We start from the raw sequence: 919,614 nt of genomic DNA, 5'->3' as shown, positions 1-919,614 counted from the left end.
GGGGAGTTCAAGGGAAACTGCATCTGACTTCAGCCTCAGACATATCGTTGTAGTTTATGGGGCCCTTAAGTGTATGAACCAGTGATGAGTGGAGAAGTCTGCCAGTGGAGGAGTGTGCCACGGCAACCAATCAGCTGCTACGTTTAATGTTATAGAATGCACTTTATAAATGGTTTCTTCGAAGCCGATTGGTTGCCATGACACACTCCTCTACTCTTATCACTGCTTCATACATCTACCCCATAAATGGTTTTACAAATATATCAGAGCTGCAGATATTCTCATTAGTTACAGTTGATTACTGCAGAATCTGACAGAGTGATCAGGAAGCGACTGGAGGAATCCTGTACAATCAGGTGTTATTGGACATTTCTTGTAATCATTGGATAAATCCATAACCCAAATGTCCCATATGTGCCATGAACAGATTGTTTTATATGCATTATACAGTTTGCACAGACCTGTAGATGGAATGAATGAGACAAATTCTAATAATACCAGCCTTTAAGTGAATGCTAGCTACAAGCATGCAGTTTGGGGGCCACCTTGATGTGAAGATCCTCATATTTAGAATACTTCATTACCATGGAGAAGAGGTAATTGATGGTGATGTCCGACCATGTACTTTATATTGCTCTTCTAAGAGCTACGTATGTCCAACATCTGTACTAAGTGACCTGTTAAAAAAAAAAAAAAAAAGACAAAAAACAAAACAGCAAACTTCTGAATCCGAGAGAGAGAGAAAAGTACAGGACCTTTTTATATCTTCAGTGACTTACTCTGTGTTGTAGTTTCAGACCTCACACTTCCATGTGGCTCCTACACCATACACGATTCTAATACACTGTACATTTTATACAGCAGAACCTTTTCAGCAGGTGGTTTTCAAGAAGCATCTACCCAAATGTCTCCAGTAACAGAAGGGACTACGGATATATCAATGTAACACAGGTTTATAAATAAAAATGAATGAGAAACTCTGGGCACAATTTAGAGGCGGACTCTATTCAGATTTGTTCGCCAATAACCGATGGTTTTAGTTGTGTGCATGCGTTGGATCTGCACTGTGCATGTGCCGGGAGTCAAAGATCACTATTCAAAATGCTGTAGCTCAAAAGTTTTCAATGCCCTGGTCAGCAGAAGTAATTTCTTACATAGAAGTGCCATCATGATCTAGTTAACCAATGCCACGGCTGTAATTTAGATAAATCACAAAAGGAGCACCAAGAGTTCCCTGCTCATAAGAGGCTAGCAAGTTTATGTAGTAGGTAGGACAAAATATTCCAGCCACCTCATCTCAGTTTTCATTCCAGTAGAAAAATGGGCAGCAGATTTTCTCAGCAGACATACGCTCTAATTCAGGAAATGGTTCCTTCATCCAGAAATCTTCCAGCAGATTGTGGACTGTTGGGGCTAGTGGAGTCAACATGAAGGCATCTCAGTACAACCATAACATGACGTGCTTCTGTTCCAGGTTTATGGTGGACACTATGTAGTTTTTCTTAAGAACTTCCATCTAATCTACATGTTCCCTCGGGAAGATACAGTATGCTTCTGTAGGTTCTCAAAAAGTAGAGAACATTCAGGTGATCCTGATAGAATAGGAGTGGCCAAGATGCTTACAGTACACAAACATTCTCAGCATGGGAGATGGTCTAGCGTGGTACCTGCCACCAACACTAGATCTGTTCATTCAGGACTCCATTACTCCACCAACATTTACATGAACTAGCTTTAATGACGTGGCTGTTGAAGCCATGATCATTAGCGCTAAAGGTTCATAAGATCAGACCATGCAGGGGCTTGGAAGCTTGTTTCAGCCAAAAATTACCACAGAGTTTGGAAATACATTACCTGGCGTAAAGCAAAGAAGTGCCCAACTCCTCTTTTTCCTTGGACCAGTTACTGCACAGTGGTCTGGTAGGGAGTTTAAAACTCTGCTCTTTGAAAGAAAACAAAGGGCTGAGACCTGTACCTCCAGAGAACTAATTTGACCTGAAGTGTAGACCATCTTACAGGGAGTGATGTATATCCAGGTCCATACAAGTTGGAAGTGCTGATGAGGGGGTGCCGGCTGCCGCTTCTCTGTGGATGGGAATTTACAGTATGCCGGCTTTCTGGTGAGTGGGCAAGCGAGGGGGGGGGGGGGGGGGGTTGGACGCTGCTGCAGTATACTGGATGGAGGGTGGGGATTGGTATGCACTAACATTCTGTATGCTGGGGGTGTCTCTGTGCCCTGCTTCTAGCCCTTTATATATATATATATATATATATATTTCTCTGACGTCCTAAGTGGATGCTGGGGACTCCGTCAGGACCATGGGGAATAGCGGCTCCGCAGGAGACAGGGCACAAAAGTAAAGCTTTAGGATCAGGTGGTGTGCACTGGCTCCTCCCCCTATGACCCTCCTCCAAGCCTCAGTTAGGTTTTTGTGCCCGTCCGAGCAGGGTGCAATCTAGGTGGCTCTCTTAAGGAGCTGCTTAGAAAAAGTTTTTAGGTTTTTTATGTTCAGTGAGTCCTGCTGGCAACAGGCTCACTGCATCGAGGGACTTAGGGGAGAGAAGTTCAACTCACTTGCGTGCAGGATGGATTGGCTTCTTAGGCTACTGGACACCATTAGCTTCCAGAGGGAGTCGGAACACAGGTCTCACCCTGGGGTTCGTCCCGGAGCCGCGCCGCCGACCCCGCTTGCAGATGCTGAAGATTGAAGGTCCAGAAACCGGCGGCAGAAGGCTTTTCAGTCTTCAGGAAGGTAGCGCACAGCACTGCAGCTGTGCGCCATTGTTGTCACACACTTCACACCATAGGTCACGGAGGGTGCAGGGCGCTGCTGGGGGCGCCCTGGGCAGCAATGTATAATACCTTTTATGGCTAAAAAATACATCACATATAGCCCTTGAGGCTATATGGATGTATTAAACCCATGCCAGATATCTCAAACTCCGGGAGAAAAGCCCGCCAGAATAGGGGGCGGGGCTTATTCTCCTCAGCACACAGCGCCATTTTCCTGCTCAGCTCCGCTGTGAGGAAGGCTCCCAGGACTCTCCCCTGCACTGCACTACAGAAACAGGGTAAAACAGAGAGGGGGGGCACCTTTTTTGGCGATATTTTATATATTTAAGCTGCTATAAGGATACAACACTTATATAAGGTTGTTCCCATATATATTATAGCGCTTGGGTGTGTGCTGGCAAACTCTCCCTCTGTCTCCCCAAAGGGCTAGTGGGGTCCTGTCTTCGATAAGAGCATTCCCTGTGTGTCTGCTGTGTGTCGGTACGTGTGTGTCGACATGTATGAGGACGATGTTGGTGTGGAGGCAGAGCAATTGCCGATAATGGTGATGTCACCCCCCAGGGAGTCGACACCGGAATGGATGGCTTTATTTATGGAATTACGTGATAATGTCAGCACATTACAAAAATCAGTTGACGACATGAGACGGCCGGAAAACCAGTTGGTACCTGCCCAGGCGTCTCAGACACCGTCAGGGGCTGTAAAACGCCCTTTACCTCAGTCGGTCGACCCAGACACGGACACTGAATATAGTGTCGACGGTGAAGAAACAAACGTATTTTCAAGTAGGGCCACACGTTATATGATCACGGCAATGAAGGAGGCTTTGCATATCTCTGATACTGCAAGTACCACAAAAAGGGGTATTATGTGGGGGGTGAAAAAACTACCTGTAGTTTTTCCTGAATCAGAGGAATTGAATGATGTATGTGATGAAGCGTGGGTTAACCCAGATAGAAAAGTGCTAATTTCAAAAAAGTTATTGGCATTATACCCTTTCCCGCCAGAGGTTAGGGCGCGCTGGGAAACACCCCCTAGGGTGGATAAGGCGCTCACACGCTTATCAAAACAAGTGGCGTTACCGTCTCCTGATACGGCCGCCCTCAAGGATCCAGCTGATAGGAGGCTGGAAACTACCCTAAAAAGTATATACACACATACTGGTGTTATACTGCGACCAGCCATCGCCTCAGCCTGGATGTGCAGTGCTGGGGTGGTCTGGTCGGATTCCCTGACTGAAAATATTGATACCCTGGATAGGGACAGTATTTTATTGACTATAGAGCAATTAAAGGATGCTTTTCTTTATATGCGAGATGCTCAGAGGGATATTTGCACTCTGGCATCGAGAGTAAATGCGATGTCCATATCTGCCAGAAGAAGTTTATGGACGCGACAGTGGTCAGGTGATGCGGATTCTAAACGACATATGGAAGTATTGCCGTATAAAGGGGAGGAATTATTTGGCGTCGGTCTATCGGATCTGGTGGCCACGGCAACTGCCGGAAAATCCACCTTTTTACCTCAGACCCCCTCCCAACAGAAAAAGACACCGTCTTTTCAGCCGCAGTCCTTTCGGTCCTATAAGAACAAGCGGGCAAAAGGACAGTCATATCTGCCCCGGGGCAGAGGAAGGGGTAAGAGAGGACAGCAAGCAGCCCCTGCCCAGGAACAGAAGCCCTCCCAGGGTTCTGCAAAGCCCTCAGCATGACGCTGGGGCTTTACAAGCGGACTCAGGAGCGGTGGGGGGTCGACTCAAGAATTTCAGCGCACAGTGGGCTTGCTCACAGGTGGACCCCTGGATCCTGCAGGTAGTATCTCAGGGTTACAGGTTGGAATTCGAGAAGTCTCCCCCTCGCCGGTTCCTAAAGTCGGCTTTGCCAACGTCTCCCTCAGACAGGGCGACGGTATTGGAAGCCATTCACAAGCTGTTTTCTCAGCAGGTGATAGTCAAGGTACCCCTCCTACAACAAGGAAAAGGGTATTACTCCACGCTATTTGTGGTACCGAAGCCGGACGGCTCGGTAAGACCTATTCTAAATCTGAAATCTTTGAACCTGTACATACAGAAATTCAAATTCAAGATGGAGTCACTCAGAGCAGTGATAGCGAATCTGGAAGAAGGGGACTTTATGGTGTCCCTGGACATAAAGGATGCTTACCTGCATGTCCCAATTTGCCCTTCACATCAAGGGTACCTCAGGTTCGTGGTGCAAAACTGTCATTATCAGTTTCAGACGCTGCCGTTTGGATTGTCCACGGCACCTCGGGTCTTTACCAAGGTAATGGCCGAAATGATGATTCTTCTTCGAAGAAGAGGCGTATTAATTATCCCTTACTTGGACGATCTCCTGATAAGGGCAAGGTCCAGAGAACAGCTGGAGGACGGAGTAGCACTAACCCAATTAGTGCTGCAACAACACGGGTGGATTCTGAATTTTCCTAAATCTCAGTTGACACCGACAACACGTCTGCTGTTCCTGGGAATGATTCTGGACACGGTTCAGAAAAAGGTGTTTCTTCCGGAGGAGAAAGCCAAGGAGTTATCCAAACTTGTCAGGAACCTCCTAAAACCAGGAAAAGTGTCTGTGCATCAATGCACAAGAGTCCTGGGAAAGATGGTGGCTTCTTACGAAGCGATTCCATTCGGCAGATTCCACGCACGAACTTTTCAGTGGGATCTGTTGGACAAATGGTCCGGATCGCATCTGCAGATGCACCAGCGGATAACCTTATCACCACGGACAAGGGTGTCTCTTCTGTGGTGGTTGCAGAGTGCTCATCTGTTAGAGGGCCGCAGATTCGGCATACAGGACTGGGTCCTGGTGACCACGGATGCCAGTCTGAGAGGCTGGGGAGCGGTCACACAGGGAAGAAACTTCCAGGGAGTATGGTCAAGCCTGGAGATGTCTTTTCACATAAATATACTGGAGCTAAGAGCGATTTACAATGCTCTAAGTCTGGCAAAACCCCTGCTTCAGGGTCAGCCGGTGTTGATCCAGTCGGACAACATCACGGCAGTCGCCCACGTAAACAGACAGGGCGGCACAAGAAGCAGGACAGCAATGGCAGAAGCTGCAAGGATTCTTCGCTGGGCGGAAGATCATGTGATAGCACTGTCAGCAGTGTTCATTCCGGGAGTGGACAACTGGGAAGCAGACTTCCTCAGCAGACACGATCTACACCCAGACTTCATCCAGAAGTCTTCCACATGATTGTGAACCGTTGGGAAAAACCAAAGGTGGATATGATGGCGTCCCGCCTCAACAAAAAACTGGACAGGTATTGCGCCAGGTCAAGAGACCCTCAGGCAATAGCTGTGGACGCTCTGGTAACACCGTGGGTGTTCCAGTCAGTGTATGTGTTCCCTCCTCTGCCTCTCATACCAAAAGTACTGAGAATTATACGGCAAAGGGGAGTAAGAACGATACTCGTGGCTCCGGATTGGCCAAGAAGAACTTGGTACCCGGAACTTCAAGAGATGCTCACGGAGGATCCGTGGCCTCTACCTCTAAGACGGGACCTGCTTCAGCAGGGACCGTGTCTATTCCAAGACTTACCGCGGCTGCGTTTGACGGCATGGCGGTTGAACGCCGAATTCTAAGGGAAAAAGGCATTCCGGAAGAGGTCATTCCTACACTGGTAAAAGCCAGGAAGGAGGTGACTGCACAACATTATCACCGCATTTGGAGAAAATATGTTGCGTGGTGTGAGGCCAGGAAGGCCCCCACGGAGGAATTTCAACTGGGTCGATTCCTACATTTCCTGCAAACAGGATTGTCTATGGGCCTCAATTGGGGTCCATTAAGGTTCAAATTTCGGCCCTGTCGATTTTCTTCCAGAAAGAATTGGCTTCAGTTCCTGAAGTCCAGACTTTTGTAAAAGGAGTACTACATATACAGCCCCCGTTTGTGCCCCCAGTGGCACCGTGGGATCTTAATGTAGTTTTGGATTTTCTCAAATCCCATTGGTTTGAGCCACTCAAATCGGTGGAGTTGAAATATCTTACATGGAAAGTAACCATGCTACTGGCCCTGGCTTCAGCCAGGAGAGTATCAGAATTAGCGGCTTTATCATATAAGAGCCCATATCTGATTTTCCATTCGGACAGGGCAGAACTGCGGACGCGTCCTCATTTTCTGCCTAAGGTGGTATCAGCGTTTCACCTGAACCAGCCTATTGTGGTGCCTGCGGCTACTAACGATTTGGAGGATTCCAAGTTGTTGGACGTGGTCCGGGCATTGAAAATATATATTTCAAGAACGGCTGGAGTCAGAAAGTCTGACTCGCTGTTTATATTGTATGCACCCAACAAGCTGGGTGCTCCTGCTTCTAAGCAGACGATTGCTCGTTGGATTTGTAGCACAATTCAACTTGCACATTCTGTGGCAGGCTTGCCACAACCAAAATCTGTCAAGGCCCATTCCACAAGGAAAGTGGGCTCATCCTGGGCGGCTGCCCGGGGGGTCTCGGCATTACAACTCTGCCGAGCAGCTACGTGGTCGGGGGAGAACACGTTTGTAAAATTCTACAAATTTGATACCCTGGCTAAAGAGGACCTGGAGTTCTCTCATTCGGTGCTGCAGAGTCATCCGCACTCTCCCGCCCGTTTGGGAGCTTTGGTATAATCCCCATGGTCCTGACGGAGTCCCCAGCATCCACTTAGGACGTCAGAGAAAATAAGATTTTACTTACCGATAAATCTATTTCTCGTAGTCCGTAGTGGATGCTGGGCGCCCATCCCAAGTGCGGATTGTCTGCAATACTTGTACATAGTTATTGTTACAAAAAAATCGGGTTGTTATTGTTGTGAGCCGTCTGTTCAGAGGCTCCTACGTTTGTCATACTGTTAACTGGGTTCAGATCACAAGTTGTACGGTGTGATTGGTGTGGCTGGTATGAGTCTTACCCGGGATTCAATATCCTTCCTTATTGTGTACGCTCGTCCGGGCACAGTATCCTAACTGAGGCTTGGAGGAGGGTCATAGGGGGAGGAGCCAGTGCACACCACCTGATCCTAAAGCTTTACTTTTGTGCCCTGTCTCCTGCGGAGCCGCTATTCCCCATGGTCCTGACGGAGTCCCCAGCATCCACTACGGACTACGAGAAATAGATTTATCGGTAAGTAAAATCTTATTATATATAATATATATACATACAGTATATATACAGTATATATATTTACACACACACGCAGTTTTATGCACTAGGGAGGTATTGGGGTTGGGTGCTCAGGGTTTTTCCCCGGCAGTTTTATTAGTGGGGGCCCCAAAAGCCTTAATCCGGCCCTGGAGCTGTTGATCCTATATGATGCCCGGAATAGAGATGGGACTGCATCAAAACAGTGTTGCCATGTAGTGGATCTTGGGCAGGTTAGCCAGTCCTTGAAAGTTCAAGGACCCAGTCCACCAGGACTGTGGGTGCTTGAGTGGTGCAACTTGGGCCTTTGCTGAGCAGCTATTGAATTTTGTGCCTACCTTCTCCAAATTTGTCACGTTCCAAACTTTGCATCCAAAGATTCCAGTTTAAAATGTAAGATTGTGTGCACTGCAACTACTGAGCGTACCCTCCATGAGTTTTGGAAACATCCCCAGCATATCCAGTGTCTCCCAATAGATGAGAGAAAATTGGATTTTTGTGCTTGTTACATCCCTATTTCCAAGTTTTATGGGGACGCTGTATGCCCTCTCCCTTTGCGCTTTTTGTGTTTCTGTTCAGTTTGTTGATATTGCGTTTTCTTGTTAGAATGGTTGGTCTCATAAAAGGACTTTTTGCTTTACTTTGTTCTATCATTGGGGATTTATTATTAAAATTCTGAAGGTCCCAGAAGCCAGTGGGCCATTTAGTGGGAGGAGCTTGAGCTTTTAGCAGTACATTTTAAGTGCCTAACCTCTTGCATCGGGTCCAGTACGATTTACTTGCCGACGGTATGCTGGCTGTCGGTGTCACAACAGTGGCATCCCGTCTGGGGGAATCCCGGCAGAGAGTCCCCTCGCAGGCTCGCTTTGCTAACCACGCTTCGGGCCTGGTGGCTCACCACAGGTTCTATTCCCACTTGGTTTGTGGCGTGGACCCACAAACCGAGTGGGTATACCGGGCAGCGGAAAGGATTTCGTCAGTCGATATTTCAGCTGCTGTCAGGATTCCGTTGTCTGTCTACTGAACGCCGGGATCCCGACAGCCAGAATTGTAACTGCATCCTCATGCAACTATAATCTAAATCCTAATGTATCCAATGTCCCCCATATGACTCCGAAAAGGACTGAATGGAAGAACAAAAATCCCATCATTTCCATGAACTGTAAAGTAAAAAGGGCAAATATGTCGCACACTATAGTACTTAGCAGGTGTCATACAGGAAGATGCATTTCTTTCACAACATTCCAAAACCTGTCTTATAAAAGAATATCACTTTAGAATGCCTTAGAAAAATACAACTGCAAACCTAGGGTCAAACAACCCATATAAAACCTAATAGGTATGTTTGCAATTTACCTGTACATTAGACCAACCAACTGTAAATTAAAAAAAAATCAAAACAACAATTCTGGGTTATATTTACAGTAAATAATTCAGAATAGAAAAACAATGAGACATTGTGAAGTGATGCTTTCGTTTTTAATGCACTAATTACAGTCCAAACCATAATGCAAGTAAATCAAGACTAACATTGTCCAAAATTAACGGACTAACAACAGTCACAACATAACAAAATACAAATCACAAAACTGGTTGGGTCAAAAAACTTCACATTGATTTTGACAGCCGCTATTTGCTTCAGACATCAGTTATTTGGTCTTCTTTCTAAATAATGAAATAAATAATTTTAATATCCTGCATCTATATTAGAGTAGCTGCTGTGCCTAAAATGGCGGGAGGCCTGACAATGTTTGAGATTATTTAATTATGAGGAAATACTTGTATGGAGTAACAAGAACGGCCATACATTTTTGGGCCCTCTGGGAAAGAGGCGATGGGCAAGACTATTTTCTCCATCATGGGGGCAGACAATTAGCAGCTAAACTTAACCCATTAGCTAAAATATTGCGGTAAGTGCCCGCAGCTGTGCTATTACTGCCTCCGGTAGCCCTGATACTAGCCCCGAGAGTGCACTTAACTTGGATTTCTGTTTGCCTCTTGCCAGCTCCCTTGGGCTAGTCGTGGGCTTGCCGCAGGCAAAGCTGTTTCTAGATAATTTGGCTTCTAGTGCGAGTCCTCGCTAAAATGGGTGTGGCCTTGCAGGAAGAGACTACCTTACACCCCAGTTTTTGACCCTGTACCAACAGACCTCGGCCACCACAGGAAAGAAAAAATCCACCATATTATACCCCACACCGTAATACCCCTTACACATTATGTCTCACAGTAATTCCCCTTACACAAAGATCCCCTTGTGTGTGAAAAGCAGCATTAAGCTGCAGAAACCCGGTGTATCAAATAATAATAAATAATATATAAGAAACATATGATTGCAGGATGCAAATGTATATGAGAAACAAGTAACATACAAGCAGTAAACAAACATGAATAAAATAACTGAGGCTCAGTTCAAAACTTTGAAGGAAAGGAATTTTAAAAATATAACTAGCCCTCCACATATGAAGAAGATAATGTGAATAATGTGAAAACTCTGTCAGATGCCGGTAACGTGACATCATGATGCAGCTGCATCCATCGATGGGGTGGGAGGGAGAAACAGGCTCAGCAGTAGCCAGCTGGGGTTGCGGCGGGCCCACCGTGTGAGTGCATGGTTTGCCCGCCGGTAGAAACGGTCTTGGCTGCGGCAACCAACTGCATAGCTTCTAGCACTTAACCCAGGAGCTATAACTCTATGGTAAGTCCCACTGCTAACTGAATTTGACCCAAGGAACATATTAGTGCTTCAACGGCTACTTGCATGGTTCAGGTGGGCAGTACTTGCATTCGAAGTTAATGTATTAAAACACCGATCCTAATTTTGTATGCCTCAGTAATGTCAAAACAAACTTTAACACAAAAACACATACAAAAAATTCCCCCAAACTGAAGTGGCTGCCTGATTCGGTTGAACAACTGGTTCTATTTAAAGCCTGTGTAAAATCTCTAATGACACCATTTTCAACAGATAATACCTTTGTAACATTTACAGAAACAGGCTATTTTATAAAATTTAACGCATCCCTCCCCCCTCTTCTCTTCATTTACCATATCATGTAAATGTTATTTTGGGGGAAAATATAGGGCAGTGGATTATAAAGTAAAATCCTTCATGACCATTCAATAGTTTGTCTCCTAGGTTATTACTGTATTGAACCACCTTTTTGCAACTATTACATCCATCAGTTTTTTGGGATAGGTAGCCAATAGCTTTCAAAACAAGATGGAACAATATCTGTCCTTGCAAAATTATTCAAGTAGGACCAAGCTATTAGGGAGCAGCAATAAACAACATGTTTTAAACTGTAGAAGTCAATGTCCCCTCAGGTGGTATTAGCACAAAGTTTAGGGAGATTTCTGATCCAGGCAGTCTCTAAATTATTCCACTTTTGTACAATGTCTTCACTGACTGGATGACTTCAATAGACTAAGGTCTGCAACATGCCCATGAAATGGTGTTGTACTGTTCCATGTGTGCGCCTCCTTATAATTATACCTTGGACTTGATTTTCTCCATTTTGAATCTATTATTTTTGGAAAATGTATACCAAGCTGTAGAACCCCATATATAGGAATCCAAAAGAACTGACAACACTTGCACTGGTGCAATCAATTAACAAAAGTATAACTTGCAGTTAAACAAAATTGATTATTTTTATTAAATGCACAGAACATTTCAAATATTTGGGTTATACTGTAGTACTACAAGATTAAGGAAGTGAACATCAAGCATCAACAAGATGTAAAATGTAACTTGAGAAATGATGTGAAGTTCTGCAGAATGCTGCACAGCAGAGTAGCTGTAAAATAAAGGCACTCAAAGGTAGAAGTGGACCGGCACTGAACATGCCACTCAGCCAAGCGATAAACGTGCCTGATCTACAGGTGCTGGTGAAACGGTCTTCCGGGTACCTAATGACAATCCTCCAAGTATCTCAACTGACAGGAGACCCCTGTTCTCAGTAGGTCATTCAGAAAAAAAAGCCCACTTTGGACTATGGGGAAAGAGGGCTGGGGGTTTGCAGGGTCGCACGAGAGAGGAACTATAGTGGATGGAGAGGAAGAGAGGTTGGCCATTTTACTACATCGTGCCCATGTGGCTATAATGACGAACTAAGGGAAGTGACCAGGCTGCAGAATCTATATGTATTGATGGAGCCACAAAAAGAAAGCATAAACTTACACCACCAATAGTTGCATATTCGTTAACTAGGCAAAACATAGAAGGGGAGTACTAGTGCACACTTCGAGCATAGTACATACATACTGAAGTTTGGAAGAGACACAAAGCGAGGGAGGACATTCATTTTCAAGATAAATATGACAAATCCAAAAGTTATAGAGGCACTTCCAAAACTGGAGATCAGACTTACTGCTTACATGCTAAGTCTTTGTTTTCCATGATAACTGAACAGGAAATTAAGTTTCAGTAAATGTTTAAGTTTTGTTGTGTATGAAGAATTCCAAGATCTCATGGAAACATATAGAATTTGACGGCAGATAAGAACCACTTGGCCCATCTAGTCTGCCCCTTTTTTATCCTCTAGGTAATCTCAACCCTTTTTGAACCTTAATTCTTTGTAAGGATATTCATATGCTTATCCCAAGCATGTTTAAATTGCTCTACAGTCTTAGCCTCTACCACCTCTGATGGGAGGCTATTCCGTTTGTCCACTACCCTTTCTGTGAAGTAATTTTTCCTTAAATTTCCCCTGAACCTGCCTCCCTCCAGTTTCAGTGTAAGTCCTCGAGTTCTAATACTTCTCTTCCTTTGAAGAATGTTTCCCTCCTGAACTTTGTTAAAACCCCTGGTATATTTGTAAGTTTCTGTCATGTCCCCCCTTTCCCTTCTCTCCTCCATACTATACATGTTAAGATCTTTTAGCCTTTCCGGGTAAGTTTTGTGATGTAGGCCATGCACCATTTTAGTTGCCCTTCTTTGTACACTCTCTAATGTATTTATATCCTTCTGGAGATATGGTCTCCAGAACTGGACACAGTATTCAAGATGAGGCCGTACCAATGACCTATACAGTGGCATTATCACTTCTTTTTTCCTGCTACTGATTCCTCTGGCTATGCAACCAAGCATCTGACTTACCTTTCTCATTGCTTTGTTGCATTGCTTTCCTGCTTTTAAGTCACTTGAAATAGTGACTCCTAAATTCCTTTCCCCCTCAGTAGTTTCCATTATAGTACCCTTGATACAATATTTAGCCTTTGGGTTTTTGAGACCCAAGTGCATGATTTTGCATTTTTTTTAGCATTAAACTGTAAGTGCCACGTTCTTGACCATTTCTCAAGCCTAGCTAGGTCATCAATCATTTGTTTTACCCCTCCCGGTGTGTCTACCCTATTGCAAATCTTTGTATCATCTGCAAAAAGGCATACTTTCCCTTCAATACCATTTGCCACCAACAAAGATATTAAAGAGAACTTCCAAGTACAGATCCCTGGGGTACTCCACTGGTAACATTTCCTTCCAAAGATTACACTCCATTTACTATAACTGTCTGTTTCCTATTTTGCAACCAGGTTCTTATCCATTTAACTATTTTATAATCCACCCCCACGCTTTCAAGTTTATTCAGCAGTCTGCGATGTGGGACAGTGTCAAATGCCTTACTAAAGTCTAGATATGCTACATCTACAGCTCCCCCTTGATCTATTATTTTCATCACAGAGTCAAAAAAGTCCATAAGATTTGTTTGGCATGATCTCCCACCAGTAAGTCCGTGCTGTTTTGGATCCTGTAAATTGTTCGATTTAAGATATTCCACAACTCTTCTTTTAATAGTTTTTCCCTTACTTTCCCTACTACTGATGTAAGGCTTACTGGTCTGTAGTTACTTGCTTCTTTCTTGCTTACACTTTTGTACAGTGGAACTACATTTGCTCTTTTCCAGTCCTCTGGAATGGCACCTGCATTTAGTAACTGGTTAAACAATTCTGTTAATTGTGCCACCAACACATCTTTTAGCTCTTTTAGTATCCTTGGGTGTATCCCATCTTGTCCCATTGATTTATCCACTTTTAGTTTTGAAAGTTCTGTTAGGACCTTCTCCTCTGTAAATGTAGTTTACCTTACAGTCTACCTTATTTTTTTGAATATCCCTGCAGCTTAACTGTGGCCCTTCCCTTCTCCTTCTGTAGTAAATACTGAGCAAAAATAATGATTTAGGTGATCTGCTATTGACTTGTCTCCCTCCACCAAATTCTCACTCTCTGTCTTAAGTCTTATTATTCCTCCATTTGATTTTCTCTTTTCATTTATATACTTAAAAAAAAGTTTTGCCCCCTTTATCTACTGACTGAGCCATTTTCTCCTCAGCTTCTGCCTTTGCACGTCTGATCACTTTCTTAGCATCCATCCGTCTATCAAGATACACCTCGTTGTCGTTATTATTTTGAGTCTGTTTATATTTCCTAAAAGTCATCTTTTTTGCTTTCACACTAGTTGATACTTCTTTTGTGAACCACACTGGCTTCCTTTTCCTTGTGCTTTTCCTAACCCTTTTGATACAAAGGTCTGTTGTGGCCTTAGTATTGCACTTTTCAGTTTTTCCCACCTCTCCTACACTCCTTCCAAGTCCCTCCAGTCCACCAATGAATCACTTAAACATCTCCCTATTTTTGCAAAGTCAGCATTCCTAAAATCCAACACCTTTGTTTTTGTGTGACAGGAGTTGGATCCTGTCATTATACTAAACCATACTGCTTGATGATCACTGGATCCCAGGTGCTCACCCACATATACGTCTGATATCCTGTCACCATTTGTGAGAATTAAATCTAATATTGCCACTTGTAGCTGAACTTGCAAAAAACCTCTCCCAATTTACATCAGGTAAATTAAAGTCTTACACGATTATGACTTCTCCCTTAAAAGCCATTTTAGTGATGTCCAACAATAGGTTCCTGTCCAAATTCTGCCCTTGGCCTGGTGGTCTATAGATCACCCCAATGCGAATAATATCCTTCTCCCCGGTGTCTGTGGTGACCCAAAGGGCCTCAGTTTTGTCTTCAATATTTTGTATTAAAGTAGCATTTATGCTTTTTTCACATACATTGCTACCCCTCCTCCTATTCTTCCCATTCTATCCTTCCTAAATAAATTGTATCCTGGTATAGCTATGTCCCAGTCATAATCTCAGTTTTGGTTATATTTATAATGAAGTTAGAGAGTATTGAGTAACATTGTTTCTCATCAAATAGATTTGGGAGAGGGATCAGGGGTGATGGGGTCAAAGGTAATGAGGAACTTCATTTTCAGCAGGTGCCACAGGACAAAGACAGAGGCTGACACTTGGCTGAGATGCTAATTGTTTCACTTTTCTCTCAGAGATGCTGACGACCATAGAATGCTTTCCCTTGAAAGCCACCTTGGGAGGTAATTTGAGTGCACAGAGAGGGAAAGGTACAAAGGAAAGTTGAGGCCTGACCTTTTGTACTGTCTACATTTTTCATGTTTACCTTTTGACCCTGTCAACCTAATTGTCTGTCTAACATATGGTGTCTATTAACTGTCTAACTAGACACTGTCTATCTATCAACCGTATACCGGTTGCTTGGATCTGAGAAAGACAGCAATGTGGATAAAACAGGTCACAGGTTGGTAGGGAAGTAGCGGTCACATTCACAGGACACTCTGAAGGTGGTAGGAGTCTGGTGGCAGCAGATTAGGTGATATAATATTACCATCTGGTAGGAGCTCTAGCACCATAGAACCAATGTGTATGGTGTTAAACCTGGTCTCTGTATACGTTCAGATAATTTTTTTTTAAAAAGATATCCCTTTACAATATTTATTTACCCGGAAACTTACAAAGTCTTACCTCTGACCGTATGTGCACAGTCCCATTGAGTGCAGAATCAATTTCTTCAATTCTTAAAACAAATACAAGAGTTATGGTAGACTTACCATTGTTAATTCTCTTTCTTCGAAGTTCATAGGGTCCACAGGGAACATCAGTTTTGTAAGTGGTGGATGAGAGTCCAGGCACCAAACAGTTGAGCTGTCAGCGTATCCCAGAATGCTTGGCTCTTCTCCCCTATAATCCCGCCTCCGTGCTCAGGCATTCCGTTTTGTTAACCAGCTCAAAGCAGGAAGAGGAAAGACGTTAAGCACAAAAGAATCAGAGGCCTTTGCTGTAAAAACCCAGAGGGGCCAGGTGCATCAGGGTGGGTGCCCTGTGCACCCTATAAGAATCCGGCGTCCAAAGGAAGCGTCCTGGAAACTTGTGGCTAGAAGACCACGCAGCAGCCTTGTACAATTGTTCGGCAGACGCACCACAGCGTGCAGCCCATGAAGGTCCCACAGACCAAGTAGAATGGGCAGAAATTGAAGCTGGCACAAGGAGGTCAGCTTGATCTATGCTTGTCCAATGACCATTCTAATCTATTGGGCCGGCGTCTGTTTATTAGCAGGCCTACCACGCTTGTGATATCCAAAAAGTATGAACAGAGCAGCAGATCGTCTGATGGAGCTAGTACGGTCCACAAAAACACAGAGCACAAACCACATCCAAAGATCGATCTTTCGTAGATAAGTCTGGTGAGACAAAGGCTGGAACCACAATTTCTTGATTAAGGTAGAACTTAGAAACCACTTTGAGGAGGTAACCAACCCTCTTCCCTCATGTGCTTATCCTTTGTCTTTAATAATCTTCAACTGTACCACATCCAGCAGTCTTCTGCCACCTGATACTTATTCCAGTGTCATCTGCTGATGTAACTATGTTTATTTACCCTGTACTTGTCCTATACTGTCATCAACTGTAAGTTGCTGTTTTCCGGTTTGATTATTTATGTACTCTGTAATTGGGCGCCGCGGAACCCTTGTGGCGCCATATAAAGGATAATAATAATAATAATAGTCCGGAGAACCGCCCAGTCCTGGACGATGCAATAGCAAGCATAAATGGCATCTTTGCTGGCAGCCATTTGAGATCAGCTGACTCTAAAGGTTCACAGGGGCGCCCCTGAAGAGCTTCCAGTACAACAGACATATCCCATGGAGCAACTGGAGGGGCATAAGGAGGGAGCACACGCAGGACACCTTGAAGGAATGTACGTACATCCGGAAGCAGAGCAATTCTGCGTTGAAACCAAACCGACAAAGCAGAAATGTGTACTTTAAGCGAGGCAAGGCGCAAGCCTAAATCTAAACCTCTTTGAAGGAAAGCCAGTATTCTGGATATCTTGAAAATAGTTGCATCGTAACGCTTGGTACCACACTTGATAATATATACGTGCAGAGGCAGGTTTGCGTGCTTTAAGCATTGTTTGAATAACAGCATTTGAAAATCCTTTGGTTTTTAGGATTGATGGTACAAGAGCCATGCCGTCAAAAGTCAGACGGGCGAGGTCTGGATGGAAACAAGGGCCCTGCGAGAGAAGGTCCCGTTGCAGAGGAAGTCCAAGGGGTTGCCCCACTGAGAGGGCTTGGAGATCTGAGAACTAATGCTGTCTGGGCCACGCCAAGGGTTACCAGAATGAGGTTTCTTACTTCTTGTTTGAATTTCCGAAGCACCTGAGGTAATAGGGATACTGGAGGGAATATGTATGGTAGACAAAATGTTCACTGGACCAATAAGGCATATACAAATGCTGTTTGCCGGTCCCTGGACCGGGATCTGAAAGCTGGAACTCTGATTGTGGCATGAGGCCATGAGATCCACGTCCGGCAGGCCCCACCTGTTCACTAGGAGTTGGAAGACCACTGGGTGAAGAGCGCATTCACCGTCATGAACATCCTGATGACTGAGGAAATCCGCTTCCCAGTTGAGTACGCCTCGGATGAACACCGCTGACATGGCCGGAAGATGACATTTGGCCCACCGGAGGATCTTGGACACTTCTTGCATCGCCATTTTGCTGTGAGTGCCGCCATGGTGATTGATATATGCCATAGCTATGGGGTTGTTGGACTGTACTTGAATTGGTCTGCCCTGAAGAATTGTGCGGATGAGAGTCAACGCATTGTACACTGCTGGCAAAATACGGGGTGATCGGGCACAGGTCACAGAGATACAGACATGTATATACAAGAAATACCAAAAATGGACGATTAATTACCCCAGTAGTGGGAAAGAGAAAATATATACAATTTTCTCTGATTAAATACTGTCCTAGTTGGTGGTGCGCCCAGAGCCAGAAAATACGCAGATTGACAGTGGGAGAGAGAGAAGGCTCTTGTGTGGGCGCACTCTTATACAAGGAAGGAAATTCCTATATTAGATATTGAGAAATATTTAAAACATAGCTTTTATTGGTATCGTTTAGGACGTAATTACCCATCTAAATGATCCTTATGAAATAAAGAATTGAAAAATGTTAAAATGTTCTGGTCTCTTGCTTCAAAGAGTGATTCGGAAAGGTTGTAGACACTGGATTGTCATACCCCCATTTCCCCTGACCAGTACAGAGTTTCTGTATTAGTGGGACTGAGGAGTGGAGATTTATCTCCTTTCCTGAATTCTCCGTTGCAGATGAGTTGGCGCAGATCCAAGAACATGAAAGATCAGTTAGTCCGAAGCCATTTCGTTACTTCGACACCTAAAAAACCATCTGTTACTGGCTCTTTCCCTTGTGGACAATGCAAATCGTGCCCCCAGATATTACAAACCAATACCATCATCGACAGATATGGTCAATCAATAACGTTACAACATTTCTTCAATTGCAATACTCAAGCTGTGATCTGTTGCATAACTTGTGGTTGCAACCTCAAATACATTGGCATGACCACACCTAAATTGAAAGAGAGGGTCCTGGAACATTTGGGCAATATTTGCAATGCATCGAAAGATCTTGCACGTATGAAACAGCTCACCTCGGTTGCCAGGCACTTTCACTTTTACCACAAAGGATCCATTAAAGATTTTAAGGCCTTTGGCCTAGACCGCGTTCATTTAGGCATACGAGGAGGAGACATTACCAAGGAACTTTATAAAAAAGAGAGCGAATGGATCTTTTGCCTCAACAGTCTCAAGCCCTCCGGTCTGAATGAAAATATAAATTACGCTGTTTTCTTGTGAACCACTGGTTTCCTTCTATTAGTTTCAATCCATTTACATTTACACTGCACCTTTTCTTAACCTCAAACACATTGCACTGCTTAGCACACTTCTCACATGCCCTCCCTTTCCCTCTACCTCACCGTTTCCCCCTTTTTCTCCTGACCTGCTCACAATCCATTAATAGCAAATTACCCAACCGTCACTTGTTTCAGTTAATTCCTTTTTCACTCCATCACAGTTACCTTCTCCCATCCTCCTCATTCCATTAAATTTCCTACGACATCCTCCATATCACAAATATTTTTTCCCCACGTGTTTCTCGATGCCGATACTGCGGCACACTCCTCATTGTAACCTGGTGACACTGCCCTCATACTATACACCACCCTTGCTTTCATCATTTAGATGGGTAATTACGTCCTAAACGATACCAATAAAAGCTATGGTTTAAATATTTCTCAATATCTAATATAGGAATTTCCTTCCTTGTATAAGAGTGCGCCCACACAAGAGCCTTCTCTCTCTCCCACTGTCAATCTGCATTGTACACTGCTCTCAGTTTCAGCACACTGATTGGCAATTGAGACTCTGCCAGGTTCCATCGCCCCTGAAACAATTGTTAGGTTACAGCTCCCCAGCCGCGAAGGCCGGCATCTGTTGTGAGAAGCACCCAATAGGGGATCCAGAAGGGTCTTCTCCTGTCCATGTGCTGGTTTTGGAGCCAAGTCAGGGAAAGCCGAACCTCCAAAGTCAGAGTTACCATTTGTGACTTGATGCGATGAGGCTGACCGTTCCACTTGGAAAAAATGAGTCGTTGCAGAGGGCGAGGTTGGTGGTTGCAGATAGCAAACCGCAGGAATCGCTGATGCAAAAGAGCAACAGGAATATGCAGATATGCATCCTGTATATCCAGGGAGGCCATAAAATCCTTCGGTTCCATGGCCAAAACTATGGATGGCAGGGTTTCCATGCAAAACTTGAAAACTTTTACAAACCTGTTTAGAGATTTGAGGTTTAGAATTGACCGGTGTGCCCCGTTGGGCTTTGGGACCAGGAAGAGGGTCGAATAGTAGCCTCTTCCCCGTTGGGACTGAGTAACTGGCACTATCACCCCAGATTGTAGAATTGAGTTGACCACATGTTGTACTATCAGAGCCTTTTCTTGATCTGATGGAAGGCCGTGGTGAAGTACTGTTGAGAGGGGCGTCCCTTGAACAAGACGGCATACCCGTGAGAGACTACTTCTTGCACCCGAACATCTGAGGTGGTTGTGGGCCAAACCTGCGCAAAGTGCAGAAGTCGGCCTCCCGCCAAGAGGTCCCCCAGGGGGAGACCTGCACCGTCAGGATGCAGGCTGGTCAGGTTTTGCTGTAGTTGACATGCAGCCCAAGCTTGCTTGCTCTTGGGCTTACTGGTCTTTGCAACATGTGTTTGTCTAAGAAATACCTTACCTTTCGCTGTTCCTTGTGGGTGAAAGGTACGAAAATTGGAGCTTTTGGCCCTATGAGTAGGAACCAGGGGCAAAAATCCTGTTTTGGCAGCAGCTAACGATGCCACAATCTTGTTTAGCTCTTCGCCAAACAGAATATCTCCCGTAAAGGGTAGAATTTCCAATGTTTTCTTGGAATCTAAATCCACTTTCCAAGAACGTATAATACGTCATGCCAGCACAGAGCTTGCAAACGCCTTTGCTGCTAGAACTCCATCCTCTGTTAATGCTTAACCAATTTCAGAAGTCGCTTTCTTAACATGGTCCAGTTATATTCTGCTTTCTTCAGATATATCGGAAGGCAGTTCTTCTTCAAATGCTTGTAACCACACTTCTATAGCCTTTGCGGCCCATGAAGCTGCCACTGTAGGTCTATAAATAGCACCTGTGAGAGAATAAATAAATTTGAGACAATTTTCTATTCATCTATCCATCGGTTCCTTCAATGAGGAGACAGTTGTTACAGGCAAGGTGGAAGTCATTACCAGACGTGTGACTTGAGAATCCACTGGAGGAAGTTTCCCTTTTTTCACACACTGCTGCTGGGAGAGGATTACAAGATAATGCCCGCTTAGACAAAGGGAACTTTTTACCAGGAGTGTTCTATGGTTCCTGTCTAATTTCCATTAGGTGATCGGAATGTGGAAACTTTGCTCTGACTACCTTGTTTTGTTGCTAAGAAAACTGATGTGTTTAAGAAACAGGTGTGGGTTCCTCCTCTGAAAGTTGAATTCTTTAATAGCCTCAACTAAGGTAGGTACATCAACCATAACGGGAGCTTCCTTATCTGCTGCACAGGAATCTGTGACAGAGGGAGCTGTATCCTCACCCTCCTCCCCAGATGACACATTAGACTCTGATAACACAGTGGATTGAGAGGAACCAGTTGCTGATTTATTCCCTGTTAGGCTCTTTTGCATATTCAGTGTCCGAGTTAGCTTTTTAACCTGATTCGACAGGGTATCCATCCAGGGTATATTTACTACTGGGACTATATTTGGTGGCAGAGACATAGGTGGGCCCATAGCGGGTGCACCAAAGTACCCAACAGTTGTGAAAAAGCCACCCAAGGAGGCTACTGCGTAGGAGCAGGAGTTGTGGACTGAACAGGAGGTGTATAACAGTTAACACAGAGTTTATCCTGTATAACATCCTCCGCAGATAATCCCACAGAGCAAACTCTACATGAGCGCAATACAGAGGATTCTGCTTGTTTGCGGCCCTTTTGTTAGACATTTTATCAAAACAATTAGGGTGCCCTTATACTCCGATATAGTATTGTACAGATACACAGAGTGTGGTAAGTAACTATATACAGACAATTATGTGCTTGCACTATGAAAGCACCTGTGCACAAAGTATAGAAATAACAGAGATAGGTATATATGATATAGCTGAAAGGAAAGTCAGACAGCATAACTAGCACGCAGTCACATACAACGCAGAAAAATATACAATATCACTGTAGTGAATACTTGAATCAACTACTCTTGTTTGGTAAGCAGGTAGAATATAAGTGAATGTAAAAACCAGGCTTTCTGCAGACATTTTTACAGGGAGGCTGAGCCGAGATATCCCTGTAACCTACTTGCTGCTTTGCTGTAAAATGGCTGCCCGGGTCTCTGAGGGAAGGAGGGAGAAATAAGCAGCTCAAGGGTGGGAAATTTGCAGTAGACTGGCGCCCAGAGCTGGGGGAGGGGCTACAGGTCAAGCGCCGCCTCCCCTATGCTGGTCTTCCACCGCAGGTACATGCAGGGCCTGTGTAAATAGGTGTTTTAGCACCTGACCTGCACCCATTATAGCCCTGGTGGTCTAGTGGCGAACCTGCCCGCAGACAATGTCCACACCAGCACAGCGGTGTGTCTCCCTGGACACGTGGCGGACAGTGATTTAGCCTCAGGTCCCAATGAAGGGACCCTCTTACCTGCCCCCGATGCCAGCCACACAGTCCATGGGACCCAGCAGCAAGTGGTGCTAGTCACGTACTGTGGTGATTGAGCTGCAGCAGTGAAGTCTGACAGAGTTACAGTGCTATCAGCCCAGTAAAAAAATAGAAAAATTTAAAAATGAGAAAGCTTTAGGCCCCTTGACACTGTGCACCTGCTTCCTGCAGGAACCAACTAAAAACTGAATGCCTGAGCATGAAGGCGAGCATTCTGGGGTACGCTAAACGCTTAACTGTTTGGTGACTGGACTCTCATCCACAACCTCCAACTCCGATGTTCCCTGTGGAACCCCTATGAACCCTGATTAAGAAAGGAAATAATATGAAGAAAAAAACCCATTATGTAAAACAGTCCATTTACAGTTGGCAAATTCTAGTGACATCACTTAATTTTTTATTAGGGAAAAGTCTATATGATACAGAACAAAGCACATATAAAATTACGACAAGTCACCAGAAGTTTGTGCCTTCTATAAAAGTATACGGCTTACACATGCTCCTTTAAAAAGAGAACTTCTTGCCTTTTATATCATTAGAAACAGAGACAAGACCTCTTCATTGAATTCTGTCTCTTTACTGCATCATTTTCAAGCTGCATCCTTATCAGATTTCCGTGCTCACAATTATTCAACTCTCCAGTTCAAGGAGCTGGAAAATTTATTTCTAGGATCTCAGTCCCTCCAGTTCTGAATGTCTCAGAGCAGAATAGAACTTACAGTATGCAAAACTAAAACCAGAGGTCAGTAATGATAATGACCGGTGACCAGCTGCCAGTCCTATGGAGCATTGCGGGTGCAGCGCAGGGAAAATTGGGGCTGGTCGGCTGCGTTCTTGGTGTGGCTGCGTGACATCACACGCAGCCGCTTCGATGTAAAAAATGGTGGAGGATCTCTTGCAAACGCTGCCTAGCTGTGGCTGTAAGGGGTCGTCCACAGTTGCTGCAACCTTTAAATTATGGTCGCATTCGCTGGGCATGCCATTTTGCATGCTGGGTGGCCTTGCCCTGCGATGGGTGGCCCTGCATGCAATAGAAAGGATTGCAGATTATGCTTTTTAGCGGAGTCTGCAATCTGTACTGAATAACCCCCCTAGCCCACAGACTACAATTTTGGCGCCAGTTTTATAACAAATGACTCCTCAGCAAGCTACAGATCAGGAACAGTATGGCAATGCTATAAGTGTACTTTTGTCAAAATTACTTCACTATGAAAATAAAATTTCAGGTAATTCCTGTTCCATTTTATTCACCTCATTTAAGCTTAGAGGACTGAACAAATATATAAATATTTTCATGCCTTTTAGGTGTCATCTTCAGGGTCAGACTGGCCCACAGGAGAACAGAGGAAATCCCCGGTGGGCTCCAACCCCTCCTCTAATGTCAGGTTTTACCTTTCCATTATTACTCTATTAGAGGGGCAGTTACCTGTCAGAGCAAGAATGATGATGTGTACTTGGTTTGTTTCTATAGACACTAGAACAGGACTCATCCTCTTACCAATCAAAATTAGCGGTTGGGTATACAGAACTAATATTCTTGCATGAAAACAACATTTAAAATATAGCATATTGCAAACAGTTGTGAGGCATTCACGAGACTACCTGTTGGGATCCCGGTGGTCACAATACTGACCCCGGAATCCCGACAGGCGATGAAATGCCACCGCCGGAATACCCGCGCCACAGGCTATTCTCCCTCTATGGGTGCAGCGAGCCCGCAAGGGGCTTTCTAGCGCTCACCCCACTGCCGGCATACTGGTGGTTGGGATCATGACAGCCGGGATCCCGACAGTCGGTAACACGTATGTATTCTGAACAGTTAACTGACTTACCTTTGTCTTTGATTTGCACAAAACGCATTAATTGTCATTGTTTCTGCCTCCAAAAACTCCTGTAAAGAAAAAAAGAAATTCAGAATAAGCATGCTTAATGACATTCTTTAAATGGAACCCCTCCCCCTGAAAAACCATGTTACAAATTTCCACTTGCAAAGCATAAAACTTATCTGGATTAATCAGGAGACATACAATAACTTGTGTAGCTCAGAGGCAAGGCATTGCTGCAGATCATAGCAACCTATGCAGTTGCTATAAGGCTTCACAATGAGGGGGAACTCTGTGTCACATGGTGGATTCTAGCCAAATATTCCTACAATGCCCCATAGCTTGTGGCACTGGCAGAGGCTACTTAGAGGTCTACTGAGGCTCTCACAAGTCAGAGAGCACAATCTACTACATTCAGTTTTAGTGTACAGCAAATTAGTCTGATCAGTCTTGCCCAGGTGCAAAAATATAATTTGGTCCCCCCTCATCCAACCCAACCAAAGTTCACAATGTGCCACACGACAGTGGGTGACAGGGAGAGGCAGTGGGCGACAGAGGAATGCAGGAGGAGACAACGGAAAGCAAGGAGAGGCATAGGGTTACGGGGGTACAAGCACAATTTTCTGCACGGTGCAGTGAACAGGGGGCATGTACCTTAGTGGGGGCTGTAGCAGAGTGGCCTCTGCTCTGTCTGTGACAGGGACCACCACCTCTTGTGCTTTCCTCAGTTTGGCACTCGGTCAGGCACACTCTGATAGTGCCAGTTACACCGGCTATGAGCTGCCTTTAATTCACAGACAGCAGTAAATCAGAAAAAAATGTACAGCTGTTATTAGAGACAGTAAGTGGCTATGATCATCACCAGTGATAGGTGGCAGGACTTCTCTATCAGTCTGGCGCACACAAGTTCAGCTCTGCCTAACTAATGTACTGGACAGATCCCTTAGGCAGTGGGGCCCAACTGGCTCTCTGCACTGGGACATTCATCTGACATTGCTCAAAAAGGTCTGCAGAGTGCAGGGGATAACTCATTGCTGGTCTGGACAGCATTGGGACGCTTAGTGCTCAGGGGTCTCGATGCAATGCACCTACTGCACCAATGGTACTTCTGCCTCTGACTGAACACACAGGCCCTACTTTCAAGGTCTGTTCCCTGTAATAGGGGTTGATGTATCAAGCAATGGAACAACTAGACTGTTGAAGAAGTAGCCCATAGCAACAAAACAGCATTGAAGTAACATTTATCAAGTACATTCTACAAAATGATATGTAGGAGTGGACGGGTAGCTATGGGCAAGTTCTCCACTCTTTTCGCTGTTTGGTACATCAACCCCTTAGTCTCAGACCAGAAAGGAGTTGTAAAAGTAAAGCCAGGTGATTTTAGATCATACTACACTGGAGGTGTAGGGGCCAGCTCTAAGTTGGGAGTAGTTATCCACTGTTGATAAATTTAGTTTCTTGTGGGTAGTGCTTGAATGAGGTTTGTGCGACCAGTGCTGCCACCTAGAGAGCAAGTCCAAGGTAGCAACACAGTCACTGCCCTGATGATTTCCTTCTCCAGCTTGCCTAGAGAGGTACCCTGCCGCATAGAAAAACATAAGGTGCATCCCATCCTTAGGATGCGCATAAATAACACCCACTGTTCTGGTCCCAGTGTTTATTGTGATGTCATGTTCGTTAGGAGAGAGGTGCAGGGAGAGCCGTCTTAACAGCACAGTAGGCAATGGGCAAAGCAATGCATGGAGGATCCTACAACACCTATTCACAGGAACCAATAAAAATAAATAAAAAAAATCATAACTTTCTCCTGGGGTTCCATGCCTTCTCTTTGTATGCTTCCATAGAGAGAATGGCTGCCAGCACTGATTGGTGGATGGCTCCAGTCATCACCCAATCAACATGGTGGGATGCAGGTAGAGAATGCTGCTTCGCCGCTCTGATTGTGTGGCAACCACCCACCCCTGCTCAAAGACCCCTAGTATTGTGGTGGGCAGCTTCCCAGTGTGCCTATATGTTAAAACGGCCCGGGGCGCACGAGATGTAGGCCAAAAGTGCCTTTGGTACAGCACTGCACGTGGATTAGTGCTGAAATCCAAAAGGTAAGAAAAACTGCATCCCGATGGTCATGACTCCAACAGCGGTGAAGTATTTTAACCCCCCCCCCCCCCCCACCCCCTCACTGCAGCCTAATCCTAACCTCACCCCTTAGTGGCTAACTCTAAACCTCCCTTATCGCAGCCTAACCCTCCTCCCTTAGTGCCTAACCTTCCCCTGGTGGTGCCTACCACTAATCCCCTCACAGCCTAACACCCCCTCCACCCCCCCGGGTGGCACCTAAACAAGCGCAACCTAAGCAGAACTAAGTCCTAAGCTCCGTGCAATCAGCGTGCATGATGAGATATGGCGGTCGACACGACAGAGCACCTAACTCAGAAACACAAGTGAGCCAAGGCCAAAGCTAAGAGGAGGAACGCAGAATTGGAAGGTAGAATTGGAAAAGGTGGAAACAGATAGACTAGGTCGTAGCGCAGGGGACCGTTAAAGCATCCACTGTCTCTGCTGCTGGATCCCACATTCTGGACAGCTAATGTTTCAGCTGGGATGCCATGAGATCTACCTGAGGGCAGCCCTAAAGCCAGACAAGCGCCTGAAACATGTCTGGGTGTAGAGCCCATTCTCCTGAATGAAGGCCCTGGCGACTGAGATAACCTATTTCTCAGTTGTCCACTGCCAGGATGAACACTGCTGATAGGATCACCTCCTGAAGTTTGGCCCATCAGAAAATCCAAGTGTACCTCACGCATGGACATGCAACTCTGAGTACCGCCTTGCTTGTTGACGGCTGTCGCGTTGCCCGACTGTACTCGCACTGCTTGCGACTGGAGCAGGTGAGACACTAACAGCAGCATGGTAGACTGCCCTCAGTTTCAACATATTTATGGGCAGTGTTTTTTCTTGGCCTGACCAATGACCCGGGACCTGACAGTTGAGGACCACAGCGCTGTAACCTCTCAGGCTTGCATTTGTCATCAGAACTACCCAATCCTAAATCGTTGTCCTGTATGTAAGTAAGGCATGTTCTAAAAGCACCTTTTCCGATGGTGCTCTGATCAACAAGTCATCCAGATACGGAACAATAGTTACCCTCAGAGACCTTAGATGCACAACAATGACAGGCATGACTTTGGTGAAAACACGGGGTGCCGAGGACAGACCAAAAGGCAGAGCCCGAAACTGATAATGGTCTTGCTAAATGCCAAACAACAGGAATGCCTGATGCGGCTACCAAATGGGGATGTGTAGATACACCTTTATGTCCAGAGATAAAAGACACTCCCCAGGTTCCAGGCCCACAATGACTGAGTGGAGCGATTCCATCTTGAAAACAAACGTGAAAACAAACAGATTGGAGTAAAACCCCCGGCTCTACTGATGCACTGGAACAGGGACCAGAACAGCAGAGTCCAGTAAGGTCTGGATTGCACCCTAAAGAACTGCCGTTCTATCTGCAGACACTGGCAGTCCTGTTGTGAAAAAGCGACCCGGGAGATTAACTGCAAAATACATCCTGTAACCGATGGCCATTAGATTACGGACCCACACATCTGCGGACGTCTGGAACCAATTTTCCTGAAAAGTCCGGAGGCGAGCTCCCAACACGGGGAGATCCCAGGGAAGGGAGCCCATTATACCACAGGCTTTTTGGCAGGTTTCGTCCCTCTGGCAACTGACAGGGGCTTGCTGTCTACCTCTTCTCCTAACTCCTCTAGCCTGTGTGGTGGCACCTCTAGAACGACAACGAAAAAGCAGAGGGCCATGAAAAGAGTGAAAAGAAAGCCCCATGTCGGTCCGCCTAGGGGCTGGAGAAACTGATGGTAGGAAAGTAGACTTCCCTAATATGGCTTAAGAGATCCACTTGTCCAGAATGTCTCCCGTAAACAAAAGTGCCTAAAGATCCCGTTTAGACTCTGCGTACACCAGCCATGACCGCAGATAGAGGGATCTGTGAGCTGCAATGGCTGAGGCAGATATCTGCAAACTTTTTTTGGACAGCTGGGAAACCAACGTGTTTACTGGTGGAGGAGTTTACCACTTCCCCATAATTGACGTGGGGGAAAGGGTAGATGCCCAGAAAGCGCTCTGGCATGGAAACGCTTGTCTGGATGCTTCCAGGCTGCTGACAGTTGCTCATCCAGCTGATTGGAAAAAGCAAGTATAACAGAAGACTTTTGGCGCTTACTGAACAGATAAGTGTCTAGTCACTCGGGTACAGCTGCATCAAGGAAATTCAATAGCTGACGGACTGCCAAAATGAGAGATTCCACGCCTTGAGCCCCAGAGTCCATGTCCTGCGGTGCAGGATCCTCACTTTCAGACAACTCCCCCCGTTCACCTTTCTCGTATGTCCCCTGTGACAGGATTTCTGAGTCATCCGACAGTAGAATTGCCAGGAGTGATTCCTTCTTTGATGGCTGTTGGGTTGGGGCTGATGAAGGTTTGCCTGAATACCCCATAACTTATTTTATTATAGTTATTAAGTCTGCCCACTGACTTGACCAGTCCTATCGCCCATGCTGGCTCTGTGGAAAGAGAGAATTGCAAGGGTTACAAGGAAGAGTCCTCAGTTCTGGCCAACTCACGTTCCCTACGGGATGCAGCCAGTTCTGAAGTTAAGTCAGCCAAAACTCCAGCCAAAGCAGATGCCAAGGGAAGTTAGGAGTGGGATCCATAGAGGTTATCGTGTGGCCCCGTCCCTTCATCTGCACATGAATCACATAAGGCGGTTCCATTCGAGCTTGCCTGCATTAATTTAGTATTGCTTTCAGAGCAGACAAAAAGCTTCTGTGATGCTTTCGTGCCTGCTCCTCTGCTGTCATTGTGAATCCCACGCACACAGGTCACAATACAGAGACAGCTGAAGATGGAATATATGGGGTCATTCCGACCCGATCGATCGCTGCAGTTTGTCGCAGCGCAGCGATCGGGTCGGAACTGCGCGTGCGCCGGCGCATGTCAGCTTTTGTTGCCTAGTGATCGCTGGGCGGGAGGGGAGCGGTCCGGCCAAAGCAAGTGTGGCCGGACCGTTGGGGGAGCGGGCCGCGACGGCAGCGACAATTAAGTCCCAGCAAGCCGCAGGAGCTGCGCTGGCCGGGAGTTACTCCTCAAAAACAAAGGCTTCGCCACTGTGCGATGCCTTTGTATTTGTGCGGGGGGGGGAGGGTCGGACTGACATGCGGGGCGTCCCCCCGCATGTCAGGGAAGATGATCGTAGCTGTACTAAATTTATCAACTCAGAATGACCCCCATAGAGACTAGAGATCCAAAGCAGGACAGAGGGAGAGGCTCACACGACTCCCCAATCGAATCTCCTACAGTCACCATCCAGTAAACACCCCAGTGTACTCACAACCCTGTAGAAGGATGTGTAGTAGGGATGTCAGGAGGTGGTAGGAGATAAGCCTCGCAATCAACAGCGCAGTCTGCATAAGAAGCAATGGTCTCTGTAAAATGTGTATGCACCGCAGGTAGGTGGCGGTGGGGATCTTGCAGTAGATGCTGTGACAGTCTTTCCCCTGCAAAAATCAGGTCACCAAGGACCCGGACCCCAACTTTTAAATAAGTGGTGAAGGGTCCCCTGAATTAGGCTTTAAAAACAGCCTGTTCTGTATGTAAAAAATGTAAATCAGATAGGACTGAAGCTCAGCCCATAGTGAACCGGCTCCCTCGGTACAGTTTATTTTTAATGGGTTTTGAATATATCATATCATAATTTATTGGCATATAGCAGCCTTTAGTTCATTAATGGTTCTTAGTCGATGTTTGTAGAGGTCTACCATGAAGCAGATGAGGAATGTTTTCTGCCCAGCAACGAAAATTCTGCTCATTAACGCAGCCAGACAAATGAAAGTGAGCTGTCAGGAAACTGTAGCGATAACGTCGGAAATGGCCAGCAGGCTTTTTGCCCGGGGCGCCGCCGTGGCAAGAGCCGCTACTCCTGATTCCCCCCTCTCCCCGGCTGCAGCAGGCGCCGTGGGCTGTGTGGGCGCCCGCTGCAGCCGGCGCCGCTGACTGACGCTAGAGGTCAAAATTGACCACTAGTGTCAGTGAGGCGCTGCTATGGGAGAGAGACGTCATGACGTCTCTCCCATAGAGAGGAGCCGGCGGCCGGAGACAGTAGCAGCAGCGGTCCAGAAGCAGGAGCGGGGCTGGTAAGTATTGTTTTTTTTGTTTGTTGTTCTTGTTTGCAAGCGGCGCTACTACAAGGGGCACAACTATAGGGGGCACATACTGGGGGCACTACTACAGAGGGCACTGCTACGGGGGGGTGGGGGACATCTACTGGGGGCAAATCAACTGGGGGCACTACTACAGGGGGCACTGCTACGGGGGGGGGGGGGGGACAGCTACTGGGGGCACGACTACTAGGAGCACTGCTGCAGGCGGAACAACTACTGAGGGCAAATCAACTGAGGGCACAGCTAGTGGGGCAAATCTACAAGGGGCACAACTACTGGGGGCACTACTACAGGGGGCAGTGCTACAGGGGGAACAGCTACTGGGGGCAAATCAATTGAGGACATTACTACAGGAGCACAGCTTCTGGGGGCTCAAGTACAGGGGGATAACTGTTGCCATGCCCCTTCCCTATGAAGAAACAAAGCCCCTATTTTTGACCTTCGGCGCGCACCAACTCTATTTTGCGGTGTGTGTGTGTGTGTGTGTGTGTGTGTGGGAATGAAGGGGCGGGGGGGCACAGGAAACTTTCGCCCTGCGCGCCACAAGGTCTAGAACCGGTCCTGGCCGCCGAGTGATGCAAAACGAAATGAAAAAGGGACGCCATCTGGACGATGAAATATACAAAACCAATAGAAAATAAACTGTATTCCATGTACTGTACTTTTAGATTATGTACTAACATTTTAAATAACATTTACCATGCCTTTTTTAGTTAACCTTTAAAATCTGGGAGTTTTTATTTGCCTCACCCTGTATCACCACCAATCAACAGAACATCAATTTGCCAAGACATACTGTACACCTCACACATCAGCTAATATGTGAACTAGGGGTGATAAGTCATTACAGTTTCTCACATTATACAGTAAATGCATCTGTGTGATGCATAATGTTGAGCCCAGTCCCTTCTTAATATATAGGTCTGGGTACTTAGATTAAAGGTTATTTTTATTAATAAAATAACGATTAAATCTATTGCTGTGTTATTAATCTGAACTGGCATGTAGACAGCCTGTATTGGGTGTGGTTCATCAAATCAACAGTGTCTAGGTCGACAATGTTTAGGTCGACCACTATTGGTCGACAGTCACTAGGTCGACATGGATGGAAGGTCGACAGGGTTTCTAGGTCGACATGTCTAAAGGTCGACATGAGGATTTTTTTTTTTTTTGGTGTCGTTTTCTTCGTAGAGTGACCGGGATCCCAAATTAGTGCACCGCGTCCCCTCGCATGGCTCGCTTCGCTCGCCATGCTTCGGGCATGGTGCCTTCGCTCCGCTACCGCTTCGCTCGGCACACTTTACCATTCCAATCGTAGTCCACGTGGATCGTTAAGTATGAAAAAATAAAAAAAAAGGAATTTTTTTTAAAAAAAACTCATGTCGACCTTTAGACCTGTCGACCTAGCACATGTCGACCTAGAAACCCGGTCGACCTTCCATCCATGTCGACCTAGTGACTGTCGACCTATAGTGGTCGACCTAAACATTGTCGACCTAGACACTGTCGATCTTCAGACCGGATCCCCCTGTATTGACTAGTCAGAAGATTGCCAGCTCCATTTTTTAAACACATAAGGGGTAGCTGTACTAAGCAGAGCTATGGGATTTATGTGCTGCAGATACGGCTTCTCCCCATGTACTAATCCAGCGAGTGTGTGAAGGGCTGCTATCTATAAGACAGTGCGCCGATGTGTAGGTAAATGTACATACAGTCAGTGCCACTGAACATTCCTACAGCTGTTGTTGATGCATGCACAACACTGTTGTCATTTCCGACAGCCAGGGACTGTGCTTTTTTTTTTTTTTTTTCAATCACACCGTGTCGCTGGGGGGAAATGACTAGTGCATGCTCAGAATGTATGCAAATTCTGGACAGTGACAGCGGCCCCGCCAAAGGAGGGAGTGTGGAAATCACCGGACAGGTAAGTTAACACTCTCCCTTTTTGGCAAAAGAAGCAATAATACATGCCGCTGGTGTCTGAACCTGCTTCACCACACTAAATAGGACAAAGCAGGTCCAGACAAATAATGAGTTATGCACACAATCATACATCTCCCCTTGAGAGCCAAATGTGACAACATTTCCCCCCCCAATTTTGCAGCTGGATTTGAAGCACAGTTTTTTAAAAATGTAAAACCAGATTGTTTTCGCCTTTTTAAAAAAACTGCAACTTTAAATTTCAGAGGCATTTTTTTAAATTGGAAGCTACAGTATTACATCTTTCCTTGAGTTCGAGGTAATCCACAATGAAACAGTGGAAAAAACAATCAGTAATGTAAGCCAACAACAGATGGTAATGATAAAGATAAAAGAGATTTGGGTGTCATCCACATAAAGGTAATACTAAAGGCCAAAGGAGTTTCTCAGTTTACCTTGCGGTACTCCAACCTACAGAGGAAGTGGCTGAAAGGCGGAGCCAGAGAAATGAACACTGATGAAACAAAGTAGGGCTTTTGGACACCTTAGATGGGAGAAACGGTTTTACATGGCTAATCCCACACAACATCCACAATAGTGATGGGCGCCCCAAAACAATAGCTCCCAAAATGTTGTTACTATATTTCCATGTTTTCCATGGAGGAGAACTGCAGAGGAACTTACATATGTAGCCATGCTCATCTTACCAGCGGCACTGCCGCACAGGCACACATGAAGTGCTGAGGAGCCTTAGTATGCCGGTCTGCTACTAAGTACATCGCCCATGCATTCCTGTAGCGATGCGCGTGCATACACACGCACGTGTCATAACTGCGGGCACATTAGTCTACCTGCTTTGCGGCGTATAAGAAACTGAGCATGGCTACATCTGTATATCCTTTGTGACAGGTCCAGTTTTCTTAAGGATAGACTATTAATAGAAGAATGATCCGCTTCTCCCCCACTTGCACATTGCTCGGATGATTAGCATGCTAATTACTGCAGTGTCAGTTTAGCCAGACAGCAAATCATCTCATAACACCTAAGCCTAAAATCATTTTGTTGTTAGACTCTATGCATGCAAGGCATCTTTGATGATGAGACCCAAGCACCACAATTTTGGATTTTAACAAAGTCAGTCATGTTGACAGCCTGAAGTATTTGTTGCAAATTTGGATGTAAAACCCCAAATACATGAATCAGTTAATATGGCAATTATGGGTAAGAAAATAATCAATGGTGTGTGAGGCCTACTTACCAATGTTTCCTTTTCTATGTCTTTTAAAGCTTGAGTTTCAGTTTCAAACTTGGAAACTTCTTGTTCAATAATCTTGTTAACATGAGTTAGTTTACGGAAACTGCAGAAACAAACGTAGGTGTATTAACACTTTAATGCACAATTGCACCCTCCTTTATATTTAACTCCATTTAGGTAACTATATAGAATAGAGTAGGCACACCTCGCCTTTCTTATCTGCCCCAATATTATGTGCCATACTGTCAAAACTTCAGCACTTTTCTTTGATCTTGACCTTAAAATGTCAAAGTCCTGCCCTTTATCACATTAACGATCAATTCAATTAATAGTGATGGGGGTTCTGTAAGTCTTTTTCACTGCAAATTTAATTTGGAATTCAGTTATAAATTTGCAATCAATATTCCCAGCAAACTCACATTTTTTGTGCACAACCCCCTACACAGAAAAAGGTAGGACAAAACTTAGAAGGTAGAAATTTTGGTGCACAGTGCAGAACCTCTGGTGCACCCCTCCCAAGGAATAATTAACTTTGTTTGGATTCAAAATGATTTTCCCATATTTATATGCATGCGGTTTTTGTAGAAAAACTGTGCAACATCGCCACAATGCCGCAAATAACCTTTTCTTTTTTTTAAATCATAACATATCAAGTAACATTTGAATTAACAACTGAATAAGGACAGAAATGTATTGGATTGGAAGTACTCATAATCATATAAACAGAACTATAAGGGTATACATGAAGAATAATAATGAGGACGATCAAATTTTGAGTAAATGGTTTACCAAACAGAAGCAGAAGAGAGAAAATAGGGGAGAAGAAAAAGAAAGAGTCAGAAACAGGAAGGGAGAAAAGGGAAAGAAGAAAAACAGAAGAAATAGTATTAAGTGATTGTAAGTGATAAGTGAAAAAAGGTGAAGATGAGTGTGTTGGTTGATGCATGTTTCTCACATCTATATTGTACAGAGAAAATGAACATAAAGTGGAAAAGGGGAAAGGTCTATAAAGTAATTAATAGAGGTTCAGCTTGAAAATAATTGGTCCATGGTGTCCAAGTTTTGATAAATGTGGAGGGGGTATCATGTTAGACAGAGGTGATTTTCTCAACCCTATAGGTGGAGCGACCCACGTTAATTGTAGCTGTCCCTGTCGGGGATGCCGGACACTTTCACTGGGCTGCTATGTGGCATTTAGCAGCACTCAGGATATAAATGATTAGCTTCTGAGATAATGGTGAAATATGAGGAAAGGGTCTTAATAAAAAAGAATAAAGTGGGGAGGCAGGCATCTAAATGGCAGAAATAGATTTGATTAGATTGTGAATCTCTATCCAGAAGGGGCGGATGATTGGACAGAACCAACACAAATGCATAAAGGCTCCCTTTTGACCGCAATGTCTCCAACAGGTGTCAGAGGCTGCGTGGTATATAGAGTGGAGTTTAGTAGGGGCTAAATACCACCTAAAATATATTTTATATGCATTTTCTTTGATGGAAGCGGAGATGGTGCTTTTTGCGACTGCCAATCTAATTTTAAATAACTCCTTGGGACTTAAGAGTTTCCTGTTTCACTTTCATACGCTAACTCATGAGTTTCTTATGCGGCTGGTTGTGAGAAAAAAGTAACTGATAAATAGTGGATACAAGTTTTTTGGTTGAATGAAAGTGTAGGCATAGGGATTCTATAGAATAGCAAGAGATGAAAGGCAAAACTGTCGGGAGAGAGTGATAGAAATGTCTGATTTGAAAGTATTGATAAAAAACATTATGAGGAGGTGAGACTCTAAATTGTATGCTTGCAAAGTCTGTGAAGGATGAAAGCGGAGCAATATCGAGTGGGAATAGAATATTGTGTTGAGTCCATTTGTGATAGGATCGATGATCTATTCCATTGCAAAAAGGCAGGGTTATTACACAATGAGGTTAAAAGGGGGTGGAAGGACCGTAAGTGATATAGTTTGGTACAAAAGTCCCAGATATGCAATGTATGACTGATCGATGGCAGTAATGCTGTGGTTGTTGGGCGGTTTATGGGTTGGGGATAACATTGGTGTAGGTGGGCTAAGGAAATTTAAGGCATAAAACTCATTGTCGTGTTGAGTTCGGCAATGGTGGAGGGTTTGAGGAGTATTGCATCATTAAGACGCCAGTGGCGGGTAAATTGTGGTATTTGCGAGGTCTGAATTTCTATTTCAATAGCTAGATGGTCTGACCAGGAGACAGTGAGTGTCTGAGCCCCAAAGAGATTTTGAGAGGAGGATCGATCAATAAAAAATAATAATCAATGTGCGCATGTACAGTACAGTAGATCATGAGGTGGGGAATAATGGGTATACCCTCTAGCAGACGGGTAGAGAACCCACCATGCGTCATAGATATCATTAAGGAATAATTGTGAAAGTAGACGTTTCAAGAGTTTAGCATGATTAGGGAGAGTTGAGTTTGTGTGTGATCTGTCCAAGGAGGGTTGTAGAGTAGCGATAAAATTAGTGATGTGCACCGGAAATTTTTCGGGTTTTGTGTTTTGGTTTCGGTTCCGCAGCCGTGTTTTGGATTCGGACGCGTTTTGGCAAAACTTACCTGAAAATTTTTTGTCGGATTCGGGTGTGTTTTGGATTCGGGTGTTTTTTATACAAAAAACCCTCAAAAAAAGCTTAAATCATAGAATTTGGGGGTCATTTTGATCCCTTAGTACCTGTATTATTAACCTCAATAACCATAATTTACACTCATTTCCAGTCTATTCTGAACACCTCACAATATTATTTTTAGTCCTAAAATTTGCACCGAGGTCGCTGGATGACTAAGCTAAGCAACCCAAGTGGCCGACACAAACACCTGGTCCATCTAGGAGTGGCACTGCAGTGTCAGACAGGATGGCACTTCAAAAAAATAGTCCCCAAACAGCACATGATGCAAAGAAAAAAAGAGGCGCAATGAGGTAGCTGTGTGACTAAGCTAAGCGACCCAAGTGGCCGACACAAACACCTGGCCCATCTAGGAGTGGCACTGCAGTGTCAGACAGGATGGCACTTCAAAAAATAGTCCCCAAACAGCACATGATGCAAAGAAAAATGAAAGAAAAAAGAGGTGCAAGATGGAATTGTCCTTGGGCCCTCCTATCCACCCTTATGTTGTATAAACAGGACATGCACACTTTAACAAACCCATCATTTCAGCGACAGGGTCTGCCACACAACTGTGACTGAAATGACTGGTTGGTTTGGGCCGCCACCAAAAAAGAAGCAATCAATCTCTCCTTGCACAAACTGGCTCTACAGAGGCAAGATGTCCACCTCCTCCTCATCGTCCGATTCCTCACCCCTTTCACTGTGTACATCCCCCTCCTCACAGATTATTAATTCGTCCCACTGGAATCCACCATCTCAGGTCCCTGTGTACTTTCTGGAGGCAATTGCTGGTGAATGTCTCCATGGAGGAATTGATTATAATTAATTTTGATGAACATCATCTTCTCCACATTTTCTGGAAGTAACCTCGTACGCCGATTGCGGACAAGGTGAGCGGCTGCACTAAACACTCTTTCGGAGTACACACTGGAGGGGGGGCAACTTAGGTAAAATAAAGCCAGTTTGTGCAAGGGCCTCCAAATTGCCTCTTTTTCCTGCCAGTATACGTATGGACTGTCTGACGTGCCTACTTGGATGCGGTCACTCATATAATCCTCCACCATTCTTTCAATGGTGACAGAATCATATGCAGTGACAGTAGACGACATGTCAGTAATCGTTGGCAGGTCCTTCAGTCCGGACCAGATGTCAGCACTCGCTCCAGACTGCCCTGCATCACCGCCAGCGGGTGGGCTCGGAATTCTTAGCCTTTTCCTCGCAGCCCCAGTTGCGGGAGAATGTGAAGGAGGAGCTGTTGAGGGGTCACGTTCCGCTTGACTTGACAATGTTCTCACCAGCAGGTCTTTGAACCTCTGCAGACTTGTGTCTGCCGGAAAGAGAGATCCAACGTAGGTTTTAAATCTAGGATCGAGCATGGTGGCCAAAATGTAGTGCTCTGATTTCAACAGATTGACCACCTGTGAATCCTGGTTAAGCGAATTAAGGGCTCCATCCACAAGTCCCACATGCCTAGCGGAATCGCTCTGTTTTAGCTCCTCCTTCAATCTCTCCAGCTTCTTCAGCAAACGCCTGAGGGGAATGACCTGACTCAGGCTGGCAGTGTCTGAACTGACTTCACGTGTGGCAAGTTCAAAGGGTTGCAGAACCTTGCACAACGTTGAAATCATTCTCCACTGCGCCTGAGTCAGGTGCATTCCCCCTCCTTTGCCTATATCGTAGGTAGCTGTATAGGCTTGAATGGCCTTTTGCTGCTCCTCCATCCTCTGAAGCATATAGAGGGTTGAATTCCACCTCGTTACCACCTCTTGCTTCAGATGATGGCAGGGCAGGTTCAGGAGTGTTTGCTGGTGCTCCAGTCTTCGGCATGTGGTGGCTGAATGCCGAAAGTGGCCCGCAATTCTTCGGGCCACCGACAGCATCTCTTGCACGCCCCTGTCGTTTTTTAAATAATTCTGCACCACCAAATTCAATGTATGTGCAAAACATGGGACGTGCTGGAATTTGCCCAGATGTGATGCACGCACAATATTGGTGGCGTTGTCCGATGTCACAAATCCCCAGGAGAGTCCAATTGGGGTAAGCCTTTCTGCGATGATGTTCCTCAGTTTCCGTAAGAGGTTGTCAGCTGTGTGCCTTTTATGGAAAGCGGTGATACAAAGCGTAGCCTGCCTAGGAACGAGTTGGCGTTTGCGAGATGCTGCTACTGGTGCCGCTGCTGCTGTTCTTGCTGCGGGAGGCAATACATCTACCCAGTGGGTTGTCACAGTCATATAGTCCTGAGTCAGCCCTGGTCCACTTGTCCACATGTCCGTGGTTAAGAGGACATTGGGTACAACTGCATTTTTTAGGACACTGGTGACTCTTTTTCTGACATCTGTGTACATTTTCGGTACCGCCTGCCTAGAGAAATGGAACCTAGATGGTATTTGGTACCGGGGACACAGTACCTCAATCAATTCTCTAGTTCCCTGTGAATTAACGGTGGATACCGGAAACACGTTTCTCACCACCCAGGCTGCCAAGGCCTGAGTTATCCGCTTTGCAGCAGGATGACTGCTGTGATATTTAATCTTCCTCGCAAAGGACTGTTGGACAGTCAATTGCTTACTGGAAGTAGTACAAGTGGTCTTCCGACTTCCCCTCTGGGATGACGATCGACTCCCAGCAGCAACAACAGCAGCACCAGCAGCAGTAGGCGTTACACTCAAGGATGCATCGGAGGAATCCCAGGCAGGAGAGGACTCGTCAGACTTGACAGTGACATGGCCTGCAGGACTATTGGCTTTCCTGTCTAAGGAGGAAATTGACACTGAGGGAGTTGGTGATGTGGTTTGCAGGAGCTTGGTTACAAAAGGAAGGGATTTAGTTGGCAGTGGACTGCTTCCGCAAACGTATAAGGGAGGATGTTCCTAGGTGGTTAACGTCCTTACCCCTACTTATTACAGCTTGACAAAGGCAACATACGGCTTGACACCAGTTGTCCGCATTTCTGTTGAAATAATTCCACACCGACGAGGTGATTTTTTTTGTATTTTGACCAGGCATGTCAATGGCCATATTCGTCCCACGGACAACAGGTGTCTCCCCGGGTGCCTGACTTAAACAAACCACCTCACCATCAGAATCCTCCTTGTCAATTTCCTCCCCAGCGCCAGCAACACCCATATCCTCATCCTGGTGTACTTCAACAGTGACATCTTCAATTTGACTATCAGGAACTGGACTGCGGGTGCTCCTTCCAGCACTTGCAGGGGGCGTGCAAATGGTGGAAGGCGCCACCTCTTCCCGTCAAGTGTTGGGAAGGTCAGGCATCGCAACCGACACAATTGGACTCTCCTTGGGGATTTGTGATTTAGAAGAACGCACAGTTCTTTGCTGTGCTTTTGCCAGCTTAAGTCTTTTCATTTTTCTAGCGAGAGGATGAGTGCTTCCATCCTCATGTGAAGCTGACCCACTAGTCATGAGGAACATAGGAGAGGGCCTCAGCCGTTCCTTGCCACTCCGTGTCGTAAATGGCATATTGGCAAGTTTACGCTTCTCCTCAGACGATTTTAATTTTGATTTTTGGGTCATTTTACTGAACTTTTGTTTTTTGGATTTTACATGCTCTCTACTATGACATTGGGCATCGGCCTTGGCAGACGACGCTGATGGCATTTCATTGTCTCGGCCATGACTAGTGGCAGCAGCTTCAGCATGAGGTGGGAGTGGATCTTGATCTTTCCCTATTTTACCCTCCACATTTTTGTTCTCCATTTTTTATTGTGTGGAATTATATGCCAGTAATATATTTATCAATAGCAATGGCCTACTACTATATATACTGCGCACAAAAACTTAAATGCACCACAGGTATGGATGGATAGTATACTTGACGACACAGAGGTAGATAGAGCAGTGGCCTACTGTACCGTACTGCTATATATTATATATACTGGTGGTAAGCAAACTGTACAAAACTGAAATGCACCACAGGTATGGATGGATAGTATACTTGACGACACAGAGGTAGGTAGAGCAGTGGCCTACTGTACCGTACTGCTATATATTATATACTGGTGGTCAGCAAACTGTGCAAAACTGAAATGCACCACAGGTATGGATGGACACTATACTTGACGACACAGAGGTAGGTAGAGCAGTGGCCTACTGTACCGTACTGCTATATATTATATACTGGTGGTCAGCAAACTGTGCAAAACTGAAATGCACCACAGGTATGGATGGGATAGTATACTTGACGACACAGAGGTAGAGCAGTGGACTACTGTACCGTACTGCTATATATATAGTTATACTGGTGGTCAGCAAAATTCTGCACTGTCCTCCTACTATATACTACAATGCCGCACAGATATGGAGCGTTTTTCAGGCAGAGAACGTATAATACTGGTGGTCACTGGTCAGCAAAACTCTGCACTGTCCTCCTACTATATAATACTGCTGGTCCCCAGTCCCCACAATAAAGCAATTAGCACACTGAGCACAGATATTTGCAGCACACTGAGCACAGATATGGAGCGTTTTTCGGGCAGAGAACGTAGATATTTGCACTTGCAGCACACTGAGCACAGATATTTACAGCACACTGAGCACAGATATTTGCAGCACACTGAGCACAGATATTTGCAGCACACTGAACATAGAAACTGAGAGGACGCCAGCCACGTCCTCTCACGATCATCTCCAATGCACGAGTGAAAAATGGTGGCGACGTGCGGCTCCTTAAATAGCATACGAATCTCGCGAGAATCCGACAGCGGGATGACGTTCGGGCGCGCTCGGGTTAACCGAGCAAGGCGGGAGGATCAGAGTCTGCTCGGAACCGTGTAAAAAAAGGTGAAGTTCGGGGGGATTCGGATTCCGACGAACCGAACCCGCTCATCACTAGTTAAAATCACCCCAATAATAGTGAAAATCCTGGATAGTTGGGCAAGTAGAGTGAAAAAGGTGGAATAGAGAGCCTTGCTGCATGTTTGGTGCATAAACCGAAGCTAAAATAATTGGGGCTTGATTATAAGAACCTATGAGGATAAAGAAGCTGCCCTGATAATCTGATATGGGGCCGGATGTATTGACGCCCCTTTAAAAAAAACATGCAACATCGGCCGGCATCTCGCACCTCCACCCATCTCGGGCGTCATTACATCCAGCCCTTGGAGTCTTCAATTACAATTTGGGAGATTACGGTGGAGCATAATAGTGATTCCTCGTCTTTTAGCCGACATGGAATAGTAGTAAACATGTGGGTACTGCTTGCAAGTCAGAGAAGGGTGGGGAGATTTTAGGCAAGTCTCTTGCAGCATAACAATATTCAGATATAAAAAAGAAAGATAAGATAAATTAAAGTGCGCCAAAGCTGCTCCTTGGACCCCAAATGTTAAGGAAAAAGTGTCACTTTACACTTGAATGGATACGGACAGTTCACATGTCACCATAAAGGTCCATGGGAGCTCATTAAAAAATATGAAACAAAAAAACAGTGTAATATGTTATAAACATTCACATTAAATACTCGATATTTCAGCAATCTAAGCCTTGTACCGTTAAAAATTGGCTACTATTATGGTAGACAATTAGCGTGCCCAGAAGCGGGTCCAACCCGATAAGGATATCTCTCTTTTGCTGTGCCTTCCAATCTCCGTGGTGGTACTCCTCCTTCACCATTATAGGTGTTGAAAAGAGTCGGCTTTGAGGGGTGAATTTGACGGGGTGAAGGAGGAGTACCACCATCCGAGTGAGCAGATGGTTTCGGGGACACCTCGGGTTCTCTAAAAAATCTTTCTATAACTGTCTACTTGTTGTGTAGACCACTCAGGATGGTGAGAGACCACCTAAACCCTCTATACATGTTTTTTATGTTGGTTGTTTTGTGTTGTGCTTAATAAAATGGTGTTACACTATGAAAACACTTATCTTTTAAACACATCATTGATTGAGAATAAAAGGCGGAGATTGGAAGGCACAACAAAAGAGAGACAGCCTTATCGGGTTGGACCCGCTTCTGGGCACGCTAATTGTCTACCATAATAGTAGCTAGTTCTTGTTCCACCACATTTTGATACTGACACACCTCATCCAATTTGTGTTCAAGAGTGCCAGTATGAGATCCAAATTCAGCCATTTCCGATTTAAAGTCAACTAGAACGGATCTCATTTCCGAATGTATGGTTTTGGCACGATAGCAACTATATCTTTGGTGGATAGACTTGTGTCAGAAGCATTAGCGTCTTCAGAGTCAGAGATACGGTCCGATGAGGGTGAGTGCTTGTAGAGGGAGCCTGTTTATTCCCATGCACGTAGGATATTCTGTGTTCCCGATGCCTTGCGGTTTTTCTGCGACATTGTAAACTTGTATCATAGAGCTCTGCGTGAGAGTATTTTGAAGCACTACTGACAGAATTAAAAGGGTACTTTGTGGTAGTGAGTGGATGTGGGGTTTCCTGCCAGAGCAATAACATCATTAACAGTGTATTATCAATAAATGGGGGCGTATCTACTCACTCTCCTGGGTACTAGATTGATTCAGGGAGGTGCATTTTTGATTACAATAGAGCGAAGGTTAAGTCAGGAGTTTAGTGCACATTGGGGCAGATGTATTAACCTGGAGAAGGCATAAGGAAGTGATAAACGCAAGGTGATAAACGCGCCAGCCAATCAACTCCTAACTGTTACTTTCCATACTGGAGCTGATTGGCTGGTGCCTTTATCACCTTGCACTTATCACTGGTTTGTCACTTCCTTATGCCATCTCCAGGTTAATACATCTACCCCATTGATTGTTATTACAGTGCGGACAGACTGAGCTTTGTGATAAGGTAAACCTCTCTGAAAAGTCTCTCTGAATGTAAATACAGAACTATGGGCAGCCAGGATGTCAGTCAGGGAAGCTTCGTTTGCAGGTAAAAAGGGAGAAATTGGTGGGATTCCTAAACTTAGAACAGATCAGAGTGTCTCACTCTCCGCTTGCGGACCAGCCAGCAAGCTGAGGAAAGCTAGCTGAAACCAGGGTATCAAGTTAGGCCATACCTGAGTGGTGGATAGAACTGGAAGATGGAGGATGTATGTCGCAGCATCATGGGTACTAGAGCTGGAGGGTAGGGTAATTGACTAGGGGTCTTAAGCAGGTGTCAGCTTGCATGGATGGAGACCCTTTGCTAGGATGGCCACCCTATGAGGGGTCCGCAGAACTTGATAGTGTGAACAGGCGGGAGCTCCAAATGAGACGTCCATCACAGGTCGAAATCTATTTCCTGGCTGCCAGAGAACTGGTAGGCCATGGCTATTGTTAGCTTTGTTAATGACACTGTGTCTGACCAGGGACAACCAGAGGCTAATGGAGCTGAGATGGGGTAATTCCAAGTCCCAGTTGCTACCGGTCAGTGGAGCTGTTGCTGCAGGTCAGGGCTGTGTTGTAGGCTCCAAGATGGCGGCCCCCAGTGATTCATGGCACCTCTCACAGTCAATCCCAGGGGAGTCCAGGAGGCAGAAGGGCGAGTCTGGGAGCGGGGTCAACATGATCCGCTTCAGCAGGACTTCAGAGAGAGGGGAGGCTGCAGCAATAGTATCAAGAGATGCGCTGTTGGGAGCTCTGCACTTCAGACCGCGGCTTCAGATCTTTAAGTAGGCCGCAGCCGAATCAGGCGTTCCTGGCACTCCGGAGCTCAGGCAGGGGGAATAGGTATGTTGCGTGAGTTTAGGGGGTCACGGGAGAACAGGGCTGGTCACGTGGGAGTGCTTATTCTACCCCAAAACAGCATTTAGGGTAGGAGCTGCAGGGAGTGTAGCCTGTAGCTAGGCCATGCCCCGCAAATCACCATTTCTAGTTGATGCTGTAAGTTCGCCTACTTAATTGAATTTATCCCTTATACTATCAACAGCAATCATTTTTAGAGATTTCTTAAAATTAATACTGCTTGATTCACTCCTTTCATGGTATAAATACAACTCAATACAACTTTCATTGCAAGTAGAAAGGTGCCGCTCCGACAGAAGAAAAAAACGCCCCATGCAAAATTGCAAATGCATCGCAGTTCACTATCCACTCACAGATGAATACGCAAATCCCAGAACATCGAAGAAAATTTGCCGTCTGAACAAATGTGAGTAAGTCTGAGGCTGTCACTAATCTGCGACTGAGACAGCCTGGGAGTGGTCTGCACTGACGTCAGAGTCCCTCCCCAAAAATGCCTGGGCACGCCTGAATATTTTCTGGCACACCCAGAAAACTGTTTCAGCCCAGAAACGTCGTCTTCCGGTCAGTCAAACAGCGGCTACATTGCGATTACGATCTGTATGAATTTTTTTGTTGCTATTACCCCTCATGCGTGCGCAGACGTTCGATAATCACTCAATTTGCAATTTCTCTGAATAGATAGCCATGCTGACTTAGGCCCTGTATTCAGTGTGCCTTTCCAGCACCTCGTACCCCCCTCCCTTCTCCTAGATCAGCCTAAGTTCTGTGTGTGTCATCGATTTAGCAAGGTGCTGGAAATATTACTTAGAGATTCTTGTCCATGTTGACATGCTAGCACAATGATTTGTCAGCTGTACATTCACTTTGAACATCTCACATTTCACCAAATCCCAAGGTGCTCTATTGGATAGAGATCTGGTAAGTGTGTGGGCCATTGGAATACATTAAACTCATTGCTATGATTGTGGAACCAACTTGAGATGACGTGACATGGTAGTATCATCCTGTTAGGCATAGCTAGATTAGTATAAAAGAACAACGAGATAGAGGACCACTGCACATACACTGGGAGCTGCAGTGGGAAATTACTGTACAACAAATTGGTCATCCACCAATAACACAAACAGCCAAAAAAGGATTTTTTGTATAAAACCAACTTCTGTGATCACCAATAAAAAGTGATTTTATTGGTGACTGTAGAAGTGGGCTTTATACAAAAATATTTTTATAGCTAGATTAGTATACTATATCCATAAAAATGCTGAAGTATGCTGTGATATGCAAACAATGCTCAGTTTGTATTAGGATGCCTATTGATAAGGCATAATGGATTCAGAAGCAATAAAAGCCTGCTTATGTCCCCAAATGAAGTCAGTCACGTGACGGACAACTGAAGAAAAGAGTTTGAAGATGATAAACTGGAGAATGTTGCAAAACATACAGGAACTTGGGCTGAATTACCACTTTCACCAAGTTCACTTGGCTCGTGACTATGAGGAGAAGCAGCTGCCAATCGAGAGATCTAAGCTTCCCTCAATCTAGGGTTGCAGATCCAAAGTCACATTCAGACAAAGAATGTGAAATCGTTCCTGGGAACGTGTGTGGCGCCTTGTAACAAGGGGCGTGGCCTCAAGTAGAATACTGTATACATGAGCCACACCCTTGTTTTCCTCATCCATTCCCCAGCTCATGACAACCTTTGTCTCCTCAACATTCACCCACTCAGGAGTCACAGCCAGGCTCCTCTTCTGAAGACAGGGAATGGCAGTGGGTGATGCCAGGGAGAGGCAGTGGATGTCAGGGAATGGGTGACAGGGCGAGGCAGTGGGTGACGTAGAGGATGATGGGGAGAGGCAGTGGGTGACAGCAGAGAGGGAGTGATTGTTAGATAGTGACACAAGACATAGACAGAGTGAGGCAGTGTGTGATGGTGAGAGATAGTGGGAGCCTGAGAAGCAGAGGGTGACTGGGGGAGGCAGTGGATGATGCCAAGGAGAGGCAGTGAGTGACAGGGAAGGCAGTGGGTGATACCAGGAGGGAGTAGGTGACAGAGGATAACAAGAGGCAGTGAGTGACAGGGAAGGCAGTGGGTGACGTAGAGGATAACAAAAGGCAGTATGTGACAGAGTGAAGCAAAGGGTGGCATGGAGGAGGTGATGCCTTGGGGAGGCAGATGGTGACAAGCAGAGAGAGGGTGATGTAATGAGGAGATAGAGACATGGGAGTGGCAGAGGGTGACAGGAGAGGCAGCAAGGGACATGAACAGGGTGAAAGGGAGTCCTATTACATTACTTTGAGTCTAAGACGCATTTTCCCGAAAAAACAACCGCAAAAAAAAGATGCTCGGCACTATCGAGTCACATGGCACTCATGCGTTATGTGTAACTCGACTTGTAGCACACTGAGCAAAGATGTAAATAAGCAAGACATACAATTATGTTATGCACACATTGATTTCAAGTAAATAAAAAGGAATAAAAGTCAGAAAAACCTAAACAAAATATTACTGGTTTTAGGGTAATTCTGAGTGGGGGACACCACAGGAACAGAAGATGGGATCCACTCCTAGCACAAAGCTACTCCCAGTGTCTGCTTCTGAACTATATACTGTAGTTCCACAACCCACTCCTTTCTCAGTAGCAGTACACCCTCCAGGGTGTTACATAGTTTGCACAACAGTCTGTATAGATGCAAATTAGGGACACTAAACATATCTTTTGGGAGGATTTTTGATCCCCCAATTTGATAGGTTTTATGGCTGGAAGGCTGACACTCTCTGATCCTGTTTGTCTGTGTCAAGGGCCAGAGTAATTATTCCCCTACTGTGAAAAGCAAACACTGTCCCGGGAAGTTTAATCTTCCAAAAAATGTAGTTCACGCCTATGCAGGCTTACACAACACAGACATAGCTTTGAAACTAGCAAAACAAATGTGCCCACAGTACAAAAAAGATAATGTTTGTGTAATAATAACAATAAAGAAAACAAAAAAGCATCCATTAAAAGCAAAAAGTACAGTGTAGAAAACAACAAACAATTCCCAACCAGCCTATAGAGCCGCAAATTGGTAAACCTAGGCCCTAAAATAGAACTTAAATCCTGTAACCTATACTAATCACTAAGATGAAAAAAAGGCAAAAGAAGCTAGGGGGCAGCTACTCCTAGGGCCATGGCACTACCAGTCGTGGAGTAATGGATAGAAAAAAATAAATAAAAACTACCCCAACAATATAAAACAAAAACAAAAAAACAACAACAAAAAACTGATGAAGATTTAAAAAGGTATGAGCACTAAACCCAGCACAAAGAAAAAAAGAAATACACTGTTTAGGATTAAAAATAATAATAATAATAAATTATAAACTATTAAAGAATGCAAGAAAAAAAAATATCCCTGTGTTAACCATCAAGGCAAAAGCAACAATTGTAAAACAGGTAAACACAATACTTATGCTGCAGTCAGTCCAGGGACCCATTATGTCTAGGACCCTGAAGATCTATCCATGTTGCTACTTCCTTAGAATAATCAAAGATGATGACTCTCAAACAAAATGGAATAACGAAGTTGTAATAAGTTGGGGTCAAGATGTCTGAACATCCGAGAACTCCTGGATAACCACCACTCACTGACCTTTACATTTCAGGAGACCCTTGGTCCTGGGAAGGTTTAGTACAGTCTCACAATCTCTATTTTGGTAATAAATGTCCATGACAAAGCCTCCTGGAGAGGGGTCCTAGTAAGTATGTTATGAGTTGGTTCAATAAAAACTGAACGGTAAATGCAGGATCACAGTCAAAAGTTGTAATTAGCCAGGATTCCAAAGACTGCTCAGGAGCAGTACCCTCTGCTGTAGACCAACCACACAGATGTTATTCCAAAAGAAATGGCCCTCCAAATTCGTAACCCGGGAACAGGAGCAATATTATCCTGCAAGCAGGAAAAATGGTTCTTAATCTCACTGAAATAGCCTCAAATCTTTTGCAAATCTTGGCAAATAAGGAATATGTCCATATTTACCTTTACCACATGGACCATCATGCATTTTTTGGAATCAGTTCTAGCTTGTAAAAAGTTGGTTCATTGTGACAGCACATGCTTCAGAAGAAGACAATTGAGGTTCCGTAGGAATCAGCCCCAAGTCAGGCAAGGTGAAAGATCAGGAAAAAGTCAAGCCTGGTGGCTGCTGAGGCCTGTGACTTTCAACAGATAAGTACAAAAATAACAGAGCCAAGCCCAGAGATGAAAAAGTCCCCAGCAATGAGAACAAACACACTTGCAATAGAAAGAAAGCAAAGCAGCTCCAGCCAAGTTGCATCCTTGACAATAGAGGATGGAGAGGAGGGATGGTGCAACCCAGCAGAGTGACTGAGCAGAAGAACAGTCACTGCAGGTAAGTTTCAATAGATAGGACTGATCTTCACACCAGCAAAATATCAATTACAGCAGAGCCCAGGGCAGAGAAGGAGGTAAGCATCCTAGATACATAGTGTCCAGGAGCATAGGAGCAGGCAGTTCAGGCTCCTAGTTAAAGCGGAGAGAGTAGAAGCACATGGTGACAAGATGGCGGTGGACAGGGAAAAGAGAAAAAGTCCCGGCAGCTACAGAATGTCTGAGGGACCAGAGACCAGATTCAGTGTTGCAGGAGGAGTCCGCTAAGGAGTGATATCAGCAAAGCACCCCAGTGTAGCCTGAGGATGAGTGGTCGTCCAGCAGGCTGGGGTGGCAGTAATGGTAGACCCACTTCAGGAGAACACCAAGGCTGGAGGACAATTACTTGGCAGCAAACAAGTGGTGGAGGTAAGTCAGAGCACTCCCGGTTGGTCACAGGCTGCCGCAAGATAAACGTACTGGAGAGAGCAAGACACGCATCTTACTCCATTCCAGGATAGGCTATGCTCCCAATAATTTCATGATTTACTTATTTCAAGGTGCACGCCCTGTGAATGGTAATTTATGATAATCTATTATGCTTCGAAAATGTCATGTGCTACAGCAGGACTGGCCGACCTGTGGCTCTCTAGCTGCTGTGAAACATACCCTGCCACAGTTTTAGCATTCCCTAATAGCAAAACTGTGGCTTGGCATGCTGGGACTTGCAGTTTCACAAAAGCTGGAGAGCCACAGGTTAGCCAGGCCCGAGTTACTTGTACAGCCGAGTAAACAAAATAAATAAATAAGATTTTACTTACCGGTAAATCTATTTCTCGTAGTCCGTAGTGGATGCTGGGGACTCCGTAAGGACCATGGGGAATAGACGGGCTCCGCAGGAGACAGGGCACTTTAAGAAAGAATTTGGATTCTGGTGTGTTCTGGCTCCTCCCCCTATGTCCCTCCTCCAGACCTCAGTTAGAGAAACTGTGCCCGGAAGTGCTGACAGTACAAGGAAAGGATTTTGGAATCCAGGGCAAGACTCATACCAGTCACACCAATCACACCGTATAACTTGTGATAAACATACCCAGTTAACAGTATGAACAACAACGGAGCATCAGATCAACCCTGATGCAACCATAACATAACCCTTATTTAAGCAATAACTATATACAAGTATTGCAGAAGAAGTCCGCACTTGGGACGGGCGCCCAGCATCCACTACGGACTACGAGAAATAGATTTACCGGTAAGTAAAATCTTATTTTCTCTAACATCCTAGTGGATGCTGGGGACTCCCTAAGGACCATGGGGATACCAAAGCTCCCAAACGGGCGGGAGAGTGCGGATGACTCTGCAGCACCGAATGAGCAAACACAAGGTCCTCCTCAGCCAGGGTATCAAACTTGTAGAACTTTGCAAAGGTGTTTGAACCCGACCAAGTAGCCGCTCGGCAAGCTGTAATGCCGAGACCCCTTCGGGCAGCCGCCCAAGAAGAGCCCACCTTCCTTGTGGAATGGGCCTTAACTGATTTAGGCAGCGGCAACCCAGCCGCAGAATGAGCCTGCTGAATCAGTTACAGATCCAGCGAGCAATAGTTTGCTTTGAAGCAGGCGCCCCAAGCTTGTTGGAAGCATACAGGATAAACAAAGATTCTGTTTTCCTGACCTTAGCCGTTCTGGCTACATAAACCTTCAAAGCCCCGACTACATCCAGTGACTCGGAATCCTCCAAGTCTGTAGTAGCCACAGGCACCACAATAGGTTGGGTTATATGAAAGGATGAAACCACTTTCGGCAGAAATTGTGGGCGGGTCCGCAATTCTGTTCTATCCGCATGGAAAACCAGATAAGGGCTTTTATGTGACAAAGCCGCCAATTCTGACACACGCCTAAGCATAGCCAAGGCTAATAGCATGACCACCTTCCACGTGAGATATTTTACTTTCACCGTTTTGAGTGGTTCAAACCAGTGTGATTTCAGGAAACTCAACACCACGTTAAGATCCCAAGGTGCCACTGGAGGCACAAAAGGGGGCTGAATATGCAGCACTCCCTTTACAAACGTCTGAACTTCAGGCAGAGAAGCCAGTTCTTTTTGAAAGAAAATGGATAAGGCCGAAATCTGAACCTTAATGGAACCCAATTTAAGGCCCAAAGTCACTCCCGACTGTAGGAAGTGAAGGAAAAGGCCCAGCTGGATTTCTCCGTAGGGGCATTCCTGGCCTCACACAAAGCCACATATTTTCGCCATATACGGTGATAATGTTGAGCCGTCACATCCTTCCTAGCCTCTATTAACGTAGGAATGACCTCATCCGGAATGTCTTTTTCTGCTAGGATCCGGCGTTCAACCGCCATGCCGTCAAACGCAGCCGCGGCAAGTCTTGGAACAGACAGGGCCCCTGTTGCACAAGTCCTGTCCTATAGGCAGAGGCCACGGGTCCTCTGTGAGCATTTCTTGCAGATCTGGATACCAAGTCCTTCTTGGCCAATCCGGAACAATGAGTATTGTTCTCACTCCTCTTTTCCTTATGATTCTCAGCACCTTGGGTATGAGAGGAAGAGGAGGAAATACATAGACCGACGGGAACACCCACGGTGTCACCAGTGCGTCCACAGTTATCGCCTGAGGGTCTCTTGACCTGGCGCAATATCTCTGCAGCTTTTTGTTGAGGCGGGATGCCACCATGTCCACCTGTGGCAGTTCCCACCGACTTGCAATCTGCGTGAAGACTTCTTGATGAAGTCCCCACTCTCCCGGGTGGAGGTCGTGCCTGCTGAGGAAGTCTGCTTCCCAGTTGTCCACTCCAGGAATGAACACTGCTGACAGTGCGCTTACGTGATTCTCCGCCCAGCGAAAAATTCTGGTGGCTTCTACCATCGCCACCCTGCTCCTTGTGCCGCCTTGGCGGTTTACATGAGCCACTGCGGTGATGTTGTCTGACTGAATCAGAACCGGTTGGTCGCGAAGCAGGGACTCCGCTTGACGTAGGGCGTTGTATATGGCCCTTAGTTCCAGGATGTTGATGTGAAGGCAAGTCTCCTGACTTGACCACAGCCCTTGGAAATTTCTTCCCTGTGTGACTGCCCCCCACCCTCAGAGGCTTGCATCCGTGGTCACCAGGATCCAGTCCTGAATGCCGAATCTGCGACCTTCGAGAAGGTGCGCACTCTGCAGCCACCACAGGAGAGACACCCTGGCCTTGGGGGATCGGGTGATTAACCGATGCATCTGAAGATGTGATCTGGACCACTTGTCCAGTAAGTCCCATTGGAAGGTCCTCGCATGGAACCTGCCGAAGGGAATGGCCTCGTATGATGCCACCATCCTTCCCAGGACTCGAGTGCAGTGATGCACTGACACCTGTTTTGGTTTTAATAGATTCCTGACCAGTGTCACGAGCTCCTGAGCTCTCTCTATCGGGAGATAAACCCTTTTCTGGTCTGTGTCTAGGATCATGCCTAAGAGAGGCAGATGAACTGTAGGAAGGAACAAACTGCGACTTTGGAATATATAGAATCCAGCCATGTTGCCGTTACACTTCCAGAGAAAGTGATACGCTGTTCAGCAACTGCTCTCTTGATCTCGCTTTTATGAGGAGATCGTCCAAGTACGTGATAATAGTGACACCTCGCTTCCGCAGGAGCACCATCATTTCCGCCATTACCTTGGTGAATATTCTTGGGGCCGTGGAGAGACCAAACGGCAACGTCTGAAATTGGTAATGACAATCCCGTACCACAATTCTGAGGTACGCCTGATGAGGTGGATAAATGGGGACATGAAGGTATGCATCCTTTATGTCCAGAGTCACCATAAAATCTCCCCCTTTCAGGCTTGCAATGACCGCTCTTAGCGATTCCATCTTGAACTTGAACCTTTTCAGGTATATGTTCAGGGATTTTAAATTCAATATGGGTCTGACCGAACCGTCTGGTTTCGGGACTACAACATGGTCGAATAATAACCCCCTCCTTGTTGAAGGAGGTGAACCTTGACCACCACCTGTTGAAGATACAATTTGTGAATTGCAGTTAACACTGTTTCCCTCTCGTGGGGGGAAGCCGGCAGGGCCATCGGTGAGGGGGCATCTCCACAAAGTCCAGCTTGTATCCCTGAGACACAATATCTATTGCCCAGGGATCTAACAGGGAGTGAACCCACTTGTGGCTGAAATTACGAAGGCGTGCCCCCACCGGGCCTAGCTCCGCCTGCGGAGCCCCAGCGACATGCGGTGGATTTTGTAGAGGCCGGGGAGGACTTCTGTTCCCGGGAACTAGCTGTGTTGTGCAGCTTCTTTCCTCTGCCCCCACCTCTGGCAAGAAAGGACGCACCTCGGACTTTCTTGTTTCTTTGTTCGAAAAGCTGCATTTGATAATGTCGTGCTTTCCTAGGCTGTGCAGGAATATAAGGCAAAATATCAGAATTACCAGCTATAGCTGTGGAGACCAGGTCCGAGAACCCTTCTCCACACAATCCTCAGCCTTCAATATGCCTCTTAAGGGTATCCGTTCACATGGTCGACCATGTTATGGTCGACAATCATTAGGTCGACCACTATTGGTCGACATTGACATGGTCGACATGGACACATGGTCGACACATGAAAATGGTCGACACATGAAAAGGTCGACACATGAAAAGGTCGACATGAGTTTTTTTAACTTTTTTTTCTTTTGGGGAACTTTTCCATACTTTACGATCCACATGGACTACGATTGGAACGGTAAAGTGTGGCGAGCGAAGTGAGTTATGCTAGGGGACGCGGTGCACTAATTGGGGTTCCCAGTCACTTTACGCAAAAAACGACAACAAAAAAAGTAAAAAAACTAATGTCGACCTTTTCATATGTCGACCTCTCACGTGCCGACCATTTCCATGTGTCGACCATGTGTCCATGTCAATGTCGACCAATAGTGGTCGACCTAATGACTGTCGACCATAACATGGTCGACCATTCATACCGGAACCTCTCTTAAGTCGGCATCATGTGTCCATTGCATATTCTACAGGACACGTCAAGCAGAAATCGACATAGCTTTGACTCTAGGAATCAGTAGACTCGTGTCTCTTTGGGCATGTTTATATATATATATATATATATATATATATCTCTTAAGACAGCATCTTTAATATATATATCTCTATATATACATTCTAGGGTCTCAATCTCTGCTGATAAGGTACCTGTCCACGCTGCCACAGCGCTATAAACCCATGCCGACACAATCGCCGGTCTGAGTAGTGTACCAGAATGTGCACGCTATCTGCAGGATCCCTGAGAATAGCTGTTACGTCAGGGCTACCTTTTGGGCAAACGTGACACCTAGAAGATTCCCATCGTATCCTGGCCCTAGTGGGGAAAGGATACTCCCTGAGAATTCTTTGTGGGAAACTGCAGTCTCTTGTTGGAGATTCCCGCTTTTTCCTCATGAGAGGAGGGAAGTTTACCCCAGCTTTCTTCCCCTTAAACATGTGTACCCTTGTGTCAGGGACAGATGAGTCATCAGTGATATGCAAATCATCTTTTATTACAATAATCATATATTGAATACTTTTCTGCCATTTTGGCTGTAACTTTGCATTATCGTAGTCGACACTGGAGTCAGACTCCGTGTCGATATCAGTGTCTATTATTTTGGATAGTGAGCATTGAGAGACTCTGAAGGTCTCTGCGACATAGGGACAGACATGGGTAGATTCCCTGTCTGTTCTCTAATCTTTTGTGCAATAAATTTACCTTAGCACTTAATTACACATATCCAAACAGGTGTCGGCGTTGTCGACGGAGACACCCTCTCACACACATATTTGCTCCATCTCCTCCTTAGGGGTGCCTTTTACCTCAGACATGTCGACACACACGTACCGACACACCACACACTCAGGGAATGCTCATCTGAAGACAATTCCCCCACAAGGCCCTTTGGAGAGACAGAGAGTATGCCAGCACACACCCCAGCGCTATTAACCCAGGAATAACACAGTAACTTAATGTTAACCCAGTAGCTGCTGTTTATATTGATTTTTGCGCCTAATTATGTGCCCCCCCTCTCTTTTTACCCTCTTCTACCGTGTATCTGCAGGGGAGAGGCTGGGAAGCTTCCTCTCAGCGGTGCTGTGGAGAAAAAACATGGCGCTGGTGAGTGCTGAGGAAGAAGCCCCGCCCCCTCGACGGCGGCCTTCTGTCCCGCTTTCATGTACAATTTTTGGCGGGGGCTCATGCATATATACAGTGCCCAACTGTATATATGCCCACTTTTGCCAAGAGGTGCTAATTGCTGCCCAGGGCGCCCCCCCCCTGCGCCCTGCACCCTACAGTGACCGGAGCATGTGGGTGTAGTGTGGGAGCAATGGCGCACAGATGCAGTGCTGTGCGCTACCTCAGTGAAGACTGGAGTCTTCTGCCACCGATTTCGAAGTCTTCTTGCTTCTTTCACCCGGCTTCTGTCTTCCGGCTCTGCGAGGGGGACGGCGGCGCGGCTCCGGGATCGGACGACAAAGGGTGAGATCCTGTGTACGATCCCTCTGGAGCTAATGGTGTCCAGTAGCCTAAGAAGCAGGACCTATCTTCAGAGAGTAGGGCTGCTTCTCTCCCCTCAGTCCCACGATGCAGAGAGTCTGTTGCCAGCAGATCTCCCTGAAAAAAAAAAAAACCTAACAAAATACTTTCTTATAGCAAGCTCAGGAGAGCTCACTAAGTAGCACCCAGCTCGTCCGGACACAGATTCAAACTGAGGTCTGGAGGAGGGACATAGAGGGAGGAGCCAGAACACACCAGAATCCAAATTCTTTCTTAAAGTGCCCTGTCTCCTGCGGAGCCCGTCTATTCCCCATGGTACTTACGGAGTCCCCAGCATCCACTAGGACGTTAGAGAAAAACATATATATTTTTTTTTAAACTCCGCAGTCATACAACTGGGTCAATTCTCTTTATCCTCATTACTTACTTGACCTGTTGTATTTTATCTATCAAATTAGAAACTTCTAATTGTAACATTGACAGCACATTCTGAGTCCGAGCTCCCATTCTTTTATATCTAGACTGAATGTAGAGAAAAATAAAATTAAATCAAACATACAGAATCACTTAAATTAAAGAGAGAAAAGCAAGCTACAGCATGTAAACAGAAAAATAACAGGGGTAAAAAGTGAATCACAGTTATTTTGTGAAAACAGACAGAAATTAGAAATGAGGTATACAGTATGTGTGTATTAAGTAGGAATTACAACTAAAGGTGCATAAACACCGGGCATTTTTGCCCAGCGTGTATGCACAGCGATGATCGCTGACATCACTGGGCTGAAAATCGCTCAGTGCATACACACTGAACGATTTTTCTCCTGCCCAGCGGGGGTGAACGGCTTTCCATAGCAGAACGCTATGGAAAGCCGTCCGTCTGCTGGTAATACCAGCAGATGAACGGCGACTGCCGGCGATGAAGGAACGGGGGGGGGCGTGCATCAGCGCTCATCGCCGTGGCATACACTCTGGGCGGTTTTGAGCTGAAAGTAGCTCAAAATCGCCCAGTGTCTATGGGCCTTAAAAGTGCTTCAAAGTCTTTGTTGATAAAAAAAACAAAACAAATATATATATATTTTGGGTGAACTAAAATACTAAAGGGCCCTACACACTTTTCGATCCGCCGCAGAGCTGCCCAACGGCGGATATGGCGACCCGGCTGCAGGGGGTGCAGTGATGGGTGGAGTGAAGTTTCTTCACTCCCCCCATCACCCGGCTCCATAGCAGTGCAGGCAAATATGGACGAGACCGTCCATATTGGCCTGCATGCACAAGCGGCGGGGCACCAGCGAGTACATAGCTGGTGCCTCCACACTGACAGATATGAACGGTATCTCGTTCATTAATGAACGAGATCGTTCATATCTTTCAGTATTGTGTAGGGCCCATACATACATACACTTTTCTTCGGAGATCGAGAAACTAAGGTGAAGTTTGGAATTTATCTAAAATTTCCAGTAAGTAAGGCCACTGTATGCTATTAATGGTATATCTGCACGAGAGAACAATACGGATGGTGTAGTGGTTAGCATTAGTGCCTCACAGGACTGAGATCATGGGTTTGATTCCCACCATTGTGGAGTTTGTATATTCTCCCCATGCTTGCGTGGGTTTCCTCCAGGTACCAGTTTCCTTCCACATGTCAAAAATATACTGACAGATTAATTGGCTCCAGACAGAAATTAACCCTTGTGTGTGTGTGTGTGCACATGGGCATACTAGATGGGCCACGTCGTTCTTATCTGCCATCATATTCTATGTACCAAGTGCCCGTAACCAACAATAGCCGTAACCTGCATAGGCGGCAATTTGGGATCAATTTCCTTTAGGTAACTATACTAACTCACATACCAAGACAAATGTTAGTAAAAAGGAATTTGTTTAATTTTACCCTGGCTTTCTAGAGTTGATGGGATTAGCACCTTGGAGGTTTCTTGAGCTTATTGCAACCACTACATCAAAGGTTCTCAAATGCGGTCCTCAAGGCACTACAATGGTCCAGGTTTTAAGTCGATCCATGCTTGAGGACCGCATTTTAGAACCTCTGCACTACACTGAACCCGTTATTTCTCTTGCATGGAACAATATATTCTGCATTACATCTATGGTTCCTGTAGATTGAACCAAACCTGCTAGGCAGGATATAGTTATTCGCTCAGGTTTCTTTCGTTACCATTACAAAGATGTTCCTTAACCAATATACAGGTGCAGAACATATATAATTAAATGAAAATCAAATGCCACTTACATAATTGAAACATATTGCAAATCAACAATTAAATAAATCTGATTACCATAATTTTATTTTTAAGGTCTCCAGTGAGGCTTCCAAAAGGTGAATGAGAATCCTCTTCACTCATTTCTTCTGAAGGAAAAAAAAAATCATGTTAACATCCAAACAAAATACATGGGTAGATAACCGAAAACACCAAACTAATTTAGCAGCGTAATACTGTAAGTACGCTATGGGGTCAATCCAATTAGGTGCAAATTGTTTCATGAAACTCACAACTGGGGTTTGGAAATTGACAGCCATATGTGATGTGAGAGAAGTGCATGAAAAAGTGGGGTGACCTTCCTGGACCCCACAAAAAAGCCAAATATCCCAATATTTTAACCTTAAAATAAGGCTTTTCCCTGTCATCTCTCACCCTCAGTCAGGTGTAAATGGAAAAATATGCAGATTTACTCTGCCTGGTTCATTGCAAGTTTCTAAAAGGATTGCAAAATGTGAATTTGCAGAGAAAACGACAAATCGCACCTAACAGGAGTGAGCCAGATATGTCCATCATGGTCATCACGATACATAAAGAAATCTCACTGTAATGATAGTAATAAGGTGAATTATGCTACTGGAATTGTTACATAATTTGTATTAGTTATTCAGAACCCCCATTATCTCATGCATCCTGATGGCTGGAGAGCTGCAGAGAAGGTCTAACTGCATTTAGCACTCATAATAAAGCAGTCTGTTCATAAGATGAGCAATTTTATGACGTATGGGTGTCCCAGTATTATTACAAAGTTATAGGAATTACAGTGGGGATCGAAAGTTTGGGCACCCCAGGCAAAAATTCATTTCAATGTGCAAAAAGAAGCCAAGGAAAGATGGAAAAATCTCCAAAAGGCATCAAATTACAGATTAGACATTCTTATAACATGTCAAAAAAAGTTTGATTTTATTTCCATCATTTACACTTTTAAAAGAACAGAAAACAAAAAATGGCGCCTGCAAAAGTTTGGGCACCCTGCAGAGTTAATACCTTGTACTGCCCCCTTTGGCAAATATCACAGCTTGTAAATGCTTTTTGTAGCCAGCCAAGAGTCTTTCAATTCTTGTTTGAGGTATCTTCACCCATTCTTCCTTACAAAAGTCTTCCAGTTCTTTGAGATTCCTGGGCTGTCTGTACGCACAGCTCTTTTAAGGTCTATCCATAGATTTTCAATTATGTTGAGGTCAGGAGATTGTGAAGGCCATGACAAAGCCTTCAGTTTACGCCTCTTGATGTAATCCACCGTGGATTTTGAGGTGTGTTTAGGATCATTATCCATTTGTAGAAGCCAGTCTCTCTTTAACTTCAGCTTTTTCACAGATGGCATCAAGTTAGTGTCCAAAATTTGCTGGAATCTTATTGAATCCATTTTTCCTTCTACTCGTGAAATGTTCCCTGTGCCACTGGCTGCAATACAACCCCAAAGCATGATTGATCCACCCCCATGCTTAACAGTTGGACAGAGGTTCTTTTCATTAAATTCTGTGCCCTTCCTTCTCCAAACGTACCTTTGCTCATTCCGGCCAAAAAGTTCTATTTTAACCTCATCGGTCCACAGAACTTTATTCCAAAATGCATCAGGCTTGTCTATATGTTCATTTGCAAACTTCAAACGCTGATTTTTTTGGTGAGGACGTAGAAGAGGTTTTCTACTGATGACTCTTCCATGAAGACCATATTTGTACAAGTATCTCTTTATAGTGGAATAGTGTACCACAACTCCAGTGTCTGCCAGATCTTCCTGGAGGGATCGTGCAGTCAAACGTGGATTTTGACTTGCTTTTCTCACAATCCTGCGAGCTGTTCTGTCTGATATTTTTCTTGGTCTTCCAGATCTTGCTTTAACTTCCACTGTTCCTAATGACTGCCATTTCTTAATTACATTCCGAACAGAGGATATGGGCATCTGATAATGCTTTGCTATCTTCTTATAGCCTTCTCCTGCTTTGTGAGCGTCAACTATTCTCAGTTTCAGTGTTCTACACAACTGCTTAGAGGAACCCATGGTGCTGATTGTTGGAGCAAGGTCAGATGAGTCTGGGCTTTTAAAACCTTTGAGATTGATATCACCTGGTCTTTCCAGATGATGATTAAGAACAATCCATGACACTGCCAGGTCTCAGCTGTCCAAAGGGGGCAGTACAAGGTATTAACTCTGCAGGGTGCCCAAACTTTTGCAGATGTCATTTTTTGTTTTCTGTTCTTTTAAAAGTGTAAATGCTGGAAATAAAATCAATTTTTTTTGACATGTTATAAGAATGTCTAATCTGTAATTTGATGCCTTTTGGAGATTTTTCCATCTTTCCTTGGCTTCTTTTTGCACATTTAAATGAATTTTTGCCTGGGGTGCCCAAACTTTCAATCCCCACTGTACATGCCCTAAAGTGCCAACTGGCAAACTGAAGTAGCAAAACTAGGGATGAAGTGGACATTATATCCTGCTATGGTTATTTAGTTAAGACACCTTATGTGGCCGAGAGCTCAGAGGCCCATATCAGCCACCTACCCTCAGAAGTGTCCACTACGTGCCAGTAGAAGAATTATGTTATAGCCAAGAATATCCTGCAGAAGCACATGGCTGACATCTCCTGATGGTGCCTCAGTGGTTTTTCTATAATTGTTTCTTAACTTAAAGCCATGTTGTGGCCAAAAGTTGCTAGTCTGCCCCAACTTCCAAAAACCCCTGAAGGGTTTATACCTATTTTGAAACCGGATATCCATAACATAGGCTGCCTCATATAAACATTTCACACACAAATCCCGGGTCAGAGATGGTTTAATGAACGTGGGCTTAACCTGTGTTTCATCTATTCATACACCTTTCACACCAAGGCAAGCACTTATGCAAACACAGGTTGTGCGTTGGTGTGAATGGTTCATCCCAGATAATGTGTCCTGGGTCCACATCTATGGTCATGACCAAGGCTTTCCCAGGGTCCTTGTCTCTGTGTGAAAGGGGTATTAGAAATATAATTCATCCCTTTAATATGCAGATCTTAAATGACCATACAAATCAGTGACTACAGCAGTCACAGGCTGATGCAACGAGCAGAAAACGGATTGCACGGTTACCTTTTCCTTCATGCTGTGTACTAGCTACAAGGCCTATTTATATAGTTTATGGCTCAATGATTATCCATTTATAAATTGCCTGCTGGTGTGCAAGATTTGTCATTTACACAGATCAATGATCACAATTCTTTTAAAGAATATCTTCGGTGCAGTCACTGTGTGTGGTTGAACATAGAACATAGCCTTGTACACAGCTTACAATGCTTTCTATTTTACTAGATGTGGCTACTACTATGAAGGATAGAATATAGGTACTGTAGTCCTGAAAAACTGACCATGCATAAACCTTCAGCAACTGAATTCCCAAGAAGTCACTACATATGTAGAAGAGGCTAATTGGGCCATTATTAAATTAAACAAACCACCAACAATCGCCTATTAAATACACTTTCCTTTTCTATTTCATTGCTTCTCTCATGCATAACTGTATACAATGGAGAAGAGAACTCAAAATAAGACTTCATTACATAAACATGTTTCTTTGGCTGAACCGGATTTTTTACTTTCTGTCTAATTCCATTAGTTACTGAAAAAACAAGTCTACTGGAAGACTTAAGCCGAATGGCTTCTGCATTACGTTAACAGTAATTATTAAGAAATGTCTTTCTCCAGGACCTGTGGCTGTTCCCTGCAGTGAGTGAATGGTCCGGCTCGTGGCAACATTTTCTCCCTCTCACCACCGACAGCCTGCTCCGGGACCCTCTCCCTGTTGCTGACTCCAGTCCTCCCCGGAGTTGTTCCTACGGCAAAGATGTTTTATTCTCCCCACATACGGGTCACTGCTACTCCACTACTGCCGCATCTGGGGCCTGAACCTCCACAGTGGTGCAAACGGTGCCAGCCCCCAGTATGCCCCACTACTAGCTGTTGCTGGGATCCATCTGCTGTCACTGGGGATTGCGTCTCATTCCCTCCCCGGCACCTCAACTTGAGTCTGCCTGCTGCACCTGGCACTCCCAGCAATGCGCCCAGCCAGTCCTCAGTGTACTTTTGGTTCTCGGGGACACTAGTGCCTCCTTGATCTGGCTCCAGTTATTCCATGCACCTCTGTGGATACCCTCTGACACTTCGTGAATAGACTCCTGTGCTCTGCTATATATGCCACTGTTGTAACACCTAGGCTGCATCTCTGCCTCTTGTGCTGGATTCTGTGGATTTTTTCTGCTTCAACAGCTGCAGATGGCCTCAGAACACTATTTACAATAGCTTGGGCATTTCACATTAGCCCTACTGCTGATTCCTGTACTGCCCATATTACCTTCAATGCCTGTATTTACATGCGGTCTCCCTGATAACACTCATTGCAGCTATACACTATTTGCTCTGCATTTCTAGTGCTGGCTACCAACCCAACTCATCAGCTGTTCATAGCCCACCTGGTCTGGGCCCATTGTGTCCCTGGCCCTCATTAGACTGCCTCCAGATTTCTAGATTAACACCCACACTGACAACCTCTGGAAGTTTCCGTCACATTTTGGGACTTGCACTTTGTTCCTACAGGCCTCACATTCTGCTCAGCATTTCCTTAGGCGTCCCCTCTCCCACACAATCCCTGCTCTAGGTCCTCCTTCTACAGACTACTCCAGCTGCTCTTGCAGGGCCCCCCTATTCCGCACTTCACACTGATGATTCCGGCATGAACAAACTGACCTCTCCCCCTTCACTGCTATCTGGCACAAGAGTTTCTCGCCTTAACTCCATCCTTCTACCACCTACAATGCCTAAAGGGAAGAAGCCAGCTGGAGGAACTCCCCTCATATCACGAAACACAAGCAACTGGCTGACCGTAAGGCTGTCCATGCCTGCTCCAGCTCCTGCCCCTCAAACTCAGAATCAAATGAGGATGGCACCACCCATATTACTCGCAGTGATGTCTTTATTTTATTTAAAGAACGTAAAATGTCAAAGTCTGTTCAAGCCCTCCTTTCTATGCAAGCCGACATTTTCACAAATGGCACTAGAACTGACCAACTGGAATGCAATATTGAGGACATGGTCACTTTCCAGCAGTCTTATGACGATGACTTCATGCAACTGCTCCAAGACATTGCTCGGCTACAATAGGGTCAGGAGGTCCAAGACAACAGAACCTGACGCAACAATTTACACATCAGAGGCATCCCTAAAGATGTTGAGCTCCCCACCTCGAGCTCTACCTCAAACAGCTCTTCATGCAGCTCTCTCTCACCACTCCAGAAGACCACTTACTACTTGATCGGTCTTTCTGCGCACTGAAACCGTGCCCTTAGAATCACTCCCAACCTTGTGATTGTATTCAACGTATGCACTATTACAAGGCCAAGAAAGCTATAATTAGAGGCCTGAAAGCTTTGCTCAGTCATCTTTAAGGATACTACTCTCCAGATCTTTCAAGATGTCTCTCATTTAACCCTGGCTAAATGTAGGGACTTCAAACTGCTCACTACTCTACTTCATCATGCTACATGTGGCCAGCTCCCTTTCCGTAGTTCAATATCTCCTCTCTGTACTGGGCCTCTCTGGAGATCTTGTCCCTTCGACATATGCCACTCTTCACCAAATGCCTCAGAAGACTATGTCCTGATGCCCCCTCCAACAGAATGGTATACTGTCCCTAGAATCTCCAGGTTGTGTATGCCTGCCTCTGTTACAAGAGGACTCATGTAGAGATAATGTTTCATTTTCACTTTTCAGTCTTGAAGGGGCCCTTCATCTTGAGGATATATACTACTTATGTTATTGTCTTGCTGCTCGCTCGCGGACCTCATTTACCCCTCCCTTGGCCTCTTTTTCACTTTCTTCCTACTCATCCTACATATGGGGGTGAATCCGACGGTGAACCAGCGAGATTAAGTTAGATGGTTTTCTGTATTCATGTGCATTCCTATATCTCTCTATAACATGATTGCTATCGGATTATTGCCATGTACTATTTGTGTTTGGACTCTCAAATGTATTGACGCTTCTCTCCTCAAGCTACACACTTCACTGTACACATAGTACACATGTACAAATAGTATTTCCTAGTCCAAGTTCCCTTAATTTGATGATCAGTCTCCTGTGAGGCACTGTATCGAAGGCTTTTGCAAAATCTAAAAAGACCCCATCCACTGCTTTACCCTGGTTGAGATTATCGCTCACTTCCTCGTAGAAGCTAATTAAGTTAGTTTGACAAGATCTGTCCCTCACAAACCCATGTGGACTATTGCTAATAAACTCAAGTATAAGGGTTTTGCTAGCTGAGCCCTAAGCTCCATAATAACCCTCGGGTGAAAGCCATCTGGGTCCAGTGATTTACAAATCTTTGTGTTGCTTAGTCTCTCAAGGACTAATTCCTCACTTAAGTATCTAGCCACGAATCATTATTGTCACTGTCGTTATGCACACTGTCACCGTCTGTTCCTCCCTGGTGAATACTGATGAATTTTTTTTTTTAAGCTGTTAACCTTTTGCATTCCATGTAATACCTCCTCCCCTCCAATTGATTTAAATGTGTAATACTGGAATACCTCCTCCCCTCCAATTGATTTCAATTCTTTGAAAGCACACCTCTTATTAGCCCTTTCTTTTCTGACCTCCTCATTAAGCCACATCGGTTTGTGTTTAGTACTCCTGCGTTTATTGCCCATGGGAATTAATTTGTGAATATTGCTAGTATCAAGTAACCCTTTTAAAGCATCCCACATTTCCGAAGTGTCCTTACCCTGAAAACAAAACTTCCCAGTCAATGTTGTTTAGTGCCTGCCTCAGCATACTGAAGCTGATTTTAGCTTTTCTAAAGTTTATTGTTTTGGTTGATCCCTTATAGCTTTGTTTCCTGAAACTAATGTCGAATGAGATCATATAGTGGTCACTGTTTCCCAAGGTATCCCCAACTGTAATGTTTGATATAATGTCCACATTATTGGTAATAACTAGGTCCAGAATATTATTTCCTCTGGTTGGGTCCTCAACTAATTGAGATAAGTACTAATCCTTTTTTGTGTTTAGAAACCTGTTGCTCCTAGCTTTTACACACGAATCGTTACTCCAATTTATATCAGGATAGTTGAAATCCCCTATCACTAGGATGTCCCCCAATCCTGCAGCTTTTTCAATTTGCTGCCAGAGTTGTTCCTCGTCATGTACGCTAATATCCAGTTGTTTGTAGCACGTGCCAATGACTAGTTTTTTTTGCTTCAATGCCCCCGTTTGCGATCACAACCCATAGCAATTCCACGTTATCTCCAGTCCCCTCATAAAAAAAACATCTATTATGCTTGGCTTTAGAGATGGATTTACATACCCCTCCTCCCCTTTTGAAAGCCCTCTCTCCTGAAAAGTTAATACCCCTCCAAATTTGCAACCCAGTCGCGGGAGTCGTCCATTCCATTCAACCTACAGTACACTTATTGTATACAATTGCAATCATCCTACCTGCAGAAATGGCTCACTTGTATTGCTCACTGTACTTGTTTATCTTTATCTACTTCTATGGGCTCTCTAATAACAATTAGAAAAAATAAAGGCAAATACAGAGCTACTGATATTTGCCCTAGGTGACTTTTTTATTCACATGAAAATTAAACAATTGTGTGCAATTTTGATACGTTTAAGTCTGAAAAGTTACATGGAAAACTGGCGCAGATGTATTAAGCCTTTACAAGAGATAAAGTGGAGACGGTTAAAGAGTGATAAATAACTAACCAATCAGCTCCTAACTTTTCAAACACAGGCTGTGTTTGAAAAATTACAGTTAGGAGCTGCTTGTCTGGTCGTTTAGCACTCTATACGTCTCCACTTTATATCTTGTTAAAGCTTAATACATCTGGGCCACTGTACAGTACGCAGTTTTCTGGTCAGATTATTAAAATAAAATAAAAATTGAATAGTACGTTTTTTCTTTTCTGAAATGATACCTCATTCTCACTAATGTTTAGCAAAGCATGTCAAAGTACTCAAAGCTTGGAGACTACTATTGGGGGAGATGTACTAAGCCTTGGAGATAAAGAAAGTGGAGAAAGATAAAGTAGCAGCTAATCAGCTCTTAACAGCAATGTTACAGTCTGTGTTTGAAAAATGTCAGAATTTGATTGCCTGGTACTTTCTCTCTTTCCAACGCTTAGTACATCTGACCGTGTCACATTTTTTAACTCAAGAGGCCATATCATATTTTTTTGCTTTTTCACAGAGTAGGTGATATGTACCAAACCTTAGGAGAAGTTTACCTATCATTTATCTGGTAGAGACTATAAAATTACAATTCTAAGCTGATTGGTTGCTAGGGCAACTTCTCCACTTTATCTCTCTAAAAAGTTTTATACATCTGCCCCAGTATCGGCTTAGATTGAGTTACATAAACTGGAACATAATAGAAATGGGATGATGGACACTTGACGACTGTGAAGTAACTTGCGCACTCGTTGCTGTAGTGCAGAAATCTTGTCTGCTGGCAGGAAAATACTCTGAACATGAGAATTCAGGAGAGCTCCCAGATGTAACACCCTTTGAGAAGGCGTAAAGGGATGACCTTTTTCCAGTTGATTAGCCAGCCGTGTGTTTGGAGGAAGGTAATGATCAGCTGAAGATGGTGGTGAAAGACCTCCGGAGAGTGTTCGACAATCAGTAGGGCGTCCAGGTATGGGACTCTTCTGACACCCTGACTATGCAGCTGTGCAGCCATAACAGCCATGATTTTGGTAAAGACCCTAGGAGCAGCAGAAAGACCAAAGTGCAGTGCCTGAAACTGGAAATGCTGCTGGAGGACATCAAACCGTAAGAACCGCTGATGAGAGGGTGCTATAGGTACATGCAGGGAAGCCTTGTGAATGTCCAGAGACACCATAAAGTCGCAAGGCTCCAAAGCTAGGACAATACAGCTGAGGTTTTCTATACGAAACCTGGGCACTCTGATAAACCTGCGATTTGAGATTGAGGATAGTCCGATGATACGCATTGGGTTTATGAACTAAGAGAAGGGTAGAGGGACTGGAATTACTACTCCTGAGTGCAGCAGGGACTAAAAGGCCTTCTGGAGGAGCAAGGGTTTGCTCGGGTCTGATGGGAGGCCTGTGTAAAAGAATTGCTGAGGGAGGCATCCCACGGAAAGAGAGCGCGTACCCTTAAGTGACCACTTCTTGCACCCAGGCGTTATAGATGGTATGAAGCAAAGCCTGTGTGATCTGAAGAAGCTGGCTTCCCACCCTGGGATCCCACAGGAGGAGGTCTGAACAGTCAGGCTGAGGGCTTAACTTCAGACTTGGGAGGTGGACGTCTGGCAGCCCAGGCCTGTTTGGCCATGGGTTTGGAGTTCTTTGTGGAAGCAGACTGCCGAGGGAAGGACAGTCTTTTAGCCTTGCCTTGGGGCGAAAAGAGTGAAAGGAAGATGCCCAAGACCTCGGGTAGATGCAGGAAAGCAGTTTTGGACGCTGCCAGAGAAGCCACAAGTTTGTCCAATTCTGCGCAAAACACAATTTCTCCAGTGTAAGGCAGTAATTCCAGGGCCCTCTTGGAGTCCGTGTCAGAGTTCCATGAGCATAGTCAGAGGATGTGGCAGGCTAACACCAAGGTAGCAGACGCAGTGGAAACCAAGTAGACCAGTATCCAAAGCCGCTTCACCTAAGTAGGAGACTGCATCACTGGTGATGTTTGACAGCTGTTGTTGGGTAACAACAGAGGGAAGGATTTCCTCATAAGCCTCTGCCCAGCTCTCAATTGCCTTAGTAACCCAGGCAGTGGCCATAATTGGCTGAGTAATAGCTCCAGTAAGGGAAAAGACAGATTTTAGACAGGCTTCAATCTACCTATCAGTAGTCTCCGTTAACCACTTGCATGGCATGGTCGCGGCCTGCAAGTACTTTACCCGACCTGATCACACAGGACGCGACCAGTCAGATAGACAATGTTTGCAGCGGCAAGGAAGGGAAACTTCCCTCCGCTGCTGCTGTCAGAGGGACCGGAAGGTCCCTCTGCCTCCCTGCACTCTTCCCCACCGATTGCGGTGCAGCTGATCACTGCTGATCGGTCAGCACGGCAGGATTCCCCACTTCTAGTGGCTGCAGACAAAGGCAGCCGCTGGAAAGTGTAAACCAACCCCCCCAAGCCACCCCCTGTGTACCTGGCAGCTGTCCAGGGTGTAAAAACTAAAGTCGCGATGGTCGGGATGTTACCGATGTTCCGATGGTCGCAATGTTCCCGATCGATGATCCGATGTTTGAAAAAAAGATATATTTTAAACAAATTATATATATATATATATATATATATATATATATTTTTTTTTTTTTTTTTACTAAAATCATTTTGGATGGGGTTGAATTCATGTTCTTCACCTAATTCACTCACCAAAAATAGGATTTTAATTACCTACCGGTAAATCCTTTTCTCACAGTCAGTAGGTGATACTAGGAAACCATTTAGTACCATGGGGTATAGACGGGTCCACTTGGAGCCATGGGCACTATAGAAGTTGGATAACGTGTGCTGGCTCCTCCCACTATGCTCCTCCTACCAGACTCAGTTTAGGAAACTGCCTGAGGAGACGGACATACTTTGAGAGAAGGAAATAGATAAGAAAAGTGGTGAGATTTCGAACCAGCACAACCAGAAGAGGAAAGCCATGCTAACCAAACTTGAAAACAGGGACAGCAACAGATAAACCAAACAACGGTTCTTAAAATAAATAACCATGCAGGAAGAACGAAGCACCGGGCGGGCGCCCAGTATCCCCTACAGACTACGAGAAAAGAATTTACCAATAGTTAATTAAAATCCTATTTTCTCTTACATTCTAGGGGATACTGGGAATCCATTTAGTACCACGGAGAAGTACCAAAGCTCTCAAACTGGGTGGGAGAGTGCTGAGGTTCCTGCAGAAGTGATCAACCAAACTGAAGGTCCTCAGAGGCAAAGGTATCAAACTTGTAAAACTTGGCAAACGTGTTTGAACCAGACCGAGTAGCTGCTCGGCAGAGTTGTAATGCCGATACACACCCGACCAGCCGCCCAGGAGGAACCCACCGACCTAGTAGGGTGGGCCTCTAAAGATTTCGGAAATGGCAAACCTGCCGTGAAATAAGCATGCTGGATAGTGAGCCTGATCCAGCATGCAAATGATTACTTTGAAGCAGGACACCCAATCTTATTGGCATCATAAAGAACGAACAGCGAGTCTGATTTCCTATGACGAGCAGTTCGCCTTACATATACCTTCAAAGCCCTTACAACGTCCAAGTACTTTGAAGTAGCAGAAGTATCAGTAACAACCACAATTGGCTGGTTGATGTGAAACGCCGATACCACCATAGGAAGGAATTGCTGACGAGTCCCGAGTTCAGCTCGGTCTTCATGGAAAATCAAGTAGGGGCTCTTGTGAGACAACGCCCCCAGCTCTGATACGCGCCTTGCCGAAGCCAAGCCCAACAGCGTGACGGTCTTTCACGAAAGATACTTTACTTCTACCTCCTGTAACGGTTCAATCCAGTTCGATTGGAGGAATTGCAGAACCAAATTGGGATCCCAAGGTGCCATCGGAGGCACAAAGGGAGGTTGGACATGAAGAACACCCTTCAAGAATGTCTGAACCTCAGGGAGAGAAGCCAACTGTTTCTGAAAGAAAATAGACAAGGTCAATATTTGAACTTGTATGGAGCATAGGCGTAGGCCCACATAAACTCCTGACTGCAGAAAAAGCACGAAACGTCCCAGGTAAAATTCCACCGTAGAATATTGTCTGCTGTCACACCAAGAGACATATTTCTTCCAGATACGATGGTAATGATTTGACGTTACCCCCTTCCTGGCTTGGATCATAGTCAGGATGACCTTGTCAGGAATCTCTCTCCTAGCTAGAATCAGCTGTTCAACTTCCATGCCGTTAAATGTAGCCGTGGTAAGTTTTGATAAACGAACGGGCCCTGTTGCAGAAGATCCTCTTGAAGAGGTAGAGGCCACGGATCCTCTATTAGCATCTCGAGAAGATCCACATACCAGGCCCTTTGCGGCCAGTCTGGAGCAATGAGGATTGCTTGAACTCTTTCCCTTCTTATTCTTTTTAGAATTCTTGGGATCAGAGGAATGGGAGGAAACAAGTACACCAGCTGGTAGACCCACGGAGTTGTCAGGGCAACGACCGCTACAGCTTGTGGGTCCCCTTGACCTGGAACAATACCGCTTGAGCTTCCTGTTAAGTCAAGAGGATATCATGTCGATTTGCGGATAACCCCACTGACGTGTCAGCCACTGGTACACCTCTGGGTGGAGGCCCCATTCCCCCGGGTACAGGTTGTGTCTGTTGAGGAAATCTGCTTCCCAGTTGTCTACTCCTGGAATAAAGATCGCCCACAACGCCACAGCGTGTTTTCTCAGAGGAGAACTCTTGACACCTCTGCTTTTCGTTCCGCCCTGTCGGTTTATGTACGTCACCGCCGTCACATTGTCCGACTGAACTTGAATGGCTTGATTCTGAAGAGATGAGGCCTGTAGAAGGGTGTTGTAGATAGCCCTGAGTTCCAGAATGTTTATTTGAAGGACGACTTTCTGACGACCATCTTCCTTGAAACTGCACCCCATGGGTGACTGTACCCCAACCTCTGAGGCTTGCGTCTGTGGTTAAAAAGATCCAATTCTGAATCCCGAACCTTTGACCCATCAATAGGTGAGAAGTTTGTAGCCACCAAAGGAGGGAGACTCTGGCTTTAGGCGACAGACAAATCCTTTGATGCATGTGAAGATGCAATCCGGACCATTTGTCCAACAGATCCAGCTGGAAGGTCCTCGCATGAAACCTTCCATACTGAATTGCCTTGTAAGAAGCCACTATTTTCCCCAGAAGACGGATGCACAGATGTACTGAGATTCGGGTCGGCTTAAAGACAGCCCAAACCATCAACTGGTTTACCATTGCCTTTTCCAAGGGAAGGAACACTCTCAGACTCTGTGTCCATTATCATTCCCAGGAAAATGAAGCTTCTGCATTGGATCTAGGTGAGATTTTGGAAGGTTCAGAATCCACCCATGATCCGGGAGTAATCTGGTTGTGAGACCAATGTTCTCCAACAACTGCTCCCTGGACGCAGCCTTTATCAGAAGATCGTCCAGGTAAGGAATTACGTTCACTCCTTGTTTGCGGAGTAGTATCATCATCTCTGCCTTCACTTTGGTGAACACCCTCGGTGCCGTGGAGAGACCAAATGGCAGGGCCTGGAACTGGTAGTGACAGTCCCCCAGTGCAAACCGTAGATAAGCCTGATCAGGCGGCCAGATCGGAATGTGAAGGTACGCATCCTTGATATCCAGAGACACTAGGAATTCCCCCTCTTCTAGACCGGAGATCACCGCTCCTAGAGACTTGAGGTTCAGAATCGGTCTTACCGAACCGTTCAGTTTCGGTACTACAAACAAGCTGGAATAGTAACCCCTGTTTTGTAGATGAGGTGGAACTGGAACAATGACCTGGTTCTGTAACAGTTTGTGAATGGAGTCTTGTAAGATTATTCTTGCCTCTTGTGAAACTGGTAAGCCTTATTTGAAGAATCTGTGAGGTGGGAGACCCTGGAACTCCAGCCTGTAGCCCTGGCACATAAGGTCTATGACCCAGTGATCCTGGCAAGATCTTGTCCAGGTATGACTGAAGAATTTTAACCGGGCTCCCACCTGCCTGTCTCCAGGCATCGCGGTCCACCGTCATGCGGAAGGCTTTGAGGAGGCAGAGCCGGAGCTCTGTTCCTGTGAACCAGCAGCCGCTGGTTTGCGTGGTTTACCTCTAGCACCACTGGCAGCGGTAGAACCACCTCTGGCCTTGCCCCGAAACTTTGCAGTCCGAAAGGACTGTAAATTTGGTCCTGAGTAGGCCTTTCTGCTGGCGGAGTTGCAGAAATCAGATAGCTGGAATTACTTAAAGTAGCTCATGAAATCCACTTGTCGAGTCAGTCGCCAAATAAGACCTCACCTGTGAAAGGCAGGCCTTCCACACCTTTTTTGGAGTCCGCATCAGCAGTCCACTGATGAAGCCATAATCCCCTGCGTGCCGACACTGCTGTGGTGCGTGCATTTAGCAAACCAATCTCAATGGCTTCCACCATAAAGTTTGCAGAGTCTTGTATGTGTTGCAGGAGTAAAACTATTTCCTCTTGAGGTAAGGTGTCTAACCCCTCAATTAAAATTACCAAACCATTTAGCAATGGCTCTTTTAATCCATCCACATGCTATAGTGGGTCTCTGGGCCACCCCTAGCAGCTGTACACAAAGATTTGAGTGTAGTCTCAATCTTACGATCAGCTGCATCATTTAGGGAGGCTGCACCAGGAACAGGTAACACTATTTTAGAGAGCCTGGAGACTGACGCATTCACCATCGGTGGATTTTCCCATTTTTTCCTATCCTCAGGAGGAAAAGGAAAAGTTGATAATAACCGCCCAGGAATTTGAAATTTCTAATCTGGATTAACCCACGGTTCTTCAAACATGGTATTTAGTTTCTTTGACACAGGAAGTTTTTTCTTCACATTAAAGAAAGATTCCTCACACCCCTTTGTCACCTAATCAGGAAAATTTAGGACTTCCCTGATAGAGTCTATGAGAGCCTCAACACCTTGCGACAGAGTACCCTCCCCTACCTCTACGTCCGCCTCACCTTCCTTCATTTCTGACCCTTCATTATCAGAGTCAGAATGCAGGATATAGGCCAAACTACGTTTTTGCAGACATATGCTAGAGGACTGAGATGCTGGTCTGAGTACTGAGTCCTTTTTGCATAAACTCATTCATAGACTGTCTTAAGTATTGCGTCTACTTCTCATTACGAGATAATTTAGTAGAGATGGTGGAAATCATCGCCCGAATGGAGTCCAGCCATGCTGACTCCGTGCATCTAACCTGAGAAGGGATACTACACTGAGTACACACTAGTGAATCCCCTGGAGACGAGGAACACTGTGCTTTGCATGACACACACTCTTTGCCTGACATACTGCAGTAGTAACAGCACACACACAGGAAAAGGTTAAAAGCACAATTAACCCACAAAGCCGTTCCCGAGAGACACAGAGAGAGGAGAGGATAGAACCAGCACACGGCGCCCTTATCGCTAAAGCCAGACTTAGCCGGGTCGCAGTCCCTAGGTTAGGGACTTAGTACACAAGTATAAAGCTCCCCCATGCTATGACCCCCTGGTACCGCTGAGTTAATCTGGAGGATTTCCGGAGGAGCTGTGCGTCCCTGCAGTCAGCGTCTGTGTAGCCGCAGTAGGGTAATATGGTTCCTGTGAGCTGCTCGATCCACTCATAGTGAAACCCCGCCCCTTCAATGGCGCGCGTTCTTCCCACTCATCTTTATACTGGCTTTGTGTGTCTAAGTGCACAAAATGGAGTAAGCCCCCTTTTAAGCTGTAATGCCAGTCTCGGTAATGTGTACTAAGTCCAGAGACTTAGTCCGCCCCATTAGAAGCTGTGAGTCTAATTACCCTCATGCCGCCATAATGGCCGGCGACCTGCTAACCGGGACGCTGGCTTAGTACTCACCACTCTTCTTTCTTCTGGCTCTGTTAGGGGTGGCGGCATGCTGCGGGACTGTACGCTCGCCGTGGTGGGGCTTGCAAATAGTTCCTCAGGAGCTAGCGTCCTGTCAGCGGGGAATGGGACCAATAACCCTTAGTGGGGTTGGGCAGTCCCCGTCCCCCTTTCCTAAGTCCCATGAAGCAGACAGGCTGGTGCCATCCAGACATGCCTGAAAATAACAAACTTTTAAAATAAATGCAGAAAACTCTTCAGGAGTTTCCAGAGATGTGACTGGCTCCGTTGGGCACATTTTCTAAACTGAGTCTGGTAGGAGGGGCTTAGAGGGAGGAGCCAGCAAACGTTATCAAACTTCTATAGTGCCCATGACTCCAAGTGGACCCGTCTATACCCCATGGTACTAAATAGATTCCCAGTTGCACCTAGGATATAAGAGAAAAAAACAAAAATTTCTGAGCGGTTTCTGGCGAAAAAAAATCATCAGTTAAGTGGTTAAGGAAGATGCTGTAGGGATAGGTAAAGTAGAGGTTTTAACCAGAAGTGCCACATGGGAATCCACCTCAGGGGGAACCTCACCTCTTAGCACAATCAGCCGCTGGAATAGGGTAAAAAGAGGCCACACACTTAGGTAGCTTGAACTTTTTTTTTTACCAAGGGTATTTCATGCTTCCTGCATGAATAAAGTAAGCTGATCAGACTGAGGAAATGCAGCCCTAACTACAATCTGGCGCTTAAAAAGTGGGGCTTTTGGTTTAGGAGCAGGCTCCTCCTTTATTTGAAGAAGTATTTGACTGCCATCAATAGCGCAGGTATATCTTAGGTAGACTGACACTCCTCCTTCCCTAAGGGGGACTCAGTAAGAAAGACATCTGCCTCCTCTATCTCCAGACGACACACATCCGAATCTGAGAGCTGCATCGACTGAGGATGGCACAGCACGGCTAGTGGTTTTAGTGGGCAAGGGTCTTTCGCCCTGTAACATCTGTTGAAAAGCAGTAGAGGTAGTAGCTAGACTCTGTACAGATCGACCCAGGGAGGAGGCATAGCCGTGACTGGTATAGCAGGGTGTACCTGCTGTGGGAATCTCAAAGGGGTAACAACCGCGGTGCTGAGCGGTCCACAATCAGTACCAACACCTGTGAAAAAGAAGCCAAAGAGGATCCTAAACAGGAGCTGGAATGGCTGGCTGGTTAGGTGGCATATTTCAAGAAGCACACACACGATCCTGTACAATGTCCTGAGGGGATAATCCCACTAAACAGGACATGAGACCAGAATAGGAGCCGCAGCCTGTGCTAGACATAGCTGCAGGAACCGCATCACACACTATATGGCACTATGCAGTGTGCAACAACAATAGTTATGTGACAGCCTTCACAAAATCTGTAGATGTGAAGAATAGTGTACCCTAGTGTTATAGGAAATAAAGGGAAATGTATAAGTTGACAGAAGGAAATCAGACAGCAGAGCTAGCACAAGTCACAGACAATGCAGAATACAATACATATAACTGCAATGGTGCTCCAAAGTGCTCCGCCGGAATCACCAGACCGCTTACTGGGGAGTTGGCACAGCAGTGCTGACGTCCTTGGGACTGCCTACTGCTGCTGGCTCAAAAAATAAATAAAAGTAAAATAAAATAAACCATAAAAATAAAAGCTTGGACTGCTCAGTAGCAGCCCACTGTTAACAGTGTACTGGCTCCTGCCAGCACCAACGCAAAACGTGTTATATGGGGAAGCACCAGAGCATATTAGGGCTGTAAACGCTTTAACTGTTTGGTGCCTGGTCCTATCCAACCACCTACACCCCATTACTCCCCTGTGGACCAGATTATGTAAACAAACAATAATAGATGCTCTGCACTCTTCTAGTACACTCCAAACTCTTCTATGTACAATCATACTGCTTAACATATATTATAATAAGAGGATATATAGGTGGAATGCGCTATGGAATAATGCCTTTTATTTATAATCATATATGTGGTTACATTTCTCTTGCACTCCAGTCTCCAGCATACAGATAAGTCCTAATACATCCAGCATCAATACACCAAGCAGCGCGGCATGCCTGGCGTGAATGCAATGCCCGGTCTCATGCAACTCTGCTAGCGTCAGGTGCCTTTTTTTGCTGAAAATACATCTTCGTCGTTCCTCTTTAAATGCGACTAGGATGCACGAGGAGACTGCTGATTTGATGTACGTTGCTTGTATATCTGTGTGAGACTGAGTTTGTATATGCAGCAGAACCTCTATTGGAACACACTGCATTGTAGCACTACGTGTACAGATTCAGAGACTCTGGGGCAGAAGTATTAAGCCTGGAGAAGTGATAAAGCAGTGATAAATGCACCAGCCAATCACCTCCTAACTGTAAATTTACATATTAGAGCTGATTGGCTGGTGCGTTATCACCTTGCACTTATCACTGCTTTACCACTTCTCCAGGCTTAATACATCTGCCCTTCTGTCCCTCATATATACAAGTGTCATATCAAATTAGTCAGCAATTTCCTTGTACATCCTAGTCACATTGCGTTGCAACTAAAGACGCATTTTCTGCAAAAAAACAAACAAAACCCTGACACTTCTCACGCGACCTGGCGTGCCAACAGCGGCTGTTGGGCGTGACTGCAGCAAAGATGTTTGAGGACACATCTGTACATAATTTAAACCCCAAACCCTAGTCCTAACTGCTAACATTTCAAATGTCAACATTTTAACCATGTTGAAATAACGGTGTCGATCTTTCAACTGTTGACATTGTGATTGTCGACATGACCACATCAGTTTCTTTATAATGTAGAAAAATGCAGGTCCTCTGAAAATAATAGCTGTTTAGATATTATACCTTTCACATTTACCTTGTGTTCTCTCACATGAACTGAAAAGTTTACGCGGTTGAAATGTAATATCTCCATGGTCCTCATCGCTAGATGGCTTTCTCTTCCTCTTGAAATCCTCAGCTTTGCCTGAAGAATGAGACTCCTTTGGAAGTGCTGCTAGATATGAAATAAACAGCAAAATCTTTTATAGTAAAATCATACCAATACATTTCACATGGTTATAAAAGTGTTACAATACTGTTACAAAGAAGATGCAATAAAACCTGTATTAAACAGTTGCTTTCCATTTAAATCTACAGATTTTTTTTTTTTTTTTTTTTAACATATGCTTCAGATTTAATATACAGGAGGCGATTTAATTGTTATCACCATTGTCATCAACTGTGCGCGCCTGCTGGCAGCTATCAATTGGTTTCTGCTGACAAACTAACATCATTTCTGCTTGCAGCCTCCTGAGGCGACAGGTAGAAATATGCGAAAAGTGCCAAACAGCACTTTTCACATCGTATCTAGTACTTGAGTCGGGCTTAGTCGTCTTGCATGGCTAAACTTGTACTTCTGGGCACAATCAGTGCGCAAAAACAATGCGAGCACAAACAAATTCATACAGACTTGTCGGGTGATATGCAATTATGGGCGCAGATTAAACAATTGAATAGCCTCCACAGACTTCAGATTTAATGACTGCATAGATTACAGGATGAATCTCTGAGACATGAAACTTGGGGCCTGATTCAAATATGTACACAGTGGTGATGTTGTATGCTGCTGTCATTGCGCATGCACCAAAGCCGCACTGAACACACGCAGCAAATAATTAGTAATTGCGGACGCACAGAGGATTTATTCGTAATGTGAGTGTCAGGTAGTCAGCGTTTGGGGGAGGTAACGGGAGGGAGGGGGAGTGACTAGAAAGATGCTGGCATTTCGAGATCATTTGCTCTGTCTGGCAGCTTAGACTTAAGGGGGTACACACAGAGAGATCAGTAAGCAATCTGACTAGATTGCTTAGAAGTTAAGTACGGATCTCTTTGTGTGTATGCCCCACAGCGATAGTGATGCGCAGCCACGCACGTCGCTATTGCCGGTGCTAGATTGGCACAATCTAGCAGGTCACTCATTTAATTGCGTATTTCGGTGGGTGAAATGAGCGTCCCCCCATCCTCACCCAGCACACATCGCGCTGCGCTGAGTGGGGGAAGAGATGTGTGCTGAATGGTCTGTGATAGATCGCTCAGCACACATCTCTCCCCATGTGTACAGTGTTTTACTGTACGGGTTTCCCAAACAGGTGCAATCAAAGGGCCTGATTCAGGTTGGATTGCAAATTCTGCAAAGTAGCAGAATTTACTATCCATGTGAAATCATCTGAGGCAATTCAAAATAATTTGCGGAAATGTGGTGTAAACACCGGTGCCAGGACTGTTTGACGCAGACTTCAATATTTTTGGTTAAATGCCAGAATTCCAAGGAAAAAAAAATTGGATTTTAATACCTACCAGTAAATCCTTTTCTCTTAGTCCGTAGAGGATGCTGGGGATGCTTCAAGAACCATGGGGTATAGACGGGATCCGGCGGAGAAATGGGCACACTATAAGACTTTGAATGGGTGTGAACTGGCTCCTCCCTCTATGCCCCTCCTCCAGACTCCAGTTATAGGAACTGTGCCCAGGGAGACGGACATTTCGAGGAAAAGGATTTATTTAATTATTTTAAACTAGGGTGAGATACATACCAGCTCACACCTCCAACACACCGTACAACATGGCATTCAACAACAACGCATGCAACGGCATGACCAACAACAGTCATAGATTGACTGAACTCAACGCAATATGAGCGTAACTATAACCAAACTGCAGATACAGCCCGCACAGGGACGGGCGCCCAGCATCATCTACGGACTAAGAGAAAAGGATTTACCGGTAGGTATTAAAATAAGAATTTACTCACCGGTAATTCTATTTCTCGTAGTCCGTAGTGGTTGCTGGGCGCGGCTCCGGGACCAAACACCAAGGACTGGGCCTGCGGTCGATCCCTCTGGAGCTAATGGTGTCCAGTAGCCTAAGAAGCCCCAGCTGGCTGCAAGCAGGCAGGTTCGCTTCTTCTCCCCTTAGTCCCTCGCTGCAGTGAGCCTGTTGCCAGCAGGTCTCACTGAAAATAAAAAACCTAATTTCTATACTTTCTTTCTAAAGGCTCAGGAGAGCCCCTAGTGTGCATCCAACCTCGGCCGGGCACAAAATCTAACTGAGGCTTGGAGGAGGGTCATAGTGGGAGGAGCCAGTGCACACCAGGTAGTCATAAATCTTTCTAGAGTGCCCAGCCTCCTTCGGAGCCCGCTATTCCCCATGGTCCTTACGGAGTTCCCAGCATCCACTAGGACGTCAGAGAAATCCTATTTTCTCATACGTCCTAGAGCAGGGGTGGGGAACCTCAGGCCCGCAGAGCCACTTGATCCGGCCCGGCCAGGCTCAACTAACCAAGGGAGATGCCGGGCACCCGCTGAGATTTTGTTACTTCTCCTCAGCAGCAGACAGAGGCAGGAGCTCACTCCTGAGCTCCGGCTTCCGGCTCTAGCAGTCTGCGTGTGCGGCTGTGCGGTGCTATGGGAGAGATGTCATGATATCTCTCCCATAGTTCTGAGAAGCGAGCGGCCAGGCGGTGGGCAATGGTCTGGAAGCAGGAGCGGGGCTGGTGAGCGGGGCTGGTGAGCAGGGCCGGTTCTGCGGCTTTGCGCGTCCCGGGCGGCAATGGGGGGCGTGGCTTCATGCAGGGGGCATGGTCATTTACGCCCCCGTTACAGACTGAAATGTGCCCCCCCGCTGCCGCTGTCCGCTGTGAAGCCCTTCGTGGAGAGGTCCTTTAATGGCGGTGCGCGATTACGTCATCGCGCACCGCACAGTAAAGGACCTCTCCACGAAGGGAAACTCTAGTTTCCCTTCACAGCGGCCAGCGGCAGCACAGCAGCAGCGGATCTTGCCCTGGTGCGGCGCCTTCCGGAAGGCGGCGCCCCAGGCAAAAGTCCTGCTTGCCCGTGGCAAGATCCGCTACTGCTGGTGAGTATTGTATTTTTCTTTCTTTTAATGTGTGTGTGTGTGTGTGTGTGTGTGTGTAAGCGGCGCTACTAGGGGGCATATCTAATGGGGCATATTTAATTGGGCATAACTGACTGGGGGCATATCTAATGGGGCATAACAAGTGACTGGGGGCATATGTACTGGGGGCATAACTACTGGGGGTATATTTACTGGGGGCAGGCTAATTATTAAGTTGATAATTTTTGTATGGCCCCCAAAGGATTTTATAAATATCCAAATGGCCCTTGGTAGAAAAAAGGTTCCCCACCCCTGTCCTAGAGGATGCTGTGGATGCTTCAAGAACCATGGGGTTTATACCAAAGCTCTAGAACGGGCGGGAGAGTGCGGATGACTCTGCAGCACCGATTGACCAAACAAGAGGTCCTCCTCAGCCAGGGTATCAAACTTGTAAAACCTCGCAAAGGTGTTTGATCCCGACCAAGTAGCAGCTCGGCAAAGTTGCAACGCCGAGACTCCACGGGCAGCCGCCCAGGATGAGTCCACCTTCCTGGTAGAATGGGCTTTTACCGATTTCGGTAACGGCAATCCTGCCATAGAATGAGCCTGCTGAATCATATTACAAATCCAGCGCGCAATAGTCTGCTTAGAATCAGGAGCCCCAATCTTGTTGGGAGCCCACAGGACAAACAGAGCCTCTGTTTTCCTAATTTGAGCCGTTCTGGCAACATAGATCTTCAAAGTTCTGACCACATCGAGAGACTTTGAATCCGCCAAGGCATCAGTAGCCACTGGCACCACAATAGGCTGGTTCACGTGAAAATGATGAAACCACTTTCGGTAGAAATTGCTGACGAGTTCTTAACTCCGCTCTATCAGCATGGAAAATTAAATAGGGGCTTTTGTGAGATAAAGCCGCCAACTCAGATACTCGCCTTGCGGATGCCAAGGCCAACAACATGACTATTTTTCAAGTAAGGAATTTCAACGCAACCTTACGTAAAGGTTCAAACCAATGAGATTGCAGGAACTGCAATACCACATTAAGATCCCACGGTGCCACAAATGGAGGTTGGATGTGCAGCACGCCTTTCACGAAGGTCTGAACTTCTGGAAGAGAGGCCAATTCTTTCTGAAAAAAGATCGACAAGGCCGAAATCTGTACTTTAATAGAGCCTAACTTAAGGCCCGCATCCACACCTGTTTGTAGAAAATGGAGCCCCAGCTGAAATTCTTCCGTAGGAGCCTTCTTGGATTCACACCAAGACACATATTTTCTTCAAATACGGTGGTAATGCATTGCCATTACTTCTTTTCTAGCCTGAAGAAGTGTAGGAATGACTTCACTGGGAATACCCTTTCGGGCTAGGATTTGGCGTTCAAACGCCACGCCGTCAAACGTAGCCACGGTAAGTCCTGAAACACGTACGGCCCCTGTTGCAACAGGTCCTCCCGTAGAGGAAGAGGCCAGGGATCTTCTATAAGCAACTCCTGAAGATCTGGATACCAGGCCCTTCTTGGCCATTCCGGAACAATGAGAATCACCTGAACCCTTGTTGTTCTTATAATTTTTATCAGCTTTGGAATGAGTGGAAGTGGAGGGAACACATATACCGACGGAAACACCCACGGTGTCACTAGGGTGTCCACCGCTATCGCTTGAGGGTCCCCTGACCTGGAACAATATCTCTGAAGTTTCTTGTTGAGGCGGGACGCCATCATGTCTACTTGAGGAACTCCCCAACGACTTGTCACTTCTGCAAAGACCTCTTGATGAAGACCCCACTCTCCTGGTTGGAGATCGTGTCTGCTGAGGAAGTCTGCTTCCCAGTTGTCCACTCCTGGAATGAAGACTGCTGACAGAGCGCTGGCATGTCTTTCCGCCCAGCGAAGAATCTTCGTGGCCTCGGCCATCGCTGCTCTGCTCCTTGATTCACCCTGGCAGTTTATGTACGCCACTATTGTCACGTTGTCTGACTGAATCAAGACAGGCAGACCTCGAAGAAGATGTTCTGCTTGCAGGATGCCGTTGTAAATGGCCCTTAATTCCAGAACGTTTATGTGTAGACAAGATTCCTGGTTTGACCACTTTCCCTGAAAGTTTGTTATGTGTGACTGCTCGCCAGCCTCGGAGGCTTGCATCTGTGGTCACCAGGATCCAATCCTGAATCCCGAATCTGCGTCCCTCCAGAAGGTGAGAACTGTGCAACCACCACAGAAGGGAGATTCTGGTCCTGGGAGATAGAATTATTTTCCGGTGCATGTCCAGGTGAGACCTGGACCACTGGTCCAACAGGCCCCACTTAAACACCCTGGCATGGAACCTGCCATAAGGAATGGCCTCGTAGGCCGCCACCATCTCCCACAGCAACCAAGTGCATTGAAGAACTGACACCTTTGCTGGTTTCAGAATCTGTTTTACCATGTTCTGTATTTCCAGAGCTTTTTCCACTGGAAGAAAAACTCTCTGCAATTCTGTATCCAGAATCATACCCAGGAACGACAGCCGTGTCGTCGGATCCAAATGTGATTTTGGCAAATTTAGGAGCCAACCATGTTGTTGCAGAATAGTCTGTGAAAGGGCAACATTTTTCAGCAATTGCTCCTTGGATCTCGCCTTTATGAGGAGATCGTCCAAGTACGGGATAATTGTGATTCCCTGCTTGCGCAGGAGAACCATCATTTCCGCCATTACTTTGGTGAAAATCCTCGGAGCCGTGGACAGACCAAACGGCAACGTCTGAAATTGGTAATGACAATCCTGCACAGCAAATCTCAGGTAAGCCTGATGTGGAGGATATATGGGGACATGCAAGTAGGCATCCTTCATGTCGACCGGCACCATGAAATCCCCCTCCTCCAGACTGGAGATCACTGCTTGGACAGATTCCATCTTGAATTTGAATTTTTTTAGAAAGAAATTGAGGGATTTTAGGTTCAGAATCAGTCTGACTGAGCCATCCGGCTTCGGGACCACGAACAGACTCGAATAAAAGCCTTTCCCCTGTTGTGACGGGGGCACTGTGACAATTACTTGATTTTGACACAACTTTAGTATCGCAGCGCATACTACCTCCCTTTCTAGAAAAGAAGCTGGCAAGGCCGATTTGAAACTCTAACCTGTATCCTTGGGTTACTATTTCTACTATCCAAGGATCCTGGTCCGAGTGCACCCAGACCAGACTGAAGAGTTGGAGACGTGCCCCCACCGGTGCGGACTCCCGCAGAGGAGTCCCAGCGTCATGAGGTGGATTTGGTAGAACCCGGAGAGGACTTCTGCTTTTGGGAACTTGGCACAGCCTGTGACCTTTTTCCCCTTCCTCTTCCCCTCGCAGCAAGGAAGGAGGACCCTCATCCTTTTTTGAATTTATTGGGCCGAAAGGACTGCATCTGATAGTGAGGCGTTTTCTTCTGCTGTGCAGGAACATAAGGTAAAAATGAAGACTTACCCGCGGTAGCCGAAGACACCAGGTCAGTGAGGCCGTCACCAAACAAGACCCTACCGTTAAACGGTAGAGACTCCATCACCTTCTTAGAGTCAGCGTCAGCATTCCATTGATGAATCCACAATGCTCTCCTTGCTGAGACTGCCATGGCATTGGCCCTTGATCCCAAAAGGCCAATATCCCTTACAGCATCTTTTAAATATGCTGCAGCGTGCCTGATATGACCCAAAGTCAAAAGCACACTATCCCTGTCTAGGGAATCTATCTCAGATGACAAGTTATCTGCCCACTTTTCAATAGCGCTACTCACCCATGCCGAAGCAACGGCAGGCCTAAGTAGCGACCCTGTAGTGACATAAATGGATTTTAGTGTACTTTCCTGCCTACGATCCGCAGGATCTTTTAGGGCTGCCGTGTAAGGAGGCGGAAGCGCCGCCTTTTTGGATAGATGCGATAAAGCTTTGTCTACCGTGGGGGTTGACTCCCACCTTTCCCTGTCCCCAGAGGGGAACGGATATGCCACTGGAATTCTTTTGCGAACCTGTATCTTCTTCTCAGGATTTTCCCAAGCCTGATCAAAAAGCACGTTCAGTTCATGAGAAGGAGGAAACGTTACCTCAGGTTTCTTTCCTTTAAACATACAGACCCTTGTATCAGGAACAGCAGGGTCCTCTGTTATATGCAACACTTCTTTTATCGCCACAATCATGTACTGAATACTCTTAGCCAGTTTTGAATTTAATCTGGCATCACTATAGTCGACACTGGAATTAGAGTCCGTGTCGGTATTTGTATCAGCTATCTGGGTAAATGCACTTTTCTGTGACCCCGAAGGGGTATGGGCTTGTGACAAAGCATCTTCCATGGATTTCCTCCATGTCTGGTTCTTAGACTCAGATTTATCAAATCTCTTAGTCAACCGAGTCACATTTGCATTTAAAACACTCAACATATTTACCCAATCATCCGTCGGCGGTGCCGACACTGTCACTCTCACAGTATTTTCTGTCCCCACTTCAGCCTCCTCCTGGGAAGAGCACTCAGCCTCAGACATGTTGACACACACGTACCGACACCCAGAACCGCACTAGGGCTATAGGAGAAAGACCCACAACAAAGCCTGTAAGAGAGAGAAAGAGGAAGTTCTGCCAGCTAACAACCCACAACCCGCCTATCCCGGTACTGAAGCGAGTAAAAAGACTGCCCAGACCTGCTGGCGCTTTATATAAATATCAATTAGCACCAAATCACTTGTGGCCCCCCCCTGGACTAAGCCCCGCCCACTACATGGCACGCTTCAGTCCCGCTTAAATAAATATGTATACTGGCGGGGGTCCCTTAACTAGTGCCTAGGCACTGATTTTTACTTATGCCAGTGCTGTTTGAGGTTTTCATGCTGCCCAGGGCGCCCAGTGCTGTTTGAGGTTTTCATGCTGCCCAGGGCGCCCAGTGCTGTTTGAGGTTTTCATGCTGCCCAGGGCGCCCCCCCCCCCCCCCCCTGCAGTGCCGTGTTATGTGTGGGTGCTTGGCACGCAGCGCGGCCGCTGCGCGGTACCTCAAACGTCGTCTTCTGCCGTCACTGAAGTCTTCTGATCTTCTCATACTCACCCGGCTTCTGTCTTCTGGCTCTGTGAGGGGGGTGATGGCGCGGCTCCGGGTACAAGCAGCTAGGCGCACCAAGTGATCGAACCCTCTGGAGCTAATGGTGTCCAGTAGCCTAAGAAGCAGAGCCTTTGAACTCAGAGAAGTAGGTCTGCTTCTCTCCCCTCAGTCCCGCGATGCAGGGAGCCTCTTGCCAGCAGGTCTCCCTGAAAATAATAAACCTAACAAAAGTCTTTTTCTGAGAAACTATGGAGAGCTCCTCAGTGTGCATCTAGTCTCATTGGGCACAGAATCTAACTGGAGTCTGGAGGAGGGGCAGAGAGGGAGGAGCCAGTTCACACCCATTCAAAGTCTTATAGTGTGCCCATGTCTCCTGCGGATCCCGTCTATACCCCATGGTTCTTGAAGCATCCCCAGCATCCTCTAGGACGTATGAGAAAGTAACTTTTATCTGAAACAAAGACAGAAAATATTAGAATGGGCTAAAAAGCATATTAATTGGTCAGAACTACAACAACAGAAGAGTGACAAAACCAGAATATCAATATTTGGTAATGATGGAATGAACTAATGGGCCCGATTCAGACTTGATTGCTGCTGTGCGTTTTCGCACAGCAGGCAATTATCGAAATACTGCACATGCATGTGTAATGCAATGCACAGGCGCGTTGGACAGCAACGACAGGATTGTGCGAAAATTTAGATCGCATGAGCGTTCGCATAGTGACTGACAGGAACAGGTCATTTGTGGGTGGTAATTGACGGTTTTCTGGGAGTGTCCGGAAAAACGCAGGCGTTCCCAAGCGTTTTCAGGGAGGGTGTGTAACATCAGCTCTGGCCCTGATCAGCCTGATTTTTTCGCACTGGAGGAGTAAATCTTGGGCTATGCACAGACTGCACAGGTAGCACAGATTGGAAAAAAACATTAGATGGTGAGTGAGTTGAGAACGGATTTGTAGCTGTCCACAGACTGAGGGGAATTTTCGCACAGAGTACACATGAATTCGCACACTTGCACGGGGAAAATTTTCACTCCCCCTGGGCGGCGACTATCTGATCACAGGACAGTGTAATTTGCAGCACAGCTTTTTCCCTAGGCTCCATCCCTTTTCTGACACGGGCACATCATCAGCACTTCAAGAGTCCTGACCCACTGGCCACAAATGTTGGCAGGTATATAATTGCAGCAAAAGGCTTCCCAACTAATTACTAATGAATATCGTGGGAAACTAAGAAATGTACTTTCCCACAGTTCAGTACGTAAAACTGTTTTCAAAATGTAAAATTTTGTTATAAAGTTCATTGTTTTATGTTGTATTATGGGGGTCATTCTGACCCGATCGCATGCTGCAGTTTTTCGCAGCAGTGAGATCGGGTCAGAAATGTGCATGTGCCGGCGCCGCAGTGCGTGGCCGCCTGTCGCTGCGCTACGATCGTCCCTGCTTGATTGACAGGCAGAGGCGGTCGAAGGGCGGCAAAATGGCGGCGTTTGGTGGGCGTGGCCCTGCCAACGCAGGCATAGCCGGACCGTGCGGGGAGTGGCTCGCAGCGGCTGTGTGACGTCACACGCAGCTACTGCGGGCCGGGGAGCGAAGAGTAGCTCCCGGCCAGCACGCTAAAGCTGCGCTGGTCGGGAGCTACTCTTGAAGTGCAAAGGCATCACCGCTGTGCGATGCCTTTGCACTTCTGCGGGGGGTAGGCGGCACTGACATGCGGGGCGGAATAGCCCTGTGCTGGGCGTCCCCCCGCATGTCTGAGTTCATGATCGTAGCTGTGCTAAATTTAGCACAGCTACGATCAACTCGGAATAACCCCCTACGTTCTAAATTAAACTGCAATTGTAATGATGTGTGCTTTTTGGTAGAATAAAAAAATATATCAGTACTAAAAGCTGTTAAACTTAAAATAATGCACACTTTCCAAAAGGTTTTCACAATTTTGGCCACTAGTGTATATATGTCTGATCTAGCAGCAGGACTAGTGTTTTTTTATTGCCAGTAATACTGTGTGGCATACTCTAAGAAGTACTGCTGTGTGGCATACTGTGTATAAGGGGTACTACTGTTTGGCATACTGTATATAAAGGGTACTACTGTGGCATACTGAGTAGCAGGTGTACTATTGTTTGGCATACTGTGTATAAGGGTACTATTGTGTACTGTGTACTACTGTGGCATAATGTGAATAAATGACACTGTTGTGTGATGTAACATGAATAAGGGGCACAAATGTGTGGCGTGACTAAGCCCCTTTCCTGCACACTGTCCCTACAGAATGCTGGTGGGGGTGACACCAGTACCCTTTCTGGCACAGGGCACCAAAATGTCTAGTTAAGGCTCTGGCTGCAAGGCCATATTACACTGAAGCAGGTTTAGGGAGACTCCGCGCTACACTATTCTGGGGTCTAAAGGAAAGAGACAGACCCTGTAGGGATACCCAATGACCGTATGTGTACATATGGCATTAATAAAATTAGAAAGAGGATCTGCGCTTGAATACTTGTAACCCTAATCTGACTGCAGTAGAGAGACTACACGTGTGTTTAGATTGTCTACTGAGGGGCTAATTCAGGGGTTCACTACGGCTGGCCGGCGGTCGGGCTCCCGGCGACCAGCATACCGGCGCCGAGAGCCCGACCGCCGGCTGACCGACAGTGTGGCGAGCGCAAATGAGCCCCTTGCGGGCTCGCTGCGCTCGCCACGCTACGGGCACGGTGGCGCGCTACGCGCGCCACACTATTTTATTCTCCCTCTATGGGGGTCGTGGACCCCACGAGGGAAAATAAGTGTCGGTATGCCGGCGGTCGGGCTCCCGGCGCCGGTATACTGAGCGCCGGGAGCCCGACCGCCGGCATACAGAAGACCACCCCTAATTCAGAAAGGATCCTTTCCACTAAGTCGTGGAAGTAGTTTCCTCGGCCACGCAAGACCACCCTGCAACCGCAAGCCTGTGTAAGCTCAGGCTGCCGTCGCAGATGAACATCGCTACTGATCGCAAATGCAGGAAGTAGAATGGTATGCACCTCCCCCTGCATTTGCATTGCAAAGGATTGAATTATGTATGTTTCTATTGCATGCTGGAGGTCGCCCAGGGCAGGGCAGGGCAAGGCCGCCTAGCATACTACCCTCTGCCCAGCGGACGCAACCACAGTTGGCATTGCGGTCGCAATAATTGTGGACAACACCTGCCTGTCTGCGAAGGCAGGCGCACCGCGACCATGTTTTTAATTGAAAGGGCTGCATGTGACATCATGCAGCCGCCCCAAAAACAGTCCACCCCCTGCTTTAGCTGCCACGCCCTTGCAATGCCGCAGCGCCATTCTCCCAATGTCCACTGCTGTCACTCAAAGTGTTTTTGCACTTAGACAGCATGTGCACGCTCACAGCGGCCACGGTGCATGCGTAGTTTAGCAAAAATCGCTCATTTGCAGTTTTTGCTAAACAGCGATGCAAGCTGAATGCGGGCCTAGCTCCAGAATCACAGTGCTCCAATACATTGTATTGTGCTCTAAGCGCATGGCCATATTAACCCAATCCATGAAGCTACTAAAAAGTATTTATATTTATTTACTTGTTTAAAAAAATAAGATTTTAAACCTACCGGTAAATCTTTTTCTCGTAGTCCGTAGAGGATGCTGGGGACTCCGTAAGGACCATGGGGATAGACGGGCTCCGCAGGAGACATGGGCACTTCAAGAAAGAACTTTAGGTATGGGTGTGCACTGGCTCCTCCCTCTATGCCCCTCCTCCAGACCTCAGTTAGAGAAACTGTGCCTAGAGGAGACGGACAGTACGAGGAAAGGATTTTTGTTAATCCAAGGGCAAGATTCATACCAGGCCACACCATTCACACCGTATAACTTGTGCTATATATGAACCAGTTAACAGTATGAAACAACACAGCATCAGTTCGAGACCAATGAAAACTATAACATAACCCTTATGTAAGCAAAACTATATACAAGTCTTGCAGAAGTAGTCCGCACTTGGGACGGGCGCCCAGCATCCTCTACGGACTACGAGAAAAAGATTTACCGGTAGGTTTAAAATCTTATTTTCTCTTACGTCCTAGAGGATGCTGGGGACTCCGTAAGGACCATGGGGATTATACCAAAGCTCCCAAACGGGCGGGAGAGTGCGGATGACTCTGCAGCACCGATTGAGCAAACAGGAGGTCCTCCTCAGCCAGGGTATCAAACTTATAGAACTTTGCAAAGGTGTTTGAAGTACCCGACCAAGTAGCAGCTCGACAAAGTTGTAATGCCGAGACGCCTCGGGCAGCCGCCCAAGAAGAGCCCACCTTCCTAGTGGAATGGGCCTTAACCGATTTTGGTAACGGCAATCCAGCCGTAGAATAAGCCTGCTGAATCGTGTTACAGATCCAGCGAGCAATAGTCTGTTTTGAAGCAGGAGCACCAACGTTGTTGGCTGCATACAGAACAAACAGTGCTTCTGTTTTTCTGAGCCTAGCCGTTCTGGCCATGTAAATTTTCAAAGCCCTGACCACATCAAGGGACTCGGAATCCTCCAAATCTTGCGTAGCCACAGGCACCACAATAGGTTGGTTCATATGAAAAGATGACACCACCTTTGGCAAAAATTGAGGACGGGTCCGCAATTCCGCTCTATCCATATGGAAAACCAGATAGGGGCTTTTATGAGACAAAGCCGCCAATTCTGAAACTCGCCTAGCCGAAGCCAAGGCTAACAACATGACCACCTTCCAAGTGAGATATTTTAACTCCACCGTTTTAAGTGGTTCAAACCAGTGCGACTTAAGGAAACTCAACACCACGTTTACTTCCCAAGGCGCCACTGGAGGTACAAAAGGAGGTTGAATATGCAGCACTCCCTTCACAGAAGTCTGTACTTCTGGGAGAGAAGCCAATTCCTTCTGAAAGAAAATGGATAAGGCCGAAATCTGAACCTTAATGGAGCCTAACTTTAGTCCCAAATTCACTCCAGTTTGTAGGAAGTGAAGGAAACGGCCCAGATGGAATTCTTCCGTAGGAGCATTCCTGGCCTCAAACCAAGAAACATACTTTCGCCATATACGGTGATAATGTTTAGCTGTCACGTCCTTCCTAGCCTTTATCAGAGTAGGAATGACTTCATCCGGAATGCCCTTTTCCGCTAGGATCCGGCGTTCAACCGCGATGCCGTCAAACGCAGCCGCGGTAAGTCTTGGAACAGACAGGGCCCCTGTTGCAGCAGGTCCTGTCTTAGAGGAAGAGGCCACGGATCTTCTGTGAGCATCTCCTGCAGATCCGGATACCAGGCCCGTCGCGGACAATCTGGAACAATGAGAATTGTCTGTACTCCTCTTTTTCTTATTATTCTCAACATTGGGATGAGAGGGAGAGGAGGAAACACATAGACCGACTGGAACACCCACGGTGTCACTAGCGCGTCCACAGCCACTGCCTGAGGGTCTCTTGACCTGGCGCAATACCTCTGTAGCTTTTTGCTGAGGCGGGACGCCATCATGTCTATCTGTGGCAGTCCCCACTGACTTGCAATCTGTGCGAAGACTTCCTGATGAAGTCCCCACTCTCCTGGATGCAGGTCGTGTCTGCTGAGGAAGTCTGCTTCCCAGTTGTCCACTCCCGGAATGAACACTGCTGACAGTGCGCTTACATGATTTTCCGCCCAGCGAAGAATCCTGGTGGCTTCCGCCATTGCCACTCTGCTCCTTGTGCCGCCTTGGCGGTTTACATGAGCCACTGCGGTGATGTTGTCTGACTGGATCAGAACCGGTAGGTCGCGAAGCAAGGTCTCCGCTTGACGAAGGGCGTTGTATATGGCCCTCAGCTCCAGGACGTTGATGTGAAGACAAGTCTCTTGACTTGACCAAAGACCTTGGAAGTTTCTTCCCTGTGTGACTGCTCCCCAACCTCGGAGGCTCGCGTCCGCGGTTACCAGAATCCAGTCCTGAATGCCGAACCTGCGACCCTCTAGAAGGTGAGCACTCTGTAACCACCACAGGAGAGATACCCTGGCCCTGGGGGACAGGGTGATCAGCTGATGAATCTGTAGATGTGGCCCGGACCATTTGTCTAGTATGTCCCAATGGAAAGTCCTCGCATGGAACCTGCCGAAGGGAATGGCCTCGTAAGATGCCACCATCTTCCCCAGGACCCGAGTGCAGTGATGCACTGACACCTGTTTTGGCTGCAATAGGTTCCTGACCAGAGTCATGAGTTCCTGGGCCTTTTCTATCGGAAGATAAACCCTTTTCTGGTCCGTATCCAGAATCATGCCTAAAAAGGTCAGACGAGTCGTAGGAACCAACTGTGACTTCGGGATATTGAGAATCCAGCCGTGTTGCTGTAACACCTTCAGTGAAAGTGACACGCTGTTCAGCAACTGCTCACGTGATCTCGCTTTTATGAGATCGTCCAAGTACGGGATAATTGTGACACCCTGCTTGCGCAGGAGCACCATCATTTCCGCCATTACCTTGGTGAAAATCCTCAGGGCCGTGGAAAGCCCAAACAGCAACGTCTGAACTTGGTAATGACAATCCTGTACCGCAAATCTCAGGTACGCCTGATGAGGTGGATATATGGGAACATGAAGGTATGCATCCTTTATGTCCAGGGATACCATAAAATCCCCCCCTTCTAGGCTGGCGATGACCGCTCTGAGCGATTCCATCTTGAACTTGAACCTTTTCAAGTATAGGTTCAGGGATTTTAAATTTAAAATGGGTCTGACCGAACCATCCGGTTTCGGGACTACAAACAGGGTTGAGTAATATCCCCTCCCTTGTTGAAGTAGGGGAACTTTGACCACCACCTGTTGAAGATACAATTTGTGAATTGCATTTAACACTATCTCCCTTTCCTGGGGAGAAGCCGGTAGGGCCGATTTGAAAAATCGGCGAGGAGGCACCTCTTCGAATTCCAGCTTGTAACCCTGGGAAACAATTTCTATTGCCCAGGGATCCACCTGCGGGTGAACCCAGATGTGGCTGAAACCCCGAAGACGTGCCCCCACTGGGGCAGACTCCCGTAGCGGAGCCCCAGCGTCATGCGGTGGATTTAGTAGAGGCCGGGGAGGACTTCTGTTCCTGGGAACTAGCTGTGTTTTGCAGCTTTTTTCCTCTGCCCTTTCCTCTGGCAAGAAAGGACGCACCTCGTACTCTCTTGTTTCTCTGTGACCGAAAGGACTGCATTTGATAATGTGGCGCTTTCTTAGGTTGTGAGGGAATATAAGGCAAAACATTTGATTTACCTGCCGTAGCTGTGGAGACCAGGTCCGAGAGACCTTCCCCAAACAATTCCTCACCCCTGTAAGGTAAAACCCTCCACATGCCTCTTTGAGTCGGCATCACCTGTCCATTGCCGGGTCCATAGGACTCGTCTAGCCGAAATCGACATAGCGTTGACTCTAGAACCCAGTAGACCAATGTCTCTTTGAGCATCTCTCATATATAAGACAGCATCTTTAATATGTCCTAGGGTCAATAAAATGGTGTCCTTATCCAACGTATCAATCTCCGTCGATAAGGTATCTGTCCACGCTATTACAGCGCTACAAACCCAAGCCGACGCTATCGCCGGTCTGAGTAAGGTACCAGAATGTGCGTAAATGGACTTCAAGGTAACCTCCTGCTTGCGATCAGCAGGATCCCTGAGGGTAGCCGTATCTTGGGATGGCAGCGCTATCTTTTTGGATAGGCGTGTCAACGCTTTGTCCACCCTAGGGGAGGATTCCCACCGTATCCTGTCCTTTGCCGGGAAAGGATACGCCATAAGAATCCTTTTGGGAATCTGCAGTTTCTTGTCTGGAGATTCCAACGCTTTTTCACATAACTCGTTCAGCTCATGAGAGGGGGGAAAGGTTACCTCAGCTTTCTTTCCCTTAAACATGTGTACCCTTGTGTCAGGGACAGAGGGGTCATCAGTGATATGCAGTACATCCTTTATTGCAATAATCATATATCGAATACTTTTAGCCAATTTTGGCTGTAACTTTGCATCATCGTAGTCGACACTGGAGTCAGAATCCGTGTCGGTATCAGTGTCTACTATTTGGGATAGTGGGTGCTTTTGAGACCCCGAAGGTCCCTGCGACATAGGGACAGGCAGGTGTTGACTCCCTGCCTGTTCCCTAGCCTCAGCTTTGTCCAATCTTTTGTGCAATAAATTCACATTAGCACTTAAAACATTCCACATATCCATCCAGTCAGGTGTCGGCGTTGTCACCGGAGACACCACATTCATTTGCTCCACCTCCTCCCTAGGAGAGCCTTCTACCTCAGACATGTCGACACACGCGTACCGACACACCACACACTCTGGTAATCCTCTTATCTGAAGACAGTTCACCCACAAGGCCCTTTGGAGAGACAGAGAGAGAGAGTATGCCTGCACACACCCAGCGCCAATGACCCAGGAAAAACACACAATATGTTTACCCAGATAGCGCTGTAATCATGTATTTTGCGCCAAATTATGTGCCCCCCCCCCTTCTTTAAAACCCTCTTTCACCGTGTTAGCAGAGGAGAGTCCGGAGAGCTTCCTCTCAGCGCTGTGCTGTGGAGAAAATGGCGCCTGTGAGTGCTGAGGAACAAGCTCCGCCCCCTCAGCGGCGGGCTTCGGTCCCGCTAAAATATTGAAAAAACTGGCGGGGGCTCTTATATATACCGTGCCCAGCCCGTATATATATATTTTTGCCAGAGAATGAGGTTCATATTGCTGCCCAGGGCACCCCCCCTGCGCCCTGCACCCTTACAGTGTCTGCCTGTGTGGGAGCAATGGCGCACAGCGCTACCGCTGTGCGTTACCTCACTGAAGATCTGAAGTCTTCTGCCGCCTCTGAAGTCTTCTTTTCTTCTCATACTCACCCGGCTTCTATCTTCCGGCTTGGCGAGGAGGACGGCGGCGCGGCTCTGGGACGGACGGCGAGGGTGAGACCTGCGTACCGATTCCTCTGAAGCCAATAGTGTCCAGTAGCCTAAGAAACAGAGCCTAACATTAAAGTAGGTCTGTTTCTCTTCCCTCAGTCCCTCGATGCAGGGAGTGTGTTGCCAGCAGGCTCCCTGAAAATAAAAAAACCTAACAAAATACAGGTTGAGTATCCCTCATCCAAAATGCTTGGGACCAGAGGTATTTTGGATATGGGAATTTTCCATATTTTGGAATAATTGCATACCATAATGAGATATCATGGGGATGGGACCTAAATCTAAGCACAGAATGCGTTTATGTTACACATACACCTTATACACACAGCCTGAAGGTCATTTTAGCCAATATTTTTTGTAACTTTGTGCATTAAACAAAGTGTGTCTACATTCACACAATTCATTTATGTTTCATATACACTTTATACACACAGCCTGAAGGTCATTTAATACAATATTTTTAATAAATGTGTGTATTAAACAAAGTTTGTGTACATTGAGCCATCAAAAAACAAAGGTTTCACTATCTCACTCTCACTCAAAAAAGTCCGTATTTCTGAATATTCCGTATTTCGGAATATTTGGATATGGGATACTCAACCTGTACTTTCTTTTCAGGAAACTCAGGAGAGCTCCCTGTAATGCCCCCAGTCTCCTCTGGGCACAGTAATAAACTGAGGTCTGAAGGAGGGGCATAGAGGGAGGAGCCAGTGCACACCCATACCTAAAGTTCTTTCTTGAAGTGCCCATGTCTCCTGCGGAGCCCGTGTATCCCCATGGTCCTTACGGAGTCCCCAGCATCCTCTAGGACGTAAGAGAAAAACAAAAAGACCCAAAAGCTACTTATGTAACAGGGGACAGGCAGTACAGTCGAAAGAATATCTCCAAACTTTCAACTTAAATATTAAATAATAAATTAAATGTAACATCAGGACAGAAGATGAAGAATTGTTTGTAAAGTTAGACAACCCATCCTTTTTAAACAAATTATGTAAAAAATTATGTTTAAGATTCAGGAAAATATTATTTAATATAATACCATGCTTTTCAAAAACACCATTTAAAAATACATATTAATGAATCTAGCAATGACTTCTTTCATATAGCGAGGAGTAACTTTATCTTGGTTGTGGAAAGAAATCTGAAAGTTCATATACAGAAAAATACATACTGTATATGCAGTAAATAATTGCACATGAACATCTGCTCTTGCCTTTATATAGAAAGATACAATTTTAAATCATGCAGACACAAACTATATTCCCTTTAAAACGGTTTCTGATTGGCTGTTGGAGGTGATAAGCACCACTGTTCCGTTATGACATCATAAAGGCTGAGGCAAATAGGTTCTATAATAGTGCATGCTGAGCTAATGCTAGTTGTTGATGGTCAGTCCAGAAGACAACACATCAGAGAGAAGTGACGTATCACCCAGATCAGAACTGTTAATACTTCTGTATCATGGCAGGTAAGATGTTCGATCATCTAATACATGAGTCTTCATCACAGTGTAAACTGAATCATATCACATCAAAAGCAAACGTAACACATAAACATAACATCTGACAGCAGGTGACAACCAAATGGCCAAATATGTTATTAAGGGGTACATTTACTAAGCAGTGATAAGAGCAGAGAAGTGAGCCAGTGGAGAATTTGCCCATGGCAACTAATCAGCACTGAAGTAACATCTATAATTTGCATACTATAAAATGATACAGAGCTGCTGATTGGTTGATGGGGAAATATCTCCACTGGCTCACTTCTCCGCTCTTATCACTGCTTAGTAAATGTACCCCTAATAATAGTAATTATAATAACAGCCATGTCAGCACTTATCTTACTATTGTAACTACCAAAGTGAAAGTATGTATGAGGTAGTAACTCATATTTGCTCACAACCCAACGTGAGGTTCTCTCATTTTTGGGAATCACTACACTAATGTATATGCTCCAATATACATACAATAATGTACTATTATTAGATTACAGTAAATGCTTTTGACCCCCAGGTTTATCTGATTAGATGGTTCAAGGGACTGTTCTGATAAAGCAATCAGTGGGATACCATATATAAAGTCCTGTAGGAATTGGGAGGCCATCATATGGTGTGCTGGGCTGAGGAGAAGAGCTGCAGCTACCACTGTCGGGTAAGGGGGATACCTCAGTGGGCCCCTCCATGAGACCTGAGCCCAGGTCATTTGTATCCCACCCTCCCTCAGCGCCACTGGGTGTAATATATATATATATATATATATATATTACAAATAGAAATGGATTCTCCCACGAGAATCCATTTCTATTTGTAATCTACTTTTAATACCTTATCTGACAGAGGGTATTTCTTGTTGGTTTGAGACTAGAGGTATAGCGCAAGATATTAGGGTTGATTTTTTGTTTTGATATATATATATATATATAAACACACACACACACACACACACACACACACACACACACACACACACACACACACACACACACACACACACACACATATTCAAAAGTAGGTAAGTATGGCTGGTGGTCAGTACAGAAGACATTGCATCCGAGGCTGGAGGAGAGATGCACTAAGCCCTGGAGAGTGATAAAATAAGATTTTACTCACCGGTAAATCTATTTCTCGTAGTCCGTAGTGGATGCTGGAACTCCGTAAGGACCATGGGGAATAGCGGCTCCGCAGGAGACTGGGCACAACTAAAAGAAAGCTTTTGGTCTACCTGGTGTGCACTGGCTCCTCCCTCTATGACCCTCCTCCAGACCTCAGTTAGGATACTGTGCCCGGAAGAGCTGACACAATAAGGAAGGATTTTGAATCCCGGGTAAGACTCATACCAGCCACACCAATCACACCGTATAACTCGTGATACTATACCCAGTTAACAGTATGAACAATAACTGAGCCTCTCAACAGATGGCTCAACAATAACCCTTTAGTTAAACAATAACTATATACAAGTATTGCAGACAATCCGCACTTGGGATGGGCGCCCAGCATCCACTACGGACTACGAGAAATAGATTTACCGGTGAGTAAAATCTTATTTTCTCTGACGTCCTAAGTGGATGCTGGGACTCCGTAAGGACCATGGGGATTATACCAAAGCTCCCAAACGGGCGGGAGAGTGCGGATGACTCTGCAGCACCGAATGGGCAAACTCTAGGTCCTCCTCAGCCAGGGTGTCAAACTTGTAGAATTTAGCAAATGTGTTTGACCCCGACCAAGTAGCTGCTCGGCAAAGTTGTAGAGCCGAGACCCCTCGGGCAGCCGCCCAAGAAGAGCCCACCTTCCTCGTGGAATGGGCTTTCACTGATTTAGGATGCGGCAGTCCAGCCGCAGAATGTGCAAGCTGAATCGTACTACAGATCCAGCAAACAATAGTCTGCTTTGAAGCAGGAGCACCCAGCTTGTTGGGTGCATACAGGATAAACAACGAGTCAGTTTTCCTGACACTAGCTGTCCTGGAAACATAAATTTTCAGGGCCCTGACTACGTCCAACAACTTGGAAGCCTCCAAGTCTTTAGTAGCCGCAGGCACCACAATAGGTTGGTTCAAATGAAAGGCTGATACCACCTTAGGGAGAAACTGGGGACGAGTCCTCAATTCTGCCCTATCCATATGGAAAATCAGATAAGGGCTTTTACATGACAAAGCCGCCAATTCTGACACACGCCTGGCCGAAGCCAAGGCCAACAGCATGACCACTTTTCACGTGAGATATTTTCATTCCACGGTTTTAAGTGGCTCAAACCAATGTGACTTTAGGAAATCCAACACCACGTTGAGATCCCAAGGTGCCACTGGAGGCACAAAAGGGGGCTGAATATGCAGCACTCCCTTAACAAAAGTCTGAACTTCAGGTAGTGAAGCCAGTTCTCTCTGGAAGAAAATCGATAGAGCCGAAATCTGGACCTTAATGGAACCCAATTTTAGGCCCATAGTCACCCCTGACTGTAGGAAGTGCAGAAAACGGCCCAGCTGAAATTCCTCCGTTGGGGCCTTCCTGGCCTCACACCACGCAACATATTTTCGCCAAATGCGGTGATAATGGTTTGCGGTCACTTCTTTCCTAGCTTTAATCAGCGTAGGAATGACTTCCTCCGGAATGCCCTTTTCCTTCAGGATCCGGTGTTCAACCGCCATGCCGTCAAACGCAGCCGCGGTAAGTCTTGGAACAGACAGGGCCCCCGCTGCAGCAGGTCCTGTCTGAGCGGCAGAGGCCATGGGTCCTCTGAGATCATTTCTTGAAGTTCCGGGTACCAAGGTCTTCTTGGCCAATCCGGAACAATGAGTATAGTTCTTACTCCTCTTCTCCTTATTATCCTCAGTACCTTGGGTATGAGAGGAAGAGGAGGGAACACATAAACCGACCGGTACACCCACGGTGTCACTAGAGCGTCCACAGCTATCGCCTGAGGGTCTCTTGACCTGGCGCAATATCTTTCTAGCTTTTTGTTTAGGCGGGACGCCATCATGTCCACCTGTGGCCTTTCCCAACGGTTTACAATCAGTTGGAAGACTTCTGGATGAAGTCCCCACTCTCCCGGGTGGAGGTCGTGCCTGCCGAGGAAGTCTGCTTCCCAGTTGTCCACTCCCGGAATGAACACTGCTGACAGTGCTAACACGTGATTTTCCGCCCATCGGAGAATCCTTGTGGATTCTGCCATCGCCGTCCTGCTTCTTGTGCCGCCCTGTCGGTTTACATGGGCGACTGCCGTGATGTTGTCTGACTAGATCAGTACCGGCTGGTTTTGAAGCAGGGGTTTTGCCTGACTTAGGGCATTGAACATGCAGGTAAGCATCCTTGATGTCCAGTGATACCATGTAATCCCCCTCATCCAGGCTTGCAATAACCGCCCTGAGCGATTCCATCTTGAACTTGAATTTTTTTTATATATGTGTTCAAGGATTTCAAATTTAAAATGGGTCTCACCGAACCGTCCGGTTTCGGTACCACAAACATTGTGGAATAGTAACCCCGTCCTTGTTGAAGGAGGGGCACCTTGACTATCACCTGCTGGGAATACAGCTTGTGAATTGCCTCTAGCACTGCTTACCTGCCTGAGGGAGTTGTTGGCAAGACAGATTTGAGGAAACGGCGGGAGGAAGAAGTCTCGAATTCCAGCTTGTACCCCTGAGATACTACTTGAAGGATCCAGGGATCCACCCGTGAGCGAGCCCACTGATTGCTGAAGTTTTTGAGACGGGCCCCCACCGTACCTGGCTCCGTCTGTGGAGCCCCAGCGTCATGCGGTGGACTTGGGAGGAAGCGGGGGAGGACTTTTGCTCCTGGGAACTGGCTGTATGGGCCCTGTGTTCGATCCCTCTGGAGCTAATGGTGTCCAGTAGCCTAAGAAGCCCAAGCTAGCTGCAAGCAGGTAGGTTCGCTTCTTCTCCCCTTAGTCCCTCGTAGCAGTGAGTCTGTTGCCAGCAGATCTCACTGAAAATAAAAAAACCTAAAATATACTTTCTTTTCTAGGAGCTCAGGAGAGCCCCTAGTGTGCATCCAAGAGAGGGCCAAGAGTTCTCAGCGAACGATTGAAGGAACACCAGATTGCCTATTATTATGGCTATACTTTTTATTAATTTTTGCCTATTATGGCTATACTTTTTATTATTTTTTTCTTCGTAATTTTCTAATTTTAATAATTTTTCGGATTCAAATTTCTTTCCTTCGTTCTTTTTAAGCATTTCATTTAATATAAATATTCTCTTTATATAAATATCTGCAACATCATATTTGTACAATATATTCTTTATACTTTGAAGATTATTAACCCTATATATCTGAAAGTTCAATAAAAAATGTTTTCCCAGATTTAGTCTCATCACTTTCCGGACAGACCCTGTATACTGTTTCTTTCTGGATGGGACTTCTGATTATACCGCAGCAGGATGTTTCCAATAGCAACCACTGGAATTACTACTGATTCAGAAATAATGGGAACACCAGTCACATAATGTTAGTAGAAAATCTGTCTCAGAAGGATATATAAGGCATGCAGTCACCATATCCAAAAAATGGGCAACAGTTCACTGGTCCCCAGATGCTTGTGTTTGGCATACTGTGTATTGAGATGACAGGTTGGTAAAGGGGATACAGTTAGACATTTCTGCACTGGAATCGAATATTTAAATTCTGATAACAGGCAAAATTCTAACCAACATACTTAGTAATATTACACTATGGGCCTGAATTATAGCTGTACGGTATTGCATAACTATAGGGAAGTAGCGGTGCAATGCTATACAACTAATAGGCTAATGCAGCAGGAGGCGTCTGGTGTAAAAAGACATGTTCTAACTGCTTCTGTGATCTGCTGCTGAGTCTGAGGATGCAGCATCGTATCACTCTGCAGGAACATCGGTCAAGGATGCAGGCCCCTTCTGCACATGAGCAGAGCGGGTCCTGTGCGTTTGCATTTCCCCCATTATCGGATATGAATCAGGACCAATGTGTGAGAAATAACTGTGTTGGCAGTGCTCCCTGGTGTCAAGGTACCTTCAACTACCAATTTACCACACCAAAAGTCAACATATATGCATACAAATATACATAGGTATGGGTATGTACACTAGTTATTATGTACACATTTTCTGGGTATAAACGCTACACACCACCATTTACTCCTTATTTCACAGATAATTAAAAGGCCTCTTCAAAATTATTTTTAACTATTAATTTCTAATTATCTTTTCATCTGTATGTTTATTAATAAACTATTCCAGTGGTTCCCAAACGCGGCCCTCAGGACCCCACACAGTTCACGTTTCCCAGGTCACCTAGCAGATGCACAGGTGTATTCATTACTTACTGCCACAGGTGGAGATAATTATTTCACTTGCGATTCTGTGAGGAAACCTTTAAAATGTGAACTGTTGGGGTCCTTGAGGCCCGAGTGTGGAAACCACTAAACTATAATCGTCTTATCTCCTCTATGTTATTTTCTTCTTTTCAACATGTTTGTCACAAATTTACAGAGTACAATTAGCAATAACAGTGGAAAAATCGGATTTTAATACCTACCGGTAAAATCCTTTTCTCTTAGTCCGTAGAGGATGCTGGGGTCATCATAGAACCATGGAGTACAGACGGGATCCGCAGGAGACATGGGCACTTTAAGACTTTGAAAGGGTGTGAACTGGCTCCTCCCTCTATGCCCCTCCTCCAGACTCCAGTTATAGGAACTGTGCCCAGGGAGACGGACATTTCGAGAAAAGGATTTATTGTTAAACTAAGGTGAGATTCATACCAGCTCGCACCTCAAGCATGCCGCCCAACGTGGCATTCAACAGAACACAAGCCAACGGCATGAACACTTGCAGCAACACGCTGACAATAACGTAACACAACATGTATGTAACCACAACTAATAACTGCAGATACAGTACGCACTGGGACGGGCGCCCAGCATCCTCTACGGACTAAGAGAAAAGGATTTACCGGTAGGTATTAAAATCCTATTTTCTCATACGTCCTAGAGGATGCTGGGGTCATCATAGAACCATGGGGTTATACCAAAGCTCTAGAACGGGCGGATGACTCTGCAGCACCGTTTGACCAAACTTAAGGTCTTCATCGGCCAAGGTGTCAAACTTCTAGAACTTTGCAAAAGTGTTTGACCCTGACCAAGTAGCTGCTCGGCAAAGTTGCAATGCCGAGACCCCCCCCCCCGGGCAGCCGCCCAGGATGAATCCACCTTTCTAGTAGAATGGGCTTTTACCGATTCCGGTAACGGCAATCCGGCCATGGAATGAGCCTGCTGAATCGTGTTACAGATCCAGTGTGCAATGGTCTGCTTGGTAGCAGGACACACAACCTTGTTGGGAACATACAGGACAAACAGAGCTTCTGTTTTCCTAATCTGAGCCGTTCTGGCGACATAAATCTTTAAAGCTCTGACCACATCCTCAAATTTTGAGTCAGCGAAAGCGTCAGTAGCCACAGGCACCACAATAGGTTGGTTCATGTGGAAAGAGGAAACCACCTTCGGCAGAAATTGTTGACGTGTCCTCAATTCAGCTCTATTTTCATGGAAGACCAAACAAGGGCTCTTGTGAGACAAGGCTGCTAATTCAGACACCTGCCTTGCAGAAGCCAAGGCCAACAGGATGACCACTTTCCAAGTGAGGAATTTCAACTCCACCTTCCGTAAAGGTTCAAACCAATGTGATTGAAGGAACTGCAACACCACATTAAGATCCCATGGTGCCACTGGAGGCACAAATGGAGGTTGGATGTGCAACACGCCTTTCACGAAAGTCTGAACTTCTGGAAGGGAGGCCAATTGTTTCTGAAAGAAAACTAATAAGGCCGAAATCTGTACCTTAATTGAGCCCAATTTTAGGCCCCCATCCACACCTGCTTGTAGAAAATGGAGAAAACGTCCTAGCCGAAACTCCTCCATAGAAGCCCCCTTGGATTCCCACCAAGAAACATATTTTCTCCAAATACGGTGGTAATGTTTAGACGTTACCCCTTTTCTGGCCTGAATAAGTGTGGGAATGACTACACTGGGAATACCCTTACGGGCTAGGATTTTGCGCTCAACTGCCATGCCGTCAAACGTAGCCGCAGTAAGTCCTGATACACGCACGGCCCCTGTTGCAACAGGTCCTCGCGCAGAGGAAGAGACCAGGGATCTCCTATGAGTAATTCCTGAAGATCTGGATACCAAGCCCTCCTGGGCCAGTCTGGGACAATGAGGATCGCCCGGATCTTTGTTCTTCTTATGATCTTTAGCACTTTTGGAATGAGAGGAAGTGGAGGGAATACATACACCGACTGAAACACCCACGGTGTCACCAGTGCATCCACTGCAATTGCTTTAGGGTCCCTTGACCTGGAACAATATCTCTGAAGCTTCTTGATGAGCCGAGATACCATCATGTCTACTTGAGGAACTTCCCAACGACTTGTCACCTCTGCAAAGACTTCTTGGTGGAGGCCCCACTCTCCTGGATGGAGATCGTGTCTGCTGAGGAAGTCTGCTTCCCAGTTGTCCACTTCTGGAATGAAGATCGCAGACAGAGCGCTTGTATGCTTTCCCGCCCAGCGGAAAATCCTTGTGGCTTCTGCCATTGCCGCTCTGCTTTTCGTTCCGCCCTGACGGTTTATGTACGCTACTGCTGTTACATTGTCCGACTGGATCAGTACAGGCAGATCTCGAAGATGTTCCGCTTGCAGATGGCCGTTGTAAATGGCCCTTAACTCCAGAACATTTATGTGGAGACAAGTTTCCTGACTTGACCATCTTCCTTGGAAGTTTTCGCCCATTGTGACTGCCCCCAAGCCTCGGAGGCTTGGATCCGTGGTCACTAGGATCCAGTCCTGAATCCCGAACCTGCGCCCTCTAGGAGGCGAGTGCTGTGCAGCCACCACAGGAGTGATACCCTGGTCTTGGAAGACAGGATTATCCTCCGGTGCATGTGTAGGTGGAACCCGAACCACTTGTCCAACAGGTCCCACTGGAACATTCTGGCATGGAACCTGCCCAACTGAATGGCCTTGAAAGCCGCAACCATCTTCCCCAGCAACCAAGTGCATTGATGGATTGACACTCTTGCTGGTTTCAGAATTTCTTTGACCAGACTCTGAAGTTCCAGAGCCTTTTCCACTGGAAGAAAGACTCTCTGTAGTTCTGTGTCCAATATCATTCCCAAAAACGACAACCGCGTCGTCGGAATCAACTGTGATTTTGGCAAGTTTAGGAGCCAACCATGATGCTGAAGGACTGTCAGGGAGAGTGCAACTTTTTTCACCAACTGGTCCCTGGATCTCGCCTTTATCAGGAGATCGTCCAGGTATGGGATAATCATGACTTCTTGCTTGCAAAGGAGAACCATCATCTCCGCCATCACTTTGGTGAAAATCCTCGGAGCCGTGGACAGACCAAACGGCAACGTTTGAAATTGGTAATGACAATCCGAAATTGCATATCTCAGGTAAGCATGATGCGGAGGATAAATGGGAACATGTAAGTAGGCATCCTTTATGTCCACAGACACCCTAAAATCCCCTTCCTCCAGACTTGAGATCACTGCGTGGAGAGACTCCATCTTGAATTTCTTTAGGTAGAAATTTAGGGATTTCAGGTTTAGGATTGGTCTGACTGAGCCGTCCGGCTTTGGGACCACAAACAGGCTCGAATAAAATCCTTCTCTGTGTTGTGACTGGGGAACCCTGATGATAACGATGTTGACACAAATTTTGTATTGCGTCGCAAACTACCTCCCTGTCCGGAAGAGAAGCTGGTAATGTCGATTTGAAAAAATGGCGAGGGGGAACGTCTTGAAACTCCAGCTTGTACCCTTGGGATACTATATGTAAAACCCATGGGTCTAGGTCCGAACAAAACCAAAACTGACTGAAGAGTTTGAGACGTGCCCCCACCGGTGCGGACTCCCGCATACGAGCCCCAACTTCATGCGGTGGAAGTGGCAGTAGCCTGGGTGGACTTCTGCTCCTGGGAGCCTGACAAGGCTGGTGATCGTTTACCTCTTCCCCTTCCTCTAGTAGCAAGGAAGGAAGAACCTCGGCCCTTTCTGTATTTATTGGGCCGAAAGGACTGCATCTGATAGTGATTCGTTTTCTTTTGTTGTGGAGGAACATAAGGCAAAAAGGAAGACTTACCCGCGGTAGCTGTAGATACCAAATCATCTGGGCCGTCACCAAATAAAGCCTTACCTTTATATGGTAGAGATTCTAGACTTTTCTTGGAATCAGCATCAGCATTCCATTGGTGAATCCACAACGCTCGTCTAGCTGAGACTGCCATGGCATTGGCCTTTGATCCCAAAAGACCAATATCTCTTGCAGCTTCCTTAAGGTATGCTGCAGCGTCCCTGATATAACCCAGCGTCAAGAGGACGCTATCCCTATCTAGGGTATCTATTTCAGAAGACAAGTTGTCTGCCCACTTTTCGATAGCACTACTTACCCACGCAGACGCAATGACAGGTCTGAGTAGCGTACCTGTGGTCGCATAAATGGACTTTAACGTAGTTTCTTGTTTACAATCCGCAGGTTCCTTAAGGGCCGCCATGTCAGGTGACGGGAGAGCCACCTTTTTAGACAAACGTGACAGGGCCTTGTCCACGGTGTGGGGTGACTCCCACTTTTCCCTATCCGCCGAGGGAAATGGATAAGCTACCTTAATTCTTTTGGGAATCTGAAACTTTTTGTCAGGAGCTTCCCAGAGTTTTTCAAATAGTGTGTTCAGTTCATGAGAGGGGGGAAACGTTACCTCAGGTTTCCTTTCCTTATACATAGACCCTTTTATCAGGGACAGCCGGGTCCTCAGTGATATGTAGCACCTCTTTAACCACCACAATCATGTACTGAATGCTCTTTCCCAATTTTGGATCTAATCTGGAATCGCTATAGTCGACACTGGAATCAGAGTCCGTGTCGGTATCAGTGTCTGCCAACCGGGCCAGCGTGCGTTTCTGTGACCCTGAGGGGACCTGACTTTGCAATTACATATCTTCTACAGATTTCTTCAATGCTACTGTAGCTCTTATTAGTAAGAAGCTACATAAGTCTGAGACTCAGACTTATGTAGCCTCTTACTAATAAGAGCTACAGTAGCATTCAAGGCGTTCAACACATGTATCCAATCCGGCGTCGGCGGTGCCGACAGGGTCACACCCACAGCTGTTTGTGTCCCTAATACAGCCTCCTCCTGGGATGTCTTCAGCCTCAGACATGTCGACACACGTGCACCAAACACCCACAGACACACCGGGCCTATAGGGGACAGACCCACATTAAAGCCTGATAGAGATACACAGAGGAGATTTGCCAGCTCACACCCCAGCGCCCAATCAGCGGTTCTGAAGTGCCCAATAAATGCCTCAGACCTGTAGCCCTTTTAATATAAGGTATATTGCACCAAATTAGCCAGTGTCGTCCCCCCCCCGTTTTGCACCCTGATAATTATCAGTGTGAAGGAAGGACCAGCATTTCTGCAGCCTGATGGAGAGAAAATGGCGCCGAGTGAGCTGTGAGGATGAAGCTCCGCCCCCTTAATGGCGCGCTTCCGTCCCGCTTCTTCTATGATTATACTGGCGGGGGTTTTGGACAGTGCCGCGGCACTAATGTCCCTCTTTTGCCAGTGTCAGCTGAAGATATATTAGCTGCCAAGGGCGCCCCCCCCGCGCCCTGTAGTGTTGTGTATATGTGGGAGCTTGGCGCGCAGCGGTGGCGCGCTGTGTGGTACCTCAGCTACTCGCCTTTCTTCTGACTTCTGGCTCTGTAAGGGGGTGACGGCAGGCTGCGAGAGTGAGCATCTAGGCGTACCCAGCGATCAGCACCCTCAGGAGCTAATGGTGTCCTGTAGCCAGAAGCAGAGCCCTTGAACTCACTGGAAGTGGGTCATACTCCTCTCCCCTAAGTCCCACGGAGCAGGGAGACTGTTGCCAGCAGCCTCCCTGAACATAAAAAACCTAACCAAAACTCTTTTTCAGAGAAACTCAGTAGAGCTCCCTGTAGTGCGTCCAGTCTCACTGGGCACAATTCTAAAACTGGAGTCTGGAGGATGGGCATAGAGGGAGGAGCCAGTTCACACCCTTTCAAAGTTTTAAAGTGCCCATGTCTCCTGCGGATCCCGTCTATACCCCATGGTTCTATGATGACCCCAGCATCCTCTAGGACGTATGAGAAATAAAAATAAGAACAATAAAATATCACACATATACTCATAGTCGGCATATGGTACACAGTGCAAACTTTACTCTTAAACAGTATAGATTTACAAAAAGTATTTTAGTAACAAGACAAGGAAGAAAGAACATTTCCTTGATACAAAAGAAAAGATCATTGTTTTCGTGCGGACATTCTGTTCCCTCTTATTTTTATTTTCCGCCATTATTGCTTTCTTTGGAAAACAACTTACTGTAGCTAGGTGGCAACCACAAACAGTAAACAGCAATATGTAAGTAGTACTATCTTTTTCTGGGCTTAAGACTCAGAACGCAGCTTCTCAAATCCAGAGCTACAGAAACAATCAGCCTAAATAAGCTGAAAGCACCAGTCAGTACCCAGCCAGTGAATCAAGACAGCAGCAAGGAGCTTGACTTAGATCACCAATGTTGGTTTGCATGCTCAGCCTCTGCCACTCCAATGGGGCTAGTTGTATTGGTATTGAGGTATTCTCAGAATTAGGTAAGGACATGAGCAGACAGTTCCATAGTATTATGCCAGGTCATAATCCTGGGGATATACTTTAGCAGGCTGTTGGAGAAGAAAGGAGATGTCACGCCAAGGACTTTAGATCACAGTGTAGTACTGCTGTAAGGGTTAGATGATAACATAGAACAGAGGGTGAGGGTCCACCCATTAAAGAGCTGAAACGGGAGGATTTGGTTTGCATTCTTTCAGTTGAAAAACAACAGTAGGCAATGAGCAGATCACAGGTGGAGCAAAAATGGAATACAGAAGACTCTTGTTTGGGTGCACTCTTGTTGAAGTTATAATGATAATATTAAAACATAACGTTTATTATGCCTTGTTAAAATAAGGTCAGTATCCACTCATTCTCCCCATGGAGTTGGTACAGAAAAAGAAAAAACATAAACACAAACATATTAATGGAGTAAAAAATATGGTATGTTCTGGTTTGGTCTACACCCAATATAGACTGGCATAAAAGATGTAGGCACAGTCGTCTTACATCTATCTTATGCCTTACCAGTACAAGCGATGCTTGTTTTAATGGGACCTGAGTAGGTCTTGCACGAAAAGGTATCTAATACAACGGGAAATACATGTCCCATATATCCGCTGACACATCTCATCATCTATTATTTAGAGTGCTCTGTCGACACATATGCTTGTCTCACTAACTGGAATATTTAATCAGTACATGACTTTGTGGGGGTATGCATCTATGTATCACTAAAGTTAACAATTTATCATTTGATCAAATTCCTGCCTGAATTGCATCAGGGTGGGTCAAAGATTAGAAAGTAGAAGCAGTGGTAATCCTGCTGCTGGTATTGAGTTTGAAAAGAACAACCTCAAATTACAACACTGGGTATTCTCTGAGGGTCACCCCACAGATACTGACCCAACCCATCACCGTTTTGCTTCCAAGATCGGACGAGATTGGGCTCTAGCGGTGAGGTATGATAGTAACACGTAGCCGAGGTGTCCTACTCACCAATGAGAGTGCACCTATTAAATAGATTTGAGAAAAAGTGTGGATCTGCTGTCTATGTTAGACCCAGGATTACTCCTAGGAATCGTAGATGAGAGTCCACGAAATAAGGTAAGAAATGAAAAGACGAATTGGAGAAGAAGAAGAAGATGCAATACATATATTCAAATTCACATCTGAGTGGTATTCAATATAGGTTTTCAGCAATTGCTAAATAGATTCAATGTGAATATACCCTTGTTTTTGTCCACATATGATCTGCAGCATATAAAGCTATGTCAAACAGAGAGTCAACATCCACGGTTCAAATTATATGCGGGAATATGGGAGAAGTACAATAACATATCAATCAATTTTTGCAAAATTGTATCAACCCTGGGCAAGTGTGAACTCCTTCCCATGTGTAAAGATAATTGCTATCATCTCCAGTGTTTAACATCACACAGGTTGGTGATATACGGCAAATATACAATTCTGAAAAGGATCTAGTTTACACACGCAAAATTATCACCCTGATCTGAGGAAACACCTTCCACATCTATGATCCCTCCCATATACCAGTGTGGGGGATCGTTACACAGTATATCTCAGACAGGTAATTTAGGCACCATCCGGTAAACACTAATTTTTCAATTTTGGATGGTGTGTTATGCTATACACTGTGATACCGTCTTCACCAGATGCTGTGCAAACTTCCCTAGTTGTTACTCAGAGTTCAGATGTTCTGATAAGAAAAAATATTAAGAAAAATATCAGACTCAATACCGGATACCGCCCAGGTCCCTGGGTCAGTTAAAGAGATGATTTGTATTATTGATATTCTCCCGAGATTAGGTCCTATTCCATGGCTATCTCAGAGGTTCAAGGTCCTACTGCATACTTGGTCGGAAAACGCGTTTCACCCGTCAAGCGGGCTTGTTCACTTCCATGTTATTGTACTTCTCCCATATTCCCGCATATAATTTGAACCGTGGATGTTGCCTCTCTGTTTGACATAGCTTTATATGCTGCAGATCATATGTGGACAAAAACAAGGGTATATTCACATTGAATCTATTTAGCAATTGCTGAAAACCTATATTGAATACCACTCAGATGTGAATTTGAATATATGTATTGCATCTTCTTCTTCTTCTCCAATTCGTCTTTTCATTTCTTACCTTATTTCGTGGACTCTCATCTACGATTCCTAGGAGTAATCCTGGGTCTAACACAGACAGCAGATCCACACTTTTTCTCAAATCTATTTAATAGGTGCACTCTCATTGGTAAGTAGGACACCTCGGCTACGTATTACTATCATACCTCACCACTAGAGCCCAACCTCGTCCTATCTTGGAAGCAAAACGGTGATGGGCTGGGTCAGTATCTGTGGGGTGACCCTCAGAGAATACCCAGTGTAGTAATTTGAGGTTGTTCTTTTCAAACTCAATACCAACAGCAGGATCACCACTGCTTCTTCTTTCTAATCTTTGACCCACCCTGATGCAATTCAGGCAGGAATTTGATCTAATGATAAATTGTTAACTTTAGTGATACATAGACGCATACCCCCACAAAGTCATGTACTGATTAAATATTCCAGTTAGTGAGACAAGCATATGTGTCGACAGAGCACTCTAAATAATAGATGATGAGATGTGACAGCGGATATATGGGACATGTATTTCCCGTTGTATTAGATACCTATTCGTGCAAGACCTACTCAGGTCCCATTAAAACAAGCATCGCTTGTACTGGTAAGGCATAAGATAGATGTAAGACATCTTTTATGCCAGTCTATATTGGGTGTAGACCAAACCAGAACATACCATATTTTTTACTCCATTAATATGTTTGTGTTGTTTATGTTTTTTCTTTTTCAGTACCAACTCCATGGGGAGAATGAGTGGATACTGACCTTATTTTAACAAGGCATAATAAACGTTATGTTTTAATATTATCATTATAACTTCAACAAGAGTGCACACAAACAAGAGTCTTCTGTATTCCATTTTTGCTCAAGCTGTTTTCTGACTCTGGGTGCACCACCAGACTTTAATTAGAGATTTTCTCTGTATATATGATTACTGGTCCACATAAACACGGGTAATTGTGTAAGACTGGTGCGGAATCACCAACCTTCCTTGGTCAGATCACAGGTGGTAAAGGCAATGTCACCTATCAGTATGAGTAGAAGATTGTTTTTAGAATTAAGCTGTAACCATTAAACCATGTAACATGCATGTAGATGTATAACAGAGGGAGATTAGGGAGGTAAATGTGTGGCTTAGGGATTGGTGCAGGAAAGAAGGGCTTGTGTTCCTAGAACACTGGGCGGAGTTATCAGTCAGGCGCCATCTTTTTTGTCGTGTTGGATTGCACCTGAATGAGGAGGGGGCAGCGGTGCTGGGGGTGGGTGGGGGGCGGAGAGGATGGTTAGAAGGTTGGAGGAGATTTTAAACTAGGTGCCTGGGGGGAGGGTTTAGCAAGAAATTACGGGTCATTCAGGGAGAATAGTAGGGATGGCGTTAGTGAACGTAACGGGGGAGGAGTAGGGGGGAGGGAAAGGGCAGATGGCAAGGGTAGTAACATGGGTATTAATAAGGGTTTTAGTAAAACACTAACTAATGACGATTACGAGTCATCATTGCTGCATAAAGAGAGTGATGTCCCTACAACAAGGGGAAATACTTATCTCAATTGTATGTATGTGAATGCTAGAAGCCTTACAGGCAAAAAGGGGGAACTAGAAATCCTTGCAGCAAACAAACAATATGATATTATAGGCATTACTGAAACTTGGTGGGACGAATCTCACAATCGACAGTCAATCTGGAGGGTTATACGCTGTTCAGGAGAGACAGACTAAATAAACGGGGTGGAGGGGTATGTCTTTACGTAAAACCGTTTCTAAAACCTGTTATACGGGAAGATATCCAAGAGGGGACTGTAAATACTATTGAGACAATATATGTAGAAATTACATGCGGGGGTAAAGGAATAAAGAAGTTATTTTTGGGATTATGCTACAGGCCACCTGGTATACATGTATCTGATGAAAAATTGTTACTGAATCAAATTGAAAGAGCAACAGGAGTAGGAGACATAGTGTTGATGGGAGGCTAACCCGCCCGAGATAAACTGGAAAAACAATTCCTGTGATACTGCTAAGGGCAACATGTTTTTAAACACGCTAAATGATAACTACTTAGTTCAATTAATCGAGGAACCAACTAGGTACAATGCACTCTTAAACCTGGGCCAAAATTTACTAAAAATCCGAGTTTGTTCGATTTGTGTTTTTTTTTCTAAGTCCCAACACGGGAATTCACTAAGCACAAATCTCGGCAGTGTTTGGGCTACTTGTAATGGTTTGATTTGCAAAGTTCAGAAATACGAATGAATAAACCATTGGTCAAACGCGGCTATTATTTCATACAACACGGGTATTCACTTTTCATTCGTATTTGGGTGTTAGTCTCTGAGTGGTCAAGTGCGGGTGCATTTTTTTGCGAATCGTTAAAAAAAGCAGCAAAAAAAATAGACCTGCTTTTTCCAGTCGAGTTTGGATAACCATGCACGGATCAGTGAGATCTGTGCATGGTTATCTATGGGAAAGGGTCTGTTTACTGTAAAAACTTGGAATTTTTTTTTGCGTGGGGTCCCCCCTCCTAAGCATAACCAGCCTCTTTGAGCCGGTCCTGGTTGAAAAAATATGGGGAAAAAAATGACAGGGGTTCCCCCATATTTGATCAACCAGCACCGGGCTCTGCGCCTGGTCCTGGTGCCAAAAATACGGGGGACAAAAAGCGTAGGGGTTCCCCGTATTTTTGAAACCAGCACCGGGCTCCACTAGTCAGAGAGATAATGCCACAGCCGGGGGACACTTTTATATAGGTCCCTGCGGCCCTGGCATTAAATCACTAACTAGTCACCCCTGGCCGGGGTACCTTGGAGGAGTGGGGACCCCTTAAATCAAGGGGTCCCCCACCTCCAGCCACCCAAGGGCCAGGGGTGAAGCCCGAGGCTGTCCCCCCATCCAAGGGCGGCGGATGGGGGGCTGATAGCCAAGTGTAAAAAATCAGAATATTGTTTTTAGTAGCAGTACTACAAGTCCCAGCAAGCCTCCCCCGCAAGCTGGTACTTGGAGAACCACAAGTACCAGCTTGCGGTGGAAAACCGGGCCCGCTGGTACCTGTAGTACTACTACTATAAAAATACCCAACAAAAAACAGTACACACACACACACACACCGTGACAGTAAAAGTTTATTACATACATGCACACCTCCATACATACATACTTACCTATGTTCACACAAGGCTCGGTCCTCTTCTCCATGTAGAATCCTCGGGGTACCTGTGAAAAAAATTATACTCACATAATCCAGTGTACCTTCTGTTCTTTGTCTAATCCACGTACTTGGCAAAAAAACAAACCGGAAACCCGACCACGCACTGAATGGGGACCCATGTTTACACATGTATTCCCTTTCCCCGACTGCCAGGACCCCCCCTGACTCCTGTCAAAGAGGGTCCCTTCAGCCAATCAGGGAGCGCCACGTCGTGGCACTCTCCTGATTGGCTGTGCGCTCCTTTAGTGTCAGTGAGGCTGCACACGGCAGAGATACAATGTTGTGCCTATGCGCTCCATTGTATCCAATGCATTGGTTTTATGCAGGAAAACAAAACGCTTGGCGGGCGCCCAGCATCCTCTACGGACTACGAGAAAAGGATTTACCGGTAGGTAATTAAAATCCTATTTTCTCTTATGTCCTAGAGGATGATAGAGTCCATATTAGTACCATGCGGATGTACCAAAGCTCCCAGTATGGGAGGGAGAGCGCGGAGGCTCCTGCAAGACTGCTTGACCAAACTTGAGGTCAAAGTATCGAACTTGTAAAACTTAGCAAACGTGTTCGAACCAGACCAAGCAGCAGCTCGGCAAAGCTGTAAGCCCGAGACACCCCGGGAAGCTGCCCAGGAAGAACCCACCTTACGAGTAAAGTGGGCCTTAACCGATTTCAGACACTGCAATCCTGCCGTAGAATATGCATGCTGGATAGTGAACCTGATCCAGCGTGAAATCGACTGCTTAGAAGCAGGACACCCAATTTTCTTGGGATTATAGAGGACAAAGAGAGTCCGTTTTTCTATGACGAGCTGTCCTCTTCACATAGATCTTCAAAGCCCTCACAACATCCAAGGCCTTTGAAGCAACTGAGGAGTCAGTAGCCACTGGCACCACAAAAGGTTGGTTGATATGGAAAGCCGATACAACCTTAGGCAGGAACTGTGGACGAGTCCTAAGTTCCGCCCTGTCTTCCATGGGAGAACAGATAAGGACTTTTACAAGATAAAGCCCCCAATTCCGACACGCGTCGGGCAGAAGCCAAGGCCAACAAAGTGATCGCCTTCAACGTGAGAAACTTGATGTCAGCCTCCAGTAGAGGCTCAAACCAAGCTGATTGTAGGAACTGCAACACGACATCTAGATCCCAGGGAGCCGTTGGCGCCACAAAGGGAGGTTGGATGTGCAGAACCCCTTTCAAAAAGGTCTGAACCTCACGGAGGACAGCCAATTGTTTTTGAAAAAAGATAGACAAAGCAGAGATTTGGACCTTGATGGAGCCCAATCTCAGGCCCATATCCACTCCTGCTTGCAGGAAAAGGAGAAAACGGCCAAGGTGGAACTCCACCACAGGGAATTTCCTGGATTCACACCAAGAAACATATTTCTTCCAAATACGGTGGTAATGTTTAGACGTTACCCCCTTCATAGCCTGAATCAGGGTAGGAATAACCTCACTCGGGATACCTTTCCGAGTTAAGATCTGGCGTTCAAACGCCATGCCGTCAAACGTAGCCGTGGTAAGTCTTGATAGGCGAACGGCTCCTGCAGTAGCAGACCCTCCCGAAGAGGTAAGGGCTTTGGATCTTCCAGCAGAAGATCCAGCAGATCCGCATACCAAGCCCTCCTTGGCCAGTCCGGAGCAATGAGGATTGCCAGAACCTTTGGTACCAGTGGAAGTGGAGGGAACATATACACTGACGTGAACACCCACGGTGTTACCAGTGCGTCCACCGCCACTGCCGGAGGGTCTCTCGACCTGGAACAGTACCTCCCCAGCTTCTTGTTGAGGCGGAAGGCCATCATGTCTCTGTGAGGAACCCCCCACCAACCGGTTACCTCCTCGAACACCTCTGGATGGAGGCCCCACTCTCCTGGATGGAGATAGTGTCTGCTGAGGAAGTCTGCTTCCCAGTTGTCTACTCCTGGAATGAAGATTGCTGACATTGCTACAGCGTGCCTTTCTGCCCAGAGGAGGTTTCTCGACACCTCTGACATTGCAGCCTTGCTCTTTGTTCCCCCTTGTTGGTTTATGCAGGCCACTGTGGTCACATTGTCCGACTGCACCTGAACAGTCCGATCCTGTAGAAGGTGTGCTGCTTGCATAAGGGCGTTGTACACGGCCCTTAGCTCCAGTATGTTTATTGGGAGAAGGGATTCTTGGTTCGACCACCATCCTTGGAAGGTTTCCACCTGAGTGACTGCTCCCCAACCTCTTAGACTTGCATCTGTGGTTAAAAGGATCCAGTCCTGAACTCTGAACCTTCGGCCTTCCAGAAAGTGAGGAAGTTGTAGCCACCAGAGGAGTGAAATACTGGCTTTCGGAGACAGGCGAATCCTCTTGTGCATGTGTAGGTGAGAGCCCGACCACTGGTCCAAGAGATCCAGCTGAAAAGGTCGAGCATGAAACCTGCCGTACTGTAGAGCCTCGTAGGCGGCAACCATCTTCCCCAGAAGGCGAATGCATTGATGAACCGACACCCGGGTAGGCCTTAAGACATCCCGGGCCATTGTTTGAATCACCAATGCTTGCTCCAACGGGAGAAATACCCTCTGCACTTTCGTGTCGAGGATCATTCCCAGGAAAGACAGCCTCCTTGTCGCCTCCCGATGAGACTTTGGAAGGTTAAGGATCCAGCCGTGCTTCCTGAACAGCTGTGTCGTGAGCGCGATGGATTGCAACAACCTCTCCCTGGACGACGCCTTGATGAGGAGATCGTCCAGATACCGAATTATGTTCACCCCGTGTGCGGAGGAAAACCATCATCTCCGCCATCACCTTGGTGAAAATCCTTGGTGCTGTGGAGAGGCCAAACGGCAGCGCCTGGAACGGATAGTGATCGTCCAACAGTGGAAACCTGAGATATGCGATATGGTGCAGCGACAAAATGGGAATGTGGAGGTAAGCATCCTTGATGTCTAGAGACACCAGGAACTCCCCCTACGTTAGTCCTGAGATGACAGCTCTCAGAGATTCCATCTTGAATTTGAACTCCCTGAGATAAGGGTTCAAAGACTTTAAGTTTAGAATAGGCCTTACCGAACCATCCGGTTTTGGTACCACAAAAAGGTTTGAATACTAACCCTTGTTCCACTGCTGAGGTGGAACCGGAACAATGACCTATGACACCACCAATTTTCTGATGGCCTACAGAAGAATTGTTCTGTCTGCCAGCAGTGCTGGCAAGCCTGACTTGAAGAAACGGTTAGGTGGGGGATTTTGAAACTCCAGTCTGTACCCCCTGGACACTATATCCAGTACCCAGGGGTCCAGGCCAGACGACACCCAGACGTGGCTGAACTGCCGGAGTCTTGAACCAACCTGACCCTCCTCCAGGCCTAGCCGTCCACCGTCATGCGGAGGACTTAGGCGTATCAGAAGCGGGCTTCTGGGTTTGGGAACCGGTGGGAGCAGGTTTCTTTCCTTTGGCACGACCACCTCTGAAGAAGGTGTTCGAAGGATTGTTCTTTCTAGGCCTCGCGGGCCGAAAGGACTGTGACGTGGCTGGTGTAAAGGGCTTCTTCGTAGCCGGCGCAGCTGAGGGGAGAAAAGTAGACTTACCCGCTGTAGCCGTGGCAATCCACACATCCAACGCCTCCCCAAAGAGAGCCTGACCAGTATAGGGTAGGCAGTCCACGCTCTTCCTGGATTCCACGTCCGCAGACCACTGGCGCAGCCAGAGACCCCTGCGAGCCGAGACGGACATGGAGAAGATCCCCGCAGCCATGGAACCCAGGTCCTTCATGGAATCCACCAGGAACCCTGCAGAATCCTGAATATGGCGTAAAAATACATCAAAGTCACCCTTATCCAGCGAAGTCGACTCCTCCTGCAGAGTGATTGACCACCTGGCAATAGCTTTTGCAATCCAAGCTCAGGCTATATAGTAGGCCGCAATACAGCCCCAGAAGCCGTGTAAATGGATTTTAGCGTAGCATCCACCTTGCGATCTGCCAGGTCCTTCAGCGCGGTAGATCCCGGGACTGGTAAAAACACCAGTTTTGTCAGCCTGAAGACAGAGGCGTCAATGGGTGGTCTTCAGTATGCCGGCAGTCGGACTCCCGGCGACCAGCATACCGGCGCCGGGAGCCCGACAGCCGGCATACCGACACTTATTCTCCCTCGTGGGGGTCCACGACCCCCCTGGAGCGAGAATAAAATAGTAGCGTGGCGAGCGCTCATTTGCGCTCGCCACACTGTCAATAAGCCGGCGGCCTGCCTCCCGGCGCCGGTATGCCGGCAGATCGCAGTGAACCCGCGTCAACTATCGGCGGAGACTCCCACTTCTTTCTATCTTCCTCTGGGAAGGGAAATGCAACCAAGACCCTCTTAGGGATCTGAAATTTATTTTCCGGAGTTTCCCAGGCTTTTTCAAAGAGAGCGCGTTTAACTCTTTGGATGCCGGGAAGGTGAGGGCAGGGGGGGGGGGGGCTTCTTCTTATCTGTAAAGAGGGCCTCCTCCAACAGGAGCTGTGTCAGAAATATGTAAAATATCCCTCACAGCTTCAATCAACTGCACCCTCCTAGCAAGTGATGCTGTCCCACTCGACACATACCCGTCACCATCTGCAGTGTCAGAGTCGGTGTCCGTGTCATCCTGCGTAAGTAATGCAAGTGCACGTTTTTGAGAATGTACAGCAGGGGATCCCGAGGAAGCAGTATCAGACCACACAACCATAGAGGATTGTAGGATCTGAGTGGCATGCTGAGTCCTAGCAACCCTGTTAGAAATCTGAGAAATAGTCCCCCTCAGAGAGACTAACCATTCCGGCTCTCTAGCAGGGATCTGCGCTACAACAGTGCAACCCTGATTACATGGTATGGAGTCTTCCTGGGAAGATAAATCATCTGCAGCATTTGAAACAGTGTCCCTAGACATGTTGTCACACACACCAAACACCGCACAAACACACAGGGTATTCACTAGACAGAGTTTCCTCTCAAGAATGGCAGAGACACACAGAGATTGGAGCCAACCCACATGCAGCGCTATTAGAGGTATAGGGAGACCCTAACCCGTGCTGTGTCCCTTAATAGGTGACACAGCCTATAACACAGCCACCCCTCCCCCCTTCTACAACCCCCTGGTACCATACAGATAGCTGGCGTTGCACTGAAGGGACCTGGACATCCACTAGTAGTGACTGCAGGCAGGAAAAATGGAGCTGAACGCCACTGGGTCCGCTCTGAGGAGAAGCTCCACTCCTTCAATGGCGCTGTCTTCCCGCTCTAGAAGATTATACTGGCCTGAGGAAGTTTGTGCTGGCTGAGATCCACAGAGCCCAACAGGCTGGAAATGGTCAGTGTCCCTCACAGCGCCGCACCGCAGTACCGCTGAGCCGTCCTGGAGCGCGGTTAATACCGCACTCCCACCCTTAAGCCGCCCTCTTCACACTGACCCCCCGCTTGTAAGGGGGGACAGTGACTAACTCGCCACACTTCAGCTCATTGAGAGGGTGGCGGCTGGCTGCCCGGGTGAGCGTTCCCCTGTGGCGGGGCGCGATCTGTCCCCTCTGGAGCTCAATGTCCAGTTAGCGGAGGCAGTGGCTCAAGACCCCACAGGGCAGACACTGCTCCCCCCCTCAGTCCCTCGATGCAGGGAGGCTGTTGCTATCAGCCTCCCTGTAAAAAAACAAAACTCTAAAATAAACTTTTCTAAAGAAGCTCTGTAGAGCTCCCCTAGCTGTGACCGGCTCCTCCGGGCACATTTTCTAAACTGAGTCTGGTAGGAGGGACATAGAGGGAGGAGCCAGCCCACACTGTTAAACTCTTAAAGTGCCAATGGCTCCTGGTGGACCCGTCTATACCTCATGGTACTAATATGGACCCCAGCATCCTCTAGGACGTAAGAGAAATAAAGAAACTAATGGGCAAAAAAAGACGAGCATTTAAAAAAATACACATCTGAGGGGGATGCGGAGTCATTTCAGCACTATAAGGATAGTAACAAAATATGCAAAAAATAAGAATTTACTCACCGGTAATTCTATTTCTCGTAGTCCGTAGTGGATGCTGGGAACTCCGTAAGGACCATGGGGAATAGCGGGCTCCGAAGGAGGCTGGGCACTCTAGAAAGATCTTAGACTACCTGGTGTGCACTGGCTCCTCCCACTATGACCCTCCTCCAAGCCTCAGTTAGGACACCGTGCCCGGACGAGCGTACACAATAAGGAAGGATTTTGAATCCCGGGTAAGACTCATACCAGCCACACCAATCACACCGTATAACTTGTGATATGAAACCCAGTTAACAGTATGAAACAACTGAGCCTCTCAACAGATGGCTCAACAATAACCCGATTTAGTTAACAATAACTACGTACAAGTATTGCAGATACACCGCACTTGGGACGGGCGCCCAGCATCCACTACGGACTACGAGAAATAGAATTACCGGTGAGTAAATTCTTATTTTCTCTGACGTCCTAGTGGATGCTGGGAACTCCGTAAGGACCATGGGGATTATACCAAAGCTCCCAAACGGGCGGGAGAGTGTGGATGACTCTGCAACACCGAATGAGAGAACTCCAGGTCCTCCTCAGCCAGGGTATCAAATTTATAGAATTTTGCAAACGTGTTTGCCCCTGACCAAGTAGCTGCTCGGCAAAGTTGTAAAGCCGAGACCCCTCGGGCAGCCGCCCAAGATGAGCCCACCTTCCTTGTGGAATGGGCATTGACAGATTTTGGCTGTGGCAGGCCTGCCACAGAATGTGCAAGCTGAATTGTACTACGAATCCAACGAGCAATAGTCTGCGTAGAAGCAGGAGCACTCAGCTTGTTGGGTGCATATAGGATAAACAGCGAGTCAGATTTTCTGACTCCAGCCGTCCTGGAAACATATATTTTCAGGGCCCTGACCACGTCTAACAACTTGGAGCCCTCCAAGTCCCTAGTAGCCGCAGGCACCACAATAGGCTGGTTCAGGTGAAACGCTGACACCACCTTAGGGAGAAACTGGGGACGAGTCCTCAATTCTGCCCTATCCATATGGAAAATCAGATAAGGGCTTTTACAGGACAAAGCCGCCAATGACCACCTTCCACGTGAGATATTTCAGATCCACGGTTTTTAGTGGTTCAAACCAAAGTGATTTTAAGAAACTCAACACCACGTTGAGATCCCAAGGTGCCACAGGGGGCACAAACGGAGGCTGAATATGCAGCACTCCCTTTACAAAAGTCTGAACTTCAGGTACTGAAGCTAGTTCTTTTTGAAAGAAAATCGACAGAGCCGAGATCTGTACCTTAATGGAGCCCAGTTTTAGGCCCATATTCACTCCTGCTTGCAGGAAATGCAGAAATCGACCTAGTTGAAATTCCGCTGTTGGGGCCTTTTTGGCCTCACACCATGCAACATACTTCCGCCATATGCGGTGATAATGATTTGCTGTAACCTCTTTCCTAGCTTTAATAAGCGTAGGAATGACTTCCTCCGGACTGCCCTTTTCCTTCAGGATCCGGCGTTCAACCGCCATGCCGTCAAACGCAGCCGCGGTAAGTTTTGGAACAGACAGGGCCCCTGCTGCCGCAGGTCCTGTCTGAGCGGCAGAGGCCATGGGTCCTCTGATATAATTTTTTGAAGTTCTGGGTACCAAGCTCTTCTTGGCCAATCCGGAACCACGAGTATCGTTCTTACTCCTCGCCTTCTTATTATTATTCTCAATACCTTTGGTATGAGGGGCAGAGGAGGGAACACATAAAACGACTGGTACACCCACGGTGTTACCAGAGCGTCCACACCTATCGCCTGAGGGTCCCTTGACCTGGCGCAATATCTTTTATAGCTTTTTGTTGAGGCGGGACGCCATCATGTCCACCTGTGGCCTTTCCCAAAGGTGTACAATCCTTTGGAAGACTTCTGGATGAAGTCCCCACTCTCCCGGGTGGAGGTCGTGTCTGCTGAGAAGATCAGCTTCCCAGTTGTCCACTCCGGGAATGAACACTGTTGACAGTGCTAACACATGATTTTCCGCCCATCGGAGAATCCTTGTGGCTTTTTGACATCGCCATCCTGCTTCTTGTTTCGCCCTGATGGTTTACATGGGCGACCGCCGTGATGTTGTCTGATTGGATCAGTACCGGCTGGTTTTGAAGCAGAGGTCTTGCCTGTGTAGAGAAGTCACCTGACTTGACCAAAGTCCTTGGAATTTTCTTCCCTGTGTTACTGCCCCCAGCCTCAAAGGCTGGCCTCCATGGTCACTAGGACCTAGTCCAGTATGTCGAACCTGCGGCCCTCCTTAAGATGGGCACTCTGCAGCCACCATTTTAGAGATACCCTGGTCCTTGGAGACAGGGTTATCAGCCGATGCATTTGAAGATGCGATCCGGACCACTTGTCCAACAGGTCCCACTGAAAAATTCTTGCATGGAACCTGCCGAATGGGATTGCTTCGTAGGAAGCTACCCTTATTCCCAGGATTCGCGTGCAATGATGCACCGATACCTGTTTTGGCTTCAGGAGGTCTCTGACTAGAGATGACAGCTCCTTGGCTTTCTCCTCCCGGAGAAACACTTATTTCTGGTCTGTGTCCAGAACCATCCCCAGGAACAGTAGACGTGTCATAGGAACCAGCTGTGACTTTGGACTGTTTAGAATCCAACTCTGCTGTTGTAGCACTTTCCAAAATAGTGCTACCCCGACTAGCAACTGCTCCTTGGACCTCGCCCTTATAAGGAGATTGTCCAAGTACGGGATAATTAAAAACTCCCTTTTCGAAGGAGTATCATCATTTCGGCCATTACCCCGGTAAACACCCTCGGTGCCTTGTACAGTCCTGTCTGGACTTGGTAATGGTAATCCTGTACCACAATCTGAGGTACTTCTGGCGAGGATGGTAAATGGGGACATGCAGGTAAGCATCCTTGATGTCCTGGGATACCATGTAATCCCCCTCATCCAGGCTTGCAATAACCGCCCCGAGCGATTCCATCTTGAACTTGAATTTTTTTATGTATGTGTTCAAGGATTTTAATATAAATGGGTCACACCGAACCATGCGGTTTCGGTACCCCAACCCGTGTAAAATAGTAACCCCGTCCTTGTTGAAGTAGGGGCACTTGAGTATTACCTGTTGGGAATACTGCTTATTAATTGCCTTTAGTACAGCCTCCCTGCCTGAGGGAGTTGTCAGCAAGCCATAATCTAGGTAACGGCTGGGGGGAGAAAATTTTTTAGACGGCCCCCCACCGTACCTGGCTACACCTGTGGAGCCCCCGCGTCATGCTGTGGGCTCAGAGGAAGCGAGAGAAGAATTTTGAATCTGGGAGCAGGCTGACTGGTGCAGCTTTTTCCCTCTTCCCTTGTCTCTGTACAGAAGGGAAACGCCTTTGACCCGCTTGCTTTTCTGAAGCCGAAAGGACTGTACCTGATACAGTGCTTTCTTAGTCTGTGAGGAAACCTGAGGTAAAAATATTTCTTCCCAGCTGTGGCTGTGGATACGAGGTCCCAGAGACCATCCCCAAATAATTCCTCACCCTTATAAGGCAGAATCCTTTTAAAGTCAGCATCACCTGTCCCGTGACAGGTCTCTAATACCCTCCTGACAGAATGGACATTACATTCATTTTGGATGCCAGCCGGCAAAATATCCCTCTGTGCATCCCTCATATATAAGACGACGTCTTTAATATGTTCTCATGTTTGACAGGGTCACCGACCACGCTGCAGCAGCACGATCTGCAGGTCTCCGTCTAGTACCTAAGTGTGTAAATACAGACTTCAGGATATCCTCCTGTCTTTTATCAACAGGTACCTTCAAAGTGGCCGTTCCTAAAACGGCAGTGCCACCTTTTTTGACAACCGTGTGAGCGCCTTATCCACCCTAGGGGATATCTCCCAGCGTAACTTATCCTCCTGGCGGGAAAGGGTACGCCATCAGTAACTTTTTAGAAATTACCAGTTTCTAAACGGGGGAACCCACGCTTTTCACACACTTCATTTATTCATCTGATGGGGGAACAAAACACTGCCTGTTTTTTCTCCCCAAACCTAAAAACCCATTTATAGAGGTGCTTGGGTTAATGTCAGAAATGTGTAACACATTTTTTTATTGCCGGGATCAAGTCACGGATGTTCCTAGTGGATTGTGTATATGTCTCAACCTTGTCGACACTGGAGTCAGACTCCGTGTCGACATCTGTGTCTGCCATCTGAGAGAGCGGGCGTTTTTGAGCCCCTGATGGCCTTTGAGACGCCTGGGCAGGCGCGGGCTGAGAAGCCGGCTGTCCCACAGCTGTTACGTCATCCATCCTTTTATGTAAGGAGTTGACACTGTCGGTTAATACCTTTTACCTATCCATCCACTCTGGTGTCGGCCCCACAGGGGGCTACATCACATATATCGGCCTCTGCTCCGTCACCATATAAGCCTCCTCATTCAACATGTCGACACAGCCGTACCGACACACCGCAGACACACAGGGAATGCTCTAAACGAGGACAGGACCCACAAAAGCCCTTTGGGGGGACAGAGTGAGAGTATGCCAGCACACACCAGAGCGCTATATAATGCAGGGACAAACTGAGTTATGTCCCCTATAGCTGCTTTTTTTATATAATGTATACTGCGCCTAAATTAAATGCCCCCCCTCTCTTTTTTAACCCTTTTCTGTGTTGTAAACTGCAGGGGAGAGCTAGGGAGCTTCCCTCCAACGGAGCTGTGAGGGAAAATGGCGCCAGTGTGCTTGAGGGAGATAGCTCCGCCCCTTTTCCGCGGCCTATTCTCCCGCTTTTTTATGGAATCTGGCAGGGGTATTTACCTCATATATAGCCCCTGGGGCTATATATTGAGGTATTTTTGCCAGCCAAGGTGTTTTTATTGCTGCCTCAGGGCGCCCCCCCCAGCGCCCTGCACCCTCAGTGACCGGAGTGTGAAGTGTGTGAGAGGAGCAATGGCGCACAGCTGCAGTGCTGTGCGCTACCTTGGTGAAGACTGAGTCTTCATGCCGCCGATTTTCCGGACCATCTTCTTGCTTCTGGCTCTGTAAGGGGGACGGCGGCGCGGCACCGGGACCGAACACCAAGGACTGGGCCTGCGGTCGATCCATCTGGAGCTAATGGTGTCCAGTAGCCTAAGAAGCCCAATCCGGCTGCAAGCAGGCGAGTTCGCTTCTTCTCCCCTTGTCCCTCGCTGCAGTGAGCCTGTTGCCAGCAGGTCTCACTGAAAATAAAAAAAACCTAAGTCTATTTCTTTCTAAGAGCTCAGGAGAGCCCCTAGTGTGCATCCAACCTCGGCTGGGCACGAAATCTAACTGAGGCTTGGAGGAGGGTCATAGTGGGAGGAGCCAGTGCACACCAGGTAGTCTAAGATCTTTCTAGAGTGCCCAGCCTCCTTCGGAGCCCGCTATTCCCCATGGTCCTTACGGAGTTCCCAGCATCCACTAGGACGTCAGAGAAAAAGAATGAGAGGGTCTAAAGTGGAAACTGAAAAACTAGTGGCAAACGAAAGCAAAGCAAATCCCAATATTTTTTTTTTTAAAACATCAACAGCAAGAGATTAAAGGAGAGTATAGGCCCTTTAAAAGACGAGTTGGTAGCCTTAATCAAAAATGATAATGACATAGCGAACAAACTAAATGAGTTTTTTTCAACGGTATTTACCAGAGAGGACCAAATGCAGCATCTAACACACAAGCTCAACAAAGATAATGTTCCACCACTAAATGCTTATTTTAGTGAGGAGGTAGTCTGTGAAAACGTAAAGATTAATAAGTCGCCCCGGTCCCGATGGAATTCACCCAAGGGTTCTTATGGAGCTCCAGGCCGAACTAGCAAGTCCACTATTTTGATCTTCATGGATTCAGTTAAATCAGGTATGGTTCCCAAAGACTGGCGTATAGCAGAGGTAGTGCCGATATTCAAAAAGGGGAGCAAAGCTGAACCGGGTAATTATAGACCAGTTAGTCTTACATCTATAGTGGGAAAGTATTGGAAGGTATTCTAAGGGATAGTATTCAGAAGTTCATTGACGCCAATAAGGTCATTAAAAAGAACCAACATGGATTTGTGAAGGACAGATCATGTCAAACCAACTTACTTAGCTTTTATGAAACGGTAAGTGCGAACCTTGATCAGGGTAAGGAGGTGGATGTAATTTTTTTAGACTTTGCCAAAGCTTTCGACACAGTACCACACATCAACTTATCTATAAGCTTCAGGAAATAGGGCTAGGGAGCACAATATGCACTTGGGTCAGAAATTGGTTGGATAATAGGGAGCAGCATGTTGTGGTTAATGGATCCTTTTCAAATTGGACTAAAGTGCTAAGTGGTGTGCCACAAGGGTCTGTACGTGGACCCTATTGTTCAACATCTTCATTAATGACCTAACAGTAGGTCTAGAGAGCATGGTGTCAATTTTTTCCGACGATACCAAATTGTGTAAGGTTATAAATACGGAGGGGGATGCTGAGTCTCTTCAGAACGACTTGGTTAAACTAGAAGCATGGGCAGCAAAATGGAGAATGAGATTCAATACAGACAAGTGTAAGGTAATGCACTGTGGTAGCAAGACTAAAAATAACACCTACATACTAAATGGAGTAATATTAGGGGATTCTGTACTGGAAAAAGACTTGGGTGTTCACATAGATAACAAACTAAGCAGTAGTACCCAAAGTAGGATAGCAGCAAAAAAGGCTAATAAGATATTAGCAAGCATAAAACGGGAAATCGATGCAAGGGACGAGTGTGTTATATTCCCATTATATAAATCACTAGTGAGGCCACATCTTGAATACTGTGTGCAATTTTGGGCACCATACTACGAAAAGGATATCCTGGAGCTAGAAAAGGTTCAGAGGCGGCCGACCAAACTAATTAAGGGCATGGAGACGCTGAAATATGAGGAAAGACTTGCAAGGCTAAGCATGTTTACATTGGAAAAGAGGAGACTAAGAGGGGACATGATCAACATCCACAAATATAGAAGGGGACAATATACAGAACTTGCGAGGGACCTGTTTTTAATAAGATCAGCACAGAGGACACGTGGACACTCGCTTAGGTTAGATGAGAGGAGTTTCCGCACAATGAGGCGAAAAGGTTTTTTCACAGTAAGGACAATACGTGTTTGGAATTCCCTGCCTGAGAGAATAGTAACAGCGGACTCAGGGGGTCATTCCGAGTTGTTCGCTAGCTGTTTTCATTCGCAGCGCAGCGATTAGGCAAAAAAAGGCACTTCTGCGCATGCAGCGCAATACGCAACGTACTTTCCCAACAGCCGATGGTTTTTTACACAAGGTCTAGCGAAGCTTTTCAGTCGCACTGCTGGCCGCAGAGTGATTGACAGGATGGGGGCGTTTTTGGGTGTCAACTGACAGTTTTCAGGGAGTGTTCGAAAAGACGCAGGCATGCCTGGAAAAATGCAGGCGTGGCTGTAGAACGCAGGGCGTGTTTGTGACGTCAAAACAGGAACTGAACAGTCTGCAGTGATCACAAGCGCTGAGTAGGTCTGGAGCTAATCTGAAACTGCTCAAAAATATTTTGCAGCCGCTATGCGATCCTTTCGTTCGCACTTCTGCTAAGCTAAGATACACTCCCAGAGGGCGGCGGTTTAACGTTTGCACGGCTGCTAAAAGCAGCTAGCGAGCGAACAACTCGGAATGAGGGCCTCAGTTAACACCTTTTAGAATGGGTTAGATAAGTTCCTATTGGATAAGGATATTCAGGGATATGGTGCTAGACAAGCATTATAGATAATATAACTAGTCCTAAAATAAAACCGCATAGGAGACCACAAACAGGTTGAACACGGTGGACAAATTGTCTTTTTTCAAGCTTAGATACTACTGTATGTTACTATGTAAATACAGCCCACTCCCATTGCTTGCATAGTTTTGTACATTCACTTAAAATTACTAGAATAAACGCAGCTTTTATACATCAATGTTAGCACAAAAATGGGATGGTTTGTTTCTTGTTCCATTCTGTCAGAATAATGGGCCTGATTCAGACATGATTGCTGCTGTGCGTTTTCGCACAGCAGGCAATTACTGAACCACTGAGCATGCGTATGCACCACAATGCGCATGCACAACGGACAGCAGCGACCGGATAGTGCAAAAATTTCAATCGCACGGTCGTTCGAAAGGTGATTGACAGGAAGAGGACGATTGTGGGTGGTAACTGACAGTTTTCTGGGAGGGTCCGGAAAAAAGGATTTTAATTACCTACCGGTAAATCCTTTTCTCGTAGACCGTAGAGAATGTTGGGGTCCACATTAGTACCATGGTGTATAGACGTGTCCACTAGGAGCCATTGGTACTTTAAGAGTTTAACAGTGTGGGCTGGCTCCTCCCAATATGCCCCTCCTACCAGACTCAGTCTAGAAACTCTGCCCGAGGAGACGGACAACTTTGAGAGAAGGATTTTACACAGATAGTGGTGAGATTCACACCAGCTCACACATACCAGGCAAACCAAGCTAACCATCTTGAAAACTCAGCAACGGCTGAACAAGATTACTTAACCGAGTAACAAACAGTACTTCAACCAAGAACCAAGCAGTACTTAACTAAGTAACCACTGCAGGATCACGGACTACGGACTACAAGAAAAGGATTTACCGGTAGGTAATTAAAATCCTATTTTTTCTTACGCCCTAGAGGATGCTGGGGTCCACATTAGTACCATGGGGATGTACCAAAGCTCCCAGAATGGGAGGGAGAGCGTGGAGGTTCCTGCAGAACTGATTGACCAAACATCAGGTCTTCAGAGGCCAAAGTATCGAACTTGTAAAACTTAGCAAACGTGTTCGACCCAGACCAAGTAGCCGCTTGTCAAAGCTGTAAAGCCGAGACACCCCGGGCAGCCGTCCCGGAAGAACCCACCTTACGAGTAGAGTGGGCCTTAACAGATTCTGGACACGGCGGTCCTGCCGTAGAATACGCATGCTAGATAGTGAACCTGATCCAGCGAGAGATCGCCTGCTTAGAAGCAGGACACCCAACTTTCTTGGGATCATACAGGACAAACAGAGAGCAGTCCTCTTCACATAGACTTTCAGAGCCCTTACAACATCCAAGGACTTTGACGGAATTGAGGAGTCAGTAGCAACTGGCACCACAACAGGTTGGTTGTTATGAAAAGCAGACACAACCTTTGGAAGGAACTGCTGATGTGTCCGGAGCTCAGCCCTATCTCCATGGAAGATCAAGTAGGGACTTTTGCAAGACAAAGCCCCCAACTCTGACACACGTCTAGCAGAAGCTAAGGCCAACAAAGGGGAGACTCTTGACCTCAATCTCATGTAGAGGACCAAAGCAATCCGATTGGAGGAACCGTAACACCATGTTAAGATCACAAGGCGCCGTAGGCGGCACAAAGGAAGGCTGGATGTGCAGAACCCCTTTCAAAAAAGTATGACCCTCAGGGAGGGAAGCCAGCTGTTTCTGGAAGAAAATGGATAAGGCCGAAATCTGGACCTTTACGGATCCCAACCTCAGGCCCATATCCACACCTGCTTGCAGGTTAGAGGAGAGACCGTCCCAGCTGAAACTCCACCATAGGAAACTTCTTGGATTCACACCAAGATACATACTTCTTCCAAATGTGATGGTAGTGTTTAGACGTTTCTCCTTTAGCCTGTATCAGGGTAGGAATGACTTTGTTCGGAATGTCCATCAGAGCTAATATCCGGCGTTCAACCTCCATGCCGTCAAACGTAGCCGCGGTAAGTCTTGACAAGTGAACAGCCCCTGTTGTAACAGGTCCTCCTGAAGAGTAAGAGGCCTCAGATCTTCCAGCAGTAGATCCGCGTACCAAGCCCTTCTTGGTCAGTCCGGAGCAATGAGGATTGCCTGAACTCTTGTTCTCCTTATGAGCTTTAGAATTCATGGGATGAGTGGAAGTGGAGGAAACACGTACACTGACTGAAACACCCACGCAGACACCAGAGCGCCCACCGCCACTGCTTGTGGATCTCTCGACCTGGAACAATACCTCCGAAGCTTCTTGTTGAGGCAGGAGGCCATCATGACTATTTGAGGAACCCCCCAAAGATTTGTCACCTCCGTGAACACCTCTGGATGGAGCCCCACTCTCCTGGATGGAGATCGTGTCTGCTGAGGAAGTCCGCTTCCCAGTTGTCCACTCCCGGAATGAAAATTGATGACAGCGCCAACGCGTGTTTTTCTGCCCAGAGGATGATTCTGGTTACCTCTGACATTGCAGGCCTGCTCTTCGTTCCGCCCAGTCGGTTTATGTAGGCCACAGTCGTTACATTGTCCGGCTGCACTTGAATGGCTCGATCTCGCAGAAGATCTGCCGCTTGGAGAAGACCGTTGTACACAGCTCTTAGTTCCAGAATGTTTATTGGAAGACTGGATTCCAGACTTGACCACCTTCCTTGGAAGGTTTCCGCTTGAGTGACTGCGCCCCATCCCCGGAGGCTTGCATCCGTGGTCAGAAGGATCCAGTCCTGAATCCCGAACCTGCGGCCCTCCAGAAGGTGAGACATTTGCAGCCACCAGAGGAGTGAAATCCTTGCTTTCGGTGACATACGAATCCTCATGCGCAAATGTAGATGAGACCCAGACCACTTGTCCAGGAGATCCAGTTGGAAGGATCGAGCAAGAAATCTTTTGTACTGCAGAGCCTCGTAGGAGGCAACCATCTTCCCCAGAAGGCGAATGCACTGATGAACCGATACCCGGGCTAGCTTCAGGACATCCCGGACCATTGTTTGAATCACCAACGCTTTCTCCTCCGGTAGAAACACCTTCTGTACTTCAGTGTTGAGGCTCATCCCCAGGAAAGACAATCTCCTTGTCGGCTCCAAATGTGACTTTGGAAGGTTCAGGATCCAACCATGTTCCCTGAGCAAACGAGTCGTGAGAGAAATAGAATGCAACAACCTTTCCCTGGTCGATGCCTTTATCAGCAGATTGTCCAAATATGGAATTATGGTCACCCCCCGTCTGCGGAGAAGAACCATAATCTCCGCCATCACCTTGGTGCTGTGGAGAGGCCGAATGGCAGTGCTGAAATTGATAGTGACTGTCCAACAGTGCAAATTTGAGATAAGCCTGGTGCGGCAGCCAAATCGAAATGTGGAGGTACGCATCCTTGATATCAAGGGATATCAGAAACTCTCCCTCCTCCGGACCTGAGATCACCGCTCTCAAAGACTCCATTTTGAATTTGAATTCCCTCAGATAAGGGTTTAACGATTCCAAGTTCAAAACTGGTCTGACCGAACCATCTGGTTTTGGTACCACGAAAAGGTTTGAATAATAACCCTTGTTTTGCATGTGATGCGGAACTGGGACAATGACCTGTGACCTTTCCAATTTTTGGATGGCTTCCTGTAGGATAGCCCTGTCTACCAGCAAAGGTGGCAAGCCTGATTTGAAGAATCGGTGAGGCGGAAGTTCTTGAAACTCCAGTCTGTACCCCTGGGACACAATATCCTGTACCCAGGGATCCAGGCCGGATGACACCCAGACGTGGCTGAGAAGTTTGAGTCTCGCACCCACCAGCCTGTCCACCAGGCTTCGCGGTCCACCGTCATGCTGAGGATTTTGAGGTGCCAGAAGCAGGTTTCTGGTCCTGGGAGCCTGAAGGTGTAGGTTTTTTGGATTTTGCACGTCCACCTCTGAAAAAAGTGGAAATAGGTTTGGACTTTTTTGTCTTAAAGGTCCGAAAGGACTGCGATGCAGATGAAGAAAACGTTTTTTTCATAGAAGGAGTAGCTGAGGGAAGAAAAGGTGACTTACCGCGGTTGCCGTGGAAATCTATGCATCCAACGCATGCGAGCGAGACCGACATGGAAGATATCCTTGCATTCAGCGTACCCAGGTCCTTCATGGACTCCACCATGAACCCCGCAGAATCCTGTATATTACGCGAAAACAGTTCAATGTCAATTCTATCCATTGTATCTAAATCGTCTAGTAACGTGCCTGACCACCTTACTATAGCTTTAGAAATCCATGCACAGGCAACAATCCTTAACGACACCCCTGAAGCAGTGTATGTGGATTTGAGCGTAGTGTCAATCTTACGATCAGCCGGTTCTTTTAACGCGGTAGGGATATCTGGTTTTCACCTGACTGCGCTCATCCCCTACAGTTTGAGTACTCGTGAAATGATGCAAATGGATACTTATATAAAGGTGTGTTTTACTTTCACATGTATCAAATATGACACTCAATATAATGAAACAGTGCAGATAAATATTGTTGAACATGAAAAAGGTGGTAATCACAATGTGTGCTCCACGGGGAGCACCTGTTTTACTCAGTCCTTTAATCACTCAAATTGGTGATTAAATCCTTTAGGTTCTTGGCGTGTGTGTTCTGACACAAAGGCCAATGGGCCGGAAAAAAAATATATATGTAATGATTAAATCTGGCTGTGTTGCTTTAAAAGTCAAATATAGATTTTCCAGTGGAAATGTCTCTAGTCCTGACCGGACTGTGTGGGCTTTAAAAATCTGTCTTTAGTAATTAGATTCATATAGTTGCAGAGGACGGCGTCCCGTACCTCTGCGTGTGGAAGTCAGGTATTCGTGCACTATCGTTGCGGCCGTATTTGTAAGATGTACAGGTGCGGGGGGCAGCGGGAACCTCCTGGCAGCTCCGGACAGACTCGTCCCTCAGCTCGCGCACCCGCTCTCCGGTTCGTCCTGTTAGGGATCTCCCCGTGTGCCTGCGCCGCTCGCTGGGTTGGTCGTGTTCGCGTGGGGGGGAGCTCAGCCGCAGGATCTAAACAGAGCCTGTGGCAGTGTTGCACCTCCCCACAACGGAGTACTCACCTGTGTGGTCCTCCTGCTGCCCGTCCGTCTGTACTGCTTACCGATGTCTGCGCCGTAGGTCCGAGGGTCTCACAGCACTCTCCTGTCCTCCAATGGTTTGATGTCTCTTAGTCGAGGAGGAGACGACTAAGAGACATCAAACCATTGGAGGACAGGAGAGTGCTGTGAGACCCTCGGACCTACGGCGCAGACATCGGTAAGCAGTACAGACGGACGGGCAGCAGGAGGACCACACAGGTGAGTACTCCGTTGTGGGGAGGTGCAACACTGCCACAGGCTCTGTTTAGATCCTGCGGCTGAGCTCCCCCCCACGCGAACACGACCAACCCAGCGAGCGGCGCAGGCACACGGGGAGATCCCTAACAGGACGAACCGGAGAGCGGGTGCGCGAGCTGAGGGACGAGTCTGTCCGGAGCTGCCAGGAGGTTCCCGCTGCCCCCCGCACCTGTACATCTTACAAGTACGGCCGCAACGATAGTGCACAAATACCTGACTTCCACACGCAGAGGTACGGGATGCCGTCCTCTGCAACTATATGAATCTAATTACTAAAGACAGATTTTTAAAGCTCACACAGTCCGGTCAGGACTAGAGACATTTCCACTGGAAAATCTATATTTGACTTTTAAAGCAACACAGCCAGATTTAATCATTACATATATATATTTTTTCCAGCCCATTGGCCTTTGTGTCAGAACACACACGCCAAGAACCTAAAGGATTTAATCACCAATTTGAGTGATTAAAGGACTGAGTAAAACAGGTGTTCCCCGTGGAGCACACATTGTGATTACCACCTTTTTCATGTTCAACAATATTTATCTGCACTGTTTCATTATATTGAGTGTCATATTTGATACATGTGAAAGTAAAACACACCTTTATATAAGTATCCATTTGCATCATTTCACGAGTACTCAAACTGTAGGGGATGAGCGCAGTCAGGTGAAAACCAGATATCCATATTGAACCAAAGGGCAAGGACACCCTTTTGACTAGCAGCACATCCCATACAGTAAAACCACCCCAGTGCGCAGATTACCTCCCTTTTTTTTTAACGCGGTAGATCCAGGGACAGGTAACACCACCTTTTTTTGACAGTCTGGACACAGATGCGTCAACTATGGCTGGGTTTTACCATTTTTTTTCCTACTCAGGGAAAGGAAAAGCAACCAGAACCCTTTTGAGAATCTGGAATTTTTTCTCCGGGGTTTCCCAGGATTTTTCAAATAAAGCGTTTCATTCTTTAGATGCAGGGAAGGTTAGCGAGGCTTTCTTATTATCTGTGAAGCCTCCTCAACCTGCTCAGGTGGTCCGTCCGCAATGTTTAACACATCCCTCATGGCCTCAATCATGAGCTTTACAAGGGATGCTGCCCCCCTCAGCACATCCCCATCACCGTCTGCCGTGTCAGAGTCGGTATCCCTGTCATCTTGCATAATTTGGGCAAGAGCACGTTTCTGTGGGTAGAAGTTAGAGGGTTTGGAAGAAATAGGAACAGAACCTGACCAAACAGCCATAGAATGCTTTAAAACCTGAGTTTCAGTCTCAGTATGAGCTAGCCTAGTAGATATCTGAGAGATCATTCCCTTAATAGAAGTTAGCCATTCCGGCTCAGCATTGGGAAACGGAGACAAGGCATTACATCATGGGTACAAGGAATTGATTCCTCTGGAGAAGACATGTCCTCTGCAGCATAAGAGACCGAATCCCTTGACATGGCTATGTGAGAAATATACACCCACACACACAGGAAAATGTCAGACACAGTTTCCCCCCCCAAGTATGCCACAGAGAAACACAGAGCTTGGAGCCAGCACACACACAGCGCTTCCCTAGGTAGATATAATACAACTACCTGGCGCTGACTGTGTACCTTAATAGACTACACAGTAATAACACAGCCTCCCCCACCTTCTACAACCCCCTGGTACCTAACAGGATAGCTGGAGTTGCGTGGAAGGACAGCTCTTCCTGTCAGCATCTTTGTAGCTGGATCTGCAGGGAGGAAAATGGCGCTGAACGCTGCTGGGTCCGCTCTGAGGAGAAGCTCCGCCCCCTGAACATGGCGCCGCTTCCCGCAATTTATATCTTTATACTGTGCTGAGGAATGGTGCTGGCAGCGTTACAGAGGTCCTTGACAGCCTGCGTGACCAGTGTAGGGTATAGGTGCTTGGTCAAAGGGGCCCCTCATAGCGCCGCACTGTGTACCGCTGAGCCTCTGGAGCACAGGTAGTACTGCGCTCCCACCGTGTTGCCGCCATTTTCACACCGGTTCCCCACTTGCCGGGGGGGATGGGGGGTGAGTCACTCACCACCTGAATCTTCTGGGTCTGTTAGGGGGTGGCGGCATGCTCAGTGGCGGAACTACTGCCAGTACCTTGCACTGGGGCCCGCCACTGTCCAGGGGCCCAAAATATGTAATGAGTCAAACTGACTCATTACATGCAGCTGAGTGCTGCGGGCAAACGCCGCCCGCAGAACACAGCCGCCGCTGAGGAGGAGCGCAGCAGCCACGGGGGAAAGGAGGAGGTGGAGGAGGGAGCTGCAGCAGCGCTGTTATTGGTGGAGGCGCTGCTGCCCCTTTCCTTCACCATAGGCTGTCTTCCGAAGCTGTGAAGCGCATCCCAGCATTCACAGCGGCAGAGAACAGCCTATGGTGAAGGACAGGGACAGCAGTAGCAGCGCCTCCACCAATAACACAGCGCTGCTGCAGCTCCCTCCTCCACCTCCCTCCTCCTCTCCTGCCCGGGATCTCTGCCAGAAGCTGCACCAAGGAGCCTGACTGCCAGCGGAGACAGTAAGTATAATGCTTTCTTTCATTCTTTCTGTCTGCTTTAATGTGTAAAAAGGGGACGCTGTCTGCCTTAATGTGTAGAAAGGGGTGAGCTGTCTGCCTTAATGTGTAGAAAGGGGTGAGCTGTCTGCCGTAATGTGTAAAAAGGGGGATGCTGTCTGCCGTTATGTGTAAAAGGGGACGCTGTCTGCCGTTATGCGTAAAAAGGGGACGCTGTCTGCCGTTGTGTGTAAAAAGGAGACGCTGTCTGCCGTTGTGTGTAAAAAGGAGACGCTGTCTGCCGTTATGTGTAAAATAAGGGATGCTGTCTGATGTAGTGTGTAAAAAGGGGAATCTGTCCGCCATAAGGTGTAAAAGGGTCTCTACCTGGTGTAGTGGTGCCACTGTGCGGCGTCATTTGAATAATGGAGACTACTGTGCACCGTTATATCAATTGGTATTATTTTGTGGCCACACCCCTTCCCCACGAAGCCACGCCCCTATATATTGTTGTGCGCACCGTAGACGCGCACAGCCCCTGTTTTGCATGCAGGGGTGGGGCTCCGATGCCGTTTCTAGGTATCCATATCTCTGGCCCTGAGCAGGTCCCCCCCTCACCAGATCCTCTCCAGGGGTGAGGGGGTGGACTTGGATGGGATGAGGGGGCCCAAAGCATTTAGTCGCACCTGGGCCTACCGCTCGCTAGTTCCGCCACTGGGCATGCTGCGGGAGTGAGCGGTCGCCTGGGGTGGCTAACAATCATCACTCTCAGGAGCTCAGTGTCCTATCAGCGGAGATAGTGGCCTTTAACCTCGCAGGGTTGGACACTGTACCCCCCCCCCCCAAGTTCCCCGAGGCAGGGAGGCTGTTTCCAGCAGCCTCCCTGTGCCTAACTCTAGGAAAAATAATAAAACTAGAAAATCTCCTATGGAGCTCCCCTAGCTGTGACCGGCTCCTCCGGGCACATTTTCTAAATTGAGTCTGATAGGAGGGGCATACAGGGAGGAGCCAGCCCACAGTTAAACTCTGAAAGTGCCAATGGCTCCTAGTGGACCCGTCAATACCCCATGGTACTAATGTGGACCCCAGCATCCTCTAGGACGTAAGAGAAAAAATAGGATTTTGGTACTTACCAGATAAATCCTTTTCTTTGAATCCATAGTGGGCACTGGAGTACTCTTGGGATATGGACGGTTCCACTGGAACTAGGCACTGAACAGTTAAACTTGGACTATATCTCCCCTCCATATCCCAGAGTACCTCAGTGTTTTTTTACTGAGCCGAACTGGAGCTATAGAGGTTGACAATGGAGACATACATATAACAAAAAAAAAATGGACAACAATAAAGTTGACACAAACAAAAAATGACAACTAACAGTTGACACCAACCCGACAGAATTTCTAATTTGAAACAGTCGGTAAGAGTGTGTTACCATAATATTCCCTGCACTTACCACAACCAGGTAACAACTGCTCTGGGTGGGCGTCCAGTGCCCCCTATGGATTCAAAGAAAAGGATTTATCTGGTAAGTACCAAAATCCTATTTTCTTTTTCATCCACTAGGGGTCACTGGAGTACTCTTGGGACGTACCAAAGTTTCCCCCGTGGGCGGGAGAGCTATTTGGCACCTGTAACACTAAACGGCCAAAGCTAGATGCTGATGCCGCAAAAGTATCAAACTTATAAAAGCGCACAAACGTGTGCACTGACGACCATGTAGCCACCCGGCAAAGCTGTGTCGTAGAAACTCCCCGACCAGCTGCCCATGAAGTTCCCACAGAACGTGTGGAATGAGCTGTTACCGAAGTAGGAAGCTGTAACCTAGCCTGAAGATAAGCCTGACGTATGGTCAGTTTTATCCATCTGGATAAGGTCTGCAGGGAGGCTGGCCAACCCCTCTTGGCAGCATCATAGAGAACAAAACGTATCCGTCTTACGAACCGTGGACGTTCGAGACACATAAATGCGTAAAGCGCGTACCACATCCAGAGTTTCAGAATGTCCTGATAACACAGGAACTACTATTGGTTGGTTGATGTGAAAAGATGACACTATCTTTGGTAAGAAAGCGGAATTCGTCCGAAGTTCCGCTCTGTCATCATGAAACACCAAATATGGCTGCTTGCATGACAAGGCACCCAAATCTGAAACCCGCCTTTGCCGAAGCCAAGGCTAGAAGAAAAATAGTTTTCCAAGTGAGAAATTTAATATCCACTTGTTGTAAGGGTTCAAAATGAAAAGACTGTAAGAAATCTAAAACCAGATTCAAGTCCCATGGCGCTGTAGGTGGAATGAATTGAGGCTGTACTCTGAGGACACCCTGCATAAAGGTGTGTACTGATGGCAAAAGAGCCAATCGTCTTTGAAAGTAAATTGACAAAGCAGATATCTGCACTTTTAGTGTGGATAGACGTAGACCTCCATCTAACCCCATCTGTAGAAATAACAAAAGACGGGATAACTTGAAAGAAGATGTTGAAAATTTGCGAGCTTCACACCAACCTATATAGGCACGCCAAATTCTGTAATAATGAGCCGCCGTAACCGGCTTTCTAGCTCGTAACATGGTTGGAATGACTGATTCTGGAATGCCCTCTCTTCTTAAGAGGGCGGTCTCAACAGCCACCCCGTCAAACGCAGCCGCGCTAAATCAGGTTAAAGAAACGGACCCTGTTGTAACAGGTCCGGACGTAGTGGGAGCGGCCAAGGATCGTCTGCGAGTAATCCGCGAAGATCCGAGAACCAAGCTCTCCGTGGCCAATGAGGCGCCACTAGTATGACTGTGACGAACTCTCTTTTGATCTGTTTTAGCAATAGCGAGAGCAGCGGAAACGGTGGAAACAGATACACTAGACTGTATGGCCACTGGACTGTGAGAGCATCCACCGCCACTGCCTCTGGATCTCTCGTTCTGGATACATACTGGGGCATTTGATGATTGTGGCGAGATGCCATCAAGTTCACCTGCGGGTAACCCCACCTCTGGACCAGCATGAGAAATACTTCTGGATTTAATGCCCATTCTCCTGGATGAAAATCCCGATGACTGAGATAATCCGCCTCCCAGTTGTCCACTCCCGGAATGAACACTGCCGACAATATGACCTGGTGGTATTCTGCCCAATTGAGGATTCGAGCTACTTCCCGCGTTGCCATGCGGCTTCTCGTTCCGTCTTGTTTGTTGATGTATGCGACCGCCGTCGCATTGTCTGATTGCACCTGAACCGCCTGCGCCTGCAGGATGTGCACTGCCTGTCGCAATGCATTGTAAATTGCCCAGAGTTCCAGGACATTTATGGACAGCAATTTTTCGTGATCCGCCCAGAGACCCTGGAGCTGAAGATTCTGAACTACAGCTCCCCAACCTCTGAGACTTGCGTCTGCCATGAGAATTATCCAATTCCAGGTGCCGCACTGTTTCCCTGCAGTTAGATTCTGTACCCTGAGCCACCAGAGTAGAGACACTCTGGTCCTTGGAGACAACCTTACCCTGTGGTGAATCTGTAAGTGTGAGCCCGACCATTGTGCGAGCACATCCAGTTGAAAAGGACGTGAGTGAAATCTCCCGAACTGAAGTGCTTCGAAAGCCGCCACCATTGTGCCTAAGAGGCGAATGCACAAATGAACCGAGACTGTGCGTGGCTTGAGCACTAATTGTACCAGATGACGAATGACCCGTATTTTCTGTTCGGGTAGGTAAATCCTTTGGTCTACCGTATCGAGAATCATACCTAGGAATTGAAGTCATTGGGACGGAACTAGATGTGACTTCTTGAAGTTGACAATCCAACCGTGGTGAACCAGAACATTGTATGTCAGCAATGCCTGTTGGAGTATTTGTTGAGACGGAGCTTTGATGAGCAGATCGTCCAAGTATGGAACTATTATCACTCCTAGAGATCTGAGATGAGCTATCAACACAGACATCACCTTGGTGAATACCCGAGGTGCTGACGAGAGGCCAAACGGTAGAGCCTGAAACGGATAATGGTTCTGTCGTATTGCAAACCGCAAAAACCTTTGATGAGGCCAAATCGGAATGTGTAAGTACGCATCCTTGAGATCCAGCGCAATCATAAACTCCTGTGGCTCTAGACCTGCAATTACTGATCGTAGAGATTCCATCTTGAATCTGTAGTAAGTGACGTACTGGTTGAGGCCCTTTAAGTTCAATATTGGCCTGACCGAGCCATCCTGCTGCGGTACTACAAACAGACTGGAATAATAACCCTGACCCTGTTGGTGCACAGGGACCGGAACCAAAACTGCTGCGTCCAGCAAAGACTGAATGGCAGTCTGCAGAATCGCCCTCTTGTCGTCCGACCGAGGCAGTCCTGTCCTGAAAAACCGCATTGGCGGGAGACAGTCGAACTCTATTTTGTAACCTGTTAAAACTAAATTGCGGATCCACCCATCTGTGGACGTCTGAAGCCACGCCAACTGGAATGACTGAAGAAGTGCTCCTACAATAGGAGATCCGAGATGGGCTGGGAGCCCGTCATGCCACTGGCTTACCGGTGACTTTAGTATCCTGACGAGTGGTATTGGCTCGTTGGAAACTACGTCCCCGACCTCGTCTACCTGGTGTGGCCGTTCCCCTGCCACGCCCGCGAAAGGACTGAGGTGTAAAAGATTTGAACGCCGGTCCAGAATATCTTTTTCTAGGCACTGTTGGAGGAAATGGTAAGAAAACCGACTCTCCTCCCGTGGCCTCAGAAATCCATTTGTCCAATTCAGGACCGAATAACCTCTCGCCCTCATAAGGTAATGCTTCTATTCCTTTTTTGACCTCTGCCTCAGCTCGCCAAGAGCGGAGCCAGAGCACACGTTGTGCTGTGACTAGTGATGAAGAAAGGCGAGAAGTAAGCTGACAGACGTCAGTAGAAGCTCTACATAAATAGTCAGCCGCTTCCCAGATTTGATCAGCGAGAAGTATAAGATGATCATCAGTTAAGTCAGATCTGAGTTCTGTTATCCATACCATTAGTGCTTTAGTTACCCAAATGCCAATCAACCCAGGTCTAAGCAGCACTCCTGCCGCTGTATACATGGACTTCAGCATAACCTCTATTTTACGGTCCGAAGGGTCCTTGAGTGTAGTTGCAGCTGGTACTGGTATGGTTAATTTCTTTGTAAGTTTAGACACAGATGAATCCACCAACGGCGGATTCTCCCATGTAGCTGTCATAGACTCTGGAAACGGATAGCTAGACCTAACTCTGTGAGGTACAGAAAACCGTTTATCCGGATTCTTCCTTGTTTCTAGTAACATTTTATTAAGAGATTCTGACACAGGAAAACAAACTGGAGTTCTTTGTCGTTTAGTAAAAACGACCTCATCATTTGTCAGAGGCTCCTCAGTTTCTGTAAAATTCAGAGACTGACGCACTGCTCTGATGAGATTATCAATACCTGGCCTGTCAAAACCGTCACCCTCTGACTGCTGGTCTACTTCGCCCTCCTCACCCATATCTCGTAAATTGAGGTCTGGCGAAGAATCATCAGACATTAACATAGCAGCCGGTAGCTTATAGGAAAAATGAAACTTATCCCCTTTAGTCAAAGAAGATCTGGACCTTTGGTAAGGATGAGACCCCTCAGGAAGTTCTAGCGGTCCCACCCTAGATTCAGATCTTGCCGCCTCTCGCTCCTGCCGAGAGGCGGCCAACTCTGATTGCAATCCAGCTAAAACATCTGCTAATATAGCCCATGGCGGGTCCGGGGTTGAAATGGGATTTGAAACCGGAGCAGGAATTGTATTTGTTTCAGAATTTACAACACATACTTTACATGTGGTAAATCCATCAGGTAATACACCCTTACAGACATTGCAGTAAACCTGCTTCTTGGACTTTGCTGGTGTCTTACTCATTATGCCAAAAAACAAACAAACAATACAAATACAAAGAACCTGTGCGACTCAGTAAATAGCACTAAGGTGTCTCTATGTCTCTGGCCAAATGTGCCAGTAATATGTCTGATCCCAAAATCCCCCTAACACCCCAGCGCCTTCAATGGTGAAGAGATGTGTACAGGAAATTCTGAAAACAGGAAAAACAGGAAGCATGGTTTATATATGTCCCCATGCTCACAGAATATCACAAAGTGCAAACATTAATCTATGTAGCAGATTATACTTAAATGCATATATTCCTGTTACTTATCTATACAGCGCTGCTGGCTCTGTGTTAGGTCATACATACTTTCAAAGAAGTGTGCCTCCCCCTCTCCCCCGTGCACCGCTACTCTGTACACGGAGACCGGCCTTGTGCGCCCTCCGGAAGTGCATCGGAGCAGACGATATGCCGCGTGGAGCGGCCTCCAAAGACCAGCGTGGCTCAGCGCAGCGGAAGAGACATTAACACAGCGGCGCTGGAAGCGGCGGCGGGCGGCTGCGGGCAGCGGCGCGGCACAAATACACACACAGTAATCCCATACAGCGGGGCGGCAGCATGAGCTGACCGCCCCAAACAACATACCTGGACCCTGTGGTGAGGGCAATGACGGGGTTTCTTTGTAAGCACTGTCAGCCTTTTACTGCAGGTGTCCTGCACGTGGAAGTGAGGGAGCTCTTTTTAGAGAGTTCCGACACCCACAGCTGCAACAGCAGCTTTCACTATCCCAAACCCTCGCCTTCTTGGAAGGGGGAAAGGGATGTTTTCAAAAAATAATCAAAGAAAAAATCAATAAGTGTGGATCCACTTCCACAAGCCTAGTTGCTCTGTGAGCACCGAAAAAACACTGAGGTACTCTGGGATATGGAGGGGAGATATAGTCAAAGTTTAACTGTTCAGTGCCTAGTTCCAGTGGAACCGTCCATATCCCAAGAGTACTCCAGTGACCCCTAGTGGATGAAAAAGAAACGCACGCGTTCACAAGCGATTTCTGGGAGGGTGTGTGACGTCAGCTCCGCCCCCGATCAGCCTGATTTCTTCGCACTGGAGATTAAGTATTGAGTTACGCATAGACTGCACAGAATGGGGAAAACATTTGATGGTGAGTGTGATGCGAACGGTTTTGCAGCTGTCCGCTGACGGAGGAGAATTTTCGCACAGCATACACTTGCACGGAGCAAATTTTCACTCCCCCTAGGCGGCGACTATCTGATCGCAGAACAGTGTAAAGCACAGCGATCAGGTCTGAATTATGCGCAATGTTAGGCAGGCATTAAGGGTCATGTGTAAGCACAATACATACATGTAAAATGTTTAAGTAACAGTGTTACATACAATAGAAATAAGTTATGCACAATACTGTGCTAAAGTGAGCATACACATGACAACATACATACCTAAAAAAAATGTTATTTTGTAGATTTCAAAAAACAAATTTATGTAATTAGGCATGCAACACACTAAGCAGCATTCCCTGCATCACTGGAAACACCAACAGCTGCTTGTGAATTTGCATTGGAGCTTTTGCTACAACTATCAGTACTTCCACAGTCTGTGTAGCTCTCTGGCTACTTTATTAGACTTCAGTACATGCTGCATATGTCTTCTATGCTGGGGGTTACCCTCTTGTGACATTTCTCCTGGATTGCGTGAGTGGCCCATTGTATTTTATCCTCTAGGTCTCTTGCACAACAACTGGACAGTTCTGATATACTAATTATACTCACAGGCAGTATTGATCGGTTTTGATATACTACATTTATTCACAAGCAGTGGCTGGACAATTCTGATATACTATATTTCTTTGTGAGCAGCATCTGGAAGGTTTTGATATACTACATTTCCGTGCGAGTGGGTGATGGGACTGTTTAACATTTCTTTGATTCCCGCCGCTAGTTCGGCCATGATGGTCAGACAACACCAGAACACTGCGCCGCAGCAAAATTAGAGAAATATGCCAGGAACCCTCCGGTACGAACCCAACGTGGGGGGGACGCACAGTTGGCCTCGTCGCCGCCACCATCGTCACCTTCTAATAGCTCATCTGTGGAGGCTACGGATTCCGCTCTACAGAAAGTGCTGGATGCGGTCACTGCCAGCGAAGCCAGCTTGGCCGACAGGATCGGGCAGGTCCAGGCGGACTAATCTATTATACACCAGGACCTTCAGCGAGTGCGGGAAAGGGTCGGTGAAGTTGAAACACGCATTTCCATGCTGGAGACACTGTTTCACCACTCGGTAGGCGTACCACTGCTCTGGAATCCCAGATGTCAGACGTGCACAAAAAGATGACAGCTATGGAGGTGTCACGATCCAGGTAATTCCTTATCAGTATTTACCTTCCAAATACCTCCTGAGACTGTCCCAGCGTTCCAAGCCTGGATTCCATCTGCACTGTATGCATGCAGCACGCTGCATCTCATTGTCTCAAAACTCTTCACTGTGATTCTGGCAGCTTCATGGTTAAAGCTCACATGCAAGTTACAAACAATCTTTCCCTCCAAAAGCAAACATGGGCGCAGCCATGTTTGCTTTCATCACGTTGCTTTTCAGCCTATCAGCTGCACACTGGTTTCTACCTAATTACCCAGCAGCTGCACTCTAGACTGCTTAATCAGCCAGCCAATCCCTGTTTCCCAACTGGTATAAATATCTTGTTCCTGGGGTGGAAAGATGTCAGTGCTTCAATTGTCTTCAGTGATTCCAGTGTGCAGTCCTCCCATGGACTTTCTCTGCAGTACAGCCTGACTCTGCAGTGTCTCATCATTGCATCCTGTGACTGGCAGTTACCGACACCAGCTTCCAGCAGTGCTCTGCCCTGCCAGTAACCATCGGTGTTCCACCATCGATCTCCAGTCACCATCGGTGTTCCGCCATCGATCCCAAGTCACCATCGGTGTTCTGCCATCGATCCCAAATCACCATCGGTGTTCCGCCATCGATCCCAAGTCACCATCGGTGTTCCGCCATCGATCCCAAGTCATCATCGGTGTTCCGCCATCGATCCCAAGTTACCATCGGTGTTCCACCATCGATCCCAAGTCACCATCGGTTTTCTATCATCAGTATTCCTCTGAACTGTGTTTCCTATTACCAGTACCAAGTCATCAGTATTCCTCTGAACTGTGTTTAATAAAACCTTTGAACTTTCCTTCGTTGTCTTGGTCACGCCTTCGGGCATTTGTTCTAAAGGTTCCCTGCATGTCCAAGAACCCTGTACTGCCTCCCAGGTACACATATACCTCAGCCCCTACAACTGAGGCTTCCCCCTGGTCAGCACCAGCCCTCAGTTGTGACAGTAAGCACTGACCAAATGGATCCGGCCGGAGACCAGGTCCAAGCGACCAGGCCGATGCAAGAACTTGCAGCCTGCCTTGAACGTCAGGAGACTGCACAGGGCCATGTGATCCACTGTCTCCAGGACCTCTCCTTTCGGCTGGATGGAATACAAGTAACCCTCCGTGGTTCAGGGGCGTCCAGTGTGCCGACTGCAGTACCTTTGGTGGTATCCCCACCCACCATTCCCGTTTCTGCTCCTTGTCTCCATTTACCGACACCTGCCAAGTTTGATGGTTCCCCAAAAGCCTGTCGGGGTTTCCTAAATCAGTGTGAGATATATTTTGAGTTACAGCCTGGCAGTTTCCCAACTGACCGCACCAAGGTTGCTTACATCATCTCCCTCCTCAGTGGCTCCACCCTCGATTGGGTATCACCTCTATGGGAGAAGTCTGATGCCCTGCTCTCTTCATATGCAGATTTCGTGGTAACCTTCAGGCGCATCTTTGATGAACCAGGTCGTGTGACCTCTGCCTCCTCTGATATCCTCCGGCTACGTCAGGGGACACGAACAGTCGGTAAATAACTGGTACAGTACCAGATCCTAGCGTCCAAACTTTCCTGGAATGATGATGCTCTTTACTCAGCCCAAGGAGGGGCGTCTGTGTCTACAGCCCAAGAAGGGGTATCCAATGTTCAAGCTCTAGTAGGGGCATATGAGTCTTCTCAAAAAGGAGTTTCTGATCTGTCAACCCCAGGAGGGGTGCTGGAGAAAACAACCCTGAGAGAGGTGTCTGATTCGTCAACCCCAGGAGGGGTCACCAAAGTTTCAGCCCCAAGGGAAGTATCCAGAGCCAAGTTCCCAGATGGAAATTTTTGTGCTACAGATGCAGTTATGAACTCCTGTTTGCCGTTTTCAGAGAGCACCACCCTGTTGGCATCCAGTATGGACCATGTCCAGGATGGTCTAACTGAACACTCGGATACAACTCATTCCGGTTCTAACCGGATTCTGACTCCTTCAGTTCCAGCCGATTCCGATATCTCTGGACCCAATTCGGTTCCATCCGTAGGTCCAAAGACTCCTTCAGTTCCAGCTGATTCAAATGTCAATCCAAAGACTCCTCTGGTCCCAGCCGGTTCAAGCTTTTCCGGACCCAATCCGGTCCCATCCGTCTGTCCGGATCAGCCTCCTTCGGTTCCAGCCGACTCCAGTACCATCGGATCTAATCCTGCCCTATCCGTCGGTCTAAAGACTCCGCCGGCCTCAGCCGGTTCAAGTTTGTCTGGACTCAATCTGGTCTCATCCATAAGTCCGGTACAGCCTCCTCTGTTTCCAGCCAGTTCAAGTTCATCAGGATTCAATCTAGATCCTTTTGTTTGTTCAGGTAAAAAATTTATAAGAAGTGTCCTGGGGCCACTCCTAAAGGAGGGGGTGCTGTCACGATCCAGGTAATTCCTTATCAGTATTTACCTTCCAAATACCTCCTGAGACTGTCCCAGCGTTCCAAGCCTGGATTCCATCTGCACTGTATGCATGCAGCACGCTGCATCTCATTGTCTCAAAACTCTTCACTGTGATTCTGGCAGCTTCATGGTTAAAGCTCACATGCAAGTTACAAACAATCTTTCCCTCCAAAAGCAAACATGGGCGCAGCCATGTTTGCTTTCATCACATGTTGCTTTTCAGCCTATCAGCTGCACACTGGTTTCTACCTAATTACCCAGCAGCTGCACTCTAGACTCTGCTTAATCAGCCAGCCAATCCCTGTTTCCCAGCTGGTATAAATATCTTGTTCCTGGGGTGGAAAGATGTCAGTGCTTCAATTGTCTTCAGTGATTCCAGTGTGCAGTCCTCCCATGGACTTTCTCTGCAGTACAGCCTGACTCTGCAGTGTCTCATCATTGCATCCTGTGACTGGCAGTTACCGACACCAGCTTCCAGCAGTGCTCTGCCCTGCCAGGAACCATCGGTGTTCCACCATCGATCTCCAGTCACCATCGGTGTTCCGCCATCGATCCCAAGTCACCATCGGTGTCCCGCCATCGATCCCAAGTCACCATTGGTGTTCCGCCATCGATCCCAAGTCATCATCGGTGTTCCGCCATCGATCCCAAGTTACCATCGGTGTTCCGCCATCGATCCCAAGTCACCATCGGTTTTCTATCATCAGTATTCCTCTGAACTGTGTTTCCTATTACCAGTACCAAGTCATCAGTATTCCTCTGAAATGTGTTTAATAAAACCTTTGAACTTTCCTTCGTTGTCTTGGTCACGCCTTCGGGCATTTGTTCTAAAGGTTCCCTGTATGTCCAAGAACCCTGTACTGCCTCCCAGGTACACATATACCTCAGCCCCTACAACTGAGGCTTCCCCCTGGTCAGCACCAGCCCTCAGTTGTGACAGGAGGGAAGATTGAGACGGAGTAATGTCCGCTTCGTCGGCCTGCCTGAAAAGGAGGAGGGTGCCTGACCCTGAAAAATTTCTTGAACTCTGGCTGTTGGATGCATTTGGAGCGGAGGAGTTTACCTCACATTTTGTAGTGGAGCGCGCTCATAGAGTCCCGCTGCGTCCATTACCCCCAGGGGCACCTCCCCGTACTTTCATAGCCAAGCTCCTTCATTATCGGGATAGGGATGTGATTTTGAAATTGGCCCGCACTAAGGGTCCTCTCAAGTGGAATGGAACCCCGATTTCAGTCTTTTCGGATTTTGCCAGTGACGTTCAAAAAGATAGGGCTCAATTTGTTCCTGTGAAACGTAGGCTGTGATATCTGAAGATCCCTTATGCCATGTTCTTCCCGTCTAAACTGCGGGTGGTTTCAGACGGAGAAAGTAATTTCTTCATGACTCCCCGCGAAGCATCGGTGTGGCTGGATAGACGCTTCCCAGCACGGCGGGCGTTAGCCGATGATTGAACTCCTGCACTTAGTTTCTCCGCTAACAAGTATATTGTTTCCTGAATACATGTTATGCTATATGTGAGTGCTGTTTCGGGAGGGGTTTGTTTATATATATATATATATATATATATATATATATATACAATGCAGCAGGCCCGGCACTCCACGAGTAGTACTAGAACTGGGTTTGGTGCCCTTACACAAACAGCATGTAGGGAGACAAACGTACGGCACTCACAACCTCTTGGCAGCAAAAAATGACAGGAAACCGTTCAGGAATACAACGTTTCAAACTCTATATTGAGTTTTTCGTCAGGTAAACATATAAATACAAACAATAACTCACCTTATATCCCCTCCAAACTACCACCACCAGCCCCGTGATTGCACGCGCCGCCGGGCGCAGGAGACCCGGCCCGTCCCTCTGACGCAACTTAGCTGACGTCACCGCGTAACCACGCGGCGCACGTCATGTGTGTAGCTAAGCAACATGATAAACGCCGCTTCATAACACCATGGCAACATACTTAATACAATGCGGCAACTGCACAGACAGTGCTAATCCGTGTAGCAGACAAAAGCAGCTAACATCAAAACCATCATAATTGCAGGGACTGATAGTATCAATATTGGTACTTGTTCAACTTACTTAAGAGCAATTTTTACATAGACTTTAGATACAAATATAACATTAAAGCGTCATCAAGGACCAACTAAAATTAAATACATGTTATTAAGCTGCAACTCCAAAGGAGAACATTACTATAGGGCACAAAATCATCTCAGCACTAATCATCATGTTGTCATATCCCAATCTACTGTGTATATAATAGAACCTCAGCAGTTAATGATCTTAACGAAAACTAATAAATGAATTCATTTCATTTAACCCTTTAGGATGTATGACATCCAACCTATGGATCCACTCTGATTCTCTCTTTAAAAGTTTTAAATTCCGGTTACCACCTCTGCGATCTATAGGGATATGGTCAATCATTCTGTAACGAAGACAATTTAATGGATGTCGTGCTTCGACAAAATGGCGGGCAACAGGTTGCTCGCTAGTACCTTTATTGATGGCCAATCGTATTGAAGAGCGATGTGCCGCCATCCGCTCCTTAAATTTGCGTTGGGTTTTCCCAATGTAAGAGAGCCCACATGGGCATAGCAATTGGTAAACCACGTGGGTACTCTCACACGTGAGGTGGTGACGGATCTTATATTTGGTGCCCAAATGTGGGTGACAAAATGTGTCGCCGGGGATCAAAAAGTTGCATGTTGTGCAAGAACATTTAAAGCAACCTTTACGGGCAACAGACAAAAAATGTTGTTTAGTATGGGGCAGGTCACTAGATATATCGGTTTTAACCAATAAATCACTGAGGTTTTTTGAACGGGAGTAACATGGTCTAAGATTACTGCCTTGTAGGCCAACCTCAGTGTCTGAAGCTATGACAGGCCATAATTTTTTAGACACAGCATTAATAATTGGTGACGCTGTAGTGAACCGATTTACCCAATTAAATTTATTGGTATCACACTTGGGTACTTGTTTCTGAAGTAAACTATCCCTATTCAATGCCATGGCCCTTTCTTTTGCACCCAGGAGCTCCGCATATCTGTACCCCCTAGATACACATTTGATAATTAAATTATCAATTTGAGCGGCAGCCAGTGTATCGTTAGTATTAATTCTCCTGATCCGTACCATCTGAGAGAAGGGTACACTCTTTTTCACATGTATCGGGTGGCAACTATTAAAATGTAGCAAGGTATTTCTATCAGTACTTTTAGTGAATAACGTAGTGACTAAGGTGCCATGATCATTTTTAATTGTAACGTCTAGAAACGCAATCTCGGTTTGGCTCATGACATGGGTGAATTTTACTGGAGAATTAGATGCATTGTGTCTAGACATAACATCTTCAAATTCATTTCTTGTCCCGGTCCAAATCAAAAATAAATCATCAATGAACCTGGTGTAAAATAAGATACATGACGAAATAGCAGGATCATCAAAGAAAATTTTCTGTTCGGCACAAAACATAAATGCATTAGCATAACTTGGGGCCACAGAGGACCCCATGGCACAGCCAGTAGTCTGGAGATATATTTTGTTGTCGAACAGAAAGAAGTTACATGTCAAAACAATCTCCAATAGGGTCAACAATATCTCAACATGTGACTCATCAACATTCCCCTGTTGTAACAATAACTCCTTAACAGCCCTGATCCCCTCCTCATGGGGGATAATTGTATAAAGGCTCGAGACATCGGCTGTAATTAGCCACACATCAGTTGGTAAAATATCAAACTGGGTTAATTTGTTAAGGAGAGAGGTAGTGTCAAGTAGGAAATGTCTGTGTTGTTGTATCATAGATTGTAAGATGGAGTCCAAATAGATTGAGATTGGCTGTAGAAGCGAACCCCGGGCAGACACAATCGGGCGTCCAGGTGGTGGTACCACTCCCTTATGAATTTTAGGGAGTGTGTATAATATAGGTGTGATGGGGAATTTAGGTAACAAGATTGAAAAAATCCTATCATCAATCATCTTCGCATCAAGTGCAAGTAGCAACGCTTCTCGTAATCTCTTATAGATTTGCGGTGTAGGGTCCCCATCCAATCTCCGATATACCGTGGTGTCGGCCAACTGGCGTAATATTTCATCCCGGTAGTCATCAATGTCCTGTAGTACAATTCCTCCACCCTTATCAGCAGGGCGGATTATCAATTGCTCATTTTGCGATAAGGTTTTAATAGCTTCTTTTTCCAGTGCAGTGATGTTAGAGTGCTGGTAGCTTGCTTTCTTAATGTTCTGCTGAGTGTCTGACTCAAGCATCCGCATAAAGGTTTTAATAGATGCATTATTTGAGGGGGGGTCAAACAGAGATTTTTCCTGAATCTTCTTTAATTGAGGTGGAATAACCATCGACTCATTGGACGTCATATTTTGATCCGCTTTTGAGAAAAATTCCTTAATCTTTAATTGCCTATGCAGGCCGTATTTTTCAATTTGCCATTGGAAATCATTAAAGTGTGTGCTTGGAATAAAGGATAATCCTTTTGAAAGAAGGCTAGTTTCACTTGCACTTAAAGAGTAAGAGGATAAGTTGAAAATTACTTCTTCCTGGTCTGAAGCGGTGGTTTTTTGGAAGAATTTTTGTCGTCTGTTTTGCCCACCTCTTCGGTTGAATCTTCGCGATCTTGTCGGACGCGATTCCGCGTCTTTGCAGCTAAAGGGATAATGGGTTTGTTTTTTCGGTTAGTTTTAACTCTTTCACCATCGCTGGTTGCACTGCTGCCATCTTGTGAGGAATCGGTATCACCCCGGGATTTTTGTGCACGGCTTCTTCTGAAAAAAGGTTTCTTATATTCAAAAGACTTGGATTCTCTATTACCAGATAGCCATCGGTATACCTGATGTTGTTCATAGTCAAGCTGCACTTTGCGTAGCTTCTCACGCTTAAATTTTAGTAGGTCCTTTTTATAGATAGACAATTGATTGTTAAGTTTCCCTAACCAATCAGTATCCGTATCAGACTGTAAACAGGCAGTGTGTTTTAATTCAAATTCCGCGACCTTAGCATTTATAGAAGAAACCTCTTTTCTTGATTGTTCGATCACCAAAAGCATGAGGTCGAACGAACATTTGTTTAAAATATTGACCCATTTCTTGCAAAAGGCTGGATCAAAGCGTCCGATCGTGGGGCAATTTCTTACCCTGAATCCCCTAGGGATTTGTTTAGCTCGAAAGTAATCACTCAGGGAGACCCCATGTAAATGAAAGTCAATTTCTTTTTTCTTCATAGCTAGCAGGTCACGGAAAATAATGTCAGTAGGTAAGCCCTCAGTCTGGTCTGTCATATGTTCATTGTGCAAGATTGATTCAGATTCAGAATAACTGAAAGTATCGTGCAGCGGCACCAGTAGTGGATTAAAGAATGCACAGTTGCTGGCAAGTGGTTCGGCCATAGTGAATGTTTATACTGCAGAGGGATTACCACAAACCCATATAGTGTTGGTGCAAAACAGAAATTTTAAAAGTGCAAATGAATACAAGCCATAGAGAATGGTAATATTATATATCCAAAGCACATACCATCTCCAAAAGTTCATGCAGAATCCACGAAGACAGTAGCTGTAGTTTGACCTGGATAAATGAAGCCTCAGGTGCCCTGGTCCGATCCAGTAGAACTGTGACCCATATACAATGCAGCAGGCCCGGCACTCCACGAGTAGTACTAGAACTGGGTTTGGTGCCCTTACACAAACAGCATGTAGGGAGACAAACGTACGGCACTCACAACCTCTTGGCAGCAAAAAATGACAGGAAACCGTTCAGGAATACAACGTTTCAAACTCTATATTGAGTTTTTCGTCAGGTAAACATATAAATACAAACAATAACTCACCTTATATCCCCTTTGGACTGACCTCCAAACTAAAGGCTAAGTATTGAATTCACATGGCTAGATAAGGAAATATAGACAGATTGCTTTAAGGTCAATGGTGCTGGTTTAAATAGGATATTGTAACTTGTTTGTGTGATAGATCTGGGAATATGTGCTGGTAGCAATGGCAGGCTGATATGTGTGGTTACATTGTGATCTGGTCTTGTGATGAATATGCTCTGGTTATTGAGATACTGAAGTTGTTTGGAATGTGAAATTGAATAAGATGGTTCTAGGAAGTTGGATTGTAATTGTGAAAGATGATTTAGATGGTTTGGAATTGTAAAATCAGAACATATGCATTGTTTTGAGGCTTGGACATTTTGGAATAAAATGGAGTCTTGTGTCTTCTGCTATGTGATTGTGGTGTAGCAGAGAGTGCCATGTGTTTGGACCTGCAAATCTAAAATGGCTGCTGCCGGGTATTTTCCCCTCCCCCTTTCAACCATGTGGTGCAGTCTTTGGAATCATGGGAGTTTTCCCAAAATGGAGTCTAGCTTCTGTCCCATGCGGTATTGTAGGGTTGTGTATATAGGGACAGCCAGTATGGGTAAGGTCAAGTATTTTCTCCACAAAGATTCTCAGCATTGACTAACTGCGCAGCGATTGTCTCTCACATGTGTAGTTTTATCTGCAATCATATTGTTCTTATTGTTATTGTGAGCCATATCTCTCTCTCTCTCTTCTCCTCTTTCTCCCTCATTTTCCCTTAAACGTAAATTGTATTGTATTTCCTGTGTAGTTATCTGGTTAGTTAGTCTATGTTATATTGGTAGTGTATAATTGTATTGTATTATTCTTTTGCAAGCATACCATCCATAATATATATATAAGGCGTTAGACCCTAAGCCCAGGTATCTGTGTATTTCTTATAGTGTTAAGTATTCTCAGAGCGTCGGTGACGCTCAAACAGCTTTTAAGTTAATAAGGTTACACTGTGTTGCATCTACACTCTACCACTACACAGAGGTTTACAGTATAAGTACATTCCTTAAGGTATAGTTATTCTAGTTTAATTCTGTAAGTATTTGCAATGCCTGTGTTCACACCCTGTGCACAGCGTCTGCGCATACCCTTGCGGTACCTTTTGCGCCAATTGCGTACTGTGTTCTTTAACCTTTAACGTGTTTTTAATAGGACAAATATTATAGACATTGTCAATTGGGAGCTCATCGTCCGGGATTCACATATCTGCACTAGGTAACTTCAGCAGACATTATCGGTCAGCAAAGAGTGGAAGGTAGTATCCCTCGTTAAACCGTTTGGAGGTCGGGGATACTGCAGTGCTGACCAGATAAGCGCCTGCTTCACTTGGTAAGGAGTGCTGAGGGAATTCGGGAACTGGAAGGTAAGAACAGTACGTTATTGTCTTTGAAAATCTGTTTTTTTTCTTATTTCTATTTGGTGCCAACTACACACGCAGATTGGATGGTTTGTCTGTTTAAATAGGTTTAAAATTATTTTTAATCGCTCTGCAGCGCGTGATAACTAAAAGGAGCTGGCATGATGATTTTCTTTGTGACAAATGGTCTGTCCACCATTTTGTGTAGCCCTCATGGATGTGGAAGGGGGAGGAGCAGCGGCCATTTTGGGAAGGTCAATTTTTTTTTTTTGAACGGCTGATTTTCAGTTGACTCAGGAAATAATCAGCCATCCATTGTCAAAAAGAAATCATCATTTAATGAGTTTTTTTTAATGCATTTATTTAATCTATATCATAGTCAATCATAAGTAATAATGATTGGTACTTATATGTAAAATCTATATGCGTGTGCTTACATCAATGTATGTTATTAGATTAAATTTAGAATTGCATTTTCATCTGTGTACTTTCACATATCTCATCTTCCTGTTTGCCATTTGCATTGATAACGTGCTAAGAAAGATTTGTTGCTATTAGTAGTTAAAGAGTAAAAGTAATACATTTAAGGGGTAATTTGTAAAGCACGCACACAGTCTCGCCTAAGAATACAAGGGAGATTTGGGTGGTGTATAGTGAATGATTACACTTAAAGATCATTCACATTGATAAACGTGTAGTGTGTTACTGTGAACGTACTTGGTCTGTGTACACGTGTCCTTACAAGGACAGAGCGTACGCAACTCAAAGGCCGACGCACGCAGCGTAAATTACGCAACGGAGCGTCTGGGTACGCCCACGTAACTCAAATCACACGATAAGTGTTATTTTAGCAGGCGAAGAGGTGGCAACGCGATAAATAGCGCAAGTCTATTTTAGTGTCCGAAATTTAGACTAACAGATCCTTCTCCAATTTACAACTCATCTGGTCTAAAGGAAAGAAATTTCTGCGCAGAAATAGAAACAAAAGTGTACATGTGTTGAGTGAGTGTTTGCATATAAGTTTTTTTACAATATTGGGGATTGAACCAAAGAAATCATCGAGTTCTCGTGAAGGTACATACGTATAAGTGACATACGTGGTGGCTAGGGAGGCATCTCTGGTTAAACATAAAATTTGAGCATTAGAGTGTAGCGGACCAGGAGGTATAGCAGACCTGGAGGTCAGACCAGGAGGTCTTATAACAGACCAGGAGGTCTAGGTACAAAGAAGTCCGCTATAGAGACAAGGCACAACACCAAGAAGGGTTGGTGCAACACCCATATAGGCCATAAAAGCTCAGGCTGAAGGAATTCGCAGCTGCTGAATGTCGATTCCGTTGGTCGCTCCGTACATAAGATTAGTTGCTTATGTACTGAACGATTGTACCGCACGTAATTGTGTACATTAGTTAGTAATCTGACCTAGTACCATTAGAGTAAAGGGGTCACAAACGCTATTTGTACATTCTAACGTGATTTGTGTAATTTTTTATTTTCTCAAGAAGGGAAGTTCGCTGGTCACTCAGGAACTATCTGACAACCCCACAGTTACTGGAAAGGGTTAATGCTCTGCGGATCACACTCACATGTTCCAGTAAACAAAGGTTCATAGGGGCCCTGGGTCGAGTACGCCAGCACTATATCAGTGTGAACAGGTCGTATTGGTCGGCGTGGGCAGAGTGAGTAAGGTGCTCGGTAAACCTTACCGTCAACCTATCTTTGAATATTTTGGTTTTTTGTACGGGTTCGCTGAAGACCCTGATATAAAGGTCAGAGGTAGAGCAAGCAACACCTGCAAATTATGGGGGCCAGTTGTTCAGGAAGGGGGCGATCAACCTCGGTTCGGGTTGATTCAGTGAACCGACCAGTCGGGTCGGCAAGGTACGTAATGTGTGAAAAATACGGGTCACACACAGAAGTTTTATGTGATGAATGGGAGAGAATGACTGTACATGACGGGGAGAAATCCCCAAGAGTAGGCAGCTTTAGCCCAGAAGTGTTACAGAACCTAAGGAGAAGGATAGGTCTCATTAAATCAGTAAAGAGACGGATCAAACATTATGATTGTTTAAAATTGTGGCAACAGGAAAGTGAAATGCAAAGAGAGTTAACTGACATATCTGACCCTCATCTTGGGAAGAGAGACATGGCAATGGAGAGGATTATGGTTGCAGAGAAATGGCACAATGTTGTACGATAAAAATGCACTTAGTAACTGTATTAAGAACGAAAGTAACAAATGTAATAATGTTTATAAAAATGAAAGTGTAAAAATCACAAATGTTAACCTGTGCAAGTTGCACCCCATGTTAAACTTCCCTCAGGATTATCAGCAAGAAAGTGAGCCCAGAACGATGTCGGCATCTCTTCCAGCAGCCAGCCTACAAGACATCCAGGTGGACGCGACCAAATTGGTAAAGGCAATAATCAAACCCCCTAACGGAGGGTCAGGTGAGGTCGTGTCCACAGGTACGTACAATGTTTTATATCACGCACAAACAAATGTACCCCATATTGTAAGACCAAAACAAGGTGATGTAATTGAGTTTAGTCCTGTCAGGGTGATCACAGTCCCCAATGGGAAGACTGACGATCAGGGAACCATTCCCGTCAAGGACAGTGCAATGCGCCATCCCTGGTCCCGGACAGAATTGAGATCAATCATGTCTGATTACCCAGATCCTAGGAAAGATCTAAGTGTATGATCAAAGATTCACAGAAGGTATATGAACCCCCTAGACAACAACATAATCATGGTATCCAAGGAGTCAGAGAAGTACAGGGAAAGCGGTTGATGGTGATGAGCATCCAAGCGTTTGAGGAGGCATCAAATCAACCAAGACCCCATTTCACTGACACTTGGAGGAAGCCCAGGGTTTGTGATCTTTGCAAAAGAGAAGGGCATTATGCCAGTAACTGCAACAGCCCACATAAAGTCAGACCCCCTAGACATGAATATGAGCATGAATATGACACACCAAATTATAATCAGGGATCATATAGGAAGAATTTTGGGCCACACCCATAATATATAGTCAGGAAAGGGGATCACTAGGACTGATAGTAAGCCTGAGGTTACAGTTAATGAAATGGGAGGTCAGTTCCTTGCAGGCACAAGGACGGCCGGGTAGACGTTGTAATTTATCTGTAAATGTTCTTTTCCCCATCTCTGACATTCATCGGCAGGACCCAAATATCACATAGCTATTTGGTCCTTGCAGAAGTCTACCACACCCCAGTATGACCTGCCAGCATCGATGTATCCTGGCCAGATACAGTGTAGGTATGGAAATGCTGGTGGGAGAGACTATGCAAGGATACCATTGGACATGTAGATGTGACAGCCTGATGGTGAACGGAAGATCTGACAATGTTTTTTTTTCTTTCCTGAAGAAAAAAAGAATGTTTGAAAAATGCTTTTTTCTGTTGTTTATTGTTGATTTATGTGATGCATATATATATATATATATATATATATATATACGGTTCTCTCTCTCGTTGTTTTTTTCTCTCTTTCTTCTTTCTCATGTTCTCATAACGTTACAGATGGTATGTCACACAGTAGTTAGACAAATGGTAATGCCAGATTTTTGCTCCTTACAGAAAGATCGCTGGTTGGGAAGGAATATTGTATCACCAGAATGTTCGTTTGGAAGACTGAGAGACAACACCTTTGAGATGACAGCAGAACAAGAAGAACAACAAGACTAGAGAACTAATTATCGTAACAAGTTTCTCTCCCCCTCAAACTGTTTTCCTGTACCCCCATTACAAATTTCTCCTTTTCTCCTCCTGTAAGATGGACTCGCCTCAAGAGACTGTGATCCGTGTTTTCATGTTGACCCTGATGTTGACCAGAGCAGTCTGTTTCGGTGAGAGTACCAGTGAGGTCGAGAAAGGATCCAGAATGGGTTTCTGATGACTGAGACGGAGGTGTAAATTTCCAATAGCAACACAATCACCAAGCAAAGGCGAGTACCGGAAACGATCTAGCAGCCATGTTATTTGTAAACATTGTGAAGGATTGTTAGCTGAAGAAAACTGTATCTGTAGGCTCTGTGACAATGTAGTTGAGGATGGGTGCATTAAGAAATGCCAATCCAGTTTTAATATCCACATGGACCGGCATCCATTGAGTGACTATCACTCCTTAGTGGGTAGTGTGTTAAATAAGACAGATTGTTGGGTATGCTCTCAAGTACCTCAAGGTCATAGCAAATCAGGGCTTGTACCATTTCCTTTAACGGTAGGGGAGGTACTTGAGCTAAAGGGTGGGAGACCGGTGGACAGGAGGTTTAATATCTCCAGCCCTCCTAGTTTGAAGCTCCACCAATATCATGTGGATAAGTCCCTAATATGTTTTAACATTTCCAATCCCCGAAAGCCGGGAAATTGGGAAGTGTCATGGAGTAACCAAACCATGACCTTTTCATATAGAGCAGATAGAATGCCAACAGATACAGAGCTTATACGCCACATAGCCGGTAAGGAAAAATCTTTCCGATATAGGTATACCCTAGGAAATAGGATCACGAGAGTTGGAGAGGTATCTCTAGGATACAGTGCACAGATCGTACAAACTGATAGGTGTACTAAACAGATGGGAGAATTAGGGTTAGGAGATTTCACATGGAAGATGTGTAATATGGTTATGTCATACTCTGTCCCATATGTTCTCCCCGATGATGCATATTTCATATGCGGGAGGAAGGCGTATAAGTGGCTTGCCCCAAACTCTGAAGGATTGTGTTATATTGGAAAAGTACTGCCTGAAGTAATGACTATATCACATGCCAAAATGAAAGATATACACCGTGGTGCCCAAGCTCCTTATACTCACACCCATTACGAGCACGTAGTTAAAAGGCAACTGACAGAAAGGACAGAGCATTTGGCCTCTGATATGATCCATGAATCCACTGGGATTCAGGTTCTACTTGCGCTAGATTTCACTCGCACCGCTCGAGGAGTGATGAATTATAGATACATATCTGCGCTTGCAAATTTGTTAGATAATATCACTGAAATGTATGATGACACGTTTAGGTATACTGGAAGAGAACTTCAAGCTTATAAAACAGAACTGGTCCAGCATAGAATGGTTCTTAATTATCTCACAGCAGTGACAGGCGGATATTGTGTCACACTGGCAACGCAGTACGGCGTGAAGTGTTGCACATATATTACAAATAGCACCGAGGATCCGGTCTAGGTCATAGACCAAAAGATGGACGATATTCTCCAATTGAAGTGGGAATTTCGCAGGAGACACAATCTCACTCTTGCTGCTGAAGGTAATGAGCTGACTGGTTGGGTGTCATGGTTGAACCCGCGAAATTGGTTCTCTGGTTTAGGAGAATGGGCTCAAGGAGTCATAATGGATGTTGGGAAGTTTCTTCTATGTATCTTGGGTGTTGTCATATCAATTGGCTTAATATTTAGATGCGGTCAGGCTTTAATGAAGTGCAAACGTCGTACCAGGGTAATGAGTTTGAGGAGTGAGGAAACTGTAATTCCAATAGATTTGATTTATGACCCAACGGTAGAAACAATGATGTGATGAAAATGCGATTATACGGTCCGTTTCTTTCACCTGTTTTTCCGTTTTCCTCCAAGGTAAATAGACCCACTTGGACGAGGAATTTGATGAGCCGATATACAGACAACAGATGGATTAAAGAAGAAGTTTTGACAACCTTATACACAGATTTTTGATGAACAATGCCATAGACCCCCAGTTTCCCTAGAAATTTTAAAATTACGCTAGCCCAACACTTTTGTAAGCCTATGGACATTGACAAAGCTTTTGCTCGCACCTTATGGGCAAAAGCACAAAGAAGACTGCAACCAACAGACACCGAACAAGACTTCAACCGACAAATGTACATTAACCTGACATAGAATACCACTGCATTTACCATAAGTGTTCTTTATCTTCATTTCTACGACCCTCAGGTAATGACACACATAGTCGATAGGGAATACAGGCACAGATATCAGCAATCACATACCTCCCCCATTCATGTATCATCAACTAAAATGTGCTCCCCCATTTTGTTGCAACCACAGCCGAAAAGAGCTCGGTAAAGTTTGACAGCCCATCCACAGACCCTTAATACGGGATAAGAAGGAATTCAAATGTATACTTCGCAATACCTCGAAGCTTGATTTAAAACACGTACGGCACGATGATACATGACCCCCCAAACATGGATTCATACACACATGCTTCTGCTATCTCACTAGGTCATACCTTTTCCCACCTTCTTCTCTCCTCCCTTACCCAATCATAGAAATGTATTTACATATGACATATATTTTTCTCTTTTTGAAAATGTTTTAGGAAGTGGCAGTTATTGGTGACTGCCAAAGGGTGGACTGTCAAAGTCAAAAATATTACATAGAGAGAACATACAAACTACACACATTTAAGTCGCTATACTTGCAAATATGCGCAGCGAGCACAGCAATATATGGTAACACACGCATTTGCTCAGACATGGCACGGAGATGGATTCGGCGCTTGTTTCATACAGTACATGGTTATGATAATGTCGGGCACCAGACATCATGGAGATTTAGAATTGGCTGATGAATTGATGTCATGAATGTGTATTATTTGAACAGAACCAGATGCGCCCGTCATGTTTGGTATTGAAGCAAGCAGATTGATGTGTGGGTTAGTTTGAGGCTTGTTGTGAAGTTGTGGGACATTGCAGCGGATAGATATGATTATATGTATAAAAGCTAAGATCATTTTGTTAGAACAATGAATGATCAAGCCAACCCTTTACTAAGATTTCAGGGCTGAACCTGATTAGCATATACAAAGCAAGAGAGACCCCTCCCCCAGGAACTAGGAAAACAGGCATGGCTAGAAAAGAAGTCAGTTTCAGTTTGCTTGGGGCCTCTGAGGACAGATATACTGTAGCTACTCACACAGCTACCTGGCACCCAGCAGCATGGCGGCTACATCCCCAGGACTGACCTCCAAACTAAAGGCTAAGTATTGAATTCACATGGCTAGATAAGGAAATATAGACAGATTGCTTTAAGGTCAATGGTGCTGGTTTAAATAGGATATTGTAACTTGTTTGTGTGATAGATCTGGGAATATGTGCTGGTAGCAATGGCAGGCTGATATGTGTGGTTACATTGTGATCTGGTCTTGTGATGAATATGCTCTGGTTATTGAGATACTGAAGTTGTTTGGAATGTGAAATTGAATAAGATGGTTCTAGGAAGTTGGATTGTAATTGTGAAAGGTGATTTAGATGGTTTGGAATTGTAAAATCAGAACATATGCATTGTTTTGAGGCTTGGACATTTTGGAATAAAATGGAGTCTTGTGTCTTCTGCTATGTGATTGTGGTGTAGCAGAGAGTGCCATGTGTTTGGACCTGCAAATCTAAAATGGCTGCTGCCGGGTATTTTCCCCTCCCCCTTTCAACCATGTGGTGCAGTCTTTGGAATCATGGGAGTTTTCCCAAAATGGAGTCTAGCTTCTGTCCCATGCGGTATTGTAGGGTTGTGTATATAGGGACAGCCAGTATGGGTAAGGTCAAGTATTTTCTCCACAAAGATTCTCAGCATTGACTAACTGCGCAGCGATTGTCTCTCACATGTGTAGTTTTATCTGCAATCATATTGTTCTTATTGTTATTGTGAGCCATCTCTCTCTCTCGCTCTCTTCTCCTCTTTCTCCCTCATTTTCCCTTAAACGTAAATTGTATTGTATTGTATTTCCTATGTAGTTATCTGGTTAGTTAGTCTATGTTATATTGGTAGTGTATAATTGTATTGTATTATTCTTTTGCAAGCATACCATCCATAATATATATATAAGGCGTTAGACCCTAAGCCCAGGTATCTGTGTATTTCTTATAGTGTTAAGTATTCTCAGAGCGTCGGTGACGCTCAAACAGCTTTTAAGTTAATAAGGTTACACTGTGTTGCATCTACACTCTACCACTACACAGAGGTTTACAGTATAAGTACATTCCTTAAGGTATAGTTATTCTAGTTTAATTCTGTAAGTATCTGCAATGCCTGTGTTCACACCCTGTGCACAGCGTCTGCGCATACCCTTGCGGTACCTTTTGCGCCAATTGCGTACTGTGTTCTTTAACCTTTAACGTGTTTTTAATAGGACAAATATTATAGACATTGTCAATTTATACAAGTGTGCTTCGGTCTCACTACTCTGACCCTCTGTCCCTTCTTAGAAACAAGTGGGAAACTGACCTGGGATCAATTTCAGATGAAATATAGGAGGGTGCTTTAGGCTCTATCCACTACCACCACTAGATATCAACAAATTCAGCTGTTTATTATACACAGAGTATATATGACACCAGTGCGACTATGTCGTATAGGGGGTACTCACTCTACCAGATGTCCTAAATGTGGCAGTTTAGATGCAGATTTCTGGCACATTATCTGGTTTTGCCCCAAGATTGCTGCATTCTGGTCTGGTGTCGACTAGAATTCCATCTGTTGTGTGCACCCCGGTGACTTGTGTGTTATCAGATATGGAGGACGACGCACTGGATGCCCCTACCAGACGTTATGTAATTAATCTTTTTGGCCTGGCCAAGGTGTGTATAGCCAGACTCTGGTTGGCCAAGGATGCTCCCACATTACAATCTTGGGTGTCACTTGTTAATGAACCGGCCTCTCACGAGAAATATGTATACTTAGCCAGGAAAGCAGGGGAAAAACATCACGACTCATGGGGTAGATGGCTTGAATCCCCTTATTCGGTAAGCCGGAATGTCTGAATATTCACTATTGTATGGTTAATATCTAGGTGATTGGAGGATTGTGATGCGTGCCAGTAGGTTGTCTGGGATTTTAGTGCTAGATCTCCATCGGGAAAGTTGCCTCTTCTTCGTATTTGTGTTTCTATTATACCTGCGACCAGCCACTCCTATGCCCGTACCTGCGACCAGCCACTCCTCTGCCCGTACCTGTTGATATGTATTGTAATGCGCAGTTATGCTTCGTGGCTAGAAACATATATGTACTGTAATTCGGCAGCCATCGATGACCTGAGACTCTCTATGCTGATTTTTATATGTTAGTTTGGAAATATAAGCATGCACATCTTGGAAGCTGTGTTGAGAAATTGATAATGTTGGGAATCTGCGCATTCCCCTAGTCTTAGAAATGTATTGTACTTATTGTTTTGTTTTTTGTTTTATTGGAAAAAAGAAAAACAATAAAAAATATTATTGAATTTAAAAAAGACAAGGTGGTATAGAATATGTGAATACACATGGATGTTTATCTACAATATGGATCCTATATTCATATAATAACAGACAGCTGAATTATTACTCAGATATATGAAAAAATAAGATTTTACTTACCGGTAAATCTATTTCTCGTAGTCCGTAGAGGATGTATGGGACTCCGTAAGGACGATGGGGAATAGACGGGCTCCGCAGGAGATAGGGCACTTTAAGAAAGCTTTGGATTCTGGGTGTGCACTGGCTCCTCCCTCTATGTCCCTCCTCCAGACCTCAGTTAGAGAAACTGTGCCCAGAGGAGATGAACAGTACGAGGAAAGGATTTTTGTAAATCTAAGGGCAAGATTCATACCAGCCACACCAATCACACCGTATAACTTGTGATAAACTACCCAGTATGAACAATAACATAGCCACGGTTCAAACCCGATCAACTATAACATAACCCTTATGTAAGCAATAACTACATATACAGTGGGGATCGAAAGTTTGGGCACCCCAGGCAAAAATTCATTTTAATGTGCAAAAAGAAGCCAAGGAAAGATGGAAAAATGTCCAAAAGGCATCAAATTACAGATTAGACATTCTTATAACATGTCAAAAAAAGTTTGATTTTATTTCCATCATTTACACTATCAAAAGAACAGAAAACAAAAAATGGTGTCTGCAAAAGTTTGGGCACCCTGCAGAGTTAATACCTTGTACTGCCTCCTTTGGCAAGTATCATAGCTTGTAAACGCTTTTTGTAGCCAGCCAAGAGTCTTTCAATTCTTGTTTGAGGTATCTTCGCCCATTCTTCCTTACAAAAGTCTTCCAGTTCTTTGAGATTCCTGGGCTGTCTGTGACACGCTGCTCTTTTAAGGTCTATCCATAGATTTTCAATTATGTTGAGCTCAGGAGATTGTAAAGGCCATGGCAAAACCTTCAGTTTATGCCTCTTGATGTAATCCACCGTGGATTATGAGGTGTATTTAGGATCATTATCCATTTGTAGAAGCCAGCCTCTCTTTAACTTCAGCTTTTTCACAGATGGCATCAAGTTTGCGTAAAAAAATTTGCTGGAATCTTATTGAATCCATTTTTCCTTCTACTCGTGAAATGTTCCCTGTGCCACTGGCTGCAATACAACCCCAAAGCATGATTGATCCACCCCCATGCTTAACAGTTGGACAGAGGTTCTTTTCATTAAATTCTGTGCCCATCCTTCTCCAAACGTACCTTTGCTCATTCCGGCCAAAAAGTTCGATTTTAACCTCATCGGTCCACAGAACTTTATTCCAAAATGCATCAAGCTTGTCTATATGTTCATTTGCAAACTTCAAACGCTGATTTTTGTGGTGAGGACGTAGAAGAGGTTTTCTTCTGATGACTCTTCCATGAAGACCATATTTGTACAAGTATCTCTTTATAGTGGAATAGTGTACCACAACTCCAGTGTCTGCCAGATCTTCCTGGAGGGATCGTGCAGTCAAATGTGGATTTTGACTTGCTTTTCTCACAATCCTGCGAGCTGTTCTGTCTGATATTTCTCTTGGTCTTCCAGATCTTGCTTTAACTTCCACTGTTTCTGATGACTGCCATTTCTTAAGTACATTCCGAACAGAGGATATGGGCATTTGATAACGCTTTGCTATCTTCTTATAGCCTTCTTCTGCTTTGTGAGCGTCAACTATTCTCAGTTTCAGTGTTCTACACAACTGCTTAGAGGAACCCATGGTGCTGATTGTTGGAGCAAGGTCAGATGAGTCTGTGCTTTTAAAACCTTTGAGATTGACATCACCTGGTCTTTCCAGATGATGATTTAGAACAATCCATGACTCTGCCAGGTCCTCAGCTGTCCAAAGGGGGCAGTACAAGGTATTAACTCTGCAGGGTGCCCAAACTTTTGCAGGTGCCATTTTTTGTTTTCTGTTCTTTTGAAAGTGTAAATTATGGAAATAAAATAAAACTTTTTCTGACATGTTATAAGAATGTCTAATCTGTAATTTGATGCCTTTTGGAGATTTTTCCATCTTTCCTTGTCTTCTTTTTGCACATTAAAATGAATTTTTGCCTGGGGTGCCCAAACTTTCGAACCCCACTGTATGTCTTGCAGAAGAAGTCCGCACTTGGGACGGGCGCCCAGCATCCTCTACGGACTACGAGAAAAAGATTTACCGGTAAGTAAAATCTTATTTTATCTAACGTCCTAGAGGATGCTGGGGACTCCGTAAGGACCATGGGGATTATACCAAAGCTCCCAAACGGGCGGGAGAGTGCGGATGACTCTGCAGCACCGATTGAGCAAACAGGAGGTCCTCCTCAGCCAGGGTATCAAACTTATAGAACTTTGCAAAGGTGTTTGACCCCGACCAAGTAGCAGCTCGGCACAGTTGTAGTGTCGAGACCCCTCGGCCAGCCGCCCAAGAAGAACCCACCTTCCTAGTGGAATGGGCCTTAACCGATATAGGCAATGGCAATCCTGCCGAAGAATGCGCCTGCTGAATCGTGTTACAGATCCAGCGAGCAATAGTCTGCTTTGAAGCAGGAGCGCCAACCTTGTTGGCCGCATACAGAACAAACAGAGCTTCGGTCTTCCTGATCCTAGCCGTTCTGGTCACATAAATCTTCAGAGCCCTGACCACATCCAGGGACTCGGAATCCTCCAAGTCCCGAGTAGCCACAGGCACGACAATAGGTTGGTTCATATGAAAAGATGAGACCACCTTGGGCAGAAATTGAGGACGAGTCCTCAACTCTGCCCTATCCACGTGAAAAATCAGGTATGGGCTTTTATATGATAAATCCGCCAATTCCGAAACCCGCCTTGCAGAAGCTAAGGCCAACAACATGACCACTTTCCAAGTGAGGTATTTCGACTCTACTGTTTTGAGTGGTTCAAACCAAGGTGACTTGAGGAAACTTAATACCACGTTAAGGTCCCAAGGCGCCACCGGAGGTACAAAGGGAGGCTGAATATGCAGCACGCCCTTCACAAAAGTCTGTACTTCAGGAAGAGAAGCCAATTCTCTTTGAAAGAAAATGGATAAGGCCGAAATTTGAACCTTTATGGACCCTAATTTTAGGCCCAAATTCACTCCCGTTTGAAGGAAGTGAAGCAAACGGCCCAACTGGAACTCCTCCGTAGGAGCAGCTCTGGCCTCACACCAAGAAACATATTTTCGCCATATACGGTGATAATGTTTCGACGTCACATCCTTCCTAGCCTTGATCAGGGTAGGAATGACCTCCTCCGGAATCCCTTTTTCCGCTAGGATTCGGCGTTCAACCGCCATGCCGTCAAACGCAGCCTCGGTAAGTCTTGGAACAGACAGGGCCCCTGCTGCAGCAGGTCCTGCCTTAGGGGAAGAGGCCACGGATCTTCTGTGAGCAACTCTTGCAGATTCGGATACCAAGACCTCCTTGGCCAATCTGGAACAATGAGGATTGTTCTGACCCTTCTTATTCTTATTATCCTCAACACCTTGGGTATGAGAGGTAGAGGACGAAACACATAGACCGATCTGAACACCCAAGGTGTCACCAGAGCGTCTACCGCAACCGCCTGAGGGTCTCTTGACCTGGCGCAATACCTCTTTAGCTTTTTGTTGAGGCGGGACGCCATCATGTCTATCTGAGGCAGTCCCCACCGATCCGTGATCTGTGTGAAGACTTCTTGATGAAGTCCCCACTCTCCCGGATGCAGATCGTGCCTGCTGAGAAAGTCCGCCTCCCAGTTGTCCACCCCTGGGATGAACACTGCTGATAGTGCGCTTACATGGCCTTCCGCCCAGCGTAGAATCCTGGTCGCCTCTGCCATGGCCATTCTGCTCCTTGTGCCGCCTTGGCGGTTTACATGAGCCACTGCCGTGCCATTGTCTGACTGAATCAGAACCGGTTTGTTCCGAAGTCATTCCTCCGCTTGGCGTAGGGCGTTGTATATGACCCTCAACTCCAGGACATTGATGTGGAGACCAGTCTCTAGGCTTGACCAGAGACCCTGGAAATTTCTTCCTAGTGCGACAGCTCCCCAACCTCGGAGGCTCGCGTCCGTGGTTACCAGGACCCAGTCCTGAATGCCGAACCTGCGACCCTCCAGGAGGTGAGCACTGCGCAGCCACCACAGGAGAGACACTCTGGCCCTGGGAGACAGGGTGATCCGTTTTTGCATGTATAGATGGGACCCGGACCATTTGTCCAATAGGTCCCATTGAAAGGTCCTTGCATGGAACCTGCCGAAGGGGATGGCCTCGTATGAAGCCACCATCTTCCCCAGAACCCTCGTGCAATGATGCACTGAAACCTTTTTTGGCTTCAATAGGTTCCTGACCAGAGCTACTAGCACCTGAGCCTTCTCCACTGGAAGAAAAACTCTTTTTTTTTTTGGTCTGTGTCTAGAATTAGGCCCAAAAAGGTCAGACGCGTTGCAGGGACTAGCTGGGATTTCGGTAAATTCAGACTCCAGCCGTGCCTCTGCAACGTCTTCACGGACAGAGACGCGCTGTCCAGCAACTTCTCCCGAGATCTCGCCTTTGTGAGGAGATCGTCCAAGTACGGGATAATTGTGACGCCCTGCCTGCGCAGGAGCACCATCATTTCCGCCATTACCTTGGTGAAAATTCTCGGGGCCGTGGAAAAACAAAACGGCAACGTCTGAAATTGGTAGCGACAGTCCTGTAATGCAAATCTCAGGAACGCCTGGTGAGGAGGGAAAATCGGAACATGAAGGTACGCATCCTTTATGTCCAGGGACACCATCCAATCCCCTCCCTCCAGGCTGGCGATGACCGCTCTGAGCGATTCCATTTTGAACTTGAACCTCTTCAAGTACAGGTTCAGGGATTTCAGATTTAAAATGGGTCTGACCGAACCGTCCAGTTTCGGTACCACAAACAGGGATGAATAATAACCCTCTCCTTGCTGGAGATGAGGAACTTTGACTATCGCCTGTTGAATGTACAATTTGTGAATTGCAGCTAACACCAGCTCCCTCTCCGACGGGGAAGCCGGCAGAGTCGATTTGAAAAACCGGCGAGGAGGCATGTCTTTGAATTCCAGTCTGTATCCCTGGGAAACAATCTCTATTGCCCAGGGATCCACCTGTGAGAGAACCCAGACGTGGCTGAAAAGACGAAGACGTGCCCCCACTTGATCTGACACCCCCCCTCCCGGAAAGCCCCAGTGTCATGCGGTGGACTTTGCGGAAGTAGGGGAGGACTTCTGCTCTTGGGAACTAGCCGAGTGCAGCTTTTTTCCCTTGCCTTTACCTCTGGCAACAAAGGACGATCCTCGTACCTTCTTGCTTTTATTGGAACGAAAGGACTGCATTTGATAATGCGGTACCTTCTTAGCATGCTGCGGGGGAACATAGAGTAAAAAATTAGATTTACCGGCCGTAGCAGTAGAGACAAGGTACGAGAGGCCTTCTCCAAACAACTCCTCCCCCTTGTAAGGCAATGACTCCATATACCGCTTTAAGTCGGCGTCTCCCGTCCACTGTCGGGTCCTCAAGAGTCGCCTAGCAGAAATAGACATAGCGTTTAATCTGGAGCTTAGTAAACAAATGTCTCTCTGAGCATCCCTCATATACAAGGCAGTATCTCTGATATGCTCAATGGTCATTAGAATGATATCCCTATCTAAGGTGTCAAATTCGTAGATAAGGAGTCTGCCCATGCCACGACAGCACTACAAGACGCCATGGCCGGTCTAACGATAGTTCCTGAATGTGTGTAAATGTGCTTCATGGTAATTTCCTGCTTGCGATCAGCAGGATCCTTGAGGGAAGCAGTATGCGGAGAAGGCAGTGCCACCTTCTTGGATAAGCGTGTCAGTGCCTTGTCTACTTTAGGCGAAGATTCCCATTGTATCCTATCCTTCTGTGGAAAAGGATACGCCATAAGAATCCTTTAGTGAACATGTAGTCTCCTACCCGGAGACTCCCAAGCCTTTTCGCACAATTCGCTTAGCTCAAATGAGGACGGAAACGTGACCTCAGGCTTTTTCCCTTTATATATGTGAACCCTCGTGTCAGGGACAGGGGGTTCCTCAGTGATATGCAAAACCTCTTTTATGGCAATAATCATGAATCGAATACCCTTTGCCACCTTGGGCTGTAATTTTGCATCCTCATAGTCGACACTAGAGTCAGTATCTGTGTTGGTATCTGCGTCAGCGACCTGGGATATGGGGCGCTTTTGAGACCCTGAAGGTCCTGGCGCCACAGGGACAGGCACGGTCTGGCTACCTGACTGATCCCTAGCGTCAGCCTTGTCTAACCTTTTATGCAGGAGATTCACATTTGCGTTGTCGACGGCGACCTGACATTCAAACACTCCCACTCCACATTAAGCGAGCCTTCCTCGTCAAATATGTCGACACACATGTACCGACACACTTCACACACACAGGGAAACTCTTTTCTGAAGACAGTATCCCCTTTAAGGCCCTTTGGAGAGACAGAGAGAGAGAGTATGCCAGCACACACCCCAGCGCAATGACCCTGGAGACCAACACAAAATGTTTTTCCCCCAGCAGCGCTGTATAATATCTTATCCGCCAATTATGAGCCCCCCCCTCTCTTTTAAACACCCCTTCATCTGTAAGCAGGGGAGAGTCCGGGGAGCTTCCTATCAGCGTTCTGTGGAGAGAAAAATGGCGCTGGTGAGTCCTGAGGGAGAAGCCCCGCCCCCTCGGCGGCGGGCTTCTGTCCCGCTCAAAGTTATTGAAAAATGGCGGGGGCTCTTTTATATACATGTACAGTGCCCACCTGTACATGTATATTGTCTTTTGCCATAAGAGAGGTGTTATTTTGCTGCCCAGGGCGCCCCCCCTTCGCCCTGCACCCGTACAGTGACCGGAGTATGTGAGGTGTATGGGAGCAATGACGCACAGCTGCGGTGCTGTGCGTTACCTCAGTGAAGCTCTGAAGGCTTCTGCCGCCTGAGACGTCTTCTGACTTCGTTTTTTCTGGCTCTGTGAGGAGAACGGCGGCGTGGCTCTGGGGGTGGACACCCAGTAAGAACCTGTGTTCACCCCTTCTGGAGCTAATGGTGTCCAGTAGCCGAGGAAGCAGAGCCTATCAATTAAGAAGGTCTGCCCCTCTCTCCTCAGTCCCTCGATGCAGGGAGCCTGTTGCCAGCAGTGCTCCCTGTAAAAATGTAGAAAAAATCCAAACAAAAATGCTTTCTAGGCAGAGAACTCAGGGGAGCTCCCTGCAGTGCACCCATCTCGCTCTGGGCACAGTGTAAAACTGAGGTTTGGAGGAGGGACATAGAGGGAGGAGCCAGTGCACACCCAGAATCCAAAGCTTTCTTAAAGTGCCCTATCTCCTGCGGAGCCCGTATATTCCCCATGGTCCTTGCGGAGTCCCCAGCATCCTCTAGGACGTTAGAGAAATCAGCGGTTATAGAAACGGTTAAATATACATTGAGGCTATTGAGGGCAATATGAGCCTTATATCCACAGATAACTATACTGTCATTTGATATGTGCAGTGTTGTTTGGAATATCCTCACTATTTAGCAACAAATGTTACAATATTTTCTGTAAAAGAATGTGTCAATAATGTTGCAAGATCTCCACATTTGTAGCTATTTTTTTATATCACTGACAAGAATAGTCAGTGGTAATCTAAAGTGATTACTACATTACTCCTGTTATCACAGGTGTCTGTTAAATCTACAGAATAAAGACAGCGCACAAACATTTTCTTTTAATATAAACTTTTATTCACATAAAAAGCAAAAAAAAAAATATTTTTCCTTCTTACACATTATTCTGTTTCTATTACTGTTTTATTTCACTTCTACAGGTCCCCTTTATAAAGGGACATATAATACACCATATGTGGTAATATTAAAGACATTTACATCACATATGGGTATTATAACTTCTTTCTTTGATTATTTTCATAATTAATAAAGTACTGAATTTCATTTCATTAATGAAGGGGAAGAGTGCAGCTATTTAAGTTGATTGACTTTTTTTCTCTTTAAAATTGGTATCTATATATACAATCAACTAGCAGCACCATGTATATGTGCGGTATGTTGGAACTTTTGATTTGTCAACATAGATCACTACGCCATTAATATTCCCTACAAAAATATTTATTAATTAAAATCTGGTGCGGGAGCATCTTTGTCTCAGAATTTACATTTACTGCCCAGCCGTCATCACCCACTACTATGCAATAATTACCTCATGCTACCATCAGCCTTTACTATGCAATAATTCTCTGCTACTACATTGCAATATAATTAACTCATCCTGCTATCATAGCTTACATGTATTCTTCTACTGTCTCATGACCTAAACCACCATTTAAACTTTAAGTGTCATGTATTGCACAGATTTCATTACCCCAAGATTCAAATTGCAGTCTAGATAGAATGCGTGTAAAATATACGTTGGCCATTTATGAAGAGAGTTAGACAGTAATAAAAAATAGGATTTTAGTACCTACCGGTAAATCCTTTTCTCCTAGTCCGTAGAGGATGCTGGGGACTCCAAAAGGACCATGGGGTATAGACGGATCCGCAGGAGCTTGGGCACACTATAAAGACTTAAACTGGGTGTGAACTGGTTCCTCCCTCTATGCCCCTCCTCCAGACCTCAGTTAGAAAACTGTGCCCAGGAGAGACGGACATTTCGAGGAAAGAATTTATAATTTAAAGAAACACAGTGAGTGTTATACCAGCTCACACCACGAACATACCGCAAGACATGGCCTTCTACAGAAAACCAGCCCACGGTATGAAAACCATACAGCCATATGCTGAGAGAATATGTAACACAACCTGTGTGTCAGCCTACCAACAATAAAAAACCACATGCCATGTCATGAACAACGTCAGCGATAGCCTGAGAGAAGAAAACCACAAAGTGCAACCAAAATCAATAACTGCAGACACAGTACGCACTGGGACGGGCTCCCAGCATCCTCTACGGACTAGGAGAAAAGGATTTACCGGTAGGTACTAAAATCCTATTTTCTCTTACGTCCTAGAGGATGCTGGGGACTCCAAAAGGACCATGGGGTCTATACCAAAGCTCCAGAACGGGCGGGAGAGTGCGGACGACTCTGCAGCACCGACTGAGCAAACATGAGGTCCCCATCAGCCAGAGTATCAAACTTGTAGAGCTTAGCAAAAGTGTTTGAAACCCGACCAAGTAGCCGCTCGGCAAAGTTAACCAGCCGAGACACCTCGGGCATCCGCCCAAGAAGAACCCATCTTCCTAGTAGAATGGGTCTCCCCCTACTCGCAACTGCAATCCAGCCGTAGCACTAGCACACCGAATCGTATCACAGATCCAGCGTGTAACAGACTGCAGAGACGCAGGCGCCCCAAGCACGCTGAGAGCATACCGGACAAACAGAGCCTCTGTTTTCCCAAACTGAGCCCAATTGGCGACATAAATCTTCAAAGCCCTGACTACCTCGAGAGACACTGAATCAGCCAATGCTGAAGTTACCACAGGCATCAAATCAGGCAGGTTTTTGATAAACCCCGAAAACCCGTTTCGGCAGAACTACTAACCGAGTTCTCAATTCTATCCACTTGGAAGATCAAACAGGGGCTCTTGTGAAACAAAGCAGCTACTTCCGACAACCGCCTTGCTGTTGCCCAAAAAACAAAAGCATGACCACTCTCCAAGAGAGAAATTTTAACCCAACCTTTAATAAAGGTCCCAATCAGTGAGACACAAAAAACGCAACACCACATCAAGAGCCCACTGTGCCAATGGGGCACAAATGGAGGTTGGATGTGCAGTACTCCTTTCACGAAAGCCTGAACTTCTGGAAAGGTGGCCAACTTTTTTTTATTTTTATTTTTTTAGAAAATTTACAAGGCCAAAACTGCCCTGAAACGGAGCCTAACTGTAGGCCTGCATCCACACCTGCTTGCAAAGAATGGAGAAGAGCGACTCAGCTGAAAATCCGCCGTAGGAAGCATCTTAGATTTACACCAAGACACATATTTACGCCAAATACGGTGTTAAGGCTTCGCCGTTACATCATTTTTTTAGCCTGAAGAAGTGCGGAAATGAGCTCACTGGGAATACCCGATCGGACTAGGATATGGCGTTCAACCGCCACGCCGACAAACGCAGCAGCGGTAAGCCCTGATACACGCCCGGATCTTGCTGTAACAGTTCCTCCCGTAGAGGAAGAGGCCAGGGATCTTCTATGAATAAATCTTGAAGAACTGGATACCATGCCCTCCTTGGTTAGACCGGAACAATGAGGATCGCCAGAACCTCTGTTCTCCTTACGTTTATCACCTTCAGCAGAGTGAAAGGGGAGGGGACACATAGACCGACTGAAAACCCCCAAGGTGTCACGAGGGCGTCCACTGCTATAGTTTGAGTGTCCCTTGACCTGGAACCATATTCCTGAGGTCTCTCGTTGAGGCGAGACGCCAACATGCCCAATTGAGGCACTCTTCAAAGACTTGTCACTTCTCGATGACGACAGTATTTCTCCCGGATGGAGAGCGCGTCTGCAGAGGAAATCTATTTCTCCGTCCGGAACTAAGATTGCTAATATAACGTTTACCAGTCTTTCCACCTAGCAAAAAACGATTTCAGCTTCTGCCATTGCCGCTTTGCTCCTTGTTCCGCCCTAGCGGCTTACTTACGCCACTGCTGTCAAGTCGTCCGATAGAATGAACCCGGGCAGATCACGAAGAATATGTTCGTTGAAAATAGCTCTTACTTCAAGAAAGCGCATTGTAGACCAGCTTCGCAGCTTGACCTTCTCCTCTGGAAATACTTCCCATGCAAGGACTGCTCCCCAGCCTCGGAGATCCGCATACATGGACACCAGGATCTAATCCTGGATCCTGAACCTTCTTCCCTCTAGGAGGTGAGAACTGAGCAGACGCCACAGGAGCGATATCCTGGCCATTAGAATTATATTCCGGTGTATGTGCCGGTGAGACCCGGACCACATTCCCAACAGGTCCCATGAAAACCACTCTGGCATTTGACCTGCGCACCGAAAAGGCTTCTTAGGCCGCACTCAACTTCTTCATCAATGGAACATATAGATGGATTGGCACTGCAAATCTGATCCGACTCAGTATCCTAAGACCTCTTTCCACAGGAAAACAAAGAACCTCAACCGTTCAGTATCTACCCTGATACCACCTCCGACATCTGCGTCGTTGGGAACAACAGCCCTTCCCTGTGTTGAAGAACAGTCAGAGAAAGAAACAACGATTTGTACCACTTGTTTCTTGACCTCGCCTCAATCAGGCGAACCTCTCATTACAGAATAACAATGGCTCTTACTATTGAAAGAAAACCATCATACTACCATCACTCCAGTGAAATGGCAAAGACCATCCTGGCTATCCCTCCAGGTAATCTGAATGTGTAAAACAACGCACGTAAACTTATTTTTTTCATTTTTTTTTTTATATAACCGGGACAGGAGAACAAGGCCTTGAACCTGACGCACCTCTGATATGGCGTCGCGTATTACCTCCCCTTCCAGAGGGGAAACGGTAAGATCTATTAGGAAACAGTGAGGGGAAACATCTGTAACTCCAGACATTCCCCCTCTGGATTCTACAATTAACTCACGGGTCCTGGTCTATTCCCGGACCAACTGAAAGGTAGTAGACGAGTCCCCACCGGAGTGGGGTCCAGGCAGATAGACTCAGCACCATGTGGTGGATGTGTGAGAAACAGAAAACGACCTCCGCTTCTGCGAACTTAACAAGGCTGCAGAACACTTACCTTTTCACACTTCATCTGCACAGAAAAGGAAAAAGGAACGGCATCAAACTAGTTAAATCGACTGCATCCCACAAAAGAATGCGTCACCAACCGTTGTGAGGGAATCTAACCCACCAAGTTTGACTGAAGTAAGGCATCCCCAAACAGCGGTACACCGACCCAGGGAAAAAACTCCAGTATCACTCGGAGTCAGCCACAGTATTTCCCCGGCTACCTCCTGTATACGCACTGTAGCCTGCCGGGATATATAAAGACAACCCAACATAAGGAAATTCTCCTATCTCTGCAGGATAATTTCATCGGATGTCCTTCCGAATATAAACACTCCCTCATGTGCATGTTATGCAAATAAATCTAAAGAATAGAAATAAAATATCACTTAGCTTCCTGTATCCAATCCTTTATGACAGGACGCCGTGTCGACCAGGAGTTGACTTTCACAGTATCTTCTCCGCTGCAGGAAAAGAATAAACATTCGGATTCCTTGAGAGGACGGGAGACCCACTCGTCACGGCCGACCTAGAGCTTTATCAACAGAGCGACCAGCACATGAGAAAGAATACTATTACTTTAGCATTCATTATAATCATAAGATGAATATACATATTGCAATACACATAAACACACATATCCTACCAATATATACATATAATATATATATATATATATATATATATATATATACACAGTATAAGCGGATTGTCCGGAACCTTCGGGATCCAAGTGACATTAATGTGTTCTGAATGTGTATGACCATGTACTGAATCCGCAGTTGTGGCTCTACCAGGAAACAATATAGTCGACAGAAAACTTCGTAATCGTCGACAGCAGGGAGTAGTAACCAGGCAAAATAACATACTTGCGACCCCGAGGGGTCCGAGGGAGTTATACATAAATAATTTTAATAACATTCCCCCACAAATATAATCATGTCTGTGCTCGAGCCCCAGACACCCTGAACCGAACCATATAAATACATATAAATTTATATACAGGTATAAGTCAGTTACAGCATGTCAATTTACACCCGGTAATAACAGGTGGTGCCGACAGGGTCACCCACCTACTACTGTGTCTCCCATACCGTGTTTACTATGAACAAGTATAAACACAACCGACCTGTTGACTCTGTATCAAGTACCAAAGAGGCGTCGGCGATGCCGACAATGAGCCCCAGAGGCGTTAGTGACAGAACATTCACACATGTCGACACAAGTGTATATCTGACAGGGAGGACACACAGAGTAAACACAACCATGAGTACATGCCCATTTCCAATTAAATAGTGTTATACATTCCTACACAACACTAACAAAATGTGGCCCCCCTTTTTGTGCTATACACAGATTTTGGCGGGGACATTGAATAAAATGGCGCTGTCTCTTGCTGTGAGGGCTAAGCCCCGCCCCTTATCGGTGCGCGGTATGTTAAAAACGTTTTATGCAGGTAGGGGACCATATAGAGTGGTTACCCACTGTATATGTTCTCTGATTTTACAATCCCAATGTAAAACATTCTGCCCAGGGCGCTCCCCCCTTGCACCCTGCACCCGATACCAGCCGTTGGTGTGTGGGAGCATCGGCGCGCAGCGGGACCGCTGCGACATGCTGGCGGGGGTAGCGGCCACGGTGCCCGGGCACCTAATATCAAGACAAGCCAGCCTATTTTGTGAAAAAGAGCCTCAGTAACCTTGCTGCCCAGGGCGCTCCCCCCCCAGCGCCCTGCACCCTGTGAGTGCGTTGGTGTGTGGGAGCATGGAGCGTAGCACGACCGCCGCATGTTACCTCCGTTACTGAAGTTTTCTGCCGTCACTGAAGTCTTCTGTTCTTCTAATACTCACCCGGCTTCTGTCTTCTGTGAGGGAGTTGACGGCGCGGCTCCAGGAACAAGCAGCTAGGCGCACCAAGTGATCGAACCCTCTGGAGCTAATGGTGTCCAGTAGCCTGAGAAGCAGAGCCCTTAAACTAAGAAGAAGTAGGTCTGCTTCTCTCCCCTCAGTCCCACGATGCAGGGAGCCTGTAGGCAGCAGGTCTCCCTGAAAATAAAAAACCTAAACAAAGTCTTTTAGAGAAACTCAGTAGAGCTCCCCCCGTGTGTGTCCCTTCACTCCTGGGCACAGTTTTCTAACTGAGGTCTGGAGGAGGGGCATAGTGGGAGGAGCCAGTTCACACCCAGTTTAAGTCTTTACAGTGTGCCCAAGCTTCTGCGGATCCGTCTATACCCCATGGTCCTTTTGGAGTCCCCAGCATCCTCTAGGACGTAAGAGAAAAGAGGAATCTGAGCTGAAGGTTTGACGTACAGACTCCACAGCCCTGCCTACTACACCTCTATAAAAATGTTCTCCTTTATCCACAATGCCTAGAAATTAATTATTCTAAAGAGCTGAATGCAAGTTTTATAATATTTAATTAGGCCAATAAAATGATAATTTAGACCAGTAGTTCCCAAACTCGGTCGTAAACTATCCCCAACAATTCACGTTTTCTGGGTCTCCTCACAGAGTAACAAGTGAAATTAGCTCCAATAGTACATCTTTTAAAATGTGTCAGTGAGTAATGAATACACCTGAGCACCTGCTAGGTGATCTGGAAAACATGACATGTTGGGGTTACTAAGGACTGAGATTGGGAACGACTGATTTAGATTATTTCACTAGACCAACAATTATAAATAAAGTACATAGGTTTAACTAAAACCCTCTAGTGTAAAGTGCACATTTAAGTACAGATATAACGGATTACCTTTTCAGAACTCTTCACTAGCTGCTGATCTTCTGGGGATATTACTTGCAAATCAGAGTCAAACACAGTAAATGCTGCTAAAATGAATTAGTGAGATTAATTTCATTTTATAGGACACCTATTTAAGAAACTACAATAGAAACTTAGTCAAATATATTTATTTGTACACGTGATTTAAAAGGCAAGTAAAGTCATGATTTGGCATTAATATCAATCAATTTCCGTATATTGTCAAGCAGTAAATCTCTTTCTCTGATAGAGCAGACATTGTTCTGCTTTCAGTGGGACTGTATCCATTTAATTGCCCTGTCCCAGTTGGGAAGGCATGTTCAATCCTGACTGGAGAAAAGCAGTAGTGAACAGGTGTGTTCCATTGAAAAGGAGGGATAAGGGACAGCCCACAGTTTTTCAGTACCAGCCATACCCCCCTGCAATGCAGTCAGACCTCCATTGTGTTATTGCCATGCCCTGTTCCAATTCACTCATCCCAATCTTCAGGTAAGCATGCAACGTGACTGACAGCTTGGTGGGCTTTATTTGTAGAAATAAATATTGAGGATTGATCGATTCTTGTGAGATGTCACAGCAGTCGAAATTACTGCATTGACAGCTCTTTCTTACTGTACAGTACAATATAAGATACTGTGTTAAGACACCAATCTTAATGTGAAAAGGTAATATTTTATAATTTAGCTGCAAAGCAATGTCTATTAAATAACTCATGTTCATAAGTGAACTTTCAGTTTTGCAATTTAATGGTTTAAAGAAATTGAAGGGGGGGAGGGGGAGGGGGGGGGGGGAGGGAATACATCAAAATCCTCCCCTTATAGATTAGAGCACTTCCCCCTCTGCGATTTGGCTACTAGGACCATAAAGATTGAATTTATTCTCTTGCAATTCTGTGGTGCCTATAGCAGATTCGAATTGCAGGTTCAGATTACAGACTGCTCAGATTGGCAGAAAAAGATAAGTGAAAATATCCAATGTTCAACCAAACTGGACAATTTAATACAAATTTGGATAGCATAAAATTTTGATTTGAATAAGCTGGAATACGTTATCACAACACAAAGCACATTGTATTTTATACTGCGCTATTGTACATGATTCTTGCAAAATATGTGAGATAATTTTTTTGTCTCTCAATAGTGATGGTCTCTCAATAGTGATCCTATTAATTTGCAATCACATTATGGCATACTTTCCCTTTAATGCCATTTGCAATGTCACCAATACAGATATTAAAAAGCACTTGTCCAAGTACAGATCCCTGGGGTACTCCACTGGTAACATTTCCCTCCTGTGAATGCACTACTACAACTCTGTTTTCTATCCTGCAACCAACAATCTTAGTATCCAATCCCAAATAAACTCTAAAGCTTGGGACTGGATACTAAGATTGTTGAATGGATAAGATCTTGGTTGCAGGATAGAAAACAGATGTAGTAAATGGAGTGCATTCACAGGAGGGAAATGTTACCAGTGGAGTACCCCAGGGATTTGTACTTGGAGCAGTGCTTTTTAATATCTTGATTGCAAATGGCATTAAAGGGAAGGTAGGCCTTTTTGCAAATGACACAAAGGTATGCAACAGGGTAGACACACCAGGAGGGGTAAAACATGATTGAGGATCTAGGAAGACTAGGGGAATGGTCAAGAATGTGACAATTACAGTTTAATGTCAAAAAATGCAAAATCTTGCACTTGGGTCTCAAAAATCCAAAGGCTAAATATAGTAGTAATGGCACTATATGGAAACTACTGAGGAAGAAAGGGATCTAGGAGTCACTATTTCAGGTAACTTAAAGGCAGGTAAGCAATATAGCAAAGCAATTAGGAAGGCTAGTCAGATGCCTGGCTGCATTGGGAGAGAAATCAGCAGCAGAAAGAAAGTAGTAATAATGCCACTGTATAGGTCATTGGTACGGCCTCATCTAGAATACTGTGTTTAATTCTGGAGGCCATATCTTCAAAAAGATATTAATACATTAGATACTGTACAAAGAAGGGCAACTAAAATGGTGCATGGCCTACATCACAAAACATACCCTGAAAGTCTAAAAACCCCTCAATATGGATAGTTTGGAGCATAGAAGGGAAAGGGGAGACATGATAGAAACTTTCAAATATAACAAGGGTTTTAACAAAGTTCAGGAGGGAAACATTCTTCAAATAAAGAGAAGTATTAGAACACTAGGACATGCACGGAAACTGGAGGGAAGTAGGGTTCAGGGGAAATTTGAGGAAAAATTTCTTCGCAGAAAGGGTAGTGAACAAGTGAAATAGCCTACCATCAGAGATGATAGAGGCTTAAGGGCCGTATTCACGGGCTGATTTGGGGAGAGATGTGTGCTGAGCGGTTCGCTCAGCACACCTCTCTCCCCCAGCTCAGCACAGCGCGATGTGTGCTGAGCCTCATTTGGGGAGACAAGGGGGGCGCTCATTTCACTCAGCGGGTGAAGTGAGCGACCTGCTAGATTGGCCTGCATGCAGGCCAATCTAGCACCAGCGGCGCAATTCTATCGCTGTGAGGGGTACACACGGAGTGATCGCTGCCTAAAATCTAAGAAATCTAGTCAGATTACTTAGATTTTAAGCAGCAATCGTTCCAGGAGTACACACCTTTAGACAGTAGAGCAATTTAAACATGCATGGGATAGACATAAGGATATCCTTACAAAGAAATATGGATCAAATAATGTTTGAGATAAAAATATGGTAAAAAAAGGGGCAAACTAGATGGGCCAAGTGGTTCTTATCTGCCGTCAAATTCTATCTTTCTAGAAAGAGAAGTGTTAAGTATTCAAGACAATAGATACAATGACAATGGAAATAGTTAAACACAAAGGGTGCTATTCTGACCGTGGGTAATTGCGTTGCTGGGTGCTAATCTATTAGCCCGGATAAGATAGCACGAGCCTTGGTTTATCAGGCATTTTGTTTCACCTGCCTCAAGCAGGCAAAGCAAAATCATCATAAAGCGTCAGTGAAATATTGTGAAAAATCACGAAAATTCACATTTTTTGCTCCAGACGTTTCATTACAGGTAATTGAAGACCCCACAAAGACGTTATCGTGTAGGTAAAATTAAAGTGAACCATTTCTGTAAAACACAGCATTATATATATATATATATATATATATGTATGTATGTATGTATGTATGTATGTATGTATGTATGTATGTGTTTCTTTTTCTAGCAAGGTTATATTACTATAGCAGACCTATCACAGAGTCCCCTGTGCCATTATAATTTTTTGTACTCATAGTGCAAAAATAAAACAAACACACAGATGCACAAACCTGCACTTTTGGCAGAGCGTATTTTGCCGAAAACGCTCTTATCTCAGGTAAGCTTTTTCCAGCAAGCATAGTAGCAAAAGGAGATGTGCAGAGTATACCAAGTCCTGGTAGAACCCCTTTTATGCCTAATACATAATGCAAACACAGGGCCTTATTCAGCCTCAGTTGCGGACGACTGCACATACTCAGTAAACACACTGCGCGTCAAAGGCTAAAATTAGACTTCGGCTTCAGAGAAATGCGTTCACAATTTGATTGACAGGAAGTGACCGTTCGTGGGTGTTAACAAGACATTCCTAGGGAGTGTTTGGAAAAACGCAGGTGGATCATGGCTGTTTTCGGGACGTGTATCTCACGTCAGTTGCAATCGATTGCAACTAAAAACATGGCGCCGGTGCGACTATATTCTCATTATTATGAGTAGCCATGGGTCAACCGCAACTGTCGGTACTAAATTTCTGCATATATGCAGATTTGCAATCGCAATCCGTGGGCATCTTTTACCTTTCAGGGCGGTTCTTCACTTGATTTTTAGCAGAAGGATGAAAAAATAAATAAATCACTATTTCTGTCTCAATAGCGATCCAAGATGAATACCCCCATAGTGCAGTAAAGCAAAAAATAAATAATGCTAGAGGACTTGGTGACCGATACACTTTAATGTATGAATATACAGTATGCCTAATATACTGTACTTTCACAATAAAATACTGCATAGTACTAATCCACTGATATAATTTATATTATAACAAAAGCTTTGACCAAATCCTATGCATTGAAAGCAAAAAGTGATCTCACTTAAAAAAAAATATATGCAATGAATAAATTGCAGTATGCCACTGAAAGATACAGCGGTAAATGGGCGATCCAAATGTTCCGGGCGCCTTTCAGAGCAATTCAATTGTTGCTCTGAATGGGCGCCCGAAGGGAAAAAAATTGAATTTCTCAGTCGGGCACCAATTCCTATAGACGCCTGGCACAACTGAATCGCCCCTAAATGTGTAATGTCCAGTCTATGAAACAAACGCACCTGTGGATCTTTGCTTGGCAGAATCTCTGGGTGTGAGAAGACCGGAGACCCCTGGAAGATCTGAGAATGCTAAGCTTTCTGCTTTGCCACATTCATTGTTTGTCTCTTTGTTCAAACGATCGGCCTAGACCAGAAAAAAAGAATGTAAGAAATGAAAAACATGGGGCAATAGAGAGTCTGTACAAGTCTATAGAGCTTAGTCAAAGCTGTTTTGTCATTTTTCGGATTTACTATTTTGGGGTTTAGTGGACCCAAAATAAAAACAGCTTCAAAATACACTGCTTAGTAAAGAAATTACTTTATATGCAATATTTCATTACAGTGAGACAAGAAAAAACGAAAATAAAATGAAAAAGAAACAAATAAAAAAAAATAAGAATTTACTTACCGATAATTCTATTTCTCATAGTCCGTAGTGGATGCTGGGGACTCCGAAAGGACCATGGGGAATAGCGGCTCCGCAGGAGACTGGGCACAAAAGTAAAAAGCTTTAGGACTACCTGGTGTGCACTGGCTCCTCCCCCTATGACCCTCCTCCAAGCCTCAGTTAGGATACTGTGCCCGGACGAGCGTACACAATAAGGAAGGATTTTGAATCCCGGGTAAGACTCATACCAGCCACACCAATCACACCGTACAACTTGTGTGATTTGAACCCAGTTAACAGCATGATAACAGAGGAGCCTCTGAAAAGATGGCTCACAACAATAATAACCCGATTTTTGTAACAATAACTATGTACAAGTATTGCAGACAATCCGCACTTGGGATGGGCGCCCAGCATCCACTACGGACTATGAGAAATAGAATTATCGGTAAGTAAATTCTTATTTTCTCTAACGTCCTAGTGGATGCTGGGGACTCCGAAAGGACCATGGGGATTATACCAAAGCTCCCAAACGGGCGGGAGAGTGCGGATGACTCTGCAGCACCGAATGAGAGAACTCCAGGTCCTCCTCAGCCAGGGTATCAAATTTGTAGAATTTTGCAAACGTATTTGCCCCTGACCAAGTAGCTGCTCGGCAAAGTTGTAAAGCCGAGACCCCTCGGGCAGTCGCCCAAGATGAGCCCACTTTCCGTGTGGAATGGGCCTTTACAGATTTTGGCTGTGGCAGGCCTGCCACAGAATGTGCAAGCTGAATTGTACTACAAATCCAACGAGCAATCGTCTGCTTAGAAGCAGGGGCACCCAGCTTGTTGGGTGCATACAGGATAAACAGCGAGTCAGATTTTCTGACTCCAGCCGTCCTGGAAACATATATTTTCAGGGCCCTGACTACGTCCAGCAACTTGGAATCCTCCAAGTCCCTAGTAGCCGCAGGCACCACAATAGGCTGGTTTAAGTGAAATGCTGAAACCACCTTAGGGAGAAATTGAGGAAGAGTCCTCAATTCTGCCCTGTCCGTATGAAAAATCAGGTAAGGGCTTTTATAGGATAAAGCCGCCAATTCTGAGACACGCCTGGCTGAAGCCAGGGCTAACAGCATTACCACTTTCCATGTGAGATATTTTAAGTCCACAGTGGTGAGTGGTTCAAACCAATGTGATTTTAGGAATCCCAAAACTACATTGAGATCCCAAGGTGCCACTGGAGGCACAAAAGGAGGCTGTATATGCAGTACCCCCTTGACAAACGTCTGAACTTCAGGAACTGAAGCTAGTTCTTTTTGGAAGAATATTGACAGGGCCGAAATTTGAACCTTAATGGACCCTAATTTGAGGCCCATAGACAGTCCTGTTTGCAGGAAATGCAGGAATCGACCCAGTTGAAATTCCTCTGTAGGGGCCTTCCTGGCCTCACACCACGCAACATATTTATGCCAAATACGGTGATAATGTTGCACAGTTACATCCTTCCTGGCTTTGATCAGGGTAGGGATAACTTCATCCGGAATGCCTTTTTCCTTCAGGATCCGGCGTTCAACCGCCATGCCGTCAAACGCAGCCGCGGTAAGTCTTGGAACAGACATGGTCCCTGCTGGAGCAGGTCCTTTCTTAGAGGTAGAGGCCACGGGTCTTCCGTGAGCATCTCTTGAATTTCCGGGTACCAAGTCCTTCTTGGCCAATCCGGAGCCACGAGTATAGTCTTTACAACTCTCCTTCTTATGATTCTCAGTACCTTGGGTATGAGAGGCAGAGGAGGGAACACATATACTGACTGGTACACCCACGGTGTTACCAGAGCGTCCACAGCTATTGCCTGAGGGTCCCTTGACCTGGCGCAATATCTGTCCAGTTTTTAGTTGAGGCGGGACGCCATCATGTCCACCTTTGGTTTTTCCCAACGGTTCACAATCATGTGGAAGACTTCTGGGTGAAGTCCCCACTCCCCCGGGTGAAGATCGTGTCTGCTGAGGAAGTCTGCTTCCCAGTTGTCCACTCCCGGAATGAACACTGCTGACAGTGCTATCACATGATTTTCCGCCCAGCGAAGAATCCTTGCAACTTCCGTCATTGCCCTCCTGCTTCTTGTGCCGCCCTGTCTGTTTACGTGGGCGACTGCCGTGATGTTGTCCGACTGGATCAACACCGGCTGACCCTGAAGTAGAGGCCTTGCCTGACTTAGGGCATTGTAAATGGCCCTTAGTTCCAGGATATTTATGTGAAGTGACGTTTCCATGCTTGACCACAAGCCCTGGAAATTTTTTCCCTGTGTGACTGCTCCCCAGCCTCTCAGGCTGGCATCCGTGGTCACCAGGACCCAATCCTGAATGCCGAATCTGCGGCCCTCTAGGAGATGAGCACTCTGTAACCACCACAGGAGAGACACCCTTGTCCTTGGAGATAGGGTTATCCGCTGATGCATCTGAAGATGCGATCCGGACCACTTGTCCAGCAGATCCCACTGAAAAGTTCTTGCGTGGAATCTTCCGAATGGAATCGCTTCGTAAGAAGCCACCATCTTTCCCAGGACCCTTGTGCATTGATGCACTGACACTTGTCCTGGTTTTAGGAGGTTCCTGACTAGCTCGGATAACTCCCTGGCCTTCTCCTCCGGGAGAAACACCTTTTTCTGGACTGTGTCCAGAATCATCCCTAGGAACAGTAGACGTGTTGTTGGAATCAGCTGCGATTTTGGAATATTTAGAATCCACCCGTGCTGACGTAGCACTACCTGAGATAGTGCTACTCCGACCTCTAACTGTTCCCTGGACCTTGCCCTTATCAGGAGATCGTCCAAGTAAGGGATAATTAAGACGCCTTTTCTTCGAAGAAGAATCATCATTTCGGCCATTACCTTGGTAAAGACCCGGGGTGCCGTGGACAATCCAAACGGCAGCGTCTGAAACGGATAGTGACAGTTCTGTACCACAAACCTGAGGTACCCTTGGTGAGAAGGGTAGATTGGGACATGGAGATAAGCATCTTTGATGTCCAGAGATACCATATAGTCCCCTTCTTCCAGGTTCGCTATCACTGCTCTGAGTGACTCTATCTTGAATTTGAACCTTTTTATGTAAGTGTTCAAGGATTTTAGATTTAAAATTGGTCTCACCGAGCCGTCCGGCTTCGGTACCACAAACAGCGTGGAATAATACCCCTTTCCCTGTTGTAGGAGGGGTACCTTGATTATCACCTGCTGGGAATACAGCTTGTGAATAGCTTCCAATACTGCCTCCCTGTCGGAGGGAGATGTTGGTAGAGCAGACTTCAGGAACCGGCGAGGGGGAGACGTCTCGAATTCCAATTTGTACCCCTGTGATACTACCTGCAGGATCCAGGGGTCCACTTGCGAGTGAGCCCACTGCGCGTTGAAATTTTTGAGACGGGCCTCCACCGTGCCTGAGTCCGCTTGTAAAGCCCCAGCGTCATGCTGAAGACTTGGCAGAAGCGGGGGAGGGCTTCTGCTCCTGGGAAGAGGCTGCCTGGTGCAGTCTTTTTCCCCTTCCTCTGCCCCGGGCAGAAATGAGTGGCCTTTTGCCCGCTTGCCCTTATGGGGACGAAAGGACGGAGTTTGAAAAGACGGTGTCTTTTTCTGCTGAGAGGTGACCTGGGGTAAAAAGGTGGATTTTCCAGCCGTTGCCGTGGCCACCAGGTCCGATAGACCGACCCCAAATAACTCCTCCCCTTTATACGGCAATACTTCCATATGTCGTTTGGAATCCGCATCACCTGACCACTGTCGCGTCCATAACCCTCTTCTGGCAGAAATGGACATCGCACTTACTCTTGATGCCAGGGTGCAAATATCCCTCTGTGCATCTCGCATATATAGTAATGCATCCTTTAAATGCTCTATAGTTAATAATATACTGTCCCTATCCAGGGTATCAATATTTTCAGTCAGGGAATCCGACCAAGCCACTCCAGCGCTGCACATCCAGGCTGAGGCGATTGCTGGTCGCAGTATAACACCAGTATGTGTGTATATACACCTTTTAGGATATTTTCCAGCCTTCTATCAGCTGGTTCCTTGAGGGCGGCCGTATCGGGAGACGGTAACGCCACTTGTTTTGATAAGCGTGTGAGCGCCTTATCTACCCTAGGGGGTGTTTCCCAACGCGCCCTAACCTCTGGCGGGAAAGGGTATAGTGCCAATAATTTATTAGAAATCAGCAGTTTTTTATCGGGGGGAAACCCACGCTTTATCACACACCTCATTCAATTCATCTGATTCAGGAAAAACTACGGGTAGTTTTTTCACACCCCACATAATACCCTTTTTTGTGGTACTTGTAGTGTCAGAAATGTTCAACGCCTCCTTCATTGCCGTGATCATGTAACGTGTGGCCCTACTGGACATTACGTTTGTCTCCTCACCGTCGACACTGGAGTCAGTATCCGTGTCTGGGTCGACCATCTGAGGTAACGGGCGCTTTAGAGCCCCTGACGGTGTTTGAGACGCCTGGACAGGCACTAACTGATTCGCCGGCTGTCTCATGTCGTCAACAGTTTTTTGCAAAGTGCTGACATTGTCACGTAATTCCTTAAATACGACCATCCAGTCAGGTGTCGACTCCCTAGGGGGTGACATCACTAAAACAGGCAATTGCTCCGCTTCCACATCATTTTCCTCCTCATACATGTCGACACAATCGTACCGACACCCAGCACACACACAGGGAATGCTCTGATAGAGGACAGGACCCCACGAGCCCTTTGGGGAGACAGAGGGAGAGTTTGCCAGCACACACCAGAGCGCTATATCTGTATAGGGATAACCTTATATAAGTGTTTCTCCCTTTTATAGCTGCTGTATTTATATTAACTGCCAAATAGTGCCCCCCCTCTCTTGTTTTACCCTGTTTCTGTAGTGCAGGACTGCAGGGGAGAGTCAGGGAGCCGTCCTTCCAGCGGAGCTGTGAGGGAAAATGGCGCTTGTGTGCTGAGGAGATAGGCTCCGCCCCCTTCACAGCGGCCTTTTCTCCCGCTTTTTTTAGGAAAACTGGCAGGGGTTAAATGCATCCATATAGCCCAGGAGCTATATGTGATGCATTTCTTTAGCCATATAAGGTTTAAACCGTGTTTTATTGCGTCTCAGGGCGCACCCCCCCAGCGCCCTGCACCCTCAGTGACCGGAGTGTGAAGTGTGCTGAGAGCAATGGCGCACAGCTGCGGTGCTGTGCGCTACCTTATTTGAAGACAGGAACGTCTTCTGCCGCCGATTTTTCCGGACCTCTTCGCTCTTCTGGCTCTGTAAGGGGGCCGGCGGCGCGGCTCCGGGACCCATCCAGGCTGAACCTGTGATCGCCCCTCTGGAGCTAATGTCCAGTAGCCAAGAAGCCCAATCCACTCTGCAGGCAGGTGAGTTCGCTTCTTCTCCCCTTAGTCCCACGATGCAGTGAGCCTGTTGCCAGCAGTACTCACTGAAAATAAAAAAACCTATTTAAACTTTTACTCTAAGCAGCTCAGGAGAGCCACCTAACATGCACCCTTCTCGTTCGGGCACAAAAATCTAACTGAGGCTTGGAGGAGGGTCATAGGGGGAGGAGCCAGTGCACACCAGGTAGTCCTTAAGCTTTTTACTTTTGTGCCCAGTCTCCTGCGGAGCCGCTATTCCCCATGGTCCTTTCGGAGTCCCCAGCATCCACTAGGACGTTAGAGAAAAAGGGGTGGGGGAACAAAAGTATGAGAATTTACATAAAGGTTAGAAATAATCTTGACCACTTATTTAATTTTCATTCATAATATGAAAGATGTTTTTATTGGGAAAAAGATTAAAAAGAGATTATATAAAAGTCATCACCCCTCTTAAGAGAAGAGGAGGTCAGTAACTGTGCCCTATCTCCCCCATACTGGCACATACGCACTTAGGGTCACCTTCATTTTAAATAATAAATTCCCCTATTTCAAATTATATTTCCCATTAGTAGCTATCGTCTGGTAATTGCATGTGATCTCCAGACAATGGGGTATATTCAATTGCAGTCGAAAACTGGCGTCTGTCGAAAAGATGGCAGTTTTCGACTTTTTAAGGTCAAATCCTGATTCGACCTATTCAAAGCTTTTCGACAAGTCGAGGCCTTCGACTTGTCGAAAAGCACGTGGATCGGCGGAATAGCTGCCGATCCACGTGTTGATGTCGAAAACCTGTCGGATTTGGCCCCGTTTTCTACCATCTCAATCCGACATCAAAATGATAGAGGAGGCGAGGGGGGGAAGGGGGGGCCAGCCGCGGGGAGACAGCCGGCGGCATCCAGAGGAGATCAGCGCTACAGTAGCGCTGCAGCTGGATGTCACTCACCCGCCCGACCTCACGGCAGCTTCCACCCGGCTCCAGCACGCTGCTGGAGCCGGGTGGAAGCTGCCGTGAGGTCGGGCGGCTGAGTGACATCCCGCTGCAGTGCTACTGTAGCGCTGATCTCTCCTGTGTGCCCGCCAACTGTCCCCCTGCGGCTCGCCTCCTCTGCATCCCATCTAAATTTGACTTGAAAAAGTCGAATTTTAGATGGGATTGAATAGGGGTTGTCGGATCCATTCCGACAAATACATGTCGGAATGGATCCGACTTTAATTGAATATACCCCAATACCTCCCAGCACTACACAAAACTTTAAATTTTCTGCAGCTCTAATGCCCAAATCTCCCCAAAATCTTGGTTCAGATAAAAACAGAGGACCCATCGCTCAATGCGGTAGGTTTTTGCATTTTCAAAATGGTATGCCTTGTTGGGTTACCATATTGTTCCTCCAATTTTTTATATTATTTTAAGACCATGAACACTAGCAAAACAATAAAATGCATGATCAACGGCAAGCACAGATTTTATTCTGAAAACCTATGATTAGCATCTTGATTTTTGCGGATTTGGAAAAGTGGATTAATGCCATTGGAAGAAACACAGTATTACTTTGTGGTGTGTATACTTTTTCTGTAATGCAAATAAAGAAATACTTTTTGTGACTATTTTTGGTCCAATTTATTTGCCGTATGAGGAGATATGAAAAAGCTAATTAAGACAGATGCAAATTTGGGAGATATTTTGATATATGTAAAGAGATATACGTTAACAAAAGTATTTTATATTGGATTCAATAACTTACAGGCAGGCAATGTACTGACAAAGCGGAGCAGAAGCAGCACAATGATTGGAGGGGAAAATCAAATTAGCCGCTGCATTCAAAATGGTTACTGGAAGACCAGTAAGGTGGCTATTGCAGTAGTCAATGCAGAAGATAATGAGTGCATGAGTCAGAGGTTTTGCAGTGTCTTGTGTGAGAAATGGGCATGCTCTGGAAACACTGTATCTCAGATGTATGTAACAGGGACTGGAAACCAATTGAATGAAGGAAGTAAAGGAGAATTCTGAGTCAAGGATGACACCTAGGCAGCAGGCTTGAGGGGTAAGGTAAATTGTTGTGTTGTCTGCAGAGATGGAGATATTAGGAAAGTAAATGATGTTGACTAGTGGGATTATTATTACAGGTATCTCTGTTTTTGAGGGATTAAGACAGAAGTGGCGAGTGAACATCAAATTTGAAATGGCAGAAAGACAGTGACAGATCAAAACAGATGGAAAGAGATCTGGACTAAATTGTGCATTGTTTTCCGCATAGAGTGGATACGATAATCCAAATGAGTTTTCCAAAATACGTGGTATAAATAGACAAGGGTAGGGGACCCAGGTCTGAGCCTTGTGGTACTTCAACTAGTAAAAGAGCAGAGATGGAACCAGAGAAGTGAAAACTAAGAGTGATTTGTTAAGTAGGATGACAACAAGGACATGACAGTGTACTGAAGGCCTAGGGACTGTAGCGTTTGTATGAGGAAAGAGTGGTCCACAGCATCAAGTGCAATAGAGAAATCCAGGAGAATTAGAAAGCAGTAGTGGTCTTTTGATTAAGCAGCAATCACATCATTGACCACTTTGATCAGTGCAGTCTCACTGGAGTGTTGGGAACAACAGCCTGACTGCAGATGATCATGGATGTTGTGTTAGGAAAGAAATTGTGTGAGGTGTGTCTAGGCAAGTCTCTCAAGAGCTTGGAGGGGTGAGAGAGCTGAGAGATGAGAGAGTCTGAGAAAGAATTAGGGTTGGAATTTTCTTTGTTTTTTTTTTTTTCAGAATAGGAGTAATTACTGAATGCTTGAATTAGGATATAAATATACCAGAAGAGATAGAGAGTGAAGATAGTCATAAATTAAAGTTGGGATAAGTACGGGAGACAGACCAGCAGATGTGTGAGAGTACAATACTGTATTAGGAGAGGCATTTGAGAAAAAAAACAATGAGGATAGATAATTCATCTTCATTTGTATGATCAAATAAGCTGCCAGAAGGTTCAGGAAAGGAAATTGAGTAGGAATCTGGCTGAGGAAGTACGCAGATGCCACTTCATGTCTGAGATTTAGAATTTTGCCGCAGATACACAGAGAATACAGGCATGCTGCATATCATTTAAATCAGCAGAGTCTGCTCGTATGTCTTAATCGCATAGCAAAAATAAGACGCCAGACACTACCGAAGTTGCATGGGACCTGTAAGCTCACTTACGCCAGGCATCACCCGCTACACGGCATACTGAGGCAAGATCTACAAGGACACATCTGAAGTCCTAAAACACTCCCTAAATTTCATAAAATATAGGTGTGCCGGTATGAACATAGACAGGTCAGTGGTGTGGTAGAAAGAGTTGGGTGAGGGGTCCCCAGGTGTGTCCTGTCTGGTTTATTATTAAGGTAGTTTCATAGGTCAAGGTTACTATTCACTTTTTTATACTTGCCTTTGCTTAACATTTTGACTTACTGGATACACACATTTTAAATTCTTACGCTCTCATTATATTACCTAATTTGACGTTATGTAAATTTTTTGTTTTGTTTACAGTTTTCTAAGCTTGAATGCTTCACTGTTAGGGGTCTATTCATAAAGCAGTGAAAGAGTGGAAAAGTGTGCCTGTGGAGAAGTTGCCCATGGCAACCAATTAGCTGCTCTGTATTATTTTATAGTATGCAAAGTCTAAATGTTACATCAATGCTGATTGGTTGCCATGGGCAACATCTCCACTGGCTCACGTCTCTACTCTTTTCACTGCTTCATGAACAGACCCCTTAGTTTTTGTATTTACTTGTATGTTTTGTAAAAACCCACAAGACATTTGGGGGCCTATTGGTCATTAAATATTAAGCATTACCTAGATGTACCATAGAGGGATATCAGCAGAGATCTCAAATATCTGCTGCGGTACTTCCATTTCCAACTGCAAATGCAGCCTCCATAGGTTTTTATGGGGGCTACTATGCAGTCACATTTACAGAGCTCTGCAATGGCATTACACTATAGTAGTCGGCTTAAGAAAAGAAGGAGGGTTTCTAACGCGTTTCGTCACGACCTCACGTGACTTTCTCAAAGGGATCCTACTTTTCCTCAGCCGGATTTCATCCACATTGCACCACAGAGCAAGCGAGCTGTCAATGTTTAATTCATTCACGGGACCCTGCTACAAGTCCCATAAAACTGTGTATACTGTGCCGCACATCGATCAGGAACAAGGCGGCAATGCTACATCATTTACACATTCACCACTCAGCTACAAAGAACCAGTGGTCAAGAGAGGCTAGGCTATCTGAAATCAGCGGCAGGTGACACCCCCGTGAGTATCACTACCCGAGGACACTCGGGTCCGGGGATCAGTTAATCCTGCTCACACTGTGCATTGATAGAGTGTAACCTAACACACCGCTACATTGGGTTGCTACATGTTACATAGCTTCATTCCTCGGAATCTCCAGCGTGCTAATTCTATTGTTTCAATTCTTCCGACTGTTATTATTTAAACCAAGTGCCCCTAAAATATAGACTGCACCAGTACCATTAGAATCGTAAAGAGTCTGGAATCTAATTAACAGCCGTTAATACTTCTCATGCAAGGACTTATATGAATTTTTCGGATTTATATTAACTTACATCCTTTTTTTTATTCTTTGTCACTGATATCAGTGTTTTCATATATATTTTACGTATATGACCACTGTATGTTTCATTTTGTTTGTATAAAATATTGACATGTCTATATCCTCGGCTCTCTGGACACTTTTTATAATTGGAAACCTTATTTTTGATCCCATGAGCGCTGCTATATATTCTTGAGATCGTTTGTTCTATTTAAAAATAAGAATTTACTTACCGATAATTCTATTTCTCGTAGTCCGTAGTGGATGCTGGGGACTCCGTCAGGACCATGGGGAAATAGCGGCTCCGCAGGAGACAGGGCACAAAAATAAAGCTTTAGGATTAGGTGGTGTGTACTGGCTCCTCCCCCTATGACCCTCCTCCAAGCCTCAGTTAGGATACTGTGCACGGACGAGCGTACACAATAAGGAAGGATATTGAATCCCGGGTAAGACTCATACCAGCCACACCAATCACACCGTATAACTTGTGATCTGAACTCAGTTAACAGTATGACAAACGTAGGAGCCTCTGAACAGACGGCTCACAACAATAACAACCCGAATTTGTTTGTAACAATAACTATGTACAAGTATTGCAGACAATCCGCACTTGGGATGGGCGCCCAGCATCCACTACGGACTACGAGAAATAGAATTATCGGTAAGTAAATTCTTATTTTCTCTAACGTCCTAAGTGGATGCTGGGGACTCCGTCAGGACCATGGGGATTATACCAAAGCTCCCAAACGGGCGGGAGAGTGCGGATGACTCTGCAGCACCGAATGAGAGAACTCAAGGTCCTCCTCAGCCAGGGTATCAAATTTGTAGAATTTTGCAAACGTGTTTGCCCCTGACCAAGTAGCAGCTCGGCAGAGTTGTAATGCCGAGACCCCCCGGGCAGCCGCCCAGGATGAGCCCACTTTCCTTGTGGAATGGGCCTTGACAGATTTAGGTTGTGGCAAGCCTGCCACAGAATGTGCAAGTTGAATTGTGCTACAAATCCAACGAGCAATCGTCTGCTTAGAAGCAGGAGCACCCATCTTGTTGGGTGCATACAATATAAACAGTGAGTCAGACTTTCTGACTCCCGCCGTTCTTGAAATATATATTTTCAATGCCCGGACCACGTCCAACAACTTGGAATCCTCCAAATCGTTAGTAGCCGCAGGCACCACAATAGGCTGGTTCAGGTGAAACGCTGACACCACCCTAGGCAGAAAATGAGGACGCGTCCGCAGTTCTGCCCTGTCCGTATGGAAAATCAGATATGGGCTCTTATATGATAAAGCCGCCAATTCTGATACTCTCCTGGCTGAAGCCAGGGCCAGTAGCATGGTTACTTTCCATGTAAGATACTTCAACTCCACCGATTTGAGCGGCTCAAACCAATGGGATTTGAGAAAATCCAAGACTACATTAAGATCCCACGGTGCCACTGGGGGCACAACCGGGGGCTGTATATGTAGTACTCCTTTTACAAAAGTCTGGACTTCAGGTACTGAAGCCAATTCTTTCTGGAAGAAAATCGACAGGGCCGAAATTTGAACCTTAATGAACCCCAATTTGAGGCCCATAGACAATCCTGTTTGCAGGAAATGTAGGAATCGACCCAGTTGAAATTCCTCCGTGGGGGCCTTCCTGGCCTCACACCACGCAACATATTTTCTCCAAATGCGGTGATAATGTTGTGCAGTCACCTCCTTCCTGGCTTTTACCAGTGTAGGAATGACCTCTTCCGGAATGCCTTTTTCCCTTAGAATTCGGCGTTCAACCGCCATGTCGTCAAACGCAGCCGCGGTAAGTCTTGGAATAGACACGGTCCCTGCTGAAGCAGGTCCCGTCTTAGAGGTAGAGGCCACGGATCCTCCGTGAGCATCTCTTGAAGTTCCGGGTACCAAGTTCTTCTTGGCCAATCCGGAGCCACTAGTATCGTTCTTACTCCCTTTTGCCGTAAAATTCTCAGTACTTTTGGTATGAGAGGCAGAGGAGGGAACACATACACTGACTGGAACACCCACGGTGTTACCAGAGCGTCCACAGCTATTGCCTGAGGGTCTCTTGACCTGGCGCAATACCTGTCCAGTTTTTTGTTGAGGCGGGACGCCATCATATCCACCATTGGTTTTTCCCAACGGTTCACAATCATGTGGAAGACTTCTGGATGAAGTCCCCACTCTCCCGGGTGTAGATCGTGTCTGCTGAGGAAGTCTGCTTCCCAGTTGTCCACTCCCGGAATGAATACTGCTGACAGTGCTATCACATGATCTTCCGCCCAGCGAAGAATCCTTGCAGCTTCTGCCATTGCTGTCCTGCTTCTTGTGCCGCCCTGTCTGTTTACGTGGGCGACTGCCGTGATGTTGTCCGACTGGATCAACACCGGCTGACCCTGAAGCAGGGGTTTTGCCAGACTTAGAGCATTGTAAATCGCTCTTAGCTCCAGTATATTTATGTGAAGAGACATCTCCAGGCTTGACCATACTCCCTGGAAGTTTCTTCCCTGTGTGACCGCTCCCCAGCCTCTCAGACTGGCATCCGTGGTCACCAGGACCCAGTCCTGTATGCCGAATCTGCGGCCCTCTAACAGATGAGCACTCTGCAACCACCACAGAAGAGACACCCTTGTCCGTGGCGATAAGGTTATCCGCTGATGCATCTGCAGATGTGATCCGGACCATTTGTCCAGCAGATCCCACTGAAAAGTTCGTGCGTGGAATCTGCCGAATGGAATCGCTTCGTAAGAAGCCACCATCTTTCCCAGGACTCTTGTGCATTGATGCACAGACACTTTCCCTGGTTTTAGGAGGTTCCTGACAAGTTCGGATAACTCCCTGGCTTTCTCCTCCGGAAGAAACACCTTTTTCTGAACCGTGTCCAGAATCATTCCCAGGAACAGCAGACGTGTCGTCGGGGTCAACTGAGATTTTGGAAAATTCAGAATCCACCCGTGTTGTTGCAGCACTAGTCGGGTTAGTGCTACTCCGTCCTCCAGCTGTTCTCTGGACCTTGCCCTTATCAGGAGATCGTCCAAGTAAGGGATAATTAATACGCCTCTTCTTCGCAGAAGAATCATCATTTCGGCCATTACCTTGGTAAAGACCCGAGGTGCCGTGGACAATCCAAACGGCAGCGTCTGAAACTGATAATGACAGTTTTGCACCACGAACCTGAGGTACCCTTGATGTGAAGGGCAAATTGGGACATGCAGGTAAGCATCCTTTATGTCCAGGGACACCATAAAGTCCCCTTCTTCCAGATTCGCTATCACTGCTCTGAGTGACTCCATCTTGAACTTGAATTTTTGTATGTACAGGTTCAAAGATTTCAGATTTAGAATAGGTCTTACCGAGCCGTCCGGCTTCGGTACCACAAATAGCGTGGAGTAATACCCCTTTCCCTGTTGTAGGAGGGGTACCTTGACTATCACCTGCTGAGAAAACAGCTTGTGAATGGCTTCCAATACCGTCGCCCTGTCTGAGGGAGACGTTGGCAAAGCAGACTTTAGGAGCCTGCGAGGGGGAGACTTCTCGAATTCCAACCTGTAACCCTGAGATACTACCTGCAGGATCCAGGGGTCCACCTGTGAGCAAGCCCACTGTGCGCTGAAATTCTTGAGTCGACCCCCCACCGCTCCTGAGTCCGCTTGTAAGGCCCCAGCGTCATGCTGAGGGCTTTGCAGAACCCTGAGAGGGCTTCTGTTCCTGGGCAGGGGCTGCTTGCTGCCCTCTCTTACCCCTTCCTCTGCCCCGAGGCAGATATGACTGTCCTTTTGTCCGCTTGTTCTTATAGGACCGAAAGGACTGCGGCTGAAAAGACGGTGTCTTTTTCTGTTGGGAGGGGGTCTGAGGTAAAAAGGTGGATTTTCCGGCAGTTGCCGTGGCCACCAGATCCGATAGACCGACGCCAAATAATTCCTCCCCTTTATACGGCAATACTTCCATATGTCGTTTGGAATCCGCATCACCTGACCACTGTCGCGTCCATAAACTCCTTCTGGCAGATATGGACATCGCATTTACTCTCGATGCCAGAGTGCAAATATCTCTCTGAGCATCTCGCATATAAAGGAAAGCATCCTTTAATTGCTCTATAGTCAATAAAATACTGTCCCTATCCAGGGTATCAATATTTTCAGTCAGGGAATCCAACCAGACGACCCCAGCACTGCACATCCAGGCTGAGGCGATGGCTGGTCGCAGTATAACACCAGTATGTGTGTATATACTTTTTAGGGTAGTTTCCAGTCTCCTATCAGCTGGATTCCTGAGGGCGGCCGTATCAGGAGACGGTAACGCCACTTGTTTTGATAAGCGTGTGAGCGCCTTATCCACCCTAGGGGGTGTTTCCCAGCGCGCCCTAACCTCTGGCGGGAAAGGGTATAATGCTAATAACTTTTTTGAAATTAGCACTTTTCTATCTGGGTTAACCCACGCTTCATCACATACATCATTTAATTCCTCTGATTCAGGAAAAACTACAGGTAGTTTTTTCACCCCCCACATAATACCCCTTTTTGTGGTACTTGCAGTATCAGAGATATGCAAAGCCTCCTTCATTGCCGTGATCATATAACGTGTGGCCCTACTTGAAAATACGTTTGTTTCATCACCGTCGACACTAGATTCAGTGTCTGTGTCTGGGTCTGTGTCGACCGACTGAGGTAAAGGGCGCTTTACAGCCCCTGACGGTGTCTGAGACGCCTGGGCAGGTACTAACTGGTTTGCCGGCCGTCTCATGTCGTCAACTGATTTTTGTAATGTGCTGACATTATCACGTAATTCCATAAACAAAGCCATCCATTCCGGTGTCGACTCCCTGGGGGGTGACATCACCATTATCGGCAATTGCTCTGCCTCCACACCAACATCGTCCTCATACATGTCGACACACACGTACCGACACACAGCAGACACACAGGGAATGCTCTTATCGAAGACAGGACCCCACTAGCCCTTTGGGGAGACAGAGGGAGAGTTTGCCAGCACACACCCAAGCGCTATAATATATATGGGAACAACCTTATATAAGTGTTGTTCCTTATAGCAGCTTACATATATATAAATATCGCCAAAAAATGCCCCCCCTCTCTGTTTTACCCTGTTTCTGTAGTGCAGTGCAGGGGAGAGTCCTGGGAGCCTTCCTCACAGCGGAGCTGAGCAGGAAAATGGCGCTGTGTGCTGAGGAGAATAAGCCCCGCCCCCTATTTCGGCGGGCTTTTCTCCCGGAGTTTTAGATATCTGGCATGGGTTAAATACATACATATAGCCTCAATGGCTATATGTGATGTATTCTTTTGCCATAAAGGTATTAAATATTGCTGCCCAGGGCGCCCCCAGCAGCGCCCTGCACCCTCCGTGACCGCTTGGTGTGAAGTGTGTGACAACAATGGCGCACAGCTGCAGTGCTGTGCGCTACCTTCATGAAGACTGAAGAGCCTTCTGCCGCCTGTTTCCGGACCTTCAATCTTCAGCATCTGTAAGGGGGGTCGGCGGCGCGGCTCCGGGACGAACCCCAGGGTGAGACCTGTGTTCAGACTCCCTCTGGAGCTAATGGTGTCCAGTAGCCTAAGAATCCAATCCATCCTGCACGCAAGTGAGTTGAAATTCTCTCCCCTAAGTCCCTCGATGCAGTGAGCCTGTTGCCAGCAGGACTCACTGAAAATAAAAAACCTAAGAACTTTTTCTAAGCAGCTCTTTAGGAGAGCCACCTAGATTGCACCCTGCTCGGACGGGCACAAAAACCTAACTGAGGCTTGGAGGAGGGTCATAGGGGGAGGAGCCAGTACACACCACCTAATCCTAAAGCTTTATTTTTGTGCCCTGTCTCCTGCGGAGCCGCTATTTCCCCATGGTCCTGACGGAGTCCCCAGCATCCACTTAGGACGTTAGAGAAATAGGGGTTAAACACAGGCGAACGTGGGATCACAACTATATGATTTATTCGATCCATATACCAGCACAATATACACAGGCGTTTTAATTTCTGTTTTATTACCTCTTACAGATATAACAGCTGAACACGCTTGTGGCATTCTTTTAAACTAAGGAAATCAAATATTGTTTGGGAAGTTCTTTCCAGCACTGTTGCAGAAGTTCCCAGAAATGTGCTGCACGTACAGGCTTGCTTAGCATTTACCCTCCTGTCCAGTTCATCCCAAACCAGCTCAACAGGGTTTCTGTCTCAATACAGTGCTGTCCATTCCATGGTTTGAAGCCTACACATCTTGTTGTTTACTGTGAAGTTAGTTGACATACGGGTGTATTCAACTGAAGTCAGAACTGCCGTCAAGTCGGAAAGCAGTTTCCGACATTTTTAGGTCGAATCATGATTCAACCTATTCAATGGAGCTGCCGTTTTTCTGAGCTGTCGGCAATTCCGACTTGTCAGAAAACACGTGGGTCGGCGGATTAGCCGAAGTTCAACGTGTTTTGTCAAATTAGCGGCCAATTCCAACATGTTTTTGGCCCGTTTTTGACAATGCTGATCCGACTTCAAAATAAGTCGGATCAGCTTTTGTCGAAAATGGGCAAAACATGTTGGAAATGCCCGCTAATTGAATACTGCTCTGTCGGATCCTCTCTGTTGGAGAGGATCCACCATGCATTGAATAGACCCCATAGCCTAGAGGCAAAGTTGGGTCATTATCATGTGAGAGAGAAATCCGTGACAAACTAGGCATGGGCCAGAGGGTATTGAATGGTGCTGCATAATGCTGTGGTAGTCTTTTTGGTTCAGGGCGCCAGTCGCTCTATGCAAGTCACTAACTCTGGATCCAACAACAAAGACCCCAGACCATCGCGCTATCTACTCCATGTTTGTGCTTACTGTTTTGTGTGTTATCCCTTGTTGAAGCCCCATGGATGGTTAAACGTTACAGTATGTTAATCTTTTTTATCAGTTCTTGAGTACTGATAGATTGTGTGTGGGACCTTCTGCTGTACCTCTTATTACTAAACATAAATGTTAAACCATAATAACACTTCTTGCTGATATGGTATATTATGATTGTTCAAATGTGTCGGATAAGCTGTGTAGACTATTCAGGGGGCTATGGTTGACTTATTTGCATAACCATGTATTTATATTGTATTCTATTTTAAGCCCCAGCATTCTTAGGGTATATATCCATCTACCATAGCTTTGCCTTTACTTATTGAATGTAGGAAGCCCCCTCCTCTCCAGTTTTGGATTGGTTTGTCAATAACCAAAATTTGTAAACCTCTTGGGTCTGAATTGTGTGTCTTCCAATGTCCGGAACAAGAAAGGCTATCTAGGAACAGTGTAAGGAATTAGTATGTGTGCATAATAACAAGAAAGAATGCCTATAGTGTATGAGAGCATTCCTACAAGACATACAATTCCTAACAGGCACCATTCACAAAGACGTATGTAAGCTAGATGTTGATATTTTATAGCCTTTCTCCATACAAACACACTGCTGGGCCACTCACACATACAAACAAAAGTGGTGCATTTCCACCTATATGAACAGCTGAAGATGCCTCCTGGTTAGCAGTAGTAGAATATGTGACATGTTTATGCCAAGATCACAAACCTGCTTTGATTTAATTTTTGTATTTATTGATATGGCGCCCTTATAATCCCTTGTACCGACAGCAGCTGCCCGTCGAAGGACGCTGGCACACGGAGTTAATGGACTCCATTGCCCTCCCACATTGCCCTGTCTGCCCCTAATGGACATAGAGACCATTATCACAAACCCTTTATGATCAAACTTAGCAGAGACTGCCACCCGGTGGACATTTAAGGTAATTACAAAAGGAATAATATTCTAGTTGCACAGTGAACTGTATACTGCACTTGAACTGTGTTCTGTATTCTTACACATTACTGTTTTACACACAACTGGTGATAATGTTATGACTGTTAACTACTGTGAATTGTATTTGCTTTTGAACAATTAATCCCACTTACTTCCAACAGCTTCACAAAATTGAGGAGTAAATGTATTCATGTAAATGTATTGATCGTGCTGCTATAACACTTCCTGCTTCACCTCATTACCGATGGCGAAACCCGAAGGGATATCGACAAGATGCAAGAACATCTTGTCTGCCGAAGCGGGGAAGTGAAAACTCCTCCCTCTGACAATGCCCCCCCTGAGCACACAGCCCATTAGCTCAGTGCTGATGCGCTGCATCTCCCGGTCTGCTCCACTGCGCATATGCACGATCCCACTACTCACACAAGATACCCTGCACAGTCCGGAGCCTGCGCCCGCCACAGGCAGGGACAGCTCTGTCACTGGTGTGGCAATAGGGCATCGTCACCTGCAGCTGTCTAAATTGATAACTGCAGGTGTCGGATAGCTGCATCGCCAATGCATATCGGCATGCTATCTTACAGATGGCAGCGCCGATATCCCAGTCATGTACCGCAATCGAGCACATTCATACATGGGGGAGAAGCGGTACAGCACACAACGTATGTCTGTGCGCTCACTGTATATAAAGCGTGAATTCATGCAGGATAACCTGTACCAATGGACACAGTACTGTGTCTTTTGCTGTGACTATCAATAACTCTAAGAACTGTAACTGTTGGAGTTACCAGATGATCCAACTGGGCTCCTGACATTACCCACCTGCCTCACTTAGCGGAAAGGGATATACAAACTAAAGAAAAGAGTCACATTATATACATTCCGGAGGGAGTGCTGCTCAGTTGATTAAGGACTTAACCCACACAGTATAGTAGCCACCGAGCTGACATGGAAACGCTTCTATAGATTCTATTGTATTTTAGTTTGTTAAACTGGGAGACCTATATCACCATCACTAATTCAGCCTTCTCTAAAGTCTTAACGTTTGTCAGGAAAGTCACCATACTGTATCTCTGAAATAAAGAGGGACATTTACCCAACATGATCGGTGTCGTTTTGCTAAAATAAGACAAGGGAGTGTTAATCTTGTTAAACAGATGCAGTATCAATTATCCGATATCAATCATCCGATAGTAGTAGACAAGTCAGGACCGGATTTGCACCTGCCTGAGTTCCATCGTCATAGGGATTGTCCTCTGTATAGCTTAACTTTGCCTCTTAAACATGCAGCAGTTCCAAGGACAAGAACACAACAGCACTGTTTGCCAGCCCCAAAACTGAAAAGTAGTAGTCCGGCAGTATGATGGAGGGGTGCAAGCTGACCTATTCCCCATGAAGTTTTAAGACATAACATTACAGCATGGTACCAGAAAAGTTACTGTCTATATGCATAGACTGGTTGCCTGACTTTTATGGCTAACATTCACTGCAGGCTAGCGCACACAGAAAATGTAACAAAATACATACACTTTTTTTGGCTTCCATTTCTTCATCACTGCTACTTTCTGAAGATAACGGCAGCACTGAAAGACAAACAAAACTCAGTAGGAGTATACATTCGCTATCATCCACATTGAGCTTCTCAATTACTCCAATTATTACTTATTAACAGCAGGCTTATAGCAAAATACAATATTCTAAAAATGGACCATTGGCAGAAGTAAATGTACTGTATGTACAGTACGAGATCTCTCTCTCTCTTTCTCTCTCTACATATATATATATATATATATATATATATATATACACACATATATATATATATATATATATATATATATATACATACACACACACACACACACACACACACATATATATACATTGATGAAGTCTGAAGGACGAAACGCGTTGGGTGTACCTCTGCTGACTCTCCATCTCTAAAGATAAGCAACACTCCCTTATCTTAAAAACATATATATCAGTTTTTATATTTGAAGTTTTTAGATCTATGAACTTTTATCCTGGGTTCTAGCTAATTTGCACATAGCCATTTCTATTTGCACCTTGTATTTTTAAAGGGGGAAAAAAATATTTTTATATTTTTTATTCTCCATATTTTTACCCAATATCATGTCTTAAATTGTATAAATAAATATTATGTCTTTTTATATATAAACCGTATCCGGTAACATTCTTCATTTTTATATTTATATATTAGACACTGCCAGTCGCTGATACCCCTATCCCCCCCTTTTCCCATATATATATATATATATATACACACACACACACACACACACACACACACACAGTAATGAATTATGATTGTAGTATAAGTACCCTACAATACAGCTAAAGTCTACCACTTTCATTAAGAATAGGAACATGATTTCTTTATGATTTTTAGATACACATGCATATTGACCATGTCAAATAGGGGGAATTACAGGAGACATTTTCAAGCCTACATAAGAAACTCGGACGTGACTTTCCAGCACATAGTGAAAAGAGGACAGCTGAAAAGACATTCCTGAGAGCTCAATTAGGAGCTTTCAGAAAAGGAAAGTATCCCCAGTGTTGAGAAGTATATACAATAGTAATCTCTATAATGTATGTGACACTTTGGCAGTGACTAGACAATTCATTTACACCCCTGAGAGCATAGGTTAGTATTACTGGACTGTTCAGAAGAGTATCACAACCATATCATTGACAACAACAATGTTCACAGGAGAACCAGAGTGTGTAGAAAAAATAAGATTTTAAACCTACCGGTAAATCTTTTTCTCGTAGTCCGTAGAGGATGCTGGGGTCTCCGTAAGGACCATGGGGAGAGACGGGCTCCGCAGGAGACATGGGCACTTTAAGAAAGACTTTGACTCTGGGTGTGCACTGGCTCCTCCCTCTATGCCCTTCCTCCAGACCTCAGTTAGAGAAACTGTGCCCAGAGGAGACGGACAGTACGAGGAAAGGATTTTAGTTAATCCAAGGGCAAGATTCATACCAGCCACACCAATCACACCGTATAACTTGTGATATACTATCTAGTTAACAGTATGAAAAAACAACATATCATCGGTCCAAAACCGATGAAACTATAACATAACCCTTATGTAAGCAATAACTAAATACAAGTCTTGCAGAAGTAGTCCGCACTTGGGACGGGCGCCCAGCATCCTCTACGGACTACGAGAAAAAGATTTACCGGTAGGTTTAAAATCTTATTTTCTCTAACGTCCTAGAGGATGCTGGGGACTCCGTAAGGACCATGGGGATTATACCAAAGCTCCCAAACGGGCGGGAGAGTGCGGATGACTCTGCAGCACCGATTGAGCAAACAGGAGGTCCTCCTCAGCCAGGGTATCAAACTTATAGAACTTTGCAAAGGTGTTTGACCCCGACCAAGTAGCAGCTCGGCACAGCTGTAGTGCCGAGACCCCTCGGGCAGCCGCCCAAGACGAGCCCACCTTCCTAGTGGAATGGGCCTTAACCGATTTCGGTAACGGCAATCCTGCCGTAGAATGCGCCTGCTGAATCGTGTTACAGATCCAGCGAGCAATAGTCTGCTTTGAAGCGGGCCCGCCAACCTTGTTGGCTGCATACAGGACAAACAGTGCTTCTGTTTTTCTGATCCTAGCCGTTCTGGCCACGTAAATTTTCAAAACCCTGACCACATCCAGGGACTCGGAATCCTCCAAGTCACGTGTAGCCACAGGCACGACAATAGGTTGGTTCATATGAAAGGATGAGACCACCTTAGGTAGGAATTGAGGACGGGTCCGCAATTCCGCTCTATCCATATGGAAAACCAGATAGGGGCTTTTATGTGATAAAGCCGCCAATTCCGAAACTCGCCTAGCCGAAACCAAGGCTAACAACATGACCACCTTCCAAGTGAGATATTTCAACTCCACTGTTTTAAGTGGTTCAAACCAATGTGACTTAAGGAAACTTAACACTACGTTAAGATCCCAAGGCGCCACCGGAGGTACAAAAAGGAGGCTTAATATACAGTACTCCCTTCACAAAAGTCTGTACTTCAGGTAGAGAGGCCAATTCCTTTTGAAAGAAAATGGATAAGGCCGAAATCTGAACTTTAATGGAGCCTAATTTTAGCCCCAAATTCACTCCAGTTTGTAGGAAGTGAAGAAAACGGCCTAGATGGAATTCTGCCGTAGGAGCATTCCTGGCTTCACACCAAGAAACATATTTACGCCATATTCGGATCCGGCGTTCAACCGCCATGCCGTCAAACGCAGCCGCGGTAAGTCTTGGAACAGACAGGGACCTTGTTGTAACAGGTCCTGCCTTTCGAGGAAGAGGCCACGGATCTTCTGTGAGCATTTCCTGCAGATCCGGATACCAGGTCCTTCGTGGCCAATCCGGAACAATGAGTATTGTTCTCACTCCTCTTTTTCTTATTATCCTCAACACCTTGGGTATGAGAGGAAGAGGAGGAAACACATAGACCGACTGGAACACCCACGGTGTCACTAGGGCGTCCACAGCTACCGCCTGAGGGTCTCTTGACCTGGCGCAATACCTTTGTAGCTTTTTGTTGAGACGGGACGCCATCGTGTCTATTTGGGGCAGTCCCCACCGACTTGCAATCTGCGCGAAGACTTCTTGATGAAGTCCCCACTCTCCCGGATGCAGGTCGTGTCTGCTGAGGAAGTCTGCTTCCCAGTTGTCCACTCCCGGAATAAACACTGCTGACAGAGCGCTTACATGATTCTCCGCCCAGCGAAGAATTCTGGTGGCTTCCGCCATCGCCAACCTGCTCCTTGTGCCGCCTTGGCGGTTTACATGAGCTACTGCGGTGACGTTGTCTGACTGGATCAGAACTGGTCGATCGCGAAGTAAGATCTCCGCTTGACGTAGGGCGTTGTATATGGCCCTTAGTTCCAGGATGTTGATGTGAAGACAAGTCTCTTGACTTGACCAAAGGCCTTGGAAATTTCTTCCCTGTGTGACTGCTCCCCAACCTCGGATGCTCGCGTCCGTGGTCACCAGGATCCAGTCCTGAATGCCGAACCTGCGGCCCTCTAGAAGGTGAGCACTTTTCAGCCACCACAGGAGAGATACTCTGGCCCTGGGGGACAGGGTGATCCGCTGATGCATTTGCAGATGTGACCCGGACCATTTGTCCAATAGGTTCCATTGGAATGTCCTTGCATGGAATCTGCCGTAGGGAATGGCTTCGTGTGTCGCCACCATTTTTCCCAGGACTTGAGTGCAATGACGTATTGACACTTGTTTTGGCTTCAACAGGTTCATGACTAGAGTCATGAGTTCCTGCGCTTTTTCTGTCGGAAGAAAAATCCTCTTCTGGTCTGTGTCCAGAATCATGCCCAAGAAGGGCAGACGAGTTGTGGGATTCAGCTGCGACTTTGGAATATTGAAGTACGGGATAATTGTGACACCCTGCTTGCGCAGGAGCACCATCATTTCCGCCATTACCTTGGTGAAAATCCTCGGCCGTGGAAAGCCCAAACGGCAACGTCTGAAATTGGTAATGACAATCCTGTACTGCAAATCTCAGGTACGCCTGATGAGGAGGATATATGGGAACATGCAGGTATGCATCCTTTATGTCCAGAGATACCATAAAATCTCCCCCTTCCAGGCTGGCGATGACCGCTCTGAGCGATTCCATCTTGAACTTGAACCGTTTTAAGTAAAGGTTCAGGGATTTTAAATTCAAAATGGGTCTGACCGAACCGTCCGGTTTCGGGACCACAAACAGAGTGGAGTAGTACCCCTTCCCTCTTTGAAGCAGGGGAACCTCTACCACCACTTGTTGAAGACACAATTCGTGAATCGCATGTAACACTAGCTCCCTTTCCAGGGGGGAAGTCGGTAGGGCCGATTTGAAAAACCGGCGAGGAGGCACCTCTTCGAATTCCAACTTGTAACCCTGGGAAGCAATTTCTATTGCCCAGGGATCCACCTGTGAGTGAACCCAGATGTGGCTGAAATTTCGGAGACGCGCCCCCACCGGGCCTAGCTCCGCCTGTGGAGCCCCAGCGTCATGCGGTGGATTTAGTGGAAGCCGGGGAGGATTTCTGTTCCTGGGAACTAGCTGTGTTGTGCAGCTTCCTTCCCTCTGCCCTTACCTGTGGCAAGAAAGGACGATCCACGTACTCTCTTGCTTTTATTGGAACGAAAGGACTGCATTTGACAATGAGGCGCTTTCTTAGATTGTGAGGGAATATATGGCAAAAAATTTGATTTACCTGACGTAGCCGTGGAGACGAGGTCCGAGAGGCCCTCTCCAAACAATTCCTCACCCTTGTAAGGCAACAACTCCATTTGTCTCTTGGAGTCGGCATCACCTGACCACTGTCGGGTCCATAAGACACGCCTAGCAGAAATAGACATAGCGTTTATCCTGGAACCAAGTAAACTAATGTCTCTTTGAGCATCGCTCATATATAAGACAGCATCTTTTATATGCCCTAGGGTCATTAAAATGGTATCCTTATCAAGGGTCTCAATATCCGCTGATAAGGAATCTGTCCATGCTGCTACAGCACTACAAACCCAGGCCGACGCAATAGCCGATCTGAGTAATGTACCAGAATGTGTGTAAATGGACTTCAAGGTAACCTCCTGCTTGCGGTCAGCAGGATCCTTGAGGGTAGCCGAATCTTGGGATGGAAGCGCTATCTTTTTTGATAAGCGCGTCAAAGCTTTGTCTACCCTAGGGGAGGATTCCCACCGGATTCTGTCCTGCGACGGGAAAGGATAAGCTATTAGAATCCTTTTGGGAATCTGCATTTTTTTGTCTGGAGTTTCCCACGCTTTTTCGCATAATTCGTTCAGCTCATGTGATGAGGGAAAGGTGTCCTCAGGTTTCTTTCCCTTATATATGTGTACCCTCGTGTCAGGGACAGGGGGTTCCTCAGTGATATGCAAAACATCTTTTATTGCGATAATCATATATCGAATACATTTATCCACCTTTGGCTGTAATTTTGCATCATCGTAGTCGACACTGGAGTCTGAATCCGTGTCGGTATCTGTGTCAACTATTTGGGATAGTGGGCGCTTCTGAGACCCCGAAGGACCAGGCGACATTGGGACAGGCATGGGTTGACTCCCTGACTGTACCCCCGCTTCAGCTTTGTCTAATCTTTTGTGCAATAAAATAAGAATTTACTTACCGGTAAATCTATTTCTCGTAGTCCGTAGTGGATGCTGGGGACTCCGTAAGGACCATGGGGAATAGAAGGGCTCCGCAGGAGACATGGGCACTTTAAGAAAGAATTTAGATTCTGGTGTGCTCTGGCTCCTCCCTCTATGACCCTCCTCCAGACCTCAGCTAAAGAAACTGTGCCCGGAAGAGCGGACAGTACAAGGAAAGGATTTTGGTAATCCAGGGCAAGATACATACCAGCCATACCAGCCACACCAATCACACCGTATAACTTGTGATAACTTTACCCAATTAACAGTATGAACAACAATAGAGCATCAGATCAACCTTGATGCAACTATAACATAACCCTTATTTAAGCAATAACTATATACAAGCATTGCAGAATAAGTCCGCAATTGGGACGGGCGCCCAGCATCCACAACGGAGTACGAGAAATAGATTTACCGGTAAGTAAAATCTTATTTTCTCTAACGTCCTAGTGGATGCTGGGGACTCCGTAAGGACCATGGGGATTATACCAAAGCTCCCAAACGGGCGGGAGAGTGCGGATGACTCTGCAGAACCAAATGAGCAAACACAAGGTCCTCCTCAGCCAGGGTATCAAACTTGTAGCAAAAAAAAACCAAGTGGCGCTTAACAATCATATAGTATAAAATATTTAATAAGAATGCACATAAAATACAATGCAACAACCTCCCGGGGGTGTAATACAATTATTAAAACATCACAATAATGTTGTATAACCGTATGATAAATACGAGCACCTGGTGTTTAATTAAAGTGCAGGTTGGAAACGTAAAATTAGCCACTGTTAACACAGAAGTCTCAGGATTATACAAGAAACAATATGTACACACTTAAATGTGCGGCTACAGAATAATTTCCAGATATGTAGCTCACAGTGGCATGCCCACAGGATAATACCCGTGACCCGGGTTGAAGTGTGTTTGTTCAACAAATATGAGCAGTGTAAACGGATGTTGAAAAAAGTACAAAATAAAAATAAGGTAAATGAACCTGTTACCGCTGGGCAGGAGCTTTCGATTCCTGCTCCCTGGTGCTGTCCCGTTAGCCAGGGTATTGATGTACACCAGAGCCTCAGCGGGGTGGAGCGGTATAGAAATGCACAGGAGACTTGCCCCTGGCGTCTTCACCGAGACGTTACTGCATGCGGGAGCTCCGTATCCTCTTTCACATAGGTCGTTTGCCGATGGAGCCGAGGTGGCAGGTGTCCGGCCAGAAGCACCAATCAACAGCCCGTCCAACTCTCGTGCCACTGGTTAGTGTGGCGGCGGCTAGAGCTGAAAGCCGTGCGGGATGGAAGCTGCGGGCTGGGGTGCTTATGCTGCAGCCGTCGGTCTGGTTTCCCGTACACGGCTCAGATGGAAGATAGAAGTACACAGCGGTACCGGTCCTCATGAGATGTCCTGTAATCCTTAACGCGTTTCAACGCCAGCAGGGCGTCTTCCTCAAAAGGCATACCTGCCTTTTGAGGAAGACGCCCTGCTGGCGTTGAATCGCGTTAAGGATTACAGGACATCTCATGAGGACCGGTACCGCTGTGTACTTCTATCTTCCATCTGAGCCGTGTACGGGAAACCAGACCGACGGCTGCAGCATAAGCACCCCAGCCCGCAGCTTCCATCCCGCACGGCTTTCAGCTCTAGCCGCCGCCACACTAACCAGTGGCACGAGCGTTGGACGGGCTGTTGATTGGTGCTTCTGGCCGGACACCTGCCACCTCGGCTCCATCGGCAAACGACCTATGTGAAAGGGGATACGGAGCTCCCGCATGCAGTAACAGCTCGGTGAAGACGCCAGGGGCAAGTCTCCTGTGCATTTCTATACCGCTCCACCCCGCTGAGGCTCTGGTGTACATCATATCCCTGGCTAACGGGACAGCACCAGGGAGCAGGAATCGAAAGCTCCTGCCCAGCGGTAACAGGTTCATTTACCTTATTTTTATTTTGTACTTTTTTCAACATCCGTTTACACTGCTCATATTTGTTGAACAAACACACTTCAACCCGGGTCACGGGTATTATCCTGTGGGCATGCCACTGTGAGCTACATATCTGGAAATTATTCTGTAGCCGCACATTTAAGTGTGTACATATTGTTTCTTGTATAATCCTGAGACTTTTGTGTTAACAGTGGCTAATTTTACGTTTCCAACCTGCACTTTAATTAAACACCAGGTGCTCGTATTTATCATACGGTTATACAACATTATTGTGATGTTTTAATAATTGTATTACACCCCCGGGAGGTTGTTGCATTGTATTTTATGTGCATTCTTATTAAATATTTTATACTATATGATTGTTAAGCGCCACTTGGTTTTTTTTGGTATTTCTGTGGATTAAGGGATTGGCAATCCCCTTGTACAAGAGGCGGCTGATGATCATATTGCAGTCTCACTCACCTAAGCGCTTAGTGTATTCTCTATCAAACTTGTAGAACTTTGCAAAGGTGTTTGAACCTGACCAAGTAGCCGCTCAGCAAAGCTGTAATGCCGAGACCCCTCGGGCAGCCGCCCAAGAAGAGCCCACCTTCCTTGTGGAATGGGCCTTAACTGATTTAGGCAGCGGCAATCCAGCCGCAGAATGAGCCTGCTGAATCGTGTTAAAGATCCAGCGAGCAATAGTCTGCTTTGAAGCAGGCGCCCCAAGCTTGTTGGAAGCATACAGGATAAACAAAGATTCTGTTTTCCTGACCCTAGCCGTTCTGGCTACATAAACCTTCAAAGCCCTGATCACATCCAGTAACTCTGAATCCTCCAAGTCAGTAGTAGCCACAGGCACCACAATGGGTTGGTTTATATGAAAGGATGAAACCACTTGTGGCAGAAATTGTGGGCGGGTCCGCAATTCTGCTCTATCCGCATGGAAAACCAGATAAGGGCTTTGATGTGACAAAGCCGCCAATTCTGACACACGCCTAGCCGAAGCCAAGGCTAGTAGCATGACCACCTTCCACGTGAGATATTTCAATTCCACCGTCTTGAGTGGTTCAAACCAGTGTGACTTCAGGAAATCCAACACCACGTTAAGATCCCAAGGTGCCACTGGAGGCACAAAAGGGGGCTGAATATGCTGCACTCCCTTTACAAACGTCTGAACTTCAGGCAGAGAAGCCAGTTCTTTTTGAAAGAAAATGGATAGGGCCGAAATCTGGACCTTAATGGAACCTAATTTTAGGCCCAAAGTCACTCCCGACTGTAGGAAGTAAAGGAAACGGCCCAGCTGGAATTCCTCCGTAGGGGCATTCCTGGCCTCACACCAAGCAACATATTTTCGCCATATACGGTGATAATGTTGAGCCGTCACGTCCTTCCTAGCCTTTATCAGCGTAGGAATGACCTCATCCGGAATGCCTTTTTCTGCTAGGATCCAGCGTTCAACCGCCATGCCGTCAAACGCAGCCGCGGTAAGTCTTGGAACAGACAGGGCCCCTGTTGCAACAAGTCCTGTCTTAGAGACAGAGGCCACGGGTCCTCTGTGAGCATTTCTTGCAGATCTGGATACCAAGTCCTTCTTGGCTAATCCGGAACAATGAGTATTGTTCTCACTCCTCTTTTTCTTATGATTCTCAGCACCTTTGGTATGACAGGAAGAGGAGGAAATACATAGACCGACTGGAACACCCACGGCGTCACCAGTGCGTCCACAGCTATGGCCTGAGGGTCTCTTGACCTGGCGCAATACTTCTGTAGCTTTTTGTTGAGGCGGGATGCCATCATGTCCACCTGAGGCAGTTCCCACCGACTCGCAACCTGCGCGAAGACTTCTTGATGAAGTCCCCATTTTCCCGGGTGGAGGTCGTGCCTGCTGAGGAAGTCTCCTTCCCAGTTGTCCACACCTGGAATGAACACTGCTGACAGTGCGCTTACGTGATTCTCCGCCCAGCGAAGAATTCTGGTGGCTTGTACCATCGCCACCCTGCTCCTTGTGCCGCCTTGGCGGTTTACATGAGCCACTGCGGTGATGTTGTCTGACTGAATCAGAACCGGTTGGTCGCGAAGTAGGGACTCCGCTTGGTGTAGGGCGTTGTATATAGCCCTTAGTTCCAGGATGTTGATGTGGAGGCAAGTCTCCTGACTTGACCACAGACCTTGGAAATTTCTTCCCTGTGTGACTGCCCCCCACCCTCGGAGGCTTGCATCCGTGGTCACCAGGACCCAGTCCTGAATTCCGAATCTGCGGCCCTCGAGGAGGTGAGCACTCTGCAGCCACCACAGGAGAGACACCCTGGCCCTGGGGGATACGGTGATTAACCGATGCATTTGAAGATGTGATCCGGACCATTTGTCCAGTAGATCCCATTGAAAGGTCCTCGCATGGAACCTGCCGAAGGGAATGGCCTCGTATGATGCCACCATCTTTCCCAGGACTCGCGTGCAGTGATGCACCGACACCTGTTTTGGTTTCAATAGGTTTCTGACCAGTGTCATGAGTTCTTGAGCCTTCTCCATCGGGAGATAAACCCTCTTCTGGTCTGTGTCCAGAATCATGCCCAGGAAGGGCAGACGAGTCGTAGGAACCAACTGCGACTTTGGAATATTTAGAATCCAGCCGTGTTGTCGTAACACTTCCAGAGAGCGTGCTACGCTGATCAGCAACTGCTCTCTGGACCTCGCCTTTATGAGGAGATCGTCCAAGTATGGGACAATTGTGACCCCTTGTTTCCGCAGGAGTACCATCATTTCCGCCATTACCTTGGTAAATATTCTCGGTGCCGTGGAGAGACCAAACGGCAACGTCTGAAATTGGTAATGACAATCCTGTACCACAAATCTGAGGTACGCCTGATGAGGTGGATAAATGGGGACATGAAGGTATGCATCCTTTATGTCCAGAGACACCATAAAATCCCCCCCTTCCAGGCTTGCGATGACCGCTCTGAGCAATTCCATCTTGAACTTGAACCTTTTCAGGTATATGTTCAGGGATTTTAAATTTAAGATGGGTCTGACCGAACCGTCCGGTTTCGGTGCCACAAACATGGTCGAATAATAACCCTTTCCTTGTTGAAGGAGGGGAACCTTGACCACCACCTGTTGAAGATACAATTTGTGAATTGCAGCTAACACTATTTCCCTCTCTAAGGGGGAAGCTGGTAGGGCCGATTTGAGGTATCGGTGAGGGGGCATCTCTTCGAATTCCAGCTTGTATCCCTGAGACACAATATCTATTGCCCAGGGATCCACCTGGGAGTGAACCCACTTGTGGCTGAAATTTCGGAGACGCGCCCCCACCGGGCCTAGCTCCGCCTGTGGAGCCCCAGCGTCATGCGGTGGATTTAGTGGAAGCCGGGGAGGACTTCTGTTCCTGGGAACTAGCTGTGTTGTGCAGCTTCCTTCCTCTGCCCCTGCCTCTGGCAAGAAAGGACGCACCTCGGACTTTCTTTCCTTTTTGTGATCGAAAGGACTGCATTTGGTAATACGGTGCTGTCTTAGGTTGTGAGGACACATATGGCAAAAAATTTGACTTTCCAGCAGTAGCTGTGGAGACCAGGTCCGAGAGACCCTCCCCAAACAATTCCTCACCCTTGTAAGGTAAAACCTCCATGTGCCTTTTTGAGTCGGCATCACCTGTCCATTGCCGAGTCCACAGGACCCTTCTGGCAGAAATCGACATTGCATTTATTCTACAGCCCAGTAGGCTAATGTCTCTTTGTCACGATCCGGGTATCTGGACGCCATTACTTACCCTTCAGATGCCTCCTAAGGCTGGCTCAGCGTTCCAGGACCGGATCCCGCTGTTCCTGAGTTTCCACATGCAGAATGTCAGAGTGGTGATTTCATCAGCCGCGGCCTCCGCTGTGCCCGCGTGGTTAAATGTGCGCTTGTCAGTCTGGCGTCTCCTGTCTCCTGTGGCCGGCGTCACCATTACTGTTTCAATTCTCACATGGATTACAAACCAAACTTCCCTCCAAGTGTCTGCATGGGCGCAGCCATCTTGGATTTTGTCATCTGATTATTTCCACCAATCTGCTGTCTGTATTGTTGATTTGCATAATTGCCTAGCCAACCCCTTCCTTGCTGCAGGTATAAGTATGCTGTGCCTGAGCAAGGAAGGCGTCAGTGCTTTGGTTGTCTAACCTAGTTCCAGTTTGTCTCTCTCCTGTGGTTGTCTTCCAGGTTCCAGCTCCTGTCTCCAGACTTCTGCTATAGAGACCCGCACCAGCATTCCATCTGCGGTGTAGCCTGACTCTCCGATCCATTCTGGACTCACCTGTTTCCAGCTACAACAATCACCTGCTTCCAGCCCAGCTTCCAGCAGTGTACAGCTTCTCTTAAAGGGCCGGTGTCCTTTCTGCAGTTTACCACTCTCCACCGGTATTATTATTTCACCGCTCTCAAACAATCACCTGCTTCCAGCCCAGCTTCCAGCAGTGTACAGCTTCTCTTAAAGGGCCGGTGTCCTTTTCTGCAGTTTACCACTCTCCACCGGTATTATTATTTCACCGCTCTCAAACTCCAAACTTCATTATTATTTAATCGCTCTCAAGTTCGTTTATTATTTAACTGGTTCCAGCCAGTATCCACTCCGTACCAACAACAGTCTGGTTCCAGCCAGTATCCACAGCAGCCGTTTTACCTTCAGCAGCCCAGCCTTTCCTGGAACATCAGCTGGTACGATCCTGGGTTCTCTCCATTGCTACAGTCAGGCCTGGTAAGGACTTTCCAACTAGAAGATTATAAGAACTGTCTCACACTACCAGTGCCTGTGGCCCTTGCCACCCTGTAGTACCCAGGAATTGTATTTATCCTCTGTTGACTTTTATGTTTCCTTTTACTGCTGCTGTGTTACGGAGTTTGTCATAATAAACATCATTGGCTTTTATCCTGGTTGTCGTGGTCACGCCTTCGGGCAGTTATTCTACATGTTACTTACATGTCTAGGGGTCTGATACAACCTCCCAGGTTCCGTTACATCTCAGCCCCTACAACTGAGGCTGCCTCCCGTCAGCTCAGACCCTCAGTTGTGACAGTAAGCACTGACCTAATGAATCCAGCCGGAGACCAGGATCAAGCGGCCAGGCCGATGCAAGAACTGGCAGCCCGACTTGAACATCAGGAGGCTGCACAGGGCCACATCATCCGCTGTCTCCAGGATCTCTCTACACGGCTGGATGGGATTCAAACGACCCTCCGTGGACCTGGCACGTCCGGTGCGTCCACTACAGTGACACCAGCTGTAACCCCACCCACCTTACCCATTTCCAGTCCACATCTTCATCTTCCAACGCCAGCAAAATTTGATGGATCTCCAAGGTTCTGCAGGGGATTTCTCAATCAATGTGAAATCCACTTTGAGCTTCTACCTGGCAATTTCTTCAGTGACCGTACCAAAATTGCCTATATCATCTCCCTTCTCAGTGGCTCAGCCCTTGACTGGGCATCACCTTTATGGGAGAAGTCTGATCCCCTGCTATCCTCCTATACTGATTTTGTAGCTACATTCAGGCGCATCTTCGACGAGCCAGGCCGGATAACATCTGCTTCATCTGAGATTCTCCGTTTACGCCAGGGAACACGTACTGTGGGACAGTATCTTATACAGTTTAAAATCCTGGCATCCGAACTGGCATGGAACGACGAGGCCCTGTATGCTGCATTCTGGCATGGCTTATCAGAACGCATCAAGGATGAGTTAGCTACCAGAGACTTGCCCTCTAAGTTGGATGAGCTAATTTCTCTTTGCACGAAGGTTGATCTACGTTTCAGAGAGAGAGCAACCGAGCGAGGAAGATCATCTACTCCTAAATCTTCTGCTCCTCCTCCTCGTCAACCATCTCCATCCAAGGATGAACCTATGCAAATTAGTCGTTCCCGTCTATCTCCCGCTGAGCGCCGAAGACGTCTCTCTGAGTCTCTCTGTCTCTACTGTGCAGCTCCGTCGCACACTATCAATGCCTGTCCCAAACGTCCGGGAAACTCCAGATCCTAGCTCGCCAAGGAGAGGGCCGGCTAGGAGTAATGATCTCCTCTCCATCTCCTCATGACTGTAACCTCCCAGTGTCGCTCCAAATTGCTCAACGTTACAGGAACGTCATTGCCCTCCTTGATTCCGGAGCAGCTGGGAATTTCATAACCGAAGCTTATGTTAAACGGTGGTCCCTACCCACCGAGAGACTGTCCTCGTCCATCTCTTTGACTGCCGTGGATGGCAGCAAGATTTTTGACGCAGTCATTTCCTTAAGGACTCTTCCAGTTCGTCTGAGAGTGGGAGTTCTTCATTCTGAGTATATTTCTTTTTTAGTGATTCCAAGAGCTACACATCCAGTGGTTTTAGGCCTTCCATGGCTCCGTCTCCACAACCCATCAATTGACTGGACGACTACGCAAATACTGGCATGGGGTCCCTCCTGTGCTGAGACTTGTTTAGCCAAAGTTCTTCCTGTTTGTTCTTCCTTCCCCAGGTCATCTGATGTTCCGCCTCCTCCATATCAAGACTTCACGGACGTGTTCAGTAAAGCCTCTGCTGATATCCTTCCTCCTCATAGAGAATGGGACTGCCCAATCGACCTCATTCCAGGGAAGGTTCCACCGCGAGGCCGAACTTATCCGTTGTCTCTGCCTGAGACACACTCCATGGAAGAGTACATCAAAGAGAACCTGGCGAAGGGTTTCATCCGACCGTCTTCTTCTCCAGCCGGCGCAGGCTTCTTCTTCGTTAAGAAGAAAGACGTGGTCTGCGTCCGTGCATTGACTACAGAGGTCTGAACGACATTACCGTCAAGAACCGATACCCTTTACCCCTGATTACCGAGCTCTTTGATAGAGTTAGTGGTGCAACTATTTTCACAAAGCTGGACTTGAGGGGTGCCTACAATCTCATCCGAATCCGTGAGGGTGACGAGTGGAAGACCGCCTTTAACACCCGTGACGGACATTATGAGTACCTCGTCATGCCCTTCGGATTGAGCAACGCTCCAGCAGTCTTCCAGCACTTCGTGAATGAGATTTTCAGGGACATCTTGTACCGCCATGTCGTGGTTTATCTAGACGACATCCTCATCTTTGCTAATAATCTCGAAGATCATCGTTTCTGGGTAAAAGAGGTTCTTTCCCGTCTCCGTGTCAATCACCTCTATTGTAAATTGGAGAAGTGTGTGTTTGAAGTTAAAACCATTCCGTTTCTAGGTTACATTGTGTCCGGTTCCGGACTAGAGATGGATGCTGAGAAACTCCAAGCAATCCAGAATTGGTCTATACCCTTAAGCCTCAAAGGGGTCCAGAGGTTCTTAGGGTTCGCCAATTATTATAGAAAATTTATACGAGACTTTTCCACCATTGTGGCGCCTATCACTGCATTAACCAAGAAAGGTGCTAATCCGTCCAAGTGGTCCGAGGAAGCTACACAGGCCTTTCACCTTCTGAAGCAACGGTTCATCTCTGCACCAGTTCTGAAACAGCCCGACACCGACTCTCCTTTTATCTTAGAGGTAGATGCCTCCTCCGTTGGAGTAGGAGCAGTGTTATCCCAGAGGGCCAAAGATGGACATCTACATCCTTGCAGTTTCTTCTCCCGGAAGTTCTCCCCAGCTGAGCGCAACTATGCCATTGGCGATCAGGAGTTGCTAGCCATCAAGCTCGCTCTGGAGGAGTGGAGATACCTGTTGGAGGGAGCTTCCCACTCAATCACCATACTTACCGACCACAAAAATCTTTTATATCTCAAAGGCGCACAATGTCTGAATCCTCGTCAGGCCAGATGGGCACTTTTCTTCTCTAGGTTTGACTTTAAACTCCAGTTCTGTCCGGGTTCTCAGAATCGTAAGGCCGATGCCCTTTCCCGCTCATGGGAGCAAGAAAATGAGTCCGAGTCTGCAGACAAGCATCCTATTATTAATCCGTTGGCATTCTCCACGGTAGGGATGGACTCTACGCCTCCACCAGGGAAAAGTTTTGTTAAGCCAGTTCTAAGGAAGAAGCTCATGCATTGGGCCCATGCTTCCCGTTTTGCTGGACATACAGGCATTCAGAAAACCCTTGAATTTATTTCTAGGTCCTACTGGTGGCCAACTCTGAAGAAGGACGTTATGGAATTTATTGCCTCCTGCCCAAAGTGTGCCCAACACAAAGTCTCCCGCCAGTCGCCTGCGGGGCAACTGGTTCCATTATCTGTTCCCCGTCGACCTTGGACCCATTTGTCGATGGACTTTGTTTCCGATCTACCTATCTGCAACAAGTTTAATACCATCTGGGTGGTAGTTGACCGGTTCACCAAGATGGCACATTTCATCCCTCTCACCGGTCTTCCGTCAGCTTCCAAGTTGGCTCAAGTGTTTATACAAGAGATCTTCCGACTTCACGGTCTTCCTGAAGAGATCATCTCGGATCGTGGAGTACAATTTGTAGCCAAATTTTGGCGAAGTTTGTGTCAAGCCCTCCAAGTCAAGTTAAAGTTTTCCACGGCTTACCATCCTCAGACCAATGGTCAAACCGAGAGGGTGAATCAGGACTTGGAGGCCTTCCTCCGTATATATGTGTCTTCCTCTCAAGATGACTGGGTTCAACTCCTTCCTTGGGCCGAGTTCAGCCACAACAATCAATACCATTCCTCATCTTCTTCTACACCATTCTTCATTAATTATGGATTCCACCCTAAAGTCCCAGAATTCCAACCGCTTCCCGCAACTTCTGTTCCAGCAGTGGATGTCACCTTGCGTCAGTTTTCAAATAACTGGAGGAACGTCCGCGCAGCCCTGCTTAAAGCCTCATTCAGGTATAAGAAGTTTGCCGATAGGAAGCGTAGAGCGGTTCCTGCTCTCAAGGTGGGTGATCGTGTGTGGCTGTCCACGAAGAATTTGAGGTTGAGAGTTCCCAGCATGAAATTTGCACCTCGCTACATCGGACCCTTCAAGATTGAACAAGTCATCAATCCTGTTGCCTACAGGTTACAGTTACCATCCTTCTTGAAAATACCCAGGACATTTCATGTTTCTTTGTTGAAACCGCTGATCCTGAATCGGTTTCATTCCGCACTTCCTCCAGCTCCCAAAGTTCAGACTCAACGGGGAGTCGAGTACGAGGTGGCCAAGATTTACGGTCAGTTACAATACCTCATTGACTGGAAGGGCTATGGTCCTGAAGAACGCTCTTGGACCAATGCCTCAGACGTCCATGCTCCTGCCTTGGTCCGAAATTTCCACGCAAAGTTTCCTTTAAAGCCTAAGAAGTGTCCTGGGGCCACTCCTAAAGGGGGGGGGTGCTGTCACGATCCGGGTATCTGGACGCCATTACTTACCCTTCAGATGCCTCCTAAGGCTGGCTCAGCGTTCCAGGACCGGATCCCGCTGTTCCTGAGTTTCCACATGCAGAATGTCAGAGTGGTGATTTCATCAGCCGCGGCCTCCGCTGTGCCCGCGTGGTTAAATGTGCGCTTGTCAGTCTGGCGTCTCCTGTGGCCGGCGTCGCCATTACTGTTTCAATTCTCACATGGATTACAAACCAAACTTCCCTCCAAGTGTCTGCATGGGCACAGCCATCTTGGATTTTGTCATCTGATTATTTCCACCAATCTGCTGTCTGTATTGTTGATTTGCATAATTGCCTAGCCAACCCCTTCCTTGCTGCAGGTATAAGTATGCTGTGCCTGAGCAAGGAAGGCGTCAGTGCTTTGGTTGTCTAACCTAGTTCCAGTTTGTCTCTCTCCTGTGGTTGTCTTCCAGGTTCCAGCTCCTGTCTCCAGACTTCTGCTATAGAGACCCGCACCAGCATTCCATCTGCGGTGTAGCCTGACTCTCCGATCCATTCTGGACTCACCTGTTTCCAGCTACAACAATCACCTGCTTCCAGCCCAGCTTCCAGCAGTGTACAGCTTCTCTTAAAGGGCCGGTGTCCTTTCTGCAGTTTACCACTCTCCACCGGTATTATTATTTCACCGCTCTCAAACAATCACCTGCTTCCAGCCCAGCTTCCAGCAGTGTACAGCTTCTCTTAAAGGGCCGGTGTCCTTTTCTGCAGTTTACCACTCTCCACCGGTATTATTATTTCACCGCTCTCAAACTCCAAACTTCATTATTATTTCATCGCTCTCAGGTTCGTTTATTATTTAACTGGTTCCAGCCAGTATCCACTCCGTACCAACAACAGTCTGGTTCCAGCCAGTATCCACAGCAGCCGTTTTACCTTCAGCAGCCCAGCCTTTCCTGGAACATCAGTTGTGACACTCTTTGAGCATCTCTCATATATAGGACAGCGTCTTTTATATACCCCAGGGTCATTAATATAGTATCCTTGTCTAAGGTATCAAGTTCCTCAGATAAGGTATCCGTCCATGCTGCAACAGCACTACACACCCAGACCGACGCAATTGCCGGCCTTAGTAAGGTACCTGAATGTGTATAAATGGACTTCAGGGTACCCTCTTGCTTTCTATCCGCAGCATCTTTTAGGGTGGCCGTATCCTGTGACGGCAGGGCTACCCTCTTGGATAAGCGTGTTAAAGCTTTGTCCACCCTAGGGGAGGATTCCCAGCGTAACCTGTCCGTTGGTGGGAAAGGATACGCCATAAGCATCCGTTTGGAAATCTGCAGTTTTTTTTCTGGAGATTCCCAAGCTTTTTCACATAACTCATTTAGCTCGTGTGAAGGGGGGAAGGTCACCACCTGCCTTTTTTCCCCATACATATGAACCCTCTTGTCAGGGACTGGGGTTTCCTCTGTGATGTGCAACACATCCTTAATTGCTATGATCATATAACGGATGGATTTAGCCAATTTAGGCTGTAACTTTGCATTATCGTAATCGACACTGGAGTCAGAATCCATGTCGGTATCTGTGTCAACAATTTGGGATAGTGGGCGCTTCTGAGACCCTGACGGCCTCTGCGACATAGGATCAGGCATGGGCTGAGACCCTGACTGTCCTAAGGTTTCAGCTTTATACAACATTATCATTTAAAACCTTCCACATATCCATCCAATCAGGTGTCGGCGCCGTCGGCGGAGACACCACATTCATTTGCTCCCGCTCTGTTTCCACATAGCCTTCCTCGTCAAACATGTCGACACAAGCGTACCGACACACCACACACACAGGGAGTGCTCTTTTTGAAGACAGTTCCCCCACAAGGCCCTTTGGAGAGACAGAGAGAGAGTATGCCAGCACACACCCCAGCGCTATATAACCCAGGAATAACACAGTAACTTAATGTTAACCCAGTAGCCGCTGTTATATTGCTTTTTTTTTTTGCGCCAAATTATGTGCCCCCCCTCTCTTTTTACCCTCTTCTACCGTGTATCTGCAGGGGAGAGCCTGGGGAGCTTCCTCTCAGCGGAGCTGTGGAGAAAAAATGGCGCTGGTGAGTGCTGAGGAAGAAGGCCCGCCCCCGCAGCGGCGGGCTTCTGTCCCGCTTTAATGTACAATTCTTGGCGAAGAAGGTTTCTAATTGCTGCCCAGGGCGCGCCCCCCCCCCCCCCCCCCCCCTGCGCCCTTACAGTGACCGGAGTATGTGGGTGTAGTGTGGGTGCAATGGCGCACAGCTGCAGTGCTGTGTGCTACCTCAGTGAAGACTGGAGTCTTCTGCCACCGATTTCGAAGTCTTCTTGCTTCTTTCACCCGGCTTCTGTCTTCCGGCTCTGCGAGGGGGACGGCGGCGCGGCTCCGGGATCGGACGACGAGGGTGAGATCCTGTGTACGATCCCTCTGGAGCTAACGGTGTCCAGTAGCCTAAGAAGCAGGACCTATCTGCAAAGAGTAGGGCTGCTTCTCTCCCCTCAGTCCCACGATGCAGGGAGTCTGTTGCCAGCAGGCTCCCTGAACATAAAAAACCTAACAAAATGCTTTCTTTACAGGAAAGTCAGGAGAGCTCCTGAAATGCACCCAGTCTCCACTGGGCACAGTATCAAACTGAGGTCTGGAGGAGGGGCATAGAGGGAGGAGCCAGTGCACACCCAGAGTCAAAGTCTTTCTTAAAGTGCCCATGTCTCCTGCGGAGACCGTCTATCCCTATGGTCCTTACGGAGTCCCCAGCATCCTCTAGGACGTTAGAGAAATATTTAATGTAAAACACAAAAGTCTAGTTTTCTCCTCACACTGTATGGGTAACACTGACGATGGAAACACAGTATGTTAAAGCTCAGAAGTTACAATGTGCTGCACCTCCTGTTATGCATCTGGTATGCACAAATATAATAATTGTTTGATGAAAACCCCTTTTACAGTGCCGCTTTGGCCCGGGTTAATCCTGGCTGCGGTTCATGTAAAAGGGCAAAATGTTTTTTTTAAAAGATGAGTCCCGTGACCTGGGAATCCAACACGGGTAGCTATTACAGTTGTTCCTGAGAAGGACCCAGGTTAAGGGGCAGTGTAAACAGGTAACCTGGGTCATCCGACCCAGGTCCTGTTTACAGCATGGGGAGATCCGGATTTCTTGGCACTTGAAAATTATGTTCTCTACAAGTGCCTGCAGAAGAGTTCCACTGCACACATCCATAGCATGCCTGTTGATAAAATCTGCTTTCCACTTCTCCACCTCTGGTATGAGAACGGTAGAGACTGCTGAAACATTTTGTCCCACCAAACGCATTATTGTGTTGTTTTTTTTCATCATACCAAGAAAGCTTTTGGTACCTCCCTGAAAATTAATGTATGCTACAACTGTGACATTTTGGCACAATTCTGGTCCGAAATATGGTTTCTAACTATCTGTTAGGAGTAGCATAACTAATAAGAGAAGCACTTAGTCTAACATTCTGGTGTTTTTCACCAGGGACCCCGTCAAAAGGGTATAGACGTATCTGGTGATGGAGCAGAAATACCAAAAGCCAGAAGTGTTCATAAGAGGAAGGTCAGGTCATAAGCCAAGGTCATTAATGAGCAGTACTGATCAGAGCAAAAGGATAACACTGAACAGAGAACAGGTATAAACTGGGGTCATACACAGGAATAACCAATAGAACATACAGGAATGCTGGAGAACATAAGAGTGAGACCTAATACCATGGCAATTTCCTGTAGTCAGAGTGGTGTTTAAATAAACAGCCTGATCAGAAGAGCCCACCACCAGTGACAGCAGAACACAACACATCTACTGTCCAGAGGCCCCTCTGGTAACTTTATGCCTGGTGAACATTCATCAGCATTTGTCCTCCGTATTATGTAAGGGAAACTATATTATGCAATTTGGTACATCACAACAGATTTACGGTCGAATTACTTTAAACAGAAAGTTAGCCAATCAAGTATTTATGATGAAGGCATTAGCACTTTCATGGTTCGTTTTAGCAAGCTGTAAACAAAAATGAGTACCATAATGTACATACAGTATACAGTATATTAACAGGTCACCCACAATAAAACATAAGAGAGCTGGTGCAAGTTTAGACAATACAAAGTAAACAAGAATAAAACCCAAATACCTCTCAGTTTACTTTTACTCTTCTGCTTCTTGCGGCTATAGACTGCACGTGGTGTTAAGAATCTCTTCTTACTTTCCACGCTCCAATTTTCTTCACTTTGAACGATACTGACTGCATCATCACTATCGATAGAATCGAACTCTCTGTAGTTCACAACCTGCAAGAGGATGAGTTTGGGTGGATTTTTCTATTTACACAAGATATTAATGCCCTTTTTTATCAATAATTGATAAATTTCACTCCGAGTGATAAATTGCACCAGCCAATCAACTGCTAACTTCCATGTCACAGGCTGGGTTTGAAAAATGATAGTCAGGAGTGGATTGGCTGGTGCAATTTATCACTCACAGTGAAATATACCACTCATTGATAAATAATGGCATAAGTAATTTACAGGAAAAAAAAATGACAGCATATACTGTATCAATTTCCACATTTGGCAATTCAGAACTCCCTCTAGAGTCCAAGTAAACTAAGTTTTTAAATGGCAGTAATAATGCATTAAGCAAAATGTTACTTGAGATGGAAAGTCCCACGTAATGTTTTTTGCGTTATTTGATCAGGTTTAGGTAGGCAGACCGGTGGCACATGGAGGAATGGCAGGACTGCCCTACAATCAGAAATGTATTGGGGAATCCTCATTGTGCTTTATGCAAAGGAAAACTGATTGCTGACGTCAAAATAGTTTTCCCCGACTCTGAATCACCAGAATATTATCCCTCAGTTGAGACCCATACAAAGCTGGCATCAAAATAGAGACCAGAAAAAAACATATGCTAGACAGGAATGAGACTGGATGTTCAAACTTCCAAAAATCCATGGAGGCTCCTCGCAATTTACAGGATTTAAAGGATCTGCTGCTAACGTCTTGGTGCCATATACCACAGGACACCTTCACATATCCTGTGGAGTCCATGCCTTGAAGGTCAGAGATATTTTGCTGCATGAGGGAGGACTAAAGCGGGGTACACATGGAGAGATGTCTCCCATAGATGTGTGCTGAGCGATCGAGCACAGAATGCTCAACACACATCTCAGGACACTCAGCACACAGCGCAAGGGGGGTGGGGGACGACGACCGCTCACTTCACTCAGTGGTGAAGTGAGCGATCTGACTGGATTTGGCATGCAATCTAGAGTCAGCGATAGCGGGGCAACGCATCCGTCCTTAATTTCTAATAAGAAATTAAGCAAACATCTCTCCGTGTGTACCCCCCGTTACACAATAATAGGCAGGTGGTTTAATATTATGGCTGATGGGTGTATAAAATAGGGAAAGTACCTCGACTGAATACATTAAGACAGAGCTCAACAAAATCTGGGTGCTAGAGGGCCATGGTAACTAAGATTTTATTCATGGAGACTAGGTTTTACATGCGCCAGATGTACTACTGATAAAGTTAATTGTAAAAATAGGATTTTAATTACCTACGCTAAATCCTTTTCTCGTAGTCCGTAGAGGATGCTGGGGTCCATATTAGTACCATGGCGTATAAACGGGTCCACTAAGAGCCAATGGAGTTTTAGCGTGTGGGCTGGCTCCTCCCTCTATGCCCCTCCTACCAGACTCGGTATAGGAACTGTGCCCGAGGAGACGGACAACTTTGAGAGAAGGAAATTACACAGATAGTGGCGAGATTCACACCAGTTCACACAAACCAGGCAAACCAAGCTAACAAGCTTGCAAACTCAGCAACGGCTGAATAACATGACTGAATCAAGTCAAAACGCAGTACTTAAAGAACAAAGCAGTACTGAACCAAGTAACCACTGCAGGATCACGAAGCGCTGGGCGGGCGCCCAGCATCCTCTACGGACTACGAGAAAAGGATTTACCGGTAGGTAATTAAAATCCTATTTTCTATTACGTCCTAGAGGATGCTGGGGTCCACATTAGTACCATGGGGGTGTACTAAAGCTCCCAGAACGGGAGGGAGAGCGCAGAGACTCCAGCAGAACTGATTGACCAAACATCAGGTCCTCAGAGGCCAAAAGTATCGAACTTGTAGAACCTTGCAAACGTGTTCGACCCAGACTAAGTAGCCGCTCGGCAAAGCTGTAAAGCCAAGACACCCCGGGCAGCCGCCCAGGAAGAACCCACTTTACGAGTAGAGTGGGCCTTAACAGACGTAGGACACGGCAATCCTGCCGTAGAATAGCATGATGGATAGTGAACCTGATCCAGCGAGAGATCATCTGCTTAGAAGCAGGACACCCAAGTTTCTTGGGATCATACAGGACAAACAGAGTCCGATTTTCTGTGACGAGCAGTCCTCTTCACATAGATTTTCAGAGTCCTTACAACATCCAAGGACTTTGATGAAATTGAGGCGTCAGTAGCAACTGGCACCACAATAGGTTGGTTGATATGAAATGCCGACAAAACCTTCAGAAGGAACTGCTGACGTGTCCGGGGTTCAGCTCGATCTTCATGGAAGATCAAGTAGGGGCTCTGACAAGACAAAGCAACCAATTCCGATACACGTCTAGCACAAGCTAAGGCCAACAAAGTGACAGCCTTCCACGTGAGAAATTTGACCTCGACCTCCGGTAGAGCTTCGAACCAATCAGATTGGAGGAACTGTAACACCACATTAAGATCCCAGGGCGCTGTAGGCAGCACAAAGGGAGGCTGGATGTGCAGAACCCCTTTCAGAAAAGTCTGAACCTCAAGGAGGGAAGCCAACTGTTTCTGGAAGAAAATGGATAGAGTCGAAATCTGGACCTTTACTGATCCCAACCTCAGGCCCATATCCACACCTGCTTGCAGGAAGAGGAGAAACCGTCCCAGTTGAAACTCCACCGTAGGAAACCTCTTGGACTCACACCAAGATAAAGATTTTTTCCAAAATACGATGGTAATGTAGGAATAACCTTGTTCAGAATGCCCTTCCGAGCTAATATCTGGCTTTCAACCTCCATGCCGTCAAATGTAGCCGCGGTAAGTCTTGATAAGCGAACGGCCCTTGCTGCAGCAGGTCCTCCCAAAGAGGAAGAGGCCTCGGCTCTTCTAGCAGTAGATCTAGAAGGTCCACGTACCAAGCCCTTCTTGGCCAGACCGGAGCATTGAGGAATGCCTGAACTCTTGTGCTTCTTATGAGTTTTAGAACTCTTGGAATGAGCTGAAGTGGAGGAAACATGTACACCAACTGGAACACCCACGGAGTCACTAGGGCGTCCACTGTCACGGCTTGCGGGTCCCTCGACCTGGAACAATACCGCCAAAGCTTCTTGTTGAGAAACCATCATGTCTATTTGAGGTACACCCCAAAGATCTGTTACCTCCTGGAACACCTCCGGATGGAGTCCACACTCTCCTGGATGGAGATCGTGTCTGCTGATGAAGTCCGCTTCCCAGTTGTCTACTCCCGGAATGAAGATTGCTGACCACGCCAACGCGTGTTTTACTGCCCAGAGGATGATTCGTGTTACCTCTGACATTGCAGCTCTGCTCTTCATTCCGCCCTGTCGGTTTATGTAAGCCACAGTCGTTACATTGTCCGACTGCACTTGAATGGCTCGATCTTGCAGAAGATGGGCCGCTTGGAGAAGACTGTTGTAGATGGCTCTTAGTTCCAGGATGTTTATTGGAAGGCTGAATTCCAGGCTTGACCACCTTCCTTGGAAGGTTTCCCCCTGAGTGACTGCGCCCCAGCCCCGGAGACTTGCATCCGTGGTTAGAAGGATCCAGTCCAGAATTCTGAACCTGCGGCCCCTCCAGAAAGTGAGGTAGTTGCAGCCACCAGAGGAGTGAGATCCTGGCTTACGGCGTCAGACGTATTATCTGGTGCATGTGTAGATGAGATCCCGACCACTTGTCCAGGAGATCAGTTGGAAGGGCCGAGCATGAAACCTTCCGTACTGTAGAGTCTCGTAAGAGGCCACCATCTTCCCCAGAACGCAAATGCACTGATGAACCGAAACCCGGGCTGGCTTCAGGACATCCAGGACCATTGTTTGTATCAACAACGCTTTCTCCTCCGGAAGAAATACCCTCTGTACTTCCATGTTGAGGATCATTCCCAGAAAAGACAACCTCCTGGTCGGCTCCAAATGTGATTGTGGAAGATTCAGGATCCAACCGTGTTCCCTGAGCAGATGAGTCGTGAGAACAATGGACTGCAACAGCTTCTCCCTGGACGACGCCTTTATCAGCAGATCGTCCAGACATGGGATTATGTTCACCCCCTGTCTGCGGAGAACCATCATCTCTGCCATCATCTTGGTGAACACCCTCGGTGCTGTGGAGAGGCCGAATGGAAGTGCCTAAAATTGATAGGGACTGTCTAATAGTGCAAATCTGAGATAAGCCTGGTGCGGCGGCCAAATCGGAATGTGGAGGTACGCATCCTTGATGTCCAAGGATACCAGAAACTCTCCCTCCTCCAGACCTGAAATGACCGCTCTCAAAGACTCCATTTTGATTTTGAACTCCCTCAGATAAGGGTTTAACGACTTTAAGTTCAAAATCGGTCTGACCGAACCATCCAGTTTCGCTGATTTGAAGAAACGGTGAGGCGGGAGTTCTTGAAATTCGAGTCTGTACCTCTGGGACACAAAGGTAGTCATTCAGAGTTGTTCGCTCGCTAGCAGTTTTTAGCAGCCGTGCAAACGCTATGCCGCCTACCACCAGGAGTGTATTTTAGCTTAGCAGAAGTGCGAACAAAAGGGTCGTAGAGCGGCCACAAAATAATTTTGTGCAGTTTCAGAGTAGCTTCAGACCTACACAGCGCTTGCGATCACTTCAGACTGTTCAGTTCCTGTTTTGACGTCACAAACACGCCCTGCGTTCGCCCAGCCACGCCTGCGTTTTTCCTGGCACGCCTGCGTTTTTTCGAACACTCCCTGAAAACGGTCAGTTGACACCCAGAAACGCCCTCTTCCTGGCAATCACTCTGCGGCCAGTAGTGTGACTGAAATGCTTCGCTAGACCTTGTGGGAAACTACATCGTTCATTGTAATAGTATGATGCGCCGCATGCGCAGAAGTGACGATTTTTTGCCTGACCGCTGCGCAGCGACCGAAAGCAGCTAGCGATCAACTTGGAATGACTCCCAATATCCTGTACCCAGGGATCCAGGCCGGACGACACCCAGACGTGGCTGAAACGTCTAAGACTCGCACCCCTGTGTGGTCCACCGTCATGCTGTGGATTTTGAGGAACCAGAAGCAGGTTTCTGGTCCTGGGAGCCTGCGGGTGCAGGCCTTTTGGATTTTGCACGACCTCCTCTAAAGAAGGTGGCAGGAGGCTTAGACTTTTTTGCCTTAGCGGTCCGAAAGGACTGTGACACAGCTAAAGAAAAAGGTTTCGTCATAGAAGGTGTAGCAGAGGGAAGGAAAGGTGACTTACCCGTGGAAATCCACACATCCAATTCTTCCCAAAATAGAGCCTGACCTGTGTAGGGTAGGTTCTCCACACTTCTACTGGATTCCGCGTCTGCAGACCATTGACGTAGCCAGAGTCCCCTGTGAGCCGATACCGACATGGAAGATATCCGCACAGTCAGCGAACCCAGGTCCTTCATGGATTCCACCATGAACCCAGCAGAATCCTGTATGTTACGTAAAAACAATTCAATGTCACTCCTATACATTGTATCTAAATCCTCTAGTAATGTGCCTGACCACTTTACTATGGCTTTAGAAATCCATGCACAGGCGATAGTTGAACTTAACGACACTCCTGAAGCAGTGTAAGTGGATTTGAGCGCGGTGTCAATCTTACGATCAGCCGGTTCTTTTAACATGGTAGATCCAGGGACAGGTAAAACCACCTTTTTTGACAGTCTGGAGACAGGGTGGGTTTTCCCATTTTTTCCTATCCTCCTCAGGGAAGGGAAAAGCAACCAGAACCCTCTTAGGGATCTGGAATTTTTTCTCCGGGTTTTCCCAGGATTTTTCAAATATGGCGTTTAATTCTTTAGACGCAGGGAAGGTTAGCGAGGCTTTCTTGTTGTCAGTGAAGTAAGCCTCCTCAACCTGCTCAGGTGGCGTGTCAGTAATATTTAACACATCTCTAATGGCCTCAATCATGAGCTGCACCCCCTTAGCAAGGGTTGCCGCCACCCTCAACATGTCCCCATCGCCGTCTGCAGTATCAGAGTCGGTAACCGTGTCATCTTGCATAATTTGGGCAAGTGTACGTTTCTGTGGGAACATGTTAGGGGATTTTGCAGGAAAAGGAACAGAGCCTGACCACACTACCATAGATTTCTTTGGGTGGTCTTCTGTTTGCCGGCGGTCGGGCTCCCGGCGCTCAGTATACCGGCGCCGGGAGCCCGACAGCCGGAATACCGACAATTATTTTCCCTCGTGGGGGTCCACGACCCCCATAGAGGGAGAATAAAATAGTGTGGCGCGCGTAGCGCGCCACCGTGCCCGTAGCGTGGCGAGCGCAGCGAGCCCGCAAGGGGCTCATTTGCGCTCGCCAAGCTGTCGGTAAGCCGGCGGTCGGGCTCCCGGCGCCGGGATGCTGGTCGCCGGGAGCCCGACCGCCGGCCAGCCGTAGTGAACCCATTTCTTTTAACACCTGAGTTTAATTCTCAGTATTAGCTACCCTAGTAGATATTTGAGAGATCATTCCTTTGATAGAAGTTAACCACTCAGGCTCAACAATAGGGATCTGAGACAAGGCATTACATTCCTGTGTACTTGGAATGGATTCCTCCAGAGAGGAAACCTCTTCTGCAGCATATGACACAGAGTCCCTAGACATGGCTATGTGAGATTACATAAAAAAAAACACCCACATACAGAGCAATGTCAGCTACAGATTCCCCCCCAAGTATGACACAGAGGGACACAGATATTGGAGCCAACCCACACACACAGCGCTTCAGAGGTAGCCCAAATAAAACTACCAGCGCTATCTTTGTACCTTAATAGGTTACACAGACTTTACAAAGCCCCCCCCCCCCCCCCCCCTTCTATAACCCCCTGGTACCGTACAGGATAGCTGCAGGTGTTTGAAGGGACAGCTCTCCCGGTCAGCGTCTGTGGAACAGGAGCTGCATGCAGGAAAATGGCGCTGAGTGCTGCTGGGTCCGCTCTGAGGAGAAGCTCCGCCCCATGAACATGGTGCTGCTTCACGCTCTGGAGTTGTATTATACTGGCCTTAGGTGTGTGCTGGCAGTTATTCAGGGTCCCTGACAGGCTTGTCGACCATTGTAGGAGGAAGGCGCTGGCTCAGGGCGCCCCTCACAGCGCCGCACTAAGTACAGCTGAGCCCCGGAGCGCAGTCAGTACTGCGCACCCTACCCTGTTGCGCTATCTTCACACCGGCTCCCCGCCACAAACATATTCTGGCTCCGTTAGGGGGTGGCGGCCTGCTGCTGGGGTGGCTAACGATCTATACCCTCAGGAGCTCAGTGTCCTATCAGTGGAGATAGTGGCTCTCACCCCACTGAGTAGAACACTACTCCCCCCTAAGTCCCACGAAGCAGGGAGGCTGTTGCCAGCAGCATCCCTGTGCCTAACTTGCTCTTAAAAAAAAAACTAAAGAAGCTCTAGGATCTCCCCTAGCTGTGACCGGTTCCTCTGGGCACATTTTCTAAACTGAGACTGGTAGGAGGAGCATAGAGGGAGGAGCCAGCCCACACTCTCAAACTCTTAAAGTGCCAGTAGCTCCTAGTGGACCCGTCCCAGCATCCACTAGGATGTAAGAGAAAAAACAAACCAAAAAACAAAATACGCCTCCGAAAGTGGTTAAAGAAATGGGCCTTACGTTGCATGTCTGTTACAGAGGAGTGTGGGCCACCACATAGTGTGGCTCTGCCTCTTCATTCTGACCAAAAGATTCCGCCAATTGGATTGTTTGCTGGAGGTCCAGTCCTTCTCCCTGCCGCTGTAGCACTGCCGCTACAATGAATGAGGCGCGCGATAACCCTGGGGAGCTGGGCATTGCCAGTCCCAGAGTGGGAATAGCTTCTTGTTCCCACAAATGAGGGGCATCCTAGCAGAACATGACTGGTTTGCTTGGGACTCGTGCCAGAGGACTGAGGTAGTGATAGGGCCAGATAGAACAAAGACCCTCAAATCTCATAATAGAGTCACTGCACGACTCCAACAGCATACCGGCCAACAGAACCCACAAGGCACCTACTTAATCTACAGGAGCTATAAATATTATATAATTTTTTTTTCTCTTCGCCTTGCACACACCACACATTCAAGCGCTCTATTTAACCACTTCACATGTACCGCGGCTAATTGTCCCGCCGGTGGCTATCTTATTAGCATCGATTTTCATGCGAAAACCTGGCTGTTTATACTGAAAACATACAGGTTCCACTGAGCCTGTGTGTTTTCGGAAGGAAAGCTAATAACGAGTTTTATGGTAAGAACTTACCTTTGTTAAAACTCTTTCTGCGAGGTACACTGGGCTCCACAAGGATAGACATTGGGGTGTAGAGTAGGATCTTGATCCGAAGCACCAACAGGCTCAAAAGCTTTGACCTTCTTCCCAAGATGCATAGCGCCGCCTCCTATATCACCCCGCCTCCGTGCACAGGAGCTCAGTTTTGTTAACCAGCCCAATGCAGTAGCAAGTAAAAGAGACGACAACAGCAAGTTGCCACAAACACCACACTCTCCTGACAGGAGAAAGTGTCAGCGGCTATAGCCACACCAACCCAAAGAAGCTAAGTGCGTCAGGGTGGGCGCCTTGTGGAGCCCAGTGTACCTCGCAGAAAGAGATTTAACAAAGGTAAGTTCTTACCATAAAACTCGTTTTCTGCTGCGGGGTACACTGGGCTCCACAAGGATAGACATTGGGGATGTCCTAAAGCAGTTCCTTATGGGAGGGGACGCACTGAAGCGGGCACAAGAACCCGGCGTCCAAAGGAAGCATCCTGGGAAGCGGCAGTATCGAAGGCATAGAACCTAATGAACGTGTTCACTGAGGACCACGTAGCCGCCTTGCACAATTGTTCAAGGGTCGCACCACGACGGGCCGCCCAAGAAGGTCCAACAGACCGAGTAGAATGGGCCGTAATGTGAGCAGGAGCGGACAGACCAGCCTTCACATAATCATGTGCAATCACCATTCTAATCCATCTGGCCAAAGTCTGCTTGTGAGCAGGCCAGCCCCGTTTGTGAAATCCAAACAGAACAAAGAGAGAATCAGATTTCCTAATAGAAGCAGTTCTCTTCACAGAGACACGGAGAGCCCGTACCACATCTAAAGACCGCTCTTTGGGAGACAGATCAGGAGAAACAAGTGCCGGAACCACAATCTCCTGATTAAGGTGGAACGAAAAAACCACCTTAGGTAAAAATCCAGGACGAGTCCTAAGAACCGCCCGGTCACGATGAAATATCAGATATGGGGAACTACAAGACAAGGCACCCAAATCCGACACTCTTCTAGCTGAAGCAATAGCCAGCAGAAACACCACCTTAAGGGAAAGCCACTTAAGATCAGCTGAACCAAGAGGTTCAAACGGAGACTCTTGTAATGCCTCCAAAACCACCGACAAGTCCCAAGGAGCCACAGGCGGGACATAGGGAGGTTGGATATGCAACACTCCCTGAGTAAAGGTATGCACATCAGGTAAGGTCGCAATTTTTCTCTGAAACCACACCGACAAGGCAGAAATTTGAACCTTGAGGGAGGCCAGACGCAGGCCTAAGTCCAGGCCCTGCTAAAGAAAAGCCAACAACTTGGCAATACTAAACTTGGAAGCGTCATAATTGTTAGATGCGTACCAAACAAAGTAAGAATGCCAGACCCTATGGTAAATCCGAGCAGAAGCCGGTTTCCGGGCCTGCAACATAGATTGAATGACCGCCTCAGAAAACCCTTTAGCCCTCAAGACGGAAGCTTCAAGAGCCACGCCGTCAAAGACAGCTGGGCTAGGTCCTGGTAGACACAGGGGCCCTGAACGAGGAGGTCTGGGCGTTGTGGAAGTAGAATTGGACGCTCTGACGATAGGCCCTGCAGGTCTAAGAACCAGTGCCGTCTGGGCCACGCTGGAGCTATGAGAAGCAGGATTCCTCTGTCCTGCTTGAACTTCCGAATTACCCTGGGCAGGAGTGACACCGGAGAGAACACGTACGGCAGCCGAAACCTCCATGGCACCGCCAGCGCATCGACGAATGCTGCTTGAGGATCCCTTGTCCTTGCTCCGAAGACCGGAACCTTGTGGTTGTGTCGAGACGCCATCAGATCCACGTCTGGAAGACCCCACCTTTCCACTAGGAGTTGAAACACTTCTGGATGGAGGCCCCACTCTCCGGCGTGTACGTCCTGACGACTGAGAAAGTCCACTTCCCAATGCAGGATTCCCGGAATTAATATTGCCGATATGGCCGGTAGATGACGTTCCGCCCATTGTAGAATCCGTGAGACTTCCTTCATTGCCAAACGGCTTCAAGTGCCGCCTTGATGATTTATGTAAGCCACTGTGGTGGCGTTGTGCGACTGTACTTGAACAGGACGGTTCTGAATTAAATGCTGGGCCAGGCTCAACGAGTTGTAGCCCGCACGCAATTCCAGAATGTTGATAGAGATGAGAGACTCCTCCTTGGTCCACCGACCATGAAGGGAGTGTTGCTCCAGCACCGTGCCCCAACCCCTTAGACTGGCATCTGTCGTCAACAGGACCCAGTCAGATATCCAGAAGGGACGGCCCCTGCACAATCGTTGGTTCTGGAGCCACCAGTGCAGCGACAGACGGACCTCCGGAGTCAATAAAATCATGTGAGACCTGATCCGGTGAGGCAGGCCGTCCCACTTGGCCAGAATCAGCCTCTGGAGGGGGCGGGAATTTAATTGAGCATACTCCACCATGTCGAATGCTGACACCATGAGGCCCAGCACCTGCATCGCCGAATGTATCGACACTTGCGGACGAGAAAGGAAGCAACGAATCCTGTCCTGAAGCTTCAGGACTTTCTCCTGAGACAAGAACAACCACTGGTTGTGAGTGTCCTATAGCGCCCCCAGGTGCACCATGCTCTGAGCAGGGACCAGGGAGGATTTCTTCCAGTTGATGAGCCACCCATGGGCTTGCAGAAACCGGACAGTCATATCCAGATGACGCAGGAGAAGTTCTGGGGAATTTGCCAGGATCAACAAGTCGTCCAGATACGGTAGGATCCTGACCCCTTTTTCGGCGGAGTACCACCGTCATCACCGCCATAACTTTGGTGAAGACTCGCGGAGCCATACTTAAACCAAAAGGTAATGACCGAAACTGGTAATGGAGGTTGCCAATCGCAAACCACAGGTATTGCTGATGCGACACTGCCATAGGAATATGCAGGTAAGCATCCTGTATGTCCAGGGAGACCATAAAATCCCCAGGTTCCAAGGCCAGAACTATAGAGCGAAGGGTTTCCATGCGGAACTTGGAGACTTTCACAAACTTGTTCAATGCCTTGATGTTGAGAATGGGCCGGGAGGACCCATTCGGTTTCGGGACTAGAAACAGCGGAGAATAGTGCCACCGGCCTCTCTGAGCAAGAGGCACCTGTACTACCACTCCTGTGTCCAGGATGGTCTGTACCACCAGATGTAGAGTTTTTGCCTTTGTCTGGTCCAAAGGGACGTCTGTCAGGCAAAATCTATGAGGGGGACGGTTTTTGAAGGCTATGGTGTAACCCCCGAGGGACGACTTCGCGTACCCAGGCATTTGAAGTGGTCTTCAACCATTCCTGGGTATACCCTAGAAGCTGGCCCCCCACCCTGGGGTCCCCCAGGGGGAGGCCCACCCCATCATGCGGCAGGCTCATCGGTCAGGGAAGCTGGCTGACGTGCAGCCCAGGCTCTTTTGGGCTTTGGCTTACCAGGTTTGGAAGTGCGGGCCTATTTGTGGTACGCCTGACCTTTTGCTTTACCTGAAGGACGAAAGGGGCGAAAGGAAGTACCTTTAGCCTTCGACACAAAAGGAGCGGTACTTGGCAGACAGGTAGTTTTGGCAGAAGCCAAGTTAGCCACTATCTTATTTAAGTCGTCCCCAAACAGAATATCTCTCTTGAAAGGGAGTACCTCCAGGGTTTTTCTAGAGTCCAGATCCACAGACCAGGATCTCAGCCACAATATCCGGCGAGCCAGGACTGATGTAGTAGAGGCCTTGGCTGCTAGAATACCGGCATCAGAAGCCGCCTCTTTAATATAGTGAGAAGCTGTGACAATATATGACAAGCATTGTCTAGCATGGTCAGAAGAGATTTCAGCTTCCAACTCTAGGGCCCATGCTTCAATAGCCTCTGCAGCCCATGTTGCTGCAATAGTGGGCCTTTGTGCAGCACCCGTGAGGGTGTAAATCACTTTCAGACAACCCTCCACACGTTTATCCGTAGGCTCTTTTAGAGACGTGACGGTAGTGACAGGTAGAGCTGAGGAAACCACCATCCTAGCCACATGCGAGTCCACTGGAGGAGGCGTTTCCCAATTTTTAGACAGCTCTGGCGCGAGGGGATAGCGAGCCAGCATCTTCTTTTGAGGCACAAACTTCTTCCTTGGGTTTCTCCAGGATTCCTGATGTATATCCACTAGGTGGTCAGAATGAGGTAAAACTTGTTTAACCACCTTCTGACGCTTGAACCTATATGATTTCTTAGGAGGGACGGATGGCTCGGGATCATCCGTAATCTGTAGAATCAACTTAATAGCCTCCAAAAGATCAGGAACATCCACATGTGAACTACCCTCCCCATCAGCAGTATCTGTGTCAGAATCTGTGGGGTCAGTGTAAGCGCCATCTTCATCAGACGAGGTGTCAGTGACAGTAGTGGATTGTGAGGAGGTAAGAGATTGTTAGAGGACCCCTTGGTCTTAGGCGAGCGAGGGTCAGACTTTTTAGTAGTCAAGGACTGGTTCAATTTCTTCAATTGAGCAGACAAGTTATCTGCCCACGGCGGGTTAGCCGCGGGGACCACATACGGTTGAACCGGCATAGGAGGTCCCATAGGGGGCGTTAGTTTAGTAACTAGTGTATTTAGAAGCGTGGAGAAAGTAGCCCACGGCGGGTAATTATGGACCGCCATTGCCAAAGTTCCACTGGTGGGCAAGGAGCCCCCAGAACCAGAGCCCGCAGCTGCTATATTCTCCTCATAGGGATCTGTGGCGTCAGCAACACCGGTAGTGTGTTCAGCCCCAGAACCATTACCTTCAGAAGCAGACATGATATAACTTGCAATATCAGGTAACACAGTACAATTGTCAGCAGCACAATACCTCTTGCCCAAACCCCTGCGCAGTGTAGTCAGCACAAGCAGGGATACAGGAGAGATATGGTGACTAAAATCACAGAGAAAAATACAAAATAAAGTATATCTTGTGAATATCCTATATTGTATTATTATAAACCTGACGCACCAAGCCCCCTCAGGTTATAGAATATAGGGATAGCAAGTTGAGTGAGAGACATGAAATGGAAATCACCCAGCAAGCTAATGCACACACATATAGTCACAGTTGTACAATGCAGAGGTTATTACCAACAATAATACTGCACTGGACTAGCTTATATATATAGCTATGTAGTCAATACATATAACACTGCACAGTAAGAACTGGATGTATATCACAGGGTACTTGTACCAGAAAACCCTGACTAAATGCACTCTTTCTTAACTATCACTCTCTAAATGACATGTAGAATACTTAAGTGTCATGTAAAGTCACAGCGCTGACTACCAGGCGGCTTTACAAAGGAGGATTTGCCCAAGCAGTCCCAGGAACAGTGTAGCTGAGAGAAATGGCGCCCAAACACTGACTGGGAGTGAGGGAGAGACAGATATGCAGCTCCAGGGCGGGAACATTTACTGGAAATGGCGCCCTGGGGCTGGAGGAGGGGCTCCAGGTTTAAGCCTTATCCCCTCTGCTGGCAAAACCACCTGGTACTGCGGGCTACGTGTAAAAAGGTTTAGAGAGAAAACCTGACCTGCACCCATGCCCTGGTGATCTAGTGGGATCGCCTGTACTGCCACAGTGTCCACCGCCAGCGCACGCGGCCCGCCTCCCACCGGCCGCGCCGGATCGCGATAAAGTGCGGGTCCCGCGAGCGGGACCCACTTACCTCCTCCTGAAGTGCGGCCACGCGATCCCGGAGAGCCCCAGCCGTGTGTGACTGACTTGGAAGATAACCGGAGCCTCCTGCTGTAGGTACCAGGTAACCAGGGCGCGGGAGTGTACAGCGCCGCTGGGGGAGAGATGGAGCTGCAGCAGGTGATGTCTACTGACATCCAGCACAATCTGTGCGTCTGCTGCAGCCCTTGTAGTCTTCTTTTTTCCTCAGAAAAAGCCTTCTCTAGAGCTGCTGTGAGCAGCTCTTCCTGTCACATGCTTGCACTGCAAGCACCAACTACAAACTGAGCTCCTGTGCACGGAGGCGGGGTGATATAGGAGGCGGCGCTATGCATCTTAGGAAGAAGGTTAAAGCTTTTGAGCCTGTTGGTGCTTCAGATCAAGATCCTACTCTACACCCCAATGTCTATCCTTGTGGAGCCCAGTGTACCCCGCAGCAGAAATTATTTTTTACAGGCGATCCAAATTGGATAGCCTGTAAAAAAAATAAAATTATCAGTGAAACATCGGAAAAAAGTGCGAAAAACGTCCATTTTTCCCACCCGATATTGTTTCACCTTTAATTGGATACCCACATAGTATCAATTCTATAGAGCTGCTATGAAGTACAGATGTAGCCATACTCATCTTTGCTGCAATGCAGCATGCTGCAACACGGCATGCGACTATTCGTAGTCGGCGATGGCTTTAATTACTTTAGGAGCGGGTGTACTATAAATGGCCGGCTTTTGGGATCCCTGGGTTCAGCATACCGGCGCCGGGATCCCGACCGCCGGTATTGGCAGGATTGTAATGACACAGTGAGACTTTTCTTATTGCTATTTTTTACAAGATTGAACATATTACATTTTTTTTTTATGGAAAGATAATCGGTGGATATTTTTATGGATGTTTTTAAATCCTGCACACGGATGCAAATTACGCAAAGGTTTGGGCATAGCCCATAGTAACAGCAATTTAAGATCTGGATGAGGTCTCCCATTTAAGTGAGGACTACACAAAAAGTCTGCAGACTGAAACAAGATATACGCCCTAACACTTGGATTCAACACACTCAGCGCTGCATAGAGCAGTCCTGTTTTAATGCATCATTTCCTGAACGACTTGTTAAAATCTTCAAGACTGTTCAATGCATTCTGCAGAGTTTTTTAAGATGTCTTTTTGCCGGAAGATTACTATTTTAAAATCTTGACTATACTGTATGCCAATACTAATCAAACAATTTCTTTAATTTGTTCAGGGATCAGAACCATTGCTACTGCTGGCGCATGAATGAAGTTTGTGCATACTGATCCTACATAATCCCCTAACAGTGATTTTCCACATAACCCACAGGAAGCGTGATGCATTTTACACATCATTTTTCTCCTGTATCTATGAGGAACTTATTTCTTTACAGCTACCATGGAGTGGAAAGGAAAAATGATTATCATCAGTTATTTACAGAGCGCATACATACTCTGCAGCACTTTACTGAGCATATTAGTTCAAACACATCAGTCCCTGCCCCAGTGGAGATTACAATCTGTATTTTCTACCACATGTATACACCCATATCCTCTAGGGCTTTATTTTGTCATCAGGCAAATAACCTGCTAGCATATTTTTGGAGTATGGGAAGAAACCAGAGTACATGGAGGAAAGCTACGCACTCATGGGGAGAATATACAAACGCCACACCGGTTCATAGTGGGAAGCAAACCCAAGACCTCAGGGCTGTGAGGTAGTAATGCTAAACATTACGCGATTCATGCTGCCCTTTATTTATCCTTACTCTTTCCTGCCAAATTTGCCTCAGTTCCTATGTTTAGAAAAAACAATGCAGACTGGGCACTAAATCATATGACCACATGGGGTGGATTTTTATGGTGTCTCTCGTCTGTCCTACTAGCCTTCCATCCTAAAGGCTACTGTATCTTTTTACAACACCATTAATTATTGCATTGTCATGTATGAGTGTTTCAGAAAAAAACAATTAACAGGTGTTCGTATATTAGTGATGTTAGACAATAAAGAAACACAGGGGAAGTGTATTATCAAGTTGTTTTATGAACGTTAAATGCCTGAACCTGCTTCGCAGATAATAGTGGTGAAGCAGGCCCAGAAACTACCCAGATGTATTACAATTTCATTTGCCATAGAGGTAGAGTGTGCCAACTCACACTATGGCAAATTGCACTCAACCGACCATGCACCATTCAAAACTTCCCAGTGGCAATAAAAAAAAATACCTAGGACAGTGCTGTGTGAGTGCTGTCGAAATAGATAGCTGCAGTGGTCGGAACAGTCAGTACCACAACCAGATTTGCGACCTATCTAGTTATATCGGCGCCTATAATGAGGGGGGCTTATAGGCCCCCATCATTGTCATCATTTCCCTGAATTATTACATGCAGGAAAGTGGTAAATGCAGCACATAACATGCACAGTACATGTAACCCACCTTCATACATCTCCCCCACAGTGAGCAATGAAACAAGTTTAACTTTTAACTGAAAAGGGTATTGAAAGCAAAGAAAACCTTTTTCTTGGAATCTTGTGACCTGGTTCTTCTCGGTGTATCACCACTATGCCTGTGATAAAAACAATTATTAATTTCTAATTATTATAATATGATAAGCATACAATATCCTTACAGAAAGAAAATGCATTGTATGTGGATGAACTCTATAGATAATCAATACATTTATTCATTCACATAACACAGAGGTTCTAAACCCAGTACTCAAGCACCACCAACAGGTCTTGTTTTGTGGATTCTACAGTCTCCACTGTGCCCTGTATTAGGGGGAGGTGTAATGCCATGTGAGGGGCTGGGTTATGCCCCTAGGGGACTTTATTGGCACATTATTACGGTTTATGGGTAACACAGACAACAGAGAGGATACAAATCTTTCATTTTGTATGTTGTAAGGTAGCAATACAGTACATAATGTCACCCTAAAATAAGATTTTACTCACCGGTAAATCTATTTCTCGTAGTCCGTAGTGGATGCTGGGGACTCCGTAAGGACCATGGGGAATAGACGGGATCCGCAGGAGACAGGGCACTCTAAGAAAGAATTAGGACTACTGGTGTGCACTGGCTCATCTCTCTATGTCCCTCCTCCAGACCTCAGTTAAGGAAACTGTGCCCGGAAGAGCTGACAGTACAAGGAAAGGATTTTGGAATCCAGGGCAAGATACATACCAGCCACACCAATCACACCGTATAACTTGTGATAACATACCCAGTCAACAGTATGAACAACAACAGAGCATCAGACAAACCTGATGCAACCATAACATAACCCTTATGTAAGCAATAACTATATACAAGTATTGCAAAAGAAGTCCGCACTTGGGACGGGCGCCCAGCATCCACTACGGACTACGAGAAATAGATTTACCGGTGAGTAAAATCTTATTTTCTCTAACGTCCTAGTGGATGCTGGGGACTCCGTAAGGACCATGGGGATTATACCAAAGCTCCCAAACGGGCGGGAGAGTGCGGATGACTCTGCAGCACCGAATGAGCAAACACAAGGTCCTCCTCAGCCAGGGTATCAAACTTGTAGAACTTTGCAAAAGTGTTTGAACCCGACCAAGTAGCTGCTTGGCAAAGTTGTAATGCCGAGACTCCTCGGGCAGCTGCCCAAGAAGAGCCCACCTTCCTTGTGGAATAGGCTTTTACTGATTTTGGAGGCAGCAAGCCAGCCGCAGACTGAGCCTGCTGAATCGTGTTACAGATCCAGCGAGCAATAGTTTGCTTTGAAGCAGGAGCACCCAGCTTGTTGGATGCATACAGGATAAACAGCGAGTCAGGTTTCCTGACTCCAGCCGATCTGGCTACATAAATCTTCAAAGCCCTGACTACATCTAGTAACTTGGAATCCTCCAAGTCACGAGTAGCCGCAGACACCACAATAGGTTGGTTCACATGAAAAGATGACACCACCTTTGGCAGAAATTGCGGACGAGTCCGTAATTCTGCCCTGTCCATATGGAAAACCAGATAGGGGCTTTTACATGACAAAGCCGCCAATTTTTGACCACTTTCCACGTGAGATATTTTAACTCCACGGTCTTAAGCGGCTCAAACCAGTGAGATTTCAGGAAACTCAACACCACGTTAAGATCCCAAGGTGCCACTGGTGGCACAAAAAAGGGGCTGAATATGCAACACTCCCTTTACAAACGTCTGAACTTCAGGTAGAGAAGCTAGTTTTTGTATGAAGAAAATGGATCGGGCCGAAATCTGGACCTTAATGGACCCCAATTCTAGGCCCAAAGTCACTCCCGACTGTGGGAAGTGAAGGAAACGGCCCAGCTGGACTTCCTCTGTAGAGGCATTCCTGGCCTCACACCCAGCAACATATTTTCGCCGTATACGGTGATAATGTTTAGCCGTCACGTCCTTCCTAGCCCTTATCAGCGTAGGAATAACCTCATCCGGAATCCCTCTTTTCTACTAGGATCCGGCGTCCAACCGACATGCCGTCAAACGCAGCTGCGGTAAGTCTTGGAACATACAAGGTCCCTGCTGCAACAGATCCTGCCCTAGAGGCAGAGGCCATGGGTCCTCTGTGAGCATTTCTTGCAGCTCTGGATACCAAGTCCTTCTTGGCCAATCCGGAACAATGAGTATTGTTCTCACTCCTCTTTTACTTATGATTCTCAGCACCTTGGGTAAGGGAGGAAAAGGAGGAAACACATAAACCGACTGGAACATCCACGGTGTCACCAGTGCGTCTACAGCTATCGCCTGAGAGTCTCTTGACCTGGCACAATACCTCTGTAGCTTTTTGTTGAGGCGGGATGCCATCATGTCCACCTGTGGCAGTTCCCACCGACCTACAAGCTGCGCGAAGACTTCTTGATGAAGTCCCCACTCTCCCAGGTGGAGATCGTGCCTGCTGAGAAAGTCTGCTTCCCAGTTGTCCACTCCCGGAATGAACACTGCTGACAATGCGCTTACGTGATTCTCCGCCCAGCGAAGAATTCTGGTGGCTTCTACCATCACCACCCTGCTCCTTGTGCCGCCTAGGCGGTTTACATGAGCCACTGAGGTGATATTGTCTGACTGAATCAGAACCGGTTGGTCGCGAAGCAGGGTCTCCGCTTGACTTAGGGCGTTGTATATGGCCCTTAGTTCCAAGATATTGATGTGAAGGCAAGTTTCCTGCCTTGACCACAGCCCTTGGAAATTTCTTCCCTGTGTGACTGCCCCCCACCCTCGGAGGCTTGCATCCGTGGTCACCAGGACCCAGTCCTGAATGCTGAATCTACGACCTTCGAGAAGGTGAGCACTCTGCAGCCACCACAGGAGAAACACCCTGGCTCTGGGGGATAGGGTGATTAACCGATGCATCTGAAGATGTGATCCGGACCACTTGTCCAGTAAGTCCCATTGGAAGGTCCTCGTATGGAACCTGCCGAAGGGAATGGCCTCGTATGATGCCACCCTCCTTCCCAGGACCCGAGTGCAGTGATGCACTGACACCTGTTTTGGTTTTAATAGATTCCTGACCAGTGTCACGAGCTCCTGAGCTCTCTCTATCGGGAGATAAACCCTTTTCTGGTCTGTGTCTAGGATCATGCCTAGGAGAGGCAGATGAGCTTTAAGAACCAACTGCGACTTTGGAATATATAGAATCCAGCCGTGTTGCCGTTACACTTCCAGAGAAAGTGATAGGCTTTTCAGCAACTGCTCTCTTGATCTCGCTTTTATGAGGAGATCGTCCAAGTATGTGATAATAGTGACACCTTGCTTTCGCAGGAGCACCATCATTTCCGCCATTACCTTGGTGAATATTCTCAAGGCCGTTGAGAGACCAAACGGCAACGTCTGAAATTGGTAATGACAATCCCGTACCGCAATTCTGAGGTACGTCTGATGAGGTGGATAAATGGGGACATGAAGGTATGCATCCTTTATGTCCCGAGTCACCATAAAATCCCCCCCTTTCAGACTTGCAATAACCGCTCTTAGCGATTCCATCTTGAACTTGAACCTTTTCAGGTATATGTTCAGGGATTTTAAATTCAATATGGGTCCGACCGAACCGTCTGGTTTCGGGACTACAACATGGTCGAATAATAACCCCCTCCTTGTTGAAGGAGGGGAACCTTGACCACCACCTGTTGAAGATACAATTTGTGAATTGCAGTTAACACTGTTTCCCTCTCGTGGGGGGAAGCCGGCAGGGCCGTCGGTGAGGGGGCATCTTCTCAAAGTCCAGCTTGTATCCCTGAGACACAATATCTATTGCCCAGGGATCTAACAGGGAGTGAACCCACTTGTGGCAGAACTTACGAAGCCGTGCCCCCACCGGGCCTAGCTCCGCCTGTGGAGCCCCAGCGACATGCGGTGGATCTTTGTAGAGGCCGGGGAGGACCTCTGTTCCTGGGAACTAGCTGTGTTGTGCAGCTTCTTTCCTCTGCCCTCGCCTCTGGCAAGAAAGGACGCACCTCGAACTTTCTTGTTTCTTTATTCGAAAGGCTGCATTTGATAAGGTCGTGCTTTCCTAGTCTGTGCAGGAATATAAGGCAAAATATCAGAATTACCAGCTATAGCTGTGGAGACCAGGTCCGAGTACCCTTCTCCACACAATCCTCAGCCTTCCATATGCCTCTTAAGTCGGCATCATCTGTCCATTGCACATTCTACAGGACACGTCAAGCAGAAATCGACATAGCTTTGACTCTAGGACCCAGTATACTCATGCCTCTTTGGGCATGTTTTATATATATATATATATATATATATACCTATCTCTTAAGACAGCATCTTTAATATATATATATCTCTATATATACATATATATGTATCTATATGCATACTAGGGTCTCAATCTCTGCTGATAAGGTACCTGTCCACGCTGCCACAGCGCTATAAACCCATGCCGACACAATCGCCGGTCTGAGTAGTGTACTAGAATGTGCACGCTATCTGCAGGATCCCTGAGAATAGCTAGTGCTACCTTCTGTGCAAACGTGACACCCTAGGGGAAGATTCCCATCACATCCTGGCCCTAGTGGGGAAAGGATACTGCCTGAGAATTCTGTATGGGAAGCTGCAGTCTCTTGTCTGGAGATTCCCGCTCTTTTTCCTCATGAGAGGAGGGAAATTTACCTCAGCTTTCTTCCCCTTAACATGTGTACCCTTGTGTCAGGGACAAATGAGTCATCAGTGATATGCAAATCATCTTTTATTACAATAATCATATATTGAATACCTTTCAGCCATTTTGGCTGTAACTTTGCATTATCGTAGTCGACACTGGAGTCAAACTCCGTGTCGATATCAGTGTTTATTATTTTGGATAGTGTGCATTGTGAGACTCTGAAGGTCTCTGTGACATAGGGACAGACATGGGTAGATTTCCTGTCTGTTCTCTAATCTTTTGTGCAATAAATTCACCTCAGCACTTAGACTTATCCAAACAGGTGTCGGCGTTGTCGACGGAGACACCCTCTCACACACATATTTGCTCTATCTCCTCCTTAGGGGAGCCTTTTACCTCAGACATGTCGACACACACGTACAGACACACCACACACACAGGGGATGCTCTATTTGAAGACAGTTCCCCCACAAGGTCCTTTGGAGAGACAGAGAGAGAGTATGCCAGCACACACCCCAGCGCTATATGACCCAGGAATCACACAGTAACTTAGTGTTAACCCAGTAGCTGCTGTATATATTGTTTTTACGCCAAATTTATGTGCCCCCCCTCTCTTTTTCACCCTCTCTATCGTGCTTCTGCAGGGGAGAGCCTGGGGAGCTTCCTCTCAGCGGAGCTGTGGAGAGAAAATGGCGCTGGTGAGTGCTGAGGAAGAAGGCCCCGCCCCCTCAGCGGCGGGCTTCTCCCGCGATTTTGTGTAAAATTAATGGCGGGGGCTCATGCATATAACAGTGTCCAACTGTATATATGTTGCTTTTTGCCAGGAGGTAATCAATTGCTGCCCAGGGTGCGCCCCCCCCCTGCGCCCTGCACCCTACAGTGACCGGAGTGTGTGGGTTAGTGTGGGCGCAATGGCGCACAGCTGCAGTGCTGTGCGCTACCTCATATGAAGACAGGAGTCTTCTGCCGCCGATTTTGACGTCTTCTTGCTTCAACCCGCCGGCTTCTGACTTCTGGCTCTGCGAGGGGGACGGCGGCGCAGCTCCGGGAACGGACGACAAGGTCAGGTCCTGTGTTCGATCCCTCTGGAGCTAATGGTGTCCAGTAGCCTAAGAAGCGCAACCTAGCCGCAGTTAGTAGGTTTGCTTCTCTCCCCTCAGTCCCACGTAGCAGAGAGTCTGTTGCCAGCAGAAGCTCTCTGAAAATAAAAAACCTAACTAAAATACTTTCTTATTAGCAAGCTCAGGAGAGCTCACTAAAATGCACCCAGCTCTGTCCGGGCACAGATTCTAACTGAGGTCTGGAGGAGGGGCATAGAGGGAGGAGCCAGTGCACACCAGTAGTACTAAATCTTTCTTAGAGTGCCCAGTCTCCTGCGGAGCCCGTCTATTCCCCATGGTCCTTACGGAGTCCCCAGCATCCACTAGGACGTTAGAGAAATAGTAATTACGCAATCATCAAGTTAATCACCAGTCACCTACTGTAGCTCAGATCTTATAACACAATGCTCCTGGGAAAATGATTCACTCCACACCCCTAGGACTGACCAAAGTTATTCACAACAAACACCTCCATAATGCTCACCCAAAGACAAAACTCAGGTGCAACGTTCTGCAGAAGCGTGACTCTCTAGACCAGCAGCATAACTACTACATAGCATGGACTTCTTCCCACTGCAGTATCTTGTTATATCATCTAGCTGGCAGAAGAGAAAATGCCACTCTCCTCATAGAAGCCTAAGCTCCAGATGCTACACAGTAATGAGCCCCTTTCTTTACTTTTAAAACTTCTTAAGTCCCATGAAGTTGGGATACATCCCTGTGCAGGTAACTCATTAGTACGTCCTCTGGTATTGTCTATCACATCCAGCTCTCTGCTTGGATACCCAAGTATACTTCCCCTGTTTGATGAAAACCCCGTTTTGTGAATGTCGTAGTGTATGAGGGTTACCTTAATAGAAAAATGGTAACCATGGATAGCTAATGAAGAGGGGGATCAATGATAATAAATGTTTCCTCTAATTAAACATTTTCGAGGAATAAACCTCTTGACTTTGTATTTCTAATGTTGTCATTGACTGTGTAGATCGCACAATTTATTCACAATCTCATTACAGAAGCTGAGAAGATCTGCTTTGGCACTAAAAAGGAGATTTATGGTAAGACCTTTGTTAAATCTCTTTCTGCGAGGTACACTGGGTTATACAGGGAATAACACTGGGGGTGTAGACTAGGATCTTGATCCGAGGCACCAACAGGCTAAAAGCTTTGACTGTTCCCAAGATGCCCAGCGCCGCCTCCTCTATAACCCCGCCTCCGTGCACAGGAGCTCAGTTTCGTTAACCAGTCCAATGCAGTAGCAGGTAAAAGAGACGACAACCGTTAGTAGCCACCCATACCACATTCTCACGACAGGAAAAGGTACCAGCGGCTAATGTCATACAAACCCAAAGAAGCTAAGTGCGTCAGGGTGGGTGCCCTGTGGAACCCAATGTACCTCGCAGAAAGAGATTTAACAAAGGTAAGTTCTTACCATAAATCTCCTTTTCTGCAGCCGGGTACACTGGGTTCCACAGGGAATAACATCAGGGATGTCCTAAAGCAGTACCTCATGGGAGGGTACGCACTGTAGCGGGCACAAGAACCCGGCTTCCAATGGCAGCAGGTGCTGGAAGGCCAGCCTGTACATAAGCATGTGCAATCACCATTCTAATCCATCTGGCCAAGGTCTGCTTGTTAGCAAGCCAGCCACGTTTGTGAAAACCAAACAGTACAAAGACAGAATCAGACATCCTAACGAAGGCTGTCCTCTTCACATAGATACTGAGAGCCTGTACCACATCCAAAGACCTCTCTTTGGAAGACAATTCAGACGAGACAAAGGCCAGAACCACAATCTCCTGGTTAAAGCGGAAAGAAGACACCACCTTAGGTAGATAACCAGGGCGCGGTCTAAGTACCGACCGGTCACGGTGAAAAATCAGATAGGGGGACCTACAAGACAAGGCACCCAAATCTGATACCCGTCTAGCAGAGGCAGTAGCCAGCAGAAACAAGACCTTAAGAGAAAGCCACTTAAGGTCCGCAGATTCAAGAGGTTCAAACAGAGACTCTTGCAAGGCCTCCAGAACCACCGACAAATCCCAAGGAGCCACAGGTGGGACATAGGGAGGTTGAATCCATAAAACACCCTGAGTGAATGTATGAACATCAGGCAGTGTCACATTTTTTCTCTGAAACCATACCAACAAGGCAGAAATATGAACCTTGAGGGAGGCCAGCCAAAGGCCCAAGTCAAGGCCCTGTTGTAGGAAGGTCAAAAATTAGGCTGTACTAAACTTGTAAATGACATGGTTGTTAGATGCCCACCAAGCAACGTAAGAATTCCAGACCCTATGGTAAATCTGAGCAGAAGCCGGCTTACGGGCCTTCAACATAGCTTGAATGACCGCCTCAGAAAATCCATTGGCCCTCAGTACGGAAGCTTCAAGAGCCACGCCGTCAAAGCCAGCAGGGCCAGATCCTGGTAGACACAAGGGCCCTGAATGAGGAGGTCTGGTCGTTGTGGACGCAGAAGAGGACGCTCCAGCGGGAGACACTGTAGGTCTGAGAACCAATGCCTTCTGGGCCACACCTGAGCTATCAGAAGTAGGATTCCTCCTTCTTGCTTGAACTTCTTCACTACTCTGGGCAGGAGTGACACCGGAGGGAACACGTACGGCAGCCGAAAGTTCCATGGAATTGCCAGTGCATCCACGCACTCCGCTTCAGTATCCCTTGTTCTTGCTCCGAAGACCGGAACCTTGTGATTGCGTCGAGATGCCATCAGATCTACATCTTGTAGACCCCACTTGTCCACTAGGAGTTGAAATACTTCGGGATCAAGGCTCCACTCTCCGGCGTGTACGTCCTGACTACTGAGGAAGTCTGCTTCCCAGTGGAGGACCCCCGGAATGAACACTGCCGAGATGGCTGGCAGATGGCGTTCCGCCCATTGAAGAATGTTTGACACTTCCATCACTGCCATTCAGCTTCAAGTGCCGCCTTGATGATTTATGTACGCTACTGTGGTGGCGTTGTCCAACTGTACATGAACAGACCTGTTCTGTACCAGATGCTGGGCCAGTTTCAGAGCATGGAACACTGCCTACAATTCCAGAATGTTTATCGGGAGGAGAGACTCCTCCCTGGTCCACCGACCCTGAAGAGAGTGTTGCTCCAACACTGCGCCCCAGCCCCTCAGACTGGCATTTGTCGTCAGGAGGACCTAGTTGGAGATCCAGAAGGGACGACCCCTGCACAACTGTTGGTCCTGTAGCCACCAGCTCAGTGACAGACAAACCTCCGGAGACAAGGAGATCATGTGAGACCTGATCCGGTGAGGCAGGCTGTCCCACTTGGCAAGAAACAGCTTTGGCAGAGGGCGGAAATTAAATTAAGTGTATTCGAACATATCGAAAACAGACACCATGAGGCCTAGTACTTGCATCTCCGACTGTGTATCGACACTCGCGGACGAGAGAGGAAGCATCGCATCCTGACCTGAAGTTTCAAGACTTTCTCCTGAGACAAGAACAACCGCTGGTTGTGTGTGTCCAACAACGCCCCCAGGTGCATCATGCTCTGAGCAGGAACCAGGGATGATTTCTTCCAGTTGATGAGCCACCCGTGGGCTTGCAGAAACTGGACAGTCAGATCCAGATGACGGAGAACGTCTGGGGAATTCGCCAGGAACAGCAAGACGTCCAGATACGGTAGGATCCTGACCCTGACGGACGTCATCACTGCCATTACTTTGGTGAAGATTCGCGGAAGCCGTAGCCAGTCCAAAGGATAAGGCCCGAAATTGATAATGGAGGTTGCCAATAGCAAACCGCAGGTATTGCTGATGCGACACGGCAATAGGTATATGTAGGTAAGCATCCTGTATGTCCAGGGATACCATATAGTCCCCTTGCCCCAAAGCCAGGACAATAGAGCGAAGGGTTTCCATACAAAACTTGGAGACCCTCACAAACTTGTTCAAAGACTTGAGATTGAGAATGGGCCGAGAGGAACCATTCAATTTCGGGACTAGGAACAGCGTTGAATAGTACCTCCTGCCTCTCTGAGCCAGAGACACCGGCACTACCACTCCTGTGTCCAGGAGGGACTGAACCACCGAACGAAGAGTCTTTGCTTTTACCTGATCCGAAGGGATGTCTGTCAGGCAAAAGTGATGAGGGGGCGTATCCGTGAATGACGACTTCCTGTACCCAGGCATCTGAAGTTGTCTTCAACTCTGTTTTGGAAGCAGGCTGACGGGCAGCCCAGGCACATATAGGTTTGGGCTTAGTGGATTTGGAAGTGCGAGCCTGTATCGGGTACACTTGACCCTTTGCCTAACCTGGAGGTCGAAAGGAAGTACTCTTAGCCTTCGGAGCCAAAGGAGTAGTACTAGGCAGACATGCAGTCTTAGCAGATGCTAAGTCAGCAATGATCTTGTTGAGATCTTCCCCAATTCACATGAGTATTCCTCTTCTGAAAGCTGCTGTGCCTGATAATGCTACAGTACATGGAGATCTTTTAACTGCAGCAGTCAGGCCAGTCTGAAAGTTACAGTTTCTCCTGGCAACTTCCTCCCTCCCTACATACAGGCTGACATCCCAGACTGGCAGTGTCCCGAGAGCATGCAGTGCAGGTAGAGGTCAGAGTAGACTCATACTCCCCTCTCCTGCTGGATGCACAGCCACCGCGTCCGCACAGTCTCTTCCTTTGAGGTCCGCACCAATTACGTCAATAGCGTTTGGCACGTGGACCTACTACTCCTCCTGTCTCCCCCCACTAAGTCCAACTCATTTTCCTCGCCACCGACTTTATGTTCCATTCGGTGGAGTCATGGGCGAAGGTAGTTGGCACCCCCTGTAAACTACAAATTTGTGTCCTAGCCACTATACTGTTTAAATGAACAGTACATGCCAAAAACGAGGCGCAAAATAAGGGGTGTGACATCACAAGGAAGGGGTGTGACCACACAATAGTACCACCAATTCAAATTACGTCAACCAGGAGACCAATCTTATTGACATTACACTGCACATAGTACCTCTATTTCATATTACACCACAGAGTAGTGCTCCTTACATTATGACAGAGAGTACTGCCCCAAATTCACGCTACTCTACACAGTAGTGTCCTTTATACACATGCCCACAGTATCAGTTCCGCTTATACATATAGTAAATGCCCATGGTAGCAGTACCACTTATACATATAATGATGCCCATGGTAGCAGTGCCACTTATACACATAATAAATGCCCATGGTAGCAGTGCCCCTTATACACATAATAAATGTCACCCCCCACCCTACTTGCCTCATCTGCAGCACTGCAAGTATGACGGTACGAGGCGGTATGGCGTACCGGTAAGAAATTCCCAGCCGGTACGCCGTACCGTCCAACATACCTGCCTCCCGCTGGCTGCTATGTGAGGGGAGGAGAGCGCAGCGCCTCTCCTGCCCCTCAATTCTCTGAAATGGATTGTCCGTGCTGCGGCGGCAGCAGGGTAAATCTCATAAGGCACCAGTTTGCTAGCCAATTAGAGCTCGCGGACTGGCAGCTGCGGCTCCGGATTGGCTGCCGGTCCGCGAGCTCTGATTGGCTAATGAAATGGTGCCTCATTTGAGATACCCGTCACCGGAGCTGCAGAGACCGGACTTCACGAGCATTGAGGGCCAGGAGAGGCGCTGCGCTCTCCTCCCCTCACACAGGACAGAAGAAACAAGAGGCAGCGGTGAGCGGGGCACTGTATATCTGGCACTGTGGGGGCATTTGTGTATCTGGCACTGTGGGGGCATTTGTATATCTGGCACTGTGGGGCAATGTATATCTGGCACTGTGGAGCAATGTATATCTGGCACTGTGGAGCAATGTATATCTGGCACTGTGGGGGCATTTGTGTATCTAGCACTGTGGGGCAATGAATATCTGGCACTTTGGGGGCATTTGTGTATCTGGCACTGTGGGGCAATGTATATCTGGCACTTTGGGGGCATTTGTGTATCTGGCACTGCGGGGGCATTTGTGTATCTGGAACTGCGGGGGCATTTGTGTATCTGGAACTGTGGGGGCATTTGTGTATCTGGCACTGTGGGGCAATGTATAACTGGCACTGTGGGGGCATTTGTGTATCTGGCACTGTGGGGTCATTTGTGTATCTGGCACTGTGGGGGCATTTGTGTATCTGGCACTGTGGGGGCATTTGTGTATCTGGCACTGTGGGGACATTTGTGTATCTGGCACTGTGGGGGCATTTGTGTATCTGGCACTGTGGGGGCATTTGTGTATCTGGCACTGTGCGGGCATTTGTGTATCTGGCACTGTGCGGGCATTTGTGTATCTGGCACTGCGGGGGCATTTGTGTATCTGAAACTGTGGGGGCATTTGTGTATCTGGAACTGTGGGGGCATTTGTGTATCTGGCACTGTGGGGCAATGTATAACTGGCACTGTGGGGGCATTTGTGTATCTGGCACTGTGGGGACATTTGTGTATCTGGCACTGTGGGGGCATTTGTGTATCTGGCACTGTGGGGGCATTTGTGTATCTGGCACTGTGGGGGCATTTGTGTATCTGGCACTGTGGGGGCATTTGTGTATCTGGCACTGTGCGGGCATTTGTGTATCTGGCACTGTGGGGACATTTGTGTATCTGGCACTGTGGGGGCATTTGTGTATCTGGCACTGTGCGGACATTTGTGTATCTGGCACTGTGCGGGCATTTGTGTATCTGGCACTGTGCGGACATTTGTGTATCTGGCACTGTGCGGGCATTTGTGTATCTGGCACTATTGGGGTAAAATATGTGTCTGCCCCCCCCCCCCCCCCATAGGTGTATCATGCCCCCATTTTTTTTTTTGCACGTGCACACACAGTACCTATAAGACATTTTTTTCTACTTGCACCACTGCTCATCTGTCACTGGTGTCTGCTCTCATCGCGCCACCGGCTCCTCATTCCCACTGCAGCCTAGCACTGAGGGAGGTGGGCTAAGGGCGTCAGTCACAGTCTAGCACCACCTGCCCACCCTTTCTAGTTATGGGGTAGCTGCGCCTGCACTACAGAATTCTCATGGCCGGGCGAGGTGGGCCTCCAAACAGAACTGACGGAATGCAGTTCCGTGCCGTTTTGGCCCACTTTAACCCCTAGTCCCTACCATTCATTTGTCTCTAACTATATATGTGCACATTTGTCTAACTTTAACCCCACCATCTCTGTATTGTATGAATCTGTTCTTTCTTTCTCACCTTGTGTCTGTATCCCTTTACCTTTCATATCATATCTACCATGTAAAGCTTCTAACATCAACTCCCACTTTTCCTTTGTGCCTCTCGTAAATCACTTTTTTTTCTGTCTTGCACCAGGGATTCAGTATGACTTCCCGATGGATGGGATGCTGGTGGTCAGAATACAGACAGCGGCATTCCGTCCATCAGAATACCGACAGGCCTCAGAAAGTACCCTAACTCTCCCCTGCCCCATACCCTAACACTCCCTTGTGGGTCCCTAAACCTAACCCTCCCTTCCCCAGTGCCTAACCGTAACCCTCCCTGCTTGGTGCCCGACTCTAACCTCCCCTTGAAAGTACCTAAACCTAACCCCTGGTACCTAACCATTCCCTTCACCCTAACCCCCTTACTAGTGCCTACCCCCCGCAGCAGTAAGTGATCGCGTCTCGCTAGAACAAGGATTGGGATTGTCATCAGTAATTTGGCAGCTGGGATCTCGTCCAGTGGCATTTTAACTGCATCCCTGCACCAGCTGCCTCCTCCCTATTCACATGAGTATTCCTTTCTAAAAGCTGCTGTGCCTGATAATGCTACAGTACATGGAGATCTTTTAACTGCAGCAGTCAGGCCAGTCTGAAAGTTACAGTTTCTCCTGGCAACTTCCTCCCTCCCTACATACAGGCTGACATCCCAGACTGGCAGTGTCCCAAGAGCACGCAGTGCAGGTAGAGGTCAGAGTAGACTCATAACTCCCCTCTCCTGCTGGATGCACAGCCACCGCGTCCGTATAGTCTCTTCCTTTGAGGTCCGCACCAATTACGTCAATAGCGTTTGGCACGTGGACCTACTACTCCTCCTGTCAGCCGGGTAGGGGGTCGGGCACCTGTACTCCCAATAGTTGCAAGTGGCCGCGATGCACACCACAATGTTTAAATCAGCCGGCGGGTGATGGGTTGGGAAAAGGGGGGCGGAGCCACGTATGACAGGTGGCCCCACACACCAGTCGGCCCACCGGGACCTCCACCGGGGCGAATTATGGCCGATCCGGGCCTGCAAGTGAGACATACAGTATTTACTGGAAAACTCTGTGTTTTTGTTTAGAGACAGTTAGGAACGTCTTGTGTTTAGTTAGTGTTAAACCTGCAAGGTGTTTTCTTTTGATGTTTGTTTTATTTTCTGCTTAATAAAACTGGTTGCGGCCAGTTGCACCACAAACTGGACTTGTGTGATTTCTCAGCTGCTGCTTGCTGCCATCTACCCCAGGACCCTGTTCCCCTACAGTGTTACAACATATATAGATATATACAATGCACAGTAAAGACTGGATGTTTATCACTGGGTACTTGTACTAAATAACCCTGAATGTATGCACTTGTTCTTAACTAACACTGTCTAGATGACATGTAGAATACTTAAATGTCCTGTAAACGAACAGCACTGATGAAGCAGGCGACATTACAGAGGAGGCACTGCCCACCAGTCCCAGATTCAGCGTAGCATGTGTGTTAATGGCGCCCAAACGCTGACAGGGAGTGAGTGAGTGAGACAGAGAGATGCAGCTCCAGGGCGGGAACATTTACTCTAAATGGCGCCCAGGGGCTAGGGGAGGGACTACAGGTCAGAGCCTTATCCCCTTGCTGGACTTCACCACCGGGTACTGTGGACCATAATAAAACGGTTATATATAACCGACCTGTGCCCCTGCCTTGGTGGTCTAGTGGGGTCCCTGTACCAACACAGAGTCCACCCCAGCACGCGCGACCCACCTCCTAATGGCTGCGCCGGATTGCGATTTTCGACGGGTCCCGCCTGGGGGACCCTCTTACCTCCTCCCTTGATGCGGGGGGAGGTGATGGAGTTGCAGCAGGAGATGTCATCTAGCACTAAGAATGCCTCTGCTGCAGCCCTTGAAGTCTATCTTCTTAAAGCTATTTTCGCGTGTTAGTGTCCTGCCTGCAGAGCCCCCACTTATAAAACTGAGCTCCTGTGCACGGAGGCGGGGTTATAGAGGAGGCGGCGCTGAGCATCTTGGGAACAGTCAAAGCTTTTAGCCTGTTGGTGCCTCGGATCAAGATCCTACTCTACACCCCCAATGTTATTCCCTGTGGAACCCCAGTGTACCCCGCTGCATGGTTCAGTTTCTCTTCAGTCTTTATGAGTTTTAATCCAGACAGAAAGACCAAAACAGGTTCTTCTGCTGGATCTGCCCAGCATATATACTAAATTTTAAATGGAACCCGGCTTTTCTCCAGCTTAGAATAGGAGTAATTGTCATTAAGGAAAGGGTCCGTAAAATTCTGGGATTTGGAATAGTAGATGCCAGTGACTGCCAGAAACTCATTAAAAATATCATTAACAATCTGTACTGTAGAAGGGGGGGCGTGGCTAGCCGTGCAACAGGATGGACGTGTGGCCTCACAGCTCCTACAACAAGCCCAGTTATTTCCCCATCTTAGCCACCCCACACGAATTCGGAGCCCACCCCTGTGTACCCCTTGCTTGGCAGCAACTGCCCGGTGCCAGCTGCGGAGCCAGCGGACACTCTAGGTGCCTGTGCGGGTTGCGGCCTGCGCCGGGATAGGAGCCGGGACCTCGATTCCCTGGGAGCCGGACCGGAAGTTGCCACGGAGACCCCCGCTTGCGCTTGACGCCAGTGATTCCAGTGGTGCAGTGCCCCGTCTGACGTACCCGGGGAGCTTCTCACCTTGCCACCACGGGACGAAGCGGTAGAGGCCCGGAGGAGTACACGCTAGCGCTGACGAGCGGCGCCTGCATCTCCCTCCGGAAGTTGGAGCTGCGGCACCAGCGCTGCACGGCCTCTGGATCTGTGCGCAGGGCATACACCGCGACCACCCTCTGCAGGAGCCTGCTGCCAACCGAGGAGGGGGAGTTTTCAGTGAAGCCCACAGCCGCGGTCAACTTGTGGGGTAAGCACTGCATATGCATTGCTCCTGTGGGAGCTACAGCCCAGCTGCGGCAGCCATCTTTATTACTCCAGCAGCCCTTCGTCAGCCTGTGAAGCTGCAGGTACACTAGCCGAACGCTGCAAAGGGGATCCTATATGGGCTGGTCTCTGGCTCTGCCCTGACTGCCCAGATCTTACCCAGGCCTCCTGCACTTATAATTGCCACTGTTACCCTGCCTGGATACACTCTGACATTCAGGGGTGCATTTTCTTCCCTATGAATCTGGCCACTGGCTAAGATCTTCAAAACCACCCCTCAACCCTCTCCGTATTCCCACCACCCCCGCACTGGGATACATATCCCCTACGGCTTAAGAGCATTGTTATATCGCAAGAAACTGCCCCACACACTGGCCTCACAGGTGATGGGCTGATGCTGCCCGTGTGTGGCCCCCACACCCAGTTTTTTTAATTCACTCTGTGGATCCGTGAATATTGTGCGTTTCCATGCTATCTAATACCGGCTATTAATATGTCTAACAAGAACAGGAAAGCGTCGGCTGCGACTACTCCTTCTATATTTACGCCTAAATCGAAAGCACCGCCGCAGAATACATATCGTGCGGGGTCATCTCCCCCCGATTCCCCACCAGAGCTGGACATAGACCCGTCCATACACTCTGTCCTCACTACTCTGGTAGAAGGCATAAAGCTGACCTTTCAACAAGAGCTCAAATTTAAATCTGAACTGACTTCCCTCGGTACGAGAACTGACGCTTTAGAGTCCAAAACGGACGGCATATGCCAATACCAAGGCTCGGTGGAAAGGGAGCTCTCCCTCCTCAGATCTGAAATTGCCGATCTTAAGGAAAAACAAGAGGATATGGAGAACAGGTCTCGTAGGAATAACCTACGGATTCGGGATGTCCCTGAGACTATCTCTGCTTCGTCCATACCCGCATTTCTCAAGGATCTCTGCGTACTGTGCACTCACATCCAGGCCTCTTCCGGGCCAACAGCCCCGAAATATTATCACCCGCCTGCACTATTATCAGACTAAAGAGAAGCTCGTCATTGCGACCAGAGAGTCACTGTCCATCACATTTAGGGACACGCAAGTCCAACTATTCCAAGATCTAGCACCTTCCACTATACAGAAAAGGAGGGATCTTCAAACTATTACCAGAATTCTGCGCCACCACAACATTAAATATAGATGGAACTTTCCCTTCCAACTCCAAGTCCTGGCGGACAACACTGTTCGCACAGCCAAAACGGTGGAACTAGGTCAAAAATTATTGGAGGATTTAGATATTCTGCCTGAACCTAACACCGGTGCTGTTCCACCGGGCTCTCCTAAGCCACAGCGTTCCCAAACTCCTCAAGCAACATGGCAGCAGGTGCGCCATGGTCCAAAAAATGACTCTGCCCCTCCTTGACTTGGAACTTTCACTCGTTTGGTCTTGTATTCCGTCCGGAGATGGAAGTGTGACAGTTTATTTACTAACATGTGTTCTGTCTTAATGGTTTAACGCCTTACGCTTGGCCTCCTTAGTGCTAGGTAGTAATGAGGATTGTTTAACATTCCGTTCTTATAGTTGGTTGATGCCACAGATGCCCACCATTGTGGCCTTGTTCTTAGCCAATATTTCACCTTTCGTTTTTTAATTTTTTTTTAATACTTTTAGTTGCAAGATTTGTATTCTGTCTCTATTCTTGGATAATCCTGTATGTCTGTTCTAGATGTTATTGGCTATGGTATGTTTCGGTCTGTATATCACGGATCCACCACTATAGCTCCTCCCTCTCCGGGAGGTCTTCTAGAGGGTTTGGGGGCCTATGGTGTTTCGCCGGCCCTAGACTTTCTCTCCTCCCCTGACGGAGGTCATTATTGTAGTTCATGTTCACCCTGTTTTTTTCCCCTTTTTATTCAAGTGTATTCCTAACTGTCATTATGCTTAGCCCCATCATTGGGGTCCACTCTACAAGGGGTTTCGGCCTGTTTAGGTCCTCTTCTCCTTCCTCTCCCCTTCTTTTCTTCCCTTCCTCTCTCCCCCCCTCCCTGGCTCGACTGGTCCTGTTCAATTTTTCTAGGCTTTTTCAGTGGAACTCGAGAGCTTCTTATGTCTGGCCTCCCCTATGGATCTGAAGGTCTTCTCCTTGAACATTAATGGTCTCAACTCCCCCAAGCGACGTACTCTGGTCCTAGATGCCTGTAGACGGGAGAAAGCTGACATTGTGATGCTACAGGAGACTCACATGACCGGTTCCCACTCTCAATTGCGAGGTAAACGTTTTCCCCAATCCTATTTCGCTTCTGCCCCCTGTAAAAAAAAAAAAAAAGAGGCATCGCAATCCTGATATCTAATAGGGTTCCCTTTACTCTCACTAAATCCCTAGTGGATCCGGAAGGTAGATTTCTTATGTTACTGGGCACCATTGGAGCAGAGACAATTACCCTGGTTAACCTATATGCTCCGAATACTGGCCAGGGACGTTTCTTTCGCAGTATATTCAGACAAATTGAAAGGTTCTCTCGGGGTCATGTATTGATTGGTGGGGATTTCAATACACTCTTAGATCCGACTCTTGATAAAAAAAGCTTCCACACGGATCAAACATTCCCCTGAGATACTGCGAACGGCGCAGGTCCTGGGTGATGGTATGAATAGGCTGATGTTGTTGGATTCATGACGCCTTAAAAATTCTTTGGCTAAAGACTATACCCATTATTCCGCTCCCTACCAAATCTATGCTAGAATTGATATGAAACTTGTATCTCGCTCCCTAGCGCCGACAGTCACCTATGCAGGTATAAAACCTGTCTCGTGGACAGACCACTCGGGAACTATCCTCTTGTTTGACCTTGTTAGTTCCGGTGGTAGGTCTGGGTCTTGGAGGTTGGACGATAGCCTACTTTTGGATCCCTCTACTCTTCGGGACATTAGATCCGCCATTTCGGAATACTTTGAGATCAACGCATCTGATGAGATTGCGAATAGTATTATCTGGGAGGCTCATAAAGCCACGATCAGAGGTAAGCTCATCAGTGCGGCATCTCACCGTCAGAAGCAGACTCAATGTGAAATCTCGTCCCTAGAAACTAAAATAGCGTCACTATTAACTGAACACCAATTGCGCCCCACCCCCACCTTGCTCTCTCAAATTAATACGCTTAGAGGCAGACTTAACACTATATTGTCACGCAGATTGGCCTTTATTTTACGACGGCTTCAACAGAAATACTACGATAAGGCTGACAAAGCCGACTGTTCTGGCTAATAAGCTTCGGGAAAAAAAGGCTTCGAACTTGATTAACAAAGTGAGGTCTCCAACCACGGGGACCGTCACATATGACCCTGAGACAACTGTTCGGGAATTTCAAACCTACTATGAAAAACTTTATAATCTCCCTACTATCCCTTCCTAGCATGAACCTCGGGACACTCCCTCTCTCCCCTCTTTTTTTTCTGACGTTTTACTTCCTCGTGTCTCGGACTAACAGCTGTCTGAGCTAAACGCTGATTTCACGGATATTGAAATTCTTAGTGCAATTAAAAACCTCAAAGCGTCGGCTGCCCCGGGCCCGGACGGTTTCTCCCCCCAATATTATAAAAAGTGTGCATTATATAGTAATCCTAAGGCAGCTGTACTTGCCAATGGGGTGATGTCTCCGTCTTTCCAAATTGCTAATGGCACGCGTAAGGGCTGTCCGCTCTCCCTATTAATATTTGCCCTCTCTATAGAACCCCTCGCTGCAAGGATCCGAGCCAACCCATCAATTAAAGGAGTAAAAGTGGGAGCTGTTGAGCACAAAATTGCGTTGTATGCCGATGACGTGCCGCTCACAATTACCGATCCCGTACACTCATTGCCCCATCTTTTCCGGGAAATAGAGGAGTTTGGAGCACACTCTGGCTATAAAATTAACACTGATAAGACTGAGGTCTTAGACTTTTATATCCCGCAAACCACGAAAAGTAATCTGACTAATAGATTAAATTTTCGTTGGAATACTAAGAAAGTTACGTACTTGGGAGTTGCTATAACCAAAAATTATTCTCATCTTTTTCAGGCAAATTTCCCCAAGCTACTTTTCCAACTTCAAAGAGATCTTGAAAAGTGGGGAACCCATTATATCTCTTGGATTGGCAGTATCAACGCCGTAAAAATGAACCTTTTGCCCAGACTCCTCTATTTGTTCCAAACTCTTCCGGTTCGGGTGCCGCCTTACATCTTCAAAAACCTTCAACACGCCACGTCCCAATTTATCTGGTCCAAAAAGAAACCTAGAGTGAAATGTCTAACACTACAGAAACAAACCTCGGAGGGTGGTCTGGGGGTCCCGGACTTCAAGGCCTACTATATAGCGGCCAAACTGGCACAATGTATCCAATGGAATACTCCAAAAACTGAGAGGGTTTGGGTCTCAATAGAAACCGACTAGCTTAATTTGAACTTTATTTCTTCTTTGCTTTGGCTCCCCTGACAAGCCCCCGTTCCGTTAAGTCTCATCCAGTAGTCTCCCACCCCTTAGACATTTGGGACTTGGCTAACCGTAAATTCCATTTGGTGCCGCTTCCTAGCCCCTTAGTTCCGTTATTTGATAACCCTCTGTTCCAGCCAGGTCGACACCCTAATGCCCTACCGCGTTGGCGGGAAGAGGGGGTTAAATTATTAAATGATATAGCCACAAATTCCCCGTTCCCATCTTTTATAGATCTCCAATCTAAATTTGCTCTGCCGCGCACTCTCTTTTTCCAATACTTACAGATCCGACACTTCCATTCCACGCTTCTAACACAACTTAATCATAGACCACTGTCTACTCTAGAAGTTCTTGCAATGCGCACGGACTCGGCTAAAAGGACATATCTCCACCATTTATAAATTACTGGGGCCCCCCACACAAGTAGATAAGGAGCTTCATGAGAGGGCATGGGAATCTGATCTGGGAGAAACGTTAGACTCTGAAGACTGGTCCGATATCTACGCTAGCCTAGCATCTAGCTCCATATGTGTCCGAGCAAAGGAAAATGCGTATAAGCTTATCTATAGATGGTACTATGTTCCCACCCGACTTGCTAAGATGTTTCCAGATTTGTCTCCTCTCTGTTGGAGATGTAAATCAAAGGATGGTACTTTCTTGCATATTTGGTGGGGATGCCCTAGATTACTCCCCCTCTGGAGGGAACTGGGTTCCCTATTTACCTCGATATTGGGGATTTCTATTCCCTTGTGCCCCAAGCACTTCCTTCTCTCTGTATCGCTACCCGGAGAATCACGATGTCAGACTAAGCTATTCACTCACATGGTTCTTGCTGCTAGGTGTGCCATTGTATCGTTCTGGAAATCCACAGAGGTTCCCGCTGTGGGAGAAATTGTAGGGAAGATATGGCACATTTATACTATGGAACATATCACTAGCATTTTGAAGGGCTCTTCTGAGGCCTTTCTGAGGACCTGGGAACCGTGGACATCCTTTTTTAAGACCTCTCCACCCTTCCGCTAATTGGGTTCAATTATACTGTAAGTTTTAATTGGTCTCCGTCGCCACGTATTCCTGGGACGGATCCGGTCGGGTCATCCCCATCCCCCTGCCCATATCCACTATATTTTACTACTTTTCTTTCTTTCCCCCGACCTCTGGAACTATGTTCCTTCTTTCTCTGTCTTCTTTTTCTTCCACCCTCTTTTCTTTATCTCTATAATACCTCATAATATTATGAAAAATGATGAGTCTTAGCTTTACTTTAGAGGGAATATAAGCTCTCAGGAACTTGCTCGTTTTGGTTCTTGATCTCCCCTATTGGGATGTTTACTGTATATGGATGACTATGTCAGTTTAATGTTACACAATGCTTACACCTATTCCTGTATTGTATCTCATCTATCTAATAAAAAAACAATAAAAAAACAAAACAAAACAAAACAAAAAAACAAATCTGTACTGAAAGATTCATCTTTTTAAATTTCTCCTTACTGAACATCCAAAAATAGCAAATATATCAGATATGGTTTGCTTTAACGCACCATCACATTGCTGGAAAGCGAAACCTTCTAGGCTGTAACTACCAAATTGCCTGCTTGGTCACATAGGCATCAGCCAATATAATTTTCATCAACTTAATCAATTCTGCCATAGGGGGTAACTGCTATTCCCGATGGTCACAACTTGCTCATAATTATACAAAATATCCTTCAAAAAGATGTGTATCACAGCCAGGGCATTCGAGAGCATGGCTGGACCTAGGTAATTTTCAGGGGTCGTGGCCTAATCACAGGAGGCGTGGCCATGCAACCTTAAAAAAATACAAAAAAACTGAAAAAAATTGTATTTTAAGTGCCTTAGCCACACTGCAGCCCAGCACACAGCAGCATGTACTGGGCTGAGGAGAAGAGGTGCAGCTGCTGCTGCCACCAGGTAATGGAGAGGGGGTCAGGGACCCAACTGGGCCCCTCCATCAGACCTGGGCCCGGGTAATTTGTACCCTCTACCACCCCTCTCGGAATCACTGATCACAGCCTGTACAAGAAAATTGTTTTTTCTTGTTGTTTTTTTCTGTTTGATAACAGAAGCCTTATTCTTTATGATGTAAAAAAGGAGTAAGATTCTGGACAGGAAAAGTCAGTAATCAAGTATAAATCTATCTAGAAGATCCTTTAAAATAGGAATTTAATACCTACCGGTAATTCCTTTACTCCTAGTCCGTAGAGGATACTGGGATGGTAAGAGTTACCATGGGGTATAGATGGGATCCATTGGAGCCTGGCACTTTATAAATTCTTCAGTGTGCTGGCTCCTCCCCTCTATGCTCCTCCTGCAGACTCATTCTAGGAAAATGTGCCCGAGGATACAGACATGCTTTGAGACGAGGAAAACAGATAAGAAAAAGTGGTGAGATACGAACCAGCACACAAAATAACAAGAGGATAGCAGCGCAATCCACAACTAGAAACTAGGGACAGCAACAGCAGACCCAAACAGTAAACACGCAAGAACAACTCTTGTAGGAAAATTCGAAGCACAGAGGCGGCCGCCCAGTATCCCCTACGGACTAGGAGAAAAAAAATTACCATTAGGTATTAAATTTCTATTTTTTCTAACGTCCTAGGGGATACTGGGATGATAAGAGTTACCATGGGGATGTCCCAAAGCTCCCAGAACAGATGGGAGAGTGCTGAGACCCCTGCAAAACCAAGCAACCAAACTGAAGGTCCTCAGTAGCCAAGGTATCGAACCTGTAAAACTTTACAAAAAAAGTGTTCGAACCAGACCAAGTAGCAGCTTGGCGTAACTGCAAAGCCGAGATACCACGGGCAGCCGCCCAGGAAGAACCCACCGACCTTGTGGAGTGAGCCTGAACAGAACTTGGCAGCGACAAGGCTGCCGAAGAGTAAGCCTGTTGGATAGTCATCCGGATCTAACGAGCAATAGAGTGCTTTGAAGCAGGACAGCCAATCTTTGTAGCGTCATAGAGAACAAATAGGGAATCCGCTTTCTGGTGACGAGCAGCTCTCTTGACATACACATCCCAAACAACATCAAGGATTTTGAGGCAACCGACGTGTCAGACAACACAGGAACCACAATCAGCTAATTGATGTGAAATGCAGACACAACCTTAGGCAGAAACTGCGGAAGAGTCCTGAGCTCCGTTTTATCCTTGTGAAACACCAGATGAGGGCTCTTACAGGATAAAGCCCCCAAATCCAAGACACGCCTCGCCAAGGCCAACAACATGAGTCTTCCAAGTCAAATACTTCATTTCCACCCGGTATAATGGTTCAAACCAGTCAGATTGGAGAAAAGTGAGGATCAAACTGAGACACCATTGCCTCTATCAGCTAAAGCAGTGCTTTTCTGGGCAGAAAACTAGAGCCTTAATAAAGTAACAAGTTTTTTATATACTCTTATATACATACAATAAATTGCCCCCCCCCCCCACTTTCTACAAAACCCCCTGTATCAGCACAGTACCCCCTGGTTTGAGGGTACTTGGAGGAGCAGCACTTCCCTGCATACAGCCTATAGTGTGATGCAGCAGGAAATGGCACCTCTGAGCTGCTGGTCTCGCTCTCCAGGAAGCCCCGCCCCCTTAATGGCACGCTGTCCCTGCAAAGTTTATACCGGCAAACACACCTTTTGTACAAAAAACGGGGTTAAAACCCCTTTACTGCATCAGCGCAAGTATGGGAATCTGCAGTGGGCACCACAGCGCCGAGTGCCCGCCGCGCCCTTATGCCGCCATTGTAACAGGGGACCTGCTAACGAGAACCCTGGTTTCTGTACTCACCACTCCACCGTCTTCAGCTCTGTTAGGGGTGGCGGCATGCTGTTGTAGTGCAAGCACACCCTGGGAGCAACGCGAAACACCACCTCAGGAGCTATGTCCTGTTAGCGGAGATACGGACCATTAACCCTTCAAGAGGTTGGCTCGATGTCCCCCCTAAGTCCCACGACGCAGGCAGACTGGTGCCAGCCAGCGCTGCCTGAAAATAATAAACTAAAATAAAGTTTTGAAGAAAACTCTCTGGAGCTCCAGAGAAAGCACCCAGCTCCTTGGGCACATTTTTCTAAACTGAGTCTGCAGGTGGGGCATAGAGGGGAGGAGCCAGCACACTGAAGAATTTTTAAAGTGCCAGGCTCCAATGGACCCCATCTATACCCCATGGTATCTCTTACCATCCCAGTATCCCCTAGGACGTGAGAGAAATAAAGAAACGTTTTACCCTGGAATCCAAATTTGGACCATTTGTCCTCCATCCTGCACTGGAGAGAAATACTAGGGCCTGCAATTAAAAACAAAACAAAAACACAACATGTGCACCACCCATTATCATTGTTTGTTTGTTTTTTATGCTGGTCTCAGCTGAGGATGCATAGTCAGTCATTTTAGGCAAAACATCTTGTACCATACTAGGCCATATACACGGGGTGTGCTGTGCAGTGAGTTTCCGGATGCACAAAAAGTATTATATTTACAAAGTGAACATTACATTTTTTCAAAGAATTCGCCAGAGGAGTATATGCAAAGCTGCATGCACTCAAACCACTTGGTGAAGCAGCTGGACTAGTCTGAAGCAGGTATGTCTTCTAAATGCTGGGTGAAGGTCTCCACTGAAGCTTCCAGTGAATCAAAGTGAATCCCACAAACAAGTCACAGTGGGCTAGGTCTGGACTTTATGGTAGATGACCAAGCTCCTGGATGCATTCACAGGCCAGAAAATCCACCACTTTCCTGGACTTGTGGGCAAGTGCATTGTCGTTATGGAGAAGGGCACCACAAGCGCAAGTTCTTGGACAGCGCCTGGAAAGGACTTCCAGCACTTGAGGCAGGCACTGACTGGCGTATCACTCCCCAGTGACGGTACACTGCTGCATGGTACAGTAGCTACATGACCAGTCTTGGCCCAAACATAGCCACCATATGCTTGGCCACGCTGCATTCACGTTGTTACTTCTTTGGCGGCGCAACTCCAACTGGGGCCCATTAGGCCAACTGCCGTTTGATCTTGGGGTTAAAACTGTAGATCCAGGGGATTCATCACTACCGATGACCTCCCAGACAGAGTTTGAGTGAATGCCATTAAACCTGGGCAGCAGGCTGCAGCACTAAGTCATCAGAGTCTCCTTCTGCTCTCGAGTCCGCTGATGGGGCACCAAATCTTGTTCGTATTGATCCTGATGAGATGCCTATCTCCTGCTCTAACTGGGCCACTGTTACCCTGACCTCAGTGCTGTGAGCCAGTAATGCTAACCACTACACCATCTGTGCTGCCCATGCAAAACAATCTTACTTTGCATGTTCCAGATTAATACTGTATTTATAGGTCTCTGGAAACTTGCAGAAAATGTGGTCAGGTAAGTATAGCATTTTCTATCACAGTGCGCGTTTATGGTCAGCCCATTCTTTGCTTCCGAAGATGCGGACATTTTGTGCTCTAATTTGGCCACCTAAATCCATATATATTTAGGCATCTTTAGAGATAATACTTTGTTACTTGGATTAGTGAATACCTGTTAGAAGCAGGCACCATGCTGAAAAGGATCTCCTCTGCAATGGACACCTGGAATAAAGGATTTACAAACTTTGTTTGTTATGAATTTTTAGTATAGCACAACCACAATGAACAGTAATGTACAAGGTTCACCAGAATTAATGGCCAAAGAAAATTTGACCTGAGTGAAGCATAACGCAAATGCAAATCTTGGCTACTGTGAAAGCTATAAACGTACGTACACGATATAAAGAAAAAAACTAGGTGTCACTTAAAACAAACTGCATAAATATAGAGGTTTATTATACAAACAGACTACATCAGGCCTGGCCAATCTGTGGCTCTCCGGCTGTTGTGAAACTCCACATTCCAGCGTGCCCAATACAGTTTTAGCATTCCCTAAATGCAAAACTGTGGCAGGGCTTGCTGGGACTTATAGTTTCACAACAGCTGGAAAGCCACAGGTTGGCCAAGCCTGGACTACACTGTCTTAGAGTGTAATTACCTCCTGGGAGTGGGATAATTAATAAATGTATCTCTCATAAAAAACAGCACAAGTCAGTGGTCAAAAAGGTACTCAAATGCTGTGCTCCTGATTATATAAAAGAGTCTCTAGTATAGACTCATAATGGTAAGCTTGTGAGTTTGCTGTTCTCCTTTATATCTAATGTGCTCCTTAAATATCAATAGCGGATATAAATGAGCCGCATGTAGCATACAAATAATAAGAATTTACTCACCGGTAATTCTATTTCTCGTAGTCCGTAGTGGATGCTGGGGACTCCGTAAGGACCATGGGGAATAGACGGGCTCCGCAGGAGACTGGGCACTCTAAAGAAAGATTCAGTACTATCTGGTGTGCACTGGCTCCTCCCTCTATGCCCCTCCTCCAGACCTCAGTTAAGGAAACTGTGCCCGGAAGAGCTGACATTACAAGGAAAGGATTTTGGAATCCAGGGTAAGACTCATACCAGCCACACCAATCACACTGTACAACTTGTGATAAACTTACCCAGTTAACAGTATGAACAACAACTGAGCATCACTCAACCGATGCTACATAACCATAACCCTTTGTTAAGCAATAACTATATACACGTATTGCAGAAGAAGTCCGCACTTGGGACGGGCGCCCAGCATCCACTACGGACTACGAGAAATAGAATTACCGGTGAGTAAATTCTTATTTTCTCTAACGTCCTAGTGGATGCTGGGGACTCCGTAAGGACCATGGGGATTATACCAAAGCTCCCAAACGGGCGGGAGAGTGCGGATGACTCTGCAGCACCGAATGGGCAAACACAAGGTCCTCCTCAGCCAGGGTATCAAACTTGTAGAATTTTGCAAAAGTGTTTGAACCCGACCAAGTAGCAGCTCGGCAAAGCTGTAATGCCGAGACCCCTCGGGCAGCCGCCCAAGAAGAGCCCACTTTCCTTGTGGAATGGGCTTTCACTGATTTCGGCTGCGGCAATCCCGCCGCAGAATGAGCCTGCTGAATCGTGTTACAGATCCAGCGAGCAATAGTTTGCTTTGAAGCAGGAGCACCCAGCTTGTTGGATGCATACAGGATAAACAGCGAGTCAGTCTTCCTGACTCCAGCCGTTCTGGTTACATAAATCTTCAAAGCCCGGACTATGTCCAGCAACTTGGAGTCCTCCAAGTCACGAGTAGCCGCAGGCACCACAATAGGTTGGTTCAAATGAAAAGATGACACCACCTTTGGCAGAAACTGCGGACGAGTCCGCAATTCTGCCCTGTCCATATGGAAAACCAGATAAGGGCTTTTACATGACAAAGCCGCCAATTCTTACACACGCCTAGCTGAAGCTAAAGCCAACAGCATGACCACTTTCCACGTGAGATACTTTAGTTCCACGGTCTTAAGTGGCTCAAACCAGTGGGATTTCAGGAAATCCAACACCACGTTAAGATCCCAAGGTGCCACTGGTGGCACAAAAGGGGGCTGAATATGCAGCACTCCCTTAACAAACGTCTGAACCTCAGGCAGTGAAGCCAGTTCTTTTTGAAAGAAGATGGATAGGGCCGAAATCTGGACCTTTATGGACCTTAATTTCAGGCCCATCGTCACACCTGACTGTAGGAAGTGCAGGAATCGACCCAGCTGGAATTCCTCTGTAGGGGCCTTTCTGGCCTCACACCAAGCAACATATTTTCACCATATACGGTGATAATGCTTTGCTGTCACGTCCTTCCTAGCCTTTATCAGCGTAGGAATAACTTCATCCGGAATGCCCTTTTCAGCTAGGATCCGGCGTTCAACCGCCATGCCGTCAAACGCAGCCACGGTAAGTCTTGGAACAGACAGGGCCCCTGTTGCAACAGGTCCTGTCTGAGAGGCAGAGGCCATGGTTCCTCTGTGAGTATTTCTTGCAGTTCCGGGTACCAAGTCCTTCTTGGCCAGTCCGGAACAATGAGTATTGTTTTCACTCTTCTTTTCCTTACGATTCTCAGTACCTTGGGTATGAGAGGAAGAGGAGGAAACACATATACCGACTGGAACACCCACGGTGTTACCAGTGCGTCCACAGCTATCGCCTGAGGGTCCCTTGACCTGGCGCAATACCTTTTTAGCTTTTTGTTGAGGCGGGACGCCATCATGTCCACCTATGGCAGTTCCCACCGACTTGCAATCTGCGTGAAGACTTCTTGATGAAGTCCCCACTCTCCCGGGTGGAGGTCGTGCCTGCTGAGGAAGTCTGCTTCCCAGTTGTCCACTCCCGGAATGAACACTGCTGACAGTGCTTGCACGTGATTCTCCGCCCAACGAAGAATCCTGGTGGCTTCTGCCATCGCCACTCTGCTTCTTGTGCCGCCCTGGCGGTTTACATGAGCCACTGCGGTGATGTTGTCTGACTGAATCAGCACCGGTTGGTTGCGAAGCAGAGGCTCCGCTTGACTCAGGGCATTGTATATGGCCCTCAGTTCCAGGATATTTATGTGCAGACAAGCCTCCTGACTTGACCACAACCCTTGGAAGTTTCTTCCCTGAGTGACTGCGCCCCATCCTCGGAGGCTCGCATCCGTGGTCACCAGGACCTAGTCCTGTATGCCGAACCTGCGGCCCTCGAGAAGGTGAGCACTCTGCAGCCACCACAGAAGAGACACCCTGGCCCTGGGAAACAGGGTGATCAGCCGATGCATCTGAAGATGCGATCCGGACCACTTGTCCAACAGATCCCACTGAAAGATCCTCGCATGGAACCTGCCGAAGGGAATGGCTTCGTATGATGCCACCATCTTTCCCAGGACTCGCGTGCAGTGATGCACCGACACCTGTTTCGGTTTTAAGAGGTCTCTGACTAGAGTCACGAGCTCCTGAGCCTTCTCCGCCGGGAGAAACACCTTCTTCTGGTCTGTGTCCAGAATCATGCCCAGAAAGGGCAGACGCGTCGTAGGAATCAGCTGCGATTTTGGGATATTCAGAATCCAGTCGTGCTGTTGCAACACTTCCTGAGAGTGTGCTACGCTGATCAGCAACTGCTCTCTGGACCTCGCCCTTATGAGGAGATCGTCCAAGTATGGGATATCGAATTCCAGTTTGTATCCCTGAGACACAACTTGTATAGCCCAAGGATCCACCCGTGAGCGAACCCACTGGTGGCTGAAATGTCGGAGACGCGCCCCCGCGGCTCATGGCTCCGCCTGTGGAGCCCCAGCGTCATGCGGTGGATTTAGTGGAAGCCGGGGAGGACTTTTGTTCCTGGGAACTAGCTGCGTGGTGCAGCCTCTTTCCTCTACCCCTGCCTCTGGCAAGAAAGGATGCACCTCAAACTTTCTTGCTCTTTTGCGAATGAAAGGACTGCATTTGGTAATACGGTGCTTTCTTAGGCTGTGGCGGGACATAAGGCAAGAAATTTGACTTCCCAGCCGTAGCTGTGGAAACTAGGTCTGAGAGACCGTCCCCAAACAATTCCTCACCCTTATAAGGTAAAACCTCCATGTGTTTTTTAGAGTCGGTATCCCCTGTCCATTGCCGAGTCCATAAGACCCTTCTGGCAGAAATGGACATTGCGTTTACTCTAGAGCCCAGCAGGCAAATGTCCCTCTGAGCATCCCGCATATATAGGACCGCGTCCTTGATATGTGCCAGGGTCATTAGAACAGAGTCCCTGTCCAGGGTATCTAACTCCTCAGACAGAGTATCCGTCCATGCTGCTACCGCACTACACATCCAGGCCGAAGCAATTGCTGGCCTCAGCAGCGTACCAGAATGTGTGTAAACAGACTTCAGGATAGCTTCCTGCTTTCTATCCGCAGGGCCACCTTCTTAGATAAGCGTGTCAACGCCTTGTCTACCCTGGGGGAGGATTCCCAGCGTAACCTGTCCGTTGGCGGGAAAGGATACGCCATCAGCAATCTCTTGGAAATTACTACCTTTCTATCAGGGGAATCCCACTCTTTTTCACATAATTCATGTGACGGGGGAAAAGCCACTTCTTGCTTTTTCTCCCCATACATATAAATCCTCTTGTCAGGGACAGGATTTTCCTCAGAAATGTGTAACACATCCTTCATTGCCACAATCATGTAGCGGACGGCTTTAGTCATTTTAGGCTGCAACTTTGCATCATCGTCACCGACACTGGAATCAGATTCCGTGTCGACGTCTGTGTCAACTAACTGGGATATTGGGCGCTTTTGAGACCCTGACGGCCTCTGCGCTGTGGGAGCAGGCATGGGTTGAGACCCAGACTGTCCCAAGGCGACAGCTTTATCCAATCTGTTATGTAAAGAGCTTACATTATCATTTAACACCTTCCACATATCCATCCAATCAGGTGTCGGCCCCGTCGGGGGCGAAACCACATCTATTTGCACTTGTTCTGCCTCCACGTATCCTTCCTCATCAAACATGTCAACACAAGCGTACCGACACACCGCACACATACAGGGAACGCTCTGACTGAGGACAGGACCCCACAAAGGCTTTTGGGAGACAGAGAGAGAGTATGCCAGCACACACCCCAGCGCTATATAACCCAGGGATTACACTGTACCTTAGTGTTTACCCAGTAGCTGCTGTTTTTATATATATATATATATATATATATATATATATCTGCGCCTAAATGTATGTGCCCCCCCTCTCTTTTTTACCCTCTATTGCACCTGTATACTGCAGGGGAGAGCTTGGGGAGCGTCCTTCCAGCGGAGCTGTGAAGAGAAAATGGCGCTGGTGTGCTGAGGAAGAAGGCCCCGCCCCCTCAGCGGCGGGCTTCTGTCCCGCTTCTCATGTGTAAAAATGTCGGGGGCTCGCACATATATACAGTGCCTGACTGTATATATGTTAGTGATGAGCGGGTTCGGTTTCTCTGAAACCGACCCACCCGAACTTCAGCCTTTTTACACGGGTCCGAGCCGTGCTCGGATTCTCCCGTGTGGCTCGGGTAAACCGAGCGCGCCCGAACGTCATCATCCCGCTGTCGGATTCTCGCGAGATTCGGATTCTATATAAGCAGCCGCGCGTCGCCGCCATTTTCACACGTGCCTTGAGATTGATAGGGAGAGGACGTGGCTGGCGTCCTCTCCGTTATAGTAGAAAAGACTGAGTGACTTAGTTATAATTGTGGGGAGGATTGGGGACGGGGAGCAGCTGTTAGGGAGTACAGTGCAGGGTTTTGATTATAATACCACCAGTGAGTTTAATCCTTTGTTTCTCTGCCTGAAAAAAACGCTCCACCATATCTGTGCTCACTCAGTGTGCTGCACTGCTGCATGATATATCTGTGCTGAGTGCACTGCTCACACTGCCTAATTGTGGGGACTGGGGAGCAGTTATAGCAGTAGTACAGTGCACAGTTTTGCTGACAGTGACCACCAGTCCAGTATACGTTTGTCTGCCTGAAAAACACTCCTGTGGTGGCTTTTTTTTTCTTCATACTACTAGTTTAGCAGTCTGCTGACAGTGTCCACTAGGTCCGTTATTATTATACAGTATATTATATATATATATATATATATATATAGCAGTACGGTAGGCCACGGCTGTACCTACCTCTGTGTCGTCAGTGCACTCATCGTCCATAAGTAATATAATACTATACTATCCATCCATCTACATTGTATACCTGTGGTGGCTTTTTTTTCCTTCATACTAGTTTAGCAGTCTGCTGACAGTGTCCACCAAGTCCGTTATTATTATTATACAGTATATTTTTTATATATATATATATATATATATATATATAGCAGTACGGTAGGCCACGGCTGTACCTACCTCTGTGTCGTCAGTGCACTCGTCGTCCATAAGTAATATAATACTATAGTATCCATCCATCTACATTGTATACCTGTGGTGGTTTTTTTTTCCTTCGTACTAGTTTAGCAGTCTGCTGACAGTGTCCACCAGGTCCGTTATTATTATACAGTATATTATATATATATATATATATAGCAGTACGGTAGGCCACGGCTGTACCTAACTCTGTGTCGTCAGTGCACTCGTCCTCCATAAGTAATATAATACTATATTATCCATCCATCTACATTGTATACCTGTGGTGGGTTTTTTCTTCTTCATACTAGTTTAGCAGTCTGCTGACAGTGTCCACCAGGTCCGTTATTATTATTATACAGTATATTATATATATATATATATATATATATATATATATATATATAGCAGTACGGTAGGCCACGGCTGTACCTACCTCTGTGTCGTCAGTGCACTCGTCGTCCATAAGTAATATAATACTATACTATCCATCCATCTACATTGTATACCTGTGGTGGGTTTTTTCTTCTTCATACTAGTTTAGCAGTCTGCTGACAGTGTCCACCAGGTCCGTTATTATTATACAGTATATTATATATATATATATATATATAGCAGTACGGTAGGCCACGGCTGTACCTACCTCTGTGTCGTCAGTGCACTCGTCGTCCATAAGTAATATAATACTATACTATCCATCCATCTACATTGTATACCTGTGGTGGCTTTTAGTTGTGCGCATTAAAATATGGAGAACAAAAATGTGGAGGTTAAAAAAATAGGGAAAGATCAAGATCCACTTCCGCCTCGTGCTGAAGATGCTGCCACTAGTCATGGCCGAGACGATGAAATGCCATCAACGTCGTCTGCTAAGGCCGATGCCCAATGTCATAGTACAGAGCATGTAAAATCCAAAACACAAAAGATCAGTAAAATGACCCAAAAATCAAAATTAAAAGCATCTGAGGAGAAGCGTAAACTTGCCAATATGCCATTTACGACACGGAGTGGCAAGGAACGGCTGAGGCCCTGGCCTATGTTCATGGCTAGTGGTTCAGCTTCACATGAGGATGGAAGCACTCATCCTCTCGCTAGAAAAAAGAAAAGACTTAAGCTGGCAAAAGCACAGCAAAGAACTGTGCGTTCTTCGAAATCACAAATCGCCAAGGAGAGTCCAATTGTGTCGGTTGCGATGCCTGACCTTCCCAACACTGGACGGGAAGAGCTTGCGCCTTCCACCATTTGCACGCCCCCTGCAAGTGCTGGAAGGAGCACCCGCAGTCCAGTTCCTGATAGTCAAATTGAAGATGTCAGTGTTGAAGTACACCAGGATGAGGATATGGGTGTTGCTGGCGCTGGGGAGGAAATTGACAAGGAGGATTCTGATGGTGAGGTGGTTTGTTTAAGTCAGGCACCCGGGGAGACACCTGTTGTCTGTGGGAGGAATATGGCCATTGACATGCCTGGTCAAAATACAAAAAAAATCAGCTCTTCAGTGTGGAATTATTTCAACAGAAATGCGGACAACTGGTGTCAAGCCGTGTGTTGCCTTTGTCAAGCTGTAATAAGTAGGGGTAAGGACGTTAACCACCTCGGAACATCCTCCCTTATACGTCACCTGCAGCGCATTCATAATAAGTCAGTGACAAGTTCAAAAACTTTGGGCGACAGCGGAAGCAGTCCACTGACCAGTAAATCCCTTCCTCTTGTAACCAAGCTCCCGCAAACCACACCACCAACTCCCTCAGTGTCAATTTCCTCCTTACCCAGGAAAGCCAATAGTCCTGCAGGCCCTGTCACTGGCAAGTCTGACGAGTCCTCTCCTGCCTGGGATTCCTCCGATGCATCCTTGAGTGTAACGCCTACTGCTGCTGGCGCTGCTGTTGTTGCTGCTGGGAGTCGATCGTCATCCCAGAGGGGAAGTCGGAAGACCACTTGTACTACTTCCAGTAAGCAATTGACTGTCCAACAGTCCTTTGCGAGAAAGATGAAATATCACAGCAGTCATCCTGTTGCAAAGCGGATAACTCAGGCCTTGACAACTATGTTGGTGTTAGACGTGCGTCCAGTATCCGCCGTTAGTTCACGGGGAACTAGAGAATTGCTTGAGGTAGTGTGCCCCAGTTACCAAATACCATCTAGGTTCCACTTCTCTAGGCAGGCGATACCGAGAATGTACACGGACGTCAGAAAGAGAGTCACCAGTGTCCTAAAAAATGCAGTTGTACCCAATGTCCACTTAACCACGGACATGTGGAGCAGGGCAGACTCAGGACTATATGACTGTGACAGCCCACTGGGTAGATGTATTGCCTCCCGCTGCAAGAACAGCAGCGGCGGCACCAGTAGCAGCAACTCGCAAACGCCAACTCGTTCCTAGGAAGGCTACGCTTTGTATCACCGCTTTCCAGAATACGCACACAGCTGAAAACCTCTTACGGCAACTGAGGAAGAACATCGCAGAATGGCTTACCCCAATTGGACTCTCCTGGGGATTTGTGGCATCGGACAACGCCAGCAATATTGTGCGTGCATTACATCTGGGCAAATTCCAACACGTCCCATGTTTTGCACATACCTTGAATTTGGTGGTGCAGAATTATTTAAAAAACGACAGGGGCGTGCAAGAGATGCTGTCGGTGGCCAGAAGAATTGCGGGCCACTTTCGGCGTACAGGCACCGCGTACAGAAGACTGGAGCACCACCAAAAACACCTGAACCTGCCCTGCCATCATCTGAAGCAAGAGGTGGTAACGAGGTGGAATTCAACCCTCTATATGCTTCAGAGGATGGAGGAGAAGCAAAAGGCCATTCAAGCCTATACATCTGGCCACGATATAGGCAAAGGAGGTGGAATGCACCTGTCTCAAGCGCAGTGGAGAATGATTTCAACGTTGTGCAAGGTTCTGCAACCTTTTGAACTTGCCACACGTGAAGTCAGTTCAGACACTGCCAGCCTGAGTCAGGTCATTCCCCTCATCAGGCTTTTGCAGAAGAAGCTGGAGGCATTGAAGGAGGAGCTAAAACAGAGCGATTCCGCTAGGCATGTGGGACTTGTGGATGGAGCCCTTCATTCGCTTAACCAGGATTCACGGGTGGTCAATCTGTTGAAATCAGAGCACTACATTTTGGCCACCGTGCTCGATCCTAGATTTAAAACCTACGTTGTAACTCTCTTTCCGGCAGACACAAGTCTGCAGAGGTTCAAAGACCTGCTGGTGAGAAAATTGTCAAGTCAAGCGGAACGTGACCCGTCAACTTCTCCTCCTTCACATTCTCCCGCAACTGGGGGTGCGAGGAAAAGGCTACGAATTCCGAGCCCACCCGCTGGCGGTGATGCAGGGCAGTCTGGAGCGAGTGCTGACATCTGGTCCGGACTGAAGGACCTGCCAACGATTACTGACATGTCGTCTACTGTCACTGCATATGATTCTGTCACCATTGAAAGAATGGTGGAGGATTATATGAGTGACCGCATCCAAGTAGGCACCTCAGACAGTCCGTACGTATACTGGCAGGAAAAAGAGGCAATTTGGAGGCCCTTGCAGAAACTGGCTTTATTCTACCTAAGTTGCCCTCCCTCCAATGTGTACTCCGAAAGAGTGTTTAGTGCCGCCGCTCACCTTGTCAGCAATCGGCGTACGAGGTTACTTCCAGAAAATGTGGTTTAGATGATGTTCATTAAAATGAATTATAATCAATTCCTCCGTGGAGACATTCACCAACAGCAATTGCCTCCAGAAAGTACACGGGGACCTGAGATGGTGGATTCCAGTGGGGACGAATTAATAATCTGTGAGGAGGGGGATGTACACAGTGAAAGGGGTGATGAATCGGACGATGATGATGAGGTGGACATCTTGCCTCTGTAGAGCCAGTTTGTGCAAGGAGAGATTGATTGCTTCTTTTTTGGTGGGGGCCCAAACCAACCAGTCATTTCAGTCAGTCGTGTGGCCGACCCTGTCGCTGAAATGATGGGTTCGTTAAAGTGTGCATGTCCTGTTTATACAACATAAGGGTGGGTGGGAGGGCCCAAGGACAATTCCATCTTGCACCTCTTTTTTCTTTCATTTTTCTTTGCGTCATGTGCTGTTTGGGGAGTATTTTTTTGAAGGGCCATCCTGCGTGACACTGCAGTGCCACTCCTAGATGGGCCAGGTGTTTGTGTCGGCCACTTGGGTCGCTTATCTTAGTCACACAGCTACCTCATTGCGCCTCTTTTTTTCTTTGCGTCATGTGCTGTTTGGGTAGTATTTTTTTGAATGGCCATCCTGTGTGACACTGCAGTGCCACTCCTAGATGGGCCAGGTGTTTGTGTCGGCCACTTGGGTCGCTTATCTTAGTCACACAGCTACCTCATTGCGCCTCTTTTTTTCTTTGCGTCATGTGCTGTTTGGGGAGTATTTTTTTGAAGGGCCATCCTGCGTGACACTGCAGTAACACTCCTAGATGGGCCAGGGGTTTGTGTCGGCCACTTGGGTCGCTGAGCTTAGTCACACAGCTACCTCATTGCACCTCTTTTTTTCTTTGCATCATGTGCTGTTTGGGGAGTATTTTTTTGAAGGGCCATCCTGCGTGACACTGCAGTGCCACTCCTAGATGGGCCAGGTGTTTGTGTCGGCCACTTGTGTCGCTTAGCTTAGTCACACAGCGATCTTGGTGCGCCTCTTTTTTTCTTTGCGTCATGTGCTGTTTGGGGAGTATTTTTTTCAAGTGCCATCCTGCGTGACACTGCAGTGCCACTCCTAGATGGGCCAGGTGTTTGTGTCGGCCACTTGGGTCGCTTAGCTTAGTCACACAGCTACCTCGGTGCAAATTTTAGGACTAAAAATAATATTGTGAGGTGTGAGGTGTTCAGAATAGACTGAAAATGAGTGGAAATTATGGTTATTGAGGATAATAATACTTTGGGATCAAAATGACCCCCAAATTCTATGATTTAAGCTGTTTTTGAGGGTTTTTTTGAAAAAAACACCCGAATCCAAAACACACCCGAATCCGACAAAAAATGTTCGGTGAGGTTTTGCCAAAACGCGTCCGAATCCAAAACACGGCCGCGGAACCGAACCCAAAACCCGAAAAATTTCCGGTGCACATCACTAATATATGTATACTTTTGCCATCAGGTATCTTAATTGCTGCCCAGGGCGCCCCCCCCTGCGCCCTGCACCCTACAGTGACCGGAGTGTGTGGGTGTGCTGCGGGAGCAATGGCGCACAGCTGCAGTGCTGTGCGCTACCTTAAGTGAAGACAGGAGTCTTCTGCCGCCGATTTCGATGTCTTCTTGCTTCTGCTGCTTCTGTACTTCTGGCTCTGCGAGGGAGACGGCGGCGCGGCTCCGGACGATCAAGGTTAGGTACCTATGTTCGATCCCTCTGGAGCTAATGGTGTCCAGTAGCCTAAGAAGCGCAACTTAGCTGCAGTGAGTAGGTTTGCTTCTCTCCCCTCAGTCCCACGTAGCAGAGAGTCTGTTGCCAGCAGAAGCTCTCTGAAAATAAAAAACCTGACAAAATACTTTCTTTTCTAGCAAGCTCAGGAGAGCCCACTAGGAGCACCCAGCTCTGTCCGGGCACAGATTCTAATTGAGGTCTGGAGGAGGGGCATAGAGGGAGGAGCCAGTGCACACCAGATAGTACTTATTCTTTCTTTAGAGTGCCCAGTCTCCTGCTGAGCCCGTCTATTCCCCATGGTCCTTACGGAGTCCCCAGCATCCACTAGGACGGTAGAGAAATATAGCGGTAACACCCCCTCAGCTATCACAGCGGTGTCTCTCAATGATAATCCAGCCCGGGGGTGGGGGGGGGGGGGGGGGGGGCAGTGAATCCAGTGCCCGTTAGTAGTACTCTTGTGAGAAAAGTCTGCACATATAAACTTGCAGTGAAATGGATATTCTCTCACCACAGACAGCGCTGATATACGTAGAACCCCACAGAGCATGGCCAAAGCAGTCTGCATGTAGCCAGAAAGAGCTACAGGTTATCAGGCGATACATACAGCTGTCATAGGTGAGGGTGTCAGATGTACTGTATACTTATATGTTACATGCTGCTCATATACATTAGCTATTGATATTTAAGGCACGCTTTAGATATAAGACAGAAAACAGTGTTTCATTCATCCAGAGACGGATACTTACATCACTCAGAGCCAAATTAATTGCTCCAAAATATAGGAGAACAGTGAACTCACAAGCCTACAGTATAACCATAAAGGGGGGTACTCACGGAGCGATCGCTGCTTAAAATCTAAGCAATCTGACTAGATTGCTTAGATTTTAAGCACGATCGCTCCGTGTGTAGCCCCCTCAGCGATAGCGATGCGCAGCCCCGCGCATCGCTATCGCTGCTGCTAGATTGGCCTGCATGCAGGCCAATCTAGCGGGTCGCTCACTTCACCCGCTGGGTGAAGTGAGCGGCCCCCCCGTCTCCCCCCGCACGCTCAGCACAGATCGCGCTGTGCTGAGCGCCGGGAGAGATGTGTGCTGAGCGGTTCGCTCAGCACACATCTCTCTGACATCGGCCAGTGAGTACTGGCCTTAAGGCTGTTTTATATAATCAGGAGTGCAGTATTTGAGTACCTTATTAACCACTTATGACCACTGACTTTCCAGTTTCTTTTAAGGAGATCTATATTTATTCATTATTCTACTCCCAGAGGTATTTACACACTGATGACAGTGTAGTCTATGTTGTTATATTACTTATATTTAGGCTACAGTATGCTGGTGTTTATTTAAAAAAAATTCAAGCCAAAACATGTTTTTTGTGGCCCTAGTGACCATGTTTGCCTACCAATCACGGTGCATGATTTTTTTTAATTAGAAGCTTTGTTTACATACGTAATTATTTTTCCTGTTAAGTGGTTATATTTAGCACTTGCAGAAATTTTAATATTTTTCTGTATTTATGAAAATTCAACATGTTTTACCTTGATATGTGGGACAGACTCCGGTGAATCTGCAAAGTCAAATTCAGATCTACAAAAAAGGAAAAAAGTTAGATAACATACAGTATGTATATGTATAGCTCTACACCTCTTCGCTTACTCCCTTCATGCAATCACACAAAGAGAACAAAGATACACTCTTTCTGGGAGATCATAAAGATCACATGGGTGAATGATACATTTTTTTTTTTTACAGACATATACTTTATATTTAATACAAACAACCATACTTCTCATGAAGAATTTGCCGTTTTCTTAAAAAGTGGAAAAATCTTGTGTGAAATCACACTGGGCTTAACATAGACCTAATTTAATTTGTAATATCATAAATACAAAAGGTAGGAGTTTCAGTCTATGGGGTGTATTCAATTAATCCGACAAGTCAGAAAAATTGCAACCTATTCAAGTCTATTGCCGTTTTTTCGACTTGTCGGAAACCATGTGGATCGGCAGATTAGCCGCAGGTCCACGTATGTTGTCGGATTTGCAGGCGTTTCAGACAGGTTATTTGCCTGTTTTCGACAATGCTGATTCGACTTAAAAAAAGTCGGATTGGCATTGTCGGAAACGTCCAGAAACCTGTCGGAAATGCCTGTAAATTCAATAGTGAAGTGTTGGATCCTCTCCGTCGGAGAGGATCCGACACTAATTAAATATACCCTTATAATGAATGACACAAAAGACACTCGAAGGGGGTCAATAACCTGTATTACAAGAACGAGATTTATGGTAAGAACTTACTGTTGTTAAATCTCTTTCTGCGAGGTACACTGGGCTCCACAAGGAATTACATTGGGGGGTAGAGTAGGATCTTGATCCGAGGCACCAACAGGCTCAAAGCTTTTGACTGTTCCCAAGATGCACAGCGCCGCCTCCTCTATAACCCAGCCTCCATGCCAGTGAGCTCAGTTTCTTAACCAGCCCAATGCAGTAGAAGGTACCAGAAACGACAACCGATCGTAGCCAATTACACCACACACTCACCGCAGGAGAGGTGTCAGCGGCTATGACAATACCAACCCAAAAAGGCTAAGTGCGCCAGGGTGGGCGCCTTGTGGAGCCCAGTGTACTTCGCAGAAAGAGATTTAACAACGGTAAGTTCTTACCATAAATCTTGTTTTCTGCTTCGGGGGTACACTGGGCTCCACAAAGAATTACATCGGGGATGTCCTAAAGCAGTTCCTCACGGGAGGGGATGCACTGTAGCGGGTACAAGAACCCGGCATCCAAAGGAAGCGTCCTGGGAAGCGGCGGTATCGAAGGCATACAACCTTATAAACGTGTTCCCAGAGGACCACGTAGCCGCCTTGCACAATTGTTCAAGGGTCGCACCACGGTTGACCGTCCAAGAAGGTCCAACCGACCGAGCAGAATGGGCTTTGATGGTAGCAGAAACCGGACGACCAGCCTGTACATAAGCATGTGTAATCACCATACTAATCCATCTGGCCAGAGTCTGCTGGGAAGCAGGCCAGCCACGTTTGTGAAAACCAAACAACACAAAAAGAGAATCAGATTTCCTAATGGAGGAAGTTCTCTTCACATAGATACGGAGAGCCCGTACCACATCCAAAGATCGCTCTTTGGAAGACAACTCAGGAGAATTAAAGGCAGGAACCACAATCTCCTGGTTAAGGTGGAAGGAACACACCACCTTGGGTAAATAACCTGTTCGAAGCACCGCCCGGTCACGGTGAAAAATAAAATAGGGAGACTTATAAGATAAGGCACCCAAGTCCGAGACCCACCTAGCTGAAGCAATAAACAGCAAAAACAACACCTTAAGGGAAAGCCACTTAAGGTCAGCAGAGGTAAGAGGCTCAAACGGAGACTCTTGTAAGGCCTCCAAGACCACCGACAAATCCCAAAGGACAGGTGGCACATAAGGAGGCTGAATCCTCAACACACCCTGAGTGAATGTATGGACATCAGGTAGGGTAGCGATCTTTCTCTGAAACCAAACCGACAAGGCAGAGATATGCACCTCGAGGGAGGCCAGACGCAGGCCCAAATCCAGGCCTTGTTGTAGAAAAACCAATAGTTTGGTCATACTAAACTAGAAAATGTCATGATTGTGAGACGCACACCAAGTAAAGTAAGCATTCCAGACCCTATGGTATATCCGAGCAGAAGCCGGCTTACGGGCCTGCAACACCGTTTGAACGACCGCCTCAGAAAAACCCTTGGCCCTCAGGACGGAAGCTTCAAGAGTCATGCCGTAAAAGCCAGACGGGCCAAATCCTGGTAAACACATGGGCCCTGAACGAGGAGGTCTGGTCATTGTCGAAGTAGAAGGACCCAACGAGAGGCACTGTAAATCGGAGAACCAGTGCCGGCTGGGCCACGCTGGAGTGACTAGAAGGTTTACGCCTTCTTGCTTGAACTTCCGGATTACTCTGGGCAGGAGTGACACCGGAGGGAACACATACGGCAGCCGAAAGTTCCACGGGATTGACAGAGCATCCACGAACGCTGCTTGAGGATCCCTTGTCTTTGCGCCGAAGACCGGAACCTTGTGATTGTGTCGAAACACCTCTGGATGGATGCCCCATTCTCCGGCGTGCACGTCTTGACGACTGAGATAGTCCGCCTCCCAGTTCAGAACGCCCGGAATGAACATTGCGGATATGGCCGGCAGATGGCATTCTGCCCACTGAAGAATCCTTGATATTTCCTTCATTGCCATGCGACTTAAGAGTGCCGCCCTGATGATTGATATAAGCCACCGTGGTAGCGTTGTCCGATTGTACTTGAACAGGTCTGTTCTGTATTAGATGCTGGGCCATTGTCGACGCATTGAACACTGCCCGCAGTTCCAGAATGTTTATCGGGAGTAGCGACTTCTCCTTGGTCCACCGAACCTGAAGAGAGTGTTGCTCCAACACCGCGCCCCAACCTCTCAGACTGGCATCCGTCGTCAGCAGGACCCAGTTGGATATCCAGAAGGGACGACCCCTGCTCAACTGTTGGTTCTGCAGCCACCAGCTCAGTGACAGGCGGACCTCCGGAGATAGGGAGATCATGTGAGATCTGATCCGGTGAGGCAGGCCGTCCCATTTGGACAGAATCAACTTCTGTAGAGGGCGAGAATGGAATTGAGCATACTCCACCATGTCGAAAGCCGACACCATGATACCTAACACTTGCATCGCCGAATGAATCGACACTTGAGGACGGATAGGAAGCATCGGATCTTGTCCTGAAGTTTCAGGACTTTCTCCTGAGACAAGAACAACCGCTGGTTGTGATTGTCCAACAACGCTCCCAGGTGTACCATGCTCCGAGCTGCAACCAGGGAGGATTTCTTCCAGTTGATCAGCCACCCGTGGGCTGCCATGCACTGGACCATTAGACTGAGATGACATAGGAGAATTTCAGGGGAACTCACCAGGATCAACAAATCGTCTAGGTATGGTAGTTTCCTGACCCCTTAACGGCGGAGTGTAGCCGTCATGACCGCCATTACTTTGGTGAAAACTCGCTGAGCCGTTGTCAAACCAAAGGGTAACGCCTGAAATTGGTAATGAAGTTTGCCCACCGCAAACCGCAGGTACTGCTGATGAGATACCGCAATAGGAATATGTAGGTAGGCATCCTGTATGTCCAGGGAGATCATATAGTCCCCAGGCTCCATGGCCAGAACAATAGAGCGCAGCATTTCCATCCGGAACTTGGAAATCCATACATGCTTGTTCAAGGACTTCAGATTGAGAATGGGCCGCGAGGACCCGTTTGGTTTCGGGACTAGAAACAGCGGTGAATAGAACCCCTTGCCCCTCTGAGTCAGAGGCACCTGTACCACCACTCCTGTGGACAGGAGGGAATGTACCACCGAGTGCAACGTGTTTGCTTTTGCTGGATCCAGAGGCACATCTGTCGGGCAAAATCGATGAGGGGGACTATTCTTGAAGGGTATGGCGTAACCTCGAGCAACGACTTCCCTCACCCAGGTATCCGAAGTGGTCATTAACTATTCCTGGATCAGATTTGGAGGCTGGCTGACAGGCGAGCCAGGCACGCTTCGGTCTGGGCTTGGCAGGCCTGGAAGCACGAGCTTGCTTTGGGTACGCCTGACCTTTTGCTTTACCTGGAGTACGAAAGGGCAGAGGGAAAGTACTTTTAACCTTCTGTGCAGAAGGAGCAGTACTAGGTAGGCAGGCTGTTTTAGCAGTAGGATCAGCCACAATCTTATTGAGGTCTTCTCCAAAGAGAATGTCTCCCTTGAAAGGAAGCACATCCAGGGTTTTCTTGGAATCCAAATCCACCGACCAGGATCTCAACCAAAGGATACGTCTGGCCAAAACGGATGCAGTAGAAGCCTTGGCCGCGAGCACCCCGGCATCGGTGGCCGCCTCCTTAAGGTACAGAGAAGCCGAGGCAATATATGAGAGACATTGTCGAGCATGCTCAGATGCACTGGAAGGCAGTTCCGCCTCGAACTCCTGAGCCCACGCCTCAACAGCTTCAGCAGCCCAAGTCGCTGCAATAGTTGGCCTTTGCACAGCCCCTGAAAGGGTATAAATTGCTTTTAAAACGCCCTCCACACGACAATCTTTCGGTTCCTTCAGAGAGGTGACGGTAGTCACTGGTAGAGCAGAGGACACAACCATGCGCGCCACATGAGAATCTACAGGCGGAGGAGTTTCCGAATTTTTTTACTCACCTCCGCAGAGAGAGGATAACGAGCCAACAGTCTCTGGGATTTTCCCAGGATTCCTGACGTATGTCAATCAGGTGTTTAGAGTAGGGTAAAACTTGTTTAACCACCTTCTTACGCTTAAACCTATCCAGTTTCTTGAGAAAGTTTCAGGCTCAGAATCCTCAGACATTTGAAGAATGAGCCGTATCGCCTCAATCAAATCCGAGATATCCACGGATGACTTCCCCTCCCCGTCTGAAACATCAGCATCAGTGTCATCGGGGTAAGTATACGTGCCGTCCTCCTCAGAAGACATGTCTGTCAAAACCGTGGGTTGGGAGGAGGTAATCGCCCTTCTAGAAGACGACTTGTCTTATGCGGGCGAGAGTGACCCTTAGATTTAGACATGGATCGGTTCAAATGCTGTAACTGAGTGGAAAGCTGATCCGCCCATGGCGGGTTCACAGCGGGGACAATAAACTATGTTAGTGGCACAGGTGGTCCCACAGGGGGCGCCAATTTAGTCACAAGCGTGTTTAACAATAAGGAGAATGTAGCCCAAGGTGGGTCTTGTGATGCCCCAAGCGCTACCGACCCACTGGGGGGTAAGGAAACCCCTGAACCAGAACTCTCAGCTGCTAAATTATCCTCCATCACGTCCGCGGCCTCACAACCACGCAGTGTGGGAGACCCCCCCCCCAACGTCATTGCCACGTGTAGCAGACATAACTATGTGCACAGTAGTGGGCAACCCGGTACAAAATCTAGCAGCACTATACCTAACGAGAACTCTCAGAGAAGGAGCCTAAGAAGGCACAGACCGGGAGTTCAATCGATATAGAATATATGGTGACTATAAATCACAAGTAAAAATACCCCGTTAGTATATCTTTTGAAACAATCCTATATTATTTGCAGAGAAAAACTTGGCCCCCTCAGGTATAGCAACATAGGAATAGCACGCTGAGTGAAATACCCAGCAATAAGGCAACCACGCAGCAGCTATATGCACACACACATATATAGTCACAAGCGTACCATGCAGAAATTATGTACCATAAACTGCACTGGACTAGCAATACAAAGTAATACTCAGTATGGCTATATGTGATAACTATAGATATAACAAACACAGTAAAGCACTGGATGTATATCATAGGGTGTTTGTACCACACAACCCTGAAAGTATGCACTCTTTCTTAACTAACACAGTCCCAGTGACAGGTAGAATACGCAAGTGTCCTGTAGGAAGCACAGCACTGGCAGTCAGGCGGTTCCACAGAGGAGGATTTGCCCCAGCAATCCCAGGAAACAGCAAGGCTCTGTTTGTAATGGCTGCTGATCGGGAGTGAGGGAGAGGGAAGTAGCACCAGGACGGGAACATTGATGAAATGGCGCCCTGGGGCTGGGGTGAGGGACCTCAGGTCCGACCTGCTCCCCCTGCTGGCATCCCCAACGGGTGTGAGGGCAGTAAAGTTAAAGCGGGGGGAATTTGGTACAACATCCCCCTTGACCTGTGCCCATAATATAATCCTGGTAGCTAGTGGAGCAAGCTGCCCAGTAATCAGTGTCCACGCCAGCGTGCACGCGGCCGGCCTCTTACGGCCGTGATGGATCGCGGTAAAGTACGGCACAGAAGGCCCTTACCTCCCCCTTGTCTGCGGGCCGGCGATCCGTGAGACGGCGGCGCACGTGTGACTCACGTTAGGATGGAAGAAGTCGGCGCCTCCGCTGCAGTGACCCGTCAACCGCGGCGCGGGAGTATACAGCATGCTGGGGGTGATGGAGCTGCATGCAGAAAAGTCTATTAGACTGTACCTGCAGCAGCCCTGGAAGTCTTCTTTACAATTTCTCTGTTTTCAGTCTGTAAAACTAAGCTATGAAAAGGCTGCTTATGGCAGCCTCCTGTTAAGTGCCTGCATACTGAAAGCACCAACTTACAAACTGAGCTCACTGGCATAAAGGTGGGGTTATAGAGGAGGCGGGGTTATAGAGGAGGCAGAGCTGTGCATCTTGAGAACAGTCAAAAGCTTTGAGCCTGTTGGTGCCTCGGATCAAGATTCTACTCTACACCCCAATGTAATTCCTTGTGGAGCCCAGTGTACCCCTGCAGCAGAAACGTATGTACATGTGATTTTTGTCATTATGGGGTATCGTGTGTAGAATTTTGTATTCCATTTTGGAATAAGGCTGTAACATAACAAAATGTGGAAAAAGTGAAGCACTGTGAACACTTTCCAGATGCACTGTATATGGCTCGAAGTTCCAATATATTTATTGGCAGGCAACTCTCTTCCTTGGTTCACTGCCCCTGGAAGCAACTCCTTCCTGACAACGCTCCCCAGCACTGGAGGCTGGAATCCGTTGTCAGGATTTCCCAATCTGATATTAAAAAGGGTCTCCCTTTGTCCAGATGGGATGTCTGCAGCCACCAGGCTAATGACCTCCTTACTTCCAGAGGAAGGACCATAGTCTGCGTTTTTATTGTCTGATGAAAACCATTCCAATTGCAAAAGGATCTGACGTTGCAGAGGCCTTAAGTGGAACTGAGCATACTCCACCATGTCGAATGTCGACACCATGAACCCCATCACACGCATTGCTGCGTGAATGGATACTCTTTTGTGTAGCAGCTCCCGAATCCTTGACTGAATTTTGGATATTTTGTTCAGAGTCAAAAATACTCTCTGAAGACTCGAATCCAACACAGCCCCCATGTGAGTCATCCGTTGTGAAGGAACCAGGGACGATTTTGCTAAATTTTTGAGCCAACAGTGTATCTGCAAACAAGCTATTGTCTTCCGCAGATGACACTGAGGCAATTCCTAAGATTGTGCCAGGATTAAGAAGTAGTCAAGGTATGGAAAAATCCTTATCCCCTGCTGACGGAGACAAGATGCCATTATCACCACAATTTTGGTGAACACAGAGAGGCAATTGTACCCATATCCAAGGCTATTTCTTCCATAAAAATAGCTGCCTGTTTGATATGTGCAATATGGGATTTTTGCTCTCTAGATGCCATTGAAAGGTCATCCTCCAATGCATCAGTCCAGGCTGCCACTGCTTTTGCCATCCAAGCCGAAGCCATGGCTGGTCTTATGATTGCCCCAGATAAGAAGAAAATGGTTTTAAGAAAACCATCTATTTTCCTATCGTGACATCATATAATGATGTTAAAGGCAGAGGTAATGTAGATTTACGCACCAATCAGATGACATGCGTATCTACTTTGGGAGCCACCTCCTTTTTAAACAGTCCCCAGCCGGAAGAGGATAATGGGAATTCCATTTCCTTGGAATTCTAAACTTCTTACGGAGTGTAACCCAAGCCTCTTGCATAATTTCCGTCAGCTGTTCTGACCCAGGAAACTCAATCCTAACTATTTTGGGATGTTTACACACAGGTGCCTTAGATTTTAACAAAGGCTCTATTGCCTCCTCTAAGGATAGAATGGCTTTCATAGCCCTAATTAGCTCAGGAATGTCCACTGAGCTGAGGACTTCTTCCTCGTCTCTGTATGCAGACCTGGTGTGCGATGAGTCCTCATCCCCCGACGAGTCCTCATCTGAAACACGGGTAGACTGTAAAGATGTTGTTTCATGTCTGTGTGATTTACTTACCACTGGCCTTTCAGCCTGTTTCTGTTGAGAGGCTGCCGATTCCTGTACTGGATGTAATAACCCCCAGGTGGAATGTTGCATGTGAGGGTTAATAGGGTAACCTATCCCTGGTATAGAAGCTGGCATTATCCGCTCAGCTATACTGGATAATGTCTGTGCTAAAGTAACCCATGTGGGTTCAACCTGAACCTGTGCCTGCCTTGGATTATTCAAGAGGCTTTGGTGATAACTAAAACAATTTGCACATAATCCATTTTGAACCAGATCCTGAGAGGTTAACTCAGCTTTGCAAGACAAACATGACATGAGTGTTGGTGCTGCAGTGGAGAGTGTATCCTCCTCACCGTTACCTTACTTAGAGATGATAAATAAATCACACACCTTTACAGTGTTAACTACACAAATTGTGACTGCAATCACTTTAAAATTTACAATATGATCCCTTCCTGCTTTGCACAAGCATTGAGATTCGGAATACACAGAAACTGACAGAAAATAGTAAAGTCAGCAATCACACTAGCAATCAGTCACAGGTTATACATTAGCATTATAAGCAATATGGGCCCTCATTCCGAGTTGGTCGCTAAGTTTTTCGTTCGCACAACCTATTCGCAAAGTTGCGTTAATGTAGTAAATATGCGAACCTCCGCCCCCAACGTATTTTTGCACATTCGTACGCAGTATTACACAAAGTGGGCGTACGCCAAATGACATCGCAGTAATGCGAAACCATCGCAGCATTGCGAAATCATCGCAATAACACATACTTAATCGTAAAAATACTAAGTTTGAGTATATTTACAAAGTTTTGCGTAAAAGTGCCCACTTTTAAGGTAAAACGCACAAAAATGTTTTTTTGGCCTATTAAGTGCAATGACACCTTTCCTTTTAAAGACCACAAGCCCTTTTCAATTACGAACCCAATTAGTGTAATGATTGATAATGTTCCAAAACAATTAAGTGTGAGAATAAAAAAAAATTAACACTTTGTTGCCATAATTGGCCATCAACATGTCAAAGTGTAAAATTTTTTTTTTTTTTTTTTTCACTTTTTTAATTTTTAAAGGTGTTGTTTGTGAATGAAGGTGTTTACATGTTTCTTAACACAATAATCTCCTTTTTTTTTTGGTAAAAATGTAACGTTAGATGTGTGTAATTTTTTGTACAAAACAAATTCTGCCTGCCAATCTGCTGATCCTTTTTTGCATTAATAAACACAACACCCGGTTAACTTTAATCAACTTTTTTATTTTTGTATTTGTTAATATATTTTTTTTTTTTTACAAATAAAAGAATACAAGTCAAGCAAATTTTTGCAAATGGTCCACACAATACATCATTCCTTGCAGGTGTTGGCGCATGGTGTAAAGTATCCCTGAAAAACTTGTGGGATCTCCAACTGCAACATCTGAAATTAAGATGCAACACAAACATTAATAACTTAATTACATTACTTATTAGCCAAGCAAGGCGCAAAGCACACTTAAATGCTGGCATGTCCAAACTGCTGGACTCCAGCTGTTGTGAAACTACATATACCAGCATGCCTTTACACAGTTTTGTGGTCAGGGAATGGCAAAGCTGTGTCAGGGCATGCTGGGATGTGTAGTTTCTCAACAGTTGGAGTGCCGCAGTTTGGACAGGCCTGCTTTAATGGCAAAGTTACTACATCCTGCCTGTTTTATGGTACAATCATTAGCAGAACACACAAGCCTGCTCAGCCTTTTTATCAGATTTTAAAGTGTTCCAGACCATGTGTTACATTTACTACTATGTGAGTTATATTTAAGATGGAACGTTGCCCATAGCAATCAAGCAAAAATATGATTATTATATTGTAGAAGTGGATCCCAATTTTTTAAGTATAATCTTATTGATTGCTATGTCCGACATCCCATGTTAAAGATAACTACCATCTTCGTCAGTGTGACACCATGTTGGCATTCATTCCCATTTGTTGTTTTATTTGTTTTGTATTTTTAGTGGGTTGGTCCTGCATCATCACACTGCATATCCACATCTTCAGAAGGCCAACATATCATAGCATTCCCACACTCCATGAAAGCTGCCCTTACTAAATAAGTGCAAACATGTTTGACTTGAACACTTATTAATTTTGAGAATGTAACTTTCACACAAAAAAACAGTGTGTCATTAGGCTGCATAACAAAGTGAAGCATGTGATTTTTAAGTGTAAATATTCAGACTACACAGGCCCAAGTGTAAAAGGCAAACATACTAAACTCCACTCAGGTCTAACTGTTTCCCCGAAAAAGTAACACATATAAACCCTGTTCTCCTGGCAACCCTGGCTACCTAATGAGTGTCAACCTAGAGTGGACACACAAAACATTGCACACATACACACTGTACATATAATGACACTCACAAATATGTAAAGGCAACATGTACACCATGATGAAATTTTTAAATATTTTTCCAGGGTCCAAGAATTCAAACAGTACAACACTGCATGTTTTGGCATTGTAAGTGTAAGTGGGTAATCATTTTTTAAATAATTAAAATATACTTACTTTCCACGGCAACATCCAGACTCCCGGAACGTTCGGCAGGGGCTTCCTCTGCCCATTCACTTGGTGGGGATGTTGGCTGGATGGGGGAAGGAGGAGGGATGGGGGAAGGAGGAGGGATTGGGGAAGGAGGAGGGATTGGGGAAGGAGGAGGGATTGTGGAAGGAGGCTGGATGGGGGAAGGAGGCTGGATTTGGTCCGCAATTTCAGAGGGGGGGTCTGATTGAGAGGGCGAGGGGGGCGGAGAAAAAGTTAAAGCAATAGAGGGTGAGGGTGGTTCAGATTGTGATGTTGATTTTGAAGGAGAAGGGGTATGGGAAGGAGGAGAAGGGGTCCCAGAAAGAGATGGAGAGGTGTGGTGAGAAGGGGAATGTAAAGTGGAGTGGGCCAGGGAAGCTGATGGGGCCTGGGAAGATGAGGGGGACTGGGAAGCTGAGGGGGACTGGGAAGCTGAGGGGGAGTGAGAAGGGGAGGGGGAGTGAGAAGGGGAGGGGGAGTGAGAAGGGGAGGGGGAGTGAGAAGGGGAGGGGGAGTGAGAAGGGGAGGGGGAGTGAGAAGGGGAAGGGGGTGGGGAGTTTTGCCGTTGTTGTTGTCCTAGAATGATAATATTGTTCAAATTGTTCAAACATGATAAATTACATAGTAATCAATTTGTTTTATCAATGTTCTGTTCATTGTTAAATTATTTGTTTTGTTCCAAAGAAAAGCAAACATGTTAAGATCCTCTTCATGTTGGCCACAGCAAACAAAATGAGTCTAAAATTTAACTTTGAAGCTCATTCCTTAATCTAGGCAATTGAGTCATAGTGATTGGTCTCAGCAACATCACCAGATTACTATTCAAGGCACCTTATTATATAGGCTGCACTGATCAAGTATTGTGGATTAATTTCCTGCCTGCTTCTTATTTTTTGTAAACATGCACTTGTTTGGTGTTACTTTGCTACAGTCAGTACTGTTTTACCTAACCACACACAGTGTCCTAATTTCCATAAAAGGGCATTGCAGGTTGCAATTAGCCTACCACTTACTGTAAAATGTCTGCAAATCCAAGGGGTTTACAGCAGGTATTGAGTAGGCAATTGGCCAAAAGCATGTGCAGTGCAGGGGTGGCAGATATAACATGTCCCGAGAGAGTGTGTTTTTTTTTTAAAATTTAAAATTATGGCCAGGGTAAATACATGCAGCTTTATTTTAGCCTTGCAAATTTTTGCACCTGATTTAACACACCCCACCCAAAACTTACTCTCTCTGCACATGTTACATATGCTTCCCCTGCAGTGCTCATTGTATTTAACAATTGTTACTTAAATTACGGAAGGGCAAAAATTGGAAAATAACACATTAGCACAATTTAGTGCAAAAAACTTATGTAAGGTAACTTACTTCGTGTATGCAGCGCACGGATTTGATGGCGGATCTCCGCCAACAAATCTGAAGTCCGCCTACGGAGATCACTCCACCTCCTTTCGAGCTGGATGATTGTCCGCCTGCTGCGGACTCGCGTCCGCAGCAGGCGGCGGACCTCCGCGTAGGCCTCGCGCTTCACCCGATTGGGGATGAAGCGCCCAACGCGGCCTACGCGGCGGTCCATCACCGCAACCAGCACGCGGAGCTCCCGCCTGGTGAACGGTGCTGCACGCATCATGGCAATGGCGTTTTCCTTATTTGGGCATATATTTATAGTGTCTGTTAGCATGTGATTGGTCAAAAATCTATGTTGTCATTTCTATTAACTTTATTGATCTTTGCAATGCTGTGAAAAGCAGAGTGTTATTTGGCACGAGCGTAAAAACGCAATAGCAGAAGCGAAAATGTTTGGTACACAAATTTAAGCAAACAAAACACACACAGAGACACAGACTTTAGTTACAAATACTAAACATATCTGTGTACTCACCACAGTTCGTGTGATAATTCAGCTGGACAGTCACAAAGTGTGAAACATTGAGTATCATTTGTTTGTGTGTTTGGTTACATAATCAGGATTTGATGATATAAAACAAATAAGGACACTATTTAGCAACATTACAGTATTTAAATTTCAAAATAAACATTGTAAGCTTAACGTGTTTTTGTATTTTGAACCAAAAACAATTACACATTCCAACACCACAAAATCCGTACCCAATCACTTTACAAGATCATACAAATTGAAATCATGGTTTATAAAACAGAAGCATACTGTGTTGTATTATTTGGGCAAATATAAAATATATAAACACTATACCTGAAATATTCTGCTACAATTCTTGCCCTCACTTGGCTCCCCCTCCGTGTCACACTCCCCCCACCGAAGCGTGGCACAACCCCTGGCTCCTCATCAGGCAATTCCTCTGCCTGAGGAAGCTCTACACTACTCCTTACCGCGATATTATGGAGTATTGCGCACAGGACCACTATTTTACTTGCCATCTCCGGCGAATACATGATGTCGCCACCAGTGCGGTGGAGAACACGAAACCGCCCTTTCAGGACACCAATTGTGCGCTCCACCAGCTGCCTAGTGGCAGTAAGCGCGGAGTTAAATGCCATCTGTGGTCCTGGCCTGGGATTACGGTAAGGAGTCATGAGCCAGGGGGTGCAAGGATATCCACGGTCTCCTGTTGGAATAAAAGCAAAAATTTAGATCTTAAAATTTAAAAATTTAATTTTGTTTTAATCAAAAATATTTGAGCAACAACTCACCCAATAACCACATGTCTGGTCGTTGACTTGATCTTAATCTCTGCCATATCCCTGATTGTCTAATGACATACGCATCATGGGAACTTCCAGTAAACTTTGCGTTCAGGGAAAGGATCTGGAGGGATGGCCCACAAACAACCATTACATTCAGAGAATGAAACAGTTTCCTGTTTCTAAAAATTTCTTCATTATGTTTTGGTGGCTGAATAGCTACATGTGTGCCATCCACAACCCCAATAACATGTGGGAAGCGACTACCACCTTCCGCAAATTGCCGCTTCACCACATCTAGGGCACCAACATCCAAAGGCATAGCAATAAATTGCTTAACACGCTTGAGGAAAGCCTGGCAGACACGTCGCAGGACCTTACTGAACTGGCCCTGCGACATGCCAACCAGGTCTCCAACCACATGCTGGAATGATCCTGTGGCCAAAAAATGTAACACTGCAAGGAATTGTGTCAATGGTGGTATTGCTGTAGGATACCGAATTTCAGACTCCAGATCACTCTCTATTATGGAGAGAGTGTCTAGGATTAGATGTGGTGGCAGCCGGTATCTACGCACCACCACATCATCTGGCATCCCAAAAAGTCTGACACGGGTTCTGAAAATTGGTGGCCTAGCACGCCTCCGTTGCCTTGGTTGATGAGGAGCCGGCTGTGGTTGTGGGGCTGGCGGTTGGGGTGGGAGTGCTGGCGTGGGTTGGGGAGGTAGGGCTTCTGCCGCAATATGTATTGACATCACACACTTTTTGGAGAGAATGTTAAGAAATGTAAAAAAAAAATAATTCAAAGTTTTCAAAAATTTTACACAACAACTGTTTTTACAATTGTGGTGTCAACTTACTGCAGGAGCGTACATTTTTTCTGTGTTGAATTCATGTCCAAAATGCAAAAATAAAAAGCAAATAAAACTAAATTTAATATTTGGATATAAAAAACATATATTAATGCAAAAAAACTTTAATAAAAAAAAATACCAAAAAAATAAGAAATTTAGTACCTAGTCCAGGAAAGACAAACACTACTTTGCAGATCAATCCTGGAAAACCCAAACACTTTGTTTAGCAAACTTTAAAAAAAAAAAAAATTAAAATTTTAACAAACACAAACAAGCACCAACACAGGCCAAGGACACTTACCTGCTCCTAAAGAAATAAAGTCTTGTTTTTGTGGACCACACCCAAAAATGAATACAAAATTGGTTTTTCTCACCAAAAAGTAAACTCCTACAAGAGAACACAAATGACAGTCAAAAACAGCATACAGACACTTCCAACAAACAAGCTCCAACACAGGCCAACGACACTTACCTGCTCCTAAAGAAATAAAGTCTTGTTTTTGTGGACCACACCCAAAAATGAATACAAAATTGGTTTTTCTCACCAAAAAGTAAACTCCTACAAGAGAACACAAATGACAGTCAAAAACAGCATACAGACACTTCCAACAAACAAGCTCCAACACAGGCCAACGACACTTACCTGCTCCTAAAGAAATAAAGTCTTGTTTTTGTGGACCACACCCAAAAATGAATACAAAATTGGTTTTTCTCACCAAAAAGTAAACTCCTACAAGAGAACACAAATGACAGTCAAAAACAGCATACAGACACTTCCAACAAACAAGCTCCAACACAGGCCAACGACACTTACCTGCTCCTAAAGAAATAAAGTCTTGTTTTTGTGGACCACACCCAAAAATGAATACAAAATTGGTTTTTCTCACCAAAAAGTAAACTCCTACAAGAGAACACTAATGACAGTCAAAACAAAGAAGCACGGGAATATTTTCACAAATGGACTTGCAAAATATATATGTGTTATAAAAATTAAAATATTAAAATGTATTTAAAAAACTTGCCAACACCAAAAAACAAACAAAAAAAAAACAGAATACTCACAAACGAAAATACCCACAAAAAATGCCACTGTCTATATTCAAAACGCAAAGAAAAGGACAAAGGTATGCTTGACAATTACTCACTCTGCCAATTCCACTATCACCTTCCCGCACAAGCCAACAACTCAAACGCCAAACTACCAACACTTACAGCATGCACAGTAGGCCCTTAAATAAGCAGTGCAATCATTCAACAGAATAACAGTGTACACCTGTGTGAATTAACGAGTCGCACGTAGGTATATAAGCGCACACACCTCGGCGTACACACGTCATCACAAACATGGCTTCTCGTGAGCAAATCGCAGCAGAGATAGACCGCATTGCAGAGCAGCAGATGGCATTGCAGAAACAACGGCTAGAGTGTCAAAGGCGCTTGTTAGAATACGCCTCTGCGGAGGTTAATGCAGGACCTAGTACTCTGCAAATTTCTGCTTCTGAACCTCAACAATTGAGTGTGGATACCCTGCCACACACACATAGTGAGCAAACTGAGGGAGAATTGACTTTAGCCACACAAACACAGCAGACAGAAGCTGCTAGTGAGGAGGAAGATGGAGATGACCAACCTGAAGAAACCTCACAGGCTACCTCCAGACGGAAAAAAAGACAGCCTGCATTCACTAAGAGGGAGTTGCGTGTCTTGGTCACGCAGGCCATGTCCAAAATACATAGGGGCCCCAAAAACATGGGGGCTGCTTCCAAAGAACGCATCTGGAGAGACATCACAAAATCTGTGAATGAAGTTGGCTCTGTCGTCAGAACATCACAGGAAGTGAGACGACGGTAAGTGCATCTTGACAATCCTTTTTCTGTGCTAAGTTGCATAAAAATAAGATTTTACTTACCGATAAATCTATTTCTCGGAGTCCGTAGTGGATGCTGGGGTTCCTGAAAGGACCATGGGGAATAGCGGCTCCGCAGGAGACAGGGCACAAAAAGTAAAGCTTTTCCAGATCAGGTGGTGTGCACTGGCTCCTCCCCCTATGACCCTCCTCCAGACTCCAGTTAGGTACTGTGCCCGGACGAGCGTACACAATAAGGGAGGATTTTGAATCCCGGGTAAGACTCATACCAGCCACACCAATCACACCGTACAACTTGTGATCTAAACCCAGTTAACAGTATGATAACAGCGGAGCCTCTGAAAGATGGCTTCCTTCAACAATAACCCGAATTAGTTAACAATAACTATGTACAATTATTGCAGATAATCCGCACTTGGGATGGGCGCCCAGCATCCACTACGGACTCCGAGAAATAGATTTATCGGTAAGTAAAATCTTATTTTCTCTATCGTCCTAGTGGATGCTGGGGTTCCTGAAAGGACCATGGGGATTATACCAAAGCTCCCAAACGGGCGGGAGAGTGCGGATGACTCTGCAGCACCGAATGAGAGAACTCCAGGTCCTCCTTAGCCAGAGTATCAAATTTGTAAAATTTTACAAACGTGTTCTCCCCTGACCACGTAGCTGCTCGGCAAAGTTGTAATGCCGAGACCCCTCGGGCAGCCGCCCAAGATGAGCCCACCTTCCTTGTGGAGTGGGCCTTTACAGATTTAGGCTGTGGCAGGCCTGCCACAGAATGTGCAAGTTGGATTGTGCTACAGATCCAACGAGCAATCGTCTGCTTAGACGCAGGAGCACCCATCTTGTTGGGTGCATACAATATAAACAACGAGTCAGATTTTCTGACTCCAGCTGTCCTTGCAATATATATTTTTAATGCTCTGACAACGTCCAGTAACTTGGAGTCCTCCAAGTCACTTGTAGCCGCAGGCACTACAATAGGCTGGTTCAGATGAAATGCTGACACCACCTTAGGGAGAAAATGCGGACGAGTCCGCAGTTCTGCCCTGTCCGAATGGAAAATCAGATATGGGCTTTTGTAAGATAAAGCTGCCAGTTCTGACACTCTCCTGGCCGAAGCCAGGGCTAGAAGCATGGTCACTTTCCATGTGAGATATTTCAAATCCACCTTCTTTAGTGGTTCAAACCAATGAGATTTTAGAAAGTCCAAAACCACATTGAGATCCCACGGTGCCACTGGAGGCACCACAGGAGGCTGTATATGTAGCACTCCCTTAACAAAGGTCTGGACTTCAGGGACTGAAGCCAATTCTTTTTGAAAGAAAATCGACAGGGCCGAAATTTGAACCTTAATAGATCCCAATTTGAGACCCATAGACAATCCTGATTGCAGGAAATGTAGGAATCGACCCAGTTGAAATTCCTCCGTCGGAGCACTCCGATCTTCGCACCACGCAACATATTTTCGCCAAATTCGGTGATAATGTTGCACGGTTACTTCCTTCCTTGCTTTAATCAAAGTAGGAATGACTTCTTCCGGCATGCCTTTTTCCTTTAGGATCCGGCGTTCAACCGCCATGCCGTCAAACGCAGCCGCGGTAAGTCTTGAAACAGACAGGGACCCTGCTGAAGCAAGTCCCTCCTTAGAGGTAGAGGCCACGGATCTTCCGTGATCATCTCTTGAAGTTCCGGGTACCAAGTCCTTCTTGGCCAATCCGGAACCACTAGTATCGTCCTTACGCCTCTTTGCCGTATAATTCTCAATACTTTTGGTATGAGAGGCAGAGGAGGAAACACATACACCGACTGGTACACCCAAGGCGTTACCAGCGCGTCCACAGCTATTGCCTGCGGATCTCTTGACCTGGCGCAATACCTGTCCAGTTTTTTGTTGAGGCGAGACGCCATCATGTCCACCATTGGTCTTTCCCAACGGGTTACCAGCAAGTGGAAGACTTCTGGATGAAGTCCCCACTCTCCCGGGTGAAGATCGTGTCTGCTGAGGAAGTCTGCTTCCCAGTTGTCCACTCCCGGGATGAACACTGCTGACAGTGCTATCACATGATTCTCTGCCCAGCGAAGAATCCTTGCAGCTTCTGCCATTGCACTCCTGCTTCTTGTGCCGCCCTGTCTGTTCACATGGGCGACTGCCGTGATGTTGTCCGACTGGATCAACACCGGTTTTCCCTGAAGCAGAGGTTCTGCCTGGCTTAGAGCATTGTATATTGCTCTTAGTTCCAGAATGTTTATGTGAAGAGACGTTTCCAGGCTCGTCCATACTCCCTGGAAGTTTCTTCCTTGTGTGACTGCTCCCCAGCCTCTCAGGCTGGCGTCCGTGGTCACCAGGATCCAATCCTGTATGCCGAATCTGCGGCCCTCCAATAGATGAGCACTCTGCAACCACCACAGAAGAGACACCCTTGTCCTTGGAGACAGGGTTATCCGCAGGTGCATCTGAAGATGCGACCCTGACCATTTGTCCAACAGATCCCTTTGGAAAATTCTTGCGTGGAATCTGCCGAATGGAATTGCTTCGTAAGAAGCCACCATTTTTCTCAGGACTCTTGTGCATTGATGTACAGACACCTTTCCTGGTTTTAGGAGGTTCCTGACAAGCTCGGATAACTCCTTGGCTTTTTCCTCCGGGAGAAAAACCTTTTTCTGAACCGTGTCCAGAATCATCCCTAGGAACAGCAGACGAGTTGTCGGCATTAACTGGGATTTTGGAATATTCAGAATCCACCCGTGCTGTTTTAGCACTTCTTGCGACAGTGCTAATCCCATCTCTAGCTGTTCTCTGGACCTTGCCCTTATCAGGAGATCGTCCAAGTATGGGATAATTAATATGCCCTTTCTTCGAAGAAGAATCATCATCTCGGCCATTACCTTTGTAAAGACCCGAGGTGCCGTGGACAATCCGAACGGCAGCGTCTGAAACTGATCGTGACAGTTTTGTACAACGAACCTGAGGTACCCCTGGTGTGAGGGGTAAATTGGAACGTGGAGATACGCATCCTTGATGTCCAAGGATACCATAAAGTCCCCCTCTTCCAGGTTCGCTATCACTGCTCTGAGTGACTCCATCTTGAACTTGAACTTCTTTATGTACAGGTTCAAGGACTTCAGATTTAGAATAGGCCTTACCGAGCCATCCGGCTTCGGTACCACAAAAAGAGTGGAATAATACCCCTTCCCTTGTTGTAGAAGAGGTACCTTGACTATCACCTGCTGAGAGTACAGCTTGTGAATGGCTTCCAAAACCGTCTCCCTTTCGGAGGGGGACGTTGGTAAAGCAGACTTCAGGAAACGGCGAGGTGGATCTGTCTCTAATTCCAACCTGTACCCCTGAGATATTATCTGCAGGATCCAGGGATCTACCTGCGAGTGAGCCCACTGCGCGCTGTAATTTTTGAGACGACCACCCACCGTCCCCGAGTCCGCTTGAGAAGCCCCAGCGTCATGCTGAGGCTTTTGTAGAAGCCGGGGAAGGCTTCTGTTCCTGGGAAGGAGCTGCCTGTTGCTGTCTCTTCCCTCGACCTCTGCCTCGTGGCAGATATGAATAGCCCTTTGCTCTCTTATTTTTCAAGGAACGAAAGGGCTGCGGTTGAAAAGTCGGTGCCTTTTTCTGTTGGGGAGTGACTTGAGGTAGAAAGGTGGATTTCCCGGCTGTAGCCGTGGCCACCAAATCTGATAGACCGACTCCAAATAACTCCTCCCCTTTATACGGCAAAACTTCCATATGTCGTTTTGAATCCGCATCGCCTGTCCACTGTCGCGTCCATAAAGCTCTTCTGGCCGAAATGGACATAGCACTTACCCGTGATGCCAGTGTGCAGATATCCCTCTGTGCATCACGCATATAAAGAAATGCATCCTTTATTTGTTCTAACGACAGTAAAATATTGTCCCTGTCCAGGGTATCAATATTTTCAATCAGGGACTCTGACCAAACTACCCCAGCACTGCACATCCAGGCAGTCGCTATAGCTGGTCGTAGTATAACACCTGCATGTGTGTATATACTTTTTTGGATATTTTCCATCCTCCTATCTGATGGATCTTTAAGTGCGGCCGTCTCAGGAGAGGGTAACGCCACTTGTTTAGATAAGCGTGTTAGCGCCTTGTCCACCCTAGGAGGTGTTTCCCAGCGCTCCCTAACCTCTGGCGGAAAAGGGTATAATGCCAATAATTTCTTTGAAATTATCAGCTTTTTATCAGGGGCAACCCACGCTTCATTACACACGTCATTTAATTCTTCTGATTCAGGAAAAACTATAGGTAGTTTTCACACCCCACATAATACCCTGTTTAGTGGTACCTGTAGTATCAGCTAAATGTAACGCCTCCTTCATTGCCAAAATCATATAACGTGTGGCCCTACTGGAAAATACGGTTGATTCGTCACCGTCACCTCCATTCTGGTGTCGACTCCCTAGGGGGTGACATCCTCATATTTGGCAATTGCTCCGCCTCCACACCAATATCGTCCTCATACATGTCGACACACACGTACCGACACACAGCAGACACACAGGGAATGCTCCTAACGAAGACAGGACCCACTAGCCCTTTGGGGAGACAGAGGGAGAGTTTGCCAGCACACACCAAAAGCGCTATATATAACAGGGATAGCCTTATAATAAGTGCTCCCTTATAGCTGATTTATATATATCAAAATATCGCCATAAATTTGCCCCCCCTCTCTGTTTTACCCTGTTTCTGTAGTGCAGTGCAGGGGAGAGACCTGGGAGCCGTCCTGACCAGCGGAGCTGTGAGAGGAAATGGCGCCGTGTGCTGAGGAGATAGGCCCCGCCCCTTTTCCGGCGGGCTCGTCTCCCGCTATTTAGTGAATCCAGGCAGGGGTTAAATATCTCCATATAGCCTCTGGGGGCTATATGTGAGGTATTTTTAGCCTTTATATAGGTTACATTTGCCTCCCAGGGCGCCCCCCCCCAGCGCCCTGCACCCTCAGTGACTGCGTGTGAAGTGTGCTGAGAGGAAAATGGCGCACAGCTGCAGTGCTGTGCGCTACCTTTAGAAGACTGCAGGAGTCTTCAGCCGCCGATTCTGGACCTCTTCTGACTTCAGCATCTGCAAGGGGGCCGGCGGCGCGGCTCCGGTGACCATCCAGGCTGTACCTGTGATCGTCCCTCTGGAGCTGATGTCCAGTAGCCAAGAAGCCAATCCATCCTGCACGCAGGTGAGTTCACTTCTTCTCCCCTCAGTCCCTCGTTGCAGTGATCCTGTTGCCAGCAGGACTCACTGTAAAATAAAAAACCTAAGCTAAACTTTTTCTAAGCAGCTCTTTAGGAGAGCCACCTAGATTGCACCCTTCTCGGCCGGGCACAAAAATCTAACTGGAGTCTGGAGGAGGGTCATAGGGGGAGGAGCCAGTGCACACCACCTGATCTGGAAAAGCTTTACTTTTTGTGCCCTGTCTCCTGCGGAGCCGCTATTCCCCATGGTCCTTTCAGGAACCCCAGCATCCACTAGGACGATAGAGAAAAATGTAGTTACATGTCACGTTATGTCTAGCAAACACAAGCAGAACATGTGTGCTATATATTTACTTTGAACAATAAGAAGACTCAACTTTTTCCCTCTTTCACAATATTTATGTAGGTGGGCCGACTTCAAATCCCGCCTGAAGGCAAAGAGGGCTGCGGAGTGGAATGCCTCAAGGGCAACAGGGGGGGGACCACCTGTCGCTGTGGAGTTTACTGACTTGGAGGAGATGGCGATGGCCTGTGTGAGTTATGAGGAGGGCCAAGGGGTGTCTCATATGGACACGGACCTGCCTGAGATTCTGACGGGACATGACTTGGAAGGTAAGTTTACACATGTATTTGTCTGAAATTTGAACTGTATTAATAATCTTAAACTAATTTTGACTCCAACTTTTCCCCCACACATTCTTCTATTTGCTTGCCACAAAACACAGCACAGGGGGGTGAACAGTTTGAGTCACAGGCCGGTTATGTGGTTGAGGCTGAGGTGGAGGGACCTAGTGGGTCTGCCAGTGTGGGCCAACAAAACCCACCTATGCAGGTTCCTACTGGCCCCCCCACCCAACCCTCTGCTATCCCGGAGATCCTGCTTGAAATTGCTAGGTATGGTGAGAGCCTAAACACATTTCAAGACGGGGTCATCCGGGAGGTAAGCCAGATAACTGTCCGGCTCACTGAGATCCGAACCTGTGTTGAGCAAGGTGTTGCTCAACTCTGCCAAAGTCTGGCAGAGATCAGGCAGGCCCAAGAACAACTGGCCTCCTCAAACCAAAGCCTTGCAACTAACATCTTGCAAGGGCTCCAGGCCATCGCTGTCTCCCTTGCCCACAGTGGCAGAGAGCCAACCACATCGGCTCCCTCCCCTGCCCCTGCCCAGGAAGAACAGGACACTGGGCAGGCCCAACGAAGGTCACTCCGCAGACCAAGCAAAGAAGATCAGCCTCAGGCGGGGCGAAAAAGAAGAAAGTGATGTCTCTCCAGATGGGCAGCACCCATGTTTTTGTAGTTGCCTCTATGTTATTTTGGACTTGGCTTGTGTGGCCAGAATGGATCACTCCCTCTTAGTGAAATGACTTTTTTGTGTTTGGAGGAATTGTAGCCTGTGAGTTTCTTTTAAAAAACAACAGAGCCATCTTCCTCTCACTAGTGTGCTGTGTATTGTTGTGTTTGTGTGGTGGATACTAATTATTTCTCAGTTTGTGTCAAATTTTTGTGTGGCAGGGTGTGAAATATGTTGAATTTATGAATTTATAAGATACTTTTGTCAGAAGCAGAAATTTGCAGAGTACTGAGTTCTGCAATATAATTTTTGTCAGTGCCATCTGCTTGGTGCTTGGTCTATCTCTGCCTGTGAGACTCATGTGGAGCCATGTTTAAATGTTGGATAATATTATTACTGTAATAAAAATTTAAAAAATAAAATGTGTGCAATTTCTTGAAGGTAATGCATTAGCAAAATCTTAGTTACCAAAAGATTAGGTCAACATATAGACACTTGGTGACCAATCTGCTTATTCTCCTTAAAATTAAACAAAAATGTTAAAAAAGGTATGTTTTGCACCACACTTTAATGTACATATTAATAAAACAGACACGACAACTTGATAAAATATCTTTGGACAACATGACATCATTGAAAACATTGACAGATGTTAAAAACATATATTATTGTGACTTTTAAAAATAAAACATAGTGTATGCGGCATTATGTGGGTGTTGGTTAATTAATCAGAATGTTGCAGAATTATATAACTTTAAATAAAAATGTAACTTGTTTGTATTTAGTAGTCTAACACACATTAAAACATTTCGTCACAATGCTTACACACCAAGTTAAACACAAATAACAACCTTATTTCACAGTGTGTGAGATTAATATGTGAGTAGAATAAACATGTAATGTGTGTTCAGTCAATTGGTGGTTGGTAACTTTCATGTGCTCAGTAATTAACAAGTAATTGAACATCAGATGAATGTGCTCTCCAATTAACTGCTAATTACTGCATACACACTTGTACCAGTACTTCGCAAATGTAGAGTAACTGCAGACCTACTCTGCTGCTGCGTGAATGTTGCTACGGTTTCCTATGTTAGTTTTAACAGCGACAAAGTTTATTTGCGAAAAACACGCCCATTGCAAGTTGCATACTCCCACACAGTACGCCCACTTTCACGCCCATGTCGGAGCATTGCGAAGTCTCGCCTCCGCCACGCCCACGCCACTCCTCGTTTTCGTTTGGCAGTTACGGCTTTTTTTTCCCAAAGTAATTTTGCACAGTTGTCGTACGTATGTCTTCGCGCATGCGTAATCACGCATTTGCGCATGCGCAGATACTTACATTTCGGACATTTGCGATGCGATGACTCTTAGCGATCAACTCGGAATGAGGGCCATGAGCACATAATCAACTACAGATACATTTCAAGTATGTTGGAGAAACATATTACTGCATTACCTTATATAGGAGTTTAAACGTATTCAGTCACACAGCGAAAGAAAACAGCAGCAATAGTTTACAGACTTGTATGCATCAGGCACTTATCCAACTACTCGTACCAAAAGGTAGATAGAGACTTAGTGCTGTATCACCCGGCTCAGGAGAGTGGGATACAGGGAGACTTCACCCTGCTTCCAGGATCGATCAATACGTTAGTGAACGCTGAGTGAATACAGACGCTATTAGTGTACACAATCGCCCCGTGAACCTACAGTGAACACAAACGCCCAAGTCGACGCACAGTCATACAGCTCCATATGCTGTGACTGGGTCCTTTTAGATACACAGCGTCTCAGACGGAAGCAGGAATCAGTTCATGGCGGGAAACTCGGAGGAAACTGGTCATGAACCGAGGGGAGGGGCGGCCAAGGTAGCGTCTTACTTACCACTGCTGACATCAACCCCAGGGATCGCTGCCTCATACTACCCCTGGAGCCTATGATCCCTGAGGCCTAGCGCTAATGCACCCGAAGTGGCAGCCGCGTCAGCAACTGTTCGGTAGTCTCCATCCCGAAACAGTGTGGCTGTGTCTCGCGTTTCCCCTACTAAGCGGAACCGATGCCTTACCCTCTCCCCGTGCTCCGGCACGGCCTGGTAACGTCTGCTGGACTTGCTAGTACATCCTGCACAGATGCCAGCTGAAACAGCACTCTACACGTGGGTAAGCGCTGTCACGATCCGGCGGGGTTTGTTATAGAAACTCTTTCTAAGGTACGTATAAGACGCTTTTTAGAAAGATCGGTCAAAAAATATAGTAAGACTTTAAAAATAAAATAAAAAAATTATGGCTGCTAAAAACCAGCAGCTGTAGACCGTGTTCCGGCTCCTGACGCAACAAACAAAAAACTAAATTGCCTGAGCCAGGAGGTGAGGATACAGGGACGGGCAAGATGCATTCTGGGAGGCCGAAAGCTTTAAACGTTTGGTGCCAATCCGCTGTCGCTACCCCTTATCCCAATGTTATCCTACCCTCCTTTATAGTCGCTTACATTCATCTGTCTTATCCAGCGCCGTCTTCGCCTCCTCTATCTGCCTCCTGCAGTGTGTAGATTTGAATCAGAATGTCATCTTTCTTTTTTTGTTCTTTATTAATAAAGTTTTTTGGGGGGAGAGAAAATCTGCCGTGCTGTGCAGTGCTTCTTCTTACTAGACTTCATGAGCTTACAGTCACAGCTATCTCCGCTGAGGGAGCAATGTTTTTTTCATCCTCTTTGGAGGTTCTATTTATACACTTGTCTCCATCACAATTTACTAATTAATTATTTAAAAATAGCTAGGTATATTCCTTTAACTTTAATCAAACTGTAGTTTCAACTATTATCCGCATTTTGGACATTGCTGTTTTAAATAGCTCTCTGTTCTATTGAGTATCAGTGTCACAGACCCCACTTTCTTACTTGACTTACATTTGTTTATTCCCTCCCTAAATAGAATAAGTGTTAGACACCATTTCTAGTGGATTATTAAATACATTTTATAAGTATTGCAATCAGCACCAGAGAGTATAAGTAGCTGCAACTGTATTCTACTGTATAACTTAGTTCACAATATTGCAAATCTATTATTTATAAAAAGTACATGTATAGGTCCTTTTATCCAGAATACTGTAATTCAGAAAGTTTTGAAAACCTGAAATTAAAGTAGTAAATGATAACTTCTATTTTCCAAAATAATCAGAGGGTACCTTCATCTACAGTCACTGAGGAGCACTCAAACAAAGCTGGATGGGAATGTTAGGAACAAACCAAAAAAGTTAGCAATTGGACAAATCCATGCTGGACTAGACGTGGGGCAGATGTAACATGTGCAGAGTGTGTTAGAATTGGTTGGGTTATATGATTTCTGTGCAGAGTAAATACTGGCTGCTTAATTTATACACAGCAATTTAGATTTCAGTTTGAACACACCTCACCCAAAGTTAGCTCTCTGCACATGTTACATCTGCCCCACCTACAGTGCAACATGGTTTTTGCCCAATTGCTAACTTTTTTTGGTTTGCTAACACACCTGAAAAAGGCCCATAATTCAGAAAATGTTAGCAGTGGTGCACCAAATTATCAATACACAAACACAAACTTACAGTATATAAAAAAAAAATAATGGAAAAAAGCAAGAAGAATGAATTGTACTTTTGTGAGGCAGGCTTGTTTGGCGACGGTCCTTTCATTTCTCTAGCGCTTGCTGTTAAGAGCTTGTTTGGCAACTGTACTTTTGTTTCTTCCGTACTTATGAGCTTCTTTGGTGACTGTACAATTGTTTCTCTAGTGCTTGTCAAGAGCTTGTCTGGCGACTGGTCTTTTGTTTCTCTAGAGCTTGATGTTAGGAGCTTGTCTGGTGACAGTCTCTTTGTTTTTCTAGTGCTTGGTGTAAAGACCTGTAAAAGTCAACATAAAATATTCATGTCTTAGTAATGATATGCATTTAACTTAAAACATAAATTACATTAACTAGAAAACACCAAAGAGGCAAGTGAAAACCTCAAGCAAATGCTGATTTTTTTTCTTGCAAATCCCTCTTCATCCATGAACCTGTTTTAATCTCACCTAGTGATTTTAAATTAAAAACAAACAAACGAGTTTTATAGTAAGAACTTACCTTTGTTAAAACTCTTTCTGCGTGCTACACTGGGCTCCACAAGGAAAGACATAGGTGGGTGTAGAGTAGGATCTTGATCCGAAGCACCAACAGGCTCAAAAGCTTTGACCTTCTTCCCAAGATGCATAGCGCCGCCTCCTATATCACCCCGCCTCCGTGCACAGGAGCTCAGTTTTGTTAACCAGCCCAATGCAGTAGCAAGTAAAAGAGACGACAACTGCCAGTTGCCACAAACACCACACTCTCCCGAAAGGAGAAGTGTCAGCGGCTAATGCCATACCAACCCAAAGAAGCTAAGTGCGTCAGGGTGGGCGCCTTGTGGAGCCCAGTGTACCTCGCAGAAAGAGTTTTTACAAAGGTAAGTTCTTACCATAAAACTCGTTTTCTGCTGCGGGGTACACTGGGCTCCACAAGGATAGACATTGGGGATGTCCTAAAGCAGTTCCTTATGGGAGGGGACGCACTGTAGCGGGCACAAGAACCCGCGTCCAAAGGAAGCATCCTGTGAAGCGGCGGTATCGAAGGCATAGAACCTAATGAACGTGTTCACTGAGGACCACGTAGCCGCCATGCACAATTGTTCAAGGGTCGCACCACGGCGGGCCGTACAAGAAGTCACAACAGACCGAGTAGAATGGGCCGTAATGTGAGCAGGTGCTGACAGACCAGCCCTCACATAAGCATGTGCAATCACCATTCTAATCCATCTGGCCGAAGTCTGCTTGTGAGCAGGCCAGCCCCGTCTGTGAAATCCAAACAGAATAAAGAATCAGATTTCCTAACAGAAGCAGTTCTCTTCACATAGATACGGAGAGCCCGTACCACATCCAAAGACCGCTCTTTGGGAGACAGATCAGGAGAAATAAGTGCCGGAACCACTATCTCCTGGGTAAGGTGGAACGAAGAAACCACCTTAGGCAACTAAACGGGACGAGTCCTAAGAACCGCCCGGTCACGGTGAAATATCAGATATGGGGAACTACAAGACAAGGCACCCAAATCCGACACTATTCTAGCTGAAGCAATAGCCAGCAGAAACACCACCTTAAGGGAAAGCCTTTACAGAAAATATACACCTGGCGCCACCATCCTCAAAGTATTTAGCAGCTAGTCTCGGGGATTAAGTTCCAATTCCCCCAAATTCGAAAGCAGAAAAAAGAAAATATGAGACGGCGCTTCTTACTTTGATAACCTTTTATATAATAAAACACAATAATTTACAATATCACATATAAATACCGGCCAGTATTATTTAAAAATATATATGTTATAATTCACAATATAGGAAAACAATGTAGCTTAGTCACTTAATGGAGCTGCCAATTTCAATACTCTATTTACTACAATATAGCTACAATATTATATTACAGAGGTATCCCTCTATCCTCTCCCCTAAAAAAAAAAAAAAAAAAAAGGAAATAAAGTTTTTTTAGGGGGAAACAGGTATCAGGGACTAAGCTCCTGGCAGATAGCGAAATCCCAGAAAAGAGGGGCAGAAACGGAGAAGGAGAGGATGCAGAGGAGGGGGAGGTAAACAGAAACAAGACTCCCTGCAGAAGGTAATTCCTAAAGAAAAAACAGGAAAAGGTATATTTAATTTATCTAAGAAAATTCGGACACAAGAGGAAATAAAACTTCTAGAAAAGGGTATGAATTATGCCCCAACCTAAAACCGCTATGTCCGAACTTTAAGTCGCAAAAGGTATTTTGCGTTGAAAGCTTTAAAAACACAAAAGAGTGAAGAGAGTCCCATCATTTTAGATGGTGACGATGACATAGCGGTTGGGATCTTACAATCATTACAGCAGGAAACGGAGGGCGAATGTGGAAGAGAGACATGCGTATATGATGTCACCAAATCGTTCAAAAAAAGATCAGATTTTTATCCATTACAATACAGGGGTCCCTATGTAGACAGCTTCTATGAAGCAACTCTTGCCAGTTTTAGGAAAATATGTGAAAAATCAGAAAGAAATCCATATGGGGACAATCTGACCCCCGGGGGAAAGAAAAGCGATGAAATGTTTACAGCAAAACAAAGAGATTATAACAAAACAAGCGGATAAGGGCGGTGGGGTGGTTATATTGGATATAGATGACTATACAATAGAATGCTATAGACAACTGAATGATAATAAATTCTATTGCAAACTGAAAACGATCCCCACCGCCCGATTCCAAAAGGAATACATGGAACTGTTGGATAATGCCCTTATGCGTGGCGCTATATCCAAGGAAACTTTTAATTTTTTGTTATGTCCACACCTTATCACTGCCATGTTTTATTATTTGCCCAAAATACACAAAACACTTATTAATCCACCGGGGCGCCCTATTATTTCGGGAATTGGGTCCCTCACTAATGATTTATCATTTTTAGTTGATCACTATTTGCAGGACCACGTGGGGAATCTGAGGTCCCATATTAAAGATACACAACATTTCTTAAATACAATCAATAAAATCCGTTGGAAAAAAGATTATTATCTGATTACCTGTGATGTTGAATCTCTGTATTCAAATATTCCACATAGTGGTGGGATCAAAGCAGTAGAAAAATATCTGCTGAAGGATGGGATCTCTGATTCCCTACGTGGTTTTATATTAGATTCTATCACATTTATATTATCTCACAATTATTTTTTATTTGATTCACAATATTTTTTACAGACACGAGGTGTGGCCATGGGTGCAAGATTCGCGCCGAGTCTCGCAAACCTATACATGGGGGTCTTTGAGGACCAACATGTGTGGGGGCGCGGGCTCGGCGCTGATCTGTATACTATGGCCGTTTTATAGATGACTTATTTATTATTTGGGGTGGAGATTTAAATACACTTCTTAAATTTACGGAAGGGCTCAATGAGAATGAGTTTGGATTAAAATTTACACATAAATATAGTAATATGGTGATGAGTTTCTTGGATATAGAGCTATACGTAGAAGGAGAAGATCTTAAGACTAAAACATTTATTAAGTCTGTGGACCAAAACAATTATTTGCAATACACCAGTTCTCATAAAAAAAGTTGGAAAGAGAATATTCCCCGGGGTCAGTTTGTCCGCATTAGGAGGAACTGTAGTTCAGTGGAGCTGTATCGTATACAAGCAAGAACTGTAATGAAATCTTTCTTAGAACAAGGGTATTTGCAAGAAAGATTGGAAAAAGATCTAGCCGAGGTAGAAAAGATAGAGAGAGCAACGTTACTAGAGCCTAAAAAGAGGAACATGACAAAAGAAAAAGACAATAGAAATATGTCGTTCATTACACAGTTTAATGGTTCTGCCCATCAAATAGAACAAGTAATAAAAAAGAATACAGCCCTTTTGATGCTGGATAATATTTTAAAGGCAGAAATAGATCCTAAAGGCCACACAATCTTTCGGAAGGCAGAAAATCTGCGGTCTAAATTAGTACCCAGTCATTTTGAAAATATAAAGAGGAAAAGACCAGAAAATATGTGGTTACCTAAAAAAACCTGTGGGGTTCCACAAATGTGGAAAGATAAACTGTCTATCATGTGTTAAGATGCCGAGAAATAGTAAAATATATACATCATCTAATAAGGGGGAAGAATTTCAAGTAAAGAATTTTTTGAACTGTAGTTCGACATATATTATATATGTAATCACCTGTCTATGCGTAAAGCAGTATGTGGGGAGGACAACACGAACCATGCATATTCGATACATGGAACACCGGAGGAATGTCATTAAGGGCACCAGGCATCCATTGTTTAGCCACATCATACAGTGTCAGAATTCTAATTTTGATAATTGCAGGATGATGGCTATAGAACAAATAAACAACACAGCACGGGGTGGAGCCCGCTACAGTCTATTGTGCAGACGAGAGGCATACTGGAATTTTAGAATGGGAACATTGATGCCTGGTGGCCTGAATGACACAGTGGAACTAAATAGGGTGTAATATATGTAAATATGAAAATGGTTGCATTAAGGTATAAATATGTAGGGTGAGGAGTCATGTGGTGGGTTGATAACAATACAGTGGGGGGGGGGGGGGATTTGCAGGTACATATTTGATGAAATAAAATTATGGGGAGGATTTTGTCTAGATATACGTCTATACATAAAACTAAAATTATAATTAATCACTATCTGATATAAGATCTAAGAATTTGAGTAATTATTGATTGATTGGTTAATCGATATATATAGGAAAATACATCCATATGGATATACAAATTGCGATGAGGAAAGAGCCCCAATAGGGGGCAATAGAGATACGGACTGGACTTGGCACCTTTGTATGAGAGGTTAAATATTAATATTATTAAAACTAAAAATAGAGACAATAAATGGATATACTATGTATTTTTAATTTTTTAATGTATGTGCTTAGGTGTATATTTATACTGCTAATATATTAGCATGGAATGCAGATAATGCTTTTATATTTAGAGCCCATATAATACTTCCTGATTGAAAAGGAGGCTTGGTTGTATATATATGGAGACGGAGGAATACTTCCTATAAAGCTACAATGAAAACGAGGCTTGGTTCTGTAGAACATAAGGGAAACAACAAGACTGAGAGAGAGGCTTGAATCGCGGGTGCAGTGCGCATGCGCGAGCCGCGAAAATGGGTATTTAAAGATGAAATTATACACGCAAGCACTACTGACACTGAGGAAGCCGCCGATGCTAATTAGGAGGCGGAGAAACGCGTTTGTCACGAGTAGGACACCTGGGGAGAGAAAAAACACTCCTGCAGCATTGTTTGCAAACCCGGCCGGCTCATATTCAACCTTATACCCCAGTGCTAAGGGGGAACAGAACGGACTCCACATGGCAGCCTGATAATACAGGCAGGGCTACAAGTGAGAGGAGCAGCTGTGAGAGGTAATTGGTGCTTTGCATGGTGCACCTAAAAGAACTGTTTACATACTAACCAGCAGCCAAATTGGTGCATGGGATTAATGTGCCGGAAAGATTTGCTTTCTACTAACACGCTATAACATCTATGCTCGTGCTTGGCATGCATAAAGAATTGCCTAATACCTCTTGATTTGATTGGTACATGTGCATGCTGTACCTAAATGAACTGCGCTGGAAATATTTATAGTGGGACTCTAATATGCATACTACAGCTGTTTATTTGCCTCCAGAGAGGATAGAGGGATACCTCTGTAATTGAATATTGTAGCTACATTGTAGTAAATAGAGTGTTGAAATTGGCACCTCCATAAAGTGACTAAGCTACATTGTTTTCCTATATTGTGAATTATAACATATATATTTTTAAATAATACTGGCCGGTATTTATATGTGATATTGTAAATTATTGTGTTTTATTATATAAAAGGTTATCAAAGTAAGAAGCGCCGTCTCATATTTTCTTTTTTAAGGGAAAGCCACTTAAGATCAGCTGAACCAAGAGTTTCAAATGGAGACTCTTGTAACGCCTCCAAAACCACCAACAAGTCCCAAGGAGCCACAGGCGGGACATAGGGAGGTTGGATACGCAACACACCCTGAGTAAAGGTATGCATATCAGGTAAGGTCGCAATTTTTCTCTGAAACCACACCGACAAGGCAGATATTTGAACCTTGAGGGAGGCCAGACGCAGGCCTAAGTCCAGGCCCTGCTGAAGAAAAGCCAACAACTTGGCTATACTAAACTTGGAAGCGTCAATCGTTAGATGTGCACCAAACAAAGTAAGAATGCCAGACCCTATAGCAGAGGTTCTCAAACTCGGTCCTCGGGGGCCCACACAGTGCGTTTTGCAGGTCTCCTTACAGAATCGCAAGTGAAATAATTAGCTCCACCTGTGGACCTTTTAAAATGTGTCAGTGAGTAATTAATACACTTGTGCACCTGCTGGGTTACCTGCAAAACATGCACTGTGTGGGCTCCAGAGGACCGAGTTTGAGAACCTCTGCCCTATAGTAAATCCGAGCCGAAGCCGGTTTCCGGGCCCGCAACATAATTTGAATGACCGCCTCAGAAAACCCTTTAGCCCTTAAGACGGAAGCTTCAAGAGCCACGCCGTCAAAGACAGCCGGGCTAGGTCCTGGTAGACACAGGAGCCCTGAACGAGGAGGTCTGGGCGTTGTGGAAGTAGAATTGGACGCTTTGACGATAGGCCTTGCAGGTCTGAGAACCAGTGCCGTCTGGGCCACGCTGGAGCTATGAGAAGCAGAATTCCTTTTTCTTGCTTGAACTTCCGAATTACCCTGGGCAGGAGTAACACCGGAGGGAACACGTATGGCAGCCGAAACCTCGACGGTACCGCCAGCGCATCCACGAATGCTGCTTGAGGATCCCTTGTTCTTGCTCCGAAGACCGGAACCTTGTGATTGTGTCGAGATGCCATCAGATCTACATCTGGAAGGCCCCACCTTTCCACTAGGAGTTGAAACACTTCTAGATGGAGGCCCCACTCGCCGGCATGCACGTCCTGACGACTGAGAAAGTCCGCTTCCCAATTCAGGACTCCCAGAATGAATATTGCCGATATGGCCGGTAGATGGCGTTCTGCCCACTGTAGAATCCGTGAGACTTCCTTCATTGCTAGGCGGCTTCAAGTGCCGCCTTGATGATTTATGTAAGCCACTGTGGTGGCGTTGTCAGACTGTACTTGAACAGGACGGTTCTGATTTAAATGCTGGGCTAGGTTCAAGACATTGAAGACCGCCCGCAACTCCAGAATATTGATCGAGAGGAGGGACTCCTCCTTGGTCCACCGCCCCTGAAGGGAGTGCTGCTTCAGCACCGCGCCCCAACCTCTTAAGACTGGCATCTGTTGTCAACAGGACCCAGTCGGATATCCAGAACGGACGGCCCCTGCACAGTTGTTGGTCCCGGAGCCACCAGAGCAGCGACAGACGGACCTCCGGAGTCAATGAGATCATGTGAGACCTGATCCGGTGAGGAAGGCCGTCCCATTTAGCTAGAATCAGCCTCTGGAGAGGGTGAGTGTGAAATTGAGCGTAATCCACCATGTCGAATGCGGATACCATGAGGCCCAGCACCTGCATCGCCGAATGTATAGACACTTGCGGACGATATAGGAAGCAACGAATCCTGTCCTGAAGTTTCAGGACTTTCTCCTGAGACAGGAACAACCGCTGGTTGTGAGTGTCCAATAGTGCTCCCAGATGCACCATGCTCTGAGCAGGGATCAGGGATGACTTCTTCCAGTTGATGAGCCACCCATGGGCTTGCAGAAACCGGACCGTCACATCTAGATGACGCAGGAGAAGTTCTGGGGAATTTACCAGGATTAACAAGTCGTCCAAATACAGCAGTATCCTGACCCCTTGACGGCGGAGTACCACCGTCATCACCGCCATGACTTTTGTAAAGACTCGCGGAGCCGTTGTTAAACCAAAAGGTAACGCCCGAAACCGGAAGTAGCAGTTGCCAATCGCAAATCTCAGGTATTGCTGATGAGACACTGCTATAGGAATATGCAGGTAAGGATCCTGTATATACAGGGAGACCATGAAGTCCACAGGTTCCAAGGCCAGAACTAGAGCGCGAAGGGTTTCCATCCGGAACCTGGAAACCTTCACAAACCTGTTCAATGCCTTGAGGTTGAGAATGGGCCGGGAGGACCCATTCGGTTTCGGGACTAGAAACAGCGGAGAATAGTACCCCCGGCCCCTCTGTGCAAGAGGCACCTGTACTACGACTCCTGTATCCAGGAGGGTCTGTACCACCGAATGTAGAGTGTTTGCCTTTGTCTTGTCCAACGGGACATCTGTCTGGCAAAATCGATGAGGGGGTCAGATTTTGAAGGCTATGGCGTAACCTCGCGTGACGACTTCCCCTACCCAGGCATCTAAAGTGGTGACCTGGGTATACCCTAGAAGCCAGCCCCCCACCCTAGGATCCCCCAGAGGGAGGCCCGCCCCGTCATGCGGCAGACATATCTGTTTTGGAAGCTGGCTGACGGGCCGCCCAGGCTCTTTTGGGCTTAGGCTTACCAGGTTTGGAAGTGCGGGCCTGCTTGTTGTACGCCTGACCTTTTGCTTTACCTGAAGTACGAAAGGGGCGAAAGGAAGTACCTTTAGCCTTCGACACAGAAGGAGCAGTACTTGGCAGACAGGCAGTTTTGGCAGTAGCCAAGTCAGCCACAATCTTATTTAAATCCTCCCCAAACAGAATATCTCCCTTAAAAGGGAGTACCTCCAGGGTTTTTCTAGAGTCCAGATCCACAGACCAGGATCTCAGCCACAATATCCGGCGAGTCAGGACTGACGTAGTAGAGCCCTTGGCTGCCAGGATACCGGCATCAGAAGCCGCCTCTTTAATATAACGAGAAGCTGTGACAATATAAGACAAGCATTGTCTAGCATGGTCAGAGGAGATTTCAGCATCTAACTCCAAGGCCCATGCTTCAATGGCCTCTGCAGCCCAAGCAGCTGCAATAGTGGGCCTTTGTGCAGCACCCGTGAGGGTGTAAATCGCTTTCAGACAACCCTCCACACGTTTATCCGTAGGCTCTTTTAGAGACGTGACGGTGGTGACCGGTAGAGCTGAGGAAACCACCATCCTAGCCACATGTGAGTCCACTGGAGGAGGCGTTTCCCAATTCTTAGACAGCTCCGGCACGAGGGGATAGCGAGCCAGCATCTTCTTTTGAGGCAGAAACTTCGTACCCGGGTATTCCCAGGGTTCCTGACGTATATCAATTAGGTGGTCAGAGTGAGGTAAGACTTGTTTAATCACCTTCTGACGCTTGAACCTATCTGGTTTCTTAGGAGGAACGGATGGCTCGGGATCATCCGTAATCTGTAAAATTAACTTAATAGCCTTTAAAAGATCAGGAACATCCACATGTAAACCACCCTCCCCATCAGCCGTATCTGAGTCAGAACCTGTGGGGTCAGTGTGTCGTCTTCATCCGACGAGGTGTCAGTGACAGCAGTGGATTGTGAGGAGACAAGCGCTCGCTTAGAGGACACCTTGGACATAGGCGAGCGACGGTCAGACTTTTTAGTAGTCAGGGACTGGTTCAACTTCTTTATTTGAGCAGATAAGTCGTCCGCCCACAGCGGTTAGCTGCAGGGACCACAAACGGTTGCACCGGCATTGGGGGTCCCATAGGGGGTGTTCGTTTATGAACTAGCGTATGCAGAAGCGTGGAAAAAGCGGCCCACGGTGGGTCATTATTTGCCCCCGTTGCCACCGTCCCACTGAGGGGGCAAGGAGCCCCCAGAACCAGAGCCAAAAGCTGCTATATTCTCCTCATAGGTATCTGCGGCTTCAGCAACACCGGCAGTGTGTTCAACTCCAGAACCGTTACCCTCAGAAGCAGACCTGATATAACTTGCAGTATCAGGTAACACAGTACAATTTGTCAGCAGCACAATACCTCTAGCCCAAACCCCTGCGCAGTGTAGTCAGTACCAGCAGAGATAAAGGAGAGATATGGTGACTAAATCACAGAGAAAAATACGTAATACAGTCTATCTTTGTGTAAATCCTATATTAGATAAAACCTGATGCACCAAGCCCCCTCAGGTTATAGAATATAGGGATAGCAGGTTGAGTGAAAGACACGAAATGGACACCACTCAGCTATCAAATGCACACACAAATAGTCACAGTCTGTACAATGCAGGTTATTACTAACAATAATACAGCACTGGACTAGCTTACACAGCTATATAACAATAGATATAACAGTACACAGTAAGAACTGGATGTATATCACAGGGTAATTGTACTAGGAAACCCTGACTAAATGCACTCTTTCTTAACTAACACTGACTAAAAAAGGCAGGTAGAATACTTAAGTGTCTTGTAAAGTCACAGCACTGACAACCAGGCGGCTTTACACAGGAGGATTTGCCCAAGCATTCCCAGGAACAGTGAGCTGAGGGATAATGGCGCCGCAGACACTGCCAGGGAGTGAGGGAGAGACAGATATGCAGCTCCAGGGCGGGAACATTTGCAGAAAATGGCGCCCTGGGGCTGGGGGAGGGGCTCCAGGTCTAAGCCTTATCCCCTCTGCTGGCAAAACCATCGGGTACTGCGGGCTACTTGTAAAAAAAGGTTTAGAGAGAAAACCTGACGTGCACCCATGCCCTGGTGATCTAGTGGGATCGCCTGTACTGCCACAGTGTCCACTGCCAGCGCGCGTTGCCACCTCCCACCGGCCGGGCACGGGAGTGTACAGCGCCGCTGGGGGAGAGATGGATCTGCAGCAGGCAATGTCTGCTGACATCCAGCACAATCTGTGCCTCTGCTGCAGCCCTTGTAGTCTTCTTTTTTCCTCAGAAAAAGCTTTTATAGAGCTGCTGTGAACAGCTCTTCCTGTTACATGCTTGCACTGCAAGCACCATCCACAAACTGAGCAATATAGGGAGCTCCACGCCCCAAAAGCTCACCCCCAAACTGACTTTGGGGGCCGTAGAAAGACTAAAGGGCAGAGCCTGAAACAGGAAATGTTGATGCAAGACAGCAAACCGGAGGTACTGCTGATGAGAGGGCGCTATAGGTACATGTAGGTAAGAGTCTTGGAGGTCCAGGGAGACCATAAAGTCCCCAGGCCGCATAGCTAGGACAATGGATCAGAGGGATTCCATACAAAACCTGGGTACTCAGATATTTGTTCAGTAGCTTGAGTTTGAGGATGAGCTGAGAGACCCATTGGGTTTCTGAACCAAAAAGAATGTTGAGTAAAAGCACTAACAATCACACCAGAATGTAGTAAGGAGTGAATAGCTGCTTGTAGAGCCTTGGCTTTGCTGAGGTCTGCGGGAGGGATTGTATGAAAGTACTGTCGGGAAGGGTGTCTCAAGAAAGAGTGTACCCGCAAGAGACCACTTCCTACACACACACACACACACACACACACACACACACACACACACACACACACACACGTGTCTGTTGTGATTGGTCACCAAGAATGTGCAAAATGAAGAAGTCGGCCTCTCACCATGGGATCTCTCAGGAGGAGCTTCGTCCCGGCAGGCTGATGGTTTATCCTTGGGCTTGGTGGTCGGACATCTAGTAGCCCATGCCTGCTTGGTGTTGGGTTTAGAGAACATTGTGGAGTGTGACAGTCTAGGAAAGGCCTGACTCCTGGGCAGGCAAGCCGTTTAAGAGGCCGCTAGATGAGTGCCAATTTTGTCCAGCTCAGGTCCAAAAAGAAATACTCCAATATAATGGAGTGCTTTCCGGGCCTTCTTAGAGTCACTCCTCAATGAGCAAAACCAAACAATGCGGCGTACGACAACAGAGGCAGCTGAAGCTTTGGAGGACAGGAGGGCAATGACAAGAGCCGCTTCTCCAATAGAAAAAGCTGCATCTCTGATGTTAGCAATGAATGACTTTTGTTCCCGGGAAGTGTCTGAAGGGAAACTGTTTTCTAGGATATCTGCCCAGCTTTCTCTGGTTATAGCCACCCAGGCTATAGCTGTGGCAGGGCAAGTAGCCCCCATTAAAGAGAGTATAAAGATTTAACACAAGCATCAGTCTATCTGCCACCTCCTGTTGGGGTGTAGTTTCCCATTTAGTATAATCAGTAGCTGGAAGAGGGTAAAAGGAACAGCCTTTTAGGGATGTAGAATTTCTTGCTAGGAGTTTTCCACACTTCGCCCAAGGCCTCAGCGAAGTGGAGAGAGTGGGGAAATTCCACTACAACTGCCTTCTGGCGCTTACAAAAAGGGCCCTTTGTTTTAGGCACAGGTTCTTCATTTTCTAATTGAAGAGTGAATTTAACCACCCTCAGAGGGGAAGTCCGCATCAGAGAGACTGGCATTACCTGGCTCACCAGATGATTTCTCAGAATCTGACAGTGGCGTAGACTGTGAGGATGGCACAGTACGCTTGGTAGTAGTAGTAGTAGGCATGGGTACTTGGCCCTGCAACATGTGGTGAAAGGCAGAAGAGGCAGCCAGACTCTACACACAGGCAGAGAACATATCCATCCAAGGAGGAGAGACAGGCGTTACTAGTATAGCCTGCTGTACCTGTTGAGTTAACTGGTGCAGAAATCCATAGGGGGAGCTAGTGCCGGGCTGTAAAGTGGTCCGCTATCTTTGCCAGTATTTGAGAAAAACAAGCCCAAGGAGGCTCTTGTGCTGGAGCTGAAGGAGCTGACTGGGCAGGTAGGGAATAACAATAGGCACACTGACCATCTTGCAACATATCCTGGGGAGTTAAACCTGCTGAACAGGCCCTACAGGGCACTGGTTTAAGGGCCAGAGCCTGTTTAGTTGCCTTGCCTTTGCTAGATATAGCTGCAGGGAGAGTAGAATACACAAATATGGCAAAGGGCAGTGAGTAACAATATGTCCTCACGGGATCAGTACGTAATTCCGCTGGACGGGATCCCGGCGGTCGAAATACCGACGCCGGAATCCCAACCACACAATCCCGACAGGGGTGGCGAGCGGAACGCAGCCCCTTGCGGGCACGGTGCCTCGCTACGCTCAGCACACTATTATATTCTCCCTCTATGGGTGTCGTGGACACCCACGGAGGAAGAATATGTCGGGATTCCGGCGGTCGGGATTCCGGCGTCGGTATTTCGAGCGCCGGGATCCCGTCCAGCGGGATGTTGACCGCATCCCGTCCTCACAAATACAGAGTAATGTGGAGCAGAGAACCCTGAACACATTAAGTATTGTGCGGTTACTTAGAGAAATAGGGAAAGCTTTAAATCTGAAAGAAGGAAAAGCAGACAGCAGAACTAGCATAAGTCACATACAAAGTAGAAGACAATTTAACTGCAGTGGGCAATAAACTACTCAACCGCAGTGGCTGGTAGGTAATAGCACCATGTATAACCTTACACCTGGGACAGGTATACAGGGAGACTGGACCCAGCGTTCCCGGAAACTTGCAGAGCTGAAAATGGCAGCCGTGTGTCTTACAGAGAGGATTAAGAAGGATGAGGAGCTCAGGGTGTGAAGATCTCAGCAGAATGGTGCCCTGGGCTGGAGGAGGGGCTGCAGGGGAAGCGCTGAACTCCCATTGCTGACATTAACCACCGGTTCCCTGGCCTTGTTAAAGTGTCCCAAGCGCCAGTAACATTATACCCTGGTGGTCTAGTGCAGTCCACAGCCGTGGCTTGGGTGCACATCAGCACCTTCGGTCCGTCTACCGGGATCGGAGGTGAGGACTGCCCAGATCGCGGGTCCTGCTGCCTTTCCTGTCCCCCATGCTTCAGATGCAGTCTGGGGCTTCTCTGTGAGCCCCTGCTATGAAAGGCTGCACAGTGCCCTGCCAAAAGATCCGCGCCGTGGCTGGAGTCGCGGCTTCGGCGGGTGTAGTGGAGCCACAGCGCTGGCATCCAAAGGACTGCCTAGCGCTGTCTGCTCATCTTGAAACATGGAAATAAAAAAATAAATCATAAAATAAAAGCTTGGGCTGCATAAAGCAGACCCACTGTTAAACGAGAGACCAGCTCCTGCTGGCACCAAACAAAAACTGAAGAGCCTGAGATGTGGGTGGGGTATGACGGAGAAGGACCAGTGAATCTTGGGAGCTTAAAAGCTTGACCGTTCGGTACCTGATCCTGGGTCTCCACCATCACATCCAAAGTCATCCATGTGGATCCCTATGGACACTGAAGAAGAAATACCAATATGTTTAGATAGCGCTGTTGTGGAAACGTGGTTATCTTGAAATTTAAATCTAAATAAAATTATATCTGCTCATTGAACTATTCTTTTGACTCAAATAGTTAATTGACTGAAACCAAAAAAAAAAAGTTATAGTAAATATCCAAACATACAAAAAACACATCAAATAAATAATATTACTTGCTATAAATTACTGCTGCAGCTACCAGATATTAAGGAGATAAGTTTCTTTATATAAAAATATACGTTATGGTAAGAATTTACCGTTGATAACGGTATTTCTTTTATGTCCACAGGTTTCCACAGGATAACAATGGTATATGATGGAGCGATAGCAGATTGGTGCCAAACGATTACAAGCTTTCAGACCTCCCAGGATGCAACGGGCTCGTCCATATATCCCCGCCCACTGGCTCAGACAAATCAGTTGTATTCCAAAGCATTTAGGCAGGAGCATTATGTAGAACCCTATTCAGGCGAGAAGAACACACATACTAACCTCTTCCCTCTTGCATGGAAGGGTGTGCGAGTATAAAGATTCTCAAATCAGGTGCGTCAGGGTGGGATATCTGTGGAAACCTGTGGACATAGGAGAAATACCGTTATCAATGGTAAGTTCTTACCATAACGTATTTTTCTCCGGCTGGGTCCACAGGTTATCCACAGGATAACAATGAGATTTCCCAAAGCAATTTTTATGGTGGGGACGCTCCTGATTAGACAGGAGAACCCTTCGCCCGGATTCAGCATCATGAGAGACAAAAGTATCCAAGGTATAATGTCTAATGAATGTGTTAATGGAAGACCATGTGGCTGCCTTACATATCTGTTCTGCTGAAGCACCATGTTGTGCTGCCCATGAAGGACCTACCTTACATGTAGAGTGAGCAGAGACATTAGCCGGAACAGGGAGATCAGCTCGAGAATATGCTTCTGAAATAGTCATTCAAAGCCATCTTGCTAGCGTCTGTTTAGTAGCAGGCCATCCCCTCTTGTGAAATCCGTAGAGAATGAAAAGAGAATCTGTCTTTCTGATGGCACTGGTACGATCCACGTAGATTGTTAATGCACAGACTACGTCCAGCGACGCTTCTCCTGCAGAAAGTCCCAACACCTGAAAAGCCGGGACTACAATTTCTTCGTTAAGGTGAAACTTAGAGACCACCTTAGGAAGATAACCAGACCTAGTTCGGAGAACTGCTTTATCTGGATAAAAAAAATCAGAAAAGGAGACTTCATGACAGTGCTCCTAAATCTGACACTCTTCTAGCTGATGTCATAGTCAGTAGAAAGAGTACTTTAGCTGTCAACCACTTAAGATCCACTTTATTAAGTGGTTCAAATGGAGCACCCTGTACGGCTTTGAGGACCAGACTTAAATCCCAAGATACTGCAGGCGGAACAAAGGGTGGTTGAATGCGCAGCACTCCCTGGAAAAAAGTACGTACATCCTGTAAAGTAGCAATTTTCTTTTGGAACCAGTCAATGCCGATACTTGCACTCTCAAGCAAGAAGCCACCTTCAAACCCTTATCCATTCCTGCCTGAAGGAAATCTAAGATTCTGGATACTCTGAAAGATATTGGATCCATACATCTTTCACTGCACCAATGAATATAAGCTTGCCATATTCGGTGATAAATGCGAGCTGAGGAGGGTTTTCTTGCTCTGAGCATAGTTTGAATTACCTGTTGTGAGAATCCTCGAACTTCAAGATAGAGGTTTCAACAGCCACGCCGCCAGACAGCCGATCCAGATGCCTGTGATAACAAGGACCCTGCATCAGCAGATCTGGACGTTGAGGGAGCAGAATTGGAACATCCAACGACATCCTCTGCAGATCTATGTACCAATGCCTTCTGGGCCAAGTCGGAGCTATCAGAATCACGGCACCCTTTGCTTACTTTATTTTCCTCACCACCCTGGGTAGCAGGGAGATTGGAGGAAACAGATATGCCAGATGAAAGTCCCATTTTACTAACAGTGCCTCCACAAAAATCGCTCCGGGGTCCTTTGTTCTTGACCCGTATGCCGGAACTTTGTTGTTCAGACGGGATGCCATGAGGTCTATCTCTGGCAACCCCAACTTGTCTACTAGACTCTGAAAGACCTCTGGGTGTAGAGCCCATTCGCTTGCTTGAATGGTGTTTCGACTGACAAAGTCCGCTTCCCAGTTTAGGACTCCTGGAACGAACACTGCGGACAATGCTGGAAGATGGAGTTCTGCCCACCTTAGTATGTGACTTACCTCCTTCATAACTTTTTGGCTGAGAGTTCCTCCCTGATGGTTGAGGTACGCTACTGCCGTTGCATTATCCGAACGGATCTGGACTGGTTTTCCTTGCAGAATGTCCTTTGCCTGAATCAGTGCCATGTATATGACCCGGAGTTCCAACAGGTTTATTGGCAGGCGCCTTTCTTCTATGGTCCATTGTCCCTAGAACCATAATCTTCCGGACACTGCTCCCCAGCCCTGTAGACTGGCATCCGAGCCTCTTTATATTGGAGAGACAAAGATCCCTTTTGAAGGGACCTGCATCTCTCTACAGGAGATCCTCCAACATCTAATAGTGAGTAGAAGAAGTAGCTTAGGCTAGGTTCTTTCATGTAATTTTTTTTTCTTTTTCTTTTCTCTCTCCCCATTTAGTTACTTTATTAAATTCCCCTCCCATCTTAGAAAGCTGTCCACAGCCGGGGCGCGGGAGCTAATTGCGGCGCGAGACTCGGCGTGTATTCCCTGTGTGCAGGGAGGGACGGCAAAGTGGCGCGCTGAAGAAGAAATAAGCGGTGTTCAGGCACCGTTACGGGACCTTGTAACAGTGGTCCCGGCGCGCGCCAGCCAGCGGGAGAAGCGCCACGCGGCTGAGGAGTTAGCAGCTTGCGGCGGTACAGACCAGTAGACCTCTTTTCTGTAATGACGACACTGGTGCCGTGACCAGCAGCATGACTCAAATCTAATCTCTGGGGACACGGCAATGAACTTAAGTTAAGGGGTACAGAGAGGCCATTTTTCTTATACAGTGCAGGGCACATAAAGAATGGGTGGCCATTTTTAATATTATTTAAGGCGCCAGACTGAGGGAAAGGATGGGTCCTCCCACTCTGTGAAAAACGTGGGGGAAGGTCTTTTATTACAGGAAGAGCTCCCCCTGCTGCTCTGACTTAAATGTATATATATATTATTAGAAGAGAGATTCCTTCTCCTAACAGCTCTTTCTGCTGGTGTAGAATATATTACGTTATGTGAGGATCTCCTGAAAAATAATTATAATTTACTCATTATATTTTCAAGGGAATTCTGTTTCAAAGATCCTGAAGAAAATACACGGAAGCAAGCGGATATCAACTCTAACATCGTAGCTGATTTACAGTTGGGGTGTGAGGGTTGCGAGTCGGCTGGTATTTAAAATTTTTATTTTTATTTGTACATTTATTTTAGCCCGCTCCTTTTATATAAAGAAGGGTCAGGTAATTCCAGCCGGATCCACTACCTTCGCTTCCGTCATCTCTCACAGTCTTTCTCTTCCTAGTTTAAAGGGTGAAAGCGCTGCGTAATACCCTGTAAGGGGTTTACACAACATGTCTAAAGCAACCAAGACCTGATATGTTTGTATGAAATGTAACAGGAAGAGCACACGGGATGGCAGCACCGGGGTGTGCGACTCCTGCTTAGACAAGGTCGCTAGACCTGGGAGCAGTGCTCTGGCTAGGTCATGGGAAGACAACCTTGCAAATAGAATCTCCAAGCAGATGGCAGAATCACGCAAGCAGCAATCAGAATGGGCTTCGGGATTCTCTAAGACGATGGAGGAATTTCTCATCTAGTTAACACCGCCCGCACATGCAGAAATGAATGTGCGCAAGGCAGTTAAAATACCTCCTCCTATTATACTGGAATTAGTGGAAGAGGGCCTTCTCATTGATACAGAGGAAGGTGAGGTAATTGAATCTAACCTAGACGCCGATTTTCCAGAAGAGGACACGGCAATCACAGGTCTTGAGTCTTTAATTGAAGCGGTAAAGGAGATCCTAAACTTTAAGGTAGAAGAGGTAAAGGAGCCAGAAGAATTCGAATTGTTCGAATAACAAAAGCCGCGTTCAGCAGTGTTTCCCATTCCTAAATCCCTCCAATCTCAAATGGAGGAGGCTTGGAAACAACCTGACAAACGCTTTCAATTTCCGAAAAGGTTTCAAATAACTTATCCCCTACCTAAGGGTGTAATGGAAAAGTGGGAGACTCCACCAGTAGTGGATGCTTCCGTAGGAAGGTTGTCGAAGGAGACAATCTTACCAATACCTAATGTAACGACTTTAAAGGATGCGTCAGATCGTAAGGTTGACACAGCTTTAAAGTAAATTTTTGTAGCGGCAGGTGCAGCACAGAGACCTACGATCATCTGTGCTTGGGTCAACAAGGCCATGGGAGCATGGTCTGGACGTATTGTACAGGCTATTGAGGAGGAAAATAGCTTAGAGGTGATTACCAAACTGGCGGAACACATTCGAGAATCTGCTTCATACTTGTGTCAAGCCTCAAAGGATATTAGTAGAATAGCATTGCGCATCTCCGCATCGGCTAGACGGATTTTATGGCTCAGAGAATGGCAAGGAGACTGACACCAAGAAGGCGGTAGAATCCATCCCCTTTGGAGGTGAGATGCTTTTCAGTTCAGAGTTGGACAAGTGGATTTCACAGGCTACAGCAGGGAAATCCACCTTTTTACCTACTCCTTATACGAGAGCAGCTCCACAGGTTAGGAGAGGTTATTCGGGACCAGCGTTTAATTCATTTGGATTGCAGTCCTTTCGAGCCCGAGGAAGAGGTTTCGGTACACAAGTACGTGGGGGCAGAGGTAGAGGCCGCTCACAGGCACCAACCAGAAAGCAGGATAAACCTGCTAACAAGACCGTGGCATGACGGCCTTCCGGCTCACCTGGGATCCCACTTGGTGGGCGCACGACTGGAAGGTTTTCGGGACATCTGCTCCAACACCTCTCCAGAACTTTGGATAAACTACGTAATTTCACAGAGGTACAAACTGGATTTTCAACAGAGGCCTCACAGTCAGGTTTTTAAAACGGGATTGCCTCGGTGCACTCAGAAAGCAAAAGCACTACTGACAGCAATTCAAAAGTTGCTACGGTTAGAGGTCATTATTCCAGTTCCCGCCTCTCAGAGAGGAATGGGTTTCTATTCCAATCTTTTGTCGTACCAAAGCCAGACGGGACGGGTAAAGTTTTAAACTAATTTCTGGGTACACACTGGCAGATATATTGGCCAATCAGTTGGTTGTCCAATATATCTTTTGCTGATCTGCAGGTGTGTACAAGCAATATGTCTGTAAAAGACGTCTTTCACAGATATATTGCATCTGCTGTGCACCACAGCAGATGGACAATATATCTGCAGATATATTAGTGCATCTTTCAGTGTGTATGAACAATCCCCATCTGCTTATATAGCTGCAGATAGATTGACCAGCAGATATATCTTTAAGATATATTGGTGCATCTTTCTATTGTGTATGAACAACCACCATCTGCAGATATATCTGCAGATCGATTGAACTGCAGATATATCTGCTAGTGTGTACCCAGCTTAAGGATCTACAAATTCAAGATGGAATCAATCCAGTCGGTCATTGCAGGCTTAGAACAAGGCGAGTTCATGGTATCCATGGACATAAAGGGTGCATAACTGCATATCCCAATCTGGACTCATCACCAGGCTTACTTAAGGTTTGCACTGGTGATGGATCACTACCAATTCAGGGCCTTGCCGTTCGGTCTATTATCAGCCCCAAGAATCTTTACGAAGATCATGGCAATCATGGTTGCAGGTTTGAGACTGTTGGGGGTCACGATTATACCTTATCTAGACGATCTACTGATCAAGGCATCATCTCAGGAACAGCTGATCAAGGATGTTTAGACATCTCATCAATTTCTCATTCGACATGGGTGGATTGTCAATTTCCAGAAATCCAACCTCATGCCGACTCAACGGATTCAATTCCTCGGTCTCATCTTGGATACAGTACAATTGAGAGTATTCCTACCAGAAAACAAGGTCCAAGACCTACAGAGATTGGTGGCTCAGGTACTGGGGACACAAACGGTTTCTCTACACCTCTGTGTGCAACTTCTCGGGAAGATGGTGGCGTCGTTCGAAGGTCTCCAGTACGGCAGACTTCATTCCCGTCCATTCCAGATGAACCTCATTGCTCAGGGAGAGGGTTCTCACTGGCTTCTACATCGAAGAATCCGGCTTCCACCACGCATACGAACCTCCTTAATTTGGTGGTCGTTGCACAGGAATCTCGCAGCAGGCAGGAGATTCGGCATTTGGGATTGGAGGTTCCTAACAACGAATGCCAGTCTCAGAGGCTGGGGTGCTGTCCTGGAGGAACATCAGTTTCAGAGCAGGTGGACGATACAGGAAAGCAGACTACCCATAAACATTCTCGAGCTGAGAGCAGTTTACAATGCGCTTCTCTTAGCCGAAGACCTAGTCATGGGTAAACACTTAAAAATACAGTCGGACAATGTCACAACGACGGCTTACATAAACCGTCAAGGAGGAACAAAGAGCAGACTGGCGTTACAGGAAGCCACAAAGATCTGGTTGTGGGCAGAAAGGCGAAACATCATCCTCTCGGCAGTGTTCATTCCAAGTGTGGAGAACTGGGAAGCAGATTATCTCAGTCGCCAGGACATGCATCCGGGAGAGTGGTGCCTACATCCACGGAGTTTCAACATGGTGGTGAGGAGATGGGGTCTACCTCAAGCCGACCTAATGGCGTCTCGGCAAAACCATCAGCTGCCCAGATGTGTGTCCAGGACAAGAGATCCAGCAGCAGAAGGAGTGGACGCATTAACACTTCCTTGGTGTTAAAGGAGGGTTTACGTTTTTCCACCTTTCCCCCTCATACCCAGGGTTCTGAAAAGGTTGAAACGAGAGCGAGTGTGGGCGATTCTAATCGCACTAGATTGGCCCCGCAGGAGTTGGTACTCAGACCTGCGAGGGTTACTAGCGGAAGATCCTTTGCGGTTACCTCAGAGAGAGGACTTGCTATCTCAGGGACCGTTCCAACACCCAGACCTGAACAGGCTGTGTTTAACGGCGTGGCTATTGAAACCCGGATCTTAAGGTACAGAGGAATACCAAGAACGGCCATTCCTACGATGATTGCCGCTAGAAAGCCGGTCACAGCCATGTACTACTACAGGATTTGGAAGAGGTACATGGACTTGTGTCAAGACCGTGGGTGGCATTCGATGAACTTCCACTTATCCAGACTTCTACTCTTCCTACAGGCTTGGTCTGGATGTAGGACTGAGGCTGGGAACTCTGAAGGTTCAAATTTCGGCTCTCTCCATCCTATTTCAACAGCGGTTAGCATCCTTACCAGAGGTTCAAACCTTTTTACAGGAGGTTCTGAGTATAAAACCCCCTTTTCGTCCTCCTACTGCACCATGGATCTTAAATTTGGTGTTGGAATTTTTGAGATCACCAACTTTTGAGCCGTTAGCAGGACCAGACTTGAAATATCTCTCTTGGAAGGTCACACTGTTGCTTGCCTTGGCTTCGGCCAGGCGGGTTTCTGAGTGTAAGAGTCCTTTTTTTCATTTTTCATGAGGATAGGGCAGAACTCCGTACAAGAGCAGATTTCCTTCCTAAGGTTGTTTTGGGGTTTTATGTAAACCAGCCAATTGTGGTCCCATCTTTCCAGGGTCTTGCAGATGGGAACGTGTCCTTGGATGTTGTCCGAGCTTTATGGGTATACGTACAGGTTACGTCATTCTTCAGTAGGTCGGACCATTTGTTTGTTCTTTATGATGGGCCTAAGAAGGGTTGGCCAGCATCTAAGCAGTCTTTGTCTAGATGGATTAGACTTGCCATTCGGCAAGCTTATATTTCCTGTGGCAAACAGGTTCCGGTTCAGATGGGTGCTCATACCACCCGATCAGTGGGTGCCTCATGGGCGGCTGCCAGAGGTGCTTCCACTACTCAACTTTGCAGAGCGGCAACGTGGTCCTCAGCCCACACGTTCGCAAAATTTTACAAGTTTGATACCTTTGCGTCCGGAGGTAAGTTCGGACGTTTAGTTTTGCAGGCCACCGACAGCACACCCTCCCTGTAGGATAACTTTGGGACCTCCCCTACTGTATAGGACTCCAGTGTCCCCTAGTGGATGAAAGAGAAATGAGGATTTTGGTACTTACAGATAAATCCATTTCTCTGAATCCTCTAGGGGACACTGGACGCCCGCCTCGGTGCTGTCAACCTGCTGTGTTCAAAGTTCTTGTTCAAACAGTTCGTGCAAACAGCGTTGGTTTTTCAGTTGCTGTTTGATATGTTGTACGGTTTGGTTCCTCGCCATGTGCTATAGTGTCATGTCCTATTCTCTCAGTCAAATTTTCCAAACTGAGGGAGGAGGGATGTGAAGGGGGAGGACCCGGCCGTGCAGACAATGCTAATTTTAGATTGTGCCACACCTCCGGTTGCAAGCTTCACACCCCTACTGTATAGGACTTTAGTGTCCCCTAGAGGATTCAGAGAAATGGATTTATCGGTAAGTACCAAAATCTTCTTTTTACCTTTACTGAAAGTACCATCATTTGTTTCTTCATTGTCTGATGTATTCCATTCCATCTGGTCAGAATCAGATGCTGCAGAGGTCTTGAATGGAATTGTGCATATTCCACCATGTCGAATGTTGACACCATCAACCCCATCACTCACATTGCTGCGTGGATTGATATTGTCTGACTGTGTATTAATTCCTGAGTCATTAACTGCACCTTGGATATCTTTTCCTGAGGTAAAAATATTTACTGCAGACTTGAATCCAATACAGCCCCCAAGTGAATCATCCGTTATGACGGAATCAGAGACGACTTTGCCCAATTTATGAGCCATCCGTGTTTCTGTAGACAATTTATTGTCTGTTGGAGATGGCTCAAGAGCAATTCCTGTGATTGTGCCAGGATTAAAAGATCATCGAGGTATGGAAAAATCCTTATCCCCTGTTTGCGGAGATAAGCTGCCATAACCACCATGATCTTGGTAAATACTCTGGGGGCTGTGACTAACCCAAAGGGAAAGGCCTGGAACTGAAAATGTTGCTGGAGGATGGTGATCCTGAGGTAACACTGATGGGACAATGCTATAAGCACATGCAGGTAAGCATCCTGTAAATCCAGAGATACCATGTAATCCCCTGGTTCCATGGCCAAAACTATGGAGCATAACGTCTCCATGTAGAACCTTGGGATGCATATGTATTTGTTTAACATTTTGAGATTGAGAATTGGCCGGAATGACCCATTTGGCTTCTGAACCAAAAATAGGTTGGAGTAAAAACCCTGCCCCCGTTGTGCCGGGGGTACTGGAATAATTACCCCGGACTGAAGCAATTTCTGAACTGCTTCTTGCAGTGCTCTGGCCTTCGCCTCTATACGAGACAGGCTGGTGCAAAAAAACCTTCGAGGAGGCTGCTTCTTGAAAGGGAAAACATAAGCCAGAGATACCACTTCTTGCACCCAAGCATCTGTCGTGGACTGATGCCATGTGTGTGTAAACTGAAGAAGTCGGCCCCCTACCTTGGGGTCCCCCAGGTGGAGGCCCGCACCATCAGGCTGATGGTTTCTGTTCTGGTTTGGAAGCTGGCCCATTGCTTCTTTGCTTTACCAGACTTATTGTACTGGGTCTGCTTAGAATCCTTTTTGACTTTTGTTTTACCTTGCCACCAAATTGGCCGAAACACCGAACCCCTAGGCCTAGGGTTATAACTGGCAGGAAACCTGACCTTCTTGGACCCTGCTTCTGACTCCAGAATATCTGTCAATTCCTTACCAAAGAGAATGTTCCCAACAAAAGGCAAAGCTTCCAGAACCTTCTTGGATTCTGAATCAGCTTTCCATGTACGTAGCCAAATTGCTCTGCGAGCAGCTAACGTTAAGGCTGATGCTTTGGAAGCAATTGTACCCATATCCATTGCTGCTTCTTCTTAAAAAAAAAACGCAGCCTGTTTCATATGAGCTATATGGGAATCCTGCTCCCTAGTAGGTGCTGAAAACCCGTTTTCCAGTTCGTCAGCCCATTCAGCTACCGCCTTTGCCATCCAGGCCGATGCCATAGCTGGCCTTATGACTGCCCCTGACAGAGAAAAAATGTTTTTCAAAAACCCATCCACTCTCCTCTCTGTGCCATCATTTAATGATGTTGATGGTAAAGGCAAAATAGATTTTCGCACTAATCGAATGACGTGCATATATATACCTTAGGAGGCACTTCTCTTTTTAAACAGTCCCCAGTTGAAAAAGGTCAATAGGAATCCCATTTTTTTTGAATTCTATATTTCCTATTGGGTGTAGCCCAAGCTTCCTCCATAATTTCCGACAGTTCTTCTAACCCTGGAAACTCAACCCTAACTGTTTTGGGACGTTTAAACACAGGTGCTTTAGTTTTTATTATTGGCTCTGCTGAATCCTCTAGAGACAGAATAGCCTTCATTGCTCCAATTAACTCGGCTATATCCTCTGAGCTAAAACCTTCTACCTGTTCTTCATATGGGCAGGGCCGAAACTAGGATTTTTGGCACCCAGGTCAAGGCAGTAATTTGGCGCCCCCACAGTAATAAATAGTTGGCAAACCAGCACCTTAGGGTACATCCAGCACAAAATGGATAGAAACACAAGAAACTTACATGCACCTTAGACACAGTATTGTGGGGACTCTGACTGGCCAACTGCTGTAGGACTACAAAGCCCAGTATGCCAGTAAGTACCTAGGACCAATTAAAGAGAAGTTGTACCAACTTTCTGGGGAAGGGGAACACACAATGTGGGTTAACCTGGCTGCAGAGAGGAGTCCCTAGGACTGGCTGGTGTTATATACCTGATATAAACCATGCAATCACTGTATCACAAACACTGGGGGGAAGACTCCAACTGGCCAACTGCTGTAGGACCACAAAGCCCTACATGCAAGTCCGGACCTAGGACCACACTTTGCGAGGCAGCAGCTGTCCTGGTGTATAGCGACCTGACCTCAGTTCCCAGGCTAATTATCGGCTGCTGCTGCTTCGTCTCGCCCTGGTGGAGCTGACGTGCAGGAAGAGGAGGCCCTGAGGAACAGGACCGGGGTCAGACATAGTTTACAAAGGCACAGGAGTGTGTGAATGGTCACCCCTGTCCCTTTAATAAGTGTTCTAGTTGCCGGGGGGGTTGGTTTTCCAGGAGTCCACATTGGTGGTACTGGGTAGCAGGGACCTGCAGTGAGGGTTCTGGGCAGGGCCCTGTCCTCCTCTTGTGGAGCTGTGTGCGGCGGAGGCGCTGGGGAACATGCCTGGGGGCAGACCGTGCTTACACAGGCACAGGAGTGTGTGGGTGGCCATGGACCAATGCTTGGGAAATAAAAAGGGGCAGCTGGAGAGTCCTTGGTCACCGCCCCTGCCTTATTCATTAGCATTCTAGTTGCTGGGGAGGGGGGAGTTTCATTGGTGGTGCTGGGGAGCGGGCACCTGCAGCGAGGATTCTTGGATCCAGCAGAAGGTAGCCCCTTAGGGCTGAGAGGAAGGAGAGGAGGCAGAGTACCCATCTAGTACCCATCTCTACGCCCTCTCAGATTCTGCACCCGAGGCGCCTGCCCCCTTAGACCCCCTTCCCCTAGTTGCGGCCATGATATGGGGAAGTAGATTAAATGGAGCTATCCTCATCTGATGTATCATTCTGTGTAGCCTGTGAATTTGATGATATATTTACCCTTGGTTTATCAGCTTGTTGATTTGTAGTAGCTGTCGGGGCTATACCATAAGACGGGAGTTGCATGTATGGGTTAATAGTATACCCTATTCCTGAGGTTGAAGCTGTAGGGACCAACCTGTCAGCTATACTGGAAAAGGTTTGTGCAAACATAGCCCAAGGTGGATCTATTTGTCGTTGAACAGGGATCTGCCTTGCAATCTGCTGATACGCAAAACAATTTGCACATAACTCATCATGTGCCAGATGCTGAGCTGATAATGCCACCTTACAGAATAAAAATGTTATAAGTGTTGGTGTTACTGTTAATATAACCTCGTCACCTTTGCCGCTCTTAGACATGATAAATAATCAGCTTTACACAATCTGTGACTGTAATCACTTTACTGTATTAAAGTAATATCAATCTGACCCCAACCCAAGCACCAGCATTGAGGCTCAGAAGAGACACTGACAAACATATAAAGTCAGCAATCACACTAGCAGTCAGTCACGTTATATATTAGTCATATGAGCATATTATCAACTACGAACACATTTCAAGTATGTAGTAGTACATTTACGGAATTATGTTCTATAGTTATTTAACGTATTCAGACGCATTGCGAAGAAAACCACAGTAATGTACACAAACTCAAAGGCAATAGGCACTAAAGTTAACTATTCATACTAACAAAAGTAGATAGAAATTTACTGCTGCATAACCCTTACTCCGTAGAGTGGGATACAGGGAGACTCACCCCACTTCCAGGATCGATCAATACGTTCGCGAAAGCTGAGTGGATCCAGACGCTACTAGTGTACACTGCCGCTCCGGTAACTTTTTAGTGGACACAGACGCTCAGTGAACGCCAGTGCATGCAGACGCATCCGTCTGCAACCCAATCTCCTAGCGGTAACCTTAGTGCGCACAGATGCAGCGGCCTATGCTGCGACCGAGACCCCTCGTGGCAGCGTCTGAGACAGAAGTGAGGCAATCAGTTCATGGTGGGAGACGCACGGAAACTGGTCATGAACTGGGGGGAGGGGAGACCAGGAGAGCGTCTGACTCCACACCGCTGACATAAACCCTAGGGATCGCAGCCTCAAACTAATCCTGGCGCCTTTTGATCCCTAAGACCTAGCGCTGGAGAACCCGTGGTGGCGGCGCGCCAGCTACTGTTTGGTAGTCTCCTCCCAAAACAGTGCGGCTGTGTCCGTATTACCCTTCTAAGTGTAACAGATGCCTTACCTTCTCCCCATGCTCCGGCCACAGCCTGGTAACGTCTGCTGGACCTGCTAGTATATCCGACACAGGCGCTCGTCGAGACAGCACTTGTACCGTGGGTAAGCGTTGTTGCGACCCAGCGGAGAGTTGTTGGAGCGACTCTTTCCAATATGCATGTAAGACGCTGTTAGGAAAGATCACTCAAAAACAATGTAGTAAGACTAAAAAAATAAAATAAAAAAATCTTAGGGCTGCCAAACACAGCAGTCCTGTGACCATGGTCCGACTCCTGCCATACCAAACAAAAAACTGATTTGTCTGAGCCAGTGGGCGGGGATATATGGACGAGCCCGTTGCATCCTGGGAGGCCTGAAAGCTTGTGATTGTTTGGTACCAATCCGCTGTCGCTCTATATCCCATTGTTATACTGTGGATAACCTGTGGACCCAGCTGGAGAAAGTATAGTTAAATTGCAAAGTTTACTTATCCGATAGGTTACTGTCCAGAGATCAGGAGGTTTCCGACAGTTGGGGGGAAATCACCTCTAATAAATAAAAGGACTAGGTCTCAAGATTCTCAGTAAAGGACAGTTAATGTATTACTGTATGACTGGTCTCTGCTATGGATAATTTCACTGTGCTTGCGGCTCCCAAACGTCGCTACCGTGTAAATATCTAGTAAGGGAGTCAGTATAACTCTGGGTACAGTGCAGACTCACTGAAATTTCAAAAGTGAGCTTTGACAAGTAGTAATAACCCTTTCAGATTACAAAAGCCAGGTCACACGGGTGCAACCCAGCAGAGATCCCTTCCAGATTTGCGGCAGGACCCGGCTTATTGCCAGCTCGGTGATGGCAATGTACACAGATGCAGTGCCGGTACTTGAATACGAGATCACCTCCAAGCACCGACTTTCTATGGTGTGAACGGGTATTATCAACCAGGGTTACCGTTCACACTGCACCACAACCTTTCAGACTAAGTAAAATCCCGGGCTGAAGCCTGTTCACCCTCAATAACCTGGGATATTTTTGTTAGTCTGAAAAAGGTATGAGACGTAACGGATGTTCAGCTTAACCTCCGATGTTGGGGGCAGGTACAGGCCTAACCAGTATTCTTTCCTGCTCAGTTAGGTACTACCTGTTAAAACAGTAGTGTAATATGCAGAGTTCATCCATTCACTCAGAAATGTGACAGGATAGTCAGGCAAAATATTTATGTCTTCATAAAGTTCTTGGAGGTTGACAGGACATTCAAAATACATATGCTTACCATACTAACCTTTTAAACCAGGATGCTCATGAATTCCACAGGTTCTGTGGCTGAATAAAACAAGGTAAAATACAGACTTGAAGTCAGACATCCAAAGAACCTGTGGAATTCATGTGTCCCAGTTTAAAGGGATAGTATTGTTAGCCTAAACATATGGCAAGCATAGGCGTACGCAGCACATTTTAATAGGAAGTGCACGATTGGAGGGGCGTGTCTAGCACCACCACTGGGTGTGGATAACACCACCTATTGGCACTCAATGTAAACTAAATAATATAGGGAATTTGATTAAATAGTGTACAGTGAGGGCTGGCAGATGATTATTAAACCCAAAAGCTGTAAGCCTGGGACCTCACTGGCATCTGATAGTTGCCGCCTACATTTCAGAAGATATATTGTATTGCCTGTTTAGATAATGACTGTCTAAGAAGAACTGGGATGGTAGGTCTTGGTGGTTCATTTAAGAATTTCTGCACAAGGAGATACCACATTTTTTAGGTGTTCTGCAAATTCAGTTACCGTAAAAAAATACTCTCGGGTGTCATGATTCAAAAAACTTTCGGATGTACTGATATAGAGGATCCATAAACTGGATCTTGATAAAAAAAAGGGGACTAAGTGGCCCATTTGTCAAACAATATTTACAGCTATTTTCCCCAAAAAACACATTTTCAGAGGTTAGCTGCAAATAATAGGATTTTAATTACCTACCGGTAAATCCTTTTCTCGTAGTCCGTAGAGGATGCTGGGTTCCAAATTAGTACCATTGGGTATAGACGGTCCATCAGGAGCCATTGGCAATTTAAGAGTTTGAAAATGTGGGCTGGCTCCTCCCTCTATGCCCCTCCTACTAGACTCAGACTAGAAACTGTGCCCGAGGAGACGGACATCTTCGAGAGAAGGATTATATAAAGATAGTGGCGAGATTCATACCAGCTCACACATACAAGGCACATCAAGCTAACGAGCTTGAAAAATTCAGCAACAGCTGAAACATTACATACCTTGTAATAATGCAGTACATAACTAACAACAAAGTTGTACAGAACCAGATAACTGCAGGAAAACGAAGCGCTGGGCGAGCGCCCAGCATCCTCTACGGACTACGAGAAAAGGATTTACCGGTAGGTAATTAAAATCCTATTTTCTCTTACGTCCTAGAGAATGCTGGGGTCCACATTAGTACCATTGGGATGTACCAAAGCTCCCAGAACGGGAGGGAGAGCGCGGAGGCTCCTGCAAAACTGATTGACTGAACTTCAGATCATCAGAGGCCAAAGTATCGAACTTGCAGAACTTTGCAAACGTGTTCGACCCAGACTAAGTTGCTGCTTGGCAAAATTGTAATGCAGAAACACCCCAGGCAGCCGCCCAGGAAGACCACACCTTACGAGTAGAGTGGGCCTTAACAGACGTAGGACACGGCAATCCCGGCGTAGAATACGCATGCTGGATAGTGAACCTGATCCAGTGAGAGATAGTCTGCTTAGAAGCAGGAAACCCAATTTTCTTGGGATCATATAGGACAAAAAGAGTCCTATTTTCTGTGACGAGCAGTCCTCTTCACATTGATTTTCAGAGCCCTTACCACATCTAAGGACTTAGGTGAAATTGAGGAGTCAGTAGCTACCGGCACCACAATAGGTTGGTTGATATGAAATGCCGACACAAACTTCAGTAGAAACTGTTGACGTGTCCGGAGCTCAGCTCTATCTTCATGGAAGATCAAGTAGAGGCTCTTACAAGACAAAGCCCCCAACTCCGACACATGTCTAGCAGAAGCTAAGGCCAACAAAGTGACAGCCTTCCACGTAAGAAACTTGACCTCTACCTCTTGCAGAGGCTCAAACCAGTCAGACTGGAGAAACTGCAACACCACGTTAAGATCCCATGGCGCCGTAGGCGGTACAAAGGGAGGCTGGATGTGCAGAACTCCCTTCAAAAAGGTCTGAACCTCAGGGAGGGCAGCCAATTGTTTCTGGAAGAAAATGGATAGGGCCGAAATCTGGACCTTCACAGATCCCAACCTCAGGCCCATATCCACACCTGCCTGCAGGAAGAGGAGAAACCGTCCCAGTTGAAACTCCACCATAGGAAACTTCTTGGTCTCACACCAAGACACAAATTTTTTCCAAATACGATGGTAATGAGGATCGCTTGTACCCTTGTTCTCCTTATGAGCTTTAGGATTCGTGGGATGAGTGGGAGTGGTGGAAACACGTACACTTACTGGAACACCCACGGAGACACCAGGGCGTCCACTGCCACTGCCTGTGGGTCCATCGACCTGGAACAATAACGCCGAAGCTTCTTGTTGAGACGGGAGGCCATAATGTCTATTTGGGGTAATCCCCAAAGGTCTGTTATATCTTTGAACACCTCTGGATGTCGTGTCTGGTGAGGAAGTCTGCTTCCCAGTTGTCTACTCCTGGAATGAAGATTGCTGACAGCGCCAATGCGTGTTTTTCTGCCCAAAGGAGTATTGTTACCTCCGCTCTGCTCTTCGTTCCGCCCTGTCGGTTTATGTAAGCCACTGTCGTTACAATGTCCGACTGCACTTTAATGGCCCGATTTCTCAGATGATGAGCCGATTGGAGAAGACCGTTGTAGATGGCTCTTAGTTCCAGAATGTTTATCGGCAGGCCAGCGTCCAGACTTCACCACATACATAGTAACACAGTAACATAGTATCTAAGGTTGAAAAAAGACAATTGTCCATCGGGTTCAACCTATTTGTGGTCTCCTATGCACAATTATTTTGTATAAAATTTTGACTGAAGTAGCTGACTGCCGTTCCGATTAACCCCTCTTTTTTATAATAACCATAGTGCGTGACTATGCCCCGTAACCTTGGATAGCCTTATCCATTATGAATTTATCTAACCCATTCTTAAAGGTGTTGACTGAGTTGGCCATTACAACTCCCTCAGGCAGGGAATTCCAAACACGTATCGTCCTTACCGTAAAAAAGCCTTTACGCCGTATTGTGTGGAATCTCCTCTCCTCTAACCTGAGCGAGTGTCCACGAGTCCTCTGTGTTGATCTAACCAAAAACAGGTCCCGTGCAAGCTCTGTGTATTGTCCCCTTATATATTTGTAGATGTTGATCATATCCCCTCTTAGTCTCCGCTTTTCCAATGTAAACATGCCTAGTCTTTCAAGCCTTTCCTTGTATTCCAGCGTCTCCATACCCTTAATTAGTTTGGTCGCCCGCCTTTGAACCTTTTCTAGCTCCAGGATATCCTTTTTGTAGTAAGGTGCCCAGAATTGTACACAGTATTCAAGGTGTGGCCTCACAAGTGATTTATATAACGGGAGTATAATACTCTCGTCCCTAGCATCAATTCCCCGTTTTTATGCATGCTAATATCTTATTAGCCTTCTTTGCTGCAGTCCTACTTTGGGTACTACTGCTTAGTTTGCTATCTATGAGGACACCCAAGTCCTTTTCCAGTACAGAATCCCCTAATTTTACCCCATTTAGTAGGTAGGTGTTATTTTTGTTCTTGCTACCACAGTACATTACCTTACACTTGTCTGTATTGAAGCGCATTCTCCATTTCGCTGCCCAAGCTTCTAATTTAAATAAGTCATTCTGAAGCGACTCAGCATCCCCCTCTGCATTTATCACTTTACACAATTTGGTATAGTCTGCAAAAATTGACACCATGCTCTCTAGACCTTGTTAGGTCGTTAATGAAAATATTGAACAATAGCGGTCCTAATACTGAGCCTTGCGGCACACCACTTAGCACTTTAGTCCAGGTTGAAAAAGATCCATTAACCACAACGCGCTGCTCCCTATTATCTAACCAGTTTTTGACCCAAGTGCATATTGTGCTTCCTAGCCCTGATTCTTGTAGCTTGTAGATCAGTCTCATGTGTGGTACAGTGTCGAACGCTTTGGCAAAATCTAAAAAGATTACATCCACCTCTTTACCCTGATCTAGGTTTGCGCTTACTGTTTCATAATCTGTCCTTCATAAACCCATGTTGATTCCTTTTAATGACCTTATTGACTTCAAGGAACCTCTGAATACTATCTCTTAGAATACCTTCCAATACTTTCCCCACTATAGATGTAAGACTAACTGGTCTATAATTACCTGGTTCAGCTTTACTTCCCTTTTTGAATATAGGCACTACTTCTGCTATACGCCAGTCTTTGTGAACCATACCTGATATGTGAAAGGTTTCCCCATAAGTGACTGCGCCCCAGCCCCGGAGATTTGCATCCGTAGTTAGAAGGATCCAGTCCTGAATCCCAAACCTGCGGCCCTCCAGAAGGTGAGATAATTGCAGCCACCAGAGGAGTGAAATCCTGGCCTTTGGCGACAGACGTATTCTCTGGTGCATGTGTAGATGAGATCCCGACCCCTTGTCCAGGAGATCCAGTTGGAAGGACAGAGCATGAAACCTACCGTACTCCAGAGCCTCGTTACCATGAAACCTACCGTACTGCAGAGCCTCGTAACCTCGTAACCATCTTACCCAGTAGGCGAATGCACTGATGAACCGACACCCGGGCTGGCTTCAGGACATCCCGAACCATTGTTTGTATCACCAACGCTTTTTCCTCTGGAAGAAACACCCTCTGCACTTCCGTGTCGAGGATCATTCCCAGAAAGGACAACCTCCTGGTTGGTTCCAAATGTGATTTTGGGAGATTCAATGGACTGCAGCAGCTTCTCCTTGGACGATGCCTTTATCAGCAGATCATCCAGATATGGAATGATGTTCATCCCCTGCTTGCGGAGGAGAATCATAATTTCCGCCATCACCTTCGTAAACACCCTCGGTGCTGTGGAGAGGCCGAATAGCAGGGCCTGGAACTGGAAAGGACAGTCCTGCAGTGCGAAGCGGAGATAATAGAGTTTGGGAGAGAAGGAAACAGAAAGAATCTGTAGTATTGACGCACTAACTAAGAATAGAATTATACTAAAATAAAACCTTTATTGAATATACATTAAAAATGACAAATGTATTATGAATGATTGATCCGGACTACAGTGAAACATAGAAGTTAAAAATGACAAGGACTAACATGTATGTGAAATAAAGAAAATGGAAAAATGTGAAGATTTAAAAAGCGTGTCTACGTGTGTTTTTCAATATAGAATCTCCTCAAAATTGCTGTATGAAGCTATATATTGCCACTAGTCAATTATTTTGTTATTATAATATCTCAAATAACTAACTCTATCTCATCTCCCACTGAATCTTTATTTTTACAAATTCCCTATGTGCATATTCCAGGTCACAAATCGCTGGGAGGTAAGTCCCCATATATCGGCGACATTAGGTTTATTAGAGAATTTCTGAAACGAAAATAGTGATCCTGAAATGGAAATATTTATTCCAATTTGAGCTGATAGGTGGGGTTGTTCTTAAGGAATATAGCGGTTCCAGTTTTCAAGTGTTGCAACCCACTTATATTAGTATTTTGCTTTCATTAGGGGTATGCCAACCCCAATTTTATTAGATGGCAAACTGCCTATCAACACAACTTGATTCTTATTCAGATGATTCAAACCATTTTCACTAGAGAGTAAATTACTGTATATCAAAGCATCACATTCATTACTCACACCGTTAAAGGAAATGATCCTTATTTGTCTGGGACTCCAGCTTGACAACAAAAAGGTCAACACACATTAGGTCGACACACCTTAGGTCGACATGGACAAAAGGTCGACAGGAACACGGTCGACATGGAAAAAGGTCAACATGAGTTTTTTAATGTTTTTTTGGTGTCGTTTTCTTCGTAGAGTGACAGGGAACCCCAATTAGTGCACCGCTTCGCTCGCCATGCTTCGGGCATGGTGCCTTCGCTCCGCTCCGCTTGGCACAGATTACCGTTCCAATCGTAGTCCATGTGGATCGTTAAGCATGAAAAGGTTCCAAAAAAGAAAAAAATTGTGAAAAATTCATGTCGACCTAAGGTGTGTCGACCAATTGGCGTCGGCCTAAGGCGTGTCGACATTTTTGTTGTCGACCTGGAGTCCGGATACCATTTGTCTTACAGTGTGATTTGACTACCATATAAGGTTATAATAGTCCTGTTTTCGGTATATATGGTAGTAGTAATACTTTAATAATCTAGATTCAGTGGTTAATGGTAAGACAATTTATTTAATGGCAATATATATTATCCCACTATGTAAATGAGGAGGGTTTTTGTTAAATATCATTATATGTCAGGCCTGACAAGTCCAAGTCTATGTATATTAAATATAACACACTCATATAGGGATGAATTTAGTTTGTCAAATAATGAATTTAAGGTATATAAATTGTACTGTTACATAGACCCAAAATATTCCAAGCCTTGATGTCAACTAATACTAGGTTATTTCATATATATTTCACTGTGCTGTCTCACTAGTGGCTTTTATATTTGTTAACATACGTCAGCTGCTAGCAGGCTTATAAATGTTGCCAGTGAGTTTGCTACAATATACTAAATTAAATATGCCAGTGAGGTATATTGCTGCTACCAAGCTCTCTAATGTTACCAGTTATATTTGTTACAATGTCTAATATTCCACTAGGGCATGACGCTGCTCACATCTCACTGAATGTTAAAGCCCCCATCCACTAGTCAGATTTGGGCAGTTTTCTTCAGATTTCGATGCATCTGACCGTCATATCTGAAGAAAAGTGTCACATTGGATGGCTCTTCAGATCCAATGCTCACTCCCGTGTCAGATATGTCTGAACTACAGATCTCTGAGGCTGCCCCAACTATTTATCTGAATCTGAAGAAAACAGGTGCACATCGGATTGTTTTTTTTACTTCAGATGTATCTGATCAGATTCATCTGAAGCGTCACTTGACTGGCATCTCCCTGACCACTCCCACCCACCAAGAGGGGGAACAGCGGCAGCAGCAGCATCAGATCAATCACATTAAATCTGTAACAATTCAGTGGTGTAGTATTTTAGCCTTTTAGCCTTCACAGCTACTTGAATGGCTGATATGATTTCAATGTGTTATAACTTATACAGCGTATTTCAAGTATTAAAGGTAATATTTAGTCATTTCCTAATATATATGTTTTTAGTCCAAAAGCATTGTGACATACATAGTACATTTATTTCATCCCTACTATTTAACATGTGTTCTAGTCAGGTTCTGCTAGATAAACATAATATAGATGAGTTCATTTAAGTAAACTGTCTTCCTATACCAATGGATGTGTGTAACATAATAGTCTCTCCATTGTCCCGTGATACTAATAACGTCTCAGGTATGGTTACTAAATCACTATATATCCTCTCATCTAATTGATTGTATCCAAGCCTCTCTCATAAGTGGAATAAATTGTTACAATGGTATATATGTTTCATAACATTTGTACACACACACACACACACACACACACACACACACACACACACACACACATAATACATTTCAATCCCACTAATAAATTTCTTCAACAATATAACAATATGGTTCAAGTAGCATATACCAACAATGTTATTACTAAAACGGATTTTGACTTTTTGAATACACATAAGCCCAAAACACTGACACTATACCTTCTGCCTAAGGTACACAAAAATAAAAAAAAAAAGCCACCAGGCAGACCCATTCTATCAGGGATGGGCAGTCTGACGGAAAATGCAAGCATTCACGTAGATCATTATTTACGTAAACATGTTGTTACTCTCCCCTCCTATGTGCGAGATACGATGGATGTCCTCAACAAATTGAACAACCTAAATGTCAGTCCGGGAGTATGGCTCGTCACATGTGATGTAGAGAGTCTTTATACAAGCATCCATCATGATCGCGGTATCGATGCCACCAAATACTTTTTAAATATGGAGGCCCAAAGTGATCATAGTGACTTCCTTGTAGCATTACTGAGATTCATATTATCCCATAACTACTTCACATGTATAACGAGCGCCACTACCTCCAGGTGAGAGGGACGGCGATGGGGACAGCTTGTGCCCCACGTACGCCAACCTCTACCTGGGGTGGTGGGAGAGGGAGGTGGTCTTCCAGGAATCGTTAGAAAAATATACTGATAACATACTAGTATATTTAAGATATATCGATGATATCCTGATATTATGGGAAGGCCCCTCCAGAGAGTTGAGTGAATTCATTAATATTCTGAATACCAACAACTTAAACTTAAAACTGACTTTGGAAGCGAGTCAAGAATCCATCAACTTTCTAGATATAACCATTCATATTGATGAAGAGGGAAATATATCAACAGATCTTTATAGAAAACATACAGCTACCAATAGTCAGTTACACTCAACTAGCTCTCATCTCCCGGCTACCATCAGAGGAATCCCGAAAGGAGAATTATTAAGAATAAAGAGAAACTGTTCCAATGAAGACACTTTCCACACCAGACAGGAAGTACTGAGTGTACGTTTAAAAAAAAGAGGGTACAGCAATAGATTGATAAAAAAATCAATTAAAGAAGTTGAAACATATCAACGGGACTCCCTATATAACACCAAAAAATAAGATTTTAAACCTACCGGTAAATCTTTTTCTCCTAGTCCGTAGAGGATGCTGGGGACTCCGTAAGGACCATGGAGAATAGCTCGGCTCCGCAGGAGACATGGGCACTATAAAGAAACTTTAGAATGGGTGTGCACTGGCTCCTCCCTCTATGCCCCTCCTCCAGACCTCAGTTAGAGAAACTGTGCCCAGAGGAGACGGACAGTACGAGGAGAGGATTTTTTTAATCCAAGGGCAAGATTCACACCAGCCCACACCAAATAACCTGGAATATACGAACCAGTCAACAGTATGAAACAGAACAGCATCAGTCAAAGACTGAACAAAACTGTAACATAACCCTTATGCAAGCAAATAACTATATACAAGTCTTGCAGAATGTTGTCCGCACTGGGACGGGCGCCCAGCATCCTCTACGAACTAGGAGAAAAAGATTTACAGGTAGGTTTAAAATCTTATTTTCTCTTACGTCCTAGAGGATGCTGGGGGCTCCGTAAGGACCATGGGGATACCAAAGCTAAATGGTAAAAAATGGTTCCCGTATAGTACCGGAGCCAAGAGAAAAAAGAAAGACTGTGCGTCTTTTCTGGGGCACACTTTTGTTGAAAATGGAATGATGTGTTCTGTTTAAGATATAACTTTTATTATCAACCTTCTTAAAATAATAGTTATGAGGCAAAAAGAGAAAAAAAGAGAAATTCTAACAATTAAAGATAACATTATTAATCCAAATGCACATCACATGATGTAATTTCTGTTTGGCGTAATGGCTCTATGAACGAAAATATGTATGTGTCTCCAAAAATGAAAATTGTGTGAATCTTATCTGTTTGTATAAAATCTTCTTCCTGAAATTATAACAGTATAACATATAGTAAGAATATACCAGGAAGAAAAATCTACAGTATGATATGTAGCAGGCTCCACCCTAATTCCTGACTGAATCAGGATTTACAAAAAGGGGAAAGATAGAAGATTATGATTCCAAGTCCTATGTCCTAGGTTTGGATAAAAATACCTGCAGTACCCGGTATTCCCTGGTGGTCTCCCAACCAGGTACTGACCTGGCCCACAGTGCTTGGCTTCCAAGATCAGACGAGGTTGGGCATACTCAGTTTGGTTTGACCGCAGGTAGATATATCACTCCTGATGACACCAGGAACTTTGTATCCTAGACTCCGAGGGAATTCCCAAATTTTCTTGTAGAAATCCAAAGTTCCTGGTGCCTATGCGCTCCATTATAACCAATGGTGGGAACTTTGCGGTCAGCGGTGAGGTTACTTTCGGTCAACCGCTGACCACAAAGTTCCCACCATTGGTTACAATGGAGCGCATAGGCGCTACATTGTAACACTGCCGGGTGCTGCCTGTCATACAGTACAGGAGCACACAGCCAATCAGGAGGGTGCCACAATGTGGCGCTCCCTGATTGGCTGATGGAACCCTCTTAGACATAAGTCAGAGGGGGTTTCTGGCATTCGGGGAAAGGGGCCCCATGTGAAAACATGGGGCCCCTTTCAGTGCGAGGTCGGGTGTCCGTTTTTTTTATTTTGCCAAGTACCTGGATTACAAATGGATTACAAGAGGAGCCTTCTACACTGGATTTTGTGAGTATAATTTTTTCAACAGGTACACCATGGATTCTACATGGAGAAGAGGACCGACCCTCGTGTGAACATAGGTAAGTATGTGTATATGGAGGTGTGGATGTATGCATTAAAGTTTTACTTTCAAGGTGTGTGTCTTATGTTTTTATTTGGGTATTTTTTTAGTATTAGTACTACAGGTACCAGCGTGCCCGGTTTTCCACCGCATGCTGGTACTTGTGGTTCTCCAAGTACCAGCTTGCGGGGGAGGCTTGCTGGGACTTGTAGTACTGCTACTTAAAACAATATTAATTTTTTAACAAAACGGCTATCAGCCTCCCATCCGCAGCCCTTGGATGGGGGGGACAGCCTCGGGCTTCACCCCTGGCCCTTGGGTGGCTGGAGGGGGGGGACCCCTTGATTGAAGGGGTCCCCACTCCTCCAGGGTACCCCGGCCAGCGGTGACTAGTTGGTTATGTAATGCCAGGGCCGCCGGGACCTATATAAAAGTGTCCCCCGGCTGTGGCATTATGTATCTGGCTAGTGGAGCCCGGTGCTGGTTTCAGAAATACGGGGGACCCCTACGCTTTTTGTCCCCCGTATTTTTGGAACCAGGACCAGGCGCAGAGCCCGATGCTGGTTGTTTAAATATGGGGGAACCCCTGACATTTTCCCCCCCGTATTTTTGCAAACAGGACCGGCTCAAAGAGCCCGAGGCTGGTTTGGCTTAGGAGGGGGGACCCCACGCAATTTTTTTGGGGATTTTAACACTGATTTTATTTTTTAAAAAGGTGCACAATGAAGCCCAGCACGGATCTCTCAGATCCGGCCGAGATTCATTGTATTAAAGTCGGCAGTGTTTTACAAGTCACTCACGTAAAACACTGCCTAAAAAAACGAATGACATCGACATCGGTAAATCCGAAAGTGCAGAATACGACAGCTTAGTAAATTAGTCGTACTAAATTCAAAAAGTTGCAATTTTACACTTTCGATGTCAATCGTGATTGAACTTTGACCTCAAACGGAAAAACACGAATTTTAGTAAATATACCCCATAGTCTTTCTTTTTTCTCTTGGCTCCGGTACTATACGGGAACCATTTTTTACCATTAGTTTACTGAACTATTTCTGGGAGCACCACCAACCCAGCGCCTCATATCAATTATTTGTTTTGTACATTGGCCAGAAGTTGGTTTATACTAGAGCTATTGCTTTAATGATATTATCCTAAAATATCAAACACTTAGATTGAGTGATCCTGTGCAGACTCTACCAATCCTTTTTCTGATTATACCAAAGCTCCCAAACGGGCGGGAGAGTGCGGATGACTCTGCAGCACCGATTGAGCAAACATGAGGTCCTCCTCAGCCAGGGTATCAAACTTGTAGAATTTAGCAAAAGTGTTTGAACCCGACCAAGTCGCCGCTCGGCAAAGCTGTAAAGCCGAGACACCTCGGGCAGCCGCCCAAGAAGATCCCACCTTCCTAGTGGAATGGGACTTCACCGAAGTAGGTAACGGCAATCCAGCCGTAGAATGAGCCTGCTGAATCGTGTTACAGATCCAGCGAGCAATAGTCTGCTTAGAAGCAGGAGCGCCAACCTTGTTGGCTGCATACAGGACAAACAGAGCTTCTGTTTTCCTAATTCGAGCCGTCCTGGCTACGTAAACTTTTAAGGCCCTGACCACATCCAGGGAGTTGGAATCCTCCAAATCTCCCGTAGCCACAGGCACCACAATAGGTTGGTTCATATGAAAAGAGGAAACCACCTTGGGCAAAAATTGAGAACGAGTTCGCAACTCAGCTCTGTCCACATGGAAAATCAGATAGGGGCTTTTGTGAGATAAAGCCGCCAACTCAGACACTCGCCTTGCAGACGCCAAGGCCAACAACATAACCACTTTCCAAGTGAGATATTTTAATTCCATGGTTTGAAGAGGATCAAACCAATGAGACTTAAGGAACTGTAACACCACGTTAAGGTCCCATGGTGCCACAGGGGGCACAAAAGGAGGCTGGATATGCAGCACTCCCTTCACAAAAGTCTGGACTTCTGGAAGAGAAGCCAATTCCTTCTGAAAGAAAATAGGGCCGAAATCTGTACCTTAATGGAGCCTAATTTTAGGCCCAAATTCACTCCAGTCTGTAGGAAGTGGAGAAAACGGCCCAGATGGAATTCCTCCGAAGGAGCATTCTTGGTCTCACACCAAGACACATACTTCCTCCAGATACGGTGATAATGTTTCGCTGTCACGTCCTTCCTAGCCCTTATCAGAGTAGGAATGACCTCATCCGGAATGCCCTTTTCAGCTAGGATCCGGCATTCAACCGCCATGCCGTCAAACGCAGCCGCGATAAGTCTTGGAACAGACAGGGCCCCTGTTGCAACAGGTCCTCTCTGAAAGGAAGAGGCCTCGGATCTTCTGTGAGCATTTCCTGCAGCTCCGGATACCAGGCCCTTCGAGGCCAATCTGGAACAATGAGAATTGCCTGTACTCCTTTTCGTCTTATGATTCTCAATATTTTTGAGATGAGAAGAGGAGGAGGGAACACATAGACCGACTGGAACACCCACGGGGTCACCAGGGCGTCCGCCGCTACCGCCTGAGGGTCCCTTGACCTGGGCACAATACCTCGGGAGCTTTTTGTTGAGGCGTGACGCCATCATGTCTATTTGAGGCAGTCCCCACTGACTTGCAATCTCTGCAAAGACTTCTTGATGAAGTCCCCACTCTCCGGGATGGAGATCGTGTCTGCTGAGGGAGTCTGCTTCCCAGTTGTCCACTCCCGGAATGAAGACTGCTGTCGGAGCGCTTACATGATTTTCCGCCCAGCGAAGAATTCTGGTGGCTCTGCCATTGCCACTCTGCTCCTTTTTCCGCCTTGGCGGTTTACATGAGCCATAGCCGTGACGTTGTCTGACTGAATCAGAACCGGTAGGTCACGAAGAAAAGTCTCCGCTTGACGTAGGCCGTTGTATATGGCCCTTAATTCCAGTACGTTGATGTGCAGACAAGCCTCCTGGCTTGACCACAGACCCTGGGAGTTTCTTCCCTGTGTGACTGCTCCCCAGCCTCGGAGGCTCGCGTCCGTGGTCACCAGAACCCAGTCCTGAATGCCGAACCTGCGACCCTCTAGAAGGTGAGCACTCTGCAGCCACCACAAGAGAGATACCCTGGCCCTGGGGGACAGGCTGATCATCTGATGAATATGTAGATGTGACCCGGACCACTTGTCCAGAAGGTCCCACTGAAAGGTCCTCGCATGGAACCTGCCGAACGGAATGGCCTCGTAAGACGCAACCATCTTTCCCAGAACTCGAGTGCATTGATGGACCGACACCCTTTTTGGCTTTAACAGGTCCCTGACCACGGTCTGGAGGTCCTGGACCTTTTCCATCGGGGAAAAAAACCTTTTTTGTTCCGTATCCAGAATTATGCCTAAGAAAGGCAAACAGGTCGTTGGAACCAACTGTGACTTTGGTAGATTGAGAATCCAGCCGTGCTGTTGCAACACCCTCAGGGAAAGTGACATGCTGTTCAGCAACTGTTCTCTCGAGCTCGCTTTTATTAGGAGATCGTCCAAGTACGGGATAATTGTGACACCCTGCTTGCACAGGAGCACCATCATTTCCGCCATTACCTTGGTGAAAATCCTCAGGGCCGTGGAAAGCCCAAACGGCAACGTCTGAAATTGGTAATGACAATCCTGTACAGCAAATCTCAGGAACGCCTGATGAGGAGGATATATGGGAACATGAAGGTATGCATCCTTTATGTCCAGGGACACCATATAATCCCCCCCCCCCCCCCAGGCCGGCGATGACCGATCTGAGCGATTCCATCTTGAATGTAGGTTTAAGGATTTTAAATTCAGAATGGGTCTGACCGAACCATCCGGCTTTGGTACCACAAACAGGGTTGAGTAGTACCCCGTCCCCTGTTGAAGCAGGGGCACCTGGACCACCACTTGTTAAAGACACAATTTTTGAATTGCCTTTAAAACTACTTCCCTCTCTGGGGAAGAAGCTGGTAAGGCCGATTTGAAAAACAGGCGAGGATGCACCTCTTCGAATTCCAGCTTGTAACCCTGGGAAACAATGTCTATTGAATCCAGACGTGGCTGAAAAGTCGAAGACGTGCCCCCACTGGGGCGGACTCCCTCAGGGGAGCCCCAGCGTCATGCGGTGGATTTTGTAGAAGCCGGGGAGGACTTCTGTTCCTGGGAACTAGTTGTAGTTGGGAGCTTTTTCCCTCTACCCTTACCTCTGGCGAGAAGGGAAGATCCCCGTACTCTCTTGGATTTATGCGACCGAAAGGACTGCATCTGATAATGTGGCGTTTTCTTTTGCTGTGAGGAAACATGAGGTAAAAAAGTGGATTTACCTGCAGTAGCTGTAGAAACCAGGTCCGTGAGACCGTCCCCAAATAATTCCTCACCCTTGTAAGGCAAAACCTCCATATGCTCCTTTGAGTCGGCATCACCCGTCCATTGTCGGGTCCACAAGGCTCGCCTAGCAGAAATCGCCATGGCGTTGGCTCTGGAACCCATTAGGCCAACGTCTCTCTGAGCATCTCTCATATATAGGACAGCATCCCTAATATGACCCAAGGTCAATAAAACGGTATCCTTATCCAGTGTATCAATTTCAGCAGACAAGGTATCTGTCCACGCTGCTACAGCGCTACAAACCGAAGCTGCCGCTATCGCCGGTCTGAGTAATGTACCAGTATGTGTGTAAATTGACTTCAACGTAGTCTCTTGCCTGCGATCAGCAGGATCCTTGAGGGTTGCGGTATCTTGAGACGGCAGCGCCACCTTCTTGGATAAGCGAGTCAACGCTTTGTCCACTCTGGGAGAGGATTCCCACCGTATCCTGTCCTTAGCCGGAAAAAGATACACCATAAGAATCCTTTTGGGAATCTGCAGTTTCTTGTCTGGAGTTTCCCAAGCCCTTTCAAACAACTCATTTAGCTCATGTGAAGGGGGGAAAGTAACCTCAGGTTTCTTTTCCTTATACATGCGCACCCACATGCCTGGGACCAAGGGGTCATCTGTGATGTGCAACACATCTTTTATAGCAATAATCATATAATGAATACTTTTTGCCAATTTCGGCTGCAACCTCGCATCATCATAGTCGACACTGGAGTCAGAATCCGTGTCGGTATCAGTGTCTGCCACTGGGGATAGTGGGCACTTTTGAGACCGAGAAGGGCCCTGCGACATAGTGAAAGGAAGGGATTGACTCCCTGTATTTCCCCTGGACTCTGCTTTGTCCAACCTTTTGTGCAATAAATTCACATTTGCATTTAAAACATTCCACATATCCAACCAATCAGGTGTCGGCGGTGCCGACGGAGACACCACACTCATTTGCTCCACCTCCTCCCTAGAAGAGCCTTCCGCTTCAGACATGCCGACACACGTGTACCGACACCCCACACACTCAGGGAAATCTCTAATCTGGAGACAGTTCCCCCAACCAGGGCCTTTGGAGAGACAGAGAGAGAGTATGCCAGCACACACCAAGCGCCAATGACCCTGGAAACACAAGTCCCAGCAATACACAGCGCTTTTTTGTTTTATATATAAATATATTGACTGCGCTCAAATTATGTGCCCCCCCCCCCCCCCCCTCCTTCAAAGCCCTCTGTCACCGTGTTCAACAGGGGAGAGTCCGGGGAGCCAGCTTCTCAGCAGCGTGCTGTGGAGAAAATGGCGCTGGTTAGTGCTGTGGGATCAAGCTCCGCCCCCTCAGCGGCGGGCTTCGGTCCCGCTCAAAATACCAAAAAACCTGGCGGAGGTTGTATATCATACTGCCATAGCTTGATTATACCTATAATGCCAGCCAAGAGGATTAATGCTGCCCAGGGCGCCCCCCCTGCGCCCTGCACCCATCTGTGCCTGTGTGTCTGTGCGGGAGCAATGGCGCGCAGCGTTACCTCAGTGAAGATCTGAAGTTTTCTGCCGCCTGTGAAGTCTTCTTTCTTCGTATACTCACCCGGCTTCAATCTTCCGGCGCTGCAAGGAGGACGGCGACGCGGCTCTGGGACGAACGGCAAGGGTGAGACCTGCGTTCCGATCCCTCTGGAGCTAATGGTGTCCAGTAGCCTAAGAAGCAGAGCCTATCACTGAAGTAGGTCTGCTTCTCTCTCCTCAGTCCCACAGCGCAGGGAGCCTGTTGCCAGCAGGACTCCCTGAAAATAAAAAACCTAACAAAATTCTTTATTACAGAGAAACTCAGGAGAGCTCCCCTGAAAGCACCCAGTCTCCTCTGGGCACAGGATCTAACTGAGGTCTGGAGGAGGGGCATAGAGGGAGGAGCCAGTGCACACCCATTCTAAAGTTTCTTTATAGTGCCCATATCTCCTGCGGAGCCCGTCTATTCCCCATGGTCCTTACAGAGTCCCCAGCATCCTCTAGGACTTAAGAGAAATTAAAGTTAAACATGATGAACCCGTTCGATATGTGGGTACCTTTAATGTGTATTGGAGGGAAATAAATAACATCTTAACCAGACACTGGTCAATCCTCCAAACAGACGATGAGTTGGCTGAGATACTTCCAAACAAACCACTAACCAGCTGGAGAAGATCGCCCAATTTGAAGGATAAGGTGGTACAAAGCCACCTGACAACCTATGATGACGGATCTAGGGAAGAAGGGCTCTTACCCGTGCGGTAATTTTAAGGAATGCAAATTTATGATTCTCACAAAACAATTCTTTGATAAATATAATAAAATTTGGATGATAACCTCGAAAATTACATGCACCTCCATAGGAACAGTATATCATCTAGAATGCCCCTGCCACAAAAAATATGTTGGCAAAACGTACAGGCCCTTAAAGGTCAGAATTTTAGAACACATTGGTAGCATCCGGAACGCTAAGAAAGACCAAGCCAGATTCAAGTCTCTACCACCAGTAGCGAGACACTTTTTAAATCATCACAATGGGGACCCAACAGAACTTAAAGCCTTTGGGATTAGACATATACAACTTGGCATCAGAGGGGGGGGGTGGGGGGAGGGGGGGATCTGGATCAGGAATTATTAAAATTCGAAACAAAGATGATCTTCCTACTAAACAGCACATATCCATCTGGAATGAACGAGTCCAATAGGTACACTCCATTTTTGAATTAAGTCAAACTATATAAAATATTTACTGATTATAAGAAGGGTGAATGGAGGTAGAATTAATACATGAGGTTCATATTTATCCTTCATAATTTTTATGTATGTACACTCGTTTTCTCTTATTGCACATATTTCAACCATATAAACATACCCTGGCAGGTCGTCATGAATAATTCACCCCGAGTCACAATTGTCTTATTGTTTCACTAGCACTTTTTCTCTGTTTTGCTTTCACTATTTTTGTTTTGTTTTTTCACGTAGTTGAATAGAAATGCTCTCACTTCGACTTTTTTGATATTTTCTTTTTGAAAATCTTTTTATGTATATTTAGTAATCAAACACTCAATATCACAACATTCTCACTATATTTGAGTCATACTGTCCATCGCCTTAGATGTGATGGCTATCACACTTTTTTCTTTTAGTGTACATTAGTACCCTCACTGTTTAGTGAGACAAAATTATATATCAACTAATTATAATCATTAGTAGAATATGGATATAAAAAAATCTCGGTCATTTTCTGTAATAATAAATTTCTTATAATAATCTGTCACTGTTAGTTCACTGATAAAATAAATATCTACCTATTTATTAATTAAGGATATCTACCTCATAGATACTCACCTTCCTGTTAAGATGTGCACTATTGGACGCTGAACTATATGATGATTGACTTACCAATGATCAGAACATATTTGTATTCAACATTTCTAATATTAATTAATCCATCAATTATATATGTCTATCCTACAGACACTCACCTTCCTTTTAAGATATGTACTATCACTTGTGGAAGGATATGATACTTAATTTATTAGTAATTAAAATATACTTGTACACTATATCCAGCATCTTTAATTAAGTATCATTTATATTCCTCCATATATCCTTTAACATTAAGGCTATTCAAGCCCACATTGATATGACACCTGTTGGTGTTAATAATGCTGCCTTGGTACAATAAATGTATCTAATCATCCTTGTATATTATTAGAATAGGGATAAGATCTATATCCATTACAGTGTAAAAAGTAGTGGGCCCAGGAATATGTATGTATTTATAACATCACTAGGTGAGAGATAGCAACACTCGTATTAAAATACAAGTGATATGACAACTGACGAGTAGCGCTAGAAACAATGTGGCAAAGGCTTAAGAAATCTCCAATTAATAAGTTCACGTTAGATGCTGACCTCGATTACCAAGCAGTTTTATTAATGTATACAGAGACGGGGGCGCGATGTTGGTATAATCCCCTTCTTCGAAAGGACCGTACAGAACACTTCCTGATTGGTATCTAATGCCGCGATGGGACAGCGGCATCACGTGGGTCCAAAGACTGAGCCTTATTGGCCGGCGGCTATCCATGATGTATAGGGATCAGACGAGACAATGATAGGTCAGCGGATCCACGTGACTCAGAACAGGCTGCTGATTGGATTACTCAGATCTGATTTATTTCTGTTCTCGGGAAGCGCTCGTATTGCTCCCTGACGAAGCTGCCATAGCGCAGTGAAACACGCGTGTCAGGCACAACGTGTCCACGTGTGTGTGTGTACAAATGTTATGAAACATATATATCATTGTAACAATTTATTCCACTTATGAGAGAGGCTTGGATACAATCAATTAGATGAGAGGATATATAGTGATTTAGTAACCATACCTGAGACGTTATTAGTATCACGGGACAATGGAGAGACTATTATGTTACACACATCCATTGGTATAGGAAGACAGTTTACTTAAATTAACTCATCTATATTATGTTTATCTAGCAGAACCTGACTAGAACACATGTTAAATAGTAGGGATCAAATAAATGTACTATGTATGTCACAATGCTTTTGGACTAAAAACATATATACTAGGAAATAAGATTTTAAATCTACCGGTAAATCTTTTTCTCCTAGTCCGTAGAGGATGCTGGGGACTCCGTAAGGACCATGGGGAATAGACGGGATCCGCAGGAGACATGGGCACTAAAAAGAACTTTAGATATGGGTGTGCACTGGCTTCTCCCTCTATGCCCCTCCTCCAGACATCAGTTAAAGAACTGTGCCCAGAGGAGACGGACAGTACGAGGAAAGGATTTTTGTTAATCTAAGGGCGGGATACATAACAGCCCACACCATACACACCGTATAACATGGATATACGAACCAGTCAACAGTATGAAACAAAACAGCATCAGCCCGAGACTGATCAAAACTGTAACATAACCCTTATGTAAGTAGAAACTATATACAAGTCTTGCAGAATTTAGTCCTCACTGGGACGGTCGCCCAGCATCCTCTACGGACTAGGAGAAAAAGATTTACCAGTAGGTTTAAAATCTTATTTTCACTTACGTCCTAGAGGATGCTGGGGACTCCGTAAGGACCATGGGGATTATACCAAAGCTCCAAAACGGGCGGGAGAGTGCGGATGACTCTGCAGCACCGATTGAGCAAACATGAGGTCCTCATCAGCCAGGGTATCAAACTTGTAGAACTTTGCAAAGGTGTTTGAACCCGACCAAGTCGCCGCTCGGCAAAGCTGTAATGCCGAGACACCTCGGGCAGCCGCCCAAGAAGAGCCCACCTTCCTAGTGGAATGGGCCTTTACAGAATTTGGTAACGGCAATCCAGCCGTAGAATGAGCCTGCTGAATCGTGTCACAGATCCAGCGAGCAATAGTCTGCTTAGAAGCAGGAGCGCCAACCTTGTTGGCTGCATACAGGACAAACAGTGCCTCTGTTTTCTTAACCCGAGCCGTTCTGGCCACATATATTTTCAATGCCCTGACCACATCCAGGGACTCGGAATACTCCAAGTCCTGCGTAGCCGCAGGCACCACAATAGGTTGGTTCATATGAAAAGATGAAACCACCTTGGGCAAAAATTGAGTACGAGTCCGCAACTCCGCTCTATCCACATGGAAAACCAGATAGGGGCTTTTGTGAGATAAAGCTGCCAATTCCGACACTCGCCTTGCCGATGCCAACAACATGACCACTTTCCAAGTGAGATACTTTAATTCCACCGCTTTAAGATGCTCAAACCAGATCCCAGGGTGCCACTGGAGGTATAAAAGGAGGCTGGATATGCAGCACTCCCTTCACAAAAGTCTGTACTTCTGGAAGAGAAGCCAATTCCTTCTGAAAGAAAATGGATAGGGACGAAATCTAAACCTTAATGGAGCCTAATTTTAGGCCCAAATTCACTCCCGTCTGTAGGAAGTGAAGGAAACGGCCCAGATGGAATTCTTCCGGAGGAGCATTCCTGGACTCACACCCAGATACATACTTCCGCCATATACGGTGATAATGTTTTGCTGTCACGTCCTTCCTAGACTTTATCAGAGTAGGAATGACCTCATCCGGAATGCCCTTTTCCGCTAGGATCCAGCGTTCAACCGCCATGCCATCAAACGCAGCCGCGGTAAGTCTTGGAACAGACAGGGCCCCTGTTGTAACAGGTCCTCTCTGAGAGGAAGAAACCACGGATCTTCTGTGAGCATTTCCTGAAGATCCGGATACCAGGCCCTTCGAGAACAATCTGGAACAATGAGAATTGTCTGTACTCCTCTTCGTCTTATGATTCTCAATAAATTGGAGATGAGAGGAAGAGGAGGAAACACATAAACTGTCTGGAACACCCACGGTGTCACCAGGGCGTCCACTGCTACCGCCTGAGGGTCCCTTGACCTGGCACAATACCTCGGTAGTTTTTTGTTGAGGCGTGACACCATCATGTCTATCTGAGGCAGTCCCCACTGACTTGCAATCTCTGCAAAGACTTCCTGATGAAGTCCCCACTCTCCTGGATGTAGATCGTGTCTGCTGAGGAAGTCTGCTTCCCAGTTGTCCACTCCCGGAATGAAGACTGCTGTCAGAGCGCTTACATGATTTTCCGCCCAGCGAAGAATTCTGGTGGCTTCTGCCACTGCCACTCTGCTCTTTGTTCCGCCTTGGCGGTTTACATGAGCCACTGCGGTGATATTGTCTGACTGAATCAGAACCGATAGGTCGCAAAGCAAATTCTCCGCTTGTCGAAGGCCGTTGTATATGGCCCTTAATTATAGTACGTTGATGTGAAGACAAGCCTCCTGGCTTGACCAGAGACCTTGGAAGGTTCTTCCCTGTGTGACTGCTCCCCAACCTCGGAGGCTCACTTCCTTGGTTACCAGAACCCAGTCCTGAATGCCGAACCTGCGACCCTCTAGAAGGTGAGCACACTGCAGTCACCACAAGAGAGATACCATGGCCCTGGGGGACAGGCTGATCATCTGATGAATCTGTAGATGTGACCTGGACCACTTGTCCAGAAGGTCCCACTGAAAAGTCCTCGCATGGAACCTGCCGAATGGAATGGCCTCGTAAGGCGCCACCATCTTTCCCAGAACTCAAGTGCAGTGATGCACCGACACCCTTTTTGGCTTCAAGAGGTCCCTGACCACATTCATGAGTTCTTGGGCCTTTTCCATCGGGAGATAAACCCTTTTCTGGTCTATATCCAGAATCATGCCTAAGAAAGGCAAACGGGTCGTCGGAACCAACTGTGACTTCGGGATATTGAGAATCCAGCCGTGCTGCTGCAACACCCTCAGGGAAAGTGATACGCTGTTCAGCAACTGCTCTCTTGATCTCACTTTTATAAGGAGATCGTTCAAGTTCGGAATAATTGTGACACCCTGCTTGCGCAGGAGCACCATCATTTCCGCCATTACCTTGGTGAAAATCCTCGGGGCCGTGGAAAGCCCAAACGGCAACATATGAAATTGGTAATGACTATCCTGTACAGCAAATCTCAGGAACGCCTGATGAGGCGGATATATGGGAACATGAAGGTATGCATCCTTTATGTCCAGGGACACCATATAATCCCCCCCTTCCAGGCTGGCGATGACCGCTCTGAGCGATTCCATCTTGAACTTGAACCTTTTTAAGTATAGGTTTAAGGATTTTAAATTTAAAATGGGTCTGACCGAAACGTCCGGTTTCGGGACCACAAACAGGGTTGAGTAATACCCCATCCCCTGCTGAAGCAGGGGAACTTTGAACACCACTTGTTGAAGACACAATTTTTGAATTGCATTTAAAACTATCTCCCTCTCTGGGGAAGAAGGCGGTAGGGCCGATTTGAAAAACCGGCGAGGAGGCACCTCTTCGAATTCCAGCTTGCAACCCTGGGAAACAATTTCTATTGCCCAGGGATCCACCTGTGAGTGAACCCAGACGTGGCTGAAAAGTCTTAGACGTGCCCCCACTGGGGCGGACTCCCTCAGCGGAGCCCCAGCGTCATGTGGTGGATTTTGAAGAGGCCGGGGAGGACTTCTGCTGCTGGGAACTAGCTGTAGTTGGCAGCTTTTTCCCCCTGCCCTTACCTCTGGCAAGAAAGGAAGATCCCCGTACTCTCTTGGGTTTATGCGACCGAAAGGACTGCATCTGATAATGTGGCGTTTTCTTAGGCTGTGAGGAAACATAAGGCAAAAAAGTTGATTTACCTGCAATAGCTGTGGAAACTAGGTCCTTGAGACCCTCCCCAAACAATTCCTCACCCTTGTAAGGCAAAACCTCCATATGCCTCTTCGAGTCGGCATCACCTGTCCATTGTCGGGTCCATAGGGCTCGTCTAGCGGAAATCGCCATAGCGTTGGCTCTGGAACCCAGTAGGCCAACGTCTCTCTGAGCATCTCTCATATATAGGACAGCATCTTTAATATGACCCAGGGTCAATAAAATGGTTTCCTTATCCAGCGTATCTATATCAGCAGATAAGGTATCTGTCCACGCTGCTACAGCGCTACAAACCCAAGCCGACGCTATCGCCGGTCTGAGTAATGTACCAGTATGTGTGCAAATTGACTTCAAGGTAGTCTCCTGCCTGCGATCAGTAGGATCCTTGAGGGTTGCGGTATCTTGAGATGGCAGCGCTACCATTTTGGATAAGCGCGTCAACGCTTTGCCCACCCTTGGGGAGGATTCCCACTGTATCCTGTCCTTAGCCGGGAAAGGATACGCCATAAGAATCCTTTTGGGAATCTGCAGTTTTTTGTCTGGAGATTCCCAAGCCTGTTCAAATAACTCGTTCAGCTCATGAGATGTGGGAAAGGTTACCTCAGGTTTCTTTTCCTTGTACAGAATCCGTGTCGGTATCCGTGTCTACAACTTGGGATAGTGGGCGCTTTTGAGACCCAGAAGGTCCCTGCGACATAGTAAAAGGCAGGGCTAGACTCCCTGTACATTCTCTGGACTCTGCTTTGTCCAACCTCTTGTGTAATAAATTGACATTTGCATTTAAAACATTCCAGATATCCACCCAGTCAGGTGTCGGCGTTGCCGACGGAGACACCACACTCATTTGCTCCACCTCCTCCCTAGAAGAGCCTTCCGCTTCAGACATGCCGACACACGCGTACCGACACCCCACACACTCAGGGAAATCTCTAATCTGAAGACAGTTCCCCCACAAGGCCCTTAGGAGAGACAGAGAGAGAGTATGCCAGCACACACCCAGCGCCAATAACTTTGGAAAAAAATTCCCAGATAGCGCTTATATATATATATATATATATATATATATATATATATATATATATATATGTTGATTGCGCCAAATTATGTGCCCCCCCCCCCTTCTTTAAACCCCTCTGTCACCGTGTTCAGCAGGGGAGAGTCCGGGGAGCCAGCTTCTCAGCGTGTGCTGTGGAGAAAATGGCGCTGGTGAGTGCTGATGGATCAAGCTCCGCCCCCTCAGCAGCGGGCTTCGGTCCCGCTCGAATCCATTCAAAAACTGGCGGGGGATACTCATATACAGCCCACATAGTCAATATATATATTTTTACCAGTCCTAGAGGTGTAAATTGCTGCCCAGGGCACCCCCCCTGCGCCCTGCACCCATCAGTGCGTGCCGTGTGTGTTCTGTGTGGGAGCAATGGCGCGCAGCGTTATCGCTGCGCGTTACCTCAGTGAAGATCTGAAGTCTTCTGCCGCCTCTGAAGTCTTCTTATCTTCTTATACTCACCAGGCTTCTATCTTCCGGCTCTGTGAGGAGGACGGCGGCGCGGCTCCGGGACGAACAGCGAGGAGAGACCTGCGTTCCGACTCCCTCTGGAGCTAATGGTGTCCAGTAGCCTAAGAAGCAGAGCCTAGCATTTAAGTAGGTCTGCTTCTCTCTCATCAGTCCCTCGATGCAAGGAGCCTGTTGCCAGCAGGCTCCCTGAAAATAAAAAACCTAACAAAATTCTTATTTTCAGGAAACTCAGGAGAGCTCCCTGTAGTGCACCCAGTCTCCTCTGGGCACAGTATCAAACTGAGGTCTGGAGGAGGGGCATAGAGGGAGGAGCCAGTGCACACCCATATCTAAAGTTCTTTTTAGTGCCCATGTCTCCTGCGGAGCCCGTCTATTCCCCATGGTCCTTACGGAGTCCCCAGCATCCTCTAGGATGTTAGAGAAAACTAAATATTACCTTTAATACTTGAAATACGTTGTATAAGTTACAACACACTGAAATCATATCAGCCATTCAAGTAGCTGTGAAGGCTAAAATACTACACCACTGAATTGTTACAGATTAACAACATTCAGTGAGATGTGAGCAGCGTCATGCCCTAGTAGAATATTAGACATTGTAACAAATATAACTGGTAACATTAGAGAGCTTGGTAGCAGCAATACACCTCACTGGCATATTTAATTTAATTTAGTATATTGTAGCAAACTCACTGGCAACATTTATAAGCCTGCTAGCAGCTGAAGTATGTTAACAAATATAAAAGCCACTAGTGAGACAGCACAGTGAAATATATATGTTATAACCTAGTATTAGTTGACATCAAGCTTTGAATATTTTGGGTCTATGTAACAGTATAATTTATATACCTTAAATTCATTATTTGACAAACCAAATTCATCCCTATATGAGTGTTATATTTAATATACATAGACTTGGACTTGTCAGGCCTGACATATAATGATATTTAACAAAAACCCTCCTCATTTACATAGTGGGATAATATATATTGCCATTAAATAAATTGTCTTACCATTAACCACTGAATCTAGATTATTAAAGTATTACTACTACCATATACAGAGCCGGCCATAGGCAAACTAGGCAATTGCCTAGGGCATTTGATATGCCTAGGGGCATCAGAAGCTTCTGCTGATTAAAATGATATGCGGCATGCCTATATTCTGTGTGTAGCATTTCATATGCAGGTACAGCCACAGTCTCACACAGTATATAGGCATGCTGCATATCATTTTAATCAGCAGAAGCTGCGTGTGCATCCTAGCCACATAGCAATGCAAATAAGATGCATTTTCATAAAAAAAGGTGCCCGACGTTAGCATTGAGGCAAGATTTATGAGGACACATCTGTATCCAAGCAGAGGCAGAGGTCACAGTGTTAGTGGCAGTGTGAGTGCTGTGTGCATGTAAGTGGGTTGGTTGTGCAGTAGTGTTCGGAATATGTGTAAGAAGCATTATGTGTGTCATGTAAAAATGCATTAATAATGTGCAACATATGTGTAGGGGGCACTTTGTGTGTCATTATGTGTATAAGGGCATTAATAATGTACGGCATATGTGTAAGGGACATTATGTGTAAAAGGGCATTAATAAAGGTTGTCATAATGTGTAAGCTGCATTATGTTTCTAAGGACATTAATAATGTATCTCATATGTGTAAGGTGCATTACTGTGTGGAATTATGTGTATAAATGCATTACTAATGTGTGGCATTATGTGTATAAGGTGCTCTACTATGTGGCGTTGCATATAGAAAGGGCACTACTGTGTCATCTAATGTGAATAAAGAGAAATATGGTGTGGTGTAATGTGAATAAGGAGCAATTCAGTGTGATGTAATGTGAATAAGGGGCTCTACTGTGAGGAGTAACGTTTAAGGTAAAGTGATACTACTGTGGGATGTAATATGAATTATGGACTCTATCACATGATCAAATGTGAATAAAGTTGCAGTATTGCGTGGCGTAATTGGAATTGGGGTTACTATTGTGTGGCCATGCCTCTTGCCAGCAAAAACACACCCCTTTTTGGGGTGTGCGTCAAATGTGCGAACTGTTCCTATTTAAAACATAGGGGGTACAAACACCAAAATAAGGACTGCTATGGGTGAGGGGTGATTGTGCTGAGAAAGAGGTGCAAGGTCAGAAGCGGAACCAACGGTGGTGCTAGGGGGGCACCAACCAAAATCTTGCCTAGGGTATCATATTGGTTAGGGCCGGCTCTGACCATATATACCGAAAACAGGACCATTATATCCTTATATGGTAGTCAAATCACACTGTAAGACAAATAAGGATCATTTCCTTCAACGGTGTGAGTAATGAATGTGATGCTTTGATATACAGTAATTTACTCTCTAGTGAAAATGGTTTGAATCATCTGAATAAGAATCAAGTTGTGTTGATATAGGCAGTTTGCTTTCTAATAAAATTGGGGTTGGCATACCCCTAATGAAAGCAAAATACTAATATAAGTGGGTTGCGACACTTGAAAACTGGAACCGCTATATTCCTTAAGAACAACCCCACCTATCAGCTCAAATTGGAATAAATATTTCCATTTCAGGATCACTATTTTCGTTTCAATTTGTGACCTGGGAATATGCACATAGGGAATATGTTAAAAAAAAAAGATTCAGTGGGAGATGAGATAGAGTTGGTTATTTAAGATATTATAATAACAAAATAATTGACTAGTGGCAATATATAGCTTCATACAGCAATTTTGAGGAGATTCTATATTGAAAAACACACGTAGACACGCTTTTTAAATCTTTATTCACATTTTTCCATTTTCTTTATTTCACATACATGTTAGTCCTTGTCACTTAACTTCTATGTTTCACTGTAGTCCGGATCAATCATTCATAATACATTTGTCATTTTTAATGTATATTCAATAAAGGTTATATTTTAGTATACTTCTATTCTTAGTTAGTGCGTCAATACTACAGATTCTTTCTGTTTCCTTCCCTCCCAAACGCTAATATATGCATACTGTAGTTGACAGCACCCCCTGAATGTATTGAATATTACTTATTATTTGGAAAGAGGGGTCCTTTTTGAATGGATGTGTGGTGATGAACCTCACACATCCATAAAATTTCTATATTACATTGAGTGTACAGATACCAAACCTGTGCGAAGCGGAGATAAGCCTGATGCGGCAGCCAGATCGGAATGTGGAGGTACGCATTCTTGATATCCAGTGATACCAGGAATTCCCCCTCTTCCAGACCTGATATCACCACCCTGAGAGACCATCTTGAACTTGAACTCCTTTAGAAAGGCGTTCAATGATTTTAGGTTCAGAATGGGCCTGACCGAACCATCCGGTTTCGGTACCACGAAAAGATTCGAATAGTAACCTTTTGTCAGCATGTGAGGTGGCACTGGCACAATGACCTCTGCCTCCACCAGCTTTTGGACAGCGTCTTGTAGTACCGTGCTGTCCTCCAACAGAGTTGGTAAGCCTGACTTGAAAAAGCGATGAGGAGACTTTGAAATTCCAGCCTGTATCCCTGAGACACAATATCTACCACCCAGGGATCCAGGCCGGACGATACCAAGACATGACTGAAGAGTCCGAGTCTCGCCCCCACTTGACCCACCACCGGAGCGTGCAGTCCACCGTCATGCTGAGGACTGTGGCGTACCCGAAGCAGGCTTTTGTTCCTGGGAACCTGCAGCGGCAAGGTTTCTTGGACTTAATCCGACCTCCCCTAAAGAAGGTATTGGATGTTCTGGCCTTTCTAGGCTTGTTAGGCCGAAAGGACTGCGGTGCAGCTGAAGAGAAGGATTTCTTCGGAGCAAGTGCTCCTGAGGGATGAAACGGAGACTTACCCGCTGTAGCGGTGGATATCCACGCGTCTAGAGCTTCCCCAAAAAGAGCCTGACCTGTATAGGGTAGGGACTTCACACTCCTTCTGGATTCCGCGTCGGACGACCACTGGTGCAGCCACAGTCCCCGACAAGCTGAAACAGACATGGAAGAAATTCCCGCAGCCATGGAACCCAGGTCTTTCATGGATTCTACCATAAAACCTGCAGAATCATGTATGTTGCGTAAATACAATGCAACGTCATCCCTATACATCGAATCCATATCCTCAAGCAAGGTAGCCGACTACTTCACTATTGCTTTTGCAATCCATGCACTAGCAATAGTGGGACGTAATATGGCCCCAGAAGCAATGTACATTGATTTAAGCGTGTTATCAATTATTCTATCAGCCGACTCCTTTAAGGCGATAGATTCTAGAACAGGCAAAACCACCTTCTTTGAGAGTCTGGACACAGATGCGTCAACAATCAGCGGGTTTTCCCATTTTATCCTATCCTCCTCAGGGAAAGGAAATGCCACCTGGACCCTTTTAGGGACCTGGAACCAATTCTCAGGATTTTCCCATGCTTTTTCAAATATAGCATTCAACTCCTTTGACGCAGGGAAGGTTAGCGAGGCTTTTTTATTTTCAGTGAAAAAAGCCTCCTCAACCTGCTCAGGTGTGGTATCATTGACATTTAACACATCCCTGATAGCCTCTATCAATAATTGCACCCCCCTTGCAAGAGATGCGGACCACCGCAACACATCCCCATCACCGTGTGTGGTGTCAGAATCGGTATCCGTATCGGTCTTGTGTGACATGCACAAGCGCACGTTTGTGGGGGTATATAGCGGGGAGTCCTGAGGTACCAGACGCAGGCCATACTGCCATAGAGCTCTGTAATACCTGGGTTGCAGATTCATCACTAGCAACAGTGTCAGAAATCTGTGAAATCCAAGTTTTGATAGAGGAAAACCACTCTGGATCCCTGTGCTAAACCAGTGCTACCCTGATTACATGGAATGGGATCATCCTGGGAGGATAAATCCTCTGCAACATATGACACAGTGTCCTCGGACATAGCTAAAGGAGACCACCAAAACACTACACATACACACACACACACACACACACACACACACACACACACACACACACACACACACACAGGTGGGGGCAGACAGCGTTTCCCCCCCAAAAGAATGGCAAGAAAGACACGGAGATCGGAGCCAACCCACAATACAGTGTTTAGTAAAAGGCAACCCCTTACCAGCGCAGACTGTGTCCCTTAATAGGAGACACAGTCATTTTACAGCCTCCCCTCCCTTCTACAACCCCCTGGTACCGTGTACAGTCAGATGGAGCTGCTGTGGAGGGACCTGATCTTCCATCCAGCGCTGTGCAGGCAGGAAAATGGCGCTAGAACGCTGCTGGATCCGCTCTGAGAAGAAGCCCCGCCCCCTTAATGGCGCTGTTTTCCTGCTCTTCAAATTTTTATACTGGCCTGAGGAAACTTGCTGGCTGAGATCCGCGGACCCCAACAGGCTTGATGACCAGCGTGGGGGTAAGCGCTGGCCCAGGGCGCCCCTCACAGCGCAGAACTATGTGCCTCTGGACCTTCCCAGGAGCGCAGTTAGTACTGTGCTCCCTCCCCGTTGCCGCCATCTTCACACCGGCCCCACCGCTTGCGAGGGGGGTCGTGACTAACTCACCACTTCTTCAGCGTCTGTAAGGGGTTGGCAGCATACTGCTGGGGCGAGCGGTCCCCTGTGGCGGAGACCGATCCGACCCCTCTGGAGCTCAGTGTCCAGTCAGCAGAGTCAGTGGCTCAGACCCCGCAGGGCGTACACTGCTCCCCCCCCCTCCTTAGTCCCTCGCTGCAGGCAGGCTGTTGCCGAAAGCCTCCTGTAAAAGAACAAACTCTAAAAAATAACTTTTGCTAGAAAAGCTCAGGAGAGCTCTCCTAGCTGTCACCGGCTCCTCAGGGCACAATTCCTAAACCGAGTCTGGTAGGCGGGGCATAGAGGGAGGAGCCAGCCCACACGCTAAAACTCTTAAAGTGCCAATGGCTCCTGGTGGACCCGTCTATACCCCATGGTACTAATGTGGACCCCAGCATCCTCTAGGACGTAAGAGAAAACTGAGTTGAAGTATCATTCTGTGCAACCCTAGTAGAAATCTGAGAAATCATAGATTTGATAGAGGATAAAAATTCAGGCTCCCTTGCTGGTATCTGCGCTAAAACAGTGCAATCCTGATTACATGGAATGGGATCATCCTGAGGGGACATATTCTCTGCAGCATATGACACAGAGTCCCTGGACATAGATAAATGGAGACCACAGACACTACACACACACAGGGGAGGAAAGACAGAGTTTCACCCCCCAAGAATGGCAAGAGAGACACAGAGATTGGAGCCAACCCACACACAGCGCCTTCAAGGTATAGGGAGACCCCCAACCAGCGCTGACTGTGCACCTTAATAGGTTACACAGTCTGTACACAGCCTCTCCCCCCACTTCTACAACCTCCTGGTACCGTAAGAGATAGCTGGAGTTGAATTGGAGGGACAACTCTCACTGACAGCGCTTCTGCAGGCAGGAAAATGGCGATGAACGCTGCTGGGTCCGCTCTGAGTAGAAGCTCCGCACCTTTAATGGCACTGTCTTCCCACTCTTCTGGAGATTATACTGGCCTGAGGAATTATGCTGGCAGAGATCCTGGGACTTGGAGGTCAGTGTAGGGTGTAGGCGCTGGCTCAGGGCGCCCCTCACAGCGCCGCACTATGCATCGCTGAGCCCCGGAGCGCAGTTAGTACTGCGCTCCATACCCTGTTGCCGCCATCTTCACACTGGCTCCCAGCTTGCGAGGGGGGCGGGGCGGTGATTGACTTGCCACTGATCTTCTGGCTCTGTAAGGGGGTGGCGGCATGCTGTCGGGGTGAGCGATCCCCTGTGGCGGGGAACGTTCGATCTCCTCAGGAGCTCAGTGTCCTGTCAGCGGAGATAGTGGCCCAGACCCCGCGGGGCGGACACTACTCCCCCCCTTAGTCCCACAAAGCAGGGAGGCTGTTGCCAGCAGCCTCCCTGTAAGATAATAAACGCTAAAAAAATAGGATTTTAATACCTACCGGTAAATCCTTTTCTCTTAGTCCGTAGAGGATGCTGGGGTCACTTCAAGAACCATGGGGTATAGACGGGATCCGCAGGAGACATGGGCACTTTAAGACCTTCAAAGGGTGTGACCTGGCTCCTCCCTCTATGCCCCTCCTCCAGACTCCAGTTTAAGGAAACTGTGCCCAGGGAGACGGACACTTAGAGGAAAAGGATTTATAGTTAAACCACGGTGAGCATCATACCAGCTCACACCTCCAGCATGCCGCAGAACGTGGCATTCAATAGAACCCAAGCCAACGGCATGAAAGAATTTTGAGCACTATGCTGACAAAAACCGTAACACAACCTGTGTGAAACCCCAACCAATAACTGCAGATACAGTACGCACTGCAATGGGCGCCCAGCATCCTCTACGGACTAAGAGAAAAGGATTTACCGGTAGGTATCAAAATCCTATTTTCTCATATGTCCTAGAGGATGCTGGGGTCACTTCAAGAACCATGGGGTTTATACCAAAGCTCTAGAACGGGCGGGAGAGTGCGGATGACTCTGCAGCACCGATTGACCAAACTTAAGGTCTTCATCGGCCAAGGTGTCAAACTTGTAGAACTTTGCAAATGTGTTTGACCCCGACCAAGTAGCTGCTCGGCAAAGTTGCAATGCCGAGACCGCCCGGACAGCCGCCCAGGATGAGCCCACCTTTCTAGTAGAATGGGCTTTCACAGATACCGGTAACGGCAATCCAGCCGTGGAATGAACGTGCTGAATGGTGTTCCAGATCCAGCATGCAATGATCTGCTTGGAAGCAGGACACCCAACCTTGTTGGGAGCATACAGGACAAACAGAGCCTCTGTTTTCCTAATCTGAGCTGTTCTGGCGACATAAATCTTCAAAGCTCTGACCACATCCATAGATTTTCAATGAGCGAAGGTGTCAGTAGCCACAGGCACCACAATAGGTTGGTTCATGTGAAAAGAGGAAACCACCTTCGGTAGAAATTGCTGACGTGTCCTCAATTCAGCTCTATCTTCATGGAAGATCAAATAAGGGCTCTTGTGAGACAAGGCCGCTAACTCAGACACCCGCCATGCAGATGCCAAGGCCAATAGGATGACCACTCTCTAAGTGAGGAAATTCAACTTCACCTTCCGGAAAGGTTCAAACCAATGTGATTGAAGGAACTGCAACACCACATTACGATCCCAAGGCGCCACTGGAGGCACAAATGAAGGTTAAACGCGCAACACGTCTTTCACGCAAAACTGAACTTCTGGAAGGGAAGCTAATAGTTTCAGAAAGAAAATGGCCAGTCTGGGGCAGTGAAAATTGCCCGTACCCTTGTTCTTCTTATTATCCCGAGAACTTTTGGGATCAGTGGAAGTAATACACTGACCGGAATAGCCACTGGGTCACCAGAGCATCTACTGCTATTGCCTGAGGGTCTCTCGACCTGGAACAATTTTTCCTGAAGCTTCTCGTTGAGACGAGAAGTCATCCTGTCTACTTGAGGAACTCCCCAAAGACTTGTCACCTCTGCAAAGACTTCTTGGTGGGGGGGTCCCTCTCTCCCGGACGGAGATCGTGTCTGCTGAGGAAGCATGCTTCCCAGTTGTCCACCGGAATGAAAACTGCCGACAGAGCCCTTACATATTTTTCTGCCTAGAGGAGGATCTTTGTCACCTCTGCCATTTCCGCTCTGCTTTTTGTTCCGCCTTGCTGTAACATTGTCCAACTGGATCTGCACGGGGTGATCTTGAAGAAGATGTACCGCCTGTTGAAGGCCGTTGTAGATGGCTCTCAATTCCAGCATTGAAACAGAGAATTTGACGGCAGATAAGAACCACTTGGCCCATCTGGTCTGCACCTTTTACTTTTTATCCTTTAGGTAATCTCAACCCTTTTTGAACCTTAATTCTTTGTAAGGATATTCATATGCCTATCCCAAGAATGTTTAAATTGCTCTACAGTCTTAGCCTCTACCACCTCTGATGGGAGGCTATTCCACTTATCCACTACCCTTTCTGTGAAGTAATTTTTCCTTAAATTTCCCCTGAACCTGCCTCTCTCCAGTTTCAGTGTATGTCCTCGAGTTCTAATACTTCTCTTCCTTTGAAGAATGTTTCCCTCCAGAACTTTGTTAAAACCTTTGCTATATTTGAAAGTTTCTATCATGTCTCCCCTTTCCCTTCTCTCCTCCATACTATACATGTTAAGATCTTTTTGCCTTTCCCGGGTAAATTTTGTGATGTAGGCCATGCACAATTTTAGTTGCCCTTCTTTGTACACTCTCTAATGTATTTATATCCTTCTGGAGATATGGTATCCAGAACTGGACACAGTATTCCAGATGAGGCCGCACCAATGACCTATACAGTGGCATTATTACTTCTCTTTTCCTGCTACTGATTCCTCTTCCTATGCAACTAAGCATCTGACTTGCCTTTCTCATTGCTTTGTTGCATTGCTTCCTGCCTTTAAGTCACTTGAAATAGTGACTCCTAAATCCCTTTCCTCCTCAGTAGTTTCCATTATAGTACCCTTGATACTATATTTCGCCATTGGGTTTTTGAGACCCAAGTGCATGATTTTGCATTTTTTAACATTAAACTGTAGTTGCCATGTTCTTGACCATTTTTCAAGTCTAGCTAGGTCATCAATCATTTGTTTTACCCCTCCTGGTGTGTCTACCCTGTTGCATATCATTGTATCATCTGCAAAAAGGCATACTTTCCCTTCAATACCATTTGCAATGTCACCAACAAAGATATTAAAGAGTACTGGTCTGAGTACAGATCCCTGGGGTACTCCACTGGTAACATTTCCCTCCATAGATTGCACTCCATTTACTACAACTGTCTGTTTCCTATCCTGCAACCAGTTTCTTGTCCATTTAACTATTTTATAATCCACCCCCACACTTTCAAGTTTATTTAGCAGTCTGCGATGTGGGACAGTGTCAAATGCCTTACTATAGTCTAGATATGCTACATCTACAGCTCCCCCTTGATCTATTATTTTCATCACAGAGTCAAAAAAAGTCAATAAGATTTGTTTGGCATGATCTCCCACCAGTAAATCCATGCTGTTTTGGATCCTGTAAGTTGTGTGATTTAAGATATTCCACAATTCTTTCTTTTAGTAGTTTTTCCATTACTTTCCCTACTACTTATGTAAAGCTTACTGGTCTGTAGTTACTTGCTTCTTCCTTGCTTCCACTTTTGTACAGTGGAACTACATTTGCTCTTTTCCAGTCCTCTGGAATGGCACCTGTATTTAGTGACTGGTTAAATTATTCTGTTAATGGTGCCACCAGCACATCTTTTAGCTCTTTTAGTATCCTTGGGTGTATCCCATCTGGCCCCATTGATTTATCCACTTTTAGTTTTGAAAGTTCAGTTAGGACCTTCTCTTCTGTAAATGTACTTTCATCTACCTTATTTTTATGAATGTCCTTGCAACTTAACTCTGGCCCCTTCCCTTCTCCTTCTGTAGTAAATACTGAGCAAAAATAATTATTTAGGTGATCTGCTATTGCAAACCTCAGATAAATCTAATGCGGAGGAAAATGTAATTTATACTTTTTCCAGATTGGATATCACTGCCCTCAGAGATTCCATCTTGGATTTGAATTTCTTTAAAAAGAAAATGAGGGATGTCAGATTTAGGATTGGTCTGACCTAGCCGCCTGGCTTCGGGAGCACGAAGAGGCTTGAATAACAGCCTTCTCCCTATTGTTACAGGGTACACCAGGACCATGACCTGATCCTGACACAACTCGTGTTGCGTCGCATACTACCTCCCCGTCCGGAGGAGTATAGGTAAAATTGAAGAATTGGTGAGGGAAAAACGCCTGGAAACTCCAATATGCACCCTTGGGACACTATTCGTAAAACCCACGGGTCCAAGTCCGTTCCAGGACTGACTGAAAAGTTTTAGAAGTGGCCCCACCGGTGTGGGCTCCCGCAAGAGAGTCCCAGCGTCATGCGGTGGATCTGGCAGAAAGAGAGGATGATTTCTGCTCCTGTGACCTTGAAGAGGCTGCTGACCTCTTCCCTTTTCTCCTTCCTCTATCTGCAAAAAAAAAAGGGGAATCAGTATCTATTAGGCCGACATGACTGCATCCGACAATTATGCGTCATCATCCTTTTGTGAGGGAACATAGGCCCAGAAGGTAGACTTACCAGGGGCATCTGCCGAGATCAAATTAACTAGGCCGTCACCAAACCAGGCTTCACCTTCATCGGGAAGAGACACCATATCTTCTCGGAATCAGCCTCAGCATTCCGTTGGGCGAGAACCCAAGAGTCCTCTATCCCTTGCAGTCACACGAAAGCATGCTGCAGCGTCCTTGATATGACCCAACGTAAGGAGTATCCCATCTCTCCCCAGGGTATCTCTAACGGATGACCAGGCAACCGACCATTTTTGAATACTACTACTCCCCCATGCGCAGGTATTAGCAGGTCTAACTGACGAACGCGTGGACATATAACTATAATATAACGTAGCTTCCTACATATGATCCGCTGGCTTTGTGACAGGGCCCCGTGCAGAACAGGGGGTGACACCCACTTTATTCTATCAGCGGCGGGAAAAGAATAAACAATCGGAATTCTCTTGAGGATTTGAAACCATCTCGTCAGGGCTGACCCAGACTTTCTCAAACAGAGCGTTCAGAACATGAGAATGAAGAATGTTACTTCAGCATTATTATACATATATATATATATATATATATATATATACACACACATATATACACACACAGACCCCTTTGTTCGGAACAGCAGGGTCCACAGTGACGTTAATACGTCCTTATTATGCACTAATCATGTACTAAATGCTCTTTTTTTCTTCTTTTTTTTCCGGATCTCATCAGGAAACATTATGGTTGACATAGGAATTAGCATCTGTGTCGGTATCAGGGAGTAGTAACTGGGCAAAATAACCTGTTTGCGACCCAGAGGGGTCTGAGGGAAAAAATAAGAATTTACTCACCGGTAATTCTATTTCTCGTAGTCCGTAGTGGATGCTGGGAACTCCGTAAGGACCATGGGGAATAAAGAAAGAATAAAGAAAGATTAGGTACTATCTGGTGTGCACTGGCTCCTCCCTCTATGCCCCTCCTCCAGACTTCAGTTAGGGAAACTGTGCCCGGAAGAGCTGACATTACAAGGAAAGGAAATTTTGAATCCAGGGTAAGACTCATACCAGCCACACCAATCACACCGTACAACTTGTGATAACCTTACCCAGTTAACAGTATGAACAACAACTGAGCCTCACTCAACGGATGGCTCATAACAATAACCCTTAGTTAAGCAATAACTATATACACGTATTGCATAGAGTCCGCACTTGGGACGGGCGCCCAGCATCCACTACGGACTACGAGAAATAGAATTACCGGTGAGTAAATTTTTATTTTCTCTGACGTCCTAGTGGATGCTGGGAACTCCGTAAGGACCATGGGGATTATACCAAAGCTCCCAAACGGGCGGGAGAGTGCGGATGACTCTGCAGCACCGAATGAGCAAACACAAGGTCCTCCTCAGCCATGGTATCAAACTTGTAGAACTTTGCAAATGCGTTTGAACCCGACCAAGTAGCAGCTCGGCAAAGCTGTAATGCCGAGACCCCTCGGGTAGCCGCCCAAGAAGAGCCCACCTTCCTTGTGGAATGGGCTTTTACCGATTTTGGATGCGGCAATCCAGCCGCAGAATGAGCCTGCTGAATCGTGCTACAGATCCAGCGAGCAATAGTTTGCTTTGAAGCAGGAGCACCCAGCTTGTTGGGTGCATGCAGGATAAACAGCGAGTCAGTCTTCCCGACTCCAGCCGTTCTGGAAACATATATTTTCAAAGCCCTGACTACGTCCAGCAACTTAGAGTCCTCCAAGTCCCGAGTAGCCGCAGGCACCACACTAGGTTGGTTCAAATGAAACGATGACACCACCTTTGGGAGAAATTGGGGACGAGTCCTCAATTCTGCCCTGTCCATATGGAAGATCAGATATGGGCTTTTACATGACAAAGCCGCCAACTCCGACACACGCCTAGCCGATGCTAAGGCCAACAGCATGACCACTTTCCACGTGAGATACTTTAGTTCCACGGTCTTAAGTGGCTCAAACCAGTGGGATTTCAGGAAATCCAACACAACGTTAAGATCCCAGGGTGCCACTGGTGGCACAAAAGGGGGCTGAATATGCAGCACTCCCTTAACAAATGTCTGAACCTCAGGCAGTGAAGCCAGTTCTTTTTGAAAGAAAATGGGTAAGGCCGAAATCTGGACCTTTATGGACCCCAATTTTAGGCCCATAGTCACCCCTGACTGTAGGAAGTGCAGGAATCGACCCAGCTGGAATTCCTCCGTAGGGGCCTTCCTGGCCTCACACCAAGCAACATACTTCCGCCATATACGGTGATAATGTTTTGCGGTCACGTCTTTCCTAGCTTTTATCAGCGTAGGAATAACTTCATCCGGAATGCCTTTTTCCGCTAGTATCCGGCGTTAAACCGCCATGCCGTCAAACGCAGCCGCGGTAAGTCTTGGAACAGACATGGCCCTTGTTGCAGCAAGTCCTGTCTGAGAGGCAGAGGCCATGGGTCCTCTGTGCGCATTTCTTGCAGTTCCAGGTACCAAGTCCTTCTTGGCCAGTCCGGAACAATGAGTATTGTTCTTATTCCTCTCTTTCTTACTATTCTCAGTACTTTTGGTATGAGAGGAAGAGGAGGAAACACATATACCGACTGGTACACCCACGGTGTCACTAGGGCGTCCACAGCTATCGCCTGAGGGTCCCTTGACCTGGCGCAATATCTTTTTAGCTTTTTGTTGAGGCGGGACGCCATCATGTCCACCTGTGGCAGTTCCCATCGGTTTGCAATCAGTTGGAAGACTTCCTGATGAAGTCCCCACTCTTCCGGGTGGAGGTCGTGTCTGCTGAGGAAGTCTGCTTCCCAGTTGTCCACTCCCGGAATGAACACTGCTGACAGTGCTTGCACGTGATTCTCCGCCCATCGAAGAATCTTTGTGGCTTCCGCCATTGCCATCCTGCTTCTTGTGCCGCCCTGGCGGTTTACATGGGCGACCGCCATGATGTTGTCTGACTGAATCAGCACTGGCCGGTTTCGAAGCAGGGGCTCTGCTTGACTCAGGGCGTTGTAAATGGCCCTTAATTCCAGTATATTTATGTGTAGAGAAGTCTCCGGACTTGACCACAGCCCTTGGAAGTTTCTTCCCTGAGTGACTGCCCCCCACCCTCGGAGGCTTGCATCCGTGGTCACCAGGACCCAGTCCTGTATGCCGAACCTGCGGCCCTCGAGAAGGTGAGCACTCTGCAGCCACCACAGAAGAGACACCCTGGCCCTGGGGGACAGGGTGATCAGTCGATGCATCTGAAGATGCGATCCGGACCACTTGTCCAACAGATCCCACTGAAAGATCCTTGCATGGAACCTGCCGAAGGGAATGGCTTCGTATGAAGCCACCATCTTTCCCAGGACTCGCGTGCAGTGATGCACCGATACCTGTTTTGGTTTCAGGAGGTCCCTGACCAGAGATGCTAATTCCTGGACCTTCTCCACCGGGAGAAACACATTCTTCTGTTCTGTGTCCAGAATCATGCCCAGGAAAAGCAGACGCGTCGTAGGAATCAGCTGCGACTTTGGAACATTCAGAATCCAGCCGTGCTGTAGTAACACTTCCTGAGAGAGTGCTACGCTGATCAACAACTGCTCCCTGGACCTCGCCTTTATGAGGAGATCGTCCAAGTACGGGATAATTATAACTCCCCTTCTGCCGAAGGAGTATCATCATTTCGGCCATTACCTTGGTAAATATTCTCGGTGCCGTGGACAGGCCAAACGGCAACGTCTGGAACTGGTAATGACAGTCCTGTACCACAAATCTGAGGTACTCCTGGTGAGGTGGGTAAATGGGGACATGCAAGTAAGCATCTTTGATGTCCAGCGACACCATAAAATCCCCCTCTTCCAGGCTTGCAATAACCGCTCTGAGCGATTCCATTTTGAACTTGAATTTCTTTATATAAGTGTTCAAGGACTTTAGATTCAGAATGGGTCTCACCGAACCGTCCGGTTTCGGTACCACAAACATTGTGGAATAGGAGGGGGACCCTGACAATCACTTGCTGGAGGTACAGCTTGTGAATTGCCGCCAGCACTACCTCCCTTTCCATGGGGGAAACTGGCAAGGCTGATTTGAGGTAACGGCGGGGGGGAGTCGCTTCGAATTCCAGCTTGTATCCCTGAGATACAATTTGTATAGCCCAGAGATCCACCTGTGAACGAACCCACTGGCTGCTGAAGTTTCGGAGACGCGACCCCACCGCACCTGGCTCCGCCTGTGGAGCCCCAACGTCATGCGGTGGACTTAGTGGAAGCAGGGGAGGACTTTTGTTCCTGGGAACTTGCTGCATGGTGCAGCTTCTTACCTCTACCCCGGCCAAGAAAGGATGCACCCCTGACCCTCTTGCCTTTTTGGTAACGAAAGGACTGCATTTGATAATACGGTGCTTTCTTAGGCTGTGAGGAAACCTGAGGCAAGAAAGTGGACTTTCCAGCTGTCGCTGTAGACACGAGGTCCGACAGACCGTCCCCAAACAATTCCTCACCCTTATAAGGCAAAACCTCCATGTGTTTTTTAGAATCAGCATCTCCTGTCCATTGCCGAGTCCATAAGACCCTCCTGGCAGAAATGGACATAGCATTAATTCTAGAGCCCAGCAGGCAAATGTCCCTCTGAGCATCTCGCATATATAAGACGACGTCTTTGATATGGTCCAGGGTTAGCAAAACAGTATCTCTGTCGAGGGAATCTATGTCGTCTAACAGAGTATCTGTCCACGCTGCTACAGCACTACACATCCAGGCTGAAGCAATAGCAGGTCTCAGTAGAGTACCAGAGTGTGTATACACTGACGTCAGGATAGCTTCCTGCTTTCTATCCGCAGGCTCCTTTAAGGCGGCCGTATCCTGAGACGGCAGGGCCACCTTTTTAGATAAGCGTGTCAGCGCCTTGTCCACCCTAGGGGATGTTTCCCAACGTAACCTGTCCGTTGGCGGGAAAGGGTACGCCATCAGTAACCTCTTAGAAATCACTAATTTCTTATCAGGGGAACTCCACGCTTCTTCACACAATTCATTTAATTCATCAGATGGGGGAAAAGTCACTGGCTGCTTTTTCTCCCCAAACATATAAACCCTCTTGGTATTAACCGGGTTACTCTCAGAAATGTGTAATACATCTTTCATTGCAATAATCATGTATCGGATGGCCTTGGTCATTTTAGACTGTAAATGTGCCTCATCATCGTCGACACCGGAGTCGGACTCCGTGTCGGCATCTGTGTCAACCCTCTGAGATAGAGGGCGTTTATGAGCCCCTGACGGTTTCTGAGTCGCCTGGGCAGGCACGGGCTGAGACCCCGGCTGTCCCAAGGCTGCAGCGTTATCAAACCTTTTATGTAAGGAGTTTACATTGTCATTTAAGACCTTCCACATATCCATCCAATCAGGTGTCGGCCCCGACGGGGGCGATACCACACTTATCTGCCCTTCCCCCGCCTCCACGTAACCTTCCTCATCAAACATGTCGACACAGCCGTACCGACACACCGCACACACACAGGGAATGCTCAGACTGAGGACAGGACCCCACAAAGTCCTTTGGGGAGACAGAGAGAGAGTATGCCAGCACACACCACAGCGCTATATAACACAGGGATTTTCACTGCTAATAAGTGATTTTCCCAATAGCTGCTTGTTTGTATTGATTTGCGCCTAAATTTATGTGCCCCCCCCCTCTCTTTTTAACCCGTCTTGTACCTGGATACTGCAGGGGAGAGCCTGGGGAGCGTGCTTCCAGCGGAGCTGTGAAGGGAAAATGGCGCTGGTGTGCTGAGGAAGAAGGCCCCGCCCCCTCAGTGGCGGGCTTCTGTCCCACTTTCAGTGTAAAATAATGGCGGGGTTTTTTACATATATACAGTGCTAGACTGTATATATGTATGTTTTTGTGCCAAAGGTACCTCAATTGCAGCCCAGGGCGCCGCCCTCCCAGCGCCCTGCACCCTACAGTGACCGGAGTGTGTAAGTGTGCTGGGAGCAATGGCGCACAGCTGCGGTGCTGTGCGCTACCTTAATGAAGACAGGAGTCTTCAGCCGCCGATTTCGTCGTCTTCCAGCTTCTGTTCTTCTGGCTCTGCAAGGGGGACGGCGGCGCGGCTCCGGGAACGGACGATCGAGGACAGGTGCCTGTGTTCGAACCCTCTGGAGGTAATGGTGTCTAGTAGCCTAAGAAGCACAAACTAGCTACAAGCAGGTAGGTTTGCTTCTCTCCCCTTAGTCCCACGTAGCAGTGAGTCTGTTGCCAGCAGAAGCTCACTGAAAATAAAAAACCTAATAAATACTTTCTTTTCTAGTAAGCTCAGGAGAGCCCACTAGGAGCACCCAGCTCTGGCCGGGCACAGATTCTAACTGAGGTCTGGAGGAGGGGCATAGAGGGAGGAGCCAGTGCACACCAGATAGTACCTAATCTTTCTTTAGAGTGCCCAGTCTCCTGCGGAGCCCGTCTATTCCCCATGGTCCTTACGGAGTTCCCAGCATCCACTAGGACGTCAGAGAAATAGCTATGAACAAGACATCCATAGATATTTCTACATCTGTGTCTATTACACCGAATTATGCAACCTTACTATAATAAGATTTTACTTACCGATAAATCTATTTCTCGTAGTCCGTAGTGGATGCTGGGGACTCCGTCAGGACCATGGGGATTAGCGGCTCCGCAGGAGACAGGGCACAAAAATAAAGCTTTAGGATCAGGTGGTGTGCACTGGCTCCTCCCCCTATGACCCTCCTCCAAGCCTCAGTTAGGATACTGTGCCCGGACGAGCGTACACAATAAGGAAGGATTTTGAATCCCGGGTAAGACTCATACCAGCCACACCAATCACAACGTACAACTTGTGATCTGAACCCAGTTAACAGTATGACAACGTAGGAGCCTCTGAACAGACGGCTCACAACAAGAACAACCCGATTTTTTTGTAACAATAACTATGTACAAGTATTGCAGACAATCCGCACTTGGGATGGGCGCCCAGCATCCACTACGGACTACGAGAAATAGATTTATCGGTAAGTAAAATCTTATTTTCTCTAACGTCCTAGTGGATGCTGGGGACTCCGTCAGGACCATGGGGATTATACCAAAGCTCCCAAACGGGCGGGAGAGTGCGGATGACTCTGCAGCACCGAATGAGAGAACTCCAGGTCCTCTTTAGCCAGGGTATCAAATTTGTAAAATTTTACAAACGTGTTCTCCCCCGACCACGTAGCTGCTCGGCAGAGTTGTAATGCCGAGACCCCTCGGGCAGCCGCCCAGGATGAGCCCACCTTCCTTGTGGAATGGGCCTTGACAGATTTAGGCTGTGGCAGGCCTGCCACAGAATGTGCAAGTTGAATTGTGCTACAAATCCAACGAGCAATCGTCTGCTTAGAAGCAGGAGCACCCAGCTTGTTGGGTGCATACAGTATAAACAGCGAGTCAGATTTTCTGACTCCAGCCGTCCTTGAAATATATATTTTCAATGCCCTGACAACGTCCAGCAACTTGGAATCCTCCAAATCGCTAGTAGCCGCAGGCACCACAATAGGCTGGTTCAGGTGAAACGCTGACACCACCTTAGGCAGAAAATGAGGACGCATCCTCAGTTCTGCCCTGTCCGAATGGAAAATCAGATATGGGCTTTTATACGATAAAGCCGCCAATTCTGACACTCTCCTGGCTGAAGCCAGGGCCAGTAGCATGGTTACTTTCCATGTAAGATATTTCAAATCCGCCGATTTGAGTGGCTCAAACCAATGTGATTTGAGAAAATCCAAAACTACATTAAGGTCCCACGGAGCCACTGGGGGCACAATCGGGGGCTGTATATGTAGTACTCCTTTTACAAAAGTCTGGACTTCAGGAACTGAAGCCAATTCTTTCTGGAAGAAAATCGACAGGGCCGAAATTTGAACCTTAATGGACCCCAACTTGAGGCCCATAGACAATCCTGTTTGCAGGAAATGTAGGAATCGACCCAATTGAAATTCCTCCGTGGGGGCCTTCCTGGCCTCGCACCACGCAACATATTTTCTCCAAATGCGGTGATAATGTTGTGCAGTCACCTCCTTCCTGGCTTTAACCAGTGTAGGGATGACCTCTTCCGGAATGCCTTTTTCCTTTAGAATTCGGCGTTCAACCGCCACGCCGTCAAACGCAGCCGCGGTAAGTCTTGGAATAGACACGGTCCCTGCTGAATCAGGTCCCGTCTTAGAGGTAGAGGCCACGGATTTTCCGTGAGCATCTCCTGAAGTTCCGGGTACCAAGTTCTTCTTGGCCAATCCGGAGCCACGAGTATCGTTCTTACTCCCCTTCGCCGTATAATTCTCAGTACTTTGGGTATGAGAGGCAGAGGAGGAAACACATACACTGACTGGACCACCCACGGTGTTACCAGAGCGTCCACAGCTATTGCCTGAGGGTCTCTTGACCTGGCGCAATACCTGTCCAGTTTTTTGTTGAGGCGAGACGCCATTATATCCACCTTTGGTTTTTCCCAACGGTTCACAATCATGTGGAAGACTTCTGGATGAAGTCCCCACTCTCCCGGGTGTAGATCGTGTCTGCTGAGGAAGTCTGCTTCCCAGTTGTCCACTCCCGGAATGAACACTGCTGACAGTGCTATCACATGATCTTCCGCCCAGCGAAGAATCCTTGCAGCTTCTGCCATTGCTCTCCTGCTTCTTGTGCCGCCCTGTCTGTTTACGTGGGCGACTGCCGTGATGTTGTCCGACTGGATCAACACCGGCCGACCCTGAAGCAGGGGTTTTGCCAGGCTTAGAGCATTGTAAATCGCTCTTAGCTCCAGTATATTTATGTGAAGAGACATCTCCAGGCTTGACCATACTCCCTGGAAGTTTCTTCCCTGTGTGACCGCTCCCCAGCCTCTCAGACTGGCATCCGTGGTCACCAGGACCCAGTCCTGTATGCCGAATCTGCGTCCTTCTAACAGATGAGCACTCTGTAACCACCACAGAAGAGACACCCTTGTCCGTGGCGATAAGGTTATCCGCTGATGCATCTGCAGATGCGATCCGGACCATTTGTCCAGCAGATCCCACTGAAAAGTTCGTGCGTGGAATCTGCCGAATGGGATTGCTTCGTAAGAAGCCACCATCTTTCCCAGGACTCTTGTGCATTGATGCACAGACACTTTTCCTGGTTTTAGGAGGTTCCTGACAAGTTCGGATAACTCCCTGGCTTTCTCCTCCGGAAGAAACACCTTTTTCTGAACCGTGTCCAGAATCATTCCCAGGAACAGCAGACGTGTTGTCGGGGTCAACTGAGATTTTGGGAAATTCAGAATCCACCCGTGTTGTTGCAGCACTACTTGGGTTAGTGCTACTCCGTCCTCCAGCTGTTCTCTGGACCTTGCCCTTATCAGGAGATCGTCCAAGTAAGGGATAATTAATACGCCTTTTCTTCGTAGAAGAAACATCATTTCGGCCATTACCTTGGTAAAGACCCGAGGTGCCGTGGACAATCCAAACGGCAGCGTCTGAAACTGATAATGACAGTTTTGCACCACGAACCTGAGGTACCCTTGATGTGAAGGGCAAATTGGGACATGCAGGTAAGCATCCTTGATGTCCAGGGACACCATAAAGTCCCCTTCTTCCAGATTCGCTATCACTGCTCTGAGTGACTCCATCTTGAACTTGAATTATTGTATGTACAGGTTCAAAGATTTCAGATTTAGAATAGGTCTTACCGAGCCGTCCGGCTTCGGTACCACAAATAGTGTGGAATAATACCCCTTTCCCTGTTGTAGGAGGGGTACCTTGACTATCACCTGCTGAGAATACAGCTTGTGAATGGCTTCCAATACCGTCGCCCTGTCTGAGGGAGACGTTGGCAGAGCAGACTTTAGGAACCGGCGAGGGGGAGACTTCTCGAATTCCAACCTGTAACCCTGAGATATTATCTGCAATATCCAGGGGTCCACCTGTGAGCAAGCCCACTGCGCGCTGAAATTCTTGAGTCGACCCCCCACCGTTTCTGAGTCCGCTTGTAAAGCCCCAGCGTCATGCTGAGGGCTTTGCAGAACCCGCGGAGGGCTTCTGTTCCTGGGAAGGAGCTGCTTGCTGCCCTCTCTTACCCTTTCCTCTGCCTCGGGGCAGATATGACTGTCCTTTTGCCCGCTTGTTCTTATAGGACCGAAAGGACTGCGGCTGAAAAGACGGTGTCTTTTTCTGTTGGGAGGGGGTCTGAGGTAAAAAGGTGGATTTCCCGGCCGTTGCCGTGGCCACCAGATCCGATAGACCGACGCCAAATAATTCCTCCCCTTTATACGGCAATACTTCCATATGCCGTTTGGAATCCGCATCACCTGACCACTGTCGTGTCCATAAACTTCTTATGGCAGATATGGACATCGCACTTACTCTCGATGCCAGAGTGCAAATATCCCTCTGAGCATCTCGCATATAAAGAAAAGCATCCTTTAATAGCTCTAAAGTCTGTAAAATACTGTCCCTATCCAGGGTATCAATATTTTCAGTCAGGGAATCCGACCAGACCACCCCAGCACTGCACATCCAGGCTGAGGCGATGGCTGGTCGCAGTATAACACCAGTATGTGTGTATATACTTTTTAGGGTAGTTTCCAGCCTCCTATCAGCTGGATCCTTGAGGGCGGCCGTATCAGGGGACGGTAACGCCACTTGTTTTGATAAGCGTGTGAGCGCCTTATCCACCCTAGGGGGTGTTTCCCAGCGCGCCCTAACCTCTGGCGGGAAAGGGTATAATGCCAATAACTTTTTTGAAATTAGCCCTTTTCTATCTGGGTTAACCCACGCTTCATCACATACATCATTCAATTCCTCTGATTCAGGAAAAACTACAGGTAGTTTTTTCACCCCCCACATAATACCCCTTTTTGTGGTACTTGTAGTATCAGAGATATGCAAAGTCTCCTTCATTGCCGTGATCATATAACGTGTGGCCCTACTGGAAAATACGTTTGTTTCTTCACCGTCGACACTAGATTCAGTTTCCGTGTCTGTATCGACCGACTGAGGTAAAGGGCGTTTTACAGCCCCTGACGGTGTCTGAGACACCTGGGCAGGTACCAACTGGTTTGACGGCCGTCTCATGTCGTCAACTGATTTTAGTAATGTGCTGACATTATCACGTAATTCCATAAACAAAGCCATCCATTCCGGTGTCGACTCCCTAGGGGGTGACATCACCATTACCGGCAATTGCTCCGCCTCCACACCAATATCGTCCTCATACATGTCGACACACACGTACCGACACACAGCAGACACACCGGGAATGCTCTATTGAAGACAGGACCCCACTAGCCCTTTGGGGAGACAGAGGGAGAGTTTGCCAGCACACACCCAAGCGCTATAATATATATGGGAACAACCCTATATAAGTGTTGTATCCTTATAGCAGCTTAAATATATTTATATCGCCAAAAAAGTGCCCCCCTCTCTGTTTTACCCTGTTTCTGTAGTGCAGTGCAGGGGAGAGTCCTGGGAGCCTTCCTCACAGCGGAGCTGAGCAGGAAAATGGCGCTGTGTGCTGAGGAGAATAAGCCCCGCCCCCTATTTCGGCGGGCTCTTCTCCAGAATCTGTGAGATCTGGCAGGGGTTAAATACATCCATATAGCCTCAAAGGGCTATATGTGATGTATTTTTAGCCATAAAAAGGTATAATACATTGCTGCCCAGGGCGCCCCCCCAACGCCCTGCACCCTCCGTGACCGCTGTGTGAAGTGTGCTGACAACAATGGCGCACAGCTGCAGTGCTGTGCGCTACCTCAGGAAGACTGAAAAGTCTTCTGCCGCCTGCTTCTGGACCTCTTCCATCTTCGGCATCTGTAAGGGGGGTCGGCGGCGCGGCTCCGGGACGAACCCCAGGGTGAGACCTGTGTTCCGACTCCCTCTGGAGCTAATGGTGTCCAGTAGCCTAAGAAGCCAATCCATCCTGCACGCAGGTGAGTTCACTTCTCTCCCCTAAGTCCCTCGATGCAGTGAGCCTGTTGCCAGCAGGACTCACTGAAAATAAAAAACCTAAAAAACTTTTTCTAAGCAGCTCTTTAGGAGAGCCACTTAGATTGCACCCTGCTCGGACGGGCACAAAAACCTAACTGAGGCTTGGAGGAGGGTCATAGGGGGAGGAGCCAGTGCACACGACCTGATCCTAAAGCTTTATTTTTGTGCCCTGTCTCCTGCGGAGCCGCTAATCCCCATGGTCCTGACGGAGTCCCCAGCATCCACTAGGACGTTAGAGAAATATATATATACACACACACACACACACACACACACACACACACATACATACATAGCCCTTTCTGATCACATTTGCTATTTTTTTACCCAGTCATATATTGGTGGTGCCAACAGGGCCACCCACCCACGTCTGTGTCCCTAATATAGTTTTCTCTAGGGAAAAAACATTCATCCACCTACATGTTGACACACATGTATCAAGTACCAATAGGAGTAGGCCGTGCCGACAGGGTCAATCCCACAGCAGTTTGTGGGAAGCACTTCGCCTCAGACATGCCGACACACGTGTACCAAACATGTCAGAGAGACAGATAGAGTTTGCCAGCTCATAACTCAGTGCTTAATCAACAGTTCTGAACACTGTAGAATGCCCCAAACCTGCAGCACTTTTATATTAAACATATTGCAACAATTCTACTGTGCCCCCCCCCACCCGTTTTGCACCCTGATACTTTTAGTAGTGTGAGGAAGGACCAGCGTCTCTGCAAGAGAAAATGGCGCTGGCTGTGTGAGCTGTGAGGGCTAAGCCCCGCCCCCGTAATGGCGTGCTTCAGTCCCGCTATTTTTGTTAAAAATCTTTATACTGGCGGGGGTTAGGACAGTGCCCCGGCACCTATGTCCCCTGTTGCCAGTCTTATGTTGAGGTATATATGCTGCCCAGGGCGACTCTCCCCCCGCGCCCTGTAGTGCCTCTGTGTGTGAGAGCATGGAGCGCAGCATGCGATCGCTGTGCGGTACCTCAGAAGCCATCACTGAAGTCTTCTTTGCTTCTTCTACTCACCTGTCTTCTGACTTCTGGCTCTGCAAGGGGAGTGACGGCCGGCTCTGGGAATGAGCCCCTAGGCGTACCTAGTGATCAAACCCTCAGGAGCTAATGGTGTCCTGTAGCCAAAGAAGCAGAGCCTTGAAACTCACGGAAGTAGGTCTGACTTCTCTCCCCTAAGTCCCACGAAGCAAGGAGACTGTTGCCAGCAGTTCTCCCTGAAAATAAAAAACCTAACATAAGTCTTTTTCAGAGAAACTCAGTAGAGCTCCTCAGAGTGCATCCAGTCTCACTGGGCGCAGATTTTAAACTGGAGTCTGGAGGAGGGGCATAGACGGAGGAGCCAGGTCACACCCTTTGAAAGTCTTAAAGTGCCCATGTCTCCTGCGGATCCCGTCTATACCCCATGGATCTTGAAGTGACCTCAGCATCCTCTAGGACGTATGAGAAACAACTTTACTAGAGAAACTCTGGAGAGCTCCCCTAGCTGTGACCGGCTACTCCGGGCACATTTTCTAAACGGAGTCTGGTAGAATGGGCATAGAGGGAGGAGCCAGCCAACACAATCAAACTCTTAAGGTGCCAATGGCTCCTAGTGGACCAGTCTATACCCAATGGTACTAATGTGGACCCCAGCATCCTCTAGGACGCAAGAGAAAACTGTAAGCAACAAAACTACTTTGTTAGATTACATTGATCAAATCCATGTGCGACATCTGAACATATATGTAAGCGGTTGAACCTATATATGAAGTGCTACAATGCAGCAGCTGCAGCTTTTTTCACGCAAAGTACTATTGTGCTTCATCTGCAACTTTGTACGTGTTTAAACTAATTTCTGTGCGATTAAAATCGCAGCCCGCCGCTTACAGGGGTTAATGCAGACTGGATCTCTGCTCTATTTCCACTTTAATACTAATCATTCAATTAAATATCGTTCTCTGTATAGCAGCAGGTTTTTGCTTCTGACCCTCCATAGAAAACTATTTTGGCAGGTCCCTGAATTCACTGCGCCATGACACTTGCACATGTCATGATGCTCTATATCACAATGCACCAATCTTGCATCAGATGCGACCAGTCAGAAAATGTCTGCCGCAATGTGTAAAAAAGGGGACTGTCTGCGTAATGGGTAAAAAGGGGGATGCTGTCTGCCGTAATGTGTAAAAAGGGGGACGCTGTTTGCCGTAATGTGTAAAAAGGGGGACTGGCTGCCGTAATGTGTAAAAATGGGGGCGCTGTCTGCCGTAATGTGTAAAAAGGGGGACTGGCTGCCATAATGTGTAAAAAGGGGGACGCTGTCTGCCGTAATGTGTAAAAAGGGGACGCTGTCTGCCGTAATGTGTAAAAAGGGGACGCTGTCTGCCGTAATGTGTAAAAAGGGGACGCTGTCTGCCGTAATGTGTAAAAAGGGGACGCTGTCTGCCGTAATGTGTAAAAATGGGGGACTGTCTGCCGTAATGTGTAAAAGGGGCTCTACCAGGTGTAGTGGCGCTACTGTGCAGCGTAATTTGAATAATGGAGACTACTGTACACCGTAGTATGAATTGGTATTATTTTGTGACCACGCCCCTTCCCCATGAAGCCACAGCCCTATATATTTTTTGCGCGCCGCGCCAACGCCATTTCTTGCACACAGCGCTAAAATGCCTAGTTACGGCACTGACTTCTTGGTTCCCTCCCCCAGTGCATGCACTGCTGATCAGGAAGCCCGGCAATACCCTGCGGCTGCATACATTAGCAGCCATTTGGGAAATGCAATAAAATCCTCCTTATCTTTCTTGTGTACACCCCGCGGCTGCAGAGAGAAACAGCTGCTGGGAAGATGTAGGCTTCACAATTTGTTTTACTAACTTAATTGAATTCATTGAATTGAATACACTGAATACATTGCATACAAGACAGAAATTGTGAAATTCCATGTAACAAGTGCAAACCTTGGTAGATAGCTCTGGAATTCCGTTCTGCTCAGTTGACGAGACAACTCTACAAAGAAAAATAATAATAATACAATTGTTTGCCAGCAATCATAACCATGCTATTTCAGGTACAAGAGAATCTGTTCTATGAATTGAATTGGGTATTTCAAGCCATATAATAGATGTGCACTGTTACTTTGCTACACTAGCCCTGCTTGACTTTTCTGAACGATTGAAGGTAAAGCTATATCCGTAATAAGCTACTCAGCCATAATTTATATTTACTGGAATCATCAATTGTGAAGTGTGAAGTATCAGTATGTATTTATTAATACAGGACATACAAAATAAGAAACTGTATTGTAAAAATTTAAGAAAATGGAAAAATAAGATTTTAATATACCAACCGGTAAATCCTTTTCTCGTAGTCCGTAGAGAATGCTGGGGTCCATTTAGTACCATGGGGTATAGACGGGTCAGCAGGATACCGGCACTTTAAGACTTTTTTACAGTGTGAACTGGCTCCGTCCTCTATGCCCCTCTTCCAGACCTCAGTATAGGAAATGTGCCCGAGGAGACGGACAAACTTCAAGAGAAGGATTTACTTTAAGCTAGTGGCGAGATTCACACCAGCTCACACCATTCAACCATGCCGCACAACAAGGCATACAACTCAAAACATGCCAACGAGCATGAATAACTTTACAGCAACTGCTGAATAACAACTTAACACGTGATAACTTGTGTAAGAAGAAAAAATATAATGCAGACGCCCAGCATCCTCTACGGATTACGAGAAAAGGATTTACCGGTAGGTATATTAAAATCTTATTTTCTGTAATGTCCTAGAGGATGCTGGGGTCCATTTAGTACCATGGGGATGTACCAAAGCTCCCAGTACGGGCGGGAGAGTGCGGATATTCCTGCAGAACTGATTGACCAAATTTAAGGTTGTCAGCAGCCAAGGTGTAAAACTTGTAAAACTTAGCAAATGTGTTTGTCCCTGACCAAGTAGCTGCTCGGCAAAGCTGTAAAGCCGAGACACCTCGGGCAGTTGTCCAGGATAAACCCACTTTCCTCGTAGAGTGGGTCTTTACCGAACTCGGTATCGGCAATCCTGCCGTGAAATGAACATGCTGAATCGTACATCTGATCCAGCGAGAGATCGTCTGCTTAGAAGCAGGACACCCAATCTTGTTGGGATCATACAGTATAAACAATGCTTCTGTTTTCCTTATACGAGCTGTTCTTGTGACATAAGTCTTCAAAGATTTTACCACATCCAAGGACTTTGAAACAGGTGAGGTGTCAGTAGCCACTGGCACCACAATAGGTTGGTTCATATGGAAAGAAGACACAAACTTTGGAAGAAATTGCCGACGCGTTCTTAGTTCAGTCGTATTTTCATGAAAGATCAATTAAGGGCTCTTGTGAGACAAGGCCCCTAACTCATACACCCGTCTTGCTGATGCCAAGGCCAACAGCATGACCACTTTCCAAGTGAGAAACTTTAACTCAACCTCATGCAGAGGTTCAAACCAATCCGATTGAAGGAACTGCAACACCATGTTAAGATCCCCTGGTGCCGTAGGAGGCACAAATGGTGGTTGGATGCGCAGAACCCCCTTCACGAACGTTTGAACCTCAGGAAGGGAAGCCAACTGTTTCTGAAAGAAAATGGACAAGGCCGAAATTTGGACCTTGATAGATTCCAATCTTATGCCTGCATCCACACCAGCCTGTGGAAATAGGAAAAGACGTCCTAATTGAAACTCCACCTTTGGAGAATTCTTGGATTCACACCAAGATATATATTTTCTCCAAATACGATGGTAATATCTAGTAGTTCCTTCTTTCCTGGCATGAATAAGTGTGGGAATGACTTTGTGCGGAATACCCTTTCAGGCTAGGATCTGGCGCTCAACAGCTATGCCGTCAAATGTAGCCGCGGTAAGTCTTGATAAACAACCGGCCCCTGCTGAAGCAGGTCCTCGCGAAGAGGAGGAGGCCGAGGATCTTCTATCAGTAACACCTTGAAGATCTGGATACCAAGCACTCCTTGGCCAGTCTGGGACAATGAGGATCACCCAAACATTTTCTCTTCTTATGATCTTGAGAATTTTTGGTATTAGTGGAAGTGGAGGTAACACATACACCAACTGGAACTCCCACTGGGTCACCAATGCATCCGCTGCTATTGCTTGTGGGTCTCTCGACCTGGAACAATATTTCTGAAGCTTCTTGTTGAGACGAGATGCCATCATGTCTACTTGAGGAACGCCCCAACGACTTGCTTCCTCTGCAAAGACTTCTTGGTGGGGTCCCCATTCTCCTGGATGGAGATCGTGTCTGCTGAGGAAGTCCGCTTCCCAGTTGTCTACTCCTGGAATGAAGATTGCTGACAGATCTCATGCATGTCTTTCTGCCCAGAGAAGTATTTTTCTCACCTCTGCCATTGCCGCTCTGCTTTTCGTTCGGCCCTGACGGTATATGTAAGCCTCTGCTGTTACATTGTCTGACTGGATCTGTGTGGGACGATCTTGAAGATGCGCAGCTTGTAGAAGGCTGTTGTATACAGCTCTCAGCTCCAGTATGTTTATGTGAAGAAGTGTTTCTTGACTTGACAATCTTCCTTGGAAGCTTTCCCCTTGCGTAACTGCTCCCCAACCTTGGAGACTTGCATCCGTGGTCACTAGGATCCAGGCTTGGATCCCGAACCTGCGTCCCTCTAGGAGGTGAGAACTGAATAGCCACCACAGGAGCGAGACTCTGGCTTTTGTCGACAGGAGTAACCTCTGGTGCATGTGTAGATGCGATCCGGACCACTTGTCCAGTAGATCCCACTGGAACACCCTGGCATGGAATCAGCCATACTGTAGAGCCTCGTAGGCTGCAACCATCTTCCCCAGCAGGCGGATGTACTGATGAATCGACACACGTGCTGGTTTCAAAATTTGTTTGACCATCTTCTGGATTTCCAGAGCCTTTTCCACCGGTAGAAATACTTTCTGTACCTCGGTGTCCAGTATCATTCCCAGAAATTATAATCTCATCGTCGGTTCCAACTGTGATTTTGGAAAGTTTATGATCCAACCGTGCTGTTGAAGCACCGTCAGAGATACTGCAATGTTCTGCACTAACTTCTCCCTGGGTCTTGCTTTTATCAGGAGATCGTCCAGATAAGGTATTACTGTATGTTGACTACTTTCTTGCGAAGGAGAAACATCATCTCTGCCATCATCTGGTGAATACACTTTGTGCTGTGGAGAGCCCAAATGGCAATGTCTGGTACTGGTAGTGGCAGTCCTGAAACGCAAACCTCAGATATGCTTGATGTGGAGGGTAAATGGGAACATGCAAGTAAGCATCCTTGATGTCCACCGACATCATAAATTCCTTCTCCTCCAAGCTGGAGATTGCTGCTCTCAGGGACTCCATCTTGAATTTGAACCTTTTTAGGTAAAGATTCAACGATTTTAGGTTTAAAATCGGTCGGACCGAGCCATCCGGCTTCGGTTCCACAAACAGGCTTGAATAAAATCCCTTTTCCTGTTGTAGCCAAGGGACTAAGGTAATTACCTCGTCCTGACATAATTTCTGTATTGCTTCCGTTATATTTCTTCTGTCTTGAAAAGAAACTGGTAAGGCTGATTTGAAAAATAGGCATGGGGGGAGATCTTGAAACTGTAACTTGTAACCTTGGGATACTATTTGAAGTATCCAAGGATTCAGATCTGATTGTACCCAGATCTGACTGAAGAGTTTTAGACGCGCCCCCACCTGAGCAGACTCCCGCAGGGGAGCCCCAGCATCATGCTGTGGTTTTAGCAGACGCAGCGGCTGACTTCTGCTCCTGCGATCCTGATGCTGTTGTAGGTTTCCTACCTCTTCCCCGCACTCTTCCTGCGAAGAAGGGGGTACCTTTGGCTTTTTTGTGTTTGTTGGGCCGAAAGGACTGCATCGGATGCGAATGATATGCTTTCTTTGCAGGTGCCGCTGCATAAGGAAGAAATGCTGATTTACCTGAGGTAGTCGTTGAAATCATGGCATCCAGCTGGTCCCCAAATAGCGCCTCGCCCTTGTTGGGGAGCGCTTCCATATTCCTTTTTGATTCTGCATCTGTATTCCATTGGCGAATCCACAGTGCTCTGCGAGCTGAAATCGCCATAGCTGAGGATTTTGATCCTAATAAACCAATATCCTTCATAGCTTCCACCAAGTATCCTGCAGAATCCTTTATGTGACCGAGAGTTAAGACCAAATCATCCTTATCAACTGTGTCTATATTTGCTAGCAAGTTGTCTGACCATTTTTCAATAGCGTTACCGACCCATGCACAAGCAATGGTGGGCCTGAGTAACGTTCCGGTAGCCATATAAAGGGATTTTAAGGTTGTCTCTAAGTTACGGTGAGCAGGCTCCTTTAATGAAGCCGACCCTGGGGCAGGTAAAATGATTTTCTTAGACAATATAGAAACTGAGGTGTCTACCATGGGTGGTGACTCCCATCTTTTCCTGTCTTCTTCAGGAAAGGGGTAAGCTACACGTATTCTTCTAGGAATATGACATTTCTTTTCTGGGTTAGACCAGGATTTTTCAAAGAATGTATTCAATTTCTTATTTAGAATTAAAATAAGCCTTTTCCTCAGGTTCAGGTGTTGTTTCTGTAATTTCTAACAGCTCCCTAATAGCAATTATCATACATTGAATGCTTTTTGCTACCATGGAGTCCACCCCTCTCAAATCCCCAGTGTCGACACCTGTGTCGGAATCTGTGTCTCTGTCACCTTGCATAATCTGCGCAAGTGACCTCTTTTGGGAACTTGAGGGGTCCCGTGTGGACGACGTGGAGGGATCAGCAGATAGTACATCCTCCACTAACTTTCTCCAGTATTTTGTCTTTTGTTCTGACTCAGAGAATTTTCAAGAAAGCTTTGACATATTACTTTGTAATTTCCTCACCCACTCTGGCTCCTTCTGTGAGGGAAGGGCCACCACCTTAAACTCCTGCATATCTAAAATGGCTTCCTCAGGGAAAGAGCTCTCTCCATTGTCTGACATATCACAAACGTGCACTTTCACACCACAATCACACAGGGGAGCTATCGGTGACAGACCCACACTAAAATCTGTCAGAGAAACGCAGAGAGATTTGCCAGCTCACACACTATGTCCTATATGAAGAGAATTGTATATGTATATTTATTATACAAAACCTTCAGCGCTTTATTTCAATATTAGGCACGCTCACCTAATGTAATAAAAAACTCCCCCCCCCCCCTCCCCCTCCTCTCTATAACACCCTGGTACTTGTTTCAGCGTTGTTATGAGGAGGAAACACCATCTGTCAGCTTCTCTCTGTGTGCAGGAGAAAATGGCGCCTAGTGAGTGTCTGGCAAGTCTGAGGAGATGCCCCGCCCCCTGTAATGGCGCGATCCTGCCTCAGCAATGTTTTTTATACTGGCTGGGGTTTGTAAATCAGAGGCTATACATGTATTTACCATTTTGCAGTGAGAGTAAGGATTTTCCATGCAGCTCAGGGCACCCTCCCCCCCCCTCCCCACGCCCTGTTGTAAAGGGCTGTGTTGCGCTGTACCTTTTTGCCGTCAATGATGACCGGAGAGCCCAGCTCTTGTAGGTCTCCGGTGATATACTCACCACTCTTCTGACTTCTGCCTGTGTTAGGGGGTGGCGGCAGTGCTGTGGGAGTGAGCGCTAGCCAGGCTTGGGCTATGTTCAGTACCCCTCAGGAGCTAATGGTGTCCTGTCAGCGGAAGCAGAGCCATGAAACTTAAATGAGAAGTTGGTTCCTACTTCCTCCCCTAAGTCCCACGAAACAGGGAAGCTGTTGCCAGCAGCTTCCCTGTAAAATAAAAAACCTAATAAAGTCTTTTCCAGTAGAACTTTGTAGAGCTCCACTAGCGTGCGCCCAGTCTCACGGGCACATTTTCTAAAGTGAGGTCTGGAGGAGGGGCATAGAGGGAGGAGCCAGTTCACACTGTAAAAATGTCTTAAAGTGCCGAAGGCTCCTGCGGACCTGTCTATACCCCATGGTACTAAATGGACCCCAGCATCCTCTAGGACATTAGAGAAATATACTATGACCAATCATGAAAACCCTGGCAACACCACTGCAAATGAGGTAGTCCGCAACTATGGGCTAGATTTATCCAAGCCTGGAGAGAGAAAGTATGTACCAATCAGTTCCTGACCATTAAGGGGTCTATTCATGAAGCAGTGAAAGGTGTGGAAAAGTGAGCCAGAGGAGAAGTTGCCCATGGCAACCAATCAATATTGAAGTAACATTTATAATTTGCATACTAAACAATTGTAAGGAGCAGCTGATTGGTTGTCATGGGCAACTTCTCCACAGGCTCACTTATCCACTCTTTATTGCTTCATGAATATACCCCATAGCCTTTAAAAATGACAGGAGTGGATTGTTTGGTACTTTCTCTCTCTCCACCTTTGATAAATCTAGCCCAATGTTCCAAAGAGATCCTTTGCCTATGTCAATCCATCCTACTACTGAGAAAAGTGGGTACGCATGCATGCACCATGGCAACATTTAGAATGTTAACATGCATCATGTTGACACGGACAGTGAGATTATCAGAACATGAAGTTAGCGTTAGGCCGCAATTAGGATGGGCGTCAGGCTGCAATTAGGGCTAGGCTGATAATTTCACTATCGACATTCTGACTGTTGACATCGTATAGCACGCCCGTAAAGTGAACTATGAAAAAGCATTTGAACTCGTGATTGCTTGTTAATTTATACTGCACTGAAAGTAAGCCACAAGAAAAATTTTCAGCTGGCTGGAAGTAACCACAAAAGACAGTCTGACAATATTAATAAAAAGCGTATGTTAATTTGCAGTTTCTAATTCAACGGAGATTAATTTAGAAAGTACATTGTGCTCTGTAACTTGATGGTCTATGGGATTACTACAACACATTATGCAATAAACCGAATCAATTAAGGAAGGAGACACTGAAGCAAAATCCAATGACCGCCTTATGACTTGCGGGTACCAGCACCTTTTCTGACACCACTGAAGCATCCAGCAATGGAAACCTAATGAAATTAGAATCTATACCTGTGGTTAACAAAGCAGTATCGGGAACAACTGTTTAGAAGGGCATGCTCCTTTTTCTTAACCCTGTGACATGCTAATCACTAAACCAATAACGTGACTTGATTAAAAGTATTTTTGAGCTGATGCCATGTGTCACCCCTGTTGCGTATTTCGGCATAAAACCACTAGATGGTGCAGTGACACATAATAATCCTAGACTTTAATGAGATAACACAAGTTTCTATGTTGCTTATTTTCAACACATCTCACCTAGTGGTATCAATAAGACTGAATGCAGATGTACTCTCGCCAGTAGTGGGAATAGACGCTTCACAGGAATCTAATAAAACACATGAAATATTAATAGCCAGTGTGACAACAAAATACAACACGACAAAAGTTAAATGAATATGCTTATAGGAACCTTCGAAAATATCTTGTGAATCGTTTACATCAGTAACTTTCTCTGGGGATGACAAGATCAATTTCTGGAAGAGGATACAAAGAAAATGAAATACATTTAAGATTAAATCCATAGAAATAAACTAAACAGGCATTCTAGTATGAGACGCAACAAAATCCATTAGCCCACCAAATTATAGCCAGTATTAGGATTTATAAAGTAAGAGCATGTGACATATTATAAAACCACTAACATCAAGCAGCCAATAGACATTGTTCTCTTACATTTTTAAAGTAAGATTCTGGCTATATTGCAGATTAAGAATAGCAAATCCATTGCAGGTGTAAAACATACTAATGGAAAGAGAATACAAAGGTAACAAATAAATATGAACTCACAGCAGCTGAGTGATAACCTTCTATGAAATGGACTATGTCCGACGTATCAGCACTTTTACTTATGTTCGACTGATTTATTATCCTCTGCTGGGGTGCTGCACTCAGAGTTTTCACTGGCAAAACAAAGCAGAACAACAAACTGCAGTCAAATCAGTTTCACATTGAAGGGGAGTTGCATCAAACCTACAAAACAGATTAAGTGGAGAAGTCTGGAAACTCTTCGGAGACTCTCCTGATGGTTCAAGTATAAATGCAGTTTGATTATACCAAACATACATTTTATTGATAGGGCAATAAAATGGGGAAATTATTGTAAACAATGTCTAAACCTTGGAAGTAAAGCACTTCTATCTCGGTGATTAATAACTGGCTACAAGCAAAACCCATGCCAAGACGCTTGAGAAACTGTCCCAATTTAGGGAACACTTCACTGACTTCTATTATCCCATCAGCTCCAATCCTGCTCTCCATGACCATCTACTGTACAAAAAGGTGCTAAATTTGCCTAACAAAGTCCGGCTTATAACTATGTCCTAGGACATGGTTTAATTATACTACTACCTATTTCAGATCCCAGAAGTGTTCGTCTTCAGTATGGAGGATTACAACTTCTACATCATGGTATTTCCCCCACATAACTGGATGCTATATAAAGAGGGACCTTCCGATCCCTTCTTCATCCTCAAACTTAACAAGAATCCTTACTGTCCCATTGCCCTAAAAAGGAATTTTAAAACCCAGTCTAAAAATCATGAACAATAGACTACACACAATCCTCCCTGATCTATTCACAGATCCCCAGATGGGGCTATTTTGTGAAAGCCATTCAAGGAAATTCCACTCAAAATCGTACGATGCATCGTATGTGCTTAAAACATGGTACGATGTGCATACGATTACGACGGATAATATGGGCTGCATGTATGATCAGAGAATGTGACATTCGACCCGCGGAACCGCACAGCGCATCGTAATCGTACAGAAAACATGCACGATGTGCACACAATGCATTGTATGAGGCATCGAAATAGTGTATTCTTACAAAATATCGGCGTAGTGTATGGCCATCTTATGTTTCTGTTTGAAATGTAGGGTGACTAGGCTGGCTTGGAGCTGACGCATCTTGCACTTTGCTTGGAACCATATAATCTATACTTGCATAAGATTTCTCAAGCATCCCTCAGGTTTGTAATGTCTGTGTCACTAATGCTATTCCTGAGATTTCATCTGCGCTTGGGGTACAGTAGAACCATCTCATTATATTTACGTAATAAAAACTAGTTTAATGGTCTCCTTTAAACATTTTTTGCATGGGTTTCAAGTTATTTCAGCTATGACCATGAATCTACTCTCCTAAACACACATCCCTTGAAAACAATTCCTAGCCGATTGCAGCCTTGTTGGTTCCCTCTATAAACACAATTCAGATATTCCAAGTATGTGAAAACCCATTGTTATGGTCACCACTCCAAGCTGTGAAACTGATGAAGACCTAAACATGGTCTGAATGCTGATAAATCTATTTGCTGTTCAGTTGTAATCCATAGTTCCACCATGGTGAGATCACTTACCCCTTTACTAGAATGCAGATGGAAGCAGTTACTTTGATTGGATACTTAAGACACCACATACCTTTGCACAAGTTTGAGTTGATTTGTACTTACTCACTGGTGTCTTTTCAGACGTAACATTACTAAATTAGTCTCAGACCAGGACTGGCAGAATTCTATAATTCAACTGTTACAGCACTCTGAAGCTGGAGGCAGAGCCGGCCCAACCTAATATGAAGCCCTAAGCAAGAATTTGGCTGATGCCCCCTAGCACCGCAGCTAGTTCCGCCTCTGACCTAGAACCCCTTTCCCAGCACGATCACCCCTCACCCATAGTAGTCCTTGTTTTTGTGTTCCTACCCCCTGCAGTATAATAAGATTTTACTCACCGGTAAATCTATTTCTCGTAGTCCGTAGTGGATGCTGGGGACTCCGTAAGGACCATGGGGAATAGACGGGATCCGCAGGAGACAGGGCACTCTAAGAAAGAATTAGGACTACTGGTGTGCACTGGCTCATCTCTCTATGTCCCTCCTCCAGACCTCAGTTAAGGAAACTGTGCCCGGAAGAGCTGACAGTACAAGGAAAGGATTTTGGAATCCAGGGTAAGACTCATACCAGCCACACCAATCACACCGTATAACTTGTGATAACTTACCCAGTTAACAGTATGAACAAAAACAGAGCATCAGACAACCTGATGCCATCATAACATAACCCTTAGTTAAGCAATAACTATATACAAGTATTGCAGAAGAAGTCCGCACTTGGGACGGGCGCCCAGCATCCACTACGGACTACGAGAAATAGATTTACCGGTGAGTAAAATCTTATTTTCTCTAACGTCCTAGTGGATGCTGGGGACTCCGTAAGGACCATGGGGATTATACTAAAGCTCCCAAACGGGCGGGAGAGTGTGGATGACTCTGCAGCACCGAATGAGCAAACACAAGGTCCTCCTCAGCCAGGGTATCAAACTTGTAGAACTTTGCAAAAGTGTTTGAACCCGACCAAGTAGCTGCTCGGCAAAGCTGTAATGCAGAGACCCCTCGGGCAGCCGCCCAAGAAGAGCCCATTTTCCTTGTGGAATGGGCTTTTACAGATTTTGGATGCGGCAATCCAGCCGCAGAATGAGCCTGCTGATTCGTGTCACAGATCCAGCGAACAATAGTTTGCTTTGAAGCAGGAGCACCCAGCTTGTTGGATGCATACAGGATAAACAGCTTTCCTGACTCCAGCCGTTCTGGCTACATAAATCTTCAAAGCCCTGACTACATCTAGTAAGTAGCCGCAGGCACCACAATAGGTTGGTTCAAATGAAAAGATGACACCACCTTCGGCAGAAATTGCGGACGAGTCCGTAATTCTGCCCTGTCCATATGGAAAAACAGATAGGGGCTTTTACATGACAAAGCCACCAATTCTGACACACGCCTAGCCGAAGCCAAGGCCAATAGCATGACCACTTTCCACGTGAGATACTTTAACTCCACGGTCTTAAGTGGCTCAAACCAGTGAGATTTCAGGAAACTCAACACCACGTTAAGATCCCAAGGCGCCACTGGTGGCACAAAAGGGGTCTTAATATGTAGCACTCCCTTTACAAACATCTGAACCTCAGGAAGAGAAGCCAGTTCCTTTTGAAAGAAAATGGATAGGGACGAAATCTGGACCTTTATGGACCGTAATTTTAAGCCCATAGTCACTCCCGACTGTAGGAAGTGAAGGAAACGGCCCAGCTGGAATTCCTCTGTAGGGGCCTTCCTGGCCTCACACCAAGCAACATACTTTCGCCATATACGGTGATAATGTTTTGCCGTCACGTCCTTCCTAGCCTTTATCAGCGTAGGAATAACTTCATCCGGAATGCCTTTTTCCGCTAGAATCCGGCGTTCAACCGCCATGCCGTCAAACGCAGCCGCGGTAAGTCTTGGAACAGACAGGGCCCCTGTTGCAACAGATCCTGTCTGAGAGGCAGAGGCCATGGGTCCTCTGTGAGCATTTCTTGCAGTTCTGGGTACCAAGTCAATGAGTATTGTTCTCACTTCTCTTTTTCTTACGATTCTCAGCACCTTGGGTATGAGAGGAAGAGGAGGAAACACATAGACCGACTGGAACACCTACGGTGTTACTAGTGCGTCCACAGCTATCGCCTGAGGGTCTCTTGACCTGGCGCAATACTTTTGTAGCTTTTTGTTGAGGCGGGATGCCATCATGTCCACCTGTGGCAGTTCCCATCGATTTGTAATCTGTGTGAAGACTTCTTGATGAAGTCCCCACTCTCCCGGGTGGAGGTCGTGCCTGCTGAGGAAGTCTGCTTCCCAGTTGTCCACTCCCGGAATGAACACTGCTGACAGTGCTTGCACGTGATTCTCCGCCCAACGAAGAATTCTGGTGGCTTCTGCCATCGCAACCCTGCTTCTTGTGCCGCCCTGGCGGTTTACATGAGCCACTGCGGTGATGTTGTCTGACTGAATCAGCACTGGTTGGTTGCGAAGCAGAGGCTCCGCTTGACTCAGGGCGTTGTATATGGCCCTTAGTTCCAGGATATTGATGTGCAGACAAGCCTCCTGACTTGACCACAGCCCTTGGAAGTTTCTTCCCTGAGTGACTGCCCCCCACCCTCGGAGGCTTGCATCCGTGGTCACCAGGACCCAGTCTTGTATGCCGAACCTGCGGCCCTCGAGAAGGTGAGCACTCTGCAGCCACCACAGAAGAGACACCCTGGCCCTGGGGGATAGGGTGATCAGCCGATGCATCTGAAGATGCGATCCGGACCACTTGTCCAACAGATCCCACTGAAAGTTCCTCGCATGGAACCTGCCGAAGGGAATGGCTTCGTATGACGCCACCATCTTTCCCAGGACTCGTGTGCATTGATGCACCGACACCTGTTTTGGTTTTAAGAGGTCTCTGACCAGAGTCACGAGCTCCTGGGCCTTCTCCTCCGGGAGAAACACCTTCTTCTGGTCTGTGTCCAGAATCATGCCCAGGAAGGGCAGTCTCGTCGTAGGAATCAGCTGCGACTTTGGAATATTCAGAATCCAGCCGTGCTGTTGTAACACCTCCCGAGAGTGTGCTACGCTGATCAGCAACTGCTCTCTGGACCTCGCCTTTATGAGGAGATCGTCCAAGTATGGGATAATTGTGACTCCTTGCTTTCGCAGGAGCACCATCATTTCCGCCATTACCTTGGTAAATATTCTCGGTGCCGTGGACAGACCAAACGGCAACGTCTGGAATTGGTAATGACAGTTCTGTACCACAAATCTGAGGTACTCCTGATGAGGTGGATAAATGGGGACATGCAGGTAAGCATCCTTTATGTCCAGAGACACCATAAAATCCCCCTCTTCCAGGCTCGCAATAACCGCCCTGAGCGATTCCATCTTGAACTTGAACCTTTTCAGGTAAATGTTCAGGGATTTTAAATTCAATATGGGTCTGACCGAACCGTCCGGTTTCGGAACCACAAACATTGTGGAATAGTAACCCCTTCCCTGTTGAGGGAGGGGAACCTGTACCACCACCTGCTGGAGATATAATTTGTGAATTGCTGCTAACACTACTTCCCTTTCTATGGGGGAAGCTGGCAGGGCCGATTTGAGGTAACGGTGAGGGGGCATCACTTCGAATTCCAGCTTGTATCCCTGAGACACAATCTGTATAGCCCAGGGATCCACCTGTGAGCGAACCCACTGGTGGCTGAAATTTCGGAGACGCGCCCCCACCGCTCCTGGCTCCACCTGTGGAGCCCCAGCGTCATGCGGTGGATTTAGTGGAAGCCGGGGAGGACTTCTGTTCCTGGGAACTGGCTGTATTGTGCAGCTTTTTTCCTCTACCCCTGCCTCTGGCAAGAAAAGACGCACCTCGGACTTTCTTGCCTCTTTGCGATCGAAAGGACTGCATTTGGTAATACGCTGCTTTCTTAGGTTGTGAGGGAATATATGGCAAAAAAATTGACTTCCCAGCCGTAGCTGTGGAAACTAGGTCCGAGAGACCGTCCCCAAACAATTCCTCACCCTTATAAGGTAAAACCTCCATGTGCCTTTTTGAGTCGGCATCACCTGTCCATTGCCGAGTCCACAGGACCCTTCTGGCACAAATTGACATTGCACTTATTCTAGAGCTCAGTAGGCAAATGTCTCTCTGGGCATCCCTCATATATAAGACAGCGTCTTTTATATGCCCCAGGGTCAGTAATATAGTATCCTTGTCCAAGGTATCAAGTTCCTCAGACAGAGTATCTGTCCATGCTGCTACAGCACTACACATCCAGGCCGACGCAATTGCCGGCCTCAGTAGGGTACCTGAATGTGTATAAACGGACTTCAGGATACTTTCCTGCTTCCTATCCGCAGGATCCTTTAGGGAGGCCGTATCCTGTGACGGCAGGGCCACCTTCTTAGATAAGCGTGTCAAAGCTTTGTCTACCCTAGGGGAGGATTCCCAGCGTAACCTGTCCGTTAGCGGGAAAGGATACGCCATAAGTAACAGTTTGGAAATCTGCACTTTCCTATCAGGAGAATCCCAAGCTTTTTCACATAACTCATTTAACTCATGTGAAGGGGGAAGAGTCACTTCTTGCCTTTTTTCCCCAAACATATAAACCCTCTTGTCAGGGACAGGGTTTACCTCCGAAATGTGCAATACATCCTTCATTGCTATAATCATGTAGCGGATGGCTTTAGCCATTTTAGGCTGCAACTTTGCATCATCGCCATCGACACTGGAGTCATAATCCGTGTCGATATCTGTGTCAACAATCTGGGATAGTGGGCGCTTCTGAGACCCTGACGGCCTCTGCGCTGTAGGATCAGGCATGGGTTGAGACCCTGACTGTCCCAAGACTTCAGCTTTATCCAACCTTTTATGCAAGGAGTTTACATTATCATTAACACCTTCCACATATCCATCCAATCAGGTGTCGGCGGAGACACCACATTCATCTGCACCTGCTCTGCTTCCACATAGCCTTCCTCGTCAAACATGTCGACACAATCGTACCGACACACCACACACACAGTGGATGCTCTATTTGAGGACAGAACCCCCACAAGGCCTTTTGGAGAGACAGAGAGAGAGTATGCCAGCACACACCCCAGCGCTATATAACCCAGGAATTACACAGTAACTTAGTGTTTACCCAGTAGCTGCTGTATTAGTGATTTTGCGCTAAATTTATGTGCCCCCCCCCTCTCTTTTTACCCTCTTTCTACCGTGATTCTGGAGGGGAGAGCCTGGGGAGCTTCCTCTCAGCGGAGCTGTGGAGAGAAAATGGCGCTGGTGAGTGCTGAGGTAGAAGCCCCGCCCCCTCAGCGGCGGGCTTCTGTCCCGCGATTTTGTGTAAAATAATGGCGGGGGCTCATGCATGTATACAGTGCCCAGCTGTATATATACTCTATTATGCCAGGAGGTACTCAATTGCTGCCCAGGGCGCCCCACCCTGCGCCCTACAGTGACCGGAGTGTGCGGGTTTAATGTGGGAGCAATGGCGCACAGCTGCAGTGCTGTGCGCTACCTCATATGAAGACAGGAGTCTTCTGCCGCCGATTTTGAAGTCTTCTTGCTTCTCTCGCCAGCTTCTGTTTTCTGGCTCTGCGAGGGGGACAGCGGCGCGGCTCCGGGATCGGACGACCAAGGGTGAGTTCCTGTGTTCGATCCCTCTGGAGCTAATGGTGTCCAGTAGCCTAAGAAGCACGACCTATCCGCAGTTAGTAGGTTTGCTTCTCTCCCCTCAGTCCCACGTAGCAGAGAGTCTGTTGCCAGCAGATCTCTCTGATAATAAAAAATCCTAATAAAATACTTTCTTATTAGCAAGCTCAGGAGAGCTCACTAAAGTGCACCCAGCTCTGTCCAGGCACAGATTCTAACTGAGGTCTGGAGGAGGGACATAGAGGGAGGAGCCAGTGCACACCAGTAGTCCTAATTCTTTCTTAAGAGTGCCCTGTCTCCTGCGGAGCCCGTCTATTCCCCATGGTCCTTACGGAGTCCCCAGCATCCACTAGGACGTTAGAGAAATTTTAAATAGGAACAGTGCGCACATTTGGTGCACAGGCCTTTTTTTGATGATAATGCATCTTATTTCCAATACTATGTGGCTAAGTTGCACAAGCAACTACTGCTGATTAAAATTATATGTGGCATGCCTATATTCTGTGTGCGACTGTGACTGTCTGCAAACAAAATGCTACGTTACAGTGATTTCCACTGTAACGCAGCATTTCATATGCAGATACAGCCGCAGTCACATAGAATATAGGTATGCCGCATATAATTTTAATCAGCAGAACCTGCTTGTACCCCTAGGCACACCAAATGCCCTAGGTATTTGCCTAGTTTGCCTATGCCTAGGGCCGGCTCTGGCTGGAGGGGAGTATGCTACTCATACAGAATCCTATGTCAAATCATTAACAAGTCGCAGGTTCATAGTGGCATATGCCAATGGTTGCATTAATTTCCGGAGCATTCTTATGACACACCTCTCCGAGCTTTGGATGATTTACAAGGGTATTAAACATGTGTCCCACCAGCTGCTGTGGAACTAAACATCCCAGCATGGCCTGTCAGTTTTAGCATGCCCTAATAGCAAAACTGTGGCAGTGTATGTTGTGATGTGTAGTAAACAAACATCTGGAGGGCTGCATGTTTAATACCCCTGATGTAGAAAGTTGTCTTCTAGCCAGTAACAGAAGATGCTTCTTTATCTGTTCCATAACTCTATTGTTTTCTACAAAGACAATTATTGAAAGGTATGACACGTTCCAATACCAGTTTAAGAGCCAATACTGGTTTCAATATTCCTGAGGTGGATATATGGAAAATGAGGTTCAATACAGACAAATGTAAAAGTTATGCACTTTGGGACGAAGAACAATCAGGCAGCCTATAAACTAAATGGGGAAAATGTAGGGATAACGGTAGTTGAAAAAGATTTGGAAGTGCTCATCGATAATAACTTGGTAGCAGTACGCAATGTCAAAATGAAGCAACAAAGGCTAATAAGGTGTTAGTATGCATAAAACGGGGAATGGAGACAAGGGATGAGTGTGTAATCCTGCCACTGTATAAATCATTGGTGCGGCCACACCTGGAATATTGTGTACAATTTTAGGCACCACAACATAAAAAAGATATCTTGGAACTTGAAAGGGTTCAGAGGCGAGCCACTAAACTGGTTAAGGGGTTAGAGGCACTGGATTATGAGGAAAAACTTAAAAGGTTAGATATGTTCACACTGGAAAAGAGGCGACTAAGAGGGGACATTATTAATATTTATAAATACATTAAGGGACAATACAAGGATTTATCAAATGATTTGTTTACCAAAAAAACACTACATAGAACACGAGGACACCCAGAGATTAGAAGAAAAAAAATTCTGAATTCAACGGAGAAAAGGGTTCTTCACATAAAGAGCAGTAAGGATTTGGAATTCTCTGCCAGAGAAGGTAGTAATGGTGGACTCAATCAATAAGTTTAAAAATGGATTAGATAAATTCTTAGCGGAAAAAAAACAACCAGGGACACAACATTTAATTAACAATAAATAAAAAACAGGATTTTAATACCTACCAGTAAATCCTTTTCTCCTAGTCGGTAGAGGATGCTGGGGTCCACTTCAGTACCATGGGGTATAGACGGTTCCGCAGGAGCCGTAAGACTTTTCTAGAGTGTGAACTGGCTCCTCCCTCTATGCCCCTCCTCCAGACCTCAGTATAATAAGTTAATGGTGAGATTCATACCAGCTCACACTTCAACCATGCCGCACAACATGGCATTCAACAAAACACATGCCAACGAGCATGAACATTACAGCAAACGTGCTGAAAACATTTTTAATAAACTAACAACTGCAGGTAAAGTACGCACTGGGCTGGGTGCCCAGCATCCTCTACGGACTAGGAGAAAAGGATCTACCGGTAGGTATTAAAATCCTGTTTTCTCATACGTCCCAAAGTATGCTGGGGTCCACTTCAGTACCATGGGGTTATACCATAGCTCCAGTACGGGCGGGAGAGTGCGGATGACCCTGCAGCACCGATTGACCAAACTTTAGGTCCTCATCGGCCAAGGTGTCAAACTTGTAAAACTTAGCAAACGTGTTTGTCCCTGACCAAGTAGCTGCTCGGCAAAGTTGTAATGCCGAGACCCCCCGGGCAGCCGCCCAGGATGAGCCCACCTTTCTAGTAGAATGGGCATGCACCGAATTCGGTATCTGCAATTCTGCCGTGGAATGAGCGTGCTGAATCGTACCTCTGATCCAGCGCGCAATGGTCTACTTAGAAGCAGGACACCCAATCTTGTTGGGAGCGTACAGGACAAACAGAGCCTCTGTTTTCCATATCCGAGCTGTTCTTGCGACATAAGTTCTCAAAGCTCTGACCACATCCAGAGACTTTTGAAGTAGCGAAGGTGTCAGTAGCCACTGGCACCACAATAGGTTGGTTTATATGAAAAGAAACCAACTTTGGAAGAAATTGCTGACGAGTTCTTAACTCAGCCCTATCTTCATGAAAGATCAAGTAAGGGCTCGTGAGACAAGGCCCCTAACTCAGACACCCGCCTTGCGGATGCCAAGGCCAACAGCATGACCACTTTACAAATGAGAAACTTTAACTCTATCTCCTGGAGAGGTTCAAAAAAATCTGATTGAAGGAACTGCAACACCACGTTAAGATCCCATGGTGCCACAGTAGGCACAAATGGAGGTTGGATGTGCAGAACCCCTTTCACGAACGTCTGAACTTCTAGAAGGGAGGCCAATTGTTTCTGAAAGAAAACTGACAAGGCCGAAATCTGGACCTTGATTGTACCAAATCGTAGGCCCGCATCCACACCCGCCTGAAGAAAATGAAGAAAACGTCCTTACTGAAACTCTTCCGTTGGAGCTTTTTTGGTTTCACACCAAGACACACATTTTCTCCAAATACGGTGGTAATGTTTAGATGTTACTCCTTTCCTGGCCTGAATAAGAGTGAGAATCACTTCTTTGGGAATACTCTTTCGGGCTAGGATCCGGCACTCAACAGCCATGACGTCAAACGTAGCAGCGGTAAGTCTTGATACACGCATGGCCCCTGCTGCAGCAGGTCCTCGCGAAGAGGAAGAGGCTGAGGATCTTCTATGAGCAACTCCTGAAGATCTGGATACCAAGACCTCCTTGGCCAGTCTGGGACCATGAGGATCGCTCGAACCCCAGTTCTTCTTATGATCTTGAGAACTTTCGGTATGAGTGGAAGTGGAGGGAAGACATACACTGACCGAAACACCCACTGGGTCACTAGTGCATCCACTGCTATTGCTTGAGGGTCTCTCGACCTGGAACAATATCTCTGAAGCTTCTTGTTGAGACGAGATGCCATCCTGTCTACTTGAGGAACTCCCCAAAGACCTGTCACCTCTGCGAAGACTTCTTGGTGGAGGCCCCATTCTCCTGGATGGAGATCGTGTCTGCTGAGGAAGTCTGCTTCCCAGTTGTCCACTCCGATAGAGCTCTTGCATGTCTTTCTGCCCAGAGGAGGATCTTTGTCACTTTTGCCATCGCCGCTCTGCTTTTCATTCCGCCCTGATGGTTTATGTACGCAACTGCTGTTACATTGTCCGACTGGATCTGTGTGGGTTGATCTTGAAGATGCACTGCTTGTAGAAGGCCGTTGTAAATGGCTCTCTACCCCAGAATGTTTATGTGAAGACAAGTTTCTTGACTTGACCATCTTCCTTGGAAGCTTTCCCCCTGTGTCACTGCTCCCCAGCCTCGGAGACTTGCATCCGTGGTTACTAGGACCCAGTCCTGAATCCCGAACCTGCGTCCCTCTAGGAGGTGAGAACTGTGTAGCCACCACAGGAGCGAAATTCTGGCTTTGGATGACAGGATTATCCTCTGATGAATGCGTAGATGGGATCTGGACACTTGTCCAACAGGTCCCACTGGAATACTCTGGCATGGAATCGGCCAAACTGTATGGCCTCGTAGGCCGCTACCATCTTTCCCAACAACCGAATGCATTGATGAATCAACACTCTTGTTGGTTTCACAATTTGTTTGACCATTCTCTGGATTTTCAGAGCCTCGCTTTTATCAGGAGATCATCCAGGTAAGGAATTATATGGACTCCTTGCTGTCGAAGGAGGACCATCATATCTGCCATCACCTTGGTGAACACCCTCGGTGCCTTGGAGAGTCCGAACGGCAACGTCTGAAATTGGTAATGACAATCCTGTATCGCGAATCTCAGATAAGCTTGATATGGAGGATAAATGGGAACATGTAAGTAGGCATCTTTTATGTCCACTGACACCATGAAGTCCCCTTCCTCCAGACTGGAAATCACTGCCCTCAGAGATTCCATCTTCAACTTGAACCGTTGCAGGTAGAGATTCAGAGTTTTCAGGCTTAGAATCGGTCTGACCGAGCCGTCCGGCTTCAGAACTACGAATAGGCTTGAATAAAACCCTTCTCCTTGTTGTAACAAGGGAACCAGGACAATGACTTGGTCCTGACACAATTTTTGTATTGCTGCTGCTACCACTTCCCTTTCTGGGATAGAAGCTAGTAAGGTTGATTTGAAAAATCGGCATGGGGGAATGTGTTGTACTCCAGTTTGTACCCGTGGGACACTATTTGTAAGATCACGGGTCCAGGCCAGATTGAACCCAGAACTGACTGAAGAGTTTCAGACATGCCCCTACCTGAGCGGACTCCCGCAAGGGAGCCCCAGCGTCATGCTGAAGATTTGGCAGAAGCAGAGGCTGATTTCTGCTCCTGTGATTCTGGAGACACTGTGGACTTTTTCCTTTTCTCCTTCCTTTATCCGCAAAGAAAGAGCAACCTTTACCCTTTTTGTATTTATTGGGCCGAAAGGACTGCATCTGAGAGTAATGTGTCTTTTTCGCCGGCGCAGGAGCATTAGGCAAGAATGTCGACTTACCTGCGGTAGCCGCAGAAACTAAAGCATCCAGCCCATCTCCAAACAAGGCCTCACCTTTATACGGGAGGGCCTCCATATTCCTTTTGGAATCTGCATCAGCATTCCATTGGCGAATCCACAACGCCCTCCTTGCTGAGATTGCCATGGTAGCGGCTCTTGATCCCAAGAGACCAATATCTTTCATGGCTTCAAGCATGTACGCAGCAGCGTCTTTGATATGACCTAACGTTAGGAGTATCTCATCTCTATCTATTGTGTCTATGTCTGATGACAAGTTTTCTGACCACTTTTCAATAGCACTACTCACCCACGCACAGGCAATGGTAGGCCTGAGTAGTGTTCTATTGGCCACATAAATAGATTTCAACGTATTCTCTAACTTGCGGTCTGCCGGCTCCTTTAGTGAAGCCGTCCCAGGCGCAGGGAGAATCACCTTTTTTGTTAACCGGACAGGGCACTGTCTAAAACGGGGGGTGACTCCCACCTTTTCCTGTCCTCTGCAGAGAAAGGGTAAGCTACCTGAATTCTTTTGGGAACCTGAAATTTATTTTCAGGATTTGTCCAGACTCCCTTAAAGAGACTGTTCAGCTCATGAGATGAAGGAAAAGTTACATTAATTTTCTTTTCTTTACAAAAGTAAGCCTTCTCCTGTGGTAAAGGAGGGGCCTCCGTAACTTCTAACACCTCCTTTATAGCAACAATCATGTATTGAATGTTTTCCGCTAACTTTAGATCTATTCTCCTGGAATCACTAGTGTCGACACAGGAATCAGAGCCCGTGTCGGTATCCGTTTGTACTATTTGTGCAAATTATCTTTTATGTGACCCAGAGGGGTCCCCTGTGGATGAAAAGGCATCTATTAAAAATCACATCTTCGACAGATTTTCTCCAGTTTTCTGCATGAGACTCAGACTTATCCAACCTCTTACTGATATGATTCATACTATCACGTAATTCTTTCACCCATTCAGGCTCGTGGTGTGCCGGCAGCGCCACCACATTACAACGCTGTGTCCCTAAAATGGCTCCGTCAGGGGAAGAGCTCCCTGCCTCAGACATGTCACACACGTGCACAATCACACCACAGACACTCCGGGGCTTATTGGGGACAGACCTACAGTAAAGTCTGTCAGAAGGACACAGAAGGAATTGCCAGCTCACAATTCAGCGCCAACAGACAAAATCCCTGTGCCGCGTACTTTGTACACAGAGATCTTCAAGCGCTTTATATTATGAATAATAGGTTATAGCACCGAATATTACACTCCCCCCCCCCCCCCCCCCCTCCCCCCTTTTTTTGCACCCTGATACTTGATTCAGAAGTGGAGAGGAGGATCAGCGTTTCTTGCCCTGCAGCTGCTGGGAGAAAATGGCGCTGAGCAGTGTGCTGGCTTCCTGAGGAAGAATCCCCGCCCGCTGTAATGGCGCGTTTTTCCTCAGCTTTTAGAATAGATATTTATACTGGCGGGGGTGTAGGACAGTGTAAACACAACGTATCCCCCCCCCCCTGCTGTGCACTGTGTTGTGGATAACATGTTCGCGCAGCATTCCCGCTCGCTGCACAGTACCTTAAGCCGTCACGATGACCGGAGATCCCTCTCTGCAGATCTTCGGTGATACAACTCACCAGACTTCTGACTTCTGGCTCTGTTAGGGGGGTGACGGCGTGCTGTGGGAGTGAGCGCGTAGCCGTAGCTAGTGTTCAGTACCATTCAGGAGCTAATGGTGTCCTGTCAGCAAGAAGCAGAGCCATGAAACTCTTTAGGAAGTTGGTTCCTACTTCTTCCCCCTAAGTCCCACGAATCAGGGAGGCTGTTGCCAGCAGTCTCCCTAAAAATAAAAAACCTAACAAAGTCTTTTAGAGTTCCACTAGAGTGCGACCAGTCTGCCTGGGCACATTTTTTTAAACTGAGGTCTGGAGGAGGGGCATAGAGAGAGGAGCCAGTTCACACCCTTGAAAAGTCTTAAAGTGCCCATGGCTCCTGCGGAACCGTCTATACCCCATGGTACTGAAGTGGACCCCAGCATCCTCTAGGACGTATGAGAAATAAATAAAAAATTATAATATAGGTTGAACTCGATGGACATTTGTCTTTTTTCAACCGCAACAACTATGTAACTATGTATCATTGCCTCTTGTGTTAATCAAATTTTTGTCTACATATATATTTAACAGTTTTTATTGAAAAGGAAAATGCAATACAGAAATGAGGAAACAACAAAAGTCATGAGAACATCAATAGCAAGGAAATAACAGCAAAGAAAAACTACAAGAGATTTCCACAATATGTATATCAAGACCAAACTTAAAACACTGGGGTACAAAGAAACCAAGGGGACAATTAATGGAGGATGGGGGAGGGGGGGGGGGACAGAGTGGGGTATGCAATGGCAGTTCCTATAAGAGTATATAGGGACCATTAGAAAGATCAGTAGGGAACACTAGGCTCATGTAAAGGAGTATCATCAATCGAGAACAATCAGCAGCTGGAGATGAGTTCATGACATGTTTATAACAATCTGACTCCTTAAATTTCAGCCATACCAAACAGGTTGCACATTATACAGTGAATTTGTCTGCATAAGAAGGAATAAGATCTTCCATAGTCATGTAATAATCAATTTGAGAATACCACTAATTAAGAGTACAGGGAGAGGAGGATTTCCAATGTATAGGAATGACCACTGTGGCTGCATTGCTAAGGTGACGTAAAAGGGATTTTTACTTAACATTGGTCGGGATCTTGAATACACTATAGAAAGGATCCATAATTCAGGGTCTGTCTGTATGGTATCGTGTAGAATAATTTGAGAGATCAGAATAACATCTCTCTAAAAGGCAGAGAGGAATGGACAATCCCACCATACATGAAGAAAGGTACCTGGTGCCCTACTGCATCTCCAACATGGGGATGCGGTTAAGATCCCGGCTGTCAAAATACAGACACTAGAATCACGACACCCGTCAAAATCCTGACCTGGAAATCCTGACAGGGTAAGGATACAGATGCGGAACTGAGACAGCCAGTATCCTGACAGTTGTAAGTATAGCCACCGAGCACTGATTAGTGCCGGGGGGAAAAGTCAGGTTTAGCTTACACCGGGGAAGGAGGGGTTGGATTTTGGATAAGGCTGCGATGAGTGACAGGGACAGGGGTTTAGGGTTGGGCACCACAGGGGAAGTTAGTTTTAGGCACTAAGGGGGAGGGTTAGACTGCAGGGCAGAGGGGGTAAGGTGTAGGTAGCACCGGGGGGAGGTTACTGTTAGGGGACAGTAACTCACCCCTATCGGGATATCATACGTCAGGATGCCGGCTTCAGTATTTTGACCGCTGGCATCCCATCCGGCAGTCATCATATATCAGGATTTTGGTACTTACCGATAAATCCCTTTCTCCGATTCCACAGGGGCCACTGGAGTGTAGTTACAATGGGGAAATAGTAGGCAGTAAATGGGAGCTGGCACTTTAAAATTCTCACACTGTGGCTAGCTCCTCCCCTACTATCTCCCCTCCAAGGCAGTCTACGTAAAACTGTGCCCGATGAGAGATGGAATAAACAAACCTTAAGGTAGAGGAGGTTAATGACGCCCTGTAAACCAGGATAACAGAAACTAAACCTGGAACAGAACCTGACAAAAAACCAGGCTAGCCTGAACTCAACAAGCAGTCATATGGTGATCTGCAAACCTTTAAGCAAAATACAAGGAGAAACAGCTCTGGGCGGGCGTCCAGTGGCCCCTGTGGAATCGGAGAAAGGGATTTATCGGTAAGTACCAAAATCCTGATTTCTCCTTCATCCACTAGGGGCCACTGGAGTCCCAGAGCTCCCAAAAACGGGTGGGAGAGCGCTGAGAGTCCTGTAAAAACTGCTCGGCCAAACTGTGATGCAGAGGCCGCAAAAGTGTCAAACTTGTAGAATTTGACAAAACGAATGTCGGTCTGACCAAGTAGCCGCCCGACAAAGTATTCATGGAGACCTCACGGGCAGCCGCCCACGAAGGTCTTACAACGCGCGTAAAGTTCGCTGAAATGTAAAACGGAGGTTCCCTAGCAACTGGCAAGAAGACTGTCTGATGGTCAGATGTATCCAACGGCCCAGCGTACGCTGGGACCCCGGCTATTTAGCACGGGAGCATCGTACAGAGACAAAGAAGAAAAACACTTCGTCGAATAGCCGAAGACCTCTGTAGAGAGAGTCGGCGAGCCCTGACAAGCCTTCAAAGAGGACCGAAAAACACTAGTGTCAGATTTATCTGAAAAATGGATATCCCCTCTGGAAGAAACGACTGCTGAGGCCGAAGCTCAGCCGGGGGAGTTGCCAATAGAGTACTCCCTGAAAAAGAGGCCGAACCTACGGTCGCTAGACTAATCTCTTTTGGAAGAAAACCGAAAAAGGCAGAGAGCTAAAATTCCGGTCATTGTGGTCTGAAGCGCAGCGGAGCCAAATCTCCCAGAGAAACCACAGATGAATGGTAACTGAAAGAAGGGGAAAAACCCCTTTTATCCTTATTATGTCCCATAAAGTTTTCCAAAAGTGGCAAAAGCGAGAAGAGGTAACAGACTTCTGAAATCGGTGCCCAGTAGGCCTAACCGAACTAGGGAACTCCTCCCTTCTGAGGTCTCGTGAACAGTCACCCGTTTAAACGAAACAAGTGTAAGATTGAACAAAGAAAAAGGACCCAGTTGAAGTAGACAGTCCAGTCGAGGTAGGAGCCCAGGCTCCTCTACTGACAACAGGTGTATCTGTATCTTCAAGTCATGCGTGGCCCAACCAGCGCCACCGAGAGGACTAGCACACATAATTCCCTCCTGTGTTACAGAACATGAGGTTGAAATAGAAAAGGAGGCAGAATAGAGTAACCAGAAAAATTCCCCGGAGCCCTGAGGGCCTCCTCGGCTACTGCCGCCAGAGCTCACGTCCCAGAGTAGTAAAGGGTTAAAGAGTCAGTCAGAACGCCCTGAGGTCGATCCGAAATCTCCGCCCACAGCGGACCGGCTGACAAAACTCCGGGGAATGTTCCCTCACCCGGGAGTCTGACCTGGAAAGAAGATTGTTGTCCTCCGCTCAGAGAGGAATGTAGGCGACCACTCATTGCATCGCAACTTGATTGAAGGAATAGAGTACCTGGTGCCGAGGAAGGAAAAATCCTCTGACGAACCGTGTTGAGAAACGTCTACGAGGAGCATAGATAGGATCTGTGTCGAACCAGAAGCTCCTGGAACCTCCGGATATTCCGAAGCCACCTAATGTACAGAGTGGGATAGTAGCAGTAGATTGTCCCATTAGGGAACCAACGTCACCTACTGTCCTTGAAAAAGAGTTATTGTGTGATCTTCCTGAACCCTGTGGGAGCGGAAGAGAGACCGAAAGGAAAGGACTGACAGCGAAAATGAGAATCCTGTAATGCGACTCTGAGAAAAGCCCGTCCAACGGAAATCACTAAACATGCATCCCTGAAGACAAGGGACACGTAAAACCCCCTTTCTTGTTCAAAACTAGCAATCACAGACTGAAAGGATTGTAAGGCCAGAATAGGCCTGGCCTAGTCAACTGGCTTCGGAACGTGAACAGAAAACAAAGGCCTGAGTACTGTTCCGATTCAAAGGATATCTGAGAAACAGGGATCAACATCCTTTTTGGTTAAAAGCATATGGAGTGCCACCTGCAGTATGACTCTCTTGATTCCTGAAAAGGTTGTACAGCAAAATCTAGTCTGTAACCGCCCAATCCTTCTCAGTACTCCCCGTAGGACCACCGACATGTGCCTACCCTGGGACCCTCCAGCTGGTAGGAAGGTTTGACCTGTGGTGAGTGTATAGGATGACCTAAACTCGGACTGGACCGAGGATGTTGAACCGCTGCTTCAGCCTGTCACCCTGGCGACATAGATATCGTGTGTGGAGTCGAAAGCTTGAAAGGCACGGAAAGATCTAGATGAAAAACCGGTAAAGGTCTGTCCTGAAGCTGGGGCAGCAGTAGGAGAAAGAAAAGTGGACTTACCTCCAATGGTTCAAGAAATCCTGCAGATAGTTCCTTCCCCTGAACCATCTGTCCCGTAGGATTTCATGTTCACCTGTCACTGTTGCAGCCCCAGAGGTCGTCTGGTTAAGACAGCCCAAGCGAAAATGCATGTTCCGAGTCTGCAGACGTGGAGACCTCCAAAGAAGATAAAGCAGAATCGTGATTCTGACCTGTACCAAAATATCAGTTTCCTCCTGTAACCTAGAGGACAATTGGTCCACAACCTACCTGCTCCGGACAAGGTAGAACCCTGCTGCCGTATATGTGTCTTCGATGGATACCTGAGCAATGTTGCCTCAGGAAAACGGCAGCTTGTTGGACCGGTGATACATCGAGGGTAAACCTTGGAGAGGTTCTGATACCATTTCCCTCCTTCTGCGGGGAAAAGATAGGAAAACAAACATTGTTTTATACCTGAAATTGTGTATGCGGGTGTCTGCAAGCCGCCTACCGGAGCCTGTCCAGCTCATCCGAAACTGGACCATTTCGTCATCTGCGCCGAACCCTGATGGATCTGACGTGTCCGCCTTCTTTACCTGCAGTATCAGACAAACTGCTGTATAATGCACCTGGATATTCTGAGACACTGGTTGAGATTGCACCGAAAACAGACATTCCACTGTATCCTGGGCATCTCTCGCCTCCTCCCCGAGGGGCCTTTCCACTGCCGAGTCGTGTAATCTGGGAGGCTAGCAAGGTTCTTTTAGAAACCTGGAGAGGTGAAATGACGTACAAGGTCTCTGGTTAACAGTGACATTACCTGCGTAATCTGAGCTGTTCCAACAGGAGTGTCCTGCAGGTGCGTGGAGGACTAAGCAGATGGCTCCACCGCATACTTCACACCTAAGAGGGAATTCTTTGACTATCCCAGGTGAGACAAACGAAAGGAGAAAAGGTGGGTTAAATAAACACAGCACTATGTAAGGTCTGCACTATAATGTGTAGAGACCTACACAATTCCATATAAACTTTCTAGTGAACCCGTAGCGCTGCGCTGTTCTACTGACTGAGCTATCTGTGCTCTGTTGGGATTCAAAACCCCTGTCCCCCTGTTGAGATACCCGCTACTAGCGTACTGAGCCGCAACGCTAAAAGTATCTGTTGTGGTACTTGAACCCAGGCCTCTGTGATTGGGTGTTTAGGGGATTAGTGTGCTGAGCCACACTGTTATATATATATATATATATATACACATTCCCCAAATTGCCAATAGCATTAGTACCCAGTGACACCAAGGAATAATAAAGGGTAGGCAACACCCCGCCCTGTATGTAGCGTATCGCTAATTAAGGTGCACCAGATGTTTTCGGAGGTTCCGCTGGCTTTTCAAAATGGTGGCCAGCCTGCGAGAGGAGATGGGGGAAAGTGTTATGTGGCAAGGCGGGGCATTTTGTCGTTATAAAACATTGCGGAAGTGGTTTGTTTTACCCCCTATATCTGGCATTGTATGCATATATATCTAAATATATATATACACATATATACATACACCCGCACACATACAAATATCTATATACACAAACAAACACCCAACAGGGTAGATAAATACTGTGTGAAAAGCTGTTATTGCACACTAGATTTAAATCCTTAATGAGCTGATCCCCAGCTCCTGTTATATAGCAGGCTCCCTGATCTACAGCCTTTTGTATGGAATGCCGGGCAGAGGACTCTCATGCATGAAGGAATGGCTGCCAAAGTGAGATATACACAATATCTTATCTTCCTGCACAGAAAGCTAAAATCCCCCTCTGTGACCATGAGCGCTGGGAGCCGCCGCCGGGAGCCCGCTGAGCAAAGCGGGAATGTCAGCCTCACCTTTTAAATGTGCTGGAGCGACCGGGGAGCGGAGGTACTGGAGCGGCCGTGGAGCGGAAGTGCTGGAGAGGCCGGAGTACGCGCTGCTGTAGCGGCCGGGGACTTGTACGCGCTGCTGCAGCTGCCGCGGCCGGGAGACGGAGAGCGATGAGCCTACAGCGCGGGAGTTAGCTCCGCCCCCCCGCTCCGGCGCCAATTTCAAAAATGAAACCCGCTGCACATGAAGCGGGAAGCGACTGTATCTCCCCGGCCGCCTGTATGCTGCGGCCGGGGAGCGGAGAGTGCTTAGCGCCGAACGGAGCGGGAGTTAGCTCCGCCCCCTCCACTATTGGCGCCCAATTCAAACTTTTTTATTTTGTGTAAAAATAAGCTCTGCATAACCGGCTGCCTGTATACTGCGGCCGGGGAGTGGAGATCGCTGAGCCCGCTTACAGAGCGGGCTGAAGCTCCCATCTAAAACCCCAAATGCGCCCTTTATACGCTCCGGTATAGGGGGCCACATATGCAAATATGAAAACAGACAGTGTAAAATAATAAATCATGGAAGGAGGGGGGGGGGGGGGGGGGAGAGATTGTACTCACCGCTGTCCTTCCCGATACACTCCGCACTTAGCGGTGTTACACTGCTCGACAGAGCGGCCCCGACACGCGCCGCACGCAGCGGTGTCTCCTGGTGTAGCGGCCCTGACACGCGCCGCACGCAGCGGTGTCCGGCCCTTTATACTCACCGCTGCCATGCTGCCGGAATTTTCTGCTGGATGGAGTGGCCCCGACACGCGCCGCACGCAGCGGTGTCCGGCCAACTCAGGAGAGCTCAGTGTCTCCCTCAGCCGGGGCCCATCCCGAGCCGCACGCAGCTGCGATGGGACCCCGCCGGCAGCTCCCACGGTGCAGACTGGCAGTGGCAGAGCTGCCAGTCTGTGAGTGTAAGAAAGAAAAATAAAATAATAAAGAAAAAAGAAAAAAATTTCTTCAGCTAAACCCAAGTGAACCAGCTCACATCGGGCACTAACTAAGGCTGCCTTGGAGGGGAGATAGTAGGGGAGGAGCTAGCCACAGTGTGAGAATTTTAAAGTGCCAGCTCCCATTTACTGCCTACTATTTCCCCATTGTAACTACACTCCAGTGGCCCCTAGTGGATGAAGGAGAAAGAACCCCTAACATGGTTCTGAGGGAAGAAATATTTTTTCTTCTGGATACATATTGGGGGTTATGCTCTCATTAATTTGGTTAATTATGTTTTCTTCTCCTTGCAGTGGGCTGTGTTTAGAAGAGACCTTTGAAAAAGCTGCCACCCCAGTGCAGCGAAACGCGTCAGGCTACAGGGACCCACGCCAGGAACTCCTACCTAAAAGTCCGGACCATCCCCTACTACATTCCAGCACAAGATCCATATCGGAGGGCATCTGTTATTTGGCTGAACTGTCGAACTTTTGCCACCGCATTGCATGAGGAGCTCACCATTCACCACCTTGAAACAACATATCCTCTAACGGTAAAGCCACAATTTTGGATATATACACCTCCTAAATCTGCAGTTGCTGGACATATTGATTATTGGGGGAACAAATCTGGAATGGACTACCTGAATCCAATATTGCATATATTCCTGGCCTATGGGTAACCCTGGTTTTATTTATTCTACCATGTGTACTTTTTAATGTTATTATTTGGAACTACCATTGATGGTTTATATCCCTATATTAAATATATTCACTTTTAATTAAATATTGAATTATCAGATATTATTGTTGTACTATGTAATAATTTAGCGCAGCCTTCATTTGCTCTTTTTGTGTTTAGAAAACGTCCCGCTGGGCAAAAAAAAACACTAGGGGATGTAAAGAAATGTCTACCGTTTTTTTATGTTGCAGCATGGAAACTTCTGCACCATATATGGATAAGTCACGCACCCCCTGAACTAATTTGTATGAGCTTTGAGTTTTGTCCAATGACCCTCCAGTACATTTTAACCTATAGAATGTAACAATTCACTAATGGCACTCCATCACCTGCTCTACTATCATCACATGCACCCTTGTAAAGTCTTGGGCTGATTATTTTTCTCATGTTTTAATCATCTCATAATTACCTTTCTAAATTCTATATTGTGTGATGATTTTTATAGCCTTTTTTTATATTTTGGGATGATTGGAAATACCTTGGTATAAGCTCTGGTCTTTCATTCCTTGGATTATTACTACCCAGCTGTTCTCCTGTTCTTACTGTACGACATGTTGTCATGGTCTCAAATGTTATGTAATGTAATGCTTTATTAAAAATAGTGTATTTATATGTCTTAAGTGTCCTGGTGCTCCCCCCACCCAAAGCCTTAAACCAAATTTTTTAAACTCACAAATGTAAATTAAAGACCTATTTTCTAGATGGAAAAAAAATAAATACTCAAAGAATAAAGCATTTTAAAATATGTAAAGAACTTCAGTGGCATAAATGCCAAGTAATGTCATATACTTTTTTTAGTGGCTTCCCACATGCCAAGGCATTCTTCAGCGGCCAGGGATTACTGATAGCAATATCAGCATTACTGTCAGTGGTGACACTTGAAGTGTAAAAAGATTTAAAAAATGTAAACACAAAACCTAATGATTTATTAAAGGAAAACTGTGCTTACCTGTCATCCTTAGGTTTCCATTAAGTGGCATTATATAAACTTGCAAATGTGTTCTTCATCACATATATGATCAATGTCAAAAGGGATGAGGTGGAAGGTGAGGGGAGAGAAGGTTTAACTTCAAGGAAAGTAGATAGTGAGGGAAAACAAAAGGACAAAGGGTACCAAGTGAGATGGGGGAAATGAGATAAAGAGATACATACATGCAAAAGGTGATGAAAAACATTAATGATATACAAAATAATATACAAAAAGGAGACAGACGCACATACAAAAGGGGGATTCGGCCTAGCGCACACTAATCAGAAAGGGCTCTAGCAGAGGTGCACACAGGGCAGGGAGAGAGCTAGAAGCACACACGAGCAGTTGAATCTGACAAAAAAAGGAGAGAATAGGAGAGGAAAATGGAGTCAGATAAGGGCAGGGAAGGGGAAGTCAAAACAGGGGGTGGGCTGACTGTCTGCAATGGGAAGGGGAATGTGATCCTCCTTATCTGGTTCCGACAGTGCAGATGATGCCAGCTGCATTCAGCCTCTGATTCAAAAGAAGTCTGAGTCAAAAGGCAGTTTGTGGCCATGATCAACACCAGCAGCGGGCCCCCCTAATCAGCTTTTGCCCCTTTACTACTGTTTCCCAAAAAATCCCCAGATGGCGGCCCTGGTTACAGTCTTAAGAAACTTGGTAACTGCTCAATCCAATTAGTAATGTCATCCAGGAGCATGAAAGGGAGGGTTTATTCTAAACAAGAAACAAAAAACAGGTATTCCCCAGAACTCGGGATGACATCAGCAATAGGATTTGAAAACTACATTGTGGTAGATAAATCAGAAATCTCAGTTGCATATATCTGGAAAAATATGGTAACGTCCAGGCCAACTTTAAATCGAGGGCCCCCAATTAGATATATTTGTGTATGTGCCATTACGATATGGCACTAGATTATTAAACAGTTCTATGCGGTCATTCGTTGTGGGGATGAGTTTGGGTACGGTGGTCCCCGGACTGGTGGGGCTGGGCTGCTTTGGGGTAGAACAAAGGTAATATTTGTTATTTAATAAATTCTGCATTATATTTTTTTTACTGCGTAGTCTGAAAACTGGTGTACTTTATACATACACCCAGAGTTTCATTACCTTCCTGATTAAGGTTTTCTGTCACCCAGAACATACAGGGGTCTATTAACTAAGCCTTGGACGGCGATAAATTGGATGGAGATAAAGTATCAGCCAATTGGCTCCTAACTGTCATTTTTTAAACCGAGCCTGTGACATGGTAGTTAGAAGCTGATTGGCTGGTCATTTATCTCCATCCGCTTTATCTCCGTCCAAGGCTAAGTAAATAGACCCCTAAGCGCCTAAAAGGGACAGTCGTCATCCTATTTAAAGATTTATGCCAATTGGGAGTTTATTTAGTGGAGCTCCAGTATTCTTCCCAGCTTGCTAAAGATCCCTGTGACTGCGTAGTTATACCCCCGCCTTTTTCTGTGTCATATTAATGAGCCATTTTGTTTACACAACACGACGGGAGGGGCTATCATATGGAATTCATTACAGGAATTTCATCAGGGGTGCAAGCTTTTGGTCATACGTACTTTCTGAGCAAATTTTAAAAATATCTGTATTTTAAACAAAATACTGGATTTATAGTGTTGCACCAGAATGTTTCCTAAAATTCTGTGAAGAGTGTGTGATGCTGTGAATTTGAAGGGGGGGGGAAAAAAAAAAACTTCCTGGGGCTAACAGAGTTACTCCGATAAACCAAGTCCTGAGTCATTCGGATAAACCAAGTACCGTGTTACTCAGATAAAACTTCACTTTGTTAATCTAGGTACACACTATGCGATTGTTTTGGTCGAACGGTCAAACAAGATTATTTTCGTCCTGATACCTGCGCAACACACTTATCAAATTTTGTTTTAACGTTACAAATTCGATGCCACACTACACTGAGAATTTGTCTGTCCCCAAGGAGGAGATGATCAGAATAAACCATAAAAAATATGGTCAGATCATCAAGAATGTACTCACGATGCCCATAAATCGGGACATTTTGCCCAAAATTTTCTGCCAAGGCCTACCAATAGGATAATGGAAGTAGAGCATTTCTGCCCATTTTTTAGCAGTTTATCAACATTTGCCCAAAACGTCCATTCCTACATACAATTCGATAAAACAGCCAACCACCTGATTATTTAGCAAAAAGGCCCAATAATCAAATAGTGTATACATAGCTTTACTTTTAATATGCATGTACAGGTCTGTTAAAAAATAACACTTTAATTCGAACATGCTACACTATAAAATCCTCTCTTACCAGTACTTGTTGCGACAGGAGTAGAAGTTAGATAGTCATTCTGCACACTGGAAATCTAGTACACAGTAGAAAGGGTGCATAAGAAATGCAAGTTTGCGAAGATTACAAATCTGAATTAAATCCAGTTACTATCTGCATGTGAATTTTAGGTTTAAGCAAGGCGTATATTTTTACCATTGTCCATGCCTAGTCACTAACAAATATTGGCATATATCACTTTTACACCACACTGACCCTAACAATACCATGCAACAGTGAGTTTAGTGGCCTAATTTTTGAAGGTCAACAGCACATATTATTCACTTGGCTTAACTAAACAATAAGCTTTCAGCAAAGCATCTCTCAGAAATTAGTGCAAAATAGAGCATTCGAGACCAGTACAGAGAACTAGAAACCTGCTTTGTTATGTTTTAATAGACCGCAATTTCCTCCCAGCCAGTGAACTCCAACTGGTTTCATATCATGGAGATGATATATACAGTATGTTATGGTAAGAACTTACCGTTGATAATGGTATTTCTCCTAAGTCCACAGAATAACATTGGGATATGATGAAGCGACAGCGGATTTGCATCAATCGGTCAAAGCTTTTCGGCCTCCCAGCATGCAACCGGTTCGTCCATATATCCCCGCCTCCTGGCTCAGGCAAATCAATTGTATTCCCAAAGCTTAAGGCAGGAACATCATAGATAGAACTAATCAGGCAAGAAGAACAAACATACAAACCCTTCCGTACAAGAATGAAGAGGTTTGTGAATAAAAGAATCCTGAAATCAGGTGCTTCAGGGTGGGATACCGGTGGAACCCTGTGGACTTAGGAGAAATACAGATATCAACGGTAAGTTCTTACCATAAAGTTTATTTCTCCGGCAGGGTCCACAGGATAACATTGGGAATTTCTAAAGCAATTTAGTGGTGGGGACGCTCCTGATTGGACAGGAGAATCCTTTGCAAGCATTAAGCATTGTGAGAGGCAAATGTATCCATGGCATAATGTCTAATTAATGTGTTAATGGAAGACCATGTAGCTGCCTTACATATCTATTCTGCAGAAGCAACACTTTGTGCTGCCCATGCTGGACCTACGTTATGAGTAGAGTGAGCAGAGACATTAGCCGGAACAGGGAGATCAGCTTGAGAATATGCTTCTGAAATAGTCATCTGAAGACACCTTGCCAGCGTCTGCTTATCGGCAGGCCATCCTCTCTTGTGAAATCCGTAGAGAATGAAGAGAGAATCTGTCTTTCTGATGGCACTGGTACGATCCATGTAGATCCTTAAGGCACGGACCACGTGCAGCGATGTATCTCCCGCAGAAAGGCCCGGTACCTGGAAAGCCGGGACTACTATTTCTTCGTTACGGTGGAATTTAGACACCACCTTAGGAAGATACCCAGATCTAGTTCTGAGAACTGCTTTATCTGGATAAAAAAAATCAAAATGGGGAAAGACATGACAATGCCCCTAAATCTGATACTCTTCTAGCCAGTAGAAAGAGAACTTTAGCTGTCAACCATTTAAAATCCACTTTATTAAGTGGTTCAAATGGGGCAACTTGAAAAGCTTTCAGGACTAGACTTAAGTACCAAGGAACTGTAGGAGGAACGAAAGGAGGTTGAATGCGCAGCATTCCCTGGAAAAAAGAATTCACATCCTATAAGTTGGCAATTTTCTTTTGGAACCATACAGTCAATGCTGACACTTGCATTCTCAAGGAAGCCACCTTCAAACCTTTATCCATTCCTGCCTGAAGGAAAGCTAAAACCCTGGAAACTCTGAAAGACCTAGGGTCCATTTTCCGTTCACTGCACCAATGAATATAGGTTTGCCATATTCAGTGATAAATGCGAGCTGAGGAAGGTTTCCTTGCTCTGAGCATTGTTTGAATTACCTGTTGTGAGAATCCTCTTGACTTCAGGATAGAGGTTTCAAGAGCCACGCCGTCAAAGACAGTCGATCCAGATGTCTGTGATAACAAGGACCCTGTATCAGTAGATTTGGACGTTGAGGGAGCAGGAGTGGAGCATCCATCAACATTCTCTGCAGATCTGTGTACCAATGCCATCTGGGCCAAGCCGGAGCTATTAGTATCACGGCATCTTTTCCTTGCTTTATCTTTCTCACCACCCTGGGTAATACGGTAATTGAAGGAAACACATAAGCCAGATGAAAGGCCCATCTCACCAACAGGGCATCCACAAAGATCGCTCTGGGATCTTTTGTTCTTGACCCGTATGCGAGAACTTTGTGGTTCTGACGAGACGCCATGAGATATATCTCTGGCAATCCCCATTTGTCGACTAAAGTCTGGAAGACCTCCGGGTGTATAGCCCATTCGTCTTTACTGAATGGTGTGTCGACTGAGAAAGTACGCTTCCCAGTTTAGGACTCCCGGAACGAACACTGCGGACAAGGCTGGATGATGAAGTTCTGCCCACTTTAGTATGTGACTTACCTCCTTCATCGCTTTTCGGCTGCGAGTTCCTCCCTGGTGGTTGAGGTACGCTACTGCCGTCGCATTGTCCGAGTGGATCTGAACTGGTTTCCCCCAAGAATGTCCTTTGCCTGAATCAGTGCCATGTATATGGCCCAAAGTTCAAATATATTTATTGGCAGGCAACTTTCTTCCCTGAAAAACAACCTTCCTGAAACTGCTGCGCAGCCCTGGAGACTGGCATCTGTTGTCAGAATTTCCCAAACTGATATCCAAAAGGATCTCCCCTTGTCCAGATGGGATGTTTGTAGCCACCAGGCTAATGACCTTCTTACTTCTACCATATGAACCATAGTCTGCGTTTTTATCGTCTGATGCAACCCATTCCATTTGGCAAGAATCAGATGCTGCAGAGGCCTGGAGTGGAACTGTGCATACTCCACCATGTGGAATGTTGACACCATCAATCCCATCACACGCATTGCTGCGTGAATGGATACCTTTTGACTGTGTAGCAAGTCATGAACCCTTGACTGAACCTTGGATATCTTGTTCAGAGGTAAAATTACTCTCTGAAGACTTAAATCCAGTACAGCCCCCAAGTGAGTCATCCGCTGTGACGGAACCAAAGACTATTTTGCCCAATTTATGAGCCACCCATGCCTTTGCAGACACCTTATTGTCTGTTGCAGATGACATAGGAGCAATTCCTGTAACTGTGCCAGGATTAAAAGATCGTTGAGGAATGGAAAAATTCTTATCCCCTGCTGACGGAGATAAGCTGCCATTACCACCATAATTTTGGTAAATACTCGGGGGGCTGTGGCTAACCAAAAATGTAGGGCCTAGAACTGAAAATGCTGTTGGGAGAATAGCAAACCTGAGATAGCACTGATGGGACAGTGCTATAGTAACATGCAGCTAAGCATCCTGTATATCCAGAGATACCATATAATCCCCTGGCTCCATGGCCAAAATTATGTAACGTAAAGTCTCCATATGAAACCGAGGTACCCAAATGTATTTGTTCAGCACTTTGAGATTGAGAATAGGCCGGAATGACCCATTTGGTTTATGAAATAGAAACAGTTTGCAGTAAAAACCCAGTCCTCATTGTGCAGGAGGAACTGGAATCACTACTCCTGACTGAAGCAATTTCTGAACTGCCTCTTGCAAAGCCCTGGCCTTTGTCTCTACCCGAGACGGGCTGGTACAAAAAAAAACCCTTTGAGGAGGGTGCTTCTTGAAGGCAAAAGCATAACCTAGAGATAGCGTTTCCTGTAACCAGGCATATGTTGAAGACTGCTGCCAGATCTGTGCAAACTGAAGAAGTCGGCCCCCCACCAAGGGATACACCAGTTGGAGGCCTGCACCATCAGGCTGATGGCTTATTATCTGTTTTACTAACCGGTCTTCTGGTAGCCTAATGCTTTTTAGTCTTACCAGACTTGTTTTATTGGGACTGCCTGCCATCACTTTTTCCTTTAGCTTTTCCTTGAGACCGAAAGGGCCGAAAAGACGGAACTTTAGGTTTGAAATTGTATGTGGAAGGAAACTTTACCTTCTTGGAGTCTGCTTCTGACTCCAAAATATCTTGTCAATTCTTTACCACAAAGAATATTTCCAGAAAAAGGCAAAGATTCCAAAACCTTCTTAGACTCGGCATCAGCTTTCCATGTACGTAGCCAAACTGCTCTGCGAGCAGCTATTGTTGAAGCTGATGTCCTGGAGGCAATAGTACCCATACTCAATGCTGCTTCTTCCAAGAACATTGCAGCCTGTTTTATATGTGCTATATGGGATTTTTGCTCTCTAGATTCTATTGAAAAATCCCCTTCCAATGCATCAGCCTAGGCAGCCACTGCCTTTGCTATCCAAGCTGAAGCCATGGCTGGCCTTATGACTGCTCCAGACAGGGAAAAAGGAGATTTATGGTAAGTACTTACCATTGTTAAATCTCTTTCTGCGAGGTACACTGGGTTCCACAGGGATAACATTTGGGTGTAGAGTAGGATTTTGATCCGAGGCACCAACAGACTAAAAGCTTTGACTGTTCCCAAGATGCTAGGCGCTGCCTTCTCTATAACCCCGCCTCCGTGCAAAGGAGCTCAGTTTCGTTAACCAGTCCAATGCAGGCAAAAGAGATGACAACCATTATTAGCCCCATTCTCACGACAGGAGACGGTATCAGCGGCAAATGCCATACCAACCCAAAGAAGCTAAGTGTGTCAGAGTGGCCGCCCTGTGGAACCAAGTGTACCTCGCAGAAAGTTTTAACAATGGTAAGATCTTACCATAAATCTCCTGTTCTACTGCGGGTTACACTGGGTTCCACAGGGAAAACATCGGGGATGTCCTAAAGCAGTTCCGCATGGGAGGGGACGCACTGTAGCGGGCACAAGGACACGGCATCCAAAGGAAGCATCCTGGGAGGCGGACGTATTGAAGGCACAGAACCTTATGAACGTGTTCACTAAGGACCATGTAGCCGCCTTGCACAATTGTTCAAGGGTCGCACCACGGTGGGCCGCCCAAGAAGGTCCAACCGACAGAGTAGAAAGGGCTTTGATGGTAGCAGGAGCTGGCAGACCAGCCTGTACATAAGATTGTGCAAGCACCATTCTAATCCATATGGCCAAGGTCTGCTTATTCGCACGCCAGCCATGTTTGTAAAAACCAAAAAGTACAAAGAGAGAGAATCAGACTTCCTAATGGAGGCTGTCCTCTTTACATAGATATGGAGAGCCCGTACAACATCTAAAAGACCGCTCTTTGGAGGATAAATCAGGAGAGATAAAGGCTGGAACGTCCGGTCACGGTGAAAAATCAGAAAAGGTGGTGACCGACGGGATAAGGCATCCAAGTCTGAAACCCGTCTAGCAGAGGCAATAGCCAGCAGAAACAAGACCTTAAGAGTAAGCCACTTAAGGTCCACAGATTCAAGAGGTTCAAACGGAGACTCTTGCAAGGCCTCCACAACCATTGACAAATCCCAAGGAGCCACCGGCGGGACATAGGGAGGTTGAATCCGTAACACACCCTGAGTGAATGTATGAACATCAGGCAGAGTCGCAATTTTTCTCTGAAACCTTACCGACAAGGCAGAAATATGAACCTTGATGGAGGCCAGACGAAGGCCTAAGTCCATGCCCCGTTGTAGGAAGGACAAAAGTTTTGCCGTACTAAACTTGTAAGCATCATGATTGTTAGAAGCGCACCAAGCAAAGTAAGAATTCCAGACCCTATGATAAATCCGGGCCGAAGCCGGCATACGGGCTTTTGTTAAAGTCGAAAAATATTGTTATACATATGACTTGTACTAACCCCATGCACATGCCCGCTGCTCGTGCACTCAGTCCTCCGTGCGTGCACATATCCGCAATTTGCGTAGGATCGCTCCGGCGATCATGCGCGTGATATGGGTATTTATGGCGGAGTTTGTGAGCGCGTAGAGGGTTATTAGAACATTACATATTTAACCCAAATAGTGCATTTTGTACCCATAGTTCCCTTGCACCACGTCAGCGAGTATTAATAGTTTAAACAGTTCCTGGACTAAGAGATTCGCCTTTGCATGATAGGAAGGGTCAGATAAAGGTTGGAAGGTGATGTCTAGCATCCAGCTGTAGGGTATTTGGAGGGTAACATTCCGGTGTTAGTTAAAGATCGCATATTCCTGCGTATAGTTATGTGCAGAAGTAGAATATAGATATTAACTGTATTTACTGTATATTATGTATGCGGCGAGAATCCAGAGGATACCACCCACAAGAGCAGTTGGGGAAGGACATCGCCCATCTATTCAAATCCACCTATGACATCTTCTGTAATGTAAAGACACATCCCTGTGTCCAATGGATAATGAGATTACAGTGACCATTGTATTGTGTATGCATGTTGTGTATAAAAAGCCCATTGTTGCCTGGCCGGTCAGAAGACTCTGAACGCTTTCTATCTGACTAGCGGAGGACCGGCCGGGTTGCACTTGCGAACATTCTCACGTATGTACATTCTATGTAGCCATTATTCTGTTTAGTTTTATCTTGTTAGCCTGTAGTGTATGATTTGTACTGTTTACCTTTTGGAATTAATCCACAGTGGCCTTAGAACCCTGTGGTTGCAACTACAAATCAGTGTTGTGTCTTCACTTTCCTGCAAGGGTTTTAGAGTGTATTTATCTGTATAAGGTGTATAAGTATTGATAAGGTGTACGCACTGCGGTTACTTTATACCGTCAGCGCTACTTAAGGTTTAAGGTATAACATTGTTGCAGTACTTTGCTGCTAAGGGTTTAAAGTGTAATCATATCATTACATTGTATCATTAACAAGGTTTAAAGGTTATCAATTGTATGTGCGCACGCTGAGTGTACTCTGTACACTCAGCGCGGCGTGTGTACGCCAAGTACGTACCACGTGCGGGACTCTACGCAAATAGCGTACACAGTGCGTAGCACGTGTATTCAGTCTAGCGGCCATAGCGGCTCCACGGTAATAGTGTATCTAGAGGTATAGCTTTTCGGTCTAAGATAATATCGACATTATCAATTGGGAGCTCGTCCAGTTTTTCCTCATACCCACAGCCTAGCAGCGTACAGCAGACTTTATCTATCAGCAAAGGGCGGGAAGGTATCCCACACAAACCTTCTCCTGGTTGGTGGATACACTAGTGCTGATAAGATAAGCATCTGCTCTGCAAGGTTTGTTGGGATGCTGGTGGAATCCGGAAGGTAAGAACGCAAAGCTATTTTTAAAGTCTGTGAATTTCTGTTTGGCGCAAAATGCGCACACGATACACGCATACACCTGTATTTTGTACTCTGCATATCTGATCATATTTTTGCAAAACAAGGTTCAAATGAGTCATATTGTGTTTGATTCAGATTGGATTGCTTATCTGTTAAGTAGGGTAAAAGTACATTTAAAAGTTGCTGCAAAAGCCTTGATATAGTGGTTTTTTTTTAACTCAGGCCTAAAATAACTTCAGGGGCTTGCATGGTGTGTGATTTCTTTGTGACAAAGGAAGCTGCATGGTCTGTCCTCCATTTTGGACTAACCACATGGCTTGTCCACTATTTTGTGTAACCCTCAGGGATGTGGAAGGGGGAGGAGCAGCGGCCATGTTGGGAAGGTCATTTTTTCTAAATGGCTGATTTTCACTGCCCGGAATAATGAGTCGTCCTTGGTCAAAAAGAAATCACCATTTATGAGTTACCAATGCATTTATTTAACCCATGCCATAGTCAATTACAAATAGTTTCAGATGAGGCTTAATGAAAGTTAATAGTAAGATGAATACTTGATGTAAGAAGTACACACAGATAAAAAAGAAAAGTTTTTTTTCTTTTTTTTTTTCTCTAAGACTCAGTTAACTCTGCTTGCTATAAGATAGCCATTGAAATGCAAATTAACCTGTGTAACTGCTTTTTCCTAACAGTGAAAAAAACCCACCTTTACAGGCAACCAATAGCACATAGCATTCATATGCAAATTAGAAGCACTTAATGGGTAAATGAGTCACAGGAGACCAGTGAATGGTACATATATAATATTATAATTAGGTGTATATTTATATCAGTGTATGTTCTGCAAGATAGCTATCCAATCTGAATCATACCATTTGAATTATTGAGGATTATTAGATTCATTTTGACCTGTACTGAAAAAATTTGTTGCTGTTTAGTTTAAATATAGAGTTAATATTTAAGAAATAAGTGTAAAACGCACATGCAGCCTGGCCTAGTTGTAAAGGTTTATACAGAAGAAACTGTGTGTAGTGTTAAGTTAGCGATTATAGTTAATATCGCTTACATTTATAGAAGTGTGGGATTTGTAGTACTGCGGATGTACGGCCTTTGTACACGTGTCTCAGACAAAGTACGGGACTGCGTACGCTACGTAAAGGCCTACGCACGTGGCGTGTTTACGCAACATGCGTAAAAGGTACGCCCACTAAGTACAAATCACACAATAGCATTGTTTTAGTCTAGGCGCGAGACGGTAGCCACGCGATAATAGCACAAATTGATCAGTTTCCAATATTTAGTTGAAATACCTTCTTTACTTTATCACCTTTGGAACTAAGACTGTTTTATCTGAATGAAAGTTAATTTTCTGTACAGAAAAACCAAAGTGTATATGAGTGAACGAGCGTGAGTGTGCAAACAATAAAGGTTTTGTGGACCCAGGGAATTCGGGATCCCGTAGGAGACCACACCAGGTGAGTGGACACTTGGTGGCGTGAGAGTGGCTTGCTCACGTTAACATTGATTAAGGTACAAAGGAGCAAGTAGTAGATACAGCAGACCAAGAGGTCAGCGAAGTCAGAAAACCGCTGACAAAGTCAAGCGAAGCTCTGAATACCGCGGCCTAAAAGGTCAGCGAGGTTTTTGTGTAGAGCGCAGCCCAGGGGGTTGGCGTAGAACCCATATAGGCCCGTTTTGAAACGCTCTGGCTGAGGTTTCGCAGCCTGAAAAACGATTCCATTGGTCATACAGCGGATAAGTAACAGTTACCTATACGATGTGCAATTGTACCGCGCGTTAGTGGGTGCAATATTTAGCTCAACGTGATACCCTTTTTACGACATTTGCGTAAAATCGCGGGATATTAGGCGCTAAGTGTAGCACACGCAACGTGATTTGTGTAACAGTTTTTTTATTTTAAGGGAGTTTCGCTGGTCACTCAGGAAATCTCCAACGACCAATATTTACTGGTTAGGGTAAGTCACTCCCATACATTTCCAGTAAATATAGGTTACACAGGGGCCCTAGGTTGGGTACGACCGGCGCTGACGACAGTGTTTAGGTGTATTGGCCAACGTGGGCGTGAGTGGGTGAGAGCACTCGTTGAAGTTTCACCGTTGCCTTATCACTGAGTATTTTGTTTTTTTGTAGGAATTAGCTGAGAAGGCAATACCTGCAAAAGATGAGGGCCAATTACTCAAGTAAGGGACGATCAACCAGGGTTCAGGTTGATATTCCGCGGCCCAAGGGGTCGGCGAGGTACATAATGTGTGAGAAATATGGATCACACGCAGAGGTTTTATGCAATGAATGGGAACGTATGACGGCGGAAGTTAGGGAACCATTCCCTAAGGTAGGCAGTTTTAGTACAGAGGTGTTGCAGAATTTAAGGATTAGGATATGTCTGTTAAAATCCCGAAAAGAAAGGATCAGACACTCAAACTGTTTACATTTATGACAACGAGAGAGTGATATGCAAAGGGATCTAGCTCACGCAGCTGGTTCCAACCCTGGCAGGAAACTAATTGCAACTGTACCACCACCGTCGTATATTACAGGGGAGAAAGTGGCTACAGACAATGACATACTGATATATGCTAAGAGTAAAATTGATAAATGTAGTAATAAGAATGAACTTAATAAATGTATTAATGCTAACCCGTGCAAGTTGTATCCCATCTTAAACTTCCCTCAGGAATACGAGCAAGAAGATGAACCCAGCACGATATCGGCATTTTCTCCAGCAGCCACCATACAGGACACCCAGGTGGGCACGGCCCAACCGGTAAGAGCAGTAGTAAAGCCCCCTAGCGGAGGGATAAGTGAGGTCGTGTCCACAGGTAAGTACGGCACAGTACATTATGCAGAGAAAATTGCACCTCACATTGTAGAAGCAACCCAGAACGATGTAATTGAACTAAATCCTGTCAGGGTGATCGCAGTCCCCAATGGGAAGACTGACGCTCAGGGAATCACTCCCGTCAGGAACATTGCTATGCATTGTCCTTGGTCCCGGACAGAATTGAGAACAATTATGTCTGAATTTCCCGATCCCAGAAAGGACCTAGCCGTATGTCAGAGGTTTATTAGAGAACTAGGTAACGCCACCGAACCCACAAACAAAGATTGGCGGACAGTGCTACGGGCATGTTTGCCCTCCAATATTGACCCTGTGAAATTCATTGCTGATTGTAAATTAGACGCAGAAGTACCTCTCACTGATGAATACACTCAGGAGAATGTAAAACAGATCAATCTGCAGTTAGGGGTATATTTCCATACTGTTGTCAAGTGGAATAAAATCTTTTCCATAAGACAAAAAGAAGGTGAAACTGCTTCTGAATATTTCCATCGAGCACTGCAGGAAATGGCTAGATACACTGGGGTCGAGGACATTAAGGAAAATGTACATCATAGAGAGGTAGCTGTGTCCGTATTAATGGACGGCTTGAAAGAAACGTTGAGAACAAGGGTACAAACCACTCAACCTAACTGGAGAGGTATTTCGGTGGCTGCATTAAGAGAGTCCGCTATCGAGCACGATCGGATCATCATTAAGCACAGGGAGTCACAGGGGGATAAGCTGATGACAGTAAGTATCAAAGCCCTGACAACGAAGCCACATCAGCCAAAACCCAAGACCCCTGATGGTAAGTCGTATGTAGTGAAATGTTATAATTGTCAGAGAGAAGGACATTACGCACGGAATTGTAATTATAAAAGCAACTTATATCGACCCCCTAGACCAGAACATGACTCACAGCATGATACACGTAATTGGGATCAGGGATCACATAGGAAAAATTTTGGGCCGCACCTGTAGTCTGCAGCCAGTGAAGTTGATTGTTAGCCTTGGTAGTAAACCTGAGGTCACAGTTGATGTAGCTGGTAGATCATTCCTTGTAGATGCAGGGGCGGCCAGGTAAACTCTGTGATCTATCTTTAAAGTTTCCTCTTCATCTCTGACGTTCACCGACAGATTTACAGCTCAAACGCCACATATTTACTCGGTCTTTTCAGAGGTCTGCCCAACCCCAGTATATCTCACCAGCATCATTGTGCCTGGCCATGCACAGAGGGTGGAGAGTGGAAATACTGGTGAAGGGAGACTGTGCAGAGATACCGATAGACATGATGGTGTGACAGCCTGATGGTGAACGCAAATCTAACAAATTTTCTTTTTATTATTCTCTCTCTCTTTTTTCATTTTCCACGGATGGTTTATTTCACACAACAGTTAAACACATTGTAATACAGGATTTATGTTCCCTACAGAAAGGTTGCGGACTCGGAAAGAATAGCGTATCACTGTAGTGTCTGTTCCGGGAAGACTGAGAGGCAGCACTGTTGAGACGGCACCTGAGCACGGAGAACAACAAGACTAGAGGCGGTTGTCGTACCAGTTTTCTTTTTCTTTTCGTTTTTTATTATTTTCTCCATCTCCCATTACCCTCCTTTCCCCCCTTCCTTGCTCCTTTTTCTCTCCCCTTAACAAGATGGACTTACCCCAAGAGACTGAATTCCGGGTTTTCCTGTTGACCCTGTTGTTGACCAGAGCAGTCTATTTCGGTGAGAGTACTAGAGAGGTCGAGAAAGGATCTGGAATGGGTTCTGATGGCAAGGACGGATTTGTAGAATTCCAAGAGCAACACATCCACCGAGCAAAGGCGAGTATCAGAAAACGATCTGGTAGTCAAGAAACTAGGAGGCACTGTGAAGGGTTATTGGCTGAGGAAAATTGTATTTGTAGAAACTGTGAAAACATAGTTGAGGACGGGTGCATCCAGAGATGTCAGTCCAGCCTTAATATCAACATGGACCGTCATCCATTAAGTGATTATCACTCATTAGTGGGTAAGGTTTTAAACCAAACAGAATGCTGGGTGTGCTCACAAGTACCTCAAGGTCAGAGCAAGTCAGGACTAGTACCGTATCCATTAACAATAGATGAGGTACTTGAATTAAGGGGTGGGAGACCGGTGGACAAGAAATTTAATATTTCTAAGCCCCCTAGTTTGAAGCTCCACCAATATCATGTGGATAGGTCCTTAGTATGTTTCAACATTTCCAATTCCCGAAAGCCGGGAAATTGGGAAGTGACATGGAATAACCAAACCATGGCATTTTCACACAGAGCTGACAGAATGCCTGTAGACCCTGAACTTATACGCCAAATAGCCGACGGTTGAAGGTATTTTCGGTATAGGTATACTCTAGGAAGTAAGGCCATGCGGGATGGAGAAGTATCACCAGGGTACTGTGCGCATATCATACAGCCTGATACGTGTACTGAACAGATGAGAGAGATAGGGATAGGATTTTTCACTTGGAAAGTTTGCAATATGATAATGTCATATTCTGTCCCATATGTTCTCCCCGATGCCTATTTCATATGCGGGAGGAAGGCTTATAAGTGGCTTGCCCCAAACTCAAGAGGGATTGTGTTACATTGGAAGAGTGTTGCCAGAAGTAATGACCATAACCCATAAGATGAAAGACGTTCACCGCAATGCTCAAGCTCCTTACACTCATACTCACTATGAACACATCGTTAAGAACACATCGTTAAGAGACACCTTATAGATAGGACAGAGCACGCAGCCTCTGATTTGATCCACGAATCCACCGGGATTCAATTCCTACTCGCGTTAGATATCACCCGTACCGCCAGAGGAATTATAAATTATAGGTATATTCATGCGCTAGCGAACCTGATAGATAATATCACCGAGATGTATGATGACACCTTCAGGTATACAGGGAGGGAGTTACAAGCTTACAAAACGGAACTGATCCAGCACAGGATGGTTCTAAATTATATCACAGCGGTGACAGGCGGGTACTGTGTCACCTTGGCAACTCAGTATAGTGTGAAGTGTTGCACGTACATTACAAACAGCACTGACAACCCAACCGAGGTCATAGATCAAAAGATGGACGATATCTTGCAATTGAAGTGGGAGTTCCGGAGGAGACACAACCTTACCCTTACTGCTGTGAGTAATGAACTGACCAGCTGGGTCTCATGGTTGAACCCACGCAATTGGTTCTCAGGTTTAGGAGAATGGGCTCAAAATGTTATCGTGAGTGTAGGAAAGTTTCTCCTTTGTATCCTAGGAGTTGTCATAATGATTGGTTTGATATTTAGATGTGTTCGAATTTTAACGCGGCGCAAGCACGGTACCAAAGTGATGAGTTTGAAGAGCGGGGGCATTGTTACAACAACTGATTTAATTTATGACCCATCAATAGAGACAATGTTGTGATAAGACGTGATTCCACGGTCCGTTTCTTTCACCCGTTTCTCCTTTGTTTTCCCTCAAGCAAAAATACATCCATTCGGAAAAGACTTTGATGAACAATACATCCATTCGGAAAAGACTTTTGATGAACAATATATATATCCATTCGGAAAAGACTTTTGATGAACAATACATTCATCCAGAAAAGACTTTGATTAACACTTTCAGCAAAGATACACCCATCCGGACAAGACTTCAACCAACACCCAAGAACTATTGCACAAATGTTGTTATGTGAATGTATTTGTGATACGTGTCTTATCTTCATCTCTACAACCTTCAGGTAGTGTCACACATAGTCGATAAGTAATACCCATATATTAGCACTCACATATGTTCCCCCCCTCCATGTATCATCAACTAAATGTGCACCCCATTTGTTGGAACAAGAAGCCGAAAAGAGCTCGGTAGTGTTTGTTGGCCCACTTACAGACCCTTAATACGGGATGAGAAGGATTTAATGTATACTTCGCAATACCTCGAAGCTTATCTAGAACATATACGGCACGATAATACATGCCCCTCAGACATGGATTTCATACATACATGCTTTTACTATCCCACTAGGTCATACATTTCCCGCCTACTCCTCTCCTCCTACCATCCAATCATTTTATGGATAATGTATTGTATATTTTTATCCAACCATCTGTAGATATTGTATTGTATATTTTTCTGTTTAATGTTTAGATAGTGGCAGTTATTGTTGACTGCCGAAGGGTGGACTGTTAAAGTCGAAAAATATTGTTATACATATGACTTGTACTAACCCCATGCACATGCCCGCTGCTCGTGCACTCAGTCCTCCGTGCGTGCACATATCCGCAATTTGCGTAGGATCGCTCCGGCGATCATGCGCGTGATATGGGTATTTATGGCGGAGTTTGTGAGCGCGTAGAGGGTTATTAGAACATTACATATTTAACCCAAATAGTGCATTTTGTACCCATAGTTCCCTTGCACCACGTCAGCGAGTATTAATAGTTTAAACAGTTCCTGGACTAAGAGATTCGCCTTTGCATGATAGGAAGGGTCAGATAAAGGTTGGAAGGTGATGTCTAGCATCCAGCTGTAGGGTATTTTGAGGGTAACATTCCGGTGTTAGTTAGAGAAAGATCGCATGTTCCTGCGTATAGTTATGTGCAGAAGTAGAATATAGATATTAACTGTATTTACTGTATATTATGTATGCGGCGGGAATCCAGAGGATACCACCCACAAGAGCAGTTGGGGAAGGACATCGCCCATCTATTTAAATCCACCTATGACCTCTTCTGTAATGTAAAGACACATCCCTGTGTCCAATGGACAATGAGATTACAGTGACCATTGTACTGTGTATGCATGTTGTGTATAAAAAGCCCATTGTTGCCTGGCCGGTCAGAAGACTCTGAACGCTTTCTATCTGACTAGCGGAGGACCGGCCGGGTTGCGCTTGCGAATATTCTCACGTATGTACATTCTCTGTAGCCATTATTCTGTTTAGTTTAATCTTGTTAGCCTGTAGTGTATGATTTGTACTGTTTACCTTTTGGAATTAATCCACTGTGGCCTTAGAACCCTGTGGTTGCAACTACAAATCAGTGTTGTGTCTTCACTTTCCTGCAAGGGTTTTAGAGTGTATTTATCTGTATAAGGTGTATAAGTATTGATAAGATGTACGCACTGCGGTTACTTTATACCGTCAGCGCTACTTAAGGTTTAAGGTATAACATCGTTGCAGTACTTTGCTGCTAAGGGTTTAAAGTGTAATCATATCATTACACTGTATCATTAACAAGGTTTAAAGGTTATCAATTGTGTGTGCGCACGCTGAGTGTACTCTGTACACTCAGCGCGGCGTGTGTACGCCAAGTACGTACCACGTGCGGGACTCTGTACGCAAATAGCGTACAAAGTGCGTAGCACGTGTATTCAGTCTAGCGGCTCTATAGAGGTATAGCTTTTCGGTCTAAGATAATATCGACATTATCACTTTCAACATGGTTTGATTGACTGCCTCAGAAAATCCTTTGGCCCTCAGAACTGAAGCTTCAAGAGCCACGTCGGCAAAGCCAGCCGGGCCAAATCCTGGTAGACACAAGGGTCCTGAACGAAGAGGTCTGGGCGTTGCGTAAGTAGAAGAGGACGCTCTATCGAGAGACCCTGCAGGTCGGAGAACCAATGCCGTCTGGGCCACACTGGAGCGATCAGAAGTAGGATTCCTCCTTCTTGCTTGAACTTCCTTATCACCCTGGGCAGAAGTGACACGGAGGGAACAAGTGCAGCAGCCAAAAGTTCCATGGAATTTACAGTGCGTCCATGAACGCTGCTTGAGTATCCCTTGTCCATGCTCTGAAGACCAGAACCTTGTGATTGTGTCAAGACACCATCAGGTCTACATCTGGTAGGCCCCACTTGTCCAGTAGGAGTTGAAATACTTCTGGATGGAGGCTCCACTCTAAGGCGTGTACGTCCTGACGACTGATGAAGTCCGCTTACCAGTTGAGGACCCCCGGAATGAACACAGCTGATATGGCTGGCAGATGGCGTTCCGCCCATTAAAGAATCCTCGACACTTCCATCATTGCCACGCGGCTTTGAGTGCCGCCTTGATGATTTATGTACGACACCGTGGTGACGTTGTCCAACTGTACTTGAACAGGCCTGATCTGTATGAGATGCTGGGCAAGGGTCAGAGCATTTTACACCGCCGCAACTCCAGAATGTTTATCGGGAGGAGAGACTCCTCCTTAGTCCATCGACCCGAAGAGAGTGTTGCTCCAACACCGCGCCCTAATCCCGCAGACTGGCATCCGTCATCAGAAGGACCCAGTTGGAGATCCAGAAGGGATGACCCCTGCTCAATCGATGGTCCTGTAGCCACCAGCTCAGTGACAGACGAACCTCAGGAGACAAGATCATGTGAGACCTAATCTGGTGAGGCAGGCCATCCCACTTGGCAAGAATCGGCTTCTGCAGAGGGCGGGAATGAAATTGAGCGTGCTCTACCATGTCAAAAGCCGACACCATGAGGCCTAGTACTTTCATCGCCGAGTGTATCGACACTCACAGGCGAGAGAGGAAGCATTGAATCCTGTCCTGAAGGTTCAGAACTTTCTCCTGAGACAAGAACAACCGCTGGTTGTGAGTGTCCAACAATGCCCCTAGGTGCACCATGCTCTGAGCAGGGACCAGGGAAGATTTCTTTTAGTTGATGAGCCATCCGTGGGCTTGTAGAAACTGAACAGTCAGATCCAGATGACGGAGGATAATTTCTGGGGAATTCGCCAGGATCAGCAAGTCGTCCAAATACGGCAGGATCCTGACACCCTGACGGCGAAGAAGCGCCGTCATTACCGCCATGACCTTTGTGAACACTCGCGGAGCCGTGGTCAATAAAAAGGAAAGGCCTGAAATTGATAATGGAGGTTGCCAATAGCAAACCGCAGGTATTGCTGATGCAACATGGCAATAGGAATATGGAGGTAAGCATCCTATATGTTCAGGGAGACCATATAGTCCCCGAGCTTCATAGCCGAACAATAGAGCGAAGAGTTTCCATACGAAACTTGGAGACCCTCACAAATTTGTTCAAGGACTTGAGGTTGAGAATGGGCCTGGAGGAACCATTCGGTTTCAACACTAGGAACAGCAGGGAATACTACCCCTTGCCTCTCTGAACCAGAGGCACTGGCACTACCACTCCTGTGTCCAGGAGGGACTGTACCACCAAATGAAGAGTTCTTGCCTTCACCTGATCCGAAGGGATGTCTGTCAAGCAAAATCGATGAGGGGGACATTTCTTGAAGGACATGGCGTATCCGTGAGTGACGACTTTGCGTACCCAGGCGTCGGAAGTGGTCTTCAACCTTTCCTGGGTAAACCTTAGAAGTCGGCCTCCCACCCTGGGATCCCCCAGGGGGAGGGCCTGTCCAGTCATGCAGTAAGCTTGTCTGATTTGGAAGCAGGCTGATGGGCAGCCCAGGCACGTTTAGGTTTGGGCTTAGTGGTTTTGGAAGTGCGAACCTGTTTTGGGTACGCATGACCCTTTGATTTACCTGGAGTACGAAAGGTAGTACTCTTAACCTTCGGGACCGAAGGAGCAGTACTAGATAGACATGCTATCTTAGCAGAAGCTATGTCAGCCACTATCTTGTTGAGATCCTCACCAAAAAAAATGTCTCCCTTAAAAGAGAGCACCTCCAGGGTCAGTATACATGCCATCTTCATCAGACAAAGTGTCTGGAACATGGGTGGATTGTGAGGAAGTAATGTCCCGCTTAGCTTAGAAGACCCCTTGGTTTTAGGCGGGCGAGAGTTAGGTTTCTGTTTGTTCAGTGATTCAATTGCTGTAACTGAGTGGACAGGAGACCTTAACCGCAGGGACAATATGTGGCTGTACCGGCACGTGAGGTCCCATAGGGGGCTTTAGTCTAGTAACCAGCGTATTCAATAGAGTAGTGAAAGTAGCCCAAGGTGGGTCATTATGGACCCCCGTTGCCACGGCCCTACTATGGGGTAGGAAACCCCCAGAACCTGAACCCTCTGCTGCTGTTTTCCTCTAATGTGTCAGTGGCATCACCATCAAGCATTGTGGTATCAGCCCCAGAACAGTCGCTCCTTGAAGCTGACATATCTGAAAGCGTAAATCACGGGGAACACAGTACAATAACAGCAGTATAATACCTGACCAAGAACCCCCTGTGCAGTGTGTTAGCACAAACAGAGGATTCAAGAGGTATATGGTGACTGAAAATCACAGAGAAAAATACAAAATAAGTATATCCTGTGAAACACCTATATCAAATAATAACCCTGACGCGCTTAGCCCCACCTCAGGGTACAGAATATAGGGATAGCTGTCTCCGTGAGATAAACGGAAGTAGAAATCATGCAGCAGCTATATGCACGCACACACAGTCACATGCATGATGCAGAAATTATGACAAGCAATAAAACTGCACTGGACTAGCAATACTAAGTAAAGTCATATAGGATAATAGATATATCAATGCACAGTAAAGACTGGATGTATATCACAGGGTACTTGTACTACATAACCCTGAAGTAACGCACCTTTTCTTAACTAACACTGTCAACAGACATGTAGAATACTTAAGTGTCCTGTAAAATGCACAGCGCTGATAATGCAGGCGGCTTTACAGAGGAGGCTTTGCCCAGCAGTCCCAGGATCAGCACAGCTCTGTGTAATGGAGCCCAAACGCTGACAGGGAGTAAGGGAGATAGATGCAGCTCCAGGGTGGGAACATTTACTCTAAATGGCACCCTGGGGAAGGGGCTACAGATCAGAGCCTTATCCCCTTGCTGGATTTCACCACCAGGTACTGTGGGCCATAAGAAAAAAATTTGAAGGTAAACAGACCTGTGCCCCTGCCATTGTGGTCTAGTGGGGTCCCTGTACTGACACAGTGTCCACGCCAGAGCGCGCGGCCCGCATCCTAATGGCCACGCAGGATTGCGATTTCCAGCGGGAACCCCTCTTACCTCTTCCATAGATGCAGCCACGCGTTCCCGGAGAGGTTTGGTGAGTGTGTGCGCCTGACCTGCCGAACCGGAGCCTCCGCATTACGTACCTGGCAACCAGGGACACGGGAGTATATAGCGCCGTTGGGGGAGGTGAGGGAGCTGCAGCAGGAGATGTCAAAATGACATCTAGTACTGACAGTGCCTCTGCTGCAGCCCTTGAAGTCTTCTATCTTCACTTTAAAAGCTCTTTTAAGGGCTGCTGGAGCAACCCTGCCTGCACTGCAGGCACCAACTTCAAGATCCTACACCCCGATGTTATCCCTGTGGAACTAAGTGCACCCCGCTGCAGAAAAACTGTTTTTAAAAAACCATCCACCTTAATATCCGTGACATCATGTAATGATGTTGAAGGCAAAAGGTAATGTAGATTATCGCACTAATCAAATCACATGCATATCTACTTGGAAGAGGGTAACTGGAATTCCATTTCTTAGGAATTCTAAATTTCTTATTGGGCGTAGCCCAAGCCTCTTCCTTGATTTCAGTCAGCTGATCTGACCCCGGAAACTCAGTCTTAACTGTTTTGGGACGTTTAAACACAGGTGCCTTGGTTTTTAACACAGGCTCTGCTGAATCCTCTATGGATAGAATGGCTTTCATTGCTTTAATTAACTCAGCTATATCCACTGAGCTGAGACCTTACTCCTCTTCTTCGTATGCCAAAGTAGAACTTATTGAGCTTTCTTCCTCCGATGAATCCTCATCTGAAACATGTATAGCCTGTGAGAATGAAGATTTACTTACCACTAGCTTATCAGCCTGTTTCCTTTGAGAGTCTGCTGCTGGAAGTGATAAACCGCAGGTGGGAAGCTGCATGTAAGGGTTAATCGTGTAATCTATGCCTGGTACAGGAGTTGGAGGAATTATCCGTCCAGCTATACTGGATAAAGTCTGTGCAAACATAGCCCAAGGTGGATCAACCTGCACCTGAATCTGACTTGTATTTTTCAACAGACCCTGATGAAAGCTAAAACAATTTGCACACAAACCATCCTGAACCAGATCCTGAGAGGTTAACACAGCTTTGCAAAACAAACATGATATGAGTGTTGGTGTTGCTGTGAGTGTATCTTCCTCACCTTTGCCGCTTTGAGACATGATAAACAAAACTTACACAGTGTACTACACAATTTGTAACTGTAATCTTTTTAAAGTGACCTACAATCCGACCCTACTCATGCACCAGCATTGAGGATCGGAATAAAAAAAAACAACCTGACCGAATTATAGTAAAGTCAGCAATCACACTAGAAAACAGTCACATGTTATACATTAGTATAATAAGCAATATGAGCACATCATCAACTACATTTCAAGTATGTAGGAGAACATATTACTGAATCATGTTTATACAAACTAAGTATTCAGACGCATAGCGAAAGAAACAACAGTAATAGTATACAGACTATTCGTACTAAAAAAAAAGAGTTTTATGGTAAGAACTTACCTTTGTTAAAACTCTTTCTGCGAGGTACACTGGCCTCCACAAGGAAAGACATAGGGGGTGTAGAGTAGGATCTTGATCCGAGGCACTAACAGGTTGAAAAGCTTTGACTGTTCCCAGAATGCATAGCGCCGCCTCCTCTATAACCCCGCCTCCCTGCACAGGAGCTCAGTTTTTAGTTAACCAGCCCAATGCAGTAGCAGGAAAAGAGTCAACAGTTAGTAGCCACAGAGACCACACTCTCACGACAGGAGAAGTGTCAGCGGCTAATGCCATACCAACCCAAAGAAGCTAAGTGCGTCAGGGTGGGCGCCTTGTGGAGCCCAGTGTACCTCGCAGAAACAGTTTTAACAAAGGTAAGTTCAACCATAAAACTCGTTTTCTGCTGCGGGGTAAACTGGGCTCCACAAGGAAAGACATAGGGGATGTCCTAAAGCAGTTCCTTATGGGAGGTTACGCACTGTAGAGGGCACAAGAACCCGGCGTCCAAAGGAAGCATCCTGGGAAGCGGCAGTATCGAAGGCATAGAACCTTATGAACGTGTTCAGGAAGGACCACGTAGCCGCCTTGCACAATTATTCAAGGGTCGCACCACGGCGGGCCGCCCAAGAAGGTCCAACAGACCGAGTAGAATGGGCCGTAATGTGAGCAGGAGCTGAGAGACCAGCCCTCACATAAGCATGTGCAATCCCCATTCTAATCCATCTGGCCAAAGTTTGCTTGTGAGCAGGCCAGCCCCGTTTGTGAAATCCAAACAGCACAAAGAGAATCAGATTTCCTAACCGAAGCAGTTCTCTTCACATAGATACGGAGAGCCCGTACCACATCCAAAGACCGCTCTTTGGGAGACAGATCAGGAGAAACAAGTGCCGGAACCACAATCTCCTGGTTAAGGTGGAACGAAGAAACCACCTTAGGTAAATATCCGGGACGAGTTCTAAGAACCGCCTGGTCACGGTGAAATATCAGATATGGGGAACTACAGGACAAGGCACCCAAATCCGACACTCTTCTAGCTGAAGCAATAGCCAGCAGAAATACCACCTTCAGGGAAAGCCACTTAAGATCAGCTGAACCAAGAGGTTCAAATGGAGACTCTTGTAGCGCCTCTAAAACCACCAACAAGTCTCAAGGATCCACATGCGGGACATAGGGAGGTTGGATACGCAACACACCCTGAGTAAAGGTATGCACATCAGGTAAGGTCGCAATTTTTATCTGAAACGACACCGACGAGGCAGATATTTGAACCTTGAGGAAGGCCAGACGCAGGCCTAAGTCCAGGCCCTGCTGAAGAAAAGCCAACTACTTGGCTATACTAAACTTGGAAGCATCATAATCGTTAGATGCGCACCAAACAAAGTAAGAATGCCAGACCCTATAGTAAATCCGAGCCGAAGCCGGTTTCCGGGCCCGCAACATAGTTTGAATGACCGCCTCAGAAAACCCTTTAGCCCTTAAGACGGAAGCTTCAAGAGCCACGCCGTCAAAGACAGCCGGGCTAGGTCCTGGTAGACACAGGGACCCTGAACGAGGTGGTCTGGGCGTTGTGGAAGTAGAATTGGACGCTCTGACGATAGGCCTTGCAGGTCTGAGAACCAGTGCCGTCTGGGCCACGCTGGAGCTATGAGAAGCAGATTTCCTTATTCTTGCTTGAACTTCCGAATTACCCTGGGCAGGAGTGACACCGGAGGGAACACGTACGGCAGCCGAAACCTCCACGGCACCGCCATCGCATCCACGAATGCTGCTTGAGGATCCCTTTGTACTTGCTCCGAAGACCGGAACCTTGTAGATCTGATGGCGTCTCGACACAATCACGTCTGGAAGGCCCCACTTTTCCACTAGGAGTTGAAACACTTCTGGATGGAGGCCCCACTCGCCAGCATGTACGTCCGCTTCCCAATTCAGGACTCCCGGAATGAATAGTTCCGCCCATTGACGAATCCGTGAGACTTCCTTCATTGCCAAGCGGCTTCGAGTACCGCCTTGATGATTTATGTGAGCCACTGTGGTGGCGTTGTCCGACTGAACTTGAACAGGACTGTTCAGGTTCAATGCATTGAAGACCGCCCGCAATTCCAGAATGTTGATCGAGAGGAGAGATTCCTCCTTGGTCCACTGACCCTGAAGGGAGTGTTTGCTCCAGCACCGCGCCCCAACCTCTTAGACTGGCATCTGTCTTCGACAGGACCCAGTTGGATATCCAGAATGGACGGCCCCTGCACAATTGTCAGTCCCGGAGCCACCAGAGCAGCGACAGACGGACCTCCGGAGTCAATGAGATCATGTGAGACCTGATCCGGTGAGGCAGGCCGTCCCACTTGGCTAGAATCAGATTCTGGAGGGGGCGAGAATGGCATTGAGCATACTCCACCATGTCGAATGCTGATACCATGAGGCCCAGCACCTGCATCGCCGAATGTATCGACACTTGCGGACGAGAAAGGAAGCAACGAATCCTGTCCTGAAGCTTCAGGACTTTCTCCTGAGAGAAGAACAACCTCTGGTTGTGAGAGTCCAATAGCGCTCCCAGGTGCACCATGCTCTGAGCAGGGACTGGACCAGGGAGGATTTCTTCCAGTTGATGGGCCACCCGTGGGCTTGTAGAAACTGGACAGTCATATCCAGATGACGTAGAAGTTCTGGGGAATTTGCCAGGTTTAACAAGTCATCCAAATTATGGCAGTATCCTGACCCCTTGACGGCGGAGTACCTCCGTCATCACCGCCATAACTTTGGTGAAGACTCGCGGAGCCGTAGTTAAACCAAAAGCGAACGCCCGAAACTGGTAATGGAGGTCGCTAATCGCAAATCTCAGGTATTGCTTATGTGACGCTGCTATAGGAATATGCAGGTAAGCATCCTGTATGTCCAGGGAGACCATGTAGTCCCCAGGTTCAAAAGCCAGAACTATAGAGCGAAGGGATTCCATACGGAACTTGGAAACCTTCACAAACCTGTTCAATGCCTTGAGGTTGAGAATGGGCCGGGAGGACCCATTCGGTTTCGGGACTAGAAACAGCGGAGAATAGTACCCCCGGCCCCTCTGCACAAGTGGCACCTTTACTACGACTCCTGGAGGGTCTGTACCACCGAATGTAGAGTGTTTGCCTTTGTCTGGTCCAACGGGACGTCTGTCCGGCAAAATCGATGAGGGGGTCGGTTTTTGAAGGCTATGGCATAACCTCGAGTGACGACTTCCCGTACCCAGGCATCTGAAGTGGTCTTCAACCATTCCTGGGTATACCCTAGAAGCCGGCCCCCCACCCTGGGATCCCCCAGGGGGAGGCCCGACCCGTCATAAGGTAGGTTTATCAGTCTTGGAAGCTGGCTGACGGGCCGCCCAGGCTCTTTTGGGTTTTGGCTTACCAGGTTTGGAAGTGCGGGCCTGCTTGTTGTACCCCTGACCTTTTGCTTTACCTGAAGGACGAAAGGGGCAAAAGGAAGTACCTTTAGCCTTCGACACAGAAGGAGCGGTACTTGGCAGACAGGCAGTTTTGGCAGTAGCCAAGTCAGCCACAATCTTATTTAAGTCCTCCCCAAACAGAATATCTCCCTTGAAAGGGAGTACCTCCAGGGTTTTTCTAGAGTCCAGATCCACAGACCAGGATCTCAGCCAAAAAATCCGGCGAGCCAGGACTGATGTAGTAGAGGCCTTGGCTGCTAGGATACCGGCATCAGAAGCCGCCTCTTTAATATAGCAAGAAGCTGTGACAATATATGACAAGCATTGTCTAGCATGGTCAGAAGAGATTTCAGCTTCTGACTCCAAGGCCCATGCTTCAATAGCCTCTGCAGCCCATGTTGCTGCAATAGTGGGCCTTTGTGCAGCACCCGTGATGGTGTAAATTGCTTTCAGACAACCCTCCACACGTTTATCCGTAGGCTCTTTTAGAGACGTGACGGTAGTGACAGGTAGAGCTGAGGAAACCACCATCCTAGCCACATGTGAGTCTACTGGAGGAGGCGTTTATCGATTTTTAGACAGCTCTGGCGCGAGGGAATAGCGAGCCAGCATCTTCTTTTGAGGCGCAAACTTCTTACCCGTGTTTCCCCAGGGTTCCTGACGTATATCCACTAGGTGGTCAGAGTGAGGTAAAACTTGTTTAACCACCTTCTGACGCTTGAACCTATCTGGTTTCTTAGGAGGGACGGATGGCTCGGGATCATCCGTACTCTGCAAAATTTATTTAATAGCCTCCAAAAGATCAGGCACATCCACATGTGAACTACCCTCCCCATCAGCAGTATCCGATTCAGAATCTGTGGGGTCAGTGTAAGTGCCATCTTCATCAGACGAGGTGTCAGTGACAGCAGTGGATTGTGAGGAGATAAGAGCTCGCTTAGAGGACCCCTTGGACTTAGGCAAGCGAGGGTCAGACTTTTTAGTAGTCAGGGACTGGTTCAACTTCCTCAATTGAGCAGATAAATCGTCCTCCCACGGCAGATTAGCTGCAGGGACCACATATGGTTGCACCGGCATAGGGGGTCCCATAGGGGGTGTTAGTTTATTAACTAGCGTATATAGAAGCCTGGAAAAAGCAGCCCACAGTGGGTCATTATGGACCTCCGTTGCCACAGTCCCACTGGGGGGCAAGGAGCCCCCAGAAACAGAGCCCAAAGCTGCTATATTCTCCTCATATGGATCTGTGGCTTCAGCAACACCGGCAGTGTGTTCAGCCCCAGAACCGTTACCTTCAGAAGCAGACATGATATAACTGGCAATATCAGGTAACACAGTACAATTGGCAGCAGCACAATACCCCTTACCCAAACCCCTGCGCAGTGTAGTCAGCCCAAGCAGAGATATAGGAGAGATATGGTGATTAAAATCACAGAGAAAAATACGTACCAGAGTATATCTTGTGAATATCCTATATTATTATAAAACCTGACGCACCAAGCCCCCTCAGGTTATAGAATATAGGGATAGCAAGTTGAGTGAGAGACACGAATGGAAACCACCCAGCAAGCTAATGCACACACATATAGTCACAGTTGTACAATGCAGTGGTTATTACTAACAAATAATACTGCACTGGACCAGCTTATATAGCTATGTAGTCAATAGATATAACACTGCACAGTAAGAACTGGATGTATATCACAGGGTAATTGTACTAGAGAACCCTGACTAAATGCACTCTTTCTTAACTAACACTGTCTAAGTGACAGGTAGAATACTGAAGTGTCATGTAAAGGCACAGCGCTGTCAACCAGGCGGCTTTACACAGGAGTATTTGCCCAAGCAGTCCCAGGAACAGTGAGCTGAGAGAAATGGCGCCCAGACACTGACAGGGAGTGAGGAAGAGACAGATATACAGCTCCAGGGCAGGAACATTTGCGGGAAATGGCGCCCTGGGGCTGGGGGAGGGGCTCCAGGTCTAAGCCTTATCCCCCTGCTGGCAAAACTACCGGGTACTGTGGGCTACTATTAAAATGGTTTTAAGAGAAAACCTGTCCTGCACCCATGCCCTGGTGATCTAGTGGGATTGCCTGTACTGCCACAGTGTCCACCGCCAGCGCGCGCAGCTCACCTCCCAATGACGGCGCCGGATCGTGATAAAGTACGGGTCCCGCAAGCGGGACCCACTCACCACCTCCCGAAGCGCGATCCCGGAGAGCCCCCGTCATGTGTGCCTGACCATGGAAGAAAACCGGAGCCTCCTGTTGTAGTTACCCGGCAACCAGGGCTCGGGAATGTACAGCGCCGCTAGGGAGAGATGGAGCTGCAGCAGTGAATGTCCAAAGACATATACACACTGCTGCTGCCCTTGAAGTTTTCACTTTTCTCCTAAAAAGCTCTTCTCAGGGCTGCCCAGCGCAGCCCCTCTGTTATGTGCCTGCTATCTGCGGCACCAACTACAAAACCGAGCTCCTGTGCAGGGAGGCGGGGTTATAGAGGAGGCGGCGCTATGCATTCTGTGAAGAGTCAAAGCTTTTCAGCCTGTTGGTGCCTCGGATCAAGATCCTACTCTACACCCCCCTATGTCTTTCCTTGTTGTGGAGCCCAGTGTACCCCGCAGCAGAAAGAGACTTAGTGCTGTATTACTCATACTCAGTAGAGTGGATCCAGACGCTACTAGTGTACACTGCCGCTCCATGAACCTATAGTGAACACAGACGCTCAGTGAACACAGATGCACAAGTCACACAGCCGCCTATGTTGCGACTGGGTTCCCTTCATGTACAGCGTGAGACAGAAGCGGGAAAACAGTTCATGGCGGGAGACTCGGAGTAAAGTGGTCATGTACTGGGGGTAGGGGCGACCAGGAGAGCTTCTGACTCCCCACTGCTGACATCAACCCTAGGGATCGCAGCCTCATACTATTCCTGGAGCCTCTGATCCCTAAGGCCTAGCGCTGGTGCACTCGAGGTGGCAGACGCATCAGCGACTGTTTGGTAGTCTCACCCAAAACAGTGCAGCTGTGTCCGTATTCCCCTTCTAAGCGGAACCGATGCCTTACCTTTTCCCCGTGCTCCGGCCACAGCCTGGTAATGTCTGCTGGACCTGCTAGTATATCTGACACAGACACCCGCTGAAACAGCACTGTACTCGTGGGTAAGCGTTGTCATGGCCCGGCGGAGAGTTGTTGGAGCGACTCTTTCTAAGGTACGTATAAGACACTTTTTAGAAAGATCACTCAAAAAATATAGTAAAACTATAAAAATAAAATAATAAAGCTTAGGGCTGCTAAAAACCAGCAGCTCCTGCTGCAACAAACAAAAAACTGAATTGCCTGAGCAAGGAGGCGGGGATATATGGACAGACCCTTTGCATGCTGGGAGGCCGAAAAGCTTTGTACTCGTGGGTAAGCGTTGTCGCGGCCCGGCGGAGAGTTGTTGGAGCGACTCTTTCTAAGGTACGTATAAGACACTTTTTAGAAAGAGCACTCAAAAAAAAAAAATAGTAAGACTATAAAAATAAAATAAGAAAGCGTAGGGCTGCTAAAAACCATCAGCTCCTGCTGCAACAAACAAAAAACTGAATTGCCTGAGCAAGGAGGCGGGGATATATGGACGGACCCGCTGCATGTTGGGAGGCCGAAAAGCTTTGACTGATTGGTGCAAATCCGCTGTCGCTTCATAATAACCCAATGTTATCCTGTGGGTATCCTGTGTACCCTGCCGGAGAAAACAGATTGACTAGCCAAAATAAAAGATGTTTAAAAAGCACAGAACTTCAGGCCCGGCAGAAAGGTGCTAAAATAACGTGCTACTGGTGAATAGGCTCAATATTGGATACCAGATCCATAGTGTACACTAGCCACCATTTCAACCCGTGTGTACCCTGCTACAGATTTCAGCGAGTTACTGGAAGACATTTCCTGTTAGTGATTAAGAAATATAACATACTATTTGAAGTTCCCGGCCGTAGGTTTTGACAATGCCTGTATAAATATCAAGAATATTTTCAAAAAAAATCTTGAAGTGTTTTATCCCCATCAAACTAACAGTCAGAGGGCTCTTCAAGTATATGTTTAGAATTTGCAGTCCATCAGCAGCTGTGGAAATACAGAAAAAAAAAAACCACATTATAATATAAACTGTACATACATTAACAGATGCATTCATATACACACACAAACATTGTTAAGTACCTTGCAAGCCGTAACCAATGAGCATGTCCTTGTAAAGTCTCACTGAATCCCAGAGGTTGCTCTAAAAAGGAAACAAACGGTAATTTAATTATCCTACACCATATACAAATATGGCGGCAGAGGATCAATTTCATCACAGACAGGTTACAGTACTGATCAGACTGATTTTCAGTTACTTTTACTATATACTACTTAGTACCTCGTATATTTTGATTTAACCATCTGTGCTGAGCCATGGATAGCTTTAAAATCTGCACTGTTAGGGTGTCTTGAGGACAGAGGGTAGATGAACTATAGCGGCAGGAAGGTACATCGACGTGATGTAAGAACATTTAGTTTGCTGAAGTGGAGGGAGTGAGAACTCCCCCCTCCGGCAATCTCCGTTAGAGCGCACAGTACAACAGCTGATGTGCTGGTTCTCTCACCCTGGCCTACTCCATGGAGCATGTGCGAGATCTAGCTGCACTCACGAGATCTCACATGGAGCCTGGAGCTGGCAGCCACCACATCCAGCACTGTCCCTGCTGTGGAGTATGGGCAACACCAAGTGCCAGATTAAGGTCCTCATGGGCTTGGAGCTGAAGTTTATGATGGGCCTATTGTGTGTCGCTGCAGGGGGTGGGACTACTGATATGGGGTGTGACCAGTGCTGTGGAGTGTGGCTAGCATCATGAATTGCATAGCTACCCACCTACCTTCGACCCCCTCAATCTCCCTCCCCTAGGCCTCGCGGAGCATTCACAACACAAATGAGCCGTAAACAAAGAATGTGATTAGGACCCTGCTACCCTCTCTCCCCCTACACTACTCACTCCCTGCTTCCCTCACTCTTAGGGCGTGCTTAACTCTGTATTACTAACTCTGTTCTTCCATCACTCAGCCCTGCACCTCTCCCTCTTTCCATGCCTTGCTCAACACAGTCCTCCTACTCCCTGCTACCCTCTCAGGGGCCCGATGACACTGGCAGACTCCCTGCCAGGGCCCTGCATCCTGAATACAGAGGTGGAAGTGGGCCGTGGGGCAAATGAGAGGGCAAGAGGCTGGGGCTGCCCTCTGCAGCTGGACAGATAGTGGCTGTCAGTCCTCCTGTGCCCTGATGTGTATTCTTCTGCTCTCAAAAACAGAGCACCGTGGCTTTCCCTCAGTATATCAGACCCTGCCTGACAGCCCCAAGCCACACAGCAGGCTCCATAGAATCAAATATCCTGTGCAGTGAAGAAGATAAGAGGAGGGTGGGAGCCTGGAAAGCACACTCTTGTTGGTCTCCTCCACTTCCTCTGGAGCATGACTGATAGGACAGCGTTGCTGACTGGCCAGAACGCATCCTGAGGGATCCAATATTGTTTTTTATTTTATATTTCAAATCCCGATACACTTCTTCACACACACACACACACACACATACATACACACACACACACGCAGCCCCACTTCAACACACGCAGTAGTCTAAGTGGCAATTTTGAAGTGGGGGTTTATGTAAAAGTGAAGGCTGTAACTCTGCGCGCCGGGGTGAGGCCACTCAAAAGGGGGCGTGCCCTTAAGTGTAGTTTACCACACCATATACCCCTTATACACATTATGCACCACAATAGTTGGATCCCTTATACTATCTAGTACTGGTGCAACTTTCACATTACGTGACACAGTATGAGCCGAAATTCACTCTATACCACACAGTAAGAGCTGAAATTCACATTATAGCACACGGTAAGAGCCGAAATTCACATTATAGCACACGGTATGAGCTGAAATTCATATTATACCACACGGTATGAGCCGAAATTCACATTATACCACACAGTATGAGCCGAAATTCACATTATACCACACGGTATGAGCCGAAATTCACATTATACCACATGGTATGAGCCGAAATTCACATTATATCACACGGTATGAGCCGAAATTCACATTATACCACACGGTATGAGCCGAAATTCACATTATAGCACACAGTAAGAGCCGAAATTCACATTATACCACACGGTAAGAGCCGAAATTCACATTATAGCACACGGTAGGAGTCGAAATTCACATTATACCACACGGTATGAGCCAAAATTATGAGACGAAATTCACATTAAGCCACACAGTATAAGCTGAAATTCACACTGAATGAGACAAAATTCAGGGACAGGGAGAGTGACAGCAGGGACATAGAGACAGGGAGAGTGACAGCAGGAACATGGATAGTGATAGCATGGACAGGGAGAGAGACGACAGGGAGAGAGACAGCAGGGACAGGGAAAGAGACAGCAGGGACATGGAAAGAGACAGCAGGGACATGGAAAGAGACAGCAGGGACAGGGACATAGGGACAGGGAAAGTGACAGCAGGGACATAGGGACAGGGAGAGTGGCAGCAGGGACAGGGAGAGTGACAGGAAAAGTGACAGCAGGGACATAGGGACAAGGAAAGGTCGGCGGTGCAGAGGATGAGGAGGCTGTGGGTGGTGGAGGAGGCAGCTGTGGGTGTCTGCGGCGCAGAGGAGGCTGGGGGCATCTGCGGCGGTGTGGAGGAGACTGTGGTGAGGTGGATGAGGAGGCCCTGGCCCGCGGCGGTGCAGAGAAGGCAGCTGTGGGCATCTGCGGTGCAGAGGAGGCTGTGGTCGGCGGCCTTCGGTGCGACTCCTAAGACTGCCACTATTTCTAATCTGCTGCTGACAGGCAGCCAATCAGGAGCGGCCGCTCCTGATTAGCTGCCGGTTCGAGAGCTCCAATTGGCACATGAATAGCGCCAAATTTTAAAAGATGCGGCAGGGGTCTTCACTGTCAGTGCTCGCAGTGCCAGTAAGCCATATTGGTGTATTCCGGCCCACTTTCGAGCACTGAACACACGTATAGAAATATAAACACCGCCACACTTTGACACACACATATATATTCATATATATTCACACCACCCACTTCGACACCCACACATATATACACACCGCCCCACAACACACACACACATATATATATATATATACACACACACACACACACAATCTATCTCTGTATATACAGTATATACCTCTACACGTATGTATAACATGCTTTGCACACTATAATACAGACACTATACATATCTTTATATACATGTTTATGTTTATTTAATTAATATTATATTTTTACTAGAATTTTTTTTATTATATATATATATATATATATAAAATAAAAAAATATATACTGTAGCTTTACTAAACAGCTCCTCAGCCTATCCTCAGCATACCATATTATTAAAAGGCTACAGCAGGAGCAGCAGCAAGGCAGCCAACAGCCCGGGTCTGACAGCTCATCTCAGTCACTGCATTCCTTCCAGGGGGTTATCGGAGGCCGGGCCGCCTTCACGGAGCAGCAAACGTACATCACTACTGTGATGTGGATGTGAAGTCTGTGCGCACACTGCACAGTAGTGGCGCGGCGGTACCTTTGCGAAGCCACACGTGGCGCGAAGGAGGCAGCAGTCCACGTCCGTATTCGGCACATGAAGGGCTAGGAGAGCCTTTCACTGCAACGCTCCATGCAGGAGGCGGCATTTGATCCACGGGCGCCGTGGCGATGGGGGAAGGCGTTGATGCTGGAAGGGGGCGGGGCCTAGGACACTGCAGGCAGGCTCCAGTAGAAGGAAACATTTGTTTCCTATCTACAGCAGCACGGAGCTCTGCAGATGCGGTGGGCCTATTTGGAGTGTGGGCCTGGAGCTGCAGCTCCATCAGCCCCATTGTTAATCCGGCCCTGGCAACACCATCTGCAGCCGTCAAATCAATAGCTGCAGGTATCGGAATAGTCAATGCACTGACCGTTCATACACTGCCTTGCATATAGGATTTTTTTAGATAGCAGCGCCAATATGGACAAAGGAGCATAGTTCCCATGTCATGCAGCACTCATCACCGCTGTAATACATGGGGGAGAAGTGGTATCAGGACAAATAACGTGTGCTGATATAAGGTCTATGTAATGACACGTCATACATCTACACCAGAGTTTTGAAGCCACTGATCTATAGTTTGGCAAGGTAGAGTAATAGAGCAGTTTCCCAAACTCCGTCATTACAGTCTAGGTTACAAGGATAACCAAGCTTGAGCGTAGATGGCAAATGAAATTCACTGAGGTACTAATTAAGGCACCTGTGCTCAAACATATCATCCTTAAAATCTTTGAAGAAATTTACTAAAGGTTGATTTTGGTCGATTTTAAATTTATTCAAATAGATTTCAATATTGGGTTTCAGGAGCTGAAATACACATATCTGCGCAAATGTCTGCTAAGAACATCACTTATTTTCAATGTTAATTGTGAGACTTTATCTAAATTATTTTTACAATCAGTGTTCTTAGTATTAGTAGTATGCATCAGCATTTGTCTATCTCCAGCATAGTATTAGAAGCCTCAGCATGACAGCAACCCATTTTTTCTCTCCATATGTGTATATATAAATTGTACACTTGAATGTGAGGCTCCTTAACTCTGGCATTGGCTCCCCTCCCATATACACTCAGGTGTATTAATCAGCATAGGTTTCATACATTTCAGATCACACATTTAATAAGAATTTACTTACCGATAATTCTATTTCTCGGAGTCCGTAGTGGATGCTGGGGTTCCTGAAAGGACCATGGGGAATAGCGGCTCCGCAGGAGACAGGGCACAAAAAGTAAAGCTTTTCCAGATCAGGTGGTGTGCACTGGCTCCTCCCCCTATGACCCTCCTCCAGACTCCAGTTAGGTACTGTGCCCGGACGAGCGTACACAATAAGGGAGGATTTTGAATCCCGGGTAAGACTCATACCAGCCACACCAATCACACCGTACAACTTGTGATCTAAACCCAGTTAACAGTATGATAACAGAGGAGCCTCTGAAAGATGGCTCCCTAAACAATAACCCGAATTAGTTAACAATAACTATGTACAAGTATTGCAGATAATCCGCACTTGGGATGGGCGCCCAGCATCCACTACGGACTCCGAGAAATAGAATTATCGGTAAGTAAATTCTTATTTTCTCTATCGTCCTAGTGGATGCTGGGGTTCCTGAAAGGACCATGGGGATTATACCAAAGCTCCCAAACGGGCGGGAGAGTGCGGATGACTCTGCAGCACCGAATGAGAGAACTCCAGGTCCTCCTTTGCCAGGGTATCAAATTTGTAGAATTTTACAAACGTGTTCTCCCCTGACCACGTAGCTGCTCGGCAGAGTTGTAATGCCGAGACCCCTCGGGCAGCCGCCCAAGATGAGCCCACCTTCCTTGTGGAATGGGCCTTAACAGATTTAGGCTGTGGCAGGCCTGCCACAGAATGTGCAAGTTGAATTGTGTTACAAATCCAACGAGCAATCGACTGCTTAGAAGCAGGCGCACCCAACTTGTTGGGTGCATACAGTATAAACAGCGAGTCAGATTTTCTGACTCCAGCCGTCCTTGAAATGTATATTTTTAAAGCTCTGACAACGTCCAACAACTTGGAGTCCTCCAAGTCGCTTGTAGCCGCAGGCACTACAATAGGCTGGTTCAGGTGAAACGCTGATACCACCTTAGGGAGAAAATGCGGACGCGTCCGCAGCTCTGCCCTATCCGAATGGAAAATTAAATAAGGGCTTTTATAAGATAAAGCCGCCAGTTCAGATACTCTCCTGGCGGACGCCAGGGCCAGTAACATAGTCACTTTCCATGTGAGATATTTCAAATCCACATTTTTTAGTGGTTCAAACCAATGGGATTTGAGGAAATCTAAAACTACATTTAGATCCCACGGTGCCACCGGAGGCACCACAGGAGGCTGTATATGCAGTACTCCTTTGACAAAAGTCTGGACCTCAGGAACTGAGGCCAATTCTTTTTGGAAGAATATTGACAGGGCCGAAATTTGAACCTTAATAGATCCCAATTTGAGACCCATAGACAATCCTGATTGCAGGAAATGTAGGAAACGACCCAGTTGAAATTCCTCCGTCGGAGCACTCCGATCCTCGCACCACGCAACATATTTCCGCCAAATGCGGTGATAATGCTTCGCGGTGACTTCCTTTCTTGCCTTAATCAAGGTAGGAATGACTTCTTCTGGAATGCCTTTTCCTTTTAGGATCTGGCGTTCAACCGCCATGCCGTCAAACGCAGCCGCGGTAAGTCTTGGAATAGACACGGTCCCTGCTGAAGCAGGTCCTGTCTTAGAGGTAGAGGCCACGGATCGTCCGTGACCATCTCTTGAAGTTCCGGGTACCAAGACCTTCTTGGCCAATCCGGAGCCACTAGTATCGTTCTTACTCCGCTTTGCCGTATGATTCTCAATACCTTTGGTATGAGAGGCAGAGGAGGAAACACATACACCGACTGGTACACCCAAGGTGTTACCAGCGCGTCCACAGCTATTGCCTGCGGATCTCTTGACCTGGCGCAATACCTGTCCAGTTTTTTGTTGAGGCGAGACGCCATCATGTCCACCATTGGTCTTTCCCAACGGTTTATTAGCATGTGGAAAACTTCTGGATGAAGTCCCCACTCTCCCGGGTGAAGATCGTGTCTGCTGAGGAAGTCTGCTTCCCAGTTGTCCACTCCCGGGATGAACACTGCTGACAGTGCTATCACGTGATTCTCCGCCCAGCGAAGGATCCTGGCAGCTTCTGCCATTGCACTCCTGCTTCTTGTGCCGCCCTGTCTGTTTACATGGGCGACTGCCGTGATGTTGTCCGACTGGATCAACACCGGTCTTCCTTGAAGCAGAGGTTCCGCCTGGCTTAGAGCATTGTAGATTGCTCTTAGTTCCAGAATGTTTATGTGAAGAGACTTTTCCAGGCTCGACCACACTCCCTGGAAGTTTCTTCCTTGTGTGACTGCTCCCCAGCCTCTCAGGCTGGCGTCCGTGGTCACCAGGATCCAATCCTGTATGCCGAATCTGCGGCCCTCCAATAGATGAGCCCTCTGCAACCACCACAGAAGAGATACCCTTGTCCTTGGAGACAGGGTTATCCGCAGGTGCATCTGAAGATGCGTGCATTGATGTACAGACACCTTTCCTGGTTTTAGGAGATTCCTGACCAGGTCGGATAACTCCTTGGCTTTTTCCTCGGGAAGAAAAACCTTTTTCTGAACCGTGTCCAGAATCATCCCTAGGAACAGCAGACGAGTTGTCGGCATTAATTGGGATTTTGGAATATTCAGAATCCATCCGTGCTGCTTTAGCACCTCTTGAGATATTGCTAATCCCATCTCTAGCTGTTCTCTGGACCTTGCCCTTATTAGGAGATCGTCCAAGTATGGGATAATTAATACGCCTTTTCTTCGAAGAAGAATCATCATCTCGGCCATTACCTTTGTAAAGACCCGAGGTGCCGTGGACAAACCAAACGGCAGCGTCTGAAACTGATAGTGACAGTTTTGTACAACGAACCTGAGGTACCCCTGGTGTGAGGGGTAAATTGGAACGTGGAGATACGCATCCTTGATGTCCAAGGATACCATAAAGTCCCCTTCTTCCAGGTTCGCTATCACTGCTCTGAGTGACTCCATCTTGAACTTGAACTTCTTTATGTACAGGTTCAAGGACTTCAGATTTAGAATAGGCCTTACTGAGCCATCCGGCTTCGGTACCACAAAAAGAGTGGAATAATACCCCTTCCCTTGTTGTAGAAGAGGTACCTTGACTATCACCTGCTGAGAGTACAGCTTGTGAATGGCTTCCAAAACCGTCTCCCTTTCGGAAGGGGACGTTGGTAAAGCAGACTTCAGGAAACGGCGAGGTGGATCTGTCTCTAATTCCAACCTGTACCCCTGAGATATTATCTGCAGGATCCAGGGATCTACCTGCGAGTGAGCCCACTGCGCGCTGTAATTTTTGAGACGACCTCCCACCGTCCCCGAGTCCGCTTGAGAAGCCCCAGCGTCATGCTGAGGCTTTTGTAGAAGCCGGGGAGGGCTTCTGTTCCTGGGAAGGAGCTGCCTGTTGCTGTTTCTTCCCTCGACCTCTGCCTCGTGGCAGATATGAATAGCCCTTTGCTCTCTTATTTTTAAAGGAACGAAAGGGCTGCGGTTGAAAAGTCGGTGCCTTTTTCTGTTGGGGAGTGACTTGAGGTAGAAAGGTGGATTTCCCGGCTGTAGCCGTGGCCACCAAATCTGATAGACCGACTCCAAATAACTCCTCCCCTTTATACGGCAAAACTTCCATATGCCGTTTTGAATCCGCATCGCCTGTCCACTGTCGCGTCCATAAAGCTCTTCTGGCCGAAATGGACATAGCACTTACCCGTGATGCCAGTGTGCAGATATCCCTCTGTGCATCACGCATATAAAGAAATGCATCCTTTATTTGTTCTAACGACAGTAAAATATTGTCCCTGTCCAGGGTATCAATATTTTCAATCAGGGACTCTGACCAAACTACCCCAGCACTGCACATCCAGGCAGTCGCTATAGCTGGTCGTAGTATAACACCTGCATGTGTGTATATACTTTTTTGGATATTTTCCATCCTCCTATCTGATGGATCTTTAAGTGCGGCCGTCTCAGGAGAAGGTAACGCCACTTGTTTTGATAAGCGTGTTAGCGCCTTGTCCACCCTAGGAGGTGTTTCCCAGCGCTCCCTAACCTCTGGCGGGAAAGGGTATAATGCCAATAATTTCTTTGAAATTATCAGCTTTTTATCAGGGGCAACCCACGCTTCATCACACACGTCATTTAATTCTTCTGATTCAGGAAAAACTATAGGTAGTTTTTTCACACCCCACATAATACCCTGTTTAGTGGTACCTGTAGTATCAGCTAAATGTAACGCCTCCTTCATTGCCAAAATCATATAACGTGTGGCCCTACTGGAAAATACGGTTGATTCGTCACCGTCACCACTGGAATCAGTGCCTGTGTCTGGGTCTGTGTCGACCGACTGAGGCAAAGGGCGTTTTACAGCCCCTGACGGTGTTTGAGGCGCCTGGACAGGCACTAATTGATTGTCCGGCCGCCTCATGTCGTCAAACGACTGCTTTAGCGTGTTGACACTATCCCGTAATTCCATAAATAAAGGCATCCATTCTGGTGTCGACCCCCTAGGAGGTGACATCCCCATATTTGGCAATTGCTCCGCCTCCACACCAATATCGTCCTCATACATGTCGACACACACGTACCGACACACAGCAGACACACAGGGAATGCTCTAAACGAAGACAGGACCCACTAGCCCTTTGGGGAGACAGAGGGAGAGTCTGCCAGCACACACCAAAAAGCGCTATATATGACAGGGATAGCCTTATAATAAGTGCTCCCTTATAGCTGCTTTATATATATCAAGATATTGCCATTAAATTTGCCCCCCCTCTCTGTTTTACCCTGTTTCTGTAGTGCAGTGCAGGGGAGAGACCTGGGAGCCGTCCTGACCAGCGGAGCTGTGAGAGGAAATGGCGCCGTGTGCTGAGGAGATAGGCCCCGCCCCTTTTTCGGCGGCCTCGTCTCCCGCTATTTTGTGAATACAGGCAGGGGTTAAATATCTCCATATAGCCTCTGGGGGCTATATGTGAGGTATTTTTAGCCTTTATATAGGTTTACATTTGCCTCCCAGGGCGCCCCCCCCCAGCGCCCTGCACCCTCAGTGACTGCGTGTGAAGTGTGCTGAGAGGAAAATGGCGCACAGCTGCAGTGCTGTGCGCTACCTTTAGAAGACTGCAGGAGTCTTCAGCCGCCGATTCTGGACCTCTTCTTACTTCAGCATCTGCAAGGGGGCCGGCGGCGCGGCTCCGGTGACCATCCAGGCTGTACCTGTGATCGTCCCTCTGGAGCTGATGTCCAGTAGCCAAGAAGCCAATCCATCCTGCACGCAGGTGAGTTCACTTCTTCTCCCCTCTGTCCCTCGTTGCAGTGATCCTGTTGCCAGCAGGAATCACTGTAAAATAAAAAACCTAAGCTAAACTATCTCTAAGCAGCTCTTTATGAGAGCCACCTAGAATTGCACCCTTCTCGGCCGGGCACAAAAATCTAACTGGAGTCTGGAGGAGGGTCATAGGGGGAGGAGCCAGTGCACACCACCTGATCTGGAAAAGCTTTACTTTTTGTGCCCTGTCTCCTGCGGAGCCGCTATTCCCCATGGTCCTTTCAGGAACCCCAGCATCCACTAGGACGATAGAGAAATAAGGGCTCTATTTGAAGGCAAGACATAGATACAGTTCTATAATGCGATATTAGAGCTGTTAAGGACTCATGCAAAGAAGTCACCTTGTAGCAGTACATGGGCCCACATATTTGCGCAAATGCGTGATAAAAACTTCACTAAATCATTTAAACTATCAGTGTTCTTAGTACTAATAGTGTGCATCAGCATTTCTCTGCCTCGTACACATTTGTTAGCAAGTAATTTTTAAATTTTAATAAAAGTGAGTTTTTACTCTGGTAGTACAACATCTATTTTGATCGATTTTAAATCAAATCAAACATAGGTAAATAACCCCATTAGAGTGTAATAGCAGTTTGTAGAAACTCTGATAAAGGTAACGTAGCGTGAGGCATATAGTAATATGTAATTTACCAGTGAATCCGTATCATGTGCTCAATTTTCAGGGAAAAATCTTGGGAGAAGCAGAGCAGATCAGAGCGCTGCTTACATACTGTAGAATAAAAAATAAGAATTTACTCACCAGTAATTCTATTTCTCGTAGTCCGTAGTGGATGCTGGGAACTCCGTAAGGACCATGGGGAATAGCGGGCTCCGAAGGAGGCTGGGCACTCTAGAAAGATTTATGACTACCTGGTGTGCACTGGCTCCTCCCACTATGACCCTCCTCCAAGCCTCAGTTAGGACACCGTGCCCGGACGAGCAGACATAATAAGGAAGGATTTAGAATCCCAGGTAAGACTCTTACCAGCCACACCAATCACACCGTACAACTCGTGATACTATATCCAGTTTGACTGTATGAAAACAACTGAGCCTCTCAACAGATGGCTCAACAATAACCCTTTAGTTAACAATAACTATTTACAAGTATTGCAGACAATCCGCACTTGGGATGGGCGCCCAGCATCCACTACGGACTACGAGAAATAGAATTACCGGTGAGTAAATTCTTATTTTCTCTGAAGTCCTAGTGGATGCTGGGAACTCCGTAAGGACCATGGGGATTATACCAAAGCTCCCAAACGGGCGGGAGAGTGCGGATGACTCTGCAGCACCGAATGAGAGAACTCCAGGTCCTCCTCAGCCAGGGTATCAAATTTGTAGAATTTTGCAAACGTGTTTGCCCCTGACCAAGTAGCTGCTCGGCAAAGTTGTAAAGCCGAGACCCCTCGGGCAGCCGCCCAAGATGAGCCCACCTTCCTTGTGGAATGGGCATTCACAGATTTTGGCTGTGGCAGGCCTGCCACAGAATGTGCAAGCTGAATTGTACTACAAATCCAGCGAGCAATAGACTGCTTAGAAGCAGGAGCACCCAGCTTGTTGGGTGCATACAGGATAAACAGCGAGTCAGATTTTCTGACTCCAGCCGTCCTGGAAACATATATTTTCAGGGCCCTGACAACGTCTAGCAACTTGGAGTCCTCCAAATCCTTAGTAGCCGCAGGTACCACAATAGGCTGGTTCAGGTGAAACGCTGACACCACCTTAGGGAGAAATTGTGGGACGAGTCCTCAATTCCGCCCTATCCATATGGAAAATCAGATAAGGGCTTTTACATGATAAAGCCGCCAATTCTGACACTCGCCTGGCTGAAGCCAAGGCCAATAACATGACCACTTTCCACGTGAGATATTTCAGATCCACGGTTTTTAGTGGCTCAAACCAATGTGATTTTAAGAAGCTCAACATCACGTTGAGATCCCAAGGTGCCACAGGAGGCACAAATGGGGGCTGAATATGCAGCACTCCTTTCACAAATGTCTGAACTTCAGGCACTGAAGCTAGTTCTTTTTGAAAGAAAATCGACAGAGCCGAGATCTGTACTTTAATAGAGCCTAGTTTTAGGCCCATATTCACTCCTGCTTGCAGGAAATGCAGAAATCGACCTAGTTGAAATTCCTCTGTTGGGGCCTTTTTGGCCTCGCACCATGCAACATATTTCCGCCATATGCGGTGATAATGCTTTGCCGTAACATCTTTCCTGGCCTTAATAAGCGTAGGAATGACTTCTTCCGGAATACCCTTTTCCTTTAGGATCCGGTGTTCAACCGCCATGCCGTCAAACGCAGCCGCGGTAAGTCTTGGAACAGACAGGGCCCCTGCTGTAGCAGGTCCTGTCTGAGCGGTAGAGGCCACGGGTCCTCTGAGAGCATCTCTTGAAGTTCCGGGTACCACGCTCGTCTTGCCAATCCGGAACCACGAGAATGGTGTTTACTCCTCTCTTTCTTATTATTCTCAATACCTTTGGTATGAGAGGCAGAGGAGGGAACACATAAACCGACTGGTACACCCACGGTGTCACTAGAGCGTCCACAGCTACCGCCTGAGGGTCCCTTGACCTGGCGCAATATCTTTTTAACTTTTTGTTGAGGCGGGACGCCATCATGTCCACCTGTGGTTTTTCCCAACGGTTTACCAGCATCTGAAAGACTTCTGGATGAAGTCCCCACTCTCCCGGGTGGAGGTCGTGTCTGCTGAGGAAGTCTGCTTCCCAGTTGTCCACTCCCGGAATGAACACTGCTGACAGTGCTAGTACATGATTCTCCGCCCATCGGAGAATTTTTGTGGCTTCTGCCATCGCCATCCTGCTTCTTGTGCCGCCCTGTCGATTTACATGGGCGACTGCCGTGATGTTGTCTGACTGGATCAGTACCGGCTGGTGTAGAAGCAGGGATTTTGCTTGACTTAGGGCATTGTAGATGGCCCTTAGTTCCAGAATATTTATGTGAAGGGAAGTCTCCTGACTCGACCATAGTCCTTGGAAGTTTCTTCCCTGTGTGACTGCCCCCCAGCCTCGAAGGCTGGCATCCGTGGTCACCAGGACCCAGTCCTGTATGCCGAATCTGCGGCCCTCTAGAAGATGGGCACTCTGCAGCCACCACAGTAGAGACACCCTGGTTCTTGGAGACAGGGTTATCAAGCGATGCATCTGAAGATGCGATCCGGACCACTGGTCCAACAGGTCCCACTGAAAGATTCTGGCATGGAACCTGCCGAAGGGAAATGCTTCGTAAGAAGCCACCATCTTTCCCAGGACCCGCGTGCAGCGATGCACTGATACCTGTTTTGGTTTCAGGAGGTCTCTGACTAGAGATGACAACTCCCTGGCTTTCTCCTCCGGGAGAAACACTTTCTTCTGAACTGTATCCAGAATCATACCCAGGAACAGTAGTCGTGTCGTCGGAACCAGCTGTGACTTTGGATATTCAGAATCCAGCCGTGCTGGTGCAGCACCTCCTGAGATAGTGCTACTCCCACCAACAACTGTTCCTTGGACCTCGCTTTTATTAGGAGATCGTCCAAGAACGGGATAATTAAAACACCCTTTCTTCGAAGGAGTATCATCATTTCCGCCATAACCTTGGTGAATACCCTCGGTGCCGTGGACAGTCCAAACGGCAGCGTCTGGAATTGGTAATGGCAATCCTGTACCACAAATCTGAGGTACTCCTGGTGAGGATGGTAAATGGGGACATGCAAGTAAGCATCCTTGATGTCCAGGGATACCATGTAATCCCCCTCGTCCAGGCTTGCAATAACCGCCCTGAGCGATTCCATCTTGAACTTGAATTTCTTTATGTACGTGTTCAAGTATTTCAAATTTAGAATGGGTCTCACCGAACCGTCCGGTTTCGGTACCACAAATAGTGTGGAATAATAACCCCGGCCTTGTTGAAGTAGGGGTACCTTGATTATCACCTGCTGGGAATACAGCTTGTGAATTGCCGCTAGCACCGCCTCCCTGTCTGAGGGAGCAATCGGCAAGGCAGATTTTAGGAACCGGTGGGGTGGGGACGCCTCGAATTCCAGCTTGTACCCCTGAGATACTATTTGCAGGATCCAGGGATCCACCTGTGAGCGAACCCACTGATCGCTGAAATTTTTGAGGCGACCCCCCACCGTACCAGGCTCCGCCTGTGGAGCCCCACCGTCATGCGGCGGACTTGGACGAAGAAGCGGGGGAGGACTTTTGCTCCTTGGAACCTGCTGTTTGTTGCAGCCTTTTTCCCCTACCTCTGCCTCTGGACAGAAAGGACCCGCCTTTTCCACGCCTGTTTTTCTGGGTCCGAAAGGACTGAACCTGATAAAACGGCGCCTTCTTAGGCTGTGAGGGGACATGGGGTAAAAATGCTGACTTCCCAGACGTTGCTGTGGAAACTAGGTCCGAGAGACCATCCCCAAATAATTCCTCACCCTTATATGGTAACACTTCCATGTGCATTTTTTGAATCTGCATCTCCTGTCCACTGGCGAGTCCATAAGCCTCTCCTAGCAGAAATGGACAATGCACTTACTTTAGATGCCAGTCGGCAGATTTCCCTTTGTGCATCTCTCATATATAAGACTGAGTCTTTTATATGGTCTATGGTTAACAGGATCGTGTCTCTGTCTAATGTGTCAATATTTTCTGACAGTTTATCTGACCACGCAGCGGCAGCACTGCACATCCAAGCTGACGCAATAGCTGGCCTAAGTATAATGCCTGTGTGTGTATATATACAGACTTCAGGATCGCCTCCTGCTTTCTATCAGCAGGTTCCTTGAGGGCGGCCGTATCCGGAGACGGTAGTGCCACCTTTTTAGACAAACGTGTGAGCGCTTTATCCACCCTAGGAGGTGTTTCCCAACGTGACCTATCCTCTGGCGGGAAAGGGAACGCCATTAGTACCTTCTTAGGAATTACCAATTTTTTTATCAGGGAAAGCCCACGCTTCTTCACACACTTCATTTAATTCCTCTGACGGGGGAAAAACTACGGGTCGTTTTTTCTCCCCAAACATAATACCCTTTTTAGTGGTACCTGTATTTATATCAGAAATGTGTAACACCTCTTTCATCGCCTCAATCATGCAGTGAATGGCCTTAGTGGGCATCAGGTTAGACTCATCGTCGTCGACACTGGTGTCAGTATCAGTGTCGACATCTGGGTCTGCTTGAGGTAGCGGGCGTTTTAGAGCCCCTGACGACCCATGCGACGCCTGGGCAGGCACGAGCTGAGAAGTCGGCTGTCCCACATTTGGCATGTCGTCAATTTTCTTATATAAGGAGTCTATACGTGCACTCATTACTTTCCATAAGCCCATCCACTCAGGTGTCTGCCCCGCAGTGGGTGACATCCCTTCTAAAGGCATCTGCTCCGCCTCCACATCATTATCCTCATCAAACATGTCGACACAGCCGTACCGACACACCGCACACACACAAGGAATGCTCCGAATGAGGACAGGACCCACAAAAGCCCTTTGGGGGGACAGAGTGAGAGTATGCCAGCACACACCAGAGCGCTATATAATGCAGGGACTAACTGAGTTATGTCCCCTATAGCTGCTTTTTATATTATATATATTGCGCCTAAATTTAGTGCCCCCCCTCTCTGTTTTTACCCTGTTCTGAAGTGTAGACTGCAGGGGAGAGCCAGGGAGCTTCCTTCCAGCGGATCTGTGAAGGAGAAATGGCGCCAGTGTGTCTGAGGGAGATAGCTCTGCCCCTTTTCCGCGGCCTATTCTCCCTCTTTTTCCTGGATTCTGGCAGGGGTATTTACCAAATATATAGCCTCTGGGGCTATATATTGTGGTATTTTGTCAGCCAAGGTGTTTTTTATTGCTGCTCAGGGCGCCCCCCCCAAGCGCCCTGCACCCTCAGTGACCGGAGTGTGAAGTGTGCATGAGGAGCAATGGCGCACAGCTGCAGTGCTGTGCGCTACCTTGGTGAAGACTGATGTCTTCTGCCGCTGTTTTTCCGGACCTCTTCTTGCTTCTGGCTCTGTAAGGGGGACGGCGGCGCGGCTCCGGGACCGAATACCAAGGACTGGGCCTGCGGTCGATCCCTCTGGAGCTAATGGTGTCCAGTAGCCTAAGAAGCCCAATCCGGCTGCAAGCAGGCGAGTTCGCTTCTTCTCCCCTTAGTCCCTCGCTGCAGTGAGCCTGTTGCCAGCAGGTCTCACTGAAAATAAAAAACCTAAACTATACTTTCTTTCTAAGGGCTCAGGAGAGACCCTAGTGTGCATCCAACCTCGGCCGGGCACGAAATCTAACTGAGGCTTGGAGGAGGGTCATAGTGGGAGGAGCCAGTGCACACCAGGTAGTCATAAATCTTTCTAGAGTGCCCAGCCTCCTTCGGAGCCCGGTATTCCCCATGGTCCTTACGGAGTTCCCAGCATCCACTAGGACGTCAGAGAAATAGGATTTTAATTACATACCGGTAAATCCTTTTCTCGTAGTCCGTAGAAGATGCTGGGGTCCACATTAGTACCATGGGGTACAGACGGGTCCCTTGGGAGCCATGGGCACTTTAAGAGATTAATAAAAGTGTGGTCTGGATCCTTCCTCTATGCCCCTCCTACCAGACTCAGTCTAGAAACTGTGCCCGAGGAGACGGACAAACGTCGAGAGAAGGAAATACACAGATAGTGGTGAGATTCACACCATTTGCCATAACAAGGAAAACCAGACAATGGAGCCCAGGTGCAAACCCACATCCACCCCTGCTTGCAGGAAGGGGAGAAACCATCCAAGTTGAAACTCCACCGCAGGAAACTTTTTGGATTCACAGCAAGACACGTATTTTTTCCAAATCCGATGGTAATGTTTTGACGTTACTCTTTTCCTAGCCTGTATCAGGGTAGGGATAACTTTGTTTGGAATGCCCTTCCGAGCTAAGATCTGGTGTTCAACCTCCATGCCGTCAAAAGCTGCCGTGGTAAGTCTTGATAAGCGAACAGCCCCTGTTGCAGAAGGTCCTCTCGAAGAGGAAGAGGCCTCGGGTCTTCCAGCAGTAAGTCCAATAGATCCGCGTATCACGCTCTTCTTGGCCAGTTCGGAGCAATGAGGATCGCCAGAACTCTTGCTTTATGAGTTTTAGAATTCTTGGGATGAGTGGAGGCGGTGGGAACACGTACACAGACTTGAACACCCACGGAGATACCAGAGCATCCAAAGCAACTGCCTTTGGACCCCGCGACCTGAACAGTACCTCAGAAGCTTCTTGTTGAGGCGGGAGGCCACCATGTCTATTTGAGGTACACCGCAAAGATTTGTTACCTCCGTGAACACCTTCGGATGGAGGCGCCACTCTTTCGGATGGAGATCGTGTCTTCTGAGGAAGTCCACTTCCCAGTTGTCCACTCCCGGAATGAAGATTGCCGACAGCGCCATAGCGCCCAATGGAGGATCCTCGTTACCTCCGACATTGCAGCCCTACTCTTCGTTCCGCCCTGTCGGTTTATGTATGCCACCGTCGTTACATTGTCTGACTGAACCTGAATGGCTTGATCTTGTAGAAGATGTGCCGCTTGTAGAAGACCGTTGTACACGGCCCTTATTTCCAGAATGTTTATTGGAAGAATGGATTCCAGACTTGACGACCTTCCTTGGAAGGTATACCCTTGGGTGACAGTGCCTCAATCTCTAAGACTTAGAAGGATTCAGTTCTGAATCCCGAACCTGTAGCCTTCGAGAAGGTGAGGCATTTGTAGCCACTATAGGAGCGAAATCCTGGCTTTCGGCGATAGCCATATTCTCTGGTGCATGTGCAGGTGAGATCTCGACCACTTGTCCAGGAGATCCAGTTGGAAGGACCGCGCATGAAACCTTCCGTACTGCAGAGCCTCGGATGAGTTAACCATCTTTCCCAGAAGGCGAATGCACTGATGAACCGATACCTGGGCAGGCTTCAAGACATCCCGGACCATTGATTGTATCACCAATGCCTTCTCCACCGGTAGAAACACTCTCTGCACTTCTGTGTCGAGGAACATCCCAAGGAAAGACAATCTCCTTGTCGGTTCCAAATGTGACTTTGGAAAATTCAGGATCAATCCATGTTCCAGAGCAGTCGAGTTATGAGAGCAATGGACTGAAACAACCTCTCCCTGGACGATGCCTTTATCAGCAGATCATCCAGATATGGAATTATGTTAACTCCCTGTCTGCGGAGTAGCACCATCATCTCTGCCATCACCTTGGTGAACATCTTCTGTGCTGTGGAGAGGCCGAATGGCAGTGTCTAAAACTGATAATGACAGTCCAGCAGTGCAAATCTTAGATAAGCCTGGAGAGGCGGCCACATTGGAATGTGAATGTATGCATCCTTGATATCCAGGGATAAAAGTAATTCCCCTTCCTCCAAACCTGAGATTACCGCTCTCAGAGACTCCATTTTGAACTTGAATTCCTACAAACAATAGGATTTAATACCTACCGGTAAATCATTTTCTCTTAGTCCGTAGAGGATGCTGGGGATGCTTCAAGAACCATGGTGTATAGACGGGATCCGCAGGAGACATGGGCACACTATAAGACTTTGAATGGGTGTGAACTGGCTCCTCCCTCTATGCCCCTTCTCCAGACTCCAGTTATAGGAACTGTGCCCAGGGAGATGGACATTTTGAGGAAAAGGATTTATTTAATTATTTTAAACTAAGGTGAGATACAAACCAGCTCACACCTCCAACACGCCATACAACATGGCATTCAACAAACAACGCATGCAACAGCATGACCAACAACAGTCACAGATTGACTGAACTCAACGCAACATGAGCGTAACTATAACCAAACTGCAGATACAGCCCGCACTGGGACGGGTGCCCAGCATCCTCTACGGAGTAAGAGAAAAGGATTTACCGGTAGGTATTAAAATCCTATTTTCCCATAAGTCCTAGAGGATGCTGGGTATGCTTCAAGAACCATGGGGTTTATACCAAAGCTCTAGAACGTGCGGATGACTCTGCAGCACCGATTGACCAAACAAGAAGTCCTCCTCAGCCAGGGTATCAAACTTGTAAAACTTCGCAAAGGTGTTTGATCCCGACCAAGTAGCTTCTCGGCAAAGTTGTAACACCGAGACTCCACGGGCAGCTGCCCAGGATGAGCCCACCTTTCTGGTAGAATGGGCTTTCACCGATTTCGGCAACGGCAATCCTGCCGTAGAATGAGCCTGCTGGATCGTTTTACAAATCCTGCGCGCAATAGTCTGCTTAGAAGCAGGAGCCCCAATCTTATTGGGAGCCCACAGGACAAACAAAGCCTCTGTTTTCCTAATCTGAGCCGTTCTGGCGACATAGATTTTCAAAGCTCTGACCACATCAAGAGACTTAGACTCCGCCAAGGCGTCAGTAGCCACTGGCACAATAGGCTGGTTTACGTGAAACGATGAAACCACTTTTGGTAGAAATTGCTGACGAGTTCTCAACTCCGCTCTATCTGCATGGAAGATTAAATAGGGGCTTTTGTGAGACAAAGCCGCCAACTCAGACACCCGCCTTGCGGATGCCAAGGCCAACAGCATGACCACTTTCCAAGTAAGGAATTTTAACTCAACCTTGCGCAAAGGTTCAAACCAATGTGATTGCAAGAATTGCAACACCACATTAAGGTCCCACGGTGCCACAGGATGCACAAATTGAGGTTGGATGTGCAGCACGCCTTTTACGAAGGTCTGAACTTCTGGAAGAGAAGCCAATTCTTTCTGAAAAAAGATCGACAAGGCCGAAATCTGTACTTTAATAGAGCCTAACTTTAGGCCCGCATCCACAACTGCTTGTAGGAAATGGAGCAAACGCCCCAGGTGAAATTCTTCCATAGGAGCCTTCTTGGATTCACACCAAGACAATTATTTCCTCCAAATACGGTGGTAATGCTACGGTGGTAATGCTTTGCCGTTACTTCTTTCCTAGCCTGAAGAAGTGTTGGAATGACTTTACTGGGAATACCCTTTCGGGCTAGGATTTGGCGTTCAACCGCCATGCCGTCAAACGCAGCCGCGGTAAGTCCTGATACACACACGGCCCCTGTTGTAACAGGTCCTCCCGAAGAGGAAGAGGCCAGGGATCTTCTATGAGCAACTCCTGAAGATCTGGATACCAGGCCCTTTTTGGCCAATCCGGAACAATGAGGATCGCCTGAACCCTTGTTCTTATAATTTTTATCACCTTTGGAATGAGTGGAAGTGGAGGGAACACATATACGGACGGAAACACCCACGGTGTCACTAGGGCGCCCACCACTATCGCTTGAGGGTCCCTTGACCTCGAACAATATCTCTGAAGTTTCTTGTTGAGGCGGGACGCCATCATGTCTACTTGAGGAACTCCCATACGACATGTCACTTCTGCAAAGACCTCTTGATGAAGACCCCACTCTCCTGGATGGAGATCGTGTCTGCTCAGGAAGTCTGCTTCCCAGTTGTCCACTCCTGGAATGAAGACTGCTGACAGAGCGCTGGCATGTCTTTCCGCCCTGCTAAGAATCTTCGTGGCCTCGTTGTTCCGCCTTGGCGGTTAATGTACGCCACCGCTGTCACGTTGTCTGACTGAATCAAGATCGGCAGACCTCGAAGAAGATATTCTGCTTGCAGTATGCCGTTGTAAATGGCTCTTAATTCCAGAATGTTTATGTGTAGACAAGCTTCCTGGCTTGACCACTTTCCCTGTGTGACTGCTCCCCAGCCTCGGAGGCTTGCATCTGTGGTCACCAGGATCCAATCCTGAATCCCGAACCTGCGTCCCTCCAGAAGGTGAGGCGAAGGTGAAGGTGAGGTGCAGCCACCCCAGAAGGGAGATTCTGGTCCTGGGAGATAGAATTATTTTCCGGTGCATGTCCAGGTGAGACCCCGACCACTGGTCCAACAGGTTCCATTGAAACACCCTGGCATGGAACCTGCCATACGGAATGGCCTCGTAGGACGCCACCATCTTCCCCAGCAACTGAGTGCATTGAAGAACTGACACCTTTGCCGGTTTCAGAATCTGTTTTACCATGTTCTGTATTTCCAGAGCTTATTCCACTGGAAGAAAAACTCTCTGCAATTCTATATCCAGAATCATACCCAGGAACGACAGCCGTGTCGTCGGATCCAACTGTGATTTTGGTAAATTTAGGAGCCAACCATGTTGTTGCAGAATCGTCAGTGAAAGGGCAACATTCTTCAGCAATTGCTCCTTGGACCTCGTCCTTTATGAGGAGATCATCCAAGTACGGGATAATTGTGATTCCCTGCTTGCGCAGAAAACCATCATTTCCGCCATTACTTTGGTGAAAATCCTCGGAGCCGTGGACAGACCAAAAGGCAATGTCTGAAATTGGTAATGACATTCCTGCACAGCAAATCTCAGGTAAGCCTGATGTGGAGGATATATGTGGACATGCAAGTAGGCATCTTTGATGTCGACCGACACCATAAAATCCCCCTCTTCCAGACTGGAGATCACTGCTCGGAGAGATTCCATTTTGAATTAGAATTTTTTTAGAAAGAAATTGAGGGATTTTAGGTTCAGAATCGGACTTACTGAGCCATCCGGCTTCGGGACCACGAACAGGCTCAAATAAAAGCCTTCCCCCTGTTGTGACGAGGGCACTGTGACAATTATTTGATTTTGACACAACTTTAGTATTGCAGCGCTTACTATCTCCCTTTCTAGAAGAGAAGCTGGCAAGGCCGATTTAAAAAATCAGTGAGGGGGCACGTCTTGAAACTCCAACCTGTATCTTTGGGTTACTATTTCTACTATCAAAGGATCCAGGTCCGAGTGCACTCAGACCTGACCGAAGAGTTGGAGACGTGCCCCCACCGGTGCGGACTCCCGCAGAGGAGCCCCAGCGTCATGCGGTGGATTTGGTAGAAGCCGGAGAGGACTTCTGCTCTTAGGAACTTGCCACAGCCTGTGACCTTTTTCCCCTTCCTCTACCCCTCACAGCAAGGAAGGAGGACCCACGTCCTTTTTTGAATTTATTGGGCCAAAAAGACTGCATCTGATAGTGAGGCGATTTCTTCTGCTGTGCAGGAACATAAGGTAAAAATGAGGACTTACCCGCGATAGCCGTAGACACTAGGTCAGTGAGGCCGTCACCAAACAAGACCCTACCGTTAAACAGTAGAGACTCCATCGCCTTATTAGAGTCAGCATCAGCATTCCATTTATGAATCCACAATGCTCTACTTGCTGAGACTGCTATGGCATTGGCCCTTGATCCCAAAAGGCCAATATCCCTTACAGCATCTTTTAAATATGCTTCAGCGTCCCTGATGTGACCCAGAGTCAAAAGCACACTAACCCTGTCTAGGGTATCTACCTCAGATGACAAGTTATCTGCCCACTTTTCAATAGCGCTACTCACCCATGCCGAAGCAACGGCAGGCCTGAGTAGCGACCTGTAGTGACATAACTGGATTTTAGTGTATTTTCCTACTTACGATCAGCAGGAACCTTTAGGGCTGCCGTGTCAGGGGACGGAAGCGCCACCTTTTTGGACAGACGCGTTAAAGCTTTGTCTACCGTGGGGATTGACTCCCACCTTTCCCTGTCCCCCGAGGGGAACGGATATGCCACTGGAATTCTTTTGGGAACATGTATCTTCTTGACAGGATTTTCCCAAGCCTTTTCAAATAGTGCGTTCAGTTCATGAGAGGGAGGAAACGTTACCTCAGGTTTCTTTCCTTTAAACATACAGACCCTCGTATCAGGAACAGCAGGGTCCTTCGGGATATGCAATACGTTTTTTATCGCCACAATCATGTATTGAATACTCTTAGCCAGTTTTGGATGTAATCTGGCATCACTATAGTCGACACTGGAATCAGAGTCTGTGTCGGTATCTGTATCAGTTATCTGGGTAAATGCACGTTTCTGTGACCCCGAAGGGGTCTGGGTTTGTGACAAAGCATCCTCCATGGATTTCCTCCATGTCTGGTTCTTAGACTCAGATTTATCAAATCTCTTAGTCAACCTAGTCACATTTGCGTTTAAAACACTCAACATATTCACCCAATCATCCGTCGGCGGTGCCGACACGGCCACTCTCAGTATTTTCTGTCCCCACTCCAGCCTCCTCTGGGAAGAGCATTCAGCCTCAGACATGTCGACACACACGAACCGACACCCACAACCACACTGGGGCTATAGGAGACAAACCCACAACAAAGCCTGTAAGAGAGACACAGAGGGAGTTCTGGCAGCTCACACCCAGCGCCTATCCCGGTACTGAAGCAAGTAAAAAGACTGCCCAGACCTGTTAGCGCTTTATATATATATATATATATATATATATAATTTAGCCCCATATCACTTGTGCCCCCCCCTGTTTTGCACGCTGTTACTTGTACAGCAGTGTGGAGGTCAGAGCCAGCGTCTCTGCAGCTTCTGTGAAGAGAAAATGGAGCTGGTTAGAGCTGTGTGAGCTAAGCCCCGCCCACTACATGACGCGCTTCAGTCCCGCTTAAATTTATCTTCCTACTGGCGAGGGTCCCTTAACTAGTGCCTAGGCACTGTTATCGCTTATGTCAGTGGCGTTTGTGGTGTACATGCTGCCCGCCCTGGGCCGAGTTTTGTGTGGAAGCATGGCGCGCAGCGCGGCCTCTGCGCGGTACCTCAAACGCCATCTCCTGCAGTCATTGAAGTCTTCTGATCTTCTCATACTCACCTGGCTTCTGTCTTCTGGCTCTGTGAGGGGGGTGGCGGCGCGGCTCCGGGAACAAGCAGCTAGGCGTACCAAGTGATCGAACCCTCTGGAGCTAATAGTGTCCAGTAGCCTAAGAAGCAGAGCCCTTGAACTCAGAAGAAGTAGGTCTGCTTCTCTCCCCTCAGCCCCACGATGCAGGGAGCCTATTGCCAGCAGGTCTCCCTGAAAAAATAAGAATTGACTCACCGGTAATTCTATTTCTCGTAGTCCGTAGTGGATGCTGGGTACTCCGTAAGGACCATGGGGTATAGACGGGCTCCGCAGGAGACTGGGCACTCTTAAAAGAAAGATTAGGTACTATATCTGGTGTGCACTGGCTCCTCCCTCTATGCCCCTCCTCCAGACCTCAGTTAGGGAAACTGTGCCCGGAAGAGCTGACATTACTAGGAAAGGATTTGGAATCCAGGGTAAGACTCATACCAGCCACACCAATCACACCGTACAACTCGTGATAACTATACCCAGTTAACAGTATGAACAATAACTGAGCCTCTCTCAACAGATGGCTCATACAATAACCCTTTAGTTAAGCAATAACTATATACATGTATTGCAGAGAGTCCGCACTTGGGACGGGCTCCCAGCATCCACTACGGACTACGAGAAATAGAATTACCGGTGAGTAAATTCTTATTTTCTCTGACGTCCTAGTGGATGCTGGGTACTCCGTAAGGACCATGGGGATTATACCAAAGCTCCCAAACGGGCGGGAGAGTGCGGATGACTCTGCAGCACCGAATGAGCAAACTCAAGGTCCTCCTCAGCCAGGGTATCAAACTTGTAGAATTTTGCAAAAGTGTTTGAACCCGACCAAGTAGCAGCTCGGCAAAGTTGTAAAGCCGAGACCCCTCGGGCAGCCGCCCAAGAAGAGCCCACCTTCCTCGTGGAATAGGCTTTTACTAATTTAGGATGCAGCAGTCCAGCCGCAGAATGTGCAAGCTGAATCGTGCTACAGATCCAGCGAGCAATAGTCTGCTTTGAAGCAGGATCACCCAGCTTGTTGGGTGCATGCAGGATAAATAGCGAGTCAGTTTTTCTGACTCTAGCCGTCCTGGAAACATAAAGTTTCAGGGCCCGGACTAAGTCCAGCAACTTGGAATCCTCCAAGTCCTTAGTAGCCACAGGCACCACAATAGGTTGGTTCAAATGAAACGATGATACCACCTTAGGGAGAAATTGGGGACGAGTCCTCCATTCTGCCCTTTCCATATGGAAGATCCGATATGGGCTTTTACATGACAAAGCCGCCAATTCTGACACACGCCTAGTCCAAGCTAAGGCCAAAAGCATGACCACTTTCCACGTGAGATATTTTAGCTCCACGGTCTTAAGTGGCTCAAACCAGTGGGATTTTAGGAATCCAACACACGTTAAGATCCCAAGGTGCCACTGGAGGCACAAAAGGGGCTGAATATGCAGCACCCCTGTAACAACGTCCGAACTTCAGGCAGTGAAGCCAGTTCTTTTTGAGAGAAAAAGGGATAGGGCCGAAATCTTGGCCTTTATGGATCCTAATTTTAGGCCCATAGTCACTCCTGACTGTAGGAAGTGCAGGAATCGACCCCCCTGGAATTCCTCTGTAGGGCCTTCCCGGCCATACACCAAGCAACCTATTTTCGCCATATACAGTGAAAAAGTCTTGCTGTCACGTCTTTCCTAGCCTTTATCAGCGTAGGAATAACTGCATCCGGAATGCCCTTTTCCGCTAGGATCCGGCGTTCAACCGCCATGCCGTCCAACGCAGCCGCGGTAAGTCTTGGATCAGACAGGGTCCCTGTTGCAACATGTCCTGACTGAGAGGCAGAGGCCATGGGTCCTCAGAGAATTTCTTACAGTTCCGGGTACCGAGTCCTTCTTGGCAAATCCAGAGCAAAGAATATTGTTCACACTCCTCCGTTTATTACAATTCTCAGCCCTTGGGTCTTAGAGGAAGAGGAGGGAATATATAGACCGACTGGAACACCCACGGTGTTACTAGTGCGACCACAGCTATCGCCTGAGAGTCCCTTGACCCAGCGTAAAACCTTTTTTATCTTTTTATTGAGGTGGGACGCCATGTAGTCCACCTGAGGCAGTTTCCATCAATTTGCAAAACTGCGTGTAGACTTCCTGATGAAATCACCACTTTCCCGGGTGGAGGTCGTGTCCACTCCCGGAATGAACACTGCTGACAGTGCGCTTACTTGATTCTCCGCCCAGCGAAGAATTCTGGTGGCTTCTACCCTCGCCACCCTGCTCCTTGTGCCGCCCTGGCGGTTTACATGAGCCCCTGCGGTCTGACTGGATCAGAACCGGTTGGTCGCGAAGCAGGAACTCCGCTTGACTTAGGGCGTTGTATATGGCCCTTAGTTCCAGGATATTGATGTGAAGGCAAGTCTGTTAGCTTGACCACAAACCTTGGAATTTTCTTCCCTGTGTAACTGCCCCCCCACCCTCGGAGGCTTGCATCCGTGGTCACCAGGACCCAGTCCTGAATGCCGACTCTGCGGCCCTCGAGAAGGTGAGCACTCCGCAGCCACCACAGGAGAGACACCCTGGCCCTGGGGGATAGGGTGATTAACTGATGCATCTGAAGATGTGATCCGGACCACTTGTCCAGTAAGTTCCATTGTCCTTGCATGGAACCAGCCGAAGGGGATGGCCTCGTATGATGCCATCATCCTTCCCAGGACTCGAGTGCAGTGATGCACTGACACCTGTTTTGGTTTTCAATGGATTCCTGACCAGTGTCATGAGCTCCTGAGCTCTCTCTATCGGGAGATAAACCCTCTTCTGGTCTGTGTCTAGGATCATGCCTAGGCGAGGCAGATGAGCTGTAGGAACCAACTGCGACTTCGGAATATATAGAATCCAGTCGTGTTGCCGTTTCACTTCCAGAGAAGGTGATACGCTGTCCAGCAACTGCTCTCTTGATCTCGATTTTATGAGGAGATCATCCAAGTATGTGATAATAGTGACACCTTGCTTCCGCAGGAGCACCATCATATCCGCCATTACCTTGGTGAAATTGGTAATGACAATCCCGTACCGCAATTCTGTGGTACGCCTGATGAGGTGGATAAATGGGGACACGAAGGTATGCATCCCTTATGTCCCGATTCATTTCAGGCTTGCAATGACCGTTCTTAGCGATTCCATCTTGAACCTGAACCTTTTCAGGTATATGTTCAGGGATTTTAATACAATATGGGTCTAACCGAACCGTCTGGTTTCGGAATTATAACATGGTCGAATAATAACACCCTCTTGTTGAAGGAGGGGACCCTTGACCACCACCTGTTGAAGATACAATTTACGAATTGCAGTTAACACTGGCTCCCTCTCTTGGGGGGAAGCCCGCCGGGTCCTCGGTGAGGGGGCATCTTCTCACAGTCCAGCCTGTATCCCTGCGATACAATTTCTATTGCCCAGGGATCTAACAGGGAGTGAACCCACTTGTGGCTGAACTTACGAAGGCGTGTCCCCACCGGGCCTAGCTCCGCCTGTGGAGCCCCAGCGACATGCGGTGGATTTTTGTAGAGGCCGGGGAGGACTTCTGTTCCTGGGGACTAGCTGTGTTGTACAGCTTCTTTCCTCTGCCCCCGGCTCTGACAAGAAAGGACGCACCTCAGACTTTCTTGTTACTTTATTCGAAAAGCTGCATTTAATAATGTCGTGCTTTCCTAGGCTGTGCAGGAATATAAGGCAAAATATCAGAATTACCAGCTATAGCTGTGGAGACCAGGCCCGAGAACCTTTCTCCACACAATCCTCAGCCTTCCATATGCCTCTTAAGTCGGCATCATCTGTCCAATGTATATTCTACAGGACACGTCAAGCAGAAATCGACATAGCTTTTGTCTCTAGGACCCAGTATACTCATGTCCCTTTGGGCATGCTTTATAATTATATATCTATCACTTAAGACAGCATCTTAAAATATTTATATGCATACTAGGTTCTCAATCTCAGCTGATAAGGTACCTGTCCACGCTGCCACAGCGCTATAAACCCATGCCGACACAAACGCCGGCCTGGGTAGTATACTAGAACGTGCACACTATCTGCAGGATCCCTGAGAATAGCTAGTGCAAACAGGACACCCAAGGGGAAGATTCTCAACACATCCTGGCCCTAGTGGGGAAAGGATACAGCCTGAGAATTCTCTTGTGGGAAGCTGCCGTCTCTTGTCTGGAGATTCCCGCTCTTTTTCCTCATGAGAGGAGGGAAATTTACCTCAGCATTCTTCCCCTTAACATGTGTACTCTCGTGTCAGGGACAGATGAGTCATCAGTGATATGCAAATCATCTTTTATTCCAATAATCATATATTGAATATCTTTTAGCCCTATTGGCAGTAACTTTGCATTATCGTAGTCGACAGTGGAGTTAAACTCCGTGTCGATACTTTGTTATTTTGGATAGTGAACATAGAAAGACTCTGAAGGACTCTGTGACATAGGGACAGACCAGGGTAGATTTCCTTTCTGTTCCCTAACCTTTTGTGCAATAATTTTACCTCAGCACTTACACATATCCAAATAGGTGTCGGCGTTGACGACGGAGACACCCTCTCACACACATATCCGCTCTATCACCTCCTTAGAGGAGCCTTTTACCTCAGACATGTCGACACACGCGTACCGACACACCACACACATAGGGGATGCTCTATTTGAAGACAGTTCCCCCACCAGGCCCTTTGGAGAGACAGAGAGAGAGTATGCCAGCACACACCACAGCGCTATATAATACAGGGATGTACACTATACGGAGTGATTTTTCCCCTATAGCTGCTTATATACACAGTTTTGCGCCTAAATTTATATGCCCCCCCCTCTCTTTTTTACCCTTTGTGTACCAGGATACTGCAGGGGAGAGCCTGGGGAGCTTCCTTCCAGCTGAGCTGTGAAGAGAAAATGGCGCCAGTGTGCTGAGGAAGAAGGCCCGGCCCCCTCAGTGGCGGGCTTCTCTCCTTTTATGTACTTTAATGGCGGGGGTTAATGCACATATACAGTTTATCAGACTGTATTATGTGCTTTTCGCCAAGTAAGGTAATCTAATTGCTGCCCAGGGCGCCCCCCCCCCCCCCCCTGCACCCATCAGTGACCGGAGTGTGTGGTGTACTAAGGGAGCAATGGCGCACAGCTGCAGTGCTGTGCGCTACCTTAATGAAGACCGGAGTCTTCAGCCGCCGATCTTCAACTTCTCTTCGTTCTTCTGGCTCTGCAAGGGGGACGGCGACGCGGCTCCGGGACCGGACGACCGAGGACTGGGCCTGTGTTCGATCCCTCTGGAGCTAATGGTGTCCAGTAGCCTTAGAAGCCCAAGCTAGCTGCAAGCAGGTAGGTTCGCTTCTCTCCCCTCAGTCCCACGTAGCAGTGAGTCTGTTGCCAGCAGATCTCACTGAAAATAAAAAACCTAACAAATACTTTCTTTTCTAGGAAGCTCAGGAGAGCCCCTAGGGTGCATCCAGCTCTGGCCGGGCACAGATACTAACTGAGGTCTGGAGGAGGGGCATAGAGGGAGGAGCCAGTGCACACCAGATATAGTACCTAATCTTTCTTTTAAGAGTGCCCAGTCTCCTGCGGAGCCCGTCTATACCCCATGGTCCTTACGGAGTACCCAGCATCCACTAGGACGTCAGAGAAATAAGATTTTACTTACCGGTAAATCTATTTCTCGTAGTCCGTAGTGGATGCTGGGGACTCCGTAAGGACCATGGGGAATAGACGGGCTCCGCAGGAGACATGGGCACTTTAAGAATGGCTAGGGTCAGGAAAACAGAGTCTTTGTTTATCCTGTATGCTTCCAACAAGCTTGGTGCTCCTGCTTCAAAGCTTTCTCGCTGGATCTGTAACACGATTCAGCAGGCTCATTCTGCGGCTGGATTGCTGCTGCCAAAATCAGTTAAGGCCCATTCCACTAGGAAGGTGGGCTCGTCTTGGGCGGCTGCCCGAGGGGTCTCGGCATTACAGCTTTGCCGAGCGGCTACTTGGTCAGGTTCAAACACTTTTGCAAAGTTCTACAAGTTTGATACCCTGGCCGAGGAGGACCTTGTGTTTGCTCAATCGGTGCTGCAGAGTCATCCGCACTCTCCCGCCCGTTTGGGAACTTTGGTATAATCCCCATGGTCCTTACGGAGTCCCCAGCATCCACTAGGACGTTAGAGAAAATAAGATTTTACTCACCGGTAAATCTATTTCTCGTAGTGGATGCTGGGCGCCCGTCCCAAGTGCGGACTTCTTCTGCAATGCTTGTATATAGTTATTGCTTAAATAAGGGTTATGTTATGGTTGCATCAGGGTTGACCTGTTGCTCTGTTGTTCATACTGTTGACTGGGTATGTTTATCTCAAGTTATACGGTGTGATTGGTGTGGCTGGTATGAATCTTGCCCTGGATTACCAAAATCCTTTCCTTGTACTGTCAGCTCTTCCGGGCACAGTTTCTCAAACTGAGGTCTGGAGGAGGGACATAGAGGGAGGAGCCAGAGCACACCAGAATCAAAATTCTTTCTTAAAGTGCCCATGTCTCCTGCTTGTGAAACAAGGCCGCCAATTTGGACACCCGCCTTGCGGACGCCAAGGCCAATAGCATGACTACTTTCCAAGTGAGAAATTTCAACTCAACCTTTTGTAAAGGTTCAAACCAATGTGACGTAAGGAACTGTAACACCACGTTAAGGTCCCATGGTGCCACCGTGGGCACAAAGGGAGGTTGGATGTGCAGCACACCTTCACAAAAGTCAACTTCTGGAAGCGAGGCCAATCCCTTATGAAAGAATATTGACAAGGCCGAAACCTGCACTTTAATGGAGCCTAACTTCAGGCCCGCATCCACACCTGCTTGCAAAAAGTGGAGAAAACGACCCAGCTGAAATTCTACCGTATGAGCCTTCTTGGATTCACAGCAAGACACATATTTCCTCCAAATACGGTGACAATGCTTCGCCGTTACCTCCTTCCTAGCTTTAAGTAGAGTGGGGATGACTTCCCCGGGAATACCCTTTCTGGCTAGGATTTGGCGTTCAACCGCCATGCTGTCAAACGCAACCGCGGTAAGTCCTGGAACACGCACGGCCCCTGCTGTAACAGGTCATCTCTTAGAGGAAGAGGCCAGGGATCTCCTGTGAGCAATTCCTGAAGATCCGGATACCAGGCCCTCCGTGGCCAATCTGGAACGAGTATCGCTTGAACCCTTGTTCTTCTTATGATCCATATCACCTTTGGGATGAGTGGAAGTGGAGGGAACACATAGACCTACTGAAACACCCACGGTGTCACCAGTGCGTCCACTGCTATTGCTTGAGGGTCCCTCGACCTGGAACAATATGTCTGAAGCTTCATGTTGAGGCGCAACGCCATCATGTCTATTTGAGGAAGTCCCCAACGACTTGTCACTTCTGCAAAGACCTCTGGTTGAAGACCCCACTCTCCTGGATGGAGATCGTGTCTGCTGAGGAAGTCTGCTTCCCAGTTGTCCACTCCTGGAATGAAGACCGCTGACAGAGCGCTTGCATGTTTTTCCGCCCAGCGAAGAATCTTGGCGGCCTCCGCCATTGCCGGTCTGCTTCTTGTTCCGCCCTAGCGGTTTACGTGCACCACAGCTGTAATGTTGTTCAACTGAATCAGGACGGGCAGGTCGTGAAGAAGCTGTTCCGCCTGCCACAGGCCGTTGTAGATGGCCCTTAACTCCAACACATTTATGTGCAGACAAGCTTCCTGGCTTGACCATTTTCCCTGGAAATTTTGTCCCTGTGTGACTGCTCCCCAAGCTCGGAGACTCGCATCCGTGGTCACCAGAATCCAATCCTGGATCCCGAACCTGCGACCCTCTAGAAGGTGAGAACTCTGGAGCCACCACAGGAGAGAAACCCTGGCCCTGGGGGACAGGCTTATCTTCCGGTGTATGTGCAGATGAGACCCGGACCACTTGTCCAGCAGTTCCCACTGAAAAGTTCTTGCATGGAATCTGCCGAATGGAATGGCCTCGTAGGCCGCCACCATTTTCCCCCGCACCCGAGCGCAGTGATGAATCGACACTCTTGGCGGTTTCAGAAGTTCTTTGACCATGTTCTGGAGTTCCTAAGCCTTTTCCAACGGGAGAAAGATCCTCTGCCGTTCCGTGTCCAGAATCATGCCCAAAAACGACAGCCGAGTTGTCAGAATCAACTGCGACTTTGGTAAATTTAGGAGCCAGCTATGTTGTTGCAGCACCTTCAGGGAGAGCGCAACGCTTTTTAGTATCTGCTACCTTGACCTCGCCTTTATCAGGAGATCGTCCAAGTATGGGATAATTGTGACCCCTTGCTTGCGCAGGAGTACCATCATTTCCGCCATTACTTTGGTGAAAATCCTCGGGGCCATGGAAAGACCAAACGGCAAAGTCTGAAATTGGTAGTGACAATCCTTAACAGCGAACCTCAGGATCGCCTGATGAGGAGGATATATGGGGACATGTAGGTATGCATCCTTTATGTCGACTGACACCATAAAATCCCCCCACCCCCCTCCAGACTGGAGATCACAGCTCGGAGAGATTCCATCTTGAATTTGAATCTTTTTAAATACAGGTTGAGGGATTTTAAGTTCAGAATCGGTCTGACCGAGACATCCGGCTTCGGTACCACGAACAGGGTTGAATAAAACCCTTTCCCCTGTTGTAACGGAGGAACCGTGACAATGACTTGCTGTTGACATAGCTTTTGTATTGCCGCACACACTACCTCTCTCTCTGGGTGAGAAACTGGTAAGGCCGATTTGAAAAATCGGTGTGGAGGCACGTCTTGGAACTCCAGTTTGTACCCTTGGGTCACAATGTCCAGCACCCAAGGATCCAGGCCCGAGCGAACCCAGACCTGACCGAAGAGCTGAAGACGTGCCCCCACCGATGCGGACTCCCGCAGAGGAGCCCCAGTGTCATGCGGTGGATTTGGCAGAAGCCGGGGAGGACTTCTGCTCCTGGGAGCTTGCCACAGCCGGCGATCTTTTTCCTCTTCCCTTACCTCTGACCGCGAGGAAGGAAGATCCACGTCCTTTCCTGAATTTATGAGACCGAAAGGCGTTTTCTTTTGCTGTGGAGGGACAAAAGGCAAAAAAGAAGACTTACCCGAGGTAGCTGTGGAAACAAGGTCCGCGAGGCCTTCACCAAACAACACTTCACCTTTGAAGTGCAGGGCCTCCATAGCCTTTTTAGAGTCAGCATCACCATTCCACTGATGAGTCCACAACGCCCGTCTAGCCGAGACTGCCATGGCATTGGCCCTTGATCCCAAGAGGCCAATATCTCTTGCCGCTTCCCTTAGATATATATAGATTTTATGGTAGTTTCCTGCTTACGATCCGCAGGATCCTTTAGGGCCGACGTGTCAGGGGACAGTAGCGTCACCTTCTTGGACAAACGCACCAGAGCTTTGTCCACCGTGGGTGAGGATTCCCACCGTAACCTATCCTGCGAGGGAAAAGGATACGCCATAGCAATCCTCCTGGGAATCTGCAGTCTCTTGTCAGGGGATTCACAATCTTTTTCAAAAAGAGCGTTCAGTTCATGAGGGGGAGGAAACATTACTCCGGTTTCTTTCACTTAAACATACAGACCCTTGTGTCAGGGACAGTGGGGTCTTCTGTGATATGTAACACCTCTTTAATTGCCACAATAATGTACTGAATACTCTTGGCCACCTTAGGATGTAACTTGGCATCATCATAATCAACACTGGAGTCGGAATCCGAGTCGGTAACAGTGTCTGCTATCTGGGTAAATGAACGTTTCTGCGACCCTGAGGGGGCCTGAGATTGTGACAAAACATCACCTATGGATTGTCTCCATGCTTGGTTCTGAGACTCAGATTTGTCTAACCTCTTATGTAATAAAGCCAAACTTGCATTTAAAACACTCCACATATCTACCCAATCAGCAGTCGGCGGTGCCGACGGTGTCACTCCCACATTCTGTTCAGTCTCCACATCAGCCTCCTCCTGGGAAGAGCCTTCAACCTCAGACATGCCGACACACACGTACAGACACCCCCAAACACACTGGGCTATAGGGGACAGACCCACAGTAAGGTCCTTCAGAGAGACAGAAAAGGAGTTTGCCAGCTCACACCCAGCGCCTCACCGGTCTGAAGGAATTAAATAATGCCTTTCATGGCGCTGTCTTCCCGCTCTTCTGAAGTTTAAACTGGCCTGAGGAGTTGTGCTGGCTGAGATACTTGTACCCCGACAGGCTTGCTGACCAGTGTGAGGGGTAAGCTCTGGCCCAGGGCGCCCCTCACAGTGTGCCTCTGGTACCGTCCAGTAGCACGGTTAATACCGCACTCCATCCCGTGTACCCGGCATCTTCACACCGGCCCCCCGCTTGCTAGGGGGGTCGGTGACTAGCTCACCACTTGCTTCAGCTCTGTAAGGGGTCGTAGGCATGCTGCTGGGGCGAACGGATCCCCTGTGGCGGAGTCCGATCAGACCCCTCTGTAGCTCAGTGTCCAGTCAGCGGAGTCAGTAACTCAGACCCCGCAGGGCGGACACTGCTCCCCCCCTTAGTCCCACGCTGCAGGGAGGCTGCTGCTAGCAGCCTCCCTGAAAAATAATAAACTCTAATCTAAACTTTTTTAGTAAAGCTCAGGAGAGCTCTCTAGATGTGACCGGCTCCTCCGGGCACATTTTCTAAACTGAGTCTGGTAGGAGGGGCATAGAGGGAGGAGCCAGCCCACAATTTTAAACTCTTAAAGTGTCAATGGCTCCTGGTGGACCCATCTATACCCCATGGTACTAATGTGGACCCCAGCATCCTCTAGGCTGTAAGAGAAAAAAACATTAGATGGTGAGTAAGTTTAGAACGGATTTGTAGCTGTCCACAGACTGAGGGGAATTTTCGCACAGAGTACACATGAATTTGCACATTTGCACGGGGCGAATTTTCACTCCCCCTGGGCGGCGACTATCTGATCACGGGACAGTGTAATTTGCAGCACAGCTTTTTCCCTAGGCTCCATTCCTTTTCTGACACGGGCACATCATCAGCACTTCAAGAGTCCTGACCCACTGGCCACAAATGTTGGCAGGTATATAATTGCAGCAAAAGGCTTCCCAACTAATTACTAATGAATATCGTGGGAAACTAAGAAATGTACTTTCCCACAGTTCAGTACATAAAACTGATTTCAAAATGTAAAATTTTGTTATAAAGTTCATTGTTTTATGTTTTATTATGTTCTAAATTAAACTGCCATTGTAATGATGTGTGCTTATTGGTAGAATAAAAAAAATATATCAGTACTAAAAGCTGTTAAGACTTAAAAAAACGCACATTTTCCAAAAGGTTTCCACAATTTTGGCCACTAGTGTATATATGTCTGATCTAGCAGCAGGACTAGTGTTTTTTTATTGCTAGTAATACTGTGTGGCATACTCTAAGAAGTACTGCTGTGTGGCATACTGTGTATAAGGGGTACTACTGTGTGGCATACTGTATATAAAGAATACTACTGTGGCATACTGAGTAGCAGGTGTACTATTGTTTGGCATACTGTGTATAAGGGTACTATTGTGTACTGTGTACTACTGTGGCGTAATGTCAATAAGTGGAAATGCTGTGTGATGTAACATGAATAAGGGGCACAAATGTGTGGCGTGACCAAGCCCCTTTCCTGCACGCTGTTCCTATAGAATGCTGGTGGGGGTGACGCCAGTACCCTTTCTGGCACAGGGCACCAAAATGTCTAGTTAAGGCTCTGGCTGCAAGGCCATATTACACTGAAGCAGGTTTAGGGAGACTCCGCGCTACACTATTCTGGGGTCTAAAGGAAAGAGACGGACCCTGTAGGGATACCCAATGACCGTTTGTGTACATATGGAATTAATAAAATTAGAAAGAGGATCTGCGCTTGAATACTAGTAACCCTAATCTCTGACTGCAGTACAGAGACTACACGTCTGTTTAGATCATCTACTGACAGAGGGGCTAATTCAGAAAGGTTCCTTTCCACTGAGCCGTGGAAGTAGTTTCCTTGGACTCACAAAACCACCCTGCAATCGCAAGCCTGTGTAAGCTCAGGCTGCCGTCGCAGATGAACATCGCTACTGATCACAAATGCAGGAAGTAGAATGGTATGCACCTCCCCCTGCATTTGCATTGCAAAGGATTGAATTATGTATGTTTCTACTGCATGCTGGAGGTCGCCCAGGGCAGGGCAAGTCCGCCTAGCATGCTACCCTCCGTAAAGCGGATGCAGCCACAGTTGACATTGCGGTCGCAATAATTGTGGACACCTGCCTGACACTGCGATTATATTTTTCATTGAAAGGGCTGCATGCGACCTCATGCAGCCGCCCCGAAAACGGTCCGCCCCCTGCTTTAGCCATCATGCCCTTGCAACGCCATTCCCCAATGTCCGCTGCTGTCACTCAAAGTGTTAGTGCACTTAGACAGCATGTGCACGCTCACAGCGGCCACGGTGCATGCGTAGTTTCGTAAAAATCGCTCATTTGCACTTATTGCTAAACAGCGATGCGAGCTGAATGCGGGCCTAGCTCCAGAATCACAGTGCTCCAATACATTGTATTGTGCTCTAAGCGCATGCCCATATTAACCCAATCCATGAAGCTACTAAAAAGTATTTATATTTATTTACTTGTTAAAAAAAAAAAAAAAGACCCAAAAGCTACTTATGTAACAGGGGGCAGGCAGTAGAGTCAAAAGAATATCTCCAAACTTTCTACTTAAATATTAAATAATAAATTCAATGTAACATCAGGACAGAAGATGAAGAATTGTTTGTAAAGTTAGACAACCCATCCTTTCAAACAAATTGTGTAAATAATTATGTTTAAGATTCAGGAAAATATTTTTGTTACATGTACTCAAAAATCAGAGATTGTAAGCTTGCGAGCAGGGCCCTCTTACCTCCCTGTCTGTCAGTTATTACCCAGTCTTGTTTTATTACGGTTTGTTCCCCATTGTAAAGTGCAAGAGAATATGCTGGAGTCACATATTCAGTGGAATACAATGGAAATAAATCATATCGTAATATAATACCATGCTTTGCAGGAACACCATTTAAAAATACATATTAATGAATCTAGCAATGGCTTCTTTCATATAGCGAGGAGTAACTTAATCTTGGTTGTGAAAAGAAATCTGACAGTTCATATACATAAAAATACATACTGTATATGCAGTAAATAATTGCACATGAACATCTACTCTTGCCTTTATATAGAAAGATACAATTTTAAATCATGCAGACACAAACTATATTCCCTTTAAAACGGTTTCTGATTGGCTCTTGGAGGTGATAAGAACCACTGTTCCATTATGACATCATAAAGGCTGAGGCAAATAGGTTCTATAATAGTGCATGCTGAGCTAATGCTAGTTGTTGATGGTCAGTCCAGAAGACAACACATCAGAGAGAAGTGACGTATCGCCCAGATCAGAACTGTTAATACTTCTGTATCATGGCAGGTAAGATGTTCGATCATCTAATACATGAGTCTTCATCACAGTGTAAACTGAATCATATCACATCAAAAGCAAACGTAACACATAAACATAACATCTGACAGCAGGTGACAACCAAATGGCCAAATATGTTGTTAATAATAGTAATTATAATAACACAGCCACGCCAGCACTTATCTTACTATTGTAACTACCAAAGTGAAAGTATGTATGAGGTAGTAATTCATATTTGCTCTCAACCAAATGTGAGGGTCTCTCATTTTTGGGAATCACTACACTAATGTATATGCTCCAATATACATACAATAATGTACTATTATTAGATTATAGTAAATGCTCTTGAACCCGAGGTTTATCTGATTAGAGAGTTTGAGGCACTGTTCTGATAAAGCAATCAGTGGGATACCATATATAAAGTCCTGTAGGAATTGGGAGGCCATCATATAGTGTGCTGGGCTGAGGAGAAGAGCTGCAGCTACTGCTGTCAGGTATGGGGGATACCTCACTGAGCCCCTCCATAAGACCTGAGCCCAGGTCATTTGTATACTCTCCCCCCCCCTCGCCCCCTCCCCGGCGATAAAGTGGAGAGAGATAAAGTGGAGAGGGATAAAGTACCAGCTAATCAGCTTCTAACTGCCATGTTACAGGCTGTTTGAAAACTTACAAATAGGAGCTGATTGGTTGGTAATTTAACTCTGTCCACTTTCTCTCTCTCCAAGGCTAAGTATATAGACCCCAGTGACCCTGATCAGAGCTATTACCATCTCTACATTAGTTCTGTATTATGGGCATGGCAGGTACTGTAAGATTACCCGTCATCTAATATAATATATATAACAATGGCTAACCTTGTTTTATTTTGTTTTTTTTGCAGAATATAATAAAGGTTGGAATAAACGTTTCGCAAAACCAACCAGTTTTGGGGAACTGGAAGTTTCTGCGCCCATTCCACCAGAGAGGAGGGAGTATATTGAAAATCTGAAACGGAAGGCCCAGAGGGATAGACAAGAAGAGGCCTGCAGATATCCCTGCAAGAGAGGGCCAAGAGTTCTAAGCGAACGACTGAAGGAACACCAGATTGCCTATTATTATGGCTATACTTTTTATTAATTTTTGCCTATTATTATGGCTATACTTTTTATTAATTTTTTCATACTTTTCTAATTTTAATAATTTTTCGGATTCAAATTTTTTCATTCGTTCTTTTTAAACGTTTAATTTAATATAAATATTCTCTTTATATAAATATCTGCGACATCATATTTGTACAATATATTCTTTATATTTTGAAGATTATTAACCCTATATATCTGAAAGTTCAATAAAAAAATGTTTTCCCAGATTTAGTCTCATCACTTTCCGGACAGACCCTGTATACTGTTACTTTCTGGCTGGGACTTCTGATTGTGAAGCAGCAGGATGCTTGTGTTTGGCATGCTGAGTATTGAGATGACAGGTTGGTAAAGGGGATACAGTTAGACATTTCTGCACTGGACTCAAATATTTAAATTCTGAAAGCGGGCAAAATTCTAACCAACATACATAGTAATATTACACTATGGGCCTGATTCATAGCTGTACGGTATTGCATAACAATAGGGAAGTAGCGGTGCAATGCTATACAACTAATAGGCTAATGCAGCAGGAGGCGTCTGGTGTAAAAAGACATGTTCTAACTGCTTCTGTGATCTGCTGCTGAGTCTGAGGATGCAGCATCGTATCACTCTGCAGGAACATCGGTCAAGGATGCAGGCCCCTTCTGCACATGAGCAGAGCGGGTCCTGTGCGTTTGCATTTCCCCCCACTATCGGATATGAATCAGGACCAATGCGAGAGAAATAACTTGTGTTGGCAGTGCTCCCTGGTGTCAAGGTACCTTCAACTACCAATTTACCACACCAAAAGTCAACATATATGCATACAAATATACATAGGTATGGGTATGTAAACTAGTTATTATGTACACATTTTCTGGGTATAAACTCTACACCCCCCCATTTACTCCGTATTTCACAGATAATTAAAAGGCCTCTTCAAAAAAGAGAGTTATGGTAAGAACTTACCATTGTTAAATCTCTTTCTGCGAGGTACACTGGGCTCACAAGGATTCACATCAGGGTGTAGAGTAGGATCTTGATCCGAGGCACCAACAGGCACAAAGCTTTAGACTGTTCCCAAGATGCACAGCGCCGCCTCCTCAATAACCCCGCCTCCATGCCAGTGAGCTCAGTTTCGTTAACCAGCACAATGCTTTAGCAGGTACCAGAAACGATAACCGCTCGTAGCCAATAACACCACACACTCACCGCAGGAGAGGGTGTCAACAGCTATGCCAATACCTACCCAAAGAAGCTAAGTTTGTCAGGGTGGTCGCCTTGTGGAGCCCAGTGTACCTCGCAGAAATAGATTTAACAACGGTAAGATCTTACCATAAATCTCGTTTTCTGCTGCGGGGTACACTGGGTTCCACAAGGTTTCACATCGGGGATGTCCTAAAGCAGTTAGTAGCCACAGACATCACATTCTTATGACAGGAGAAGGTATCAGCGGCTAATGCCATACCAACCCAAAGAAGCTAAGTGCGTCAGGGCTGTGGAACCCCAGTGTACCTCGCAGAAAGAGATTTAACAACGGTAAGTTCTTACCATAAATCTCCTTTTCTGCAGCGGGGTACACCGGGGTTCCACAGGGAATAACAACGGGGATGACCTAAAGCTGTTCCTCATGGGAGCGGACGCACTGTAGCAGGCACAAGAACCCGGCGTCCAAAGGAAGCATCCTGGGAAGCGGCGGTATCGAAGGCATAGACCCTAATGAACGTGTTCCCAGAGGACCACGTAGCCGCCTTGCACAATTGTTCAAGGGTCGCACCACGGTGGGCCGCCCAAGAAGGTCCAACCGACCAAGAAGAATGGGCTTTGATGGAAGCAGGAACCGGACGACCAGCCTGTACTAAAGCATGTGCAATGACCATTCTAATCCATCTGGCCAGAGTCTGCTTGGAAGCGGGCCAGACACGTTTGTGAACACCAAACAACACAAAAAGATAATCGGATTTCCTAATGGAGGAAGTTCTCTTCACATAGATACGGAGAGCCCGTACCACATCCAAAGATCACTCTTTGGAAGACATCTCAGTAGAATTAAAGTCCGGAACCACAATCTCCTGGTTAAGGTGGAAGGAAGACACCACCTTGGGTAAATAACCTGGGCGTGTTCGAAGCACCGCCCGGTCAAGGTGAAATATCAAATAGGGAGACTTATAGGATAAGGCACCCAAGTCCGAGACCCTTCTAGCTGAAGCAATAAACAGCAAAAAGAACACCTTAAGGGAAAGCCACTTAAGGTCAGTAGAAGTAAGAGGCTCAAACGGACATTCTTGTAAGGCCTCCAAGACCACCGACAGATCCCAAGGGGCCACAGGTGGCACATAAGAAGGCTAAATCCTCAACACACCCTGAGTGAATGTATGGACATCAGGTAGGGTAGCGATCTTTCTCTGAAACCAAACCGACAAGGCAGAGATATGCACCTTGAGGGAGGCCAGACGCAGGCCTAAGTCCAGGCCTTGTTGTAGAAAGGCCAACAGTTTGGCCATACTACACTTGAAAACGTCACGATTGTGAGACGCACACCAAGGGGGTAAATTCCAAGTTGATCGCAGCAGGACATTTTTTAGCAGTTGGGCAAAACCATGTGCACTGCGGGGGGGGGGCAGATATAACATTTGCAGAGAGTTAGATTTGGGTGGGTTATTTTGTTTCTGTGCAGGGTAAATACTGGCTGCTTTACTTTTACACTGCAATTTAGATTGCAGATTTAACTCACCACACCCAAATCTATCTCTCTCTGCACATGTTATATCTGCCTCCCCGGCAGTGCATATGGTTTTGCCCAACTGCTAAAAAATGTCCTGCTGCGATCAACTTGGAATTACCCCCCCAAGTAAAGTAAGCATTCCAGACCCTATGGTATATCCGAGCAGAAGCCGGTTTACGGGCCTAAAACAAAGTTTGAATGACCGCCTCAGAAAAACCCTTGGCCATCAGGACGGAAGCTTCAAGAGCCATGCCGTCAAAGGCAGACGGGCCAAATCCTGGTAAACACAAGGGGCCTGAACGAGGAGGTCTGGTCGTTGTGGAAGTAGAAGGGGACGATCCAACGAGAGGCCCTGTAGATCGGAGAACCAGTGCCGGCTGGGCCACGCCGGAGTAACTAGAAGTAGGTTTCCTCCTTCTTGCTTGAACTTCCGTAATACTCTGGGCAGGAGTGACACCGGAGGGAACACATACGGCAGCCGAAAGTTCCACGGGATTAACAGAGCATCCACGAACGCTGCTTGAGGATCCCTTGTCCTTGCTCCGAAGACCGGAACCTTGTGATTGTGTCAAGACGCCATCAGGTCCACATCTGGTAGGTCCCACTTATTGAAACACGAAAAGTTGAAACACCTCAGGCTCCATTCTCCAGCATGCACGTCCTGGCGACTGAGATAGTCCGCCTCCCAGTTCAGAACGCCCGGAATGAACACTGCTGATATGTCCGGCAGATGGCGCTCTGCCCACTGAAGTATCCTTGATACTTCCCTCAATGCCATGCGGCTTCGAGTGCCGCCTTGATGATTGATGTACGCCACCGTGGTGGCGTTGTCCGATTGCACTTGAACAGGTCTGTTCTGTATGAGATGGCGGGCCATTATCAACGCAGTGAACACTGCCCGCAGTTCCAGAAAGTTTAATCGGGAGTAGGGACTCCTCCTCGGTCCACCGACCCTGGAGAGTGTTGTTCCAACACTGCGCCCAAACCTCTCAGACTGGCATCCGTCGTCAGCAGGACCAAGTAGGATATCCAGAAGGGATGACCCCTGCTCAACTGTTGGTCCTGAAGCCACCAGCTCAACGATAGGTGAACCTCCGGAGACAAGGAGATCATGTGAGATCTGATCCGGTGAGGCAGGCCGTTCCACTTGGACAGAATCAACTTCTGTAGAAGGCGAGAATGGAATTGAGCATACTCCACCATGTCGAAAGCCGACACCATGAGACCTAACACTTGCATCGCCAAATTAATCGACACTTGCGGACGGGATAGGAAGCATCGAATCTTATCCTGAAGTTTCAGGACTTTCTCCTGAGACAAGAACAACCGCTGGTTGTGAGTGTCCAACAACGCTCCCAGGTCTACCATGCTCCGAGCCGGAACCAGGGAGGATTTTTTCTAGGGAACTCTCCAGAATCAACAAATCGTCTAGGTATGGTAGTATCCTGACCCCTTGACGGCGGAGTGTAGCCGTCATGACCGTCATTACTTTGGTGAAAACTCGCGGAGCAGTTGTCAAACCAAAGGGTAACGCCCGAAATTGGTAATCAAGGCTGCCCACCGCAAACTGCAGGTACTGCTGATGAGATACCGCAATAGGAATATGTAGGTAGGCATCCTGTATGTCCAGGGAGACCATTTAGTCCCCAGGCTCCATGGCCAGAACAATAGAGCGCAGCGTTTCCATACGAAACTTGGAGACCCGCACATGCTTGTTCAAGGAATTTAGATTGAGAATGGGCCGCGAGGACCTGGTCGGTTTCGGGACTAGACACAGTGGTGAATAGAACCCCTTGCCCCTCTGGGTCAGAAGCACCTGTACCACCACTCCTGTGGTCAGGAGGGAATGTACCACCGAGTGCAACGTGTTTGCTTTTGCCAGGTCAAGAGGCACATCTGTCAGGCAAAATCGATGAGGGGAGCGAATCTTGAAAGGAATAGCATAACCTTGAGCGACGACTTCTCTCACCCAGGTATCTGAAGTGGTCTTTAACCATTCCTGGGCAAAACCTAGAAGTCGGCTCCCCACCCTTGGATCCCTCAGAGGGAGGCCCGCCCCGTCATGTGGCAGGCTTGTCAGTTTTGGAAGCAGGCTGACGGGCAGCCCAGGCACGCTTCGGTCTGGGCTTGGCAGGTTTGGAAGCACGGGTCTGCTTTGGGTACGACTGACCTTTTTCTGTACCTGGAGTACGAAAAGGGCCGAGGGAAAGTACTTTAAGTCTTCTGTGCGGAAGGAGCCGTACTAGGTAGGCAAGCTGTTTTAGCAGTAGCCAGATCAGCCACAATCTTATTTAGGTCTTCGCCAAAAAGAATGTCTCCTTTAAGAGGAAGCACCTCCAGGGATTTCTTAGAATCCATATCCACCGACCAGGATCTCAACCACAGGATACGGCAAGCGGGTGGTAGTCATGTGACCTCCTCCGTGAGCCCGACGGCTCACTATCCCGATGGTCGGCATGCCGACCAACAGGGACTATTTCCACTCCTGGGTGTCCACGACACCCATAGAGTGGGAATAGAACCCGTGGCGACCGCAGGTCGCCACAGAGCCCGCAGCGTGGCGAGCGCAGCGAGCCCGCAAGGGGCTTGCTGCACTCGCCGCTCCCCGCCGGGATCCCGGCGTCGGTATGCTGCCGGGATCCCGGCGTCGGTAAGGTGACCGGCGGTCAGGAGACCGCCGGTCACCCGTACTACACCCACGGCAAGCTAGGATGGACGTAGTAGCAGCCTTGGCCGCCAGCACCCCAGCATTAGAAGCTGCCTCCGTAAGGTACAGAGAAGCCGTGACACTATATGAGAGACATTGTCTAGCATGATCAGAAATGTCGGAAGGCAGCACCGCCTCCAGCTCCTGAGCCCATGCTTCAACAGCCCAAGTCGCTGCAATGGTTGGCCTATGCACAGCCCGCTTTAGGGTATAAATCGCATTTAGACAACCCTCCACACGTCTATCCGTCGGTTCCTTCAGAGAGGTGACGGTAGTTACTGGCAGAGCTGAGGAAACTACCATGCGAGCCACATGAGAATCAACGGTCGGAGGAGTTTCCCAATTTTTACACAGTTCCGCAGAAAGAGGATAGCGAGCCAACAGTCTCTTATGCGGTGTGAATTTCGTACCTGGATTATCCCAGGATTCCTGACGTATGTCAGCCAGGTGTTGAGAATGAGGTAAAACTTGTTTAACCACTTTCTTACTTTTAAATCTGTCCGGATTTTTACAGACAGCCGCAGGCTCAGGATCATCAGAGACCTGAAGAATGAGCCTCAATCAAATCAGGGACATCCACCATTGACTTGCCCTCCCCATCAGAAACAGTGTCTGTGGGATCAGTATATGGCCCGTCCTCCTCAGAGGATGTGTCTGGGACAGCGGTGGATTGTGAGGATGTAGCAGCCCGCTTAGAAGAAGGCTAAGTCTTAGGTGGGCGAGAGTGAGACTTATGTTTAGTCAGAGAACGGTTCAAGTGCTGTAACTGTGTTGAGATTTGATCTGCCCACGGCGGATTTACAGCAGGGACCATAAACTGCTGCAGTGGTACAGGTGGTCCCACAGGGGGCGTCAGTTTAGTAACTAGTGTATTCAACAGCGAAGACAAGGTAGCCCAAGGTGGGTCATTTGTTACCCCCGGTGCTACAGACCCACTGGGGGGTAAGGAACCCCCTGAACCAGAAGTCTCTGCTCCCATGTTATCCTCAAAAATGACTGCAGCATCATCACCACGCAACGTGGGAGAAGCCCCAGTTTCGTTGCCTCATGTAGCTGACATAATATAAGCACAATATTAGGCAACCTGGTACAATTCTTTAGCAGCAATATACCTAACAAGAAATCCCAGTGCAGTGAGACAGTGAGACTTTCCTGTCAGCACAAACCGGGAATCCAGGAGAGATTTTATATTATATATATATATATATATATATATATATACACATATATACATACATACATACATACATACTGCTCAAAAAAATCAAAATCAAACTGTCCACTTAGGAAGCAACACTGATTGACAATCAATTTCACATGCTGTTGTGCAAATGGAATAGACAACAGGTGGGAAATATAGGTAATTAGCAAGACACCCCCAATAAAAAAGTTGTTCTGCAGGTGGTGACCACAGACCACTTCTCAGCTCCTATGCTTTCTGGTTGATGTTTTGGTCACTTTTGAAAGCTGGCGGTGCTTTCACTCTAGTGGTAGCATGAGACGGAGTCTACAACCCACACAAGTGGCTCAGGTAGTGCAGCTCATCCAGGATGGCACATCAATGCAAGCTGTGGCAAGAAGGTTTGCTGTGTCTGACAGCGTAGTGTCCAGAGCATGGAGGCGCTACCAGGAGAAAGGCCAGTACATCAGGAGACGTGGAGGAGGCCGTAGGAGGGCAACAAGCCAACAGCAGGACCGCTACCTCCGCCTTTGTGCAAGGAGGAACAGGAGGAGCACTGCCAGAGCCCTGCAAAATGACCTCCAGCAAGCCACAAATGTGCATGTGTCTACTCAAACGATCAGAAACAGACTCCATGAGGGTGGTATGAGGGCCCGACGTCCACAGGTGGGGGTTGTGCTTACAGCCCAACACCATGCAGGACGTTTGGCATTTGCCAGAGAACACCAAGATTGGCAAATTCGCCACTGGCGCCCTGTGCTCTTCACAGATGAAAGCAGGTTCTCACTGAGCACGTGACAGAGTCTGGAGACTCCAAGGAAAACGTTCTGCTGCCTGCAACATCCTCCAGCATGACCGGTTTGGCAGTGGGTCAGTCATGGTGTGGGGTGGCATTTCTTTGGGGGGCCGCACAGCCCTCCATGTGCTCGCCAGAGGTAGCCTGACTGCCATTAGGTACAGATATGAGATCCTCAGACCCCTTGTGAGACCATATGCTGGTGCAGTTGGCCCTGGGTTCCTCCTAAGGCAAGACAATGCTAGACCTTATGTGGCTGGAGTGTGTCAGCAGTTCCTGCAAGACGAAGGCATTGATGCTATGGACTGTCCCGCCCGTTCCCCAGACCTGAATCCAATTGAGCACATCTGGGACATCATGTCTCGCTCCATCCATCAACGCCATGTTGCACCACAGACTGTCCAGGAGTTGGCGGATGCTTTAGTCCGGGTCGGGAGGAGATCCCTCAGGAGACCATCCGCCACCTCATCAGGAGCATGCCCAGGCGTTGTAGGGAGGTCATACAGGCACGTGGAGGCCACACACACTACTGAGCCTCATTTTGACTTAAGGTTTTTAGGATATTACATCAAAGTTGGATCAGCCTGTAGTGTGTTTTTCCACTTTAATTTTGAGTGCGACTCCAAATACAGACCTCCATGGGTTAATAAATTTGATTACCATTGATAATTTTTGCGTGATTTTGTTGTCAGCACATTCAACTATGTAAAGAACAAAGTATTTAAAAAGAATATTTCATTCATTCAGATCTAGGATGTGTTATTTCAGTGTTCCCTTTATTTTTTGAGCAGTGTATATTATATATATATATATATATATATATATTAGTGATGAGCGGGTTCGGTTTCTCGGAAACCGACCCCCCCCCCGAACTTCACCCTTTTTACACGGGTCCGAGCCATACTCGGATTCTCCCGTATGGCTCGGTTAACCCGAGCGCGCCCGAACGTCATCATCCTGCTGTCGGATACTCGCGAGATTCGGTTTCTATATAAGCAGCCGCGAGTCGCCACCATTTTCACTCGTGCATTGGAAATGTTAGGGAGAGGACGTGGCTGGCGTCCTCTCCGTTTATTCATTGCTGAGTTGATGCAAATATTTGTGCTTGCTTATATCATTGTGGGGACTGGGGAGCAGCTTTATATTAATATAGGAGGAGTACAGTGCAGAGTTTTGCTGATCAGTGACCACCAGTTTTATCCGTTCTCTGCCTGAAAAAAACGCTCCTTATCTGTGTTCAGTGTGCTGCATATATCTGTGCTCACACTGCTTAATTGTGGGGACTGGGGAGCAGCTGTATTATGTAGCAGGAGTACAGTGCAGAGTTTTGCTGATCAGTGACCACCAGTTTTATCCGTTCTCTGCCTGAAAAAAACGCTCCTTATCTGTGCTCAGTGTGCTGCATATATCTGTGCTCACACTGCTTAATTGTGGGGACTGGGGAGCAGCTGTATTATGTAGCAGGAGTACAGTGCAGAGTTTTGCTGACAGTGACAACCAGTATACGTTGTCTGCCTGAAAAACACTCCATATCTGTGCTCAGTGTGCTGCTTTATTGTGGGGACTGGGGAGTCGGGACCACCAGTATAATATTATATAGGAGGAGTACAGTGCAGAGTTTTGCTGACCAGTAACCACCAGTATATAATATATAGCATTACGGTACAGTAGGCCACTGCTGTACCTACCTCTGTGTCGTCAAGTATACGATCCATCTAGATTCTATACCTGTGGTGCATTTCAGTTGTGCAGTTTGCTGACACAGTGACCACCAGTATATATAGCAGTACGGTACGGAAGGCCACTGCTGTACCTACCTCTGTGTCGTCATTAAGTATACTATCCATCTACATTCTATACCTGTGGTGCATTTTAGTTTTGCAGTTTGCTGACACAGTGACCACCAGTATATATAGCAGTACGGTACGGAAGGCCACTGCTGTACCTACCTCTGTGTCGTCATTAAGTATACTATCCATCTACATTCTATACCTGTGGTGCATTTTAGTTTAGCAGTTTGCTGACACAGTGACCACCAGTATATATAGCAGTACGGTACGGAAGGCCACTGCTGTACCTACCTCTGTGTCGTCATTAAGTATACTATCCATCTACATTCTATACCTGTGGTGCATTTTAGTTTTGCAGTTTGCTGACACAGTGACCACCAGTATATATAGCAGTACGGTACGGAAGGCCACTGCTGTACCTACCGCTGTGTCGTCATTAAGTATACTATCCATCTACATTCTATACCTGTGGTGCATTTTAGTTTTGCAGTTTGCTGACACAGTGACCACCAGTATATATAGCAGTACGGTACGGAAAGCCACTGCTGTACCTACCTCTGTGTCATCAAGTATACTATCCATCTACATTCTATACCTGTGGTGCATTTCACTTGTGCACAGTATTATATAGTAGTAGGCCATTGCTATTGATACTGGCATATAATTCCACACATTAAAAAATGGAGAACAAAAATGTGGAGGTTAAAATAGGGAAAGATCAAGATCCACTTCCACCTCGTGCTGAAGCTGCTGCCACTAGTCATGGCCGAGACGATGAAATGCCATCAACGTCGTCTGCCAAGGCCGATGCCCAATGTCATAGTAGAGAGCATGTAAAATCCAAAAAACAAAAGTTCAGTAAAATGACCCAAAAATCAAAATTGAAAGCGTCTGATGAGAAGCGTAAACTTTCCAATATGCCATTTACGACACGGAGAGGCAAGGAACGGCTGAGGCCCTGGCCTATGTTCATGGCTAGTGGTTCAGATTCACATGAGGATGGAAGCACTCATCCTCTCGCTAGAAAAATGAAAAGACTTAAGCTGGCAAAAGCACAGCAAAGAACTGTTCGTTCTTCTAAATCACAAATCCCCAAGGAGAGTCCAATTGTGTCGGTTGCGATGCCTGACCTTCCCAACACTGGACGGGAAGAGCTTGCGCCTTCCACCATTTGCATGCCCCCTGCAAGTGCTGGAAGGAGCACCCGCAGTCCAGTTCCTGATAGTCAAATTGAAGATGTCACTGTTGAAGTACACCAGGATGAGGATATGGGTGTTGCTGGCGCTGGGGAGGAAATTGACAAGGAGGATTCTGATGGTGAGGTGGTTTGTTTAAGTCAGGCACCCGGGGAGACACCTGTTGTCCGTGGGACGAATATGGCCATTGACATGCCTGGTCAAAATACAAAAAAAATCAGCTCTTCGGTGTGGAATTATTTCAACACAAATGCGGACAACAGGTGTCAAGCCGTGTGTTGCCTTTGTCAAGCTGTAATAAGTAGGGGTAAGGACGTTAACCACCTCGGAACATCCTCCCTTATACGTCACCTGCAGCGCATTCATAAGTCAGTGACAAGTTCAAAAATTTTGGATGACAGCGGAAGCAGTCCACTGACCACTAAATCCCTTCCTCTTGTAACCAAGCTCCTGCAAACCACACCACCAACTCCCTCAGTGTCAATTTCCTCCTTACCCAGGAAAGCCAATAGTCCTGCAGGCCATGTCACTGGCAAGTCTGACGAGTCCTCTCCTGCCTGGGATTCCTCCGATGCATCCTTGAGTGTAACGCCTACTGCTGCTGGCACTGCTGTTGTTGCTGCTGGGAGTCGATCGTCATCCCAGAGGGGAAGTCGGAAGACCACTTGTACTACTTCCAGTAAGCAATTGACTGTCCAACAGTCATTTGCGAGGAAGATGAAATATCACAGCAGTCATCCTGCTGCAAAGCAAATAACTCAGGCCTTGGCAGCCTGGGCGGTGAGAAACGTGGTTCCGGTATCCACCGTTAATTCAGAGGCAACTAGAGACTTGATTGAGGTACTGTGTCCCCGGTACCAAATACCATCTAGGTTCCATTTCTCTAGGCAGGCGATACCGAAAATGTACACAGACCTCAGAAAAAGAGTCACCATTGTCCTAAAAAATGCAGTTGTACCCAATGTCCACTTAACCACGGACATGTGGACAAGTGGAGCAGGGCAGACTCAGGACTATATGACTGTGACAGCCCACTGGGTAGATGTATCGTCTCCCGCAGCAAGAACAGCAGCGGCGGCACCAGTAGCAGCATCTCGCAAACGCCAACTCGTTCCTAGGCAGGCTACGCTTTGTATCACCGCTTTCCAGAAGAGGCACACAGCTGACAACCTCTTACGGGAACTGAGGAAGATCATCGCAGAATGGCTTACCCCAATTGGACTCTCCTGGGGATTTTTGACATCGGACAACGCCAGCAATATTGTGCGTGCATTACATCTGGGCAAATTCCAGCACGTCCCATGTTTTGCACATACATTGAATTTGGTGGTGCAGAATTATTTAAAAAACGACAGGGGCGTGCAAGAGATGCTGTCGGTGGCCCGAAGAATTGCGGGCCACTTTCGGCATTCAGCCACCGCGTACAGAAGACTGGAGCACCACCAAACAATCCTGAACCTGCCCTGCCATCATCTGAAGCAAGAGGTGGTAACGAGGTGGAATTCAACCCTCTATATGCTTCAGAGGATGGAGGAGCAGCAAAAGCCCATTCAAGCCTATACATCTGCCCACAATATAGGCAAAGGAGGGGGAATGCACCTGACTCAGGCGCAGTGGAGAATGATTTCAACGTTGTGCAAGGTTCTAAAACCCTTTGAACTTCCCACACGTGAAGTCAGTTCAGACACTGCCAGCCTGAGTCAGGTCATTCCCCTCATCAGGCTTTTGCAGAAGAAGCTGAAGACATTGAAGGAGGAGCTAAAACAGAGTGATTCCGCTAGGCATGTGGGACTTGTGGATGGAGCCCTTAATTCGCTTAACCAGGATTCACGGGTGGTCAATCTGTTGAAATCAGAGCACTACATTTTGGCCACCATGCTCGATCCTAGATTTAAAACCTACGTTGTATCTCTCTTTCCGGCAGACACAAGTCTGCAGAGGTTCAAAGACCTGATGGTGAGAAAATTGTCAAGTCAAGCGGAACGTGACCCGTCAACATCTCCTCCTTCACATTCTCCTGCAACTGGGGGTGCGAGGAAAAGGCTAAGAATTCCGAGTCCACCCGCTGGCGGTGATGCAGGGCTGTCTGGAGCGAGTGCTGACATCTGGTCCGGACTGAAGGACCTGCCAACGATTACTGACATGTCGTCTACTGTCACTGCATATGATTCTCTCACCATTGAAAGAATGGTGGAGGATTATATGAGTGACCGCATCCAAGTAGGCACGTCAGACAGTCCATACGTATACTGGCAGGAAAAAGAGGCAATTTGGAGGCCCTTGCACAAACTGGCTTTATTCTACCTAAGTTGCCCTCCCTCCAGTGTGTACTCCGAAAGAGTGTTTAGTGCTGCCGCTCACCTTGTCAGCAATCGGCGTACGACATTACTTCCAGAAAATGTGGAGAAGATGATGTTCATCAAAATGAATTATAATCAATTCCTCCGTGGAGACATTCACCAGCAATTGCCTCCAGAAAGTACACAGGGATCTGAGATGGAGGATTCCAGTGAGGATGAATTAATAATCTGTGAGGAGGGGGATGTACACAGTGAAAGGGGTAAGGAATCGGAGGATGATGATGAGGTGGACATCTTGCCTCTGTAGAGCCAGTTTGTGCAAGGAGAGATTGATTGCTTCTTTTTTGGTGGGGGCCCAAACCAACCAGTCATTTCAGTCACAGTCGTGTGGCAGACCCTGTCGCTGAAATGATGGGTTCGTTAAAGTGTGCATGTCCTGTTTATACAACATAAGGGTGGGTGGGAGGGCCCAAGGACAATTCCATCTTGCACCTCTTTTTTTCTTTCATTTTTCTTTGCATCATGTGCTGTTTGGGGACAATTATTTTGAAGTGCCATCCTAACTGACACTGCAGTGCCACTCCTAGATGGGCCAGGTGTTTGTGTCGGCCACTTGTGTCGCTTAGCTTAGTCACACAGCGACCTTGGTGCGCCTCTTTTTTTCTTTGCATCATGTGCTGTTTGAGTGCCATCCTGCCTGACATTGCAGTGCCACTCCTAGATGGGCCAGGTGTTTGTGTCGGCCACTTGTGTCGCTTAGCTTAGCCATCCAGCGACCTCGGTGTAAATTTTAGGACTAAAAATAATATTGTGAGGTGTTCAGAATAGACTGGAAATGAGTGGAAATTATGGTTAATAATACTATGGGATCAAAATGACCCCCAAATTCTATGATTTAAGCTGTTTTTTAGTGTTTTTTGAAAAAAACACCCGAATCCAAAACACACCCGAATCCGACAAAAAATTTTCGGTGAGGTTTTGCCAAAACGCGTCCGAATCCAAAACACGGCCGCGGAACCGAATCCAAAACCCGAAAAATGTCCGGTGCACATTACTAATATATATATATATATATATATATATATATATATATATATATATATATATATATATATATATATATATATATATAGTGACTATAAATCACACGGAAAAATACACAGCAAGTACTGTATATCCTGTGAAATGCCTATATTGCTTAGAAACCTGACACACTTAGCCCCTTCAGATTACAGAATATAGGAGCTGTACGTTGAGTGAAATACCCGAGATGGCAGCCACGCAACAGCTACATGCACACACACATATATAGTCACAAACGTACCATGCAGAAATTATACACCATAAAACTGCACTGGACTAGCAATACAAAGTAATACTCAGTATGACTATATATTAGTAAACAGTAGATATAACAAAACACAGTAGATACTGGATGTATATCACAGGGCGTTTGTACCATTCAGCCCTGAATGTATGCACTCGTTGTTCTTAACTAACACTGTCCCTCGACAGGTAGAATACTTAAGTTTCCTGTAAAATGCACTGCACTGGCGAGCAGGCGGCTTTACAGAGGAGGATTTGCCCCAGCAGTCCCAGGAACAGCGCAGCTCCTTATGATGGCGGCTGACAGGGAGTGAGGGAGAGATATGCAGCTCCAGGGTGGGAACATTCACTGAAATGGCGCCCTGGGGCTTGGGGAGGGGCTACAGGTTAGGCCTTATCCCCATGCTGGTTCCCCACCAGGCGCTGCGGGCTTGATTAAAACGGGATTTTAGAGAGAAAAAACCCCACCTGTGCCCTTATGTCCCAGCGACTAGTGGAGCGGCTGCATTTTACATTGTCCATCCCAGCGCGCGCGGACGCCTCCCACGGCCGTGCCGGATCGCGGTTAACAGCAGGCCAAAGAGACCCATTACCTCCCCTTGTACCTGCGGCCACACGATCCTGGGGGGCAGCGGCGGATGTTTCTGACTAACAGAAGTACACCGGAGCCTCCTTTGTAGTTACCCGGCAACCAGGGCGCAGGAGTATACAGCGCTGCTGGGGGAGAGATGGAGCTGCAGCAAAAAATAGTCGTAGCTGACATATATAAAAGCTGCAGCCCTTGAAGTCTTCAAAAGTTCTTCTTTTCTTCTTAATAAGCTAAAATAGGGCTGCAATAGCAGCCCTCCTGTTGATTGCCTGCTTCCTGCATGGCACCAACTTTCAAACTGAGCTCCTGTGCACAGAGGCGGGGTTATAGAAGAGCCGGCGCAGAGCATCTTGGGAACAGTCAAAGCTTTGAGCCTGTTGGTGCCTCGGATCAAGGTCCTACTCTACACCCCGATGTTATTCCTTGTGTAGCCCAGTGTACCCCGCGGCAGAAAACGAGTTTTATGGTAAGAACTTACCTTTGTTAAAACTATTTATGCGAGGTACACTGGGCTCCACAAGGAATGGACAATGGGGTGTAGAGTAGGATCTTGATCCAACAGGCTCAAAGCTTTGACTGTTCACAGAATGCATAGCGCCGCCTCCTATATCACCCCGCCTCCCTGCACAGGATCTCAGTTTTTAGTTAACCAGTAAAATGCAGTAGCAGGAAAAGAGAGGACAACGGTTAGTAGCCACAACACCGCATTCTCGCGACAGGAGACGTGTCAGCGGCTAATGCCATACCAACCCAAAGAAGCTAAGTGCGTCAGGGTGGGCGCCTTGTGGAGCCCAGTGTTCCTCGCAGAAAGAGTTTTAACAAAGGTAAGTTCTTACCATAAAACTCATTTTCTGCTGCGGGGTACACTGGGCTCCACAGGGATGTCCTAAAGCAGTTCCTTATGGGAGGGGACGCACTGTAGCGGGCACAAGAACCCGGCGTCCAAAGGAAGCATCCTGGGAAGCGGCAGTATCGAAGGCATAGAACCTTATGAACGTGTTCACAGAGGACCACGTAGCCGCCTTGCACAATTGTTCAAGGGTCGCACCACGTTGGGCCGCCCAAGAAGGTCCAACAGACCGAGTAGAATGGGCCTTAATGTGATCAGGAGCAGAGAGACCAGCAATTCCATAAGCATGTGCAATCACCATTCTAATCCATCTGGCCAGAGTTTGCTTGTGAGCAGGCCAGCCACGTTTGTGAAACCCAAACACAACAAAAAGAGAATCCGATTTCCTATTAGGAGCAGTTCTCTTCACATAGATACGGAGAGCCCGTACCACATCCAAAGACCGCTCTTTGGGAGACAGATCAGGAGAAACAAGTGCCGGAACTACAATCTCCTGATTAAGGTGGAACGAAGAAACCAATTTAGGTAGAGAGCCGGGACGAGTCCTAAGAACCGCCCGGTCACGGTGAAATATCAGATATGGGGAACTACAGGACAAGGCACCCAAATCCGACATTCTTCTAGGTGAATCAATAGCCAGCAGAAACACCACCTTAAGGGAAAGCCACTTAGGGTCAGCTGAACCAAGAGGTTCAAACGGAGACTCTTGTAACGTCTCCAAAACACAGACAAGTCCTAAGGAGCCACAGGCGGGACATAGGGAGGTTAGATACGCAACACACCCTAAGTAAAGGTATGCACATCAGGTAAGGTCGTAATTTTTCTCTGAAACCACACCGACAAGGCAGATATTTGAACCTTGAGGGAGGCCAGACGCAGGCCTAAGTCCAGGCCCTGCTGAAGAAAAGCCAACAACTGGGCCATACTAAACTTGGAAGCGTCATAATTGTTAGATGCGTACCAAACAAAGTAAGAATGCCAGACCCTATAATAAATCCGAGCTGAAGCCGGTTTCCGGGCCCGCAACATAGTTTGAATGACCGCCTCAGAAATCCCTTTAGCCCTTAAGACGGAAGCTTCAAGAGCCACGCCGTCAAAGACAGCCGGGCTAGGTCCTGGTAGACACAGGGGCCCTGAACAAGGAGGTCTGGGCATTGTGGAAGTAGAAATGGATGCTCTGACGATAGGCCTTGCAGGTCTGAGAACCAGTGCCGTCTGGGCCACGCTGAAGCTATGAGAAGCATAATTCCTTTTTCTTGCTTGAACTTCTGAATTACCCTGGGCAGGAGTGACACCGGAGGGAACACGTACGGCAGCCGAAACCTCCACGGTACCGCCAGCGCATCCACGAATGCTGCTTGAGGATCCCTTGTCCTTGCTCCGAAGACCGGAACCTTGTGGTTGTGTCGAGACGCCATCAGATCTACGTCTGGAAGGCCCCACCTTTCCACTAGGAGTTGAAACACTTCTGGATGGAGGCCCGACTCGCCGGCATGCACGTCCTGACGACTGAGAAAGTCCGCTTCCCAATTCAGGACTCCCGGAATGAATATTGCCGATATGGCCGGTAGATGGCGTTCTGCCCACTGTAGAATCCGTGAGACTTCCTTCATTTCTAGGCGGTTTCGAGTGCTGCCTTGATAATTTATGTAAGCCACTGTGGTGGCGTTGTCCGACTGTACTTGAACAGGACGGTTCTGAATTAAATGCTGGGCTAGGTTCAAGGCATTTAAGACTGCCCGCAACTCTAGAATATTGATCGAGAGGAGGGACTCCTCCTTGGTCCACCGCCCCTGAAGGGAGTGTTGCTCCAGCACCGCTCCCCAACCTCTTAGGCTAGCATCTGTCGTCAACAGGACCCAGTCGGATATCCAGAACGGACGGCCCCTGCACAGTTGTTGGTCCCGGAGCCACCAGAGCAGCGACAGACGGACATCCGAAGTCAATAAGATCATTTGAGACCTGATCCGGTGAGGCAGGCCGTCCCATTTGGCTAGAATCAGCCTCTGGAGAGGGCGAGAATGAAATTGAGCGTACTCCACCATGTCGAATGCTGACACCATGAGGCCCAGCACCTGCATCGCCGAATGTATCGACACTTGCGGACGAGATAGGAAGCAACAAATCCTGTCCTGAAGTTTCAGGAATTTCTCCTGAGACAGGAACAACCACTGGTTGTGAGTGTCCAATAGTGCTCCCAGATGCACCATGCTCTGAGCAGGGATCAGGGATGACTTCTTCCAGTTGATGAGCCACCCATGGGCTTGCAGAAACCGGACCGTCACATCTAGATGACGTAGGAGAAGTTCTGGGGAATTTACCAGGATTAACAAGTCGTCCAAATACGGCAGTATCCTGACCCCTTGACGGCGGAGTACCACCGTCATCACCGCCATGACTTTTGTAAAGACTCGTGGAGCCGTTGTTAAACCAAAAGGTAACGCCCGAAACTGGTAGTGGCAGTTGCCAATTGCAAATCTCAGGTATTGCTGATGAGACACTGCTATAGGAATATGCAGGTAAGCATCCTGTATATCCAGGGAGACCATGAAGTCCCCATGCCAAGGCCAGAACTATAGAGCGAAGGGTTTCCATACGGAACTTGGAAAAGTCACAAACCTGTTCAATGCCTTGAGGTTGAGAATGGGCCGGGAGGACCCATTCGGTTTCGGGACTAGAAACAGCGGAGAATACTACCCCCGGCCCCTCTAGGCAAGAGACACCTGTACTACGACTCCTGTATCCAGGAGGGTCTGTATCACCGAATGCAGAGTGTTTGCCTTTGTCTTGTCCAACGGGACATCTGTCTGGCAAAATCGATGAGGGGGTTGGTTTTTGAAGGCTATGGCGTAACCTCTTGTGACGACTTCCCGTGCCCAGGCATCTGAAGTGGTCTTCAACCACTCCTGGGTATACCCTAGAAGTCGGCCCCCCACCCTGGGATCCCCCAGAGGGAGGCCCGCCCCATCATGCGGCAGGCTTATCTGTCTTGGAAGCTGGCTGACGGGCCGCCCAGGCTCTTTTGGGCTTAGGCTTACCATGTTTGGAAGTGCGGGCCTGCTTGTTGTACGCCTGACCTTTTGCTTTACCTGAAGGACGAAAGGGGCGAAAGGAAGTACCTTTAGCATTCGACACAGAAGGATCGGTACTTGGCAAACAGGCAGTTTTGGCAGTAGCCAAGCCAGCCACAATCTTATTTAAATCCTCCCCAAACAGAATATCTCCCTTAAAAGGGAGTACCTCCAGGGTTTTTCTAGAGTCCAGATCCACAGACCAGGATCTCAGCCACAATATCCGGCGAGCCAGGACTGATGTAGTAGAGGCCTTGGATGCCAGGATACCGGCATCAGAAGCCGCCTCTTTAATATAACGAGAAGCTGTGACAATATAAGACAAGCATTGTCTAGCATGGTCAGAGGAGATTTCAGCATCTAACTTCAAGGCCCATGCTTCAATGGCCTCTGCAGCCCAAGTAGCTGCAATAGTGGGCCTTTGTGCAGCACCCGTGAGGGTGTAAAACGCTTTCAGACAACCCTCCACACGTTTATCCGTAGGCTCTTTTAGAGACGTGACGGTGGTGACAGGTAGAGCTGTGGAAACCACCATCCTAGCCACATGCGAGTCCACTGGAGGAGGCGTTTCCCAATTCTTAGACAGCTCCGGCGCGAGGGGATAGCAAGCCAGCATCTTCTTTTGAGGCACAAACTTCGTACCCGCGTTTTCCCAGGGTTCCTGACGTATATCAATTAGGTGGTCAGAGTGAGGTAAAACTTGTTTAATCACCTTCTGACGCTTGAACCTATCTGGTTTCTTAGGAGGAACTGATGGCTCGGGATCATCCGTAATATGTAAAATTAACTTAATAGCCTCCAAGAGATCAGGAACATCCACATGTGAACCACCCTCCCCATCAACCGTATCTGAGTCAGAACCTGTGGGGTCAGTGTAAGTGCCGTCTTCATCCAACGAGGTGTCAGTGACAGCAGTGGATTGTGAGGAGACAAGCGCTCGCTTAGAGGACCCCTTGGACGTAGGCGAGCGACGGTCAGACTTTTTAGTAGTCAGGGACTGTTTCAACTTCTTTATGTGAGCAGATAAATCGTCCGCCCACAGCGGGTTAGCTGCAGGGACCACAAACGGTTGTACCGGCATTGGGGGTCCCATAGGGGGTGTTAGTTTATGAACTAGCCTATGCAGAAGCGTGGAAAAAGAGGCCCACGGCGGGTCATTATTTGCCCCCGTTGCCACCGTCCCACTGGGGGGCAAGGAGCCCCCCAGAACCAGAGCCCAAAGCTGCTTTATTCTCTTCATAGGTATCTGCGGCTTCAGCAACACCGGCAGTGTGTTCAGCTCCAGAACCGTTACCCTCAGAAGCAGACATGATATAACTTGCAGTATCAGGTAACACAGTAAAATTTGTCAGCAGCACGATACCTCTAGCCCAAACCCCTGCGCAGTGTAGTCAGCACCAGCAGAGATAAAGGAGAGATATGGAGACTAAATCACAGAGAAAAATACGTATAACAGTATATCTTTGTGAAAATCCTATATTAGATAAAACCTGACGCACCAAGCCCCCTCAGGTTATAGAATATAGGGATAGCAAGTTGAGTCAAAGACACGAAATGGACACCACTCAGCTATCAAATGCACAGACAAATAGCCACAGTTTGTACAATGCAGAGGTTATTACTAACAATAATACTGCACTGGACTAGCTTACACAGCTATATAACAATAGATATAACAGTACACAGTAAGAACTGGATGTATATCACAGGGTATTTGTACTAGGAAACCCTGACTAAATGCACTCTTTCTTAACTAACACTGACTAAAAAAGGCAGGTAGAATACTTAAGTGTCTTGTAAAGTCACAGCGCTGACAACCAGGCGGCTTTACATAGGAGGATTTGCCCAAGCATTCCCAGGAAACAGTGAGCTGAGGGATAATGGCGCCGCAGACACTGCCAGGGAGTGAGGGAGAGACAGATATGCAGCTCCAGGGCGGGAACATTTGCAGAAAATGGCGCCCTGGGGCTGGGGCTTCAGGTCCAAGCTCTATCCCCCTGCTGGCAAAACCACCGGGTACTGCGGGCTCTAATAAAATGGTTTATAGAGAAAACCTGACCTGTCCCATGCCCTGGTGATCTAGTGGGATCGCCTGTACTGCCACAGTGTCCACCGCCAGCGCGCGCGGCCCGCCTCCCACTGACCGCGCCGGATCGCAATGAAGAGCCGGTCCCGCAAGCGGGACCCACTTACCACCACCCGAAGCGCGGCCACGCGATCCCGGAGAGCCCCCGTCGTGTGTGCCTGACAAGAAGAAAACCGGAGCCTCCAGCTGTAGTTACCCGGCAACCAGGGCTCGGGAGTGTACAGCGCCGCTGGGGAGATCCGGAGCTGCAGCCGTGAATGTCCACTGATATGTAACACTGCTGCTGCCCTTGAAGTCTTCACTTTTTTCCTCAGAAAAAAAGCTCTTCTTAGGGCTGCCTGGAGCAGCCCCTCTGTTAAGTGTCTGCTACTGCAGCACCAACTACAAAACTGATATCCTGTGCAGGGAGGCGGGGTGATATAGGAGGCAGCGCTATGCATTCTGGGAACAGTCAAAGCTTTGAGCCTGTTGGTGCCTCGGATCAAGATCCTACTCTACACCCCATTGTCCAGCCCTTGTGGAGCCCAGTGTACCCCGCAGCAGAAATTATGATTTAACCCTGCCTTGCAGTATTCTTGGTCTGCAGTGTCTGCTGTCTACAGTGCTTTCTTCGGTTTTCACCAAAAGACTATTATACAGACTTCAGCCATTAACTTCTACCTTCAGAGAACCTGTAAACTTATTGGTTCTAAGTCTGCAACAACTACAGCTTGGTCAAGTGCCTGTACTTCTACTGCAAGATTTACTACACTACTGTACATGTGTGATTAACCTCTGTTTAACAGTTAGCTATCTTGGTCCAACAAGTACTTTATCTCCACGTCCAATCATTGCACCAGCAGCAATCTCTCGCCACTAACATTCGATGACAGTTTGCAAAGCCATTTCCAGTCAGTACAGTGTGGCACCTTATCCTTTTTAATCTTGCACTCCTGTGAGGGCAACACTCCGTAACAAACTGCACACCACTACAGTATCATCCAAGTCCGTCTCCATTCTGGTTCAAGTTTCCAACTCCAGTTGGAACAAAGTCTGGTCCTAATTAAGTATCTGATTCCAGTCCAAGTCCAGGGCCAGTTTGGTCCAGTACCTGCAGTTCAGTTCCAGTCTGGTCCAGCACCTGCAGTTCCAATCCGCTCCAATAGTCAGTTGATTCCAGTCCAGTTAAGTATCGAAGTCCGGTTCCAGTCAGACACTGATATCAACCCAGTGTCCAGTCAATTCCTAGTTACTACAGCAAATGGCCAGGGCTGCCTGAATCTGCGTCCACCGACTACCCTGACGGATCCAGACGCGCAGATCATGACATAGTAATAGTTTGGCTCTTTTTTTGGGGGTGGGGGGTTTAGAAGAGAGAGTGGGTGTACATTTTCACCTATACTTACCACAGGTGAAAAAAAAGCCAGAAATAACAGGAAAATGCTGGAATAAGCATTTTCTGAGTGAATTGTCTATTAAATGGGACACGCATACAGGCGTTAAGTGAAATTGCCACGCGAAATGTCCCTTAACACTCAGAAACTTAACACTTTATCACCTCTAACTGAGGCCCTAATTCAGACCTGATCGCAGATGTGCTAAGTTTAGCACATCTACGATCAGTTTTACAGACATGTGGTGAGACGCCCAGCACAGGGCTAATCCGTCCCATGTCTGCCTCTGTCCCCCACCCCCAGCACAGGTACAATAGCATCGCACGGCAGCGTTGCTTTTGAACCTGAGTAGCTCCCTACCAGTGCAGCTCCTGCGCGCTGGCAGGGAGCTACAAGTCGCTTCCTGTGGCGCAGCGGCTACGTGTGACGTCACGCAGCCTGAGATGGCCATCAGCTCTCTGGCATGCACTACGGCGCTGGCGCAGTTCAGACCTGATCGCCCGCTGTGCGAAAACGCACAGCAGCGTTCAGGTCTGAATTAGGCCCTGAATTTCCTACTTCGTGGCTTAATGGAGGAATCAAAAATAAAATAGAAATTTACTTACTGCTGCTGGGTGTGGTAACATCTAATAATTCTTGTTACCAAAAGTAAAATCTCCCAGCATTGACAGTTTTACGGGGATATTCAATAAAGTGCAGTTTTTTCGTCACGCAGCCGTTGCGGCCCGACCCGCAAGTGATCTGGGAACACCTGCGTTGCCCGGACCGCGCCCCCAAAACTGCGGCCAAACGCCGCCACCCCGCCCCCTCCAAGCAAACGCCTCTGCCCGTCAGGCCTGAGATGGCCATCAGCTCTCTGGCATGCACTACGGCGCCGGCGCAGTTCAGACCTGATCGCCACTGTGTGAAAACGCACAGCAGCGTTCAGGTCTGAATTAGGCCCTGAATTTCCTCCTTCGTGGCTTAATGGAGGAATCAAGAATAAAATAAAAATTTACTTACTGCTGCTGGGTGTGGTAACATCTAATAATTCTTGTTACCAAAAGTAAAATCTCCCGGCATTGACCGTTTTATGGGGGTATTCAATTAAGTGCAGTTTTTTCGATTGGTCGAAAAAACGACACTAATTCGACACAGGGTATTCAATTTTCTTGCATTTTCGCCCCTTGCGTAAACCATCTTCGCTTTTTGTCGAATCAGCCAAAACCCAACCCACCAATTTGACAAAACGGGTCTATCAGCGGCAAATTCACGATATACGTGGTTTTCGTCAGTGCCAAATTTTTCTACCTGTCGAAAAAATGGCACAGGCATTGAATAGGTCGAATGTAAATTCGACTTAAACAGGATAAAAGTGCAGTTTTTTCAACTGATCGAAAAGACCGCACTAACTGAATACCCCCCTTAATGTCACGTATTAGAAGATATTGGCCCTTCACAAAATCCCATTTTTAATATTTTTATGAAATTCTACGATTCTATGATGGATGGCAATGACCCCAGTCTGACTTTAATTTGGCTAGGACAGGGGTGGGGAACCTTTTTTCTACCGAGGGCCATTTGGATATTTATAAAATCCTTCGGGGGCCATACAATAATTCTCAACTTAAAAAATTACCCTGCCCCGAGGTACTGTGTGCGCGCGCCGGAGGCGCACGCGCCCAAAAAATGGGTGTGGACAGTTAAAATGGGACGTGATACACATATGCCCCCAATACTGCGGTGCCAGATCCACAATTGCCCCCACAGTGCCAGGTATACAAATGCCCCCATAGTGCCAGGTATACAAATGCCCCTCAGTGCCAGGTATACAAATGCCCCTCACAGTGCCAGGTATACAAATGTCCCCCTCACAGTGCCAGGTATACAGATGTCCCCACAGTGCCAGGTATACAGATGCCCCCACAGTGCAAGGTATACAAATGCCCCTCACAGTGCCAGCTATACAGATGCCCCCACAGTGCCAGGTATACAAATGCCCCCCACAGTGCCAGGTATACAAATGCCCCCCACAGTGCCAGGTATACAAATGCCCCCCACAGTGCCAGGTATACAAATGCCCCCCACAGTGCCAGGTATACAAATGCCCCCCACAGTGCCAGGTATACAAATGCCCCCCACAGTGCCAGGTATACAGATGCCCCCCACAGTGCCAGGTATACAAATGCCCCCCTACAGTGCCAGGTATACAGATGCCCCCACAGTGCCAGGTATACAGATGCCCCCACAGTGCCAGGTATACAAATGCCCCTCACAGTGCTAGGTATACAGATGTCCCCACAGTGCCAGGTATACAGATGCCCCCACAGTGCCAGGTATACAGATGCCCCCACAGTGCCAGGTATACAAATGCCCCTCACAGTGCCAGTTATACAGATGCCCCCCACAGTGCCAGGTATACAAATGCCCCCCACAGTGCCAGGTATATAAATGCCCCCCACAGTGCCAGGTGTACATATGCCCCCACAGTGCCAGGTATACAAATGCCCCTCACAGTGCTAGGTATACAGATGTCCCCACAGTGCCAGGTATACAGATGCCCCCACAGTGCCAGGTATACAGATGCCCCACAGTGCCAGGTATACAGATGCCCCCACAGTGCCAGGTATACAGATGCCCCCACAGTGCCAGGTAAACAAATGCCCCTCACAGTGCCAGTTATACAGATGCCCCCCACAGTGCCAGGTATACATATGCCCCCACAGTGCCAGGTATACAAATGCCCCTCACAGTGCCAGGTATACAGATGTCCCCACAGTGCCAGGTATACAGATGCCCCTCACAGTGCCAGGTATACATATGCCCCCACAGTGCCAGGTATACAAATGCCCCTCACAGTGCCAGGTATACAGATGTCCCCACAGTGCCAGGTATACAGATGCCCCCACAGTGCCAGTTATACAGATGCCCCCACAGTGCCAGGTATACAAATGCCCCCACAGTGCCAGGCATACAAATGCCCTCACTCTGCCAGGTATACAGATGCCCTCCCCCCTCCCCTCCGTGCTGCTTACCGTGGGACACGGAGGAGAGCGCGGCTGTCGGGTGGGAGCGGCGGCGTGTAGTACTTCAAACCAGCCGCCTGTTCGAGAGCCAATCAGAGCTCGCGGACCGGCAGCCGCGGCTCCTGATTGGCTGCCAGTCCGCGAGCTCTGATTGGCTCACGGACCGGCGGCTGGTTTGAAGTACTACACGCCGCCGCTCCCACCCGACAGCCGCGCTCTGCTCCCTGTTCTGACAGCTGAGACACCCTGCCGCCGGACTGAGCGGCAGCGTGTCTCACTGACACAAGCTGGTGGGCCGGACCAAACGGAGGTTCCCCACCCCTGGGCTAGGACAATCATTCCAGGCTCTCCACTTCTCTACCTAAGTACCCACTAATTGCCACAACATGCTAATTATGGAGATTTCTTTAAAAACGCATAGGTTTGAGTATGGCACACTATGTTTTTGCCATTTATTCACTATCCAGAACTTCAGGCAGGAAAGTCTTACTCCTGATTATATTCTTGGCATCTCCTGGGTTTCAGTTATGCCACCCAATCCTTACACATATTCCAAATTTGTGCTAAATGCCCCTAATTTTTCTATATCCAGGATAGTAGTTATGAGAAAACAGTGCCCTCACATATACCTCCAACAGAAAAGAGCCTCTAATTACTTTTAAATTATCTGCTCATTGTCAGGGGTCTCATACTCTGGGTTTCATGCTTGATGCCAGGGATTTCACAGCGGAAGATGCAACCGCAGAAAATGCCAGAGCAGAAGATGGAGCTTTCTGCATCTCCTGCCAGCGGCACCAGCGTTCCTGGCACTTCTTTGACAAACACTAGAGGTCACATAGGACCTCTAACATTTGTCTCCTCTAGGCAGTGGCCATTTTCAGCAGATTACATGCGGATAGCTAGACAGCATGTAATCTGCATAACACTGGCAGGAGCATCATCGTCCGCGCCCTCCCACACGGGCTGTTGGTACGCCACTGTTAATGTGGATCACTGACCTTGTTCTTCACTGTCAATTTTTATAGGTACCATGAAGGCTATTTGCGGTTGTCTGTATGCAAATCTTTTACGGTTTGTATATGCAGTATATTTTGTTGAACCATTTCAATATATAAAGAAAATTAAATAAAAATATTGACGGAGCCTACCTACAATGAAAACATTCCTGATTCATTAGAGCTCCAATATCAATTTCTCTTAGCTTTAATGAAACTTTATTACAAATACATTTTGATGATACATGCAAAATATTGCTAAAACAATAGTTCAAAACGTTTTACTGGCAATGCTCACCTCTTTATTTTGAACGTAGAAGGAAACACACTGGCTGACAACATTAAAATCAATCCAGAAGTGTTCAAGTTTTTCATCCTGAGGTTGTACCAACTAAAACAGGCCAAAAAGAAAAAAAAATCACCTATGTATACATGGTCTAAAAAGAATGTGCAAAAAGGAGATTTATGGTAGACTTACCATGATTAAATCTCTTTCTGTGAGATACACTGGGTTCCACAGGGAATACATCTGGGTGTAGAGTTGGATCTTGATCTGAGGCACCAACAGGCTAAAGTTTTGACTGTTCCCAGGATGCATTGCATGGCCTCCTCTGCAACCCTGCCTCCGTGCACAGGAGCTCAGTTTCGTTAACCAATTCAATGCAGTAGCAGGTAAAAGAGAAGGCAGATGTTAGTCGCATAGAACCACATTCTCACGACAGGAGAAGGGACCAGCGGCTAATGCCATACAAACCCAAAGAGTTGGGAGCCCGGCCTGCACATAAGCTTGTGCAATCTCCTATCTAATCCATATGGCCAAAGGTCAATTGTTCGCAGGTCAGCCACGTTTGTGAAAACTAGAAAGAACAAATAGAGAATCAGACCTCCTAATATATGGATATATTGCACGTATATATGGAGAGCCCGTACCACATTCAAAGACCGCTCTTTGGAGGACAAGTCAGAAGAGATAAAGGCCAGAACCACAATCTCTTGGTTAAGGTGAAAAGATTATACCACCTTAGGCAAAAAACCTGGGCGAATTCAAAGAACCGCCCGGTCACGGTGAAATATCAGAAAGGGCGGACGGCATGACAATGCGCCTAACTCGGAAACCCTTCTAGCAGAGGCAATAGCCAGCAAAAAGAGGACCTTGGCAGTGAGCCATTTAAGGTCCACCGTTTCAAGAGGTTCAAAGGGAGACTCTTGCAGGGCATTCAGGACAACAGACAAATCCCATGGAGCCACAGGAGGGATATAGGGAGGTTGAATCCGCAGCACACCCTGAGTGAATGTATGAACGTCAGGAATAGACACAATTTTCTGTCGAAACCACACTCCTTGAGGGAGGCCGGATGAAGTCCTTAAGTCCAGGCCCTGTTGCAAAAAAGCCAGAAGCCTGGAAGCACTAAACTTGGCAGTTAGAATTGCAGACCCTATAATAAATCCGTGCAGAAGCCGGTTTGCGTGTATTTAGCATAGTTTGGATAACCGCCTCAGAAAATCCTTTGGATCTCAGGAGTGAAGCTTCAAGAGCCACGCCGTCAAAGTCAGTCTGGCCAGGTCCGGGTAGACACAAGGGCCCTGAACGAGGAGGTCTGGGCGTTGAGAGTGTAGAAGACGACGCTTTATCGACAGACCCTGTAGGTCTGCGAACCAATGCCGTCTGGGCCATGCTAGAGCGACTAGAAGTAGTATTCCTCCTCCTTGCTTGAACTTCCACAGAACCCTGGGCAGGAGTGACACTGGAGGGAACACGTACAGAAGCCAAAAAGTTCCATGGAATTGCCAGTGCGTCCACGAACACTGCTTGAGGATCCCTTGTCCTTGATCCGAAGACCGGAACTTTGTGACTGTGTCGAGATGCCATCAGGTATACATCTGGTAGGCCCTACTTGTACACTAGGAGTTGAAAGACTTCCTGATGAAGACTCCTCTCTCCAGCATGCATGTCCTGAAGACTGAGGAAATCCGCTTCCAAGTTGAGGACTCCCGGAATTAACATTACTGATATTGCTGGCAGATGGCGTTCCGCCCAATGAAGGATTTTTGACACTTCCATCATTGCCATGTGGCTTTGAGTGCCGCCTTGATGTTTTATGTATGTCACCGTGGTGGCGTTGTCCGATTGTACTTGAACAAGCCTATTCTGTATCAGAGGCAGGGCAAGAGTCAAAGCATTGAACACTGTTCGCAATTCCAGAATGTTTATCAGGAGGAGCGATTCCTCCTTGGTCCACCGACCCTGGAGAAAGTGTTGCTCTAGCACCATGCCCCAACCTCACAGATTAACGTCCGTAGTCAGTAGGACCCAGTTGGGGATCCAGAAGGGACGGCCCCTGCTCAACTGTTGGTCCTGTAGCCACCACATCAGTGACAGATGAACCTCCGGAGTCAAGGAGATCATTTGAGATCTGATCCAATGAGGAAGGCCGTCCCACTTGGAAAGGATTAACCCAGCTAGCAGTGTTAAGATGGCGCCAAAATCTCTGTCAGGGAGTGAGGAGAGGTAAATGCAGCTCCAGGGCAGGAACACCAGCAGTAGATGGGGGAGGGGCTGCTCCTCACCACCAGGTACTGTGGAGGCAATGTAAAACGGGCTTTAGTAAATCTGACCTGTGCTCCCTGCCCTGGTGGATATAGTGGGGTCCCTGTGCAGTACAGATTCCACGCAAGCGGCGTAGTCCGTCACCTGAGACTGCAAATTACCGGCTGGTCCCACCTGGGGGACCCTCTTACCTCCTCCCTGATGTGCAGCCACGCGATCCAGGAGAGCATCAGCGGCGGTGTGCCTGTGGACTGGTGCGCCTCTGGTGAAAGTACCCGGGAACCAGGCCGCGGGAGTATGCAGGGCTGCTGGGGAGGTAATGGAGCCGCAGCACAAAATGTCAGAATGACAAATAGTGCTGAGGCCCTTGAAGCCTTCTTAAAAGCTCTTTTCAGGGCTGCCTAGCGCAGCCCCACCTGTTAGTGACCTGCTCTGCAGGCACCAACTTACAAACTGAGCTCGGAGGCAGGGTTATAGAGGAGGCCATGCAATGCATCCTGGGAACAGTCAAAGCTTTAGCCTGTTGATGCCCCGGATCAAGATCAAACTATACACCCTGATGTATTCCCTGTGGAATACCAGTGTACCCCGCTGCTGAAATTAAGAGTTACAAATTCTAAGATGGATAGTTGAGGTTGAAGCAATGCACTTTGATAAAACACTGAACATATTGAAAATCAATGCCTATGAAGCATTCGGTTTATTTTCTCTGTTATGGAACAAAGACACTGCAGTAAGTCCACAAACCCAAAACATACCCTACCGCTCTAGTACATAAAATAAAGAAGATATGAAACGATCATAGTCTTTGCTTTATGCCAAATAAATGAGAATCTACTAGAAGATATGGCACATGCTTTATACCAAACAAAAAAGGAGTTATGGTAGACTTACCTCTGTTAATGCTCTAAGTTCATAGAGTCCACAGGGGAACCAGAGGGTTGTAGGTGGTGGACGAGAATCCGGGCACCAAGAAGTTACGTTTTCAGCAGATCCCAGAATGCTCTGCTCCTCTCCCTTATGCTCAGGCATTCAGTTTTGTTAACCAGCTCAAACCAGGAAGTGGAAAGAAGAGAAGAAAAATGGAACTAGAAGTCAATGCAATAAAAACCGGGAAGCACCAGAGGTAGCAGAGACACTGGAGGAAATATCTATGGTAGACAAAATGTCCAATGGACCGATAAGGCGTATACGAATGCTGCTTGCGGATCCCTGAACTTTGTGTTTGTGGCGCGAGGCCATAAGATCCACATCCGGCAGGCCCAACCTGTCCACTAGGGGTTGAAAGACCTCTGGGTAAAGAGCCCATTCTCCAGTGTGAACATCCTGACGACTGAGGAATTCAGCTTCCCAGTTGAGGACGACCGCCGATATGGCTGGAAAAGGATGTTCGGCTGCGAGTGCCAACATTGATGTGTTGGCACTCGCAGTGTAGGCCACTGCTGTGGTGTTGTCTGACTGGGCCTGAATAGGTCTGCCATGAAGAACTGTGCGGACTAGGGTCAACGCATTGTACACTGCTCTCAGTTCCAACAACATTGATTGGTAATTAAGACTCTGCCAGGCTCCATCGCCCCTGGACCGAATGTTGGGGCTCCAGAAGTGTCGGCCCCTTGTCCAGGTGCTGGTTGTGGAGCCATCAAGTCAGTGAAAGCCTAACCTCCGGAGTCAGAGTTATAATTTCTGACTTGATGCAATGAAGCGGACTGTTCCACTTTGAAAGAATCAGTCCCTGCAGAGGGCGAGAACGAAACTGTGCAAATTCGACCATGTTGAATGTTAAGACCATCAGACCGAGAACTTGAATAGCCGAATGGACGGACACTCGAGGACGATGAAGGAACTGGTGTATTTTCTTTCTCCCTTTCAAAATCTTGTCTGTTGATAGGAAAAAATCATTGACATTGGGAGCCCAGCAGTGCTCCCAGGTGTAACATCCGCTGCGACGGTGTAAGGAAGGACTTTTTCCAACTTATCAGCCATCTGTGACATTGTAGGAAGGATACTGCAAGTTGAATATGACTGAGGAGAACCTCGTGTGAGATTGCCAGGATCAGTAGGTCGTCCAGGTATGGGAGAATTCGGACTCCCCGATGACGAAGGTGTGCTGCCATGGAGCCGAAGCTAGGCGAAATGGAAGTGCCTGGCACGGATAATGGTGGTTGCAGATAGATAACTGCAGGAATCGCTGATGTGAAAGTGCAATATGAATATGCAGATATGCATCCTGTATATCCAGTAAGGCCATAAAGTCCCAAGTTCCATGGCCAAAACTATGGACCCCAGGATTTTCATGCAAAACTTAGAAATTTTCACAAACCTGTTCAGAGATTTGAGGTTGAGAACTGGCCAGTGTGACCCGTTGGGCTTTGATACCAGGAACAGGGTCGAATGGAAGCCTCTTCCCCGTTAAGTCTGAAAAAAGGAGATTTATGGTAAGAAATTACCCTTGTTAAATCTTTTTCTGCGAGGTACACTGGATTCAACAGGAAATAACATCGGGGTGTAGAGTAGGATCTTGATCCGAGGTACCAACAGGCTAAAAGCTTTGACTGTTCCCAGGATGCATAGCGCCGCCTCCTCTATATCCCAGCCTCCGGGCACTGGAGCTCAGTTTTGTTAATCAATCCAATGCAGTAGCAGGTAAAAGACGACAACAGTTAGTAGCCACAGACATCACATTCTTATGACAGGAGAAGGTATCAGCGGCTAATGCCATACCAACCCAAAGAAGCTAAGTGCGTCAGGGCTGGTGCCCTGTGGAATCCAGTGTACCTCGCAGAAAGATTTAACAACGTTAAGTTTTTACCATAAATCTCCTTTTCTGCAGCGGGGTACACTGGGGTTCCACAGGGAATAACACCGGGGATGTCCGAAAGCAGTTCCTCATGGGAGCGGACGCACTGTAGCAGGCACAAGAACCCGGCGTCCAAAAGAAGCATCCTGGGAGGCGGAAGTATCGAAGGCATAGAACCTTATGAACGTGTTCACTGAAGACCACGTAGCCGCCTTGCACAGTTGTTCAAGGGTCGCACCAGGAGGCCGCCCAGGAAGGTCCAACCGACCAAGTAGAACGGGCTTTGATGGTAGCAGGAGTTGGCAGACGAGCCTGTACATAAGCATGTGCAATCACCATTCTAATCCACCTGGCCACGGTCTGCTTGTTAGCAGGCCAGCCACGTTTGTGAAAACCAAACAGTACAAAGAGAGTATCAGACTTCCTAATGGAGGCTGTCCTCTTCACATAGATACGGAGAGTCCGTACCACATCCAAAGACAGCTCTTTGGAGGACAAATCAGGAGAGATAAGGGCCGGAACCACAATCTCTTAGTTAAGGTGGAAAGAAGACACCACCTTAGGTAGATAACCAGGGCACGTTCTAAGAACTGCCCTGTCACGGTGGAAAATCAGAAAGGGAGACCTACAGGATAAGGCACCCAAGTCTGAAACCCGTCCAGCAGAGGCAATAGACAGTAAAAACAAGACCTTAGGTGTAAGCCATTTCAGGATCACAGACTCAAGAGGTTCAAACGGAGACTCTTGTAAGGCCTCCAAAAACACCGACAGATCCCACGTGGCCAAAGGTGGCACATAAGGAGGCTGAATCCGCAACACCCTGAGTGAATGTGCGAACGTCAGGAAGAGTCGCAATTTTTCTCTGAAACCAAACCGACAAGGCAGAAATATGAACTTTGAGGGAGGCCAGACAAAGGCCCTGTTGCAGAAAAGCCAAGAGTTGACGGTACTGAACTTGTATGCATCATAATTGTTAGTTGCCCACCAAGCAAAAAAAAAATTCCAGACCCTATGATAAATCCGGGCAGAAGCCGGCTTACGGGCCTTCAACACAGTTTGAATGACCGCCTCAGGAAAACCTTTGGATCTCAGGACTGAAGCTCCAAGAGCCACGCCGTCAAAGCCAGCCGGGCCAAATCCTGGTAGACACAGGGGCCCTGAACAAGGAGGTCTGGTCGCTGTGGAAGCAGAAGAGAATACTCTAACGAGAGACCCTGTAGGTCTGAAAACCAATGCCGTCTGGGCCAAGCTTAAGCGATCAGAAGTAGGATTCCTCCTTCTTGCTTGAACTTCCTTATTACTCTGGGCAGGACTGACACCGGAGAGAACACGTACGGCAGCCGAAAAGTTCCATGGAATAGCCAGTGCGTCCACGAACGCTGCTTGAGGATCCCTTGTCCTTGCTCCGAAGACCGGAACTTTGTGATTGTGTCGAGACATCTGGTAGGCCACACTTGTCCACTAGGAGTTGAAATACTTTTGGATGGAGGCTCCACTCTCCGGCGTGTACGTCCTGACGACTGAGGAAGTCCGCTTCCTAGTTGAGGACCCCCGGAATGAACACAGCCGATACAGCTGGCAGATGGCGTTCTGCCCATAGAAGAATCTTTGACACTTCCATCATTGCCATGCGACTTCGAGTGCCGCCTTGATGATTTATGTATGCAACCGTGGTGGCGTTGTTTACGACTGTATCTTATACCAGAACAGACAAAGACTTTCACAGCGCTGTATTATAAAATCAGTCTCAACAGGATACCAAAATTTCCAATTCAATATGCATTTTTATCCACAGTAACAGGACAAATATGTTCAGGTATATTTGAACAATGAATGATTTTCCAGTATATGCCGGGTTGTTCAAATATTGGTCTAATATGTGTCCACTCAAAAGTGAATAATTCTCCAAGATAATATCGGGAAAAGTTCAAAAGACACACTTTATTTTTAAAATCCACCATTAAAAATCAAATCGCACTTTCATTATCCAAAGCATGAATAACATATCTTCTTTATGCACAGCAGCAATCAGAAAACATGGGGTTTTGCAGTTAGGTTCTGGGATAGATGGATATACCCAGGTGGGAGCTCACCAGATCCGCTGGACGCCGATGTATATTGCGGGGGCTTTCTGTTCGGGAATTGCGTTACCCGTGAATCTCAAACGTTCCCTCCGCTGGCTGTCCTCCGGCTGTGAACCTCCCGGCGCTGCACGCGCCTTCAACCGCTCTGCTCTCCTCCCGTTACGGAATGCTCTCTGCTGTCTCCCGGATAGTGACCACGTCCGCCTGCTGCCGCCATAAAGAAGATATGTTATTCATGCTTTGGATAATGAAAGTGCGATTTGATTTTTAATGGTGGATTTTAAAAATAAAGTGTGTCTTTTGAACTTTTCCCGATATTATCTTGGAGAATTATTCACTTTTGAGTGGACACATATTAGACCAATATTTGAACAACCCGGCATATACTGGAAAATCATTCATTGTTCAAATATACCTGAACATATTTGTCCTGTTACTGTGGATAAAAATGCATATTGAATTGGAAATTTTGGTATCCTGTTGAGACTGATTTTATAATACAGCGCTGTGAAAGTCTTTGTCTGTTCTGGTATAAGATACAAGTTTTTCGTTTAAGCAGTTCTGAGGCTGATCTGCTACATATAAAGAAACACAGCTGCAAGTTAAAAGGAGCGCTTTTAAAGGGGACTGACACACATTTGTGTTGTTTACGACTGTACTTGAACAGGCTTGTTGTGTACCAGGGTCAGTTTCGGATCATTGAACACTGCCTCCAAATCCAGAATGTTTATCGGAAGGAGAGATTATTCCCTGGTCCACCGACCCTGAAGAGAGTATTGCTCTAGCACCGCACCCCAACTCCGTAGACTGGCGTCTGTAGTCAGTAGGACCCAGCTGGGGATACAGAAGGGACAGCCCCTGCTCAACTGTTGGTCCTGCAGCCACCAGCTCAGCGACAGACGAACCTCCGGATTCAAGGAGATCATTTGAGACCTGATCCAATGAGGAAGACTGTACCACTTGGAAAGGATTAACCTCTGCAGAGGGTGGGAATGAAATTGAGCGTACTCTACCATGTCGAAAGCCAACACCAAAAGGCCTAGTACTTACATCGCCGAGTGTATCGATACACGTAGGCGAGACAGGAAGCATTGTACCTTGTCCTGAAGTTTCAGGACCTTCTACGGAGACCAGAACAAACGTTGGTTGTGTGTGTCCAATAATGCCCCCAGGTGCACCATGCTTTGAGCAAGGACCAGTGAGGATTTCTTCCAGTTGATGAGCCACCCGTGGGCTTGCAGGAATTGAAACCATCAGTTCCAGATGAAGAAGGAGAACATCTGGGGAGTTCTCCAGGATCAACAAGTCGTCCAGATACGGCAGGATCCTGATACCCTGACAGCGGAGCAGGGCCACCACGACCTTGGTGAAGATTTGCGGAGCCGTGGTCAGACCAAAAGGCAAGGCCTGGAATTGATAAGGAAGTTGCCAATAGCAAACCGCAGATATTGATGATGCGACATGGCATCAGGTATATGAAGATAAGCATCCTGTATGTCCAGGGATACCATATAGTAAAGGCCTGTCCAACCTGTGGCTCTCCAGCTGTTGTGAAACTACAAGTCCCAGCATGCCCTATCACAGTTTGGTATTAGGAAATGATAAAACTGTGGCAGGACATGCTGGGATGTGTAGTTTCACAACACCTGGAGAGCCACAGGTTGGCCAGGCCTGATATAGTACTTGGGCTCCAAGGCCAGAACAATAGAGCGAAGAGTTTCCATACGGAATTTGGATAACTTCACAAATTTGTTCAAAGACTTGAGGTTGAGAATGGGCCGGGAGGAACCATTCGGTTTCAGAACTAGGAACAACATTGAATAGTACCCCCTGCCTCCCTGAGCCAGAGGCACCGGCACTACCAGGAGGGATTGTACCACCAAATGTACAGTTTTTGCTTTCAACGGATCCGAAGGGATATTTGTCGAGCAAAACTGGCGAGGGGGACGTTTCTTGAAAGAGATGGCGTATCCGTGAGAGACTACTTCACTCACCCAGGCGTCTGAAGTGGTCTGTAACCATACCTGGGCGGCCTCCCACCCTAGGCTAGGCTGACGGGCGGCCCAGGAACGTTTAGGTTTGGGCTTAGAGGTTTTGGAAATGCGAGCTTGTTTCGGGTACGCCTGACCCTTTGCTTTACTTGGAGGTCGAAAAGGTGGTACTTTTAGCCTTCGGAGCCGAAGGATTAGTACTCGGCAGACATGCAGTTTTAACAGACGCTAAGTCAGCAACAATCTTGTTCAGATCTTCCCCAAAAAGGATGTTTCCCTCAAAAGGGATCACCTCCAAGGTCTTTTTAGAGTCCAGATCCACAGACCAGGACCGCAACCACAGAATCCGGCGAGCCAGAATGGACGTAGTAGACGCTTTGGCTGCCAGGACACCTGCATCAGAGGCCACCTCCTGAATGTAGTGAGAGGATGTGCTAATATATGACAGACATTGTCTGGCATTATCAGAAATATATTAGGTAGCTCCGCTTCAAATTCTTGAACCTAGGTTTCAATAGCTTTTGCAGCCCAAGAAGCTGCTATAGCAGGTCTATGCACAGCACCCGCAAGAGTGTAAATAGACTTCAAGCAACCCTCCAAATGCTTATCCATCGGTTCCTTCAGAGAGGTGACGGTAGTGACAGGCAGAGTAGATGAAACCACAAGACGTGCGACGTGTGAGTCCACCAGCGGCGGTGTTTCCCAATTTTTACTTTACTCTGCAGCGAGAGGATAACGAGTTAGCATCTTTTTAGACGGGGAGAATTTCTTTCCTGGAGACTCCCAGGATTCCTGACATATGTCAACTAAATGGTCAGAATGGGGCAAAACTAATTTAGCAACCTTCTGACGTTTGAACTTATCAGGTTTCTTAGACGTATCTGGAGGTTCAGATTCATTATCGATCTGAAGAATCAGTTCAATAGCCTCCAAGAGGTCGGGAATATCCACCCGTGTAATAGAATCCCCATCAGAAGCATCTGTATCAGTGTCTGTGGGGTCAGTATATACGCCATCCACATCGGATGAAGTATCCAAAACATGCGTGGATTCTGAGGAAGAAATGGCCCGCTTAGATGACCCTTTGGTCCTAGGGGGACTTTTGTATAACCAAAGACTGATTTAACTGCTGTAACTGGGTCGACAGAGAATCCACCCATGGTGGATTTACAACGGACAAAATGTGATTGTACAGGCACAGGAGGTCCCACAGGGTGCGCAAGCCTCGTTACTAGCGTAGTCAACAAATTAGAAAAAGCAGCCAAGGTGGGTCTTGGTGTGCCACCGGTGCTGCAGTCTGACCGAGTGGTACAGAACCCCCAATACCTGGACCTTCAGCTGGAATACTTTCCTGAGATAAATCTGCGTCGTCAGCACTGCATAATGCAGGCTCAGCCACAGATCTCCCGCCCAGTGATGCAGACATTATAGGAGAATGTAGCTCTAGGGCGTAACAGTAGAATATAGCAAGACACAGTACCAGACAGAAAAAACCCCTGTGGATTGCGATTGTCAGAAAAGCTCTTTTCAGGGCTGCCTAACGCAGCCCTCCCTGTTAGCTGCCTGCACTGCAGGCACCAACTTAAAAATTGAGATCCAGTGCCTGGAGGCGGGGATATAGAGGAGGCGGTGCCGTGCATCCTGGAAACAGTCAAAGCTTTAGCCTGTTGGTGCCTCGGATCAAGATCCTTCTCAACACCCCAATGTTATTCCCTGTGGAATACCAGTGTACCCCGCTGCAGAAAGTAACCATGTCCTCATTGTTGTAGGGGTACTGGAACAATGACCTGGGACTGGGCCAACTTGTTTATGGCCAGTAACTGCGTACCTCGCATATTTTCCAAATCTGGTAAGCTTGATTTGAAAAATCGTTGGGGATGAGATCAGTCGATCTCCAGCCTGTAACTCTGAGAGATAAGGTCCCTTACCCAAGCATCTTGGTGGGAACAGTCCCAGATGTGGCTGTAGTGACGTAACCGAGCTCCTACCACGAGATCCCCTCAGGGTGGGTGGGCACCGTCATTGCTGAATTCTTTGCGGAAGCAGAATTGGTGCTCTGATCCTGAGATCCGGCAACGGCTGGTTTCTTAGGCTTACCTCTGGTGCTTCTAGCTGCGTTGGAGGCCCCCCGGCTCTAGATCGAAATCTAGAGGACCAAAAGGACTGAGCAGACGGGCCCAGGTAGGTACGCCTAGCAGGCGGAGCTCCTGAAGGGAAAAACATGGATTTCCCAGCAGTAGCTTTGGAGATCTATGCGTTTAATTCACCTCCAAAGAGCCATTCACCTGTAAAGGGAAGAGATTCCACACTACGTTTGGAGTCAGCGTCAGCAAACCACTGACGCAACCATATGGCTCTGCGCGCAGACACAGCCATAGCAGAGGTCCAAGCATTAATATTGCCAATCTCTTTAAGGGAGTCACAGAGGACTCTTGCCGTGTCATATCACCCGAAAGATCTTCCTGAATTTGCATGTGTCATCCAGCAACCAGCAATGACCGGTCTTTGAGATACACCTCCAGCACTGTAAATAGATTTTAGAGTGGCATCAATTTACCTATCTGCCGGGTCCTTTACCGTAAAGGAGCCCGGAGCAGGAAGTACCACCTTTTTAGAAAGGCGAGAGACTGAGACATCCACTGCTGAAGTTTCTTTGCATAATTTTCTGCCTTCAGGGGCAAAGAGGAATGTATGCAGAAACCGTTTGGACACCTGATATCTTTTATCTGGATTTTTCCAGGCTATTTTAAATAAGTCATCCAATTCCTTGAAATCAGGAAATGTCACTGTCAGTTTGTATTCTGGGAGGAAAAATTACTGCTGAGTATTAGCATCCTCCAGGTGGAGCTTTAACACATCCCGAATAGCCAATATTAGGGGTTCAAAACCCTGGGTAGGGGTAAAATCCCAGCTTATGGGGTCCACATCATCCTGTATATCATCAGTATCTGATAGAGTGCAGGTAGAGCAAGCTTTTGTGCACCTGTTGCAGACAGGGGGGATGTTTAGCAGTTAGACTTGCCACTGATTGTTGCAGTTCTGAGTTTTATTTGCATTTGCAGTGAGCTGAGATGACATATCAGACATCATAGTTTTGATAGCCCCCAATCAGGAGGACTCTGTACACTCCCCAACATTGTTATCGGCATTCTGAGATGACTGACTACACTGCTCACATGATATTGAGCCTGATAAACTAGGGGAGAATCTAGCATTATAAACACTGCATAACTTCTATTTTACCATATTGAATAAGAAAAACAGGTACAATACACATACAACACAGCCTGAAATACAATACAAGCCTGTCCTGAGGAGACATAGGAGAGAGGGCACCAGCGCACCCAACGCTGCACAGACCCAGTGAGGCTGTCAGCGTTTTAATAGGATTTTAATACCTACCGGTAAATCCTTTTCTCTTAGTCCGTAGAGGATGCTGGGGTCACATTAAGACCATGGGGTATAGACGGGATCCGCAGGAGACATGGGCACTTTAAGACTTTCAAATGGTGTGACCTGGCTCCTCCCTCTATGCCCCTCCTCCAGACTCCAGTTTAAGGAACTGTGCCCAGGGAGACGGACATTTCGAGGAAAGGATTTATTGTTAAACCAAGGTGAGCATCTTACCAGCTCACACCTCAAGAATGCCGCAGAACGTGGCATTTAACAGAACCCAAGCCAACGGCATGAAGAATGTGCAGCAATATGCTGACAAAAAATGTAACACAACCTGTGTGTAACCGCAACCAATAACTGCAGATACAGTACGCACTGGGACGGGCGCCCAGCATCCTCTACGGACTAAGAGAAAAGGATTTACCGGTATTTATTAAAATCCTATTTTCTCATACGTCTTAGAGGATGCTGGGGTCACTTCAAGAACCATGGAGTTTATACCAAAGCTCTAGAATGGGCGGGAGAGTGCGGATGACTCTGCAGCACCGATTGACCAACTTAAGGTCTTCATCGGCCAAGGTGTCAAACTTGAAGTAGCTGCACGGCAAGTTGCTATGCCGAGATCCCACCGGACAGCCATCCAGAATGAGCCCATCTATTTAGTAGAAAGGACTTTCACCGATATCGGTAACGGCAATCCAGCCGTGGAATGACCGTGCTGAAACGGTGTTCCGGATCCAGCATGCCCTGATCTGCTCGGAAGCAGGACACCAAACCTTGTTGGGAACATACAGGCCAAACAGAGCCTCTGTTTTCCAAATGTGAGCCGTTCTGGCGACATTAAACTTCAACGCTCTGACCACATCCAGAGATTTTGACTGAGCGAAGGCGTCAGTAGCCACAGGCTCCACAATAGGTTGGTTAATGTGGACCGAGGAAACCACCTTCGGTAAAAATTGCTGACGTGTCCTCAATTCAGCTCTATCTTCCAGGAAGATCAACTAAGTGCTCTTGAGAGGCAAGACCGCTAACTCAGACATCTGTCGTGCAGATGCCAAGGCCAATAGACTGACCACTTTCCAAGTGAGGAATATCAACTCCACCTTCTGTAAAGGTTCAAACCAATGCGATTGAAGAAACTGCAACACCACATGACGATCCCAAGGTGCCACCGAAGGTACCAATGAAAGTTGGACGTGCAACACGTCTTTCACGCAAACTGAACTTCCGGAAGGGAAGCTAATAGTTTCAGAAAGAAAATTTTTAATGCTGAAAACTGGACCATGATGGAGTCCAACTGCAGTCTGCATTTCCCCCAGCCTGTAGGTAACGGAGAAAACGCCTTTCTGAAACACTTACATTGAAACAGTCTTGGATTTACACTAAGACATATATTTTCTCCAAAAACGATGGTAATGTCTAGACGTTACTCATTTCCTGGCCCGAACAAGAGTGGGGATGACTTCCTTGGTAATACCCTTTTGGGGTAGGATTCGGCGCTGAACATTCATGCCGTCACATGTAGCCGCGGCAAGTCTAGGTACACGCCCGGTACCTACCGTAGTAGGTCCTTGCAAAGAAGAAAAAGGCCAGGATCTTTTAATAAGCAACTCCTGAATATCTGAGCACCAAGCCCACCTTGGCCAGTCTGGGGCAGTGAAAATTGCCCAAACCCTTGTTCTTCCTTTTATCCTGAAAACTTTTGGGATCAACTAGTGGAAGGAATACACTGACCGGAATAGTCACTGGGTTACCAGAGCATCTACTGCTACTGCCTGAGAGTCTTTTGACCTGGAACAATTTTTCTGAAGTCTCTCGTTGAGACGAGAAGTCATCCTGTCGACTGGAGGAACTCCCCAAAGACTTGTCACCTCTGCGAAGACTTCTTGGTGGAGGTCCCACTCTCCCGGGCGGAGATCGTGTCTGCTGAGGAACCATGCTTCCCAGATGTCCACCGGAATGAAAATTGCCGACAGAGTCTTTACAGATTTTTATGCCCAGAGGAGGATCTCCGTCACCTCTGCCATTTCCGCTCGAATTTTTTTCTGTTACCTTATCCCACTGGATCTGCACGGGGTGATCTTGAAGAAGATGTACCGCCTGCTGAAGGCCGACGTAAATGGCTCTCGATTCCAGCCTATTCATGTGAAGGCAGGCTTCCTGACTTTAGCATTTTTCTTGGAAGCATTTCCCTTGAGTGATAGCTCCCCATCCTCGGAGACTTGCATCCGTGGATTTCAAGACCCAATGATGACCCCGAACCTACGTGCCTCTAGTAAGTGCGAGGTGTGTAGCCACCACAGGAGCGAAACCCTGGCTTTTGACAACATGGATTATCTTCCCGTGTATGTGTAGGTGGGAACTGGACCCCACGTCCCACAGGACCCACTAGAACACCTTGGCAAGGAACCTGCCAACTGAACGGCCTTGTAGGCCGCAACCATCTTTTCTAATGTATTGATGGATTGACACTCCAGCTGGTTTTGGAATTCGTATGACCAGACTCTAGATCTCCAGATCCTTTTCCACTGGAAGAAAAAACTCTCTGTAGTATCTAGTATTGTTCCCATAACTGACAACCGCGTCGGTGAGCCATCAGTGATTCTGGTAAGCAAACCCTGTTGCTGAAGAACAGTCAGGAAGAGTGCAACGTTTTGCACCAACTGGTTTCTTGATCTCGCTGTTATCAGGAGATCGTCCCCGTATGGGATAAACGTGGCTCCGTACTAGAGAACGAGAAGCATCAATACTGCCATTACCCTGGTGAAACTGGTAATGACCATCCTGAATAGCAAAACTCAGGTAAACTAATGTAGAGGAAAATGTAATTAGACCTCCTTTATTCTTCTTTAGATTGGATTTGAATTTCTTTAAATAGAAATTAAAGTATGTCAGATATTGGATTGGTCTGACCTAGCCGTCTGGCTACGGGTGCACGAAGAAACTCGAACAACAGTCTTCTCCCTATTATGACAGGGGACACCAGGACCATGACCTGATCCTGACACAACTGTTGTGTTGCGTCGCATACTCACTCCCCGTCCGGAGAATTGGAAATAATGAAGAATTTGTGAGGGAAGACGCCTGGAAACTCCAATATGCACCCTTGGGACACTATCCGTAAACCCCACAGGTCCAAGTCCGTTCCAGGACCGACTGAAAAGTTATAGACGTGACCTCACCGGTGTGGGCTCCCGCAAGAGAATCCCAGCGCCATGCGGTGGATCTGGCAGAAACAGAGGATGATTTCTGCTCCAGTGACCTAGAAGAGGCTGCTGACCTCTTCTCTTTTCTCCTTCCTCTACATGCAAAGAAAGAAGGGGGATCCGTATCTATAGGGCTGACATGACTGCATCTGACAAATATGCGTCATCATCCGTTGAGAGGGAACATAGGCCCAGAAGGTACACTTACCGGCAGCATCTGCCAAAATCAAAATAACTAGGTCGTCACCGAACCGGGCTTCACCTTCATCTGGAAGAGACTCCATATCTTCTCGTAGTCAGCCTCAGCATTCCATTGGTGAATACACCACACCCTCCTAGCCGAAACCGCCATGGAATCGCACCGCGAACCGAAGAGTCCTCTATCCCTTGCAGTCACAAGATACATATACACATAAATACATATAGATACATACACATACATACAAATATATATATCCGGAAAAGCCGGGTCCACAGTGACGTTAATACGTCCTTATTATGTACCAATCATGTACTAAATGCTCCTTTTTTGGGGGGGATCTCATCAGGAAGCATTATGGTCGACACAGGAATTAGAATCCGTGTCGGTATAAGGGAGTAGTAACTGGGCAAAATAACCTGTTTTCAACCCCGAGGGGTCTGAGGGAAACATAGGTATGACCAAGACATACATAGATATTCCTGTGTCTCTTACACTGAATTATTCAACCTTACTATATATATATATATATATATATATATATATATATATATATATATATATATATATATATATATATATATATATATATATATATATACACACACACACACATATATATATATATATATATATATATATATACATATATATATATATGTATGAAGTATAAACAGCGGCACTCACAGCTTGTAGAAACGGGTAAATAAACAACCACAATCCGTATAGCAAATCAACGTTTCAATACATCAAAGATTGTCGTCAGGATTACAAATTATACAATAAAATTCTCACCTTATATCCCCCCACCACTAGTGAATGATTCGTCCGCCCGCCAGGGTGCCAAACGGAACACCAACACGTGACGGCTCTCCGTCGTCACGTCCAAACAACACCCATCACCATAGCAATCAACAGGCGCTGACTCAAGCCGCTGCGGCCGCTCGCCGCAACGTCATAGCCGCACCCATCACCATAGTGACAACAATAAACAAAATGGACAATACGCTTAATACAAGATCATCTATACAGAAAAACATAAACATTTTTGTTTTTAGTAATCTGATCAACTGTGAGTCATATTTACCAAAAATAAATACATATACTAGACTCCTACCAGATAGTAATAGTCAACATAAGCATCATATACAAGAAAGTTATCAGTAATCACAAGGATTAAAGTAGCTAATTTACTAATGTCATCAGCCTAGAAAACATATAAATTAATTTATGAATCTAAAGCTAAAATAAGCCATACTGCATGCTACCGAATAAGCAAATCAATAAACCTTTCTAGATTAATCGTATATTAAAAGTTAACATTAAAAACCAGACAGGGGAAGCATCTCATTCAGTCCACGAGGGGCCAGGACATCTCAGAAGCGCTGCGCCTCTATTACCTCCTCTAAGTGATAGAGGAATGTGGTCTATCATGCGGTATTTAATGCTGGCTATATTATGTTTCAATTCAGCCCAATGTCTAGCGACTGGTTGATCACTTGTCCCAGTGGCCAAAGCTTGTCTAATGGCCGAACGGTGTGCCGTCATCCTTTCTTTAAATTTTCTAATGGTTTTCCCAATATAAACAAGCCCACATGGGCATATGATCTGATATATTATATAGGTACTCTCACAGGTGAGACGATGTTGGATTTTGATCTTAGTACCTAAGTGAGGATGGCAAAATGTGTCACCACTAAATAAATATTTACATGTGGTGCACGGACACTTATAACAACCAACTCTACCTTGTGCCAGAAATGTTTTTTTACCTGAGATATCTGATTTAACCAGAATATCTTTAAGCTTACTTGGTCTTGTATAACAAGGCATCAAATCCACATTATTTAATTTCAGATGTTCATCTGATTTAATAAGGTGCCAATGTTTTTTTGTGATTTTACTAAACGTCTCCGATTGTGAGTGATACTGATTGACCCAAGGTAATTTAGTATTCTGTACCATTCTAGCTTTTTTTGTTAATAGTTCCTTTCTATCCATAGATAGTCCATAGATATTTCCAATATATATATATATATATATATATATATATATATATACACACACACACACACACACATACATACATAGCCCTGTTTTATACGCATCACATTGCAATTTTTTTACCCAGTCATATATCGGAGGTGTCGACAGGGCCACCCCACCCCCCACCCCCACCCCCCGCGTCTGTGTCCCCAATATAGTTTTCACTTGTCCATCCACTTACATGTTGACTCACATGTATCAGGAGTCGGCTGTGCCGACAGGGTCACTCCCACTGCCGTTTGTGGGAAGCACTCCACCTCAGACATGCCGACACACGTGTACCCAACTTGTCAGAGACACAGACAGAGTTTGTCAACTCATAACACAGCTCTTGATTAGCGGTTCTGAACATTACAGCATGCCCCCAAACCTGCAGCGCTTTATATTACACATATTTTCCATTCATTTTACTGTGCCCCCACCATGTTTTGCACCCTGATACATTCAGCAGTGTGACGAAGGAACAGAGTACAGCAGAAGAAAATGGCGCTGGCTGTGTGAGCTGTGAGGGCTAAGCCCCGCCACCGCAATGGCGCGCTTCAGTCCCGCTATTTTAGTCAAATTTTTTATACTGGCGGGGGTTAGGACAGTGCCCCAGCACCTATGTCCCCTTTGCCAGTCTTATAATGAAGGTGTATATACTGCCCCAGCCCCCCCCCCCCCCCCTCCCGTGGAATGAGCATGCTGAATCGTACCACAGATCCAGTGGGCAACGGTCTGCTTGGAAGCAGGACACCCAATCATGTTGGGAGCAAACAGGACTACCAGAGCCTGTTTTCCTGATCTGAGCCGTTCTGGCGACATACATTTTCAGAACTCTGACCACACGTAGAGACTTTGACTCAGCGAAGGGGTCAGAAGCCACAGGCACCACAATAGGTTGGTTCATGTGGAAAGAAGAAACCACCTTCGGCAGGAATTGTTGACGTGTCCACAGGTCTGCTCTATCTTCATGGAAGATCAAATAAGGGCTCTTGTGAGACAAAGCCGCTAACCCAGACACCCGCATTGGCAGATGCCAAGGCCAACCGGATGACCACTTTCCAAGTGAGGAACTTCAACTCCACTTTCTTCAAAGGTTCAAACCAATGTGATCGAAGGAACTGCAACACTACATGAAGATCCCATGGTGCCACTGGAGGCCCAAATGGAGGTTGGATGAGCAACATGTCTTTCACAAAAGTCTGAACTTCTGGAAAGGAGGGCAATTGTGTCTGAAAGAAAACCGATAAGGATGAAAACTGTACCTTAATTGAGCCCAACTTTAGGCGCGCATCCACACCGGCTTGTGGAAAGTGGAGAAAACATCCTAGCTGAAAACTCCTCCATAGGAGCCTTCTTGAATTCACACCAAGAAACATATTTTCTCCAAATACGGTGGTAATGTTTTAGACGTTACCCCATTTCTAGGCTGAATAAGTGTGGAAATGACTTCACTGGGAATATCCCTACTGGCTAGGATTCTGCGTTCAACTACCCTGCCGTCAACCGGAACCGCAGTAAATCTAGATACACGCACGGCCCCTGCTGTAACAGGTCCTCGCGCAGAGGAAGAGGCCAAGGATCTCCTATGAGTAATTCCTGAAGATCTGGATACCAAGCCCTCTTTGGCCCATCTGGGACAATGAGAATCTCTCGAATCTTTGTTCTTCTTATGATCTTTAGAATTTTAAGTATGAGAGGAGAGTGGATGGAATACATATACAGACTGAAACACCCACGGTGTCACTAGTGCATCCACTGCTATTGCTTGAGGGTCCCTTGACCTGGAACAATATCTCTGAAGCTTCTTGTTGAGATGAGATGCCATCATGTCTACTTGAGAAACTCCCCAACGGCTTGTCACCTCTGCGAAGACTTCTCGGTAGAGGCCCCACTCTCCTGGATGGAGATCGTGTCTGCTGAGGAAGTCTGCTTCCCAGTTGTCCACTCCTGGAATGAAGACTGCTGACAGAGCGCTTGCATGTCTCTCCGCCCTGCGAAGAACTTTCGTGGCCTCGGCCATCGCCGTCTGACTTTGTTCCGCCCTGGCGGTTTATGTACGCCACTGCTGTTATGTTGTCCGACTGAATCAAGACGGGCAGACCTCGAAGAAGATGTTCCACTTGCAGAATGCCGTTGTAAATGGCCCTTAATTCCAGAATGTTTATGTGCAGACAAGCTTCCTGGCTTGACCATTTTCCCTGAAAATTTCTCCCCTGTATGACTGCTCCCCAGCCTCGGAGGCTTGCATCTGTGGTCACCAGGATCCAATCCTGAATCCCGAACCTGCGTCCCTCCAGAAGGTGAAAACTGTGCAGCCACCACAGATGGGAGATCCTGGTCCTGAAAGATAGGACTATTTTCCGGTGCATGTCCAGGTGAGACCCGGACCACTTGTCCAACAGGTCCCACTGAAACACTCTGGCATGGAACCTGCCAAACTGAATGGCCTCGTAGGCCACCACCATCTTCCCCAGCAACCGAGTGCATTGAAGAATGGACACTCTTGCCGGTTTCAGAATCTGTTTCACCATGTTCTGTATTTCCAGAGCTTTTTCCTCTGGAAGAAAAACTCTCTTATTATGTATCCAGAATCATACCCAGTAACGACAGCCGTGTTGTCGGAACCAACTGTGATTTTGGCAAGTTTAGGAGCCAACCATGTTGTTGCAGAATCGTCAGTGAGAGCGGAACGTTTTTCAGCAATTGCTCCTTGGATCTCACCTTTATGAGGAGATCGTCAAAGTACGGGATAATTGTGATTCCCTGCTTGCGCAGGAGAACCATCATTTCCGCCATAACCTTGGTGAAAATCCTCGGAGCCGTGGACAGACCAAACGGCAACGTCTGAAATTGGTAATGACAATCCTGAACTGCAAACCTCAGGTAAGCCTGATGTGGAGGATATATGGGGAAGTGTAAGTAGGCATCCTTTATGTCGACCGACACCATAAAACCCCCCTCCTCCAGACTGGAGATCACTGCTCGGAGAGATTCCATCTTGAATTTGAATTTTTTTAGAAAGAAATTGAGGGATTTTAAGTTCAGAATCGGTCTGACTGAGCCATCCGGCTTCGGGACCACGAACAGGATCGAATAAAAGCCTTCCCCCTGCTGTGACGGGGGTACCGTGACAATGACTTGATTATGACACAGCTTTAGTATTGCAGCGCATACTACCTCCCTTTCTGGAAGAGAAGCTGGCAAGGCCAATTTGAAAAATCGGTGAGGGGGCACATCATGAAACTCTAATTTGTACCCTTGGGTTACTATTTCTAATATCCAAGGATCCAGGGCCAAGTGAACCCAGACCTGACTGAAGAGTTTGAGACGTGCCCCCACCGGTGCGGACTCCCGCAGAGGAGCAGCAGTGTCATGCGGTGGATTTGGTAGAAGCCGGAGAGGACTTCTGTTTTTGGGAACTTGCCACAGCCTGTGACCTTTTTCCCCTTCCTCTCGCAGCAAGGAAGGAGTACCCTCGTCCTTTTTGTATTTATTGGGCCGAAAGGCCTGCATCTGATAGTGGGGCGTTTTCTTTTGTTGTGCAGGAACATAAGGTAAAAATTATGACTTACCCGCGGTAGCCGTAGATACCAGGTCAGTGAGGCCGTCACCAAACAAGACACTACCGTTAAACGGTAGAGACTCCATAGTCTTCTTAGAGTCAGCATCAACATTCCATTGATGAATCCACAATGCCCTCCTAGCCGAGACTGCCATGGCATTGGCCCTTGATCCCAAAAGGCCAATATCCCTCGCAGCTTTTTAGAAATATGCTGCAGCGTCCCTGATATGACCCAGAGTCAAAAGCACACTATCCCTGTCCAGGGTATCTATCTCAGATGACAAGTTATCTGCCCACTTTTCAATAGCGCTACTCACCCATGCCGAAGCAACGGCAGGCCTGAGTAGCGAACCTGTAGTGACAAATGGATTTTTGTGTATTTTCCTGCTTACGATCCGCAGGATCCTTTAGGGCTGCTGTGTCAGGAGACGGAAGCGCTACCTTTTTGGACAGACGCGAGAGCGCTTTGTCCACCGTGGGGGTTGACTCCCACTTTTCCCTGTCACCAGAGGGAAACGGATATGCCACCGGAATTCTTTTGGGAACCTATACCTTCTTGCCAGGATTTTTCCAAGCCTTTTCAAAAAGAGCGTTCAGTTCATGAGAGGGAGGAAACGTTACCTCAGGTTTCTTTCCTTTAAACATACAGACCCTAGTATCAGGAACAGCAGGGTCCTCCGTGATATGTAATACTTCTTTTATCGCCACAATCATGTACTGAATGCTCTTAGCCAGTTTAGGATTCAATCTGGCATCACTATAGTCGACACTGGAATCAGAGTCCGTGTCGGTATCTGTAATCTGGGTAAATGCACGTTTCTGTGACCCCGAAGGGGTCTGAGCTTGCGACAATGCATCCTTCATGGATTTTCTCCATGTCTGGTTCTTAGACTCAGATTTATCTAATCTCTTTGTCAACCGAGCCACATTTGCATTCAAAACACTCAACATATTTACCCAATCAGCCGTCGGCGCCGCCGACACGGTCACTCCCACAGCCTTTTCTGTCCCCACTCCAGCCTCCCTCTTGGGAAGGGGAAGAGCACTCAGCCTCAGACATGTCGACACACGCGTACCGACACCCACAACAACACTGGGGCTATAGGAGACAGACCCACAGCAAAGCCTGTTAGAGAAACACAGACAACCCAGAGCCTATACCGGTTCTGAAGCGTGTTCTGTTAGCGCTTTTAATTTCAATAAAATAGCACCAAATCACTTGTGCCCCCCGCCCCCCCCCCCCTTTTTGCTCCCTGTTACTTTTACAGCAGTGTGGGAGGCCAGGCTCAGCGTCTCTGCAGCTGGGAAGAGAATATGGCGCTGGTTAGAGCTGTGAGGGCTAAGCCACACACCCCTAATGGCGCGCTTCAGTCCCGCTTATTTTTATATATTTATACTGGCGGGGGTCTGTATTTAGTGCCCAGGCATTGTATACTCTTGTGTCAGTCGCTACTGAGATTTTATGCTGCGCCCTGCAGTGCCGTTTTGCATGTGGGAGCATGGCGCGCAGCGTGCCCGCTGCGCGGTACCTCAAAAGCAGTCACTGAAATCTTCTGCCGTCACTGAAGTCTTCTGATCTTCTTCTACTCACCCGGCTTCTGACTTCTGGCGCGGCTCCGGGAACGAGCATCTAGGCGTACCTAGCGATCAGACCCTCTGGAGCTAATGGTGTCCAGTAGCCTAAGAAGCAGAGCCCTGAAACTCACAGAAGTAGGTCTGCTTCTCTCCCCTCAGTCCCACTATGCAGGGAGCTTGTTGCCAGCAGGTCTCCCTGAAAATAATAAACCTAACAAAAGTCTTTTTTTCTGAGAAACTCTGGAGAGCTCCTCAGTGTGCATCCAGTGTCACTGGGCACAGAATCTAACTGGAGTCTGGAGGAGGGGCATAGAGGGAGGAGCCAGTGCACACCCCTTTGTCTTAAAGTGCCCATATCTCCTGCGGATCCAGTCTATACCCCATGGTTCTTGAAGCATCCTCTAGAACATATGAGAAATATATGTAAACAGTGAGACTGTATTATGAAAAATCCCTCAGAGGGATGTTACTTGTGCACACTATTGCGGCTCTTCCCCTCTAAACCCGGTACCAGTGATCCAGGGACTGTTATGGAGGAGCTGTTGAGGCTGCTGCTGCTATGCAGAGGAAGGCACCAAAATGCAGCCGAGCCCGCTCTCATGCATCCGCCCCCCGGCATCGCGCCAGCGCTACAGTTTTATATTTATACTGGCCATGTCTACCTATGTTTGTATCCTCACATAAATGCTTGGTACAATGTATTTTAGCCAGCCTCACGCATGGGCTACAGCGGGTCCTTCCCCAGGAGGGACCTGTACGCCTCACCCGCACAGTGAACCGGGGGACACCTCTAGTGGGATCCCCGGCGAGTACTCAACACCGATGATCACCTTCAGGCAGCGTTAGGGGTGTGCGGCATGCTGCGGCTGCAACAGCCAAGGCACCATGCCCTGCTGAACAAACAGCTCCTCAGGACGGTGGTCCTGCAGCGGGGAAGCGGCTCTGCACCTCAAAAGGTCGGTGACCGCCCTCCCTCCCTCCTAACTCCCACGGTGCAGGTATGCTGTTGCCTAAACAGCATACCGAAAGAAATAAAACTTTAAAAGAAATTGAAGAAAAACTCTGGAGCTTGCAGAGTGTGCATCCTCTCCTGAGGGCACTTTTTTCTAAGCTGACCTGTAGGAGGAGGCATAGAGGGGAGGAGCCAGCACACCCAGTTGAAGAAATTTAAAGTGCACTGGCTCCTTTGGACTAGACTATACCAATCGTACTAATCTGTCCCCAATATGGATGCTAGAGAAAGTAGAAAAAAAGTTAAATTAGAAAGCATGAGGCTGTACCGATGCACCTGCTTCCAACTAAAAACTGAATGCCTGGGCAGGGAGGCGGGATTATAGGGGTGAGGAACCAAGCATTCTGATATACGCTAAAAGCTTAAATGTTTGGTGCCTGGACTCTCATCCACCAACTACAACCCCAATGTTCCCTGTGGAACTCCTATAAATCCTGAAGAAAAGAGCAATTGCACCACATTCCAGCACAGGCCATAAAATAAAACTTCCCAAATGGGTGTTATATTTTGCTGTCCTGTGCTTGGCATGCAGTAGATTTGTGTTGTTCATACAGCAGAGCCTACATCTATACAGCATACAAAATTTGCCGATGACAAATATACACAGTGTTTCGGTAAATCTGTACAGTGTTGGGATTAATTGCATCTGTCAACTCCCCTGTATTAGATATACAGCATATTGCACTCAATTGTGAAAGTAACTATTAAATAATAGCTGAGCTATTTATCATGTCAGATCTTGAAACAATTAAAACATTAAATTACCTCTTCCACATCAGTATAAATATGGTGACAGGGAAAGGTGTAGACCCTAAAAGACAGAAATATGATAAAGGTATTATAAATAACAATGTACTGTATGTTGTCAGATTAATGATTTAAATATTGGTCATTTTATGCCCCTAACAAAATGCTGCTGGCTTATTGGCTTAATGTACATTAAGTATTACTAAGCAAACTTTAGTGATCCATCTGTCTCATGTTTAAGCTGCTTAACCCCTTTCCTGGCTTGTCCGCATGTGATGCGACCGAAGCCAGGAGTCAGTCACTTGGCTTGATTGCCTCACATGCGACCAACTGCTGCTGCGGTCAACTTCTCCCACTGTGTTTCCATGGACCCGGCAATGACGCAGCGGTCTCTGACCGACACCACTGTCAGAATTGCACCCCAGAATGCTATGCGGTCGGCATTCTGGAGAGCATGCTCTGGGGAAACAGTGTGGGGGGGGGGGGGGGGAACTTCATTTAGCTGAGCTATGCAAAGATCAGCTGCAGCAGGAGGGCTGATCAGTCCCCACTGACACACCCTCCGCTGCATTCTGCATTAAGCATGTGGAGATTAAGATGAATATTTAAATAATAATGATGGAGGTGGGGTAAACTAATACTATAAAATACTCTAGTCACAGGGGTTTGAAAGAGGGGGGTTACAGAAAAAAAGGCCCTTTAACAAGGGAGGGGATTTATAAAACATGAGGGGGGGGGGGTTACTACTAAGGGGGTGTGGGAGGGGGGTACTATTAGAATTTAAGGCCACTAGAGGGTCTATTGCCAAAGGAAGAGGGGGGGGGGGGAGATAATATTTTAGTGTTGGGGCCTATGGATGCGGGGGAGATGCAAAACACTGACTGTACATTTATTTATTTTTTAAATAAAATATTTTAATATTTTATTACAAATCATTTTTTTACTTTATTAAGTAATAAAACAAAACTGAATTTTTGAGCAGTTTAGTGGGGGGGGGGGGAATCATCCTTGAAGTGGTTAAAGCAACTGAATGTGACTGGCTGCACTTTCAGAATCAGACAATGGTGTTGATTTACTAAAGATTCTAAAACAGACAAGTGATGCCCTTAGAAACCAATCAAATTCTCTTAGCATTTTCTAGAATGAAATAAAGAAATAATAGCAAAAAATTGATAGGATGCTGTGGGCAACACTATCACTTTTTATTTATTTATTTTTGTTAAAAACTTTAAAAACTATACCCGAGTAAAAAGTACTGTAATTACATATTTCTACACCAAGGTCCATAAAATATAGCCAGAAAGACCATATCAGATGTTTGCCATCATTTTCTAAACTAGAACAAAATTGGTTGCTATATGTGACCGCACAATATTATTAAATAATCCCACTAGACTAACAATCAGCAAGACAAAAATAGGGTTTTTGCATTTAACTTAAATGTTTTACTCAAAGTACACTTGGAGACACAGGTACAATGGGCTATATATAGAGGTGCTGGCAGAAGCTTGGCACTTCAAGTAAAAAATAAAAAAAAAAATCAATTCATCTAAGCTCCTTCCACAGATAGGATTTGACGAATATAGCCCCAATACAGGAGAGGCAGAAAATAAAGTGAAATGGAACAGAGCATAAAAAACAAGAACATGTCCAACAAGAACATCAGTGAAACAGGAGTGGTCCAGTGTCCCCCAGTGAGCTATGGTAAAAGGATGTTTAACATAATCATGAAAAAAAAAACAACAACTCATTTTCTGGAAACTACTGCGTCATTCGCTCTGAAATATCAGAATGCAAATCCCTTGCACTAAACTAACTGTATGGGCGCGAGGCTCAAGGGACTCTCCCATACTTCCTGAATGGGTTGTGTCCTGAACGGTGCTCTGCGGAGGAGCGGCGCTGGAGGTTATGAGGGGACCCGAGGACCGTTGGGGAGCGCTGAGGGAAGAGCAAGTACAAGGAGGCTGCGCTGTCTCCCCCGCCGGTGACAGTGAGCTTAGACTGCAGAGACCCATCCCCTTTCCCGTTACTATAACCTACCAGCGGCACCGGTGACATCAGTGAGGAAAAGACTGGAGCTCCGGCGGAGTCCGCCGACGCGTAACCGGCCCAGCAGTGAGTTACAGCAGCGGGGGTTATTTCACTCTCCTTCCCAAGTTCCCTGTGGCTTCAATCGTGATGGACAGCAGCGGGCGGAGACATCTCCGGGGCCTCAACGTTGAGAGACTGAGCAGGAGGGCCGGGAAGCGGAACTGGAGCTGCCTAATAAGAGCCCCCATTTATCAACGAGTTTCCTTGCTGGAAACTCATTTTAGGTGATAAATGGGACAATTTCTATTTAACAAGGCTTATAGCGCTGCAAACTAGCAGCGCTATTAGCCTTTCATTTTCCCTATACTGCTGCACACTAAAGTGTATTTAACAACGAGCGCTATTTCTGAAATAGCGCTCGCTTACCTATACTGGCCTCGTCTGCTCCGAGCAGATGTTAGGACACCCCTGCAGCGTTGTCGATCCGGAGCTCCAGCTCCCCCCTCCCGCAGCAATCCCGGCATGCATCACGCCTGGCAGGTTGCTATAGAGACTGGAAAACCAAACTGGCCGCCGCGTCCGGAAATCACTACCGCGCATGTGCCGGGAATTAGCATAAACCGGTGCAGGCGCGGTAGGAGACCGATCCGGGGTACACAGTTCATTCGTCAGCACTGATGTAAGGTAAATATAAGCGCTGACGCGGCAAACACCGCATTCGCTCGCCGTGACATAGACGCTTCTTAAATAGAAGAGCGCGATGCCACTATACCATGGCGAGTAAAAATGGTATTTACCACTTCACAAAGTGCTGCTTGATAAATGGGGGACAAGGTGCACTATCTGAAGTATTCAGTGAGCTGGTCAAGAGAGGTATGTGTGTGTAATACCTCGTTACATACACTAGTAAGAGCAGGACACAGCTCAATAAATCTATGGGCTCATGCACGCAAGTAGAATGAGTGTTATTCTCAATTGAACCCCATGGTCTGAGCAGATATATTTGCTTAATACATTGCAGTGACTGATTTAATTACTGCCCACATACATCATGGATAGCCTCACACAGAACTATAGGGGCAGATGTATTAAGCCTGGAGAAGTGATAAAGCAGTGATAAATGCAAGGTGATAATGCACCAGGAGACCGGTCACCTAACTGTAAATTTACATATTGGAGCTGATTGTCTGGTGCGTTATCACCTTGCACTTATCACTGCTTTATCACTTCTCTAGGCTTAATACATCTGCCCCAAAATGTGAATTGACTGATTATATGCAGCTCCTCCAATTAAACGCAGCTTAAGGGCCATATACACGGGAGAGATGTGTGCTGAGCGAACCGCTCAGCACACATCTCTCCCGCCGCTCAGCACATCGCGATGTGTGCTGAGCAATGCGGGGGAGGATGGGGGGGGCCGCTCATTTCACCCAGCGGCAGCTGCATGCAGGCCAATCTAGCACCGGCGATATCGATGCGCGGGGACGCGCATCGCTATCGCTGCGGGGGGTACACACGAGTGATCTGTTCTTAAAATCTAAGCAATCTAGTCAGATTGCTTCGATTTTAAGCATGGATCTCTCCGTGAGTACCCCCCTTTAGTGAGCAGCCCAGGGGCGGATTGGGACGCCGGATCAGTTTCCGCTTAGCCGGTCCCGACGTCCCCTCAGAGGCCTTCATTTACCCGTGTTGGGCCAGCTGCCGCAATCGGCAGCGTTGGGAGACCGTGCATGAGCAGAAGCTTAAGTCTCCAATGTGCCGCGCTACCTCCCTGTTCCCATCCCTCTGCACTCACAGCCTGACGAGGAGGTCCCCACTGCCACCGCTCGCCCTGTGTCATGGGACCGGCCTGCGGCGTCTCACTTAGTGTCTGCCTACGCTGCATTTAGGAAAATAGAGGAGGGCCCCAGAGAGAGAAGCGCGGCCGCTGCCTGCCTCAGCCCACCCACCATGCTGAACAAGTGCCGCGGAATTGCCATCCTTGTCTCCTGCAGCCACTTTCAAAAGAAACCGGCCACCATTAAGAAACCGCCCCCAGCCACAACCTAAAGGTAAATACACAGCCCTCCCACCCCTCACTCAGATCCCCACACACAGCCCTACCCTCCTCACAGATCTCCCCCCTTCACTCAGATCCCCACACAGCTCTCCTCAGACCACCCCACACAGCTGCCCCCCCCCCAACTCAGATTCACACGCACAGCCCTACCCTACTCACACAGGCCTCCCACAGCTCTCTGCCCCACTCAGATCCCCACACACAGCCCTACCCTCCTCACAGAACCCCCCCACAGCACTCCCCCTCCCCCCACTGATCCCCACACACAGCTCTCCCCTCCTCACAGACCACCGCCCTCACTCAGATCTCTACTCGCAGCTTTCCCCCTCCCACTCAGATCACCCCCAACACACCTCTGTCCCTTGTACACAGCTCTCCCCCCCCCCCCCTGTTGGATCCCCCCTCATAGCGCTCTCCCCTTCTCAAACAGACAAACCCCCACACACACTGCTCTGCCTCACCTCTGCACTCAGATCGCACCAAACAGCTCTCCTTACCTCGCGTAACTCGTCGCTTAATATATTTACAGGGATGAGAGGGTCTTACACACATGAATGGAATGGTAATGATATCCCAGCAGACGGGATGCCAACTGTCAATATACTGACAGTGGCACCGTAGCCACCAGAGTACCAGCGGGGCGAGCGTATAGGGTCCCCTCGCAGGCTCGCTGCGTTTCAGGCACAGTGGATTGCTGCGCTCGCCACAGGTTTATTCCCATTCTATGGGCGTCATGGAAACCCCACAAGTGGGAATAGCTGTGGCAAGAGCTGTCGGCAATTCCGGCTGTTGGGATTTTGACGTCGGCATCCCGACCGCCGTGATATTAACTACATCCTACATGGATGTAAAAGCATACAGTATGTCCCCTTGCATATGCAGTAGTGGCCCGTTTTAGTTGCAGAGGGGGTCAAATGAATAGATTGACTAGATTGTTTAGATTTTAAGCAGTGATCACTCCGTGCGTACCCCTCATAGCGATGCGCAGCCCCGCTCATCGCTATCGCTAGATTGGCCAATCTAGCAGGTCGCTCACTTCACCCACTGGGTGAAATGAGCGCCCCCCCGCACAGCACACATCGCGCTGTGCTGAGGGGGGGGGAGGTGTGTGCTGAGCGAACCGCTCAGCACACATCTCTCCCCAAATCGGCCCTTGAATACGGCCCTTTTACTAATAAGCAATCAGTAAGGAGAAACCTGATATTAGACCCTGCATTACCTGTCGGCCGTTAACCTTCAAAGGGAATATTAGCTTCTCAGAAATAAGACTTTAGCAATAAATCTGCAGCAACTGAGTTTGAGTTAACACGTAAACTACAGTATTCACAAGAACAGTGACTAACAGTGTTGGTCAGTGAACTCTAGCTACATGGCCTTGATATTCTACTCTCTTTAAGGATTAAAAAGGATTATAACACTATTGGATTATAGAATATCGTTATAAATTTGTCGTAATTCTCATCTTCTCTGAGGAATTTACCACATGTTTAGAGAGAGGTAAGTGACTTCAGATAGTGGAATCCAATCTTTCAGGAAGCAATAATGCCCCACTAGACTCAGAAACATACTGTATCATATTTATCGAAGAGAGACTCAACAAATTCCACTGGTACCAGTGGGACAGGTTTCTTCATATGTGCACCAACGAGGTAAAGAGCAAGAAAAGAGGACTTAGACTGTAATGCTGACATTGTATTGTTAACTTAGTACCTTATCTTAAAGTTAGCAGAGTAATATGGACATACTGATGATAGCGTTGCATGTTAAACTATTCAAAGCAATATCAGATTTGTTGCACTAATCTTCTTTGCCTAGGTTGCTCTAATGATTGCTGATAGAGAAGATGGACAAGGTGTTCCAGTGTAATAAAATGATTTTATTTAAGCTTCCGTATACATGTATTGCATTGTGTTGATGTAGCTTTGTTCAGTTGTATATTTTATTTCAGTCTTTTATGATAGTGAGTCCTTCCTAAAAAGGGGTGGCAGTTAATAAACACTGTATAGAAATTTTTTTCTATAAAGTTCTCAGTGTGGAATTCTTACTCGTCTCTCTGCGAAGATCAGAACATCGGAGGACCTGTGAATCGAAGTGGAAACCCAAGGTACCAACCATGTACTTACCATACTTACCAAGCAATTAATTCAGAGTATACTAATCTGTATTTGTATCTGAGTGTTACACTAATACATCAATGTGCACATGATGTTAATCTACTCCCAAATTTCTTGACGATATGTGAAACATCACAGACTCTGATTTAATACCACCCACCACACAAAAAAAAAAATTGTCGTCTTGACAAGCAGGATTTTCTCTAATTTGCATTGATGCAGAAAGTCAAGGAAAGAAGCCCAGGAAAGGCTAAGTACAATATCCCACATGTAGAATTGTGTGCAATTCTTGGATCCAACTGGACAGTGGGAAATGCTCAATCTTCTTGCGTCTCCCCACAGACAGATTCATATAAGCGAGACTGCTAATTTTTAACACTTTTTCTCTATAAGAAAACTATTTGCATAAGACTATATTTGTATGTCATTCTTAATAATTTTTTCTCTTACGTCCTAGAGGATACTGGGGTCCACATTAGTACCATGGGGTATAGACGGGTCCACCAGGAGTCATGGGCACTTTAAGAAATTAATAGTGTGGGCTGGCTCCTCCCTCTATGCGCCTCCTACCAGACTCGGTTTAGAAAATGTGCCCGGATGAGCCGGTCACACTTTAGAGAGCTCCTGAAGAGATTTCTACTTTTATTTTAAATGTTTGTTATTTTTAGTCAGGGCTGTTTGGCAGCAGCCTGACTGCTTTGTGGGACTTAGGGGGGAGAACGGCCCAACTTCCTCAGCGTTAATGGTCCCATTTCTCTGCGGACAGGACATTGAGCTCCTGAAAGAGCCATTGGCAAGCCACACCACGGCACAGAGTACCCTCCCGCAGCACGCCAACACCCCCTAACAGAGCCAGAAGACTGAAGAGTGGCGAGTACAGCACTGGCGTCCCTGTTAGCGGGTCGTCAGTGGGAATGGCGGCACAAGGGCTGGAGCGCAGCTCTGAGTGCAGGCTGCGCTCTAGAGGGCTCAAAAGAACACACACTGTAGTGTGTCCCACTGTGAGGGGAGCGCTCAGCCACCAATAATGCCCACACTGGCGACCACTGTGTAACAGGGGTTTTATCCCTTTGTTTGCAATAATTTTACCTCAGGCCAGTATAAAAATGCGGGAAGCCGCGCACCATTACAGGGGGCAGGGCTTCGATCAGAGCAGTTTCAGCAGCTCTTCAGCGCCATTTTCCCTCTGCAGCTTCTACGTACAGCATTGACGGGGAAGTACAGCTCCTCCACACGGACTCCAAAGTCTCCTCTGCGGTACCAGGGGGTCTTAGTAAAGGAGGGGAGCAGTGTTAGGATACTAAGCACTATTAAAGGTGCTTAGTTCTTGCGCCCAGCTGAGCTTTTGCTTTGCTAGGAAGGGCGCTGTGTGGCTGGCGCTGGCTTCTGTGTCTCTCTGAGGACCCTGCCTATATATACTGTGTTTCACCTGTTGTGTGTGTGTGTCTTCACAATAATGTCCAGGAACAGTAGAATGTCTCTCATACCCTGGGGACTCCCTACCCTGTACCCAGGATAGTGCTCCCTCTCAGGCTAGTGGGCTGAACTCCCATGGTTGGCTTCCATTAAAGGGATGATTTCTAATATTTCAACTAAGCTATCTCATAATGAGAAAGACATAATTCTTACGACCGTTTATGGATAACCTGATAGAGAATCAGGTCCCATACCTGTGTTTCAATCCCTCGCCATTTACCCGCAAAAGCGTACTCTGGCCCAACTTATGCAAGGGGATACTGATCCTGATACATCAGATCACAGAGGAGGGTGAGGTGGATGCGAGTGGGGAAGATGCTGTCCTGTCACAGGGAATTCAGGGAGTCAAAGAGGCTATTAGAACGGTCCTGCACATTCCTGACAAGGCAGAGAAGATAGAAGAGGAATCTTACGTTAATACTAAAAATAAATCCTCAGCTACTTTTCCTGCTTCAAAGGAGCTGAATGCGCTCTTTGAAGAGACCTGGGTAAACCCTGACAAAAAATTTCTAATTCCTAAAAGGTTGATTTCTTCCTTTCCTTTTCCTTTGGAAGATAGGAACAAATGGGAGAACCCACCGATTGTGGACGCTTCAGTGTCTAGGTTGTCACGTAAGATCGTCATACCGGTTCCCGGAAAGGCATCCTTGAAGGACGCGGCTGACCGCAAGATTGAGACCACTCTCAAATCTTTATACACGTCGGCTGAGGTGGCCCAGAGACCCACTATTGCTTGTGCATGGATTATTAGGGCCATTGCAAAATGGTCAGGTAATCTAATTGATGGTTTAGATTCATTGTCTAGGGATGAGATTTTATTCCTACAGCATATCCAGGATTCTTCTAACTTTATGGTGCAGGCCAAAAAGGAAATTGGTTTGCTCAACGCACGCAACACTGCCATTGCTGTGTCGACACGCAGGGGCATATGGCTACGCCATTGGACTGCGGATGCGGATTCCAGGAAAGGCGTGGAGAGCCTGCCATTCACAGGTGAGACTCTGTTTGGAGATGAACTGGATATGTGGAATCCAAGGACACGGTGGATAAGTCTACATACCTTCTTTCCGCAGAAACCCCGGCTAGGAAAGCCTACTGTGCTCCAACTTTGCAGTCCTATCGGACAGCAAATTTTAAAGGCAAATCCAAGGGTTCTTCTACAGCTTTCAGAGGCGGTAAAAGTAAACTCAGAAAACACGCAGCTGCAGGTTCTCAGGTACAGACCTTCGGGTCTGCTTCCTCAAAGCCTTCAGCATGACGGTGGTTTGTACTGCCTGGAAGATAGGCAGGTGGGAGCCCGGTTACACTATTTCAGTCACGTATGGTATGCATAATGCCAGGATCCATGGGTCAAAGATCTTATCGCACAGGGATACAGACTGGAGTTTCAGGAACCCCCACTTCCCAGATTCTTCAAATCAGGCTTACCAGCTTCTCCAGAAGCAGGTTTGACTTTACAGGCAGCAATTCAAAAACTGATACAGACTCAGGTCATTGTTCAAGTTCCGCTACACCTACAAAGCGAAAGTTATTATTCCAGCCTGTTTGCGGTACCGAAACCAGACGGTTCGGTACGGCCTATTTTAAACCTCAAGTCACTGAACCAGTACTTACGAGAGTGTTCAAATTCAAGATGGAGTCTCTGAGAGCGGTGACCTCAGGTCTGGAGGAGGGGGAATTTCTGGTGTCTCTGGACATCAAGAATGCATACCTTCATGTTCTGATCTAGCCGCCTCATCAGGCTTATCTGAGGTTTGCGTTACAGGACTGTCACTACCAGTTCCTGGCCCTACCATTTGGACTCTCAACGGCTCCGAGGGTGTTCACCAAGGTAATGGCAGAAATTATGTTTCTCCTCCGCAGGCAAGGAGTGAACATAATACCGTACATGGACGACCTGCATATCAAGGCACCGTCCAGGGAGAAGTTATTGCACAGCATTGCCCTCTCAATGCGATTACTCCAGGATCACAGGTGGATTCTGAACCTGCCAAAATTTCACCTGGAACCGTTACGGAGGCTTCCGTTCCTGGTAATGATATAAGATACGGAAGCACTAAAGGTGTTCCTTCCGATGGAAAAGGCATTGGTACTCCAGTAGATGGTACGGGACGTTCTAAAGCTGACCCGGATATCGGTACACCTATGCATTCGTCTCTTGGGAAAGATGGTAGCCTCTTACGAGGCTCTGCAGTAAGGAAGGTTTCATGCCAAGCTATTGCAGCTGGATCTGTTGGACAAATGGTCCGGATCGCATCTTCACCTGCACCAGAGGATACGTGTCACCAAAAGCCAGGATTTCTCTTCTGTGGTGGCTCCAGACTGCTCACCTGACCGAGGATCGATGGTTCGGGATTCAACATTGTATTATGCTAACCACGGACGCAAGCCTCAGGAGGTTGGGGAGCAGTCACCCAAGGGGAACAGGTCCAAGGAAAATGATCAAGTCAGGAAACCATTATTCCAATCAACATCCTGGAACTAAGGGGCATATACAATGCCCTTTCTACAGGCATCGCATCTTCTTCAAGGTCAAGCCATTTAGGCTCAGTCGGACAATGTAACGGCAGTCACGTACAGGGCGGAACGAAGAGCAGCGCTATAATGTCAGAGGTAACAAAAATTCTCCTCTGGGCAGAAAGACACGCGGTGTCGCTGTCTACAATCTTTATTCCTGGAGTATACACCCGGGAAGCGGACTTCCTCAGCAGACACGACCTCCATCCAGCAGAGTGGGGCCTTCACCCGAAGGTGTTCGAGTCCTTAACAAGTCGGTGGGGAATTCCACAGAGAGACATGATGGACTCTCGTCTCAACAAGAAGTTAAATTTGCTATTGTTCGAGGTAGAGGGACCCACAAGCAGTGGCGGTGGACGCTCTGGTGACTCCATGAGTCAACCAGTTGGTTTACGTGTTCCCACCTCTTCCACTGATCCCAAGAATTCTCAAAAGAATAAAAAGGGAAAAGGTTCACGCAATTCTCATTGCTCCAGATTGTCCGAGAAGGGCCTGGTACGCGGATCTACTGTAGTTGCTCCGGGAGGACCCGTGGCCTCTACCTCTGCGAGAGGATCTTCTGCAACAGGGGCCGTTCGTATATCAAATCTTACCGCAGCTAGGTTTGTCAGCATGGAAGTTGAGCGTCAGATTTTAGCCCGGAAAGGGCATTCCGAACAAGGTTATTCCTACCCTGATCCCAGCTAGAAAGGGGGTTACGTCTAAACATTACCACCGTATTTGGAAAAAAATATGTCTCGTGGTGTGAAAACAGGAAATTTCCTGCAGTGGCATTTCAACTGGGACGTTTTCTTCTTTTTCTGCAGTCAGGTGTAGATGTGGGACTACATTTGGGCTCCTTGAAAGTCGAGATTTCAGCCTTGTCCATTTTCTTCCAGAAGCAATTGGCTTCCCTTCCTGAGGTTCAGACATTTTTGAAGGGTGTTCTACACATCCAACCGCCTTTTGTGCCTCCCACGGATTAAGATCCCAAAGTGCGTGGAATCTTACGTGGTGTTGCAGTTTCTGCAATCGGACTGGTTTAAACCTTCACAGGAGGTTGACGCTAAGATTCTTACGTGGAAGACTGTTACACTGTTGGCCTTGGCCTCCGTAAGGCGTGTGTCCAAACTAGGGGCGTTGTCTCACAAAAGCCCCTATTTGATTTTTCATGAGGATAGAGCTGAGCTCAGAACTCGTCAGCAATTTCTTCCTACGGTGGTGTCTGCGTTTCATATCAACCAACCTATTGTGGTTCCGGTGATTACTGACACCTCTGCTACCTCAATGTTCCTGGATTTTGTGAAGGCTTTGAAGATCTACGTGAGGACAGCTCGTCACAGAAAATCTGACTCGCTGTTTGTTCTCTATGAGCCCAAGAAAATTGGTGCCCTGCTTCAAAGCAGTCTATTGCTCACTGGACCAGGCTTACTATCCAGCAGGCTTATTCATCGGCAGGATTGCTGGATCCTAAAGTACAGGCCCACTCTACTAGGTCAAGGGGTTCTTCCTGGGCGGCTGCCCAGGGTCTCTCGGCTTTACAGCTCTGCCGAGCAGCTACTTGGTCGGGTTCAAACTCGTTAGCCAAGTTCTAAAAGTTCAATACTTTGGCCTCTGAGGACCTTCAGTTCGGTCAATCTGTTCTGCAGAATCCTCAGCACTCTCCCACCCGGTTTGGGAGCTTTGATACATCCCCATGGTACTAATGTGGACCCCAGTATCCTCTAGGACGTAAGAGAAAATAGGATTTTAATTCCCTAACGGTAAATACTTTTCTCGTAGTCCGTAGAGGCTTCTAGGCGCCCGCCTGGTGCTTCGTTTCTGCACTGATACTTGGTTAAGTATTGTTATTGGTTCAGCCGTTGCTGTTCCTATTCAAGTTGGGTTAGCTTGGCTTTCCTCTTGTTTGTGTGTGCTGGTTCGAATCTCACCACTGTTCAGTTAAATCCTTCTCTCGAAGTATGTCCATCTCCTCAGGCACAGCTTCTAGACTGAGTTTGGTAGGAGGGGCATAGAGGGAAAAGCAAGCACACACTATTAATTTCTTAAAGTCTAGATATAACAAATTTTTGGAAGGTATACCATCCTAGGCGCTAAAATAAAATGGTGAACAAATATGGTGTAGTCACTTATTCAAAAGACCAGTGTTGTTCCATCTGTTGATAATTCGCTTGATTTCAACGATGCAGTGCATGCAAATAAAGAAAAAAATAAGAATTTACTTACCGATAATTCTATTTCTCGGAGTCCGTAGTGGATGCTGGGGTTCCTGAAAGGACCATGGGGAATAGCGGCTCCGCAGGAGACAGGGCACAAAAAGTAAAGCTTTAGGATCAGGTGGTGTGCACTGGCTCCTCCCCCTATGACCCTCCTCCAAGCCTCAGTTAGGATACTGTGCCCGGACGAGCGTACACAATAAGGAAGGATTTATGAATCCCGGGTAAGACTCATACCAGCCACACCAATCACACTGTACAACCTGTGATCTGAACCCAGTTAACAGTATGATAACAGCGGAGCCTCTGAAAGATGGCTCACAACAATAATAACCCGATTTTTGTAACTATGTACAAGTATTGCAGATAATCCGCACTTGGGATGGGCGCCCAGCATCCACTACGGACTCCGAGAAATAGAATTATCGGTAAGTAAATTCTTATTTTCTCTATCGTCCTAGTGGATGCTGGGGTTCCTGAAAGGACCATGGGGATTATACCAAAGCTCCCAAACGGGCGGGAGAGTGCGGATGACTCTGCAGCACCGAATGAGAGAACTCCAGGTCCTCCTTAGCCAGGTTATCAAATTTGTAGGATTTTACAAACGTGTTTGCCCCTGACTAAATAGCCGCTCGGCAAAGTTGTAAAGCCGAGACCCCTCGGGCAGCCGCCCAAGATGAGCCCACCTTCCTTGTGGAATGGGCATTTACATATTTTGGCTGTGGCAGGCCTGCCACAGAATGTGCAAGCTGAATTGTATTACACATCCAACTAGCAAAAGTCTGCTTAGAAGCAAGAGCACCCAGTTTGTTGGGTGCATACAGGATAACAGCAAGTCAGTTTTCCTGACTCCAGCCGTCCTGGAACCTATATTTTCAGGGCCCTGACCACATCTAGCAACTTGGAGTCCTCCAAGTCCCTAGTAGGCGCAAGACACCACAATAAGCTGGTTCAGGTGAAACACTGACACCACCTTAGGGAGAGAACTGGGGACGAGTCCGCAGCTCTGCCCTGTCCGAATGGACAAACAGATATGGGCTTTTTGAGAAAAAAACCACCAATTTGACACTCGCCTGGTCCAGGCCAGGTCCAAGAGCATGTTCACTTTTCATGTGAGATGCTTCAAATCCACAGATTTGACTGGTTTTAAACCAATGTGTTTTGAGGAATCCCAGAACTACGTTGAGATCCCACAGTGCCACTGGAGGCACAAAAGGGGGTTGTATATGCAATACTCCCTTGACAAACTTCTGGACTTCAGGAACTGAAGCCAATTCTTTCTGGAAGAAAAATCGACAGGGCCGAAATTTGAACCTTAATGGATCCCAATTTGAGGCCCATAGACACTCCTGTTTGCAGGAAATGCAGGAATCGACCGAGTTGAAATTTCTTCGTGGGGCCTTCCTGGCCTCACACCACGCAACATATTTTCGCCACATGTGGTGATAATGTTGTGCGGTCACCGCCTTTCTTGCTTTGACCAGGGTAGGAATGACCTCTTCCTGAATGCCTTTTCCCTTAGGATCCGGCGTTCCACCGCCATGCCGTCAAACGCAGCTGCGGTAAGTCTTGGAACAGACATGGTACTTGCTGAAACAAGTCCCATCTTAGCGGCAGAGGCCATAAGTCCTCTGTGAGCATCTCTTGAAGTTCCGGGTACCAAGTCCTTCTTGGCCAATCCGGAGCCATGAGTATAGTTCTTACTCCTCTACGTCTTATAATTCTCAGTACATTAGGTATGAAAAGCAGAGGATGGAACACATACACCGACTGGTACACCCACGGTGTTACCAGAACGTCCACAGCTATTGCCTGAGGGTCTCTTAACCTGGCGCAATACCTGTCCCGTTTTTTGTTCAGACGGGACGCCATCATGTCCACCTTTGGTAATTCCCAACGGTTTACAATCATGTGGAAAACTTCCCCATGAAGTTCCCACTCTGCCGGGTGGAGGTCGTGCCTACTGAGGAAGTCTGCTTCCCAGTTTCCATTCCCGGAATGAAACACTGCTGACAGTGCTATCACATGATTTTCCGCCCAGCGAAAAGTCCTTGCAGTTTTTGCCACTGCCCTCCTGCTTCTTGTGCCGCCCTGTCTATTTACGTGGGCGACTGCCGTGATGTTTTATCCCACTGGATCAATACCGGCTGACCTTGAAGCAGAGGTCTTGCTAAGCTTAGAGCATTATAAATTTACCCTTAGCTATATTTATGTGGAGAAAAGTCTCCAGACTTGATCACACTCCCTGGAAATTTTTTCCTTGTGTGACTGCTCCCCAGCCTCTCGGGCTGGCCTCCGTGGTCACCAACATCCAAAACTGAATGCCGAATCTGCGGCCCTCTAGAAGATGAGCACTCTGTAACCACCACAGGAGAGACACCCTTGTCCTTGGATATAGGGTTATCCGCTGATGCATCTGAAGATGCGATCCGGACCATTTGTCCAGCAGATCCCACTGAAAAGTTCTTGCATGAAATCTGCCGACTGGAATTGCTTCGAAGGAAGTCACCATTTTTTTACCATGGCCCTTGTGCAATGATGCACTGATTTTAGGAGGTTCCTGACTAGCTCGGATAACTCCCTGGCTTTCTCTTCCGGGAGAAACACCTTTTTCTGGACTGTGTCCAGAATCATCCCTAAGCACAGGAGACTTGTTGTCGGGATCAGCTGCGATTTTGGAATATTTAGAATCCACCCCTGCTGTTGTAACAGTATCCGAGATAGTGCTACTCCGACCTCCAACTGTTCCCTGGACTTTGCCCTTATCAGGAGATCGTCCAAGTAAGGGATAATTAAGACGCCTTTTCTTCGAAGAAGAACCATCATTTCGGCCATTACCTTGGTAAAGACCCGGGGTGCCGTGGACAATCCAAACGGCAGCGTCTGAAACTGATAGTGACAGTTCTGTACCACGAACCTGAGGTACCCTTAGTGATAAGGGCAAATTTGGGACCTGGAGGTAAGCATCCCTGATGTCTCGGGACACCATATAGTCCCCTTCTTCCCGGTTCGTTATCACTGCTCTGAGTGACTCCATCTTGATTTGAACCTTTGTAAGTGTTCAAATTTTTTTAGATTTAGAATAGGTCTCACCTAGCCTTCTGGCTTCAGTACCACAATATAATGTGGAATAATACCCCTTTTCTTGTTGTAGGAGGGGTAATTTAATTATCACCTGCTGGGAATACAGCTCGTGAATTGTTTCCCATACTGCCTCCTTGTCGGAGGGAGACCTTGGTAAAGCAGACTTCAGGAGCCTGCGCAGAGGAACGTCTCGACATTCCAATCTGTACCCCTGGGATACTACTTGTAGGATCCAGGGGTCCTGTACGGTCTCAGCGTCATGCTGAGAGCTTGTCAGAAGCGGTGGAACGCTTCTGTTCCTGGGAATGGGCTGCCTGCTGCAGTCTTCTTCCCTTTCCTCTATCCCTGGGCAGATATGACTCTTATAGGGACGAAAGGACTGAAGCTGAAAAGACGGTGTCTTTTTCTGCAGAGATGTGACTTAGGGTAAAAACGGTGGATTTTCCAGCAGTTGCCGTGGCCACCAGGTCCGATGGACCGACCCCAAATAACTCCTCTTCCTTTATACGGCAATACACCTTTGTGCCGTTTGGAATCTGCATCACCTGACCACTGTCGTGTCCATAAACATCTTCTGGCAGATATGGACATCGCACTTACTCTTGATGCCAGAGTGCAAATATCCCTCTGTGCATCTCGCATATATAGAAATGCATCCTTTAAATGCTCTATAGTCAATAAAATACTGTCCCTGTCAAGGGTATCAATATTTTTAGTCAGGGAATCCGACCAAGCCACCCCAGCTCTGCACATCCAGGCTGAGGCGATCGCTGGTCGCAGTATAACACCAGTATGTGTGTATATACTTTTTATGATATTTTCCAGCCTCCTGTCAGCTGGCTCCTTGAGGACGGCCCTATCTATAGACGGTACCGCCACTTGTTCTGATAAGCGTGTGAGCGCCTTATCCACCCTAAGGGGTGTTTCCCAACGCGCCCTAACTTCTGGCGGGAAATGGTATACCGCCCATATTTTCTATCGGGGGGAACCCACGCATCATCACACACTTCATTTAATTTATCTGATTCAGGAAAAACTACGGTAGTTTTTTCACATCCCACATAATACCCTCTTTTGTGGTACTTGTAGTATCAGAAATATGTAACACCTCCTTCATTGCCTTTAACGTGTGGCCCTAATAAGGAATACGTTTGTTTATTCACCGTCGACACTGGATTCAGTGTCCCTGTCTGTGTCTGTGTCGACCGACTAAAGTAAACGGGCGTTTTAAAACCCCTGACGGTGTTTTTGAGACGTCTGGACCGGTACTAATTGTTTGTCGGCCGTCTCATGTCGTCAACCGACCTTGCCGCGTGTTGACATTATCACGTAATTCCCTAAATAAGCCATCCATTCCGGTGTCGACTCCCTAGAGAGTGACATCACCATTACAGGCAATTGCTCCGCCTCCTCACCAACATCGTCCTCATACATGTCGACACACACGTACCGACACACAGCACACACACAGGGAATGCTCTGATAGAGGACAGGACCTACTAGCCCTTTGGAGAGACAGAGGGAGAGTTTGCCAGCACACACCAAAAACGCTATAATTATATAGGGACAACCTTATATAAGTGTTTTCCCTTATAGCATCTTTTTTATATATTTTTAACGCCAAATTAGTGCCCCCCCTCTCTGTTTTAACCCTGTTTCTGTAGTGCAGTGCAGGGGAGAGCCTGGGAGCCTTCCCTCCAGCCTTTCTGTGAGGGAAAATGGCGCTGTGTGCTGAGGAGATAGGCCCCGCCCCTTTTTCGGCGGCCTCGTCTCCCGCTCTTAACGGATTCTGGCAGGGGTTAAATATCTCCATATAGCCCCCGGAAGCTATATGCGAGGTATTTTTAGCCAAAAATAGGTTTTCATTGCCTCCCAGGGCGCCCCCCTGCACCCTCAGTGACTGCCGTGTGAAGTGTGCTGAGAGGAAATGGCGCACAGCTGCAGTGCTGTGCGCTACCTTAAGAAGACTGAGGAGTCTTCATGCCGCCGATTCTGGACCTTCTTCTTGTTTCAGCATCTGCAAGGGGGCCGGCGGCGAGGCTCCGGTGACCATCCAGGCTGTACCTGTGATCGTCCCTCTGGAGCTAATGTCCAGTAGCCAAAGAAGCCAATCCATCCTGCACGCAGGTGAGTTCACTTCTTCTCCCCTAAGTCCCTCGTTGCAGTGATCCTGTTGCCAGCAGGACTCACTGTAAAATAAAAAACCTAAGCTAAACTTTTCTAAGCAGCTCTTTAGGAGAGCCACCTAGATTGCACCCTTCTCGGCCGGGCACAAAAATCTAACTGAGGCTTGGAGGAGGGTCATAGGGGGAGGAGCCAGTGCACACCACCTGATCCTAAAGCTTTACTTTTTGTGCCCTGTCTCCTGCGGAGCCGCTATTCCCCATGGTCCTTTCAGGAACCCCAGCATCCACTAGGACGATAGAGAAATATATATAGTGTAATGCAGTTTTGAGTGAACAAAAAATTTCTTCATGAATTACAAATGATGTAACTCTAAGTGATGATAATTCCAATTTTTAAACAAGGCGTACCCCACTCACTATATGAATGAAGCAGACTAAGCACATCAAGGTATCTTTAATCAATGAAGCATGGCGTACCCAACTCACAATGTCACAAATGGTTTGAAGCTCATCAAGTTATCTTTCTTGTGGAATTTGGACCTTATCTTTCGACCCGAGTTGCTTTGATCCACGTGTACCCAAAACAAACAAACAAATTCTCCAATGTGTAGTAGAGCTTCCAAAACCATGTGGGATGTACAATAACTATACAATAACGTACTTTTAAGATTAATGTTTTAATTATATTAAGAAGAATAAGCGTACACCACTCACACAAATGGGGTGCTTTCTATACACATCAAGGTATCTTTAGTAATCTTGTATGCAGAAGTATGGAATGCGTACCCTACTCACAGAATTAGGCGAGATTTGCAAAGCCCATCAAGGATTCTTTCATTTTCAATTTCCTCTCCAAAGAAAAAAATGCTGGATGTTTCTTAAAACCATAAAAATTTATTGTACAAAACCCCAATCGGTAGGGGAAAGTTCCAATGAAACAAGGAATACAGTAAAATACAGATAAAAAAGAAAAAAACAAAATCACAAAGTTAAAAAACTGAACCATCCATGCTGAAACTCTGGAGGTATTTCAACAGACTCCCTGCATCGTGGGACTGAGGGGAGAGAAGCAGCCCTACTCTCTGAAGCTAGGTCCTGCTTCTTAGGCTACTGGACACCATTAGCTCCAGAGGGATCGTACGCAGGATCTCACCCTCGCCGTCCGATCCCAGAGCCGCGCCGCCGTCCCCCTCGCAGAGCCGGAAGACAGAAGCCGGGTGAGTATGAGAAGCAAAGAAGACTTCACAGGCGGCAGAAGACTCCGTTCTTCACTGAGGTAACGCACAGCACTGCAGCTGTGCGCCATTGCTCCCACACACCTCACATACTCCGGTCACTGTAAGGGTGCAGGGCGCAAGGGGGGGCGCCCTGGGCAGCATTTGGGACCTCTTTTGGCAAAAGTTTAACATATATACAGCTGGGCACTGTACATATGTATGAGCCCATGCCAAACATTGCATATTTAAGCGGGAAAGAAGCCCGCCGCCGAGGGGGAAGAGCTTCTTCCTCAGCACTCACCAGCGCCATTTTTTCTCCACAGCTCCGCTGAGAGGAAGCTCCCAAGGCTCTCCCCTGCAGATACACGGTAGAAGAGGGTAAAAAGAGAGGGGGGGGCACATAATTAAGCGCAAAAATCAAATATAAAACAGCAGTTCCTGGGTTGATAGCGCTGGGGTGTGTGCTGGCATACTCTCCCTCTGTCTCTCCCAAGGGCCTTGTGGGGGAACTGTCTTCAAAAAGGGCATTCCCTGTGTGTGTGGTGTGTCGGTACGCTTGTGTCGACATGTCTGATGAGGAAGGCTATGTGGAAGCAGAGCGGGAGCAAATGAATGTGGTGTCTCCGCCGACGGCGCAGACACCTGATTGGATGGATATGTGGAAGGTTTTAAATGATAATGTTAATTCCTTGCATAAAAGGTTAGAAAAAGCTGAAGCCTCAGGACAGTCAGGGTCCTAACCCGTGCCTGGTCCTATGTCGCAGAGGCCGTCAGGGTCTCAGAAGCGCCCACTATCCCAAATTGTTGACACAGATACCGACATGGATTCTGACTCCAGTGTCGATTACGATGATGCAAAGTTACAGCCAAAATTGGCTAAATCCATCCGTTATATGATTATAGCAATTAAGGATGTGTTGCACATCACAGAGGAAACCCCAGTCCCTGACAAGAGGGTACATATGTATGGGGAAAAGAAACCGGAGGTAACCCTTCCCCCCTCACACGAGATAAATGAGTTATGTGAAAAGGCTTGGGAATCTCCAGATAAAAAACTGCAGATTTCCAAAAGGATTCTTATGGCGTATCCTTTCCCGCCAACGGACAGGTTACGCTGGGAATCCTCCCCTAAGGTGGACAAAGCTTTAACACGCATATCCAAGAAGGTAGCCCTGCCGTCACAGGATACGGCTACCCTCAAAGATGCTGCGGATCGCAAACAGGAGGTTACCCTGAAGTCCATTTATACACATTCAGGTACCTTACTGAGGCCGGCGATCGCGTCGGCCTGGGTGTGTAGTGCTGTAGCAGCATGGACGGATACCGTGTCTGAGGTAAATTGATACCTTAGACAAGGATACTATATTGTTGACTTTGGGGCATATTAAAGACGCTGTCCTATATCTGAGAGATGCTCAAAGAGACATTAGTCTACTGGGTTCTAGAAAAAATGCTATGTCAATTTCTGCCAGAAGGGTCTTGTGGACTCGGCAATGGACAGGTGATGCAGACTCAAAAAGGCATATGGAGGTTTTACCTTACAAGGGTGAGGAATTGTTTGGGGAGGGTCTCTCGGACCTGGTCTCCACAGCTACTGCTGGAAAGTCACATTTTTTGCCATATGTTTTCTCACGGCCTAAGAGAGCACCGTATTATTAAATGCAGTCCTTTCGATCACAGAAAAACAAGAAAGTCCGAGGTGCGTCCTTTCTTGCCAGAGGCAGGGGCAGAGGAAAGAAGCTGCACGACACAGCTAGTTCCCAGGAACAGAAGTCCTCCCCGTCCTCTACAAAATCCACTGCATGACGCTGGGGCTCCGCAAGCGGCGCTAGGCCCGGTGGGGGCACGTCTTCGAAATTTCAGCCACAAGTGGGTTCACTCCCAGTTGGATCCCTGGGCAATAGAGATTGGGTCTCAGGGACACAAGCTGGAATTCGAGGAGATGCCCCCTCACCGATACCTCAAATTGGCCCTGCCAGCTTCCCCCCACGAGAGGGAAAAAATGTCAACTGCAATTCACAAATTGTATCTTCAACAGGTGGTGGTCAAGGTTCCCCTCCTTCAACAAGGAAGGGGTTATTATTCGACCATGTTTGTAGTCCCGAAACCGGACGGTTCGGTCAGACCCATATTGAATTTAAAATCCCTGAACATATACCTTAAAAGGTTCAAGTTCAAGATGGAATCGCTGAAAGCGGTCAGGCAAGCCTGGAAGGGGGGGATTTTATGGTATCTCTGGACATAAAGAATGCATACCTTCATGTCCCCATTTATCCACCTCATTAGGCGTACCTCAGATTTGTGGTACGGGATTGTCATTACCAATTTCAGACGTTGCCGTTTGGTCTCTTCACGGCACCGAGAATATTTACCAAGGTAATGGCGGAAATGATGGTGCTCCTGCGGAAGCAAAGAGTCACAATTATCCCATACTTGGACGATCTCCTCATAAAAGCGAGATCAAGAGAGCAGTTGCTGATCAGCGTAGCACTTTCTCTGGAAATGTTACGGCAACACGGCTGGATTCTAAATATTCCAAAGTCGCAGTTGGTTCCTACGACTCGTCTGCCTTTCCTGGGCATGATTCTGGACACAGACCAGAAAAGGGTTTATCTCCCGATGGAGAAAGCTCAGGAACTCATGACACTGGTCAGGAACCTATTAAAACCAAAACAGGTGTCAGTGCATCACTGCACTCGTATCCTGGGAAAGATGGTGGCATCATACGAGGCCATTCCCTTCGGCAGGTTCCATGCGAGGACTTTTCAATGGTACTTACTGGACAAGTGGTCCGGATCACATCTTCAGATGCATCGGTTAATCACCCTATCCCCCAGGGCCAGGGTGTTACTCCTGTGGTGGCTGCAGAGCGCTCACCTTCTCGAAGGACGCAGATTCGGCATACAGGACTGGGTCCTGGTGACCACGGACGCAAGCCTCCGAGGTTGGGGTGCAGTCACACAGGGAAGAAATTTCCAAAGTCTGTGGTCAAGTCAAGAGACTTGCCTTCACAACATTCTGGAATTAAGGGCCATATACAACGCCCTACGTCAAGCGGAGGCCCTGCTTCGCGACCAACCGGTTCTGATTCAGTCAGACTTTGCCGCAGTGGCTCATGTAAACCGACAAGGCGGCACAAGGAGCAGAGTGGCGATGGCGGAAGCCACCAGAATTCTTCGCTGGGCAGAGAATCTCGTAAGCGCACTGTCAGCAGTGTACATCCCGGGAGTGGACAACTGGGAAGCAGACTTCCTCAACAGACACGACCTCCACCAGGGAGAGTGGGGACTTCATCAGGAAGTCTTCGCACAGATTACAAGTCGGTTGGAACTGCCACAGGTGGACATGATGGCATCCCGCCTCAACAAAAAACTACAGAGGTATTGTGCCAGGTCAAGAGACCCTCAGGCGATAGCTGTAGACGCCCTGGTGACACCGTGGGTGTTCCAGTCGGTTTATGTGTTTCCTCCTCTTCCTCTCATATCCAAGGTGCTGAGGATAATAAGAAAAAGAGTGTGAACAATACTCATTGTTCCAGAATGGCCACGAAGGACTTGGTATCCAGATCTGCAAGAAATGCTCACAGAGGACCCGTGGCCTCTTCCTCTAAGACAGGACTTGTTGCAACAGGGGCCCTGTCTGTTCCAAGACTTACCGCAGCTGCGTTTGACGGCATGTTGAACGCCGGATCCTAGCAGAGAAAGGCATTCCGGATGAGGTCATAAAGGCTAGGAAGGACGTGACCGCTCAACATTATCACCGTATATGGCGAAAATATGTTGCTTGGTGTGAGGCCAGGAATGCTCCTTCGGAGGAATTCCAGCAGGGCCGTTTCCTTCACTTCCTACAGTCAGGAGTGAATTTGGGCCTAAAATTGGGTTCCATTAAGGTCCAGATTTCGGCCCTATCCATTTCAAAAAGAGTTGGCTTCTCTATCTGAAGTTCAGACGTTTGTAAAGGGAGTAATGCATTTTCAGCCCCCTTTTGTGCCTCCAGTGGCACCTTGGGATCTTAACGTGGTGTTGAGTTTCCTGAAATCCCACTGGTTTGAACCACTCAAAACGGTGGAGTTGAAATATCTCACGTGGAAGGTGGTCATGCTATTAGCCTTGGCTTCGGCTAGGCGTGTGTCAGAGTTGACGGCTTTGTCACATAAAAGCCCCTATCTGGTTTTCCATGCGGATAGAGCAGAATTGCGGACCCGTCCACAATTTCTGCCAAAAGTGGTTTCATCCTTTCATATAAACCAACCTATTGTGGTGCCTGTGGCTACTACGGACTTGGAGGATTCCGAGTTACTTGATGTGGTCAGGGCTTTGAAGGTTTATGTAGCCAGAACGGCTAGGGTCAGGAAAACAGAGTCTTTGTTTATCCTGTATGCTTCCAACAAGCTTGGTGCTCCTGCTTCAAAGCAAACTATTGCTCGCTGGATCTGTAACACGATTCAGTAGGCTCATTCTGCGGCTGGATTGCAGCTGCCAAAATCAGTTAAGGCCCATTCCACTAGGAAGGTGGGCTCTTCTTGGGCGGCTGCCCGAGGGGTCTCGGCATTACAGCTTTGCCGAGCGGCTACTTGGTCAGGTTCAAAAACTTTTGCAAAGTTCTACAAGTTTGATACCCTGGCTGAGGAGGACCTTGTGTTTGCTCAATCGGTGCTGCAGAGTCATCCGCACTCTCCCGCCCGTTTGGGGGCTTTGGTATAATCCCCATGGTCCTTACGGAGTCCCCAGCATCCACTAGGACGTTAGAGAAAATAAGATTTTACTTACCGGTAAATCTATTTCTCGTAGTCCGTAGTGGATGATGGGCGCCCGTCCCAAGTGCGGACTTCTTCTGCAATACTTGTATATAGTTATTGCTTCAATAAGGGTTAAGTTATGGTTGCATCAGGGTTGGACCTGATGCTCTGTTATTTGTCATACTGTTAACTGGGTGGTATCACATGTTATACGGTGTGATTGGTGTGGCTGGTATGAATCTTGCCCTGGATTACCAAAATCCTTTCCTTGTACGGTCAGCTCTTCTGGGCAGTTTCACTAACTGAGGTCTGGAGGAGGGGCATAGAGGGAGGAGCCAGTGCACACCAGAACCTAAATTCTTTCTTAAAGTACCCATGTCTCCTGCGGAGCCCGTCTATCCCCATGGTCCTTACGGAGTCCCCAGCATCCACTACGGACGACGAGAAATAGATTTACCGGTAAGTAAAATCTTATTTTTTTCTTTATTTGCATGCACTGCATCGTTGAAATCAAGCGAATTATCAACAGATGGAACAACACTGAAGTCTTTTGAATAAGTGACTACACCATATTGTTTGTTCACCATTTTATTTTAGCGCCTAGGATGGTATACCTTCCAAAAATTTGTTATATCTAGGCTTGTATGTAGATGTTTGGTGACATCTAGGGAGGCAGACCATCTAGGGCAGCTTTTTTTGTTTTAGCGCCACATAGCAGGGATTCTCCACTCTTTCTGTTTCACGTTAATTTCTTAAAGTGCCCATGGCTCCTAGTGGACTCGTCTATACCCCATGGTACTTATGTGGACCCCGGTAGTACTACAAAAAAAGGATTTACCGGTAGGTAATTAAAATCAACCTGCTCAGGTGTATCATCATTTACATTTAACACATCCCTAATAGCCTCTATCAACAATTGCACGCCCCTTGCAAGAGATGCGGACCCCCGCAATACATCCCCATCACCATCTGTAGTGTCAGCATCGGTATCCGTGTCGTCTTGTGTTACCTGCACAAGCGCACGTTTGTGGGGGTATATAGAGGGGTGACCTGAGGTACCTGACAAGGGCCACACAGCCATAGAGAACTGCAATACCTGGGTTGCAGATTCATTACTGGCAACCCTGTCAGAAATCTGAGAAATCCAAGTCTTGATAGAGGAAAACCACTGTGGTTCCCTTGCTGGAATCTGTGCTAAACCAGTGTTAACCTGATTACATGGAATGGGATCATCCTGGGAGGATAAATACTCTGCAGCATATGACACTGTGGGGTAATTGCTGCTGGTGACCACCAAACACACCACACACACACACAGGATGGGGTAAGACAGAGTTTCACCCCCAAGAATGGCAAGAGAGAGACAGAGATTGGAGCCAACCCACACCAGCGCTTTACACAAGGAGAAAACTCCTTTTCAGCGCTGACTTGTGCTCCTTAATAGGACACACAGTCAAACAATCAGCTTCCCCTCCCTTCTACAACCCCCTGGTACAGTATTTCAGTAATCTGGAGCTGCTGTGGAGGGACCAGGATCTTCCTTCATCTATCAGCATGCAGGAAAATGGCGCTGGAACGTTGCAGGGTCCGCTCGGAGAAGCTCCGCCCCCTTCATGGCGCTGTCTTCCCGCTCTTCTGCATTTGAAAACTGGTCTGAGGAGTTGTGCTGGCTGGGATCCCTGGGGCCCGACACGATTGCTGACCAGTGTGAGGGGTAAGCGCTTGCCCAGGGCGCCCCGCACAGCGCAGCACAGTGTGCCTCTGGTACCGTCCGGGAGCGCGGTTAATACCGCGCTCCATCCCCTGTTGCCGCCATCTTCACACCGGTCCCCCGCTTCCATGGGGGGGGTCGGTGACTAACTCACTACTGCTTCAGCTCTGTAAGGGTTCAGCGGCATGCTGCTGGGGTGAGCGGTCCCACTGCGGCGGAGACCGATCAGCCCCTCTGGAGCTCAGTGTCCAGTCAGCGGAGTCAGTGACTGCTCCCCTCCTTAGTCCCACGCTGCAGGGAGGCTGTTGCCCCTCCCTGTAAAATAAAAAACTCTAAATTAAACTTCTTTAGGAAAGCTCAGGAGAGCTCACCTAGCTGTGACCGGCTCCTCCGGGCACATTTTATAAACTGAGTCTGGTAGGAGGGGCATAGAGGGAGGAGCTAGCCCACACTCAAACTCTTAAAGTGCCAGTGGCTCCTGGTGGACCCGTCTATACCCCATGGTACTAATGTGGACCCCAGCATCCTCTAGGACGTAAGAGAAAAGCCATCCAGCTTTTTCCCGCCCGGCAAAAGCCAGCTAGTGTGTTACAGCCCTTAGGATTCCTATTTGGATTAAGTAGCTCCTGAAACAACCTTAGTGGTAGCAGATATATTTGATAAGAAGGGAGATCTTTTAAAATTTGGTTGAATGTACTGTAAAAGGTATTTAAGTTTGTACTAACATCCTTTGGTCGAATTTGGAGCCTCCGACAGGTCCTCTTTAACTGGTCGAAAGGAAGCTTTATGGTATATAATAAAATACAAAATATTATTTATATATATATATATATATATATATATATATATATATATCTATATATCTATATATCTATATATATCATATATCTATATATCTATATATATATATATATATATATATATAAAATCCAAAAGACAGAGGCACTCCCGGACTTCAAACTACTTCAAAAAATCATGGTGATTTATTCAACGTTTCGGGGTACTGTCCTGATGACGGGGGGGCAGTACCCCAAAACGTTGAATAAATCACCATGATTTTTTGAAGTAGTTTGAAGTCCGGGAGTGCCTCTGTCTTTTGGATTGTATGGTAGGGGCTTGGCAGGCCCGAGGACAGCACCCTGGCAAGGTATTGCATTGACTTCCATGGAGTGCCGGCTTTTGGAGTTTGGTATATATTATATATATATATATATATATAGTCAAAGTCGAAAAATATTACAGAACACGCAGCACGTATAAAATACACACACATGCCCACTGCGCGTGCACTTGTTCCGCCGTGCGTGCACATATCCGCAATTTGCGTATGGTCGCTCCCGCGGTCCTGCGCGTGGTGTGGGTATTTACGGCGGAGTTTGTGAACGCATGGAGGGCTATCAAAACATTACATATTTAATCCAAATAGTGCACATTGTACACATAGTCCCCCTGCACCACATCAGCAAGTATCAACAGTTTAAATGATTCCAGAACAAAGGGATTCACCTTTGCATGATAGGAGGGGACAGACTTAGGTTATAAGGTGGTGTCTGGTATCCAGCTGTAGGGTATTTTAAGGAAACATTCCGGTGTTGGTCTGCGGAAGATCGCATATTCCTGCTGATAGTTATGTGCAGAAACAGAATATAGATATAAACTGTATTTACTGTATATTGTGTATGCGGGGGGAATCCAGAGGAGACCACCCACAAGAACAGTTGAGAAAGACATCGCCCACCTTTTCAAATCAACCTATGACCTCTCCTGTACTGTAAAGATGCATCCCTGTGTCCAATGGACAAAGGGATTACAGTATCCATTGTATTGCTTTTGGAAGTATTGTATAAAAAGCCTGTTGCTGCCTGACCGGACACACAAGACTCTTAACGTTATCTACCTGATAGCGGAGGACCGGACCGGGAGGCGCATGCGAATATTCTCACGTATGTACATTGACTGTGGCCATTTACTCTGTTGTATTGTAGTGCATAATTTGTATTGATAACCCCCTTTCAGAAATATTACTCTGTGGTGTTCGTAACCCAGTGATTAACTACAAATCGGTGTTGTGTCCTCTTTTCCCTGCTAGGGTTTAAAGTGTATTACGTTGACTAACTGTATAAGGTTTAAAAGTGTATTAATTGGGTGTGTACGCGCTGCGTGTACTTTGTACCCCCAGGGCGGCGTTTGTATGCAGAGTCCGTACATGGTACGGGACTCACTACGCAAATAGCGTAAAAGGTACGTAGAGTGCATATTAAGTTTAGCGGCCGTAGCGGCTCCATGGTAAAAGAGTGTTTAAAGGTATAGCTTTATGGTTTAAGATAATATCGACATTATCTATATATATATATATATATATATACATACACACACACACACACACACACACACACACACACACACACACACATACATACATACACACTGCTCAAAGAAAAGGGAACACTTAAACAACACATCCTAGATCTGAAATATTCTTATTAAATACTTTGTTCTTTACATAGTTGAATGTGCTGACAACAAAATCACACAAATTATAAATGGAAATCAGATTTATTAACCCATGGAGGTCTGGATTTGGAGTCACACTCAAAATTAAAGTGGAAAAACACACTACAGGCTGATCCAACTTTGATGTAATGTCCTTAAAACCTTAAGTCAAAATGAGGCTCAGTAGTGTGTGTGGCCTCCACGTGCCTGTATGACCTCCCTACAATGCCTGGGCATGCTCCTGATGAGGTGGCGGATGGTCTCCTGAGGGATCTCCTCCCAGACCTGGACCTGGTGGATGGAGCGAGACATGATGTCCCAGATGTGCTCAATTGGATTCAGGTCTGGGGAACGGGCGGGACAGTCCATAGCATCAATGCCTTCGTCTTGCAGGAACTGCTGACACGCTCCAGCCACATGAGGTCTAGCATTGTCTTGCATTAGGAGGAACCCAGGGTCAACCACACCAGCATATGGTCTCACAAGGGGTCTGAGGATCTCATCTCGGTGCCTAATGGCAGTCAGGCTACCTCTGGCGAGCACATGGAGGGCTGTGCGGCCCCCCAAAGAAATGCCACCCCACACCATTACTGACCCACTGCCAAACCGTTCATGCTGGAGGATGTTGCAGGCAGCAGAACATTTTCCTTGGCGTCTTGCACAAAGGCGGAGGTAGCGGTCCTGCTGCTGGGTTGTTGCCCTCCTACGGCCTCCTCCACGTCTCCTGATGTACTGGCCTGTCTCCTGGTAGCGTCTCCATGCTCTGGACACTACGCTGACAGACACAGCAAACCTTCTTGCCACAGCTTGCATTGATGTGCCATCCTGGATGAGCTGCACTACGTGAGCCACTTGTGTGGGTTGTAGACTCCGTCTCATGCTACCACTAGAGTGATAACCCAGTAGCAACCCTGAATGGCTGTCTAGCTGAACTACAGGAGTGGATGAGCGCCAGTTGGCTGCGACTGAACCCGGATAAAACAGAGGTCCTTATAATACGACCGCAACATCAAAGGACAAGACTGCAGCATAGCCAACCAACTGGACTTACACTCGGGGATTCAGAATTACAGACCAGTGATCATGTGCGGAATCTTGGCGTTGTCCTGGATGATGGCTTGACACTTAAACATCAGATATCAGCCACAATCAAATCCTCATTCTTTCACCTGAGGAACATAGCCAGAATCAAGCACTTAATTCCCTCAGATGATATGCCAAAAGTCATACATGCATTTGTATCATCTTGATTAGACTACTGTAATGCCCTCTACCTTGGTCTACCAGCAAAAGAATTGCAACGCTTACAGCTGGTGCAAAACACAGCTGCCAGGCTGTTAACCAACCAGCCCCGTTCCAGCCACATAACACCCATCCTCTACTCCCTTCACTGGCTGCCTGTAAGATGGCGAATCCTCTTCAAGATTGGCTTACTGAGTTTCAAAGCATTACATGACCAAGGCCCAAGGTACCTGAAACAGCTTCTGATCCCATACTGCCCCACTCGATTACTGCGATCTGTAGATGAAGGACTTTTAGCAGTACCTAGAATCTACCGTAATTCATCTGGGGGTCGAGCTTTTAGTCATGCGGCTCCGACTCTATGGAACTCACTTCCCAGCACAGTGCGAGAGGCCCCAACTATAGAATCCTTCAAAAGTAGACTCAAGACTTTCCTGTTTACTCAAGCATTTCCATAGTGTCTCTTTTAGTATCTTCATGCTTCTGTATTTTATGAAAAATGTACTTCATTATTTTTCTGTACTATATTATGCTGTGTATCTGTTAAGCGCCTTGAGTCCTATTGGAGAAAGAGCGCTATATAAATAAAATTATTATTATTATTATTATAAAGCACCGCCAGCTTTCAAAAGTGACAAAAACATCAGCCAGAAAGCATAGGAGCTGAGAAGTGGTCTGTCGTCACCACCTGCAGAACAACTCCTTTATTGGGGGTGTCTTGCTAATTGCCTATAATTTCCACCTGTTGTCTATTCCATTTGCACAACAGCATGTGAAATTGATTGTCAATCAGTGTTGCTTCCTAAGTGGACAATTTGATTTCACAGAAGTGTGATTGACTTGGAGTTACATTGTGTTGTTTAAGGGTTACCTTTATTTTTTTGAGCAGGCAATACCAGTTATGCCAAGTTCTTTCATACCAACTGTACATGAAATGTAGGCCTTTGAGAATATACTAAACATGTTTGGTGGTGATTTCAACCCACCATCCATTACCAGCGTTTTACACATCCAAACTGCTGCATTTACTTTGAGACATTTCGGGAGATGTATCAAATCTTCAAAAGAGATAAAGTGGAGAATTTGCCATGAGCAACAAATCAGGTTGTAACTGTTATTTTCTAGACTGTGCTAGATAAATTATAGCTAGATGCGGGTTTGATAAATCTCCCCTATAGTCACTAAATTCCAGCAAATTGATGGGCTGAAAATTGGCAAAATAGCTCTTTACTGTGTAAGTAACAGATTCACTAAGAATAAGGTCAACAAACTAGATAAAAAAGGCCACTTGCCTAAGGCAAATCGTGATTGGCCCATAACTACATGTAGTAACTTTTATGCAGATTACCATTTATCTTGAAACCTGGAATTAAGATAATTCAAAAATTTCCGGGAATCCTAAAAGAAAAAAGAAAAAAAGGGAGCATGATTTCACAATTCGAAAACAAAGTCCAGTACATTTTTCATTGTGTGCGTTTTCTTTCCCTTTGGTCTGCAACTGTACTACCTACTGATTTACAGTGTATGCAGAACTATCTAGATTTTGGTTTGGCAAAAACAAAAAAATAAATAAACTTATTTACATTGATCCCAACACTGCAATTTGTGTAATGAGCATTAATTTACATGATGTATTCTATAGTGTTGCAGATAAAGTATCTGTCATCTGAGTTGGAATCTCCACAGTGCCATCCAAGCTGTGCCAAACTACCAAGCCTGCCAATGTAAGCCACCTATCTTCATTGACCAGCTTTGAAACAATGGATGTAAGAGATATTGTTGAAATTGCCTGAATGTTGCAACCGACCACCTGTGATCTGGACCCTGCCTCAACCAAGCTTCTAATAGGGTGCATGGACATAAATCGGCACTATATTTGCAAAAAATGTTCAATGCTCTTTGCAGACAGGCATTTTTCCTGAACCACTAAATGAAGCAATTGTTAGACCTCTGCTTCAAAAGCCTAAATTTAGATCACGACTGCATGACCAACTAGAGACCAGTATAAAACCTTCCTTTTCTAGGAAAGGTTATTGAGAAAGTGACTGATACTTGGCCTTACAACACATGATATTTATGATATACATTCCAAACAGGATTCAGGAGAAGACATAGCACTGAAACAGTCGTGGGGTAAATGTTATAGGGTCAGAATTGGCAAAGGTGAGAGATTTCGTCCGAGAACGGCTATACTTTTAAAGCGGCGATCATTTACAAGGCAAAACCAGGTTGGGTCTCAGACATTTTTTTAATGTCTTAGGTTTCCAGACAAACAGAGCTCACAAATGTTGTTCATAGGGCAAAATAAATTTCTGGATGGGGAAACAGTTACTTTCCCGGCTGTCGGGATCCCGACAGCCAAGGGAAACCTAGGCCCGGATTCCCTACTCGGGGGGTGGTCCACGCTACCCCCCGAGGGGGAATAAATTAGTGTGGTCAACAGGCCCGAAGGGTGGCGAGCACAGAGAGCCTGCGAGGGGACACGCTGTGCTCGCCGCCGGGATCCAGCTGTCAGGATTCCGGCATCAGTCTGATGACCGTGGGAGTCCCATACTGATCCCTCACAATGCGCCATCATCCTGTTTCGTATTAAAAGAGAGGAGGATTATTTTCTTTGGAAGCCAAGCAATCCAAACTGTGAAGGGTCAGAAGAACCATGAGGGAAGGCAATTTCTGTTATCTCTGTATATATTTTCAAATCTACCTTTCAAAACAAACCTCAAGACCAAATTAAAAGTGACAATAGGAAAAAAACAGCGCTCAAAATTAATCTAGAACAGGTAACTGTATAAAATAATTCACATCAATTTAATAACACACTGTAAACACATTAAAAGCTGATTCTCAGATAAAACCATAAATAGAGAGCCTATATTGCCAATCTCTAAACCCCAATTGGTTATTAGTAAAGGCACACCTGATGTTATTAGTGTCCTTGTGACCGGTCACACTATCAACAGGATCCTTTAGTAATAATAAGATTTAAAACCTACCGGTAAATCTTTTTCTCAGAGTCCATAGAGGATGCTGGGGACTCCGTAAGGACCATGGGGTATAGACGGGCTCCGCAGGAGACATGGGCACTATAAAGAACTTTTAGTATGGGTGTGCACTGGCTCCTCCCTCTATGCCCCTCCTCCAGACCTCAGTTAGAGAAACTGTGCCCAGAGGAGATGGACAATATGAGGAAAGAATTTTGTTAATCTAAGGGCAAGATTCACACCAGCCCACACCAACCACACAGTATAACCTGGAATATACGCAACCAGTTAACAGTATGAACAAAAAATAGTATCAGTCAAAGACCGATCCCAACTGTAACATAACCCTTATGTAAGCAACAACTATATACAAGTCTTGCAGACTCAGTCCGCACTGGGACGGGCGCCCAGCATCCTCTACGGACTAGGAGAAAAAGATTTACCGGTAGGTTTAAAATCTTATTTTCTCTTACGTCCTAGTGGATGCTGGGGACTCCGTAAGGACCATGGCGTTTATACCAAAGCTCCAAACCGGGCGGGAGAGTGCGGATGACTCTGCAGCACCGATTGAGCAAACGTGAGGTACTCATCAGCCAGGGTATCAAACTTGTAGAATTTTGCAAAAGTGTTTGAACCCGACCAAGTAGCTGCTCGGCAAAGCTGTAACGCCGAGACGCCTCGGGCAGCCGCCCAAGAAGAGCCCTCCTTCCTAGTGGAATGGGCCTTTACCGAATCTGGTAACGGCAATCCAGCCGTAGAATGAGCCTACTGAATCGTGTTACAGATCCAGCGAGCAATAGTCTGCTTAGACGCAGGAGCGCCAACCTTGTTGGTTGCATACAGGACAAACAGAGCCTCTGTTTTCCTAACCCTAGCAGTCCTGGCTACATAAATTTTTAAGGCCCTGACTACATCCAGGGACTTGGAGTGCTCCAAGTCACCCGTAGCCACAGGCACCACAGTAGGTTGGGTTCATATGAAATGAAGAAACCACCTTAGGCAAAAATTGAGGACGAGTCCTCAACTCAGCTCTATCCACATGGAAAATCAAATAGGGACTCTTGTGAGACAAGGCCGCCAATTCGGACACCCGCCGTGCAGATGCCAGGGCCAATAACATGACCACCTTCCAAGTGAGAAATTTTAATTCCACCGTTTGAAGAGGTTCAAACCAGTGAGATTTTAGGAACCTTAACACCACGTTAAGGTCCCAAGGTGCCACCGGGGGCACAAAAGGAGGCTGGATTTGCAGCACTCCCTTCACAAAAGTCTGGACTTCTGGGAAAGAAGCCAATTCCTTCTGAAAGAATATAGATAGGGCCGAAATCTGTACCTTAATAGAGCCTAACTTCAGGACCATATCCACTCCTGTCTGTAGAAAGTGGAGAAAATGGCCCAGATGGAAATCTTCCGTAGGAGCATTCTTGGCTTCACACCAAGATACAAACTTCCTCCAAATACGGTGATGATGTTTCGCCGTCACCTCCTTCCTAGCCTTTATCAGAGTAGGGATGACTTCCTCCGGAATACCTCTCCCAGCTAGGATCTGGTGTTCAACCGCCATGCCGTCAAACGTAGCCGCGGTAAGTCTTGGAATACGCAGGGCCCTTGATGCAACAGGTCCTCTCTGAGAGGAAGAGGCCACGGATCTTCTGTGATCATTTCCTGAAGATCCGAATACCAGGCCCTTCGAGGCCAATCTGGAACAACGAGTATTGTCTGTACTCTTTTTCGTCTTGTGATTCTCAATATTTTTGAGATGAGAGGCAGAGGAGGGAACACATAGACCGACTGAAACACCCATGGTGTCACTAGGGCGTCTACCACTACTGCCAGAGGGTCCCTTGACCTCACACAATACCTCCGAAGCTTTTTGTTGAGGCGTGACGCCATCATGTCTATTTGAGGAAGTCCCCAACGACTTGTTATTTCTGCAAAGACTTCTTGATGAAGACCCCACTCTCCTGGATGGAGATCATGTCTGCTGAGGAAGTCTGCTTCCCAGTTGTCCACTCCCGGTATGAAGACCGCTGACAGAACGCTTACGTGATTTTACGCCCAGCAAAGATTCCTGGTGGCTTCCGCCATTGCCACTCTGCTCCTTGTCCCACCTTGGCGGTTTATATGAGCCATGGTGGTGACGTTGTCTGATTGAATCAGCACCGGTAGGTCGCGAAGAAGATTCTCCGCTTGTCGTAAGCCGTTGTATATGGCCCTCAATTCCAGCACGTTGATGTGTAGACAAGCCTCCTGGCTTGACCATAGTCCCTGAAAATTTCTTCCTTGTGTGACTGCTCCCCAGCCCCTGAGGCTCGCGTCCGTGGTTAACAGAACCCAGTCCTGAATGTCGAACCTGCGACCCTCTAGAAGGTGAGCACTCTGCAGCCACCACAGGAGAGACACCCTGGCCCTGGGGGACAGGCTTATCTTCTGATGTAGTTGTAGATGAGACTCTGACCACTTGTCCAGAAGGTCCCACTGAAATGTCCTCGCATGGAACCTGCCGAAGGGGATGGCCTCGTAGGCTGCTACCATTTTCCCCAGAACTCGAGTGCATTGATGAACAGACACTCTTTTTGGTTCTAGCAGGTCTCTGACCATGTTCTGGAGGTCCTGGGCTTTTTCCATTGGGAGAAAAACCCTCTTCTGTTCCGTGTCCAGAATCATGCCTAGGAATGATAGTCGAGTCGTTGGAACCAATTGTAACTTTGGCAGATTGAGAATCCAACCGTGCTGTTGTAGCACTCTCAGGGAGATCGACACGCTCTTTAGCAATTGATCTCTCAATCTCGCTTTTAATAGATCGTCTAAGTACGGGATAATTGTGACTCCTCGCCTGCGCAGGAGCACCATCATCTCCGCCATCACCTTGGTGAAAATCCTTGGTGCCGTAGAAAGCCCAAACGGCAACGTCTGAAACTGGTAGTGACAGTCCTGTACAGCGAATCTCAGGTACTCCTGATGGAGGATATACGGGGACATGAAGGTAGGCATCCTTCACGTCCAGGTGATACCATAAAATCCCTCCCTTCCAGGCTGGAGATCACTGCCCGGAGCGATTCCATCTTGAATTTGAACTTTTTCAAGTACAGGTTTAGGGATTTTAGATTCAAAATGAGTCTGACCTAACCATCCGGCTTCGGGACCACGAACAGGGTTGAATAGTACCCTTTCCCCTGTTGGACCAGGGGAACCTTGACAATCACTTGCTGTTGACACAGCTTTTGAATTGCAGCCAATACTACTTCCCTCTCCGGGGGAGAAACTGGCAAGGCCGACTTGAAAAATCGGCGAGGGGGCACCTCTTCGAATTCCAGTTTGTAGCCTTGGTAACAATTTCCGTCGTCAAGGATCCACGTCTGAAAGAACCCAGACCTGGCTGAAGAGTCGAAGACGTGCCCCCACCGGTGCGGACTCCCTCAGTGGAGCCCCAGCGTCATGCGGTGGATTTAGCAGAAGCCGGGGAGGACTTCTGCTCCTGAGAACTAGCCGAAGCAGGCGTTCTCTTTCCTCTTCCCTTACCTCTGGCGAGGAAGGAGGAGCCCCGACCTCTTCTGGACTTATGCGACCGAAATGACTGCATCTGATATTGTGAAGTTTTCTTTTGCTGTGGGGGAACAAAAGGCAAAAAAGTAGATTTACCTGCGGTAGCTGTGGAAACCAGGTCCGCAAGACCATTCCCAAATAAAACTTCACCTTTGTAAGGTAAAACCTCCATATGCTTCTTTGAGTCGGCATCACCCGTCCATTGTCGGGTCCACAGGGCTCGTCTAGCAGAAATCGCCATGGCGTTGGCTCTTGAACCTAGCAGCCCAACGTCTCTCTGAGCGTCTCTCATATATAAGACTGCGTCTTTAATGTGACCTAAGATCAATAAAATGGTATCCCTGTCTAGGGTATCCAGGTCAGCTGACAAGGTATCTGTCCAAGCTGCTTCTGCGCTACATACCCACGCCGATACAATTGCCGGTCTGAGTAAAGCACCCGTATGCGTATAGAAAGATTTTAAGGTAGTCTCCTGTCTGCAATCAGCAGGATCCTTGAGGGCTGCCGTGTCTGGAGACGGCAGCGCCACCTTCTTGGACAGACGCGTTAAAGCCTTGTCCACCCTGGGCGAAGATTCCCACCGTACCTTCTCCTGTGCAGGGAAAGGGTACGCCATAAGAATCCTCTTGGGAATCTGCAGTTTTTTGTCTGGAAATTTGCAAGCTTTTTCAAATAACTCGTTCAGCTCATGAGATGGGGGAAAGGTAACCTAAGGTCTATTTTTCTTATACATGCGCACCCTCGTGTCAGGGACAGAGGGGTCCTCAGTGATATGCAAAACATCTTTTATTGCAATAATCATATAATGAATACTTTTGGCCACCCTTGGGTGTAACCTCGCCTCATCATAGTCGACACTGGAGTCAGAATCCGTGTCGGTATCAGTGTCTGCTATTTGGGATATGGGACGTTTTTGAGACCAAGAAGGGCCCGGTGACCCAGTCGAAGCCGTGGATTGACTCCCGGCTTTTTCCCTGGACTCTGCTTTGTCCATTCTCTTATGTAATAAGGTCACATTTGCATTTAAAACATTCCACATGTCCATCCAATCATGAGTCGGCGTTGCCGACGGAGACACCACAATCATCTGCTCCACCTCCTCCTTAGATGAGCCTTCCGCTTCAGACATGTCGACACACGCGTACCGACACCCCCACACACACAGGGATATATCTATAAGGGGACAGTTCCCCAACAAGGCCCTTTGGAGAGACAGAGAGAGAGTATGCCAGCACACACCCAGCGCCAACTGACACTGGAAACAAATTTCCAGATATAGTGCTTTTATATATAATAACCGTGTAATACACTCACTGCGCCATACAAGTGCCCCCCCCCCCCCCCTCTGTCACCGTGTTCAGTAGGGGAGAGTCCAGGGAGCCAGCGTCTCTGCAGTGCTCTGTGGAGAAAATGGCGCTGGTTAGTGCTGAGGGACGAAGCTCCGCCCCCTCCAGCGGCGGGCTTCGGCCCCGCTCAATTTTATAACTGCCTCCGCAGCCTATATCAATATAAATGCCAGCCTAGAGGTTTATATTGCTGCCCAGGGCGCCCCCCCCTGCACCCAACAGTGCCTGCCAGTGTGTGTAGTGTGTGGGAGCAATGGCGCGCAGCGTTACCGCTGCACGCTTACCTCAGGGAAGTTCTGAAGTCTTCTGCCGCCTTGAAGTCTTCTTTTCTTATTATACTCACCCGGCTTCTGTCTTCCGGCTCTGTGAGGAGGACGGCGGCGCGGCTCTGGGACGAACGGCGGGGAAAGACCTGCGTTCCGACTCCCTCTGGAGCTAATGGTGTCCAGTAGCCTAAGAAGCAGAGCCTATCACTTAAGTAGGGCTGCTTCTCTCTCCTCAGTCCCACGATGCAGGGAGACTGTTGCCAGCAGTGCTCCCTGAAAATAAAAAACCTAATAACATTTTTTTTCAGAGAAACTCAGGAGAGCTCCCCTGTAGTGCACCCAATCTCCTCTGGGCACAGGATCTAACTGAGGTCTGGAGGAGGGGCATAGTGGGAGGAGCCAGTGCACACCCATACTTAAAGTTCTTTATAGTGCCCATGTCTCCTGCGGAGACCGTCTATACCCCATGGTCCTTACGGAGTCCCCAGCATCCTCTAGGACGTAAGAGAAATGCAGATATGTCCAATCTCTTTGGTATATAATTACCAGATTCTTTGTGGATTGACTACAGGAATGTGTATACTACTGACCAATATGAAACCAAATGAGTGGAAAGCTTATATCCTGTGACCTGGGTCATGTGATCGGACCCAGATTTACACTTAATAAAAATCGTATTTTTAGACATTTACCAACCTCGTTTTTAAGTTTAATTATGAATTTTAAAGGGAGTTTGCCTTTCTGCTGATATATATGTGAACATAAAACCATTTTGTGTTTATAAATATAATTAGATCTTAACAGGTGCTAACTGTATGGGTAATTGGTTACCCTATATAAGAGCCATATGAGCCCAGCACCAGTAGCTTTGATAAACTGCCAAATGGAAGCGAAACGCGTAAGAGGACCAGCCTCTGACCCAGACACCACAAGGCTACCTCACAGGACGTTTTTTCAGTTGTTCCATCCTTGGACACTTCCAGCTTAAGAACGTGAAAATTTAATAAAGGGAGAACCACCAATCATCTGCGTAGGATCGGAAACAGCATTTGGACCCTCGCTAGGTTGGATACCCGGTCAATCCACAAAGAATCTGGTAATTATATACCAAACAGATTGGCCATATCTGCATATTACTAAAGGATCCTGTTGATAGTGTGACCGGTCACAAGGACACTAATACCATCAGGTGTGCCTTTACTAATAACCAATTGGGGTTCAGAGACTGGCAATAGAGGCACTGTATTTACGGTTTTATCTGAGAATCACCTTTTAATGTGTTTACAGTGTGTTATTAAATTGATGTGAATTATTTTATACAATTACTAGATTCATTGTGAGCGCTGTTTTTTTCCTATTGTCACTTTCAGTTATATGAGAGATTGACTATCTCTCACTCTACAGCAGTTTAGGGAACCAGCTCAGTCGTAGCGCCAGAACTTGTATTAAGAAATTAATCCAAAAAGCGTATTTTCATTTTTTCTGCACAGCTCAAGACAAAATTAGCTTTTTAGAAGAATAGCCAACAACCTCAAAGTTCTAACATTAAATTCGACCACTTCTATTTTGTCGAGGGAATAACTTGGAGCAATCCTTGCTATCAAAAAAAAAAAAAAAAAAAAAGACAGGTGAATAGTCTCCTTAACACTAAGGGGAATGTAATAGGGTGTGATAATCAGAAAGGAGAGATGTTGGGAGAGATGTTTTCTTAAGGTGGCAATCATTTACGTGGCAAAATCAACCTTGTTTTGCCATATAAATGATTGCCACTTAAAAAAAAAAAAAAAAACAACCAGGAGAACTCTCCCAAAATGTCTCACTATCTGATTCTCAAACCAATTACATCCCCCCCTGAGTTTTTAACGGTCTTAAACAGATCTGTAGTTTCCAGAAATATACATTGCTGCCTCAATTCAATCCCAAGCATCCCATCAATGTTGTAATTATCCCAGACCCAAAGGCATACCTAACAGAACACATGGTCTGTTCCATGGGCATTACAGCTCATCTTTGAGTGACTGCACTGCCCATCAACCACGATCGATTCTGGTAGAAATAGTTAACATTGGCAGGTACAATCTTAGAGACCCTTATTTTATTCACATGACAGGTAATTTTTCTTCTAATTATTTTGTGGCATGGTCGCTTTTTGAGCTGGCAACTCTTCCTCTTTGTTTTGTGTGTAAAATCAGGAATTTGGTACTTATCGATAAATCCCTTTCTCCGGTTCCCCAGGGGACACTGGAGAGCAGTTACAGTTACAGTGGGGATATAGTAGGCAGTAACTGGGAGCTAGCACTTTAATTTTTATCAATGTGACTAGCTCCTCCCTTACTATGTCCCCCCGCCAAGTCAGTCTACTAAAACTGTGCCCAAGGAGAGCTGGAAGAAACCAACGTTAAAGCAGAGGAGGTTAACTAAGTCACCGAAAACAGGATAACACCAAGGAACCTTGGGAACAAACAACTGTAGTGAAGGTGAATATGAACAAAACTAGCAGTCACTCAGTGACAAGCAAACAGAGAAGTGAAGTAGGAGGAAAACAGCGCTGGGTGGGCGTCCAGTGTCCCCTGTGGAATCGGAGAAAGGGATTTATCGGTAAGTACCAAAATCCTGATCTGTCCTTCATCCACTAGGGATCCACTCATCCACTGGAGCAGCTACAGTGGAGACGTCCCAGAGCTCCTATGACGGGAGGGAGAGCGCTGAGAGTCCTGCAAAACTGCCCGGCCAAACTGCAATGCAGAGGTCGAAAAAGTATCAAACCTGTAAAACTTGATAAACGTATGTTGGCCCGAGCAAGTGGCAGCACGACATAAAGTAGTCATGGAAACCACAGGGGCGGCCATCCACGTAAGTCCCACAGAGCATGTAGAGTGTGCCGAAATGGAAGACGGAGGTTCTCGAGAAACCGCCACATAAGCTTTTCTGATTGTCAGACGTATCCAACGGGCCAACCAGGATGGGCGGCATCATAGAGAACAAATAAGGAATCAGACTTTCGAATAGCAGAAGTCCTATCTACATAGATCCTGAGCGCCCTGACAACATCCAAAGACTTAGAATCCGGAGAATCCGCTGAGAGTACAAAGCTCAGCTCTATCCTCATGGAATACCAGGTAAACAGGTCGGCAAGAGAGAGCCCCATGTTCCGACACCCATCTGGCCGAAGCCAGAGCCAGGAGAAGGACAACTTTCCAGGTAAGATTTTCATTTTCACCGACTCCAGAGGCTCGCATAAAGGAGACTGTAGAAAAGAAGACCAGGTTGAGGTCCCAAGGAGACGTTGGAGGGCGAAAGACAGGTTGTATTAGGAGAACCCCCTGAAAGAAGGTCTGAACTTCCGGCAGCAAGGCTAATTTCTTCTGTAAGAAAACAGAAAGAGCAGAGACCTGAAACTTTAGCGAACCAAGTCTCAGCCCAGCCAAGAAACCCAACTGCAGAAAACAAAGTAGGCGGGCTAAGTGAAAAACCGAAGGGGAAAACTCTTGTCGTTCACACCAGGCCACATAAGCTTTCCAAATGCAGTAATAGTGAGACGACTTGAACGACTTCCGAGCTCGGAGCATAGTACATATATCCGTACGAGGAATCACCTTCCTCCTCAAGATGGCCTTCTCAACAGCCACGCCATCAAACGTAGCCTGCGTAAGTCTGGATAAAGAAAAGGACCTTGTTGTAGTAGATCGTCCCGTAGTGGTAGGTGCCAAGGCTCCGCTACTGACAACAGGTGTAGCGCGGAATAGCAAGTCCTGCACTGCCAATCCGGAGCCACTAGGAGAACCAGCGCTTTTTCTCTCTGTAGGCATTGCAGAACCCGAGGTGTAGTAACAGGAAAGGTGGAAAGAGATAAACGAACTGGAAGTTCCAAGGAGCCGTGACGGCATCCACTGTCTCTCATCCGAGAGTAGTAAAGAGGCAGTTGATGGTTCAGGCGTGATACCATGAGATCGATCTGTGGTCTTCCCCACCTGTGGACCACCTGACGAAACACCTGGAGGATTGAGTGTCCACTCTCCTGGGTGAATGTCCTGGCGGCTGAGATAATCGGCTTCCAAATTATATACCCATGTAATTAAGATTGCCGACAAGGCCAGAACGTATTCCCCTGCCTAGAGGAGGATGTTGGTGACCTCTCTCATCGCCGCACGGCTGCGAGTGCCGCCCTGACGGTTGATGTATGCCACCGTCGTGGCGTTGTCGGACTGAACTCTGACAGCCCGACCGAGAAGCGGGTGATCTGCCTGAAGTAGGGAGTTGTACACTGCCCGCAATGCGATTATGTTTATCGGGAGAGCGAATTCATGGGGTGACCAGCGCCCTGAAACCGGTGTTCAAGGGTCACAGCCCCCCACCCTCGCAGGCTTGCGTCTATGGTGAGGAGAGTCCAATTCCAACCGCCGAACCGTTTCCCTTCCAACAGATTAATCGAATTTGCCAACAGAGGAGAGACAATCGTGCTTTCTGAGACAGCATCACCTGCTGATGAAGAAATAGAGGAGACCCCGACCACTGATGTAGGAGACACAGCTGGAAGGGCCTTGAGTGGAACCGTCCGTATGGAAGGGCCTTGAACACCGCTACCATCTTCCCCAGGAGGCGGGTACACAGATGCATCAATACCCGACTGTGTCGAAGGACCAACCTCACCAACGTCTGAAGAGAGAGGATCTTGTCCTGAGGAAGAAAAACCTTCTGACAGACCATGTCGAGGATCATCCCCAAGAACAGTTACCGTTGCGAGGGGCATAAGTAAGACTTCAGGAAGTTCAGGATCCACCCAAGTCGAATCAGGTGGTCATGGGTTATCCGGATATTTTGAAGCAACTGGACCGCAGAGTGGGCCTTCAGCAGCAGAGCGTCCAGATAAGGGAACATCTTCTCTTCCTGTACTCGAAGTAGGACCATGATCTTTGTGAACACACTGGGGGCTGAAGAGAGACCGAACGGAAGGACATGGAATTGGAAATGAGCGTCCTGTATAGCGAACCAGAGAAAAGCCTGATGTGGAGGCCAAATGGAAACATGTAAGAAGGCAGCATTGATGTCCAAGGACGCCATGAACTCGTTCTGTTCTAATCCGGCAATAACAGACTGAAGGGACTCCATTTTGAATCTGAACCTTCTCAAAAAAGGATTGAGATCCATTAAGTTCAGAATTGGCCTAGCCGAGCCGTCCAGCTTCGGTACGAGAAACAGTCTTGAGTAAAAGCTCGGTTTCCGATGATGTGAGGGAACAGGGACCAGCACTCTTGCGGACAGGAGTTTTTGGACCACCGCCTGCAAGACGATCCTCCTGTCGTGGGAAGCTGTCAAACCCGTGGTGAAGAAACGTTGAGGTGGTTGTATTTGAAAATCGAGTTTGTAACTGTAAGCGATTAGATTCCTGACCCAAGCATCCGGACAGGATTGTACCCAGACCTCCTTGAAATCCCACAGACGAGCTCCCACTCTGGGGTCCCCCAGGTGAGAGGGAAGCCCATCATGCAGTGGGTGTGGTGGAAGATTTACCATCTGGCTGGGTTGAGGCTGTTGAACCTCTGCATCTACCTCGAGAGCCATGAGTGACGGAAGCTCCACCCATGGCATGGCCTCGAAACCTGGAAGAGGCACGAAAGGACCGAAAGGAAGTACCCATATAGTTCCGTCGAGGAGCTGGAGCAGCAGAAGGAAGATAAGTTGACTTACCCCCAGTGGCTTAAGAAATCCAGGCATCAAGATCCTTACCAAATAGGACCTCTCCCGTAAAAGGTAACGCCTCTGCTGCCCTATTGGATTCAGTATCCACCTGCCACTGCTGTAGCCTGAGAGCTCTGCAGGCCGAGATAGCCAAAGCGGAAATTCTGACTCCGAGCATACAGATATCCTTGGAGAGCTCACAAAGATATAACGCTGATTCGCGAATATATTCTGCCAAAGTTATCAGCTGATCCGGAGGTAAACCGTCACGCAAACCTGAGGACAATTGTTCCGCCCAGGCTTCCATAGCCTTGTAGACCCAACAACCTACCTGTGCCGGGCGATGTAAAACCCCCGCCGCCGAATAAATCATCTTCAAGGTAGTCTCCAACTTTCTATCTGACAGTTCCTTCAACGAGGATGCTCCAGGTACCGGCAGAACAATCTTTTTGGACAGACAAGACATCAAGGGGTCTACAATTGGAGGGGTCTCATATCGTTTTCGATTATCTGCGGGAAAAGGATACGAATACAAAATAGGATTTTGGTTACCTACCGGTAAATCCTTTTATCATAGTCCGTAGAGGATGCTGGGGTCCACATTAGTACCATGGGGTATAGCCGGGTGCACCAGGAGCCATTGGCACTTTAAGAGTTTGAGAGTGTGGGCTGGCTCCTCCCTCTATGCCATTCCTATCAGACTCAGTCTAGAAACTGTGCCCGAGGAGACGGACATCTTCGAGAGATGGATTATACACAGATAGTGGTGAGATTCATACCAGCTCACACATACAAGGCACGACAAGCCAACGAAGCATGAACATTGAGCAACTACTGACACATTACTTACCAAGTAACATTGCAGTACTCAACTAAAACGAAGTTGTACTGAACCAAATAACGTTTGCAGGAAAAACGAAGCGCTGGGCGGCGCCCAGCATCCTCTACGGATTACGAGAAAAGGATTTACTGGTAGGTAACCAACATCCTATTTTCTTTTACGTCCTAGAGGATGCTAGGGTCCACATTAGTACCATGGGGATGTAACAAAGCTCCCAGAACGGGAGGGAGAGCGCGGAGGCTCCTGCAGAACCATTTGACTGAACTTCAGAGGCCAAAGTATCGAACTTGTAAAACTTTGCAAAAGTGTTCGACCCAGACCAAGTTGCAGCTCGGCAAAGTTACACTGCCGAGACACCCCGGCAGCCGCCCAGGAAGACCCCACCTTACGAGTAGAGTGGGCTTTGACAGATTTTGGACACGGCAGTCTTGCCGTACAATAAGCGTGCTGGATAGTGAACCTAATCCAGCGAGAAATAGTCTGCTTAGAAGCAGGACACCCAATTTTCTTGGGATCATATAGAACAAACAGAGTCCGATTTTCTGTGATGAGAAGTTCTCTTCAAATATATCTTCAGAGCCCTTACAACATCCAAGGACTTTGATGTAATTGAGGAGTCAGTAGCCACTGGCACCACAATAGGTTGGTTGATATGAAATGCCGACACAAACTTCGGAAGAAATTGCTGACGTGTCCGGAGCTCAGCTCTATCTGTAATCAAATAAGGGCTTTTACAGGATAAAGCCCCCAATTAGGACACGCGTCTAGCTGAAGCTAAGTCCAACAACGTGACCGCCTTCCATGTAAGAAATTTGACCTCAACCTCCTGTAGAGGCTCAAACCAATCCGACTGGAGGAACTGCAACACCACGTTAAGGTCCCAAGGCGCCATAGGCTGCACAAAGGGAGGTTGGATGTGCAGAACTCCCTTCAAAAAGATCTGAACCTCAGGGAGGGCAGCCAATTGTTTCTGAAAGAAAATGGATAGGGCCGAAATCTGGACTTTCACAGATCCTAACCTCAGGCCCATATCCACACCTGCTTGCTGGAAGAAGAGAAAACGTCAGAGTCGAAACTACACCGTAGGAAACTTCTTAGATTCACACCTAGAGATATTTCTTCCAAATACGATGGTAATGTTTAGACGTTACCCCTTTCCTAGCCTGTATCAGGGTAGGAAAGACCTACGGAATGCCCTTCCGAGCAAGTCTCAGGCGCTCAAGTTCCATGCCGTCAAACGTAGCAGCGGTAATTCTTGATAGGCGAATGGCCCCTGTTGCAGCAGGTCCTCCCGAAGAGGAAGAGGCCTCGGATCTTCTTGCAGTAGATTCAGAAGGTCCGTGTACCAAGCCCTTCTTGGCCAGTCTGGGGCAATGAGGATTGCTTGAACCCTTGTTTTCCTTATGAGCTTTAGGATTCTTCGAATGAGTGGGAGTGGTGGAAACACGTACACTGACTGGAACACCCAGGGAGACACCAGGGCGTCCACTGCCTGTGGGTCTATCGACCTGGAACAATAACGCCGAAGCTTCGTCTTGAGACAAGAGGCCATCATGTCTATTTGGGGTAATCCCCAAAGGTCTGTTATTACCTTGAACACCTCCGGATGGAGACCCCACTCCCCTGGATGGAGATCGTGTTTGCTGAGGAAGTCTGCCTCCCAATTGTCTACTCCCGGAATGAAGATGGCTGACAGCGCCAATGCGTGTTTTTCTGTCCAGAGGAGTGTTCTCGTCACCTCTGACATTGCAGCTCTGCTCTTCGTTCCGCCTTGTCGGTTTATGTAAGCCACTATTACGTTGTCCGACTGCACGTGAATGGCCCGATTTCTTAGAAGAGAGGCCGACTGAAGAAGACCGTTGTAGACGGCTCTTAGTTCCAGGATGTTGATAGGCAGGCCAGCTTCCAGGCTTGACCACTTTCCTTGGAAGGATACTCCTTGAATGACTGCTCCCCAGCCCCAAAGGCTCGCATCAGTTGCTAGTAGGACCTGAATCCCGAACCCGCGGCCCTCCAGAAGGTGAGGCAACTGGAGCCACCAGAGGAGTGAAGTCAAGGCCTTTGGCGGCTGACTAATTCTCTGGTGCATGTGAAGATGAGATCCTGACCACTAGTCCAGGAGATCCAGTTGGAAGGTCCGAGCGTGGAACCTCCCGTACTGGAGAGCCTCGTAAGAACCCACCATCTTTCCCAATAGACGAATGCATTGATGAACCGATACCCGGGCTGGCTTCAGGACATCCCGGACCATAGCTTGTATCACCAACGCCTTTTCCTGCGGAAGAAACACCTTCTGCACTTCCGTATCCAGGATCTTTCCCAGAAAGGACAACCTCTGGGTTGGTTCCAAATGTGACTTTGGAAGGTTCAGAATCCAACCATGACTCCTTAGGAGGCGTGTTGTGAGAACAATGGACTGAACAGCTTCTCCTTGGATGATGCCTTTATCAGCAGATCGTCCAGATATGGAATGATGTTCACACCCTGTTTGTGGAGGAGAACCATCCTGCCATCACCTTGGTAAACACCCTTGGTGCTGTGGAGAGGTCAAATGGCAGGGCCTGGAACTGGAAATGACAATCCAGCAATGCGAAACGGAGATGAGCCTGATGCGGTAGCCAGATCCGAATGTGGAGGTACGCATACTTGATATCCAGGGATACCAGGAATTCTCCCTCTTCCAGACCTGATATCACTGCCATGAGAGACTCCATCTTGAACTTGAACTCCTTTAGAAAGGGGCTCAATGATTTTAGGTTCAAAATGGGCCTGACCGAACCATCCGGTTTCGGTAACACGAAAAGGTTTGAATAGTAACATTTGTTCTGCATGTGAGGTGGTACTGGCACAAATGACCTGTGCCTCCACCAGTTTTTGGACAGTGTCTTGTAGTACAGTGCTGTCTGCAAACAGAGTTGGTAAGCCTGATTTAAAAAAGCGATGAGGAGGGAGACTTTGAAATTTCAGCCTGTATCCCTGAGATACAATATCTATCACCTGGGGATCCAAGCCGGACGATACTCAGACCTGACTGAACTGTCTGAATCTCACTCCCACTGGCCCCACCTTCAGACCGCGCGGTCCACCGTCATGCGGAGGACTTTGGAGTACCTGTAGCAGGCTTTTGTTCATGGGAACCTGCAGCTGCAGGTTTCTTGGACTTAACTTGACCTCCCCTAAAGAAGGTTTTGGACGTTCTGGCCCTTCTAGGCTTGTTAGGCCGAAAGGACTGCGTTGCAAATGAAGAGAAGGATTTCTTCGGAGTAGGTGCTGCTGAGCGAAGAAACGGAGACTTACCTGCTGTAGCCGTGGATATCAACGCCTCTAGAGCTTCCCCAAAGAGAGCCTGACCTGTATAGGGTAGGGAATCCACACTTTTTCTGGATTCCGCGTCGGGCGACCACTCGCGCAGCCACAGTCCCTGACGGGCTGAAACAAACATGGAAGATATTCCAGCAGCCATGGAACCAAGGTCTTTCATGGATTCTACCATAAAACCTGCTGAATCATGTATATTGCGTAAATATAATGCAACATCATCCCTGTCCATCGTATCCAAATCCTCAAGTAAGGTAGCCGACCACTTTACTATTGCCTTTGCAATCCATGCGTTAGCAATAGTGGGACATAATATGGTCCCAGAAGCAGCGTGCATTGATTTAAGCATGTTATCAATCTTTCTATCTGCCGGCTCCTTTAAAGCGGTAGAACACGGAACAGGCAAAACCACCTTCTTTGAGAGTCTGGACACAGATGAGTCAACAATCGGAGGGTTTTCCCATTTTTTCCTATCCTCCTCAGGGAAAGGAAAAGCCACCTGGACCCTTTTAGGGATCTGTAACTTTTTCTCAGGGTTTACCCATGCTTTTTCAAATATAGCATTCAACTCCTTTGACGCAGGGAAGGTTAACGAGGCTTTTTTTATTTTCAGTGAAAAAAGCCTCCTCAACCTGCTCAGGTGTGGTATCATTAACATTTAACACATCCCTGATAGCCTCCATCAACAATTGCACCCCCTTTGCAAGAGATGCGGACCCCCGCAACACATCCCCATCACCATCTGTAGTGTCGAATCAGTAGCCGTGTCGCCTTGTGTAACATGAACAAGCGCATGTTTGTGGGGGTATATAGCGGGGTGTTCTGAGGTACCAGAAACAGGCCATACAGCCATAGAGCTCTGTAATACATGGGTTGTAGATTAATTACTAGCAACCCAGTCAGAAACCTGAGAAATCCGAGATTTGATAAAGGAAAACCACTCTGGTTCCCTTGCTGGTATCTGTGATAAACCAGTGCTATCCTGATTACATGGAATAGGATCATCCTGGGAGGATAAATCCTCTGCAGCATATGACACACAGTGTCCCTGGACATAGCTAAAGGTGACCACCAAACACTCCACACACACAGGTGGGGGCAGACAGAGTTTTCCACCCAAGAAAGGCAAGAGAGACACAGAGATCGGCGCCAACCCACAGTACAGCGCTTTCAGTAAAAGGAGACCTCTTACCAGCGCAGACTGTGTCCCTTAATAGGAGAGAAAGCCGTTTTACAGCCTCCCATCCTTTCTACAACCCCCTGGTACCGTTTACTGACAGTTGGAGCTGCTGTGGAGGTACCTGTTCTTTCATCCAGCGCTGTGCAGGCAGGAAAATGGCGCTGGAACGCTGCTGGGTCCGCTCTAAGGAGAAGCTCTGCCCTCTTAATGGCACTGTCTTTCCGCTCTTCAGATATTATACTGGCCTGAGGAAAACTTGCTGGCTGAGATCCGGGGACCCCGACAGGCTTGCTGACCAGTGTGGGGGTAAGCGCTGGTCCAGGGCGCCCCTCACAGCGCCGCACTGTGTGCCTCTGAACCATCCCAGGAGCGCAGTTAGTACTGCGCTCCCTCCCCGTTGCCGCCTTCTTCACACCGGCCCCCCGCTTGCTAGCGGGGTTGTGTCTCACTCACCACTCTTCAGCATCTGTAAGGGGTTGGCGGCATGCTGCTGGGGCGAGCGGTCCCCTGTGGCGGCTACCGATCCGACCCCTCTGGAGCTCAGTGTCCAGTCAGCGGAGTCAGTGGCTCAGACCCCGCAGGGCGGACACTGTACCCCCCTTAGTCCTTCGCTGCAGGCAGGCTGTTGCCAAAAGCCTCCTGTAAAAGAACAAACTCTAAAAACAACTTTTACTAGAAAAGCTCAGGAAAGCTCTCCTAGCTTTGACCGGCTCTCCGGGCACCTCTTCTAAACAGAGTATGGTAGGAGGGACATAGAGGGAGGAGCCAGACCACAGTTCCCGCCGTTTGGAGATAGTACCACCCACCCGTTTGTGGTCACCGCCATGATTGACACTGCTGGACCATGTATACGAAAGGCTCTAAGGGAGGTCTGACCAGTAATTAAGACCGACCCGATGTTTGCAAAAAAAAAACTACCTGAAAAACCATTGCTAAGCTTTAGATGGGCACGAAATTTGAAAGACATCCTGTTGCAACCAGATAGATTACCCACACAACGTCCAATGATGTGGTTACAGCCTAAAAAAAATGTGATGTTCCAGATGCATAAATTGCACCACATGCAGGAGTATGGTGGCTGGCGCATTTTTTCATCACCCTCACACTGGGAAAAAGGTATACATACAACATAGTTACATGTACCTCTCATTTTGTAGTTTATTAATTTGCCCTTGCTCCTTGATGTATGTTGGTAAAACCATTCGTCCATTTCGTGAGAGGATGGCGAATCATCGCCTATCTATTAGATCAGCACTGGAGAATGGGAGCTCCGATAAGCCTGTTGCCAGACATTTCGTGGAAGCCCGTCATTCACTAGCATCACTAAGAAGCATGATTATAGACAGGGTGGATCAACCCAGAAGGGGTGGTGACCGTGGAAAGATGCTTTTAAAACGAGAAGCTGCTTGGATTTATCGCCTGGATACGATACGACTATGAGGCTTGAATGATGGAATTCAATATGGAATTTTTCTGGATTAATTTGATTATTTTTATTTTTTATGTTTTTTTCTAGGTTTTTTTGGAGTGTAATCTGATCCGTTCTCCTGAACAGTCTATGGCCCTTATTCTATTAGGAATAATAGGATTTTAATTACATACCGGTAAATCCTTTTCTCGTAGTCCGTTGAGGATGCTGGGTTCCATATTAGTACCACGGGGTATAGACAGGTCCACCAAGAGCCATTGGCACTTTAAGAGTTTAACAGTGTGGGCTGGCTCCTCCCTCTATGACCCTCCTACCAGACTCAGTCTAGAAACTGTGCCAGAGGAGACGACATACTTTGAGAGAAGGAATTACACAGATAGTGGCGAGATTCATACCAGCTCACAAAAAAAGGCAAACCCGACAAACAAGCTGGAAAACTCAGCAACCGCTGAATAACACTACTGAACCAAGTAATAACGCAGTACTTAATTAAGAACTAAGCAGTACTGACCATGTAACCACTGCAGGAAAACGAAGCGCTGGGCTGGCGCCCAACATCCTCTACGGACTACGAGAAAAGGATTTAACGGTAGGTAATTCAAATCCTATTTTCTCTTACGTCCTAGAGGATGCTGGGGTCCACATTAGTGCCATGGGGATGTACCAAAGCTCCCAGAACGGGAAGGAGAGCGCGGAGGCTCCTACAGAACTGATTGACCAAACTTGAGGTCCACAGAGACCAAAGTATCGAACTTGTAAAACCTAGCAAACGTATTCGACCCAGACCAAGCAGCCGCCCAGGAAGAGCCCACCTTACGAGATTACAGATTTCGGACATGCCAATTCTGCCATAGAATAAGCGAGAATGGTCTGCTTAGAAGCAGGACACCCAATTTTCTTGGGATCATACAGGACAAACAGAGTCCGATTTTCTGTGACGAGCAGTCCTCTTCACATAGATCTTCAAAGCCCTCACAACATCCAAGGCCTTTGAAGCAATTGAGGAGTCAGTAGCCACTGGCACCACAATAGGTTGGTTGGTATGAAAAGCCTTTGGAAGGAACGGTTGACGTGTCCTGAGTTCCGTCCTATCTTCATGGAAGACCAAATAGGGGCTTTTACAGGACAAAGCCCCCATTTCCAACACACGTCGTGCAGAAGCCAAGGCCACCAAAGGTGAAAGCCTTCCACGTGAGAAACTTGACCTCAGCCTCCTGTAAAGGCTCAAACCAATCCGATTGCAGGAAGTGCAACACCACGTCAAGGTCCCAGGGAGCAGTCGACGCCACAAAGGGTGGTTGGATATGCAGAACCCCTTTCAAAAAGGTCTGAACCTCAGGGAGAACAGCCAATTGTTTCTGGAAGAAAATGGATAAAGTCAAAATTTGGACCTTTAGTGACCCCAATCTCAGGCCCATATCCACACCTGCTTGCAGGAACAGGAGAAACCATCCAAGTCGAAACTCCTCCGCAAGAAATTTCTTGGATTCACACCAAAATTTGATGGTAATGTTTAGACATTACTCCCTTCCTAGCCTGAATCAGGGTAGGAATAACCGCGCTCGGAATACCCTTCCGAGCTAAGATCTGGTGCTCAAACGCCATGCCGTCAAACGTAGCCGTGGTAAGTCTTGATAAGACAATGGCCCCTGTTGTAGAAAATCTTCCTGAAGAGGTAGAGGCCGTGGACCTTCCAGTAGCATATCCAGCAGATCCGCGTACCAAGCCCTCCTTGGCCAGTCCGGAGCAATGAGAATTGGCTGAACCCTTCTTTTTACAAGCTGTAGAACTCTTGGAATAAGAGTAAGTGGAAGGAACACATACACTGACTTGAACACCCACGGTGTCACCAGTGCGTCCACCGCCACTGCACTCGACCTGGAACAGTACCTCCTTAGCTTCTTGTTGAGGCGGGAGGCCATCATGCCTATGTGAGGTACACCCCACCAATCGGTTACTCCCTCGAACACCTCCGGGTGGGGGCCCCACTCTCCTGGATGGAGATCGTGTCTGCTGAGGAAGTCCGCTTCCCAGTTGACTACTCCCGGAATGAAGACTGCTGACATCGCCACTGCGTGCCTTTCCGCCCAGAGGAGGATTCTTGCCACCTCTGACATTGCTGCTCTGGTGAGGTGGAAGAGTTTGAAACTCCAGGCTGTGTCCCCGGGACACAATATCCTGCACCCAGGGATCCAGGCTGGACAACACCCAGACGTGGCTGAAATGCCGGAGTCTTGCTCCCACCTGACTGACCTACAAGCTGTGCGGTCCACCATCATGCTGAGGATTTTGAGGCACCAGAAGTAGACTTCTGGTACTGGGAAGCTGCAGGTGCAGGTTTTTTTTGGATTTAGCCCTACCACCTCTAAAGAAGGTGTTAGTCCTAGCGGGCCGAAAGGACTGTGATGTATTGGGAGAAAAATGTTTCTTCGTAGCCGGTGCAACTGAGGGAAGAAAAGGAAACTTACCCGCGGTTGCCGTGGAAATCCACGCATCCAGCGCCTCCCCAAAAAGAGCCTGACCTGTGTAGGTTAGGTTCCACACTTCTCCTGGATACCGCGTTCGCAGACCATTGGCGCAGCCAGAGACCCCCTCCGAGCCAAGACGGACATAGAGATCCCTGCAGCCATGGAACCCCGGTCCTTCATGGATTCTACCATAAATCCCGCAGAATCCTGTATGTTACGTAAAAACAATTCAACGTCACCCTTATCCATCGTAGCCAAGTCTTCCAGTAGTGTGCCTGACCACTTTGCTATAGCTTTAGAAATCCATGCACAGGCAATAGTAAGCCGCAGTATCGCCCCTGAAGCAGTGTATATGGACCTGAGCGTAGTGTCAACCTTGCGATCTACTGGTTCTTTCAATGCGGTAGATCCTGGGACAGGTAAGACCACCTTCTTTGACAGTCTGGAGACAGATGCGTCAACTATCGGCGGGGTTTCCCATTTTTTACTATCGTCCTCAGGGAAGAGAAGAGCAACCAGAACCCTTTTTGGGATCTGGAATTTTTTCTCCGGGATCTCCCAGGATTTTTCAAAAATAGCATTTAATTATTTAGATGCATAGAAGGTTAGCGGGATTTCTTATTATCAGTGAAGTAAGCCTCCTCAACCTGCTCAGGAGTTGCATCAGCAATATTCAACACATCTCTCATGGCCTCAGTCATCAACTGCACCCCCTTAGCAAGTGATGCCGCTTCCCTCATCACATCCCCATCACTGTCTGCTGTCAGAATCGGTATCCGTATCATCCTGTGCAATTTGGGCAAGAGCCCGTTTTTTGAGGGTGTACCGCAGAGGGGTCCGAGGGAACAGAACCGGACCATACTGCCATAGTGGACTGTAAAGCCTGAGTAACATTCTCAGTCTGTGCAACCCTCTGAGAAATCTGAGAAATAACTCCATTAAGAGAGGCTAACCACTCCGGTTCCCTAGCTGGGATATGCGCTAAAACAGTGCAATCCTTATTACATGGAATGGGATCTTCCTGAGAAGATTTATCCTCTGTAGCATATGATAGAGTCTCTAGACATGGCTGCTTGCAATCCCCACACACCCCGCATACACACAGGGTAATGGGAGACAGTTTCTCCCCCCCCCCCCCTCCCCCCAAGAATGGCAGAGAGATACAGAGATTGGAGCCAACCCACACACAGCACTTCCTCCTCACGCTGAATGTGCTCCTTAATAGGTAGACACAGTATACACACTGCCTCCCCCTCTCCCCCCTTCTAGAACCGCCTGTACCGTACATATAGCTGGAGTTGATGTGGAGGGACAGCGCTGAAGACTGCAGGCAGAGGAAATGGCGCTGAACGCTGCTGGGTCCGCTCAGAGAAGCTCCGCCCCCTGAAGATAGCACTTCTTCCCGCTCTTCACAAGGATTATACTGGCCTGAGGTATATGCTGGCTGAGATCCAGGGACCCAGGCAGGCTTGCTGACCAGTGCAGGGTGTAGGCGCTGGCTCAGGGCACCCCTCACAGAGTCCTAAAGTGTGCCTCTGAGCTCCGGAGCGCGGTTAATACCGCGCTCCCTACCCTGCTGCCGCCATCTTCACACCGGCTCCCCGCTCGTCAGGGGGGGCGGTGACTAACTCGCCACGATCTTCTGGCTCTGTAAGGGGGTGGCGGCAAGCTGCTGGGGTGAGAGATCCCCTGTGGCGGCAATCGTTCTATCCTCTCAGGAGCTCGGTGTCCTGTCAGTGGAGTAAGTGGCTCAGACCCCGCAGGGCGGACACTACTCCCCCCCCCCCTTAGTCCCACAAAGCAGGGAGGCTGTTGCCAGCAGCATACCCGTGCCTAAACTCTATTAAAAATAATAAAACTAAAAGAACTCCTCTGGAGCTCTCTTAGCTGTGACCAACTCCTCCGGGTACATTTTCTAAACTGAGTCTGGTAGGAGGGGTATAGAGGGAGGAGCCAGCCCAAACTTAAACTCTTAAAGTGCCAATGGTTCCTCGTGGACCAGTTTATACACCATGGTACTAATATGGACCCCAGCATCCTCTAGGACGTAAGAAAAACATAATCAAGTATTTCAGGATAGGCAATACTATTGATGTGATAACCATTATGGTCTTTTCTTAGAACTGTGATTCATGCTATTAATATAAATATATGTATATGTATAGGACAAGTTTTTAATGTTCCCCAGATATGGATACATTGATATGTAACAACTTGTACATCATAGGTCCATTGAGTTCTGAGGCAATAGATAGATGAGGATTAGAAGTTGTTCAATATTCACTAATTAGTAATGCTGATTCCTGTGATGCTGCATTAACATTGTGAGCTCAGGTCCATAGGGTAGCGTTTGTTATATGCTGCTTAATAACTACCAGTAAATCCTTTTCTCTTAGACCAGGGGTGGGCAATTATTTCAGCTGGGGGGCCGCTTAACACTTCCAGCGAATATTCGAGGGAAACACACAAAATACTCAGAGAGTCCCCTTTTTACACATTACGGCAGACAGCGTGCCCTTTTTTTTTTTTACACATTACGGCAAATAGCGTCCCCCTTTTTACACATTAAGGCAGACAGCATCCCTTTTTACACATTACAGCAGACAGCGTCCCCTTTTTACACATTACAGCAGACAGCGCCCCCGTTTTTACACATTACGGTAGACATTGTCCCCTTTTTACACATTACGGCAGACAGCGTGCTCTTTTTACACATTATGGCAGATAGCGTCCCCCTTTTTACACATTAAGGCAGACAGCATCCCTTTTTACACATTACAGCAGACAGCGTCCCCTTTTTACTCATTACGGCAGACAGCGTCCCCTTTTTACACATTACGGCAGACATCGTCCCCCTTTTTACACATTACAGCAGACAGCGCCCCCGTTTTTACACATTAAGGCAGACATCATCCCCTTTTTACACATTACGGCAGACAGCGTCCCCTTTTTACACATTACGGCAGACATCGTCCCCCTTTTTACACATTACAGCAGACAGTGCCCCCGTTTTTACACATTACGGCAGACATCGTCCCCATTTTTACACATTACGGCAGACATCGTCCCCCTTTTTACACATTACGGCAGACATCGACCCCTTTTTACACATTACGGCAGACATCGTCCCCCTTTTTACACATTACGGCAGACAGCGTCACACTTTTTTACATATTATGGCAGACAGCGTCCCCTTTTTACACATTAAGGCAGACAGTCCCTTACCCCCCCCTCCCCCCCCCCTCCCCTAAACCCATATTGCAGTTTTTAACTCCGCGGCCTCCCCACCCCTAAACCTATATGGCAGCTGAAGTGCTGATCCAGGGGCTGGCTGGACAAGGGGTTTACCGGTTTGTCACAGTGGCAGACGATCCCCACTGTCCGATGATCCGCGCTGCTGCCTGGAGTCACTGCTGATGTGGCATCTCCTGCTCCCGCTCGCTGGCAACCGCTTCTTTTCCTCACTAAGCCGCCACTCCTGCTCACTGCAGTGCCCGCCCCCCGTGCCGCCCAGCGCGTGCATGGTAACAGAGGAAATCCCGGTCAGCTGACTCTGTGACGTGACCGGGATTTCCTCAGCGGCGCCGCGTCTGAGAGCAGTGCAATGACAAGCGGCCTGTCGGGCCGCTTGTCATTGCACTCTGGTGGGGCACAGCGGGCCAGGCACGATCGGTCCGCGGGACGCATCCGGCCCGCGGGCCGCATGTTGCCCACCCCTATCTTAGTCTGTAGAGGATGCTAAAGATGCTTCAAGAACCATGGGGTATAGACGGGATCCGCAGGAGACATGGGCACTTTAAGACTTTAAAAGGGGTGTGAACTTCGAGGAAAAGGATTTTATTTTTATTTTATTTTTTAAACTAAGGTGAGATACATACCAGCTCACACCTCAAACACGCCGTACAACATGGCATTCAACAACAACGCATGCAACGGCATGACCAACATCAGCCACAGACTGACTGTACTTAACTCAACATGAGTGTAACAAAACCAAACTGCAGATACAGCCCGCACTGGGACGGGCGCCCAGCATCCTCTACGGACTAAGAGAAAAGGATTTACCGGTAGGTATTAAAATCCTATTTTCTCATACGTCCTAGAGGATGCTGGGGATGCTTCAAGAACCATGGGGTTTATACCAAAGCTCTAGAACGGGCGGGAGAGTGCGGATGACTCTGCAGCACCGATTGACCAAACAAGGGGTCCTCCTCAGCCAGGGTATCAAACTTGTAAAACTTCGCAAAGGTGTTTGAACCCGACCAGGTAGCAGCTCGGCAAAGCTGTAATGCCGAGACCCCTCGGGCAGCCGCCCAGGATGAGCCCACCTTTCTGGTAGAATGGGCTTTCACCGATTTCAGTAACGGCAATCCTGCCGTAGAATGAGCCTGTCAAATCGTATTACAGATCCATCGCGCAATAGTCTGCTTGGAAGCAGGAGCCCCAATCTTGTTGGGAGCCCACAGGACAAACAGAGCCTCTGATTTCCTAATCTGCGCCGTTCTGGCGACATAGATCTTCAAAGCTCTGACCACATCGAGAGACTTCGACTCTGCCAAGGCATCAGTAGCCACTGGCACCACAATAGGCTGGTTTACATGAAATGATGAAACCACTTTCGGCAGAAATTACTGACTACTTTTCAACTCCGCTCTATCAGCATGGAAGATTAAATAGGGGATTTTGTGAGACAAAGCCGCCAACTCAGAAACCCGCCTTGCGGATGCCAAGGCCAACAACATGACTACTTTCCAAGTAAGGAATTTTAACTCAACCTTACGTAAAGGTTCAAACAAATGAGATTGCAGGAACTGAAATACCACATTAAGATCCCACGATGCCACAGGAGGCAAAAATGGAGGATGGATGTGCAGCACACCTTTCACGAAGGTCTGAACTTCTGGAAGGGAGGCCAATTCTTTCTGAAAGAAAATTGATAAGGCCGAAATTTGTACTTCAATAGAGCCTAATTTTAGGCCAGCATCCACACCTGCTTGCAAAAAATGGAGCAAACGCCCCAGCTGAAATTCTTACGTAGGAGCCTTCTTGGATTCACACCAAATACAGTAGTAATGCTTTGCCATTACTTCCTTCCTAGCCTGAAGAAGAGTTGGAATGACTTCACTGGGAATACCCTTTCTGGCTAGGATTTGGCGCTCAACCGCCATGCCGTCAAACGCAGCCGCGGTAAGTCCTGATACACGCACGGACCTTGTTGTAACAGGTCCTCCCATAGAGGAAGCGGCCAGGGATCTTCTATGAGCAACTCCTGAAGATCTGGATACCAGGCCCTCCTTGGCCAGTCTGGAACAATGAGTATCGCCTGAACCTTTGTTCTTCTTTTAATCTTCATCACCTTTGTAATGAGTGGAAGTGGAGGGAACACATAGACCGATGGAAACACCCACGGTGTCACTAGGGCGTCCACCGCTATTACTTGAGGATCCCTCGACCTGGAACAATATCTCTGAAGTTCCTGTTGAGGCGGGACGCCATCATGTCTATTTGAGGAATTCCCCAACGACTTGTCACTTCTGCAAAAACCTCTTGATGAAAACACCACTCTCCTGGATGGAGATCGTGTCTGCTGAGGAAGTCTGCTTCCCAGTTGTCCACTCCTGGAATGAAGATTGCTGACAGAGCGCTTGCATGTCTTTCCGCCCAGCGAAGAACTTTCGTGGCCTCGGCCATCGGCACTCTGCTCTTTGTTCCGCCCTGGCGGTTTATGTACACCACTGCTGTTATGTTGTCTGACTGAATCAAGACTGGCAGACCGCGAAGAAGATGTTCCGCTTGCAGAATGCCGTTGTAAATGGCCCTTAATTCCAGAATGTTTATGTGCCAACAAGCTTCTTGGCTTGACCATTTTCCCTGAAACTTTCTCCCCTGTGTGACTGCACCCCAGCCTTGGAGACTTGCATCTGTGGTCACCAGGATCCAATCCTGAATCCTGAACCTGCGTCTATCCAGAAGGTGAGAACTGTGCAGCCACCACAGAAGGGAGATCCTGGTCCTGGAAGATAGGATTATTTTCCGGTGCATGTCCAGGTGAGACCCGAACCACTTGTCCAACAGGTCCCACTGAAACACCCGGGCATGGAACCTGCCATACGGAATGGCCTCGTAGGCCGCCACCATCTTCCCCAGTAACCGAGTGCATTGAAGAACTGACACTTTTGCCGGTTTCAGAATCTGTTTTACCATGTTCTGTATTTCTAGAGCCTTTTCCACTGGAAGAAAAACGCTCTGTAATTCTGTACCCAGAATCATACCAAGGAACGACAGCCGTGTCGTCGGAGCCAACTGTGATTTTGGCAAGTTTAGGAGCCAACCATGTTGTTGCAGAATCGTCAGTGAGAGCGCAACATTTTTCAGCAATTGCTCCTTGGATCTCGCCTTTATGAGGAGATCGTCCAAGTACGGGATAATTGTGATTCCCTGCTTATGCAGGAGAACCATCATTTCCGCCGTTACCTTGGTGAAAATCCTTGGTGCCGTGGACAGACCAAACGGCAACGTCTGAAATTGGTAATGACAATCCTGAACAGCAAACCTCAGGTATGCCTGATGTGGAGGATATATGGGAACGTGTAAGTAAGCATCCTTTATGTCGACCGACACCATAAAATCCCCCTCCTCCAGACTGGAGATCACTGCTCGGAGAGATTCCATATTGAATTTTTTCAGAAAGAAATTGAGGGATTTTAGGTTCAGAATCGGTCTGACTGAGCCATCCGGCTTCGGGACCACAAACATACTGGAAAACCCTCCCCCCGTTGTGACGGGGTTACCGTGACAATGACTTGATTTTGACACAGCTTTAGTATTGTCGCGCATACTAACTCCCTTTCTAGATGAGAAGCTGGCAAGGCAGATTTGAAAAAACGGTGAGGAGGCACATCTTGAAACTCTAATTTGTACCCTTGGGTTACTATTTCCAATATCCAAGGATCCAGGTCCGAGTGTACCCAGACCTGACTGAAGTTTGAGACGAGCAGAGGAGCTCCAGCATCATGCGGTGGATTTGGTAGAGGCCGGAGAGGACTTCTGCTCTTGGGAACTTGCCACAGCCTGTGACCTCTTTCCCCTTCCTCTTCCTCTCGCAGCAAGGAAGGAGGACCCTCGTCCTTTTTTGAATTTATTGGGCCGAAAGGACTGCATCTGATAGTGGGGCGTTTTCTTATGTTGTGCAGGAACATAAGGTAAAAATGATGACTTACCCGCGGTAGCCGTAGATACCAGGTCAGTGAGGCCGTCACCAAACCAGACACTACCGTTAAACGGTAAAGACTCCATCGCCTTCTTAGAGTCAGCATCAGCATTCCATTGATGAATCCACAATGCTCTCCTAGCTGAGACTGCCATGGCATTGGCCCTTGATCCCAAAAGGCCAATATCCCTTACAGCTTCTTTTAAGTATGCTGCAGCGTGCCTGATATGACCCAGAGTCAAAAGTACGCTATCCCTGTCTAGGGAATCTATCTCAGATGACAAGTTATCTGCCCACTTTTCAATAGCGCTTCTCACCCATGCCGAAGCAACGGCAGGCCTGAGTAGCGAACCCGTAGTGACATAAATGGATTTTAGTGTATTTTCCGGCTTATGATCTGCAGGATCCTTTAGGGCTGCCGTGTCAGGAGACGGAAGCGCCACCTTTTTGGATAGACGCAATAGAGCTTTATCCACCGTGGGGGTTGACTCCCACTTTTCCCTGTCCCCAAAAGGAAACGGATATGCCACTGGAATTCTTTTGGGAACCTGTACCTTCTTGTCAGGATTTTCCCAAGCCTTTTCAAAAAGAGCGTTCAGTTTATGAGGGAGGAAACGTTACCTCAGTTTTCTTTCCTTTAAACATACAGACCCTAGTATCAGGAACAGCAGGGTCCTCTGTTATCTGCAACACTTCTTTTATCGCCACAATCATGTACTGAATGCTCTTAGCCAGTTTAGGATTCAATCTGGCGTCACTATAGTCGACACTGGAATCAGTCCGTGTCGGTATCCGTATCTGTTATCTGGGTAAATGCACGTTTCTGTGACCCCGAAGGGGTCTGAGCTTGTGACAAATCATCTTCCATGGATTTCCTCCATGTCTGGCTTTTAGACTCAAATTTAACTAATCTCTTCGTCAACCGAGCCACATTAGCATTCAAAACACTCAACATATTTACCCAATCAGCCGTCGGCGGTGCCAACACGGTCACTCCCACAGCCTTTTCTGTCCCCACTCCAGCCTCCTCCTGGGAAGAGCACTTCGCCTCAGACATGTCGACACACACGTACCGACACCCACACTGGGGCTATAGGAGACAGACCCACAACAAAGCCTGTTAGAGAAACACAGAGGGAGATCTGCCAGCTCACAACCCAGTGCCTATCCCGGTTCTGAAGCGAGTAAATTACTGCCCAGACCTGTTAGCGCTTTTCATTTCAATTAATTAGCACCAAATCTCTTGTCGTCGTTCCCCCCCCATTTTGCACCCTGTTACTTGTACAGCAGTGTGGGAGGCAAGGCTCAGCGTCTCTGCAGCTTCTGTGAAGAGAAAATTGCGCTGGTCAGAGCTGTGAGGGCTAAGTCCCGCCCCCTTAATGGCGCTCTTCAGTCCCGCTTAATTTTACATCTTTATACTGGCGGGGGTCTGTAATTAGTGCCCTGGCACTTTATACACTTTCTGCCAGTCGCTAAATTGAGGATTTATGCTGCCCAGCCCCCCCCCCCCCCCCCTGCGCCCTGCACTCTGCAGTGACGTTCTTATGTGGGAGCATAGCGCCCGCTGCACGGTACCTCAACAAGCCGTCTTCTGCCGTCACTGAAGTCTTCTGATCTTCTGCTACTCACCCGGCTTCTAACTTCTGGCTCTGCAAGGGGGCCGACGGCGCGGCTTCGGGAACAAGCAGCTAGGCGCACCAAGTGAGTGATCAGTCCCTCTGGAGCTAATGGTGTCCAGTAGCCTAAGAAGCAGAGCCCTTGAACTCAGAGAAGTAGGTCTGCTTCTCTCCCCTCAGTCCCACGATGCAGGGAGACTGTTGCCAGGAGGTCTCCCTGAAAATAATAAACCTACAAAGTATTTTTTCTGAGAAACTCTGGAGAGCTCCTCAGTGTGCATCCAGTCTCACTGGGCACAGAATCTAACTGGAGTCTGGATGAGGGGCATAGAGAGAAGAGCCAGTTCACACCCCTTTTAAAGTCTTAAAGTGCCCATGTCTCCTGCGGATCACGTCTATACCCCATGGTTCTTGAAGCATCCCCAGCATCCTCTAGTACGTATAAGAAAACCCGTTACTCTGGATGGTAATAGGTCCTGCACTAGCCTGATCGCTCATTGAGCGTTGGTTTTATGAGCAACATGGGGTGGAACGCACTGCTGTGTACTGAAGCGCACAGACTTCCGGGTTCGGAAGTTGGATGTACGTTCCAACCACAGGAAGTGACGGTGGAGCGCACTGCTGTGCGCTAAAACGCACACACTTCTGGATTCGGCAGATGGATATGCGTTCCACTGATAGGAAGTGATGGCAGCGGTGGAATGCACGCCGCTGCCAGCATGGAATACAGCTATGCCGGACTCTTGGACACTGTGATGTACATAGCGTGTTTGCATAAAATGGTGAGCTTAATTGATATGTGTGAAATCTGCTGCTCAGTGTCTTTTTTATTAAGAATGGTATACAGCAATATGTATCCTGCTGGGGTTGGTTGTTATTAATTGGTGGGTGGGCTTTGACTGGGTATATGTGTTTGTTTTTTCCATTGTGTGTTGATCTTGACAAAGGTCCAAACGTGGACCGAAACGTTGAGTCATCTCTGTCTGGCATGATACTTTAAATAAAACCCTGCATTATGAAGACTGGTGAGTGCTCCCACTTTGTTATCTCTCTCTCTCTCTGGGGGGTAATCGAGGCTGGCTACCTAGAGAATGATGTCAGCCAGAGGAGGTAAGCACTTTCCCAGCAGCACCTCCCCCAGCCCGGAGACAGATTCCACAGCTGGGTTTCTCATTTCTGGGCCACCCTTCCCCCACATGCTTTTCTTTTAAGAGTCTCTGAGCCACATATCAAATGGAAACAGGTGTGCTGTAGGGCTCTGGGAATGCTGGGTTCTGTCTCCTTGTATACCTTTCCCCAAAGTGGCCAGGTTATACATGCACTAGTTCTACCTACCACTGTGGTATGAGTAATTGACTTCAGTGCCCATTGCAATTGTTAATTACTTGTATTGTATGCGACTTGTGCTAGAATTGTTGTCCGACTGCATTTCTGTCAGTTATATCTATCCCTATAAATTTTCTTTTCAAAAAGCCATGCGTACAGGTATTCAGGACTGTGGTACAGTACTTCACAATGACTGTGTTTTGAGAAGGCGGTCACATTTGCAATTGCTAAAGCTTAGCTTCTAGTTATCCGGTTACAATGTCTCCCAAAGGCAAAGGTTGCATGCAATTTTCCTGCAATCTGGACGGGAGCTTCCTGGGAGCCCTGCGATTGCGATTTGCTACTTGAGTGTATTTTTACATGTGATTTATCTCAAGCAATCTAATGTTATTAAACCTATTTCCATGCAACTGAGATAAATCTAACGTGCAGCACGTGTGATCCGCGATTGCGATGGGAGACACACTGGGAACGCGCATTGCATGAAAACAGGCAATATCGCACTAGACCTTGAAAAAGCTGCACAGCTCGGCAGCGAAACGCGTTGGTGGGCCTTCTTACAGCCCAGTTTACAGGACTATCTACTTACTGTGCATGCCGGGCATCTCTTTGGATTTGACTCTTTTATGGACTTCTCCTAAATACGTGCAGATTACAGACTGAAGAAAGACAACCGCAGCTCTGGTGAGGATCCTGATCTTCATTTCATAGTTGGGAGTACCCTCCAGCGGATGTTACAGTCAAATTCATGGTACATGGGACTGAGCATTCAGCTCCATAGGAGTAAGAACTGTCCTTTTGCAATTTCAAGTGGTCCAGCCCGGGATCCGGATTGAAAGTCGACAGTAACTAGGTCGACCACTATTGGTCGACAGTAACTAGGTCGACAGTGTTTAGGTCGACAGGGTCTTTAGGTCGACAGGTCAAAAGTTCGACATGAGTTTTTCATGATTTTTTTCTTTTTTTGAACCTTTTCATACTTAACGATCCACGTGGACTACGATTGGAACGGTAATCTGTGCCGAGCGAAGCAGTAGCGGAGCGAAGGCACCATGCCCGAAGCATGGCGGGCGAGCGAAGCGAGCCATGCGAGGGGACGCGGTGCACTTATTGGGGTTCCCGGTCACTCTACGAAGAAAACGACACCAAAATAACATTAAAAACTCATGTCGACCTTTTGACCTGTCGACCTAGAACATGGCGACCTAAAGACCCTCTCGACCTAGACACCGTGTCGACCTAGTTACTGTCGACAAATAGTGGTCGACCTATACATTGTCGACCTAGTTACTGTCGACTTTCAATACCACACCCGTCCAGCCCATACTGGCAAAATTTTGCACAGATAAATTTTGGGGTGACTTATTTAGTTTCTTTTAAAGTTTTAAGTATTATATGTGTAATTTATACTTATTAACCTGTGTACACCTTACAGACAATCCATTCACATTTATTTGTTAGCGCTGCCTTTTTCTTCTTTTTAGGGTTTTATGCTTATATGTAGGAGTGACTATGCTACTTTATGGCAGCTGCTAATTGGTGAACCAGCCCTGTGTGAGCGCCCGAACCCCAACTTGTTGGTTACTTTGTTCTTTTTTAGGGGAGATTGTTAGTGTAAGTCACTAGTGGACCTACCACTAAAAGAGGCTTAGTGTGTGGCGCACTCTTTTGAAATGATTATTCTGTATTAAAATATTTCAAACTTTTATTTCCATATTTAAAAAATTGGCATCTCGAACAGGCATTCTATCTTATCTGATGGCCTGAGAGTTGCAAAAAGAAGTTTTTCTATTTTATATATAAAAAAAAAATATAATTGTGAAATTCATATATTTTGCCTATGGAATTAGGTCATCATAGTGATGCCAATTGCCAATAGATTCATTATTTAGGCAAAGAAAGAAAGATGTGACTAGATGAGCAATATGAGATATTAATAAAATTAATATTCGTGTAACATCCCTAACTAACGCACCCTTCAAAGGAGGGAAAAATAAATGTATATCCCTCCATTGAAGGGTGCGTTAGTTAGTGATGTTACACGAATCACTTCTATGACACAGTCTCTCAAGAGAGCTCAACAGTAGCTAGATTAGCACTGATTAATTGTATTAATATCTTATATTGCTCATCTAGTCACATCTTTCTTTCTTTGCCTAAATAATGAATCTATTGGCAATTGGCATCACTATGATGACCTAATTCCATAGGCAAAATATATGAATTTCACAATTATATTTTTTTTATATATAAAATAGAAAAACTTCTTTTTGCAACTCTCAGGCCATCAGATAAGATAGAATGCCTGTTCGAGATGCCAATTTTTTAAATATGGAAATAAAAGTTTGAAATATTTTAATACAGAATAATCATTTCAAAAGAGTGCGCCACACACTAAGCCTCTTTTAGTGGTAGGTCCACTAGTGACTTACACTAAATCTCCCCTAAAAAAATACTATAACCTAGCTTAGTGGCGCACCTCCAACCCTCATTGACTCTCACAAGGACCTTTTAGTGGCCCTTACTTTAATAAATTTTTCCTCAAATGGTTGGTTTCTATTGATACATCTCAATTATCTAATTACCAGTGCAGTGTCTTTTGGACCTTGTGTCCCCTCTTTAGAATGGTTACTTTGTTCTGCCAATATCGCACTAGTGTATGGGGCCCATTTTCTCTACAGGACCTTGTGCAGGACGGTTTGCGCTTTAAAAGCTATGTGCCAAACCCACAACAGCTGTTTCAACCAGCCCCTGTGCAGGAACCCCCCTGGTTAACTTCTTTTGCACAGGTGTTAACGCAAATAGCGTACCGCTTGGCGCCTCCTGCTTTGCCGCCTAATTTGGGGGTTCCACAGCAACTGCCTCATGCATCGTAGGCAACGGGGAAACCGCCTTGGATGAACCTATTTACATACCCAGACAACATGGTGGCTGACTCTCAGCAGTTGTTGCAGGCAATCTGCCCTCAGACGAGTACGGTGCATAAGCGCTCTGTCTTATACTCACAGTCTACACAGCGGTCAGACTCTGTGGAGTCCTCAGAGGAAAAGTTGGACACCTCTCTCCCTGGATCTCACTCAGGTGAGGAGGATCGTCCTTTCTTGTGGATGTGACAGCCTTTGTGAGGGCAGTTAAGTCTGTTTTGGTTTTTGAGGAGGAAGAACCAGGGCCTGCACCTAAAACACCTTTGTTTAAGCATCAGAAGGTGAGTTCCCTCACTCAGAGTATCATGCTGAACTCATTCAGGAAGCTTGGAATGCTCCTAGTAAGAAGATCCCAGTGCCTAAGAGATTGGCATCTCATTACCCTTTACTACAGGGAGAGTGTGCAAAATGGGAAAATCCTCTTTCGGTGGATGTTCATGTGGCATTCCTGGTACGCTCCTTCACATTACCTATACCGTCAGCTTCCTCACTTAACCACTTCCTTGGCATGGTTGTATCAGATGAGACCATTAACTACTAGTGTCTTATCTGACCTGGTTGCACAGGATGTGACCAGTCAGATAGAGTGTTTGCAGCAGCAGGGAAGAGAAACTTCTCTCCGCTGCTGCTGTCAGAGGGACCGTCCCTCTGCCTCCCTGCACCCTCCCCCAGTGTTTGCCGTGCTGCCGATCGGTCAGCACAGCAGGCAGGACCTCCCACCCAGCGGCTGCAGACAAGAGCAGCCGCTGGAGAAGTGTAAATGAACCCCCCCAAGCCCCCCCTCCCCGCGTACCTGGTGGCTGTCCCGGCTTATAAAATGAAAGCTGCGGTGTTCGTGATGTTTCAGAAGGTCCCAATGTTGCCAACAGATGTTCCAATCTTTTTTTATAAACTTTTTTTTCAAAAGCATCCGCAAACTCCTGGACAGTCTGTGGTGCAACGTGGCGTTGGTGGATGGAGCGATACATGATGTCCCAGATGTGCTCAATTGGATTCAGGTCTGGGGAACGGGCGGGCCAGTCCATAGCATCAACTGCTGACACACTCCAGCCACATGAGGTCTAGCATTGTCTTGCATTAGGAGGAACCCAGGGCCAACCGCACCAGCATATGGTCTCACAAGGGGTCTGAGGATCTCATCTCGGTACCTAATGGCAGTCAGGCTACCTATAGCGAGCACATGGAGGGCTGTGCGGCACCCCAAAGAAATGCCACCCCACACCATTACTGACCCACTGCTAAACCGTTCATGCTGGAGGATGTTGCAGGCAGCAGAACGTTTTCCTTGGCGTCTCCAGACTCTGTCACATGTGCTCAGTGAGAACCTGCTTTCATCTGTGAATAGCACAGGTCGCCAGTGGCAAATTTGCCAATCTTGGTGTTCTCTGGCAAATGCCAAACGTCCTGCACGGTGTTGGGCTGTAAGCACAACCCCCCATAGAGTCTGTTTCTGATCGTTTGAGTAGACACATGCACATTTGTGGCTTGCTGGAGGTCATTTTGTAGGGCTCTGGCAGTGCTCCTCCTGTTTCTCCTTGCACAAAGGCGGAGGTAGCGGTCCTGCTGCTGGGTTGTTGCCCTCCTACGGCCTCCTCCACGTCTCCTGATGTACTGGCCTGTCTCCTGGTAGCACCTCCATGCTCTGGACACAGACACAGCAAACCTTCTTGCCACAGCTCGCATTGATGAGCTGCACTACCTGAGCCACTTGTGTGAGTTGTAGACTCAGTCTCATGCTACCACTAAAGTGAAAGCACCGCCAGCTTTCAAAAGTAACCAAAACATCAGCCAGAAAGCATAGGAGCTGAGAAGTGGTCTGTGGTCACCACCTGCAGAACAACTCCTTTATTGGGGGTGTCTTGCTAATTGTCTATAATTTCCACCTGTTGTCTATTCCATTTGCACAACAGCATGTGAAATTGATTGTCAACCAGTGTTGCTTCCTAAGTGGACAGTTTGATTTCACAGAAGTGTGATTGACTTGGAGTTACAATGTGTTGTTTAAGTGTTCCCTTTATTTTTTTGAGCAGCGTATATATTTTAAACTAAAATCATTTGAATAAGGTTAAATACACATTCTACAACTAATTCACTCATACAAAAAAAATTAGTTCTTAGCTGTGTTTTGGAAAATAATTTGTCAGTTAAGTGGTTAAGGATTCGACAGACAGGAAGATTGAAGCGGGTCTTCTCTTATCTCTTATAGGGGCTATTACTAGACCGGCGTTAGCTTCAGCATGAGTGGCTAAAGCTGTGGAGAATTGGGCTGATGCACTAGAAGACAGTCTGAAGTTGGATGGTTCTAGAGACCAGCAGTTTCTTATTGTAACATCAGGCAAGTGGCGAATATTTAGAAGAGGCATCCTGGGGTACAAGTCTGTTGGCGTCCAGGGCCTTGGCTACTTCAGTGGTAGCTCACAGTGTGCTCTGGATACATTCCTTGAAGGCGGATTCAGAGTCTAAAAGAGCGTTGAAAACTCTGCCTTTCGCTGGAAACATTCTGTTTGTCGCAGAATTTAATATTGTTGTGGCTACGCTGGCAGCTTCTAAGTCTACTTTTTTGCCATCAGAATCTAACCCGAAGGTTGGGACAAATTACTTCTGTAATTTTCGGTTTCAGGGCAAAGCATAAGTGCAGGTTTTTCACAGCAGGTTGTCTCCAGCAAGGCGGCTAAGTCGCCAACTAAGCAAGCCTGGACGGCCAGACTCCAAAGCAGGGGGATAAGCCCTCCACCCTGACAAGGCTGTCCTCCTCCTGGGGGACCCTAGGGTTTGAGGCAGACTTCTACGATTCGCAGCCTCATGGCGCCCGTCAACTACAGACGCGTGGATGCGAGAAGTGGCCTCTCATAGGTATACCCTCTCATTTGTGAAACAGCCTCCCCACCAGTTTTTTTGCACCAATCCTCCATCGGATCCAGATGCAGCCATGGCGCTCCAAGGAGCTGTTCAGTCTTCACTAAATGTAGGGGATATTATCCCTGTTTCCCGAGAACAACAGGAGAAGGGTTTTTACTCATCTCTTTTCCTGATTTGGAAACCCAATGGGACCAATAGGCCTATCCTCAATCTGAAGTCTATAAACAAGTTTTTGCAGAGACCCACATTCAGTATGGAAAAACCCTACAGTCTATTGCTCTGGCGTCAGAGCCAGGGCACTTTATGGTATCCCTGGATATTCGGGATGCCTACTTACATGTCCCTATAGCACCTGCTCATCAGAGATTTCTCCACTTTGATGTACTGCCACAGCATTACCAGTTTCAGGCACTACCCTTTGGGCTGGCTACGGCTCCATGGGTATATACCAAGTTGATGGTTGTTATTTCAGCTCGGCTGCATCGTCAGGTTTTGCACCGCCATCTTCAAATAACCGTGGGCTTTCTACAAGCACACGGACGGCTGATCAATTGGGTAAAGTCCTCCCTTGTCCCTTCGCAACAGATGCTGCATTTAGAGGCTCTTCCTGCCAGCGGACAAAGTTGCCAGACTGCAATCATAGGTTCGCAACTTACTGCGCAATACCTTAGAAAGGGATGCAGTTATGTGCCTGGCGGATGGGATCCTGACGCCGTGATCCCGAAGGTGCCGCAAGCCTGTCCTCTAAATACCGACAGCCCATCCAGCAGGGGGTGGAGTTAGTTTAGGCAGGAGAAGGGGGGGTGGTTAGGGTGTAGGTGCCGGGAGGGTTAGGCACCCACAAGGGAGGGTTAGGGTACTTTAGAGTGGGATGTGAGAATCCTGATGTAAGGGATGCCGCTGTCTGTATTCTGACCGCCGGCATCCCATCCATCGGTAAAACACACTGATCCCCTTCAAAATGATGGCAGTGATCGCAAAAACGCGCTATGGTCAGAAACAACGACCTAGGACTGCTTTTACCCAGAAATAGGGACCTGGGACCCACGTTTAGAAGATGAGCGGGTCCCACAGGACGCACTCATCTGGATCTATTTGGCATCACGCTAGCCAGTCAGGGGACACAGGTGGTGTCTGGCTGTTTCCTCAGCCAATCACCCCCTGTAGCGGCGGCGGAGACAGGGTCAGTGTGGAGGAGCAGCCTGGCGCAAAGAGTATAAGGTGCTTTGCCTGGCGCAAAGTGTATAAGGTGCTTTGCCTGGCGCAAAGTGTATAAGGTGCTTTGCCTGGCGCAGAGTGTATAAGGTGCTCTGCCTGGCACAGAGTGTATAAGGTGCTCTGCCTGGCGCAGAGTGTATAAGGTGCTCTGCCTGGCGCAAAGAGTATAAGGTGCTCTGCCTGGCGCAAAGAGTATAAGGTGCTCTGCCTGGCGCAAAGAGTATAAGGTGCTCTGCCTGGCGCAAAGAGTATAAGGTGCCTTGCCTGGCGCAAAGAGTATAAGGTGCTCTTCCTGGCGCAGAATGTATAAGGTGCTCTGCCTGGCGCAGAGTGTATAAGGTGCTCTGCCTGGCGCAGAGTGTATAAGGTGCTCTGCCTGGCGCAGAGTGTATAAGGTGCTCTGCCTGGTGCAGAGTGTATAAGGTGCTCTGCCTGGTGCAGAGTGTATAAGGTGCTCTGCCTGGTGCAGAGTGTATAAGGTGCTCTGCCTGGCGCAAAGAGTATAAGGTGCTCTGCCTGGCGCAAAGAGTATAAGGTGCTCTGCCTGGCGCAAAGAGTATAAGGTGCTTTGCCTGGCGCAAAGTGTATTAGGTGCTTTGCCTGGCGCAAAGTGTATTAGGTGCTTTGCCTGGCGCAAAGTGTATAAGTGCTTTGCCTGGCGCAAAGTGTATAAGTGCTTTGCCTGGCGCAAAGTGTATAAGTGCTTTGCCTGGCGCAAAGTGTATAAGTGCTTTGCCTGGCGCAAAGTGTATAACGTGCTCTACCTGCCGCAGTGTGTACAGGAGGTTCTACCTGGTGCAATGTGTATAAGCTGCACTACTGTGTGGTGTAATGTGAATTGCCACTATTATGTGGCCACGCCCCTTCCCCACGAAGCAATGCCCCTAAATTTTTGCTGCATGTCTTCCCCGCGAACTGTCCATGCTTTAGCATTTACGAAGGGGAGCACCAATTCGCTTTCTGCCTTAGGGCATCAAAATGTCTAATTACAGCTCTGGTGCAGTGTCCTGCATGCTACACATCCCAGCAGCATTGTCACCCCATGCTCCCCCTTTCAACATTTTGTAGTGTCCAAATAATGTCTGTATTTTTATATTTTTATAATAAGATTAATAAAAACCTTCATTCCGATGGGACCCAGAAAAGGACAAGTAGGACCCCAGTTTTTAAGAAAGAGGGGTACCTGGGACTAACTGTGATGGAGTATGCCTAGTTTAACTCCAGGCCCCCTACAACATCTGATCCTTTCCAGGTGTAACAGGCAGTATCAGATCAGGGCCCAGAAAATGGTAAGGTCTCTGTAGATGCGTAAGTCCCTCACCTGGTGACATCACACTTTGACAAAGGACGGCCATTTTGGATTCCGGATTGGGTGATCCTCACCATGGATGCCAGACTCCGTGGATCGGACGCAGTAACCGGTCCATAAGTCTTTCAAAATCAGTGGACTCCAGACGAAAGTTGCTTGCAAATCAATGTCCCGGAACTTCAGGCGGTCTACAGAGCTCTCGTTCAGTCTCAGGATCTCCTCCAGGGCAGGCCTGTTCAGATTCAGTCCGAAAACGCCCGGGAGTTACCTATCTAAACCATCAAGGGGGCACTCACAACCATCTGGCTATGGCAGAGGTAGAGTGTACGCTCCAGTGGCCGAGTCTCACCTTCCGGCCATCTCAGCAGTATTTTAGTCTCTCAGTCGGCAGGACGTCCACAACGGCGAATGGGACCTGTAACCCAAAGTGTTCCAGAACCTGGCAAACAGATGGGGTCTGCCGGATGTAGACCTGATGGCCTCTCTTCACAATCACAAGGTCCCAATCTACGGATCCAGGACCAGAGATGCACAGACAGCCTTCGTTGACATTCTAGCAGTATGGTGGACCTTCCAACTGGGATACCCATTTCCGCCGGTATCACTGTTACCCAGTGTTCTTCACAAGTTCAAGCGGGAAGGAGGCACCGTGATACTGATAGCTCCCGCATGGCCCAGGCGCCATTGGTTTGCTGATCTCCAAAATCTGTCTGTGGACATGCCATTCCTACTACAACAGTGACCAGACCTGTTGTCTCAGGGTCCCTGTCTGCATCGGGACCTGGCTCGACTGTCTTTGATGGCTTGGCTCGAGTCATCAGTCCTAAGAGATAAGGGATTCTCAGATGCAGTGATGCAGACAATGCTGCGGGCTCGTAAGCCATCTTCAGCGACATCTATTACCGGATTTGGCATGCTTATTTTCAGTGGTGTGTGCCTAGGTGATATGACCCTTGTGCCTTTAGAGTCTCCAGGGTACTGGCCTTTTTTGCAGGCAGGGTTAGCCCTTGGTCTTTGCCTAGCATCCCTGAAAGTACAAGTTTATGCACTATCAGTGTAGTTTCAATGAAAGATCTCTATTACAAGAGCGTACCTTTTTTTAAGGAATACTCCATATCCAGTCTCCCTTTGCTCATCCAATGGCCCCCTGGGAATTATCCCTGGTCCTGCAAGTTCTTAAGACTTCATTTCAGCCTTTAGAGTCATTGAACCTTAAGTGGCTGTCGGCAAAGGTGTTCTTTCTCAAGGCTACTGCCTCTGCGAGAAGGGCGTCTGATTTGGGAGCACTTTTCTGTCGTACTCAGTTTCTGATCTTCCATCAAGATCGGGCAGTTCTCCAGACAAAGGTGGGCCACCTTCCTAAGGTGGTGTCCAAGTGTTTTCTAAATACGGAGATAGTGGTTCCAGACTTTCAGTCCTCGGATCTGTTGGCTTGAGAGGCTTTATTGGATGTGGTCCATGCACTAAGGATTTACGTGGAAAGTACCAGAGTGAACGGGAAAACGGATTCTCTATCCTGTATGGAGTCCATAAGCGAGGTTGGCCAGCTAGTAAACAAATGCCATCCGGGTGGCTTCGCATGACTATTGCAGAGGCTTACATTCGAGCTGATCTTCCTGTTCAGGATACAGTCTGTGCTCATTATACACGTTCAGTAGGTCTCTCATGGGCGGCTCGCTGAGGCGCTATGGCTGAACAACTCTGCAAGGAAGCTACGTGGTTTTCTATTAACACGTTCCTGAGGATTTATGCCTTTGATACCTTAACTTGGTATTTTTGGTAATTACAGCAGAGTGCAGGCCATTGTTTCTTTCTTGCTAAAGATATTTTTGGTAATTACAGCAGAGTGCAGGCCATTGTTTCTTTCTTGCTAAAGATATTTTTGGTAATTACAGCAGAGTGCAGGCCATTGTTTCTTTCTTGCTAAAGATATTTTTGGTAATTACAGCAGAGTGCAGGCCATTGTTTCTTTCTTGCTAAAGATATTTTTGGTAATTACAGCAGAGTGCAGGCCATTGTTTCTTTCTTGCTAAAGATATTTTTGGTAATTACAGCAGAGTGCAGGCCATTGTTTCTTTCTTGCTAAAGATATTTTTGGTAATTACAGCAGAGTGCAGGCCATTGTTTCTTTCTTGCTAAAGATATTTATGGTAATTACAGCAGAGTGCAGGCCATTGTTTCTTTCTTGCTAAAGATATTTTTGGAAAACAGAAGGCAAACAAACAAGATAACAGAAGGACTGCATTACAACCACAAAACTCTGGAACTTTATGTGGCCTCTCCTCGCCTCAAACATGAGGACACCAAGACCAGGCTTACCACCTCTCTGGCTGAGAACTTCAAGTCTGCCCCTGGGCCTAACCATCAAGATGAACATGGAACTGTGGGGGAAGAGCACCAGGACCAGGCTCAGCAGGGACATCCCCATTGCTTCTGAGTAAGCCACCCACATTCTCCTACCCACCCGTATTAAGATCTGATCAAAAGAATGTTATCCCAATTTTACTTCTGCCGCTAATTACCTACTATTGTGTTTTTTTTTCCATTGCTCGCTTCACCCCACCATGTGTTTTTCCTGTAATGTTAACCTCCACTGATTGCACACCTTGCCATTGTGCTCTACATGCAGGGTACATCATACTACTACATAAGCATCAGTTTTCCCATATATGAACTTGGCCCTTGTATGGCTCACCTACCACAGTGTAACCTTCAAAGTGTGCCCAACATGGCTGCCCCATATGGTACACTTGTGGATGGGATGAAAAATACATGGACCTTGTGGTTTTGTTGGAACCCTACTCTAAACTGTAGGACTCTGAAATCACCCTCATTTTGTGTCATCTCTTCTAGGGGTGGACTATTCCACCTTGGGTAATCCTACGCTGAGCGCCCAAGATGGCTGCCGCACTTGGTACCTTGTGAGGGTGGAATACACAACCCTTGGAAGTTATTACCCAAAATGCCTACACCAATCCTGCATTATGCTTTGTGTGTGCTTAAGGTTTTCTTTTATGTCTGGGTTGCTTATCTATTGCTGTATTACTTAAATCTTCTGTATTATGTGTATTGTTTTTGATGTCTGCAAAGCGCCTTGAGTCCTGTTGGAGAAAGAGCGCTATATAAATAAAATTATTATTATTATTATTATTCTCAAGATGCTTCCTTTAAGCGTCAGATTATCCTGTCTACTCAATAGCATCCCCACTCTTAAGGGAAACTGCTTTAGGACATCCCCAATGTAAGAACTGTGGGTCACTATGGACCCTGAAGAAGAAAACAAGAGTAATGGAAGAAAAAGAGTTAACCATGGTAAGTCTACCATAACTCTTGTTTTTGTTTAAATTGGAAAATGTTCAATAAATATCCACAAAAAAAAGTTGGATTATAGAGTATCATGGTCATACAGTTCGGATGTAACAAACAGCACATAAGCCAAAAACAGTAGTTACGTTCTTATCAAATTTCACAATATGTTTCATAATGATCTACAAATTTCCAATTGCTCTTGATTATTGATCAAATGCAGTGCTATGAAGAGTATTTTAGGATATATCCTGAGATACTGCAGCATGGGTGGCCAATTTAAAAGTACACAAACCAAATCATTAACTGGTTATATACTGTGAGATCCTCGTGTTTGACCTGACTGACAAGATGAGTGACCAGTTTAGCCATGAATAATATGTACAAAACTGCACAGATCCCCACTACTGTGATTTCCCATCCAGAACAAGAATGGTTTCACTGTGATAGCCAAGAATGAGATTCCAATCAAAATATAATCCAGGTTTCATTAAACTTACCCTCACTCTCTTTCAAGACATACATCGTATCAGTTACTAGTCAATCTTTAAAGCTAATAAAATTTGGCATTCATATGTACGATTGTAGGCTAATAATAAAAAAAATAACCACACGATATCACAATGTACTGTAAATTATGCATACGGTTTCAAAGTCCTTTTCGTTGATATCCTGGAAGGCTTTCGCAATACAGCCATCTTCAAACCATCGAGTAGCAAAATTATCCCTTGTTTTTTTTGTTGCCATCCTGCACAGGACTTCAGTCATCGCAACCTGTACGTCATAATCTATATTGAACAAGGAAATAAATTAATACCATCAAGGAAACAATATGATGTCTGATTTTGAAGGTTATCAATTACCTGGTTAAAAAAAAAAAACCCAGACGTTTTACATAAGCAACTAATCACAGTTGCAATATGTGGCATTTCATTAGATTTTGTGGAGCAATAGGGAACCTTCCAAACATTATTCCATTCAAATATGCAAAACACAGAAAACATTTTGCTTAACTAAGAATTTCTGCTGTGCTCTAGAAAATATTTCAGATAATAAAATCCTAAAAATGTATATGTCCATTAACCATATAAGCAAAAGAGCTAAATGTAAGAAACACCTATAAAGTTTCCGTTTCTTATAAACGCCCCAAAAATTGTATACATTAAAAATAAATAGGGGGGGCGTGGCCTGGCAGGCATGCAGGGAGGACGTGTCTGAGGGGAGCTCCCTCACTCAGCCTCCTAAAGTGACTATTCGCCTTATTACAGCACCTATTTAGCTCTCCCTACTCCCTACATCCCGCCCCTATCCCCCCTGTACCTGGTGTGTGAGGTCCCGGAGCCGGAGGGGGCCTCCTGCCTCCTTGTGGGTTGGGGTCTGGACACCCACCAGAAGCCGGGGGCTCAATTTTTACTACGGCCGATGCCAGGAGTTCCCCGCTGTGGGAATCACTTCTATATCTCCTCCGCCCGGCCTCCTGCTGTGTCCGGCTCCCTCCACCTCTACGCTGCACTGATTGCCTCCTCTGTGTGCGCCTGGTGGAGCGGAAAAGAGCTCCGTTTACTACGTCCGGCCAGAGGCCTATTTCCGCCCGCCGAGCCGGGAGCTGTAGTGACGGCGGCAGCCGCCGCACGCTCCCGAAAGCCTGCATTCGGACCGGATGCCTCCGCAGCTGGCCGGGAGGTGCTCCCTCATGCAACACAACCCAGGCGCCTCCCGTTCCTCTACCCCTGACACCCAATCGGCTGTACCTGTGAGGCGCTGGGCCCTGGAAGCTCCGTCCTCTCCTGACGCCGGCAGCCATTTTGGAAAAGGGCACTGCGGAGCTACTGCCTCCCACACTAGCTGGCGATCACGGAGGGGTTTCTAACTCTGTAATGCAGTAATCTTTTCAAGCTGTTCTACACGTACGTTCCACCATGCCCAGAAGTAACAAAAAGCAACACGGAGCGGATTTGAGCCAGAGCCTGAAAAAATTTGCTTACTCAAAGGCTCCCTCGCTGCCTGATATATCTGATTCAGAGGACTCAGATCATTCCCCATTGACCCCGAAAGATCTGCAAAGGCTTTTCCGTGAAATTCAGGAGACGAGGAAATCAGCCTCTCTTAAGGCTGACGTTACCGATCTTGGAGACAGAACGGACCACTTAAGAGTCTAAAATGGATGAGGTGGTTGCCCTTCCACCAGGGCGTGGGGGATGAAATTCAAGGTCTGAAGCAGGAAATGCAACTAGTCCTAGAACGCCAAGAAGACCAGGATAATAGGGCGCAACGAAATAATCTGCGCATCCGAGGTGTCCCTGAGGACGTTGATATGACGTCCCTACACGATTACCTTAAGAAACTGTTTGTGCACCTGTAGCCCTCAACTCCAGTAGATCAACTCTTGTTGGATAGGGCCCACAGGGCTCTCCGCCCTCGCTCTCAGGATTCAGCTCAGCCTAGAGATGTTATTCTGCGATGCCATTACTATTCGGCTAAAGAGGACCTGTTCAGGTAGGCTAGGAAGCTCTCCAAGCTGGAGTTCCTGAGACAATCTCTCCAAATATTCCAAGATATTGCACCTAGCACCCTGCTTAAAAGGAAAGAATTCCGACCCATTACCTTGGCTCTCCGGGACAATGGCATTCGCTATAGATGGGGTTTCCCCTTTCGCATTCTGGTATGGCATCACAACCGCCTCCACTCGGCCAGGGATCTAGCCGAAGCTAAAGGACTCTTACGGACCTGGGTCTTTCCCCGCCTCCGGCCTTGTCCGAGTCTCCACGGCGGACGTGCGAGGCATCTTCCATAGAGTCGACTGCCACTCCGAGACGGTCTCTGAATCGAGACTGGTCGCGAGTACCCTCTGCACGGAAGTCTGCCTCTGCTGGACCCCCCACCTGATGCCTTACGTGTTTAATTATTATTTAATTTCTATAATGTGTTACTTCACCGCATGTTTATTTTGTAGAGATGTACTTTCTCTCTTTTTCCATTCCACCACTGGCCCGACTTCCCTTATACCTGGCGTATACTCCTAGCTACTTTGCTTCTATTACCGTAGCCGTGTATGCAGGGAGGCTATAGGGCTGAGGCTCCCCTTCTGGGAAATGCATCCCTCAGTACTGGAACTGACACCTTTTGTTTTATTTGCCGTTTGCTAGTGCTATCCTCCGCCTATGGTAATATTTGTTTCAGTTTTGGATAGTCACTATTATCTTACTTGTGGTCCTATATGGTAGTGGGATTTAGGAACAGTTGTTTAATCTCTTATCCCCTTAACATTGGTCCCTAGACTCAGGACACACAATGGTAAGTGTCCGCTGCTCTTGATGCCCCTGGCCCGGCCAGGCCGCGTCCCCATAGTTGGGTCTTATACCAGAGTCTGGTTGTTGTCACTTAGTGACCCCTTTCTATTGTCCCCTGACCGGCACGCTAGGCCAGATGTAGTTCTTTCTGATCTCCAATCTTCCCCTCTCCCCTACTCTTCCCGTGTCTTGTTTCCCCTGTTTCTGTGTTCTTTTTTTCTTCTTGTTCAGATGTGTAGAAATGTCCGATTGCCATGGGTATTTACAATGTTTTTGCTTTGGTTTGTTACAGGGCTGCGGTGTCCGGAGGGAGGTGGTGAGGCGTTCCGAAAACTCGCTGGTCGTGGCTCTTAAAATCTATTCCCACAATGTTAAAGGTTTGAACAGCCCTCACAAACGCACCAAGCTTTTTCTCTCCCTTAAACAGGCCAAAGGCGATTTAGTTTTCCTACAAGAAACCCACTTTAAGAAATCCCTCCACCCTGATTTAAAGTCTAAAGCCTACCCTCTTACTTTTTATGCATGTGATGCTACACACAAGAAAAGGGGGGGTCTCCATTTTGATAGCGGCCCACCTTACGTTTGAATTGGTGGACAGTCATGTAGATAAATCAGGTAGATGGCTCATTCTTATTGGGAAACTAAATGACATCCTATGTACCCTTGTTAATGTCTATGCACCAAACCAGAATCAGGCCGCATTCTTTAGGAGGTTGAATGTACATTTGACTAGACTCATCGGCATCTCTTGCCCTGCTAGACCTTTTGAAACACCAGTTGCTATTTGATTCTTTCAGGCTAACTGACCCTGTGACTAAAGACTATACTTTTTTCTCTTCTGTAAATAAGTCCTATTCTAGGATAGACATGATCATACTCAGCCGAGACCTGTCCTCTAAACTTAAATCTACTAGTATACTAGGATATGGTCCGACCACTGCCCGATCACGGTTGATCTCCATTCTATTGCCCCCCGACCCCTCCAGCCTCTTGGCGGTTGAATGTTTCTCTATTACATAGTCCGGAAGTTACTAACCAGATGAAATGCTGCCTCACTGATTACTTTTTACTTAACAACCTTCCGGAGACTTCACCTATTACCCTATGGGAGGCACATACGGCTATTTTACGTGGCCATTTGATTAGTCAGGCGTCCAGGTTTAAAAAGTCCCAGGAGGGGGGCGTGGTCTGGATGCTGAAGGAGGCAGAAGTGTCTGGTGGGAGCTCCCGAGTTCCTCAGCCCAAACTGATCATTTTCCTCCCTTCTGTGCCTCCTTAATAATCCCACCTTCTCTGCTACCCTCCTTGTGCCCCCCGGCTAGGACCCCTGAAGTGCCGCGGAATCGGGGAGCAGTTTTAACTGCTCCCGCGGATTGCGGCCTACGGGGCTAGGAGAAGCCGGGGCCTCGAGTTGAGCTTTAGGCCGGGGACGGCTCCGGGACCCGCTGCTCGGGCCGTAGACGTCACTAGGAACTCTGTCCTTTCCGCTGCCGCTGGCCGCCAGCCGCGGCTAGACGCGTCTCCCTGTCCCCGGCTCCAGCTTATACATACCCGCCCGGCGGGGACCCGGCAACCCGACAAGCGAGACGGCGCTGGAGGACGCTCGGCGGCCATCTTGAAAATATCAGAAGGTACTGGGGATCTCTTTACTGCGGGGCCGCTGAACGGGACTGCAGTCCCTAAATTAATACCTTGAGGCGCCTGAGTGAGGGGAAGGGGAGGGGGACCCATAAGGCTAGGCCACACAGGACTTGGTGCACTATAAAATCTGTCACAGTGCCCCCCTCACCCACCCATCCAACCACCAATTTAGGCGTTTACGTCGGCTGATACCCTGCTTGGTGGCCGGGGGTCCCGCAGTTACACCCCCATCGGGCCATATCGGATATACTGCCACTGCAAGTGGACGAATGGGTCCCTAACCTTATGCTTGCCTGCCTGATGCCACCCTAAGACCACGTGGGGGCTTTTGCACGGCGACGACCCTCATGCTTCAGAGTGCCGAGGATATGTGAAAGAGCAATTCTAAACCGCTTTATTTAAAGACCGATCTCATGGTGAGAGGGATAAAGAAAAAAAAGGCCAAGACCAAGCCGGACGCGATCTCATCCCCCGCGAACCGACACTCATCAGATTTGCGTCAGTTCCTAACTTCTCCAACCTCAACCCCCGCTACTACTTCTACTGTCCCGACCTCCCCGAGTTTACACGACCCGGTGGAAGACATGGCATCCCCTGGGACTCCGGTGCCCCCACAGGCCCTCTCTCTGTCTGCGGAGATAAGCGAGATATTGTCTCATGTAAGGACACTTCCTACGAAACAAGATTTCTCAGCCTTGGAGACTCGTCTACTTTCCACCATCACTCAGGAAGTGACAGCGCTCCGACAAGACATGTCTCAAATCGCAACTCGAGTTGATGTCCTGGAGCGCCATGAATCATCTACTGTGGATTCTCTGACTACATTTCGGAAAGTGCTATCTCACCAACGGGACGATATTTCCTTCCTTAAATCACGTATGGAGGATATGGATAACCGCGGCCAGCGAAATAACATTAGAGTCAGGGGCCTACCTGAGAGTGTCCAGCAGGCGGACCTGGTAGCCGCCTTATCTAAGATATTTGGAGAACTTATTGACCTGGACCCGAACAAGGACATTATATTCGATAGAGCTCACAGAGCCCTCCGTCCTCGGGGTTTGCCCTCCGACAGACCACGAGATGTGATTTGTAGGCTCCATTATTATGTCCAAAAAGAGGAAATAATGAGGTCGGCCCGTCAACTAGACAGCATTGACTTTCAAGGCGACAAGATTCAGATATTTCCTGACCTTGCCTGGTCGACCTTACAACAATGTCGTGCCTTGAAACCTCTTACAGACTCCTCAGGAAACTCGAGCTGAAATACAGATGGGGCTTCCCTTTCTCCCTCCAGGTCTCTCATGGCGGTAAAGTCGCAAGTCTCTCTAGACCTTCGGATTTACAGGCTTTTTTTAAGATCCTGGGAATCCCTCCAGTTCCGGTGCCAGACTGGGACGCTTTTCACCACCTGCCGGACTGGCTGTTGTGCTCCCTCCAGATGACGCGTGGCAGCAAGTTCGTTCCCCACGGATGCGGGGAGCTACTCCTGGTCCACGTCTTCCGAAGCCTCCCTGAATGAGAAGTCTCGTCCCGAGAAATGTATTTGTTACCTATGTTATACATTGAGTCTTTTTCTCTCTTAATAATGTTATGTGTTGCTCACACGTGAGATCGGGTTTTGTAATTGGGTAATAGTGTGCAAATGCTATGGTTTCATGAAACCTGAGTCGATAATTTAAGGATAATCTGTACACTCTTATACAAACATGTACACTTATATATTTTTATATCTTTTTTTTTCTTGTTTCACTTGTGCCTAGTGCACACCTCGGTAATACCATACATTTATCTAGATTCTATCTTGGGGGTGGTCGCTGTCCTGAGCCCCCCGCAGGACCCCACTATGCTGCATCCCCTGTCTCTTTGGATCGGGAGTCGGCAGGATTCCGCTCCTGTCCTTTTTGCAGCTGTCCTTTTTGTAGTAGTACCACTTCTGTTTAATGTTCAAGTACTTTTTGGCGTGGTTTCCCACGCCGCATCTTTTTCTTTCCCTTTCCTTGCTTTATCCTTTTTCCTATCCCCCCCCTTGCTGTTCTCCCCTCAACTTCCCTAGGGTCTGCCGTAGAGAAGACTAATGTGAAGCGATTAGATCCGTCTGATAATGGGGGTGAATGATCTACACGTAACTACCCTTAATGTCAAAGGGCTGAATGTTCCTGAAAAAAGGTCTAAACTTCTCAGATGGCTTAGAGATGAGAAAATTGACGTTGCTTTTATTTAGGAAACACACTTCAAGATAGGACACGTGCCGTCCCTAAAATGTCACTATTATCCGCATGTTTTCCTGTCTAATAATTCTGCCGGTAAGACACTAGGCGTGGCCATATTATTGGCTCGCCATCTGCCTGTCCTCAATGTTGCCTCCCACAGAATAGCTGAAGGTAGGGGGTTGCTGGTGAAATGCGACATACATGGCCAACGTTTCTCTTTCTTGAATATATATGCTCCTAACGCTAAACAACCTTCCTTTATATCCTCAGTCCTAGAAGACGCGGAACCTCTTTTAGAAGGGGTGGTCGTGATGGGAGGTGATCTGAATTGGACCCTGGATCCCCGCCAGGACAATTCTAAAAAGATTTCCTGCAGGCCAGAGAAGGAGCATAGGGGAATGAGACGTGCCCTGCTCGACCACCAGCTGATCGATACATGGAGACTGACACACCCTACTGATATAGATTACTCCTTTTTCTCACACCCGCACCAGACATATTCCAGAATTGATTACTTATTTTTGAGTCACCGACATTTACATCTTCTGTCTGATGCCTCTATAGGACAGATTGTTTGGTCAGATCATGCCCCAGTGAACCTCACCCTACGCTTACCTCCCAATACACATCGCCAATGGTCCTGGCGTTTTAACGACACTTTCCTGCAGGACGCAGACTGTAAGTCCCGAATCGATAACGCTCTAGACTCTTACATTTGTACTAACGACTTAAATGACATTTCCAAAGTCTCAGTCTGGGAAGCTCACAAATGTGTCATCAGGGGGGTTTGTGTTCAAATAGGATCCTTCCGCAAAAAGCAGAGAGAGAAACTTCGAGATGATTTACTGTTTAAGATACAATCTCTCGAGCTTCTACACAAAAAATCCCAAACCCCACAACACTATGCTGATCTCGAAACTGCTAGGGCAGATCTGAATAAGTTACTCTCTGACGGAGTCAAGTTTTCCTATAGGAAGTGTCGTAGCAGATACTATCAATGGGGCAATAAGCCTGGAAAACTACTAGCCAAAGCACTTAGAGAACAACGTGCTCTTACTTTTATTCATACAATTAAGAATAATCATGGCCAATCCCAACACCAGACACCCCACATAGCCAGGGCCTTCAGAACATATTATTCCACTCTGTATAACCTCTCTGGCCCAACCGGAAGAATTGACAGGTCGTCCCATCAAACAGCCATAGCCGACTACTTACGGGCCTTACATTTCCCCACGCTAACCACAAAAGAAGTAGAAGATCTTGATGCCCCGTTTTCTACTGAGGAGGTTCAGAAAGTTATTGAATCCTCTCCCAATGGCAAGAGTCCCGGCCCTGATGGATATACTATTGCCTATTACAAAGCTTTTAAAGAGAAATTAGTCCCTATACGCACAAGAGCCTTTAAGACCATATCAGATCAATCGCCTTTCTCCCCACAATCACTCGAAGCCCATATTGCAGTTCTACCCAAGGAGGGTAAAGACCCCAGCCTTTGCTCCAGTTACCGGCCAATCTCACTATTAAATATAGATATAAAACTTTTCGCTAAATTGATTGTAAACCGCCTTAAACTATTATTACCTGGCTTGATACATGGAGATCAAGCTGGATTTGTTTTAGGCCGAGAAGCCAGGGACAATACCTCTAAAGTGCTCAACATGATTCACTATTCCGGCCAGCTTTCATCCCCATCAATCCTACTGTCAACCGATGCCGAAAAAGCATTTGACAGAGAGGACTGGGACTTTCTGACTGGTATACTGAAACATCTGGGACTTGGTAACGTCCGTCTTCACAGAATCCTATCCCTCTATACCTCCCCGTCCGCCAAAATTAGGATTAATGGCTCCCTTTCTGACTCCTTTCCAATTTCCAACGGCACACGACAGGGATGCCCATTATCCCCATTGCTCTTTGTCCTTTGCATGGAAACATTAGCCTGAAGTATTAGGGCTAACCCAAGTATTTCGGGTTTGTTGGCAAGGGGGACCGAATACAAACTGGCATTATATGCCGATGATCTACTCGCCATAATCACAAATCCGGTCACCTCTTTACCAAACTTGATGCCGGAGTTTGAGAGGTTTGGAGCCCTCTCTAACTTCAAAATAAATTATTCCAAATCTATTGCCATGAATTTAAATACTCCTCCTGCTATAGTAGAAAGCCTGAAACATGCATTCCCTTTCACCTGGCACGATCATAAACTAAAATATTTGGGGGTGTTACTGACCAACGATTTATCCAAATTGTTCTCCCTAAATTTTAAACCCTTATTGACTAGGCTTCGCCTAGACTTCCTGAAATGGAAGAAACTAAGACTATCCTGGTTCGGAAGGATTAACGTTGTCAAAATGAATGCCCTCCCTAGGATTTTATTCTTCTCCAGACCCTTCCGATACACATCCGCCTGCTCTGGCTCCGTGACGTCCAGAGTCTTATCCACGCATTTGTATGGGGTAGTAAAACACCCAGGTTCAAACACGACATTTTGTTCAGGAGAAAACATCAAGGGGGGCAACAACTCCCACGCGGTGCACCTGAATAGGATTCTGGAATGGACACGTGCCAAAGACCGCAAACAATGGGTCCTCCTAGAGGAGGGCTGTCTCCCACATTATATTGAAATTGCACCTTGGCTTCCTACTCTCCCGAGGGTTTCACACCCCACGGTCTCCCCCACGCTCAAATTATGGGCAGCGCTAAGATCCCAGAGCCATATATCCTCAAAATGGTCCCCCCTAACCTCCCTTCTCTATAACTCCGAATTTGCCCCTGGCTATCGAGGGACTGCTTTCGCCCCATGGACCGAAGCCGGGATTTTTAGAGTTGGTCAGCTGGTGAGCTCGGGCAGGGTGCGCTCCTTTTCAGATGTTCAGTCTTCTTGGAACCTACATAGTGCTGAGTTTTGGAGGTTCCTGCAGGTTCACCATTTCATATCATCTTCTAAGAACCTCTCTGACATAACTAGGGACCTCACCGGGTTTGAAAAACTATGCACCTCTCACAGTTCTCCCACACATACTATCTCACAAATCTATACGATGATTATGGAAAACTTTTTCCCACAACCTCCTACCTTTCTGGCTTCCTGGGAGAAGGAATTGTCGGGGCTACCTACGCAGATTAACTGGGATTCCGTATTTAAGAACGCCCAGGCGAGTTCTCTATGCATATCGACATTAGAGACCCTCTATAAACTTATATATAGGTGGTATAGGACTCCTCGTGTTCTCAATAAAATGTTCCACGCTCTCTCGAATCTGTGTTGGAGATGCAAAAACGCCCCAGGGAGTTTTATACATATTTGGTGGGATTGCCCTCTTATAACTCCATTCTGGGCAGAGGTATTTAAATGCACCGAACAGATAGTGGGAGATGAGATCCCGAAAGACCCAGGTTTCTGGCTCCTCAATCACAACCCCGCAGGAACACACTCCTACAAACATTCCCTGTTAAGACACCTTAGCAACGCAGCTAAAGCGGTTGTTCCAACCCTCTGGAGATCCACCTCTCCACCCTCGATTAAATTATGGTTCACAAAGGTTGATTACTTTTTAGACATGGAAGACCTTGTCTCCTTCTCATCTGGGAAAATAGTTAATTTCATAGCTATTTGGTTTCCCTGGTACGACTTTAAGGACACACCGCTGTATCGGTCCTACATGATGACATAACCCTCCTCATAATTATAAATATACTCATATTTATACCCGTATCCATGCTCATATCCATATCCATATTCCGACGATGATGTCTCTATAATATGGCTTAGACTCATAATTGGTGGGAGACGCCCCTCCGTCCCCCAAATAGACTGCCCCTACTGCGCAGACTCTCACACCTGACTCTGCCCACCCTAATTTTCCCTTGCTTCTCCTCTCTCCCTCTTTTCTTCTCTCTCTTGTTCCTCTTTCCCATTTTTCCATGCTGTTTTGTTAATATGTTCCTCTTTTATAAGTTTTAATGTTGTCAGTAATGCAGACAGATTATTTTTCTACTAAGGGCGCTCTATGTGTAGCGTACTGACGTATATATGTAATGTGATGTTTTTGTTCTCCCTCCTTTTGTTTTTGAAAAGCATTGCTGTAATGTTTTGTCTGCTGCTTTAACTAATAAAAACAGTTTACACAAAAAAAAAAGTCCCAGGAAGCTAGCTTCCTTTCCCTTTCCACCAAACTTCAGACCCTTGAACGTCAACATAAACTCTCCCCTACCCCTTCCAACTTAGAGTCCTTACTGCAAGTGCGGTCTGCGGTCTCGCTATCTATTACAGAGCGTACGGCAAAGACTCTCCAGAGGCTTAATCAGACCTTTTATGAGAAGGGTGACAAAGCCGATAAAATCCTGGCATCACGCCGTAGAGCACAGCGGTCACGGAATAATATCCTGGCGGTGCACACCGAGTCTGGTGGGGTCACATATGCCCCAGAGGGTATAAATAGGGTGTTCCGGGACTATTATGCTAAGCTCTATAATCTATACCCAGCTGACTCAGGCCCCGGTCCCCCAGATGCCTTAATATCAGAGTTCTTGCATCGGGCTAATCTCCCTCGGCTGTCTGAATTCGACTCTTCGGAGCTGAACAAGTATATAACCGATGAAGAAATAGCTGCCGTTCTGAAGAATTTCAAATCTTCTAAAGCTCCGGGTCCTGATGGCTTTACGGCCTCCTACTATAAAAAATTTGCCTTCATTTTGGTCCCCCATCTCAGGGTACTGTTTAATGCTGTACTTCATGGCACCCCTTTCCCGAGTAATATGCTGGAGGCCAGGGTTATAGTTATCCACAAAGAGGGCAGGGATCCTCGAAATTGCGCTATCGGCCGATATCCCTATTGAATTTGGATATCAAACTATATGCAAAAATTTTGGCTACTCGCCTCAATGGTGTGCTCCCGGGTCTGATACATTATGACCAGGTGGGATTCATCCCTGGACATCAGGCCAGGGACAACACTAGGAGAGCGATCGACCTTATCCACTTATTGAATTGCAGACAAACCCCGTCCATTATCCTTTCTCTCGACGCTGAAAAGGCGTTTGATCGTATTTCATGGCCTTTTTTATTTCAGACACTACATGCGTTTGGGATATCAGCGGAATTTTTGACGGGAGTCTCTGCCCTATACTCCTCCCCTATAGCTAAGGTCCTCACTAACGGAATATTATCCCCTCCCTTCCCGCTATCCAATGGCACGAGACAGGGGTGTCCTCTCTCCCCGCTAGTGTTTGCCATTTTCATTGAACCCCTGGCCGCTATGATAAGAAAATCTGACGGAATTAGGGGAGTGAAGGTGGGCTCGCAGCAGTCTAAGATTTCGCTCTTTGCAGACGATGTATTGTTATCTATTACTCAGCCGCAGTCTTCTCTCCCTGTCCTATATCGGATTATAGAGGAATATGGTTCCCTGTCGGGCTATAAAATAAATGTTATTAAATCCGAAGCTATGTTATTACATGTACCTGGAGATCTCAAACGCTCCCTGCAGTCCTCCTATGACCTTCGATGGCAGACCACTAAGATTAAGTACAGTATCTTGGTGTTTATATCACTTCTCACTATAATTCCCTGTACTCTGAAAATTTCCCGCGACTGTTGACCAAGATTAAATCTGATCTGGCAAGATGGAGAATACATATTATATCCTGGCTGGGTAGGATCATTGCTCTCAAAATGACAGTCATGCCACAACTTCTCTACCTTTTTCAAACTCTACCTGTGAGGGTTCCGGAGAGGGTTCTTAGGGGTGCCTAGGCCTCATTCGTGAAGTTTGTCTGGAACGACAAACCCCCACGGATAGCCTTTACTGTGCTCCGGGCTCCCTCGCTTGGAGGGAGGCAGAGGATTCCCCGATGTTAAATTTTATTACTTGGCCAGCCATCTAAGTCAAATGGTGGCCTCCTTTGCGCCCCGTGGCTCTATTGCCTGGGTGGACTTTGCCGCTCTTTCTTTGGGACTTCGCTCATTGGCTTCGCTGTGAGGTCTGGGCAAACCATATCAGCTCACTCTAACGAACTCCTCTCCTTCTCTTAAATTCCATCTCTCTATTTGGCATAAATCTCTTACGAAATATAATCTGTCCTCCTCATGTTCCCCTCTCACACCCCTCTGGGACAACCCTGATTTCCCCGCTGGGATTTCACCCTATCGGTTCACACCCTGGTTTGGTGCCGGGATCCATGTGGCGCATGATCTCTCGCTACAGGGTCATTGGATGTCAATAGACGATATCAAATTTAAGTTTTCCTCGCTATCCCCTCCCTTTTTTGAATTTTCAGCTCCGTCATTTTCTTCTCTCCCTGCCCCAAGCTGACGCTCTGCGGGATCTTACCTCTTTTGAGTCTCTATGCACTACAAAACCCATATGTAGAGGGTTAATTTCGCTGATCTATTCTATGTTGGTTGGAGTTTCTTCGGGGCCGCAGACTCGCCATGAGCGGGAGTGGGAAAGGGACCTGGGTCCCCCACCAGACGATGCCTGTTAGGAGGAAGTTCGGGAGGGTATTGCTAAAAGCTCTCTCTCTACCCGACTCAAGGAGACATCCTATAAACTAAACCCGGACAAACTATCTAGGATGTTCCCTTCTGCCACCCCGGTTTGTTGGCGGGGATGCGGTCAAAGCGGAACTCTCTTCCATATTTGGTGGACATGTCCACGTATTGTTCACTTCTGGAATAGGGTACTCGATATACTAAACTCCCTATCTGGTTTAGCACTCGAACTGGACCCGTGGATGTTTTTATTGGCCCGTCCACATCCAGATCTTGACCCTCTTTTGAATAAACTGTTTTCCATATATTGGTGGCTGCTAAATCATTAATTGCTAAAAACTGGAAGACCTCCGCTGCTCCTACTATTCCAGCTTTGAATAATTATATTTGGTTCGTTGCTAATATGGAAAAGATCACTTATTATCTACATGACTGTCCCCACAAATTTGAACTAGTTTGGGGCCCCTGGTTGCTTATGATGTCTCCGCCAATTTGATGCTCAAACCGTTCTTTTGTCCCCGTCCTCTGAACTCCTAGCCATGCTGTACCTGGATCCTCCCTCCGGACGCCGTCATGCCCTCCATGATCCTTATTTGTTATTGAGTGATGTCTAGCTCGAATGTCTATATCGATATTGTAATGAGTATACACCAGTCTCAGAAACATTTGATGTTCTTTCCTCCTCATGGCATAGATCGGCTCTGTTCTTTTTTTCTGCATCTGCCCCTCTTCTTTTTCTTCCTGCTCCCCCCCTCCTCTCTCTATCCTCTTCCCTGTTTTTTTTTTTTTCTTTTATGCATATGGTCCCCACATAGGGGACATCTTTGTTTGTTTGTTTGTTTAATACGATCAAAATTATTTGTACAAAAAATTTCCATGGAGACTGATTTTCACCCTTTATTGTACAACCATGTCTGTATTGTCTGACTTTTTGTCTCTCCTGGTATAAAGAGTTTAAAAAAATAAATAAATAAATAGGATTATAATTACCTACCAGTAAATCCTTTTCTCGTAGTCCATAACGGATATTGGGGAGACTTAGTACGATGGGGTACAGACGGGGTCCAAAGGAGGCGGTGCACTTTAAATTTCTTCACTGGGTATTCTGGCTCCTCCCCTCTATGCCCCCTCACACAGGCAGTAATAGGTTAAAAAAAAACGTGCCCGAAGGAGAAAGGACATACATGAGAGAAGGAACATGACAACAAAGAGTGGTGAGATTTAATACCAGCACACCACGAACATATAACAACCAGCAACGGCTGGTAACAATAACAGCAACAGCTTTACAGGTAACCACATAACACAGAACATGCAGAAAAGTCAACACACTGAGACGGGCGCACAATATCCCTTATGGACTGTGAGAAAAGGATTTACCGGTAGGTAATTAAAATCCTATTTTCTCTAGCATCCATAAGGGATATTGGGGAGACTTAGGGGGTCATTCCGACCCGTTCGCACGCAGCGGATCTTCGCTGCGGTGCGAAAGGGAAGGAACTGCGCATGCATGGCGTGCGCATTGCGCATGCGCGTCGTTGCCCGGCCGGCATGCACAGTGAAAAAAAGAAGTTGCAGCGCTGATCGCAAGAAGTTGACAGCGGAGAGGCGTTCTGGGGCGGATACTCACCGTTGGATTCCATTTACGAGGAGTGGTCGTCCAAACACAGGCGTGTCCAGGCAAACGGAGGGCGGATGTCTGACGTCAAAGCCGGGAGGAACGTCGCTGGATCCGTCACACAGGGTAAGTAGCTCCAGCCTTACTCTTCAACTGCACAAAACTTTTTTAGCTAAGCAGAGATGCACAAGGGAGCGCAGCCATGCTAAGCTAAAATACACTCCCCCATAGGCGGGGATTAGATGATCGCACCAGCAGCAAAAAGTTGCTGACTGCGATCAACTCGGAATGACACCCTTAGTACGATGGGGACATCTCAAAGCTTCCAGAACGGCCGGGAAAATGCTGAGACTGCTGCAGCACCGCCTGCCCAAACTGGGTATCCTCTTTGGCCAGGATATCAAACCTGTAGAACTTCACAAAGGTGTTCTTCCCCTACCAGGTAGCAGCTCAGCTTAGTTGCAAGGCCGAGACAACACAGGCAGCGACCCAGGAAGAGTCCACAGATCTTGTAGAGTGGGCTTTCAGAGACTTAGGAACAGGTAAGGCTGCCGACACATAGGCCTGTTGGATAGTAAGCCAACGAGCAATGGACTGCGTCGAAGCAGGACAACCCTTCATCTGTGCATCGAAGCACGAACAAGGAATCCATCTTTCTGATCCAAGCCGTCCGCTTGACATAGATCTTCAAGGCTTGCACCACATCCAATGCCTCCGGAGGAGCAGAAGTGTCAGAACTGGACGGAACCACAATAAGTTGATTCAGGTGAAACCCAGAGATAACCTTTGGCAGGAACTGCTGCCTAGTCCTGAGCTCCGCTCTGTCCTTGTAAAAGACCAAGTACGGACTTTTACACGATAAGGCCCCCAATTCTGAGACACGTCTAGCAGAAGCCAGGGCCAGTAACATCACTGTCTTCCACGTGAGGTACTTGTCTTCTACCGTCAGAGGCTCAAACCAGGAGGACTGTAGAAATTCCAACAATCAAATCCTAGATGTAAGCCCTTATCCGCACCAGTCTGCAAGAAACGTCCCAAGTGGAACTCCGCAGGTGTATAGGTGCATTCCTCGCACCACGAAACATATCTTATCCAGATATGATAATCAAGTTTTGACGTCACAGGTTTCCTGGCCTGAACCATGATGCAATAACCTTTTTGGAGAGACCCTTGTGAGCTAGGATGTTCCGCTCAATCTCCATGCCGTCAAACGAAGTCGCCGTAAGTCTGGGTAGATGAACTGTCCCTGCTGAAGATCACTTTTTAGTGGTAGAGGCCAAGGGTCTTCGACGGACATGTCCAGAAGATCTGCGTACCACGCCCTCCGAGGCAATCAGAATTGCCTGGACTCCCTGATTTCTGATTCGCTTGAGCACCCTTGGGAGCAACGGAATCGGAGGAAAACAGAAGACCAGTCGGTAAGGCCAAGGCAACATCAGTGCGTACACTGCCCTCACCTGACGGTTCCTGGTTCGAGAGCAATACCAGCGAAGTTTCTTGTTGAGACGAGAAGCCATCAAGTCCATCTGCGGACAGCCCCACCAGTGGGTGATCTGCTGAAACACCTGAGGGTGGAGTCCCCAATCTCCCGGGAGGAGATCGTGACGACTGAGGAAGTACGCTTCCCAGTTGCCCACACCCGGAATGAAGATTGCTGACATTGCTCTTGCATTTCTTTCTGCTCAGGAGTATCTCGCATGCAGTCTCTGCTTTTTGACCCTCCGTGTCGATTGATGTACGCCACTGCTGTGGCGTTGTCCGACTGAACTTGGATTGCGTGATTCTCGAGCAGAGGAGAGGCCTGAAGCAAAGCATTGTAGATCGCCCGAAGTTCCAGAATGTTGTCCGGAAGGACGGCTTCATGGGCTGACCACCTGCCCTGGAACTGCGCCCCCTGGGTGACAGCACCCCATCCTTGCAGACTCGCATCCGTCGTGAGGAGGGTCCAATCCTGAATCCCGTAACTCCGGCCTTCCAGGAGATTGGGGGACTCCAACCACCACAGGAGGGAAAACCTGGCCTGAGGTGACAGCCGAATCATCCAGTGCATCTATAGATGTGATCCGGACCACTTACTCAGGAGATCCAATTAAAATGTTATGGCATGGAACCTCCCATATTGGATCGCCTCGTAGGAGGAGACCATCTTTCCCAACAATCTGCTGCAAAGATGGATGGATACACGAGCAGGTCGGAGAATCATGCAAACCATCTCCTGAAGTGTTCTCGCCTTGACCTTTGGGAAGAACACCTTCTGGGCCACCGTATCCAGCAACATCTCCAAGAACAGGAGCCGCTGAGTTGGTTCCAGGAGGGACATCTGTAGATTGAGAATCCACCCATGGCGTGACAGAAGTTGGATAGTGTGGTCGATATGGAGCAAAAACAGCATCTTGGATCTTGCTGTTATCAGAAGATCGTCCAGGTAAGGGACAACATTGACCCCCTGGACCCGGAGTTGGAACATCATCTCCGCCATCAACTTCGTGAATACCCTCAAAGCCGTGGACAGGCCAAAGGGTAGTGCCTGGAACTGGTAGTGATCGTCCAGTAGGGCAAACCTCAGAAAAGCCTGATGAGGTGACCAAATTGGAATATGAAGGTAGGCGTCCTTGATATACAGGGAAACCAGGAACTCCCGTTCTTCCAGACCCGCAATCACTGCCCTGAGAGATTACATTTTGAACTTGAAAACCTTTAGGTAAGGATTCAAGGACTTTAGGATCAAAATGGCCCATACCGAGTAGTCCGGCTTTGGAACCACAAACAGGTTGGAGTAATAACCCCTGCCTCGTTGTGGTATCGGTACTGGGACAATGACATGGGACTGGACCAACTTTCGGATAGCATGTTGCAAGGTAACCCGCATATCCTAAAAAGCTGGTAAGCATGATCTGAAATATCGTTGGGGAGGAGCACTGTCGAACTCCAGCTTGTAGCCCTGAGAAATGAGGTCCCTTACCCAGGTATCCTGGCAGTCGCTTTCCCAGATGCGGATGAAGTGAAGGGCTCCCACCTCGAGATCTCCGCGGGGTGGGTGGGCACAGTCATGCTGAGGACTTAGTGGAAGCAGAACTGGTGCTCTGTTCCTGAGAACCAGCGGTTGCAGGTCTTTTTGACTTACCTCTGATGCCTCTCTTTTCATTAGAGGCACCTCTGGCCCTACAACGAAATCTGTTAGATCGAAAGGACTGAACAGACGGCCTTGGGTAGGAACGACTAGCCAGCGGGGCCACAGAGGGAAGAAACGTGGATTTCCCAGCAGTGACTTTGGAAAGCCACGTATCCAACTCAACCCCAAAGAGCTATTCCCCTGAAAAAGGGAGAGATTCCACACTGCGCTTTGATTCTGCGTCCGCTATCCACTGACACAACCATAAAGCCCTGCACGCCGACACTACCATGGCAGAAGTCCTAGCATTAATATTCCCCATCTCCTTGAGCGAATCACACAGGACGCGTGTAGTGTCCCGAATGTGCCTTAGGAGGGTCACCGTAGTGACCAGAGGCATAGCCCCAGAGAGGCCCTCCTTAATTTGAGTGGCCCATGAAGGAATAGCATGGGTCATCCAGCAACCCACTATGACTGGCCTTTGAAAAACACCTGCTGCCATGTAAATAAATTTGAGTATAGCCTCAACTTTTCTGTCCCCAGAATATTTTGTAGTAAAAGAGCTCGGGGCAGGCAGCACCGCCTTTTTGGACAGTCGAGAGACTGAGACATCAACCCCCGGGGGTTCTTCCTAAAATTTCCTACCTTCAGGAGCAAATGGGAAAATGCACAAAAACACTTTTGACACTTGGAATTTTTTGTCTGGATTTTTCCACGCTATTTTGCATAAGTCATCTAACTCTGCAGAATCAGAGAAAGTGACATTAGGCATGTTTTGTGTAAAGAAAAACGACTGCTGTGACGCAGCGTCCTCTGGAGGGAGCTTTAACACGTCCCGTATAGCCAGTATGAGGGGTTCAATGCCCACTAACGGGATCAAAGTCCTCCCCATCTGAATCAGAGAGTGGAGCAGGCAAACCACGCTTCTGTGGTGCTGCATGAGAGGGTGGCGGGGGGCTGTGTAACATCTGCCCTAGCAGCTAAATCTGCAACAGCTTGTTGTAGTAGCTGAGTTTTCTGCACATTTGCAGTGAGCTGGGATGACATATCAGACATCATAGTTTTAAGAGACCCTTGCCAGGAGGGCTCTGGACCCTCTCCCCTAGCCCCTCACTGATTTGGGAAGATTGGCTGCATTGTATACAAGAAACAGAATCCAAAGATACTGGAGAGAATCTAGTGTGACATACACTGCACAGCTATTGTTTACTCATGTTTCACAGTTAGCAGAAGAACATGCACATACAAACAGACAGTAATACTTTTCAAGCCTGCCCTTACTGTGAGAGGAGACACAGACAGAGAGAGAGAGACACCAGCACACCCCCTAGCTGCACAGTCCCAGTGAGGCTGACAGCTAATTATAATCACAGTAACACTAAATTTCTGTCCTGTAGAGGACCCAGATAGTCTAAAACAGCGGCTCTCCCCCTTTGCTACACCCTGTACCAGTTTTCCAGTGTGTTTTGTGAGGCAGGAAGCGCTGTGTGCGCTGTCTGTGGCTGCATTAAAAAGCTGCCACATAGAGCAGTGAAACGCCTTGGAATCTACCCAGTCCACCAACAAGATACTCATAACCTGAACCAGCTCCGGAATCGACCTGTGGAAAGGTGCACTGATTATCCATTATTGAATATTTGTGATGATTGCCGAAAACTACACGGTTTAGAGGACGGAGATTGCATTTCATCTGAGGACCCCGGTTTATGCACCATCAATAGAGCTCGGAACGCTATTCCTCCAGCGGTGAATGAAACCAAATATATGAGAAGTCCCTCCGCATACGCACAACAGATATCATCACAAAAATAGGGTGATCACCCCAAGACATAAAAACTATTTCACATAAAAGACCAAAGACTGAATTTTTTATGGTACCGGCAGCAAATCTAGGAACAGGTTCAACTACTGATTGGACTCTATATTTAAGTGGGTGAGATCGGCCCTTTTTAGGTTATATATCAATTGATATTATTTTTAACATTATTATACAAGTAATGTTTTAACTATTAAATGTTTATTACATGATTAGAATATATCCAGAGGTTATTTGAGCGCATATTTTTGTTGTTTTTTTGCCTATATATAGGAGATTCACTATCCCCAATCAGCAGCTGCTTGGTAAAAGCAAACCATCTCAGCGTCTGTATATACCTTACTGGTAAACCTTTCTTTGCTACTGCATTAAGCAGAGGAAGGTGCCAAAATGCCTCTGGTACCGCTCTGAGGTAGATTCGCCCCCTACCCCCACCTCCCAATGGCGCTGGAGCTACAGTGTTTTTTTTATACTGGCAATGTCTCCTGCTTAAAAAGTGCTAGACAAGCTGTTTTTAGCCAGTCTACACGGGGTGCTCTAGCGGGTTCTCCCCAGGAGGGTCCCGTATGCCGCGCCTTGAACCAGGGGACCCCCTACCGGGGCCCCCGGTTTGTACTCACCACAGTCGTCACCTTCAGGCATATGTCAGGGGTGTACGGCGTGCTGCGGTTGTGACAGCCAAGGCACAGTGCCCCTCTGAACAACAACCCCTCAGGACGGTGGGCGTGCAGCAGAGAAGCGGCTCTGCATCTCGCAAGGCTGGTGAGCGTCCCGTCCCCGTCCCCTCCTAACTCCCACGGTCCAGGTATGCTGTTGCCCAAACAGCATACCGAAAATAACAAACATTTAAAAGAAATTGAAGAAAACTCTCTGGAGCTGCAGAGATGTGCATCCTCCCCTGAGGAAACTTTTTTCTAAACTGACTGTGGGAGGGGGCAAAGAGGGGAGGAGCCAGCACACCCAGTGAAGAAATTTAAAGTGCACCGGCTCCTTTGGAACCCTATACCCCATCGTACTAAGTCTCCCCAATATCCCTTATGGATGCTAGAGAAAGTATTTAAAATAAAAAAAACAATCACAACAGAATATATAGGACATATAGGGGCAAATTCATTTAGCGGCAAAAATTGTCACATTCTTTGCACATTTTCTTGGTGCAAAGATACCCTGTGCGCGCTCCCGGGATCTGCGTATTCAATTGTAAAATCGGATAAATGGGATTACCGCGATAATGCGTTGAAAGTGAAAAATATTCTGAAATTTGGCCTGTACCCCCCCCAAAAAAAAAAAAAAACTAAACTAAACCAACATTGGATAACAGTATAGGAGTTTATTATTGGTTACATTATTTCTGGAACTTAAGCTGGGTCAAATGCCTGTAATATGCATTTTTTTAAAATATCTTTTTTTCCAGCAAAGTACTCATTAAATTGGGATACATAAAAATTTGTATAAGTATATATTTGGGTCATTTTAGGGGACATTAAAAAAAATTGGAAACAGACCGATTACTCCCACCTGCAACTCTAAATACACTTGTCCCACTCAAAGCACCACAATATATACATGTCCCACACCTTGTAAACCAATATCCATCATTTTGCACTTTAAACCACAAAAATTATGTCATTATTGGCCAATTAAAAATAAGTGCCTAATTAGTCATTCATGGATGTGTCCCAGAGATTCTGAACCATATGCCAACATTTTTACCTTAAAATAGGGAATATCTCCAAGTTAATCACCTGCTCAAAGTTGGTCAATTTAAATTTGCTGTAAAATTACTGCAAATGCATTTTCGGACAACTGGATAGGCGCGTTTCGCCATTTGTGATAAATGCCTTTTTTTTTTTTTTTTTTACTGCAATTGAATTCGCCCCATAAAATGCAACTTTATTTTCTATTGCTTTCTGAGTATCATAACACAATATACAGGTTATTCTAAAAAGGTAGAAACCATCTTAAAGAGGTATTGGCTGAAACTTCTAAAAGATGAGATCCTAAAACCTATTCTACTAAGTGTGTCAAAATTCATATATAGGGGGAAAAATCAATTAGACATGGTAAATTACTGCGGCTAATTAATCCAAGGGAGCTAATTCAATTACGCTCAATTTTTTTTCACCTGGAGGTAGGAGAAAAGAAATCGCTGATAAATGACCTGTTTCTATGGCGGGGAACTTAAAAAAATATGTAACCAGGAACTTATCCCAAAGCCATTAAAAAACGGTTCAGCGCACCTGCGGGGAAAAAAAGGGCTGCAATTGAATTGTCCGTTATCACCATCAGGCAATAAGGCCAAATGTATTGAGCTTTAATAAGAAAAAGTGGAGATAGATAAATAGTGATAAACGACTTGAGTGAATGAGACTTTACCACATTACACAGTGACATAGTATCTAAGGTTGAAAAAAGACAACTTGTCCATCAATTTCAACCTATTTGTGGTCTCCTATGCAGGATTATTTTGGTCTAAATTTTGTCTGATGCCGATGTCAGCCATTGCGTTTTATCCCTCGTTTTATAGTAACTATAGTGCGTGACTATGCACCGTAACCCTGGAAATCTTTATCCATTAGGAATTTATCTAACCTATTTTTAAAGGCGTTGACTGAGTCCGCCATTACAACTCCCTCAGGCAGGGAATTCCAAACACATATTGTCCTTACTGTGAAAAAACCTTTACGCTGCATTGTGCGGAATCTCCTCTCCACTAACCTAAGCGAGTGTCCACGTGTCCTCTGTGCTGATCTTACTAAAAACAGGTCCTCCGCAAGTTCTGTGTATTGTCCCCTTATATACAGTATTTGTAGATGTTGATCATGTCCCCTCTTAGTGTCCTATTTTCCAGTGAAAACATGCCTAGCCTTGCAAGCCTTTCCTCATATTCCAGCATCTCCATGCCCTTAATTAGTTTGGTTGCCCGCTTCTGAACCTTTTCTAGCTCCAGGATATCCTTTTTGTAGTATGGTGCCCAAAATTGTACACAGTATTCAAGATGTGGCCTCACTAGTGATTTATATAATAGGAGTATAACACTCTCGTCCCTTGCATCAATTCCCCGTTTTATGCATGCTAATATCTTATTAGCCTTCTTTGCTGCAATCCTACTTTGGGCACTGCTGCTTAGTTTGGTATCTATGAAAACACCTAAGTCCTTATCCAGTACAGAATACCCTAATATTACCCCATTATGTGGGTGTTATTTTTGTTCTTTCTACCACAGTGCATTACCTTACACTTGTCTGTATTGAAGTGCATTCTCCATTTGGCTGCCGATTCTTCTAGTTTAACTAAGTCATTCTGAAGAGACTCCGCATCCTCCTCCATATTTATAACCTTACACAATTTGGTATCGTCTGCAAAAACTGGCACCATGCTCTCCAGACCTGCTGTTAGTACTGAAAATGCTGAACAATAGTAGTCCTAGTACAGACCCTTGTGGCACACCACTTAGCACTTCAGTCCAATTTGAAAATGATCCATTAACCACAACGCGCTGCTCCCTATTATCTAACCAATTTTTGACCCAAGTGCATATTGTGCTCCCTAGCCCTAATTCTTGTAGCTTATAGATAAGTCGCATGTGTGGTACTGTGTCGAAAGCAATTGCATTCCCCCCATAGAGGGAAAAAAACCTGAGATCTAAATTAGTGAGCAGTGCAATTACACCAAAGAACAAAAATGGAGACCAGCATGATAAAGATGAAAGAAAAGAAAAAAAAGCTTCTACTTTTCTAATTAGTGTGTACGTTGTAAGAACATGAACAAAAGTAGCTGTAAACCTACAACAGACATTCAAATCAAACAGTAAATGGAAAAATTTCAGATAAAAGAAGATTTTATGTGATCAAAACGGACATTTATGGTAGACTTACCAGTGTTAAATCTCTTTCTACGAGGTACACTGCATTCCACAGGGGAATACATCGGGGTGTAGAGATGGATCCTGATCCAGGCACCAACAGGTTAAAGCTTTAGTTGTCCCAGGATGCATTGAGCCTCCTCTATAACCCCGCCTCCTGGCACTGTGAGCTCAGTTTCGTTAATCAGTCCAATGCAGGAGCAGGTAAAAGAGAAGGCAGATGTTAGTCACATAGAACCACATTCTCATGACAGGAGAACGGACCAGCGGCTAATGCCATACAAACCCGTAGAAGCTAGGTGAGTCAGGGCTGGTGCCCTCTGGAATCCAGTGTACCTCGCAGAAAGATTTAACAATGGTGAGTCTACTATTAATCTCCTTTTCTGCAGCCGGGTACACTGTGTTCCACAGGGAGTAAATCGGGGATGTCCTAAAGCAGTTCTTCATGGGAGGGGACGCGCCTGAGCGGGTACAAGAACCCGGCGTCCAAAGGAAGCATCCTTGGAGGCGGAAGTATGAAAGGCATAGAACCTAACGAACGTGTTCACTGAGGACCACGTAGCCACCTTGCACATTGTTCCGCGGACGTGCCACGGTGGGCCGTCCAAGAGGGTATTAGCAGCAGGAGCTGGAGATCAAGCCTGTGTATAAGCTTGTGCGATCGCCATTCTAATCCATCTGGCCAAGTTTTGCTTATTCACAGGCAAGCCACGTTTGTGAAAAATCAAAAAGTACAAAAAGGAAATCTGACTTCCTGATAGAGGCAGTCCTCTCCACGTAGATATGGAGATCCTGTACCACATTCAAAAGACCGCAGTTTGGAGGACAAACCAGAAGAGATGAAGGCCGGAATCACAATCTCTGGTTTAAGGTGAAAAGATAACACTACCTTAGGTACATACCCAGGGCAAGTTCTAAGAACTGCCCGGTCAAGGTGAAATATTAGGAAGGGTGGACGACGGGACAAAGCGCCTATGTCTGACACCCTCCTAGCAGAGACAATAGCAAGTAGGAACAGGACCTTGACCGTGAGCCATTTAAGGTCCACTGACTCAAGAGGATCAAATGGAGACTCTTGCAGGGCATTCAGAACAACAGACAGATCCCCTGAATAAAAGTATTAACGTCAGGAATAGACGCAATTTTTCTCTGAAACCACACCGACAAGGCAGACATATGAACCTTGAGGGAGGCCAGACGAAGGCCTAAGTCCAGGCCTTATTGCAGAAAAAAAAAAAAAAAAAGTCTGGAAGCTCTGAATTTGTATGCATCGTAATTCTTAGCATCACAACAGGTGAATTAAGAATTCCAGACCCTGTAATATATCCGTGCAGATGCCGGTATTTGACCCTTTAGCATAGTTTGGATAAACGCCTCGGAGAATCCTTTGCCTCTCAGGAGTGATGCTTCAAGAGCCACGCCGTCAAAGCCAATCTGGTCAGGTCCAGGTAGACACAAGGGCACTGAACGAGGAAATATGGGCGTTGAGTAATTAGAAGAGGATCCTCCATCGATAGACCCTGCAGGTCTGATAACCAATGCCGTCTGGGCCACGCTGGAGCGACTAGAAGTGGTATTCCTCCTTCTTGATTGGACTTCCGTAGTACCCTGGGCAGGAGTGACATTGGAGGGAACACGTAGGGCAGTCGAAAGTTCCATGGAATTGCCAGTGTGTCCACGATCGCTGCTTGAGAATCCGTGGTTCTTGATCCGAAGACCGGAACTTTATGATTGTGTCGAGATGTCATCAGGTCTACATCTGGTAGGCCCCATATGTCCACAAGGAGTTGAAAGACTTACTGATGAAGACTCCATTCCCCGGCATGCACGTCCTGGTGACTGAGGAAATCCGCTTCCCAGTTGAGGACTCCTGGAATGAACACTGCCAATATTGCTGGCAGATGGCATTCTACCCAAAGAAGGATTTTTGACACTACCATCATTGCCAAGCGGCTTCGAATGCCTCTTCGATGGTTTATGTATGCCACTGTAGTGGTATAGAAGTAATGAGCGCTTGATATGTATATATGTGTATATGCGCAAAACCTGTGGAAAAATACAGTTAGTAAAATGTTTACAGCCCTTTTAGGACGTTTTAAGGATCGGGTTCCAATTAAGCCAAAAGATACGGATTAGTATGATTCCAGTCTAACCCTATCTAAATAACTGTCAGTCCGTTTTGGTAATAGCAGAGCTTCCACATCAGCGTGTGGTGGAATTCCTTGCTCCTATGTTCTTGCAGAACGATGATTACGGCACCTGTAGCTTGATAAGAAATACGGTGCCCGCTCTCCACTGTTGAACTGTATTAGCGGCTGACGGATCTTATGGATACGTTAACACCAAAATATTTTGCACTGCAGGAGGCTGGCGGCGTCTTGTGAGCCAGCCACATTAAAACTCTTAAAGTGCCAATGGCTCCTAGTGGACCCGTCTATACTTCATGGTACTAATGTGGACCCCAACATCCTCTTGGACGTAATAGAAATAGGATTTTAATACCTACCGGTAAATCCTTTTCTCTTAGTCCGTAGAGGATGCTGGGGATGCTTCAAGAACCATGGGATATAGACGGGATCCGCAGGAGACATGGGCACTTGAAAACTTTAAGAGGGGTGTGAACTGGCTCCTCCCTCTATGCCCCTCCTCAAGACTCCAGTTATAGGAACTGTGCCCAGGGAGATGGACATTTAGAGGAAAGAATTTATTGTTAAACCACGGTGAGCATTTTACCAGCTCACACCTCCAGTATGCCGCAGAACGTGGCATTCAATAGAACACCAGCCGACAGCATGAAGAATATGCAGCAATACACTGACATAAAACATAACAATCTATGTGTGTAAACACTACCAGTAACAGCATAACGCATGTTATGGCCTGAATAACGTCAACAACAGGCCGACTTAACCACAACACACCATGTGTGTAAACATACTCAATGACTGCAGATACAGTACGCACTGGAACGGGCGCCCAGCATCCTCTACGGACTGAGAGAAAAGGATTTACCGGTAGGTATTAAAATCCTATTTTCTCATACGTCCTAGAGGATGCTGGGGATGCTTCAAGAACCATGGAGTTTATACCAAAGCTCTAGAACGGGCGGGAGAGTGCGGATGACTCTGCAGCACCGATTGACCCAACAAGAGGTCCTCAACAGCCAGGGTATCAAACTTGTAAAACTTCGCAAAGGTGTTTGAACCCGACCAAGCAGCTACTCGGCAGAGTTGTAATGCCGAGATCCCCCGGGCAGCCGCCCAGGATGAGCCCACCTTTCTGGTAGAATGGGCCTTCACCGATTTTGGCAACGGCAAACCTGCCGTAGAATGAGCCTGCTGAATCGTATTACAGATCCCGCGTGCAATAGTCTGCTTGGAAGAGGGAGCCCCAATCTTGTTGGGAGCCAACAGGACAAACAGAGCCTCTGTTTTCCTAATCTGAGCTGTTCTGGCGACAAAGATTTTCAAAGCTCTGACCACATCGAGAGACTTGGATTCCGCCCAGGTGTCAGTAGCCACTGGCACCACAACAGGCTGGTTTACATGAAACGATGAAACCACTTTTGGCAGAAATTGCCGACGAGTTCTCAACTGCGCTCTATCTGCATGGAAGATTAAATAGGGGCTTTTGTGAGACAAAGCCGCCAATTCAGACACCCGCCTTGCGGATGCCAAGGCCAACAGCATGACCACTTTCCAAGTAAGGAATTTCAACTCAACCTTACGTAAAGGTTCGAGCCAATAAGAATTGCAGGAACTGCAACACCACATTAAGATCCCATGGTGCCACCGGTGGCACAAAGGGAGGTTGGATGTGCAGCACGCCCTTCACGAAGGTCTAAACTTCTGGAAGGAAGGCCAATTCTTTCTGAAAGAAAATAGATAAGGCCGAAATTTGTACTTTAATGGAGCCTAACTTTAGGCCCGCATCCACACCTGCTTGCAAAAAATGGAGCAAACGCCCCAGCTGAAATTATTCCGTAGGAGCCTTGTTGGATTCACACCAAGACACATACTGCCTCCAAATACTGTGGAAAAACTTTGCCGTTACTTCTTTCCTAACCTGAAGCAGTGTGGGAATGACTTCACTGGGAATACCCTTTCGGGCTAGGACATGGCATTCAACCGCCATGCCGTCAAACGCAGCCGCGGTAAGTCTTGATACACGCACGGTCCTTGCTGTAACAGGTCCTCTCGTAGAGGAAGAGGCCAGGGATCTTCTATGAGTAATTCTTGAAGATCTGGATACCAAGCCCTCCTTGGCTAGACCAGAACAATGAGGATCGCCTGAACCTTTGTTCTTCTTATGACCTTTATCACCTTCGGAAAGAGTGGAAGTGGAGGGAACACATAAACCGACTGAAACACCCACGGTGTCAAGAGGGCGTCCACCGCTATTGCTTGAGGGTCCCTTGACCTGGAACAATATCCCTGAAGCTTCTTGTTGAGGCGAGACGCCATGATGTCTACTTGAGGTATTCCCCAAAGACTTGTCACTTCTGTAAAAACCTCTTGATGAAGACCCCACTCTCCTGGATGGAGATCGTGTCTGCTGAGGAAGTCTGTTTCTCAATTGTCTACACCCGGAATGAAGACCGAAAAGCGAACGTTTACATGCCTTTCCGCCCTAGCGGTTTACTTACGCCACTGCTGTTAAGTTGTCCGACTGAATTAAGACGGGCAGATCACGAAGATGATGTTCCGTAGCAAATAGCTCTTAATTCCAGAATGCTTATTGCAGACAAGCTTCCCGGCTTGACCCTTTTTCCCTGGAAATTCTTTCCCTGGAGAGACTGCTCCCCAGCTTTGGAGACTTGTATCCATGGACACCAGGATCTAATCCTGGATCCCGAACCTTTGTCCCTCTAGGAGGTGAGAACTGTGAAGCCACCACAGGAGAGATATCCTGATCCTGGAAAAATAAGATTTTAAACCTACCGGTAAATCTTTTCTCGTAGTCCGCAGAGGATGCTGGGACTCCGTCAGGACCATGGGGATAGACGGGCTCCGCAGGAGACATGGGCACTTTAAGAAAGACTTTGAATCTGGGTGTGCACTGGCTCCTCCCTCTATGCCCATCCTCCAGACCTCAGTTAGAGAAACTGTGCCCAGAGGAGACGGGCAGTACGAGGAAAGGATTTTAGTTAATCTAAGGGCAAGATTCATACCAGCCACACCAATCACACCGTATAACCTGTGATATACAATCTAGTTAACAGTATGAACAACAACATATCATCGGTCCATAACCGACGAAACTATAACATAACCCTTATGAAAGCAATAACTATATACAAGTCTTGCAGAAATAGTCCGCACTTGGGACGGGCGCCCAGCATCCTCTACGGACTACGAGAAAAAGATTTACCGGTAGGTTTAAAATCTTATTTTCTCTAACGTCCTAGAGGATGCTGGGACTCCGTAAGGACCATGGGGATTATACCAAAGCTCCCAAATGGGCGGGAGAGTGCGGATGACTCTGCAGCACCGATTGAGCAAACAGGAGGTCCTCCTCAGCCAAGACCTCCTCCTCAGCCAAGGTATCAAGCTTAAAGAACTTTGCAAAGGTGTTTGACCCCGACCAAGTAGCTGCTCGGCACAGCTGTAATGCCGAGACCCCTCGGGCAGCCGCCCAAGATGAGCCCACCTTCCTAGTGGAATGGGCCTTAACCGATTTTGGTAACGGCAATCCTGCCGTAGAATGCGCCTGCTGAATCGTGTTACAGATCCAGCGAGCAATAGTCTGCTTTGAAGCAGAGCCGCCAACCTTGTTGGCTGCATATAGGACAAACAGTGCTTCTGTTTTTCTGATCCTAGCCGTTCTGGCCACGTAAATCTTCAAAGCCCTGACCACATCAAGGGACTCGGAATCCTCCAAGTCCCGTGTAGCCACAGGCACGACAATAGGTTGGTTCATATGAAAGGATGAGACCACCTTAGGTAGGAATTGAGGACGTGTCCGCAATTCCGCTCTATCCATATGGAAAACCAGATAGGGGCTTTTATGTGATAAAGCCGCCAATTCCGAAACTCGCCTAGCCGGAGCCAAGGCTAACAACATGACCACCTTCCAAGTGAGATATTTCAACTCCACTGTTTGAAGTGGTTCAAACCAATGTGACTTAAGGAAACTCAACACCACGTTAAGGTCCCAAGGCACCACCGGAGGCACAAAAGGAGGGTGAATATGCAGTACTCCCTTCACAAAAGTCTGTACTTCAGGCAGAGAGGCCAATTCCTTTTGAAAGAAAATGGATAAGACCGAAATCTGAACTTTAATGGAGCCTAACTTTAGGCCCAAATTCACTCTAGTCTGTAGGAAGTGAGGAAAACGGCCTAGATGGAATTCTTCTGTAGGAGCATTCCTGGCCTCGCACCAAGAAACATATTTTCGCCATATCCGGTGATAATGTTTAGATGTCACGCCCTTCCTAGCCTTTATTAGCGTAGGAATGACCTCATCCAGAATACCTTTTTCCTCTAGGATCCGGCGTTCAACCGCCATGCCGTCAAACGCAGCCGCGGTAAGTCTTGGAACAGACAGGGACCCTGTTGCAACAGGTCCTGTCTTAGAGGAAGAGGCCACGGATCTTCTGCGAGCATTTCCTGCAGATCCGGATACCAGGTCCTTCGTGGCCAATCCGGAACAATGAGTATTGTTCTTACTCCTCTTTTTCTTATTAGTCTCAAAACCTTAGGTATGAGAGGAAGAGGAGGAAATACATAGACCGACTGGAACACTCACGGTGTCACTAGGGCGTCCACAGCTACCGCCTGAAGATCTCTTGACCTGGCGCAATACCTTTGAATCTTTTTGTTGAGACGGGACGCCATCATGTCTATTTGGGGCAATCCCCACCGACTTGCAATCTGTGCGAAGACTTCCTGATGAAGTCCCCACTCTCCTGGATGCAGGTTGTGTCGGCAGAGGAAGTCTGCTTCCCAGTTGTCCACTCCCGGAATGAACACTGCTGACAGTGCACTTACATGATTCTCCGCCCAGCGAAGAATTCTGGTGGCTTCCGCCATCGCCACTCTGCTCCTTGTGCCGCCTTGGCGGTTTACATGAGCTACTGCGGTGACGTTGTCCGACTGAATCAGCACCGGTCGGTCGCGAAGTAAGGTCTCCGCTTGACGTAGGGCGTTGAAGATGGCCCTCAGTTCCAGGATGTTGATGTGAAGACAAGTCTCTTGACTTGACCAAAGGCCTTGGAAATTTCTTCCCTGTGTGACTGCTCCCCAACCGCGGAGGCTCGCGTCCGTGGTCACCAGGATCCAATCCTGAATGCCAAACCTGCGGCCCTCTAGAAGGTGATCACTCTGCAGCCACCACAGGAGAGAAAACCTGGCCCTGGGGGACAGGGTGATCCGCTGATGCATGTGCAGATGTGACCCGGACCATTTGTCCAATAGGTCCCATTGGAAAGTCCTTGCATGGAACCTGCCAATGGGAATGGCTTCGTATGTCGCCACCATTTTTCCCAGGACTTGAGTGCAATGATGCACTGACACTTGATTCGGCTTCAACAGGTTCTTGACTAGAGTCATGAGTTCCTGCGCTTTTTCTTCCGGAAGAAAAACCCTTTTCTGGTCTGTGTCCAGAATCATGCCCAAGGAGGATAGGCGAGTCGAAGGATCCAGCTGCGACTTTGGAATATTGAGAATCAGCCGTGTCGCTGTAACACCTTCAGTGAAAGGGATACGCTGTTCTGCAACTTCTCCCATGATCTCGCTTTTATGAGATCGTCCAAGTACGGGATAATTGTGACACCCTGCTTTCGCAGGAGCACCATCATTTCCGCCATTACCTTGGTGAAAATTCTCGGGGCCGGGGAAAGCCCAAACGGCAACGTCTGAAATTGGTAATGACAATCCTGTATCGCAAATCTCAGTTACGCCTGATGAGGAGGATATATGGGAACATGCAGGTATGCATCCTTTATGTCCAGCGATACCATAAAATCCCCCCCTTCCAGGCTGGCGATGACCGCTCTGAGCGATACCATCTTGAACTTGAACCGTTTTAAGTAAAGGTTCAGGGATTTTAAATTCGAAATGGGTCTGACCGAACCGTCCGGTTTCGGGACCAAACACAGGGTTGAGTAGTACCCCTTCCCTCTCTGAAGCAGGGGAACCTCGGCCACCACCTGTTGAAGACACAATTTTTGAATCGCCTGTAACACTATCTCCCTTTCCAGGGGAGAAGTTGGTAGCGCCGATTTGAAAAACCGGCGAGGAGGCACCTCTTCGAATTCCAGCCTGTATCCCTGGGAAACAATTTCCATTGCCCAGGGATCCACCTGTGATTGAACCCAGATGTGGCTGAAAAGTCGAAGACGTGCCCCCACTGGAGCGGACTCCCTCAGGGGAGCCCCAGCGTCATGTGGTGGATTTTGCAGAGGCCGGGGAGGACTTCTCTTCCTGGGAACTAGCTGTGTTGTGCAGCTTTTTTCCTCTGCCCTTACCCCTGGCAAGAAAGGACGATCCACGTACTCGTTTGCTTTTATTTGAACGAAAGGACTGCATTTGATAATGAGGCGCTTTCTTAGATTGTGAGAGAACATAAGGCAAAAAATTCGATTTACCTGCTGTAGCTGTGGAGACCAGGTCCGAGAGGCCCTCTCCAAACAATTCCTCACCCTTGTAAGGCAAAAACTCCATATGCCTCTTTGAGTCGGCATCCCCCGTCCACTGTCGGGTCCATAAGACTCGCCTAGCAGAAATGGACATAGCGTTTATTCTGGAACCCAGTAAACTAATGTTTCTTTGAGCATCCCTCATATATAAGACAGCATCTTTTATATGCCCTAGGGCAGGCATTCCCAACCGCGGTCCTCAAGGCACACTAACAGTGCAGGTTTTAGTGATATCCAGGCTGCAGCACTGATGGTTCAATCAAAATAACTGAGCTACTAATTAAGTCACCTGTGCTGAAGCATGGATATCACTAAAACCTGCACTGTTGGTGTGCCTTGAGGACCGTGGTTGGGAATGCCTGCCCTAGGGTCATTAAAATGGTATCCTTATCAAGGGTCTCAATATCCGCTGATAAAGAATCTGTCCATGCTGCTACAGCACTACAAACCCAGGCCGACGCAATTGCCGGCCTGAGCAACGTACCAGAATGAGTGTAAATGGACTTCAAGGTAACCTCCTGCTTGCTGTCCGCAGGATCCTTGAGGGTAGCCGTATCTTGGGACGGGAGCGCTATCTTTTTTGATAAGCGTGTCAAAGCTTTGTCTACCCTAGGGGAGGATTCCCACCGTATTCTGTCCTGTGACGGGAAAGGATACGCTGTTAGAATCCTTGTGGGAATCTGCAGTTTTTTTGTCTGGAGTTTCCCACGCTTTTTCGCATAACTCGTTCAGCTCATGTGAAGAGGAAAAAGTGACCTCAGGTATCTTTCCCTTATACATGTGTACCCTCGTGTCAGGGACAGTGGGTTCCTCAGTAATATGCAAAACATCTTTAATTGCGATAATCATATATCGAATACATTTAGCCACCCTTGGCTGCAATTTTGCATCATAGTAGTCGACACTGGAGTCTGAATCCGTGTCGGTATTTGTGTCAACTATTTGGGATAGTGGGCGCTTCTGAGACCCCGAAGGTCCCGGCAACATAGGGACAGACATGGGTTGACTCCCTGACTGTACCCTAGCTTCAGCTTTGTCTAATCTTTTGTGCAATAAATTAACATCAGCACTTAAAACATTCCACATATCCATCCAGTCATGTGTCGGCGCTGCCGACGGAGACCTAATATTCATACACTCCCCCCCCCCCCCCTCCTCCTTAGGTGAGCCTTCAACCTCAGACATGTCGACACACGCGTACCGACACACCACACACACACAGGGAAGCTCTTTTCTGAAGACAGGTTCCCCACCAGGCCCTTTGGAGAGACAGAGAGAGAGAGTATGCAGGCACACACCCCAGCGCTATATGACCCAGGAAAAAACACAGAATGTTTACCCAGTAGCGCTTATGTATAATGCATATGCGCCAATTATGTGCCCCCCCCCCTCTCTACTTTAAAACCCTCTTTCACCGTGTGTCAAGCAGGGGAGAGTCTGGGGAGCTTCCTCTCAGCGGTGCTGTGGAGAAAAAATGGCGCTGGTGAGTGCTGAGGGAGAAGCCCCGCCCCCTCGGCGGCAGGCTTCTGTCCCGCTCAAATTAACTAATAACATGGCGGGGGCTCTTTTTATACATGTACAGTGCCCAGCTGTACATGTATATATGTGTATTTGCCACCTGAGGTGTTTATTGCTGCCCAGGGCGCCGCCCCCCCCCCCTGCGCCCTGCACCCTTACAGTGACCGAAGTGTGTGAGGTGAATGGGACACGCTTCACTGCTGTACGTTACCTCTTATGAAGATCATGTCTTCTGCCGCCTCTGTAGTCTTTTCCTCACATACTCACCCGGCTTCTTTCTTCCGGCTCTGCGAGGAGGACGGCGGCGCGGCTCTGGTACGGACGGCGAGGGTGAGACCTGCGTACCGATCCCTCTGGAGCTAATGGTGTCCAGTAGCCTAAGAAACAGAGCCCTGAAACTCAGAGAAGTGGGTCTGTTTCTCTCTCCTCAGTCCCTCGATGCAGGGAGTCTGTTGGCAGCAGGCTCCCTGAAAATAAAAAACCTAACTAAAATACTTTCTTTTACAGGAAACTCAGGAGAGCTCCCTGAAAGCACCCAGTCTCCACTGGGCACAGAATCAAACTGAGGTCTGGAGGAGGGGCATAGAGGGAGGAGCCAGTGCACACCCAGATCCAAAGTCTTTCTTAAAGTGCCCATGTCTCCTGCGGAGCCCGTCTATCCCCATGGTCCTTACGGAGTCCCAGCATCCTCTAGGACGTTAGAGAAATAGGATTATTTTCCAGTGCATGTGTAGGTGAGACCCGGACCACATGTCCAACTGGTCCCGCTAAAACCACTCTGGCATTTAACCTGCTCACCGAATGGCCTCGTAGGCCGCAACCATCTTCTTCATCAACGGAACGTATTGATGGGTTTACACTGTTGTAAACCTGATCCGACTCTGGATCCTCAGATCTCTTTCCACTGGCAAAAACAAACTCTCAACAGTTCTGTATCTAACCTTATTCCCAACTCCGACATCTGCGTCGTTGGGAAAACAGTGATTCTGGCAAGTTCAGGAGCCAACCACTGTGTTGAAGAACTGTCAGAGAGAAACAACGACTTGCACCACTTGTTTCTTGACCTCGCCGTAGTCAGGAGAGCGTCCCAGTACAGAATAATAATGGCTTTTACTATCAAAGGAAAACCATCATACTGCCATCACTCTGGTGAACTGGCAATGACAATCCTGAACAGCAAACCCAGGTAAGCCTAACGCAGAAGAAACCGCACTTAAAAAATCTTTCTTCTTTAACAGATTGGAGATCCCTGCCCTGAGAGATTCCATCTTGTAGTTCAACTTCTTAAGTAGAAATTTTTGGAATTGTTCTGACCGAGCTGTCCGGGCTCAGAAGCACGAAAAAGCTTGAATAACAGCTTTTTCTTTTTTTTTGTGACAGGGACAGCAGGCAAATGTCCTGATCCTGACCCAACTCTTGTATGGCGTCGCATACTACCTCCCTGTCCAGAGGAGAATCGGTAAGATCTATTTGAAAAATCAGTGAGGGGAATTATCTGGACACTCCAGTATGTTCCCCTTGGGACTCTATTCTTAACTCACTGGTCCATGTCCATTCCAGGACTGACTGAAGAATATTAAATGTGGTCCCACCAGTGTGGGCTCCCGCAAGATAGACCCAGCGACATGCGGTGGTTGTGGTAGAAACAGAGGATGATTTCCGCTTCTGCGAACTTGAAAAGGCTGCTGACCTTTGACCGTTTCACCTTCCTCTACCTGCCAAGAAGGGGAAAAACCGTATCCATCCGGTCGAAATGACTGCATCCTACAAAAATGTGTCACCAACCGTTGTGAAGGAACATAGCTCAAGGAGGTAGACTTACCAGTGGCATCTGCCGAGATCAACATAACAAAGCCATCCCCAAACCAGGTTTCACATTCATAGGGAAGATACTCCAGTACTTCTCGGAGTCGCCCTCAGCATTCCATTGGTGAATCCAGAACGCCCTCCTAGCCGACACCGCCATGGAAACCCAAGAGTCCATACCTCTTGTAGTCGCACGGCAGCATGCTGCAATGTTTTAGATATGACCCAACTTAAAGGAGTATCCCATCTCTCCCCAGGGTAATTATATCGGATGACAAGGTAACCGACCATTTCTGAATACCAGCACTCCCTCATGCGCATGTAATGCAAATATAAATCAAAGCATACAATTAAAATATCACTTAGCTTCCTGTATACGATCCTTTGTGACAGGGCCCCGTGCAGAACAGGGGTTGACTCTCATTTTATTCTATCCACGGCAGGCAAAGAATAAACCCTCGGACTCCTCGTGAGGATTCGAAACCATCTTGTCACGGTTGACCTAGACTTTTTCAAAACAGCGACCAGCACATGAGAAGGAATAACTTTACTTCAGCATTCATTATAAATTTTAATATGAATATACACATTTAAATACACATATCTATCTATCTACCGTATTTTTCGGACCATAAGACGCACCAGACCATAAGACGCACCTAGTTTTTAGAGTAGGAAAACTGGAAAAAAAATATTCCGAACCGTTTCTGCTTTATCATCCTTGCGCTGCCTCCCTAGTTTTCACCAACCTCTAAGAGATATTTCTGTGTGATTTCTCAGACTCCTACAAGGATTCTGTACAGTGCAGCCTTCTGTCAGAGCCAGCAAACAGAGACACACACACATCTGAGCCAGCATACACATATACACACACACACACACACACACACACACACACTGACATTACCAGTGGTTCCCCGCGTCCAGGCTCTCAGCTAACACTGCCCGCGGTGCACTCCTGAGGAGGGAAGAGGTGGGGGGAGCGGGGGAGTCACATGATGTCGGCTCTGCTGCTGAGATGGGCTCTGAAATGCAGGCGCTCTGCTGATGACGGCACGGCAGCAGCAGCATCCAGGAGCCGGCGCTGCCCGCAAACACGTCTTATTCGCTCCACAAGACGCACATACTTTTCCCCCCACATTTTTGGGGAGAAAAAGTGCGTCTTATGGTCCGAAAAATACGGTATATATTTTTTTTTTTTTTTAATGTTTTTCAGGAACAGCAGGGTCCCTAGTGACGTTAATACGTTCTTAATGTGTATGAAACATGTACTGAATGCCGATGTTGAGGATCTAATCAGGAAACATGGTCGACATAAGAAATAGTATTCGTGTCGATATCAGGGAGTAGTAACTGGGCAAAATAAAATTTTGCGACCCCGAGGGGTCTGAGGGAAATATGTTATTAATATTACGCCCTCCACAAAATTACTACGTCTGTGTTCGAGCCACAGATCTATGCAATCGTACCATACATATAGAAATAAACATATAGGTATAGCTTTCTGAAATGCATCACATTATCATGTCAATTTTTTTACCCAGTCAGATTAGTTGGTGCCGACAGGGTCACCCACACACGTCTGTGTCTCCCATATAGTTTTCTCATTGGAAAAGCATACATCTACTGACATTATTTACATAGCCGTTTGTAGCAGAGCCCTCAACTTCAGACATGCCGACTGTAAGGAATAGACCCAGTACTTTCTGTTAGGGAAACATAGCAGACGTTTACCAGCTCTATTTACACCATACTCATTATACATTGTCCTTTATTTTGAACATATATTGCACTAAACAACTGTGCCTGCCCCCCCCCCCCCGCCCCCCTTCCCCTTCAACCCGTTTTTTACTGTGATCTGCTCAGCAGTGCTGTTTGGCAGGGCCAGCGTTTTTGAGGAGAAAATGGCGCTGGATAGAGCTGTGAGGGCTAAGCCACGCCCCCTTAATGGCGCGCTTCAGCCCCGCTATTTTCTAGATATTTATACTGGCGGGTGTCTGTATAAGTGCCCAACTTAATATCTCTATTGCCAGTCTATCTCTGAGGTATACATGCTGCCCAGGGCGCCCCCCCTGCGCCCGTGTAGTGCCGCTTGTGTGTGGGAGCAATGGCGTGCAGCGCGGCCGCTGCGCGGTACCTCAGAGCCACAAAGTCTTCTGCCGTCACTGAAGTTTTCTGTTCTTCCTTTACTCACCCGGCTTCTTTCTTCTGGCTCTGCAAGGGGGGTGACGGCGTGGCTCCGGGAACGAGCAGCTAGGCGCACCAAGTGATCGGACCCTCTAGAGCTAATGGTGTCCAGTAGCCTAAGAAGCAGAGCCTTTGAACTCAGAGAAGTAGATCTGCTTCTCTCCCCTCAGCCCCACGATGCAGGGAGCCTGCTGCCAGCAGTGCTCCCTGAAAATAATAAACCTAACAAAGTCTTTTCCAAGAAACTCAGTAGAGCTCCTCAGTGTGTGACCAGTCTCTCTGGGAACAGAATCTAACTGGAGTCTGGAGGAGGGGCATAGAGGGAGAAGACAGTACACACCCCTTTTAAAGTCTTAAAGTGTGCATGTCTCCTGTGGATCCCGTCTATACCCCACGGTTCTTGACGCAGCCCCAGCATCCTCTAGGACGTATGAGAAATTCATATAGTTATGCGCTTGTTCTTAACTAACGCTAACTGTAAATGCACAGCGCTGATGAGACAGGTCAGCGCCTTATCCCCTCTGCTGGACTTCACCACCGGGTACTATGGAGCCTGTAGTAAACGGATTTTTGCAAATCTGACCTGCGCTCCTTGCCCTGGTGGATATAGTCTGGTCCCTGCACGGCCACAGTGTCCACGCCAGCGGCGTGGTCCATCTCCTGGAACCGCAACTTCGACGGGTCACACCTGGGGGACCCTCTTACCTCCTCCCTGAATTGCAGCGGCGGTATAATAATAATAATAATAATAATAATTTTATTTACATAGCGCTCTTTCTCCAATAGGACTCAAGGCGCTTATGTGTGCCTTTGATGACCGGAGCGCCTCCGCTGCAAGTACCCGGCAACCAGGTCACGGGAGTATGCAGCGCCGCTGGGGGAGGTGTTGGAGCCGCAGCACGATATGTCAGACTGACATATAACACTTCTAAGTGCCTGTGCTGCGGCCCTTGAAGTATTCTTTCTTCTCAGAAAAGCTCTTATTAGGGCTGCCTAACGTAGCCCATCCTGTTAGCTGCCTGCACTGCAGGCACCAACTTACAAACTGAGCTCCAGTGCCTGGAGGCGGGGCTATAGAAGAGGCGGTGCAGTGCATCCTGGGAACAGTCAAAGCTTTAGCCTGTTGGTGCCTCGGATCAAGATCCAACTCTACACCCCGATGATATCCCCTGTGGAATACCCGTATACCCCACTGCAGAAATAGAATTTTAAGCTGTGCACAACAGTAGAAAAAAAAAAAAAAAGTACAATTTTATACAAGTATGTCATATTTTGTTGTGATTAGCTTTTATTTAAAATAAAATCAGTTTTTATGTACACAATTTTTCGTGCATTTATAAGAAATGTATACTGTACATATAGTTTTGCTTACATTTAGCTACTGTATTTGCTCATATAGGTAATGGACATATACATTTTTAGAATTTTATTCAGTGCCAAGTATTTAAAAAAAAAAGAAAACCTTCTACTGAATTATTTTCAATCAGGTTGAGTAGAACAGATTAACATATCCCTTAGAGGCTGCTTTAACCACACATGTTTTAGAAGTAGAGGCGATATAATTTTTTTGCCAAATTTCAGAAAATTATTTCATTATATTGAATGTTTTTTTTTCAAAAAAATTCTAACATTTGATAAGTAACTGAAATGAGGATATTGTAAGGAACGTTTCAAAATCAAAAATGATCAGCAGCAGAAAACAGGACTTGGAATTAAGATTAGAATCTAAATAGTTAGGTTCTAGTGCAACATGACTTTTCGTGGATGACAAGATTCCCTGCGTAGTGGATCAAATTAATATTTAATTAGTAAACATCCATTGTTGACCAAATTGATAAAAAAAAAAAAATGCCATATATGTCATCTTTAGAAATGTAATATTTGAAGCATGTCTTGAACCTCCAACTAAGGACTTGCACTTGTTTAATGCAGTATTGCAATTACAGCTCGAGATTTTATTTCACATTGTGATTCTATGTTTTTGGGGATTTACATGATGTATTGCCCCAGTTGATTAGTTGTGCACTACAAACCTCACGCAACTGTACTGTCTTTTACGCATACCCTATGGGTATATACACAGCACTTATAAACTTTACCTCCAACTTCAAACAGTTTTCTGGCCATACTTTGCCTGTAGAAAAGAACAGAATATTATTTAATTATGCATTAAAAACAATATATCTAGCTCAAGATTATTTTTCAAAATTCCACCCACAAAGGGGTGAGATAATTCCCCCTTCACAGAGGAGAGTTAAGACAGCCCACCCAGCCGAGGCTATAAATAATGCATGGTGCCGGCGATACCTAGTCGCTCTGATTCTGGACTTCCTTGCAGTGGCAGTTGCAGTGCGTTCCATTATTCAAATAGGGGAGCCACATCAATTGCCACCCCTAAACACTGTCAAACATCACTAAGCGTAGCCTCTAAAACTGCCACTGGTAAGGAAGTGCAGCCTTATGGTTCAGGAGATTTTGTGATGAGTCAGTGGTATTTGATATATATTTATTTCAGATATAAGTACTTAACCAACCTATTCCCAGTCAGGAGAGGATAGTGTCTCAATTATCACAGGTTAACCTGTTACTTGAACTAAACATTGTTGAACTTCGCAGAGCAAAAGTAGGAAAGGAGACAGATATTTTGACTATTAAATGCATTAAAAGGAAAGCTTGATAGTCATCAACTGCTTATCTGCTGTGTAAAGGGCACCGACAGCTCTCCCAGACACCTTAAGTGTTGTGCGAAAATCTTTACATTTTTTACCTCAAAGGAGGAGAGTGAGAAGCTAAGCACGGAGACCTAGGGCCCTTTGGAATAGCCTCTCTCTGTAAACCTTACATATTTAACATACAGCGGGCAGAGCTTGGCCTGTCGTCTCAGCATTTACAGCACTGAGCAAGGCAGCATCAGAGGCGGGACAGGGCAGAGAAGCAGGCGGATTATTCTCCTCAGCGCCAGCCTTTTGGCAGCATCAATCAGGGGAAGGCCCGCCCGGAGGTATGGCCTGACAAAGGTTGGCAGCAGCGGGCGGAGCATGTCCTGTTGGAAGTATAAGATTTATGGTAAGAACTTACAATTGTTAAATCTCTTTCTGCGAGGTACACTGGATTCCACAGGAAATAACATCGGGGTGTAGAGTTGGATATTGATCCGAGGAACCAACAGGCTAAAGCTTTGACTGTTCCCAGGATGCATTGCACCGCCTCCTCTATATCCCCGCCTCCTGGCACTGGAGCTCAGTTTTGTCAACCAGTCCAATGCAGTAGTAGGTAAAAGACGACAATAGTTAGTAGCCACAGATAACCACAGCCTCACTACAGGAGAAGGTACCAGCAGCTAATGCCATACCAACCCAAAGAAGCTAAGTGCGTCAGGGTGGGCGCCCTGTGGAGCCCAGTGTACCTCGCAGAAAGAGATTTAACATTAAGTTCTTACCATTAATCTCGTTTTCTGCTGCGGGGTACACTGGGCTCCACAAGGATTCACATAGGGGATGTCCTCAAGCAGTTCCTCATGGGAGGGGACGCACTGTAGCGGGCACAAGAACCCGGCGTCCAACGGAAGCATCCTGGGAGGCGGAAGTATCAAAGGCATAGAACCTGATGAACGTGTTCACTGAGGACCACGTAGCCGCCTTGCACAATTGTTCTAGGAACGAACCACGGCAGGCCGCCCAAGAAGGTCCAACAGACCGAGTAGAACTTGATAGTAGCAGGAAGTCCGGCCTGTACATAAGCTTGTGCAATCACCATTCTAATCCATCTGGCCATGGTCTGCTTATTCGCAGGCCAGCCACGTTTCTGAAAACCAAAAAGGACAAAGAGAATCAGCTCTCCAAAGAGGCGGATTCTCTTCAGATATATACGGAGAGCTCGTACCACAACCAAAGACCGAGACCGTTCTTTGGAGGACAAACCAGGAAAGATAAAGGCCGGAACCACAATCTCTTGGTTAAGGTGGAAAGACGACACCACCTTAAGCAGATAACCTTGGCGAGTTCTAAAAACCGCACGGTCACGGTGAAAAATCAGAAAGGGTGACCGACAGGATAATGCACCCAAGTCACACGTGTAGCAGAGGCAACAGCCACCAAAAATAAGACCTTAAGTGTAAGCCATTTAAGGTCCACAGACTCAAGAGATTCAAAGGGAGACTCTTGTAGGGCATCCAGAAAAACACAGGAGGAACATAGGGAGGTTGAATCAGTAATACACCCTGAGTGAAAGTATGAACGTCAGGCAGAGTCGCAATTTTTCTCTGAAACCATACCAACAAGGCTCAAATATGAACCTTGAGGGAGGCCAGACGGAGGCCGAAGTCCAGGTCCTGTTGCAGAAAAGCCAAAAGATTGGCAGTACTGAACTTGTATGCATCATAATTCTTAGCCGCACACCAGGTGAAGTAAGAATTCCAGACACTATAATAAATCCGTGCTGAAGCCGGTTTGCGGGCCTTCAACATAGTTTGGATTACCGCCTCAGAAAATCCATTGGCCCTCAGAACTGAAGCTTCAAGAGCCACGCCGTCAAAGCCAGTCGAGCCAGATTCTGGTAGACACAAGGGCCCTGAACGAGGAGGTCTGGGCGTTGCGGACAAAGAAGAGGACACTCTGTCGAGAGACCCTGCAGGTCTGAGAAACAATGACGTCTGGGCCACGCTGGAGCAATTAAAAGTAGTATTCCTCCTTCTTGCTTGAACTTCCTTATTACCCTGGGCAATAGTGACACCGGAGGGAACACGTAAGACAGCCGAAAGTTCCATGGAATTGCCAGTGCGTCCACGAATGCTGCTTGAGGATCCCTTGTTCTTGCTCCGAAGACCGGGACCTTGTGATTGTGTTGAGACGCCATCAGGTCTACATCTGGTAGGTCCCACTTGTCCACTAGGAGTTGAAAGACTTCTGGATTAAGCCACCACTCTCCGGCGTGTACGTCCTGACGACTGAGGAAGTCCGCTTCCCAGTTGAGGACCCCCCGGAATGAACACTGCCGATATGGCTGGCAGATGGCATTTCGCCAATAGGAGAATCTTTGACACTTCCATCATTGCCATGCGACTTCGAATGACGCCTTGATGATTTATGTACACCACCAGTTTCAGCGCATTGAACACTGCCCGCAACTCCAGAATGTTTATCGGAAAAAGAGATTCTTTCCTGGTCCACAAACCCTGAAGAGAGTGTTGCTCCAACACCTCGCCTCAACCCCGCAGACTGGCATCAGTCGTTAAGAGGACCAAGTTGGAGATCCAGAAGGAACGACCCCTGCTCAATCGTTGGTCCTGTAGCCACCAGTTCAGTGACAGGCGAACCTCCGGAGTCAAGGAGATAATGCGAGTCCTGATTCGGTGAGGCAGGCCGTCCTATCTGGAAAGGATTAACCTCTCCAGAGGGCGGGAAAGAAATGGAGCGTACTCTACCATGTCGAAAGCCGACACCATGAGGCCTAGTACTTGCATCGCCGAGTGTATTGACACACTTGGGCGAGATAGGAAGCATCTTATCTTGTCTTGAAGTTTCAGGACCTTCTCTGGAGACAAGAACAACCGTTGGTTGTGTGTGTCCAATAATGCCCCCAGTTGCACCATGCTCTGAGCAGGGACCAATGAGATCCAGTTGATGAGCCACCCGTGGGCTTGCAGGAATTGGACAGTCAGGTCCAGATGACGGAGGACCACCTCTGGGGAGTTTGCCAGGATCAACAAGTCGTCCAGAGACGGCAGGATCCTGATATCCTGACGGCGGAGCAGAGCAGTCATGACCGCCATGACCTTGGTGAAGATTCGCAGAGCCATGGTCAGTCCAAAAGGCAAGGCCTGGAATTGATAATAGGATTTTGGTTACCTACCGGTACATCCTTTTCTCGTAGACTGTAGAGGATGCTGGGGTCCATATTAGTACCATGGGGTATAGAAGGGTCCAATAGGAGCCATTGGCACTTAAAGAGTTTAATAGTTTGTGCTGGCTCCTTCCTCTAAGGCCCTCCTACCAGACTCAAGTCTAGAAACTGTGCCCGAAGAGACGACATACTTCAAGAGAAGGAATTACACAGATAGTGGAGAGGTTCATATCAGCTCACACAACAGTCAAACCTGGCTAACATGCCGGAACAACTCAGCCACCGCTGAAACAGTAAATAACGCAGAACTTACCTAGGAACCAGGCAGTACTGAACTATAAAACCAATTAAGGAAAACGCAGAGCTGGGCGGACGCCCAGCATCCTCTACAGACTACGAGAAAAGGATTTACCGGTAGGTAACCAAAATCCTATTTTCTCTTGCGTCCTAGAGGATGCTGGGGTCCATATTAGTACCATGGGGATGTACCAAAGCTCCCAGTACGGGAGGGAGAGCGCGGAGGCTCCTGCAAGACTGCTTGACCAAACTTGAGGTCATCAAAGGCCAAAGTGTCGAACTTGTAAAACTTGGCAAACGTGTTCGACCCAGACCAAGTAGCTGCTCGGCAGAGTTGTACAGCCGAGACCCCCCGGGCAGCCGCCCAGGAAGAGCCTACTTTACGAGTAGAGTGGGCCTTTACAGATCTTGGAAACGGCAATCCTGCCGTGGAATAAGCATGCTGGATAGTGAACCTGATCCAGCGCGAAATCGACAGCTTAGAAGCAGGACACCCAATTTTCTTGGGATCATAGAGGACAAATAGAGAGTCACTTTTTATATGACGAGCCGTCCTCTGCACATAAATCTTCAAAGCCCTCATTGCATCCAAGGCCTTTAAAGCAATTGAGGAGTCAGTAGCCACTGGCACCACAATAGGTTGGTTGATGTGGAAAGCCGATACAACCTTAGGCAGGAACTGTGGACGAGTCCTAAGTTCCGCCCTGTCTTCATGGAAAATCAGATAGGGGCTTTTACAAGATAAAGCTCCCAATTCCGACATGCGTCGTGCTGAAGCCAAGACCAACAAAGTGACCGCCTTCCATGTAAGAAACTTGAGATCAGCCTCCTATCGAGGCTCAAACCAAGCAGATTGCAGGAACTGCAACACCACATCAAGATTCCCGGGTGCCGTTGGCGCCACAAAGGGAGGCTGGATGTGCAGAACCCCTTTCAAAAAGGTCTGAACCTCAGGGAGGACAGCCAATTGTTTTTGGAAGAAGATGGACAAAGCAGAGATCTGGACCTTGATGGAGCCCAATCCCAGTCCCATATTCACCCCTGCTTGCAGGAAAAGAAGAAAACGTCCAAGTTGAAACTCCACCGCAGGAAACTTCTTGGCCTCACACAAAGAAACATACTTAATCCAAATGCGATGGTAATGTTTAGACGTTACCCCCTTCCTAGCCTATATCAGGGTAGGAATGACCTCACTTGGGATACCCTTCCGAGCTAAGATCTGGCATTCAACCGCCATGCCGTCAAACGTAGCCGTGGCAAGTCTTGATAGGCGAACGGCCCCTGCAGTAGCAGATCCTCCCGAAGAGGTAACGGCCTTGGATCTTCCAGCAGAAGATCCAGTAGATCCGCGTACCAAGCCCTACTTGCCCAGTCCGGAGCAATGAGGATTGTCAGGACCTTTGCTCTTCTTACCAGTTGAAGAAATTTTGGTATCAGAGGAAGTGGAGGGAACACGTACACTGACGTGAACACCCACGGTGTTACCAGTGCATCCACCGCCACCGCCTGTGGGTCTCTCGACCTGGAGCAGTACCTCCGCAGCTTCTTGTTGAGGCGGAAGGCCATCATGTCTATGTGAGGAACCCCCCACCAACTGGTTACCTCGTCGAACTCCTCCAGATGGAGGCCTCACTCCCCTGGATGGAGATCGTGTCTGCTGAGGAAGTCTGCTTCCCAGTTGTCTACGCCCGGAATGAAGATTGCCGACATCGCCACCGCGTGCCTTTCTGCCCAGAGGAGGCTTTTTGACACCTCTGACATGGCAGCCTAGGCTCTTCATTCCGCCTTGTCGGTTTATGTAGGCCACTGTGGTCACGTTGTCCGACTGCACCTGAACAGTGTAGAAAGTGTGCTGCTTGTTGTACACGGCTCTTAGCTCCAGAATGTTTATTGGGAGAAGGGATTCTTGATCCGACCACTGTCCTTGGAAGGTTTCCGAACCTTCAACCTTCCAGAAGGTGCGCAGTTGTATCCACCAGAGGAGTGAAATCCTGGCTTTCGGAGACAGACGGATCCTCTGGTGCATGTGCAGGTGAGATCCCGACCACTGGTCCAAGAGATCCAGCTGAAAGGACCGAGAATGAAACCTTCCGTATTGTAGAGCCTCATAGGAAGCAACCAAATTCCACAGAAGGCGGATGCAATGATGAACCGAGACCCGGGTAGGCTTTAAGACATCCCATACCATTGATTGAAACACCCTCTGCACTTCCGTCTCTAGGATCATTCCAAGGAAAGACAGCGTCCTTGTCGGCTCCAGATGAGACTTCGGAAGGTTCAGGATCTATCCGTGCTCTTTTTTCAGATGTGTCGTGAGAGCAATGGATCGCAATGACTGCTCCCTGGATGACGCCTTGATCAGGAGTTCGTCCAGATACGGAATTATGTTCACCCCCTGCTTGCGCAGGAGAATCATCATCTCGGCCATCACCTTGGTGAAGACCCTCGGTGCTGTGGAGAGACAAACGGTAACGCCTGAAACTGATAATGATCGTCCAGCAGTGCAAACTGGAGGTATACCGGATGCGGAGACCAGATCGGAATATGGAGGTACACATCCTTGATGTCCAGGGACACTAGGAACTCCCCCTCCGTCAGACCTGAAATGACAGCTCTCAGAGACTCCATTTTGAATTTGAACTCCCTGAGGTAGGGGTTTTTAAGTTCAGAATTGGCCGTATCGAACCATCCGGCTTCGGTACCACGAAAAGATTCGACTAGTAACCTTTGTTCCACTGATGAGGCGGAACTGGAACAATGACCCTGGACACCACCAATTTTTGGACAGCGTCCAGAAGAATTATTCTGTCTGTCAGCAGGGCTGGCAAGCCTGACTTGAAAAAACGGTGAGGTGGGAGATCTTGAAACTCCAGCCTGTACCCTCTGGACACAATATCCAGTACCCAGGGGTCCAGGCCCGACGACACCCAGACGTGGCTGAACTGCCGGAGTCTTGCCCCCACCTGACCCTCCTCCAGGCCTAGCTGTCCACCGTTATGCGGAGGACTTTGGGGTATCAGAAGCGGGCTTCTGGTTCTGGGAGCCAGCGGGAGCAGGCTTCTTTCCTTTAGCACGACCACATCTGAAGAAGGTGTTCGAAGGCTTGTTCTTTCTAGGTCTCGCGGGCTGAAAGGACGTTGACGTGGCTGGTGTAAAAGGCTTCTTCTTAGCCAGTGCAGCTGAGGGGAGAAAAGGAGACTTACCCGCTGTAGCCGTGGCAATCCATGCCTTTAGCGCCTCCCCAAAGAGAGCCTGACCTGTATAGGGTAGGCCCTCCATGCTCTTCCTGGAATCCACGTCCGCAGATCATTGGCGCAGCCAGAGACCTCTGCGAGCCGAGACGGACATGGAGGAGATCCCCGCAGCCATGGAACCCAGGTCCTTGATGGAATCTACCAGGAACCCTGCAGAATCCTGAATATGGCGTACAAATAAATCAACGTCACCTTTATCCATCGTAGTCGATTCCTCCTGCAGAGTGATTAACCACCAGGCAAAAGCTTTTGCAATCCAAGCACAGGCTATAGTAGGCCGCAGTATGGTCCCTGAAGCCGTGTAAATTGATTTTAGCGTAGCATCCACCTTGCGATCCGCCGGGTCTATCGCGGTAGATCCAGGGACTGGTAATACCACCTGTTTGGACAGCCTAGAAACAGAGGCGTCAACTATCGGCGGAGACTCCCACTTTTTTCTATCTTCTTCTGGGAAGGCAAAAGCAACCAAGACCCTCTTAGGGATCTGGAATTTATTCTCCAGATTTTTCCATGCTTTTTCAAAGATAGCATTTAATTCTTCGGTAGCCGGGAAGGTGAGGGGTGGCCTTCTACTGTCTGTGAAAAAGGCCTCCTCCACCTGCTCAGGAGCTGTGTCAGCAATGTGTAACACATCCCTTACAGCCTCAATCATCAACTGCACCCCCTAGCAAGTGATGCCGTGTTCCTTGACGCATCCCCGTCACGGTCTGCAGTGTCAGAATCAGTGTCCGTGTCATCCTGCGTAAGTATGGCAAGTGCACGTTTGTGAGACTGTACCGCAGGGGACCCCGAGGAAGCAGTATCAGACCATACAACCATAGAGGATTGCAGAACTTGAGTGGCATGCTCAGTCCTAGCAACCCTATCAGAAATCTGAGAAATAGTCCCCCTCAGAGAAACTAACCATTCTGGCTCTCTAGCAGGGATCTGCACTACAGCAGTGCAATCCTGATTACATGGTATGGAGTCTTCCTGGGAAGATAAATCCTCTACAGCATATGAAAGTGTCCCTAGACATGTCACATACACACCAAACACCTCACAAACACACAGGGTACTGGGAAGGGGATCCGGTCTCAAGATCGACAGTGTCTAGGTCGACAATGTTTAGGTCGACCACTATAGGTTGACAGTCACTAGGTCGACATGGATGGAAGGTCGACAGGGTTTCTAGGTCGACATGTGCTAGGTCGACAGGTCTAAAGGTCGACATGAGTTTTTCACATTTTTTTTCATACTTAACGATCCACGTGGACTACGATTGGAACGGTAAAGTGTGCCGAGCAAAATGGTAGCGGAGCGAAGGCACCATGCCCGAAGCATGGCGAGCGAAGCGAGCCATGTGGTGCACTAATTTGGGATCCCGGTCACTCTACGAAGAAAACGACACCAAAAATAAATAAATCCTCATGTCGACCTTTAGACCTGTCGACCTAGCACATGTCGACTTAAAAACCCTGTCGACCTTCCATCCATGTCGACCTAGTGACTGTCGACCTATAGTGGTCGACCTAAACATTGTCGACCTAGACACTGTCGATTTGATGAACCACACCCACTGGGAAGACAGAGTCCCCCCCCCAGAGAATGGCAGCGAGACACAGAGATTGGAGCCAACCCACACACCACGCTATTATAGGTATAGGGAGACCCCAGACCAGCGCTATGTCCCTTGAAAGGTGACACAGCCTTTACACAGCCTCCACTCCCTTCTACAAACCCCCTGGTACGGTACACATAGCTGCAGGTGCTCTGGAGGGACCTGTTCATCCACTGGTAGTGAGCTGCAGGCAGGAAAATGGCGCGGAATGCTGCTGGGTCCGCTCTGAGAAGCTCCGCCCCTTCAATGGCGCGGTCTTCCCGCTCTTGCAAGATTATACTGGCCTGAGGATTTGTTTGCTGGCTGAGATCCATGGAGCCCGACAGGCAGGAAATGGTCAGTGTAGGGTTTTGTGCTGGCTCAGGGCGCCCCACCGCAGTACGGCTGAGCCGTCCTGGAGCGCGGTTAATACAGCGCTCCTACCCTTAAAGCCGCCCTCTTCACACTGACCCCCCGCTTGCAGTGACTCACTCAACACTTTCAGCTCTGTAAGGAGGTGGCGGCTGGCTGTCGGGGTGAGCGTTCCCCTGTGGCGGGGTGCGATCTGTCCCCTCTGGAGCTCAATATCCAGTCAGCGGAGTCAGTGGTTCAAGACCATGCAGGGCGGACACTGCTCCCCCCTCAGTCCCTCGATGCAGGCAGGCTGTTGCCAGCAGCTTCCTGTAAAAAAATTAACTCTAAGCAAAACTTTTCCCAGGAAAGCTCTGTAGAGCTCCCCTAGCTGTGACCAGCTCCTCCGGGCACGTTTTCTAAACTGAGTGTGGTAGGAGGGGCATAGAGGGAGGAGCCAGCCCACACTCAAACTCAAAGTGCCAATGGCTCCTGGTGGACTCATCTATACCCCATGGTACTAATATGGACCCCAGCATCCTCTAGGACGTAAGAGAAAATGTAGGTTGCAAATAGCAAACCGCAGATATTGCTGATGCGACATGGCAATAGGTATATGCAGGTATCCTGTATGTCCAAGGATACCATATGGTCCTTGGGTTCTAAGGCCAGAATAAAAGAGTGAAGTTTCCATACGGAATTTGGATACCTTCACAAATTTGTTCAAAGACTTGAGGTTGAGAATGGGCCGGGAGGAACCATTCGGTTTCGGTGCTAGGCACAGCATTGAATAGTACCCCCATCCTCTCTGGGCCAGAGGCACCGCCACTATCTCTCCACTGTTCAGGAGGGATTGTACCACCAATTGTAGAGTTTTTGCTTTCAACGGAACCGAATGGATATTTGTCGAGCAAAACAGTCGAGGGGAGTGTGTCTTGAAAGATGGCGTATCCGTGAGTGCTGACTTCCCTCACCCAGGCGTCTGAAGTGATCTGTAAGCATACCTAGGCGAACGGCAGAAGTCAGCCTCCCACCCTGGGATCCCCCAGGGGGAGGCACGCCCCGTCATGCAGCAGGCTTGTCTGGTTTGGAAGCAGGCTGACGGGCAGCCCAGGAACGTTTAAGTTTGGGCTTAGAGGTTTTGGAAGTGCGAGCCTGTTTCGGGTATACCTGACCCGAAACCGCCGAAGTATTAGTACTCGGCAGACATGCAGTTTTAGCAGACGGTAAATCAGCAACAATCTTGTTCAGATCTTCCCCAAAGAGGATGTTTCCCTTAAAAGGGATCACCTCCATGGTCTTTTTAGAGTCCAGATCCAAAAAACCAAGACAGCAACCACAGAATCCGGCGAGCCAGAATGGACTTAGTAGACACTTTGGCTGCCAGGACACCGGCACCAGAGGCCGCCTCCTGAATGTAATGAGAGGCTGTGGTAATATATGATAGACATTGTCTGCCATTATCAGAAAAATTAGAAGGTAGCTCCTCTTCAACGTCTTGAACCTAGGCTTCAATAGCTTTTGCAGCCAAAGAAGCCGCTATAGCAGGTCTATGCACAGTACCCGCAAGAGTGTAAATAGACTTCAAGCAACCCTCCACACGCTTATCCGTCGGTTCCTTCAGAGAGGTGACGGTAGTGACAGGCAGAGTAGATGACACCACAAGACGTGCGACATGCAAGTCCACCGGCGGCGGTGTTTCCCAATTTTTACTCAACTCTGCAGTGAGGGGATAACGAGCTAACATCTTTTTAGACAGGGAAAATTTATTTCCTGGAGACTCCCAGGATTCCTGACGTATGTCAATCAAATGGTCAGAATGGGGCAAAACTAATTTTGCAACCTTCTGACGTTTGAACTTATCAGGTTTCTTAGACGTATCTGGAGGTTCAGTTTCATCATCGATCTGAAGAATCAGTTTGATAGCCTCCAAGAGGTCAGGAACATCCACCCGTGTAATAGAATCCCCATCAGAAGCATCTGCATCAGTGTCTGAGAGGTAAGTATATACGCCATCTTCATCGGATGAAGTATCGAAACATGCGTGGATTGTGAGGAAGAAATGGCCCGCGTAGAAGACCCTTTGGTCCTAGGGGGGCGAGAGTCAGGCTTTTGTTTAACCAAAGAATGATTTAACTGCTGTATCTGGGCCGACAGAGAATACACAAATGGTGGATTTACTACAGGGACAATATGTGATTGTACAGGCACAGGTGGTCCCACAGGGGGCGCAGGTCTCGTTATTAGCGTAGTCAGTAAATTAGAAAAAGCAGCCCAAGGTGGGTCTTGGTCTGCCACCGCTGCTGCAGGCTGACCGAGGGATACAGAAACCCCAATACCTGGACCCTCAGCTGGAATATTTTCCTCAGATAAATCTGCGGCGTCAGCGCTGCAAGACGCAGGGTCATATGGAACAAATACCAAGTTGCCCTCATTAATCAAATGTAAAAAATATTTTATTTTTTATTTTTTTAAATTGTAATTAGAACAAATCTCCCGGGAGTATAATTATGACAATTCAATATAACACTAAATCTGTAAAATACAATATCCCTATATCAAATGAATTATGATTAAGGAATTCTCTTTTTTACTATATATAAATTCTTATTATTCTAAAACAAGTGACCCCGGAGGTTTCGTTTTGGATGTAATAACAACAATAATTATTAGCTGTTTGGAATGGATTAAGGGTCTATATGCAAATGCATGTTACTCACTTGATCCATAAGAGTCCCGAACAGTCCTAGATACGTGTGACCAAGTGTCAATTCCAGTGGTCCTAGATTGAAGGGGACACTTGAAGTAATATTGTAGTGCTCAAATGAATGGTGAGGGTAAACGAATGGACTGTGTAAGAAAACTCAGGCCGCTGTAGTGATGATGGCAGGGAGAGCCCGGAGTGCTGTTAGTGTGGCCAGCCGCTGACCCCTGCACGGGGGATGGAGAGCAGTGCCTGCAATAGCCGCCGGGCTGGGGTGGAATGCAGCCGTACAAAACTGACAGGCGGCTGTGATGTCCGGGCAGCTGGATGTTACCTTTGCGGCACAGTGTAGAAGAGCTCTCAACAGAGACGGCTGGCCTGGACTCCCACGGGCAGCTCCGATTGAGCCTCCCTGCAGTCACCTGGCGTGGAATGGAGGTGATGGTGGAGCCACAATGTGATGTGCTGGCTGTATGCTTGGAGCCAGCTGTGCTGTGATCAGCGGTGATGTTGTTGCGCTTGCCGCACAAGGCTCCGATTCAACCTCACTGTTGTGTGCCGCCGGCGTGAGCAGAAGGCGCCGGAGACTCGGCACCTTGGCGTCAGCTGGTTAGCAGAAAGCTGTGATGGCAGCGGCCGTGATGGGACTGATCTCCTGCGCAAGACGCAGGGTCAGCCACAGATCTCCCGCCCTGTGACGCAGACATTATTTGAGAATGTAGCTCTAGGGCGTAACAGTACAATATAGCCAGACACCATACCTGACAAAAAAAACCTGTGGAGTGTGATTGCAGTTCAGATCACAAACAGAGGATTTAAGTGGTATAAAGTGACTGTAATACACAGAGAAAAATACCACACAGTATATCCTGTGAAACACTATTATTTATATATATATATATATATATATATATATATATATATATATATACACACACACACATATATATATATATATATATATATATATATATATATATATCTATATATATATAAAACGAGATTTATGGTGAGAACTTATCGTTGTTAAATCTCTTTCTGCGAGGTACACTGGGCTCCACAAAGACTCACTACGGGTGTAGCGTAGGATCTTGATCCGAGGCACCAACAGGCTCAAAGCTTTGACTGTTCCCAGAATGCATAGCGCCACGTCCTCTATAACTCCGCCTCCATGCACAGGGAGCTCAGTTTCATTAACTAGCCCAATGCAGTAAGCAGGTACCAGAGACGACAACCGCTCGTAGCCAAGTACACCACACACTCACCACAGGAGAGGGTGTCAGTGGCTATGCCAATACCAACCCAAAGAACCTAAGTGCGTCGGGGTGGGCGCCCTGTGGAGCCCAGTGTACCTCGCAGAAAGAGATTTAACAACGGTAAGTTCATACCATAAATCTCGTTTTCTGCTGCGGGGTACACTGGGCTCCACAAGGATTCACATCAGGGATGTCCTAAAGCAGTTGCTCATGGGAGGGGACTCACTGTAGAGGGCACAAGAACCCGGAGTCCAAAGGAAGCATCCTGGGAAGCCGCGGTATCGAAGGTATAGCACCTTACAAACGTGTTCCCTTAGGACCACGTAGCCACCTTGCACAATTGTTCAAGGGTCGCACCACGGTGGGCCGCTCAAGAAGGTCCAACCGACCAAGTAGAATGGGCCTTAATGGTAGCAGGAGCTGGACGACCAGCCTGTACATAAGCATGTGCAATCATCATTCTAATCCAGGGGTGGCCAACCAGTCAGAGACAAAGAGCCAAAAAAAATCTTGTTAGGTACGTCAAAGAGCCGACATCAAGCCGAAGGCACGTGTGCAAAAATGGGGTGTGGCTTTGTGCCTGCTAGGCCACACCCCTGGTATAAAATACAATGAAAATGCCAGATCCACATAAAATTAATTTTAAAGTCAGATCCAACATAAAATACATTGAAAAAGACACTTCAACATAAAATAATAAAAAAATCCAGATCCACATAACATATATTGAAACAGCCATATTCACATAATACACTTCAGCTCCTCCACGTGACACTCCTGCCAGCACCCTCCTGTGTCACTCCTGCCAGCACCCTCCTGTGTCACTCCTGCCAGCACCCTCCTGTGTCACTCCTGCCAGCACCCCCATTATGTCTCTCCTGCCAGGATCCTTCTGCGTCACTAAAGCCAGCTACCCCTTGTGTCACTCCAACCCACCCTCATATGTCACTACAGTCCAGTATCTGGCTCCATCAGTTTTCAGTCGCCGTAGTGCTGCTGTGTGTCTGGCTGGAGTACACCGGTTTCCAGGATCTGTTGTGGTCAGGTGACTGAGTGATGGGAGCTACATTTGAATAAAGAAAGAGCCGCATGCGGCTCAAGAGCCACGCGTTGGCCACGGCTGTTCTAATCCATCTGGCCAGAGTCTGCTTGGAAGCAGGCCAGCCACGTTTGTGAAAACCAAACAATACAAAAAGAGAACCAGATTTCCTTACTGAGGAAGTTCTCTTCACATAGATACGGAGAGCCCGTACCACATCCAAAGAGCGTTCTTTGGGAGACAACTCAGGAGAATTAAACGCTGGAACCACAATCTCCTAGTTAAGGTGGAAATAAAACCACCTTAGGCAAATAACCTGGCCGCGTTCTAAGAACCGTCCGATCACGGTGAAAAATCAAATAGGGAGACTTGCAGGATAAAGCACCCAAGTCCGAGACCTGAAGTAATAGCCAGGAAGAATAGGACCTTAAGTGAAAGCCACTTAAGGTCAGCAGAGGCAAGAGGCTCAAATGGAGACACTTGCAAGGCCTCCAAAACCATCGACAAGTCCCAAGTGGCCACAGGCGGCACATAAGGAGGCTGAATCCTCAACACACCCTGAGTGAATGTATGGACATCAGGCAGGGTGGCAATCTTTCTCTGAAACCAAACCGACAAGGCAGAGATGTGAACCTTGAGGGAGGCCAGAAGCAGGCCTAAGTCCAGGACCTGTTGTAAAAAGGCCAATAGTTTGGCCGTACTAAACTTGAAACGTCATAATTGAGAGACTCACACCAAGTAAAGAAAGCATCCCAGACCCTATGGTAAATCCGAGTAGAAGCCGGCTTGCGGGCCTTCAACATAGTCTGAACGACCGCCTCAGAAAAAACCTTGGCCCTCAGGATGGAAGCTTCAAGAGCCATGACGTCAAAACCAGACGGGCCAAATCCTGGTAAACACAAGGGCCCTGAACTAGGAGGTCTGGTCGTTGTGGAAGTAGAAGGGGACGATCCCACGAGAGCCCCAGTAGGTCGGAAAACCAGTACCGTCTGGGCCACGCGAAGCGACCAGAAGCAGGTTTCCTCCTTCTTGCTTGAACTTCCGTATTACTCTGGGCAGGAGTGACACAGGAGGGAACACATACTGCAGCTGAAAATTCCATGGAATTGCCAGAGCGTCCACGAAAGCTGCTTGAGGATCCCTTGTCCTTGCTCCGAAGACCGGAACCTTGTGATTGTGTCGAGACGCCATCAGATCCACATCTGGAAGGCCCCACGTGTCAACTAGAAGTTGAAACACCTCTGGATGGAGGCTCCACTCTCCTGCGTCTACGTCCTAGCGACTGAGATAGTCCGCTTTCCAGCTCAGGACGCCCAGGATGAACACTGCGGATATGGCCGGTAGATGGCGTCCTGCCCACTGAAGAATCAGTGATTCTTCCCTCATTGCCAAGCGGCTTCGAGTGCCGCCCTGATGATTTATGTACGCCACAGTGGTGGCGTTGTCCGACTGTACTTGAACAGGTCTGTTCTGTATTATATGCTGGGCCACTGTCAACGCGTTGAACACTGCTCGCAGTTCCATAATATTGATCGGGAGCAGAGACTCCTCCTTGGTCCACCGACCCTGAAGAGTGTGTTGTTCCAACACCGCACCCCAACCTCTCAGACTGGCATCAGTCGTCAAAAGAACCCAGTTAGATATCCAGAACGGACGGCCCCTGCTCAATCGCTGGTCCTGCGGCCACCAAGCTCAGTGACAGGCGGACCTCCGGAGACAAGGAGATCATGTGAGATCTGATCCGGTGAGGCAGGTCGTCCCACTTGGTCAAAATTAACCTCTGCAGAGGGCGAGAGTGGAACTGAGCATACTCCACCATGTCGAAAGCCGACTCCATGAGACCCAGCACTCACATTGCCAAATTTATCGACACTTGCGGACCAATAACGTGTCCAATAACGCTCTCAGGTGTAACATGCTCAGAGCAGGAACCAGGGAGGATTTATTCCAGTTGACAAGCCACCCGTGGGCTTTCATGCACTGGACCGTCAGATCGAGATGACACAGGAGAAGTTCTGGGGAATTTACCGGGATCAACAAATTGTACGGTAGGATCCTGACCCTTTGACGGCGGAGTGTAGCCGTCATGACCGCCATTACTTTGGTGAAAACTCAGGGGAGCCATTGTCAAACCAAAGGGTAACGCCCAAAATTGGTAATGAAGTTTGCCCACCGCAAATCGCAGGTACTGTTGATAAGATACCGCAATAGGAATATGCAGGTAGGCATCCTGTATGTCCAGAGATACCATATAGTCCCCAGGTTCCATGGCCAGAACAATAGAGCACAAAGTTTCCATACGAAACTTAGAGACCAGCACATGCTTGTTCAAGGACTTCAGATTGAGACTGGGCCACGAGGACCCGTTCGGTTTCGGGACTAGAAACAGCGGTGAATAGTATCCCTTGCCTCTCTGAGCCAAAGGAACCTGTACTACCACTCCTGTGGTCAGGAGGGAATGTACCACCGAGTGCAACGTGTTTGCTTTTGCCGAATCCAGAGGCACATCTGTCAGGCAAAACCGCTGCGGGGGACGATTCTTGAAGGGCATTGCGTAACCTCGAGCAACGACGTCCCTCGCCCAGGCATCTGAAGAGGTCTTTAACCATTCCTGGGCAAAACCTAAAAGTCGGCCCTCCACCTTGGGATCCCCCAGAGAGAGGCTTGTCCCATCATGCGGCAGGCTTGTCAGTTTTGGAAGCTGGCTGACGGGCGGCCCAGGCACGCTTCGGTCTGGGCTCGTCAGGTCTGGAAGCACGAGCTTGCTTTGGGTACGCCTGACCTTTTGCTTTTCCTGGAGGACGAAAGGGCCGAGGGAAAGTACTTTTAGCCTTCTGTGCGGAATGAGCCGTACTAGGCAGGCAAGCTGTTTTAGCAGTAGCCAGATCAACCACAATCTTATTGAGGTCTTCTCTGAAGAGTATGTCTCCCTTGAAAGGAAGCACCTCCAGGGTTTTCTTGGAATCCATATCCACCGACCAGGATCTCACCCAAAGGATACGTCTGGCCAAGACGGACGTAGTAGCAGCCTTGGCCGTGAGCACCCCGGCATCGGAGGCCACCTTCTTAAGGTACAGAGAAGCCGTGGCAATACACGAGAGACATTGTCGAGCAAGCTCAGATGCGTTGGAAGGCAGTTCCGCCTCCAGTTCCTGAGCCCACCCCTCAACAGCTTCAGCAGCCCAAGTCGCTGCAATTGTTGGCCTATGCACAGGCCCCGTTAGGGTATAAATCTCTTTTAAACAGCCCTCCACACGACAATCCGTCTGTTCCTTCAGAGAGGTGACGGTAGTCACTGGCAGAGCAGAGGAAACCACCATACGCGCCACATGAGAATCTACAGGCGGAGGGGTTTCCCAATTTTTACATACCTCCGCAGAGATAGGATAGCGAGCCAACAGTCTCTTATTCGGTGTGAATTTTGTCCCAGGATTTTCCCATGATTACTGACGTATGTCAACCAGGTGATCAAAATGGGGTAAAACTTGTTTAACCACCTTCTTACGTTTAAACCTATCCGGTTTTCTTGGAGACAGTCTCAGGCTCAGGATCATCAGACCCCTGAAGAATGAGCCGTATTGCCTCAATCAAATGCGGGACATCCACCAATGACATCCCGTCCCCATCCGAAACATCAGTGTCAGTGTCTGTGGGGTCAGTATATGCAACGTCCTAGTCAGAGAACGTGTCTGGAATAGCAGTGGATTGGGGAGGAGGTAATGGCCCGTTTAGAAGACGACTTAAGCGGGTGAGAGTGACACTTAGATTTAGTCATAGATCGGTTCAAATGCTGTAATAGAGTGGAAAGCTGATCCGCCCATGGCGGTTCACAGCAGGGACCATAAACTGTTGCAGTGGCACAGGTGGTCCCACAGGGAGTGTTAATTTAGTCACAAGCGTGTTTAACAATGTGGAAAATGTAGCCCAAGGTGGGGCTTGTGATGCCCCAGGTGCTACCGACCCACTGGGGGGTAAGGAACCCCCTGAACCTGAACTCAGCTGCCATATTATCCTCCGTTACGTCCGCGGCTTCACTACCACGTAGTGTGGGAGAAGCCCCAGCGTCGTTGCCACGTGTAGCAGACATAACTATGTGCACAATATTGCGCAACCTGGTACAAAGTGTAGCAGCACTATACCTAGCAAGAACTCTCAGAAAGGGTGCCTAAAATAGCATAGACCGGGAGTTCAAGAGATATAGATTATATGGTGACTATAAATCACAAGAAAAATACACCGTCAGTATATCTTGTGATAAAATCCTATATTAAACAAAAAAAAACCTGAAACACTTGACCTCTCAGGTATAGCAATATAGGAATAGCCCACTGAGTGAAGCACCCTGCAATAAGGCAACCACGCAGCAGCTACATGCACACACACGTATATAGTCACAAGCGTACCATGCAGAAATTATGTACCATAAACTGCACTGGACTAGCAATACAAGTAATACTCAGTATGGCTATATGTGATAACAATAGATATAACAATGCACAGTAATTATTGGATATATACAGTATCACAGGGCGTTTGTACCACACAACCCTGAATGTATGCACTCTTTCTTAACACTGTCCCAGTGACAGGTAGAATACTTAAGTATCCTGTAGGAAGCACAGCAATGGCAATCAGGCGGTTCCACAGAGGAGGATTTGCCCTAGCAGTCCCAGAAACAGCAAGGCTCTGTCTGTAATGGCTGCTGACCGGGAGTAAGGGAGAGAGAAGCAGCTCCAGGGCGGGAACATTGCTGAAATGGCGCACTGGGGCTGGAGGGAGGGGCCTCAGGTCCGAACTGCTCCCCCTGCTGGCATCCCCACTGGGTGCTTGCAGACAGTGTAAAACGGAGGTTTATAATAAAATTTCCCCCTGACCTGTGCCCATGAGTTGACGCTGGTGGCTGGTGGAGCTGCTGCCCAGTATTCAGTGACCACGCCAGCGCGCGTACGGCCGCGCTGGATCACGGTAAATAGCGGGCACAGGAGCTCCATTCCTCCCCCTTGTCTACGGCACCGCGATCCGGGAGACGGCGGCGTGTGAGACTCACATCTAGAAGAAGCCGGCGCCTCCGCTGCAGTGACCCGGCAACCAGGGCGCGGGAGTATACTGCGCCGCTGGGGGTGAGGGAGCCGCACACAGGCAAGTCAGAAAGACTGTGTCTGCAGCAGCCCTTGAAGTTTTGATTAGAAAAAAAAATAAGATTTTACTCACCGGTAAATCTATTTCTCGTAGTCCGTAGTGGATGCTGGGACTCCGTAAGGACCATGGGGAATAGCGGCTCCGCAGGAGACTGGGCACAACTAAAGAAAGCTTTAGGACTACCTGGTGTGCACTGGCTCCTCCCACTATGACCCTCCTCCAGAGCTCAGTTAGGATACTGTGCCCGGAAGTGCTGACACAATAAGGAAGGATTTTGAATCCCGGGTAAGACTCATACCAGCCACACCAATCACACCGTATAACTCGTGATACTATACCCAGTTAACAGTATGAAATATAACTGAGCCTCTCAACAGATGGCTCAACAATAACCCTTTAGTTAGGCAATAACTATAAACAAGTATTGCAGACAATCCGCACTTGGGATGGGCGCCCAGCATCCACTACGGACAACGAGAAATAGATTTACCGGTGAGTAAAATCGTATTTTCACTGACGTCCTAAGTGGATGCTGGGACTCCGTAAGGACCATGGGGATTATACCAAAGCTCCCAAACGGGCGGGAGACTGCGGAGGACTCTGCAGCACCGAATGAGCAAACTCTAGGTCCTCCTCAGCCAGGGTATCAAACTTGTAGACTCTTGCAAAAATGTTTGAACCCGACCAAGTAACAGCTCGGCAAATTTGTAAAGCCGAGACCCCTCGGGCAGCCGCCCAAGAAGAGCCCACTTTCCTCGTGGAATGGGCTTTTACAGATTTAGGGTGCGGCAGTCCAGCCGCAGAATGTGCAAGTTGAATCGTGCTACAGATCCATCGAGCAATAGTCTGCTTAGAAGCAGGAGCACCCAGCTTGTTGGGTGCATACAGGATTAATAGCGAGTCAGTTTTCCTGACTCCAGCCATCCTGGAAACATATACTTTCCAGGGCCCTGACTACGTCCAGTAACTTGGAATCCTCCAAGTCCAAAGTAGCCGCAGGCACCACAATAGGTTGGTTCACATGAAAAACTGATACCACCTTAGGAAGGAATTGGGAACGAGTCCTCAATTCCGCCTTATCCATATAAAAAAATCAGATAAGGGCTTTTGCATGACAAAGCCGCCAATTCTGATACACGCCTGGCCGACGCCAAGGCCAACAGCATGACCACTTTCCACGTGAGGTATTTTAGCTCCACGGATTTAAGTGGCTCAACCCAATGCGACTTCAGGAAATCCAACACCACGTTGAGATCCCACGGTGCCACTGGAGGCACAAACGGGGGCTGACTATGCAGCACTCCCGTAACAAAAGTCTGAACTCCAGGCAGTGAAGCCAGTTCTATTTTGGAAGAAAATCGATAGAGCCGAAATCTGGACCTTAATGGAACCCAATTTTAGGCCCATAGACACCCCTGACTGTAGGAAGTGCAGAAATCGACCTAGCTGAAATTCCTCCTTTGGGGCCTTCCTGGCCGCACAGCACGCAACATATTTCCGCCATATGCGGTGATAATGGTTTGCGTTCACTTCTTTCCTAGCTTTAATTAGCGTAGGGATAACTTCCTCCGGAATGCCCTTTTCCTTTAGGATCCGGCGTTCAACCGCCATGCCGTCAAACGCAGCCGCGGTACATCTTGGAACAGACAGGCTCCCTGCTGCAGCAGGTCCTGTCTGAGCGGCAGAGGCCATGGGTCCTCTGAGATCATTTCTTGGAGTTCTAGGTACCAAGCTCTTCTTGGCCAATCCGGAACAATGAGTATAGTTCTTACTCTTCTCCTTCTTATTATTCTCATTACCCTGGGTAAGAGAGGCAGAGAAGGGAACACATACACCTACTGGTACACCCACGGTGTTACCAGAGCGTCCACAGCTATCGCCTGAGGGTCCCTTGACCTCGCGCAATCTCTTTGTAGCTTTTTGTTGAGGCGGGACGCCATCATGTCCACCTGTGGCCTTTCCCAACGGTGTACAATCATTTGGAAGACTTCTGGATGAAGTCCCCACTCTCCCGGGTGGAGGTCGTGTCTGCTGAGAAAGTCTGCTTCCCAGTTGTCCACTCCGGGAATGAACACTGCTGACAGTGCTAACACATGATTTTCCGCCCATCGGAGAATCCTTGTGGCTTCTGCCATCGCCATCCTGCTTCTTGTGCCGCCCTGTCGGTTTACATGAGCGACCGCCGTGATGTTGTCTGACTGGATCAGCACCAGCCGGTATTGAAGCAGGGGTCTAGCCTGACTTAGGGCTGTAACACACACTCCGGTTTTTCCCGGATGGCAAAAAGCCGGACAAACTTTGTCCGGCTTTTTGCCATCCGGGAGAAACCGGCAGTGTCTGTCACACTGGACGGCTTTGAGCCGTGTGTGATGCTGTGCGCATGCGCAGCATCAGACACGGCTTCAGAAAAAAACATTGTGTGTGAAAGCTCCCCTTCACACACATGGTTTACTGGCTCCAAGGACGGCCCGGCGGCCGCCCGGCCGCCGAACCTTCCAGTGGTGAGACCCGGCTGCAACCCGGCAGCCGGGCCGGGGCCGTGCAGTGTGAAGGGACCCTACCCCTCACACTGTTAACTACAATGCCGGCACGGGAAAAAGCCGTCCGGCTTTTTCCCGGCCGGCAACAACCGTGTAGTGTGTTTTAGCCCTTAGGGCCTTGTAAATGGCCCTTAATTCCAGAATATTTATGTGTATGGAAGTCTCCTGACTTTTCCATAGTCCTTGGAAGTTTCTTCCCTGTGTGACTGCCCCCCAGTCCCGAAGGCTGGCATCCGTGGTCACCAGGACCCAGTCCTGTATGCCAAATCTGCGGCCCCCTAGAAGATGAGCACTCTGCAGCCACCACAACAGCGACACCCTGGCACTTGGAGACAGGGTTATCCGCCGATGCATCTGAAGATGCGACCCGGACCACTTGTCCAACAGAACCCACTGGAAGATCCTTGCATGGGACCTGACGAATGGAATTTCTTCGTAAGAAGCTACCATCTTTCCCAGGGCTCGCGTGCATTGATGCACTGACACCTGTATTTGTATTAGGAGGTCTCTGTCTAGAGACGACAACTCCCTGGACTTCTCATCCGGGAGAAACCCTTTATATCTTGTTCTGTGTCCAGAACCATACCCAGGAACAGTAGACGCGTCGTAGGAACCAGCTGCGACTTTGGAATATTCAGAATCCAGCCGTGCTGTTGTAGCACTTCCCGAGATAGGGCTACTCCGACGAACAACTGCTCCCTGGACCTCGCCTTTATAAGGAGATCGTCCAAGTACGGGATAATTATTTCGGCCATTACCTTGGTAAATACCCTCGGTGCCGGGGACAGACCAACGGCAACGTCTGGAATTGGTAATGACAATCCTGTACCACAATTTTGAGGTACTCCTGGTGAAGAGGGTAAATAGGGACATGCAGGTAAGCATCCTTGATGTCCAGTGATACCATGAAATTCTCCAGGCTTGCAATAATCGCCCTGAGCGATTCCAATTTGAACTTGAACCTTCGTATATAAGTGTTCAAGGATTTCAATTTTAGAATAGGTCTCACCGAACCGTCTGGTTTCGGTACCACAACATTTTGGAATAGTAACCCCGGCCTTGTTGAAGGAGGGGTACCTTGATTTCACCTGCTGGAAGTACAGCTTGTGAATTGCCGCCAGTACTACCTCCCTTTCTCCGAGGGCAGCAGGCAAGGCTGATGTGAGGTAACGGTGAGGGGGAGTCGCCTCGAACTCCAGCCTGTATCCCTGTGATACTACTTGCAGAACCTAGGGATCCACCTGTGGGCAAGCCCACTGGTCCCTGAAGTTCCCGAGACGCGCCCCCACCGCACCTGTCTCCACCTGTGGAGCCCCCGCGTCATGCGGTGGACAGAGGAAGCGGGGGAAGATTTTTGATCCTGGGAACTGGCTGTCTGGTGCAGCTTTTTCCTTCTTCCCTTGTCTCTGTGCAGAAAGGAAGCGCCTTTGACCCGCTTGCTTTTCTGAAGCCGAAAGGACTGTACCTGAAAATACGGTGCTTTCTTAGGCTGTGAGGAAACCGGAGGTAAAATTTTCTTCCCGGCTGTTGCTGTGGATACGAGGTCCGAGAGACCATCCCCAAACAATTCCTCAGCCTTATAAGGCAGAATCTCCATGTGCCTTTTAAAGGCAGCATCACCTGTCCACTGCCGGGTCTCTAATACCCTCCTGGCAGAATGGACATTGCATTAATTCTGGATGCCAGCCGGCAAATATCCCTCTGTGCATCCTTCATATATAAGACGACGTCTTTAATATGCTCTATGTTAGCAAAATATTATCCCTGTCTAGGGTATTAATATTATCTGACAGGGTATCAGACCACGCTGCAGCAGCACTATTTATGCTGAGGCAAATGCAGGTCTCAGTCTAGTACCTGAGTGTGTATATACAGACTTCAGGATAGTCTCCTGCTTTTTATCAGCAGGCTCCTTCAAAGTGGCCGTATCCCAAGACGGCAGCGCCTCCTTTTTTGACAAACGTGTGAGCGCCTTATCCACCCTAGGGGATATCTCCCAACGTGACCTATCCTCTGGCGGGAAAGGGTACGCCAGCAGTAACTTTTTAGAAATGACCATTTTCTTATCGGGGGAACCCACGCTCTTTACACACTTCATTCACTCATCTGATGGGGGAACAAAACACTGGCTGCTTTTTCTCCCCAAACATAAAACCCCTTTTATGTGGTACTTGGGTTCATGTCAGAATGTGTAACACATTTTTTATTGCCGAGATCATGCAACGGATGTTCCTAGTGGATTGTGTATATGTCTCAACCTCGTCGACACTGGAGTCAGACTCCGTGCCGACATCTGTGTCTGCCATCTGAGGTAACGGGCGTTTTTTGAGCCCCTGATGGCCTTTGAGACGCCTGGGCAGGTCGCGGGCTGAGAAGCCGGCTGTCCCACAGCTGTTACGTCATCCAGCCTATTATGTAAGGAGTTCACATTGTCGGTTAATACCTTCCACCTATCCATCCACTCTGGTGTCGGCCCCACAGGGGGCGACATCCCATTTATCGGCCTATGCTCCGCCTCCACGTAACCTTCCTCATCCAACATCTCGACACAGCCGTACCGACACACCGCACACACACAGGTAATGGTCTGACTGAGGACAGGACCCCACAAAGTCCTTTGGGGAGACAGAGAGAGAGTATGCCAGCACACACCAGAGTGCTATATAATGCAGGGATTAACACTATAACTGAGTGATTTTTTCCCACAATAGCTGCTTGTATACACATATTGCGCCTAAATTTAGTGCCCCCCCCTCTCTTTTTAACCCTTTGAGCCTGAAAACTACAGGGGAGAGCCTGGGGAGCTGTCTTCCAGCTGCACTGTGAAGAAAAAATGGCGCCAGTGTGCTGAGGGAGATAGCCCCGCCCCTTTTTCGGCTGACTTTTCTCCCGCTTTTTTTATGGATTCTGGCAGGGGTAATTTATCACATATATAGCCCTGGGACTATATATTGTGATGATTTGCCAGCCAAGGTGTATTATATTGCCCTCAGGGCGTCCCCCCCCCCCCCAGCGCCCTGCACCCATCAGTGACCGGAGTGTGAGGTGTGCATGAGGAGCAATGGCGCACAGCTGCAGTGCTGTGCGCTACCTTGTTGAAGACAGAAGTCTTCTGCCGCCGATTTTCCGGAACACTTCTTGCTTCTGGCTCTGTAAGGTGGCCGGCGGCGCGGCTCCGGGACCGAACATCGAGGTCGGGTCCTGTGGTCGATCCCTCTGGAGCGAATGGTGTCCAGTAGCCTAAGAAGCCCAAGCTACCACCAGTTAGGTAGGTTCGCTTCTTCTCCCCTTAGTCCCTCGCTGCAGTGAGTCTGTTGCCAGCAGATCTCACTGTAAAATAAAAAACCTAAAATATACTTTCTTTCTAGGAGCTCAGGAGAGCCCCTAGTGTGCATCCAGCTCAGCCGGGCACAAGATTCTAACTGAGGTCTGGAGGAGGGTCATAGTGGGAGGAGCCAGTGCACACCAGGTAGTCCTAAAGCTTTCTTTAGTTGTGCCCAGTCTCCTGCGGAGCCGCTATTCCCCATGGTCCTTACGGAGTCCCAGCATCCACTTAGGACGTCAGAGAAATCTTCATTTTTCATGGCTATCAATGGAGGCAGCCCTCCTGTTAAGTGCCTGCTTACTGCATGGCACCAACTTACAAACTGAGCTCCCTGTGCATGGAGGCCGAGTTATAGAGGAGGCGGCGCTATGCATTCTGGGAACAGTCAAAGCTTTGAGCCTGTTGGTGTCTCGGATCAAGATCCTACACTACACCCGATGTGAATCCTTGTGGAGCCCAGTGTACCCCGCAGCAGACAGATAGATAGATAGATAGATAGATAGATAGATAGATAGATAGATAGATAGATAGATAGATAGATATAGGACCCTGACGCACTTAGCCCCCTCAGGGTACAGAATATAGGGATAGCAATGTGTGTGAGATACACGGAATAGGAATTACACAGCAGCTATTGGCACACAGTCACATGTACAATGCAGAAGTTATTACAAACAATAAAACTGCACTGGACTAGCAATACTAAGTAAAGCTATGTATGTATACAGATATAACAATGCACAGTAAATACTGGATGTATATTACAGGATACTTGTACAAAATATCCCTGTAGTTATGCACTTGTTCTTAACTAACTGTCTAAACGACATGTAGAATACTTAAGTGTCCTGTAAATGCGCAGTGCTGAGGCGGCAGGCGGCTTTACAGAAGAATTTGGCGGGTCCCGCCTGGGGGACCCTCTTACCTCCTCCCGATGATGCGGCCACGCAATCCAGGAGAGTAGCAGTGGTATGTGTGCCTGATGGGACCGGAGCGCCTCCGCTGTAAGTATCCGGCAACCAGGGCGCGGGAGTATACAGCGCCGCTGGGGGAGTGGAGGAAGCCGCAGCACGATATGTCAGACTGACATATAGCACTTCTAAGTGCCTGTGCTGCGGCCCTTGAAGTCTTCTCTTTCTTTAGAAAAGCTCTTTTCATGGCTGCTTAGCGCAGCCCTCCCTGTTAGCTGCCTGAACTGCAGGCACCAACTTACAAACTATATCCCAGCCTCCAGGCACTGGAGCTCAGAGGAGGCAGTGCAATGCATCCTGGGAACAGTCAAAGCTTTAGCCGGTTGGTGCCTCGGATCAAGATCCAACTCTACACCCTGTGGAATACCAGTGTACACCACTGCAGAAAATTAGTTTAACAGGAAGTCCTTCAAATTTAAAGTTATATGCAAGGAAAAACTAAATACATAAAATAGTGAGGGGATCAGGATAGTGGTGCCCTCTCCTAGGGTAGTTGGGTACCTCCAAACACACAGTGCACAGTGGCTAGGAAAAAAGCACACCAGTCCGGGGATTTCAGGCAATCTAATCGTGGTTATATTGTGCAGTACAAAAACCGAACATAAAAATAAATCCTAGCCTGTCTGGGCACTAACTAAACAATACTCTCTCCCTCTGAGTGGTAGGACCTAATGCCTCTACCACAAACACATGAATATGAAGTGCTGCAGAGAGGGGGGAGCAGGTACTAATCACTCAAAACCGCGCTTTTGGAGGTGCCTGATAGGGGCCCGGGTCTGCCTCCCTAACCCCTCTTATATTACTGCTGGCCATCGCCATCTTCCCAGTGACAAATTCAGGAAGATGGCTGCCGCACATTGAAATCAAAGACTCTGGCACTGTGCAAGAGTCTTTACTCTTAAGTGCACATACGCCATCTTCAAACTGGGAAAGCAAGGTAGGAAGTGGGTGTCCTCCACTGCACACTACCTGTCCACCTTGAATAAATGGTGACCACTGTGAAGCACACGAGCCCACTTCCTGGCCCCACAATTAATAATTTATTAAAATATTTCTGAGACATAGACATGCCCCCTATTTAGGCTGCGCCCCCCTTTCCCCCATTACATTACCAGGGAACGGCTAGGCACTCTATGTTCCCGGGCATAAGTAAATCACAGTGTCTCATAACAGGCCTTCTGCCTGTTTAACCCGGAGCCAAAGCATGACACAGCTTTTTATCAGCCTCTTACAGGTACTAATTTGCCTGCTCTCAGGCTGATGGCCTAAACAAAGATCGAAATGGGCTTCATGGATGCAGCCGTCCCTTCTCTCTCTCACATCCACATCCCAGGAACACTTATCCGGCTTTTATAAAAAGCCCAAAAGCAACCACAAACATCCCCCTTGGGTTTTAAAATACATAGGCCAAAACCGTTTGACAAACACATCTCCCCTTTATCAATTACCACCGAATGACCTTACATACCTTCACCACTGAAATACTTCTCTTCCAACGACTGTCCATCTGCTCGGCCAACTCTCGTATTCTCTATCTTTTCCAGTGAATTCATCTATTCACAGCTGCCCAACGTCACTGATTTTAGTAACACCCAGATAGTAATTAGCAGAGGTGTGCACGGGGGGTGGACTAGAGGTAGAGCAGCAGAGAGGCTAGGCACAGCAGTAAAGTTGTTTGGGCTCGCTGCACTTCCAGGTTCTGCCCAGAGCTGTTTGAAGGGATCCAGACCATGACAGTGGCCTCTCATGGAGAAGAAAAATAAGATTTTACACTTACCGGTAAATCTATTTCTCGTAGTCCGTAGAGGATGCTGGGACTTCGTAAGGACCATGGGGAATAGACGGGCTCCGCAGGAGGCATGGGCACTTTAAGAAAAACTTTGGACTATGGGTGTGCACTGGCTCCTCCCTCTATGCCCCTCCTCCAGACCACAGTTAGAGAAACTGTGCCCAGAGGAGATGGACAGTACGAGGAAAGGATTTTTGGGAATCCCAGGGCAAGATTCATACCAGCCACACCAATCACACTGTATAACTTGTGATAACTACCCAGTTAATAGTATGAACAAACAACATAGTCTCGGTCTAAACCGATGAAACTATAACATAACCCTTATGTAAGCAAAAACTATATAAAAGTCTTGCAGAAGAAGTCCGCACTTGGGACGGGCGCCCAGCATCCTCTACGGACTACGAGAAATAGATTTACCGGTAAGTGTAAAATCTTATTTTCTCTAACGTCCTAGAGGATGCTGGGACTCCATAAGGACCATGGGGATTATACCAAAGCTCCCAAACGGGCGGGAGAGTGCGGATGACTCTGCAGCACCGATTGAGCAAACAGGAGGTACTCCTCAGCCAGGGTATCAAATTTATAGAACTTTGCAAAGGTGTTTGACCCCGACCAAGTAGCTGCTCGGCACAACTGTAATGCCGAGACCCCTCAGGCAGCCGCCCAAGACGAGCCCACCTTCCTTGTGGAATGGGACTTAACCGATTTAGGCAATGGCAATCCTGTCGTAGAATGCGCCTGCTGAATCGTGTTACAGATCCAGCGAGCAATAGTCTGCTTTGAAGCAGGCAAGCCAACTTTGTTGGCTGCATACAGAACAAACAGCGCTTCAGTTTTCCTAACCCTCGCTGTTCTGGCCACATAAATCTTTAAAGCCCTGACCACATCAAGGGACTCGGAATCCTCCAAGTCCCGTGTAGATACAGGCACGACAATAGCTTGATTCATATGAAAAGAAGAGAACAGTTTAGGCAGAAATTGAGGACGAGTCCTCAATTCTGTCCTATCCACGTGGAAAACGAGATAGGGGCTTTTATGTGACAAAGCCGCTAATTCCGAAACACGCCTCGCAGAAGCCAAGGCCAACAACATGACCACTTTCCAAGTGAGATATTTCAACTCCACTGTTGTGAGTGGTTCAAACCAAGGTGACTTGAGGAAACTTAATACCACATTAAGATCCCACGGCGCCACCGGAGGTACAAAAGGAGGCTGAATATGCAGCACCCCCTTCACGAATGTCTGTACTTCAGGAAGAGAAGCCAATTCCTTTTGAAAGAAAATGGATAAGGCCGAAATTTGGACCTTTATGGACCCTAATTTTATGCCCAAAGTCACTCCTGTTTGCAGGAAGTGAAGCATACGACCCAAATGGAACTCCTCCGTAGGAGTAGTCCTGGCCTCACACCAAGAAACATTTTCGCCATATACGGTGATAATGTTTCAATGTCACGTCCTTCCTAGCCTTGATCAGGGTATACCTTTTTTCACTAGGATCCGGCGTTCAACCGCCATGCCGTCAAACGCAGCCGCGGTAAGTCTTGGAACAGACAGGGCCCCTGCTGCAGCAGGTCCTGCCTTAGAGGAAGAGGCCACGGATCTTCTGTGAGCAACTCTTGCAGATCCGGATACCAAGTCCTTCGTGGCCAATCTGGAACAATGAGGATTGTTCTTACTCTTCTTAGTCTTATTATTCTCAACACCTTGGGTATGAGAGGTAGAGGAGGGAACACATAGACCGATCTGAACACACAAGGTGTCACTAGAGCGTCCACCGCTACCGCCTGAGGGTCCCTTGACCTGGCGCAATACTGCTTTAGCTTTTTGTTGAGACGGGACGCCATCATGTCTATCTGAGGCAGTCCCCACCGACCCACGATCTGTGCGAAGACTTCTTGATGAAGTCCCCACTCTCCCGGATGCAGGTCGTGCCCCTGCTGAGGAAGTCCGCTTCCCAGTTGTCCACCACCGGGATGAATACAGCTGATAATGCGCTTACATGGCCTTCCGCCCAGCGAAGAATCGTGGTCGCTTCTGCCATGGCCGCTCTGCTCCATGTGCCGCCATGGCGGTTTACATGAGCCACTGCTGTGACATTGTCTGACTGAATCAGAACCGGTTTGTCCCGAAGCAATGCCTCCGCCTGGCGTAGGGCGTTGTATATGGCCCTCAACTCCAGGACGTTGATGTGGAGACAAGTCTCTAGATTCGACCAGAGACCTTGGAAATTTCTTCCCAGTGTGACTGCTCCCCAACCTCGAAGGCATGCGTCCGTGGTCACCAGGATCCAGTCCTGAATTTCCGAACCTGCGGCCTTCCAGGAGGTGAGCACTGTGCAGCCACCACAGGAGAGATACCCTGGCTCTGGGAGACAGGGTGATCCTCTGATGCATTTGTAAATGGGACCCGGACCATTTGTCCAGTAGATCCCATTGAAAGGTCCTCGCATGGAACCTTCCGAAGGGGATGGCCTCGTACGATGCCACCATCTTCCCCAGGACACGCGTGCAGTAATGCACTGAAACCTTTTTTTAGCTTTAATAGGTTCCTGACCAGGTCTATGAGCTCCTGAGCCTTTTCCATGGGAAGAAAAACCTTTTTCTGGTCTGTGTCTAGAATCAGACCCAGAAAGGTCAGGCGCGTTGTAGGGACTAGCTGGGACTTCGGTATATTGAGAATCCAGCCGTGCCCCTGCAACATCCTCACCGACAGCGACACGCTGTCCAGCAACTTCTCCCGAGATCTCGCCTTTATGAGGAGATCGTCCAAGTATGGGATAATTGTGACACACTGCTTGCGCAGGAGCACCATCATTTCCGCCATTACCTTGGTGAAAATTCTCGGGGCTGTGGAAAGCCCAAACGGCAACGTCTGAAATTGGTAATGACAGTCCTGTACTGCAAATCACAAAGACTGGATATCTGCACACTCTTAATATGTTGTTTATTATATTATCTGTGAGTGTAGGTGGTTCATCACCGTCCACTCACTTGGTGAACCCCTAATATTATATCACATATATTATTTAGTATATATTGTCAGGGGGTGCTGTCAACTACAGTATATTGAGACAAGAGTGTGGGAGGGAGGAAAAAAGAAAGGAAATCTGTATTGTTGACGCACTTAGAGAGTATGAGTTTATTTAAAACATAACCTTTATTCGATATACATTAAAATACGTTTATATATTTGTCCTGAGCTACCGTGAAACATAAGAGTTAAAATCACAATACCAACGAATAAGTGAAAAGATTGAAAAAATAAGTGAATAAAGAGTTAAAAAGCGTGTCCGTGTGTGTTTCTCATTTAATTGCTGGAAGTTGTTGTAATAACTTGTGTATTAATTATCTCTATCCAATATAATGAGGATTTATCACAAGTTATTAATGTTTAGAACCCACTGTACTGTATTAATAATTCAGACAGGCAGACTTCATGTGTGTATATTCTTCACTTCATAGAGGTTATCAGCTAGAGGATACTCTCCAGATGCGGAGACTACAGGGTCAAATATGTATGTATGTATATATATATATAAATATATATATATATATATAATATATATATATATATATATATATATATATATATATATATATATATATATATATATAGGAGGTTAGTTACATTCATGTATTCTTGATATGATCTCAATTTCCTATAGTTAGAATCACAGGTCTCTATGCAAGATATAGATCTCTATATATCAGGAGTCCTTCACATTAATCATCTATACCTATGCAAAGTACACTGTACATGTGAGCCAGATCACCCTCAAAGGTTATAGTGATATCCTCCCCTTGGAAGGCAGCCAACATGTGTTAGGGGTATGGCAGCCCCAATTTTACAATAAGTTGTTGAAATTCAAAAGTATTGTAGCTTTGATTATGTTTAGAGGTTAAGCAGCCTAATTTTACTGTAAAAAGTTACTTATGTTAAGGGTATAATAACCCAATTTATGAGAGGCAGCTAATGTACATTAGGGGTGTGGCAGCCCCACTTATATAAGAATTGTTGATGTTCATGGGGTATGTTGGTCCCAATTATGTTTAGGGGTTTGGCAACCCCACTTTTCCCAGGAATAACTTATATAAACATTAGGGGTATGGCAGCCCCAATTTTATAAGGGATTGCTGATGTTCTAGGGGTATATTAGCCCCAATTCTATTCTAGGGGTTTAGCAGCCCCACTTTTCTAGGAAATTGCTTCTCTTAGGGGTGTAGCAACCCCAATTTTCTAGAGAGCAATCTGCTTATAGACGCAGCTTATTTCCTGTACATTTGTATCAAAGCTCTGGATGTAAAGTGGCCCATACACAGTAGACCAATATGAATGAAAATAAAGATTGACAAGTATAGCGTTTTTATTAAATATTCATATAGTGTAATACATATATATGATTGTACTCAAGCTACCTCTAACATAGAAAAATTAATCAGTCGTTTCTAGTAAATTTATTACATCTATCGGAAATCCTGATATATAGCCAATCTGTGAAAGGACCTATATAGGTGTCTTTAAGAGATATGTATCATAATATCATGTATTTCAATTGTCACTTATATCCTAGTCAGATCATTCACCACAATGATCTGACTAGGATATAAGTGACAATTGAAATACATGATATTATGATACATATCTCTTAAAGACACCTATATAGGTCCTTTCACAGATTGGCTATATATCAGGATTTCCGATAGATGTAATAAATTTACTAGAAACGACTGATTAATTTTTCTATGTTAGAGGTAGCTTGAGTACAATCATATATATGTATTACACTATATGAATATTTAATAAAAACGCTATACTTGTCAATCTTTATTTTCATTCATATTGGTCTACTGTGTATGGGCCACTTTACATCCAGAGCTTTGATACAAATGTACAGGAAATAAGCTGCGTCTATAAGCAGATTGCTCTCTAGAAAATTGGGGTTGCTACACCCCTAAGAGAAGCAATTTCCTAGAAAAGTGGGGCTGCTAAACCCCTAGAATAGAATTGGGGCTAATATACCCCTAGAACATCAGCAATCCCTTATAAAATTGGGGCTGCCATACCCCTAATGTTTATATAAGTTATTCCTGGGAAAAGTGGGGTTGCCAAACCCCTAAACATAATTGGGACCAACATACCCCATGAACATCAACAATTCTTATATAAGTGGGGCTGCCACACCCCTAATGTACATTAGCTGCCTCTCATAAATTGGGTTATTATACCCTTAACATAAGTAACTTTACAGTAAAATGAGGCTGCTTAACCTCTAAACATAATCAAAGCTACAATACTTTTGAATTTCAACAACTTATTGTAAAATTGGGGCTGCCATACCCCTAACACATGTTGGCTGCCTTCCAAGGGGAGGATATCACTATAACCTTTGAGGGTGATCTGGCTCACATGTACAGTGTACTTTGCATAGGTATAGATGATTAATGTGAAGGACTCCTGATATATAGAGATCTATATCTTGCATAGAGACCTGTGATTCTAACTATAGGAAATTGAGATCATATCAAGAATACATGAATGTAACTAACCTCCTATATATATATACACATATTTGACCCTGTAGTCTCCGCATCTGGAGAGTATCCTCTAGCTGATAACCTCTATGAAGTGAAGAATATACACACATGAAGTCTGCCTGTCTGAATTATTAATACAGTACAGTGGGTTCTAAACATTAATAACTTGTGATAAATCCTCATTATATTGGATAGAGATAATTAATACACAAGTTATTACAACAACTTCCAGCAATTAAATGAGAAACACACACGGACACGCTTTTTAACTCTTTATTAACTTATTTTTTCAATCTTTTCACTTATTCGTTGGTATTGTGATTTTAACTCTTATGTTTCACGGTAGCTCAGGACAAATATATAAACGTATTTTAATGTATATCGAATAAAGGTTATGTTTTAAATAAACTCATACTCTCTAAGTGCGTCAACAATACAGATTTCCTTTCTTTTTTCCTCCCTCCCACACTCCTGTACTGCAAATCTCAGGAACGCCTGGTGAGGAGGGAAAATCGGAACATGAAGGTATGCATCCTTTATGTCCAGGGACACCATCCAATCCCCCCCCTCCAGGCTGGCGATGACCGCTCTGAGCGATTCCATCTTGAACTTGAACTTTTTCAAGTACAAGTTCAGGGATTTTAGATTCAAAATGGGCCTGACCGAACCGTCCGGTTTCGGGACCACAAACAGGGTTGAGTAATACCCCTTTTCCTTGCTGGAGAAGAGGAACTTTGACTATCACCTGTTGAAGATACAAATTTTGAATTGCAGTCAACACTAACTCCCTCTCTGACGGGGAAGCTGGCAGAGCCGATTTGAAAAACCGGCGAGGAGGCACGTCTTCGAATTCCAGCCTGTATCCCTGAGAAACAATCTCTATAGCCCAGGGATCCACCTGTGAGTGAACCCAGATCTGGCTGAAAAATCGAAGACGTGCCCCCACTTGAGCTGACTCCCCCCGGGAAGCCCCAGTGTCATGCTGTGGACTTTGCAGATGTAGGGGAGGACTTCTGCTCCTGGGAACTAGCTGCATGCAGCTTTTTTCCCTTGCCTTTTCTTCTGGCAAGGAAGGACGATCCCCGTACCTTCTTGCTTTTATTGGAACGAAAGGACTGCATTTGATAATGAGGTGCCTTCTTAGTATGCTGCGGGGGGACATAAGGTAAGAAATTTGATTTACCGGCCGTAGCAGTAGAGACAAGGTCCGAGAGGCCTTCTCCAAACAACTCCTCCCCCTTGTAAGGCAACGACTCCTTATGCCGCTTTGAGTCGGCATCCCCCATCCACTGTCGGGTCCACAGGAGTCGCCTAGCAGAAATAGACATAGCATTTATTCTGGAGCTTACTAAAACAAATGTCTCTTTGAGCATCCCCTCATATATAAAGCAGCATCTTTGATATGCTCTAGGGTCATTAGAATGGTATCCTTATCTAGGGTGTCAAGTTCCATAGATAAGGAATCTGTCCATGCTGCGACAGCACTACACACCCAGGCCGATGCCATAACCGGTCTAACGATAGTACCGGAATGTGTGTAAATGTGCTTCATGGTAACCTCCTGCTTACAATCAGCAGGATCCTTGAGGGAAGCTGTATCCTGAGAAGGCAGTGCCACCTTCTTGGATAAGCGTGTCAGCGCCTTGTCTACCTTCGGCGAAGATTCCCATCGTATCCTGTCCTTTTGTGGAAAGGGATACGCCATAAGAATCCTTTTGGGAACTTGTAGTCTCCTATCTGGAGATTCCCAAGCCTTTTCGCACAAGTCGCTTAGTTCAAATGAGGGCGGAAAAGTGACCTCAGGCTTTTTCCCTTTATACATGTGTACCCTCGTGTCAGGGATAGGGGGTTCCTCAGTGATATGCAAAACCTCTTTAATCGCAATAATCATGTAACGAATACCTTTCGCCACCTTTGCCTGTAATTTTGCATCCTCATAGTCGACACTAGAGTCAGTATCTGTGTCGGTATCTGTGTCAGTGATCTGGGATATGGTTCGTTTTTGAGACCCCGAAGGTCCTGGTGCCACAGGGACAGGTATGGTCTGACTACCTGACTGATCCCTAGCTTCAGCCTTGTCTAATCGTTTATGCAGTAAATTTACATTTGTATTCAAGACATTCCACATATCCACCCAGTCCGGTGTCGGCGTTGCAGACGGCGACCTGATCATCATGCACTCCCCCATCCTCCTTAGGTGAGCCTTACTCGTCAAACATGTCGACACACTTACCGACACACTTCACACACACAGGTAATCTCTTTTCTGAAGACAGGTTCCCCCTGAGGCCCCTTGGAGAGACAGAGAGAGAGTATGCCAGCACACACCCCAGCGCTATATAATCCTGGAGAAAAACACAGATTGTTTACCCAGTAGCGCTGCTTAATGTATAAACACCAATAATGTGCCCCCCCTCTACTTTAAAACCCCCTTTCACAGTGTGTCAAGCAGGGGAGAGTCCGGGGAGCTTCCTCTCAGCGGTGCTGTGGAGAGAAAATGGCGCTGGTGAGTGCTGAGGGAGAAGCCCGCCCCCTCGGCGGCGGGCTTCTGTCCCGCTCAAACTTACTAAAAAATGGCGGGGGCTCTTTTATATACATGTACAGTGCCCACCTGTACATGAATATAGACTTTTGCCATAGGAGAGGTGTTTTATTGCTGCCCAGGGCGCCACCCCTGCGCCCTGCACCCTTACAGTGTGTGAGGTGTATGGGAGCAATGACGCACAGCTATGGTGCTGTGCGTTACCTCAGTGAAGCACCGAAGGCTTCTGCCACCTGAGACGTCTTCTGTCTTCGTTTCTTCTGGCTCTGTGAGAATGGCGGCGCGGCTCTGGGGTGAACGCCAAGGACGAACCTGTGTTCACTCCCTCTGGAGCTAATGGTGTCCAGTAGCCGAGGAAGCAGAGCCTATCATTTAAGTAGGTCTGCTCCTCTCTCCTCAGTCCCTCGATGCAGGGAGCCTGTTGCCAGCAGTGCTCCCTGAAAAAGAGAAAAAATCCTAACAAAAATGCTTTCTAAGCAGGAAACTCAGGAGAGCTCCCTGCAGTGCACCCATTCTCCTCTGGGCACCGTCTAAAACTGGGGTCTGGAGGAGGGGCATAGAGGGAGGAGCCAGTGCACACCCAGAGTCCAATGTCTTTCTTAAAGTGCCCATGCCTCCGGCGGAGCCAGTCTATTCCCCATGGTCCTTACGGAGTCCCAGCATCCTCTAGGACCTTAGAGAAAGGAGGTTTTTGAACAACTGAAACCCATAATAAATTGCCCCGTTCAAATGTGCCATCAACCCAAAGGGAACCATGCTACGAACCTTCATGATACAGTGCAAGACTGATTGAGGAAGAATCATTTCCTTTGAAGTAGGCCTTATAAAAAGAACAAACAGACCATCTACATGATGGAATAGATCTGCAGACAACACACCACATTCCGTGAGTGAAACGTTGCAAAATTTTATAACCCTATAAAAGACAGACATGGGAAATAAAAGGCTACTGTGCTTGTAGCAGATGTGATCAAATGTGTAATCATGGTTCTTCCATTAAAGAATCAAGCCTTCCAGAGTAAAGTCATTGACTCTAGCTATGCTATTTAATGAAAAGGCATCCTAAAACAGAAGGTCCAGATGAACATGGAAATACCAGCTCACTGAGAAATTAATTATATATACACAATACTGTGCAAAAGTTTAAGACAGGTGTGGAAAAATTGCTGCAAAGAAAGAATGCTTTAGAAAATAGAAGTGTTAATTGCATTTTTTTAATTGCTATAAAAAAAAACTAAGTGAATGAACAGAAGATAAATCTAAATCCAATCAATATTTGGTGTTACCAACATTTCCTTCAAATTTGGTAACTTATTCAGCATGGATCGTAGATGTGCAGAAAATCGCACAACTACCATCCATTACACTGACATGCGGGAGGACGCCCTGCACAGGACAAGTCAGCCTTGCATGCCGGGTCCTGCACCCCCCACACACAAACACGCGAAAGCATCGCATGGCGGCGATGCTTTCGCATGTTTAGGGTAGTCCTTTGTCTATGCAGCCTAGCTGAGAAGGCAGGCGACTACCTGCCATGTTTCAGGCCGCAGTGGCTGTGTGTGACACGCTTGCGATGTCTGGACGACCCCCCCCCCCAACCCACACACACCCAAACGCCCATTAAACACTGAGTTGACGACACCTCCCATCCTGCGAACACCTCTGCCTGTCAATCAGGCAGAGGCGATCGCACATGTGAGATGCCGTCGCATCTCAGTTTGTGCACGCGCAGTGCAGCTTCTGTGCAAACTTCACGGATCTTCAGCATGCGACATGCTGAATTAGGCCCTTCGTCTGTTAAGCAAATCAAATGTTGATAAAAATTTGTGTACTCAGTAGTTCTGTGCATGCAACTAATCTAAGTTGTCTTTAATGCAATAACCTTCTCAAGTTATTTACAGCAAAGGAAAGCTTTATTGAGGTGTTACACTTAAATAAATTTATACCAAGATGTTGTGAAATTAATGTCTGTGTGTAATAATAAGATTTTACTCACCGGTAAATCTATTTCTCGTAGTCCGTAGTGGATGCTGGGAACTCCGTAAGGACCATGGGGAATAGACGGGCTCCGCAGGAGACTGGGCACTCTAAAAGAAAGATTAGGTACTATCTGGTATGCACTGGCTCCTCCCACTATGACCCTCCTCCAGACCTCAGTTAGGATACTGTGCCCGGAAGAGCTGACACAATAAGGAAGGATTTTGAATCCCGGGTAAGACTCATACCAGCCACACCAATCACACCGTATAACTCGTGATACTATACCCAGTTAACAGTATGAAATATAACTGAGCCTCTCAACAGATGGCTCAACAATAACCCTTAGTTAGGCAATAACTACATACAAGTATTGCAGACAATCCGCACTTGGGATGGGCGCCCAGCATCCACTACGGACTACGAGAAATAGATTTACCGGTGAGTAAAATCTTATTTTCTCTGACGTCCTAGTGGATGCTGGGAACTCCGTAAGTACCATGGGGATTATACCAAAGCTCCCAAACGGGCGGGAGAGTGCGGATGACTCTGCAGCACCGAATGAGAGAATTTAAGGTCCTCCTCAGCCAGGGTATCAAATTTGTAGAATTTAGCAAACGTGTTTGCCCCTGACCAATTTGCAGCTCGGCAAAGTTGTAAAGCCGAGACCCCTCGGGCAGCCGCCCAAGATGAGCCCAGTTTCCTCGTGGAATGGGCTTTTACTGATTTAGGATGCGGCAATCCAGCCGCAGAATGCTCCAGCTGAATTGTGCTACAAATTCAGCGAGCAATAGTCTGCTTAGAAGCAGGAGCACCTATTTTGTTGGGTGCCTACAGGATAAAAAGCGAGTCAGTTTTCCTGACTCCAGCCGTCCTGGAAATATAAATTTTTAAGGCCCTGACTACGTCCAGTAACTTGGAATCTTTCAAGTCCCTAGTAGCCGCAGGCATTACAATAGTTTGGTTCAAGTGAAAAGCTGATACCACCTTAGGGAGAAACTGGGGACGAGTCCTCAATTCTGCCCTATCCATATGGAAAATCAGATGAGGGCTTTTACATGACAAAGCCGCCAATTCTGACACACGCCTGGCCGAAGCCAAGGCCAATAACATGACCACTTTTCACGTGAGATATTTCAAATCCACAGTTTTAAGTGGCTCAAACCAATGTGATTTTAAGAAACTCAACACCACGTTGAGATCCCAAGGTGCCACAGGAGGCACAAAAGGGGGCTGAATATGTAGCACTCCCTTTACAAATGTCTGAACTCCAGGCAGTGAAGCCAGTTCTTTCTGGAAGAAAATCGACAGAGACGAAATCTGGACCTTAATGGAACCCAAGTTTAGGCCCATAGTCACTCCTGACTGTAGGAAGTGCAGAAAACGACCCAGCTGAAATTCCTCTGTTGGGGCCTTCCTGGCCTCACACCACGCAACATATTTTCGCCAAATACGGTGATAATGGTTTGCGGTTACTTCTTTCCTGGCTTTTATCAGCGTAGGAATGACTTCCTCCGGAATGCCCTTTTCCTTTAGGATCCGGAATTCAACCGCCATGCCGTCAAACGCAGCCGCGGTAAGTCTTGGAACAGACAGGGCCCCTGCTGTAGAAAATCCTGTCTGAGCGGTAGAGGCCATGGGTCCTCTGATATCATTTCTTGAAGTTCTGGGTACCAAGCTCTTCTTGGCCCATCCGGAACCACGAGCATCGTTCTTACTCCTCGTTTTCTTATTATTCTCAGTACCTTTGGTATGAGAGGCAGATGAGGGAATACATAAACCGACTGGTACACCCACGGTGTCACTAGAGCGTCCACAGCTATTGCCTGAGGGTCCCTTGACCTGGCGCAATATCTAGTTTTTTGTTTACGCGGGACGCCATCATGTCCACCTGTGGCCTTTCCCAACGGTTTACCAACAGTTGGAAGACTTCTGGATGAAGTCCCCACTCTCCCGGGTGTAGGTCGTGTCTGCTGAGGAAGTCTGCTTCCCAGTTGTCCACTCCCGGAATGAACACTGCTGACAGTGCTAAGACGTGATTTTCCGCCCATCGGAGAATCCTTGTGGCTTCTGCCATCGCCAGCCTGCTTCTTGTGACGCCCTGTCGGTTTACATGGGCGACTACCGTGATGTTGTCTGATTGGATCAGTACCGGCTGGTTTTGAAGCAGAGGCCTTGCCAGACTTAGGGCATTGTAAATGGCCCTCAGTTCCAGAATATTTATGTGTAGGGACGACTCCTGACTTGACCAAAGTCCTTGGAAATTTCTTCCCTGTGTGACTGCCCCCCAGCCTCGAAGGCTGGCATCCGTGGTTACCAGGACCTAGTCCTGTATGCCGAATCTGCGGCCCTCTAGAAGATGAGCACTCTGCAGCCACCACAGTAGAGATACCCTGGTCCTTGGAGACAGGGTTATCAGCCGATGCATCTGAAGATGCGATCCCGACCACTTGTCCAAGAGGTCCCACTGAAAGATTCTTGCATGGAACCTGCCGAATGGAATTTTGCTTCGTAAGAAGCTACCATTTTTCCCAGGACTCGTGTGCAGTGATGCACCGATACCCGTTTTGGTTTCAGGAGGTCTCTTACTAGAGATGACAGCTCCTTGGCTTTCTCCTGCGGGAGAAACACTTTTTTTCTGTTCTGTGTCCAGAACCATCCCCAGGAACAGTAGGCGTGTGGTAGGAACCAGCTGTGACTTTGGAATGTATAGAATCCATCCATGCTGTTGTAGCACTTCCCGAGATAGTGCTACTCCGACCAACAACTGCTCCTTGGACCTCACCTTTATAAGGAGATCGTCCAAGTACGGGATAATTAAAACTCCCTTTTTTCGAAGGAGTATCATCATTTCTGCCATTACCTTGGTAAAGACCCTCGGTGCCGTGGACAGTCCAAACGGCAGTGTTTGGAATTGGTAATGGCAATCCTGTACCACAAATCTGAGGTACTCCTGGTGAGGATGGTAAATGGGGTCATGTAGGCAAGCATCCTTGATGTCCAGGGATACCATGTAATCCCCCTCCTCCAGGCTTGCAATAACCGCCCTGAGCGATTCCATCTTGAACTTGAATTTTTTTATGTGTGTGTTCAAGGATTTCAAATTTAAAATGGGTCTCACCGAACCGTCCGGTTTCGGTACCACAAACAGTGTGGAATAGTAACCCCGTCCTTGTTGAAGTAGGGGCACCTTGACTATCACCTGCTGGGAATACAGCTTGTGAATTGCCTCTAGCACAGCCTCCCTGACTGACGGAGTTGTCGGCAAGGCAGATTTGAGGAAACGGCGGGGGGGAGACGCCTCGAATTCCAGCTTGTACCCCTGAGATACTACTTGAATGGATCTAGGGACCCACCTGTGAGCGAGCCCACTGATCGCTGACATTTTTGAGGCGGCCCCCCCACCGTACCTGGCTACGCCTGTGGAGCCCCCGCGTCATGCGGTGGACTCAGAGGAAGCGGGGAAAGAATTTTGATTCTGGGAACTGGCTGTCTGGTGCAGCTTTTTCCCTCTTCCCTTGTCTCTGTGCAGAAAGGAAGCGCCTTTGACCCGCTTGCTTTTCTGAAGCCGAAAGGACTGTACCTGATAATACAGTGCTTTCTTAAACTGTGAGGAAACCTGAGGTAAAAAATTTTCTTCCCAGCTGTTGCTGTGGATACGAGGTCCCAGAGACCATCCCCAAACAATGCCTCACCCTTATAAGGCTCTATGTGCCTTTTAAAGTCAGCATCACCTGTCCAGTGTCGGGTCTCTAATACCCTCCTGACAGAATGGACATTGCATTAATTCTGGATGCCAGCCGGCAAAATATCCCTCTGTGCATCCCTCATATATAAGACGACGTCTTATGTTCGCAAAATAGTATCCCTGTTTGACAGGGTTACAGACCACGCTGCAGCAGCACTATCTGCAGGTCTCAGTCTAGTACCTGAGTGTGTAAATACAGACTTCAGGATAGCCTCCTGCTTTTTATCAGCAGGTACCTTCAAAGTGGCCGTATCCTAAGACGGCAGTGCCACCTTTTTTGACAAACGTGTGAGCGCCTTATCCACCCTAGGGGATATCTCCCAGCGTAACTTATCCTCTGGCGGGAAAGGGTACGCCATCAGTAACTTTTTAGAAATTACCAGTTTCTTATCGGGGGAACCCACGCTTTTTCACACTTCATTCACTCATTTGATGGGGGAACAAAACACTGCCTGCTTTTTCTCCCCAAACATAAAACCCTTTTTTAGTGGTACTTGGGTTAATGTCAGAAATGTGTAACACATTTTTTATTGCCGGGATCATGTAACGGATGTTCCTAGTGGATTGTGTATATGTCTCAACCTCGTCGACACTGGAGTCAGACTGTGTCGACATCTGTGTCTGCCATCAGAGGGAGCGGGCGTTTTTGAGCCCCTGATGGCCTTTGAGACGCCTGGGCAGGCGCGGGCTGAGAAGCCGGCTGTCCCATAGCTGTTACGTCATCCAGCCTTTTATGTAAGGAGTTGACACTGTCGGTTTATACCTTCCACCTATCCATCCACTTTGGTGTCGGCCCCACATGGGGGGAGACATCACATTTATCGGCATCTGCTCTGCCATCACATAAGCCTCCTCATCAAACGTGTCGACACAGCCGTACCGACACACCGCACACACACAGGGAATGCTCTGACTGAGGACAGGACCCCACACAGCCCTTTGGGGAGACAGAGAGAGAGTATGCCAGCACACACCAGAGCGCTATATAATTTAGGGATTAACACTATATTGAGTGAATTTTTCCCAATAGCTGCTTGTAAATACAATATTGCGCCTAAATTTAGTGCCCCCCCCCCCTCTCTTTTTAACCCTTTGAGCCTGTAAACTACAGGGGAGAGCCTGGGGAGCTGTCTTCCAGCTGCACTGTGAAGAGAAAATGGCGCCAGTGTGCTGAGGGAGATAGCTCCGCCCCTTTTTCGCTGACTTTTCTCCCGCTTTTTTATGGATTCTGGCAGGGGTATTTATCACATATATAGCCTCTGGGGCTATATATTGTGATATATTTGCCAGCCAAGGTGTTTTTATTGCTGCTCAGGGCGCCCCCCCCCCCCCCAGCGCCCTGCACCCTCAGTGACCGGAGTGTGAAGTGTGTATGAGGAGCAATGGCGCACAGCTGCAGTGCTCTGCGCTACCTTGGTGAAGACTGATGTCTTCTGCCGCCGATTTTCCGGACCTCTTCTTGCTTCTGGCTCTGTAACGGGGACGGCGGCGCGGCTCCGGGAACGAACACCAAGGCCAGTTCCATGCGGTCGATCCCTCTGGATCTAATGGTGTCCAGTAGCCTAAGAAGCCCGAGCTAGCTGCAAGCAGGTAGGTTCGCTTCTTCTCCCCTTAGTCCCTCGATGCAGTGAGCCTGTTGCCAGCAGGTCTCACTGTAAAATAAAAAACCTAAAATAAACTTTCTTTCTAGGAGCTCAGGAGAGCCCCTAGTGTGCATCCAGCTCGGCCGGGCACAGAAATCTAACTGAGGTCTGGAGGAGGGTCATAGTGGGAGGAGCCAGTGCACACCAGATAGTACCTAATCTTTCTTTTACAGTGCCCAGTCTCCTGCGGAGCCCGTCTATTCCCCATGGTCCTTACGGAGTTCCCAGCATCCACTAGGACGTCAGAGAAATATATTGAATTGTATTGGATTGTGAGTTGCCGTAGAAATGTATTCCTGCCCAATGTTGTGATACTCACTTCAGAGTGACAATTCTAATGGCATAGAAACGCTGTCAATGGCACCAGAACTCATCACCCAAGTGGCCCAATCTTGTAGATTTTTGCACTTCATGGCCATGACTAAGTCGCACATAACTGAAGTGACCCCATGGTCTGAGGTCTAGGACTGTACTCCTGATACTTGAGATGAACCACTGGAAGGCCCATCTAGTTCCGGACACCAGTCATACTAGGTGCAAACAGATGTAAGAAAATGTCCAACATCGCAGGAAGCTGGCATATATATGTATATCCACAACAGAAATACCTGAAGAATGCAGAACTGCATTTTGAAAAAAGCAGATGAGGAATTGAACATATAGCACGGATTCCAGCCTCATGTAGTATCTGACCGTAGCATGTGGTTTGGGCTAAATCAATGACACCGAAACAGAAATCGAGGTACAGCATGAAGGTCGACAGGATAAGTGGTCATTTGGCCTCATTTAAAATCCAGCCTTGAAACTCGAGCAGGTGTACAGATGCAAGAGAAGTTTAAATTACCACATCCTTGGATATAGATCACAAAGACCAATTATTCATGACCGCCACCTAACACAGTCATGTTACCATAGAGACAAACCCAGCAGTGCAAAAAGGAGACTTATGGTAAGAATTTCCCTTTGTTAAAACTCTTTCTGCGAGGTACACTGGATTCCACAGGGAAAAACTTGCTTGGGTAAGGAACCTTATCTCTCAGGGTTACAAGCTGGAGATCGACGGTGCTCCTCCCCAACGATTTTTCAAATCAAGCTTACTAGCTTTGGAAAGTATGCGAGGTACGCCGTTACTGGCCAAGTTGGTCCAGTCCCAGGTCATTGTTCCAGTACCCCTAAAACAACGAGGACAAGGTTTCTTTCAGCAGCGGGGTACACTGGCATTCCACAGGGAATAACATCGGGGTGTAGAGTTGAATGTGATCCGAGACACCAACAGGCTAAAGCTTTGACTGTTCCGAGGATGCCTTGCACCACCTCCTCTATAACCCCGCCTCTGTGCACAGGAGCTCAGTTTTGTTAACCAGTCCAATGCAGTAGCAGATAAGAGAGACGATAACAGTTAGTAGCCACAGCGAACCACTGTGACAGGACGGTCCCGTACGAAAGCACTCGCCGCTTTCGCGTCCCGTCTCCTGCGCACAGAATGGAGGGTCAGGTCACACGAGGCCTGACCACATAGGGGATTCCCGCTTACCGTCAGTAACCGCCTGTTACTGACTCCACCCACTGCGTTGTCGGCGGGTTTATGCTGCCACCACCAAACTCCTAACCTGCCGTGGCGTTTGGAACCACGGTTCTGCTCTGTATGTGCCGACACGCTGCCTTACCACACCTGTGTGGTGTTGACGAATCCCCACTAGCCACTTGCTAGGCCTCTACCGGTAGCTGGCGGAAGGCGGAACTTGGAGACGTTAGGTGCTTCCCTGGACAGCCGGAGGACGGGGCTATGTTTGGCATAACCCTGTAGGTCACAATATGACGCGGTCTTCTTGAGGCAAATGGTATTTATTTGCAATAGTTCTAAAGAGAACTCATTCCTATTGCTAGGGGCAACAGCATACAGCAAGATGTTCCAGCAGAATAAAGATGGTACAATTACAATACTTGGAGGCTCACAGGCATCCTTTTTATGTCAATTTTCCACACATTACCACAGGGGGGGTAAGCCCTCCCTGTCTTCTCCAACCAATCAGGTTATTTTACAAAATACCAATAAATAAATTACATTTCAAAAGGAGATAAGTGCAATAAAACAATATCCTCCTTCCTGTCACCCAGACAACGTTTGGTATCAGATTAACATTCACTATTGATAAATTTATCACATAGCTTCAAAATACAAATGTTTCTGTCTCATTCACACCTCCAGGCAAACCCAGTGTTTGAGATTACAACAGGAAAGGCTACAATACAAACAGTCTTCCTTCCTGCATCTGCCATTCAGGGTTCATATATCAATTAAATCATTACATGAAACAGGTTCCAAGCCCATAGACCCCGTGATTAGCATCTTTACACATCAAAAGGTTTTGTCATTCACACCTCTCTGCTAGGACAGGGCCATTAGCATGCCACTTCCTACTGACAGGAAATGATTATTCAGACATTGATAACATTAAGTGCATTTTCCCCTTTAAAATACAGGTGACCATATCTTGAATATAAAATAAATACAGTTAAACATGCATTCCTGCAATTGTGCACAGAGCACTACATATGACATGTTAAGACACATCATTAAACAAACTTTTAAACAGTCCGCGCCCAGTGCCGTAAGTACGTTTAACAGTGACGCCAAGCGCCCATTGTCCCTTAATATGGTGCCGGGCACGAGGGTTAACCCCTTCAGTGCCGCAGCGGCCTTTGTCCACGTGGGCTGGGGGTCTCTCCGGCCACAACCACATTCTCACAACAAGAGAAGGAACCAGCGGCTAATGCCATACAAACCCAAAGAAGCTAAGTGCATCAGGGTGGTCGCCCTGTGGAATCCAGTGTACCTCGCAGAAAGATTTAACAAAAGGTAAGTTCATACCATAAATCTCCTTTTCTGCAGCAGGGTACACTGTGATTCCACAGGGAATAACATCAGGGATGTCCTAAAGCAGTTACCCGTGTAAGGGGATGCACTGTAGCGGGCACAAGAACCCGGCGTCCAAAGGAGGCATCCAGGGAGGAGGAAGTATCAAAGGAATAGAACCTTATGAACGTGTTCACTGAGGACCACATAGCCACTTTGCACATTTGTTCAAGGATCGCACCACGGCAGGCTGCCCAAGATGGTCCAACAGACCAAGTAAATGGGCCTTGATGGTAGCAGGAGCTGGAAGGCCAGCCTGTACATGTGCAATCACCACTCTAATCCATCCATCCAAGGTCTGCCTATTATTAGGCCAGCCATGTTTGTGAAAACCAAAAAGGACAAAGAGAATCAGATCTCCTAAAAGAAGCTGTTCTCTTCACAAAAATACGGAGAGCCCTTACCACATCCAAAGACAGTTCTTTGGAGGACAAACCAGGAGAGGTAAAGGCCGGAACCACAATCTCTTGGTTAAAGGTGGAAAGATGAAATCACCTTAGGCAGATAACTAGGGTGAGTTCTAAGAACCACCCTGTCACGGTGAAAAATCAGAAAGGGTGACCGACAGGACAAGGCACCCAAGTCTGAAACCCGTATAGCAGAGGCAATAGCCAACAAAAACAAGACCTTAAGAGTAAGCCACTAAAGGTCCACAGAATCAAGAGGTTCAAATGGAGACTCTTGTAGGGCATCCAGAACAACCAAAAAAAATCCCAAGGAGTCACAGGAGGAACATAGGGAGATTGAATTCGTAAAACACCCTGAGTGAAAGTATGAACGTCAGGCAGAGTCGCAATTTTTCTCTGAAATCACATCGACAGGGCCAAAATATGAAACTTGAGGGAGGCCAGACGAAGGCCTAAGTCCAGGTCCTGTTGCAGAAAAGCCAAAATTTTGGCTGTACTGCACTTGTCCACACCATAATTCTTAGCTGCACACCAGGTGAAGTAAGAATTCAAGACACTATAATAAATCTGAGCCAAAGCCGGTGTACGGGCTTTTACCAGTTTGAATGACCGCCTCAGAAAATTCCTTGGCCCTCAGAACTGTAGCGTCAAGAGCCACGCCATCAAAGCCAGTCGGGCCAAATCCTGGTAGACACAAGGGCCCTGAACTAGGAGGTCTGGGCATTGCGGAAGTAGAAGAGGACACTATCGAGAGACCCTGCAGGTCTGAGAACCAATGCCATCTGGGACACGCTGGAGCGATTAGAAGTAGTAAACTTCCTTCTTGCTTGAACTTCCTTATTATCCTGGCAGGAGTGACACTGGAAGGAACACGTATGGCAGCTACTTGAGAATCCCTTGTCCTTGCTTCGAAGACCGGAACCTTGTAGACCTGATGGCGTCTCGACACAATCAGTTCTACATCTGGTAGGCCCCACTTGTCCACTAGGAGTTGAAATACTTCTGGATGTAGGCTCCACTCTCCAGCATGTACGTCTTGACGACTGAGGAAGTCTGCTTCCCAGTTGAGGACCCCCTGAATGAACACTGCCGATATGGCTGGCAAATGGCGGTCCGCCAATAGAAGAATATTTGACACTTCTGTCATTGCCATGCGGCTTAGAGTGCCCCCTTGATGATTTATGTACGCCACCGTGGTGGCGTTATCCGACTGTACTTGAACAGGCCCTGTTCTGTACCAGAGGCAGGGCTAGCTTCAGAGCAACTCCAGAATGTTTATCGGGGGGAGAGAATCCTCCCTGGTCCATCGACCCTCAAGAGACTGTTGCTAGAACACTGCGCCCTAACCCCGCAGACTGGCATCCGTCGTTAGAAGGACCCAGTTGAGGATCCAGAAGGGACGACCCCTGCTCAGTTGCTATTCCTGTCAGTGACAGGCGAACCTCCGGAGTCAAGGAGATCATGCGGGTCCTGATCAGGTGAGGCAGGCCGTCCCATTTAAAAAGGATTAACCTCTGCAGAGGGCGGGAAAGAAATTGAGCATACTCCACCATGTCGAAAGCCGACACCATGAGGCCTAGTACTTACATCGCCGAGTGTATCGACACACGTGGGCGAGATAGGAAGCATCTTATCTTGTCCTGAAATCTGAGGACTTTTTCCGGAGACCAGAGCAACCGTTGGTTGTGGGTGTCCAACAATGCCCCCAGGTGCACCATGCTCTGAGCAGGGACCAGTGAGGATTTCTTCCACTTAATGAGCCACCCGTGGGCTTGCAGGAATTGGATCGTCAGTTCCAGATGACGGAGGAGAACCTCTGGGGAGTTCGCCAGGATCAACAAATCGTCCAGATACGGCAGGATCCTGATACCCTTACGGCGGAGCATAGCCGCCATGACCTTGGTGAAGATTCTCGGAGTCGTGGTCAGACCAAAAGGTAAGGCCTGGAATTTAAAATGTAGGTTGTCAATAGCAAACCGCAGGTATTGCTGATGCGACATGGCATAAGTATATGCAGGTAAGCATCCTGTATGTCCAGGGAAACCATATAGTCCATGGGCTCCAAGGCCAGAACAATAGAGTGGAGAGTTTCCATACGGAATTTGGAAACTTTCACAAATTTGTTCAGAGACTTGAGATTGAGAATGGGCCAGGAGGAACCATTCGGTATCGGAACTAGGAACAACGCTGAATAGTACCCACTGCCTTTCTGAACCAGAGGCACCGGCACTACCACTCCTGTGTCCAGGAGGGATTGTACCACCAAATGGAGAGTGTTTCCTTTTACCGGATCCGAAGGGATGTTTGTTGAGCAAAACTGGCGAGTGGGACGCTTCTTTAAAGAGATGGCTATCAGTGAGTGACGACTTCCTTTACCCAGGCGTCTGAAGTAGTCTGTAACCATACCTGAGCAAACCGCAGAATCCCGCTCCATCATGCAGCAGGCTTGTCCGTTTTGGAAGCAGGCTGACGGGCAGCCCAGGAATGTTTAGGTTTGGGCTTAGTGGATTTGGAAGTGCGAGCCTGTTTCCGGTACGCCTGACCCTTTGCTTTACTTGGAGGTCGAAAGGACAAAAGGAAGTACTTTTAGCCTTCGGAGCCGAAGGAGTAGTACTAGGCAGACAGGCAGTCTTAGCGGATGCTAAATCAACAACAATCTTGTTGAGATCTTCCCCAAAAAGGTTGTTTCACTTAAAGGGGATCACCTCCAAGGTCTTTTTAGAGTACAGATCTACAGACCAGGACCGCAACCAGAGAATCCGGCGAGCCAGAATGGACGTAGTAGATGCTTTGGCCGCCAGGACACCAGCATCAGATGCTGACTCCTGACTATAATGAGAGGCTGTAATAATATGTGAAAGACACTGTCCGGCATTATCAGGAAAATCAGACGGTAGTTACGCTTCAATTTCCTGAACCCAGGCTTCAATAGCTTTTGCAGCCCAATAAGTCGCAATAGCTGGCCTATGCACAGCTCTTGCAAGAGTGTAAATAGACTTCAGGCAACCCTCCACACGCTTATCCGTCGGTTCCTTCAGACAGGTGACGGTAGTGACAGGCAGAGCAGATGACACCACCGGACGCGCGACCTGTGAATCCACCGGTGCCGGTGTTTCCCAATTTTTACTTAAATCCTGGATATTCCCAGGATTCCTGACGTATGTCAACCAAATGGTCAGAATGGGGTAAAACTAATTTAGTAACCTTCTGACGCTTGAACTTATCAGGTTTCTTTGAGGTTTCTGGAGGTTCTGCTTCATCATCAATTTGAAGAATCAGTCTGATAGCCTCCAAGAGGTCAGAAACATCCACCCCATCAGAAGCATCTGCATCAGTGTCCGAGGGGTCAGTATATGCGCCATCTTCCTCGGATGAAGTATCCGAAACGTGTGGATTGTGAGGAAGTAATGGACCGCTTAGAGGACCCCTTGGTCTTAGGCGGGAAAGGGTTAGATTTTTGTTTAGACAAAGACTGATATTAATTGCTGTAACTGAGTGGACAGAGTATCCGCCTATGGCGGAATAACTGCAGGGACAATGTGTGGCTGTAACGGCACAGGGGGTGCAAGTCTAGTTACCAGCGTAGTCAGTAAATTAGAGAGAGCAGCCCAAGGTGGGTCTTGGTGTGCCCCCGGTGCTGCAGACGGACTGAGGGGTATAGAACCCCCAGTACCTGAACCCTAAGCTGCAATGTTTTCCTCCGAGCAATCCGTGGCGTCAGCACTGCATGGTGCAGGATCAGCCATGGATCTACCACCATGTTTAGCAGACATTATTTGTAAACGTAACTTAGGGCGCAATAGTACGATAAAAGCAGACAAATTACCTGACACAAAATCCCCTGTATAGTGTGACTGCAAAGCAGAGCACAACAGAGAAGTTCATAGGTAAATGGTGACTGAAACACACAGAGAAAAATACCAATGTAGTATATCCTGTGAGACACTATATCCATATGAGAACCCTGATGCACTTAGCCCCCTTCAGAGTACAGAATATAGGGACAGTAATGTGTGTGAGATACACGGAATATAGACCACACAGCAGCTATTGGCACACACAGTCAGATGTACAATGCAGACATTAGTACAAACAACAATAAAACTGCACTGGACTAGCAATACTAAGTAACTGGACTACCAAGTAAAGCTATGTAAATAAGTAGATTTTAAACCTACCGGTAAATCTTTTTCTCCTAGTCCGTAGAGGATGCTGGGGACTCCGTAAGGACCATGGGGTATAGACAGGCTCTGCAGGAGACATGGGCACTCTAAAGACTTTAGAATGGGTGTGCACTGGCTCCTCCTCTATGCCCCTCCTCCAGACCTCAGTTAGAGAAACTGTGCCCAGAGAGGACGGACAGTACGGGGAAAGGATTTTTGTTAATCTAAGGGCAAGACTCATACCAGCCCACACCATCCACACCGTATAACCTGGAATATACGCAACCAGTTAACAGTATGAACAAAACAGCATCAGCCAACGACTGATCTTAACTGTAACGTAACCCTTACGTAAGCAACAACAATATACAAGTCTTGCAGAAATATGTCCGACTGGGACGGGCGCCCAGCATCCTCTACAGACTAGGAGAAAAAGATTTACCGGCAGGTTTAAAATCTTATTTTCTCTTACGTCCTAGAGGATGCTGTGGACTCCGTAATGACCATGGGGATTATACCAAAGCTCCAGACCGGGCAGGAGAGTGCGGATGACTCTGCAGCACCGATTGAGCAAACATGAGGTCCTCATCAGCCAGGGTATCAAACTTGTAGAATTTTGCAAAAGTGTTTGAACCCGACCAGGTAGCTGCTCGGCAAAGCTGTAAAGCCAAGATGCCTCGGGCAGCCACCCAAGAAGGGCCCACCTTCCTAGTGGAATGGGCCTTTACCGAATTTGGTAACGGCAAACCAGCCGTAGAATGAGCCTGCTGAATAGTGTTACAGATCCAGCGAGCAATAGTCTGCTTAGAAGCAGGAGCACCAACCTTGTTGGCTGCATACAGGACAAACAGTGCCTTTGTTTTCCTAACCCGAGCCGTCCTGGCTACGTAAATTTTTAAGGCCCTGAATACATCCAGGGACTTGGAATCCTCCAAGTCTCCCGTAGCCACCGGCACCACAATAGGTTGCTTCATATGAAACGATGAAACCACCTTAGGCAAAAATTGAGGACGAGTCCTCAACTCAGCTCTATCCACATGGAAAATCAGATAGGGGCTTTTGTGAGACAAAGCCGCCAATTCAGATACCCGCCTCGCAGATGCCAAGGCTAACACCATGAGCACTTTCCAAGTGAGAAATTTTAACTCCACTGTTTGAAGAGGTTCAAACCAGTGTGACTTAAGGAACTGTAACACCACGTTAAGGCCCCATGGCGCCACTGGGGGCACAAAAGGAGGCTGGATGTGCAGCACTCCCTTTACAAAAGTCTGGACATCTGGGAGAGAAGCCAATTCCTTCTGAAAGAATATTGACAGGGCCGAAATCTGCACCTTAATGGAGCCTAACTTTAGGCCCATATCCACTCCTGTCTGCAGAAAGTGGAGAAAACGGCCTAGGTGAAAATCTTCCGTAGGAGCATTCTTGGCTTCACACCAAGATACATATTTCCTCCAGATACGGTGATAGTGTTTCGCCGTCACCTCCTTCCTAGCTTTTATCAGAGTAGGGATGACTTCCCCCGGAATACCTTTCCTAGCTAGGATGTGGCGTTCAACCGCCATGCCGTCAAACGTAACCACGGTAAGTCTTGGAACACGCAGGGCCCCTGCTGCAACAGGTCCTCCCTGGGAGGAAGAGGCCACGGATCTTCTGTGAGCATTTCCTGAAGATCTGAATATAAGGCCCTTCGAGGCCAATCCGGAACAATGAGTATTGTCTGGACTCTTTTTCGTCTTATGATTCTCAGTATTTTTGAGATGAGTGGAAGAGGAGGGAAGACATAGACCGTCGGAAACACCCACGGTGTCACCAGGGCGTCTACCGCTACAGCCTGAGTGTCCCTTGACCTGGCACAATACTTCCGAAGTTTCGTGTTGAGGCGTGACGCCATCATGTCTATTTGAGGAAGTCCCCAAAGACTTGTTATCTCTGCAAACACTTCCTGATGAAGTCCCCACTCTCCTAGATGGAGATCGTGTCTGCTGAGGAAGTCTGCTTCCCAGTTGTCCACTCCCGGAATGAAGACTGCTGACAGAGCGCTTACGTGATTTTCCGCCCAGCAAAGAATTCTGGTGGCTACAGCCATTGCCATTCTGCTCCTTGTCCCGCCTTGGCGGTTTACATGAGCCACGGCTGTGACGTTGTCCGATTGAATCAGAACCGGTAGGTCGCGAAGAAGATTCTCCGCTTGCCGTAGGCCGTTGTATATGGCCCTTAATTCCAGTATGTTATGTAGAAAAGCCTCCTGGCTTGACCATAGGCCCTGAAAGTTTCTTCCTAGTGTTACTGCTCTCCATCCTCGGAGGCTTGCGTCCATGGTCACCAGAACCCAGTCCTGAATGCCGAACCTGGGACCCTCTAGAAGGTGAGTACTCTGCAGCCACCACAGGAGAGACACCCTGGCCCTGGGGGGACAGGCTTATTTTTTGCTGATTTTGAAGATGGGACCCGGACCACTTGTCCAGAAGGTCCCACTGAAATGTCCTCGCATGAAACCTGCCGAAGGGGATGGCCTCGTAGTTCGCCATTTTTCCCAGTACTCGAGTGCATTGATGGACTGACACTCTTGTCGGTTTTAACAGGTCTCTGACCATGTTCCGGAGTTCCTGGGCTTTTTCCATTGGGAGAAAAACCCTCTTTTGATCCGTGTCCAGAATCATGCCTAAGAAAAAGATAGCCGAGTCGTTGGAACCAACTGTGACTTTGGTAGATTTAGAATCCAGCCATGTTGCTGCAGCACTCTCAGGGAGAGCGACACGCTTTTCAGCAACTGATCCCTCGATCTCGCTTTTATCAGGAGATCGTCCAAGTACGGGATAATTGTGACACCCTGCTGCGCAGGAGCACCATCATTTACGCCATTACCTTGGTGAAAATCCTCGGGGCCGTGGAAAGCCCAAACGGTAACGTCTGAAACTGGTAATGACAGGCCTGTACAGCGGATCTCAGGTACGCCTGATGAGGGGGATATATGGGGACAAGAAGGTATGCATCCTTTATGTCCAGTGACACCATAAAATCCCCCCCTTCCAGGCTGGAGATAACTGCCCGGAGCGATTCCATCTTGAATTTGAACTTTTTCAAGTACAGGTTTAGGGATTTTAGATTTAGAATGGGCCTGACCGAGCCATCCAGTTTCGGGACCACAAACAGGGTTGAATAGTACCCCTTGCCCTGTTGAACTAGGGGAACCTCGACAACCACTTGTTGTTGACACAGTTTTTGAATTGCAGCTAAAACTATCTCCCTTTCTGGGGAAGAAGCTGGTAACGCCGATTTGAAAAACCGGCGAGGAGGCACGTCTTCGAATTCCAGCTTGTATCCCTGGGATACAATTCGTATTGCCCAAGGATCCACGTCCGACTGAACCCAGACGTGGCTGAAGAGTCGAAGACGTGCCCCCACCGGCGCGGACTCCCTCAGTGGAGCCCCAGCGTCATGCGGTGGATTTAGTAGAAGCCGGGGAGGACTTCTGCTCCTGAGAACTAGCCGTAGCAGGCATTCTTTTCCCTCTACCCTTACCTCTGGCGAGGAATGAAGAGCCCCGTCCTCTTCTGGACTTATGCGGCCGAAAGGACTGCATCTGATATTGAGGTGTTTTCTTTTGCTGTGGGGTAACATAAGGTAAAAAAGTAGATTTACCCGCGGTAGCTGTGGAAACCAGGTCCGCGAGACCTTCACCAAATAAAACCTCACCCTTGTAAGGCAAAACTTCCATATGCCTCTGAGTCGGCATCACCCGTCCATTGGCGGGTCCACAGGGCACGCATAGCAGAAATCGCCATGGCGTTGGCTCTCGAACCTAGCAGCCTAACGTCTCTCTGAGCGTCTCTCAAATATAAGACTGCGTCTTTAATGTGACCTAAGGTCAATAAAATGGTATCCCTATCTAGGGTATCAATGTCTGCTGACAAGGCATCTGTCCAAACTGCTACAGCGCTACAAACCCAAGCCAACGCTATTGCCGGTCTGAGCAAAGCACCCGTATGTGTATAAATTGATTTTAAAGTAGTCTCCTGTCTGCGATCAGCAGGATCCTTGAGGGCCGCCGTGTCTGGAGACGGTAGCGCCATCTTCTTGGACAAGCACGTTAAAGCCTTGTCCATCCTGGGCGATGATTCCCACCATACCCTGTCCTTTGAGGGGAAAGGATATGCCATAAGAATCCTCTTGGGAATCTGCAGTTTTTTGTCTGGAGTTTACCAAGCTTTTTCAAATAAAGCGTTCAGCTCATGAGATGGGGGGAAAGGTTACCTCAGGTTTCTTTTCCTTAAACATGCATACCCTCGTGTCAGGGACAGAGGGGTCATCTGTGACATGCAAAACATCTTTTATTGCAATAATCATATAATTAATACTTTTAGCCACCCTTGGGTGTAACCTTGCATCATCGTAGTCGGCACTGGAGTCAGAATCCGTGTCGGTATCAGTGTCTGCTACTTGGGACAGGGGACGTTTCTGAGACCCTGAAGGGCCCTGTGACACAGTCAAAGCCATGGATTGACTCCCTGTTTTATCCCTGGACTCTGCTTTGTCCAATCTCTTCTGTAATAAAGCCACATTTGCATTTAAAACATTCCACATATCCAACCAACTACAGGCTGATCCAACTTTGATATAATGTCCTTAAAACAAGTCAAAATGAGGCTCAGTAGTGTGTGTGGCCTCCACGTGCCTGTATTACCTCCCTACAACCCACACAAGTGGCTCAGGTAGTGCAGCTCATCCAGGATGGCCCATCAATGCGAGCTGTGGCAAGAAGGTTTGCTGTGTCTGTCAGCGTAGTGTCCAGAGCATGGAGGCGCTACCAGGAGACAGGCCAGTACATCAGGAGACGTGGAGGAGTCCATAGGAGGGCAACAACCCAGCAGCAGGACCGCTACCTCCGCCTTTGTGCAAGGAGAAACAGGAGGAGTACTGCCAGAGCCCTGCAAAATGACCTCCAGCAAGCCACAAATGTGCATGTGTCTACTCAAACGATCAGAAACAGACTCCATGAGGGTGGTATGAGGGCCCGACGCCAACAGGTGGGGGTTGTGCTTACAGCCCAATACCGTGTAGGATGTTTGGCATTTGCCAGAAAACACCAAGATTGGCAAATTCGCCACTGGCATCCTGTGCTCTACACAGATGAAAGCGGGTTCTCACTGAGCAGATGTGACAGACGTGACAGTCTGGAGATGCCAAGGAGAACGTTCTGCTGCCTGCAACATCCTCCAGCATGACCGGTTTGGCAGTGGGTCAGTAATGGTGTGGGGTGACATTTCTTTGGGGGGCCGCACAGCCCTCCATGTGCTCGCCAGAGGTAACCTGACTTCCATTAGGCACCGAGATGAGATCCTCAGACCCCTTGTGAGACCATATGCTGGTGCGGTTGGCCCTGGGTTCCTCCTAATGCAAGACCTCATGTCGCTGGAGTATGTCAGCAGTTCCTGCAAGACGAAGGCATTGATGCTATGGACTGGCCCGCCAGTTCCCCAGACCTGAATCCAATTGAGCACATCTGGGACATCATGTCTCGCTCCATCCACCAATGCCACGTTGCATCACAGACTGTCCAGGAGTTGGCAGATGCTTTAGTCCAGGTCTGGGAGGAGATCCCTCAGGAGACCATCCGCCACCTCATCAGGAGCATGCCCAGGCGTTGTAGGGAGGTCATACAGGCACGTGGAGGCCACACACCAGGGACGTGCAGGCAGGGGAGGCAGTGCCTCCCCTGTCATTAATGATTGAAATAATACAAAGAAGATACTTAGGACACATATTCTGTGTCATAAGTATCTGCTGAAGCCTTTACATTATTTTAATCATTCCTACCTTATAAATAAAATGGTTTTGAATTTGTTTCAGAGGCACCGCTCACGGTGCCTCCAACTTACAATGGTAAAGATCCGGAAGTGGGGGGCGGGGCCGAGCATCGGGCAGCAACAGCCCATTAAAAAAATCCCTATAAGCGGCACATCCTAGAAGTGCCGCTTTGACACGTCCCTGTCACTAAGTTATATGTGACTGGCCAGTGGCAGTGACACCCCACCACCCAGCCCATCCGTCATCTAAGATTTTTTTTTTTTATTATAATTATTATTTGCATATGCAGCCCGACCCCCCCAAGCCAGTCTCCCAGTAATGCACAGGAACAGGCTGTGGAGTGCAGTCCTCCGAACGGAGGGGAAAGTGCAGCGGCAGTGTCGGATTAAGGAAGTAGGGGGTGCAGGCATAGGCGTGCGCAGTGGGGTGCCTCGTGTGTACAGGCACCCCCTAATGTTGGCCTCCCCCCAGTAGCGCAAATACCAAAAAAAAATGTATTGAGACGGAGACAGCTCCAGCTCCGTCTCCGTCTCCACACTGTGACTGGGTGCACATGTGCGGCAGCTCTTCGATCATTTGTACAGGAGGCAGTTTGCTCTCCATCACTCACCCCCGGCCCTCACTCTCGTCATCCCTTTGGAGCAACGGACATCGCGTGGCGCTAATTTGTTAAAGGGTGCACGATCGCGTGCACTACTTATGCAGCAACCCCCAGGTCTGTCACTGAAGATGACCAGCTCCAGGTACTGCTGCTCAGTAAACTTTAGTGTTTAGGGTGTTTTATTTTATTCACAGCAGTGTGTGTGTGATAGCCTTGACCCCCTGCTATTATATATATATATATATATATATATATATATACACATACATACATACATACATACACACAGTATACACACACTATATATATATATATATATATATATATATATATATATATATATATATACACACACACACACAAAGTCGTTCTGCCAGCACTCTACCTCTAATTAATTCATCAGCTTGCTGCGGTGCTCACTACATGGATTTTATATGGGTGATATGTGCCGCTCTACGATCTAATCAATAAATCAATCAGGGAGACAACATAACGTTTCGGGCTTTAATCGCCCGTTGTATGTGCTGCCTGAAGACGGGCGATTAAAGGCCGAAACGTTGCTTTGTTGGCTCCATGATTGATTTATTGATTAGACCGTAGAGTGCCGCAAATCATATATTCCAAAGGGTGCGGCACTTCTGGGGTAAATTACTTCACCTTTACAACGGCATACCGTAACATTTCAGTGTCTCTTTATTAATACGGGGCTTTCATCAGACATGAAAGTGCTGTATTAATAAAGTGCCACTGAAACATTACTGTCTGAAGTTGTAAGAGCAAAGTAATTTACTCCAGGAATATTGCACCCTTTGGAGATTGTATTGTGCATGTTGTGGAGGCACCTGGATCTGTAACACTACAACTACAGGGAGTGCCTGAAACCATCGGCGGACATTATAGCAGCAGTGCCTCACCAGCCACTGACCTCACTGCACGCCACTGCCCCACACACTACTGAGCCTCATTTTGACTTGTTTTAAGGACATTACATCAAAGTTGGATCAGCCTGTAGTGTGTTTTTCCACTTTAATTTTGAGGGTGACTCCAAATCCAGACCTTCATGGGTTAATAAATTTGATTTCCATTGATAATTTGTGTGTGATTTTGTGGTCAGCACATTCAACTATGTAAAGAACAAAGTATTTAATAAGAATATTTCATTCATTCAGATCTAGGATGTGTTATTTTAGTGTTCCCTTTATTTTTTTGAGCAGTGTATATATATATTTATATAAAAGCGCTGTACTGGCTGGGATTTTATTCCAGTGTCAGGTGAAAAAGCGCTGTGTGTGTGCTGGCATACTCTCTCTCTCTGTCTCTCTAGAGTATCTTATTTTTTTCACGCCACCCCTAGACCAAAAGTTTCATATTTAGAAATTCATAAAAAATATTAAGTTTAGTGATGTGTTTATATGTCACGTGTAGGATCAGTTATGTGGTAAGAGACAGGATTCACTTCTGTTTGATCACATATTAGCCACGGATAAGCCTGCACAAGAGAAGAGGAGGGGTATGCGGGTCACGGCAATGCCCCGCCGGTGGTCCCAGCGCTGAGTGCCAGATTACGGGCTGCAGTGCCCTACCAGCAGTCCCAGCCTGCTGCAGTGGCATGGGACATTGCAGCTCACCGCGGTTATCAGGGATTTTGTTTCATCTGCATCGGGCAGCTGAAACCAAATCCTCAGAAACAGCCCCGTTTTCGCATATATTTTTGTACCGAAAAAAATCACAGGTTTCACTGAACCTATGTGTTTTCAGGAGGAAAGAATTTATTTTTATTTATTTTTTTACAGGAGATCCAAATTGGATAGCCCAGAGGTTCCCAAACGGTGTCCTCAAGGCACCCCAACATTCCAGGTTTTAGGTATATTCATGGCTCAGCACAGATGGCTAAATCAAATTGACTGAGGTGCTAATTAAGTCACCTGTGGCCAATCATGGATACATTTAAAACCAGGACCGTTGGGGTGCCTTTCAGTCCGGGTTTAGCAACCCCTGGGATAGTCTGTGGGAAGAAAAAAAAAAAATATATATATATATATAAGAAACATCGGAAAAAAGTGCGGAAAAACGGCTTCACCTCTAATTGGCTATGCCCCTAAAGACTGAAAGCAACAGGGATATGCCTATCACACTGCCCATAAATCATTTGAATTGATCCTGGATCACTATCCCAGGTCACCCCCTGCAAGTGCCATGGCACCCAGTTTGGGAGTCACTGCTATTAATTAATTGAGCCATCCTGGCATGAGCTAGTCTACATAGTGACATTTTTGCATAGCAACGTCTAGTACAAAAAAACAAAACACAAAAAATCACACGTAATCTGTCGAAAAAAAACAAAACAGACTAGATAATACTGTATTTGTTGTGCTCTCCAGCCACTGATAAAATGAATGCTGTTCTGTAAGACCAGTGCACTTGAACAAATATGGGTTGGAGCAAACAAAACTAAAGTTGGAAACGCATGGTTACTATTCACTAAGCTGGAATATGTAGGAGTTTTTATTGTTTATACTAAATCTTTATGAACAGAATGAAAAAATATTGTCTGAAGGATTGTGGCAAAGTACTTGCCAAAGGGTGTGGTTCATTAAGTCGACATGAGTTAGGTCGACATGGAAAAAGAACGACATGGTGTTTTTTTTACTTTTTTGGTGTTTTCTTCGAAAAGCGTCAGGGAACCCCAATTAGTGCACCGTGACCCCTTGCTTCGCTCGCCATACCTCGGGCACGGTGCCTCGCTGCGCTGGGCACAGGATACCATTCCCAATTGTAGTATGAAAAAGGTCAAAAATTGAAAAAAAAAAATAAGATTTTACTTACCGATAAATCTATTTCTCATAGTCCGTAGTGGATGCTGGGGACTCCGTCAGGACCATGGGGATTAGCGGCTCCGCAGGAGACAGGGCACAAAAAGTAAGCTTTTAGGACCACATGGTGTGTACTGGCTCCTCCCCCTATGACCCTCCTCCAAGCCTCAGTTAGGTACTGTGCCCGGACGAGCGTACACAATAAGGAAGGATCTTGAATCCCGGGTAAGACTCATACCAGCCACACCAATCACACCGTACAACTTGTGATTTGAACCCAGTTAACAGTATGATAACAACGAAGGAGCCTCTGAAAAGATGGCCCACAACAATAATAACCCGATTTTTGTAACAATAATTATGTACAAGTAATGCAGACAATCCGCACTTGGGATGGGCGCCCAGCATCCACTACGGACTATGAGAAATAGATTTATCGGTAAGTAAAATCTTATTTTCTCTAACGTCCTAGTGGATGCTGGGGACTCCGTCAGGACCATGGGGATTATACCAAAGCTCCCAAACGGGCGGGAGAGTGCGGATGACTCTGCAGCACCGAATGAGAGAACTCCAGGTCCTCCTCAGCCAGGGTATCAAATTTGTAGAATTTTACAAACGTGTTCCCCCCTGACCACGTAGCTGCTCGGCAAAGTTGTAAAGCCGAGACCCCTCGGGCAGCCGCCCAAGATGAGCCCACCTTCCTTGTGGAATGGGCATTTACAGATTTTGGCTGTGGCAGGCCTGCCACAGAATGTGCAAGCTGAATTGTACTACAGTCTGCTTAGAAGCAGGAGCACCCAGCTTTTTGGGTGCATACAATATAAACAGCAAGTCAGACTTTCTGACTCCAGCCGTCCTGGAATTATATATATATATATATATATATATATATATATATATATATATATATATATATATATATATATATATATATATATATATACACACACACAGAGTAAAAACCACAGCACTCACCGCACCAGAAGCGGGGCACTGCTATGCACTTACCACTCACAGGGTGGGGTGCATGTAACACTGCACTCTCCACCACAGAAGCGGGGTACACAGCTGTACTTACCACTCACAGGGCGGGGTGCATGAAGCCCATGACCACATCGCTCTAATAAATACAAACAGAGAACCCAGCACTCACCAAAGTAAACTCACTTATCCTCAACAATTCAATAAATAAATGATGGGGGTTTAGTTGGTGGATTGGCCAATGCACGGAAGTGTGGTAGTCAGGTTTTAAGACTCTGTGATAGTGTAGGACCTGTATGAAGGTGGGGTACCTTGAATCGGTATACAGGCTTCCGTGCATTGGCCAATCCACCAACTAAACCCCCATCATTTATTTATTGAATTGTTGAGGATAAGTGAGTTTACTTTGGTGAGTGCTGGGTTCTCTGTTTGTATATATATATATATATATATATTTATATTTTCAGGGCCCTGACAACGTCTAGCAACTTGGAGTCCTCCAAGTCCCTAGTAGCCGCAGGCACCACAATAGGTTGTTTCAGGTGAAACGCTGACACCACCTTAGGAAGAAACTGGGGACGAGTCCGCAGTTCTGCCCTGTCCGAATGGAAAATCAAATATGGGCTTTTGTAAGACAAAGCCGCCAATTCTAACACTCGCCTGGCCAAGGCCAGGGCCAACAGCATGGTCACTTTCCATGTGAGATATTTCAAATCCACAGATTTGAGCGGTTCAAACCAATATGATTTGAGGAATCCCAACACTACGTTGAGATCCCACGGTGCCACTGGAGGCACAAAAGGGGCTGTATATGCAATACTCCCTTGACAAATGTCTGGACTTCAGGAACTGAAGCCAATTCTTTCTGGAAGAAAATCTACAGGGCCGAAACTTGAACCTTAATGGACCCCAATTTGAGGCTCATAGACACTCCTGTTTGCAGGAAGTGCAGAAATCGACCTAGTTGAAATTTCTTCGTGGGGCCTTCCTGGCCTCACCCACGCAACATATTTTCACCACATGTGGTGATAACGTTGTGCGGTCACCTCCTTCCTGGCTTTGACCAGGGTAGGTATGACCTCTTCCGGAATGCCTTTTCCCTTAGGATCCGGCGTTCAACCGCCATGCCGTCAAACGCAGCCGCGGTAAGTCTTGGAACAGACATGGTACTTGCTGAAGCAAGTCCCTTCTTAGCTCCCGAGGCCATTAGTCCTCTGTGAGCATCTCTTGAAATTCCGGGTACCAAGTCCCTCTTGGCCAATCCGGAGCCACGAGTATAGTTCTTACTCCTCTACGTCTTATAATTCTCAATACCTTGGTTATGAGAAGCAGAGGAGGGAACACATACACCGACTGTTACACCCGCGGTGTTACCAGGACATCCACAGCTATCGCCTGAAGGTCTCGTGACCTGGCGCAATACCTGTCCCGTTTTTTGTTCGGGCGGGATGCCATCATGTCCACCTTTGGTCTTTCCCAACGGTTCACAATCATGCGGAAAACTTCCCGATGAAGTTCCCACTCTCCCGGGTGGAGGTCGTGCCTGCTGAGGAAGTCTGCTTCCCAGTCGTCCACTCCCGGAATGAACACTGCTGACAGTGCTATCACATGATTTTCCGCCTAGCGAAAAATCCTTGCAGTTTTGCCACTGCCCTCCTGCTTCTTGTGCCGCCCTTTCTGTTTACGTGGGCGACTGCCGTGATGTTATCCCACTGGATCAATACCGGCTGACCTTGAAGCAGAGGTCTTGCTAAGTTTAGAGCATTATAAATTTGCTCTTAGCTCCAGTATATTTATGTGGAGAGAATTCTCCAGACTTGATCACACTCCCTGGAAATTTTTTCCCTGTGTGACTGCTCTCCAGCCTCTCAGGCTGGCCTCCGTGGTCACCAGCACCCAATCCTGAATGCCGAATCTGCGGCCCTCTAGAAGATGAGCACTCTGTAATCACCACAGGAGAGACACCCTTGTCCTTGGATATAGGGTTATCCGCTGATGCATCTGAAGATGCGATCCGGACCATTTGTCCAGCAGATCCCACTGAAGAGTTCTTGCGTGAAATCTGCCGAATGGAATCGCTTCGTAATAAGCCACCATTTTTACCAGGACTCTTGTGCAATGATGCACTGACACTTTTCCTGGTTTTAGGAGGATCCCGATTAGCTCGGATAACTCCCTGGCTTTCTCCTCTGGGAGAAACACCTTTTTCTGGACTGTGTCCAGAATCATCCCTAGGACCAGCAGACGTGTCGTCGGAACAACGGCGGTTTTGGAATATTTAGAATCCACCCGTGTTGTCGTAGAACTACTTGAGATAGTGCTACTCCGACCTCCAACTGTTCTCTGGACCTTGTTCTTATCAGGAAGTCGTCCATTTTCTTTGAAGACGAATCCTCATTTCGGTCATTACCTTGGTAAGGACCCGGGGTGCCTTGGACAATCCAACGGCATCGTCTGAAACTGATAGTGACAGTTCTGTACCACGAACCTGAGGTACCCTCGGTGAGAAAGGCAAATTTTTGGGACATGGAGGTAAGCATCCCTGATGTCCCGGGACACCATATAGTCCCCTTCTTCCCGGTTCGCTATCACTGCTCTGAGTGACTCCATCTGGATTTGAACTTTTGTAAGTGTTCAAATATTTCAGATTTAGAATAGGTCTCACCTAGCCTTCTGGCTTCAGTACCACCATATAGTGTGGAATAATACCCCTTTCCTTGTTGAAGGAGGGGTACTTTGATTATCACCTGCTGGGAATACAGCTTGTGAATTGTTTTCAATACTGCCTCCCTGTCGGAGGGAGACATTGGTACAGCAGACTACAGGAACCTGCGAGGGGGAAACGTCTCGACATTCCAATCTGTACCCCTTGGATACTACTTGTAGGATCCAGGGGTCCTGTACGGTCCCAGCGTCATGCTGAGAACTTGGTAGAAGCGTTGGAGGGCTTCTGTTCCTGGGAATGGGCTGCCTGCTGCAGTCTTCTTCCCTTTCCTCTATCCCTGGGCAGATATGACTCTTATAGGGACGAAAGGACTGAGGCTGAAAAGACGGTGTCTTTTTCTGCAGAGATGTGACTTAGGGTAAAAAACGGTGGATTTTCCAGCAGTTGCCGTGACCACCAGGTCCCATGGACCGACCCCAAATAACTCCTCCCCTTTATACGGCAATACATCTTTGTGCCGTTTGGAATCTGCATCACCTGACCACTGTCGTGTCCATAAACATCTTCTTTCAGATATGGACATCGCATTTACTCTTGATGCCAGAGTGCAAATATCCCTCTGCGCATCTCGCATATATAGAAATGCATCCTTTAAATGCTCTATAGTCAATAAAATACTGTCCCTGTCAAGGGTATCAATATTTTTAGTCAGGGAATCCGACCAAGCCACCTCAGCTCTGCACATCCAGGCTGAGGCGATCGCTGGTCGCAGTATAACACCAGCATGTGTGTGTATACTTTTTAGGATATTTTCCAGCCTCCTATCAGCTGGCTCCTTAAGTACGGCCCTATCTGTAGATGGTACCGCCACTTGTTCTGATAAGCATGTGAGCGCCTTATCCACCCTAAGGGGTGTTTCCCAACGCGCCCTAACTTCTGGCGGGAAAGGGTATACCGCCAATAATTTTCTATCGGGGGAAACCCACGCATCATCACACACTTCATTTAATTTATCTGATTCAGGAAAAACTACAGGTAGTTTTTTCACATCCCACATAATACCCTTTTTTGTGGTACTTGTAGTATCAGAAATATGTAACACCTCCTTCATTGCCCTTAACGTGTGGCCCTAAAGGAAAATACGTTTGTTTCTTCACCGTCGACACTGAAATCAGTGTCCGTGTCTGGGTCTGTGTCGACCGACTGAGGTAAATGGGCGTTTTACAGCCCCTGACAGTGTTTGAGACGCCTGGACAGGTACTAATTTGTTCGCCGGCCGTCTCATGTCGTCAACCGGCTTGCAGCGTGTTGACATTATCACGTAATTCCATAAATAAGCCATCCATTCCGGTGTCGACTCCCTAGAGAGTGACATCACCATTACAGGCAATTTGCTCCGCCTCCTCACCAACATTTTCCTCATACATGTCGACACACACGTACCGACATACAGCACACACATAGGGAATGCTCTGATAGAGGACAGGACCCACTAGCCCTTTGGGGAGACAGAGGGAGAGTTTGCCAGCACACACCAAAACGCTATAATTATATAGGGACAACCTTTATATAAGTGTTCCTCCCTTATAGCATTTAATATATATTCATATCGCCAAATCAGTGCCCCCCCTCTCTGTTTTAACCCTGTTTCTGTAGTGCAGTGCAGGGGAGAGCATGGGAGCCTTCCCACCAGCATTTCTGTGAGGGAAAATGGCGCTGTGTGCTGAGGAGAATAGGCCCCGCCCCCTTTTCGGCTGGCTTCTTCTCCGGAGTTTGTGATATCTGGCAGGGGTTAAATACATCCATATAGCCTCAAGGGCTATATGTGATGTATTTTTCGCCATACAGGTATTATACATTGCTGCCCAGGGCGCCCCCCCCCCCGCGCCCTGCACCCTCCGTGACCGCTGTGTGAAGTGTGCTGACAACAATGGCGCACAGCTGCAGTGCTGTGCGCTACCTGATGAAGACTGAAAGTCTTCTGCCGCCTGGTTCCGGACCTCTTCAATCTTCAGCATCTGCAAGGGGGGTCGGCGGCGCGGCTCCGGGACGAACCCCAGGGCGAGACCTGTGTTCCGACTCCCTCTGGAGCTAATGGTGTCCAGTAGCCTAAGAAGCCAATCCATCCTGCACGCAGGTGAGTTCACTTCTCTCCCCTAAGTCCCTCGATGCAGTGAGCCTGTTGCCAGCAGGACTCACTGAAAATAAAGAACCTAAAAACTTTTTCTAAGCAACTCTTTAAGAGAGCCACCTAGATTGCACCCTGCTCGGACGGGCACAAAAACCTAACTGAGGCTTGGAGGAGGGTCATAGGGGGAGGAGCCAGTACACACCATGTGATCCTAAAAGCTTACTTTTTGTGCCCTGTCTCCTGCGGAGCCGCTAATCCCCATGGTCCTGACGGAGTCCCCAGCATCCACTAGGACGTTAGAGAAATTGTGGAAAACTCATACTGACCTTTTTCCACGTCGACCTAGTACATGTTGACCTAATGACCATATCGACCTAGTGACCATATCGACCAAACCTGGTCGACCCAATGACCGCCATCCCTTGCCAAATGGCAATTTATTAATAACTAAGAGGATGCCTCAGGAAGGCTATGAGTAAATTACAGCCAAAACATTTAATTGTGGTCAATAGTCACTACTCTGCATCTGTAAGATCCACATTCCCCCTACACCTATATAAGTTCCAAAATGAAGCTAATAGCACTATCGCCACAAGTTTTACTTCTGAAAATAGGATTTTAATTATCTACCAGTAAATCCTTTTCTCGTAGTCCGTAGAGTATACTGGTGTCCACATTAGTACCATGGGGTACAGACGGGTCCACTAGGAGCCTTGGGCACTTTAAGAAATCAATAGTATGCACTGGCTCCTCCCTCTATGCCCCTCCTACCAGACTCAGTCTAGAAACTGTGCCCGAGGAGACGGACATATCCTGAAGAAGGATGTAACAGAACAGTGGTGAGATTCAAACCAGCACACACAAACAAGCGGCAAGCCATGCTAACCAAACTTGAACAGGAACAGCTGAACCAACAACATTACTTAACGAAGTAACAGTACAGTAAACACGAAACACCGGGCGGTCGCCCAGTATCTTCTACGGACTACGAGAAAAGGATTTACCGGTAGGTAATTAAAATCCTATTTTCTCTTACAGCCTAAAGGATACTGGGGTCCACATTAGTACCATGGGGATGTACCAAAGCTCCCAAACCGCGTGGGCGAGTGCTGAGGTTCCGGCAGAACTGATTGACCAAACTGAAGGTCCTCAGAAGCCAAAGTATCGTACTTGTAGAACTTAGCAAACGTTTTCGAACCCGACCAAGAATCTGCTCGGCAGAGCTGTAAAGCAGAGACACCCCGGGGAGCCGCCCAGGAAGAACCCACCGACCTAGTAGAGTGGGACTGTACTTTAGGAACCGGCACTCCTGCCGATGAATATGCATGCTGGATAGTAAGCCTGATCCAGCGAGCAATAGACTGCTTTGAAGCAGGACACCCAATTTTCTTGGGATCATAGAGAACAACCAGCGAGTCAGATTTCCTGTGACGAGCTGTCCGTCTCACATAGATCTTCAAAGCCCTCACCACATCCAAGGACTCTGAGGTAGCAGAGGTGTCAGTAAGCACCGGGACCACAATAGATTGGTTGATATCAAATGTAGACACCACCTTAGGAAGAAATTGCTGACGAGTTCTGAGTTCAGCTCTACCTTTATGAAAAATCAAATAGTGGCTTTTGTGAGACAAAGCCTCCAGTTCCGACACGCGCTTCGCGGAAGCTAAGGCCAACAGTGTGACGGTCTTCCATGTAAGAAACTTTACGTCAACCTCCTGCTCAAACCATTCCGATTGTAGGAACTGTAACACCACGTTAAGATCCCATGGTGCCATAGGAGGCACAAAGGGCAGATGGATGTGCAAAACACCTTTAAAGAATGTCTGAACCTCAGGGAGGGAAGCCAATTGTTTCTGGAAGAAAATGGATAAGGCCAAAATGTGGACCTTCAAGGAGCCCAAGCGTAGGCGCACATTCACAGCTGACTGTAGAAAAAGGAGAAAACGTCCCAGTTGAAATTCCACTGCAGGAAATTTCCTGTTTTCACACCACGAGACATTTTTTCCAAATACAGTGGTAATGTTTAGACGTAACCCCTTTCCTGGCTTGGATCAGGGTTGGAATAACCTTGTCCGGAATGCCTTTCCAGGCTATAATTTGACTCTCAATTACCATGCCGTCAAACGTAGCCATGATAAGTCTTGACAGACAAACGGCCCCTGTTGTAGAAGATCCTCTCGAAGAGGTAGAGGCCACGGGTCCTCTAGGAGCAACTCCAGTAGATCCGCGTACCAGGCCCTTCTTGGCCAGTCTGGAGCAATGAGAATTGCTTGAACCTTTTCCGTTTTCATTCTTTTGAGAATTCTGGGGATCAGTGGAAGAGGTGGAAACACGTAAAACATCTGGTAGGCCCATGGAGTCACCAGAGCGTCTACCGCCACTGCTTGTGGGTCCCTCGACCTGGAACAATACCGCTTTAGCTTCTTGAGAGGCCATCATGTCTATTTGTGGAATTCCCCACCGACGAGTTAAGGACTCGAACACCTGCGGGTGAAGGCCCCACTCTCCCGGGTGAAGGTCGTGTCTGCTGAGGAAGTCATATTACCCAGTTGTCTACTCCCGGAATGAAGATTGCAGACAGCGACACTGCGTGTCTTTCTGCCCAGAGGAGAATTCTTGTTACCTCTGACACTGCTGCTCTGATGCCTGTAGAAGGGCATTGTATGGCCCTTAGTTTCAGAAAGTTGATCAGAAGAATGGTTTCCAGACTTGATCATTTTCCTTGGAACTGTACCCCCTGGGTGACTGCTCCCTAACCTCTGAGGCTTGCGTCTGTGGTTAGCAGAATCCAATTCTGAATCCCGAACCTTGGACCCTCGGTCAGATGAGAAGTCTGAAGCCACCACAAAAGAGAAATCCTGGCTTTTGGCGGCAGACGAATCCTCTGGTGCATGTGAAGATGCAATCCAGACCATTTGTCCAATAGATCCAGCTGGAAGGGCCTCGCATAAAACCTTCCGTACTGCAGAGCCTCTTAAGAGGCAACCATCTTCCCCAGAAGGTGAATGCATAGATGCACCGATATCCGGGTTGGTTTTAGAACATCTCGCACCATCGACTGGGTTACCAAGGAAAGCCTTCTGTACCTCCGTATCCAGTATCACCCCCAGGAACGGAAGCCTCCGTGTTGGTTCCAGGTGGGACTTTGGTAGGTTCAGAATCCACCCATGATCCTGAAGTAGCCGGGTAGAGAGGGCAATGCTGTCCAACAACCTCTCCCTGGATGATGTTATCAGCAGGTCGTCCAGGTATGGTATTCTGTTCACTCCCTGCTTGCGGAGGACAAACATCATCTCTGCCATTACCTTGGTGAATACTCTCGGTGCCGTGGAGAGGCCAAACGACAGGGCCTGAAACTGGTAGTGACAGTCCTGTAGTGCAAACATTAGGTAAGCCTGATGAGGCGGCCAAATCGGAATGTGAAGGAAGGCATCCTTGATGTCCAGAGACATTAGGAATTCCCCCTTTTCCAGACCGGAGATCACCACTCTCAGAAACTCCATCTTGAACTTGAACACCCTTAAATACGGGTTCAGTGATTTGAGGTTTAGAATGGGCCTTACCGAACCGTCCGGTTTCGGTACCACAAACAGGTTGGCGTAATAGCCCTTGTTTTGTAGTAGAAGCGGAACTGGGACAATAACCCGATTCTGAACCAGTTTTTGTATCGCTGTCTGTAAAGTTAAACTTGCTTCCGGAGAAGCTGGTAAGACTGATTTGAAGAACCTGTGAGGCGGGAGTTCCTGAAATTCCAGTCTGTATCACTGGGTGATAAGATGTATGATCCAGGATTCCTGGCAAGATGATGCCCAAACTTGACTGAAATAACGTAGCCGAGCTCCCACCTCCCTGTCTTCAAGGCTGTGTGGTCCACCGTCATGCTGAAGGCTTTGGGGAAGCAGGTCCAGAGGTCTGTTCCTGAGAACTGGCAGCTGCTGGTTTTCTGGGTTTACTTTTATTGCCTCTGAAGGCATTAGAAGAACTCTTGGCTTTGCTTTTAAACTTTGCGGTACGAAAGGACTACAGAGTTGGAGCAGAGTATGTTTTTCTAGCTGGGGGTGCTGCGGAAGGAAGGAAGGTATGTAGACTTACCCGCCGTAGCCTTGGATATCCATTAATCCAGTTCATCTCACCTGTGAAAGGTAGGCTTTCCACGCCTTTCCTGGAATCTGCAGTCCACTGGCGCAGCCACAAGCCCCTGCGTGCCGACACTGCCATGGCAGTGGTACGTGCGTTGAGAAAACCAATTTCCTTTATGGCCTCCACCATAACGTTAGCAGAGTCTTGAATATGCTGTAGGAGTAAAATTAGGTCCCCCCTAGGTAAGGAATCGAAATCCTCAATTAGGTTACCTGACCACTTAGCAATTGCTTTAATAATCCATGCACAAGCAATAGCGAGTATCTGGGCCACCCCAGCAGCAGTGTACGACGACTTGAGAGTGATCAGAATCTAGCGGTCAGCCGTGTCCTTTAAGGAAGCTGCCCCATGAACAGGTAAGACTATCTTACGTGACAATCTAGACACTGAAGCGTCCACAATCTGCGGAATTTCCATCTTCCAGAGGGAAGGAAAAGGATGTAATTAATCTTTTAGGGATCTGAAACTTTTTGTCAGGATTAGACCAAGTTCTTCAAACAGGGCATTTAATTCCGTGGACGCCGGAAAAGTTGAGGATTTCATTATTTTTTTTGACTCGTGTTTTTTTATTGCTTTTCAAAAACAGTACAACATAAAACAATACAAAACATTCAAATAAACAGTTGCAAAACCGTATGTGTGCTCTACATATGCCTCCACTAAAAATTTGCTATAATGTATAGTAAAGATGCACATTCATATATCAAGTGCATGGCCGTCTAGTAGCGATACAATCTATAAACAAGAGTATAAAAAGTTTTAAACTATAACAGCCAGCAACAGTACAATAGAAAAAAAAAAAGTTGTAGCCTCAGTAAATAAAGGAAATACATCAGTACCATACATCAGAATAGCTAGAGAGAATATAGAGAAGGGAGAATCAAGTTAAGTTACGTGCTGAGATGCGGGGGAGGTGGACTGGACTGGACCGCGCCGCGGACAACTCAGCGCTGTACACAACACATTCACCCAAAATTTAAGACAGGGGATCAATAAAGTGCAGAGAGTTCCTCCAAGAGCCCCATATCTTATCAAATTTCTGTGTACAGTTACGTTTAGTGTACAAAAAAAGCTCATGAGAGAGAGTAATATTCACCAGGGCAATCCACTCAGCAGACGACGGAGGGGCATGAGCCATCCAGTTATGGGCAACACATACTCTGGTCAATGTTAAAGCAGTATTAAACAGAGACGGGAATGAAGTGGGAGGGATCCCTGAAAATCAAGGCCAAATATACTTATACGCGGAGTCATCAACGGAATCCGTATACCAGTGTGACTCACACAGGTCGCGATATCTTCCCAGAAGGCATGCACCCGCAGGCACTGCCAAAGCAAGTGCTAGAACCCAGCAGCTGGAGCAGAAAATTTTGGATAGTTATCAGAAGCCGAGCCTCCATACGTAAACCACAGGTAGTCCAGTAGACCCTATGTAGGATATACAGCTGTATCTGCTGGAATCTAGCACTCGCCGAGGCCACACTCGGGGAGGCCAGGATATGGTCCCAATATGCATCATCAATTGTACCCAAATCTTGTGTCCATTTAGCTCGGAGAGCACTCAGCCCATCCGAACCAGAGAAGGAGAGGAGGGGGGAATAGAGAAATGAGACCCTTCCACGAGAAGGCAATGTCGGATTATCGTATGAACAGGGGATTCAGAGTTGTGGAGCAGAGCCCCACCACTGTGCTGTCAGTGCATGTCGGAGTTGTAAATACAGAAAAAAATAATGTCTAGGGATGGCATATGTAGTAAAGAATTAATCAAACTATGAAGCACTCCAGAGCTGCCCTCCAAACCATAAAGTTCAGAAAAAGACCTATTGTTCCAGAGTGGAGAACAGGGGTCTACTGTGGAATCTCCCATTAATTTCTCAGCTACCAGCCAGACTCTACGAGCCTGTTGTAATAACGGGGAAAGAGAGGACAATTAAGTATGTGCTAGTAGAAACTGTATCTGAGAAAACAATAGGCCAGCTTTATCCAAAAGAGCCACAGGGAGGTTCCCATAGTCCCCCGGGGTGACACACTCGCACAGATGTACCAGCTGGGCAGCTAAATAATACAGACACATATCCGGCAATGCCAGACCACCTTCTGTTTCGGGTCTGCTAAGTGTTGTTTATGAAATACGGGCCCGTTTAGCACCCCAAATAAAGGAGGCAATATATCGGGAAATCAACAAAATTTGTGAGGCAGGGATATAAACCGATGCATTCTGCAGTACATAAAGAAATTTGGGTTGGATGATCAATTTGACTATATTCACACGGCCTGTAACAGTCAAAGGAAGTTTCTCCCAAATTTGCATCTTTATACATAAATTATCAATCTGGAGGGTCAAATTCAATGCGACAAAATCTTTAGGAGAATGAGAAATTTGAATGCCGAGATATTTAAACTGGGTACACCATTTAAGGGGGAGATCGTAGGAGGGGGGAGGTGATTTAGAGGGACTTAATGGAAACACCACTGATTTGCGCAAATTAATGCAGATACCTGAGAAAGCCAAACACCTTTACTAAGTCAAGGGCAGGCAATGAAGTGGACATATCCTTAAAAAAATTAGATTTTAAACCTACCGGTAAATCTTTTTCTCCTAGTCCGTAAAGGATGCTGGGGACTCCGTAAGCACCATGGGGTATAGACGGGCTCCGCAGGAGACACGGGCACTATAAAGACTTTAGATGGGTGTGCACTGGCTCCTCCCTCTATGCCCCTCCTCCAGACCTCAGTTAAAGAACTGTGCCCAGAGGAGACTGACAGTACGAGTAAAGGATTTTTGTTAATCTAAGGGCAAGATACATACCAGCCCACACCATCCACACCGTACAACATGGAATATACTAAACCAGTTAACAGTATGAAACAAAACAGCATCAGCCAGAGACTGATCAAAACTGTAACATAACCCTTATGTAAGCAATAACTATATACAAGCCTTGCAGAATTTAGTCCGCACTGGGACGGGCGCCCAGCATCCTCTACGGACTAGGAGAAAAAGATTTACAGGTAGGTTTAAAATCTTATTTTCGCTTACGTCCTAGAGGATGCTGGGGACTCCGTAAGTACCATGGGGATTATACCAAAACTCCAGAACGGGCGGGAGAGTGCGGATGACTCTGCAGCACTGATTGAGAAAACATGAGGTCCTCATCAGCCAAGGTATCAAACTTATAGAATTAAGCAAATGTGTTTGAACCCAACCAAGTAGCTGCTCGGCAAAGTTGTAATGCCGAGACACCTCGGGCAGCCGCCCAAGAAGAGCCCACCTTCCTAGTGGAATGGGCCTTTTACCGAATTTGGTAACGGCAATCCAGCCGTAGAATGAGCCTGCTGAATCGTGTTACAGATCCAGCGGCAATAGTCTGCATAGAAGCAGGAGCGCCAAACTTGTTGGCTGCATACAGGACAAACAGTGCCTCTGTTTTCCTAACCCGAGCCGTTCTGGCTATATAAATTTTTTTAAGGCCCTGACTACATCCTCCAAGTCACCCGTAGCCACAGGCACCACAATAGGTTGGTTCATATGAAACGATGAAACCACCTTAGGCAGAAATTGAGGACGAGTCCTCAACTCTGCTCGATCCACATGGAAAATCAGATTGGGGCTTTTATGAGACAAAGCCGCCAATTCGGATACCCGCCTCGCAGATGCCAAGGCTAACACCATGAGCACTTTCCAAGTGAGAAATTTTAACTCCACTGTTTGAAGAGGTTCAAACCAGTGTGACTTAAGGAACTGTAACACCACGTTAAGGCCCCATGGCGCCACTGGGGGCACAAAAGGAGGCTGGATGTGCAGCACTCCCTTTACAAAAGTCTGGACATCTGGGAGAGAAGCCAATTCCTTCTGAAAGAATATTGACAGGACCGAAATCTGCACCTTAATGGAGCCTAACTTTAGGCCCATATCCACTCCTGTCTGCAGAAAGTGGAGAAAACGGCCCAGGTGGAAATCTTCCGTAGGAGCATTCTTGGCTTCACACCAAGATACATATTTCCTCCAGATACGGTGATATTGTTTCGCCGTCTCCTCCTTCCTAGCTTTTATCAGAGTAGGGATGACTTGCCGTCAAACGTAACCACAGTAAGTCTTGGAACACGCAGGGCCCCTGCTGCAACAGGTCCTCCCTGGGAGGAAGAGGCCACGGATCTTCTGTGAGCATTTCCTGAAGATCTGAATATAAGGCCCTTCGAGGCCAATCCGGAACAATGAGTATTGTCTGGACTCTTTTTCGTCTTCTGATTCTCAGTATTTTTGAGATGAGTGGAAGAGGAGGGAAGACATAGACCGACTGAAACACCCACGGTGTCACCAGGGCGTCTACCACTACAGCCTGAGGGTCCCTTGACTTGGAACAATACCTCCAAAGTTTCTTGTTCAGGCGTGACGCCATCATGTCTATTTGAGGAAGCCCCCAACGACTTGTTATCTCTGCAAAAACTTCTTGATGCAGACCCCACTCTCCTGGATGGAGATAGTGTCTGCTGAGGAAGTCTGCTTCCCAGTTGTCCACTCCCGGAATGAAGACTGCTGACAGCGCGCTTACGTGATTTTCCGCCCAGCGAAGAATCCTGGTGGCTTCCGCCATTGCCACTCTGCTCCTTGTCCCGCCTTGGCGGTTTACATGAGCCACGGCTGTGACGTTATCCGATTGAATCAGAACAGGTAGGTCGCGAAGAAGAGTCTCCGCTTGTCGTAGGCCGTTGTATATGGCCCTTAATTCCAGCACGTTGATGTGTAGACAAGCCTCCTGCCTTGACCACAGTCCCTGAAAATGTCTTCCTTGTGTGACTGCTTCCCATCCTCGGAGGCTCGCGTCCGTGGTCACCAGAACCCAGTCTTGAATGCCGAACCTGCGACCCTCTAGAAGGTGAGCACTCTGCAGCCACCACAAGAGAGACACCCTGGCCCTGGGGGACAGGCTTATTTTCTGATGTATTTGTAGATGGGACCCCGACCACTTGTCCAGAAGGTCCCACTGAAATGACCTTGCATGGAACCTGCCGAAGGGGATGGCTTCGTAGGCCGCCACCATCTTTCCCAGTACTCGAGTGCATTGATGAACTGACACTCTTTTTGGCTTTAACAGGTCTCTGACCATGCTCTGGAGTTCCTGGGCTTTTTCCGTTGGGAGAAAAACCCTCTTCTCTTCCGTGTCCAGAATCATGCCTAAAAATGATAGCCGAGTCGTTGGAATCAACTGCGACTTTGGCAGATTTAGGATCCAGCCGTGTTGCTGTAGCACTCTCAGGGAGCGTGACACGCTTTTCAGCAACTGATCTCTCGATCTCGCTTTTATCAGGAGATCGTCCAAGTATGGGATAATTGTGACTCCTTGCCTGCGTAGGAGCACCATCATTTCCGCCATTACCTTGGTGAAAATCCTCGGGGCCTTGAACAGCCCAAACGGCAACGTCTGAAACTGGTAATGACAGTCCTGTACAGCGAATCTCAGGTACGCCTGATGAGGAGGATAAACGGGGATATGAAGGTATGCATCCTTTATGTCTAGTGAACAATCCCCCCCTTCCAGGCTGGAGATCACTGCCCGGAGAGATTCAATCTTGAATTTGAACCTCTTTAGATACAGGTTTAGGGATTTTAGATTCAGAATGGGTCTGACCGAGCCATCTGGTTTGGGGACCACAAATAGGGTTGAATAGTACCCTTTCCCCTGTTGTATTAGGGGAACCTTGATAATCACCTGCTGTCGACACAGCTTTTGTATTGCAGGTAAAACTATTTCCCTCTCTGGGGGAGAAGCTGGCAAAGCTGACTTGAAAAATCGGCTAGGAGGCACTTCTACGAATTCCAGTTTGTAGCCTTGGGATACAATTTCTATCGCCCAAGGATCCAAATCTGACAGAACCCAGACCTGGCTTAAGAGTCGAAGGCGTGCCCCCACCGGCGCGGACTCCCACAGTGGAGCCCCAGCGTCATGCGGTGGATTTTGTAGAAGCCGGGGAGGACTTCTGTTCCTGGGAACTAGCCGTAGCAGGCATTCTTTTCCCTCTACCCTTACCTCTGGCGAGGAAGGACGAGCCCCGACCTCTTCTGGCTTTATGCGACCGAAAGGACTGCATCTGATATTGAGGTGTTTTCTTTTGCTGTGGGGGAACATAAGGCAAAAAAGATGATTTACCCGTGGTAGCTGTGGAAACCAGGTCCGCGAGGCCCTCCCCAAATAAAACCTCACCCTTGTAAGGCAAAGTTTCCATATGTCGCTTTGAATCAGCATCACCCGTCCATTGGCGGGTCCACAGGGCTCGCCTAGCAGAAATTGTCATGGCATTGGCTCTTGAACCCAATAGCCCAACATCTCTCGCAGCCTCTCTCATATATAACGCTGCGTCTTTAATATGACCCAAGGTCAGTAAAATGCTATCCTTATCTAGGGTGTCAATGTCAGATGACAAGTTATCTGCCCATGCTGCTATTGCGCTACATACCCATGCCGACGCTACTGCCGGTCTGAGCAAGGCACCCGTATGTGTATAAATTGATTTTAAGGTAGTCTCCTGTCTGCGATCAGCAGGATCCTTCAGGGCTGCCGTGTCTGGAGACGGTAGCGCCACCTTTTTGGACAAGCGCGTCAAAGCCTTGTCCACCCTGGGCGAGGATTCCCACCGTAACCTGTCCTGTGCGGGGAAAGGATAAGGAAAAAGAATTCTCTTGGGAATCTGCAGTTTCTTGTCCGGAGTTTCCCAAGCTTTTTCAAATAAAGCGTTCAGCTCATGAGATAGGGGAAAGGTTACCTCAGGTTTCTTCTCAAACATGCATACCCTCGTGTCAGGCACCGAGGGGTCCTCTGTGATATGCAATACATCTTTTATTGCAATAATCATATAATGAATACTTTTGGCCACCCTTGGGTGTAACTTCGCATCATCGTAGTCGACACTGGAGTCAGAATCCGTGTCAGTATCAGTGTCTGCTACCAGGGACAGGGGACGTTTATGAGAGCCCGAAGGGCCTTGTGACACAGTCAAAGCCATGGATTGACTCCCTGCTTTTTCTCTGGACTCTGCTTTGTCCAATCTTTTATGTAATAAAGACACAGTTGCATTTATAACATTCCACATATCCATCCAATCAGGTGTCGACTGTGCCGACTGAGACACCACAATCATCTGCTCTACCTCCTCCTTAGACGAGCCTTCCGCTTCAGACATGTCGACACACACGTACTGACACTCCCACACACACTGGGATATACAATTATGGGGACAGCCCCCCAATAAGGCCCTTTGGAGAGACAGACAGAGTATCCCAGCACACACCCAGCGCCACTGGACACTGGAATAAAATCCCAGACTGTACAGCGCTCTTTTATAGAATAAATAATACAGTCACTGCGCCAATTAAATGTGCCCACCTCTTTTTTGCCCTCTGTACTTGCTCAGCAGGGGAGAGTCCGGGAAGCAGCTTCTCTGCAGCTTGCTGTGGAGTAAAATGGCGCTGGTTAGTGCTGGAGGATCAAGCTCCGCCCCCTCAACGGCGGGCTTCGGTCCCGCTCAAATTCTTTATACTGGCGGGGGTTTTTCAAAATATGACCTCCGCAGTATCTAATATATTAGCCAGTGTCCCTTGAGGTTAATATTGCTGCCCAGGGCGCCCCCCCTGCGCCCTGCACCCGTACAGTGCCTTCTGTGTGTGCATGTGTACCTCAGTGAAGATCTGAAGTCTTCTGCCGCCTGTGAAGTCTTCTTTCCTCTTATACTCACCCGGCCTCCATCTTCCGGCTCTGTGAGGGGGGCGGCGGCGCGGCTCCGGGACGAACAGCGAGGACGACACCTGTGTTCCGACCCTCTGGAGCTAATGGTGTCCAGTAGCCTAAGAAGCAGAGCCTATCAGTTAAGTAGGTCTGCTTCTCTTCCCTCACTCCCACGATGCAGGGAGCCTGTTGCCAGCAGTGCTCCTTGAAAATAAAAAACCTAACAAAAAGTATTTTCAGAGAAACTCAGTAGAGCTCCCCTGCAGTGCATCCAGTCTCCTCTGGGCACAGGATCTAACTGAGGTCTGGAGGAGGGGCATAGAGGAAGGAGCCAGTGCCCACCATCTAAAGTCTTTAGAGTGCCCATGTCTCCTGCGGAGCCCGTCTATACCCCATGGTCCTTACGGAGTCCCCAGCATCCTCTAGGAAGTAAGAGAAATAATATCATATCATCTGCGTATAAGCCAATTTTTTCTTCTTGACCCACAACACGAAGCCCTGTGATATTCACAGCAGCCCTAACAGCGCAAGCCAAGGACTCTATGGCAAGAGCAAAACATAGTGGGGACAGAGGGCACCCCTATCGAGTGCCACTCCCCAGCAGGAAAGATTCAGTGGTGAAGCCATTAACCACTACCCTCGCGGATGGACAGGAATACAGGAGCTTAACCCAGGACAGGAAGTTCGGGCCTATCCCAAATCTTACAAGAACCTCCCAGAGATACACCCATTCTACAGAATCAAAGGCGCGGGCAACGTCCAGGGAAACAACTATCGCACCATCCAACTCACCACTCGCTAACTGCATCTACGTAAATAATCGTCTAAGATTTACAGTGGTAGCTCTGCCCGGCATAAAGCCAGCTTGGTCAGAATTGACCAGCTCCAGAACCACAGCGTTAAGCCAGAGCGCCAAAAGTTTGGCAAAAATGTTAATGTTAGTTGACAGCAAGGAGATGGGATGTTACGAGTCTAAGGAGAGGGGATCTTTACCCGGCTTCAGTATCAACACCACCAGCGCCTCGGCCATAGATGGGGGAGTGTACCATCCTGTAACAAAGATTCAAAAAACAACAGGAGTTTGGGGGCAAAAAAAATCCAGATGAGTTTTATACAGTTCAATAGGGAGACCATCTACCCCAGGGGCCTTATTACTTGGGAAGTGTTAATGCCAAATTGCTTTCTAACAAATATTTAAAATTGCCCGCTCTAATATATATTGTAAACGCCTGCACCTCTTATTACCATGCGCCATGAATGTGCTCTATACATAGCAAAACACTGCATCCCATTAGAGAAAACAATACACCCACACATTATCTGAGTTCCAAAGCTCATTGATGTATATATTTGTTATTAAAAGGATATGGTTTCAATATATTACAATGTACAGTATACACATAATTACATGGTTACAACTCACACAGTAAGCAGTTAATACATACAGTTACAGGCCAGCGATACAATACCATTCCCTCAATGCATCTTATATCTCTCCCTTTCAGCAAATACAGGAACTGGTCTGGCAGCAACTCCATCATCCTCTGGGACAAAACAGCAACTGCCTCCTGTGTGATCAACAATGTGTTATCTAGTTTTGGGGGGAGGGGACTTTCTCATTCATGATGAGTCACTAGTCTTTGTATATGCTCAACAGGTTCAGCCTTGAAGACATCCAAAGGGGCTGGCCTGAGCTTCCTGTCCACTACCTGTTTGGAATATCTATTGTTCTAATAAAAGTGATTTTACCTTTCATACATTTAATCATAACTATTTGTTGCAATGTCCTACAATTTAATAACAAGTATCAAATGAATCAACACATTAATCTGGCTGCTTTAATAGTAAATATGACAGGTATATCTTGCTTCGTTCAAATAATACACATACATGACATTACTTCATTATATAATTTTAAATCATCATGATGTCTGGCGCTTGATATTATTATAATTATGTACTGTATGAAATAAGTGTCGAATCCATCTCTGTGGCATGTCCGTGTAAATGCGTGTGTTACCATATTTTGCTGTGCTCGCTGCGCGTATTTGCAAGTATAGCGACTCATAATGTGTGTAGTTTGTATGTTCCTTTTATGCAATATTTTTGACTTCGACAGAAGGACCTAATGGCATTCTCCACCTCCTCCAGCGTGATGGGTGCTTCCAAAAGTTGTCGTGACTCGGGACTCAGGCGGGAATCTCTATCATGTTCAAATAATCAGAAAGTGCTGAATGCGTGTATTGCACCCTGGACTTGTAAACATCTAAAAAATGTGCATAAAAACTAGAAGCTGTAGAAGGGGTATCCATGCAAATTACGCCAGACATGCTCCTAATACCATGCACAGTGGTAGGGGCCATCTCCTGTCTAGCCAAGTAGGCTAGAAATTTTCCCGACCGATCTCCATGAACATAGAAATCATGGGCACGAAACCGTAAACATCTTCTTGATTTATCAAGAAGTAGATCTGTCAGTTGCTTATGAACAAATCAGCCATTCCACCCGATTCGCAGGGAGGTTGCTACGCAAATAAGCCTGCTCAAGTTCACCACTCCTCCTCTCCAACTCCTCCTACTCAGATTTTCTACTAACTATCTTCAACTGGGCGATTCTGGAAGTTAATGAACCACGCAGGAAAGCCTTATAGGCATCCCACACCAATGGGGCATTGTTGCAAATAGGGTTATTAGTAAAGAACTCCTCCCAGAGCCAAATTAATTCAGAGGCAGCACCCATCTGAGTCAACCAAAAAGGGTTAAACCTCCAAAAGGATGCCCCCCTAGGTATATCAAAGCACATATGATAATATAGGGGAGTGATCAGATATCCCACGTGGCAAATATCTCACTAAGGATACACAGGGAAGTAACAAGCGGGTAAGCAGCGCTATATCTATACGGGAAAATATTCCATGGGAACTTGAAAAACAGGAGAAACAGCTGACAGGTGGATTGTGCAAGCGCCAGACATACACAAGGACAAGCTCTGAAATCAGGCGGGCAAAGGCAGTGGGTCCAGTAGACGCACTCTGGGCAGCAGGCATCCATCTATCAGCAGCCTCATCCAAAACAGCATTAAAATCGCCAATGCATATAGCTGGGACAGAAGGAAATTCCTGCATAAAGGCACATGCCTTCACAAGAATTCCAGAGTTATAAGAGGGGGCGGAGGGGTATATACTGTATATGGCAAGGTGCACAAAAGGGGAACTGTGCATTGTGCCAGCTAGAAATACATAGCAGCCTAACGGGTCAATTTGGACCTTAGTGCAGACAAAATGCAGATTTTTATGAATCAGTAACGATACACCCAAGGCTTACTGAGCGAAAGAACCCGGCTGCCAATTAGATGCGTCTCCATAAGGTAAACCAAACCCGGATTTTGGGTCCTAATGTATTTTAAAACTAGAGAACATTTGACCTGATCATTAAGGCCTCGAACGTTCCATGAGAAAACGTTTACCATAGTGACGCATATAATTGGAGTACAGAAACATTAAGCTAGCATTGTCCCAGCACGGCACCAGCCACCGCTTAAAACGGAGGCAGACGTAAAGCAGCACGCATAATACAAAAGAGCACAAGAAAAGCACATACAATAAAACAAAAAACAACTGTAAGAAAAATAACAAAACCCAATCACCCCCACCCTGCATACCAACCCAAACATAGGTACACCAATCCCAAACATTCTGAAAGACTCTAGAAGAGAGTCAGGAAAAAAAGAAAATTTAACTTCAGGGCAACTAAACCCCATAACCTATAGAACATGCAGTCCCCAGCCTGTCATCAGGAACATATCAATAACAAATATTTATCTATCAGCCCTGACAAAAAGCATCACTAGAAACATCTGTCGCATAAGTAACAGACAATGATCACTACAAGCAAGGAATACGTACAAAAGTCTCTCAAGGTGGTGATGAGGCTGTAGATCAATCCAAGCAGAAGCTTCCCCTGGTGTGTCAAAGAAATATGTGCGGTTGCCAGACACCACCCGAAGCCGTGCAGGGAATAACATGGAATATTGTAATTGTAAATCACGTAGCTTCTGCTTAACCTGTGTAAACTGCGAACGGGATTTTTGGACCACAGCCAAAAAGTCCTGAAACACGGCCACCTTCTGACCCGCATGTTCCAGCGGACCTTTAATCCTAGCAAGACGTAGGGGATCAGTACGAAATCCCGCTGGACGGGATCCCGGCAGTCGAAATACCGACACCGGAATCCCGACCAGCACAATCCCGTCAGGAGTGGCGAGCGGAACGCAGCCCCTTGCGGGCTCGCTCCGCTCGTCACCCTGCCTCGCTACACTCGGCACACTAATTTATTCTCCCTCTATGGGTGTCTTGGACACCCACGGAGGGAGAATATGTCGGGATTGTGCCGGTCGGGATTCCAGTGTCGGTATTTCGACCGCCGGGATTCCGTCCAGCGGGATCTTGACCGCATCCCAGACGGAGAATAGTATCCCTGTCTTTGTAGTGAAGGATCTTAGCAATAAAAGTCCTGGGCTGTGCACCTGGAGGAAGGGGGCGGATGGGAACTCGGTGGGCCCGCTCAATAGCAAACTGTGGGGTAAACGAATCTGTGCCGAATGTGGATAATAACCAGGTTTTTTTTCCAGAAAGTGTTGGGAACCCTCTGCCTTTTCAGGGAGGCCCACAAAGTGAACATTGCTCCGCCTGAGGCGTCCCTCGATATCAATCAATTTAAGTTTACACGCAGACATCTGTGATTCCAGGGAAGTAAGTTGGGCAGGTATAGGCGTACATGAGTCTTCCAGCGTAGAAATGCGGTTCTCCATCTCCCCAACCCGGTCCCTGAGCTTCTGCATATCTTGGCGTATAAATTAAATATCGACATGAACCTCCGCCACTTTATCAGCAAGATGCTTCTCAGAATCCGTAATGGCTTGCAAAAGTTGAGACATAGGGGGGTCATTCTGACCAAATCGCACGCTGCAGTTTATCGCAGCGGCGCAATCAGGTCAGAACTGCGTATAAGATGGCCAAAGACAGTCGCTGCGGATCAGTCTATCAGGCAGAGGCGGACGCTGGGCGTGGGTGAACGAAACGGGGGGGGGGGCGGGGCGAAGGACACCACCACTCACCGCACCAGAATCCCGAGGCACCTCCAGCAACAGCAACAGGGTCTGTCCAAGAGGCTGTATAATAAGATGTTGTCTACATAAATAAGTGTGGCAGGCTTAGGACACTGTTTCTCTGTGACAGTGCAGGAGAGTCGTCTCAGTGCCCGGCTCAGACAGCAGTCCCCCAGCCGCCCCCAAGGTGAGTCACGCCGAGCAGGAGTCGAGGGCAGGCCGGACACAGCAGGCTTCAACGACTCCCGCGATGGCGCCGGTCACACGCAGGCCGCAGCAGCACGGCACACTCAGGGGCACCCAGCACAGTGATAAGGCACAAGAACGTCCTAAAACTAGACACAGGACGGGCAGCAGCCAGTAAAACTTAGTGCAGGGCAATCTGGGCACTTATACAGGGTAACAGGATTATTAGGCTGGGAAGCTAGGAAATCACGTCCTACTCCATGTCCAGCTAGGCCATGCCCCCGAGAATTTCATTTTTTCATTAAAATAAGATTCCTCCTCGACCTCCGCCACCCTGTCAGGAATGTGCAGGATATTTTCAATAGCTTCTATCAGGGCCTGTATTCCTTGCGACAGGGCAGCATCCCCCCCACTCGCATCCATCTCACCCTCCTCTGGGTCCGACGTATCATCAGTATCAGTCTGCATGAGCTGGGCCAGAGTACGCTTTTGTGGACAAATGGCGGGGGTCTGAGACACTGGTATGGGAACTGAATCTCTATCAGATCGCCCATAGACTGTCATAAGAACTGCGTCTCTTTCTCAGTATTGGATAATTTAGTAGAAATACTAGATATCATCCCTTTAATGGAATCTAACCATGGGGGTTCAGCCCCACTGGTCTGAAAATGTACACTATCCTGAGTACAGGGTAGTGAGTCTCCTGGGGTAGACAGACACTCTGCTGTGCATGAAACGCAGTCCCTGGACATGGTAACGTAAAGGGACACACACATCTACGCAGAAAGTGAAAACACAGTTAAACACACACACAGCCCGCAGAGAGCCACAGAAGCCAAAGCCAGCCGCACAGCGCCCCTTTTAGCCAAAGTAAAAACTCAGATGGGTCGCAAAACTAAGCAACTTAATAGGGCTTAGTATTCTAACACTGCTCCCCCCCCCCCCCCCCCCTTCACTAAGACCCCCTGGTACCACTGAGGAGACGTGGAGTCCTTGTAGAGGAGCTGCGCTTCTCTGTGTATCCTGTCAGTTCAAGCTGCAGAGGGAAAATGGCGCTGGTGAGCTGCTGGATCTGCTCCGATTGAAGCCCCAACCCCTTAATTGCGCGCAGCTTCCCGCACTTTATTATACTGGCCTGAGGACTTTATTAGACTAACAGAGGGTTAAAACCCTCTGTTAAGTAGGCGGCCAGTCCGGGTATCAGTGGTGGCTCAGCGCCTGACTCACAGCATGTCCACTACAAGTGAAACTATACTGAGCCTCAGGAGCGCAGCCAGTACTCAGAGCTGCGCTCCAACCCTTGTGCCGCCATTCCTGCTAACCGGGACGCCGGCGCTGTACTCACCAGTCTTCTATCTTCTGGCTCTGTTAGGGGTGGCGGCGTACTGCGGGAGGGTACGCATGCTGTGGTGGGGCTTGCGAATGACTCCCGCAGGAGATACGTCCTGTCAGCGGAGAAACGGGACCATTAACTCTCTAGGAAGTTGGGCCGTTCTCCCCCCTAAGTCCCACGAAGCAGACAGGATGGTGCCAAACAGCACTGTCTGAAAATAACAAACAGAAAAAATAAAATGTAGAAAACTCTTCAGGAGCTCTCCAAAGCGTGACCGGCTCCTCCGGGCACATTTTCTAAATGGAATCTGGTAGGATGGGCATAGAGGGAGAAGCCAGTGCACACTATTGATTTCTTAAAGTGCTCAAAGTCCTAGTGGACCCGTCTATAGCCTGTGGTACACTAATGTGGACCCCAGTATCCTCTAGGACGTAAGAGAAAATAAGAATTTACTTACCGATAATTCTATTTCTCGTAGTCCGTAGTGGATGCTGGGAACTCCGTAAGGACCATGGGGGAACAGCGGCTCCGCAGGAGACTGGGCACAAAAGTAAAGCTTTAGGACTACCTGGTGTGCACTGGCTCCTCCCCCTATGACCCTCCTCCAAGCCTCAGTTAGGATACTGTGCCCGGACGAGCGTACACAATAAGGAAGGATTTTGAATCCCGGGTAAGACTCATACCAGCCACACCAATCACACCGTACAACCTGTGATCTGAACCCAGTTAACAGCATGATAACAGATGGAGCCTCTGAAAAGATGGCTCACAACAATAATAACCCGATTTTTGTAACAATAACTATGTACAAGTATTGCAGACAATCCGCACTTGGGATGGGCGCCCAGCATCCACTACGGACTACGAGAAATAGAATTATCGGTAAGTAAATTCTTATTTTCTCTGACGTCCTAGTGGATGCTGGGAACTCCGTAAGGACCATGGGGATTATACCAAAGCTCCCAAACGGGCGGGAGAGTGCGGATGACTCTGCAGCACCGAATGAGAGAACTCCAGGTCCTCCTCAGCCAGGGTATCAAATTTGTAGAATTTAGCAAACGTGTTTGCCCCTGACCAAGTAGCTGCTCGGCAAAGTTGTAAAGCCGAGACCCCTCGGGCAGCCGCCCAAGATGAGCCCACCTTCCTTGTGGAATGGGCTTTTACAGATTTTGGCTGTGGCAGGCCTGCCACAGAATGTGCAAGCTGAATTGTACTACAAATCCAACGAGCAATAGTCTGCTTAGAAGCAGGAGCACCCAGCTTGTTGGGTGCATACAGGATAAACAGCGAGTCAGATTTTCTGATTCCAGCCGTCCTGGAAACATATATTTTCAGGGCCCTGACTACGTCCAGCAACTTGGAGTCCTCCAAGTCCCTAGTAGCCGCAGGTACCACAATAGGCTGGTTCAAGTGAAACGCTGAAACCACCTTAGGGAGAAATTGAGGACGAGTCCTCAATTCTGCCCTGTCCGTATGAAAAATTAGGTAAGGGCTTTTATAGGATAAAGCCGCCAATTCTGAGACACGCCTGGCTGAAGCCAGGGCCAACAGCATTACCACTTTCCATGTGAGATATTTTAAGTCCACAGTGGTGAGTGGTTCAAACCAATGTGATTTTAGGAACCCCAAAACTACATTGAGATCCCAAGGTGCCACTGGAGGCACAAAAGAAGGCTGTATATGCAGTACCCCCTTGACAAACGTCTGAACTTCAGGAACTGAAGCCAGTTCTTTCTGGAAGAAAATCGACAGGGCCGAAATTTGAACCTTAATGGACCCTAATTTTAGGCCCATAGACAGTCCTGTTTGCAGGAAATGCAGGAAACGACCCAGTTGAAATTCCTCTGTAGGGGCCTTCCTGGCCTCGCACCACGCAACGTATTTTCGCCAAATACGGTGATAATGCTGTACGGTTACATCCTTCCTGGCTTTGATCAGGGTAGGGATGACTTCATCCGGAATGCCTTTTTCCTTCAGGATCCGGCGTTCAACCGCCATGCCGTCAAACGCAGCCGCGGTAAGTTTTGGAACAGACAGGGTCCCTGCTGGAGCAGGTCCCTTCTTAGAGGTAGAGGCCACGGGTCATCTGTGAGCATCTCTTGAAGTTCCGGGTACCAAGTCCTTCTTGGCCAATCCGGAGCCACGAGTATAGTCCTTACTCCTCTCCTTCTTATGATTCTCAGTACCTTGGGTATGAGAGGCAGAGGAGGGAACACATACACTGACTGGTACACCCACGGTGTTACCAGAGCGTCCACAGCTATTGCCTGAGGGTCCCTTGACCTGGCGCAATACCTGTCTAGTTTTTTGTTGAGGCGGGACGCCATCATGTTCACCTTTGGTTTTTCCCAATGGTTCACAATCATGTGGAAGACTTCTGGGTGAAGTCCCCACTCTCCCGGGTGGAGGTCGTGTCTGCTGAGGAAGTCTGCTTCCCAGTTGTCCACTCACGGAATGAACACTGCTGACAGTGCTATCACATGATTTTCCGCCCAGCAAAGAATCCTTGCAGCTTCTGCCATTGCCCTCCTGCTTCTTGTGCCGCCCTGTCTGTTTACGTGAGCGACTGCCGTGATGTTGTCTGACTGGATCAGCACCGGCTGACCTTGAAGCAGAGGTCTTGCTAGGCTTAGAGCATTGTAGATGGCCCTTAGCTCCAGGATATTTATGTGAAGTGATGTCTCCAGGCTTGACCACAAGCCCTGGAAATTTCTTCCCTGTGTGACTGCTCCCCAGCCTCTCAGGCTGGCATCCGTGGTCACCAGGACCCAGTCCTGGATGCCGAATCTGCGGCCCTCTAGAAGATGAGCACTCTGCAACCACCACAGGAGAGACACCCTTGTCCTTGGTGACAAGATTATCCGCTGATGCATCTGAAGATGCGACCCGGACCATTTGTCTAGCAGATCCCACTGGAAGGTTCTTGCGTGGAATCTGCCGAATGGGATTGCTTCGTAAGAAGCCACCATCTTTCCCAGGACCCTTGTGCATTGATGCACTGAGACTTGGCCTGGTTTTAGGAGATTTCTGACTAGTTCGGATAACTCCCTGGCTTTCTCCTCCGGGAGAAACACCTTTTTCTGGACTGTGTCCAGGATCATCCCTAGGAATAGAAGGCGTGTCGTCGGGATCAGCTGCGATTTTGGAATATTGAGAATCCAACCGTGCTGGCGCAGCACTATCTGAGATAGTGCTACCCCGACTTCCAACTGTTCCCTGGATCTTGCCCTTATCAGGAGATCGTCCAAGTAAGGGATAACTAAAACTCCCTTCCTTCGAAGGAGTATCATCATTTCGGCCATAACCTTGGTAAAGACCCGGGGTGCCGTGGACAATCCAAATGGCAGCGTCTGAAACTGATAGTGACAGTTCTGTACCACAAACCTGAGGTACCCTTGGTGAGAAGGGTAAATTGGGACATGTAGGTAAGCATCTTTGATGTCCAGAGACACCATATAGTCCCCTTCTTCCAGGTTTGCAATCACTGCTCTGAGTGACTCCATCTTGAATTTGAACCTTTGTATGTAAGTGTTCAAGGATTTTAGATTTAAAATTGGTCTCACCGAGCCGTCCGGCTTCGGTACCACAAATAGTGTGGAATAGTACCCCTTTCCCTGTTGTAGGAGGGGTACCTTGATTATCACCTGCTGGGAATACAGCTTGTGAATGGCTTCCAATACTGCCTCCCTGTCTGAGGGAGACGTCGGTAAAGCAGACTTTAGAAAACGGCGAGGGGGAGACGTCTCGAATTCCAATTTGTACCCCTGAGATACCACCTGAAGGATCCAGGGGTCCACTTGCGAGTGGGCCCACTGCGCACTGAACTTCTTGAGACGGGCCCCCACCGTGCCTGAGTCCGCTTGTAAAGCCCCAGCGTCATGCTGAGGACTTTGCGGAGGCGGGAGAGGGCTTTTGTTCCTGGGAACTGGCTGTTTGCTGCAGCCTTTTTCCTCTCCCTCTTCCACGGGGCAGAAATGAGGCGCCTTTTGCCCGCTTGCCCTTATGGGGCCGAAAGGACTGCGCCTGATAATACGGCGTCTTCTTAGGTTGAGAAGCTACCTGGGGTAAAATGTGGATTTTACCAGCAGTTGCCGTGGCTACCAGGTCTGATAGACCTACCCCAAATAACTCCTCCCCCTTATAAGGCAATACTTCCATGTGCCTTTTAGAATCCGCATCACCTGACCACTGCCGCATCCATAAACCTCTTCTTGCAGAAATGGACAGCGCGCTAACTCTTGATGCCAGTCGGCAAATATCCCTCTGTGCATCACGCATATATAGAAATGCATCCTTCAAATGCTCTATAGTCAGTAATATACTGTCCCTATCTAGGGTATCAATATTTTCAGTCAGGGAATCCGACCACGCCACGCCCGCACTGCACATCCAGGCTGAGGCGATTGCTGGTCGCAGTATAACACCCGTGTGAGTGTATATACATTTTAGGATATTCTCCAGCTTTCTATCGGCAGGTTCCTTTAGGGCGGCCGTATCAGGAGAGGGTAGTGCTACCTGTTTAGACAAGCGTGTGAGCGCTTTATCCACCCTAGGGGGTGTTTCCCAACGTGCCCTATCCTCTGGCGGGAAAGGGTATGATGCCAATAACCTTTTAGGAATTATCAGTTTTTTATCGGGGGAAACCCACGCCTCATCACACACTTCATTTAATTCCTCGGATACAGGAAAAACTACAGGCAGTTTTTTCTCACCAAACATAATACCCTTCTTAGTGGTACTTGTATTATCAGAGATATGCAATACATTTTTCATTGCTTCAATCATGTAACGTGTGGCCCTAGTTGAAGTCACGTTTGTCTCCTCATCATCGACACTGGAGTCAGTATCCGTGTCTGTGTCTGCCATTTGAGGTAACGGGCGTTTTAAAGCCCCTGATGGCGTTTGAGACCCCTGGACAGGCACAAGCTGAGTAGCCGGCTGTCTCATGTCGTCAACTGTCTTTCGTAAAGAGCTGACACTGTCACGCAATTCCTTCCATAAGCTCATCCACTCAGGTGTCGACTCCCTAGGGGGTGACAACTCTATAATAGGCAATTGCTCCACCTCCATCTCATTTTCCTCCTCAAACATGTCGACACAATCGTACCGACACACCGCACACACACAGGGAATGCTCTGATAGAGGACAGGACCCCACTAGCCCTTTGGGGAGACAGAGGGAGAGTATGCCAGCACACACCAGAGCGCTATATATAGACAGGAATACCACTATAAAATGTGCTTTTCCCTTTATAGCTGCTGTTATTATTAAAACTGCGCCAAATTAGTGCCCCCCTCTCTATTTTACCCTTTTCTGTAGTGCAGGACTGCAGGGGAGAGTCAGGGAGACGTCCTTCCAGCGGAGCTGTGATGGAAAATGGCGCCCGTGTGCTGAGGAGATAGGCTCCGCCCCCTTCTCGGCGGCCTTTTCTCCCGCTTTTTGGTGAGTTCTGGCAGGGGTTAAAATACATCCATATATCCCTGGGGGTTATATGTGGTGTATTTTTGCCAGCCAAGGTGTTTACAATGCTGCTCAGGGCGCCCCCCCCTAGCGCCCTGCACCCTCAGTGACCGAAGTGTGAAGTGTGCCTGAGTAACAATGGCGCACAGCTGCAGTGCTGTGCGCTACCTTGTTGAAGACTGATGTCTTCTGCCGCCGATTTTTCCGGACCTCTTCTTGCTTCTGGCTCTGTAAGGGGGCCGGCGGCGCGGCTCTGGGACCGAGCTCCGAGGCTGGGCCTGTGTTCGGTCCCTCTGGAGCTAATGGTGTCCAGTAGCCTAAGAAGCCCAAGCTGGCTGCAAGCAGGCAGGTTCGCTTCTTCGCCCCTTAGTCCCTTGATGCAGTGAGCCTGTTGCCAGCAGGTCTCACTGAAAATAAAAAACCTAAAACTAAACTTTCACTAAGAAGCTCAGGAGAGCCCCTAGTGTGCACCCTTCTCGGCCGGGCACAAAAATCTAACTGAGGCTTGGAGGAGGGTCATAGGGGGAGGAGCCAGTGCACACCAGGTAGTCCTAAAGCTTTACTTTTGTGCCCAGTCTCCTGCGGAGCCGCTGTTCCCCCATGGTCCTTACGGAGTTCCCAGCATCCACTAGGACGTCAGAGAAATTAGATTTACAACACAAAACCAGAAAGCTATCTTTTTCTTAAACCCTGCAAAAAATAAAACCATTTGGTTCACACTTACATTAGTTCGCACAGCTCTTCAGATGAGCAAAATTTTTTCCTGTCATCCCGTGGGACATTATCAATAATGCAGTTGAGGGTCTTTAGTGCCTTTATTCAAAGACAAGAACATTTGTGGGTTGGATAATAGAAAGTTTGTGTTAAATTGTATATTGGCATGTACTATTGAAAACATCCAAAGTACAGTGCATAAACACTGCTCACCTCTAATCGAATACAAACACCTGGCCACTTTTCCATAATTACATAACCAAGTGTCAGCAAGAATGAATCCTGTAATGCTTTTATGCCTAAAGAAAATGAAATAATACACTTTTAAAAGCTTTCCATAAACATTTTTAATAACTGAATCACAGAATACACAATAGATCTAAACTGTCTTTTATATCAATAGCACATGTGAATTTGGATTATGCACAATACAACAAAGGGTGTATCCGTGCGTGCGGGGACCGTAGCTCTGTGGCACTGCGAGCGTAGCTCAGCTGTTTCTGATGTAAGCAGTAGCTGCTGCAACCATGGATCTATGCAGCAGAGTCTGTCTGTCACTCACAATCCGTACTCTGGGGGAAACCGTTGTGGGTGACAGGGAATCACTCCCAAAGTGCAGAGTGACAGTGGCATCACACCATGACATAGCGGCCGCTCAGCACTGTGGTAGTGACCTGTGACTGAGCGTGTTGTGGGAGCCACTGCCTCAGACGACATAGTAGGTGCCATTTCGCTTCACGCCGTCACAGTCATCAGCATACTGCTATATGGGAGGGGGTTATAATAAAGATGGTGACTGGCAAAAAGTGACCATACCTTTCCTATCACAGCAGAATGTTTAAACAGCAAGCATTCTAAAGCAGCATCCATCCAACTAGAAGTATCCATTTCTATTTGCAGAAGAACTAAATCAGCCATGCAATTCTATCTAGACCCATCTGAAATACTCCTGCTGCATAGCTACATACAGTTTGGTGAAATGCATGGGAACAAACAAGGGCAGCACAAATAGCAGCATATGTATTTCATTATGTATATCTATATTTACATGGCTAATCACCTGCTGCAAGAGGAAATTAGCAAGCAAAGTCTACCAACTGTACAGGGTTAGGACATTATTTAAAGACTAAAAAAAGTTAAAACATGAGACATACTTACCCTCCTCACTGCCACACTTACAAATATCCTGAAATAGAACAGGAAAAATAGTTGCAACAATTACTTTAGTATCTACATACTTTACCAGTCAGAACTACAAATGTATAATGAACAAGTACTGTGTAAGCCTCTGTAAATATACTCTGTAAATCTGCTCGTCATAGCATCACTTCAGGGTCCACTCAGAGACATAGGGGGTAATTCTGAGTTGATCGCAGCAGGAACTTTGTTAGCAGTTGGGCAAAACCATGTGCACTGCAGGTGGGGCAGATGTAACATGTGCAGAGAGAATTAGATTTGGGTGTGGCGAGTTCAATCTGCAATCTAAATTGCAGTGTAAAAATAAAGCAGCCAGTATTTACCCTGCACAGAAACAAAATTACCCACCCAAATCTAACTCTCTCTGCACATGTTATATCTGCCCCCCCCCCCCCCCCCCCCCCCCCTGCAGTGCACATGGTTTTGCCCAACTGCTAAAAAATTTCCTGCTGCCATCAACTTGGAATTACCCCCATAGTGGTCACAAATGCCCCCTACAATAACGCATATCCAGGATTTGAATAAAAGCTCCCTACATCGGTGACTTCTAATATGGGAGATTCTCCGTGATGCGCGGGACAGCTACACAAATTCAAACGGCATACTATACTTCTCCAAAATACCAAGATTTTAGTGGGTCTTAAGTTATAGGGTAAGGCACTGCTACTAAGCAATTAAGTTTTCATACAAGAACAAATTTCTTAACATACCAGTTTAACAGAGAGAAAACAAAATTAAAACAGTGTGATGCACGCGACTTTATGTTCACTTTCTGAAGAATCGCCCATATCCTTATTTACACTAATGTCACCCTTAAACATTATCGCTTAATAATATTAGATTTCTAAATACAAGATGTTACAGCGATTGCAAATACGCATTATAGCCCTTCTTTTACCCAACTGCTGCCTCAGACCCACTTTTAGTAAATGATCAGGTCCCACATGATCTGGCTGTATGAGTCTGTGCACCAGTCAATCACCGCTTACAGTGTCTCCCCAGATAAAAATGTCCTGCAGTGTCTCCCCAGCCAATCGCCACCTGCAGAGTCTCCCCAGCCAATCGCCACCTGCAAAGTCTCTTCAGCCAAAACGCACAGCAGACATCAGGTCTGAATATCCCCATGTTTGAATAAATGACAGGAGCTGGTGTATTCTCTCCACACATTAGTACATATACCCTTCAGAGAGAAATAAAATAACCAAAATATTCTGTCCAGCCCGAGATGCTTAGCACACACTTGGGGTGTGTAGACGATAAAGGCAAGGCGCTGGATGTACTAAAAGGGAAATATGGTAAAAACCCAATTCCTTGTGCGTCCTAGCGGATACTGGGAATCCATTTAGTACCATGGGGAACAGACAGGTCCACTAGGAGCCATGGGCACTATAGAAGTTTAATAACGTATGCTGGCTCCTCCCACTTCCTACAGTACTCCATTTAGAAAATGTGCCCGGAGGAGCCGGTCACGTCTCTGGAAGCTCCTGAAGGGTTTTCTGCATTTATTTTTAAAAATGTTATTTTCAGGCAGGACTGGATGGCACCAGCCTGCCTGCTTTGTGGCACTTAAAGTTGAGGGGCAGGAAGGGGGAGGGGGGACATGCTAACCCCACTAAGGGTTAATAGTCCCATTCCCCGCTGACAGAACGCTAGCTCCTGAGGGAACTATTCGCAAGCCTCGCCACGGCGAGCGTACATCCCACGCCGCCAACCTTAACAGAGTCAGAAGAATGAAGACTGCGGAGTACTATGCCGGTGTCCCGGTTAGCGGGTCGCCGGCTATTATGGAGGCATGAGGGTACGGTGATGCACGGCTTCTACATGGGGCGGACTGAGACTCCTGACTAAGTACACTGTAGTGTACACATTACCCAGACTGGCACTACAGCCATAAAAGGGGAATGTCTCCATTTTATGCACTCAGACACATCAGCCGGTATACAGAAGAGCGGGGAGACTGCGCACCATTGAAGGGGCGGGGCTTCACTATGAGCGGATAAAGCAGCTCACAACCGCCATTTTCCCTACTGCAGCTGACACAGACGCAAACTGACAGGGACGTGCAGGTCCCTCGGAAAGCCTCCAGATTACCTCAGCGGTACCAGGGGGTTATAGCAGGGGAGAGCGATTTACTAGTGTACTAAGTACCTAATCTAGGTACTTAGTCTGCGACCCGGCTAAGCTTGGCATTCGCGATAAGGGCGCCATGTCTCTCTGGAAGGGCTCTTTGTGGGATAATTGTGCTTTTAACCTTTTCCTGTGTGTGTACTATTGCTACTGCAGCATGTCAAGCAAATAGTGTGCTTCATGTAAGGCACAGTGTTCCTCTTCTCCAGGGGCTTCACTAGTGTGTACTCAGTGTAGTATCCCGTCCAAGGCTAGTGGGGCAGAACCAGCATGGCTAGACACCATTAGGGGAATGATTTCCACCATTTCTACAAAATTATCTCATAATGAGAAAGACGCAATACTTAAGGCAGTCTATGGATAAGATTATAAAAAAGGACTTGGTACCCAGACCAGCGTCTTAGTCCTCTACCATTTGTCCGCAGAAACGTACCTTGGCCCATATACTGCACTTTGACTCTGATGGTGAAGGGTCAGAAAGGGAGGAAGGTGAGGTGGACACAGAGGTAGGGGAGTGTACTCTGTCGCAGGGTGTAGAGGCTCTCATAGATGCCATCAAATAAGTTCTAAATATCTCTGATAAAGGTGACAGGGGAGAGAGAGGAATCTTATATTAATATTAAGAAAAAAAACCTCAGCCACTTTTCCTGTGTCAATGGAACTAAATACCCTGCTTAAAGAACCGTGGGTTAATCCAGATAAGAAATTTCAAATTCCCAGGCGGTTGTTGTCACTTTCCTTTTCAAAGGTCTCCAGGCTCTCACGTAAAAATGTACTACCTGTGCCTGGTGAAGCCTTCCTAAAAGATGCGGCTGATCGCAGAATTGAGACTATACTCAAATCTTTGTATACTGCTGCCGGGGTGTCCCAGAGACCCACTACAGCATGTCGGTGGATTACAAGAGCCATTGCTAAATGGTCAGGTAAGTTAATTGAGGGGTTAGGCACCTTATCTGAAGAGGAAATTACTTTGCTCCTGCAATATATACAGGACTCAGCGAACGTTAAGGTGGAAGTCATAAAAGAAACAGGTTTGCTTAATGCATGCACTACAGTTATGGCACGTAGAGGATTATGGCTACGTCAGTGGACTGCGACGCAGACTCCAGGAAAGGAGTGGAAGGCCTACCTTTCACAGAAGAGGCCTTATTTGGAGATTAACTCGACAAATGGATCTCCCGAGCTACTGCAGGTAAGTCAACATACCTACCTTCTGCAGCTCCGCCAGCAAGGAAGGCCTAAGCAGGACCTTATCTACAGTCCTTCCAGACTACCAAGTTTAGGGGCAAGGCCAGAGGTTCTTATACAGCCGCCAGAGCAAAGCAGACTGCTGGTTCACGGGAACAGAGCTCAGGCTCTGCTTCCTCAAAACCTTCCACATAACTGTGGACCACGATGCCTGGAATATATGAGGGTGGGAGCCCGGCTAAAATTTTTCAGTCACATCTGGACAGGATCGTTCCAGGATCCCTGGGTCATAGACTTTATATCCGAGGGCTACAGACTGGAGTTCCAGGATCTCCCACCTCACAGATTCTTCAAATCAGTCTTACCAGTTTCACAAGCGGCGAGAATAAATTTACACGACACCATTCAAAAACTGTTACAGACCCAGGTCATAATTCTAGTTCCATCTCATGTATACAAGGGTTACTATTCCAGCTTGTTTGTAGTACCGAAACCTGACAGTACGGTAAGACCAATTCTGAACCTCAAGTCAATGAACCCGTACTTACGTGTGTTCAAATCCAAGATGGAGTCATTGAGAGCTGTAATCTCAGGTCTGGAGGAGGGGAAATTCCTAGCGTCTTTGGATGTCATGGATGCGTACCTTCACATTCCGATCTGGCCGCCTCATCAGGCTCATCTACGGTTTACACTGCAGGACTGCCACTACCACTTTCAGGCCCTGCCATTTGATCTCTCCACGGCAACGAGGGTGTTAACCAAAGTAATGGCGGAGATGATAATGTTACTCCGCAGACAGGGAGCGAACATAGGGGGTCATTTCGACCAGATCGCTCGCTGCAGTTTATCGCAGCGCAGCAATCGGGTCGGATCTGCGTATGCTGGACGGCTGAAGGCCGTTGTTCCCTAGCGATTGCCTCTGCCTGATTGACAGGCAGAGGCGGACGCTGGGCGGGAGGGAGCTGGACGGCGGCATTAAACCGCCATTTAGGGGGCGTGGTCCGGCCAACGCAGGCGTTGCCGCACCGTTGGGGGGGTGGGCCGCGGCGGCTGCATGACTTCACACGCAGCCGCTGCGATCCAGGCAGCGAAGAGGTTTTCCCGGCCATCCGCAGGAGCTGCGCTGGCCAGGAGTTATTCCTCAAATGCAAAAGCACAATGCTTTTTCATTTGTGCGGGGGAGGGCCGGCACGGACATGCGGGGCGGACTAGCCCTGTGCTGGTCATCCCCCCGCATGTCTGAGTGCCTGATCGTAGCTGTGCTAAATTTAGCACAGCTACGATCAATTCGGAATAACCCCCATAGTTCCGTACTTGGACGATCTTATAAAAGGCATCGTCCAGGAAACAGCTGTTTAAGAACATTGCCCTCTCAACCAGTCTACTCCTGGATCATGGGTGGATTCTGAACCTGCCAAAATTTCACCTATAACCAATGCAGAGGCTTCAGTTCCTGGGAATGATACTGGACAGAGTTTCAAAGTATTCCTTTCCTTGGAAAAGGCATTTGAAATCCAATTGATGGTTCGGGACGTCTTGAAGCCGACCCGAATCTCAGTGCATCTCTATATACACACCTTCTGGGGAAAATGGTAGCTTCTTACGAAGCAATTCAGTATGAAAGGTTTCATGCGAGGCCCTTCCAGCTGGATCTGTTGGACAAGTGGTCCAGATCGCATCTTCACATGCACCAGTGGATTTGTCTGTCACCAAAAGCCAGGATCTCCCTCCTGTGGTGGCTACAGACTTCTAACCTAGTTGAGGTTCGAAGGTTCGGAATTCAGAAATGGATTCTGCTAGACACAGACGCAAGCCTCACAGGTTGGGGAGCAGTCACCCAGCAGTTTCAGGGAAGATAGTCAAGTCAGGAAGTCGTCCTTCCAATAAACATCCTGGAACTCAGGGCTCTCTACAACACCCTTCTGCAGGCCTCATTTCTTCAGAGTCAGGCCATTCAGTTCCAGTCGGACAATGCGACAGCAGTAATCAGGATTTTGGTACTTACCGATAAATCCCTTTCTCCGATTCCAAAGGGGACACTGGAGGGAAGTTACAATGGGGATATAGTAGGCAGTAACTGGGAGCTGGCACTTTAAAATTCTAACCCTGTGGCTAGCTCCTCCCCTACTATGTCCCCCCTCCAAGCCAGTCTACATAAAACTGTGCCTGAGGAGAGCTGGAAAAAAACCACGTTAACGTAGATTAGGTAACGAAGCCCTGTGAACCAGGACAACCCAAAAACAAAACTTAAAACCTATTAGAAAAAAGGTTAACCTGAACAAAACAAGCAGTCACACAGTGACTTGCAAAACCTGAGGTAAAAAAGGAGGAAAAAGCGCTGGGTGGGCGTTTAGTGTCCCCTGTGGAATTGGAGAAAAAGATTTATCGGTAAGTACCAAAATCCTGATTTTTCCTTCATTCACTAGGTGACACTGGAGAGCAGATACAATGGGAACGTCCCAGAGCTCCGAAGATGGGAGGGAGAGCGCTGAGAGTCCTGTCGGTCGGCCAAACTGACGCAGAGGCCGCAAAAGTGTCAAACCTATAAAACTTGACAAACGTATGTCGGCCGACCAAGTTGCCGCCCGACAAAGTTGTCATGGAGACCCCGTGGGCAGCCGCCCACGAGGGCCCCACAGAGTGCGCCGAAATTAAATACGGAGGCTCTCGCGAAGACGCCAAATAAGCTTGTCTGATTGTCCCGATGGATTCGGCTGACCAAGTCTGCTTAGAAGCCGGCCAACCACGGTGGGCAGCATCGTATAGAACAAATAAGGAGTCCGACTTCCGAATAGCCGAAGTCCTATCCACATAGATCTTGAGCGCCCTGACAACATCCAACGATCTCGAATCCGTAGAGTCCCCAGAGGGGGCCGGAACCACAAGTGGTTGATTGATGTGAAAATCGGACACCACCTTCGGTAGAAAAGACATGCGAGTAGGGAGCTCGGCCCTATCAGCATGAAACACCAGGTAAGGAGGTCGACAAGAGAGAGCCCCAAGTTCCGACACCCGTCTGGCCGAAGCCAGAGGCAGGAGAAGGACCACCTTCCAGGTGAGATATTTAATCTCCACCGACTCCAGAGGCTCAAACAACGAAGACTGCAGAAAGGAGAGGACCAGATTGAGGTCCCATGGTGCTTTCGGAGGGCGAAAGAGAGGCTGTATCCGTAGAACCCCCTGAAAAAAGTCTGAACCTCCGGCAGCAAGGCTAATTTCTTCTGGAAGAAAACCGAAAGAGCAGAGACCTGTACCTTTAGTGAACCCAGTCGTAGCCCTGCCGAGAAACCCGCCTGCAAAAAACTGAGAAGGCGGGCCAAGCGAAAAACGGAAGGAGAAAACTCTTGACGTTCACACCAGGCTACATAAGCCTTCCAAATGCAGTAGTAGTGAGACGATGTGACTGACTTTCTAGCCTGGAGCATAGTAGGTATAACCGTACGAGGAATCCCCTTCCTCTTCAAGATGGCCTTCTCAACAGCCACGCCGTCAAATGTAGCCTGCGTAAGTCTGGGTAAAGAAAAGGACCCTGTTGTAGCAGATCATCCCGTAGTGGCAGGGGCCAAGGCTCCACTACTGACAACAGGTGTAGGGCGGAATACCAAGCCCTGCGCGGCCAATCTGGAGCCACCAAAAGGACCAGCGCGTTTTCTCTCCTGATGCCTTGCAGAACCCGAGGCAACAACGGGAAAGGAGGAAAGAGGTAAACGAAACGGAAATTCCAAGGAGGCGTGAGGGCATCCACGCCCGCCGCAGCCAGGTCCCTTGTCTGAGAGTAATACAGCGGCAGTTAATGGTTCAGGCGGGACGCCATGAGGTCGATCTGTGGTTTTCCCCACCGGCGGACCAGCTGACAAAACACCTGGGGGTGGAGTGACCACTCTCCCGGGTGCATGTCCTGTCGGCTGAGATAATCGGCTTCCCAATTGTCCACTCCTGGAATGAATATTGCCGACAAGGACAGAGCATACTCCTCCGCCCAGAGGAGGATGTTGGTGACCTCCCTCATCGCCGCGCGGCTGCGAGTGCTGCCCTGACAGTTGATGTACGCTACCGTTGTGGTGTTGTCGGACTGCACTGACTGCTCGACCGCGCAGCAGGTGATGTGCCTGAAGTAGGGCGTTGTATACTGCCCGTAGTTCGATAATGTTTATGGGGAGAGCAGACTCCTAAATCGACCAGCGCCCCTGAAACCGATGTTCAAGGGTCACTGCCCCCCAGCCTCGCAGACTTGCGTCCGTGGTGAGGAGAGTCCAATCCCAAACGCCGAACCGCCTTCCTTCCAACAGATGCATCGACTGGAGCCACCAGAGAAGCGATGACCGTGCTTTCGGAGACAACGTCACCCGCCGATGAAGGAATAGATGAGATCCTGACCACTGATGAAGACACAGCTGGAACGGTCGAAAGTGGAAGCGACCGCATGGAAAAGCTTTGGACGCCGCTACCATCTTCCTCAGAAGGCGAATGCACAGATACACTGATACCCGAAAGTGTCGAAGTACCGACCTCACCAGCGACTGCAGAGAGAGGATCTTGTCCTGAGGAAGGAAAACCTTCTGACGGACCATGTCGAGAATCATCCCCAAAAACAGCAACCGTTGTGAGGAGCATAAGTGAGACTTCGGGAAGTTCAGGATCCAATGATCTACCCGTGCCGAATCAGAAGGTCCTGTGTTATCCGGATATTCTGAAGTAACAGGTCTGCAGAGTGCGCCTTTATTAGAAGATCGTCCAGATAGGGGACAATCGTCACACCCTGCTTTTCAAAGTAGGGCCATCATGACCGCCATGACCTTTGTGAACACTCTGGGAGCAGAAGAGAGACCGAACGGAATGGCCTGGAACTGGAAATGAGCGTCCTGTATCACGAACCGGAAAAAAGCCTGATGAGGAGGCCAAATGGGAACATGTAAGTATGCATCCTTGATGTCTAAGGATGCCAGAAACTCGTTTTGCTCCAACCCCGCAATAACAGACTGAAGGGACTCCATTTTTAACTTGAATACCCTCAAAAACGAATTGAGATCCTTCAACTTCAGGATTGGCCTGACCGAGCCGTCTGGCTTTGGTACGAGAAACAGGCTTGAGTAATAGCCCTGTTTCCGATGATGAGAGGGAACAGGGACCACACAGAGCCCCTGTTGCAACAGGTCCTCCCTGAGAGGAAGAGGCCACGGATCTTCTGTGATCATTTCCTGAAGATATGAATACCAGACCCTTCGAGGCCAATCTGGGACAATGAGTATTGTCTGCACTCTTGTTCGTCTTGTGATTCTCAATATTTTTGAGCTAAGTGGAAGCGGAAGAAACACACAGACCGACTGAAACACCCACGGTGTCACCGCCACTACCTGAGGGTTTCTCGACCTGGAACAATACGTCCGAAGCTTTCTGTTGAGGCGTGACGCCATCATGTCTATTTGAGGAAGTCCCCACTCTCCTGGATGGAGATCGTGCCTGCTGAGGAAGTCTGCCTCCCAATTGTCTACTCCCGGAATGTAGACCGCTGACAGAGCGCTTACATGATTTTCCGCCCAGAGAAGATTCCTGGTGGATTCTGCCATTGCTGCTATGCTCCTTGTCCCGCCGTGGCGGTTTACATGCGCCACGGCTGTGACATTGTCTGACTGGATCAGAACGGGTAGGTTGCGAAGAAGAGTCTCCGCCTGTTGCAGGCCGTTGTATATGGCCCTTAATTCCAGCACATTGATGTGTAGACAAGCCTCCTGGCTTGACCATATTCCCTGAAAATTTTTTCCTTGTGTGACTGCTCCCCATCCTCGGAGGCTCGCGTCCATGGTCACCAGAACCCAATTTTGAATGCCGAACCTGCGACCCTCTAGAAGGTGAGCACTCTGGAGCCACCACAGGTGAGACACCATGGCCCTGGGGGACATGCTTATCCTCCGATGCATCTGTAGATGGGACCCTGACCACTTGTCCAGTAGGTCCCACTGAAAAGTTCTCGCATGGAACCTGCCGAACGGAATGGCCTCGTAGGCCGCCACCATCTTTCCCAATACTCGAGTGCATTGATGAACTGACACTCTTTTTGGTTTCAGCAGGTCCTTGACCATGCTCTGGAGTTCCTAGGCTTTTTCCATTGGGAGAAAAACCCTCTTTTTTTCCATGTCCAGAATCATGACCAAAAATGACAGCCGAGTTGTCGGAACCAACTGCGACTTTGGCAGATTTAGAATCCAGCCGTGTTGTTGTAGTACTCTAAGGGAGAGAGACACGCTTTTTAGTAACTGATCTCTTGATCTTGCCTTTATCAGGAGATTGTCCAAGTATGGGATAATTGTGACCCCCTGCTTGCGCAGGAGCACCATCATTTCCGCCATTACCTTGGTGAAAATTCTCGTGGCCGTGGAAAGCCCAAACGGCAACGTCTGAAACTGGTAATAATCCTGTACAGCGAATCTCAGGTACGCCTGATGAGAAGGATATATGGGGACATGAAGGTATACATCCTTTATGTCTAGTGACACCATAAAATCCCCCCCTTCCAGGCTGGAGATCACTGCCCAGAGAGATTCCATCTTGAATTTGAACCTCTTCAAATATAGGTTTAGGGAATTTAGATTCAGAATTGGTCTGACCGAGCCATCCGGCTTTGGTACCACAAATAGGGTTGAATAAAACCCTTTCCCCTGTTGCACTAGGGGAACCCTGATAATAACTTGCTGTTGACACAGCTTTTGTATGGCAGCTGAAACTATTTCCCTCTCTGGGGGAGAAGCTGGCAAGGCAGATTTGAAAAATCGGTGTGGATGCACATCTTCGAACTCCAGCTTGTAGCCTTGGGATACAATTTCGACCACCCAAGGATCCAAATCCGACTGAACCCAGACTTGGCTGAAGAGTCGAAGACGTGCCCCCACCGGTGCGGACTCCCGCAGCGGAGCCCCAGCGTCATGCGGTGGATTTTGTAGAGGCCGGGGAGGATTTTTGTTCTTGGGAACTAGCCGAAGCTGGTGATCTTTTCCCTCTACCTCTGGCGAGGAAAGAAGAGCCACGCCCCTTTCTGAACTTATGAAACCAAAAGGACTGCATCTGGTATTGAGGCGTTTCTTCTGCTGTAGGGGAACGTAAAGCAAAAAAGAAGACTTACCCGCGGTAGCTGTGGAAACCAGGTCCGCGAGGCCCTCCCCAAATAAAACTTCACCTTTGTAAGGCAAAGCCTCCATATGTCTCTTTGAGTTAGCATCACTTGTCCATTGACGGGTCCACAGGGACCTTCTAGCAGAAACTGCCATGGCATTGGCTCTTGAACCCAAAAGCCCAATATCTCTCGCAGCCTCTCTCATATATAACGCTGCGTCCTTGATGTGACCTGAGGTCAACAAAATACTATCTTTATCTAGGGTGTCACTGTCAGATGACAAGTTATCTGCCCAAGCTGCAATTGCGCTACCCACCCATGCCGAAGCTACTGCCGGTCTCAGCAGGGCTCCCGTAGTCGCATAAATTGATTTTAAGGTAGTTTCCTACCTGCGATCCGCAGGATCCTTTAGGGCCGCCGTGTCCGGGGACAGTAGCGCCACCTTTTTGGATAAGCGCATCAAGGCCTTGTCCACCGTGGGCGAGGATTCCCACCATAACCTGTCCTTTGAGGGGAAAGGATACGCCATAATAATTCTCTAGGGAACCTGCAGTCTCGTCTGGAGTTTCCCAAGCCTTTTCAAATAAAGCGTTCAGCTCATGAGATGGGGGAAACGTTACCTCAGGTTTCTTTTCCTTAAACACGAAGACCCTCGTGTCAGGGACAGAGGGGCCCTCTGTGATATGCAAAACATCTTTTATTGCAATAATCATATTGAATACTCTGGCCACTCTTTGGTGCAACCTTGCATCATCATAGTCGACACTGGAGTCTGAATCCGTGTCGGTATCAGTGTCTGCTATCTGGGAAAAGGGACGTTTATGGGACCCTGAAGGGTCTTGTGACACAGTAACAGCCATGGACTGACTCCCTGCTTTGTCCTTGGACTCTGCTTTGTCCAATCTCTTATGTAATAAAGCCACATTAGCATTTAAAACATTCCACATTTCCAACCAATCAGGTGTCGGCTGTGCCGATGGAGACACCACCACCATCTGCTCTGCTTCCTCCCTAGACGAGCCTTCCGCTTCAGACATGTCGACACACACTTACTGACACCCCCACACACACTGGGATATATGAATATGGGGACAGACCCACAATAAGGCCCTTTGGAGAGACAGAGAGTATGCCAGCACACACCCAGCGCCACTAGATACTGAAACAAAGTCCCAGCCTGTACAGCGCTTTATATATAGAATTAGCACCAAATAAATGTGCCCCCCTCTCGTTTTTGCCCCCTGTTACTTGTTTAGCAGGGGAGCATCCGGGAGCAGCTTCTCTGCAGCATGCTGTGGAGAAAATGGCGCTGGTTAGTGCTGGAAGATCAAGCTTCGCCCCCTCGACGGCGGGCTTCAATCCCGCAATTTTTATTATACTGGCAGGGGATTTATTATATACTGCCTCCGCAGTATCTATATACGTGTGCCAGTCTTATGTGAGGTAAAAATGTGCTGCCCTGGGCCCTGCACCCTTGCTGTGCCTGTGTGTGTTGTGGGAGCAATGGCGCGCAGCGCGACCGCTGCGCGGTACCTCATGAAAATCTGAAGTCTTCTACCGCCTTTGAAGTCTTCTTGCTTCCTATACTTACCCGGCTTCAATCTTCTGGCTCTGTGAGGAGGACGGCAGCGCGGCTCTGGGACGAACAGCAAGGACGACCCTCTGGAGCTAATGGTGTCCAGTAGCCTAAGAAGCAGAGCCCATCAGTTCAGGAAAGTGGGTCTGCTTCTCTCTGCCAACAGTGCTCCCTGAAAATAAAAAACCTAACAAAAGTCTCTTCAGAGAAACTCAGTAGAGCTCCCCTGTAGTGCATCCAGTCTCCTCTGCGCACAAGATCTAACTAACTGAGGTCTGGAGGAGGGGCATTGAGGGAGTAGCCAGTTCACACCCATCTAAAGTCTTAGAGTGCCCATGTCTCCTGCGGAGCCCGTCTATACCCCATGGTCCTTACGGAGTCCCCAGCATCCTCTAGGACGTAAGAGAAATAAAGGGAACACTACAATAACACATCCTAGATCTGAATGAATTACATATTCTTATTAAATACTTTGTTCTTTACATAGTTGAATGTGCTGACAACAAAATCACAAAAATCATCAATGGAAATCAAATTTATTAATCCATGGAGGTCTGGATTTGGAGTCGCACTCAAAATTAAAGTGGAAAAACACACTACAGGCTGATCCAACTTTGATGTAATGTCCTTAAAACAAGTCAAAATGAGGCTCAGTTGTGTGTGTGGCTTCCACATGCCTGTATGACCTCCCTACAACGCCTGGGCATGCTCCTGATGAGGTGGCGGATGGTCTCCTGAGGGATCTCCTCCCAGACCTGCACTAAAGCATCCGCCAACTCCTGGGCAGTCTGTGGTGCAACGTGGCGTTGGTGGATGGATCGAGAAGTGTGATTGACTTGGAGTTACATTGTGTTGTTTAAGTGTTCTTTTTATTTTTTTTGAGCAGTGTATATTGCACTGCAGGTGTGGCAAATACAACATGTGCAGAGATTTAGAATTGGTTGGGTTATATTGTTTCTGTGCAGGGTAAATACTGGCTGCTTTATTTTTACACTGCAATTTAAATATAAAAAATATAAAAGTTTAAAACACACCCCACCCAAATCTAACTCTCTCTGCACATGTTATGCCTGCCCCACCTGCAGTGCACAGTTTTCCCTATTAGTGTGCTTTGTTTTATTTTCTAACAAACCTGAACTAGGCCCTATGTTGTTCACAGACATATCGCATATGCAGTGCTGGACAGCCAATGGACAATATATTGGCGCATTGTGCTGTGTTTACACTTGCTGCAGACTGAGGCCGCCAGTAACCGACATCACAACAGGGCGAGCACATGTAAATGCCAGCAAAGTTGTGACATTAGGCACAACATATCGGACCAACGATCAGTAACTGTGTATGCACTTACAGATTGTCAGATAGGTCGGCGGATCGACCAGACGGCCAATCCGTTGGCCTAGTGTGTACCCACTATAAGACTGACAGCTTTTCACAGAACAGTTACCGTAACAAATTCCTGACGCTGAGATCTCTGATAAGTAGTATCCTGACTATTAAGTGAGTTAGCAGGTGGATAGGCAAGCACATAAGATTTTACACTTACCGGTAAATCTATTTCTCGTAGTCCGTAGAGGATGCTGGGACTCCGTAAGGACCATGGGGATCATACCAAAGCCCCCAAACGGGCGGGAGAGTGCGGATGACTCTGCAGCACCGATTGAGCAAACAGGAGGTCTTTCTCAGCCAGGGTATCAAACTTGTAGAACTTTGCAAAAGTGTTTGACCCCGACCAAGTAGCAGCTCGGCACAGCTGTAGTGCCGAGACCCCTCGGGCAGCCACCCAAAACAAGCCCACCTTCCTAGTGGAATGGGCCTTAACCAATTTCGGTAACGGCAATCCTGACATAGAATGCGCCTGCTGAATCGTGTCACAGATCCAGCGAGCAATAGTCTGCTTTGAAGCAGGGCCGCCAACCTTGTTGGCTGCATATAGGAAAAACAGTGGTTCTGTTTTTCTGATCCTAGCCGTTCTGGCCACGTAAATTTTCAAAGCCCTGACCACATCAAGGGACTCGGAATCCTCCAAGTCACGTGTAGCCACGGGCACGACAATAGGTTGGTTCATATGAAAGGATGAGACCACCTTAGGTAGGAATTGAGGACGGGTCCGCAACTCCGCTCTATCCATATGGAAAACCAGATAGGGGCTTTTATGTGATAAAGCCGCCAATTCCGAAACTCGCCTAGCCGAAGCCAAGGCTAACAACATGACCACCTTCCAAGCGAGATATTTCAACTCCACTGTTTTAAGTGGTTCAAACCAATGTGACTTAAGGAAACTTAACACCACGTTAAGGTCCCAAGGCGCCACCGGAGGTACAAAAGGAGGCTGAATATGCAGTACTCCCTTCACAAAAGTCTGTACTTCAGGTAAAGAGGCCAATTCCTTTTGAAAGAAAATGGATAAGGCCGAAATCTGAACTTTAATGGAGCCTAATTTTAGGCCCAAATTCACTCCAGTTTGTAGGAAGTGAAGAAAACTGCCTAGATGGAATTCTTCCGTAGGAGCATTCCTGGCCTCACACCAAGAAACATATTTTCGCCATATTCGGTGATAATGTTTAGACGTCACGTCCTTCCTAGCCTTTATTAGCGTAGGAATGACCTCATCCGGAATACCTTTTTCCGCTAGGATCCGGCGTTCAACCGCCATGCCGTCAAACGCAGCCGCGGTTAAGTCTTGGAACAGACAGGGACCTTGTTGTAACAGGTCCTGCCTTAGAGGAAGAGGCCACGGATCTTCTGTGAGCATTTCTTGCAGATCCGGATACCAGGTCCTTCGTGGCCAATCTGGAACAATGAGAATTGTTCTCACTCCTCTTCTTCTTATTATCCTCAACACCTTGGGTATGAGAGGAAGAGGAGGAAACACATATACCGACTGGAACACCCACGGTGTCACTAGGGAGTCCACAGCTACCGCCTGAGGGTCTCTTGACCTGGCGCAATACCTTTGTAGCTTTTTGTTGAGACGGGATGCCATCATGTCTATTTGGGGTAGTCCCCACCGACTTGCAATGTGCGCGAAGACTTCCTGATGAAGTCCCCACTCTCCCGGATGCAGATCGTGTCTGCTGAGGAAGTCTGCTTCCCAGTTGTCCACTCCCGGAATGAACACTGCTGACAGAGCGCTTACATGATTCTCCACCCAGCGAAGAATTCTGGTGGCTTCCGCCATTGCCACTCTGCTCTGCTCCTTGTGCCGCCTTGGCGGTTTACATGAGCTACTGCGGTGATGTTGTCTGACTGGATCAGAACTGGTCGATTGCGAAGTAAGATCTCCGCTTGACGTAGGGCGTTGAATATGGCCCTTAGTTCCAGGATGTTGATGTGAAGACAAGTCTCTTGACTTGACCAAAGTCCTTGGAAATTTCTTCCCTGTGTGACTGCTCCCCAACCTCGGAGGCTCGCGTCCGTGGTCACCAGGATCCAGTCCTGAATGCCGAACCTGCGGCCTTCCAGGAGGTGAGCACTGTGCAGCCACCACAGGAGAGATATCCTGGCTCTGGGAGACAGGGTGATCCTTTGATGCATTTGTAAATGAGACCCGGACTATTTGTCCAGTAGGTCCCATTGAAAAGTCCTCGGATGGAACCTGCCGAAGGGGATGGCCTCGTACAATGCCACCATCTTCCCCAGGACACGGGTGCAGTGAAGCACTGAAACCTTTTTTGGCTTTAATAGGTTCCTGACCAGAGCTTTGAGCTCCTGAGCCTTTTCCATCGGAAGAAAAACCTTTTTCTGTTCTGTGTCCAGAATCATGCCCAAAAAGGTCAGACGCATTGTAGGAACCAGCTGGGACTTCGGAATATTGAGAATCCAGCCGTGCTGTTGCAAAGTCCTCACTGACAGTGACACGCTGTCCAGTAACTTCTCTCTAGATCTCGCCTTTATGAGGAGATCGAATTGTGACACCCTGATTGCGCAGGAGCACCATCATTTCCGCCATTACCTTGGTGAAAATTCTCGGGGCCGTGGAAAGCCCAAACGGCAACGTCTGAAATTGGTAATGACAGTCCTGTACCGCAAATCTCAGGAACGCCTGGTGAGGAAGAAAAATCGGAACATGAACGTAAGCATCCTTTATGTCCAGGGAAACCATCCAATCCCCCCCCTCCAGGCTGGCGATGACCGCTCTGAGCGATTCCATCTTGAACTTTTTCAAGTACAGGTTCAGGGATTTCAGATTCAAAATGGGTCTGACCGAACCGTCCGGTTTCGGAACCACAAACAGGGTTGAGTAATACCCCTTTCCTTGCTGGAGAAGAGGAACCTTGACTATCACCTGTTGCAGGTACAATTTTTGAATTGCAGTTAACACTAACTCCCTTTCTGACGGAGAAGCTGGCAGAGCCGATTTGAAAAACCGGCGAGGAGGCATCTCTTCAAATTCCAGCCTGTATCCCTGCGAAACAATCTCTATTGCCCAGGGATCCACCTGTCAGTGAACCCAGACGTGGCTGAAAAATCGAAGATGTGCCCTTACTTGATCTGGCCCCCCCAGGGAAGCCCCAGCGTCATGATGTGGATTTTGCAGACGTAGGGGGGGGGGGGGGGGAGACCTCTGCTCTTGGGAACTAGCTGTGTGCAGCTTTTTTCCCTTGCCTTTACCTCTGGCAAGAAAGGACGATCCCCGTACCTTTTTGCTTTTATTTGAACAAAAGGACTGCATTTGGTAATGAGGTGCCTTCTTAGTATGTTGTGGGGGAACATAAGGTAAAAAATTCGATTTACCAGCCGTAGCAGTAGAGACAAGGTCCGAGAGGCCTTCTCCAAACAACTCCTCCCCCTTGTAAGGCAACGACTCCATATGCCGCTTTGAGTCGGCATCCCCCATCCACTGTCGGGTCCACAAGAGTCGCCTAGCAGAAATAGACATAGCATTTATTCTGAAGCTTAGTAAACAAATGTCTCTGAGCATCCCTCATATATAACGCAGCATCCTTGATATGCTCTAGGGTCATTAGAATCGTATCCTTATCTAGGGTCTCAATCTCCGTAGACAAGGAATCTGTCCATGCTGCGACAGCACTACAAACCCAGGCCGATGCCATAGCCGGCCTAACAATAGTACCAGAATGTGTGTAAATGTACTTCATGGTAACTTCCTGCTTACGATCCGCAGGATCCTTGAGGGTAGCAGTATCCTGGGAAGGCAGTGCCACCTTCTTGGATAAGCGTGTCAACGCCTTGTCTACTTTAGGCGAAGATTCTCATCGTATCCTGTCCTTTTGTGGGAAGGGATACGCCATAAGAATCCTTTTGGGAACTTGTAGTCTCCTGTCTGGAGATTCCCAAGCTTTTCGCACAATTCGCTTAGCTCAAATGAAGACGGAAAGGTGATCTCAGGCTTTTTCTCTTTATACATGTGTACCCTCATGTCAGGGACAGGGTGCTCCTCAGTAATATGCAAAACCTATTTAATAGCAATGATCATATAACGAATACCTTTAGCCACTTTTGGCTGTAATTTTGCATCCTCATAGTCGACACTGGAATCTGAATCCGTGTCGGTATCTGTGTCGGTGATCTGGGATAATGTGCGTTTCTGAGACCCAGAAGGTCCCGGTGCCACTGGGACAGGCATGGTCTGACTACCTGACTGATCCCTAGCCTCAGTCTTGTCTAATCTCTTCTGCAATAAATTTACATCAGCATTCAAGACATTCCACATATCCATCCAGTCCGGTGTCGGCGTTGCCGACGGCGACCTGACCATCATGCACTCCCCCTCCTCCTTAGCGAGCCTTCATCGTCAAACATGTCGACACACGCGTACAGACACACTCCACACACAAAGGGAAGCTCTTTTCTGAAGACAGGTTCCCCTTTAGGCCCTTTGGAGAGACAGAGAAAGAGTATGCCAGCACACACCCCAGCGCTATATGACCCCGGAGAAAAACACAGAATGTTTACCCAGTAGCGCTGCTGTAATGTATAATCGCCAATTATGTGGCCCCCTCCCCCACCTCTACTTTAAAACCCTCTTTCACCGTGTGTCAAGCAGGGGAGAGTCCGGGGAGCTTCCTCTCAGCGGTGCTGTGGAGAGAAAATGGCGCTAGTGAGTGCTGAGGGAGAAGCCCCGCCCCCTCGGCGGCGGGCTTCTGTCCCGCTCAAACATAATAAAATATGGCGGGGCTCTTTTATATACATGTACAGTGCCCACCTGTACATGTATATAGTCATTTGCCATAGGAGAGGTATTCTATTGCTGCCCAGGGCGCCCCCCCTGCACCCTTACAGTGACCGGAGTGTGTGAGGTGTATGGGAGCAATGACGCACAGCTGCAGTGCTGTGCGTTACCTCAGTGAAGCACCCGAGGGCTTCTGCCGCCTCAGTAGTCTTCTTTCTTCGTTTCTTCCGGCTCTGTGAGGAGAACGGTGGCGCGGCTCTGGGATGAACGCCCAGGACGAACCTGTGTTCCACTCCCTCTGGAGCTAATGGTGTCCAATAGCCGAGAAGCAGAGCCTATCATTTAAGTAGGTCTGCTCCTCTCTCATCAGTCCCTCGATGCAGGGAGTCTGTTGCCAGCAGTGAAAATAAGAAAAAAACCTAACAAAATGCTTTCTTAGCAGGAAACTCAGGAGAGCTCCCTGCAGTGCACCCATCTTCCTCTGGGCACAGTCTAAAACTGAGGTCTGGAGGAGGGGCATAGAGGGAGGAGCCAGTGCACACCCAGAGTCTAAAGTCTTTCTTAAAGTGCCCATATCTCCTGCGGAGCCAGTCTATTCCCCATGGTCCTTACGGAGTCCCAGCATCCTCTAGGACGTTAGAGAAATATTATTAATCAAGCCAATGCTGCAGAAAGGCTTTGGAGACAATGCATTCAGATTAACATGCCTAAGCAAGTGGTTGTCAGTACATCACTGACAAAATGGTATAGGTTAAGTATCCCATATCCGGAATACTCTGAACCAGTAGGGGGGGTTCCCTGACTGGTCCAGTGCATCGGCGGGGTGGGTTCTGGGAGTCCGCAACAGGTCCAGCACAACGGCAGGGCGGGGGGGGTCCACGGCGGGACCAGCGTGTCGGCGGGGTTTGTCACAACAGCAGAGGGGTACGGCACATCAGCAACAGGTCCTCGCAGCAGTGACAGGGTGGGAATATCTGCAAAGTCACTAACCCAACTGTCTGTGATTGCCCGTGGCCACTACAGGGCCGAAATACTCCGGTTTTCTGAATATTTCTGTTTTCGGGTATTCAGATAACGGAAACCGGACCTGTATTACAAAAGTCATAGCTTAACTCCAAATCATATAGACTTTCCCTCACCTACACGAGCCGGACTGAAAACTGCATTTGAGATGGAGTTGCATTAATACATCACAGATATCGATTCCACCGAAAGCTTTTACAGCTCTTTGATGACTGCCCTGCACCAGCCAAAGGTATGAAGATTACCGCCAGACAAGAGTAAACATCGGGGGGAGACACCAGAATGGGTACAATGCTAAAACATCAGTTCAGTCATAAATTGCAATAATGTATATCTTTGGGCATAACACCCTAAAGTACATTTTCTGTTCAATGTGATATTAGCTTTGGCTAGTGTGTGGAAACCATAACCCTTTTACACAATTTAAAAAAGTTACCTAAATTAATCTAAACTTTAATGTAAAAACTTACCACAATAGTAGCAAAAAAATCTTCCACAAGAGCAAGAATTACAGATTTTTTGTCTTTACAAATCTTCAGAAACTCCAGGGCTCTTTCAAACCACAGAACCATGTAATAGAAAGAAAATAACATTCATAAAATAGGCACAACTTCTTACATTATATGGGGGAGACAAATCAAGCCTTCCACAGCGATAGAGCGAGATGAAGTACCAACCAGCTTCTAGATGTCATTTTTCAAGCACAGCCTGTAAAACGACAGGAACTGATTGGAGAGAAATAAAGTACCAACCAAAGTTTGAAACATCTCCCACTATGAGGGATATTTACTAAGCAGTGATAAGAGCGGAGAAGTAAGCCAGTGGAGAAGCTGCCCATTGCAACCAATCAGCACTGTAGTAACATAGACAGACATTAAGGGGTAAATTTACTAAAGCTTCTAAATATGAAAAGTGGTGAAATTGCCCATAGCAAACAGATTATCTCATTGCTCTATTGCAGCCTAGAAAATGATAGACAGAATCTGATTGGATGTTATGGGCAACGTCACCACTTTTCATTTATAGAAGCTTTAGTAAAGTTACCCCTAAGTGGGATGCTGCAGTCTAGAATATCACAAGCTCTTTATTGGAGGTCATTTCTTGAAACAAAGATTTAAAAAAATAAAAACCTTTTAGTGTATGTTGGAAATGTGTGTATAATCAAGTGGTGGTAATTTACACAGCAGCAGAATTATAAGGAGATTTATGGTAGACTTACCATTGTTAAATCTCTTTCTGCGAGGTACATTGGTTCCACAGGGAAACATCAGGGGTGTAGAGATGGATCTAGATCCAGGCACCAACACTAAAGCACAGGTTCTCAAACTCGGTCCTCAGGACCCCACACAGTGCATGTTTTGCAGGTCTCCTCACAGAATTACAAGTGAAATAATTAGATCCACCTGTGGACCTTTCAAAATGTGTCTGTGGGTAATTAATACACCTGTGCACTTGCTGGGTTACCTGCAAAACATGCACTGTGTGGGGTCCTGAGGACCGAGATTGAAAACCCCTGGGCTAAAGCTTTAGACTGTCCCAGGATGCATTGTGGGGCCTCCTCTATAACCCCGCCTACAGGCACTGTGAACTCAGTTTCGTTAACCAGTCCAATGCAGGAGCAGGTAAAAATAGGATTTTAATACCTACCGGTAAATCCTTTTCTCTTAGTCCGTAGAGGATGCTGGGGTCACTTCAAGAACCATGAGGTATAGACGGGATACGCAGGAGACATGGGCACTTTAAGACTTTCAAATGGTGTGACCTGGCTCCTCCCACTATGCCCCTCCTCCAGACTCCAGTTTAAGGAACTGTGCCCAGGGAGACGGACATTTCGAGGAAAGGATTTATTCTTAAACCACGGTGAGCATCTTACCAGCTCACACCTCAAGAATGCCGCAGAACGTGGCATTCAACAGAACACAAGCCAACGGCATGAAGAATTTGCAGCAATATGCTGACAAAAAACGTAAAACAACTTGTGTGTAACCACAACCAATAACTGCAGATACAGTACGTACTGGGACGGGCACCCAGCATCCTCTACGGATGAAAAGGATTTACCGGTAGGTATTAAAATCCTATTTTCTCATACGTCCTAGAGGATGCTGGGGTCACTTCAAGAACCATGGGGTTATACCAAATCTCTAGAATGGGAGGAAGAGTGCGGACGACTCTGCAGTACCGAATGACCAAACGTGAGGTCAACCTCGGCCAGGGTATTAAGGCTGTAAAATTTAGCCCAATTTTTTCTAAATAGCTGCTCGGCAAAGTAGCAATGCCGAGATTTCCCGGTCAACCGCCCCGGACGAGCCCACCTTTCAAGCAGAATGGGCCTTCACCGATTTCGGTAACGGCAATCCTGCCGTGAGATGAGCATGCTGAATCGTACCACAGATCCAGTGCGCAACGGTCTGCTTGGAAGCAGGATACCCAATCTTGCTGGGAGCCAACAGGACAAACCGAGGCTGTGTTCCTAAACGGAGCCGTCCTGGCGACATACATTTTCAAAACTCTGACTACATGCAGAGACTTCGATTCAGCGAAGGCGTCCTTAGCCACAGGCACCACCATAGGTTGGTATATGTGGAAAGAAGAAACCACCTTCGGTAGAAATTGTTGACGAGTTTCCAACTCTGCTGTATCTTCATGGAAGATCAAATAAGGTCTCTTGTGAGACCAGACCGCTAACTCAGACACTCGCCTTGTGTATGCCAAGGCCAACCTGACGACCACTTTACAAGTGAGGAGTTTCACTCCGCTTTACGTTAAGGTTCGAACCAATGTGATTGAAGTAACTGCAACACATCATTAAGATCCCCTGGTGCCACTGGGGCACAAAAGGAGGTTGGATGTGCAACACTCCCTTCACGACGGTCTGAACTTCTGAAAGGGAGTCCAATTGATTCTGAAAGAAAACCGATAAGGCAGATTTTAATTGCTGAAAAGTCTACCGTAGGCGTCTTCTTGGATTCACACCAAGAAACATATTTTCTCCAAAACGGTAGTAAAGTTTCGACGTTACCCCTCTACTAATCTGAATATGTGTGGGAACTACTTCCGTGGGAATACCCTTACGGACCAAGATCTGGCGTTCAACCTCCATGTCGTGAAACGTAGCCGCGGTAAGATCTAATACACACATGGCCCCTGCCGCAACAGGTCCTCGCGCAAAGGAAAAGTCCAGGTTTCTCCTATGAGTAATTCCTGAGATCTGGATACCAAGCTCTCCTTGGCAAGTCTGGGACCATGAGGCTCACCCGAAATTCCTTTTTATGAACCCAGAACTTTTGGAACGAGAGAAAACGTAGGGAATACATATACCGACTGAAAACACCCACGGTGTCACCAGTGCCTTCACTGGTCCTGTTTGAGGGTCCCTTGACCTGGAACTCTGAAGCTTCTTGTTGAGACGAGATGCCATCATTCCTACTTGAGGAAATCCCAACGACATGTCTTCGAAGACTACTTGGAAGAGGTCTCCATTCTCCTGGATGGAGATCGTCTGCTGAGGAAGTCTGCTTCCCAGTCGTCCACTCCTGGAACGAACATTACTGACAAAACGCTTGTATGTTTTTCCGCCCCACGGAAAATCCTTGCGGCTTCTGCCATTGCTGTTCTGTTTTTCGTTGTAGAAAATCGTTGTAACCGGCCCTTAACTCTAGACCGTTAATGTGGTGATCAGTTTCCTAACTTGACCATCTTCCTTGGAAGTTTTCCTCTTGAGTGACTGCCCCCCAGCCTCGGAGGCTTGCATCCGTGGTCACTAGGATCCAGTCCTGGATCCCGATCCTGCGCCCCTCTAGGAGGTGAGAACTGCGCAGCCACCACAGGAGTGACATTCTGGTCTTGGAAGACAGGATTATCCTCCGGTGTAAGTGTAGGTGGGAACCGGACCCCTTGTCCAACAGGTCCCTCTGAAACACCCTGCCATGGAACCTGCCAAATTGAGTGGCCTCATAGGCCGCAACCATCTTTTCCAGCAACCGAACGTATTGATGAAATGACACTCTTGCTGGTCTCGGAATTTGTTTAACCAGACTATAGATCTCCAGAGCCTTTTCCACTGGAAGAAAAAATAGGATTTTGGTACTTACCAGGTAAATCCTTTTCTTTGAATCCATAGGGGGCACTGGAGTACTCTTGGGATATGGACGGCTTCCACCGGAAGAAGGCACTGAATAAATTAATTTTGAGACTACTCCTCCCCTCCATATCCTGCAGCACTTCAGTGTTTTTTACTGAGCCGAACAGGATCGATAGAGAGATTGACAAAAGGAGAATTACATATAGTCTCACAGACAACAATAAAGTTGACACAACGTAACAGACAACTAAACAGTTGACACCATAACTGATTAACCCTTGTTAAATTTAAACCAGTCGTGAAAGTGTGTTACCATAAGAACCACTGAACTCCTAAAACAGGTAAACTGCTCTGGGTGGGCGTCCAGTGCCCCCTATGGATTCAAAGAAAAGGATTTACCTGGTAAGTACCAAAATCCTATTTTCTTTTTCATCCACTAGGGGTCACTGGAGTACTCTTGGGATGTACCAAAGTCTCCTCCGTGGCGGGAGAGCTGTTTGGCCCTTGTAACACTAAACGGCCAAAGCTAGATGCTGATGCCGCGAACGTATCAAACTTGTAAAAGCGCACAAACGTGTGCACTGACGACCAAGTAGCCGCACGGCAAAGCTGTGTCGTAGAAGCCCCACGACTCGCTGCCCATGACGTCCCCACAGAACGTGTGGAATGAGCTGTTACTGAAGTAGGTGGCTGTAACTTAGCATAAAGGTAAGCCTGACGTATAGTCAGTTTGATCCATCTGGATAAGGTCTGCTTAGAGGCTGGCCAACCCCTCTTAGCTGCGTCATAGAGAACAAACAACGTATCTGTCTTACGCACAGTAGACGTTCGGGAAACATAGATGCGCAATGCGCGAACTACATCCAACATTCCAGAATCTCCTGTTAACACAGGAACTACTATTGGTTGATTGATGTGAAAAGACGACACTACTTTTGGTAGAAAAACGGGATTCGTCCGAAGTTCCGCTCTGTCATCATGAAAAATTAAATACGGTGACTTGCATGACAAGGCACCCAAATCTGAAACACGCTTAGCCGAGGCTAAGGCTAAAAGAAAAATCGTTTTCCAAGTGAGAAATTTAATATCCACTTGTTGTAAGGGTTCAAAGTAATCGGACTGTAAGAAATCTAAAACCAGATTCAAGTCCCATGGTGCTGTAGGTGGAATGAAAGGAGGCTGTATCCTCTTTACACCCTGTAGAAACGTATGTATTGACTGCAACGAGGCCAATTTCCTTTGAAAATAAATTGACAACGCAGATACCTGCACCTTTAGTGTGGAAAGACGTAGTCCTCCATCTAACCCCATTTGTAAAAATAACAAAAGACGGGATAATTTAAAAGACGATGTCGGAAATTTCCGAGCTTCACACCAACCTATATAAGTACGCCAAATTCTATAATAATGAGCTGCCGTAACCGGCTTCCTAGCTCGTACCATGGTTGGTATAACAGACTCAGGAATGCCCTCTTTCCTTAAGATGGCCTTTTCAACAGCCACCCCGTCAAACGCAGCCGCGCTAAATCGGGGTAGAGGAACGGACCCTGTTGTAACAGGTCCGGACGTAGTGGGAGTGGCCATGGATCGTCTGCGAGTAACCCGAGAAGATCCGAGAACCAAGCCCTCCGAGGCCAATGAGGCGCTATTAGAATGACTGTGACGAACCCTCTCTTGATCCGTTTTAGCACCAGCGGGAGCAGCGGAAACGGTGGAAACAGATACACAAGGCTGTATGGCCACGTGGCTGTGAGAGCATCCACCGCCACTGCCCCTGGATCTCTTGTTCTGGACACATATCTTGACACCTGATGATTGTGGCGGGATGCCATTAGATCCACCTGAGGGTAACCCCACTTCTGGATCAACATCTGAAAAACTTCTGGATTTAATGCCCACTCTCCTGGATGAAAATCCCGACGACTGAGAAAATCTGCCTCCCAGTTGTCCACTCCAGGAATGAACACTGCCGATAATATCACCTGGTGATATTCGGCCCATCTGAGGATCCGAGCTACTTCCCGCATAGCCATGCGGCTTCTCGTTCCTCCTTGTTTGTTTATGTATGCGACTGCCGTCGCATTGTCTGACTGCACCTGCACAGTCTGAAGACGAAACATGTACACCGCTTGTCTTAGAGCATTGTAAATCGCCCTGAGTTCCAGAACATTTATGGATAGCGATCTTTCGTGATCCGCCCAGAGGCCCTGGAGCCGATAACTCTGAACTACAGCTCCCCAACCTCTGAGACTTGCGTCCGTTGTCAGAATTATCCAATTCGCGACTCCGAATCGTCTCCCTGCAGATAGATTGTGTATTTTTAACCACCAGAGAAGAGACACCCTGACTTGTGGTGACAACCTCACCCTGTGGTGCAGCTGCAGATGTGATCCCGACCACTGTGCTAACACCTCCAGTTGAAACGGACGTGAGTGAAATCTTCCGAACTGAAGTGCTTCGAAAGCCGCCACCATTGTGCCTAAAAGGCGAATGCACAAATGTACTGAGACTGTGCGTGGCTTGAGCACTAATTGCACCAGATGACGAATGCCCTGTACTTTCTGTTGTGGCAAGTAAACCCTTTGTTTTACTGTATCGAGAATCATCCCTAGGAATTGAAGTCGTTGACACGGAATTAGATGTGATTTCTTTAACTGACTATCCAACCGTGCTGAACTAGTACATTGTACGTTAGCAAGGCATGTTGGAGAAGCAATTGTTGAGACGGAGCCTTTATGAGTAGATCGTCTAAATACGGAACAATTATTACCCCTAGGGACCTGAGATGAGCTGTCATCACGGACATTACCTTGGTGAATACCCGAGGCGCTGATGAGAGGCCAAACGGTAGAGCCTGAAATTGGTAATGGTCTCGCCTTATCGCAAACCTTAAAAAACTTTGGTGAGGTGGCCAAATCGGAATGTGCAAATACGCATCTTTGAGATCTAGTGCAATCATGAATTCCTGTGGCTCTAACCCTGCAATTACTGACCTGAGAGATTCCATCTTGAATCTGTGGTAAGTGACGTAATGATTGAGACCTTTTAGGTTCAATATTGGCCTGACTGAGCCATCTGGTTTTGGTACCAGAAACAGACTGGAATAATAACCCTGCCCCTGTTCCTGCACAGGGACTGGAATTATCACTGCAGCATTCAGCAGAGACTGAATGGCAACCTGCAGAACTGCTTTCTTGTCGTCCGACACAGGCAGTCCTGTCGTGAAAAATCTTCCTGTCGGAAGATAATCGAACTCTATTTTGTAACCCTCTAATACTAAATTGCGGATCCACCCATCTGTGGACGTCTGCAGCCACGCCCCCTGAAAGCTCTGAAGGCGTGCTCCCACAATTGGGGATCCGAGATGGGCTGGGAGCCCGTCATGCCACTGGTTTGTTAGTGGTCTTGGTGTCTTGACGACGTGCATTGGATTGTCGGGCACTACGTCCCCGACCTCTTCTGCCCGGCGTGACTGCTCCTGTGCCCTGCCCACGAAAGGGCTGAGTTCTAAAGGATTTGAACGCCGGACCAGAATATTTCCGTTTAGGTATAGTTGTAGGCGAAGGAAGAAAAACAGACTTCCCTCCAGTAGCCTCAGAAATCCATTTGTCCAATTCAGGACCAAAAAGTTTCTCGCCATCATAAGGCAATGCCTCTATACCTTTTTTAACCTCCGTCTCCGCCTGCCACGAACGCAGCCAAAGTGCTCGTCGTACTATGACTAGCGATGAGGACAGGCGAGAAGTAAGCTGACAGACGTCAGTAGAAGCTGTACATAAATATTCAGCAGCTTCCCAGATTTGATCTGCGAGAAGTATAAGATGATCATCTTGCAGAGCCGACTTGAGCTCTTTTATCCATACCATTAAAGCTTTAGTAACCCAAATGCCAACCAACCCAGGTCTTAACAGCACTCCAGTTGCTGTATACATGGACCTTAGCATAGCCTCTATTTTACGATCTGCAGGGTCTTTAAGTGTAGTAGCAGTTGGTACTGGTATGGTTAACTTCCTCGTAAGTTTAGATACGGATGAATCCACCAATGGTGGGTTCTCCCATGTAGCTGTCATGGCCTCTGGAAACGGGTAACTCGATTTAAATCTACGAGGAATAGAAAACCGTTTGTCCGGATTTTTCCGTGACTCCAGTAACATTTTATTAAGAGATTCCGAGATAGGGAAACACATCGGAGATCTCTGTCGTTTAGTAAAGACTACTTCATCATTCGTCAGTGGCTCCTCAGTTTCTGTAAACTCCAGCGACTGACGAACTGCTCTGATGAGATTGTCAATACCTGGGCTGTCAAAGTCGTCACCTTCTGACTGTTGTTCTATTTCGCCCTCCTCATACTCCTGTTCAGTGAGATCTAGTATCCCAGAGACAGGAAAATTAGTAGGAAAAGGAAACTTATCTTTTCCACTCAAGGTGGACTTATGACCAGCTTGAGATTCTCCAGGTAACTCAAATGGTCTCATTTTAAACTCAGATCTTGCCGCCTCTCTTTCTTCACGAGAGGCGGCCAGCTCTGATTGTAAACCAACTAATACATCTGCAAGTAAAGCCCACGGAGGGTCCTGAGATGCTGGCTTTACTTCTGGAATGGAAATCGTATTTATGGCTGTATTAACAACACATGCTGTACATGTGGTGGATCCATCAGGCAACACACTCTTACAGACATGACATGACAAATGTTTCTTAGATTTTGCTGGTGTCTTACTCATTATGACAGACAATACAAACTCCACACAGACAGACTGCACGACTCAGTAATAACACCAAAGTTCCTGGTATATATCTTAGGCAAGTGCAGTGCCTGCTAATACGAAAACTGACCCCAAAATTCCCCTAGTACCACTCTTAGCTGAGATGTAAAATAGGAAACCTGGAACAGACAGGAGAACATTAAACATACTAAGCACCAAGTTTTTTTTTTTTTTTTCCTTAAAACTTAACACTGCCCAATACTGTTAAAGTCTCCCCCCCACTCCCACGACCTCCGTGTACAGCACCGGGTCTGGGCCTGTGGAAGTTTTTGCAAAGGGCCGTGTGAGCGGCCTGTCCTGTAGGCCCCGGACAACGGAACTCCTCGGCTGCTGCGGGCGGATGGCGGAAGCAGAGAGCGTGCTGCATAGAGCCGTGGAGCGGCCTATGCACACGTGCTCCCGCCCGCCACACACAGCATGGCGGCGTGTCTGTGTAGCCAAGCAGCGCTGCTGCTGCGCAGGGAGCAGCGGTCTCCTAGGATGCTGGGGGCCGGAGAGTGAGAGCGCGCCCCGGGCAGCGGTGAGTACCAAACAATCCCCCACAGTGGAGCGGCAGCAAGCGCTGACCGCCCCAACCCAACATACCTGGACCGTGACAGAAGTCTATGACGGGGCTTTCATCCAAGCTCCGTCCAGCTTTCCTGCAGGCAGCCTGCAAGTGGAGTGAGGGAGCTCTTTACAGAGAGGTCCGACACTCACGGCTACTCAGCCGCTTCCACTGTCCCTGACCCACGCCTGTTAGAAGGGGGGAAAGGACGTGGAAATTGACGAAAAAAAAAACTTAGAAAAAAAATTCCAATACTTTGTGGACGAGCTCCACTATGCCTTCTAACTGTGTCGAGCACAGAAAAAACACTGAAGTGCTGCAGGATATGGAGGGGAGGAGTAGTCTCAAAATTAATTTATTCAGTGCCTTCTTCCGGTGGAAGCCGTCCATATCCCAAGAGTACTCCAGTGACCCCTAGTGGATGAAAAAGAAAAACTCCTTGTAGTTCTGTGTCTAGTATTATTCCCAAAACAGACAACCGCGTCGTTTGGACCAACAGTGATTCTGGCAAGTTCAGGAGCTAACTCTGTTGTTGAAGAACTGTCAGGGAGAGTGCAATATTTTGCACCAACTGGTTCCTTGAACTCGCCGTTATCAGGGGACCGTCCCAGTACGGGATAACTGACTCCTTACTAGCGACGGAGAAGCATCATTACCACCATCACCCTGGTGAAAATCCTTGGAGCCGAGGACAGACCCACGGCAACGTCTGAAATCGGTAATGACACCCCTAAATTGCAAACCTCAGGCAAGCCTAATGCGGAGGTTCTTTATGTCTACTGAGACCATGGAAAAAAAAATTCAGATTGGAGATCACTGCCCTGAGAGATTCCATCTTGGATTTGAATTTCTTTAAGTAGAAAATGAGGGATTTCAGATGTAGGATTGGTCTGTCCGAGCCGTCTGGTTTCGGGACCACGAAGAGGCTTGAATAAAAACCTTCTCCCTGTTGTGACCGGGGAAAACCAGGTCAATGACCTGATCCTGATACAACCTTAGTATTGTTTCACATACTACCTCCCCGTCCGGAGGAGAATCTGTAATTTGAAAAATTGGTGAGGGGAAATGTCTGGAAACTCCAGTATGTACCCTTGGGACACTATTCGTAAAAACCCACGGCTCCAGGTCCGTTCCAGGACTGACTGAAGAGATTTTAGACGTGGCCCCACCGGTGTGGACTCCCGCAAGAGAGTCCCAGCGTCATGCGGTGGATGTGGCAGAACAGAGGATGATGTCTGCTCCTGTGATCTTGAAGAGGTTGCGGAACTCTTCCCTTTTCTCCCTCCTCTACCTGCAAAGAAAAGAAAATATGTATCTATTTGGCCGAAAAGACTGCATCTGACAATGATGCGTCAACATCCGTTGTGAGGGAACAAGGTAGACTTACAAGAAGGTAGACTTACCAGCGGCAGCTGTCGAGATCAAATTAACTAGGCCGTCACCAAACCAGGCTTCACATTTATAGGGCAGAGACTCCAGTTCTTCTCGGAGCCAGCATTAGCATTACATTGGTGAATCCACAACGCCATCCTAACCGAGACCGCCATGGAATTGGCCTGAGAACCCAATAGTCCTATATCCCTTGCAGTCGCACGAAAGTATGCTGCAGTGTTCTTGATATGACCCAACGTAAGGAGGGTATCTATATTGGATGACAAGGCAACCGACCATTTTTGAATACTACTACTACCCCCTGTACATGTAATGGCAGGTCTATTCAACGTACACGTGGACACATAACCAGAAAATAACGTATCTTCCTGCATACGATCCGCTGGATTTGTGACAGGGCCCCGTGCAGAACAGGGGGTGACTCCCACTTTATTCTGTCCGCGGCAGGAAAATAATAAACAATCGGAATCCGCTTGAGGATTTGAAACCATCTTGTCAGGGCTGACCTAGACTTTATCACACAGAGCGCTCAGCACATGAGAAGGAGGAATGTTACCTCCGCTTTCATTATAAATTTATATCTATATATCTATCTATCTATTAGGAATTTAATACCTACCGGTAAATCCTTTTCTCTTAGTCCGTAGAGTATGCTGGGATGCTTCAAGAACCATGGGGTATATATACGGATCCGCAGGAGACATGGGCACACTATAAGACTTTGAATGGGTGTGAACTGGCTCCTCCCTCTATGCCCCTCCTCCAGACTACAGAATTAGGAACTGTGCCCAGGGAGACGGACATTTCGAGGAAAAGGATTTATTTATTTTAAACTAAGGTGAGATACATACCAGCTCACACCTCCAACACGCCGTACAACATGGCATTCAACAAACAAGGCATGCAACGGCATGACCAACAACAGTCACAAATTTACAGAACTCAACGCAACATGAGTGTAACTATAACCAAACTGCAGATACAGCACGCACTGGGACGAGCGCCCAGCATCCTCTACGGACTAAGAGAAAAGGATTTACCGGTAGGTATTAAAATCCAATTTTCTCATACGTCCTAGAGGATGCTGGGGATGCTTCAAGAACCATGGGGTTTATACCAAAGCTCTAGAACGGGCGGGAAAGTGCGGATGACTCTGCAGCACCGATTGACCAAACAAGAGGTCCTCCTCAGCCAGGGTATCAAACTTGTAAAACTTCGCAAAGGTGTTTGATCCCGACCAAGTAGCAGCTCGGCAAAGTTGTAACGCCGAGACTCCACAGGCAGCCGCCCAGGATGAGCCTACCTTTCTGGTAGAATGGGCTTTCACCGATTTCGGTAACGGCAATCCTGCCGTAGAATGAGCCTGCTGAATCGTATTACAAATCCAGCGCGCAATAGTCTGCTTAGAAGCAGGAGCCCCAATCTTGTTGGGAGCCAACAGGACAAACAAAGCCTCTGTTTTCCTAATCTGAGCCGTTCTGGCGACATAGATTTTCAAAGCTCTGACCACATCAAGAGATTTCGACTTCGCCAAGGCGTCAGTAGCCACTGGCACCACAATAGGCTGGTTTAAGTGAAACGATGAAACCATTTTTGGCAAAAATTGCAGACGAGTTCTCAACTCCGCTCTATCTTCATGGAAGATTAAATAGGGGCTTTTGTGAGACAAAGACGCCAACTCAGACACCCGCCTTGTGGATGCCAAGGCCAACAGCATGACCACTTTCCAAGTAAGGAATTTTAACTCAACCTTGCGCAAAGGTTCAAACCAATGTGATTGCAAGAATTGCAACACCACATTAAGATCCCACGGTGCCACAGGAGGCACAAATGGAGGTTGGATGTGCAGCACGCCTTTTACGAAGGTCTGAACTTCTGGAAAAGAAGCCAATTCTTTCTGAAAAAAGATCGACAAGGCCAAAATCTGTACTTTAATAGAGCCTAACTTTAGGCCCCGCATCCATACCTGCTTGTAGGAAATGGGGCAAACGCCCCAGGTGAAATTCTTCCGTAGGAGCCTTATTGGATTCACACCAAGACAAATATTTCCTCCAAATACGGTGGTAATGCTTTGCCGTTACTTCTTTTCTAGCCTGAAGAAGTGTGGGAATGACTTCACTGGGAATACCCTTTTGTGCTAGGATTTGGCGTTTAACCGCCACGCCGTCAAACGCAGCCGCGGTAAGTCCTGATACACGCACAGCCCCTGTTGTAACAGGTCCTCCCGAAGTGGAAGAGGCCAAGGATCTTCTATGAGCAACTCTAGAAGATCTGGATACCAGGCCCTTTTTGGCCAATCCAGAACAATGAGGATCGCCTGAACCCTTGCTCTTCTTATAATTTTTATCACCTTTGGAATGAGTGGAAGTGGAGGGAACACATATACCGACGGAAACACCCACGGTGTCACTAGGGCGTCCACCGCTATCGCTTGAGGGTCCCTTGACCTGGAACAATATCTCTGAAGTTTCTTGTTGAGGCGGGACGCCATCATGTCTACTTGAGGAACTCCCCAACGACTTGTCACTTCTGCAAAGACCTCTTGATGAAGACCCCACTCTCCTGGATGGAGATCGTGTCTGCTGAGGAAGTCTGCTTCCCAGTTGTCTACTCCTGGAATGAAGACTGCTGACAGAGCGCTGGCATGTCTTTTCCGCCCAGCAAAGAATCTTCGTGGCCTCGGCCATCGCCGCTCTGCTCCTTGTTCCAATTTGGCGGTTTATGTACGCCACCGCTGTCACATTGTCTGACTGAATCAAGACAGGCAGACCTCGAAGATGTTCTGTTTGCAGTATGCCGTTGTAAAAGGCTCTTAATTCCAGAATGTTTATGTGTAGACAAGCTTCCTGGCTTGACCACTTTCCCTGAAAGTTTCTTCCCTGTGTGACTGCTTCCCAGCATCGGAGGCTTGCATCTGTGGTCACCAGGATCCAATCCTGAATCCCGAACGTGCGTCCCTCCAGAAGGTGAAAACTGTGCAGCCACCACAGAAGGGAGATTCTGGTCCTGGGAGATAGAATTATTTTCCGGTGCATGTCCAGGTGAGACCCGGACCACTGGTCAACAGGTTCCACTGAAACACCCTGGCATGAAACCTGCCATACGTAATGGCCTCGTAGGCCGCCACCATCTTCCCCAGTAACCGAGTGCATTGAAGAACTGACATCTTTGCCGGTTTCAGAATCTGTTTTACCATGTTCTGTATTTCCAGAGCTTTTTCCACTGGAAGAAAACTCTCTGCAATTCTGTATCCAGAATCATACCCAGGAACGACAGCCATGTCGTCGGATCCAACTGTGATGTTTGGTAAATTTAGGAGCCAACCATGTTGTTGCAGAATCGTCAGTGAAAGGGCAACATTCTTCAGCAATTGCTCCTTGGACATCGCCTTTATGAGGAGATCGTCCAAGTACGGGATAATTGTGATTCCCTGCTTGCGCAGGAGAACCATCATTTCCGCTATTACTTTGGTGAAAATCCTCGGAGCCGTGGACAGACCATACGGCAACGTCTGAAATTGGTAATGACAATCCTGCACAGCAAATCTCAGGTCAGCCTGATGTGGAGGATATATGGGGACATGCAAGTAGGCATCTTTTATGTCGAGCGACACCATAAAATCCCCCTCTTCCAGACTGGAGATCACTGCTCGGAGAGATTCCATTTTGAATTAGAATTTTTTTTAGAAAGAAATTGAGGGATTTTCGGTTCAAAATCGGTCTGACAGCCATCCGGCTTCGGGATCACGAACAGGCTTGAATAAAAGCCTTCCCCCTGTTGTGACGGGGGCACCATGACAATTACTTGATTTTGACACAACTTTAGTATCGCAGCACTTACTATCTCCCTTTCTAGAAAAGAAGCTGGCAAGGCCGATTGGAAAAATCGGTGAAGGGGCACGTCTTGAAACTCCAACATGTATACTTGGGTTACTATTTTTACTACCCAAGGATCCAGGTCCGAGTGCAACCAGACCCGACTGAAGAGTTGGAGACGCGCTCCCACCAGTGCGGACTCCCGCAGAGGAGCCCCAGCGTCATGCGGTGGATTTGGTAGAAGCCGGAGAGGACTTCTGCTCTTGGGAACTTGCCACAGCCTGTGACCTTTCTCCCCTTCCTCTCCCCCTCGCAGCAAGGAAGGAGGACCCACGTCCTTTTTTTAATTTATTGGGCCGAAAGGACTGCATCTGATAGTGAGGCGATTTCTTCTGCTGTGCAGGAACATAAGGTAAAAATGAAGACTTACCCGCGGTAGCCGTAGACACCAGGTCAGTGAGGCCATCACCAAACAAGACCCTACCGTTAAACGGTAGAGACTCCATCGCCTTCTTAGAGTCAGCGTCAGCATTCCATTGATGAATCCACAATGCTCTCCTTGCTGAGACTGCCATGGCATTGGCCCTTGATCCCAAAAGGCCAATATCCCTTACAGCTTCTTTTAAATATGCTGCAGCGTCCCTGATGTGACCCAGAGTCAAAAGCACACTATCCCTGTCTAGGGTATCTACCTCAGATGACAAGTTATCTGCCCACTTTTCAGTAGCACTACTCACCCATGCCGAAGCAACGGCAGGCCTGAGTAGCGACCCTGTAGTGACAAATGGATTTTAGTGTATTTTCCTGCTTACGATCCACAGGATCCTTTAGGGCTGCCGTGTCAGGGGACGGAAGCGCCACCTTTTTGGACAGACGCGATAAAGCTGTCTACCGTGGGGATTGACTCCCTCCTTTCCCTGTCCCCAGAGGGGAACGGATATGCCACTGGAATTCTTTTGGGAACATGTATCTTCTTGTCAGGATTTTCCCAAGCCTTTTCAAAAAGTGCGTTCAGTTCATGAGAGGGAGGAAACGTTACCTCAGGTTTCTTTCCTTTAAACATACAGACCCTCGTTATCAGGAACAGCAGGGTCCACCGTGATATGTAATACGTCTTTTATCGCCACAATCATGTACTGAATACTCTTAGCCAGTTTTGGATGTAACCTGGCATCACTATAGTCGATACTGGAATTAGAGTCCGTGTCGGTATCTGTATCTGCTATCTGGGTAAATGCACGTTTCTGTGACCCCGAAGGGGTCTGGGATTGTGATAAAGCATCCTCCATGGATTTCTTCCATGTCTGGTTCTTAGACTCAAAACTCTTAGTCAACCTAGTCACATTTGCGTTTAAAACACTCAACATATTCACCCAATCATCCATCGGCGGTGCCAACACGGCCACTCAGTATTTTCTGTCCCCACTCCAGCCTCCTCCTGGGAAGAGCATTCAGCCTCAGACATGTCGACACACAAGTACCGACACCCACAACCACACTGGGGCTATAGGAGACAGACCCACAACAAAGCCTGTAAGAGTGACACAGATGGAGTTCTGCCAGCTCACACCCAGCGCCTATCCCGGTACTGAAGCAAGTAAAAAGACTGCCCAGACCTGTTAGCGCTTTCTATATATATATTTTAGCACCAAACTACTTGTGCCCCCCCCCCCCCCCCTCCCTCTTGCATCCAGTTACATGTACAGCAGTGTGGAGGTCAGGGCCAGCGTCTCTGCAGCTTCTGTGAAGAGAAAATGGTGCTGGCGAGAGCTGTGTGGGCTATGCCCCGCCCACTACATGGCGCGCTTCAGTTGTGCTTAAATTTATCTTTATACTGGCAGGGGTCCCTTAACTAGTGCCTAGGCACTGTTATCACTTATGCCAGTGGCGTTTGTGGTGGTCATGCTGCCCAGGGCGCCCCCCCTGCACCCTGCAGTGCCGAGTTTTGTGTGGGAGCATGGCGCGCAGCGCGCCCGTTGCGCGGTACCTCAAACGCCGTTTTCTGCAGTCACTGAAGTCTTCTTATCTTATCATACTCACCCGGCTTCTGGCTCTGTGAGGGGGGTGACAGCGCGGCTCCGGGAACAAGCAGCTAGGCGTACCAAGTGATCGAACCCTCTGGAGCTAATGGTGTCCAGTAGCCTAAGAAGCAGAGCCCTTTAACTTAGAAGAAGTAGGTCTGCTTCTCTCCCCTCAGTCCCACGATGCAGGGAGCCTGTTGCTAGCAGGTCTCCCTAAAAATAATAAACCTAATAAAAGTATTTTTCTGAGAAACTCTGGAGAGCTCCTCAGTGTGCATCCAGTCTCACTGGGCACAGAATCTAACTGGAGTCTGGAGAAGGGGCATAGAGGGAGGAGCCAGTTCACACCCATTCAAAGTATTATAGTGTGCCCATGTCTCCTGCGGATCCCATCTATACCCCATGGTTCTTGAAGCATCCCCAGCATCCTCTAGGACGTATGAGAAAGATATATATATATATATATATATACAGGTTGAGTATCCCTTATCCAAAATGCTTGGGACCAGAGGTATTTTGGATATGGGATTTTTCCGTATTTTGGAATAATTGCATACCATAATGAGATATCATGGTGATGGGACCTAAATCTAAGCACAGAATGCATTTATGTTACATATACACCATATACACACAGCCTGAAGGTCATTTTAGCCAATATTTTTTATAACTTTGTGCATTAAACAAAGTGTGTCTACATTCACACAATTCATTTATGTTTCATATACACCTTATACACACAGCCTGAAGGTCATTTAATACAATATTTTTAATAACTGTGTGTATTAAACAAAGTTTGTGTACATTGAGCCATCAGAAAACAAAAGTTTCACTATATCACTCTCGCTCAAAAAAGTCCGTATTTCGGAATATTCTGTATATCGGATATTTGGATATGGGATACTCAACCTGTATATAATATATATATATATATATATATATATATATATATATATATACACACATATATATATATATATATATATATATATATATATATATATATATATATATATAGAACAATCCGTGGTTTTTTTTCCACATGAACCAGCACACCAAAAAGTAGCAGGAATATTAATTCATTTAATCCATATTAATCCATATTAATTCTCCAAAAGTGCAATGTGCAATGTGCAAGCATAGGCATGGATAATAAAAGTAATACTTAGCAGTTCAATGCATCAAAGTGAGTGGCAGCTCCTACAGCTGTTTCGGTGCTAAAGCACCTTCATCATGGGAATAGCCATCAGAATAGTCTGCCCCAGCCAAACACCACATGTATATATACCAACCAAATCACCAATTAACAAACAAATTACAAAAACCTGTCCATTCAATCATTACACAAATGCTCACCAATCAAATGTGTAGAGTAAGGGTCATCCTGCTCCTCCCCCGCCGTCGCATCTCGCCATAGTCCCAAGTATTTCCTGCATTACACATCAGTTCCCAGCTCCGTATTCCGGTGGCCGGAACTATTATCTCAGGTCCGGGCCTTGAGGTACTGCATTCTTCGCTGCACCTCCCGGAAGTGACGCGGTATTAACATCGTCGTCACCTGTCCGGCTTTGCTATGGTCGCTAAGCAACTGGGACTAAACACAATTGACGCTGGCCAGCCAGTGAACGTCAGGCCAATCCCGGAAGTCACATACTCTCTGTTCCGTCCACGTCTATCTATATCGCGTTGCTAGGCAACCGTGATGTAATCACGGATCCTGCACTGCCAATAGCGTTATTGCAGCGGCGGGGGTGTAGGACAGCATTCTCCTCCCTAACACAATAAACATATACCCTGAATGCATAATGCATCAGTATGTTAGAGCATTAGAAAATAATAACTTAATATAATGATTGAAATGGAATAGACCATGGAATCGCGTCTTGCAAAGAAATTAATAACAATGAATCACTCTATCAGTAATATCATAATTGATAAAACAGGGCGATAAAGAAAATATCTAGCTAGCACTATCTGACTATTTTTAAAAATATATTTCTAGTACAAAGGAATACATCTGTAAATCCCATCCTATTGTTGATGGACCCATCAGACCCATCAGCAAGTCCACAACTGTCCGAAAGTGATCTATATAAATGAGCTAAAGGACAATTCCTCATTTAACCCTTGTGGGGCCATCGCTTGAAGATTGTAAATCCATTTACATTCTTTTTGCAGTAGGCATTTGTTTCTGTCACCACCTCTGCGTGAGGGAGGCACCTGTTCAATCGGCATCACTTTAAAGTCTCTGATGGTATGTTTGACTGCTGCAAAGTGTCGTGCTACTGGCGGTGTGCTGGTGTCTACTTTCAGTAGAGCTTTTTTAATCGAGCTGCGATGCATTGCCACTCGTTCCTTCAGCATCCTCTGGGTTTTCCCCACATATATCATTTTACATGGACACCAGATTACATATACAACATATTTCGTATCACATGTCATTCGTTGCCTTATCTGGTAGATCTTATTTGTAATTGGATTTTGGAAATGAGTCCCAGTCTGTAGGAAACTGCAGTTAGCACAGCCCATGCACTTGTGTACTCCCTTCTGTGGTTGCAACCACCCTGTGCCTGTCATCACTCGAGGACTGATGTCTGAATACACCATTTGATCTTTTAAATTATTACTCCTCTTATAGCAAAAAAGTGGTTTCTCCTTGCACACTTGTTCAAGTACTGGATCACTTTGAACAATGTGCCAATGTGACAAAATCGCTCGTCTGATTGCCCCTGATGAGATCGAATAGGTGCTGGACAGTAACATCCTCCCTTTATCAGCCTGTTTCTTTTTAGGGATCAAAAGTTCCTTTCTGTCCAATCGTAAACATCTCTGTATTGCTTCATCCACCTCAGCTCTGTCATACCCTCTTTGCAAGAATTTAGCCCCCATCTGATTCAATGCTTCAGGGAGTTTACTGTGGTCAGAGGTCGTTCTAACCACCCTGACCAATTGTGAATAGGGCAGACCTTTCTTCAAAGGTTGTGGATGAAAGCTAGCAAACTGTAATAATGTATTTTTATCTGTAGGCTTGCAGAATATTTCAGTGAAGAATTGTCCCTCACTAATGCTAACCTTCACATCAAGAAATTCAATACTTTTTGGACTGCTAGTATACGTGAATCTGATGGATCCATCAACACCATTAAGCTTGTTGACAAACGCTTCTAACAATTGACTCCCTCCTGTCCAGATTAAAAACAAATCATCTATAAACCTAGTATAAAATTTCACAAATTTAGAGAACACAGGGTCGCCGTGTATGTGTAATGTCTCGTACTCATACATGAAAAGGTTCGCATATGATGGGGCCATATTGGACCCCATCGCGGTGCCCCTTAACTGCAGATAGAATGCATTGTTAAACATGAAGTAATTTTTGTGAAGCACCACCTCCATGAGGAGCATCAAGTACTCAATGGGGGGGCCACTGTAACATGTATTAGAGGAAATCACCGCTCTAACAGCCTTCATTCCTTCCTTGTGACTTATATTGGTATAAAGGCTGTTAACATCAAGCGTCACCAGCAGACAGCCTTCTGGTGGTGTACCAATAGATTGTAATTTGTTGATAAAATCAGTGGTGTCGCGTAAATAATATGGTGTACCCTGAACAACAGGTTGTAGGTAAGCATCAACAAACTGTGACAGGGGCTGACCCAGTGACCCTCTGGAGGAGATTATGGGCCTGCCCGGGGGTTTTGTCATTGACTTATGTATTTTGGGCAATATGTACAAGAGAGGGACTTTAGGAAATTCTTGTGTCAAAAACCCAGCGGTGGAATCATCAATCCACCCATTAAGGACACCCATGGAAATAATTGAATCTATTTCCCGTTTATATGATCCTGTGGGGTCAAATGTCAGTTTTTTGTAGCATGTGGTATCATCAAGTTGTGACATGACCTCAGCAATATAATCAGAACGGTCAAGAAGGACAATGCCCCCGCCCTTATCAGCAGGGCGTATGATTATTTGTGTATTATTGCGGAGATCACGTACCGCCTGGGTTTCTTGTGTACTCAAATTCTGATGTTTTTTCTTCATATTCTTAATAATGGGCAAAGTATCCCTCCTTACCAGTCTGATAAATGTGTCAATCGACGCATTATTACTGGGGGGATCAAAGGTGCTTTTTGGTCTAAACAGCTGTTCCTTCTTAGCCCCATCTTTATGTTTGCTGAAGAAATCTCTTAACCGTAGTTGTCTATAAAATCGATATAGTTCGGTTTCCCATTGAAACGCTGTCTGTTTGTATGTTGGTACAAATGTTAACCCCTTGGATAATACCGCCATTTCTACTGATGTAAGGGTGTGTTTAGATAGATTAAAGACCACTATCTCTTGTTCCCCTTTGTGTACGTTCTCTCTTGGCCCTTTTCGATGCTTTGCCCCCCCTCTCCTACAGGGTCTCTGCCTCCTTTGTAACGACTCCTTGTGTACACTCGTTCCCGAAAAAAAGGCTGTCTGCTGGTGGATGGTTGATCTGAGTCACTGGGGGATGTTTGAGAGTCAAGGTCAGTGTATATCCTGTCACCCCTTCTCCTCCCCCTATTTGCTTGGCCGCCTCTCCAGGTGCGTCTCACACCTGGATTAGTCAGCCACGGATAGACCCTGAGTTCTCTATAATCCTCCTTAACTTTTCTAAATTTGTTTTTTTTAAAACAATAATAATTCAGATCTAAAGCTAGCAACACTGGCTTCCAATTTCGTGAGCCAGTCTCCCCCTGTGTCTGACTGTAAAATCTGAATCCCTGTTGACTCACAGTCAATCAATTCCTTTTTAAGAACCTCGATTTCAGTGTTCACCTGTTGAATAACCAAGATCATGAGGTCAAAACTACATTGATTAAGTATTAGGCACCATTGCCGACAAAACTCTGTATTATTACGCCCAATAGTAGGTTGGTTCCTGATACGGAAGCCCCTTGGTATGTATTTATCCTTGTGATACTGTGAAAGCGTCAGACCATGTAGTTCTAATTCAGTATGTCTTTTCTTAATTTTCAACAAGTCAGCATATACTTCAGTGGGGCTATCTGTATCGAATGCCAGTTCATCAGTGGCTGAAAACAGAATTTTAGAAATGTCCTTCTCCAAAAATCTTTTGGTGCCTGTCAGGTCACCGACATCTAGATCCATAGTCTCCCAGGTTAATGAATAAGAAACAAACAAAACAGTTCCAAAATCCACATATAACTTCTTCTTGTAATCGATTCTCAGATGTAACTTTTAGTGGTGCAATTCATATACCAAACAAGAGGCAAAATAGACAAAGCGAATTGAATCGCACACACCTTCTTAATCATTTGCTGGGTGCACGGTGAGACAATCAGTACAGAACAATCCGTGGTTTTTTTTCCACATGAACCAGCACACCAAAAAGTAGCAGGAATATTAATTCATTTAATCCATAGTTCCGGCCACCGGAATACGGAGCTGGGAACTGATGTGTAATGCAGGAAATACTTGGGACTATGGCGAGATGCGACGGCGGGGGAGGAGCAGGATGACCCTTACTCTACACATTTGATTGGTGAGCATTTGTGTAATGATTGAATGGACAGGTTTTTGTAATTTGTTTGTTAATTGGTGATTTGGTTGGTATATATACATGTGGTGTTTGGCTGGGGCAGACTATTCTGATGGCTATTCCCATGATGAAGGTGCTTTAGCACCGAAACAGCTGTAGGAGCTGCCACTCACTTTGATGCATTGAACTGCTAAGTATTACTTTTATTATCCATGCCTATGCTTGCACATTGCACATTGCACTTTTGGAGAATTAATATGGATTAATATGGATTAAATGAATTAATATTCCTGCTACTTTTTGGTGTGCTGGTTCATGTGGAAAAAAAACCACGGATTGTTCTGTACTGATTGTCTCACCGTGCACCCAGCAAATGATTAAGAAGGTGTGTGCGATTCAATTCGCTTTGTCTATATATATATATATATATATATATATATATATATATACACACACACACACATACATATATATACATACATATACACACACATACATATATAGAGCCTTTCTGATATGCATCACATTATCATGCAAATTTTTACCCAGTCAGATATTAGTGGTGCCGACAGGGCCACCCACACACGACTGTGTCCCTACTATAGTTTCCTCTTGGGAAAAAAACATTCAGCCACCGACATGTTGACACACATGTACCAAAGCCCCATCAGGAGTCGGCGGTGCCGACAGGGTCACTCCCACAGCTGTTTGTGGGAAGAGCACTCAGCCTCAGACATGCCGACACACGTGTACCAAACCCACCGACACACCGGCATATAAGGGACAGACCCACAGTAAAGTCTGTCAGGGAGACACGGAGTTTGCCAGCTCACAACCCAGCGCTCAATCCCGGTTCTGAAACCCTTATATAATGCCTCAGACCTGTAGCGCTTTTATAATGAACTTATCTTGAACCAAATCTGTTATGTGTACAGTAGTGTGAGAAAGGACCAGCGTCTCTACAACCCTGTGGAGAGAAAATGGCGCTGATGAGAGATATGAGGGCTAAGCCATGCCCCCTTAATGGCGCGCTTCAGCCCTGCTATTTTTCATTATATTTATACTGGCGGGGTCAGGAATTAGTGCCCAGGCACTCATACCACTCTATTCCAGTCACATGAGGATTTATATGATGCCCAGGGCGCCCCCTCCCCCCGTGCCCTGCACCCTACAGTGCCGCTGTGTGTGGGAGCATGGCGCGCAGCACGATCGCTGTGCGGTACCTCAGAAGCAGTCACTGAAGTCATCTTTTCTTCTACTCACCTGTCTTCTGACTTCTGGCTCTGCAAGGGGGGCTCTGGGAATGAACCCCTAGGCGTACCTAGTGTTCCAAACCCTCAGGAGCTAATGGTGTCCTGTAGCCAAAGAAGCAGAGCCTTTAAACTCACTAGAAGTAGGTCTGACTTCTCTCCCCTAAGTCCCACGAAGCAGAGAGATTGTTGCCAGCAGTTCTCCCTGAAAATAAAAAACCTAACATAAGTATTTTCAGAGAAACTCAGTAGAGCTCCTCAGAGTGCATCCAGTCTGCCTGGGCACAGATCTAAACTGGAGTCTGGAGGAGGGGCATAGAGGGAGGAGCCAGGTCACGCCATTTGAAAGTCTTAAAGTGCCCATGTCTCCTGCGGATCCCGTCTATACCCCATGGTTCTTGAAGTGACCCTAGCATCCTCTAGGACGTATGAGAAAGAAGGTAGATGTTAGTCACATAGAACCACGTTCTCACTACAGGAGAAGGGACTAGCGGCTAATGCCATACAAACCCATAGAAGCTAGGTGCGTCAGGGAGGGCGCCCTGTGGAACCCATGTACCTCGCAGAAAGAGATTTAACAATGGTAAGTCTACCATAAATCTCCTTTTCTGCAGCGGGGTACATTAGTTTCCACAGGGAAACATCAGGGATGTCTTAAAGCAGTTCCTCATGGGAGGGGACACGCCGTAGCAGGAATGAGAACCCGGCATCCAAAGGAAGCATCCTGGGAGGCGGAAGTATCAAAAGGCATAGAATCTAATGAACGTGTTTACTGAAGACCACGGAGCCGCCTTGCACAATTATTCAGCGGACGCGCCTCGGTGAAGAAGATCCAACAGACCGAGTAGAGTGGGCTTTAATAGCAGCAGGAGCTGGAAGACCAGCCTGTGTATATGCTTGTGCAATCACCATTCTAATCCATCTGGCCAATGTTTGCTTGTTCGCAGGCCAGCCACATTTGTGAAAACCAAAAAGTACAAAAAGTCTATCTGACCTCCTAATAGAAGCAGTCTTCCCTACGTAAGCATGGAGAGCCCGTACCACATCCAAAGACCGTACTTTAGATGACAAACCAGAAGAGATAAAAGCCGGAACCACAACCTCTTGGTTAAGGTGAAAAGATGATACCACCATGGGCAAAAAACCAGGGCGAGTTGTAAGAACTGCCCGGTCACGGTGAAATATCGAGGCCTTGTTGCAAAAAAGACAGAAGTCTGGAAGTACTGAATTTGTAAGCATCGCAATTCTTAGCAGCACACCAGGTGAAGTAAGTATTCCAGACCCTATAATAAATCGGCGCAGAAGCCGGTTTGCGGGACTTCAGCTTAGTTTGGATAACAGCCTCGGAGAATCCTTTGGCCCTCAGGAGTGAAGCTTTAAGAGCCACACCGTCAAAACCAGTCTGGCCAGGTCGGGTAGACACAAGAGCCCTCGACGAGGAGGTCTGGGCGTTGAGGAAGTAGAAAATGAAGTTCTATCGAAAGACCCTGTAAGTCTGAGAACCAATGCCGTCTGGAGCGACTAGCCGTCTGGGCCATGCTGGAGCGACTAGAAGTAGTTTTCCCACCTTCTTGTTTGAACTTCCACAGTACCTTGGGCAGGAGTGACACTCGAGGGAAACATAGGGCAGCCAAAAGTTCCATGGAATTGCCAGTGCATCCACGAACACTGCTTGAGGATCCCTGGTTCTTGATCCGAAGACCAGAACCTTGTGATTGTGTCGAGACGGCATCAGGTCTACATCTGGTAGACCCCACTTGTCCACTAGGAGTTGAAAGACTTCCGGATGAAGACTCCACTCTCCGGCGTGTACGTCCTGACGACTGAGGAAGTCCGTTTCCCAGTTGAGGACTCCTAGAATGAACACTGCCAATATTGCTGGCAGATGGAGTTCCACCCAACTAAGGATTTTTTACACTTCCATCATTGCCATGCAGCTTCGAGTGCCGCCTTGATGGTTTATGTATGCCACCGTGGTGGCGTTTTCTAACCGTACTGACCGTACTTGAGGCCTGTTCCGTATCAGAGGCAGGGCGAGAATCAAAACATTGAACACTGTCCGCAATTCCAGAATGTTTATCCGGAGGAGTGATTCATCTTTGGTCCACCGACCCTGGAAGGAGTGGTGCTCCAACACCGCGCCCCAACCTCTCAGACTGGAGTCCGTAGTCTGTAGGACCCAGTTGGGGATCCAGAAGGGACGGCCCCTGCTCAACTACTGGTCCTGTAGCCACCAGGTCAGCGACAGACGAACCTCCGGAGTCAAGGAGATCATGTGAGACCTGATCCGATGAGGCAGGCCGTCCCACTTGGAAAGGATTAACCTCTGCAGAGGGTGGGAATGAAATTGAGCGTACGCTACCATGTCGAAAGCCGACACCATGATGCCTAGTACTTGCATCGCCGAGTGTATCGACACTCTTGGGCGAGAGAGGAAGTATCTGATCTGAAGTTTCAGGACCTTCTCTGGAGACAGAAACAGCCATTGACAGTGTGTGTCCAGCACTGCCCAAGGTGCACTATGCTTCGAGCAGGGACCAGCGAGGGCTTCTTCCAGTTGATGAGCCACTCGTGGGCTTGTAGGTAGTTTACCGTCAGTTGTAGATGACTGAGGAGGACATCGTGGGAGTTTGCCAGAATTAGCTAGTTGCCCAGATACGGCAGAATCCTGACACCATGGCGACGGAGATGAGCCGTTATCACGGCCATAACCTTGGTGAAGATCCGAGGGGCCGTGGCCAGTCCAAACGGCAGAGCCTGGAATAGATAGTGATGGTTGCCAATAACAAACCGCAGATATTGCTGATGCGACATGGCAATAGGTATATGCATCTTGTATATCAAGGGACACCATATAGTCTCTGAGTTCCATGACCAGTACAATTGAGCGTAGTATTTCCATACGAAACCTGGACACTCTCACAAACTTGTTCAGTGATTTGAGGCTGAGTATAGGCCAGGAAGACCAATTGGTTTTCGGGACTAGAAACATGATCGAGTAGTATCCTCTGCCTTTCTGGGACAGAGGTACCGGCACTATCACTCCTGTACCCAGGAGGGAACGCACAACCATTTGTAGATCTTGCACCTTCAACGGATCCAAAGGAATAACAGTTGTGCAGAACTGGCGAGGGGGACGTCTCTTGAAAGATACTGCGTACACGTGAGAGACAACTTCTCACACTCATGCGTCTTAAGTGGTCTTTAACCAGACCTGGGTGAATCGCAGACGTCGGCCCCCCACCCTGGGGTCCCCCAGGGGGAGGCCTACCCCGTCATGCAGCAGGCTTGTCGTTTTTAGAAGCAGGTTGACGGGCAGCACAGGATTGTTTTGCCTTGGGCTTAGTGATTTTGGAAGCACGAGATTGTCTTGGGAATGCCTGACCTTTTGCTTTCCCTTGAGGCCGAAAGTAGCGAAAAATGGTACATTTTGCCTTCTGTGGAGGATTAATATTCGGAAAAAATGCAGTCTTAGCAGCCGCTAAGTCTGTTACAATCTTATTGAGATAATCCCCAAATAGGATGCCTCCCTTAAAAGGGAGTACATCCAAGGACTTTTTGGAGTCCAGGTCCACCTTCCACGACCTCAACCACAGAGTATGGCAAGACAGGATGAACGTAGGTCGATGCCTTGGCCGCCAACACACCTGCCTTAGAGGACGCCTCCTGAATGTAATAGGCGACGGTAGTAATAAGAGACAGGTATTGTCTGGCAGTGTCAGATAAAACCTGAGGCAGCTCTTCCTCTAATGCCTGAACCCATGCTTCAATTGTTTTTGCAGCACAGGAGGCTGCTATAGTGAATCTATGTACAGCACCTGTAAGGGAGTAAATAGACTTCAGGCAACCCTCCACAAACAGGTTAAACTCGATGGACAAATTGTCTTTTTTCAACATTAGATACTATGTTATTCAACACGCTTATCAGTCGGTTCCTTCAGTGAGGCGACAGGTAGGGTAGATGACACCACGAGACGGGTGACATGTGAATCCACAGGCGGTGAATTTTCCCATTTGTGACACAACTCAGAAGGGAGAGGATAACGAGCTACCATCTTTTTAGATAGGGAGAATTTCTTTCCTGGCGAAGACCAGGGTTCTTGACTTATGTCTACCAAATGGTCAGAATGCGGTAATAATGTTTTAGTTACCTTCTGACGTTTAAACTTATCAGGTTTCTTAGACACGGCAGTGCTATCCACATCATCTATTTGTAGGATTTGCTTATTATTTTTAAAAAAACTAATATTTTTTTTAAAGAACTCAATGGGGTAAATTTACTAAGATTCGTATTTTCCCGTTTCAGGTCAAAGTTCAATCACGAATGACATCGAAAGTGTAAAACTGCAACTTTTTGAATTTATTACGACTAATTTACTAAGCTGTCGTATTCGGGTTTTTCTTTTGTTCCGATGTCGATGTCATTCGTGTTTTTTTTTTTTTTTTTTTTACGGCAGTGATTAGCAAAACACTGCCGACTTTTTAAAAATGAATCTCGGCCGGATCTGTGTGATCCGTGTTGGGGTTCATTTTTATTTATTTTTTTAAATTAAACAGTGTAAAATAAAAATAAAAATTGCGTGGGGTCCCCCCTCCTAAGCATAACCAGCCTCGGGCTCTTTGAGCCGATCCTGGTTGCAGAAATATGGGGGGGAAAATGACAGGGTTTCCCCCATATTTAAGCAACCAGCATCGGGCTCTGCGCCTGGTCCTGGTTCCAAAAATACGGGGGACAAAAAGAGTAGGGGTCCCCCGTATTTTTAAAACCAGCACCGGGCTCCACTAGCTGGACAGATAATGCCACAGCCGGGGGTCACTTTTATATAGTGCCCTGCGGCCGTGGCATCAAAAATCCAACTAGTCACCCCTGGCCGGAGTACCCTGGGGGAGTGGGGACCCCTTCAATCAAGGGGTCCCCCCACCCCAGCCACCCAAGGGCCAGGGGTGAAGCCCGAGGCTGTCCCCCCCATCCAATTGGCTGCGGATGGGGTGCTGATAGCCTTTTTTGAAAATTAAAAGATATTGTTTTTAGTAGCAGTACTACAAGGCCCAGCAAGCCTCCCCCGCATGCTGGTACTTGGAGAACCACAAGTACCAGCATGCGGCGGAAAAACGGGCCCGCTGGTACCTGTAGTACTATTACTAAAAAAATACCCAAAAAAAGACAAGACACACACACCGTGAAAGTAAAGATTTATTACATACATGCACACAAACATACATACATACTTACCTTATGTTCACACGCAGGTCGGTCCTCTTCTCCAGTAGAATCCAAGGGGTACCTGTTGAATAAATTCTACTCACCAGATCCAGGGTCCCAGGGTCCTCGGGGCAACCATTTGTAATCCAGGTACTTGAATAAAATAACAAAACGGATACCCGAGCCACGAACTGAAAGGGGCCCCATGTTTTCACATGGGACTCCTTTCCCCGAATGCCAGAAACCCACTCTGACCTCTGTCTAAGTGGGTTTCTTCAGCCAATCAGGGAGCGCCACGTTGTAGCACTCTCCTGATCGGCTGTGTGCTCCTGTACTGAGTGACAGGCGGCACACGGCAGTGTTACAATGTAGCGCCTATGCGCTCCATTGTAACCAATGGTGGGAACTTTCTGCTCAGCGGTGACGTCACTTTAGGTCAACCGCAGGGCAGAAAGTTCCCACCATTGGTTACAATGGAGCGCATAGGCGCTACATTGTAACACTGCCGTGTGCCGCCTGTCACTCAGTACAGGAGCACACAGCCGATCAGGAGAGTGCTACAACGTGGCGCTCCCTGATTGGCTGAAGAAACCCACTTAGACAGAAGTCAGAGTGGGTTTCTGGCATTCGGGGAAAGGAGTCCCATGTGAAAACATGGGGCCCCTTTCAGTTCGTGGCTCAGGTCTCCGTTTTGTTATTTTATTCAAGTACCTGGATTACAAATGGTTGCCCCGAGGACCCTGGGACCCTGGATCTGGTGAGTAGAATTTATTCAACAGGTACCCCTTGGATTCTACTGGAGAATAGGACCGACCTGCGTGTGAACATAAGGTAAGTATGTATGTATGTTTGTGTGGATGTATGTAATAAATCTTTACTTTCACGGTGTGTGTGTCTTGTCTTTTTTTGGGTATTTTTTAAGTAGTAGTACTACAGGTACCAGCGGGCCCGTTTTTCCGCTGCATGCTGGTACTTGTGGTTCTCCAAGTACCAGCATGCGGGGGAGGCTTGCTGGGACTTGTAGTACTGCTACTAAAAACAATATCTTTTCATTTTCACAAAAGGCTATCAGCCCCCCATCCGCAGCCAATTGGATGGGGGGGGACAGCCTCGGGCTTCACCCCTGGCCCTTGAATGGTCTGGGGGGGGGGGACCCCTTGATTGAAGGGGTCCCCACTCCCCCAGGGTACCCCGGCCAGGGGTGACTAGTTGGATATTTGATGCCACGGCCGCAGGGCACTATATAAAAGTGACCCCCGGCTGTGGCATTATCTGTCCAGCTAGTGGAGCCCGGTGCTGGTTTTAAAAATACGGGGGACCCCTACTCTTTTTGTCCCCCGTATTTTTGGAACCAGGACCAGGCGCAGAGCCCGATGCTGGTTGCTTAAATATGGGGGAACCCCTGTCAATTTTTTTCCCATATTTCTGCAACCAGGATCGGCTCAAAGAGCCCGAGGCTGGTTATGCTTAGGAGGGGGGACCCCACGCAATTTTTTTTGAGAAAATAATCACTTTCCCACCCCTTCCCACTGATATACATGCACGGATCTCATGGATCCGTGCATGCCTATCCAATCACGGATTAAAAAAAGCAGGTCTGTTTTTTTAAAGCACTTTTTTACGAGTTGTAATTTTTCACGGCAGGGTTTTGTTTTTTTTGGCTTTGCACTTCTTAGTAAATGACCGAGATTCATACTTAAACAGCCGCGTTTTGACCGATGGTGTATTCATTCGTGATTTTTTCCTAGGACTTCCAAATATTACGAATGCCCTCATCACTGCCGTGATTTGAGTTTAGTAAATTACCGAGATGACACTTTGATGAAAAAACGGCATCTCGGTCAAAATCGGGACCTTAGTAAATTTACCCCAATGTATCTAGCTATATCTGTAGAGAGAGAGAGAGAGAAAAAAATATGCACGCAGTATCCCATACCCGCAATGCTGGGCCACTGTCAACACATTGAATACTGCCCGCAGTTCCAGAATATTAAATCGGGAGACTCCTCCTTGGTCCACCGACCCTGAAGAGTGTTGTTCCAACACCGCGCCGCAACCTCTCAGACTGGCATCCATTGTCAGAAGGACCCTGTCGGATATCTAGAAGGGACGGCCCCTGCTCAATTGTTGGTCCTGCAGCCACCAGCTCAGTGACAGGCGGACCTCCGGAGACATTGAGATCTTATCCGGTGAGGCAGGCCGTCCCACTTAGTCAGAATTAACCTCTGCAGAGGGCGAGAGCGGAACTGAGCATACTCCACCATGTCGAAAGCTGACACAATGAGACCTAGCACTTGCATTGTCGAATGTATTGACACTTGCGGACGAGATAGGAAGCAACGAATCCTGTCCTGAAGCTTCAGGACTTTCTTCTGAGACAGGGACAACCATTTGTTGCGAGTATCCAATAACACTTCCAGGTGTAACATGCTCCGAGCAGGAACCAGGGAGAATTTATTCCAGTTTATCAGCCGCCCGTGGGCTTTCATGCACTGGACCGTCAGATCGAGATGACACAGGAGAAGTTCTGGGGAATTTGCCAGGATCAACAACTCGTCCAAATACGGTAGAATCCTGACGCCTTGACGGCGGAGTGTAGCCGTCATGACCGCCATTACTTTGGTGAAAACTCGGGGAGCCGTTGTCCAATCAAAGGGTAACGCCCGAAATTGGTAATGAAAGTTGCCCACCGCAAACCACAGGTACTGTTGATGAGATGCCGCAAAAGGATTATGCAGGTAGGCATCCCGTATGTCCAGGGAGACCATATAGTCCCCAGGCTCCAGGGCCAGAACAATAGAGCACAGAGTTTCCATACGAAACTTAGAGACCCGCACATGCTTGTTCAAGGACTTCAGATTGAGACTGGGCCGCGAGGACCCGTTCGGTTTCGGGACTAGAAACAGCGGTGAATAGTACCCCTTGCCTCTCTCAGCCAGAGGCACCTGTACTACCACTCCTGTGGTCAGGAGGGAATGTACCACAGAGTGCAATGTGTTGCTTTTGCCGGATCCAGAGGCACATCTGTCAGGCCAAACCGCTGCGGGGGGCGATTCTTGAAGGGTATGGCGTAACCTTGAGCGACAACTTCCCTCGCCCAGGTATCTGAAGTGGTCTTCAACCATTCCTGGGCAAAACCTAGAAGTCGGCCCCCCACCTTAGGATCCCCCAGAGGGAGGCCCGCCCCGTCATGCAGAAGGCTTGTCCGTTTTGGAAGCTGGCTGACGGGCGGCCCAGGCACTCTTCAGTCTGAGCTTGGCAGGTCTGGAAGCACGAGCTTGCTTTCGGTACGCCTGACCGGTTGCTTTTCCTGGAGGATAAAAGGGCCGAGGGAAAGTACTTTTAGCCTTCTGCGTTGAAACAGCCGTACTAGGTAGGCAAGCTGTTTTAGCAGTAGCCAGATCAGCCACAATCTTATTGAGGTCTTCTCCAAAGAAAATGTCTCCCTTGAAAGGAAGCATCTCCAGGGTTTCCTTGGAATCCATATCCATCGACCAGGATCTCAACCTGGCCAAGGACACGTCTGGCCAAGTCGGACGTAGTAGCAGCCTTGGCCGCCAGCACCCCGGCATCGGAGGCCCCCTCCTTAAGGTACAAAGAAGCTGTGGCAATATACGAGAGACACTGTCGAGCATGCTCAGATGCATTGGGAGGCAGCTCCACCTCAAGCTCCTGAGCCCACGCCTCAACAGCTTCAGCAGCAATTGTTGGCCTAAGCACAGCCCCCGTTAGGGTATAAATCGCTTTTAAACAGCCCTCCACACGTCGATCCGTCGGTTCCTTCAAAGAGGTGATGGTAGTTACTGGCAGAGCAGAGGAAACAACCATACGCGCCACATGAGAATCAACAGGCGGAGGGGTTTCCCAATTTTTACATACCTCCGCAGAGAGAGGAACCAGGAAGAGCCAACAGTCTCTTATTCGGTGTAAATTTCGTCCCAGGATTTTCCCAGGATTCCTGACGTATATGTCAACCAGGTGCTCAGAATGGGGCAAAACTCGTTTAACCACCTTCTTACGTTTAAACCTATCCGGTTTCATGGAGACAGTCTCAGGATCATCAGACACCTGAAGAATGAGCCGTATTGACTCAATGAAATCCGGGACATCCACCAATGACTTCCCTTCCCCATCAGAAACATCAGTGTCAGTGTCTGCGGGGTCGGTATATGCACCGTCCTTGTCAGAGGACGTGTCTGGGATAGCAGTGGTTTGGGAGGAGGCAATGGCCCGTTTAGAAGACGACTTAGTCTTGGGCGGGCGAGAGTGACCCTTAGATTTAGTCATAGATCGGTTCAAATGCTGTAACTGAGTGGAAAGCTGATACGCCCGTGGCGGGTTCACAGCAGGGACCATAAACTGTTGCAGTGGCACAGGTGGTCCCACAGGGGGCGTCAATTTAGTCACAAGCGAGTTTAACAATGTGGAAAATGTAGCCCGGGGTGGGTCTTGTGATGCCCCAGGTGCTACCGACCCACTGGGGGGTAAGGAACCCCCTGAACGTGAACTCTCAACTGCCATATTATCCTCCGTTAAGTCCGCGGCCTCACTACCATGCAGTGTGGGAGAAGCCCCAGCATCGTTGCCACGTGTAGCAGACATAACTGTGCACAATATTGGGCAACCTGGTACAAAGTGTAGCAGCACTATAACTAGCAAGAACTGTCAGTAAAGTGTGCCTATGATAGCACAGACCGGGAGTTCAAGAGATATAGATTATATGGTGACTATAAAAATACACAGTCAGTATATCTTGTGATACAATCCTATAATAAACATAAAGAAAACCCTGAAACACTTGCCCCCTCAGGTATAGCAATGTAGGAATAACCCACTGAGTGAAATATCCTGCAATAAGGCAACCACGCAGCAGCTACATGCACACACAGATATATAGTCACAAGCGTACCATGCAGAAATTATATACCATAAACTGCACTGGACTAGCTATACAAAGTAATACTCAGTACTGCTATATGACAATAGATATAAATGCACAGTAAACACTGTATGTATATCACAGGGTGTTTGTACCACACAACCCTGAATGTATACACTCTTTCTTAACTAACACTGTCCCAGTGACAGGTAGAATACTTAAGTGTCCTGTAGGAAGCACAGCACTGGCGATCAGGCGGTTCCACAGAGGAGGATGTGCCCTAGCAGTACCAGGAACAGCAAGGCTCTGTCTGTAATGGCCGCTGACCGGGAGTGAGGGAGAGGGAAGCAGCTCCAGGGCGGGGGGAGGGGCCTCAGGTCCGACCTGCTCCCCCTGCTGGCATCCCCACCGGGTGTGCGGGCAGTGTAAAAATGAAGGTTATTCAGTATATCCCCCCTGACCTGTGCCCATTAATCAACCCAGATGGCTAGTGTAGCAGCTGCCAAGTATTCAGTGTCCACGCCAGCACGCGCGGCCCGGCTCCTACGGCCGCGCTGCAGCACAGAAACCCATTACCTCCCCCTTGTCTGCGGCCCCGCGATCCGGGAGACGGTGGCGCGTGTGTGACTCACTGTTTCAAGAAGAAGAAGCCGGCGCCTCCGCTGCAGTGACCCGGCGGGAGTATTTACAGCGCCGCTGGGGGTGATGGAGCTGCACGCAGGGAAGTCTATGAGACTTTGCCAGCAGCAGCCCTGTAGTCTTCTTACAATAATTTCTTCTTCTTTCTGTAGAAAACTAAGCTCTAAATAGGCTGCATAAGGCAGCCTCCTGTTAAGTGCCTGCATACTACATGGCACCAACTTACAAACTGAGCTCCCTGTGCATGGAGGCAGGGTTATAGAGGAAGCGGCGCTGAGCATCTTGGGAACAGTCAAAAGCTTTGAGCCTGTTGGTGCCTCTGATCAAGATCCTACTCTACACCCCGATGTGAATCCTTGTGGAGCCCAGTGTATACCGCAGCAGAAATACTGTAATCTGCTAAAGGTCAAATTCATAACACTAATTAGAATAAATTCTTAGATTGTACTTATCTTGGAAACCAGCCCCTGCTCAATCAGAGACCAGCCTTGCTGGCATTTACTCTTGCAGAAGTGCTGAACACACTTCAGTAATAAACAAACATGTTCAAATTCATTGCGATCAAGTTCCTACAAGACAAAATACCACTTTAAAAACAAAGAACAGCTGAGCTAAACAGAGCTGTACTTGAACTGCTAGATACTCACCTTATTAATCAGTCTGTCCATTTCATTTAAAAGCATCTTGCCATGTTGCTGCGGTGGACAGATTACACTGTCTTCAAATAATTCATTCATTTTCTGAAACCCTTTGCCTTTATAAGCATCATTTATGAGACTTTCAAGCTTAAAAGAAAAAATATGTATATATAAATGATAAAGATCTTGCACTTACCATGAACGAGACTTTATTCACTCATCAGATTTGTAAATGTTATTTTCTATAGTGCTTGCACACTAGGCCCAGATCGGAACAGGTTTCGAGTCTGCCATTTTGTTCTCCACCCACCTACTGATCATTGGGAATTTTGTTAGTTATGTACGTATGTAAAAATGGAAGACTATGGGGTATATGCAATTGCGGTCGAATTCCCGAAATTGGCGAAAAACGGGACTTTCGCCAAAAAAAAAAAATCGTCAATGCAATTCAGTACTTTCCGTCAAAAAAACGGACTTTCAAAATTCGACTTTTTGAAATTCGACTTTTGTCAAATTCGACTTTTCTGCAATGATACAAGTGCTGCAATTCGACCAAAGTATATTCAATTGAAGTTTGGAAATTCGACACCATGCTTTTAGACAGTAAATTCGTCATTTTCAATCCGCCACACTTTGGTGGGTGAAACTAATAAAAAAAATGTAAAACATGTTTTTTTTGGTGTTTTTTTTTATTGGCAATAGCATATCTATTTATATTAGAAGGGATTAGGTACTTGGTTTGTCTTTTTTGGAGGCACAAGTATTTTTTATATATTTTTAAAAATAATGTTTTTATTTTTTATTTTTTTTAGATGGAATGGTAAAATCCCGGTAAAAAATGGCGTGGGGTCCCCCCTCCAAAGCATAACCAGCCTCGGGCTCTTCGAGCCGGTCCTGGTTCTAAAAATCCGGGGGGAAAAATGACAGGGGATCCCCCGTATTTTTAAAACCAGCACCGGGCTCTGCGCCTGGTGCTGGTGCAAAAAATACGGGGGACAAAAAGAGTAGGGGTCCCCCGTATTTTATACACCAGCATCGGGCTCCACTAGCTGGACAGTGTTATGCACACCAGTGCCTGCAGGAATGTACTGGTGTCTGAACTGTTATGCACACCAGTGCTTGCAGGAATGTACTGGTGTCTGAACGGATAGGGATGCAAAACAAATGAACTCACAGACAGACTGGGGAATATGACATTGCGTACACAGAAGGTGATAGGGTAACAAAATAAACACAAAGTGAACAGAGAAGCCCAGAGGCTAAGAAACTGGGTGTCTCCCTAGTATAAGTAATGCTCAGTTGGAAAAAGCAAGATGTTGTGTTTTAATACGTAGAGAACCCGAAATGCTGTTGCTAAGGGCAACAGCAAAACCGTAAAGGGTTACCAACGGGTGTGGCAGTAAACTCCTTGGTCAGAGATGGAATGATAGACACAAGGAGAGTCTCCACAATTCTAATCCTCACTTGCAGTGCACAGGTTCAGCTTACTGCCACTAAACTGACACCTGAACACCTTGCACAGTGAGACAGGATTTAGGCAGGCAAATCTGAGAATACAGCCGCAAACTTGCTAAGTTCACAGAGTAGCAAAAGAACCCCAGCAAGTTAAACGACTGACTCCAGTCTTATAGGCCCTACACACTTGGCGATATTCTGAAAGATATGAACGATCTCGTTCATAAATGAACGAGAACTCGTTCATATCTTTCAGTATGGAGACTTAAGCGATGAACGATGCGCGTCCCCGCGCTCGTTCATCGCTGGTCTCCCGTCGGCTGTGCATGCAGGCCAATATGGACGATCTCGTCCATATTTGCCTGCACTTCAATGCAGCCGGGTGACGGGGGGAGTGAAGAAACTTCACTCCCCCGTCACTGCCCCCCCCCGCCGCCGGGTTGCTCGTCGGCCGTATCGGCCGTCGGGCACCTCGGCGGCACATCGCCAAGTGAGTAGGACCCTTTACTGCTAGGTCTGGATTGGCAGAGTGTAGTACCAAATCCCCAGGCCTATTTGCAGTAAGCAACAACAAATACAAAGCTACACAGTACTGGCTAACTTTCAGGAACTGACTAACCAACAAAGATTCAGCAGCATCTGCTTAACCTGAGAAGAGGCCTTATATAGCAGGTGCTGTCCACGCCCCACTCAGACCTCACAGACTGTGAGCACAAAAACCAGCACGGGATCCCCTGCCGTGCACAGAGCCTGTAACCACTGCACAGCAAAAGACCCGAACCGGAGTATCAGCTGCGCTCAGGTTATTCTGCTAGCACTCGTCTCCAAGTTGCCTTGACGACGTGGCAGCACAGGGCAGGAGATCCTAACAGACAGATAATGCCACAGCCGGGGGTCACTTTTATACAGTGCCCTGCGGCCGTGGCATTAATATCCAACTAGTCACCCCTGGCCGGGGTACCCTGGGGGAGTGGGGACCCCTTCAATCAAGGGGTCCGTCCCCCCAGACACCCAAGGGCCAGGGGTGAAGCCTGAGGCTGTCCCCCCCATCCAAGTGCTGCGGATGGGAGGCGGATAGCCTTGAGAAAATGTAAAGAATATTGTTTTTTCCTGTAGTACTACAAGTCCCAGCAAGCCTCCCCCGCAAGCTGGTACTTGGAGAACCACAAGTACCAGCATGCGGAGGAAAACCGGACCCGCTGGTACCTGTAGTACTACTGGAAAAAAAATACCCAAATAAAAACAGGAGACACACACCTTGAGAGTAAAACTTTATTACACACCTGCCGACACACATACTTACCTATGTTGACCCGCCGACTGCCACGTCTCCTGATCCGACGATCCGGGGTACCTGTGAATCAAATTATACTCACCTCAATCCAGTGTCCAGATATAAATCCACGCACTTGGCAAAAAAACAAACCGCATTTACCCGAACCACGTACTGAAAGGGGTCCCATGTTTACACATCAGACCCCTTTCCCCGAATGCCGGGACACCACGTGACTGCTGTCACCGAGGTCCCTTCAGCCAATCAGCGAGCGCAACGTCCTGGCACTCTGCTGATTGGCTGGACGTCTGAGCTGTCAGACAGCGCCTCGCAAAGCCTCTCCATTATACTCAATGGTGGGAACTGACCGCGGGTAACCCCACCGCTACCCGCAAAGTTCCCACCATTGAAAATAATGGAGAGGCTTTGCGATGCGCTGTCTGATCTCAGACGCGCACAGCCAATCAGGTGAGCACCACGGAAGTAGCGCTTCCTGATTGGCTAAAGGGACCTCAGTGAGAGGAGTCACGTGGGGTCCCGGCACATTCGTGTCAACATGGGACCCCTTTCAGTCTGGCATGGTCGGGTATGCGTTTCTTTTTTTACCAAGTACGTGGATAATCTCCCGGACACTGGATGAGGTGAGTCTACTTTTTTTCACAGGTACCCCGGATCGTCGGAGACTGTGGCAGTCGGCGGGTCAACATAGGTAAGTATGTGTGTGTCGGCAGTTGTGTAATAAAGTTTTACTATCAAGGTGTGTGTCTCCTGTTTTTATTTGGATATTTTTTTTCCAGTAGAACTACAGGTACCAGCGGGCCCGTTTTTCTCCCGCATGCTGGTACTTGTGGTTCTCCAAGTACCAGCATGCGGGAGGATTGCTGGGACTTGTAGTACTACTGGGAAAAACAATATTCTTTCACATTTCTCAAGGCTATCAGCCTCCCATCCGCAGCCCTTGGATGGGGGGGGGACAGTCTCGGGCTTCACCCCTGGCCCTTGGGTGGCTGGGGGGGGGGGGGGACCCCTTGATTGAAGGGGTCCCCACTCCCCCAGGGTACCCCGGCCAGGGGTGACTAGTTGGATATTTAATGCCACGGCCGCAGGGCACTGTATAAAAGTGACCCCCGGCTGTGGCATTATCTGTCCAGCTAGTGGAGCCCGATGCTGGTGTATAAAATACGGGAGACCCCTACTCTTTTTGTCCCCCGTATTATTTGCACCAGCTCGAAGAGCCCGAGAAAAAATTGACAGGGATCCCCCGTATATTTAAAACCAGCCCGGTGCTGGTTTTAAAAATACGGGGGATCCCTGTCAATTTTTTCCCCGGATTTTTAGAACCAGGACCAGCTCGAAGAGCCCGAGGCTGGTTATGCTTTGGAGGGGGGACCCCACGCCATTTTTTTTCGGGTTTTTCCCCGTTTTTAAAATACCGGATCAAAATCCGTCAAATCGGCCGTTTTTCGGCCGCGGGACTGTCGAATCCGTTTTTTATTGCATATGGTCAATTTCGGCACCCACTTGCCGAAATTAGCCTGTCGAATTGTGTCGAGTTGAAAAAGGCCGATAATTTGCCGCGATTCGCCGCTAATTGCATATACCCCTATTAGTATTATACAGAGTCTGCCCATGCAACTCCAGGAACCAGGTCCAAACTAGGACTAAAATCAATCATGGAAATTAAAAACACACAGGCCCACTTGCTGTGGGCTCCACGCACAATACTGTTGACCGCTAATTCAGTGCAACATGAAGCAACAGCATAAACATATGTAAAGCGCAACAGAATTTGCTGCGCTATATAAGAAACTGTTAATAAATAATAAATATCATGATAGCATTCTGCCCACACACTTTCCTTGTTGTAAAAAGTAAAGTCTCTGTGTTACTGCTCTAGGGTGGTCATTCCGAGTTGTTCGCTCGCTAGCTACTTTTAGCAGCAATGCAAACGCAAAGCCGCCGCCCTCTGGCAGTGAATCTTAGCATAGCAGAATTGCTAACGAAAGATTAGCAATTCTGCTATAAAGTATTTCCTTGCAGTTTCTGAGTAGCTCCAAACCTACTCCTAGATTGCGATTACCTCAGTCCGTTTAGTTCCTGGTTTGACGTCACAAACACGCACAGCGTCCGGGCCAGCCACTCCCCCGTTTCTCCAGCCACTCCTGCGTTTAATGCTGGCATGCCTGCGTTTTTTAGCACAATCCCGGAAAACGCTCAGTTACCACCCAGAAACACCCACTTCCTGTCAATCATTTTCCGATCAACAGAGCGACTGAAAAGCTTAGTTCACCCGTGAGTAAAATAGCATAGTTTTGTGTAAAATTGCATAGCGCGTGCACCCTGCGGTGCATACGCATGCGCAGAACTGCCGGATTTTAGCCTATTAGCAATTCTGCTAAAAATAGCAGCGAGTGAACTACTCGGAATGACCACCTAAGAGCACCAGGAAATTGCATAAAAATAAGATTTTAAACCTACCGGTAAATCTTTTTCTCCTAGTCCGTAGAGGATGCTGGGGACTCCGTAAGGACCATGGGGTATAGACGGGCTCCGCAGGAGACATGGCCACTTTAAGACTTTAGATGGGTGTGAACTGGCTCCTCCCTCTATGCCCCTCCTCCAGACCTCAGTTAAAGAACTGTGCCCAGAGGAGACGGACAGTACGAGGAAAGGATTTTTGTTAATCTAAGGGCGAGATACATGCCAGCCCACACCATACACACCGTACAATCTGGAATATACCAAACTAGTTAACAGTATGAACAAAACAGCATCAGCCAGAGACTGATCACAACTGTAACATAACCCTTATGTAAGCAACAACTACTGTATATACAAGCCTTGCAGAATTTGTCCGCACTGGGACGGGCGCCCAGCATCCTCTACGGACTAGGAGAAAAAGATTTACCGGTAAGTTTAAAATCTTATTTTCTCTTACGTCCTAGAGGATGCTGGGGACTCCTTAAGGACCATGAGGATTATACCAAAGCTCCAGACCGGGCGGGAGAGTGCGGATGACTCTGCAGCACCGATTGAGCAAACATGAGGTCCTCATCAGCCAGGGTATCAAACTTGTAGAATTTAGCAAAAGTGTTTGAACCCGACCAAGTAGTTGCTCGGCAAAGCTGTAATGCAGAGACGCCTCGGGCAGCCACCCAAGAAGAGCCCACCTTCCTAGTGGAATGGGCCTTTACCGAATTTGGTAACAGCAATCCAGCCGTAGAATAAACCTGCTGAATCGTGTTACAGATCCAGCGAGCAATAGTCTGCTTAGAAGCAGAAGTGCCAACCTTGTTGGCCGCATACAGGACAAACAGTGCCTCTGTTTTCCTAACTCGAGCCGTCCTGGCTACATAAATTTTTAAGGCCCTGACTATATCAAGGGACTTGGAATCCTCCAAGTCACCCGTAGCCACAGGCACCACAATAGGTTGGTTCATATGGAACAACGATACCACCTTAGGTAGAAATTGAAGACGAGTTCTCAACTCCGCTCGATCCACAAGGAAAATCAGATAGGGGCTCTTGTGAGACAAAGCCGCCAATTCGGACACCCGCCTCGCAGATGCCAAGGCCAACAACATGACCACCTTCCAAGTGAGAAATTTCAATTCAACCATTTGAAGAGGTTCAAACCAGTGAGATTTTAGGAACTGTAAGGGCTGTGACACACACTCCGGTTTTTCCCGGATGGCAAAAAGCCGGACAAACTTTGTCCGGCTTTTTGCCATCCGGGAGAAACCGGCAGTGTCTATCACACAGGACGGCTTTGAGCCGTGTGTGATGCTGCGCGCATGCGCAGCATCAGACACGGCTTCAGAAAAAACCGTTGTGTGTGAAAGCTCCCCTTCACACACACGGTTCACTGGCTCCAAAGACGGCCGCCGGACCTTTCAGTGGTGAGACCCGGCTGCAACCCGGCAGCCGGGCCGGGGTGGTGCAGTGTGAAGGGACCCTAGCCCTCACACTGTTAACTACAATGCCGGCACGGGAAAAAGCCGTCCGGCTTTTTCCCGGCCGGCAAAAGCCGGGTAGTGTGTTTCAGCCCTATCACCAAAAGGTCCCATGGTGCCACTGGGGGGCACAAAAGGAGACTGTATGTGCAGCACTCCCTTTACAATAGTCTGGACTTCTGGGAGAGAAGCCAATTCCTTCTGAAAGAAAAATGGATAGGGCCGAAATCTGAACCTTAATGGAGCCTAATTTTAGGGCCATATTCACTCCAGTCTGTAGAAAGTGGAGAAAACGGCACAGATGGAAATCTTCCGGAGGAGCATTTTTGGTTTCACACCAAGAGACATACTTCCTCCAGATACAGTGATAATGCTTCACTGTCATCTCCTTCCTAGCCTTTATCAGACTAGGGATGACTTCATCCGGAATGCCCTTCCCAGCTAGGATCCGGCGTTCAACCGCCATGCCGTCAAACGCAGCCGCGGTAAGTCTTGGAACAGACAGGGCCCCTGTTGCACCAGGTCCTCTCTGAGAGGAATAGGCCACGGATCTTCTGTGAGCATGTCCTGCAGATCCGAATACCAGGCCCTTCGAGGCCAATCTGGAACAATGAGAATTGCCTGTACTCCCCTTCGTCTTATGATCCTCAATATTTTTGAGATGAGAGGAAGAGGAGGGAATACATAGACCGACTGAAACACCCACGTTGTCACCAGGGCGACCTGAGGGTCCCTTGACCTGGCACAATACATCGGAAGCTTGTTGTTGAGGCGTGACGCCATCATGTCTATTTGAGGAAGTCCCCACTGACTTGCAATCTCTGTAAAGACATCTTGATGAAGTCCCCACTCCCCTGGATGGAGATCGTGTCTGCTGAGGAAGTCTGCTTCCCAGTTGTCCACTCCCGGAATGAATACAGCCGTCAAGGCGCTTACATGATTCTTGTTCCGCCCTGGCGGTTTACATGAGCCACGGCTGTGACGTTGTCTGACTGAATTAGAACAGGCAGGCCCCGAAGAAGAGTCTCCGCCCGATAGAGGACGTTGTAGATGGCCCTCAATTCCAGTACATTGATGTGTAGACAAGCCTCCTGGCTTGACCATAGTCCCTGAAAGTTTCTTCCTTGTGTGACTGCTCCCCATCCTCGGAGGCTCACGTCCGTGGTCACCAGAACCCAGTTCTGAATGCCGAACCTACATTCCCAACCACGGTCCTCAAGGCACACCAACAGTGCAGGTTTTAGTGATATCCAGGCTTCAGCACAGGTGACTTCATTAGTAGCTCAGTTATTTTGATTTAACTATCTGTGCTGCAGCCTGGATATCACTAAAACCTGCACTGTTGGTGTGCCTTGAGGACCGTGGTTGGGAATGCCTGCTCTAGAAGGTGAGCACTCTGCAGCCACCATAAGAGAGACACCCTGGCCCTGGGGACAGGCTGATCTTCTGATGAATATGTAGATGGGATCCGGACCATTTGTCCAGAAGGTCCCACTGAAAAGTCCTCGCATGGAACCTGCCGAAGGGAATGGCCTCGTAAGACGCCACCATTTTTCCCAGAACTCGAGTGCATTGATGGACAGACACCCTTTTCGGCTTCAACAGGTCCCTGACCAAGATCTGGAGTTCCTGGGCTTTTTCCCTCAGAAGAAAAATCCTTTTTTGTTCCGTGTCCAGAATCATGCCTAAGAAAGGCAATCGGGTCGTAGGAACCAACTGCTACTTTGGCAGATTGAGAATCCAGCGGTGCTGCAGCAACACCCTCAGGGAGAGTACTACGCTTTTCAGTAACTGTTCTCTCGATCTCGCCTTTATCAGGAGATCGTCCAAGTACGGGATAATTGTGACTCCCTGCTTGCGCAGGAGCACCATCATTTCCGCCATTACCTTGGTGAAAATCCTCGGGGCCGTGGAAAGCCCAAACGGCAACGTCTGAAATTGGTAATGACAATCCTGTACAGCAAACCTCAGGAACGCCTGATGAGGATATATGGGGACATGAAGGTATGCATCCTTTATGTCCAGAGACACCATAAAATCCCCCTTCCTCCAGGCTGGCGATGACCGCTCTGAGCGATTCCATCTTGAATTTGAACCTTTTCAAGTACAGGTTTAGGGATTTTAAAATCAGAATGGGTCTGACCGAACCGTCCGGTTTCGGTACCACAAACAGGGTTGAGTAGAACCCCGTCCCCTGTTGAAGCAGGGGAACTTTGACCACCACTTGTTGTTGACACAGTTTTTGAATTGCATCTAAAACTACTTCCCTCTTTGGGGAAGAAGCTGGTAGGGCTGATTTGAAAAACCGTCGAGGAGGCACATCTTCGAATTCCAGCTTGTAACCCTGGGATACAATTTCTATTGCCCAGGGATCCACCTGTGATTGAACCCAGATGTGGCTGAAAAGTCGAAGACATGCCCCCACTGGGGCGGACTCCCTCAGCGGAGCCCCAGCGTCATGTGGTGGATTTAGTAGAAGCCGGGGAGGACTTCTGTTCCTGGGAACTAGCTGTAGCTGGCAGCTTTTTCCCTCTGCCCTTACCTCTGGCAAGAAAGGAAGATCCCCCGACCTCTTTTGGACTTATGCGACCGAAAGGACTGCATCTGATAATGTGGGGTTTTCTTTGGCTGTGAGGAAACATAAGGTAAAAAAGTAGATTTACCTGAAGTAGCTGTGGAAACCAGATCCGTGAGACCTTCCCCAAATAAGTCCTCACCTTTGTAAGGCAAAACCTCCATATGCCTCTTTGAGTTGGCATCACCCGTCCATTGGCGGGTCCACAGGGCTCGCATAGCAGAAATCGCCATGGCGTTGGCTCTTGAACCCAGTAGGCCAACGTCTCTCTGAGCATCTCTCATATATAGTACCGCATCTTTAATATGACCCAAGGTCAATTAAATGGTATCCTTATCCAGGGTATCAATGTCAGCAGACAAGGTATCTATCCAAGCTGCTACAGCGCTACAAACCCAAGCCGACGCTATCGACGGTCTGAGCAAGGTACCAGTATGTGTATAAATCGACTTCCTTGAGGGCTGCGGTATCTTGAGACAGCAGCGCCACCTTTTTGGATAAGCGCGTTAACGCCTTGTCCACCCTGGGGGAGGATTCCCACTGTATCCTGTCCTTAGCCGGGAAAGGATACGCCATAAGAATCCTCTTGGGAATCTGCAATTTCTTGTATGGAGTTTCCCAAGCCCTTTCAAACAAATCATTTAGCTGAGAAGGGGGGAAAATAACCTCAGGTTTCTTTTCTTTAAACATGTGGACCCTCGTGTCAGGGACAGAGGGGTCATCAGTGATATGCAACACATCTTTTATTGCAATAATCATATAATGAATACTTTTTGCCAACTTTGGCTGCAATTTCGCATCCTCGTAGTCGACACTGGAGTCAGAATCCGTGTCGGTATCAGTGTCTGCTACTTGGGATAGTGGGCGCTTCTGAGACCCAGAAGGGCCCTGTGATATAGTGAAAGGCAAGGATTGACTCCCTGCATTTTCCCTGGACTCCGCTTTGTCCAATCTCTTATGTAATAAATTCACATTTGCATTTAAAACATTCCACATATCCAACCAATCAGGCTGCAGACGGAGACACCACACTCATTTGCTCCACCTCCTCCCTAGAAGAGCCTTCCGCTTCAGACATGCCGACACACGCATACCGACACCCCCACACACTCAGGGAAATATCTAATCTGGAGACAGTCCCCCAATAAGGCCCTTTGGAGAGACAGAGAGATTATGCCAGCACACACCCAGCGCCAATGACCCTGGAAAACAATTTCCCAGACCCACAGCGCTTTAATATTATTCAATATACACTCACTGCCAACTTAAGTGCCCCCCCCCCCCCCTCTTTTTAAGCCCTCTGTCACCGTGTTCAGCAGGGGAGAGTCCGGGGAGCCAGCTTCTCTGCAGTGTGCTGTGGAGAAAATGGCGCTGGTCAGTGCTGTGGAATCAAGCTCCGCCCCCTCAGCGGCGTGCTTCGGTCCCGCTCAAAAACACAATACTGGCGGGGGATTTGTATATATATTGCCTCCGCAGCCCATATATACTAAAATGCCAGCCTAGAGGTTTTATATTGCTCCCCAGTGCGCCCTGCACCCATTCGTGCCTCAGTGTGTGTTTCTGTGTGGGAGCAATGGCGCGCAGCGTTACCCCTGCGCGTTACCTCAGTGAAGATCTGAAGTCTTCTACCGCCTGTGATGTCTTCTGTCTTCTAATACTCACCCGGCTTCTATCTTCCTGCTCTGCAAGGAGGAAGGCGGCACGGCTCTGGGACGAACGGCTAGGTTGAGACCTGCGTTTCGATCCCTCTGGAGCTAATGGTGCCCAGTAGCCTAAGAAGCAGAGCCTATCACTTAAGTAGGTCTGGTTCTCTCTCCTCAGTCCCACGACGTAGGGAGCCTGTTGCCAGCAGGGCTCCCTGAAAACAAAAAACCTAACAAAATTCTTTAATTCAGAGAAACTCAGGAGAGCTCCCCTGTAATGCACCCAATCACCTCTGGGCACAGGATCTAACTGAGGTCTGGAGGAGGGGCATAGAGGGAGGAGCCAGTGCACACCCATTCTAAAGTTCTTTATAGTTCCCATGTCTCCTGCGGAGCCCGTCTATACCCCATGGTCCTTATGGAGTCCCCAGCATCCTCTGGGACGTAAGAGAAAGGAAGCCAGTGTGGTTTGTAAAAGTAGCAGCAAGTATTGTGGAAGCAAAAAAGATGGCTTTCAGTAAATATAAGCAGACAAAATAATGAAGACAAAGATATATCTTGTTAGACAGAACGAAACTAAGGTAATCAGATGTGCAAAGGCCCAGTCAGTGGGTATAGGAGGCAAAACTGTTTTTAGGTATATAAGCAAAAGGAGAAAAACAAAAGGTGGAATAATAAGACTAAAGACAGAAACTGGGAGTCTTGCTGAGGGAGACAATGTAATAGCGGATCTTAATTATTTTTGCTCAGTGTTTACTACTGAGAGAGGGAAGGGGCCACAGTTACGTTGCAGGGATATTCAGAAAAATGAAACAAGTACATTTACAGAGGAGAAGGTCCTAACAGAACTCTCAAAGCTGATGGTGCCAGATGGGATACATTCAAGGATAGTAAAAGCTTAAAGGGATGCTGGTAGCACCATTAACAGAATTATTCAACCAGATACTAGCTAGCGAACGTACTCCCACTGCACAAAAGTGGAAGCAAGGAAGAGGCAAGCAACTATTTACCAGTGAGCCTTACATCAGTAGTAGGGAAACTGATGGAAACACTCTTAAAAGAAAAAAAGTTGTAGATTCTCTCATATCCAGTAATTTTCAGGGTCTCAAACAGCATGGATTCACTGGGGGGGAGATCATGTCAAACAAATCTTATTGACTTTTTTTGACTGTGTGACTAAAGTAATAAAGGTGGAGCCGTAGATATAGCTTATCTAGACTTTAGTAAGGCTTTTGACACTGTCCCACTTTGCAGACTGTTAAATAAACTCGAAAGTTTGGGATTGGATACTAAGATGGTTTAATGGACAAGATCTTGGTTGCAGGATAGACAAGAGTTGTAGTAAATGTGCATTCACGGGAGGGAAATGTTACCAGTGGAGTACCTGAGGGATCTGTACTTGGACCAGTGCTTTTTAATATCTTCATTGGTGACATTGCAAATGGCATTAAAGGGAAAGTATGCCTTTTTGCAGATGACACAAAAGGTATGCAACAGGGTAGACACACCAGGTGGGGTAAAACAAATGATTGAGGATCTAGGTAGACTAGAGGAATGTCAAGAGCGTGGCAATTACAGTTTGCTGCCAAAAAATACTAAATCATGTACTTGGGTCTCAAAAACATAGGCTAAATATAGTAATAATGGCACTAGACTAGAAACTACTGAGGAGGAAAGAGATCTAGAAGTCACTATTTCAGATGACTTAAAGGCAAATAAGCAATGTAACAAAGCAATGAGGAAGGTTAGTTAGATGCCAGGTTGCATAGGGGGAGGAATCAGCAGCAGAAAGTAGTGAGAATGCCACTGTATAGGTCATTGGTACAGCCTCATCTAGAATACAGTTTTCAATTCTGTAGGCCATATCTTCAGAAGGATACTAATAAATTAGAGACTGTACAAAGATGGGCAACTAAAATGGTACATGGCTTACATCACAAAACAAACCCAGAAAATCTAAAAAAAAAAAAATCTCAATATGTATAGTTTGGAGCAGAGAAGGGAAAGGGGGGGGACATGATAGGAACAGTATAGGGGAAGAGGAAGACTGGTACACACAAGAAACACTCTCACCAAAGAGAAGAAGGTGTCCAAGAGAAGAAACCCACAGAAGCCAGATAAGTCTGGGTGGGCACACAGTGGATCCTATGGACCTCTGAGAAAAGTTAACCATGTTACGTCTACCATAACTCTTATTTTCTTCTTCAGGGTCCATCGTCTCCACAGGGAATACCTTGGGGATGTCACAAAGTAGTTTCTTAATGGAGGGTATGCACCTTAGCAGAGTGGTGAATACTGCACCCGACTGGAATGAAAACCACATGGCAGACTGCCCACAAAGGACTACTCACTGTCTGGGTAGAATGGGCAGAGACTTTATCCGGTACAGGGAGGTCAGCCTTGGTGTAAGCCTGTGAGATGGAGTTAATACGATCCACATAACTCCAAAGAGCACGAACTACATCCATGGAGGCATCCCTCACTGAGAGGTCCAGGGATTGGAAGGTCGGAAACACAATTGCTTCATTAAGGTGAAATCTGGATACTACCTTGGGGGGGGAGGTAGCCAGCCAAAGCCCAGAGGACAGCCCTGTCCAAATGAAAGATCAGAAAGAATGAGCAACAGGAGAGCACCCCTAATTCAGACACCTTCCGGGTACAGGCAATAGGCAGAAGAAAGTGTTTTCACCATCAGCCATTTGAGGTCCACAGGTTCAAACTGGGGCTCCTGTAGAGACTGGAGAACCAACAAAGCCACTGAAGGGACAAAAGGAGGTTGAATACAAAGGACATCAGGCAGTGGAAATCCCCACCAAAAAAAAAATCAGAGACGTATCGTCTTGCAGCACACCACTGGAAGAAAGCGTGACAAACACAGTAATAGATACAGGCTTAGGCAGGCTTCCGTGCCCTAGCATGGTTTGAAGTGGGAGAAACCTTTGGCCCTTAGGAGGGATGACTCAAGAGCCATGCTATCAAAGACAGGGACAAGGGGGCTGGGTCCGGATGCAGACAGGGACCCTGAGAGAACAGGTCTGGCTGCAGAGTAAAAGGGAATGAAGTGTCTACGGAGAGAACTTGTAGATCTGCGAACCAATGGCGCTTGGGCCAGGCTGGCGCTATCAACAGCATGGTGGCCCATTGCTGCATAAACTTGCAAAGAACCCTGGGAAGGAGGGATAATGGAGGTTAGGAGGGACGCCAGAATGAAGTTCATCTTCACTGCCAGAGAGTGTCCATCAAGGTGGCTTTGGGGTCTGGTCCTTGGCTCGTATACGGGAACTATGTGGTTGTGTCAGGAGGCCATGAGGTCCACATCCGGAAGGCCCAATTTGTCCATCAGTAGCTGGAATAACTACAGGTGTAGGGCACACTCTCCCACGTATAAATCATGACGTCTGAGGAAGTCCGCCTCCCAGTTTAGGATCCCTGGGATAAACATTGCCGAGATGGCCGGTCCAACCCATCTGAGAATCTGCGCCACTTCCTGAATCGCCAACAAACTGAGTGCCTTCCTGATGATTGGAGGTTGGCCACCGCAGTGGCGTTGTAGGACTAGACTTAGACAGGCTTGCCCTTGTGAATGTCCTTTGCCAGGGTGAGAACTCTGTAGACAGCTCAAAGTTCTAGGACGTTGACTGATAAGCAACTCTCGGTGGGAGAACAACGTCCCTGAAAGTTGTGTTGGCCGGTCATTACAAACCAACCGCAGAGGCTGTGGTGTGACCTGATCAGATGATGATGTCCATACCACCTGGAGAGTATCAGGTTTTGAAGGGGCCTGAAGTGTAATTGGGCATATTTCACCCTGTCGAAGGTGGGGACCCTGAACCCCAAGACCTGCATTGCTGAGTGGATAGACACTTGCCAACTGTAAAATAACTTGCATTCTAGCATCTGCAGTGCAGAAATGTTGTCTGCTGGCAGGAAAAATACTGAGAATCCTGAAGAGCTTCCATATGCAACATCTTTTGAGAAGGAGCCAGGGAGGACTTTTTGTCCAGTTTATGAGCCAGCCGTGTATTTGCAGGAAGGCAAGGATCAGCGGATCGGGTCTGTTGAAGAATCTGGACAAAAGAACTGCTGGGAAGGGGGGGGGGAGAGATCACCACAGGAATGTGAGAGATCAATTCTCGTACCCAGGCATCATTGGTGGTCTGACTCCAGGAATCTGCAAATCGAAAAAGTTGGAGGAGGGCCGCCCCATCAGGCAGAGGATTTGTCAAACTTGGTAGCTGGACGGCTGGCCACGCAAATCTGTTTAGCATGGGGTTTGGAGGCTTTGTTGGATGCAGGCTGTCGGGGAAAGGACTGGCCTTTAGCTTTAACCTGGGGATGATAGGACCGAAAGGAAATTGTCCTAGGCTTTGGGGGTAGTTGCTGAGGGCAAAATATACCGTTATGGTAAGAACTTACCGTTGATAACGGGATTTCTCCTATGTCCACAGGTATCCACAGGATAACATTGGGATATGCCGGAGCGACAGCCGAAATGGCACCAAACAGTCACAAACTTTGTGGCCTCCCAGGATGCATCGGGCTCCTCCATATAATCCCGCCCACCGACTCAGTCAAATCAGTTGTTTTCACAGCAATTAGGCAGGAGTATCATGTAGAACCCTATTCAGGCGATAAGAACACACATGCACACCCTTCCATACAAGAGGGAAGAGGTTTAGTGATATATATCTCTGTGGATACCTGTGGACATAGGAGAAATCCCGTTATCAACGGTAAGTTCTTACCATAACGGTATATTTCTCAGGCTGGGTCCATAGGTTATCCACAGGATAACATTGGGATTCTCAAAGCCATTATTAGTGGTGGGGACGCTCCTGATTAACCAGGAGAACCTTTCGCCCGAATTCTGCGTCGAGAGGCAAAAGTATCCAAGGCATAATGTCTAATGAATGTGTTAATGGAAGACCATGTGGCTGCCTTATAAATCTGTTCTGCTGAAGCACCTTGCTGTGCTGCCCATGAAGGACCTACCCTACGTGTAGAGTGTGCAGAGACGTAAGCCCGAACAGGGAGATCAGCACGAGAAAATGCTTCTGAAATGGTCATTCGAAGCCATCTTGCTAGCGTCTGTTTAGTAGCAGGCCATCCTCTTTTGTGAAATCCGTAGAGAATGAAAAGAGAATCTGTCTTTCTGATGGCACTAGTACGATCAACTTAAATTCTTAATGCACGGACTATGTCCATCGACGCTTCTCCCACAGAAAGTCCTGATACCTGAAAAGCCGGGACTACAATTTCTTCGTTCAGGTGAAACTTTGAGACCACCTTCAGAAGATAAGCAGATCTAATTCTGAGAACTGCTTTATCTGGATAAAAGATCAGAAAAGGAGACTTATGCAACAGTGCTCCTAAATCTGACACTCTTCTAGCTGACGCTATTGTCAAAGAGAACTTTAGCAGTCAACTATTTAAGATCTGCTCTCTTAAGTGGTTCAAACGGAGCCCCCTGAAGGATTTTAAGAACCAGATTTAAATCCCAGGATACTGCAGGAGGAACAAACGGTGGTTGAATGTGCAACATTCCCTGAAAAAAAGTACGCACATCCTGCACGTTAGCAATATTTCTATGAAACTATACAGTTAATGCTGATACTTGAACTCTCAAAGAAGCCACTTTTAAACCCTTATCCATTCCTGCTTGGAGGAAATTCAAAATCCTGGATACTTTAAAAGATCTTGGATTCATACCTCCATTGTTACACCAATGAATATAGGCCTGCCATATTCGATGATAAATACAAGCTGAAGAAGGCTTTATTTCTCTAAGCATGGTTTGAATTACCTGTTGTGAAAAACCTCTTGATTTTGGCTTTTTTGAGATGGCTGTGATAACAAAGCCCCTGCATTAGTAGATCTGGTTGTTGAGGAAGCAGAATTGGAGCTTCCACGGACATCCTTAGTAGATCTATATACCAATGCCTTCTGGGCCAGGCTGGAGCTATTAGAATTATGGCTCCCTTTGCTTGCTTTATTTTCCTCACCACACTGGGTAACAGTGAGACTGGAGGAAATAGATATGCCAGATGAAATTCCCATTTCACTGACAGTGCGTCTACAAGGATCGCCCCGGGATCCTTTGTTCTCAACACGTATGCCGGAACTTTGTTGTTCCAACGGGACGCCATGAGATCTATCTCTGGCAGACCCCATCTGTTTACTAGAGTTTGAAATACTTCTGGGTGTAATGACCATTCGGTCTCCTGAATGGTGTGTCGACTGAGAAAATCCACTTCCCAGTTCAGCACTCCCGGCACAAACACAGCGGACAATGCCGGAAGATGACGTTCTGCCCATCTTAGTATGCGAGTTACTTCTTCCATCAGTCTTTTGCTGTGAGTCCCTCCCTGATGGTTGAAGTACGCTACTGCTGTTGCATTGTCTGAACGGATCTGGACTGGTCTTCCCTGCAGAATGCCCTTTGCCTGAGCTAGAGCCATATATATGGCCCTTATTTCCAACAAATTTATTGGCAGACAACTTTCCTTCGTGGTCCATTTTCCCTGGAACCAAACATTTTCGAACACTGCTCCCCAGCCTTGAAGACTGGCATCCATTGTCAGTACTTGCCAATCTGCTATCCAAAAGTGTCTCCCCTTGTCTAGATGGTCCGTCTGTAGCCACCAGGCTAGTGACCTTTTTACGTTTACTGGAAGCTTTATCATCCGTCTTTTTTTTGTCTGATGTTTTCCATTCCATCTGGTTAGAATGAGGTGCTGTAGGGGTCTGGAGTGGAATTGTGCATATTCCACCATGTCGAATGTTGACACCATCAGACCCATCAGTCGCAATGCTGCATGGACTGAAACTGTCTGACTGTGCAACAATTCCTGAGTCATTACCTGTACCTTGGATATCTTCTTCTCCGGTAAGATAATCCTTTGTAGACTTGAATCCAATATGGACCCCAAGTGAACCATCCGTTGGGATGTACTCAGACGACTTTTCCAAATTTATAAGCCATCCATGTCTCTGTAGAAAAGCTATTGTCTGTTGGAGATGGTCCAAGATTAACTCCTGGGATTGAGCCAGGATTAAAAATAAGATTTTACTTACCGGTAAATCTATTTCTCGTAGTCCATAAAGGATGCTGGGACTCCGTAAGGATCATGGGGAATAGACGGGCTCCGCAGGAGATAGGGCACTTTAAGAAAGCTTTGGATTCTGGGTGTGCACTGGCTCCTCCCTCTATGCCCCTCCTCCAGACCTCAGTTAGGGAAACTGTGCCCAGAGGAGATGGACAGTACAAGGAAGGATTTTTGTAAACCTAAGGGCGAGATCCATACCAGCCACACCGTATAACTTGTGATAAACTACCCAGTTAACAGTATGAACAACAAGATAGACTCGGGTCAACCGATAAACTATAACATAACCCTTATGTAAGTAATAACTATAAACAAGTCTTGCAGAAGAAATCCGCACATGGGACGGACTCCGAGAAATAGATTTACCGGTAAGTAAAATCTTATTTTCTCTAACGTCCTTGAGGATGCTGGGACTCCGTAAGGACCATGGGGATTATACCAAAGCTCCCAAACGGGCGGGAGTGCGCGGATGACTCTGCAGCACCGATTGAGCAAACAGGAGGTCCTCCTCAGCCAGGGTATCAAACTTATAGAACTTTGCAAAGGTGTTTGACCCCGACCAAGTAGCTGCTCGGCACAACTGTAATGCCGAGACCCCTCGGGCAGCCGCCCAAGAAGAGCCCACCTTCCTAGTGGAATGGGCCTTAACCGATTTAGGCAATGGTAATCCTGCCGTAGAATACGCCTGCTGAATTGTGTTACAGATCCAGCGAGCAATAGTCTGCTTTGAAGCAGGAGCGCCAACCTTGTTGGCCGCATACAGAACAAACAGAGCTTCAGTCTTCCTGATCCTAGCCGTTCTGGTTACATAAATCTTCAAAGCCCTGACCACATCCAGGGACTCGTCATCCTCCAAGTCCCGTGTAGCCACAGGCACGACAATAGGTTGGTTCACATGAAAAGATGAGACCATTTTTGGCAGAAATTGAGGACGAGTCCTCAACTCTGCCCTATCCACGTGAAAAACCAAGTATGGGCTTTTATGTGATAAAGCCGCCAATTCTGAAACACGCCTTGCCGAAGCTAATGCCAACAACATGACCACTTTCCACGTGAGGTATTTCAACTCCACTGTCTTAAGTGGTTCAAACCAAGGTGACTTGAGGAAACGTAACACCACGTTAAGATCCCAAGGCACCACCGGAGGTACAAAGGGAGGCTGAATATGCAGCACTCCCTTCACAAAAGTCTGTACTTCAGGAAGAGAGGCCAATTCTCTTTGAAAGAAAATGGATAAGGCCGAAATTTGGACCTTTATGGACCCTAATTTTAGGCCCAAATTCACTTCTGTTTGAAGGAAGTGAAGTAGACGGCCCAAATGGAACTCCTCCGTAGGAGCAGCTCTGGCCTCACACCAAGAAACATATTTTCGCCATATACGGTGATAATGTTTCAACGTCACGTCTTTCCTAGCCTTGATCAGGGTAGGAATGACCTCCTCCGGAATCCCTTTTTCCGCTAGGATATGGCGTTCAACCGCTATGCCGTCAAACGCAGCCGCGGTAAGTCTTGGAACAGACAGGGCCCCTGCTGCAGCAGGTCCTGCCTTAGAGGAAGAGGCCACGGATCATCTGTGAGCAACTCTTGCAGCTCCGGATACCAAGTCCTCCGTGGCCAATCTGGAACAATGAGGATTGTTCTGACCCTGCTTATTCTTATTATTCTCAACACCTTGGGTATGAGAGGAAGAGGAGGAAACACATAGACCGATCTGAACACCCAAGGTGTCACCAGAGCGTCTACCGCTACCGCCTGAGGGTCCCTTGACCTGGCGCAATACCGCTTTAGCTTTTTGTTGAGACGGGATGCCATCATGTCTATTTGAGGCAGTCCCCACCGACCCGTGATCTGTGCGAAGACTTCTTGATGAAGTCCTCACTCTCCCGGATGCAGGTCGTGCCTGCTGAGGAAGTCCCAGTTGTCCACCCCCGGGATGAACACTGCCGATAGTGCGCTTACATTGCCTTCCTGCCCAGCGTAGAATCCTGGTCGCTTCTGCCATGGCCACTCTGCTCCTTGTTCCGCCTTGGCGGTTTATATGAGCCACTGCTGTGACATTGTCTGACTGAATCAGAACCGGTTTTCCCCGAAGCAACTCCTCCGCTTGACGCAGGGCGTTGTATATGGCCCTCAACCCCAGGACGTTGATGTGGAGACAAGTCTCTAGATTTGACCAGAGACCTTGGAAATTTCTTCCCAGTGTGACCGCTCCCCAGCCTCGGAGGCTTGCGTCCGTAGTCACCAGGACAACCTGCGACCCTCTAGTAGGTGAGCACTGTGCAGCCACCACAGGAGAGATACCCTGGTCCTGGGAGACAGGGTGATCCTTTGATGCATTTGTAAATGGGACCCGGACCACTTGTCCAAGAGGTCCCATTGAAAAGTCCTCGCATGGAACCTGCCGAAGGGGATGGCTTCGTATAAAGCCACCATCTTCCCCAGAACCCGTGTGCAATGATGCACTGAAACCTTTTTTTGGCTTTAATAGTTTCCTGACCAGGGCTATGAGCTCCTGAACCTTTTCGATCGTAAGAAAAACCTTTTTCTGGTCTGTGTCTAGAATCAGGCCCAAAAAGGTCAGACGCGTTGTAGGGACTAGCTGGGACTTCGGTATATTGAGAATCCAGCCGTGTAACTGCAACGTCTTCATGGACAGAGACACGCTGTCCAGCAACTTCTCCCGAGATCTCGCCTTTATGAGGAGATCGTCCAAGTATGGGATAATTGTGACACCCTGATTGCGCAGGAGCACCATCATTTCCGCCATTACCTTGGTGAAAATTCTCGGGGCCGTGGAAAGCCCAAACGGCAACGTCTGAAATTGGCAGTGACAGTCCTGCACTGCAAATCGCAGGTACGCCTGGTGAGGGGGGAATATCGGAACATGAAGGTAAGCATCCTTTATGTCCAGGGACACCATCCAATCCCCCCCCCCTCCAGGCTGGCGATGACCGCCCTGAGTGATTCCATTTTGAACTTGAACCTCTTCAAGTACAGGTTCAGGGATTTTAGGTTTAAAATGGGTCTGACCGAACCGTCTGGTTTCGGGACCACAAACAGGGTTGAGTAATATCCCTCTCCTTGCTGGAGATGAGGAACTGTGACAATCACCTGTTGAATATACAATTTTTGGATTGCTGCCAACATTAGCTCCCTCTCTGACGGGGAAGCCGGCAGAGCCGATTTGAAAAACCGGCGAGGAGGCAAGTCTTCGAATTCCAGCCTGTATCCCTGAGAAACAATCTCTAATGCCCAGGGATCCACCTGCGAGTGAACCCAGACGTGGCTGAAAAACCAAAGACGAGCCCCCACTAGATCTGCCTCCCCCCGGGAAGCCCCAGCGTCATGCGGTGGACTTTGCAGATGCAGGGGAGGACTTCTGCTCCTGGGAACTAGCTGTGTGCAGCTTTTTCCCTTGCCTTTTCCTCTGGCAAGAAAGGACGATCCCCGTACCTTCTTGCTCTTATTGGAACGAAAGGACTGCATTTGATAATGAGGTGCCTTTTTTGTATGCTGCGGGGGGACATAAGGTAAGAAATTCGACTAACCAGCCGTAGCAGTAGAGACAAGGTCCGAGAGGCAGTCTCCAAACAACTCCTCCCCTTTGTAAGGTAAGGACTCCATATGCCGCTTTGAATCGGCGTCTCCCGTCCACCGTCGGGTCCACAAGAGCCGCCTAGCAGAAATAGACATAGCGTTTATTCTGGAGCTTAATAAACAAATATCTCTTTGAGCATCTCTCATATACAAGGCAGCATCTCTGATATGCTCTATGGTCATTAAATTGGCATCCCTATCTAAAGTGTCAATCTCCGTAGATAAGGAATCTGCCCATGCCACAACAGCACTACAAACCCAGGCCGACGCCATAGCCGGTCTAACAATAGTACCTGAATGAGTGTAAATGTGCTTCATGGTAATTTCCTGCCTGCGATCAGCAGGATCCTTCAGGGAAGCCGTATCCTGAGAAGGCAGTGCCACCTGTTTGGATAAGCGTGTCAGAGCCTTGTCTACTTTAGGCGAAGATTCCCATCGTATCCTATCCATTTGTGGAAAAGGATACGCCATAAGAATCCTTTTGGGAACTTGTGGTCTCCTATCTGGAGATTCCCAAGCCTTTTTGCACAATTCGCTCAGCTCAAATAAGGACGGAAAGGTGACCTCAGGCTTTTTCCCTTTATACATGTGTATCCTCGTGTCAGGAACAGGGGGGTTCCTCAGTAATATGCAAAACCTCTTTAATGGCAATAATCATGTACCGAATACCTTTTGCCACCCTCGGCTGTAATTTTGCATCTTCATAGTCGACACTAGAGTCAGTATCCGTGTCATCGATCTGGGATATGGTGTGCTTCTGAGACTCCGAAGGTCCTGGCGCCACAGGGACAGGCATGGTCTGGCTACCTAACTGATCCCTAGCTTCAGCCTTGTCTAACCTTTTATGCAATAGATTGACATTTGCATTTAAGACATTCAGCATATCCACCCATTCCGGTGTCTGCGTTGCCGACGGCAACATGACATTCAAGCACTCCCCCTCCACATTAAGCGAGCCTTCCTCGTCAAACATGTCGACACACGCGTACCGACACACTTCACACACACAGGGAAACTCTTTTCTGAAGACAGTATCCCCTTTAAGGTCCTTTGGAGAGAGAGAGAGAGAGAGAGAGAGAGAGAGAGAGAGAGAGAGAGAGAGAGAGAGTATGCCAGCACACATCCCAGCGCTATAACCCTGGGGAAAAAAACAGAATGCCCTTTTCCAGAAGCGCTGAGTAGTAATAAAACGCCAATTATGTGCCCCACCCCCACCCCCTCTCCTTCAAACCCCCTTTCACCGTGTGTAAAGCAGGGGAGAGTCCGGGGAGCTTCCTCTCAGCGGTGCTGTGGAGAGAAAATGGCGCTGGTGAGTGCTGAGGGAGAAGCCCCGCCCCCTCGGCGGCGGGCTTCTGTCCCGCTCAAAGTTATTAAAAAATGGCGGGGGCTCTTTTATATACATGTACAGTGCCCACCTGTACATGTATATTGTCTTTTGCCATAAGAGGTGTTCTATTGCTGCCCAGGGCGCCCCCCCTGTGCCCTGCACCCTTACAGTGACCGGAGTATGTGAGGTGTATGGGAGCAATGACGCACAGCTGCAGTGCTGTGCGTTACCTCAGTGAAGCTCTGAAGGCTTCTGCCGCCTGAGACGTCTTCTGACTTCGTTTCTTCTGGCTCCGTGAGGAGAACGGCGGCGCGGCTCTGGGAGTGAACGCCCAGGACGAACCTGTGTTCACCCCCTCTGGAGCTAATGGTGTCCAGTAGCCGAGGAAGCAGAGCCTGTCATTTAAGAAGGTCTGCCCCTCTCTCCTCAGTCCCTCGATGCAGGGAGCCTGTTGCCAGCAGTGCTCCCTGTAAAAATATAGAAAAAATCCAAACAAAAATGCTTTCTAGGCAGAGAACTCAGGGGAGCTCCCTGCAGTGCACCCATTTCCCTCTGGGCACAGTGTAAAACTGAGGTCTGGAGGAGGGGCATAGAGGGAGGAGCCAGTGCACACCCAGAATCCAAAGCTTTCTTAAAGTGCCCTATCTCCTGCGGAGCCCGTCTATTCCCCATGGTCCTTACAGAGTCCCAGCATCCTCAAGGACGTTAGAGAAAGATCGTCGAGGTATGGAAAAATTCTTATCCCCTGCTTGCGGAGATAAGCTGCCATAAGCACCATCATTTTGGTAAATAGCCTGGGGGCTGTCGCTAGCCCAAAGGGCAAAGCCTGGAACTGAAAATGTTGCTGGAGGATAGCGAACCTGAGATAACACTGATGGGACAGTGCTATAGGAACATGTAGGTAAGCATCCTGAATATCCAGGGATACCATATTATCCCCTGGCTCCATGGCCAAAACTATGGAGCGTAACGTCTCCATGTGGAACCTTGCTACCCAAATATATTTGTTTAGCATTTTGAGATTGAGCCGAAATAACCCATTTGGCTTCTGAACCAAAAATAGGTTGGAGTAAAAACCCAGTCCCCGTTGTGCAGGGGGTACTGGAATGACTACTGACTGAAGCAATTTCTAAACTGCTTCTTGCAAAGCCCTGGCCTCTCTGGGACCGTGCTATCGGCACATGCAGGTAAGCATCCTGTACATCCAGAGATACCATGTAATCTCCTGGTTCCATGGCCAATACTATGGAGCGTAACGTCTCCATGTTAAACTTTGAAACCCAAATGTATTCGTTTAACCTTTTGATATTGAGAATTGGTCGGAATGATCCATTTGGTTTCTGGATCAAAAATAGGTTAGAGTAAAACCCCCGTCCCCATTGTGTCAGGGGTACCGGAATAATTACCCCAAGACTGAAGCAATTTCTGAACTGCTTCTTCCAGAGCCCTGGCCTTCGACTCTATACGAGAAGGGCTGGTGCTAAAGAACCTTTGAGGAGGCTGCTTCTTGAAAGGGAAACCATAACCAAGAGATACTACCTTCTGCACCCAAGCATCTGTCGTCAACTGCCAAATGTGTGCAAAGTGAAGGAGTCGGCCCCCAACCCTGGAATCCTCCAGGCGGAGGCCTGTACCCTCAAACTGATGGCTTCTGTTCTGGTTTGGAAGCTGGCCGTCTATTGGCCCACTGCTTCTTACCCCTAGCCGATTTATTGTACTGGGGTTGGTTAGCCTAAACCTTTTCTTTTGATCTACCTTGCCATCGAAACGGACAAAATTTTGACCCCCTCGGTTTAGGGTTATAACTAGCTGGAAACCTGACCTTTTTGGATTCAGCTTCCGATTCCAGAATATCTGTCAATTATATTCCCCAAGAAAGGCAACGCTTCAAGAGCTTTCTTGGATTCTGCATCCGCTTTCCAAGTACGTAGCCAGACTGCTCTACGAGCAGCTACCGTTAAGGCTGATGCTTTAGAAGCAATCGTACCCATATCAATTGCTGCTTTTTCCAAATATTGCGCAGCTTGTTTTATATAGCCTAGTTGAGACTCCTGCTCCCTGGTAGGTGCGGAGAGGCCATTCTCTAGTTCCTCCACCCATTCTACCATTGCTTTTGCCATCCAGGCTGAAGCCATGGCTGGCCTTACCACAGCCCCTGAAAGAAAAAATATTTTTCAAGAAACTAACTACTCTTGTATCTGTGACATCATCCAGTGAGGTAGACGGCAATGGTAAAACAGACTCACGCACAAGTCGGACAACATGTGCATTTCTACGGAATCTTATACTTCTTATTGGGTGTAGCCCAAGGTCCTTCCATAATTTCCGTCAGATCCTCTGACTCTGAAAACTCAGTCCTAACCGATTTTGGACGTGTAAACACAGGTGCTTTAGATTTTGACACTGCTTTGGCTGGTTCCTCCAGACACAGAATAGCCTTCATGGCATCAATAAGCTCAGCTATAACCTCTGTGCTGAAACCTTCCGACTGATCATCATACGGTGTATTTGAATACACTGTATCCTCATCTGTTGTATCATCTTGTGTAGTCTGTAACATGGATGTATCTACCCTGGTATTAATAGCCTGGCTACTTGTAGAAGCTGTTGGCATCAAACCATAAGAAGGGAGCTGCATGTATGGGTTAATAGTGTAACCTATTCCCGGGGGTGGAACTGCAGGTGTTAATCTGTCCGCTATTGTAGACAAAGTCTGTGCGAACACACCCCATGGTGGCTCTACTGGTTGCTGCACTAGAGGCTGCTTTTTAGTTTGCTTATACGCAAAACAGTTTGCACATAACCCCTCATAAGTAAGATACTGGGCTATTCCATCCAAAATTCCTATTTTACAAGATAAGCATGTTAAGGGTGTAGGAGCCCCTGATAAAGTATCCGCGTCACTTTTGCCGCTCACAGACATGGCAAATAAACCGTTTTTACCAAAGCTACACCCTGTGACTGAAAATCACCTATATAGATATAGAAGTGATATCAATCTGACCACAATCCATGCACCTGAATTGAGGTTCAGAAACAATACTCGACAAACATATAAAAGTCAGCAATCACACTAGCAGTCAGTCACATGTTAATTATTAGACATTGTCATATGAGAATATAATCAACCACAAAATACTTTTCTAGTATGTAGGAATACAATTACTGCCTTATGTTTTTAAACAGCTATTACCTCAAGTTATTTCAGACATGCTATGCAGAAAACAACAGTACTGTACAGGTCTCATATGCATTGTGTACCAAAATTAACTATTCATACTAACAAGTAGATAGAATTTTAGTACTGTATAACACTTACTCAGTTAGAGTGGGATACAGGGAGACTCACCCTACTTCCAGTATCAATCAATACGCCCGAAAGACGCTGAGTGGTATAGACACAGACGCTCAATAACGGACCCACACGCTGAGAGAACGATGAGTGTATGCAGACGCTTCTGTCTGCGACCCGGTCTCGGCGGCCCCTAGTGTACACAATTGCAGCGTCTAAGCTGCGACCGAGTACCCTCGTGGTAGCGTCTGAGACAGAAGTGAGGTCATCAGTTCATGGACGGGAGACGCACGGAAACTGGTCATGTACTGGGGGGAGGGGCGACCAGTAGAGCGTCTGACTCCTCCTGCTGACAAACTCCAAGGATCGCGGACTCAGCCTAGTCCTGGCACCTATGATCCCTGAAGCATAGCGCTGGAGCACTTAAGAGTGGCGGCGCATCAGTCACTGTTTTAGTCTCCTCCAATACAGTGCGGCTGTGTCCGAATTCCTCTAGTAAGTGGAATCGATGCCTTACCTTCTCCCCATGCTACGGCCACAGCCTGGTAACGTCTGCTGGACTTGCTAGTACTTCCAACACAGACGCCTGTCGAGACAGCACTAATTCCCGAGGGTAAGCGTTGTTGCGACCCGGTGGGGAGTTGTTGGAGCGACTCTTTCCAGCATGCGTTTAAGACGCTGTTAAGAAAGATCACTCAAAACATAGTAAGACTATAAAAATAAAATAACAAAAGCTCAGGGCTGCCTTAACAGCAGCCCTGTGACCATGGTCCGGCTCCTGCCGCACCAAACAAAAAACTGATTTGACTGAGTCGGTGGGCGGGATTATATGGAGGAGCCCGATGCATACTGGGAGGCCAGAAAGCTTGTGACATTTATTGCCATTTCCGCTGTCGCTCCGGCATATCCCAATGTTATCCTGTGGAAAACCTGTGGACCCAGACGGAGAAAAAGCAGCTTTAGATGCTGCCATAGTAGCCACTATTTTGTACAATTCTATGCCAAACAAAACGTGCCCAGCGAAGGAAAGGGATTCAAGTGTTTTCTAGGAGTCCGTATTCGCTTTCCGCCAGAGTACCTCTCAGGTGACCACAGAGGTAGCAGATGCCTTGGAAGCAAGTAGGCCAGTAACCAGTGCAGCTTTGTCTAGATAAGTCCATGATATGAGATGTGAATTAGCTGTTCCCTGGTACCATCAGAGGGGTGACTGTCTTCTAAGGCCCCTGTCCAGCTTTCAATAGCTTTGGCCACCCAGCCTGGGGCCATACCCAGCCACATAATAGCCCCTGTAAGAGAATGTACAGATTTGAGGCAAGTCTCAGTTTTTCTATCTGAAGCTTTAGGGAAGACGCAAACAGTATAAGCAAAGTAGAGCTTCTAACCAGGGGCGCTATGTGAAAATCAATCGTAGGGGGAACCTCCCACTTGGCACAATTTCCAGATGGGAGAGGGTAAAAATAAGATTTTACTCACCGGTAAATCTATTTCTGGTAGTCCGTAGTGGATGCTGGGGACTCCGTAAGTACCATGGGGAATAGACGGCTCCGCAGGAGACTGGGCACATCAAAAGAAAGCTTTAGGACTATCTGGTGTGCACTGACTCCACCCCCTATGACCCTCCTCCAAGCCTCAGTTAGGACACTGTGCCCGGAAGAGCTGACACAATAAGGAAGGATTTTGAATCCCGGGTAAGACTCATACCAGCCACACCAATCACACCATATAACTCGTGATAGGAACCCCGGTTAACAGTATGATAACAATGGAACCTCTGAATAGATGGTTCGCAATAACAACCCGATTTGTGTAACAATAACTATTTACAAGTATTGCAGACCATCCGCACTAGGGATGGGCGCCCAGCATCCACTACGGACTACGAGAAATAGATTTACCGGTGAGTAAAATCTTATTTTCTCTGACGTCCTAGTGGATGCTGGGGACTCCGTAAGGACCATGGGGAATATACCAAAGCTACCAAACGGGCGGGAGAGTGCGGATCACTCTGCAGCACCGAATGAGAGAACTCAAGTTCCTTCACAGCCAGGGTATCAAATTTGTAGAATTTTGCAACGTGTTTGCCCCTGACCAAGTAGCAGCTCGGCCAAGTTGTAAAGCAGAGACCCCTCGGGCAGCCGCCCAAGATGAGCCCCCTTCCATGTGGAATGGGCTTTTACAGATTTAGGCTGCGGTAGTCCCACCGCAGAATGCGCAAGCTGAATAGTGCTACAAATCCAGCGCGCTATAGTCTGCTTAGAAGCAGGAGCACCCAGCATGTTGGGTGCATCTAGGATAAACAGCGAGTCAGTTTTTCTGACTCCAGCCGTCCTGGAAATATAATTTTTCAGGGCCCTGACTACGTCCAGTAACTTGGAATCGTCCAGGTCCCTAGTAGCCGCAGGCACCACAATAGGTTGGTACAAGTGAAAACCTGATACCACCTTCGGGAGAAAGTGAGGACGAGTCCTCAACTCTGCCCTATCCATATGGAAAGTCAGGTAAGGGCTTTTTTATGACAAAGCCGCCAATTCTGACACATGCCTGGCCGAAGCCAGAGCCAACACATGACCACTTTTCATGTGAGATATTTCAAATCCACGGTTTTAAGTGGCTCAAACCAATGTGATTCCAGGAACTTCAAAACCACATTGAGATCCCAAGGTGCCACTGGGGCACAAAAAAGGGGCTGAATATGCAGCACTCCCTTACAACGTCTGCACTTCAGGCTGACATCCTTCCTGGCTTTGATCAGGATAAAAATGACTTCCTCCGGAATGCCTTTTTCACTCAGGATCCGGTGTTCAACCGCCATGCCGTCAATGCAGCCGCGGTAAGTCTTTGAACAGACAGGGCCCCTGCTGCAGCAGATCCTGTCTGAGTGGCAGAGGCCATGGGTCCTCTGAGATCAACTCCTGAAGTTCCAAATACCAAGCCCTTCTTGGCCAATCCGGAACAATGAGTATAGTTCTTACTCCTCTTTTCCTTATTATCCTCAGTACCATGGGTATGAGAGGGAGAGGAGGGAACACATAAACCGACTGGTACACCCGCGGTGTCACTAGAGCGTCCACAGCGATCGCCTGAGGTTCCCTTGACCTGGCGCAATATCTTTTTTAATGAGGCGGGACGCCATCATGTCCACCTGTGGTCTTTCCCAACGGTTTACCAGCATTTGGAAGACTTCTGGATGAAGTCCCTATTCTCCCGGGTGGAGTCTGCTGCGGAAGTCTGCTTCCCAGTTGTCCACTCCCGGAATGAACACTGCTGCCAGTGCTACCACATGATTTTCCGCCCAACGGGGAATCCTTGTGGCTTCTGCCATCACTCTCCTGCTTCTTGTGCCGCCCTGCCTATTTACATGGGCGAGCGCCGTGATGTTGTCTGATTGGATCAGTACGGCTGATGAAGCAGGGGCCTTGTTTTGCTTAGGGCCTTGTAAATGGCTCTTATCTCCAGAAAATTTATGTTAAGTGAAAACTCCTGTTTGGACCACAGTCCTTGGGATTTTATTCCCTCTGTGACTGCACCCCAGCCCCGAAGGCTGGCATCCGTGGTCCCCAGGACCCAGTCCTGTATTCCGAATCTGCGGCCCTCTAGTAGATGAACCCTCTGCAGCCACCACCGCAGCGACACCCTGGTTCTTGCCGACCGGGTTATCCGCTGCTGTATCTGGAGATGGGACCCGGACCATTTGTCCAACAGGTCCCACTGGAAAATCCTTGCGTGGAACTTTCCGAATGGAATTGCTTCGTACGAAGCTACCATTTTTCCCAGGACTCGTGTGCATTGATGTACCGACACCTGTCCCGGTCTTAGGAGGTTTCTGACTAGAGATGACAACTCCTCGGCTTTTTCCATTGGAAGAAACACTTTTTTCTGGTCTGTTTCCAGAATCATTCCCAGGAACAGAAGACGTGTCAGCGGGACCAGCTGTGACTTTGGAATTGAGAATCCAGTCCTGCTGTTGCAGCACTTCCCGAGAAAGTGCTACCCCCTTACCAACTGTTCCTTGGACCTCGCCTTTATCAGGAGATCGTCCAAGTACGGGATAATTAAAACTCCCTTCTTGCGAAGGAGTATCATCATTCCGGTCATTACCCATGGTAAAGACCCTCGGTGCCGTGGATAATCCAAACGGCAGCGTCTGGAACTGATAGTGACAGTCCGGTACCACAATCTTGAGGTACTCCTGGTGAGGAGGGTAAATGGGGACATGCAGGTAAGTATCCTTGATGTCCAGAGAGACCCTGTAATCCCCCTCGTCCAGGATCGCAATAATCGCCCTGAGCGATTCCATCTTGAACTTGAATCTTTTGTTATATGTGTTCAAGGATTTTAAATTTAAGATGGGTCTCACCGAACCGTCCGGTTTCGGTACCACAAACATTGTGGGAAAGTAACCCTTTTCCTGCTGAAGGAGGGGTACCTTGATAATCACTTGCTGTGAATACAGTTTTTTTTTTTTTTTTGGATAGCCACCAACACTGCCTCCCTGGCAGAGGGAGTTGCCGGTAAGGCAGATTTTAGGAAACGGCGGGGGGGAGACGTCTCGAATTCCAGCCTGTACCTCTGAGATACTGTTTGAAGAACCCAGGGATCCACCTGTGAGAGAACCCACTGTGCGCTGAAATTTCTGAGACGGGCCCCCACCGTACCCGGGTCCGCCTGAGCAGCCCCAGCGTCATGCTGTGGACTTACCGGACGCAGGGGAGGACTTCTGCTCCCGGGAACTAGCTGTGTGCTGCAGCTTTTTCCCTCTACCTTTTCCTCTTGGCAGAAAAGATGAGCCTCTAGCCCTCTACTTTTCTGGGGCCGAAGGGACTGTACCTGATAATACAGTGCTTACTTTTGCTGTGGGGTAGCTTGTGGCAAAAGTTTAGATTTCCCAGCTGTAGCTGTGGAAACGAGGTCTGAAAGACCATCCCCAAACAGTTCCACCCCCTTCTAGGGCAAACTTCCATGTGCCGTTTTGAATCGGCATCGCCCGACCATTGCCGAGTCCATAACCCCCATCTGGCGGCAATGGTTTTACATAGTGCTTATTAGTGATGCCAGTCGGCAAATATCCCTCTGTGCATCACGCATGTATAAGACAGCGTCTTTTATATGCTCTATTTTCAGCAAAATATTGTCCCGATCTATAGTATAAATATTATCCGACAGGGAATCTGACCACGCAGCTGCCGCACTGCACATCCATGCCGAGGCAATAACAGGTCTCAATATAATGCCCGTGTGTGTGTATATAGCTTTAACGGTAGTTTTCTGCTTTCTATCAGCAGGTCCTTCAGGGCGGCCGTATCCGTGACGGTAGTGCCACCTTTTTTAATAAGCGTGTAACCGCTTTATCTACCCTAGGGGTTATTTCCCAACGTGACCTATCCTCTGGCGGAAAAGGGTACGCTGCTTAGAAAATATCAATTTCTTATCGGGGGAAGTCCACGCTTCCTCACACACCTCATATCAATTCCTCAGATGCAGGAAAACTACTGGTAGTTTTCTGTCACCAAACATAATACCCTTTTTTGTGGTATCTGGGGTATTATCAGAAATGTGTAATACATTTTTCATTGTCTCAATCATGTAACGGGTGGCCCTATTGGAAGGTACACTAGTCTCATCGTCGTCGACACTGGAGTCGGTATCCGTGTCAACATCTGTGTCTACCATCTGAGGTAGCGGGCGTTTTAGAGCCCCTGATGACATGTGAGACGCTTGGACAGGCACAAGCTGAGCAGCCGGCTGTCCTATGTCGTCAAACCTTTTATGTAAGGAGTTGACACTGTCACGTAATTCCTTCCATAAGTCCATCCACACCGGTGTCGACCCCGCAGGGGGTGACATCCCATTCACAGGCATTTGCTCCGCCTCCACATCATTATCCTCATCATACATGTCGACACAGCAGTACCGACACACAGCACACACACAGGGAATGCTCTGACAGAGGACAGGACCCCACAAAGCCCTTTGGGGAGACAGAGGAGAGTATGCCAGCACACACCAGAGCGCTATATATCACAGGGATATCACCTATAGAGAGTGTTTTCCCTTATAGCTGCATAATATATATATACTGCGCCTAATTTGTGCCCCCCCTCTCTTTTTAACCCTTTTCTGTAGTGCAGGACTGCAGGGGAGAGCCTGGGAGCGATCCCTCCAGCAGAGCTGTGAGGGAAAATGGCGCCAGTGTGCTGAGGGAGATGGCTCCGCCCCTTTTTCGGTGGGCTTTCTCCCGCTATTGTAAAAGTTCTGGCAGGGGTTAATAAACACCTATATAGCCCCTGGGGCTATATATGGTGTCAGTTCGCCAGCCAAGGTGTCAATATTGCTGCTCAGGGCGCCCCCCCCCCCCCCCAGCGCCCTGCACCCATCAGTGACCGCAGTGTGTGGTGTGCATGAGGAGCAATGGCGCACAGCTGCAGTGCTGTGCGCTACCTTGGAGAAGACAGAAGTCTTCAGCCGCCGATTTTCCGGACCACCTTCTTGCTTCTGGCTCTGTAAGGGGGACGGCGGCGCGGCTCCGGGAACGGACGACGAGGTCGGGTCCTGTGTTCGATCCCTCTGGAGCTAATGGTGTCCAGTAGCCTAAGAAGCCCAAGCTACCACCACTTAGGTAGGTTCGCTTCTTCTCCCCCTTAGTCCCTCGGTGCAGTGAGCCTGTTGCCAGCAGGTCTCACTGAAAATAAAAAACCTAACCTATACTTTCTTCCTAGGAGCTCAGGAGAGCCCCTAGTGTGCATCCAGCTCAGCCGGGCACAGAAATCTAACTGAGGCTTGGAGGAGGGTCATAAGGGGTGGAGCCAGTGCACACCAGATAGTCCTAAAGCTTTCTTTAATGTGCCCAGTCTCCTGCGGAGCCGTCTATTCCCCATGGTCCTTACGGAGTCCCCAGCATCCACTAGGACGTCAGAGAAAATAGGATTTTGGTTACCTACCGGCAAATCCTTTTCCCGTAGTCCATAGAGGATGCTGGGGTCCACATTAGTATCATGGGGTATAGATGGGTCCACCAGGAGCCATTGGCACTTCAAGAGTTTGATAGTGTGGGCTGGCTCCTCCCTCTATGCCCCTCCTACCAGACTCAGTCTAGAAACTGTGCCCGAGGAGACGGACATCTTCGAGAGGAGGATTCAACACAGACAGTAGCGAGATTCATACCAGCTCACACATACAAGGCACATCAAGCTAACTAGCTTGAAAAACTCAGCAACTGCTGAAACATTACTTACCAAGTAACAATGCAGCACTTAACTAAACAAAGATGTACTGAACCAGATAACGGTTGCAGGAAATGAAACGCTGGGCGGGCATCCAGCATCCTCTACGGACTACGAGAAAAGGATCTACCAGTAGAAAACCAAAAACCTATTTTCTCTTACATCCTAGAGGATGCTGGAGTCCACATTAGTACCATGGGGATGCACCAAAGCCCCCGGAACAGGAGGGAGAGCGCGGAGGCTCCTGCAGAACTGATTGGCCTCTGATGATCTGAAGTTCAGTCAAAGTATCGAACTTGTAGAACTTAGCAAACGTGTTCGACCCAGACCAAGTTGCCGCACAGCAAAGTTGTAACGCCGAGACACTCCGGGCAGCCGCCCAGGAAAACCCAACCTTACGAGTAGAGTGGGCCTTAACAGATTTAGGACACGGCAGTCCCGCTATAGAATAAGCGAGCTGGATAGAGAACCGAATCCAGTGAGAAATAGTCTGCTTAGAAGCAGGACACCCAATTTTCTTGGGATCATATAGGACAGAGTCCGACTTTCTGTGACGAGAAGTTCTCTTCACATATATCTTCAGAGCCCTTACAACATCCAAGGACTTTAATGTAATTGAGGAATCAGTAGCCACTGGCACCACAATAGCTTGGTTGATATGAAAAGCCAACACAACCTTCGGAAGAAACTGCTGACGTGTCTGGAGCACAGCTCTATCTTCGTGGAAGATCAAGTAAGGGCTTTTACAGGATAAAGCCCCCAATGTGGACACGCGTCTAGCAGAAGCTAAGGAACACCACGTGACCGCCTTCCATGTAAGAAATTTGACTTCAAACTCCTGTAGAGGCTCAAACCAATCCGACTGGAGGAACTGCAACACCACGTTAAGTTCCCAAGGCGCCGTAGGCGGTACAGAGGAAGGTTGGATGCGCAGAACTCCCTTCAAAAAAGTCTGAACCTCTGGGAGGGCAGCCAATTGTTTCTGAAAGAAAATGGATAGGGCCGAAATCTGGACCTTCACTGATCCTAACCTCAGGCCGATATCCAAACCTGCTTGCAGGAAGAGGAGAAAACGTCCGAGTTGAAACTCCACCGTAGGAAACATATTTCTTCCAAATACGATGGTAATGTTTAGACCACAGGTTCTCAAACTCAGTCCTCAGGACCCCACACAGTGCATGTTTTGCAGGTCTCCTCACAGAAGCACAAGTGAAATAATTAGCTCACCTGTGGACCTTTTAAAATGCGTCAGTGAGTAATTAATGCACCTGTGCACCTACTGGGTTACCTGCAAAACATGCACTGTGTGGGGTTCTGAGGACAGAGTTTGAGAACCACTGGTTTAGACGTTACCCCTTTCCTAGCCTGGATGAGGGTAGGAATGACCTTCTTCGGAATGCCCTTCCGAGCAAGTACAGGCGCTCAACTTCCATGCTGTCAAACGTAGCCACGGTAAGTCTTGATGGGCGAATGGCCCCTGCTGCAGCAGGTCCTCCCAAAGAGGAAGAGGCCTCGGGTCTTCTTGTAGTAGATTCAGAAGGTCCACGTACCAAGCCCTTCTTCGCCAGTCTGGGGCAATGAGGATCGCTTGAACCCTTGTTCCCCTTATGAGCTTTAGGATTCTTGGGATGAGTGGGAGTGGTGGAAACACATACACTGACTGGAACACCCATGGAGACACCAGGGCGTCCACTGCCACTGCCTGTGGGCCCCTCGACCTGGAACAATAACGCCGAAGCTTCATGTCGAGACGAGAGGCCATCATGTCTATTTGGGGTAATCCCCAAAGGTCTGTTATTTCCTTGAACACCTCCGGATGGAGACCCCACTGCCCTGGATGGAGATCGTGTCTGCTGAGGAAGTCTGCTATCCAGTTGTCTACTCCCGGAATGAAGATGGTTGACAGAGCCAACCCGTGTTTTTCTATCCAGAGGAGTATTCTGGTCACCTCTGACATTGCCGCTCTGCTCTTCGTTCCGCCCTGTCCGTTTATGTAAGCCACTGTTACATTGTCAGACTGCACTTGAATGGCCCGATTTCTTAGAAGAAGGGCCGTCTGAAAAAGACCGTTGTAGACGGCTTAGTTCCAGGATGATGATGATGGGCAGGCCGGCTTCCAGGCTTGACCAACGTCCTTGGAAGGTTACTCCTTGAGTGACTGCTCCCCAGTCCCGAAGGCTCGCATCCGTGGTTAGAAGGACCCAGTCCTGAATCCCGAACCTGCAGCTCTCCATAAGGTGAGGTAACTGGAGCCACCAGAGGAGCGAAATCCTGGCCCTTGGCGACAGACGAATTCTCTGGTGCATGTGGAGATGAGATCCCGACCACTTATCCAGGATATCCAGTTGGAAGGTCCGAACGTGGAACCTCCCGTACTGGAGAGCCTCATAAGAGGCCACCATCTTTCCCAATAGGCGAATGCATTGATGAACCAACACCCGGGGTGGCTTCAAAACATCCAGGACTATACCTTGTATCACCAACGCCTTTTCCTGCGGAAGAAACACCCTCTGCACTTCCGTATCCAGGATCATTCCCAGAAATGACAATCTATGGGTCGGTTCCAAATGTGACTTTGGAATATTCAGAATCCAACCGTGACTCTGGAGCAGTCGTGTTGTGAAGAATGGACTGCAGTAACTTCTCCTTGGATGATGCCTTTATCAGATGGTCCAGATATGCAATGATGTTAACACCCTGCTTGCGGAGGTGAATCATCATTTCCGCCATCACCTTGGTAAACACCCTCGGTGCTGTGGAGAGGCCGAATGGCAGGGCCTGGAACTGGAAATGACAGTCCTGCAGTGCGTAGTGGAGATAAGCCTGATACGGCAGCCAGATCGGAATGTGGAGGTACACATCCTTGATATTCAGTGATACCAGGAATTCCCCCTCTTCCAGACCGGATATCACCGCCCTGAGAGACTCCATCTTGAACTTGAACTCCTTTAAAAAGGGGTTCAATGATTTTAGGATCAGAATGGGCCTGACCGAACCATCCGGTTTCGGTACCACGAAAAGGTTTGAATAGTAACCTTTGGTCAGCATGTGAGGTGGCACTGGCACCATGACCTGTGCCTCCACCAGCTTTTGGACAGCATCTTGTAGTACCGTGCTGTCCTCCAACAGAGTTGGTAAGCCTGACTTGAAAAAGCGATGAGGAGAGAGACTTTGAAATTCCAGCCTGTATCCCTGCTACACAATATCTACCACCCAGGGATCCAGGCCGGACGATACCCAGACCTAACTGAAGAGTCTGAGTCTCGCTCCCACTGGCCCCACCACCGGGGCGCGCAATCCACCGTCATGCGGAGGACTTTGGTGTACCCGAAGAAGGCTTTTGTTCCTGGGAACCAGCAGCGGCAGGTTTCTTGGACTTAATCCGACCTCCCCTAAAGAAGGTATTGGATGTTCTGGCCTTTCTAGGCTTGTTAGGCCGTAACGACTGCGGTGCAGCTGAAGAGAAGGATTTCTTCGGAGCAGGTGCTGCTGAGGGAAGAAAGGGAGACTTACCCGCTGTAGCGGTGGATATCCACGCGTCTAGAGGTTCCCCAAAGAGAGCCTGACCTGTTTAGAGTAGGGACTCCACACTCTTTCTGGATTCCGCGTCGGCCGACCACTGGCGCAGCCACAGTTCCCAACGAGCTGAAACAGACATGGAAGAAATTCCCGGAGGCATGGAACCCAGTTCTTTCATGGATTCTACCATAAAACATGCAGAATCATGAATGTTGCATAAATACAATGCAACGTCATCCCTATCCATCATATCCAAATCCTCCATTAAGGTAGCCAACCACTTCACTGTTGCCTTTGCAATCCATGCACTAGCAATAGTGGGACGCAATATGGCCCCTGAAGCAGTGTACATTGATTTCAGAGTATTATCAATTTTCCTATCTGCCGGCTCCTTTAAGGCGGTAGATCCCGGTACCGGTAAAAACACCTTTTTTGAGAGTCTAGACACAGATGCGTCAACAATCGGCGGGTTTTCCCACTTTTTCCTATCCTCCTCAGGGAAAGGAAAAGCTACCAGAATCCTCTTAGGGATCTGAAACTTATTTTCAGGATTCACCCAGGCCTTTTCAAATATAGCATTTAACTCCTTTGACGCAGGGAAGGTTAGCGAGGCTTTTTTATTTTCAGTGAAAAAAAAGCCTCCTCAACCAGCTCAGGTGTGGTATCATTAACATTTAACACATTCCTGATAGCCTCTATCAACAATTGCACCCCCTTTGCTAGAGATGCGGACTCCCGCAACACATCCCCAGCACTATCTGTAGTGTCAGAATCAGTATACGTGTCGTCTTGTGTGACATGCACAAGTGCACGTTTGTGGGGGTATATAGTGGGGTGTCCTGAGGTACCACAAACAGGCCATACAGCCATAGAGCTCTGTAATACCTGGGTTGCAGATTCATTACTAGCAACCCTGTCAGAAATCTGAGAATTCCAAAATTTTATAGAGGAAAACCACTCTGGTTCCCTTGCTGGTATCTGTGCTAAACCAGTGCTATCCTGATTAAATGGAATGGGATCATCCTTGGAGGATAAATCCTCTGCAGCATATGACACAGTGTCCCTGGACATAGCTAAAGGTGACCACCAAACACTCCACACACACACAGGTGGGGGCAGACAGAGTTTCCCACCCAAGAAAGGCAAGAGAGACACAGAGATCGGAGCCAACCCACAGTACAGCGCATTAAAATAAGATTTTACTCACCGGTAAATCTATTTCTCGTAGTCCGTAGTGGATGCTGGGACTCCGTAAGGACCATGGGGAATAGCGGCTCCGCAGGAGACTGGGCACAACTAAAGACAGCTTTAGGACTACCTGGTGTGCACTGGCTCCTCCCTCTATGACCCTCCTCCAGACCTCAGTTAGGATACTGTGCCCGGAAGAGCTGACACAATAAGGAAGGATTTTGAATCCCGGGTAAGACTCATACCAGCCACACCAATCACACCGTATAACTCGTGATACTATACCCAGTTAACAGTATGAAATATAACTGAGCCTCTCAACGGATGGCTCAACAATAACCCTTTAGTTAACAATAACTATATACAAGTATTGCAGACAATCCGCACTTGGGATGGGCGCCCAGCATCCACTACGGACTACGAGAAATAGATTTACCGGTGAGTAAAATCTTATTTTCTCTGACGTCCTAAGTGGATGCTGGGACTCCGTAAGGACCATGGGGATTATACCAAAGCTCCCAAACGGGCGGGAGAGTGCGGATGACTCTGCAGCACCGAATGAGCAAACTCTAGGTCCTCCTCAGCCAGGGTATCAAACTTGTAAAATTTAGCAAATGTGTTTGACCCTGACCAAGTAGCTGCTCGGCAAAGTTGTAAAGCCGAGACCCCTCGGGCAGCCGCCCAAGAAGAGCCCACCTTCCTCGTGGAATGGGCTTTCACTGATCTAGGATGCGGCAGTCCAGCCGCAGAATGTGCAAGCTGAATCGTACTACAAATCCAGCGAGCAATAGTCTGCTTTGAAGCAGGAGCACCCAGCTTGTTGGATGCATACAGGATAAATAGCGAGTCAGTTTTCCTGACACTAGCTGTCCTGGAAACATAATTTTTCAGGGCCCTGACTACGTCCAACAACTTGGAATCCTCCAAGTCCTTAGTAGCCGCAGGCACTACAATAGGTTGGTTCAAATTAAAAACTGATACCACCTTAGGGAGAAACTGGGGACGAGTCCTCAATTCTGCCCTATCCATATGGAAAATCAGATAAGGGCTTTTATATGACAAAGCCGCCAATTCTGACACACGCCTGGCCGAAGCCAAGGCCAACAGCATGACCACTTTCCACGTGAGATATTTAAAATCCACGGTTTTTAGTGGCTCAAACCAATGTGACTTTAGGAAATCCAACACCACGTTGTGATCCCAAGGTGCCACTGGAGGCACAAAAGGGGGCTGAATATGCAGCACTCCCTAAACAAATGTCTGAACCTCAGGCAGTGAAGCCAGTTCTTTCTGGAAGAAAATCAACAGAGCCGAAATCTGGACCTTAATGGAACCCAATTTTAGGCCCATAGTCACCCCTGACTGTAGGAAGTGCAGAAAACGGCACAACTGAAATTCCTCCGTTGGGCCTTCCTGGCCTCACACCACGCAACATATTTTCGCCATATGCGGTGATAATGGTTTGCGGTCACTTCTTTCCTAGCTTTAATCAGCGTAGGGATGACTTCCTCCGGAATGCCCTTTTCCTTCAGGATCCGGCGTTCAACCGCCATGCCGTCAAACGCAGCCGCGGTAAGTCTTGGAACAGACAGGGCCCCTGCTGCAGCAGGTCCTGTCTGAGCGGCAGAGGCCATGGGTCCTCTGAGATCATTTTTTCCGGGTACCAAGCTCTTCTTGGCCAATCCGGAACAATGAGTATAGTTCTTACTCCTCTTCTCCTTATTATCCTCAGTACCTTGGGTATGAGAGGAAGAGGAGGGAACACAAACCGCCCGGTACACCCACGGTGTCACTAGAGCGTCCACAGCTATCGCCTGAGGGTCTCTTGACCTGGCGCAATATCTTTTTAGCTTTTTGTTGAGGCGTGACGCCATCATGTCCACCTGTGGCCTTTCCCAATGGTGTACAATCATTTGGAAGACTTCTGGATGAAGTCCCCACTCTCCCGGGTGGAGGTCGTGCCTGCTGAGAAAGTCTGCTTCCCAGTTGACCACTCCGGGAATGAACACTGCTGACAGTGCTAACACATGATTTTCCGCCCATCGGAAAATCCTTGTGGCTTCTGCCATCGCCATCCTGCTTCTTGTGCTGCCCTGTTGGTTTACATGGGCGACCGCCGTGATGTTGTCTGACTGGATCAGCACCGGCTGGTGTTGAAGCAGGGGTCTAGCCTGACTTAGGGCATTGTGAATGGCCCTTAGTTCCAGAATATTGATGTGTAGGGAAGTCCCCTGACTCGACCATAGTCCTTGGAAGTTTCTTCCCTGTGTGACTGCCCCCCAGCCTCGAAGGCTGGCATCCGTGGTCACCAGGACCCAGTCCTGTATGCCGAATCTGCGGCCCTCTAGAAGATGAGCACTCTGCAGCCACCACAACAGCGACACCCCGGCCCTTGGAGACAGGGTTATCAGCCGATGCATCTGAAGATGCGACCCGGACCACTTGTCCAACAGATCCCACTGGAAGATCCTTGCATGGAACCTGCCGAATGGAATTTCTTCGTAAGAAGCTACCATCTTTCCCAGGACTCGCGTGCATTGATGCACCGACACCTGTATTTGTTTTTGTAGGTCTCTGACTAGAGATGACAACTCCTTGGCCTTCTCCTCCGGGAGAAACACTTTTTCCTGTTCTGTGTCTAGAACCATACCCAGGAACAGTAGACGCGTCGTAGGAACCAGCTGTGACTTTGGAATGTATAGAATCCATCCATGCTGTTGTAGCACTTCCCGAGATAGTGCTACTCCGACCAACAACTGCTCCCTGGACCTCGCCTTTATAAGGAGATCATCCAAGTACGGGATAATTATAACTCCCTTTTTTCGAAGGAGTATCATCATTTCGGCCATTACCTTGGTAAATATCCTCGGTGCCGGGGACAGACCAACGGCAACGTCTGGAATTGGTAATGACAGTCCTGTACCACAATTTTGAGGTACTCCTGGTGAGGAGGGTAAACGGGGACATGCAGGTAAGCATCCTTGATGTCCAGTGATACCATGTAACCCCCTTCGTCCAGGCTTGCAATAACCGCCCTGAGCGATTCCATTTTGAACTTGAACCTTCGTATATAAGTGTTCAAGGAATTCAATTTCAGAATGGGTCTCACCGAACCGTCTGGTTTCGGTACCACAACCATTGTAGAATAGTAACCCTGGCCTTTTGAAGGAGGGGTACCTTGATTATCACCTGCTGGAGTACAGCTTGTGAATTGACGCCAGTACTACCTCCCCTCGAGGGCAGCAGGCAAGGCTGATTTGAGGTAACGGCGAGGGGGAGTCGCGTCGAACTCCAGCTTTTATCCCAGTGATACTACTTGCAGAACCCAGGGATCCACCTGTGAGCGAGCCCACTGGTCGCTGGAGTTCCCGAGACGCGCCCCCACCGCACCTGTCTCCACCTGTGGAGCCCCAGCGTCATGCGGTGGACTCAGAGGAAGCGGGGGAAGAGTTTTGATCCTGGGAACTGGCTGTCTGGTGCAGCTTTTTCCCTCTTCCCTTGTCTCTGTGCAGAAAGGAAGCGCCTTTGACCCGCTTGCTTTTCTGAAGCCGAAAGGACTGTACCTGATAATACGGTGCTTTCTTAGGCTGTGAGGAAACCGGAGGTAAAAAAATTTCTTTCCCAGCTGTTGCTGTGGATACGAGGTCCCAGAGACCATCCCCAAACAATTCCTCACCCTTATAAGGCAGAATCTTCATGTGCCTTCTAAAGGTAGCATCGCCAGTCCACTGCCGGGTCCCTAATACCCTCCTGGCAGAATGGATATTGCATTAATTCTGGATGCCAGCCGACAATATCCCTCTGTGCATCCCTCATATATAAGACGACGTCTTTAATATGCTCTATGGTTAGCAAAATAGTATCCCTGTCCTGACAGGGTAATAGACCACGCTGTAGCAGCACTATCCATGCTGAGGCAATTGCAGGTCCCAATATAGTACCTGAGTGTGTATATACAGACTTCAGGATAGCCTCCTGCTTTTTATCAGCAGGCTCCTTCAAAGTGGCCGTATCCTAAGACGGCAGTGCCACCTTTTTTGACAAACGTGTGAGCGACTTATCCACCCTAGGGGATATCTCCCAACGTAACCTATCCTCTGGCGGGAAAGGGTACGCCATCAGTAACTTTTTAGAAATTACCAGTTTCTTATCGGGGGAACCCACGCTTCTTCACACACTTCATTCACTCATCTGATGGGGGAACAAAACACTGGCTGCTTTTTCTCCCCAAACATAAAACCCCTTTTTTGTGGTACTTGGGTTAATGTCAGAAATGTGTAACACATTTTTCATTGCCGAGATCATGCAACGGATGTACCTAGTGGATTGTGTATATGTCTCAACCTCGTCGACACTGGAGTCAGACTCCGTGTCGACATCTGTGTCTGCCATCTGAGGTAGCAGGCGTTTTTGAGCCCCTGATGGCCTTTGAGACGCCTGGGCAGGCGCGGGCTGAGTAGCCGGCTGTCCCACAGCTGTTACGTCATCCAGCCTTTTATGTAAGGAGTTGACACTGTCGGTTAATACCTTCCACCTATCCATCCACTCAGGTGTCGGCCCAGCAGGGGGTGACATCACATTTATCGGCATCTGCTCCGCCTCCACATAAGCCTCCTCATCAAACATGTCGACACAGCCGTACCGACACACCGCACACACACAGGGAATGCTCTGACTGAGGACAGGACCCCACAAAGCCCTTTGGGGAGACAGTATGCCAGCACACACCAGAGCGCTATATAACACAGGGATGAACACTATAGCTGAGTGATTTTCCCTTATAGCTGCTTATATATATACTGCTGCGCCTAAATTTAGTGCCCCCCCTCTCTTTTTTACCCTTTGTAGTCTTGAAACTGCAGGGGAGAGCCTGGGAGCGATCCTTCCAGCGGAGCTGTGAGGGAAAAATGGCGCCAGTGTGCTGAGGGAGATAGCCCCGCCCCTTTTTCGGCGGACTTCTCCCGCTTTTTTATGGATCTCTGGCAGGGGTATTTTTCACATATATAGCCTCTAGGACTATATATTGTGATTTTTTTTGCCAGCCAAGGTGTTAATATTGCTGCTCAGGGCGCCCCCCCCAGCGCCCTGCACCCATCAGTTACCGGAGTGTGAGGTGTGCATGAGGAGCAATGGCGCACAGCTGCAGTGCTGTGCGCTACCTTGTTGAAGACCGAAGTCTTCTGCCGCCGATTTTCAGGACCATCTTCTTGCTTCTGGCTCTGTAAGGGGGGCGGCGGTGCGGCTTCGGGACCGGACGATCGAGGTCGGGCCCTGTGTTCGATCCCTCTGGAGCTAATGGTGTCCAGTAGCCTAAGAAGCCCAAGCTAGCTGCAAGCAGGTAGGTTCGCTTCTTCTCCCCTTAGTCCCTCGTAGCAGTGAGTCTGTTGCCAGCAGATCTCACTGAAAATAAAAAACCTAAAATTATACTTTCTTTTCTAGGAGCTCAGGAGAGTCCCTAGTGTGCATCCAGCTCAGCCGGTCACAAGATTCTAACTGAAGTCTGGAGGAGGGTCATAGAGGGAGGAGCCAGTGCACACCATGTAGTCCTAAAGCTTTCTTTAGTTGTGCCCAGTCTCCTGCGGAGCCCCAGCATCCACTTAGGACGTCAGAGAAAGGACATATATGAGAGAAGGAACATAACAGAAAAAGGTGGTGAGATTTACACACCAGCACACCACAAACATACAACAATCAGCAACGGCTGGTAACAGCAACAGCTGAACAAGTAACTTAAGAACAAGAACCTGCAGAAAAGTCTACGCACTGAGGCGGGCGCCCAATATCCCTTATGGACTACGAGAAAAAGGATTTACCGGTAGGTATTAAAATCCTATTTTCTCTAGCATCCATAAGGGATATTGGGGGAAACTAGTACGATGGGGACGTTCCGAAGCTTGCAGAACGGGCGGGAACATGCTGAGACTGCTGCAGTACCGCCTGCCCAAACTGGATATCCTCTTTGGCCAGGGTATCAAATTTGTAGAACTTCACAAAAATAGGATTTTAATACCTACCGGTAAATCCTTTTCTCTTAGTCCGTAGAGGATGCAGGGGACTCCAAAAGGACCATGGGGTATAGACGGGATCCGCAGGAGACATGAGCACTTTAAGACTTTAAAATGGGTGTTAACTGGCTCCTCCCTATATGCCCCTCCTCCAGACTCCAGTTATAGAACTGTGCCCAGGGAGACGGACATTTCAAGGAAAGAATTTCCTATTTAAACCTGGTGAGCGTCAAACCAGCTCATACCTCCAGCATGCCGCAAAACGTGGCATTCAACAGAACACCAGCTGACGGCATAAACAATATGCTGCCAGAAAACGTAACACAACCTGTGTGTAAACACAACCAATAATAGCATAACGCATGCCACGGCATGAATAACGTCAGCCATAGGCTGACGGAAAAGTAACACAGCATGTGTGTAACCAAACTTAATAACTGCAGGTACAGCACTCACTGGGACGGGCGCCCAGCATCCTCTACGGGGTGTAGTACGGGTGACCGGCGGTCTCCTGACCGCCGGTCACCTTACCGACGCCGGGATCCCGGCAGCATACCGACGCCGGGATCCCGGCGGGGAGCGGCGAGTGCAGCAAGCCCCTTGCGGGCTCGCTGCGCTCGCCACGCTGTGGGCTCGGTGGCGACCTGCGGTCGCCACGGGTTCTATTCCCACTCTATGGGTGTCGTGGACACCCACGAGTGGAAATAGTCCCTGTTGGTCGGCATGCCGACGATCGGGATAGTGAGCCGTCGGGCTCACGGAGGAGGTCATGTGACTGTCGGTCAGCCGACCGGCGGTCATGTGACTGTCGGTCAGCCGACCGGCGGTCACATGACTACCACCCTCCTCTACGGACTAAGAGAAAAGGATTTACCGGTAGGTATTAAAATCCTATTTTCTCATACGTCTTAGAGGATGCTGGGGACTCCAAAAGGACCATGGGGTTTATACAAAAGCTCCAGAACGGGCGGGAGAGTGCGAATGACTCTGCAGCACCGATTGACCAAACATGAGGTCCTCATCAGCAGGGTATCAAACTTATAACCCTCACAAAGGTGTTTGAACCCGACCAAGTAGCCGCTTGGCAAAACAGTAATAAAAAAAACCCTCGGGCAGCCGCCCATAACGCGCCCACCTTTCTGGTAGAATGGGCCTTCACCGGTTTCGGTAACGGCAATCCAGCCGTAGATGAGCCTGCTGAAACGTATCACAGACCCAGCGTGCAATAGTCTGCTTGGAAGCAGGAACCCCAATGTTGTTGGGAGCATACAGGATAAACAGAGTGTCTGTTTTCCTAATCTGAGCCATTCTGGCAACATAGATTTTCAAAACTTAGACCACATCGAGAGACTTCGACGTTGCCCAGGCGTCGGTAGCCACAGGCACCACAACAGGATTGGTTCATGTGAAACGCTGAAACTACTTTTGGCAGACAATGCCGACGAGTTCCCAACTCTGCTCTATCTTCATGGAAGATCAAACAGGGCTCTTGTGAGACAAATCCGCTAATTCATACACCCTCCTTGCGGATGCCAAAGCCATCCGCATGACCACTTTCCAAGTGAGGAATTTCCACTCAACATTATTGAAAAAGTTCAACCAATGAGATTACAGGAACTGCAACACCACGTTAAGATCGCATGGTGCCACAGGGCACAAGGGAGGGTGGATGTGTAACACTCCTACGAAAATTTTAACCTCTGGAAAGAAGGCCAATTGTTTTTGGAAGAAACCCGATAAGGCTGAAAACTGAACCCTAATCGAGCCCAACTTAAGACCCGCATCCACACGATCTTGTAAGAAAATAATGGAGAAAACGACCCAACTGGAATTCTTCCGTAGGAACTTTCTTGGATTCACACCAAGACACATGCTTTCTCCAAAAATGGCGGTAATGTTGTAACGTTACTTCTGTTCTGCCTGAAGAGTAGGGATGACTTCACTGGGAATATCCTTTCGGGTTGGAATCCGGCGATCCACCTCCAAGCCGTCAATGGAAATCACGGTAAGTCTTGGAACACACACACGGCCCCTGTCATAAAAGATCCTCTCGTAGACAAAAAAAACAGGGATCTCCTATGCGTAATTCCTGAAGATCCGGATACCAGCACTCCTTGACCAGTCTGGAAGAATGAGGATCACCTGAACCTTTGTTCTTCCTATGATCTTTTAGCATCTTTTGGAAAGAGTGGAAGTGGAGGGAACACCTCGACCGACCGAAAACACCAACGGTGTCACTAGGGCGTCCACTGCTATTGCTTGAGGGACCCTCGAACTGGACCAATATCTCTGAAGTTTCTTATCGAGGCGAGATGCCATCTTGTCTATTTGTGGAATTCCCAAAACTTGTCACTTCTGTGAAAACCGCTTGATGAAGACTCCACTCTCCTGGATGGAGAACGTGTCCGCCCGAGGAAGTCTGCTTCCCAGTCGTCCACTCACAGAACGAACATCGCTGACAGAGCACGTAATTGTTTACATCACCCAGCGGCAAATCATTCTGGCTTCTGCCATTTCTTCTCCGGTCTTTGTTTGTAGAAAACCGCTATAAACGGCCCTTAACTCTAGGCCGTTAATGTGGTGACAAGTATCCTAACTTGACACTTGTCCTCGGTGAGAATTGCGCCGCTACCACAGGAGTGATATTCTGGTCTTGAAACCATGAACATCTCAAGTGGGAACCGGATCACTTGTTCAACAGGTCCCGCTAATACTCTGGCATGCAAGCTGCCCACTGAATGGCCTCGTAGGCCGCAACCCTCTTTGACAATAACTGAATGTATATGGATTGACCCTGTTGCAGGTCCGACCAGACTCTGAAACCTCAGAGGTTTTGTTTTGTTTTTGGAAGCAAATAATGTTTTCCAAGCCGACCACCGCGTCGTTGGGACCAACAGGCGTTCCGGCAAGTTCTGCTGTCGAACGTTTTTCACCAACTGGCTTCTTGAACTCTCCGTAATCCGGAGAGCGATCCAGTACAGAATACTTCTGTCTCCTTACTATCGGAGGAAACCTATCATACCGTCATCACTCTGGTTAATTGGTAACGACAATCCTGAATCACAAACCTCAGGAAAGTCTAATGCGACAGAAATCGCAATTAGACCTCCTTTCTCCTTTTTCAAATTAGAGAAACCTGTCATGAGAGATTCCCTCATGGATTTTAAGAAGGAAATTTGAGATTTCAGGAATAGGATTTTGTCTGACCGAGCCGTCCGGCCTCGGAAGCACGAAAAAGCTTCAAAAAACAGCTTCTTACATTTATTTTATTTTTATTTTTTTGTGACCGGGACAGCAGGACAAAGACCTGATCCTGACACAACTCTTGTATTGCGCCACATACTACCTCCCTGTCCAGAGGAGAATCGGTAAGGTCTATTTGAAAAAATCAGTGAGGGGAAACGTCTGGAAAAAAACTCCCGTATGTCCCACCAGGGACAATCCTTAACTCACTGGTCCATGTCCTTTCCAGGGCTGACTGAAGAGTTTTAGACGTGGTCCCACCGGTGTGGGTTCCCGCAAGATAGACCCACCGTCCTGCGGTGGACGTGGCAGAAAACATAGGATGATTTCTGCTCCTGTTTAAAAAAATATGAATTTACTCACCGGTAATTCTATTTCTCGTAGTCCGTAGTGGATGCTGGGTACTCCGTAAGGACCATGGGGAATAGACGGGCTCCGCAGGAGACTGGGCACTCTTAAAAGAAAGATTAGGTACTACATCTGGTGTGCACTGGCTCCTCCCTCTATGCCCCTCCTCCAGACCTCAGTTAGGGAAACTGTGCCCGGAAGAGGTGACATTACTAGGAAAGGATTTGGAATCCAGGGTAAGACTCATACCAGCCACACCAATCACACCGTACAACTTGTGATAACTATACCCAGTTAACAGTATGAACAACAACTGAGCCTCATTCAACAGATGGCTCAGAACAATAACCCTATAGTTAAGCAATAACTATATACAAGTATTGCAGAAAGTCCGCACTTGGGACTGGCTCCCAGCATCCACTACGGACTACGAGAAATAGAATTACCGGTGAGTAAATTCTTATTTTCTCTGACGTCCTAGTGGATGCTGGGTACTCCGTAAGGACCATGGGGATTATACCAAAGCTCCCAAACGGGCGGGAGAGTGCGGATGACTCTGCAGCACCGAATGAGCAAACTCAAGGTCCTCCTCAGCCAGGGTATCAAACTTGTAGAATTTTGCAAAAGTGTTTGATCCCGACCAAGTAGCAGCTCGGCAAAGTTGTAAAGCCGAGACCCCTCGGGCAGCCGCCCAAGAAGAGGCCACCTTCCTCGTGGAATGGGCTTTTACTGATTTAGGATGCGGCAGTCCAGCCGCAGAATGTGCAAGTTGAATCGTGCTACAGATCCAGCGAGCAATAGTCTGCTTAGAAGCAGGAGCACCCAGCTTGTTGGGTGCATGCAGGATAAACAGCGAGTCAGTTTTTCTGACTCTAGCCGTCCTGGAAACAGATTTTCAGGGCCCGGTCTACGTCCAGCAACTTGGAATCCTCCAAGTCCCGAGTAGCCGCAGGCACCACAATAGGTTGGTTCAAATGAAACGCTGATACCACCTTTGGGAGAAATTGGGGACGAGTCCTCAATTCTGCCCTGTCCATATGGAAAATCAGATATGGGCTTTTACAGGACAAAGCCGCCAATTCTGACACACGCCTAGCTGAGGCCAAGGCCAACAGCATGACTACCTTCCACGTGAGATACTTCAACTCCACGGTCTGAAGTGGCTCAAACCAATGTGATTTTAGGAAATCCAATACTACGTTGAGATCCCCAGGTGCAACTGGAGGCACAAAAGGGGGCTGAATATGCAGCACTCCCTTAACAAACGTCTGAACTTCAGGCAGTGAAGCCAGTTCTTTTTGAAAGAAAATAGACAGGGCCGAAATCTGGACTTTAATGGATCCCAATTTTAGGCCCATAGTCACTCCTGACTGTAGGAAGTGCAGAAATCGACCCAGCTGAAATTCCTCTGTTGGGGCCTTCATGGCCTCACACCAAGCAACATATTTTCGCCATATGCGGTGATAATGTTTTGCTGTCACATCCTTCCTAGCTTTTATCAGCGTAGGAATGACTTCAACCGGAATGCCCTTTTCCATTAGGATCCGGCGTTCAACCGCCATGCCGTCAAACGCAGCCGCGGTAAGTCTTGGAACAGACAGGGACCCTGCTGTAGCAGGTCCTGTCAGAGCGGCAGAGGCCAAGGGTCCTCTGAGATCATTTCTTGTAGCTCCGGGTACCAAGTTCTTCTTGGCCAATCCGGAACGATGAGTATAGTTCTTACTCCTCTCTTTCTTATTATCCTCAGTACCTTTGGTATGAGAGGAAGAGGAGGGAACACATAAACCGACTGGTACACCCACGGTGTCACTAGAGCGTCCACAGCTATCGCCTGAGGGTCCTTTGACCTGGCGCAATATCTTTTTAGCTTTTTGTTGAGGCGGCACGCTATCATGTCCACCTGTGGCCTTTCCCAACGATTTACAATCAGCTGGAAGACTTCTGGATGAAGTCTCCACTCTCCCGGGTGGAGGTCGTGCCTGCTGAGGAAGTCTGCTTCCCAGTTGTCCACTCCCGGAATGAACACTGCTGACAGTGCTAGCACGTGATTCTCCGCCCATCGGAGAATCCTTGTGGCTTCTGCCATCGCCATCCTGCTTCTTGTGCCGCCCTGTCGGTTTACATGGGCGACAGCCGTGATATTGTCTGACTGAATCAGCACCGGCTGGTTTTGAAGCAGGGATTCTGCTTGACTTAGGGCATTGTAAATGGCCCTTAGTTCCAGAATATTTATGTGTAGGGAAGTCTCCTGACTCGACCATTGTCCTTGGAAGTTTCTTCCCTGAGTGACTGCCCCCCAACCCCGGAGGCTTGCATCCGTGGTCACCAGGACCCAGTCCTGAATGCCGAATCTGCGGCCTTCGAGAAGATGAGCACTCTGCAGCCACCACAGCAGAGACACCCTGGCCCTCGGGGACAGGGTGATCAGCCGATGCATCTGAAGATGCGATCCGGACCACTTGTCTAACAGATCCCACTGAAAGATCCTTGCATGGAACCTGCCGAAGGGAATTGCTTCGTAAGAAGCTACCATCTTTCCCAGGACTCGCGTGCAGTGATGCACAGACACCTGTTTTGGTTTCAGGAGGTCTCTGACCAGAGATGACAACTCCTTGGCCGCCTTCTCCTCCGGGAGAAACACCTTCTTCTGTTCTGTGTCCAGAATCATGCCCAAGAGCAGACGCGTCGTAGGAACCAGCTGCGACTTTGGGATATTCAGAATCCAGCCGTGCTCTTGTAGCACTTCCTGAGATAGTGCCACTCCGACCAACAACTGCTCCTTGGACCTTGCCTTTATAAGGAGATCGTCCAAGTACGGGATAATTATAACTCCCTTCTTTCGAAGGAGTACCATCATTTCGGCCATTACCTTGGTAAATACCCTCGGTGCCGTGGACAGACCAAACGGCAACGTCTGGAATTGGTAATGGCAGTCCTGTACCACAAACCTGAGGTACACCTGGTGAGGTGGGTAAATGGGGACATGTAGGTAAGCATCCTTGATGTCCAGTGACACCATAAAATCCCCCTCTTCCAGGCTTGCAATAACCGCCCTGAGCGATTCCATTTTGAACTTGAACTTCCTTATATAAGTGTTCAAGGATTTCAAATTTAGAATGGGTCTCACCGAACCGTCCGGTTTCGGTACCACAAACATTGTGGAATAGTAACCCCGTCCCTGTTGAAGGAGGGTACTTTGATTATCACCTGCTGGAGATACAGCTTGTGAATTGCCGCCAGTACTACCTCCCTTTCCTTGGGAGTAGCTGGCAAGGCTGATTTGAGGTAACGGCGAGGGGGAGACGTCTCGAACTCCAGCTTGTATCCCTGAGATACCACTTGTAGAACCCAGAGATCCACCTGTGAGCGAACCCACTGGTCGCTGAAGTTCCGGAGACGGGCCCCCACCGCACCTGGCTCCACCTGTGGAGCCCCAGCGTCATGCGGTGGACTTAGTGGAAGCAGGGGAGGATTTTTGTTCCTGGGAACTGGCTGTCTGGTGCAGCTTTTTCCCTCTACCCCTGCCTCTGGGCAGAAAGGACGCGCCTCTGACCCGCTTGCCTTTCTGAGGCCGAAAGGACTGTACTTGATTATACGGTGCTTTCTTAGGCTGTGAGGGAACCTGAGGTAAAAAAGTCGACTTCCCAGCTGTTGCTGTGGATACGAGGTCCGAGAGACCGTCCCCAAACAATTCCTCACCCTTATAAGGCAAAACTTCCATGTGCCTTTTAGAATCAGCATCACCTGTCCACTGCCAAGTCCATAATACTCTCCTGGCAGAAATGGACATTGCATTAATTCTAGATGCCAGCCGGCAAATGTCCCTCTGTGCATCCCTCATATATAAGACTACATCTTTAATATGCTCTATGGTTAGCAAGATAGTATCCCTGTCAAGGGAATCAATGTTATCTGACAGGGAATCAGACCATGCTGCTGCAGCACTACACATCCATGCTGAAGCAATAGCAGGTCTCAGTATAGTACCTGAGTGTGTATACACAGACTTCAGGATAGCCTCCAGCTTTCTATCTGCAGGCTCCTTTAAGGCGGCCGTATCCTGAGACGGCAGTGCCACCTTTTTTGATAAGCGTGTGAGCGCCTTGTCCACCCTAGGGGATGTTTCCCAACGCAACCTGTCCGTTGGCGGGAAAGGGTACGCCATTGGTAACCGCTTAGAAATCACTAATTTCTTATCTGGGGAACACCACGCTTCTTCACACAATTCATTTAACTCATCAGATGGGGGAAAAGTCACTGGCTGCTTTTTCTCCCCAAACATAATACCCTTTTTTGTGGTAACCGGGTTAATGTCAGAAATGTGCAACACATTTTTCATTGCCGTAATCATGCATCGGATGGCCCTTGTGGATTGTATATTTGTCTCATCCTCGTCGACACTGGAGTCAGACTCCATGTCGACATCTGTGTCTACCATCTGAGGTAGCGGGCGTTTTTGAGCCCTTGATGGCCTCTGAGACGCTTGGGCAGGCGCGGGCTGAGATGCCGGCTGTCCCAAAGCTGTTACGTCATCGAACCTTTTATGCAAGGAGTTGACACTGTCGGTTAATACCTTCCACATATCCATCCACTCTGGTGTCGGCCCCGCAGGGGGCGACATCACATTTATCGGTTCCTGCTCCGCCTCCACGTAAGCGTCCTCATCAAACATGTCGACACAGCCGTACCGACACACCGCACACACACACAGGGAATGCTCTGACTGAGGACAGTACCGCACAAAGTCCTTTGGGGAGACAGAGAGAGAGTATGCCAGCACACACCAGAGCGCTATATAACAGAGGGATTTACACTAATACAAAGTGAATTTTCCCCCAATAGCTGCTTATATCACCTTTTGCGCCTAAATTTATGTGCCCCCCCTCTCTTTTTTACCCTTTCCGTAGTGTATACTGCAGGGGAGAGCCTGGGGAGCGTCCTTCCAGCGGAGCTGTTTAGAGAAAATAGCGCTGGCTGTGCTGAGGAAGATAGCCCCGCCCCTTCAGCGGCGGGCTTCTCCCGCTTTTTTAATAATATTTATGGCGGGGGATTAGGCACAAATACAGTTTATAACTGTATTATGTGCATTTTGCCAACTAAGGTATACATATTGCAGCCCAGGGCGCCCCCCCCCCCAGCGCCCTGCACCCCCCAGCGCCCTGCACCCACCAGTGACCGGAGCATGTGGTGTGCTGTGGGAACAATGGCGCACAGCTGCAGTGCTGTGCGCTACCTTATTGAAGACCGGAGTCTTCAGCCGCCGATTTCCTCCTGGAATCTTCCGTCTTCTGGCTCTGCAAGGGGGACGGCGGCGCGGCTCCGGGAACGGACGATCGAGGTCGGGCCCTGTGTTCGATCCCTCTGGAGCTAATGGTGTCCAGTAGCCTTAGAAGCACAAGCTAGCTGCAAGCAGGTAGGTTTGCTTCTCTCCCCTAAGTCCCTCATAGCAGTGAGTCTGTTGCCAGCAGATCTCACTGAAAATAAAAAACCTAACAAATACTTTCTTTTCTAGTTAGCTCAGGAGAGCCCACTAGGTGCATCCAGCTCTGGCCGGGCACAGATTCTAACTGAGGTCTGGAGGAGGGGCATAGAGGGAGGAGCCAGTGCACACCAGATGTAGTACCTAATCTTTCTTTTAAGAGTGCCCAGTCTCCTGCGGAGCCCGTCTATTCCCCATGGTCCTTACGGAGTACCCAGCATCCACTAGGACGTCAGAGAAAAGGCAGTTGACCTCCTTCCTCTCTTTACCTTCCTTTACCTGCAAAGAAAGGGGAATCCTTATCTATTCAGTCGAAATGACTGCATCCTACAATAATGCGTCACCAGCCTTAGTGAGGGAACCTAGGGCAAGAAGGTAGACCTACCAGTGGCACCTGCTTCGAGCATATTAACCAAGTCATCACCAAACCAGGCTTCCCCTTCATAGGGAAGGGGCTCCACTCCTTCTCGGAGTCATCATTAGCATCCCTTTGATTAATCCACAACGCCTTCCTAGCCGAGACCGCCATGGACTGGGCTCACGAACCCAAGAGTTCCATATTCCTTGTAGTCGCATGGTAGTATGCTACAATGTTCTAGATATGACCCAACTTAAGGAGTATCCCATCTCTCCCCAGGGTAAATATATCGGACGACAAGGTAACCGATCATTTCTGAATACAAATACTCCCCCATGTGCATGTCATGCAAGTATAATCAACGTATATAATGAAAATATCACTTAGCTTCCTGTATACGATCCTGTGTGACAGGGCCCCGTGCAAGACAGGGGTTGACTCTTACTTTATTCTACCCACGGCAGGAAAAGAATAAACACTTGGCCTCCTCGTGAGGATTTAAACCATCTTGTCACGGCTGACCTAGAGTTTTTTTCAACAGAGCGACCAGCACATGAAAAGGAACAACTTTACTTCAGCATTCATTATAAATTATGCACATTTAAATACACATATACACACATATCTATAAAATAGGATTTTAATACTTACCAGTAAATCCTTTTCTCTTAGTCCGTAGAGGATGCTGGGGATGCTTCAAGAACCATGGGGTATAGACGGAATCTGCAGGAGACATGGGCACACTATAAGACTTTGAATGGGTGTGAACTGGCTCCTCCCTCTATGCCCCTCCTCCAGACTCCAGTTATAGGAGCTGTGCCCAGGGAGACGGACATTTCGAGGAAAAGGATTTATTTATTTAAAACTAAGGTGAGATACATACCAGCTCACACCACTAACACGCCGTACAACATGGCATTCAACAACAACGCATGCAACGGCATGACCAACAACAGTCACAGATTGACTGAACTCCACGCAACATGAGCATAACTATAAGCAAACTGCAGATACAGCACGCACTGGGACGGGCGCCCAGCATCCTCTACGGACTAAGAGAAAAGGATTTACCGGTAGGTATTAAAATTCTATTATCTCATACGTCCTAGAGGATGCTTCAAGAACCATGTTGTTTATACCAAAGCTCTAGAACGGGCGGGAGTGCGGATGACTCTGCAGCACCGATTGACCAAACAAGAGGTCCTCCTCAGCCAGGGTATCAAACTTGTAAAACTTCGCAAAGGTGTTTGAACCCGACCAAGTAGCAGCTCGGCAAAGTTGTAACGCCGAGACTCCCCGGCCAGCCGCCCAGGATGAGCCCACCTTTCTGGTAGAATGGGCTTTCACCGATTTCGGTAACGGCAATCCTGCCGTAGAATGAGCCTGCTGAATCGTATTACAAATCAAGCGCGCAATAGTCTGCTTAGAAGCAGGAGACCCAATCTTGTTGGGAGCCCACAGGACAAACAGAGCCTCTGTTTTCCTAATCTGCGCCGTTCTGGCGACATAGAACTTCAAAGCACTGACCACATCGAGAGACTTTGACTCCGCCAAGGCATCAGTAGCCACTGGCACCACAATTGGCTGGTTAACATGAAATTATGAAACCACTTTTGGCATAAATTGCTGACGAGTTCTCAACTCCGCTCTATCAGCATGGAAAATCGCCAACTCAGACACTCGCCTTGCAAGCGCCAAGGCCAACAACATGACCACTTTCCAAGTAAGGAATTTTAACTCAACCTTGCGCAAAGGTTCAAATCAATGTGATTGCAAAACCACATTAAGGTCCCATGGTGCCACTGGGGGCACAAAGGGAGGTTGGATGTGCAGCACGCCTTTTACGAAGGTCTGAACTTCTGGAAGGCAGACCAATTATTTTTGAAAAAAGATCGACAAGGCCGAAATCTGTACTTTAATAGAGCGTAACTTTAGGCCCGCATCCACAACTGCTTGTAGGAAATGGAGCAAACGCCCCAGGTGAAATTCTTCCGTAGGAGCCTTCTTGGATTCACACCAAGCAGTGGCAGACGCAGGATTTTTAGAGGGGGGTTTCCGAATGCAGTCCACAATCTCTCACTCTGCGGAACATTGGAGCAAGTGCGGGAGTGGCAGAAGAACCTAATAACTCTGCACATTAATGTAGACACTGGTCTATTTATACACTGGATACTGTATAGCATACAGTATTAATATTTAACACTATAGATGGTATCAAACATATTTAAATAATATAAATAAATGATCATGAAAAGTTAAACATACCACAATAAATAAATACACAAACATAATAGAACCAGTAGGAGACAGAACTATATTTTCTAAGCACACATTCTCCAACCTCATGGTAAGGCTCCTGTCTCTTCTTCCTGGTAGCTATTCTCTGGTCCAGAGGACTAATTGAGGACTCAGAGCCACACACATAGCAAACTAGGCATGTGCAGCAGCTCTGCTCTGTCCTTTAAACTGCATGATGTGGTGGCAGCTCTAGTAATCGTATTATATACCATTACTATTATTGTCATAATTTGAGCCACTTGCCAAGAGGAGGGGGTTTCTGTTCAACCGGAACCCCCCCCCCCCCCCCCCGCGTTTGCCTATGCCAAGACACACATTTTGTCCAAATACGGTGGTAATGCTTTGCCGTTACTTCTTTTCTAGCCTTAGAAGTGTAGGAATGACTTCACTGGGAATACCCTTTCGGGCTAGGATTTGGCGTTCAACCGCCACGCCGTCAAACGCAGCCGCAGTAAGTCCTGATACACGCACAGCCCCTGTTGTATCAGGTCCTCCCGAAGAGGAAGAGGCCAGGGATCTTCTATGAGCAATTCCTGAAGATCTGGATACCAGGCCCTTTTTGGCCAATCTGGAACAATGAGGATCGCCTGAACCCTTGTTCGTCTTATAATTTTTATCACCTTTGGAATGAGTGGAAGTGGAGGGAACACATAGACCGACTGAAACACCCACGGTGTCACTAGGGCGCCCACCGCTATCGCCTGAGGGTCCCTTGACCTGGAACAATATCTCTGAAGTTTCTTGTTGAGGCGGGACGCCATCATGTCCACTTGAGGAACTCCCCAACGACTTGTCACTTCTGCAAAGACCTCTTGATGAAGACCCCACTCTCCTGGATGGAGATCGTGTCTGCTGAGGAAGTCTGCTTCCCAGTTGTCCACTCCTGGAATGAAGACCGCTGACCGAGCGCTTGCATGTCTTTCCGGCCAGCGAAGAATCTTCGTGGCCTCGGCCATCGCCGCTCTGCTTTTTGTTCCGCCTTGGCGGTTTATGTACGCCACTGCTGTACATAAATCAAGACCGCCAGACCTCCAAGACTGAATCAAGACCGGCAGACCTCGAAGATGATGTTCTGCTTGCAGTAAGCCGTTGTAGATGGCTCTTAATTCCAGAATGTTTATGTGTAGACAAGCTTCCTGGCTTGACCACTTTCCCTGAAAGTTTCTTCCCTGTGTGACTGCTCCCCAGCCTCGAAGGCTTGCATCCCTGGTCACCAGGATCCAATCCTGAATCCCGAACCTGCGTCACTCCAGAAGGTGAGATCTGTGCAGCCACCACAGAAGGGAAATTCTGGTCCTGGGAGATAGAATTATTTTCCGGTGCATGTCCAGGTGAGACCCGGACCACTGGTCCAGCAGGTTCCACTGAAACACCTTGGCATGGAACCTGCCATACGAATGGCCTCGTAGGCCGCCACCATCTTCCCCAGCAACCGCGTGCAGTGAAGAACTGACACTTTTGCCGGTTTCAGAATCTGTTTTACCATGTTCTGTAATTCCAAAGCTTTTCCCACTGGAAGAAAAACTCTTTGCAATTCTGTACCCAGAATCATACCCAGGAACCAACCGTGTTGTTGCAGAATCGTCAGTGAAAAGGCAACATTCTAAAACAATTGCTCATTGGACCTCGCCTTTATAAGGAGATTGTCCAAATACGGGATATGAACGTTATGGTAAGAACTTACCGTTGATAACGTGATTTCTCTTATGTCCACAGGTATCCACAGGATAACATTGGGATATTGTCGAGCGACAGCGAAAATGGCACCAACACGGTCACGAGCTTTCTGGCCTCCCAGGATGCACTGGGGCCTCCACTATATAGTCCCGCCCACTGACTCAGTCAGATCAGTTCTTTCCACAGCGATTTTAGGCAGGAACATTAGGTAGAGACCTGTACAGGCGATAAGAACACACATGCACACCCTTCCATACAAGAAGGAAGAGGTTTTAGTGATTGTCTAGATCAGGCATTCCCAACCACGGTCCTCAAGGCACACTAACAGTCCTGGTTTTAGTGATATCCAGGCTTGAACACAGGTGACTTAATTAGTACCTCAGTTATTTTGATTTAACCATCTGTGCTGAAGCCTGGATATCACTAAAACATGCACTGTTGGTGTGCCTTGAGGACCGCGGTTGGGAATGCCTGGTCTAGATCCTCAAATCAGATGCGTCAGGGTGGGATCCCTGTGGATACCTGTGGACATAAGAGAAATCACGTTATCAACGGTAAGTTCTTACCATAACGTTCATTTCTCTGGCTGGGTCCACAGGATTATCCATAGGATAACATTGGGATTCCCAAAGCCATTTTAGTGGTGGGGACGCTCCCGATTGCACAGGAGGACCTTCCGCCCGAAGTCTGCGTCATGAGAGGCAAAAGTGTCCAAGGCATAATGTCTGATGAATGTGTTTATGGAAGACCATGTGGCTGCCCTACATATCTGTTCTGCTGATGCACCCTGTTGTGCTGCCCAAGAAGGACCTACCTTACGTGTAGAGTGTACAGAGACATTAGCCGGAATAGGTAGATCTGCACGAGAATAAGCTTCTGATATTACCATTCGGAGCCATCTCGCCAGCGTCTGTTTACTAGCAGGCCACCCTCTCCTATGGAATCCGTACAGGATGAAGAGAGAATCTGTTTTCCTGATGGCACTAGTACGATCTATGTAGATTTTTAAAGCCCGGACCACGTCCAGCGACGCTTCTCCCGCAGATAGTCCGGATACCTGAAAAGCTGGGACTACAATCTCTTCATTCAGGTGAAATTTTGATACCACCTTTGGAAGATAACTAGATCTCGTTCTGAGAACAGCTCTGTCTGGAAAAAAACTTAGGAAAGGAGACTTACAAGATAATGCTCCTAAATCTGACACTCTTCTGGCTGACGCCATTGCCAGTAAAAAAAGAACTTTAACTGTTAACCACTTAAGATCTGTTCTCTCAAGTGGTTCAAACAAAGGACCCTGGAGAAATTTAAGAACTAAATTCAAATCCCAGGGAGCTACAGGAGGAACAAATGGAGGTTGAATATGTACTACTCCTTGGAAAAACGTACGTACATCCTGTAGGTCAGCAATCTTCTGCTGAAACCATACAGTCAATGCTGAGACTTGCACCCTCAAGGAAGCAACCTTCAACCCTTTATCCAATCCTGCCTGCAGGAAATCCAAAATTCTAGCTACTTTAAACGATCTCGGATTGTAATTTTTTCCAGAACACCAATGAATATAGGCTTGCCATATTCTATGATATACACGGGCCGAAGAAGGCTTTCTTGGCTTTAAGCATGGTTTGGATTACTTGCTTTGAAAATCCTTTAGCCTCTAAGATAGAGGTTTCAACAGCCACGCCGTCAAAGACAGGCGATCCAGATGACTGTGACAACAAGGACCCTGCATTAACAGGTCTGGACGTTGAGGGAGCAGTATCGGTGCCTCCACGGACATTCTCAACAGATCTGTGTACCAATGCCTTCTTGGCCAAGCTGGAGCTATTAGAATGATTGCTCCATTTGCCTGTTTTATCTTTCTCACTACTCTGGGTAACAGAGATATTGGAGGGAACAAATACGGCAGCTGAAACCTCCATTCCACTGACAGTGCGTCTACCAGGACCACTCCTGGGTCCCTTGTTCTTGATCCGTACCTCGGAACTTTGTTGTTTAGACGAGACGCCATAAGGTCTATCCCCGGTAGACCCCATCTGTTCACCAGTGTCTGAAACACTTCTGGGTGTAGTGCCCATTCGGTTTCCTGAATGGTGTGCCGACTGAGAAAATCCGCTTCCCAATTTAGTACACTCAGGACAAATACTGCTGACAATGCCGGGAGATGGCGTTCCGCCCATTTTAGAATGGGAGTTACTTCCTCCATCAGACTCTTGCTGTGAGTTCCTCCTTGATGATTGAGGTATGCTACAGCCGTCGCATTGTCTGAGCGGATCTGGACTGGTCTTCCTTGTAGATTGTCCTTTACCTGAACCAGAGCCAAGTAAATGGCTCTTATTTCTAACAGATTTATCGGCAGGCGACTTTCCCTTGCGGTCCATTTTCCCTGGAACCATAGGCTTCAGAGTGCCGCCCCCCAGCCTTGCTGGCTGGCATCTGTTGTCAGGACTTGCCAATCTTTTATCCAAAAGGGTCTCCCCTTGTTTAAATGGTCTGTCTGTAGCCACCATGCTAGAGACCTTTTTACATATACTGGAATCTTTATCATCTGCTTCTTTATTGTTTGATGATTTCCGTTCCATTTGGTCAAAATGAGATGCTGCAACGGTCTGGAGTGGAATTGCGCATATTCCACCATGTCGAACGTTGATACCATCAGACCCAACAGTCGCATTGCTGCATGGACTGACATTGTCTGGGCTTGCAACGCTTCCTGAGCCATGACCTGCACCTTGACTATTTTTTTCTCTGGTAAGAGAACTCTCTGTAGGTCTGAATCCAATATGGCTCCCAAATGAACCATCCGCTGTGACGGATTCAGGGACGACTTCTCCCAATTTATGAGCCACCCGTGTCTCTGTAAACAAACTATCGTCTGTTGGAGATGGCTCAACAGTAAATCTTGCGACTGTGCTAAGATTAATAGGTCGTCTAGGTATGGGAATATTCTTATCCCTCGTTTGCGCAGACAAGCCGCCATAACCACCATGATCTTGGTAAACACCCTGGGTGCTGTAGCTAGCCCGAAGGGCAGAGCTTGGAACTGGAAGTTTTCCTTGAGGATGGCAAACCTGAGGTAACACTGAAGTGATAGTGCTATAGGCACATGCAGGTAAGCATCCCGTACATCCAGAGATACCATATAGTCTCCCGGTTCCATAGCCAACATTATGGAGCGTAACGTCTCCATGTGGAACTTCGGGATCCATATGTAGTTGTTCAACATCTTCAAATTTAGAATTCGTCGATATGACCCATTTGGTTTCTGGATTAGAAACAGATTGGAGTAATACCCCCGTCCCTTTTGTGATGGAGGTACTGGGACAATCACACCTGACTGCAGTAATTTTTGAACTGCTTCTTGCAGGGCATTGGCCTTTGACTCTATACGAGACGGGCTGGTGCAAAAAAATCTTTGAGGAGGCTGCCGCCTGAATGGGAACCCATACCCCTGAGATACTACCTTCTGCACTCAGGCATCTGCTGTTGACTGTTGCCATACGTGTGCAAATTGCAGGAGTCGGCCCCCAACCCTGGAATCCTCCAGGCGGAGGCCCGTCTCTTCAAGCTGAGAGTTCCTGTTCAGGTTTGGAAGCTGGCATTTTGCTAGCCCACTGCTTCCTACCCCTGGATTTAAACTGGGGTTGTTTAGGCTCCTCTTTAGCTTTCGCTTTGCTTTGCCAGCGAAATGAGCGAAATTTTAAACCCTTGGACTTAGGGTTATAGGTAGCCGGAAATCTGACCTTTTTCGATTCAGCCTCTGATTCTTGGATATCCGATAAAGGTTTTCCAAATAATATATTACCCACGAAAGGCAATGCTTCCAATTCTTTCTTGAACTCCGCATCTGCCTTCCAGGTCCGTAGCCAAACTGCTCTGCGAGCGACTACTGCCAGGGCTGAAGCTTTAGAAGCAACAGTGCCTACATCAATAGCTGCTTCTTCTAAATACTGGGCAGATTGTCTTAAACGGCAAAGACGATCCTCTTGCTTCCTAGTAGGAGAGGGGATGTCATTCTCTAGTTCCTCTATTCATTCGCCCATTGCCTTTGCTACCCAGGCCGAAGCCATAGCAGGTCTTACCACTGCACCTACAAGAGAAAAAATATTTTTCAATAGGCTCTCTACCCTTCTGTCTGTGACATCATTCAAAGAGGTAGATGACAGTGGTAAAGCAGATTTATGCACGAGTCGCAGAACATGTGCATCTACTTTTGGAGGAACTTCTCTCTTCGAACAATCTCCAGCAGGAAATGGATAATAAGAATCCCATCTCTTAGGAATCTTATACTTTTTACTGGGCGCTGCCCAAGACTCATCCATCATTTCCGTCAACTCATCTGACGCTGGAAATTCAGCTTTCACTGACCTTCGTTTGAATACAGGTGCTTTTGCTTTTAACGCTGTCTTGGCTGGTTCTTCCAGAGAAAGCACAGCCTTCACTGCATTAATAAGTTCAGCTACATCTTCTGAACTAAAGCTCTGCGACGGATGATCATACGGAGTTGAATCTATTGTTTCCGCATCATCATCAGATGTATCATCTTGTGTAGTCTGCCATACAGACGTATCTGTCTTAAGGCCCATACACATTAGACGATGTCGCTCTATGAGCGACATCGTCTAACGTTTCCCCCTCCCGGGCCGGCCGGTCGGCGGCCGCCTGTATGCACTGAGCGATATGACCGCTCATATCGCTCAGTGACGTCACGCCCCCGCCAGCCCTGCATGAAGGTCGTGGACGACAGTCCACATCCTTCATGCATGCCCTACCGACAGAGACAATCGTTGCCGACCCACGGGGCCGCGCATCGGTCGTCGCTGGCGGCATACACACTTGACGATAAAATGAGCGACGTCGCTCAAGGAGGGGGAAAATGAGCGACGTCGCTCATTTTATCGTTAAGTGTGTATGGACCTTAAGTCTTACCTGCCCCTTGGTTGCTTGTAGAAGCTACTGGAACCAAACCATAGGAAGGGAGCTGCATGTATGGGTTCATAGTGTAACCTAACCCTTGAGGTGGTGCTACCGTAGCTAACCTGTCCGCTATTGAAGACAGAGTCTTTGCGAACATATTCCATGGTGGCTCTACTGGAGGTTGAACATATTCCATGGTGGCTCTACTGGAGCTTGAACTAACTCCTGTTTTTTACTTCGCTGAAAAGCGAAACAGTTTGCACACAAACCCTCATAAGTGACCAATTGATTCATATCAATTACCCCTGACTTACAAGATAAGCATGTTAGGGCTATAGGAGTGCTTGACAAATTCTCCTCATCACTTTTGCCGCTCACAGACATTTTATCTGATATTGACTACACAATTTTGTGACTGAAAAACACCCTATAATCAGTATATAGAGGTGAAATCAATCTGACCACAGTGCACCTGATTTGAGGGTCAGAACAGGACTGACATTACACAGAAAAGTCAGCACGCATACTAGCAGTCAGTCACATGTTAAAGCATTAGACATTGTCATATTAGAATACAACCTCCATAATAATTTATGCATAAGTAGGAAAATTGTACTTCTGTTTAACTGGTTCTTTTTTCAACATAACATGCAGAAAACACAGTAATATACAGGTCTCATATGCAATAGGTACTAAAAATTAACAATGCAAACTAAGAAGTAGAAGGAATTTTTAGTACTGTATACCATGCCTCCAGAGAGCGGGATACAGGGAGACTCACCACACTTCCATATCCAAGCAAAGACGCTCGTAAGACGCTGAGTGGATTCAGACGCTACTGGTGTACACTGCCGCTCTTGGTAACTGATATCGGACACGGACGCTCACCAACGGACACGGACGCTGAGCGACTCCACGTGCATGCAGACGCTAAAGGCCTGCGACTCGGTCTGGGCGGGTTTATATCCAGAGTATACAACAGCAGCGTCTAAGCTGCGACAGAGTACCCTCGTGGTAGCGTCTGAGCCGGAAGTGAGGTCATTCAGTTCATGAAAGGAGAGACACGCGGGAACTGGCCATGAACTCGGAGGAGGGGCGGCCAGGAGAGCGTCTGAAACCCCCTGTTGACTTAAACTCCCAGGATCGCGGCCTCTACCTAGTCCTGGCACCTATGATCCCTGGAGCGTAGCGCTGTCACACTCGAGATGTTCGGCGCATCAACACACTGTTTGTAGTCTCCACCAAATCAGTGTAGCTGTGTCCTGACCCCTCTAGTAAGAGGAAGTCCATAGACTCACCGTCTCCCCATACTCCGGCCACAGCCTGGTTACGTCTACTGAACCTGCTAGAACATCCGACACAGACGCCCGTCGAGACAGCACTGTACCGCGGAGGTAAGCGTTGTTGCGACCCGGTGGGGAGTTGTTGGAGCGACTCTTTCTAATATGCGTTTAAGACGCTGCTAAGAGAAGTCGCTCAAAAACCAAAACAGTAAGTCTATAAAAAAAAATTAATGAAAAAACTTAAGACTGCTTTCACAGCAGCCCTGTGACCATGCGGCTTCCTGCCGCACCAAGCAAAAAACTGATCTGACTGAGTCAGTGGGCGGGACTATATAGTGGAGGCCCCAATGCATCCTGGGAGGCCAGAAAGCTCGTGGCCATGTTGGTGTCATTTTCGCTGTCGCTCGACAATATCCCAATGTTATCCTGTGGATAATCCTGAGGACCCAGCCAGAGAAGATTGTGATTCCCTGCTTGCGCAGGAGAACCATCATCTCCACCATTACTTTGGTGAAAATCCTCAGAGCAGTGGACAGACCAAACGGCAACGTCTGAAATTGGTAATGACAATCCTGCACAGCAAATCTCAGGTAAGCCTGATGCGGAGGATATATGGGGACATGTAAGTAGGCATCTTTTATGTCAACAGACACCATAAAATCCCCCTCCTCCAGACTGGAGATCACTGCTCGTAGAGACTCCGTCTTGAACTTGAATCTTTTCAGAAAGACATTGAGGGATTTTAGGTTTAGAATCAGTCTGACTGAGCCATCCGGCTTCGGGACCACGAACAGGCTCGAATAAAACCCTTCCCCCTGTTAAGACGGGGGCACCGTGACAATCACTTGATTTTGACACAACTTTAGAATTGCAGCGCTTATTATCTCCCTTTCTGGAAGAGAAGCTGGCAAGGCCGATTTGAAAAGATCGGTGAGGGGGCACGTCTTGAAACTCTAACTTGTACCCCTGGGTTACTAAGTCTACTATCCACGGATCTAGGTCCGAGTGCACCCAGACCTGACTGAAGAGTTTGAGACGTGTCCCCACAGGTGCGAACTCCGCAACGGAGCCCCAGCGTCATGCGGTGGATTTGGTAGAAGCCGGAGAGGACTTCTGCTCTTGGGAACTTGCCACAGCCTGCGACCTTTTTCCCCTTCCTCTCGCAGCCAGGAAGGAGGACAGTCGTCCTTTCTTGAACTTATTGGGCCGAAAGGACTGCATCTGATAGTGGGGCGTTTTCTTCTGTTGTACTGGAACATAAGGTAAAAATGACGACTTACCCGCGGTAGCCGTAGACACCAGGTCAGTGAGGCCGTCGCCAAACAATACTCTATCGTTAAACGGTAGAGACTCCAACGCCTTCTTAGAGTCAGCATCAGCATCCAATGATGAATCCACAACGCTCTGCTAGCCGAGATCGCCATGGCATTGGCCCTTGATCCCAAAAGGCCAATATCCCTTAAAGCTTCTTTTGACCCAGAGTCAAAAGCACATTCTCTCTGTCAACGGCAGGCCTGAGTAGCGACCCCGTAGTGACATAAATAGATTTCAGTGTATTTTCCTGCTTACGATCCACAGGATCCTTTAGGGCTGCCGTTTCAGGAGACGGAAGCGCCACCTTTTTGGATAGACGCGACAAAGCTTTGTCTACCGTGGGGATTGACTCTCACCTTTCCCTGTCCTCAGAAGGGAACGGATATGCACTGGAATTCTTTTGGGAACATGTATCCTTTTGTCAGGATTTTCCCAAGCTTTTTCAAAAAGTGCGTTCAGCTCATGAGAGGGAGGAAACGTTACCTCAGGTTTCTTTCCTTTATACATACAGACCCTAGTATCAGGAACAGCGGGGTCCTCAGTTATATGTAAAACATCTTTTATTGCCACAATCATGTACTGAATACTCTTAGCCAGTTTTGGATGTAATCTGGCATCACTATAGTCGACACTGGAATCAGAGTCCGTGTCGGTATCTGTATCTGCTAACTGGGTAAATGGCCGTTTCTGTGACCCCGAAGGAGCCTGGGCCTATGACAAAGCATCTTCCATGGATTTCCTCCATGTCTGGTTCTTAGACTCAGATTTATCAAATCTCTTAGTTAATTTAGTCACATTTGCATTTAAAACACTTAACATATTCACCCAATCATCTATCGGCGGTGCCGACACTGCCACTCTCATAGAATTGTCTGTCCCCTCTCCAGCCTCCTCCTGGGAAGAGCATTTAGCCTCAGACATGTCAACACACACACGTACCGACACAACCACACTGGGGCTATAGGAGACACACCCACACTAAAGCCTGCCAGAGAGACACAGAGAGAGTTCTGCCAGCTCACACCCAGCGCCTATCCCGGTACTGAGGCCAGTAATAAAACTGCCCAGACCTGCTAGCGCTTTTTTCATATAAAATAAATCACCAAATTTTCAGCGCCCCCCCCCCCCCCCTCCACCCCCAAATGGCACTGGTCAGAGATGTGCGGGCTAAGCCCCGCCCCCTACATGGCGCGCTTCCGTCCCGCTCAAAATCTTTATACTGGCCGGGGTCCCTTAACTAGTGCCTGGGCACTGTGAACTTCTATGCCAGTGCTGTCTGAGGTCCCCCCATACTGCCCAGGGCGCCCCCTGCGCCCTGCAGTGCCGTGATCTGTGTGGGAGCATGGCGCGCAGCGCGGTACCTCAGACGCGTCTTCTGCCGTCACTGAAGTCTTCTGTTCTTCTCATACTCACCCGGCTTCAATCTTCTGGCTCTGTGAGGGGGGTGACGGCGCGGCTCCGGGAACAAGCAGCTACACGTACCAAGTGATCGAACCCTCTGGAGCTAATGGTGTCCAGTAGCCTAAGAAGCAGAGCCCTTGAACTCAGAAGAAGTAGGTCTGCTTCTCTTCCCTCAGTCCCACGATGCAGGGAGCCTGTTGCCAGCAGGTCTCCCTGAAAATAACAAACCTAATAAAGTCTTTTCCTGAGAAACTCTGCAGAGCTCCTCAGTGTGCATCCGGTCTCACTGGGCACAGAATCTAACTGGAGTCTGGAGGAGGGGCACAGAGGGAGGAGCCAGTTCACACCTATTCAAAGTCTTATAGTGTACCCATGTCTCCTGCGGATCCCGTCTATACCCCATGGTTCTTGAAGCATCCCCAGCATCCTCTAGGACGTATGAGAAATAATAAGATTTTACTTACCGGTAAATCTATTTCTCGTAGTCCGTAGTGGATGCTGGGGACTCCGTAAGGACCATGGGGAATAGACGGGCTCCGCAGGAGACAGGGCACTTTAAGAAAGAATTTGGATTCTGGTGTGTTCTGGCTCCTCCCTCTATGTCCCTCCTCCAGACCTCAGTTAAAGAAACTGTGCCCGGAAGAGCTGACAGTACAAGGAAAGGATTTTGGAATCCAGGGCAAGACTCATACCAGTCACACCAATCACACCGTATAACTTGTGATAAACATACCCAGTTAACAGTATGAACAACAACGGAGCATCGGATCAACCCTGATGCAGCCATAACATAACCCTTATTTAAGCAATAACTATATACAAGTATTGCAGAAGAAGTCCGCACTTGGGACGGGCGCCCAGCATCCACTACGGACTACGAGAAATAGATTTACCGGTAAGTAAAATCTTATTTTCTCTAACGTCCTAGTGGATGCTGGGGACTCCGTAAACGGGCGGGAGAGTGCGGATGACTCTGCAGCACCGAACGAGCAAACACAAGGTCCTCCTCAGCCAGGGTATCAAACTTGTAGAACTTTGAAAAAGTGTTTGAACCCGACCAAGTAGCTGCTCGGCAAAGCTGTAATGCCGAGACCCCTTGGGCAGTCGCCCAAGAAGAGCCCACCTTCCTTGTGGAATGGGCTTTTACTGATTTTGGCAGCGGCAATCCCGCCGCAGAATGAGCCTGCTGAATCGTGTTACAGATCCAGCGAGCAATAGTTTGCTTTGAAGCAGGCGCACCCAGCTTGTTGGGTGCATACAGGATAAACAGTGACTCAGTTTTCCTGACTCTAGCCGTTCTGGCTACATAAATCTTCAAAGCCCTGACCACATCTAGTAACTCGGAATCCTCCAAGTCACGAGTAGCGACAGGCACCACAATAGGTTGGTTCATATGAAAAGATGACACCACTTTTGGCAGAAATTGCGGACGGGTCCGCAATTCTGCCCTGTCCATATGGAAAACCAGATAGGGGCTTTTATGTGACAAAGCCGCTAATTCTGACACACGCCTAGCTGAAGCCAAGGCTAATAGCATGACCACCTTCCACGTGAGATATTTTAACTCCACGGTTTTAAGTGGCTCAAACCAGTGTGACTTCAGGAAACTCAACACCACGTTAAGATCCCAAGGTGCCACTGGAGGCACAAAAGGGGGCTGAATATGTAGCACTCCCTGAACAAACATCTGAACTTCAGGAAGAGAAGCCAGTTCTTTTTGAAAGAAAATGGATAGGGCCGAAATCTGGACCTTAATTGAACCCAATTTTAGGCCCAAAGTCACTCCCGACTGTAGGAAGTGAAGGAAACGGCCCAGCTGGAATTCCTCCGTAGGGGCATTCCTGGCCTCACACCAAGCCACATATTTTCGCCATATACGGTGATAATGTTTAGCCGTCACGTCCTTCCTAGCCTTTATCAGCGTAGGAATAACCTCATCCAGAATGCCTTTTTCTGCTAGGATCCGGCGTTCAACCGCCATGCCGTCAAACGCAGCCGCGGTAAGTCTTGGAACAGACAGGGCCCCTGTTGCAACAAGTCCTGTCTTAGAGGCAGAGGCCACGGGTCCTCTGTGAGCATTTCTTGCAGCTCTGGATACCAAGTCCTTCTTGGCCAATCCGAAACAATGAGTATTGTTCTCACTCCTCTTCTTCTTATGATTCTCAGCACCTTGGGTATGAGAGGAAGAGGAGGAAATACATAGACCGACTGGAACACCCACGGTGTCACTAGAGCGTCTACAGCTATCGCCTGAGGGTCTCTTGACCTGGCGCAATACCTCTGTAGCTTTTTGTTGAGGCGGGATGCCATCATGTCTACCTGTGGCAGTTCCCACCGACTTGCAATCTGCGTGAAAACTTCTTGATGAAGTCCCCACTCTCCCGGGTGGAGGTCGTGCCTGCTGAGGAAGTCTGCTTCCCAGTTGTCCACTCCCAGAATGAACACTGCTGACAGTGCACTTACGTGATTCTCCGCCCAGTGAAGAATTCTGGTGGCTTCCGCCATCGCCACCCTGCTCCTTGTGCCGCCTTGGCGGTTTACATGAGCCACTGCGGTGATGTTGTCTGACTGAATCAGCACCGGTCGGTCGTGAAGCAGGGTCTCCGCTTGACGTAGGGCGTTGTATATTGCCCTTAGTTCCAGGATATTGATGTGAAGACAAGTCTCCTGACTTGACCACAGACCTTGGAAATTTGTTCCCTGTGTGACTGCTCCCCACCCTCAGAGGCTTGCGTCCGTGGTCACCAGGACCCAGTCCTGAATGCCGAATCTACGGCCCTCGAGAAGGTGAGCACTCTGCAGCCACCACAGGAGAGACACCCTGGCCCTGGGGGATAGGGTGATCAGCCTATGCATCTGTAGATGTGATCCGGACCACTTGTCCAACAGATCCCATTGAAAGGTTCTCGCATGGAACCAGCCGAAGGGTATGATGCCACCATCTTTCCCAGGACTCGCGTGCAGTGATGCACCGACACCTGTTTTGGTTTTAATAGGTCTCTGACCAATGTCATGAGCTCCCGTGCCTTCTCCATCGGGAGATAAACCCTCTTCTGGCCTGTGTCCAGAATCATGCCCAGGAAGGGCAGACGAGTCGTAGGCATCAACTGCGACTTTGGAATATTTAGAATCCAGCCGTGCTGTTGTAACACTTCCCGAGAGCGTGCTACGCTGATCAGCAACTGCTCTCTGGACCTCGCCTTTATGAGGAGATCGTCCAAGTATGGGATAATTGTGACCCCTTGCTTTCGCAGGAGCACCATCATTTCCGCCATTACCTTGGTAAATATTCTCGGTGCCGTGGAGAGACCAAACGGCAACGTCTGGAATTGGTAATGACAATCCTGTACCACAAATGAGGTACGCCTGATGAGGTGGATAAACGGGGACATGAAGGTAAGCATCCTTTATGTCCAGAGACACCATAAAATCCCCCCCTTCCAGGCTTGCGATGACCGCTCTGAGCGATTCCATCTTGAACTTGAACCTTTTCAGGTATATGTTCAGGGATTTTAAATTCAAGATGGGTCTGACCGAACCATCCGGTATCGGTACCACAAACATGGTCGAATAGTAACCCCTTCCCTGTTGAAGGAGGGGAAGCTTTACCACCACCTGCTGAAGATACAATTTGTGAATTGCAGCTAACACTATTTCCCTCTCCAAGGGGGGAACTGGCAGGGCCGATTTGAGGTAACGGTGAGGGGGCATCTCTTCGAATTCCAACTTGTATCCCTGAGACACAATCTCTATAGCCCAGGGATCCACCTGGGAGTGAACCCACTTGTGGCTGAAATTTCGGAGACGCGCCCCCACCGGGCCTAGCTCCGCCTGTGGAGCCCCAGCGTCATGCGTTGGATTTAGTGGAAGCCGGGGAGGACTTCTGTTCCTGGGAACTAGCTGTATTGTGCAGCTTCTTTCCTCTACCCCTGCCTCTGGCAAGAAAGGACGCACCTCGGACTTTCTTGCCTTTTTGTGATCGAAAGGACTGCATTTGGTAAGTAATACGGTGCTTTCTTAGGTTGTGAGGGAACATATGGCAAAAAATTTGACTTTCCAGCCGTAGCTGTGGAGACCAGGTCCGAGAGACCGTCCCCAAACAATTCCTCACCCTTGTAAGGTAAAACCTCCATGTGCCTTTTTGAGTCGGCATCGCCTGTCCATTGCCGAGTCCACAGGACCCTTCTGGCAGAAATCGACATTGCATTTATTCTAGAGCCCAGTAAGCTAATGTCTCTTTGAGCATCTCTCATATATAGGACAGCGTCTTTTATATGCCCCAGGGTCATTAATATAGTATCCTTGTCTAAGGTATCAAGATCCTCAGATAAGGTATCCGTCCATGCTGCTACAGCACTACACACCCAGGCCGACGCAATTGCCGGCCTTAGTAAGGTACCTGAATGTGTATAAATGGACTTCAGGGTACCCTCTTGCTTTCTATCCGCAGCATCTTTTAGGGTGGCCGTATCCTGTGACGGTAGGGCTACCCTCTTGGATAAGCGTGTTAAAGGTTTGTCTACCCTAGGGGAGGATTCCCAGCGTAACCTGTCCGTTGGCGTGAAAGGGTACGCCATAAGCATCCGTTTGGAAATCTGCAGTTTTCTATCTGGAGATTCCCAAGCCTTTTCACATAACTCATTTAACTCATGTGAAGGGGGAAAGGTCACCTCTTGCCTTTTTTCCCCATACATATAAACCCTCTTATCAGGGACTGGGGTTTCCTCTGTGATGTGCAACACATCTTTCATTGCTACAATCATGTAACGGATGGCGATAGCCATTTTAGGCTGTAACCTTGCATCATCGACACTGGAGTCAGAATCCGTGTCGATATCGGTCAACAATTTGGGATAGTGGGCGCTTCTGAGACCCCGACGGCCTCTGCGACATAGGATCAGGCATGGGCTGAGACCCCGGCAGTCCCAAGGCTTCAGCTTTATCCAACCTTGTATGCAAGGAAGTAACATTATCATTTAAAACCTCCCACATATCCATCCAATCGGGTGTCGGCGCCGTCGACCCCACATTCATTTGCTCCCGCTCTGTTTCCACATAGCCTTCCTCGTCAAACATGCCGACACAAGCGTACCGACACACCACACACACAGGGGATGCTCTATTTGAAGACAGTTCCCCCACAAGGCCTTTTGGAGAGACAGAGAGAGAGTATGCCAGCACACACCCCAGCGCTATATGTCCCAGGAGTCACACAGTAACTTAGTGTTAACCCAGTAGCCGCTGTATATATTGTTTTTGCGCCAAATTTATGTGCCCCCCCTCTTTTTTTACCCTCTTCTACCGTGATTCTGCAGGGGAGAGCCTGGGTAGCTTCCTCTCAGCGGAGCTGTGGAGAGAAAATGGCGCTGGTGAGTGCTGAGGAAGAAGCCCCGCCCCCTCAGCGGCGGGCTTCTGTCCCGCCTTTCTGTGTAAAAATATGGCGGGGGCCCATGCATATATACAGTGCCCAACTGTATATATGCCCACTTTAGCCAAGAGGTCTCTAATTGCTGCCCAGGGCGCCCCCCCCCTGCGCCCTGCACCCTACAGTGACCGGAGTGTGTGGGTTTAGTGTGGGAGCAATGGCGCACAGCTGCAGTGCTGTGCGCTACCTCATATGAAGACTGGAGTCTTCTGCCGCCGATCTCGAAGTCTTCTTGCTTCTGTCACCGGCTTCTATCTTCCGGCTTTGCGAGGGGGACGGCGGCGCGGCTCCGGGATCGGACGACCAAGGGTGCGATCCTGTGTACGATCCCTCTGGAGCTAATGGTGTCCAGTAGCCTAAGAAGCAGGACCTATCTGCAGTGAGTAGGGCTGCTTCTCTCCCCTCAGTCCCACGTAGCAGAGAGTCTGTTGCCAGCAGATCTCTCTGAAAATAAAAAAACCTAACAAAATACTTTCCTTCTAGCAAGCTCAGGAGAGCTCACTAAGTAGCACCCAGCTCGTCCGGGCACAGATTCAAACTGAGGTCTGGAGGAGGGACATAGAGGGAGGAGCCAGAACACACCAGAATCCAAATTCTTTCTTAAAGTGCCCTGTCTCCTGCGGAGCCCGTCTATTCCCCATGGTCCATACGGAGTCCCCAGCATCCACTAGGACGTTAGAGATAGAGAGATAGATAGATATATATATATATATATATATATATATATATATATATATATATATATATATATATATATATATAGATATATATAGATATATATAGATATATATAGATATATATAGATATATATCTATCTATATATTTTTGTCCGGAACAGCAGGGGGTCCCTAGTGACGTTGATACGTTCTTAATGTGTATGAAACATGTACGGAATGCTGATATTGTGGATCTAATCAGGAAACCTTATGGTCGACATAAGAAATAGTATCCGTGTCGATACCAGGGAGTAGTAACTGGGCAAAACAACATTTATGCGACCCCGAGTGGTCTGAGGGAAATCTAAATATATTATTATTAGTATTACCCTTACTACGTCTGTGATCTAGCCACAGATCTATGCAAACGTACTATATGTCTGTCTCCCATATAGTTTTCTCTTTGGAAAAAACATACATTTACTGACATGTTGACACACATTTACATGAACCAAGTACCATCAGGAGTTGGTGGTACCGACTGAGACATTCCCATAGCCATTTGTGGCAGAGTACTCGGCCTCCTACATGCCGACACATATATACCAACCACCCACCGACATTACACTATTTTGTGTCAGGGAAACACAGAAAAACGCTCTCCAGCTATTTTGCTCATTATATTTTGTGCTTTTTTAACATGTATTGCACTAAACCACTGTACCCTCCACCTTTTTTTCACTGTGATCTTGTTCAGCAATGTTTTTGGCAGGGCCAGCGTTTCTGAGGAGAAATTGGCGCTGGTTCGAGCTGTGAGGGCGAAGCCACACCCCCTCAATGGCACACTTCAGCCCCGCTATTTTCTAGCTATTTATACTGGCGGGGGTCTGTATACAGTGCCTATGCACTGTATACTTCTTATGCCAGGCTTAATATTGAGGTTTTATTGCTGCCCAGGGTGCGGTGCCGCGCCGCCCCCTCCCCCCCCCCCCCCCCACGCGCCCTGCACCCTTGTAGTGCCGCTTGTGTGTGGGAGCAATGGCGCGCTGCGCGGTACCTCTGAGACTGAAGTCTTCTGCCGTCTTTACTGAAGTCTTCTGTACTTCGGTTACTCACCCAGCTTCATTCTTCTGCCTCTGTGAGGGGGACAACGGCGCGGCTCCGGGAACGAGCAGCTAGGCTATACCAAGTGATCAGACCCTCTGGAGCTAATGGTGTCCAGTAGCCTAAGAAGCAGAGCCTTTAAACTCACAGAAGTAGGGCTGCTTCTCTCCCCTCAGTCCCACGAAGCAGGGAGCCTGTTGGCGGCGGTGCTCCCTGAAAATAATAAACCTAACAAAGTCTTTTCCGAGAAACTCAAGAGAGCTCCTCAGTGTGTGACCAGTCTCTCTGGGCACCGAATCTAACTGGAGTCTGGAGGAGGGGCATAGAGGGAGGAGCCAGTTCACACCCCTTTTAAAGTCTTAAAGTGCCCATGTCTCCTGCGGATCCAGTCTATACCCCATGGTCCTTTTGGAGTCCCCAGCATCCTCTAGGACGTATGAGAAAATAAGAATTTACTCACCGGTAATTCTATTTCTCGTAGTCCGTAGTGGATGCTGGGTACTCCGTAAGGACCATGGGGCATAGACGGGCTCCGTAGGAGACTGGGCACTCTTAAAAGAAAGATTAGGTACTATATCTGGTGTGCACTGGCTCCTCCCTCTATGCCCCTCCTCCAGACCTCAGTTAGGGAAACTGTGCCCGGAAGAGCTGACATTACTAGGAAAGGATTTGGAATCCAGGGTAAGACTCATACCAGCCACACCAATCACACCGTACAACTCGTGGTAACTATACCCAGTTAACAGTATGAACAATAACTGAGCCTCTCTCAACAGATGGCTCATACAATAACCCTTTAGTTAAGCAATAACTATATACATGTATTGCAGGGCTCCCAGCATCCACTACGGACTACGAGAAATAGAATTACCGGTGAGTAAATTCTTATTTTCTCTGACGTCCTAGTGGATGCTGGGTACTCCGTAAGGACCGTGGGGATTATACCAAAGCTACCAAACGGGCGGGAGAGTGCGGATGACTCTGCAGCACCGAATGAGCAAACTCAAGGTCCTCCTCAGCCAGGGTATCAAACTTGTAGAATTTTGCAAAAGTGTTTGAACCCGACCAAGTAGCAGCTCGGCAAAGTTGTAAAGCCGAGACCCCTCGGGCAGCCGCCCAAGAAGAGCCCACCTTCCTTGTGGAATGGGCTTTTACTGATTTAGGATGCTGCAGTCCAGCCGCAGAATGTGCAAGCTGAATCGTGCTACAGATCCAGCGAGCAATAGTCTGATTTGAAGCAGGAGCACCCAGCTTGTTGGGTGCATGCAGGATAAATAGCGAGTCAGTTTTTCTGACTCTAGCCGTCCTGGAAACAAAGTTTCAGGGCCCGGACTACGTCCAGCAACTTGGAATCCTCCAAGTCCCTAGTAGCCGCAGGCACCACAATAGGTAGGTTCAAATTAAACGATACCACCTTAGGGAGAAATTGGGGACGAGTCCTCCATTCTGCCCTTTCCACATGGAAGATCAGATACGGGCTTTTACATGACAAAGCCGCCAATTCTGACACACGCCTAGTCCAAGCTAAGGCCAAAAGCATGACCACTTTCCACGTGAGATATTTTAGCTCCACGGTCTTAAGTGGCTCAAACCAGTGGGATTTTAGGAATCCAACACACGTTAAGATCCCAAGGTGCCACTGGAGGCACAATAGGGGCTGAATATGCAGCACCCCTGTAACAACGTCCGAACTTCAGGCAGTGAAGCCAGTTCTTTTTGAGAGAAAAAAGGGATAGGGCCGAAATCTTGGCCTTTATGGATCCTAATTTTAGGCCCATAGTCACTCCTGACTGTAGGAAGTGCAGGAATCGACCCACCTGGAATTCCTCTGTAATGCCTTCCCGGCCACACACCAAGCAACCTATTTTCGCCATATACAGTGAAAAAGTCTTGCTGTCACGTCTTTCCTAGCCTTTATCAGCGTAGGAATAACTGCATCCGGAATGCCCTTTTCCGCTAGGATCCGGCGTTCAACCGCCATGCCGTCCAACGCAGCCGCGGTAAGTCTTGGATTAGACAGGGTCCCTGTTGCAACATGTCCTGACTGAGAGGCAGAGGCCATGGGTCCTCTGAGAGCATTTCTTGCAGTTCCGGGTACCGAGTCCTTCTTGGCCAATCCGGAGCAAAGAATATTGTTCACACTCCTCCGTTTATTACAATTCTCAGCCCTTGGGTCTGAGAGGAAGAGGGGGGAATATATAGACCGACTGGAACACCCACGGTGTTACTAGTGCGACCACAGCTATCGCCTGAGAGTCCCTTGACCCAGCGTAAAACCTTTTTTATCTTTTTATGGAGGTGGGATGCCATGTAAGGGAAAATAGGGAGGGTCTACAAATTTGGCGCACAACAGCCCGTCCACTGATAAAATACCTATGTAAAAATCACCGATTTTACCAAAACAATATATAGAAGACGCAAAGAATGGTATTAATGTGTCCAGGGCGCATAAAAAGCTTAATTAAAGGGTAATAAAACTTAACACATCCCTTGTCAATGGATATGAGGAATCTTCTCCAAATTGTGCTGGCCTATGAATTCTTTCGTTCAGGCGAATCTCCTCGTTATAAATAACTCCCAGTTCATGTCGAAATAAAAAGAGATAAAAGAGAAGAATGTGTAGCACCGTTTTCAACAGCCAGAATCGAAATTCCACACAATGAAGGTTTTAAGGGCGTACCCCACTCACACAGAAACAAGTAAGTGGGTTCTCATAAAGGTATCTTTATTGCTGTTTTTTTCAATCCCCTCAGGTTAGCTTCACGTAATTAAGCGTGCATGAATCTCACACCAAATGGGGTACTGTACACATGTAAGGGTAGCGTCTAAGGCAATTTCAATGCGTACCCTAACTTACACAGAGCAAAGCTAGAACATTCATATAACGGTATCTTTATATCGACAGAAATCCTCAGGTGCGTACCCCAACTCACTCAGTAAAAGATGATTAACTCCTATAAAGGTTTCTTTAACCAGGTTCACCGGTGTCCCTTTGGTGGATCACGCTTAATTACGTGAAGCTAACCTGAGGGGATTGAAAAAAACAGCAATAAAGATACCTTTATGAGAACCCACTTACTTGTTTCTGTGTGAGTGGGGTACGCCCTTAAAACCTTCATAGTGTGGAATTTCGATTCTGGCTGTTGAAAACGGTGCTACACATTCTTCACTTTTATCTCTTTTTATCTCGACATGAACTGGAGTTATTTATAACGAGAAGATTCGCCTGAACGAAAGAATTCATAGGCCAGCACAATTTGGAGAAGATTCCTCATATCCATTGACAAGGGATGTGTTAAGTTTTATTACACTTTTATTAAGCTTTTTATGCGCCCTGGACACAGATTAATACCATTCTTTGCGTCTTCTATATAGTGGGATGCCATGTAGTCCACCTGAGGCAGTTTCCATCAATTTGCAAAACTGCGTGAAGACTTCCTGATGAAGTCACCACTTTCCCGGGTGGAGGTCGTGTCCACTCCCGGAATGAACACTGCTGACAGTGCGCTTACTTGATTCTCCGCCCAGCGAAGAATTCTGGTGGCTTCTACCCTCGCCACCCTGCTCCTTGTGCCGCCCTGGCGGTTTACATGAGCCCCTGCGGTCTGACTGGATCAGAACCGGTTGGTCGCGAAGCAGGAACTCCGCTTGACTTAGGGCGTTGTATATGGCCCTTAGTTCCAGGATATTGATGTGAAGGCAAGTCTGTTGGCTTGACCACAAACCTTGGAATTTTCTTCCCTGTGTAACTGCCCCCCACCCTCGGAGGGATGCATCCGTGGTCACCAGGACCCAGTCCTGAATGCCGAATCTGCGGCCCTCGAGAAGGTGAGCACTCCGCAGCCACCACAGGAGAGACACCCTGGCCCTGGGGGATAGGGTGATTAACCGATGCATCTGAAGATGTGATCCGGACCACTTGTCCAGTAAGTTCCATTGTGCATGGAACCAGCCGAAGGGGATGGTCTCGTATGATGCCATCATCCTTCCCAGGACTCGAGTGCAGTGATGCACTGACACCTGTTTTGGTTTTCAAAAGATTCCTGACCAGTGTCATGAGCTCCTGAGCTCTCTCTATCGGGAGATAAACCCTCTTCTGGTCTGTGTCTAGGATCATGCCTAGGCGAGGCAGATGAGCTGTAGGAACCAACTGCGACTTTGGAATATATAGAATCCAGACGTGTTGCCGTTTCACTTCCAGAGAAGGTGATACGCTGTCCAGCAACTGCTCTCTTGATCTCGCTTTTATGAGGAGATCATCCAAGTATGTGATAATAGTGACACCTTGCTTCCGCAGGAGCACCATCATATCCGCCATTACCTTGGTGAAATTGGTAATGACAATCCCGTACCGCAATTCTGAGGTACGCCTGATGAGGTGGATAAATGGGGACACGAAGGTATGCATCCCTTATGTCCCGATTCATTTCAGGCTTGCAATGACCGCTCTTAGCGATTCCATCTTGAACCTGAACCTTTTCAGGTATATGTTCAGGGATTTTAATTCAATATGGGTCTAACCGAACCGTCTGGTTTCGGGATTATAACATGGTCGAATAATAACACCCTCTTGTTGAAGGAGGGGACCCTTGACCACCACCTGTTGAAGATACAATTTACGAATTGCAGTTAACACTGGCTCCCTCTCTTGGGGGGAAGCCCGCCGGATCCTCGGTGAGGGGGCATCTTCTCACAGTCCAGCCTGTATCCCTGCGATACAATTTCTATTGCCCAGGGATCTAACAGGGAGTGAACCCACTTGTGGCTGAACTTACGAAGGCGTGTCCCCACCGGGCCTAGCTCCGCCTGTGGAGCCCCAGCGACATGCGGTGGATTTTTGTAGAGGCCGGGGAGGACTTCTGTTCCTGGGGACTAGCTGTGTTGTACAGCTTTTTTCCTCTGCCCCCGGCTCTGACAAGAAAGGACGCACCTCAGACTTTCTTGTTTCTTTATTCGAAAAGCTGCATTTAATAATGTCGTGCTTTCCTAGGCTGTGCAGGAATATAAGGCAAAATATCAGAATTACCAGCTATAGCTGTGGAGACCAGGCCCGAGAACCTTTCTCCACACAATCCTCAGCCTTCCATATGCCTCTTAAGTCGGCATCATCTGTCCAATGTATATTCTACAGGACACGTCAAGCAGAAATCGACATAGCTTTTGTCTCTAGGACCCAGTATACTCATGTCCCTTTGGGCATGCTTTATAATTATATATCTATCACTTAAGACAGCATCTTAAAATATTTATATGCATACTAGGGTCTCAATCTCTGCTGATAAGGTACCTGTCCACGCTGCCACAGCGCTATAAACCCATGCCGACACAATCGCCGGTCTGGGCAGTATACTAGAATGTGCACACTATCTGCAGGATCCCTGAGAATAGCTAGTGCAAACAGGACACCCAAGGGGCAGATTCTCAACACATCCTGGCCCTAGTGGGTAAAGGATACAGTCTGAGAATTCTCTTGTGGGAAGCTGCCGTCTCTTGTCTGGAGATTCCCGCTCTTTTTCCTCATGAGAGGAGGGAAATTTACCTCAGCATTTTTTCCCTTAACATGTGTACTCTCGTGTCAGGGACAGATGAGTCATCAGTGATATGCAAATCATCTTTTATTCCAATAATCATATATTGAATATCTTTTAGCCCTCTTGGCTGTAACTTTGCATTATCGTAGTCGACAGTGGAGGTAAACTCTGTGTCGATACTTTGTTATTTTGGATAGTGAGCATAGAGACGCTGAAGGACTCTGTGACATAGGGACAGACCAGGGTAGATTTCCTTTCTGTTCCCTAACCTTTTGTGCAATAATTTTACCTCAGCACTTACACATATCCAAACAGGTGTCGGCGTTGTTGACGGAGGCTCCCTCCCACACACTTATCCGCTCTATCACCTCCTTAGAGGAGCCTTTTACCTCAGACATGTCGACACACGCGTACCGACTCACCACACACACAGGGGATGCTCTATTTGAAGACAGTTCCCCCACCAGGCCCTTTGGAGAGATAGAGAAAGAGTATGCCAGCACACACCACAGCGCTATATAATACAGGGATGTACACTATACGGAGTGATTTTTCCCCTATAGCAGCTTATATACACAGTTTTGCGCCTAAATTTATGTGCACCCCCTCTCTTTTTTACCCTTTGTGTACCAGGATACTGCAGGGGAGAGCCTGGGGAGCTTCCTTCCAGCTGAGCTGTGAAGAGAAAATGGCGCCGGTGTGCTGAGGAAGAAGGCCCGGCCCCCTCAGCGGCGGGCTTCTGTCCTTTTATGTACTTTAATGGCGGGGGTTAATGCACATATACAGTTTATCAGACTGTATTATGTGCTTTTCGCCAAGTAAGGTAATCTAATTGCTGCCCAGGGCGCGCCCCCCCCAGCGCCCTGCACCCATCAGTGACCGGAGTGTGTAAGTGTGCTAAGGGAGCAATGGCGCACAGCTGCAGTGCTGTGCGCTACCTTAATGAAGACCGGAGTCTTCAGCCGCCGATCTTCAACTTCTCTTCGTTCTTCTGGCTCTGCAAGGGGGACGGCGGCGCGGCTCCAGGACCGGACGACCGAGGACTGGGCCTGTGTTCGATCCCTCTGGAGCTAATGGTGTCCAGTAGCCTTAGAAGCCCAAGCTAGCTGCAAGCAGGTAGGTTCGCTTCTCTCCCCTCAGTCCCACGTAGCAGTGAGTCTGTTGCCAGCAGATCTCACTGAAAATAAAAAAACCTAACAAATACTTTCTTTTCTAGGAAGCTCAGGAGAGCCCCTAGGGTGCATCCAGCTCTGGCCGGGCACAGATAATAACTGAGGTCTGGAGGAGGGGCATAGAGGGAGGAGCCAGTGCACACCAGATATAGTACCTAATCTTTCTTTTAAGAGTGCCCATTCTCCTGCGGAACCCGTCTATACCCCATGGTCCTTACGGAGTACCCAGCATCCACTAGGACGTCAGAGAAAAAGTGTTATTCCCCGACCAGGTAGCAACTCGGCATAGCTGCAAGGCCGAGACTCAAAGGGTAGCCCCCCAGGAAGAGCCCACTGATCTTGTAGAGTGGGCCTTTAGACTTAGAAACAGGTAAGACTGCCGACACACAGGCCTGCTGGATAGTAAGCCTAATCCAACGAGCAATGGACTGCTTCGAAGCAGGGCAACCCTTTTTCTGCGCATCATAGAGCACGTACAAGGCATCAGTCTTTCTGATCCAAGCTGTTCGCTTGACATAGATTTTCAAGGCACGCACAGCATCCAATGCCTCCGGAGGAGCAGAATTGCCAGAACTGGACGGAATCACAATACGTTGATTCAGATGAAACGCAGAGACAACCTTCGGCAGGAAATGCTGTCTAGTCCGGAGCTCCGCTCTGTCCTCGTAAAAGACCAAGTACGGACTTTTACACGATAAGGTCATCAATTCTGAGACATGTCTAGCAGAAGCCAGGGACAGTAACATCACCGTCTTCCACGTGAGGTACTTGTCTTCTACTGTCATCAGAGGTCCTAAACCAGGAGGACTGTAGAAATGCCAACCCTACATCCAAATCCCAGGGTGCCGTAGGTGACACAAAAGGTGGTAGTATGTGGAGCACCCTTTGCAAGAAGGTCTGAACTTCAGGCAACAGTGCCACTTTCTTCTGGAAGAAAATGGAGAGGGCTGAAATCTGGACCTTAAGAGATCCCAGACGTAAGCCCTTATCCACAGAGCCTGCAGGAAAAGTAGGTTAACATCCCAAGTGAAATACTGCAGGTGGATACGCGTGTTCCTCCCACCAAGAAACATATCTCCGCCAGATAGGATGATAGTGTTTTGACGTCACAGGTTTCCTGGCATGAACCATGGAAAGGCCCTTGTGAGCTAGAATGTTCAGCTCAACCACCATGCCGTCAAACGAAGTCGCCGTAAGTGCGGGTAGACGAACGGTCCTTGTTGAAGAAGATCTCTTCTTAGTGGTAGAGGCCAAGGGTTTCGACGGGCATGTCCAGAAGATCCGCATACCATGCCCTCCGAGGCCAATCCAGTGCAATCAGGATTGCCTGTACACCTTGATTCCTTATTCGCTTTAGCACCCTTGGGAGCAATGGAATCGGAGGAAACCGGTAGACCAGCCGGTACGGCCAAGGCAACACCAGTGCGTCCACTGCACTCGCCTGAGGGTCCCTGGTCCGTGAGCAATACCAGGGATGTTTCTTGTTGAGACGAGAATGCATAATGTCTATTTGTGGGCAACCCCACCGGTCGATGATCTGTTGGAACACCAGATGGTGGAGCCCCCACTCCCCCGGGTGGAGATCGTGGTAACTCAGGAAGCCCGCTTCCCAGTTGTCCACACCCAGAATGAAGATTGCCGACATTGCTCTTGCATTTCGTTTCGCCCAGAGGAGCATCTTTGACACCTCTCGCATGCAGGCTCTGCTTTTTGTCCCTCCTTGACGATTGATATACGCCACAGCCGTGGCGTTGTCAGACTGTACCTGGATCGCGTGATCCTTGAGCAGAGGAGAGGCCTGAAGCAGAGCATTGTAGATCACCTGAAATTCCAGAATATTGATCGGAAGGGGGTCTCATGGGCTGACCACCTGCCCTGGAACTGCGCCCCTTGGGTGACAGCTCCCCATCCCCGTAAACTTGCATCCGTCATGAGGAGGGTCCAATCCTGAATCCCGAAACTCCGACCTTCTAGGAGATTGGAGGACTGTAGCCACCACAGGAGGGAAATCCTTGCCTGAGGCGACAGCTGAATCATCCGGTGCATCTGGAGATGCAAACCGTACTACTTGCTCAGGAGATCCTATTGAAATGTTCTGGCATGGAACCTCCCATACTGGATTGCATCGTATGAGGCAACCATTTTTCCTAGCAATCTTATGCAGAGATGGATGGACACTCAAGGAGGCCGGAACACCACGCGGACCATCTCCTGAAGTGTTTTCGCCTTGTCCTCTGGTAGAAACACCATTTGGGCCACAGTATCCAGCAACATCCCCAGGAACAGGAGTCCTGAGTTGGCTCCAGGTGGGACTTCTGCAAGTTGAGGATCCACCCATGGTCTGATAGAAGATGGATGGTGCGGTCAATATGGAGCAACAAAATCTCCCTGGATCGTGTTTTTATTAGAAGATCGTCTAGATAAGGGACCACATTGACCCCCTGGACCCGGAGTTGGAACATCATCTCCGCCATCACCTTCGTGAATACCCTCGGGGCTGTGGACAGTCCGAACGGTAGCGCCTGGAATTGGAAGTGATTGTCCAGTAGGGCAAACCGTAGGTACACCTGATGAGGCGGCCAAATCGGAATATGGAGATAGGCGTCCTTGATAGCCAAGGAGACCATAAATTCCCATTCTTCCAGGCCCGCAATCACTGCTCGCAGGGATTCCATTATAAACTTGAACACCTTCAAGTAAGGATTCAAAGATTTGAGATTCAAAACGGGACTGATCGAACTGTCCGGTTTCGGCACCACAAACACGTTTGAGTAAAACCCTGTGCCGCGTTGCGGTAGTGGTACTGGAACAATGACGTGGGACCGAACCAACTTTAGGATTGCCTGTTGTAATGTAACTTGCATATCCTCCAAAGCTGGCAAGCTTGATTTGAAAAATCGTTGAGGGGGGGGAGTACCGTCGAACTCCAGCCTGTAGCCCTGAGAAACGAGATCTCTGACTCATGCATCCTGGCAGGAAGTCTCCCAGACGCGGCTGAATCGACACAGTCGAGCTCCCACCTCAAGATCCCCTCAGGGTGGGTGCGCAGAGTCATGCTGAGGCTTTAGTGGAAGCAGACCCGGAGGACCGTTCCTGAGAACTGGTGCTTGCAGGCTTTCTGGACTTAACTCTGGTGCCTCTAGCCGCATTGGAGGCACCTCTGGCCTTAGATCGAAACCTGTGAGACCGAAAGGACTGGACAGACGGCCCCAGATAGGAGAGTCTCGCCAGCGGGGCCCCCAAGGAGAGAAACGTGGATTTCCCAGCCGTAACTTTGGAAATCCAGGTACCCAATTCGACCCCTAAAAGCCATTCCCTGGAAAAGAAGAGGTATTCCACACTACATTTGGATTCTGCATCCGCAATCCCTGCGCGCCAACACTGCCATGGCATAAGTCCGAGCATTAATGTTCCCCATCTCCTTGAGCTAATCACAGAGTACACGGGTAGTGTCCTGAATGTGCTTCAGGAGGGTTACCATAGTAACTAAGGGCATATCCCGAGAGGCCCCCCTGAATCTGAGTGGCCCAAGAATTAATAGCCTGGGTCATCCAGCAACCGGCAATAACCGGTCTCTTTGATATACTGGCTGCTGTGTATATAAATTTTAGGGTAGTCTATCTTCCTATCCCCAGGATCCTTCATGGTAAAGGAGCCCGGGGCAGGCAGCACTGCTTTTATAGACAGGCGAGAGACTGAGACATCCACCCCAGGGGGTTCCTCCCAAAATTTTCTAACTTCAGGAGCAAATGAGAAAGTGCGCAAAAACTTTTTGGACACTTGGAATTTTTTGTCTGGATTTTTCCATGCCTGTTTGAATAAGTCATCTAACTCTGGAGAATCAGGGGGAAAGTGACATTAGGCTTGTTTTGTACAAAGAAAAACGACTGCTGTGACGCAGCATCCTCTAGAGCTGGGGTGGGGAACCACCGGGCCGCGGGCTATATAAGGCCCACAAAGCCGTTTGTTCCGGCCCACCCGCTTGTGTCAGTGAGACACGCCGCCGCTCAGTCCGGCGGCAGCGTGTCTCAGCTGTCAGGGCAAGGAGGAGAGCTCAGCTACTATGTACGGCGGCAGGTAAGATCTCAAACCAGCCACCGGTTCATGAGCCAATCAGAGCTTGCGGACCGGCAGCCAATCAGGAGCCGTCGCTGCCGGTCTGCGAGCTCTGATTGGCTCATGAACCGGCAGCTGGTTTGACGTCCTACACGCCGCCTGACATAGCCGCCCTCTCCTCCCTGTCCTGACCCCTGAGATACGCCGCCGGATGGAGCAGCAGCGGTAAGCAGCACAGTGGGGTGGGGGAACACTGTGCGGGCATTTGTATACCTGGCACTGTGGGAACATTTGTATACCTGGCACTGTGGGAACATTTGTATACCTGGCACTGTGGGAACATTTGTATACCTGGCACTATGGGGTCATTTGTGGATCTGGCACTGTGGGGGCATTTGTATACCTGGCACTGTTGGGGTATTTGTGGATCTGGTGTCACGTCTAGCAAAGTCGACTTGCCCAAGGAGGTAGATGGCTGTGGGTGAACAAGATGAGGTGGTTGGATACAGTTTCCCTCGCATGGGACACGGAGAAATGAAGAACGTAGGCGGGGTTGAAAGTCAATAAATAGTATTTATTATGTACAGGGCTGAGGTAGGGAACTGTGGCTGGAGCACAATGGTTAAAGCACGTAGTTGCGGATAAAGAACTGCAGGTTGTGGCTTGAAAGACGAGGTTGTGAATAATGAACTGCGGAACTGTGGATGGTGGTTAAAAGACGTGGCTGGAGGTAAAGAACTGTGGACTGTGATATGAAAGATGAGACTGTAGATGATGAACTGTGGATGGTAGTTGAAGACGTGGCTGGAGACAAGGACTGTGGACTGTGGTTTGGAGGATGAGGCTTAAGATAACAATCTGCAGGTTGTGGTCGGTGGTACAAAGACGTGGCTGGTGAAGTAGATCTGTGGAGTGTGGCTTGAAAGACGTGGCAGAAGACCCGGGGCCGACTGTACCCAAAGAGTCTTACTGGACCGGGTTTTCCAGGAGCGCTTCCACAGGCAGCAGCAGGTTAGGAACAGCAGGACTGCAGCAACAATAGGGAACCGACCAAGCAGGAGCAGGAGTAACCATAATACGACAAGGATCCTGGGAGCACAGGCAAAAGCACCTACAACAGGGCTGTAACTTGAAGCACTGGCATCCCTGTCCTAAACCAGCACCCTTTTATAGGGAGAGCTTCCCCTGGATTGGCTGGAAGAAACAGGAACTATGCTAAAACTTGGTCTCCAACATGGCGGCGCCCAGTAATGCAGACCTTTCTGCAAAGCCAAATTGCTCACTGCCACTGGTCTCCTAGCAACGGCTCAGCAAGAGCGACTCGCTGTAGCGGCATCCCGCAGCCACGAGCGGACCCCCTCGCTGCCGCCACTGCTGCCCACGGACCCGGCGCAGCAGCCCATCTCCACGGCCCCAGCATACCAGTAAGACTCCGGACGCTGACATCTGGACTGTGGGGGCATTTGTATACCTGGCACTGTGGGGGCATTTGTATACCTGGCACTGTGGGGGCATTTGTATACCTGGCACTGTGGGGGCATTTGTATACCTGGCACTGCACTATTGGAGTCATGTGTATCACTTCCCATTTTAATTGGCCACACCCAGTTTTTTGTCTCAGTACCTCTAAGGGGCAGACCTACTGGGGGGGCAGGGTCATTTTTTGTGTTGAGAATTTTTGTACGGCCCCCGAAGGATTTTATAAATATCCAAATGGCCCTTGGTAGAAAAAAGGTTCCCGACCCCTGCTCTAGAGGGAGCTTGAACACATCCCTTATAGCCAAAATGAGGGGTTAAAATCCATGAGCAGCATCGGGATCCCCACTAACGGGGTCCAGATCATCTAAATCAGATAGAATAGCAGGTAAACCACGCTTCTCAGGACCTGCATAAGAGAAGGGGGACTGTGAATCTGCCCTAGCAGCTAAATCTGCAACAGCTTGTTGTAGTAGCTGAGTTTTCTGCACATTAGCAGTGAGCTGGGATGACATATCCAACACCATAGTTTTAAGAGACCCTAACCAGTGGGGCTCTGGACTCTTGCCCCTTCACTGATTTGTGAAGATTGACTGCATTGTTCACAGGAAACAGTCATTATATAAGGGAGAGAATCTAGTGTGACATACACTGCACAGCTTGTTTTTACCCATATTCACAGTAAGCACAATAACATACACACAGACCGTTATAATGCAAGCCTGCCCTACTGTATGTGAGAGGAGAGAGAGAGAAAACACCAGCACATCCTGACATGCACACAGCCCCAGTGAGGCTGTCAGCTCCCTATAATACACTAAACACTAGCAATTATTGTCCTAGAAAGGAACAGGATAGTGTACACAAGCAGCTCTCCCCTTTGCTACACCCTGTACCACAGAGGTTCTCAAACTCGGTCCTCGCGGGCCCACACAGTGCATGTTTTGCAGGTCTCCTCACAGAATCGCAAGTGAAATAATTAGCTCCACCTGTGGACCTTTTAAAATGTGTCAGTGAGTAATTAATACACCTGTGCACCTACTGGGTTACCTGCAAAACATGCACTGTGTGGGCCCCCGAGGACCGAGTTTGAGAACCTCTGCTGTACCAGATATCCAGCATGTCTGAGGATCAGGAAGCGCTGCATGTGCTGTTTGTGGTGCAGTAAGCAGAGGAAGGCGCCAAAATGCAGCAGATCCCGCTGAGGTAGCTCCGCCCCCTCCTATGGCGCCGGAGTTACATACATTTATTATACTTGCAAAAGCCTCCTTTTGAGCTTAAAGCATTACACAAGTGCTAGTCAAGCCCTATTGTACCAGTTCTACACGAGGGTCTTATCCCCCCCCCGGAGAGTCCTGTACGCCGTGCCTGTGGTCAGCTGCACTTTGAACCGGGATGGCCCCCGATGTCACCTTCAGGCAACGTTAGGTGTGTGTGGCGTGTTCCCCACTGAACAATAACCCCTGCAGCGGGGAAGCGGCTCTGCACCTCGTAAGGCCGGTGACCGTCCCTCCCCCCAACTCCCACGGTGCAGGTATGCTGTTGCCCAGACCGCATACCGAAAATAATAAAAGAATAAAAGAAATTGAAGAAAACTCTCTGGAGCTGCAGAGATGTGCATCCTCTCCTGAGGAAACATTTTTTCTAAACTGCCTGTGGCAGGGAGCATAGAGGGGAGGAGCCAGCACACCCAGCTGAAGAAATTTACAGTGCACCGACTCCTTTGGACCCCGTCTATACCCCATCGTACTAGTTTCCCCCAATATCCCTTATGGATGCTAGAGAACTACTAGTACTTAGCAATGACTTCGTATTTGCTTCTACGTAGGGATACTACTGGTATTTTCTTACAAAAAATAATTACATCTATAAATATATCGTTTGTAATACCGTTCATCCACAAATGTTTTTCTGAAGATGGTCAGCCGGATAGTTGACCTAATCATATTGTTTAGCGTGACTTTAGTCTTCCATTATATGCAGACAGATTCAGTTACAGGTGAGCTGCTGCCAGATTGACTTCTGATGGTTTTGCACATTGTCTGGGAGGTGATTTCTGCTCTCAGCCTACCATAATGGCCCAGTAGCTGAGGCTGCCTCTTACTACCTTCAATAATCAATGCCTTCCCTCAACACGAATTACAAGAACCCCTTTCTGTTAAGGACATGACAAAATTGGTACTGTGAGAATGAGACAATCTTGAAGACCAGGTATCATCATGGCATCCACCAGAAATGCTAAGAGAAGCTGCTAAGAATAACACCGCTATGTCTGCGGTAAGTGGTGGGATGTATAGCACCCAAAAGGCAATGCTTGATATATCCTGCCCTTGGGTCAGTTCTTCCCTACAGGAAAAAAAGACACCTATCTGGTGACTTATCTCGCTCTATAATTGTGATAACACATGAAAAAACTGCAGTTCCACTTGTAAACAAAAACTAGGTTTCTTTTAAACAGTATTGTGCAATGAATATTAACATTCATCAATAGTACAGTAACTGCTAGAACATCAGAAAGGTTATGTAACGTACATAATACTCAGATTGAATGTTCATCTTTTCAGATGGATGCAAACGCTCTTTATCCTGTAGAAAAACAAAAACAATAAGTTGATGGTACAGGCAAAAACTTTCTGCAGCATTAGAAAAACTTCCAGAAAACACAGATGGTCAGTGTGTGTTACTTACAGTGGAATCAGTACGAAATCCTGCTGGCCGGGATCCCGGCGGTCGAAATACAGACACCGGAATCCCGACCAGCACAATCCCGACAGGGGAGGCAAGCGAAACGCAGCCCCTTGCGGGCTCGCTACGCTCGGCACAGTAATTTATTCTCCCACTATGGGTGTCGTGGACACCCACGGAGGGAGAATATGTCGGGATTGTGCCGGTCGGGATTCCGTTGTCGGTATTTCGACCGCCGGGATTCCGTCCAACAGGATCTTGACCGCATCCCCTTACAGTATGTACTAGAATTTTTTTAAATATTACACTTCATGCTGCTGCTATCCTATCACTTTTCTACTAAACTACTACTTTGTGTTTCTAATGATTGAAAACACTTAAGATCAGCGGAAATGTGTTTTTGAAAAATTATTTTTAAAAAACCCTCTAAACCAACAATGTATAGTATGAAATCCATCTCTACTAGATATTTTTATAATGTGGCTGCATACTGGAACTGTCTGGCTTTGGAAGTCTCTGATGCAGAAATCGTAGGCTGCGTAAGAGCTTCATGACTTCTGGATAATAGAAAATAAGAATTTACTCACCGGTAATTCTATTTCTCGTAGTCCGTAGTGGATGCTGGGAACTCCGTAAGGACCATGGGGAATAGACGGGCTCCGCAGGAGACTGGGCACTCTAAAGAAAAGATTAGGTACTATCTGGTGTGCACTGGCTCCTCCCTCTATGCCCCTCCTCCAGACCTCAGTTAGGGAAACTGTGCCCGGAAGAGCTGACATTACAAGGAAAGGATTTTTGGAATCCAGGGTAAGACTCATACCAGCCACACCGTACAACTTGTGATAACCTTACCCAGTTATCAGTATGAACAACAACTGAGCCTCACTCAACAGATGGCTCATAACAATAACCCTTATTTAAGCAATAACTATATACACGTATTGCAGAAAGTCCGCACTTGGGACGGGCGCCCAGCATCCACTACGGACTACGAGAAATAAAATTACCGGTGAGTAAATTCTTATTTTCTCTGACGTCCTAGTGGATGCTGGGAACTCCGTAAGGACCATGGGGATTATACCAAAGCTCCCAAACGGGCGCGAGAGTGCGGATGACTCTGCAGCACCGAATGAGCAAACACAAGGTCCTCCTCAGCCAGGGTATCAAACTTGTAGAACTTTGCAAAGGTGTTTGAACCCGACCAAGTAGCCGCTCGGCAAAGCTGTAAAGCCGAGACCCCTCGGGCAGCCGCCCAAGAAGAGCCCACCTAACTTGTGGAATGGGCTTTTACTGATTTTGGATGCGGCAATCCAGCCGCAGAATGAGCCAGCTGAATCGTGCTACAGATCCAGCGAGCAATAGTTTGCTTTGAAGCAGGAGCACCCAGCTTGTTGGGTGCATGCAGGATAAATAGCGAGTCAGTCTTCTTGACTCCAGCCGTTCTGGAAACATATATTTTCAAAGCCCTGACTACGTCCAGCAACTTGGAGTCCTCCAAGTCCCGAGTAGCCGCAGGCACCACAATAGGTTGGTTCAAATGAAACGATGATACCACCTTTGGGAGAAATTGGGGACGAGTCCTCAATTCTGCCCTGTCCATATGGAAGATCAGATATGGGCTTTTACATGACAAAGCCGCCAATTCCGACACACGCCTAGCCGATGCTAAGGCCAACAGCATGACCACTTTCCACGTGAGATACTTAGGTCCACGGTCTTAAGTGGCTCAAACCAGTGGGATTTCAGGAAATCCAACACAACGTTAAGATCCCAGGGTGCCACTGGAATTCCTCTGTAGGGGCCGTCCTGGCCTCACACCAAGCAACATATTTTCGCCATATACGGTGATAATGCTTTGCTGTCACGTCCTTCCTAGCATTTATCAGCGTAGGAATGACCTCATCCGGAATGCCTTTTTCCGCTAGGATCCGGCGTTCAACCGCCATGCCGTCAAACGCAGCCGCGGTAAGTCTTTGAACAGACAGGGCCCTTGTTGCAGCAGGTCCTGTCTGAGAGGCAGAGGCCATGGGTCCTCTGTGCGCATTTCTTGCAGTTCCGGGTACCAAGTCCTTCTTGGCCAATCCGGAACAATGAGTATTGTTCTTATTCCTCTCTTTCTTACTATTCTCAGTACCTTGGGTATGAGAGGAAGAGGAGGAAACACATATACCGACTGGTACACCCACGGTGTCTCTAGGGCGTCCACAGCTATCGCCTCAGGGTCCCTTGACCTGGCGCAATATCTTTTTAGCTTTTTGATAAGGCGGGACGCCATCATGTCCACCTGTGGCAGTTCCCATCGCTTTGCAATCTGTGTGAAGACTTCTTGATGAAGTCCCCACTCTCCCGGGTGGAGGTCGTGTCTGCTGAGGAAGCCTGCTTCCCAGTTGTCCACTCCCGGAATGAACACTGCCGACAGTGCTTGCACGTGATTCTCCGCCCACCGAAGAATCTTTGTGGCTTCCGCCATTGCCATCCTGCTTCTTGTGCCGCCCTGGCGGTTTACATGGGCGACCGCCGTGATGTTGTCTGACTGAATCAGCACTGGCCAGTTTCGAAGCAGGGGCTCTGCTTGACTCAGGGCGTTGTAAATGGCCCTTAGTTCCAGTATATTTATGTGTAGAGAAATCTCCAGACTTGACCACAGCCCTTGGAAGTTTCTTCCCTGAGTGACTGCCCCCCATCCTCGGAGGCTTGCATTCGTGGTCACCAGGACCCAGTCCTGTATGCCGAACCTGCGGCCTTCGAGAAGGTGAGCACTCTGCAGCCACCACAGAAGAGACACCCTGGCCCTTGGGGACAGGGTGATCAGCCGATGCATCTGAAGATGCGATCCGGACCACTTGTCTAACAGATCCCACTGAAAGATCCTTGCATGGAACCTTCCGAAAGGAATGGCTTCGTATGAAGCCACCATCTTTCCCAGGACTCGCGTGCAGTGATGCACCGATACCTGTTTTGGTTTCAGGAGGTCCCTGACCAGAGATGCTAATTCCTGGGCCTTCTCCACCGGGAGAAACACCTTCTTCTGTTCTGTGTCCAGAATCATGCCCAGGAAAAGCAGACGCGTCGTAGGAATCAGCTGCGACTTTGGAACATTCAGAATCCAGCCGTGCTGTTGCAACACTTCCTAAGAGAGTGCTACGCTGATCAACAACTGCTCTCTGGACCTCGCCTTTATGAGGAGATCGTCCAAGTACGGGATAACTATAACTCCCTTCTTCCGAAGGAGTATCATCATTTCGGCCATTACCTTGGTAAATATCATCGGTGCCGTGGACAGGCCAAACGGCAACGTCTGGAACTGGTAATGACAGTCCTGTACCACAAACCTGAGGTACTCCTGGTGAAGTGGGTAAATGGGGACATGCAAGTAAGCATCCTTGATGTCCAGCGACACCATAAAATCCCCCTCTTCCAGGCTTGCAATAACCGCTCTGAGCGATTCCATTTTGAACTTGAATTTCTTTATATAAGTGTTCAAGGATTTTAAATTCAGAATGGGTCTCACCGAACCGTCCGGTTTCGGTACCACAAACATTGTGGAATAGTAACCCCTTCCCTGTTGAAGGAGGGGGACCCTGATAATCACTTGCTGGAGGTACAGCTTGTGAATTGCCGCCAGTACTACCTCCCTTTCCATGGGGGAAGCTGGCAAGGCTGATTTGAGGTAACGGCGGGGGGGGGGGGAAGTCGCTTCGAATTCCAGCTTGTATCCCTGAGATACAATTTGTACAGCCCAGAGATCCACCTGTGAGCGAACCCACTGGTTGCTGAAGTTTCGGAGACGCGCCCCCACCGCACCTGGCTCCGCCTGTGGAGCCCCAACGTCATGCGGTGGACTTAGTGGAAGCAGGGGAGGACTTTTGTTCCTGGGAACTGGCTGCATGGTGCAGCTTCTTACCTCTACCCCTGCCTCTGGTAAGAAAGGATGCGCCCCTGACCCTCTTGCCTTTCTGAGAACGAAAGGACTGCATTTGATAATACGGTGCTTTCTTAGGCTGTGAGGAAACCTGAGGCAAGAAAGTGGACTTTCCACCTGTTGCTGTGGATACGAGGTCCGATAGACCGTCCCCAAACAATTCCTCACCCTTATAAGGCAAAACCTCCATGTGTTTTTTAGAATTAGCATCTCCTGTCCATTGCCGAGTCCATAAGACCCTCCTGGCAGAAATGGACATAGCATTAATTCTAGAGCCCAGCAGGCAAATGTCCCTCTGAGCATCCCGCATATATAAGACGACGTCTTTTATATGGCCCAGGGTTAGCAACACAGTATCCCTGTCGAGGGAATCTATGCCGTCTGACAGAGTATCTGTCCATGCTGCTACAGCACTACACATCCAGGCTGAAGCAATAGCAGGTCTCAGTAGAGTACCAGAGTGTGTATACACTGACTTCAGGATAGCTTCCTGCTTTCTATCCGCAGGCTCCTTTAGGGCGGCCGTATCCTGAAACAGCAGGGCCACCCTTTTAGATAAGCGTGTCAGCGCCTTGTCCACCCTAGGGGATGTTTCCCAACGTAACCTGTCCGTTGGCGGGAAGGGTACGCCATCAGTAACCTCTTAGAAATCACTAGTTTCTTATCAGGGGAACTCCACGCTTCTTCACATAATTCATTTAATTCATCAGATGGGGGAAAAGTCACTGGCTGCTTTTTCTCCCCAAACATATAAACCCTCTTGGTATTAACAGGGTTAATCTCAGAAATGTGTAATACATCTTTCATTGCAATAATCATGTATCGGATGGCCTTGGTCATTTTAGACTGTAAATGTGCCTCATCATCGTCGACACTTGAGTCGGACTTCGTGTCGACATCTGTGTCAACCATCTGAGATAGAGGGCGTTTATGAGCCCCTGACGGTTTCTGAGTCGCCTGGGCAGGCGCGGGCTGAGACCCCGGCTGTCCCAAGGCTGCAGCGTCAAACCTTTTATGTAAGGAGCTTACATTGTCGTTTAAGACCTTCCACATATCCATCCAATCAAGGTGTCGGCCCCGACGGGGGCGACACCACACTTATCTGCCCTTGCTCCGCCTCCACGTAACCCTCATCAAACATGTCGACACAGCCGTACCGACACACCGCACACACACAGGGAATGCTCAGACTGAGGACAGGACCCCACAAAGTCCTTTGGGGAGACAGAGAGAGAGTATGCCAGCACACACCACAGCGCTATATAACACAGGGATTTTCACTTATAATAAGTGATTACCCAATAGCTGCCTTATATGTTTTATTTGCGCCTAAATTTATGTGCCCCCCCTCTCTTTTTTACCCTTCTTGTACCTGGATACTGCAGGGGAGAGCTTGGGGAGCTGCTTCCAGCGGAGCTGTGAAGAGAAAATGGCGCTGGTGTGCTGAGGAAGAAGGCCCCGCCCCCTCAGTGGCAAACTTCTGTCCCGCTTTGTGTAAAAAAATGGTGGGGGTTTTTACATATATACAGTGCCAGACTGTATATATCTATTTTTATTGCCAAAAGGTACTTCAATTGCTGCCCAGGGCGCCCCCCCCCCCCCCCAGCGCCCTGCACCCTACAGTGACCGGAGTGTGTAAGTGTGCTGGGAGCAATGGCGCACAGCTGCAGTGCTGTGCGCTACCTTAAATGAAGACAGGAGTGCCGCCGATTTCGTCGTCTTCAAGCTTCTGTTCTTCTGGCTCTGCGAGGGGGACGGCGGCGCGGCTCCGGGAACGGACGATCGAGGACAGGTGCCTGTGTTCGAACCCTCTGGAGATAATGGTGTCCAGTAGCCTAAGAAGCACAAGCTAGCTGCAAGCAGGTAGGTTTGCTTCTCTCCCCTTAGTCCCACGTAGCAGTGAGTCTGTTGCCAGCAGAAGCTCATTGAAAATAAAAAACCTAATAAATACTTTCTTTACTAGTAAGCTCAGGAGAGCCCACTAGGAGCACCCAGCTCTGGCCGGGCACAGATTCTAACTGTGGTCTGGAGGAGGGGCATAGAGGTAGGAGCCAGTGCACACCAGATAGTACCTAATCTTTTCTTTAGAGTGCCCAGTCTCCTGCGGAGCCCATCTATTCCCTATGGTTCTTACAGAGTTCCCAGCATCCACTAGGACGTCAGAGAAATACTCAGTACATATTGCTGCATTTACAAAGGGGTAACGACCAATAGGGATCCGGTCTTTAAGTCGACTGCACTTAGGTCGACACTCATTAGATCGACCACTATTGGTCGACATGCATTAGGTTAACATGATCTATAGGTCGACATGTACAAGGACGACATGAGATTTTCACTTTTATGTTGTTATTTTTTAACTCTTTTATACTTTACGATCCATGTGGACGATTGGGAAGTAACCACAGCGAAGCACCTTACCCAAAGCGAGGGGACACTGTGCACTAATTGGGGTTCCCGGTCACTTTACAAAGAAAACGACACCAAAAAATAAGAATTTACTCACCGGTAATTCTATTTCTCGTAGTCCGTAGTGGATGCTGGGGACTCCGTAAGGACCATGGGGAATAGACGGGCTCCGCAGGAGACTGGGCACTCTATAGAAAGATTTAGGACTATCTGGTGTGCACTGGCTCCTCCCCCTATGACCCTCCTCCAAGCCTCAGTTAGGAACTGTGCCCGGAAGAGCTGACACAATAAGGAAGGATTTTTGAATGCCGGGTAAGACTCATACCAGCCACACCATATAACACGTGATAGGAACCCCGGTTAACAGAATGATAACAAATGGAGCCTCTGAAGAGATGGCTCACAACAAAACCCGATTTTTGTAACAATAACTATGTACAGGTATTGCAGACAATCCGCACTTGGGATGTGCGCCCAGCATCCACTACGGACTACGAGAAATAGAATTACCGGTGAGTAAATTCTTATTTTCTCTGACGTCCTAGTGGATGCTGGGGACTCCGTAAGGACCATGGGGATTATACCAAAGCTCCCAAACGGGCGGGAGAGTGCGGATGACTCTGCAGCACCGAATGAGAGAATTCCAGGTCCTCCTCAGCCAGGGTATCAAATTTGTAGAATTTTGCAAACGTGTTTGCCCCCGACCAAGTAGCTGCTCGGCAAAGTTGTAAAGCCGAGACCCCTCGGGCAGCCGCCCAAGATGAGCCCACCTTCCGTGTGGAATGGGCTTTTACAGATTTAGGCTGCGGTAAGCCTACCGCAGAACGCGCCAGCTGAATAGTGCTACAAATCCAGCGCGCAATAGACTGCTTAGAAGCAGGAGCACCCAGCTTGGTGGGTGCATACAGGATAAACAGCGAGTCAGTCTTTCTGACTCTAGCCGTCCTGGAAATATAAATTTTTAGGGCCCTGACTACGTCCAGCAACTTGGAATCCTCCAAGTCCCCAGTAGCCACAGGCACAACAATAGGTTGGTTCAAGTGAAAAGCTGAGACCACCTTTGGGAGAAACTGAGGACGAGTCCTCAATTCTGCCCTATCCATATGGAAAATCAGATAAGGGCTTTTACAAGACAAAGCCGCCAATTCTGAAACCCTCCTGGCCGACGCCAGGGCCAACAGCATGACCACTTTCCACGTGAGATATTTTAAATCCACAGTCTTAAGTGGTTCGAACCAATGTGATTTCAGGAATGCCAAAACCACATTGAGATCCCAAGGTGCCACTGGGGGCACAAAAGGAGGCTGAATATGCAGTACTCCTTTGACAAAAGTCTGAACTTCAGGCAGTGAAGCCAGTTCTTTTTGGAAGAAAATCGACAGAGCCGAAATCTGGACCTTTATGGACCCCAATTTGAGGCCCAACGTCACCCCTGCTTGCAGGAAGTGCAGGAATCGACCCAGTTGAAATTCCTCCGTCGGGGCCTTCATGGCCTCACACCAAGCAACATATTTTCGCCAAATGCGGTGATAATGTCTTGCGGTGACATCCTTCCTGGCTTTGATCAGGGTAGGGATGACTTCCTCCGGAATACCTTTTCCTTCAGGATCCGGTGTTCAACCGCCATGCCGTCAAACGCAGCCGCGGTAAGTCTTGGAACAGACAGGGTCCCTGCTGCAGCAGGTCTTGTCTGAGCGGCAGAGGCCAAGGGTCCTCTGTAAGCATCTCTTGAAGTTCCGGGTACCAAGCTCTTCTTGGCCAATCCGGAACCACGAGTATGGTTTTCACTCCTCGCCTTCTTATTATTCTCAGTACCTTGGGTATGAGAGGTAGAGGAGGAAACACATAAACCGACTGATACACCCATGGTGTCACTAGAGCGTCCACCGCTATCGCCTGAGGGTCTCTTGACCGGGCGCAATATCTTGTCAACTTCTTGTTGAGGCGGGACGCCATCATGTCTACCTGTGGTTTTTCCCACCGGTTGACCAGCATTTGGAAGACTTCTGGATGAAGTCCCCATTCTCCCGGGTGGAGGTTGTGCCTGCTGAGGAAGTCTGCTTCCCAGTTGTCCACTCCCGGAATGAACACTGACGTCAGTGCTAACACATGATTCTCTGCCCATCTGAGAATCCTTGTGGCTTCTGCCATCGCCATCCTGCTTCTCGTGCCGCCCTGTCTTTTTACATGGGCGACCGCCGTGATGTTGTCTGACTGGATCAGTACCAGCTGGTTTTGAAGCAGGGGTCTTGCCTGGCTTAGGGCATTGTAAATGGCCCTTAGCTCCAGGATATTTATGTGAAGAGAAATCTCCTGATCTGACCACAGTCCTTGGAAATTTCTTCCCTTTGTGACTGCCCCCCAGCCCTGAAGGCTGGCATCCGTGGTCACCAGGACCCAGTCCTGTATTCCGAATCTGCGGCCCTCTAGTAGATGAGCCCTCTGCAGCCACCACAGCAGCGACACCCTGGTTCTGGCCGATAGGGTTATCCGCTGTTGCATCTGGAGATGGGACCCGGACCATTTGTCCAACAGGTCCCACTGGAACGTCCTTGCGTGGAACCTTCCGAATGGAATTGCTTCGTACGAAGCTACCATTTTTCCCAGGACTCGTGTGCATTGATGTACCGACACTTTTCCTGGTTTTAGGATGTCTCTGACCAGAGATGACAATTCCTCGGCTTTTTCCAGTGGAAGAAACACTTTTTTCTGGTCTGTGTCCAGAATCATTCCCAGGAACAGAAGACGTGTCGTCGGGACCAGCTGTGACTTTGGAATGTTTAGAATCCAGCCGTGCTGTTGTAGCACTTCCTGAGAAAATGCCAACCCCACTATCAACTGTTCTTTGGACCTCGCCTTTATCAGGAGATCGTCCAAGTACGGGATAATTAAAACTCCCTTCTTGCGAAGGAGTATCATCATTTCGGCCATTACCTTGGTAAAGACCCTCGGTGCCGTGGATAACCCAAACGGCAGCGTCTGGAACGGATAGTGACAGTCCTGTACCACAAATCTGAGGTACTCCTGGTGCGGAGGGTAAATGGGGACATGCAGGTACGCATCCTTGATGTCCAGGGATACCATGTAATCCCCCTCCTCCAGGCTCGCAATAACCGCCCTGAGCGATTCTATCTTGAACTTGAACCTTTTGATATAAGTGTTCAAGGCTTTTAAATTTAAGATGGGTCTCACCGAACCGTCCGGTTTCGGTACCACAAACATTGTGGAGTAGTAACCCTTTCCTTGCTGAAGGAGGGGTACCTTGACAATCACTTTCTGTGAATACAGTTTTTGAATAGCCACCAACACTGCCTCCCTGGCAGAGGGAGTTGCCGGCAAGGCAGATTTTAGGAAACGACGGGGGGGAGACGTCTTGAATTCCAGCCTGTACCCCTGAGATACTACTTGAAGGACACAGGGATCCACTTGTGAGAGAGCCCACTGTGTGCTGAAAAACCTGAGACGTGCCCCCACCATTCCCGATTCCGCCTGAGCAGCCCCAGCGTCATGCTGTGGACTTACCGGATGCAGGGGAGGACTTCTGCTCCTGGGAACTAGCTGTGTGCTGCAGCTTTTTCCCCCTTCCTCTGCCCCTCGGCAGAAAGGATGAGCCTCTAGCCCGCTTATTTTTCTGGGGCCGAAAGGACCGTACCTGATAATACGGTGCTTTCTTTTGCTGTGGGGTAGCCTGTGGCAAAAAAGTCGATTTCCCAGCAGTAGCTGTGGAAACGAGGTCTGAAAGACCTTCCCCAAACAAGTTCCACCCCTTTATAGGGTAAAACTTCCATGTGCCGTTTGGAGTCGGCATCACCTGACCATTGCCTAGTCCATAACCCCCGTCTGGCAGCAATGGACATAGCGCTTATTTTTGATGCCAGCCGGCAAATATCCCTCTGTGCATCACGCATGTATAAGACCGCGTCTTTTATATGGTCAATCGTTAGCAGAATATTGTCCCTATCCATGGTATCAATGTTTTCCGACAGGGAGTCGGACAACGCAGCAGCAGCAGTGCACATCCAAGCTGATGCAATAGCGGGTCTCAATATAATGCCAGTGTGTGTGTATATAGCTTTTAGGGTACTTTCCTGCTTTCTATCAGCAGGTTCTTTTAGGGCGGCCGTATCCGGAGACGGTAGTGCCACCTTCTTTGATAAGCGTGTCAGCGCTTTATCTACCCTAGGGGGTGTTTCCCAGCGTGACCTATCCTCTGGCGGGAAAGGGTACGCAGCCATTAACCGTTTAGAAATGATCAATTTCTTATCTGGGGAAGTCCACGCTTCCTCACACACCTCATTTAATTCGTCAGATGCAGGAAAAACTACTGGTAGTTTTTTCTCACCAAACATAATACCCTTTTTTGTGGTACCTGGGGTATCATCAGAAATGTGTAATACATTTTTCATAGCCTCAATCATATAACGGGTGGATCTATTGGAGGATACCGCTAATGTGTGGAAAAAAGTATGTGGACACGGTATAGTGCGCCAATAAAACAATGTGCAGCTAGATGTGTGATACCCAAACTGGAGTTTTCCTCCAACCTCCACCACAATGTGTAAACAGAAAAAATATGGTATCACTTATCCAGCGCTGTTGTTTAGAGAATGGAGTACAATTTTCAATGTAGACTTTCCCTCGGAACAAAGGTAGTACAATCCAGATGGTACATATAAATAAGGAAGGAATTTATATAGTGAAGTACAGTAAAACCATCTTTTAATGATACAAACAATAAAATGTGTTTAGCTCCACATAAAATACAATGACAGGGGATAATCCAGAGACTAGTAATATGAGTGCAATTACCGGAGAAACAGCATGAAACAGCATGAAAGAGGAGAGTCCCGGGCACCTCCGATGGTAAGCAATGCTGCAGTCAGTCCTCTGGTATATCAGTCACAGAACCGTCCTGGGTAGCCTCTGCTGTTACCTCCGACGCGTTTCCACCCCTGGTCTGGGGTCTTTTTCAAGGAGTCAGTATGTGGAGCATTCCAAATAAAGGGTGTTTTTAAAAGGCCTTTGTCCAATAAAGGCCCAGTGTTCACAGCTGATCTAAATTACATTAGTATTCTGAATATCCGCTATTCGGCGGCAGCTGTGTCCGTTGTCATAGTGATGTTGTCGTTCCTGAACTACATTTCCCGTGATGCATGCCGCCGGGAACGTCTGTTGCCGTAGTAACACTGCGTGTCACTTCCGTCCGGGGTGTTTCTTCTCGGTATGGAGTAGTTTGTCCGTTTTATGCTGCTTCCTGTGCAGCAAAACTACATTTCCCATAGTGCATATCTGGAAGAGCGTCCATTACCATAGTAACGAGGTGTAACACTTCTGCACAGGGCATTTTTTCCTTTCTGCTGTGGCGCCCCACGGCAGGCTAGTTTCTTTGTATGCTATGGTTAGAAGGCTATCCTAGAATGATGTAAAAGTATAGGAATGAGATATACTGGTTGAACAATGTTGTTGTATCTAATGTAACATATTCAGGTCTGGCTAAACAACAAGTTTAAAGAACATTTGCATGAAGCACGGGTATACACATAAAAAGTAATACATGTTGCTACTTCCTAATAAAGTGCCAATGCAATCAGATTAAGGTGCTGAATGTGAAAAGTGCTAATGCAGAATAATAAAAGAAAAAGGTGTGTGAATTAAAATGTTTATAAAAACCACTTGATCTCAAAATCCGAGTTCAAGCCCCCTGGTTTTAATGTCCCCAACTCAAAAATCAGTTTCATCTCCGCCTTAGCCAATTGAGAGGCCACATCTCTTTTCCTGCGGTGTCCTGCAATATATTTCAGGCCAAAGAATCGTTTGATTTCAGATGTTTTGCTGTTGTGTTTTAGTCTGAAGTGTTCTGATAAAGTGTGGGTTTGGAGTCCCTTCTTTATATTGCGGAGATATTCTCCTAACCGAACTTTGAGCGGTCTTGACGTTCGTCCTATATAGTATAGGCCACAACTGCACTCTGTTCCGTAAACAACATTTTTAATGTTGCATGTTATGAATTCACGTACTTTTTCTGTTTTCCCATTGATTGTTACTTCCGTCAATTTTTTATTATCCCCTTTTACTTCTTTGCAGCCGATACAGGATCCACATCTGTAGAATCCTATGGATTGTATTGTACCGGGTTTGTTTTTATCTGACGGTAGTAGACTCTTCACTACCTTTGATCCTATTGTTGGTGCCCTTCTGTAAATGCATCTGGGTCTACTGGGTAATAGTTCTCCTAAGATTGGATCTCTTTTCAAGATTCCCCAGTGTTTGTGCAAAATTTTCTCCAGATGTTTATGTTGACTATTGTAGGTAGTTACAAAGGCCCAATTGGGAGCCAATGAGCTGTCCTTTGACTTAGATTTCTTGGTGAGTAGAAGAACAGATATGGAACAACAACCCATTTGGAGCGAACCTGGTGTCCTGGTCACGTTACATAGATGACGTGTTTTTTATATGGAAAGGCGGCAAAGAATCTCTGGAGGAGTTCTTCCTTTATCTTAACAACAACGATTTTAACATTGAATTCTCATTTGTTGATAGCGATACCACAATTAATTTTTTAGACATCACACTTTTTATAGAAGATGGACATTTGCATACTAAGTGCTTCACCAAACCAACTGATTCAGGAACATTCCTTCAAGCAACGAGCTGCCACCATCCCAATTGGCTAAAATCAATTCCAGGTAGCCAATTGAGGAGATTAAAACGCAACTGCTCAAAAAATGATAACTACCTGAAACAAGCAGAGTCAATGAAGAACAAATTTGTGGCCTCCGGATACAGAGAAAATAAGATCAAAGAAGCCACTAACCAAGTGGACCAAATTGATAGAAAGCTTCTACTCACCAAGAAATCTAAGTCAAAGGACAGCTCATTGGCTCTCAATTGGGCCTTTGTAACTACCTACAATAGTCAACATAAACATCTGGAGAAAATTTTGCACAAACACTGGGGAATCTTGAAAAGAGATCCAATCTTAGGAGAACTATTACCCAGTAGACCCAGATGCATTTACAAAAGGGCACCAACAATAGGATCAAAGGTAGTGAAGAGTCTACTACCGTCAGATAAAAACAAACCCGGTACAATACAATCCATAGGATTATACAGATGTGGATCCTGTATCGGCTGCAAAGAAGTAAAAGGGGATAATAAAAAATTGACGGAAGTAACAATCAATGGGAAAACAGAAAAAGTACGTGAATTCATAACATGCAACATTAAAAATGTTGGTTACGGAATAGAGTGCAGTTGTGGCCTATACTATATAGGACGAACGTCAAGACCGCTCAAAGTTCGGTTAGGAGAACATCTCCGCAATATAAAGAAGGGACTCCAAACCCACACTTTATCAGAACACTTCAGACTAAAACACAACAGCAAAACATCTGAAATCAAACGATTCTTTGGCCTGAAATATATTGCAGGACGCCGCAGGAAAAGAGATGTGGCCTCTCAATTGGCTAAGGCGGAGATGAAACTGATTTTTGAGTTGGGGACATTAAAACCAGGGGGCTTGAACTCGGATTTTGAGATCAAGTGGTTTTTATAAACATTTTAATTCACACACCTTTTTCTTTTATTATTCTGCATTAGCACTTTTCACATTCAGCACCTTAATCTGATTGCATTGGCACTTTATTAGGAAGTAGCAACATGTATTACTTTTTATGTGTATACCCGTGCTTCATGCAAATGTTCTTTAAACTTGTTGTTTAGCCAGACCTGAATATGTTACATTAGATACAACAACATTGTTCAACCAGTATATCTCATTCCTATACTTTTACATCATTCTAGGATAGCCTTCTAACCATAGCATACAAAGAAACTAGCCTGCCGTGGGGCGCCACAGCAGAAAGGAAAAAATGCCCTGTGCAGAAGTGTTACACCTCGTTACTATGGTAATGGACGCTCTTCCAGATATGCACTATGGGAAATGTAGTTTTGCTGCACAGGAAGCAGCATAAAACGGACAAACTACTCCGTACCGAGAAGAAACACCCCGGACGGAAGTGACACGCAGTGTTACTACGGCAACAGACGTTCCCGGCGGCATGCATCACGGGAAATGTAGTTCAGGAACGACAACATCACTATGACAACGGACACAGCTGCCGCCGAATAGCGGATATTCAGAATACTAATGTAATTTAGATCAGCTGTGAACACTGGGTCTTTATTGGACAAAGGCCTTTTAAAAACACCCTTTATTTGGAATGCTCCACATACTGACTCCTTGAAAAAGACCCCAGACCAGGGGTGGAAATGCGTCGGAGGTAACAGCAGAGGCTACCCAGGACGGTTCTGTGACTGATATACCAGAGGACTGACTGCAGCATTGCTTACCATCGGAGGTGCCCGGGACTCTCCTCTTTCATGCTGTTTCTCCGGTAATTGCACTCATATTACTAGTCTCTGGATTATCCCCTGTCATTGTATTTTATGTGGAGCTAAACACATTTTATTGTTTGTATCATTAAAAGATGGTTTTACTGTACTTCACTATATAAATTCCTTCCTTATTTATATGTACCATCTGGATTGTACTACCTTTGTTCCGAGGGAAAGTCTACATTGAAAATTGTACTCCATTCTCTAAACAACAGCGCTGGATAAGTGATACCATATTTTTTCTGTTTACCTATTGGAGGATACACTCGTCTCATCATCGTCGACACTGGAGTCGGTATCCGTGTCGACATCTGTATCTGTCATCTGAGGTAGCGGGCGTTTTATAGCCCCTGATGACAATTGAGACGCTTGGACAGGCACAAGCTGAGTATCCGGCTGTCCTATGTCGTCAAACCTTTTATGTAAGGAGCTGACACTGTCACGTAATTCCTTCCATAAATCCATCCACACTGGTGTCGACCCCGCAGGGGGTGACATCACATTCACAGGCATTTGCTCCGCCTCCACATCATTATCATCATCATACATGTCGACACAGCAGTACCGACACACAGCAGACACACAGGGAATGCTCTTACAGAGGACAGGACCCCACAAAGCCCTTTGGGGAGACAGAGGGAGAGTATGCCAGCACACACCAGGGCGCTATATAACACAGGGATATCACTATACAGAGTGTTTTCCCCTATAGCTGCCTAGAATATATATATACTGCGCCTAAATTGTGCCCCCCCTCTCTTTTTTACCCTTTCTGTAGTGCAGGACTGCAGGGGAGAGCCAGGGAGCTTCCTTCCAGCGGAGCTGTGAGGGAAAAATGGCGCCAGTGTGCTGAGGGAGTTGGCTCCGCCCCTTTTTCGGCGGGCTTTCTCCCGCTATTTTATCGTTTCTGGCAGGGGTTAATATACACCTATATAGCCTCTGGGGCTATATATGGTGTTAGTTTTGCCAGCCAAGGTGTTACTATTGCTGCTCAGGGCGCCCCCCCCCCCCCAGCGCCCTGCACCCATCAGTGACCGCAGTGTGTGGTGTGCATGAGGAGCAATGGCGCACAGCTGCAGTGCTGTGCGCTACCTTGGAGAAGACAGAAGTCTTCAGCCGCCGATTTTCCGGACCACCTTCTTGTTTCTGGCTCTGTAAGGGGGACGGCGGCGCGGCTCCGGGAACGGACGACGAGGTCGGGTCCTGTGTTCGATCCCTCTGGAGCTAATGGTGTCCAGTAGCCTAAGAAGCGCAAGCTACCACCACTTAGGTAGGTTCGCTTCTTCTCCCCTTAGTCCCTCGTTGCAGTGAGCCTGTTGCCAGCAGGTCTCACTGAAAATAAAAAACCTAACAAACACTTTCTTCCTAGGAGCTCAGGAGAGCCCCTAGTGTGCATCCAGCTCAGCCGGGCACAGAAATCTAACTGAGGCTTGGAGGAGGGTCATAGGGGGAGGAGCCAGTGCACACCAGATAGTCCTAAATCTTTCTATAGAGTGCCCAGTCTCCTGCGGAGCCCGTCTATTTCCCATGGTCCTTACGGAGTCCCCAGCATCCACTAGGACGTCAGAGAAAAATGATTTAAAAACAAAAACGCATGTCGACATAATGACTGTCGACCTATTTCAGGTGTCGACCTAGTCACTGTCGACCAATAGTGGTCGACCCTATGATCCACACCCTGGCCAATAATGTAACAGTCCAGAAGACTAGATGTAACAGGCTAGTTTGCAGTTTGAATTTTTGATCTTTTATTAGTATATTTTGTTTATCTTCAAAATACTATACTTTTTGCCATTTGTGGATTTTGGGCACAATTCAGTAAGGATAGCAAATGCTGCTAATGAGCAGAATTTGCTATCCTTTGGATCGCATGATGGGGGCTGCCCAGAATGCTGACCAGAGCCTCCCCCACTTCAACAAGCAGAAATTGCAGGCAGAGACGATCGCTTCTTTTTCTCAGAAATTGCGGTTGGATAGCTTACTGCGATCCAACCTGAATTAAGCCATGTATACTTTACATCAATAACATATCAAACTACGAGTGGACTATCTTTTGTGTTTATTTGTACTTTAACATTTTTCTGAATATCTGCTTAAGCTGGGCATATGCTACAAAATTTTATCTGCCAGATCATCTGTTCAATCTGGAAACATATTGACCATTTGCTCCAAATACTTTAAAACAGATAAAACGGTTGTTCAGATAAATTTGTTAAGTCACAGATTTGTCTGAACAAGTTTCTTTCCATTTTCCAGTGTTTGGGAGCATATTACATTACTACGATGTCATTACTCACACGAAGCATGTGCAGAACGAGTCCTGTGTCCTCGCATGCTGCACTGGCGCCGGACTGAAAGGCTGCGGCGGTTTGGGGGCAGGTAGTGGATAGCACCATGCAGAGTTCTACAAAACAGAGGCACATCACCCCCATTTTGTAGGTGGATTGAGGACAGAGTCTGCGTCTTCCAACACTTCCTAGCACCGGCAGTGTTAACAGACTGGCCATCCTGCATAAACTGAGGGTTACTCAGATCACCATTGTTCACGCAAGTAATCCGATGCAGTAGCCGATCACAGAAGCATGCAGGAGCTGTCCTTTAACACAAGACGCCTGCGCGTAAATTAGCTGTAGCAGCTGCACTACTGCTTAGGTATAGAGCTTGGTTAATCTTTACACACACTGCAAAATAAGCAATGTTTACATTACTGTCATTGCAGATAAAACAAGCAGAAAAATTACATACAAGGCTACGAAGGAGCCTTAGGGGTATATGCAATTGCCGGCGAATCGCGGCAATTTTTCGCCCGTTTTTTAATTCGTCACAATTCGACCGTCGAATTCCGGCAGGTGGGTGCCGGAATTCTACATATTCAATAAAAAACGGATTCGACAGTCCCGCTGTCGAAAAACGGCCGATTTGACGGATTTTGATTAGATTTTAAAAATGTTAAAAGAACGGTAAAAAACCCGAAAAAAAAATTGCGTGGGGTCCCCCCTCCTAAGCATAACCAGCCTCGGGCTCTTTGAGCCGGTCCTGGTTGCCAAAATACGGGCAAAAAAATGACAGGGGATCCCCTGTATTTTAACAACCAGCACCGGGCTCTGCGCCTGGTCCTGGTGCAAAAAATACGGGGGGACAAAAAGAGTAGGGGTCCCCCGTATTTTTTGGACCAGCACCGGGCTCCACTAGCTGGACAGATAATGCCACAGCCGGGGGTCACTTTTATACAGCGCCCTGCGGCCGTGGCATTAAATACCCAACTAGTCACCCCTGGCCGGGGTACCCTGGAGGAGTGGGGACACCTTCAATCAAGGGGTCGTCGTCGTCCGTCCCCCCCCAGCCACCCAAGGGCCAGGGGTGAAGCCCGCGGCTGTTCCCCCATCCAAGGGCTGCAGAATGGGGGCTGATAGCCTTGAGTAAAATGAAAGAATATTGTTTTTTCCAGAAGAACTACAAGTCCCAGCAAGCCTCCCCGCAAGCTGGTACTTGGAGAACCACAAGTACCAGCATGCGGGTGGAAAAACGGGCCCGCTGGTACCTGTAGTTCTACTGGGAAAGAAATACCCAAATAAAAACAGGACACACACCGTGAAAGTAAAAGTTTATTTCATACATGCCGACACATACATACTTACCTATGTTAACAGTCCGACACTGGCCACGCCCCCCTCGTCACTGAAGAATCCGGGGTACCTGTAAAAAAAAATTCTACTCACTTAAATCCAGTGTCCGGATCTTTTTTAATAATCCTCGTACTTGGCAAAACAACAAAACGACAAACCGAACCAAACGGACTGAAAGGGGTCCCATGTTTACACATGGGACCCCTTTCCACGAATGCCGGGACCCCACGTGACTCCTGTCACAGAGGGTCCCTTCAACCAATCAGCGAGCGCCACGTCGTGGCACTCTGCTGATTGGCTATGCGCGTCTGAACTGTCAGACAGCGCATCGCAAAGCCTTACCATTATATTCAATGGTGGGAACTTTGCGGTCAGGTCACTTAGCGGTCAGCGGCTGACCGCTAGTGACCTCACCGCTGACCGCAAAGTTCCCACCATTGAATATAATGGAGGAGCTTTGCGATGCGCGGTCTGCCACCTCAGACGCACATAGGCAATAAGCAGAGTGTCACGACATGGCGCTCGCTGATTGCCTGAAGGGACCTTCTGTGACAGCAGTCACAGGGGGTGTCTGCATTCGGGGAAAGGGGTCCCATGTGTAAACATGGGACCCCTTTCAGTCCGCCTGGTCCGGGTGTTCGTTTTTTTATTTTGACAAGTACGTGGATTATAAAAAAAGATCCGGACTCTGGTTTTTGGGGAGTATAATTTTTTTTGCAGGTACCCCGGATTCTTCACTGACGAGGGGGTCGTGGCCAGTGTCGGAGTGTCAATATAGGTATGTGTGTGTCGACAGGTGTGAAATAAAGTTTTACTCTCACGGTGTGCGTGTCATGTTTTTATTTGGGTATTTTCTTCCAGTAGAACTACAGGTACCAGCGGGTCTGTTTTTCTCCAGCATGCTGGTACTTGTGGTTCTCCAAGTACCCGCTTGCGGGGGAGGCTTGCTGGGACTTGTAGTACTACTGGAAAACCCAATATTCTCTAATTTTTAAAAGGCTATCAGCCCCCCATCCGCAGCCCTTGGATGGGGGGGGGGGGGGGGGGGGACAGCCTCGGGCTTCACCCCTGGCCCTTGGGTGGCTGGAGGGGGGGACCCCTTGATTGAAGGGGTCCCCACTCCTCCAGGGTACCCCGGCCAGGGGTGAGTAGTTGCGTATTTAATGCCACGGCCGCAGGGACCAGTATAAAAGTGTCCCCCCGCTGTGGCATTATCTACCCAGCTAGTGGAGCACGATGCTGGTGTAAAAAATACGCGGGACCCCTACGCTTTTTGTCCCCCGTATTTTTTGCACCAGGCGCAGAGCCCGGTGCTGGTTTTAAAAATACGGGGGATCCCCTGTCAGTTTTTTCCCCGGATTTTTAGAACCAGGACCGGCTCGAAGAGCCCGAGGCTGGTTATGCTTTGGAGGGGGGACCCCACGCATTTTTTTTTCTGATTTTTACACCATTCCATTTTAAAAAAAATATATATATATTTTTACAAATATATAAATACTTGTGCCTCCTAAATAGACAAACCATGTACCTAATCCCTTCTAATATAAATAGATATGCTATTTCCAATTTAAAAAAAAACACTAAAAAAAAAACATGTTTTTTAAAATTTTTATTACATTCCGCCAGCAAAGTGTGGCGGATTGAAAATGACGAATTTACTGTCTAAAAGCACTATTGTCGAATTTACAATCTTCAATTGAATATACTTTTGTCAAATTGCCGCATTTGTACCATTGCAGAAATGTCGAATTTCAAAAAGTCGAATTTGGAAAGTCCGTTTTTTTGACGAAAAGTACTGAATTGCATTGTCGAATTTTTTTTGGGGCGAAAATGTCCCGTTTTTCGACATTTTCGGGAATTCGACCGCAATTGCATATACCCCTTAGTTCTCATGAATTGATCCAATTATATTTTGGGGGAACCAATGAGAACACCGTTTTTCTACCCCAGAATTACTTTGAACAATCGTTAAAATAGGATTTTAATACCTACCGGTAAATCCTTTTCTCTTAGTCCTTAGAGGATGCTGGGGACTCCAAAAGGACCATGGGGTATAGACGGGATCCGCAGGAGACATGGGCACTTTAAGACTTTAAAGGGGTGTGAACTGGCTCCTCCCTCTATGCCCCTTCTCCAGACCACATTTATAGGAACTGTGCCCAGGGAGACGGACATTTCGAGGAAAAGGATTTTTGTCAACCAAGGGTGAGATACATACCAGCTCACACCACAACACACCGTACAACATGGCATTTAACTAAAACCAGTTAACAGCATGAACCAAAAAATCAGCAACAGGCTGATCGAACTAAAACACAACCATTGTGTAGCAAAAGCAATAACCATGAACAAGTACTGCAGATAAAGTCCGCACTGGGACGGGCGCCCAGCATCCTCTACAGACTAAGAGAAAAGGATTTACCGGTAGGTATTAAAATCCTATTTTCTCCTTCGTCCTAGAGGATGCTGGGGTCTCCAAAAGGACCATGGGGTTTATACCAAAGCTCCAGACCGGGCGGGAGAGTGCGGATGACTCTGCAGCACCGATTGAGCAAACATCAGCCAGGGTATCAAACTTGTAGAATTCAGCAAAAGTGTTTGAACCCGACCAAGTAGCTGCTCGGCAAAGTAGTAGCGTCGAGACACCCCGGGCAGCCGCCCAAGATGAGCCCACCTTCCTGGTAGAATGGGCCTTCACTGATTTCGGTAACGGCAATCTAGCCGTAGAATGAGCATGCCGAATCGTATTACAGATCCAGCGTGCAATAGTCTGCTTAAAAGCAGGAGCCCCAATCTTGTTGGAAGCGTACAGGACAAACAGAGCCTCCGTTTTCCTAATACGAGCCGTTCTGGCAACATATATTTTCAAAGCTCTGACCACATCGAGAGACTTTGAATCAGCCAAGGCTTCAGAAGCCACAGGCACCACAATAGGTTGGTTCATGTGAAACGAAGAAACCACCTTGGGTAAAAATTGTTGACGAGTTCTCAACTCTATCCTCGTGGAAAATCAAATATGGGCTTTTGTGAGACAGCCGCCAATTCCGACACCCGCCTTGCGGACGCCAAGGCCAACAGCATGACCACTTTCCAAGTGAGAAATTTCAACTCAACTGTTTGTAAAGGTTCAAACCAATGTGACATAAGGAACTGTAACACCACGTTAAGGTCCCATGGTGCCACTGGGGGCACAAATGGAGGTTGGATGTGCAGTACGCCTTTCACAAAAGTCTACTTCTGGAAGCGAGGCCAATTTCCTTTGAAAGAAAATTGATAAGGCAGAAATCTGCACTTTAATGGAGCCTAACCTCAGGCCCGCATCCACACCCGCTTATAAAAAAATGGAGAAACCGACCCAGCTGAAATTCTTCTGTAGGAGCCTTCTTGGATTCACACAAATACACATTTTCTCCAAATACGGTGGTAATGCTTCGCCGTTACCGCCTTCCTAGCTTTCAGCAGAGTGGGGATGACCTCACCGGGACTACCCTTTCGCGCTAGGATTTTGCGTTCAACCGCCACGCCATCAAACGCAACCGCGGTAAGTCTTGGAACACGCACGGCCCTTGCTGTAACAGATCCTCTTGTAGAGGAAGAGGCCAGGGATCTTCTATGAGTAATTCCTGAAGATCCGGACACCAGGCCCTCCGTGGCCAATCTGGAACAACGAGTATCACCTGAACCCTTGTTTTTCTTATGATCCGTATCATCTTTGTGATGAGTGGAAGTGGAGGGAATACATAGATCGACTGATACACCCACGGTGTCACTAGGGCGTCCACTGCAACTGCTTGAGGGTCCCTCAACCTGGAACAGTATGTCTGAAGTTTTTTGTTGAGGCAAGACGCCATCATGTCTATTTGAGGAATTCCCCAACGACTTGTCATTTCTGCAAAGACCTCTTGATGAAGACCCCACTCTCCTGGATGGAGAGCGTGTCTGCTGAGGAAGTCTGTTTCACAGTTGTCCACGCCTGGAATGAAGACCGCCGACAGAGCGCTTACCTGTTTTTCCGCCCAGCGAAGAACTTTTGTGGCCTCCGCCATCACCACTCTGCTCCTTGTTCCGCTCTGGTGGATTATGTGCGCCACTGCGGTTATGTTGTCCGACTGAATCAGGACGGGCAGGCCGCGAAGAAGATGTTCTGCTTGTAGAAGGCCGTTGTAGATGGCCCTTAATTCCAGAATGTTTATGTGCAGACAAGCCTCCTGGCTTGACCATTTTCCCTGGAAATGCTGTCCCTGTGTGACTGCTCCCCAACCTCGGAGACTTGCATCAGTGTCGGAATCAGCTGTGACTTTGGCAAATTTAGGAGCCAACCATGTTGCTGCAGAACTTTCAGGGAGAGGGCAACGTTTTTAGTAACTGCTCCTTTGACCTCGCCTTTATCAGATCGTCCAAGTACGGGATAATTGTGACACCCTGCTTGCGCAGGAGCACCATCATTTCCGCCATTACTTTGGTGAAAATCCTCTGGGCCATGGAAAGAACAAATGGCAACGTCTGAAATTGGTAATGACAATCCTGAATAGCAAACCTGAGGTAAGCCTGATGAGGAGGATATATGGGGACATGTAGGTAAGCATCCTTTATGTCGACTGACACCATAAAATCCCCCCTTCCAGACTGGAAATCACTGCTCGGAGAGATTCCATTTTGAATTTGAATCTTTTCAAATATAGATTGAGGGATTTTAAGTTCTGAATCGGTCTGACCGAGCCATCCGGCTTCGGGACCACGAACATGCTTGAATAAAACCCTTCTCCCCGATGTGACGGGGGTACCGTGACAATGACTTGCTGTTGACACAGCTTTTGTATTGCAGCGCACACCACTTCTCTTTCCAGAAGAGAAGCTGGCAAGGTCGATTTGAAAAATCGGTGGGGGGCACGTCTTGAAACTCTAGTTTGTATCTTTGGGCCACAATTTCCAGCACCCAAGGATCCAGGCCTGAGTGAGCCCAGACCCGACTGAAGAGCTGAAGACGTGCACCCACCGGTGCGGACTCCCGCAGCGGAGCCCCAGCATCATGCGGTGGACTTGGCAGAAGCCGGGGAGGACTTCTGCTCCTGGGAGCTTGCCACAGCCGGTGATCTTTTTCCCCTTCCCTTACCTCTAGCAGCAAGGAAGGAGGACCCTCGTCCTTTTTTTAATTTACTAGACCGAAAGGACTGCATCTGATACGGAGGCGTTTTCTTTTGCTGTGGAGGGACAAAAGGTAGAAAAGATGACTTACCCGCGGTAGCTGTAGATACCAGGTCCGCGAGCCCCTCACCAAACAAAACACTACCCTTATATGGCAGTGCCTCCATAGCCCTCTTAGAGTCAGCATCACCATTCCATTGATGAGTCCATAATGCTCTCCTAGCCGAGATTGCCATGGCATTGGACCTTGATCCCAAGAGGCCAATATCTCTCGCAGCCTCCCTTAGATAGACTGCAGCGTCCCTGATATGACCCAGTGTCAAAAGAACGCTATCCCTATCCAGGGTGTCCAAGTCAGATAATAAGTTATCTGCCCACTTTTCAATAGCATATACATATATATACACATACATATACATATATATACATATATTCAACACCAAATATGCTGTGTCACCCCCTGTTATTGCACCCTGTTACTTGTGACAGAAGTGAAGGGCCAGGACCAGCGTCTCTGCAGCTTGCTGTGAAGAGATAGAGATGATGGCGCTGACAAAATCTGGAAGGACGAAGCCCCGCCCCCTAAATGGCACGCTTGAGTCCCGCTTATTTTTAAACTGGCGGGGGTCTGTATACAGTGCCTGGGCACTGTATACCTCTTTGCCAGATCACAAAAAGAGGTTTTATTGCTACCCAGGGCGCCCCCTCTGCGTCCTGCACCCGTGTAGTGCCGTTTGTGAGCGGGAGCAATGGCGCGCAACGCGACCGCTGTGTGGTACCTCCAAGACTGATGTCTTCTGCCGCCTTCACTGAAGTCTTCTTTGCTTCGGTTACTCACCCGGCTTCTATCTTCTGGCTTTGTGAGGGGGACGGCGGCGCGGCTCCGGGAACGAGCAGCTAGGCTATACCAAGTGATCAGACCCTCTGGAGCTAATGGTGTCCAGTAGCCTAAGAAGCAGAGCCTTTAACTCACAGAAGTAGGTCTGCTTCTCTCCCCTCAGTCCCACGAAGCAGGGAGCCTGTTGCCAGCAGTGCTCCCTGAAAACAATAAACCCAACAGAAAGTCTTTTCTAGAGAAACTCTGTAGAGCTCCCATAGTGTGTGTGTCCAGTCTCTCTGGGCACAGAATCTAACTGAGGTCTGGAGGAGGGGCATAGAGGGAGGAGCCAGTTCACACCCATTTAAAGTCTTAAAGTGCCCATGTCTCCTGCGGATCCCGTCTATACCCCATGGTCCTTTTGGAGTCCCCAGCATCCTCTAGGACGAAGGAGAAAAATGCATTAGGGGAGTGGTTCCCAAACTGAGGGGGTCGTGCCATCCTGGATAGCCCGATACCGCTTTCAGATCGCAAACCCAGGTCCAACCAAAGTCCGAGCAGGCCAAGACCCTTTCACATTGCAGTTTCAACCTGGGTTATGCCCGGTGTGGTGCCTTTTACACGGAACCTGGGTGACCCATATTAAACACTGATGTGATTTAAAATGGATTTTTCTGGCTCACATTGATGAGGTTTCAAAGGAAATAAAAGGTGCGGCTGGGGACTCCTCTGAGCAGACAGACACAAACAGCCAATCAGCACATTCGTAAGGTCCATACACATGGTGAGATTCGGGCTATGCCCGATTCTCACTATGCGACATGGACTGTGGTCGATATTGCAAGCAAAGATGACTGTGCTTGCGATACCGATTTTGGCTAAGTGACACAAGATAGTCAAAATTGACTTGCCTGCATAGTCTATTTTTGTTTGCGATGCCGATACCGAGGGACCGCGCATCGGCATCACAAGCTGTGTACACACGATGCAATATGCACTAACTTTCCTTACAATTTTGACTATATAGTCAATCGCACCGTGTGTACACACCTTAATACTCCGGGTGTGCAGTGATACAAATAAAAAAAAAATTGGGAAACACTACATTGGAGGATTTTACACTATACATGTCTTTCTGTAACATAAAATAGGATTTTGGTTACCTACACGTAAATCCTTTTCTCGTAGTCCGTAGAGGATGCTGGGATCCACATTAGTACCATGGGGTAAAGACGAGTCCACTAGGAGCCATTGGAACTTTAAGAGTTTGAGAGTGTGGGCTGACTCCTCTCTCTATGCCCCTCCTACCAGACTCAGTCTAGAAACTGTGCCCGAGGAGATGGACATACTTCGAGAGAAGGATTTAACACAGATAGTGGCGAGATTCATACCAGCTCACACATACAAGGCACATCAAGCTAATTTAGCTTGAGAACTCAGCAACCGCTGAAACAGTACTTAACTAAAAACAAAGCTGTACTGAACCAGATAATAATTGCTTGAAAACGAAGCGCTGGACGGGCGCCCAGCATGCTCTACGAGAAAAGGATTTACCAGTAGGTAACCAAAATCCTATTTTCTCTTACGTCCTAGAGGATGCTGGGGTCCACATTAGTACCATGGGGATGTACCAAAGCTCCCAGAACGGGAGGGAGAGCGCGGAGGCTGCTGCAGAACTGATTGACTGAACTTCAGAGGCCAAAGTATCGAACTTGCAGGACTTGGCAAACGTGTTCGACCCAGACCAAGTTGCAGCTCGGCAAAGTTGTAACGCCGAGACACCCTGGGCAGCCGCCCAGGAAGACCCCACTTTACGAGTAGAGTGGGCCTTGACAGACGTAGGACACGGCAAGCCTGCCGTAGAATACGCGTGCTGGATAGTGAACCTGATCCAGCGAGAGATAGTCTGTTTAGAAGCAGAACACCCAATTTTCTTGGGATCATACAGGACAAACAGAGTCCGATTTCCTGTGACGAGCAGTCCTCTTCACATATATTTTCTGAGCCCTTACAACATCTAAGGACTTTGATGTAATTGAGGAGTCAGTAGCCACTGGCACCACAATAGGTTGGTTGATATGAAATGCCGACACAGCCTTCGGAAGAAACTGCTGACGTGTCCGGAGCTCAGCTCTATCTTCGTGGAAGATCAAGTATGGGCTTTTACAGGACAAAGCCCCCAACTCCGACACACGTCTAGCAGAAGCTAAATCCAACAACGTGACAGCCTTCCACGTAAGAAATTTGACCTCAACCTCCTGTAGAGGCTCGAACCAGTCCGATTGGAGGAACTGCAACACCACGTTAAGGTCCCAAGGTGGCGTAGGCGGTACAAAGGGAGGTTGGATGTGCAGAACTCCCATCAAAAAGGTCTGAACCTCAGGGAGGGCAGCCAATTGTTTCTGGAAGAAAATAGATAGGGCCAAAATCTGGACGTTCACAGATCCCAACTTCAGGCACATATCCACACCAGCTTGTAGGAAGAGGAGAAACAGTCCCAGTTGAAACTCCATCGCAGGAAATTTCTTGGACTCACACCAAGATACATATTTTTTCAAAATTCAATGCATCCGTGGTTAGAAGGATCCAGTCCTGAATCCCGAACCTGCGGCCCTCCAGAAGGTGAGGTAAATGCAGCCACCAGAGGAGTGAAATCCTGGCCTTGGGCGAGAGACGTATTCTATGGTGCATGTATAGATGGGATCCCGACCACTTTTCCAGGAGATCCAGTTGGAAGGACCGAGCGTGAAACCTCCCGTTCTGCAGAGCCTCGTAAGAGGCCACCATCCTCCCAAGAAGGCGAATTCACTGATGAACTGACACCGGGCTGGCTTCAGGACATCCCGGACCATCGTTTGAATCACCAACGCCTTTTCCTCTGGGAGAAACACCCTCTGCACCTCTGTGTCGAGGATCATTCCCAGAAAGGACAACCTCCTGGTTGGTTCCAAATGTGATTTTGGAAGATTCAGGATCCATGTTCCCTGAGAAGCTGGGTCGTGAATGCTATGGACCGTAACAGCTTCTCCTTGGATGATGCCTTTATCAGCAGATCGTCCAGATACGGAATTATGTTCACCCCCTGTCTGCGGAGAATCATCATTTCCGCCATCACCTTGGTGAATACCCTCGGTGCTGTGGAGAGGCCGAATGGGAGGGCCTGGAACTGAAAGTGACAACCCAACAGTGCGAATCGAAGATAAACTTGATGCGGCAACCAAATCGGAATGTGGAGGTACGCATCCTTGATATCCAAGGATACTAGGAATTCCCCCAACTCCAGACCTGATATCACTGCCCTTAGAGACTCCATTGTGAACTTGAACTCCCTCAGAAAATACGATTTTGGTACTTACCGATAAATCCTTTTCTCCTAGTCCGTAGAGGATGCTGGGGACTCCAAAAGGACCATGGGGTATAGACGGGATCCGCAGGAGCTTGGGCACACTAAAAAGACTTAATCTGGGTGTGAACTGGCTCCTCCCTCTATGCCCCTCCACCAGACCCCAGTTATAGGAACTGTGCCCAGGAGAGATGGACATTTCAAGGAAAGATTTTTGTTTTAACTAAGGGCTACCAAACTACCAGCCCACACCATAAACATACCGTACAACCGGAATAACCTCAAACCAGATAACAGTATGCATTAATGCCAGCAACAAGCTGTAACAAACCAATACACAACCCGTGTATAAACTAAATTAACCAGCAAGAAAAAACACTGCAAGTAATAGTCCGCACAGGGACGGGCGCCCAGCATCCTCTACGGACTAGGAGAAAAGGATTTATCGGTAAGTACCAAAATCCTATTTTCTCTTACGTCCTAGAGGATGCTGGGGACTCCAAAAGGACCATGGGGATTATACCAAAGCTCTAGAACGGGCGGGAGAGTGCGGACGACTCTGCAGCACCGACTGAGCAAACGCCAGGTTCTCATCGGCCAGGGTATCAAACGTGTTAGTACCCGACCAAGTAGCCGCTCGGCAAAGTTGTAACGCCGAAACGCCCCGGGCAGCCGCCCAAGATGAGCCCACTTTCCTGGTAGAATGGGCTTTTACCGACTTCGGTACCGGTAGTCCGACCGAAGAATGAGCCTGCTGGATCGTACTACAAATCCAGCGTGCAATAGTCTGTTTTGAAGCGGGATGACCAATCCTGTTGGCAGCATACAAAACAAACAACGCTTCAGTCTTCATAGTAACAGCTGTCCTAGATACGTAGATTTTCAACGCTCTTACAACATCTAGAGATTTTGGAATCGCCACCGTTTCCGTAGCCACCGGAACCACAATAGGTTGGTTAATGTGAAATGAAGAAACCACCTTCGGTAGAAATTGTTGACGAGTCCTCAATTCCGCCCTATCCGAATGAAAAATCAAGTACGGGCTCTTATGAGATAAAGTCGCCAACTCCGACACCTGCCTGGCAGAAGCCAGCGCCAAAAGCATAACCACCTTCCAGGTGAGAAACTACAACTCAACCTTACGCAAAGATTCAAACCAGGAAGACATGAGAAACCGTAAGACGACATCAAGGTCCCATGGAGCTACAGGAGGTACAAACGGAGGATTGATATGCATTACTCCTTTCACGAAGGTCTGAACCTCCGGGAGGGCAGCTAATTCTTTTTGAAAGAAAACAGATCAAGCCGAAATCTGCACTTTGATGGAACCCAATTTCAGGCCTGCATCTACGCCCGCCTGTAAAAAGTGGAGAAAACGACCCAAGTGAAAAACCTCCGCAGGAGCCCTTTTAGCCTCACACCAGGAAACATACTTCCTCCAAATACGGTGATAGTGTTTCGCCGTAACCTCCTTCCTAGCCTTAATGAGAGTTGGAATGACCTCCCTGGGAATACCCTTACGAGCTTAGATCTAGCGCTCAACCTCCATGCCGTCAAACGCAGCAAGTCTGGAAACACGCATGGACCCTGCAACAACAGATCCTCTCTTAGAGGAAGCGGCCACGGATCTTCCACCAGTAAGTCCTGAAGATCCGGGTACCAGGCCCTTCTTGGCCAGTCTGGAACGACGAGAATCGCCTGAACCCTTGCTCGTCTAATGATCCCCAGCACCTTTGGAATGAGAGGAAGTGGAGGGAACACATACACTGACTGGAACACCCACGGAGACACCAGGGCATCCACTGCAGTGGCTTGTGGGTCCCTTGACCTGGAACAATACCTCGGGAGCTTCTTGTTGAGCCGAGACGCCATCATGTCTATCAACGGAATTCCCCAGAGTCTTGTCACCTCTGCAAAACCTCTTGGTGAAAAGCCCACTCTCCCGGATGGAGATAGTGTCTGCTGAGGAAATCTGCTTCCCAGTTGTCCACCCCCGGCAGGAAAACTGCTGACAGTGCGCTCACGTGTTGTTCCGCCCACCGAAGGATCTTTGTGGCCTCCGCCATTGCCGCTCTGCTCCTCGTTCCGCCTTGACGGTTTATATGCTCCACCGCTGTGATGTTGTCTGACTGTACCAGAACTGGTCGACCCTGAAGAAGGCTTCTTGCTTGTAGCAGGCCGTTGTAAATGGCTCTTAACTCGAGAATATTTATGTGGAGACAGGCTTCCTGGAGCGACCATTTTCCCTGGAAGTTTCTTCCTTGGGTGACTGCGCCCCAGCCCCGGAGACTTGCATCTGTTGTCAGAAGTACCCAATCCTGGATACCGAATCGACGTCCCCCTAGGAGGTGATGACCCTGTAGCCACCACAGGAGAGAAATTCTGGCTCTGGGAGATAGACTTATCTTCTGGTGAATGTGTAGGTGAGACCCGGACCATTTGCTCAGCAAGTCCCACTGAAACACCCGGGTGTGAAATCTGCCAAATGGTATGGCTTCGTACGCCGCAACCATCTTCCCCAGAACCCGAGTACAATGATGGATCGACACACTCGTCGGCTTCAGAAGTTCCCTGACCATCGTCTGCAGTTCCCGAGCCTTTTCTTCTGGAAGAAATACCTTTTGTAAATCCGTGTCCAGAATCATGCCCAGAAAAGGAAGCCGAGTGGTCGGAATCAACTGGGATTTCGGCAAATTGAGCACCCAACCGTGCTGTCGCAGAACCGAGAGTGACAACTCTACACTTCTCAGCAACCCGTTCCTTGGACCTCGCCTTTATCAGGAGATCGTCCAAGTACGGGATAATTGAAACCCCTTGTTTGCGAAGAAGAACCATCATTTCCGCCACGACTTTGGTGAAAATCCTCGGAGCCATGGAAAGCCCAAACGGCAACGTCTGAAATTGGTAATGAGAATCCTGTATCGCAAACCTGAGGAAAGCCTGATGCGGAGGATATATCGGCACATGTAAGTAGGCATCTTTTAGGTCGACTGACGCCATAAAATCCCCCCCCCGGCTGGCAATCACCGCTCGAAGGGATTCCATCTTGAACACTTTCAAGTATGGATTGAGAGATTTTAGATTTAGAATTGGTCTGACTGAACCGTCCGGTTTCGGCACCACAAAGAGGCTCGAGTAGAACCCCTCCCCCCCGCTGGGACGGGAACAATGACCCTCTGCAGACACAATTTTTGAATCGCTGCCTGGACCACCTCCCTGTCCGGAAGAACTACAGGTAATGCCGAAATGAAGAACCGGTGAGGGGGCATCTCGCGAAACTCCAGTTTGTATCCTTGAGACACGATCTCTAACACCCAAGGATTTAGGTCTGATTGAATCCAGACCTGACTGAATATCCGAAGACGGACCCCCACCGGTCCGGACCCCCCCAGGGAAGCCCCAGCGTCATGCGGTGGACTTGGTAGCAGCAGGGGAGGACTTTTGGTCCTGTGCGCCTGAGGCTGCAGGAAGTTTCTTTCCCCGTCCTCTACCCTTTGAGGCGAGGAAAGATGAACCTTTCCCACGCCTGTATTTGTTGTGACGAAAGGACTGCATATGTTGATGTGGTGCCTTTTTCTGTTGTGTGGGAACATAAGGAAGAAAAGAGGACTTACCCGCAGTCGCGGTCGAGACTAGGTCCACCAAGCCGTCCCCAAACAAGACCGTACCTATGAAGGGTAGTGCTTCCATAGACCTCTTGGAGTCGGTATCATTCCATTGATGGATCCACAGGGCCCTCCTAGCAGATATCGACATGGCATTGGTCCTTGAACCCAAGAGTCAGACGTCCCTCGCCGCGTCCTTTAGGTAATCTGCAGCGTCCTTAATATAACCGAGAGTTAAAAGGACATTCTCTTTATCAAGAGTATCCATGTCACTAGCTAAATTCTCAGCCCATTTAGCAATAGCACTACTCACCCATACCGACGCCACAGCGGGTCTGAGCAGAGCCCCCGAATTAGCTAAAATGGACTTCAGACACGTCTCCAACTTGCTATCCGCCGGATCCTTGAGAGCTGCCGTGTCAGGAGATGGAAGCGCCACCTTCTTAGACAAACGGGATAGAGCTTTATCAACGGTTGGAGATGTCTCCCATTTTTCCCTGTCATCAGAGGGGAAAGGATACGCCATATAAATCCTCTTGGGAATCTGCCATTTCTTATCCGGCGACTCCCAAGCCTTTTCACAAAGAGTATTCATTTCATGAGAGGGGGGAAACTTTACCTCAGGTTTTTTTCCCTTGAACAAGCCAATCCTTGTTTCCTGTACCGCAGGTTCATCAGAAATGTGTAAAACATCTTTTATAGCCACAATCATGTACTGAATACTCTTAACTAAACGTGGATGTAACGCAGCCTCAGTGAAATCGACCTCGGAATCAGTCCGTGTCGGTTGTCAGTATCCCCCACCTGAGTAAATGGCCTCTTATGGGACCCGGATGGGGTCTGTACCTGAGACAAAGCCTCCTCCATGGACTTTTTTCACACCTGCGTCTGTGACTCAGACTTATCTAACCTCTTCGATAAAGAAGCTACATTGGAATTGATCGTATTAAGAAGTGCTAGTAAGTCAGGTGTCGGCTGCGTCGACAGTGCCAATTCTAGCCCCGCATCCACACCTCCCATAACCTCCTCTGGTGAATAACATTCAGCCTCAGACATGACGACACTTAGTACCGACACACCCAACACACAGAACGTCCCAGCAAGGTGACAGGCCCACACTGCAGCCCAGAAAGAGGAGACAGAGGGTGTATGCCAGCTCACACCCCAGCGCCCATATATCGGTATAACGATATATGTACCCAGCACTGCCTGTTTGATAAAAAAAAAACAGCACCCCACTGCGGCTCCCCTCTGGAGATGCCCCCGTTACTTGTTGTGAATCGTGGAGGTCCCGGTAGCGTCTCTCCCTCAGCCGCGTGTACGGAGAAAATGGCGCGTGTGAGCAGCGGACCGAAGCTCCGCCCCCTTCCCGGCGGCCACGGCCTGCCAAATTCAAACTTACTAAAAATGCCGGCAGGGGTCTATAAAGGGTGCCTAGGCACCCACTACCATAATATGCCGCCCTGAACTCCAGTAACATGCCTCCCAGGGGCCCCCCCCCGGTTGGTGATGTGTGTGGGAGCATGGAGCACAGCGTTACTGCTGTGCTTTACCTTCCGTTACTGAAGTCTTCTGCCGTCCTGAAGTCTTCTGATCTTCTCATACTCACCCGACTTCTGACTTCTGGCTTCTGTGAGGGGGTGACGGCGTGGCTCCGGGAACAAGCAGCTAGGCGCACCAAGTGATCGAACCCTCTGGAGCTAATGGTGTCCAGTAGCCGAGAAGCAGAGCCTTGAAACTCACAGAAGTAGGTCTGCTTCTCTCCCCTCACTCCCACGCTGCAGGGAGCCTGTAGCCAGCAGGTCTCCCTGAAAATAAAAAACCTAACAAAAGTCTTTTCTAGAGAAACTCAGTAGAGCTCCCCTAGTGTGCATCCAGTCACTCCTGGGCACAAAGTCTAACTGGGATCTGGAGGAGGGGCATAGAGGGAGGAGCCAGTTCACACATAGATTAAGTCTTTTTAGTGTGCCCAAGCTCCTGCGGATCCCGTCTATACCCCATGGTCCTTTTGGAGTCCCCAGCATCCTCTAGGACGTAAGAGAAAGGGGTTTAATGATTTTAAAGTTCAGAATGGGCCTGACCGAATCATCCGGTTTCGGTACCACGAAAAGGTTCGAATAGTAACCTTTGTTTTGCATGAAGTGGTACTGGCACAATGACCTGTGCCTCCACCAACTTCTGGATGGCTTCTTGCAGGACAGTCCTGTCTGCCAGCAGAGCTGGCAAGCAGGATCTGAAAAATCGATGAGGAGGGAGATTTTGACATTCCAGCCTGTACCCCTGGGACATAATATCTTGCACCCATGGGTCCAGGCCAGAGGACACCCACACATGACTGAAATGTCTAAGAGTCTCGCTCCCACCGGCCCCACCTCCAGTACGTGCAGTCCACCGTCATGCAGAGGACTTTGGTGTACCTGAGGCAGGTTCCTGTTGCTGGGAACCTGCAGCCGCAGGTTTCTTGGACTTGGGCCGACCTCACCGAAAGAAGGTGTTGGACGGCTTGGCCTTTCTGGGCTTGGTAGACCGAAAGGGCTGTGATGTAACTGAAGAAAAGGGTTTCTTTGGAGCAGGTGTAGCTGAGGGAAGAAAGGGTGACTTACCAGCCGTAGCCGTGGAGATCCACGCATCTAACGCTTCCCCAAAGAGCCTGACCTGTGTAGGAAAGGCTCTCCACACTTCACCTGGATTCCGCGTCGGCAGACCACTGGCACATCCAAAGTCCTCGACGAGCCAATACTGACATGGAGAAAATTCCCGCAGCCATGGAACCCAGGTCTTTCATGGATTCTACAAGAAATCCTGCCGAATCCTGAATGTTACGTAAAAACAATTCAACATCACATTTTTCCATAGTATCCAAGTCCTCAAGTAACGTGCCTGACCACTTTACTATAGCTTTGGTAATCCTAGCACTGGCAATAGTGGGACGTAGTATTGCTCCATTGGCCGTGTACATGGATTTGAGCGTTTTATCAATTTTACAATCAGCCGGCTCTTTCAAGGCGGTAGATCCTGGAACAGGTAAAACCACCTTTTTTGAGAGTCTGGATACTGACACGTCAACAATAGGCGGGTTTTCCCATTTTTCCCTATCCTCTACCGGGAAAGGAAACGCTACCAGAACCCTCTTGGGTATCTGGAATTTTTTTATCCGGGTTTTCCCAAGCCTTTTAAAATATAGTATTTAATTCCTTTGACGCAGGGAATGTTAGCGAGGCTTTCTTATTTTCAGTGAAGTAAGCCTCCTCAACCTGCTCAGGTGTTGTATCAGCAATATTCAACACATCCCTAATAGCCTATATCATCAACTGCACGCCTTTTGCAAGATATGCTGCTCCGCGCAACACATCCCCGTCACCACCTGCAGTATCAAAATCGGTATCATCTTGCATGATCTGTGCAAGAGCACGTTTCTGTGACTATACAGCGGGGAGCCCTGATGTACCAGAACTGGGCCAGACTGCCATAGAGTTCTGTAAAGCCTGAGTTGCAGATTCATTTTGTGCAACCCTATTTGAAATCTGAGAAATCATAGATTTGACAGAGGATAACCACTCAGGCTTCCTTGCTGGAATCTGTGCTAAACCAGTGCAATCTTGATTACATGGAAAGGGATTATCCTGAGAGGACATATCCTCTGCAACATATGGACACTCCACACACACACACACACAGGTGAGGACAGACAGAGTTTCACCCCCAAGAATGGCAAGAGAGACACAGAGATTGGAGCCAAACCACACACAGCGCTTTTAATATAAAGGGAGACCCCCTATCAGCGCTGACTGTGCACCTTAATAGGTTACACAGTCGTTTTGTATCCTCCCCCACCCTCCTTATACAACACCCTGGTACCGTAAGAGATAGCTGGAGTTGCTGTGGAGGGACTTGCTCTTCACAGACAGCGTTGTGCAGACAGGAAAATGGCGCTGAACGCTGCTGGGTCCGCTCAGAGAAGCTCCGCCCCCAAAATGGAACTGTCTTCCCGCTCTTCATAGTATTATACTGGCTGAGATCACGTGTGACCAGTGCAGGCGCTGGCTCAGGGCACCCCTCACAGCGCTGCACTATGTACCGCTGAGCCTCTGATGCCGCCATCTTCACACCGCCCCCCCCCGCTTGCTAGGGGTGTCAGTGACTCACTCGCCACTGATCTTCAGCTCTGTAAGGGGGTGGCGGCATGCTGCTGGGGCGACGAACGATCTATCCCCTCAGGAGCTCAGTGTCCAGTCAGCGGAGTCAGTGGCTCAGACCCCGCAGGGCGGACACTGCTACCCCCCATAATCCCACGTTGCAGGGAGGCTGTTGCCAGCAGCCTCCCTGTAAAATAATAAACTGTAAAATAAACTTTACTAGAGAAACACTGGAGAGCTCCCCTAGCTGCGACGGGCTCCTCCAGGCACATTTTCTAAACCGAGTCTGGTAGGAGGGGCATAGAGGGAGGAGCCAGCCCAAACTCTCAAACTCTTAAAGCGCCAATGGCTCCTGGTGGACCAGTCTATACCCGATGGTACTAATGTGGACTCCAGCATCCTCTAGGACACAGGTTCTCAAACTCGGTCCTCAGGACCCCACACAGTGCATGTTTTGCAGGTCTCCTCACAGAATCACAGGTGAAATAATTAGTTCCACTTGTGGACCTTTTAAAATGTGTCAGTGAGCAATTAATACACCTGTGCACCTGCTGGGTTACCTGCAAAACATGCACTGTGTGGGGTCCTGAGGACCGAGTTTGAGAACCTATGCTCTAGGACATAGGTTCTCAAACTCGGTCCTCAGGACCCCACACGGTGCATGTTTTGCAGGTCTCCTCACAGAATCACAAGTGAAATAATTAACTCCACCTGTGGACCTTTTAAAATGTGTCAGTGATTAATTACTACACCTGTGCACCTGCTGGGTTACCTGCAAAACATGCACTGTGTGGGGTCCTGAGGACCGAGTTTGAGAACCACTGCTCTAGGACATAAGAGAAATTACCTTTTTGCCTTTTAAATTTCTAATAAAAAACAATTGTCCTGAAGGATCTGCATACATCTGAACAGCAGAGTTGTATATCGGAGAACAAAATCTCACCATTGTGATAAACACAGAAATGGGCAAAAATAATCTGGAACTACAATATATTTGTGAATTTTAATGCTAGACATGTACAAACCAAATTAAAGTAATTTTAGAATAGACAGCCAAGTTATGTATTATCGCCATCAAAGCACACTGGGTATATTTACTAAGCAGAGGATTTCCAAAACACTTGTTTCAGTTTTACCTGCCATGTTTAAAAGAGCAGCAACCATAAATGCAAAGTCCAACACTTGATTCGTATTAAATATTATTACCCTTTTAAATCTGGCATATTTAAAACTTTGAATCAGTAAAGAGTTTTGAGAATCCAATGCTTGTAAATATACCCCGATGTTTTTAATAACTGTATTGCTCCATTCCCTCTTGTATATATTCCTACCAGACTCTATGTAACTCGTCTTGTGTAATAAACATATCGAAGAACACATTCGACACAAAGCATAGCCTCAGGCTAAACAAACACTGCTGCAAACACACATACGCTCATTCCGTTGCACCGGTTAACCTAACCAAACTGACCGCCGCTGGAAACTGCAATCACCCCACTCCGCGCGGTTGCAGGCGGCAGATCTGTAGAAGTGTGCTCTGCAGGGTAGGCCGGTGCGCCCACTGTGGGGGGAGGAGCTCGGGGTGTGGCGGGTAGGACGCTAGTCTCTGTTTGGCTTGGCGGCAAATATCCAGTCCTCTGACTTCCAATGGTAGCTTCCCAGGCTTGTGTATTCCAGGGACAAACGCAGGATTTTCATGGGGGTTTACAGTATGTATGTGTAAAATATACATACATACTTAGAAAAACACATATACACACTGCAGATACGCACATAGAGCATACATACACAGTACACATACATACTGCAGACACACAGCATATATACATACTGCAGACACACAGCTATTCGGACCCTGTCCCGCTGTCCCACCCGCGGGCAGCAGTATCCCGCGGGTGGGGGGGGGTGAGTTAGGGGAGGCTTTGATCACCCTCTGCTCTGCATAGCAGCCTGTGATCACTGAATACATGCTGTGCGCACGCGCACGGCATGTATTCAGAGCTAGGAGGGGAGCGGGGGTTGCCCAGCTGCTGGGAGAGCGCTAGGCACGCCCCCAAAAGGGGGGGAAATGGGCCGTTTGGCGAGGCCACGCCCATCACGGTCGAGGTCACGCCCCCTTTTCGGATCGGCGCACGGCTTCACCGCGCAAGAGTCCCCCTATCGACAAGCCAAAAGTTGGGAGGTACAGCATATACACACAAACAGCTTCCTTACAGCATATACGCACAAACACCTTCCATACAGCATATATACACAAACACACACATAGCATACATACAGCATATGCACAAACACATTACATACATATAGCATACTCATACATAGCATGCATACATACAGCATATACATGTAGCAAGGGCCAGTGTACTCGTGCGGTCACTGGCCCTGCTACTAACATGCGCGTCCCTCCTCGTCTGGGACGGCCCGGCGCCGTCCCATGGGGCCGGAGGTAGCGCGGGCTTCGGGCGGTGCTGGGTCCGGTCTCCCCCTGCCCGGCTAGTTGCAGAGTTCGGCAGCAGGCGTGGGGGCGGCGGTGAATGGCCACCGCCGCTCCACGTGAGTGATGGCGGCGGGCCTGCCTCCTCCGGGACGCAGACCCCGCCAATCACATCGCGGATTTTCAAATTTGGCGCCAGCCGTGAGCCAATCACGGCTCGCGAGCTGGTGACCAATCGGGAATGGCGGCGGCGAGCCAATCCCAGCTCGCCGCGTCATAGCCCCGCCCCCCGGCACTGGCTGGTATTAGCCAGCGCCGGGCGCGTGGAGTGGAGACGGAGAAGGAGCGGAGAAGAGCTCCTGAAGAGTGAAGAAAGAAGACGGCGCCGGAAGTCCCGGAGGGCGGCGGTAGTTGCAAAAGAGCTGAGACACGCCGCCGCCCGCCGGGTGAAGTACAAGGAGCCGACCCCCGTCGGTGAAGACCTCGGAAGCCCTGGGACAGCGGTGTGCAACGCGAAAGAGCTTGCACAGGCCACCGCTGCCCAGGTGAAGTCTCCAGGAAGCCCGGAGGTGGTGGGAGCCATCCCACCTCCGGTGAAGACAACGCGGTGGGCGTGGCCGGACCAGGCTTGGTCCAGCCGTGGCCCTTTGGACGGGTAAGTACAGGCACACCGCCTGTACTTACCCGTCCAAAGGGCCACGGCTGGTGCCAAATATAGCACATACATACAGCATATACACACATAGCATGCATACATACAGTATATATACACACACTTAGCCATGCAGACATACATACAGCATATACACACACATATCATGTCCCCTGCCCCCTGAAACATTAGGACAGTAGGTGACTTACCCGCCAAACATGACACACACACACACACCTGCTCACTGCAGGGCATAACACTCTGCCTCACCCAACTGGCCAGCTCTGATATAGAAGTGTCAAAGTCGAAAAATATCATGCTACACGTTGCCATATATTCACCCCATGCGCTTGCCCGCTGCACGTGCACATTTTCTCCCGTGCGTGCGCATATTCGCAGTTGCGTGACGACGCCTCCACGGGCGTGCGCTCGGGCGCGTGGTATGTGCATTTATGGTAGAGTTTGTGTGCGTCTGGCGGGCGACTCAATCATTACATAGTAAATCCAAATAGTATGTTTTATAGATAATGTTCCCCTTGATGATAACTGTAAGTTTGTTTATTGTAACTGGTCCCTGGACAGAGGAATTCCTCTTTGCATGATACGAAGGGTCAGACAGGGTTTGAGCAGTGGTGTTTGGTACCTAACTAAAGAACATTTTATTAGAAACAATCCGGTGCTGGTTAGGTAAAGATTAATCGCTCCTGCGTATAGTTATGTCTATTAGTAGTTTCTGGACATTTACTATATTTGCGGTTCATTATCCATGCGGCGGGAATCCTGAGATTCCCTCCCACCTGAGCAGTTCGATAAAGTCACAGCCCACCTGTTCAAACTAACCTATGACCTTTTGTTATAATGCGTGGAGACATTCCTGTGTCCAATGAACAATGAGATTATAGGTCCCTTTGTAGTGTACTGTACGCAGTGTATATAAGAACAACCAGCCTGGCCCAGCTCAGTCTTCTACTCTCGAGAGCTGGTGACCAGGGCTGCGCAGCAATCATCCCCCAGTGTGTAAGTTTCTCTCTGTGACCACCCTTATTCTCTGACTGTATTTTGCCACGTTCTCTTTCTCTCTCTCATTGTATGTTATTGTTTGCGATTGTGCCGCTATTGTATATTTATGTGTAGTTTTTTTGCTTAGATATTGATGTTAGTCTGTAGTGTATGAACTGTTAACTGTTTTCCCCTTTTTACATAGCTAAATGTTGTTAGTAAAGGTGTTGGAACCTTAGCAAGGTATTGTGTGTTTATTACATTGCTGAGGGTAATCGGAGCGTCTCAATCGCTCAAGCAGCTCTTATATTAACAAGGTTAAGCAGCGTTATATCGCTACAGTATTTCAGTAGTAAGATTTACAGTACAAACTCAATCTTTCAGTGTGTTGCATACAAGGTTTACTGAGTGTCATCCCGTGAGCGTCTGCGCCGCTCGTGTTCCCCTCGTGGTCACGAGCGTCCGCTACGCTGGTAGCGTAGCATTACGGTAGTCGGCCGCCTATAGCGTGCTCGACACCAAGCGTTAAGCTGTGAGCGAGCGTGCCGCATGTGCGTCTCGACCACGGCTAAGCGTCTGCTACGCTAAGTGCTTACCCTTACGGTACCCCATACGCCAATTGCGTACTGAGTCTCTTACCCATATATATAGAATGTTATAAGGTAATAAATCGGCATTATCAATTGGCGGCTCGTCCGTCCTCCACATATCCTCACTAGCGAACACAGACTTTATCTGTCAGCAAGGGCGGGAAGGCAGTATCCCTTCGTATCCGTATTAGTGGTGAGGGATACAGTAGTGCTGACTAGATAAGCGTCTGCATCGCTACGCTGTAGGAGTGATGGTGGAATCCGGAACCGGAAGGTAAGAACAAAACGCTATTGTCTTTTAAAACTGTTTATCTCTGTTTTGCGTACGCAACACACGCACACACCTGCATTTCTTTTTATTTGTGTATTTTCACATCTCACCTTCCTGCTTGCCATTTATCATTGATAACGTGCTGAGAAAGATTTGTTGCTATTAGTAGTTAAAAGTAATATTAATACGTTAAGGAGTAAATTGTAAAACACGCACACGGCTTTACCTAAAGATACAAGGAAAGATCTGTGTGGTGCTCGGTAGATGATTACAGTTAAAGATCATCTACATTGATATAAACGTGTTAGTTGTATTTCTGTGGATATACCTGGCTTGCGTACACGTGTCTCTAACAAAGGGCGGGACTAGCGTACGCGACGCAAGGGCCGACGCACGGAGCGTATATTACGCAACGGAGCGTCTGGGTACGCCCACGTAATACAAATCACACGATAGTATTGTTTTAAGTAGGCGATACGGAGGCAACGCGATAATAGCGCAAATCAATCTCAGTGTCCAAAATTTTAAGCTAATAGATCCTTCTCCAGTTGCAACTCCTCTGGGATTGGACTACTGCCTGTATGAAAGGAATTTCTGTACAGAAAGATTAGAGTGTATATGAATGAACAGGAGTGAGTGTGTAAATAAAGGTATTATTTTGTGAACACAGAAATCGGGATCCCGTCGGAGACCACATCAGGTGAGTGGACACTTGGTGGCGTGGGAATGGCTTGCCCGCGTTAACATTATATAAGGTAAAAGGAGCAAGTAGTATCCGCAGACAAAAGGACTGCGAAGGTTTAAGCGCAGCCCGGGGGGTTTTGCGTAGTACCCATATAGACAAGTTGAGCTCCGGCTGATGGTTACTTATGCGCAGTGCGACTGGACCGCACGTAATTGTGTGCATTAGTTTGTTACCTTGATACCCATTAAAATTTACTGTGGGATCATAAACGCTATTTGTACATTCTAACGTGATTTGTGTAGGTTTTTGTTATTTTAAGGGAGTTTCGCTGTTCACTCAGGAAATCTCCAACAA

The 919,614-nt window shown here is 47.3% G+C and overlaps 2 protein-coding genes, 1 long non-coding RNA gene and 1 pseudogene across 9 annotated transcripts; all 4 read right to left on the bottom strand.

The window, feature by feature from the left end:
* Positions 1 to 9,390: 9,390 nt before the first annotated feature.
* Positions 9,391 to 915,236, bottom strand: SYCP2L (synaptonemal complex protein 2 like). Of its 6 annotated transcripts, none has more exons than XM_063923155.1 (34): positions 915,060 to 915,236; positions 878,074 to 878,127; positions 789,663 to 789,800; positions 789,468 to 789,584; positions 755,360 to 755,461; positions 735,693 to 735,720; positions 734,748 to 734,833; positions 734,545 to 734,633; positions 643,955 to 643,989; positions 604,301 to 604,443; positions 560,182 to 560,231; positions 529,849 to 529,894; positions 504,981 to 505,073; positions 440,618 to 440,678; positions 440,373 to 440,521; positions 412,561 to 412,615; positions 387,295 to 387,407; positions 386,918 to 386,981; positions 386,764 to 386,833; positions 379,434 to 379,482; positions 300,881 to 301,125; positions 274,534 to 274,582; positions 261,391 to 261,440; positions 235,615 to 235,666; positions 219,062 to 219,218; positions 198,049 to 198,104; positions 178,407 to 178,530; positions 75,484 to 75,621; positions 57,098 to 57,165; positions 55,231 to 55,325; positions 33,620 to 33,719; positions 24,215 to 24,273; positions 15,766 to 15,817; positions 9,391 to 9,598 (listed from the first exon to the last, which is right to left on the bottom strand). In XM_063923155.1, exons 1-34 carry the CDS (start codon positions 915,063 to 915,065, stop codon positions 9,572 to 9,574), a joined length of 2,820 nt encoding a protein of 939 aa, XP_063779225.1. In that variant the 5' UTR covers positions 915,066 to 915,236; the 3' UTR covers positions 9,391 to 9,571. The 6 variants fall into 6 exon arrangements, with proteins under 6 accessions (XP_063779225.1, XP_063779226.1, XP_063779223.1 ...); XM_063923156.1 differs by having other exon boundaries at positions 15,756 to 15,817; positions 57,098 to 57,168; positions 915,060 to 915,235; XM_063923153.1 differs by having other exon boundaries at positions 57,098 to 57,168; positions 915,060 to 915,235.
* Positions 284,102 to 288,825, bottom strand: LOC134927980 (putative nuclease HARBI1). Of its 2 annotated transcripts, XM_063923152.1 has the most exons (5): positions 288,033 to 288,825; positions 287,575 to 287,947; positions 287,245 to 287,266; positions 285,348 to 285,938; positions 284,111 to 284,221 (listed from the first exon to the last, which is right to left on the bottom strand). In XM_063923152.1, the coding sequence occupies exons 1-3, from the start codon at positions 288,775 to 288,777 to the stop codon at positions 287,263 to 287,265; spliced, it is 1,122 nt and encodes a 373-aa protein (XP_063779222.1). In that variant the 5' UTR covers positions 288,778 to 288,825; the 3' UTR covers positions 284,111 to 284,221; positions 285,348 to 285,938; positions 287,245 to 287,262. The 2 variants fall into 2 exon arrangements, with proteins under 2 accessions (XP_063779221.1, XP_063779222.1); XM_063923151.1 differs by having other exon boundaries at positions 284,102 to 284,221; positions 285,348 to 287,266.
* On the bottom strand, positions 289,023 to 289,803 carry LOC134929187 (uncharacterized). Its single transcript, XR_010178359.1, has 3 exons — positions 289,691 to 289,803; positions 289,349 to 289,606; positions 289,023 to 289,264 (listed from the first exon to the last, which is right to left on the bottom strand). It is a non-coding gene; the product is annotated as an uncharacterized LOC134929187 (long non-coding RNA).
* On the bottom strand, positions 338,672 to 338,789 carry LOC134930134 (5S ribosomal RNA; annotated as a pseudogene).
* Positions 915,237 to 919,614: the final 4,378 nt, after the last annotated feature.

The sequence above is a fragment of the Pseudophryne corroboree genome, chromosome 5, assembly GCF_028390025.1.
Source record: "Pseudophryne corroboree isolate aPseCor3 chromosome 5, aPseCor3.hap2, whole genome shotgun sequence".
Classification (NCBI taxonomy): Eukaryota; Metazoa; Chordata; class Amphibia; order Anura; family Myobatrachidae; genus Pseudophryne; species Pseudophryne corroboree.
Note: the sequence above shows the minus strand (reverse complement) of the source record. Positions and strands in the feature narration are given on the sequence as shown.

Bases quoted from the DNA above. Each gene is read 5' to 3' on its own strand.
- LOC134927980 (XM_063923151.1), bottom strand. From the start codon at position 288,777: ATGTCAATACATATTGCGGCAGAAGCCCTACCTCCCCAACCCACGCCA. The intron at 287,948-288,032 runs GTGAGTTGTTGC...TTATTCCAACAG, and splicing joins ACCAGACATGTGGTTATTGG to GAGACCGTGGATATCCTTGC.
- SYCP2L (XM_063923153.1), bottom strand. The intron at 734,834-735,692 runs GTAAGTATGTCT...CATTTTCTTTAG, and splicing joins TAAGTGTGGCAGTGAGGAGG to GCATAAAAGCATTACAGGAT. The intron at 261,441-274,533 runs GTAAAACATGTT...CCTTTATTCCAG, and splicing joins AGTCTGTCCCACATATCAAG to GTGTCCATTGCAGAGGAGAT.